Raw genomic sequence first — 954,477 nt, forward strand, 5'->3', positions numbered from 1 at the left:
GTGGTAGAGCGAGAGATTGCAGCTTCCGCAGCAACCTATCTCTAGGCCCCGCGTTCGAACCGCGGTCGGTCCTTGTCCTTTTGCTTTTGCAAGTAACACGCACCTCAGTTGTGAAATAGCCATTTTAAGAGCTATTTTTATCTTCGAGGTGTTTTGTGTCATTTGCCCAAGTACCCAATTGCACCATTTCGGCCAGTTTGCACTTCATTCTGGTTATTTCCAATTTGTGTTATTCGAGTCCCGTTGTGCAAGTGGGCCCCGTCTTCCGACAAACGGCGCCGTAATGGGGCCGTTGTGCTCCACGCATCGCCATACGCCATGGTCATATGAACTAAGCTCTTCACGAGAACAATACAAGTCACAAGGCCAAGTATGAAATCTCATATTTTGAATTTCTATGCTAGCGCTGTAACCAAAGGAACAAACCATATTATTAAGCGAACTGGGACTCCGCATCCAGTTCAACCTTTCGCCTCGAACACCATAAAGCTTCCAAGTCATGCTCTCAAGACCCGCTCATGTCCTCGTCTCGAGGCCTCCGTCTCGAGGCATTACTTCGTCCTAGGCCATAATTTCTGCTGACCCCCAGAATAATAACGCAGAAGGCTGACTGACCTATTCTTCCCGCCTGACTGGCTGACATGCGGGAACCAGGCGCGCCCCCGGTCTAGGCCTTGTCAATACCCCAACTTTCCCCCAACTTTTCCAAGCCCAGCAAGTCGACACGCCAACCACATGCCCAGGAGCTACCCCTCCTTGTTTGCCTTCTTCGCTTCCCCAGGATTGCGACTGAGCACCAACCCAACGGGACAGTTCCCCCGCTGGCGCCCGCCGGCGCGTCCAAAATCGTCCAACGACTGCAACCCAAGGACCCCTTATCTGTACTTTAACCACATTGAATTGGCTGCCTGCATCCTACGCCCAGAGCTTAACGAGAGCCAGCTTCTTGGCGGTCCGGGGTTGCACCAGAATTTGAGGGGGTTCTGTCCGCTCCCGTTTCCTTTTCATCCTTCCAACCTGCCTGAAATGAAGGACTGCCGTTGTCGAGGTTGAGTAAAGAAATCAATACTGCGGGAGACCAGTCCAGGCCCAAGAACGCCAAGCTTCCTCCTCCTAGGGTAGCGTACGTGGCCTAGCTTAGATCTGTGTGCAATAAGCCACGGTTGAAACCTCCCCCTCACTTAGACAATCTCCTTCCCCCGAACGAGGCGGTGAATGTTTGTGAGCGAGATCCTGTCCGAGCTGGCCCTGCTTTCTTGGGAGTAGACACTGAGGTTCGTCGTCGAGGAGGTTTCTTCGCGTCGGAGGGGTGTCAGGTCTGTTTCCGTCTCTCGTCGGAGGGCAGACGTTCTCGTTTCCTTTTTCGGTGAGGTCTGAGACGACGTGGTCATGCTCGGGCCGGCAGTCTGAGGAGCGGTGGTCTTCCAGTGCTCGCCGTTACCGTTCCAGCAAGCGGAACAAGGACATTGAGGTGTACGGTTGAGCGCTGGAGGAGGAGTGCAGTGGCGCTTCCACCAGCTAAGAGGCTTTTGTTGTTCGGGAGACATCTTGATGACGGTGAGTTATGGGTCGGGCAGACACGAGATGTATAAAAGTGAATGGAAAGGGATCAAGGGACCAAAGGACCGAATCCAGGGTTCTGAAGGTACGTTGGGTAGGTATAGGTAGAGATCGACTGGATTGGCAGAGGTCGAACGATGACCCCTAAAGTACAAAACGTGAAGGCCTCACGGCGAAGGCAAGAAATAGACTGAGGAGTAGAGTGGAAACAGGTGGTCCCGGAAGGGGGGGCCGTGAAGCTTTATACCCACGAGAGAAAGCATCCTCCGAGAGAAGACCATGACGGCCGAGCCAAAGTCAAGGAGGCCGGGCTTGTGGGACCCTTGGTTTGTGTACCCATGACTGCATGTGAACTTGACCAGGACCAGATTGTGCTCGCAAGGCTCAGAGCCCGTGTACCACATACAGGATCTTGACTGGAGGGCCTAGCTTCAGTTTGTTTAGCCGCCGCCGTCGGCGCAGGTCTGGCCGCCCTGCCACAGCGTCGGGTCTCACCTCCCGACGCCTTACAGATGACCGTAGTCAGCACTTGGAGAGACTTTCAAGCATCACTCCAGCACACTGTTGACCACAATACAGAGCAGAATCCAAATGGAAAACTTTAGAGGGGAATGGGAAAAACCTGCCTGTGTACTTGTTACTCACCAGAACTTCAAGGTAGACAGTCCCATTAAGGGTAAGATGCAGGTACGTACTTGTTTAGTCACCTTCGCTAATCGCATCACCTTGTCTCGTCTCGGGCTGCGTCGGAGAAGCCTCGCTATGTTTGTGTCCACTTTTCGTCGACTGTCCTTACATTCGACATACGATTGTGGAGCCTGGCGGCCATGGAAATAACAGTTTTTTCATCTGGAATTCTGTTTGTTCCGAATATGCCCTATCGGAAGCTGTTTCGTTGGGGTTGAAGTCGTGATGCTGTCTTGGTTGTGTTGCGGATGCGACGCCATTGTCATTGTTGATGCGGCCCGGCGTAAGTTGCGGGTCATCCGGTCGATCGTATGTAGGTCCTATGCAGTACGTACTGCCTCATCGAGAGATCGCATATTGTCGAAGAGTGAAAAGTTTTAGGAAGAAAAGGACGGCTGACTACTCGATGTGGTCGGGAATGGTGTCTCGGGCGTGAGAAAACTCGGGAACCAGTGGCAAAGAAGAAATGACTGTTTTCTCCCAACCACGAAACTGAAGTCTAGACTTGTTCAAGGCCCCATCATCCTGACCAAATCACAGTCGCGTCATACCTAGCCCCTGGCAGATAAGGACAAGCGTCGGGATGTGTCCGCCGGGAAGGACTCTCGCTAGGATGCAAGCTAGAAAAAAAAGAATCAAGGCGAGGAAAAGAGACAAGGGAGCGCTATTCCCGTAGCCAGGGTCCGTGATGGGGACCTTAAAACCTTTTTCTACGAATGCCTGGAGGGGCACCACATGCCGTTGAGCCTCACTGTGGATCCTATGCTCTGGACGCCATTCACCCGAGAATGCAATAGCCGAAGGGTCCCCATATTGGGCCGACAGATGCTGTGTGTGGAGGATCTCGGGGTTGTACGCGGAGCGAAGTGGCCTGATTATCACAGCCGGCGTTGCACCTCAGGAATTTGGTGATATAGATGGTCTCGCGCCAGGGTCGGAAGAGCAACTTTCTCTTCTTCTTACTCTGGCTCTCTTGCATTGTTGATTATGTCTGAGGGCTACAACTTTAACGGTGATTATTTGGCAGACAAAGCAACAAGTGTTGATGAGACAAGATAACAACGCCATGTAAGACCAAGGACAGGGGTTATTTGCCCCTTTCAGAAGTTGCGACCAGGGAAGCTTGTGCAGTCCACCTTTTGTCTCAACCGCATATTCAAGCGTCAGCCAAGTTCAGCCGCCTTCTCTTCCATGCTTACCGTCTATCTTAGTTTAAGTTGAGGTATCCAAGACACTTGGTGAGTAAGACATGGCCCGGACTAGTGGTCGCTGAAAGGACTGCATCTGACAACGAAGTGCCTTGAAGCTTCCAATAGGTTCAACTGACTGCTTTTACCTTCAACACACAATGCGGTAGCCTTTGAAAATGTATCATCATAGGTGTGCATTGCCGTTGATCCCATCAAGCCCTCCACCTACATATGGACGCCGTCCACTTAGGTCCAACTTGATGTCAAGGTTGAAGTAAACCGGAATATCAAGTCAATCGCAATCGCAAAATCATTTCTCTTGACACCCGTACAGTCAAGTCGCTCGCGATGAATCGATATCAGCAATCTCACTGGCTGGCCCAGACCGCTTGGCCCTTTGATGGCACTCGAAGTGTCTGGAGCATCGCCGCATCACCGCCACCAAATCCTTTTGTGAAAACTTCAGCTGTAGAGGAATTTGGAAAGCGATGCGACGAAACATCTAGTCATGTTTACCATTGCTATCAGATCTCACAGTACGCCGAAACGCCATTTCGTAGAGCTACCCAAGAGGTCCCGTCTAAAGTGGTACCGAGCAGCGATGTGTCGGTCACCAGGCCCAGCCTTTACTCGTTCGTCTGGTGGATAACCAGCACGTCTATCGAATTCAAGAAAAGGGCTGAGGGAAAAACCTCGACGATGTCAAGGACATTGTCAAGGACGTTAGACCGGACGCGTGAGGAAGCGAGAACTTGGTGGCTTTCCCGCGGGGCAAGCCGCTATTTCACGCCCTGGGTGGTGGCGTTCGTGATCATCAGGGTATTGCTGATTTGGCAGTTGGTTTCGACGCTGGTACAGCACCTGAGGGCGGAAGATCCTCACATCTACATCTTAATTCACAATTGCCGGTCCTGGTCTGTCTCTCCGGGGAGATAGACTGGTTTCTATCAAACGTATTCCGGTAGCTGTTCAAGCGGAACTGGCTGTAGCGAATGCTATATCAGCGGTCTGGTTAGCATTCGTCGATTGCTCATTGTCTGGAGACGGTTCAGCTGATGAGATCGGAGTGTATCAAGGTTGTTCTCAACACCCAGCAGCAAAAGAAATCAAGAGTATCATTCTGCTAACTCAGCTTGCCTGATCTAGAACACCTCCCTCCAACGGGCGGCCCTCTTTGGCAGCATATATCACCCTAGGGTTCAAGAACGTCTATCCGATTTGATTCGAATGGTGTTACAACCACAATCTCTAGAGCTGTGAGTAAAAAAAGAGACAGTTTCAAGATGTTGAAAATTTAACAAAGTAAATTGAACTCATTGGAGTCGCTTGACGCATTTCAGTTTATCTTTTTTGCTCCTCATATCGGGATAGAGTTCCGATGTCTGAAAGTGACGTACGGGTTGGAGAAATTCGCGCCAACGCACCTCAGCCTGCAGAAGCTGCACGTGGTGGCAGATGCACAGGCCAGACAGCTCACTGTCAGTGACTGCAGGGACGATCCGGGAGCTCGGGCCACGGACTGAAAGCCAACCGCTGCTTTACCGGCAGGTTTTCGTCTTGCTGAAGTACCATGAGAGTTTTGGGTGGTGGGATTTTTTCAAACAACGTGCTAACTGTTGGAAATCCTAGAAGTCACTAGTTTTGTGTGTTTTATTCAATCCGTGCTGGATGATGGAAGATTTGTTAATTTTTAGAACCCATCTGTTTCAGCTCAAGTGTTAGGGGAGACGATACCCCTGATAGGTAAAGCGGCGGTGCATTCTTTTGCCGTGGTGTTCGGCTGCAGCGTCCCAATTGCGGGCACAGGACAGCTGTCTCGCTTCGGTCGAAGCTTTGTTCCGGGCGAAAAACAGCCAGTCGGCATCGGGAATTCCCGCGGACCAGACACCTCTGGTTTTCTGCTAGAGATTGCCTTGATAGCGCTTTTCCGCGAAGCCCCCAATTGCATCACATCACACCCAATCTTGGACTTTTTGGTCCTTGTTTTCCTTTTTTGGCACTTTCATTCTTGAAACGCGCCTCTCCTTTTCTCTTCTGGACCCTCTCCCCTCCAGTGTGATTTAATTGAAAGGGCGCGCTCTTTCTTACCTTGTCGAACTCCCGTCGCGACACGCCACATATTCCTTCATCATGTTCAAGCTTGGACGCAGCCGTTTGGCTTCTGCCATCCAGGCCTCCTCAAGGGTCGCCGCCTCTCCTGCCAGATTCCCGGGTCTTGCTCAGCAACAAAGGAGAAACCTCAGCATTCACGAGTACCTCTCTGCCGACCTCCTGCGCCAGGTAAACATCCCGCGACGGCCCCACTCTCCTTTCGACAGTTTTTCAGGAGCTCCCATCAACTAACATATCTTGTTCTCACTTTAGTATGGAGTCGGTGTCCCCAAGGGTTCCAACGCGAAGACTGCCGCCGAGGCCAAGGCCATCGCAAAGGAGATTGGTGGTGAGGACATGGTCATCAAGGCCCAGGTCCTCGCTGGTGGACGTGGAAAGGGTACCTTTGATAACGGTCTCAAGGGCGGTGTTCGCGTCATTTACTCTCCCCACGAGGCCGAGATGTTCGCCGAGCAGATGATTGGCCACAAGCTCGTTACCAAGCAGACTGGCGCTGCTGGCCGCCTCTGCAGCTCCGTCTACATCTGCGAGCGCAAGTTCGCCCGTCGCGAGTTCTACCTCGCTATCCTGATGGACCGCGCTACCCAGGCCCCCGTCATCGTCTCTTCCTCCCAGGGCGGTATGGACATCGAGACCGTCGCCAAGGAGAACCCCGACGCCATCATCACCACTAACATCGATATCAACAAGGGTGTCACCGACGAGATCGCCCGCGATATCGCCGTCAAGCTCGGCTTCAGCGAGCAGTGCATTGAGGATGCCAAGGACACCATCCAGAAGCTCTACAAGATCTTCGTCGAGAAGGATGCTACCCAGATCGAGATCAACCCTCTTTCCGAGACCTCTGACCACAAGGTTCTGTGCATGGACGCCAAGTTCGGCTTCGATGACAACGCCGACTACCGCCAGAAGGAGATCTTCTCCTGGCGCGACACCACCCAGGAGGATGCTGACGAGGTCCGCGCCGCTCAGTCTGGCCTGAACTTCATCAAGCTTGACGGCGATATCGGCTGCCTTGTCAACGGTGCCGGTCTGGCCATGGCCACCATGGACATCATCAAGCTGAACAAGGGAGCTCCCGCCAACTTCCTCGACGTCGGTGGTGGTGCTACCCCTGCCGCCATCAAGGAGGCCTTTGAGCTTATTACCAGCGACCCCAAGGTCAGCGCCATCTTCGTCAACATCTTCGGTGGTATCGTCCGCTGCGACCTTATCGCCCACGGTCTTATCAACACCGTTAAGGAGCTCAACCTGAAGATCCCCATCATTGCCCGTCTGCAGGGTACCAACATGGAGGCCGCCCACCAGATCATCAACGACTCCGGCATGAAGATCTTCTCCATCGACGACCTCCAGACTGCCGCCGAGAAGGCTGTGCAGCTGTCCAAGGTTGTGAAGATGGGTAAGTCACCCCGCACCCTGCGTAAATGTGTATGAACTGTGCTAACTGGGACTTTCAGCTCGTGATATTGACGTTGGCGTCGAGTTCACCCTGGGTATCTAACTCTAGCGTTGTGTTTAGACTGGCCTCGCCCTGTACATTAATTAACATAGCCCTAGGTTGAAAGGAGCTAGCACTGGGAGCCGAATCAAAACTTGTTCAAATGCCATTTCACGTCTTTATATCCTGCTGTGTGTCGTGCCGACGTGACCCTCCAACTGCCTTTTTTTTTTTTTTTTACTTCTACCAGTTATACGTTTCACACGCGCAATTTACCAATCCAGGGTCCGCCCCACACTACTTGTCAGTAATCCGGGATATGTCTGGGATCTGTCTGTAACCAACACTCGCTTGTCTCTCGCTTCTGCATGTGCACTCTCCTTGAGCTGGTATTGCAGCGAACCCATCAAACGATTCGGATGACTAATCTCATTCAACCCAGGATCGATAGCTCAGTGGTAGAGCGAGAGATTGCAGCTTCCGCAGCAACCTATCTCTAGGCCCCGCGTTCGAACCGCGGTCGGTCCTTGAATCCTCCTTTGAGGTTACCTTTTTGCACATTTTCGAAAGACCAACCGCATGCTCGAGCTTCATGTCTTTCTTGGTATTAGTTTTTTCTTTTTCCTTTTCCGGTTCAACAGCTGTGTTGGTATGTCTCTTGAGGTCGGTTATTATATGGTGTTTGTTAGCCTTCTTAACCACAGTTGCATCTTTCATTTGGTAAGCCAATGCATCATTTCACTGGACAGTTGAATTTGGCTGGAAAGACAAATACCAAGCAATTTCAAACAACTGTAGAGGAAGAAAGAGAAAAAAAAGAGGGAGAAAAAAAAAATAAAAGATTGCGCGCCTGCTTGCGCAGACGGACGCTTTGGAGACGCGGCGAATCGAACGCCGGACCTCATCCATGCTAAGGATGCATTATACCACTAAACCACGCCCCCGGGGCTGAATAAGAGATTTTTGCGTGAGCGGGACCTATCCGGGATCCAGTAGACGATGGGTGCGTGAGCCCCTGTTCAACACGTCCATTGTCCCATGGTCATCCAGGGAGGTTTTCAGGCATCAGAAACCCTCGGAGGTCCTGGTCTGAACCAGATGATTTGAGCTTTCGCTTCGCATGTCAAGCTGATAAGACAGTATTTCGGTAAAAGCATTAGACACTTGAGGAACAAAAAAGATTTGGTTTTACGGACAGACATGAGAAAGTACTATACAGGTTGCATCGAGTTGGCACTGGGTCTTTAGCTGCGGTTGATCAAAGGTTCCAACGGCCTCCAGGTACCAAACATTACATAAAGATTACCGACATATCAAGATGGCCATGTACCGAGGCGAACTCAACGTTGGCGATGCCCCCGTAGGAACACTCATACAGAGATAACCCGAATTTGCACAAGTTGGAGGTTTCTATATACACCTTGTCAAGTTACGGAGCAGAACTATATACGTTGAGGCTGCCCATAGGATGCTTTTCCTGTTTAGTTTGAGTTGACTGAACGTCGCCATCTTAACATGCACTTGAGTTATAGAGCTCACCCCATAGTCCAACAGCTTCCTCGTTAATGTCTTTGGTACGAAGCTGTGTAGATAAAGAAAGTAGGATATCCCCCTCCAAGACATCAAACCTATAGCAAGGCTTTTTAGTAAATCGCTGCCAGTCATCTCCACAGAAAGTATTAGTGCTATGCAGGTAGCGCAGCTCACATGTCTCTAAGATGAACCACACAATGCCTGATGAGTAGAAAGGTTATTGAATTAGTCATCGGGCCTAAAACGGATGTTGACCCGGGTGTTTTGGGTATTGCAGTAAAGCGGAGATGTTCGAATGGACAGTCGCTCTCCTGCCGCTCACATGATGCTATCGCCCAGTCTCCGCTGAAGCTTCTCCCCCTTATCCTCAGCTGCCTCCTCCTCCTTTCTCCTCTCGATCGCAGCCTTCCGGTTGTCGTGATATGATGGGTCACGCGCAACGCCCTCTCTGCGCCACTTGCGCGGCGGCTTCATCCCCAACTCGGCATACCGTGACCATACGCTCACACCCCGCCGGAACCACCTCTCCTGCCGCTTCTCCTCCTCTTCCGGAGAGGCCTGCCACTTGCTCCTGAGAATTCTGCGGATACTTTCGGGCGACACCTCAAACATGGCCGCGAGCTTCGTAGTCGTGTATTCCTCGGGGAACTGCGAGTTGAGCGCCTTGATGCCAGCGATTGCGTCCGGGGATAGGCGCTTGCGTGGATTCCAACCCTCTGGAAACTTTTCTTTCAAAGCTGCCTTCTGAATCTGCCATTGCTCTTTATTGCGTTTCTCTCCGAAGCTGAAATTGCCGTCTTCATCTTCGTTACGAGGTGTCTTGCTGAAGCTGATGCCACCAGGTTTCTGCGTCCTCCTTGCCGCCGTTTGATCCCTGAATGTGACCTTTTCTTTGTATTCCCTCCCCCTCTTGCCTTCGGGTGGACTATCGGATTGCTTACGGCGCGAGGTCGTAGTGAATGGGGACTTGGGGCCGATTTGGAAAGTCGTGGCGTTGCTGCTAATGCGCTGCGGTAGTCTTGCTACGGCCGGCTCGGAGATGTGCAGCTGCGACATGCCCTTGATAAAGAGTCGCAAGGGACTCAAACGGCAAGAGCACAGCATGGTTGGAATATTGGAACTATCGTTCGAGTTCTCGGGGCAGGAGGAATTATCCAGAGATACGGTACGGTGGTTCAAAGGGGGGTTTAGCTGCAGAGGCAAACTGGATGCGAAAAAAAGTCAGGTTCTGGTTCTAATTAGTTCAGTCGCGACGGGACGGGGCGCGCTACGGTGGAACCGTCACAGGGGCACTCCGGGGGCAAGGTGCCGTTGCGCCGGTGGCACCGGCGCTGAGTCCACAATCTTGTGTAAGCCTGCAGGGACCCGGGAACCACTAAACAAACCAGCATAGCACTTGCCTTGCAGCTCGCAAGAATCTTGTCAGATTCAATCGGACCAAGTCTAAGACAACTTCACAAGTTCTACTTCACATACTAATTCCACCGCAAAACACTACAAAATGCTCTCTAGGCTCAACAACAAACTCACGCCATAAATTCAAGTTCATTGTTTTCTCGTGTGAGGCATTACGGATCGATATTGCGTAGATGTATAACACCCATCATTCCCTAACCCCGCAGAGCTAGCTGCAAATGCAACTCTGATGCACGTGCAAGAATCATAGCATCATCCATGCTCTGGCTTCGCGGCCGCACAACCAAGTTGGCGCTCGGCTAGTGTTCCACCCTCCATTCCACGCCTGCCAGCTAATTCACACTTTTGGATTGGGAGATGGGGTCCAGTGATTCGCCAGGCGTTGCCGAACCCCTCGTTCGAAAAGGGCCACCAACTCGTTTGTCCGTACTCGACGGCATGTGTCTAGATACGATGAAGAGGTCTCGGGTCAGCGAGTTCCAATGCAGTGAGGAAATCATCGTCTACGGTTGCGTATAGGAGTCCCCAGCATTTGGGTGTCATAGCTCGCAACAAGCTCGCTGAGGTAGTCAGAGTTCGATGAAGTCATTGCTTTTTTTGGCGGAGCTTGCCACATAGTGGATTTTGTGAACTAAACTTCAAGTACTAAATCACTGTTCGCCTCTCATTCTTATCTTCAGTTCTTCAGTTCGTAGCACAATTATTCTTGGGATTCTTCACTGCCTCTGGGGGCATTCTATTACCACTTTCATTCACATCTCATACAAACCAACTCACCAGGGCAATGGCAGGCCTGCTCTGGCACAGGGGCTCAGACTGGAGAGAAGTATGGGACTACTCATTCAAGTGGTCAGATAAACACCTTACATCTGACGACCTTCGACCTTTGATATATACATACGATGAGCTAGGAGCACAAGCTCTGGACCGGCTGGATGAGATATCACCTCCCGTCAAGCCACCGGTTTCAAGTGAGAAAGGAGACAACTCACCGAAGGGAAAACCCCCTCATCGCGATCTCTACGCTCTCTTGAAAGAAAATGCCAGCTCGGATGAGGTATTGGGGAAACTCTGGGACGAAGTCACAACCATTCCAGACTGGGTAGACTGGGCTCAGATCGAGCGTGGGCAAAGGGTCTTCGTCCGCTATGCTGGGCCCGCCATTTTCGCTGCAAGTTTCTCCCTTGAATAAGCATCATCTATGTCGCTGTTCACTAACACTTCATGACAGCTCACATTCCAGTCTCTCGTAGGCGGCTTTGGAGGTCGCCGTGTAGTCGAAACTCTTGCCCGAACGGGTGGCTTCGGCGTGAAAGTAACGCGTCGCCGCCTCCTTGAGACCTTCCAACACATTCTCCAAGTAACCCGCGACCTGCCCTCGGTCCAACCTGGCGGCGAGGGCTTTGCATCCTCAGTGCGCGTGCGCCTCCTTCATGCAGCTGTCCGCAGACGCATCCTCGCCCTCGCCCGCGAGAAGCCGTCATACTACGACGTTGAGGCATGGGGTATTCCAGTCAACGACCTAGACTCCATCGGCACCGTCTCAACGTTCTCGGCAACGCTCATCTGGATCGGACTCCCACGGCAGGGCATCTACCTCACCGACCGAGAAAAAGAAGACTACGTTGCACTCTGGCGCTGGGTCGCACATATACTGGGGACGCCGACAGACGTCTTCGAGTCCGTCGGCCGCGCGCGAGCGATGATGGAGTCGCTCATGGTTTCCGAGATTGAGCCCTCTGATACCTCGAGAGCGCTGGCGACCAACGTGTTGTCCGGGCTAAGCAACCAGCCGCCGTCGTACGTTTCCAGAGACTTTCTCGCTGCCGAGACATACTGGCTCAACGGGGCCAAGCTCGCGCGCGCTTTGGGTGTCGAGAGGCCGCCGTTTTACTACAGCCTCCTTGTCCTCGGCCAATGTATCTTCTTCATGGTCATGTGTTACTCTCACCGTTTGTTTCCAAAGTGGGACGAGGCCCGCGGCAAGGTAACTATCATCCCATTACAAATATCAATTTTTGGCACTTACAAGCGACTACCTCGGGGACTTACATGTCGCCTCAAAGCCGATGGGGATGGCGACGAACGTTTGAGTAAGCAGACTCAGCTGACATATTTTCCAGAAACTCCAAAAGGGCCTCTTCAACATAACGATCAACAAACCTGAACTCGGCGCATTGGGAAAGGAAACCAACTTCGAGTTCAAGTACATCCCAACTCTCGACATGATGTCTACCGAAGTTGCGGGTAGTTCCTACCACGTCAACGACAAGGCCAACGACGTCTCGTCCCCGACGCGGCGTGGGGTACGCAAAACCGAGCGACGGAACCTCGCGGCCCTCATCCTGGCCTCCGTCGTCGTGGGACTTCTCGCTTGGTTAGGTGTGAAGAGCGCCTCAGCGCTGTTTGGGAGACTCGCCGGGATCGTCGTCACCACCCGGCGGTGACGCACTGTTAGCTTAGCCCCAGGTGCGGAGCAGAGCAAGCAAGGTCAGGAAACTTTTTGGCGCAGAAAGCGGCGGGCTGATCCCCGACTGCGGGCATTGTAGTGTATCCCGACTGGCTTGGTTGGCCGGCATATCGACCCGACCGGGTTTGGTCCGCGTTCCGTAGGGCACTTTGCTTCGAAGTGTACGTACTTTGTTTTTTCGGGTGCATATGTTGGATCACTTAATCCTCCAGAGTTGTTTTCGCGACGTCGATCACTGCATCTGAAGATCAAACAGCTCTGGCTTTGTGTCTTTTTTTTGTGGGTTCTTGGGACGTCAGTTTCTCCACGGCATGAACGTCGTTGCTTCATCTTTGGAAGGAGCATGGGCCTTACAAGTCATGTTGAGACAAGACACAAGTGATTTAGGGACTAATTGATTATTGGTTGGTAATCAGTTTGTTTTGTTTCGCTGACCGTTCAGTGCGGTGCGAAGGGGGAATCTAGTGTACAAAAAAAGGTGTCCGTTTGCTCCAAAGAGCCGGCACATTGATAATGAAGCTTTTTACCATGGCTCAGTAGGTGGCCATTTCTCCGCACAGAGTCATTCCAATATCCATCAATCGAAAACAATCCTCTCCGACCCTGTATGCGTGCCCATCTTTCCCTTATAAACGCCGTCGCAAAGAAATTCCCAAGTGAAGATGCTAGATGCGCCCAATCCTGGTCACTGCATTATCCATATCATGTCCCAACGCCTGAACAAGCTCGCTCGGTAAAACATTCATTTCCTCATGCGCAGTGCATAAGCTCCACGGGGGGACGGGAGGTGTGCGCCATGATCGGCTTGGTGTCGATGGGGCTGATGTCCATGGGCTCGTCCGCAAAGTCCTCGAGGCAAATGGCCGGGAGGTCTGGACTGCAGCCCTGGGCATCGGGCTTGTAGAGAAGAGTAGAGCTGCGGCTGCGAGTTTGCTGAACACCGTCAACGGGGCTAATGGGGGTCTCGACGCCGGAGGGGCGGTGGTTGAGCTTGGCAAGCGCCTCGGCGAGGTCCTCAGCGTGAACCATCTTGTTGGGGGCATCCTCGAGCTTCATCTCCCAGCCGTGAGGGGGAGAGGGAGGAGGAGAGATAAAGAAGAGCTTGCCGGCGTCGGGAAGGGCAAGGTGACGGTCAGTGACCTCGACAGGAGTAGGCTGGCCGAAGTAGACGCGAACACGCTCGCCCATGATAGCCTCGCTGTCCCAGATGCGGCGGACGGCAATAGCGTCGTCTTCAGAGAAGAAAGAGACGACAATGCGGCGGAAGGACTTAAGAGGTGCCCATGAGTGGATGGGGGCCGTCTTGGAAACGAGGTCGCGAATGGTCTGCAGGTTATCGGGGCGGAAGATGTTGGTGTCGTTGAGGTTTGTGAAGAGGAGAGTGTTTGAAGGCGGTGTCGGCTGAACCAGAGGCGGCAGGGAGGAAAGGTCGAGGGAAAGAGACTTGGAAGAGCCTGTTGAGCGTCTCGAGAAGATAGGGCGGGTATCTGACTTGGGCGACTCCATTTTGTGTGGTTGGAAGAGTAGCAAGATGTGTGGTGGGGTGTGGTTGTGTATTGCGATGTTGATAGAGATGCTGAGGCTCGTTCTTTTATGGCGATGATGCTGTCAAGCTGTTGAGGTAACCCGGCTTGTTTGCAGTAAGCGAGTCTTAGATTGTGTGTATGTCTTTGTTTGTTTGGTACTTGGAATAGAGAATGCAAAATGATGGTAGTCTGCGGGAGGCGGTCTTAGTTATATGTTAGGCGTGCCGACGTGGGAGTGGCTGCGCAGTGTAGTCGGTGCTTGGCTGCTGGGGCAGGCGGAGTGTGGGATGGATGGCTGAGTGGGAGTGGACCACAAGACTGTGGGAGGGGGGTGTGTCTGTGTGATGAAACGGGAAGGCCACACGGACTCACAGGCCCGTTTGAAGTTTCGCCGCCTTCGAGCCGTCACAGTGGTGGGGACGCTGCAGCGATGTGGTTCCTTATCCCTCTGACCCAGTGGCCTCCCAGCAAGGTCAGCCAAGCCAAATAGACCGGATCGGATGAGAGGTTAGGTACCGTAACGCTATGCCAGTCAATCTAGGTCAACAGGTACCTGAAAGAGAAGAAAGGGAAGGGCCCTGAGTGCTTGCAGCTACTCTAAGCACAGAGCATGCTAAGCACAGTGTCTATGTTAGCACAGGACACTTAGCAGGACCAGCACGCCGGCAGAATGGGGCTGTGCAAAAGCAAAAATTCTTTTTTTTTTTTTTCTTCCGTCCCCCTCTCTCTCGCGCTCTCTACCGCTCCAGTAGGCTTGGCAGTTTACTGCCTAGGTTGGCAAATGGATTCTGATGACTTTGCTGACCCGGCCGGCCTATATTCCGTCCACTCACACACAGCGCATAACACACACACCGCAGTAGTTGTAGTGATGCCGCCCTCTCTGTGCCTGTCGGACTCTTTCCCAAATAGTGAAGTAGAACCTGATCCTCCTGCAGCGTACCGCGGTTGCGATTGCGGTTGCGGTTACGGTTACGGTCCACGAGGTTGGAGTGGCACTAGAGAAATGTTCCATTGTGGACTGGACTCTGTTAAGTGATGTATGTGGAGCCAAGACAGGCTCTGGTTTGTTCGCCCCGCCCGAAATCGAATTGTCGAGAATCCCATTCGCCACCCCAGCCATACCCTTAGTACACATAGTAGGTGTAGTACACTGCGTGACTGCTACATCCCTCAAGGGACAAGCACTTTGCCGCAGTTGCTCTCTCTCACCTAAACGCCCTTAGCAATAGGAGCGCAACTAACGACAGGCTTCGCCCAGCTGGTCATGGTTGGTACGTACTGTTACGGTAGCGGCGCCATTTATCTCCGCCTCAATCGGTAATTTCCACTCTGATTACCGACACCAAACGTGTCTCGTGAGGTTGAGGGCGGTGCTTTTCATTCCACGATTCCAAGGGCAACTGACCTGCCTGTTGACTATACGTATACCATTTCACAGGCCTCCCCATGCAGCACGCCTGCCTGCCATGGCCATCCGTTTCCCCCACGCTCAACTCAACGAACCTGGGCGCAGGTCACTAAGTTGTGCCAATGACGGCAGACCCCCCCGGGCCTACGGATACTAGTCCTGACTGCCCTGGCGAGGAAACAGCGCCTCGACCCGCTAATTGGCCGCAGCCGCCATCGGCGCATCGCCTTGTCTCTGACCCTGTTAACCAACCCCAAGGGTTATGGGCTCACGATACGATACGTTCAGAACCATACCACACACCCCTGTGACACTCCCTCTGGATCCCTCCTCCCTCTCGAAAGTACTTCGTTCTGGTTTTCCAGCGTCATCCCCTATGCCGCACTAGACCCTCCTCGAGGCGTCGTTGCAAAAGAACTTAGCAGAAGGAACTCAGCACAGCAACCACAGGCAGAAGACGCGCACTATGGGGTCAGCCGCCGATTACGCCCTCCGCTCCTTATTCGCTCTCCTCTCGCCTTCCGAAGGCTTGGGATTTGGGTTACCTCTACATCCCTACATGGGCTCCCGCAAATGCAATTGAACTTGCAGCCATCTGCAGACAGACAGCTGCAGCTTTAATCCGGTCCAGACTCGGGCATATTCCGAGTCCTAATATTGCCATCGGATTTGTTCCCTCAGTTGTTATTTGCCAGTTGCTATCTCGACAACACATCTCCCCGCTCTGGCGCTATCGGGCCCAAGAGTTGAGAAGCCAGGGGTTCGGAGTTCCATCCCCACATTGTCAAACAATCAAGCCGTCCTAGAAAGTGACTAGGGGCTGTGTAACGATCTTTGTGCTCACACGACAGTTTGCCGTCATGATGCTGAGGCACTTGTTTAATGTACTCACGACACCTGTATATTGCGGCCTGGTGTTGGGTTCGGGGCGCCGCCTCCTTGGACCACTACGACAGCTAAGCCGCCAAGGTCGCTTCTGCAGCTTTTGCTTCCGAGAAAGTTGACTGTTGTCAGGCCATAATGCTGCTAATGGTTGCGGTATGTTTTGTTGGTCTTGGCCTGCCAATTCGTCACCTGCAGGAATACGCTGTACGGGGCTGGGCTGGATAGCGAAGGTGCAAGACCCTATCAACAACCGCAGCAATTCTGCCATGATTACAGTTTCATGCCTAAGCACCACGAGTCAGAATAATTGAGGCGATTGAGGGCAAGGCTCTTCGCCTTCCATTGTGACGAACACTTGTAATGTGGTTCCAAAAAGCCTAGCGGTTGTCAATTCCTCGCCCAGGCTCCGCCCGGCAGTATACGAATCGCCCTACGCAGAGCCCTCCGCTCAGCCAGCTCTGGGGCAAATTGCACTGAACCTAAGCCCCTTCTCAACGCCGCCGAACAGACAAGACAGCGCGCGCTCATCCGATCCCAAGCTTCCACAAGCCACAATTGGTCTCCGCAGGCCATGGGATGGGAGGGAAATTTGCATTCAATAGCGTTATCACCTCGCCAAAGCCATCCGTCGCAATAAAATGCCTCTCCTCAGTGTACAGACATTCGATGTCTCAACTCAAATGATCCGGTAACACGCCGAATTCCTTCTTCCGCGCCTCCAGACACGGAATACTGGCCGAAAAGAAAAAAAGGAAGAAAAAAAAGGTGGTCAGCAAGTTCTCGGTTCCCTCGCGATCTGGAAACGAGGCTGTGCAGAATACCAAGACTTCCGACCTGCCAGATTGATGTTTCGCTCTGCAATCGGCTTCCCCAGACACCGTTCTAGGCCAAGACTTTTTGCTTTCCTGCATTCCTGCGCTCCGCATGCAGTGCTGCACTCCAATGTCCTTCTGGCTGACGCTTTGATTTATCGGGAAGCTGTTGCCCTGCCGAGGAGGTTGTACCTTTGGTGAGAGAAGTTACAACCTGCATAGACGAAATCAACAGCCGACCCATTCACATCCCTCTCCCCTTGTTTTCTATTGTCTCGAGTGCTCTTCGCTGTTGGTCTTCCAAACTAGTGTACTGACATTCATTCTCTTGTGGAGTATGGATTGCCAATAGTGATCCGCAACCCTTAGGAAGTAAACCCGCGAACCGTTTGGTACCGTTTTTCTCTCAGGTCCACCTTACTTTCTGCCACCTTACTCTGATGCGCTTAGCCGACGGTCTCCATACTATTTCATCGCGGGGACCCTCCCTGGCTACAAGGAAATGCTTGCCCAAAGAGATGACCGCCTGATAAACTTCTCATCAAAGTGCACCTGAAGCATGGCAAACTTATCTCATCCCGTTTGAACTTATCACAAGGAACCCGCTTGGGGAAATCGGTTGCAATCTGCCAACAGTCACACCTGACCCGAAAGGAGCTGGCTAGCCAGCTGTTGGGCATGGGGGCGTGGCTGAGCTGAGCTCTCGCAACTAGAATTTCTACTTCCCATACGTTGCAAGCAACAGACTGAATCTCCGCCCTATCTCGGGAGACATGAAACTGGCTTGCCAAAACCGTCCCAACTTGATGGGACGACGGGACCAAAGGTCTGCCCTCCTTCAAAACGCTACTGCGCTCGCCCGGGCATTGTAAGTTTGCGGATGATACAATCGATCTGCAACCCCGGCGTCACTGCCTCAGATCCCTTCAACAATCGACTGCTCGCATCCGAGCATAATGTTAATCATTCGAGAAACCTGGCAGAACAAACAAGGCACCGCAGATCCGCCTGCCGAAATGCCCCGGCGCCCGGGCGCTATGTTGGGTTTAAAATGTTTCCGCGGTTACAAGGCTGTACGGCCCGGTGCTGCACAGCACGAGTCTCCCTGCAACGGGTTCCCGAGAACGAACATCAAACGAACAAGCCAAAGGGACAGATATATGTAAGTGGACGGATACAAGGGGCCTTACAAGTCCCCGAAGTTGCCCTGAACTCTGATCTCGCAAATCATGGTTGATCCACCAAGTGCGGCTTTATAGTACAAGTCGTTCTATGATACATGGTGTGATATGATCACGGTACGAGAAACCGGCTGCTTCAACTAGGGCATAGATACAAAAAATCATGCCGTCGGGGCTTGGCAGCAATTTTCTCACGACATCTCAAGCGAGGTGCACAACTCACACCAATCTGCTATGGGACGTCGACCCCCGTTCGCGGGGATTCACTCCAATGGGGTCTTCCCGTTCTTTGCAAGACTGGCAAACTGTGTTGGCTACACAGCCCCCTTACCCCTCAACACTCGACGTCAAGCGCCGTCACTCTTTTACCGGATCTCGACACCCAGCTTTTCCACTAATTTCCGGGTAACTTCGCTATGTAACTCGTTCGTCTCTTCGTTGGTCAGGGTGCGCTCCAGACTGCGGTAGTTGATGCGATAGCACATGCTGCGCCTTCCGGTTTTGGGGTGGGTAAACTCGTCCACAAGCCGGACGTCTTCGACACGCTCGCCGGCAATATCGCGAACCAGTTCCATGAAGTCGTTCTCGTGGAAATCCTGAACGCTGGCTTTGGTGTTTCCACCCGCTGCCGATACACTGCGAAGCCAGAAGGACACGTCCTTGTGACAGGCCGGGTACTTGGAGAAGGGCACAAACCGCTTCATTGAGTCGAGCTTGTCAGACACGCCCTTAAACTGGCTCAGGAATCTCTCATCCTGCGACCAGAACAGGCGAATGTCAGGGATTTGGAAAAGGAGCATGGCAATGCGTTCGAGGCCAATGCCAAAAGCCCATCCAAGCTGATTCGGCACCCCGGCATTGATGCAGATGTCCTGCTTCACCACGCCGCATCCCAATACCTCAAGCCAGTCACCCGCATAGTAAACCTCAAGCTCCCAGGAGGGGCTGGTGAAGGGGAAGTACGCCTCTACCCAGCGAACTCGCAATGGCTCGTCCTTGTAGTTAGGGTCCGCCTTTGCGGCAGCAGCCTTAGCCCTCGTAAATATTTCAACCACCATGACCTCCAAAGAGCGCTTCAGATGAGCACCAATTGCCTCAGCCTCAGCAGGCGTGTGGTGTCCCTCCTGCAAGGGGTTTCGTTCCGCGTCAAAGGCGGGATGCGGGTCCTCGACCTTTACATCGTGTTTCGGCAGCTTGTTGATATCCTCCCACACCGCAGCCGCAATATCGCCATTGGGCACCTTGGTCCGATCCCACATGCGTGCGCCTTCCATCTGGTGGAAGACGGGGTAGTGACTTCTGTCAATGGCATCTCTTCTGTAGACGTCGGCGCTAATAAGGTAACCCTCGCTAAGGTTCTGCTTGAACGTCTGCGCCTGGTGCGCACTAGTGTGCGTCCTCAAAAGTGTGCCTTTGTTGAAGTAGTAGGTGTCGGATTTGGCACGGCCAGGGTGGTCCAAGGGAAAGCCTAGCGAATCGAAATTCTGGTGTGTCGAGACGACAGGGTCGAAGGTGTTGTGGTACTTGTACGTCGGCGCTGGGAATTGCGACTCGATGATCTGTCTCGTTATGTATACGGGGTGGTCCTTTTGGAGGTGAAGCTTGCGCGTTGCCGCATCAAGCACGTTCTTGGGGACGTTGAACCATTCGTCCGTCGTGATTGTTTGGCCGTTGACCTCGATGGTCTTCTTCTGGCCGAGAGACTGCGAAATCGCCGAGGGCTCTGCCAAAAATAGCTTTCAGTAACTGCCATAGCCTAATGACTATGGGTATATGTCTGACCTGAGGAGTAGGCGCGCCGGTTACTCGACAATAAGGCGAGGGTCTGCCATTGTCGAGGAGCTCCGGAGCAGATGGCGCCACGGAAGCAGCTGTGCAATTGCCTGCCGGCTAATCTGGGAACGAGCATTTTGAAATGCATAAGCCTTTGATAAGATGCAAAGGCACTTGGATTATGTGCTCATAACGGGCACCAGCAAGGCGTCGGGAGTTGTTGCGGCTGACACGACAATCACGGCCTTTCGCAAAAGGGAGCTTTACACAATCAAGAGGTCGATCACCAGAAAACTGTCGGGACGCACGGACCAAGGCCGTCTCGTCTTTTCCACTTGGGGGGCGCTTGACGGCGCAAGGCCTGCCGACCCGGCGCAGGGTTCTGGAGATGCTTAGCGCATGGCACCCCTGCAGGTGTGCCATGACGCAGCAAACACAGCAGCCAAGGTCGGTCACTCTGCGCCGACAAAAAGCGACCCAGCCGAGAGAAGGGGGGAAAAACACACTACCAGGACCGAAAAAAAAAAGTTCGTGATACACCGAGCCGAACGAACCATTCGGCTTCTTCCTCCCACCACCACTACCCCGAAGTCGGCTTTTCTAGCACTAGACGTCACCGCAACAAATAGTGACGTTCTCCAACTAAGTTGCCGACACAACGCCAAACTGAACCTTGCTCTTGGCTTGTATAAACCTTTGACCACCGTTGGAGGTTTTATCGCGACGCAAGTTCAATTGCGCCGCAGCGGGATGAGCTTATCAAGAAGGATTGCATAACTGCAAGAATGCAGTCCACTGCCAATATGGTCCCAGCAGCCGCCAGCAAACCGGCCGACGAGCCTTCATCGTCCTCCTCGTCGCCAGTGAGGGCGGTGCAGCTTAACAATCAGGAGGGACAGCAGGTTCAACAGAAACAGGCGACTGCATCCACACAGAAGAAGAAACCGGATAACTCTCTACGATACCCCTTTTGGTTTGGAGGCAGTGCCAGCAGTATGGCGGCCTGCGTAACTCATCCCCTGGACCTGGGTAAGTTTGTTCCCTCTGCTTGCGCGCCCTCGGCAGGAGGTGCATGATGAGTAGCAGTGACATGGCGATGTCGGAGTTTACAGTATACTGACAATGTCTCAGTCAAGGTATGCATTTGCTCGAACAATAAACGCCGACTACGCTGCGAAAGTCGGCGGCATAACGATATGCGAACACATACTTACAAGATGCTTCTAGGTCCGCCTTCAAGTCCGCCGTCCCGATGCCCCCAAGAACATGGTTGGCACGTTTGCCCACATTGTCCGTAACCACGGAGTGACCGGTCTCTATAACGGCCTCTCTGCCTCCCTCCTCCGCCAGATGACCTACTCAACTGTCCGCTTCGGTGCCTACGAAGAGATGAAGGTCCGCATGACCCGCGAGAACGGCGGCAAACCCCCGAAATTCCCGGTACTCGTCGCATTGGCCTCGGCGTCCGGCTTCATTGGCGGCATATCTGGCAATGCCGCTGACGTGCTTAACGTGCGTATGCAACAGGACGCCGCTCTCCCACCCGCAGAACGCAGGAACTACAAGCACGCCCTGGAAGGCATGCTGCGCATGGCGCGCGAGGAGGGCATCATGAGCTGGTTCAGGGGTGTCCTGCCCAACAGCATGCGCGCGGCGGCCATGACGGCGTCGCAGCTTGCATCGTATGATACCTTCAAGGGAATGCTGATCCGGCATACACCCATGGGCGATAACCTCACCACGCACTTCACCGCGTCGTTCTTGGCGGGCGTGATGGCCGCGACGGTTACAAGCCCCATCGACGTCATCAAGACTCGCGTCATGTCTGCGAGCACGCAAGAGGGGCTCGCGCATACCCTGGCCAACATTTACAAGCACGAGGGCCTGGGGTGGATGTTCAAGGGCTGGGTGCCCAGCTTCTTGAGACTTGGACCGTGAGTTTTTTTTAGTTTTTTTTTTTTTCCTTCTCGGCTTTCCCTATTCCTCCATTCCCCTTATTTACTTTAGTGGATTTTGTTACTGACTTCTTTCTACCAGTCAAACCATCTGTACATTTGTCTTCCTAGAATTTCACCGCACAGCCTATAGAGCGGTGGCCGACGTTGGCGGAGACGACGCCATCTAGGGGTAGCATTAGACTTGAGCATTTTAGACAGTGCATCTGTTATTAAGGCGGGGAGAGGCGTTGGAAAAGAGGCAATCTGCTGCATTTGACAGGAGTCTTGGGATACATAAAATAAGAGAAACTTGGAACACTTTTTTTGTTCTTTTCCCATTTCTCTGGACGTACACGCGAGTTGAGTCGTTTGGTTGTGCGTTGTATTAGAGGTATTTAGAAAGGGCAGGGATGTATTTTTTTTCTTTGAGTTGCCCATATCTCTCCCGACTCCCCTCTCTCTCTCTAAATCCTCGGCTTTTCCCCCCTTTTGATTGCTTTCCAATTGTCCTTTTTCTGAGCGACGTCCTAGCCCTTGCGGACGTCTATAGGCCGGTCTTAGAGCCAAGTACATGTGCCAGGTAAACTTGTTGACAGAGAATCAGACACAACCCTCCACTCTTATCCATTTGATGCTTCGTCGCATACCTCCCAGGCCTGGTCTTCAGTTACTTATACAGCAAACCCAGAATTGCTTATTTTATGATAATTAGCCAGCTTATACTGATACTGGCTTCCGCAACCCTTTGCAAAACTCCATTGCCGCCCATCTTTCAAGAGTGATCATTAACGCCTTTATGTAATTGTTTTTGTTCATGTTTAGTTCCAGCCGGATTGTCCAGATGCTCCGTACGGTGTGGTGGTAGCATAGGGGGTTGTCGCGTTGCCTCCCCATGAGCTCTGGCCGCCGCCACCGTTGAAAGGCGTCGTGTAGCCCTGATCCTGCCCCCATGGATTACCGCCATCCATATCCAGGTTGGGACTACGCGGGCCATCGAAGTCGGCCATGCCGTCATCGTCCGCCTCACCAGTGAGCATGTGCAGTAGCAACGCCATCTTCTCCTGGATGATCTTAATGCCCTCCTGAATGATCTGGTCCGGTTCGAGACTGCCAACGCCTTCAACCTCGAAGTAGAACTTCTCAGGCACCGCGTCGTAGTCGAACGGCTCTCCCTCCTGAGGAGGATCTTCCATCTTTGCATACTTGCTCTCGGGCCTGTACAACAATAATCAGCCATCGCGCGCTGTGACCCGCCACTTCGATATTACTTACCATTCCGCCTTCGCATCCTCTTCGTACCACATATCCAAGTGATGCAGCTTGTTATGGGGGTCATATTCGAAGCCGACAGCAGCCGTGGGCATCCATTTCGCGTGCTCCTTAGCGATTCCCTTCTTCGCAATGCAAGACACCTTAAGTTCTTGCCCCTTGCGCAATTTGCAGATCAAAGAGCCCAATCCATCAGGATCCATAATAACAGGGTTTCCCACGGTACCGTTTTGTCGGAAACTGTCGACAAGGAGGTCGCTCGCGTAAACCTTCATAGTCTCGTCCGAGGTACAGCGGGCGTGGAGGGTCAGCTTGACGCTACAGTTATCGCAGTACTGTTCGCAGTCGCAATCACGGGAGTAAAGGAGACTGTTGGCGTCTTTGGAGTGGAGTGGGATGAGACCGAGACGATGCGCGATGAACTCGTCGGCAAGAACCGAGGTGTTGGCCTCGATTTCAACCAGGTCAATGGCGATCGTAGGAACCTCGGCCTGGATGACGCGACGCAGCGAGTTGGCAAAGGAGAGGTCGCAGTTGGAGAGGTCGAAGTTGACGTGAATGTTGTCAGCCTAAGCGGGCGCCGGGCCGTTAGCAACAAGGTCTCCTTTAAGAAGATGAAGGCATAGAGTTTACCCCCGAGATCTTGATCTGCGGTCCTCCGGACTCGCCGTCCAACAGCATCGGCTCGTACTCCATCGTGCCTTCGCTCTGTCGGGACGAGGACTAGCCTAGGTTTCACGAGGACTGAGATGGTTTGCAAAGTAATAAGATAGCACGAGCTCTTGTGCACAGTATAGCCGGTAGGCGGTCCCTTGTGACGAGGATGGTCGGCGTATGTGGGTTAAGGCAAGTCGGTGATAGCTAAGCAGTGGGGGAGGCTGAATGGATATTTTTGCGACAGGAGGCAAAGACAGGCACAGGCGCGCTCCCAATTGGAAGTTACAGCCACCGTGCTTGCCTGGCGTTTCTGGCTGGCCTTGCCTTGGCGCTAGTCTTATCGATAAAGCTGGTTCCGGTCCCTTCATTCATCCGCCCCGTGATGGAGCTCCTGTTAAGCATGATGATTGGTCGCCAAAGTTTCCCGTGTGACCGGGGGCCAAAGGGACGGCAATTCCGTCACTTGGCCATCCCGATAAAATTTCATTCCCTCTTAAAAGCTCCTCCGTACACGCGACAGTCCCTGCATCGCCCCCCGATCTCACCAATTTCAATACTCCTCCCCCCAAATCCTCCATTCAACAGAATAACCCACCACAATGTTCAGACAAGCCATCACTACCTCCTCCCGCGCTGTGCGCTCCGGCCTGCGCACTCAGGTGCCCAAGTCTGCCTTCCAAAATCAGTTCCAGAGCTCCCCGGCTTTCAGGATACGTGCCGCTCAACCCGCCGTTGCGAGGTGGTACAGCGATGCCAAGGAGACCACCGAGGCACCCAAGGAGGGTGAGAAGGCCGACGATGCTGAGTCTGCTTTGAAGAAGCAGTTGGAGGCCAAGGAGAAGGAGGCCGCTGACTGGAAGGTTCGTTGAAGCGCAATGCGCCTACCGATGTCGGCTCTGAGAAAAATAACCCATTGGCTAACATGCAATGCGATACAGGACAAGTGCCTGCGCACCATCGCCGACTTCCGCAACCTCCAGGACCGTACCCAGCGCGAGGTCAAGCAGGCCCGCGACTTTGCCCTGCAGAAGTTTGCCAAAGATCTCGTTGACAGCGTCGATAACCTCGACCGCGCCCTCTCCACTGTCCCCAAGGAGAAGCTCAACGCCCCCGAGAAGTCGGGCGATCTTCAGGACCTCGTCAACCTGTACGAGGGCCTTAAGATGACCGACGATATTCTCATGACCACCCTCAAGAAGCACGGCATTGAGCGTGTCGACCCTGAGGGTGAGAAGTTCAACCCCAACGAGCACGACGCCACCTTTATGGCGCCCCAGCCCGATAAGGAGGACAACACCGTCTTCCATGTCCAGCAGAAGGGCTTCAAGCTCAACGGCCGCGTCCTGCGCGCTGCCAAGGTCGGCGTCGTTAAGAACGCTTAAATACTTTCGTTATATTCAACGCCTGAACTGAATCCCTCCAATGGGTTCACGCACACCATAAACAAATTTCATGGGGCTGGCCGGCCGCTGGGAGGCATCGGCGGCTACAGCCCCCCTTGTACCATTATGTTCTACGATATTGTGTCGATTCCCGGAACAGCGAACTGGGCGTTCCGGTCGGTGTATAATGCTCCTCTCATGATGTTACAATAGCATGGCGGAAAAGGAGGCCATAATGGGATGGCCTTCGGTGGATGAAAAAGAAAAAGGATAGAATCTGGATGTGTTCTGTACATAGGTCTCGGAAAGGGATTCCGAGGCCTCGCGATTCTCCTCGAAACCTTTGATACAATTTAATCACCGCCTTGGAGACATAGTTCTCCTCGTTCTTTCATCACACCCAATTTCAAAGTTCCCAGACGATTATTTCGTGACTTCCGAATAGAATATCGTTGCAACATGCTTCAGCAATGCTCGAGGCGATTAGGCAGGCCCTGAGATGTCGATTCCCGTTCTCTCCACTCGGAGTTATCGTACTCAACCGTTAGCCAACAACAGACCGAAGCATTGCGTAAGACAAAAGCAAGAAAAGGGAATTGTCTGAAAACGCTTGGTCCACGATTGTCGACAGTGTCGGCTTGTAACGGTGTTAGTCAATGGCTCCACCACAAATTGATAATTCCCAGCTTGGCAGTACCTAATAGTCGACCGATGCGGGGAACGTGACCAGTAATGGGGTTTGATATCTCGACAATTGTTGATCGATGTGATCAAGCGAAAGAAAACGAAATGAGCCGAAGGTTTTCGAAGAGAGCTCCGAGGCTAGAGTGCCAGGGTTGGCTCCAACCTTAGCAATGCATGTTTGCAACCGCTCACTTTTGATGACAACCAGCTGGGGTGCAGTATGCAAGCCGACATCAATCCGCAAGGAGCAGGCTCTTGGGGCTAGCCTCTCAAAAACAGTCAACAAGATCCAAAGCTGCCAACTTGTTCCGAAAATGCTCCGAGACAGCCTTCCGGACCTCATCAGGGCTCGACAGCTCAGCTCTGGCGCACTCGTTTTTGATCTGCCACTCAAGTAGTGCCAACTCTGCCTTCATACTCTGATTTTGAGTTTGCGCGTGCTTGAGTGCGTCAAACTTGCTTTGTATTTCGTACCGCAGCTCATGTAAGTGCGCCGATACCTGGCGAAGAATGCGTTTGTGTCTGCGCTGGCGCATCGCCATTTCTTCTGCAGCCTTCTTCTGGAGCAGGTGATCAACCGTGAGCCTGATCTCGCGCAGTTCAATCTTTGCTCGCTCAATGGCGCCGCGCATTTGATCGTTCTCTCTTACGAGGTCTGCGTCCTGCGCTTTCCAGCGCGTAACCGTCTGCCATCGCTGTGAAATGATGAGCGGTGCATTCTGTGGCGCAACCCCTGCGACCCGGCGGCATGAAGAGGAATGGAGTGCTTCGAGCACCTCGGCGTCAGTATAGGGTCTTTTATGAATGTCTGCCGCGGCATCATCGGAATTACTAGACGACGAGACAGAGCGTTCGGAGGTGGTGTCTAAGGGCGTGATGGGGTCGGTAGCTTCTCGAAACTGGATTTTACGGAAGCGGCGAGCGGCTATGGGGTCCATTCGGTCGAAGAGGCCAAACCACCAGTTGCGCATTTTGTGCTTCAGAGTAACACCTGCGGGGATGTAAGAGATTGTGCTTCCAAAGGCAAGTCAAGATATGCTCACCCGGAGGATCGTATATAATGGAAGGCTCCGACTCGACTGAGTAGCAAGGAGTGATCCAGCCGCCATCGTTCTTGTCTCTTTGCAGCTGGAAGGACATTGTAAGTCTGTCCGTGGTGATACGTCTATCGTTGTCGTTAAGTGGCGTTGGAGGACGCAACCGCCGAGCCTGGGACTAAGATCAGCCTCATAGTTCAAACAGATTCCGCAGACAACTCACATCCTCGGCCATGAAGACTTGATTCGCCTTTGGGTTCCGCTGAGAACAGCCCTCTGCCAGCAAGCGAAAGGTGCAAGGAGAAAGGCGTCCTGATTCAGGATCGCCCTCATCATCTGAGATGTCATACTCCGTCACTAGAACGAGTAAGCCGTCTGTTCGAGAAACGTACATCAGCGTCCTCTTACCAAAATGACGGTCGCGGCCCAATGGCTGCTTGTAAGCTGGGTCGAGAACAGTAGCACTCGCGGGTATGTAATCCTTGAATTTATATCCCTCGAAGTTCGGTGACAAGTGCAAGTATCTGGGACGAGGGACTTCGTAGACCGGGTTTCTGTCCAATTCAGGCGGAGCATAGTCTTTCGTGGCCATATTGGCTTCCTTGAGCATCCTACTTGATTGTAAGCAACATAATCAGAGATTGAACGCTGCAACATACTTGGCGCAGTCATCCAAGCCTTGGTTCTCTCTGAAGCTGAAGCCAGACATTCCGGCAGTGCCCTTCCGAGTTGAATCCTGTGCTTCGGTACAAATATCGTCTCGCCCCATATTACGAGTATCTTCACTATCCTCCTTATTACATGAGAACGAGTCAACTCGTTCCTGGGAAAGCGTATTGCCTTCACTGGTGGTCTCATGAACTCTCTTGGCGGATTTGTTTATAGACTCGTACATGGCCTCATTCGCCTTGAGAACCATCCAGTTACGCAAAGGGTCATTGCCAGGGACTAACATGGGGCCTCGCATGGCATTGTAAGCCATCATTGTTGAGTCTGTTAACTTCCACGTCTTCTTATAGGGGTGGCCAGCAGAGCAGCCGGGGATTCTCGGACTGGGCTCGTCCGGACCGTAGTCGACTAGATTGCTCTGGAAAATCGACCAATCTTTCGCTCTTAGAGCACCACAAATCTTGAAATCGGCATTGTGAGCAGTCGACTCTGACGAGAATTAGCATTTGCCCAACACTTGACAAGGGTGACAAAGAGATGGATCTGAGAGTAAAATGCAGGGATACGATGAGTGTAGTAAATTAAGCAAGGGAACGCCGGAATGAAGAATAGCAAGAGAGAATAAGTAGGTGAAGTAATGAGAATGAATACCTTGACAAGCTAATAGCCGGTATGACGCATCTGAGGATGAAGAAGTAGCATCGTAAGGCCCATCCATCTCAGCCAGGTCGTAGTGAATCACCGTATCGGGAGCTGTTTCAATAAGCAGTGTGACTAGCTACAAATCGATATAAAACATACTAGAACAACGGTTGAGATGATCCAGGTTGTTGTCCTGCTCCCAATTACCGTATAGCACAGTACCCGGGATGTTCTGCATGAGACTGCCATGCTGAAGACGGTGAGGGCCGACATTTGACGTAACTTCATCGAAGCTGTTTAAATCGGTATTCTGGTGCATGTACACCTCCGAAATATCTGAATTGCTGTACTTGCTGTTTGCCGAATGGTTGAGTAGGAAGCTTGCGGAAGAGCCAACTTTGTCATCATCTTGCGGCGGCGTAGGCATCGACTCGCAAGAAACCTCCTCAATCATTGAAAGCTGATGAGGACTGTGGTCGCGAAAGGCGACAGGTTCTCCCGACATGGCTGAATTGATTGTTACAATTACCACGCGGCGAGAAATTCCCGGTGTCGTGAAAAGAGCAAGACCAAGAGGTTTTAGTACTTACTGGACTGATTCCTCTTGTACTGCCTGATCTACTCGTTAGCATCCGTATATGCATTGCCGACCAACCTTGAGGAAAACAAAACCCAGGATTTTTCTGTGAGATTAAACCACTCCAGATGCAATTGTGGTAAGAAGCAAAGAGAGCAAGCGGCACCAGTCGTAAAATCGAGCTGTAGGCCGAATCGCTCGAGGGAGGTATCCAATGAAACCCACCAAAGCTTCAATGCTGGAAGAAATATCAAGAGCCTTCAGCACTCCAAGAAACAAAATCTCCTTGGGTGGCTGGAAATGGTTGATCGAGGCAAGGGAAGGAAATGGTGGGATGGTGAGGCGAAGGAATGATCTTGGTGTATAAATCGTCAGGATGTGTCAGTGAATTTCATTCCGAATTTGCATCCCTTGGCTACACGCAGAGCAGTTTTCAAAGGCAGTCTTTGTTCTAACCTTCTCTAAGTGATTTGATTCTCGTTCACCCTCTCCTCTGCAGCTGCAGAACTGCTGATGCCAGTTACGACCGAAGCAGCTTGTTTTCAGGCCGTTATCATTAATAATCATTACTGCAGATGGTTCATTGGCTCCAAGTCAAGACTAGATACCCTAGAACATATAGCAGCTGAAACCGTCGGTATGTGTATGTAGTTGGAACTAGAGACAGAGACTCCAAGCCTTGGATAAGCCTAGATCTTACTTCTGAGCTCACGGGAAATACCCCTCCTAGGAAGTGCAATAGCCATTAGGGCCTGTTAAAAGTCCGATTTAACGAGTCGGTGCAGGGGATACGGTATAAATCACAGAGTCATACGGCATATCAACCCGTCCAACGCATGGAGGCCATTGAAGTAGGGGCAAACTTTCCGTCGAATGGAATGGAATATGGCCATCAAAGAAGGTAGGTTTCTTTGACAAGGTGCAAAAAGCTGGCAATACAGTGTATGTTCTGCTCAATGACAGTTTCTTGTACAAAGCATATAGTATGTAAGCGCACAAGGTCCAGGATACCAGAAGCTGATCCCCCACCAATCCCAAATACTTGATCATCCGTGCCATGCTGTGTTGGCAGACTGTGAAAGAGTCAACACAGCCAAATCTAGATCGTTAAAATAATCATTACAGTGACTCTGCACAGTCAATATAGCCCTATTTCTTTCCTTTTCCCTTCGCTGTCGATGCTTTTCCTTTAGCTTGGCCTTTCTTTGGCTTGGCGTCAGCATCGTCGTCGTTCTCATCGCCTGCGGCCTTGACCTTTTTCGTGGCTCTCTTAGCCTTGGGCTTGGGTTGCTTGATATACTTGTCACCCTTGAGGTCAAGCTCGTCATCTTCGACAGCATCGGCAGGTTCAACAGCTTCGGCATCGTCCTCCTCCTCAATGGCTTCCTCAAGATCAGGTGCTTCCTTAGCAGCCTTCTTCGGAGCCAGGACATTACTAGCCTTCATGAAAGGGATGGGATGGGACATGGCATTGTAGCTGCGTTCTGTTAGTTATCGAAAATGGTTTACAGAGGGGCTGTTACTTACGTGCGCGTGAAAGCTGCCTTGGTTTTTGACTCGATCTCAGCTTGGCCTTCAGCTTGCGGTCCAACGCCCAGCTCTTGAATGGCGTCGAAGTCATCGCGTGTTAAATAGTAGCTGTCCATCAGTTGGATAATTTCATCGACACAATCCTTGCCCTCCACAGCCAAACGACGAATGAGCTGGTCCCAGAGCACTGGCAGGTATTGCTGACGAATTTCGTTGGCATCGCCTGATGATCTGAGGCGCATGTGGGAGTGCAGCTCACGAACATAACGGCCCAGTTTGCCAGTCTTGCTGTTGTTGCCGAGCCAGGATGTGAAGTTGGAGCCCATAAGTTGGCCGGCAACGAAGCTTGAGGGTCGGACGGTGCTGAAGACCGCATGGGTGGGCATAAGACTCCATTGTTGTTGCGGTCCGTGGATCATGCGGTCAACCAAGTCTCCGTCACTAATGCTTTCAGCTGCCTGGTCAACAAGTTCGAGGTACTTGAGGTTCTCCTCTCTCTTGTTGTATCCTTTGTGGTTGAGTGCCATGGGCTTGCTTCGGAGATAGTTCTCTTGAATCATAAGATAACTAAATTCGTGGTCGTTGAAGTACAGTTCGATCTTCTCATTCAAGGTTGTTTTGCTGGCCGGAGTAAAAAGCCCGCCTGCAAGCATCTTCTGGCAGATATCCCAAGGCTTCAGAATGACATGCTTTTCCCAAGCCTTTGTCATCGCTTTACCCTGATCGTAGTTCATCGATGCCTGGTCGAGCTTGGCTGTAGATATCATGTTAATGATTTGTCGAATGTCTTTGTTGCTGCCTTCGATAAGAGCATCTATCACCGGCACTGGCAACTTCAGCCCTTCACGATGGCAAATCGTCATGATACGGGACCGAACTTGCTCCACTGTTGGGCGTCTGAAGGGAATATCCATGGCCACGAAATCGAAGGGCTTCATCTTAGGCAGTTTGCGCTCGTTGCAAATGAGGATGAGTGGAACCTCAGTTTTCTTGCAGAACTTTGCCAGCGCGCCAACGCCGCCACGGTCACCAGCGGACATTCCGTCGACTTCGTCCATAATCAACACAATGTTTTTCTTTTCACCGTCGACCTTCTTGCCATCCCCGGCAAAAAAGCCGAGCAGTGACGTGTTGTTCATGACGTCGCTCACTCCATTCTCGACGAGCTTCTTGCTGCGTGTGTCACTGGCGTTGCTCTCAATAACGTCAAAACCCTCAAGTTTAGCAGCAAGGTGGGCAGAAGTTGTCTTGCCAATCCCAGGAGGGCCCGAAATGATGATGGCACGCGTACCTCCCATACCATCTGCGCCACGTTTTTGGAAGTCATATTTTCTCGACTTTGCCCAGTTCCTGAGCCAAGCCTGGATTTTCTCGACCTGAGCCTTATTGCCGCAGATATGGTTGAGCTGTGTCGGCGCATATTTAGAGGTCCAAAGTTGTACCGGAGTAGCCGCCGGTGTGGGAGCTACGGTTGTGCCACGGGCAGCGGCAGCTTGTTTGGCAGCCTTTTCCGCTGCAGCTTTTCTTGCCTTCTCTTCGCGTTCCATTTCTAGGGCCTGTTTCTTAATATTTTCCTCTTCCTGCTTCTTTTTCTCTCGTGCCTTTTCGGCGCCCTTGCCACTGCCACCGTAGGCCGGAAGTCGCCGGATGAGTTCGAACAAACCTTCCTCGTTAATGGTTTTGATGCCGAAGTCTTTGATTTTCTTCAACTTGCTTGGACCTGCATCATCGCCAAGTACAACGTAGCTCGTCTTACTGCTCGGCGCCCCTGTAACCTTACCGCCATACTTCTTCACCAGGGCTTGACCTTCATCTCGACCGATTGTGTGAAGCACACCAGTGAAAACAAAGGTAAGGCCTGAAAGACACTCATCTTCGCCCTCGGGCAACTCCACAGCACCGGCATTTGGAGGTACAGCACTACTGTTACCCCCGCCAGCAGCCGACTTTCGCCAGTCGAATTTCACATTCGGGTCCCTTTGAGGAGGTGTAGGAGGTCGGACAGTGGGAATGTCGTCCAAGATTGACTGGTAAGCGGCGTCTTCAGGCTCATCAGTCTTCTTGGCTCTTGGAGCACGAGGCTTTGCGGGGGCCTTCTTCTTTGGTGGTGGTTGATCCTCCTCAGACTCTTCCGTTTCCTCTTCAGGTGTCTTGCGCCTCTTAGTCCCCGTTGTCGCCTTGGTGGTTGTTGTCTTGGTGCTCTTGGTGGGGGTTGCAGTAGCGGCAGTTCGAGAGGCCACACGCTTCGGCTTGGGAAGTATCTCATCATCGCTTTCGTCCTCGACGTAATCATCGTTCTTTCGCTTACTTCGCCCTTTAATATCGGCTGCGAAGATATCGCCGTCGTCGTCATCATCGCCCTCGTCAACATAAGCATCCGCGTTGTCGTCCGAATCATGCTTGTTATATGATGTAGTGCCGCGCTTTCTGGGAGCTGAAGTAGAGCTCTTTGTGGCTTCTTCTGCTGGTTTCGTAGTGGTTTTCTTGTTTCGTGGGCTTGTTCGGACCTCCACTTCGGTTTTGACCTTACTCGTCCGATCAGTCTTCGGGGAGGGCGCTGCCTTTGTGGCTTTGCTTGACTTGGACGACGCGAAATAGTCACTGGCGGTGGTTTCGGTACCCTTTACATCCTCACTTCTGTATGTTCCATTAGTCTTGCTCCATAGGAGACAAAGGTGGTCATCGTACTTGGTCTTTTTCTTGTCGGCAGTCTTCACTACTGGCTTGCTTCAAACAGTTAGTAGAAGAGTCTGATCCGTTGATACATGATATCTTACGGTGGTGGGGCAGGCTCATCGTCATCGTCGCTGTCTTCAACAACTTTTCTGCCTCTTCGACTTTTTGGCGGCTCCTCAACCTTCTTCGGTGCAGGTTTAGGTGCAGCACCTCCCTTTGGTCCAAAAAAGGACCGAATATCAGCAGGCATTGTGATGTTGTTGTAGTGCGCCTTGGAAGACCAGTCCGCGATGGATAGGTTGAGGTTTTAAGGCCGTTGCACTGCTACTGCTGCCTACAGGAGGGTGAGATTCTAGTAGACGAGCAAAGCCAATTGATGTCGTCGTGCCTGGCGCCCGCAGCGTGCTCGTAATGGATTGCCTACGCGAAAGTGACGCGAGGCCCGTGACCCCTGGTCGCCCATTCCAGTCGTGCAGGGGAGTGGGGTGTGGCTGAAGCATGAGCTTCGAGGCTCAGAAAAAGCCAGCGCCCAAATTCTCAGGCCACATCAGCCACACCCAAGCTGAGTTGAAGCCAGGGACATTTTTTTGGGGATCCTATCATCAACCACGTTCAACGGCAAGTCGCAACCATGAGGCCCAACGCTCCCAAGGCGCTACTCAGCGCCTTTCAAGGCCTTAGAATTTCTGCGACGCCATCGATTAAGCCTTTTAGTGCTGCGATCCGGCCCCAATTGGCCAAGCCGCTGGTCGCATCACAAATCCTCCGTAATGCCCGCCCGTTTTCCACGACGCCCACAAGACGAGGCACCTGGCTCGAGCCATCGATCGACCGAACGAAGAAGATGATGAAAGGCCGGCCCCGTGTGGCGACTGGAGGTTCTACCAAGGGCACAACCGTAATCTGGGGTGACTATGGCCTTCGCATGAAGGACCACCACCGCAGAATCAGCGCAAAGCAGCTCAAGAACGCCGAAGACACCATTAAGATGCGATTGCGTGGACAGAAGTATCGGCTATACAAGAGGATATGCTGCAATGTTGGCGTCTACGTGTCTGGTAACGAGGTGAGGGAGACTGAGATATGCCTTACGATGACCCATTGCTAATGCACAGTCAGATGCGTATGGGTAAGGGAAAGGGTTCTTTCGACCACTGGGCGGCGCGTGTGGCAGTCAATCAGATTGTCTTCGAGATCAAGGGAATGCTCCACGAGGCTGTTGCTAAGGATGCCTTCCGTTTGGCAGGTAACAAGCTGCCTGGTGAGTGGATAACTGGATAACCAAATGTGGCATTGTGCATGACTAACTTGTAACTAGGCCAGTGGGAATTTGTTCACAAGGGAGAGGCTCCCGTTGTGGGTATCACGAAGCTTGATGGTGTTACGTTGGAGGAGTTGAAGAGGCCGAGAAAGCAGATTGCGCCCCAGGACCTATTGGCGGAGGCACCCACCAAGCCCACGAGCGCTTCATCGACCAGCTCGTCTTCTGCTCAGCCTTGAGAAAAAAGAGGTAGTCTGTATCATATACCCCACTCCATCCTGAGAGGCTTGGGAATACTGTCAGGATACGGGGTGGCTGTACTATAGATAACCATGTTTGATGATTGGCATGGGATCGTAGCTGTATAAAAACAGAATGGCATCCGCCTCACTTGAACTAAACCTTAGAAAACTGATTGAACAAAACACAATTGTGCAACTGAACCCCTAACTATTTGCCAAGCTGATGTCTTGGCATATTGGAAGGGCGAGCATATCAACCTGTGTGGCACATGCAGCTTCCGGAGCACAGACCATTTCACCAGCCACACATGGATTTCCCACTTAACGCGACAACGCCAGTGAACGCGTCTTCTACCCCAGCGCATCGTCAAAAAGTCTACAATTCGATTAACCAAACTGCAGTACCCGAAGCAGCGCAAAAATCAGTTGCAATGGCGCTCATCGTAGACAAACACAGACCGAGGTCACTCGACGCACTCACATACCACCAGGAACTGTCAGAAAGGCTTGGCTCACTGGTATGTCATCCAAGGTCGAGAAACTTCAGGCATTAGCTCACAGCCTCCAGGCACAAAGCGGCGATTTTCCTCATTTACTGGTGTACGGCCCATCCGGCGCAGGCAAGAAGACGCGAATTGTCGCTACACTGAAAGAGTTATATGGACCCGGTGTCGAGAAGATTAAGATCGATGCGCGCGTCTTCCAAACATCCAGCAACCGCAAGCTCGAATTTAACATCGTCGCTTCCAACTACCACCTTGAAATCACGCCGTCAGACGTCGGAAACTATGACAGAGTTGTTGTTCAGGATCTTTTGAAAGAGGTGGCACAGACACAGCAGGTAGATCAGTCGGCAAAGCAGAGATTCAAGGTTGTGGTCATCAACGAGGCAGACCACCTCACAAGAGATGCGCAAGCTGCGCTGCGTCGGACAATGGAGAAGTACTCTCCTAACTTGCGCTTGATCCTTCTCGCCAACTCGACGGCGAACATCATCGCCCCCATTCGGTCGAGAACACTACTGGTTAGGGTTGCTGCTCCTACCCACGAGGAGATCTGCGAGGTCCTCGCGGTTTCAGCGAAGAAAGAGAACTGGCCCATGGTTAAGGGCTTGCACATGAGGATAGCACAGGAGAGCGGCAGGAATCTTCGGCGAGCTCTGCTCATGTATGAAGCCGTTCATGCGCAAAAGTACGGTGCTCCTCCTCTATTCTGCATACCAAGCTAATCAGGCAACAGTGAGAAAGTGACAGACAGCACACCGATCCCACCTCCAGACTGGGAAGCTTTGATCAGCCAGATCGCGAGGGAAATTGTTGAAGAGCACACCCCGGCGCGGATTCTCCAAGTGCGGGCGAAGCTGTACGACCTTCTTACACACTGCATACCGCCGACCACGATTCTCAAGACTCTCACATTTAAGCTCATTCCCTTGATCGACGACGCCCTCAAGGCAGAAGTGATCAAGTGGTCGGCGTTTTATGAACACCGCATCAAAATGGGTACCAAGGTCATCTTCCACCTGGAAGCTTTCGTGGCCAAGTTCATGAGAATCGTGGAAATGTACTTGATGAGCATGGATTTGTGAGCAAAGAGGGTAGATTTGCCGGCGTTTAGGGGTTTACTAGGCGACATGTGTCGGGAGTAACGTTAATAAATCGGACGAGGTACAAAATGCCAATTTATTCACTTTGGTGCCGTCATTGAGTTTTTACATTACTGTGAGTTTGGTCTTGATACTTTGGCTCTTCTTGTAGGTGCGTTCACAGCCTATTGCGGAGCTAGTAGTCTACTCCGAGAGGGTGTCTAAAATCGTCTGGCATATAGCCGGCTGCTTAATTATATCCCACCGGCGTGCGGGTGGCCTTCTTTCATTGTTGCCAATTCAACTGCCTTCGATGAAGGTGCGCAGCCCCGGCATACTAAATTTCAAGGAATGGCCGATTGTTGAGCTGAGTAGGACAGACGAAGCGAGTAATAGGCAGAGACAAACACCAATCAGGGACGCCCCTGGTGAACAGAAGAAATACCGGTATGACGGATCAAGGGTTATTTTCGGTAATCACTTTTTGCTTGGCCAGAAGATGCCCTGAGATCGCCAAGTCTGGTCCCATGTTGGATTTTACTTTGTACCCAAGGTTTGGTATTAACTTGCCGAAGCCCAAATAGAGGATGTGTGCTAGTCGCATCACTCGATGTACATCTACGACAATGACTAACGGGATCGTCTATCGTCCCGCAGTGCCGTAATCAAGGGATAAAGCACTCCGGTTAATAAAGGGTAGAGGGAAGCTAGGAAGCACAGATGGTTCCTGCCGATCATATCCAGGCGGGACGGCCAAGGTCCACAAGGCCTAGAGAAGGAAGTCTTCCTCCATGGGCTCGAGTTTTTGCCTCGGCCTGTCTTTTCCTGGTAATAGTGGTGAGAACAACCTTAAATGGATTATATAGATATGGATGACAGTGACAGGATTGTCCGAGGGGCGGCGGAAATACCGTTCCTCTCCTTGATAAAAGTCATCCAAGGGACGTTTACCGTCAAAAATATAAGGAAAAACAAAGGTGATCACGAGCAATTTGACCAGGCAAAGTATACATAGAGTTCAGAGGTGGTCCAGATCCTTGCCAATGCAAGTTGACTGGAGGCTCACAACTGCCTAAAATAGGCAGGCAATACATTTATGTATGCCTCACCCTGCAGGATGCAGCGCAAGCAATCGGTGCATGGCAACGGCGCAGCGGCTAAGACGGCTCCCCATCCGTACTCAACACTCTGTCATCTCAAGAGCCCCAACAAATTAGGATTCCCACATGTCGACGGAGTACGGGTGGACGAGGGGTTCCATTCGCCGTACGATGCTCGGAAGCTACGGTGTAATTTTCCCATATGACCCCATTAAAGAGGGCTCCGGTTCTCAAAGATAGGGCCGCCGAATGGGCTGTATAGTCTGGTCTCCACAGGTCAGGCAGAAGGAAGAAAGGTTCTCCGTCCGAAACTTTCCACAGAGAAAAAGAAAGGCAGGAAAACCACAAAAAAAAACCCAGAGGGACCAGGTGTCGTTCAGGCCCCGCGGATGTCGGTCGCGCCAAGTCTAACTTCCATTCGTCCATCCTATAAGATGGCGGCATGTGGACTGACCAGGATGGACAGGGAACACAAGGACAAGGAAGCATGGGGGAAAGGCAAGGGACCCGGCCTTCTGGAATGGCAGCAAGCGCAAGTCTAAAACAGCGCAGTAAAAAAGAGGCACAGGCTGCGGCGGCGTCGGCGGCGCCCCAGGTTCGTTTCCCCTCGTGGGCGGGAAATCTGGGCACTGGGCACCCATGGGGAAAATGCGGGAAGTCAGTCTGGGGACACGGGGCTTCAAGGATGAAGGAACGTTCGAGGGGGAATGGTGGATGGAGGACACACTGGTTAACCGCGGACAATCTGTCGAATCGGCTGCGAGAGGCCGAGAATACGTATCGATATCTCGTCTTTTGTTTGGCACAAGTTCCAGAGTCAGGATCCATTGTTTTGGCCACTACCAACGAGTCTAGTAACCACGTCTTCAGCAGGGACGAATGACGGGCGTCAGCAAGGCGTCTTTTCGTCCGAAGGGAGAGGGTTCCTATCGTCGTAAGCCCCAAACGTGCGATACCTTTGCAGGGCGGGTACAAAACCAAGCCAGGTACCGTTACTTAAGCCCAGAAGCACCTTCCTGCGTCTGACGGTTTGCGAGGTACGTGTATAGTTGGGGTTGCATCATTACCCGAGGTGAGATGAATCCACCATCAAAGCGACATCCATCTCCTTCCTCCTGGGCGAGGGGGAGGCGGAACTTCCGTTCGACCCCTCCAACCACACACTACTTTTTTGAAGTGTTTCTCCGCATCGCAAGCCAAGGTAAGGATTGCCCCTCCTTGTTTTTGGTTCTTTCACCACAGCAAAATATCGCAATCTTCGCCGCTCCCCCGTATCTCTTGCAACGACATTGCCAAGGTTTACGCCCAAAAGAGATGTCCCATCTTGACGGGCCACGACAGCGGCCTTGCTTAATCCAAAGCATCTACAGACTCATCTTAAGCATCTACAGACTCGTTTTTGCCAAGTGGATACGGCTATGTCTTGCGACACGATGTAGGTTATTCGGTGGACCACAGCCGACGTCGGAGATGCCGCAGCACTGGATACTTGGACTGCAGTGCAGATTACACACTCAGTCATCACAGTGGGTTCGGTGACACTTTTCTCTTGCGCACCATCGACATGCCTAAGGCGCAAGAACCCACAATCTGCAGGGCGAAAGAACGTTTGCAAATTGCGGTTGCAGGAGTGGATTTCGACCCCAGAATCTGCGAGACTTTGTTGAATCCCGGCCCAACGCCAGGCCCAAAACCAGTCATGATTTACAGCGGGGGGTTCTGGCCTGCCTATACACTCCGCGCCAGACCCTGGGGCACCCTTACTTGCTGTGATCATGCCAGGCGCTCAAAAGACGACGGAATATATAAGCCGTCGTACAGAGGCAGCTGATATCGCCAGATGCTGTTTTGTAACGACATTGAAAAAAGATGTGGAAAGCCAAGCCGATGCCCACAATCATAACGATGTCATTGTTAGGATTCAAGCCAATCACGGGGGTTGTAGTGGCACGGCAGTCATGGGTAGCGCGTCGCGATCAGCAGGCATCGGTCTGGGCTGGCGCACAATTTACTGGGCGGCATCCCCTAACTCCACGTCGTCTTCAAGGGCGGCTTTGCTCGGCCATTACAGAGGACCTTGAAGGCGCACAACCTCGAAGTCTCTGGGGGAGAGTGCGGGGAACTCTGGGCGGATGAGGGGCAAATTGAGCTTGACGACACACACACACACACCAGTGAGGATGTACTGTACCTGACCTCACCGCAGAGAATGCCACTAACTAGGTCGCGGTGACAAATTCTTCTTAACGTCTCAAGTCATCTTTCGTCTCATCTAGCACCCATCATATTGCGTTGTGCCACGTCTGGTGATGGGCGGTGCTACTCATCCCACCGAGATGATGTGTACCAAGACCTCTTCTCGGTGATTCGAATTCAGATACGAGACAGGACAGGCCACACCGAGGGAGGGAAGAAAAATAAGCTTGCAAGGTGCCCTGCCACAGTGGCGGGATTCTGCCATGAAAGTATTGAGGTCCACCTCAGATGCCCGCTCAGTCATTTCTGGCAAAATAGACACAAGACGACAGGGAAATAAATTGAGAAATGAGCTTTAGGCGGTCATGGTCACGCTACATTGCAAGAAGTAGGCTAGCAGCAGCCCAACCTTCAGCCAGGCATCGCAGTAGAGAGATTGACACGCGATGCCCCCGTTTATAGACACATTCCCGGGGTGCCAATGGTGAGAGGAGGGATATTCCGCTTTCTGGACACCTCCACAAGAACCGGTAAATGTATTCTTGGACGTCGTCACCATCACCCCAATAACAGGCAACGATCAATGGCAACAAAGGGCACCGGTGCTTATGTTCCTCGGCCGGTCGACGGGACATCAGCTCGGAATGACAGGAATCACTGCTTTCAGACGAGGGCTCTAGCTATCTGGTCTAACCAAGTGCTGCTAGCCTAACAGGAAGTTTCCTGATGCAGCTTGAGACCGGTTTGACGAGGCCCAGTCAATTTCACATTTGTTTCTGGAGAGCCCCGCCCCCAGGCCAGGACAAAACCAACCAACCAACCGGTCGGCCCAGGACCATCCAGGCGCGGACGGCAGGCGTAGGTAACTTAAGGTAAAGGTAAGGTACATCAGGCCTGCTACGAGGAAGCGCTACTGCATAGTGGTGTTGTTGCCGTATCTGTATCCGTGGTGTGGGTTAGGTGCGAGGGGGGTTGCAGGGAGATGGGAAGTTCGCAGGTCGTTCGGGGCAAAGGAAAAACGCATCACCCCCGGCCAAGCGGTAACGGTACAGCGGTGCCACTACCTTGCGCCGCGCCGCCGTAATACCAGCGAAATGCAATGGGATTGCGGAGCGGTGGCAGGGGATTCACCAATGGGCGTCAGGTCAAGGGTGGATGGAGGTCCCCTTTCCGCGTGCCTTGTCCCTTTTCTCCATAACATCATCGGGCTGTACTGTACCGTGGCCCCGTACCCGTAAATGGGGCTCCCTGCCAGGCCTAGGCGCAGGCGCAGGCGAGGCCACGGGCGAGCCAGGGACACGGGGAGGGGACAGGAAGGAGACTTCTTCTTGTCAAGCCCTGATGGGAACTGCAACTGGGTTTGTTGGTGAGGAGTGACAAGGTCGAGTGACTGTGGGTGAGGTGTCTTTTGTGCAAAGTCACCTTTTCTCCATCAGCCAGTGTTCAGTCATGGGATAGGATAGATGTGGAGTGAGAGAAAGACAAGAGGTAGCGATTTCGGTCTCAGCTTCCAGCTCGCCAGCCAGTATAGTACCTTGCTTGGTTTGGTAGGTAGGTAAGGTACCTCACGGTCGGCAGGCCGGGCAACTAGCCCAGCGTCTCAACGCTGTCGCGCACCGTACCGAGAGCAGTGCCTCCGGCTCGAGTCCACCTCTCCCAGTCGACGTCCAGTCCAGTCCAAGTCAAGTCCCCATTCGTCCATTAAAAGCAATCCCGTTCCCCGTCCAATTCGAAGCTCGGCCGCCTGGAGAGTTGGTCTTCTTAATTAATACTTCTTTCTCCTCCTCCCATCCTCACATCCTCCGTTCTCCTCTTCCTCCCTCTCTTCTCTTTCTCATTCTTCCTCACTTGCTACAAACAAACCATAAAACACCACCCTCCCCCTTTTCCAGCTTCCCTCCAAGCTAAAGCATCCACTTTGCTCGAGAGAAGGCCCCATTGGAACCGAAAACTTGCTGCCACTACCCGCTCTGCAGCGCACCTGGACTGCCGTCAGACCAGAAACCACGCGACTTGAGCCCATTGTTGTCGAGAGCCAGGTTCGTTGTGTGTGGAGAGTTGCGCCAGTTTCCATACTGCCATTGCGCGACCTACCATCATAGCTGCAGACGAGTGACGAAAAGACACACCACGTCGAACGATTCCCGGTCTTAGCAGCTCCAGCGTCTCTCGACCTGCCTCACCACCAAACCACAAACCGCAAACCTGCACAAAAGTACCCCGCATCCTTCATAAAGCACACACACAACCCCGCCACCATGGCCGAATCAACAGAGCAACAAAAGGCCCCTGTGGTCGCTGAGGCCCACCTCGTTGATACCTTCCGTAAGCCCGAACCTTTCCCCAATTCCCAATTTTGCCGCAGCCGCAGCCGCAGCAGCAGCAGCAGCAGTAGCAGTAGCAACAGCAAGAGACGAGACAAGACACGGATTGAGGAGCAATCTCGGCCTCAATTTCATTTCTTCTTTCCTGTTGGGGGACCACCATGGCTAATTTTGTCCCAACAGATCCCCCCCAAAAGATGCTTGACAGTAAGTGCGCCGCCGTGTTGCAGACCCAGCCCACTCATAATCCCCGTTTCCATGACCTGTTGGCGGCCGAAAAGTCGCGTGAGGGGCACTGGAGAACTGTGCACAAGGGGAGGAAATAAGAGAGGGGCACACAAGCACTTGGGAGCTTTCCCCCTCGTCTGATTGGACCCTGGCTGACTTTATTGTGTCTCTTCCCGCAGAGCACCCTAGCAAGCCCCACTTGAGCAGTAAGTCGTTCCCCTCTTTACCCCAATTGCCTGCCTTGTCATTGGCTGACCGGAGCTCCCTTCCTCTCTCCTTCGCGCAGGTCTCGAGGATTACCAAAAGTTGTACAAGGAATCCATCACCGACCCAAAGGCATTCTGGGGCACCAAGGCTCGCGAGCTCCTCACCTGGTACAACGACTTCCAGACCGTCTACTCCGGTTCCCTGGAGGGTGGTGACAGCGCCTGGTTCGTCGAGGGTCAGCTCAACGCCAGTTACAACTGCGTCGACCGTCATGCTTTCAAGGACCCCAACCGTGTTGCCATCATCTACGAGGCCGACGAGCCTGGTGATGGCCGCAATGTTACCTACGGCGAGCTCCTGCGCGAGGTCTCACGGACCGCTTGGGTCCTGAAGCAGATGGGCGTGCGCAAGGGTGACACCGTTGCTATTTACCTGCCCATGATTCCCGAGGCCCTGATTGCCCTCCTTGCTTGCTCCCGTATCGGCGCTGTCCACTCCGTCGTCTTCGCCGGTTTCTCCGCCGACTCCCTGCGCGACCGTGTTATTGACGGCAACTCCAAGGTCGTCATCACCACCGACGAGGGCAAGCGTGGCGGCAAGTTGATCGGCACCAAGAAGATTGTCGACGATGCCCTGAAGCAGTGCCCCGACGTCTCCCACGTCCTGGTCTACAAGCGCACCGGCGCCGATGTACCCATGACCAAGGGCCGTGATTGGTGGTGGCACGAGGAGGTTGAGAAGTGGCCTTCCTACTTCCCTCCCGAGCACGTCAACTCCGAGGATCCCTTGTTCCTCCTCTACACCTCCGGTTCGACCGGTAAGCCCAAGGGTGTCATGCACACCACTGGTGGCTACCTCGTCGGCGCTGCTGCCACCGGCAAATACGTATTCGACATTCACGACGGCGACCGCTACTTCTGCGGTGGCGACGTCGGCTGGATTACCGGCCACACCTATGTCGTCTACGCCCCTCTCCTGCTTGGTGTGACCACTGTCGTGTTCGAGGGTACCCCTGCCTACCCCAACTTCTCGAGATACTGGGATATCATCGCCAACCACCAGATCACCCAGTTCTACGTCGCCCCCACTGCTCTGCGTCTGCTGAAGCGTGCTGGTGACCAGCATGTCAAGGGTGACATGAAGCATCTCAGAGTCCTCGGCTCCGTCGGTGAGCCCATCGCCGCCGAGGTCTGGAAGTGGTACTTCGAGGTTGTCGGAAAGGAGGAGGCCCACATTGTTGACGTGAGTAGCCCTTGACACTGCCGTGAGCCTAACATACCGAACTAACAACTTTCGCAGACATACTGGCAGACCGAGACTGGCTCCAACGTCATCACTCCCCTGGCCGGTGTCACTCCCACCAAGCCCGGCAGTGCTTCTTTGCCCTTCTTCGGCATTGAGCCTTCCATCATTGACCCCGTCTCCGGCGAGGAGATTCACGGCAACGATGTCGAGGGTGTTTTGGCCTTCAAGCAGGCCTGGCCCAGCATGGCCCGTACTGTCTGGGGCGCCCACAAGCGCTACATGGACACCTACCTGAACGTCTACAAGGGCTACTACGTAAGCATAACCATCAAACCACCGAGATGCCCCACGCTAACAGACTTAGTTCACCGGTGACGGTGCCGGCCGTGACCACGAGGGTTTCTACTGGATCCGTGGACGTGTTGACGACGTTGTCAATGTTTCGGGTCACCGTCTCTCCACCGCCGAGATCGAGGCTGCGCTCATTGAGCACCACGCCATCGCCGAGGCCGCCGTTGTCGGTGTCGCTGACGAGCTCACCGGCCAGGCTGTCAACGCCTTCGTCGCCATCAAGGATGGTAACGAGGCCACAGATGCGCTCCGCAAGGAATTCATCATGCAGGTGCGCAAGAGCATCGGTCCCTTCGCGGCGCCCAAGGCCGTCCACATCGTGCCCGACCTGCCCAAGACCCGCTCCGGTAAGATCATGCGCAGAATTCTGCGCAAGATCCTTGCTGGCGAGGAGGACCAGCTTGGTGACGTGACGACGGTATGTTTTTTTGCTACTTCTTTTCATCGTTGACAATCAAAGACTAACTCAACATAGCTGTCCGACCCCTCAATCGTCGACAAGATCATCACTGTCGTCCACGAGGAGAAGAGGAAGAAGTAAATATGCAATGGCACGAGAGCGAGATTGGAGAGAGGATGACTTTCGATACCACGGGCAAGGAGAGGCTACGAGACGGAAGGATATGAGTGAGGAAGAACCTCCTCAGACCCATGATGGATATTTGGGTTTCTTTTTTTACCACAAGCGACACATTGAATGTTCTTGCGTCAATCTGAGAGAGAAAGATTTAAAATAAATAAAAACTTTTCAAAACTACCTTGTCTTGTCTCTTGTCCCCATCACCTTGAATAACCATGGCTCAAAAGCTGACGACGACTGACGTGGGTGGTGCTCGATAGGGCCGAATCGTAGATGAACTGACGATGGAGGGACGACCGCTGCGCCTTGGTTGTTGTATTCCCCTTGATCTCCGCCACTGACACCCACCTTGGACCAGACGAGTCCCGAACATACGGGGGGTGGGTATTCGTCAGCACGGCTCGTGCGCCGGGCAATACCGGCGTTGGATCGAACGGGCCTCCGGGCCCCCCCGTTCTCCGGCAGGCCGGGCGAGGGATGGGGGGGGCGGGGGGTTTTTCTCGCGTACCTTCTCATGCAAGTTGCTGACACTCGGATATCAAGATTGCCCGTACCATGTACGGCCTGGGGTATTCCTTTTCGGCTGCGCTAAGATCTGTCAACCACGATATCTTTTGTAGTGCTTTTTATACACCTATACATGTCTCTCCTGGAGGGATTCGTAGCCCGAGGACCGGTAGCTGCGCTAGGGTGCGTTAGAGGTGCTTCGAGGTGCTTTTGCGCACGGGTGGTGCGGGATGGGCTTGGAGGGAGCTATGACGCTTCGACGGGGATGCGATGAGCGAGGATGGAAAGGGGGGGGGGGGCGTCCTTGGTCCGTCTGGTTCGAACGTGTTGTTGCATTGGTCTTCATCCGAGTTCTCAGAGTGGGCTTAGTTTGTGCGGTGAAGAATGTTCGTCGGTGGTATCTTGAGATTTGGTGCCTGGAAAAAGGTCGTATCTGGCTTGCTGGTGTACTTGGTATTTGGATCGAGGCGTTATATCTGTGTGTTGGGGTGCGTCACTATTGTTGTCGTCGTCGTCGTCGTTGTCGGTTTTATTGTCGGCCCCAGCTGTTAAAGGGACGACGATATACGCTGCCCGACCGGAGGTATCCTTACTCCATTGGTGTTGAGCATATCGACTGTAAAGGCTGATTATACCAACTTGACCTTCAAATAACATGTATTAACTTATATTCCCTACTTAATGTTTCATTCTGCTGAAGTATCCACATCCATAACCGTTTCTGCCTGTATGCCGGATAGCATCTTCTCTACTATGAAGCTGGCTTGATGGGAATCGACATATCAGAAAGGAGACTACTGGTCAGCGACTCTGGCGAGTGCCGGAACTGGGGATATGTATTAACGTATGTTGCTTTGGGGACGACAAACAGAAATCAAAGACATCTACTGGACTAGCCCATGTGGGCAGGTTGAGATAGCATGTCGTTCAAACCAACCTCAACCCCAGCCCAGCCTTCGAATTTTGAATCCCACAACTAGAAACATGCATTTCAGACCTTGACCAACGCGGTCAGACCTGTCAAGGGATCTCAGCTACGCATGCTTCTAGCCGTACCTGCGCCCGCCAGAGGGTGGCTTTTCAATATGCAAAAAGGCTGCAAGCAGAAGCAACCGCTTGAATCAGGACCTGCATGAGGGTCGTGCAAGCAAACCGCAACAATCCCGCCTTACTGATCAACGACAAAGAAGTATTCAGACAACTGCAGACAATCCGAATGCGAGAGTTGTACCGCGCTAACATTTCTATCCCCTAGACACAAGTTGGTGGCCACTCAGCGAAACCTCCTCACGTCCAGTCGTCGTTGGTTCTGTCTTAGCACAGCCTCAATGAATTGCATAATGACCTCGCGAAGGGGGGGTGTGGAGGGTGGGTTGCGTTGCTACCGCGGCGTGAGAAGCAAACATGTCGTCGTCATCCTGCTCCTGGCGTGGGCGTCCTTATGGCTAGACCCGACACGGCATGCTTGGCATGTCATCAAGACTGTCTTCTTATGTCCGAGACATGGTGGAGAGCGGTTTCGGTGATGGTAACGGCCACAGATCTGTTAGTGGCGAGCCTTGTGTGAAATTTGGTTGTCGTGCAACAGCCTCCACCCACTGTCGAATGGCGCCTGTTCCTTAGTGGCGGAGGCGGGAGGGCTAAGGAGCCAGCGACGATGGCGCCTGGGTTGGTTGACAGCACGTTCTAGCCGCGACTAGAAGATGAGGCTTCTTTTACATGCGATCATCATTCTTGATATCACCGTTCTGTAAAGACATATGTCGACAAACGGATAGTCCACAACCTGAGAGTTCTTCTTAGACCGGCAGTCTGTGGTCATAATCGACCGTAGTTCGGCAGTTATCAACGCAGTGTTGGTTCCAAACAATCGGTCCCAGGGTCGAATCCTGCCGATGACATTGCCCCATGGCCCCATGGCTGTGCAGATGCGTTCGGATGGGGGAATCCAGGTTTCTCGTGTGCACTTGCTCGTCGTTCAGACGACGAAACCCGGTCAACGGCGGAGTGAATGTTGTTCCTACTCAAGTTTACCTCATCTGGCCAAGCAAGCTTGGCACGGGATATACGGCAGTCTCTCTCCCTCTCTCTCTCTCTGCCGGAAGCAATTTGACAGTTTGTTGCGGGGTGGTTGGGACCAACATCTTTCTCGGAGGCCTCTGAGAGAGAGCTGCAAGGTCGTCCAATGGTCAACTTCTATTCATTATTCAGCAGGTTTGTTTTTGCGGGAACAAGGCCAACGAGCTATGGGTTGTACGCGCAATGCAAAGGCAGAATATCTTGCTTGACAGCCCACACTTGCATAGTGACTAGCCGGCGTCGGAGGTAGTACTTGTCTTAACCCCGAAAAGAGGGCTGTGAAAGCGGGGGAGGAGAATCGTTAACCTTTTTTTTCTTTTCGCTGACTCCAGAATGGAGGCCATCTGAAGATTTTTTGAGTCGAGCTGGTCGTGTGAGAAGGTGATTGATTGGTTCGGTCTATGCCGGGAACTTTGAGTTTGTTCATGAACCCTGGCCATTGGCACGGGAGTTTGTTGGTGTTCAAGGCCAGGGGACCTCAAAAATTAGTATAGTTCAAACCCTGGTCTGGTTTAAGGGTTCTGGAAAGCTGTGTATCATCATTTTGATGAACTGTTGCAGAAAGAGACGCAGTAGCCAATAATGTGTCGTTTGGCCATGATCAAACAGAGAGAGAGGTACAGAGCGATAACGAACTCGCCTCCTGAGCCAAGACATTGAATCCAAGAAGAAGAATCGGTGACATCAAAAGCCGAACTGGGTCTAGTGGCGGCTCTCAGTGTACTCGTCAGAGACTGGCGGCCAAGCTTGCTCAGCCTCCAAGGTCAGGCCGGGTTGCAGAGGGGCGACGTAAGCTCATAAGCTTACCTCTAGACTGTGTAAAGTCCGGCACGGCGGGTCCAGCGTAGTGAGAGTTTGGCGATGAGAGAACTAGCAAAGATGCCAATTTATTGTTGGCGTAGTATCGGTGTCAATCGAAGCTCCACAGAATGGGAGAGGATCGCTGGTGGAAGACACTGATTTTCATACTTAATCATTGACGTGCATATCCAGCATGTCGATATGCTGTAATGCTTCGGTCTCGACTACGTTTAAAATACCTCTCATCTCCCTCGCCCACCGACGTCGACCGACAGGGCCATATTGCTCCCCGCTCATTTTCCAGCCAATTTTGTCACGACCTTTCCCAAGAAGCTCAAGATTAAGCGAATAATTGCTTGCTCGTAGCGCCAAAAGCGACCAGAGCAACGTACCGTTTAGCTGTGCACTCTCTGAAACACGAAAGCCGGAGAGGCGTTGGCCTGAAAGAGCAGAGGTCGCAAGTTGGCCAAGGGTTCGTTAAAAAAAACAGTACGTACCCTGCCTTATATCAGCAGCACTAAGAATAAACGGCGGGGGCCTGTAAGGAGCTGACATGCAGCTTAAGGACCTCTCTTTGGCACTTTAGGGGGCGCTGTCATCCCATCCGTCCAATCCCTATCGTCTCTGTACATCGGCTCCGTTGCCTACCTGGGCCACTACAACGCTGTTTGGGGCGGTTTCCAACTGCAACTGCTTCTCCTGTGTGCTTCAGCTCAGACGGGGGACGGTGTCAGAATTTTCGGAACATCTTGGCTTGTCGCCGGGATCCCCTCGTCGAATAACCGTCAGGTAAGTTCGAACGACTTTATTTCTTGCATCTTGCATATTGTTTTGCTGTGCAGAACTTCTCCATGAGATGAACCGTGGACGTCCACGCACGAGTGTCGCTGTAATGACGATGTGTCGGTGGTCGGACTGCGACAGGTGGGCGGCGTGACCCGTCCTGGACAAACCCGCCGCTTACTCGGCACTTGATTCCCTGCTGTGTTCTTCTTCTCTTGTCAGTGTCATAACATATCACGCGGAGGCGTCGCACCGCGGGTTTTTTTATTTTATTTGGCGTGTGGGTTGGGGGATCGACCGGTTGCAAAAATTAGACCTGGAAAAATGGGCTTGTCACCAGCTAACAGTGAAACAGGGAGAAGAAGACCTCAGGGTGCAGACACCATTGACACCACACTCAGCAACCAAGCCCCTTTGGGTCCCAGTCGTTTTCTTAGCACAGCGTCCAGGGTACGAAAGGAACGAGTCCACAGAGCGGGTGGACACTGCCAGGCCCGACTTTTGCGCTAGCGCTGTCCCCGTGTCCCAGCTCGGGAAGGGTACCTCGGCTTTGGCCTTGCCACTGCCGTGTCGCCTAGGTACACTAAGCCAAGAGTGACCAAGTTCGCCCAGCCGGCCCTGGAATCCACAGCAACTCGACGCTCCAATACAGTTGGTCCACGCCCCCGTACCAAGAGATCGTGTTGCGCAATCCCACTGTACGTCCGCTCGTTGAATGGCCCAGCGACACGCCCCCCAAGAATCCCATAGCCTTCTTTTTTCGTGTTGCTGCTTTCTCGCCTCTCCGTCAACGCCGGCACTAACGCCCCGGACTTCCATCCTTTCCATTCAAGACACCACCACATTCGTTCCCTTTTGTATTGTTCTATTCCCTTGCTTTCGCTTCCTGCTTTCCACGATTCTATTCTCGTTTTTTTGAATTTGTTCTAAATTCCCCTCTTCCGGCGGAAAGAGTTTTGGTCGATTTGCCGTGCTCCAGCATCTCAGAAATAACCCCTTATCTGGAAGCTTACGCAGGCAGTACAGTACCCTCTTCAGAGGCCTCCTCTCGAGCCTCACCCCGTCTCCGGGGACCTTAACCTCAACGATGGTCTCGTTCAAGACCGTCGTTTCCGCCTTTGTCGGCCTTGCAGCTATTGCGCAAGAAACTCTGGGTAATTCCCTACTTCATACTGCAATAGGCGGAGCCAAGAATAGCAACACTGACATTCTACAGCACATTCAACTCAGCGGAACCCGCTGAAGTACGTCACCGTCCTCGAAGATGCCGTCCTGCACTCGCCCTCACAACATTGCCATGCCCTGTCCCACTTCGACCTCACTTTCACCCTGCACGACAAGAAGCAACAGGTGCGCATGGCATTACAGCCGAACGAGGACATTCTCGGCAACGATTTCCAGGTGAACTATTTGGGTGCGGACGGAACCATTCGCAAGACGGAAGCGGTCGACCGGACGGAGCACCGCGTATTTAGAGGCAGTACGTTTATTCGACATGAAGGTCATTCCGAATGGACAAATGTTGGCTGGGCGCGCATTACGATCCACCGAGACGGTGTCGACCCCATTTTCGAGGGCGCGTTCCGCATTGACGGCGACCACCATCACATCCAGACTGGATCCAGCTACCGCGCACGCAAGCACCGCGAAGACCCCGATGCCCCCGACAGGCGTAACCCCGACGACTACATGGTGGTTTGGAGAGACTCGGACATCATGGAGTACTACTTCGACCGGGAGGACTTGAAGCGGGATGTTAAAGGCCGGACCTCTTGCAACTCGGACAACTTAGACTTTAACGCCAACTACGACCTCTTTGACGCCCGGGCGCCGCCCGACACCCTCCAATCCGTATCGAGCAACTCTCTCTTCGGAGCCTCGCTGTTTGGAAGACAGACTGACGGCGGCAGCACCGGTAACAACGGCGCTGGTGTTAATCTGGTTTCCACCATTGGACAAACCAATGGCTGTCCGTCTACGCGCAAGATTGCACTGCTGGGCGTTGCGACCGATTGCACTTACACAGCTGCTTTCAACTCCACTCAGGCCGTCAGGGCAAATATCATTCAAGTGATCAATGCTGCGTCCGAAGTATATGAAAGCACTTTCAACATCTCGCTCGGTATCCAGAACCTTACCATCAGCGACGCAAACTGTCCTGGGCAAGCGAGTTCCTCCGCGCCCTGGAACGTGGCGTGCAGCCCGAGCATTACTATCACGGACCGGTTGAGCCTCTTCTCGCAATGGCGTGGTAACTCCAAGGACACAAACGCCTTCTGGACTCTTCTGAGTACCTGCGGTACCGATTCTGCCGTTGGCCTGGCGTGGCTGGGACAGGCCTGCACGAGCGGATCTCAAGGCTCAGGCCAAAGCAGCAACGAGACGGTTGCCTCGGCCAACGTTGTTATCCAGACGCCAAGCGAATGGCAGGTTGTTGCCCACGAGGTCGGGCACACATTTGGTGCCGTGCATGACTGCGTATCATCCACTTGCAGCAATGGTGATTCCAGCATGAACAGATGCTGCCCACTGAGCTCCAGCCAGTGTAACGCTGGTGGGCAGTTCATCATGAACCCTTCGACTGGATCCGGTATCAGAGCTTTCTCGCCCTGCAGTATCGGCAACATTTGCTCTGGTCTCCTCCGCAACCAGGTCAAGTCCACATGCTTGACTAACAACCGAGACGTAAAAACCATTCTGGAGAGCCAGTGTGGCAACGGCATCGTGGAATCCGGTGAGGACTGTGATTGCGGTGGCGAGAGTGGTTGCGGTAACAACAGGTGTTGCGACCCCAGGACCTGCAAGTTCACTACCGGCTCGGTGTGTGATCCATCCAACGAGGATTGCTGCAACGGCCAATGCCAGTTTGCCTCCAACGGAACCGTGTGTCGACAAAGCACCGGGTCCTGCGACCCCGTGGAAACTTGTAGCGGCACTTCAGCCTCTTGCCCTAACGATCGCCATAAGGACGATGGAGATTCTTGCGGTGAGTCAGGCCAAGGCTTGACTTGCGCTTCCGGCCAGTGCACTTCTCGTGATCAACAGTGCAAGACTGCTTGGGGATCTCAGACCGACACAAGCAGCGTGACCGCCTGCGGTAACCAAGATTGCTTGATTGCATGCAATGTCCCGGGCCGCCCCGGTTGCTCGGTCATGAACCAAAACTTCCTCGATGGTACCTCCTGCCAGGGGGGAGGCAAGTGCTCCAACGGCCAGTGCGTGGGATCCAACGCTGGTGATGAGATACTGGATTGGATTAAGAACAACAAGACTATCTTCATCCCGGTTGTCTGCGTCGTTGGATTGCTTGTTCTTATTGCTTTGTTCAGCTGTATCTGTGGCGCATGCCGTAGAAGTCGAAATCGCACCAAGGCTAGGAGGCTTAGACCCGCGCAGCCGCCCATGAACACCTGGAACAGCTATGGAGGGGCTTGGGGCAATCCCAATGTGCCGCCTCCACCACCGGTGGCCACCCGTCCGGGAGGCCCGCCCCAATACTCGCCTTACCCGAACAACGACTGGCAGATGCATAGAACGCAGAGTGCTAGATACGCATAATCCGTCGGTGCCATTTTAGAGCACTAGAAAGAACTGCAGCAGGGTCGAAGTGACCCAGGAAAAGAAGGACAACAGTTGATCCAAATATTGCATAACTCGGAGTTGGTGGTGTTTACTATTACACTTTTTGTTATTTTTTACTTTATTTCTCGGTTTCGTATGCCCCTCTTCTTGCATGGGCATTCACATACGTCACGGCTTCGGCAGTGTAACTGTGTGATATTATGATGATCACGGTCTTGGATACCTGCAGATACCTAGGTAGAGACAGAACATAGCTTAGGTCAGCTGGCTGATCCAGTGTGGACACCAGCGACACATCTCTACAATCATTATAGACTTTACATAACTCTTACTTCTTGTTCTCGTATGTGATGTGAAGACGATATGCCAAAGACAAAAGCAACCATGGATAATACTAAAAGCATTTTACGCGTAAACTTCATAATTCATGTGCCTCTGCTGACAAGAAGAGAGCAACACCAGGAACACTTTGCGAAGTGTGGCTGTCTGGCGGCTTAACCTGGGATCTCTCTGACGCATTCCCCGTCTTCCGCTGACTCCTTGATCCCTCTTCGTTGCCCGAGGTGCTTGCTGCAACATTCTGAACAAACCTAGACGCCAGTGACCCCATGTTTCCAGCCTTGCCGAAGCTACGGAGCCCATGGCTCTCAAGTCTTGTTGCCAATCAGGACTCAAGTAAACCCTTCGCACTCCATCTCGATGAACTCGCCTTCACGCTCAGAGCCTAGTGTCGACCAACCCGCTCTCCGCCCGCGCTCCTACGACGAGGGTCCCGTCGCGAGGACGAAGCCTTGCGGGGGTCCTGCTGCTGCGGCCCCGCATCCTGGTCCAGGCCGCACAGGATGCGTGTGAAGTGAAGGCGGGTGCCAGGGATGCTCTGTCCCTCTCTCATTAGCTGTGCGGTCCTCAAGACCCGAGCGAGTGAAGGAAAAGGAAAAGGAAAAGGAAAAAGGGCAGGCAGATCAACGAAAAAAAGCAACTCACATCTCCCCGACTGCAGGCATACATGGCCAACTTCTCGGGATCATCCAAGATCTCAATGGCAAACAACTTTTGCCTGCGCTCCTCGAACGAGTCGCCGTCGTTCCCGGACACGCCCGAAGACGCAGCGCCGCCGCCGCCGCCGCCGCCACCACCGCTGCCGAGGTGTCCTAGACGTCCGACGCCGTTGCCCCGCGCCGAAGGCGAATCGACGGCGTCGAAATCCATGTCTGAATCCGACGGGCTGTCGTGCGGGGAATAAGGGTCCTTGCCGCGGGCCTGACGGTCGCGCATGGTCGGGGTGAAGCCTGTTCCTGTCGCTGTTGACTGGGGAGCTGCGCCGGGGCGGGAGGATGAGGTTGATGGGTTCTGGGGCGATGGGAAGTAGCGCTGCGGGGTGTAGTATTGACCCGACATTCTTTTTGGTCGTTGCCTTGAGGAATGAGGGGAAGATAGGAGAGGAAGGAGGGTGTTGGTTTAGTGTGAGTGAGATGTGAAGGAGCGGTGACAGCTTTCGTCTCTCTGTAACTGGTGAGAGGCAGGTAAATGCAGAACAAGAAGACGAGAGAAGATTAAAAAAGAAAGGAAGAAAAAGAGAGAGAATCGAGTGAATGATCGTTTATGAGGTTCGAGTAATGGGTACAATAGCGTTATGATCGAGGCTGAATGTCACCAGGGGGGGGTGGGCACTTGGGGGGAACAATGGTATTATCAAATGCACGGATGTCGTTGGATGATGGGTTGTTGTCGCTTTTGGTTGGTGACGCGCCGCGCGGGCGGACGGGCGGGGTGGATGGACAGGTCGGATCCGATGCGGGGAGGGGGGGCAAGTGACCATTTCACAAGCACCCTTGTGTGTTACCACCACCCCACGTTTGCCGTTTTGCCCCTCCTTGCCGGGCGCTGAGTTGCTGTCTGGACAGTCTGGACGGGGTAAACTGATAATAAGCTTCTCTACTCATAAATTTAGACTCTTGTACTTGAAAATAAGGTCTTTTTTTCGTTGACCGTTGGCCAAGCCATCTGGCCTCCTTTGCGCCACATTGCAGAGGGATTATGGTTGCTGGGATGAGAACATTTGGGTATGGTCAAGTATTGTAGCTTCCGCCAAGGGGCCTGTCTCACCCCAGAAGAAGATTTGAAACTTGTTTATAGCTGCCAAGTCGGTGCAGCTTTCTATATCCACTGCAGTCAGTCATTGCGAAGTTGATAACCATATTGGATAGGACGAAAGCTCCCTTAACGTCACATAACCACTCGCCTGTAAACGCAAAGCGAAGCGCCCCTTTACCAAAGTAATGGCATGAATACGCTCTCTTTACAAGCTCGTGGCCACGAAAAACTTCGTAAATGTCTAGCCAACAAGATTTACAAACCAATGCGTACTTTGCACAGCACGAATACGTCAATCAGAGTTCGGCTTAGCCATAAATGATCATAACCTCCTTTTTTTGTCATGTCAGTTGATATATACAAGCATAGTGTACAACGCGCTAGCCCTGCGAGTGCCAGAAATGTATCCCTCCGCTCCTAGACACAAAGCCCCTTAGACAGCCCGACCAGAGGAAAGCGACCGACTCATCTACCGCTGCCGTGAATCTAAACCAACGCTGACTCCAACTCTGTTTCCCCAGAAACCAATGTAGATGAAGGTATGCGTATGCAAAAAGGCAACAAGCTTCCCCAGTTCCCACCATGGAGGACCCAACCGCCTAGTATCCTCAGTATCAACACCGCCTCGACGCCAGAAACCGTAGAAAATGTGGGGTTGAAAACGAGTACGACGCGTTACGTCGGGTGCGAATGACCCAATATGATAATGCCGTAGGCTCTACCGCAGAGGATACCAGGCCTATTTTGGTGTAACCAAGAACCTCAAATCTCTTGAGACTCCCTTGGCGCGTAGTCGTGGATTGTTGATGTATTTGACTTGAACTTATAAACTTGGTAGACTTTTACCGACTGAAGTTGATGACAGCAAGCTGCAAATCGTTAGTTCCGAGCCCTGTGTTGATAAAATTTAGACATGAGTAACTTACTCGGCTGTTCGCTCCGTATGCGAGTCTTTGTCCATCAGCGTCCCAGCATAAACAGTGCTCGTCCTCTTCCTCGGGCTCCGAATTGGCCTTTGGGCTGAGCCAGCCCGGATGTGGTGCCCTGCTCCAGCTGGCACGAGGCATTGTGTGCTCTCCGACCTTCCAGATGAGGATGCGCCCGGCCGTGGCTCCAGCGATAAACGCACCGTCTGGTGTGAAGGAAACGGCGACAATCGGTGATTCCATTGTCAAGAAAGACTTGGGTTTGGCTTGCTCCGGGAACTTTGCGTTCCAAATAAGAATGGCGCAGTCATCACCTCCGGTTGCGATGAGGCGCTCATCTTCGGGCGTGTTCGAGTCGGCTGGCAGAGGTTGCCATTGCAATGCGGTGATGGCACCAGAGTGAGCCGTTATTGACCTGCGCTGGCCATTTTCGTCCCAGAGCTAAAAAAGGTTGAGTGAGCCGATGTTCACAGCACAGGCGTTTCGGGATACTTACATCAAGGATACCCTTGTCGCTTGATGTGGCAGCGAGTTTTGAGCGCCAGTCGTAGACAACTTGGGTAAAAGTGTCGTCATCCCTGCTCTCAAACTTCTTGTTCGGCAGGATGGCCGTCTCAGTGCACCGCAGCGACAGCATCACGTCACCGCCAGTGAGGAGGAACTCTGTTTCGCTTGTCCATGCCGCGTCTAGAGGCCAATTGAGCAGATCGTGGTTTGGTAAGAAGTACGACAGAGTGTTGGAGGTTAATGAATGGTAGACCATGACAAGAGCGCCGCCGTTGCCGTTGACGTTGCTGTTGTCGGGGGCAATGGCCAGAAGAGCGGCATCGCTTGGGCTCCAACGCAGCTTTATCACGGGAGGGTCTGAGACGTCGAACTTATCGACGTGCGAGCCGTCCTTGGCCCAAATGTGAACAGATGCCTTGTCGCCGTACTCAGCGGCGATGGCAATGGCAGTTCCCCCCCAGTTCCAGGCGAGTTGGCCAACTGTGGCCGACTTGGGGGTTTCGTCGTCAATAAGGTTGTGGTAAGGGCGATGAATGCCATGCACGTGACCGTCGGACTCAAAAGCTGGCACAGGCGTCATAGTGCTTGAACGTGAGATGGTCCAGATTCGGGCTAGCGCATCGGTTCCAGCAGCCGCCAAGATTGATGGGTCCTTGGGGTTCCACTCGCAGCGCAACAGAATAGGTGCGTTTTCGCCGTTAGCTGGTGAGGGCGAGGCGGCACCGGTCGCTGTTGTCGGGGCGCCATCTTGAGGGTTGCTGGTTGTGGTGGTGTCATCGGGCAGTAATCGTAAAAATGTCGTTTCAGTCGACAGTTCCTGGACTTTGTCGACCTGAGTGCCCTGTTCGGGGCCGTCTGTCCTCGGAGTAGGCGTCGGAGCTTGCTCGCCTTCCAGGGGCGACGGATAGGCGTGGTTGTTGTCCCCGTGGTTGTCTAGCTCCATGGGGTCCGTGGCTGCATCCGCCCCGTTCGTGCTTTCGTACCCATTGCTGAGCCTGGGCCGCTTGCTGGGTGAGCCGCCATTCACCAAGTGCTGCTGTGGCCGGCTGTCAAGTTGGCGTTTTCGAGAGTTTTCCATCTCCATTTCTGTGTCGTCCACCTCCCCGTCCGCATCCTCATCCTCCTCGATTTTATGAGGCGCTTGAGAGATCAATGGGCCAAACAACCCCACCTGCAATGCTTCGGCCGCCGCCGACGCATCTTGAGGCACCTGCACGCGCAAAAAAAGTGTCAGTTTGCTAGAGTTCGCACGCTACACCCGCACAACTTTTTGTCTGCCCCTTTGTCGCCTTGGGCTGCATAGCAGTGCGATCGTTGCCCACGGCGCCGGGGGGAAGAAGATAAAGTGAACGTGCCGGCCCAATTTGGATGTGAATTGCCTTACCAGTTTCTTTGCATGTTCCCGTTCCAGGGCATGGTAGCAGAGACCTTTGTTGATCACGGATACCAAAGCATGACTCTTGACGTGGTTTGCAAAGTCAAATTGGCGATGAGGTTGCTGAACGTGCCACTCCTTCTGGAACTTGGCTGCGGTCTCTCGGTAGTCTACAAATGTCAGAGGGGATTAAAAAGCCGTGGCCCAAGACCAGCTGTCGCTGGCTTGGTGTCTTTGAAAAGATCATCACATACTGCTTTCCAGTAGGTATCTAGGGTACGGCACGTTAGCAATCACATGAGGGCTCTCCTAGTCGCATCACCCGGGGGGGAATAAGAGGCGAGAGAATTCAAGGGCGAGAGATGAGAGTGAGGCGCGCGATTGTGTGTTTGGGTGTGTGGTGGTGGTGGGCGTGGGTGAGACGCAAAAAGGGTGAACTCACCTCCAGACGAGGAAGTTGACTCTGTCCGAGTCGAGGAATTCCTTGGTGACCATGCCGCGCGGTGCCGCAGTGGGCGGCGGAATAGAGAGCGAATCTGTGAGGGGAATCGATCACGGCGTCGACGAGGGCTTTCTTGAGCGTCTTGCAGTGCGTCGTCGAGGTAGCGTTGTTCACAGGATCGTGTCGTCGATTTCGAGACGAGAGGAAAGATTGAAGATTGAGGAAGCCCGCAAGAGTGGATGAAATGGAAGGATGGGCGAATCTGAATCTGGCGGTACGTAGGCAAGGTACCTTGTTGTTTAGGCGAGACCAGGCGTGAGGTGTGGCGCTAGCGCCAGCAGCCCAGTCAGTGCCTTCCATTGAAATCCAACTGGGTTGGTGCTGCTACTCTTACTACGACGCCCTTTTACCTTTAAAACTACGTACCCCCCCTTCCCACCTTTACCTTACTTTAGCACTTAGCGTCTTCGCCGGCCTAGGGGACTGCGTCTAGGACTAGGGGAAGACAGAGACACTCTCAGACCTTTTACGCCCACACACACACGCACACACGCACACACCACACACTCTGTTCCAAGGAAGGCTCTTTTCGTCCTTTTCCTGTCTGTCTCTCGTTAAATCGGATAGCTGCAACAGCCAGCCATGTGTGTATGTGTGTCGCTTGGGTGTTGACGCTGGCAAAGCTTGTCATCGGCTTCGTTGCGACCTCTCCGTTATTCTCATCCTACATCTGTCTGCACAATCAGTAGGGGAATACGGGGGGAGATTGCCGCACCTGCACAAGCCAAGTACATAGTAGCAGCCGAACAAGTAGAGCAGGGAACGCGCCAGAGGGGGGGATGGACCAGCTTGAGGCCCCCGGACCCCGGTCGGGGCGGCTTTTCAAGTCCCAGGGAATAATAATGAACGAACGAGCGCAGCCAGCATCAACCAGACACAATTGTTGGAGACTCCCATCAACTGGGACGCTGGAGTTGGAGGAACAAAAAATGAGGGTACGTACCGTCTACGTCGGACGGGAGTGGAGTCGCCTCAAATGCATGACCCAACGTACTCAACCTTCGGCGTACCTTTGGGACCGTTGTTGCTTGAGATCTTGATTCCACGTACCGAGCCCTTTCGCCTTCTAGGCGGGCTTGGCCTGAACAGAAAGAGCCTGGACTTCAATTTTGTAGACTACGTTGATTGGGGGTCGTGTCTTCCCGCAGTCCATAGTTCACACCAATGCAGCAAGTCCTTTTTTTTTTCCTCTTTAGGAAAACCGCTAAAGAGCCGGGTTATGCTGTGCTGGGCTGGTCTGGCAGGGCCTGGGAGGAGTAGCGGAGGGCGGGCGGGCTTCGAGAAAACGATAATTCTCTGCTTAATCCCGTGGTCCCGTCCATCAATTTGTTGTTGTGGTCCATCGAATTTTGGGGGTGGTGTTTGGGGCTGCTACTTAAGACAGGGTTCCCGGGAGAGCCACATTTTGGGACTTGAAGGTGGCCCTGACACCCAGTCACAGTGCCGCCCCTTGCGCCTTGCCTTGCCTGAGGTACTTTGCCTTTGTACCCTCCGTCACCCCGTAACTGGGGGTCGATGCCTTGCGCCGCACAGAGTAGTACCTAGTAATTCTGAATGCATGCACTACTTTGACTCGAGGGCCATCAGGCCGTGGATGAAGGCCAATATTTCCATCTGGCGATGCTGACATTTCCGCGACTGTTGCGTGAGGAGGGGGGGAGAAAGAGAGAGAGAGAGCGCCAGCCCACCCGTCAGAAAGGGTTTGCAAGCAAGTCATCAACAGTGTGGCTTATCTCCACGTCAAGTTCAATGAGGGAGGGGGGAGGGAACTTACCTATCTTTTGATGATAGCGTTACTTTGACTCCTCCATGACGATCTTTCACATCTAGCTACCTTGGAGGAAGAGACCTTGTCGTGTACAAATACGTATTCACAATTGACAACGGTACTGCTGTGCGTGACCGCATCAAAAGAAAAAACCTCGATCGTTTCAGGGGTCCAGAACAAGCAAGACGCTGTGGATGCCGGGCTCTCCTGGCAGATGGCCGGACAGCTTTGAGGAGGGCTGGAAACGTTGGAGGTACATTGAGATGTACATTGAAATACTGGACGGGCACGCTAACCCATGGAAATGCACGCATTGGCTGCCTGGGATGCTACTACGTATGTACGTAGTACTTAGATTCCCATGACCCACCTTATGTAAGTAAACTGTCTCCCCAGCTTCGTGGAGCAAATGGAAACGCAGAAATGTCTTCAAGACCTGCTATCCGTTGTGACTTTCGCGTCGTTGGTACTGCTTGGGACGGCTTGTTTGTTTGCTGCTCCTGCTGCGCGCGCACGTTGCTAATGCATCTGCGCCCATTGACTCAACCTCTGTATCATCACTGATGATGACTTGCCTCCGTATCCCCCCCGGGTCCCTCACACCTCGTGCCGTTATTGAATTCCGCCGTCATCCCCACCTGAGCCGGTCGGGAGAACAGAAGAAAGAGAGACACGGCCCATTCATTAGGACCATTCCTCGAATAGGCCCCAATTTTGACTTTATGGCCCCTAGCCTGCACTAGTAACTGCCAAGAGGCGTATAAATAAGCAGCCGAAGGCAAAACCAGCGGAAGACCTCCGCTGCGTTTGTAGAGACAAGGCAGAAACCACGAGGTTTTTAGAAATATGTCAAGGCCAGCACCCGGACCAACTTTTGCTTGCTTCCCTTCCCCCTTCTCTGGTGCGGATGCAGTGTGCAGTGTGCAGTGCAGCGCAGCGCAGCGGTGCTGTGTCCTGATGTCTCCGCCCAACCATCTCTGAATTGCGGCGCGACTTTAGCGTGGTGTAGCCCGTCTTTGCATGCACACATCGATTCGGACAGCCCTTTTCCTTTTTCGCCCCATGCGGCCACTGCACTGGAGGCTAATGCCGAGAGAGGGCCGCGCCTCTTGGGGCTGCAGCCCGCGCAGATGGGCAGCGGTTTGTCGTCTGTTTCCAGTTCTTACCTGTAGTGTACGTACCACCGAACCTTGAAAGACAAGGCAAGGTACGGTCCCGAGTGGGGGATTCCAATCATGACAGCAGCTGGGGTGTCAAAGTAATGTTGTGCAGTACAAAGAAGTAGCGGGAATGACTCCTGTTCCTCAAAATACACGGAGCGCATCGACAAGAAAATGCCATCTTCGTCGAGGCGGCCTGCATAATATTTCGCTGTCCTCCTTCCTCCCTCAGTACTCCGCCTCAACCATTCTTCGTCGCCTCGCAAGGTCGTCTCTTGTGTACGTGGCATTGCCCATCAAGGGGCTTTCCCTGGCGGGAACCACTGGCTGCGAGGCGCCATGGGTGGGTGTAGACAAGGATATGATGGCTGCATGGCCTTCGATCTTTAATAGCTCCGGGGACTTCTTCAGGGCCCCCTGCCACCGCCTGTCTGTGACCACTGACTGCTAGCCACTCACACCGGCACATCAGGCCAAGCCGAATGGGACCTCGTTTGGTGGTCAAACTCCATCCCGTCAACGTTGACCAACGTTGTGGTGCTCAGAAACACCCCTGGGAATGGTAGGCCGCTCATCACTCAGAGGCACACCTCCTGGCACATACTAGTAGTACAGCGGCCAACTCCAGCCATCCCTGGCGAAAATGCAATTGATGATGATAGAGCAGGTGGTTGTGCTCGAGCTGATGCTGATTCTCTACCCCAAGACCCGAGACCGTCTAATCAATAGCAACATGCATCCCAGCCTGGTGCCAGTCGCTGCCGATGCGGCTAGGGTTTTGTCTTTTATTTTTATTTTACGACGCGGGCTGGGGTTTGTCGGTTCTTATCCGCCGGCCGAAGGGGATGGTAAACTGACAGCCGCGGTGCAGATGACGAATGATGGGTTGAGTGGCGACAATCCTTCAAAATTGACAATCTTCTACGTCGTTAAGGATGCTATGCCAAAACTAACGGCATTCCCTCGCTAGCCGACCGAGAGAATCAGCCTAGCAAAAGCCTGATCTTGCTCTTTCTTGTCTGGAGGTCCAAGGGGGGCCGTCCGAGGTTGGCGGCACCGTCCGAAGGCGTCCAGGGGCAATACTCTCGAGTCAGTTCTACCACCAAAGAGCCTGACCCAGCTGTCCTCAAATTGCGCAGAGGGGAAGCATGTTATGCCAGCTGCAGCATTCCTTCAGTGGCTCATCGTTTTGGGTTCTTGATTTTCGGCCTTGGCTTGGCCAGGTCGATGAAGGGGAAGAATAAAATAAAAAACAAGGCTTCCCGCCGAGAGGCCGGGAGGTGGCACGAGTGGGAAGGGAAAAGGCTGGATGACGGCAGCTTCTGGCTGGGCTGGCGTTCAACCGAACCGAGTGCCCTTGGAGTACCCTGCAGGGATGGAGCCACAAGATCTCCCCGTTTCGACCACATCGAGGACTCGTCGGCTCCACCAGTGGAACACTCCCACGCCCCTCTCAAGACCGTTCATTGCCCTGCAGATGAAAAACTCTGGGGCCTGCTTGTGTTGTTTGTGCGCCCTCCTGCTAGCTGCTGCCTCGTTCTCGAATCGCTGCCCACCTCCGAATCAGCCGAAAGTAGGAGCGATTGATGAGAGGACGATACATCAGTGATGGCAACAAAACAGGATAGGTTAGATGGGTTATTGTTCAGGGCAGGGAGGCCAGGGGCATCCGCGTTGAGCATGAGAGGGAGTCTGGGGGGAACGTGGCTCAAGACAGGATACGTACCGGAGCTGGGGGAGAACAGAGGCTGCTGCCCGTGTCAATTTTGCTGGGAATCCACCAAAACGGACCGCGGGATCCAATCAGTCCCGTCTGCATGGCCTGTGCGCTAAGCTTCCAGCTCCTGCCCCAGACGGGCTTAGCTTGTCAGCGCGGAAGAACTATATTCCATATACAGACCCACTGAAACGACCCTGGGGCGCCTTACCAGTCACGTCAAAGTGTCCCTTCGAATGAGGCTCTCCGGACCAGATATCTGGAGGGCAAAAGGCGAGCTCGCCCTGTTACGATCCCACCCTAAATGCGTTGTTAACGTCCGCCGACCGACTGGAAGCTGTCACAAAGATGCCACCCCGAATCAATATCCCGCCGGTCACTCGCGTGCTGCTGGGCGTGCTCGTGTTGCAGTCCTTCCTGAGTGCAGCCATCAGATACCGCCAATGGAGCGCAACTTCAGAGATCGTGATACCGTATCTTACGCTCATCCCTCAGCTCTCCCTTATTTACCCGTGGACTTTTTTGACCTCAACTCTGGTCGAAAACAACATCTTTACGCTTGCTATCGCAGGTGCTACCATCTACTATGGAGGTAGATATCTTGAGAGAGCTTGGTCCTCGGCGGAGCTGGCCAAATTTGTCGCCATTACAGCTCTGATTCCGAACACCCTGACCTTTGCGCTCATGATCATTTTCTTCACTCTTACGAGGAACGAGCGCTGGACGTAAGTGGAGCTTCCTTCAGTCCATCACATCTTTCCCCCATGCGTACCCCCAAGCTAATCAAGCTCTGCACCAGACTGACCGTTATTGGCGGAACGATCTCGATGCAAATTTCCTTTCTCGTTGCGTTCAGCCAGCTTGTACCGGCGCACACTGTCACGCTCTTCCGAGGCATCCTCTCCCTGCGAGTCCCGAGATTTCCGCTGCTATATCTCGGCCTGGTGTTTGCGCTCTCCCTGACGCCGCTCTTGACGACCGCCTCCTTCTCCCTTGCCCTGACAGGCTTCCTCACGAGTTGGACCTATCTCCGTTTTTATAAGAAGGTCTTCCCAGATCTCGACGCCTCCCAGCCTACCTCTCTCCGTGGGGATGCAAGCGAGACGTTCGCATTTGCCGAGTTCTTTCCCAACCCCGTCAAGCCGTTTGTGGCTGCCCTGTCTGCCCAAATCTTCGATGTGCTTGTAGCGATGCGGATATGCACCCCATTCTCCCCGGACAACGTTCCGGGCGGACGCGGTAACAACTTTATCCAACGGAGCGCTCCTGGCGGCGCAAGAGCGGAAGCGGAGCGGAGACGCGCGCTGGCGCTGAAGACGCTCGATCAGAGACTGCACGCGGCAACGGCTAACGCAGCGGCCCGGCCATCCTCCCAGCCGCCCGCGCAGCAGCCCACGGGTCCGACGGTACAGACCCAACCCCAGCCCAACACACAGACGGCCATGACCACCGAACCGACCGAGGTCCTGGGAGAGACCAATTATACCCCTGACCGGGATTCGAGCGATAAGAACCAGTCGTAGGAGAAGGGGGAAAGAGGAGCCTCCTCGGTGTAAAAGCAGTATTTTATCGTGCGGTTTCACCAATGAAGGGGCTGTTGGACAGGACAGCACAATGTACTCTGTTATGTGTGAATTAGGGGAACGACTTTAATTCTTTCCTGGTGTTTTTTTTTTCCCTACTCCTTTAGTTTCTTTTGGCATTGGCGTCTACAGATGGATACCTACGCGAGAAGTATAGTGTAGTTGGCATGAAGGCGGTGGTGGTCTTGGGATTATGAGAAGCGAAAACCTCGCCCCTTATGTATAGTGTAGCTTTACTTACAATGGGCGGGCAGGAATGGACAATGTACGTCTTTTATGGAGATGTCTCTTTTCCCGAGATTTGTCTGCAAAGCCACCCTGATGCATCATCGAGCGCGCGCCCCGCGCGCATGTATTCCGTCCGTTCCCAATATGCCATCGTATACCCACGTGCGCTGCGTCATGTCAGTATGTCAGTTCACTTCAGTCCGGTCTGGGTTTCTTTATTTCTTTTTTTTCTTCTCTTCTTTTTTACTGGTCCCTCCCTCCCCATTTATTTTCTTGCTCTACCGGTACCCCGAAGGTGGCCGTCTGAAAGGCAGGGTCCGAGTCAACGGCTCCGAAAAACCCGGCGAAACTGGGTAACGTAGCTTCGGCCCTTTTTCGACTCCTGCAACTCTCGGGCCATTGTGCAGTCGGATTATCCGTACACAACCACAATTAAGGATGGAAAAGAAAAAGAAAAAAAGATATTGAGAAAGAAAAAAAAAAAAAGAAAAAAAAGAAAAGAAAAGGAAAATAATAATAATGAATAACCCTCGGACGTTTCTTGTTTCTCTCCGTCCTGACCCCATCTTATATTTCTCCGTGTGGCGTCCTGGTGAAATTTGTTTCTTCCTCTCTTCTTGCTGCTCCTCTTCCGTGTGTTGGACAGAGTCCGTGTGAAGCTCGGGTCGCGCTATCCGCTGTCGGGCCCTTCTTTATTTGGCGTCCCCCCCTTCTCCCTCCCCACCCCCTTCCTCGGTCGGAGGCGCGTGTGACACACGCGATCGCCGGTCCGTGGGCGGCCGGGCAGATCTGGCAAAACCCACTACTAGCACGATAACGACGAAAAAAAAAAGTCAAAGTGCGCCAATCTGTCCGTGGTGTTACACATGTTAAGTTGACACTCCGTGCAATTCTTCAGGTTTTCCTCCAGCCTCAGAACGCACGTCCGCCCCACGGCTGGCGGCTGCCGGGCAGTCAGGCAGTCAGTTCGCACTTAAGTCATGGAAAGAAAACGTCAATCGGCAAACATGTTCGAAGGAGGACCGAGGACCAAAATAAGAGTTGCGGCTGTTTTGACTTTTTATTTTTTTTTAACTTCCCCCCTGTGTCTCCCCGCCTCTTTATTACTTCTTTCATCCGGCAACTGATGGATGAGCTTGAATGAGTTCGCTTTTCCATAGGGTCTGTGTTTCATTGTATTCTATAGTATTCTTCAGTGTTTCCCCTTGTTTTCCAATTGGAGCCCCCTTACACCCTCGTCCGTTCACCGTTCAACCTTCATTTCTCCTGTGATCACGGGACCAGTTTTGGGAGACAAGGTTGCACCGATGATCCAGTGGTGGAACATCAAAATACCATGTGAAATTCCATGTCTCCGATCATCGACGTAGGCAAGAATGTATAATTCCCAGGAGACAGAAAAGCAAAGACGAGGGTGCTGGACCGGACTGGAATCTGCATCCATTAAGAAATGCATTCCTAGTTTCCTGTCTGCCGATTCGCTCTCTTTGTGTGTGTGTCTCTCACACACGCACATAACAAACACACCCATGGCACCGGTAGCGTAGCCATAACACTACGACACAACTACGCAATTCAGGTCGCCTCTTTTTTTCCCTTTCCGCCCCAGCAATTAGAGTTGCGGGACTCGAAAACCGAGGAACGTCGAACCGTCGAACTCCGGGACCCATGCGTGTGTCAAGGGAAAGTTAAAGCACGCACTCTCATAAGTAAAGTGGTGGTGGTGGGGGGACGGATATTTGTGTTGGATGATGCTTGGCTTTTTACTCTACCGAGCTTCCTCGACTACCCAGGCCAGGACGGAAAAAAACGAGAAGAGGGTGTGCTGAAAGGCAACGAAGTGTTTGGAGTGTCTGAGGACTTGTGCACGTTTTTTTTACTCTCCTTCTTCAACCCCCCCTCACGAGAGTGCATGGTGGTCAGATACAAAAAATTCAGATCAAACGAGACGAAAGAGGAGGATAAAAAAAAAATAACACGGCAAAAGGTAAAGATGTCCAGCATCGATGACGCCCACTTGAGATTGTCTGAGTTTCTCCTCCATTTGATTTTCATCAGAGTATCTTTCTTAGCGGCATCATCATCATCGTCTCTTTGGCAACCCATCTTTCTCTCCCCTCAGCATTCCCTCGTCTCACCATCTATTAAACTCCACGGTGATGGGCATCGCCTAACCTCCAGGTTTGAAGCGCGAGACAAGTGGGATAAAGTCTGCCCATCCCACATCCTTATGCGAAGCACTGGACGGTTAATGCCCTTAGAGAAGGCGAACACGCGTACTGGAAACAGTTACGGTACGTGCTTATAGCCTTTTTTTTTTTTTATCCCCCTTCCCCTCTCTTCTTATTCTCTTCTACATTCTCCCTCTCTCTCTTTTTTTTCCCCCTTAGGCATGGATTGGGAGCCGTCTGTATCCAGGTCTCTCCCCCGGATGACTGCGGCGAGGATAGATGGGCGCGCGGCGGGAAACTCTACACCTGACACATGAACTTCGGGGGGTTTCCGGCTGCATGACACGGCCGCGGAAAAGGGTAAATGGTCAGGGAGCCCCTGGTCGTCCCGTCTTTTTCTGATTCTCTAAAAGTGTAATAGCGTTCTTCGAATCAACCCAACGTCTTACGTCCCTTCTTTTCTTCTTCTTATTCTACGTAGTATACTGGCAGGCGAGCCGATTGTGCCTTTCTACCTGTGTAAAGGTGTGGGAATGGACGAGAGTGTGTGTGAGTGGGTATGGGGGTGTTGTGTCTCTCTGTCTGATCAATGCATGCATGTGTTGTGTGCAACACACGTACTTTTCCACACAAGACATTACGTATGCCGGACTACGGAGAGAACGGTAAGGTCCCTCACGAGTCACTGCCGCATTCCTGGTGTTAATTGGCTTCAATGATCGTTTGTACGACCCGTCTTGGTCTTATCTATGGTTCCTCATTACAGGGAGGGGGGAAATCAAAAAGGGGAAAAAGGAATCATGGGGGTAAAAGGAAGGTATCCAGCACTGTTGAAGGTTGCGGCAGGCTGAATCGTACTAAGTAGCGTGTATTAATTAACGGTAGGCAACAGGGACACCAGAACACGTATTTAAGAAAAAAAAAAAAACACGCCCAGAGTTGGGCACCTGGAATCTCGGGCCAATAGTCTGGAACATCTCAATCACGACGATGGCATGCGCCGATCTCAGAGTACGGACCGGGGATGGCGTAGCGTTGCCTTAGGCGAGAGTGGGGAATTTGGGGGGAGATGGAGGCTTGGATTTCTTGGGAGTAAAAAAAGGGAAGGGGACAGAGAAGGGGGGACACAATAAAAAAAGGAAGAAAGAAAAATTAGAAAAAAAGGTTTCTGCCGATGCAGCGTTAGCCGGCCGAGCCAATCACTGTCAAAACGTGATATTACCAGGTTCGCACAGGTTTGGTGTGGAGGGGGAAGACAGGGGAATTCATAGACGACCCACTTAAAGCACGCCTTATTCAGCAGGTGCTTAATGTGGGAAGTTTGCCATGCTTCCTGCCATGTTCTGTTGCCTTGGGATTCAGGGTTCCTCTTGGTAGTAATGACGATCCTTTGTGGTCGGTTATGGGTGACAGTGATGTATCACGGTTGGACCTGACAGGTGGTGGAAGGGAAGAAGAGGAGGACCAGCCAGAGCCGCTGGGGATCTGATCTCGGAACGAGATGAGAGAGGAAAAAAAGGAACAAATCAAGAAAAAGGAAGGGGGGACGAGAGGAAAAAGAAGAGGGCCCGTCGGATGGGCTTGGCTTGGCTTGGCTTGGCTTTGGCGCCCGCGTTGAATGTCGATGATGACTTGGCTTTGGGCTGAGTCGGCTTCCCCGTGGCGCGTGCAGCCCCTGGCGTGTGTGGCTCGTGTGTTGAGATGTGGTGTGGATGGGTCGCCGCCAGGCTTAGGCTGCATCATATGTCTCACCTTGCAATCCGTTCCTGTGTTCCACAGCCTTCACAGTAAGGTGGAATGTGCGCCCGTGAAGCCGCCGTAGGTGGTGCCCCCGTGTATTTTGAGGTCATCAGACAGCCAGCCCGCGGCCCACAGCCCGTAAAGAAGCAGCGGCATTGGCACTTGTCCTTGCGTATCAACGTTCTGGCCAGCCCTTCGACTCTAAACACCAGCCGCCAAGCCACGAGCAATCGTGACAGCGGTATCGTTCGATGCCTTGTTGCAGCGACGGGATGCGGGTGTTTAAGATGCCCGCGCTTTGCGCCCATACCGGCCATTCGATCTGCAAATACCCTTGTTGGTGCCCATTCCTTTTTCTTTCCTTATCATTTCTATTTCCCTCCGCGCTGGTTGTCACCGTGAGACAAAAGCGGGAAGGAAAAAAAAAAAAAAGGGTTTGGAATTGGACAAACGGGACAGCGGGTACAGATGTGCAGAGGGAGACAAAAATGGCCTGGACATCGCGACAAACGCATACGCCGTACTTTGCGTGGTGTCGGACCGGGAGACCAATCCAACATGACGGACGTGTGAGATGGGATGGTTTACAATGGGGCTGCGGCCGCCGGGGATAGGCTCGCCTCGTTGGAAACAAGCTCCCTCACGTGTGGTGGTGGTTGCCGACAGGACCGAGTCGTCTCCAGTTGTTCCAGTCCCCGCCGTTTACCTTCACCGCATGACGGGTCCTGGCAAGCGTTACGACTTACGTACATGATGGGGGAAAGGCTGGGTATCGTGGCCGGAGTGCGGCACCAGCCAAGCCCTTCCCTGAGTGGGTTTGGTGGACTGTGGATCGCGCCGTATACCTCTACTAGTACACATAGTACTAGGAGGAGGGGAGGGGGGACGGCAAAAAAAAAAGTTGTCCTGGGGTTTCCGAGCGACAGAGGCACAGCCGCAGGTAGCCCGCCCAAACAAGAAGAGCCCTAAACCGGGAGTGCAGGATAGGCAGGAGAATTTTGACGATTTTATTACCCGCCTGCTCGGACGACGATGAGGGAGTGTGATTCGGGGATTCGGGGCAGACAGGGAGGCGGGCACTCAGCCAATGTGACGAGGAGACACCATGTGGAGGACTCAAGCAATATGGTCGTCCTTATTAATATGGGCTCGCGCCGCCCGCAAGGCACCACAGTGGTCCAGTACAGCGCGGGAATGTGCTGCTTGGCTTAGATCAGCCTCTTAGTGGAGGCTGGCTGATGGAGGGTTGTTGGTGATGACGATGACTATCAACGATGGCGATGTTGATCATGATCGCAAAGCGAACTCCAGCTTTGTGTGTTTTGGTGTGGTCTTTTTTTTTTTTTTTTTTTTTTTTGCTTCCGTTCTTCATCCGTCTTCGTTAATGGAAGAAGGTAAAATGAGGCGGTACGTACCTTGTTGCCGCACAACGTTTCGCTCTTGTTCGTTTCCAACCTGATCCGTAAAGGGGAGGGGGCGCTAAGGGTGAGAGACAGACAGACTCATTGAGAAATGGGTGGACAGTGGGCTTCGGATGCTCAAATGTTTGTGGGGATGGTACATGATTATGTAATGTAGAGACGGACTACGTACTCATTTGCGGTACCTGCCTGTCCGGACACAGGTCCAAAGTCAGAAATTATCCGGGCTACCGGGGAGGGGCCGCTTGTACGCGTTGGGAAGGGCCACAGAAGGGCGAGGGTGCTGGGAAACATGGATAGACCCAGGCGCCGTATGCCGTGCCACTCGACCCCGAAAAGGCTCTCCCCGTCCCACAGACTTTTGATACCACACCATAACTGACGCCAAGGAGTCAGATCAGTCTGCGCGGTGTGGCACCGTGGCACGTCAGGTTCGACGACTTGGCGGATGGCAGGTAAGATGTCGATGCTGTGCTCAGTGAAGTGCCTCACTTGTCCAGCAATGGTACCGAATATGCACGCCGACACACACTACTACGTACCTGCCGGAGACCTTTCCTGGGACCCGTGCCGTCAGTCCTCTCAATTGTCCGTCGCCCTCTCTTTCCCCTTGCCTTCCTTACCTTTCCATCACAACCATACTCACCCTTACCCTTACCCTCACCCCCGACCAACCCCATCCTCATCCTTATCCTCATCCTAACCCTCAGCTGTGGGAGAGTGTCATTACTCATTTTTTTCCGACGCAATATCCGTCATCTGCACCCACAGTAATCCTTTACCCTCCTCTCTCTGTCTCTCTCGCACTGCTTCTCTCTCTCGGTCGCATCACCTCCAGCCTCTCTCTTCGCCATCGGGCCGCCTCTATCCTTACACCTTGACACATCAGGTACCTTCGTACCTCTCCAAACGGCCTGCATATGCGAGAGATGGCTGCATCCTTCCTCCGCCCACACGCACATCCAACATACCTTACCTTGCTTTACCTCACATGAGGGTACGTACATGCTGTACCGCGCAGGGCACGCACACAATCTTTACTTCATCCAAGCCAAGGGCTGGGGGAACGGCAGGCACCCCCGCCACACATAGACAGACAGACGCAAGACGACGGCCACGCCCCTCCACCCACCCCGTTGACGCTGTTGTTCCTCTCTTCGCTCTTATTGTCTCGCCCCATCAGCCTCTTAACGACACCCCCCACCCCTTGATTCTCAACTCCAAAGTACCAGGGCCAAGCCTCCGTGTCCTCCCCCCCCATCCTTTCAGCCATGATCTCGGCGGCAGCGACCGGATTCCATCAACCTATTCGCAGCCGGTCAAGGACCCAAGCAAAGCCCACAGATGCACCCGCGTCATGTGTGTGTCTGTATCTGCGTCGCCTCCATACGTAGTACATGGGCACGAGTGCTGTCGGAGATGAACCCGCCATTGCAGCGCAGAGAAATGCGTGCATCGCCCAACCAACTAGTCATCGTCGGAGGGGGAAAAAAAAATAGCCACTGCAGATTCTGGTGATAGCGTCCTCTCAACACACTCTACCAGCCAGGCCTGAAACTATGATTACCTTGACATGCACATGTCGTCGGTAAAGCCAAGCTCATTTGATGAAGAAGGCAAAATTTATTCGTTGCGACACAAGACCGGAATAACGGCCTTTCTAGACATCAGCAGCAGCAGCTCATTCGGCATGGTGGTGCCTGCAAGGAAGCCAAGGCGATGAACCACGACCCAAGCGCACCCTATCCCGATCACCAGGCGCTGAAACCGATGATCTTAACCGGGGGAGGGGGCCGAATAAGAAAGACAAGCGAAGAGGCCATGGGGATAGGGCAGCTAGAAACGAGCAAGTGAATGTCAGGGCGGCCTGGGCAGTTGTCTCTCAGGATGGGAAGATCGGGGAAGTGTACGACTTGGGAAATTTTACATTAAGAAGTTAACTGACTAGCGGGCAGTTGAGGCACGGATGAAGTCACATCGGCGTTCTGGATGGATGGATGCAGTGGTGCAGCGATGGCATGAACCAAACTCAAAGTTCGTCTTTTCTTGTGTGTTGGTTTTGGCTTCTGGCATTTCTTCGACGCTGCGATCCACCACCCCCTTCCCCCGATCAGGATCTTGATTTTTTTTTTGGGGTGGGCTTGCCTGGTTGGTGCTGGTGCATGCACCAATCTCAATTTTGCCTGCCCTGGAGACAGCCCAGCCCAGCCCAGCCCAGCCCGCCCTAAAGGGGACAGAGTGAGAGTGAGTAGTAGAGGGCGCTCAAGCCTCAGGAAGCCTGGGCAGACAGACGGCCTGTAAGAAGGTACTGACTTGGCACCTGGCTGCGAGTGTTGTGGCGGCCGGCACCTCACGTCAGGGGACATTTCCCCAGGGACGGGCGAACCAAGCCCAGGGAAGTTCGGTGAATATTAACCTCCCCGACCTGAACGCTGCCAACCCAACAGCACCTCAGCGACACGTGGGGTTTGCCGAAATGCAGTTTAGCGGCGGCGGCAGCTCAAGCGTAGCGCTTTCGATTTCCTGGAGCCAGCCTAATGCTTTTTTTATTTGGCTTCTGTTCCTCCTATCTGATGGCTGTTTCAATTCGCTCCCTAACGAACATGTCAATTTTTTAGTTGGCTTGCTTTTTGATTATTTTAAGGACCTTGGCTACCTCTAGACGAACGTCAAGTCAAAACGTTCGAGGGACTACATTTTGCCTTTAAGAAAGGAAGTCACTTGTCCGTTACGGTATTTCATGATGCCTTTCTCAGCAAAGATCACCAGTCACCTGACCATGGCTGCATCGCGACGCTCCCGTCAACTCCGGCCGCTGACGCTGGAGGCGGTCATCCTTTTGCCAGTCCCCCTTGGCTTTGGGAGACGATGCCCATCGCTGTCGGCTCCCGGCATCGTTATCTGTCTCGCGCGTCCCAAGATACAGTTCCTGTTCCGTGAACAAAGTCTACATTGGGCATCTTCATAATCATCAAGACCCATCCTGGCGGGCGGCGAGCATCCGCCGCGGAGGCTAGTAGCTGGCATGGCGTCGTAAGGGGGACTTCGATGCGCTGCGACACGGCTGTCTTTTGTTTCAAACCGGCTGCGGATGCTATTTCCGCGTTGGTGCTGGCCAAGAAACCAGACCTGTAGATCATTCATTACGCGCTTTGTCTGTGAGAGCCGACAAGGCCGTTCTCTGCTTACTACACCAGCCATCCTTTCTCTCTATGTCTATTTCTGTAAGTTACCATAACGTGAATACTACTGAGCGAACATGATCTGCACACGTTGCAAATGTGACAGCAGTTTGTGTGTGGGGGGGGGAAACAGGTAAGCGAAAACCGCGATGCTTGGCTGAGGTTGGCTTGGATCACGTCGCGCAGGCAGTATGCGCCGTACTGTTTTGGCTAGAAGATTTGGTCGGCTAACTTCCTCGGACATTGTCGGATTAAACCACCAAGATTGGCACCACATAAGAACTTCATTAACGGTCGGGAGCTGATAGCTACCAGTGGCAAGGGGAAAAGAAGCTTTGAAGGGGCCCACTTCAAACAGCAACACGAAATAGAAGGATTGCGGCAAAGTAATCACGCACTTAGCGACTGGCAGGTTGCGTTCACAAATTGACGATGGCCTCTTCTCCGTGGGGGGGAAAGGGGGGTGCGTGTTTCCGCTGAGGGGGGAGGGAGGCTGAGACGGAGGAAAAACGCAGCATATACCCCCGACTCTCCATTGCAGGTGTCGTGAGGAGGCAAGCATGCCAGGAAGGGTAAGGCAAAGCAGGCAGGAGAGCGAGAAAGAGTAATCAAATCAAAAGGGAGGGGTCCAGTCTGCAGTTGTGTTTCGTTAGCCTCCCGAGAACCAATCCATTCGCGGTCCCCATCTCATACCACAGATTTCCGCTGATGAGGTCGTGGTCTCCATCAGCCAAGGTACTCTGCAGTCTATACCCTTGCCAATTCGACACCCATTTCGGACCAGCAGGAGCCAAGGACAATATGGGTCGGTGCCTCAGGGAGCATGCGCCATGGGCGGGAGAGAGAGGGGGGGCGAATTGCGTTCAGTGGGAGTGCCCGCTGCCCGCCTCCATGAAATCTGTAATAGTACACCGTGCCTGGCCAGGCCCAGCGGGCTTAGGCGGGCAAGTCCCCTCCCCGGTGCGGTGGGCGTGAGCCTGAAGCAGCTGCGTGGGAAAAAAGGGTAATGGATGGTGAGGGCGTGGCCCATCGGGTCCAGTCAAATGGTACGTATCTAATACAGCGTATCTACGTAGTTGTACTCCATAGTGATGGATAAAGGTAAGGTAAGCTAGCTAAGTTGTCTTTTTAGATGAGATGGTGAAAGATACGTACCGCCTGTCGCTACCGCTACCGCGACTACCACCTTAGCTTCCCTTGCTCTTCTCCATCCTTGCCCCACATTGGCGCCCCCCCAGCATCGACTTAAATAAAAAAGCAGCGTGTGAGTGCTACGCACCCCCTTCGACGTAGTGCAGGGGGGGTGGCCGTCGTGTCGTTTCGCTTGGGAAGAGGGAGGGTCCACCCCACCCCGTGGCGTCAACTCAGTATGAGAAAGGAACGGAAGGAACAAAGGGTACGTTCCGGTACGTACTCCCTCCTTGCTGCCCGTTCACTCGTGGGTAAGGTGAGTTTGGCACAGAATGATGGAACCTACCTTAGGAACCTCTCGCAGCCTCCCAACTTCCCCTTCTCGTTTTCTTCCCCCGTCCCCAACTTCTCACAGAGCTGCAACGGGGGCGCTTCGATCCATCGCCTTCGGGTCTCGTATCCTTTCCTTCTCCCAATCTCATCATTGCGCTGCCGAGAGGGCATCTCCGCCCTTCCGATACAGCTTCACCTCGCAGTTTTTGTTTGAATTTATCGCAACTTTCGTCGCTTTGTCGTTCCTGACCCTGGCACCCCCAGCCTCCGGTTGACGGGCTGCCACATCGAACCTCAATCCGGCCGAATTGTCGCGACACAACCCCCTTAACGGCTGGACTCTGCACTTCAATAGCAGCAGCTAAAGAGGGTTTTATTGTTTTTATTCCTTGGACCGGCGCTCCCGACCTTGGTTATCCCATTATTGTTTTCTGATATTCAGTAATCATTACTGGGGTTGTAGCTGCATCATCGACGCCCTTTTGCGCGATCATCAGACAACCAAGCACCCACCGAGGCACAACCGCAGCTGGCCGCGCACGCCAAGTCTCTTCATATTCTTAACACAATGGCCAATCATCACCCATCGCCGACAATGGCCATGCAGCAGCAACAGCAGCAGCATGGCCCTCCCGGCCCTCCTCCGCCACCGGGCCTGCAGCAGGGCCAGAACTATGCGCCGTCGCGCCAGATCCTTCTGATGAACGAGGCCGTTTGGATGCAAATTGGTACGCGTTTTGTAACTGATGACGTCCCGTGCACACACTGACAATTGGTTATAGGCAGCTTCGCTGAGCTTCTCGGCAACCTCGACGAGGCCATGAAGGCTTACGACCGGGCGTTACAAGCAAACCCCCAGTCTGTGGCCGCCATGAATGCCATCAGCTTGATCCTGCGCACACGCGAGGAATTTCACAAGGCCGTCGACTACCTGCAAGCGATTCTCAAGATTGATAACACCAATGGCGAGGCTTGGGGTAGCCTTGGTGAGTGAAGACCTGCGACTTGGCACCTGGCAATCGCGACTTGCTAACATTACACAGGCCACTGCTACTTGATGATGGACGACTTGCAGCAGGCCTACGCTGCTTACCAGTCTGCTTTGGTTAACTTGAGAAGCCCCAGGGTAAGTTGCGCTCTTCCGAGTACCACATGGAAATGACTCGCTAATTGCGATACAGGAGCCCAAGCTTTGGTATGGTATTGGTATCCTCTACGACCGTTACGGCTCCCTCGAGCATGCCGAAGAGGCGTTTTCCCAGGTTATGCAAATGCAGCCCGACTTTGAGAAGGCCAACGAAATCTACTTTCGCCTCGGAATCATATACAAACAGCAACAAAAGTATGGTCAGAGTCTGGAATGCTTCAAGTATATCGTCAACTCTCCGCCTCCTCCTCTGACCGAGGAAGACATCTGGTTCCAGATTGGCCATGTTCATGAGCAGCAAAAAGACGTAAGTCGCAAATTTTCATCAGATCAAACATTTATTGACCTCGCGACAGTATGACAGCGCCAAGGCTGCTTACCAGCGCGTCCTTGAGCGTGATCCCAGTCACGCCAAGGTCTTGCAGCAGTTGGGATGGCTTCACCACCAGCAGAGCAGCAGCTTCCAGAGCCAAGAGCGAGCTATTGAGTTCTTGGAGAAGTCTGTCGCCGCTGACCAGGGCGACGCGCAAAGCTGGTACCTTCTCGGCCGATGCTACATGTCCCAACAAAAGTACCCCAAGGCCTACGAGGCGTACCAACAGGCCGTCTACCGCGATGGACGTAATCCCACCTTCTGGTGCTCGATCGGTGTGTTATACTACCAGATCAACCAGTACCGCGACGCACTTGATGCGTACTCTCGCGCTATTCGGCTGAACCCCTTCATCTCCGAGGTGTGGTATGACCTGGGCACGCTGTACGAATCTTGTAACAACCAGATCAGCGATGCTCTCGACGCGTACCAGCGTGCCGCAGAGCTGGACCCCCAGAACCCTCATATCAAGGCCCGCCTGCAACTGCTCAGAAACGGCGGTGCCAATGGTGGTCAGCCCCCCAGCGCACCTCAGCCCGCGGACGTTCATCCTCAGGCCTACCAAGTCGGTCCCCCGGCTCCTCAATGGGGAAGTTCTGCTCCCAGCCAAGGACAGCAGCAAGGCCAGCAGCCTCCACCACCTCCTGGTCCTAACGGCCCGGGTCCCAACGGCTGGGGCAGGCTCGCGGATATCAACCCCCCTCCGCAGCCCCCTAACCCGTACGAGCAACGTGGTGAGCCCTTCCGTGGCCCGGCACCCCCTATGCCGCGACAGCCCAGCCCGAGACAGGAGCAGCAGCAGCAGCAGCAGCAGCATGGTGGCCGCCCACCCTACCCCGAGTCGGTTCGCAGAGGACCGACCCCTCCTCCGGCGCACTACCAATCGGGACCGCCGCAACCCTCTCAGCAGACTCACCAAGCGCCGCCGACTTCGGCGCCTCGTATTCCCAACCCCAACTACTCGCAGCCGTCCTCAGCCCAGATGCCTCCCATCCAAGCGGGACCTAACGGCGGGCCTCCCAACCAGCCACCTCAGTTCCGCGGAACGAACAGCCCCCGACCTGGCGAGAGGCCCATGCATGACAACCGCATGCCGTCCCCCAAGTCTGCGTACCCTCAACATCAGCCTCCGCCACCTCCCCCTTACGGTCACCACCCTGACGGCCCCACTCCCGGTCCCATGGAGGCCGGTGCGCCGCCTCCACCTCCTCCGGGTAGCATCGGTGCGGACAGTACAGCGCGCAGCGAGCATGACCGCCCCCCATCCGTGGGTCCTAAGCGCATGCGCGAGTGGGAAGAGGAATCTTCTCACAAGCGGCCAGCCAATGACGAGAACCGCGCCAGGCTCGACGATGTGCGACCGAGGCGTCCGTCGACTCCTCCCGGCTCTCGGGAGCCGTATCGCCGGAACTCGTCTGAGGCTCGTCGTTTTGACGACCAGCGCCGTGCGGAGGATCAGCGCCGCGCAGATGACCAGAGAAGGGCGGACGACATCCGCAGGGGTGAGGAGCAGCGCCATGCCAATGACGGGTACCACCCTTCAGAGGCGGCTCACCACCAGCCAAGCCACCCGATGCCGCCAAACCACCTCCCTCCTATGCAGTCGGCTGCGGCGCCGATGCAGAACATCCTCCATGATGGCGCCCAGAACGGACCCGGACCTGCTCCGGGGCCTGCCCCTGGTGTTAAGGAGTATCCGGCAGAGGAGAGAGCGCCCATTGAGCATGCGCCGGCGGCTCGCCCACCGCAGCCCAGCGAGCCTGAGCGTGCGGCCCGCAAGATGGATGTTGACGAAGACTACGATGACAGCGGAGAGGACGAGAAGAAGGGCGCAGTCGCCGCGACCAACGGCTCAGGCCCTGCTCCCACATCAGGAGAGACTAAGACGCCGACGAGCGCAAGCATCAACGGTATTATGGGCCCAACCCCCAAGGTTGAGTCGACTTAATGGATAAATGGCAGTTTGACGTACTATTTTCTTTGTCTGCGTACCCTGTGTTCCCGTTTCATGTATACCATTTCGTTCCTCAACCTGTCCTCTGTCTGAGACCTACCTTTCGTTGATGGACACACTGGGGTGGCTAGGCAATTAGGTATCTTATGAAGAGAATATTAGTCCTGATAGCTATGCATCTACTCAAATGATTGAACAGCTCATTAAGAGATTCTATGACTAAGCTGTGAAGTGGTCCACATGTCTTCTACTGTAAAGTTGGCTGACTAACTCAGCCAGTTCCGCTGAAGTTTTAATGTGGACCGATACTGTGGAAATAGACCCTAACGTATCCGTGCGGGCTTGGGTCACGTGCTTGCCATTCAGGCGAATGAGGAAGGAGCGGGCCCACTCGCGGGGGTGCACCTGCATTTTGAATCGCACAAAAGATTTCCTCGCTAGAGTTGAACTTTTCGAACGCCAGGCTTTTTTTCCTTCTCAGCGACCACGACAACCGTCGATTGCCTGCCCTTACAGCCTACCCTTCGGCTTCACTTCCTCACTAACAGTAGGTAGCAACAACACAGTCGAAGTCATGTCTCACAGAAAGTACGAGGCTCCTCGCCACGGTTCGCTGGCCTACCTGCCGCGCAAGCGTGCCGCCCGTCACCGCGGCAAGGTCAAGTCGTAAGTTCACGAGATTCCCGTTGCTGGATGGTCACCCTGGGTTCAGATTGGTCGCAATTGGAAAAGACTCAGGCTGACAATGTACCACTCTTCGCCAGCTTCCCCAAGGATGACGCCAAGAAGCCCGTCCACCTGACCGCCGCCATGGGCTACAAGGCTGGTATGACCACGATTGTCCGCGACCTCGACCGTCCCGGTGCGAAGGCCAACAAGAAGGAGGTCGTCGAGGCCGTTTCCATCATTGATACTCCACCTGTACTACCAACGCAGCCCGCTTGGCTATGTGCCTATGGCTAACATCTCTGCAGATGATCGTTGTTGGTCTTGTGGGCTACATTGAGACCCCCCGCGGCCTGCGCTCGCTCACCACCGTCTGGGCCGAGCACTTGAGCGATGAGGTCCGCCGCCGCTTCTACAAGAACTGGTACAAGTCCAAGAAGAAGGCTTTCACCAAGTACGCCAAGCAGCACTCCGAGAGCTCCGGCGCCTCCATCACCCGCGAGATCGAGCGCATCAAGAAGTACTGCACTGTCGTCCGTGTCCTTGCCCACACCCAGATCCGCAAGACTCCCCTCAAGCAGAAGAAGGCCCACTTGATGGAGATCCAGATCAACGGTGGCTCCGTCCCCGAGAAGGTCGACTTCGGCTACGGCCTCTTCGAGAAGCCCGTCACTATCGACTCCGTTTTCGAGAAGGACGAGGTTATCGACGTCATTGCCGTCACCAAGGGTCACGGCTTCAACGGTGTTACCTCTCGTTGGGGCACCAAGAAGCTTCCCCGTAAGACTCACAAGGGTCTGCGTAAGGTCGCTTGTATCGGTGCTTGGCATCCTTCCCACGTCCAGTGGACTGTTGCCCGTGCCGGTCAGATGGGTTACCACCACCGTACCTCTGTCAACCACAAGGTTTACAGAATCGGCAAGGGCGATGCCGACGACAACGCCGCTACCGAGCTCGATGTTACCAAGAAGACCATCACTCCGTACGTTCAATCTTTACCTTACGATAGATATGCAGACCGGGTTTGCTAACTTTCTCTCAGTCTTGGTGGCTTCGTCCGCTACGGTGAGGTCAAGAACGACTTCGTCATGGTCAAGGGCTCTATCCCCGGTACCAAGAAGCGTGTCATGACCCTCCGCAAGTCCATGTGGACTCACACCTCCAGAAAGGCCCTCGAGAAGATCGACCTCAAGTGGATCGACACCTCGTCCGAGTTCGGACACGGTGCTTTCCAGACGCCGGCGGAGAAGAAGCAGTACCAGGGTACTCTCAAGAAGGACCTTGCTACCGCATAAATGGGGTCTTGAATTTTCTTATATCATGGTCATGGCATCGGTGTCGAGGGTTCTTCACGTTACATTCGGATGGTTTGGGACACCTTTGAGGTTAAAATGAGAGTGCCGAGGAATCAAAAAGTCAAACCAATGATACCTAGATGACCGTCTGCATGTTGTCCCCCAAAAGTAGTGTCTGTCAACGTAAGATGCCGTAGTAAGGTGAAAAGCAAATGTACCATATCACCGCTCAGAGTTTTTACATTCTTTTTTTTTTCCCTTCCCGTAATGTGGATTGAGCGGTAGTTGTCAAACACCATCCGTGCTGTGGGGCAAAAAAAGTCCGACCACTGCGGCAGCGAGAAGCGTAGCTAGCCGGCCGGCCTTGTTGCGTCATACCATCTACCTAACCATGTCGTGCATGCTGCTACGACCCAGGCTCGCGATTACAACCCCTCCTACTGTCTTTCTTTCTTTTTCAACCCCTCAGTCAGGACGAATGAGCGCATTACTCCCTCGAAATTTCCATACCAGAGTGTTTCGCTCCATTTCCCGATCATCTTCCACGTCATCCACACACGCGATTAGAGTTCGACCGACGAACAACAACACATACTCCCAGCTCCTGCGCGCACCACAAGTAATCTCCAGGTTCTCCACGAGCACGCACTTCAGCATGTCCGACGCAGACTACGCCGCTTTCCTGGACAAGGCGAACCAGGACCCCAGCGAGGGCTACGCCAAGCCCGCGAGCAAGAAGAACAACGAGTTCAAGGCGCAGGACGAGGGCGCCGAGCTGCCCAAGGCCATCGAGGAGGTGTTGAAGCAGGACAAGGTGTACATTTCCGACGCAGACGAGCCGTTTGTCGGCGTTGCGCTTGGGTGGGATGAGGGCGGCAAGGGTCTACCTGACGAGGGTTAGTTGTTTCCGCTTCGTCGCCATCTTGACTGCCTCTTAAGACTATGTTGCTAATACGTGTTGGTGTTTGCAGTTGAATTCGCTCAGTTGATTCAGCATCCTGACCCCGAGAACGCGGACGTCGACCTCCAGGACCCCTTTGACTGGGATTCGAACGGCGATTACAAGGACATCATCGAGGCGGTTCGCAAGGCGGGCAAGGGCAATGATGTTAGAGTGTACAGGGTGCCCAAGGGCGGCGTGAGGACAGAGTATTGGGTGGTTACGACGGAGGGCAAGGGCAAGGGGGCGAGACTTGTTGGTGTCAAGGCTTTGTCTGTTGAAAGCTGAGGGGGCTATCAGGGTTGCTACGACGGCATGAGTAAGGTAATACCATAACAAAGCAGTAAAATCATACATTATTATTTAAGGTAATATCAGGGGCTAGACATAGCTCAGCACAGGAACACTACACCAAGGAGAGCAGACCCCAGAGCTCAGATCAGGCGCGGCGTGCTGTCGAGGTGAAATCGGTGGGCAACGGCATCTCTGGCCCGTCGTTAGACCAGCAGAATCCGAGTGTTGTTCGCCTTGTCCCATTGGAAAGTGTAATCCTCCATCTCTTTGAGAACCTTGGGATCATTTGTGTCCGGTAAGTCTGGATGTACATCGTCGTTGTGGGGATTCGGCTTGATGATTATTGTGAAGCCTAGTCGTGAGTAAACCGGCCTCGCTTCGGTCCACTCTGGGCATCGTCTAAGCGCCAGGAGGCCCAGGGATGAGCTATGCGTACTTACGGTCTCCATGAGTACTAAGCACGACAGGACGGTCCCGTATGGTATGCTCGTATCATTAAGGCAGTCCGGGGCGAAACTACCTTCATAGAATCCGTCATGTAGCCAGATTCCGTACCGGTCGCTTGTTTTGTATCGGCCAGGCTCAAGAGTGCCTTCCAGGATGGGACCTGATATATCTATCACCCCTCCAGACACCCGTCCCGTGGGATCTAGTCCTTTCAATACACAGCTAGCGTCGTGTATGTTGCAGAATGTGTTAACCAACTCATCGAATGGTATGGTGTTTTTCTCATCAGACCATGTCTTGCAGCTGGTTGTTGAGACGACAGAAGCCCAGGACCATGTTGGGGCGCAGTAGGATTCTGGCCGTCTAGCATATGCCGCCGTCCCGGGGAAGCCATACTGGACTTCAGTGTGGTGGAACCAGCAGAGGTCCTCAACCAGACTCTTCCGCCAAAGCCCTGCAAGATACTGGTCGTCACTGTCTCGGCGAGCCAAACAATACTTGGCGATACCTGATAGCGCTGGCAACTTGTCCGTGTCGTATGTCAGCTTTCGTCTGGTATAGTTCTGTAGCACTCGGTACCACTCATTGGCAATATTCTGGCCATCATCATAGAAGGATATGTGCGTTCCCGCCACCTTAGAGTATCCCGTGTCTCTCCCGCGTTCTGGGGTTTCACACTCGCATAATGGCTCTGTTAGATGATTGCTTTCACGACAGGACCAGTGTATCTCTTGGGCGCCAAAGTGAAGACAACGCCGTGAAAGGAGAAACTCCTGGTAGGTCCAGGCACGGGTCTCGAGGGGGTTGAAGGCTTCAGGTGCGCGAGAGTTCCCCATCCATTGGTGAGGGTCCACACGTACGAAAAACCGCAGCCCCTCGAAGTGTCCCAGGAAACAGTCCGGCCACGCAGCTTCTGAGAAGATACCTGCGTGGGCACCATTGGAGCTTTCCGCGCAAATGGTCAGGTACGCATTCTGATAGATGAATACCATCTGTGCCGACTGTTCATCCCAGTCATTCGTGTCATCTTGAAGGATGCAAAGGGCATCGATCCAAATATATGGGATGCCTAGCTTACGGGTAATGAAGATGGCGTCACGGAGCGTTGCTGGCAGCTCATCCCATTGTATTCCTTCCATGCGCAATGCTCGCGTGTACGTAGTCGTCGTGAAGTTCATGTCATCTCCCCAACGGTAGCTAAGGCAAACGTAGCGACTTTTCTCCTCTGGAGAAGTTTCCACGAGGCGGATCTTGTCGCCCTCAACTGAAATTAGCCTTTTTGGAAGCGCAACATCGTCTCCTGGTCCACACTTCTCGTGCGAACGGAGGCAATTCCCCAGCCACTTCTCTGCCTTCTTGAAAGAGTCATCGGACGCGGTGGAAACTGCCATGGTTGTTGCTTTTATGAAACGAACCCCATTCACTGCTTTGCTGTACATATCCGGCTCATTGGATTGTTCAGCTTTCTCAGAGGAAGTGAAAATTTGAAGTTTCTCAAGTGGTTGACCATGGAGTTTGACGGAGATGCTATCCGGAAAATGTCCTTCAGGGAGCCATGGCGGTGGTTTTGCCAAAGTAACGCCGTGCAAGCCGGAAAGATCACGCAGGTTTGCGTTCGGACAAGCATTCTTGATCACTCTAACTGCCGATTGTACCCATTCTAAGTTGTGATAGGCAGCGGCGACATTCTGCCAGGACCGAATATTACCGTTAACATATTGCGACTGAGGGGTGTCGTGCATAATGTCCGCCAGATACAGTTGCAAAACTTGCCTTAGTATACTGCAAGTAAAGCATCCATTGTCGGCAGCCCTGGAAACAGCTTGTAGATCCTCAATCTCGGTGTTCGCGTATGATGCAAGGCCACACGCCGGACATCCCGCCAGCTTTGAGGTTGGCGATTCAGTAGTGTTGAGACTCATTTCCTGCCTCCTGAGGAAACTGAAACAGTAAAGACAAACAAGTGGATGATCAACGCAGATGCATAGATTGAGTAACAGAAATTCGAAAGCGTACACAGATTCCAGCGGACTTATTCACATAGTTGACTTCTTTGATAATTGTCGTAGGCATGAACTGGTAGTTGGAGGCTTGAAATCGAGGCGGCACACGCAATCAAAAGAGGACCTGCATATTGCGGATTACTTGATCGCTTACTTCGGCTGGGCCGCCGAAGCGATCTAGGGTTCCTTGGCTGAGCCTGGAGTCGGTTGCCTTGATTAAGTCTGCGACATCATGCTCTTCTGATATTGAACATCATAGGGCAAGCTATATTATTTAATGGTTCTATAGAGTCCAGTTCAGTGTCAGTAATTCAGATCGAGCAGAAAAGTTGGCAAAGTCGAATATTGCTCTTAGAGCAAAACCGTCGGGTAACATTAAGGTCCATGGACTGACCAAACTTCGTCTGCAGACACTGTAATTCAGCTTCAACTACAAAACCATTTAACCATCTATGCCGTCAGTAACGTTGTCCAACGTTTCTCGGCTCTTCAACGTCTTTGACAAACGGTCTAGACCAGGTTGGCGGAACAGTCCAAGACAGTGGGGCCACGGAGCTTTGTGAAGTGAGTCGCCGCCCGTTGAGCGCGGGGTTGCCACAAACGGATGGTGGTCTGGCCTTATCGAAACGCTCCGGCAGTAACTTTCCGCTTATCGGACCCTGCACCCCTCCAAGTCCGCTGTATGCAAGCCAAATAATTAAGTCGGCTCCGGGAGCCTCAGACTGTCGATTGCGGTGACTCAGATACAACACATACCACCGCCGTACCAGCTCACGATCAGTCTCTCCTGTGTCTGGATCAGTATGTCAGGACCTGTAAGCCTAGTTGTCTCTCAATTGGCCTCGTCGCGGTCTCGCACCAAACCAATGACTAACCACAAGCAGCGCGCATTCGTCCCGTCCCTCGAGACGGTCAGGTCCGTCCTGTCCGCTCCCGCCGGCAACAGGAAGCCTACCCTCGTCCCCGTTTACCGCCAGATCTCCTCCGACTTGATCACGCCCTCTGCCGCCTACCTCAAGGTCTCTGCCGCCCACAAGGACTCCGACTTCTCCTTCCTCTTCGAGAGTGCCGCCACCGAGCGTGTCGGCCGCTACAGTTTCGTCGGTGCCGGCCCCCGTAAGGTCCTCGCCACCGGTCCTGGCTACGGCCCGGAATGCGATCCCCTACCTGCCCTCGAGGCCGAGCTGGCCCAACACGTCGTCGCACATGTGCCGGGTCTGCAGCTCCCGCCCATGGCCGGTGGTGCTGTCGGATACGTGGGTTACGACTGCGTGCGATACTTTGAGCCCAAGACGGCGCGGCCGATGAAGGATGTGCTCAAGATCCCCGAGAGTCTGTTTATGCTTTTCGATACCATTGTTGCATTTGACCGTTTCTACGGCGTGATCAAGGTCATTACCTATCTGCACGTCCCCGAGGACCTGTCGCAGCTGGAGGCGGAGTACCAGAAGGCGACGCGGACCATCGATGAGCTCATCGCCGTGCTCAACGCCCCCGAGATCCCCTTGCCGGAGCAGCAACCCATCAAGCTGGGCCAAGAGTACACTTCCAACGTCGGCCAGAAGGGTTACGAGGCGCATGTGACGGCGCTCAAGAAGCACATCGTCAAGGGCGACATCATCCAGGCGGTGCCGTCACAACGGTTTGCACGCCCGACGACCCTGCACCCCTTCAACATCTATCGCCACCTGAGGACGGTGAACCCCTCGCCGTACCTCTTCTTCGTCAACTGCAAAGATTTCCAGATTGTTGGCGCATCACCCGAGTTGCTCGTCAAGTCCGAGGGAGGAAGGGTCATTACGCATCCGATCGCGGGTACGGTGAAGAGGGGGAAGACGCCGGAAGAGGACCAGAGGTTGGCGGATGAGCTTCGCAGCTCGCTCAAGGACCGCGCAGAGCACGTCATGCTGGTCGATTTGGCCCGCAACGACGTGAACCGTGTTGGTGACCCGTATACAGTCCGCGTGGATCACCTCATGGTTGTGGAGAAGTTCAGTCACGTCCAGCATCTGGTATCACAGGTTTCCGGCGTGCTGAGGCCAGACCAGACGAGGTTCGACGCATTCCGGAGCATTTTCCCGGCCGGCACCGTCTCTGGCGCACCAAAGGTCAGGGCGATGGAGCTGATCGCAGAGCTGGAGCAGGAGAAGAGAGGTATCTACGCCGGTGCGGTGGGATACTTTGGATACGGCGGTCTTAATGAAAAGGGCGAGGAGGTTGAAGGCGCTATGGACACCTGCATCGCGCTGCGGACGATGCTTGTGAAGGACGGCGTTGCATACCTGCAAGCGGGTGAGTTTTACCCCTATTCCAGTCGAGAGACCCGATGAAACTGACTTCTTTTCTACAGGTGGCGGTATTGTATTTGACTCAGACGAGTAAGTGACTCTCTTTTGTGCTTTGAAGGGCTTTATACTGACTTGGACGCAGGTACGACGAGTGGATGGAGACGATGAACAAGCTTGGTGCGAATATGCAATGCATAACAACGGCGGAAGAGCTGTATTATGAGCAACAGCAGGCGGCGAGTAAATAATGATGGACGACAAAAAAATACAAATGACATTTTTCCTGCGGCGTTAAACATAATTGTCAACTAAAACAAATGCGTGTATAGGGGTTGCGGGAGATGACTTTTCCTGTAAACCAGGCGAGTGGAACTCTAGAACTTATGCGAGGCAATGCGATGTAGTCGACGGCGACGGAGGTGCTGTTTGCATCAGCCACGAGCGTCTGAGGACCCCTTTAGTCAATGAATTCGTAGCGATGGCAAAAGATAATTTGCGAGGAAGGATGTACGTCTTCCGTCGCATGGTCATGCGGCACATTGGCCTCTCTGACCACATGCCGAGGTCAAGAGTTCGTAGTGACGAATTGTATGTGTTTATTACAAACTATGTATACCATGTCCCAGACCGTTATTATGCACGCTACCCAGTAACTTTTTAATCGTTCTCTTTATCCGACCCTCCAGAAAAGACTGCCATGGTATCATGAAGCGCCCATCAAGAGCGTATATACTCATCAAAATAGATTATATGCGGGTATAAAAATGGAACCGATGCCGAGTCCGATAGTCGTCAGCCCAGCCCACAGCGCCGCTGAGGCGACGACGCCGTCCTGCAAGATGCGGAGGTGCTTGTTCTTGCTCACGATGCTCCGCTCGAATACCCGCCGCCACAGCCATCGGCTCTGGTACGTAGTGACCCACTCCTCGTTCGCAAACACGTTCTCCGGGCCGAGAGTCTGCAGAGTGGGCTTGCGGAGCGGGTCCACAGCTCCCGAAACGGTCTCCGCAGTAGCGGCTCGACGGTGTTGTTTATTGGCCCCGGTGCCGGTTTCCAGATCGGGAACCTCCCATGGTCGGACGTGGCGCCTCCGTGAGAGATGGAGAGACAGGGACACACCGTCCAAAGCAGCCACGAGAATGGCCAGGCCCGAGAATAGAAACGGAGTTGAGAGGAGGCGGTAATACTGCGAAATGGACGAGAGGATGAATGCGATGTCCAGGGCGATGCCGATGACGACCAAGATTAGGCCGAGCAGGCGAAGGATGTTCGTCGCCGCGCTGTTAGTGTTGGAAATGCTGTGGCGGATGAAGTTCGGGTGGAGTTTCCCGCGAAGGAGGGCCTCGGCCTTCTCAAAGGCTGGGAGCAGGGCAGAGGGGTGTGTTGTGGAAGCTGCTGCTGTTAAGACGGCAGTGCGGTCGTCTTTTGTAAGATTGAGGCGGCGGGGAGCGTTGGGGCTGATGTAGTGGTTTACGACAGCTGTGATATCGGGGCGGAACGGTTGAAATGATGTTGATGCTGGCTGAATTAGCTTCGATGAAGATCTCGTAAAGTTTCAACGGAGACTGGAGGGGAACGTGGTGCTTGAACAAATCATTAAGCAGTGGAAATCTTACCAGGTCCCGATATCGTCTCCTCCGCCTCCTTCTCATTCTCCTTGGTTGGTGTCGCTTTTGGGAGAGAAAAGTTGGTCGTGGCGGATGCGTTACGGCTGTGCTTTCCCACGTCGTTGTTGTAGTTGCTCTCTTCATCAAGCAATTCGAGAATGTTGCTAACTTTACTCGAGTTTTTGGCCCTCCGCTCCTTGGCAGTGAGTTTCCTACCACGATCCGGATCCCAACGAGGTGCAAGAGCACGTTCCTCGGGCGATAACGCAGTCCAGGACTGTACGTAACCGCAGTACCAAAGGAAGAACTGGAGGGGTTCGGCGTCTTGCTCGACATAAACCAGATAGTCCATAAAGTCATTTAATGAGCAGGGCTAGAATGAGTGTGTTAGTTCGGTCGGGTGTATGTATATCTGCTGTGCTCACCGATTCTGTATTATTTCTGATCACCTCCTCGAAAGCCAACCTTGGTGGAATCCATTTGTTACTTCGTTTTGTTCGGCGGCGGTACCGCCGGCAGTCTTCGTCCATGACGGGCGGACGCCACGGCCGCTCAGCACCGGGCGTCCTGTAGAACCTGAGAGACATGTCGACCGTCCCAATGCAGCCCCGTGCTCTAGATCCTCCAGCTTCAAGCTGTGAGGATGTGTTCTCGTATGCGGTGGTAAGGCGATTAGCCCGCCGGTCCGATGTAGAAAAGATTTCCTTTTACAGACATCTGGGCTTTCAAATCAAAAGGGTGTGTGTGTGTGTGGGCGCCAGGCCAACCTTTGTATAAAAGACCAGAAACAGATCCAGGGATCCAACAGAACAAAACACTAGCTTCTAGATGTGCGCGGCAAGTGTGCGTGCGCAGTTGCAACATTACATATACCAGGCTACTGCAGACCGCTGCATGACCGCATCCGCATCCGCACCCACAGGATTCCAGCCCCGGTCTGCCCTGTGTGCTTCAGCTTCGTCCGACGTATCAGCCGTAATGGCGGAACTACTCAGGGTCTGCCCCAGATCACAACATGGGTGAGATAGAGAAGAAGCGACGAGGTGCAGCGGAACCAAGCAGTTGTGTCCAGGTTCTTACCTGAGGGCTATCGCTCTTAGCATTTATCCGGCATGTACAAAATGTAATTTTGTCTGTAACCTTGTTTCCATGCCGTGTTGTGTCGCTGATCGGTCATAACATCAGCCCAGGGCCAGACGAGCAGGCATCAGGGAGGAGACGACCGGCAAGGGCGGGGCGCTGTGTCCCTCTCTTTCGCTTCTCCCTCATGATCCTCTCGCGTATCGGCGGCCGGAGCGGGGATAAGGGCAGAGATGTGCATTTGACCAAAAAAGACGGGACGACAAGAAGATGCGTGAGCGGCCGCGATACAGGCCCAGCCCGGGACACTCGTCTGCCGGAACAGGGAGATGCTGAGACGTGATATAGGCCATTATAGGTCCGGCACTCCGGTGGTGAGGTGATAGGCCAAAGAACGGTTACGATTAAGAGACGAGACTAGAACATTTGTCGTGTTACTTGTTTCTCCTTCACATCGTGCCTGAAGCAAGGACTGGAACGTAAGACTATTGTTCGTTCTTCCCTAGCATAGTAGAAGAACAAAAACGAACAAACTTGGATGGACTAAACGGAGGAAGTCAAATACGCAAAACACCTCCCCGCACTGTCATTTGAAGTGTCGTGTCCTGCGTCCGCTGCGTCAGCTTGGATGGACCTAGTCGAAACCCATGGCAGCAGTTCCACTGATTGTGGTGCGGCTACTGGTACTAGCATGGCGTCTTCTGACTTCTCTGGCTTGACCTGCCAAAGGATCTGACGGGCGTATAATTATGAGACATAAAGTCCGACGGGGTACCTCCGGAGAGTGAGCGGTCAGGGCGTCGGCCGTTCATAGAAAAGAGGGGACCCTCATGACGTGAATGGGGTGCAAGCCATGTTTCAAGGGAACGTGCAGGTGGTGTGAAGAGTTAAGAAGAGATGCGGTCGTCAGATAGGGGACGCACACCGATTGGTTCCTAGATTTGGTGTTGAGTCGTGTTTCAGAAGTTCGTCCTGTTGTTGCCGTTGCGGCGCGGTTGGTCGGGGTCAAGTGGGTAACAAAGTACTCTCGGCAAGTGCCTGGCTATCTATACCTGGAATCCGCGGAATGTACAACCGGAACCAAACCGTGAGCGAGTTATATGTGCGTGAGTTGGGATTGAACGAGATACGTGACATGATTGAACACCAGAAAACCGGAGAAGTTAACGGGCAGACGATAAGATCGGCGATTGTTGCTGTTGCCCTCGCTCCAAGCTGGCTGCACCATGGCCGGACGACGTCGCTTGGTTTCTGCACATTCATGCTGTATGCCAATGCAAGTATCTGCATGTACACACAACTTTAAAAAGTAGGAAGTATGGGTGTAGGTGATGCCAAAGGCTGATCAATCGACCCAATTGCGGAAGCCGCTGACAGGCCATCATGACTTGTACCATATAATAAAGTCTGGCCAAGGTATAAGACCAAGGTGTCAGATTATCGTTGTGGATGGATGAAGATTGACTGGTTTTTTTTTTTTCTTTCTTTGCCAGACAGCTTATTTGTGACAAGCCCCAAAATTTTTCAAACTCGTCCTTGAACTGATCTTCGTTCTCGCAACCTCATCCCCTTCGCTTCATTCCGTTCGCTAGCGCCTTGCCGAGTCGGTGACTGGCGCAGCTCAGACTCGGGGTTCTTCAGCGTTGGTATTTTTAGAGTAAACGAAGGAGGCGTAGCACTGAAAACACCAAAGAAGGAAATAGAAAAGTCAGGACGAAGAAACGAAACCGGGTTCACCTAGTAGTAGAGTTTGGGGGCAGGCGAAAGTGGGCTGCACTCCCGGTCCGGTGATCAGATCGCCGGTGCGTCTGGTCAAGAGAACATCTTCAGGTTCGACAAGCGCTCAGACTCTGCACCAACTCTGGGTCTCTTAACTTCACAAGAAAACTGTATACATTTTCGCACAAAAGACAGAGTTTTTTCATTCCCTCTTTTCCCCCTACGTGAAGGCATATTTCAGTTAACCTTTCTATGCATACAATATTTCTTATGATGAGACTGGCAGCCCATTAAGCTTCCATCAGGCCAAGTCAGTCAAAAGTAAAAGGATGTCTGTTATACTTCTGCTTGCCTTGGCACGCCAGAGGTACGATGAACGCAATGAATAAAACCGGGTCGCCTCATCTTCAAAACTCTCTCTCCTCGAGTTATAGTACACATGCCTTTCCAAATCATACCTGAACCCCTGGTCCTGACCATGGCACTCACCGAACGCCGACCACGCTTCCCGGCCAAGGCAACATGAAACTTGCCACCAGCGTCAATATCAGGAATTGGATATCGTCGACAGCGTCATGTCAAAGTATCAATAGCACGGAAGAGACAGGAAGGCCCGTCCTTCAAACATTTATAGTATTCAGCGCAGTTTCTGCATTTGGTCAACCGACGTGGGGGTTTAAGAATATCCGTTATTCGCCAGCATGGAATTAAATGTTTTACCCAAAAAAAATAAAAAAATAACCGAAATATCAACCATCTAGCTTACCATCCGGCTTGCCATGTGTGAGAAGATGTCACTGTTTAAGTACCATGGTCGTGGATTTTGCAGGCCTTAGTTTCAGAACAACTTCGTAACGTGATTTGGAGACTATTTCTAATTAGCGGAATGCTCAACACACTCACCTGGGCATCGTCGAGGCATACGAAAACTCTCAAATAATCATCATAAGTAGTGTAATCATCAATGCAATCATATGAAGCCTGGTGGAAACACAATTGTGAACCCCAGCAAGAGGCAGCTTACGGCCAGCCACAGATCTCCGGCTGCCCAACACCAATGGCGTGTCCAGATCACCTTCTATAGCATTGATAACATCGATGGCATCTGTGACACAGCTGACCTCGTGCCTAATAAGTTGTCCGTGCCCGGGGCTAGCATGATGACAGCCAGCTTGACACAAGTGCCACATCGAAGAAACACGTCAGTCCTTACCTTTCCTCACGTTGTGACTGGCTCCATTGGCGTGGATTTTTCTTGATCTACCTGCCGCGTTTCTAATCAGCCCCTTGTCGTTCACAGCAAACCGTTCGGCATTGAGACACCTAAGAGAATGACAATGATAATGTCCTTGTAACACCAACCCATCGCCTCCGCCCTCTTCTCGACTCACTGGGTCTTCATGCAACTGCCTAAGGACCAAGTTTTCACGGCATTTAGATCGATTAGTGGTACTTTTAACACCAGCCCACAGCGGGAAACACTTTGCCGTGTCCTTGTTAGTTTCTGTTCAGTGCCTCTATTCAGTCATACCATAAAGGTCTGTGTTTGATAGCAGTAAAGAACGTATTTGCTTGCTACTGAACATGGACTTCTCGAAGTCAGATCTTCATGTTCTTCATAACGCCCTGAAGACTGAGGTTTTAGAAAGTTTCCTAGAGTCCCAAATACGAACTCAAGCTGCATCTTCCAGAGGTACTTCTTACTGAGAGAGGCGGTCTCTGAGACGGACAGTTCCACCTTTCCATCTCTAGTTCTGATACTCCCGATGAATGCGTCTTCGAGCCCGGTGATCTCTGGTCTCAGATGTTGTACCCACCACAAGGTCCTCGTAGTAAACCTGGTGCTTCGTTGGTTGTATATTCTTTCCTTCTTGTCCTGATAGAATCGCTGTCGTACATGCTGGTTGAACCAACCAGACGTAGGCCCATTTCTATGACCGCGTTGAAAATCATGGTGATGTTTAGTTTCTGGATTCCGAGTCTCCGTAGATTTCATGACAACAGAATCCTTGTCTTTGTGAGATCACCTTAGATAGTCGACGAAGACTTTGCCATCGAGCTTCTGATATATAGTATTCGAAACAATAGATGGAGGGATATCCGATAAAAAAGACAATGACACAAATCAACTGAGTCGGCGGCATACAGTATGCAACCAAAAGTTATCTGGCGTCGAACAGTATCCCTTTCTTGAACGTTGCTTCGACAGAAATAACGGGAATACATCCTATGAGGATATGCCAAGCTCTCACCCGTTGATACCGCTCTCGGAGTAGTATACTCGTACCCAAATCCGTAGTCTGGTCCTATTAGAGTGGTGAAATCCACGTGCCGAACAATAGCAAAACACACCCACAACTGATTGAATCGTTTCTGAGCAGGAACAACAAATCAAAACACAAGAAGCAGTCACCAAGTCATAGGAACAGAATCAGCCAAGAAGCTTCAAACCAATACTGCCACCGTCTATTTTCTTCGTCAACACCTTTGTATTTCCCTTTCCACCGGGGTATTATCGATTAATCCATCATTAAACTTTTCTCAGTATCGATGCTGGACTGAATAGCATCATCAAACCCTCCAAGCCCACCGTGTATACCGGCTCCCACACCTATCGAGCTTCCCCATACCGACTTATGTACAAATCGACATAGGACATGCCTGTCCGCCTGCCAAGACAACAACGCCGTATGCAATGCAATTCCTCAGAAACGAAAACAGTCCGTTTCCTCGCAAAATAGGGTATAAGCCGTGGTCCCAGTCCGTCGTGAAAACATATGCACAAAAATGTACAGGAGAAATAGAGAAGCACTCGTGGCAATTACATCCACACTGTAAAGAAGATCATGACGCCGACAAGACCAATGGCCATGCCGGCGATCTGTTTTGTACCAGAGCCCGACGGCCTCTCGGGCGCCGAGGACTTGGTCGATTCTGTAGGAGCTGCGGAACCAGACGCGCCGGTGCCTGTGCCAGGCTGTGCCGTTGGATTGGTCGAGTAACTGCCTTGAAACGTCTCTCCCAGACTGGGCAGTGCGACGTTACCTTCCACAAGCCAGCCACCCGTGGCCTTGGGACATTCCCGAGTAGAAACACTGCTTGGGTCGTAGTCAGATCTCATGACACCAGTGGGTGTGATGGTGGCCCATTTGGACTGGAGGTTTTGAAACTCTGGGGAGCGAGGGATGGGAGTTCCCTTGCGGGTGAAACCGTCGTACACGTCGCCAGCAGTGATGGTCTTGGAGACTTCGGGCCCGTACGAAACGATACCGTACCGGTTTTCCTCATAGATCCACTCGTAAACCATAGCTCCGCTCCAGTCATCGATCATGGGCTGACTGAAGATGGCGTCCTGATCGTCCCACGTCCGTGGACCCTGGCCGGTGATGCAGCCTGTTTCAGTGAAGAAAATAGGAACAGGAAACAGCTCGGCCATGGCTTGCAGGTTCGCGTAACCTGAAGTATTGTAAGTGTTGGGGTCGCACCATTCGTACGAGTTGAGCCCGAAGAAATCAATGTTGTCCTCCGGCTTGCCGCCGCAAGTGAGATAGTCCTGCAGCATGGGTCGCAGCTCAGCAATGTCGGCAGCAGAGTACCCAACGGGAATCTTGCGGTAGCCCTTCTTGTCCCTGTAGGCTTTCATATCGCGTGCGGCAGCCTTCATAAACGGAGCGACTTGAGACTGGTTGTTAAGCGCAATAATCTCGTTGCCAATGAAGAAGCCAAGCACGTTGTCGTACTTCTCAAAAACGTCCATGACCTTGGCGTATGCATTAAACTGCGTTTCGTTCCAATAAGGCGTGTTCTGTCAACAAGTGTCAGTGAACCATTGCAGCAGCGATATTGGACTAGAACTGACGGGAAGAATGTAAGAGTCAAAAGTGTCAAGATCGATGAGGGTATAGATGCCGGCTTTGTCGAAGACGGCCATGCATCCATCATGATTAGCCTCAGGGTCAACGTGGTATATACGAATGGCATTGGTGCCCAGCGTCTTCATGAGGTCGGCATCGCGAGTACATTGGTCGGTGTCTACCAGCGGATCATCTGAACAAGCTTCATGTTAGACGGTAAGCTTTTTTGAGCATGTAGATTAAGCCGGGCTAACCTGGCCTCAGTTGATAGGCAATGCCTGCAGAAGATGTCAGCTAACAACATTTTGTAAACAGCAGAGATTGATGATTGGCGCACCTTTCATAAACCATTGTCTGCCCTTCTCGTCAAAGAACTTGTTGCCGACAATTTCAATGGGCGCCAGAGCTGCGGCAGTGCCAAGAAGCAATGCCGAGAAAAGACTCGAGATCCGCATAGTGGAGGCTTAACCTAAGTTCGAGCTTCGGTGCAAGTAATGGCTAGTAATAGCAAATGCCGGACAGCGGAGGTTGCGAGGATTGGTGATGTTTAAATGCTGCGGGTCACACCCCAAAAAAGCGTCCAAATGGGAGTTGACGATGATTACAGAGCACCAGGGTGTGGGTATTTTGGTCCCAACAGAAGATGTCGGTGGTTTGCCTTTCCTCGCAAGTCGACAATGGCCCCCAAGTTTCTTTCCTCGCGACTACCCAAAGCTGAATGCGCGCCTGCACCAACAAATACGTCCTCCTTCCCGTTGCTGTCTGCACTCCAACACAACACTGCCACAACTGCAGAATGCGAGAAAGAAGCAACGTGCCCGTCAACGGGAAACGATCCAAAAACAGAACTCGACGATCGTAGCAACCGTGCTGGGTGGCTGTACCCGCCAAGCAACGTGGAATGAAGTGAGGGACGCAACAGCACCTGGGTATCGTGGGTAAAAGCAGCTTCTGTCCGAGTGACGTGAATGACGCTCGTCGGGGGACAGAGTTTGTTTTATTGCCTCCAGCTTATCGGAGCAGCTCGACGCGGCACACGCTTTGAACGAGCAACATGGCCCTGGTATTTTTTCCGCCTCCCCTGTCATCGTTCTTACATCGTTACTCTCTTTCTCTTTTTGGATTTGTATCCCACCTCTCCACACACACACACGTGGAGTACAAACCGACGACAGAGTGAGAGAAAGAGAGCAAGGAAAAAAAAAAACTGCCTATCTCACGCTAAGGCAGGAGACGGAGCTGGGAGCTTGCTCTGGTGCTAGTGAAAGCCTGGCCAGGGTGAGAGACGACGGCGACAGGGGTACGGAAGAAGGCAAAAAAACGAACAAGGACTCAGGAGTTCAAGCTTGAGGCACAGGACAAGGGGCTAAGTGCGCCATGTTGTGCCAATGGTGGGGGGCAGGGGGGCAAGCTAAAGCATCTTGATCGTCGCCCTCGCCCGGCCGCACAGTCACAAAGTCTGACTGGACCACCGCAACCACAATCGGCCTCATTGGGGGCACAGCATGGGTGGGTTGATGCAACATGTCGAGTCCAGAGCCAGTAAGCAGTCAAGCAGGCTTTGGCGGGCTGCAACTCTGCAAGAAGGCGACGCGTTCTCTCGACATGCTTGACGGATATGACATATTTTCTCCAGGGTGGACAACTTTGTCTAGAATCCTTCGACTCCTCCCGGCAACCGTCTCCAGTCTTCCAAAAAATTAAGCATGCCGCCTTATTGAAGTGACTGCTGATTGAACAGAAAGAAGAACCTTGTCGCAGAAGGCCAAACAAGACACAATTGCAGGATACTTTCCCGAATCCACGATGACAAACGGAGTCCGCGCGCCCGCCCTTCCACCCGAAGCCACGCCGTCTTTGATAGCAGTCCAACCAAGCCACGCTATTTGCTGTTCCAATCAAAGATCCAATCAAAGATTGGCCAAAAATCTTGTCGTGTTCTGTCCCGCTAAAAGTAGCCTCGCGTAACTGCTTTGCGCCATAGGGCCGGGAAACGGACCGAGCTTCTGACTGATGTGGGCTAGTTCATCAGCCAAACCTTCTAGCGTTCCGGCAAAACTCACCCAAGGAAGATGTAGACGCTAGCAGCGCTTCTTCAATCGCCACTACTCGATGTTTTCTTCGTCTTTTCGTGTTGCCGCCCTCACTATTTCCCCCGAGAGTCATGTCGAAACTAAGGGGGGCCTCAACAGTCTATTTGTTCGTTGGCTCGTCCTTGTCCACAAGGAACAGCCAATCCAACCGTGAACAATCCACCTTCCTGAGCAACACAGGGACCTCTAGGTTCCCTGTGGTTTGTCCCTGTTCGTTTCGATTTCTGCCTGTCTGGACCCGCCTACGGTGTCATCTCTCCAGATTGCCTACGCTTATACCAAGCCAGACATGGGTTGAAATTCTCATCTTGATTTGTGTACTCATTTACTGACCAAGGCACACTTAGCGGCACCCATTGTTGCAGGTGCCAGCACGGCAAAAATGGCAACATATTGCTGATAGTGCCTCCATGATAATGAATATGACGCAACACCCTCAGCACAACGTCCCATCCATAATCCCTCTTGGCTCTGCAGTCAGGCAATTCTTGACGAGAGCCAGGGTAAGCATAATCCTGGTCCAATCCTCTTCTCCTCATCCTTGTAGAGTGCAGTTGCAACAATGATTGCAAAAAAAGACATCAAAAAGCCAGGCTTCTGTTTCGTTTGAGAAGCATATCGACCCCTGATGGGGTCGATGAGGGATTAGGTGGAGAGAAGGGAGACAAACGGAGGGTGCATCGGAGCTCGACGTCACCTGTGGATACAGGTAACATCTGTTCCATATCGCTGCGACCTTTTTTGAGGGACTTGGACGCTCGAGAGACTCGTCGTTGCAGCACTTCCATTGCTGGATTCCTCTGAGAGCCTCTTTAGCTCCATCCTCGCTGCCATCACCTGTTGTATTCGTAGCCGGACTGTGGTGGTGTCGGAGAGATGTGGCATGCCAAGAGCGAGGCCTCTTAAACCCTATGCAATGGACTTCCAACTGCATCAATGACACGTCTCGCAAGCGCCTGCGCCGCATGCTTCTGTTCGTCTCGTAACCGCATAAGAAAATCAGCACACAGCAGGTCATGAGTCAGCAATGACTTCGCCTCTAAGCGTTGGTACCAGCAAACAGAGAGGTGAACAGGAGTATATTTCGTTTTTTTCCCGATAATTCTGAGACCTTTGACCGGAACCAAAATATGATCTCCATTCCACCACATCGTTCGATCAAAGACAAGTATAGATGATTGCGAAATGCAAAACACAAACGCTCCCTGTTGGCCACGGCGTCTTGCATACACTGAAACGTGAAGGGAGCAGCACCCTGACAGCATCATCCGACTCAGCTCCCCGGCCGATATCTGACCCCGCGTCGTCCAGCCAGAGGCGGGGTTGAAGTTGACAGTATGAAGAGGCCAACGAGGGAATACTCCAAAGGAGCCAAGCGGATGGCGCGTCCATCAAGACGGTCGATCGCTCTCGGCGCTGGCGATAAGGATATCCGACGACACAACACGACACCAACCACACTCTGTCTCTACCATCCCGAACGAGACTAGACAAGGACGGTTCTGATTCCCACTCTTCCGGCATTCGTAACCCATGCATGCATTGCCTTGGCCCTTTTTCAAAAGTCGTAAGCCAGCAAAGCCAAGGTGCGGAGGACTTTCAGGGTCGGAAAAGTTCTACACCGAGTTCGGTTTAGACGGCCTACCGCATTCCGCAGGTCGCGGCTCCACTCAAGACGAGAGGCGAGCAAAGTGATGGTGTCGTGATTGACTCGACATTTTGCAGAGTATCGTCGAGATGCTCGCCCAAAATGCCCCCCCGGCACGCTTCAAGGGGGGAGTTGCCTCCGCCTCACCGTACTACTATGTTTACACGAAGAAGAAGCGCAACTTTAGTCCCTCATTGTAACCGGCAAGGCGAGACAAGACGAGACGACACGAACACCCTTTTCCGCACAGATGCAGACACCGCCATACAACGGATGCACAGGCAAACAGCCAAGCTTCCTGCAATTGCAATACCCCGATAAAGCGAGTCTGGAACGCATTCGACCATGGGCTGACAGGCCAGCGGCCTTGCTCTCCCTTCATCGCTCAGAGTAGTATGTCAATATGTTGAACAGCACTCCACGACGAGACTTTTCCTTCTTCTTCTTCTCTTCTTTTCTCTCTCTCTTCTCCCGCATCTGGATGAAAATAGACTCAGCGGCCTCCGCTGCTACATGACACGCAATGCGACGACGGTAACGCGCTACAAGAACCCAAAAAAAGGCACCATTGCTACCACCACACGTACATACACAGCGACAGAGGTCCACCAAACAAACACCAAACAACCACCACCACCACCACCACCCCTCCCCGGAAAAAGCCTCCGGGGTCCCTGCTGAGCCTCTTTCATTTTCTGTTTGTCATATAAACTGCCCCCATTCGGCAGAAATGGCATCACGTAACAGCTAGCACAGATAATGCCATAACCTAAACCGACAATTCCAAAAACCCCCGAGGGCCGTCGGGTAGGTATGCTCTGTAAGGCGAGATTGGTTCGAGCTCTCGGTAGAGATAAGGTCACTCTTTTTACAGAAGCTTTTACAAAAGAGATGGACAATCCCACCTCACCCAGCGCTTCGTCGGGGACTTGTTTGTTTCTCATTTGACATGTGTCTCTGTGTATATATATATATATGTAATATCCGCGTCTTGCAAGCCCTGGTGCAATTTGTTTTCGATTGACACACAGGAATAGGTGAGTACGACAAAAAATGATCTGCAAGAGAACCCCAAAAAAGAAAGCATGTAAGACCGGTAATCACTACAAATCGAACGGTTGAGTCTCTCTTTCTCACCCTCCGTTTCCAACCTTTTCTCCACTTCCTCAGTCTGTAAAGCGTTACAGACCGTGCCAGCGTTACGACAAAGGTATCGATCGCATGTGTACACGACAACTCCAAACATATCCGGAAAGGGGGGAAAAATCCATCATATACGGATGCTATCCTCCGTTTTTTTGTTTTATCTACTTAAAATTCTGATGCAAGACCCAGGCAACCTGGTGTGGTATCGATATCGAAGAAATAGCGCCAACCCAATAGAGAAAAAAAAAAGAACTCCCAAACCACAAACAACCAGATATTTTTGTAGGCGCCGCTCGCTCCCGTCCTTTCATCTTGCAATACGATGACCTCCTCGGGCTAGTACACCGGAGCTTGATCGCCACGACCTCCCCGTACAGCGGGGCCGGAGTCCCACGCACCTGGCGATCTCACCGGAGGTACTCGAATGTTTCGCAACGCTGTGAATCCGGCCCCGAGCTCCTGGTCCTGATCTCGATCTTGCTCGCTGCTCGCCGCACTGCTGACCCCGCTGTTGCTCGACATCCCGCCACTGCTATTTGTCCTTGAATGGACCAAGCCTCTCGGGCTGATGCTTCCGCTCACGCTGCCACTGTCACGTCTGGACGACTGTGGCAACGAGTTTTGCCGGATCAACTGCGGCATGAATTCGGTGTTGGGAATTACAGGCTGGATTCGCAAGTGCGATATTCCAAAGTCCCAACCGCCATACTGGTGAACACAATGCGGCTCAGTGATACCACATGAATTTGTCAAGGTGTGGTAAATTTGATTTTGCACCTCGGCTGCGGGTGGACGATCATTTGGATTCGCAGAGAGCATGCGGGCTACGATGTGCATCAACGGGACGATGCCTCGAAACACGGAACCGCCATCCAGGTCAGACGCTTTCTTCGACGCCTCCTTAGCCAGTATGGACATCCAGGATTCGACTTGCCCCAGGTTTTTGTGGAATGACGAGTCCGGCACAGCTCCCCCGCGACCTGGGGTTTTGTGCTTTGCAGCGCGGTGAGCTGCAAAACTCTTGGTCGTCTTCTTGACGAGGTAGCTCATCAGATCCAAAATGACGCACCCGAGCGAGAAGATGTCGGCAGCTTGCGGGCTCAGTTGAGGGTTGGGTGTGTTCAACATTGCGTTTGGGCTACTGAGGTTATCGCTCCTGGGAATCGAAAAGTTTGTGTGAGCTTCTGGAGAAGTCGACATGGCCATTGTCGCTTTGCGACCCATAGGACTAGCCGGGCCGCCGGTTGGACGAAACCATTGCTCCGGTGCCGCATAGTCGTAAGACTCTCGGTCGAACGAATGTTTATCTGAGTATCCAGCCAGGATCTCAGGATTGAGTCTGGTAAAGTCAGAGTAGAAGATGTGGAGCTGGGTGGTGAAAAGTATTGTCGAAGGCTTAATGTTGCCGTGGGACATTCTCCGGCTGTGAAGGTAAGCGAGAGTGTCGGCGAGACAGAGTATCCAGTTCATGATCATTCGTCTCCGGTCTTTCTTAAGAAGGTTCTTGAAGGATGATGGAGTATTGCTGAGAAAGGACTTCAAGTTGGAGTCTGTAGCCGGTGTGAAGAGAGTATATGCTGCTCCGTGCTGAGTGTACGATGCGCAGTAGGAGATCAAGTGGTCATTTTGTACACCTCTGATGCTGTTGATAATCTCTACAAAGTCTCCTCGAGAGAGCTGGTTGGGGCCGTTGCCGAGAGGGATGCGACGACGGTAAAAGACTGAACCAGGGCAGTTTGGCAAGACGACCTTGTCAATAGCATTGTTGCCAGCCGTTCGGCGTTCGATAACTTCAAGAGGAACGATCTCGTGCTCGTCGAAAACTATGTGATCTCCCCGCCTGAAGGGCTTTAAAAGGTAGTTGAACTGGCGGACGAAGAACTTGCGCTCGACTTTGTCGTCCTTGACAGGCGTTAACTTGAGGCGGCCGATTTGGTCGGCGGGAACGGGCAAGTCATGATCGTCCCATGAGTTGTCGATTATGCCAAAGATCTGAGGCGCAATCTTCAGGTCGACGAGGATCAGGAAGACACGCTTGGCCCTAGTGTTGATCCCGTCCCAGTAGGTCCCGTTTGCCAGTCCGCCGGCGGAGACCAAAGGTCTGTCCAGGCGCTCGATTTCTTCGGGCGACAGAAACCGGCAGACGAACTGTCGGGTGACAGTAGCGTCAATCTTCGCGCTGTCCCACCATTGAACCATGGTGTAGGATGGACAGGTGGAGTTGACGACGGTAGTGTGATCAACTTCGTCGTCGGAGGTTTGGCTGGTTTCGATGTACCTTCGCCTGGCGTCGCTTCGCCTTCCCTTGTCGGCCCCCGGGTTCGCTGTGACGTGCCTGCCGCCTAGGACGCCGACAACACAGGCTGCATAACCGCGTGTTTCTCGAGTCTGATGCAGCTTCACACTTGGGGAGCTAGCGACAGGACGTGGAGACTGCTTGGGGCTGGGCTATTCAGCACGAGCACGAGAAAGGAAGGAAAAAAAAATCTGGTGGTGTGTGAGGTTTATGTTTGAGACGAGGCAGATCAGAATGGTACGGAAACGGATTTATTTTCACAGGGTCTGAGGTGCGTCGGTGTCGGATTGTTTTGTCAGAACACACTTCCACGTTGAGACCGTCCGTCCACCTCCTCATTTGGGTGTCCTTAGTTAAAGGTAAATGCGAAGCAGCTTACCCTTACCTTTCTTACCTAAGGTAAAGAGAAAAAAAAAAGTGTCTTGCGGGTACGGAGTACCTGCTGGACCCTGCTTTGCCTGCCTGCCTTCAGCATGTCACATCAGTAGAGTCCGTGGCAGGAAGGGGCGTTCCTATGGCTTTTTTGCCTTTGGGAACGCAGCGGGCGGCACGACGGAGCCAAGGTTAGTAGTAGTAACAGAGGACAGAGGGCGCTACCCCGACATGGCCCACAGTAGCGAGAAGCCCCGCCCCGGCTGCGGGCGCAGACGCGGGTGCATGAGCCTTCAGTGTCACTCTCGTGTGTCTTTCGGCTTTAGCGTACCTGTACTTGTACACAGTCTCATCAGGGGAGTCGGCACCTGTCCTCGTGCTCTAACAACTCCAATATCTTTTAATTCTTGAAAGATCGCCAATCAATATTTGCACAAGCTCCCCACGCGTGCTTCTGATATGTCTACGGAAGTTAGTCAGGATCAAGAACCGCGCAGAAGCTGGGAGTATTTGGAAGCTCAATAGCCAAAGATTCGGCGGCGATTAACGGCGTGTCATTATTTAAACTCAGATCCTCATCAAAGAACCCGTTGATTTGGTTCGGAGCCCAACTGGCATTGCTTGCCGTAGCTCTTAAACATTCACAACCATGTAGGGGAGCCTGACTCTGTCCCTCACAGAGTTTGATGTTTTCATTGGGTCGATACGACGAGAGATAAGAGCCCGTAACACCTGAGTGGCTGTTGACAAAGCTCTGGTGTCATTCCTGCAAGAAATGCTATTTTCACTTTGGCAGCCCACCAGACGCTTCACTCGTGGGATGCCACACCGCACGCAAACTATGCTGTGTTGACCAGGGTTGCCGGGCGAAGAGCTCCCCTGAGATATCCGACTGCACGCGACACTGATGACGCTCATCCTATGATGATACCGCGCATCCAGCCCATTCCTGACTCCTACAGCGTGGTGCTGAAGACCCCAATGGACCCCCCGCTCCAGCGACAGACTAACGTCATGTTCAGCCCCAAGGTGGGTGTTGGGTGGGATTGTCCCAGAACGTTGTGAGACTGCAGGGAATATCGAAGCCACCCCCACCAGATATCTCCCAAGAGTCCCCCGCGAGAGGCGATCAAAGTTCATCTCGTCGGCTTGAAGAAGGGTGGTGAGAAGAGAACCTCAAGGACGAAGCCAATAATCTAAGGCGAGTGGTGATAGGAAGATATGAAATACCTTGTGCCAGCGGGGGAATACGATCGTGGGCTACGCAAACAGGCTTCTATCGACGCATAGACAAATCGGAGGGTCGCACGATGCAGACGAGCGGGCGTTCGACTAGTCCTCCCGGCGGCGGTTCAGCCGTGAGATCCGGCACGCTGGTCTTCGACAGGGTTTCGCCAATCATACCGTCTTTCGGGGTCTGTGTAGACTTGTTCCTCCTCTCGGGGACCACCGAAAACCACAATCGTCGGCGACTCTAGGCATGCTGTGATGGGCGGGGAATGGCTCTGGTTGGATTTGGGCTTCCTTGTCTGGTATGCTTACAGTGGTGGAAAGCTCTAGATCGCATTCCTTTCATGGATGAATCTTGTCATGAAGAAGCCTCAGCCGGAATGAATGTCTCAAGGGACAGGATTCACTGGGTAGGCCGTAACCGTAGCTTACAAAGTAATTCGATGTTCTCAGTAGAGGCGTACAGTGGCAGCGATGGAACAGGGGATGCGGTAGTGTGAGTGAATGATGATCTGAGTTATTATTTCTCTTACCCACAGCTAAGAACTATTGGTAGATCGCCTTGTTGGGGCTTTTGTGGGCGAAGTAATCGACCTGAATCAGAAATGAAGAGGAAAAATATCATGATGTAGCAGTGGAGGGCCGGTTCGGTGGTGAGGTAAGGAAGGTCTAGACAAGGCAGGATAGTGGGGTAAGGTACAGATACTTTCACACTGGCTGCTTCAGCTTTCCCCCCGTGTACTTGACTTCTTATCTAAACACGCTCATCTACAGTGTCTCTTGGTCTGCTATTGATTCTAACTGCCTTACTTTCCCAACAACACATTTCACACATCCTCGGTTCTCATGATTCCACAAGTCGTCAGGCGATGGTTTCCCAGTTTGCTCGACATCTGCCGCATGTTCAAAACAACGAACCACATATTCATTGCTTCTTCCTCAGGCTCAAAAAGATCAAAAAAGTTCCTCACCTTTAATATGTGGCTGCCCAGAAAACCATGGTCTTGGCAAGGATGAAGGAAAGCCCAATTTCGCATACATTGAAACTCAGGGCGGCAACAGGTCTCGCCCGCAGTCTTTGGCCCGCAAGCACCCCCCGTCCTGATAGTTCTGACGTATGACAGAGTTTAAACTCGCAACGAGTGCATGCAGCCCAAGAGTGTAATTTGAACATAGTGCAGCCAGCCATTCCCTCGGTTACGGGTCTACTCGCTGATCCTTCGACAACGTCAAAATTCTTAACAGTCTCCAACTCGTGCTACTTTAAGATTCATCGCACCTTATGGCCCGACTTCCGAGAAGAGGACATGCCGTTGCTTCGGTGGGGACTACAATACATCGAAGTCCTTGCTTGTCCCATTGGCTGGAACATAATCTTGGAAGGCGGGAAACGGGCGTCCAACTCAACGGGTGTCATACCGCTCCAACCATTGGCCATGCCACAAGATCACGACACGGCTTTCGGGAGCCACATCCCGCAACTGGCCCGCATGTCCCGCTCATGCTCCGTCGAGACAATTTACTACGTAGTACTTAGGTATAGTAGAGGGTTGTGACCCTGGCAGATGAGCCTCTCTATCGTGCAACTGATCTCACCGCTTATTGGCCCCGTTGGTTGGTAAGCTACAATACTGCTTGGTCTTTGATGGGTAGGCGCGCATGTTCACATGCCCGTTGGGTCTCATCATCGACAGCTATGAACACCTTACAATTTCTCTTCCTATTGAATGCTGCAGCCATACAACTCTTTCTACCAACCCCAAATATCGTTCGCCTGAATTCTCGCTCATTTCTCTGCCAAGTTACATGAAAAGCAGCACAGGCAAAATCCGCTTAGGTGAAGCAACAGCTACCAACAATACAACCTGGCGCGTCCAATGTCAAGTCAGAGGAAGCTCAAGTTTGAAGGAAACGCTGGGCACGGGCAGTCCGCTGGTACAAGAACCGTCACAAGCTTTTTTGTTGCATTCAGCAGCTCAGCCCAGTCCAGCCCGTGAGCTGTCAGACTGAAGAGTGAATAACTATAACTTGAGAAACCGATATCTGTGCAAAGACCATTTCAACCGAGGTTGCAGTTCAATGACATTTTTTACATAAGCATCTCTCACACAAGTACTCTCAGACCGAACGACGATCCTGAGTCATCAAGGTGAGAAGCACCCAATTTGTATCCGCGACTGCCAATTCTGTTGTGAAATGACGAGTGCTTTACAGTGGAGGGCGGTGAACAGCTGCCGAGTTTCGGATTCACGGAGAGTTGAAGCTGACTGGTTCAGCCGAAAGACGCGGGCCTTCCGTGCTGATGATCAGATATGATGGTACCTAGGGTGCGCTATAGCCCCGGTGGAGTCTCCAAGTACTGTGCAAACAGGGAGAATGCATGGGCCTGGTGACCAGTGCCCCGCAAGCCCCCAAGCTTCCCGGCAGGGAGTTGAGGCTACCTACGACATCTCAACTCTAAATACGTAACGTGGCCAGCATCCCGTTGTCGAACATCAACCGCGCATTACCAGACGACGACCGACGGTGCCGAAACATCTTCCGCAGCATGGCCTTTTGAAAGGCCGCTTCTCCATTCTCTCGAAAGCCATAGATTGACTTGAATCATCCAACCTTCTTTCCGCAGTCGTCGGTCTGTCTCTTGACCGCGTCAACATGCCCGATTCGATGGAAGCTCCGCTCATGGACGGTCGTCCGGACCGGGACGATGAGCTGGATTATCGCGAGGACGAGGAGGCTGATGTACTTCCCGAGTCGTACAAGCATACCCAGTCAGGACCGAGTCTCTTTGTTTGGCTCCTCACGTTTGCTGCCGGCATCAGCGGCCTACTGTTTGGATGTGTGTTTGGCCCGCTCTAGTACGTCAAAGCACATGATGGACAACAATGCTAACCCAGCTGCACGCAGATGATACCGGTGTGATATCGGCAACGCTTGTTTCCATCGATACGTCCCTGTCGAATCGAGTCCTTACATCTTTTGACAAGTCTATAATCACATCCAGCACGGCGTTGTTTGCATTGCTCATCTCTCCCTTCTCCTCCGTGGTCGCCGATGCTCTAGGCCGCAAGCGCGTTATACTTGTGGCCGATGTACTTTTCATCGTGGGCGCTTTGCTGCAGGCCTGGAGTGGCACTGTAACAACCATGGTCTTGGGCCGGTCAATAGTTGGCGCGGCAGTCGGAGCTGCTAGTTTCGTTGTGCCTCTGTATATTGCGGAACTGGCCCCTGCCAGTCACCGGGGCCGGCTCGTCACGATGAACGTCTTGTTTATCACTCTAGGCCAAGTTGTTGCGTATATTGTAGGATGGGGCTTTGCGGTCTACGGCGACAAATCGACGGGTTGGCGATGGATGGTCGGCCTGGGTGCGTTACCTGCTGCCGTGCAGTGTGCTATCCTGATGGTCATGCCAGAGTCACCACGCTGGCTCGTCATGGTGGGAAGGTCATCCATGGCGAGGAAAGTTGTTGAAAAGGTCCTGGGCTCAACCGTTGGCGCCATGAGAGGCGCCGAGGCCGTGGTCAAGGAGATCGAAATCGAAATCAAAGACGAGAGAGAGGTCATGAGACGAGAAGGAACGCCTCGCCTGGAATGGTGGGGTGGCTGGAAAGAGCTCTTTTCCGTCGGAAGAAACAAGCGCGCCCTGGTGATCACATGCCTACTCCAAGGCCTCCAGCAACTCTGCGGCTTCAATTCGCTCATGTACTTCAGCGCAACCATTTTCACGATGGTGGGTTTCGGAACCCCGACCCTCACTTCGCTCAGCGTCGCTGTTACGAACTTCCTGTTCACGGTTGCGGCGCTATGTCTGATCGACCGTATCGGCCGGCGTAAAATCCTGCTCTACTCCCTTCCGTTCATGATTGCCGGGTTATTGCTGTCGGCGTACGGCTTCTCTTTCATTGACTTGGGGACCGAGACGGCGGCTGCTACTGAGGCCGGTTCGGCACCGGGAGCTGGTGGGGAGCGCGGGGCGGCGGTGCTGATTCTCATCAGCATTATGTTATATGTCGCGGCGTACGCGCTCGGACTAGGCAACGTGCCATGGATGCAGAGCGAGCTATTCCCGCTCGCGGTGCGATCCATTGGTAGCGGCGTGTCGACAGCGACGAACTGGGGAGCCAACTTTATCGTAGGCCTCACATTTCTGCCACTCATGGACGCACTCAGCCCGTCCGGAACATTCGTGCTGTATGCCTTGGTATGCTTAGGAGGGTACGGGTTAATCTGGCGGATCTATCCCGAGACATCAGGTCTAAGCCTAGAGGAGGCAACAAATCTGCTTGAGAACGGATGGGGGGTGCGACGATAATCTCAATCTACTGGGAACATGCATCAGGCCCTTGCTCTTCGACAGGGACCCTGCTTTAAACTAGACTCTTTTAGCGATACGACATGCAATCTACGTATTATGGTATATCTCACAGAACCAACTGGTGAATTCCGCTTTGTGAAAAATTTTGTTTTACCGCCAGAAAGCGAGGTACGGCGTGTTCGAGACTATTCTGGAAATTTAGGTACGGTGGGGCCCAACCACTCGGGATTTTTTCCATCGTTGCAGGTTTGCGACGGATTTAAGTCATTCTATGGCCATACATCAACTTTCCGTTCCGTAGCTTCGGAGGCGGTAGCGGCAAGAAGCGGCATTGGGCTTGCATTGGGCTCGGTGGGAGGGTCAAAAAAACCGCCGAGGGCCGCCAGAAAGGTGGATGCCTCGTGTGAACAATGGAAATAATGGATCTACGATCATCGTCCTTGTCTGGCGCCTAATTTTACTTCAGAGCAGCATCCTGTATCAGGGTCGAGGGCTAAGTCCTACCCTGTTATCTTTAGGGCCGTTTTACCAGCTTGAATATAATGGGACGCCGTGTGGACGGGTGTACTGAATCTTAAGGGTTAACGCAGGCCTCATGTAAGCGATCCGATACAAATAGCACCTCACATTTCGGTGGCCAAGACATGAGGCAAAAGCCGAGCGTAGGGAACAGACCTGCGGGGATGCCGTGGTTTAGTCAGTGTCAAGCAAGGTGACGTTTAAGGCTGATGACTAAAAATGCCAATGGACGGCCAGAAAACCGCGGGGCCGAGGCGGTCCAGAACGTGCTGACATTTGGGAAATTTTTTTCACTTTCGACTTTTTCGCTTCCATTGTGCTTAACTCCTTCCAAACTCCAGCCCAGTGACATCACCCGACGTTAGCCCCCCCCTCCTTGCCTCGGATCCGACCGGCACCACCATGCGTACCATGTTCATTTGCCGGGGGGTCAAGATCTGCGTGCATGTTCCTCCTGCAGCTTAAGGTGCGGAAACTGCTCGAGCCTTTCCGAGGACTGTGAAAGGTTCTGCGCAGAAACTCTGTTAGGCACGTTGTCACCATAAACATAATTAGCCCTATTTTATCCGTGTGGGTGTTTCTTTCCGATGAGATGATGGAAGTCTAATAAAACAAGGGAAAGAAAGTTTTTGATAATGGTCATCTTATTGGCATTCCAATGAACGCGTGGGCAAGTTTAGCAAATGTTTTGTAACAACACCGCCTCAAAGGCCGACGTATCTCCTCGCCAAGTGCCTTGACCAATACCACACTTCCTGCTGCAGCAGAGACTGCAGAGACTGCAGTGTATGACCCCATCCAACTTCCCAGTGCCGGATGCCGCCTCCGGGCCTGGCCGGACCCACTCACTTTCCTCTTTTTGCAGGAAATCGGCTCGTGTCGCTGGTTTGTTCCCGCAAGGTGGTGCCGAATGAACCTCGCCCCAATTCCATCCATGTCTTTCTTGCCGAGCTCGTTGCCGAGTCCTGAAGGCTCTGCAATGAGAAGCAGAGCCGGAAGAGAAAAAAAATAGGAGGGAACCAGCATGAATTGCGACCCAAGTGGGACTACATGACCCATTCCTTCCCTTTTCCCCTTGCTTGGTAACCGGGGAGATTTGCGCTGTCAGTTCCCAATCAGCTGAGGGCAGAGTCATTCGTTCCTCATTGACAAATTCATTTTTCTCGTCCGTTTATATCCTGGCCTCGGCCTTTCGCGCTCTGCTCTCTCCAGAGTACATTGGGTTCCATAGCTTACTTACCCATTCTTGCCAACCCACACGCTCACTAATAGTTTCTTATTCATCTGGACTTTCACCTCTTCCTTGAATCAGATAGATTTCGATCTCGTCTTTTAAGACGAAAGGGTGCTGCTGTCTTGCTGATCACGTCGCATTATTATCTCCAGTTTATTACCCCTCCTCCCACGTCTGCGCGCACCTCTCATATCGCCACCCCATCTCGACCCCAAATCCGACTGGTGTCCTTTTCCATTGACGGCTTATTATCTAACTACCTAGCTTGTCATTACTCTACATTGACGTAGCTCAGCACGCCGTCTTCATATTAGCTCCGGACCACTTGTCAGCACAGCGCAGAACTGTATAGCGCCTTTGGTATTGATATTTCATGCTATAAGGCTCCTCAGCACTGTCCAGGTTTTTTCTATCTACCTTGCTGGTCTCGACATATCCCTCCGACCTGCTCCCTTCGCTCTGCAACACCATAACCTGAAACTTAGTCGACATCGTCCATAATGGCAATGGACGAGATCGACCGCGAAATCGCGGCCGCCGAGCGCGCTGCATCCCCCGAACGCTACCACGGCCGTGAGAGCCACGAAATCGAACGTGTTCTCTCTACTTCCTCTACATCCTCCTCCTCATCTTCTGCCTCTCATGGACCTCGTCCGTTCGCCCGTACTGGCACCGGCATCAGCCGTGTCTCGACCCAGAATGACCTCGAGAGACACCCGACGGCCCTGAGCCGAATCGCAACGGCCCGCAGTCAGCACTCTAACACTGTCGGTCGCAGCATTAAGAGCAGACAGTCGACGAAACCAATCCCCTCTATGGGAGCCGGCAAGCCATTCCCGCCGCCATTGCCCGAGCAAGAAGAATATGTGGTCGAATTTGACGGTCCCAACGACCCTATGCATGCGCAAAATTGGCCACTGAAGAAAAAGTAAGACAATCACCTTTTGCAGCGCGCATATTGTTGGTTCTTTAAAAAAGCATCGTTACTGACAGGTCTTGGCGCAGGTTGCTAACAGCCGCAATGCTTGGCTACACCACCATGACGTCCGCCTTCACTTCTAGTATCTTCTCAGCAGCGACGCAAATCGTGGCCGCAGAATACAATGTCTCGGCAACCGTTGGTACCTTGGGCGTTTCTTTTTACGTCCTTGGCTTTGCCTTCGGTCCCAGTTTGTGGGCGCCCCTTTCCGAGCTTCGGGGTCGCAGACTACCCCTGGTCCTCTCCATGTTCGGCTTCTCCATCTTCTCCATCAGCACCGCCGTCGCCAAAGACTTGCAGACTATTCTGATCTGCCGTTTCTTTGCTGGCTTTTTCGGCGCCTGTCCACTGGCTGTCGTCGCTGCCGTCTTCTCCGACATGTTCGACAACCGTAGCCGTGGCAGTGCCATTACTGTCTTCTCTATGGCCGTCTTCACTGGCCCGCTCCTGGCCCCCTTTATTGGTGGTTATATCGTCGAGTCGCACCTTGGCTGGCGCTGGACTGAGTACATTCCGTCCTTTATGGGCTTCCTCGCCTTCTTCCTCGATCTGTTCTTCCTTGAGGAGACTTACCCGCCCGTTATCCTGGTCGCCAAGGCGTCTGAACTGCGTCGCCGTACACGCAACTGGGGCATTCACGCGAAGCAGGAAGAAATCGAAATTGACTTCAAGGAGCTGGTTAACAAGAACTTTTCTCGTCCCATGCGTCTTCTCTTTGGCGAGCCCATTGTCACTGCGCTGTCGGTTTACATGGCCTTCATTTACGGACTGCTGTATCTCTTCCTGACGGCTTACCCCTTTGTCTTCCGTGGCGTCCATGGCTTCAATGCTGGACAATCTGGTCTCACCTTCTTTGGCATGATCACTGGTCAGCTCATTGCGGGTGTCACCGTCCTGCTCCAGCAACCGTGGTATCTGCGAAAGCTTAAGGCTAACAACGGCGTTCCCGTTCCTGAGTGGCGTCTGCCCAGTGTCATTGCTGGCGGCATCTTTTTCGCAGCCGGTATTTTCTGGTTTGGATGGTCTGGTTACCGCCAAGATATCCATTGGATCGTTCCCGCTCTTAGCGGCCTCTTCACTGGCTTCGGTCTGATGTCCATCTTCCTCCAGGCGCTTAACTATCTTGTCGACGCCTACCTCATGTTCGCCGCCTCCGCCATTGCCGGTAACACCTTCCTCCGCTCCCTTTGTGGTGCCGGCTTCCCGCTCTTCGCGAGCTACATGTTCAACGGCATGGGTATCGAATATGCTTCTACGCTTCTCGGCGCTGTTGCAGTCGTCCTCGCACCTATCCCCGTGATCTTTTACATTTGGGGCCACAAGATCCGTGCCAAGAGCGCTTACGCACCGACTTTCGCTGCCCCGGCCGACGAGCCCGAGGATGAGCCTGTGGACGAGCCGCTTTCCAACGGCCACTCCAGCCAAGAACACGAAAAGCCGCCTTCCCTCTCCGGACTTGAGGCCAGCATCCCGAGGACGAGCGGCAACAAGGCCGAGAACGCTGTTTAAATCGAAAGACTAATACGACGTTTTCTTTTGATGCATTTCAGCGTATATGACCTTGATCTATCAGCGAGGTTCTTTTCTTCACGAATTTCTGACTTTGTTTTCTTCTTTATTTTTCTTTTATGATACCACCCACCGGTCAGAGAGGAAGGAAAAGTAAAAGTTTTGGCGGCCATACAGCGTCTTGTTTAATTTGGGAAGGCTACGAAAGAATCGTCGTTGGATGATACCATTTGCCTTACCATACCACACTATATAATAATGCTTTAGACTAAAAAAAGAAAGAAATTAACTCAACATGGTATTAACTCAAACTAACTCGGATGATCTGCCTTGAACATGTACTGATTAAAGTTTAAACTTGTGCTCCCCAGATTTAATTCCACTTCCGTCCCAGCACGTTCAACGTTCTCGTTCTGAGCACTGTCTGGAGTCTGCAGCTACTGTAACCGTAGGTGAGCTCTCGTAGCACCATCTCAAAAGGCGTGGATCAAATATTGCGTTTTCGGGGACCTCACAATTCGCGACCCTCTGGCCCTCAATCCCCTCTCAGTTCTTCCGTTTCGTTGTCAAAGAAGTGAATTGAACAAGCAAGCAGGCTAATGGCGGGGCACCGTAAGACACACCGCCACCGCCTTCACCCCGCGAATTATTAGTGCACTTATGCGCCTGACGTATCACAGTCCTGGTGTCCCAATTGTCCTCCAAAGAGGAAGACTTCTCAAAAAGGAAGATGGAATGAGAGCGGTTCGGCATCGACAGGGGCTAGTGCTAGTTACCTGTGCGCCAGGGCGCGAGCTTACACAAGGATAATCTGATCAATACGAAGGGCGCGGGTTCTGGAAAGAGGGGGTTTTTCCTGGGAGGCCAACTGCGCAGGGGAAATCCTCCACTCTGCGGGATGAGACACGCATCGGCTTATAAAGCTGCCCCTCTCTGTTGCCTGTTTGAAATCCCATCGAGAAATCTGATGAGTGAAGAGAGATAGAACCGACACCCTTTTCTTTTCTTTTCTTTTTTTTTTTAGTATTAAAAGTTAAGGAATTAGGCTCTGGGATTCGTCTTATACGGGATTGCGCAGAAGCACGGCATCTTTGCAGCTCGCGCACAACAACCAATAAAACACCACATCAGCCAGCCGTCAGATCGGACCATTACAAAATGTCTGCCGACAAAGCCTCGTCCGAGCCCTCCAAGACATACGACGGGAGCTGCCACTGCGGCAACATCAACTTCTCGTTGACGTTGTCGCCGCCTTTGGAGGAGGGATACAAGGTCCTCGAATGTAACTGCTCCATCTGCCGGCGCAGCGGATACCTTCTCATCTGTAAGTCCTCCACCCCCAAAAAGTCATCGCAAGAAATCGCACTCTGGGCCTTTTTTTTTTTTCTTTTTTTTTTTCAAGCCCTCCAAATAGCTTGAATTGTGCCTTCAAAACTGCAAGCCGGTGTGATGCCCAGCTAACGGCCGGCAGACCCCGAGAAGAAGGACGTCGTATGGCACGACGGCTCCAGAGAGAGATGCAGCAACTACCGCTTCAACACCAAGACCAAGGACCAAATGTTCTGTGGGAAGTGCGGTTCGAGTCTGGGCATCGACTTTCACAACGAGACATACTACGGCCTTAGTGTACTTACTCCCTTCACCAACCCCCCCCGTGGCCTTTCTCTGCCCAGCCCTGTTTCTGATCACGAGTTTGCTGACAAAATCGTAGGCGCGGGCTCTGAACGGCATCGATCTTGACAAGCTGACGTATAAGAAGCTGGACGGCGTGAACAAGGTCTTCCCGGCGCAAGATTTGTCCGGGGAGGAATCAAAGCAGGCGAGCACCTAAGAGGTAGAGGCAGCATTCATTTGGAACTTCATAATTAGAGTATATTTTATCCACATATGTCTTGAGACTTTGTTTACAGGCCGCTTGGTATTACGGAACCCCGACGCCGGCGCCGTAAGCTCCTCGATAAGAGCAGCAATCGCCTAGATCAAGTTTCCGTTCTTCTCGCTTCTTCCACGCTCCTGCCTTCCGATGAACGTCTTCATGGAGGTGTCCACGCCCGCCAGCCTCCTTGCGACCTGCTGTACAGACACGGGGAGGACGTTGTACCAGTGAATCCAGCGCGCGTACAACGGCATCGCAACATGCGCGCTACGTCCGGCGTCGATAGCAGCCACAACCTCTTTGCAAACATCCACGGGCTCGACAACGGGCGCAAGGAAAGCGTGAGGGGTCTGCACGCCGTAGAAAAGCGGGGTGGAGAGCTGTCCAGGCTCGACGAGGATGGTGCGGATCTCGGGGTGCGAAGCGCGCAGCTCGGCGGTGATGGACTTGTGCAGAGCAGTCACACCGGCCTTGGCGGCAGCGTAGTCGGTCAGGGAGGCGGCACCGAGGTGACCGAGGACGGAGGACATTGTAACGATAGTACCGCCCTGGCCGCCACGGATCATTGGCGGAAGGAAGTTCTTCAGGGTGATGAAGTGTGCGGTGAGATTGGTGGCAAGAGACTTCTCAATTTCTTCGATCTCAAGGTCGAGGAGGGGCTTGCCCTTTACGATGGCAGCGTTGTTAATCAGGACAGTGGGTGTACCGAGCTATTTCACACAAACATGTCAGCGACTTGGCGGGATTTTTAGGGGAGCAGGATGGCGAACTTACATCTCTCTCAATCTCTCCAGCCACTCTAGCGACCTCGGCCTTGTTCGTCACGTCGCACTTGTAGAAAGTCACACCTCTCGCCTCGCCGTTCTCCATCTCGTTGACATCGAGAACGGCAACCGTGGCGCCGCGCATGCCGTAGACTTCAGCAATCAGCAGACCCAGACCGCTGGCGCCGCCCGTGATAACAATGACCTCCTCGCCGAGGTCGACCTCCCTTGGCAGACCATATGCGACGCGCTGGTTGATGATATTGGCCATCCAGCAGAGGGTAATGACGGAAGCCCAAGCAATGGAAACCAGCATTTGTGGTGCTTCCCAACGCAGCGCTTGCGCGCGGAAGCAGAGGGGAATGATCCATGCGACGAATGGGTGAAAGAATGTAATCTTGAATACCTTTACGATCAGATCGACCGATAGAGGTGCGAACCAGGACTCGCGTTGGGGTGGGCGTGGGTAGTCCATCGTGAGCAGCTGAACAACGTGATGAGCTTGCAGTGGTGAGAGGGGATAGGACGTCGGTAGTAACGACAACGGTTCGAGAGTTATTAGGATAAAGAGACCACGTGTTGCGTCCTGCACAGAAAGAGTGGAAGATTAGGTTGTAGATGGATTGAATCGTACAGGTGTCGTCCAGCGTTGGAGGGAGGAAGGGGGGAAAAAACTGCAGGACGGCCAAGATGAGACGAAAGCCAGCTCAATCGGGCCACGAGGAAGCTTGACGCTCTGGTGGGAGGAATTCGTCACATGTGGATGGACCTCTCAGCGTTGAAACGGGAGCCAAGCGCTAGGGGATCCCCCTGACAGACAGCCCCTGGAAACTGACCCCTGGGGCGGGCTACCACTAAAACGCCCCTCTCGCCCCCCTTGCAGCCGCCCATCTTTAACGGTCTGTTTAGCCGCAGTGCCCCACTCTGGGCCGTTAGGATTGTGTTTCGCTCCGAGCCGTTGGCGGACTTGTCGGCCACCGAGCAGAAGTAGACCCCGGGTTGACACAAGGGTTTAGTGGAAAAGCTGGGGAAAACTCTCATTCTAGGCGTGTTTGCACGCAAGTGAGGCGATTAAGGCTAAGGATGTTTAATATGAATGGGGATGTTGAAGATCATGGACTGAAGCATTCTTTTCCTACAGTCATTCTGCAGCGGATATATATCTGATGCAAACCCGACAATCTCAGCGATTAGACACTTAAAGGGGCCTCATAAAGATCATTGATTTATTCTTAAACCAAGGACGACTTGACCTGTGGTATATTGTCCCTGAAGTTACACTTTTCACACAATAATCCCCCCGTCCCGTACATACAGATGACATGTCGCCCAAACGCCGAACAATGCAAGAAGCAGCGCCATCATAGGCCCGTTCGTTAGACCGTCTATTATTTCTCCCGAGCCAGAACCGGCTTTTCTCTCTCGCCCTTCCGTCTCTCGAACTGCTTCTTGGTGTGTCTCCGCTCGTTCTCCTCGCGCCTCTTGATCGACTTGAGCTCCACGCTCTTGATCTCGCCAGCCTTCTTGATAACCTTGGGCAGGTGGCGGTGTCTCTTGATACGCCTGATCTCCGGCATGTGGCTATACCGAGAAACAAGAGCATCGTTGTATTCAAGTGCCTGTCTCTGCTTCGCGGTTCTGATTCCCGATCTCTCGTTGGCGTTGGATCGCCAGATGCGCACGTTTCCGTCGTCGGAACCAGTAAGAATGTACTTGGAGTCGGGGGTAAACATAGTGCTGAAGACCTGCTCAGGGTTAGTTTCCATTTAGCAGTTTTGTTACATAGAGACAGATTACTCACTCTCTGCATGCGCTTGGTATGATACATGTCTCGAGAGTGACCTTGGTCACGGTTCCAGATACGAACTGTTCTGTCGTAAGATCCAGATACCAGCTCCTCACCCGTCGGGCTGAATTCGACGCTCATGACGGCAGCCACGTGGCCCTTGTAGACGTTAAGTGCCCTGTCGAACTTGCGCATATCGAACATCTGTAAAAGGTTAGCCTAATGCTCAGGGTGATACCAGCATTCAACCACATACGTAGCAGTTGTGATCTTCGCTACCAACAACGAAGTTGAAAGCCTCCATGGGGTTCCAAGAGAGAGAGTTGCAGGCAAAGGTCATGGTCGTCTTCGTCAGGGGCATAGATGTCCGGACATCCCAGAGGATGATGCTTCTGTCGGCACCGGTGCTTCCAAGTATCGACTGCTCAACCTGGTTGAACGAGACAGAAGTGATTGTATCGGTCGAATTGGGCCATCGCAAAACTTCAGGGGCCGCGCTCTGTCGCTCCAAGTCGTAGATGGCAATTTCGCTGGAGGAAGACGAGGCTGCGAAGGCATTTCGCGATCTGTGGTGAGACAAACTCTGGAAACCACTGCTACCCAACCACGAGGAAATCGGTGCAGAATCGCTAGGAGTATGGTAGGGGTCCCAAAGCTTTATCGTTTTGTCGGCCGCAGCACTGAGGAGCTTCCCATCCTTCGTCCAGCAGAGGCTTCGAACAATGTTGGTATGAGCGCTCTTCACCTGCCAAATTTCTTCTCGGCTCGTGAGGTCGAAGGTCTTGATCGCACCGTCACCGCTTCCAGATGCAAAGTTCTTCAAGGAGTTCGGGTCCTTGGCCATTGAGTAGACCTACGACGGCTGTCAGAGAATTGTTGCGAGTGCTATTATTTCACGAAACAACTTACGCCGTCTACATGGCCGCTGCCCATTTGTCCAACGAAGGGGGCGGCATGCATGCGTTCCAATTTGACTGCATTGAGAGCCTTTGTGTACCTAAAATCTTCGTTAGACTGAGGATTGAAAAGGTGGCGAGGTCGACATACTCTCGGGCGCGTTCCATAGGATGCTGAGCAGGATCGAGGTTTCTTAGGCAGAGTTAGCTCACATGAAAGAAAACCTTTTGTTGCGTTAGGTATTACCTAGGAAGCTTCTGCGCATTTGCGCCGGGAGGCTGGTAGGCCTCCACGCTCCGGGAAAGGGCCTTGATCTTCATTTTGGCGGATGCAATGCAATGTATTGCTTCGCTAGAGAGATGGCAATGGCTGCGAAGCCATCCAGAACTTCTCCCAAAAATTTAAGTGGGGGTGGGGATTGGTCGGAGAATTTGAGCCAATGGGCGACGTCATCGGATAATCTGCGGCCCGGTGGCCCCTGCCCTCTCTGCTCTGCCCCAGCTTGCGTCGCGGTCATGGCAACCTGGACCTACTGAAGGCGGCTGGCTGGAGCTCTTGACAAAGTACGAAGTAGCTACATCACGAATCCGGCGAATAATCCACCACCACCTTCTCTCTTCCCACGACGAAAACTCGACATATCCTCACACATTCACACAGGAAAAATCGAATCACCGACACGACCGAAGGTCAAATATCCAGAATGGCTCAGGGCGACTCGGCGAGGGTGCAAGAGGCACAGAAGGTGGCCAAGTCAGATCCCCGAAAGGCAGAGCAGCTCTACCAGGATATCATCTCTCAACCCCCATCCGTAACCTCCGATGCTGCGGTGAAGGAGTATGAGACAGCGTTGATTAGCTTGGGAGAGCTGTACCGGGATGAGAAGTGAGCCCCTCCCCGCCCGGTGATGACATCGTAGGGGGACCCATTTTGCTAACTCCCAGTTCAGGAAGACGCAGGAGCTGGTCGACCTTATCACAAAAAGCCGGACGGTTCTTTCGTCATTCGCCAAGGCTAAGACAGCAAAGCTCGGTATGGGCTGCCCACTATCGCATTGTGTTTCGTGAAGATGGCAAAAAACTAACACACTACCCCTCTAGTCCGCCAGCTACTCGACCTCTTTGAGAACATTGAGGGCAGCACCGATATTCAGATCGCTGTTACGAAGTCATGTATAGAATGGGCTACCTCAGAGCGTCGTAGCTTTCTGCGTCAGAACCTCGAGACCCGCCTGGTCACCCTCCTCATGCACAAGCAAGCCTACTACGATGCCCTCACTCTCATTAACGGCCTCCTTCGCGAGCTCAAGCGCCTAGACGACAAGCTTGTCCTTGTCGAAGTCCAGCTCCTCGAGTCACGCGTGTACCACGCTCTCGGAAACATCCCCAAGGCTCGAGCCGCCCTCACCAGCGCCCGTACGAGCGCCGCCTCTGTATACACCCCGCCCCTCCTTCAAGCCCACCTCGATATGCAGAGTGGTATGCTTCACGCTGAGGACAAGGACTTCAACACGGCCTTCTCCTACTTTATCGAGGCCCTCGATGGCTACCATACTCAGGATGAGTCCGTCAAGGCCACTGCTGCCCTGCAGTACATGCTACTCTGCAAGATCATGCTCAACCTCGTGGACGATGTCAACAACCTCATGACTTCTAAGCAGGCCCAAAAGTACGCCAGCAAGAACCTCGAGGCCATGAAGGCTATCGCCCGCGCGCACTCGAACCGATCTCTTGAGGAGTATGAGCAGGCCCTGCAATCATACCGCGAGCAGCTCGGTAGTGATGCCTTCATCCGCAACCACCTGCGACGCTTGTATGACGCCATGCTTGAGCAGAACCTCATCAAGGTTATCGAGCCCTTCTCTCGAGTTGAGATCAACCACATCGCTAAGATGGTCGGCCTCGATACGCAACAGGTTGAGCGTAAGCTCTCTCAGATGATCCTTGACAAGGTCATTATCGGCGTTTTGGACCAGGGTGCAGGATGTCTCATCATTTACGACGAGACGGAGCGCGACAGCGCATACGACCACGCGCTCGCTACAATTGAGAAGCTCAGCAGCGTGGTGGATGTCCTCTACACCAACCAAGCCTCGATGCTCGAGTAAGGCAAGGCAGGCGTCAAGGGTTATGGGGGGAAAGGAAGCGAATGAATTCAGAACTGTACTATTACCATAGACACACAATGCCGGCGGTGCATGAGACAGAAATTCATTCTGATGATGTGGTATCCTACAACTACGGGGATTTCCCGAGTTTTTCAACAAAAAAAGTGATGTTCCTCCCAACTCCCGTGAAAACCAGACCCAGTATGTACGTTTCTTTGTACAATTATTTAGCATGATACCTTCATAAGAACCTCCACCCCACCCCCATGATTCCTTGTTATTCCCACATTACTTAAACCCAAAACGCCGAAATACGCATACCGCGAATACCGTATGCCCTAAGCAAACTTGACCGAAGGGGCCCGGGGAGCGCGCCCCTCCTTACGGAGCTGATCCCCAACAATCAATGAAAACACCCTTTTGGCGAGCATCTCCTCTTCCCAACCGCCGACCTCGGCCTTGAAGGCGTCAACAACATCAAGGTGCCACTGCTCCATAACCAGGCTGGAACCATGCGAGTTGACAGCTTTCCCCAGCAACCAACCCGATTTGGGCTGAAAACCAGCCGGCCACTGGAAGTTGAACGGACCCTGCCGACGCAACTGGATGAGTTCGTCTAAGAGCAGCCAGTGGTCTCGTGACCACATGGTCTGCGACAGACGATTCTCAATAGGCTTAGGGGGGCTCGCCTCGGGAGCGTCGGTCATGGAGACGTCCATCTCCTCGTTCTCCTCCGAAACGTCATTCTCCTTATCCTCCTCGATAGTGGTGATGTTGCGCTGCTGGGTAGCGGCCGCGCTACCGTTTGAGCTGGCGGACATACGACGCTCCGCGCGAGCCTGCGCTTGAGCCAGCGGGGAGAGGACGCTGCTCGTGAACTCCACCACTCTACCCGGGGTACGCGGCTTCAGTGGAGACCGGAGGCAAGATTTGCTAGGCGACATATTCCTGTCCGGCAGAGGACGGAGGCTCTGACGCGGCGACTGGGGACTGTCTTCGGCAATAGCGGAGGCGGAGTCTTCTTGCCACTTCTTAATATCCGCACGAGTAAGCTGCATACGCACCGGGGTCAACGAGGGAACCGGAGCGGACGTCTTGCTAAAAAGGTTGTTGGTCTTCTGACCGGACCTCGGCGTGAAGTTCTTCTTCTGCGCAACGGAGGGGAAGGTGATCTCGTCCGACATGGCGGGCTGAGAGTCAGGGATCTCGGAAGGATGCCTGACATTACCTCGAGACCTGGTCGAGGAAAACAGCTCTCGGCGAGTGTCCTGAAGAGGCTTGACAGCACTTGACTTGGCCGGGGAGAAAAGGTCTGAACGACCGCTGGCGGAGGGATTGAATGCCTTCTGGGGGATGGAGGGGAACATGGAGTTCGTCTCGAGCCCAGTGGCGAACCGTTCAGACGGCCGAGCGATGTCCTCCGGCGCGACAGCATTCTGACGCTTCTTGGCTTCCAAAATATCCTGGATACCCTCCGTGCCGGGTAGAAGTGCGGGGGAAGAGAAGAACGCCGACAAGTCTTTCTTACCTGACGGCTGCTGAGAGATCTGGAAAGCTTTCTGAGGGATCTGCTTCTGACGGCTGCGCTGCTGAGAGAGCATGGAGAAATCTTCTGCCTCGCTGTCGCCCACGATCGGTTTGCGGTTATGAGATGCTGCAGGTGTAAAGATTGTCTGCTTGTTGGGTGACTCGGCGCGTCTCATCCAAGGGCTTGGGAGAGCAGCCCGTGGTGCTGAGATTGATGCAATGGATTGTTTACCGAGGGCTTGCTGGTGACTTGATTGGGACGCTGGGCGCGAAGCCTCAACCGCCCAGATATCTTCGTCGTCCTCTTCATCCTGTGTATTTTCATCCTCGACCTCAGTTTCATCGGCGGCGGGATCGACGACTTGGTTCTCAAAGCTAGGCTGTTGACTGTCCATTGACTCCCCAATAGCTTCCATGCTAGTGTCAGCGGAGCGTGACTGAGCAAAAGGCTGCTCACGAGGAGCAGGCTCCTCATGCATCCAACTCATCTCGTCAATCTCGTCGGCTGGAGCGACTCGTAGAGACCCAGAGAAGGACGCATGGGCTTCATTTTCTCTCACAGGAGAAGAACTTCGCATGCTCTTGGCCAGGGCCTCCATGAAGCTTCGTTGGCCAACATGGTTGTTCTCCGCGCCGAAAGGATCATCGTAGTGTTGACCTGATGATTGAGGAGCTTGAGCTGGAGGCTGAGCAATCTGTCGAGTTGGCGACTGGAAAAACTGAGCTCCAGCTTGGATCAGATTCGATAATGGATTAGTCCAACTGTTTCTTGACTTGGATGCCGATTGGGGCTGACTACTACTCGTAGTAGGTCTGAATGGGCTACCAAGGGAGTTTTGGCGAGGAGGAGATGAGGCATCTGACGTGACACTCTGCAGAGCTCGGCCAGCCCGAACTATTGGGGACAGGGTCGGACGAGCGCCATTCTCGGGTGACGCTGCACGAGGTGCCAAGAGGTTGGCATCAGGCGACGGAATAGGCGATGACGCTGGAGCGACTGGTGTGATGTATTCAGACGCTGCGGCGGGCAGATTGGTTGTGAGATCACCGACGGGAAGAGAAGAACTTCTTCCTCCGTTCCTGATATCACACCGTGTCTCCGGTAATTGAGATTCCTCGGCGACAGGAGAAGAGCTTCTCTCTGGTAGGTGGGATTGCTCAGCGATGGGGGAAGAGCTCCTTTCTGGTAAGTGAGACTGCTCGACAATGGGAGAAGAGCTCCTCTCAGGCAGATGAGATTGTTCGATCATGGGAGAAGAGCTCCTGTGTTGACTCTCTGCTTGGCTCATTTCTTCAGCCAGGTGTGAATGCTCCGCTAGAGGAGAAGTATGGGGTGCTTCAATGGTCTTGCCATCCGATTCAGGAGCTGGTATGTCGTTAGGAGATGGGGTGTCGTCTGGTGTCAACATCCTCCCTGAGTCTGAGCGAGTGAAAGATACGCTCGCATTGGACGGAGCAGTGCTCTTCGTCGGAGAAGGTCTCAAGAGGACTTCATCGACTGTCTCGTCTCGTTCTTCCATTACATCGTCTTCCGGCTCGGCTTCAGGCACGTCTTCCACTTCAGCGTCCTCTACCTGATGCAGGGCCCTGCCAGGGGTAGCGGCCTCTAGGTACGATTCTGGGATGTCGGAAAATTCATCTTCGTACATAACAGACACCTCCTCATTGGCCATCGAACTTCGTCTAGAGGCCTTTTTTCCAGGCGTCGCGGCGGCCAAGATTTTGGACGGTATACTTGAAAAAGAATCATCCATCTGGCGTGCCTTGGACTCAAGAAGTTTCCTGCCCAACGGGATAGACTTGCGACGAGGACTGCTTCGAGTCCAGGTGGGCGACTGGTTTGTCTTGCTAGGCGTTGCTTCATTGGCGGAGATAGAAGGTGCACGAAGACGTGGAGTCGGCAGTTCCGGGAGTTCAACAGGAGAATGGGCAACAGCGCTTATGTCCACGATGGACTCAACGTTGACTTCGCCGGTAACATCGGGGATGAGTTCAGTGTTGGCCTCAGCGTTGAGATCAACGATGGAGTCCATAAGTGCCTCAATTCTTGTCGATGGCAGATCTTCCTCAATGTGCGTAGTCTCCTTGTAGACCTCCACGGTGCGCTCAGTGGGTACGCCAACAACTTCGTCTTCCTCATCATCTAGACGCAGAGCACCACTCTGTCTCAGGGATTCCAAGGTTCTGTTGATAATCAAGCTCGTTTCCTCTCCGAAATCCTCTGGAGCGGACGTCTGTACGCTCATGTTGCCTCTCAGCGAAGGGATTGAGTTTGCAAAAATCATGCTGAAATCCTCGCCTTGAGCAACAGTGTCCTGCTCTCGATCTCGAAGCCCACCGTTGGCATCACCGTCCCCAATAAGGGACGAAATGTCACTAGCAGGTCCTGGACCAAAATCGTAATCGTTGTATTCAACTTCATCCCCAGCCTCGGAATGGAGCTGCTCAGATGGCGTCGGGCTCTTTTCCTGTAGGTAAGCGGGAGGTGGGCTATGTTGGAGAGTTGTATTTGTCCGCATTGTTGGTCGAGGTGTTGCTTCATCATCCAAAGTTTCCATCCATATATCATGGTCGGAATCAGGCATTTTCTCTATTGGTTGCTCCCGCGCTGGTGTCATGTCGTCCACAGCCATCTCTTCCATGCCTGCTGCAAGCCCGTCGTCCGAGGGCGCGACACCTTGACGCTCATCTTCCTCGATTGTATGGACGGTCTCGTCGGGATTGAAGTCGACGCGCCTTGGCCTGCCGCGTTTCCGAGTGGTCGAAGGCGCGGGATCTGCAGAGCTCTCACGCGGCTGGCGACTTGATGCGCGCGTCGTGCGGCGCAGGATAGATTTCGGCGTGCCTTGGCTAATTGTCAACTCAGAATTGATATCGTCTGAATCCCCAATCTTAGGTTTGCGGCTTTGTCTAGGCGTTTTCCTTGGTGTCGCCGCTCTCTTCCTAGTTGCGGTGCTGCTGGGCCCAGGTGTGCCATTCTTGGGTGGACGACCCCTCCGCGCCGGGGTCTTAATAGCCGTGACTCTCCTATCGCCACCTAGCGGGATAGTGGTTGTGGTCGCACCTCTTCGTAGACTGGGTGTCTGGGCGTTGAAGAGTCTGCGTCCGACGTTCTCATATTCATCTTCGGCCTCAACGGTGACTAGCAGCCGTTGTGGCGCGCGATTGTCCCCAACCTCGAGTTCAAAAGTCTGCTTTCTAGGCGAAGTACTGCTGCCCCCAATGGAAAATAATCGCTGCGACCGTTGGCTTCGTGTCATGCGACGAGATGAAGGGTAAAGCGCTGACGAAACCGTATCGTTGAGGGGATCGGGCGAAGAAAGCTGCTCGTCGCTGGCGCTTCTGGTTATTGGTGTTGCCATCTTCGCAGCGCAACAAAAATAGCACGCGCAATGGGTATAACTGTTCGGTATACTATGTGCAAAGGAAAAAAAAAAAAGTGACAGCCAAAAAAAGGGACGCGCGTAGGGCTCTCTGGCCTTCCTGTTCGTTAGTGACAACGACGTTGAATTCTCTGCAGGAGATAGGCACGCTGCGCGTAGTGGTGTGTTGGCCGTGTGCGCATTTGGTCTGGTCTAATCTGCAGGAGGGACGGGGTCCTGACCAGTTGTCAGCCAAAGCTATTTTGTTTACTTTCTTCCAGATTTGGAGTAGTGTAAGGCCCCTCGGCCACTTGGCGGGGGACGACAGGGGAACAATATTTCCCCGCTCTCCCGATCTTTCACGCCAACCCCACGAGATCCCGAAGGGTCCCGTTGGCCGTGACTTCTCCGAAAATTGCCCAGCGTGCCCAGTAGTGCCCCATCACATGCGACCCGATCCCTGTGGTCGCATGAATGACATAGCTGGGGTTAAGGTTCTTAGTGGCAGCCTCTTTCTATCCCCCCCCTTCGGCATTGCTAACGTGGTTGACCTCGGCTCCAATAAAGGGACTGTCAATCACTGTTTGAGATGGCACAAGGCCAAACTCCTCTTCATAAACGTCGCATCCATCAATTTTCACATCCCGCATTTGGATAAATTACCTGCAGTACCCTTTCCCTTCGTCCCAACTAAAGCTAAGCTTCTCACGACACCATCCAATTTCCACAATCATGTCCAAGCCAGTGCTTCCTCAGAACGACAATGTCGCCCATGCTCTTGCTGGCGCTGGCGGGGGTCTGCTCTCCATGGCCTTGACGTAAGATTCCGGGGGATATTTATGGGACCCTTCCCAATGCCCTGGAACCTGCAGAAGTTCTAACATGTCGCAGCTATCCTCTCATCACCCTTTCCACTCGCGCCCAAGTCGAATCGAAGCGTGCCGACTCTGCCTTCCTGACGGCCGTCCAGAAGATTGTCGCTAGGGAGGGAGTTTCTGGCCTTTATTCTGGCCTCGAATCGGCACTGTTCGGCATCAGCGTTACGAACTTTGTATACTACTACTGGTACGAATGGACTCGTGCCTTCTTCGAGGCCGCCGCCGAGAAGGCCGGGCGTGCTAGCAAGAAGCTCACAACCGTCGAGTCAATGATTGCAGGAGCCATCGCGGGATCTGCGACTGTCATCATCACGAACCCTATCTGGGTTATCAACACCCGCATGACCACCCGTAAGCAGGGCAAGCAAGAGGGTGATGAGGAGTCGCAGACCGCGAAGCCTGCAAAGGCTCCTTCGACTATCGGCACGCTGCTGTCGTTGCTGAAGAATGAGGGTCCCCAGGCTCTCTTCTCGGGTGTTATTCCCGCCCTGGTGCTCGTCATCAACCCCATTCTGCAGTACACTCTGTTCGAGCAGATGAAGAACACCCTGGAGAAGAAGAGGAGGGTCACACCTACTATTGCCTTCTTCCTCGGCGCTCTTGGCAAGCTGTTTGCCACATCGGTTACTTACCCGTATATCACGGTCAAGAGCCAGATGCACGTTGCCGGCAACGGCGAGAAGAAGGAGGGTATGTCCCAGACCATCAGCAGGGTCATCAAGGAGGAGGGCTACGCCGGCCTCTACAAGGGTAAGCTTTTACAACTGAAAATAATGAAAATGTTCCAATGCTAAGGAATTCATCAGGCATCGGCCCCAAGGTCACCCAGAGCGTGATCACCGCCGCTTTCTTGTTCGCATTCAAGGATGTCCTCTACGAGCAGACTATCAAGCTCAGGACTATTGCTGCTAAGAAGCGCGCGTAAAGGCTCACAGACTCACACGCCGCCTCGAAACTTCGAAACTGCAACAAGTAAACTCACAGTTGAGACTAGAGGTTGTCCTTCAAACGCATATATAGATCAAGCCAGCTAGAAGCGCTATTGCAATCAATGCATGGTAGCTCAGCGTATATGTTCGTATCACGCGACTTGTATCAAATTTTTGTACGGAAATCACATGAAAATACCCAAAAACGGGTAGTGGGTTGGGAAACGGTCGGGCATGGCTGCTGGGAGTAGCATCACATGATTCCTGGCAAATTGGGAACGCTCTATAGCAGTTTAGTAGTAGGATCAAATTTATCCACTATAAATCTATGATCCGCCTCGGCATCGCTTGCTTATCTCTTTATTTATTTTATTTTTTATTTTTACCGAACCGGCATGACTTTTGGAACGATCCACCACTCGTGATACGACTTATCAGGAGTCGGCACCTCGGCCTTGAGCTTGAGGTCCCCGCCTTCGCCCGACTTCTCTAGCGCCTTTCGGATAACCGACACCGCCAGCCCCGTGGCAATGCACGACTTCAGTCCGTTCTTCATCGTCGGCACCCACCGATCATGTGATCCTACTGAGAAGGACTCTGTTTCCGGGAACTTGCTCATCACCTCGAAACCCTTTTTCGCGCCCGCAAGGGCCCTATCAGCCAGCGCGAGCAAGTCGCTCGTCGAGGCGTCCGATTGCTGCGTTCCGATGGTGAATTCCTCGAACGTCGGCAGGGAGGGCAGCCCGATGACGGCGAACGGCTTCATCCGCAGCTCGTAGCGGAGCTCGTCGGTGCTGTAGGGGCGTGGAGGCGGCTTAAGTAGACCAAAACGGTGGAGGGCGGTGTACAGACAGCAGAGCGCGTCGGCAAGTCCCTCCGTCACGGCGGCGTCGAGGAGTGTGAGGCGGATAAAGGCCAGGGATTTGGTGTACTGCGCCTCCACCGCCGGCGCGAGTCGCTGCCTGCTCGACTGGGCCTGCCTAAGGCTCCTGACGACGAACGTCTTGATGCGCTCTACATGCTGCAGGCGATTCTTGGCGAGGAAGTTGAGGTACCAGTACATGCCGGCCAGCTCGTCTGGCTGGTAGACTTCGAGTTCGAAGCCGAGCTGGACGATCCACTCCATCTGCTTGACCTTGTACAGATACGCCCACGATGACAGTGGGAGAGAGTACGTCTCGATGGGGCCCGAGGCGGACTCATAGACGACGGGCTGCTCACTGATCTGATGCTGAATGATTTGGTCAATGTCCTCGGCGTCGAATTGGAGGTTCTCCCAGTCCCGGACGATGTGGCAGAGCGTGCGGCGGACGCGGCAGCGGTTCTGGCAGAAGGTGCGGAGGATATCGAGATAGGGCTGGGCCGCACGCTGGCGGAAGGACTCCATCTGCTCGGCGATGGTGAAACGTGGGTCGTGTGTCGCTTCGATTTCATCATTGGCCCGGTCGAGGAGGAGGCTGTTGGGGAGTGAGACGATGGAAAAATCGTCGTCGAGAAGCTGGCGGATGCTCTTGTGGCCGAGGACTTCCATGTCTTTAAAGAGGAAACTCTGGAGGAGGGTGCGGACGAAAATTAGGGGCTGGGGCTTTTTGGCCTGGAAGGTTGATACGTAGGTCTGGGACCGTTCAATTAGGTTACCTGTTTGAAGAGCGAGAGGGAGGGGTGGTAGCCATACCTGAAGACAAATGGAGTCGGTGTAGTTGAGGACGCCGACAACCTCTACTCCATCGCCGATCATCCTCGTCAGATTCGCTAGAGCATCTTCAAAGCTGGTCTGGACAATGGGCCGCGGTGGCATCGTGCTTGCGAGTTTGCGCTGAATCTTGGCACTAAAGGCCTCAGAAACAGGCTTGCCGAGAGCATGGCTACTCTTGATGCCCGGCAGCATATCGTAGGCCTCCTTCCACGGGCTTCTGATGCGATCGGGGTCGGTCCGATATTGCGTGTGGTCGATCGCCGCGAGGAACGTATACCGAAGGAGTAGTCTCGCATCCAGTGCCTCGATGATCTCCTTAGAAACCGAGCCCGAGAGCTGGCGAAGAATAAAACTGGCGTCTTTTAAGACTTCTCTTACAGATTCCACGCTGAAGTCATCGAGCAGGATCCTGTTGTACGTATTCGTGACAAAGTCTTCCTCCTGTGCTACGCTTTAGCCAAGCCTACGGCAATAGTAACATCAAACTCACCTCGTAATAATGTTCGTTCTTTATCCTTTCATTGACGTTGCCGCATGTTTTAAGCAGTCCCAGGCAATATGCCCTCAGGACGGCATGCATCGGTGACGGCGGCTTCCCGTTGGCGTTCCTGATGAAGTGGGCGTCGTCGATGGTGGTCGGGTTGGGCATGAGAATCGACTCAACATACACGCTTGTAAACACAGTCTGCGATAACGGATATCCGATATGCCAGGCCATCTGGAGGGTGTTAATTGTGAGAATGTGGAGTGGAGGTAGGAACTGACTTCATGACAGATGAGCTGGTCGATTATGCCAAGGACCTCCTCAGGGAGAAGGGGGCGCGATACGTCGTAGTCAGCGTCGAGAGATTCCCCGGCTTGGAGGCAGCCGCTGTCCATTTTCGGGTCCATAATCTGACATTAAAGTCAGCGAAGTGTTGCCGGACATACCGCGATGTTCGGGTCATACTTCCAGAGCCCCGACGGACTCAAACAGTGTGAAGAAGCCATCCTTCACCAGCTCACCGGGCGACAATTCTTTGAACAGGTTAGCCACGAGGTCCTCTCGTATCTGCAGCCTCTCAATACTTCTGCTTACTCTCGGCGGCTGCAGTGAATTTTGAAGTGATATCAAAGGCGACGATGCCTTCACTTGAGATTTTGGGCGGCGGGGGCGGCGGGGGCTCACGCCCTTGCTCGAGAGAGAGCCTTGAAATGTCTAACAGACTATTTAGTGACGTCTTGTCAAATCTATATGAGTGCACACTTACCATCGGACATTCCAAAGCCGGATGGTATGGCCATCTCAGTATATGCGCCTCATATGAGGCTCCGTTGAGTGACGAGACGTTGAGTGAGGGTGGTTTTAGTGAGGTCACAGATGCTTTGTGGCCAGGCTTGGATGGGTATACCAATTAAAATGTGGCACTGTGCCAGAAGCGCGGCAGTCTCCGACAAGAGAAAAAAAATAATTTGGCGATAATGCCTGCAAATGAGCGGTTGAAACAAAAGACAACAGTCACACTCTATTACGGCGTGTATTTACAATTCTCGGTGTTGTTGTTGAGGTACAGGCGACGGGAACATGGAGCGATCACAACCGAGTTTGTCCGGCGGCGGGCAAATTTGGGTCTGTGGAGGAGCACGCCCAACATTCTGGCGGATGTCGAGCCTTCCGTCGCTCTGGCCCGACATCGCAACTTTCAATCGCCAATTCCACCGGCAAAACACATGAACAAACCAGTAGAGAAAAATTGCAGGATGGGCATCGGATTGATAGATTTTATGCCACTTTTTTGATATGATACAGCAGCTCACTGCCTAGGAGCCGGCGGGTACCCGGAGGGCGTTTTTGCATTTCACCTCCTCCATCTCCCCCATCTATCCCTTTAGATGTCACTTTCGGTCCATCTCTCTCCTATGCCATCTATTCCTCTTCGGCGATGAGAAAAGTCGGTTTACGAGGAGGCGGTGCGGGTGGCCTGGGCCAGGGGCTTGACGTCGCCCTGCTTGCCGTTCTGCGGTTGCGGGTATTTCAGTCAGCGCGCGTTCGTCATTTATCGGCTCCTTTTGAGGGTTTGTTGCTCACCTCCCACTTGGCGAAACGCAAGTCCATCTCGCCGCGGCGCTCAGCGACGATTCTCTTGTCCTCCTTCAGGCTGCGGCGCACGACGCGGGAAGCGACGGCGAGGTAGCGGTTGTAGCTGTTGATCGGGGGTTGCCGGGTTAGCTTTTCCGTCCGTCCTTCTCTGCCTCTTCCCCGGTATCGTTCGACAACGTTGAGGGGGTGCAATTGCTGGGGACGGAATCAATTGACTCACGTGAGACCGGCGGCTTTCCAGGCGAAGACCATTTTGGCGGTTTTGTTTGATGGTTGATGAACGGGTTTGGGGTGGGACGTAGCTCGGCGGTTGTGATGCCAATTGAAGGTTTCTAGATTCCGAAGCGCAAGCTCCGAGTTCGATGCCACTTGCTGCCTGAGGCATTAATAATGCAACCAGACTGTGCTTGCTCCACCCAGACATCTCGCAGCAACTCGGCCCGGACCACTCATTCTTAGCATTACCACTGGCTAGATATGGGATGACAGAGCCTCTATAGCGGCCGCCTCTGTGGCTTTGTAACATGTCAGGATCGTTGTCGCTCGGGTTTTCGTCACGTTTCTTGCTTTTCGTTTTTCATTTGATCATTGTTTACCAGCCCGGTGTGCCGTCTTTCGACGTGCAGGTTACTGAATAGGAGCGTGCCGTGGCAATGTAGCGCCAATCACATCCCTGAATGAACAATCAATGATCTCCTTAATTCAAACTGTTCTCAACCTGCACACGATGTCTGGTATCTTAATGACGCATTGAAATTTGTGATATTTTATCCTCTGGCTACACATTACTATCTGTTCAAATAAGAACAGCCTAGCAGGGCTGGTTAGTCTCCCGCCGATGCCTGATGTAGGTAATCATGTAATCATGCTACAATGCGGAAAACCGGCTGTCATATGCAGCCATGTCGTAGGCTATCACTGGATATGGAGGGTGCAGGACGCGAAGGCGCCCACGCGGCGTTTTTGAGAATACGCCAGCCATAGCGAAGCCAGTTAGGCAGCGGGATTCAGCCCAGGACCAACGACATACTTAAGTCTTTGTTTACACAGTCCTTCACTTGCTTCAGGTCTTGCTTGCATGTCAGATATCATTCGAAATAGAGAACCATTCACATAAGACCTACCACTCTCGACATTTGTCATTTTGACAACACGACATCAACAACATCAGGATACATAGCAGTTGAAAATGTACAGCCCTAAAATAGCTATTATTGGAGCAGGACCTGCTGGTGAGCCCATGACTTTATATCCATCATTCCTATGATTAATGACTACGCTCTCGACAGTGCCTGAGAACTGTCTAATTCGTCGCTAGGTTGCCTATTGGCACGCCTGTTGCACCTGTCCCAGATCGAAACAATAGTCTTTGAGGGTGAATCCTCGCCAAACTTTCGGTCCCAGGGCGGTACTCTAGACCTTCACACCGACACCGGACTACTCGCGCTTAAAGAGGCTGGTCTCTTTGATGATTTCAAGAAGCAAGCGAGATATGACGGCCAGTACATGGCTATCGTCGACAAAAACCATAAATACTGGTTTGTCAATACCGCTTTCGGTTTGGGGAACAAAATCCAAGAACGTCCAGAAATCGACCGATCCAAGCTACGTGAGCTGCTTGTGAACTCACTGCCAAAAGACATGGTCAAATGGGGGCATCGCCTCAAGTCAGTCAATGAGGACGGCACTCTCATCTTCGAGCATACTACAGCATCAGGTTTCGATCTAGTGGTAGGTGCAGACGGGGCATGGAGCAAGGTCCGCAACCTGCTAGCACCTGACGTCAAGCCATTATGGACCAACATTGGACTATACTCTTTGAGTATCCCGAACGCAGCGGAAACTGCTCCGGAGCTTTACAAACGGGTCAACAGGGGCAATATATTTGCCAACAGCGACGGAAAGCGAATTACGATCCAGCAGATGGGCGATGGAAGTCTGAGTGTATATGCCTCTGTAACATCAGAAAACGAAAACTGGTCAAATCCGGAAGTGTGTGGGTATGATTCGAATAACCTCGAGGCGGTCAAAAAGGCTCTTTTGGAGCAGTACGACGACTGGAACACGGATTTGACAGACTCCATCGCCAAGGCGGAAGGTGAATGTACGCCGAGGTCGTTATACGTGTTGCCGGTCGGCTTCAAGTGGACACACAGGCGCGGTGTAACGGCTATCGGAGATGCGGCTCATCTCATGACGCCGTATGCTGGTGAAGGTGTCAATGTTGCTTTGGAGGACGCGATGGTGTTGGCAAAGACTATCATCACCAGTGCAACGATTGAGAGCGGCAATCCAGAAATGCTGGATCGAATGGTTGAGGCGTTTGAAAAGGAAATGTTTCCTCGGGCGGAAAAGGTGCAGCGGCTGACGGCTGAGCTCATGCACGACTATATGTTCACCCCAGGCTCACCGCAAACCACGATCGCAACATCCATAGCAAGGCACGCTAGGTTCGCAACGCCGTGGGTTATTCATCCCCTGGTGACGGGCTCGGTGCACTCTGTCTTCTTCATGCGCAGACTGCTGGCACGATAGGGCGATATGCGTGGCTGAGCTGTCCAAACGGTTGAGCGAAGCACGATAGGTTTGGAGTCGGGATAAGGTCCCTGCCGAGGTGTCCTCAGGTTAATGCTTTATTCCGTAATAGTTACCCATGTCGTTGGGAGCCGCCAGGATATTGGCCGATCACAATCCCTTTGTGTGGCGTCGTGTGCAGGCTTGACTGCAACGTTGTCAATTTTTTACCCAGTGCCAAACAACTCCTAGCATTCTTCTTAGTGGTTCGTTGTGCAGATCATGGAAAATAAATCAGCAAGAGCCATAGACCTCTCGGGCTAGCGTCCAGTTGGTGATGTAATAATACGTCCGAGTCATGGTAAACCCGGCCGTGAGGAAAGGTTGAAACGCCTGGCTCATCTTCCTCCGACAGTAGTTTGCAGGGTTTAGATCTCCGCCTTGTGCTCTCTCCCAGCCTGACAGTAGGAGGTCGGATGCACTGACCGTATCCTCGATGGGCAGTTTGTCCAATGAGGGAATGATTCCACTGCACCTTGCGCTTGCATAGCAAACGCCCGGACTATAGTGAACGTGTGGAAGCTTGGAGTTGGCGGGAGTCAGTTGACCGCATACATCTCGACACGCCGAGTAGAGATGATGGCCTTATATGGGGATTGGCTTGGATGGGGGGGGGCGACAGGCTGCACCCCGCTCTGCGCATATCACAGACTATCGTTGTTTTGAAACATTCCAGACCTGTTTCATCCCAGACATTTTTTTTGTTATATGGTATTTGTCGTCCGGCTGAAGGGGGGGTCGACATGGTGACGAGTTGGATGGTCGAAAGCAACTGCAATGGCACATGAACTCGGATTTGGGTGGCTGGTAGTGGGCACGTGCGCCTTCGGCTTACAGGGGTGTCAAGCCACTTTAGAAGCCCTTCGGGCCTCAGCGCTCTCCACTGCTAGGATAAGGTGACGGGCAGCGGACAGTGGGCGGACTGGGGAGCGAGCGGATTGGGTGCTGGAACGAAAAGTGACGAGGGACCATGCCTTGTATTCCAGGGCAGAGGGATTGTGTATTCAGTGTGCGTTTTCTCCAGCAGACACGCGGGCTTGGGCTTCGCTGCAACTGGGTCTTTAGGCCGAAAAAGCAGTGGACGGTCGCGGCTAGACTCTCCGCTTTCCGAACACGGTTCATCATTGCATATACGTCCTGCGACCTGTACCTCGTACCTACATACCTTCACCTCGTAATTGCTTTGCGCTCCTCCTCCGCAACTTTGCAGTCATCATATCGACTTTTCCTCAGCGACACCTGCAGCTCGCGCTTTCAATACCCGCCCGAACCACGCCGTCGACGTGTATTACTTGCCCTGCCACGGCCTTTTTATTTTTTGCACGCCACACTCGTGTCTTTCGCTGCACCGAACCGGACGATCCCCTACAGCCGCCCGCCGATATCTTTTCGTCCACGGACTCGCCATCAGACGAGAATAGCTCAACCTCCTTAAACCTGCATAATCATCTCGGCAGCTCAACATATTTCGCCCTCGTCGTCCTTTTCGGTAGGGATGTTGACGACCCTTAGCTCGAATAGCTACTACCGACCCCCCACATACGAACTGCTTCACTGAGATCTCGGTTTTGGTTACCTTGTTCCGGAAAACCTATCTGGGGTATAAGGAAAAAGAGGAGGACATTCTAATCGCAAAAGCCATATATAATCAACCTGCGGCATGATGCAAGCACCGCCAGGCCCTTCGCAACGCATGCAGCGACGCTCTCCAGGTGCTGAACCTGGGCCCCCACCGAATGTGCCCGTACGCTCGATATCCCCCGGTAATGGCGTGCAGTCGCGGTCCTCCAATGCCTCGAATAGATCCGCTCCTCCAAATGGGATGCGGAGGTCGAATGTGAGTCTTGAATGCTTTTTTCCCAGACATTTCGAGCTCACTCTTGGGCTCTCACTCAATGTCCGACCCTGTGTTCAGAAGCAACCCCACCAAGCCCTAGCTCCCTCGAAGACCTATCCAGCAACTGACGAAAGTATGCACAGAACTCTACAAGCTCTGCTATGCCTCTATCTCAAATAGAAAAGAGCGTCACCCACCTGTTAGTCGCAACGAAACAACTTCTTGAGACTCTTACACAATGGTCGCGTGGCCAGGCCACCGATGGCCAGGTTTCCGACGTCTATGTGAGACTGGGATACGAGTTCAACATGGCGTGTCGGGCATTCACAGCAATCAACGTGGATACGTCCGACCTGGGTAACGTCCCCGAGTTGCTACGAAGTATCCTAGAAGCCACATTGAGCCAGGAAGCGAGCACCGAGAGCTTGGAGAAATATCTCCCTCGCATTCGAGATATAATAATCAACCTGCTTCACGGCCTTAAACGAAAGCAGCAGAAGCTGCGCCAGAAGGGACCGAGGGAAAGAGAAAGCGGCGGCTCAGCAGGTGTTCCCGAGCGGACGACGAGTACCAGTACAGTCAATAGCACGAATACTGGCCTAACGAATCTGCTTGAAGAGGGTATACAGAATGGCTACCGGCCAGATGCGCAGAGAGAATCGTCTCAATCGGCCGGCGCCCCTGCTACATCTCCGAACCGCCGCTATATCCCTCAAAGGGACCAGTCGCGGGGTTCCGTCAACTCGGAGCAGTCTTCCCTGTCTAGCAACACTTTGCAGAATATCCCCGTCATGCCGCCCTACCCCGGCGACGACTCCTCGATGCCATCTGCGCCTTCCGGAGAGATCAATGTTGACTCTTTCCCACCGCCGCCGCCGCCGCCGAAGCAGCAATCAAGTGCATTCGCTGCTTTGCAAAAGGGAGGTGACTTGGAGAGAAGAGCCTCTCGCCGATACTCCCAATATCAAATTTCCAAGCATCTCGGAGGTTCTGCGAATGGTGTGCCCTTGTTACCCTCACAGAACTCTCCGATACCCAACCGAGGCCGGGGAGAGGTGCGAGAGTCTCTTCGGGCTGTACAAACACGAGAGACTCTCCGTCAAAACCGCGCTTCAAAGCAACCTCAGTTCGAATCTTCACCATCTCAAACTCCTCGCCGTTCCAGTGACGAATCTCCGGCGGCAGAGTTACCTGCCGGCAGACCCGAGAGCCCTATTATTCAAACTCCTGAAGACAAATACCCCAAACCGAGCGCGACCCTGAAGGGCCCTTTGAGCGATGACCTCCCTATTATGTCTCATGACGACGACCCAGCGCAAAGACCTATACCACCAAGCAAGGACGAGCCAACGACCCCGCAAGTCAAGACGCCGGAGAAAAAGCGTGACACTACATTCCTCCATGAACAATCCCCGCCCTTGACAAAGGACTTGACGCTGTTTCTGCAATATAAGTCGAAAGTCAAGAAATTTGTACTCCCTGAGGGCTACAGCGAGCTTTCTATCGGGCGACTGCAGCTGGCGTTCATTGAAAAGTTCTCCTGGAACACACAGGCAAACGGTGCTGATCTGCCTGAAATCTACATCCAAGACCCCGTTTCGGGAGTGAGGCACGAGCTTGAAGACCTGTCAGATATCAAAGACAGAACGGTTCTGGTTCTTAACATCGAGCCTCTGGATGAGGTCAAGCGCCATATTGATGATGGTCTCGGTCAACTAAAGAAGATTGTGCAGGACGTGAAGCAGAACATGGATGACCAGGGTTTGGCGATTCAGCGGGTTTCGGAACGTCAACAAGAAGCGGCAACGGAGATGGCAAGACTAGCTGCGATGCCACCTGTGGCCTCGGCGCCAGCTGATGGGTCCAAGGCAGTAGTAGCTGCTGGCGGCCGCAAACTTGGCGCAGGTCATATGGCGGAGATCCAAAGTCTCCGCCGCGATTTGGCGGTTATGCGACAGGCCTATGCCAACTTCCAGTCAGAGATCCAGGGTTCCATGTCTGCCATTCGTAACAAGGCGAGCAACGTCAAGGCTGCGGTGGTCAAGGCCTCAGTCCCTAGTATTGAAGGTGATACCGGCCACGCCTACGTCACCAAGGGCCGCGAACAGCTCAACACGGATTCCGATAGGCTCGTCGCCCGCGTCGATGACTTGCAGGATTTGGTGGAAGACCTCCGGAAGGATGTTGTCCACCGTGGTGTGCGGCCACTGCCTAGGCAACTTGAGGCCGTCGCCAAGGACATCACGATGCTCGCGAAGGAGCTCAAGAAGGTGGAGGAGTACATGAAGGAGGAGAAGCCCATCTGGACCAAGATTTGGGAGAAGGAGCTCGAGGATGTGTGCAAGGGCCGTGATGAGCTACGCCTTATGGAGGATCTCATGGTCGATCTGCAAGACGATTTGGAAAAGGCCTCGGAAACGTTTGCGCTTGTTGAGCAGGCCACCAAGGAACAGATGAAGGACAACGGTACTAGTGCAAGCGCTGGCACCGCTCGTAACTTTTCCAAGGGACTAAACAGCCTGGGAAATAGTCTTGATCAGAACGCGGCGAAGGATGGTGTTCTTGGGGAGGTGAGGGCGCTGCAGCCCAACCACGAGAACCGGCTGGAGGCTATTGAAAGGGCGGAGAAGCTAAGGCAAAAGGAACTTGAGGGTCGACAAGGCAATGAACTGCAGAGAGAACTAGCAAACTTTGTCGAGGAAGGCAAGCTGAAGAAGTCTGGCGGTTTCGAGGAGGTTGAAAGAGCAAGGAAAGCCAAGGACGACAGGATCAGGAAGGAGGTCTGGGAACGACAGAATGGCGTTGTCGCTGGCGAAGGCGAGGAGGACGAAGAGGGTGTCGAGTATGAGTACGAGGAGGTGGAAGAGGAGGAAGAGGAAGAAGAGTCAGGGGCCGGCGCCGCAGCGCCTGAGGCAGAAAAGCCGCCAGCACCGCCAGCGGCTTAAGGATTCATAGGTCTACGTGTTATGCCCGTATGGAGGATATGTCAAACCCCCTTTATCTTTCCTTTCTTTACTTCATATCACGCGCCCTTGCCTCACATGGCGGAGTTTTGGGTCCGATTTATCTATTTTTTTTTTTTTTGTAAGCATTGCAGGATTGGGTCATCAGCCTGGGTGGCTGTATACCTTTTGCGCTTGTCATTTTGGCTTCCAGCGAAGGCGAATGATGGACCTGTAGTATTGCATTGCAGCTCTAGTATTTTGAAATGCCTGATATACTCGACTGCATCACAGACGGTGCGTGGGTGAGCTCCGAGGTTGAGACATGCATATGGTTTCGAGTCCTATCAAAGTGCACTATGAGATTTGTTTCGTAACTTATCCAAGACAAGTTTTATAAATGATTGAACAAAGCAAATTATAGCGTTTATACGTGTCTGAACATCAAATTCTTATAAATACAAAAAAAACAGGAACATGCTTTAGTTTGCAATTTCGTATCCCAACTCTTTCCTCTACAACGCTCTAGCCCTCGCGTATATCTCGTCCTCGAACGCCTTGATATAGTCCTTTGTCACCACCTCACCCGAAGGCGACATCTGTGTGCCGAAGACACCGCAAATTCCAGTCTCGCGATCAATCCACTATAGCTTTAGTTAGCTTCTCGACTTTCTATGCTGTAAAAGGCCATGGAGGTAAGAGATAAAACGTACCCAGAAAATGTTGGCCGCTCCGCTCCAGATCAAGGTTCCGTTCTTGCGGTACTCGTGGCTGTCTCCGTCAACAAGCAGCCCGCCGAAGCTCCAATCGTACTCCTGGGTGTCGGGGAGGTCGCCAATGGCCCACGATGGGTCCTTCATCTTTTGCAGCAGAGCCTTCTTTGGAAGACTGTCCAACTGCGGCTTGAACATCTCTGCCGTGGTCTCGGGGCGGAGCAGCTTTCCGTCGTCGACGAGAAGAGAGTAGAGAATCTCAATGTACTCATCCATTCTGCCGTGCAGACCTTGACCTCCAAGAGGAGACTTCGCGTCCCTGTTGAGGTGCTGTCCAGTGAAGGGAATGACCTTCCCGGTCACAGGGTCCCTGGCGCTGAGGGGCCAGAGTGTCTTGTCCAACTTGGTCGTGTCGAAGGTGAAAGATGTAAGGGATAGAGGTTCAAAAATGTTTTGACGCATGTACGCCTCCAGATCCTGACCCGTCAGGACTTCGACGACACGCCCTGCCCAGTCGATGGCATTGCTGTATGCCCAGGCCGTCCCCGGCTCGTAGATCATGGGGTACGAGAACCGCTCCTCGACGTTGGAACCACTGACTGGTGTTTTGCCGTTCAAGGCCTGCCAGCGCTGGATCGGGTCCAGAGAGAGAAAGTCATAGGCCGTTCCCGCAGAATGGGTTAGGAGCTGGCGGAGACTGATGGGTGATTTCCGGGGTGAAATAATGGGTTCATTGGAATCAGTGAAGCCAGTGATAACCGACTGGGAGGCCAAGGCGGGGATGTATTGGGAGACGTCTTCTTCGAGAGTCACGAGCCCGCGTTCGACGAGTTGGAGGGCGGCAACTGTAGTAATGATTTTGGTGGCGGAGGCGAGCCAGAGTGTTGATGAGGGCTCCAGTTGCGGGAGATGTGGTACATCTTCCGAGCCGATGACTTTGGAGTAGTTAAGGCGGCCTAGATGTTATGTTAGGGGCGGATTCGTGTAAGTGGAATAGTAGGCTTACCTGTCTTGTCTTTTGCGTATAAGACGACGCCTGGAAGAATGCCGTCACGAACGGCGGTTGAGATTGTCTCTTCGAATGAAGGCATGGCTAGTTATCGGAGGGTTTTAAAGTTAATATGTCAAATAATGGCAATTTGCGACTGAGGAAGTCGTGAGAAACAGATTCGGCGAGCTTGTCGAGCTGGGTTATACTGTTTGGTTTGATGATGAGCTGGTTGGTCTAAGACTACATTTGACCCCACAAAGGTTTTCTTTCCGTGACTTTATACAAATTCTTCCTCCTGCTCCTATTGACACCATGGCTGCCGACAAACGTGCCCCAGATGTCGTTTGCAAGGATTTGTTCACCTCGGAGGGATGTCGATGTTACTCCTGACAAATTAAGCTTTGGTTGGAGGATCACTGCGTCGAGAGCCCGCCACTAAGTTTAGTGCGGAATTCCCGCCCATGTTCCAGGTACCTCCCTGTCATTTTGCTGACATCAGCCGGCGAACTTCAGCCCGACCACGAGTTTTTAGCCGCAAAATCTCAATCTAGTGGGTGGGTTCCACGGAGTTGGGTCAATTGGTAAGGGTCCACGGATACGGGCTAATTGGTAAGGATCCATTGACGGTGGCGCTGTGGTAGCCATTGAAGGATTCACGATTTATCACCTGCATACATCCAATTGCGCAAGACATAGGAGTCACGCCAGCGCACAATCAACTCGCCCCGTTATCCTTGTTTATCGTGGCCAAAAATCATTGTATCATGAGAGCCATGCTTCAACATCATCAATGACAATCTGATTCAACGCTTTCACGGCTACAGAAGTAGAACAATGCTATGTATTTAACCTATGCGATATGTTTCACACCACTCAAGGCTTATTGTCTTTTCGATGGTCCGCCTCGCATTTTAATCACGGAAAGGAGAAGCTAGATTTCCAACGATAGCCACAAGATGGATCAGCAGACCCAACACCAGACTAGGCCTCGCAAGATCACCCGGCAACGAACTCAAGGCCGCGTTGCCGATGCTGGCGACAACTCCTGATGCGCCCCACGCTGTGAGAATTTGGCCATACTCAAGAGGGAACAGTTCCGGGCGAGCCAGTTCCGCCTTAACCAGGCCTGGGAGGATGCTGAAGCCGACGCCGTGGCCGAACAGGATAGTCGCAAGTGTGCCTATCGCCAAACCCTGGTTAGGCCATTGTGAAAAGGCAACTAGCAAGAGTCCCCGGGCGCAGAACAGGACGTTAAAGGCGCGGGGGATCCCAAGAAATGAGCTGAGAGGGCTTGCAAGGAGCCCGCCGGCAGCAAGCGCGAGCATGATCAGCGGCAAACCGTTCGGAGAAGAGGTGTTGACCGCCGTCGGATCATAGTATGAAGCCCCTGGCAAGAGCGCAGAGAATGCCACCATTCCGGGCAGAGCGTTGAAGAAGAGCAGAGCCCAGAGCATACCCCTCCTCGAGCCTCGGGAAACTTTTTGATCATGGCCAGTAGATGGTCCTGGCTCGGATTTAGAGGCATCGCTGGGCAGCAGAATGATGGTCGCGACACCGACACTGATGAACGCAACTCCTGCCAACTTCAAGAAACTACCAATTTCGTCTGAACTCCGTGTGCTTGACTGGTAATAGGCGGATATTGTGAAGCTTGCGGCTGCTCCCGAAGAAAATCCTAGTGGCCCTATGGCGCTCCTTGCTAGTGGACTGTTGGGGAACGCTTGGCTGACCATGAGAATAATGGCAAGGTATGTCCAACCGACGCCGATTCCACCAAAGACGAGTGAGGCGAGAACGGCTGGAAAGTTCAGAGAAGCCAAAAAATGACCCGTCGAGAGCACGGCAAGGCCCCAGAGTGCCGTACCTCGAGCAGCAGTCGAACGGCCACCGCTCTCGGCTATCAAGGTGGAGGCCGTCACAACTCCCACTGTAAGACCAGCGCTGGCGGCTCCGAAGGGAGCAAAGGACCAATTGTGTGAAGTGTTCATCAGTCTCGGAAGATCAGACTGGAGGATACTAAGAGCGTAGGCGGTTCCAACGGCGAACATATTGACGTAGCTTGCCAAAGCAACACCTAATGGTGCAGCTGTTGGTGCTGGTGTGCGTGTAGAAGTACTTGGCTGTGTCATTTTTTGGCTTTGTGTCTCAAAGAGCTGTCTAGAAGGAGCATTAATCTATAGGTATCAGCTGAAGAAATATTGTTGTCGAGAGCCAGAGAGTCAAAGTCCCAAGTCTAAAGTCTAATAAGAGAGGAGACTCATTCTTTCTAATCTCTTGGTGAGTGTTAATGAGTCTTTAAAGAACATTGAGCGCTCCGGCCTATCAGGTTGGGTCAAGGAGTAGTTTGACTAATAGACAAAACTTTAGCGGAACACCATCCGCCTTTCCGCCAGTAAACACGACAATCGTTAAATTCTGACGAAATAGCACGCATCCGCCATTCTCGTCCATTGCCATTACCCGCCGGCGGAGTATATCCGCACTTGCCGCCTGAAGCATCAGTTTCAGCACATAAAGCGCCACTTCCACTTCGTGTCCCTCGTGACCCATCTATTCCCAATGACACGACTAGAAAGACGAAGACTCTCACAATAACAACCCAAGAGGAGGGCGCAGTTCTTATCAAATGTCGTGATGTCAATGATGACTTCTTCCTCATTCCCCCCCTCTCGCGTCGACAATTTGGCCAAAGTCATGAACGCTATCAGCATCCATTCAAGAGAAGAAGTAGGTGTCACTCATACTGTGCGTCCCCTAGTTGCAGATTTCACTCTTTACCTTTACCCATCATCTACACAAACATACTAGAACACAGCAATGTTCAACGCTTGTCACCTGTCGTCAAGATTCACAATGGTATAAACGCCTTTGCTATGTGAACATAATCCCATTCAAGGTACCCTAACGCTGGTGCATTCGGCACGGTAAAAAAAAAGAAAAAGAAAAAGAAAACACTATATATGAATACAAACCCCCCTCTGGCGCTGCATCTGCCCACCTCCGGAACGTTCTCATGTACCCAAGCCAGTTTAATCCGCCCGATCCTTTGAAATAATTCGTACTTTGATACAGTTTTTAAGGACAATCGTCATGGAATCCATGGATCCAGGACAGTCTGTTTATAAAAGCTCCGAGCCCGGTAGCGTCCAGTGCTATTCGCCCCCATCCAATGGCCATGTCGCCCGGGAAAACTTCTTTCAGTGGCTTTTTCCGGGCGGGCCTATCTTTCATTTATGTTCGCATTGCCTCTAGTGTGGGGCCTCCCATATGTACTGAACAAATAGCAAACCGATATTACTCCTTTCCTAGCGACCGTACCGATCAGGTTGCCTTTCGTAGCCATCATGTGGACGCAGCTGGCGCTGAAGCATTGCCTGCTGCTGCAACTCCCGAGGATCTCTTGGATCTCTGGGGTCACGACCCATCTCGCGCATTTGCATCTCTCTAGGATCAGGAGCGTAGGGTCCAGGAGGTGGACCGCGAGCATCGTAACCAACAGGCGTGTAGCTGCGTGGTGGCATTTGATCCCGTGGATCTCTTGGTGCCGGTGTTGAAGCGTACCTCGGCGGGTACGCCTGCTGCGCCTGAGGTGGCATCGGCTCAGGTGCCCGGGAGACAGGAGGTGGGTAACGGCCCTGCATCGCGTGCTGATGCTGAGGCGGGGGCTGGCCGTACATAGAAGCGCCTCTGTCGTCTCGCATTGACATATGATGATGCTGTGGTGGGGGTGGCGGTGGTGGTTGTTGTTGCTGCTGCTGAGGTGGAGCAGAGGCCCATGATTGTTGCGGCATGCCGGCCGCTGGGGGTATCTTCTGGGCAGCTGTGCGTGGAGAAGCCCAGGTCGATTGAGGAGGCGGCGCCTGTTGAGCTTGCTTTGGTGGAGGTGCGTGTGACGGCGGCCAAGCGGACTGGGGCTGCTGAGGCTGCTGCGGCTGTCCCATTGCATGGCCCTGAGGCCCGGTGGGCCAGGCATTGTCCCGGCCTTGCGGGGGTGGCGGCTCCCTTCTGGACGCCGACTGATGAACTGCATATTGCGGAGGTGGTGAGCCGGCGTGAGCCGCAGGAGCTCCGTATGCAGGATATCCCGTCTGGGGTTGGTAAGGGTCTCTCGGAGGTTGTGACTGTGGCGGGTAAGGCTGTGCAATCTGGGGCGAGTTCGTTGCAGGCGGTGGTTGATGCTGGTATTGGTGGCGGTAGTAGTCACGCTCCACTGCGTTTGCCGCATCGTGGGGAGAAGCCATTGCTGATCTCGGCGCACTCATATGCTGTGCCTGTGGCGAAGCGGTGTATGTAGGCTTCAAAGGAGGCATAGCGGATGCAGATGGGGGAGCATTCCGGCCAAAATATCCCTGAGGGGGCTCTCTCTCCGGTCGCAGCGGCGTTGGTGCGGGCGGCGGCGCGGGTCCTCTTGACATGCTCTGAGGTGGAGGCGTAGGTGACGGCTTAACTTGGGCCACATCGTTGACACGCTTAGGTTGAGGAGTGGACACAGGAGCGGCAGCGGCAGCTGGTGGATCATCGTTCAGCAGCGCCATCAAGTTGGATGTCTTGCGCTCCGACGGTGCCGGGCGGGCGGGAGGAGGCGCCGCAGCTGCTGGCGGTTGCGGTTGTTGAGGGGGAGTGCCATACGAATCCATGTGAGTAGGCATAGGCCTCTGGGCGCTGGCAATCGGCCGCTGGCCAGGTGGTGTCGAGACAGTCTGTTGAGGGTCTCCAAGCAAGCCACGGCTGGCTGGCTGCGGCATTGGCTGGCCGTATGCTTGAGGGACTGGGGTGGGTGCACCACGAGGCGGTTCTGCGGGCTGCCTTGGTGCAACCGGAGGAGGTTCTGATCGAGGTGGTGGTACACTTCGAACCGGTTGTTGACCAAAAGAGAAAGGCTCATAATGGTGGTGAGGTGTTGTCATCTCTGGCTCCTGCTTCATCCGTGTACGTTCCGTTGGCCGCAGATGCTCCTTGGATTGCTGTGCCTCCATCTTCTGTCTTTCCATCTGTTGCCTCTCCATTTGTTGTCGCTCAGCCTGTTGCCGCTCGATCTGCTGACGTTCAATCTGCTGCCTCTCCATCTGTTGCCGCTCGATCTGTTGTCTTTCCAGTGCCTGCCGCTCAAGTTGCTGTCGCTCCATCTGTTGACGTTCCATCTGCTGTCTCTCAATTTGCTGCCTCTCAAGTTGCTGCCGCTCTATATGCTGCTGCTGTTCTATCCTTTGACGCTCCATCTGCTGCCTCTCTATCTGTTGTCTTTCGATGGCCTGTCTCTCCAAATGCTGTTGTCTTTCAGCCTGTTGTCGGTCAATCTGGGCTTCAGGTTGCGCAGGCTGGATGGGCTGGGCGGCAGCGAGAGGACGCGGCTGGACAGGCTCGGTAACTGGGGTTGCAGCTGGTTTTTGAGAAATTCTGACTGGTTGAGGCGGTTGGGTTGATTCGCGTTCTCTCTCTTGGAAGCCAAAGCCTTGCGGTTGAGGAGCTCTGACAGGGCGGGTGCTGGGCGACCCAGATTGCGTAACAACTGGCTGGGTAGCAGGATGTGGCTGCTGAACAACTACCGGCACCTGCGGGGCTTGAGAGGGTGCCAACGGGGTGCCTTGGGTAGATGCGGGTGCCTGCACCGAGGGTTGGTGCTGCTGCTGCTGCTGCTGCTGCGGTTGTTGCGCCGGAGGCGTCGCAGTAACAGGAACAGGGAAGCGTCCGAAAGGTGGGTTGGCGGGCGACTGAGCAGCTGACTCGGCTTTGGGCGTAACGGCTTCGCTGGGCGGATCAGCCGGGACGGCTGCCGGGGGCGCTGCAGATGCAGCTGGTGTTACCGACGCTACAGGAACAACAGGCGGGACTGGTACAGCAGGCGCGGACGCAATAGCACGATGAGACCCCCCAGGGGTGGCATCGTACTTCTTGCGCCCTCCAACAGTCGGTGGCGGAGGGTCGGGCAACTTTTCTCCCCTGGCTCGCTTCGCATCCGCATCATTGGCAAATTGTTCCCAGTCGCTCTTGCCCTGGTCTCTCTGTCGAACAAAGTAGTTCTTGACCATGACAGCTGTCTTCGAACCCATGTGTGCGGCAATGGCTGGCCAGTCTGTTCCGAAAGACTTGAGCAGACCTGGGAAATCATTTGCTTCAGACACACTCCAATAGCTTGATGCTGTGCTGGGAGGGCGGCGCTCGGGTTGCGGTTGGGCGATGTCGAACGTGGCGATAGTCGGTTGAGCAGGCGGCGGTGGTGGTTCCGGCCGCAGTGACGGAGGCGCCATCACTTCGGATATCGCTGACGGGGTTACGGAAACAGGTCGCTCTTGAACGGTCAGCGGGGGCTGCTGGGCCGCCGCAAAAGGAGGCTGTATGCCAGCTGCGGGGGCCTCGAATTGCGCTGGCAGTCGATTTTCTGGTGGTGCAGGTGTTGACGATTGGGCTTCAGTATTCTGAACCCTCGAATTGGACCGGGACCGACCCTTGCCCGAGGTTGGCGTCGGCGCAGCTGCAAGAGTCTGTTGAGGTTTGGCGGCCTTGGGCTCCTTATCCTTCGCTGCTCTCCTTCCCCTTTTCCTGCCGTCAGGCTTGTCGGGGTCTGCCTTAGCACCACGGCGGCCAGGCGTGCCGATGGGAGTAACGTTCTCGGAATCCGTAGGTGGCTGCTCGAAACCCCAAGTCGGAGCGGCAGCGCGGCGGGGTCTTCTCCTCTCTCCGTTCTCGCCGTTCTCCTGGTTCTCCTCGCCTTCATTTTCGGCGTTGCCGAGCTCAGAAACGAGGGCACTGGAACGAGTTTTACCCCTGCCCTTCTTACGACGCTTAGGTTGCTTCTTCAGTTTGTCTTTCAGATTAAGTTCCTTCTTCATCAAGTAGTAGTACTGAATGCAGGTGCCAAAGTTGCGCTTTGGCACGTTTTCAGCAACCACACCCCATTGCTTAGGGTTGGTGAGATATCTCTTCTCAAAAAGCTCTGCTTCCTCCGGCGTAAAGTTGTTAATGGGTGGTAGAATCTGCCAGGCTGGCACGAGCTTCTCGACAGGCGTGAATCCTGTAGTGTCTTTGAAAAATTCGGCATCTCTGTCCTCTTGAGTCCAGTACATTTCGGGTATGACTGCCTCCTTTTCGCTGCGATACTTCTCTTGCATGGCACGCTGCTCTCTCTCCTTGCGTTCCTCGTCCTCCCTCATGGAGGCTTGCAAAACCCTTTCCAGATCTCGCTCGCTCGCATACCTTCTGCCCGCACCTCTACCTTCTGGCTTGAGTTCCGGCGGCGGAGGAATAGGAATATGTTTTTCTGGCATTGGCAAACAGCTAATGAAAGTTTCTCGGCTCTTGATGGCGATTGGATCGTTGGATACAGTGAAGTCAAGGTACTTGACATAGTTGTCGGCATAATCCTTGCGTGCTTCTTCTTGCCCGGCTATCTTCTCTAATGAGATTTTGTCAAGCTGTTCCAGAATGAAGTTATCGATCATAGGGTCAGATTCAAGAGATTGCAAAAAATCCCTGTCTCGATGCCAGGGGCGGCAACCAAAGTCCGGAAGGCTATTAATCGGTGGTGTCGCCGAGTACTGACGAATTGTGTCAATGAGCATGACATCAGCATCTTCCGATTCGGTCGAGTTGTCGTCCTCGTCATCTTCCATTTGCGACGGCGTGCTTGGGGGAACCTTGTCGCCCTCAATGGTCTCGATCGGCATGCTTGGAGGCTGGAGAATCAGGGGTTGGCCACTGATAGTTGTTTGCTTAGACTCTCCACGGTTAACAGCCGATTCCGCAGATGCCGTCTCAGGGCCGGCGTCCTCCATCGCAGCATCCTGGTCCTTCTCTTTTCCCTGCTCAGGTGCCGGGGGAGAAGGTGCAGAGTGAAGCGGAGCCGGTTCATCAACATCCATCTCCTCAGTTTTCGGTTGCGGCTCAGGAAGGCTGAGATTGATCGCAGGATCTACATTCATTTCAGCGTCAGGCGCAGGAGGCACTTCGGCGGGCTGATCCACAGGCTTGTCGGCGGCCTTCTCAGCAGAATTCTCTGCAAACTTCTCGACTAATTGCTCCAGGGGCTTCTCAGAGTTGTTTTCAACGACGGCGTCGATGGGTTTCTCAGCAGATGTTTCCACAGGTTTTTCAACAGAGACTTCGGTTGGCTTTTCAACGGACTTTTCTGGGACGATTTCCTTTTCAGCGACCTGTTCAACAGCGTTTTCAGTATACTTCTCGGTTTCAACCTTCTTTTCGGCTGCCTTCTCAGGCGTCTTTTTGGGTTCAGGCGCAGGTTCTGATGGTGGTTCTGGAATGGGTGCTGGTACTGGATCCGCGATGTTGTCCTTTGGTGATACTTTGGTCTGAATGACAGGACTTGGGATCTTGGGTGTCTTCTCACGCCTTTCCGTTACTGGCGATTTCGCTGGCGATGTTTCCTTGGGAGGTGGGACGATTTCAGGAATTGGCCCAAGCAGGTCAACAAGGCCTTCTGATTCCATCACAATAGATGCCATTGCCTCGTGTGAAACCGATGCGTATCGAACAGTAATTCGGTCCGGTGCATCATCGGCTGCCTGCCGTAACTTTTGCAGTTCGGCCTCTTCTTTAGCAATCTCGTTGGCGAAATACTCTCCGTAATCTTCATCATCGTCGGACTCGGATGTCTGTTCTGATACAGGTGCTGAAGGCTCTTGTGGAGGCAAAACAAATCGTACTTTTGGTACAGACATGCGACTTTCCTTCACGGGCTTAGACGACTTCTCGTCCTTTTCCACCAAATCGTCCTCAATGGCTGGTCTGTCGGAGAAGCTGGGTTTTTCTTCATTTCTCGAGGGGGGTCGGTAGTCGTCGTGTCCGTGCGCATCGGTACCCGTCATGACTGTGTCTCTTGAAACGTCTGGTTGTTCTACATCCCGATCCATCGACGCTCTGGCCGAGTAGCTGTCTCTCTCAGATTTGATGATGATTTCGCCAGGCTCCGGGAGATTCAGCGACTTGACTGATCCTTCTGTCGTTGAAGCATGTGAGTCGGCCTTCGCGTCGCTACTGCGAGGACGCCTTTCATAATCGCCTTGGTCTGCCGGGACACTGTCATGTCTGAAAGGGACCGGTCTTTGCTGTTGGGCGAAGCTTTGAGACCTCATAATCTTGGGCGACTCGGGTATCTTTTTACCCGCCAAAGCAGGATTGATCCATTGTTTACTGGACGGCCTCTGCTGCTTTTGTTGCTGGGCTCGGGGGCCTGAGGGAATGGGCGGGCTGCCCTCTGGGAGATTTAGTTTTGCCGGTCCTGTTGGTGGTGGTGCTGGGAAATCGCTGCCACCGGCATGGCCAGCAGAAACAGGCCGCTCGGAGTTGAATGCCCTGGGGGCCGTCGGCGGGAGCTTGCCGGTACCTCCGATGATGGGCGATCCGTCGGCGGCGCCTACATTTCTACTGGGAACCGTACCAAATGCAGGTGCCGATGGTGCCAGGGGTGGCGGCGAAATATCTTTTGTGTTCGGAGATGGTGCCTGTAAAGACGCGCCGCGGTCTCGGTCTCGGTCGACTTTGGGCCTTAGCAGCTCGCGATCACGAGCGTCGCGGTCGTCGCGGGGATCCCGGCGAGAGTCGGTGTCAATCCATCGGTCACCGCGGTCACGTTCGTCTCGGTCACGGCCCCAACGCCCCTCCTGGGAGCGGCTGCGGGGTCCAAAGCGATCGCGGTCCCGGTCGTCATAAAAACCCCCTCGACCTCTGCCTCTGTCGCCCCAGCCACCACGTCCTCGATCTCTGCCTCCTCTGAAGCCGCCGCGAGACATAGCATATGGAGGATCGGAATTGGATGAGCCAGCTGAAGGTGGACCTCCGTCCCTTGAACCCCGTCTAGATCTTTCGGCGTCGACGCCTAGGGGAGGATCCCTATCACGGAAATCCCGCGGTGGCGGCGAGCGGCCTCTGCCTGGCGATCGAGGCCGTCCTCGATAACCTTCTCGGTCTCTCCAATCCCTGTCCCGTTCACGTTCGCGACTTCTTTCATCTCTGTAAGGGCCATCGCGTCGATCTCTAAAATCAATGTCGCGGTCTCGTCCGCGGTCTCTGCTGTCGTCCCGAGACCAGCCTCGGCCTCGACCTCGACCTCTTCCCCTGCTAAATTCACCCGCATAGCCGCCACCTCTGGGGCCGCTTGGGGGATCTAAGAGTGCTTTGGGGCCGCGTGGGGGCTCGCGGGACAGATTATCGCGAAATGAATCTCTATTGTTTTGAAATGCCGAAGTATTTGAACGTGCTTCGGCGGAGGAGCGACGGCGGTCGCCATCACTGTACTGCGAAGCGCGTTCGTAGCGATCAGGCGAGCGGTCGCGAGGCGATCTGGAGCGACGATCCCCGTCATACCTCGAGGAATATCTCGAAGCCCTGTAGAGATCGGGGTTAGCATTAAAGGGCCGGTCGACGTTACGCCTCGCATCCGCATGACGCCTCGCATGGTCATGTGGAGGTCGCATCGGGACGTCTAGTAATTCTCTTTTACGACGCCGGCTCGTGGAAAGAGGGGCATGCGTTGTGGATGAATTGACTATAGTCAAATGTAGGTATTTTGGGGTTGTTTTCTCTACTCACATCGCGCTAGGCCGGGCTGTCGCCCTTAAGGTTGGCAATGGAAAAGGCCCAATACCATAAGTGTAAGGATTAGGAGGACGTGGAACCAGAGAACCTTGGTTGTCGTGGGTCGTGAAAGACTTTCAGAGTGGTCGGGTTCCAACCTCGGATAAGCGTCTGTCGGTCGGTCCTCGCTGTTCAGGAGGTTAGGTAGCAGGAGCGGACACGGCGGGAAGTGGGTGCATCCGATAGCGGGTCGCGTTATTTGATAGCTGGGTCGAGTATCGATGGACGAAAATCAAAAAAATGAATGAGATTCGTCGATAACGCTGCAGAGTAGTGACTTTTTGGGTTGTGCTGGGAGGCGCAGAGATGCGACACACAACGGGGGAGCAATCGTGTGATGTTGAAGGATTGAAGACGGTACCCCGGCCACGTCCAGCCTGCAAAATCGGTTCGCGTGCAGTGGCGCTTAATTGGCATTGGATTGGATCTTTAATTCACTCGGCGCTGGGGGGCCGCCAGGCGGCAGGCCAGCTTTTACCGCCATGGGCGCTAGGCTGCAATGGGCCTGTAGCGGGAACCCCCGGCAGTTCGTTCACCATTAGGCCCTGCTAATTTCCAGCCTGTGTTGCTGTGCTTACGGCACCCGGCAGTCCTCCTCGAAGCAGATACGTACCTTGAATTTGATGGTGGGGACGTAGACGTACTATACTAGTAGTAGCACGCAGATAAAAGTGTACGTAGTAAAAGTGGTCTTCACAGGGCGCCCTGGTACACCTCAGACCCTGTGGCCCTTCCACATCCATAACTCCACCTTTCCATCAAAATTCTTTGCAGAGTGGAGCCGGGCCGACCTCTGAACATCGCGGCCGTGGAGTCACACCCATTCCGTGCCCGCAAGCCCGCCCACGGATTGATTGGATGGAACCATGTGGTGTATGTCTGTGTGGATGGACTTTTTCACAAGGCGGCTTCTCTCCATCACGTTTGGCACATCCTGATTGAGCTTTGGACGAGTTGAGACCGAGACAGGGTTTTGTCTGATTTTATCTTGCAATTCTCCGCCGATTCTTGTTCCCACATTTTCAGATCGCCACTCACTGGTGTGTACTTGTTCCCGGGCTAAGACAAACAATATCATCTGAGAACTTACTTTGCTCAATTCTGAATCATTGATGTCGGATAGTGACTGACGTGATTTTAGTCCTTCACCAAACAGGCAGTATGACTTCTCAAGAGAACCCCAATGCTCCTCCGGCGGCTGCAACCGATGCGGTTCTCGTCGTGTCTGAGGAGATGCCCGAGGGCACTCAGAAGGTAGAAGAGCTGGATTTTGATGAAATCCAAGGCCCGATCACTGCCGATAGTCTTTTCAACGGCATGAGGTACATGGGCTTCCAGGCCTCGTCCCTTGGAGAATCCATTCGGATCATCAACGACATGGTAGGCTGCCACGCCGTCTTGTTGTGATGCAACCCAGCTGACATGGGTGAAAGAGGGCGTGGAGAGACCCAGAGACAGGGGAGAAGACTACCATCTTCCTCGGCTATACATCAAATATGATCTCCTCTGGCATGAGGGGTGTTTTCAGATGGCTTGTCAAGCACAAGCATGTATCTGCCATCGTAACCACGGCCGGAGGTGTCGAAGAAGACTTTATCAAGTGTCTCGGTGACACTTACATGTCTTCTTTCAGTGCCCCGGGTGCAGACTTACGCAAGAAGGGCCAGAACAGAATCGGCAACCTTGTCGTCCCCAACTCAAATTATCGAGCCTTTGAGGATTGGGTGGTGCCCATTTTCGACAAGATGCTCGAGGAACAGGAAGCCAGCAAGGGCACCGATGACGAAATCAATTGGACGCCTTCCAAAATGATTCACCGTCTAGGCAAGGAGATTAATGACGAGCGCTCGGTCTACTACTGGGCCTGGAAGAACGATATTCCCGTTTTCTGCCCAGCGCTCACGGATGGAAGCTTGGGAGACATGCTCTATTTCCATACCTTCAAAGCCTCGCCGAGGCAGCTCAAGTGCGACATTGTCGAGGACATTCGTCGCATCAATACCATCTCTGTACGTGCAAAGCGGGCAGGTATGATTATCCTCGGCGGCGGTGTGGTAAAGCACCATATTGCGAATGCCTGTTTGATGCGCAACGGCGCAGAGTCCGCTGTGTATATCAACACCGGCCAGGAGTTCGATGGTAGCGATGCAGGGGCTCGGCCGGACGAGGCTGTTTCTTGGGGCAAGATCAAGGTTGGCGCAGATGCCGTCAAGGTATGTTGCCATCTAGAATATATACGATCACGAATCTGTGCTGACTTTTTTACTATAGGTTTATGCAGATGCCACCCTGGTTTTCCCTTTTATTGTGGCAAATACATTTGCCAAGGACCGTTCATAGATCATCCAAGTCAATTACTAGAGCAACGGCCAGTCACGGCTTTGCACTATTTATGTTCCCATTTTGATCACTCTGATGCACGTGGCTTGATATGACAATACTATTTCAGGTAACAGCAAGAACAACGGTACTAACGACAATGCACTCACGGAGATAGCACCATGCTCGGACCCTGCATGTGCTGTAGAGTATCTGACTTGAAAAGAAAAGAAGGGAAAATTACATGCTGCTCAAATCCATGTACTGAGCAGATGTTCTGCCGCTCAAATTGCTTGCCGAAGGTGGAATTGTTTGCCGAGGATGTCGTCGCTAGATGGAGGCATGTCCCTGGGCTCATTTGAGGCTTGGAAAGAGGAAGCAAATGACAGCAGGTGCTTCAGTATGTTCACCCGGATTCTAGGTGTAGCGTCTGAACTTTTTTTGTAACTTTTTCTCATTTTTTGTTTTTGGGGAATATGTTGTGTCGAAAATCGGCACTCTTTCTTCGGAAAGTGGGCATGTAACCGACATCACTCGGCCGAATCAAATTTGGAATAGTGAGGCGTAGATTGCTGCAGGAGCTAATCATCAATTGGGGTGAATCTAAGATCATCACCAAATCAGTTATAGATCTCCGGTGCCATACATCGGAGTTGATCCGAGTTGTTTGGATTATTGGCCAACGTGAATTGCCTTCCGAAAAGGTCATGGAAGCCGAGAGAGTTGTATCGAGACAAATGACGTTCAAATGCACCACACGTGATCTAATCGATAAGCCCAAGCGTGCAACCCGATGATATGCATTTTCCCCCGAAAGTCTCGAAACTACCTACTGCATCCACCCCGATTTCCCCACGATTCACCATTGTTTATATCAGCCTCACGCATTGGGTTCGGTCTTAGACTCAACTTTCAAGCCTTAGGAGGACGTGGTTGCGACCGTGTAAGATGTCGTCAATTTACAACCTCGAGCCGCAACCGACGGCGTCAGTTATTTTGCATACGACACAAGGAGATATTTCCGTCGAACTTTTCGCGAAGCAAACGCCACTTACCTGCCGCAACTTCCTTCAGCTGGCCCTCGATGGCTACTACGACAACACCATATTTCACCGTCTGGTTCCAGGTTTCATTTTACAGGGAGGCGATCCGACCGGCACCGGTAATGGAGGGGAATCGATCTACGACGGAGGCGCCTTCAGCGGCGAACTGGATCCTTGGCCGATGGACCAGCGACGAGGACAAAATGCTGGCCTCACTGGTGTTGGATTTAAAGACGAGTTCCACTCGCGGTTAAAGTGGAATCGGCGTGGACAGCTGGGCATGGCGAATGAGAGTAAACCCGATACGAACGGTAGCCAATTCTTCTTCACTCTCGACAAGGCCGAGGAACTGAACAATAAGAACACATTGTTCGGACGAGTGGCGGGCGACACAATCTACAACTTGGCGAAAATGGGCGAGGCTGAAGTTACCCCTGGTACCGACCGACCGACTTATCCTGTCAAGATCACGAGCGTCGAGATTCTCGTGAACCCCTTCGAGGATATGGTGAAGAGATCGAGGATCGCAACCCAGGTGCCGAAGGCTGCGGCTCCCGAAAAGAAAAAGAAGAGGAAAGGAGGAAAACAATTATTGAGCTTCGGAGACGACGAGGGGGACGCCGAAGAGGTCCCAGTCCTGAAGAAAACCAAGTTCGACACTAGAATTGTAATGGATGTGGAGGAAGAGGAAGGAGAATCCATGGAGAAGAAGTCAAAAGCAAGGTCAAAGGCCAAGGCGAAGGAGAAGAAGATGGAATCTGTTACCCCTCCTGCAAGACCTGATTCCAGACCTACCGAGACCGAGGAGATGAGGACGGCATCGAAGGATTCTTTGTCACCACGGAAGTGGAGCGATATTCCCATTCGGGCGCAGGACAGCCCGTCGTCCGAGGTCAAGACACTGAAGCCCAAGTCTGCTCTCGAGAAGGCAAACGAGGACATTGCTGCGCGCGATGGTTCAAGGGAGCGGAGTTTCCAGGCCGAACCAATCAAAGAGACGAAGAAAAGTGCTCTCGAGAAGACAAATGAGGAAATTGCTGCGCTCAAGGCTTCGATGAAGCGGACTTTCCAGACCGAACCAATCAAAGAGACGAAGAAGAGTGTTCTCGAGAGCATGATCCCGGAAACATCAATTAGAGGTAGGAAGAGGAGGCATGGTGGAAACACGAGCGCTCGTGATGACCAACAGGCTCTTGATTTTCTGAAAGCCTTCAAATCAAAGCTCGATCAAGCTCCGGAAGACAAGGGCAATGGACCCGTTTCTGTCGATCAGGAAGATAACGGAAGAGAAAAACATGGCACGAAGGTCGACGAGGAAGCGGAACTGTGTGATTTGCATTTCATCGCCGATTGTCAGAGTTGCAAGGCGTGGGACCAAGCTGCAGAGGAAGATAGCGACGACGAGGGATGGATGTCTCATGCACTCAGTTTCAAGGCAGACAAGCTGGGCAAGGACCTGAATTACCGCAAGAAGGCAGAAGAGGAGCTGGTGGTGATTGATCCCAGAGAAAAAGCTAGGACACTCCAGGAAGACAGGAAGGCATCACGAGAAGCCCGGAGCGGAAACTCCGGGCGGGAATGGGATCAGGCGCGGAATGCAAAGATGGCGAGAGCTTCGGCTCTTGCGGGCAGAGGAGCCAGGTAGAGAAGAGGGCCAGGCGACATGGGTGCAATGCGACTCTGTCGATGGCATGGAGCGGCAGTAAACCAATGATACCCCTGAAAAGTGATCGAGATGTTTGAAAGTTCAGGTCTACGTTAGTCATTCGATTCCTTGATGCTATTCAGACAAAAATTGAGTTGGGCCGTGCCGTAGGTGCTGAGATCGAAAAATAAGCTAGGAATCGGCGAAAAATGACGTTACAAAGTACGAATCTCCCCGCTGGCTCCACCGGCCTGATCGTGATGGCCTCAGGAGTATAGCGGAAGTCACCGAGAATAAACGGTAATTCGGCCGAGTCCAGACCCTTGCTTCGAGCAGGTTTTGGTGGACACACAGCTGGTGCCAGTCTCTGAAATGGGGTCTCAAGGGTCTCCATTGGGAGGGGGACTCCATGCTGGCAGCTGATGGCTCCTGCACTAGGTTCCTGAGCTTGGAATTTGTGCAACGGAGAGTCGGCCGTCTGTGACAGATTAACATGAGCAACGGCATAATCTACACGTGACTTTGTAAGAGAGCGTAAAGACAGCCTCGGAAGATGATTGGACCGGAGTTTCTATCCCGCACACAAGGGACCTTATCCTGACCAACCTCGAGGGGTCCTGAATGCCACGATGCCTATGTGAGCCGCGTACTATCCTCTGCCCAGGGGGTGGGTAGGGAGGCTTTCTGCCCAGGGTCCCCACTTGGGGAAACACTCAGCCTTGGCCCCTTGAGAGTTGTGGTCTTGATAACGTGCCCATCATCCTCGTCCAAATTGTGCCTCTATCGCCAGACCAGCCTCTCTTTATTTTCACTCTCATAGCAAAGAATTATTTTGTGTATTTCCTATATTTGGGCGCGCTGTCTTACTCTTTTACGTCTCAATTCATCACAGATACGGACATAAACACGGAGACAAACCCCAACACATTTTATACAACTTTGCCTACCGAGACACCTGCACTATAAGCTGTGTGGCCCCCACCTTAGGAGAGACCAAGGAAGGGAAAAAAAAAAAAAAAAAAAAAAAAGACAGCAGACGCGATTGTTACTCCGCAGTAATTGGCTGGCTGGCTAACTGCTGACTGGCGCCTGACGCCTTACCTCACCGTGATTTACTTACTAACACAACCTTCGTCACCTCTCCGCCAAAAGAAGCGGATCTTCCATTCAGAGCTTTCGCGAGAGCCCTCTGACACCAAGACAATCCCATCCTTGCGACGAAACCGACGCCCGCCTTATCGCGACAAGGCCCCTTTGCCCGCCCATAGTCTGAATTCTTGTTCTCGGTTTCCTCCACACAATAGATCTCCTTTGCGGGAGATTCTCAGGCCTTCTGGCGATTGATTCAGGCTGAGGCCTGCCTGCCTTTGACGATTGTGACATAAACTAGGCCACGCCAGCACATAAGGCCTGGTGCAGTGCTCACCGCCCACATACGACCTCCTGGAACCAGGACGCCTTTCCACCACGACAGCGACGACGTTTCTTCGTTTTCCGCCAGAGCCGGTGCTTGCCAATGCGACAAGCGACCTGCCGTCTTTGCTATACACTCCTCATCGTTCCGTCCGATCTTGGTCCTACAATTAGGTAACGAGTTCGCTACCACTCGGCAAAGTTGTCAAGCTATCTGCAGCCCAAATTTTACACACAACGGTCGCGGCCACGAAAGAGAGAACCAAGAAGGCGCCAAACGAGCACCAGTGAGAAGGACCCCGCACAGCTATCGCGTTCGCTCCGAGGCGCTCCATCGCACGGCGACTTGGTCGACCCTCGACCGTCCTCGCCCCTGCCTTTGCGTGAAGCAAATGCACATATCCATGTCTTCGAACCCCCGAAAGCGAGCAGCCCCAGGAACATCACCAAACATGCCGATGCCAGCTGTGCAACCATCCTTCCCAAGCCCAACAGGCGACCAGTTTTTGCGATGGGGAGGAGCAGACGGGAGCGCTCTCGTAGACGGGACCAACCCTCAGCCTGTAAACTCTTATGGCATTGTCCCTGGCCAACAACCACAGTTTGTACAGCCTACGCACAGCCCTAATACCGCTCTTGCTCGGAGACAGATGAACAGAGCACTTGTGCCTACCGCTGCGAGGCCAAACTATGATTCTACAACCGATCCTTGGTCTTTCGTCGGTGAGGATTCTTCACTCGTGCAACAACAACAGCAGCAGCAGCAGCAAGCAAACGGCAATATCACCGACACCGATAACGTCGAGGTCTTGGAGGAGATGGCTCGCAAAGCCATGAGAGAGGCGCAGCAGAAGCGGAAGCAAATTCCTCCTTTTGTCCAGAAACTAAGCAGGTCAGCGAGATTCGTGCCCCTTGCAGTGATGCGTTCGCAACACTGGGAAGGCAATTTTTTTTTGATGTGGGGTATGCTGATCTTGACGTAGCTTCTTGGATGACGACAAGAACTCTGATTTGATTCGATGGTCAGAGAAGGGCGATTCATTTATCGTTCTTGATGAGGACGAGTTCGCGAAGAAGCTGATTCCAGATCTGTTCAAGCATAACAATTACGCCTCATTTGTTCGACAGCTCAACATGTACGGGTTCCACAAGCGCGTCGGCTTATCAGACAATTCGATGCGAGCGAGTGAGCGGAAAAACAAGAGCCCAAGCGAGTACTCAAACCCGTTCTTCCGGCGCGGTCACCCAAACTTGCTTTGGCTCATCAACAAGCCGAAGAGCGGCAACAAGGGCAAAAAGGGCGCCAAGAATGCCGAGGTTGAAGGTGATAGCGAGGAGGATGGTATTGTCGAGGATGGAATCGCACAAGGCCTCGGTGCCAATAGCATTCCGTCGGGAAGGGCTCTTCCGTCGCCGACCGACATGCCGCTACAAAAGAAGGAGATGGCCCTTATTCGCGAAGAGTTGGCAAAACTGCGTGAGCAGCAAAGGTTGATCATGACTGCCATCCAAAGAATTCAACAAGACAACTCGGCGCTGTACAATCAGGCAGTTGTCTTCCAGAGCCAACACGACCGGCACCAAAATTCCATCAACGCAATCCTGAACTTTCTGGCCAATGTCTTTAGGAAGACTCTCGAGGACCAGGCAGGGGCTCAGAGCGTCAATGACCTTCTCGCGAGTATTATCCCGAATGGCAACAACAACAACAGTACCAACAACTCCGTGCCACAAGGAAGTGTCGTGGATCTTGGAGATTACATCCAGTCGCAGTCGACGGATGCAAACCACATAAACCTTGCGAAGCGCAGGCAGGCGCTTCTGCCCCCCATTCCAAACCAAGGACGCGCCAACACCGTTTCCCCTTCCCCGGCATCCAGCACTGCTACACCTCAACCCTACGGCGGACGTGAGATGGGCACGGTAACAGAGCTCTTCGACGCATCTCCTGGAGACCATGCATCGCCCAACAACTACCTGGCTCAAGAGCTAGAATCCAACCCCCACGAAAGCATGATGAAGATCATCCAAGACACCAATGCCAACCACACATCAAGCATCGACCTTCCAGAGGTCGTCAACAATACCCCTGTGACTATGAGCAACGATCAGCGCAATAAAATGCTCAACATCATGGCCGGCCGAACCTCGACACCCTCTGCTGCTCCACCCTCGGCTAAACCATCCGTCTCAGCCTCGCCCAACCCACCTGCTCCTAGGGTCTCACCCACTCCTGACGCGCCTTCTGTACCTACCACGGCAGGTCTTTCACTGTCGCCAATCATGGGTTCTGCCGAGCCTCCGCCTTCTCTGCAACAAATCAACTTCAACCAGGCAGACCTCGCCGCTCTTCAGCGTATGCAGGAAGAGCAGGCCGCCAAGCTGGACCACCTCTCGAGCATGTTGGGACCTTTAAGCCCCTCGGGCCGGATCCCAGGTATCGATGAGAGCGGAGGTGTTACCCAGAGCAACGGCTATTTCGGCAACGACATTGATCTCGACCAATTCTTGAATGCCGACGCTTTTCAAGGCGAAGATGCATACTCAGGAGTAAACTTTGGTGGTGATGGAACTGATTTCAACTTTACTTTGGACGGTACCAATCCTAACGGCAGCGTGGGCGCCAATCGCACACCGTCGAGTGAGAGCGGGACTGAGGAAATCCCGCGTGATGGCTTTGACGCATACACTGGCAGCCCTGATCGTGGTACCAAGCGCCGGCGAGTCGGCTAAGCGCCAATGAGTTCTGGCCTAACACCTTCCCTGGGCTCTTTTTACGAATTTTTCTCAGCCAACACCGAAGAGGACGGTGTGGTTTTCTTTAATGACACAAAAAATGGTGGGGTCTCTTCTTTGCAGGCAATTTCAGGGAGGCGGGTTTCGATTACTTTTGGAGATAATGATATCCCCAAAAAGAAAAAAGAAAAATTCTTGAGAATTTTTTTTGTTTGTTTTTTTCCTTCTCCCCTTCTGGAACGAGGGAGGCGTGGGTGGGACGTATGGGTTTGCATTTGGGAAAGAGAATAGCGAAGACTTGCGTTCGCTAAAGAAGGGGGGACTTGCCTCAGGGTTGTGTGCTGAAACAACTTTTTGTTTTTTTATTTCCTATCTGTGAATGGGCTCACGGGAACTCGCACCAACCAATATGTAGACTAGACTTGCAGCTTCAGATGGGAAGCTTGAATGCCAGTCTTGATGAACATAACTTTTGCTGGCCTCAGTAGTGGAGTGACGTACTGCATCAAACGTGTTGTATCCCTGAGCTTTACCCCACGCAAGTGCGAACCCATTCGCGAAACCTGGGGAACCAAGGGGGTGGTTATTCTATAAATGAAATCAAGGTTGTTCAGGGGTTTAGGATTCTTTGGTCTTGTTCCAAGGCATCTGATTCGTCATGCCTTAAATTACATCGGTTGGTTTACCCGGTCCGTTAGTGCTGCTAGTAGTTTGTTTCTTAAACAACCCATCCGACAGGCTTCGGAGCAGGCAGGAGTCAACAGGCGCCCGTTTATGAGACTAGTTGACAAGCTCTGCAACTGGTTGCATCTGATTTGTTGACGAGAACGAAGGCTGCAAAAAATTTGTTTCAGATTGTAGTTCGCTCCGTTTGAACATTTATTGTTCAAAAGGCGGTACAACAACAGTACCTGGTATATGGCTAACCATAAATATCATAAATGTCAATTGTACCCTACATATCGTCTCGAGAATCCCGTTCGCTCTCTATCATCTCCCTTTACAGACCACAGACCTAAGAGCCTTCCCAGATACTGAGGACTTGCAGTTATGACTTGCAGTAGATACTCATCCGGAGACGGCCGTTCGGTAGTATGTTGCTATGTGTATTCTCACGGCTAAATCTAAATGCTCCCGTTTAACAGGGTCTGAACATAATTTGTACGTGATGAGCGATTCGGCACTCGCACTCTCTAGCGAAATCATTGTTGCTGTCGTATGGTACCGCGCTTGCAGAGACATGATGCTGGGGGGTGGTTGTCCTGAATGACACAAGGGATCAGGCTCCTTTGGAGGGCGTGAGGGTGGCGCTGCAATATACTGCAAAGGTTTACAATGCGACCGAAACAAATGGCGTCTAGTCTTCGGAATTCGTTCGGGTGTGTGGTTGTGGCGGGAATGAATTGGAACAAGACCTTTGTTGACGTTTGGGCAGTGGTTGTTGATGCTAGAACAGCGGAGATCATGGCAATCATATTGGTGTTACAAGCAAGGCAATTCCCTATTCGAGTATCCTTCTCTTGCCTGTGCAGCTTGCTTCGTAGCAGATCTGTGCTTCATTAGCGGGAGATGCGCTTGGAGGCCATGGTTTCACATACGGGTATCATAAAAACAGTGACAGCTCAAGTTCGCCAGAGGGCATGCTTCCCCTTGGCGTAACACGTATCCTCCAAATTGCAGGTCAGCCTGCAAGCGGGTTCGCATGAATGGTAACCTTCTCAATCTTGACCGGTTCCTTGGGTCTGTTCTTCTTGTCCACCTCGATTGCCTCGATCTTGGCCAGCGTAACGGTGCTGTCGTCCCCAATCAGACGACCAAAAACAGTGTTCAGCCCGTCCAGATGCGGCGCCTTGTCGAACAGAATAAAGAACTGTGAGCCGTTCGTTCCGGGTCCCTTATTCGCCATCGAGACGATTCCTCGCGAGGAGTGCTTCAGCGCTGGGCGGATCTCGTCCTCGAAGGCGCCGCCCCAGATGGAGCGGCCTCCCTTTGGATTCTCGGGTGTCGGGTTCGCCGGACCACCGGTTTGGGCCATGAATTTGGGAATCAAGCGGTGGAAGGGGGAGTTGTCATAGTAGTTCGAGGCGCAGAGAGCGAGAAAGTTCTGGGCGTGGTCAGTCGTGCGATTAAGGGTTTGAGGATGGTTAGGAAGGAGGTACTTCTGCTGTCTTGGGAACACTTTCGCAGAAAATTTCTATCTTCAGGTCGCCGAGGTTTGTGTGCAGTGTGACCGACATTTTGAGGTGCGTTTGTCGAGGTAGTGAGTTTGTGTCTGTCAGAGGTGGTTTCTTCAGATGAACAAGGAAATCAAAGGAAGCTTGGAGCTTTCTGCGAAGTCGTTACTATTGGACCGCTGACGATCGGGGCGGGACCAGCCCATATCATCGGTGCATCGAGCTCCGAGTGCCGATGTGTTAGTGGGTCTTAGTACCTGATGCCCGGAGCCTCCAGGTTGGACATCGGCCTTTCTTTCTGAGTTGTTCAAAACTATTGAACTTGAAGCATAGAATGTTTCTCACCAAGACAATATGCCCTCAATTCTTACTTTAAAATAATTTCTTACTGATTTTACATTTGGAAATATGACAATGCTACCCAGCAACTATGTAGCTGCATGCGACTGGAATTTGTAGTTGCATCAAAGCCGGTCAGAGTTTACATGCGAACTTGGACTTGTACGCTCAGTCGCTGCCCAGCTTTATGTGCAAGTGAATTGTAGCCTAGTGCGTTCCTTTTTATAGACTCAAACTGCACTCGTGCTGAAAGGGTGTCTGTAAGCGATGGCCCGATCCAGTGTATCCTTCGTATACCATGCAGGCGTCTTCTAATGTTTAGACCGGGCAGTCTCTGTCAGCCATAACGACTTCACCAACACGGATCGACTGCAAGCCTTCATGTGGCGAGGTTAAGCAACCCTCTAGTGAGGGGGTGCGTTACAGGATAATAGGGTAACGGTGGCAAGAAGTTTGGCTGGTTCGGGCTATTTACATCAATCAGGAAATCAGCTTACATGGTCTTATCTCACCACATCGGTCTCTTACACACACAGACTTCTAGAGTCAATATACCAAGATAGGAAAGCAGCTTGAGTCAGTGGTAGCACGAGTAAGATGAAAGTCAATAGGTTATGTTAGCGACTGGGTGGGATTAGGGCTTAACTCGTCTCATCCTGTTCATATTCAGCCGCTCAATGTGTTGATCGTTTGGATTCCTCCTTCTGGCATCTTTGGCGCTTTGAACTCAAAGATCGTGACGTCAGACTCACAAGTCAAACCTTCAGTGATAATGCATGATGCAAGTTTGGACCAAAGTCTCGGGGACACGGGCCCGCGCCGAGTCATAGCCGTTGCGGTTGAGCCCCGACCACAGCGGAAACTCGAGCCAAAAAGCACCGAAGCTTCAGGATCACCTTCTATACTGGGCATTTCCGTGACACCGGCCACTACTATTCGGGTTACACGTATTCGGGGCTGTAGTAAAGCCGCCCGACACTTCCCACCGTCCGATCAGCTACACCTCCCTCGCAGGAAAGTGCGTGAAAATCGGCCTCCGCGGTAGCATCTTCATTTGGGCATCGACCCCCGTATACGCCGTATCGCTTCGGACGATGACGATCGTTCATGCGGCTATGAGGTGGAGATGGCCCGGGCCGAACGTGCATATAGGGGCCGGGGATCTGCTGTTTACACGCCGTGTTGGTGATTGAAGGACGTATGGTTTACTTCACAGCAACAACTGCAATATGCCCTTTTTCGACTATGTGCGAGACACGTTTGCATGGCAAGTCATCCGCTTGGTAACAGGGGGCAAACTGCCTGAATTTCAATATTACGAAGAGCGACATCCTCTTGTTCGGCAAAAATACGCAAATGAAGAGAGCTTTTGGCGACCCGGGCTTGAAGGACAGATTACGGAGGCGAGAGACGCACATATTAACAGAGGGTCGATCTTAAAGCGTAATGCGTCGGATATCAGATCAAATACGGCGAAGAAAGACCCTTACTTACAAGGGAACACGGCCGGAGTTGTAGACCCACGACTACCAAACAGTCGCTGGTCCAACGAGACGCTCGACTCCGCATTCTCGGAGAAGTTTGGCTCTACGTCTCAAATCAATAAGAGCCTTCATCTGGTTCAGTTTTTACCAGATGATCCAGAGGTATTTCAAGAATCGGGGCATAGTGTGTTCCAAACTGACGATGAATGTAGAATCCGCGGAATTGGTCTGGCCTGAAGAAGACCTTGGTCAGCTTCCAGATATGTTTGCTTATCGCCGGCACCTATGCCGGGGCCTCCATATATACGGTCGGTACGACGGGCGTCAAGGAACAGTTCGGCGTCAGCGACATTGTTGCACTTTTAGGGCTAACGGCTTTCGTTGTTGGATATGGAGTTGGAGCCGTGAGTTGCTGCTGAACCGCGTCTTCAAATACACAACACTGGCATACTGATAATAGCACCAGATGGCTTGGAGTCCGTTATCTGAGCTTCCACAAGTCAGTCGGAACACGGTATTCATTTCCACGCTCATTGTTTTCATTGTCTTGCAAGTGCCGATTGCTCTGGCCACCAACATCGGCATGCTCCTAGCCTTTCGCTTTTTAGCTGGGTTTTTCGGATCTCCAGTGCTCGGCCTCGGAGACGGAATTCTGGAAGACATGTACGCACCGAGAAAGCAAACCTACGTTATGGGCCTCTGGGCTCTTCTCGGCATCGGAGGTCCAACGATTGGCCCAATCATTGGTGGTTTCGCAGTCGAGACGAAGGGTTGGAAATGGGCTGTTTGGATCATTGCGTGGATGGGTACGGCGACTCTAGCAACCGTGGTGTTCTTCCTACCAGAAACGAGCGCCAATAATATCCTTTACCGGCGAGCTCTTCGACTACGCAGAGCGACAGGCGACAGGCGGTATATATGTGAGGCGCAAATCAAAGCGGAAGACAAATCTGGAAAAGAGGCTATCCTAGCTCATCTCGTTCGGCCATTCACGTTGGCCATGACAGAGCCGATTATTTTCCTGCTCACTTTTTACAGTGCCTTTGTATACGGACTAATGTATATCTGGTTTGAGGCTCTTCCGATGGCATATAAGGAAGTATACCACTTCGACCTTGGCACTCAAAGCATCGCATTAGTGGGCTTGATCGTCGGCGTACTGGTTATAATACCCCCTTACTTCCTCTACTACAGGAAGTGGATCGAACCGAAATTCAACCATTTGGGTGATATCGAGCCAGAAAGACATCTGATACCAGCAATGATTGGGTGCCTCTTTCTACCGGCTAGCCTGGTTTGGTTTGGCTTTACCGCGAAGCCCACGAACTTTTGGTTGATCCCCACAGTCGGTTCGGCACTATTCAGTTCAGGTGCTGTTTTGCTGTTCATCCCGTTCATGAACTACCTTGGGGAATCATTCCCAAGCCATGTCAGCTCAGTTTTTGCGGGGAACGAGCTATTTACCAGTCTTTTTGGAGCCACATTCCCCTTGTTTGTACCGTCGATGTACTACAAGTTTGATGTTTTTGGATCGAGTATTTTGCTCGCCATCTTTGCCGTTCTATTTACACCCATACCCTTCATTCTTTATTTGGTAAGTGTCTCTGATTTCTGTTACATCCAAGTTCGTACTAACCCAAGTGCAGAAGGGCTCCAAAATGAGGAAGCGCAGTCGACATGCGAGAAGAGATATGTGATTATAAGCATTGATGTGGACATAGCAGCTGGCAAGGTCATCTTGCTTGTTACATTGGAAGTGTAATAAAAAAAGCGAAACAAGAATTACACCGCATATAATCAATAAAAACTAGTTTTATATGGATGATATTTGTCAATGAACTCTGGTGGATGGTTGCTTGAACAGAGAAGTAAACCTGGATCGACGCATCCGAACAATGCTGCTTTAGACTGGTTGAGGGCTTGGTTGGAATCCATGGATGTTCAAAGACGAATGATACTTAACAAACTCGGGACTTGTCATTTTTCTTCCACGGGTAGATCTGACAAAGAAAGATCAATGACCAGGTCATAAGCTACTTGCACATTCCGTGACTTACACCCGGTTTGTTGGCAATTAATAGTTCCGTAACCGAGAGATATTTGGCCTCAACCTTAACGACCTCACTCATCAGACCGCCTGGAGCAGACATAAATGCCTTTTGACATTTTCAACCTGATTTATTCAATTTAACCATTTCATCCCGCTTAAAATCTAGGCGCTGAGGGTCTTCAGCTCCTTCACCAAGTCCACAATACTCTCCTCCAGACTCCTCCACTTGATACCCAGAATCTTGGCTGTCTCCGAGTCATCATACCTGTACACCTTGTCCTTAGGAGGCAACTCCCCGCCCTTGGTGCCCTCGGCAGGCAGCTTCTCCTTGAGATCAGGGAAGTTCTTCCTAGTGACATCGGCAATCTCCGAGTTACTGAACCAGCCAGCCGTGGTGAACAGCCTCTTGCCACCGGCCTCTTGCCTCTCCACAGCGAGAATGTGCGCGAGGGCCAAGTCCCTGACGTCGATCCACAGGTACGCGGCTCCCGTCGCTCCGATCTCGGTCTTCCACTTTCCGTTGACCAGGTCGACGACACGCTCGTTAGAGGTGTTGATGGTGTTCAGGTCCGCGAAGTGGTCCACCACGGGGCCCAGCACAAGCGGCGGGCAGATGGTCACGAGGTCGAAGCCGGGCTTCTCCTTCTCAACAAACTCCCAAGCGGCCTTCTCCGCGAGCTTCTTGCTCGCGCGGTAAGCGGTGGCCGGGCTGCGGTGGATGTCATCCACCGTGACCGGGTTCCAGTGCTTCTCGTCGTAGACGGTGTTGGGGTCGTCGAGTTTCGCCTCGTCGATGATGGACGCGAAGCTGCTCGTCACCACGACCCTCTTCACACCGGGCGCATCCCTCTTCAGCGCTTTGAGGATGGCGGTCGTGCCGACCACGGCGGGGTCGACGAGCTCCTTCTTGGGGTCGGTCCACTTGAAGTGGAACGGGCTGGCCGTGTGCAGGACGGCCTCGATGCCGGGCGTCTTAACAACCTCGTCGAAGGCATCTTCGCGCGCAATGTCAGGGACGATGACGACGGTCAAGCGCTTGGAGTCGAGGTCCTTGTGAGCGTTGCGGATCTTCTGGGCCTTGTCCTCAGAGCGGACGGTAGTGACGACATCGTGGCCGCGCTCGAGGAGCTGCTCGAGGATATGAGCGGCGATGAAGCCGGAGCCGCCTGGGACGTGTCAACGTGAGTCCCTAAAGGTTTATGTACGCTCCTCTGTTTTTGGATAAAATAGTCCCTCTCACTCACCAGTAAGCAAGATCTTGGTCATTTTGCCGTTATTCTTGATCTTGATATCTCAATTGACAGTTTTTTGAATGGTATCCTCAGCTCCGAATTTCTATGACTACTTTGCCAGAGGAATGAATGTCTGTCTGTCCTACTTGTCAAAAGTCAAAAGTCAAAACCCAAGCTGAGAGCTTGACTGCACACCCCTGGTATTTATTTATTCAGCACCGCCGTGTCTGACCCCCAACTATTTTACCCCTCCATTGCATGATGAATTAACACCAAAACTGCCCCGCTTGACCTTATCCCTTCCCCACCTGCCCGCCATTGAGGTCCCAGTATCTGTCTGGGGTGCCCCCCCAATCATCACGTCATTCCGACCATTCAAATGCCATCACTCTGCTTACCTATTGCTCCAGAGCTCTTCCCTGCCCTCTACCCTCGGTCATGTTTCCGCCGGTGTCGCAAGGGCAATGGGAACTCGGGCCCGGGGTTTACTGGTAACAAAATCCGTTGCTGACTTGCTATGCGGCTCTAATCGCCGAAACGCACCATGCCTGGATTCGCTGAAGGATTGATACCCTGGCTTCTCCTTACCAACCCACCGGGACACTCTGTATTGACCATCAACAACATCGACCCGGCGTCGAAGGTACATCTAAATCACCATAGAATATTGTGGTAATCACTTTTAAAGGAGCCTTTTCCCATTGGGGCTATGCATCAGGTACATATTCCTACAAACGAAATAATACACGCTGCTATTTCAGCCTCGACTTATTGAGTTCAGCCGGCCGCTCACTATACACCTCAACAGGAGCAATCTCGGCGTCCGCCGCTTTCTTGGGGGCCATTCAGTCCAACCTTTCTGATTAACCGATATATCCTCCCCTGAAACTTTAATAGCCGAATCCAATCTAAATGCCAGATGCCGCGTTTCGCGAGGCGTCATCAAATAAACCCCAGGTGAGGGGAGAGTTGTTCTTGTTGGTTTTTTTTTTTTTCTCTAGCGCAAAGTGGCTCCGTTAGTCATTGTTTTCGCATCTTTTTGGTTCGAACAACGTCGCCCAAAATGTGCTCCTCCTCTCGAAACCTGCCAGCCTAGCCTCCCTTTGCCCAAAGCAGATAATTCGCACGTTCTTCTTTCGAATCGCTGAAACGCCTGCCATGCTGTACCGATGAAATGATACAAGTAAGACAATACGAGTGCCTCCTTTCCGGCCGCGACTCGGCTTCCGCACTCGTGCATGCTAACCGTGAAGTAAATGAATGTGTCATGTGATCGGGGGAGTTGAATCACACTAATTATCACCTCCGAATCATGAGTTCTGATCCGGACCCGGAGCTATGCCGCCCGTCGATGCAGCTGGCGGAGGCGGTGATGGGGGAGGCGGAGTGCCGTCGTTAGGTGGGGGGAATGGTGGGGGAATCGTTTGGCCAATAGAAGCACCCGCATTGGCAGGGACCGTCATCGGACCTTTGGGTACGGGGACACGGTCGAGAAGCTTCTCGCCACGAATGACCTTCTCAACTTCGTTCTTGTCCAGAGTCTCGTACTCAACAAGAGCCTGGGCGAGGAGGTCCAATTCCTTGCGCTTGGTGGTAAGTAGCTCGCGCACCTTTTCATACGACTCGCTCAAAGTTCGCTGGACCTCGGACTCGATGAGAGCCTTGGTCTCTCCACTGAGCTGGTTGTAGCGCTTTCCGTACTCGACAGGGCCGAGCTTGGCGGACATGCCGTACAGAGCGACCATCTGGAAAGCCAGGTTGGTAGCGTTCTCGAGATCCTAAAAGGACGTCAGCATGGCTCATTCAAATCAGATGACATTGCACTTACACTTGAGACACCAGTCGTCACCTTGTCGGTGCCGTAGACAAGTTCCTCAGCAAGTTTGCCGCCAAGAGAAGTCTCGATGAGACTCTTGAGATCCCTGGTCGTGTACGAGTACTTGTCCATCTCGGGAAGGTGTGCAGTGTGACCAAGACTCTGGCCACGAGGAAGAATGGTAACCTTGTAGAGCTTGTTGGGGCCGCTCTCGTTGAAGAACGAAACCAGGGCGTGGCCGGCCTCGTGATAAGCCGTCATCTCCTTCTCCTTCTGTCCAATGACCATGCTCTTACGCTCGGCACCCATGATAACCTTGTCCTTGGCCCACTCAAAGTCGGTCATGCTGACAGCTGTAGCCTTGAGTCTGCTGGCGCGGACGGCAGCCTGGTTGACAATGTTCTCAAGTTCGGCACCGGACAGACCTCCAGTACTGGCGGCGATGGCCTCAAAGTTGACCCCAGCATCCGCCTTGATCTTCTTCGCGTGGTACTTGAGAATAGCAATACGGCCGCGGACGTCGGGAAGGGCAACGGTAACGTGACGGTCAAAACGTCCGGGTCGAGTGAGGGCCTTGTCGAGGAGTTCGGGGAAGTTGGTCGCGGCAATGATGACAACGCCGCTGTTCTGTTCGAAACCGTCCAATTCTGTCAAAAGCTGGTTGAGAGTCTGCTTGTGGTACGCGGCGTCGCGGGTGTTACGGCGTCCACCAATGGCGTCAAGCTCGTCAATGAAGATGATGGCAGGGGACTTGGACTTGGCAGACGCAAAGAGATCACGGACACGCTTGGCACCGACACCGACGTATACCTCGTCGAACTCGCTACCAGACATGTAGAAGAAGGGAACACCAGCCTCACCGGCAACAGCGCGGGCGAGAAGAGTTTTACCAGTACCGGGGGGTCCAACCATCAGAATACCCTTGGGGAGCTTGCCACCGAGCGTAGAGAACTTGTCAGGGTTGCGGAGGAACTCAACAAGCTCCTGCAACTCGTCCTTGGCCTCGTCGGCACCGTGAACATCAGCAAAGCGGGTAGTCTGGTTCTCGGCCTTGGCCTCGCTGTCGACCTTGCCGCCGGGACGCTTGAACAGGTTCAGACCCTCGACGAGCATCGTGACGATGACCAGACTAAGGTAGGTGAACAGACAGAACCAGAGAACGAACTTGACCCAGCGGAACACGACGCCGCCGAACGACTCGTCGACGACGACGTGCAGCGGGCCCGTCTGGCCATTGCCGGAAACCTTCGCCATAGCCATATTGGAATCGCGGGAGCGGGCAGCAAGCGCCTGACCGACGGCCTGGAGCTGTGCCTGAGACAGGTTGCCGTTGCCCGAGGGCTGGCTCAGCTCGTGGCCACCGTTGCCGAAGGCGGAGGGGAGGTGATCGTGTCCACCGAGGCCGCCGACGGCCGCGGTGCTCTGCATACCGAGGGCTTGGGCATACGCCTGGTCGACGGCCTCGTTAGTAGCGAAGCGGCCGGACTGATAGCGTTCGATGACGATGGCGGGCATGTTGGCCTTGAGGAGAAGCTGGTAGAATGCGTTCTGCGCGGTCGCGCTGCCGGGGTTCCTGTTCGCCGCCGCCTCCCTGCTAGCGAGGAGGTTGCGGGAGATACCGTGGTTCGATCCGAAAAGCCGTTGCTGTCGCTGTTGAAGTGCGAGGCCGAGACCCAGCGTCGCCCTCGTCGCGAGAGGAACGACCGGGCGAGCGGAGGTCGCCAGCCTGAATACCGACTGCATCGTCGCGGGCTGCATCGCCGTGCGCCGAAGCAGCGGGCTGGCCACGTTCAACGCCAGCGCTGCTGGGCGTAAGGCCATGTTTGCCTTTCGGGGTGGCCGGAAGGATGGCGGTTGGTTGGTAATTCGAGAGCGCGCAGTTCAAGAGGAGACGTAGTCAGAGGTTTGGGGTGATTGTGTGTTAGATGGGAAGAGATGGATTGACTCTCGTTGGAGGGAAAAGCCCCTTCCAAGAAAGGAAACAAAAGAAGGAAAAAAGGTGCTTCTGCTATCGACGTCGTGGTTTTTGCGATTGTGGTGAAGATGACATGATTCACCGTCGGTTGCTCATCGTCTTGTTGAGAGGCGACAGGCGGACGGATATGGATACGTTGAGGCGAACAGCGCTAGCTGACGTTATTGTGCAAATGAACGGGGGTCCACGCCAGGCACTCGCTGCCTTCCGGCTTTTTTTTTTCCCGTTCCGAGGCGCCGCGACCGGGTGCGCTGAGCGTAGAGTAGTCCACGTGACGTGTACTGGATTCTAGAATCTCCCCGGCGGACCGGGAGAAAGCTATTCCGAGACGACCTCAAAATTAACATTGAACAGCGACATTAGCCCTTGCCCCATTGGTCAATATTCAATTGTTCAATAAGACATGGCTTCAACTTCATCAGCCCCCAAGCATTGGAGAACTGGCAGGCTATTCATGAATGCAGATTATGATTTATTCCCAACTGAATGCTATTGTCACTCAACAGGATGAGATACTGGAACCCTTTTTCAGTGGCACCCAGCTTTGGGGTTTTCTAAACGTTAAAATAAAGACATATTATTGGTTATAATTCCACCCAATCGTAGCAGTTCCTTCAACAGGCAGGTGAGACCCCCCCTTCCATCATGTGCGCGAAATGAACGTATCCCGCCGCAATCAGACATAAGCTGCAGATCAATCATTATCCAGGTCATCAATCTACGCGCCAGCCGTGTTGGTCCGTCAAGGTGGCTCCCCCCTCTTAATATTACATATCATCTCCGTAGTTTCCCACTGCATCGATTTCACTCCCGGTCTTTTGTCGTCCTCAAATCCCCTCAAAACTCCCTCACATCTCTCTCTCTCACAGCAGGCAATTATTGTTCATCACCGTTTATCACGAGAGAAAGGATGTTCACAAGTACGGGAAAAGGACGGTAAAACACAGGGATATTACGACAAACCGACTTACATGCCACCATGAACACCACAGCAGGGCCGTCACCACTTGGCACCTAGTCAAAGGACCAAGCTACTACATTCATTTCCTGTGGTTTAGGTGAAGACAAACATCACACCACGGCCGCATACGATGAGAGGGTCCGTCAACAATGACCACTTACAAGAAACCCAGCACACACTCACGACAGGTCTGATGGCATCCAGTCAGGCGGACGAAAACCTTCTATACTCTTGTTTGCTCAACGGCCTTACTACTTACAACGAAACCCCCCTAGCCCCCCCCCCCCCCAAAAAAAAAGCACCCCAATTCACCCTTGTAGATCAGAGTCAGCAAAGTTCGTCAGCCGGACATTCAAGCCGCCTCTCGCTTGACAGCTGTTCTCATCGCAACAGGTCGCAATAGCTTCCTTCATCCCAAAGAAATAACTCCGCCGGATAGTCGCCCATCCGGCCTCGCCTCTTTCCACGGAACCATACAAATCATCAAGCTTATGCCGGCTCAAGCGACTCAGCTGCATGACGACCACGACCACGTCACAACCACACGCCAGTTTCTCTGCATACTCAACACCAACATTTACAGGCTAAAAGCGTCACCCGTCCGTCCCTCATGCCGGCCCCCCCCCCCCCCCCCCTTAATCCTACGGCGGCGATTCAACCAGGCCAAATAACCGCTCACAGAAGAGCCAAGCCAAGCCCAGAGTTATCACATAAGAGGCACAGACAAAGGCAAGTAAGTGGTGGTCACATGTGTGTGTTTTTTTTGGGCTGATAGATCTTTATTTTTGGTTGTCCGGCTACAGGTATCGCGGTTCCAGAACTATGCTTTGTTTCTCATTTCCTTCCCTTCCACATTCCAGCGCAAATGAACCGACCCAAAAAATAAAATAAAACACGAGGAACACTAAAAATACATATAGACAACGACGCCCCATCTTCCGCCCCCTCCCCCCCCATTCGTTTTTCTCTCCTCTTCGACCGACCTGTTTACTTTCACTTCCTCCTCTTGGATGAGGGCCGTCATCTTCTTCCACAGAAACACACAATCTCTTTCTCTCTCTCTCTTTCTAGGGGATGCGCCGCCGTCAAACAGGAATCGTCGACTTCGTACTGTTGTTACAGGGAATGTCTTTGTTTTCCGATGTAAAAGTGTTGAGGCCGCGCCGCGAAAGCAACAACCGCAAACGCATATAAAAAGAAAAAGAACAGCGAAAACAAAAGCCCCCCTGCCCGACCAGAGCCTGTCGTATACCCAGGCATCTTCCGACGTCCTCCTTTTTTTGTTTACTCCCCAGTTTCCCCCTTTGTGACCACCCCTTCAACCACATTATGAAATACATCCTCCAACATCCCTCCTCTCCTCCAGGTCGTTAAAAAAAAGGGCGTCAGTAATCGGATATCGTTAAATGATTCCCAACATGCCAAGTTTCTCCCCCTTTCTGCCCGACCCCCCGCTCCGGTTGTTATGCTCCAAGTTTGCTTTCGTGGCATCATGTCACCGAGGCCTTGGTCAACGGTTGTCAACCCATCCCCGGCTCCTCGTGGAAATAAGGAGTGTGAAAAAAAAAAAATATGGAAGGAGAAAGTATTAAGAGACAGCAAAACCCGCCGCCAGTGCCGGAGCTCCCCATGGTATGGAAAGAGAAGAAAAAAGACAGATCCCATGAGCAACCAAACAGAAAAAACGGCAAAGCAAAATTATTCAAAAATGACAAAACAAGCCTCCATGATATATCCTGAGAAGATTCGGATGCGTGCATCTTCGACGTCCGAGGGGTAATCGTATGTGTCTGACAAAGGAAAAAGCAGTGCCAATGAGGCAAACCAGTCGCAAGACGATCGAGGCAAAGGGGTTCGATGACCAAAGAAGACGTGTGGAGGTCGCCTGACCGTCCTTGCTCGATACGCCCCCATGGCAATTACTCAGAGGTCGGCCGGCGAGGCCCTGGAGGAGGTGTTGAAACCCAGGAAAACAAATAACCACCAATGAATACTTTTGGGGTTGGTATTAAACCTGTAACATCCCAGTTTCCTGTGTGTGATTTCTTTCCGAATCCGCCAACGAAACGGACGACAGGGGGAGGAGTATGGAACGAAGCCCACTAAACATCCGGAATTCGCTCTCTTTCAACAATCGACAGCTCGGTTCTGTGGAGCCCGCGTGGTATCTCCGTCTCTTGCATTCAACGAGGTGGGGGAATATGAAAAATCAAATCGCCATCATATTTTCCGAGTGGTGGTACAGGCGGGCGGCCCATTACGGGCTCCGCTAGGAATGGTGATTATGCGTCGGGAAGGGAAGGGCTGGAAGTGATGGTGTGTGGCAGCGTCGCCGACACAGGAGGTGGTACCATCGCCTACATGTTCTCGATCCGCGCGGAGGGAAGCTGCATCGACGGGTCCTCGAACTCGATCTTGGGTCCTCCCCATGGGTCGTAAACGCCGGAGCCGTAGGTCGGGAGCTGGCCGATGGTGGCGACCTCGACAGGTGCCTGGTACGGGACGCTGTTCCAGTACTCTTCGGGTTGAGCCTGGGGTGTCGGAGAGGCGTACTGAGACGGAACCTGCTGCTGAGGCGGAGGCGCGGGTGCCTGCGTTGGGATCGGTTGGGGAGTGTGAATCTGCTGCTGCATTTGGTGCGCGTAAGGGACCATGCCCGGCTGCTGCTGCTGCTCGATAACGGGGGAGGCATTATGCAATGCGTACGTGGCTGCTTGAGTTGGTTGGTGAGTGTAAAACCCTTCCTGGGAGGATGCGCTCCTACCAGATGCTGCTGAGAAGCTACTGGGGCTGCTTTGAATGGATTGGTTCATGCTAGCCGCAGGGTACGGGATCTCAACCTGTGACTGCTGTCGAGGCACTTGGCCGTACTGGTTCGGCATGGGGTTCGTGTTCATCGTGGCAACCCCAGGGTTGCTTTGCTCGGTCACGTAGTACGAGTGCTGCGGCATGCTCGCGGTTCGGTGTAGCATGACACCCGGGTGTTGCTGCTCGTGGACTGGGTGGCCGTGGAACTCGTGGGCACCGCCCGATGACAAGCTGTGGCGGTGAGCGCCATACTGCGGTTGTTGCTGCATCGGGTACCCGTTCATCTGCTGGCCGAAGTCGTTGAAAGAGGCGGCGCGGTGCATGGCGTGACCGTGAGCCATGCCAGCGTGGTTCATGGGCATGACGCCTTGGGGAGGCCATTGCATACCGACATGCTTGGGGGTCGAAGGTGACTCGCCGCTGTCGGAATCCGAGGTGCAATCGTCCATGAGCTCGTTGGGGTGGAGGCCGCGCTGGTGGGATCTCCTTTGGTGCTTGACCATGGTGGTCTTGCGGCAGAAGCTGTTTTAGGGGTTTGATTAGTGTCAACTCTTACAACATTGGGGGATAAGGCTGGCTCGAAGTCTACCTCTTCAGGCAACCATCGTGTGCGCACTTATACGGCCGCTTGCCAGTATGGATACGACGGTGTCTGGCCAAACTCGAAGACTACTGAAGTCAGTACATGTCACGATGCCCTCACAAATTATGGAGGACGTACATCAGAGAAACGCTTGCCGCAGCCGATATGTTGGCATTGGTGAGGCTTCTCTCCAGTGTGGGTGCGGATGTGGACAGTGAGAGCACTCCGCTGGATGAAGCTCTTGCCACAGCCGGGCGTCGTGCAGGAGTAGGGACGTTCGTTGGTGTGAATGCGGTAGTGTCTCTGCAAGTCCGACTTCCTGTTGAAGCTCTACAAGACGTCAAGATTAGATTTCCGCCTACAGACGGCGAAGACAAGGGGTCAAGTGTCCCCGACATGTTGGTTACTCACCTTGTTGCACGACTGCCAGTCGCACTGGAAGGGGCGAGCAGTAGGCTCGTTCTCGACGAGTTCCATGAGTTCCATCTCTTTGGGTCTTTTTTTTTATTTCTTTAGTGTCGATCGAATTACCAAGATTCGGACTGGTGCAGCAGTCGTGTTACTTATAGTACGACGCAGCGTGGGATATTAAAGGATGTCTTGAATTATCGGGTGATGAAGGCCAGGGCTGGTAAAGTGCTCGGGGTAGAAAGAAGCAAGGGTGGCGTGGGTTGATGTGCGTAATATGGTACCCCGGTTCAGAATGTTGCTTAAGCGGGACGCTCAATGCGGGCTCTCCGTCTGCAGACTCCCGAAATGTTGTTCAAGGAATGACAGGCGTGAGAGAAAGGGCAAGGGTGGAAAATCTAAGCCGAGAAACAGGAGTTCGACGACTTGAGACAAGAACGGTGCGGCGTCCAGCGCAAGGTTGCCGAAGTTGAGCAATGTTCGAAAGGCTGAAGACGAAGGAGGCGTCCGTGAGGTTGATGTGTGGGAGAAGGGAGAGATAGAAAAAAGGAGGGAGATGGACGGATGATAAAAGAGAAGAGGAGGCCTGAGCTGGGGAAAGGGGGGGTGTGTGGTATTAAATCAGGCGGTGGCGGTAACCGTGATGAAGAGAGAAAGCTGACACTCCTCTTGTAGAGATGAGAGTGAGAGAGAGAGAGAGAGAGAGAGAGAGAGAGAGAGAGAGAGAAACGGTGTGCACAGGAGAGAAAGAGAGGAAGGGTGGAGTGAAGCTGTACGGAAACGATCAGCTCAAGATAACCCAAGGTACGACGAACTGATGGGAGGTAGAGGGTAGAATGAGTTCATAGCGGGTGGGAAAGTAAGTTCCTTTAAGTCAGCCACAAGTGTGGACGTACCAGACGGTAAGAGGGTCCTGGTGCACAGGCACTAAAATTCTCCGTTCTTGATGAAAATTAGCCACCTGACTGGAGGATCTGTTGCGAGTGGTCGAGCGCAAACTGGTGGGAAGTGCTGATGTTGCTTGCAGGACAATCCCTTCTTCGGGCAGATGGTGAGATAAGAAGGGTGAACCAAGTTCGGGCTGGCTTGCCGTGTATTTCGTTTCGAAGTCCAAGTGTCGTGGGCCGGCGTGTGTTAAGTTTCCGAGACTAGAAGCATAATGGTGGCCACCAGGAACAATGCGATCGTCGAACCTCTGAGCGCTCAGGTACGGGAGACCAAGCGGGATCTTGGACGACTGGCGTGGGTTATTCTCCCTGGGGGTGTCTGGATGACGAGAAACAAACTCGGCTTTTCAACAAGCAGCTTCCTTGCTTCTATTCTTTCCGCGCCTCTTTTTAACGACTCGCGCAGAATTGTGCACAGAGCTCTAGATGGTCTCCGAAGAGAATAGGATCCACCGTGAAGATGGTCTAGACAGACGGACCGCGAGAATCACCCAAGTGGGGGGCCGAAGGAAGAGCCAGGAAGCACGTCTGAGGCTCTCCTCGTGTCACAACGGTGGTGGTGCTGGTTGAACCGTGGCGACGAAGCTACTTGGGGCGAAAGCCAGGATGGTGCAAGTATCGACGACGGTGAGCCAGGAATGGAGAAACCTTGGCGTCGGTGGTGAGAGTTCCGCGTGGTGCGTCGAGGATTTATTTTGAGCGAACGACTTTTATTTCCCCTCCCCAAGATCGCGATGGAAGGATGAGGGATGATGAAAGACGGAAGAACGAGTAGTAGGAGCTAGTTGGCGGCGACGGCAAACGATGTGAACACGCCCGGCACAAGACGAGGTGAGTCCGAACGCTAGCAAAGCAACGCGGAACCTTTTTTTTTTTTTTTTTTTTTTTTTTTTTTTTTGGGGTTGGAAGAAACGAAACAGAGCGTGTACAGTTGGGATGAGGTAAATATGGCGTGAGATTGTGGTAAAATGTGTGTAGCAGTGTGTAGATTTCGAGAGTGAGTCGTTGGGGGTTTATGTTATACTACAGGGAAGGAGGAAGTCGACGCCCGCAGCCAGTCTAAAAGTATTATCGTGGAGGCGTTGCTATAAGAGAAAAAGACATGAGGCGTATGAAGGTATGTATATATTATCAGCAGCAATATAGCATTCAGAGAAAGTGGTGCTTTTTTGCTCTGCTGGAGCGGGCAGGCTTGCCAGTCCCAGGGGGCCCTGGAAGGGTATGGGTTGTGGGCAGGGGGACAAGGGGAGAGCTGTGGAGGCGTGGAGTGAGGTGACCCTTGGGTACCTGAGGTAGTACAGATTGAGACCTTTCTTATTTTCAATGGTGCAGGACGAAAAGAGAAGAGAGAGGAGGACCAGGTACACTGGACGTTACCCTGAGGAAGGGTGAGAAAGGTCGAGTGACTTTTGGCATGTACCGTACCCGTCGTCGTAGTCGACCCCCCCGTCGTTCGGCAGCCCTGGCCTGGGTGTGGGAAACGCTCGAGCGGTGGCAGGCCGGCCTGGCTTGCTACAGAAAATGATTAGATCAACGGAGAGGGCACAGAGACCACACGCCAGTCCCAGGTGAGGTGTTGGGTTAGCTCCTGCGGGCGTAGCGATCTTTAGAACGGAGAGTAGCGTTCTGTGCGTCAGGTCGCAGAGTTCGAAACGGAATAGCCCTCGATATAAATATATTATTTGTTGATTTGGCAGATTGAGATTGAAATGAAGGACAGCTAAGAATTTCTTGAGTGCCGTTCCGGTACTGGGGTCTCGAGGTTGATTCCCGTTCGTCTCGATTGAATTTTTGGATTGGAAGAGGGGGGAAAAATAAAAAGGATGAGGGAGTAAGTGGATTCGTGAGACCGAGAAACGAGGGAGCTGCAAACGCACAAACACACACTCGCAGCTGTAAGAGATGTGCTGCTGCTGTTACTGCTGCTTCTAATGTCGTTGCCGTAAAGCAAGAAGCACGCACAAACTGCGCATCCAGCAGGGGGGGGGATGAAAAGTGCTACTAAGAAGGAGGGGTGAAGAAAAGTACAGCCTCGGAAGGTGAGGTGTACAATAGGTCGACCGAGCCAGAAACCGCAACTTCAAGAGCCGACCGAAGAAGCAAGGTATAAATGTGACTGGTCGAGGCGGCACACAGAGGATGAGACGTTCTAGGTATGCCGGTTGCAAGGGCCCCTTTGGGGTTCTCCTCTCGAACCAGGTGTGCGTAAAATTGTCGCTGGGCAGTCGTTCACAAGTTTGCTTTACGTCGCAAGGAAAAGGAAAAGAGAACTGATCATAAAAAAAAATTGATGACGAGGTTCGGTGGGGGATCCTGGGCGTTGGGATGTTGTTTGGATGGAGAGGCAGCAGGGCTGAGGTGACGGTTGGGGAGCGCGTCTGTGAGTGAGAACGAGCGGTTGAAGATGAGATGTGAGAGGCGTTTCTTTTTCCACAACGTTGGTGATGGCCGGCTCGCCTGTGAGAACGGACAAGTCGGGGGTGTCCCCTCTCGGTAGAAGAGATGTGATGAGAGAATGTGGGATAATGTGGAGGGCTCCAACAAGCCCGGGTCCAAAAGTGATGAACAAGGTTGTCGTGCGGTAAGGTGTGTATGTGTGTGTGTGTGTGTGTATGTGCGAGTATTGTGTGAAGGCGTAGACGTAAAGTGGTACACACGGACAGCGGAACAGATGTCGAGAGCAGCCAAGCGAAGGCGGGGTTCAGAAGTCAAGAAGAGGAAAATCTACCATTGAGAATTGGATGTGATGGTCGACTGCATATTCAACGAGGCGCCTTATTTTGGGCAGACTTTGTGGTCACGTTGATGTGTTACAATCTTCACCGAATGAGATTTGGAGATTGTGGGAGAAGAAGAAAAGGGAACAACCAAGAGGGCTGTTGCTAATGGCAGGGTCAAAAAATACAGAAGGCACTTGTTTAGCGACGTTGAAATGCGAATGGAGCAACGGTTGCGGCTGCGGTTACCGTTGGACGGGCAGCAAGCGATGTTGAAAGAGATGAAGCCACGGCTTCCTGTTTCTTTGTGTTGTTGTTGATGCAACAAAACCATTAGTCGTTGCAGTTGTTATGCAGAGCAACAGTGACAGTAGTAGAGGCAACGGTAATGGAAACGGGGGCAGCGAGACGACCGGCTCGGCCCAGTCATGACTAGACCGCCCCCCGGAGCGAATAAGAAGGAGCCGAAAGCGCCCGATATGAAGAAGAAGCGGAGTGATGGCGTATGTGTCCGCAGTACTGGTGGTCAAAATAGTGGTGGTATTCGGTTTGCAGAAGGGAGATGGGTGGTATGACCACGCAGTAAGTATTACGGAGTAGTAGCCTCGAGTCGTCGTGTCTGGCCTTCTCACTGGTGGGGGGGATGCGAGTACAAGAACAAAACACTGGCAACAGTGACTGGGAAAAGAGTGGAAAGCAGGTACTGCGCCGTTGCTTGTACCGTTCCTTAATGACGGTTTGGCAGGCAGGCCGGCTCACAGTAGCTGTTTTAGAGGAACAAGACTTGAGGGGGTACGTAGCTATCTCTGTCCATCTTTTTCTGGGCCGTAACCCTGTGTGCCTTGAAGGGAAAACCAACACAGGGCAAGGTGTAAGAAGCCAGTTGGCCAGCAGTCATGAAAATACCATGCGTGTGTGCTGTCCGTATACCGTGCCGTACCGATGTTGTCAAGGTGCGGCAGCAAGTTGCGCGAGAGTCATAATTCTGGGCGTAAGGGGCGCGTTCCAAGGGAAACCCCACATTCGTTTCTGGGCAAGAGAGAGCCAAGTGACGAGAGAGAGAGAAAGAGAAAGAGAGAGAGAGGCACCAGCAGGCCAACTGAATGAGGGCGGAAAGCTGATACCTTGCCGAACACTGGAGTCGCTGTAAATGGAACAGGAGCCGGGGTAGCCCAAGGGATGCCCCATCCCAGACGAACTGGCCCAGGGCGTGACAGGACAGTGGGAAACATCCCAATGGTACGTCGGGAACTGCCCTAGTTTCCCCCCTCGTAGCGAGAAACCCTGGCTTCCCACTGCGTCTGCAGTTGTGTGTGTCTGCTGGATGCGCACCTCCGCCAGCGCCGGGGAGCCGGGGTGGGTGGGGGACGAGGTACGTATCCCACCTGCCATCGTCAGCGAGAGGGAAAGAGAGCCTGCATTGGGTACGTACTCCTCTAATCCCCCCCCCCCCCCCTCTGCGTTCGCGTGTGTTTGTGTTCCTGAACTGATCCACCAACTATGACCCACAATGACTCGTCGTTTCCCATTAGCACTGCACCTCAACACAAAAAGCTCAATAGCAGAGCTTTGTTAAGAACAACAGGCGACATTGGGCGAGCTAGCGGACAATGAGAAACTCTCTCTATTCACACCTTGAGGCATAACCAAACCATCGCGAAACTTCAACTATGAACAGCTTGACTGCTAGTGAGAAAAGTCTTAATCCCGTTTCAAAAATAGAAATGACAGAAAAAGAGCCAAACAGAAAAGCCACTGTGCTCCGCGTGTTGAGATCTGGACACGGGTTGGAGTGGGAGGGGCTCAGGCCAGTCCCCCTATCCGGCCATTTCTCACCTCCTCAACCCGAACCCACAGCACTTGCAAGACCGTCGAGACAGCGTTTTGGAAAAGGTACTCTCTCAGTACGGGTACCAATCTGCAAAGGCATTACTAGTGAAAGTCACCCCCCTTCAGGGACATGGGGTCGGCATTACAAGGGAAAGGAAAAGGCAAGGGGCCACCATAGAAGTCATTGCCAAGAACCGAACTTCAGCAGGGGGGTAGAGCACCCGAAGGCAAAAAAAAAAAAGGGATGCAGGCCTACTGTAGGCCCATGTTCGCTGGGGTCCCCCCTTGGCTCCGACAAGACCGCTTCTGGGGCACACCTTTTTCTCTATCATCCACTCTCCTTCCTCCCTGTACCGTCTCTGTCCGGATAGTGAGGAGCAACTGTTTTTTTTTTTTTTTAACCCTTTCCCAGGCGTTCCTTTTCTCCCTCTAGACCCTCGGCCGCAATGTGGCTGTCTGTTGCTGCTGGCTGTGTCTGTTCTTTTTTTTTAAGGTGGATAAGGTAAGGTTTAGTAGGGGTAATCAGGATGGCATAAGAAACCGCAGTGTGATGGTGGAAGAGGTGAATACGGTGTATCAGGATGCGTTTTTGTTTTTCGGATATGATGTGTCGTCTCAAGAGGTCAAGACACAGGGAGACTGTTTAGAGCGGCGGAAGGCGAACATTGGGGGTCTGGGTATCACGTTAAAGGCTTTCAGAGTTTAAGCTGACGTAGTGCGCCTCATCAACTGTGGCATGGCGAGATCCTGCAGCCTATTGCTGGAGAGGATGAATGAGGCAAACTGAGATGCTGGTCAGTCCATCCTTTCCTCACTTCATCGTCGTACAAACTTCGCCTGCATGTAGCAGCCGCGGAGAAGTGGTTCAGCCCCCCGGATGTACGCATACCCAAGCTTTATCAAGGACGGCATGGCATGCAGCATCCTTTCGCTGACTGGACCGTACATCGTACTTGGGGAGTCTAGAGCTGCGTGCCGTGTATGGCCTGTGTGGTTCGCGACGTTGACACTTTCTCTGTGTGCTTTGTATCTGTACTGCCACAGACGAAGTGCCCTCTCACCTTGCTTTGGCACAGCGTCGGTCCCGTAGGTTGGCTCACCCATTCCCCCGCTCATTCCACTACTAGTAGATGGTGTCCTGGGTTTAGAGTTCGACCAGGGACCTGCAGTGGTCTGGCTGCGTCACGTCAACGCCTCCTCCGCCGCCTCTTCCGCCGTGGCCGTCCGTTGCCCTCTGCTGCCCGCTTGTCGCGCATCTCTGCGAGGCAAAGCAGGCTGCTTACCCAGTGCAATGCATCATCCCACAGTACACTACTAAATGCTCCGTAAGAAAAGCTTCCTGTCGTCACTTAATCGCCATCCATCCTCTCCGTCTGAGTAGCGCCGTCCCATTCGTCCACCTCAGTAAGATTTTCCTGCGCTTGCGCTTGCGCAAGCCTTCCCGTACCTGTCCCATCGTTGTTGTTGAGTAAGTGTCCCAGTATTTTTAGTAATATGCACCTCTAGGTTGACGACGCCTCACTTAATCAAACCATGAGCTTTGCCAGCTCTAGTATCCAGCAAACAAACATGTAGGTTATTAATGACCAACAGCCGGGAACGCCCACATTCCAATAATGGAGACGGCTTGTCCCTGAATTCAAAAGCAAATAACGCTCTTCAGCTCGCAATTGGCCCCTGTCCTTCCCCTCTTATTTAGATCTCCGCCCGCAAGTTTGTAGTGTATATTGTCGGTGCCGTACATAGTAGTTGTTGAATTCGCATCGCAAGTGGGCGGCTACGCCTGGCCTTGCTCCTCATCACGAACATGGCCGCTCCATGTCCGTTACATTCAAACACATCAATCACAGGGGCGGACAGTTGGCAGACTCCGTCAACGCGCGATCTTGGAAACAGCCGTCAGCGACTGCTACATACCGGAGTTGCATCAGTCCTCTCGGTCTGAATGGTCTGCTTTTGGTACCTAGGCGCGGATTCGGGCCATTCTAGTCTACCCAGTTGCTCTGCAGTTGTGTGGTCAATTGTGCTGTCATGCTCAGCTCGCTCTGATTGCCTTATCGCTGGCCTCGTTGCAAGCCCCTGTCCTAGACTCAGTGCCGCTCAACCCTGAGTGGCTAGGTGGCTGCGATGATGCCCTGTTTGGAGGATACGTACTCCTCGTCGCTGTTGTAGCAGCTTTGCTGCACCAGTGTGGCAGTGGTGCGAGAACCCCTCCACTGTTTCATGAACATCGCTGACCTGTCCTGCTCGTCCTTCCTTGTCCCTCTCTGCACTCACCTTGATTCTGCCCTCAGCTGCTCCAGTTCAGCTCCCACGCCATACCGTTTGGGGGCAGATCCGTGGTAGACTAGAAGCATGGAAGCAGGGAGAAGAGAAGGTGAAGGGGGTACTGAAGGCCATCCAGTGAGACGCAGGAATATGACCCCCTGTCTGTCAAAACCGACTTCCCCTCTTTTCCTCAAAGATGCCCGCTGTCTCTGCTGTCAAGGCCCGGAACTGCAGGCCCACGTCTCCCCAAGGCAAGCCATCGCTGTCTATTAGCGAGCATCCAACGTGGGCTACGGTAGGGATGACGCCTGCGATACTCCAGATCGTAGGCGCGGCGATTCAGCAAGTCGTCGATTTTATCGAAAATGGATACCCACAGTGTGCGGCTGGAGATGGCATCTCCACAACGGAAATGGATGTAAAGAGGTCTTGAGAAGATCCATTGTAGACGATTACACGAACTTGAGCTGGGTTTACTGAAGCCCATCATCTCTCCTAACCTGTCGAGAACGCTGACATACCGGCACTTGATGTAGTTCCTATTGTTTGACCCCTGCTGCTGCGGTCAATGAGCTGAAGAAAGAATGTGCGGACGATTGAGACATTCGAAGTCTGAGTGTTGCGCTAAGCCTCGATTAAGGCGGCAATTGCCTCATTGAGAGCCGCCTAAGCCTGTAGAGAGGGGCGATGCTTCTCGCCTGCCTATGTGAGCCTGCGCCATACCACTTTGTTGCGGATCACGGGATCATTGACATCGTGCGACCCGTAATGCTGTGCCGCGTTTCCCTTCTGCTTCTGTTCACGCACGACAGCTTGAGGTGGAGTTCGTTGGTTTGGTAAGCAAAATTGCCGACCCCAAATGGGGTCTGTCGGGCGTACACACTAATTTTGTAGGATCGACCGGGAGGCGCCTTACTTGTCATACTATCGTTACGAGTCACATTTGCTGCTGTTTTACGACGATTGGCAGGGCTAACAAGCTGGTAGCCGCAACCATGGCAGTAAAGCATGCAGAACACGGCACTAGTGTCCGCGATGCTCATGCAATAATCACCTAGACGGCTGCAGTCGTCTTGCATTCGTCAATTTCTGAAAGTGATCGAGGCTCAACACTGAAGGAATGTTCCTAGCAGAGAGAGTGGCTTCGACGAGAGCTCGAAATGCTGAGATGTCTTGGGGGTCTTTTCCCTCTATCTTTCTTTGTTTTCCACCAGCCTAGTGTTGATTGACCTCCGCTCCCATCATCGCTTTTAGTGAGGCGCAGGCGTCGACATTGCATTTCGTAATAGGTCTGCGGTAACTCAAACTATTGGCCAATGTCAAATGCTCAAGTCTTGGAAATCAGGCTACCTTCAACTCACCTCCTGAGCATTGAACTGTCAGGTGATTACCAGGGCTCATTGAAGGATGAGAAGACTGGGCCGGCAAGACCAAGGCCCGCCCCCTTATCGTCAAGCCCGAAGCTAGGGGACGGCGTAAATTACGATGTTGTTTCCTAGCTCCTTGTTCCATCATATCACGCTTCACGTCTTGCTGGATGCTTCACTCGGCTGACGCCACAGCAAGTGTAGTTGGTGGCTAAGAAGCACAATTTGGGTGCTGTCGGTCCCGATTCGGCCGAAGACTTGACCCTCTCTGCGTCCCGCAAACCATGGTACTCTGTTGGCAAGGCCATCATATTCTAGGCTGCGCCAACGAGGAAATCGAATTTTGGAATCACCTAGTTGTGGTTCGCTTGCAATAAATAATGATGCACTTATGGCTGGGCTAATGTCGTTTGGAGATCGGTCTGTTTCCTTGTGCAACCACCGGGTAGTTCATTATTGCTTTTTCCGCATCCCTGTTGAACAACGATAACTGCGGATTGCCTGTCACGGCTCGGCTACACCCCGCCCGTCCGCCATTAAGGTTGCATGAGCGGACATGTAACACTAAGCCGTTTGTTCAAGGGTCGTTCATGGTCAATCTATGACAACGAAGAGAACATAAAATGATGCCGGTTCACAGCTTGTGTGACCATGAGTCGAACGCACTGAGGAGGCGATTTCATGTGTATAGTACTTGGTATACAACCTAGAGTCAGTGGGGCTACTAACCCAGCAAATCCATCGAAGAATTTTAGCGGGAGTGGTTAGCTAAGGTGGAATCTTGTTAGTGGTGGCAGGTAGCTGGAGGCTTAGCTGAGGTGTCTGTTCATTGCTTCAAGGCGCCAAGCTTGTTGGTATCGTCATTTTTTGCCGGGTTACAACCCGCCAAAAATGAGCGAGGGTTATTAAATGCCCAGGCGACGAAGATGTGGCTGGAAATTTGGTCCATTGTGCGGCTTCCATCTGTTGTTGTAGGACATCCAGCTTCGCGCCGTATTCATTTCCATTGCGCTGATGTTTTCTTACATCAGCTCTTGATGTGGCCCAAGCTGAACATGGGAAAAAGAAGTCTGGAACTGGCTGTGTGCCCAGAACGCAAGCAGGCCCACAAGTGAATTTGACAAGCCCATTATCCCTCATCGAGTCTTAGTAAAGAGGTATTTCAGTGCAGGGCTTGTAGAGTGTGAGGAATTGGAACGATGTACCTGGTCATCCCTAGGCGCAAGATACAGGTACAGATACAGGTACAGGTACAGTTGATGAGGGGCTATGGGCGCCATTATGGATCCCATCCGTCAAATTAGGCAGAAAGAACGTTTTGGCATCCAGAATCACAATGCCCTCCTACTTTCATCGTTTTCGATCTACATTTGGACGGTCATAACCGACAGCTTCTGGTCAGAGACAGATCAAGAACTTGACGAGATTCTCGAAGGCCTGGCGTCTGTGCGCAGGACAAATATGGTGTGAGGCGGGTCAATTTGATAGGTTACGGAAGAAACAGTCTCCAATCAAGCTCGTCTCTACCCTTGCAATCGTACCTGTATTGCTGACCCCGGCTACGCATCGCGGGCCTGCCTCTTGACAGGAGCCCGTGGCGTGCTAGGTCTTATTCCGATGGAGCCCATTGGTAGGCTTCCTTATTAACAGGCCTTTCAAGTAGCCTAGAGGGTGGTGAGGTCTGGGGTTCAAGGAGCAAGTGGGTCCTGTTCAGCAAGGATGATAGCGCAATGTGGGATTCGACAACGAGGTGCCGGAGAACCACACCTCATAGCCGAGCCGACTGGTGGTGGAGATGGCTCGATTGCAGCTGGCCAAGTAAGTGTCACTGCGCATGTTGATCGTAGCCGAGAGACAAGGCATCTTTCTACGCCTTGCATGGTTTGGAATGATAAGGGAGACGGCATGGACTGTGGAACACCTGGGCCTTCCAAACACGCCAGCATCTATGTGGTGTACTCAACCCTTGCAGAAGTGCTTGGTTGCGTCCAAAAATCATACCACATCGTTTTTCATTCGTGTAGGCTGAAGGGGTGCTGTATGCAATGGAAAACTTTTGGTATGCATCTTGTAATGTACAAAGCCAGGAAGTGTCCTCAAGCCACTACCATCATCATAGGGTATGTGTGTGTGTGTCAGTGTCTTCCGGCTTGCGAGCCAGGCGGCAAGCCAACAAAAGACCCGACCGGATGGTTCTACCGGTAAAGCCTATTCGTTGACGTTGACACGGTGTGTCATCGCCAAACTCTAGATGTTAGTGATGCTGACAATACAAAATCATTTAATAGACGTCATCTATGCGGTGTGAAAAGAACGAAGAACAAGGCGCATGGTCAGCCTAAGCAGTTTGCAAGCCAAACTGTATAGTTGAATTGTCAGGCGAGTGCATGTGCGTCGGTCATCGGATCTTCCGCCTCCTACCAGCTCTAAGTTGGGCATCATAGATAGCCAAGTGGCGGGAAGAAAACCAGGAGTGCTCCCATTAAGGTGGGGTGTAGCAGTCGTCTCATGCAGAGTGACCTATAGAAAAAAGGAGTCTGAGCACTCCTTCCTTTCTTCCCTTTTTGTGTCGACATCGATGGTCCTGAGCGCAAAGATGAGTGGGTGGAGTCGGCGACGAAGGAGAAAACTCCATTAATGGGTGGCTTTGGTCATCAACAGAGGTTGTAAGTCGAAAAGGCGGTGGACAAAGAAGGCATGGATTAAGTGGTCGAGGGGCCGAGAATGTGGATGGAGGAATGCTCGTGTGCTTGTACGGCATGCAAAGTTGATGGGACAAGATTGTGTGTGTGTGGAGGACAAAAATGGTTGCTGCCATGGCGAAGCGGGAACGAAGTAACAGACTGCCCAGGTCTAGACATGGGTAGAAAACAGGGGCTAGCTTTGGGGCGGAAAAAAAGAAAGAAAAAAACGTGGGCGATAGGGGAGAAAAACATCATGTGTCGTCACTTCCACGAGGATATCGTTACCCTTTCCGCTTCTTTCAGATTTGCCAGTCAATCCTATGTTTTTGCCCTGCTTGAGGGGGCTAGGCTCACATTCAAAGTCCGCAACAAGAAGGCAGGAAGGAAGGCACGGTACGCTGCGATGCACCGTACTGCGCTGCACCTGCACTGAAGCGCAGACCACATGCACCTGGCAGCTGCATCTGCGCCGCACGTAATTAATGGCGGGGTTGATATCCTGCTCGAGCCTACCTGAACCTTGGCAGCCTCAGGGCAGAAAAAAGCCACACCTCCTCAGCAGTTTCTCGTTTGCTAGGCACGGCGTGCGTCCACTTCCCCGCAACGACCCGCCCCTGAGCCGTGCCTTCCCTGCTTCCCTCCTTACCCCACTCGGAGCCGAAAGGGTCCTTCCTTCTCCCTTTACCTCCCTTTCCCTAGGTATTCAACTTCCAGCCAAAAGCCCATGCCGCCTGCCTGCCTGGCCTTTGCTGTGTAGTCCTGATGTGGCCACCGCATTCGGGCAACCCCAACCCTCCCGACCGAAGAGTCGAGACCTCTTCCCCCTTACGTTAACCAATAGAGCGCCGCATACAGACTCCACAGCTTTCTCAATGCTGCAACGTCCTCATCCATCTGCATGCAACGCGGTCCAGCTCCGTCACAGTGGCTGGCCGTGGTCAACCAAACTTCGTGAAAGTCTGGTTCGAAACCGCATCCATCAAGTGATCATCTTTTCTTCTGACCGTCTTTTTATCCCGCAGTCCTAGTGCTTGCCGGCCCGCTCGTATGGCGGACTTGGGAACGCTTTGGTGGTTCTCACCCCTCGTATCAGCCGTCAAAACTCCGAATGCTACGGCTTCCCCGTCGCCGAAATGCATCAAGTACAGATACAGATAGTCGAGTCCGTCTCTCTCAGGAACCACATCACAATACTCGCTGGTCCAGGTCTCCTGCAAACCCCTCACAGAAGCCTCCACATGATAAATCCTCCACCTATCCCGTGTCCTTGGGCTTTGCCGCCAAGTGCCAAATGATTGCCCTTCTACCCAGCTATGCGACTCGAAGACATGCAAAGCACTGACGATGTCGTTCACTCATCTAACGCTATACAGGTCCAACCACGAAGAGCCTGTGTGCCTGGCATAAGTCGTTGTTGTCCTGAGCACAACTCGTGTTTCGCTTAAACGCCTATTCGCCTATTGCCTGTGACTAGGTGCTGAGAAAAACGTGGCTGGCACGCTTGGCCTGCTCTAGGCTCTTGAGCCCCTGGCTGACTTTTGGCCGTAGAACCGACAGATTGTGGGGGTTTCCTTTTTTTTTTTTTTTTTTTTTACTTTAAAAAAAAAAAAATTTGCCAGTGACGGCTATCGTAAGGGGTGGCGGCCAACGACGAAGCGCATCGCGCACTAGACCAAGGTAGCCAAGTCAATCGGCATGCAGGTCAGATTCTCGTTCGACTAGCATAAGTGAGAAGAGAAAAAGAAAAAGTCTCCTAATTCCCTAGCGATCAGCCGCTCCGCCTTGGTCATAGAACAGTCAAATTGGGGAATGGCTCCACGGATAAAGTGGCTAGACCCAATTGATGGTGTCCTCGCTGGAGGCGGGCTCCCCATGCCATCTTTCGACATCAGATCAGCGCCTGACGGGGTGTGGCTCGTTTTTGTCCATAACAACCAAATTGGGTAATAAACCCATGGCTGCTGCTGCAATGCTAGAGACGGTCGGCTAGCAGTTCCTTGATTTGCGTCACATGGCAATTGCTCCGATAGCCACACCACACCTCGATTGCATTGTCATCTTGGGGGCCTGGCAATTTTACTTTGGTGCAATAAACCGGTGATAGATGGCCTTGCCCGCGTGCCGTCCATCCTGTATTGGCATCAGAACATATTTTGCCACTCCGTATCTGGAAGGGGCAAGTAAGTCGTCAAATGACTGCCACTCAAGCATGGTTCACATTTGGTTCTCCAATGTCCGCGCATACATTTGACCTTTACTCAACTGGGAGAATATCACTCACCATAGGTGTAACACACTCGGTATAGCAACTGCAACACCTGCATTAGAATTGACCGCGATGGTGCAGACTAAGGTCTGGATTCGTCGTGATTGACAAGGCCTGAGCTCCCGCCAATTGCACCAATATGGCTCGTGTCAGAGGTCTGGAGTATGATGAACGCTTTCAAACCAAAGTTGGCCGACAATCTCGGTCTGGTGGCGGCTGCTTTGCTTCGCTTAGTTTTACTCAACCTTTTAGACTCAGGCAAAGGAAACTGTAAGAGAAGATCCAGGAGTAAACAAGATAGATTTGGTCCACTAGCTTCACGTGGAAGCAATGATCTCCACGGGCTAAAACGTGGGAGCTATTCTAGGACAGCCAGCAAGTGACAAATGGTTGGAGGCTGTAAGCATCGGCTGCCTGGCGATGGTGTTCCAGCTAGTCTCGGCCTGGATTGATGACGCCTGTAACTTGCAGATTGTATGTAGGTGGGCGTACCTGATGCCGTACGGAGGTGTCTCAAAATAAGTTTCCATGACCCGTCGCCCACGAAGCCCATCGGTGGTGGTTCTGTTAGAGCAGCCAACCTCCTCAGAGACGCTCGGAAATACGGACGGTGGCTCAGAGGAGCATGTGCAGCGGACCTCAAGCGGACCACCGGCTAGTTCCCAGTTGTTCCAGAATCCGGCGGGCCAATAGGCAACCTAGTGGAACCACTCCATCTGAAACGGACACGAAACGGTACGTATCCTTTTAATGGGGAGGGGGCAACAGTACCTACCCACCTCCTCTACACACGCGCACACACACACACACACCTTCTTTCTTTAGAATGTAGATGGGGACAAGAGAGGTGAGGGCCACTATGTATACTTCCTCACCATACGGTTTGCTGTATGAAGAATGGATCGCCGTAGAAGGTGCCTTTACTATGCACCTACCAGTTGTCTCTTTTATCATAGCTTAGTAAGAAACAGGCGGTGTTGTGCAAGTGCACCTGCTCTGAAGATTCTCAACCTCCCATCCTACGCCCCAACCAATGAGAGCAAACATGGGCCTTGAAAACACAGAGCTACATGTCGTTCGCTGAAAATGCGCAATTCCAATCTTCAACAAAGTCTGTTCTCTGCATTGGCGAGTCCCGCCGCGGTACCTCGACCCGCTACTGCTGCTCCGACTTGGACCACTCACCACCACCAGCTAGTCGACAGCCATCCACATGATTGACGTTACTATCAAGGCTGCAATTCATCATCTCGGCCTTACCTCACCTTCAGGGTTAGCACTTTGGGGTCATCCCCAGCGGAAGGCATCAAACGTGGTGAGCAGAATTTTTCCCAGCCCAACCCATGCAAGGCCACAGACACTGGATCTACCCTTATGAGAGGAGCCGCAAAAAAGACATTTTGGAAACCGAGATCAACATAGCTACGGACAACCGGCTGCTCAGCCTCAGAAACCCCTTATTCCCTCACAAGCGGAGATCCACATCTAAACAGGTACAACTAGGTATTCGACCAGTGTCTGATATGTTCTTCCGCCACCCTGCAAAATACGAGGCAATAAAGATTGGCACCCGGCGGCGTCGCCGGTTTGTTTATGTTGCTGCCACGATGTAATGCCCATGTTACCAAACCTAGATAGAGAACGCCAGAAGCACGGTATGAGTACCGATGAACCTCCTCCACTCCTAGTGGACGGGACTAGCCTTAGCCGTTACTGCAAAGGTTACTGCCATATTCGCGTCCAAAGACTTCCGTTACAGATATGGCACCGCATATCCAAAGCATCCCTCAAACAACACATCAGTCACATATGCTGCTGCCTGCGAAGGTAACTTTGTAGCGCTGGCGAAACACCGACCAATCCATTACGCTCTTGCCCACAGACCATGCGTTCGCCTTTGTTGTGCCAAAGGGCGTGCATGAGGTCGAGGAGAGCTCAGCTCCGGCAGCCGGTCTCAAAGCAAACTTTGCATTGTTCACATCGAAATGAACCATGAAATGGAGCTCCAGGAACTGGCCGAAGAGCCAATCACCTTGTTGGATCATGGAATGACTTGAATCTTCAAGAGGCCCAGCCCTGCTCATCCTGAAATTGACGCCAGTCTTGGCTGGAAAGTGGAGAATCAAACGAACTGTCTAGCCTAGGTTAAGCTGCAAAGCTTTAAGCTAGGTACCTAGGTAGCTAGGAGCCACTGAAGAGTGTTTAATCCAGGAGGTCTGTTCTCTTCGCGACACGGCCCGGAAGCCCTGGACGCATGGTCAACTTCTGGCCTCTCCTTCGGCCTTTGCTTGTACGTTACCATCAACCACCTTGGCCGACAATCTTAAGTTTTTGGCGCACGTCCATGACCCATTAGCGAATCATTTCATGACAGGCACGACCTTACCAACGACAATACGAGATTTGAGGATGTGCAAAATGTTCCTTCACGTAGTATTTGTTGAAGTTGTTCAGCTGGGCGTTTTGTTGCTCAATATCTGAAAACTACCAAATTCACCCCAACCCCCCCAGAACTAGATGGCAGCGAAGGAACCATAACCATCACCGCATATAGGGGCAGGATGGGGCGTCATGCAGGTCCGCCCGTATGCAGGAACCTCGGGCTCAGCCAATGATTCCTACAAAGTGCCCGTGGGCGCCCCATCCCATGCCCTTGCACCAAGACAAGTACTGTTTAGTCGGTTCTTTTGTCTCTGGAAGAACAGTCACTAATTGCAGGCTTCGTTTTAGCTTTATTGCTGTTAAAACGCGCTGTACTTGAGCAGATATTCTACCAAAAAGGGCGGTCGTCAATCTCGGAATAGCCAATACAAGCAATCGTGGTACGGCATCTGGTCTGGATCGGACTGGACCATAATCCGCAGCTCGTCATTCTGGGACCCGTCCTCCCGCCTGGAAGGGAGCCGCTTTTGTCAACCGTGGATCTTTCTCCCTCCCCTGCTTGCTTCAGGACCTTTTTGAAGCCCTTGTCTCTCAAGTGGGCAATAGCACCCACATCACTCACTCTGTCCGCTATCCGTCAACTCCATGGCCCTGGCATGTTGCTACTCGCAGATCCTCTTCCGTCCGTCCCAAGTCTGTCATCCGGGGGGGGGCTGGATTGCCCATGTCGCGCACGGTCTCTTCCACACGACCCCGTTCAACGGCTAGCTCATCACCGCCCTGAACCCCCAATCTATCACGCCATTTTGTCGTCTGCCGCGGTGCTGCCTCTTTCAAATACCCACTCCGCGACTTTCAGCGGGGTGTTTTGTTCGCATCACCCACGCGAAACTCGTCAAACCCCTAGCATTGCGCTGCCCTTCAACACCACGTCAACATCGCTTACAGCACACAGACATGCAACCCCTAACCAGCAGATGGCGACAATGAATGATGACAGCAAAATCCTAGCATTAAGTGGGCATGGCTGGGATAGGGCTTGAAAACAAGCCTAGTGACAGGAGTGGTCCTCCCACACATCTCATCGCCCTGCGTGAGCTCAACCACACATGTACACATGCCCCTGCTGGCCAACGAAGGGTCCGAGTGAGCGACTTTGCGCTATTCGACGGGGGAGTCTTGAGGGAAGAGTGAGCTATCGGTTGCCAGTGTTTCTTCTCGTTCAGAAGGGACAAATCGATACGTTTTCACGGACCTTTTCATGGGGCCGACCTGGATGAAAGCAATTGAATAAGCATTTCATAAGGAGCACCTGGGCGATGCAGATATTGCCCTACAGGGACCGTGACTCGTGATGTAAATATGCAGCGAAAATCGCAGCAGAGGAACCTGGTAGCCGCGGCATTGAGTTGTGCTTTCAGTAAAGGACTATCTGTTGTCGACGCCTTGTTATATGCTATGCAGGGCAGACTTGACCTTGCACTTACTGGCCGGTTCAAACTCTGAGAAATGCACTTGTCGTTCACAGGTTGGCCAAATAGACTGGTGGGGGGTTCCTTCAGAGGATTTCCTGGCCGCAGTATATGATCGGACGGTGCGACAACACAGTGCCCCTTTTCTCTGGCTCAGCCAAGTATTGATAAACAAATGCCCAATGGGTCGATTGAAGATTGCGATAACTGCCCATGCCGCAGGCTGTGCCACCAATATATCGGTGATGACGAGGATATCATCCTCTATTTGGATTGAAGGCATATGACCCTGAACTACCAGTGTCCCAGACTTCTCGTTGAGGCTGCTGTGGCGGTAACGAGTCTTTGAAAGTACAGCAATGGTGACACCCTTGCACACCAGGGAGGGTAACCAAAGGGGGCTAACGGAGCTGGCCCGGTTTTTGGCACCGTATTCCGGAGAAAAGCACCAGAAGAAGAAAGGAGAAGGAACAATTTAACGGGTCTGCTGATGTTCCAAGCTTCTCGAAACTGATAGCTGAACTTCCTTCATCCAGACAGCTGGGAATACCCCCCCCCCCCCCCCCCCCCCCCCGAAAGTGAAGATTAAGGAATCGAGCATGCAAGCCGTCAATGTGTGGCCAAGACAAACGATCCAGAAACCCCAACTTGGTAATCATGTCCAATTCTGCCCCCCAAATGCCGAATGCAATTCCGCCGTGGTCGGAGGCATTTTGTGGGTTTATGTGGACGAATGAATGGATAACACCCTGGTGAAACTGGATCGCCAACCGACGCTTGCCTGGCCTCCACTGACTGTGCTTTGTGTTTTTTTTTTTTTCTTTCCCCTTCGTCAGTGCTCGGAGATCCCCCATGAAGCAGAGACTACAAGTCACATCCACTACCATGGATCGGCCTGGCTTGAGGAGGCGACAGCAAAGTAGCAGGTTAATAAGGCAACAATGACCACCCAAGATTTAAGTGGCAGTGAAGCGGATGATTGCCTGGTAGAACTAAGTGCACGACTCACAAATGACTAGAGCTTTCTGCTGTACCTAAACTTTCGAAACTGGCCTACTTGCAGCCACGCAGGACACCCGGTTTGGACGGCTTTAATAAAGGTTGCAAATAAGGGGGCAAGATAACCTCACGTCAAAAAGACACTAAGGACAGTGGACTTTCACCTCGATGACTGCACGGCGTTTTTTCCTTTTAAGCGGAGCATGTCGTCTAAACTGGCTTGCCAGCGATCTCCATTTAGTTGGCGGCACTATGCTAGGTTTCTGTCAGCAATTGATGAGAGTTAGTTCATTAGAGTCGGTGGGGCCAAGTCCAGGACAGGCCGGCTCGACAGCTGGCCCAGGCTTCCTCGATCCGTGGACGCACATCAAACACTGACAGCAACATCCCTGACATGTTTTTTTTTTCTTTTTCTTTTTGCTATCCGTCGCGGGCAGTCTTGGTTATCAATGCTACCATGGCCGGGCTAGGTTGAGAAAGAAATCCTTGAACAGTGTCGGTCTGGCGGTGGAGAACATGATGCCCACTTCCCTTCGGCCCCCCTTGACAACAAGAGCGGAGCGGAGAGGGGACGGTGGAGAAGCATTCTCAGGTACTCATCCAATGTAGAGATTGCTTCTTCCGAGCAAGGGGGGAAAGACTCGTTATGTCTACAGATGGACAGGGTGCAGGGGCAACGAACAAGAGGAATCATCATGACAAGCATCCATTGCCTCGGCGTACGCTGCAAATCATGGGCAGCCACGGCGGTCGCATTGTGAACCGGCCGGCAAGTATAGCACCAGGAGAACTCTCAGCGTGTAAGATGCGATGGTTCAAGCTTCCCAACGAAGGGCGGACCCGGCAATTATCGAAAATCGCAACGTCGGCCACAGCGAGATTGGCCTATGTAATGCATACTTTTTTTTAAGTATCTCTGTGGGTTCAGAGAGCGGCGAAGTGCGAGATCTAAGACTAGGATACACAGGAGGTCGGGCGACCTGCATTGCATTTAGGTTATTGGGAAATTCTAGGACTCGGCCAAAACCGAATTGTGAGAGGTGACGCCGGCGGAGTGGCAGAGGTATCGAACAAGCAGTCAATCACTAAGGAACAGTAAGCGTCGCTAAAACTACAGCCTCCCTGACAACCACAAGTCCACCGAATTGATTCGGAGTATAGTCCGAAACTACTCGTGCCCTCCCTCCCTACCTATCCACATCTACCCTATCTACGACACCGTTTTACTTGCAGGTACGCTCAGGTACCCACAGTATAGTGACGTCGACAGTCTCGGGGGCCAGGGGCAGGGAGAAAGAGAGAGAGAGACAGAGATAGAGATAGAGAGAAGGAAGGGGGAAGAAAAAAAACCGGAGTGTTACATACCCCGTAATACTACGTAGTATGTGCGAGAGAGAGAGAGAAAGAGCGAGAGAAAGAGAAGGAGAAAACGCAAGAACTGGAGTTGGTGGTAACCTTGCTTGGGTCGGTGACCATGGGTAACCAGGGGTTCCAAATGGGGCAAGGAAAGGGGGATCAATTGGTCAATCGCTGCCGTTTCTTCCAGTCAGGCGGAAAGGGAAATTTCCGAGGCCGGTTACGGCCGCCCCTCTTTATCCAATGGCAGGAGGCCTTAACTGCCAACCAAGCAACACCATTTCCAGTCCAATGGAAACCGCTGCATCATTTCACGCCACACAATTAACCCTGGCTGCTGCCGCTCTTCCACTACTGTACTACGTGGACGTAGTTAGGCACTCACTTGGTTTCCTTCCATTGATGGGCCTGCGCCGACTCGCTGGAAGGAACTATTTTCAGAGGCTAAGAAATTTGTTTCTCACCAGCTCCGCCCTCTCAATCCTATCTAAATTCCATATCAAATATCCATTCCGACTGCACTGCTAAGGCTCCGTATACCCCGACCCTGCGTCAGATTTTTCATTCGGCTGCATCCGTTTTATTCGAGAAGCCTCAGCTAGTTTTTGTCTTTCTTTTTTTTTCTTCTTTTCTTTGGAGTTGACCCTTTTGTTTCAAAGGGCCCTCCAGCTCGGTCACCTGACGCTTCAATCTTTTCCGAGGAGAAAGAAGACTTTGCCAGTGTCGTACTCATTTCAACAGGCCCCAGTGTCCATCCACCTCTGCTGGCGGGCCTGACAGCGGCCTTTGCCGCAATTGCAGCGTACTGAACGGTCCAGGACAAGCCTGCGGGACAGGCTGGTCCTGGTCATAGCCCCGCCCTTTTCGTCTACGACGGCCAGAGTTTTACAAAAGAGAATGAGAACCCCAGAATGAGGTACGGTCAACGTCCTGGTCACGTTGCGTCGGGCGTCAAGGTGCAATGGGCCCTATTACACGTAGCACATGCGCGGCTCTCTGTCCCACTCCCCTCCCCTCCCCTCGGTATTGGGGCACACATACGCCGCATCCCGTTACTGAATACGCGCCAAGCACGTAACACAATACTACCGCCGACTCATCATCTAGCCACCGCCAGTGGGTGCTATTGTTCAACTGACTCGTCTGTTACGTGAACATCTGTTGGTACTGTCGCAGTGTCTCAAGGAGTGAAAGTCCGTTTCCACAATATCACAGCTACGAAACGCTGCTGCAGGAACGGCATACGCTAAGTGCACTTAAACTGCCGCTGTTGAGGAACCAGCCGGTCCGCCGTCCCTCTCCACGCTTTTGCAGCACCTGCGTAGGCCTGACGATCCCTCTTTCATGCAATCTGAGACATATTATAATACCAAGATGAGGCGGCTTAGCGACACAATAGCGCTCTTTTGTTTTCTCGTCTCGCCGCCTATGGACCATGTCTGGTCGGTTCTATTATATGCTACGGACGCTTCATCCAGCTAAGCCAGCCCTGTCTGAAGCGGCGGCCGTGCCGTCAACGGAACCCCAGAAGCCCAAAGAAACGAAATCCACGCCCGATGGCAGGCATTCGGTCGGCAAGTGCGCAAATCATCAGACTAATAAACTCTTGGGCATGATACACCGACTCGGCAAGCAAGCATGCCCGTGGCTCTCAGTCCACATCCCATTCTCTGTTGTACTAGTAATTGGCACTTGTGCGGATCTCGGCCAGCTAGGATTCGGTATATGTATGAAGGCCCCCAGCCAGGATTGACTAGCAGTCCCCTGCTTTGTGTCGTACAATCACCGAGGAGAACCAAGAAACAGAACATTGTACTCGCCGACTGGGACACTTCGGTAACGAGAAGCGCAGAAGGAAAGTCGGATTGTGATAACGGAACTTAAAAAACAGAAATACAACAAAGCTGAGGCCCTGCAAGTGCATTATCGCGACCTTGTCATGTTGGACGGGGGGATGCTGAGCCAGGAGGCCGGGGGAAAAGTCGATCACTCAACCCAGAAGCCATGCCGGCTGTTAGCAGTAGTGTACTGGCTCGTCCTGGAAGTTGAAAGGGTCCTCGGCCCCCGCACCCAGACACCTAGTCAGGAACGCGCATTCCAGTCCACCCCCTCCAGCATGCTAGTAAGCCTACGATACCACTCAAGTTCGACCAAACTCGAAGCGTTTCCCCACGACACATAACGGTGATGTAACATTGTTATCAAAAAGAAATTCAACATGAAAGCCTCGCACGATAACCTCATTCGGCACTAAGCCGGGTTGGAGGAGGGGAATGGGGGTCACTTCTCATCACATCGCCGCCGGCAGCTGACCGATCATGAGCTTGCTTCATTGTGGCTGGTCTGTGCCAATTTTTATCTTTATTTCTTTTATACGGTTGCATTGGGCCATCACCCGGCTAGCCAGGTTAGAAGACCATGCCATTACTCTGCTGGACTGATTGATTCAAGGGGGGTGGCCACCTTGAGGCCCACTAGACAAGTATGGCGTCAACAACCGTATCAGACGGTTACGCGGGGTGTGAAGGGGGGAACCCGGATGAGTGTGCCATCTCACGCATTGATCAAGTCTGAGGATCCGGGATCAGTGTTGCCGGAAGGTAGGGAGATCGCATTGAGGCTCAAAAAAAATTTGGTTTTGACGAGGAAGCTTGAACACTGAAGACGAGGCCGGGGGGTTCATGATGTGCACCGCATACGAAGAGCGTTGGGTATCGTCATCCATTCCGAACGTAACAGGACATGATCCATGCCCGAGGATTGGGAGGGTGTGTTTTTTTTTTTTTTTTTGGTCAATTTTTTTTTAATTCTACATCTCTTATAATGGCGGTCGCACCAAGGAAAAGAGACTAAACAGGGCCTCCGCCATCCATGAGTCGCCAAGGATCGGATGTAAGTGAATGGGCCGAGGCGGAGGAGATGCCCAGAGCAAGCATCCCTCGCAGCATTAACTGAATGCTATTATACAGCGAGGGTTCCATGGCAGGCCGGCAGCGGTGGCTCCCAGCTGTCAAATGGAAATCAAACGCGGATCGCTCACTGGTCGGGGGCTCGACATGTGAGGATTGAAACATCTTCAACAGCGTGTGAGCACCCACTTTGCCGGATGCCTTCCGCGGGGACTTTTCCTTCTATCGACATGGATGTCGCTCTTTGCCTACGTACGTAGTAGTAGTAGAATGGATAACCATCTCGCCTTTGTTGCCCTGTCTTTCACCTTGGCTACTGCATGAGGATGCGCTGCAAGTGGCATCCTGCACACACATAACCCATGCACGCAACTGCCACGGTGTTGAAGTTTAGCTATTTTGGCCGAAACATGACTGACAAATTGTAAAGGCCGGCAACGAAATAGTTACGGGGGCCACATAAGGCGGTCACTGACATGATCAACGTCGCATGGGAAAGTCCAAGGCGGGGGGGGGGGGGGGGTCTATAGTGACATTACGGACGATAGGATTGCGTGCCCGCTCAAAGAGGAAAAAAAAAAAAAGGGTATATCAGACTCATTCTATTAATCCATCACCTACTATGTACTCTCTCTTGAGGAAGGAAGGGGAAAAAAAAAAAACAAAGTACCTTCCACATTTCAAGCATCAGCCAGGGGAGGGGCGTTCTAATAGTACATCGGATGTCGCCTTCCTATATTGAAGCCATGTTCATTAAGACTCTCTCCCCCCCACTCTCCTTGAGTGTAGTATTATGTACTTGCGCAACAGCTTGCCGATTTGAAGTTGCTATTGAAGCTAAAAACACGAGCAGGCCTATCGGAGAATAGAGTCTAGGCAGGTGACTGGTTTTTGCACCCAGGAAGGACCTCGACAGGCCTTGTTGTGCTATTACCCATAAACGTCAAGGGCAATTGCCTTCCTGGTTATCGCTTACAGGAGTTCGCAGCAACAACAACAACGCATCAACACCAAGGCCTCGTCAACCCATCGCAAATGGGTACCGTACGGACATACAAGAATGCAACTGCCGACCGCCCCGAGACCAAACCCAAACCCTATGGGGCCGCCTAGGGGGGGCACCCGGGGGAAAGTCTCCATCGCGTCCCTTCACCTGCTACGTGCAGCCGCTGTAATCAGTCGAGTCGTTCGACACTGACGACTGCCACCGCAATAAAGGACCCCCTTTCGTAAATGAGCAGCTCAAGGCCTTCTTGGGATGGCCACCAGCATCGGGCGCCACCCCACGCCTTTGGATGTCAAAACCGTTGGAGCGAGATTGGCGGCGGCACGCCAGGGGGAGGAGACCCCGTAGGCACACCTTACCTTTCCCTCCCGTCCAACTGAAGGCGGCAGCTTTGCGGAGTAGGCAACTCACCACAGAAGTCTACTCCGTACCCAAAAACAGTACCTGTCCTGTCAGTGCGCCTGAGAAAGCGGGCCATCAAGAATCGTCACCTGTCGAGACATGCCCAACGTTACGAGAGGCGTGCTGCAACAACGAGGGGAGGAAGGAAAGGGGGTTTACACTCTCTCTCTCTCTCTCTCTCTCTCTTACCTGCTCAGCCTCTTTGGGTATTGCCCTCTTCCTATCTATGGCACACTTTCTCGTTGTCACACGGGGTCATGTAAGTTGGATTTTCCTGCAGGTTGGATTACAAAGGGAAAAGTTCTTGACCCGCTCTGGCGCGACAAACTCCCAACGACATGGAAGAATGGCCCTATCTGCCATGCAAGCCTTGATTGATCAGAATGCACCACGACAAACCCATCTGGCAGCACAGGTGCGTCGGCTAGGGCCAGCCGCAGAAGCACGACATGATTTTCCGCTGCTCCCCGTCCATACTGCCGATGCTGCCTCGCTCGTCGTGATCAAGCATGGGCGCCCATCTGACTTCGGAAGCTTTCCCTTAACGCTGATCAACTTGTCACAATGGCCTGTCTCTGAGAGAAATGACGCCGTTCCTGAGGTCTTTAGTTAGTTTTTTTTTTTTTTTTTTTTTTTTTTTTTTTGGCTACTCCACGACCGCCCTGTGCTTAACCCCCACGCAAAGCAAAGCAAAGGCAGTAGTCGTCCGATGCGTTAGCTTGGGTCAACATGAGATGCGGGCTCCCTCTCGGGGCGCAATCTGCTCACAAGACCGCGAAGATTACAAACGGTCTCGGCATCAGGCCGTTTGTCATGAAGATGTTAAAATTGTCTTTTTAGACATCGCCGAGGGGGGAGAGGTGAGGGGGTCCCGGGAGTGAACATGGTTATTCCCTTCTCTCATGCATTTGAGCCGTGGAACGCTGGTGGACTCTCGTGGGCCCCAACATGTGGTCTACGTTCCCGTACTTGTGATGTCATGACTTTGCAGAGAATTCCCAAAACCGATTTGTTTTTATTTTTATTTTTATTTTTACTTCTGCTCTGTGCTGTTACTGTGCTGTTACTGTGAAGGGGAGAAAAATTCTGCTATACAGACGAACCAGGTCCGCACGGCTTGAGCGAAACATGCAAGGAGGAGGAGAACCTGGCATTAGAGAGTTTGGGTCCGCAGCCTCCAGAACCACCAACCAAAACGTCCGTCCTTTTCTTCTTCTCTCTCTCTCTCTGGGCATCGAAACACTGCCGTGGGCTCGGCGCTGAAGCGCAGGCCTTGACCCTCGGCTACTGCAGCCTGTGGCTCCAAAGTCTGCTGGGGACTTCGGAGGAACTGGAGTCTGTAGCCTCCCGGGGTTGTTGATGGTCTGCGTCTTAGCTTCGAAGGGCGGTGAAGGTGGCGATGGATGAGCCGCTGCCGTATTGTATTGGACCCCCCTTGGAATACGTAACCCTGTTCTGCGAGAACGAGACTGCACGCACTGATCTCTCGTGCAGGTTGAAGACTCATTTGTTTTGAGCTGGCAGGTATCATCTGCCGTTGAACTCACCCTGGACTGCGCCCCTCATCAGTCGTCATTTTACATGGAGATATCTAGATCGTCTCATGCAGGTTCTACTGCGTGAAAGGGGGGCCGGGAAGGAGGTCTCTGCGTCCGTCCATCTAACCCCCAAGTGGAAAAGAAGGACGCACGTATGCACGGCATCGCCATGTTTCCCATTTCCTCCAATACGTTTGCTTCTTTTAAAGAACCGGCAGATACACGTAGACGAGCAGGAGGCTGAAACCACAGCATGACAGATTTACTTCAAGTTTGCTGGCCTAGCGATTACATGCCCTGCGAAGGGGGGGAGGGGGGTTCGTCGGGGTCGGCATGAATAAGTCGTACCCGTTCAGCTCCGAACTTGGCGTGGTCTATAGGCTACATACAGTGTCATCGAACCGGAGACGTACGTGTTCGCCGGGAGACCGGGAAACACTACGTGGCTCGAGGCTCTTTCTCCCCCTTTCCCCTTTCCTCTTTCCATATCCTTGGCATCGGTCAGCTTGATGGACAACTACAGACGATGTCCGGGAGGACGTCGTCTGCAAGATTGTCACGGCTTGATGGACGGGAAGCAACGTGGACCGCTCGAACAATGACAAAAGAACGGTAAGGCCGTGTAATGCGTTGAACAGAGGGGAAACCAAACAAACAAACAGACAAACCAACAAACAAACAGCGGCCGTGATACAACAACAGAGTAGGTTTCCAGTCGACCCAGAATTCAGGGCCCGTTCCTGAACTCTGAATAGCTCTAGTTCAGTCCTAAATTCCCTCACCATGGCCCGGCCGTTCGCCGCCCGGGTGGTTGCGGCGGACGTTGAGTGTGCGAACCAGGGTTGTCTGTTCGCGCCACGCTAGAATCTACAATCGGGAACGGAGAGGTCACGGCGTACAAGATTTCAACGTTGCCGTGGTGTCGTGTGTGTGTATGTGTGTGTGTGTGTGTGTGTGTGTCTGTGAGACCAGAGAGAGAACGATGACGACGTTGATGATGTGTGGCGTGACCACGCGGACGGGACGACACCGCGCACAGAAGGCAGAACCAGAGGAAAGAGAAAAGTTTTTTACCTCTCACTTCAAATCCCTCTCGGGTTCGGTCTTGATCTGGGGGGGGGGGGGGGGGGGGGGGGAAATAGACTACGTGTGGCTGACTGACGGTGTCTGTCCGATACCGTTTGTGCGCCGCTCGCGCGCGTTCCTGGCTAAGTGTTCGTGCGACGTAGAAAAACGTGCCGGACTTTGAACACGGACACGACAGATAGATCTGGATCTTGAATCTTGTATGTGTGTGTGTGTGTGTGAGTGTGTATGTGCTGCAAACCAGTCCGAGAGCCGATAATCCTAAAAATGGCCCAACCCATGAGGGAACGAAGAAGAAAAGAAAACCACACACACACACATACACACACAACGAATACCGCACGACCCAAGTTGTACGTGCGAACCAGCGTGAGGCTGAAGCGAAGGGACCGAGTGGTTCGTCTTCCATCGCCTTCTTGCTCGAGAGTCCCCCTCCCTTCCTTTCACACTACATGACAGCATCAGAGAGCAATGACCCGGCGTTCGTTCGACTCGGTCTTCGGTCGTCCGTTCAACGGGCATTAGACAGCGAACTATATCGGTCTTGTTTTGTCCGTGTTTACCTTCTAGTTTTCTCTCTTTCTCTCTATTCTCTATTCTCTTTTCTCTTTCGTCTTAGCATCATGAGGATGAAAGGTGGCTTGGATGCGTTTTTCCTGCTCGGCCTCCGTGCTACCCCTCGACAGCCGTTTGTTTTCTCTTCTTCTTTTCCCGTCCATCCGTGTGTGTGTGTGTGTGTATGTGTGCCTGTCTTCTCCTCTGTGCCCTCCGGACTACCGTGCCCGTTGTTTCTCTCCGTGCCATACCTTTTTTTTGTACCTGTGTGTATGTGTGTTTTTTTTTTTTCTTTCTTCTAATTCCTCTGTGCTATTTTTTCCATCATACTCCCCCACATGGTTTCCCTCCGTGCTCTCTCTACGCGATGTCCGTCATACGCCTCTCGCCGTCCTCCGTGCCCATCTTCCGTTTGCTCGGCCCCTCATGGACCACCGTGAACTCCATCGACGAAGCTACCGATGGCAGATGAGCCAAAGATAGACTCGCCGGCGCAGATTCACCAAGCAAGCTAACGGGGAATATCTTCTCTCTCTCTCTCTCTCTCTCTCCGACGACGACGACGACGACGGCATACCGCATCAACCTGGATCCCTCCTCCATCCTCCCTTCTCTCCACCATGCTTGTCCTCTTTCCCCCCCTTCACCCCCCCCCATTCTCCCACTTTCAACTACGACCGAACATCAGACTCGCCAAGACCGAAGTCGACGTTCACGCGCGGAAAGAGGTACGAGCGTACACACGGGCATATTCGACAGATAGATACACTAGTCATGATGCAAAATAGGGAGTTGACACTCACCACTACCCCCCCCCCCCCTTTTTTTTTTCCCCTCAAGCAAATACGTGACATATAGCACACGCCACACGGAATTCATTCCGTGTACCAATAGTGGTTGAGTGAGTAGCTATCTACGGGTGTGTCCTAACTTTTGGACCGGCGAGTACATCGTGAGACAGACCAAGTGGCTCCTCTGAATCATTCTCACCCCCCTCCCCCTCCCCCCTTTCCTAGTAAAGCAACGAAGAATACGCTCAGACTGTGGAGATTGTGAAGCTCCGCGAGGCGTTGCAAGGCTGGAAACGTGTATGGATGGAGAGAGAGAGCGCGAGAGAGAGAGGTGTAATGGGGAAAACGTGGGAAAACGTGGTATCGGCCGACTCGGTGACCATTGGAGATGGATAATGAGAATGAGGCGGGGAGGGGGGAAAGACAAGGCGGACAGACAAAGACAAAGATAAGGGGGTTCTGGTACGGTTTAGTGTTATGGACAAGAGAGGTATAGCATAGCGGTGAAATAAAAAAAATATCGGGAGACGCGAAGGCGTCGTAAATGACGGAGCTTTTCAGCCGCAACCAACCACACACACAGCAATACACCACCATTATTGCCGCGGAGGTAATCTGACAAAGATTGACAATAATAACAACAAACATGGCCAGTTTGATGCCAAATAACTCGCCCCCCCTTCTCTGTGTCAGTATCTATCCTTTCACCCCCCCCGACTTCGACTTCGCCTCATCATCTACCGTTCCAGGAGGCTGATGTCACGATGCAGGATGCGCTGGCTTCAGACTTCATACCGCCTTTCTCTCCTCATCCGAAGCCTGCGGCCAGGCATCTCTATCTGTCCCCGCATGGCGCAGCTCGATGGGAAAAGAGGGGGGGGGAGGGGGGGTTGGAAAACCACACCCTCAACTCCAAAATCTCCTTCACTTCCGTAGCTTCCTCCAAACATCCGATGTGTGAGCATCGTCTCTCGGCCCCGGAAGCTGGTCGAGTTTTCCTTCCAGGTCGTCATCACGTCATGGATGATCCCAATGTACCCTTTCCCATTACGACAACGAAGGTGACGATGATGGGCTGAAATGGAGGGAGGGCGTGAAAGCAAAACAACAATAACAACAACGACAACATGAACAAAGCAATCCACCCAGTTAACACGAGGGACAAGCCTGTTTCACCAGCCCTCATTGTCTGTGCTTGTTCCTTTTCAAAGTACCTTCGTCTCCTTCCCCTCTCCTCTGTCTGTTCCTGTCTCCAGGTGTCTAGCGCCGGTGAAAAGACCGGCTGGTTGGCTGACATTGACTTTTGGGGTATATGTGGCTTGGAGTACGTATCTCCAAGCGTGTTCAAGACGTCGATGGTTGCTTTTTTTCTCCATTTTTAAAGTTTTTATTCCTTCCCTCCTTGCTTATTCATATTTAGCCTCGATTAGGCAGGTTCTCAATAGTCCTTTTTTTTTTTTTTTTCTCGGGGGGGCATAGCGAGGTGTCCGGCTCTTCAAAAGGGTTGGCGTGCTGCCAAGGACATGCTCGGGAGCATGTAAAATGTCGACGACAATAACACGGCGCCCGTCGGGATATCGTAGGTGGCACTAGAGCTCACGTTAGCCTCACTAGACTAGTGCGTCTGCATAGATTCGTCTTTTGGCGCACGACCGCTCGGCCGCCGTTCGTTTGTATAGTTGCAGCTAGCTCCTAAAGTCAGCATTGCTGGTGCCGATCTCCGGTCACTGAGACGGCTCGATATGGAAGTGAAGAAATAATAATATTTTCTTGAAAAAAAAAAAAACTAAAAAAAAAAAAAACTAGAGAGCTGTTTCCAGTTCCCCGGACGAATCGTCAGCTAGGATTGGATGTGATGGGCATCAAAAAGCCAGACCAGGGTCAGCGCCCAGTTGTCCATCCATTGCTGCAAGCCCGCTGCATAGCTTCGTAAATCTCTGCGTCGATCACCACTAGGAATGAGTTCCGCGGTAGCGAGCATCAAGGGACCAAATTGCGTCGTTTTTGTTTGTCACTTGACGATATCTGACAATAATGCCCCCCTCTGCAACGCTCGAGGACCCTGAAAACCCCCCCACAGCAAGCTTTTGTTGTGGGAACTTCGTGTTAGGCCTGGCCTGGCCGGGCGACCAAACCTGATGAGCGATCATCACACATGGACTGGAAACGCCCTGCCTTCCCTTAAGTCCCGTGATCCAACGCGCGCCCGTGCGAGTGCCAGGTTTCGGAGAGGCGCAGTTTTTGCACGGAAGCTGCCACCAGGAACGCTCGTCGCGCGGACGTCTGCGAGGGGTGTAGGTAGGTTAGGCCAGCAGCGGTTTTGACCACAGAACACGTTCGGCCTCATGTTCGTCTTGTCATTCCCCCTCTTCTCCTTCGCGAAACCGGATGGCTCGGAGGCGGACGCTGGCATCACTCGAAAACGAGCCCCCTCTCTGAAAATGACACCGTTACCTTGGATTCGTCCCATCAACAGTAACGCTTTTCCTGTCCGCCTGCCTCACAGATAAGGTGATCGGGAATGGCGACCTGCCATAGGCAGACAGGCCTAATTGACTGAAGACAATAGGCGCAAGCCTAGCTTGTGTGCCTGGTACGTCTGTTCGCCGGAAGACTGTGCGTCGCAGGGAAGCGTGTTAAACACCCTCCCCTTTCTTCAGTCCGTGGGGACTGCATGTCTCAGCTGAGGAGTCCTTCATAGGAAGCCAACGACACTTTTGAGGCCCTGCAAAGACAAAAAAAGAAGAAGAGCCAATTAGTCACGAACATCTCAACGACATGGTTTCCCTTGAGCCCACAATCAGAGTTGGCGAAACGTACCAATCATTGAGGGAATGCAAAAGATACCTGGTGATAATGTTGTTGCAGATCCCATCCATGCAGATGCTTCTTCTTCAATCTAACCAGGATAAGCTCGGTGAATTAAGGTCATCGCACTCGTCGTTCATGCGGCAAGCTCATCCATGCATCTGATGAGACTAGCCAAAGAAATTTCCGAGTCTCGCAGGCGAGATATGGGATATTCATGCACAACGGCGAAACTCTCTGCTGGTTTGCCTTTCTCCACTTTCTATTCGTGAAAAACCTAGGAGAAAATGAGCCTAGCCAACGAACGAACTGTTCGCAATTCGGATTGACGCCTCGACAGACGTGTGTGGCTATGAGGAGAGATTGTAAGATGCAATTTCTACAGCCTCACAGACTCTCTCGCTGGTGCCTGAAACCGCGCGAAGAGTGGCCGTCATGGTTGGAGCCGGGCTAAGCAGCTGTCATTTTTGCATGGCATAGCCAATGGTTCGCCTGTAGATTAGCTTTGCTCACCGTCGCAATTAGCTCAGCCGGTCAAAAATAAAGTCTAGGTCGAAACGGACGCAAGGAGGTTCCCAAATGCCCACCTCCCCTCCTAACTGGATTTGTAGTGGATAGAATTAACTGCCGCTGGTTGCTGACTGTGACTGGCTGCCAATCTTTTTTTTTTCCCTGGCTTTACTGCGGCGCCGCCAGGTTACTTCCGAGTCATTTGACGTCCGTCCATGGCTTTAACCGGCCTCCGCCCCCCCTGGACGCTCATAACCTACCATCAAATTGTCATCACCAGGGGACATTTCTGAAGGCGCCTTTGGCGACCATCCAGTCTCTGGACCCAGTGTCAAACCTGGCTTGCTTTCTGCTTTTAGCAATATGCATGCGCTAGGTGATTGAATGCAAGCGTGTTTCGCTAGTGCCCCCTTGCTGGTCATTTTTTGCATCATCCTCAGGACATTTCAGAGAGTTTCGATAAACATCCTTGACACAGGCTAGGTTCCCTGCGGGGCCAGAATAGAACTCTCCCAGCTGACCAACAGAATCTTGGCCCCAAAATGCCGGCAAATGGGGCGTCCGGCTGGCTCCCTAGGGGAGGATAACGAGGAGCCTGTGGTCAGTCTCATGACGCTGTCACGAAATGGAGTCGATGTCTATTCAAAGCACGAATAAGGCCCCCGTTTTCCAAGCAGTGCCGTCCCGCTCGCCCACCTGGGGTAATAAAAAAATGTGTCGTTCGCCGACCTATAGTCTAATTCCACTGTGGAGGCCTGGGCCGCCCATCAATGTCTCAGAGTTCGGAGAGTGGCTGCTTGTGTTCGAGCCGGTGCCGGCACGACGTGCTGGATAGGGCACTGCAAATGGATGTATCAAAGTATCTATGGCAATGCTGACTCTGTGCCTCACGTAGAGGGTGGTGGAGAAGTCGCGAAAGGGAGGGTGGGAGGCTTACCTTGGCCACCATCCTGACGTTGCTTTGGTGGAAGGAGGGCACACCCCACAAGATCCTACGTGTCCGGAAGCCCTCCCGGTGGTATGCGCCTTGTGTCTAGCGTATGTTGGAATGGTGTGATGGACTGCTTCGGCTGGCCAATAGGTAGTACTGAGCTGTCTGCCACAATACAACTCTGTGCCGCTGGGCGGCGCAGGCGTATGTGCGAACTCTGAGTGCCGAATGGTATCAAGATCAAGGGCTATTTCCTCTATCGTCCTCTTGCATCGGTGTTGGCCACCTAATGGAGAGATGGCTCGGGCTGAAGCTAAGCTAAGGGTCCGCTGGCCGGGTCGTGGCCATAAATGACGAGGACCTTACGTGCATCGAATCCTGAATTGATATTATTATTTGTTGGTGAGTCCAGGAGGGTCCGCTAAGATGCCGCCTTGAGTTTCTTCAAGGTGCCCCGTCGGACTCTCAAGACGCGGAGTGGTCCGGAATAGCGTCGGGGATCTGTAGCAGGCAATCTCCCTGTAAACTTTGAAAGCACGCCGCACGCTACTGACTCAAGGGATCCCCGTCGCGGGATGTAGCTGGGAGTGCCTGGCTTGCTTCCGGGCCGGTAGAGGTCTAGGCGTTTCTCGAGCTCCTAGTCCTGAAGGCAGGCAATCCCTTCTTTGCATCATCCTGTACCGTACCTGCAGCGTTGATTTGTTTGTCCAGCGTCTCGTCATGCCCAGTTCGAAGTACGTCGTCGTGTAGGGCACCATTCCATTGGATCGGCCAAACTATACATGTTGACTTCACATGCCAGCTGGTCACCAAACCATCCCAACTGCAATGCCCTCGCCTTGCCACGCAGAGTCCGGAAATTGAACCAACGGAAGTCCTTCGCCTGCCGTAGTACTCCTTGCAGGGGATGTGACAGTCACTCATCACTGGCCGCAGACGATCGACGTGCTAAAAGCAGATCTTTTAGCGGCACCTATTACTGAAAAGACCAACCCCCGAATGGGTCGCATTGGGGAGACCATCACTAGAGTCAATATCACTGCCAAGCCTAACAGGAGGCCGGTCTCCGTAGTTGATAAAGCTTGCCAACAATAGATGGCGTTATTCGGCCGAGTATTGGATGGCCTTCGAGTCATTGTGGCGGATAGCTTAAACGTTGGATGCAGATCCTGCCTTCCACACGCTTGATTTGAGGTCGGTCTACACATAGTAAGCCCGCTGGGGCTAAACCCACCTGGGGATCCCATGAGAGATGACGGGAATGCTGAACTCTGTCCGCACATCTGCTAAGCAACTTAGCAACCTTCATAGTCGTCGGTTCAATGGCATAACCATCAAATGACTGGTGCATCCTGTGTCATCTCCAGCTTCGCACATCACTATCAGCCTCAATGATCCTAACAATACGCTAGTCTCAGTAAGGGGTGGCTACCACGCTAGCTCTGACGCTGATTTGAGGCATTCGCAGACCATGACCGAAGGAGCCGCCAAAATGGGAAACCATGACAAAGTTATTGTGCAGCCACCGTTGACGACAAGATGCTAGCCGTTTCGGACGGGATTGTCTCAGGTCGAGCACGCCCTAGAGGGTATTCTATGGTAGTATGCTTTCCGGTGCTAAATTTTGGTTCCTCAGCTACGTTGCCAATTAAGATTGCGACCCAGTGAACGGTTAATGATCCTGCTGCGAACACTTGGCAAACACCCCCCCAACCGTATGAGGATCTTACTCGGCCCACAGTAGTGTCCATATCCGAAGCTTGTCGGTGCATAACAAACTTGTTTGGCGGTTTTGTCATCTAGTTTGAGCCGATGATCCATTCGGGCGAAGCTGATTTTTCCCTTAATGCAACAATTCGGGTCTGAGATGCACCGTGAGACAGCTTCATCTCAAGTCCAAGAAGCGGGGGGTTCTTCAGGCCTGGGTTTCCGATCTCCCGAATCCCATCCACCGAAGACTAGACCACCAGATGGCCTCTGTAAATGGGGAGCAATATGTGGGCTGCGAAAGCACAGATGGATAGCGAGCAGGCATGTGTCCTGCGGCATCAAACACCGGACATCGCTGTTTTGTGGTGGGGTCCGGTTCGCTCGGCCGGGCGGGTCGAGCCAAGACCGACCTCACGCCGTGTTTCCGAGCCGGAGCATACCGATCTTCACCACTGGAGCTACCGGCATCCACTGCCAACACTGCCGAGATCGCTCGACATCTCTTGATGGAGTCATATGATGTTCGGCATGCATGGTTGTCTAATTGTATGGGGCCGAGGGAAACCTTGACGGTCATGCGGCATGTCCGCCAGTTACCTGAAGTGGATTTACAGGTTTTCGCCAAGGCCGTCGGCAGTTGGTATCAATCACACAGTACGCTGCTGGTGAAAAGGATGCTTGCGTGAAAGTACGCAATATTAATGAACAATCTATAGTGCCATGATGATACTATGAAGCATCATCCTTCAGTGTTGGTAGATACCCCCTAAGCAGCTACACTGACGTCTTGATTGTCTTTGCATTACAAGGCACGATTTTATGTGCATTATGCCTATGAATAGTTTCGTGATATTCAAAGCACAAATGAATGCTTATTCAGTGAGCCTAGGGCGTCGTCCAAGTCCTCTCCTACCTGCACGGCTTACTGAAAATGGCGTTGATATGCACTGGCGGAGCTTTCTCAACTCCATGGGTCTATTTGAATTTTGATGAAAAGCAATACCTCCGTATTCAGACTTTGTGACGTAAACGCAGGGCGCTCTAGACGCTATTTTATGGGTTTTCGTTTGCAGTCGACATTTGCCTCAGAGCGGTGAGACGATATCGAACGATGGACCACTCCTTGCATGGAGAAGCAATGTCTTCCAGAAGCACTGCCATGATGTTGCAGGGCTGTGGATTCTAGAGCAGATCTTGGTGCAGGATCTTGCAGAGCAATATGGCACTTTGAGTATGCTGCAGACGCCTCCTTGCCCCTTTGGGTTGCCAGATCGTCAGGTGGGTAAGCTTTACCTTGGTGGCGAGGTCGCCTAGGTTTAAATTACGGTGGTTGGCACATTGCCCAGGATCCCAAAGGTCATTAGAGGAAGAAATGTTAGATTGTTGTCTCTCCTCTGTCGCTAGCGATGTGGGCTCGTATGTCTGTACGTCGAACGCAGTCGAAAAATTATGATATATGACCAAAACTTCGAACAAATTAGTGTCCTCGCTTCCACATATGCTTGCCTGCTAAACCGAGAAAAAAGCAATAATAGTCTCTTCAGATCCTTGGATGAGATCCCTAACGTGAATGCGGTGGGGTGGATGTCAGCGGCACCTTGCAGCTGGAATCATGCTAGATCATCGTTCACGAGTCCCCGGATTGACGACTAAGCCAATCAATATCGTGCCGCATAAGCCAAGGGAGAATCTGCGTTAAAGTGGTGTCAGCTAGTTGTACATCCAAATGCGGGTTCGTGGGTTCTAGCCTGAGAAAAAACAAGAACTCTATCAAGATGATAGAATTCTGTGATAGACATGTTTGCTTGTCATGAACCCCTGGTCAATGAAGCTAGTCGATCAACCGCACCGTCTTGGAACAGGAAGACAGTGCACCGAAAGGTACGTTTGACGGGTTCCGATGCAAGGGAGAAGTGATCTTGCCCGCAGGCGAAACGCGGCTCAAGCAGTCATCCCGACGGTATCACCAACGCCGCGAGTCGGATTGCACCGGGGAACAGGGCCGGACAGTTCTTGCAAGGGTGGTTTCACTCAGGCGAGAACCGTTGCCAGCAGATTGGTGTCGGGCGATCGTATTATGAGAACTTGACAGGTCGGGGGCCGATTTTTGTTCCGGTGGTGGTTGGTCTTGTGGAAAAAGCAAATATGCAACATGGAAACACCACCCGATCCCCATGTTGCGGCACAGTGTCGATTCACAGGATACATTCGATCATATTTGCTTTTCTGCACCCGCGGGGCTAGACCTTAAGAACCGCTAGGTATTAGTTGATTTGTCTTAATTCTGTCTCTTCTCAACTACTGACCTGTCGTTTTTCTCCTGTGTGCACGAAAAACGAGGTGAGGCGCTGATAAGAAAAGCAAGACAGGATGTGAGATGTTTCTGCTCTGTTGAGAAAGTAGCTGTTTGTACTTCTACTTTGTTCAACGGTGGCCTCGAGGTGTTGATGCGTTCGCTTTGTCACTCTTGTTGTGGGCCTTTGGGCGAGGTCATCCATCATCTTCAGGGTGAAACTAGTCGTTCTAGTTGCAGCGATTTCTGGTAACGAGAGAAGAAAACAAAACAGATGAGGGGGTTGTTGAGGAGGAGATGTGTGGCAGCGAGACAGGCTAAATGAGAAGAGGTGTGTGTCTGTGAGGTCTTCTGCAGTTCCGGTGTCTCCTTCCCGCACTCGAATGCAGAAGCCGGCAGCTGGATATGGTCACGTGCTAGTTCTTGCCCTCCTTGAAACGACGAATGACGGAGCGATGATGTACTGGAAGGCTTGAGGAAGTAGCAAGGCCGTGACTAGGCTGCCAGCGAACCTCGGGGCTTGAGGGATCAAGCATTGTTCAAAACATGCATGCCGGCTATGGGCATGTATAGCAGTGCTTCGAAAATCCATACTGATAAATAACTTAATGAGAAAGGTAATATGAAGGTGCGGAAACAGTACAATTATGCGGAACGGACGATATGGGTGTTGGCATTGTCTGCTGTAGTTTGTAGAGTTTGGCGCTGAAGGACAGCCATTCCATACATCATGTGAGAGTCACCTCAAGCGTTCGTGCTCATGTAATGTTAACCGTTGGCTGAAATGGGGTTGTTGATCCCTCCCGGGAGAAACAGCAAGAGATGACAGTCAGAGCTGCAAAATATTAGGAAAGAGATAGAAGACCATTATTGCCAATGATAAAACAGAGTGTCTACTATATTGCCTAAGTGCAAGGTAAAATGTCAGAAGCAGTCCCGCGCAAAGTTACAGCTATCGTGACCCTCCATGTCATGCCTCTGGGCCCACAAAGAGAAGGCAAACTATCACCAAAAAACATACAACACCAGGTATTCGCTGGTCGTCACCGACCCAACTACTAATCCGGCCCTCATTGGCTTATCTATGGGAGAGCGGACGGGATCCCGAGTTTTCCAATGGGTATGGTCGTATGTGCTGGTTGACAGCGTTGGAGATGCATATAGATGATTCTCGGATGGTTTGGTAACTTCACGAGTTGCCCACAGCACCAATGGCCACATCTCTCGAAACAGTAATTAAAATATTAAAAGATTAAATCCAAAACTCACTAGAATTAATTATCTTTGAACGGTGAAATACGTGGCATTAGTAAATTCTTCACAAAACTCTACAAAGGTGGCATCTTAGAAAAAGGACCATTTTCCCATTATGTCAAGATTCATGCACTGACATTCTGTTTGGAAAACGCGCTACCCTCAAGTACTACCATCCAGCCAAAGGATAGATAGATGAAATGGTTTCCATACTGACCCAATGGTAATCCTGATCCAAGAAACCTTTCGATGGGCTATCTTGTCAAACCAGAACTAGGGAAAAAGTACACCACCATTGCTATATCAAACTCCAACTATAAGAACGTATTCAAACCATATCCGATTCTCATAGTTCACAAACATATACACTATGAAAGTGTGGGTGGCAGGCCTCGCCGGCCCGTCACGTGGGCTGACGGCCGCCACCACTGGTCTTAGCCAGCCTCCACAGCCCTCTAGCCAGTTAGTTAGTTCTTCCAACCAACAACACCACTTTTCCCATTCTGAGCGTTCTGTGCTGGTTTCGCCCACAGAAAGCATCAATAACTGCCTCCCATCCTCTCCAAATCTGCTTCCTCCAGCACAGGGCTATTCACCCTCCCATCTCCGCCTCTTTGGATCGAATTCGCCCCGACACCCGTTCCACCACCGCCAATACTCCAACTTCCCCAACTATCTCTATCCCTAACCTCTCTCGCGTAGCTCTCCGTCAACTCACAGAGGTCCCATGATTCCTTTCCCAGGACGACCCCACGGGCAGGGTTGCGCGGTGGTACGAAACCCGCCATAACAAGGCCCATGTTATGGCCGGTATCAGTCGATTGGTACCGCAACGGTGAGTTTAATATGATGGGCGTGACTGGTGGCGCAGGCGGTAGTGCGCGAGTGGGCGGCGGACCGGGACAGACCAGATCCGGGATGCGAAGCGGTGTGTTGTGCGGACGAGGGGGTCTTGACGGTGAAGAGGGAGGAGGATAAGGAAATGCGCTGGAGACATGGGAGGTGTTTTTCGTGGTGTAGGAACTAGCTGCGCTTCTCATGCTTGCCGTTTTAAATGTCTTGCCTGTGAAGCCGCTAGACGAAGGATATATGTGAGATCGTGGTGCCCGCCCGTGACTTGGATTGGAGTTGCTGTTCCATGACGAGGAGGGGGAAGACTGTGAAAGCCCGCCTGGACTGCTAATGCTGAGAGGCCCTGGGAAAGGGTTGATTATGTCTGGTACTGCTGGGCTTAAGGTTGAATCAAAGAGTGTAGGAAGCAGTCTGCGCTCCTTTAGACGCAGAGGTGGCGTAACTGGGCTGCGATTGCTCTCGTAGGTTGAGCTTGCTGGCGAAATTAGAGACGTGGGTGAGCTGGCTTTTGGAAGAGGCTGGTGCTTTATCTCACTCCTGATGCTCTGCGTATACCCACGGCGAGACCGCCGGCGATACATACATGTAGCCACAGCCAAAATGGCGACCAGGGCGAGTGTACAAGATACCCCGATGGCTATTCTGATTCCTAAGGACAGACCACCACTACGCGGCTGCTCATGGGACTGCGTTGGACTTGATGCCCCCAAAGTTCCGACAGCGGAGTCAGTAGAATACGTAGAGGATCCGACCGCTGTCAAGGGCGTTGTTGAAGTCATTAGGAGCGAGGTGGTTGTCATCGGGAAAGATGTAGTGGTGGTGGATAGAGTTGGCCGAGGCCTTGTATCGCTGACGAGAAAGGGCTTTTGGCAGTTTTCGGGGGTGGCGATGGCCGGACAAGAATATCCAAAAGGAGGCGACCCTGGATCTTGAACTGACTGGACGCCGATGCTGTTCATCACTGTCGTTAGTCTACGAGTGAATTATATATTGGAGAGGCAACTCACTTTTGGCATGTACCGATAATCAGGTTCACCCCGGCTAGTCGGCCGTCAGTTCCAATCTCAGCTTTACTACTTATTGGGTCGGTTCTGCTCACGATCCTGCCCCGTGGCGAGCGTCACTCCGCAAGCCGTCGAGTTGCAGCAATATAGCTCCCATAACCTCTTATTAGCCCCCTCATCCTTTGAGAGAACCCCACACACCTCTGAGAACCTTGACTCATCGAAATCCTGTAGCACGCTCTTAAGGAACCGGGTACGGCAACTCGCGATGCACTTTGGCGGATCTGGAACATTGGAGGCGACCTTTCCCCATCCGTTCTCTTTTTCGCCCACGGCGACTGGGTAGCAAGTCTCACCATCCGTCGCCATGATTAACAGGGTGGTCGAAATCAGTGGTGGCGACGTAGGACAAGCTGTTCGGTGCTTCCCTTGGGTGATGGTTACGGTGCTTATATTACAAGATGACCCATTGTATGAGTGACCTTTATATAAACGACTAGACGTGTGAGAATGAGTATGGTTGGGCAGTAATAAATCTCAGCTGGCATGGAGGAGCCGTGGATGGCTGAGTAGGGCGATCCAGAGAGAAACCACCTGGCAGACAACCTTTTTGTCAAATACTCCTTCCATACTATATACTATATAAAATATTGAGCCGAAGGTGTCTCACACTAGATGAATGGTAACATTGTGAGGCGGACGGAGGGATAGTGGCAAAGCAGGTAGAAAAGATGAGGGTTGCATCGCGCAGTATCTGTCCGCTGCCGTTCGAAAATGGCCTCGTATGAAGCTTGGTAGCACAGCCCGTAGATAGTTGACAAGAAAAGTATGCACGCACCCGACTGGTCATGAAGTATGCATGCAGCGAGGGGATCCACCCAGTATAGATTTGGAAATGGAAAAGAAGTGTTCGGAGAAGCGTTCGCCGTATGTAGAAGCCTTGTCGACGCCCGTTGGTTTGCAGGGAAGTTCAAGGGGCAGTGGCCGTTCAAGACTCAGCCCCTAGAATAGGAATAAGTTGTATCATCGGCAATGGCGCAAAATAGGAAGGAAACTTTGAGTGAGAGTGCCAGCCCGCGGCAACAATCAGCTCGTATCATGAAGAGCTGTGATCTAAGGAGGAACTCAGCAGGGGGGCTGATCAGTCCATTTCAAGCTCCATGTCGTAATGCCTTGTAAAATCCAATACGGCATCTGCTTCCGGGCTATTGTACCACGAACGGCCTTACTTCGCACAAACTCTGGAATTTCGCACCGCGGAAGGGGCCTTTTCGAGGCCCAGCTACTCGGAGGTTCTCTCAAGATACTACAGAGTCTTTTGAAGTGTGCGTATTTCTGCATAGTCTCAGAGAATGGCCCGTTAAGGACGGCCACTAAGCTTATATGGGATTAACTCGTTGCATAGGCAAGTATAGCCAGGTACCACGAGGTGTCGGCACGTTGAAGAGTATGAAGAAACACAGAGTGGTGTTGGCCCAATGAATTTTCACATTACGCGAAGGACCACAGATACTGTGAGATGCCTGTAGAACCCCAGCCAGGTTCGAGCTAGTGTGGTAACACCGATAGCCAGTTTGGGTATTTTTCAGTCTTGCTGGTTGTCCAACTCGTTTCGCAATTAAGTCTCTTTCCGGCTAAGCTGATCAGTTTGATGGTGCTTAGAGATGGTGTTGCGAGGCGGTGTGATGCCCAGATTCATAGCTACAGTACAGAAACAAAGCCGGCAAGAGTGAGATACGAATGTAGGGTAGAAATCAGGGTCGTGGCATGCCCGATCCCTGCTGGGTGTTTGTGGTGTGAAGGTGAATGACCGTGGCTTCCGAGAAAAAGAAAGGAAGGATGGGGGTTGAATGAGTCTTTAATTTTCTAGAATTCTGGGCTTTCGGCGGTAAAAAGGTTGGCGTTCGGGCTTAGGCAGCGCATCATGTCCTTACCCGTCATCGATTATTTGGCTTCATTGGATCCTTTCGATGCGATCGTCTTCTGAAAAGTGATGTCAAACCTGATTATTGCTATTGGCCGATAATGTTCTAACAAAAGTCATAAGACTCCCGAAGCACAGTAAGTTTAGATGTATTACTAGAGTAATCAATCTTCTACATCTCCAGCTATACAGAAGCGGCAAAGCTGTTTACCAAATCTCGGAAAATCAATTATACGCAAGTTTGAAGACACTCGAGTACGCCACAAAACGGTGACGATAGGGCTGTACGACCCACGTGGCAAGGTTTTCGTACATACGTGCCCGTGGTATGGGGCTTCAATGTTGCCGGGCTTCTCCATCGGCGTGGCGTATCATGGCTGAAGATCGACGACCGAGAGCTGCATAGAACTGACGAACCGCCTCGTATGCACGTGGAGTATCGGATGACTTCCACTATGATTCGAGAAAGGCATAGATGTACCCCTTTTTAGCACATGGATGCTATCATGGTGAGGCTGAGATGTGCCTTAGCCGCTTGATGGCTAGCCAAAAAAGGCCGACCTGAAAGTCTCGTATCCAGAATGAGCATATCATGCTGGCCAGTAATAGGTATTTGTGCTGGGCGCTTAGGCAGGGGAGAATATGCCTAGATAATTCTGGCCTGACTGCCCGAAGATGCCTTGAGGCCTCTGAATACGAGCTATTGCTGTATGCAATTCCAAAGACCACCATAGGTGGGGGGCGTTCAATAGCTTCAGGTTGACGCAGGAACAGAAAAAAACAGAAGTACAATTGGATGGCTGTTTCAGCTGGCGGTGGCCGATCGACAAACATGTAGAGCTGGTATTTCAACATTGCCGTGGTCGGGAGTAGCCGAAGGCAAAACCGAGTCCATATGTCAAATTATCGACTTCTGGTCAAGGAGACAAGGCGATCTATGAGCATTACCAAGGTGATGCTTTCTTCAGGGTGCCACAGAAGTCACCCCCAAATTGTACCAGCCATGAAGCGCTGGTCAGGACGTGTATCCTATTCATTTGCGGCACAGGTCAGAATGCCTCTCTCAATGCAGATTTAGAGATCTAAAATTCAGAAGAGCGAAGGTATGAGTGATGAAGAGGACATGTATTCCTTGAGGTATCGTCAACGCCGGCGGTGAAGAGATTGTATTAGGCACCCAATGGGTTCCAAGACGGGTCAAAGCATGAGGCCTCACATCTTCGGCCGTAACAGAATGCAAGATCCGACACTGTTGCGCCGACCAGCCTCGTTTTGATATGAGTTGATAGGCTTGTACCACAATCGAACAAACTTCACATTTAAGGCGATGACTCTGATTGGAAGGGGTTTGAGACTGGGAAGAGCAGTAGTTAACCAAGAACCTGGGCCGGGGGATTTCTTGATTAAACTCTTGCTTGCCGCCCCTCTCGGGGAGGATTTCCGATGAGGTAATGCACTAACATCTGGGGTAACCCCGCCAATAGCGTCTCATCGCCTGCCTAACGTGGTGAAGCCTCGGAGCCCCAGTGAGCCTCGGCCCAAATTCCCCAGTGAGCTAGAGCTCCATCCTCGGCCTCTCCTCCCCCATCCCCTCAACGTCACTTACTGCATAGCGTTGCTGGCTCGAACATACAGTCGGCGCACCATCGCATTGAAGTCATGTAGAAAAGCCTCTCAATTGATTGATATATTCTATTATTTTTCAGCATCATGGCGGATAAAGCGCAGCAAAGACTCCAGGCCCTCGGCAAGCAGCTGGACGGCCCCGTTCCCATCGTCAAAGTCGCCGGTCCTTCCGCAGCGGCCCGCGTCCAAGGCAAGGTTATCATCATCACAGGTCAGTTTAAAACTTGGAGCTCTTCCAGAATAGGTATCCTAACACCTGAGTAGGTGCCAACTCACTCCTGGGTATCGGTCGCGCCACGGCCCACCAGTACGCCGAGAACAGTGCTCGAGCTATCTACATTTGTGATTTCGTCGACACGAACCTCGAAAACCATAAACGCGAGATCAACAGCCTCTACCCCAACGTCGAGGTTCATACCCGCCAGTTCGACGCCGCTGACGAGAGCGCCGTCAAGGAGGTTGTTTCCCATGCGATTACAACTTACGGCAGGCTAGACATCTTCTTTGCGAATGCTGGCATCACGGGCCCTCATAATATGTTTACCGATATTACCGAGGAGGACTTCATGCAGAACCTACGCACAAATGTATTGAGGTTAGTTGCTGATATGTCTTCCTACACGTTCCTCATACTGACCCGTCGTTCAAGCGTCTTTCTTGCCGCAAAGCATGCCGCCCCAGCCATGCAGAAAACCTCCGCTGAGAAAAAGACACCATGCGGAAGCATTATCCTCACCGCATCTGTCGCCGGCATCCGCTCCAACGCTGGCACAACCCCTTACTCCGCCGCGAAATCGGCAGTCATCTCCGTTGCGCAAACAACCGCCTACCAGCTCGCCGGCACCAATGTGCGCGTTAACGCCATTTGCCCCGGCCTTATTGAGACCGGCATGACGGCGCTCATGTACGATACGGCGCGTGCGCGGGGTACCGAGGGCAGGATCGGCCAGATCAACCCCATGAAGCGCGGCGGCCACGCCGACGAGATCGCGCGAGTGGCCCTCTTCCTCGGAAGCGACGAGAGCAGCTATGTGAACGGTCAGGCGTGGGCAGTTGACGGCGGTCTGAGTGCAGGACACCCGTACGTTGTTGGGAAGCTCGCATAAAACGAGCAACCGAGCAGAAATTGCGTCAAGGCATATTTTGTTTGTGTACTTATGTGTTACACAGGCACATCTTTCAATCCATCATCTCTACCGAGGGCAAGTTTGAGGGAATCGTGCCTGCATGAATCATGGTGTGGAGTATAGAGGAGGGGAAGATGGACGTCCGTGGGCCGCGGGATTTGGGGGCGGTAAATATCGACAATGCTACCGAATTTGAAAGGACGGACTATTTGTTCCTTAGCACGCCAAAATGGGGGTGACATTGTCTTGACTCCATACAAGACCGGTAAAGCCCATCTTTGGGAGGAGAAGAGGAGACGGCGGTTGCATTGCCCCCTCGATAACCAGGATTGCGTTAGAAACATCGACAATCTTGAACGACTTTGGATGCCATTACCACTTTCCATCCTTGACTATACTCTCCGAGCCCTCTTTAGTGGGTAACATAATAACTATATCTCCATGTTTCCCCTATTTCCAGACGTCCGCCTTCCCCATAGAGCATCGTCGATTACATTCACGTCTGCCTCATTCGCTCATGACGCGTCACCCATCCATTTAGAATCACACATTCCAAGGGGTCAGCCGGGGGGCACCAACAATCAAGCATAAGCTGCCTGCAGCTGCGGAAGCACTCACCGAGTACCCGCAACCATAACTGCCGGCCAATCTAGGCCCATGGTGATGACCTCTCTCCAACGGCTTTCTAATCCAAAAAGCCTCCCCCCCTGGAACATGAAACTCACGCAATAGAGATCTACCATGACAGCAACCCATAAGAGCCCTCGAGATCTCTTGGCAAAACGGACTGTAACCCGCCGTCCACGTAATTTCGTTCTTCACAGGTTCTTCACCTGCTTATTTTTCATTGCTTTCCTACACGTTCCTGGCCTGGATCGGGCCGCGTAACCAAGCCTCTCCCACATCCCGATGCACCAGATCGACCACCCGGTGCCCCACACCCCCTTCCGCCCCCGTCCCCGTACATGACACCGCCCTTCTCCACGCTCGGAAGCAATTTGATTCAGCAACAACGCAATTGCAATTGCCTTCAAGCTTATTGGATATCACGACTAGCCACATCCGAACGAGATGAACCCCGGACGCCGGGGGATAGCGGAATACAAGTCCCATATCAAACTTCGGAGGCGCCAAGATATGCTACGCTACCTTCCGCGGCTAAAACACCCCTTCCTCGTCATCTTGCAATCCGGCGAAACACCCAGACGGAAGGTGACGACGATGTCTCGCGAACCGGTCTACGGGAGTGTGGGGACAGTATCTCTGTCACTTGGTTGCGGCACGTTGTTGCTTTTGCAACACATTCTGCTTTTTCCCTGCTGGGGGTTGTTACCAAGCACAACACGGCGATGCCAAGACGTCGACGAAATAACCCAACGGATGCTAGACCAAAGTGGGAAAAACACGAATCGCGAGATGCCAAGAAAATGAATGATATAAGAAGAGATGGGTTGCGCTCTCATGAGACGAACTCCTCATCCCATCAGGCTCTTCAACTCCAGCCCTTTACCCCTTGACTTACAGTCAGTTTTTGGTTGCTTGTGATACCCTTCACTCGACAGTTCTTACAATGGCTCTGCGCACCGCTCTTACCGCGGCCTTGGCCATCTCCCCCTTCCTGGGCACCGTCGCTGCCCATGGAACTACCGCTGAGGAGATCGCCGCCGAGCTCGCCCTCCGCGATATCGTGACGGTCCAAGGCAAACGTGCTCTGGACGCCTGCGCCAACTCTCCAGCCGCCCTGGCCCTCAAGGAGCGTGCCCTCGCCCGCCGTGCGGCTACCGCGGAGCGCCTTCGTGCTGCCCGTGGCCTCAGTGGCCAGAAGATGCGCAAGCGTTCCCAGGCCGACCTCCAGAAGTGGGCCGCCATCAACCATCTCTCTGATGCGGGCTACAACCTCGACACACCCCTGGAAGAGATCTTCGGTTCTAACGCCACTTGCGCTCTCGTCCCCGAGGTCACTATCGGACCGTACTATGTCGAGGGCGAGCTCATCCGCACCGACATCACCGACGGCCAGGGTGGCGTGCCCGTCCACCTGGACCTGCAGTTTGTCGACGTCAACAACTGCGGCGCTGTCCCTCAGCAGCTCATTGATATCTGGCACTGCAACGCCACGGGAGTGTACTCTGGCGTCTCCGCACAGGGTCAGGGCGGACTCAACACCACCCACGGCCGTGGTGTGCAGCAGAGCAACGACGACGGTGTCGTCGAGTTCGACACCATCTTCCCCGGCCACTACACTGGCCGCGCGGTTCACATTCACCTGATGGCTACCGACGGTGCCGAGGTTCTCCCCAACGGTACCTTTGAGGGCGGCACGGCCCGCAACATTGGCCAGATCTTCTTCGACCAAAGCCTCATCTCCGAGGTTGAGGCGCTGGCCCCTTACGCCAGTAACCAGCAACCGTTGACCACCAACCTCCAAGACTCCATCGCTGCCGACGAGGCCACTGCCGCGTTCGACCCCTTTGTGAAGTACGTCAAGCTCGGCGACGACCTGTCGGACGGCATTCTCGGTTGGATCACGATCGGCATCGACACGACCGCGGACTTGAACGACAATGTCAGGGCGGCTGCTCACTGGCACGAGGGTGGTGGTGTCGACCAGAGCGACGGCCAGGGTGGCGGCCCCGGCGGACCCGGTGGTCCTGGTGGTCCTAGGCCTACGACGTCGGTCGTCCCCGTGACTTCCGCCGCCGCTGCGAACCGTGTCCGTGCTCTTTGAAGACGTTGACTTGGGCTTAAGGGGTTGTAAAGGAGTTGACGTGATTGGCAGGGGTCGCATGCGATGGATGTTTGGAACGATCGAACTTAGTATAGCAGAAAAGTATGAGAATCTGCCAATAAAATTTGGTGTTAGTAATATTGATCCTCTTGAATTTTGTGTGCATAAAGAATTCAAGTGACCTACGATACGCCGAAGTCACCTAACCAACTCTCTTTACGCAGAGACTTTTGCGACAGCAGGTCATTTGCCTCATTGGTATCTTCCAAAGTATCGTGAGACTCCTGCGGCCAACCCACAAAGACACGTCGTCTAGAGGAACCCCGTCGATAGTATATTCAACCTGTAGCTTCTGTGGACGGGGACAGGCGTGAGGGACGCCTCTCTCCCAGTCCGCCTTCTGTAGCCTCTGTCCCTCCTATACTGCCTAATCCGGTCTTTGATGTTGGCTTCCTCATGAACAACACTGCGACTGAAATACTCTTATACTTCAAAGGCTTGGTTGGAAAAGATACTATGGTCTAACGAGAGAAAAAGAATGCTCGTCGTCAGGCTTCCAAGGGTGAACGTATCGAAGCCCAGATTCAGCAGGATAAGCGAAAGCAGGACGAGTATGTTAATAGAAGGAGGGAGGAGATGGACGACGTGCTAGGAATGCGGGATCGTGTCAACTGTGAAGAAGAAAGAAGCGGTTACTAGCGAAGCAGTTTGCTTAAAGTGTTATTCGGTTTGTAGACGGTCTGCTTTAGGGGATTACAGATATGACTAACGACTCAGTATGGACTGACGTTACTGGGCCGGTAGGCCTTGGTTTCGCTTCTAACAACCCAGGTCCACGAGAGTGTGTGGGCGGAAATAGAAGGACATATGAACGGAAACATTGGTAAGATAAACATACCAGCGCGAGCCAGAGGTGAGATCTCCACGTGTTTATTGATGTAAACAACGCTGTTGCGTACATCATCTTTGGGGGCTAATAAAGGACCTTGACAACGATATTTTCGTCAGGTAAAAAGTGAGAGGAAACGTTATAAATACTAGGTATTTTCTAAGAGTCTTCTTTACATTTTATCTTATTCTAATGATATAACTACTTTACTTTCTATCACAGTTCTTCCTGCTAGCACGTAGCAACAACAGGCAGAGGTCGGAACCGTGATAAGAACGGAGACGTAAACAGAATAGTACTGAAGTCAAACAAACGGTCACAAGGCAATAAATAACGATAAATCGATAAACGTAGGTATAAGCAGTTGATTCTTTTATTGACTGAACCTCCTAGCTGTGATGCTGTCATGGGCGTCTCTTATACGGGTACGGCTGGCACATAAGATAACACGTGCCCCTGGTGACCGTTCAGTAGGACTGTGACACTTTCTTATTATGACCTATATAGGTATACTTAATCCTTTAGCACAATCCTTTCGATAAAACGAACGACTATGGCTAACTAAAATTATCATATACGGTACCTGCTTTAGAATTCACGCTTAAGTTTACGACGTTTCGTTCTCTCTCCATGTTTCAACGGTGGAGAAAGTGGTAGTATCTCGCCTTGCTTATCTTATGGGAACTAATCTCGCCACCCCTCTCTTACCCTCCGCGTGCCCGGTGCGCTGTTTTCAATCATCAAGTGTTGTTCATACATGTCATGAAGATTCTGTTAGTCTGGTCTTCTGTCTCCCACCATGCCGGTCTCTGGTCCCTCTGGAGGTTCGGGTCGAAACAAGAGAAAGCGTCTTTCCCAATTCGAGTCTAGCCAGCGTAAGCTCGACCATTTCATCCGGCCCTCGGTCGAAGTCGAGCAACACACTATTACTAAATCTTCGACATCTCCCCCTCGCGATGGTCGAACTTGCCGTCAGTCACATTGCCTTTCATCAAGCACTTGGTCCCGAAGGAGGAAGGAGAAGAATACTCTTTACTGCCACCGCCTGGGCGGCAGGAGCGAGTGCGCGCTTGCCTTCGTGGGGGCAGAAGCTCATTATAGCTAGTTTTGACTCCCTTTCATCCTTCCTTCCTTCCTTCCTTCCTTCTCTCCTCTCTCACTTCTCTCCTACTTTCCTAAATATCCTTTCTTTTAACTGAAGAAGGGCTCTGTAAACGGGTAGCCCTAGGCAGTCCACAAAAGGCACTCTGGATAGAAAGCCACCTCCTCAACTGTTCCTTCTCAAATATCCCTCGTCAACCATTTCTCTCTGCGACTCCCAACCCGCTTGATTTCTCTTCCATCCTTCCATCCCTCACCCAGCCCCATCATCGACAGACATCAACACTGCCACCTGCGTCAACTTCCTCAAGTCAATTACTTCTCGATTTCAGATTTCGTAGGTAGGCTATTCGCCAGTGTCGTCATGAAATGATGCTAACTGCACGATAGCAAGCACCATGAGTCGGTCCTCGCAGTTTCCGTCTGGTGACGCAGGCAAAGTTGCTGGCGGATCTCTTCCTTCCACTCCCCAACCCTCGTCTGCCGGTCAACAGAAATCTCTGAAGCTTGTGCTCAACCAAGCCACACCCGTCCATGTCAAAGGACCTTGGCACCAGCAGCCTGGTCTCTTGGCCCAGCCACTGTGAGAATCTCTCCATCTTACTATCAAGAAATACACTGACTTTCTCTCTCTCAGTGATCGATATGGCCAACAGTTTGCCCCCAGGGCACTCCGGTCAGAGCAGCCACACGAGATGAAGCAACTTGTTATGCAAGGTGATCATGTTTTCTTCGCTATCGACTTCGAGATCTTGTGCAAGCAGAAGATCTGGCCCAATGTTGGGATGAGGCACCCTGTCCCTACCGAGTTTGGTATCTGCCTTTTGGACATGAGACATATCAAAAACGGTATTCTCAAGCAGTCATCATCGTCGTCGTCGTCGTCTTCGTCGGCAGCCCGTGTAGCGGCTGGGCAAGCCCCAGCCGCATCATCAGGATCCGACGACTTCACGTTTGCCCCGTGCCTCGACAATCCTGGCGATCGTGGTTACAACTGGACCAAGCGCGCCCGGACGGATCATTGGATCGTGGACGAATTCAACGATCATTACGGTCACAGATGCAATGCAGAAAGGCACGGGACATCACCATACTCCGGAGCCCACCGTCGAAGCAAGTTCGTCGCCCTGGCAAGACTTGGTGAACTTATTCAGGCGAGATAGGACACCGCCAGGAATCTCAACCGAACGTCTGAAGAGAAAAAAGCTGGAACCTTGCGTAAGATGGTCATCTTGACGTGGAACTCTAGACTAGAAGAGAGCCTTTTCGAGCTCCTCGGCCTTGATATGTTTTCGAAGGACGACGCCAGTGTTATCAAATGGGATCTTCAGTTGGCACACCAACTAGACCTTCGCTTTCCGTCGAGTGGGAATCCGAGAGACGGCAGGGATGTGGGCCGTGTGGCGGAAGCTCTGGGCATACCTATCGAAATTACTCCGAACGATCACAACCCTACCAGCACACGCCTCACCCATAACGCTGGTATGGATGCTTGTTTCACGCTGGAAATCCTTTTAGCTTTGTGCTTCCTCACTCCGGCACAGATTCATCAGACATTCAGTAACCGAAGTCCCCTTCCACAGCTTCCCTCTAGGTTCAGCAGTTGGAACAAGTCCCTGAACGACCCCAAAGCACTTCTCGCACCCAAACCATTCAAGCCCTTTGATACTCCTACAACTGGCGTTAATACAACGTGGCAGACGGTCTCTCCTATCGAAAAGAAGCCGCACAAGAGTACAGAGCCTTCACAGGCGGCAACTTTTCAACTATCTCTCCCTATCAATCAGCAAGCCATGGCGGAGTTAGTACCAGCGTCTTGGCGGACTGATATTCCTGGTCAAATCAACATCCCATCAGAGATCATAACGCGATGGGCAATGATTGGCTTGTACGCGGATTACGGTTACCATGCTCAACCTTCGGTAAGGCTCGCTCACTTGCTTCCAATGCATTCCAAGGCTGACCTGTATCAGATAACGTTACAGCCCACTGCAACTTTGCATCAGGAGCCCGGCTCCATCGACGACAGATACGCTCTACCGTCTTTGGGGACAAGTCAGGCTCCGCAGGCCTTGGTAAGCTTCTTATTATCCATCATTTGAAATCTCACATGTACTCATCAATCGCTAGAAGATACCGATGCCTCAAAATCCCAACGCGCCCAGCCCTATCAAGCCTAAGATGTCTGTTCCTGCCAAGCGCAAGTCATCCGCCCCTGCTGAGCCCAGAACACTACGCCCTTTTGTCTCTTCTTCGACGACAGATGCTATTCAGTCTGATGAAGAGATGGAAGATCTCATCACATTTGAGTAGTTCGCCACCATATGTACAGAAAACTCTTTTTCTGTTGAGCAGAAATAGCGAGGCGTCAACTGGAGGGAGGGAGGAAGGGGGTTATTCTTGTCACAACGGGGAGGAACATAATGAGAAGATGATCAGTACTATTAAATGTTAGATGACAACTTGCACGGACTACTAGAATAGCTATAACAACTCGGCTCTTGCTTATCAATTTGTCTTTAACTTCCCCTAGGAGCAGCTGCGTTTCTTCCCCAGGTATTAAACTCATGGACTTATCAGCCAAACCGCGACCCATTTAGCGACCAAAGATATATTAGTAGAATAACATGACACTTCCCCTATACGGATGCGCAAGGTCCTCTAATGCCCAAACTCGGTTGTTTGTTATTTTTCAGATGACTTGCCTCGACGTTGAGCGGCGACGAGCGATGACTGCCAATCGGGTGGATCTAGTGCCACCGTTCAAAAAACAAGTGTATATTTGTCGGTTTGCTAGATATTACTACACGACGAGAGGTGTTTTGGAGGGAGACACTTTCCGTACAGTTTCAACTTACGGATACTCGGAAGACCAAGATCTCTATACAGTTCGACTAAAATCTTCCCACTCAACTATTTATATCTATAAAACACCTCGAGTCTGGCGCGAGCCTTAACTACTTCACATCAGCACAGAAACTCACAACATGGGCGACACACACAGATATATCCGTCCCAGTCATTAAGCTCGAACGCCCAACAACCTGTCATCTCCAATCATCTCTAACATCAACAGGCTTCAAGTCGACTCTGCCTCTTCATAAATACGTTGGCCCTTGGAGGCACGGAGATTTCTGTTGGTCTTTCAAATCCCAATATTTCTCGCGGCGTTTGAAGTGGATAGATTCCATGATTGACCGCACTATTTATCATTAACAATAGATTTTCCTGCTATCACAAACACGTCAATGCCCTCGAATGGATTGGCATGGGACTGTCACTGATCATGGCTATTCGAACATCATGAGAAAACATTGTCGTTATCTGGGCTCTCGGTATCGAAACTTAATCTCTAGTTAACTCAATGTTTCTAGCATCTTACGCCTTTAGTGATTATCTTACGTATACACAAGGACAATGTTGCCACTATTGACAGAAGAAACATCGCCAAAAATATGTGTCCAATCCTGTTGGGGTTAATCAGTCATCTTGAGTGCCATGAATGATCACTCAAGAACCGAAGTCAAGTCTCACTTCTACTGGTAGGGGGGTATGCATCAAACTGGAGACCCGATGCGTTGATATGGACCATGTACGGTTGAACATAGTAAATGCTAACAAGACGACTGGTACTTCATCCTGGTATACAATCACCACTCCAATCGAGTCAAAAGCATCCGTGCGAAATCTGCCAGACCATTCCCAACGTGTCAAGAGGTACCAAGCCACTTCTAACCTGAAGAATTATCGATTAGCCTACCACTGAAAGCTAGATGAGCCCCGAAACCAACAACTCATCCAATAGAAGAAACACGTATGCGCTCTCTCCTCTGTATGTTGGGGGTTGCCAATGCAGACAAGTATGTTTTGAGATACCAAATGACACAAAAAATCCTGCCATGCCCCGTATGGGATAGGTCTCGCCATTTCCCGTGTTCGACACATGTTTTTTCTTATCTTAATCAGCCTGTTTTATACAAGGCCTCGATTTCCTCCGGATGACCATTCTCAGTTTCTAAGCTCAAACAGACATTAGCAGTCATGCGCATTGAGAACAACAACTCCGTTGCGTTCCAAGATAAAGGGACTGCCCACACTTTTGGATAAAACGTTCCGAGCAATCAGTAGTTCAACTTGGGTAGCAGGGGCGAGTCTAATGAACTCATCATCACGAAACTGCGCGCATCTTTCGTACTTTTGACGGCATTCCTTTCGAAAATTGACTGCGATGAGTAGCAGTCCTGTGGAGTCTCTGACGAAGTCCTGGAATGGCAACAGAAGTGCATGGGTAAAGGCAGTGTCATCAGGAGGAGGGACGTCGAAGTTCATCCGTTGTTGTTTCTTTAGGTATATAAGGATAACGACGCCCTGGAATAGCAACAGAGTGTCATCAGGGGGAGGTATATCGAAGTCCATGCGTTGGTGTTTCTTGGGGCACATGAGGATAACCAGGACAGCATGCTTCCCTTGGTAACGTTTGAAGGCTTTGATGAGAGGGTGGGTCCAGCCTGAATGTTCCGGGACATTCTGCAAGAAGTCGACAAGCTCCTCTTCCGAACGAGGCTGACTGAAGAAACTGATTGCCTGGGTCAAGGCTGTGACGTCGGTCCTATAGGAAGCGTCTATCTGCGTTCTCTCTGTCCAACTTCACCTGTCAATTGGTTTAGGGTCTGTCTTCTTCTTAGGTTTGCGTATAGTAGACGACTCAGATATAAGCCAGGCAAGACAGGAGGGCGTAACGGCTGCTAAAGTCCTCCCCTATTTTGGGGAGAAATAGCGCGGTTGTTTTCCAGAAGAGAGAGTCGAGATTGTGGGAGTCCTCAAGGGATATCGCGGGAACTGTCACGCTATACTAAGGTTTGTAATATATCAGAGATGTTCTGCAGAGGGAAAAGAGGCAAATCAAAAGCGAATTGGACAGGAGGTTTACTTACCTTGCCCTAACGCTCTGGGAGAGGTTGAAATGGGTGCCGGATTCGGCTTCTGGTCCTGACTGCACCTGCCTTGCTGGGCTATCCACAACTCAGACCGAGACCCATCCACACAACTCGAGTCTTCGGGCTCTGAATGTTCGTCTTCGCTATTCGACAGGCCCCTCGAAAGGCTTCAGCAAGGTCGGCCTTTGTCATATGCAACAAATAACGCCCCTCGCCCCTATTGGGGTCTCGCCATTTCCGCCTGACAGAACAGTACTTTTCTGGATTGTTTGTAGCTGGCAAGAACCAGATGATGATCTCTTCTTGCGTATTTTGACCAAGCTGACTACCACCTGCCGTCGAAGTCGGCAGAGCTTGAGTGTCCTCGACAGGGCGGGTTCTGATGCAAGACCGCAGTGCATTGTGATGACGACGTCTGATATATATCGGTATTAGAAGAATTTCAAGAAGTAATTAAGCCTTACTAAGAGCTATATATAGTAACGATATTGTATCATCGTGTGGTTGTGGTTGTTATAAGCTGTGGTGGTGGCGGCGCCGCAGGCAAGAGGCCCCACGCAGCGGAAGTCGCCAGAGGCTGCAGGTTGTAAGGGGGGCTTCGCACCTAGTAACAGCTTCAACTCGTCACCAGCATCGTAAAAAACACGCTCGATTTCATGTAGCTAGGTTGGCTCGGCTGGCTTCGGTGGGCTTCGATGGGGTGACTTCGATGGGCAATGCTAGCTTTGATAGGCACCATAGGCTTCGGTGCACAACGGTGGGCGACAGTCGCAGAGAGAAAATAGGTAGAGATTGCGCTCTGTGGGCTCCTAGGGCTATCCGTTTACAAGAACTTTCAGTTAGAGGGAGGAAGGAGGGAAGTGAGAGGGTAAAGAAGGAAGGAAGTCAGACGCTAGTTATCGTGAGCCTCTACATCGCGAAGGCAAGCGCGCACCATCCTGCCGCCAACCGGTGAATGTAATAATGTTTTTCTTGTATTCCTACTTTGGGACCATGTGACTAATAAAAGGCAATGTGACCGATCGATATAAGCGTTTCTGTTCGGGGAAGTGGTGGTCAGCCCTCCCGGTTGAGTAATGGCCACTCGATGGCCAATCGAAGGACAACCACAGCACAACGCAGTTATTGCAATCTTGTCAGTGTCCGCCACACCGGGACTTTGGTCTTACTAACTCCTCATTTAACAAGGTATCAATGTATGCTTCAAGTACAGAATATACTAGCCCAGGTGTTTTGCTTCTTCAACAACGGTTACTAGGGTTTGAAAACAGAACCTGTGATATTCTTTCAACAGACTGATAAACTTGTCTTGTTTTAATTACATGACAAGATGAGAGGCCACGGCCTTTTGCAGTTCTTGGTTGATTTCTGTAATCGCCATTTTTACGTCTAATGATTTCAGTCGCTATGAAAAAAATTTCAACCAGCTGGTCTATCCGAGTTGCGAGAATGGGTTCGATCCGATGACTGATAAGAGATGCGACCATGTTCCCCCGCGCAGCCCTCTGTAGTCAGCCCCCCTCTGTATTGCCGTAAATTGTGGCTTCGGAAGGCTGGTCTTCCTGGGGTTGGGTCTGCTTCCACTTCATATATTGCCGGTAGGCGTCGAGTGACGGCCAGTTATTCGCCTCAGTCAAATCGGCCCTCTGCATTGCCGCAACCACAAATGGAATCCTTCTTTTGCTACATGCGCTAAATATGGATTCAAATTGTTAGTAAGAAACCGGGTTAGTGTCGGCGACGGGCGAATGGGACGCAACAGCCACGTTGTATATATCCACGCAGCCCTCTACGTCGCTGAGTAGGCCAGGTCGAAGTGTGCATTTATGCAGATTCTGTCGTTTGGAGGCAGCTGAGTATGGGGCACCCGAATTTGTAATGGCCGGCTTCGGTGTCATTCTGAAATTGATATCGTGAGTTTGTTACCGAAGGCACCTCATCAAGGTGATTTCGCAATAGGACCTGAGTAGAAAAGATGCCGTAGTGACAGAAAAGAATAAACCCTCCTCTTTCCCTCCAGTTGACGCCTCGCTATTTCTGCTCGACAGAAAAACAGTTTTCCGTAAATCTAGTAACAAGCTACTCAAAGGTGATAAGATTCTATATCTCTTGATCAGACTGAATGGTATCTGTCGTTAAAGAAGTGAGAAAAGTGCGTAGTCTTCTGGGCTCGGCAGGGGCGCATGACTTGCGCTTAGCAGGAACAGACACCTTAGGCTTGATGAGGCTGGGCGCGTTGAGCTTTTGAGACGTCGATATCTTCTAGCGATTGATAAGTATATGTGAGATTACAAATGAGAGATAATAAGAAGCTTACCAAGGTCTGCTGGGCGAGCCTGTCTTCCAACTCTCTGAGCCTGTCAACTGCGTCGAGGAGCGCAGCTTCGCCTGATATCCGTAGAGTATTATATTCCCGGTCTAGGGAGATTGGGACTTTTAAATCAGGGAGGGCGCGATGCTCGTCTAGTACAGCAAGACGGTAGGGACTGTCGGGAGCTACGCCCACAATAAACGGGTTTAGCATAACCGGGCTATGATATTCCCTAAGTCTGTTTGAATAACCGCTGAATTGGTGACTTGGCTTTGTTTACGTCCGTGGAGTGTAGAAATGATGCGAGGAGTTTTTGTTTCTCCTAGAGGCGATGGTTCCTCTCGCCTTCAAGGTTATATCTTAGCTCACACAATCGACAAACACGCTGGTTATCAAGACGTTGCTGCATGACTGGGCGGAAAAGGCACTTTACCATAGCGTAGCCGCAGTAGTATTAGAGCGTCGTATTCGGTAGATGTATTAATTGAGGGCAGTTGAAATTAAATGTAGGTCTCGAAAGTAGTTGGCTCGGCATTTGCCCTCTTGAAGAGCGGAGAAAAGAAGGGGGGCTCAGTAGTTCAACTCGAAAGAGTCAATCAGTATTGTTGTAGTCTGTGCATGCCTGGTACTGTGGAATCCGTTCGCCGGCGAAGAGTATTCTTAAAGCAGTATCGTTTTCGGTAGATAGGTTGATTGAGGGTACTTGAACTCGAAAGTAGGAGCCCTCGAAAGTAGGAGCCCTCGAAAGTAGGAGCCCTCGAAAGTAGGAGCCCTCGAAAGTAGTTTACTCGGTATCTACCCTTTTGAACAGCGGAGAAAAGAAGAGGGGCTCGGTAGTTGAACTCGAAAGAGTCAACCAGTATTATTGCAGCCTGTGTATTCCTGGTGCTGTGGAATTCGTCCGCCGGCGAAGAACGCTCACCTCCAAAAGCGGTTGAACTAACCTCGCCTTCGCATTCTATATCGATCAGCATACCTGTCTTCTTTGTAGTGAAAGTTGAAAGCCTTTGAATCTTTAACAGGTAGTAAGATATTAGCATGCTGGTTTTGAGGACGTTATTACATGTCCGGGCGGAAAAGGCACTTTACCATGATGTAGCCACAGCGACAGCGACTGTAGCTCTTGCCGAGGTATGAGTTTTATGTCAATCCAGGTGAAGAGATGGTGTGAGGAAGAGAAGGCAAGCCCCAACTGCATCAATCTAAAGCGAAGAGAACCTATAAGGGGTCCTGATTTCTGTGCAGAAGGCGATGAGTTGGGCGATCCTCCCGAGTAGCATCGTGAGATGATGGTAGCCAGACGACTTGGCATGCTTTTATGCTATCCCTCGGCCTGCGAAGGTCCGTAATAAATGGATTCGGCATGATCAGAGCTACGAAGAGCCGCAGAGTTGGCTGTGTGATATTGAGACACGCTAGGAGTTTGAGACGTTGCTATAGCTCAGCCTGCAAAAGTCCATGATGAATGTGTTCGGCAGATCGGCGCCTCGGATAGCCATTGGGTTGGCTGTGTGATACCGAGACATGCTGGGCTTGAAAATGTTGTTGTATTCTTGGGCGGAAAAGACACTTCACCATGGCTTAGCCAAAACGGCAGCAGCTCGATGGAAGAAGGGAATCTAGATCGATTGCGACATGGGGTTTGGCCGTGGTGCGATAGCGGCTATTGCAATCACTAGTATGGTGCCATATCAGCCGCAGCATTGGTAGCCGCCGTAGGGTAAGTAGAATGTGAGGAATGCCAATACAGTAGTAGATGAGTGACGCCTGTGGAAAGAACCAGTGGCAGGCTGGAAGGTAAGAAGTAGGCTAACATTCTACCGCATGGCGGCAATGGGCTAAGGGAGTTGATGTATGGTTGAGTTTTTATCCATCTATCAATTTTGGCGGGGATGTGGCTAGCTTGGTGGTATCAACACACACTATTTCCCGTCAAAAGAACGAACAACTGGTAACCTCACTATTCTTGCGTATCACAACGTCTGCCGGTGGCTGTGAGCCTCACAATTTGGTCGGCTGAACAATGGTGATGCAGTTTAAGCATAACTCATCGGCGCTACGGAAGCAGAAGGCTGTGGTGCAACCCCTTCCGAAATTCAGGATCTTTAAGAGAAGCTGGAGTATCTCAAAGCAGCCCAAAAGGAAGGCACAGTTGCATTCAATAGTTAAGTACGCGGGCTTGCCTTTCAATTGCTTCCAAACAAGAAAAAGTCCATGTTGCAACTAGCAGAACGGGGAAAGTCAAAAAAGGTAGATGATGGAGACGAGATTCGAACTCGCGCGGTTTCCCACTGCGGATCTGGGTATCAGAATCTGATTACCTAAACACAGCACCTTAACCACTCGGTCACTCCACCTAATGGTTGTTGAGTGTTTCCGATCAATTTGTAATTATATTGCTCATTCATTGTGATGGTTGCGTGTCATTTCGGCCACGGATCCGTGTTCCGTGGTTCCCTGAGCAATGTGACCAATCACAACATGGACCCACTCAGCCGTGCATGTCCGGAGTGGGTCCATGTCTATGGCCCCACTCCGCTCATTAGTCATGGTATTGGCCGGAAGTCTCAGTGACCTGATTAGCACCATACCAAATCAGTACCCATGTGAAGCAAAAACAAACCCCATTACACCATGGTTAGTTTGTCCTAAGGTTCTCGCTGCTACTATCTAATGCCGACTGGTTAACGACGCAGGTATGATTGATTGGGACCCAGGATTGACAAAAACGTGCTCTTCAGCTTGGCGACCAACCACCTGCCACCAGACTGCAGAAAACATGCCGGCTAGTATATGAAATACTATGTACGAGACTGTTCTCATCCATCTCAATCGCGCAAGCAACGTAGGACGGCTGACCTAACTCATTACTGCTTGATTTCAAACCAGACCGTCATTAGCAGAATAGGATATATAATTCACGTGGCACAACCCATTGCAGGCGTTTAAGAAAGCCTTCTCAAAAATGTGCTGGCGGTGGCGAAGGCCAGCTGAAATAGACTTCAGATTAGCGATGAAGCCTTTGCTGAATGTTGCTGAATGTATGGTCCTTGCCATAGCGCTTGCAGGGGTTGGCATTTGCTTAATCCTTGCAATTTATTCAATAGTAAAAGACCTGATTTAGTTTTCACACCGTTAACTTTAAAATTAAAGTTAGCGATACGATCCTTGAGGGTGGCGTGTTTTTGAAGACAGGTCTCGAGAGTAACTCAATCAACGATGTGAATGAAAGTCATTGCAGCTGTCGATAAGCTTATGCGTGCTGCAATGAAAGATCTCGAAGTGCTTGAGATGTTTGTGAACATGGTTTCTATGGCAAACAATCGCAAGACTACTTCGCACTGTACGATACCCCAAGGGAAGCGCCCGTAGCCGGTCTTCAGACGCTGGAGTAATGTTTTGAAGGAAGTCTCCAGCAATGAGCCATTCCGCTATTTCTCACTGTCCACTTCACAACGAAACAGTAAAACTACCTAAGAGCTCCAATCACTTGAACCTCACCTCCTCCAAGGCCAGATTTCCAGAGCTTTGCTTGCGGCGCCCGCGACTTACATAGAATCTGATTCTTGCCAATCTCATTTACCGGCAATATTCGACAACTTAGAAGCCGACACATCTCAACCAACCCTGACCAGCACCTCACTATAGCTGAAAGGTTTGTACTGACGCAAGCCTGAAGTCTCTTGTACAAAGTAGACGTCGTAGATTGAACTCGAGCCATTGCGCAGTACTAATCATTAGGAAGACGACGTCAAAGCCTATATTGGGTTTAGTAGCAGTCGCAGAGGCTTAATCAAGCGGATTGGGGGTAGTTATTGTTCGCGTCGTGTTTCATCGACGGCTGGAGGCTTGCTCCTCATGACACGTCTCTGTGGGTTCGTTGTCGGAGAACCTCGCGAGACCAGTCCCTTCCCTGAACAGAAACCCTTACACCCGTCAATCACATTGCCTTTTTTTTTCATCACTTGACCTCGAAGGAGGAGGAAATAGAAGGCCACTTCTTACGTTCACCGGTTGGCAGCGATAGGGTGGGTGATGGATAGAGGATGAGGAAAGACATTGGAGCAACCGAAGAGACTTTTTGAGCACTTGAAGCCTCTCAACAGTCGAGCCACGAGAGACGTCACTACTTCATAGCCACTTCCCTCTTCGACATTCTCTCCCTTCTCATATATTCTCTGGCATTACCCAAGGCACCAATCAGGATGCCGCAGCTGCTCTGGCCTGGTCAACATTGAGGAACGCTAAACCGCGGACGGGTATACTCATCGGGAGTAGTTGGCTCTCGAACTTGGTTGTGTATATCGGATTTGCCATGGAATTACCAAATATGTCCCATGGTGGCCTAAATATTGTCCTGATCAAAACCACCAAACACAATTACAGAGAGCAACTTTTTCTGCAATCCACCAGTCGCACGCCATCAGAGGACCGCCATCGCTTGAGCTACAGCCGAGTCTGTATGGGCTCGAAACCACTAAGGACGATCAGTTCAGATTTCACAGTACCACTCGTAAGGCAAACGTACCTCGAGTACATATCTCGTCATATCGGGCCCGCTTAAATCATCGCTTACGGCTGTGATCATGGACTGAGGTTCCTGTTGGTCCAGGATTGGGGTTCGGAACACACCACCACGGATGGTTGGAATTCCCCCCTCGTGGTCACGCCGGTGGCTCTTCCCCCTTGAACAAACGACCACTTCATTCAGCTTTATGTCCTCTGACAGGTACAACGACATACTGACCACTCGGCCACTCCACCTTGTAGTAGTTGTTGGAAATTGAAGGTTAGTTTTCATATCTATAGGTAATGAATGTGGATTCGGTGCGTTTGGCGCTTTGCCAAGCGAGGTACGAAGCGAAAATAGGCTTGTTGCAGGCACTGCTTGTGCCCGCGAGCGGGCATAATTAGCGCAAAGCCACGGCAGACGGCAGGCGGCAGTCGGAACGGAATGGAGCTCTCAAAGGCTGCAAAGCCAACTGTTCCATAGAGTTTGTGTCATCCGTCCTGAAAGCTACTTTCCGTTGACATAATGACAAACTCGAGCACCGCGGGCAAATTTTTGAAGGGAACAGACACGTTTTCGGTTTCTCGCGGAAACACTGGAACCTTTCGGAACTTCGTACCTCTAGACAAGATGTCGTTCAATTCAATTCAACTTTCCAAAGCAGCGCTGGCTTTGCCAAGACATACCCGTTTCACACGCTTACGCTGGGCTACACTGGCAGTGTTAGGGCTATGCTGGGCTTCGCCGGGCCACCCATTCAAGTGGCCGAGTGTCGCAGCCTGTGGGGTAGATCGTGGCGCCTGATCCATCCAGCCAGGCGAATGAAACGATGCTGGCAACCAGGACAGGCAATGTTATTTTTCACATGCGTGCGCCTATCGGAAGCTGAACTAATATCCAAGTAGGAAATTCCAATGAAACCACTAGAGCGCCCACCCACGTCCGTCCCGAGGCTCCGATGACCAACCTCTTGAATTGATAGCCCATGGAAGTCAGCGTTCCCGTTGAATTCCATGATGCAAACTGTGTAGTGAACGCGAGTGCCTTTGATTTCCGTCGCCCAAGCTTGTGTTTCATGAGACCCTGCTCGTCATCGAAGAGTTCTTGATAACGTTTAAATGAGATACTACACATGGCATAACACAAACTCTTCGTTGCCATCCTCTGATCTCTAGCATGTGTTTCTGCTGAGCTTCCAGATTCTTGAATTCCATGGTGCAAACTGTACAGTAAACGTGGGTGCCTTTGATTTTCATCGCCCAAAGCTTGTGTAAGACCTTGCTCGTCATCGAAGAGTTCTTGGCAACTGCGGCAAGCGACTGCGTTTTGATTCACCGCGCCACCCTCTTATATCCAGCACGTTAGCGATTGGTTGGCAATATCAATCGAAGGTCTGTATCAACAAACACGACGTGAAATCTGGGAGCGTCGGAAGTGGATAGATCAGCTATATTCTCTTCCTCGTGGCTATTGTTTAAGCCCGAGACGTGGAATCGCTGGTACTGCGTAGGAGTGCTCCTTAAAACTGATCTTTTGATGCCGTTCTCTTACATATTGCGCGCTTTAGCCCAAGTTTCGAAGATTTCGCTAAGAGCTTGAGGGGAAACACGCACGATCTTGGCTTGGCTGATGATCAAGTCGAATTGGGCATTTCGCCCGCGAGTGCTGTTCTCATGGAGCTCCCACGATGATGTGTTCGTGGAGCTCTAACAAGATTTGTGATTCTCCTTCAACAAATTGATAAATTGGCCCTGTTGCAATAACATGCCGAGGTGAGGTCGACACCCATGGAAGTCTTGGGTGTTCCTGGTAGTAGTAAATCAATTCCTGGTTGTACTTTCGTGAAATCGACCTTAAGCTTTTGTATTTCTTTAACAGCGGTTCCCAAAGTTTGGAAGCAGAAAGGGTAGTGCTCTCTCATAAGCTTGATGAGCTATTGCAATTGCAATAGCATGTTTAGGTAAGGTGTGATAGGCTTTTGCAACTCTTAGTTAATTATCTTCTAAGATTTGCCCTCTTCGCAGGTAATGATTTCAATCGCAGTAAAAACATCATCTAAAAGGTCTACCCGAGTTACGAGTATGGTTCCCATCCGGTTGCCGATACGAGACGCCACCATATTTCCTAATGTTGGAATATTGAGCGATGCCGAAACATTGTAAATAACCAAAAGTTCGAGAACATCGGTTTCGACAAAGGGAACCTTATCTGCAATGTATTAACATAGTTCGAAAGCATCAAGCCTCTGTAGTGGGAAATGGTACCTCCAATATAGAGAAAGTGGAGCGTGGTCTCCAGAGCCGGCACTGTGCAAGAGTGCTCCTGAAAACTGATCTTTTTAATGCCGTTCTCCTGTATGCCAGGTGACTTAGCCCAGGAACCGAATATTCGTTAAAGAATTTGAGGAAAACCATGAGTGATGCTCTCGTGGAGCTCCCACTTGGCGATTCTTGTGCCCAGGTGGACATCTACACCAGCTGTTGTCTCTCAGAGGCTGGAAGAGATTCAGTGAATGATTCAAACTTGCGGACCAAGAATTTCCTACCTTGTAATACATAGGTGGATAGAGATTGCTCCTGTCCCTGTCTGTGATTGCAAATTTCGGGATACAGTGCTCAGTAGATGGTTTGAAAGAGGGCTCTTTCCTCTGATAGTTAACTGTATGTTTCACAGAGTGTGGGATTCCCTTATGGGCAATAACAGCCGATCAAAAACTTCATGATGTGTTCAAGAGACTTCGGGTGATGAAGTCTCATCTAAGTGGCAAACTTCAACTAAACCCGAGCACCTGGAACGCGACGAGTGTTATGGAATCAAGCGAGCAGACGTCGACAAAAAACGAGCCGAGTAACTGCGATTCGCCCATGAGCTGGAGAAGAGAAACGGCTGCCCTGGTTGTCAGCATAGTTTCATCCGCCTGGCTGGATGGATTAATCACCTCGAACGCGACCGAGACCCCAAGTTCCTCTTAGACTTTTAGAGGACATTATAGGAGGAACTGGGAACCAAGCTCAGGTTCTCCACGGCATAACACCCACAGACCGATGGAGCGCATCCAGTACATTATTAAATAGAAAAGTTACACGAGCGTATATAACATCTAGATAGACGCGGACGCGACAGAGGCGAACGACCCAATAAGACTATTTCGAAAGTCAGCACTAAGACCTAGAAGAAAGAAGACAATACACAAGGCAAGAAAGAGAACTACAAACTGAACAATACCGCCCCTTAAGATTTGGTAAAAGATCGTGATAATTACAGACGAATTGACGAATGCAGGCAAGGCAAGCTTACATTCGCTTTCATCATGGAGAGAATAGTCCGACCATATATCAGGAAGAAAGCATAAACTCATCAGGCGGCGGAAGTAATAGAATTCTAGGTGAAAGACTAAGGAGGTCGCGCCGAGGTGGCTGAGGCAGAACAGCAGAGAACTAACGACAAGGTGAAGTTGCACGCGTAGGCAACAGTCGCATGAGCACCAGAAAAAATTCACTATGACAATAGCACAAGTCGTCGCCATATAAAGGGATACACGCCCTCACAAGCAAATAGTTGACTCAGCAGAGGAGGAAGGTGCGAAGAAAAAAGCTTTTATTTCACTCACAGCTAGACCTGTTTACTTCTCCCCAAAACTCCCCATCATCCACCATCACACACTCTCCCAATCACCTATTCATCCTCATTCTATTACAAATTCTTCCTTTTTATTACTTCTTCCCCATAATCGACTCTACCTACTTATACGATCATATCCCGATCAAACACGTCGTTCTCTTCGTCATGACACGGTAAGTTTTTGTACCAAACACCACCGACCGCCACCCGTCAAGAGACCATATGTTCCGCAACGACTTCTATCATCACTTCTCCAAGGGACGCTCCGGCGAAACCTTAAGCTTCGAGGGATATTTCCGAGCAGTTACTATCTACGGCGGTGAACAACGTCTGCTTGCGAAGACCAAAAGTGTTGCGAACTTGTTCGTTGCCTTGCGACAGAGAAACCTCGCGCTCATCAACGGATTTCACCGAGAGGCACGTAGCAAAGGTTTCGGCCCTTCAAGCGAATCTCTCAAGCGAACCATCTTCTGGGACAAACCATTCTTCGAATATACTGAGGACGATATACTCGCGAAGCGGACCTTCCTTGAGAATCCTCAGCCCCCATTCGCGGCTAAAGCCAGAACACTCCCCTACCAATTCCACTGGCCAGTCTGCACCCAGCCGTGGACGCCTGCCGCAGTTCTCCATTCAGAAGAAGAAGACGTGATCTCTAGCGACAAAGAAGACGAAGACTTTCTATCTGACCAAGAGACTGAAGACGAGATGAGCCTCCGCAACCGTCACGGCCGTTTCGCCCCCCGTCCTCCGAATTCGAGCCCAGTCACGCCAGAGAAGCTACAAGATAGCGGTTCCGCTAAATCGGTACGATCTACCAACCGTGAGATAGTTGATCTCACCAAGGAGCCGCAGCCGGTTCGGATGCTCGATGGCATGTACAAGGCGCTCGATCGACTAGACGACGGTCATTTCAACGAGGAGCAAGCCCTTACCGCTATGAAATACCTTAAATAGGAACAACCCAACGCAGTCGACGATTTATCCGAGATGTTAAAGGCGACAAAGGTTACTGAAACTCCAGAGAAGGTAATCACATTCTGATACCCAAATCCGCAGTGGGAAACCGCGCGAGTTCGAATCTCGTCTCCATCAGCAATCTTTTTGACTTTTGCCGTTCTGCTGGTTGCAACAGGAACTTTGTCTTGTTTGGAAGTAATTGAAAGGCAAGCCCGCGTACATGAATATTGTATGTAGCTATGCCTTCCTTTGGGGCCATTCATAGATACTTCAGCTTCTCTTAAAGATGCTGAACTCCGGAAGAGGCTGCACCATAGTAGCGCCGATGAGTTATGCTCTCTCGAGCTGCATCGCGATTGTTCAGCTAACCAAACTGTGAGGCTCACAGCCACCGGCAGACGTTGTAATATGCAGGAATTGTGAGATTACGAGTTGTCAGCTCTCTCGACGGGAAATGGTCTATCCATCGCCCACTTTATCGCCGCCAACCGGTGAACATAACAAGTGATCTTCCATTTCCTCCTCCTTCGGGGTCAAGTGATTGATAAAAGGTAATGCGACCGACGGGTATAAGCGTTTCTGGTCAGGGAAGGGGATGGTCTCGCGAGGTTCCGACAACGATCTCATAGAGCCGCGTCATTAGGAGCAAGCCTAGCCGTCGAGGAAACGCAATGTGAAGAATATCCCCTCCCCCCACCCCCCAAGCCCATTTTAGAAAGTGTCTGCGACTGCTACGAAGCCTAATCCAGTCTTCGGCGTTGATTTTCCAATGAATAGTACCGCGCTTGAGGAACTGCTGTACCTTGAAGGTTTGTTTGGTACAAAACCTATGACGGCGCGAGAGAGAACTTTTCAGAGACTGTCGCCGAATATTCATATTTCCTGAATAGATCAAAACAGAAATCCTAATAATTATAAACCCTTTCAAGTTATATGGTGCTTCAAATAACTCGAACTGATATTGTTAGCTTAGCTCAGAACTGTCTCTGAGTTAGGTAACAACATGAGATAAGCTCACCAGTACAAGCTTGCACTAATAATAACGGGTAACAAAAAAAGAAGACAAAAACTTTTACACGTCAAACCTAGCTTCTCTCATCATGTCTGTTTGACTCAAGTTGACAGGACCTGACAGATGCCCAGGATCGACAACCAAGCTCTGTGGGTGGCAGGCCTCGCCGGCCCGTCACGTGGGCTGACGGCCGCCACCACTGGTCTTAGCCAGCCTCCACAGCCCTCTAGCCAGTTAGTTAGTTCTTCCAACCAACAACACCACTTTTCCCATTCTGAGCGTTCTGTGCTGGTTTCGCCCACAGGTTATGAGCCCAGCGTTATTCTTTCGGAATAACGTCGTTTTACCCATTATTCTACTCGTCTGTCAATTTTCTATTGATTCACGAATTTTTGCGATTTTATTCGCTTTATTTACCCTTCTGTGCGATTTTCTCGCTTTCTTTCCTTCCTCTTCGCTGACGAATTTCACTTTCTGACGCGACATTGGCTGCCTGGCGCGCACGAATATCACGTGGCACGCGACCGACCACCACAACCCACTGGTTTTCACGAACACCACGGTCAACAACAGACTTTTCAGTCACAACTACAACTTTTACTTCGATTCCTCGTTTTTCACGAGAATTCAACCATTTCAGCTTCGGTTTTTCGAACCAGCCCATCAGTTTCTCGTATCTTCTACGAGTATTCATTCTTCCCTTCGATTCACCGTATTTCTACGGTCGGATCTCACAATTCCACCCATTTCTCGTGTTCTTACGCAAGATTCTCCCTCCTACACAACATTCATACTTCTTCAGTACCATTTACTCATCAATACCTTCCCTTCAATACCTTCCCTTTCCAACAGCAAGCGTAACGAACCCGCCACATCGACGTCCGATACAAATGGATCATACAGGAGGTTCACACTGCGAAAAGCATCGAACTCCGACTCATCAAGGGCGCTGATATGGCCGCCGATGGACTCACGAAGCCACTGGTTGCGGTCAAACACAAGGAATTCGTTCGTTTGTTGGGCATGGCGGAGGGATTGGATTGAGAGGGGGATTTTGAGACTGTGGGACTATTGATATTGAGACTTCGGGATTCGGAGGATTTCACGACCTCCTATTGGCCAGGTTTAACCGGTAATTGACCGAGTTTTCTAATAGTTGAGAACTCCTCGGATTTGGAGGATTTGGGACTTTTCCTGTATTTCCTATTATTCTACTGCTTTTTCGCTGAGGAGTCTGAGAGGGGGTGTGGGTGGCAGGCCTCGCCGGCCCGTCACGTGGGCTGACGGCCGCCACCACTGGTCTTAGCCAGCCTCCACAGCCCTCTAGCCAGTTAGTTAGTTCTTCCAACCAACAACACCACTTTTCCCATTCTGAGCGTTCTGTGCTGGTTTCGCCCACAAGCTCACACACTAGCTTGCAGCCTGGTCGGTCCCCTCTTATCCGCCAACTTTCATTGGCCGAAGCTTCAAGCCTCCCAGTAGCTCCCCAGAACGCCAGTCAGCCTCGCCCATTTTTTTTTCTTTGGAGGGGTTCATCTTCGAAGACTCACATTTCTGCGCAAGCAACGTCAACTTTTCACGACATGTCGCATAGTTTGATTTAACGCCAATTTTCGATTGAAGCGCTAGCTCCGCCCGTCTCACATTGTTGCGAGGAAAAAGATTTAACCCAGACGAAATATTGCCACACCGCAAACATGCCCCTCGACGACGATGACAATCCCACCGTGGCCCCCGCCGCACAGCCCAATGACGACTCCGGCGCTGGCGATGAGGCCGAAGACGAGGGCCTCTTCGATATGCGTCTATTCGCCTCAATGTTCAACAAGAAGGGCGTTGCAACTCAGGCCGTGAGAAAGGGTCAAAAGGATTTCGAGTCGCACGGCACAAAGGCTCAAGAGAACCAGCTCGAGATGAGCAGGCAGGTCATCGAGGAGGTGCTGGGATACACGCGCGTGCACCGCGACGCATGGAGTAAGGGATGGTACTTCCCTGACTACTGGCCCGAGGCGCTGGAAGGGATCATGGAGAAAGGGGATACCTCTGGGCTAGCAAAGCCGGAGTACCTGCAAGAGTTCCTCGCAGAAACGAGACCGATTAATGCCGAGGAGAGAGTTGTTGTTCTGGAAGACCTGAAGGGACCGCAGGCGAAGAGCATGGGCCGTGTGGTTAGGGGCTTGAAGGCGCCGCGGCCTGCGGTCGGGAAGCTGTGGCTATTGCCCGAGGAGGCGCTATTTCTTGTCGAGAGGGGGAGCTTGGATCTGTGGTGGCCGTTTCGTGAGCTGAAAGAGATTTTGCCGCCCCCGGAGATCAAGGTGGCGCAAGAGAACGACGAGAAGACTGCTGAAAAGGGAGATGAGGAGGAGGAGGAGGAGGAGGATGACGAGTTTGATGCGGGCGTGCCGCTCAGCTTACAGGCCGCATACTCCCTGTTCATCGGCCTGGATGGAGAAAGAGGCAAGATTTCTCTGCCCAAGTACCAGGTATACTCTCACCTGAAGCGGCAGGGCTACCACGTCCAGCGCGCGCCTCGAGATTCTATCGAGCCAGTGGCCCAACCGGAGCCACCGAGGAAAACGCTCTGGCAATGGCTCGTTTCTCTGCTAGACCGCCCGACCCAACCAGCACCTTACGGCCCCCTGGTCCGACCAGGCATCTACAGGCAATACACCCATGTCTACAAACAGCTCGAGCTTATTTCCCGCTATAAACCAACAGCGCCCCCAACATTACCAGAGCCGGAAGACCCATTCAAGGTATTCTGGCACGTCTGGAAGCCTTCCAAGCATCCCAATATCCGCGTAACGGATCTGCCACCGCCAGATATCCGCATCGCCGTGGCTGACGCGCGGGACACTGCCGTGCCTTCTTTCGAAGAGGTCTCGGCGCTCCTCGGCGCTTCGCCGTACGAACCCCCTGACCCGGTCACGATGGGCGGCCCCGGGCGGCTTTACCAACGGCTGAGGCACGGATACCGCAACGTGCTGATCGCGGTTGTCGACCGCGGTCTGGTCAACTTTATAAGGTTCGGCCAGGCGGCTTTCGGGGAGGAATTGCTATATGAGCGGTTTGATAGGGGCGCATTCCGCGGCGGAAAGGGTGGACGAGGCGGACGCGGTGGTGGGCGGGGACGCGGGCGGGGCCGAGGTCGGGGACGGGGACGATAAAGGACCCGAGTCTAACCCGGGACCGGAGCTCGCAACAAGCAGGAACGGAGACGGAGAGGCGGCGGCCGCAAGGACCATCGGCCAGCATTAAATGGATACCCAGCATCATACTACTGTAGAATTTATGTGCTACTTTTAGACGGTCTCACGGCTTGGGAAGTTGATAGATGGAGTTTCGGAGATGCAGCAGGGATTGGCGCTTTGGCGAAACAACCAAGCATCGCGAACGGAAATCATTACGAAATGTCATTACGTCTTGAAGCATACCTTGACCAACATTGGCCGCCGTGGTGACTTTGCGCGACATGATCTAGTTTACTGAGTTTTCGCTGACCAATATCGACCTATATGGCCATGGTTCAACACCTTCCAATCAAGCCTGCCTTTCCACCACATTGACTAACTGCTAAGAGTCAGTAACCAACAAGTCAGTGAGCAATGACAGAATGACAACGAAGCCATGACTCATCGGCGACGTTGGACATGCCACTTTGGGATTCTCTGTTTTTTTTTTTCTTTTTTTCTCTTCGCTCTTTCCGCAATCTGGCCTCATCTCGCAACCTATGTGTACTTTTAAGACACTGCGGACGTCTGTGGGACAATTTAGCAATAAGTGCAGAACCTTCCTGTAGACTATCTTCATACGCCCCTATGCGAGTACAGGCCCAAGCTGTACATGTTACGGTTACACGGCGCGCAAGTTGGCTCTGTCGACGACGCTAGAGTGTTATCTCAGTATGGCGAAGAGGAGTAACCCGGTGCTTGCGTGATTAAACCCGGACAAATACAGGAAATGCATGTAAATAATAGATACTCCGTGACAGAAAGGAGGACTCTTCCCCCCCCACTCCCATCGGCATACGGACTCTGTTTTCCCACTTTCCTCAAGAGGTCAAACTACCGCCAGACCCGAAACCCTCAGAGTTGCAGGGATGACGAAAGTACTCTAGATACGCAAATCAGGGAGGACATGGGGGTGTGGGTGGAGGAGCGGCATACGTAAGTAAGTTCGCGAAGGGCACGCACTTTCCCGACGGCGTTTTGTATTATATTGAAGTTGCCGCATAGGTTGAAGCGGACGAATTATTATTACCGGTCCCCTCTATTCAGGTGGGCTATCCGCAAAGTCAGCGCGTGCCCACCTAGGTGAGTAAGTCTTTTTCGGTCGATACCGAGTACCAGTTACGCGGTGGGTGGACAAGGGGTGAGGGGCTTTTTTTTTTTTTTCTCTCCCGATCACATGAAAGACTGAAAAAAAAAAAAAAAAAAAAGAGCTGATGAAAAATTACATGTTGAGTAAGGCGCGACGGAATGGGAGGATTGGGAATATTGAAAGGGAAAATTGGACTGGGCAGGGGTATGTCAGGCACGCAATGGATCCTTTTCGGTTTAGGTTACCAACCAACCGAGGCGCGGGCTTTGAGCGACCGTCCGGGTTCAGGTCATGACTGATGGATTGCGAAAGGGAAGAGAGGGCAAAAAGTGCGTGTGCGTGTGCATGTGTGGGAGAGAGAGAGAACAGAAATTGGAGGAACTTTTTCTTCTTTCTAAGAGGGGGGGGAAAAATCCTATTCCCAAGCGTAAACTTTTTCGTGTTGCCACTGGTATACATATACTCTGGCGGTTTCATTTGCAAAAGGCCATTTGTTGAGTTCATCACTATACAACTCTAGTTGTCCAGGGTCGTCGCTCGCGAAGCTTGTAATGATATCAATACCAAAATGCTTGCAGCCTCATACTTTGAAGTTTCCTGACCAACAACACTGATTGGGGGGGGGGCCGTGGGGCTTGTGTGTATGGTATGTATGTGTTTGCTCTTTTTGCAAGGGCTGGCGAACCTTGGTTCTTGATTTTTTTTTTGATTGATTTGTATTGAGTTTGGTTGGGCATACTACTACTAGTTGGCACTGAACATCGTCCGGGTATTGAGTACAAAGTACCTACTTACAAAGGTCATGCATATGCAAGTCAGTTAGTTCATGGGGACAAGCAACCTGGCGTGTAGAGGGCGAAAAACAAAAAGGCGCTGTGCCGTATTAAGATTAACCGAATGAGCCTGGGCCGGGTACGGTCACCTATCCCTTGTCACCACGTTTCTTAGGCAGCTTGGTCTGGTGCGATGGCTTTTTGTCTTGTGTCCACTCTGGTAGTCTCCTGCTACTGCTTACTGCAATGACAAGCAACGGCATGATGTGATGTTGTCAGCAGATAATGTTATTGATGTAGCTCTTGGTTGAGGTACGGGCCAAAGTACCAAAAAGTGGTCGAGTTGCAGGTGACAGCATATGATGCCGAAGCATCATCGGCAAACACAACGTCAACCTGTCTATAGCCTATTCAATTTCTCTTTGCGGATGTGAAAAGAGATAGATGTATGTAATTAAAAGCCAAAGGATATTAAGCAAATGTGGTTGAGAAACTTCGAAAATCGCCAAAACACAAAAAAGTTACGACAGCAGCAGGGTTCGAACCTGCGCGACCGAAGTCATGAGATAGAGAATGATTAAATTCAATAGATTCAAGTCTCACCCATTAACCACTCTGGCATGCTGCCTTAGATGTCCTTCTTGTGAAAAGATTGAATTATATTTCATGTTGTGGGCGATCGGCAGGGTTGGGGGTGAGGGCTTGATGCGGATGCGGAATGGCGGGGGTGTTGAGCACGCAGGTGGACTAATGCGGATGGCAAATTAGCATGGGGGTACGTAACTCATAAACCACCGCAGTAGCACCTTAGCGTTTTTTTTATTTTTATTTTATTTCCCAAAAAGTAAAGCATGGTGTTAACCAGAGCTTTGGCATCTGTGAGACAAGCATCCTCTCTACTTTTTGAGTAGACTTTGGCCACCACAGAGTCTAAAGTCGGACCATCGTAAACACTATACTGGCGACCGGATGACACGGGGGAGATGGATAGTGGAATAAAAAATAAAATAAAATAAAGAGCGGAATAATTACCTAAATGGCCTACCACTGTATTGATTAATTTGCAGAAACAGCTTCAGGATGGAACAGTATGGCTTGGCGCGAAATGGGGTTTTGCAAATCACGGCACATGTTAGTTTTTTTTTTTTTTTTGTCGGTCTCAGTAACTGAACCTTTTTGTTATTGACAGGAAACATCCCCGCGATCCAACATAATCAAGAGGGAATCACGCAACTCTTGGTTGCGCATCAAGATTACATATTCCAGGTTCCGGAGTTGCTTGATAGGGCAACTGGGAGTGTTTCGGGTTTAGGATTGCACATCCGGTTGTTTGCTGACAGTGCTTTTCTGATAAAACCCCGGCAAAGCTAAGAGCGGAAAAAAAGGTGGGAGGGGGGAAAGGAAGATCCGCCCCCTTTTGTCTTTTTGTTTTGGGTGCGTTGGAGGTTCGGCTTGGAAGAAGCAAGCAAACGCAGGGAGTTACACTGGATAACTCTACATAGTCGCACCTGGCTGCCGAAAGAGACGAGACGTGCGTGGCGCGTTTATTAGCGATGCAACGGCAAGTTTAAAAAGCTGGCGTTGCATTTTCAGAGAGGACACAATGAAAACGAGCAAGGCAAGACACTCAAGACAACTGGGGCACCCGGCGATGATGCGATGAGATGCGCTGATGCGGCGTGTCAAGTCGGAGATCCACCGCTGAGGTAATGAACACAATATCATTAGTTCAACCGATACAGGGAACATGGGGCCTGGGCCTAAAAACCCAGGTGGAGTCGTCATCGTAATACCAGTGTCCCAACTCAATGATCCATGGCAAATGGTCGAATTTTTTTTCTTCCTTTGCACGGCATCAACGGACGATAACGAGAGGAGCCGGATGGACTTTTGTATCTAGTAATAACTAGTGGCCCAACCAAGCCAGGGTTGGCGTCAGCTGAAAACGGATGCGAAAACGATCATGGAGGCCAGTCAATCAGTCTCAAGAACGGAGTTGCTCATGTGTGTTTGAAAGTGCATAATCAAAGTACATAGGTTATAAGTTGTGTTCGATTGTTTCGCCGACGGCGTAAAGCAACTGTCGGTTTGCCTCATATTGCGTGTTGCAAGGGTGGTAATTGCGCTCTGCTTTTGGTTCGCATCGTCATCCCAAACCAAAAAGCACAAGACGGAGTGTGAGTAGGGAGGTAAGAAGATGGACAAGGCAGAGGGCATAGACAGGCAGGGGTGGGCCGACATGACAAGAAATGCGATTGTTGGCTGGCGCCCGGGTTGTCTTGGGTAGTGCTAGACCAGGCTATTGCAGTAATAATATCGAATTATGTACATTCAAGTCGAGGTACGCAAGTACATCCAAGAGACCGATACAGCAAATGAGAGACTCTGGTGGTAAGGAAAATCAAAAGATACCTAAATTACCTCAAGTCGAAAGTGGAACCAAAAGAGAGGGGAGGGGGGTGGGTACGAACATAGTACGGATGCTATGTATGCATAGGAAAAAGATACCTTTCCTTACGTACGGAGTACCCAACCTTCGCAAAGACCAACGGCAGTGGATTTTGAGTTGGGACTTTGTTCATAGACTGGATGCGGACCAACCCAACCAAAAGGCCAAGGCAACCCAAACGCGACGGAGACAGAGTACAATGAAGAGGGGACGAGGGGCAAGAGAACAGATGGACGGTATTCCTAGCCCTGGATGTACCTATGAGAGCCGTACCTCGACCCTTAATAATAGAGAGAGAGAGAGAGGGCGCCTTACACAAACGTAAACACACTCAAGAGGCACGTCGCGTGAACGTGGACTTTATCTCTCCGTCCAATTGCCAAACAGCCGATTTACACCAGGGCGTTTATCTGACTGTACACCACTGGCCAGGGACCCCCCCCCCTGACCAGAGGGTCGGATGAGCGAGTATATGGCGCTACGTCGCAACTCCGACTGGGATTGATTGGGTTTTACACGGGCGTTGTACAGTGGTGCATGTGCAGGCGCAGCTTACTATGTAACCAACTTTAAGAGGGAAAGATTGTGAATGAGCGAGAAAGGGGGATCAATCGTTAATTAGCATTTGGAATCTGCGACTGGTCTGAGCATCAGATGGATGTCTGACCTGCTGGCGATGCGGGCGATACATTAAAAGTAAGAGAGAAGGAAGGATAGTGAGAGAGAGAGAGAGAGAGAGAGAGAGAAAGAAAGAGAGAGATTCGGCTTGGCAATCATGTGGCTATACCGAATGTGTTATGAGAAGCCGTAGGTGAGGTGAGTAATGACTAGAGTGACTGTGTTGTAAGGTGCTTGGTCGGTACGTCTTGCCGTAAAGCAAAGTACACTCGTCAAGTACAATGACACTACTCACTAAACTGGAACCACACCCGAAATGCGTCATGTCAATGGCAACTCTGGTTGGTCTCTCCTCCCTTGGGAAACTAAAACCTGTCTCTCACCCTGACATTATCCTTCTTCCATGGCGCCCACCCACCTTATGACCGATGGTGGTGATGAAAAATTCCTCCACGTTCACATCCCCATTTGCGCTGTAAACTTTCCGGCTTTCCCCATCGCCTATCTCTCTTCTTCCTCTCTCTCTCTCTCTAATCCGTTTTCCCCCTTCTCCCTTCACTTTTCTTGCCCCCCCTTTGGACTTTTGCATCCATCCCTTCCTGCCAAGACCACCATCTCCATTTTTCCAAACAACACGGAACCCAACCTGGTACCACGGCACAGGTACATTCTATGCCCACTGGACATTAGCTAGGCTACTTCTTCTTACCAATACACGTACCAACTTAACCAGTCAACCCACAATATCGTCAACACGGACCTTCACACACACACCCCTTCGTTACCATCTCTTCTTCCTTCTTACATATTCACATCCCAACTTGGTCAACTCGTAAAAGCCAATTCTCGTCATCGCCAACTGACTGTTCCGTCGACAAAACACGACAGTTCCCTTACTGAAGCTAGCCTCAATCTCGTTTAACCAGCGCTCAAGGCTCTTGATCCCCGATAGGCGGCGCCATTGCCAGCAAGTGTCCGTGCTTTGCGACATAAGCCTGAGGTACCTCACGACGTTTAGAGCTTTACGCCTTTCCTTGACTGGGACTTTCGCATTGGCTGGGCCTTGGCTCTCAATCAGAACATAATACGATAGCCGATAGACCTGAAGTGAAAATACCTTAGCTGCAATTACACATAACGCCGCCAAAGTCTCCACTTCCCCCGGTCACATTCAATCTTGGCCTCAAACACGAACCCGCGACCCTCCCCCCCAAACTGGGAAGCCTAACCGTACCGTCATTGACTAAACAAAAAATCTACGACTGCCAGCCATTTCCCCCTAAAGGTAGCTGCTTCTGCCCTTTTCACAACCACACACACACACACACACACCCACCACACACACAACCCAACCCAATACAATCTAAACCACATCATACCACACCTGACAGCTCAAGCTCAACAACCGCCTCGCCCCCATCCATTTCTCACCACTTTAAAACCCTCCTTTCCATCAAAAGAGACGGGCTTAGCCGCGACTTTTCATCGCTTATCCTCTATCAACTTGGACTCTATTGCAATTGACTGTGGCTGCATACACGCCACACATTCGCAACTCTGGCTGAACTCACTCCCTCCCCCGACCACAAACCTCCTGCGCCGATCGCAATGGAGGCCACAGAGGTCGAAACGAAGCAGCCGTCGGTTGCACCATCAGAACATCAACAACAGACTCCTGCTGTCGAGACTCCCACAACCGAGTAAGTTGGCCATCTACTTTTCTTTTCTTTCTTGTTTTTTTGCCTTTCTTTTCATCTGCTTCCATTATATCACGCCCTGTTCCTGCTTGTCTAGCAATTCCCCCTCATTACTCTTTCTTCTTTGCCCCCTTTAGAGCCCGGTTGTGCGCTTTGGCCAGATGTGAAGTCATACACTGGTCCACAGCCTCAACCTGCACTTTTGCCTTGTGGTTGGCAATATCATTGGCCTTTCGTTGGACCTCTCTCATTCCCTAGCTCAAGTCGTGGCTCACGCAGCAACCTCTCTCCTGTGTGTGTGCGTGCGTGTGTGTGCCTCTTCACCCAGTTGGTCCTTCTTAGTTTCGACTACTAAGCTAGCCTGCCAAATCCTGCCAAATGTCAGCTTCGCTGGCAGAGCCACGACCCCTCTCCCTTATTTCAACAACCCCTTCATTCAACTGAGCCACTCTCTTTCAAACTTGTCAAGCCCATCGCAAGTGTGTGTTTCTCTTGAGAAGAGAGGCTACTGCTTCTCGCTTTTGTCTCGTTACGTCCTCAAGGCACACTTTCGTCCTTGTTACATGCCTCCTCACTACACGATCCTTGTATAATGTCACCTCGGGCCACTCGACGCAAGGGTACCCCCAGTCTTTTTTTCTCTCATCATCAAGCAAGCAAAAGGACTGCAGGAGAGGTTAGTCAAACTCAGCTGCGCGTCGCTCGTTATGCCAACTAGTCGACGATGGTGGATCCCTCTTTTAGAGATGGACGATCGAGTTGATCGTTCTACTAGAGAAGAGCGCCATGACAAGTCATCAAGAACCGACTCAAGCAATGAATAGTTTGAGGCACCCCATGCTCGTCGGTGCTGATCACACCTCATCTGAAGCGTTTGCCGCCTGATCTCATCAGTGATTACCTGCGGCTTACACCGATGCGTGCTTCCCAACTCACTATTTCCCCGTATTGAACTAAACTTTGTATGGTTGTTGGATTGCATTGGGTCTATCTTGGTCCCCCTTTTTCTTTTTCTTTTAAATACTGAAATATTGCACTTTGACTCCCAGAATTGTTGTGCTCATGAATATGCATCACTTAATCCCGTAGCTCGTGCTGACATTGAATACAGACCAAGCACAAATGGCGTCAAGCCTCCTTCTCCAGAGGATGACGACACCGCCAACGACGATGATCTGACTCCCCCTCCTGAGAATATGAGCCCGGTCTCAGGAGGCAACGACCGCGCTTTGGAAGACGAAATTGTCGTCGGCAACCGTAATGGCGCAGGCAAGTCATCACCGCTCCGTGTGGTTTCCGACCAGGAGGACGAGAACATGGCCGATGTCGAGGACGAGCCTGTCACCTCACACTACCCTAAGCGCAAGCGAGCATCTGTCTTCAACGACCTAAGTGAAGACAAAATGGAGAACAGTCTCGTCTCGGAGAAGGAAGGCACGCCCCGCGCATCAGCCAAACCTCGTAGGCACGGACTGGGTGGCGTCAAAGGTGTTATTCTGGGTTACTGGAGAGACTCTCCCGTACCCGACCCAAACGGCAAGCACGCCGTTATTGGATTTATCGACGTTCGTGACCGCCTTCGCACTCGTATCCAGCAAAACACTCGCTTTGGCGAACCCGTATCAAATATCGAGTACCCTCTCCCTCCTGGACCTGGCGGAAGTTGGGTTACTTTTGAGCGCGTTGTATTCGCCGATCACCTCGTCGGTATGGACCACCACCAAGTAAAGGAGTACGTCAAGCTTCGAACCGACGCCGTTGAAGAATCCGACCAGGCAAGAGAAGCTGCAGAGAAGCAGGCTGCGAAAGACGCTATCCGGCGCGTTGAAGAAAACCCACCACCCGAGAACGTTCTTGCCCCTGCCATCGCCTACGGCGCCGAAATTCCCGACCACGCCACCATGCCAGCTCGACCAGACTCGAAACGTCGCCGCACCGGCAGCGGTATCGGCACAATCAGTGGAGGGCCTGTTCAAAGCCAGCCGACTCGAGAGATCATCCCCTCCCCTCAGTTCGACCCCCTCCCTGGTACCAGGCCTACGCGCATCATCGTGGGCTACTGGAAGGGTTCCAGCGAACCGGACCCGCTGAACCGCCACGCCGTTTATGGCATTCTCGGTCAAAATGACATGTTCCGTGTCAAGGTTGCTCGCGAGACCCGCGATAAGCGCTTCGTGGACGGCAACTTCCCTGTCGGAGCAGGTGCCCTATGGATCCACTGGGAAGAAGTCGAGCTTGAACCTCACCTCAAAAGCCTGTCTCGCGCTGAAGTCAAGGAGTACTGCCGTGTTCGTCAATATCAGATTGACCAGGGCGAGTTACCTGATGATCGCCTCGCCAACGAAACACAGGCGGTGTACGAGGCCCAGCAACGGGTCGCCCAGGGCTTCAAGCCGGGCCTGGCGCAGAATGTGCCGACCCCCATAATCCCGCAACCCGGAGAAGACATCGGGTCACCAGAAACAAAGCCCGAAGTGAACCAGGAACTGCGCCAGAGCCGTAGGACCGGAACTGGTGGCATGCGTCACGCGCTCCCTGACCTGGAGATTAGGCAGTCATCGCGCACACCGGTTGCTGCTCAGAACAAGATCGATGCTAGCGCTCGCCGCGAGATCGCTCGGATAGAGGCAGCGCAGATGCGCACCGAACGTTTCGCCGCCGACCGCGAGGCTGCTGCCGCCGCCGCCGCCGCTCAGGCCAATGCCAATCCCGTTCTCGCACCTCCCCCGCTACCGCCTCAGGCCATGCCCAAGATGCCCATTCCTAACGGTAATGGTGCCCGCATGAGCGGTCTCTTCCACGAACGCGACGAAATGCAACGTCTGAACAAGGTTTGGGTTAGCCAGGAGGAACACCGCAGCAGAGCCGCTGGCGAGGAAACGAAGTTCTATGGGGGCATCAAGTACGAGCGCAAGCAAAACGGTCCTTTTGTCGGCAAGCTAGTCTCGCAGGGCACCATCATCAGCATTGATGGGGAAGATTATGTCGAATACCGCGTCCTCACGAAGCCTAGTTTCTTCTAGACAGCGGCGCCGCCTATCCTTGAAGGGTTTGACGCTTCATCCTTGCGCTATCTATCACTTTTACCGTTTCAGCCTTCTCCCCTCCCGCTGGCTGGCATTTAATGAGCGTGTTCAACTCGCTTGCCCCCTGGGTTCGACGAGATTGGAAACGAATTCCTTTATTTCCTGACGGGCTCTGGGATGGCTATTCGGGGTTTTCCTTTGTGATTTTTCCTCGTAACAAAAAGAAGCGAGGTTTCGGGCGACCACGGGATTCTCCTACTATACCCCCTTCTCAACTATTCTCTCTCCCCTAATGAATGGCACCCAAGCCTTTTCGTTGCTTTTGTGTACACTCGTCTGGTTTCCTATGGCGTGAAAAAGTCTGTTTTCCTACCTTCTCCTTTGTCTTTGCGCCAGCTCTACCAGGGGGACGGTTCGCCTGGGATGCTACTATACCAACAGAAGTCGGTTTTCTTTTTCTTTTGTTATCGTTTTCTCTGTTTTTCTTTCTTTCTTTTTTTCGGAATCCCTAATTCTGCTCTTATAAGCGCAGTCTTCTGTTGTCTGGTTTCGGGGGCAAAGACTGTGTCTGCTTTCGTCGCCACTTGGAGGAAGCTGGACTAATGGGTTTTCTTTCCATTGCTTTTTCCATCGGTCTTTTTTTTTTTTTTTTTTTAACGTTATCAATTTTTCAGAATGCAAATCGTTTGGAAGGGTTAAGAAACGGAGACCGCGAGAGTCAACAATGCACCCCCCGCGACTTTTTTCTTGTCTATGGTTTGGGTGGAAGGGAGGTACACGAAACTCGCAAGGGAAGAAGAAATGGCTTTCGCGCTGGGAGGACCTGGCTGAAGGGTTCGCAACGGTGGTTAGTTTTTGCAAATGTGGCAAATTGAGTGAATTTCGTATTGAAATCATGTTTTAAAATGCTTGCTACTTTTGACACCGTGATTGATGTAGACGAAAAGTACGGTACAGCACAGCTTTGACTGGCGGGGGGGTTGAAGTTGACTTGAGTCGTAAAGACGTGGTTGGCCCCTGCTCATAACCAACCAACTAACTAACTTGACTCGTGCAACTCACGATACTAGCAGTTGTACCGTACTGTTTGAGTGGTGGGTGGATGAAGTGTAAAGTCAAGACTTAACACAACGTTTTGGAAGAAAAATAAACAAGGCAATCAATCATGAATAATTCCTTAAAACAACCCCAAATCAATTTTAAAAAAAACCTTTTTCTATGCGTAGGTATCATCATCATGTACGTGACTCTTTTACTTTTTTTTTTTCGCCTCTCCCTTTCTCCCATCATCACATCATCCTGCCTGCGCTTATACTCTCAAAACGGAAAATTCAAGACGTTACATTGAGGTTTACCCCGTCCGTCACCTTCCCATGTTGGCGTCGAGAATCTTGTCAAACTCGGCACCCTTCTTCTCCTCCTCCGTCAGCTCCTTGGCCTCGGCGGCCTCCTTGGCGGCGTCCTCCTCGTAGCCCTCGACCTTCATGTCGCGCAGACCGAGCTCCTCCTCTTCCTCGTCGGTACGCTCGTAGTACTCGCGAGTGATCTGGGGGTCGGCGGCGGGGGGGTCAACGAGCGGCTGGACGAAACTGCTGGCGAGAGGGTCGGTGAGGATGACGGTGAACTCGCGCTCGCCGTCAATGGCGGCGTCGAGGCCACTGAAGAAGGTGTCCCACTTGGCCTTCTCCTCGGGCACCAGAGAGTCACCGCTGCCGGTGCTGTGGCCGTTGGCGTCGGCCTGGAAGATCTGACCACGCAGGTCGTCGCGGACCTGGGTCAGCAGACCCTCAATGGTGGTGAAACGACCGCCGAGGGTGCCGGGGTTGACGGCAAGGTTGAGCTCAGGGCACTCGAGAGCGCACGTCTCGGACTTGAGAATGTCACGGGCCAGGTCGATGGCGCCGTTGGAGATCTTGATGACGATCTTCTCGCCCTTCTCGGGGATCTCACCACCGGTCTTGACGTCGTTGGAGCGGTAACCGCAGTCGTCGCAGACGGTAGACATGAGGACGACCTGCTTGAAGTGCGGGATGTCGACCATCTTCATGTGCGTGGTGCAGGGGTGCATGCAGCCGGGGCAGGAGGCGGGGAAGCTGTAGACCTCGTTGGGGATGATGTCGCCGTCAGCGGTGAGGCCGGGGTTGGCGGCGGCGGCGGCGGCATCGGCCTGGGCGGCAGAGATACCGAGCGCCTCGTTCTGCTCAGCGGTACGGATGTACTCGTGCTTCTCCCACTTGCCGACACCGTCCTTGAGGTCGGGAGTGATGAAGGAGTTGCCGGCGGGGTCGTCGACGGTGACACGGAAGGGGAAGGACTTGCCGTCCAGCATGGCGCGGCCCTTCTCAATAATCTCAGCGATCTTGGGGTACACCTCGGGCATCTGCTCCTTGCGGGCCTCCTGGCCGAATTCAAGGTCATTAATAATCGTGCTGAGGAGACCCTCCACATTTGTAAGCTGGCCCTTGCCGGGGGGCACCTCGAGGTCGAGCTCGATGAACTTGACAGTCGCGGTGTCGGACTTGACGACCTGGCGGCCGAAATCCTCGAGGGCCGTCAGGCGGAGCTCGTAGTATGTACCCTTGGGCTGGATGGAGCCGGCAGGTTGGACCTCGCTGTTGGAGAAGCCACACTCTTCGCAAGAGAAGGACATGAGGATAATTTCGCGGAAGTAGGGGATCGATGTCAGGAGCAGTCTGGTGGTGCCCTAGTAAAGAGTTAGCTTATGGATTCTATGATGATTGCCACATTGCGCAAACGTACATTCTTGCCGCAGTTCATGCAGAGAGACTCAATCTCCTCGACAACCTTCTGATCATCGTTGCCGTCGACCTTCTCGCCGATGGCCTGGAAGAACTCAGACGAGGTCGTGGACTCTTGTGCAGCCATGTTGACTGATTTGTGTCTTAAAAAAATAAAAGTAAAAAATAAAAAGGTTTGCGCAAAGATTCTTGTGAAATCAGGGTATCTCTGGTATTGCGCAACGGACCCTTTTTAGCAACGTTTTGTTGTCGGTCGCAAAGAGGGTGACTCGGTGGGATGGCGATGGCGGGGTCTTGAAATTTTTGGAGGGGCAATCTGCTGCAACCCTGCACGCTGTGTGTCATTGTGCGGGTCCCTGCCTTGATAAAACCTTCGAGAATATTCCCGAGGATAGCCCGCCACCGCGTCCGCTGGCTGATGTGTAATGGCCGGCGTCGCGGCACGCCACGGAGTCGCAGGGTTGAGAAGCACTCACTCAGAGTGTTTTCTGCTGGTTGCTGACCCTTGAGATTTAAATTGAGATTTCATCTTGTAAAATCGGCAAGACTTAGACTCCTGCCCCCGGAGGATGAAGTCTTGGATTGACTAAGCAGAGCCTGCAACCCGGCCTTTCTGTTCTTTGCCCGCTTCTTGCTGCTTGAGTTGGCTGTCGGGAGCTTGGCTTGCTCGATGGTCGCGACATTTTGATGAATTTTTGACGGGAGACTTTCAGCCTTTACGCGGCGTCTTACTGCTGGTGGCGGAGGAGGGAACGAGATCTTGGTAGTATGAGTGCAGTTTCCACAGGTGAAAACCTTGCGCATCCCAGACCGTTGCTGAGGCTCTGTGGCTTTGGAGCCTTCAGTCTTGACTCCACGTCTTTTCTTCTTCAGAGCCCTTTCTGTTTCCATCTTTAGTGTCGTGCCTTGCCCGGGAATCATTATGTGGCCGCACGCGCCGCAGACATGTTGTCGTCGAGTGTCGGATTGCTCAATGTCGTTGAGGAACATGAGCTCGTTATGGTGCCCCATTAGGTAGGCTGAAGTCTCAGGGGCTGCTGCCCTAAGTAGATGCGCAGCATCGTTCAGAAAGTTGAGATGCGTTGGAAGAGTTGAGGCGTCCATTTCGCCCTCTTTAACAGACCGATTAGTCTGGTTGTCTTAGAAGAAAGAAATAAAGGAAGAACAGCGGGAGAATGGAATGCCTGATGAGACTGACTTCGGTTCGTTAATGGCGCCCCACTCAACGTTAGCGGACCTCAGGGTGTCAAACAGGGGTTTAGACCGCTACAATCCCTGTAGTTGTCGTCCAAACTCACTATCAATTTGTTGCTTGCGATATTATGCTAAAAGCTTCATCAAGGACATTATTTAACACCTCTTGTAGGTTGAAGCTCAGCTAGTATCAAGAAAAAGCTAATCCTCAGCCAGAGAAACCCTCTAATAATGAGTTTTCCAAAGGATAAGCCGCGGGGCAAGAAACCCAAGCCCGAAAACCCAGTATCCGCGGCTGCCAGGTCGTGGCTCAACTCACTGCCAACTCAAGCTCAGTTATGGACCAACTCGGGAGAGTTGGAAACTCTGCTCAACCAGCAAACACCAAAGCGATTCACAACATACGAACCCATGGTGCTGCTCCCCAGCGGGAGTTTCAGCAAGGGGCTCTGGCCCTCGCTCCTCAGCCACCCCGACGTCGGCGACGAGCAAACCCACCAGCTCTGGGAAGGAATCCTTCATGAAATCTCCAAGACGGGCTCAAGCACCCTGACGCACCTCGCCGTGAACGAAGGGATCCCTCTCCAAACGGATTCAAAATCGGGTGATGAGGCTGGTGACAAGGGCGAGAACATCCTCAGAACTCCCAGCGGGCTCAAGATTCTCCATGGAGACTTTGGCTCGTCTGTTAACCCGGTGACGCCCTCGACGGATGACTTTGAGGCGGCGTTCTGGGTGTCGACCAAGCAGAACGGTATCCTACAGACCTGGGCCCCTCGCTGGACAATGTTCAGCCGAGGTAACATTAAGGAGAAAACGCGCCTCCTCGATTTTCACACACATTCCACAAATGAGGCCATGTCTCACCGCCACAGGTCACTAACCAGCCTCGCGGATTACTGGGCCGTCGACTTGTATGCGGGGATCGGATACTTTACCTTCTCCTACGCGAAGCTAGGTATGAGGGTGTTGTGCTGGGAGCTCAATCCTTGGAGCGTCGAGGCTCTACGCCGCGGTGCTGTCGCCAATGGCTGGCGGGTGAAGGTTGTTCAGGGAGCCGAGCTGCAGCTGCCTGCTGCGCAACTCCTAACGGGAGATGAGCAGATTGTCGTCTTCTTGCAGGATAACCAGGAAGCTGTAAGCAGAATAGCAGATCTCCGTGCGTCAGGCACACCCGTCAATATCCTTCACGTCAATGGCGGGCTGCTTCCGACTAGCGAGCCGACCTGGCGGCCATCGTGGGAGATGACGGCCGAATGCGAAGAAGACTGCTGGCTGCACCCGCACGAAAATGTTGGCATCCACGAAATCGAAGCCCGGCGGGAAGAGATCCAGCGCCTTTACAACAGTTGGTCAGCTGCTTCGGAAAACAGACGAACCGCGACAGTGGAGCATGTCGAGTTGGTCAAAACGTATGCGCCTGACGTATGGCACTGCGTCTTTGATGTACATATTACAAGATCTAATAGTGATACATGACATCGTCACAAAAAAAAAAAAAAAAAAAGGTCTCTTCTTCGTCATTCATCACCTTCCCCGCCTGTCGCTCGCTACCATCCTCTCGCTGTCTCAAAGCAACGCTATGACCGCATGAACTTGTGCGGGATGTTCTCCTCGACAACGGCCATCTGGTCAAGCTGCTCTAACCTCTCTTGCTCGTCCTCCATCTGCTCGTGCTTCTTGAAGTGCTCAATATCCTCGGGATGGGTAAGATCCTCGAGCTTTGTGTTTTCGTCATGATACCTGACGGGCTCCTGGTCAGTGTCCTGTCTTCTCTCGCTTCCATCAACCCAGCAACGGTGCGGAATGCAAACTCACTTTTCCCAATGGTGAATCTCGTACTCGTACTCATCGTCGCCGTGGTGTCCCGGTCCCATGCCAACGTCCGGAAGCGTCTTGCCGGCGTGGATGAATTCCTCCCACTCCTCACGGCTGACGTGTCCATCATGGTTGTGATCAAGTAGCTCCATCACTTTGTGCAGGATATTGAAGCGCGTCTCCTCGGAAACGTGGTGATTCGACTCGTCAAAGAGGCCGTATGTTCGGAGGATCTCGTCGCCTTGCCAGACGCCATCGCTGTTGTAGTCGTGCAGTGTAAAGAAAGAGGCAGAGTCCCAGCCATCAATGTGATGTTCCTCTGGAAGACGAATAATTAGCAAACGTCATCGATGGGACGGGACAGCAGCATCACTAGTTGCACCTACCAGCCATGTGTTTTGTCATCCAGTCGGCAGTCTCGTCCACAATGGGCTTCTGACCGTGGTCGCCATGTGCTAGAGCACGGCTAGCGAGCGCCAGGATCGCGAGGTGGATGGTATGCATTAGGAAGACGTTGCGATAGAGTAACGAGATGCCAGATAGCAATTCCGAGCTTCACAGTTGGATGTTTGAGTTGCGGAGGAGATATGGGTGGGAAGAATCAAATATACACAACGAAGGGGGGGCTGTAATCCCGCCGAACCAAATGGGCTAAAACAAACCTAAATAGAAATCTAAGATCTGTACAAAAATACCAAAAAAGGCCGGGTACGTTTCGCGGAGGCGTGATGGATAAAAAGGAATGGGGTGGATGGGGAAAATGAAAGAATCAGAGGAACAGGTGGCGTCTGTCATGGCACCTAAACTCCCGCCCATTTAGGGGGCTCTGGGGCACCCGGGAGATGCACGGATCGGCAACTGACAGGGGCTCCACGGTGGCCCAACGTTCTGGGCCTTCTGGGCATTTAAGGGGGGGGCGGGTGGTAAGCTCAGCGGCGGCCCGGCAAGGCAATTAAGCTATGGGTAGCCTCGGTGACGCAACAATCCTATTCACGACGCTAAAAACCTACTGGTTCCTTGTCAACTTTTTTTTTAGTGTCCGGTGGTGTGAATGGACAAGACTACACTCAATTGTCTACGGTTGTACGCGTCGAAGATATCGAGCAATCATTTCAATCATCCAGACGCTTGGGCTGAGATATTGTCGCGAGGGACGAAGATACAAAGGAGCCGATCTCTCGGCGCGTCACGCGCGTCAAAAGCTCTCTACCAAGCTCGAGCCGAGCCGCATACGATCCGAAGCCAGCCAAGATGAACAGATCCGTGGAGCAGACGCTCCTCTCGTTGATGCCGACACATAGCTCAGCTCTGCCGCCGTCGTTAGTCGAGCTAGCAGGCTCCTTGCTGGCGCAATCACGACATCGAGCAAGCACGCTAAAGGTAGATGAAGAGATTGGGCGGATGTACGCATGCGCCCATATCGCTTGCGACAGGTATGCGAGCTTCCACGCGGTTTAGCCTTGTTCGTGGGTGATTGACAAACGTTGTAGACTCAAAATTCCACTTAACCTTCCTCCAATCGAACCACGACCCCCCATCCCTCCGCGAATCTACAAGCGTCTGTACGCCCACCTCGACAATATCCTCCCCAACTCCGCCCTCAACCGCACACCGGGTAAGAATGGCACGCCGCGCAACAGACAACGCCACGGAGTCGACTCACCCGTCCGCACACCGCATCGTCCGACGCCGAGCAAGGAGAGATCTCTGTCGCAGTTCCGCTCACCCGCGGCGCGGAACACTAATGTCACGCCGTCAAAGTCAACCGGCAAGGTCGCGTACCCGGCCGACAAGTCGGGTCTACACTTCTGGATCCAACCAACTTTACGGTTCATGTGTAAGGAAGCAAAACAAAGCCAACTTGCGCCGACGATGTTAGCGGGAATGGACTACATTGTCGTCCCGGGAGGTAGGAGGACGCGAGACGGCTGGGTTCGGGAGAATCTCACAGCACTATGCGGCGCAGTGTTCCTCTTTGTCACGCAGCAGGTGAAGAAACTGGCAAAAGGCGATGATGATGACCCGGACTCTCATGTTTCGTCTAGGAAAGAGATCCTCAGTCTGCTGCAAAGGGCAAGGGAGGAGATTGACGTGAGGGGTCTGGACGAGGACGAGGCGTGGGAGGGCTGGACGCCCGTGAAGCCCGCGGAATTCGACGCCGTATTGAAGGAGGTGGAAGAGCGCGGGTGGTTGGAGGCAGATTGGTACCGCAGTTTGGGCGACGTGATTGAGGCGGGCAACGTAATAGCGGACAGCCGGGTTGGTGAGTCGGATGCTTCGTATAAGGCGGCCCCTGTCCGGCGGGCGGATACGATGTTCCAGGATCGGTATGATTTCTTGAGCGAGAAGAAACGGAGGGAGTATAGGATATGGAAGGAGAACATTCTCAGGCGCATCGATGTGATGGAGAAGGAGGGCGAAAGTGCCATGGAAGCAGACGGTTAGGAGGAACACTACACATAATATACCAGACCATATTTACCATGGACATGATCTAGGCGGTGGGAAGATGCTAATACGAAGAGATTCACGCGATGAGCCCGCGAGCTTGAAGAAGGTTTTACACTCATCATACTCTGTAGACATAAGATGCAATGGCTTTGCATTATTCCCTCTAGAATTATAACTCCTCATCACCTCGACATCCGAACAATATCCAAACGACAGTTGCTCTTGCTACACTTATCCCCCTTAAACGGAACACTTCAATTTCACACAACAGGGTCTCAAACACACCAGCACCATCATATCCCTCATTGTCGCCCATACGAACTGTTCCCCCGTCCCTTTAGCGGGGCAATTGCGGCGCAGGCCCGGACCTGCGTCGAAGCGGGCCATATCCACACCAAACTCATCCTTTCCGCCCCCCCCCCCCCCCCCTCTTTCCTCGTAAAACTACGATCAAGGGCCTGTACGAAATACGCTTCTGCCTCACCCCCGCTCAACCCGCAACCCGCACCGCCCTGCATGAGGACAACTTGTAAACCACGAGATATATCAATTAGCAAGGTGGAGTGGCCGAGTGGTCTAAGGCGCAACGTTGCCATCCCGATGTCATTGAGATATCTTCATCCCCGATCCATCACCAGTCTGTTACGCCTAGGCCAGATGTCAACTACTTGTCTGCGTCTTCTATCAAGTCTCCTACAGTCGATGCCCTAGGTATCCAGATACCACCCGATCCTACTGTTCAACAGCCGATTGCAACCGCTCCTGATGCAGTCGGTGTCACGCAGACCCCAGCCCCAGTCAATCAGGATGCTATTCCCGTCCCTAATGAGTCTAAGCCAGACTGGGCAGATGCCTATGGGGTTTGGGACCCTGAGACGGACCGACCTGTACCTCATCAGCAGATACTCAATTACGTGGAGACCCTTTTCGCCCGCCCTGTTGATCGTGACTTCTCGCCTCGAATGAAGGATGCCATTCGGAAAATCCTGAGAGAGAAACTGCACTCAACTACTATTGCAAACTCGAATGCTTCTCCCTACAAGCGGATTAGTAAAAGGTTTCATGATAATAAGACTGTAGAGAAGTCTTTGCTATGGGCATCTATTGTTCGTGCCGAGGCATTGCCTGAATATTCGCCTTTGGAAAACATGTTCAATCAGTCCCACAGGAAGCTGATGTTTATGGCAATGGGTAGAGGCGAGGAACCTGACAGACATTGTGTTGATGAGATCTTTTGCTCAAAAGATGGGTAGATCGCTTACGAAAGCCCGATGGCATTCAGTTATTTCGCAAAACGCAACGCTCAGCAGACTATTGCACCTCAGAATCCTGCTCAGCCATCTGATGACTTGCAGCCAGGTCAATTTTCTGCTAAGCCATCTGGTGCCCATCAATCCGTTCAATCTCCCATCTTGCCATCCGCTACCCAGCAGTCTATTCAGTCACCCGCACAATCCTCTTATATCCCCCCTAATGGTCAGCTATTCACCAAGCTGAATGCTAATCAGCTGCCCAATACTCCTCCTCATCCTGCCCCACAGTCGATCCCGCACATACATCAACCTACTTCCTCATGTCTGCGTCGAGACCTCCCAGGTCCATTTGTATCGGATGGGGCTAACTTCTCGTGATATATTAATACTGCGCAGATCCCTATTGCTTTACAGATAACCAGGTCCAATTCAGACCTCTGGCACAAATCTTCGGGCAGATCCTTTGCTTCAGGGGGAAGTTAAGAGAAGGTCAACACTGCTGCCCCTGTTGCGACCGCCCAGCGGCGATCAGATGCGGATGTGGCCGCAGAAATAGATACGAAGATTACGAATATAGTACTTAGGATTAGAAGAACTGGAAGAATAATAAGGTCTAATAAGTTCGATTTTATAAGATCTATAACGGACCCTACTATTATATCTAGTATAAGTTAAAGCTAGTTAGCCCTACGACCTTTAAGCCGTCTCGTCTAAGAGGATCGATCGCAACTACTAATGCTGATAATAGTACCGAGACTGCCGATTGCCGATGCCACTATCGAACCGCCTACTAACGTCCACGTCGTCGCCAGTACTCGCTATAAGCGTCGTGAGATTACATACAATCTCGAGCCATACTCTAGCGTTAAGCCTTTCGTCGCTGCGGAGGCACGCATCACCAACCACAATAATCGTAAAGCGTCTCGAGCCGCCCTAGCCTCGGTCTAGCCCAACTATAGCCTTCTTAAATCCAAACCTACTAGCGTTCATCTTCGTGTCCCCGAGTCTCAGGCTATTAGAGTGATAATGGTGAAGATGACATTTCTGGAGATGACATCGGTGACGATGTTACTCCTGGGGGTTGGTAATTAGAGAGTAAAAGCTTTATAGTTGATTCATCTTGGATGAGGATCGACCTGGAATTAGAACAATCAGAGCTAGTTTTGCGCTAGGATATGATTAATTTGCGACGGGTAATGCTTTATACTAGGACAGAGTAGCTATCGAAGCACCACAGGATCGGAGGATATCGATATGCAACGAGGATGTTGCTTTCTTTTGGACTGGGAGCTGTTACTTTACGTGATTCCCTGCGAGGAGGGCTGGGGGTACCCATCAAGGGTCCTCTGCCATCTAGCCATAGCTAGCTAGACTTCACCATAGGCAGGTGACGGTGTTAGACCATTATGCCATTGGAAAAGAGCTCTAGGACAGAAAATGCAAACTTTATGGAATTGGGAAGATGGGCTCCAGCGGGTTCGAGTCCTCATTATAGTCTGGTTTTCTGTTTTGGCTAACGGCAGCCGCCTGCCGCCAGGGGCAGGGGCCCCGGCGGCGGCGGCGGCGGCGGCGGCTGCCAAGACTTTCTGCGCCGGCTGTACGGCGACTGCAGTCGGCCCCTGGATTCGCTTCGTTCCTCCAGGCTCTTTCTAGGCAAAGCGCTGACGACGGTTCGGTTTTTCCTGTATAATCTAGATCAAAACAATGTATTACAACAAAAGGTGGAGTGACCGAGTGGTTAAGGTGCAATGTTTAGGTAACCATCTTACTGGTACCCAAAACCGTTGTGGGAAACCGCGCGAGTTCGAATCTCGTCTCCATCATTTTTGTCATTTTTTCTTTCTTTATTTTAATCGTTGTTTATCGCTCTCATGTCTGGGACGGGGATGTTTCATCTATCAGAGTTCTCAAGTTCTTTTTAGCTAAGGCACCTTCCGATAACTTTACTTTTGTCAAGTTGTGCTGTGTCCGTTTGACTCAGTCAACTAGGACTTGTACTCGCGCGCTTGCTGGTTGTTATTACGCAACAGGATAAAGCTCATCCTACATGCCTCTCAGCTTGCTAGTTGCTTCTTCAGATGAGCAACAGTAATCTCCTGCAATAATAAGTAGTAGCCGTCAAGCTTAACCACAACCACGCCATGGCTGAGATTCATCACAAAAAAATGCACTCCTAGTTACTACATCCAACAAAGCTCACAAAGAAGGTACTAGTCATCTAGATGGATGCCTTGCTAGGTACCGACAAGCTGATCGTAGGTATAGCGCGCTTTAGCTTGGCATACTGACCACCGCGGCAAACCAAAACCTCTCAAGTCAAGCCAACGCAGCAGGCGACATGGTTATATAAAAGCATGCCATGTCGCCTGGCCACCGATATCTCACAACGCTACTCGGAAAGATCATTCATCCTCTTCTGCCTATACGTAGAGGAAGTCTTACACAATCTCTTCGCCCAGATTAACACAGCTAGGACTGATTGATATTTTCTCCTTCCCTCGCACCATCTCTTCACCTGTATCGACCGATACAGTCGGGACTGATTTATCAAGAAACGAGGCATGGTATATAGTCACATTTGCGATAGTCTTACTTTGATAAGAATATACTGATCGCAGCTATTCTGTCAACAAGCAGAGGAAAGAGCCCTCAATCAACACATCTATCGAACACGAACATTTAAGAACACAGACCAGAACAAGGACCATCAGTCACGTATGCTGATCAACATAGAATGCCAAAGAGAGGCTAGTTTAATCGCTTTTGGCGGTAAACGTTCTTCGCCGGCATACGAATTCCAGGGTACTAGGCATGCACAGACTGCCACAATACTGGTTGACTCTTTTGAGTTCAAGTGCCCTTATTCTCAGAAGCACCCTCTCCTTGCAAGCACCTTTTTCCTTACAAGCATGATTGTGTTGCCACGAAAACCATCGACAAGGTAGTATGTGGCCTAAAGGTCGAAACCGCATCGAGCCATGCCCAACCCCGTACCAAGCCGTCGCCTCTGGGAAACAAAGGCTCCTCACATCTTTTTTACACTCTACAGACGACAACAAAAATGAAGAAACAATATCACACAGCTAATTTAATGGCTATTCAGAAAGAAAAAGAGAATATCATAGCTCTGATTATGCCAAACTAGTTGATTATGTACCTTCACAGGCTGAGCGATAGTAACGTCCTCAAAACCAGCATGCCTGCTTTGTACGCGAGTTGAGACATAGTCTTGAAGGTGAGAGGAACCACCCCCCGTCCCGTTCCTGACCCTCAGTCGCAACCAATGCAGAGCTCGATACCTCAACTTCAGAGGTTACAGTCTCCAAGAGAACAATTTCAAAAAAAAAAAAAATGGGCCAGTTTCTTATCAAAAACCTCCGCCGAGAGCATCCTATTGGGACAGTCGGAATTCTTGTTTCAAGTGACCCGTTCGCCGCCCAGCTGCCGGCTGCCGGCCCTCAGGTCTCTGATACCCAAATACGCGGTGGAAATCCACCAGAGTTTGAATTTCGTCTCCATCAAGTAACTTTTTGATCATGTGTCACTTCGGGAGTTTATTCACTTTTGCCTGGCTCTTTCAGGGGCTCAAAACTCAAGTCACTGAGAGAGCTTCTTGTCATCAGCTTTGGGTTATTTAATTTAGGCTGGAAGGTATAATGGTAGGTATAAACTGGTAGTCCAGGGATATGCTCAAAACTCACATAAGTTGCACATGGGGTAGCTCGTGTGGATTTATGTTTAACCCCCGAGTTGCTTCTCTTTTACAACTCCTATTCGTAGGTAATATATACAACGTAAAACAATATCCCCCTCCGTCCATTGCAACTCGCAAACCGCTTCGGCCAGGTCGTCATCTCATAAAACGTGTCCAAACGCGCTCCGCCAAAATGCTGAAAGGCCCCTACTCGTTGGTCTCCCAATATCCTTCAGCCGGAACACTCCGCCAACGCCGTGCCGTGATGATACCTGTTCCTGCCGATTAAACCGCGCTGTGAAAGCGCCGGCGCACAGAGTCTTCGGTTCCTTAAAAACAAGACACCATCCGCCGAGGGTATTCGGTGTTTTTTTTTTCAATACCCGCATTCCTATACCATCGAGACTCTACTTCTCCATCGGCGTTCTTCTTCATCCAGGCGTACGTGTTACGCCTTGCTCGTGTTTGTTATTGCACGGGCCGCGGCATTACGAATCCGGTGCTGAATCTGGGGCTGATATGTCATCAACCAGCCAAACCGACCGTGGCTTGCCGCCGCCGGGGCAGATGGCGGCCGCTCCTGGTCGGCTGGGCCCATACCCCGCAGCCCGGCGTCGGAATGCACGCCACACAGTCGGTTCATTCGCCCTTATTTATCAAGCGCCTTCACTCAATCAACGGCTTCTTTTGTCCTGCCACCAAGCACAAACCCAGGGTCTTTAATGATTCTCGATCATTTGAGAGGACGATTAATCGTGCCGGCAGCATGGGGTTGTTGGGGTCAACATGCGACGCATCTTTCGCGGCCTGCTCAATGGCGTCCATCTCCTCCTTGCATGCTTGCTGGTCCATCGGGCAAATGACCAACGGTTGTCTAACTGTGAGATCCTTCGTAGAGCTGAGTTGCGCCTAGAATATGGTGAGCATACAAGCGGTATCGGCCGAATCAGATATGCCTTACCTTGACAGTCAAGAAGAACTCAATTTTGTATAATGTTGAGCTCGTCGTGAAGGATGTGACTTCGTAAAGCGGAAATGCTGGCTTCCCTCTGCGAATAATGCCATCCGGGTCGCGCAAGTCCTTGGAGGGGAACACTAGTCCCAAGTTTGTAGCGTACCCAGCCTCGGGCATTCTCGTATTTACCACTTGTTGGTTCTTCGCAATCTTGTTAACCTTCTTCGACGGCTCGTCGCCTTCCGGGTTGTAGGTAATCTCTTCCTCGATGGCGACGGTGATCTTTTGAATCGTGACTTTTAACGCTTTCTTCATCCAGTCTGGGTTTGGTACTAGTTTAATATAAACCGTTATTGGGTCGAGAGGTCCATAGCTCCACTTGGGAACGGAGATGCCCAGCGTTACGACGCTTGCGTCGCTAACTTGCCTCGATTCGGGCTTGTTGTACATGCCAAAGGTTGATAAGGTGTCGTATCGCTGCAGCGGTATGGGGAAAGAGTATTTGTTTTGTAGCGTGTGGCCTTGTTGCACTGTTACGACCAGCTCGTAGTATGTTTCGGCCGTTCGGCTTGGTAGTTGTAGTGATGCGGGGGGTATTCGTCGGTTCGTCTCCTCGCCGCCCCTCCCAAACGGTATAAACAGGACGAAGGGCAAGTCCATCGCGATGACGCTCTCGGCCTCTTTCCCTGACTGGCATCTGAATAACAACAGCTCTTTACCGACCACATCTGTCGTCTCCCTTCTCGGCGTACCCAGGTGTCTCTTTGCGACATTCTCGGCGGCGGGGTGTATCGTTTCTCTCCTCTGTAGGCATATGCGCACCAACGAAATGGGAACGGGCATGGAGTAGCCCTGGGAGGGCCGGATTTCGACTTTGCCTTCGACTCGGGGCTACATGGAGAACGAAATTCGTGTCAGTAAGCAAGGCGCAAAGGATCACAGACACCAACTTCCCGACGTCATCATGCAAGAGAGGGACAAAACGTACCAGCGTCGCAGAAATGCCAGGGTAACCGACAAGAAAGCTGCTGTTGGGGGGACCGGAAACCCTCACGAAGGCGGCCATGCTGGCTAAATCGCCAGATCTGAATCGGGGTGTCTCTTTTCGGCGGAGGAGTGGTGAGGAGAGGTTTGGCGGATGATGGAGGTGAGGTTCTCATGTGTGGCCGTGGGCGGCAGTCGTGCGTCTTAGGCGCTGCGCGCGTTGCCGCCTGTTGGTGGGTGGGGGTTGAGACAGTTGCAGTATGTCCAAGCTATCGGGGACGTGCAGGAGCAGCAGAGCGCGAGGCCAAGCGGCGGCATTACATGGACGGATTCGCAGTCGGTTTGTGGCCTGTGTACCGCGGACGACGGGTGCTGTGGGGATGGGCGACGTAGTGCGTAGTCCGGCAAGAAAATAGAGCGACGGTGGACGGGCGCAACAAAAAAAAAAGGTCGAAAGTGATTATGGAGGGATGTCGTACTCTGCCGCGAAGTGAACGTTGGATGAGGGCGTGTGAGAGGGTAGGTAGACGCTTGGCAGAGGATGGAAGAAGAGAGTAGCCGAGCAGCCCCCAAGTAGCAGAAGTTGTCTTGTGTAGCTGGAAAACGTGAGCGAGGCAGGGTAGCTCTGAGTGGTTGCAGTCCAGGCTGATGCAGCTTATTTTCGCTTCTGCATCGATCTTCCCAAGGCCATAAGCAGCAGCAACAATAGGGCGCTACTCAGCAGCAGGAGCGGGCAAGGCTCGTCGGTCAGATCAGGCCAGGGAAGCTTTGAGAAGGAGAATGCGAGAGGTGGATTGCGAATGGAGTCGTGCAAGTGGCACTTACGACTTGGCGGTTGAGGGGTGCGGTGGAGAGATGAGAGACCTAGACCTGACCGGGAGGTAGTAGGAAGGGGGGACAAGTACGAATCCGACCGGGGGGGGGTGTTTATTGCGGGATTCGGATACACAGGTCCCTTGATCGATCTTGATCTGGCCGCTTGTTTGTAGCCTTTCTTGTCCCTGATTCTTTCTTTCTCCTTGCGGTAGTGGGCGCACACTCAGCTTCTGGAGATTCGACAAGATGGTGATGACAAGTATAGCCCGTAGTGCTGAGCCAAACAGTGCAGTATTGTGAAGCGCAGTACACACCACACCACGTACACGCATACAGCAGACAAGGCCACCAACGGTGACTATTTGTTTGTTTGCGCCGTGTGGGATCCGCTTCACCTCTTGGTGTGTCGAAGTTGGCAGTGATTGGTTTGGTTGCTACTCAGCCGCTGAGCTGCGGATCGGCTTGCTGGGTTTAGCGAGAGAGGATCGGTACAAGGTAGTAGGTACAGCCTCCTCGTCTACGCCGAACTCAGGACATTCGGGAAGAGAAAAGAAGAGCTGCCAGAGCTGAGCACTCGACTTTGATGGGGGCTATCGTGATGGATTGCGTGTCGGATAACCGGTATCTGAGCGAAAGGGCAACACTTCCAAGGAAGTTTTTGCTTTGGTTAATGGACCAACAGGTATCCAACGCTGAATGGGACGTGGACATGGATATGGATACTGGGCGATAGCAACAACGCAACGAAGCTTGGTTTCTGGATTCTGTTTTGATTTGACTCGGATTAGCGGCCGCGACCGGGAAGAGGTGCTGGGATGGGGTGGTGGTCCGGGACCAGGGAGCAGCATACACAGTAGAGACTACGTAGTACCTGGGCCAGCTTAGCTCTCCCAAGGAATTGCTGGGACGAATAGCGGTGGTTGGAAGGGAGGGGAGCTGCGGGGAAGCCTACCACACACCCAAAAGTTAGACATTATCCGTCCTTAGCTACCTTTGAGGCATGTACCGTTGCAAACAGAGCAAGTAGGTTGGTACCTTTGGTACTTTGGCAGGCCGCTGGAGCATGGGCATTAGAGATGGGATTTTGGGTTATGGCGGTTGAACTGGCATCTGATGTGTTCTGTCGATGCTATATTTCCCCATTTAAGTTTGCTCGTCGTCAACACTTCCATTTCCAAGCGTAATATCCGCATTTCGCCATGATGGGATCTGACATATACCCTTGGGCTGCTCCGGGAGGCAGGACCGCCTGACAAATCAACCCACAAGTGATTCCTTGCAGGCACCTACCAAAGACCCAGGTAAGCACTTGAATCAGCGTGGAGATTAACGGCCGCGGTAGTGTTTCAACGTCTGAAGAATTGAGTCGCACCGGCTGCGCGCAAACAAACGGGTGCGGCGCACATCGCATCTCGTTTTTGCTTCAAGTCCTCCGTCATCGCCAGGCACGTACTTTAAGCCATCAACCCGGTCCGAAAAAGGGTATTGGAAAAAAGAGATAAAAAAAGAATGGTTGGGTAGCAGGTTTGGCGTCGAATTTTGGGGCATGTCCGTCCTGCTGACAGCGGCTTCACCCCCCTGGCTACCGCCCTGAAGACGGCCAGCCACAGCGCGCCGTGCCTAGGAATCAAACCATGGTCCCTGGAAATTGGAAACGCTGAAGCTTTGCCCTGCACAGCCCTGTGCATCCTGGACGGCGGCCAGCATTCCATGTGGGGTGAGATTCCCAGCCTTTCTTTTCTTGGGGGGGGGGGGGGCATTTAGAGGCACTGACTGGCTTCGGTACTGAACCGAATCTGGTGTCAAGGCTTCAGGGCTCAGGCGACAAGGCAACAGCTGCGACAGCAACAGTCCGAAAGCACATGGGACGGTCACCGGACGGATGAATCTGGAATAGTGGGGTATTTACGTGCACGGATCACCAGACCTAGCACTGAGATCTTATCATCACGTGCCAGGCAACCAGCAATCAATTATTGATATGCAAGTCGCTACGGAAACTACGGATTACTGCATGTTCTTGCATTATCGCCTAAATCCGTTGTTGTAGTTGGCACCTTCCAAAACGGAAAGTCAGTCGTACCCCGGTTGAGCCTCTTCTTCTAAACATTCTCTCTATGACGCATACACTTCTGCAAAACTTATGTAAACCCTGCCTGTAGCGTTGACCATACATCCCCATGCTGCAGCATCATTATGAGCCAGGGACGACATGCTGGGCTTACTCAGACGGCTTGTCACTTTGTCCCAGAGTCTCCTGGCTATTGATTGGTGTCTGTTGCTATGGGCCACGATGTCCATGGATGAAAGAATGCTATTACGAGGGAAACAGACCCCTCCTCCTGCCAACCCTTACCACTGATTATTGTGGCGTGTTTTCGTGCGATATCGAGGTCCACTTACATCATTGATGCTCCTTACTACCTTACCTTACCAATCTAACCCCACGCGAGCTTTAAGGTTAAACAAAATATCCCAGCTTAACTGGCCCCTAGGAGGACGTCTTAACTCCGTTGTTTCCATGAGCCCTGCATATGGGAGCATAGAAAACCAACTAATATGCGCAGTGCCTTCGGTCACCTCTTCGCTTGTCAAGTCCATTCTTCGCCCCTTCCCCGCAATACCATATGATTTTTTAAAAGAGCATGAGAGCCTCCTCCATTTTCAGTCTAAATAGAGCATCAATTCCGGCAATTCGGTTCCTAGTTCGACCCGAATTCACACCCAGCCATAATAACAATCTCTCTTCATCTAACCACTTTCGTACCCATTCCAGCGCAATGTCCCGCCTAACGCCCTATCTAGAACAACACAAGAAGTTTGAAGGGCCCGGAGACGCTCGCCCTTCAGCTATCCAGGTCGTCGAGGACCAAGATCTTGTAGGAAAATGGGCTGGCAAAGTGGCTCTTGTTACAGGCTGCTCCCCTGGAGGCCTCGGTCCCGAGACAGCTAGAGCACTGCACGTCACTGGTGCCGATGTCTATATTACAGTACGTGATGTGGCCAAAGGCGAAGAAGTCGCCAAAGATATTCTGTCAGACGGCAAGCCTGGCAAGGTAGAGGTTATTAAGCTGGACCTTGGCTCCCTCGACAGTGTGCGTCAAGGTGCCAAGGAGTTTCTGAGCAAATCCGAGAAGCTCAACGTGCTCGTAAACAATGCAGGTCTGTATCTCCACTCGGCGAGCGTCACATGAGCTAACAGTATTTCCAGGTGTCATGGCTTGCCCCAAGGGGAAAACAGTTGATGGCTTTGAGACACAATTCGGCACAAACCATCTGGGTATGTTTCAACACTTGCATCATGAAATCACCAACTAACACAGAATCTCAGGTCACTTCCTTCTCTTCCAACTTTTGAAACCCGCCCTCCTCGCCGCCGCCACACCAGAGTTTAACTCTCGCGTCGTCTCCGTCTCTTCCACCGGCCATCGTCAGGGCAAGATTCAGTTTGAAGACTTCAACTTTGACAGCAAAATCGAGTACCAGCCCTGGGCCGCCTACGGCCAGTCCAAGCTTGCCAACATTCTTTTCGCTAATGAAATCGACCGCCGCTACGGCCCTAAAGGCATCCACGCCTTTAGTTTGAATCCGGGCGGTATCAAAACTCCCTTGCAACGGTACGCTCCCGAGCTGCAGAAGATGATTGAGAGGCCCGAGGTGCAGCTATTCCTTAAGAGCACCTCCCAAGGCGCCGCTACGTCTGTCTGGGCTGCGGTTGCCAAGGAGCTGGAGGGCCTAGGTGGCAAATATCTTGAGAACGTCGGAGTTGCGGAGCAGGCCGCGCCGGATGTCGGACCTGGAGGACCGGGATACATTGCGCCTGCGTTCGATCCGCCAACGGAGAAGAAACTTTGGGTTGAAAGTCTTAAGCTCGTAGGTCTTGAGGATGACGCGTGAGGGGATTATAAATTAATAGAGATCGCTGGGAATTTATAATGGTATCGCTGACTGTACCACGATAACAGCTTCTGTGGACCATGAGAATGTGACGTACAACGGTGTTGTACAACGCGGGCACGCTGTGTTACTGGTTGAAACGGCCCTTTTCCACAACGGCAAGTTGCATATCACTGCAAATACATACGCAGTGCGTATGTTCAAATGAATTAGTAAACTCAATAATCCGATCTGTTGAAGCCTAACAAGGGTCATTTGTTATGAGGCTTACGGGATGCATGTGAGTGCACAACTACCGCTAGCATGATAGTCAATGCTCAAAAACGCGTGGGTAGATGTAGCAACAAGCTGTAAAAGCCAAAGAGTTCCAGGAGACAACAGTCATCCGAAACGTTTGATGTATTTTCGAACCAGGTTTTCCAAAAGTGCTACCCACTTCATTGTGAGGCCGTGTCTCAGGTAAATACTCTTCTCAAACAGAGAAACCTCAACCGAAACAGACTCGTCATGGCTGACGGCTTTTCGTAATCGACCGCCACGTTGGCTGAACTGCCAGACACGAAAAAGGCGTGACTTTGACACCTCCCTCGTAATGAGCACAAACCTCAGAGCTACCGGCGACAGGCCCGATCGCCGCCGCTAGTGACGGGCCGCCGCCACCTCCGCCCCCGCAACCCGCAGCGGCCCCACCAACAGAAAACGTCCCCCCACCGTCGCCATGACGTCCTCTCACCCCCCGATAATCAACCATGCTCGAAAGTCATCAATTCTCTTTCATCACATCCCATTCTCACCGATTTTATACACCTCAAAAAAATGGCGACCACGGGCATGCACTACGCCCACTGCGGCGCCAATGACGGTTGCAAGCTCGCCTTCCAATCCTCCTTGTCTCTCACCGACGGCGGAGCCACCTCCGCGACGCAGTGCGTGCTCCTCATGCACGGCTTCAGCGGCTCCAGCGAGTACTTTCATCGCAACTTCCAACCGCTCATCTCCCGCGGCCTCTGGGTCGTGGCACCCGACATGCGCGGACACGGCGACTCCGACCGAACTCGCGGCGGCTACCACGTCGCCCGCTTGGCGGCGGACCTGCACAACCTCGTAGCTCACCTCCGCCTCGCGGCGCCGCAAGCGCACATCGTGCCCGTCGGATGCTCGATCGGTGCCGCGGTGCTCTGGACGTACGTCGAGCTCTTCGGGTGCGCGGACTTTTCCGGCTTCGTCTTCGTCGACCAGGCGCCGCTGCAGGACCGCTCCGAGTTCGACGGGTGGGACGAGAGCAAGGCGCACACGGGCTGCTTCGACGAGAAGAGCATGCTCGGCGCGCAGAAGTTCTGGATCAACGACTCCAAGGCCGCGCACGTCGACCTTGTTGACGGGTGTCTCGGTTACCGCGCCAAGCCGGACCCCAAGGACGACGTCTCGCCGGAGAAGAGGAAGCAGGACGAGGAGTTCTTCACTCGCATCAGTGCTTTGTGCGATCAGACGTGGCTGGCGAGGCTTCTGGCGGACCACACGCGGTATGATCACCGCGAGGCGATTGAGATGATTAGCGTGCCGACGCTGGTGATGGCGGGCCGGCGGTCCGGGTGTTTCCCGCTGGAGGGTATGTTGGAGACGGTGAGACGAGTTGAGAAGAATAGGCCTGGACTGGCGAAGGAGTCTGTTTTTGAGTCGGGGCATTGGCTGTTTTATGAAGAGCCGGAGCGGTTTAACAAGGAGATTGGCGACTTTGTGGATCTATGCACGCGATGAGTTGTTTGAGAGTGGAAAACCGAAGACCAGCGGTCCGGAAAAGGGAAAAAAGGGAACATGGAAATCAGCCAAGTTCGACCTGTTACAAACACGTCAAAAGTTATGCGGAAAGAGGCGAATGTGCTTCTAAATAAATCACACTGTCATTTCTATCTTCCTGGCTTCCTTGTCTCTATCAATGTAGGCATATTTTTGAGCTAATCGCAGTTCTGGTAAACCCCGGAAAGTGTCCTTGGAGGGCTATTGATGTCGATCTGAATGTCAACTCAGATAGGAAGGACCTCGACGTCTGCACAGCCGAGAAGCGTTCTCTGACCAGCCTGCTTGAAGCTCAATACAATGGCGCCGTCCCTAAAGCACGCCATCCATGCGCCGCCTTGATACTGCAGTCCCTCCGTGGTAACCGTGACGCCAGTGGTACCCGCTTGGCACTGCAGCTGTACGATATTCAGGCTCGGCACCGTCGCGGTTCCTCCAGGTGTAACGATCAGCCCGGCCGATGGCGAAGAGTCGTCGGAAAAGTGAAACACCTTGACGGTGTCTCCCGTCGTATAAAACAAAGATCCCTGACCTGCTGGAGCAAAGGTGATATCCGCAATGCAGTCGGCGTTGGGGGTGTAAGAGAGCTCTTGGCCCTGGAGGGAGGGCGTGAGGTCGAAGCCTTTCACGTTGGCTCTAAGGCGGAAGGGGCTGGTGATTGCTCTGGATTTAATAGGGAGACTGGTGGCCGTTGCTGCTGTGACGCAGATGATGGTCTTGATGAAAATTTGCATAAGCATTTTGAAGGTGATGCCGGTTGAAAAGTTTAAGGGTCTTGATTGAGGAATATCGTGATGATAAAACTCCTTAACGATATTTCGTGGATTTCTGTTCAACTTAAATAGAAAACCTGTGAATTTTTGCCTTACAATATAACGGGTTTTCCCTGGTTCAATTGGTTCTTTGTTGTTGCCCTCACCTCGGATCCTTCAAGCCATTCTGTAAATATATCTACCACGCATTCGTATGTTGTCGGGCGATCGAGGGGCTATAATGCAATATATAAGGCTGACACGAGACCGTATCCTGCTCATTTTGAGGCTAGGCGATCTTAGTGCTGAGGAAGCACGACTGCAAGCAATCCGGCCAGACTTCCCGGGCGATCTGAGGCCATGGCCCCGCTGCTCCGATGCGGCGGGGCGCGGCAGCCGAAGGTTCCCCATGGTCGGGTTCTTAGCGCCGACATCCGGTGGCAGAAAATGTCCCCTTTCAGATTATCTGACCTTTCTCATCCACTAACTTCACCCGCGAGCCAGTAGTTCGCTCACGAGCCTGCGGCACGGTCATCACCAAAGTTCTATTCCCCACACTGTCGGAACTTTGGTGTCCAATTGATCGCCACTACACGGCCATAATGCCTCGTATTTTTAATCAAGCAGGTAAGACATTCGGTCATGTTTTAACATAATAGCTTATAAGTGGTTGATGAAGACTGACAATGGACAGCGTGGTACGTAGTTCAGGCCGCGCCATCTCGTCCGTTTGCGAGCATTCTAATATCTTGAGTTGGTAAATGTAGCAACACTTGCCGTGTCCGCAAAATCAAATGTAAGGTTCATGGCCAAGTGGGACTTTCATTTGACACAAGACAGGCGATGAGGCGATTCCAATTTGTCAAAGGTGTTCCAAGGCAAATCGCTACTGCGACCGTAGTCCGACTCCCGCACAGTTCCACAACAGGAGCCAGGAAGACGAAGCTGGGACGGGGCGTACGAGTAAGAGTCGTGAGTTATTGGTGTAAACCCCAACTAATCGAGTAATAGAAACTGCAATTCCAGGGCCGTTTCCTTCACCAAAGGACCCTCGCAGTGCTCTGCAAAACCCTTCGGTGGCACGTTACTTCTATCACTACATTACCAACCTCGCGCCGTGGTACGACCTCAGCGATAGCTTACAGCTATTTGGTACGAACCTTCCTGAAACAGCATTAGAGAACCCTCTACCTTTCGCTGCCATTCTGGCCCTTTCTGCGGTACACATCAGCCAGACAACTGCCCCTTCAGCCAGAGCAGCAGCTGAGTTCTACCACGGTCATTGCGTACGACTTTTGATTGAGCTTAAAGACGATGAGGATGATGAAGCAAACACCCAGGGGTTAGCGCTCGCCTCTGTGTGTCTTCTGCGTTCTTATGAGATTCTCAGCGGTATGCCTGTGAATTTTTGAGGTTGAGGCTGAAGCTGACTGTTAAATAGAAGAGGTCGATCCTAATAGACATCTTCAAGGTGCCTATTCATTAGCAGCCTACCGGAGCCCCCTCGTAGACTACCTAGGATCTGGAATGAGAACCGCGGGATTCTGGAATTATCTTCGCGAAGACATTACTTTCAGCCTATTCCAGCGATGTCCTCTTAAAATAGACTTGGATCAAATGCCCCTGCCGAATCATCATCACAACGACCACAGTTATTTGAATACAGTGTCGCTTATTCTCGGCCGTATCATCAACTCATGCTTTGCAAGCACCATCACCGAACAGAACTGGGCTCTCCTCTTCGACATGCTTCGCACCTGGTCCTTGAGCCTGCCAAGTCGGTTCAGACCTTTTTCAAGAGAAGAACGTGGACTAGGCCTTACCCTGCCTTCTATATGGATGCTCAAAGGCTGTCATGGTAGGTCTGTTGTTGATGCGCCAGAAGATGCCAGGCTAAGTGTTTTTCAGCAGCGGCATTACACTACCAACTCGTTTGCGTAACCATAATCTGCACCCAGGCAACACCAGAGAAACTTTTAGACTTGAAGGCTTTGTTGGGAGACTCGCATGGGACAGGCAACACGAGGGAAGATATCCTGGAAAGCGTTGCCCACGATGTCTGCGGCATAGCATTTACCGCCAACACGCCTTCGGTTCTCGTCAATTCTTTTGGCCCGATCGCATTTTGTAAACTTTGTGGAAGAATTCTGAGTTGATCAACACTAACGATAAGAGCAGGCGCAAAATTCATCCGTGGGGAAGCCTCCCAGCGAGAGCTAATACGCCGTCTCATGGGGTCTAAGCGGTCGATCGGGTGGCCAGTCCAGCGACTCATTTCAGACTTACAAGTTGAATGGAGTGGATCAATCCCTGCAACATCCTAAAGCATCAACGAATTATAAACGATATAGTAAGCCATCTGTGGAGGTCTGGGGAAGTTTAGTTGCAGTCTGGGGTCAGCCATTGACCAGGCAGGGAAACATATCCCGAGCTCGGGTTTGGCGGGTCTTGGGGGCCAAACCCGAGCTCGGGATTGGGGTAACCGCAACCTCGCTCTCCAAGTATATATGCACGAGTGTCACTCTGTTGCGTCTTGGGATGTGTCGCTAAGCCCTCTTCTACTCAACAGATTCATTACAATGAAGACGCTCTCACAAACAGCATGTTCCCTGCTCCGCCAGCGGCCAGCTTTCTCCTTCACAGGCCGGAGGACCCTGGCGTCACTTACACGACAACCTCCGCCAACCCACCCTGTTGTCATCCGCCCCTCAGATGCCGAAGTACGCAACAACCTTCTAGCGCCACGAAACCTTGAGATCGCTGTTCGACAATTACACTCCGATGGTCTTGTCGTTGTTGAGAATGTTGTACCTCACGACGAGCTTGATGCCCTGAACGAAAAGATGGTGAAAGACGCGCGATATCTCCAATCGCTTGGCGACAAAGGGCCGTTCAACTACAACCAAGGCAACCTCCAACAAGATCCTCCGCCGGTGGCCGATTACTTTTACAAGTCTATATTCGCCAGTATGGTCTCACTCATCAACTCAAGTGCATGTAAACTGACAAGACAACAGACCCCATCGCGACCCAAATCACCTCCAACGTCCTTGGTCCCCGTCCAAAATGGACCTTTTGCTCCGCCAACTCAGCCATGCCTCCTCTCCCCGGCTCCTCGCCCCAGAGACAACCAGTGCACTCGGACGCCGATTTCGCGCATCCGTCGCACCCCTTCGCACTTGTAGTCAACGTCCCGCTTGTAGCCATGACGCCCGAGAATGGGTCCACGGAGGTCTGGCTCGGCACGCACGCCGCAGACGTCTCGGCGCAGGAAGGTAAGCATGGCGAGCGGGCTAGTGGGCGCATCAGAGAGGACCTGCTCGCTCAGAGGCGCGACGTGAGGGGCCCCGCGCAGCCTGAGGTGAAGAAAGGGAGCATCATACTCCGCGACTTGAGGTTGTGGCACGCTGGAATGCCGAACATGAGTTCAGATGTGAGGGTCATGCTTGCAATGATTCATTTTGCGCCTTGGTATCGGAACCCAATGAGGCTCCAGTTTGGGGAGGACATGAAGCCTCTCCTTGCGGGATTGGAGTCGCAATTGGAGATCCCGGTGGATTGGATGAGGAAAGCGGAGGCTTTGGGGTCGTATCTGAACAGGGGATTCGGGAATAGCTATGACTTTGATCAGGATAAATGAATACCGGCTCTTATTTTTATTGATGGCCATTGACAGCAGCGCTAGTTTCGAATGCGGCCGTGTTTGATGTAAGAACATGTCGGTTACTTTTCTGGCATCTGGTTGCCTCATTGCGCACCACATTTCCAGACTCTGTAATTCTTGGAAAGTTGCCTTACGATGCAAATGCTAGTACTCTTTTATCATTCAGCATAGCAAGCAACAGGAGCCTGGCCGGATCTACATGCATGCGCCCTGCTCGCCACGTCCACTGCCGCTTGTGATTGGATTGGCCTCATCTTCCAATATGCAAGAAACATCCCGATTCAATAACTGGCTGCCACATCTGACAAGAACATGCAAGGGATCGCAGCTGTGCTCGATAATGAGGCGGACAATTGAGGCCAAGCAAATAGGCTTGTGGGAATGCGGTTTACGGCCCGTTTGGTGACAATCAGGCTGTCAGACTCACTTGGGCTCGAAACCAGTATAAAGGGTACTGAGCCTTCACCCTGAGAAGCGAGTTAGCACTTACAACTCAGCATCAATGACCTTTGAAACTCGTCAGGACCTGGTAGGGCTTAGCGGCTCTCCTAGGTCCCATCTTTGCTAGCAAGCAGTCCAAGTTCATACTACACACATTTTTGGGTTACCTGCTTCACTTAGAGTAAGCCACTAATGCGACTACATGAATGTTTATCTTCGTATTGCTAAAATTTGCTTTCGTTTCAGAACAAGTCAACATATTATTCTGTACGTAGAAACTCGCGGGATCTTGATCCCGCGGTTTCCACATACATTTCAACTATCATGGTCGTCATTTAACCAGTCATCGTTGGCTCGGACGCACAAACGACGAAGATGCCTGCTTATTGCCTGGACTTTTTCATGGAAGTCACATCAACCAACCACAGAACAGCTCTTCAGACGCCGAAGAGGACCGTCTGCCTCCAGAAGGGATCTTTGCTGACGATCTTTGTTGGCAAAACCCAAATTTTCGCCAGTACCCACGCGAATGTAGGCAGATATGTATGGACCCTAGGAGACTAGACAACACTCTTTTAGTCTCCTACGATCCAGAAGACATAAAAAACAACGTCCTCGAGTCTGATACAGTATCTGTCGAAGGTGATGATGAGTACACCACGCCACTTACACAAGTTCATATCCAAACGAACAACTGGAAAAACACAGACTCGCCCGCGACGACTGATTCAGTCACGCGGAATTCTAACCATATCAATCCCTCCCTTACTTTGTCAACAACCTCTCCAGCATCTTATTTCGAGACGCCGCGATTTCAAGCATCTCATGCTGAGATATGCGAACCAACAACGATGTCATTGAATCCCATGGCAATTGATGTGGGTGCTTTGGCCTGGTCTTGACTCTCAGTGTTGTAGATTGGCTGTAGGCAGAACCTGTTGAAGCAGGGCATAAAAGGGATAGGGTTGAGACATGAAGTAGAGGACATGGATAATAAAACACTGAGAAGCCTGTGACACATCCTCATTCTCCCCTTGCTCCTTACTTTGATAGTGTCTGTTTTGGAAAGCCTATTGCATAGCTTGATGTTCATGTTTCTTTAGTCATGCCGCAGCTGGAGAGAATATAAATCTTTTGTACGATATCTGTGATCTTTGTCTTATATTGCTGTTATACAAAGCCTATTCCGCCCATTTCATGGTGTTCTCAATGCGTATAAATACTTGGCGCAAGTTGGGGGAAAACGCTGTGATGTAGCTTCGATGTCGAAAAGTTGACACATCAAAACCAAATACATTTTGCTGAGGACAGTCTTTGTTGTTAGGCTGACAGTCTCCCTGCATGCAGATCTCACGAATCACAAAATAGTTGGCTTCTATACTATAGCGACAACTGAGTTTGATAGCGCTGTCTTAAGGAGTGTTTTGACTCAATCTGTGAGAGTGGACAGTTGACTGGCGTATTGCTATGGCATATTCAAGCCATTAGATGCCTAGACTGTTAAGAACGGCTTCATAGCTAGCGAGTGTCGAGGTGGCATTGAATAGCATGGACATACCAAATCGCAACAATACTAACAGATTTGTAACAGGTAGCATAATAATTCAAGAAACTCCAAGTAAATTATATTAACATCTTCAGTCACTCATTTCTTTCCCGCTACATATTCACGGATGAACTCCTCCAGATTCTCTTGAGGCAGGCCAAGCCTCTCATTCCATAACCCTTTGGTCACCGAAAAACGCGACAATCCACCTTTACCATAAGTCGCACCGGCGACCATGGCCAACGTACCAAGGGGCTGACCATTCTCAACCTGCGAGGCGCCCTCCTGCCACAGCTCATCAACAGTACCTTGAGACACGGCAAACTTATCACCCGTGGCCTTCTCAAGAGCCTTCAGGGTCTCATTCTGGGTAATCGTGAAACTGTTGGCATAGACATATTGGTTCCTTGTGAGCCCCGGCTTCTTCAAGCTCTTTGCGATAGCCCTGCCGACCTGATCAAGGTTCGTCGCCTCATAGGGCGTGTCGCCGCCGTCGAAGATGGTCACAGTCCGCGCCGCCACGTTCCAGCCTCCGAAACCAGGGATGTTAAGGCCCCAGTCGAACATGGCGCCGGTTACCAGTGCCGTCCAGGAGATTTTGTCCTCGCGTTCCTTCAGGTAGTTGAGGGTCTCGATCTTGTCGGAGAGGAACGGGATGAATTTTGACGCCGAAGGGTCCGAGGTGTCAATTCCGTATTCGGAGGGCACGAAGATCTTGACGCCCGCCTTGATGGCTACGTCTACGAGCACGTTTTGAATGGTCAAGGAGCCGCCTGGTTGGATACCGGAGATTGTGCTGATGACGGCGTCTTGGTTGGTGAAGGCTTCGACCAGAGATTCTTCGGAGAAATCTGTCTTGAGGTGTTTGACGCCTTCTGGTAGAACTGCGGTGGAGGAATCTCGGGTCAATCCGGAGACGTTGAATTTCTCATCTAGCAGGGCTTTGATTGCTGATTTGCCGACATTGCCATTGGCTCCGACGACTAACACATTGGTGATTTTTGACGAGCTCATATTGGACTCTTTGTGGTGAGGAAGTGTTTTAGGGGATTACAGTGTTGTTAGGGTACTTTCTTGTGTGAAATATTACATCTATGGTAGAGGCTATCATTATCTATTTATATTGAATATTTGAAACGAAGTATATGTCGTTGAGAGCATCGTGGAAGTTGTCAGCAGCATTAGTGATCGTGGTGTTTTCGCGATTAGTGAACATGATACAGCCCAGATGTCACTTGCTTACTCAGTCAACATGCCGTTTGAACCACTCAATACTATTGATTTCCTGCAGTTGAATATCTGACAAATCGGTAGCATGTTCGTGGTACCCGAAAGCTTACTTGCAGCATCTATTGTTCAGTAATCTTGAAGACTGTTTGTGGTACTAATAGACTTCATACTTTGTACTGAGCCATCCAATCGCAACTACGGCGCACAAGATCCCAATGGTATTAGTATACCCCGACGACAGAAATTTTTAAGATCATTTTCAATTGAATTCCCATGTTCCTTTCTCAGAACTACCTTATTCATTAGAACAATAAAAAAAAATGGCTATTCAGACGGCAGTTTATTTGTGCCATCCTATTCCGACTGCAGCAGTCTCACCAGATCCGTCATCTGAGGACTCTGGGCTTTGGTCACCGCTCTGCTGTACACTCATTTATACCCCGAACACTGCAATTCTTGTGGATTGCCCTGCGAGCGTCAACGCGACAAATGAATTAGCATCTTGGCTCAAATCAACTCTACCGCCCGGGTGTACTTTGAAGTACTTTATCGCATCGCACGCCCATGGAGACCACTTCCTCGGCATCCCAATTTTGAAGGCCGCATTCCCAAGTATCACGCCTACCAGCACCGAGAGTGTTGTTGAGGGGATAGCACATCAGTATTCCCCCGAGACCTACAAAGCACTCTGGGAGGCTACCTTTCCTCCCAGTGAAGCAGGCACTGGCGTACCTGAGACGAAAACTGATTTTGTGGCCCTGCCCGCGTCAAACGAGATAATCCTGGACGGACATCTTGTCAAGCTCCATGATGTGCCACATGGCGACACGCATGCCGGCTCTTTCATTCACGTTCCGGACCTGGGACTTGTTGTCGCCGGCGACATTGTCTACAACGGGGACTGTCACCAGTGGCTCGGCGAGGCGAGCACGCAGGAAAAAAGAGACAAATGGGTAGAGGCTCTGTCGCAGATTGAGGCTTTGAAACCCAGGGTTGTTGTTCCCGGACACACATTCAAGCCTACGGTGGAACCTAATGAGGCCATTGCACAGTCTATGTTGAACAGTACGAGGAAGTACATCAAGGCCTTTGAGGAGGAACTTGAGAAAGCGCAAAGTGAGGTGGATCTGTTCAAAGTTATGAAATCTCGCTTCCCAAGGTGGAATCTCTGGATTTTGAGTGGCGGGTGCCGCGCTGGAATCATGTCCAAACAGTCTCCAGCTTCCTCGGAGCACCTATGAATGATATTAGCAGACAAAATGTGAACGGTTTCCCTCTAACGATGTTAAAGGAGGAGCCATCGGTTAATCATTGTTGCCACTAGGAGTGAGTGATAATGTACTGCGTGCTACCAGTTGGGTCTTGCCCTGAGCTCAATCCTGAACATTGAGCTCATACCGACCTTTGGAAATCCAGCCAAGGAATATCGTTGTCTTGGGACAATCTCAAGCGGGACGCCCAAGTTGCTTGTTAGTTCAGCCTCCCTTCATTCGCCTCGGAAGGTACCGGCTTTGAATTGCTCAGATGGCGAGAGGGGCACGACAAAACATTGGCAAGGAAAAGAGAGCATTGTTGTCGTGTTTGGTCGCCAAGAAAAGAAGTCGACGTCCTTTCTTAGTTGGTTGAAGTAGCGGTGAGCATGGTGGCGCCGCCATCGAGACGGAGAAGCCGGCCTGAACGTGGGCTTGAGTTTTCTTCCCTTGGAGTAAGTCGCCAACTGGCCTCAGCTCAAGGTACGACGAACCACGAGCTATGAGGAATGGACCGCATACTTGGTATCGCGAACTCCACATAGCACAATGACGCAACCCATCCCCTCCTACCCCTGGGAACCAGCAAAGTTGACTTGCATACCGGCGCACTAATGTAGGGGTAGAAGCAAGAAGCACGTGGCCGAGTAGAAAGCGATGGTGTGGCCCTCACTACACCATTTGGTCGACGTACTAAGTGGGCGGCGGTTTGAGATGCCATCTCATGCCAGTTCAAGTTTGCCACCAGGATAAGGCAACCCAGATCATGCGGACTCTTGTTAGGCAGCAACCATAGTTTCGACGAGCGCCATCAAGTAGCTAAACGGAAATGTGCATTAAGCATGTTGATAGTTGTATCCGGCTCCTTTCGAAAAGGCGACATTGGTGATGACGACTGCCCTGGGCTCAAGTGTAAGGGCGCAAGTTGCAGGGGGATCCTAGCTAAGAAAAGAGACGGGTCGAAAAGTTCCAGGATGAGGAAGTAAAAGTACGACTGGCTAGCTTTTGGAGGGCATGAGTGCGAAAATTTTTCTTCGGACTACTTGAACGTCGTGCCAAGCCCTAGTTCGTGGTGGCCTTAGCGTGGCTATGTTGTCAACCCAAGGGATGACGGAGGTGCAAAAAGGAAGCCGTTGTAAGTCGGGAAGGGAAGGAAGGGCGAAGGAAAGGTACGTACCCCTGGCTTCTGATTGACATCTTTGGTGGGGAGGCAGCCCAAGCGCAGCCGCGATGATTGACAGGGGCCGAACCGTGCTTCCTCAGGCGCTCGCTTGATTGACTGATCATCGCCCATTCCTTATCGTTATCGGACCCTCAAATTCTCCAACTCCCATCTCCAACTCCAACTCCACCTATCCACTTCGTCTGTCATCTCAACTCGTCGAATATGACGATGCTCAACCCCAAGGAATGATTATGCACTCTAATTTAGGGCTGCAGTAAACGAAACGAGCCAAAAAAGTTTCGGTTCCCCCGTTTTCTAGGTTTTTCCGTTTCCAAGCGTTAGTGCGGTCCCTGCCTCTTCTTTTACCCTTCCCTCTCCCAGGGACCGACCGGGATGGGCGACCAGCGAGTCGTCACTCAGCCTCGGAGCTGGTCCCGAATGACCCCTCCACGCATGAGACAGTCCCCTCATGCGCTCGCAGCCAAACGACGTGATAAGTCTTACCACACACAATTTGTGAGGATGTGTACATGACCACCACACCCACGTTCTTAGTCCTCGTTCATCTCACACTACCTTGGGAGCAGTGACATGGCACCCGACACCTGCCATTTTACCGTCGGCGGGCTTTCTGCAAGGGCAGAATCTAGAGAGAGGAGATAGTGTCTTCTCTACCTAGTTATCTTCCCATCAAGCCACAACGCCTGGGTTCGAATCCCACCTCCACACACACCTGCTTGCGCGCCGGCCACCGAACCAGCGCCCATCCCACCCCGGCCCACGCGCTTGTGCCTCGTGCTCTCTGCCTCTTTTCCAGTAGCACATTTCTATGACTCGACGCCTGTTTGGTGCCGTTTGCTCCGAGTCCGACGTGATGGCTTTCCCTAGGGCTTTCCCAGTGTGGTGGTTCAGTCCTATGCCAGGGCCCTGCCTTAGACAAGTCTTTAAATCGACATGGCCGCTCCCGTTTCTGCCATGCGGACGTCTCACCATTCTTCACTCACTTCAGACCTCAAGTCTTCTGCTCAAGTCACCTGCACGTCATTCTAGCCCTTGTGGCCTACTGTCTTTACTCGTGCCTACCCATATCAGAGTCTTGATCTCTCCCTTCCTTGGAGGTTACCGATCTGATCTTCTCCCATTTTCGTCTTTCCTTCAAGACTACTATTGAATCATACCTACACGATCATCTCCAGCGATACAGTTACGACTTTTGATCTCACCTACAGATCTTACAACAAGAACAACAACTAACAGTCAGATCGCAAACTCCTGCGGTCCTTTTTCCCAACACCCAAGGAGAAAAACGAGTCTAAAAACAGCCAACTTACCCTACTATCTATAAGGAGCCATTCAAATGACTTCTCGACGCTTCTACTTCGACGCGTCGTCGGACCCTCGGCACCAATATGTCCACCTGAAGCGCACACGCTCTCACCATCGCCATGGCCGCCACCACTACGACCGCTGCTGCCGCGACGACTGCTGCCATATTGGCAAGGACGAATGGAACGACCTGGTGGAGCGAGAGCGCAAGCTCCGCGAGGACAACGAGTGCCTAGCCCGCGAGAATAACCAACTAAAGTGCGACTTCCAGGCCGCCGAGACCGAGGCCCGAAGGCTCGCGGGTATCGTGCCCGTCATTCACGCGCAGAACAAGGCCCTCAAGGAGGAGAACGCAGCGCTGCGCTGCTCGATCGAGAATGCAGGCGGCAACGCAGGCAAATACCAGCGCGAGGTCGAGAGGCTGCGGCACAAGCTGCACAGGATTGAGAGAGAGCGCGATGCTCTAATTATCCGCGTCAAGGAGCTCTCACGGCACTGTGGGCCAGACCGCGCGGAGGACCTGAGACGCATCATCATCACTCTGGAGCGCAAGTTTGACGTCGTCGACGACCACAACAAGCGTCTGAGACGGGATATCGAGGACCAGCGGTGCATTATCCGGGAGCAGGACGAGAGGCTCAGCGTCTATGAGCGGATTCTGCGCCGCCATGGTCTGATTAGGTGCAACTGAGCGTGGTGGCGGATGGGGACGGGCATATGTTCTGTTTGAATTTCGCAGGCTTATGAAGGGGGTTGCACACGCGGGGGGACATTGATATCACGCTGCGGACGAAATGAACGTTTTCTTTCCTTGGCAGGAAGGGTCAGCTTGCTGGATCCGCGACTCAGAAAGCCGAGTGGTAAGTGGCCCCCCTGAGTTGCTGTTCGAGATATGAAGTCTAACGTCCGGGGTGAAATGCAGGTTTTCATTGGAGATTGCAGCAATTCATCATGATTGGTTTTCGTTTCAACAGACTATTCGACTGGCGATGCTTCATTGGATACCTACCATGCAGGCAGGGATCAAGCCGATGAGGGGCTATCGCAGTCATACCTTCATTCACGACGCTTTTCATTTGTCACGGGGCAATTTTTTCTTCTTTCTTCCATGAATTTAATGCTTCCACGCAGAATGCTTTGGATGAATTGTCCGCCGATGTCTTCAGATTGAAGGGCTGTAAGATTAGGTGGTTTCTCTTTCACATCATTCATTGTCTTGGTTTAGGATTTGGTTAGACGCATCTCTCATTTTCATCTTTGTTTTTTTTATCGCAATTATTGGAATCGAACATCCGTCCTCTGATTGAATATCTCCATAAAACCAATGCTGCCGTTATGATGAATAATGTTCCGACATTAAATAAGCCATCGATCCAGGAAGGCAGCCTCTTGGCGGGAACTCTTTGCAGAAGCACCTCAACCGCCACGAGGGGCTTCTCTCCATTCGCCGGAATAGTACAAGCGCGCCGAGAGAGAACTGCTCAGTAAATTCAATGGCGGTGGGGAAAATCGAATGCGGACCCTGGAAAAAATTAAGTTATCGTAGGAAGGAAAATGCTTGATGAAAGGCTACCAAGACGCTAGCTTTTTATGGGCGATGCGACGCCGTACTTGGGCACCTCCCGAGGGACGTATATGTCAGCCACGTTCCCACCAGTCCGTCCACTATTACTACTATAGCATATGCAACGTTTTTTGTCCGTGTCAATCCAGACCGGATCGAGCCGGGCAGGGTCCGGGCTCCACGGACACCATCACACTGGCGGCCGCGATGGAGGTGATAATGTCACTTAAAGTTGTAGATTTAATTCAATCTTTAAAACTATGAAGGGAGATTAGTTAAAATAAACTACTACATACCTAGCGAATAACAATTAAATAAAACTTTAACGTAGTGCTAAAGACATTAGGTAAGGAATGGGGAGAAACGTATTTAATAGTCTAATCAAACTAGACAGACGTCTATTTCTATTGGCTGGAAATCTAGGGAAGACCCATTATCAGCCCAACAATGCCCCATTGTCACCTCAAGTAAGCATAGACTAACAGGCCCACCGAATATCAAATGGACATGGGGGCCACTATCAGTTTGTCGGGCAAACCGTGCTACATTGCGGGCAGCGCAGGCGATGGCGGCAGAAAGTCGGCGGAGATGCTCAGAACGGCGCTGTAGTGAAAGTCGTGTGGTGAAGGCCCCGCCAAAGGTGAGCGGAGGTGTTTGCAATGGGGACGGCAATGCGATGGAATGCGATGCAAAGCAAGGGGGGGCGTCCGGTTGTGCGGCTGGCCAGATCGATTCGCCCTTGTCACCGTTCTCGCGTGGCTCTGATTGCGGCGGGTCGCCCAGCTTTGCGCCTTCCGCTTTGGAGTGAGACCATGCAAACGGTCCTCGGGATGTCGCCTCCATGTCCAATGAAATGGCCAGGGATCGCCAAGCACCTTTTTTCGTTCTAGCGGCTGGCAGCCGACAGATTGAACCGTTGAGATTTTGTTTCCCAATCTCATCACCACCACTGCCACCACCACCACGACGGGTAAGGCGAGTTCTGTTCTCGTCACGTCCCGTTTGACGAAGCCGGCATGCAGCTACATGCTCCTCCAGGGCGCTTCGCCCTCAGCATACTTCACAAATATTCCGCCCCAATTATTACGTTAGCTGGGAGCGCTTTGCTCTGGCTGACGGCATTCGTGGCATTCCGACAAACGCTTTGGCGCGATCCGCATACGGCTTTCTTCCAGGACAAGACGGTATACAATCTGGGCTATAGTCTGATACGACAGGATGAAGGGCGGTCGTTAATCACAGAAGCTGAGCGCCATCCGCCGGCGGCTTTGGACAGATCTCGCTCGCCGGCTCCGGTCCTCTGCGCTGGAATCACCACGTTCAAAAGGGATAGGCAGTATCTCAATGATACCATCGGCTCCATGCTCGCGGGGCTGACGCCGGAAGAGAGAAGTGCGCTCGATGTCCGTGTGCTTTTCACCCACGCACAGCCAGAAAAGCACCCCGATTGGAACAAGCAGTGGTTGGGTTTGGTGGACCAGTGGTCAGGTTACAACGTATCGAAGGAACAACTGAAGCAGTTGCAGGAATGGGAGGACAAAGCCGATTATTACGCAAAGGGCGTCTGGTTAGTATGCCCGTTTGTCATCTTGATTGCTCGCGCTGACTTTGCGTACCAGGGACTATGTCTATATGATCCAGCAATGCCTGCTGTCCGAGGCTCCCTACATTGCCATCTTTGAGGACGACATCATTTTCGCGGATGGATGGCTCTCCAAGACATTTCAGGGCCTAGCCGATCTACGCGACCAAACATCCTGGCTATACCTTCGCCTCTTCTATACCGAGACCTCCCTCGGCTGGGAGGAAAACGTCGATTTCTGGTACGGGCACATGACCCTGACGTTCGGCCTGGCCATGGTGTCAGGACTGCTGGTACTCCTCGTCCTACGTCGGCTGTCACGTCTCCGAAGGGTTATGGACAACACAACTATCGCCGTTCTCGTCCTGGTTACGATACCTGCCTTCACCGCATTGGTGTTCATGGTCGGGAAATACAACCTTATGCCTCTGCATGGTGTGGTGAAAATGGACAAGTGGGGTTGCTGCACTCAAGCACTCGTGTTTCCTCGGAATCAAATCGACGGACTTCTTGACATGCTTTCAACCAAGGCAGGGCAGACGGACTCGTTGATTGAGGACTACGCGGATGCCGCCAGTCTTCAGCGCTACGCGCTCGCGCCACAGGTTGTGCAGCATGTCGGGCTTGTATCAAGCAGGACCAACACAGAATTGAACACCAAGAGTACTTGGGCTTTCTGGTTTGAGGCCCAAAACCCAGCTGCCTTGAAAGCTGAACACAAGCAGCTGGCAAAAGTGGGAAGTATATGGCGAGGAACGTCTACCTGAAAGTGAAGCGGACGCGTGGGAGATTTTTGATGCATAGCGTTTTGAGATTTTATGGCCAGAGAGGTTCCCTAATGAATTGACATGGCACCCAACATTTTGTGCGCGTCGACAGCAAAGCAGTAGAACAGTATTTTGAGACCAGTGAGGCGACTCCGCGTGGCGAAAGTCACGACGTGAAGCGTGAAGCACTAAAGCTCCTCTCATGAACGAGTCGCCGTCAGCATATTGAGCGTCTTGGTATCAGCAGCCAGCAGGGCAGAGATTGCAAAGCCGTTAGTGTCGACACGTGGCTGACTGTGTGGAGTAGCTGGACGGTTTTCAGAGTCGTCAGGCACCTCGGAAGCTGCCCAAGAAGGAGGTGCGGAGGGTTGTCTGGACGAAGCTCTGGTGGCATCAGAGGGAGCTTGTAACCGACGGCTCTCTTCGCTTGCTACACGCAGGTCGTAAGTGAGCTTAGGCCTCTTGCGGGAAATTCCTGCGGTATCAATTCAAAGGAGAACCGTATTGATACCTGGGTCGGTGGCTCTTGGCGCGGAAATTCGACACCCATGGTGGTACTATTGGTGCGTTTAAGTTCGAGGAGACGGCTGCCGATGGTGAAGTTGGAGACTTTTACAACAATCTCCCGGACCGGCTGGCGGAAACAGGTCATGCAAGCGATGAGGAGGATGTAAACATCACAGAGACGGCCGGAATGACATCCAGCCACCATCTAGTCCCTCTTTTTGGACTCGGCCACGGGCATCTTTTACAGATCGAATGCGACTTCATTAAGGTTGGCAAGAATATCGAGGAGCGGGCAGAGCTGTCTAGGTTCGTTACGCCCGTTCTACTCTGTTTTCTCGTGGCTCTAATAGTGGTCAACCATCCTCCGCGAGACGATGGCGCCAATAGCTTTCGCATGGAGTGAGGTCTTGTCGACGTAGCCATAGCCACCTTGGATGGTGGTGGCACCGGTTGCAATCTCGCCAAATCATTGGGCTAATGGGGCTGCGACGGGCCGGCCTGTGGCGGCGGATCGGAAGGCGGGATAGGCACGAACAGCCGCTTCTTGCCTAGAGGATGCGCTTGCCAGGCATTGTTGTTCGCTGGGCGAGACTCACGTGATGCAGGCATGGCGATGCCTGGTGTTAATATCATAGTGTATGTAAATGCCATAAATGCCAAAAATGGAAGGCCTCAGTCAGTGACTCGACTGCGGCACCGGGTCTCGTCACCAGATTCGCTCGACTTCAAGACATCCCGTTCCCATGACGCCACATCCCAAGGCTCCCACACTTCAACCTCTCAACACCCCCCACCTCACCCCTCACTCCTAAATCCTTCTTACCAACTTGACTCGCTATGTAGAGGAGGGGCATACGAAGCGTGACTTGATGTGCGTTACGTAAGCTACCTGCCTGCCAGGGCTCCCAATAGGTTCACGGGTACCCGTGCGTGTAAAATTTCACGGGTACCCGTGGAAATGACTAAGCAACCTGCCCACGTTGAACGCGTCTTGTGTCATACACCTTTCACGCGTTATTTGCATCCAGCACTTCAGTCATATATTCTTAAAAATGGAAATAGCTCTCAAAGACTCAATACTCACATTCCCAGACGACAGTCTCCCCCCTGAAAGCGATCATAAATCTCGCGATGAGCTTTTTATGTCAATCAACAACTAGGCGGCGACAAAGGGATACGTATTCACTACCGGGAGATCAACAAAGGAGAAAAGCGGACGACGGACGATTATATATTCATACGATAGGTCGTGTCATCCGCCAAGCACATCAATAGCGCGGCAAAGGCAGACTACTAGTAGGGGGACTGGTTGTCAATTTTCCGTCCTTGCTAAGGAATCTTTGGATAAGAGCACATAGAGCTTGAGACACCGGCCCGATAAGCGTTTTTCTTCTTATAATCATCCCCCAAGCCAACATCCGTCTGCTCACCCAACGCATCGCAAGCTATCTGAGGAGGATCAAGCCAAGGTGGCCGGTCTTTCAAACGCTGGCGTCGTACCCAGGGACATCAGAACATATATACGACAAACGACAGACTCTATAGCAACCCAGCAGGATATCTATAATCATATTGCAGCTGCTAAACGAGATGTTCGTGAAGGGCAGACCTCGATCTATGCACTTGCCAATCAACTTGATGAGGAAGGCTTCTGGAGTCGCATGCAGTTTGTACTAGATGGCCGAGTTACGGCTGTCTTGTTCGCTCATCCAGATTCCTTAGCCCTTCTCCAAGCCTACCCAGACATCATGTTACTAGACTATACCTATAAGACTAATAAGTATAGTATGCCACTTCTTGATATAGTTGGCGTCGATGCTTGCTAACGGTCGTTCTGTATTGCGTTTGCATTTCTTAGCGGCGAGGCAGAAGATGACTATACCTAGGCTTTAGAGCGGGTCAAATCCTTGTATAGTCAGTATAACGCTAGCCTACCTGCGGTTATCCTCACAGATCGCTGCTTAGCATGCATTAACGCTGTTACAACCATCTTCCCTTCTTCTACATCTTTGCTTTGCCTCTGGCATGCGAACAAGGCCGTTCTTTAACATTGTAATCCAGCTTTTGACTCTACTAAGCCAAAGACAGTCAACAATCCTGCAGCGCTCAAACCTTCAACTTAGAGCTGGGAAGAATTCTATAACTCCTGGCATTCGATCATCAGCTTGCTATCTGAGGTGGTTTTTGAGGAGCGCGTTTCCCAGTTTAAGGAACGCTATCTTCTGGACCATCTCGAAGAAGTCAGCTATGTTACGTCCGTTTGGTTGAAACTATACAAGGAGAAGCTAGTGAAAGCCTAGGTCGATTAGCATACCTATTTTGGCAATATAGCTACTTCGCGAGTTGAGGGTATTTATACACTACTTAAATCGCACTTGAAACGATCTATATTAGACCTTTTTGAAGCTTAGCAAGCAATAAAGCATGCTTTACTAAATCAGCTATCGGATCTAAAGTCAAATCAAGTTAAATAGCAAATACGGATACCAGTTAAGCTTTCAGGGTCAATGTACGGCGCAGTGCTTGGCTAGGTATCGTATGAAGCCTTGCGCAAAGTAGAAAAGCAACGGAAGCTGCTCACGAAGAAAGACACAAATCCTTCCACAGCCTGTATAGGGACGTTTTCTCAAGTATATAGTCTCCCATGCTTACACAAATTGAAGACTTTACAAGAACAGAATCTTGTTCTTCTACGTGAGCACTTCCATGCACATTAGCATTTAAGGCGTGATAGAGCGCCGCAGCTATTGCTGGAGCCTTGCTAGCGCATAGAGCCCAGGTTGCAATTAGAGAATCCCAGTATTCCCAAATCAAGCACTAGACGAGAGCCTAGCGGGTTCGAAGTTGTTGAAGTTGCTTCACGGGCCCCAAGCAAATGCAGTAGGTGTCATACAGTTGGCCATACTATGACTTCAAAGGCGTGCCCTCTGCGATATACGCATTTATTGCCTGAACCGATACCTACTCTAGATCTAGCTATAGTATTAACTGCGATATTTACCGGGACGACGATAGATATATAAGAACCTCTTTTAAACGCCGTGTAGGACGTACTAGAGTTGGTTTAACCGACTATTGCTATAGTAGTAGAGACCAGTATATCACTACCTCGGGTATTATCACCATTTGCGCATTCGCATTCACCTTCGCTGCTAGGATACGATTTACCTTAGGCGATATACGGACGGTACTATGCAGCAAGAAGCGCCTGGTACGGTGCTTAACCTCGTGGGAGTGTTAAAACAAACCAGGAGTATCGAAGGGCAATAGGACTTCCGCTACGTTATGACAAAAAGTGTTATGAGTAGTGTCTTGACTATAAGCAGATGAAAGGACGCTGTACTACCTCACACGGGTCAAGGGATTGGACGAAGGAGGAGATGATGGCTTATCTGGACTGGGATAGGGCTGAATACAAACGGGTCGATGAGCTGATTATTGCGGAAGATAGACAAAACCCCTTTAAAAACAGTGAGAGAGGTATGAGCGAAGTCTGGAAACGAGTCGAGCAAGATAAGGCAGAGCAGGAGGCGTTATACGCTGGTAGTAAGCCCGAAGAGTGCATCGTAGTAAAGTCGTAAACTTTCCGGATAAGTTTGATGCAGGCCGTGCCTCTCATTGGCTCATGAGCCCCATATCAGAGTTGCTTAGTCATTTCCACGGGTACCCGTGAAATTTTACACGCACGGGTACCCGTGAACCTATTGGGAGCCGCCTGCCAGCGCATTATGTAAACCTGATGCTTACATCATCCCATATCCCACCAAGCTAACACCCACCCCAGACCGCCAGGGTTTTTGGGTCCTCTTTACGGAGTAATGGTGTGCAGCTCAAGGCTGCAGCTTCCTTCCACTAGTGGTAGGCGACCCATTCCTGGCTGCATACACTTTCCATCGCGATCCGCTGAGACATGAGAATACTTTCCCTACGTGGACGTGTCCGTACCTCACTTCACACGCAGTCCAAGGTGTGCGCGCAAGTGCGCATAACGCCTCCTCGTAAACCCTCGCTCGAAGGATCCCGCGCTTCGGCGATACCCAGAGAAACAACAGGGGATGCTTTTGTTCAATCAGCTCGTCAAGGGTTTCGTCACTCTTGCATGAAATAGCCAAGAACGTCTTTTTCCGTACACCTTGGCTAGAGTGCTGACACCGAGGTGAGAGGCGATTCGTTTACTCGCACTCCGGACCAACAACTCCTCCCCACACAGCCGCAAACCCGAAGTTCGGCAACCGATTGCGAGGCATTCACACCGGGTAGCAGAGCACAGTGACCTAGCGATAAGCACTCTGAGAGAATGCAGCTCAAAGCATTCCTGGCTTCTTGGCCGCGGCGATGCGGCTAAAGTCTTACACCCACAGCAATGATAGGTAGGCGAATCATTACTGAATCTGGAGGTCGCCGACCTGGTTTTGAGACGTGCTGTTGAGAGCAGATGGGGAGGGCGAGCAAGCCTAGACTGGGAGGGGCATCGTTGGCAACGGTGGCAGGCGCGCGGTGATAGGCGCGGTGAGCAAGAACGCCTGGCGGGGTCATGGTGTTAACTCACCCTGGACTAGCGCGGCACTTGGCTGCTGCGTTATTCTTCTTCTCAGAAGAAAGTCACAACCCTACAACTAGTACTAGTAGTACGTAGCAGGAAGGTACTAGACCACTTCCTTCCTCCGGACACATCAGATGGCAGCTGCACCTTCTGTGTTTGAGTTTGTTTCTCCTTCCGTATCCGAGGCGACGAGACGAGTGGAAGTGAGGAACTTTAACTTGCCTCGATGGCATAGGCAGCTTCGGCTTATTTGCTGTTCATACAGTCGAGTGATGACTTTTTGTTGACTTCTTCTCCTCTTTCCCGCAGCTTCTGAGACACATTATGTTCGTACTCGCACTGGCCCACGAAGGACGACGTGGCACTGCTTCAATGCCATGACGTTTGTTTTGATGCTCAGATGCTGTTTCTGCGCATCTCAAAGGGCGGATGTACAGACGAGCTAATGCCTTGGTTCATGTCCACCAAGGGACGTTGCACCAGCAGAGTGGCTCTTGAATGATACGTAACTGTTTACCAGTCTACATCGAGCTGGCCGTACATATCACATTTATAGAAAGGTACCAGAACTATACTGAGTGATAAGGGCATTCATGTAGAAGAAAGTTGCTGAATACAGGATGACGATGTAACGGATTGTACTTCAAGGTAGAACTATTCTCTTGCTTTTTGTCAATTCGTCGTGGCAGTGGTGAATTCGAAGAAGCAAGCATGATCCCGTGGCATATAGTCAACCCACAGGGCGCTTGCAGACTGTCAGAAGTCCGACGGTCTTTGTGTTGGCTCGCCACAATCGTTCCAGACATCGTCCTAGGGCAAGGTCCCCGAGAAGACATTAGACCTGGTGGAGATGGATGCCTTCGGGGTTCAGCGCCTTTCTCTCGGGGTTGAGGAATGGCACGGAATGGCACGATACGCCGGGGACGAACTGGGATGAGGACATTTTGAGGAACATTTCTTCATTCCTATGCCTAAAATAGAAGTTGTAGTTCGCCGCTTTGTACCTCAGTGAATTTTAACACTGGTACCTCATTGCTTCCGTTACCGATGCAAAAAGAACGATTCTCATGGTAAGTATCCCATTAAAACAAGGTCTAGGTGCGTCTGAAGGATTCAAGCCAGATGATAAAACGGGTCGGTCAAGGCACGCGAATAGAGCGCCCAAGTGCCTATCTTCTTGTCTCAAGACCCTAGAATTACGCAAGCCACGACGCACATCATGGGCTACGATTCAGACCCTGCCTGCGAGGATGGTCTTTAATCATAAGCTTGGCTATAGAACTGGAGGTGACAATGGCAACTAGTGGAACGAGTCTGCAGCCAGGCAGTCACTTCAACGGAGCTAACCCGAGGCCAAAAGCTGCAGCTTTCTAAAAGGACCATTGACGAGTTGTGTAACAAGAACACTTCATACCTATGTCTCAATGTATTGTAGCATCGCGTTAGTCAGCTGAACTTGAGCAAACAAACTAAAATGTAAGCATTCACTCGCAGAGACCAAGCGAAACCTGGGTCCGTGTTTGGCGATCCAGGCTTTGACAGGCTTGACAGGGCCTGTCAAGATAGCCGTGACAGGGGGATGCCTGCTACTTTAGCCTGCGGGGCAGTGTTGTCTAGTCGGTGCTTAGCTGCTTTCCCCAGCGGAACTCCCAGTGACATCTTTGCCCCAGCGGTCCTCAATAGGTATCAACCACTTTCATCCACACCACCACCCACCACACCTCAGCCTGTCCTGCTCAACATCGCCATGCGGCCCGCGAAGCTCCTCTCAGTGGACGGAAGCCACGGAAGAATCATGTCGAAATTGACCGATCTCATAATGAATTCGCAATTGGCTCTGTTGGATGATCCGAGAATCTTCGATCGACCAAATGAAAGCAAGTGCACCTACACCATAGACTACGTGTTGGATGGACCATCACCGGGCTTGCATCGAATGCATGAAGTCGAATGACTGGAGACCTTGATCACCGTCATCAGCAAGTCGCGGGTTCCAAAAAAAATCAAAAAACACCAGATGCCGGCAAAGGCGTGACTCACGACGCGACTCGTTCGCCCATCACCTGCTCCCCCTCGCGGTGTTTCTTTGCAACGGCCTTATTTTCCTAGGCTGCAGGTCGATCTTGCTTGCGATCAGTGGGAAACCATTGGCCGGAACATCGATACGAACGCAACGCACATCATCATCCTGGAGGGAAACGGGGAGGCAGAACTGGTCAGAGGGGACAGAGAATAGCTGCAAGAAAAGGACTGCGCAGCGCCAAGCGAACCCCTTCACGTCGTTGCTGTCTCCATCATTGTCAGTGTCGCTCTCCGGCATTCGTTGCCCGCGCCCCTCAATCAGTCATCAGTCACTTACCACTTACCTTACCTCACCTCTCACCATGTATTGGCGTCAAACTCCCTCCCCTCAGGCCCTGCAAGTGCTTGCTGCTGCTGCTGCTGCTGTTGCCAGCCTGCCTCTGCTAGGCGAACCAATCTGCCGGATACCTAACCCGCATTGGCGAACCATTCCTCCCACACACTGAAAGCTGGCGAAATAAGGCGATCACTGAAAAATTCAGCGAAAAACAAGGCAACCAGAAATTTGCATTTCTGCCTTGCCAGACTGCCTGCACCGCCTCGACTGCACCAATGAGCGCATCGAGTACCACCGAGAATTATTGAAGCAAAGCCTCCCCTCCCTCCCACCACACCCCCCGCTGTGGGATGGGACCTTGAGATACATGGCATTGTGAACGGGTCGGTAGCAAAAATGGGTGTCGAATCCATGTACAGAGGAGAATCGCCTTTTTTCCACTTTGCTTTCTCGCCTACACACACCCTTGACCACGGCACTAGAAGCAGAGTTCTGGGTCCTCTTTCGAAACAATCCTCCTCTTCGTCAGTCCAGTCTCGTCACCCCCCAACCCGCTTGCACACCACACACACAGCGGTTCAACTAGGCAGGACGGACGGCGGACTCTTGGACATGGGTTCGAGGCCCACGGTCCAGGGTTGGCAGAGGGGAATAGAATGGCAGGGTACATCCTGTTCCCGTACTCCGTCCCGTCCTCAAGCGATGACTCCTCGTCGTGGATTCGCCAAGAGGGAACACAGCCCTACATGGCCACTACCCATGAGATACCTTAGGAATGTTGCAATCTCTTTAGGCCACCGAGGCATGTCGCAGGTACCCTTTTCGTTGTCATCTAGTCCTTTTCCCCTGTTCCTCCCTCTCATCCCGTCGCAACTTAGCCCCGGAGGCAGCAGCAGTGCAATACACACCCTCTCTTCTTCCGGCTTGCGATTTTTTTTTATTATCAGTTCATGAAGGCTGCAATGGGCTGTGTCTGAATAAATAAAAAGTCCATGGTGTCGCATTTCCTGTTTCCCTCCCCCTTTCCATCCATCTTAGGTTCGCTTAGTATTGCTGCCCAAGTCCCGCCAACCTTGGGAAAAAAAAAAACAACCAAAATCCACTGCCACCTCATTCGCCCTTTTATACTTGACTCACACGCTCGACTTGTCTTAACCCGAGAGCCAACCACCACAAACATTTGCATACAATTTTGAAAACCCTACCTTGCCCGAATAGGACGCAACCTATATACGAATCTAGTAACTTGCTATTCGAACCAGCTGCGGCGGTACTAGGCATATATATATTATATTTGCCTCGGCCTGGTCCTTCGATTCAACACATCTGATCGACTACAAAGCCCAGCACACACACAAAGACCATGTCGGCCAACAGGAAGGAACACCGTTCCAGCCGGAACGTCTCTTTTGAACCCAGCGTGTCAGTCAGAGGTCACCGTCAGCAGGCGAGCGATTCGGGCGTTGGCTCTGACCAAGATAGCTACGGCGCAAGCCCTGATCGCTCTGCGCAGGCCGCCTACTTCGAATTACACAAAGACCATATCGCCTTGAAGGATGAGCATGCGAAACTCAAGGAGGAATACCGCGAACTCAATGCCCGCCTTCGTGCCTTGCAGAACAGTGTCGAAGTTCTCGAGGACACCAACAAGAAACTGATGCGCGAGAAGCGCACGCTCAAAGACGAGAACGAGAAACTCCGTGAGGATCGCAAGGCCCGCTCCCAGCCCAAGGAGCGCGAAGCCAAAATGTCGGGTGCCTTACCCACTCAACCCCCGTCACCAAAGGAAAAGCCGCCCCGCCGTAGCGAGAGCAAGCGTCGTAGCGAGAGCAAGGTTCGCAGTTCAAGAAAGACCGAAGATAAGGAGCACGAGAAGCGCTGTGAGGAAGACAAGAAACGCCTCAAGAGCCGTTTCGATCACAAGGACAAGGATGACAAAAGTGTCTCCTCCAGTGGCAGCTCGTCTCGTAGCCAGCGCGAAAGCTACGTCGAGCCTTACGGCCCCTCTGCTCCCCGATCCAACGCCTCCGTCGCGGAGCGCCCCCGTACGAAGCGTTCCGACTCTGTCTACTCGCACCAGATAAGACCCCAGGTTTACACGACTACAACCATCTCCGAGCCCGTATACTCGGATCTTCCTCGATCCGAATATGAGAGCCCCTTCGACGAGGACGAACAATACCTCGGCGAGGACGGCAATTACCACGCTTACCCATTGGATCCCGACGCTTCCTCCCGCGGAAGGTCGCGATGGTAAAAAAATACCAAACGATGCGCAAAAACGAAAAAAGAAATATATAAAAACAAGCCCTGTGCGACGCACCAATTCCGGCAATTTTTTGTTTTAACGAGAAAATACGTTATGATATCCTGCATCACCCAGTCACACCGAAATTCTTCACATCCCTGGCACGCATCCCGCCGATAAGCGGTGTGGGGCCCGCTAGAACATCGCTCGCGGGAGCGCCCTGCGAGTGACACCCCGCACCAAAAGGCCTCAACATGGGATGAGACGCAATAGGTTGTTGACTCATCCTCACGAGTTCAGTCGCCATTTTGGGTCTGCCGTTGGCTATTTCAGCCGAACGCCTACTCCGATTTTTTTCTTCTTCTTCTTTTTCATTTTCTTGTATCAGACATTGTACAAGTTTCATTTCACCAACATTGCGATACCCAATACCCTTATGCGTTTGAGACGACAGACATTCTTGGTTCAATCCGATTTCACATTGTTCAATCAACTTTCAGCTGCAAACAAGGAGAACAACTAAACAAACACTTTTGAAAAAAAAATAAAAAGGACGATAACCCAAAACAACGATGAAGCTTTACCCATCCCTTAGCTCCGACCTAGCGGAATGGGCCTCCCGCCAACCCGTCTTCTTTACGGCCTCCGCTCCGACCCACCTCCCGCATATTAACGTCTCCCCGAAGGGTCTCTCCGCCCACTTTGCCGTACTCTCACCCAACCTGGTCGGTTACATTGACCGCACCGGTTCCGGCTGTGAGACCATCGCTCACAGCTACGAGAATGGTCGTCTGACGATCATGTTCATGTCCTTTGGTTCTGCACCTCGCATCCTCCGCCTCTTCTGCAGAAGCAGGATCGTGGAGTGGGACCATCCGGAGTTTGACTCGTGGATGAAGCGCATTATCCCTCAGGGAGAGACCGGCAAGAACCCTTACGACGGCGCCAGAGCTGTCGTTCTCGGCGAGGTATGGGAGGTCCAGACGAGCTGCGGATTTGGCGTGCCCATGGTCAGGAAGGAGCTCTACGCCCCTGACGTAGCTTCTCAAGATGGCACCCTAGAAAAGGCCGAGGGTCAGGGGACCCCTGCGGATGAGTTATCTGTCTTTGAAGAGCGTCCTACCCTTGACAATTACTGGAAGAAACGCGCCGACAACAACACCATCCACAAGTACCAGCTTGAGACCAATCTCACCTCTCTCGACGGCCTCCCGGGGCTCAAAGCCGCACGGAAGGCCGCAGGGGAGGTGTTCTGGTTGACGGACGCCAAGGTCAGAGCCACCCGCGCGGCGCGGGAGACCCACGGCATCCTCTTGGGCCTCTTCATCGCCCTCATTATCTACGGTGTTTCTGCTTTGGTCAAATGATTGTAGGCTCTGGGTCTGTTTAAAACTGTAAAGAAACCCGATCGAGTTTTGTTCTCCAAGTTGTTTGTATCATTTGTATAGGAGTTACGGACGGGCTTTAGATAGACTTGGGCTTTTCATACTTTTCTCTTTTTTTCTTTTGTTCATTTTTTTTCATTTTTCGCCGAAGTAGCAAGTGACCGGGGCCTATCAGGAACGACTACCTATGGAATGTTTCATTGGGAAGGGAGGGAAAAGGGAAAAGGCAGGGCTCTTTTGTTGTAAGCTGGAAGACGGATGGATACCTTTAGAAGATTGTATCCCCGAAGCCCGAGTTATCAGTCAAACTTGATGTTTGAAATAAAAGAAGACTACTAAATCTTGTCTGGTGTTGTTTTTTTTTCTAAGACCCAGTGATGATTGATTCTTCAGTGTGTTTGATTGATTCCAATTTGACTTGGTCCCACCACCACCACCAATCATATAGCCCAGGCTGATGATTATGATGATGATGTTGATGATGATCACATAAGGCCCCTCCCCCCTGTCCTTCGTTCCCGAAGCCCAACGAAAACGCATCGGGCCTTGCTCGCATACCGTCCCCGCTCCCGTCCTCGCGCATCCATCTCATCCGCGCTGATCGTCTCGCCTTACAAGGAGTATTTATAGGCTATGTATAATGTCTCCGAGCGGTTCGACGTTTCAAAAAAGTAAAATAAAACAGTGGTGGCTGCCGGGGGGGTGCGAGGGAGCGAATGGATAGGATTGGTTTGGAACCGCGTATGGTGCGCGTGGGCTTTGCACAAACACAAACACACACACACACACACACACTTACACCCTCCTTCCCAAATGGTCATCTGCTCGGTTTCTCCCAGCCCAACCGATCCTTCCCCCCCCTTATTCCGGGCAGAAACGCAGGTACGGTACGGCACGGCATGGGCGCGGTCGTTTGTAACCTCCCGCCTGTCCGCGCCCACGCCGCTAGGTTGCGCATGTGCTGTGTGCGCATGCAATATACACATACGTAGTTGGGGTTGGCATATCCATGTGAGGTACCAAAGCAATGCCCGTTATCAAGAAAAACCGTCAGGTTTTTTTTTTTTTTTTTTTTTTTTTTGCCGGTGACTACTGAATCATCCTGCGCCCGCTGCTTTCTCGGTGGACTGTTGCTGCTGCTGCTGTTGCGCGTCCTTGTTGGCAGCCGCTTTGCCGCCGCCGCGACCGCGTCTGGTGCGCTTGTGGCGCTGTTCTTCAGGCTTGTCGGATGGCGTGGCGTTGCTGCTGTTGTTATTGTCCTTTTCCTTCTCCTTCTCCTTGTTCGCTCCGGAGTTTGATGATGATGCGGGAGCGTTGGAGGAGCCGCCGCCGCCGGAGTTGGCGTTGGCGTTGCTGGCAGCCGGCTTCTTCTCCTTGCGCTCGAGAACCTGGACAGTGCCTTGAGCGACGGTGACGGGGCTCGCAGCGACGGCCTTGACGAGGCCTTCGTGGTTTGAGAAATCGACGTATGCGAAACCCTTGCGCTTGTCGATCTCGACAAACGTGACCGTGCCGAAGGCCTCCATGGCTTGCTTGAGGAGGTTTTCCGTAACGCCCTGGGATGGGTTGGCGTGCTTCACAAAACCGCGGGTAACGCCCGGCGTGACTGACGCGGATGCACCGCCGCCGCCGCCACCACCACCTCCACCACCACCGCTACCACCGCCTTTCTTCGAGTTGTTGCCCTTTCCTGAGCCCTTGGGACCGCTGGGCGGATTGGACTTGGCTGGGGCCGACTGCGCAGAGCCAGAAGTCTCTCTTTCAGCTTTATCGGCCCTCTCGGCCTTCTCGGCCTTCTCCTTGTGTTTTTCCTCATCCTTCTTCTTGAGGAGCACAACAGGTGCCTTGGTCGGGGCTGGGTTGTTGGAAGAACCACCACCGTCGTTGGATTTGCCCTTTGCTTCATTGGCGGCAGCATTCTTGCCACCTCCGCCTCTACGAGAGCGTCCCGATTTTGTGGCGGAAGGCGCTGCATTGCGCTCTGAGGTTTGCGAAGCGTTCGATGATTGCGCCGGCGGAGCGGGAGGTGCGGCGGCGGCTGGAGCCTCGACCGCAGGCTGAGCTGGCTCTTTCGCGGTCGCAGCTTTTGCTTCCGCCTCAGCCTTTGCAGCGTCCAGACGAGCCCTTCTATGAGCGCTTCCGGGGCTAATGCCGAGGTCGCGCTGCAGGATACGTGCAGCGGCTGCGATGCCGGCTCGCCGACTCTTGGGTGCCTCCTGGGCGGCCGCCGAGCTTTGAGTGGTCTCTCTGGCAACGGTTTCCGCCGCTTTGGCGGCATCCGCGGTTGCCTTCTTGGTGAGGATCTTGACCGTCTCCTTGGGCTTATCCGCTGACTTGTCCGCCTTGGAATCCTTCTTACCCCTCTTGACCTCCTCCGCCGTCGATCCCGATGCCTTGCCCTTGGTGCTTTGAGATTCCTGCCGAGACTGCTTCGCGCTCTTGGCGGCGGCTGCCTCCTTTGCCTTGTTGGCCTTCTTTTCCTTCAGGTACTCGATCAAAGGTGTTGTTGTAACCTTGGTCTCCGGCTTTGGCTCTTCTGCATCCTTGTTTTCGTTACTCTCCGCTTCCTTGTCCTGGTCGGGGTTGGTGAGAGACAAGAGGAAGGCCATGAACTCAGGATCTTGGTCAATCGTCCCTTGTCTCGGATCGGTGCGTTTCTTGCCGCTTGGAATCTTATTGTAAGAGGCAAATTCGAGAACCGGGGGACCGACAAGAGAGGGACTGTTGGACGTCATCTTGGCGTCCTCCCATGATTTCGCTAGGATCAGACTGGAGAGCGTGTTCAAATTCTCGCGCTTCAAGACATGGAGGTAGACTCTCGCCGGCCTCGACGGCTTCGCAGGGCTGTGCCAACCCACTGTCAGTCCCGAGTTCAGTGTGCACAAGCTGACCAGTACCTACTCTTGTGAGATCTTGCCGGGCTCAAAATTGTGCCAGCTGACAAGACCCTGTCCGGCCTTCCACTCATCTCCTAGGTTCTTCCATAGCTCCTCCTCGGTCAGGCCGGGGGGCAGTCTCCTTATAACCACTTTGTCGCCTTCAACGGGAGCGCGGCTCTTACTCGACTTCGGCGCATCGGCGGTGGCTTGCTGGCCAGAGGACGAAGGAGCTCCGTTGGTCTTTCGCGATGCGCCGTGGGAGCCTGAGGTCGCCATCACAATTTACAAGGCCTTGTAATCAACCCGAGTCAATGTGTTTGTAGTGCTGTTGGCGCCCAACTCCAACAAATGGTGCGCGACTTTTTCTGAATTTTGACTTGTTGTGTCGGGGGCTTGATGCAAGCAATGTGTAGAACAGTGAAGAAATGCTAAGCCAAAGTGGCTTGTTGTTTGCCTCCGTGCCCTGGACACAAGGGGCACACCCGTGGCCTTGTGAATGTTGTCGATATGTGACGCCAGGGTAGCGACGCGGGGCGCCTAGTTCACATTGACCCTCAGATCTGAAAGAATGGCGCACAGAGCCACAAACCGCCTGATGTGGGCCTTATCTGATAAGCATGGACTAGCCCATTTTGGATAGCTCCATATCGGTGGGGGATCAAATTTTCCCCCCAGCAGAGCTTTTGGCAAAACTTCGGAAAAACCTTTTCACTTACCCCTCCATCTCGGCTTCACAATTTTCCGAGAATCAATTAGCCGAAGTTCACCCACCCTACTGTGGCGCCATGGTCAGGGAATCCGAGTCCTCCACCGAGGACAAAGAGCCTCCGAATATTGACTGTTTCTCGGAGGCTTTTCCGAATTTCGATATAAACAGCATCACTCAGGGTGCGCCAACTACAACGGCGGAAACTTGTGTCCAGAGAGACGCGACGCAGTCTGGTTACCAGCCGCCGACCGAAGAACAAATTCAAGCTGCTATCCGCCGCGCGAATCTTGCCTTCAACAACCCGCTTACAAACGTCCCACGACGCGGGCCTCCTGGTGCTGGCCGTGCACGCAATCGCTCAGCCGAAGTATCCTTCAACCTTCCCTTCAGAAATCCTGGGCCCCGATTAGAGCCACAGCCGCCGTCTGCTCTTCCTCAGGCACCCACCACCAGCTCCCTTCCACCACTTGCGTCAGGTTCAACTCGTGGTCGAGGCATATCCGTCCATGGTAGGGCGGCCTACATCCCCACATTACCTGCCGCCAACCGCACTTCGCAGCTGATACGCCCGCGTGCCACCAACTTCAGCCGACCTATCGTTGTTGGAGGCTTTGACAACCCTTACCACGATCATCTCCAGAGAGTCGCGCGTCGCGAAATAGAAGATAGACGTACTCTCGAATCCTACAGCAGTCCTCCAAGACGTGCTGCTCAGCGGTCTCGACCACTTCCAGAGCTACCCCCTGGCAACACCCCGCTGCCCGTTGTCGCACCCAATAGTGCTCTTCAGGCCCCTCTCCCCGCTCAGCCCGCCGATCCACCACACCCTCTGCGATCAAATCCGGTCGCTTCGAGCCACCAAGACTCTACCCTCACGCTCCCACGTCGCCGTCCGCGGTCTTCTTCGGTATCAATTCCCCCAACCGCAGCTCCTGCCGACTTTCGTAGAACGATTGATAATCATCCTATACCCGAAACTATCCCTGAGGAGGCCCCTATAGAAGACGACGATTTCGAGTATTCGGAAGACCCAGAGATACACACTGCACAAATCGGTCGCATTGTTCGACCGCACAACGACCCCACTACAGACGACTCATCCGACATACGGCTTCGTGGTGGAAGTCTTGAGATCGAAGATTTCCCCGAGGAATTCGACCCCAGCTACTACGAGTCCGACGACCTCGAAGACGATTTGGTCGAGTTGAACGACGAGTTCAACCCCAACATATCGGAAGATTTCAACCCCCACGAAATCGAGGCACAGTCCCAGGTTTACAAACAAGTTTTGAACAAGATGGCAAGCCATATTCCCCGTCCGGGCCCTGCCCAGCTCTCGCCGAATGCAGGATTGGATGAGTGGTTGGAGGAGGCCAAGCAGTGCCATTATCTGCCTGAGCGTGCGATGAAGGAGCTGTGCGAGTTGGTTAAGGAGGTTCTCATGGAGGGTAAGGGTGCTAGATCTCGAGCTGCTGATTCATTTCACTGACTTGCCGGCTCTAGAGTCAAACATTCAGCCTGTCTGCACACCCGTTACGGTCTGCGGCGATATCCATGGCCAGTTCTACGATCTGCTAGAGCTGTTCCGCGTTGCGGGTGGAATGCCAGGCGAATCTCGAGTTGAAGCACCCAAGACAGCTACCACGGTCATCAGTCCCGAAGATATTGAGCCGCCCACCGAGATCACTAACCCCAAGCTGAAGAAGAAGGTCAAGAACGCCGGCAGTCCTGCCGCTGATGACGAAGAGGACGATGAAGCTGCCGCTGCCGACTCAAGCGCGATGTCCCGGCCCGATTCCGCCGTTGAGGTCAGCGCGACCTCTCAGTCTGCCGACACCAGATTCGTCTTCCTCGGCGATTTCGTTGATCGTGGCTACTTCAGTCTGGAGACCTTTACTCTGCTAATGTGCCTCAAGGCCAAGTATGTGCTGCTCGAAACTGGAACGTCTTCATGTGCTAATGAAGTTGTCAGGTACCCTGATAGAATTGTCCTCGTCCGTGGTAATCACGAGTCTCGTCAGATCACCCAGGTCTACGGATTCTACGAGGAGTGTCAGCAAAAGTACGGCAACGCCTCGGTTTGGAAGGCTTGCTGCCACGTCTTTGACTTCCTTGTGCTGGCCGCTATTGTTGACGGCGAGCTTCTGTGTGTCCACGGAGGTCTTAGCCCCGAGATCCGCACTATTGACCAGATTCGTGTCGTTGCTCGTGCCCAGGAGATTCCTCACGAGGGTGCATTCTGCGATCTTGTTTGGTCAGATCCTGAAGATGTCGAGACTTGGGCTATCAGCCCTCGTGGCGCGGGCTGGCTATTTGGTGACAAGGTTGCCACTGAGTTTAACCATGTGAACGGTCTTAAGCTCATTGCCAGAGCTCATCAACTGGTTAACGAGGGATACAAGGTATGTTACCAATGTTCTGATGTCATAACAGTACTAATCCGTGTCTAGTACCACTTTCCCCAGAACTCGGTCGTCACCGTCTGGTCTGCGCCCAACTATTGCTACCGCTGTGGCAACGTTGCATCTATCATGACCGTGGACAAGGACATGAACCCCAAGTTCAGCATCTTCTCCGCCGTTCCCGATGACCAACGCCACGTTCCTGCCAACCGCCGCGGTCCTGGTGACTACTTCCTATGAACTTTTTTTTTTTTTTGCTGTTATGACGATTGGAAACGCTTTTACGATTTCGCCAGACTCACGAATGGGATATGGAACCTGTGTCCATGACTTCCAAAGATTCTGATACCACTTGCGTTTCCCACAACGGCAATATGCGTAATGACGAATTCGTTGAATGTCGTCGAGCCTCACACTGTCAGAGTAAACAAATTATCTTTTCTCATCACCTTCCGAACAAGGAAGGGACAACAGAAGTTGTACCATGATACAACTTGAGATGAGAGACGGCTCTTGTCAAGTTTGCGAGCCCAAGAGCCTTTTTATCACGGCTTGCAAATACACAATAAATGGTCTTGCACACGAGTCCACTAGACTTGGATTAACCCGATGAGAGGGTTATACTCATTATTCATTTTTCAGGCACAGTAGGTGATACGTCGTCTCTGAGACTACGGCCGACCTAGTTTGCCATCATTCCTCGAGAAAATTATTCACCTTTTTGATGCTCCGACAAAACAAGGAAAGCTGGGCGCGAGCCTTAAGACGGCTCGCTTTACTACATAGAAGGGGAGGTGGAGGATGGATTATCGGGCTTTGCAACGCATATGACGATGAATGCATGGGTCAAGGGAGCGGGAGAGACCTTCTTGTAGAATTAGGTTAGGTTTAGAGGTTAAATACCCGATACATGCTGGATTGAGGAATACCAATTGCTTTGCAGTGACCATTCAGCGATGATTTAAACGTACCAAGCATCTTGAAAATCTCACGGCAACGGAAGGATCAAAACATAATGAATTCGCTTTTCTTTTCTCAACCACCAACCTCAACCCTCCCTCACACCAGACGCCACTCGGTATCACTTTCCTTAAAAAACTCTTTCAAACCCCTTAAGCACGCTTGATCTCCCACTTCAAGTCTTTGATAGAGACCTCGTCGTTGGCCTTTTCGTCGTAGTCGAACCATTCTCCATCGGTGAGTTCGATGCCGGTGAACTTAGTGCCCGAATCCGTGCCCTCTGCAAGCCACTCCCCTTCAGGAATGAATTCAGTAAACTCCAGACCTCGGCAGTCGAACTCGAGAATTTTTTGCTGCTTGGGTGGCTCGGTCTGCTCGTATGAAGCGGGAGCGGTTTTAATGGTGGCCGACGACTCGCGCTTACAGTTCTTGCACTTCCAGACGAAGTTGGCCTCGCCTCGGCTGCCGCTCATCTCATTGTCTTCCTAGGCGCTTGTTAGCAAAACCATACTATCTCATGATTGAAATTATGCACGCACAAAGCGGTTGACGCCGACAGTCTTGTCATGGACTTCACGGCATGAGGTGCACTGGACCTTGAAAGTGTACCAGAAAGGGTTGGCTTCGCTATCGTCAGGGCGGAGGTTCGTGACTCTACTGATATTAGCGGGATCCAAATCTGAGATTTTCTAAGAGAAGACATACCCGTTGAGCTCTGCAGAAAGAGTGAGGGCGAACATCTTGAAGTGACTTGATTTATCGTCTTAGATCTCACAAAAATCTGACGGGTTAAATTGTCACTTGATGCTGCACGCTTCAGAGCTCTCAGTGAGCGAGCCATGGTGGGGTTGGAGGGGCAGTTGCGTCACTTCTATAATCCGATAACATCTTTATATCCATAAATGTATAATTGCATATATCCACTCTCTAATGCCCCGGTCAATTGGATCCGGCGAGTCGGTCCCAGAACGTCAATATTTCGCATCAGACCATAATTTCCAACGCCGACGACCTTCCGACGCCCAAACGCCCAAACCGCCAACCCGCCATAAACGATCAATTGGACTCAATTGGGGCTGCCAACGCAGCCGGCATGCCGTTAGAATGCAGGCACTATGGTCCAGAGCGGGCCAGGCGCATCATTGCGGATGCAAGGCCTGCTTCAATGCCGCCGGTGGCATGATACGGCAGTCAGCGACGCGGGTGACGCCCCGTAAACCGACCTTCAGCGAGATATTTACAGCCTGCTACACGGGAATCATGGCCACCGCCGCCGTGATTGATGCAAAGGCCAAGGACAAACGCCGGTTGGAACTGGACCGGCAACTCGAGGAGGCTAGGGCGGAGCTTGACACTTTAAAAAAGCGGAGGCCGCGACAGTACGACGACGATTCAGCACCCCCGGGAAGCGTCGAGAACCGATATCAGGGCTCATTATGGGAGCATAAGAGACAGAAGGGCGAGATATCCGAATTTCTAGACTCTCTTAGTCACCTGGACAGCTGGGCGAAACCACTGCCCAGGTCCGGCGAGGTGAATAGGTACTGGGAGGAGTGCGGATTCATCACGACGAAAGACTCCCTTGCGAGGCTCAAAGCGATCAATTACGCGGATTGTGACAACCGATTGATGGAGGAGGAGAACAGACAGGGCCCGGATATGGCGCATCGCATGCCGAAAACACTCCAACAATTGGAGATGGCTGAGCTCGGCATGGCAGACTTGGTAGACCGCATGGTCAGGGACTCCAAGAAGATCCTTCAAGCCAGTGATTGGGAAGCGCTTCAGAACGAAGTCGCACTACTAAGGAACGATAATATGCCTCGTTACCGAGAGGACTCTGACACAGCGACCGTAAAAGCGTGCAGCGCGAAGCTGAACACCTCCCTCGGCGCCATCTTCGCCAACGAGTCTTACGACCAGCGTAAAAAGATCAGCAAAATGTGTCACAACCTTCTCGTATCGCCGCAACCACCAACCATATTTACATACAATACGCTTATTCTAGGCCTTAACCGCTCAGGGCTTCACTCACTGGCCCAGGGTGTCGTGGGCGCTTTTTTCAAATCCAAGGTCGAACCGACGAGGAAGACCATGGCCTGCCTACTGAACCACTTCAGAGAGAGTGGTGAAGAACAAAGGTTCTTTAACGTCATCCAGCGAATGACAGGCAAAGATGCTCGGGGTATCAAGATCCGCAGGAAAGAGATTGAGGATGTCCTCACGCACGAGCAACTCTTCCTATGGGCGGCAGTGAAGAATGTCGCTATCGGCAACAAATATGTCGTCGAGCGGGCATGGTTTGATGTCGACATTTTCACGGCCATTATCCAAGGCATGCTGAACTTCAACTTTGTGAGGCATGCGGCGGCAACCTTTTCCATTGCTCTTAAATACGGTATCACGTTCGACGTCCAAACAACATCAAATTTGCTCGAGCAGTGCATATATACCTTGGACACCAAGGCTGCGCAGCAGATTTTAGACGCGTTCCAGATGAAGCCTAGACTTATCAGAGCAACCTTCAGACAAGAAAAGGATCAGCAATACCTAGCAGGCCGCATCCAGAACTTGATAGACATCTGCCACCTCGACCAGACGCCCTTTTCTGTGGCCCCATGGTTACAGGTCTCGGAGTCCAAGCTACCATCTGAGGCACAGAGGCGCGGCATGCGCATCGTCAGCATCATCCACCAAGCCCACAGAGCCCAGAAGAAGATTAAAAAGTACCAATGGGACTTGAAGCTTCTTCAAGCCGGCGTTGCTCCGTTAGAAACCCGCAAGCAGGCTACCCGTTCAAGCTACAAGAAAGCACAGCAACCAGCACAACGTCGGCGACAAGAGTTTGCGGCGCCCAATTTAATTGAGGAAACGCCAAAACTAACAGCGTGGGATCACCTAGAGGCGGCAACTGATGCGCAAAAGCGCGGAAGGCCCGCAACTGTGAACAGCGACGTGTGGCATAGCCTCCGTGTAGGCCAACCTGTGGTCCGGAGAGGAGAGCTGATGGCTGCGAGTTCTTTTTGAGAGGAGCGGGATACAAGTGTATTTGTAGTATACCATCTTTAGCGGTACGCAAGATGATGAGCATATGCTCGGGACAACCCCACTGACAAGGCGAGAGACGCCGATCCGGAGGCCTGTTACTATTAGACATTTAGAATACGATTATGTACACACAACACATTGTTTTTCATTGCCGCCCTGGGTAGATAATCCCGTTTCGTGGTTATTTGGTGATTCACCCTCAGCCACCGTACCTGCATGTCGACAGACGTCTCGTTTACTTTGCTGTTCGTTTAGCCTTTGGATAGACACCAGAGCTGGACCTGATTGGTGTCTCCACACGTACATTAAGACAGCACACTCGTTCACTCACGTTGCATGTCTCCTGTGTTTCGGCACTTTTTCCCCTTCTTCCCTTGGCACATAGCCCGGCGGCAAGTTCTCGTATCAGATGACGAGGAAAACTACTATGATGCTTTCCCTAGAGTGAACCGTCTGTGGCAGCCGGGAAAAGATGAGGGACATCATCTTGATCTGCTGCGGCTGTGTCGGGGGGATAACATGAGCATCAGGAACATCACGTCGCACTTGCTCCTAAGGCTGAGCCACGAATAGGAGGCGTACGGCTTGACTTTATCAAATGATGAGCTGTCGTCTCAGGGAAGAAGGACCACGAATTTGAAGACATGAGCGCGCCGCACATGGTCCTAGCCGTCCCGCTCACGCATATGCTCAAGAGGCAGATCCGGACAATGGTCGTGTCCGTTGCGGAAGGTAATCATCACATACGGCCTCACATTCTGAGCCCTGAGGCCTTTGAAATGAGCTGCAGTTTTCACACATGACGGGTTCACGGGAGGAAGCGCTGCTTACGTTCAACTACTGCTCCCGGACGTGGGCGGAGGCACCGGGGCCGGGCGTTAGGTCACGGCGTGATCTTTTTTTTTTTTTTTTTTTTTTTTTTGCAGGGGACTCACGTCGAGAGTGGTCTAGAATAAAGAGAAATGAAGGGGGGGGGGGGGAAGCACACTTTGGATGGACAGCATGGTTTGGGGCGATTTGCTTGGCTCAAACGACTAATAACCACCCTGCGCGTCGGCGGTGCCTGGGATCTGCCAAGGCACATGCCAAAAGCGTGCTAAGATGCCACCACACCCAGAGTAGTACTATGTAGTTTCTGGTGTTCCGCCCGCAGGGATCAACTATGTTGGTTGGTGTGAGGGAGGGTTGCGTGTGATATCATTGAACAATCTATTCTCAAAGTTAACCAGGGGGGATAAAAAACACTGTATGACTTTTGTTGACAGCTGACGGGCAGAAAAGTGATATGTGAGAAAGAGACAACAGCGAAAGGGTAAAGAGTCAGTCAGAGTTTAGATTGGGATGATTGAAAGGGGTGGCCATGTCGGAGTTCTGGGCCGGGAATTGGCCCGATGGGACCGTTCAGCCTTTCTAAATAGAACCGGTCTTGCGTAATGGGGGGGCAGAGGTTTAGCTCAAAACTTGGCTACCCAAACTATGCTGCTTTCCAACACGGCAGACAATGTCATGAGCCGCAAGTCTGGAATTTTTTTTAGTTCCTTGACAGAAACTCGACAGTGTTAACCAGGAGAAACTGGACCCTGTGTGGCTATTAAAGCCTATTACTCTATTTTATTTTATTTCTTGCTCCGAATGTCTGGTTTACGCAAGCATACTTTCTGGATATTTTTTTGCCTCTCTCTGCGAGTTGACTGGGGCCACTAAACTCCCACATGGTGCATCGGCTGGATTGACAATATCGTCACTCGTGTTCCATCCAGGTTTTGCTAGGCCCACCGCATCGACCAGCCATCCTTCCATCAAGCCCATCGTGAACCACTACCACTCAGTCAGCACTATGGACAATGACAAGTCAGCAGTGCTTTGTTTAAAAAGGGGTTGCCGCATATTCCGTAGACTAGTCCTTCCCGGTCCCTAACGCCATCCAACTGCACCATCTGTATACACCGTCGTCGCCGCCGCCGCCGCCTCCCCCAAAGCCGGGATGCCGAGGTTTCCTGCTTTGACCAGGTCACTGGACCCCTAAATTTTAAAACTTGGAACATGCATCGAGGGAACCAGATCCGAGTGGAGACATGCCCTGCCTTGTGGCCCTTTTTTTTTTTCCAAGCGGGAAAAAGGATGAATGTCATGTACGTGTAGGCCGTCAAAAAGGGGACAAGGTGTTACATATCCAGCACCAGCAGGACGCTGAAAGAGTGCCAGGACGGACGGCGACCGATGTCGGTTTCAGGGTCCTTCCCGCCCCGGCGAGGTCATGAGGACGGTTGACCTGACAAGCCCCGAGGCGGTCTGGAATTTTCATATTTCCACCCTTCTCATCATTGGATTCCGGGACCCGGACCCCAAGGGCTTTGATGAGGTACTATCTCTGTTAAGAAAGGTGTGGGGACCGGTGGAAGACTGCTACGGTACGACAAGCGTGATACGCCAGTGAGAATGAAATGGGGTAGAGACCACGTACCAGAGAAGAGCCAGTTCAAAAACACAAAAGAAAGAGAAAAAAAAATGGCACACACACCAACAGTCAAAAAAGACGCCAAAGAGAGACAGACAGAGACACGGGGAGAAAGGGCCAAGTATGGGATGGCTGGCGATTTGTGCTACACAAACGGCGGGGTGATCATGGATGAGCCCACTAGCTGAAGCCATAGTGGGGCTCTAGTCCCGTGACCCTACGAATCACGAGTCGGCCGTGCTCCACGGGCGGCCAACGGTGGCTCCTCAGTGGCTCGTCTCACCGACCCAGATAACGCCACACCCCAAGCTGTTTTTGGTTTTTTTTCTGGTTTTCTAAATGGCCCCAAGTCACGTTCGGAAGGGACTGGTGCTGGGCTGGCGTAGCGGTCACTGTTGCTGTGTGTAGTCGCTAAAAGTAGGTACGTACGTTGCAGCGCTCGCTCCTGCCTACGGTACCATGCACTACGTACATAGTAGAGAGAGAGAGAAAGAAGGTGCCATAACGACGGAACCCATGTACCCCGCCGTATCGCCTTCAGTGTCATTCCGGGGACTCGGTAGTTACTCTTCTGCGTCATGTCGCAGAAAAGGTACTCAGTCACCTGTTCCACGATACTTCCGTGCCCGGGCCCAGTAACTTTTTCCTGTCGGGGGTGAGATGTGAGATGAGCTCACACCTCTCTCCTTCTTTTCTCTTTGCATGCTTCCGTCACTTTTCAATCCACGTCCGGGTCGGTCTGGGGCCTGGTTCGTTCATAATCCCCCTCCAACCCACCGACCGAGCTCCCTGGACCCAGATATAGCTTTCTCCTTCTGTCTGCTGTCTGCTTATTGAGATCACTTCCGTCATATTCAATCAATGGCGAGCTGGATGTGGAGCTCTTTCGTCCTTGAAAAACCGACGGGATTCTCGTGACTTGCATCCTGAACGCTGAAAGTTATTGCAGAGGCACCACTCAACCTACACCTCAAAACAACACCGAACTACAGAGCTGTTCGGCCTTTTTTTGTCGTTATTTTTTTCAAACGCTCCATACCCACCGTACTACAAAACTCAGTGGTCTTAACTAACCTCGAATAACAAAGACGACTGCTAAAGAATAATGAACATTTACAGCCTCAAGACCATCTGCCTCTAAGCAGCTCCTCCCCCGTTCATTCCCTCGATCGCGTCGTTATTTCATCATCACTTTGTTTTTTGTTTTTTCTACCTCTTATACCAAACAGCAGCCTCTCGGCTATATCGCCTCACAGCATTGATAACACAGAACGCCACACTCGTCACCTGCCTTGATAACCGACATTAGACCTCATTCGCCATGAAGTTTGGCAGAAAGTGAGATATACCCCTTGATAAGACAAAATTGAATCAATTTGGTTTTATTTCCCCAAATTCGTGAACACAGAAGCTTACACGGTCGCAGTCTACCCCGCAACCAAGTCCCCGAGTGGGCGGCCTTTTACATCAACTACAAGGGCCTCAAGAAGCTGATCAAGGCCGCGGCGCAATCGGCCAAGAATGGAGAGAAGGTGGACTTAGCAGGTGGGCGGAACTGGACCGGATTCGCTGTGAGGGCGCAGCCCATCCCCTGACTGTAATCCTTTTGCAGAATTCTTCTTCGCCTTGGATCGTAACCTCGAAGATGTCGACTCCTTTTACAACCGCAAGCTCAGCGAGACCGTCCGCCGTCTCAGTTTGCTGCGCGACCGCTATGGCCGCTTCCCCGACGTCGTCTCCAACCTTGACGAGGATGAGATTGAGGAGCTCATGGGCGCCTTGTATGAGATGCGCGTGCAGCTGCGCAATCTCAACTGGTTCGCCGAGATCAACCGTCGGGGCTTCGTAAAGATCACCAAGAAGCTCGATAAGAAGCTCCCCGAGACCGCCTCCCAGCACCGCTACATCTCGACAAAGGTCGACCCTCTGCCCTTCGCCAAAGACACGACGAGCACACGCCTCCTCACCGAGATTAACAAATGGATTTCCGCTCTGGGCGACGCCCGGAATGTTGATGACTCCAGGTCTGACAGGTCAGTGCGGTCGCTTGGTCGCGCCTCCTCCAAGGCCATGTTAACCCTATCGCAAAACTTACTCGACACTCTGGACCAAGCCATTCGCAACGACAATGTCGAGTCCTTGAAGGCTGGTTTGCAGGAGGGCAATGTAACTGGTGAACAGACCTCTCACAGCTTGCTCCTGAACTTGTTGCAGCGTTCCATCGCCGCCCGATCCAAGGCCAGCATTGCCTATCTTCTGGATCAGTTACCTTCGATTAATGAGCCCGACGACATCAACGAGCGCAACTGCATTCATCGACTGGTCATCCACATCGGCCGTACCAAGTCCAACGGGCCTGACAATGAGCCAAGGTCGTACCCCTTCCCTATCGGTACTCAGTTCACATCTCACGACCTTCAGCCTGCCGTCTCACAGGCAGTCACCCCTCGTGCACTCAATGAGAACGAGACTAAGCTTCTCGGGAAGGACGATGAGGCGGTTCAGATTCTAATGTATTTGCTCGACTCCCTGAAGCCTGAACAGAGAGAGGCGCTCAGCAGCAGAGACTCCTTCGGCCGACTGCCGCTGCACTATGCAGCTCGCTTCGGCTTCGTCGTTGTCTGCCAGATTATCATGGCCAAGATGCAAGAGTGGGGTCAGTTCAATGTCGAGAACGGCATTGACGCCCCCGAGTGGCAGGACAACGACGGCTATGCTCCGCTGCACTTGAGTGTTGTGGGCGGTCACCCCTTGACTACCCAGGCTCTGCTTCAGGGTGAGAACTGGCAGGGTGTCAGCGTCAAGAAGGCCGAAATGAGGAGAACGGTGTCAAAGTCTGGTGCTGTTCTTGCCATGGCCACCAAGTCCAACTACAAGGTCATCGTAGAGATGCTTGTTCAGGCTGGTGTGGATATCAACTGGCAAGATAAAACGGGCGAAACCGCTCTGCATCTCGCCGCACGCTTCGGCCACGATGAGATTGCCAAGGTGCTGTTGAAGGGCACCGACGAGCAGAAGGCCGACCTGGAGATCACCGAGAACTCATATGCGTGGACCCCTCTTCACGTTGCGGCTGTCGACGGCCACCTTTCCGTGGCTCAGCTCCTCGTTGATGCTGGAGCCGAAGTAGCCAAGGCCGATTCATCTGGCTGGACTGCCAAAGAGCACGCTGCTCTGCGTGGTCACTTGGATATTGCCAGGCTTCTTGCTGCCCAGCCAGATGCCGACCTTGCTCGGACCACAAAGGACCTCAAGGTTTCTGGCGAAAGCTCTCGTTCTTCATCCCCCGAGAACAACACCTCCCTCGATGGCCGCAAATCGAACGGCGCAGCTCGCCCTCTCGAACCCGTCAAGACCTTTGGACATCGCTACCTTACCGACAAGAGCATGGTTTTGGTTAGTCTTGGATCGATGGACATGCGGAAGAACATTGAGGCAGTCAAGCTTGACCGCGTGCCCCTGACAGAGGCCCACTTGACGGAGCTCGACACGGCTCTGTCTATTGTGGTCTCGGCTACTGGTGCTCAGGGTGAGCCCACCATCGTTGATCTGCCTGTCCACGAGAACGTCTCGACCGAGCCAATTGTGTTCACCGCTGCAGACCCTTCGCAGGTGAAGATCATGTTCGACATTGTTCCTACTTACTCTGGAAACGAGAAGAACAAGATCGGACGTGGTGTGGCCCTCCTCTCATCCATCAAGCCCACAATTGGTGCCAAGCGGATGAACCTTCAGGGTGATGTCTGCGTGCCCATTCTGGCCAGTAACTTGGACGTCATTGGCACCGTCAACTTCAACTTCCTAGTAGTCACACCATTCTCCCACCCCAACATGGAGATCAACTCTCAGCAGACTTACTGGAAGAAACTGGCTACAACAATGGTCATTGGCCACCGCGGCATGGGTAAGAACCTGACGAGCAACAAGTCTCTCCAGCTAGGAGAGAACACGGTGCCTTCTTTCATTGCAGCTGCCAACCTGGGCGCCCAATACGTCGAGTTTGATGTCCAGCTCACCAAGGACCACGTCCCGGTTATTTATCACGACTTCCTCGTCAGCGAGACAGGTATCGACGCACCAGTTCACACGCTCACACTCGAGCAATTTTTGCACATCAATCCTGACTCAAAGCGCACGAACGGCGTGAATGCCGTCAATGATCAAATCGAGAGGGTTCGCAACAATGCTCCGGGCCCCAGACAACGGTCTTTGTCTATGGGGTATGCGGGTGACTCACTCCTCAACGGTGACCTCGACGAGCGCATGAAGCATACGCGCGACTTCAAGAGCAAGGGCTACAAGGCCAACTCACGCGGCAACTTCATCCAGGCTCCCTTTGCCACCCTCGAGGACCTGTTCCGCCAGCTCCCCGAGCATATCGGCTTCAATATCGAAATGAAGTACCCCATGCTCCACGAGAGCGAGGAGCAGGAGATGGACACCTATGCTGTCGAGCTCAACTCTTTCTGCGACACCGTGCTGTCCAAGGTCTACGACCTCGCTGGCAACAGACACATCATCTTCAGCTCCTTCAACCCTGATATCTGCCTGTGTCTCAGCTTCAAGCAGCCGTCTATCCCCATTATGTTCCTGACGGACGCGGGCACTTCTCCCGTCGGCGACATTCGAGCGTCCTCCCTCCAGGAGGCCATTCGTTTCGCCAGCCGCTGGAACCTGATTGGTATCGTCAGCGCCGCGGAGCCGCTCATCAACAGCCCCAGATTAGTTAGAGTCGTCAAGGAGAGTGGTCTCCTCTGTGTCAGTTACGGAGCGCTGAACAACAATCCCATTATGGTTCAAGTAAGTACATTATCTTCATCCCCCAGCCAGACCAATGCTAATAGTTCTGCAGCGCCAAGTGAAGGAGGGTATAGATGCAGTTATTGTAGACAACGTGCTCGCCATCAGAAAGGGACTCACCACCACGGAGGGGTCCCAGGCCTCGAAGGACGACGCACTAGAGGAGACATCGGAAGGTGACTCTTCCTAGACAAAAACTTTCGGTTCACAGCACGGTAAACTTGCATGGCGTAGCGTTTGTGGAAACAAGGCATTCAGCCGGTTTGAGGATTTGGCACCGGCTTTCAACGTACAGAGGGGGCAAGGGGCTTAAACATGCCCTTGCGATATCAGGCATGGTAACATTCGATAGTCTGTTGGGGAGGTTTTCCTCGTATAGAGTTTGACACGAATGGACTGCCATGACCCCGTCTTACTTGTATCAACTCTTGTGATGTGTCATATGCACTTTGTCTGTCTCCAGTGATTTATGATATATCTCTAAAAGCATAGCAGAAGATAACCAACACAACACTCATAAAGTGGCATTCACGCCCCAAGCTCCAACTCCCGGCCATCCGCCGCCTCCGTAACCAAACGGATCACCACCACCACCACCCATCACCCCGCGCCGTCCCATGCCGGCCCCCAGCCGCGTATGCTCCGCACAACACGTCGGATCCTGCCCGTCGACATCAACGACCCTAGGACACCCGGGCTGACGACACCGCGTATGACTCCGGCAATAATGCGTATCCTCCGCCGCCTGCGCGGGACACTGCTCGTGCTTACACGCGTGACCGTTACAATACGCCGACAGAGGCCACTCAAAGTCGCCCCTGCCGCCGATGCCGCCGAGCATGGCGGCCATGTGGGAGAAGTTCATGTGCGTTCTGCGATGCGGGCACGCCATCACGGCGCACTTGTGCGCTGCGCAGAGACCGCTGCTGTACTGCGCCCGCTCGTTGGTGCAGGGCCGCCAGCTGCAGAGGTGGTTCTCGCAGAGCGGGGTGTTGTCGACTACTCTCGCGTCGCAGTTCAGTTTGCTACATCGTGTGATTGAATCTATATGTATTCCATCTGCGTCAGACTGCTGCTTCGTGGATAAAGGGAGGGAAAGAGGGAAAAGAAACAGAAAACACTTACGCTCCTCGCAGAATTCCTTGATATTCTCCCCGTCGACTAACCTGTACCTATCACACCCCGAGAAAGAACACGATCGGTGCCTGTCGCAGTAGTGGTTGTGTTCCCCTTTTCTCCCGCACCCCGGCCGTCCGCACTGGTGCTCCGGGCAGAACTCCCCCAGCCAGCGCCGCCAGCGGCAGTCCCGCATGGTGCACTCGTGGTCCTTGCACCACTGCGCGCCGTCGGTCTTGTGGTCCCTGGCGCGCAGGCAGCCGGGCTCGACGCAGGTGTGCGCGGCGCAGACGCCGTCCGCCGCCGCCGTCGCCCGGTCCCGCTCGGCGTCGCAGCCGCCCTCGGCTTCCCACCTGCAAAAGTGCGCGCCGCAGTGCTTCGACGGCACGCCGTTCTCGCGGAGGTGCGCGAAACGGCGGCAGTCGGCCGTCGCGCAGACGCGGTGTCTGTCGCAGAAGCGGGACGGGTCGGCGGCGTTGTCGTCGCCCGTCGCGCCGGGACACGAGGCCAGGCAGTTTTGCGAGGCGCAGGTGTGGGATGCGCACTGGGTGCTGCCGCCTGCTGCGCGAGGGGATGAGCAGTCTGCGCGGGTGCACCGGTGGTCTGGGCAGTATCGCAGGTCGGTGGTGTCGTTTTGGTGAGTGCGTTCGTTTGCGCAGTCTGGTTGGAGGCAGTTGTCTTGCTTGTTAGAAGGAGAGTGGAGGAGCAGGAGGATGGTGTGTAAGACTTACGGAATTGGGAGCAGAACTTGAAATCTTTGGGGTCGTAGGATTTGATGTAGTTTGTGCAGCGTTGGCCGTTGATTGTACCTGTACACATCAGGTCTGTTGATGGTTAGATTTGGTTTTGAGTGAGTATGTAGGTTCAGATGTTGCATGGGGATGGAGGATAAGATGAAGGAACATCGAAAGAAGGGTTGTATGGTAACAGAGCTGGGACCGTACGTTGATTGCAGTATCCGCGGTTGTTAGTCCTCAGATGCAGACACGCGGCGTTGTTGTCTATCTTCTTGCAGCAGTGTATCTTGCAATAGGGGGAAGAGAAGCGGGCGCCGTCCTTGGTCAGCGTGACTTTTGCATAGGGGCAGCGGCCCATGGGCGTCGCGTAGCTGCAGAGCCTGGCGAGCTCTTGAGGACTCAACCGTCTCTTCTTTCCGAACGCCATCTTGATGTCGAAGTCTGAGCCGAATGGGTTGATTTAGAGTGTGGAGTTGGTCAAAGGCATAAGGTTTGCCTCTGGTTGAATTTGTTGAATATCAAATGGGAGTCTGCGGTTAGGCTTTAAAACCTAGATGCTCTTCGCATCTTGAGAAAAGTCGGTGTGCGGTAGCCCGCGAGGCATACGCTACTCTCTGGATAGAGACATGAATTCGTGAATCTGGCGAGAGGCAACTTGAGTGACGTGGTAAGGCAGCTTCAGTGGGAACACGAGGGCGGTGTCGCTCATGTGAGGGTCCGTAAGAAAGCGATGGGATGCTTCGCTCCATCAAAGGTCGACCTCGTGATGACAAACGCATATTAACCAAATCCCTTCGAGGAAACACGAGGCTTCCTGGGCGAGGTTTGTGTGTTTGGCTGCTGACGAGCGGTGTGCCTCATGCGTGTTGTACGGGTATGCTGATACCCGTCTAGTCCGACAATGATGTAGTTCGGAGGAATGATGCAATGTAAGCAGTTTGCTCGACAGAATGCGGTGATGATGATGTCTTGTGTAAATGTTGAAATGGTCGATGCTGGTGGCGGTTCTGGGAACAGAAACCCTTTCAGTTAGAGCCCTCAGCAGTAAGTCTACAAACATCGTACATGATTATCTAAACACGTTGAGAAGGAAGTTGCTATGGGAAACCATTGGAGTTGGATGATTGCCGCTGTGGGTAGATGAAGAAACTCCCTTCTTTTCATGTTCTATTCTCACAGGCTAGTATATTATGTTGGCGAGGAATAAAAGTACCTCTGCAAACTCAGGACAGACGAAGCCGACTTACTAAACATGAATAAATAGACAGCGAAACAGGGATCACGTATTGGAACCTGGGGTATCTAAAACTAGTTACAGTAAGTTTGGAGTCAATCTGAGAGTCCCCAACTGGGTTTCAGTAATCTCACCATGGAAATGTGCCATCTCAGCATGAGCTGAGCGGGTGGCAGAGGAATAAAGAGACTGGACTGGATGTAGCAGCCTGCCCATATCCTCCCGTCCATCTTACCCCTACAACCGGAAAACAATTAAACGACACCGCTACAATGCGTCTCAGTATAAACATTTCACATATATGGGTTGTCCCTTATGGGAGACACCTTGCTCTCACGTAGTAAACACAGCGCATCACGCAGTAACTGCTAATATATTCGTTCCGTATCGCTATGCAATAATCTTTCCGTCCCTTACCAGAGGCGCTTCTCCATCGTCGCCTTCTCTGTCATTCGTGGTATCATGAGCAAACAAGAAAATCGCTTTTGGTGCCGCCCGTTTTTGCCTTCTTAAAACTTTTTTTTTGGTTCCCTCTCTCCAATCCTCGTCGCCTAAAATGTCCACATAAGTGAATACCTCGCCAAAAGTAAATCTAATTTAAGAACACTTGCTCTTCAGAAATAACTGCTGCTGCTGCGGCGGCGGCGGCGCTTGCCTCGCGTCTGTATCGACGCATCAATCCAAACACGTATAGTGATGTATAATGTGTTTTACACGAGATCGATACCCTGCTTTTGGGGCCAACTCAAGATCACCATATTATCCACGACGGCTCAGTGCTGGAAACACATCTGCTGTTAGGTCAAACAGCTGCTTAGACACTGGTACAAGTGCCATTGCTGTTCCCATTCTCCCGAGTAAACGTCGGTCGTGGTGTCACTGGCAGCATAGCTCCGGCTACGATGTTGTTTGTATCGTTGAGGTGGACGTTGGGTTGGTTATGGTACGAAGCGGTGAGTTCACTATCGCTCTAGGACATGCTGGCACTGCCGCTGTACGCCTCGAGTTCGCGCAGACTTTGCATGAGCGCGGCCTCCTTGAGATCGTCATTCTCCTGGCTATAAACAGGCGCAGACGCATCAGTCGAGTATTGCTGCGTAGCCTCTGACGGCTGCGAAACCTGTGGCTGAACATGCTCCTGCTGAGGTTGCTGTAGTTGTTGATGGTGTTGTGGCTGTGGCGTTCCGGGTTGAGAGTGATGTTGGATGTGGGGGTGCGTCGGGGTATGAGGTTGAGTGTGGGATAAGGCGTGAGAGGTCTGAGAAAGTTGGGCTGCCGTCGCTGCATAGGGCGACGACGCTGGCGGCACTCTAGGGTGAGTGGGTGTAACAGTAGCAGGCGTCGCTGGCGGTCCAGACATGGCGGCATGAGTCGGTGTGGTGACATGAGAGAGGTGGTGCGGGATTTGGGCCGCAGATTGTGAGGGCGTGCTTGGTGCAGTAGCAGGTGTCACGCTCGCCCGGTTTTGTTGGGGGTGTTGCAGACCGCCAGCAAGGGTCATTATGCCCTGCACGCGCGCTTGTTCTTCCTCCGAGTTCATGCGAGCCCGCTCTTCGGCCTCCTTGCGAGCCGCCTGCGTTGGCGCACGAGTCTTGAGCTCACCAGTGACAGCCTGGAGGTAGTATGGCATCTCCGAGTTTGTCTTCAGGAAGAAGAGCTTCAGGTTGCGTGCCTTATCCTTGAGCTGCACTTGAGTCCGATCTTTTAGTATGTTTGAAAGAGTACCCTCGGCTCCGAAGAGGGACAATATCTGACTCCAGTGTGGACCCTGTACCATGTCCAAGCCCGTCATCAGGGCCTTCTCCTCCTCCTGTGTCCAAGGACGTCTTGTTGACGTCGTGCCTTCTCGTCTTTGCTGGTTGTTGGTCTTGCTCAACGCAGCTTGTCTAGCTCTGTCGTACAACACTGCACTGGGTAATGTCTGGCTCGGAGGAAGCTTCTCGGCGCTCTCATGTGCTGCAGGCTGAGGCGGTTGTTCGACCTGCGGCGGATATCCATAGTACGGCGATTGGGCCTGGGTTTGTTGCAGATGTGATAGGTATGTCGTCTGCGTAACAGGAGCGGCTCCTGTAGGGGTAGGCACGGTGGGCTGGTACGGTGCTGGCGACAAGTTGTTGAGAGTCGTTCGAACGTACTCTTGCGTGCTCTGTGCGACGAGGGCAAGGATATCGTTGGAGTCTTGAACTTCGGTCGTTGTGCCGTTCGTCGTCGGTGCGGCCGGTGTGGCTTCGGGTGCGGCTGGGGCAGGCTCTGCTGGCGGGGCGCTATTCTCGGTGGACGGAACGGGGGGTTGGTCATTGGGCAAGCCGTCAATGGCCTCGCTCGGGAGATACTGCGCAACAAGACCATCTGTCGCCTCCAAGAGAGAGGAAATGCCTAGATCGTCCAGATCATGAGATACCGATGTATCCAGCTCGCCATTCGCCACGGTTTGAGGGAGTTCGATGCCATGCCTTGCAGCAAGTCCCGCTAGGGATTGCAGTTTGCGGCGCAGGTATAGATTCAGCAAGCGGAAGAGGTCTTCATCGGGATAGCCAATCTTGAGAAGAACTGTGAACAAACCGTCAGCCTCGGCCTCGGATAACCCATGCTTAATAACCTACCAGTATCTGGGAGGCCCGAGGCGTAAGAAATCAGGGCCGCCTTTCGTTCCTGGACAGCGGTAACCAGCCCCTGTTCCTCAGCCGTCAGTTCCGAACCCCCATGTCTAACACGCAGTTGGTCCTCTAAATCGGCCGAAAAAGCGTCGGCAATCAGCTGGTCGACCGGCGCGGACTGGTCTGCTGTTGTAACCGCATCAATAACGAGATGCGTCTTTACTGCGACGAAAAGTTCGGAAATTTCGTGCGTTACGGTGTCGTTCTCGCCGCCAGGCAAGAAAACGGAGAAAAATTTGTCTTGGAGAGCGAGCAATTCCTTCGACGTGGAATCGTGGTGCCCGTCGAACGAGAAGAGTGCGCAGCAAAAACTTGCTAGGTTTGCTACCTGAACATCGGTCAGGTTATCCGGCAAAGTCAGATCCAGCGTAGCAGGATCCAGGATAAGGTCGGTAGTCGAGTAAATCGCACGCGTCTGCTGAAACAGAGCCTTGATCGTGGCAAAGGATTTGGAAACCTCGGAGTCCTTTTCTTGTAATTGCCTGTATACGTCGTCGAAGACATGTTGCGACAGGATCACAAGTAATTGCAGAGCCTGCGAGTTGGAAGAAAAGGTCAGCGGTGCCAGTTTAATTGACGAGAACGCCACGTACAAAGTTTGACAAACAGGAGGTAGTTGTCCGTCTCATAAGGGCCAGCGGCTCAGAGAGAACGGGCGTATGGGACTCGGTAGATGGCGGTGGTTCTTGCGACACTGAGGCAAGGGGATCCGTTGACATGTCCACGTCGCCGACGGAGTCGAGGCCGTCCACCTTGCCCATCTCGTTGCTGATGTCCATCATTACACCCTGAATCATGGCGTCCATGTCGAAGCTGAGATCCAGAGCCGGGCCCTCATCGTCAACCTTTAACCTTTTGGACTCGGCGTCTGGGTCGTCAGCGCTCGAATCGCGGGGTCGCTTGAGTGGAAATTGGGGGGCCTCGCCCAGGTCAGCAGCAAGACTAGGGGATTCCTGCTTCATCTCGGGACCTGCTGTCGGTGTCGGACCCTTCTGCGAGGTCTCTGCTGGGTTTTCCGGGGGTGTTGGAGGGCTTTGAAGGTGGTGAAGATCGAGGTCGGCTGGTAAGGTCAGAGGCCAAGCCGAACCTGTCGGCGAGTGCGCCTCAGCCTTTGCAGGCTGAGCCGACTCGGCAATAGCTTCAATGCCCTCCATGAGCATCTAGAAGCACGGTGACAGCTTTTTCGGGCAGATTTGAGGCCGTGCAACTCGATAGCGGGTGGGATCGCGATCTTTGCGGTTCTTGCAGGATGGGCGGAAAAACTTTTTGGAAGAAAATCCGAGCGCCGATGCCCTTATAATCTGCCCCAAAGAAGATGTCACTCCCGATACACAAGATCCTGCCATTTTCTAAGAAAATTCACCGCTTGTCAGTGGGGAAATGAGTGTTTTGATTGGTCAAATGAGGGGAAACGAGGTATGGTCCGTGCATTGGTCCCGCTCTTGTCACTTATCGCAACAATTTTTTTTTTCCCTTCCCGTCAACCCCTCGGAACCGCATTCACCATCCCACCGACTCTAAAGCACTGTCCCAGCCCCTCCTTTTCGAGGTTTTTCCGTCCTAGCCTTTTTTTTTTTTTTTTCCTTTTTTTTTTTCTCTCTGATACGACTCTAGTAAATGCAGCCTCAGGTACCGCATGGCAAATCTTAGTGGCTATTCCTTTCCGGACACTAGCTGCATGTGATGTTTGGGGGACTAGAGAGATCAAGCTGATGCTGTTCCTTTAGCTTCCAGATAACAGTTATCAACCAGACCACTCCGTACCGCTCTTAAGCATGTTCAGTTACTGTGACGTCATTCTTCACTTTACTTTGCCAGCTCTTGGGAGTTGCAGATCCCAGCCCAGTCACATGTATTGTCGCAGCTCTAAAGACGACGAATCAAGTTGACCGCTTACTAGCCGGTTTCTGCCAGTCGAGACCGCCAGCAACATGGGGAACTGCATCCTTGGCAGTGGTCTGGGGAACAAAAGACTAATAGCTTTTGACAGAGCGACCTTCTCAATTGCATTGTAATCATAGTCTGACCGTCTAAGCGCGTGGCTGCAGCCTACAATAGCGCCGATGCTTCCGTGCACCCATTTCTGAAGGATCCCCACATGCTTGTAAGTCAGGGGCACAGTAAGAAGGAGTCAGATAGTGCAAGAGCTTCTGTACAGCCATGTGTTTCATATGCTCATTCCCCAGCTATTGAGTTTTAGTACGTATTGGTCTCGCTTGGTGAACCATAAGTATAAATGTGGAGTGAAGGTATTTTCATCTTGGTACCCTCAGCCAATGGGTAGCTCACCGGTTCGCTCCTTCCATTTGCAATCACATGTTTTACATGTGAGAAGGCAACCGTAATTGCGAACATTCAACCTCGTTTTCACTTTGTAGCTCAGATAGTTTATCGGTGTCGGGGATTATGAAAGAACGGCGCTTGGTAGCTCAGAGAGTTTATCAGTATCGGAGACTATGAAAGAACGCCGCTTGATAGCTCTGACGGACTGGTGTCACTGCCTGGAAACTCAGAAGCAATCATTCACTGAGCATGAAAGAGGGGTTCTCAAAAGCTCAAACCATATCATGCCGGTATTACTGTCATCAAGAAAAATCCCGATGCTTTGGAACTATGCTTTAGATGCACTAGACTATATCGCTAACACCGTTCATAATTTTTAAGCTGCGAGTGAATCTGATGATATTCTCTTCTCAGAGACTCAAAACCCGCTCATTCTAAGTGAGACAGCATTGAAAATCACCGAGTATCTTACCAACTCACTTTCAGAACACAGAAGATGTAAGTGGGGTCCCGACTATTGCCTTAAAGGATTGGGAGATCTAAGCCAATGGCGTGATCAGGTCAATAATGTTGTTAGTAATGCCAATACGATCTTTTTTTTTTAATCATGTCTAAACAAATCTGATATGAGTCCCCAGCTAAGGTAAATTAACAATCTTTCAAAAGTGGCTGCCCGTTGTGTCATCCATCTGTCTTTCTGACACATCAACTGCTCTGCTTGAGCCATTGATTCCCGGATAATAGCAAAACCTGCCAATCCCAGATTTAAGCACAGTTTCTGCATCCAACGGAGTAAGATAGCTGAGATTACCTGTTCGTATTTGTCATGTGACTTTGAAGTTGTGATTGCCATATGATCGGGGCCATTGTAGAGTGTGTCCTGTTATCGAGCATCAGCCATCATGCCTCCGTGTCCTTTTGTTTAACAGTAAGTACAGCTGAACTTGTGTCAAAAAAGAGCTTGAGATCACGGTTTCTGTAATGTCTGAAAGGGGATTTATGAGAAAGGGGGAGACTAACCCGGTGAGATGTTCTTTCATCACCTCAGTATTGGCCCTAGAATGGATCTGCCGGTGTTAATGAGGGGATTCGCCGAAGGGAAGTAACGATAACCACTACACATTTCATTTCTAGGTGCAGTTAGGCATTCAGATGGCTTTCTAAAAGACCCGTAAGGGTTGATTCTGTTTCAATTGAAGACATCTTAGCTATGGTAATTTGTGATCATCGGACTCGGAGAGGCCAGCGCCATCGAGCCCAGATCCTTCCAAGTCCACCCCAGCCGCCATGACTTGATCGACAGCGACGGCGAGTTATTCAGCCCGAGCATCATTGCCGTGAAGCGCAAACATGGAAAACGCTCGGAGACGGCGAGGGCGAGGGCGACAAGCAGGACGGGAACGACGACGACGCGGGCGTCGGCCGCTACGCATGTGAGCAAGGACATGAAGGATGATTAAAGTAGTACCTAAGTATCAATCCCAGTTAAACACTGGTATAAAATAATCTCTCCGCTCAAAATAGATGAGATATCTTGGGCGATGTCGGTTACACCAAATGCTACCAGAAACAATGAAGATTCAAGGATTGAAACACGTCATCTGTCTGCTTGAACCGTGTTCGTACGACGTGTGACAGTATCTCCAGTCATACGATAACATTAACGAGAGTCACTAGCCTACTACTGATGAAACAAAAAGTGTTCTAGGGTCTTCTCTGAAAACAGTGTTGCATCGTGATTTACCTGCGGCCAATAACAAAGCTTGCCATCAACGTTGATTGGGGTAGCATTGGAGCATCCGTATAAGCCAAACCAGTGTTAAACAGATTTCAAATGGGTTATTCCAATAAGATGAATGGCATAAGCTTCGTTTTTCGTAACCTAACATTTAGTAACGTGAACATCTGAAAACGAATGACTAGACAACTCGCTTCTACGTGCCAAACATAAGACCAGATGTTAGCCAGTCCAATTTACTGCGAGACGACACACAATCTGAGCAATTTGAATATAGTCACTAAATGGTGCATACCAAAGTCCGGGGAAGGGGTTGATCCCGTAGGCCGAACGGCATGCCTGTGGGCTTGCCCTTCTGCCGGAGCCATGGCGCAAAATGCCAACCCTCTGATTCGCCATAAGCACAATGAACCCAAGCGTCTGGCTTAGTTTCTTACACTGTCATGGCAGTATCGACTGCATCTAACCCTTGTCGAAGTGCCAGACGTCGGGGCCTAGGCCCTTGTTTTGCAGCACGTACACTGTGGTGTTATTCTAGACGACAACCCCAAAAGATGAGACAACAACGGAGCAGACTCCGGTTTGGCTGGTACTGATTCTTGGCGTGTTCGTTGAACACGCTATCAGTCCACCAGCGGCGTAGAATGTCGACATTACAAACGCTCGCTAGAAGCATGAATATGCTTCGTATGCGCTCTAGTCCCAAAAGGCGCGGTTTCCACGTGGGAAGCGCAACAACTACCCCAATGTCTTAATTATTTAGGAAAACCCCATCTTCTAGGTTATGTATGAAGACAGCTAGCACGGCTGGTGCTTCAGGTGTACTCCATTGGCTTTCTTACTAGCTTGAGAATGATCACAGGAATGGGCTTCGAAGTGTCTCAACCAAGCTTTGCCCAACAGGGATTAGGTAGCGGTCAGACGACGCCCAGAGACTGAGCTGACGATACTACTCCACGACAATGAAATGTTAGAAGCGGTTCGTTCGAATAAGCCGCAAATGCGGGGATATGGGGATCAACTGGGATTACTCCTAACCAGGTCGACATCTGAAGTGATCGATTCCAACAAGATCGCACGCCGACGATTGGGCCAACACGACGCCCCAGCAGCAGCACCACATCAGGCTATTGGCCGAAAGAGGTGTCCTCAGAAGCCTCGTAATGTCCATGATCCGCAACGAAGAACCGTTGGAACGTCTTGGCTCTTTTGCCCTTACCGTTCCCGGCACCTTCGCCCGCAGATCCCCCCTCATTCAGGCTTCCGCAGTGGAAACGGCCAAGTCGTGGGATTAGCAAGCAGATCGGAACCGCCATCATCAAAGGCCGGAATCGAGCATGACGACGGCGTTTGTCACTCGGAACCGGGCAATTCGTCGGAAGCAAACAGCTCCAGTTGGAGCCCGAGCGGTCACGCGCGGTTAGCATCGCCAAAAGGAGGCACACCCACACACCACTCTACACAAACATACCCCCCCTCTCATGCGAACCATTGTGTGAATGGCACTGCTTGACACGACGAGTAAAGTTTCAAGATTGATGCTATTTGCGTCTACTATAGTACGATTCTTAGTCGGATCCTCTCCGTTGGCCACGCGAGCCGTCTTTCTGCCAGCAGAGCAAAGAGGCTGGACCTCCGTGTAGCCGTGAAACTGCCATCAGGCCGAGCACTTCCCCACAGATTCCCCAACAGCTTCGGCCAAGAGGGTTCGTCGCTGTCGAATGATGTCGGGGACAAGGAAGGAATGTGCAGGGGTATCCGGGATCGGGGCGGTACATGGTAAAGTGCTGGGCAAAAAAAGGAGGGCGGCCGGCGTTTGCAAGGCTATATACCGACACCCCCCGATGCTTAATGTCACACCCCGCAAATCATCCCCCTCCATTCCCAGCTCAAAGTTTTTGTGCGGGGGGAACTCAAGACCAGAGGAGCACTCGAGGGCCTTCGCTGGGCTTTACGCCGAGCTAGAAGCCCCGGGAAACAGCAGCAATGACAACCCGAGAGGAGCGAATTGGAAGAGGGGCAATAACCTCGCCCTCGTGGCATAAAGCACCGTGATTTCGCCCGAAGTTCACAAGATCAAACGATTTAATCGTTGAGCTCTTTTCTCTTGCTTATCTCCTACACATCCTGCGGCGTTAAGCTAAGGAACCAAAGGGAAACCGAAGAACCTGGAGGCACAAGTGGATCACATTCGGTCATTCCTCCGCTTCAGTAGGTAATCTCAACGGTGGTGACCTTCAAGGTGTACGGCGGTGCATTACAGCATGCAAGCGTGGCAGAGAGCCCATCAGTTACGGATACAGTTACCAACGTGTCGTCAAGGTGGACAGAAAGAGGTGGGCCTACAGAACTGTGGCCTAGCAACGTCCCCCAGAGCTTTCGTTTTGGGGCGGTGGTGCACACCATTGGGGTTTGGCGCGGGATTTGGGGGACTGGACGGGGGGGGACAACTTCGTCCCATATGCCGAGCTGTGTGTTTTCTGACTCGAAGAAGGGGTATCAGCGTAAGGCGAGAGAGGGGTTCTTTGTCGGGAACCGCGAGCTGCTTGCTAAACTAAACGGAACGGTAACCTTCCGCCCATCCATCCATCCATCTGCACATCCATCGATTTGTCCTGCTGGCATTCTTGTTTTGACAAGCCCATTCACTAGAGCGTGGCTTATTGCCGAAGAATATGGGGGCGAAGCCCAGATTAGCAGTTAGTGCCTATGCTAAGATGACGGCTTCACATCAGTGGACTGTGGCCGTGTCATGAAGAACCCCGCCACCACCAATGCACTTTACTATTGGAGATGATGGTGGCCAACAATGTGCTTTGCTTTGCTTGCTGTTGGTCTTTTGTGTGTAAGATCAGCGCGACCTCCACCCCAGTCTGTTTCCTAGGTGATTGTTGAAAGATGCACAAGGGCGGCGCATTTGTCATAGCGCTGCCTCGGACAGGAGGTATTGTCAAACGAAAAAAAATCGTAAAATAAAAATTGGCCCTTGGCCAGTAATAGTAGGTCTCTCCGGGGGTTCTACTCAACATATTATACATATGTATGCACTTGGAGTGCCAGATGAACCGCTTTGAAGCGGGTGTGGCTGCTGCATCCAGCCAGGCCACCAAATTCATCGGTTGTGATTGGGCGTTTGCCAGCTGGACGATGCAACTTATGATGGAGAAATGCGGGGTGAAAACCGCCGCGAAGAGGGGGAAAGCGGAGAGGGGTCTGGAGATGCGTGTATGTGGCCAAGCTCACACACACACACGCTCTCTCTCACACAGAGAAGAGAGCACACCGGGCGCCAGCAGCACCAGCAGAGGCTTTATCAGTCTGGATTCAGTATTCAATCCCGTCTCATCTCCCCTGTACCTAACATGCGGTTATGGTTTTTGTTTGCTTGCTGCAGACTCCGGGGAACGGGCAAGTCAAACCGCTAGGCCATCTATGGGGTGGCATTCTCGACAGACTTGAGCCGAATCAACAGGCATCACCCAAACACAAGCTCTCATGTAAGGTTCCCCATCGACCGAGACAATATGGTCGTCTATCAGTTTAACGCCGAAAAAGACTGTGCGTTTCAATGGCTTAGCGCCGTCTTTGTCGGGGCGCTCGCGGGGCACAGGAGACAAGATTGACTGCTCGCTCGGCTGCTGGTGCTGGAAACACGGAATTTCACTCAGCTTCTTTTGCTGGGTGTAGGGGGACGGTCTGGGGACTCGTCTCGAGGTGACCGAGAGGAACAGGCGTTGGCCCGAAGCGGCGCCCACCTATCCCCCCCGTTTAGCTGGCCCTCCCTTGCATGCGAGGCGCACACTCAGTCTCTGAGCCTGGCATTTTTTGCCCCCTCCATCGACCCCGGTCGCCCGCCCTGCTAGGTCTGTGTGTTTTCTGTCTTGTCCATGGCTGTACACATGCCAAAGCCCAAAGCACGCCCCTAGTATCATTTCTGTACTCCATTCAAACGCAGCATGCAGATGCGTCTCTGGCTCCCATGTGGGGAGCTCATGTCCACTGAGAATCTTTGCTTTGCGTTGTCCCGATCCATGGATGTGCGTTTCTGTCCCGTTTCCCATTCGTGATTCCGCAGACCGCGCCTCGGAATACACAGTTCCCCCCCTCCTCACACTCTAGACCACCACCCCCCCCCCCCCCCCCCCCCCCCCCCCCCATCCGTACACCCTACCCCCCTACGCTAAGTTCCATCCACTCTACCTTCGCCTCCGACATTGATGTCTGGCTTCGCGACACTGAACCCCGTCGGCGTCACTCACTCGGACATCTTTCCTCCCCTAGCTGTTCCCATACCCCGCTTTATATACAGTCCTGTCATCCCCAGCTATCTCGGGTCTCAATTTCTCTCTCTCTCACTTTCTTACAAACTCCCAACTCTCAAACCCCATCCATACGAACGTCTTTTTTCTTTTTTTCGTGATACCTTGATACCAATACCTCTCTTGTTTCGTCTGTGTTTACATCTATCAAAATGGGTTTGTCCGTTGAGCTCAAGACCCCGGTGACTGGCGCCTACAACCAGCCCACTGGACTGTAAGCAACAAACCCCGCAAACCCTCCCAAGGAGGCTTCGAACTAAACAGTGTTATTTTACCAGGTTCATCAACAACGAGTGGGTTGAGGGTGTCGACAAGCAGACCTTCGAGGTTATCAACCCCACCACCGAGGAGGTTATCTGCTCCGTTCACGAGGCCACTGAGAAGGATGTCGACATTGCCGTCGCCGCCGCCCGCAAGGCCTTCGAGGGCGTCTGGAAGGAGACCACCCCTACCCAGCGCTCCATTCTGCTCCTGAAGCTTGCCGATCTCGCTGAGAAGAACACTGATCTTCTTGCCGCCGTCGAGTCTCTCGACAACGGAAAGTCCATCACCATGGCCAAGGGCGATGTTGGTGCCGTCATTGGCTGCCTGAGATACTATGGTGGCTGGGCCGACAAGATCGAGGGCAAGACCATCGACATTTCCCCTGACATGTTCCACTACACCCGCCAGGAGCCCGTAAGCAGCATCCCATTTTGTCATTGTTAAGGCTTTTTCAACTAACAAAAAATGTCATAGATTGGTGTCTGCGGTCAGATCATCCCCTGGAACTTCCCCCTGCTCATGCTTTCTTGGAAGATCGCCCCCGCCCTCGCCACGGGTAACACCATCGTCATGAAGACTGCTGAGCAGACTCCCCTGTCCGCCCTGGTCTTCGCCAACCTCATCAAGGAGGCTGGCTTCCCCGCTGGTGTCTTCAACCTCATCAACGGTTTCGGCAAGGTCGCCGGTGCCGCCATCTCTTCCCACATGGACATCGACAAGGTCGCCTTCACTGGTTCCACTCTCGTCGGTCGCCAGATCATGAAGGCCGCTGCCAGCTCCAACCTCAAGAAGGTCACCCTCGAGCTCGGTGGCAAGTCCCCCAACATCGTCTTCAACGACGCCGATATCGAGCAGGCCATCTCCTGGGTCAACTTCGGTATCTACTACAACCACGGCCAGTGCTGCTGTGCCGGTACCAGAATCTACGTCCAGGAGGGCATCTACGACAAGTTCCTTGCGGCGTTCAAGAAGCGCGCCCAGGAGAACAAGGTCGGTGACCCGTTCCACCCCGAGACCTTCCAGGGCCCCCAGGTTTCCCAGCTGCAGTTTGACCGCATCATGGGCTACATCCAGGCCGGTAAGGAGGAAGGTGCCACCGTCGAGACCGGTGGTGCCAGACACGGCGACAAGGGTTACTTCATCCAGCCCACCATCTTCAGCAACGTCACCCCCAAGATGAAGATCATGCAGGAGGAGATCTTCGGCCCCGTCTGCGCCATTGCCAAGTTCAAGGACGAGGAGGAGGTTATCAAGCTCGCCCACGACACCGAGTACGGTCTCGCCGCTGCCGTCCACACCAAGGACCTCAACACTGCCATTCGCGTCAGCAACACGCTCAAGGCCGGTACCGTCTGGGTGAATTGCTATAACATGCTCTCATGGCAGCTTCCATTTGGCGGATACAAGTCGAGCGGAATCGGTCGTGAACTTGGTGAGGCTGCTCTGGCAAACTACACTCAGAACAAGTCGGTTGCCATCCGTTTGGGCGGTGCTCTGTTCTAAGCTGGGATGAAATGAAATGAAAAAAAGCGATATTTTGGCGCATACTTGTATATGAATTATGTAATTCTGCAATACCACGTTGAATGACCAAGTAATTACTCTGTTCTGTGTCTTGTGGGTGGCCATGTTAAGGTGACTGTGGTCGGAGTTCCGGGCCGCCGTTTCGGCACCCGGAGCGGAGCGGTCGTGTATATATCCCCACTTTTCCCGGGCGGCGCCGTTAGGGGCATGACTGAAGTCGCTTCATCATCGTCGCTTCCTTTAATTGAAAGGCGCGAACAACATTCCAGGCTACACGATATGTTCAACGTCTATTCAACACATGCATTACATATCGGCACCCTGCCTGTCCACAAGCACCCACCATTTTTTGAAGTGTGCTGGAGTAGCCTGAAGACTTTCTTGTGACACTGCGACAGTGGCGGAGACCTGCAGGTACAGTCTGCTCCACTGCTCCTGCCCACGCCTAAGGCCAAGTGATCCTCTTTTTGGCAATGATGTTCAATAGGAACTTAAAAAGAAATCCCCAAGACAGCATGGCGAAGTCTAGCTCAAGCGCAATGCCGGTCACCTTAGGCATAAAGTGCGAAGGTTTCGGAAGATATCGGTTTTCACGAAACAAGGATAACACAATAGTTTCATTCTCAAACTGTGGGTTTCCAGCACTATCAAAATCAAAAAGCTTCAGAGACGCCACACAGAATCTACTAAGGGCTTCATAGGTTCACGCACTTATGCATAAAAATTATAGCCTTTCGCTCGAATTTTACTTATGGAGAAGCAAACCGTTACAGAGTAAAACCAACTGTCTCGTTTATTCCTCCATGTATAAGACTGGCTATCTATGGATGACTGCATCTAGAGTACACTAGGAGCCCTAGCCCGCACGTACGTTCCTCTGAGGAGTGTTTTATTACCTTGAATTCATTCGGCCTAAGCTCCGAATCTAGTATCCTACTCGTGCTGCTGTTTAGGGCTTTAGACGCTGACAGCATCGAAGCCTTTAGGGCAGAAGAGGATTGCATGTATCTTGTTGCACTTCTTGCAATTGCGTGTTGAAGTGCAGGCAGTATCGAGATGGTCAGGTAGGCCGCAGATCCTGCAGAGGATTGTCCATCCGTTCTTGCGGAAGCCAGTGTCGACAATGCCTTTGAATTTGAAGCGATGACCATAATAACTGATCATTTGGTTGTGGCAGAGGTTGCTTGATGTTTAAATTTTTCGCTTTTACCAGTTCTTGGTACTAAGCAGAATGACCATGCCTCCGCGGGCGCGAGTAGTAGCAACCACTATTCGCTGAGTGTTGGGAATGAAGCCCAGATTGACGGTGTGGACAGTATCAAAAATCATCACGTCTGCTTCGGCACCCCTTTAACTGTCTCTAGTCTGGAAGGAGACACGATAGCTCATGATGTCATCACTGACTTCGTAGGACTTCTATTCCTTAATGTATTCGTGGAGTTGCGCGGCTTAAGGAGTGATAACCATGATGTTACCCTGCTGGCAGACGTCCAGAGTAGAAGAGAATCCGACGATAAATGTCTTGAAGATTCAAAGTATAGTTTCGGTTCGCCTGATTTGTATAGCTAGTTCCAAACTGCAGTTCTTGTCCCTCGCGGATGTGTTAATCACGAAAGAGTTCATATGCTCTTAGCGCGGAGGATCCGATTTGAACTTGTCCCGGAACAAGTTTTTTCCATGCGTCGGAGAAAAGACATCACACGCTGGAAGCCAAAGGTAGAGTGCCATTTAGCACCATTCGGTCCACGGTTGTAGTTGTCGAGACTCTGGGACGTGGGCTTGAATTGACGCGTATCGCCCGTTGCGACGGCGAGTTCCGCGTCGAAGAGAGCAATAGGACTCCAGAACTGGGCTTCCGGCATGCAGCCAATCTCAGCGCTCATTGAATTGTCGATAGTTCGGAAGCAGACATTAGCTTTGATAAGCTTGTTGGCCTTGAATTTCGCCCATTCCATTTGATAGAGTGCCAATTGTCCAGAGGATCCGCAGATAACCATTATGTTAACTTGCTTAGTAACGTCTTCTGTGGACGGGAAACCAATCTGGAACAGTTGGAATAGGAGGTGAAATATGTAATTGCGGTTGGCAGTTTTACCATAAGAGGCGCCGACCGACGATTCAGTACCCTCCATAATATTGACTGATGACATCTGCGTTCAAATCTCGAGCTTCTGGTGTAGGGATTTTGTCCCGCAGATCACGATAAGCGGAGTGATCACATTGCCGACTTTTGAATGATTGTGTATCACGATTGATGTAGATGTGGCTAGCAAGAGGGCCGATCCTTTCCACGCGTCGGATTATACACATCATGCGCGGTGTGCCAAAGTCAAAGAGCTATTTAGCGCCCTTCTGCCCACAGTCGTATTATCGAGACTCTTTGACATAGGTTTAAACTGACGCGTGTCACCCGTCGCGATGAAGAATTTAGTTACTAAATCCTCAACATACTGTTGGAGCTGATGGTATATACGCGAAGGCGTTGAGAATTTGCGAACCCAGACTTCTAACATATTGAGTTCGAGTTGAATACGAACGCCATCGTTACATTCAAAGTCGGTATTGCCTGGCATGACATGCGCTCGCATTTCAGACATCAACAACATCAAAAACAGAAATTTTTAACGCATCGAAAATCAATTACAAAACCAATTACTTAGCCGAAATAATCCATTAACCATGAGAACAGGCGCAGCAGATGAGAAATAGCCCTAACTAACGTAGACTTTGGGGTCGAAGAGAGCGCTATTAAGGATGCTCTTGATGCGAGGCGGAACATTGTGATAAGAACGCTGCTTATCAGGCATGATGTGAGACTTTCGGCTGGAGATAGATCAAGGCCTTGATGGGGACTGTAATGAGAACCGCCACGCCCCGTTTGCCCTGGTGCTGGGAGAGGTGACGGATACGAATCTCCGCGGGCAAAATACCGGCGCCAACGATCGTGAACTGGGTCACCGTGTCTCCAATATTTTGGAGTCACGTCCGAGAGTACGCAAGGCTGCCTCTGAGTATCCAGAGACATTTCCGTCAAAGTCAACGATGCAGTTGGCTTTTGGGGATTCCAATCGAGTAGCAGTATGGCGGGTGACCAACGAAAACGCATTCGTATTGATAGCCGCGGTCAGAATGAGGAATCAGAACGAATCTGTGGTACTGAGGGAAGAAGAGAAGGAGAACAGCGAAACACTTTCTCAAGATCATATTCGGAAGGGAGGTCGAAAGGAGCAGGAGTTCATATCGAGGGTATCAGTGACCCGACCCAGAGCTGCCCGCGACTAACCGATCCGAGTGGAAGAAAACGCGCTACCGAAGTAATACCAGTTGTATGTGGAAATAGACGTTACAATTCTGGACGCATAACATACTTGTATGCAGCCCACGGCTTAAACCGTCACCTCGCACCTTCAGCGGGGTGTTGCATAACAGTGCCGAACCAGTTCTGGTACGTGTTCTTCAACCATCGTGGCGTGGTGTCAGGTTTGTTGAGGGCATCTAAGCTATTTGATCTCGTAGCGGAGACCAATTTTTGCGTCATTCGTAGGCGGAGATCTCGGTATCAACTGAGGAGGAGACAATCCATCTGATTAACGAAGGAGCAGAGAAGATGTTCAGAATGCCGTGCAAGAGCCGTTAAAATGAGAAGAAAAGCTCAGAGGCAAGATAAAGTACGCCACTTGTATAAATTGCCGTCCGTAATACATACCATGCGTAAACTTTTGCGTGCGTAGGAGATAATCCAAGCATTCTTTTAATGCCCAGGTGTATAGACTTCTTGATAGAGAGGTTCTATCTGAGTTTTGTCTCGCTGTTTATGAGCGAGGCAGACTGCGTAGGTCCTCCACCTGCGGGCCCGAGTTTTCTGGGGTAATTTCGGTTTTTTTCTTCCAGATTTGTATCTGAATCAGTCGAGAAGGTCAACGTCGACATAACGGCACTGGAAGTAATGGTTATCGCAGCAGTTCTTACAGCGGCTATTAAACCATCGACCGTCGTGGCGCTGGAAGCTGTGCGGACGGTAATCGCCATGAGAGCTGCTGTGTTAACACGGAAGCTCGGAAAAGGTAAGCTCCTCGGAGCGTCGGCTCAGCGTCTCTTATTCCTTTTGGTTCAAGCAGTGTCGTAACACATGGCCCCCTGATCAGAGGAGCGAGAACACCAGCAGCGCGCTAAGAACTCTAAGGCACCAGGGCTTCTTCCCCTCTAATCAGACCGAGTGTCTCCTGGAGTAGTCCACTTTGCGACCTCCAGAAGTACGTGTCAACCCTCTGATTAGAAGGCCTCTGGATCGAGCTGTGGGTGTGGTTGTGTTTTTCTGTTCAATCGCTGTTGGCTCGCATACTGAAATCCCCGAACGCTACTTCAGTAACGCGAGCAACATGCTCATTGACAGCATATTTTGTATTGGGGTCCTTCCAAGATCTTGTTTAACGAGAGGGTAATGAGCATTTTGGGCTGAGATCTAGTTGTGAAGTGATGTAATGGCACAAAGCATATTGATTGAGGGTCCTGTTACCAAGGTATTGATGGTTAGTGAGCTGTAGTTTTACAGGGCCAAACGCAGATTACTTACCGGATTGTCGGCCATCACCGCATTTGGAGGCAGGAAGCCAAAAAGCCCTCAGACCTGTCATCCATGCCCATGTCACACTTCGTAATGGTATCGGATTGGCTGGTTGGTCGTGCTATTGAAAAGGCTTTGAGGTGAAATCATAGAGATGAAAGAAGACCGAGAGATGCTGATGGCAGTAAGGACCGAGGATTGAAGTTTTGCGATAGCAGGATCCGAATCTAACATCATTTCTTGGTAAATTTCATGTTCTTCAAGGAAAATCAAAAACGGGGTCGATGGCTCACTGACGGCTTGACGCATGTCGGTCTCCGGTTTCCGGTGGGTATTTTTCGCGCTTCTCTCCCATCCATACAGACGGATTGAAACCTGCCTATCGCTAATCTGTGTCACAGAAAATACAAATAGTTGAGTGTGCCAAATTTCACCGATTGTGAATGGATGGGACTTGTGGCCAACAGGCGCCAGCCGACGTAACAGCTCATCAGAATTGACCACTGCAGCCTGGAGGGAATTGGCATCCACCAACGGTCGGTTCGTTTGTTAAAACTGCCATCGAGATCGAATAGCAGTAAGAAAAAGATGCCCAGAGAGAGTAAGGATGGGTGTAAATTGTGAAGAGGTTGAGAAGAGGACCGGAAGAAACCACTGAATATATATTTTGAGGATACTCAGACGGGAAGCTGGTTACTAAACTGGAAATTAAATGCTGAAATCAATGCAGATGACAGGTTTAACCGTACTGGCGTTTTTTCAAACAGGAAGATCACAAAATTGCGCCTTGTGTCTGATATTTTCCTCCCTCTTACCAATCCGTCGCACACCACGCCCCCCCCTGCTGTTACATCCTAAGCAAACATTTGGGGCTCATAGCAAATCTGAGAGGATAGATGCTGTGGAGGGCAAACTAACTTTGGAGAGCCTTGTCTTCTTCACAAGCTCATGCTGCCGGTGTCCGAACATAGCTGTGCGTCAATCCAAATGCTGCATTCATGTGAAAAGTGGCACAGCATTGCGCCAGCTGACTTCCGTTTGATATGATATGCTGTGTAGTTTGTTTTTTGACTTGAGTGAACTAACTCTGCGATAGAAGAAGGTCCTACATGGCAAGCAATCGCTGGGATGCATGAGAAAAATCTATGTCAGGTCATCATTTCGACAGGACAGGAAGTCTCTTCAAACCTCCTTCCATCCACAAAACAAATCCCAGATTCTTACGAACCACATGTTGTACATCTCCCACAACATGACGCATAATATTACTTCGTACCGGGGCCCTTTGAAATGTATTTAGACAGGCAACACAACGACAAACACGATCACTCGACCCGCAGTCGTCCAATTGAGTGCTAATAACAGCAGGACCTCAAAGTTGTGTTTCTCTTCGTTTGAATCTTCTTACTCTGTTTAAGATACTTTCTTGTCAGTAATACTCATACTCAGTCACCAGCTTGCCAACGGGAAACGCAGATCGCAATGGCGGCACATAAATCTGTAGTTTTTAGGCTTGGATCTGATGTGTAAAAGGGCAAAATGAGTCATACGTGTCGTGAATCCGGTGAGGCTGTTATAGCAAACTACTTGGAACAAATCGATGGACTTCCATTTGGATAGGGCTCTGTTCTAAGCTATGATGAGATGGAAGGAAGGAAAAAAATACTTTCGCATGCTTATTGTGCATGGAATATGCATCTTTGTGACACCACGTTGAATGACCCATCTCTTACAATGTTCCGCGTCTTGTATTTGTATGAAGATGATGGTTGTCGGAGCTCCGGGCCACCGCTTACTGTATGTTCCCGGAGCGGGGACGTGTGGTTGTGTATACTCTACTTTTCCGGGCGGCGCCGTAGGGGGTATGACTGATGCCACTTCGACATCACTTCCTTGATTGGGAGGCGAGAACAAAGTTTGCGATTGTAAGCCGTGTTCAATATGTATTCTGCAAATACAATGCACATCGGCAATGTGGGTTTGCCCACAAATTCTCACCGTTTGTAGTTTATGAAGCCGTCAGAAAAGCCAGGCTCCATTTCAACACGTCAATAACAGACTTGGTCGCCCTTCCATCTGATTACGATCTGAGATTGACAGCCCGAATCCAGGTGCCTTCTTCAATGGAACTTGAGCTTACTCTTTCTTTACCTCAATCAGCAATCCCCCAAATTTGTCTCTTGCCAAAGTCTGGTCTATATCACCAATGCGATCTTACTTTCAGCACTACTCTCTTGAGAAACGAAATGGCTTTCTGACATGAGGAAACAGCTCACGTTACCTACTCCTGCGAAAAACAAATATCACTTGTCTTCTTCTTTCTTTCTTCGCAAATAATCTCATCCACATTACCTACCGCGTACTCTCACCTCACCCACAACAAACACGACCACTATTCACCCGCAACTGAATTTTTACTTCCAACCTCCACACAAGTCTTTTTCCCTCTCATTTTCTCTTATTCCTCATCTCTTCCCTCCAACAACCAATCTTTCAAACCGCTCTACACTACATTCTCGCATCTCACACTTGGAATTATTTTTCGAAGACCACAGTTTCAACCTCCATCACATCACCGACTTGGCGCTTGGCAACCGCCGCCACATATGACGCACCGCGCAAGGTGCGCAACCTCGCATTACGCAGTCGCGTGCGTTGGTTTTCACTCAAGATATAGATATGGCGGCGCGAGGTACTGTGTCGTCGGAGGTTGACGCCTATAGCGATATTCCATATCTTTGCCTTTGGCAACGCGCTCTCCTCAGCCTAAAGGGTCAATCCTAGGCGCCTTTTGGCTCCGGTCTTCTCACAGTTGACCTTCTTTCAAAATCAACTCTTTGCCACATTCCTCTTTCTAGTCAGCTACAAAATCAAGTTCTTCAAAACACTAAGTCGAGCACATACATCAAATGCCACAATATTCGAATCGATGCACGGAGCTAAACTTGTCAGGTATGTCGGCACCCTGCACAAATCTAGCCATCACGAGCGATCGTCACTCGAGGTAGCTCCCATAGATCACACGTCGAAATGTTGCTAATCAAATTTCGTCTAGCAGCTTGGCAGTTTATTATGTCTCTTTTCTGGCAAAGGCGCAATCCTTCACAGGGCAACATATCCTTTACCATTCAGTTGATCCTTCGGTCGATTAACTTCGAGACATTGGCACGTCTTCGAAAGAGTCACATCCCGAAGCACCTTCTAGAGTCCTGGCCTAGCCTATTCCTGTTGAATACAGCCTCATCGTTGTCGTCCTCAACATGGGATTCGCTAGGTCTCGGTAACCTACCAGAGTTAGTAGCTAACTCGAATTTCCTCCACCCAACCTACCGGTCAAACGTGTATCGGTGGGATCGCTGCCACTCGAGGAACGTCTGACCTCTTGGACACACAAAACAAGTGCAGACTCATCAACATATCACAAAATCAGACAGAACGGCCTCTACTGCAAGATTGAATGGCTTGGATACTCACCATGGCGCAACGCCACGACAATTAAGGAACATACCGCAGCTGCTACGGTACCATTATTCCACACTCTACCGAAAGGCATGAGGCGACGATCAAGTCATTGTTGACATACAAACATGTAATGCGGGCAGGAAGTCAACGTTTATTTCTGCATATTGGTATTACTTCGGTAACGCGTTTTCTTCCACTCAGAGCGGTCAGTCGCAGGCAGCTCTGGGCTCAGTAACTGCTCTTTCCAACTTTCCATTTCACCTCACTCGCACTTACCCTTTCGCCAATACTCCTCCCGCGTTGACGCGTTCTTTCCATACTCGCACAACAAACCGAAATAAAAGTTTTTACTTTCTTTCCTTCTTTTTTTCCCACAACCCACAAACTCTTCTCATCAACACCACAAACTCTCCCCATCAACTGCTCAACTTCCATCTACTCATTTCACTTTTCGTTCATAACTCGACAATATCTGATCACGATCGTGGTGATCCGTTCGGCCCCAAGACCATAGAGGCTGCAGTCTCTGATACTTTTGGCACAGTCATGGCCACTAAGGATGGTCAGCAGAAGGTGATCACTCGCCCCAATACTACTAGCCTAGAATCCCACAAAACCAACTGCATCATTGGTTTCGACGGAAAGGTCAATGGATACACCGCGGAAGCCTTGAGCAGTTTTGGCTCTAGCAGCTCAGTGGATACAGTGACCCAGTTCAGTATCGTTCGTGCTGATATCTTCCCCGCGGAGATTCGTATCCGCCATGTTTTCGAGCACTTCGGTAAACGGGGCGTTGCGGTTCTCATGACTATCCCCATTAAGGCCTTGATCTCAATGCCGAAAATCTCACATCATGTCACGAACGATGCTGAACTTCGAGCGCACCTTATGCCAGACAATGCCGACTTTAAATGTCGCGGTGGCGTTCGCCTTCAGCTTGAACTTGACATGTCAGATGTCTGGGTTCGCAAAGTCACAACCCCCCCGCGCAGATACCCTCAGCTCCAAAAGTACGTTGAGGATTTCATTGAGAACATACCTTCGGGGTCCACCTCTATGAGTATCACCATGGCATCGGACCAGATATATGTTTCTGAGTTCCTCCGCCTTGTGGGTCTTGAGTACAAACGTTACTTAGATCCCATGGACAACATTTGGTCCAAAGCGGATGCGTTTTTCAGTGATCCTGCGAACCCGAAGCGACTAAACTACACTAACATGAAAACTGTTCATGAACGGCACGTCTACCCCAGCGCCCCAATCATTGCCTTCCACGACGACAAATCCCGCATGCTGGCGTTCCAGCATTCATCATATGAGGAATACGAGCTTGAATCATGTCTCGCTACCGAGCTGCGTGAGGTGTGTTTTGACACCGTCTTGGTGCCTGACATTACCTCTAAGTGGTCAAGCAGCTCAGTCCTCTCTTATGGTGTCACTCCTGACGATACCATTTGCACGTATCTCGCAGTTATACGCAATGTGACTGAGGATCAGATGTTTCTTCTCCCAGACATCGGTCAATCTTTTTTCGTCACGTTGGACATTGAGGACCCAGAATCTCGACGAACTGGACTGGCGCAAGAAGATTACGAGGGCTACCAGTTGAAGGTCATCCGCCATCTTATCCAAGAAGCAAGTCGTCTCGATGAAGCTTGTTATTCAGAATCGACCCAGGTTGAAGATGTTTTCACTGTACGCCGCAACGCAGAAATGTGCAGTCTGATTGCATCCGCTCTTGCTTGGCCCATCAAGGACTATATTATACCAGACGGCTTGGATGAGGATGAAGCAAAGCTCTTCATCGCACTGAACTACATCGATTCATTCTTCCCTGTGCCGGACGATGATAACGAATGGGCAGCCGATCTTCATGCAGCGTTTGGTTCAGTCAGATTGACCATGCCAACCACTTCAATGCCCACGACCTGGTCTGCGGTACGCACCAGGCCACCCATCAACACGCCGTCGCAGTACATCTACCTTGTCATCCATACCCCATGTGAGCAAGACTGGCCTGAGTGGTTTCTCGCCCCGCCCAAGGCCTTCCGCATTCCCTGTGCAAAGCTGGTCGGGTCTTTGGAGCATTCCCTACAGAGCGCTGAGAATACAGTGGGACTGCGTATGGTACATTATCCCAGCGACGTGACAGCAAAGTTGGAGCTTGCAGCTGTATCTGCTCTGGCTGCTTCTGCACCAAATACGTCCAAGGGTGCTGCATGGGCTTACGCTGCAAGATTTGACATTAGTCTGGAGACAGACCTTACTCAGCGCTTTCCTCAGCTGGAAGGTTTCGATATGGGCTTACCCTACAAACAACTCCAAAATGCCATGTCCAAGTGCCCATCCAACATGTTGGTGTATTCAGGTGGTCCTGGTTCCGGCAAGACCACCTTCGCACTTAGCCTCGTCCGGTGCCTGGTCAATGATGACGACTTCAGAGCTGCTTGGACAGTACACAGCAACGAACTTTGCGATGACGCGTGCGACAAACTTCACGAGATTCTCAGAGGCACTGGCAAGAAGGTCTTCCGTGTCTACCCTATAAAACGCATGCTTGTAGCGCTCAAGGGTAAATCGCGTATTCATGGCTCGAACCCTCTCCCGCAGAACCAGTTGTCGTCCTCTGCCGCAACTGCCGTCGCTAACCATGTGCGCACCCTGGGAGCTGCTGATGAAAAAGATCATCCGCTCACCCGTGCGGACTCGCTGGTTGTTTGCGCCATGACGCTCGCTCAGGATGACCAGGTTACCTTCAGTCGATTTACTCGGCTGCGTGAACGTGCTTCCTTGAGCAAGGAGGATGAAAAGACCCTGACTGATATTTGCTACGGACTCCTATATTTTGCACTGAAACAAGCCACAGTCATTGTGGGCACTCCTGTTGCGTTGGGACAGATCGCTCTCAAACGGAGCTCTGTTGGCAAGTGGCAACCTACAGCTATCTTCGCCGACGACATCGGTCGCATGCCGGAAGCCCAATTCTGGATCCCTATTGCCTTTCTCGATGCGAAGTTCGTCGTAGCGACGGGCGACACTCGCTATTTCAAGCCCATGTCCAAGAGTTTCGACAACCACAACTGTGGACAGGATGGCGCTAAATGGCGTTCTACCTTTGGCCCCCAGCGGATGATGTCTTTCCTCCGACGCGTGGAGAAAGCTGGTGCTCTTGCTACGCACATCTACACCAATCGTCGCAATATTGGAGGGATTGCAGATTGGGCCAAGAAGAACATCTACTCAGGAAACATGAACATCGCGCATGGAAGCGGCTCTCTCGTTGACCTTTTCCGGAATGAGTTCAACCGAATTCTTCGCGCCAAGAGCATCGTGAACTCTTTTATCATAGACATCCGAGAAGGAGAAGAAATTCGAATGGGAACTAGCTATACGAATCAAGCGAACCGCAACTACACTTTTAGCCTTATCTTCAAGATGTTCATCGCCGGGTTCCCTTCTACTCGTGACTTCTGTCAGCAGGGCACCGTCATGGTCATTGTTCCTTATACCGCCCAGCTCTATGAATACATCAATGACTGGAAGGCTTACAACGTCAACGATGCAATGAGATCTCGTGTCTTCTTCCGCACTGTAGAAGGTTCAATGAGCGCCGAAGCAGACGTGGTCATCTTCGACACTGTCCGCACTGTCCAGCTAGGCTTCGTTCCCAACGCGCAGCGAATGGCGGTTGCTACCACTCGCGCACGTGGATCAATGGTTACTCTTCTTAGCACCAAGAACTGGGAAAAGGGAAAGGGCCGAGCATCCAACACCTTCCGACATAACCACATGATCAGCTATTACAATTACCATGCCGACCGCCAAGCCGTTATTGACACCTGTTTCCGCAAGAACGGATGGAAAACAGTCTGTGGAATCTGTGGCCTCCCTGACCATGTCGACTCTGCTTGCACTTCAACCCGCAATTGCAAAAAGTGCAATGTGGTCCATGCCGTACGCTTCTGCCCTCGAGGCTTCGATGCTGTGGGCACGTACGATCCTAACAGACGTTCCAAGCAGTAAATCATTGCTAACATCCAGCTATCCCTACCGATGATGATGGCGGTAAATGGTAATGAATGGTGGAACTGGGGTGATAGAGCTTGGAGGAGATTGGCATTGGAACACGCTTTGGACTGACAGCACCATTGGAGGATTTCAGGCTTTTCATGTACATGATTTCCATTCTAGGCTGGATGACGTAGTTTAACCCTAGTGGGTGTTTCCAGGTCTGGCATGGAGAAACTTATCTTTATACACCAGGAAATACCAATAACCAGGCATTGTAGCGTTCAGGAGAGAGTGGTGTCCAGTCACTGGAGAGATCGTGTTAGTGGGCCTATTCTTCCATTTATGTGACGTTCAGTGACAAACACCGTGCATTCCTCGAAAGCCGGCACTCTACACTGTAGAACCCCACCACCGCTACAGCGCCATGAACCCCGCCATCATCCTGAAGACGCGTGAGCCTCACCGACGCGACCTTTCCCTCTGATTTCCCTGCAGCAACGCAAACATGTCATCACACCAGCGGTCGTTTTCCCACTCCCAATCCGGGACGAGGGAAAAGACGTACTTTGAGCAGCAGCGCGAGGAGCTCATTGGGGAAATTGCCATGGTAAGAGTCGGTCCACAGACTTTTCCATAACAAAGCGCTGACACAAACAAACAGAGCTTCGAACATGTCCTCGCCAATATCAACAAGCTGAACCGCTCGCTTGAGGCCGTTATTACGGTATAGCTCCCTTGAGTACTAAAAGAGAAAACACCTTGCTGACATAGGCCATACAGGTTGGAAACGAATTCTCCTCGGTTGAGGCGTTGTGGTCGCAGTTCGAGAACGTCATGGCCAAGGAGCCGGAGCAGCCCAAGGAGGGCGAGGGGAGCGGCGAGGGAGAGGCGAAGAGCGAGGAGCGTCATGAATGATACCCATACAACGGAATGATAATGATACGGCGTCAATTGATTGCACTTTTGTCGGCTAAGCTTTGTCTTTATGGTCCCGCCTTGTCCTCGATACACGGGAGCTAGTTTTCCTACGGCTTTGAGCCCTCCCGATATTATGCTTTCCCGATGGCCATTTCAGACATAAATCCCTCGACCCTTTCCGGTCTTCGACTTCATCTCGGTCTTTACTTCATCTGCGCAATACCTCAACTCCGAGACCAAACCCCTGAGACCAACCTCCTCGGAAATGCCCCGTAAACGCGTGGCAGCCCGCACGCACTTCTCCGCCATGCTTTTCAAAGTCCTCTCTTTGAGACTAACCTCTCTCAGCAGCACCCACTATTTGCGCCAGAATGCGTTCCCAGTATCAACCGCCTGCGCGACGAGCATCTTAACAAGTTTATCTCCGCGTCTAACCTTGGAATACACGCTTGTCGCCCCGCACAAGAACGACATGGTATCTTGTTTCCTGACGTCACAAATAGTCTCGCCAGGGGCCGGCCGTCGGCTTCTTCGCCCAGAACCGTGGCCCTGCTCCGGACCTTAGTAACCATCCCTGCTGCCGCCTCGCACCCGTTTCCCGACCCCCCCTCTCTCAAACGTCTCCTTCAAAAGCGAGCACATGTTTCCGCAACAACCTTACCTCTGCCGAGAGAACCTTGTTGCCTCTCAAAAGGCAACGCGAACCCGCGACGTTCTGCACTTCCTCGTCGTGTTCCGCGATTCCGGCAAGATACCCCCCCCCCACCCCCCTCGGCCTCCGTCACGGCGTCCCCACAACCCCTGCTCGAGGTTCTCGGGAAGGGGGCATCGCGCTCTTTGTGGAGCGTATCCAGGACAACGGGCGCAAGTGCGGCGCATCTGGTCGATGAGTGAGGTCATATTCGTGAATTTGGCCATGGACCGATTGGGGTGTGTGGTGGTGGGGCGGGTACTCACGAACGGAGATCTGAAGTGATCGGGACGGGATCGCGCGGGGGATCGGCGTGGTTAACGTGGGCGATATACTCCATGATTCGTAAAAGATCGACCATAGACTTTTGTATTCTATTTGCGTCTAATTGATTGCCTGGGATCGGAATTCAGAATTCCCCCTCTTTCGGAATCCCATTATCGATATGGTTTCCCAGGACCCTTTCTCCAATGGTCGTACTGTGACCACCGGACCTACGAACCTAAAAACATCACAGACGAGATACATCACGGAACTCCATTGAATTTTGATGCTTTTTAACATTTCATGTTTCCTATCCCTGGAATGCCCTATCAAGACAGAAACCCGATGCTACAAGAAGAAAAAAAGAAAGAAAAAAAAAAAAAGGTAGGAAATAGAAAAGGTTCCCACTTGGTTGAAAGTGCTGTTGGATACAGAAACTGATAAAGGTCTCTCTTTCTCTTCCCGTACCCGCTCCGTTTGTGTCGTGTGTAAAGGGTATGGATGAGTCTTTGCGACCCCGATTTCACCTCCCCCTCCCTGGTTTCCCCCCTATATACCGTTCTTCTCCCACAGTCAATGAAAAAACACATCCCACATCCCTGATGAAGGGAAAGTCGCCCCCGGTCTAGAGTTCATCCAGCCCCAGGACAGGAGACGCCCCCTTCGCTAATGGTGGCGCATGCTTTCCAGATCGTAATAGTAGCAGGTCGTGACGAGATCATGCAGATAAAACAAAAGTCATTCATTACGCCCTCCGCCTGTCCAAATGCCTGTCCGTTACACCTCTCCTCCAAGTCATTCGAGACTTAGAGAATCTTGCAATTCCTCTTCTTCTTCTTCTTAAGAGGCCCCACGCCAGGGATGCCGCCGCTGCTACCCGGAGCACCAGACGACGACGACGGGACGGCGGCCTGAGCCTCGAGGTTTTTCCGGTCGTTGGCGACAACCGTCAGGATGGCCTGCTCAAAGATCTCGTCGACTCCCGTCATCTCTTTGCTGCTGCACTCCATGTACTGGGCACCCATCTTGCGAGCGACGGCGCGGCCCTGCTCCTGGGTCACGGGAGTGAGGCCTTGTGTCTTGAGCATGTCAATACATGTCTTCTTGAAGCGGAGGTCTGACTTGAGGCCCACGAGGACCAGAGGGGTATAGGGGCAGAAGTGGAGGACTTCGGGGTACCACTGTGTCGAGGGCAAATTAGCATTAGCGGAAAAAAGGGGGTCTCCCCCGAAAATGGAGGGGCTCGTTATCGGAGGGGCGTACCTTGTCCATGACGTTTTCTAGCGAGTTGGGACAGTCAATCGCAAAACATACGAATATCAGGTCCGTCTCGGGGTAAGAGAGCGGCCGTAGCCGGTCGTACTCCTCTTGGCCGGCCGTGTCCCACAGCGCCAGCTCCACGGTCTTACCAGACGGCGGGTGCGTCGGGTACGTGATGTAGTTTTCGAAGACGGTGGGGACGTATTTCTGTGTCGTCACAGTCAGCATTGTTTTGATTCATTTCCGGCTTGCCAAATCACCATCGCGCAGGGATGGGTGCGTTGCGATTGCGGACATGGGACGGTTTTTTTTTTTTTTTTTTTTTTTTTTTTGGTGCCAATCTTACCTCTGGAAAATAGCCTTGGCTGTAACTAATGAGCAGACAAGTCTTGCCGCAGCCGCCATCACCGACGACGACAATCTTCTTTGAATAGGCAGGACCCTCGGTAACGTGGGTTGCGGCGCTCTCACGCCCTGTGGAGGAACTCATTGTGGTACTGACGGTGCCGTCGCTGCTCCTGATGCGCGTGTTGCGGCGGGAGGTGGTCGGGCGTCCCAGGCCGTCGTCGTACTTTTCGCTGAAGGTTTGGGACGAGGAGTAGTGGTGTGAAGAACGTTGGTATGAAGACGCCATAATGCGACAGACTTAATGCGTCTGCCTGGTGTGTGTTATGCAATGACGAGTCTGTTCGCTGCGCGGCCCCTCGTGCGTTGTTGCAAGTTTGTTGTTGATGGGTACCGGGGGCCGGTCGTTCGCCTGAGGGGAGGGGGTAGGGGTTGTTGGGGCAGACGGACGGGAGCTGTGACTTATGCGATGTTGTCTGGTATAGATGGGTTTCTTGATACAATGGTAGATGGATGCTGGTGTTGCTGCCTTCTTCGGCGTGTCGTCTTTGCTGCTAATTTGCTGCTTGCCTCAATCGAAAGCCGTTGAAATGTGGTTTATGCGTGGCATGCGCTGCGGGTAAGGGACGGTGCGGCGTTGGAGATGAGGAATGTTGGAGGAGTGTGCTTGATCTGCTTGGGATTGTGTATTGTATGGGGGTGGGTTTGTGTGCGAGAGATGTGGATGGGCGGGTTGTGCTGTGTTCTTGAGGAGAAGGGATGGGAAGCAAGGAGGGCAAGTGTAAACAAGTCGACGGGGCAACCAGCCACTTCTTGCCGGGGTGATGACGGCAGGCGGGCTGCGACCGGCTAGGCGTTGAGAGCCTGATTCAGGACCCACGGGCCAACAGCGACGCCTGAGAAAGGTGGACCCGCGCTAACGCGGATCAACCTGTACCCCTGGCAAGCCTGGTTTGCCCCTGTAAGCTGACGCACTGGGCAAGCAGTCAAGGAAACAGAAAACGGAAAAACAAGAGATATTCCGGTCACGGCCGTTCCGAGAGGTGGCTATGTGGCCCGAGCTTCACCCCACCACCGCCTCCTTCAAAATCGCGACGTGAATTTTTCATCTTTGCAAAGAACGCGTTGATTTTCATCCAAGCTTCCATTTGCCACTAGCAATTGGAGGAAAAGCTGCATCATACACAGGAAAGCACGATCTCTCGTTCTTTTACCTGTCGGGCAAGTTCTTTTGCCGCAGCAATTGACATTCCCATCTGCCAGCGAAGGGAAGCTTCTTCTCTGCAGTCATGGACGCCAACGGGGACGCCCAAAGCAAATACATAACTCTGGTCTCGAGTGATGGCTTCGAGTTCGCCGTCCTACGCGAGGCTGCCATGATCAGCCCCGCGATCAAGGGCATGCTGGATCCCCGCAGTCAGTTTCGTGAGGCGACGTCCGGACGCTGCGTCTTCTCAGAAATCAGGTAAGCCCGTCATCTCATTTTCCATTCCTCACCGCCCAGAACACACCCATATGATGATCACAAATTATTTCGCTGTGTTCTTACTGACAGACCGCTGCTGCAACGGCTGGTCTGCTTGATTGTCAACTACACTTGATCTGAAACAACCCGTCATTTCTTTTTCCTTTTCTGGGTTTCCCAGCCACACAGCACAACTACATGTTTCTTTTTTCATGTTCTGGAAGAGTCTGACCGTGTTTTTTTTTCTCGGCAGTGGCGTTGTCCTCGAAAAGGTCTGCGAATACTTTCAGTATTGGTACCGTTACCGGGACCGGGAAGACGTGCCAGACATGGACATTCCAGTCGAGCTCTGTCTAGAGCTTCTGGTCGCCGCCGATTACCTGGGCCTGGACAGTAAGACACCCAACCTCTTCTCGAACGCCTCGTCTGTATTCTGACGCGTTGAACAGAACAGAACACTGGCTCTCTCTGATGACGTTGATGATGTACATGTGAATTACGGCTTTGCTATTATGGAGTTGGGGCGTTGAACATTCAAGGCTGGTAAAGAACTATCACCATTGCTACGCCATTTTGACCAATTCATGCCAGAAAAGGTATACTTTCTCTTTTCGATGACGAACTCGCGTCATTCCTACTCGTGACGGATGCAACAGACCCCCCATCTTAGCATATGCGTTCCTCTCTCTCACTCTTCCGTGGGTTGAACGTCTATTAAAGGTGGAAGATTGAATCAATTCCACTCACTCTGCTTGACTCAGGTTCTTCCATTGAGATCTACGCTTTTTCTGTTGGGATACATGCATTCACAATAGCTTTCCCCTTGGCCGGGTATAATACAAACAAGATATGACATTCTCAATCATCCCTGTCTTTTGTGAACCTCTGTGAACCTCTGTAATGAATCTCGAGTGTATGAATGCATGTAGACTTAGTGCCAGCCTCTTCCTCTGCCTCTTCCACCTCCCCTCCCGCCGCCTCTATCCCCTCGACCGCCGCGCCCACCTCTGTGAAAGCCCCTACCGCCGCCGCGGTTTCCCCTAAAGTTCCCAGCAGGCGGTCCTCTGGCTTTCCTCTCCAGCCTCTCCTCTTCGCTTGCGTCCCAAATGTTTTCAATCTCGAGCAGCTCACAGAGAGCCGCCGTCTGCGGGTTGGTGTACTCGAACGGCTGGTCAGGTACTGAGACGGGGCCGCCCTCCGCATAAGGAGGTGCCGTAATCTCAAAGTTGAGCGGGACGTCCAATTTGTCCTTTGCCACGACGTTCTCCTCGACCCACTTGCGCTCGGCGTCGATGAGCGGCACATAGTGTTCCTCGCCCAGGTCCGGCGGCGGTTGCGCGGACGGGTCTCCGATCTTGAGGGTGGGATGGAAGACTCGCGTGATGGCGAGCCATTCGGGGTCGTACTGGAGGCGGAACGGACGCGTCGGCGCGGGTTGATCGGCTGGGAGGACGTTGTGGGGTTGGATTTCGAGAAGCTGGAGAAAGTGGCGGCCTGGGAGGCACTTGTCCAGAGCCAGGAAGTTGACCTGTTTGTTTGTGATGGTGGACGGGACGGGCTGGCCTGGCGTTCTCTTTGGTTGCTGCTGAGGACGGGCGAACGAGGCGGGAAGTTGGGCACGCAACTCTTCTGGGACTGTGTTCTTGTTCGTAGACTCCGACGTCGTCGTTTGCGTGGCGGCTGGCTCGACGTCGTCGTCGTCGAGACTAATCTCGTTTGGATTCGTCTGAACAGCAGCAGCAGGAGGGGCGTCGGTAACCTCTTCGTCACCATCCAAGTCAATCTCGTCGGGGTTTCCCTCTGGGGCAGCAACAGGCTCAGGCGCCGGAGCAGCAGTGCTGGGCTCAGCCTTCACACCCGCATCCTTTGCTCCATCCTCATCTTTGTAAATCTTCAACGCGGAAAACTTGCAATGCATATGCGCCGAGAACCAATACGGCGGCCTCAACCGGTCACAGACATACTCGGCGGCGACATTCCCCAGGGTACCTTCCTCTGATTCCCTCTTGAAAGCAGGCTTCATCCCCCATAGAGCCTTCTGGTTGCCCCACTTCTCGATGGCCCTAGGCCAGTCATGACTGAGGCCGATGTCAACCTGCTCTCTCAAAAGCAGCAGTTTTCGCACGTCCACCTCTCTGACGTGGTAAAAGCTCTTGATCTCGTCATGGCCCATCGGTAACCTCTCATGGTGCGTCTTGCGGTAGTCGAACCCCTTCCAAATGCCGCTCATCGCCGCGATGCGGAGCGGTCCCAGCCGTACGACGTTGGCGGCGCCGAGATAGTAAATGTTGGGCGCCACCCAGCCGCCGTAGTAGAGCTCCCACAGGTGCGCCGAGGCTTCGTGGTTGCCCGCAGCGAAGACGGTAAGGTAGGGCGCCTCGCGGATGCCGGCGTAGTACTCCCAGAAGTCGCCTAGTGCGCGGTACTTCAAGGGGACGGACATGACGGAGAGGTCGGCGGCGTTGCGGGCGGCCTGGAAGTCGCCGCCGATGATGAGGATGTCGACGCCATCCCAGCCGCGGGCATCGCAGGAGGCGGCGATGGCGGCGTAGATTGCATGGAGGCTGCCATGACCCTGGCTTTTGTTAACGGAGAATTCAACTAGGTAATTTCAAGAATGGCGGGTGAATTTTTACACAGCCTTCAACGGCGACGCGGACGCCGTTTGTTTCGAATATTTGCGTGGCCATTTTGTGGCGGTATCTGGGTGGTTTGTTGTTAGGCGGAGCTTTGGTGAGGCTCGGCTGTTCCCGACAAATTTTCATGCAATGGCCATGACCATGAGATCACGCCTGAGTAGGACATGTGAGAATCATCTTTATACATAATGCCACTTATATTAAAATCCGAAAGTAGGAAAACCCCCCGCAACGTATTTTTGAGGCCAATTCAAAAACAATTTGAGTCATACTAATCTTACATTGATCTAATGCCGGGTATAGTCAAAACCGCGCCCGCTTACCTAGTCTCATCCTTTATTGGTATACAAAAAACGCAAATCATTGAGTAGAGCCTCCCCACACGCCTTCATCTACAGCTGTTCATAGAACTCAAGCAGTTTCTTCGCTCCAACCTCCCACATCACATCGTTCTGCAAGTGATGCCCGGCTCCGGGAACCCAAGCCAACCTCACACCACTGCCCTCATCATCCTTGTCGCCCTCGCCCGCAAGAGGTTTAACCTCGCGTACCTTGACGTCAAGCTTTTTGCTGCCTGCCTGCTCAGCAACCGCATTTCTGTAAGTCGCAGCGAGCTTCGACATAACGCCGTGAGTCATCATCTTATCCTGCACACCAGTCAGGATCAAGATGCGGTCGCTGCTGCCCCAATCGCCAACTGAGCCAATGAGGTTGGTGGCATTGGTGAAGGGCTTCATCATGCTGATGGGCCAGAGGAATGACTCATAACGGTTAACATGTTTTTGGAAGTTGATAACTCCAGCTTCCGTCATCTGGTCTCCAAAGAATGCTTGTTTGACCAGGAAGGGGTGGGAGAGAGGCGAGTTCGGGTGCCATCCGTGGAACAGCATGCGAACGGAGAACCAAGGGTCGAACATTGCCCAGTTCGCGTAGACTCCGTATCTGCAACGTATTTAGCTCAGTTATTCGATAATCGTATCCCATGATAACTCACGAGCCAAAACCTGGGACGGCACCAAGAAGTGCAAGGCCCTTGACGTGGGCTTGCCCATCAGACAGTATACCCTGGCTGAGACCACCACCGCTCGAATGTCCCACGAGCAGAACCTCGCTGCCCTGCCGCTCCTGCACCCATTTAAGCGCAGCAAGGGCATCGTCTGTCAGGTTTCTCCTCGTGGTGAAGTACACCATCCTCAGATACGAAGGGTGCCAGCTGTTGCCGTGGCCGCGCATGGAGACGGCGTAACAAGGGATGTCGTGCTTCGCGAAGTACTGCATGTACTCGGCCCACACCCACGCGCTTCCCATGCCGCCATGGATAAAGAATATGGGCGTTTTCCCCGTCGTCGGATTCGAGCCCTGATTTGAAAGGACCTCGATCCTGCCTGATGGTGTATTAATCCAATGTCGCGTGAGACCTTTGGGGGGCGCCGGGGCTTCTCCAGTTGGCGCGGTCCAGTAGAGCCACTGGTAAGACAAGCGAAAATCAAAGATGCCCATGTCTATGTAATCAAGGGTAAGAGATGTATCAAACAGAAATGTCAATACAGTAAGCTTTGTAGTTAGTGTATGTCTAGGCAAAGTAGTAACGGGAACAGCCTCGCAACCTTGGGATTTCCGTCCCTTATAAGCGAAATCAAAAACCCCTCTACTCCAAGACATTAAAAGTCCCGAGACGCCTCGTGAGCCTCAAACTGGAAAGTATCGTGGGCTGGAGGTGGGTTACCCCCGAGACGTTTTCGTGCCCCTGTGGCCGGGCACGGCGACGGCACAAGAGTCATCGCGGGACTTTCAGGGACGGCAGCCATGTCACCACGGCGGCCGTTGCGGTCGCCAATTGGACAATCCGCCAGCCTGTGGCTGGAGCGTGTGCGCTAGGAATTCGCTAGCCACATGAGCTGAATCTTTTTAATGAGGGTGGTTTCCGAGACCAGGGTGCCGGCGACTTTCTGCATTTGCTGTGTGTGACCCCCCTCCAGATTGAGCTTGAAGCTTGATTGTGGCCGTGTTAATCTAGGTAACTTGGGTAACGTAGCAGGCAGCTCACTGGAGCTTCATTACGGCATGGTTGCATTCGCTGTTAGTGCCTCGGGAAATGTCGAAAAGAAGATGAATCTTCGGATGGATGACCCGGTGGTATCTTTTTCTTTCACCAAAAATACGCATTGGCCCTGGCCAAGAGCTCACTCATTCAAGATACGATCGTAACGGGAAGCGAGCGGCACAGCAACCCCCCCCCCCCCAGATTTTGAGTTGCATCACTGGGCGGCTACCTTAACAGTGGATCCGATGATTTTCCGACAGCCTCACGCCCACTGTAAACCAACCTCAGGTACACTGTGCCACCGCCTAAAAATTGGTCAGGCACGTCAACAAGGAGCCTCGCGATCGCAGCCTTGACCGCGCAAACCCATCTTTCCCCCATCCACACATTACATGGGCCGTTTCTCCCCCTCGAACCGCCCACCATGAGCGTAAGACAATCCCTATCCATCGCTTTCCGCGTCCTGAAAATAAAAACCGATGCTGACCATTCTTTTTTTTTCCTATTAGTTTGTGCCGATTAACCCGCGGCCTATGCTGCAAGACCTGTACGGCTTTCCCTTTATCCTGCTGCGCACCGCAGCTCCCTCCTGCATCGCCGAGGGCAGAACAGTTTGCTAATTTCTTTCTCCAATCGCAGTGTCGACAAGGACGTCGTCATCAGACTCAAGTGGGGCGACACCGAATACAAGGGCAAGCTGGTCAGCATCGACAGCTACATGAACGTTCAGCTCAGCGGTGCCGAGGAGTACATTGACCAGAAGATGACTGGAGCTCTTGGCCAGGTGCTGATTCGGTACGGAAGACACACACATATACACACACAATCTTTTCGGCGACGTTTTGGGCAGCTCCGCTAACAACAACGCAGGTGCAACAACGTCCTCTGGATCCGCGGCGCGAAACAAGGCGAGAACGGCGACGTCAAGATGGAAGGTTGAACCAGGACACAACCCGAACGAGCGGAAGCATCTTACACGCCTGGGAACACGAATTAAAGGAGCGAGGAAAGGGGCGGTGGCATGGATGAATGACGGGGCATGGGTTGAAGAAAGAAAAGAAAAAAGTTTTGAAGGATCCAAAAAAAGCTGACGACCGTAATCGTTGTTCCATCGAGACGAATACCCCCCCGACCCGCGCTGCGCAAACGGGGACGACAACCATAACCAAAACAAGAAAACCCCCCGCAGCAACTATAGAGAAAGAAACACCCGCTACGGCGCCCTCTGTGCCTTTGATATCGCAGATAAACTACATAAGACAAGCAACCTTGCGACTGCTGCATAGATCAGATGACGCCACCTTGATCCGCTGTGTTTCGCTGACCCAAGTGTACGCCTCGATGAGCCACTCATACCACACCCTCGAGTCATCCGTTTGTCGCCACATCGTGACCTCCAGCTCAGTGTCGGCAGGGTAGTAGATGGGTTGCTACGAATGTTTTGTTAGCTAAAGTGCCCTGATATATGATGGATGAAGCTTGCTTTACCTTGATAGGGAAGAAGATGGGGAACCACGAGATCATGTCTTTGCTCTTGCGGTCAATCAGCTCGGGATGTGTGCTAATCTCCACCTTTTCCTTGTTGCCGGTCTGAGGCGCATACAGAACCGACTCGAAGTAGCCGGCCAGACCGTGGATGACACCCCTAGTGCGGCAGACGAACGTGAGGTGGCAGAAGCGCGAGTTGTGGTCGTTGGCTCCGACGGCACCAGCCATGCTTCCACCTCCGCCGCCCATGACACCGCCAGCGCGGCGGGTCTCGATCTGCTTGAGCGTGGCCTCAGGTACGGGGTGCGTAAACTCCCACGCCTGCTGGAAGCGGGGGTGGCCAGGCACGCGCTGGGCAGCAAAGTCAATAGCAAAGAGACGGACGACCCACGGGGTGTCGAAAGCGTTGGGCTCGGTCGGCAATCTCGTGAGGAGGTCTGCGTGGATGCGGGGTGTCGCAATCGGGCTCATGTGCGCAGTGTACGACTCCGGAATGGAAATACCCTGAGGGGCCAGGACGTGCTGGACACCGTCCAAGCATTCGGGCGAAAGCTCGTTGTCGGCAAAGGAGCCAAGCAGCTCCGACACAAGAATGTCGACCTTGCCGTAAACCGGGTTATTCTCGGCGGTGCCAGAGAGGAGAGGACCCTTCCAGGCGCGCATGTCCGTCTTGACGACCGTGACCTTTCCGCCCCAGATCATGTCGTTCTGTCGAAGGAGATAGACGTAAGCGTTGGGGTTCTTCTCAACGGCCCAGACCTGCACCGGGACGCCCGTGGCTTCGCTGGCCCTAAGAGCTCTGGTCACCAGAGGTCCACGTCCAGAGCCCACCACAGCAATGACGACTGCGCCGTTGTTTGACGAAGTGGCTCTACCCAGCTGTGACCACTCGGCCAGGGCCTCCGTGATGGCAGCCTCGTACTGGTTGTACTTGACCGGGTCGCCCTCAAAGACCTCGTATGTCGCTGACTCGAGGTTATCGGACAGCGGTTGGAGGGGCGACTGAAGCCAGTCCTGGAAGGCAGTGAGAGGGGCCTGTTCGAGATAAGACAGGGGTTTTTGCTGCGATTCAAGCCACTTGAGGTAGGCGACGTGAGTCCTGAATGTCTTCAGGGTGTCTGTGCCTTGTTGTCCGGAGTGAGCCTCGCCCAAGCTAGGGAAGTCGGCGGCAGTAGGAACCTGGTTAGCCAGAGAAACGGCTTGGAGCTGGGCCTCGGCAGTCAGCGAGGCCGGGTCGGGACCGACGTCGCTGAGCAGCAGCCAGGGAGCGTTCTTGAGGCGCATGAGGGTAAAGATCATTTCCTGGTGCGCTCTAGGCAGAGCGGGATGGCCGCTCTTGTTCTTCTGGAAGGCGTTGGGGCCGAGAGACAAGAAGTGCAGGGGTTCTGCGAACCACTTGTCCTGGAGCTCCTTCTCAGGCAGGGCCTTGGGGACTCTGACGGCTGTACGCATTGATCAGTACTCTATCTTCACATACAAGCGCGATATTCCTTACAAACGTAAAGGCGAGTGCTGTACTCGCAGACGCTTCTAACTGTGTGCCACGAGTCCCAGGCGCTGTAGATGTCGATGTTTCTGTTGTCGTCACCGTGGGGCTCGGTGGAAAGAGCCGATAGAAGCTCAACCGACTCATCCAGACCCGGCTCGCGGTACATGGGTATGTGGATGATGAAGTTGAGGCGACTTGCAATGTTCATAGCCTCATGAATGGCACGGGCGTACTGAGAAACACCCTGGTTGCCGCCATTCTTAGAAGCGTCCCGTCTCAGACCCGGTACAATAATGCTTCGAACGCCGCAGAAGTTGGCGTAGGCAACCTCAAGATTCAGGACCTGCCGCGACACGCTAGCAATGACCGGGTCCGTTGAGGCAAGGTCAATCCAAGGGCTGGTGTAGGCGATGTAAGTGGTTACCGCCTGGCTGGGGAACAACGAGGTGTCCTTGGGGGTCAGCGGCGGGACGACAGCATCCGCCAAGGAGGCACCACCTTGCTTGGCCTTGGCAAGATGGCTAGAGACGAGGTCCTTCACACGGGCATGGAAATGCTTGTTGGTAATGGGAGTGGTGACAAAGCTGATCTAAGCCAAGACTTAGTGAGGGTAAGCAACCAGGGTTGCAGGACGACTTACACCAGCGTTGAGGAGCTGGCCGTACTGGAGGTCATCCAAAGGCTGGTCTCTGTTCGAATCATGCTGGCCGAGGCTGAAGATGGGCCTCAAAGGGCCGTTGAAAGCGCCGGCGTCCATGGCTGCGGGTATTGGAGGGAGGGGGGGGTTGTTGTGCTGCCTGGCTGGTACGATTTGTGAATGGTGTAATTGCTCGGCGCACAAATCACGGCGGTTATGTTCAAAAAAAAAGCGTGGTGAACAGAACGAACCCTGGCGCTTCAGTGGGAAGAATGCAAGAAAAGGGTAGGGAAAAGAAAAGGTCAGCAATTCATGCTTGATGAGATATGAAGGCCACAATCGGCAAAAAGAACAACAGACAATAGTCGTCGTCTACTGTTGGATTACTCAAACCAGACGTTGTGTAATCTGGTAAGTCAGGCTGCTGCTGTTGCTGGCACCCCAAAGGGCAAAAATGCGCCAGATTTTGTGAGTAGTGGCCCTGTGCTATTGGTTGCACTTGCATGCTGTGGAACTTGGTGAGCCTGGACCCTGAAGAAAAAAGAGAGAGAGGGGACAGTGTCCGCTATCGGGAGACACTTGGTGAGAGTCTCATAATGGTCACTGAGAGGGTTAAAGTGGTTTTCATGTTTGGTAACCAAGACCTCATACATTCTTACTGGACATGAGAATATCCTGAGGAAACTTACATCTAATATCAAGCACAGGTGAAAATAAGCATACCAAGAGACTCTAACCTGAATCAAATTAAAGCTTCCAAGACATTTACAACTCGCTTTCACAGTGTGGACTGTGCCTCCTACGTTATCCCCATGTATTGGAGCATATCTTATCTTATCATCCCACTATCTCATTGGTCTGTGCATGAACCCACCCAAATTTTTCCCGCGACAACAAAAAGTTTCTTGGGAGCCTCGCCTGAACCCGCGCCTTCGAGAGCAGTTGTTGTCGTCGTCGCAGTCGAAACCCAGGCCGCATCCTCATCCTCCCACGACCCTTTTTCTTTCGGCAACCTAACTACCGCGGTGAAATAGATCCCACCAAAGTTAGAAACGATGGCCGACTTCGATTCCAAGGGCGGCAAGCGCTCCAGCGCCGATCGAGATGGAGCTTCTAGGAAGAAGGCCAAGAAGGAGGATTCCGAAGATGAGCCCAAGTACAACCCCTACCTTGCGCACATGAACGAGGACAACGGCGTCAAGTCTGAGGAGGGCATTGACCCCAGCTCTGCCTTTGCCGACTTTACCCCGCGCTCCACCACCGCGAAGCAGGCCGAGAAGGTTGAGGACCTCGACACCAACGCCTTCACTGGACGCCCCCATTCGCAAAAGTACTTCCAGATCTTGCAGAGCCGTCGCGACCTGCCCGTCCACAAGCAAAGGTACATCCTGTCGCTTTCATGCTCCGTCTGTACTTACCCATACTGATACGCTGCAGGCAAGAATTCCTCGACAAGTACCACTCTACCCAGATCCTCGTCTTCGTCGGTGAGACCGGTTCCGGAAAGACGACCCAGATCCCCCAATACGTTGTTTACGATGAGCTCCCCCAGCTGAACCGCAAGATGGTCGCTTGTACCCAGCCCCGTCGTGTCGCCGCCATGTCCGTTGCCCAGCGTGTCGCCGACGAGATGGACGTCAACCTCGGCGAGGAGGTCGGTTACAGCATCCGTTTCGAGGACATGACGGGCCCCAAGACGATGCTCAAGTACATGACGGACGGTATGCTTCTGAGAGAAGCCATCCACGACCACGAGATGTCGCGCTACAGCTGTATCATCCTTGACGAGGCTCACGAACGTACACTTGCCACCGATATCCTCATGGCCCTGCTTAAGCAGATCGCTGCTCGCCGTCCGGACCTCAAGATCATTGTCATGTCCGCCACCCTCGATGCCCAAAAGTTCCAGCGTTACTTCAACGACGCACCCCTCCTCGCCGTCCCCGGTCGTACCCATCCCGTCGAGATCTTCTACACCCCTGAGCCCGAGAGAGACTACGTCGAGGCGGCCATCCGGACGGTGCTGCAGATCCACGCCTCCGAGGGCGAGGGAGATGTGCTGGTGTTCCTGACGGGTGAAGAAGAGATTGAGGACGCCTGCAGGAAGATCAACCTCGAGGCGGACGAGATGATCAGAGAGATCGACGCCGGCCCCCTGGCCGTCTACCCGCTCTACGGTACCCTCCCCCCGCACCAGCAGCAGAGGATATTCGACAAGGCACCAGAGCCCTACAAGAAGGGCGGCCGCCCGGGTCGCAAGGTCATTGTGGCGACCAACATTGCCGAGACGTCGCTGACCATTGACGGAATCGTCTACGTCGTCGACCCCGGTTTCAGTAAGCAGAAGATCTACAACCCGCGCATCCGTGTCGAGTCCCTGTTGGTCTCTCCCATCTCCAAGGCCTCGGCGCAGCAGCGTGCCGGTCGTGCCGGTCGTACCAAGCCCGGAAAGTGCTTCCGCCTGTACACCGAGCAGGCCTTCAAGAAGGAGCTCATCGAGCAGACGCACCCCGAAATTCTGCGATCCAACCTGGCCAACACGGTCCTCGAGCTGAAGAAGCTCGGCGTCGAGGATCTCGTCCACTTCGACCTCATGGACCCCCCCGCCCCGGAGACCATGATGCGGGCGCTCGAGGAGCTAAACTACCTCGCATGTCTCGACGACGACGGCGAGCTCACCACGCTCGGCAGTCTTGCGTCGGAGTTCCCGCTGGACCCTGCGCTGGCCGTCATGCTCATCTCGTCGCCCGAGTTCTACTGCTCGAACGAGATCCTCTCCATCACCTCCCTCCTCTCTGTGCCCCAGATCTGGGTGCGGCCGGCCGCCAGTCGCAAGCGTGCCGACGAGATGAAGGCGCACTTCTCCCACCCGGAGGGTGACCACCTGACGCTCCTCAACGCGTACCACGCCTTCAAGGGCCAGGCCAACGTGCCCGGGTCGGATGCCAAGAAGTGGTGCCACGAGCACTTCCTGTCGTTCCGTCACCTCAGCAGCGCCGACAACGTGCGGTCGCAGCTGAAGCGCATTATGGAGAAGCACGATCTCGAGCTTGTGTCGACGCCGTTCGAGGACAAGAACTACTACACCAACATCCGCCGCGCCCTGCTTTCGGGCTTCTTCATGCAGGTCGCCATGAAGGAGAGCTCCGGCAAGGTCTACCGCACCATCAAGGACGACCAGGCTGTCATGATGCACCCCTCCACCGTCCTCAAGACCGACTACGAGTGGGTCCTCTACAACGAGTTCGTCCTCACCTCCAAGCAGTACATCCGCACCTGCACCGGAATCAGGCCAGAATGGCTACTGGTAAGCACACCTTTCCCCCTTTGATTTGCTACCCCCTTTGTGCATGTCGCTTGGTTCATTTGTTTCTGCTGTTGGTGCCAAGCCGAGATCTATCTTACCATGCAACCCTCTTGGGACGTCTCGCTTGCTCGCTCGCTCCCCTTTCCACCCCCGACCCTGCCCTGTCTCTCCTCAGTTTTTTTTTTTTTTTTTTTTCCTGGCTTGCATGCTGCGGCTCTTACCTGCCGCCTAACCATTGCGCCGGACACGCCGCATTTTGACTAGGATCCGATGGGCTAACCAAATGAACTCTTTACCTTTCGTGCAGGAAATTGCGCCCGTATACTACGATCTAGACACGTTCGAAAAGGGTGAAGTCAAGACGGCACTCCTGCGGGCGACCGAGAAGAAGCGTCGCAAGGAGGCCAAGAAGAACAGCCGGTGATTCAGACCTTCTTTTCCGTCGTAGCGCAAAAGTATAGTATACTTGACCCTGTATACCTCTCTCTCTCTCTCTCTATCTCTTACACAAACCCCCCCCCCCTCCCTTCCCTCTAAGACCAGAGGGCTTCATCATGAACGAAACCAGGCGCTCGTGCGCGAGAGGCAAGACATGGGGAAAGTAGCGGTGGGAAGAAACGGAATGAAAGAAAAAGAAAATCAAAGGAAAAGAAAAGAAAAAGAAAGGAAAATTCGCGATCGGGACTCCCCAGCGAGGATTGTTTTCATCGGAAACCGGGGTTTTGGTGTTTTTTTTCTTTATTTGATATAGATTGGACCAAGAGAGGGGCGTTAATGTTTCCCCCCTTCTCCTTTCTCTCTTTCACGTAGTTTACTCGCTACATAGAAGAAGCACAAAAAAAAAGACAAGGCAAAACACATGTATGAAACGCCTATCAGAGGGAGGGAGAGAGAGAAAGCTGAGGTATCATATCAAGCAGTTATTTTTATTTTTATCCTATTATTTTAAAGAATGGCTGGGCAGATAGGATGGGAGGGAGCCTATGCTCTCAACTTGAGTTAAGGCGGGGGGGAAACATCAACTAGAATGAGTTAAAAAAAAACCCACCAACGGTATCCGTGGGGTAAAGGTAGATGGCGGGGGGGTTCTATCTTACAAGGTTGGTTCCAACAGACATGAAAAATATAAATAAATAAAGACAAAAAAAAAAAAAAACACCGTACCACGAACATTGATACAGCAAGGTATTGTAAAATGCGCTGGGCAGAAAGGGGGAGGATAAAAGACGGCCAGATTCCCGATATGACGGGTCATTCCGGCTATCGGGGAGGGGGGCTAACGCATGGGGGGAAAAGTGGTAGGGTAGACATTGGACGTGGTGAAATGACATGTTGCGATACGCGAGAGATAGTAGTGGCAATTCCCTCGATACGGGGGCCAAGAGGCAGCCAAGGCAGATCGGATCCGAAGGGAGGCCAAGTCGGACAGATAGAAGAGAAGAAAGAAAGGATCAACGAGTCGGACTCGTCTGGATATTGAGAAAAAAAAAAAAAAAAAGGTGAAAAAACCGGGGGGGGGGGGTGTTGTGAGATATCCGCATATCCCACGCCGGAACTGGAAGACACTGCAGCCAAGGCAAAAATTGGAAAGACTCTTCATTTTCTTCTTCGCCTTCTTCTACTCATTACCGTCTTTTTGACAGGTCTTGTCCGTGCGCCGAGAGTCGCATCCGGACGGGTTGTCGCTACACTTGCATTCACCCCATCCCCCGGGGGATCTCGCCGAAATTTCCACACACGTGTCATGCGCGTGGATGGTTACCAGCAAGTAAGTACCAGAGTCGGTGACAAGCTCCACAACACCAACACGACAAAATTCCCCAGTATTTTCCCTGGAACGTACTTTTATGTACTGGACATGGTATATGTGACATGTGGAGGATGTGTCCAAGTCTTCCATGTGTGGATGGGCGGCCAACAAGCACACACCATCAAACTGATGGTCTTCAGGTGAGAGTTGCGGCGGACCCCATGTAAAAAGGGTGGTGCCCCGATATGCAAGTCAATGTAAAGAATAGGCAACGTCGGCGAGAGGCCCCAGTAAAAGAGGGAAAAACAGAATACCAGAGAGTGAGAGAGAAAGAAAAGTCAGCAACGCAGCTGACCGATTGTGAAAACCATGATATGCAAAAACCAGTGTTCGCCGGGGGGGGGGGGGCCTTCGCTTCGCTCGCTGCATGCAACCTTCCTCTCGTAGGTAGCCCAGCTCTCAAGCAGACGAAGCTTTCTCCCCAATGTACTTTCGCAAGTTTTTCCTCTCCTTTGCGGAACCTTCCGGTCCGCAGTTCAGCTATTCTTGCTCCGGGGCATATACGCCTTTATCCTCGCACATATACCTGTATGTGTCCTGGCCAGACAATGCCATTGTTCAGGGTCTTGTCCGGCCGGCCCCGGGGGAGGGTTGATGGAGGTGGCGAATTCGTTGACATAAATGGCCGAGTCCAGACCCAAAGGGCGCTGCAGTGTCTCACACTTTGGACCCCTTGAGGGGTGCAGAGCCCCCTTAGTAAAGAACCTTACCCTTCTGGCGCTGGCGCACTACTGGACCATGTATCAGAAACGGGTAGCGCGTGCCTTTTAAGAATGGTACTGTGCTCCCAATAACGTCAAGGCTGTCTCTTTCTCCTAGCGCAAAATCGAGATGGGTGGTCGTGGGGTACGATTGTCGTCTGCGCGCTTATGGCATTGGCCGTATGAATGGCAGGATGACAGGGTAGTCTGGATCGCGATGGCATGGGCCTATCATCTTGACCCAGGTTGTCATTTGGCGATGGGATGAGCGAGACGATTCATGCTGACTAAAAACAACAACGACTGACTCTGTTCCCTAGGTAAACCGTTGACTCGCAACAGATGAATGGCAGCGAGAAAGGCCCCGGATCCAAAAAAGAAACGGTTAGAGAACAGAAGGTCAAGAGCAGCCCTGTCGATCAGCTTGACTACCAGTGGCTGCGCGCTTGCGTTTCCTTTAGGCCAAGGGACAAAGTCTGCGATGCAGCTGACGTACAGCGAGCCCTCTTCCTGGGTATAACAGAACTGACGAATCGCCGTCCTCGGAGCATGCTCCCCTCGATATGAGTGGCGTCTGACTTTGCCGACTCCTGCACTTTGATCGCATCTGAAGACCTTGTCGTCCTTGTCGTGTCTGTCGCCAAAGAGTTCAAGGGCCCGCTCAATAGCTCGCCGAAGCTAACGTAGCATGTGATGGATGTTTGGACGTGCTCAGCAATCTCCAACATGGGATACAGGCAAAGTGGTGTCCAGACCGCACCCCCCCCGGGTTTTACGTAACCAACTCATCAGGAACTGAGAAGAATAGCGGTGTATGTCTGTTCAAGATATGATGGACGTCAAATGGATCACGCGGTCGAGGTATCGAAAGACAATCGTCTTGTAACCGTATGGTTGTTCGGGTGGCCTCAGCTGTATCATTCCTGCACCGCATCGGTCTCGAAAGAACGTCTTGCCCTTAGCTGGCATAATATGGCGCATAGTCTGTTCCTCTTTTTTTGTCGTACTCAGCGTCTTTGTCCACACATACAGCAATTAGCCACTCATCGTGTTTCCACACTGAGAACTGCTGACACTGAGGCTGCAACTAGACCAGGACACCTTGGGTTGTGGCGTAATCGCATATACAATGAAGTAAGCCTCGTTAGAGCGAGATCTATCATATTGAAGCGAACAAGACAATTGATTTCATGTTCTTGTCGTTGGTCTTTGTATCCGCGCCTCGCATTACCACTGCCCGTCTACCGAAAACCCCTGGCCTAGGTATCGGACAAGCTGTCTGTCCAGTGACGAGAACAATCAAAAATGGAGGGTCAGTGACAGCCCACTTCGTTATCAGCTTGTGGATTTCAACACACCCGCCAACAAGGCAGAACATCTGCCCCATGACGGCTTCCCTGACTCGTGAATAGTATCATGCGTCAACCCAGTAAAAGACTTCCACCACTGTTGACATTCTATCATCTCGTGTACCGGCTGGAGCTCGATCCCTAATGCTGGTTGGGAACCGCCATACCTGATAGCGAGAGTGTGGAAAAAAGACAATAGCGTGTGGCAAATACCAGGAAACGAGCAGCGTAATAGTGCGGTTAACAACCCATATTTGCTTGGTACCTAGTAACTGGTGCCAGGACAAATCGCACTTGAGGCGGGCCAAGTGGAAAAATCCACCCGAGAGACTTTGCAGCGCCCGGGGGGCAGGGGAAAAAAAAGGACTCATCAGGCTAGGCACCGCTAGGTCTACTCGCGTCCTTTGCTTGCTACGTAGCAGATCGTCCTTTCTCCCCTCTCCTGCCGGTTAAAACCTGCAGACGGCGGAGCACTGTATATGCACGCTGGGGATCTCGATGGCCCTTCTCCTTCAAGTAAGCCACAAGGTTTTGAGTTTGCCCGGAATGCCGCGTATGCACACCAAACAACTGTCGAGCAACGTTTTGAGAAACATACTGTATCAGCCAGCAGCAAACGGAAATTTGTGATCCATGAAACAGACGGCTTAAGCCGCATTGGTGTGCCTCAGCTCGTTGAGTTACGGTGTAGTCACTTTTCCCCCCTCAACGACATGTATCGGAGGGCTAGACCTTCAGAAACAGAAACCCTTGCCCGTCCGGAAGTAACGGCCAAGAGTCACGTCAACTACGCCAATGCTTCTTTCTCTCAATCAAAGGTGCGGCGGCCCTTCCCCCCCTCGAGTCCGTTGCTGTCGTCCGCCCCGATCCGTAATGATACCTAGCTGACCCAAAACCTGGCCAAGTTGCAGCGGCCGCTAAGGTATGAGGGGAGTTTTGGTCCCATTCAACATGACAGCGCACCACAAGGCACGTAACCCCGGGACCCGGGGTCGTCCAACCGATGGGTCCCCTCTGCTGCTTCTTTTGCTCCTTGGCTGCAAGTCAGACAAGCGGGCAGCAGCCCAACAATCCTGGCTCCTTTCGCAGAAGTCGGCGTGCCAGGCCAAGTTACTTCGGCACCTTGACATACTCTGCGGCCTGCAAAGATGACGCGCTCTAGTAGACACTAGTCTTTTGTATCCTGTTGGCCTCTCATCACTTCGTGACCTGAGTATTCTGCTTGATGTATACCGGCTCCAAGGGAAGCTCCGGGAGCCTCTCTGTCAAGTCGGATGAGCGGGCACTTCCTTGGCGGGGTGAGGGAGGGGGTACGCCTTTCTTAACGCCATTGCCTGCAGTGCCTCACCCTTGCAGCGAGGTTTTCGGCTGGCGATGGGACACCTAAAGTCATGCCTTCTCTGCCATACATGGGTCTTTGCGCCAGAAAATCCCACGAAGCAGTACAAAGCATGCACCGCCGGCTGCCCCTCTTCTTCCTGAGGCGTACCTTCTGCTGCCCAAAAGGCATGCCCCATTGAATCGAAAAGTGCGCGTGAGAGTCTCTTTTGCCCGCCCCCTTCATGTTTTCGATCCGTACTTAATATCCATGCCAATAGTTCTCTTGCGTATGCATACGCTATTGGACAGAAACTCTTACTCTGGTGTTGCTCTGCTTTTGCCCCTTGATGCAGGATGCCGCTGTCAAGGAGAAAAATGCTTACCCAGGAGGGAATTGGAACCTTTTGCAGGTGAGTTCAGGGCGGACAACGGACATCATTCCGGTTGTGGACACTGTCGACATGATACTCCTGTGCTCCAATATTCGTCCTAAGCACAGAGTGCCACCATCCTGACATCCTGACCGTCCACTTGCCAGGCTGTACGGACTAGGTTACCACCAATGCATGTGTAACGTCAGCTAGGCTTTCTAGAAACGAGAGCAGAAACTGCCAAGTCAGCATGTAGTCCCAATGCCCCGCGCCTCGCTTCCGCCGTCCGACTGCACCAAAGGTTCTGTGGAATCCCCTCGTGCTTTCACCCGCAAGACTAATGTCCTCCACCGGCCTTCTATCGAAACGATGAGAGACTCTGCTGGTGATTCCTAGACCCATAACAATTCTTACCTCTGCGATATCCTGGTCAGCGCCAGAGAAGTACTCTAACACAGCCTCGGGTACGGCCGTCTGCAATGCATGCTTGTCACCTTGCCAAGGAGATATTATCAGTTTGGCTTTGTTTGACCTCCACAGTCCATAGTAAAGAGTGGTCTGAAGTACTTCCACCAGTGTCAGCAGGTTGATTTGAATCCAACGCGCCAGCGAGAGGTTCTGCAAGTCGTTCCCAAAGTATATGGCCTTGCCAAAATGGCACCTTGGGTAGGTACAGGAACCATTAGGCGCCAATCGCAATTGAGAGGGGTTGAAACTGTGATAACGAATCAACTTTGAGATAAAAATAAAATCGAACCTAGTGAGAACCTTTCTGCCCTTCTCTTCGCCAAACGGCTAGCATGCTGCCGTTTCTGTTCCCAAGAACATGAGCAGAACTCAGCCAGGCTTTCTGTCAGCCAAGGCATTAAAACTGGCTCTGCATGCTGGTTAATGTCGTAGATCACAGTTTCTTTCCTAACGGAGAAAAAATTGCATTTCACCTTGTTGAAAGTGAGCTCTTCCTGCTCATATGCAGCCTTGCCCCTCCATCGCCACACATGCCAGAACTTTCGTCCTAGAGCGACGCACACATTAGGCGTGTTCCGGACTGCGTCAATGCGCCAACGTGCCGTTGAGGGCCAAGGGCGGCCATGATCCGCTCTGGCCGAAAACGAAAAAGGTTCTGATGATAACAGCCAGCTACAAGGTCTGATAAAATTTTAATTATAGAAGTGTTTCTGCTGCCCGGTGACTGCATCCATTCCGATGCCGCCAGCGCCAAACAAGTGGCTAGAACACTTGAAAGCCTTGTCCTGAGCAGTAGTCAGTCCTTCTTCGGTGGAAACAAGCTGTTCAATGCCCTGGAAGCTTCTGGATGGACATTGAATGACGATCTGCAAGCAAAAGTACAGGGACGCCATCACATCTTGCCTTATGATGCGGGTAACCAAAAACTGAAATCATGTTATCTCCAGCTGGCCAGCGATGCCCATACAGTCACCATGTCCTTTCGCCGAGGTTGGTTTGCCACTCTCGGCACAAAGCTTATGAAATTCGGAGGCTGCCCGCGAACGGTCGTAGTTAATACGTAGTCGGTCCAGAGAAAAAGATCTGAAGCGAGGTCCGCTAGCTTCCAGCTTCCTCTGAGAGTCTCCATTGTGGGTAGAGCAGGGACCGCATCATGGGAGTACCCCAAGAAGAGGGGTGACCAAGGCAGAGTCCTAGGTAGCTTGCTCCTTTGTAAAGGCCCCTTGAGTCGTCCTATCCGATATGTGGGTGATGCGGAGATATACAAAAGGTCGTGGCCAAATGCGTTTATACACATACTGCCTCAGCGGCTGGACGTTCCACAGTTTCTCGTCCGTCCTCTTCGTCAGCGTGTGCCTCGATTTCGGCTGCATGGTGCCTGCCCATGCGTGGGCACTTCCAAGTTCGGACAAGTGCAGTCGTAAGTGGAGGTCTTGGAAAAGATACCAAAGAGTGCGACTTTTGCTGCTCAAGCAGCAGCATGTCGCATCAGGTCTTGTTGGACCAAGTATCCGAGCATCTCCTGCCTTGCTTACTTGTATAGCAAATCCTGGGGGTACCGTGCTAGTATGAAGGCTGCCAACAGCTCGAAGTTGCGTCTGGTAGAAAAACCCGTGTGGCTGAGATACTGAATATCTTCAAAAGTGTATTAAAACATATTAAAAGAAAAGAGAAAAAAAAAAAAAACTTGAAAACTAAATAATCCTACCGCGTATTGCTTGGTTCAGTCCGCTCCAAGTTCCAAGGTCACAATTCATGCGTTTATGTACTGGATACGTTGTAGAGCGGGAGCAGATGTCGACGACGTCTAGTATAGTACAGCATGGTGCGGGTTCCTATTGCGAAGGATCCTCGAGACCTCAACTCTTTCTGGATACTGCTGCATTAGCTGGGAAACGTGGGAGGTCAGCGAGACTCAAAAGGCCGGCATGCAGCTGTTGTGGTGCCACGGCGACGGTACTTTAATGTACTTCAAGCGCTACGTACAGCACCTGTACCCCTCCGCCCATCATGTCGTTTTGTCTGTGCAATGTACCGCAGAAGGCACTCTCGCAAGCGAGTCTTGAAGAGCGTTGGAACCAAATGCTTCGATCTTGCCCAGTACAGTTCCCAGTGAGGCCCGGAATTTAGGTTTTTGGACATTGTGGGACGTTAATAGGTGGCAAAAAAGCACTGTTTGATAAGATCAGAGAATTCGATGGCATCAGCGGATTCTCATCCGTCCTTCCCCGCCTGCCAGGTCGCGGGCTCCTGCAGATCGTGATGTCCATCACTGCACTCCCTTGAGCCTCATGGGCGTCCAGCTGTGCCTCGCGTCGCACAACCTTCTGGTGCCCGCCTGGGACGGCGCCCTGCAGCAAGCCAAAAACTGAGATCCATAAACGCCGGACCGTCTCGAAGTAGCGTATTATGGCATTCCTCGACTCGCCGCCTTAGAATGATACTTGGCGTATCCATTCGAACGGGCTGAGGGGCTAGTAGAGCGCCGAGGAGGGCCGCAACCACCGATTGTCGGGAAACCCGGGTAAGAAGGGTGGTTTCACTGACATGGTAACTAATATATCAGTTTTCATATTGTGGACTGCAGCTGATGTGTGCAAGCCACGTTTGAGTGCGGAAGCCAATCCCAAGGGTCTATCTGTCATTGATGGGCCCTGAGCAATGTCACATATCGTGCAGATATGCAAAGAGACATATGGTATCAATGTGGGTAAAGTTGGTTTAACTGCGGAAATTTAACAAATCTTTGGCTGCCTTCTTAAGATTTTGCCGCAATTAGCAGCCTGCTAGCAGTCAGCATGCATTTCTGCAACCACTTCATCATTTTCCTTTGCGAAGATAGCGCTGCAGGCGTGTCAAGCATGAGCAGATGCACATTTCTCACCTCAGCTTGTTGCCAGAAGCCGAAGTCCGAACCTTCGAGTATAAAGCGGGCGTCTTGCAACTTTGTTGATGAATCGTCTCCTGGCCTTCTTGCAACCAAACAAGACTCTGGACGTCTTCAGCCTTTTACGCTGTAAACTGTTCAATCGCCCAACATCGATTCTTGGAACTTTTTGGTAATCATTATTATCAACTACCATACAATATGGACCGGTACCCCTGCATCAACAGATACAAGCACGGCGTTGATTGCCCGGGCTGGGTCAATGTCCATGGTGCTCGTTGCGAAGACTGTGTGGTTGTGAGTAAAAGTGCGAGGATGGACATGGCGTTTCCAAGCTAACGCAGCCCAGTATAACCGATAAGTGGCGAGATTCGAGGTGAAATAATCCAATGCCTTGTCTGCCATGGCAAAATCAGAGCGAACCGAGACGAGGCTACGAGAGACCCATAAGCCTGCGAGGGTAAAAAGCGAAGCAAGTGGTCACACTCTGTGGGCCCCGTCGCCCTATGGTTGAATTGTGGACAGAAAAAGCTGCGCAAGAAAAGAGCAAAACGATACAACTGGGACCGGGCCCTCCATCGACATCGGAATCTATGAATCGTTTGAGAATCTGGCGGAGGCGACAGGCCTTACACATGCGGTGCGAGGTGTTAATCATAAACCAGAATAGACCCACCCTTCTAATTCGGCATTTTTGACATCAGAATTACCAGTGTAGACAGATATGACTGCTTCGATGTGCGGATAATTGCTCTAGAGGACGTAACAGGCGCAAACGACACTACGGCGCCTTCCCCTAGAAGTTCGACGAGGCTGATCACGTCCCATGACGGACCCAAGCGCGGGCTCGCCACCGAGAAGCTACCAGCCCAGGGGTAGTGCGTGCAATGAGGAGACCTAATCTTGCGTCGTGGAACATCATTTGTAAATGTGACCCTGCACTAAGATCGTAATCGACAATGGCCTGATTGGGCCGAATGGAAAGTGACAATGGCCTTGACAGAGCAGAGAGGTACACGTGAGGCGGTCAGCGGAGAATTTCCAGGGTTAGGAGTCATCTAGATCGGCGATAACCATCAGTCGGTATCGGTAGAAGACAAAAGACGGCTGGTCAAGTCATGAGGACGGCCACAATCAAAGCGAGTGCATTGAACCGAACTGGACGGTAGCAATGTGGTATTCAACTCGTCGAGAAGAAAGGGCGCGAACACTAAACGACGATTCTGATTCGAGACTCATGCCAGCAAGCCGGTAGACTGGGGTCCTCGCATTTGTATCAAGGGATGCCAAGAAACGACGTCTTCCATGCAGGCAGATGGAGGTGGCGGCGGTGACTAATTCGACCAGTTTGTACTACATGACCCTGGCTGGGTTGGATCATCTCATCAGCGGTCTGAAGAGACGGACGAGAAAAGACTGTGCAGTAAGAGGGGATCGTACTTTGTGGTAACCAGGTGTAGAATGACCCCAATCGCCAACTTGTGATTGGAGAACTCCAACCCCTAGAGCGACTGCCGTTGCATCGTTTTGCATACGAAGGCGGTCAGTGATGATGCGGCTGTCGCCCCTAGCGGCCGTTTCTGTTTCTTCTCCCTGTTGGTGCTGACGGGTTTGCTGGCGCTGGCGAGGCCATGGCCACAAGTCGCTGCAAATGCGAGGATGCCTCCAAGTTGCGGATGTTGGGTGGCGGAACAACTCATTATTTGTGACAAGTCGCCTGCCTTGTTGTTTGGGGGCCCAGCAGGTAAGACTGCTTAGCAGCAGCAGGAGCAAGGTCAGGGTAGACGCAGAAATAAGAAATAACGTCAAAGAAAAAAAACCTCCTCTGGTACGAGCCTATTGCAACGGCAATTGGACCATGGGGAAGAAAGAACAACACGGCCTTGCCTGGCGTCCGAGATCATGCCATCGATATTGGTGATTGGTGGTGTTCTGGAGCCGAAGGGCAAATTGCCGAGATGCAATAAGACAACAAGGATGTCCTAGAATGGAAAATACTTGGCTCACTACTGCCGTTGCGACCTCAGACCATGTTGGCATAGACCAGTCCTGACCTCAGTAAACAATCCCTGTAGATGATACATTGCACGCGTATACTACGTATACTACTAAAATGCCATGTCATGAGGAAGTGAGGAATGAAGGTACAGCATCGTGAGCCAGGGTGGATACCTGGGCGGGGTGGGACTTGTTTTGGACTTCTATTCTAGTACGCTCTTTCCCAGATGTGTGTCTTGTACTTTTCGTCAAGGCAGGTACACTTGCCTGCTGCGTTGGCTCTTTCAATCCACGTGCTTGCCTTAACCGACCTCTGGTACCGTACATTGCCTGCTCTCCAATGATTAAGAAAAGTGGAGTTGGATCCTTTTCTAAGAAGGCAGGAAAGCGACATTAGAGGCAAGTGACGCGTGATACCTTCCTCAGAGCGGCGATGATGTCAGTTTAAGGAGAGAAGTAGGTAAAGTTGAATTAGGTAAGACACAGAAGACAAATCATATACAACGTTATTAAGTTGAAAGACCAGATGAAGCAATGACATGAAAGAGTAGCACCTGCCTGGGACTGTTGCCGCCAACCTTAGCGCCACAGTAGCGCCAGCCCACCAATCAAAGACAACAATCATGCCACCACGACCCGTCAAACAACGCATCCGACCGAGGTGGTCGGATGAGTATGGGGTTTGGATGGTAAGCAAATGGGAAACAGGAAAGAGACATCAGATCCAAGCAATGAGACACAAAAGCTAGCATATTCGGTACGTTACCCGCCAGGCAGAAGCGTGAGTACTACTCACTGCATGACGAGTCCTATAGCCACCGCCATCTTTTGCAGGTATCGCCGCGCCAGCATCAACATCGGCATTTAAATGGCTTTGGGGGGTGTGGGAAGAAAACATGAAGAAGAGTAGGAAAAGAAACCCTCATCGGAATGATGGCCAACGAGAACGTCGCGGTGACAGAAACCTCATGCGGCTGAGTGGGGTCGGGCTCACACGTTCGCTTTTTCTTTCGATATTATTATGTCCTTCCCTTGTCCTTCGCTCCTCGGTTAGCTAGAGGCCACATGGTGGAAGACACCATGGACAGTCGATATCGATTCTGGGTTCAATGATAAGTCTGCAAGTTCCAAGGCAGATCAGCGGGGAGCAGGGTCCCCCTCTTCCCGCATAAACGACTTTCAAGGCAACGACCCAGACGGGTGATGGAATTCTCCCCCTCCCTACAACTCCAAGACCCTACATAGGGGCCGCATACACGCCCACTCTGCGCGCCACATATGGCACACGGCACACGCATGTACCTCATTGATCCCACGGGAAATCGCCCACGATAAGTCAATGTGTTTCAACGGCAACTTGGTGATTTACGGTGAGCCATCAGACATGATAGGTGGTGATGCGGTTGCGCAAGGAGGCGATGTAGATGAGACGACAAGCGATGCGACGCAATAGAGCGTGATCCGAGGCGGGTGACGACTCGACACGACTCGACATTGCTGACAAGGTTGACAATACCGGCAGCAGGAGCAATGGGCTACTCTTTGCGCCATCACTTGCGCCAGCTCTGCCAATCCCCCACTGAAGGCGAACTCTGGATCGCGATGCAATCACCCACTGAGCCGTCCGCCTGGGAAAAGGCACCTGACCTGAATAACCGCATACCGAGTAGGGTCACACCACTCAGCCAATGCCAATCCCTTTGTGCATCTCGCCCATGTCTACCACGTTGTGGCCTATGACATCCTATCCCGTCCCAACCCACCTGAACTTGCTCGACCTGCCTCCGCATCTGTGGACTGTAACCAGTAAATACCTCGTAATAGTCACAAACCCTATCAGACTAGTCTGAATAACAGAGCCTCTTGGTCAACCCCACCATTCGACTACTAGTCCAGTAAAGGTGCCACTCACCCCTTTACCAGCTAAGGTTCCTTGCCGTCGGGGCGGGTGAAGCGAGCGTGTGAGGTGCGCGCCTGCCGTTTGTGTGCGTGCGAGGCACCCTGCTCGGAACTGCGCGCCTCCTTCCTCCTTACCCGATCCGACGTTCTCGATTGGTTGTGACCGGCCCGGGGCAAGCAACAACCCCTAAAGAGCCCCTGTAGCTCCGAGGAGTTCTATCCTGTTACTACAAGTCGATATGTCCCTGTCAGATGTCTCGCGTCAATGGGCGGCCTTACTTCACATGCGGGGGAGAGAGAGGGAGAGGACACAAGGACCAAGACTTTGTCCCATTGTATCGCTATTTTCGGTACCTACCCACCTACCTCCACCTGCAGCTGAGTCCTCAAGTAAATAGTGGTAGCCCTTTCGAGATTGGAGATCGAAAAGAGTCGCATGCAGCTTTTGGCAGCATCGCCACAGTTGTTGTGCAGGGAACAAGGGAGAAGAACCCCCAGAGGAGGGCCGCGAAGCGAAAGAGAAAGAAGCAACTGGCACATGGGACATGTTCGTGGTTATACTAGGACAGCCTGCAGCGCTCTGCTGCAGGCTGTCATGCCATGACCGGCTTGGTGAGGGCAAGATTCCGTGTTTCCGCCAAGCCATGCCTATCGGCCACCTGCTTCTTTGATGCTGTACACGAAATTTTACTCCGTTTCGGTTAATCCCACAGCGTATCTCCGCCCGGCTGCGACTAACGGAGCCTGCTCCGAAGAACGCAGATTAGTCGCTCACCAGAACCCCGCTGAAACACAATGCATGCGGAGCTCGGTCGATATCATATAATCAGGTTTGCCGCCATTAAAGTCTCATTAAGTCATTCCACTAAGCCAACTACAGCCCGCTATCACATCAAGACCGCAATGCTCATCAACAACAGGCCAACGGCCAACGCCCACGTGGTCGGCGGCGCCTTGGAGCCGGCCGTATTTCCCAATCCAAACGGTAATCCTTGCGTCTTAAAAGTTACGTTCTGGGGAATTGTCTGGTTCCAGCACTGCCCGCTTGCAACATCCAGATTCCTGAGATCGTCGGGTACCTTGAAGAACATGTAGTTGTTTTGCGGGATGTCCTTGAAACCCTCCGTGTTGTAGGGGAACTTGTCACCAGAGTCGGTGGCGCTGGTGTTCCGTAGCAGAATACACAGTACCTGGTTCGGGTAGTCCTTGAACATGGCGGGATACGCCTTCATTACATCCGAGTTCGTCGTGTCTCCGACCAAGATGAACTTGCGTTGGGGGAAGGTCTGAAAGATCTTGTCCAAAAGGAACCGGCGAATAGAGAGCGTGGCCTGCACGTCCGAGAAATTAAGAGGCCGCGTGTCAAAGCTGCCAAGAGGATAGGTTTTGTAGATGAACTCCATGTAATTCCGGGTAACCTGCTCTGGCGTAGTGGTCAGGTAATGAAAGTGAAAGTCCGGAATTGACGCGGACCAATTGGCATAAATTTCCGGCATGTTTTCCCAAGGTGTGAAGGGACGAGCGAAAGAGTTGAGGAGGCCCTCCTTGGGCTGGTAAATCTTGGTAACACGCAGGATGTCGTCAATATCAGATATGATGGTAGTGCCCTGTGGGGGGACAAGGTACGCCGTGGCATTACCTGTCAACGTGCCGTTGGCATACATGTTGAGTGTTTGGATCGAGTTTGTTTCGTTTCCTGGAATCATGTGCCCGCCGTTGCTTCCCGTGGTGTTACGCAGCTTCACAAAGGCATCGAAATCACCCTCAGCGGTGGTCAAATACGGCATGTTGATGCTTTGAGCACCACCACGGGCATTGACAGCTCCTCCGCTTGCACCTGGCCTTACAGCCACGTTGTTGACAAAGTTTATGGTGACATTCTGGTCATCTTGCTGGACGACAAAAATGGACTTCGTCACATTGCGAGCTTGGGCTTGCTGGTCCGGGGGCAGCTGATCAACATCTACGTCAATGAGGAAGATATTGGCGAGGTCGTCAACTTTGGATTGGCTGATGTTAGGCTGCTTGAAGACGTTGCCGTGAACACGGACATTCCATCCTTCGTCGGTCCAATTGCCATAGGCCCTGTAGGGATGTTAGTCATCAGCCAATTGCATAAGCGTCATCATTAAACGCTGTGGCTACTTACGGTACGTTCAAAACTTGGGTGGGTTGGGCTGCAAGATCACCATCGTTGATTCCAAGGGAGCTGAGAACCTGGGTGCCGGTAGGAAAGCCCTGAAAGAAGTTCGGAACACCGGACGCGACAAATGAAGATATGTCGCTTCCCAAGCCACCCAAGACACTGTGAACGTAGTTGCCAATGTCGTCGCTGAGGTCAGGGCTTCGTCGGACGCGTGTGGGTGGAGGGGTGATCATGGGGTGTCGCGCGTCAACCGGGTGAGGTTTGTCGGCGGGGGCCGCAAGGACTGCAGGAAGAAGCGCCAAAGGCAACAGAGACGCGCGAAGAAAAGCCATGATGCGTATTAAGAGCTTGACGACGATGACAGCCCACGTCAACTTCAAACGAGAACAATAGACGCGACGGATGAAGGTAATGTACGCAATGATCCAAGACGGCACTAACCCCAACCAAATTAGAAGACTCGGAAGGACCTCAAAGGAAGAAAAGGTACTGCGCGACGGATGAGGAAGAGAGAAGCATGCAGTTAATGTTGTTTGTTGGTTGTAATGCAGACAGGGCCCGTGGTCCAGCCAAGCCTTTCCTGGAATGGTTGCAGTTGTGACGTCAAAGGCTGGGGGGGGGGGGGGGGGTTTTGGGCCGGGATTGAGCATTTAGTGGGTTTCAGATGTATGTTGGGGAAGCAAATCAAGCTTTCATTGTGGGGCAGCTGTCACTCTAGCGAATGGCTTTTGAGGGTTGAATTGATTACTACGGACATGCGGCAACTTCAAATGTTGATTGATGGGATGTTCCTGGAGCTATGATGGAAAAGTGTTTTCGATGCCAATGCGAGTTTCAAGGGTCGCCCGTGAACAACTGGGCAAATTCAAAATAAGCAACCCTATGCTTTTGTTTCTGATCATACAACCCAGCCGTACCATGTCCAAGTACACCCAATAGTTCCCTGTTCTCAGCCCCAGCTGTACCGAAACCCCCTGTCCGCGAATCTCAGTTCTCGGCCCTGCCCGACGAGTTAGCACCTGTACAAATATGAGTTTCCAGAACCGGTGTGACTTATCCCCAGCAGCAGGGGGTTGCCATCCCGCCATTGCTGGAGGGATAGCAACCAGGGCTACCTCCCGATGGCCTGCCCTTTTGCTCAAAAAATAAAAAATCGCACACTCCGAGTGGCTCGGAGCACCCGCCAGTTCATTTCCCCAACGATCCTAGACAAGCACAAAGCTTTGACTCCAACACGAGATGGGTCCTAGAATTGTCTGGATTTGTCCAGCTAGTGGCTTCCTACCTACCTCAGCAAGGGTCGCTTGCTTTGCTCTCTGCTCACGAGCCTCCACCATCATTTACTCAATCCAGCAGGGTTGTGCGAGTTGTATCGCAGATTGGGCCGTCCTCGACGATCGAAAGACTCTCTCGGTGTGTATTGCACGGACTCCTGGGACAAGTTTTTGTTTCCTCTCAATCGAATCTGGAAAGCTCGAGAAATGAGGGCGTTCCGCGCGGACAAAAAACATCCATAAAAAACCGCGCTCTCATCTGTTGGTCAACCATGTCTGGGACAACAGGGATGTGCTGCACTCAAGTGAGAGCAACGAGGGTTTGGCGTCCTCCGATATCGTGGGACAACACCCACGATTGAAGGCTAATGCGCCTGACCAGATCACATGCGGGCATGTCACACCCATGGCATTTGCCGTGGTGTGGCTCGGGGAGACGCTGACTGGCTATGAGATCTGATGCAGGGAGCTTGTCTGCTGAGTAAGTCCAAGCCGTACCTGGGAGGTTTGGGTGCCGAAAGCTGTCATCACGGCAGTTCGAATGTCAGATCCAGAGTTTCTGTTGGTAGCTATGGCCTACTTGCAACACCAAAGTGCGACTGGCAAGGTGAGACCACAACGGTGTGAAGAAACTCTGATTCTGACTGCTTGTGGCCAATGCTGTGCTCTTTCCATCCCTCTTTGTACGTGGAGATAGCCGCCGCTTGGGCATATCAACTAGTTGGGAAAACAAGTTGCTCCCTGCACGAGCCCACGAGTCATGTCTGCCATCGCACCCAAGCGATCTATTCGCGGCCAGAGTACTGGTTCCAGCGGGTTGGTCCTGACGAGCGGCCTCAGACCAGAGGCTCTTACCTAAACGACTCATAGTAACCTCCCTTTCGCGCATCAGATGATGACTGGACTGTGTTCCCTGCCAGTCCGTCCACAGAGGCCTCGGTCTGCTTTGCTTTTCAGCGGCGCAGCATCGCGGGCAGGCCACGCGTACTTAAAAGGCAGAGTCGACGACTGCAGGCGCAAGACTTGAACCAAAGGGCAACTTAGGGTTAAGTTCCGAAACTCATTCTCTCAGCCAAACTGTATTGTCGGGCAGGAACGCCCATAGACCACGATAGATCCAAGCGCGGCAAGCTCGAGGTCCTGATACAGGCTCGGATGCGACGTATCGTGGCCATCCAGCTTGTGATGAGAGGTCTTCGATAGACATTCCGTGAGGAAAATGAGAGTCGGAGAACTGAAGGGGAGGCGTCGTGTAAAATATAGCCGCGCCCGAAGGGGACGCGAATGAGAGAGAGCCTATAGTTCGATCGCGTTGAACGTTTCCAACTGGTCTTCAACATCGTATCACAAACTTGGGTACCGGCGAAGACCGAGTATCAAGTAATGACTCTTGCAATTGAGAACTGTGGAAAGTGTGGATGCGTAATATGATGAAGGTAAGATTGAGTTTGCAAAGACCGAATAACACGGAAAGAGTATCATTCTGCTGTAGGCACGCCTTCCGGATTTCGCGTTGAGACGCGCGCACCCACGTGATGAGCCCCACACAGTGTATATAACTTCACACTGGCCTTCACATACCACCAGCACTGTTACGTCAAGCTCAATTACTAAGATGAAATATATCCTGCCTGAACATCACGAACGAACCGCCATGGAAACGGACACCCCCGGAAAAGATCCCCGCTCAAAGCTCGCCGACAGTATTCTTGACGCTGGGAAGCGGGCATTTGACCCCTCTGCTGACCCCGCTTCGAAGGAAGCCGCCCAAAGAGAGTTCCAGCAACTTATCGATGGGTAGGTGAAGGCGGCTTGTTACCATTACAGGCAAAGAATTCTAACAAAAGGTCTAGGAATGGATCTTGGAATTTGCTGCTCGTCTTGAACGCCTTGATTAAGCCCAACGTTGTGCCACAATGGCTCCGTCCCGAACTGATGAAGATTTTGACCCTGATTCCTTTACGACCTGACGGTGTTCGAGGAACGATGGAGTTCATTTTTTCCGTACATCCTAGCAGCACTCTCAAGGCCTCTGAGGCCGCAGCTCCTCAAAAAAGGGGCGCGAATATTACGCAGGAAGCTATGGCTGTTGTTACTCGAATTTTGACTTCGCCTCCCACCACTGTGCCGCCGGAAGAATGGTTCTCGATAATTGAGCCCCAGCTCACTGTGCTATTAGACGGAAAGGAGGGCCAAGAACTTATTACCGCCGCGGCTCAGATCATTATGTTTGGCGTCTTGGGAAGGAAGCAATTTGGCGCACCCGGTAAGTTTCGTTGATAAGCTAGTGAGACATTCGCTAACCGCGATGTAGGATCTCCTGGCTGGAACGTATTTGTTGAGCCGTTATTGTGTAACTTGAACCCATCCCGAAAGGGTATTTCCACACCAGTGATCAAACAAGAAGCTGTCGATGTTGTTGATCTGAGTGGGAAAAGTGTTCTTGTCACTGCCGAACATCTGTTTGTGACCTTTAAACGTTTGTCGTCTCTAATCAACTCGACACCTTACCCAGCACAAACCAGGAGAATGCTTGACCCTGTGCTACCTCAGCTATGGTCCATTTCCTGCTGGGGGGATATAAGTGCGAGAACAGAGGAGCGATACTCAAAACCGGCCCGTTCACTGCTCCACACATTTCTGAAGCTGAGCGCTCCCATCACCAAGTTGCATCTAATCATTGAAAACCTTGTCTACAATGGAGAATCAGCGAAAGATAAGGTCCAATGGCAATACCAGGCCACACCTGACGGGGACCTACAAATAGGCGCGATCCCGCTAGGCCAGGCCTCGGAGATCCCCCAGCTGAATTGGAGTGAAATCCAAAAGCGATCCGAAGCCCTCATTCGTCTCATGACTGCAAGCTGCACCTCAGAAGAGATATCTTCGTTTTTCTTGGAGCTACTGGGTGGCTGGTTTCAGTCAACGAATATTGCCAAGAAGCCAAACATCTTGTTTCGTTCAGAGGAAAAGGAGCCTCGAAACGAGATTACCAAGCTCCTGGAGATTACTGTTCTCCAGAGGATGTTAGAGCAAATACCGGAAAAACTTATAAGTCGCGTGACGCAGGTTCTAGAACTGGCGTGCCAGATATTGGACCCTGAAAGCCTCGAAGACCAGCCGGACGAGATTGTCTCTGTGGCTTTGAGCTTGTTGAATCTGGTAATTACCGCATCAAGCTTTAAAAAGTCAAATCTCAAGCCCGAAGTCTCTCAGATACTGGAGTCATCTCTGGACAAACTCGGTAAATCCGGACGTCCTGATGTGTCACCGACTGCGAAGAACCTTGCCCTTCTACTTCAGTATCGCGATGCCATCGACCCAGAGGAGGAAGATGCATTTGTGCCCACCGATAGGCAAGTTGAAGACAGAAAAACATACAAACTTGCCTTGGAGTACATCACTCAGGCTGACAATCCTCCACCGGTCCGTTCCGAGGGCCTTAATCTCATATCTAGATTGGTGGCTTCGAACAGTTCGATATTGGATATTCAATCAACACTTGTACTCCTGTCGTCGTTACTACAAGACAGCGAAGATTTCATTAATCTGCGGGTTATGAAGCTTTTTGCACAACTCGCAAACAAACACCCCAAGGCAGCCACACAGGAGATTCTCGAGCACTACTTGGATGCAAAAGAAACGTCCACGAATGATGTCCGTTTACGTTTTGGAGAGGCCTTGCTTCAAGTTATTCAGCGCCTCGGCGAGACGTTTACTGGTGATGCTGCAAAAAGGGTGTCCGAGACGCTTTTATCGATTGCTGGGAGAAGAGGGTATCGTCCAAAGACTGAAGCTAAACAGGCCCGGGAGAAACGTCTACAAGATGTAAAGAAGAAGCAGGCCGAAGACGCCTGGGGAGGCGATGTACCTGACCTCGGCGACGACGTGACTGAGGAAGAGCAAGCCAAGAACGAGATTTTGACGCAGATTGTTGAAGGATGGGAAAGCAAAAGAGGCAGTGAAGACGTTCGTATGCGCACATCTGCGTTGTCCATCTTCGCCTCCGGAATAGAGACAAACATCACCGGAGTTGGCCCCGACCTGGTTTCCATTGCAGTTGACCTCTGCATTAACGTTCTCGCCCTCGAAAGGGAACCTGAGAAGGGTATTTTACGACGAGCAGCCATCTTGCTAGTTCTAGAGTTTGTCAGAGCCCTTGATGCCGCGAAGCAGTCAGGAAGACGACTCGGGTTTGGTTTGACTGATCAAAGCCGGGAAGACATTATGAGAACGCTGAGGTATGTCGCAGTTACGGATAACGATGGTCTGGTCCAGCAGCATGCCCGAGATGTGATAGAAAGCCTGGAGAACTGGCAGCTTGCTACCATGTTACCGTCTTCGGAGAGCTCTGCCACAGAAGCCAGTATTGGCCGATTAGCGGGCTTAGCGATTGACCAGGATCGATCTTTGCCTTTCGTCAATACCAAGCGGCCCAGAATAGAAGAAATCGAATGAAGCAGACAACTATCCAAAATAAAAGCCCTAGGTTTATTGTAATACTATCTGGGACTGAGAGCAGTTGACTAGTGCTACGATACCCATTGAGTTTAGATGATTTACGGCCCGGACCGAGGTCGTCTAAGAGAAAGATTGGATGAACATCGGATAGATGCATATCTGTGATCACGTGATAGCGCGCCACTCGCGGCTCGCGCTTTGGACGGTACCTTGTTGTGCAACCCAGAATACCTAGATAGTGATGTATTCAATTCGCCTTGCGCTAAGCTAAACACGCGCCTTAAACTCCCCACCTCGCGATTTCAGGTTGCCACCACCACTCCTCCATGATGGCTTCTACCCGAATCATCGCAGATTCGGATGATTCCGACGATGACTTTGACCTAGGGGACAGTCCCCCAAAACATCCAACATCCAAGTTGCCCACCGAAAGCCGGTCATTTGATCCAGCGAGTGCCGCAACAAGCTCTACGGACCTCCAAGTCTTCCAAGAGATTTACAACGAGCAACGACGTGTGGCCACAAGTGAAGGCTTGCCACACCCCGATTCCTCTTTAGAACCGAATAATTCAGGTCCTAACTCTGGGTCTCTAGGCGTGTTAACTCAGACCAAGCAAGACATCGTTAATATTTCATCGCTGACATCCGTCACCGATCCTACTATGGGACCGAATCTTGCGAAGAAGCCCAGAAAGCTGGAGACCGTAGACTTGACGCAGGTCACAACGCCGGGAAGGAGTACCAACAACACGCCGAAGGATATGTGGGAGGTTCCCAGCAGCCCCATAGAGCAGGAGGCTGCGGCTGTTGGGATTATGGCAAAAAACAAAACACCCAGCAGCAGCAAGAGAAAGCGAGGAAACAATGTTGAGTTCACGTCACCGTTGGCGACTGCGATGCCGTCACAGGGTTCGACGCAGCCTTTCGACACTACGCCGGCGGGTAGAGGGAACTTTGCCTTGATGGAAATGGCCAAAAAACAGAAACTTGATATACTAGTATCATCTGCACCGGCGGAGGACGATGTCGATATGATCATTCCTCGGGAAAATAGTTCGGTAATAATGGACGCACCGGTCTCGGGACAAAAGCCAGTGTCTTTGTACATTGAGCCTCGAAGTTTAAGTGCTAGCCAGCAGCGGCAGTATGAATATTATTCGGTCAATCCGTCTCCAGACGATCTGAGGCCAGAACCTTCTCGTCATTTCACGACCCAACAGATGACAACCCGTTCTAGCGGCGCTACGACGATAGCCTACTCTACGCCAAGCCAGACACGAGTGCGGGGTGGGCTTCAGGATTCGTTCTCTAACAGCATTGATTCGGAACGTAACTCCCAGCAAGACCAAGAAATACCTGAAGAGGTCGTGCCATTCAAGGTAACAGCTGAGCTGCAATCATCGCCAGACATTATATCTGCAGCTCCGGTGCGCAGGCAGAAGAGCAAGGCTCAAAACTCATGTCCTCGGGTATCAGAATCACAGACCACAGAGAAGTGGCCATCGGACAGTGATGGATTTCACGGCGAAGAATTGTACAAGCCCCGCTCTAGCCGACGTCGAGGTAGCGATACGAGTCGGCAAAGTGATGCTCAGAATGCAACATGCACCGAGGCACCTGTGGCTGATATGAGACCATTTACGCAAGGGACCGTGGAGGAAGTTGCGCCAATTAATCCTACACAGGCGAAGAAAAGAGGACGTCCTAGGAAATCAGATGCTGCGGTAACTGCTGGGCCCACTGACAGCAGCTTGGCATGGCCACGGGACGACGTTGGGGATAAATTTGCCGAAAATCCGGCTGCAGCGGACTCCAGTACAGCGGTTACACAGCAAACCAAGAAGAAGAGAGGGCGGCCAAGAAAAACTGACAAGATGTTGACGGATAGCGTGCAGCAGGCATCCGAGGAGCAACATGCAGTCACAGAACCCGCCGACCAGGCCAAGGAAAATCTCGCATCGATGGATTCAGAACATGCATGTGATGAACGACCGCCGGAGCAGGCTGAACATGCCACCAAGGCCAAAAATAGAGACAGAGAGAAAAAGTCGAGATGCACAGATGAGATGGATGAAGCAAGGGCTTTGCAGGCAACGACGCATGACAACGGGGTTGTGAGGGCCGGATCCGACGGGCCGGATCCGCAAAAGACAGCGACGGAAGGGAATGTGGCGGCGACAGCAGCAAGTATCACGACAGGCAAGAAGGACGAAGAGGAAAAGGAGTTGGTCGGCAAAGGTAAAGCTGATGGGAAGCAGGGAGGACGGATAGGTGCATCGTGTCAAGTGGTAAAACCTCTTTATCGGGTGGGGCTCAGCAAGAAGTCGAAGATCGCGCCACTGCTCAAAATTGTGCGAAAGTGACACATTTTGATGCAAGATGCGACAGGGGGGTTGCTTTAAGGGAGTGGACGGATGGCTGACGGCGGCGGCGGCGGCAGTGGTTGCATTTCTTTTTTTTCTTTTCTATTTTTTTTTTTTCCAAAGATACCCGAGGCATGATCAGGCGTTGAGGAAAGAACAGCGGGCAGGCATTGCAGCAAAAGAGAGAGATGAATTTACACGAGGCTTTATGGTACTTGTACGCGTAACCGACATGCCATTTTGATGGTGATGGTAGAAGAAGATGAAGGGGAGGGAGGGGTTTTTCGGGAGAGTACACGTAGTGTCTAGCTTAGTGTGTGAATGGAGGCCTCCGCGAAATGCTTAAAGGAACAGTTGCCATTTAGTGAATAGTGAGTCGAACATGCAAAGGGTATAAACAAACCAGTCACCAGTCCGTAACAAACTCGGGGTCAATAGTTAGTTGCAAAGGTATCAACAATAGCAAGGAGGTTGATGTTGAGGCCCAATAGAGCTGATCTGCATGGAGGGGTTGGAGGGGTAAATAATCGACTGGAGGGGTAGTAGCAACAGGCGTCAAATGGCATGGTCGCGCGCGGCTGCAGCCTGTTAATTCTGGTGATTTTTGGAGGGGCATTTTTGGGAGCATCAGCAGTGTACAGTGCTACAAGGTAAGGTATGTCTATATTTTTGGGATAACACTGAAGAGGGAGACTCAAGTGGGATGACAGGTTGCACAATGTCCAATCAGAGAGCCGATATTGGGGAACCTCCAGCCTGGGACCCTAGCAGACTTGGCATCCCGTCATCGCTGAATGGCATTCGTTATAGCGGGCATGGCCAACCCCGCGGCGCCTTTTTTTTCCCCTCCCAGCGTAAGTGGTCCACCGCCGCCTGTGTCCCGCTTCCCGATTGATCACTAGTGCGGGGCAAAATTTGCGGTCACCGAGTACGCTAGCAAAGTTGCACGACTGGATTGGCGTGGGGAGGGTGAGAAGAAGAAGAGGGGAGCAGACGCAGATAGTGTGCTACAGTAGAGAAAGAGAGAGAGAGAGAGAGGGGAGAGGAGGAGAGAGGGGGGCGGGGCGGACAGTCGCCGCTACAACCCCGACTCCCGACTGGATGACCGACCTTCGGCCGCTTGACGTGCTGGTGTGACTCGTTTTTTTTCTTTCCTCTTCTGTCCATTTGCTCACCATCCTGCCGCCGCTTTTCCTCAGCCTTGAGATCTTGCATTTCGCAGAGACGAGGTCTCGCGCATCTTCCCCTTACTTCCCGCTCCCCTTTTTTCCTTTCAATTGGGCTTCCACTCCCGTTTCCCGCGCCCCTTTACTTACCGCACAAGGCATCATGGCCACTAACGGTACCAACACCACCATCAATGGCAACACCGGCACCGGCACCGGCACCACACACACCCAGTCGCAGCGCTATTTGAGCACTCGCGGCGAGGACAGTGGTGTATGTTTCTCCCCATTCCCCCCCCTTCTCTCTCTCTCTCGCCCCTTCCCCCCAATCTGCGTCATTTGGTTATGCTGGTCATCGGCCGCCGCCCTCTTTCGCTGAAAGGGCGAAACCGCTGATCGCCATTCTAGTTCTCTTTCGAGGAGGCCGTCCTCAAGGGCCTCGCCAGCGACGGCGGTCTTTTCATCCCCGAGCACATTCCCCAGGTCGACAACTGGCAGGCCTGGAAGGATCTCTCTTTCCCCGAGCTCGCTTACGAGATTCTGTCCCTCTACATCTCCCCCTCCGAGATCCCCTCCGATGACCTCAAGGGCATCATCAACCGAAGCTACGCCACCTTTAGAGCCCCCGAGACCACACCGCTCCGTCACCTCAAAGACAACCTCTACCTCCTCGAGCTTTTCCACGGCCCTACCTTTGCCTTCAAGGATGTCGCTCTGCAGTTCCTCGGCAACCTGTTTGAATACTTCCTGGTGCGCAAGAACGAGGGCAAGACAGGAAAGGGTATGCACCCGTAGACCAGACCCACGCGCGCGCGCGCGCGGAGTATAGCTTGTATGATGGGGCATATATGCCCGGACTAACATGTTTTGTGCAGACAGACATCACTTGACTGTTGTCGGCGCCACGAGTGGTGACACCGGATCCGCTGCCATTTACGGTCTGCGCGGTAAGAAGGATGTCTCCGTCTTCATCCTCCACCCCAAGGGCCGCGTGAGCCCCATTCAGGAGGCTCAAATGACGACCGTCCTGGACAAGAACGTTCACAACCTCGCCGTCACCGGCACCTTCGATGACTGCCAAGTAAGCAAGACTATCACATGCCACATTTGCTCTCTGCTAACACAAAGGTCTTTTTTTTTCTTCCTTAGGACATCGTCAAGGCCCTCTTCGCTGACTCCGATATCAACTCGACCCACAACCTGGGTGCCGTCAACTCCATCAACTGGGCCCGTATCCTTGCCCAGATTGTCTACTACTTCCACTCCTACTTCTCCCTTGCCAAATCCTCCGACTCCTTCAAGCTTGGCGACAAGGTTCGCTTCGTCGTGCCTACCGGTAACTTTGGCGACATCCTCGCCGGCTACTTCGCCTTCCGCATGGGCCTTCCTGTCGACAAGCTTGTCATCGCCACCAACGAGAACGATATTCTGCACAGGTTCTGGACGACCGGCAAGTACGAGAAGCAGCCCGCGCCTCCTTCGGAAGCCACCGGTGGCCTTGCTGTTGATGGCGTGAAGGCGCACGAGGACGGAGTCAAGGAGACACTTAGCCCCGCCATGGACATTCTCGTCTCGAGTAACTTTGAGCGTCTCCTGTGGTTCCTCGCCTACGAGTTCGCCTCCAGCGCCGGCATGGACGACGAGTGGAACAAGAGGCAGGCCAGCCAGGAGGTCTCGTCTTGGCTCGTCGACCTGAAGACCAAGGGCGGTTTCGGCCCCGTATACAAGGACGTCCTCAACTCTGCCCGTCGCGACTTTGAGAGCGAGCGCGTCAGCGACCCCCAGACCATCGAGACCATCAAGGACATTTATAACCAGATCGACTACGTGTTGGACCCCCACTCCGCCATCGGTGTCGCCGCCTCCCTGCGGTCCATTGAGCGCGCCGACGCCCAGGTGCCGCACATTTCTCTCTCCACCGCCCACCCCGCCAAGTTCGCCGGCGCCGTCGACCTGGCGCTCAAGGAGGAGGAGGGATTCAACTTCAAGGAGAAGGTGCTGCCGACCGAGTTTGTCGGCCTGGAGGAGAAGGAGAAGCGGGTCACGGAGGTGGTCAACGACTGGCAGAAGGTCAGGGAGATTGTCAGGGCGCAGGTTGATGAGGAGCTCAAGGCTGCCGAGAGCAGCTGAAGGAAGTATTTGAAAGTTTAAAGCATACCAAGCATAGGAAATCATATAAGCGGCTGTTCCGGGGGTGGGGGTTGTAGAGCCGGAGCCACAGGAAGCAAAGCAAGAACAAGAAGAGGCATACATTTTGCCCGAGTGTGCTTTTTTCCCTTTCTTTTCTCTCTCTCTCTCTCTTTTTCTTATTGGTCGGCGGGAGGTAACATTCAAATCTTGATAGCTTTCGGTGATTGGCATCTCGGTTTACTGCATCGTCAGATTTGTCTCTTGATGTTTTGTTCTATTTTTTTATTTTATTGGGGAGCCCTATAGAAGAAAAACGTTGCCGGTTGTCAGGGACGCAAAGGGAAGGAAAGGGAAGAGACATGTCAGGGAAGACGGAGGACATTGTTTCTCGCATTGCATGAGACGGGGTTCTTTTATTTTTTTTGTGAGACTGCGGTTGACTGAGAGGGGAGAGAGCACACGCACACGCATATGAGGATGGATGATTCCCTTTATTTCCTTTGGTTTTTTTTTGAGAAACGTAGAAAGCAAAAAAGGGGACGGACGACCCGATTAGCGGAGTGCAATGATGAGAATAGCCACACACCAGAAAAAAAAAAAAAAGGAATGCATGGTTTTCTGACGAACATTGTTTTCTCGAGATTTGGGATTTTTTGTTGGGTTACTTTTTTTGTCAATGCCGTGATTCCCGAGTCCCCTCCGTCTCTCTCTCTCCCTCCCTTTTTCTTCGTGAATTTTCGCTTCTGGGTTAATTTTGGATTGCGTGAGGGAAAAGGTTTGACATGTCGGATGCCCACCAAACTCTCGCCTAGTTTTTATCAATGATGGACGCCGACGGGAGGTTTGTTGTAGAAGGTTAGAATGGTCTGGACTGAGGTGGTTCTCGGGGGGGGACTACTAAGCTTTTTTTTTTGTGGTGTTCTGGCATGTGATGTGAGGCCCGGATGCTGCTATAAGAAGCTGGCTTGCGTCGTCTTGATCATGGGGTCTGGACGGTTTAGACAGTCTGAGCGGGAAGATAACTCACATTATTATATCACGAATGTTTATTTCCCTGGCAAAATCGAGAAAAAGTACTGAAGAAATGGCGCATAAAATGAGCCAGGGCGACAAGTCGCGCATTCAATCGTCGCAGGTGAGTGGATTCGAACACAATGCCCTTCCAAGAAGGGCGATACTGGTGTAGACTCACGTATTGTAGGACAAGAGCGGCAAAGACATGAGCTCCGGCGGCTTCGCTGCTCGGGCCCAATCTGCGGCGGACAAGAACGTCAACGCTGGTCTCGGGGGACAGCAGAGCGGGCAGAGCGGACAGGGCGGACAGGGTGGACAGCAGGGGCAGAAGAAGTAGCGGCTGCGGAGGGTGGTTCGTTATGAATGAGAGGGGCAGCTACAAGATGCAGAATATACAGCTTGTTTGCTGGTTTTGATGTTCCGTCATGTGCTTAACCTAGGGGTCAGGTTGTGTGGCTGTTTGGTGATGGGTGCGGAGAGTTCCGCATCTTGACTTTCTGCCGGGCTCGGGCGTAGACAAGAGTTCTAGATTGGCACGCCCATCAGATCGGAGAGTGTGAGATGGTCGGTACGGTATGCATGGGACGTGGGGGTATCAGCTGCAGAAGCTGAACGGGACCGGCTCGCATAGAATGTATTCCTCGCTCCAGTGGACAAACTCTGGTAGTTTTCATTCATGACTGTCAGAACAGACCAAGGGTGAGGACTTACAGATGCCTACTCAAAGAGATACTTTGCTCAGTTGTTAGGCATTGTACGGGCGGATGAGCATTTCCGCTATAAGCACCCGCGTCATCTCTTTACTGAAGCATTACGGACTCTAGCAAGTGTTGCTCCGTGGGCATTTGTTGATGAGCCTGTACTGCTGGAGAGGTAAATGTATATAAGAATGTCAACAATTTGACATGGCTGTAGCCAATTATACCAACTGCATCTACATATACTTCCCAGTATGAACAATTAACATTAAGACAAGAAACTATTTGTTATCACCAGTTTGTTGTAAAGCTTACATCCTACCATGAAACCACTGTCTAGAAGTATTTAAGCTGGAAGACTAGTTGATATCCCTCCAACACAGTAAATCACAGCTGATATTCAAAAATTTCACAAAAGCTGCATTGCATACTTGCCTCTACAGTGGGATCCAAAAATCGGCTGCCCAAAGCCACAGTGAGACAGCAAAAAGATTGCGCCGAGGGGGAATCGAACCCCCGGCTCCCCGACGCTGCTTGATGGCAACGGAGAATTTTACCACTAAACCATCGGCGCGGTTGTGTGATCCTGGTGATTGATGATCTACACCGGGATTGTTGAGATGCGGAGGGTGGAGGTGAGGTTATATCGCGCGTTGGGATGGGGGTTTGTGGACCAGTGGTGGATGGCGATGGGGCCGGGTGGGTGGTCCCTTTGGATCGAACTATCGCGACGGAAATGCAGACGTAATGTTATTGTAAAGAGTAACCATGATCTGGGAGATTTGGAGATTAAAATTCTCCGTAAAGCTGTTTGACAAGCTCTATGCTCATTAACAAGTTTACCAACTTTGCAACAGCAGCATGAGGCCATGAATCTCATGAACAAGTCCCATTGCATTAAACAACCAACTCCGTAATCATAACGCTTTACCCGCGCCTAGAATCACGCGGATTCTCCCATGCTCTGAATCATATCAACAGTCCCGTTCGCCACGCCCACAAACCCATTGACCTGCCTCTTCCCCTCAACCCTATCCTCAGGCTTGCCCCAACCACCGCCGCCGGGCGACATGACGACGATCCGGTCGCCCGCCTCCATCATGGCAGTGTTCTTCCCGCCCAGGTTCACGACCCTCCCGCTCTTCTTGATCCACACATTCCGGCCCCTCTGTCCGTCGTCGCCCCCGTTCAACCCATAGGGCGCAAAGGACCGCCTCTCGCTAAGAATACTCACCTTGATCGGGATACCAAACTCAATGTCCCTGATGATCCCGTCGCCACCGGGGTGCGCGCCCTTGCCGCCGCTGCCCTCCCGCAGACAAAACTGGCGGAGAACGACAGGGTACCGCCTCTCCAACGACTCCGGATCCGTGATGCGCGTGTTGGTCATGTTGGTGTGAACGCCGCTGACGCCGTCCCAGCTCGGCCCGCCGCCGGCGCCGCCGCAGATAGTCTCGTAATACCCGAACCCGGTCTCGGGATCGTCCGTGCCGAACGTCAAGTTGTTCATGCACCCCTGACTGGCCGCAGCCGCACGGAACGCCTTGAAAATGACATCCACGACGCGCTGGGACGTTAACACGTTACCCGCGCACACGGCCGCGTGCTCCGTAGGCCTCAGAAGGGAGGCCTCGGGGACCCGCACGTCAATGGGCCGGATGGCGCCTTGGTTGAGCGGGATCTCGGCGTCGACCATGCACCGCAGCGCGAAGATGATGGCCGAGTTGCAGATGGCGATGGGCGCGTTCCAGTTGCCGTAGGCCTCGGGGCCGGTTCCGTCAAAGTCGAACACGGCGCCGCCTGTGGACGGGTCGATTGTGACCTTGAGCTGGATCGGCGTGCCGTCGTCCATGTAGTCCACCGCCTCGAGCGGTTTGCCGTCGGTGCGGCTGTAGATTGTCTTGAGCATGTCGCGGACGGCGCGTTCTGCCGCGCCTTGGATCTCTTCCACTTTGAGAATATTAGTTACCGGGTTGTAAGGAGTGAGGAGGAGGAGGGTATTACTGTAGAACTGGACGACGTCAATGCCGTAGTCCTCGATCAGGGAGTGGATGAGCTGGCTTCCGCGGTGGTTTGCCGCGGCTTGGGCTTTGATATCAGAGATGTTGTCGCGGAGACACCTGGTTCCCTGACACCCTGGTGAATGTGCCGGCGCCATGAGAAGGTCGGTGAGTTCCTTCTCTTCGAAGACGCCGCCCTCGACGACTTTGAAGGCTTTGATCACGGCGCCTTCTTCCCAGAGTTCCTTCGAGTTGGGCGGCATCGAGCCGGGGAGGATGCCGCCGACCTGGGAGACTGTCAGGATTGCTTCAGGAAGGGCGAGGCGTGAACTTACATCGGCATGATGGCCTCTCGAAGCGGTCCAGAAGATGATTTCCTTGCCCTCGGCATCGAAGATGGGCGTAATGACAGTTAGGTCGGGAAGATGGGTGCCGCCGCAGACTGTTCTCCGTGTTAGTCATTTTTGGTGAGTATGTTGAGTGAAATGCCTACCTGGCGCGTTGGAAAGGATCACATCTCCAGGCTTGAGATTGTTGCCCCAGTGCTCGATCTGCCACCTCACTGCGAAAGCCATGCTTCCAATCTGCTTCCAGTCAGTTTTCATCCATCTAGCTTGGGGGAAAGAGGGGAGGCATACCATAGCAGGCACATGCGGTGCGTTCGCCACTAAACCGCCGTCCGGCGAAAAGACAGTACACGAAAAGTCCAACCGCTCCTTGATATTCGTGCTCACGCTCGTCTTCTGCAGCGCCCGCCCCATCTGCTCCGCGACGCCCATAAACCGGTGCCCGAAAATGGACAACTGGATCGGGTCGACCGTCGTCGCAGACATGGTCTCCTTCGTTCCGACACTGACGTCAATCACAACGGTATCAGAAAGCACCGTCGCCGCGGCGTCGGGGATGACGACGATGGTCTGCTTGTCGTCCATAATCAGCGCTGGGCCGGCGACACGAGAGTGAGGCGCCAAAGTAGAAAGACCGTATACCGGCGTCTCAGACCAACCCAACCCCTTAAAGTAAACTTGCTTCGTCGTCTTAGCGGGGGGTGCCGGTGTGGCTTTCTTAGAGGCGAGCTCTGCAGGCCATGGTGTAGGAAGTTTGACGGTGGTGCGGCCGACGGCGCGAACGCGGTAGTCGTCGATAATCACGTCTCTTCCCACAGGCAAGAAGCCGAACTGCTTCTGGTGCGCGGCCTTGAAAGCTTCCAAAGACCCGCCGGCAGATGTCTCCTGGATCATGAGCGGTGTGTCGCTGCCCTGGAAACGCATGTTAAGGTACCTCTCGGCGTCGATGCGTTCTTCAGGGATGCGCTGCATAAGAAGCATACCCGAGGCTTTCGCCGTCAGCTTGTCCAGTTCCGAAGCGAAGATGGGGAGGTTGGCCTCTGTGTAAGTTAGAGCGCAGGGGCTGCGTTCCTCGTGCACAACGTCGGCGAGGGCCATGCCATAGGCGGAGAGGACGGAGGAGTACTTGTGAACCAGAACGCGGGATATGCCTAGGGTCTTTGCGATGTCGCAGGCGTGCTGGCCGCCGGCGCCGCCGAAGGATGCGAGGTTGTGGAGGCCCGCGTCGTAGCCTTTTGCTTCTGTGAGAGTGCGGATTGGACGGCACATGGATTCGTTGGCAACATCAAGGAAACTAGTTTTGTCAGTCAGTTTCCATCAGAGATGTGTACAGGAGAGCTCGCCTACCCTGCCGCAACTTCCTCGATGCTGAGGTTGGTGCCCTCGTCCTTGTTAATGCTCGCTGTGAGCTCTTCAAACAGATGTCTACTCGCGTCGACGTCCAGGGGCAAGTCCTCGTTCGGGCCAAAGATCTTGGGAAAGAACTCGGGGCGCAGACGACCGAGGACGAGGTTTGCGTCCGTGACGGTTAGGGGTCCGCCTTTCCTATAGCATGCCGGGCCGGGGTGTGCGGATGCGCTCTCGGGGCCGACTTTGAACATGCCGCTCTGCCAACTTAGAATGCTGCCACCGCCGGCCGCGACGGTATTGATGTCGAGCTGGGGAGTCTGGACCATGACGCCGGCGGTGGTTGTTTCGAATACTTGTTCGAGTTCACCGGCGTATCTGTAACCTTCAAATCAGCCATGCTCTAGGAGATGTCAGAGGATTATGGTATACCTCGAGACGTCAGTACTGGTGCCGCCCATATCAAATCCAATAACCGGCGTCTTATCAACCTGGTCATAACACGTCCTCGCGTACCCCACAACACCTCCCGCAGGACCAGACAGAATTGCCCTTAGTCCCGACAAGCCCGAGAACTCAACTAGGCCGCCGTCACTCTGCATGAACTCACACCGGCACCCGCTCGTAGCGAGGTCCTCGAAGCCAGCCTCGAAACCGGCAATGTATCGCTTGATCTCTGGGGTCAGGTACGCGTCCGCCGTCGAGGAGTTACCGCGCGGCACGATCTTGACGACGGGAGACAGCTCGGCGCTGGGTGAGATGTGGGTGAAGCCAATGTCAGCTGCGAGCTGGGCTATGGCATCTTCGTGTTCGCGGAAGGTGTAGCTGTGCATGAGACAGACGGCGATGGAGCGGTAGCCTTCATCGAAGGCTTCTTGCAGAGATTGTCTGGCTGCTTGTAGATCTGGTTTTTGGCATGTCAGTAGTTTTTAGTAAGGGTAAATCAAAATGATGAATTACCAAGAGGCTCCAGGATCCGGACTGCTTCCCCAGTGACACCGGTGACGAGGGCCGGATCTGAGGATGTGTCAATGACTTCGGGCTTATTGTTTTCTGACCAGGCCTCGAGGGTCACTCTCTCTGGGATCTCGATGACTTTGGAGTATAAGACGTCGGGCTTGCGGATGGCGAGGTCGAAAAGTTTTGGTCTTGACTGGTTGCCAATGTGAAGTAGGTCCTGTTCTATGTGTTACTACCCGTGAAGTGCGCAATCTGGTGGACATGGAATTACCTTGAGACCCTTGGTGACGGCAAACACCGTCTTCTCTCCTTTCCTCTCGAGTAACGCATTTGTAGCGACTGTTGTTCCCATCTTGATTGATTCTGCAGTATATAAGTCAAGCTGTTCACAAAGGTTATGAGAGAAAACTCACCGACTCCTCTTAGCGAGATCTTCTTGCCCTTGGGATACTGCTTGCCTGTCGCCTTTTCCAAAACACGTCTGATGGCCTCCACGGGGGCGTCTGGGTAGTTGCTGGGGTCGACGGATAACAGCTTGACGAGGATGTCATCTTGGCCGGGCACAGATGCAACACACTAGATGATCAGAAAAAGACCAAAGACATGAGACCAAGTCGTACTTACATCAGTGAAAGTGCCACCGCGGTCAATGGATATCCTAATACCCTCGACCGGACCTGGAAGCGAGCCCATGATGTTAAACTGATCGAGGGGTATAGGATGTGTAAAAGATGGGAGATGGTGCTTCGAGAATAGACACCAGGCGATATTCAAGAGATGAAAGTAGTGATTTAGAGATGATAGTAACCAGATCAACGTAGGATATCGCAATGATTATACAAGTCTCTCAAGTGCGGTGCAGCATCTCAATCGCCTAATCAGGCAATGAGCCGAAGGTCGCTTGTCAACTCCCCTCGGAGCTCCATCGGTGGGCTTTCGGAGCCATGGACATCTCTCCGGTAATGTGTGATCTACGCGTTCATTGTTAGCTGAGAGGGGGTGGAGGCGGAGGTGAGAGCCAATATCTTCGTCCGAACAGCGATAAGTGTGTAGATGCCTCGGCGAGGGTGGCGGGGTTGACGGCTTATCAGTTTCGGGAGGGGTGCCCGAAGGGGTCTTGTGGTGGAGCTCCGCTCAGTGGGGCCTTTAGTTGTAGCTTGCTCAGAGGCCATCACTTCGGAGGCTGTTTCCCTATGATACGTCTTTACAGATGTTCGTTTCGCCAAGATTTCACAAAAAATTATCCATTTGAGAAAATGAAGAGTTTCAATTGATAGGCTTTATGATTTTGTATATGGCTATTCACCATTCAACCCTTCTAGATGTCTATTTGACGCTACGAACAGTGTCATCAAGTGCCCTGGCAAAATACTCCACATTCTTCTCGTTCAATCCAGCAATTGATATTCTAGATGTATCGGCCATGTAAACGTGGTATTTCTCTGTGTAACACGTTAATATCAATAATCAAATCTCGCGTTGGGACTACTGACCTTCGAGGTGTTGCACTTGTGTCTTGCTGATTCCAGTGTACCCGAACATGCCGCTCTGCTTGACAATATGCGACCAGTCGCCCGGAGTTTGAAGCCGCACCAACTCATCGTAAACCTTTTGTCTCATGGCGCGGATGCGGCCTGACATGGTAAGCAGGTCACGGGCCCATTGCTCTCTGGCCGAGGGAGTGCTCAGGACGGCGGCAGCAATGCGGGCGCCGTACGCGGGCGGGTTCGACACCGTCGCTCTCTGCACGTTCTCCAGGATGGAGTTCACCGTCCGAGTGGTTTCGGCGGAGTTGGCGACGAATGTCACGGCGCCGACGCGCTCTCCGTACAGGCCCATGTTCTTTGCAAATGACATGCACACAGCAGCCTCCAAGCCCAACTCATCGACAAAGTAACGGATCGCCCAGGCGTCGTCGTCTACGGAGCCGGAATTGAAGCCGAGGTACGCCGAGTCGAACACGGGGAAGACGTTCTTCTCGATGATTACGGATGCAATTTCCTTCCATTGCTCTTGTGATGGGTCGCAGCCCGTGGGGTTGTGCGCGCAGGCGTGTAGGATGACGGCGGAGCCAGGCTCGGCCGCCTTTAGGGTTGTGATATAGCCGTCAAAGTCAAAGGCGCGGTCTTTGTAATATGGCAGCTGCTTCACTGTGAATCCCATGGAGCTGAAGAGCAGGTCGTGGTTGGACCAGGTCGGGTCGGTGATGTAGATCGTCTTGATGCCTGTGTCGGCCTTCTTCAGGGCCAGTCCGGCGAGGAGGAGTGCACCAGTTCCTGACAAGGACTGGCAAGAGGCAATCTGGCTTCTGAGTTAGAACAACAAAAACTGATGCTAGTATCAATCAAAACCTACGCGATTCTCTGCAAAGGCTTTCGTGCTACTGAAAACGAGCTTTACGGCTTCATCGCGAAATTGCTTCAATCCTGCGATGGGTAGATATTCGTGTCCGGGCTCTCCCAAGGACTTCTCTGCTAGTCGCACCGAAGGCAGAATCCACGGCTGGCCATTTTCGTCGCGATATGTGCCCTGGCCGAGGTTGACTTTGTTGGCATCTGTGTCGGCGAGATAGCGTCTTGTGACGTCGAAGATGGCGTCGGGGGGGATGTACTCTGATCTCCCAAACGCCGAGGTCTGCTGCTTGATTGAGCCCATTTTGGATGCGATTCACAATGTTGCAAAGTATTTCGATTTGATTCAATCACCAGCTTAATCCAGAGGCTGGAAGGGGTCGACAGATGAAGGTTGTGATGTGTAGGACCTACCATGTCGGGACCCCTGCCGACTCGGAGTCGTAAGCCGGTCATGGGGCCGGCACCGGCGTTTGCGCCATCCCAGATGAGGGGCTCGCGGGGTCATTGTCCACTTTGATGGAGTGAACCACGAAGGTGTTATCAATTGCTCCGAAGGCCAAGGCGAAGTGCCCGAATCAATACACAGCGGGCCACGTAGTAGGAAAATAAAGAGAGCCTGTGTTTCCTATAGTCTAGTAGAGTTTGTGGTAATTCAAGTGTACCATTCTCACTGTAAAACGTAAAACGAACACTCAATATGGCACCCCGTTGTCCTCCCCGCGGCATTTACGCGCCGGTCGTCGCCTTCTTCCATGAAGACGAGACGCTCGACCTCGAAGCCCTCAAAACACACATTGAACGCCTTGCAAAGTCGGGTGTGGCCGGGCTTGTTATCCAGGGCTCCAACGGCGAGGCGCCGCATCTGCTCCACTCGGAAAGGCAGCAGGTCATCAGCACCGCGGCCACGGTGCTCAAGGAGCAGGGCCGGACGGACGCCGTCATAATCGCCGGCTGCGGAGCCCAGAGCACGCGGGAGACGATCCAGCTGTGCATCGAGGCCAGGGAGTCTGGGGCGGATTATGCGCTTGTGCTGTCGCCAAGTTACTGGAGTAAGTCAATCGGAAGCTGAGCCGTGGTGTCGCGCATTGAGGGGAAACCATGCATGAAAGTTGCAGTGATTGAATCCTGGTTCGCTGACTCGGTGTTTTTTTCCTAGCCGGTGCGATGCAGAAGCCCGTCATCCAGAAATTCTTCGATGATGTAGCCACGGCCTCGCCTATTCCGATTTTGCTCTATAATTTCCCGGCCGTCACGTCCGGGATTGATCTCGACTCAGACCTCATCGCGACACTGGCGGCGTCAAACGACAAGATTGTCGGATGCAAGTTGACTTGCGGAAACCTGGGCAAGCTTCACCGCGTCGCACACGACGAAAAGATACCTCAACCGTTTGCTGCATTTGCGGGCAAATCAGACTTCTTCCTACATGGCCTGGTGGCGGGCTCAAACGGAGTCATTGCTGCTGCGGCCAACTTCACGCCCAAAGTGCACGTCAAACTGCTGGAGCTCTATGACCAAGGAAAATTGAAGGAGGCGCAGGAGCTGCAGACCCAACTCAGTAGAGCAGATTGGGTTCTGGTGCAGTTGGGCGTTGCCGGGCTCAAGGCCGCTTTGGACAGATATTTCGGATATGGCGGTGGAAGAAGCAGACGGCCACTTGGTCTGGTTGCGAGCGCCAAGTTTGAAGGTGATAAGGATGCTGTGTTGAAGAGCTTGGTGAACTTGGAGAGTTCGTTGTAAGCCGATGATGATGGCAATTATTACTTTATCAAGATATATTAATAAGCATTGTTATTATCTGCCTCGTGACATGAAAAAGAAGGTGCCAAGGATAGTCACTCGTGCCTTCCATTGTTTGTCTAACCCTTACTCTCCCAATCATTCCAAGGCAGGTGTGGCTTCTACTTGGGAAAGAACAAACACCAATAAACATTGCTAACGTTGTGAATTTCGGCGAGGATGAATTCTAGCTGGATTTGAACCCCCAAGACATCATCTAAACACATCTCCGGTTGCAAAGAATACCATACGAACGACAAATGAATAAAATTATGACAGGACAGCGACCATCAAAACAGTAAACGACAAGTTCTAGATTTATTTCGAATACAACGTCAAAATTCTTATTGTTCGGTAGGCGCCGAATCATTTGCGGTACGATCTGAATTGTCTGGACAACCTAGAGGAGAGACAAGATTGACTTGCATTCAACATCGCCACCACCACACCAATTGTGTTGTTCGATCGCCGTACGATGCTATTCCCAATGAAACGAAGGCTCAGCCAACAGAACTCCGCGGGTATCTCTCCGTCGAATCTTCAATCTTCATCTCGGCAATTAGCTTTAAGCCACCCGCCAACTACGGGTTGTCTTTAGTAAAATGGCATTCCTTGCAACCGTCTTCGGTAAAAACTCAGCCATGATTGCCCAAAGACCCTTGAATCCTACTTGACACAAGCCACTTCAGTGTCGCAGATCTCGCCCCAATCCGTCATCTAGCCAATACACCAAGCCTGGATCCCAACGGAGAACGACGCCCGCCCAAGGCACACTAAACTGCTTAAGCTTACTGGCTGAAACCAAGACCGCCACTATCCGTTTCTCGTCAAAGTGGCATGTGAGCCGTTTGATGTAAGCCCATTGGACAGGATTGACCAGGGTTTACCGATAGTGCCGACCCCAGTGTGGCCGGGTGAGTTAGTGCGCCGTTCCCGTCTGCCCTGCTTCTCGGTGCGCGCTCCGAGTCTCGCTGGATATAATATGTGAGTGGACGCTGATGGTTTTATCATACCGACAAACATCCTCCAAAGCTGGTGGGATCCGATCATCAGAGTCATCTCGATATTTTACCGGACAAGATTGAGGGCAATCAACTTCAAGGCCGCCCCTTTTTCCCACCCGATCGACACTAGCGACTGACAACGACCGTGACGAGGTTTCTTTTGGTGGTTCAAGCCGGCTGCAGCGATTTATCGCACTCACTTCCAGCGCCGCGTGGCTGCATGGCTGACATCTCAATTGAGCGGAAGCCACCGGAAAGAGCTTGTAGTGAACATCAAAACTCTATCGCGTCATGCCTCCCACCACCCCGCATCTGTATCTGTCTTTGACTCTGTCGTTCTAGCCCCAACACCCAAACACTCGGCCCGCCGCCGAAGGGCTTCTTTTTCGGTTCACCGAATCCCTCAGAATCCGTCTCTTCAAGTACCCTCAAATCACCCTAATTGGCGGCTTGTTCCGCCTTGAACCGTCTTCACCTGCCACGTTCTCCACTCCACCTACTGTAAACACCTTAGACTGTCGATGTGTGTTCTCCACCTCAAGTTGGTGCCCTCCATCACCGTCCAGCATCTCAAACCATCTTTCGAGCAGCTGTCGGTTCTAGACTCTTCATGTCATCAACCAAGACCAGAAATGCCATGAATCGGGCGATTGCGCTGGCTTATGGGTATGTCATCATGTGCCCTACTCCTCTGATGGAGACAAGCGTGCTAATGTTATGGTTTGAAGCTACTGAACTGAGAGGGCAGCGAGGACTGCAGATCTCTTGGGACGATACCAGCCCGACTAACAATCTTAGCCTGAAGCCGCATTGCCGCATGCGAGTATGTCTGCTTTGTTCTCCCGCTGTCTGCCCAGGCCGTGATAAATGTCCATCTTTTATATACGCTTATACAGAACTATGCCCCCCATTACCATTCTCGTAGATCATCTTTCCTTGGTCTCAGCCAGCGTGCTTTGCACCTTCAATCGTCTGCCCCATCTCGTTTTTTTCCATAGGGGAACCTTGCGATAGCCTCAATCGAAGCATGAAAATGTCTGCTTTATCGCTTGTAGCCATTTCCGCGCTCTTGGCGCCGGTTACGGGCCAAGCTTTCACTCCAGTAGGCAGCCCCTCAGTCAATATAACTGGAGCTCCGTCAGTATGGGCTTCAGTTGCCATGATCATGCATGGCGAGCGCACGCCTCTCCGCAGCAATCTCGCTGGCGCTCTCACTCCGTACGGGGCTCAGCAGCTCTACGCTCAGGGAAGTGCCTTCAGGACGCGATATCTAGCTGGCACCACCTTCACCAATGAAACCGAGGACAAGATCACGTACCGTGCTCCGATTAGAGACATCTCTCGAAATGTCATCGAGCACCCGCAGCTGCATATCCTGTCCGTCCCCGATGCGCACATTTCCTCCAGCGCTGCCGCCTTCATGCAGGGTCTCTATCCACCGATCCCCCAGGCATTTTCCGACGACGCCGGCGGAAAAAATATCTCGTACTCGACGATTTCTGAGAACTTCACTCAGTACCCCCTGGACGGCTACCAGTATCCAGTTATTCAGACTGTCGGCTTGTTGGACGAGAGGTCGATATAGTGAGTTGAGCTTCTGAGTACCAGCGAATTTCAACAGACTAACACCCAATGCTAGCCTCCGCGGAAACGCAGAGTGTACTCAATGGGATGTCTCGACTCGGAACGATAGGACACAAAATACCGACATACGCAAGCTCTACGATAGCAGTTTATCCTCGTACCAGGCGCTTTTTAGTAAATCTCCTTTAAATGATGGTGTTATCCCCTTGACGCACGCGAACTTCTGGGACGCGTACAACATCTGGGATTACGTCCGCTACCGCTACACGCACGAACAGGCTGTACACGATGCTATGATGGCTACCTATAATAAGGACAGCCAGTTTCTGCAGCTGTATAGCAGACAGCAGCAGCTGGCCTTATACTCGGACACTCAGTCGTCCGGCCTGAAGGAAGGCGACATGATCCGAACAGTCGCCGGCAGGACCTTTGCGAGGAACGTGGTAGAGATGCTCTCGGCCAACGGCAACTTTAAAGGGTACTCACACAAAATGACGCTGATGTTCAGCTCCCAGGAGCCCTTCTTGTCGTTTTTCACTCTCGCCAAGCTCCAGAGGCAAGGTGTTCCGACAGACAGCCCCTTCTGGAACGTCCCAGAACCCGGCGCCGCCATGGTTTTCGAGTTGATCGGCGACGAGCCCAATAATTACGACTCATACCCGAAAGAAGAAAATCTTTACGTCCGTTTCATGTATCGCAAGAACGCCGACCCCGAAACCCCTTTTGAAGAGCACGCGCTCTTCGGCTCGACCGCTGCCGAGCCTCGTGTGACGTTCAGCTACTTTAAGCAGGAAATGCTGAAGTTCGGCGTCGACATCTCGGAGTGGTGCGCCATGTGTGAAGCCAACTCGCCCTTCTGCGGAGTGTCGAGAGAAAAGAACTCGGCAGGAGGTGACTCCATCCGATCGGCCGTGAAGAAGCCCGTTGTTGCGGGAATCATCGGCGCAGCCATCATTCTTGCCGTTCTCGGCCTGGTTGTCTTGGCAGCCGTTCTTGGCGGTTTCCGGATCCGGCGTCAGCGCAAGGGCGGAAACAAAGGCGGCGCCGACGCTTCCGGCCTCGGCAGTCTCAAGGCCGCTGAGAAGAGGGCCAGCGATCCTGACCTGTCCGTATCCAGACAGGGCGTGAAGCATGCGCGACAGGGCAGCTGGGAGATGAATGAGGGGCATGACGTCGCCACCGGCCTTGTGGGCGCTTCCATGACCAAGAGCTCTGCAAGTTATCGGTCAATGTCTATTGACAGTACGGGTAGTACCTTGGGTGGCTTGCCAGTGTGCCCGAGGGAGCATTTCTAAGTGCACGCAAATGGCATACTTGGACTTGGACCTTCTGGCTTTCACTCATGATACCCTCTGATACTCCTTCATCAATGGTCATCTCTTTGGCCTCGGAAGAGCAAAATTTTTAAAGTTTGTGTTTGGATTGGCCAAATGAATATGGCTGCGCAATCTGGCGCTGGAGGTGGTCATAGAGTACATAGTCTTGCTGGATCGAGTTGATTGATGGAACATGGAGCAAACATGGATATTCATGTCGTAGATAGCAGCACACTCTGGCTATCCCTCATCAGTAATGAACAGATAAGACAGTTTCTACCTCCTAACTCGTCCGTCTTATTTTCTAAAACACCCACTCGGTGTGCCACCCATAAACTCTGAATCCCACTCACTCTTGAGCGACCTTTAACCGACACAATACAGCCTCGTTCCGATCCACCGGGCTCCCAGGACTACACACGACAGTAAAATTATGCCAATCCCTCGTCCAATCCACATCCAGCCCCTCAACAGCCTCATACCGCTGCATCATCCTCACCAGCACGTACCCAGCCTCCGTCAACGCAAGCTGCTGACCGATACAAATCCTCGGCCCGCCATTAAACGGCACGAAATGCCACGCCGCGCTCGCGGCGCCCCTCTTCTCCTCCCACCTCTCAGGCACAAACTCATCCGCGTCAGCGCCCCAGAGGTCCTTGCGACGGTGGAGCACGTGGGTGCTGAAATTCACCTCCATGCCCTCGGGCACGAAGACCGGCGACGCCCCGTCCGGCCCACCGCCCGACGGGAGTGTAGTATCCCGCAGCGCGCGGCGCGAGTTGAAGGGGACGACGGAGTGAAGACGTAGAGTCTCGGAGAGGACGTGTTGGAGATACGTACACTGCTTCAGACTCGCAAAGGTCACGTTCTCGCCGGGATCCCGAGAATACGTCCCGAACGTATCGAGGACTTTCCCGCGGAGCTTGGAGAAGACACGCGGGGACCGGAGGAGGCAGTACCACGTCCAACTCATGAGGCTGGCCGTCGTATCACGACCGGCGGCGAGAAGACCCAGGACTTGTTCGCGGACCTCGCTTGTGTCGCCGGCGCAGCGGTCGCGGAGGACGTCGAGGAAGTCGTACTGCGCGACGGAGTCGCCTCGCTTCCGCGCCTCGTCGGAGGCCGCGATGGCGTCGTCGACGAAGGAGTGCAACGTGCGGACGCAGGACTGGAGTTCTGCGGTGCCGTAGAGCCAGTAGAAGCCGCGGAGGCGCATTCGGACGCCCAGGAGGTGGAGCATGCGCTCGAAGGCGTGGTGGAATGCCGTCCCCGCGTGGGAGTGGTCGTCGCGGAGACGGGCTTCGAGGGTCGACGTGCTTTGTCCCAGGAACAGCTCCGTCGCCGAGTCGAGGGTGAGAGAAGGGAGCAAGGAGGCCAGGCTGACGGGGGAAGTCCAGCCGTCGGACGATGCTGCGTTTTCGCGCTCGATGCAGAGAAAGAGTGTTTGGACGTGCGCCTCGAGCAGGTCCAGACGGGAGACGTTGTCGCGGCTGAAGAGCGGACGCATCATCTCCCGAGCGGACCGCCAGGCCGCGCCGTCGGCGGCGAAGATGCTTCGCCCCAGAACCGTTTTCAGGTTCGTGCTCCGGGCGAGGCCCATGCCGAAGTCGTTGAACTGGGTTGCCAGGAGAGCTTGCACATTGCGGGGGTCGGCTGTGATGAGGTTTGTGGTGCCGAGGAGGGAGATTTGAAAGGTGTAAGTGCCGAGGGCGGCGAAGCGGGAGGCTACGTGGTCTGGTGTGCGCTGTTCGCGGTCTGCGCGGAGGGAAGTGAGGACTGTGTCGATTCCGAAGGGGAGAGATGACGGTTCGAGGGGTGGTGGCTTGCAGGAGAGTTGACGGGCTTTGCGGGAAGTGTTTAACTTGTGGAATACCCTTTTGAGGAGGATGAGAATCAACAGAAAGCCGGGGACGAGGATGTAGAGAGGGGTTTGAGTATATGCTGAGACTGAAGTCAGCGCCTCGGTGAAGATTGTTGGCGATGCCATCTTGCAACCAGTGACGATGCTTGGTCTGGCGTTGGCTCAAGCTTGTTTGTTGTCGCTGGGGACTATGTTGGATCACCAAATCATCACCGGATTCTGCCTTCAGCGCCTCAACACCTTCGGTACAAGTTCCGGGATGCACACTCAGGTCCCCTAACTCTCTTCCCAGCTGGCGATTGGTCGACGGGCCTACGTCACTCCTCTTATCTCGGCCCCAGAAACGTGCAATCAATCGCACTTGGCATTGGCCAAAGAAACGAGCTACTAGAGCAACAGCAGATCTTGAACCCTGTCCCTGTGCGGGCGCTGGACCCCGAGATCTGGAGATGGGTGACCCCTGGCGTTGAGTCCATGACTCGGAGAGTTGAATGATGGAGCTCGACAGGGTTAGGGGTTCGAAGGAAGCCTGGACCGAGGCATTGAATCGTTCTTTACCAAACAATTGAAGAGTAGATGTCACCCAATCATTACTGCTGGATTTGAAAATGGATCCAGAAGATCGTCATCATCTTTGTCAAGGTGATGGTTGCAGGCGCACAGTGATAACGGCAAGTTTGCGGAGCATCGAAAGGATCACAGCAGAGACAGAGTCTATCCAGCTTTGACTTTGGGAAAAAGAGTTGACTTCCCGTCCTCCCGCTGATGATCAGTTAGAACAGTTGAGTTAAGGACCTAAATACAACCTCACAACGTTTTTGAGTATGACTACATTTTTCAAGACTGGATCTACATAGTGTTGCCGAGGCATCTTCAAAGTCTACCCCATCTGTTCCAAACCCTCTCTCAGGCGCAACTTGATCATCAATGGCGCCTTTTCCCACATGATGTATGTTCCCTGCTTTATCCACCAATCGTCCGACGGATCGTCAAGTTCGAGTTCAAAGTGCCAGAGAAACTTTGCGTAGGCGAGGCTCATCTCAGCATAGGCCATCCTGCTAGTAGTTAGCTACGTCGTCTTACTCAGTGGTATGTAAGACCGGAAACTTACGGCTTTCCGATACAAATACGTTGCCCATAAGAGAAGGGTTGAACAGAAGCCAGGTCGTCGTTGGCGAACTCAGAATCAGGGCTGAGCTCAAGCCACCTCTCTGGAATGAACTCGCTAGCCCGGTGGAAGTTGTGCTTGGAATGGCCCGCGGCGAACTGGTTCACGGCAACAGCATAGCCACCAGGTACCCAGTGGCCGTCGATGATTTCGCCTTTACCCGGCACCCAACGGGGCAGGGAGCCAGGCGTGGGAGGGTACATGCGCATGGCCTCGTTGAGGCACGCTCGGAGGTACTTGCAGTTCTGAGCGGCGACCATCGAAATCTCTCCCCTGGTCTTGAACGTCTCTCTTATCTCCGTCTTGAGCTTCTCAAGCTTCTCGGGGCTGCGGAGCAAAAGATAAGTCAAGCCTGACATGCCTCCAGCCGTTGTACCACTGCCGGCAACAATGAACGTGCCGGCAAGCATAACCAACTCTAGATTCGAGAGCTTCTCTTCTTTATTGTCGAGAATGTAGGACATGAAGTCCTTGCCGGGGTTCTTGGCCTCGATGCGCTGACGCACCTTGGCTTCCGTCATGGCCATGTGTTTCTTGCGTGCCTCGGTAACGCGACGCGGGGTGATCCATGAGAGATATTCGAAGACGCCGTACTGTACCGCCAGCTGAATCCAAACGTACGAGGTGGCACGGGACATGATGACTCGGATCCAAGGCTGGTCAGCGTTGTTGAGGCAGCCAGCTGGTGTACCGAAGGCGAGGTCTATCCACATAGTGTCAGATTGTCAACTTTTAGGGGAGCTATATAAACTTCTTACCAGAAACAATGTCAAAGGCCAAGAGATTGAACCAAGTGGACATGTCCACTGGCCCTTCTTTGCACCTCTTCATGAGCTGTTTCACAAGACTGTCTGAATGGGTTTGGAAATAGTCTTCCTGTTCGCGCAGCGCACGCTCCGAGAAAGCAGGGTTAATTGCACGTCTCAGTTTGGAGTGCTTCTCTTGGCTTTCGGTCATCAGCGTCCTGCGCCCGTTGAGATGCGCAGGAGCAATACCGCGGCCGTCGAGAGCTTTGGGAAACTCGGGACTGCGCTGTCCGTAAATCTTCTTCCATGCCGCCGAAGAGGTGAAGGAGAGCTCATCGGGCGCGATCCGCACCACAGGGCCGTACTGCTCGTGTAGCTCGCGAACACGCCAAGTGATACGGCCTTTCATGTTGACGTAGTTCCATGGCAGGCGAGAGATTGCCCAGAGCTTAGGGCCTGGGTAATGACGAAGGGGACTGAGGTAGAGGTAATAGATTGTTCGGCAGACAACGTAGAACAGAATCTGAAAACGTTGTGAGATTGAAGTGCGCAGATGCAGGGTTTGAACTTACTGCGCCTAGGAAGCCAACGACTACGTTGCCGACGGTTGGAGCTGGTAGCTTAGTTAGATGAGCTCCAAGGTTCTCCGGGATCTCTATTTTCGCCATCGTCAATAAGTTTTCTGCGAAACGATCTGATGGTCCCTGAGATGTTGAACTTCAAGATTCAGAAGACTTGATGGCGATTGCAAAGCCAGAAGGCGGAATGGCCATGCACGTCCAACTCCCCATCATTCAATGACAGGGGAGCTGTTCGGCGCTCACTCCGGAGTGACATTCGGCATTCCATTTTCTGTGAACAACGTGGGGCCAAACTTGACCGACAAAGTGTTCCATGATCAGTAATGGGATAATACTCACCTTGACTTCTGCCAATAAGATGACGAAATCGTGGCACGTTTATGAAGCTCCACAACTTGCCTCCGAAGGACAACTATTTGGAGTTCATGAACATGCTCCTGGGCATGCGGATTAAGTGCCGGGGGCCCCTGTCTGCCAAATCTGGACCCCTGAAAAATGTACGGATCGTTAACAAATGCCGGCCATCTGGCCTGATTTAAGGATGGAGCCGCCGCTGCAGGCGAAAAGCTTGTTTATTCCAGATCCCTGAGTGACCCCACTGCTACGCGGCCTTGCATGCACGAGTCAATGCTTGTTGTTAAACAAGCTCAACAACCCCATGCTTGGCCATTGGCATTTCGAACCCCAAGATGACCCGTTGTCAAGGAACCGATGGCTCATTGGCTTTAGATGGAGCCACGTGGGACTTGATATCTTCATGGCACTGTTTGGGGTCATAATCCGAAAATGGTTGGAGCTTGAGACCCGCTGAACCTTGGACCCAGGGTTTCCTGATTCCCAGATGAAGGTGTTTCGTGCTGGAGTCTGTGGGATGGGTGTACAGCTTATGAAAGCTATCCACAGTAGCTCCATCAAAGGATATGTCTGGAAGATAACCTAGTAGAGGAAGCATGTGGCATCGCCGACTTCGGTCCTTTCGCATGTTGTGTTGAGCAACTAACGTGTTCTCGATCGTCACCAATTACGCCTCGATACCTCAGCAAACGATGACAGCATTCGATATGACGGCAGTAGCAGAAAGAGACGACATCCAGCAAGAACTCTTGCCCAAGCTGTCCGACAAGGCAGTCACTCACTTTCCGGGCTCAGACAGCTTTGAGAAGTCGAATTTGAGGTTCACTGAATATGAGCGCCCTGTGAGATAGACACCGTCCAACTGTTCAGTGCTTGATTAAAGAGAATGGAGAAGGCTAATAACGAGTCACTTGAAGACGTACCTAGTTTCCATTTCACCTGGTTGCGAGGAAGATGTCATCCAGATTGTCAAGTATGCGAGAGATAAAGACGTTCCCTTCGCCCCGCGATCAGGGCATCATGCCGTGACAACAACAATGCGACATCTGAAGAATGGCATCCTCATCGACATGCGATCGCTGAACAAGCTGAGGTTTGATCCTGACAAGCGACAAGTAACGGTCGGAGGAGGTGTGATCACAGATGATTTTGTCAAGTTTCTCCAGTCTGTAGGAATGGAAGTTAGTGAGTGCTATCTTTTAACTCGAATTTTCATCGTTTGGTTCTTCTTACAATACAAAGACGTCGGTTCCTGCCCGACAACAGGAATTATAGGTGTTGCATTCGGTGCCGGCCTCGGTCGGCTTCAGGGCAAGTATGGCTTTTTGCACGACAACATGGTTTCTTGCAAGCTAGTCCTTGCGGATGGAAGTGTAACGACCGTCTCGGAAGAATCGAATCCAGACCTGTTCTGGGCTATACGTGGCGCAGGACATAACTTCGGCATTGCACTTGAGGCAACGTTTCGCGTCTTTCCCCAGGCAAACGGTGGAAATCATTACACTTGGGATCTGGAGTATACTCTGGACCAATGTGATGCCGTTTTTGAGACGCTAAACAGTGTGCATGAGAATATGCCGGCTGATTTGGCTATCTTTGTCCTCTGGATTCGCCAATCTGACGGCGGAAGAAAGGTACAGTCCCGTTATCTATTCCCATATTATCGAAACCAAGCTGATACTTTGTCTTGTCAGCACCACATTCTAGTCAACCTCGTCTGGTCCGGATCCGAAGCCGAGGCAGACCCATGGGTTGCTCGCTTCGAAAGCCTTGATCCCATCATCAGCAGTGGGAAGGTCAAGACTACCTGGGCCGACCTTCCCTGGACGACATACAAAGGACAAAACAAAATTCTCAGTAAACCAGAGGTATGGTCTTTAGCCCCGAACAAGATGATGGGAGCTGCCTGCGTCGAAAAGTTCGACCTCAAAACCACCAAGGCATTCTTTGAGAGCGTGAAGTCCATGAACGAAGAGTGGGCTGGAAAAGGCTTCTTTGGAGCCATGTTCGAGTGTCTACCGCATCAGAAAGTCAGAGAACTTCAAGACGACGCCACAGCATTTCCTTGGCGCTGGGGGTCAAATCACTTCTTGTAAGACATGAGCCTACCCCAGTCAGTATGAGTTGAGACATCATGATCTAAATTTAAACAAACAGGATGTTGATGGCAACTCCGATCAAAATGGAAAACCGAGAGCCGTTTGAAGCTCATCTCGACCGATGGAAGAAGGAATTCATTGCCGCCTCTGGATATGGCCGCTTGCAACAGTACGTCAACTACGGAAATACAACGTCTACCCTGCGGGATCAGCCGGAGGCATTGTATGGATATGAGCCATGGAGATTGGAAAAACTCCGGTCGCTGAAGAAAGTTTACGACCCAAATAATGTGTTTCGCTGGTACCAGCCGTTTATGGAATAGATTCTTATTTGTTAGGCTTTGATAGAGTTTACTAGTAATCAAGTTTTGCAGCAACAACTCTAAATACATTAAACACTTAATTGACTGTTGTTTTTTCTATATAATCATTTCGAGTTTCCAAGAACACAAAGTTTACAGCTACTATCAATAAGCAAAAACAATGAAGCGCCACAATTGAAAACAATTGCAACTGCGAAGCCGGAAAGGGAGCTCTCCATCCATAACCAGGATCATAAGTCCCGAGCTGGTGATATCCTTGCATCGGGCGAGCACCGACAAGAGACGCGTAACAACTTAGCAGTAATGCCGGCGGCATTGCAACTTCATAAAACACCACTACCTGGCAACGATAGAAATCCCCCACGTGCGCATAATACCCAAAAAACAACGTGCTACCATGGATTTGGGTCTTCGCCAATCGTAGTGGCCTTTAAAAGGGGCCTGTTAAGGTCCGAGTCATTGTTTCTGCCAAAGCCCCGCCGAGCAATAACGAAAACGACGGTCCCTTCGGAACGGATCCATTCTTACTTGTCAATTCGTTCACGATGGAGCCAATCCGTGCTCAATGTCCCCCGGATTTCATCTACTCTTGGCAGTTCCCTTGGCGGTCGAGTAGTGGATAGGATATGGGTGAGGGCCCGGAAACCGCTCCGGCATGTCAGTCTGTCACCGCTCTGGGGTAGGTTCCAGTGGAATGCACAGCAAGAAAGAACAACGTGCTTCGAAGATTCGTTCACATTGGATAAGCCCTTCGATTCTGATGGAGAATGTTCACCCGAACCTCTCGTGTACTTGTCAAGTTTAGGAAAACTGAACCGTTATCAGCTTATGGGGCCGAGATGTTCGGTGCAAGGCACCGTTATCAACTACCGCACGGAGGACACCGGTTGAGTCTGCCAAAGGTGTCGAGGAGAGAAGATATTATACCCAAGTTTGCTGCCATCTTTTTATTTTCGATTTTGACTCTTCTCTAGCCACATTGTTGTTAGGAACTGCTCTTTCCACCATCACAAGATACCCAATAATTATTTCATTGTAACAGTTCTTTCTTTCAGTCACCACCATGCCCTTCATCCAAGAATCCACCGCTCGTGCAGATGCCACGAGCCAACCAATTGCCATTATCGGCATTGGCCTAAGAGCACCGGGAGATGCATCTGATCCAGAGAAGTTTTGGCAGATGCTTCTGGATGCCCGCTCTGCGCGATCCGAAATCCCCAAGGATCGTTACAACGTTGATGGTTTCTACCATCCCGACCCAGAAAGGCTGGGCAGCATTCAACCTAGGCAAGTTTCTCAAAGCTCAATTGTACTAAGCAGCAGCTAACCAATCTGAACTGCAGACATGCACACTTTCTTAAGCAAGACTTCAAGGTCTTCGATGCCCCTTTCTTCTCCGTCACACCAAAAGAAGCCAAGGCTATGGACCCCACACATCGCATGCTGTTGGAAGCTACCTACGAAGGTTTTGAGAACGGTACATCTGAGACGAACACCTACATGATGTATTTGGACTAACTTTGTCAAAGCTGGGTTAAGACTGGAAGATGTCTCCGGAACACAAACTTCATGCTATATTGGTACCTTTACTGGCGACTTCCCAAACCTGCAAGCTCGTGATAACGAGGGACCCTCCATCTACCGTCAGTTAACCACACGTTTCACCACTTCAGTAAAAACTAATGGTATCGCAGACGCTACCGGCCTTTCATCATCTTTGGCCTCAAATAGACTGTCATGGTTTTACAACCTCAGAGGTCCTTCTATGACTATTGACACTGCGTGCTCGTCAAGTTTGACAGCTTTTCACCTCGCTTGCCAAAGCATTCGCACAGGAGAGGCAGAAATGGTGAGTTGAAACTACCGTACAAGGATGACAAAGTTTGCGCTGGATCATACTAACGCAGCAATAATAGAGTGTTGTTGCTGGCGCCAACCTCATGTTTGGCCCTGACATGTCCATCCTCCTGGGTGCCGCCAAGATTCTGTCGCCCGAGGGCAAGTCCAAGATGTGGGACGCAAACGCCAACGGCTTTTCTCGCGGAGAGGGCTTTGGAGTTACAATTTTGAAGCCTCTCGATGCAGCGCTCCGTGATGGCGATACCGTACGTGCCGTCGTGCTGGCCTCGGCGGCCAACGAGGATGGCAGAACTCCCGGTATCTCTCTGCCTAACAGCGAAGCCCAACAGGCTCTTATCCGAACGGCCTACCGCAATGCGGGTGTTGATCCGGCGGAGACTGGTTATGTTGAGGCCCATGGCACAGGTACCCAGGCTGGTGACCCGTTGGAGGCACGCGCTATTCTCACAACCATCGGTGACCAACCCGGACGTAAGTCTGATTTGTATGTTGGTTCGGTCAAGACGAACATTGGCCATCTGGAGGGTGCTGCCGGTGTCGCTGGTGTAATTAAAGCCGCTCTCGCCGTCGAGAGAGGCCTCATTCCCCAGAACCTTTGGTATGTCAAAACATACTGACTAAAGGTTCTTTGTTCTTGCTAACTTAATCGTGCAATAGGTTCGAAGAACTTAACCCTCAAATTGACCTTCCCGAGAATGTCAGAATTCCTCAAACTTTGACGGTTTGGCCACACAGCGGCCCCCGGCGAGCTAGCATTAACTCCTTCGGCTTTGGAGGAGCAAACGCCCACGTTATTCTCGAGGATGCAGCATCTTACCTATTCCGCCATGGTCTTCCTGGACGCCATGCGACTGTGTCTCGTCCACTTCTCCCCAAGTCAACCGTCTCGGAAGACGGCACGGGTAGCACTGCCAGTGAGACCGAGCCAATTCCAAAGCTCATTGTGCTTTCTTCCAACGATCAGGAGGGCGTCAAGCGCAATGTGGAGCGTCTGCAGTCCTATCTGGAGACTAAGACATCGACCTCATCCTCTTACATGAGCGACCTTGCTTACACCATGTCCTCCAAGAGAACTGCGCTGCCCTGGAAATCTTTCGCCATTGCATCTGACGTTGCTGGTCTCGAAATTAGCTTGGACTCAATTCCTGCTGTCGTACGTTCGTCCAACTCATCAATCCCGAGAGTTGCATTCGTCTTCACTGGCCAAGGTGCTCAATACTTCAAAATGGGCAAGGATCTCTCCGCATACAAGACCTTCAGGGACAGCATGCTCCGCTCAGAGTCTATTTTGAAGACTCTTGGTTGCACGTGGAACTTAACTGAAGAACTGGACCGCTCCGAGTCAGAGTGCAACCTGCGCCGCACGGAATACAGCCAGCCAGCTTGTACTGCACTTCAGGTTGCCCTTGTTGATTTGATGAAGTCATGGGCCGTTCAGCCTTCTGCGGTTGTAGGCCATTCCAGCGGTGAAATTGCCGCTGCCTACGCTGCCGGATATATCGATCACGAAGCCGCCGTTAAGATTGCATGGCTCAGAGGCCAAGTTTCCCAGACTGTTTCAAAAAACGGTGGTATGTTGGCTGTCTCTGCTAGTGCGGACAGCATCACAGAACATCTCCAGTCTCTCAAGCTCGGCAAGGCCATTGTGGGCTGCTTCAACAGTCCCAAGGCATGCACTGTCTCTGGTGACAGCGCAGCGATAGATGAGTTACTGGAGGTTCTCAAGGAAGCGCAGATCCCCTGCACACGCCTATCAATGGACGTCGCCTACCACTCCTTCCACATGGAAACTGCGAGAGAACATTACGAATCTGCCCTGGCGGGTATTCCTCATGGATCTGCCGACATCCCTATGTTCTCTTCTGTTACCGGAAAGTTAGTTGAGCCTGAGCAGATGAACCCCTCTTACTGGGTTGATAACTTGGTCTCTCCAGTCAACTTTGTCGGTGCGGTCCGGTCGCTTTTGAACCATACCCTAGGCAAAGTTCGCTCTCATGACCGAACCGCCTTTGCCAGCGCTTTTGTCGAGCTTGGCCCTCACTCTGCCCTGAGAAGCTACCTCCTCGACACCTTTGCCGTTGAGGACCGCTTTACCGACCTCTCTTATATGACCGTTCTCAGACGCAAGTTTAATGGCGTCAACACTGCTCTGGAAGCTGCAGGTCAACTTTGGACAAAGGGTTGTGTCATTGACGTCAACCGCGTCAACGAGATTGGTGACAGCCCTAACATGCTTGTTGACCTACCACCTTATGCTTGGAACCACACCCGTACTTTCTGGGATGAATCATACCTCAGCCGTGAGTACAGACTGAGAGAGAAGCCTCGTACTGATCTGCTTGGTTACCGCATTCCCGGTACGCCGGATCCAACTTGGCGCAACTTCCTCCGCTGCAATGAAAACCCTTGGATCCGCGAACACAAGGTCCAGGGCGACATTCTCTATCCCGGTGCTGGTATCATCGTCATGGCTATCGAGGCAGCCCGCCAACTTGCTGAAGAGAATGCGACTGAGGAGGTCTTCGGATACGAGCTCCGTGATGTCGCCATTGACACTGCTCTGAGAGTGCCAGATACCGATAAGGGTATTGAAGTCATGATCCAGTTGCACCCTCGCCGCACTGGCACCAAGGCCGGGCCTTCTGCTACTTTGAATGAGTTCTCTGTCTCTTCTTGGTCGGAGGAGACTAAGGAATGGACAGCCCATGCCCGTGGCCTTGTTTCTGTCACATACAAATCGTCTCTTTCCCCGGCCATGCAGCGCGAGCTAGTTCTGGAGAACGAATCCTACGCAAAGTCATTTGCCAACGCTAAGGAGCTGTGCCAGAAGCCTGCCAGAAGCTTCCTCTACGACACTGTGGAGACCATTGGCATGCAATATGGTCCAACTTTCCGTAACATGACCGAGCTGTTCGCTGGACCGAACTGCAGTTACGGAATCATCAGCGTCCCAGACACGAAAGCCGTCATGCCCAAGGGCTTTGAGTATCCTTCCGTGGTTCATCCGGCCACCCTCGACTCCGTCCTCCACTTGCTTTTCCCTTCTATCAGCGGCGAGGACCAGTCACTTAATGAGGCCGTCGTTCCATTCTCTTTTGACCGCATCTTCGTGTCGGCAAAGCTTCCTTCGGTTCCCGGAACCAAGCTGCACGGATGCTCCACAGCCCAGAAGACCAGCTATACCACATGGAAGTCGTCCATCACAATTTCGGAGGACCTTGCTGAGCTCATGATAATTATGGATGGCGTTTCGTTGGCTTCTGTCGGAGAGGGTGAAGCACAGCAAGCTCAGGAGACTCGAGCATCTTGCTTTGGTCAAGCCTGGCACGAGGATGCCGACCTGCTCGAATCGTCCCAGATCAAGGAGCTTGTTTACAAGCGCACATTGAAGAGCAAGGACGACGACTCCGTCCTTGACAAGCTTGAATATGTTTGTCTTGTTTACATCTACCGTTGCCTTGCTTGGCTCGAGACCGAAGAAGGCAAGGCCCATGCGCCTCAGGATGGATTTTGGAAACTTTACGTCGACTGGATGCACGACACTATCAAGCAGTTCCCCCCACTCCCTGAGAACGAGGCTGAGATTGAGGCTGAAATGGAAGCCTGTCGCCAGAGAATTGTTCTCTCCGACAGTGGCGATATTACAGTTCATATGGTTGATCGTATCGGTCAAAACTTGGGCCGCATCTTCACCCGTGAGGTTGAGCCTTTGCAGGTTATGACTGAGGGTGACCTCCTATACACCTTCTACAGAGGCGCTTTCGGTACCAGCTTCAACACCAACGTCGCGGAGTACGTTGGCTTGATTGCTGACAAGAGCCCTGGAGTCAAAATCCTGGAGATTGGTGCTGGTACGGGTGGTACTACCTACCATGTCCTTGAGCGCCTCCGCAACGCCGACGGTACCTCTAAGGCGGCAAAGTACTGCTTCACTGATATTTCCCCCGGTTTCCTTTCCAAGGCTGCTGATCGTTTCTCTACCGATGCTTCCATCATGGAGTTTACGACTTTGAACATTGAGAACGAGCCTACCGAGCAGGGATTCGAGCCCGAGAGCTACGACCTGATTGTCTGTGCCAACGTCTTGCACGCTACGAAGAGTATCCAGGAGACTTTGACTCACTGCAAGTCTCTTCTTAAGCCAGGTGGTCGCCTTGTTCTTTCCGAGGTTACCATTAAGCGCATCTTCAGTGGCTTCATCATGGGTCCCCTGCCTGGATGGTGGCTGGGCGAGGATGATGGCCGCACGGGCGGTCCTCTCCTGGATGTCGATGAGTGGAATGCCGCCCTGAATCTGGCCGGATTTTCTGGTGTTGATGTGGATATCCGAGGAGACCGTGAAGCGTCCAAGGAACCCGTCTCGCTCATCATCTCGACCAAGCCTGCGAGAGAGGTACCCGGCCCCTCGGAATTCGTTGTCATCTCCACTGGTACTGAAAGCTCCGACAAACTCGCCCAATCCATTCAGGGGCAATTCTCTGGTCTTGCCCATCAGACTTCTATCGTGCAATGGAAAGACGTTTCCGAGGCCACCGTCAGTGGCAAGTATTGCCTCTGCTTGGCAGAGTGGGAGACACCTGTTCTTGCAACACTGAGCGATGAGAACTGGGAAAAGCTACGCCAAGTTATCCTGAGCTCTGCTGGTACTCTATGGATAACAGGAGGAGCCGCTATGGAGTGCTCTGATCCGATGAAGTCGCTAATGGTCGGCCTTTCAAGAGCTATCCGCAATGAAGACGCCGGCGTCCGCCTTGCCACTCTTGATATTGAGACTCCTGGCAACGTTAACTTTGAAATGGCTGCAAAGAACATCCTCAAGGTCGCATCAGGTCATATTCGCAGTGACGGTTTTGACGGCGAATATGCCGCTCGCGACCGCACCGTCTACGTGCCCCGTGTCGAGCGGACCCTTAACGTCGACAGTTCCCTCCGCAAGTACGAGGCAAAGGGCCAGCCTGAGCTTGTCCCATTCAAGGCTTGCGGGCGTCCTCTCAAGCTCACAATCAAGACTCCTGGTCTTCTAGACACTTTCAGGTGGGAAGAGGACGAGACATATTACAAGCCTATGCCCGAGGATTGGATTGAGATCGAGGTCAAGGCCGTTGGCCTCAATTTCAAGGATGTTCTTGTTGCACTGGGCAATCTTGCGGAGAACAAACTCGGTGTCGATGCCTCTGGTATTGTTACTCGCGTAGGATCTGCTGTCACTGACTTTAAGCCTGGCGATCGCGTCATGACTGCTTCTTGCGACACTTTTGCTTCTTTCGTTCGATTCCCTGCCAAGGGAGCCATTCCTGTACCCGAGGGAATGAGCTTTGAGGAGGCCGCATCTATGCCTCTGATTTTCCTCACAGCGTACTACTCTCTGGTCACTGCCGGAGCATTGGTCAAGGGCGAGACGATCTTGATCCATGCCGCCGCTGGAGGTGTTGGTCAAGCCGCAATTATGATCGCCCAGCAGAAGGGAGCAGAGATTTTCGCTACTGTCGGTTCTGACGAAAAGAAGGAGCTGATTATGCAGCAATACGGCATCCCTGAGGACCACATTTTCAGCAGTCGTGACACCAGCTTCGCAAAGGCCATCATGCGCGCCACTAACGGGCAGGGTGTTGATGTTGTGCTCAACTCCCTGGCAGGTGAAGCCCTCCGACTGTCTTGGCACTGCCTTGCCAAGTTTGGTCGTTTCCTTGAGATTGGTAAGGCCGATCTCTTCGCTAACACCGGCCTTGATATGAAGCCGTTCCTTGACAACAAGAGCTACATTGGTGTCAATCTCCTTGACTTCGAAAACAACCCCACGCCTCGCGCCGTCGCTCTCTGGGAGGACACTGCCAAGCTTATCCATAATGGCTCGGTCAAACCTATTGCACCTATTCAGCTTTTCAGCATGTCTGAGGTTGAGAAGGCCTTCCGCCACATGCAGGCTGGTAAGCACATGGGCAAGGTTGTCGTGCGGGTTGACGACGCGGACATGGTTCCTGCCGTGCCGCGCATGCCCCGTGTCGACATCCAACCTGATGCGACTTACGTAGTTGCCGGTGTTGGAGGAATCTGCAAAGAGATTGGTCGCTGGCTGGCCGAGAAGGGCGCAAAGCATCTAGTCTTGTTGTCGCGCTCTGCTGCCAGTGGCGAGGAAAACAAAGCCTTTGCAGGCGAGCTGCAGAGCACCTACAATGTCAACACCTACGCCTACGACTGTGACGTTGGTAACAAAGCTGCTCTTCAAAATGTCTTGGACAACTTGAGGTCCAAGAACGTACCCGAGGTTAAAGGATGCGTCACCGGAGCCATGGTTCTTCGGGTAAGTCAAAGTGTATCTGTTGTGGGTGGCAGGCCTCGCCGGCCCGTCACGTGGGCTGACGGCCGCCACCACTGGTCTTAGCCAGCCTCCACAGCCCTCTAGCCAGTTAGTTAGTTCTTCCACCAACAACACCACTTTTCCCATTCTGAGCGTTCTGTGCCGGTTCTCGCCCACATCTGTTGTATCAGTTCAACGCTAACCATCTGTTGCAGGACACTCTCTTTGATAAAATGACGGCTGACCACGTCCGAATCACTGTTGGCCCCAAGGTACACGGAACCTGGAACCTCCACGAACTTTTGCCTAAGGATCTCGACTTTTTCGTCATGCTCAGTTCCCTGGCAGGAGTAATGGGCCACCGTGGACAGGGCAACTACGGCTGCGGCAACATCTTCCAGGACTACTTCGCCTCCTACCGCCGCAGCCAGGGCCTGCGTGCCATGACCATTGATATTGGCTACCTTCTCAGTGTAGGTTTTGTTGCCGAACACGATGAGTACGTTGACCACGTCAAGGCAATGGGCCTGAAGGTCATGCACAAGAGCGACCTGCACGGCCTCATGGCTACTGCCCTTGAGGGTACCGATGCCCATCCGCCACAGGTCATGTGCGGTCTTCCGTACAATGAGCACGATGACGCCTGGTACTGGATTCAAGATCAGCGTTTCGCTGGTCTGCGGAAGACAGCTGCTGGATCTCAAGCCGGCGGCTCGGCTTCAGTCTCTCTTCGCGACGAGCTGGTCCGTTGCGGAAAGGCGGACGATGAGGCTGTTCACCTGATTACCTCTGCTCTAGTGCAGCGTCTAGCAAAGCTGATGATGATGCCTGAAGATGATGTTGACGCAGGCAAGCCATTGAGTGCTTACGGTGTTGACAGTTTGGTGGCTGTTGAGGTGCGCAATTGGATTGCAAAGGAGGTTGCGGTCGAGGTCAGTGTGTTTGATATCATGGCGACTATTCCCATGAGACAACTTGCTGCCGATTTGGCAGGTAAGAGCAAACTGTTGGTTCAGGAAGCGGCATGAAGATTTCAATGAGAAAAAGGAGTTGGGGTTCGAAATTACACTTGTCTTTTCTTTAGTCTCTGTAGCATTTTGGTCTGTTTTGGCATCTTGTTTTGAGCAATTGAAAGACCTATAATTATTGTCGATTGGTGCCGTAAATGGTCACATACAAGGCTCTACTGTTGTGCCTTAAATAAAACTAAAGATGATGATGAACTGGACTAAGATACAAATGCGATGAAGCCGGATTCATACTCCGTCCACTGCATTCACTGGTGTTCACTGCCAGAGGATATCACTCCTAGTGGGTATTGAATAGACCTTACCGTCAGTTTGAAGACAAAAGAAAAAGCTCCTTTTACCTTTGAAATGAGTTGGTATAATAACTATTTAGATCGTCTTGTCCAATTGTGGCCCCTCTCCGATACATTCAATTCATCTTGTGTTTGTTTGTTCGTCCAGTGTACTATCTCCACTGCTTGAGTAGCATGTCTCTCCATATAACTAGAGAGCAGGGTTTCTGGATCGATGAAGATGCAGTACGCGTCCTGTCAATGTTACTCCGTGACAAGGGTCTAGGGGGTTGTTGGCTGTAATCCCCATGACTCGTAAAACCAGTACAAGGGATCCTAGCAATTGATTTATGCTGTAAGTCGAAGCCACCGCCTTTCACTTGTCCACGTGCTTGACTACAGATAATACTCTCAGATAACGGTTTCTGGACTTTGTTGTGGAATCCGATTCAAAATGCGCAAATTCCCACTAGAGGTGATTCTTTTCTGCCTCCACTGAAATTTGGGCTATTCACTCACGACGCTTCAGTATTCTAATTCGTTTTACCACGCCACTTTTTTGTATCAGTGCTTCAACCATCCGCCATAACCTACCTCAGCTATGGAAAATAAAATTGCATCTTCAGCTCCGCTGTCGAAGGAGATGAAAGTTCTTTCTCTAGGAATGACTCGAACAGGTAAGTGTAAAGCCAATTTTCAAACCTCGTCCAATTCTCACCATTTCATAGGGTCTGCTTCCATAACCCAAGCTCTCACAATTCTTGGCTATGATGGCGTTCATCACGGCATCCAAGCCATTACATCTCCTCGCGAGTGGACCCTCTTTTCTGCAGCTGCAGACTCAACCTTTCCTACATTGCCAACTTACACCGGCGCACCCTTCACACAAGAAAGTTGGAAGTCGCTCTTCGGCAATTATGAGGCAGTCACAGACATGGGCTCTTTTTTCGCTTTGCAGCTGATAGCGGCCTATCCTGATGCCAAAATCATTCTTGTAGAGCGCGATATAGATAGCTGGTTCCAGAGCATGGACGAGGCCATCTTCAAGACGACGTGGGGTTGGCGCGCAGATCTTATCATTGATTACCTTGGCCCTCGTTGGGGTTTGGCAGGAGGTCAGACTCTGAGGAAAATTCTTCTAGGCTTCTATGAAGTTCGCAACGTCAATGAGATGAGGAAAGTTGCGAAGGAGAGATACAAGAGACATTATGCGGAGATTCGAGCTGCTGTACCGAAAGAGAGGTTGCTGGAGTTCAACCTTAAAGACGGCTGGAAGCCTCTGTGCGAGTTCCTTGGAAAGGACGTGCCTGAGACGGTGGATTTTCCTGTTGCTAACAAGAGAAAAGAACATCTTGATCGGGTAAGAACAAGGCAGAACCGATTTTTCAAACTCGCGATTTTCGTTGGTCTGCGCAAAGCGCTGCCTTGGGTGTTTGGAGTTGGAGCTGTGACGGCTGGATTCTACTTGACAAAACCGACATGGGCCTTGGAGAGCTTTGAGAGAATTTTGAAGATGGCTCAATCTCAGCTGAAGTACTAAGCATCTTCTTAAACCGTTGTATGATAGCGATAAACTATATTTAAATGATGTTCAGAATACTTTATTTCCGTTTGACCTGCTTCTCTGAATAATGTGTTTACTGAGCCAGCCATGTTATGCATATGTAACCATTGCAGTCGCACTTATATTCATTCGAATGGCCTTTAACAATCAAATCTGAAGTCAAGTCGTTTGTTTCCAAGATCCGCATTGTTGATGAGGTATTGCTGTTGTTCCTCTGTTGTCATAGCGCTCCATTGCCTCTCTTTTTGCTTGTTGCGCCACACGTAGTAACACTTAGTAAGAGCATATAGAACAATTACTGCAACATTGATAGCAATAAGGTTACTATTGCCTCGAGGATACCAAGGTGGGTTGTCATCTTTGCGATAAATGTTAGATGATGCAATGCCGGAAAGTTGCACCATAATGTTGTATACAGCGGAACTGACAGCACGCGTGCGTACTGAGTTACTGATACGCGAGCACCAGCTAACTTGGGCCGCATGAACTGATGGCGATGCGAGTAAGAGGAACAGAACTGCGTAAAGTGACCAGTTTGACAGGTGTTGGGCTGAGGTGTAGATGATGACCAGGAATGGAAGAGACCAAAGCTGCGATATCAAGCCGAGGAATGATATTTGATGCTGCTTCTGTTTAGCAAGATATTCGATGGAGAGAAGAGCTCATACATACGAAGTATTCGGTCAAAAAAGTGATGCCCTAGGGAGTGTTAAAAAAGGTCAGCTGGCCATGCCTTCCAGCAAAACAATAATATGCTTCATGCTTACCAGCATAGTACAGCTCGCTGCAACAGTTACGGGGATGTTGAGGAGTGTCGTCGTAAACCTGTCGTAGCCAATCGCTCTAAGAGAAAGGTTAAGATACTGGCCTGGGGGGTCTCCAGGCATCTGAAACAAGATTCCAATGGCATAGATAGGCCATAAATCGTAATCCTTAAAACTCTTCCATAGCATACCTGGGGTAATGCCTTGTCTGTTATGCATATCACCTTTTGAAGGATCGTCTCTCAACACACGGTTGACGATGATTTTCTCTTCACGCTCAGTGAAGTACCCATTCGGTTTCCACCAGCTCTTAGTCTGTGTTGGTCCAGGGACCATAAAGAGAAAACTCAGGAATCCAATGGTAACACTGATTAAAGCTTCGATGAGGAACAGCCAACGCCAGCCTTCCCGGTTCTGGACCCCCCGGAGGTGGAAAACGCCATATGCGATGAAGGACGCAATGACGGAGGACATTGAGTTGACAAACCAGAAAATGGCCAACCTCATGGGCATCTCGCTATTCTTATAGAAATACGAGAGGTATAATACCGCATCGGGGATAAAGCCCCCCATGAAGAGGCCGATGAAGAAGCGGCATGCAAAAAAGGTTGCGCGATTGGCCATGAAAAATTGTCCACCAGATGCTACACTCCAGAGGATAATCTGCGTAGGAATCCAACGGTCCGTGCCAATCTTCTTTCCGATCATTTGAGAGGGCAACTCGGCAATAAGAAACCCAACGCGGTACATATTCTGAGCGTTATTGTAGTCGTTGGTGTCGATGCCAAGATCGTTGACCAGTCCATCTGCTGTTGCGAGTCCTAAGTTTCCACGATCGATGTTGAGGGCAAAGAACATGACCAGCACCCAGATGAAGATTCGAAAGTCAACCTAGGACTATAAGCACATTGCTGAAAGCTTCAACTCAAACCACTAACCTTTCGGCGGACCGAACGTTCTTCTCGATGTGTCCATCTCTCCTTTGGATCGAATGCATTGATATTCTCGTACTTAGGATGAGGGTGATAGAAGCAAGCTAGATCGGGGTTATCGAATACACTGCGAACAGTTGCAATGGCTTCCGGTTCGACTTTCTGACGCTTGTTGCGTACAAATCCCCAACTAGTGTAGGTTTGCTGTTGCACAGGCGGCTCCGCTAAATCGTCTATAGAGACTTTGGAATCAGGAAAGTCTGTCGAAAAGACATCCGGCTCTCTTTTGTCTGTGCTAATATCAATGGCAGTCATGTTGGTTCTTTACTAGTGTGAAAAATCAAAGAAGGGCACAGCAGAGGATCTACAAAAACCTTTTAGAGTCGCATCTTGTTAGTGTTGATCCAAATGCTCCATCTACACTGCAAGCCTCGGCATACTTTGCTCCGAAATTAGTAAAGAGCCGACCAAATGAGTGATATCGGCCTTAAACTTTCATCTTTTAGACCGATGACACCCTGAAGATGTGCGTTTGGATAAGTGAGTAGATGACACAATAGCACGCCATACGAGCTCCAACCAGTCAGCGACCATTCCGGACCCCGGGGCCGGGGTCAGACCGGCATGATAAGCAGTTATCGACATGTCCCACATGGTTCGGCCCCGCTCCGATTCCACTCCAGCTCCCTCCGGACTCGACTTTAGCCGACGAACCCCCTCACGAAACATCCGAATTTGCTAAACGACAAAGTTAAGCTCTATCGGTCTCCTGCACAAGATTGTTGCTTTCCATTCGGTGCGCCCATGAGAACATACCTTGGTTAAGTCCAGGGCGGTGGCAGCAAGTCATTTATATTTCTCTTTTGCTCAATTGCTTTGCCAACAGTCTAATTGGGCAATTTCTTGAGAGAATCCTTACGGCCATTTGCATACCTCGAGACCTACGAACCTTTTGGATTCGCTTGGCGAAACAATGGCGTCATCGCCAGCGACGAGGGTTCAATGGCTCGGACAAAAGCCGTCGAGAAACCCTGGGGTCACATTTGCCGTACCTTGGAAAGCTGGAGCATGCGGCAAGGGGAATACCGCTTTTTCGTGTGTCACGGAAGAAGGAAAAGATGTACCGCTGCAGACATGGCCTACCGCCTACTGGCCTGATGGATCGATCAAGTGGACCAGCCATGCCATTCCGTCGGCGACTCGGGCAGAGAGCAGCTATTTTATCAGAGCCGGTGGTGAGAAGACAACGACCGCCAATGCCAGTTCGATCGGAGTCCAAGAGGATACTGAAACCATTAAGGTATCAACTGGAAAGATCGATGTCGTCTTTTCAAAAGCCGGTAATAAAATTATCCAGGCCATTATCAACAACAAGGGCAGTACTGTAGGCACAGACGGCGTTCTTGTACTCCTTTCGCAGACCGGGATCTCTGATCCCGATGAACCAAGCCCTTCTATCCAATACCACCAGTTTGTGGGTGATGTTGAAAGAGTCTTAGTTGAGCAGGCTGGGCCTGTTCGTGCTGTGGTCGTTGTGAGTGGTGTCCATACCCACGTCCCCCAGGACGTAAGCTTAAAGGTGCCGCTACATCGTGCCTGGCTTCCTTTCAAACTTAGGTTCTACCTATATGCTGGATCAGAACATGTCAAGATTGTCCATACCATAACATATGACGGGGATAATGACGACTTTGTCCGTGGCATTGGGTTTCGTATCACACTGCCATTGGCAGAGGAGGCGCCGTTCGACCGCCACATACGCTTTGCTGGGGCTTCGGGAGGAGTTCTCGGTGAAAGTGCGCAAGGCGTGACGGGACTTTGGAAAGACCCTGGACAAGAGGTTAGACTTGCTCAAGTGCAAGGTCGTTCGCTTGGTAGCCCGGAAACGTGGAATACGGAGTTGCAGCAAGCTAATCTTCGTTGGGTGCCTGTATGGAACGATTATAGTTTACACCAACTTTCACCTGACGGCTTCACCCTTGAAAAACGGCTTAAAGAAGGCCACCCTTGGATCAAAACAGCCAGCGGAACAAAGGCAGGCGGTGTCGCCTACGTCGGTGGTGCAAACCAGGGCGGCATCGCTCTTGGATCAAGGTACTTCTGGGAGCGATACCCTACTGGCGTCGATATTCGCGGCCTTGAATCCGCCACTGAGGGAACTGATTTGACGCTCTGGCTGTACGATGCAAAGGCTGGCCCGATGGACCTACGTCCTTACCACGATGGTCTTGGGCAGGAGAGCTTTGACGACCAGCTCGACGCTCTAAAAGTCACATACGAAGACTGGGAGCCACAACTAGGATCACCGTACGGAGTATCCCGTACAAACGAGTTGTTTATTTACGTTACAGAGTCGACACCCAAGGCGGAAACCCTCTCAGACTTAGTTGGGCACATTCGAGATCCTCCGAAATTGATGTCCTGCCCCGAAAGCATTCACGAAAGTGGAGTTTTTGGAACTTACTGGTCTCCAAGATCCCAACTCCAATCTGCGCAATTAGGAGATGTTGATGACCATCTAGATTTCCTCTTCAACTTCTATAAAAGACAAGTAGAGCAGAGAAGATGGTACGGCTTTTGGGATCATGGTGACATCATGCACACGTTTGACTCAGACCGGCATACCTGGCGTTATGATGTCGGGGGATATGCATGGGATAACTCAGAGTTGTCACCAGACCTTTGGTTATGGCTGTTTTTCCTCCGAACTGGACGCTCGGAAGTCTTCCAAATGGCCGAGGCACTTACCCGGCACACAGGGGAGGTTGACGTGTATCACCTAGGGTTATACAAAGGTCTCGGAACCCGACATGGTGTGCAGCACTGGAGTGACAGCTGCAAGCAAGCTCGAATTTCCAACGCTTTATATCGCCGTTATTTCTTTTACCTCTCAGGGGGTGATGAGCGTATTGCGGAGCTTCTAGAAGAGACGCTGGAAGTAGGTCAAAAGTTCCTCGCGTTGGACCCCTATCGGAAGGTTCGCAGAGACCGGGAAACCTACAAGCCAGACCCTCGAGCTGTTGAGATCAGTCTCGGCACTGACTGGGCGGCACTTGCATCGTCTTGGCTCATTGAATATGAGCGTCGCGGATCACGATGGATCGAGGCAAAGGAAAAACTTTTCAACTCAATCGAAGGAATTGGGGCGCTTGCCAACGGCTTCGTGACAGGCAATGTGACTTACGATCCATCAACTGGACGCATCACGCCCCCCAGAACTGATACCGAAAACAAAGGTATTGTGAAGGTTTCACACCTCTCGGCCATGTTTGGGCTCTTTGAGGTTGCTGCTGAAATATTACAATCATTTCCCCAAAAAGCGACGGCATCTGGTTTTCGGGCGGCTTGGCTTGATTATTGCATGTATTTCAATGCGGTAAAGGAGGAGCAAGAGGCTCGGTATGGCCAACCCGGATGGGGAAGACTTCAACTTCGCCAGGGTCACTCACGCCTGACCGCTTTTGCAGCAAACGAGTTGAAGAGACCTGATTTGGTTCGGCGCGCCGTTGAAGAGTTCAAAAATGGTGACGGTTTTCGTGACTTTGGCCCTGAGTCACCATGGCAAAGTACAGAGGTGGATAAGTTGCACGTTCTGGAGCCTACTGACGAGGCTCCTTGGATATCGACAAATATAGCTGCACTTTACGGTCTAGCTGGTATTCAGAATCTTGCCCTTCTTAGCGGGACGGGCGCGGAAACAGGCAATTGACACAGTTGATAGTTTTGAGAATGCGAAAGGCACATAAACGGGAGAGGAGTTTTACAATCCTATTGGACATTGCATCCGCAACCGCAGCTACGCTACCTGTGTGATCGATAGAATGATCAACTTGAAAAATGAGAGGAGGTTTTTTTCTTCTGTTGGCCATCCCATAATGTGCTCAAAGGTGGCCTACATCGGACACCTTGGTCTGTGCCGAAAGTGGTCTTGAATTTAGGGTCTGGTAAGAACGCAAGAGTTTATGAAACAATATTCCGCTGATCATAGAATGTCTAGTGCGTGGCCTAAAGCTTAGGTCAAATAAGTGCCTTCTTAAAACATATTGTAGGAGCTAGCGGGTAGCCTATGCGACAGTATGATTTTGGGAAGAAGTGAAACTCTATGCTTAAAAGAAGTCTATGCTTATGTATTCTGCGTTCAAGGGATTTGTTTCGTGACTGGGCCCGTCAGACACAACGGTGGGTTTTGATTACTTTTAATAGCGGCCTGTCTAAGCGCGTAGTAGAGCTTCTCATGCGGCATTGCAAAAGCGAAGAACTGTGGGGAATGATACAGCAAGGTAGCGAATACCACCTGGGAATGCAAGATGTTTTATTTGAGTTTGAAGTGAGTTCTCTATTGATTGGCAGAAAATCATTGATTTACCTGATGCAAACCGTAGCTGATGTTAATGGCTTTCATGACAATTATTAGGGAAACAATGCCCATGTCGCCGTGTTTTCCTTGTTGCAAGCAAGGCTTAAACGAGGTGAGAACAGACAACTAAGTCAAAGAGTTGTTCATCTGAGTATTTGGTTGGGGCCAGTTCAGGTTATGGTCTGAACCAATCGCTGTAAACAGAAATACTCGGCGCTTTGCTTCGCTGCCCCACCTTCTGCGCCGGTAACCATTAAGAAGCTAGGATCATGAAGGGAGGTGGCATTGAAACTAGGTCTGTGTCGTAACTCAGACGAAACGGGATCGCCCAACGCAGTTTAATGGGGTATGATAGGTACATTACTCCAACAAGTAGCTGAGAAATCCTTGCTTGCAAGCTTCATTATAACATGAAAATGCCACTTTTCTGCAACAAACCCTATTGATAATGAGGCTTACAGGGGCACCAATGACCATGGAGCTGATCCACGCAATCCACCCAGTTGCAAATACTCTAATAGCTCCCTGAAACTCTATTAGATCAGAAAGAGGTATATGAAAGCTTCATGCCCATGTGTCTGCGCTGATGTAGTCATGTCCATCCTCTTGGGGTCTCCTTCATTGACGCAGCCGAGATCCGTGACTTTGGACGAGCAACATCAGCCTCGTCGCCTCTTTTTGACCAGCATGAATGAGGCCCAAGTATGTCCGCCGCTCATAGGATGAAGACGCATGCGAGCAAAATTGCCGTCCCTCGGCGCCCAGCCCGTTTGGCATTTTTCATTGGCGTCGTCTTTATTACGATTTTCTTCTTTCTCCCTCCCCATGGCTCGAGGTCGGCCGTTTTGCTTCCGAGCAATCCGAACCACGAAATTCGCTTTCGCAACAGCTCTTTCGATTGGAACACAGTACGGCAGCATTATCCAGTGTCATCATTCAAACCGTTACCAACGAGCAAGCCATTGAAGCTCCCTCTGATTCAACACGAATTCGGCGTGGCAAATCCACATCCAGAAGCACCGAAACGACAGAAAGCGGTCCGCGATGTCTTCATACGAAGCTACAACAGCTATAAGAAATTTGCATGGGGGAAAGACGAATTGACACCGGTTAGCGCGAAGGGTAGAGACACCTTTGGAGGATGGGCGGCAACCCTTGTGGATTCGCTGGACACTCTATGGATTATGGGATTCAAGGAAGAGTTCCGTATAGCCGCCAGCACGGTTGCACAACTCGACTTGGCAAACACGACATCCAGTAGCATCAACTTGTTCGAGACGACCATTCGGCATTTAGGCGGTTTGTTAAGTGCATACGACCTTAGTGGTGAGCCAGCACTACTTGAGAAGGCGAAGGAGTTCGGGGATATGCTCTACTTGGGTTTTGACACACCGAACCGCCTACCAGGATTCTGGGTTAATTTCGAAGATGCGAAAAAGGGTACGCAACTGGCGGGGACCCATGACCCATCTGCTTCGCCTGGCTCCTTATCTATGGAATTCACGCGTTTGTCACAACTTACTGGAGACCCAAAGTATTTCGATGCTGTTGATCGCATTGTACGATTTCTCGAAAAATCTCAGTTCAAGTCCCGCCTTCCTGGAATGTGGCCGAAAATGATAAATTTCCGTGAGGAAACAGTGGACGACACAAGTTTTACCCTAGGCGCCCTAGCGGATTCATTATATGAGTATTTGCCAAAAATGTTTGCCCTTCTAGGCGGACAGGACTCGAGCTACGAGAAAATGTACATCGGAGCGATGGCCATTGCAGAGCAACATCTTCTTTTCCGGCCAATGACGCCAGAGCGTGACGACATTCTATTCGCGGGCGATGCAATTGTTTACCCGGGCAAGGTCGAGTTTGTACCTGATGGCCAACATCTTTCCTGTTTTGCAGGTGGCATGTTTGGCCTTGGGGGCAAACTGTTTTCCATTGAAAACCACGTTGCTCTAGGTGAACGCCTTGCTCGGGGGTGCGCGTGGGCATACAACGCCTTTCCCTCTGGTGTGATGCCAGAAATCTTTAGTCTCTTACCATGCGAGCAGAAGCACGGTGACGAATGTATTTGGGACGAGACAAGATGGAAGAGAGAGGGTGACCTAGGACTGGCAAAAGGGTTCAAAGACGCACGAGACCCGCGATACATCCTGCGGCCGGAAGCAATCGAAAGCATATTCCTGCTATACAGAATGACTGGTCGACAAGATCTTCAAGATATTGCCTGGCGGATGTTTGAGTCTATCGTTAAATCAACTCAGACAAAACATGCACACTCAGCTATTGCTGATGTCACAGCTAACCCAACTCAAACAAACAAGTTGGATGAAATGGAGGTAAGAAGCTAGTGCACTGATTTGCCACTTCGAGTTTGCATCTGGTTCTATTACTAACACCTTCACAAAAGAGCTTCTGGCTTGCAGAGACTCTGAAATACTTCTATCTGATTTTCTCGCCCCCTGATCTCATCAGCTTAGACGACTATGTGTTTAACACGGAGGCACATCCATTTCGAATTCCTAAATAAATATCTTGATGTCCATCTTGCGCAATAGACCGGGGCTTGATGAACGAGCTCAGAGATCCAATACCCTCCTTGCTCATAGGCCCGAAAGACGTCTTTTTATTCAAGTTCTAGTTTGAACAGTTTGGTCAATGCGAGGTCTTTGTCGACAATCAAATGTTACAAATAGGATCAACGATTTAGAAGGTTCTATTACAACTACCCACGTAGTACAAATTAGGGAGTCAACTAGCGAGTTAAGAATTACAGGTAAAACTGAAAAGAAGTAATATTGATCACTAGGGCCAATCAGAACCGAATCAAAGCTTGTGCAAAAGTTTGCCCCATGGGTTGGATTCAGGCATTTGGCGATAGAGGCGGTAATGAAGTGCTGAGAGGGTAGACCGTCTTGTTGGTCTTTCTACAAGTAGACTGACAGCATGAGCGTCCTTGATGAACTCAGAAGCCCAAACGGGGAGCTTGGTAGGCTAATGCAGTCACTTCTTGTCCAGACAAAGGCCAAATAGTCGTGAACCGAGCGTTCTGTAAGCCCACAATACCCATGATGTTACGAGAGAGGCTCATTCTTGTAAGGCATAGGCATTCCAAGAAAAACTTGGTGTCTTCAGTCTATACACCGAAAGCCTCAAATAAAAAGGTTCCAATAGTGGTTTTGCACATTTCATCTTTGTTATTTCTCTGGTAGCTCATCAGACTTTGCTTTTGAGGAGGAATCCAACGAAGGAAACCTTTTTTGACAGCCTTTGACGGCTGTATTTGAACTGAGTAGACCATTTGTTATAAGTATTGAGGTAATATAACAGTTGCATTTGTAAATCACGGACTCCTATCCTTTTCCTTCAGAGTACTGTTTCTGTAATGGCTGAATTCGTATAAACTTCGGACCTTTGTTACTCGAAGTTTGGGAATGACTCGACCCTGGTTAGCCGGGGTCGAATTAAACGTGGATTGTATCTTGGCATATCCCTCCGATGACACCGAGATAATACCCAAGCAACATTGCACATTCCTATACACGCAGACACATATTGCGCCTTGTCCGAATAGCAGTTTCTGGAAGTGATATATTGCGATATCTCGCTACCTTTTTTTCAATGCCACAATTCCCTCTGAATCCTTCAACATTGTTACATGCATACAACATTCCACCTTGATGTTCATACTCCGGTGGGTGGGATCGCCACCAATGCTCCCAAGCTAAAAGTCTTTCCTTTGTAAATTTATGAAAGCCTAGAAGTTTATTTAGCAGCCGGCGTAGATAGCTAGAGCCATATGTCAGTGTCATGTCTTGGGAGACGAGCAGGAGGCGGAAGAGTTTACACTGGGCGAAAAGCTGTGATATTAAGTTAGTGATAGCTTCAATAACGCAGAAAAGGGTTGAATACGGTGAAAGTGTCAGCATGTCTGATATTCTGGGCAGCGGTGAGAGAGCGAACGAAGTTGTATCCATAGCCGCCGTCTAGTTCAGTTAGCTTCATATCTGTAACAGGTGGGATGGTGGTCGAAGGTGGTGTCAAGATTACATTTGACCAGCCGACGAAGCAGAAACGGAGAAAGAAATGAATAACACAGAACACTTACAGTCAGAAGTACCCGCAATCTGGGTCAAGTGTGTCATCTCGTGAAGACTGTCTTAAAGTTAGTGTTTTGGCTTTGTGCATTGTCAAGTTTCAATCAAGCCCAACGTCGTCATATCCACTTTGCACTGTCTTTAAACATAGAAATAAAGGTACTAACATAGTCGTCTGTTGGTCCTGAGCATGGCAAGTGCCAGAAGCAGCAGTCATGGTGAAGAAGAGAGGGCAGTTGACCATGTAGCTCTGGCTGGGAAGCTTGAAGCAGGTCAGTCTTTGGCTCTAGCGTTTTTTGGGAAGAATATCTTACAGTGTATGCAATGACGCCAGAAGAGCAGGCAGGGTAGACATCAGTGCAGAATTGACGGGAAACACCAGAGGTAGTGCTTCCGCACTCGCTGGCGATTCTGGAGAAGACAGTGGCCACGGTGTTACGGGTGGAGGTCCTGGAGTTATTAATAAGCGAGAGGATACTTGGGAAATATTGAGATAACTTACGAAGAGGACTTGAAGTATTCAGTCATTCTAGCGGCAGGGCCGGAGGCGGCAGCCTGGGAAGCAGCAACAGCCAGAGAGCGGCAACGGCTGATAGCGTTGACCTAAGGTAGAAGTCAAGGTCAGCGTCAAGTTAATCTTGAACATTTACGTCGTCTATAAGTTTCCCAAGAAATTTTAAATAACTCATAGAGACAGTCCATAACGGGAGGCACAAGGGGGGTAGATGTGTGGTGGCAGATTTCCGGGGCAGTGCCGAGATGGGACCCACAGTAGCGGTGCGGCGAGTGCCGGTGCAGTCGGACTGAACGACCGTGCGCTTAGCAAGGAAGCGGGCACGAACGGCAGCAGCCTCCTCTCCGTTGACAGTGGTGTGGACACTGTTGCTGGAGAAGGGGATGGTGCCAGCCAGCTCGGTAGAGTCAGCCTCGGCATAAGAGAAGGCACCCTGGGTGACAATATCGATCTCGCCAGCGGTGCTGAGGTCGTGGAGCTCAGCAGCATCGAACTCGACCTCGACAGACTGACCAGCGCCAATGATCTGGAAGGCTTCCTCGGTCAAGCCAGAAGTGGCCATCAGGAGGCGGACACCATCGAAATCAACCTTGTTGCCTAACCTAAGTCAATGGTTTGTTCAAGTTCAAGAGTGAAGAAAGTCATTACCCGCGGCGAAAACCTCAACCTTCTCGACGGGAGCTGCGTCAAGAATGGTACCGGTCTTGAAAAGCTTGAGGTCAGAGTCACCAGTGTTGGTGAGGACGGCCTTAACGCCAGAGTTGCCAACGGCCTCCAGCTTGACGTCAAGGGGAGAAGTGTCACGCTTGGCCATGTCAACAGACACGGCGTTGGCAAGCGCAGCCAGAAGGGAGACTCCGATGGAGAACTTCATTATGAAAACAGTAACCGAGAGGCAAGATCAGGGGCGGGCGAGAATGTTTGTGAATCGTGGTGGCGAGGCAGAAGAGAAGATAGACATCGAAGGTTTATTGCGTCTTCTTTTATAGTCGATTTAGTGAATATTTGGTCCCTATCATGTCAAAATATCTTTACCGCCAGTACATGTGTTGTACATGCATGCCGATATTCTGTAATACTCAAGCTAAGGAGAAAAAGGAAGATGGAAAACTGCCCAGCCGGCTTAGGCATCCTTGGAGTGTAACATATGAGATCCCCAGAACAGGCCAGAGTGGGTGCCAAGTTAGCTAATATCAACACGGATGGTCGTTAAGGCTCACTAAAACCGGCAACGTGATAAGGTAGGCAGGCCACTCGCCCTCACATATGCTTCCGTCGCAAATGCTGATTACAACCCTTAATGGAATATCCTCCGATCTAGCGCCGAGTCGGCTGCAATAGCCATGTGTGCTTTTGGTGCGGATAGCTAAACACGCAATTCAGGTGGTAATTCGTGGCACAGACAGCGGGCCGAGGACAGAGATTCCAGCTAGCGCAATTCAGAATGCTTATTCAATTGAAGCTTACCGTGAAAGCAAAAGAGCTTTCACTAAAGAGCAGTCCTGAAGCTGTCCATCTCGCCACAATCTGGGGTCATCAGGCGGCACTGGTCAAGACCCCGAACGGGTGCAGCCGTAGACGGCCATTTGGCATTTGGGATCAATCCAGCCCGCTGAGGAAACAGAACTTAATCACACAAAGGCACTCCGGTCAGTTGCGACAGCCGGTGGGGTTTTCCAAATCATGCAGCCGAAGGTGGAGATCGTCGATGGACGGGGGTCGGCACAACACATCGACTGCCAATGAGACAATCCCCAACATTGAGTGCCAAGTATACGCCAAGTACACAAGCCGGAGACTAGCTCAAGGGAGGAAGGAGAGAAATAAGGATGAAACGTATTTACCTTTTGTCAGCGCTACATTGCCGTTTTTGAGTGAGCTTCAAGAGTGGGCAGCTCTAGTGGTTGGTAAGTTCGGGAGCCATGGCTTGCGAAGTGGCCCGGGCGACTAGATATGGGGAATATGGCATGTCGTTAAAAGATAGGAGGTTTGTGTTATATCTTTGGAACGCATTACTGCTACGATATCGCATCAGCGTTGCATCGACAATGAATACCATTGGCTAGAGTAGGAGTTGTAAGTGGTACGGCTATTGAGAATAACGAATTAGCCGGATTCGGAATTTTTTTTTTTTTTTTTAATATTAAAATCGATACAGTAAAATGATCTGTTAGAAGCCTGAAGTCGTTATTTGAGGATCGTCAGAACCAACAATTTCCATGGGTCCCCTCTTACCTCTACAACCCACATCAACAAATACCAAAGTTTTGACGGCGTAGAAACTCATAAGACTATTTTTCCGCCACTGGTACTGAATGTGCAAAGACCTTCCCTCTTCGGCCCGGGCTGCTGAGCTGTGACAGGGTGAAGAGGCACAGCAACCAGAGTAATCTAGTCGCTGGGCATAGAGATACGTCTACGCATAGATGCTGGACCTCATTTCATTTAGTCGCTTGGCAGTTAATACCTCCGCACCAAATACTCCTCTTCACCCCGCAGGCAGTTGGTTTTACCTAGACCGCCAAGCTCAACAATGCCAAGTCCTTTGGATGCTTATTGTTTTTCCGGTACTGATTGTTGCATCGCCATGCCTTTCATGACGTTGCGGCTTGCGTCCGTGCATCGGAACAAGCTATTGAAAGAAGCAACTCCTCTTAAGCTTTGTCTTGTGGAACCACTGGCCTACACTTCTCTCGTAGCGTGCTGCAATGTGATACGATATATGAATCGAGACGCATACTTTATGAACTGACTACTGAGATAAGCAGGTGCCGAACATAGTCTTCCCACTGCTTTCCTATCGTGATCATTGAACCTTTTGGTCTGCATAGATAGTCCGCGTAAGCAAGTTGCATAAGAATACGTATCGAATCTACCTACCTAGTAAGGTAAGGTGGTTTTGGGAATCCACAAGTGGAAAGCAGCCCGAATCTGGAGTGAATTGTGGTTTCTCTTCATTCTTTCTTGTATTGAAACTGATTACCGGCATGCAGAGCCATTCCTGTCGATTCCTGTACCCACATTTTCACTTCTTCATTCTTAAATGTTGCTATCCACGAGTGCTCATGTATGTTTAGCACGAGTAGTTCTTGCTCCGGAAGTTGCTTCTTTGTTTGATGGGAGTGATAACATAAGCCGAATGCCTTGATCGATCCGCTTCGGCGGGAGAGATTCTGAGGGTCTATACCGAATCTAGATCTGCTTGGCCGTTCGTCAGCGGTTGGCGTTATCTCCCAGATTGCGCTTGAAATATCAGACGAGTATCATGCAAGCATTCTCAGTCCACAACAATCGTATCTCGTTCGCGATGTTGCCTTCAAGTTTCTGAACAGCATAGGTGGCACACTTTTTTGAAATGATCCTGCAGGATGGGCTCATATAACAAGCGTGCACAGTTTCTAGTTGGTTTACCGTCTGGACCAGCGCCGAAGGCCTTGATAAATGGCCAATGACCACTTTTCAAGCCGGCGCGCGAGAAGGCGGAGGGGCTTTTTTTTTTTTTTCTTTTTCTTTTTCTTTTTTTGGCGTGTTGATTTCTCTGCTGCTGTGAAAGTGAAGGTAGAGCCACTTTCATATGCGGTTCCTTCCATGTTGACCCTTTCAGCCTGTATGGGGGTCGATGTCATCGACTTTAAGGTAGTCAACAGTGGTTTGTGGATGGTAAAACCGTGAATATGTGTACTATTCCAGGTGGAATAATTGAACTAGTTGAACCTCGGTTGCAATAGTTAACGCAGGGGCTTGTATGACCGGCCTGGACTTCTTTATCTCTCTTGTTCGTCTGGAATTCGTACTTGCCTGTACTTCAAATGCATCAGGCTCAGCACTGGGATTCATAAATCTTTTCATTTATGTTTATGCATGTTAAAATTTCTTGTGATACTAACAAACATCACATGCTGATCTAGAGAGGTCCTGAAAAGCTTGATGCTTAACCAAAAGTATCGATCGAGAAAACAAAAAAGTCACCGGCAGCCAGTTTAGCGATATCATGCGTTACTACAAACCTGCTATGCAAAGCCATTCACACCAATCCGCGAAGTAGGCAGTCCGGTCTATCGCAGTACGTCTCTACGTGTTTTGCGGCGGAAAGAAAGATCCAACCCAGTGGCTGAGACACGCTGCGGCTAATTATTGAGTGACCAGCTACAAATCAGCACCAAGCCGGCAACGACATCATGTTTTACGTTAGTCGCCTTTTGATCCAGGCAGAAAAAAAGCGCGAAAATGTGCCTGAAGCGTCAGATTCTGGACCTTATACAATGATAAGGTAGTATGAATGCTTATCAGTCCATCATCCCTGGCAACAACGCTTGCCTGATCGGTCGACAGTAGCGATTCGCGCAAAGCATACTGATTCATATCAAAGTGTTACTTTCGGAATGGTCAGACTGAGAAAAGTTTGCGGATTCGCAAATAGCACTAGCTTCAGACGAATGAACAATAACACATCATGAACAGGAGAGCTCAAAGAGTCATTGGATTATGAAGACATTGACACCGGGCGTGGAAGAAACTCAGGCATTCGCATAGCTCTAGGTTCTAGACGTCGATTACTACGGCATTTCTGTATGGAGAGGAGGCACTGATACGAGGCACGTAATCTGATTCGACTACTACGCTTCATACTTGGCCCAGCTCTCGTAGAAACTGGGCTTCTATGTGTCTATCAATCCAAAAACGACAATCAACACAGGAGCTTTGTAAGACCTTCTTGAGCATTAGCACCAGGCTTCAATGCGTGGTTTATTCAATGTCAGCAAAGCTTCAAGTTCCACCATACAGTCTCGGTTAAGAAGACTCATGGTGTTACCGCTTAAGCTCTTACCGCATGCGAGAGATACTGCAGCTCGAACAGCTGGTTATGTCTTCTTCAAATCTTGTAATGTTCTTTGTGAACACGTGCTCTGTGTGTCAGGTTGGAGGCTTCTTGCCAGGATGCGCACCAGCCAAGGATCATATGGTAGCAGTAAACAAAAAGGAAGGTGGCGTTTGCCAATGATCTCAATGAAACGATGGTGGTAGGATTCTGCAAAAGTCAAATCTGGAGAGTCGGCTGTGTCTCGGCGAAGCAAATCTTTGGAGAAGGCCTGATGGGTTGTGCATTGGACATGCTTGTTAGTGACCATTGCACGTGATGGACATCAACAAGACGAAGGAAGTTAAACAGAACATGCCGTCACGGCATGGAAATGTTTACGCCTTTGCTAAGCGATCTGGATGTTCTCTCTGTTGCAGCAATGTAACCTACTGTCTTGGGTCTCCGCTACATATTATGTCGAAAACCGTGATCACGAAGCGTCGGCTTTTGAGGCTACTCATCAACCATGTCGTTCACAATAGTCACGTTTTCAAGGGGCACAGGTGTGACCGGTAAACTGCTTCAGACATAACCATTTAATTACCCATCTTTCACCTTTTGAGCTGTTGAAGAAATCTAGGCCATCGTATTAGACATTAACCTTGCGCTTGGCACTTTGTAACTGACTCGTCTGCTCAGAAACCCATATCCATCGTTACATTCTAAGCCCTATGGGGAAGCTACTTCATCCAGCCTTAGCATTGGCTTGGCCTTGCGGTGACAATGAAGCTAGAGTGGTTGATTAGGTACAAAAAATCAGCCATGAAGAATGGAAGAAGGTTCTTGCCTGCACCAAGTATAGACCGGCATCTGAAGTCGCATCGCGTCTTTAGAGTTGCATGGTGCCCCCTTAATCGAGTATGAAAACAGCACCAACGACGTCCAAAAGCCGACATTCGAAAGCGGCCATCAAATGCCGTAGGAACGGCAAGCGAATCCCATCATCCACATCCAGCGATACCGTTACAGTCGCTCCGCCCATTTGTCCCCAAGGCTTGCCCGGAGTTTCCGCAACGAATGGCATGACTTCTACTAGGGCTGAATTGAATCTTTACATCGAACGATTTCTCGTTAACGGACTCGCTTCAATCTAAAAGCGGCGCCTTGCCATCATACTTGTCACGGCTGTGACTTGAATGCTGTGTACATGAATCCATGAGAACGGTCCAAAAGCTCCGACAAGCCACGGCAGTTGACGTTGCAACGCAAAGCGGTGGCGGCGAAGTCTCTGGAGGGGGAAAATAACAAAGCAGAGGAATCAAATTTCATTGCAATGTATAAAATCTCCACGATAAAAATTTTAAGCATAACGGTTGGAATGAACTCTGTTCTTGCGTCATTACGCTGACGCTGACGCTGACGCTGACGGGGGGGGGGCTCCAGTTTGCTTTGCTTTTCGCCGCTTTTGTTTCATCCCTTTCATCTGAATTGGGGCTGGAGCTGTGGCCAGTCACTCGCTTGCATCCGAATTGATTGCAAGACGTGGGTTCGAGCAGGGATCAAGAGGGTGGTGGCACAGGGGGCATTTGGGGCGTTATGTGGCCGTCTTAAGACTAACACTAATTAAAGTTCTGCTCTCCCGTTACTCGCCTCGACTCAATCTAGCCCGGGATATGCCTGTGACCATCCTGTTTCAGGCACCCTGCTTCTGGTGGTCCACGTTGTTGTCACTGCCAGCTGTCAGCGACGTCCGTCTTGTGGGCGCCACGGCCGTAAATAGGAGCCTGGTTTGGTAACCTGGTTATGGAAGATTGCAGTGTCCACAGATCCGACTCCATCGTATCGTCGGTTTTTGCCCTGGTTCCTCACGTTCTTCACCAAAAGGGGGCAGACGGAATAGTATGCCCGGTGTGATGACTCGATTCGTCATCCCGCCCTGGTCTCGTCGGAGAGCCGTGCAGTTCTGAGTGCCGATCATTTCGGTTCTCCCCGGATTTCCGTTGCCGGTTGTATGCTGACATACCGATTGCCAGATTGCTGGATATTGCGGTCGGGTTCTTTATCTGTTCTTACCTGTGATTTTTTTTATTTTATTTTTTTAAATCGTAATCAATGGTAGCGAAAAGAGAACTACCGTCAGCCTCACGCCAACTCTATGCCAACGCAAGGGCATAATGTTATACAAAGACAATAGATGAACTAGTCAAGGTTCATGAGTTTTACATGCGGCGCCTCCCTGGGGTTTCGATTGCCGCTAGTCGAGTCCGTCGGTAGAACTTTGCGCCAACCAACGTTCAACTTGAGTCGTCGAGGGGCTAACCATGTGGGTGAAAGTGGTTGATGGGGTACGGGCCCCCCAAAGAGACGTATAATGATGGGTTGTTGTTCTGAAGCAGCGGGTCGGAAAGGGATGCAATTGCAATTGGCTCCTCTAGCTGCGGACGCCCGGTACGTCAACCCGACTGCCGTCTTGGTCTCATTCTTCTGAGATTCGGGATATATCCTGGTCTGTCAGAACGGCCGAGTCCCTGGCCGTGATTTGGTCCTTGGTTGGTTTTACTCCCGCCAAACGTGCCGTCTAATAGAGTGTTTCCGGTGACTGGTCCAACCACAACCCCCGGCCCCGTTGCAACCGCCGATCCCGCCTAGACCTCGTTTCTCCACCGCCCTCGTGCGAAATAGATTGTTATGTGGCCCATGTGGCCAGGTCCGATGTTCTGCTCCCGTCGACGATCCAATTCATGGCAGTCGCCTGCCGTGACCTAGGTAAACGCCTGCGGACGGGGACACTCCGACTTGAGTACGCCAAGATGTTGATTTCCTTTTACGGGATATGGCCTGTTTGGGCGAGATAGGTCCAAGTCCTTGGGGCTCAGGAGAAACGGGGACGGGATTGCGGTCCACAACTCCACGATGCGGGTAGCCCGTTGTCTGAACTAGGTAGTACATGGGAAAAGGAAAGGGATGAACAAGAGTATAAGAGACCTCGTCCAGTCCGCCGATTTTCAGATGATCTCTCTCCCAAGCATCTCACTTCGTCCTTCACTTCACCTGCATTGCTCTCCAGCTCATACCCTTCTTTGACCCAATTCATTCTTTGCTCTGTGAGCTTTTTTCCCACACGTTCCTTCAGCACCCACAAAAACACACATCCGTTTTACATCAAAACCACAAACAACCCATCAAAATGTACACCAAGGCCTTCCTTACCGCTATCCTCGGCGCCAGCGCCGTCTCTGCCCACGGCTTCGTTGAGAAGATCACCGCTGGCGGCAAGACCGTCGACGGCCTCAACCCCTCCAGCTACCCCTACCAGAACGACAAGCCCGTGACCCCTGGCTGGGCTGCTACCAACACTGACCTTGGCTTCGTCGCCCCCGACGCCACTGGCAACGCCGACATCATCTGCCACAGAGGTGCCACCCCCGGTACCTCTTCCATCTCGGTCGCCGCCGGCCAGAAGGTCACCGTCAAGGTAAGAGCAACCACTCTCAAGATACTCCTTTTTCTTCACACCCAAACTAACATCATGATCAGTGGAACACCTGGCCCGAGTCTCACAAGGGTCCCGTCATGGACTACCTCGCCAAGTGCTCTGGCGACTGCACCAAGGCCACCAAGACCGACCTCAAGTTCTTCAAGATCGCCGAGAAGGGCCTGACCAGCGGCAAGTGGGCTGCCGACGAGCTCCGCGAGAACAACCTCAGCTGGGACATCACCATCCCCAGCGGTCTCGCCGCCGGCAACTACGTCCTGCGCCACGAGATCCTCGCCCTGCACTCCGCCGGCTCTGAGAACGGCGCCCAGTTCTACCCCCAGTGCATCAACATCCAGGTCACTGGCGGCGGCTCCTCCAACCCTACCGGTGTTGCTGGCACCAGCCTGTACACCGCCAAGGACAAGGGTGTCATCTTCGACATCTACAACAACCCTACCTCCTACCCCATCCCCGGACCTGCTGTCGTTTCCGCGAAGCGCCGCAGCCACGCCCGCGACCTCAACATCATCAACTAAGTGGTTTCCATAACAAGAACAAGAACGCCTGGGTGCGTTATGTGAAGTTGAACTTCCAGTGCAAAGACAGACGGCAGGCCTGTCGAATTGTGCCATTGAAAGGGTCTTGAGCCCCATGGAGGGAATGCTTTCACGTCCTTATGATCTGCAAGATTATTCGGGCCATTTTTTTTTTCTTATTCACTGTACATCCGTTAGCCTCGACGATCTTTCCGCGGCGCTTTTGACCGTGGAAATGAGCTTCGGCTGGAGGCAACCCGTTTCAAAGAGCATCGTCAGTATATAGGAATACCAGGCTTAGCTGCATCAATTCGAAATGTTCTGAGTCCACTATATTGTTTTTCTTTTTTTGCGTGATTACTAGGGCAATTTCGATCCCGTCGAGGTTGTCGTCATCGTGACGAAGTGATTGGCCCTGAACCCAGCCGGTAGTCGGGCGTTAATTAAACCGTGACGGAATAGATTCATTCGGCGACAAGTCGAAACGATTGGCGTTGTTGCAAGACGAGGAGAGCGCCCTGATTTGTTTCTGCAAATCCTTTTCTGTTCCCCCCCTGAGACCCGTTCAAAAAAAGTATGGGAACAAGAGCTCCTCAATTTCCTTGAAACTAGAAGAAGCGAAAGGTGCGTCAGCCCTTCTGTTACAATGTTCAACTTTTTATCCTGGCAGTCCACGTTGACCATGTCTCCACCGACGTATAGCGATCTTGTTATTGGTGCCGAAAATGCTTGGCACGGCAATCGTTAATTACCTTCGAGATGCACGTAATCGATTTTCACGTCCGGGATGAGGTCGATAACTGAGCTGCGGAAGGGCACGGAGCAGCAGACGCCTCCGCCACCGCCTTAGTCCACTTGCCGTAGTATGATCTTCATGCAATAACAAAACTTATCTCTCGAGTAGGCAATTGCCTATAGTAGGCTCTAGCGGAAGAGTTTCCGATGTGCTGACGAGCTACACGTACCTGGCTGACATTTTTAAGAAACTCCTGGACTTTGAACTGAGAACTCCGCATTTCACGATCTTCTTTTTGGTAGATTTTCGATGGTTCACAGGCACAAATGCTAAGTTTCGTCAACCAGCGAGTAATGTGCGGGTCAGCAGCCATTGAAGAATCTGCATGCTGATCAGACGGGAAACGGTGGGTATGGATGACATTCGTCGATCTGAATCTGACGACGCACCATACCACCTAGGCACAATAGTAAAACAAATCCCTGTTTTTCCAAAATCAATGATTTTTAACTCTCAGGTCTCTTAATGAAAAAAACATGATGACTGACTAGCATTGGAAGAATTTACTTTTTCCGCCTTCAATTTACCTAATAGACCCGGTTCTTCAATAATTGATACTTAAGCTCGTGGTTAAAGAAGTCCTCAACGGTAGTGCAATTTTGCCTCGTGGCTTCCTATCCTAACATCGATATTAAGCAACTTGGAAGTGTACTGGCAGTTCCTGCCAATCTTGCAAGCAGACCCAAGTCTATTGTTCCTCATACACAAGGACCGACTTGGGGGGGAATAAAGTTGCACTCTTTTGTAGCAACAGTAGTCCGATTGCCTTGTTTCGGGAGGTTCGAGTGCTGCCTCAATGTTATCTTACTTAAATTATTGGTTCTGGCGCTCAGGTTCGTCAAAATCCCAAGATTTACGCTCTTACTTTAAAAGCGTTGTATGGGTATAACATGACTTCTGGCTCCTGTCTGACTTCTCTCTTGCATTGAACAAACAGATAGATAGGCCAGGGTATATACTGGCGAAATACCCACGAAACACCCATGAAGGACAGAGATACATGGCCCAACCCAGCCAAGCTAACTCACCGGCAGAGATAGACAAAAATGTTAACCCACATATACAACATTCTCGGGACCCCTGGCATTGCCCTCCACTTCTGTAAACCTTCTGTGAATATCCCGAAAGTATTCGTTCAGGCCGAGCCAACGCCATCATCGATGCCTACAGCAGCCATGCAAGAATCGGCAATTGCTCTAGTAAGGCTATGATTTCTTCCTCAAAGACTTAACTTTACGCTAGACTCGAGTTCGTGTGCTTGTTTTCTAATATTCATGATTGCACGCCTTACTAGCTTTATCTCAAAAACCGACCTTAGCACATAACCGCCCTGGTGCCGGGGCGCTAGGTTATGTCTATCAAGCCCACTTAGGCGGCTCAGGCGCAGCAAACATGGATTATGTTACCCCAGGATGGTGCCCGTGGCGTTTTAAACTATCTAGCCGCAGCCGTGATCGGATAATTCACACTCCCATCTATTGTTGATTGTGGAAGCCGAACCCGGGACATGTACACTCCTCTACAAAATATACTGAATCGCCTGGAAAACCCCCTAGGCTAGTGATATACGCTGCAAATCAATCATTTTAAGCTTTTTCTAGTTGCTTTGGCTATTACTTTGATGGTAAACGCTACTTAGACGCTTTTGGTACTCTGCCTACATTATCAACATACTTAAACACTCCACTACTATAATCTAATATAACGGTTCATTTTCCCAGTCTTAGCATGAGTGCCTAGCCCCCACCCTTTGACTGTATTCCAATTTTCCGAAGTAAATAGTTCTCTTGTGGGTTTGTTCAATACGGTTGACATGACCCTAAGCTTGCTCGAAACTGCCTTAGCATGGACTTTGATTGATTCTGCACTCATGATAAGACATCTTCCTTGCACCGGGCCCAAACTGTTACGAGACCAAGTGACTAGAGGTGGCCATGTAAGGGGGATTTAAGCAGTACGCAAGGAGCAAAATACACACTAGCAACGGAACCTACTGTTTTACCACATATAAAGGCAGGTCCAATCCCAAAGGGGATTGAAGTGGCAAGAGATAAGTACAATCCCTTCATACCACTTTCCTAGCCTCTTCCACTGGCCCCGTCACTTTGTGCCATACCGCCCCCGAGAATTAGTGCAAGATTTTGGTCTCGGCTTTCCATGCTGCTGCTGGTAGCTACCACTATTGACCTTTGCTTCCTCAATAGTTGTCCGTGCCTAGTAAACTACTATCACTTGTGAGTGATACCGTGCGACCTAGGTCAACTCTTGATATTTGGTATGCCACTGCTTAACCAAAGAGGGAGCAATGGCATTCACCTTGACATTGCCAAAGTTACTGTAAGCGACACTAAGTCCAGTTGTCATCTTTACAACTATCTAGTTTTTATATTATCCGCCCTCGTAATAGAAAGAAAGATGGAGCATTCTGAGACCAAATGGGCAAAACTCTAAGATATCACAGAAGGCAAGTTCCATGCTCTTGGGGACTGAAACAGGCCACCATCCATCCTCGCCTGGGGTTTGCTGCTCTTAGACAGCATCATGCCTTCGGCAAGATTGATTGCTGCACCACCTCCCAATAGCTTCTGCAGTAGAAAGTTCAAATTAGAGTTCGGGGATCTTAGGTATATTAGGTGATACTTCAAAGGCGATTCTCACTTTGGATGTTATGGAATGAAACCTCAAATTATTGAAACGTATTACAGGGTGGAGAAAGGGTTGTGGAATGGAACAGTACGAAATGAGTTTTTAGGATATTAGATGAAGATCATACGATGATACAGGTACTATTACCTAACTGCGGGCGAGGTCTAGTATAAATAAAAGTTACTAAGCTAAGGGAGCTGAAGAGGTCAGAGATAGAGGTTGATACACTTCCCCTCTACCTACCTAACCTCTTTAATCTAGGCTAAATATCTAGCAACATGACCCGTTTAGGTCCGAAATACTTTATTCTGACTTACTGACAATCTTAGACAACTTCCTACAAGGAAACATCCTTATTCATTTAACGTACTGAGGGATAGTCTGGGTCTATGGATCTGCAATGTCGCCTGTGCGCAACACTGTGTAGAGAATGATTGTGCTGCCCCTCAAGAAGGTCATATACATGGGTTCAACACAATATGCTCGGCTCCAATGGCCGTTCATAAGGATATCATTGGTTTACTTACGAGTTTGATTTGACCGTCGTTGCCGATGGCACGTCTGGTAGGAAGAATAGTAGCCTTGCGTACGGCAATTTCAAGATGATATGCTCTGTAAAACAAATCTTACTGAACCACTGCTTCGTCTCTTTTCATCCACATTCATTATTGTTGAAACTTTGGAGATCATTACCCAATTCTCTTCAAGTGTACAACTATTCATAGGCCCCAGCAGTCCTTGATCATAAAGGCTTGGCCTGAATAACCCTATTTTGTGTTAAGTACCATTTGCAAACGTGCAAAACATTGTCTCAAGTCAAAAAAAGTTGACCCTAATAGCAACCACGGCAAGCTAGATGTGCAGCATGGGCAAAAATCTCAAGCCGACTTCGAAGATGCCCCTGAGTAGACATACTATATTTCCTCGCTGAGCAACTGAAGTTGTGCACAACGACATCTCCCACTTCCTATCTCACTCACTCCATGACTCAAGATGACCAATAGGCTAACAGGTCCAGATACCTTACAGATCACGTCCAGCCCAACCAGGGATTGGAAGATCCTGGCGGCATTCCAGAGTTCCCACCCTAGTGTAATTTGGCCAAGATTTGACGCATGGTCAACCCTGGCCTGACTCCAGGATCTATAATTTCCATAAACATGGTGCAAAAGCCAGCTCGGCCAAATCGGGCTCGATCTTTAAATAAACAACATTCCAGATGGCTTAGCAATCATTCTTGGCCCGGGAGCACCGGAACCGGGACGTCAATCCTAGGCAGCTCTCCAGCGAATAGCCAGACGTTGTGAAATAGAAGTTATCCGCAAGGCTTATGTGTTGATCCATGCGGTAACACATGACCACGCTAAGCGAGCAACTAGCAGCCCCGGCAGCTTTCAGCTACCGACAGGCCAGTATATCTGTTGCATACCGAAGAGGTTGAGAAGTGCTGCAGGATCAGAGTGACCGAGGCGTTATCATCAGCGAGGTCAGGAGCCAGCATCAGGGTGATGCTAACAGAAGAAATGTCCCGGTAGCCCCCGCTACAAACGAGTATTGCTGATTGATTCAGAGCAATGGATTCTCAAATGGCAGAGTTGGAAATGAAAGGGCATGAACTAAGAGGATCGCAGCTGGAATGCATCTAAAGTAGCGCTGTTCAGCGTTGTGCGTTACTGATCCATATTTCTAAAGTTATTATTGGGCATCTGCGGTGCATACTTCAATACCAGGTAGGTTGTCTTAGTTTTCAAAGCCATGGACGTTTCAGTTACCTACTAGGTACCTAATCAACATCTGAGGCCATAACTACACTGACATACATTTATTCAAGCCTTTTGACTGATGGCCAAGTTAGATGACTTTTACTAACGTCAAATTCACCTGCAGACAATGCGTGACCCAAAATAACACTTGCGTGTTCTAACGGCCTTAAACAGCTTTGACTAGAAACAAGGCGCCACTGCCGTAGATCTCCATGCGCAGCCTCAACGATTCTACTTAAGATGATGTATCAGGTAGAAACAATCATACTGGATTTATAAGAGTGGCATACACTAGTACATAGCAGCTGCAATAATAATTGAATCGTATTGAGCTAACTTTCTATGTTCGCGAACCACTTTTTCACAGCAATTGCTTTATCAGAATAGCTCCTTCATGGGCTAAGAGAGCTGGACGCCTCTACTTACTTAATGATACATTGCCTTGTACCAGGAACTGCTCAACAGGCTAGTTCGTTGATTGTTGTCTGACAATGTTAAACGCTTCTGACATTTGGTGCCATTCTGGGATGCTATCATAGAAGTGATATGAACTTGGCCACAATACAAGAGACCAGATCAAAGTGCCTGAGTTTAAAAGCTTGCGATGGTGTTGCCGTGGCTCCTTTTCGGTGCCTGATGTATCTATCAGATGTTACAGATTTATATCATGTCCTTTTCCGAAGCAGCAAAGCTCAGCTGCAGGGTGACGCACAGTTTCTCCCATATTTCAGCATTGGTTTACTAATATCTATGGTCCCATTGAGGTGAACAACGAAGATCTCGTATCATTCATGAGCCTGGCTATACAGCTAGGAGAGTGCCTTGTATCTTCATGGCATGAATTACAGGCCTGTTGTAGCTGCATGCTTCAAGAAAGTCAAGGAGTGCGCAGTACGCATCTAATGTCTGGTTTGTAGCCCCAAAATGATAGAGAGACGAACCCGATTATTAAACCCGGCAAATGTAGTTCTTGAACGGGAACAAAATTAACTGTCAACAACCGCGTCAAGCCTCGAGGCCCTCACTAACATGGCTCTTTTTGGACGCTGACCTTCTCCATTGCCCCATAAATCGATGAATTATGCCATATGTGTTTCTTGATGATTGAGGGAGAAAAGCTCACATGAGCTGGTCTCATGAGCAAATTCAACAGCCAACAATCGCCACGATCTACACGTCGTCTTCAGCATTCCGACCTCTCAACCCACTCTTCATTCTCATAACCCCGCTCCACGGGCTTCGCCGTTCCGTCACACCATCACATCTAGACCCCCTGGTCGTCAGATTGCTCGATAACGAGGCGGAATTTTGTCTCCGCTCTTCTACGCGGATCGTTCCCCCTATTGGCGGAAGAGTTTCTCGTTGGTCTTCCCTCCAAAGACCACGGTCCAGTCCCACCATGCTTGCCTGCATGCTCACTGAGGCGCGTGACAATTGCATCAACGGCCCCAGGTTCACTAAATTTTCACTATCGGGACTATGCATATGAGCAGTGCTGCATAGTTGGTCAGTGGAACACAGTCTTCGCCTTGTACGTCTCAGCATTAAGTTGCTAGATTAAGTGCCGAAAGTTCGACTTCCTTAACAAGCATTTCTCGCCATGAAGGTCTCCGCGTCCAGGAGAAGAGGTGGAGTGGAAGAGAGAGAGAGAGAAAGCTGGTCAACCGCGCCACTTCCTTGCACGCGACTGCTTATACCCAGGAGGCCTCGGACATGGAAGCTTGGCAATTCCGTTCGGTGAGACGGTTATCTGCGATGAAGCCACAGTGGCTGGATAGCACGGCGTACCTTTCCTTGACCGGTGAGTACGCCGTTAGTGCCTCCCCCTGGGAAGAACGACGAGCACACGCTAGGAAGCATAAGCTCATTCCCCAGGCCCAAGCCGGGTTGATTAGTGTGATTGTTGGGAGCCAAGACGGATTTGCCATGACTTGTCAAAGTTGCACTAAGAAGCACCTCACACACACCGCGAGGCTGGGCAGGCACACACACACACATACAAGCAGAATTGCGGTTATCCGGAAAATGCGCATCTTTTGGGCAGTATCCCCGAGTACCTTGTATAAGTCGCTCTTGTTGCGTCACAAGGTGACGAGCCATGCTTCGCCTATCGTTCGTAATAACCTGGCTAGGCCCTACACGTACAACCTCGGTCTCCATGTGCCGAAGGAAATCAGAGAGGGGAGGGGGGAACAACACTCTGATATATGGCAATTATAGGGCAATTTGCGTCGTAGGCAGTCCTCCTCTTTCGCGTGGCGTCAGACGGTGCCACTTTTTGGAGCCTCCCGCAGTTCCCATCATTTCCGTTCCGACATCCACATTCCTGGAATCTCGCGAAACCGAAACCTCGCCGACCAAATTTTCGAGCCAAGATTCTCCACTTCGCACTCCGCTTACTGCGTGTGTGTTGGGTGGGTTTTCCCCCTTCACGCGGGAATCGTTTTCTGTTCTTTGGTTGTGCTCCCTCCTCGATCTTCTTGACGGCAAACAACCATCGGTAAGTTTTGCCATTCGGAGGACAGCATGGTAGGTCTCGGCCTCTTCCCACGTTTGTTGTTAACAGCTCGACCCATTCGCGTTGCAACCTTTGCCTTCTGCTCTGGGAAATACTCCGTCCGGTTTTTGCAACGTAGCCCCCTCTTATGAATCATTGAATGAGCTACCAAGAATGCAAGATTACCAAGATCACCTGGAACCGGCCGAGTCCTCCCGCATCCTCTTGGGCGACCCGCTTTCGACGGCTGGTGATCATATGAAGTTTATATGAAATATTTCATTTATATGGAGTACCGCGCGGCTCTCAAAGGTCTCCGGTCGGCACTCTAAGCTCTACCGGTATGCCGTCGTCAAGGGGCCGGAGGATTAGTAAAAGAGTCAGCAAGCGAAGGGGCGAAAGGGGAATAGGCAGAAACCACAAAAGAAAACAAAGTAGGGCAAAATATCCCGATCACTCCTCTCCTTTTTTTTTTCTCCCTCTTCTAGTTCCCAGCGTCCTGATACTCGGTCCACAACAAAATATGTAACTAAAATATTGTCCGACCCCGCTTCAGAGTTGGATTGTTGGAGCATTCGGCCGAATCAAGAACTGCTCGCACACGCGCAGCGATCCAGGAATAGCTGTCTGATTCAGGGTGTCACACGTCAAACCAAACGGACGGCCGCCTTTGCGCGATAACTTGATGGAAAAAAGGAAGAAGAGCCTGCAGAGGTATGTTTTCTAATTGGTTCTCAATTGCTTCGGATTCATCGGAACCCCTGCCCCCCCTGCTTCCAACATGCCACATCGGACATGTCAAAAAAAAGAAAGCGTAAAATGGTGGCACACGGGGACGGCGGCGAGGAAGCCATGTACGTAGTAGCGATAGACGAAGGAGACAATACCGGCGATGCGATGCCTCGCGCGGCTCTGACAACTGCGACATTGCAGGTCGGTACCACAGTTGACAAGTTAGCATACCAAAAGGCCGAGGCACCTTTCTGGAAGAGCCAGAACATATTCGTGGTTCGCAGCCACTGCATTTCCGCCATTCCACGTGGCCGCACGGATTGAGGTTAGATCCGGGATGTGGGAAAATTGTACCACGTATAGGAGACATCGCTGAGCCCCTAATGCCGGGGTTGCAATGAGAAAAATGCTGTGCTATAAGAGTAAATAGAGCCAGGTGTAACGCAAAGGTGGCATCCTACGCCACGATTTGAATGAACGGTTTCCCCCCCTTGTCTCCAAAATCGTGAAAAAGTATGGCATAACCCATGTCTTATCGTATCTCGCTCTCTTTTCGCCCCTCTTCCCCTTCCCCTCTTTAATCCCATGACTAGGGTACAAATCACAAATGCACTTACGTGCATCTAGGGAACACACACCAACAAGGTGATACAGATGATGAACTCCCCCTGATGGAGCAAAGCCCAGGCTTCTTCTCTCGTGTGTGTGTGTGTGTGTGTGTGTTCCGCGGAAGCAAGCCGTACAACGCGCTGCAAGGTTAGTCACGCACCCACAACACAGCACCAAAGCCCAATCCCGTTAACCAGTTTAGAAGCCGTACGGGGTCTGGTGGGTATGAGGGAAACGATCTGCCGGGATACGGAGGTCGGTGGATATCTTTTGTGAATGCCCCGGGACATGGGTTGTTTGTCTCATCTATATCGCGAAATATGAGTCGACAGCTCGCTCCAAAATACAGCTTAAAGTGGAGATGGATCCCATCGCTAGCGGACCAAGACTCCAGAATTGGTAACGCCAAGGCCATCGGGTTGAAACCACAAGTCAAACAATGTGTACCGTTAGTGCGGTTCAACCCTAACTGACCAGAGTGGTGATCACCTAGGCCGTCCGTTATGGTGTGCGTGTGTGTCGCGCGCCCGCCGATGTGGGCAGAATGCCTACTCACACTCTGGAGCCGTACACAGCCCGTTGATCTTCCCCGGACAGAAGAGCCTTGACTCGGCATGGCGGTACCCTCATAGCTGCCCATTGCTAGTCATGAAGAAGACCCTTAGACAGATAATCGTTCGCTCCTTGTGGCAGTCCGAGTTTCAGCAGGTAGTACCACCGCCTCGTTTTGTCCAGTTCATCGCCCCAATCCCACTCACTCTGGGCTTGTCGACATCAATTTCGGGACACAGTCATCAGCTTAGTTCGTTTACCACTTCCGTTGCGGTGCGACAATTACCTTACATTACACACACCTGCCCGTCTCGTGCCCTCTCCTCCGAACATGGCAAGCCCTCTGGGATTGAGAGTGGGAGGGTGTGTGGTTCAGCCCATCGTTGACTGCAGCAGTGCTGCTTGGCAACACCCGACTGCTCAAAGTACCATTCGTCTCTACGGTACGCCGATTTGTACATATGCGGGAAACAAGTCATTTGTACGGCCAATCACTCGGCGGTGCCCGCGTTTACGGGTGGAGCAAAGCTGCACACTAATGTCTGTGACCCCGGCCGGTTCATATATTTCCAGGAGTCGTTGCCTTCGCGGGGCCCGCCCAGTCTAGAATGTCAAGTTGGAAGAACTTGGGGCTGGCTGGGTATGTGTGTGTTCACTTCCTTGCCTTGCCTTGCCCTGCTTGCTTGCTTGCTTGCTTGGTTTGTTCGTCTTGCTTAGTCTGTGCCTTGTTACCCATCCAGCTTGATGCTTGTTCGTAGGTGGACTAACCTCAACTAGGTTTCCCTTCCCTACTTCGCATATCCCACTGTGCCGCACTCCCACCTTCTCCTCATCTCTCTTTCTGCAGCCGCACTCAATTTAGTCACTCATTTTCATTTTACCTTTTTTTGCCTTCTATACTTCCCTGTTTCCCGCGCCTGGTCGCTATTGCATTCGTTTGGTTCGTCCTTTGTTTCGCTCCTTTTAGTCGACGGCCAACCTCCCACTCTCATTTTCACCCTCTACATCCCGTCCGTGTGTGCCCGTCCGTCTCCGTCGATACTCGACCATCGCCAGCCGTTCAACCCATTCGACAGCGGCTCACGCCAGGCCCAGAATGTGATAATGAGTACCGAAGTGCGGAACCACGACGACGAGGTTCACACCTTTGTCAACCCATTTGTCGAGCTGAACGCTGGATTATGGTCACTATTTGCTGGAGCCACTTTGTTTTTGGCCCTGCGGCTCTGGTGCAAAGTGACAAGGAGGCACGGGCTGTGGTACGATGATTACATTCTTGTTGTATCCTGGGTAAGTTTGTCAATCATAGCCAACCCGTCCCATTAGACGTCGACAACCAGCATTCGTTCAATCGCATTGCCTGCGAAGTACCTCGACTTATTCAACAACACGAATGGCTCAACTCCGCTAACACCAAAATTAGACGATCTTATTAGCAAACAACATTTTGATTATTTACGAGTTTGCGACCGGCTATGTTCTCGAAGACTCGACGAAGAAATGGGACGACCGCATGCACATCTTGATCAACATCTCATCATGCGGCACTTTGATCGGACAGGCGTGGACCAAAACGGCTTTCGGAGTGACGCTGCTTCGCATGAGTAACCAGTGGCAGCGATGGATTTTGTGGTTCTGCATTGTCACCATGAACATTTACATGGTCGCCAAAGTCTTCATCCAATGGGGCAGCGTCTGCGGAAAGTCTAACCAGGGCGACTATCGCCTTGATTTTTGCCTCGAGAAAAAATTCCGTGACGACTTCAAGGAGGGCGGCAACGGTGAGTTTGGCTCGGGAATGAGGTTGGAGACTGAACTAACAGCATTCCTCAGTTTACAACATTATCATGGATTTCATCTTCGCCAGTTTTCCATGGCTCATTACCCGATCCCTGGAAATGAGACGCGCCGAGAAGGTCGGTCTCTGCATCACCATGAGTCTAGGAATGATGTGAGTAAAATTCCTTTGCCTCTTATACCATCCGCATTGACTAATCCATCACAGCGTTGCTATTGTTGCGGCTATCAGAGTAGGCTGGAAGGATGAGGGTAATGATCGTGACCCCTGGTACATCTGTAGGTCTACCCCCTTGCTGAACCGTTGGGCCGGGTTTACTGACATTTTCTTCAGACCGAAATGGCATGTCTCAAATTTGGTACTCATCTGAAATCACCGGCACCATCATCGTCCAGTGCATCCCCATCCTTCGCCCAATCCTTCGCGAGATTCACACCTCTCTCACGTCAAAGAGGCTCGAGTCCACCGTCGACGGCCGCAGCACGACCTTTGGAAGCAAACTGAGCAGCAACAAGCGGATATCCGGTACTGTCAACGGTAACGGCCCCCTTACCGTCGGCCTCGACAAGCAGGGCAACGAGCGCATTGCCCTCCGCGAGATCCCCGAAGAAGCAACCGACGACGACATCTACTGGAAGAACCCAAAGAGCAGTTCATCCTCTTCACCATCGGAAACCGAGTACAAGCCACGCCCGCCAACCGCCCCCTTACCAGATATGTGGCCGTTATCCGGCAGCGAAGGACCCGATTTGACTAGCGGCTCACAATCGGGCAAAAGTCTAGATTTCGAACACGACAACGGACCGCGATCTGCAGTTTCTCATCTGGATGTCGATCTCGAATCAGCCCCCGCGCAAGGACTTTCACCACCACCGCCTCGCCGATTTCCTTAGCAGAGGTCAAGAACTGAGAATTTGAGCGAGAATTCGAGGCAGATGCCGAGGAACCCCTTCACCCCATGCAACGACGGAACGAACTCGAAACTCTTTACAGCAGAAAAGGACGCCTCGGTTGAGAGGAAAGCGTGTATTACAATACCCCCCCACCGTCATTACCTATAACAACACTTTTACCCACCCTACGCCATCTCATCTCTTCCTTTGAGGGTCCTTAACAAAGTCTCGCTAATAAAGCGGACTTCATATGCCATGGGGCCACTATATCAGCCCCTCCGACTCAGCTTGGCAGACCATACTGCCTTTTGCTACGCACGCACGTATACGCCTCAACCAACGGCTCATCAAGACCACAACCACAACGGTCACAAACCAAAGTGAAGAGTTTGTGGGGGCGATAGACTTCTCCCAGGAAGGGAGAACATCGGGAGTTCGTGGATGGGATGGATGGGGAAGGGGAGACGCCTTGGTACGGAGCCACAATTGGCGAAATGAAGTTTTTAAACAAAAAAAACCCTGTACAATGTCACGCGTTGTTTGGTTAGCAGCGAAATTGTGTATTTACTTTTGCGATTGGGCAATAAGTTTTCCAATCAGTACATAGTTAATCATCCAGTCCCGTCGTTACTGGAAATATCTTGATCAACATAAGCTCCCGCTCATATTCGCCAATATTGCAACCGTGATATTTTTTCTTTTTCTTTTCCTTTTCGTGCCCACTTGAGGCTGAGCACAGAACCAAAACAATGACACAGGGCATTATCTGCCCAACTATTATGACGCGACACGTCAAATGAGTGACATGTAGCCCCCTGTCCCGGTATCCAAGGTCGGGGGCCTGTGAAAAAGTGCGACAAATGTGGCTATGAGCATGTCGATCATAGCCAATGCGCTATCCCCCCCGGCGGGCTTTTTTTATCGAAACCACCACTGAACCTGAACACTAGGTTCCATGACTTGTTTGTGCGTGAGCTGATGTTAGGGACGAGCAGTGGCAGAGAGTCATGTGAAATAATCCTCATGTCGACCGCAAATTTGCCGGACCAAAGTTGCGCCTTTTTTGGTTTTGCGAAAAACCTGACAGATGGCCGCTTTGGGTAATATGCGCGTCGCACCAGGGGGATGATTTGCTGACCGAACGAACACCCCTCCCTTGCCCCCCCCTGGTTTATCATCTCACCGAGGGAAAAAAAAAAAAAAAAAAAAAAAAACCACAAGGGGAGTTGGTGTGGCGCATTTGAACGACACGTGAAACCTTTGGACGTTGCCTTGTGAGGATTATATGACGCAACGCTGGTACTGATACTGACTTTTGTCGTCTCAACTCAAACGGGGCCTTCTATTTCTCGTTCCAGAATATTCATTTGACGTGTGAGTCCCACTTGATTTGTGCAGCTGTTTTACTCAACGTCTCGTTGATCGGATGTCACTGTCAATGGTAGAATAGACGGAGTGAGGACGATAGGACTATATTGCCAAGGTAGGTCTGGGTAGGTGCTAACGCTGAAATCTGCCCCCCCTCTTACATCCCTCGACTCCCCTTCTTGTGCCTAGCTTGTGCGCTGCCGACTCGCGGCGCCCGCGCTTATAACCCTAATATCTCCTTTTTACTCCCTGCCTTACTAATACTGAAAGTAGGCCCCGGCGCCGTACGTAGATCGCTTCCTAACATAACGCTCCCTCCCCGAGGCTCTCGTCTCGAGAGCCTTGCGTAGGCGCGCCGTCCGTACCGGTTACCCCCCTTGCTTATAAGTAGCAACTACGGTATTCTATACCCTCCTGCTTACGCTAGTTCCTTCCTTTCTCGTAATCCTTTTCCGTTACTACGTAACTTACGATAACTTTACTTATAATCCCTTGCTTTTAATTAGTCTATTTATAACGCTACCTAAGGCTATTACTAGCCTACGAGAATTATTTACTATTATACTTACTTTTTATTTACTTTCTTTTTTTTCTTTTCTCTTCCCTTAATAATAATAATTTTTATAAGTTAAGTAATTATTATTATACTACTAAATTTCAAGTTACTAACTTTATAAGTTAGTAAGAAAAGCATTACTTATACTTCTTTTTTTTATTATTATTTTATATATATTACTTATTATCCTTACTTACGCTACTTAGTCGGTTTTACTAATATCTAAGTATTTTAGTAATTTTAATTAATCTTTATGCTATAGTAAAGCTTATTCTACGCGATCGCTCCTATGCTTAAGGGCTAATAAGTTATAGATACCCCCTGCCGCCTTTACGCCGCCTCCCCCTCCCCCCCTAGGTCGATCCTCCCGTAAGCACCCCCCCTTTCTATATATACTTACTATTCTTACTAAGTTTTTATAACTCTTACTTATATACTAATAGCCTCCTTAAGCTCTTCTTGCTTTAAAAAAGAAGAAAGGCTATAAGATAGCTACTTATAATAATATATGCTTTATACTATATCCTACCTATATCTACTATCTTTATTATAACTTAGTAGTTAAGCTATATACCGACTAGCTATATATACTACTTACCCCCTACTTATATAGCCTTACTAACTTACTTAATAGATTTAAGTACTTACTATTATAGTTCTTCCTACTAGTACGTAGCTATAACAAGCAGAGGTTAGAACCGTAATAAGAATAGAGATATAAATAGAATAGTATAGAAGTTAAATAAACGGTTATAAAGTAATAAATAACGATAAATTAATAAATATAGGTATAAGTAGTTAGTCTTATATTAAGTTAGTTTACTAATAATAATACTATCGAGGGCGTCTCTTATATAGGTACGGCTAGTACGTAAAATATTATATACCCTTGATAACTATTTATAAAACTATAATAAGTACCTTTCTTAAAAAAAGACGATCGTCCCGATCGATAGTAAAATAAAAACTAATTATATAAATTTATTCCTTCTATTACTTATCTATCGCGAAGAATTATAACCTTAACGATAAAATCCTATCTTAATCGCAGTCTAGCATATTACTAAAGCGGCTTTGCTTAGCCGGGCTTGCGATGTTCTCGGTAGCGACGCGCTTGTCGCCCTTCTATAACTTAGCAATAGCTTCGCATAGTTTTACGATCTTACCGCGGAGGACTATAATTTCGTTATCTTTAATAGCGATAACGTAGTTAACCTTTATAACGATTATTTCCTTATTAGTAATAGTCGCTTCGAGTATTTTAAAGCGATCGTTAATACTTACAATATCGACGGTAGACTAAGCTTTCTCGTTAAGTTTGTTAAAACGAGGGATAATCTCCTTATTAACGCTATTAACGATTTTCTTTATATTCTTAGTAACCGTCTTATTTATTCCGTAAACGTTACCTTTAAAAGCTTAAAACGCCTTTTTTATATTCTTAAGTTGCTTATAAGTAGTTATATCGGTAGTAGTTATATAGCTAATATTTATAAATAAGGGAACTAAGAGGAAGTTAGCTTAGTAAATAGTAATAAGGTAGCTTGCGATAATACTATTAACCTAACTATCGCTAGTATAAAAGATAGTTATAAAAACTTAAGCATAGGATAGTAAGTATTTTATATATAAAGCATTATTATTATACGTAGTATAGGTATATTTATAAGCATCCTAAACGCGACAAATAAATAGGTTAGAAGAAAGGGTAGCTAGGCTAGTAAAGTTGTTAAGATAAGCCTCGATCTCCTCGAGTAATATATCGTCTAGGTAGAAGGCGAACGCGTCCTAGGCATGCTTTTTAACGTCTTAGACCTAGGTGCTATCGACCTTAGTAGTAGTATACTTCTTCTTCTTAGGGGTGCTAGACTTCTTACTAGCCTTAGCCTTCTTAGCCTTAGAGGTAGGAGTAGCCTTAACGGCTAAGGCGTTAGACTCCTCCTCCTTGCTAGATTTATTAACTAGCTTAGGGTTGCTTTTCTTAGCCTTCTTCTTAGCCTTGCCCTTACTAGTCTTCTTAGGCTAGTCTTCCTCGACCGTCTTAGTAGGTTTAGCATAAGCTTCGTAAGCCTTATTAGCCTTGTTAGCGTCGAATATAGTAATATCTTGCTAGTTATTAGTATATTTAGTAGTAGCTATAATGATTTCCTTAGTAGCGCTTTCGCTAACGATATAAAGTTCCTTATTAGCTAGGCTAAAGTTGTCTCTAAGGTTTTCGTCGTCGGTCTAGGTCTTATTATTACTTACGTCGCTTCTAAGGGTTGCGACGGAGCTAGTAAGGGTTTTAGCGATCTCGTCGGTATCTTAGTAAGTATGTTAGGAAGACATCTTCGCATTCTTAATATCGAATCTCGTAATTAAGATATATAATAATAATAAGTTAAAAGTCTTAATAAGAATAAAAAAGGTTTATAATATATTATAAAGTAGGAGATTTATTAATTTTCTATTATATAGGTAGAAGTAGGATTTATATAGTAGGAAAAGTTTACTTTTATAATAATAGTAATAAAAGTAAAAAGGCAGAGTTTTTCGCTACTTATAAAGTAAGTACTTACGAAAGGAAGGAATAAGTATTTTATACGAAATTTTATTACGTTAATAAAAGGAATAATCTTATTAATATCGCTTTATTAGGAATTAGCTATTTTATTATAGAATAGCGACGTTATTTTAGTTATTTTGTTATTAATATCGCTTAAGGTAGTAGGTTAGTATAACCTTTATATCGATAAGATATCTTGCTTTATACTTATTAACAAGCTTTGCTATGTTAGTCTTAAGCAATTTATAAAGCTTTTAAGTATCGAACTTTATAATAAATCCTTTTTAGTAAATAAGATATTCGATCCTTAGCTTGCGTTTTCTCTAGTTAATTCTATAGCTTATAATATAGTCGATTTCCTATTCTTCGCTATTATTAACCTTGATAGGTTAAGGCAGCTATTGTTTATAGTTAAATAAGTCGTCTCCTTAAGCTAGCTTATATAGCTATACTATTAATAGGATTAGAAAAATTTGCTAATAGGCTAGGAGGTCGACTTCGTAAGCTATTAGGCTTATAATTCGAACGATTCGAAAAAGGCTTATACGTTATAACGTCTACTTATTATAGCGTTAGCTAAGTAAGTAGAAGCTTTTCCTTAGTCTTATCTAAACCTTATTACTAATAAAGAATCTAACGTTTAAGTATTTTTTATTATAATATTCTTTTCTTAGTAAGTTTGCTATATCGATTAAAGCTACTACCTCGTCTTAGTATATCTTTTTTATAACGTCGATAGACTTAGTTAGAGCGTCTTTTTCTATAATAACGTCGAGAGTATTTCGAGGCTTAAATCCGTATATAACCTTATTAGGAGATCTCCCGATCGTTATAGTATATAAGTTGTTAAGGTTATGTTATAGCGTTAGGAGAATCTCTAGCTATAAGGTTTCTAAGTATTTTAAAAGCTAAAATCGGATCGTAATTTCTACTATTTAGTTTATTCTCTTACTCTAGCCGTTAGTTTATAAGTAGTAGGCTATCGATAAGAGTAGTTTTACTCCGAGAGTATAGAATATCGCGGTCTAGACGGCTAAGATAAACTTAGGGTCTTTATTACTAATAATACGACGTAGAAGTCTCTAGTTAGCTAGTTAGAAGGCTTTAATAAAGACTATTACCTACTCCTTAACCTTATACGTAGTATAGCCTAGTAGAAGTATAACCTTCTTTAAGAATTTATTTATTATAAGCGTAAGTATATTAAACTATTTAAATCTAGGTAATGCTTATAGACTCCCTTATGCTTTTACTTTTAGTAAATTAGTAACGAAGTCGATTATTATAATATCGAAGGGGATTCCTATAACTAGAATTAGCTATAGGCTGCCTAGCGGTTTCTACCGGTCGACTTAGTTTTCTTTATATCTTAGGTAGTAGGCGATATATCGCTTTACTACCGATTGCTTATTTCGTATTTAGAAGCTAGCTAGCTTTGCTAGTATACGGTCTATGCCGAAATAATGCTTTTAATTATAGGTAAGGCTAAGAACTTTTACGACGGCTTTATATAAGATATATAGCCTTTTTATCTTATTATATATATAGTAAAATAAGAAGCTTATCTTTGATAGTTACTATAGGGAGATTCGACGACGAATCGGTATACGCCTTTCGTTCTAAGCGCGATTTTCCTTATCGTCTACCTCCTTAAGTAACTACTACTTATTACTATTTTCTCGTTATCTTATAAATTGCTAGATAAGTTTTCTATACTTTAGGTCGGCTTTATAATTTTTAACAATAGTTTTAGTAAAGTCTTTGCTTATCCTAATTATAAACCTGCCTAGTTTTCCTAGCCGTTTGTCGTCTTCTAAGTTAAAAGCTACGATATTCTTATCGTCGTAGATATCTATAAGTATATTACTTTCTTCGAATAGGTTTACTTTACTTATTACTACTAGTAACGGTAGACGCGAGAAAGCGTTAGGTATAACGTTAAGTTTCCCTAGGACGTAGGTAATATTAAAGTTAAATTAAGAAAGGTAGTTAGTAATACTTACTAACCGAAGATTTGCTTTATTAAGATCTATCGTTCTTAATAACGTATAAGTAAGAATTCCTTTTATAGCTATATAGTCTATAAGGATCTATATTAAGTTCTTATTTAATTATATTAGTTTCCTAAGTTTCTTTACTACCTATATTATTATTACTACCTCCGCCTTGGTTATAAAGTATTGCTTCTCTATTAAGGATATTACTTTTAAGAGAAATAGTATTAGTTAGATATACTTTTATAAGATATCTTTTCTAAGAATTCCTATGCCGTCCTAGGTAATATCTATCTAGAATACTATAAGCCTAAATCCTCCTTTATAAGTATCGATCTTAAAGAATAACGTACATGATAAGCGAGTGAGACAGACAAGCGAGTGAGACAGTAAACCAGACCTTCGCGACAATAATATCGAAATCTATAACAAGAAATCTTAGATTGATTAATACTACTCGGATTCCTGTTCTTCGGATGTTTCCTCAATAAATTGACATGTTCTCGCGTTGTGGCCTGTATTCCCGCATACGCCACACCGACGATGAGTCGTCTCAGACCTCACTTTGCGACCACTACTCCGTCGCGTTTCCTCTTGTAGTTGCGTGTCTGCCTCTCTTTGCGACTGTATATCCTCTCCAGTAGATATAGTAAGACTTCCTCCTTTCTGTAGACGTGTTTTCTTAGCCCTTCGACGCCGACTTAATATTGCATTCTCCTCTCGAAGGATTTGAACCTCTGACTCTAGTAATGCTACCCGATGCCCTAGTCCTTCTGTCCCTCTGGCTAGCTTACTCACAGCACTATAAATTGATGCTGGAGAGCTGCTTCGGTGGCGTGAGATTCGACTCTTAATAAAAGTAGACTGTGATCTTGCTTCGCTTGGGTTGCTCGGCGTCCTAGAGATCCAAGGGTCTGGTGTCTGAGGGACCCCCTCCTCAGGCGTTGGCGTTCGGAACTTTACATCCAGCTTTGAGAGAACACTTTCTGCATTCAAAGGGACAAGTCCAGCTCCTCGGAAACCTCCCTGGATATTTTTCCTCGTAAAAGACTGCTTAAAAGCTTCGTGAAATGCTGCAAAGAAATCTTCCTTCGAGATATGGGTTGTGCCTCGCCGCATCTTATTCTCAATTTGCCGACCGTAGGCATTCTTTAACGGCTGAAAACAACCAACATCTAAGGGTTGAAGTAGATGAGACGAGTGAGCCGGCATGCACAGTGTAATAATGTTGTTTTCTTGACAAAAGAGCTCGAAGGCTGCGGAGTGGTGACTTTCATGACCATCAACAACGAGGAGGCGATATTTCCCAGACGTACGTGGTTTTGTATAAATGTCGAAGTGTCTGATCCAGTCAATACCTCTCTCGTTTGTTGTCCATCCATTTTCAGACGTTGCAATAGCCCAATCGCCCGGAAGAGAGGTTTCTGTATACCAGCTTGAGAGGTGATACTGGCCTGCAACGATGATGTATGGCGGGATGCTCTCCCCTTGGGAATTAATAGCCTGGATAACTGTAACCTATTCCCTATTGCCAGGCTGTGTCATCTTCGTATTTGAACGCCTTTCAGCACTTGTAACAACCATTCCAGAAGCAATAACGCCCATCATAAAGCCGGTCTCATCAAAGTTGTAGATATCAGCATTAGCAATACCATACTTCGCAATTGTATTCTTCACAAGCGAAAACCAGCCACGAATCACCTCTGGATCTTCGCATTGAGCTCTCTTATAGTCATACTTGCGAAAGAAACGCGTCCTAAGCTGTGGTTGTCGCTTGACGAAATTAGAAGCCCAGCGCTTCCCAACTGGAGGCGCGTCGCGCTCTGCGAGAAGTCGATTGGCCATTTCTTCCACACCACTCAGCCGGGGAGGAAATGATCGCGCATCTAGGTCGAGAATATACTCAACTATTGTCTTCTCTTCTAAATCTGATAAATTCCGTGAATTAGGCATGCTGTCGCGTCGTGAGACTATTCCCTTTAGTCGCCGGCTTAATGTTGCGTGACTGACTGTATAGAGTGCACCTGCGGCCCGAGCACTAAGTTTTGGGTCATTTCTCATTGCTTGAAGGGCAATTTGTAACCTTCTTTCAATACTAGCTGATTCCATGATTTATTGTAGAGGAAAAGGTGCCGGTCGCGTCAAGGTGCGACGGTCGCGGTTTACTGTCTCACTCGCTTGTCTGTCTCACTCGCTTATCATGTACGTTAAAGGTTTTTCTAAGTTATAATAATATCTTACAACCTAGTCGTAGAGATTCTTTTATAACGTTTCCTATGCTTCTATTTCTTCTAGCGTTAGCTTGAAAGTCGTATATTAAAACCGTTTAGTTTTTATAGCCTTATTAAGGCTTGTTAGTAACTAGTCCTCCTTATATAGGATCGCGGCTAGCTTAGTTTTCCTTTCGTTAAGGGGGGCTATAATTACGTCGTATTATAGAATGTCTTTTCGAAGCTATCCTGCTATTCTAAAGTATTTCTCGAGATTGCTAAGGTTTTTTAAGAACCTAAGATTCTTAAATATAGCGATTCGATCGTCCGTTCTATATATCCCTTATCCGTTTATAATATAGCTAAGAAGTTTTATAAAAAGGAAACTAGTAAATAACTTTTTCGTTATTATATTAAGCTTATTATTATTAATTATGTTAAGGATTATTTTAATATGCTTAAGGTAGTTTTTGTTAGTATTATTAAAAATTACGATATTATCGATATATATATAAATAAAGTATTTATAATCTTAGAAGATACGATCTATAAATCGTTAAGCGTAAGCCGGCGAGTTCTTAAATCTTATAAGTATTATATTCGAGATCTCGATATTACGAAGACTTATTACTACTATCTTATTATAGTATTTCGAGTAGATAGGTAGTTAGTAAAAAAACCTAGTAGCGTTAAAGAAGGTTATTCTTTTCTTACTACGAATCGCGTTTATTATATTATCTTAGTCTAGTAAGGGGTAAACGTCTAAGACTGCTAGGCGGTTAAGTAGGCGTAAGTTTACGACTATTCTAGGTTTTCTTATAGTCTCCGTTTATCGCTATATGATAAAAAGAAGATAGGTAATCGGGATTAGCTTGCTATTAGCCTAATCTATCTTTCCCTCGGTATAAAGTTAGCTATAGGTTTTATCTAAAACCGTAAGGTCTTTAAGACTAAGTAGATAAACCTTTATATTAGTTTTTTAGTTTTACTATCTATTAATAAGGTTGATTTGTATATATTCCTCGTCAGGGAGTAGTATAATACTTTTATTATAATAGATATCATACTTATCAAGGATTTTTTATAGTTATTATATAAATTCCTTATCAAAGTTATATATCTCGACGCTGTGCTTGCTAAGAATTACTAGTACGTTATTTAGTTTAGAAATTCCGTAGTCTAGTATCTCGTCTATCTATAGTTTAATACTTCCTTCTAAGGTACTTTCCTCGTTAGTTATGTTAAATATTATATTATCCTACTTATTTTTAGCTTCGAGGTTACTAAGCAGGATACTCGTATCCCTTAGTAGTTATTTCGTAAGGTAACCGATACGGTAGCCTTTAGGGATTCGTATTTCTAAATTTCCTTTATTATAGATAAGAAATAACGCTAGGGTCGCGAGGTCTACCGTACTATAGATCGCTGCCTTATGTATTAGGTAGAAGTGCTAGGTCTTGCTCCCGTCGTTACTATCCCTTAGTAGAGGGCTATATCGTCCCGGGACGAAGACTTGACTCTTCCGTAGAATTGTTACTATGTAGGCGTTGTCTACGCGCCTAGTAGGTAGCGTCTGCCGTCGATACTTAACAAGCGCCTCTATATTAAATATAGATCGAAACTTAATAATAGACTTATTAAAGTCTATAACGAGACTATATTCCTTATAGAAAAGGGTACTAAGTAATAGGTTTACTCTAAGTATATTAATAACCCTTACTATAATAATAATATATACGTTTACGTCTATCTTACTTATTTTACTAAAGACGTAGAAGTTAAATATTACTTCTTTTATAACTTAGAAGGTAGAATCTATAGTATTTATTTTCCTTAGTTCGATTGCTTAAAAAGACGATTTATAAGCAAATCGTATAACCTAAGACTTTTTAACTAGTATAGTTAAGGCTTCTATATCGATATATACTTCGTCTAGTTTGCTATTATCGTCGGCTTTAACGTAAAGTCGAAGGTATATTCTTTTCGAAGGCATGCTATACTTATTCGGTTTCGTCTAAGCGTTAATAATTTAGCTTAGTATTAACTTTAATAACTTTCTAATTTCGTAGTTTTTTACGGCTATTCTAGCAAAGTCGCTAGGCGGCTCCGTCTAGGGCTTTGTTTAATATGCCGTCGTAACTACTATTACTTCCTCTTATATTTAAGGAGATAGGGGAGGGATCTCTACCTTAGGAGTAGTTGCCTTATAGGCGCGGAAGGCAACGTTACTAGTCTATCCTATATAAGCTACCTCTTCCTCTTATAGTTATGCTATTAGAACTTTTATAACGTCTTCGAAGATATACTTATAATCGACGAGGTAATTAATTATATCTTCGTCCGATTTATCTTCTTATATAAACTTAGTATCGTTAAGTAGTTAACCTAGACGGTTATACTAAGCGAATCGCCTTAAGTTTAGGAACTTCTACTATACGTTCTAAAGTTTATAGTCTTTCTAGTTTTATTATTTCTAGTTAGGTTGCGTTTTCTTTTATTGCTATTAAGGCTAGTTACGTTATAGCTAGGGAAAATCGCGTTTCTCTTAGTTCCTATTATTCTAGGCTAGGCGTAGTTCTCTTTATAAAGCGTTATCCTTACTATCTAAGGCGGTTATATAAAGAACCTTGATTAGGGTTTATAAGTATCTTTGAATAACTTTGCGTTTTTCCTTAGCAAGTCTAAGATAGCTCTTAACCGTATTATTAAGTATTAGTTCGTAAAGAAATCGTTATAAAGATAGGTCTAGAGCGTTATAAAATATCGTAAGTAGTTACTACTAAGGCGTTAACGATCCTAACTATGCTTTGCTATATTTAAAATAGTCTTAGGCGAATAATCGGATATCCTTATTACTACCGATCTTTTTTATAATAAACTTGTTAGATACTACCTATTAGATTACTTCTATCTAGGTTAGCTTAAATCAGGCTCTTAGTCCCTTTTATAAGCCGAACTATCCCTAGGCTTTATACTAGTTCTTTTCTACAAGCTTAAGGTAATATTCCTACTAGCTAAGTATTTTACTTCTAAGTAGGCTTTGCTATTCTCTAAAGACCTTGTCTCGAGCGTAAGGATTAACGATCTTAGCTTCGATCGCCGAGAGCTATAGGTCTACGTCTCGGTAGCATAATATCTCTCGGTTATAGAATATAGGCTCCTTGCCGTACTTACTATCGGCGTTAGGCTAGAATACTCTGTATCGTTGCTAAATGTTTGTTATAGCTGCGAATCTCCTTCCTAGGTTTAGTAGTTCCGATCCCGGCGTTACTATGCCTAACAGCCTTCCGAACGCGTTTATTAGCATTGCCTCGAACTACTACTATATTTAAGGAGGCGGTAGAGTCTAGAAGGATAGAAATCCTATTGCTATTAGGTATAGCATCTACCCCTAAGGGGGAAGGTATCCTCCTATGCCGGGAGGTATATATTACTATTAAGGATTCTATCCCTAGCTTAGTATAAATTACGTTCCTTCTAATAAGGTCTTTATAACTCGTACCTCCGTTTTTAGAGGAATAACCTCGGCTTATAACGGTTTCGTATATTATTATTAATTTAATAGTCCTACTTACTAAAAAGTTTGTTAAGGTTAGCTTATAGTTATATCCGATACTGCTAACTATAGCTTTTAAGGGTCTTCGTAATTTCCTTCGTATTAGCTATGCTTAAGTAGTGCCTTAGGAGGTTATTACTTTTGCTATTAAAGCTATATTAGTAGCGTTATTAGTACTAGTTCGGTAGTTTCGTTATTTCTTACGGGTTGCTTGCTTTTCGTAATGTCTAACTCTTCTAAGCTTAGTTCTCCGAATTATCTTTAAAGATCTTAGAGTTCTTAAGCGTAGATAATCGCCTTAGTAATACTATTTACCGCCTTGTTATAGTTATAATTCTCTATCCTCTAGCTATCTTTAAGATATATTACCTAAGTCTAGGTTTTATCGTTGTATCTAACGTCGATTCGGCTAATATTCGTATTCTATATAATAAACGCTATAATACTTATATATACTTAGAAGGAGTCTGAAATTCTTATTATTTTAGGATTATCAGGATATATCTCTTAATATCGTAAAAAACGTCTTGCTATCTCGCGATAACCGTTATTTAACCTTAGGTTATTTACGTAACTTATTATATAAGTCTATGTTAGCTACGTCGAGGTATAGATTATGATTTTAAGCAAGTAGGCTTATAAGGTATTTCCTTCGAGATTCTCCGCGATATATCGCAGTTAAATCAAGAGAAAAAATTAATCAAGATTAAGTTATGCTACTACTTATTATAGTTCTTCCTGCTAGCACGTAGCTATAATAGGCAGAGGTCGGAACCGTAATAAGAATAGAGATGTAAATAAAATAGTATAGAAGTTAAATAAACGGTTACAAGGTAATAAATAACGATAAATTGATAAACGTAGGTATAAGCAGTTAGTCTTATATTAAGTTAGTCTACTAACGATAATGCTGTCGAGGGCGTCTCTTATACGGGTACGGCTAGCATGTAAGATATTACGTATCCCTGATGACTATTTATAGAACTGTAATACTTACTATACTTAATACTTTGATAAGAGCTATTCTTACCTTCCTTCTAAAGTATATTACCTTTTCCTTCTATTCTACTTATATGCTACTTATATAGTATTTAGATCGATAAAGATACCTTCCTACTTTACTAAAAGCTAGTAGCTACTATAGCAGCCTTAAATAAGGCGATAAGCAACTCTTTTAAGGAAGAGTATATTATTATAAGTATTCTCCTTCTCCTTAGGTAAGTTGCTTATTAATCGCTTTCGCGCTAAGCCTTTATAGATTAAGGCTACTTATACCTATATCGCTAGCAATATAGGCTATGCCTTATATGCTAGTCTTACTCCCGCGCTATATGCTCTAGCTACGGCTGCTATGCTATTACGACCTGTTCGTTATGCCTAACAGAGGGTTGACAGACCTACCTAGGTTAGCAGCTAGAATAAGGCATTTATATATAAGATACGGGATAAGGTAATAAAGGAACCTCGGAAGGGAAGAACTATTATATAGGTTACGTAGAGATAAGATAATATAATAAGCGCCTAGCTAAGGAAGTAAACGCTTACCCTTAGTAATAAGTACTTATCGTATACGACGAGCGCTTATTAAGATCTATTACGCGATTATTAAGGACTTATATATAGATTAAGACTTAAGCTTTGCTTAAAACCTTTTAGATAGTTCTTTAGTAATTAACTTATAATTTATCCTTAATAACTTTTAGCTTAGCTTATAGTTTATAATATTACTATACCTTATTACTTAATATAAAACTAATTACCTTACCTTAACCCTCGATCTATTAGTATAATATACTTATATACGATGTAAGACTTATTATTAATATCGTAGCCTTAACTTCCGTTAATAGAAACCTTATTATTATTAGCTAGCCGTAATACTTTGATTACTCCTATTTAGTAAGTTAACCTTGCGAAACTAATAAATAGTATTTTCGACAAGATGTCTTTATCTAGCATTGCTAAAACTCTTACTACTTCTCCTAACTCCTCTAAGGGGAAGGTACCTGTTAAGAACCTTGCTTAGGAACTTAGAGAAGAAAAAATAAAGGATATAGAAGAAGAATCTAAAGAAGAAGAAGATGACGGTAATAAAGAACTTTAGCGTTAGGTTTGTAAGAATAACCGTAACGTTAGGAGACTTTAGGAAATGTTTAATTCGAACGCCGTAGTCTTTAAGCAATTCTAAGCTACTATCTAGAACCTCGAAAGACGTAACTAGGAACTCCTAAACTAGAACTATACCTTATAAGGTATTACTAATATTACCTAAACCCTTATAGACGGACGAGAGAAGCTTTATTTTAATACCTTAAGTAAGTATAATAATACTTTTAGTAAACTTAAGGGATTCCTAATTTAACTTAAGAATTATTATAACTTTTACTACTTTAACTTTAGAAATAAGTCTAAGAAAGTTTTATACGCTTCGACCCTCCTAAACGGGAAAGCTTTTTAATAGTTTAAACCGTTTTTAGAAAATTACTAGCAAAACAAAATATTAAAAGACTATAATATAGAGACTTATAATATTTTCGATAGCTTTAAAGGATTCAAGTATATACTTAAATCCTTATTCTAAGACCTAGATAAACATAGTAAAGTAGAAAAGGAACTTAATAACCTTAGACAAACTAAGTTAGTAATTTACTACGCTGCTAAGTTTCGACGCTTTTATACTACCTTAGATATAACTAATAAGTCTAAGATATTTATCTTCTACTTAGGATTTAAAGACAAGGTTAAGGATAAGATCGTTAAGTTAGATAAACTAGAAGACTTTCTTAGCTATACCGAACTTACTATCAAGATAGATAACCGACTTTATAAGCGAAGAAGAGAAAAAGGCGAAAGACGATAACCTACTAATTCGGCTAAGAAATACTAATAGCAACCTTAGAAGAAGTTTTATTAACACAATAAAAACCGCTCTTAGTAGAATTAATAGCAGAGTACTGCTTATAGATATTATAGCAGCCTTATAGACTTAAGCGTTACTAATAAGGATAACCGATAGAACTAGAAACCTTAATAAAAAAAGAAATTTAAGTATTATAACTATAATAAACCCGGATATATAGCTAAAGACTATAGATAACCTAAACAGATCTAAAGACTACTACGACAAGCTAGCATAGTATAAAAATAACAAGATTATAATAGTAAAAAATAGACTAACTACTTTAACGATCTTTATAACGATTATAAGGAAGCTAAAGAAAATAGTAGATAGTATGTTGGAACGGTAGGTAGGAATCTCGTAGATAGTACGATATCCTTATAACAGGGTATTAGAGTAAGGGAACTTGTACTTATGAAGTAGGGCTTTAATAGTAAAGAATGTATAGGCTTATATTGAAGCTGAGTTGGTTGAGGAACTAATAGCTAGCTAAGGGAGAGAATTAGGCTAGTTATATAGTAGTATAACGTCGCCTATAATAGCTAATATAGGAAGCTATAAGCTAGGTTTAGTATACGTAAGTATATACGTCAACTAGCTTATAAAGCAGCTTATAAATCAGACTAGAATCTTCTTTAACTAAATAGACTTTTAGATAAGGTTAAAGAGAGTATTCCATAGGGATCTGAATGTCATATGTTTAAACTAGCAAGCAGCCATTCTTAGCTAGTTACTTTTGTAAGTCCTACTAAGTCTTAGATAAGACTAAATAGGATAAATAAGTAAAATAGAAGTATAATATACTTATACTTCTAACATAGTACCTTAAAGACCCTTCTAGACGATCTAGATATAATACTACCGGGATAAATAATAAAATTCTCGCAGTAGTAGACTAATAAGATATTAGCTTTTTTAATAATAATAACTAACCCCTAGACTAGTATAAATAAGAAGAAGTTATTAATAAACTTAATAAGGCTTTTATAGACGGAATAATTATAAATTACCCCGGACTGCTTTAGGATAGTCGACGACTTACTAACTATACCTAAGTTAACTAAGTTATAATTCCTAACTTTTTTACCTTAGAAGAAACTGGGGAACGGCGGGCAAGCCGCCTGTTGAAGTAAGCCTCCCGTTAGGAAGACGAGCTAGTAATCGGGTTAATGTTTCACCGGTCCAGGATTAGTAATCCTACCAAGACGACTCCATGTTCATGCATAATTACGGGTGATCACGGCGCTTAACTATCAGATCCTTTCCCCTCACCTTAGACAATTCTGGGTTTTCTTGATATTGCGCTTCAAGTTATGGCTCAACAAGCTCTTATCAACTTGCCAGCTGAACTGATAACCGAAATCTTTTATCATCTATTATCACCAGACCCTAAGCACTTGCGGGACTATCAGAACTTCCGGGAAACATGCAAAACTATAGCTGAGGCAACGTCTTCAGCTTTCAAAGCACGCTTCTTCCGCATTCGCTACGTAATGCTAGAGAAGGAAAGCCTATTGAATCTTGTGAACATTTCACGCCACCATATTCTGAGTCAAGCGGTTGAAGTTGTCGAGCTCTGCGTTGATCATCTCATCCAACCCAAAGACTACATGAGCCACGAAGAACTAGAGATTTGTGGACTCAAAGACGAGTATGATTTCTTCCGAGATCGGAATGGCGAAGTTGTCTTACTGGGCGACGATAGTTGGGAGCAAATAATCCAAACCTATAAGGATGGATGGCAGGAGCAAACGGAATTCTTCTCCCAAAGGCAACATATGAGTTATTTAGCGATAGCTCTCACTAACCTCAAAAACTGCAAAGCTATTGGGATATCGGATCATACCCGACCATGGGGCGCCTTTAAGCTTGGGCGACGTATTGGCGTACTTCCAAATAGGTTTATTTCTGATTTCTTACCTAATAGCATGGTTCATGCCTTAGTAGTAATCAGAACACTGTTTTTCGCACTTATTAAGAGCCGCCTTCCCATAGAGGAGATATATATCGAGTTTGGAGATATGATGGAAGGTTGTACGTCTGTTATTCCACGGATGCTATCGCTCCCAAGCAGTCTCGCAAAAGCCGTAAAATCCGAAATCACGACCATCACAAAGCTCAGTCTTGTTATCAATCCTAAGGATAGCGATAATCATTTCAGCCAAGAAATTAGAAAATTCTTTGCAGAGAATGACCCAGTATAGGAAGAAAAATATGATTGGCAATCAGACTTTCATAGCTTCTCTAGCCTTTTTCCAGCGCTCACCGATATTACTTTATTCTTCAACTATTACGAAGAGAAGCAACAATTTCCAGGACTTTCAGAAAGCCTCTATATTCCTCTTCTTCAAAGGTTATGCCTTGAGTATCTAGACTGCACGAGAGACGAACTCCTGACGCTCTTACGGCGACATCAAAATACACTTCGAAGACTTACTCTCGAAAATGTTAAAATTACTACCCAAGGTCTAGACGCTTGGTGTTTTCTCATACAAACTCTTCAGAACGAATTTAGATTAGATGAGTTGGAAATAAGAGGGTGTGGTATTGACGATTGCGATTTTAATATAGATTTTGATCTCCCTGATCGACTTTCTGCACATACCAGCGAGGAAATGAATTTACTACAAAAGGAAATACTTCAGGTTGAAGAAGAAGAAAGACTTAAAGGGATCCAAGCATAGATAGCGATCTTCTTAGTATTGAATTTTGATATGCCTCATGTTTTCCAACGCAGACTATTTCCTCCCACGCAAACTGCCCCGTTTAGGCCGCTTCGTTGGACTCGCCCCATCACTGCTGTCTTCAATAGTCTCTACCTCTCCGGATCGCTTTATATTAATAGGCGCGACGTCGCGGAGGCCGTTAACAGAAAACGGATCATCATTATCGACAATGGCGTCCGAGGCTTGTAAACCTAAGCATATTAGCTTTCAGAATAATAAAGTAGAATCGTCAAGCTTACCATTATTAAACAGAGGCCCAGGCACTTTCGCGTCGGCAGACATCTGTGCGAGAGGATCGAACTTGAATTTTCCCTTCGTACGTTCAGTCATATCTCCTTTTGACGGCGTAGAAAACGGATCGCGCGAGGCTGCGGTCTGCCTAGGCTCCCCAGCAGCCCAGTCAACTTTGATAATCTCGATGAGTGGGACAAACTCAAGGGGGTTATAAGGATAATCAGAGGTAAAGACGGTATTCTTGTTGCAGAAACCATGGAAATAGCCAGTAATATAGGCTTTTTTTCCATGCTTGCGAAATGGTGTTGTCTCGACGCGGTAATCCTCGCACTTCTTCTTCATATGTGCTTTGCATTTGGGAAGCATCGCGTAAACGTAGTTAGCATACCATCCAGTTTTGGGGGTATAAGCAGCCTCTGTAGAAGTAAATCTAGACCACACCCTGAAGACGGCTGACGAGTTCCTGGTTATTTCATCGAGACCAACGGAGGGATCATCGGCAAGGGGGAACTTTTGGGTATCGACAAACCCGTTGAAAGTTACGAACGGAGGAGTTATCGGGAAACGAGGAGATAAGTCGGCGCAGGTACGGTCAGAAATACTAAGAGGGAGCTTTAGGATAAGTATTCTAATGCCACGGATGAAGAAACTTACGGCGTGAGGGCATCGTCCTAGATCCATGCCAGACGTTTATATTCTACCTCGTCTTCGCCAGATAGACCACAGGGGACGTAACTGAAGTGGGGATCGCAGATAATAGTAAACCATTGGTCTTCCCAATCCTCGGTAGTTAACGAACCTCCCAAGTGGAAGCGAGAGAGATCTAGCGATAAGGCCCCGGCGTGTAAGTTGTTAAGTATATTAGGGAAGACATTAGTCAACCACTCTGGCGTATGAATCGGTATCTGGATTTGACTAGACCAGTTCTGGTACCGAAATATCTAGGAGTCCCTGCTTAGAGATTCAACGGCAACCATTTTACCTATAGCAAGCATCGTGAGGGGGAGGCTCCATGGCGAAGGCAGGTTCAGCTCGGGCTTCGGCCAATAGGCAGCCAAGTCTGGCTTTCCAGTACCCATAGCGGCAGGAGGAGGCAAGGCGAAATGGTAAACAATCTGCAAGGAACCAGTATAAAACGTAGAAGGAGCTTTCGAGACGTAAGGAAGAGCAAGAGAAAGGCGAATCCAAACATTCGGGTTATACTCTTATAAAGGAATAAACCTTGTACATGAGGGGGCGGAGGAAGAATCCATCGGAAGGGAGATTTTTCAGCTTTGCTCCCTTATCAAGTTATTAATACAGGAGAACCAGGTCTCGTGGTCGCCTGAAGTTGTCTAGTTTATGCTGGCAAGACGTAGACTGCGTCTTTTTTCTACAAAGTGGGAACAACAGGGGGCTTATTACCCTTCTATTGGTAGATCACAAAGTATTGTTTCTTATTCGGATGGAACAGGAATGATTCCAGCTTTATTATAGTAATGCAGCAGCAAGACATCCGTCTTTGCAATACGAAGTTACTTGCATCTCGCCTTGGGCTAATACTATATGAGAAAAGATGTTCTTATTGAGGCAGTAATAACATTTGCAGCTAGGGCAGAAGGTGATTTCAGCGGATGGAGCGAACACGCATTACTATTGCTAAGCTTTAATATTCCCATAGTCAAAGGAATATAATAGCTTTTTTGATCTCCAAAGACCTTAGAAATCCTTGAATCGACTCTAAGTTTTATCATGCCGCATCTTACAACACCAGTTTCCTCATTCAATGACACTCCTATTTCAATTCAGCCTGAATTGAGGCCGAGACAAATAGCCGGCAGGGAAGAGCAGACTTCTCCTTCAAACCACAGTCGCATGCTAGCACCGGGACCACCGCCTTCAGTCAATATTATGGTAAGGTCCCTTCAAACTCAATAAAATCACTATCAGGGCCCCTTTTGACACAGAGTTACTAGAGATCCCTCGACGAAGGATTAAAGGTTCCTTCGAATCGGAACCGAAATCTGCTGCCGACACCACCATCCTCGTTCGACAATATCCGAAGCCCGAATAGAATCGAATCTCCATTATCACCTAGATCAGTGTTAGTACAGACACCCTATAGCGAGGGGTTAAATACATCGCCTAGTAAAATTTCCCTTACGCCTAGGAAAAGCCGTGGAGGAAATAGGCAAGCCCATGCTAGTAGCAACCTTTGGGAGCAAAGTAATCGACCAACCCTACTTCCGTGGAACCCTAAGCCTATATCAAGTCTAAACACGCCCACTACCCTAGACATATCACAGCATAAGAGAGCTCAAGATAGCCAGCATATTCTTTCTGAAGCGCCAAGAACTCAAATACCGTCAGTTGCTATTCGCCAGTCTAATCCTATCCAGCAAAGGCATTTACCAATTCGTCCATCACTACCCAAGCTAAGCCAAAAAGCTAGCTATATTGAGCTACTAGACACACCCGAGGCATACCAAGCAAGGAAGAAGGAGATCGAACAGACAGTACAAGAAGCAGATCGCTGCTATATCCAGAAGAAGCTAGACTCTATGGATCGCACGTGGTGCCGACTAGTTTCCCGAAAAACGATTCTGGAAAAGACCAAGACGTTCCACGAAAGCATGCATGATGACTTTACACTCGAAATCGAATATTGTAGAGTATGTTACCAGCAAAAGCCTCCCAACTCACTAGTCAATTATACATGGGCCGAACTTGAGCCATTATACCTAAGGGTGGAGGACCAAATCCCTGTGTTAGACAGAGAACATTTCCTTTGTATGGAATGCTTTCCTAAGGAGCCAGAGGCAAACTTCGCTATTTGCACCCAGTGCAAGACCTCCTTACAGCATCAAAAACTGCCATACGCCTGCCAGGTGAATAATCTGTCTTTAGGCTGCATCCATCGGTATCCTCATGTTTTGAAAGATCTTTCACTACTTGAGGAGCGCCTTATTGGAATTTATACACCCTGTGGTTGGATTACGAAGCTTACTATCGACGTCGAGAAGTCAACAAGTGGCCGCTACCGAAAACACAAGAGAGGCCATATTACTGTGTTCCCTAACGACGTTCAAGGCGTAGCAGCCAACATTCTACCTCATCCACTCGTGGAAGAGCGAGACAGGTTGCATGTATGCTTTGTAGGTCCTCGGACACCAGTACCATCCGATCTTGGCTTTATGTTATCAGTGAACCCCCAGAAGCTCAAGCGTGCGCTCGTTTGGCTTCGGGCGAACAACCCACTATACCGGGATATTAGTATTAGTGAGGATCATCTTAGGACCTGGGGGGAATGGTCTCCCGGAACTGAGGTACCCCAGGGACTTGTGGAGAGAATGGTGGCGTATGAGAAGCGTGCCGAAGACGAAATCCGTACAGGACACTATGTCCCTCCTGCCGAGCGAGGTCGCCCTGATGAACCTTTGCGTAATGCTCACGATGTTATTGCAAGTCTAGAAGATAGGGAAACCAATGCTGCGCACCTCGAAGCTGAAAGCAACGCTAGGCTAGGGGGAATCCATGCGGGTGATTGCGACCCATTTGATATGGACCCTCGTCGGATAGATGAAGAGCTGTCCGAGTTAACCTCAACTGGACTAATGGCTACTGAGGTATCTGGAGAGCATAGCCCACAAGAACGACTCAGGATTCTTCGAGAAGCAACAGTGAGAGGGCCCCAGCGTGGGAGAGGCCGAAAGCCAAAGGACGCAAACGGAGACAGCACCCTCCGATATAAGAATACAGAACCCTATCTAGTCAGTCGCAGAGGAGAGGAATTTGCTGATTCGAACGATCCCGATTTCTTCCCTAAGGCTTTCCCTTGTTTATTTCCATGGGGTCGAGGCGGCCCTAGGATATTACGTGAAGAAGAAAACGAAGATGATCAGGATGAACCGCAAGGTCCAGACATCCAAAGCAGTCATAAGCCGAACGGATTTTACCTTCGAACCTGGGCACGATTCTGCTTACAGAGGCATGGTTAGTAAAACTTCTGCTTTATAAATAGAAATAAGTAACTAAAGTAATAGTATAATAGGTGCTTACTTTGCTACACACCCAAGCTTCCCTTTTTTAGTATTCAATATGCTTCTTCGATCAGAGAACCGACGGATTAGTTACTTGCGAATGAAGAGGTCTTCATTTGCCAAAGTCGAGCAAATCGTTACAAGACTTACTCCCGAGGAGATTGAAAGAGCAGAAGAAGAGTACCGCGAGACCCGGACGACTACTAACAGCAATATAGCATACTTAATCCGGGAGTTAAGCGCGTTTGGACATAGGCAGCATATGTCAAATGAGGAGCGTCTCTATTCTCGAAGGAAGATAAAGTCACTATGCCTCAAGTATGGAATGCCGTGTATATGGTATACAATCAACCCAAACGATCTAACAAACGAGATAAATATGAAACTAGCCGCCTTTCGGGTAGCACATGGCAAGGCGGCAGAGGAGCTGATGGAAAAGTTCCGGAAGCAGGTTGGACGCGTACAGCATGTTATCCGAGACGCAGTTAGTTCAGCAAAATTTTTTCATCGAGAGTTGGAGCTTTTCTTTCAACATTGTGTTTCTGTTAGCGAGGAATCAATGTTTGGCAAAGTCTCTTGCTATTTCGGCTGCGTCGAGACAAACGAGCGTGGGGCTCTTCACTTACACGGGCTCTTATGGTTAGACGCCAATCTCGGGCTACCTGATCTTTTTCATGATCTTGCCAAGCCGGATAACGCGGACTACGCAGTACAAGTATGCCAATATATTGATTCAGTATTTAGTGAGGTAAGCATGTTTCTCTATTTTCTAAGTTTATCGTGCTAAGTAAATGATATAGTGCTGCGACGAAGGCAAGGCACGACGATACCGCCGGTGGGAAAGCGTCTTTACCAATATCAAACATCTTACGGAGGATATCAGCAGACTCGATGAAGCCCTTGATGCCGAAGCGAATTGGGTCGCCTACAGGTGCCAAATGCATAGCTGCGGTGCGACATGTACAAAGTATAGTTTCAAAGACAAAGGGAAGGCTGGGTCTCGGCATCCCTGTCGGTTTAAAGCACCATGGACACTGCGCCAGCGAACCGAGTTTACTACCGATGGCCTTCTGCATATCCGAAGAGATCACGAAAGAATCAACAGATACAGCCCAGGTTTAGCAGTAGCTATGCGTCATAATACGGATACTACATTCCTCCCGACTAACTCGGCTGGACTCTCCATGGTATACTATGCTACGAATTACTTAACAAAATTAGATACGCCGCTTTGGAAGAGAGCAGCGCTAGTCAAGGCTGTATTTGATGGGATGGCTGATCAGGGAGACGACTACGGACCGAATTGTGGAGACAGCGCGGCAAAGACAGCACAACGGAATAATAAGACACGGCAGTTTCTTGCTCGTACAGCAAATCAGATCTTTACAAGTCGAGAACTTTCGGCTGTAGAGGTTTGTAGTAATCTCCTCGGGTACAAGAATAGCTATTGCAGCGAAGCGAGTTGGATTAACGTCTATCTCAGTTCGCTTTACTGGGCTATTTTCCGGCGCTGGGAGGCCCTACGCAGAGCAGCAGGGCCGGAAGTGCAGCAGCGGGTAACCCCTGAAACGATTGGATTCGGCGCCGGTGGCATGACTTTGCCATACCTTGAGGCATATGCGCATCGCGGTCGCCTGTTAGAACAGCTTTGCTTTTACGAATACCTATGTATGGTTCGCGTACGGAGGGTCGGACGAAGGACCAGGATAAACCAGTCACGGTTTATACCGTTCGATTCTTTAATGACAGACCGGGAATCGTGGATACAAGAATTGCTCCCAAGGACACATCAAGCAATTCCAGTTGTTACCGGACATCTAAATCATGACGTACAAGGCACAGAAGAAGGGTATTACAAGAGGTAGGTATATATATATATATATACCTCAGGCTATACAGTCGCTAACAGACAATAGGTCAGCAGTCCTGTTACTCGGCTTATTTGTGCCGTGGGAAACCTTTATGCAATCCACTAGTCCCGATCCAGGTGACATCTGGGAGAGATTATACACCGACATGCCAGGTCGGGTTAAGGCTGTGGTAAATAACATCCAACTTCTTCACAAGAGCGCAGAAGACGCAAAGAAAGACGCTAAGCTTTGGGCTAGCCGGAGCGAGGGCGATGAAGGATACGAATTTGATGTGCCTGAGGAGGGCTTAGACCTTTCAGAAGAATGGCACCCAGATAGGATAGACCTGCGGCACACCTTTCACGATGTAGTCTTCAGCCTACAGGACGGACCAGGAGTTACGAATGGTTCTCCAGGCATAAAAGAGTTGCTACAAACGCTGGATAACGCCGGGTTTTCTAGCATAGATGACGACTCCAGAATACAAAGCACCAACAGTCAACCACATATGCAAACAACACTACCAAAGCAACATTTAAAAATCACCAAAGCGGCGCAGGAAAGACTCCATAAAGAGCGAATGCTAGCCATCGAAGGGGATGAATCCGCCGAAAGACCCCTACATACCGGTGCCGAAACAGGCTTTGGCGACAACGATGCTAATATAGATTTCCCAGCCCAGCCAGCGATAGTTGGACTGAAACCTGCTTCAAACTGGATCGCAATTACGGCCGCTAATACGTTCACCCAGGCAGGGAAGATTATCGGTGCGGAGAGAACATTAAATCGCATGCAGGGAATAGCGCTTAGTCTCATCTGCGAGGCGCTCGACGAACGAACAAACGGCGCTGATCGGCAACACCTGCAATACGTTGGCGGGGGAGGCGGCACTGGAAAGTCGTGGCTTATCGATACCGTAAAAGAGGTTTTCGCAGCCAAAGGGGCGTCCAGCCGGCTTGTTATTACGGCAACGTCGGGAACGGCCGCAGCAGGTATCGGCGGTAATACAATTCATTCTGCTGTAGGGCTGGCATTTCGGGACGCCGATGGCGCTACCGTAGAACCAATGTTATCGAACAATCTAGAGAAAGCCAAAGAACGATGGCGCAGGCGGGATGCTCTGATAATCGACGAGGCCAGCATGCTCGGACTCCAAACATTATATGATATCGATCAAAAGCTCAGAATGTTAAGGGGCTTCCCAGAGAAGCCTTTTGGTGGCATTTCTGTCGTCGTGTTCACTGGAGACTTCTTACAGTTCCCGCCAGTTTTGCAGAAGAGCCTCCTTAGTACTACCGAACGAATTGGTATAGTGCTAGGAAATATAGGACCGGGAAGCAAAGCTATAGAGAGACGCTGGAAAGAGGCTAAAGCTAAAGAACTCTGGCAGGGGTTTACTAATGTTGTAGTACTCGACGAGCAAAAACGGGCTGAAGGGGACGCCTACCTGCTTGGTTTTCTTGAACGCCTGCGAGAGGGCTAGGGTTGGGTAATACCCGCGGGTACCCGTATGGGTAGTACCCAAAACTACCCGTGGGTAGTTTGGGTAAACCCGAATTACCCACGGGCAGTCCCACTATATTTACCCGCGGGTTGAAAGGCCCGTGGGTAAAACGACCCATGGGTTACACTACCCACGGGTAATTTTGCTACCCACAAGAAACGCGGGAAATACTGTAACTAAGATAGAAAGAAAATATAACTAGTTAGTTATAGGGAGAAAGAGTAAGTTACATAAAACATAGATGGCTAGAATAGATTACTACAAATATAAGAAACTAATAGAGAATAATACGATAAAGTCGGAGTGAAATCAGAGGAACAATGTATATTTAATCGCTATCCTCGTCAGGAGAGAGTTCGACAAGATCTAGCCGAGTAAGTCTCTTCCTTTTGCGACCCCCAAGCTCGGAGAAGTTTGGGAGTTCTTGGGATACAGAAGGCGTAGGTGAGTTGCTAAGTTGGGAAACTTGACTCGATAGTTTTGGCTGTTGAGAGCTAGATAAGGATGGCAGCTCCTCATCTCTATCGCTAATATCCTCCTCTTCTACTGAGACTTCGTAAGGAGGCGGGGAGGGAGCATCTCCTGTAGCAGTAATAGAGATCTTAGTAAGATCATCAGAGACCTTCAGATATCTCTGAATATCAGCTTTATCCAATAGAGAAGAGTAGTTAAAAGCTTCTCTAATAATATGCTGGCGCTCTTCAGATGCTTCAGTGATATTCGTGTCATCTGGAACTTCCTCAAGTGTGGTTTGGGAAAGCCAGGCCTCATTATTCTGGCTAATTTTGATAGTCAAAGTATCAAAAATAGTATCAGCCGAAAGGTTGAACCGAGCGTAGTGACAGATATGGCGAGCAAGGCTGAATGATCGCTCTAAGGGTATTGACGTCGGTTGAATAGATAAGAAGTCTCGAGCCATGCGACAAATACCATGGAATCTGGGATAGCTATTGTCTAGGCGGACCCAAAATTGCTGAACAGTTTCATCAGGGAACATAACTAAATATAGTTATTAGCTGTTAAGCCTAGTAAGATATGAGTCTTTATCTTACCAATATTAAAAAAGTCATTACAGATATTTCGTGCGTCTTGGGATGATGACATTTTGCCCTTATAATAGGTTAGTACAGTGAGTTGCTACAATAGATTGCTACAAATACCCTTTTCTTTGAACTGCGTGATAGTAAACTATGCAGAGTGTATCGGAGTCCTTCAGTTGCAGCTTTTTGAGTATTGGTATGGCGTTCCGAATCTTGATGGTACTGCTTTGTATATACCTCGATAAATTCTTGCTGTACTCGAGTTCGAAGTGAGGCTGAAGAAGGAAGGTATTCGAAGTAATTTGCGAATTGGAATCGCGTGTCAAAAGTACTCGAAACTGATATCCCAGCTTCAGGGGTAAGGAGAGTTGCAATACCATATACCTTGAAGGAATCCTCTTCAATTAGCTTTTGAACGTATTTTTCCAGCTTCTCTTGGCCCTTTTTCGTAGCAGCCTGAAGGATTGATATCCAAGTAAAGTCTTTGCTAGTAACTTTATCTTTAAGTGCAGAGGCGCAAAAGTACAAGTGAACTGTTGCAACTTGTAATAAAGTAAAGGTATGACCAGGGGTAAGGTCATTTAACCGGCTGAGGATGTTTGTAAAGAGTAAAAACGGGCTGGTGATATCAAGCAGAATATCAAGAGCCTCCCAATCGGTCTCCACAAGAGAGAATTGTTCCTGTAGAGAGTGCTTTTCAACCCAAGCTGAAATCGTTGTTTTAAGCTCTCTTGCGCGGAGACACATAAGTGTAGTAGAGTTCCACCTTGTCTTAACATCGCGGAGGAGGCGTAGTGGTCGCTGGCCAATGCGAGTCGATTTCTGGAGGTCGAGAAACTCTTGCGTCTTCTTACTAGAAAGCTTAAGGGAAACTGCGAGGTCACGAATCTGGAGGTATATATGTTAATATAAAATCTTATAACTAGGTGAAGTATCTAACCTTTTGAATAACAGCTCCAAAAGGATTTTCCCCAGCAGTAGAATCTTCAGTATCAAAATCATCGTCAGAGTCCTCTTGATCTTTAGCTCGAGTAGTAGAAGGCTCAAACTCTGTAGAGGCTTCTACCATCGAAATTCGAAGAGCCTCAAAAATCGCTCGAACAACAAGGTTGAAAATATGGGCTAAACAGCGAATATGATATATCGGCTGTACTGTGGATGTCGACCCTTTTGCAAGTTCTTGTGCTAGGACTTTTGGCTTAAAAGAACTTGCGTTGTCTGCAGAGACTGTCTGAAATCGAATTGTCTTCTTCGTCCTCTGGCGAATATTTTCTAACAGAGTCGATAAAGCCGTTGCTTGCTTAGAGGCTGTATGACCATCTGTCATATCAATAGCACCAAGAAGAACCTGTTATAACCTCCAGTGCTTGTCGATAAAATGGCATAAAACACCAAGCAGTGAATATTTTAACCCAGGTGTACTCCAGATATCAATCATCAGAGAGACATAGCTACCAGGCGGAATTAGCTGAAGAGTGTGGTATTGAATGCGTAAGGCCTCCTCGGATATCCAGCTTCGGAGCGTCTTTCGAGATGGGAGGTGGTAGAGAGGATTCAGGTGTGAACAGAATTGCCGGAAACTTAAGTTGTCAACAGTATTAAGCGCTAAGTTGGATCCAACAATACAGTAAACTAATGCTTGATGCTCCGAGACTGCTTTCAATTAGGTACCCTAGATTGCGATTACTACAAATGATTGCTACAATGACCTGTAAAACTTACAGGCACCTGGTTTGCGCCTAAACGTCGAGTCTTACAAGACTTTGCAGCGAGGTGTCGTTGCATAGCACTTGTACCAGAGTTTTTGATTGTTGGATGATTGAAAACTTGGTGACAGTGCTTGCAGACTAATTTTGGCTCCCCTGATGTCATATGGTAGCCTTGGTGAAAGTGATCCCAGAATGATACTCGGCGTTGTAAAGTCCACAAGGATTTAGCGAAGCGTTTTCGTTCAGGTTGAGGGGATTTGGACAACGGTGTGTGTTTGCCAAGGATTACCCATTGGAGATACCATGGCAGGGTTTTGAAAAACGAGAGAAAAGTCTGGAAAGTCTCAATAACAAATAAAATGATTTCCGACTGTATCTGTAAACCAGAAGGTAGAGTATTGATTGTTGGAGTCTGCGTAGAATTTACGAGCTCGAAAGCAGCAGAACAATCGGATGCAAAAGGGTCTGGCCCAAAAGGGTCAGACGCAATTGAGTTCGACATCATACGTAGTAAGAATTACCTTTGGTGTGAACAGGAAGTAGTTTGCAGGATTACTACAAGATGAATACAAACATTTGATTATGTGGCCTTACGTAAATTTCTATTTTAGGGTTTCTGACTAATACGTTTCGTACACAAATCTAAAAGCTCTGAATTCTCCTTCGACTTGTTTTTTCTCCCACTTACATTCATCCTTCAATGCCTCGCTTATCAACTAGCCCTGTGTCAGATCAGAGCTCTCCGCTAACAGTGGAGGGCTCTTCACCGCCAAATAGTTACCCCTCATCATCAGCGAGGGGTAATCCCCTGAAACAGCCAATTACAGAGATTCGGGAGACTCCGCCAAGAAGTTCAAGTCATGCAACCTACTATAGCCAGGCTAGCCCAGACCTGAGTCAACCAGAATTACCACCGCTGAAGCGGAACTTTGCGACGAAGCTGGCGAGACGAACAGATACTGGCCAACCACCAACCATTGCACGGAAAGATCAGCTGAACTTCGCGCCAAAGAAGCAGCTAAAAGCTGCTCGAAAAAAGCCCGTCCAGATCACTAAACGCCAGAAAGTTCGTAGATGGAGGCCTGGTAGTAAGTAAGAAGTAACTCTTTATTATTTAATTACTGAAATGTGAAGCAAATGCACTTCGTGAGATTCGAAAATATCAAAAGACCACCAATCTTTTAATTCCGCGGAGCAGTTTCGCAAGAGTAGTTCGAGAAATAACACTTGATCTTCCACTAAGAAACCGCCATAAGATCCGCTACCAGTCAATGGCTATAGAGGCTCTCCATGAGATGAGCGAACAGTTTCTAATCAACATGTTCGAGAGTAAGATATCCTATCCTGATCTTCAAACTATTATATTAACATGAATATTAATAGATGCAAATCTCTGTGCTATTCACGCTAAAAGAGTAACTTTGCAGAAGAAAGATCTTGACTTAGTTAAACAGTTAATGAAGAAGATGGGAGCATGGAGTGCTAGATTGTTTTAGCAGCTGTAGATTACTACAAACGATTGCTACAATACGAGAATCAGACTAGAGAGAATTCATGTCCTTATTCATGCTAGCCTTATTGCTAATTCTTAATTCTTAATCTGTCAAACAAACCCTCTCGCTATGCTCATCTGCAATTATAGAGAAAAGTCAAGCAAACGAGTTAGCTTCTGAGCCAACTCATGGACCTGACGCCAGTTGTATAGCGCTTTATCCCGAGCAAGGTCAAGCTTCAGGAAGAATAGTATCAGCTTTAGTATAGCTGAGAACTTCTTATCCATCGCAGATAAGATGTTGGCTGTTTTATCGAGAGCAGTAAACTCTTCCCAAACTTCAGCAGGGCCCAGAAGCTCCCAAACACCTTTCTTGATCATCGAGTCACTGATCTCAGAGAACATAGCCTTCACTGAAGGCTTTGGAGTGGAGGCATATCGGCGCTGAGCTGTAGTGAAGAGAGATCCTTGAATCTTGATGGCTGGGCGGTGCGCGAGTGCGAATTAGCTGAGAATATTAGTATTACTACAAAGGATTGCTACAATTAAGCACTTACGTCTTCTTCTTCTTAACAGAAGAATTAAGAACCAGGCGTATCTTCTTCTTCTTAGACAAGCGGTTCAGGTGCCAGTACTTGGCGAGTGCAAACCAAAGAAGCACTTCCTCTTTGGTGAAGATGTCGCCAGCTACTGGAAATTTAAAGCCAGGTCGAATGAAGCCATAATCCTCCATCGCAGCTAGGGTAAAGGCAGGATTGCTGTTCAGCCGCTTGACCTTGATGTAAAGTATCTCAAGAGTCATCTCCCAGGTATCACGGAAGAACTAGTATTCTCGGATCTGGTTTTCCTGTCTGTTTGTTAGCTATTGCTATAGTAATTAATTATAGTCATCCAGTTACCTGGATCATCTTGTCGATAATCGCATTCGACTGCTCAGCAACATTAATGGTCGGCAACTGGTTATCAAGGTCAACGTCAAAGTTGAGCATGCCCTCAACTCCATCCAGGTTTTCCTGGGTAGCCTCATCAATCTCATTCAAAGGGATATCCTCCCAAGCCTCGTCTTCATCGTCATCGACGATATTATAGGAGCTAGACGAGACTAGGCCAGTCATCTGAGCTAGCAGCTGGTCTGGATGGTTGCCTTTGAGGAAGCTAAAAGCACTTGAGCACTGATTTGAAACACCAAAAGAAATAAAAAAGAACTCACTATCGTGCATCAACTTGCTGGATTTCCCTAGCCTCAAGGGCCGCGCGCTCATCAGCAGACGCACTGATGTAGGAGCTTTTAGCCCTCAAGGCTTTAAGCTTGCGGGATTTCTGCTGGTTGATCGACTTCTTCGAGCGATCAAGTGCCTTCTGCTTCTCAGTCATCTTATCGATGCGCTGACGAGACTTCTTGGTGTGCGCGTTGTCGGAATAATCCTCTTCAGCTTTACGCTTGGCTCTAGCACCAGATCCAAGCGGTCGGCCTAGAAGAGATTAGTACAAATGATTGCTACAAAGCTGGTGTGAACGTACCGCGATCCTGTCCTGAGGACATATTTTACTACTATTCCCTAATTGATTTAATAAGTCAAAACCAATAATTGTGAGATCAAAGTATCAAATTACCTTAATTGAGAGGCTTGTCGGTGCGGCTGGGTGTTAGTAGTGGAGGTAGGTTGTAGTATTGTCTGGGGAGAAGTTTTCTAAAGCTTCAGAACCTCACAAAAAAAAAACAAAATACGCCAAAAAGTGGTCTGTGCGCAGCCGCGGCTTCTTGTTTTTTTTCTCAAAAAGAATCTCTTTGAAAACCTCTGTTCAGTAGTTATCTGTAAAAGATTCTATATTGATTGGACCTGGACTTGTGTTTCTAGGAGTCCTACCTGATTCATGGTTAACTTTATAATATGATGCCTGGCATAGCCCGAAAGACTATGCCTGGTGCTAAGGAGCAGCAGAAACGCCGTTGGCGCCCTGGCAGTAAGTCTAGATTGCTACAAAAGATGGCTACACACTAACCCTAATACCTAGCAAAAGCTCTCCGGGAGGTCAGGAACTACCAGAAGACATTTGACTTCCTGATTCCGAAGCCCCCATTCCAGCGACTCTGGAAGGAAATCTGCGATGACATCGACCCCTCCAAGCGCCTGCGCTGGCAGGCGACTGCTATTAGCGCTCTTCAAGAGTCTTCGGAGTCTCTTCTCTTTGGTGTTTTCGACAGTAAGCTTCACTTGCAAACTCTTATCGAGTTGAACGAACTATCTAGTGATTAACTTTGCTGCGATCCACACCAATCGCGTCACCATTAAGCCGAAGGATCTGCATCTCGTCCAGGCTATCTTGAAGGCCGGCAGAGTCCACGGAGACAAGTGGTTCGACCCCGAGTCTGGGAAATGCGGGCGATTAATTGAAGGCATTCAGGGCGTTCGGAAGTTAGGAGTAACAAGGTAGCAGGTCTATTCGTTGCGCAATATATCCACTCTTGAGGCTGGCTACTACAAAAGATGTCTAAAATTCGTGATGCATACTTACTGAAATCTACCCACGGGTATACACCCGTGGGTACCCAAACCCGTGGGCCCCCCTTCAGTTTACTACCCGTGGGCTTTTTTACCCAAACCCACTTTACCCATGGGTACCCGTGGGTAATAGTAAAACTTTCGGGCACTACCCATAACTACCCGACCCATTTCGCGGGTACCCGTGGGACCCGCGGGCCGGGTAATGCCCATGCGTAGAGAGGGCAAGCAGACAAGAGAGGACGCCGCGAAGCTCGAAGCGCAATATAATAGCGAATCGAAATTCGATTTCACCAGCGGCAGGCGAGCTGTTATACCTCTAAACCGACACCGGTGGGATCTGACGTTGCATGCAGCCCTAGCATATAGCGTCGATACTGGTCGTAAGATATCGATATATCTTTCGAAGCACAAGTGGGAATCGCGGATACCTACAGCAGAGGAGAGAAAAGCAGCCATGCTATTAGGCGACGAGGGCAAGCTGAGCGCAGCTGGTATGTTCCCTTATGTCGAGGGTATGCCGGTGGTAATCAACGAGAACAAGTATATGGGTCTCAAGGTTGTCAACGGCGCAGAGTTTACAGCCGTAGGAATTCTTCATCCGCCCGGAGTAGAAGAGATCATCATAAACGACAGGCTGTCCATATTTCTCGGACCGCCTAGTGGTATTATTCTCCAGTCCGAAGAAACGAACGGGTTAGCTTTCCCCCATCTGCCACCTAATACTGTAATGTTGCCAGCAGCCAATATTCGAGTACCAGAAAAGCACATCAAAATACTCCGGCCAGATCTGCAGAAAGCCAATGTAAAACTAGCGCTAGTCCGGACAGGGCTCCCATGCACACCAGGCTTCGCATTAACCGACTTTAAGGCACAGGGGCGGACACTCGAAAAGACACTGTTAGGGCTTTATGGGAGAACAGTGGGTAAGAATACGGGGGAGCTTGAAAGATGCGATGCAGTAAGCATGTATGTTCAGCTATCCCGCGTGCGGCGCTTTGAAGATATCGCTCTCATACAGCCGTTAAACGTAAAGCAGTTCCTAGAGGCGCGCATGCCGGAGGAGCTAGTCGAAGGAACCAAAAGACTAAGGATCCTCGCGGAAGCAACAGTCCGGGCGTTCGAGGCTAGGGAGAGAGATGAAGCATAGGAGGGCGGAATAGTAAATAGGGAGGTAAAACCATTAAGATGAAAAGACAGATTAGTAGTCTTGCCTTGGCGGTTCAGGCATGTCATGAATCGGGTTAATACTGGGTTATTATCGCGTATTGCTGTCTTGTGTAGTGCTGTTGGACTCATTGCTATGACCAGAAGGAGGGCATATAATAGGCGTAAAGTTAATATGTGCTAGACCCGGAGGAATCCTCCGTACCTCGAATGTCCGCTGGAAAGACAAGACTAAGGAAACCTCCGAAACCTGCTGGCCTAATAGCTGGCACTCGTTCGTCAAGTGAGCTATCGAGGCGTGGATTGCTTCTAACCGGGATGTAAGGTCTTTGTAATGAGTAACCAGCTCAGAAGCATCCATTCTGGCCAGTGTGGATGCACGCGAGGTAATACCAGGGTTACCGAGAGTCTCCAGTTCTATCTCCCATCGATCCAAGGCAGAGAAAGAGTCAGAGAGAGTACCTGGTGGCTGTCCGATCAAGCCCAAGGATACACCCGAACGTCTAGCGAAAGAAGCATCTAAAATAGTTAATAAAAGAGCAGGACGAAAGAGGACAAAAAACCTTACATACGGTGACTACAACGGGAACCAGTATTATTCCACCAACAGTTAGCACACCCACCATTCGTAGCCCGTAAACCCTCAGCGGACTGCATTACAATACATTGCTTCCACGGACCATTTGAACGGGCACATCGGTCGCATGGAGGTCGGCGCTCAACGCCGGTAGCCTGAACCAGGGCAGCAATGATGCGATAACCATGATCGAACGACAGCGTCTTGCCCTGTTTCCGGGGAGCAAGCTCCCGGGCTATTGGAGAGCAAGATAAAACTTCTATTGTTCGGCTGGTGCGCATAGAGGTGCTCACACCAAGTCGATCCAGCAGGTCACCGCCAGCTAGAGAAAGCATTAGTGACGTAGATATGAAGATGAACAACCAGAGGGGACTTGCTATCACAAAGCACAGGGGGGTTATGGGGCATAGACATAGAGGAGAAATACGATATTATGAAACCAGCAATAGGAAGGACAAGCAATAGATATTAATCAGATAGATAGGAAATCACGGAAGGTAACGATAGGGTGGTATTAGGATGGAAAGTTCGATGGGCGAGGTTGGGCCGGGCTAGGCCAGGGGTTGAAAAGACGGGAAAATGAGAGTGGTTGGCGGGAAATAAATGGAAGAAGACCGGCAAGACATTGGGTAAACGACGGGAAGACCCGAGGACGGCGAACATGAGAGGTGATTGGCCGGAACAGGGGTTAAACGAAGCTGATTGGTCGAACGAAGAATAACGAGCGCTGATTGGTGGCAGGGTCGCTACGACCAATCAGCATCGATTTTTGCTCTAGCCAATCACAGAACAGGAGACCAGGGGGGATCAAGGCACAGGATAGTTTTTTACGCCTTCGCGGATGGAGAAGTTAACCTTCCTAACGGAAGGCATTTAATAACTAGAAGACGAAAATAATTAGGCTATTCGACGACTTAACAAAGCTATAGGAGCAGGGACCTAAGTAACTATTCTAGATAATAAAGTTACTCTATACCTTATAAAAAAACGAAACGAACGCGTCTTACTATAAAGTAATATACGCGGATAATATATACTTAAGTATAAAACTACCTAGTTTATACCTAGAGACGATAGAGATATAAAGAATACTTATACCTTAGTAGTTGCTAGCAAGATAGAACGAAAAATAATCAAGTAACTTAACAAAATACTTTAAAACTAGCGACTAGACGCAAGCTTAATATATCAAGATAATAAGCGACGGATCGCCTAACTATAGTAAGGATAAGACGCTTACTAATAACAAGCCTAATAAGACCTAAGTAACCCTACTTAGTAATAATAGACTAGAGCGTTAGACGCCTAGATTAAACGACGAATTAATACTTAAGATAACCCCGAACGAATCTATAAGGTTAACTAAAAGCTTAAGGAAATATATAAAATTAAGGAAAAAGAAATTAATAAGTATAACCTTAAAAAGGAATAATAGCTTTAAAAAATTACTTAGTATTAGTACTTCGGGATAAGCAAATCCCCCTACTAATCTAAAAAACCTAACTAGATCGAAGACGACTATATAGATACGACCTTATAAGACGTAGTTAGTATCGATAATACTAGTTCCGAGGAGGACTAGGAATAATAAGATAGGATCCGATACTTAATAGAAATCCTTTAATACTAAGAAATTAATCTTTACGATAATAATTAATAACTATATTTCTTTAGGATACTAGCTAAGAAGAGGAAAATATATATTTTAAATCTTCTATCTAAGCTAACGACTACTTAATCCTCGACCTAAAAGCTAAGAAATATTATAACTTATTTTAAGGATAATATATTATTAATAACTATAAGCTATATATTATTAATAAATACGAATATAAATTCTACCTATGTAGATAAGGTATTAAGCTTATTACGTAAGTCTATACTAAAGTCGAACTACCTATATAGGATTTAGTAAGATATAAAAAAGAGGAAGGTATCGCTATCTTTATACCTAATTATAAGTACTTAATAAGATGCTAATATAGTAGGATAATATCTATTACGAACAGGTTAAGGCAACCAACTATAGCATAAAGCAAAAGCTTCGGTAATAATAACTCCGGCATTATTATCCCCTGTTTTATACTATATAGCTACGCCGGCCAGGCACTAACTAGTTAGGCCGTAACACCATGTCTCCCCTCTAAGAGGCATGTCCCTATGCCGAGGACCAATCGGACATATCGCGGGTATAAGCAAGGAAACTCCAGGCTAGTAGGGAATTAATCTACATAATTGCCTGCCTACGGTCGGGCGTCACAGGGACCAGGGAGGACTGGCGACGTATGGGATTTAAACCTACAACCCTCTACGCGGGGTAGAGTCATCATTATGTTACGAGCAGGTCAAGGCAACCAACTATAGCATAAAGCAAAAGCTTTAGTAATAATGACTCCGGCATCATTATCCCTTGTTCTATACTATATAGCTATGCTAGCTAGGTACTAACTAGTTAGGCTGTAATAATATCGTAGGAAGAATATACTTAGGATATTTATAAGGTATATTACAAGGATAAATCTAGAGTATAGAGACTATTATAATAACTTAGTAGACTATTTAAAGAAATACCCGACCTTGCTATCCTACGAAAAAATAAATATAAAGGAAAGAAATCGTTAAAAAACAAGTAAAGCTATTCTTAGAAGGATAAGAGATAGGCTTTAGGGAAAAGTCCCTATATATAACTATAGTAAACGACGTATATTTTAAGATTATAGTAAACCTAGGAGGTTATATTATAAAGGCTTTAATCGACTTAGGAGCTTAGGGAAACTTTATATCCTTATAAATAATATAAGAAAAGAAAATACTATAAGATAAGAAATAGAACCCCTACCTTTTAAATATAGTAAAAAGGAAAAGAGTTAAGTATAGCGGAGGTATTATTAATTCGGAGACCGCGCTACTCCCTTTGATTTACTATAGCTATTAGGAATATATTACGTTTAATATTACTAAGATAGGATAATATAAGGTTATCCTTAGAATCTTATAGCTAAGAAAGAATAACCCCCGGATAGACTAGGGAAAAGGCTTAATTATATACGATAATCTAGCCCCTAAGTAGTACTTATAAAAGCCTTTACGCGGATTACTAGTAGTATAAGGAACTAGACCCGGCTTATTCCTTAGAACGAAAGATATATATACTAAGATGCTAGCTACGATAGCTACTAACAAAGTTATAAAAGACTTACTATCGAAGATACTTATTAAATATAGGATATATAGTAAGCTTTTTATATTAAAGCTCGAGACTAGACTATTAAAATATAGTAGATACGATTATAAAATCGAACTTAAGGAAGGTTATAAACCTACCTTTAATAAAATCTACCCCCTTAACTAAGAAGAAATAGACGCCTTCGACGAATAGCTAGATAAGAACCTAGCTAAAGGATTTATCTAACCTTCGATATTACTAGCTAGATACTTAATACTCTTTATACTAAAGAAAAATAGTAAGAAACGACTATATATAGATTACCGGAAATTAAACGATATTACTATTAAAAACTACTACTTATTACCCTTAATCTCGGAATTACGAAACCTACTTTATAACGCTTAATAGTTTACTACCTTAGACTTTAAAAGAGCTTATAATCTTATCCGAATAGCTAAAGGAGATAAATAGAAAGTAGCTTTTAGGATAAGGCGAAGATAATTTAAGACTTTCGTTATGCCGTTTAGACTTACTAACGTACTTACTACTTTCTAAATTATAATTAACTATATACTTAGGGAATACCTAGATAAGATAGTTATCGTCTACCTTAACGATATACTTATATTCTTAAAGATACTTAAAGAATATAAATAATATATCTATTAGATCCTTAAAGTATTAGAAGTAGCTAAACTACTTATAAAACTAGATAAAAGCTTTTTCTATAAATAAGAAGTCGAGTTCTTAGGATTTACTATTATACCTAGACAAATCAAGATGTTAGTAAACAAGGTTAAAGCTATTAGGGATTAGCCTATACTAGAAAACCTTAAAAACATCCTAGCGTTCTTAGGATTTATTAACTTCTACTAAAGATTTTTTAAAAACTATTCTAAGACGATATTACCCCTTACTAAGCTTATATAGAAAAACGTTTTATAAGAATAGTTAGGAAAATAATAAGAAGTATTTTAGAAGGTAAAAGACTATGTTAGCTTAAAACCTATTATTATAATCCTAAACCTTAAGAAACTTTTCGAGTTAGAAACTAATGCTTCGGATTCTACTATAGGAGGATAACTCAGGTAACGAGATAAAGACGGTATTCTATACCTATATGCCTTTTACTTTCGGAAACTTTTAAGACTAAGGCTTAATTACTAAATTTATAATAAAGAACTTATAGTAATTATCAAAGTATTTAAGGAATAAAGACTATAACTTTTAAAAACTAAGTATTAAGTTAAGGTCTATACCGACTATAAGAACCTAGCATATTTTATAATATCTAAAGAACTTAATAAGCGATAAATACGATAGTTAGAATTCCTATTAGAATTTAACTTTAAAATTATCTATCGTAAAGGATTAGAAAACGGTAGAGCTAATGCTCTTAGCCGACGACCGGACTTTATAGTCTTGGTCTTAGAAGAAACTTAGGTTATCCTTAAAAAATACGACGGAGGACTTATGCTAGCATAGAAACTCTTAATAATTAGCAAAAGAGTTAGGACTAGCATAATTAGAAGAATAACTTACGACTAGATTATAGAAATCTATACTATACTTATATATAGCTACTAAGGTATTACTAAAACCTAGAAGAGAATTAGATAATATTATAATAAATAAGTTACTTATAAGGATATAACCGAAGTAATTAAGGATTATAAAGTTTATACTAAAAGCAAGCCTAGTAGATATAAACTATATAGAGAATTATAGCTACTACTAATACCTCTTATACTATAATACTTAATTTTACTAGACTTTATAATCAAGCTACTATTATTAAAAAAACTACTTACTAAAGTAAAATATAATAGCGTATTAGTTATAATAGATCGACTTACTAAATACGCTTATTTCATACCCTACTTAGAATTAAGTATAGCCGAAGATTTAGTATATACCTTCTTTAGAATTATCGTTAGCTAATATAGACTGCTATAGGAAATCGTATCTAATAGAGGATCTATCTTTATATCTAAGTTTTAAAAATCCTTAATCTCGTAACTAGGAGCGAAATATAAACTTAGTACTACTTTCTATCTATAAACTAATAGATAAATAAAAAGAATTAATTAGATTTTAGAAATATATCTTAGATACTATATTAATTATAAATAAGATAATTAGGTTAAGTTACTACTTATAGCATAATTCGTATATAACAGCGCGGTAGGAGAAAATACTTAGGAATTACCTTTCTTTCTTAACTATAGATTTAACCTTACTATATATAGAGAACCTTGATAAGGTTTAGTAATAATAAAAGCTATTATAAATATTAAGAAACTTAAGAAAATCTAAGAAAACCTACTAAAAGACTTAGAATTTGTATAATAATAAATAAAAAAATATATAAACCGTTTAAAGATAAAGAGACTATTCTTTAAGGAAGGAGATAACGCTTACCTCCTTAGACGTAATATTAAAACGAAACGACCTAATAATAAACTCGACTTTAAGAAACTAAGACTTTTCGAAATTATTAAGAGAATTTCTAAAGTTAATTATAAGTTAAAACTATTAGAAACTATAAAATATTACTTAGTCTTCTATATCTTACTTTTAAACTAGTATTAAAAGGTTTATATATAAGCGACTATATCGAAGTAGATACTAACGATACTAAATACGAAGTCGAGAAAGTTCTAGACTATTATATAATAAAAGACTATTAACTAAAATACTTTGTTAAATAGAAAGGCTATAGATATAAAGATAATTTATAAGAACTAGCAAAATACTTAAAGAATGCTTTAGAAAAACTATATAAATATTAGGAAGAAGAAAAATATATAGCTTAAGGAAGAACGAAAGTATTAAAAAGATATAAGGTACCGGAATAACGAAAGAGACGTTTAGTAGTTAAGATAGTTAAAAGAATAAAGAGTTAAAAACTATAAAAACCTAACTACTAGCTATACTAAAACCCGAAGACGCTAAAATATCGGGAAGTCTAACGCTAGACTAGTTAATAATATCAGATACCCCTAAGGCATAAAGGTCATTTATAGCAACCGTCTTAAAAAAACCTACCTCCTCGACTTCTAACTAATCCTGCCTTTTTAAAAATAATATTTACTTTTACTTTCGAATACGCTCTACTTTTGCGAAAGCTTTATTTACGTTAGCTTACGCTTTTTATAACGCTTTTATTCTTTTTATAAATAACGCTTCGGATATCTACTTTTCGCGATCTAAGCAACTTAATTTATTTAATAATCTTTTAACTAAAGAAGATTTTAGTAATACTAACGAGAATAAGGAATAGTTATAAACTTACGATTATAAATCGTATCCTCCTTAGCATTATAATTATGCTTCGTCTTACCTATACGAATATACTTACTATAAATAGACAAGCTTGCTAGCAAGCGATAACGAAGGCTATTTAACCGATAATAGGAATAAGGTATAGCAGCGTTACGACCCTTACGGATAATTCTAAATATATAGCAAAGATAGCGTAAATAAGTAGCGCTACGTATAAGAGTTTCTTCTAACATCTTATTAGTAAAAGAAAGAGAGAAATATAGAAACTAATAGATCTAGCAAAATGACCTACTTATGTTAGGTCTAGAGGCTAGACCTTCTAAGGGAGACTTAATATTACGACCTGTTTGTTATGCTTAATAAAGGGTTAACAAACCTACTTAGGTTAGCAGCTAGAATAAGGCATTTATATATAAGATATAGGATAAGGTAATAAAGGAACTTTAAAAAGGAAGAATTATTATATAGATTATATAGAGATAAGATAATATAATAAGCGCCTAGCTAAGGAAGTAAGCGCTTACCCTTAGTAATAAGTACTTATCGTATGCGACAAGCGCTTATTAAGATCTATTACGCGATTATTAAGGACTTATATATAGATTAAGACTTAAGCTTTGCTTAAGACCTTTTAGATAGTTTTTTAGTAATTAACTTATAATTTATCCTCGATGACTTTTAGCTTAGCTTATAGTTTATAATATTACTATACCTTGTTACTTAGTATAAGACTAATTACCTTACCCTAACCTTCGATCTACTAATACGATATACCTATATACGACGCAAGACCTATTATTAGTATCATAGCCTTAACTTTTATTAGTAGAAACCTTACTATTACTAGCTAGCCGTAATATATGCTTACGCTGCTTGCCTTTGCTATCCCTATTATGCCCCGTCCTGCGCGCGCCGCCCTTACCCTTATATAAGTAACTTTCCTCGACTTTACTTACGTAAAGCATTATATTACCTTTTTTAAGGTTATATCGTTAGCTTTCTAGGCTATATCTAACGCTATAGTCTTTATATATTCCTTATTTAGTCCCCCTTTAATAATTACTTCCTTACTAATGCCTTATTAATAAGGGAATTGATAGGGATATATTACGAATTGATAGGGATGTATTATCCTTAGGGACGTATTATATTCTAAGGTTATGATTAGCTTAAAATTTTATTATTAGTATATCCGAATTCTGCTATTATCTAATAAAGTATTTTTCTTATCTTCTTAGCCTATCCCTTTATAACTACGAAAGCGTATTAGACATATTTAATTTATTCTCCTTTATAACGTTAAGATATCTACCTTTATAAGTTAATCAAAGCCCTAATCGCGTCGCCGACCTAGTAGCTTTAGTATATATAATCAATTGCCTTCTCCTAAGCGCTAACGCTATGCTATCTTAGTTAGTAGTAATACTATTATTAGTTAATTCTATAAGGCTAGCGATCGTAAAGGTTAACCTAACCTAATCTTTAAGATTCTACCTAAATAATTATAGTAAGATTCCGACATAAGCTATAACCCTTAGGGAGATAAATTATATCTTCTATATTCTTTTCTAAAAGGGATAATATATATATAGTATATAATTTTACCTAAACGTTAACTAAAAGAAAGCTAATTAGTATTATAACTTAAAAATTAACCTTTATAACCTACTTTAGATTAGTTCTCTACTATTCTAAGCTTTATTTAAGAGGTTGTTAAGATAAACCGACGTCTTACGCGTGCTCTCCTCTAACAATATAAACGCGTTCGTCGATATCGTAAGGCTTAGGGCTACTTACTATACCTTTTAGATATATCCTTAATCGGCAAGTCTCTTCCTCTTCTACCTTATTTACCTCCTTGATAAAGCCTAGAAGTAATAGCGATATTATCTTCTCTAAGTACTTTATTCCTTACTATAAGCGAAAGGTCGAAATTACCTACCCCCGAAACTATTCTAAACCTACCGATCCCTAGCGAACTAGAAGTAATAATTAAAACCCTCCTCGACTAAGTTAATAAATTTATAAAAGAGTATAGATTTAGGATTATAAAGTATAATAGATGCTATCGTAAAAGACGTATAATTCGCTATATACTTCGTTACGATCGATTTAGGCTACTAAAGCAAGGTAGAGGTATTAGTATCTAAGCCTACGTATCTCGGAAGTATAATTACTAATAGCAAATTATTACTAAAGTAATAGAGGAAGGGAAATAGCTTTTACGTTAGCATTCTAACTTAATATATAGCTAGCATAATTATATCCCTAGCTTAGTATTATCTATATACCTATCTTATAAAAAGTTAACTAAGCTTATTAAGGATATAGTTAAGACTATTAGTCGGTAAGTTAGTATTTAGGTATATAATATAAGTATTATTATTTAGGAGTAGTTTCCTAAATCTATTTTTACTTAGTAAGATATCTATAACGCTAGAGCCTGAATTAATTACGAAAAGCTTAATAAGTATATACTAACTATAGCTTTAATCAAGCTTTTTGATAAGTAGGAGATCCCTTATATTATAAAGTAGGCGGATGATAAGCCGAATCGGCTTGTTAGGCTTGTCTAGACGTTTCTATACTCTCTCCGGATATAGAAGCGGTTCCCCGAGGTTATTAGCTTTAATAATACCTATAATACTAATCGCTTTAAGCTTCTACTCTTCTAAGCTATAAGGTAAATATATCTTAGATCGGTATTTAATATAGTATTTAGTCTTATTAATAATAAGAGACTAGAGGGGTTTTAGTTCTTATTATAAAGTATCTTATAACTTATTAATTAAAACTTTATTCGCTAACTAGATATTATTATTACCGACTATAATAGATAGATAAAAGCAGCTCTTAATAAATACTTTCCGAATATATAATAATAGCTTTATATTTACTATATTAACTTAAACGTTATACTTAAAGCTAAGCAGAAGTAGCTTTAAAGCTATTTTAGTAATAGTAAGTTTAAAGAAGACGATCTAGCTTTATAACTAGATACTAAACTTAGTAATAAGGACTATACTTATATCTATACTTTAGTAGATAAGGCTATGCTATATAGCTACCGGGGGGTTTTTATAATATAGAAGTTAGTTTTATTTACTAAGATAGAGGATGCTTTTAGGAAAGCATAAGCAAACCTTTATAAAAAGTTTAAGGACTAATAGCCTATTCTAAACTACTTATATAGAATATATCTACTATTAAGAGAGTAGTAGGTATGTTATTCTATTTGCTAGTACCGAAACTTCGGCATCCGTATAACCTTAAGGACGGAATTAAGTAATAATAATATTAAAGGCTATCTTCTTAATAGACTTAGCTACCTATATTACTTAGTTAATATAATATAAGATATGCTTAAGGATTAAGAGGTTTGCTTTAAGCAAGCTTATATATAGGATAAGATCCTTATAAGCCGTAAGTTTATAAAGAATAGATCTAAGTACCTTAGGGAGCTTCGAATAATACTCTTATTGCAGTATCTTGGTTTGATTACGAAGCAATACCGTCTAGTAAAGAAGGCTTTACTAACAAGTAGAAATCTATTTCTAGCGCTTCTTAGAGACTATATAGAAGACTATACTGTCTCTATAGAGTATAGTATCTTATACTGCTATAAGATCTATTCTAAACTTATAGATAGGGTATAGTTTATAAAGGATAAGGTTTACCTACGATAGCGGCTGCGGGAGTCTTCTTCCTAGGATCTATATCGATAGATCCTTGATCTAAAGATTATAGGAAACCTCCGTAGCAGACCTAAGAACTTAATATAGCTAGTCTTATTATCCCTATTATTAAGGGATAATACCTAATTAAGCAGCTAGCTAGCTAGATAATTATATAGCTAACTATAAAGTTAATAACCTAGCTAATTAGTAACAAGGCGTAGGCGTAGTAGACTACTAGGAAGCCGTAATAAGATTACCTTAGTAAGGCTTATATAAGAGATAGCTAGTAGCTAGGCGCTAACCTCTTTCTAGTAGTAGATACGAAGCTAAGTAACTACTCTTAGTACTAGCCGATTAACTAGCCTTCGTTCGAATAGAAGAAGATTATAAGTAAGTATCCGTAGGACGAGGAGTTAATAAGAACTACTTAGTAATAGTAATAAGAGTCTTAAACGTTAAGGGTAAGGAGGGTATTCTTTATTATTATATAAGAGGAAATAAAAATAGAAATTAATTAAGATTTATAAAAGCCGTTTTAGTTTAGTTTGATAAAACCTAATTCTTCCTTAGAAAGGAAGAAAAAGACTTACTATTTGAGATTTATAAAAGCAGTCGTTTAGATAGTTTTGCAAATCTTAAATAGGAGGAATAGCTAAGAAACGTAAGCTAGTAGGGCGGGCTGGCTTTATGTCTATGAAACGGAGGCAGGCTTCTTATGGCTGTGAAAAGGTAGGGCGTTAGCAACGCTAGCCTCACCGCCTTCGCCGACTTGTACCTGTGGGTTACCAAAATTTCTAGCTAATTACAACCTTAGAATGTGATGCGTCCCTAAGGATGATGCGTCCCTATCAATTCGTAATGCGTCCCTATTAATTCCTATTAATAATATCTTACTTCTTATAAGCATACTTTTAAAAAAGAAAAAGAAGTTAAAAATAAGTCTAAGGCTAACGCTAATAATAAGTCTAAGGCTAAATCTCCTCTCTTAAAGCTACCTTTCGAAGAAGACGGTAAGGAGGACTTATAAGGTTAGCTTATAGCTACTTTACTACCTCCTCCGCGCGTTCTCTACTTCTTCTCCTTTAAGTACTATCTAGGCGCGACGCTTATATATATACTAGCTTTTCAGCCTTTAAGTATTCTAGCCTTTAGGCTTTAAAATTCTATCTTTTTACTACCGTTTACATTCCTTATACTCCCTTACTAACTTATTATCTTTAATATAATATTACGGCTCCTAAGTATCTTCCTCCTTACTATACTCTTGCTAACGAATTAAGTATTATCGTTTCGTCTTAAGACTACGATAGTCTAGGATCTTCTCTACCTTATATAAGGGTTTACTATCGATTTCTTTAATTAATAACTATTATATAGCTAAGTCGTCCCTCCTTTTAAAAAGCTTTAATAATAATATAAGAAAGACGTTATAAATCTTATAAGTCTTAAGTATAGCTAACTAATATACTAGACTATAATTCCTTCTTATATTAGTAATACGAAATAGTCTTAGCTACTTATTTACTAACTTCCTACTTAGCTACTTTTATTTAACGTTCTTACTAGAAAGTAATACTTAGTCCCCTATATTAAAGTTCTTTACTAAGCGCTTCCTATTATATATCCGTATTTATTATACTTAAGCCTTGCTTAGGAATAGCTTAAGCTTAGCTTGCTAGATCTTTAAATATTAAGTCTTCTCTTCTATTACGATATTAACTACTTTAGGTTCCCCTACTAATAGTATATCGCCTAGGAAAGGTAGGTTCTATCTTAGAAGTATTATATTTAAGGTTATCCGAATCGATAAGTACTATACGTTATTATAAACGAATTATGCTAGGTATAGCTGCTATACCTAATCTACTTAGTTATAGCTATAGAAATAGTAAAGGTAATATTTAATATTCTAGTTTTACCTTTCCGTCTAGCTATCTATCTATAAGTAAAATATAATACTAAGCTAGCGCTTAATTGCTAATAGGTAGTAGAGATATATCTAAAACTTACTTATAAAGAAAGACTTTTAGTCTAATACGATACCTTCTAAGATCTTAAAAATAGAAAATATATATATAAATAGAAGGTTTACTAGTCTATTAGTTATAAGTTTAGAAATAGTTATAATATATATACTATACTTTATATAGTAGTTAACTACTATTAGTATCGTATCGTAAGGCTTTCTTCCTAATAGTAATATAAAGTTAAGTAGGCTAGTAATAAAATCTATTAAATTTCTATATATAGTCGTTAAGGTATTAGAAAAGGTATAAGGAGACTATATAGCTTATAATATTAGGCTTTCGTTTGCTAGCAAACTATATATATTAATATATGCTTTTACGTCTTTATATATCTTATCTTAGAAGTAGCTTTGTTATAATAGCTTTATTATTCTTATTATGCTTAGATATCTTACTATTAGTATATCGTAGTATTCCTTAAGTATCTTCCGCCTTATCCCTTCTCCTTTCGGGACGTAGACTTGCTTTCCGTAGTATAAAAGTCCCTTATAGTCGGTATGCTAAGCTTCTAAGCTACTCCTTCTCTACTTACCCTTAGTATTAATACTACTTACTTACTTCTTAGCCTACTACTATTCTTTTACGAAAGCATCCTTTCGCTATAGTTTTAATATTTAGCTTATTATTAGTAAAGGTTTAGTATTTATTATTTTAAGTATATATACTTTTATACTTACTTATAAAATATACGATTCGCGACTTATAGCTTTAGTAATAGGCTTAAGCAGCTAACTAACTACTCTATCGCGTCTCTGACGTAAGGTTTATCTGTCAAAAAGGGTGGTAGGCCAGGGGCGCTGGAAGCGATGCACACGCAGAGCGCCTAGGATGCCAGGAAGGCGCTAGGAGGAATGTTTGGCCGAGGACCGCGCTAGGTGCGCTTAGTCACAGGGAACACGCCGGAAGAAGGCGCGTAAGGGATACGGACAGGTCTTAGGAAAAGAAGAAGCACAATACACATCACGATTGACCCCTGAATGTGCGCCTACGAATATTCGAACATTATCCTTACGCCTCCCGGTAAGTCTTTTCCTCTAAGTCAGGCCGAGGCCGGGTGCCTACCCCCCCTCTACTATCGCTTACTCCTTCTTCTAGCTGCCTTTACTAGGAGCGCGTTACCGCTATAACCTATAGTAGCTCTTACTTTTTAGCTACCTTTTCTAGCTACTAGCATATCTTCTAATCTAAGTCTCTTACTATAATGTCGGCGTTACGGTTATTATAGTTAGGTCTCCTTAATAGGCTATCTGCTAGGTTTTATACCCCTAGTTTAAATTTAATATTAATATTAAATATTGCTAGGTCGTTTAGTTAGTATAGCTATCGCGCGTTTAGTCTTTTCTTGGTTTCTAAGAACTAAAGGTTAAAGTAGTTAGTCTATATAGTAATAGTATTTTTAAAATATCTTATATATTATTACTAATTCCTTAGGCTATCGATAATAGCAAGCAGCTTAATATTGCTAGTACCGTATCGTATTTCCGCCTTTATTAATTTTCGCGATTAGAAAGCTATAAAGTATTAGCATCCCTTATATAACTAGCTTAGTACTATACTAATAGTAAATGCTAAGGCGTCTATATATAGTACCGTAGGTAGAGCTAGGTCGAAGTATCGTAGTATAAGCACGGCTATAAAGGCTTTCTTAAGCTATTCGAAAGCCTATACTGCCTAGTTATTAAGTTATAATAACCTTTTATAATTATTACGTAGTTTGTTTATAAGGGGCGTCGTAATCCTTAAGTAGTTTTTAATAAAGCGTTAGTAAAATCTTATAAACCTTAGGAACGTCTATATATCTTTAATACTACTTAGTAATAGCTATTTCGTAATAGCTTCTATACGTTCTTACTTTATTACTACCTTATCCTTCGATACTATATACTTTAGGAAGGTTACTTATAACTTATAAAATTTATACTTTTCCTTATTTAAATAGAGACTTTACTACTATAGCCTTTCTAAGACTTATTATACGTCTTTTTTATAAGTAGTAAGATTAGCGCTATATATAAGGATATCGTTAAGGTAAATAATATATATAATATCTACTAATCTTGCTAAGGCTTTATTAATATATACTTAGAAGGTAGCTAGCGTGTTTACTAAGCTAAAAGACATAATAGTATATTCGTAGTATCTATAACGTATATAAAATACTATCTTCTACTTATCTCCTTCGTAAATATATACTTAATAATAAGTATTTTTAATATCTAGCTTTATAAATACCTTTACGCTAGATAGATAGTCTAGGATCTCCCTTATAAGTAGTAGTAGTATATAATCCTTACGTATAATCTTATTTAGTATATAGTAGTCGACGTAAAGTCGTAACTCCCCTCCCTTCTTAAGTATAAAGAGAATAAACGCCTTAGCTAGGCTGCTTAAAAGGCGAATCTACTTATATACCTCCGCCTTCGTAATATAGTCTTATAAAACCTTAAGTTCTTATTCCGATAGTAAGTAGATAAGACCTTATAGCGTTATAGTTCTTTCTTTGAGGTTAATATAGTATTTATAAGCCGAGTAAGCTAGTAGTTCGGTAGCCTTCTCTGCTAAGAAGAGATCTTCGAATTTGCTATAAAACTCCTTCTATTACTCTTTATCTAAATCGTTTTATCTTTTTAATAGCATCGTTAGTATAAGCTTGCTATATATAATATATATTATTATTACGACTACGAGTTATTATAGCTTTTTCTTAGTTAAGATAAAGCCGAGGTATCGTTTAAAAAGAAAGTAATACTAAGCCTTTGCTTTTTAGCTAATTATTAAGTCTAAATCTTCTAGCTATAGGATGCCGAGGATTAAAGTTAGCATTATAATGTTATAGCCTAACTAGTTAGTACCTAGCTAGCGTAGCTATATAGTATAGAACAGGGGATAATGATGCCGGAGTCATCATTACCGAAGCTTTTGCTTTATGCTATAGTTGGTTGCCTTGACCTGCTCGTAACATAATGATGACTCTACCCCGCGTAGAGAGTTGTAGGTTTAAATCCCATACGTCGCCAGTCCTCCCTGGTCCCTGTGACGCCCGACCGTAGGCAGGCAATTATGTAGATTAATTCCCTACTAGCCTGGAGTTTCCTTGCTTATACCCGCGATATGTCCGATTGGTCCTCGGCATAGGGACATGCCTCTTAGAGGGGAGACATGGTGTTACGGCCTAACTAGTTAGTGCCTGGCCGGCGTAGCTATATAGTATAGAACAGGGGATAATGATGCCGGAGTCATTATTACCGAAGCTTTTGCTTTATGCTATAGTTGGTTGCCTTGACCTGCTCGTAATATATAAGCTTTACGATTACGAAGTAGTAAAGCTATTTTTCTTCTACTTTATTACTATCCCTAGCTTTTATTTAGAAGTAATAGCTTTTATATATCGGAATTAACTTACTATTAACGTTAATAATCGAAAGGCTAAGGTAGATATATAGTTACGATTTATATACTTAAAAGTAATTTATACTAATTAGGTTTACTTCTAACCTTAAGTCTACTAACGCCTTCTTAGGTTGCTAATAGCTACCTAAGCATAGCTATAGTCTAATCTTTAAGTAGCGCTTTTAACTTACTTCTTACTCCTTTGCTATAGCTACTAAGATACCGTTCGGAGACGTTATTAAAAGCTTAAGGCAATACCTCCGAAGGTACTTAGCCTTCTTATATTAATAATATTTCCTTAAGCTATACTACCTTACAAGGTAACCCGTCTAGCCGTATTTATAATAAGATCCTCGTTCTTATAAGGGTTTAGGATATCGTAAAGCTATATAGCTTTCTTCTTCGTAGTTATAGTATTTAATCGCTTCTTATAGCCTTTTCTTAGTCGCTATGCTTTCTACCTTAGTAAGAAGCTTAAAAGCTTTATTTACTAGCTATATAGCTAGTTTAGTATATTATAGTTATTAGTAAGGTAGTCGTAATACTTAAGAAGTCTAACTATTATAGCCTGCTTACTTAATTTAGTATATTAACATAATTAGTTCTACTTATATTTAGAAGAAGAATAGCTATAAAGTAATCGCTATATAAATACTTAATAGTAACTTATTTAAAAAGAAGAAACTTATTATTCTTTTAAAAGTATATATAATAGTTTAAGTTTAAAAGCATTATAAATAGTTATAAATTAATCGATTATCTAGTCTAGTTATTAATAGCTTTAGTTAAGCTATAATATAGTATCGATAGAATAGCTACTTAAGTTTATTACTTTTACTTTAAGATAATCTTTAAACTTTTTCTATATAATTAATAAGACTTAGAAAAAAAGGTTTTACTATTTCTCTTTAAAATAGTATATCTATACTATTTTTACTTAGCTTTTAAAATAACTTATTATAAATACTACTTTATTACTATTACTTAATATCTAAGTTACTTATAAGTCGAAATATATATAGTAATTAAATAAAAAGGTTTATAATTCTTAGTAAGCTTTTCTATAATATTCTAAGGTTAGTAATACTAAAAGCTAATATAGTTATAAAGTATTATTACTTATAATACTTTCTAGCTATTTACTTATAAAGCTAGCTAGCGGTAGTATAAGTCCGGGTTAAGTCCCTAGCTCCTTTGCTAGCAAGGGGCCTTGTCTCGACGGCGCGGAATCTCCTTTGTCGCTGCCTCGGAGGCGTGCTAGCTTAGCTAGTTTGCTTCGGATCCGCGCCTCCTGCCTTGCGACAGCGAGTTCCTCCTCGAGTTCCCTCTCTTATTACTCTAAGAAGGCTAGCCGCTTGCTCGCTATTCGTATACGCGAAGGCGTAGCCTAGCTATTATCAAGTTATCCGAACCTTACGTTAGACGTAAGTAGTTAGGTTTACGTTTGCTATTTTAATAAAACGCTAACGTACATGATAAGCGAGTGAGACAGACAAGCGAGTGAGACAGTAAACCAGACCTTCGCGACAATAATATCGAAATCTATAACAAGAAATCTTAGATTGATTAATACTACTCGGATTCCTGTTCTTCGGATGTTTCCTTAATAAATTGATATGTTCTCGCGTTGTGGCCTGTATTCCCGCATACGCCACACCGACGATAAGTCGTCTCAGACCTCACTTTGCGACCACTACTCCGTCGCGTTTCCTCTTGTAGTTGCGTGTCTGCCTCTCTTTGCGACTATATATCCTCTCCAGTAGATATAGTAAGACTTCCTCCTTTCTGTAAACGTGTTTTCTTAGCCCTTCGACGCCGACTTAATATTGCATCCTCCTCTCGAAGGATTTGAACCTCTGACTCTAGTAATGCTACCCGATGCCCTAGTCCTTCTGTCCCTCTGGCTAGCTTACTCACAGCACTATAAATTGATGCTGGAGAGCTGCTTCGGTGGCGTGAGATTCGACTCTTAATAAAAGTAGACTGTGATCTTGCTTCGCTTGGGTTGCTCGGCGTCCTAGAGATCCAAGGGTCTGGTGTCTGAGGGACCCCCTCCTCAGGCGTTGGCGTTCGGAACTTTACATCCAGCTTTGAGAGAACACTTTCTGCATTCAAAGGGACAAGTCCAGCTCCTCGGAAACCTCCCTGGATATTTTTCCTCGTAAAAGACTGCTTAAAAGCTTCGTGAAATGCTGCAAAGAAATCTTCCTTCGAGATATGGGTTGTGCCTCGCTGCATCTTATTCTCAATTTGCCGACCGTAGGCATTCTTTAACGGCTGAAAACAACCAACATCTAAGGGTTGAAGTAGATGAGACGAGTGAGCCGGCATGCACAGTGTAATAATGTTGTTTTCTTGACAAAAGAGCTCGAAGGCTGCGGAGTAGTGACTTTCATGACCATCAACAACGAGGAGGCGATATTTCCCAGACGTACGTGGTTTTGTATAAATGTCGAAGTGTCTGATCCAGTCAATACCTCTCTCGTTTGTTGTCCATCCATTTTCAGACGTTGCAATAGCCTAATCGCCCGGAAGAGAGGTTTCTGTATACCAGCTTGAGAGGTGATACTGGCCTGCAACGATGATGTATGGCGGGATGCTCTCCCCTTGGGAATTAATAGCCTGGATAACTGTAACCCATTCCCTATTGCCAGGCTGTGTCATCTTCGTATTTGAACGCCTTTCAGCACTTGTAACAACCATTCCAGAAGCAATAACGCCCATCATAAAGCCGGTCTCATCAAAGTTGTAGATATCAGCATCAGCAATACCATACTTCGCAATTGTATTCTTCACAAGCGAAAACCAGCCACGAATCACCTCTGGATCTTCGCATTAAGCTCTCTTATAGTCATACTTGCGAAAGAAACGCGTCCTAAGCTGTGGTTGTCGCTTGACGAAATTAGAAGCCCAGCGCTTCCCAACTGGAGGCGCGTCGCGCTCTGCGAGAAGTCGATTGGCCATTTCTTCCACACCACTCAGCCGGGGAGGAAATGATCGCGCATCTAGGTCGAGAATATACTCAACTATTGTCTTCTCTTCTAAATCTGATAAATTCCGTGAATTAGGCATGCTGTCGCGTCGTGAGACTATTCCCTTTAGTCGCCGGCTTAATGTTGCGTGACTGACTGTATAGAGTGCACCTGCGGCCCGAGCACTAAGTTTTGGGTCATTTCTCATTGCTTGAAGGGCAATTTGTAACCTTCTTTCAATACTAGCTGATTCCATGATTTATTGTAGAGGAAAAGGTGCCGGTCGCGTCAAGGTGCGACGGTCGCGGTTTACTGTCTCACTCGCTTGTCTGTCTCACTCGCTTATCATGTACGTTATCGTAGTTAACTTATTAAGTATTAGTTACTATATCGCTTAATAGTCTATCTCCCTTAGGGTTTAAGATTTCAGACTATTAATAGTAGAATAGACAAAGTAAGGACGATAAGACTATATTACTAAGGTAGGTCTAGGTAGGTGCTAACGCTAAAATCTACCCCCCCTCTTACATCCCTCGACTCCCCTTCTTATGCCTAGCTTGTACGCTGCCGACTCGCGGCGCCCGCGCTTATAACCCTAATATCTCCTTTTTACTCCCTGCCCCACTAATACCGAAAGTGGGCCCCGGCGCCGTACGCGGATCGCTTCCTGACAGTCACATTCCCGTCGGACGGAAATCCGGAGCACTGCCTCAGCGATTGATTCCTCATGAGTCGGTCTGGCACAACGACGAAAGATATCCCATCCCGATTGATGGTAAGACGCCCACCTCCCGTGTGTCTTGAGTCCATAGGATGATTCACGTAAGGTTTGATCAGCTGTATAAGCTTGTAGAACCCCGCGTTTTGTGCGGTTGGCATTTGTTCATATTTGACACGTTTATCGCTTCCTCAAACAGGGGTAACCGACGATATCCGGAAACTGGTCTGCAGGAAGGTATACGATCCGCGCAGCAACGAAAGTAGAGATCGTAGATACTGCTGAACAGTAGGACGAAACTGACACGCAGAAAGGGGTTTAGTTTTGTTTTACATCAGAGTTCTTTTGGGATAAGTGGTTGACCCATTTAGTGCAAACTGCACTGCGCCGACTTTAGTAACGGTGATGTTTCTGAGAATGGAGTTGAGTGTATCAAGAGAGACGCAAAACAAACTAGTATTCTCCTGATAACGGAGAATGCGCCTCGCGTCCTCGTGTGAAGTTGTCGTGCATCTGCAATCAATAACACATCATGCGAAACAGCCCTTAGCGTTTCGATCATCGTTCATGCCTCAACATCGAGCCAATCGATATAACTCATCGTATTGTTGAGCCACATCAGAACGGATTGTAGTTTAGGGGCTATTGCAATGGCTGCGCGGATCTACGATAGGGGCTAAACATGCCCCGCAGATGCAGACATTTGTTATCATTTTTGACTATATTACCCAAAAATGAAAAAAGGCATAACTGCAGACAAATTTCTCGCCAGGAACTATGAGAAATCCAAGGTGTTATTATAAACCAAGTATGGCTTAACGCAACTCAAATGAATACAAAAATGTACACAGGAAAAGCATACAGGACTTTCTACACAGAACACTAACCAATTGGTAAATCCAGAATCCTTACATTTAGTAGGCTGAACTTAATGGGTGCACGATTACCGAATAGCTGTTGCCAAACAGGGCGATAGTTCATGTTAGCTGCTGCCGTCAGCTGAAGCTCAACAGGCGGCAATATCGGGAACTAGTCAACAACTCTGTTAGATTAATTGCCTACCTAATGAAGAAGCACGTCTACTTTTGCACCGCTTGACAAGGAGAAACCCAGAATCTAGCACAACAACAAAACAACTCAATATTCCTTTTCAGAACGCCCGAGCTGAGAAGCACAGGCCAGCGCTTACTGCTGTCCGAAACCTTGTTCACTAGTTCGTTCATGCGGCTGGGGCTTCATAGTCCCAAACTCTAAGATACGAGCCCCCTCAATTTTCTCTCTGGCAACTTCAGCCTCTTTCGCTGACGATGGCTTCAAGAGAAATAGAGGATAAACCAATTCTGTTTGAACCAGGGAAGATCCCACTGTCGGCATTCCCACACCGCGATGTACTTACGCCGTGCATCGATGATATCCCTCGGTTCCTGTTCAGGGTGACCGGCCCGTGGAGCGCGGGTACCACCAGCACGAAGGAAGTGTGCTCACGAGCGTGGCTCAACAACCCCAGTGAAAATTGCAAAGACTTGTTTGCATACGACAAAGACTTCTCCCCGAGCCTTATTGCACAAAAACTTGAAGATCACCTCCTCTGCATGCACAAGTTCGACTCCAACCTAGTTTCGTGGACCAGCTCTCTCCTGTTTGCATTACACTACGCCGTGTACCGGTTCTACATGAAGGGAAGCTTGGAAGACTTGTCATTGTTAGTCGTCGATACGACTCAGTTTCCAAAAGGCGCGTTCATCCGCGACCTCGAAGCCATTGACGCTTTCAAAAGCTACTCGACGATTCCTTCAGACGTGGACGGTCTTCAGAGACTGTACGGCTGGCGAAGCACCAATGCGTACTTTGGTGAAACTCTTTCGCAGGGGAGATTACCTCTGAATCCAGAGTTCTGCTCTAGTGTCTCTTTAAAAGAGCTCCGTGATAGGGGACTCGTCCGTCTAAATCCCGCTATCTGGTACCGTGATCTCCCGGCAACATGGTGCGGGGCCGTACTCGTGCTGCGAGCGGAACTCCGATCCTCGTCGCGGCGAATGTTGGACTCCGACGTTTCCAGGGCCATAGCCCTCGCAAAGAGCTTTCCGAATCGCCGTTTCCATGTCCCGATGGCGTTCATGTTTCTAAGCCTTTGTCCCCGACAAATAGACGAAGAGGTTGCGCTTCTTTTTAGTAAGGTTTTACTTCAACCAGACGAGTTCACAAGTGGGTTAGCCCCAGAGCCCTTCAAGCTGGTTTACAGCTAACAAAAGGCAAGGGGGCGAGTTGAGTTGTCTAGATTCCTTGGCAGGTTCACAACAGCGGAACCCAGTATCACCCGAGATTGACAGATACCACGAACTCATCAGTCTAGCTGGGATGGCTCTCTGAAACCAGGAACCTAGCAATTCTCCTTCAATAATAGGCAAAGAAAGCCAGCTACTAGGAAGGAACAATTAGCACGTTGATAAGGAAACTACACTTGAGCCATAACATGGTATAGCTCGTTGAAGAGCCTCCAAACGCAACCATGTCTCGGCTTGGCATGGCCCTGAACAACCCCCGCTATAATCTTGACGGCGCGGAAAGCTCAGCTACCAGGTCAACTCAGCTCAGCTCGTCTGCCAGGGGCGAAGCGGATGTGTGATATGGCAGAGTTCAGTACCCCTCTCCTTGGCAAATCCTGCACTAGTCAAGCGCGAAAAGAGGCCCATGACTCAGTTTGCCCCGTGCGCGTCTACTGAAAGATTGAGATCACCTTGGACCAATCGCCGTATACTGTCAAGATGATACAGTTGCAGGGGTCTCCCGGTGTCAGCGATAGTGCCTCGAGATCGGGGGGTTGGTGAACCAGTGACGACGGCTCACCTCTGAATCGAGAAGACCACAACTGCGAACTCAAACTAGTTCCACAACTGTATCAAGGAGGTTGTCACAGGACTCACGAAGTAGACATTCGGTAATAATCATCAACGTCCGCAAAAAAAAAAAAAAAAAAAAAAAAAAAAGTGCTCAGTCAGTCCCATGTCTCGGGATTTCCGGCTTCGACACGGTCAACAACAAAACTCGATCAAGATCGCCAAGTTTAAATTAGTAGATGACGAATTTTCTTTTTTTCTTCTTATCGCGTCCCGAGACCCTGGAGGGGGGGAAAAAAAATAGATGAATGCAAGTTACTCACGAACCTGGCTTCCCCGCTGAACGGGAGATCCCCTGCGAACCCGTGCAGTCGGGACGCCGCCGATCGTAATCAAAAGAATATGGGTTGACAGCTTCCGGGGCCCCTTTGGCCGCATCCAATGGACCGTTTAGTTTTGTCAACTCTGAAGTCAAAAAGGCTACGGCTTTCTCCGTAGGACTGTTATTTTCTGGGGCTTGTCCCTTTTCCCCAATAGTCTTCTCTGTTTACCTCCATTGAGAAAGAAGCGCGTCCAAAAATAACCATCTTGGCATGTTCACTTGCATGCCTCACGGAACGGGAAAATAATCGGTATTAAGCTGCCAGTTAAGACAGTTAGTCTACTGTGTCAAGCCCGCAAAGACCGAGGATACTCAATGTTGAAGAGTCTTTGTCTTGGCGGATGGCATCTATTTGGAAATCCCATGATAATGATGGAGAGTTTCGACGGCATCTTCTACCAAAACACCAGCTCACGTTTGCAAGTCGTCTCAACCAACATATCAATCACATCACATAAACATGAGGACCAATGAGAGCTGAACAACATCGGTTGAAAGCTAAGCCCGATATCATGCCGACTCGCCCTAGCCCAGGGGTGTACCAGAATGCAACGAAGATGCCAAAGTTCAAGATCCAACCGAAGATCAACTAAAACCCGCCGATCGCGTACTCCAAAAAAAAAAAGTTGCAGTCTTGGCATCCTTCCAATAGTCAGTAGACCGCGCCGTACGCAAATCAACATCAACAAAAAACCCCCAGTCCACGTCCACGCCCACGTCCCCCGCTCGCCATGGCGATCGGTACATGTTGACTTTTTCCACGATGCCAACGCAAACCCTGCAGCAACCGGAGACATCCGCATGACCGTGGTTGATCTCGGAAGGTTCTACAGACTCGATGTCGTTTTCTAACTTGTGGGGATGCGGTCTCGGCATCGTGCCGGCAGATAGGAGGGTCCTCTGACCCCGGGATGAGTTGACAGCCAGATGGAAAGTATTCGTTCCGGAACTGTTTCCAGGCTGCCGTCGAACCAGCCTGCGGCCGTGTAGGTTATCGTATAGATTTGGCCACTTATTGCTGATAATTCCGTTTTCGCGACATGTCAACTCGATGAAAGGCGAAAGACAGGCATCCCGGAGAGCATGTGATGTTTTGAACGAGTGTATTGGGAGGACTTAGAAAAGACCGTATGATAAATAGACTACAAAGGGTTTCATGTATACAATTTTGATCTGACTGGATGAATCCCTCGTGTCAAAATCTGTCCAGATAATTCGAAATAGCTAGTAAAGTTTCCTGAAAAAGTCGAGAACAAGCAATGAACTTGCTTAACCACACAAAGAAGGTCCAAGGATCCAGATAACGTACAACTAAGAAAAGACGAATAAGAAATACAATATGTTCCACACTAAAGAGACACAGGTAATGATCTGAACCTAGAAAAAATAGGATTTTGAACCAATGATTACCAACTCGTTTCGTCCAGATCACCTTCCTTCCATCCAGCCTGCATAGCGAACGACACGCTGGTTGATTACTCGGACACACGACATAAACGCAAAAGAGAGGAGTCGGGCTTAAAGGAGCGGAGATTTAGGAGATGTTAAAATATTACCGATGCCTTCCTTCGAAGGCTAACGTTGAGACGTGACCGTCCAAGACATGATAACGTATTCGGAGATTCGTTGAATGCCGAGGCTTCAATATCTCCAGGTACTGGAGGAGCCTCCAAGGCTCCCCGACTCGTAAGCTGAGTCAATCTCCGGTTCATACTGTTCGAACAGCGATTGTGACAAGCCGTTTGGATCTAGATCAAAGCTAATGTTGCTCAGGTCTAGCTCTGGGTCGGGAAACGGCCAGGCCACGACGGTCTCACCAAGATTGACAAAGGGCTCGGCCACCGGTGATGTACCGCGCATAACAGCACGCTCTATGTCTGGGTGTGGCTGTGTCGCAGCTTCGGTGGGCGTTGGAATGTATTTGAAAATATGGGCACACTTTTCAGCCGAGGACTGAATCCAACTCGAGAGCCGGCCATGCACCGCCGACGACACATTCCCAAACTCCTCATCGATGCACGCTTCAAGCTGTTGTCGAATCATGATGGGCACTTCGCGTCGCAAAAAGTGCTCATACTGACGCCGCAAGTCTTCGTCGGCTGAAAGCCCTTTCTTGCCATTAGAGCTACCTGGAGTGTCGTACCCTGACCTAAGATCAGCAATGGGCGCCTATTCGGGGCATCTTGATAGACTTACAAGGACTCGGGAGGTCTTCCTTGGCAATTCTGCCGGGGAAAAGGATGTGGTACAGCTCGTACCACTTACTAACGTTGTCTTCATGTTGCTTGCCTGACTTGCGGGATTTCACTTGCTTCTCCGTCTCAGCACTCATACCCGCTCCAGGGTCTTTTGCACGGGAACCCGCTTCCCGCAATTTACATGGAACCGTGGCTCTCTGATGAGCCTCGAGCTGCTTCTGGTTCTTAAAGTGTTCAAGACATCGGCTGCATGTGAAAAGACGATGTTGGCGATACAGATGCTCCCTGATGCATGTTAGTTATATACAACACTATTGTTGATTAGGGATAGAAATGCTAACTTCAGACGATGTATCTCATGCCAGCCTGGACCGCAACAGGTTCGTTGGTCTTTGTATCGGGCTTGATCGTACTTGAAGAAAGGGCATGCGAACTTCCTTTTGTCATTGGCCGTTTTGGCACGCTTCTGCCCGCGGTCGCGATCCTCTTCTTCCTCGTTATCGGACTTTTGGTCCTCTGGGTCGTCGTCTCGATGATGTCTCTTGGATCCTGGGTTCAGTTTGCCTGAACTGGCAGGTCTCTTCATGCCTCTGTTCCCTGAAGACCTGGAACCACTCGGAGTTTGCCCGTCGTTGTCGTTCGCCTCTTCAAGGGTACAGACGTTCTCGTCAAACCATTCTTCAACCTTCGCCATAAAGATCTTGATGAACAATGCTTTGCGGTACTCCAAATAACTGTCAATGTACTTTGTGGCTGGGAGGGTTTTATTGGATCGGCCGCGTGCCGAGGCCGAAGGGGAGGCCAGAGTCTGTCGTGATTCTAGACTCGTAGGCGTTGATCTACAATAAGTGTAAGTGGGAAAGATCTGGGTCGTCCATAGCGTAGGTGTCAACCTGTCAGAGGCTGTGCGAGCCTCACTTGCTCCCCCACGATCTTGGGTACGCGATCGGGTGGATCCGTTGGTAGAAGTTCCCTATATCGTACATTAGCTAAGCACACATAATCAACACTTGAGAAAAAGGAGGGTCTACTGAGGTTTGTCTCACTGCAAGAGTTGAATTGGCGCGAGTGTCGGAGGACTTGTGTGGTTTGGGAGAGCGGTCTTGGTGTTTCTTAGGCATGTCCAATGAACAGTTGCCCGACCGGCCGTAGGAGTTAGCCTTGAGCCGGAGTTTCAGGTAGAGTGAGTCGAGGAAAGAGAATGGGTTGCTGGAAGGTGGACGACAGGTAGACTTAAACCGATTGGGGGGATGCGAAGGTCGGATTGCGAGCATTCTTTTCCAAGTGCACGCTAGAGATGCGGTTGGGACATGTTGATGTAATTCTTGATATCAAGATGTGCTGGCTAAAATGAAGATTTAAAGTGAGGAGCGAAAAGTGAGGTTGCGAATTTGCGTAGTCAGTTTATTGCGTTGATGTTGAACAAAAACCATACCAGGTTGTCAGGCAACAAACGAACTTTATACTCCGGAGCCTGATCTGACCTTCATCCTGCACGCACTTGCGAACAACTATTTGAGGAGGATCGAGAGGAGGAGAGCGCTGTCTCAGCAAGTTCGCCTCATTTCGCAATCCAATGACGGGTATTAAAAACGTCTATAATACGCCCATTGGACGCCCCAGGTTCATCAAGGAGGGATGGTGATCAGATCTGGGGGGCAGCTGTCCGTCATGCCAACTAGACGGTGGAGTGCGCAATGTCGCGCAGATGCGTCTGCATGACAGTTCGTGGGACATTCAGACACATGAGGAGTTATCTAGTGGCATGGACTTGCCAGCGGCATCGCCCATGATGGATCCTGGCGGCATATAAAATGGCGGGCTTGACAGACTGTGAATATGGAGCATAGCTGAAAGAGCTTCGATTGATGCCGACGTCAATTCAATTGAGTAGATGCGAGGGGTTCAAATCTAATGCTGTGCAAAGTGTAAGTACCTTATCATCCAACGGAATGCCGCAATTGAGACTAATGGTAGGTAGAACTCATGGCCAGGGAAGCGAAACGGTTCTCAATCTGGTAAGCCAGACAAGACGCTATGTATCGGGCGTCGCCGGACGTAAGCAGCGTTCCAATGGCTTCTTAATCAGGAGGCTCATATATGGCAGTTTCCGGTCAAAGCTATGGACCTCAGCTTGCCACGTCGAGGAGGGACAGGGGCGCCAACGCCGAGAGGAAGATCTTCGTTGATGGGTTCTGCGGAGTGATGCAAGTGCTAACCCCTTCGCAGACAGCCGGTACGGCGGAAGCATACGGAAGCATACGCAAGTGAACCGTTAAACTGACTGAGTCGAGAGTGGGAAAAGACGTTGACGGTCGTGGTTAGTGGCGGCAGCGACAGACCGCCCTGCGGGAAATATATGCAGCAGGTCGACGCACTGTTGCAGCAATTCAAGCAGGCTGGGGAGTTTATGCGGTTATGATGGCGACGTGGCCGCTTCTGTGAAAGCCACCGGTGCCTACGACATCTGGCGATGGTTCTTTTCGAATTACGGGCGACCAAAGAATCGTCATTTGTTCTTCTGCTGCGAGAAGTAAAAGGCATGTTGACGTCGAAAGGAAGTCGTCCTACCAAAAAGAGAAGTCCAATTAGAGTTTGGGGCGTGCACTGCCAATCTTTGAGCTCTTTCCGTCCTGAGGAATCAGTGTATTTTCCTGCTATACGTACCTTTCCCAGCACTGAACACCAGCTACTGGTTAGCGCTTAGCGGTTGCCAGTCCACCTGCTCTTTTCAGGGACCTCGCTTCTCGCTTGCACGTGGGAAATTCCCTATCCCCTGGCCGCTGATGATCTCAATTCGAGGGCCCCTCTGAAATTTGAAACAGCCGAAAGCGAAGCGAGAAAAGACGAGCAGGGAAGTAACACGATCTTATTTCATTTAGTCAGGGGCGCCGCTTCGCTCGGGTTTGTTGCGGACGGCAAATTTCAATAACCTCCGTCCGATGACGTGCTGGATTGAGCAGAATAGAACAGAACCAATCAGACTCGAGACAGACCAAAAGGGATCAAGATAAGGAAATACCATATCGATGATTTGAAGCATGACAAAGTCTAGTCATATTATATATATGTAAAATATATATGGAGTTAAAATTATAGTAATTATGTACGAAGAAAAAAATGTTTGCTTGGTGCGGCAACAACCTCAGTTGTTGGTGGGCACTCCAAGCATCGCACACAGTCCATCGTACGAGCCACCAGGAGCCAGGTTGCTACCTGTCTCGTTCTGGAACCCAATGCGGTTCAAAGTGTTCTCGTCGTTGGGTTTGTACTGAGGCCATGGCCCGTGACAGTTGTAGTCGAGGAGGCCAGCTTTGGTATCCTTGGCGAAAGCAGCCCACGCACCTCGCAGATACTTGCCAATGGCTACCTCCTGAGGCGTATTCTTGATGGCAGCCTCAGGCACGGTACCGAAAAGAACAGGGAGCTAAACCATGTCAGCGGAAATGTCTCATCTCAAAAGTAAATAGCGGATGATGGACATGGAAATGAAGAAGAAAAAAAAGAAAGCGGAACGAACCTCGGATGCATGCCATGCCCCACTGGGCGGCGTCGTAGTGATGGCAATGTTGGGGAAGTCTCCAAAGTATCTGTATCTCCAGGTTGGGTGACCAGCAGCAGCGGCTCGTGCCGCTCTCCTTCCGGTCGGGCAGGTGAAAGCTATGTTGTTGAATCCGAGCCAGTAAGTCTCGTTGTTATCGGGAGCGCCGAGCTTGAACAGACCCGCCTCGTTCTCCAGGTTACCGACCAGGTAGCCACCGGCAGCCGATGGACGTCCACTGTAGTCGGCGAAAACAAGAGCATTATCGACCACTGGTGCGAAAGCCAGTCCACCAGACGAACCAAGCCCAGAATCCTTCGGGTCCAGGCCGTTTGAGATGATGTCTTGCGCCGTCTTCGTAAGCATGCACTCAGTCACGGCCTTGGCATCGGACTTGCTGTCTCCGCAGCCAAGGGCAGACGAAATCTTGAACCACTTGGAGTTCACAGTCTCGTTGGTGAAGATACCGAACGCGTTGGCGACGCCACTCATGGGGATGAAACCGTTGGCAATTGGGTCCGACTCGTACGCGTACGAATAGTAGTCGACAAGCGAACCACCCGCAGACTGTCCAAAAATGGTGATGCGCTCGGTGTCGCCTCCAAACTTGGCAACATTATCACGAACCCATTCCAGAGCCAGACGAATATCAAGAAGTCCCAGATTTGGGGCGGTGGCGGGGTTTCCAGGAAAGCCGAACACGTTGAGACGATAGCTATCGGGTTGCACCGAGTTAGCATTGGGGTTTTGCCCGAACATCAAACTCCGCGACAAACTTACTTCATTGACACCACCACAACGTCATTCAAGTCTGCGATGAACTTTCCGTTATAAGCCTGGGTCCTACTGCTCCCTGTAAATGAGTCAGTTTTTGTACTGCGGCGGAGGGAAAAAAAACCTTGAGACGGAGCTAATTTACCAGTTGTGAAGGCGCCACCGTGAATCCAGACCAGCACAGCCTTCTTGGCATCACCAGTTTGAGGCTTTGTCCACACATTCAGAGTTAAGCAATCCTCGCTCTGAGAGCCAGTATCAGTGACGGCCTGTAGAATCACAGCAGCTGAAGCTGGAACCCCAAGCTTCTTGATCGCGTCGAGGCTGACACCGCCAGAAGACGGCTGCATACATTGATGACCCTAGTTAAAGCTATCTTAGTCTTATGCGCTGGCAACGGTACACAGACCAGTGAGCCCGCTAAAGAGGGCTAAGGAGCACATGGTGTATGATGATGTAACTTACAAATGATGACCCGTTGATGGTCGAAGAGCCAGTATACTTGGCAGGAGGCTGGAAGCGCAAGTTACCGACAGGAGGCTGCGCATAAGGAATACCCAGATACTCGGACACCTAATCAGGTCAGTCGAGAGCCATGGAAGCAGACGAAGCTGTGCTGACCTGGTCTGCGCCGGAGGCAGCATGTCCCTCAACGGGCCCGCTGCTGGTTTCAACTGCCTCCCCGACAGTCCATCGTGGAAGAACCGGGGTCGCTGCTGCGAGACTGGAGGCGACGGCCACGACCTTCAGGACGCTGTTGATGGTGTTTTGGGCTCTCATGATGGATTTTGATCGAGCTTCAACCAAGTTGACGGTATGACAAAGACCGGGGCCGGAGGTGTGGAACTGAAGGAACCTCCGAGCTATAAGAAGCTGAGATTAAGAGGAGGGCCGTGGTGACTTCACAAATGTCAACGACGATGATCGGGCCCGGGCTTTAATATGTCAACGAGGCTTGCCGATACTACGGCGGGACACGTTTGCCGAGGCGACCGTCTCTATTTCCTGAACCATCGCTAACATGTTTTCTCCGAGTATTCGCTAGCGTTTGTCCCCGAGGAATCCAGGTGCCTCCCACAATCGTCCCATTGTCTTGATGGATACCCCAGATAACTAGCCCGCGCTCAGGTGGATGTGATGAGGCAAGGCGGGTCCCGTACCGGTCACCCACCTGTTTGTTGCAGGGGACCCATTCCTTACGAACGTTGCTTGCGACAAGAGGTGCGGATGACAGGGCGGTTCGTAGGATTCCTCATAGAGCCTCAGAGAAAATTTCCGGGGGAGGACGGGTTGTGGATAAAGTTCGCAAGAGTGTCCGGATTGGGGAGCCTTGTCTTTATGTTTGCCCCTCTGAGCTCTTGACACAATCCAACCTATAAACCCACAATGGGCAAAATTTTTCTTTTCTCCAGCCACGTGCGGCTAACGAATCGATATTGCAAAGTAACAGCGGTGCGTTGGAATGCATCTCGAGATTCCCTTTTAGGGCGTGATCTGAATCAAGTGCTCAATTGACAATCGCCTGTGCAGTACGTCAACTCCATCGCCCTGCATAGGGGTCCTAACAGCGGTGAACCCGGTGAGCAGTGCGGGCAAAGACAACTAGCGTTGAGCGGGGTCGTGCGCCGGCGCGGCACTGGAAATGCTGGCCATTTTGTGCCGCTTTCCTGGGCCAGCTCTATTCTACTTTGGTTCTCTCGGCAAATGGCCAACAGCCTGTGGTTGGCTGCTATATATTCATTCCATTACTGTTCCCAACGGCTTCCAGGCCATTCCCAACATGGGGTGTATCGCGAGGTAGAATGGCTGCCGACACCACATTTAACAGCGGGGAATGATCTCATCGGTATTCCGTAGCTAAGCCTACCGAGGATGCCGGTTCCGCGATGGGTGTAATCCTTGCATAGCAAACTGGCGCCTGTTGATTTAGGTAGAGAGTTACCAACATAACCCCGCCAGCATTGAAGCGGTTATGCTTTTCAATTATCAATGCCGGATTGCCCAGTAAAGTATGAGGTCCAGCATTGGACGGAAAGACGAATACGGCAATGGTCCTTGCAGGGGGAAAACCGAGCGCAGGCTTGCTCGCTCCAACCCAGCACCCCAGGCACCAATGATTAATAATATAATTAAAACAAAAAATAACAAAAAAAGCTGATGTCCAACAGATTGACTTTACCACAAGAGCAGACGAAAGGCAGGGCAGGGCCGACCACCTAACAGATGGGATGGATGCGAGCCACTCGGAAGGCTTTAGACCATTTGGATAGAAATGATTAGTTCATCAAGGAGATCGGCCTGCAGCCCAAGGATGGGCACCACGCGTTCATACCAAAGTCTGATGGAAGTCAGAAATACAACGCTAGTCCTTCCACTTCTTCTGGTAACTTTGGCCTGGCCGGATATGCTCCGTTGGCTCGCGCTAAATCGACATTGTCACAAATTGGATGATGTTTGGATCGAGGGGTCGCCAAAGTTAGCGGGCACAACGTTGCAGCTGAACGTGCCCGGGTGCGCTACAGGCCACGCTAGGCGAGTCTCTCAAGCTACGCCTGCAAGCTATTTAGGGAAGTTATAAACGATAAATGAATAACACCAGGGACTGACCAACCGTGTTTTGCCAGCGAAGACGGAAAGCCCCGCTTGGTATGAAGCTTGAGCATTCTGGCTGCTTGGTGATGTCAATCTACCCGATAGTGTTGCCCCGCAGACGTGGATTGCTGTAGGATAAGTTCGTGATCTCCATTGCCGACGGACTATGAAGTAGACTTTTGGTAGTGCGAAGTAACTATGCATGGCCACGGTGGCTAAACAGAATTTACATAACTGTTGGTATGGGCGTGGCAGTCAAGAAAATCCGTATGCGGTCCAGGAAACCAATAGTGCTGAGTCATGTTTGCTTCTCGAGGTTTTCTGTCTCGGCAACGTCAGCTGCGTTGGCGATAACGACCACATACCAATCGTTGGGAGTATCCCAGCTGCTGAACATGTCAAAAAGAATGTCTGCAAACTATGAAACAAAGAAAGACGTGCTGAAAAACTGAGAATGCTTGTATTTGCCCTACCAAGGTCTAGTCCAATCGAGTTGGGGGTCCACCAAGTTGATCTGCTAGGATGTCGATCGGCTTGTTAATTAAGACCTGGATGTTGGAACTAGTATGCAGGATTCAGTGTGATCTCAATCGCTTAGCCGCTGTCTGGCCGCCGTTGTGACCTTGGCATCGGGAAGGTCCTAGACCAATGCCATAAACGGGCGTCCACATCGGCGCTGGAGGCACAGATCTGATAGCTCTTCGGTTGCGATTGGGCTATCAGCGATTGGCGTAATGCGTGGCCATTTTCGTGTCAACCGTTGCCCAGAGGAGACAATGGCTTCAATACTGATGCAGTCATGTACACAACGTCTTCTTCTCCAGGCAAAAGCCAATGGGGAAGGGAGGACTCCTACCTACTAGCGTCTCGCAAGTTTAGCTCGGGGGGGAATAGCGAAAATATTCTAGCGAAAACATGCAGGTTTTCTCCCTTGGCATATCTGGTTTTACAGCTCTAGAGACTAAGTGAGTTTTGCTCGTCGATGTCGTCTTGGCCCAGCTTGCTTGTTGACTTTAGCTTCCAACGCCACCGACTTGCAGGGTCCAATAATCGAAGGATATACTCCCTGGGAAGAAAACAAAACAAATAAAAGAAAAAAATTTCTCGAGGTAACCGAGGCTATCGAATTGTTCGAGATTTCCGAATCGCCACGGTTGCAGCGTGATGGCATGCCGATATGCAATGCGACCTTGGTGGTGTGTGTGTGGTGGTCGGAGAAAAAGTTCTTGTTGGCGTGGGAAGCGAGAATGGGCACTTGATCAATCTCGGCAGGAGTCGCCCAGCGCGTAGAACATGTTGGCGATCGATGGGCAAGCGCTTTCCCCTTTTGGTCGGCACCAGGCAGGTGTCGATGGCGAGGTTCGTCGCTTCCATCAGCATCTACCTTCAGCTAACACCAATACACACTTTGGTGACATGCTTCTTCTGCGTAAAGCAAACATTCTCACCGTTTTTGAGCCTTGGTAAGCTCGGTGTTGTCCCCTTTTCAGGCAAGCGCCAGCGTGATGATATCCACAGCTGACAGGGGCCGTACAGCTGCGTTGTTCCTACACCAGATGAGTCTAGGTAGCGCGAGGGAATCTCAAAGAAGTATCATCTGCGATTGCGCATTAGGCGTTTCGAGGCACGTTGCCGTTACTTCATTCACTCAGATACAGACGAGACTAGGCGACAGTCTAGTATTCCGGTGTCTTGTTCTAAAAACAGTTTGGCGACTATGGCTCAGCATTATCCGGGAAGAACAGCGTGTTATTTCCTCAAGCAACGAAAGACCTGAGTCCGCCAGCATATCTCTCCATTCCCATAACCTCCTTACGGCCATGTCCTCGGCTCAACACCATAACTCTAGGCCATTTCCACTGAACCTGGTCCTCCCAGTCTCCTTGCGGTTGATGGCCTCCGTTGGGGTCTCGTCAGAGGGTGATGTATAGTAGTCCTGATGCTGGAAATCGGAGGTTCAGGCGTCAAGTATGTCTGGAATATTGACCAGTATAGCTATCTTTCCCTTGGTCGCGAACTCGACAAATCCAAGATGCTCGCCACACCTCTGGCCCCGCTTCGTTATCCTGCTCAAGGCCTTCTGATCTCTTTTGCGAGGACTAATACCCAAAGTCACTAGTCTCATCGACGAGAAAGAGCCAATTAAGCTCACTCGGAAGCGGGCTATTAGTGTTTCTTGCTCTCCTTTTCCTTCCTCTTCTCCGCAACGATGGCATCAAACCTAAGGAACCCAGGGTACCCCTCGAAGAAAACGCTGCCGATCCAGGTCCACCAAAGGCCCATGCCAAACTCGATGCCATGCTTTACCAGCCTGGTCTTATGGAACAAATAGCACTCGGCGCCGTGGATTCCCAATACGGGGATGAAGATGGCCTTGACAAGCCAGCGGTAGAACAACGCACCGCCAGGAAACACGTTCTGCAGGAAGCCCCAGATAGGCGTGCCGGGCAGGACGAATCCAAGTGTCAACCAGCAGAAAAAGTAGAAGGCAACGCCGATAAAAGTTGCCAGCGCGGCGCCAGACGCGGCCTCGAAATGGGACACAGTAATATCGCTGAAGCCCAGGGCTTTCTGCGAGACGTGCGCCATCTCAACGACGGCTGGGCGTGCGTCGGCCCACGATTTTAGCGGAGGGTCGAAAGCGATGAAGAACTCCTTGCCGCCGAGGCCGCCGGCAGCGATGGTCATGCCCTCGAAATTGATGTCCTTGAGCCACGGTGAGGAGGCGGCAGCGCGGCTGAGGCCATGGTAATGTCGTAGGTACAAAGAAAGTTCGCGCTTATGATCGCCGTTCATGTGAGCCATGATGCGGTTGCGAGGGGCGCCATCCGAAGCGGCGGAAACAGGAGCTCCAGCTGCGTCGCTGGGAACCTCGGCATGTCGTGCCATGTTGTCAGGGAACGTGGCTCGATAGTTTATGAATAGCGATGAGACAAGTGTTCCGATGGGAGGCACGGTCTGCAAGGGGCAAGGTTCCGATGCAGTCAATGCCACTATTGAATCAAGCAAGTCCAAAGTCAAGCGTAAGGTAAGCTTCCTTCGATTTGCGTTTGCGTCAAGGTTAGGGCTCACGCAGGTGCGGAGGGGAAAAGAGGAGGCGTTGACGGAACTGAGTGAGGTTGTTGGGAAGAGAAGGGCCTCAGAAGCAAGCAACCAACAAACCAACCCAAAATCGCAAATTGTGATCCGTGCAATCCCTGTTTGAGGCGAAGAGTGGGTCGGCGCTCCCTATTTTCCCTCCACAGTCCGTCCGGTGCCACAGATTTGGTTGGAACCAGGCAATTGACTAAAGTACTCTGATAGGTAACCGAAGGCTTTCAAATGTGCATATTCGACGCTGACAAGACAATCGTCCCAAGGATTCATTACAACAGTGGTGGGTGTGCTGATGCAGATGCGTCATTTGGCCTCATCCAGGAACTCGGAATCCCGAGCTCCCTAGATTCCGCCGGCACCGGAGGACCACGGGTTCCGAAGCCACCGAATAACACGGTGGCTGTCGGACTCGCTCCCTTGACAAGACGGAGTTTATCGCGTTCCAAGTTTTCCGAAGAGGTGTGTCAATTGTTTCTTGGATCCTCCGATAAATGCATCCTCCGAAAATGCTCTTTCTTCATTCACCTCGATACTCATTTCCCAAAAACAATTCAATTGCCCGACAAACATGACTTTAGCCCCTCCCTGTGCCTAGCTCAGCTGGTCTATCGTTGCTGAGCTCAGCAGGCGTTACTGGCATAGCAGATTTCCATTCCGTCGAGTGCTCGTATTGCGCTGGATTCGAGTATTGTGCCGGGTAGCCATTGTCCCAGGCGAGGCTCCCTCGGGACATGCGGTCTTGAACACCAAGTCGCTTTCTTCCCTGATATCGTTTCCATGTTACAATCCCTACTGCACAAACGATCAATATCGTGCCCAGGGTGGCTCCAACCGCTATGCCCGCCGCAGCACCCGCTCCGAGCCCCTCGCTAGCGCTCTGAGACACGGTTTTAGTCGATGTGGCAGTTGGTGAGGAGGCCGGTGTCGCCGATGTTGAAGAGCCTGAAACTGCGGTATTGGTTGATGTAGGCGTTGTGGATGAAGGCTCCACCGAGCTCGAAGCCACTGCCGCCGTTGCCGACTGAGTGATGTTGAAATAATGCGACTGAGCCGCCTGTTTGGTGGTCCCTGCTTGGTAGAAGGTCAAGTAGAAGACGCCGAGAGTCATGGACTCCGCTGGAAACCCATCGAAGCTGGGCCTCCAAGTGAAGGCTTTACTAGATAAATTTGCTAACGTTAGGAGGAAAAGTCAGCCATGGTTCTCATCGACGTGGAAAAAGCAACACGGAAGCAACTTACTCGTGATCCTCTTGTACAGAGATGTCTTTAGCTTATCCGAGGCATCACTCCAGACGACCAGGTCGATCATGTCAAAGTCCGTATCCCACAGAAAGGTGATGTCCTTGCCGACTTCATAAACCGGGTTTTCGCTGTAGTCCCCCGTAGGTCCCTCGGCGGCTGGCCGGCGGAATTGGTTCACGGCGAGGGCATTCTGGGTCAAGACAAAGATAGCAGACAGATACAACAAAAAGTGCATCCTTTCGGCTATGGAAAATTCTACCAAAGAGCGCTCGTATGCGAGAGGGTGCGTCGGCTTAAGACCATGCTTTATATATAGGCATCCCCCAATTGCCATATTCGCTGCAGCCTGCTGGGCATGCAAGACTAAAAGCTTTCCGTTGCGTACCAAACGTCATTCGACTTAGTGAACGGCGACGGCGCGTTCGGCATATATGGCGTGCCAGGAACGAAGGATTCGATGGCTGAATTGCATCGCAGCCGTTGGCTAACGCCCTGGCTTTTTAGAATTAAAAATGGTGTACGTTTCAGCTCCAAAAAGAAAGTTGAAGCGCTTAGAGTCTGGGCGCTCTACAAGCTGAAGGAAGACCTAAGCACGGCTGTTCATGGCAAAATATCAGACTTTTGAGGTATAACAAGGGCCTTGTTTGCTGCGGGAGGTAATTATGGATTGTTCGGGCGCACTTGGAAGGATGGGGTTGGTATCGAGTCTGGCGCCACTCGCAGACATAGTGTGGAACACAGTACCAGGCAAATGTTTTCATGGGGTCTTGCAAGTAAACACAAAAATAGTCTTATAAGAGTCAGGATTTCACCCAACTCATCGATAGAAAGATGGAATACTAATTTCAAGAGAACATGGACTGGTTGTTGATAAAAGTCTAGGCCCGTGCTCAAGGCGGTCGCCGATCCGGATCTACAGCCGGGATTTGAGGCCGGACCGGTCCATTGTCGGAATGAGATGGCGGGGCATGCTGGGCGGGGTAATCTTCTGCCAAGAGCCGGCATCCGACCGTCATGATCCCGGAGCTGTTGTCCTGACCGTTACGAGGCGTAGGGCTGCGTTCAGTTCTCCGATACCAGGTAACAAAGAACCATCCTGGACAAAGTCTTTTGAGGTTTTCCTCCTAATTCTAGATTCCTCTCATCTCGACATCCCGCCATGTCCTCCAACAAAGCCCGCGTGCTGCTCATCGGCAGTGGCGGAATAGGCACGATAGCTGCCCTTAACCTCGAATCTGGAAATCGCGCAGAGGTCACGTCAGTTTTGCGATCGAACTACAACGTAGTCAGCCAAGAGGGCTTCTCCATCAAGTCAATCGACCACGGCACCTTGGAAAGCTGGCGCCCAACCCAAGGTCAGTCTTGGATTTTCCTTCCCATGGCCTCCAACAATACGACTAACCACTCTCCATGAAGTTCTCAATGCCGTTCCGGATGTCTCAAAGTTGAATCCAGATCAGCGATTCGACTACATAGTCTGCTGTACCAAAAACATCCCCGATGCCCCTCCCAACCTGCCTGAGCTGATCGCTCCGGCGGTCTCTCCAAAACACACAGTCATCGTGTTAATCCAAAATGGACTCAACATCCAGCGCCCCTTTTTGGACCGCTTTCCGTCAAACATCGTTCTGTCGGGAGTCAGTCGCATCGACGCTCACGAAATCGCCCCGGGCGTGATCGAACAGAAACAGCACGACCTCTTGCACATCGGGGCCTTTTCAAACCCCCGCCGGGGAGAAGCAGAACAGGATGCAGCAGCGAGACGCTTCGTGGAGATCTACAGCGCAGGAGGCAGGACAAATTGTCTACACAAGCCGGACGTCAACTTTGACCGCTGGAGCAAGCTCGTCTACAACGCCTCATTTAACCCGATATGCGCCCTGACGGGGCTGAACGCGAGCGAGCTGCAGCTAACGCCGCGTACGATGGACACCATGGTCGTTCCCGCCATGAAGGAGGTTCTCAAAGTTGCGCGGACGATAGGGCATGCGCTTCCTGAGGAACTGATTCAGAAGACGATCCAGCTTAACCCCATCGATGAGAACATTTCTCCGAGCATGCAAGTTGACTTTGAAAAGGTGAGCCCGTCTTGCGAAGGTTGCATTAAGGTGGTTATGCTAACTATGCTCTCGCAGGGAAACCTGATCGAGCATGAGAATATCCTCGGCGAAGTCGTCAGGGAAGCAGAGAAGTACTCGGTGGACACGCCGATATTGTCGGTCCTGTATGAGCTGTGCTGTGCCCATCAGTGGAGGTTCAAAAGAGCTCGGGGCCAGATTTGAGTTACTTTTGCCTTCACGAATGCAGAGCTAATCACAGCAACCATGTATGCTTTCTCAAAATCGCCGGCATAAGTTCAGCCGCCCTCGACTTTTCTTAGAACTGTACGTATTAAGGTCCTGTCCACCTTCAGCTCAAAGCTAGTCAAAGGGTGTGAGCTACATAAACGGCGATATCGAATACACTCAGCGGCCGTTTTACAAACCTTGCCCGGCAAAACTTACCCAAAAGGCTCTTCATTTGACGATATATGCAAGGTTATCTAGATTAATCATTCCCTACGGTATCAAACATCCCACTTCCCGCAACCCCACATCCCACAAGCTTTCAGAGTGAATAAGTTTATTATATCTTGCTAACACTATTAGTAGAAAACCACCAACGCGTACCACGCTATGTAGAGTTTAACTTCATCCCAAGCGAGAACCAGATAAACTTCCATCAAACCTTGCGTCCCGCATCCTTCTCCGCATTCAATCCAAGAAGCACGGTTGACCCCGCGCCTCACCAACGCCTCGAAAGAATGAGCGGCAGTTCTCTGGACAGCCTGCATGAGAAATCAGACCACTTGCGAGCTGAAAGAGCGAACCTTTCTCCGTAGGGGATGAATGTTGGGGGTTATCTTAGGTTAAGCTCGACTCACGGACGGAGGGGGACACTGTATTTCGCGCTTGTAGAGTCCGATGTCAGTCTTGGTGATCGCAAATCCCTTGCTTGTTTAACGGATGTGTCCGCCGTAGGCAATCTTTTACCTGGAGTGACCTTATTGGTGCGGCTTGAGTAGTGTCACTATCTATTTGAGAAGCAGGTTTTCCGGCCAGCGCAGTCTTCGGTATCTGATTGGAGAATGTTGTTGTTATGAGGGGAAGAAAAATATATATCAATCATCATAAACTGTTTTCAAAACGGGCTCTTGGCGGTATGTAGAGCCTGCCTGCAACCCAACGCCCGCCCATGCAAATGGTATCACTGAACCCTGTGTCCAACAGAGTTACACCTATCCGCCCCCGCGAAAATGACTGAGTGCTGTGAACCTGCGCTTGGTATGAAGACGCGCCTCGCGTATGCCTCCGACCATTGCACCCCCAATGCCATGCTCTCTCGCGCTGCGTGCTTTTAGAATTTGAAAGTCCGATTACCCCTGACATCTCAAAACGTCGCCTTGTCTCTCTCGCCGCCGTCGCCCAACGCACCATGAAACGTCGTTGTGGTCTGCACATGGATCCCGCTCTCTATCGAGCTCCTCCTCGTCCCGAATGCCCCTTCCCCTTCCATGTCTCCGTACCTTATGTGTGTCCTCACCTCCCCGCGAGACTTGTCCCCGAGCTCCAGCTCGCTTTCGTTCGGCTCTGTGCCCTTCGACATGAACGAGAAGAACTTGCGCCGCTTGTCCACCAGTCGTGCAGCCTTAGCAACCGCTATCCTCTCCTCCTCCTCTTCCAATCTCCTCTGATAGGCGTTGATCGCCTTCCTGTGGTATCCTGAGCCAGCCGATGCCTTTGGCGCTGGCTTGATCTCCGTGGCGGCCGTCGAGCCGATGAAGTTCGGGATGACGCGGTTGATGAGGGTCCTGATCGCCGGAAGACATACAACAATCATTGACACTGACACTTCAACTCCGGACCAGATCAGAGGATCGGTAAAGTCCCATGTCGGGTTGAGCGAGCGCGTGAACAGGACGATGTACCGTAGTCGCACGCACGAGGTGATCAAGATGAAGACGCCGAGGCTGAACATGAAAATGATGCCGGCCTTTTTCCGTATCGACATGTTAAGCTGATATAGCAGTGGAAGCGGCAGCACGAGAATGAGAATATCGTGGCTGATGCTCAGACCGCCGGCGACGAAGGCAAGGGTGTTGATGTCGAGGCAGTGGTGCGGGCCGTAATCTCCTTTCCAGCCCTCCCAGTTGAAGTCGAAAGGTATGCATTGGAATATTTGCATGAAGAGAAGGATTGTCGTCGACACGATGACGTAGGCCATTACTGCGAAAGTAGCCCATCGAAATCTCTTGTTCGGGAAGATTCGGAGATAGAAGAAGAGCGCAGATATCTTGGTTAGACCTAGACATGTGAGGTAGAAGCTTTCGTCAACAAAGAAGAGCTGTTTTTTGTTAGTTTTTGCCCATGGTAATATTGGATTAATCTGCAAACCTTTAATCCGGTGGTAAGCTCATATGGCTGCACCATCCAGATGTCTTCGCCGAACGCGACGGAGCCGGCTACTAGGTGTCAGCGGGTATAAAGCTGGAGGAACAAGAGGCTTACCAAGTTGCCCAAGCACTATGAAAGGAGCGAACATAATCTATTATCGGTTAGCCGAACAACAACCTCTGGAGCTGCCACGGACAGACGCACCCCACAGACTATCATGATCCAATCATCCGGAGCGAAGTGGTGCATCGTCGTCCATCGCGCATATAACCGCAACGGGACAACCAACAATCCGGTGATCTGAATGGCAAGAGGCGCCAGAATGTCGACCTTTCGCTTGCGTATCGGCCTCTTGCATGCTTCTGCTTCTATCCTCGCGACATCTGAGCACATGTTAGTTGACCTCATTCTTTGGTATATTCTGCGCAAGGTAAACTTACCAATTGCCTCTAACCTGTTGCATTTCGCAAGAAGACAAGTTTGCACCTGCGCCCTCAAACCCTCGTCTGAACATATGCAAGTATCGTTTGACACGGTCTTGCACGTCGACTTTGGTATCTCTTCGATAGTGCATTGCAACTAAAGATCAAAGTCAACCGTGAGGCCTCGAAGGCAAAACTGCAACGAATTTGAACCACTTACGCCGCACGGAGGTAGTTTGGTCGCATATTCAAGCAAAGCGCCCTGCGAGAAGCCGAAAAAGACAGCTGCGGCCGCCAGGCTGAGCAACATCGAATGCCTCATGGCTCTCCACTACTGCGGTATGCCAGCGATGACGTCTGGCAATGGCAGATGGAAAACCAAGTCAGTATGACAAGGACAGAACAGAGGGAAATATCTCGTGGTGATGAAAGAATGAGTCTCCTATTCAAGGGGTTTACAGGCCACCGAATCTTGCCTGCTAGTGCCATCCTTGATGGAAGCAGGGGCGTGGGAAAGCGTGGGCGTTATAAGCCGCAGAACACCGTCCAAGCCAGGTGCTTGCAACTTACAGTCACTCCAGTCAGGGGGAGCGGAACGAACCACCGCACGGGAGACTAAAAAAGAGGTACGACTTGACACCAAGCTTTAGGGTGATTCGTGGTGTCTAGCAGGAGTACTCCGTACTCCGCATATAGTGCCATTCTGGTATCCTCTCTCCACATGGCTCAAGAGGCAGTGTGCGGTAGCCGCGTCCTGTACTACACTTCACACACGGTATCATGTGTGCGAAACAGGTATCTCGACCAATTAGACTGAACACACGCCGAGAGTGTGAGAAAAGAGTTTAACCATGGTCGTGCGGCTAGGGTGGGTTAGGGGTCCTATCCGGGCTAGAAGCCACAGGAAAAGGAGGCGTCGATTGGAACAAGCTGATGTTGAGTAGCTGCAGAACATGTCCCCCTGGGGTCAATGGAACATTCAATCGAAGAAAACTCGTGGCAGTGGATCTCTGGTGTCCCATTTTCCCTAGCTGAGTCGTGCAATGGCCACGATCGGTTTCGTGCATGTTTCTCGTGTCACCAAAAGCTCGGCCGGGTTGTAGGTAGGGCAACTCGCTCCACCCAATAAATTGTCGACTTTCGGCCGACCATGAACATGAACGAAGCCAATAAACCCACAAAGCCTGAGGATTCATAAGAGAGTCGCACTATGGGAAGGGTCGGGCTGGCGTGTCGTCTGGTGTTCTTCTCCCTTTCTGCCAAGACGAGCAGAATCCTACTACCTAGGGCTGTGAACTGAATCATGTTTGTCTTTCCAACGGTTTACTGGCGTTTCACGCCGTTCCAGAGGTAGATTGAAATTGAATTAGGTGGCAGAGAGACTAGCCATTATTCGTCTGATTAGGAAGGAAGGGCATGCGATTGTAAGCCAGATTACCATCGATCCCCCAACGTATGGGAAACTCCTGTCTTTCTTTGTGTGTCTTGCTGCATCCGCCGCTAAGAGGCAACAATAGCAGCTAAATTAGGATTATGAGTAGGCCCGTGCGGGAGGTGTGCCAATGAAGTATGTCATTGGCATGCATCGTCGATCTACGGAGGCTCTGGTAAAGGTTCTTGTGTGAACTCGAATATGGCTGGCTAGTTTAAATTGAGGTCCGATTTTATTGACCAACCAATTTCCATTCGAAAGTCAAACTCAAGTGAACATGCTCTTCTGGCAGTAGATCCAACGGGGGGGCGTCCAAACTTGTCCGATCGAACTTCAGACACGCCTCAACGAACGTCCAAGCGGTAGATCAAAGCTTGGCATGTCAGGTGCTGGCCGTAATGCGGGCCTGGGAGGACGACAATCACCTAAGTAGAATACGAGATGGTGGTCACATTGCCTGGCTTTCTCACTGAGCTAAAGCAATTATTTTGTAGAAATCGCGGTGCAGAAGCGTTTCCCAGTTCTTCCAGCAGTCGTTCACAATGAAGGGTTGCAATCCCGTCCGGTTTCATGCAGGCGGATACCCGAATATCCGCCCGGGAACAATGCAACCACCCTTTCTTCTTCTCTGTCTTCCAAAAACCACGGGAGCGTCAAAGTACATCGCTTTTCGTTTTGCGCGATTGTGGTTTGGATTGCCATCTTTAGAGTCGTTGGGTGATGTCAATGAGAGCAATGTGGGGGTGGCTGGCATCTGTTGAAGTGATTGGGGGGGCGGCCACCTGCGAAGAAGAAGAAGCTTTCGAAATACAAGTAAACAACTGTCAGGGGTTCTTTTTTTAGCGCTTGGTCTGTCTTTCTAATAATTACTTTGACCGCTTCAGGACAGGCGGAGACAATATTGACTGGCGTCAGCCTGGCGTCATTTGCTAAAGGGCCCCCGAGCCATCGTTCTGGAGCTAACGCCTAAAGCGCGGGAGACGGCGCGGGAGTTAGAACCATCGCGGTCGCATCTCTGTCTGACGAATGAGGACCTCTCTAGCGTATGGCTTAATGAGGAAACCAATCTTCATTTCAGTTGGCCATCTGCGAGCAAACCTCGGTATCCTCCAGTCAATAAATGCTCGCCTGCAGTATGTTGAGAGTTGCGACTAGCGGATTTAACGCGCTTCCGAGCAGTCGCTACTAGACTGGGACGGGCCAGACGGCAGTTAGTATGCATTCGAGTCATGTAGGTTCTGGTCGCTGGACCGGTTGATCGATGGTCCCAGTCTAAACATGATCTTGTATGGCTCACCGTTTATAATAGTGTTACTAGAATCCACATTACGCTGCCACGGCAGGATGAATGAAGTCTTGAACACCTCGAAACGTGCAAGACCGAAGAGAAGTCTGTGATATGACAGTCCAGCTGTCTGAAAGATGGCATTGGGATAGCATGCACAGAACAAGGCGAAAGCCCAAGGCTGACCTGCCTGGAGTAATTAGGCATTTTCTTTGAAAGAGTCCGGTAAGGGCTGTAAATCTCATCTGCCGCGCCTGAATCCCTTTTCCACATCTTGAGGGAAGATTGTGTCTTGTCCTTTGGCCCCGAGACGAGGGTGACGGTTGGGAGGTACTGAGGTATTGTATTCACTTTGTGGGCTTGCTTGTTTTGTACGACGATCCATATGGACCATTGTTTTTACTGTCCTATAAATCCTCAAACAGCCCCCTCTTGTTTGCCGGACGGGATACACCCGTGAAGGACAAATGGGGGGTTTTGGAGTCACATCCTCTGCACTCTCCAACTTGAGACAACCTGAGCCTCGTATCATGAAGGTTGTAGACTGTGTATTACAGTGCGGTTGCAGATACATGTGTTGCATACTTTCGACGAGAGGCGCAAACCGAGACGCCTTCATTTTCCCATGTAGAACGGCATGTTTTAAGCAACGGTCCGTTGCCGCCATCCTGCCCACGCGACCCTTGTTTGTGGACTAGTGTATGCCTGAAGTTCCCTCACCTTGCCTTTGCCCAACGGCTTAATCTTCTAAATTCCGCGTCAGAAGCTTAAGCTGCTCTTCTGGCCTAGGCTTTTTACTGAAAACAGGATGTTTAGTCCTGGGCACGGGAAGTTGCAACTCCAGCAGAGTCAGTCGTACTCGGAATTGCCCGTTTCGACGTGTTCATATATGAGGTGATCATGGTCATTGTTATCAAAGCTTTGTCAGGTGGTCCTTGGGTTGTCTGAATGCCACTAAAACGGCTTCACCCGTGTTGGCCTCTCAAGAAGACCGTGTCGATAAAAGCACGGAACTCCCCCGCATTGTATTTAGGTAGCCATGTGACGATTCAACCAGCCCAGAACCAGAAAAGTCTGGTCAGGCAGATGTGGCCGGACATTGTCGACGTGACCTGACAGACCATGGGTAACAATGGCTCCCTGTGACTGGTCCTAGGTTGATTGATGGCTCAAGCTCCGTGTTCAGCGGGAACCTGCGGGATGTATTGAGGCTGGAATTTGGCATCGTAAAGAGTGCCCGTACCATCGTATGGTGTCGGCTGCTGGTGGAAGACCCATTGTAGGCGGATACGCTCCAATATAGGAAGTCCGCTGGACCCATTAAGACCGAGGTTGGGAGGCGGGTATGGACGAAACTTGCTGGTGTCATTGTTTAACGCCCCAAAGTAGGATTCAGAGTTGTTCACATCAGCCATATTTGGTGGGTCTTTGTTGGCTACTAAAACCTTGGAGCCAAGGTTCTGGACGAACTGGTAAATGTTGGCGCCCACATCGTAGCGCCCAAGGTTCGGCAGCTCCCAGTTAAACTCGACTGTCGACATCATAGAATAGTGCGTGTAAAAGGTCTTATCTTCTGTTCCTTTCATGTCCGTAGGAAGCGCGCTTCCCAGCAACAGTGATGCGATCTTGTTTGGCTTCCCATAATCCTTGGCCTCGTCGTAGGTCAGGAGAATGAGTGTTCTCTCTTTGAACGCGTCTTTGGCTAGCATGGGTTTAAGAAAGTCGTGGGCCCACTTTGTGGCATACTCCAAGGACGTATTATGGCCGTCGTTCATCATGTTGGGTGACATGAAGACGTACTGTGGTACTGTCTTGGCTTCGAAGTCGGTCTTCCATTCATCGAAGGACTGGATGTTGAGCAATCTGGTTCCGTTGAGATTAATGGAGTCAAAGGATACAAAGGGACTGCACACGCATTAGTATCCCACACAGCCAAAAAGATCGATGGGCCAACGAACTTGTGCTTCCGAACATAGTCCCACTTGCCGCCGCCTGTTTGGCCATCACTGGCATCGGCCAGAAAACCTGGGCCAGGTATATCTTCCATGTAGGCCTTCCATGACAGGCCCCTCCAGTCTAGCAGGTCCACGATGGTAGACACGTTGATTGGCAGCCGTACACGTTCGTCATGGTTTAGGCCGAAATAGTCGCCGGCGAGAGCTGCAATGTAGTTCGGCTGGCTTGGGTGGGTTTGGGCGTGGTAATTGGACAACAAAATCCCTTCCTTTTTAAGGTCGGCAATGTGGGAATCCTCGACGACTTGGGCAAAGTCCTGTGGACGACTAATATCAGCAAGGAGCTCTGCCGGCAGGGAAATGTGGGCTGCAAACCTGGTTTTCCAGCCAGATGGAAATGAGCCGATCGAAGCTCCTGCCGGGGATGTGAGTGGCTGCAACGAGAGCCAAGAACCCAGTCAGGAAACCAATAGGTGATCGCATCGTGGCTCTTCGCGTCCGTTATTGCATTTCAGTTGTCAATTGCAAAGATTCAGGATATTGGTTCCAGTCCTCAGGTTTTGACGAGGTGAGAAACCACGGTTCTCGTGGCCAGAAACGAAGCAAAACATAGTGTCGCCACGAATTCGTTTCTGCTCCGGCTCCTGTCTCACAATGGTACCTTTTGACGGGACCAAAGAGGCCGTGTGTCGCGCAGTCCAGCAAGCATCCCGTGCAGCGTTTGATGTAAATCCCCTTGAAACGTCTCTAGCCTTCAAAGCCTCTTTGTGGGCTGCACCGGACCCTGCACCGATCTCGGAGTGCGGGTCCGCTTCGGCAGGGATATTTTGATCTGATAACTTTAATGTGGGTGGGAGAAAAACTTGCGTCGTGGTGGTTTGCGTAGCCGCTGCGTGAATGATCATCCAAGAGACTTTTTTGGGAAGTTGTGGAGATTATGTTCGTGTCTGTTGGGACTGACTGGGAAGGGTTCCATCTCCAAAGGAACCTGAATGGCCTCGATGTTGACACAGCTGAAGAATTTGGCCCCACCCGTCCGTATTTTGAGCACTCTGGGTGCATAGTTTCTTATTCCTGATTTTGGACTTGAGACTCGACTCGTTGGGGCAATTTGGAAAATGTTGTCGCCGAGAATATGCGGTCCATCACTGTTGGAGGGAGTCTTGTCAGTCGTCATTGACTGTTCCGAGGCCAGCATATCCCGTAATGCCATTCTTTTTTTTCTTCTTTCTCTCCCATCCCCCCAGCCGGCCGTGTGCATGAACTGTGACTGATGTTGCATTTGATCAATCATGTAGCGGCTTCGTTTACGAGAGAATGCGGCCTCGCTTCGAAGCTGGTGACATTTTCTACCCAATACCAATGGTGCTGCCAAGGGTTCACCGTAGGTTTGGATGACAAACAAGATCCATTGATGGAGACAGCTGCATCGTGTGTCCGGGATGGTCGGCAGAACTAGTGATGGTCGGTGTGCCACAGACACAGCCCTTGGCATGTCTAGCTTGTGGTTGTGGTCCGCCACATCCCTGAAAAGACAGACTGGCTTTGTAAGAAAAGATCTTTTTTTTTTTTTTTCCAATACTGAGCAACCCGTAGTATGGCTCCAATGACAGCCTTTGCCGCATTGGCTGCCGAGTTGTTGACTAGTGACAGAAGGATTCGCCGTTCATCATTGAGACATGATACAACAAACCTGCGAGCTACCTGAATAGCGGCGTCTTCTGGCAGGCTGGATGACGTCCTCTCCTGTTCGCATTCCCCCCATCTCGTGTGTGCGTGTGTGCGGGTGAAAATTGACGAGGATGATCGTAGACAAAAGCATCTCAGTTTATGTAACGGTGGTGGGAACCCGCGCGTCTGCGTCGGTCTATCCCCCCGGCTTGTGGGAAAAGAGCAAATTATCTGATCAAGATCCCTGTCGTGTGTGAGTCAAAGAATGGAGAACAATTGGGGGGAAGGGCCGATCTAATCTTATCAGATGCCCCACTTAAAGGGGAAGTTCTGACTCGGGATTGCTCGGTTATACAGTCTCGGCGCTCGGAAATATGGATATTAGGTAAGCAAGCTGGCCTCTAACTAACAGAGTTTCTAATGAAAATGTATGGGAACTTGTTAAGGGAGTCACGCCAGAGCCTCGGCTGTAACTTTGGCTGGGATGACAGGGGCAAGTTTCTTCTCGTGGATTTTCAAGCACATCTAAACAGCAAACGGCAGGTGAAAAAGAGCGCTCCGAACCGGAGCCTGGTCGAGTTTGTCACTTCGTACTTTCGTTATAACCATGCTGGGGACGAGCGTTGCGCGCGGCACACTTTTCTCTCGTTTTTGAGCATTCTCACCTTTCGCGCCGCAGCTGCAACATTGAGCCGCGTCACCACCACCAGGAATCACCCAAAAAGAAATGTCTCCCTCAGTAGACGAGACCGGGAGTTTGTCTCCCACCAATTCGCGAGGAGATGATGATGAAAACTCTCAGCACCCTCGCAAGCGCCAACGCGTGCGCTTGAGCTGCTTGGAGTGCCGCCGGAGGAAGCTGTCCTGCGACCGCGGCTATCCGTGCCAGCGTTGCCTGAAGAGCGGTACGCCTGACCGCTGCACATACGAGACCAAGTCTGGCGTCGTTTTGAACGCCAGTTCCGGCGTCCCGCCTGCCTTTGCTCAGCTGGACTCACGGAGGAATGGCGAGTTGGCCATGTCCAGCAAGGAATCCGAGATTACCGTTATGCGGGAGGCGGCCAAGGACCACGACCGCATCCGCCGCCTAGAGCTGGAAGTCGCTCAGCTCAAGACTCAACTCACGCGACAGGCCATGTCCTCATTTGATGGGAGCACCGTGGCTGGCACCAACTCACCACACACTCAAAAGGATGAAACTACTGACACCCCCGCCGACCCATGCGCGAATAACTCGCAATTGCAGTCATGTTGGCATCAGTACACCGACGGAGGAGACAAGTCCTCAGAGCTGCGTTTCTTCAGAGGCAAGGAGTTTAGGACGAGGTATTTTGGCCCTCACAATGCCACCATGGCGTTCATTGAGGTAGGTCTATTGAGCTCACATGAGAGCTTTTTTGCGTTTTTTGAGGAACGTTTTTCTGACTTCATCTCAGTTGACTGGCCTGTGTCCCTTCATGAAGGAGACGGCTGATGAGTGGCTGAAGCCAGTAAAGGCACATGATCGTAAGGATCGCAAGAAGCGCAAGGAGGACCGAGACAAGTTCTTCGCCCAGCCTGATCCTCAGCTCGAGGCTCTTCTGCCACCCAAGGAGCAAGTGGACGCCTTGGTCGAGGTCTATATCGACCAGTTCGAGCAAATGCACCGCATCATTCACATTCCGACATTCCGAAGGGAGTACTCACAGTTTTGGGAGAACCCGTCCGAATCCCGCTATGCCGCGTTCACTGCCCTTGTTTTGGCCATCATCGCGGTTGCAAACTGCATTCATACTCACGACTCTCTGAGATTTACCGGCATGATCTCGAATGCGCAAACGACGGCTGAAAGGTGGATCAAGGCCGTCGAGGAATGGCAAAACAACCAAAGCATGAAGCATCGTAAGCTCATTCACTACCAAATCGCCTGCCTGCTGTATCTCAGCAAGCGGGTAAACACCGTTAAGAAGAAGCGTTTCTGGACGAATTCGGGAGCTCTCATTCAGGATGGAATCTCAGTTGGACTACACCGTGAGCCAAGTCACATGTCTGGCAAGATCTCAGTATATAACCAAGAGATGAGACGGAGAATCTGGGCGACGGTGCAAGAATTCGACATGCAAGCTTCTTTCGACCATGGTCTGCCCACGCTGGTGAGCCAGCTGCACTACGACGTGCAGCCACCGAGGAATCTGGATGACGAAGATTTTGACGAGGACACGACTCAGCTGCCTCCGTCAAAGCATGGAAAGGAGTACACGTACTCCTCGTACCAGAATCTCGCACGCCAGAGTCTGCCTCTGCGCATGGAGCTGAGCAGACTTCTCTGCGGACCACCCGGGGAAATCGACTACGACCAAGTCATCAGATATACGAATGACATCACTCACGAAATCGACTCCCTGCCCTCCTGGGAGCACAACAACAACAACACGCACGGAGGCAAGCGCCCACTCCTTGCCTACACCCTGCTTCACATTCAGCTCCGCCAGTACATTATCCCCCTTCACCAGCCCTTCCTCAAGCTCCGCAAGTCCAACGCCAAGTACCAGTACTCTGAAATTATTTACTACAATGCGGCACGAGACATTGTTCTCTTGCACGACAAGCTCTACGAGCAAGGCATTCGCTGCCTCAACTTCCTACGCGAAGACACCCTCACCACGGCCGTCAACCTTTGCAGTGTCACCATGCTGCAGCCGCGCGGCTCTACCAACATGATCATGATCAACTCCCAACACACCGTCAAGCTACTCGAGAAGTGCCTCTCTATGAAGGAGGACCGACTCTTGCGTTGCGGCAACAATGAGCCATGGGGCTACTCCATCATGTGCTCAGCTCTGGGTCTGCTCGAGGCACACCTGGGGACCAAGACGACAGAGCAAGCCAAGGCCTCGTCTGCGGAACGGTTCGTCAACCTGCACTACAAGCTGCTGGCGAACCAGGAGCCGCCGGTGTCGAGCCAGCAATCGGAACTTTCCAAGATCCCCGGTTTGGAGGTTCCGGAAAGACCAAAAGTGAGCGCCACTCCTGACCACTTCTTCTCAAGCTACAAACATTTGCTGACTGAGCTTCCCAAGTCCGTGACGCCCTTTGCCTTCCAGGGCTACCCGGCATCTCAGAACACCGTCGACGGACTGCTGCCTCAACCGCTGCCATGGATGACAACATCCATTGATCCGCAGGTGAGTCTTCACGGAGACTTCTCCCCAGCACTCGTTGCTGACAGTTTGTTGGCGGCAAAGGCACAACAGTTCAACCCCGACTTTAGTCTTGAAGCTTTGGGGTTGAACTTGAACGAGTTATGGGGAGAGTCGTGGGACTTTAGCTAAAGCGGTGCGCAGTTTGATTTTTCTGATTTGCTGGCGGTTTACCTGGAAACCCAGGGAGGGGTTTCCCCTTGATTGTCCTTCACCTTGATTGATTTTGGAAGGGCGGTAATATGGCACGCGTCGCGCTACGATGTTCGGAAAGCTTGTGATACCCATCTCAATTCCTCTCAACACCTATAGATATGTAATAAAAAGCGTGGTCTGTCATGACACGTTACCTGTCCTCGTCTCGTCCATGCTAAGGCCTTTTTGGTATCTGATTATTTTTTTTTTTTCTCTCTTTTTTCTCTCAGGAACCACTTATCACAGGGATGAGCTTCTTTAAAGTAGTCTCTTAATGTGGTCATTCGGGCACTGCTTTGTGCTGATACGAGCCTCGACAAGCAGTTTTCTGCTTGTCATTTCCTCCTCAACGACGATAACCTTGACAGGCATCCACATTCGCAATTTCGTCTTATCCCAGCTTGCACTCTGGCAAGGCTTGATTGACCGTTGCTTGGCGGATGACCCAATGAACGAGCTCATCTGGGGCCGCGGAACCGGATGGAGCCGACTCCTGACTCGAGCAGATTGAAATATTGGAACAACCAGTACCATGGTCAGCCGCCTGGGCCATCTCGGCAACTCATGACCGACAAAGCGGCGCAACTATGGCCTTTCGCACCGATGATAGCTCCAGCAATTCGTACCTTTTTCTTACCTTGTGGAACTGGAAGGGGAAGGTTGTTCACAACCTTTAAAAAAAAGCTTCAATAAGGTATTGCTGGGTCCCACCAGCTTTATACGACGACCCATCTAAATGTCTATCGTGTGTCATGGGAACATTCGCTCCGACACAGTCCACAACGGTCGCACGAAAATGTTGTAAAACAGTCCATCACTCAGCGGTTACCGCGATAATAATCAGGAGGCTGCCAACCTGGTGGTCTCCTTCAAGTCCGCACTGCCAGTTAGGCTTGCGAACGCACAACTGAAGCCAGCTGTGAGGCGATTTGGTTCATCGATTCTTCATGCCTTGCCGTCGTCTATGACATGCAAGATAAACATGCCAACCTGGTCTCTCTTAGTATCCGACCTGATAAGGCGCAATTGAGGTGTAAACACGAAAGGGCCCCCAACCTTGTCATCTCCACAACCCAAATCTTTACCTTACTCGATATTCATCGGTGAAGATCCGCTAGACCGCCCGACGAGGCAGGCAAAGGAGGCCAGAGGCACAGACCATGAGTCCCCTACTGACTGAGCTCGAGTGGGAATAAAGAAAAGGTGGGATATCGAGGTTACATGGCGCGCCTACTGGTGGCGGACGAGATGCCAGATCTAGGCACGACAGACAGGGATGAGCTCGGCACCTCATGCATCGAACGGTACCCCTGCGTAAGCCGTCCAAACCCCGACCACCCCTATGCCCTCGTGGCCCCCAAAGAACTGTGCTACTGCGTAGTAGTAGAGCCCGGCCATGTACGCAAGCTCTTTGCTCTACATGGTAGAAATTCCCATGATGTGGTCTAAGCGTCTCTACAGGTCCCCTTTCAACAGCGGGGGGGTTTTGAGCAAACCGGCAAGCGGCACTTACATCCCTCCCCTGGCCCAATTGCGTAGCAGTGCCGTGCCACGGGCGGGGTCGAAAGGCCTCAAGTGACTGATGGTGAGTGCTGAAAGCAGATAGCTCGGAAATGATTGCGTCTGTGGAAATATTGGCTGGCGTGTTGAGGGGCCCCCCCAGTTGCCTTTCTCGTCGTCTTGTGTATGTGCCGCAGATGCTGAGAGGACGACGGGAGGAGAAACAAAATCCGACTATAAGATGACAGGGCGGCGCTGCTTGACCAGATGTAAGGAACAGATCTTTTTCGCCTCGCCAAGTCATCACTCTCACGACATTATTTGCCATCTGCCGCTGCGACAGTTTCAAACATCAGATATTTAGATATATTCCCCAAAGACGATCTCCCAGTTCGTCTCTCTAGATTTTATTTCAGTCGCAATGGCCCCCTCCCTCTTCCGTCTTGCCTCATGGCTTGCTGCCGCCGCCAGCACCGTCTCTGCGGCCCCTATTGAGCCCCGTGCTGTCCTCGCCCACGATGCCATTGTTGGCTTCCCTGAGACAGTCCCTTCGGGTACGGCCGGCAGCCTCTATTTGAAGTACAAGCCCTACCTCAAGGTTGTGAACGGCTGCGTTCCCTTCCCTGCCGTCGACAAGGCTGGTAACACTGGGTACGTTTTCCCCCGTGCTTTCGGAGATGTTTGCAACGCATAAACTAACAGCGCTTCTTAGTGGCGGCCTCAACCCTACCGGCTCTTCCAACGGAGGTTGCTCCTCCAGCACCGGCCAGGTCTACGCCCGCGGTGCTTCCTACAACGGTGCCTACGCCATCATGTACTCGTACTACATGCCCAAGGATTCCCCTTCCACGGGTCTCGGCCACCGCCACGACTGGGAGAACACCGTCGTCTGGTTGTCTGCTGCCTCCGAGTCCGCCACCGTTCTGGGCGTCTCCGTCTCCGCCCACGGCAACTACGACAAGAAGACCTCCGGCATCAGCTTCACGGGCACCCACCCCCGCGTCGGATACCGCAGCATCTTCCCCGTCAACCACCAGATGATCTTCACCAGCGAGCAGGGCGGCCAGCAGCCTCTGATTGCCTGGGAGTCGCTCACCCCTGCTGCCCGCACCGCCCTCGAGAACACCGACTTTGGAAGCGCCAACGTTCCCATGAAGGACGGCAACTTCAACAACAACCTTGGCAAGGCCGCGTTGTAAATGGGGTTAATTTTTCTGATTCGCCATAAAAAAAAGGGGTTTCTTGGTGGGCTGAGGGCATAATTGTGGCCCTAACGGGGTTGATGAGCTACGGGATGAAGATGATGATATTACCTTTAATCGTGAAGCCTGGCCGCTTGGCTGGCTTCAGCGATGACTTCACGCACATATATTACACTTAGTATGGAGCGAGGATTTTGTTATATCCTCTGATGATGGCTCCTTAATACATATACCTTTTTCCGATTCGACTTGCAGTTCCACAGAACGCATTGTGTTAGTATCATTGCAGAGAGTGTGAAGATCTGCAGAGCGCACTGCACGATACCCGATTTTCATCCAGGAACATCATTGCAAACATTGAGCGCCAGAGCAACCGCTGAGAACCCGTTACACCCGGGCGGAATGGTCCGGAAACCCAATTTGATGAATAATAATTTGTTAAGATATTTTTCCTGTCATCGTTCGACTTTCGATCGGTGAAAACAAATGCCAAGTCGGGCTTTTGTGGGCATACGGACAACCTAATAAAAACAAAGTATGTTTAAACACCCGCCCACAGCAAACATGGCTGGGATGGATGTTGCTGGCACAGAGTGACCAGGGGGGCCATCTCCAAACCTGCCCTCCAAGGCATTTGAGTGAAGATCACTTGTCGCCTGCCGAAGACGGTAACATACCTCCGATGCAAGTAACCCAACTCCCCTCCCCCTAATAGCCAAAGAAGTCGCCATGTGATTGAGGCCGATTTAAGCGCTGGCGTTACACCCGAGTTGTGCGTCGATCACCAGACGTTATTCGTTGCTTTTGCTGGAGATCTGTGGAGAGTGAAGAACACGAACTGAAGAACGGATGGGGCCGACCCGAGTCAAGACCTCACAGGAAACCTTTCTCGGGGCTCGGATGAATGGCTGGGAATTTTTACACTTGGACGTGTTCGTATACGCGGATACGTCGGCCATCGAGTTGATTATCGAGATCCACCGGCAACTAGTGTTTCTGCAGGTTGACAGAGCTCCGTTACAGACTGATTGTCGTCGCTGTTGATGTCGAGTTGCGCCCACGTGCTGGTTAAGGTTGGACCTGAACAGGGGCTTTAACTGCAGTCCTTGTGGGCCCAACCCCGCACTCGATATCAGACTAGGCGCGAAAGTCGACTTGCGGAGCTCTTCTGCGGTATTTTCGACCAAGCCTTCAACATCTCACGAGAGGCCCTATGGCGCAACGGTAGCGCGTTCGACTCCAGATCGAAAGGTTATCCGTTCAAATCGGGTTGGGGTCATACCTTTTGCGAGTTTGAAGACTTGGTTTGCTTTTTGCGGTTCCTAAGGTCTGTTATGCTGTGCGCAAAGCCAAGTTGAGCTTTGTTGTGGAAGAAACAAGAGCTACAATGATTTTCCATCCCAGTTGGAGTTGTTATCAGTTGACGATATGCTTCATGTCACTTTGAAATCGTTTAGTTTTCTCAACACTTGCCAGGACCTCATCGTGATGCATCATGCCGATCTCCTGAACTCGGACCACTCAGCCCCGCCCTCGGCAGGGCACCCGGATCTGCGTTTGAAAGTCTTTCTTTCGACAACATAAACTGTTATGTAGATTAACCAGGTACATGGTTGTGAAGTATGTCGTCTTGTATGACTCTGAGAACAATAACTGTACTAAACAGGAAACTGAATTTGAAGAAGTTATGCTGCGTTTCATGCCCAGATATTACCAATCAAGCACACTCCAGGCCAAGCTCTCCAACTTGGATGATAACCACCTGCTTAGTTGGCTCGCCTATGAGACCATGTCGCATTCCGAAGTCCAGTTTCCAATGACGCAACAACTCTCACGTACACCTCTTGTAGAAAGTCTTCGTCGTTTAAGTCCGGTTTCGGTCCGCCAAAGTCACCCCAAATACAAAGTTGCACGACATCAATATAGTTCAAGCTGAGCAGTGAGTCCTGTCGCAGTAGACTCTGTGCCGCCACCAATTCGTCCATCAAATTTGGAACTCCATCTGAATTTTCTTCGGACTGAACACGGAGCGAATCTATTGTCCTTCCTAGACCGAGTTCAAGTAGCAGAATCCCTAGCGAAAGCAAGGCTGGACTGCCATTGCTAGGGACATATTCATTGTTGTCCTGGCTCTCCTGAAGTCTCTCGGGAAATTTCCTCATGACAAATGCGTGCTCGTATTGCATTTTTGGGCCTTTCTTTAAGAAGAAGATGTCATGGCTTGTGAACATATTTGGAAGCCAAGGCGTCTGATGAAGTTGAAGGAAGCTTGAGGAAATCATAGTTGCCAAGTGCAACTTTGCCGGGACAGGCATGCAAGAAAGTGGCAGCTCAAGGATTTCTCTCAGTGATACTACTGACCAATTGTCTCGGTTCGAACTTGATCTTGTTGAATAAACTCCGAATTCTCGCGACGTTTGTAGCGTGTTGTCAGTTATCATGCCATAACAATCAAACTCGAGGTGGTTTTGGCTCTGACGTATGCTTTCGCAAATGTTTATTTGGCCGTTAAACTTTGGACTAATCGAATTGGTGCTCAGCTCTGAGAAGGGCTGTTGAATTACCATGGTTGAAGCCGATGTTCGCTCAGTCCCAGTTGTGGTGGTTGCCGAGGATTGGAAAGGTGATATACTTACCCTCTTTCTCTTCTCGCCATTTGACTTCTGTCTCTGTGGTGGCATTCCTGTTGAGCGTAGGTTGTGTTCAGTCCTGCAAGGAAGCGCTCGAATAAGGACCTCTGTCCGAGAAACGCGCTCATGAGGTTGCATTGTCTCTTCCACTTCTTCGCGATAAGTCAGAGCCAGCTGAAAATAAAGTTTTTGGATGATGTCTTCGTCATCATCCTTTTGTCCCATCTTAACTGATCTCGATACCAAACCAAGGTGCATCTCATGTTCGCAGTTGCATTGAAAGCCGGATCGCAGTGCGCGGTATGTGCTGCCCGAAATATCTCGTACCAAACCCATAAACCGCCCTTGACAACGCAAGTGTCTCTCTGGTTCCATATGAACGTTTCGTCCAATTAAAGACTCCAAAATGCCAACTCCGTCCTTGATTGTTGCTAGCTGTCTCGCATGAGCGGACCTTCTGAGAACAAATGAAGCGCACTTGAACTCTCTCAAAACAGATGAAGCCTTTTTCCATTTGATCTGAATGTTGAGTCAGATGATGTAGCTTGTCTCCTGAATTAGCTACTTACTGTTCCATCCGGTTGGAGGTCAAGTCTCTTCATCATCTTTTGGATGGCCTCCTCCATGTCCTTAAAAATTTCCTCGAATACACAAAAGGACCTCCATAGTCGGGATTTAAACTTTTCCTGGATCGGATCTTCATTCCATGCTGGATCAAATGGATTGTTCACCATAAAATCAATCTGAGAAGAAGGCACCAAGCCAATAAGGAGTTTTTCGCAGACATCCTGGAACCTGACCCTCTCCGTCTCGAGGTTCCAGATCAGGCTGCGAAGCTCGCCATCATAGTTCCGCAAAGTTCGAACTGTTGAAATGCTGTGCTTGTAGTGTTCAAGAGCCGAAATGATGAGGGGGATGCTTCCCAAAATGACTCCCGCCACTTCGAATCCAGACATCTTTGATCTCTGACAAGTTAGAGGAAGTGAGGTGTGCCGGTTTTCTCGATGAACCCTTCATCACAATTTCAAAATCGACTCAATGATTGTCTTGCAAAAAAGCACCCAGAATGACGCGTGACAATCTGCATGTTGCGGGGTTTGCCTTCTACGCCTGCAGCTGTACCCTATCAAGGCGGTGCATGCGGCCCAACAAAAGTTGCGACTGTTGGGGGAAGTAATTGGGAGGTCATATTGGAGGTTAAATACCGATGCTGTTGTATTCCGCTATCAAATTATTTGATGCTGCCAGTCGTTCATTCATGAAAGCAGCAGAACACCCCTGTTTCATCCTCATATGACCATCCAGGTCTCTCGTTCTCTTTCTTCACGCCGCTTGAAAACGATTTATCCATCGAGTTGAATATGGAAGAAAGGATTTCCAACATTGTTAGAGGAATACTTAGGGGCTTCGGCCAACTGTTGGAAAGCGCTCGGCGATCCGAAGACGAGGCATTACAGTCATCACTCCCACTGAAATTGGAAGACGAGCTAGCCCGATTCAAGATCTGGACTCGAAATCACGGCGCGCACCGTATGGGTCGAAACTCTCTCGAACATCGACTCCAAGATGCATCGCATATCCATCAACTAGTCTCCACACTTCTGGGTGACCTCAAAGGGTCTCTTGATGAAGCGACAAGCATTTTGACCGGGGATAAGACACCGTGGGACCAGCTTGAAGTTGACGAAGAGTCACTAAATGATCTAGAAACTGAGACGGAGATTGCACAAATTGCCCTGGACATCACGGAGCTAGTGGACTGCCTCTTGCGCTTGAGCGTCCCTATAAAAAGTCCGGCTCCCCATGACCAACTAATGGCCGCAGACCTGACAGACACTTCCGCCTTTGAGGAAGTTGATATCCAGCATGTTAAAGCCAAGTTCCCAATCATCGAGGAATACCTTGCGCAGCGCCTAGGAAGGGCAATCTCACGACGACGCCAATATCTAAAATATAGAGAGGCTCGCCACCTGGGGCGTTCTCATGGCGTCGGACTCCATGGAGACACGAAACGGAGAGAAGTGGAGCCAAGCACAATCGATTCTTCAACAACATTGCATGTGAATCAAGAACCTTCTTTCGGTTCCTCGGATGATGATACTCAATCGGACGAAGAGGCCTCGCAGGCATCTAACTCTGTATCCCCCACCAGTTCAGAAACACTTGATATTCCGTCTATGCCGGATGAAGGAGCAAACGGACCGTTTCAATGCCCTTTCTGCTATTGTTCCATAATTATACCGAGTTCAGAGACTTGGAAGTAAGCTGCTCAGAGTCTGATCACTACTTCTAGGCTGACCACTATCTACAGGAAACATGTGTTAAGTGATCTCCGGCCATATACTTGTCTGGCCGAAAAGTGCTTGGCTCCAGAGCATGAATTTTCCAGAAAAAAAGAATGGATGCAACACATGCTACAAAATCACTTGAGAATATACCGCTGCCCGTATGGGTGCGCAAGTAACTTCCACTCCCAAACAGAATCCAAGGCCCATCTGATGGAAACACATGAAGTAACGGTTCCAGAACGCAGCGCCGAAGATTTGGTCGAGCTCAGCTCGCATCCATTACCGTCCGATGTGCAGACGAAATGTCCCTTGTGCCCAAAGGACTTGACTTCGTTGGAGGAATATCAACACCATGTTGGAAATCATCAACAAGAGCTTGCTCTATTCGTTTTGTCTCACAAGGAGCTAACATATGCGGGAAAAAGGGAGAACGAGGTAGCCACTAGCCACGATACTGACTACGCTGCATCGGCGGAATACGTAGAACCTACTCCCGAACTGCCTGACATCCGTGAAATGGATTATGATGAAAAACGATCCAAACGGCGTGCGAAAACACAATTTATTAGCACTCTCATTGAGTTGGCGATATCACAAGATTACCATGTGGACATTAATCCTAGAATTGATGATGACCCTATTGACTTATTTGCTTTGTTTCAAGCTGTACAGAGAGAAGGAGGGTATTGGTGGGTCAATACACGCCGGAAATGGACTCTTGTGTCCACCGAGATTGGACTTGATCCCAAGATCATGCCCCATGCGCCACGCGCAGTAAAAGAGGTATATGAGAAGTGTCTCTATAGATTCGAAAAGTCTTTGAAAGAGAAAGATCGCAGCGAACTTGTCGTCGGTGGGGTTTTCAAACGCATTCCGAATCCCTGGGAAGACGAAGGACCTTCTGACACCGTAAGATCTTGAGACCCGATGGTTACCTTCCAATTACATGAGAGATATACTAACGAGCTCCCAGAGAAGTAGTACGGAGAGAGCCGACAGACACATAGAGATAAGTGAGGGGGCACCGGAAACAAGAGACGCAGCTATTCCTGAGACATTGGATGACGACAACAAACTACTGTGCTCTTACGACGAATGTAAACGCAGCATTCCCAGCAGCGTTTTCTCAACCGAAGAGAGCTTTAAGGACCACATGCGCCTTATTCACAACGATATATATGACGCGAAATACAATCCAGTAGAGGATATCGATACAGTTGCCCGCCCGGAAACCCAAGTATCAAAGCCAAGAGACAGCTTGGAAGAGACCAAGAATACAGAATGGTCCGTAGAACACAATTCACTGACAAGCAGTGATTTTATCCAATTATGATGCGTTTACTGACTCCTATAAGCCACTCGAGTGAATACTTCATTTGCAAAGATGGCATAAATGGACAAGTCATCGAAGCCAACATCCATCGATACCTCGGTGGGGATGCTCTAGTACGACCGGCTTACTACTTTGTGCGTCTCCGCTGACCGTTTATCCATCTGCTATGTCTTCTCACACAAGTTGCCACAGGACCCTCAAACTAGCCAAGATGTCAACGGGTACAGCATCACCAGTACTCACAAAGTCACAGCAGTAGGCTTCACACTCTTGTGAGATCGTCTCGAAAGCTAACCTTTTCTTCCTTGGAGAACATTGTTTACAGGCTTAAATCCGACTCTGAAAAGTGGGAGGCGGAACGAGCAAAGGAATCAGTGGCTGACAGAGCTCGGCACGCCTCAACGCAGCCTCAGTCCGAACCTGATAGCAGGAGCTGGGCCAGTTCTAGTCAGACTGGGTCTGGGAAGACCGAGGTTCGAATGAACATACCCGTTAACCTCGTCCGGCCTCTCACAGTTGTTGCTGCTAGCATCTTGTCCCCTCCGCTTGGGGCATTTTTGGGTGCATCATACTACCTCCCTTGGGCGTACACTGCTGTTGTAAATAGATTCATGGGGGAGGGAAAAAAGAAAAGGTCCCCGCCGTTTCACCTGCATCTTGGACAACCTGTTGTAGCTAGGGACTTGAATCGGGATCTCGAAGACGAGCAACGTCTTTCGGATCGGGAAGGATGAGCGAGCTGCCGTATAAGCACTACGAATAAGGCACAGAGGTAGCATCTACATTAGCAGAGAACTAAAGGAATACCAAGATGTACTTTTTCCATTATGCCTCCCAGACTGCGAGTGTGCATCGGACATCCACACCACGAAACAAACTATAGGGAACGACTGCTACCAAGATGCCACCTGACGCCACCCCAGTAGCTTTGCCATGCAAAAAAACGAAAAAACAATACAAGAAGACAATATGAAGATTTTTTGTTAAAAAGACTTCTGAAAAAAAAGGGGGTATGTCATTAGGAAGTGTATTACATCGAGGTTTTTATGCGCTATGAAACCATGACACTGCTGAACGCGTCCGCTATCTCCTCGGCTGTCGGACCCTTGAACTTTTCCGGCGTGTAGCCGGCTGAGAGGCGCTCATGCATGATCTTCATAAGAGTAGCGGGAACGCTCTCGTCGGTTGCTCGGATGGTCAAACGGATCATCTACATATTTGTTAGCCGCGAGAAAAAATATAGTGAGATGGGGAAGGGTTAAACAAACCTGAGTTCCGTAGTTCGGCTCAAGACGCATCAAGCATCCAAACTTGCCCGCTTCAGAAGTATGCAGCACACTGGCGCCGACAAAGTTCTTGGCATTCGGGTCGACGCCATCGAGAATGCGCCACCGGAAGCCGTCAACCGTCTGCCGGACGAAGGACTCTGTAATCTCCCTGTCGGTAGCCTTTCCGGGAGACAAACCAAAGATCTGCTGTGCCTCACGCGGGGCTCCACCGATCTGCTTCCAACGCTTGAAGAAGTCCTCGGCGCTAAGATCTGCAGGGTCCATGAACTTGTGAGCGGTGACAGGTAGCTTCAGCGTGACAGCCTGCAAGGCGCCGGCGAGGTAGCTGATGCGCATTGTCGGGCTCTTGTCGAAAACCCTCTTACACTCGAACATGATAACCTGCTGCGATTGTCCGGACTGGTAGACTGTGCTTTCCGGTAGGTTCTTGACGTCCCACGTGAGCTTGCCCTTCTCGCTTTCGTCAAGGTCGAGTGTTGTGGTGAAGGACCCCAACGCCGTAGGCGTCTTGTTCTTGAAGTAAAGAATAAGACAGGCCATCTGGCCTCTATACTCGGATCTTACACCAACCTGGATCTGACCATCCTCGTACAAAACACCCTCGCCCTTGAGCAACAGCTTGTTGTATCCAACCTCCCAGTTGGGAGACAAGTGAGCCGCACTTGCCAGGTTAGGTGCCTTCGTCTTGGGCTCGGCAGGGCCAATGTTCAACATATCCAAGCCAGCCAAGTCGTTGGCGCCATTGCCGTGGCCGTTCGTGCCATTAGCACCTTTAGCCGGAGGATTGCCGTTCGTGCTAAATGTCCGCTTAAGACCACCGTCCTTGGCCATCTTGAGCTCTGCCACGTCTGCGTTGGCATCCTTGCCGCCCACAACCCAGGTTCTCTTATCACTGGTGTTGGCGTGCTTCTGATGCACTCTGGCTAGCAGCGCCGATTGCCTCTCCGGGAAAGGCGGCATCTCGTCGCATACAGTTCGAAGAAGGTCATCCGTCGCCATAGTTGCTAGTGTCAGGTATTCACATGCTCTCTGCTGGAGCTCAGAGTCGAGCGTATGGCTAAAGACTTGGAAAGCCTTCAGAAGCTGAGGCTTGATTTCGGGGAAGAGGTTGACGAATTTGATGTAGCATGAGAGGATCATCGCTCTAGTGCTCGACGAGCAGGCAGCCACCTTGCTCTGGAGAGCCAAGAACTGCTCAATGGGGCTGCACTTGGGCTGGTCGGCGATGAGATGGCCGAACTCACCCAAGATGTATGCTCCGATTTTGACCAGGGTCTCGTGACAGTGATCTGACTTTACATACTGCAGGGAATGCTGGGCCGCGTAAACTTGCAGTTCCTCGTTGTTCGTCACAATCTGAATGACTCGCTGCCACACCTCATCACTTACGTGATCACCTGCCATGGCAATCAGACGAAGTGAAATGTCGACGTACCACTGGACATCAGTGGCGTAACGTTCCGTCAAGATGGCAATCTTGAGCACCATTTCCTCCCTGATGGCAAAGTCGGCGTTCTGGAGGTAGTGCAGAAGCTCACCAACAATAACCTGAGCATTGGAGGAGTCGCACATGCTATAGAGGAGGTCGAGACCTTTCCTTCGCACACTGATATCTCTGTCCTTGAGAGACCCGATAATGACGTCTTGGTGCTGCTTGATCGGCTCTAGAGTGTCGATGCGAGCTGCAAGATGGGTCATCGCTTCTAATCCCAAGTACCGAACGTTGGTTTCTCTTGAGGTCAGGAAACGTCCGAGACGAGATGAGATTTGCTTCAGCAGCGCAGTCTCATTGTCCAGATGAATGATTAGGTTAATAGCCTCAAATAGAACAGCGTTTTGCGCGTTGTTCTGCTGCACGTTTTTGGTCTGCTCCATGGCGAGATTTAGAATCTTCTGCAGTGACTCGCGGATCATGTCCCGCACATGTGTATCATCTGTAACCATCAGTACATTTCACACCCCACCTTAGACACCAATGTCGACTCACCCGAAGGAGGGAAGTATTGCAGCAAGCGGAGAAGCTTGACCTGGATCCAGGGACACGGGACCTTGTAGTAGAGGTAATCCGGAGTATACTCGCCATCGATGATTATCCTCTTCAACCTAGCTGCGGCCTTGGCATATGCACCCCTGTATTGGTTAAGGTTGTCCTGGGCGAGGGTCATGACGAGTGATGTGATGGACAGCGCCACACCGATATCAACGTCGTCCATCAAGGATATTATGCGCTCCGCCCATTGCGGCTGAACGATATCAGGGTTCTTTCGGTACAGTCGGAGGAGGGTCAGCGATGCCTTCTTCTTCACGAATGCCTTCGAAGTCCTGAATGGCTCCTGTTAGCTCGCGTTTCAACAACCAAAGCTTGGCTGCACATACGGCGAAATCAGAAGCCTGTGAACCTCTCCGCTTAGAGCCTCTCCCATCTCCCTGCCACCAACGTTGGCGATTGCGTGGAGAGCCAGGCAGTTGAACAACTCATTATGATCCAACAAGTCCTTCCGTATGCTGTTGACGACTAGGTGAAGCAACTCGTGCTTCTCGTGCAGAAACAGGGTCATGGCCAGATATCCAATCTGCTTCTCAGAGTACTTGTTCGCCGAGATGAGGTTGACCGCTTCGAGGTGACCAAAATCGACGTTCCATCCTAGGATATAGATGTATAGGAGCTTCACAAATCGTCAACACCATGACACGCCAGACGATGAGAGCCGACCGTACCTTGCACACGTATTTCTTCTTATGGTATCCGCTGAGGTTTCCATCTGTCCCGGGGTTAGAAAAAGGTAGACTGCAATGTCCGTACACGCTCGAATCTCACCCTTAAACTTTTGACTACACACCAGCGATGTTAGCATCTTGTCACGAGACCACAGAGCCCGGTGGAAGACACAATCTGCTACTCACCGAATGTTGGCCAACTCCTTGTTGATTCGCTTTTCCTCCAATTCCCTAGCTCTTGCGTTTCTCAAATCAGCAATAAACTGCACCAGACCTCGCATGTTGGAGTTGTTGCTGGTGGAGCGGCCCAGGAAGCCGCTTCCCGAGGACGACATGGCTGCGGTTGCTATTGGGTTCGCTGGGGTATCGTTCTAAAGTCTCTCTAATCGATTCTGCTCGTGGGGGATATCGTAAACCGGACTGGCGGAGGCGTCGGTCTTGCCACTATGTGGGCTTGGGCGCGGTCTGAACTAGGTGCTTGGGAGGACCGGGGGGTCTGTCTTCTTCGATTCGAGCGGACGATTTACTGCTGCTATAACCGACGAAGGAAAGCTGCTCTGAGGCGAGCGTTGAGGGGATTACTCCATGCGCGCAAAGGAGCTGTCGGATTTGTGATCGAGCACCCAGCAGCTTTCGGTTGCGGCGTGGGAGGTTTTGGGGGGTGGGAACTATTCAACGGTCGATCGGTGGACGGTGGATTCGGCGAATCGAACTCGAAACCGACCGGTAAGTGCCGCTGCGGGTGTCTTAACAGTGCGTCCGTTGAGCTTGCGCGCGGGTGGGAAGAGGACTGAACGCAGCTGACGTACGTTTGTCTCCTGAACGGTGCGAGCGCAGATTTTGGGTTCGCGTTCTTTGACGAAGGTGTCGTTTCCCGGCGTTGCGCTGAAGGAGCAGAAGAGTGGAAAAAAGGGCCAGGGAAAGGGGCTCGAGGGGGTAAGGTGAGGGCCCGCGGCGGGAAACGATACTTGGAGACAGTGGAGGCCCCGGAAGGCTTGGGAATCTGATTTGGCGTGTGGAGATGGTTAGTGAGTGAGAGAGCTTCCGCTTCTGTGCGACCTGCTGCAACCGGGAGGCCTGTCAAAAGAACTGCAGGGCACAATTCCAGAGGTCCCCCAGCGTCCCGTCAGGTGCTTGTGTCCCCCTTCGGTGTTTGCTTGTTGCTTGAAGACTGGGCACGTCAGGGATGCAAGGGCACTTCCCCAAGCCGCTATTTGCTGCTTGACACCTATGTTTGTAGCTGCTGGTGCTGGTGCTGGTGCTCTTGCAGTCTGGAAATTTGGTGGGACCGGGGGGGTTGGTTAGAGCACGAGACAGCCTGTCAACCCTGTGCAGCGGCCGTTAAGGTAAAAGGCCAGTACTACTACGGATAGCGCATGAGGTGCTACTACAAAACAACCCACCTATCATAACCCCGTCATTGCATTCGAACTACGTACCGCGGCCCGCTAAAACTTGGGTTGACTGCTGCTCTGCATCATCGAAGTCCGAAAATCCCATTAGCTGCTGCAAGCTCCCCTCCCCTCGCGCGGTTCAATAAGAAGAAGGAAAACCAGAAAACCAAAAACAAAAAAAAAGAGGACAAGCCTTCTTCTACCTCGCCTCCCCCACCTTTCATTTATTCACACAGACCTCGTCCAAGCAAGGCAACTTGCTCGCAGTCTTCATGTCTGCCGTCAGAAATGTAATGCGACCAATGAACCACACAATCACACGGCTGTGCCTTACGGCCTCGAACCCCCGGTTTCCTACCGGCGCCGCCTCCGCCTTCGGTCCCCTAGCTGCTTCCCGCCGGTCCTACGCCTTCACAGCATCCGGCGCTCCATCATTCCAGGTCTTCAACCGCCGCACGAAATGGCTGCAAAAAGAACGCGCCGCCTCAGACCCTGAGGCCAGCAGGCAGGCCGATTATCTCAAGGACGAGGTCGCACATCGTCTCTGTGAGAGGTTACTCGTATGCTCCTCCTCCTCCTCCTCCCCACTCCAGTCGCAAGCTTCGAACTCAATGGGACGAATACTGATAAAAGATGGGATTTCTAACAGGACATCAAACGAAGCTTCCCCCGCGCCCTTGACCTCGGCGCAAACTCTTGCAACATCGCCCGTGCCCTTACACGAGAGAACCCCGATCCAGACCCGGCCAAACCGATCTCTGCACCTCTCGCAACCCGCATAGAAGAGCTCATTGCCGCCGAGTCCTCTCACGCTCTCCTCCACCGCGACGCCGACCTTCCCTTCAATTCCGATATCAATATCACCCGCCAGGTGCTCGTCGACGAAGAGCACGTCCCCTTCGAGCCCGCCTCTTTCGATCTCGTCCTCAGCTCCCTGAGCCTCCACTGGATCAATGACCTTCCGGGTGTCCTCACGCAAATCAACAATGTCTTGAAACCCGACAGCCCCTTCATCGGCGCCATGCTCGGTGGCGACAGTCTCTTTGAGCTGCGCACATCGCTCCAGCTCGCAGAACAAGAACGCCGGGGAGGCATCTCGCCCCACGTCTCTCCGCTAGCCGACGTCCGCGACGTGGGCGGCCTGATGCAGCGTGCAGGCTTCAAGATGCTGACGGTCGACGTCGACGACATTATTGTCGACTATCCCGACACGTTTGCGCTGATGCAGGACCTGCAGGCCATGGGCGAGGGCAACGCCATCCTCGGCCGCGAGATGGGCGCTATTCGCCGGGACGTGCTGCTGGCAAATGAGGGTATCTACAGGGAGCTGCACGGAAACGAAGACGGCAGCCTCCCGGCGACGTTTAGGGTGATTTACATGATCGGATGGCGCGAAGGCGGAGAGCAGGCGAAACCGTTGCCCAGAGGAAGCGGAGAGATTAACCTCAAGGACATCCTGGAGTCCAACTAGACTCTTCAGGGGTTCATGTACAACTTGTGTAAACCTTGTAAAAAAAAATAAAAAAATAAACGCAAACAAAAATCTATGGCTTTCATTGTTGGCACGTCCCGTCTGTCTGTTTTTGGGTGGGAAAAATGACTGGGCAGAGCTCCTAAAGCTCCAGAGCATGCCCACTCCATCATGAACTTCGTTATCTCGCTCCTCCTCCGTCTTGCTTTCGCTTAAACCCGTCTCCAGTCCGTCATGACACGACCGATAGATCCCAATCCAGCAACGTCGACGACCTTCTCGTGCCAGCTGAGCAGCACGCTCATGGCGCTTCCAACGTTCTCGTTCGTGGCTCCAGGGCGACCGCCAATCTGGCTGAACCCGCCGGGCGCGGCCTGCGGCGGCGGCGACCTGAGACCGGAACCGCTCGAGGAACCGGCCATGCCCTTGTAAATGTACTTCATGAGGACGTCAACCAGCTCGGGGCCGCCGGGGGAGCCGTAGATGGACTTGAGGAGAGGCGTCATCTCGGAAGCCTTGATAGACTGGAGGACCTCGGTGATGGTCTGGAGGTGAGCGTCCTGCTCTCGCACAAGTAACCGTTAGCAAACCAGCCACGTTTGAAGCTCTAGTTACAATTGTGTAACTCATTCGCAGAGAAATAAAACAAACAAACGCACCTTGGCAGCATCAGCGCCATTGTAGACGGGAAACTCCAAGCATCCCCTCAACGCACCCTCGGCATCACCGCCACGGAGCAGCTGCCGCACCTGGGTGGCGAGATTACGAACCTCGGATTCGTCAATTTCAGGTTGCGGCGGGTGCAGCGTCGATGTGTCAAAGTTGACCGCCGAGTCCTCTTGCAGGGCGTCGATGTTGATAGTGCGCCAGGCATCACTGAGCGTATCAGCAGTGTGCTGCTGGATGATGGACATTCTGACGGCGGCTTTCTCGGTTGACTTGAACTTTGAGTGAGCTTATGGGGTTCTTGTATAAGGGCGATAAATACAGGAATACTCGCAGTCGTCGGTTCGTGGCGCAATTGGGTGGTGGCCGTCGTTGGTTTGGCTGGGAACTGTGCCTTGCGTAAGGTCGGGAGGTGAGGTAAGGTAGCCGCAGGCGATGGTGGGGAGTTGGCCCAGTGTGGAGGATGTGGGGTTCTGTGAGGCGGTGCGGCTGGTCGACGAAGCTGGTCCGTGCGGCGCTTGAATACATTGCCAATATCTGAACTCGGTGCAGATCGGCTTGTAAGCCATGGAGATGTCACAATGAAAGACAAGATAGTACCACTTTTGTCAACTAATTATATTTTCAATTCAAACAACATGAAAGTGCCAACCAATTCACTCAGACCGCGACATGATAAGAACTAATAATTGCATGCCATTGTCTAGGTCCAAAAGCTGCCCAACACTCACTCAGGCCCCCCCCAACATACGTATACACAAGTGTTAACCGACTATCCTTCCACAGTCGGCTCTCGAGGAAACCAGGCCACCGCACGCACGGCATCCTCCGTTTATGCGTCAATCAAGTTCTCCTCGTTCTGCTGCACCTGCTGCCTCTGCTTGCCCTTGTCCTTGGCCTCCTTCGCCGCACGCTGGTAGAACTCGTTAAGAATCTTACCAGGGATACGGTTGAGCAACTCCTTAGGGTAAAGACGGAGCAAACTCCATGCCAGGTCAAGAGACTCAAAGATGGAACGCGACTCGTACTGGCCCTGGTTGATGAACTGGCGCTCAAACTTCTCAAGGAACTCCAGCGAAAGCTTGTCCTCGGCAGACAAAGCCTCCTCTCCGACGACTGCCTTCATGGCAGCGGCGTCACGACCAATGGCGTACTTGGCGTAAAGCTGGTTGGAAACATCGCCGTGATCCTTACGAGTCATGCCCTCACCGATGGCAGACTTCATGAGACGAGACAGAGACGGCAGGACGTTGATGGGCGGGTAGATACCACGGTTGTACAGACCTCTGTCGACGAAAATCTGGCCTTCCGTAATGTAACCCGTCAAATCGGGAATAGGGTGAGTGATATCCTCGTTGGGCATGGTCAGAATAGGCACCTGAGTAATGGAACCGTTACGACCCGCGACACGGCCGGCTCGCTCGTAAATGGTGGACAAATCAGTGTACATGTAACCGGGGTAACCACGACGACCGGGGACTTCTTCACGGGCGGCGGAAACCTCACGAAGAGCGTCGCAGTAGGCCGACAGATCAGTCAGAATGACGAGGACGTGCTTCTCGAGTTGGTAGGCGTAGTATTCGGCAGTCGTCAGAGCAAGACGAGGAGTAATGATACGCTCAATCCTACAATGGGTTAGTTTTCAGCCACTTTATCAGATATTCAAGTAACTTACGTAGGATCGTTGGCAAGGTTAAGGAAAAGAGTGACACGTTCCAAAGAACCGTTCTCCTCGAAATCGCGGGTGAAGAATCTAGCGGTTTCCAAGTTGACACCCATGGCACCGAAAACGATGGAGAAGTTCTCCTCGTGGCCGTCGTGAACGCCCTTGTTAGTGACGCCCTTCTGCTGGACGAGACCAGCCTGTCGGCAAATCTGGGCGGCAATTTCGTTATGCGGCAGACCAGACGAGGAGAAAATGGGGATCTTTTGGCCACGAGCAATGGAGTTCATGGTGTCGATGGCAGAGATACCGGTCGAAATCATTTCCTCGGGGTATTCCTAACAAACGTCAGTTTCTTGACGGCGCCCACAAAGTCGAGAGGAGACGTACACGAGAGAAGGGGTTGATGGGACTGCCGTTGATGTCGAGGTAGTCCTCGGCGAGGACCTTGGGGCCCTTGTCGATAGCACGTCCGGAACCATCAAAGATACGACCAAGCATGTCCTCCGACACACCGAGCTTCAAGCTCTGGCCCGTGAACTCTACTTTCGTCTGGCGGTGATTTAGCGCACGCAATACTAGATAGAGATGGCGATGATCTCATACCTTCTTGACATCAATGCCTGATGTGCCCTCAAAGACCTATTCCATCGTCAATCGGTGTTACTCGAGTCATCGCTTCGTTTCGCATACCTGGACGACTGCCCTGTCGCCTACAATATGTTGTCAGCATAAATGTCGTCGTGGATGCGGGTTGGATAGGTAAATACCTCGAGCCTCAAGGACCTGACCCTGTCTGTTGGTTCCATCGGGGAGGGTCAAAGACACAATCTCGTTGTATCTGGGGAATTTGACCTAGGTAAAAGTTAGCGCATATATCCTCAACCTCTGCTGCCCACAAAGCAGTCTGGCGGGCGACACATGCATTTTCGAGGATGACGAGGGGTCCGTTGACACCGCCGACGGTGTTGTACCGAATTCTCGGCACGATCGAGTAGGAGGGCTCCCGCGGGTCACTCATTGCGTCGACAATCAATGAGACAGCGCCCGATCAGAAATCGATTCGAGTTGGAGGGGCGAGGGCGTCGGTATGAAGGGCGTAGGTGGGCGGATGGTTGGTTGATGGGAGGTGATGTACGCGGCGTAACGTAACTGAAGGAGGTTGGCAGGTCAGTGTCGTCTACTGCGCTGCACTGGACTGGAGCTTGCTTCGTCTTGGTGGAGACCGCTCGGCAAGCTGGTGGCGCCGATAAGATAAATCGCTGGGGGGCGCGGGCGTAAGAGCTTCAGTGCCAGTGTCAGCATCAGCTTTGGCCCGCTGTAGTGTGGCAGTGACATCACATGACTGCACCTCCCCTCTCAGACATTGGCTTGGATTGGAAACGGCACGATACAGAGAATGCCAGCCTGCTAGAAGTTCAACCAATTATCAATGGAGACGCAAACAGTGATAAAAAACAAGTCAAAATTTTTGGTTATGGATTTCTCAGTCAACTAAACTACGCTGCTGTCGCCTCACGAGCTCTGGCCCCCAAAACGGCCTTGCCAACAGTGCTGTCGTTACTCTTACCCAACTCCCCGGTGATCCAGGCACCGATGTCTGCCATAGCATCCAGATCGATACCAGTATCCATACCCAAACTTTCAATGAAGTATATCATATTTTCCGTAGCCACATTTCCAGTAGCACCAGGACTGTAAGGGCACCCTCCAAGTCCACCGACACTGCTATCGAACGTGCGAATGCCATGTTCAAGCGACACGGCGGTGTTGACTAGTGCTTGACCATATGTGTCGTGAAAGTGCATCGCAATGTCCTCGTTCCTGATGCCCGCTGCCCGCATGCAGTTCAGCAGTTCCTTGGTCCGCGGCGCAGTGCCCATACCGGTAGTATCGCCCAAAGAGATCTCGTCAGCGCCAGACTCGAGCAAGTCCGTTGCGATCTCGGCCACTTTGTGAGGGTCGACATCGTAGCCCTCAAAGGGGCAGCCAAGGACGACAGAAACGTATGCGCGAACGCGGAGACCAGCTGCTTTCGCTTCACGAATAACCTCACGGAAGCGGTCCAAAGATGTCGCAATGTCGCAGTTCAGGTTCTTTTTGGAAAAAGACTCGGTAGCAGCTGCGAACACAGCGACTTCAACTGCGGGTGTCGACGCATCGGACGATGGCTGGAGCTGCGATGCGAAGGCGCCCGGGTACTTTGCCAGCAGAGCCTGAGCGTTTTGCAACCCCTTGGTGTTGGGGGCGAGGAAGGAGTATGATATTTGTGAAGGCGAAGAAACCTTTCGTGTGAGAATGTGCTCTAGGATATCGTTCGAGTTGGCCATCTGTAAGTGATCCGACGTTAGAAAGGTTTCAATCATGATCAGACCACGACGGAGAATTTACCTGGGGGACCCATTTGGGAGAGACAAAAGATCCGCCTTCAATCGTTGAAACTCCAGTTCTCGCAAGCTTCTCAATCAGTTCAATTTTGGTGGCGAGGGGTATCGCCTTCTTTTCGTTTTGCAGACCATCTCGAGGGCCGACCTCAACAAGCTTGACGTAGTTGTCGCGGGGCGGCTGCTGAATTGGGCCGTTGGCGGTTGCAAGACCTCGTAAGGGGCGGAGCTGAGTCCTTCTGCATGCCCTACAGATCGCTGGACGGATAGAAAACATTTTTCAGGTTGAATTGTTTTGAAAAGGTCAACGAGGGGTTGGTCAGTAACAGGTCACAAAGCAACTGCAATAGCTGGGGCACAGGAGCTTGGCCGCATATCGTCGGCTTCCATGGTCAACAGACCTCGGCCAGTGTCAGGTGCTGACACCCGTCGGCAGATGGCAGCTCCAACTAGCTCCAAATACACATCTTTAAGGTCACACTCTTGACAGCTCTGTGGCTCACTTATCTCACGATAGCATCATCACAAAGACAACCAGGCCAATCTTCGACGTCTCCCACAGCAAGTTTTTGACATACCCAATCCCCTTCCCTAAACAACCGTGCATGTTAGCCTCACCACTCAGCATGAACCCGTACATGAGCGCTCTTCGGGACTTTTATATAGAATAGTACGCAAGTGGTTTAACTACTACCCTGTGATGCAACCAAGCGGCGCAGCAGCGGAGCTAAAGACAGATTGAACCAAATGCAATTTCCCCTGAATGCCGATAATCTCAGTATCAATGTGTGCCTCTTCTCATTTAAGTGTCGCGTCCCCCATGACGCGGGGTTTGGCTGTGTGAACACCATCTCGAGTTACTGCGCTTATACACCGAGTAGAGCTTCTTGAGTAGTACTCCGCAGGATATAGAACACTCAACAAGACAACTACGGAGCAAACATGGCCGGAAGCTCAATCGATGGAAGGGGCTTCTTGCTCCCCTTACTCGCTTTCTGCGTTCTCGTCATGCCTCGGCTTGCGATTGCGCAGACAGCATCGCAGACCGAATCGATACCTGCCATTATGCCCACATTAGCTGGTCCAGCGAAGCCAAGAACAACGCCTTGGGAAGAGCTCTGTACAACAAGGGGTCTCATTGCGCCCTGGATGTAGGTTTCACTCTGCCTGCCAAAAGTCGAAAATGGAATCGCTGACATAGGTTACAGGTCCTACTCGGCCTGCACAAACTCTGCGATGCTAGCACAGCTGACAAAAAGCGATTGTTCGCCCTACGCAACTCGTACACTTAAAGATACGGACGCCTCCGGCGTCTTGACTGATTGTTTATGCCCAGCATACCAAACCATCGGACGGTGAGTTTTGACCCTGCCTCTTTTAAGCCAGCAGCACCCGTAGCTGACTTCCTCCTCAGAGATTGCCTCACGATTGTTTGTCCGACAGAGGCGGCGAACCTATACACTCAACAACTCCTTCAAGGCGTCTGCCCAGGGGTTACCGCCACTGGCAATGTCAATGATACCTTCCCGACTCAGACTACTATGTCAAAAGTCACAGGCAGTGCAGCAGCTGCGGAAACATCAAGCAAGAGTGGGCCGGACGGCGCCGCAGGCATGTTGGCTATCCCTTTAAGCTTTTCTATCGCTGCCACGATAGCAGTAGTTCTGTCCTCATTTATCTGAGATGTGATTTCAATGGTCTCGTTCACATTTGGAGTTCGGACATGGGGCGTTACAGGGTCAGAGTAGCAACCTTTGCATTAAAACCTTCCCTTATTGAGGATGGTTGATTGGAACATACGAAGACAGCTGGCGACGAGTGCCAGAAACACGTCTCATCTGTAGTCACAAGATATGATACCCAGAAAATAATACAATACATACGAGCGGACAGCTGAGGTTCTCAGGGGTGGGGCGGGTTCGGTGTTGTGATACCTGATTCGTATTTTCGTAGCGACTTTTGATTTCTTGCGGCTGATTTCAGTGGACTCTATTAGTGAGAGCTTTAATTAGCATGTGTCGTTGATATAGCAGCAGACAGCGGTTCAGGGGCATACTTCACTCAGCTAAGTGAGGAAGATATGAGAGACGGGGCGAAAGACGGCAATATTTCTTGCAGCTTCACAAAAGTAGTAAGTTCAAATGCTAATACAAGAAAAGGGGCGTCATTTCGGTCTCGCATTTGCTGAAGAAATCAATTAGCCCCTTTGACAGCTTGTAAAGATGCCTGGATGTCGATGAGAGTATGGGGCGTGATTCCAAAACTAAGAGGCACGGCCTCGCTTTGGACATTTGCGATGAGGTCCTAATTTGATGCGTTTTCAAATGAAACAATTAGTTTATGATGTTTTATAAAGTGAGAAGAAGAGGTAGATAGCCCAGAAAAATGGTGTGGAAAGCGCCGGGGGTGGGGGGTGAAGGGTGATGCACTGTGGTAGGCAGGGTGAGAGAGTGAAGCTGAGGGGAGGCAATTGTGAAAGTAGGGGTCTGCAACTGACAGTTTATCGTGAACTACTTCATCTACCGTTGGAATAAAAGATAATTCTGAGTTGGTACAGACGTGGCGTTTCTGAGCAGCAGTCGTTGTGATGACCTCAACTCTAGGAGGGGAAGGAAGGTGCGGGTTGGGAGGGAAGGTGGCATCAAGGGGCAAGGATCGAAGACACGGGGAGACATTAAAATGCCATTCTATCATCAAGATACCAGCAGAACGAGAAGAATAGACTATATATCATATCCCAATTCACAAATCTTTCGCCAGCATACGGGCGAGCTTCTGGGCATGGGAGCTTCTGGTCAAAGTGTGTTCGATGTGGCGTGGAGGTTTATGGTATGAGGTCTAGGAATAGGTTGGGAGTGGAGGTTCCGAGTTCGAGCCGAGAAAAACGCAACCGAGACCGAGATATTCCCAGCATGAGCACCAGAGATGTAGGGCCAATTCGACACCGATGGCCTGAACTCTTTTGCTACTTGAGTGCTTCAAGTTGAGCCTTATCTGAATATGGTTCCCTTATTAACCGTATGTTCAGACTGAATATAGCGATTGTGAGCCTTGATTTAATATTGATATATTAGCTATGGCGAGATTTAAGGTCGGGAAAGTAGGCGTCCGCGATAGCTTGCCTGTTCTATGGTTTGGGTTCTCGGCATCTGTATGACCTAGCAGAACTACATTAGGCGCTCCTAAGTCCGCCTGAGGATTACTGTCTTATAGTAAAAGTTGGCCTGCAGAATGCAGAACTGAGAAGCCGGCGGGACTGGACAATTATCAAGCGTTGAGTGATATTCTCTCGTGAGAATGAGAATGATAAATTGCACTTATCTGAACAGATAAGAGTCTTGCCAGTCATCGCAAAGACGCAGAATATGATGCAGTGTAGCGAACTACAACGATCTGCAGCCAGGTCAAGCTTCAAAAGGAACGCTGCTCACAACATTCTCGCCAGACTTGCTGTCCTCAGAGCATTGTTAAATAGAAAGCAACTAGATGGGATGGATATATGTGATATACTGAAAAGCCCACTGATCACATTAATTCGGGGAGATGAGGTTTGATGAATGTTTTGCATTCTTGGTGGACCATCACCTACTTACAGATCTCGACAGTCTTACACGAGTACAAGCATGAGACTGAAAGCGGCTGAGCGATACACAATGAATTAAATTAGTAATGGTTTTACAAAGACAACTATGAAGAATCATGCCCATACCCAGAGTACAATTCAGTGGTTTTCACACTCATGCACATGCTTTGGCTGGTAGTTTGAGCCGGGACCCCAAGTCCTATGCCTCAACACCACGAACATATGTCGCGATTCCAATCAACCTGCCTTGTAATCATTTGCAGCTGCAAGTGCATCTCGGCACCCTCGCTGCCCTGCACTTTTCTCCCCCTTCCAACTGGGGATTCCTGGGGCACAGGTTGTCCAAGGGGTGTAGACATAGCGTTCGGAATGACACCCCCATCACACCACTTGCCACTCCCCCCCCCCCCTTGTTCGTAACAACTATAACTGGAACTCCAAGGTTCGTGAAAGGTTTAATTCTGCACTCGTTGACTTACACCCCGGGGTCTCTCAGTACACTCCTACATCCCCGTCCCTAACTGAGAGAGAGGTACAGGTAACTGATAACCGTAGAGATTCTTGCATACACCGCCATAGAAGTGGCGAGCGCCCCATCGTGAGCCTTGGTTGGGACGTAAAGCAAAAGTTAGAAATGGGGCTCATCCGGGTATGTTACACTGGTAGGTGTACTTTGCGTTGCACAGTACAGGCGTACTCGGGGATGGTCGAAATGGTTCATCTAATGACGTCGAGAATTGGGCTTGCGAAATTGAGAAAAAAGTGCAGTATCATCGGCTAGAGTTTCCTGGCTGTTTAGATCAATCGCTCTTCATGTTCGTGCAAAGGCTAATTAAAAATCCAGGGTCCTCCCGCATTATGCAACAGTGATACCCCATCATTTCAGGTACCATCTCATTAAAGTGGCCAATCAGCATTCGCCATTCGCTAGCCTCCAGCGACGGTTGCAGATTACCCCCACGATCACCCCGCCGCCAAGTGCTAACTTCAACGACATGGCCTTGTAGTACAACTGAATTGTCATGATGGGAGCATTTCAAACAATCAATTCAATTCAACTGAAGAATATAAGATGGAAGAGGATAAAGTAACAAACGTAATTGAAAATTTTCAAATCATACAATGAATACCTTGAAGAAGGAAGGTACTTGTGGGCCGGAACGATGTGCCGGGGCTGTGGCCATCCATCCGTGGTACTGATTCTCAACATGGAGAGGGTATTTGACCCGCAAGGGACTCTGTCAGGCTACCCAAGATGGATTAAAGAGTACTTTTTCCAATTGAAGTGTGTGCTGTTTAGCTATATTCCCCAGATGGCCTATCGGTTCAGTTCTCGTTCGACTCAGTAGCTCCCGCTAATCCATTTTGCGGACTGTCTGAAAGCCATTGCCCACGACCTAGCACAACATCATGATTCCCTTCGACGGATACTTTCGCTGAAGTACGGGTCATTTGCCCCCGATCGATTACTTTAAACAGTCCCTCAATGAAGGTCTAGAAACTTAGGCTCTCTCCGGTCCTTCATCGATACATTTCCCCGGTTAAAACGCTGTATTCCCTTGGAAACTCATCCACGGTTTGTCCTCACCTCTCCGGGTAGTCGGTAACCTTGTTAATTGGCCCTATATAATGTACCGGGTCCCTATGCTTTTCTGTCATTGCTCTTTTTTATCCCATTCTGCTGCTCAAGTCTGAATTGTCTCATTGCTTCTTACAACTTTCGATACCCAATCGCTATTCATCTTTCTTTTCTTGACTTCTTGTCTATAATTCTTTACTGTACATTCTTCTAAACTTCTCTTTCGGTCAAGCATATTGGCTTCTCTTCCTCTTGCTATTCTCATAGCATTAAAGTCCAACCCTGTGACAGTATTTCTCAGTACTCCAAGATGTCCTCGTTCAACCACCCCTTCGCTAGTTCCGGCTACGCGCAACCCACAACCAACAACTACTTCAATCAAGGCGACAAGTACCAGTTCGGCCAGAATCAATTCGGCCAGAACAGTCAAAACGCCTGGGCTCAGCAGCAACAAGCCAACTTCTTCGCTCCTCCTCAGGAGTTCGTAAGAAATGCTGCTAACCCCTTCATGGGAGCCCCCAATGGCATGGCCAACTTCCAAGCCAGTGGACTTGCTCCCACTTACAACCAAGAAACAAAAAACCAAGCAAACAGCAACGGCAGTGACGCCCATATCGACACTGGCCCCACTGCTCAGCTTCAGCTCCAGCCTGACGAACCGGAGCCTCACAACAGTCCAGGTCTCATGAACTGGAATTTGGATGGCAACCTAGATTTCCCTCATGAGAACCTGCTCAACCCTCATCATTCTGATGAGTTTGGTGCAATAAACACCAACTTTGACGACACCTCCAACTTGGACGGTCTTTTCGTCGAGCCTCCTCAGCTCCAAATGCAACACGTGGAGGCTCAACTCAGCGCTGATACGTCCTCGCCAGACGATATCTCGCTTTTCGGGGATGGAGAGGCACAATCTACACAGGGAGACTGGGAAGAGGATCCCATGTTGCGGCAGCTTGAAGAGGATCTGGAAGAGCAATTTCGACAAGAGGCGGATAACGAAACCAAAACGAACAAAAAGCAAGAACAAGTGGCTGGCAGAGGCTCCATTCAAAAAGCTCAAGCCAAGGCACAGCCGGCAAAAGCAAAGTCGAAAGGGGCAGGCCCAATGCCAACCATTGCCCTGTGCCTCCCGACATTTAAGAATGCCGTTGCCCAGGAGCCACAACAGCAGCAGCAACAACAACAACATCAACAGTCCGCCGGGGATGCTATGCAGCGAGCCATAGGGGCAGGCCCAGCGCCGATGAGTCCTCTGTGGCCCCTGTTGCCTGCCGAGCCCGTGCCTCGAGCACCCCCGGCACCGCAGGACAACTTCATCAACAACAACAATAACACCATCCTTGGCCCCGCAAACGAGGGTGCCAAAGTAGCCAAGAAGGCCGCTGGCAAGAACAAGAAACAAGACGGCAGCGGCAAGCGCCAGGTCGCTGCTAACGCCTGCGCACGCTGCCGAAGAAGCAAGATCAGGTGCGCTTTCGAAGACGGAGCCAGCGCTTGCAAGAACTGCCTGAGCCGCAACATCACACAATGCGTCCGCTCAGGTGACGACGCGCGCACTCACAACACGGTCGAATCTCGCTTCGAACTGGCACTTGAGGCCTGCATCAACTACCTGGCCGAACTAGTCTTCCTCTCCGTTAGCTTGGTGCAAAACAGCAACGCAGCCAAAGCTTCAAAACTTGGCGTCCAAATGGGTCGACCTGTGGATTTAGCATCAAAAATGGTTGCAATCGCAGGGGCAGAAGTGGACCTGGAGCCAATGACTTGGTACAAGAATCAAATCCGTCGGATGGTTCACCTCCCCGCCGTCATCAGGGGAACCAAGCTCAAGGAGTCTCGCAAGGAGTTTGAAAATCTCTTGGCCAAGGCGACAGACTACGTGAGAATCTTGGGCGAAGTGCTAGTCCGTCTCACACATGAGGAATCCTACAAGGACGGCCACATCATCAGCCACTTTTTCGTCAACGAAGGCTGGTCACTTGACAGGATCGACCGTCGCATGCAAGCCAGCCCAGTTGAGGACACTTGCAACCTTGTAGGCAACCTGACAAACAACCTGACGGCCATCTTTGAAAAGGTTCACCTGGGGCTCCTATGAGCTATGAAATCATCAATATATATTGGTAGAAGAGGCGAAAAGAGAGTGTTGAGAGTGTGGAGAGTGTCGAAGGCTGTTGGAGGGTGAAACGAGTTGTGGGATTTTGTTATTATGGGCGTTTTCACGTCTGAGACTGAATTTAAATGCGGTAATGAAAGTAACTGGGTTTTGAATGGCGCTTAAGAAGGATCAAAAACGATATCCTGGCGCAAGATGTTCTTTCACAGGGGGGTGGCGTTAAGGAAGGATCAAAAAATGATACCCCGGGCCAAGGCATTCTTTCCCTACTGGGTGGCTGTAAGGAAGGATCATAAATTGATACCCCGAGCCAAGGAGTTATTATGGTATTGGATGGCGTTTGGTGTTATGGAGTTCGGAGGTCTAATACAACTCGTTTCACCCAACTTTGACCGTGACCCGTGCTTGTTGTGATATGTTCATTGCCTTGTGTTGCATCGACAAAGTTACTCACGTTTCAATTGTTCCACGGGCTGCGACTTGGCCAGTCTCGAGACGATAATATGTAGAGCAGCCTTGGACCTTCACTTCAGTGACTCTGGAAGTTTTGATTGCGTGGTTAACGAGCGAAATACTTGGCTCCCAGGTATTTTTCATCTAATTTTCAATGTCATGATGAGAGGGTGTTGGCCAAGTAAAACGGCCATAGACTGTGAGGCGTGTGAATGACTTACTTGGGTGAACTCCGGGGTCACCTAGCCCGTAGATACTTTAGCTATAGACCTGATGTATCTAAAACCAGAGTGCACCAGCACCTTCTTTCAACATACAAAGGGCCTCACTCGCTCATCCAATGTGTTTAGCGCGTAAGAAGCTAATACTTTGTTATGAGGGGTATTATTATAGGACTTGCGATGTACGTGATAACCTGGTCCTCGAGAACTACAGCATCATTGGTACTCAATTCCGCAGATGGATATCCAGAAAACCACGACAACAAACGTACGCCTGTCGCCATCGACTCACACCCCGCTACCAGCACACACACACACACACACAAATTCACGACGAACATGACGAGCAGATTTCCATACTTGATCCATTCTTCAAACCCTCGCATTTCTAAACAACAAGCTTCGCCTCATTCTTGGGCCCCCTCTCCCCGAAGATAGTACTGCCGACTCTGACCTCGCTACTACCCAGCTTCACCGCCCCCTCAAAGTCCTCGCTCATCCCCATGCTCAGCTCCAACTCTCTCGTCAGCCCCAGTTCCTTGGCAACCAAATCGCGCTGCTCCTTCAGACACAAGAAGTCCTCGTTCTCGTTCTCCGGCGTCGTCGCCTTGCTCCGCGCGATGGCGCCAATGGTCATCAGACCCAGGAACTTCAGCGACGGACAGTCGTTCTCGACGGCCCGGCAAAGCGCGACCGTCTCATCGCCCGGCGCCGCGCCGGACTTGGACTCCTCGCCCGAGGTGTTGACCTGCACATGTACGCCGAGCGGCTCGACGGCCGCGTCGGAGGAGATGAGATCCGCGCGTGACGAGTTGAGCAGCTGCGCCTTCTTGAGCGTGTCGACGGAGGACACGCAGAAGAGGTTTGGGATCTTGGCGATCTTCTTGGCGTGTGCTGCGCTGCGTTAGCTCCTTTCTAAGTCCCTCCCCGCAAATATATATATATATATATTTGCTTCTCAAAAAGTCGGTGATTGCAACCACTGCGCAGGGGGATGGACATACTGGACTGCAACCCTCCGATGAAGTGCCACTGGATGCTCCGCGGCAGCATCTCGGCCTTCTGCCCCAACTCCTGGGCATAGTTCTCGCCGAAATGCACCTGCGGCGGCGTGGCCTGGTGCAGAGCAAGGATGTCGTTGGCCGGCTTAAGCTTGGAGACTGCCACCAGCCGGACCTGTGTCGATGTCATCAACTGCTGCCCCCCTCCGTCTCGCTTTCATGCAGGGACCGGAACCCGGAACCGGGGGAGGGAGGGGGGACTCACATTTCGGCCCGCGGCCACGGCGGCCACGCGCTCCTGCACGGACTGCAGCTGGGAAACGAGCGCCTTTGCTCTCGCTGGATCGATCTTCATCTCGGGCTGAGCGTCGGTCATTGCAGGATAAAAGGTTATTTTTTGTTTATTTTTCTTTCGCCTTATTCTTTTTTTTTTGGTTTCTTGAGTATGGGAGGTGACGGTCAAGCTGATTGGGATAAGTGCGAGGTATGTGTGTAGTCATGGATTTCCAGCGGCTTCCAATACCGGGCTATTATCGGACTAACATTTATGGGGCAGCCGCCAGGGCAGAATTGGGTGCGATTTCAGTGGGACTTGTGTTATGCCCATGTTTCTTCAAAGCCTACACTCATTTTCAAACTCAACTATACTGTCTTTATTCATATCTAAAAACCTTTCTTTTGGTCTCTTTTCATCAAAAACTGACTTCCATCCCATTTTCCCATAGTATCTCATATCTAACATGTTTTTCTCAAGATACAATTTTGTCCCTTTTCATTTAAACCAAAGCGCCACGACCTCCGACTCTTAGGAGAGCCTCCTTCTGCTCAGGGCTGATGTCAGCCGCAGGGATGGCGAGCTCTCCGGCCTTGGGCGGCGCCTCGAGGAAACCGATGGCGATGAGGTAGCTCAGGTACCGTCCGATAGTCTCATCCTTGACGGCGCCACCTGCAGACAGATCCTGGCCCGTCAGCTCGGCATCGGAGCGGAGGGCGGCGGCGGCATTAACATCGTCAAGCTCGGGGGCGATGGAGTCGCCAGGGAGATCGGTAGTAGCAAGGTGGTATAGGCCCATCCTGAAATTGATTAGCGCAAAGTCACAATGAACGGAATGTGCACGACAACTTACAAAGCATGCTCCTTGCCCTCGGCGACGTAGTCCTGAAGGGCCTTGCTCCATTGGCTGTACTCCACCTCCGGCACGTCGTAGCCGTACTTCTCCAGCGCGCCCAGGTACGTCCTGAAGGTGAGTCTGGGGTGGCTGGTGACTTGAGCAACGCCCAGGGGCTGGCGGGGCGGGTGCAGCGCCGAGGCAACGACGAGGCGGGCGACGTGGTCTACGGGCACCATATTGATGGTGTTCTCGATCTTGGGCCGGGCGTTGAGCTGGATGCAGCCCTTGATCATGCGCAGCAGGAAGTCGTCAGTGTTGCTGGTACCGGAGTATTGCTCGCCGGTGATGTAGCCGGGTCTGACAATGGTGCCGGTCAGGCCGCGCTTGCCGGCGTTCCTGACCAAGTACTCGGCAACCCACTTAGTTGATCCATATCCGTTGCCAAGGTTCTTGGAGCTGCCGGAGAGGTCGTCCTCCTCGCTGACGAGGCTGCCGCTCTGAGAGAGCTTGACGAAGTGGGGGTGGTCGAGAACGGAGGTCGACGATACGAACGCCAGCTGCTTGGGCTTGCCAGTAGCGCAGAGCGAAAGGACGTCGAGCGTGCCTTGAACGTTGGCAGGCTTGAGGTTGGAGTAGGGGAGAACCCAGTGGACTTGGGCGCCGTTGTGGATAATGACGTCCACCTCGTCGGCGAGGGTGTTCCACCGCTCCTGAGACAGGCCGAGGAGAGGCTTGCCGAGACTGCCCTGGACAGCAGTCAGGAAGTTCTTCCAGCTAGGCTGCCACACGCCGTAGGCTTGGCAGCTCTTGACGACTCTGTTGTAGGCGTCAACATCGTCAATAGCGCGGACGTGAGCAATGACCCTGACGCTGGGCGATTCGCGAGACAGAAGGTCTCTAAGGATGTAAGCACCGAGGAAACCAGTCGCTCCCGTGAGGAAAACGGTCTTGACCTCAGTGGCCTTCTTATTGAACGGCGCAAACTTCTCAGGCAAAGTAGACAGCAGCTTCTTGGCGTCCTCGAAGTAGTCCTCACCCTCAGGTGCAGCGTTAGCTCCCGCAGGCTCAGTGCCAGAGATCTTGGCATCAATCTCAGCAGAGAAGGCCTTCAGGGATGGGCTGCGGAAGACAACGGCCATAGTGACGTTGACACCGGGCCATGTCCGGTTGACCTGGAAAAGCATCTGCTGTGCCAGAATACTGTGGCCGCCAATGTCGAAGAAGCTGTCTTCATGTCCGAGGCTTCGCTCGTCAACGTTGGCAAGCAGAGAACCCCAGATACCTGCAACCTTGCGCTCAGTCTCACTGAGGTCGCCGACCTCAATGTGAGGACGGGCCTCAGCCAACTGGGCAGCGTCGGGGAAGGGCAGCGCAGGCTTGTCCTTCTTGCCGTTGGGGTTGAGGGGGAATTTCTCAAGGGGGATGATGATTTCGGGGATGGCGTAGATGGGCAGCTTGGTCTTGAGGTACTTTCGGATCTCGTCACCAAGAGGCCAGAATCGGCGGAGACGACCCGTCAGGCTGTCACCGCCCGAGGTATCGTCCTGCTTGTTATTTTGGACCAGCCACTCGGCCCATCTCTGCATATCAGGGACGATGTAGCTGATCAGAGTCCTCTCCTCGTCCTTGTTGCGGCGGACAAGCGTGACGTTGTCAAGAATCATGGGGTGATCCGACAGGTATTTATCGATCTCTCCCAATTCGATACGGAAACCGCGAATCTTGACCTGATCATCTGCACGGCCGACACAGACAACGTTGCCATCCTCGGTGTACTTACCCAAGTCACCGGAGCGGTACATGCGGTCTCTGGGTCCCTTGTAGAACTGTCTCCATGGCTCATTCTGGGACGCCTTCTGGTCAAGCTCTGCCCACCTGTTGTCCTTGACGAACCAGTTGCTGACGAACTTGGCCTTGTTCAATTCGTCGTTGGCCAGGTATCCTTCGGCCAGACCAGCAGCTCTGACGTAGATCTCGCCAACCTCGCCGACGCCGCACACGCGCTCATGGTTCTCACGGTCGACGACAATGAGCTGCACGTCCTTCATACCCTTGCCGGCGGGGATGACGTTGTCGGGGAACCTCTCCAAGAACTCGGGGTCGGCGCTAGCGCTGGGAAGCTCGTAGTAGCTGACGGCTCTCTGAGTCTCGGTTGTACCGTACATGTTGACAATGTAGCAGTTTCTGGCCAGCTTCTGCAGGGCCTTGCAGTCTCTCTTGATGAGAATGTCACCGACGAAAAAGGCGTGGTGAAGAGCGGGGAATTCGGCACTGGCGTTGCTGACGAGCACGTTACCCATGGCCGGGGTTAAATGGGTGATGGTGGCACCATGCTCCCTCATCCACTCGGCAAGCTTCTCATGCTGAATGTCCTCCTTGGAGGGAACCAACAGTTGAGCACCAAGGAATAGCGGGGTGAAAATGTCACGCTGGATGGGATCGTGGGCTATCGCTTGTTAATGGGACGCCCGCAAGCATTGGCGGTTCTTAAACTAAGACTTACCAATACCGCTAAGCATGGTGAACTTATCCTTCTCACTCAAGTTGAAGCGTTCGGCCATCCAGTCGAAGTAGTAAGCCAGTGAGTAGTGTCTGCCAAGGACACCCTTGGGCTTGCCTTCACTGCCAGAGGTGAAGGAGAGGGTGGGGTTCGAGTCGGGGCCGACGAGGACGTTGGGGCCGTTCGCCTTCTCCAAGCCATCGAAAATGTCCTTGCCGTTGACCTCACCTCCGACGAGGCTGCCATCTGCTCTGAGCTCGAGAGCGGGAACCTCGGTCTTGAGGTCGAGGTTCTCAGCGATGAAAGCCCGTACCTTGTCAGTAAGCTTTCCAGCCTCCTTGGTGGCCTTGTCAATGACAACAAGGGCTCGTGGCCGGGCAACATCAAGGTAAATGTTTTGGCCTGTGATTTGAATCAGTTTTTTGTTTTTTTCCTGTTATCAACTTGTCACAACTTACGGTCAGGGGGGTATGAGGGGTCGATGACGCTAAATGTGGCTCCAGCCTTGAGAATACCGAAAACGGCGACGACAAGGTCGACACCACGGTGAGAGTAGCTCCTAATAGAAAATTAGAATTCAATGAAAAGCGTATATAATATTCAGGGGTCATTGACGAACATGACTACATCTCCTCTCTGAACACCAGCAGCCACCAGGTGGTTGGCGAGGAGGTTAGACGCCTCATCAATTTGACGATAAGTGAATTCTCTCCTAGGCGAGGTAGAAGAAGCCGTCTCAACGACGCATAGTCTGTCGGGGTGCTTCTTGGCGTTCTCGGAAAAGATATCCTGGATGGCGCCCCTAAAAGCAGACCAATGCAGGTCGCTGAAGTTGGTGTCAGCATGTTGCAATCGCAATTCTCATACTCATCACTACTGAGCTCGCGTGCTCCATATCGGAGGCGTTGAACTCACCTGGTGGGGTCGGGAAGCTCAGGAGCCATGGCGGGGGAGGGGTAAGGGGGAAAAGAGAGAGAGAAAATAACGAGTAACTAAATGGAGGGAAAAAAAAAAAGGCTTGGGGATAAGCAGGCCGCCCAATTGCTGTGCTACGTTACAAGTTGCAGTGCACAGCAATTGCCTGTAAGATGACTGGATTGCCACTGAGAGATATCCTAGAAACAAGGAACCGACCGGGGAAGAAAAAGAGACCGGCGTTAAGACGTGTGGGAATAGGATGAGGTTCGATTGAGTCACAGTTTGGGGGGAGGGCGGTGTAAGTTTTTTGTTTTGAGTATTCCTATTTCGCAGGCGGCAGACAGCTCCAGTTCGGCGAGGGTGGAAAATGCGGCAAAATTTTGACCTAACTGACCTGCACACCACAAAAAACAAAACGGGCAGTACCTTCAAGTTCCTGTGCCTTCCCTACCCTGAACTTTGGTCTCGGTCGCTGGGTGTTCCCTGGTTTTCTTGCCTCCTTCATGCTCCGGTCCGGCCTTCTGGCCCCTCCCCGCAAAAATTTATTCAGGCCCAGCCTGACGTGCTAATGTGCGCACGCCAGCTGAGGTAACCCGATGGGGGAGTTATGGGGGTCCAGCCATGCCACCCCATTCAACCAATACAAACCAACATTGGTGTACGGAACGGTTCAAGGGAACGTCCCGGGCAGGATATGCGAACATGTAGATTAAGGAGAATCGCAGTTGCGCGATATCAGATGAAACTACTGATCATTACTGTATTAGATTGATACTGACTGATGTTAGAGGGGTATCTTCGTTGCCTTAGTCGTGTGTATTGCATCCGTTCTGATCCGATTGCGTCGCATCCCTGTTAATCGACACATTTGGGCAATAATACTGCATCACCGCCGACATCATCTTCCAAAACATGACACGAAATCTCCTTCGGCGGTCTTAATGGTGATGGGATCCGGCAAGCTCTGGCGGGTAGTTGGGGTTCGTTGACGGGACTTCCTGGGGTTCCCGGACACCAGAGAGCTCCGTCATCGGCGGTACATAATCGTCGACCGGAGACGGGTACGATGGCGGGGGCGTGTGCCGCCTCATCGGGCTAACGGGACTCACGTTGCTCGTTTGATGTGACAGATGAGCTCTGTGAGTATTTTGAATCTCGAACATGCGATCGCCTGACGAGTTAGGACTTGCATATGCAGAGTCCTGACGCATATCTTGGTGCATGACGGGGTGCAGAGTTGGTGTTGGGTGGTGTCCAGACACAAGGTTGGCTTCGCTATTGCCAGAACGTCGCTTTCGAAGCCAGATAAACCAGATAGCCAGCATTATAAGAGCACCGGCCGCTACGCATCCGATAGCTATACCGGCCACGGCACCGCCCGACAAACCAATCGATCCCCCCGAGCTTGCAGACCCTGTCGTTGTTGGTGTCGCAGATGATGTCGCTGATGAAGTCGCCCCCGTCGCCGTTGTTGTCTCATTGGTTCTGATGATAAATCCCCGGCTCTGCAACTCGTTGTTGATGAAGCCTTCCGGTTCGCCTGTCTTGGTGTGATTACCAGTCGGGTCGATGATTTTTAGTGCAAAGTTGGGGTTTTCTGCCAACATCTCTTTGGTAATACCGTCGCCATCGCCGATATACTACGTGTAATACCCATTGTTGCGGTCATTCGCTTTACGCATGTAAGCCAGGAGAGATCTCAACCACCATGAATCAACAAAACAACTTACTAATGAATGAGGCGACTGGCACGCCAGCATCTTTTCCCCAGTGAACCAGCACAAGAGAAATCCACGGTACGCTTGGGACTTCCCAAGTAAGCTGGACTTTTTGCCCAAGGACATACCTGTTGCTAAGGTCTGAAACAGTAACTCTGGTGCCCGTTCTGTCCAACTCGAAGCTTGGCGGTTCAGTGAAGTAATCAGCTCGGGAAGTAACTGCCCAGAACGATACAACACCTAAAAGCACTTGGCTTAGCCGACAGCGAGAAACCATCATGAAGAACAGCAATATATACGTTTGTCACGGATTCTGAAGTTGAGAGGGCGAGGGGAAACACGCGCCTCATAAAGTGCAAATTGGCGGCATTTGTTGGAGGGGCTTTGCACTCATCTCAACTCTGCCTTGACTAGGCCCATTTGAGGCAACATCCCTAGAGTACGGTCCCCTGAACATGGGTATGGAAGAAAAGGTCACATTCGACTGTGATTCCTAGATTAAATGGTTGGCCAAAAGGGCAAGACGGAATGAAATTGTGTGCTGTGCCACTGAGCTACAGGAACACGAACTCAATGGCCGGGGTTGAGGGTGTTCCGCGGGCGGCATACAATTTCCCCCATCAATTGCGGTCCGGATTGCTGTTCAATCAAGACCAAAAAACAGTTTTATTTGCGTCGGATCATGTCAAGATGCTACCCTTCAAGTCAAAACCTCGAGGAAAAGAAGTGCAATGGTTGGCACTATTTGCCTCATCCTTAGCAAGTGGAACCAACCTCAACACTCAGACGGGGAAGATAGAGGTCCACTTATCTCCAGATTCCTTATCAGACCAACCTACCAGCCACAGCTCTAGCCACGAGAGCCATGTCTCATGTCTAACTACCTTAGTACCTGTAAGCCACTTATGATCCCTGCCCATAAGCATGGAACGCGCCCAGATTTTCCAGGGGAACAGATGACATTTGCCCAGGAGGAGCTACGGATACTTTCCCTTGCTGCCTACGTTATGCCGACCGTGTCTTCGTCACCCCCCAGTCTAAGCAAAAAAGGGATGAAAGGTGCGAGTCGACGATAAAGCCGTCACCTATTTTTTTTTCTTTCCCTAATCGTGCTCCCCGAGCTCTTTGGAGGCTGATTTCTTTCGTTAAGCTTTTCTCTTCCATTTTCATCCCCCTAACCTGTTGTCATTCTTCCCAACTGCGAAGCCATTGTCCGTTGATTGTTTGGCTTGGCCTTCTGGAGCTTCCGCCCCATGTCAGCCCCCTAAGCTTGACCCTCCTCGCATCGACTGACCGACCGATCAACCCACCGAACCAGCTGACGATAGTATCAATTCAATCTGTCCCACCGGCTTCGGCCTTCGCCCGCGTCCTTGCTAAGCAGCTTTCCGCCGCTTCCGCCGCTTTGTCGGCCGCACCATCTGCCCAGCATGCCGAAGCAACATATGCTGTTCGGCCGTCCCCTCCCCCGCTTCAACGCGCGACGCATCTCATTCCTGCTCGTGAGCATCTCCATCTTCGCCGTTTTCTCTCTGCTCTTCACCCTGCCGAGCTCCATCCCCTCCGGCCCAAGCCTGAGCAAGTACACCGACCACAAGTTCTCGATCCCCAAGATCAAAAACCCTTTCTCCTCCACGAGCCGCCTCAATCCCTTCCGCCCACCCTCCCATCCGCCCCCGCGCCAGCAGAACGACACCAATGGCGAGTCCTCCTGGTGGTCTGATTGGAAGTGGCTCTCAGTACCCTTCTCGTCATCCCTTACCCTCGATGAAGATCGTTCGCTCCTTCCACCCCTCAAGACCCGCCCGCCCATTTACTGCTACTACGACGAAACCATCAAGAAGGATGCCGCCAGCAAGGACGCCGAGAGCGAGCTCCTCCTCGTCTGGCGCCGCGCCTGGTGGGCCCGCGGCTTCAAGCCCATCATTCTTAGCGCCGCCGAGGCCATGAAGAACCCCCTCTACGACGAGCTTCAACGCAACAAGGAGGTGGACGCGGATCTCAAGACCGACTTGATGCGTTGGCTTGCCTGGGATAACATGCGCGGCGGCCTGCTCGCCTACCACACCACCCTTCCTATGGGTGCTCACGAGGACCCCCTCATCTCCTATCTTCGCCGTGGAGAGTACCCCCAGCTCACCCGCTGGAATAGCCTGGGCAACGGGCTTTTTGCCGGTGCCGAAAAGGACGTCAATGCTGCCATCAAGGCTACTTTGACCGGCACAAAGCTCAAGGACACGAAGGACTTCATTGCTGCCTCTACCGAGGACACCTTCAAGATCGACAACTTCCCCAAGGCCATCGCCTACTACGATGTCGAAGTCATCCAAAACAAATACCCTAAAGTCGCCGAGGCCATCGCCACGGACCGCGCAGGAGGCTTGACAGCCCTCAAGAAACTCATCAATGGCCACTTGCACATGACCTGGCAGAACGTCTTCTCGGACGGCATCGCGGTGTTGAAGCCCCTGCCACATCACATGACGCATATGATCAACGACGCCTGGCACCTCGCTGGCGACCTCTCCATGTGCCCCGAGTCTCCTATGCCATCGTCTTGCCCGCCCAACAACGCAAAGTGCAAGCCGTGCGTCCCAGCGCAGCCAATGCGCGTCACCACGCCCCCACGCTACCGCAACACCACGACACTATACACGATTGGCACTGTGCCCCATCCCTACACTACTGCTCTTCTCACCAACCTCCAGGACACGATCGAGATCCCCTGGATTCGTCGCAAGTCTGAGCGCGACGTCTGGCTCACTGCCGCTACGTCGGAGATTCTTGGCGCCGGTGTCGGCAGCGGGCCCCGTATTCTCAAGTTCAAGGAGGCTGTGGCCGGCGAATTCGCGGGCGCCCACTCCCTGTGGCTTACACCTGAGAAGGAACTGCCCGTGGACCTCGACTGGCATTTCGGCTTCGCAATCCCCCACAACGCCACCGACGGCACCTCCGAGACCCCCGTGCCTGGCCCCGAGCGCCGCCCGCAGCCGAAGCACGACCCTGTCGACGGACCTGTTGCAACTCCCGAAGACCTGGAGAAGGAACCGCCTCTGTTGAAGAAGGCGCGGGATATGGGCAAGACCAAAGACCCTAAGGACCTGGCTGTTCGCAACGCCATTGAGGCGTGGAACCTCGCTGATACCGAAGCCTGGAAGTTTGCGAGAGCGTTCTCGGCCCGTCGCATTGTCGTACGCAAGGAGTGGGAAGAGCACGAGAGCAAATACGCCGGCGGCGTTGGCAGCGAGAAGGGAAGGAGACAGGGCTGGGGCGATCGCTGGGCAGACCACAAGGAGTGAAAAGAGTCGAAGCGACGAGAACAACCAAAGAAAAGAAAAAAAGACAACCAAAAGTAAAAAGGAATGGACGGGCACAGCAGCGGTAGAGTTACTTTTGTCATGAGAGTGATGTAGTAGTACAGGCGTCAGGAGGAGTCCGCTTGCGTGTGATGGTTATCGTGACATTTGTATTTTTACACTGGGTTGGTCGGGCATATCACCGGAGTTCCATCTGTTTAGAGTATAAGGTTTTTTTTTTTTTTTTTTACCTTGTAAAAGCCCTATGGAAATGCAAGAGTTTGAAAGACTACCAGGTCTAAATTGTATGATGACGGTTTGTTCTATTGTCTATCACTCTGTTTTATCTGCTTCTTTTTCTATGGATGTTTTTAAAAAAAGAAATGATCCAACTACTTCGTCCCCTTTTTAATTTTCAGCGACATTTGGCAAGATTTAGGAAAACGACATGTTGAATTCGCAAGGGGGAAACATGACAGGAACAGGAGGAAAATAAATAAGCTAACGGTTCAGGGTCGGAAGTGCGAGACAAGTTGAGTTGCCCGCCCCTCTACACTGCCCGCCGGGGTCTCGCCGGCAGGCCCCGTCTAGGCAGGACGGATCGTGTCACCGCCCATCTCGCCTCCAAGCTCCCTGGCACTAGCGCCGTTCCGGCTGCCATTGACCTTGCCGCCGTTGACGCCGTTCTTGATGGACTGCGACAGCTGGTGCTGGCCGCTGCCGCCGGCGGATGAAGACTCGGTGTAGGTCCTGAGGGCGGAGCGAGCTGCCTCGACGACGCGCTCGGCGGCCTTTAGCGCGTCTCTCAGCGCCCGGGCAGTTGGGTCGTCGTTCTCAGATCGACCCGCGTCACGCTCCTCAAGGAGCTCCCGGATGTGGCCGTTGAGCCAGAGTCCCTCGAGCTGAGCACGGGGCATGTCGCGTGCACCGGCGATCCTTCCGCGGCATGTGGGGGTGCTGCAGAAGCAATCAAAGGGCTGCGCCATGTGCCACTCGGTCGAGGGGTAGAAGAACTGCGGGCGTTCGAGAAGCGTAAGTCATCCCATCATTCAACAAATATGACAGGAGACGCCAGGGGTCAAAACTCACAGTCAGTTCGTCACCGGGCTGGAGTCCTTTCGGGCCAGCCAGGACGTTGAAGTTGCCCGTGTCAAAGATCTATAAATAGCACCTGTCAATCCCACATGTTCCCAGGATGGACCCTGCCTGTCTGTGCTCGCTGCTCTGGGGATAAAGGGGGCCCAGCTCGGCTCAGACGGTGGGATTTTTTATGCGGGAACAAGAAGACTGACAAGAGACGGTTCACATGAGTGGTTGATGTAGAGAAGATCGCTGTTGAGGTTAAGGTGCTTGTCCTTGCCGCACTGGACGGTGGCATATGTGGGTTCATCGGCCATGTCGCATGGCGGGAACGACATCTTTGCGAAGACGGCGAAGGGCGGCAGAGCGACCTTGGAGAAGCTCTTTGTGAGGAACTCAGTCTCACTGGCCTTGACGACCTCCTGAATTTCCGGGTGGGACGGCTGAGTCCAATGGGGCGTAAGTGGTGCCATTTTGTTAGGGATTTCGCAGCGAGCTGTCTTCGGCTGTCTCGTTTAGAAGCTGGAGCAGGGTGCTATTACGCGGAACTTTGGTTCCTGGATGTTGGGTCAGCCGCTTCATTACATGTGGGGGATCCGAACGGGATATCACGAACGTGGGGGGTTGTTGTCCGAAGACGAAGTCGGCACTGGAAAAAGGAATGCTGAATGACAAGAGAAAGAGGCTGAATGGTATGGTAGTACAGTCAAAACAGATGGGTGAGGTTCAGTCGGGTTGCACCGGTAGGTAGGACGATTGTGAAGATGAAGAGAGAGAAAGGAGACTTTCGGTTCGAGTGGCCGTCTGGCAATAATTCCGGTTCTTCTTGTACGGCGAGGAGGGGTAAACCATCTGACATGTCCAGCATGTGCCGAGCTTCCCAGTCTTTCCAAGGTTTCACGGGCCTCTTCTGGAGCGCCACAGCCAGTCAGGGTGCACAATTGTTGCTGGCTTGCTCAATCCTTACCCGCCCTCACATGCAATTGTGCACTGGTTTGCGGGGTGGCCGCCGCGTTTCTGGCGTTGCGGGGCAAAGGAAGGGATGGGGATGGGCATTGAGCATGAAATCAGGTGCAACAAGCAACACTGACTATGAAATTCCGTCCGTCCAGCTTCTCCAGTTCTGCACATGGTGGTGGTAAGGTACAGATGGCTCCGGCGCAGGCTGGTTGTTGCGGTAAAGAAGGGGAGGCTCCTCAACACCAGCCAATGACAGGAGCCTCGAAGACGGATCCGGTCAAAAGCGGCCCTCCCCAGCCCCTGAAGGTGCAGGTCATACAGGAAGTACACTGTCCGACTAGCCTGTGGTCAGTTTAGCTGCAAATCATGATACAGGGCCGGCCATTGAGCATGGGGGTGTTTGCTAGAGAGGGATGCTGGTTTTCTGCAGCGTCTGAAATACCCCTCACTGCTGCTCAAAGACATCCCGTGTTGCCCCTCTTTTGACAATCGAATATTCTTCTAGAGCGTCCAAGAGCGTCCAAAGGTTCCTCAAGGGTTCCTGGTAGGGAAAGTGGGGGTCACAGTTGTACTACATCATAGTAAACTGGGTGCGGAATACAAGCCGCCCCTTTTTTATTACTGCCGTATCCATTTTGCTCCCTTGTTGCGTAGGCCCGACGGCCGAGGATGATTGCAATCGATGACGAGGTGCCAAGGGTTAAAGTATCCAAGTCGAATCGGGCCCTATCCCACGTCCGCCAGACGTCGACCTGTTGTGGTAACATTGCTTGCCCGATCCAGTGGTTACATCAGTGGAAGCTGGGCTGTTTTTGACTTTCTGCACTGCTGGTCTTTTCCTATACGTCGTCGTCTCGCCTATTACTGCCGATGTCTCCCCGGCACTTGGAGGCCTGTCCATAAGGTCGGAAAAATCAAGCTGCGTCTGTTTTCTAGGTTGTACTGTTTCCTTTGCCTTGGGGGGGTAGTGTTCGGCCCAAGTGACACAACAAGGGAGGGTATGATTTGGATCGCACAGACGACCAAGCCACCCACTGCTGACCTAACCTTCGGAGAACGCCTCAATTCTGGGTGTTCCGGCCTACTTATGGTTCGTCAAATGGGACATGGAAAAATAGAATCATGGCGCAGCTGCCAACTTGTTTGAATTTCACGTTACAACATCAAAGTGCCATTTCACCAGTGAAGACCAAGCTGATGTTACCTTTACATGTCCACCGCTCGGGCCGCCCTAACATCCCGCCATCATAAGCTTCGTTGCAGCATCTGATTCGATTGTCGGTCAACAATGGACACAAAATAACCACCAGCTATCGACCGATTTGAGCTCATGACGAATACAATGACTTTTTTTATGATCTCATCACCATCGATGGCGTGACCAAGGAAGGTATTGGCTGCAAGCGGCCAGAAGTATGCCTTTGGCGGACACGGAGATGAGGTCGGAAAATGGGAGCTCATTACCGGGGGGCTGTGACGCGCATTGGCGGCCTTACGCCGGGCCATTGATCGGAACGGAGTTGTCAACTGATGCTCTCAATTCAACTCACCATATGCAAGGCACGCCGAGTCGGTTCGGGTCTCACAAGGGAGGTGTATTATCCTTTCCATTGCTATCAAGCGGTCCTACAGGAGTCTCGATGAAGGGACATCCCGGTTGCATTCCGATTCACTTGATGCAGAGACTTGAAAGCGAATGGGTCGATGCCGTCCTATTCAGGCAGTTGTCGTCCATTCCACGGGTCGCCCAACCCCAAACGGAATCCCTGTCGCCGTATTTGTGTCCCTGTCGTTTCAGGATGTAAAGCTTGATGACATGCCCCAGTTGAGGGGCAGTAATGGAACGCAGTAAAGGTTCACTTCGACTGTTACAACCTGTCAAAACTGCACAATCCTGTTCAATTTCCGGCACATCTCCCGCTATGGAAAAATGTGGGCGAAACCAGCACAGAACGCTCAGAATGGGAAAAGTGGTGTTGTTGGTTGGAAGAACTAACTAACTGGCTAGAGGGCTGTGGAGGCTGGCTAAGACCAGTGGTGGCGGCCGTCAGCCCACGTGACGGGCCGGCGAGGCCTGCCACCCACACCCCCTCTCAGACTCCTCAGCGAAAAAGCAGTAGAATAATAGGAAATACAGGAAAAGTCCCAAATCCTCCAAATCCGAGGAGTTCTCAACTATTAGAAAACTCGGTCAATTACCGGTTAAACCTGGCCAATAGGAGGCCGTGAAATCCTCCGAATCCCGAAGTCTCAATATCAATAGTCCCACAGTCTCAAAATCCCCCTCTCAATCCAATCCCTCCGCCATGCCCAACAAACGAACGAATTCCTTGTGTTTGACCGCAACCAGTGGCTTCGTGAGTCCATCGGCGGCCATATCAGCGCCCTTGATGAGTCGGAGTTCGATGCTTTTCGCAGTGTGAACCTCCTGTATGATCCATTTGTATCGGACGTCGATGTGGCGGGTTCGTGCCTCGTTGAGTGGGTTCATGACGTTGTCGTAGCCGTTGGCACTGTCAGTGAACATGATAGTAGGCGTGGTGATGGGTTTGCCGAGCAGTTGGGAGAGGCAACGTCTGATCCACTTCACAGCAATTGCCGTAGGTGTGAGATTGATGAATTCAGCCTCCGTGGTGCTCAAAGTCACGAAAGTCTGTTTCTTTGACTTCCAAGCAATCGGCGCACCAGCGAGGAAGACGACGTAACCACCTGTCGAGACTCGTGATGGCTTGTTGTCAGCGAAAGAGGCATCTGCAGCAGCGTAGAGCCCCAACTCGTTGATCGTGGGGATGCCTCCAAGTACAATACCGAGATAAACGGTGCCCTTGAGGTATCGGAATAAGTGCTTAATAGCACGAAGATGGGCCTTAGAAGGCCCTGAATTCGCCTGTGACAATTTACTGACGGTGTAGGCCATGTCAACGCGAGTTCCAGCCACCAGGAAGTTAAGGCAGCCGGTTTGTTCGATGTAAAGTTGTTGTTCGTCAAGCGAGCACTCGTTCTTGTCCCAGGTGACGGGCAGATCGTCAGTGGTCGCCATAGGCGTCTTGACAGCACTCAAACCATCAAAGTCGAATCGTTGAAGCACTGCTTTTGCGTACTTGGCTTGGGAAACGAAAATCTTACCGGCAGCTCTGTCGCGTTCAATCTGGAAACCGAGAAAATCGGTAGCCTCGCCGAGGTCTTTAAGAGAACAGACCTTCTCGAGGAGACGACGAACTTCCATCATGACTTGCTTGTTGGGAGCGGCGATGGCGTTGTCGTCGACGTACATAAGAACGTACGCTTTAATCTTGTGATTGACGAAGAGACAAACCTCCCCATCAACAGCAGTGAAGCCAATTCGTTCCATTTCACCCTTGATAAGTCGAAACCACCAAAGTGGTGATTTTCTCAATCCATAGAGTGCCTTGTGGAGCAGCCAAACCTTGTTGTCTGCAGTGGCGTAGCCAGCGGGGGGCCGGACGTACACCTTAACCCCCTCTGGAATCGAGGCGGCTAGGAAAGCAGTGTCGAAATCATATACTTCGTATTCAAGATCGAGAAGTGCGACAACTGCGAAGAAAAGGCGGGTTGCGGTGGCAGAGGCAACTGCAGCGTAAACCTCTTGCGATGACCAGTCACCTTTCTCGTGGTTTCCACAAACCACATATCGGGCCTTGTAGCGCACGATTTCGTTGTTTTTGTTGGTTTTGATGTCACATACCCACTTGCCGGGCAGGACTTTAGCGTCACGTGGTGGGTAAACGACTTCGTAAACCCCCTTTTCCGTGAATTGAGTCATCTCTCGTTCGAAGGCTTGTTCCCACTGGGGCCACTGTGGGCTCTTCTGCGCCTCACGGTAGGACTTCGGGATCACCACGCCGTCGGGTAGGACTTTCGAAAGGGCAGTAGCAGAAAGCACGCTGAGAGAGAATTGACGAGAAGTTAGTGAAGCTGGAATGTCAGCAGATAGAAAAGTCTTTTTAGCATAGGAGCGTACGCCACTGGCGGCTCGGTAGTGACCAGGTGGTCGCTGGGCTGAGGCGCGGCGAGGTCGAGAGGACTCTGCCGGTTGACTCGTTGCTTCCTCAACAATCGTGGAGAGGGAATCAGGGTCCTGGTGATCAGTTTCCATTGTTTCCACGGAAGCGACGAATTCGTCATCATTCAATTCGTTAGTAATGCTGTCACGAGGTGTAGCAGTGGTCTCCAACAGGTTCTCTGGTGGCGGAGACATGAGATGTGTATCAGTGGGTGCCATCGCTTTTTCAACGATGGTCTCATCTGGTTTGGGATCACCAGTCACGGGTTTTTCACCTTCAATAGGCTTCTGACGGATGGTGTACTGGATGATGATATCTGGTTCGACAAACGCAGCATCATGTTCAATTTCATCAATGTTGGGTGTGCCAGTAGTTGGAGGCAACACTGTCTTGTGCGGTTCCTCACGAAATCGAACATCTCTGCAGCGAATAACCTCCTTTCGATCAGGCAGGTAAACGTAGTAAATGTGGCCACGAAGAGAACCGTAACCGACGAGGAATCCCTTGATTGCTCGTGGTTCCATCTTGGCAGAGCGCATAGGGCGTCGAGGGCCCTTCTTGTGTACGTAGGCAGCACAGCCAAACGTTCGGAGATGTTCAATGTGGGGGGCCTCACGTTCAGCAGCCAAGTTCAGCTCTCTCGCCATGATCTCGTGAGGGCTCAAGTTACCCTTGGAGGGTGTGGGCAAGAGGTTGAGAATCTGAGTCACCGAATCGATGCTGTAATCCCACAGTTCCTCTGGAAGGGACATGTCAATCAGCTGTGTCCGGGCGCCTTCGACGATGGTACGACCAGCACGCTCAATAGTACCGTTCATGGAAGGCGTGTAGGCAATAGTCGTGTTGTGGCGAGTACCCTCGAAGTAGGGGTCGTTGAAAACCTTGATTAGCTCGGGAGCATTGTCAGAAACCCAAACCTTGGGCTTGAGGCCGGTGAGACTGTAGAATTCAGTATCCCATTTCTTGATAGCTGCCAGGATGGTGGCAAACTTGTGGTTGGGCAGAAAAACAACCCAGTGGTAACCACTATACTTATCCATGAGGTGTAGAACCTGACGGTTCCCTTTTGTTGATAGGGGAAGAACACCAACGAGATCAAGGTGAATTTCATCGCCAATACTCGTAAGTGGAAGTGGGTGGTCTCGACTAATCCGTTCAGTGGATTTGCTGAGATGGCAAGACTCACAGAAGAAAGCGTCAATTTCTGACGTTGTGAACCGAATGCCAACACGGCGGCAAGCCTCCACAACACGTGATGGGTGGGCGTGAACCAGCCGGCGGTGCATCAGTTCAAGAGACGGTCGCTGGGTAGCCCGGAAGGCGGCGAGGCTGACAGCAATATCTCGAGGCACGTGATTTCCAGTATCATGAGTCTCAACGACGCAGACGTCAGAAACCCAATGAACTTTGGCAAGGGAAGTGCGCTGTGTCACGTGTATGAGGCTTGAGGTCTGCCAATCATATTCCACGTGATCACGACGAAGTTTTCCAGGGCTCAGTAAGTTGGCTGGGCTGGAAGGGTTGTACTCAACGTTGTGAAGTGTCCAATCGTGAATAACGTCAGGGTTGGTGGGGTCTTGGGTCTGGAAGAAGACGGTGCCCACGCCAAGTGACCGGACTGGGGCGCCGGAGGCAGAAGTGGAAGGTGTCAAATCGCTCTTTTCAGCGTACTTGACGAAATATCGCAAGTTGTTGAAGGTTGAAGTAGTACAACCAGAATCGAGAACGATATCGTCTCGGGTGATGAGGTCATCGCGGGCAGCAGTGAAAACTGCTGGGCTGGCGATGGAGGCAAGGGCAGACTGACCCAAGATGGCAGGTGACGCTCTGACAACAGTCTGGCGGGTGCCATCAACAGAAGTAGGCTGATCCCAGCGGCAGCGATCGCCACACACGTGCTTTCTCGCTTTTTCAATCAACTTATCCCGGTTGACGTAGTGTAGAGGGATGAGATTGGGGTGGGCGACATAGCACTTTGTGGTCTCGTGATCACAGTTGCAGTGGTCGCACTTCTTCTTTTCCTTGGAGGCAGTGACAGTGGAGGTGACGGTGGTGGTGACGGCTGGAGAGGCAGGACCCCCACTGCCAGCAGACTTGCCTCCAGGTGTGTTGCGAATAGTGGCATAACTGCGCTTTTGATCCTCGTCTTGGGCAAGCGTGTAAATCGTATCAGCCACCTCATTCCACGTGGGATGGGTGGCGCCCTTCGATGTGAAATGCTTGTACGTATCGGGAAGTCGGTCCTTAAAGAAGTTAAGGAGGAAAACAGCGAGGAAGGAGTCTGGCAGACGACCGTGAATGGTCTCAATACGCTTTCTGAGGTGGTGACAGCGATTGAGGGCATCGTGAAGAGTCTTGTGATCGTTGGCGGTGGTCTTGGCAAACTCGTCAACAAGGGCAGCTGTGGCGTCTTGTGAGATTCTCGGAATGTGCTTCTCGAGCGCCTGCCACAATTCGTAAGGGTTTCCATCGTCAACCCAACCCGCTGTGCAGAGTCTGTCAAGAACCGATTCGCTGGCGTTCATGAGGAGACCATTCGTGACGTTACGGTTCTTTCTCCATTCCTCTGCAGCGATAGGGTCAGCAGGGCGAGGGACGTCAGTCTCGAGGAATATCTCGAAGTCGTATCCTCGCAGGGTCGCTGTAACAAGCATGCGCCATGTGTTCCAGTTGGATTCACCTTTCAGGCGAGGAAGAGGCGTGAAGACGGTCTTGAAGTCGTTTTGAGACATCTTGAAGTGAAAGTGAGGGTATCACAACAGTGCGGGACAGACTTATAGTCGCACCTCGATCACAGGCGTTTCTCCGAGGCCGCAGCTTTGGAGGCGTGTCTGTACGTTAGATGGCTTACTTTCGCTGCCACCTACGCGTGCTGTTGGATTGTGTAGGAGGGAGAATCTTGCGTAAGAACACGAGAAATGGGTGGAATTGTGAGATCCGACCGTAGAAATACGGTGAATCGAAGGGAAGAATGAATACTCGTAGAAGATACGAGAAACTGATGGGCTGGTTCGAAAAACCGAAGCTGAAATGGTTGAATTCTCGTGAAAAACGAGGAATCGAAGTAAAAGTTGTAGTTGTGACTGAAAAGTCTGTTGTTGACCGTGGTGTTCGTGAAAACCAGTGGGTTGTGGTGGTCGGTCGCGTGCCACGTGATATTCGTGCGCGCCAGGCAGCCAATGTCGCGTCAGAAAGTGAAATTCGTCAGCGAAGAGGAAGGAAAGAAAGCGAGAAAATCGCACAGAAGGGTAAATAAAGCGAATAAAATCGCAAAAATTCGTGAATCAATAGAAAATTGACAGACGAGTAGAATAATGGGTAAAACGACGTTATTCCGAAAGAATAACGCTGGGCTCATAACCTGTGGGCGAAACCAGCACAGAACGCTCAGAATGGGAAAAGTGGTGTTGTTGGTTGGAAGAACTAACTAACTGGCTAGAGGGCTGTGGAGGCTGGCTAAGACCAGTGGTGGCGGCCGTCAGCCCACGTGACGGGCCGGCGAGGCCTGCCACCCACAAAAAACGACCTGCCGACGCCCAACATCCAGTAGCCCCGCCCAAGTCGATCTGCCGTTCCCCTAAATCAACCTTGACGGCATGCCCCGGCGGCTCGTTCCCATGTTGCATATCTGGTTGTACCTCCAGCGTTGATTTCAATTTGACATGGCCGCGGGCGGCGCAGCTGTGTGTCGCGACACCATGGCCTAACGAAGCGCGTGCGCAGTCGCAAGGGAGGAAAACCCAACATTGACATGCCATCTGGACTCGCAATCTTTCGTTCGGCCGTCTTTCAAAAATTGGTCCCGTGTTTTGTAATCGCTTTGCCAATCGAGCCAAGCAGGTTTTGTATCCCTGTCACTACCCATGGCGCTCCGTGATTTCTCCCTAGTATATAAAAAGAAAGTGTGACAGGTGGGAGCCTGTGCGTTGCCTGTAGACCTCAGGTCGGACCTGTCATATCAGCGAGATAATGAGGGGTTTCTTGTGACGCCCATTACTCCCGCTTCCCAATCATTTTCTCTCCGCGGCTCTCGTTGCCTGTCCCGGTGATCAAACTATGAAGAAGTTTCATTGACGAGAGCCACGTGCTACTTCGGCAAAAATTCCTATAGGATAACCAAGAAACTGTTTTCCCGTCCCTGCCGTGAGACTTGAGAGCGTTCCCGAATGGGCGTGCATGCTCCGCATCCAAATTCCGTGTTGCTCAAGCGTCTTGTGCCCGTGAAGGTGGGGAGAGGGGTGGCAGGGTGGCACATCAAGGCGAAGCAGGCTCCAAAGAAGCTCCTTAAAAAGATGCGGATGGCCATCCTCCCCGATTGATTCGAGTCGTCCCCTCTCCAGTGTCCAAATTATCTTAAGGTATCGACTATCGCAACATTGAAAAAAAACACGCCGTCTATCTCGGGGCCTTGGTCGTATCTTCGCTTTGCACCTCGGCAACTCTTAACATTTATGTGCATCTTTCAATCCAACAAGTCAACAATTGGGTAGCATGAAACATACCATGGATAGACAAGATATCATCCGCAACAACACCCACGCTCTTTTGAACTCTCCTCTTCTACAGGAAGCCGACAAGCCACGCCCCAAACCTCAACCTGATCCTCCAGTGCCCATCCCCGATAGCCCCAGCGACTAGCGGCAGGTCTAGGCTCGGGCATGAAGGGCTCCTATATCCCGCCTATTTCTTTGGCCTTCTGTAATTGGTAGTCAAGAGGGCTTCAATGGGCAGGTCTGAGTAATCACGCCATCGAGTCGTTGGCGTTTGCCTTGGATAGCCTCGAAGCGGGGTGCAGGCTGTATGAAAGCCATCGGTTACCGGTACCACTGCCAGAGGGTTCTCTTAGCACGTCTGCAACTTGGTACGAGTTTCGCAATGCACAAGCCATTTGCCATATTTAGCTCGCTGTGAGCTTGACAACGAAGTAACGACTTGGAGAAGGGATATCGGAGGCGCAGATGCCAGGAAACTGCATTCCTCTTGGACTCTGTGTGCCATAAAACAACCAACTATGGAAACCTCAGTAGGGCCATCACTGATGGGTCCTTCCTGGGCCGGTGCCACAGACGGTCCGCCTCAGCAACTACCTACTTTCAATTTAGCAATCAGGGCGGATGGCCACCGTCCTACGAACGATCTTCAGACAATTACGCATAATCTGGCGTTTGTGAATGGATGGAAGGGGGAAAGTTCGGCCTTCTTATATCTTTCTTTTCATGACCGGCAAAGGGCGTTGATGGAGAAGATGCAACTACGTCCATTTCGGGTCAACTCAAGTTTCTCTTTCTTTATCAGCAAGCCTCAAAGGGAAAATATCAAAGCCTAGAGGGTGGAGGGTATTTTCCCCCTCCAAATGCAAGCAATGAATAGATTGGGTAAAGATGGAAATTAATTGAAGTCTGGGAGAGGCCGTCAGCCGAAGTGTCGTAACAGGAATTGATGGGGTGTGGTATTGCGTTTTGGCTTGCTTGTAATGGTGATCAAGACATTGGAAAGTCTTGTGCGTGTCGGTGTAACAATTTGTCATTGTCTTCTCTTCATTTTCCATCTTGTGATACAATTAGATGAGCCACATCTTAACTCGCAATGTCTTTGTCATTGGCTACTTTACCTATGCCTTTCTCATAGTTTAAGGGTTTCCAGTTCTGATTTCTGGATAGCTTGTGCGTATAAGTCCTTCTTCAGACTTGATTGCTGGGGCAATGGTAAATAAATTTCAAATGGGCTCCCTTTCAAGACGGGTTGCAGCAAGTTCTTTTTGATCTTGTGCTCACGCTTAATGGCTTTGAGACTGGTGCCATGATGTATACCACCCAATGATGTTCTGGCTTTGTTTAGTCTGCATTGGCTTTAAAAGGCATTTTACAGGGGCTTAATGGCAGAAAACTTAACAGCAGTGTTGACATGCGTAGTTTGAGTGCATTTCGGAGTACAGTACATGCTCGGGAATTGCCCAGGTTTTAGTAAATTTTACCCTGTGTCTTTGCGGTGAAAACTCCATTCTCGGTAGCAGCTGCCTCGCCTGCGCCGTTTAACCTATTTGGAAAAAGAAAGAGTGAATTTTCTGAGAACAGATGCAATTGCTGTTGTCATAAAATGGTGAGCTTCTAGGTGGCCCGCTTCAAACCCCTGAAAGGCGTGTTGTAGCTTCCTCGACCTGCTTTCACGTTCTTTCCCTCACCAAATGGGTGTGGCAGGTGTAGTCGTTATCAACCCACCAATTTGATATCTTTTCTTCTTTCCGTTCTTACTTTCTAATGATTGTTCCTTCGCTTTTTGGAAGGCTCTGTTACCTAACCCCCATGTCCACTCTTCTCTAGAACACCTTTGCTCTCTTCAACTTCAATTCTCTCTGAACACCACCTCAATTCCTCTCGCACCATCTTCCTCGCCTTGCCTCGCCTAATTTTTGGAACGTGGTGAACTGTCGCTAAGGGTATTGCCTCGTCGTCCTGGTAAGTCAATTTTCAAGCTTTTGTTCTCTATTTCACATCCCCGGTGGAGTTTACTTTTAGAAGTCTCCCGTCTACGGATGTCAAACTTCTCGGTTGTTCTGTTGACTTTGGCTGGGTTTCCCACGGACCTTTCTCTCGCTTCATCGATTGAGTTTTCTCTCCTGGCACCCCTTTTGTCTTTAGCTTTACTGCCTCAGTAGTCTCATGCTGACTTTTTAGATCGACCAATCTCGCTTTCAGGCCCCAACTCCCTTTGTAGTTGTTGCCCATATGCCGATGGATCCGCCTCACTATACTGTCGAGAAGCTCATGGCCCTTCGGGGATCCAATCTGCAGCTAGATTTTGAGAAAGGGTTGCTTGAGCATGCCAAGGACAATCGAGTTCTCTGTAGGTCTTCTGTTCTGATTTCCACAACTGTTGATAGCATTTTTCGTTGGCAACCTGCTAATACTGTTGTGAAGCCGACATCATGCGTCACAAGCTTCGTTACAAAAGGGGCATGATACTATCTTCCAGGGCCAATGTGGATGTCAGAAAGTCATCTGCTGAATCTGAAGACAATGTTTTCACTAACGCCCAGGTTCCCCAACACATCTCACAGCTCCAGGACCAAAACATTCGTCAGAACACAATCCCAAGCAGCATAGAAGCCATACAACTTGACGGACAAGATGCAGAACCTGAGCTTGGAACTACCCAAGCGCTTCCCCAACCACCTATTCTGCCTGACCAGAAGCGCAAGGGGTTTGAGCAATTCTACGAGGCCGTACGATCTCCAACTCATGTACGTGTTACCGCCGGAGGGAGGATTGTGCCAAACACTTTTGACCCCTCTCATTCCTCTCCTACCGGGAAGGGTAGTAAGGAGAGGCTTGTTGGCGATAGTAACGGAATTCAGCCACCTTTTGGCACACCGTTTCTCCCCGGCCAGCCCATGATGGCGGCTCCCATGCATCCAGCCATGCATCCAGCCTTTCTCATGGCTCAAGGCCCGCCAGGCACTATGCCTCCTTTCAGCGGCCAGTGGTTCTTTCCGCCCCCTCCTTTGATGCCAATGGGTCTGCCGTTCCCTGGTACTCCCATGATGCCAATGGGCCCTTTTATCTATCAACAGCCCCCCACACCTGTGTCTGCGACGGGCATTGGTTCCAGACCTTTCTCTTCGGCTATTCAACAGCCTGAGAGTTTCCCCATTTCGTCAATCAGGCCCAGTATCATCACAAAGAACCAGCTTTCTGGTCTGCGATCTAGCCTCAAGAAAGCAGAGGCTCAGTTGGCGTATAACCGTCACCAAATTGACGAAAAGCATATGGAAGAATATGCACGTCAACTTCGTGCAGACATTGAGCACTTCGAGATCAAGCTCAAAGGAGAGCTCGCTCTAGAGGAGAATGCTTCACAGGAACACTCGACAGGAAAGGGAAGCATCAAGGAGTCCTCTCAGGGCAAGGGGGACGAACAGTTGAACAGAGGCAAGGCTGACCCAATGGAATCCTCGCAGAGTAATGGTGACAAGCCCATCAAGACTCACAAGAAGGGTAAAGTCAAACTCACCGTGGACACTTCTAAAGCTACCAAGCCGTCGCTTCTGCCCGTTTCTGCTGCCTTGGCCCCCGTCTTCCAGCCTCGGTCAGACCTTGAGAATGCCTCGCAGGACATTGGACGAACAACCACCGCGACTGCAGCGAACCCAACTGTTGACAACAAAAGAGACACCTTCGGTGGCAAGTTCTATGGCCCGATTCCTGCAAACTTTGAGGAGTCGAATCGCTACTTATCATCCGTTGCTCCACCAACTCCTGCCGAGGATATCGAAGCGTTTTCTAACTTCGCTCGTGAAAATGCTGGTCTAGGGCTACCCTACCTCGTCGGCGAAGTACCCTTCGGAATGGATCCCAGCCCTGAGATCCGCGACTACATTTATCATCGCGCTCTGACACAAGACGAAGAGATGGCGAAGCATCTCTTCTGGACGAACGCTCCTGACCACTTGCGTAAGAAGTTTCCCAAGTTTAATGGAAAGGACTTTTTCCCAGTTTCTCCTGAGAAGCACATCCGGCCCAAGAGCAAAGTTGTCAACAATCTGCCTACAGGCAGACCCGAGCAGGATTACGGCTTTTCGCTGCCTGCTGCAGACCTAGATCCGTTTGCCCCCCTAGAGCCCTACCGTGGCGATACTTTCAGAACAGCGGCGGCTCGCAACCGCGACCTAAAGCGTGCTACCAAGTCAGACAACGTGACATCTCCCATGAAACCTCGCAGTGGCAGTAAGCTTCGACCGGTGGCTTATTTCAACAGTCAAGGCCTTGATGAGTTAAAGGACAGCTCAAGATCATCAGACAATATTGGTGAGACGGAGTCTGAGCGAGCCTACTTCAATTCATGGTCAGTTTATTTGTTCTCTTACAGTCCTTTTGCCGATCCCCGCCTTTTTGTCGCAGGCATCTTTCATTTTTGCGTTGCTTCGTTTTCACGCTTATGACCCTTGATGTATGTCCGCTAACAGTGTTGCAGTGTGCGTGCTTGGTCGGAAAGAGTTACGGCTACCGCAACTGCTTTGCCTGGAGCTGTCACTTCCGAAAACGCCCATGGCTACCTTCCGCAATACACCATAGGCAATGCTGCCGCTTCACTCTCTCCTGTGATTGCCAAGGCCGCCGGCCAGGCTTCCCGCCTGCCTCATCCCAAAACGAATGACAACAGCAACTTGGACGCGACCTTGGCCCGACTTGCCAATTCAGTTGATGGCCGAGCTGAGAACCAGCCCCCCAAACGTTCCGTGGTAAGTCGCATCAACTGGAGTCCTAAGAACATTACATTGACCAGTACGCATAGCGAATCAAATAACCGAACATCTTTCAGAACGACATCATCAGCTGCTATCTTATGTATGATTACGAACTGCATCAGCAACACTTGTACCAACAAAACCGTGCGACAGCCTGCAAAACCCAGTATCAAGGGATGCATTTTACGAGTATTCAGGGGAGAATAATAAGGAAAGGGTAATATCAGTACTTGAAAAACAGGCATAGATAGCAGGAAGAGAGATCCAGATAATTCAGTACATTAGATCATGTCGTTTCTAGCGAAATAACGTGACAAGAAACATCCAGTCCATCTACACTGAACGTGACCCAGTCTTGCCACAAGACTCTGCTCGAGTTAAAGGAAGGTGACATGCACTTACAAGTATTGTAAATATAGAATTGCTTCATCGAGTTGGATTACTAAACTAACTACTGATGCATATAGGTAAGGCAAGGGTAATCCTACAACGGCATGCATGTAGAAAATCGACACTAACCAGGAGGATATGTTCCTCACCATCAAATTTCCAACCTCATAGACAAAGCTCAGTGAAAATCTTCGGGCGAGAGCAGGAGAGTGGTGATTCCTTTTGGAAAAATCTCTCCTACCGGGTTGCTCTTCGCCAGTCGTATACCTCGAAAACCATGGATCTCAGTGGTTAACGCGGAGATATCCTAGCGGGATGGACACAATAAAAAATCTACGTAGACCTACCATCTGGAGGACGTTCCAATTACAATTCAAGAACATTGTCCTCCCGGCCGATGCGGCCAACTGAAATGGTTAGTGCATGTCACCCGAATGTGTAGCAAAACAGAGTAGGGGCCATGGCCCGAGACATCATCGCCCCCTGGAGGGGCGGGCGATGGTGGCTTCGGGAGAACCTCCCATGGAGCACTTCACGGACGAGACGTGAAATGGCCATTGAGAAAATGAGATTTCTCGATTGATTTTTCTAAAACTTTTTTGCTTTTAGCCTTGGTTCCCTCATTCCCTTTCCCTTTTCCAGGCAATGCCATTGCCAAAATTGCGTTCAAGGTTTGATCGTTTGCATAACGCCGTCGATGGATATCGTAGTTGTGTCATTCCCGCCGCCGTGCCTTTTGATGTACCAGTTTTTGTCCCTTGAATTGCCGCTTATCGTTTGGGAGCCCGATGTAATCTCAATTCCGGTATGACACGAGGACTCCTTTTTCAAAAAGTCTCAAGTCGGGGAACCAGAGAAGACGCCGAGAGGTCTCATTGATGAGGATGGAGGAATTTAGGCGGTGGCCTTGCCCTTGACGCGGAGCTCGCGGCCAACCTTGATGCGCTCAAGGATGGACTCACGGTCCTTGTCGAGCTTGAGCTTGGAGATGACGACGTTGGAGGGGTGGATGCCCAGGGGAACGGACTGGCCGTTGGTCTTCTCGCGGGTGACGCGCTCGACGTGGATGACGTACTTGAGGCGGTAGACGGAAGTGACCTTGCCCTCACGACCCTTGTTGGCACCACGGACGATGGTGACCTCGTCGTCCTTGCGGATGGGGATGCTGCGGACCTTTGGGAGGAGTCAGTGTCTAGGCTTTTGGATGACCTGAGAACCGGGACAAAACATACGTTGTACTTCTCACGGAGCTCCTTGGAGAGGGGAGCGCTCATGATGAAGCGACGAGTGCTGGAGGGGGCACCGAAGTGGGCGGCGCGGGACTTGCGTCGCGAGGACGAAACATCTAAAGAAAACGTCAGCATCGAGATCAATTGAATGGACTCCGTGAGGTCGAAACATACTCTGGTTAACCTTGGTCATTTTGGCTGGGCGTTAGTAGGAACGTCGTTGGGCGGGAATGAGTTCGTGATGTTTGTCGCAAGTCAAAGAGCGGAATACCAAAAGGAAAAAAAGTTTTGACAAAATGTGGTGGGTTCCCCTGTTGTGGGCTGAAAATTTCCCAGCATTTGGCCACACGTGACTTTGGCTGCCCTAGATAGCCCACGTGATGGTTCGCAGGAAGGTATAGGTAGGTGTGGCCCAAGCTCCCCATTGACTGGCAAAGAGAATTTTCAAAGACCGGGCTGCATCGGCGATTAGATAAGACAAGCTAATGTAGAAGTTCCAAGCTACCTTATCATTAGGTGTAGCCACCCATATTGCCTTTGATGAAGCTTCTTCCGTCTTCTCAACGATATGGTAAGGCAGTGCCTTCGAGAGAGGTATCATAAAAAATCATATACTAGCTACAATCCTAATCTAGCATGCGTCTGCTCAAGTTCAAAACATCTTCTTGATAAACATGTGGAGGTCGCCACCTACATTTTTAAAAGAGCAACAAAATGAACTTTAACGAGACTGGGAGCGAAACGACCGGTTCGAGTCTCAAAACAATGATGGCAACCTTCTTGGCCGCTGCTTTTGGAACTGTCCTGGCTTATATCCTACATATGTGAATCTATAAAGTCACATCATAATGCTTGCAGCCCCTTAAACGCCTTTCTTGAATGCTGCCCCTTTTTCTCAACCATACACAGATACATGGTAATTAGTGACACAACCTGGGCTTCAGAGCCACGAGGTTTCAGTTGTTTTGTACAGGCAGAGTCTCAATGGAATGATGTTGAGTGGGGAATAAGATATGAGAAGCTCCCATATGCCATCTTGGAAAATCGACATGGCGCTTTATTTGGTGTGGTCGAGCGGCACAGGCGGCTTAAACTTGCCATTGTCGTCATACTTGGCCTCTGCAGCACCTAGTTAGCAAACTACTCTACTATTAGGGCATCCTAGAAACTTATTGACGTACTGAAGAAGGTATAGTTCAACGTCACGGTCTCGATGCCGCGCATGTTGACATCGTTGACAATATCGGGATCCAGGTAGAAAAAGACCGGCATATCAACCGTCTCGCCCGCATTCAGTCTTTGCTCCTCGAAGCAGAAGCATTGAATCTTGCTAAAGTATGGCGCCACCTGGCCGGGCGTGACGCTGTAAGTTGCAACGCCGATGATGTCCGTATCAGAAGTGTTGGTCGCCGTGTAAAACGCCAACGCCGTCTCGCCAGGGAGCACACGCACTTCACGTTGTTGAGGGGTGAATTTCCAGGGGAGAACGTCCGAGACAGAGGAGCTGAAGGTAACACGAATGCGCTTTGCCGAGGTCACTGGGACCAGACGAGAGGCGAGACCGTCTTCGCTGTAGTCTACGTCGGGACCGTGGGCGCGAATGGGCTGGCCGCCCCAGCCTGTAGTTTGGCAGATCTGAAGACCAAAGTAAGGATCTATACCATATCACAGTTTTGTTTTCAAGTGTCGAAGCCGGAGACATGGGGAGTGAGCGCACCATCTTATACAAAGGGACGGAGCCGTAAGACAATGCCACAGTGCCCAGGATGACACTGAGGGTATAGTACCTGTGCATATGCTTAGCCAAACTCTGCCACCCTCAATTGACCGTTCTGCATGATCCTTACGCCGTCGTAGCGTTCTTCTTCCTGTAGTGCGCATGCACCTGCTCCATTGAGGGTGCGGCACCGAAGTTAGGTCCGGTCTGCTTCGGCGAGGGAGTTGTGGATGCGGCGCGCCGAGGAGCTGCGACAGGCAATCGGGGGGTTCGCGGGGAAGGGCGAGCGTGCTGGCAGAAGAAGCAGCTCCATTTCTGCGCCGACTGGCGCCACGGGAGGCGCGGGAAGGCGTTCATGATCGCGGCGGGCGAAAAGTTTGGTGGTTTGTGAAGACGTTAAGGAATGTCATGCCATTCCGCATCTAATCGGGATTTAGAGGTGGGTTGGGCTTCTCCCTGCTTACACCCGGCAGACACCGAAACTGTCAGGGCGGGTGGGGTGGTTGTTCCGCCCCGGCCTCTGACTTCAGCGATGTTCCAGGGGTCCAGTCGCTGGGATCGCAGTGGGGGAACCACTGAAACCCTTGTTCTTCACATAAGCTATCTTGTATTTCGCTACCACGCCCGCATCAACTAGCAGCAAGGTAGATGGGCCAACTTCAATATAGTAGGGTCCAGAGGCATATATTGGTGATGAAATAAAAAACCAAAGCTTAAAGTAATTTTAAATGTTTATATGCATCTTGTTCACATGAAGACAGCATCATGCGAGCTTTCCGTTCTTTACAGTCCTCCTCAGGCGATTAGTACGAGGAGTCACTACTCTCTTCGCAACGCCCACAGCTCTCTCCAAAACCTTTATTACAAATACTTGAATGGTAAGAATGACGAGCCTCACCAGAAGGTCAGCAAGACCAAGCGAAGGCTTTCGCCCTCGGCTATACGTTGAGTCTACCCACTGGAAGGGCAATTTCGCGTACAAATGGTCTTGGGCAGCATGCAAGCCGCTGCTAAAACCATCCTCGTGGAAGCCGTACTTTGTCCAAGCTCCAGCGTAACTGATACCGCGCTTGTTCTGAATACGTGGGAGAAGCTTTTGTGCTCGCACTGCCTCCGGAGTGTAGAGTGGATGACGGTAGGTAAAGGCGGCCTGTACTGTGTCCGGGTTGGGCTCGTGAAGGGGGTTCATCGTAACGAGCACGTCTCCGAAGGTCTCGCGTGGGATGTGTTGAAGAATATTCATGTTGTATGTTAAAGAAACCTGGTCAATGTTTTGTTTACCAGTTGATGGCGAAGAGAGAGTAAGATAGTTCCAACTCGACCATGCCTTTCTTGAAGCTGGCATTAATGAAAGGTCTGAGTGGAGGACAACGGAGTTCTCCGACGTTTTGAACGCGGATAGGATTTCCCTCTCTTCCGGAGTGGCTGATGCCTCGATGATTTGAAGAGCTTGGTCACCATGGGTTGCCAGAACGACATGATCGTAGACGTCAGATTTGCCGCTGGCAGTGTGTACTCGCACCCTGCCGTCTTCTTCGCTCGTGACCGACGTGACCTGAGTATTGAGAAACAAGTGATTCGAAGGGAACCCACTCATTACAGCGTCGACGTAAGACTTCGCACACTTCTTTAAGGTGAGCCACTGAGGCCTTGCAGTGACCGTCGATAAAAGATGATGATTCCACCTTGCCAGATGTTAGTCCTTGCCACGGCCCATTAGCCATATCATATCACTTACATGAAGCGGACGAGAGTGACTGCAGGGAAATCCAACGTGCATTTATCCGGGCTTGTACTCCATACGGCGGCGGTCATAGGAATGAGATAGTCATCCCGGAAAGCATCTGAGTAACCTTCTCTTTCAAGATAGTCACCAATCGTTTCCTCCCGCTTAGCGCCTACACTGTCTCCATTCATGGCAGCGGCGTCGTTCTCGTCGTCAGCCATCAGCAGGTCTAGAGCAAACTGGTTGAAGCGAATTATATCGAATACCATCCTCCACATCCGAGGCGAGAAGATGTTCTTCCGTTGGCAGAAGACGGCATCCAAGCTGGTGCCAGCCCATTCAAATGCGCCATGGTCGCGCGTAACGCCGAACGTCATTTCAGTCGGGACCGTCTCTACCTTGACCCTTTTGAGAAAGTTGATAAAGTTTGCTGCATGATATGTGAGCGAGACCCTTGGTCAATCACATCAAATATACCCACGATAAGTTGCCGTATTGAGGACGATAAAGCCAGTATCGACCCTCGTCTCAAACTTGCCATTCCGCCACGGTACGGTATTTGTGTGTCCACCGAGCCTCGACGAGGCCTCATACATGTAGACATCATGGTAGCTTCGATTCAATGCCCAGAGAGCAGCAATACCGGCGGATCCACTGCCGACAACGGCGACTTTTTTCCTAAGCTTCGGGTCAATGGGGGAGCCCACAGAGCCCAAAGAGCCCACTGAGCCTACCGACGACTGTCGACGAGGCATATCTGCTGGAGTGACTGGACAATAGAAGAGAAGATACAGGTCCGGGTTTCGAACAAGCCACGTCTTGCGGGCGCAGATGGGTGATTATGTGACGATGCGGATAGGAGTAAGAAAGGCAGAGCGATAGGAAAGAATATAATCAGGGAGGCCGGCAGCTTGCGAAGCTCGGTGCAAGTGTCTTAGAATGGCGGGGGTGCAAGGCGCAAGCCACGGACGACGAATTGGGGAAGATGGGACAATTGGATGGATAGATGGCCTTTCGCACATGCCAATCCACGCCGTGTTCCTTCAAGCTCATGCTTTTTTGGGGGGGAACAGGGTCTTAAGGGTAATAGGAGGTGTGGCATGGTGGTATGGTAACACAAACCAGTCTCTAGACCAATGCACCTAGCCATGCAGCTTGCGGAAGCGATGGACGTGTTGGGTTGAGGTAGCAATGATGTTGGCATGTGGGTGTGTGTGGAAGCATGTGGGTACGACTGGAAGTGTATATGCATGTCTTGGAAGTATGGTTGGATGATGATGAGGACCTCAAAGATGAAGATGAAGCCAATGGAAGGAAGACATGCAGAAAAAAAAAAGGGACAAACTTACAGCGGCTGGCCTGGCGCCATTCCTACTTGGCTTGATAGTTTTCCGATATATCCCTTGAAAGGCTCCAGGTGTCGACACGTGGCTACAGGGCAGCACGACGGGGGGGCGTTCTCCGATCTTTTTAAGATAAGTTATGCCGATGACGAGAACAATGGGAGAACAAAAATGCAAAGGCAGGAACGGTGTCAGAAAAGTAGTGTTTGGTCACGGGCGGATCACGATGCGATGAAACGAAACCCAGTTGCCGGACCTCCTAGGCGCAATGACGCTTGCATTGACCGATAACCCCTGCAAGCCGCACCCGATCTCTGGAACCCCCAGCGGTTTCCCAACCCCCCTTGTCACATCTTTCTTGATAACCCACCATAACCACGATCATGGCGCCACAAGTGGCTGCCCGGATGTTCTGTTGGGAGGCTGAAGTCTGAAACAGAATGTGATAAGCGATTATCACTGGACTTGATGATGCGGTGCATTGTTTGGCGACCAGCTAACTTCATCTTTACACCAAGCATTTACGAAAACTAAAATACTCAGCCTCGGTGATGGCCCAAGGTTCGAATTTCCATGAACGTAATGCAGATTCAGGTACGATTTAGAGGATGGGGGGTGCGAGTGCAGAACTTGGGTCTGCTCGGAAGCGCGAGGTAGACATGGAAATCAAGCAGAAACTTCTTCCTCGTAACCAGAGCAAGCTCCAGTAAACAATGAAAAAGAGAAAAAAACGAGCCTGTCAGACGTCCATCGACACCCACCCCGACAGTGCGCCCGAAGGCAAGACCACAATCGGGGACGAGATCATCACCGCTCTCTATACAGCCAACAGAAAATCTGTCAAGACCGCCTTCCTTACGGAAGGTGCGAGAGCAACCAGAGTTCTTCACTCTAGGGCGTCGAGGATATCATTCATCAACCAGGGTGGGATCTGTGGCTCCTTTAGGGAACCAAGAGAGGGTCGAATACTATAGAAATGATTCTCTGAAGTATTGTCGACATAAGGAAAAAAGAGAAAAGAAAATTCTAAGATGCGCGGTGGGAGGTCGCCATTATATAGATTTCTGGCCACCATGGACAAGGCGCACGGGCCCACACCCGTTTTGGTGGCCTCTGCTGCCTATGGTGGGGGACGAATGCTGAATTTTTTGGAAGGAGGCTGGTGACCGCCCAGGTTTTGCCGCTTTTCCAGTTGGCAACGATGTGGATGGCAGAAGTTTTCTTTGCAAACCACGAAAAAGCCATAATTGAATTGTGCTTCTAAAATCTCTAGGATTTGTCCTATGACTTGCCATCGAAAATTACCCTGGTAGATCGGATAGGTTGATAGTAATTTGCTGGGTTGTCCTCTGGCTTGGTCGACATGTGTAGGCAGCACAGTCCGTAATTATCTTCACTCTAGGCAGCGCGGCGCAATGAGACTTCCGCAACTTTTCAACAGATGCGTACTCAATCGATGTCGTATCGGCCCCACATACTGGTATTGCAAATTTTCACATGACAGCGATATAGTTCCCAGACTGGGCAGCCCGCAACATGGAGAGGGACGCCTAGCTTGAAGTATCATCTGAGAGCGACACCATCATACAGTGTCATACAACAGATACAGGCATATGTTCAACTTCTTGAGCACAGCATGGCAGTGAAGCACGTCATGGCTGAGTGCTATTTGCGGTTGTCAGGCTTTGCACATCCAACCCTTAAGCATTCTCATGCGAAAATATTCGTCAGAAAACGACTTGATGCCCGAACGATACGCAATGGGCATCCGTACCAAGGCAAAATCGTTGCAGTGACATTTAAAGCGGCTATAAAAGCCTAATTATATGGCTTCACGTGGTATGAACTGCAGTTTACGACAGAAAATGTCGAGCACTCAACGGGACCGGAAAACGTGAGATCGAGTTCCCAATTCTTAAAAGCGACGTGATGAAGCATCTCCCCGAGGGGAAACACTCACCATTACTCTACCCGGCTTAAGTTCAACTCTACGTCCACTAGGCATCGAAATGCCCAACAACGCCGAGCCGTTTTTCCTCGAACCGGGGGATAATCAACTTGAAGAAAAAAAGAAGAAGAGAAGAGGAACGAAGTTCAGCGCCAACGAACTTCAATTAAAAGCCTGCAGTCGACGGGGCCTTGCGTGTGCACGGACCAGTATTGTCACGTGCGAAGGTATAGTGGCTGGAGGCTGGCTTATTGATGCACCAGCCACTTGGTAGCATGATGTCGCCAAGCCCGGCCCAGACTTACGCAGACTACATGCGGTCGACGACTTACCAACAACGCAATCCCACCCCCCGACTTGCTCGTTTCCGGCTTTCCCAGTTTCCTGCAACACCAACGAAAGACACGCGCTCGACGACCTTGACCGTTTTCACGAAGATACGAGATATCTGTTCCCTGTCTCATTCGATCAGGGTATACTTAAAGAGGTGCATCGCTTGTCACCTCGTATACCTATTCAACCCCTAGTCGCTAAAGGACAGCATCGCCAACGTCTTCACAAGTCTCCCACAAGCCTTCCACCGTCGTCGCATTCCCTCAATATGTCTAACCCTCTCGAAACCGAGCCCGGCTCTGAACGCTTCAGTGATTATGAAGCCGAACTGAAGCTGGTTCAGGCCGACCTGGTTCAGAAGCTCGACCAAATCCCCGAACTTTCAGGCGAGCCACGCAAGGCTGCCCTCAGCTCCGCCGAGCGCGCTTTGGAGGAGGCAGATGAACTTGTATTCACAGCCCATTTCCTTTCATATGTCTAGCTAGACTGGGGCCGGAATGACTAACGGTGAACTCCTTGCCAGCTCGCCCAAATGCGCCTTGAGAAGGCAAACATCCCCACCACACTCCGCAGCAAGATCAACGCCCGCTTCCGCAACCACGAGACCGATATCGACTCCCACAAGCGCAAGCTTCGTTCCCTCGCCGACGACCGTGCCGCTCTCTTCGGCGCCCGCTATACCGATAACCCGTCAGGCTCCGGTCAAGATGTCCAGCTTGAGCAGCGCCAGCAGCTCCTCCAGGGAACAGACCGCCTCGACCGCTCCACGCAGCGCCTCAAAGCCTCTCAGGCCCTCGCAAATGAGACTGAGGCCATCGGTGCCAGCACCTTGGCAAACCTTCACCAGCAGCGCGAGACCATCCAGCACACCCACGACCGCCTCCTCGAAAGCGAAGGATACGTGGACCGCAGTGTCAAGACGCTACGGGGGATGGCACGTAGGTAAATACCGTCCCTTACCCCCTGCCATAGTGACAGTAGTTTTGTACCTCAAGTGCTTGGGAACTAACATTTGCGCTAGGATGGCTACCAATCGGGTGATCACTATCTCAATCATCACCATCCTTGTTCTTCTCATTATTGCCGTCATTTTCAGCAAGTTTAGATAAAGCATCAAACAGGCTATCCTTCGGGACGCGGGTTCGGAGTTTTGGATTGTAGGTTTTATTATCATGATGTACACTTTGTTTCAGGAGCCTTTTGTTGTGTATTCCGTGTTTTTACGTAAAGAAGACGGGCTTTAGTGCATGTTATATAACGATGAGGAAAAGAAGCCCCTGGTCTGGGTTCGAAATCAGGCCGCATAGTCAAAACAGAGACGTTTAGCAAACTCCCCCCAAGAAAAACAACAAACTTGCAGATGAGGCTGCCTCCTATAACGTCATGGGCAGTTGCTCGTTGTAAATACCAATTTCTTTTCTTTTCTCTATCTGCCGTTAGGACGCCACATGGAAAACCCTTTTTGTTTCAAAAGAAAGGGCCCGCTTTTACCTCATTTAAACGGGTATAATCAGACTATACATTTCAAGAAAACAGACATCAACTGCATCTACCTTCGTCCGCCCCTGCTGCGGCCCTTGTTCACGCCTCCGTTCGACGTAGGGCCACGTCTCCTGTCTTCGCCGAGACCCTTGCGGCCGGAAGCGATGCCGCCCCTGCCACCACGTCCGCCGCGGGCATTGCCGCCTCGGCCGCCACGACCACCACGGAAAGGCCTACCGCCACCACGGCTCTTGTCAACCTGCGCCTTGACAGCAGCAGCGTCGCCCTCGTCCATGTCCTCCATTTCGTCATCTTCTTGGCCGCGCTTGTTGCTGAACTTGAGCTTGCCGCTGCGACCCTTGCGAGCCACATCCTTGCCCTTGAGGGCAGCGACATAGGCGTTGACACCAGACTCGCCGTTGTCGGCACCGTCAACTTCCATCTCATCATCACTGTCCTTACCCAGAATCAGCTTGCCGTCGAGATCAGTCTTGGCCTTGGTCTTGGTCGGCTTGCGCATCTTGACAGGTTTGGTGGAAGAGATGTTGGCCAGGGCGTTACGGTCGAGCAAGTCAAGTGGCTCGTCCTCGTCCTCGACAATGTAGGTGTTGCCACCCTTCCTGTTGCCGCGCCTGGCTTTGACAGCCGCAGCAGCGTCCTCGTCGTCGGACTCCTCCTCTGAGCCTTCTGAGTCGCTGCTGTAGAGAGCCTGGTCGAGTTCGTTGTCAAACTTGCGTCCCTGGCGGCCGTCATCCTCGTCGCTCTCCTCACCCGCCTGCCTGGCAGCGTCCTTCTTCTTCTTGCTTCTCTCCTTGGTCTTGCGGATGTTGTTGATGAGCTTGCGGTCGCTCTCGGGGCAGTTCTGGTTGACGAGGTCGTAGCCGAACTTGCGCACCATTCTCTCAAGAATATGCCTGACCTTGCTCTTGAAGTGGCCCTTGTGCTCGTGACCCCAGATAATGAGGTTGGGGATGAGGGACGAAAGGCGGGGGATGACAAGCTCTGAGGGGAGACTGACAACGCAGATCTTGACGAAGCCCAAAACACTTTTGACGATTTCTCGGTTGTTGGAAGTCAGGAAGAGGTCCATGGTCTGGACGAGATCGGCCAGGGTCTGCTGGCTGAAAGACCTCCTGAACTCGTACAAAACACGGCTGAGAGCGGTAATGGACGCAGAGATCATGTGAGGGGTGCTGCCGACGAGACCGGCGGAGACCATGGTGAGGAATTCTTCGATGTTGGCCTTGCCGGCCGGCGCATCTTCGGGCATGTGAGGAATCTTCTTGTTGTCGATGGTGGCATTGTTTGCCGACTCCATACGGTGGCCCATCTGAACCAATAGGTCATAGGCGGCTTCTCTGGCACGCTCGTTGTTCTCCTTGCAGCAAATGACGACCTCGCTGAGTATTGACGGGATAAAGTGGAGGGAGGTATCGGGAACGAAGGAGAGCAGTGCGGAGAGAGCGGCCAGACGCTCCCTGCGAGCAGGGGCGGAAACCTTTTCGGCGCTGTTCAGGAACATTTGCTGAAGCTCTTCACCACGCTCCTGAAGCGCCAACTTGCCAGTCTCCGACTCGGCAAGACGGGGGACGAGCTTGTAAGCCTTCTTTTGCAGCTGTGGCTCGTTCTCCTTGAAGATGATGACAGAGGCGATTTCAAAAAGAGCGGTGAAGCTCTCGCGGGGCAGATACACAGATATAGTAATGATCAGATCCATCAAGGTGCTGCTTGTTGAAGGCATCTGGTCTTTGGGCTTTTGCTGCTGCTTGGGCTTATCTTGCTGCTCGGCGGTCTGCTGCAGTTCAGATGCAAGCATCTTGCTCACACGGTCGAAAGTCTCAATGAGTTCTTTCTCTGGAGTGACGCTCAAGAAAGCATTGATAGTAAGAAGGATGGGACCTCTTGACTGAGGTAGTGTCTGGGTGTAGACATTGAAAAGAACAGCAAGCATGTTACCGGCGAAGCCACCCAAGTGTTCCAGGTTCTTCTTGGCTGTAGCTCTCGAGACACGGCTCTGAAGGACCAAGTCCTCCTCGGCATCTTCGATAGTGGCAATAGCCTGGTTGGACTCAACAAGGATCTTAAGCGCACGGCAGACCTCCAGGCGCAGTTCAATTTGCTTGTACAGAATGTTGGCCAGAAGTTCGGCGAAGCTTTGATCGAACGCCTCAGTCAGATCAAGGGGAAGGTCACAGTATCCTGGCAAGGTGGCCCAAATTTGTTGCACTAGGGTCTCGAAAATCTTGACCTCCATGGTTTTCTCGGCCTTGCCATGGTCCAAAACCCTTTGGAACATGATCTCACTCAGGGGAACCATCTCACGGCGGAAATGAGAAAGATTGGTGTTGCTGACGTAGTCGCGGAGGATGGGGAACATCCAAGCACGACCTTGTTGGCCCTTGACAGGCTTAGCTAAGTTGAGAGGTAGGATGGAGAGAACAGCTTCGGGGCCCATGGCACGAATAGCCTTGCCAATGACTTCGTCGGCTTCCTTTTTGCCTTGGAAAGAGTCGCTTCCACGAAGATCTCCAACAGCCTTGGTGATATTGAGCATCATGGGGTGAGCTCGCCATCTCAGGGCGTCAAACATCGCTCCGAACACGTTGAAGCTCTCCATCCAAGCCTGCTGATACTTTACGCTAAGCAGAGACTCCGCGATCTTGGCGATCTTGTCCAAAGTCTTTTCGTCGTAGATTGATGGCTCCAAGATGACTTGCTTAGGGATGCAATTCGCCAGGAATGAGACCAAACATTCAGAGGCGGAAACGCGGATGTTGTGAGCTGAGGACTCCAGGTACTGGGCGACCATGGAGAAAATTCCGGGCAAGTTCTGGAAGACCTCTTCGGGCTCGAGCTGCGCTGAAACATCGTAACCTCTGGAAAGGATAGCCAACCATGGAGGGATCAATTGCGTGTCGTTCGCGGCGGGTCGCAACTCCGAAATGATCTCCATAAGTCGGGGAAGTTTAGCTGACGCAACTTCATCGGCCATTCCCTCGAAAATCATCTCAAAAATCTCAAAAGTTGCCATGGTCATGTACTCGTTGCCTGACCTAGAGATGCCAAGCAACAGCTCACAGAGGGATTCGATCTTCTTGCTGGGCCAGCCACCGCTGGAAGAGGCAATAGTCTTAATGAGTTGGAGAGCGTGGATAAGGGCGGGATCGTGGGCCGACTCGGCTCCGTTCTTCTGCTTCTTCGCCTGCGCAGCCTTTCCGGCAATGTCTTCCAAGTTGGCAAGGGCGGTGTGCGCGCACATGTCGGCGGCTGGGTGATCCAACGAGGGACTCGGGGGCGCGTTTTTCAGAACGTTTCGCAGCGCCTCTTGCGCTCTCTTTCGGATCTTTGGGCGGTGGTCGAGGGCCAGGTTGAGCAAACCAGCGACGGCTCTTCGGGGACCAATCTGCGTTACGCCAAGTTCCCAGGCGCCAGAGTCCTGTGCAAGCAGCAAAGACTCCAGGCAGCCGATAGAAGATCGGAGAAGAAGAGCCTCGGCATCTTGCAGAAGAAGTACGGGGGCGAGAGAGGTGAGAATCTGGGTGAACTTGGCTCGGAGGAGAGGTTGAGGCGCAAACGGCGTTACGGTATCGAGGAGGTAGACAACAGAGGTCGTCGTCTCGGAGCTGATGTTACCGCTTTCGACGGCCTGTGTAAGCAGTGCCAAAAGCGCGGCGAAGTAGCCAGTTGGTGTGGGCTCGGTCTTTTGCTCCTTCAATGTTGCGTCGACCGCCTCGAGTACTACCGCTGTCTTGAGAGTAATGTTAGCCAGTAATTGACAGTAACAAATACCAAAAAAAAAAAATACTATACCCTTTTCTGGCTTTGAAGACCGGGAGACCGGATCTTGTCCAGCTTCTCGGCAAGAGTTGGAGTCGACATTTTGCTTGTCGTGTTCCAATCTGTCGGGACCAACTGTGGGAGACGATGGATGCCAAAGCAGTCGAGAGTCGCTTCCCAGGTCCAAATTTTTCCTGGCGCAAAAAAATCCTTATCGCGATTACACCCCGCCCTTTGATAAGATCGCTTAACAAGACGTTTACTGTGTGAGAATCCAAAACTCCGCAAGCGAAAACGTCACTTCGCACGGCCCCCACAAATACTGATTTTTAGCCCAGCGTCAGATGACATGCTAACCGGATTATGATTATACGGAACATTTTCTCTCGGTTACCAGACTATCTTTGAAATTGCTTTAAACTGGCAAGGAATACTCGAAGGATAGAATAAGATGTAAATGATTGCTACAAGTAATTTGTGGTATTCATGGATTCATTCAGACCCTAGTTTTCAATCCCGGTTGTATTCGGACATAACACTAAGATTTTAGCGAGATACCCAATCAGGAAGTTTGCAAAGAGTATCAGTCCTGGCCTCACAAGCGGATGCGACGGAACTGTCGAGGGTAACTGTAGGTTTCACAGGGGGTGAAACGGAATTCCGTTCGTCAATAACAAATAACAGTAAATTGGTTCTAATCGATGGTTCATGATAGTTGAAAGTGGTGTTGTTGACTAGAAGGTGGGGATATTCCCCCTTGGCCTGTCACGTGGGTCTGGGAGGCTTGGGCCTCTCAGCCTGGCGGGCGTGTGGCTGGAAGTGCCACACGACTCCGTATTCTAACTATCGCAATACTGGAAACTCTCTTTTTATGGTGTTGAAGCGGTTGGAATACGTTGTCCTTATATAGTTCCGTCTCCTCGTTAATTCGGCCTCTTATCCCTACTTTCTCCCGTAGTTACAGTCTTGTTACCTATCCCTCTATACGTATCGTTATCATGTTGCTATTAACGAATCTCTCGAGGGCTCGATTTGGTTTGCTCTTCGTGAGGGTATTAGCAGGGTTGTCTTCGCTGTTAATCTAACGAATTTCTTATAGTTCTCGTCTTTCGTACGATTGTCTTAACGCTATGATATCGATCATGAGTCGCTTTTCTTTGGTAGTGCCTAGCTTTACGAGATACTCGTATAGCGAATAAGAATCGGTATAGACAACTATCTAAATCGTTAGTAGGTTAAGGTAGTTAGTAATTATCGCTAAGGTTATAGCGAGGGCGTAGGCTATATCGACGCTAGCGACTATCCCGTAGATCTCTAACGCTAATACGCTACGGGTAACTTATTTACTCTTCGTAAAGCTATAATAAACGAGGTTACCGTAAATCGTGAATTCTCTATTATTGCTATTAGAGGAAGTATCGTTAGCTAGGATGATTAGAAACCCTAATTAGGAGGAAAGGTCGTGGTTATTAGCGAACGACCTATTAACGAAAACGAATAGCTTAGCTATTATAAGGTCGAGTAGGATAAACGTTATTCCTCGGTTAGGCGATTCTATTTACTATTAAATCTATTAATTTAGTGCTTTTATTACTTCTAGCAAGGGGTCTTAGTGTTAGGTAGTAGTAGATAAATCGAAACAGGCTTCGGGTTAGCAAATTAACGCGATATACGCCCCTCTAGCGTATTATTCGATATATTACTATTTTAGGTTAGGTTTAGTAGTCTTAATATATCGTAACTTCTTAGCTTATCCCTTTTACTTTAAATTAATCGAATTATCGGTTAATAGCGCGACTATCCCTCTATTAAATTAGAAGGGTTTATTAATTATAAAGATATTCTTCGCTTTTGCTATAAAAGCTACTTTTTCTAACTATTCGTCTTCTAATTATAAGAACGCCTTGTCTAACAAACCGAGGGTATCGTCGGTTTACATACCGATATAGCTAAAGTATAGATTTTCGGTAGATAAGATTAATAAGCATAGATCGTACGAAGAAGTAACTATCTAGAGATTCTCTCTATAATACTTATAATACGTTGCCTACTAGTAGGTTCTAGCTTCTACGATTCCGTATAAAGGCTTTATAACCTTTATAATAATCCCTTTTAAGTACTAGTCTTGAATTTGCTTCGGTAAGTAGGCGAGAATAGTATAATTAAGCCTTATAGAAGATTAAACGTAGGCTTATATAATATTTCGAAGCTATAGTTATTTCCTTTCTCGTAGGAGTAACGGGGTAATTAATAAAATTAGCTATTAACTCGCCTACTAAATCGTTAGCGATTAGGTTAATATAGCCTTCTTGCTATCGTCGGCATAACCTTATATTATAAGTCTCGATTTCTCGTAGGGTTTAGTTATTTTACCCTTGACTTTATTAACGATACGAGATCGGAAGATTCATACGTTCTAATACCTTCTCTTATTAAACTAGGTAAATTTAAATACTCCTCTAGCGATAAAGCTATTAATCTCTTATTTAGTTAATTATTCGAACGGTTTGCCTAGTATAGTAATAATACCTTCTCGTTATAGTTTAATTACTAATTCTTCGTCTACTTACTCCTTAATCGATAGGAATATTTATTAATAATCCGGGTTATTATTAAATTCCTTTATAAAATAGGCGATTAGTAGTAGTCTCTTCCGGGGTCTGCCTAGGCGTCTTCTCGGTAGCTCCGGTGCTTCTTGCGGTTCGTCTGGTTTACTACTTCTGCTAGCGACGATAATTTCGTCGCGTACTACTTCCTACTACGGTATCTTAGCTTCAGGTTCTTCTTCTTCTGGCGCGGCGATAGAATTAGGTAGTTAATCGGAATCTTCGTAGTATAGTTTGACTATAATAGACTAGAAGGTTTTCAGACTATATAGCGTATCGATAGTATAGGTTTCGCTATTTATAACTACTAAAGTAAACAGTCTAGTCTAGCCTTTCTTTTCGCGCTATACTCGTACTTACGACCGTAGTAGTAAATTAACAATTAGCTTTGTATTAAGGCTATTATAGGTAGCAATAGCTTCTACTACCTATCGCCTTACGTAAAGTTTATATACTTTGCTTATCGCCTTCTTAATCGCTTTTGCCTACTTTATAACTTCGGGAGATAGTAGCGAATCGTTAGTAATTTGTAAGTATAAGCCGAATACTAAGAGTATTAATACTATTCCGTTTAAGCTAGTAGTATCGTTAACTATTTTGACTACTATTTAAAGTATTAATTCTAGCGTAATTATTAAGTCTTCTACTTTGATAATTTTATACGCCTTTCTTAAAGGTGTATAATATCGTTTAACTTTCTTAATACTATTATAGGCTTTTATAAGAATTTCCTTGATTTTAATTACTATTTCTCTCGCTACGTTTCGGAATTCTATTAAGCGGAAGTTTGTTCTAGCGTTAGTAACTAGCTAGTCTAGGGGTCCCTAATATATATCTATCTAGTAGAGGCGTAAGGCTTCCTAAGTAGCTTTCGTAGAAATATCTTTAAGGAACCAGGCGGCGTTAAACGCTATAGCGGTATCGACGACATAGAGGACCGGTCTATTACCTTTAAGGTATATTACGTTAGTAATAACCTTATAATTAAATTTATAATCGTCTTATAACGTAAATTTAAACCGTAATAGCGCTAGTACGTATATTTAGTATTGATAGTAGACTTTCGATAGTTGCTTAATTACTATAATTTCAACTAGGTAGCTAGCCTTCTAGAGTACCTTGTATAATCGTTAAATAGATAGGTATCCGAAGCGATAGTAAACCCGTCGTAATTTAACGTTTATAAGGTAGTTCTAGGCAAGTAGTTTCTCTTTATTAAGTAATAACTATAGATAGCCTTATTTGCGAATAATAGGTACAACCTTATTTCCTTAGATAAGGGTATTTATAACGTTGTTAAAGTAGACTTTTAATCGGTCTATATCTCCTAGGTATATAAAGAAGGGAGTATTAGTCTTAATAACGTAAAATTTAACGCTTCTAAACGGCGTTGGTACTTTAGTAGTCCTTATAGACTTTAGTAATATCCTATCGCCGAATTTTACTATAACGCTGCTAGCCGCCTTAGTATTTAACGTAATTCCTTTATAAATTTGTTATAAGGCTACGAATTATAAGTAGCTAGCAGTTGAGAATCTTATTACGCCCGAGTTAGGTATAATGTTAGAAGTATAAGTATATTATACTTCTATTTTACTTATTTATCCTATTTAGTCTTATCTAAGACTTAGTAGGACTTACAAAAGTAACTAGCTAAGAATGGCTGCTTGCTAGTTTAAACATATGATATTCAGATCCCTATGAAATACTCTCTTTAACCTTATCTAAAAGTCTATTTAGTTAAAGAAGATTCTAGTCTGATTTATAAGCTGCTTTATAAGCTAGTTGACGTATATACTTACGTATACTAAACCTAGCTTATAGCTTCCTATATTAGCTATTATAGGCGACGTTATACTACTATATAACTAGCCTAATTCTCTCCCTTAGCTAGCTATTAGTTCCTCAACCAACTCAGCTTCAATATAAGCCTATACATTCTTTATTATTAAAGCCCTACTTCATAAGTACAAGTTCCCTTACTCTAATACCCTGTTATAAGGATATCGTACTATCTACGAGATTCCTACCTACCGTTCCAACATATAATCCTTTAGAAGTTCTAGATAGAGTAGCGTCCCTTGAGTATAAATTGTAAAGGTAGCTTTTTCGGTTCTAGTTAGTTGTAAAAAAAGTCTTCTTTCGTAATAATATAGCAGGTTAACTAGTCTGCTAAGATCGTAGCAATCCTATTACTATTAATTACTATTATAGTAAAATAAGTAGTAACCTAGAATTAACTATCGCTACCGGTCTCTTCTTCTTTATTACTTTTACTAGTTTATTCGGTTACGTAGTAGTATTACTAAGGGTCTTTAGTAGTAGGTTATAAGTCTAACCCGTTAAAACCCTCGTATTAGACGAGAAATTAGCTATATACTAGAAGTAATATATCCTAGGTATATTAAGTAGTTTTAAACTTCTCGTATGCTTTTCGTCTCTCTTCTATAATATATTTAGTTAACTAGCAGTTAGGTTTTCTATATATAATACTTCTTAAGCGTTAGTAGTAATAAGGGTTTATTACGGCTTCTTCCTCGTAATAATCGACTTCGTAATAAACGACTATATCGTAAATAACGCCTTCGACTATTAAAAGTTCTATCAGTCTAGTACTGCTTTAGTAGGTTAGCTATTATATTAAATTATTATTAGTTAAGATAGGTAGCTATCTCGATCGACGAGATTAATTAGCTACAAAGTCCCTCGTACGTCTTAGCCAGTATAAATAACGCTATTATATACTCTAGAATATCTCTATAAGCGTATAGAAGTTAGGTATAGAAAGATCGGTTATTATAATCCTATTATAGCAAATCAAGCTAAATCTTACTTAATTTATTATATAGTATATCAAAATACTCCGATTTAGTCTTTCTAAGGTTATCGCGAATAATTTAAGGAAAAGTAGTTATATTCTACTACGTAACGTATACTTATTACCTTTCTTTAGTCTCGAAGTATGATTTTAATTAGTTAATTATAGTCTCGAAGTTAGGCTATAAGTTAATTACTTTAATCGAGGCGTAGAAGTAGGTTTTAGCTATTCCTTTTAGTATTAAGGGAAGTACCTTATTATATTAAGAGGTATAAATTCCTAGTATTCTATAGTAATCTATAAATACTAATATCTTCTTTTCGAGTATATCGTATATATCGCTACTATATTTTATATCGTTAGGGTATAGTTTCGCAAATTCTGTTAATTACTTTCCGATACGGTTTATTAACTCGTATTATTAAAAGTCTATTAATAGAAAGACTATAGGATATAGTAGTCGGTACGGTAGTTATTATTATTATTATTCTTATAAAGGAGGTAGCTATAGGGTTAGTTCGACTCTTCCTCCTATACTATTAGCTATTATTACCGGTCTTATAATCTCTTCGTAGAATTCAAGGTCTTTTATTAAAGCCTTTAGGTTACGATATCTCTTAACGCTTTATTCGAGTTCTTAAGGTAACTAGTAGTAGAATTCTTCCTTTTTAAAGGCTAATGCTACGTTTTTCGAGATTTTCTTACTATCTATTTCGATATAGACGCTATTACCGATTAAATAGTCTTTAAAAAATCGTAAGATTAGGGGAGGTACGTTTTAAAAGTCTTCTTCTAACTAGTCAGCGAAATCAAGAGAAACTTCGTTCTATAGCTTAAGGCTTATAAGATTCCTCTTCTTATAGGTTTTAAGTAGGAAACCTATATAAGAACCTAGTTACTATAGGCTAGCGTTTATAAGGTCGATTGCCTAGTTACCTTATACTACTAGATCGATTATACTTTCGATTCTTTATAAGATAGGGACTATTAATTAGCTTTTAGTAGTAACGCCGCTCGTAGGCAATCCTTCTTATAAATTTTGCTTTATTCTAATAGTATAAAAGGATTACTTCTATTTAAAATCTTAAATTCTAATCCTTAATAGCGTTAGCTACGATTAGTATAAGATATAAGCTTAGAAGTAGGAGTTAAAAGACGATTCGGGATATTACGATTCTAAAGGGAAAGAATCGTAAAATCGGGGATTTTCGTCGGTTCGTCGTTTATTTCCGTTAACGCTATTCTTACTAATATTCTCGAGGGGTATAAAGGTATATATAGGTTTCGAATTAGTAAGGAGAAAGTTCTACCGTAGATTCTTTCGTAAATCTCTCTTTCTTACTTCGGGCTTCGCTTCTTACTATTAGGAAGTTTAGAATCTAATAGATAGTTAGCTTTATAACGCTTATAACTACGTACGTTTCTCCTAAGCTATAGCCTCGGAGGCATATACGTATAGCTGTATAGGCGGATTACCGCTAGTAGTCTCCGCTCGCCTTTCAGCGTGTTCTTTTTCTAGTAGGGAGGTCTTTTATAGCAAGCGCCTCGCGGTTAGCACCTTGTCTAGGGATTTATTAAGAAACTAGTAGGCGCCTCGTGATTAGCACCGCGCGTAGGGGATAATTATAGTTAGGGAAGTTATTATCCCTTGTAGGATTCGTGAATCTTCGCCTTTATAACGTGAAGAGGTTAGAAGACCGTCGATTCGGTAGGTCTCTTCTTCTAGTAATTAAAAACGCGTGATGGAACGCTCTTGCTAGCGATAATTAGCTACGATTAACCTTATCCCGCCTAGGGTAAGCATAGCAGTCCCTAGGTTACTTAAATAATCGGATTGCTAGTAGATTCGAGGAAAAGAAGCTTTCTTCTACTAGTTTCCGTAGATCCTAGTTACTCTCGCTTCTTCTCTCGTTAGTACGAAATCCCTACTTTTACCTAGGCTTAGGTATCTAGTTTAAGAAGTCGTCTCTTCTAGTATTAACCTTGCTGATCTGCGGTTTGTCTATAGCAGAGTAGTAATTATAAAGTTAACTAAATTAATAGCAACTGTAAGGTTTACTACTGATCAGTATAGGTTTCATAGGGGGTGAAACGGAATTCCGTTCGTTAATAATAAATAATAGTAAATTGGTTCTAATCGATGGTTTATGATAGTTGAAAGTAGTGTTGTTGACTAGAAGGTAGGGATATTCCCCCTTGGCCTGTTACGTGGGTCTGGGAGGCTTGGGCCTCTCAGCCTGGCGGGCGTGTGGCTGGAAGTGCCACACGACTCCGTATTCCAACTATCGCAACAGTAACACAGATTTTTCAAGCAACAGCATCGTTTTTGCGACGAAATGCAAATTTAAAAACTAGGCTGGGCCCGAGAATGCAGTCGTTTGATAATCCTCAAGTCCACAGAGAATGTCAGCATTTCTTCAATAATGTAGGAACTGTCTAGTTGTAAAGTTGTGTTGCCAGAAAGAGCTGGGTACTAAGGATTGTATAACGTACTGTATGGTTACAATTTGATTTCTCAAAATAGAAGAAAGATGACACGATTACAAAGTATGTTCTGTGAGGGCAGATATTAATGTCACTGTAGGGCGATGACAACCCAAGAAGCTGACACACCTATCTAATGAGGACTTCCGTGGTTAATTTCATTTGCCGAAAATCACGGATGAGACGCTATTCTACTCGATCACATATGCCAGACCAGAACAGTGTAGGCATTTAAGCGTTACAAGCAAGCAATGAACGAGCGTTCATACCTGGAGTATGAATGCTAAGAACCTATCTAGGTAGGTAGTCAAGATGATAGTCAGTACGAAGCACAATTATGGAATCATGGTATTTGTTTCAATTTCCCTGCCTTTTTTTTTTCTTCTAAAATCTATGCAACCTGGCTCTGCTAATTAACATTCCATCCTGATGTTTTGTTGGTACATATTGTCGTTCTCTTCAGCTGAAATCGAAAGATAGAAACCATTGCTCCCATTCCATCTCTTCCAAAGAAACAAACGAAAATATCAACACGCTCAGATATCTATTATGTACTATTGCTCTCTGAGGTAAGACCAATTAAAGGACAGTTGAGTTTGAATCATCTAGCTACGTGGAGTTATTCGGTTGCTCATCTTCTACCAGCCTCTGTGTTGTCGGCAACAAGGCAATTTTCCCGTCGGTCAAAACGAGGTAACGCCGACCATTCATGTACAACCCTTGCGACCATCAAACCTGCTTTCTACAGTGTTTTCGGCGACTCTTGGGTTGAATACGTACTAACCCACGGATCAAGTTTCCGAAAGAACAGTTAAGCAAATTATTTGAGACCCTACGCCGCTCAATATGCCACTTACACCACGGATGAAGCGACCGAGGCGCCACCATCCGGCCGGGCTCGGTGACGAATCTCAAGCGCCGAGAAGTCGGCCTCACAACAACATCGCCCGGATAATACGGTAAGAATGAATGGTTGAGTTCTTGCACCTTGCAGTTGAGACTCAAAAAGCCTTATAAGCCAGCAATGATTTTTACTTTGATGTCCCAGAACACACACATCTCAAGAAAATAGACCTCGTCATCAAAACAGCAGTTCTATTGGAAACCATGGCACCACAAACCAATGGGGTTACAGAGTCTCTGTACTTTCCACCTATAGATAATCCAGCAGCGAGAGACGTATCGTACTACACTCCCGCCCAAGAACCTGTCTCCGGCACTGCGATCAGCACAACAACAGGAGCCCCTATCCCCAAGCTTTTCACGCCCCTTACTGTCCGAGGCCTTACCTTCCAAAACCGACTTTTCCTGGCGCCGCTTTGCCAGTACTCTGCCAAAGATGGATATGCAACGGACTGGCATCTAACGCATCTGGGTGGGATCATTCAACGTGGTCCTGGGCTTGCCATTATGGAGTCGACAGCCGTTCAGAGAGAAGGACGCATCACTCCCCAGGACATTGGGTTATGGGAAGACGGCCAGATTGAGCCTCTGCGACGTATTATCGAGTTCGCTCATAGCCAGGGACAGAAAATTGGTATTCAACTTAGCCACGCAGGGCGAAAATCTAGCACCGTGGCACCGTTCTTGCACATGAACGCTACAGCGAGTACAGATGTTGGTGGCTGGCCCAACGAGGTATATGCTCCTTCGGTCTTGCGGTTCAACGACGCCTACCCGCAGCCCAAGGCAATGACGCTGGTCCAAATCCAGCAGTTCAAGACAGCGTTTGTGGACGCGGCAAAGAGGGCAGTTAAGGCTGGCTTCGATGTGGTCGAGATTCACGCTGCTCATGGATATCTCATCCACCAATTCCTGAGTCCTATCAGCAACCAACGCACGGATGATTATGGTGGAAGTTGGGAGAACCGCACGAGGCTGGTTCTTGAGATTACAGATCTGGTACGGGCTGCAATCCCTGAAGAAATGCCTCTGTTTGTGCGGATTAGTGCCACAGACTGGTTCGATAACATGAAGGAGGAATTTCCAGAGAGCTGGACGGTCGCCGACTCTTGCAAACTGGCTCCTATCTTGGCTGAGAAAGGTGTTGATTTTCTCGATGTCAGTTCTGGAGGCATCCACCCGCTTCAGTCTACAAGCATCAAATCTGGACCCGGATACCAAGCGCCTTTCGCGAAGGAGATCAAGAAGGCAGTTGGAGATAAGATGACTGTGTCCGCTGTAGGTGGCATCAGCACTGGAGCGATGGCAGAAGGTTTTCTTCAGACTGGTCTTGACGTGATCATGTGTGGTCGATGGTTTCAGAAGAACCCGGGCTTGGTATACGCCTACGCCGACGAGCTAGGGGTGAATGTCAAAATGGCAAACCAAATCGGATGGGGATTTGGTGGCCGCGGAAAGGGAAGAAAATGAAGTATATAGACGACATGATAGGAAGCTCAACATGAGAACAATCTTTTTTCTTTTAAGTGTTCGTACCAAATGGGGCTTACTGTTCGTAACAATTGGTCTAGCCGACAACCCATCTTGGTTCATACGCCATCCAGATACCATAAGTGACAATGCCAGGAAAATTCGTCACAAGGCGAGAAAAATCCAGCGAGGCTTTCAGCCGAGCCTCCAAACTACTTGCCCAGCTATCAATCACTCTCATCTGTTTGTGTCACAATTTAAGCTTAACAGAACGATGAAACAAGTCTCTCTGCAACCAGTTTCCTCATCGCTTCACAAATGCCCATCAGATTCTTCATTGGTGTTGTTTTGACTACAATTAAAGAGTTGTAATGGTGTCTTATCTAACCTTTCTCACAAAAGTTTACTTGTAAACCATCAGAAGCGAGGATCAGAAATCTGAATCGGTTATAGGCTCTTTGACTAACACATTTTAGTCTTGAACAACGTCTCTCTCGATGCGCAGCTTGTCAGTGTACTGTCACACGTCTATCAGCGAAATTGAGCTTTCAGAACACTCATAACAGATCGCTCAAGTGTGTTGTCGAAGGCAGTTACTTCTAAAGAATCTCATGATCCAAAGGGCAAATGCTATTTCGTAACCTTGACACCATATCCTGTCTGTATCCAGGCCTCGCTAGTCAAACATGTTTGTTAGACCGCATCAGCTTTGGTGTTTTTCTTTTGCTTTTCTGTTCGTATTTTTATATTTGAAAAAAAAAAAAAAAGAACAATAAATAGTGAGGAAAAAATAAGAAAACAAATGAAAGACAGTCTTGTACTTTCTTTAATGAGATTGTGTACCTTCTTCGTGTCGAATCTCTAGCTCAGTCATCGCCCCTGCATGGATGCACATCCTGCTCTCGGTTACGTATGCAGTACATATCCTTGTTGAAAAATATCGAGGGTTTCAATGGACCGCTTCAGTGCGGATGCAACGGCTTAAATCCGCGACGCAACTAGCCATACGTATCAAATAGCCTGACGTTGGAACGACAATTGCATAAAATCCCCTTCCTAACGCGGATTAGCTTATTATCCCGAAGAAATTGTCACCAATTACGGATACTAAGTTCCCGCGAGGTGTTTCCCCAATCTCGCAACGGGATCATCTTCCAACCATTTACTGCACTCTGATACGTCAAGGGGCCTGTGTTTTGTGGGAATGTTTTCAACGGTCCCTGCTCTGTAAGGTGCCTTCGCCGCAACCATGCATTATTATGATTGCCTCAAGCCAAGGTGAGGGGTAACGTCGCAGGACAATCAAGGATCTCGAGAGGTTATAAGAGGTTCTGCCCTCCCATGTCAGCATAGTCGCTTTCTCCGCATGCTAGCGGTGTGTTGTTCAAAAGGGATCTGTACCTGACGATATCCGCACCGGGACAATCAAAATCGTATAATCGTCGGATTGTAATTATGTCTGAGGTAAAAACGGACGCCAACGGGGCATCCGCCTCTCCAATCACAACCAATCCGGCTGCTGGGGCAGCTGGAACCCAAACCGCACAGGCTAACTCGACGCCGGCAATTATCGAGGTTGAGGTTGTCCCTGAAGAGGTAATGAACAGCTAGACCGAGAGAAAGTAATGGATATCAATTTTAATGATTGCCTACATACAACAGCGCGACACGGACAATGACTCACTAGACACCGGAGTAAGTAATGCGCATTTTACACAGCAAATTATGTTTGGTGAAACATCTTATCTGACACTGATGCTCTGAAGAGTCTTGTGGCTTCTAGTACCAGCAGTATTCACAGCTCTGTCCTCCAGTATCGACTTGAGAATGGGCGAACTTATCATTCATATAAAGAAGGAAGTAAGCTTATGTGCCAGCCAAGTTTGTCTTAAGCAGGCCTTAACCTACCCAGAATACACCTTGCCCAACGATGAGCGGGAGAACGAGCGACTTGGTATGTACTGATCATCAGTGATCTGCTGTAAGTTCTGCGTCTCAGCGACTAATCATGCCGTTCGGACAGACATCCAGCATAACATGTTCATTGTAACGTTTGATGGCTCTCTGGGAACCGCTCCGCCAAATGACCCAGACGCTAAGGTTGGACGAGTTCTTGATGTTGGCACTGGAACTGGCATTTGGGCCCTCGACTTCGGCGAGGAACACCCCGATGCTGAGGTAATTATAATACTACTTGCCAAAATTTTTTAATCGTAATTTCTAACAGGATATAACCAGGTAATCGGTGTGGATCTTTCAGCAATCCAACCAAATTGGTAAAACTAATCCAAACTCATGCCCTGCTGGTCTTTATACTAACCTATTATAGCACACTGCCTAACGTGCGGTTCGAAATCGATGATATTGAAGAATCATGGACGTATTCGCGGGGCTTTGACTACATTCACAGTCGGATGATGACTTCTAGCATTAGTAGCTGGAAGGATTATATCAAAAAATGCTACGAGTCAGTACTCCTGTGGTTTTAGTTGACTGCACTAATCATATATTACCATCATACAGCAATCTCAATCCTGGAGGATATCTTGAGATAAACGAAGTCGACCTTATGCCAAGGTCTGATGACGATACGCTAAAGGAAGACTGCGCCCTTTTGAAGTTCAGTCGCCTTTGGGGCGAGGCTGCAGCCAAGTTTGGACGTCCTTTCCTTGAGGACCTCAGCGTGTTGAGGGACGTGATGATGGAAGTCGGCTTCGAAGACGTTCACGCAAAGAAATTCAAGTGGCCATCTAACCCCTGGGCCAGAGACAAGAAATACAAAGAGCTCGGTCTTTGGAATCTAGAGAACTCAGTTGCTCATTTGGATGGTTTCATGATGGCCCCGCTTACGAGAGCTCACAACTGGAGCAAGGAGGAAGTTACGGTCTTCGCCATGGAAGTACGCAAGGAAATGAGCGATAGAACCATCCATTCCTATTCAACTATGTGAGGAAATCTTTATTCTTGTCAACGAAATCTTCTTTACTGACGTTTGTTATAGCTGGTCGATATACGGAAGGAAGCCGTCTGATAGCGAATTGTAAAGCAAGGTAATAGAGCATCTAGAGCTTTGCGGAGAACAACAGGACAGTTTTGGATATGATGTCAAATGTTTGAGGAGCAATTCAAGGGAATCAATTCGAAAGACCAATGTTTATGTTTACTTGTGCTACCTAAACGCATATGCCAGACATGGCTAGGAGCGGGGCAAAACAGAGCAAACCAAACGTCAACAGCAGCTATGACTCCGAGGCAAGATTTACAAGTGTGTTTTACAACACCAGACTCTAACCAGCTTGTGCCACTAGTCGGTTTTGTTCATTGTCTTGCGCAGTAACAATCTATAATAAACCATCGCAGTAATTTTGGCCTATTTCCATAAACCTACTTTGCATTCCAAACGCCCATAGAGACATACTGTAGGCTAGAAAGGACTAGGAACGAATCTTTCATGCGTTCTTCACAAGCCAGGTTGTTTCAGGTGTCTGAAACTTTGCTGTGATACGGTGAATTCCAGGTATTCGACACAGAATCACACTTCATATTACAGACAGGCAACTGTTCATTCATTTTACTCAGAAACCCGGTGGCCCGTTTAGGACCAATCAAAACGCAATTGCTAGGAACATCACATCACTGTCAGCAATCAACCCTACAGGTTTCCTTGGAAGCAATACGCCCAGGTAACGCCATCATGTCTTAGGAAGAAAGGGCTTAGCTGCTCAGCAAACGTATGCATCGGCTTCAAAACTACACAGTACCGTCGATGGATCAAAAACTGTCAATAAGAGGTACATGTAGTTCTATGACGGGCAGGGAAAACTTTAAGTTTGCCTAATATGAGACTTCTGGGTCTGCCTGGAATCTAGGCATGTCTTTCCATGGACGCCCAAGTGATCAATGTCTCGGATTTTTTCTCGTGTTATTGCTATTACCGATTTTGTTTTTCCCCCTTTCCAGAATACCGTAGATGACATCCATTCACCGCAGGACATCTCCCGTACATCACTTACACGATAGACTACGGTATGGCAAAAAGGATGCAGACGTGTATGCATGCTTGGGCCTAGACTTTCTATATCTGCAGCCACCAAGATGTGGCAAGCATGGGCACTGTAAAACACGGCTTGCGCATGGGAATGTGACTGAACGCCTTTCAGCTCTCACCCTGCGAGTGCCCCGGCAGGGATCCCACAAGTGGTATTGACATATGATTCGCAAACGCATGAAGTAGTCGATTACGAGACAGATGCTTGCTTCAGTTAGCTAGCTGTGAGTGTTTTACTGATAGTGTGTGACAGTATGCCCATCACGGCATACAGCAGGTGGTAAGGGGGCTATGCAGGCAATTTGTCACAGAATTTGGCGTCCGTTAAGCCACAATGTGATTCATAACGCCAGAACCGGTACGAGGTCGGGCTCCTTGAGTGTTGCTAAGTATTGCAACAGCCTAATTGGTCTGGTTTTTGCCAGAAAGACGACCATGGCTGCGGCTGAACCGCCTAAGCTGACATGGCTGGCTGGAGACGTCCCCGCATACGGCTGATGAACCGTTCTCCCCGCAGGGTCAGACGTGAGACAAGACCCTTTGCTGAGTAGGGCTGATCTGAGGCTAGATGTGTCATTGCCTGTCATCACTAGAGATGTTCGGTGAGGTATTCAGGGGCCCCGAGGAGATGTTGCACAAAAGTTTCCGTGGGAAACATATAAAATTGGTACTGTCGACCTCTGAAAGTCATGTTTGCAGTTTAAGACTTGGCTCAAATCAGTCACATACAATTATATTGAGAAATCAATCAACTACTCACCTTTGTCAAGATGTCGTCCGATGGAACTAGAGGCCCCATTCTCGTCCGTGGCATCCCCGCCGATGACCCACGTCTGTATTCACCAAATTGATCTAATAATTTCGTAACTGACAGCCAATAGAGAACCCACCTGTACGTCTGGAGGTCCGTGACATGATCAAGGACCATCCAGACCAATGGAACCTCTATCTCCGAGGCCTAGAAAGGTTCAAGAGCGAGGCAGTCCCGGAGCGGATGCCCCTCTCCTACTTTGAGCTTGCCGGTAAGTAGTTGCCGCCAAATCTCCGGCAAACGTTTTAACGCGGTACTTTAGCGATTCATGGACTGCCGTACAAGAAGTGGCCTGACCAGCCATGGAACAACATGGTCAGAGTAGATAACCCATTCGGTGGTTTCTGTACTCACAGCTCGATCTTGTTTCTAACCTGGCACCGCCCCTATCTTGCTGTTTTCGAGGTCAGTCATAGGTTTTGTGATCGCTTTGGGTGCAAGGACTGAAACTTGGACAGGCCGAGCTCTACAAGCACGTCAACTTCGTCGCCAACGCGTTTGCTGAAGACGAACGCAAAGCAGATTATGTTAGGGCAGCCAAGAGCTTCCGCATGCCCTACTGGGACTGGGCGCGACCTGACCTCGGAGTCTTCCCGCCACAGGCCGTCTCCGACGCGACTAACAGAGTCATCAGGCCTAGGAGCCTGCCTGGAAGCGCCGAGATCAACCCCCTAGCATCTTACACCTTTAGGGAATCAAGGTCGATGAGGGACATCAATATCGTACGTCGCTCTCCATGGCCCCCCTCGTCCCTTACTTGACAAATCTTGGTTAACATTGAACTGGTCCTCAGTTTCCCAGAGTCGGGTCAACCGTCCGCTACCCCAACCGGCGCGATGGCGACGGTGATATGAACGCCGCCCTCCTCCGCTTCTTCACCGGCAACGACCGGCGACCCAAGGGCAAGAACCTCACAGAGCGCGTTCAGTTCATCATGCAATCCTACACAGAATATGCCACGGCGTCAAGCAACAGGTTCGACCCGCAGAAACCCAGCAACATCGACTTCCGCGGATGGGGAAGCATCGAAGACATCCACAACGCGGTGCACAACTACGTCGGCGGCAGCGGCCACATGTCGAACCCCGAAATCTCCTCCTTCGACCCCATCTTCTGGCTCCACCACACCAACATCGACCGGCTGTTCGCCATCTGGCAGGCCGTCCACGACAATCCAGGGGACCCCCTGACGTTCGTGACGACCAAGCGTGCCGACACACGATGGGGCAACTTTGTGGTGAAGGCCGGTGATCCTGAGACCATCAACACGCCTCTGGCCCCGTTTGCTCGGGCCGTGACGAATGGCAACCAGGAGTTTTGGACCTCCGCCGGCGTGCGGTATACCGAGACCTTTGGCTACGCCTACCCGGAAACGCAAAAGTCCAAGTTCCCGACCCCTAGAGACGTCATCAACGAGCTCGACCGTCTGTACGGTAGGATGGCCACTTTCGCCAACATCATGAGAAGCAGCCCAGAGGACCTCCAAAACTCGACAGAGGAACTTCAACATCGCGCCAAGAACCACATCAAGGCCGAACGCGGCCAATTCAGCACTCTCGCGGTCACAAACCAAGTGCCGCTGGCAAACACTAACGGCGTCCACTTGCCCGAAGAGCGCGACCTTAAGAAACTGGTCGGGCCGGATAAAAAGTACCTCGAGTGGCTCGTCAACATCAAGGCAGAGAAGGCAGAGCTCGGCGGCAATTACGTAGTCCACGTCTTCCTCGGCAACCCAGACGATAACGCTCCGCTCCTCTACCCGACGAACCATTCCCACGTCGGTGTCTTCGCTACTTTTGGTCAGGATGAGAACACGGCTTGCAGAAACTGCCAGGCGGGACACGCCGCAGGCCAGGAGATCACTGGCCAAATCCCCATTACCCTGGCCTTGGTTGAGCGATACCTCGCTGGCATGGTCGACAGCCTCTCACCCGAGGACGTCACTCCGTACCTCCAGGAGAACCTTCACTGGCGTGTCACGTTGACCAACGGTGAGGTGCAGGATCGGCAGGTCCTGAATAATCTGCTTGTTAGTGTTGTCACAAATGAGGTGAAAGTTCCGGACACCCCGACAGATCTCCCGGAATACTCTCCTGACGTTGTTGTCCGCCCTGATTGTACAACAAACCGCCAAGGTACTGGACGTGGACATGGCACTGGATACTGTGGTCTATAATTTACAAGCACAGCCAACGAAACAGGTTCAAAGACGGTCGATCCTGTTACTCAAAACTATTCATTTACCTGCTTTGATTACAAGTACAATTCCTAACGCCCCATTCCATTTCATTATAATCTGCGTTGTGTAGGTATGCTTCATAAACATTATGAGAAAACATTGTCCATAGTCTGTTCCCCTCATTTTCCCAAATTGCTTGAAGACAAAGAAAAAAGAAAAACCCTTAGACCTCAGTCTCAACGTCCGGCTTGCGGCCATTCAGAGAACCGAGCTTGGTAATCTTCCGCACAGCATACTTGGCCTCGTCCTTAGCGAATTGAACGTTACGCATCGGACGCCACTGCATCAGTCCTCGGTGTTGACGGTGCAGGTCGCGGCTCCTGCTTTTGTAATCCTTGTAAGCCTGAATGGGGCCATTGCTCTGCTTTGAAGCATTTGAAGGCGTCTCACTATTGGTGCTGTTGACGCTGTCCATAGACGGCCGGGTTCCATCACTTCCTTGAGTCGTGCTAGCATCTGTGAGCCCGAGGTCGACATCGCTGCTGTCCTCGTCATCTTCGTTGAACTCGTCACGTTCCTCATCATTGAGGTCGACAGGTTCGCCATCCATGAGTTTCGTGGGGTCTTTTCCGAACGCACCACTCCAATCAGTGCCGTCCTTGGCCATCCATTTTGCCTTCTCCTTGGGGTCTGCTTGAGCGAGAACGTCGCGCCCATGAGTCAAAGATTCATCATGAAGCTTCTGTACAGCGGGAGGAACCTCCGTCTTGACCTCCTCTCCACGTACACCTTCAGCAAAACAAGCTTCCCAGGTCTCAATCGTTTCTCGAGAATCATTGTTAGTAACAAACTTGACGTGGTCCCGGTCAGTGCCGGTAGAGAATCTCCCGCTGAAACGAAGTCGACCAATCTCCTCAATCTTGATGTCGGGGACTGAATTGTAGTTTTCCTCGGTTATGTAGTTCTGTGAAAGGCGCAATCCCTTATCACACCTCCAGATCGGGATATCAAAATCCTTCTCTTCTTGATCAGGGATATCTTGCAACCAAAGGGATGCGAATGCATCGGCATGGCGCTTGCCCGGGGGATAAAACTCGAAGAAAACCGGTGATCGATAACGGTAGCGAACGGGTAGACGAATCTTGTCATGCTTGTTTTCACCACTGATATCCCAAGAGTACCCATTGGTCTCCTCCAACCTGGTGCACGTGTCCCGCTTGACGCTCATTGAGCTGCCGCCAGTCCGAAGACGAATCTTAGTCTTCAAGTGTCCGTAGCCAGTAGAGGAAATGCTCTTGGAAGTGAACTCGAAAGTTCCCACATCCCAACCCAATTGAGGCGGCGGCAGTCGCAACTCAACAGACCTGAACAGAAGTGAAATACGGACCCTTCCATAGCCGATACCGCCGTCGAGAGGGTACCATCGAGTGGCCTCGCTTCCAGTTTGCAATATGTCGGAAAGCTTCAGAGGGACTACGCCAATGATGGGATCATGCTGCCTGTTACGAGAATCGCGGACGGTAATAGTGGTGATACAAGATCTCCAATCGCGGATAAACTTCTCAGTGCCAGCGTTGAAGATGGGCTGCGATGAAACGGCCTTGGTGCGCGTCTTGTAAACAAGTTCATCGTTGACGAGTATGGTGCAATAAGAGCTAGGGAGTTTGCTGCCTTGCTCCTCTTTCACGTCCCCGGCATCGAGACGAGCAGGCTCGTACTCACGCCCCTTGCGCTTGCCGTTAGAACCCTTAACATTGGCCAGCTCCAGTCCGACGATCTGATGGATGACAATGCTGAGGATGCCAGATGGCCAGAGAGGGTCAGGCGGAGTGTGGACGACAGCGTCTTCCTCGGCGTTCTCAATGGTACCCTTTTCATCTTGAAGCTCCTTCTTATCCTTCAGCTCAGGAGGCAGATTGACATCCTTACCATCAGTGCGCAGAGCTTTACGGAACTGGGTCTTGCCAAAGAATCCGACTTCCCAATGCAGCTCACCTGGCATTGTACTGTCAGCCTTTACGCCTGCGAGCTTCGATACTTGGGTAAACATCTTTCCAGGATGCTGAATGAGCTTCTGAATGCTCAATTCGACCTTGCCAACAACATCATCCGCAGAGGAGCGATCGCTGTCCCACAGTTCCACAGACAACTGCTCATCGGCCTTGATTAAATCGGCAGTGACCAGCAGGCCACAGCTCTCTTCGAAGACCGGGTTCAAGTCATCCTGAATAACACGAGTGCAGAACTGGGGTTTGGAGAATTTACTCCAAGCGACGGTAATGTAGGGGTCAGAGCCACCCCCTTCGCTGCCGCGGCGATCTTGCTTGCTAAGACCAACCGCCTTGTGGATTCTAATGAAAAGCAGACCGAGTGCAAGAGTCTCCTTCTTGATATCGTCACCTTGAAGCATCTTGCTCAAGTCAAGAGTCATGCTCTTGGGAGCAACATACTACATCCTGGTTAGCTGATTATCTTGTGAATTATTTAACTAGTCACTTACCATAGAGGCTGCGGCACCAATAGCCCAGTTCACGAAGTTTGAGATGAGTGGCAGGTTAAGAATGTTCACACCCTTCTCAATCATCGGAGTGCAGCCAGCCTGAACCTTTGGAATGCCCATCAAAGTGAAAGTCAAGGTTTTCAAGAACGGAGGCTCAGGGGTCAATTGGAGACGAATTCGGGCTGTAGCAACAAGACCCTGGAGTTCAACCCCTATAAATAGTTAGATGCTGTAGTATTGGCGTGAATAGTTTGACTCACATATGGGAAGTGGGACGCCAAAGAGGCCCCGAACTCCAAGATAGAATACTAGCTGCATTCCCATGTTACGCGCCTTGGAGGAAATATCGGCTCCAGATGGCTTCGCATGGTAAGCTACCGACGCCTCCAAGTTGTAAAACGAACCGGCCTGTTCCATGGCAGCTAACTCGTTTGGGTCGGTGTTCTTCTGGTTTTGCTTATGGGCTTCGTCCTTAATGTCTTGGACGTGAGAGTCTGGCAAAGCACGCAAGCTCAAAATGCGCAGCGGGTTGCTTCCCTGCGATATATCGGCTACGCGTACGTTTTCAATGATACCAGGAACTGATGCCACCATAACATCTTCAAGGGTATCAGCAACACCAGCGAACATTTCGGGGTTAATCAAGTTCCACATGATTCCAAGGGCGGTATTCATCCACTACACGCTGTCAGTATCCCGGTGTGTGTTACGAATCACGTTTTTTCTTACCTCCACCGACTCAGGAACTAGGTTGACAGTGGCAGTCTCACCGCGCTCCTGCTCACTGGCCCATTCTGTGTTTCTTCCCTGGGTGATTAGATCTTTCACCCACAGGAAAACGCCCGACGCAACACAGAAACCAAGTGGAATGAGGCCGTATAGTGCACCGCCGAAAAATTTACCAATGAGGACAATACCAAAGAAGATGCCTGCACATAAAACATTGGCGCGTTGTTCAAGAGACTCGAACATAGGCTCATAGCTAACACTAGGAGTCTTGAAAAAGATAACATTTGTCTTTTCGCTGTGGATTGGTACGTCGGAAGTGCTTCCAGGCTCAACTGGATCGGGTGGTGCTGTTACATCTTGTGCTCGTCTATATTCCTCGCCAGATTGCTTCGAGGACGTGGAAACAGTGGCCTCTTTTCCGAGGTTTTGGTTAGGAACTGAGAGCTTCAAGTTTGATTGTCAGCAAAGCTCGAACCCATATAATAAGATGGAACATGGAATGCATACCTGGGGGTTTTCAACCACCTCTTTGAAATCATCTTTTGCGTCCTCGATCTCGATGTCCTTCCCTGTGACGGGATCTCGCACCGTCTTGGTCTTCTTTCTGTTGTGCTGGGACCTCTTCTCAGGGATGTGGTCCTTCGCTTCTTGTTGACCTTGAACATTGCGGTTTTGTTCACGCTGTTCTTTCCTAATCTGCTTGTCCTCGGCGTCAATGGCAGCATCACGCTCTCGCTTCTCTTTGTCTAGCTGCGCAACAAATTCGTGGATGTTTGGAATTCGATTCCGGCCGCTGTAGTGTTGGCCGCCGGCCGGCATGACGTGCTCATTGACGTTCATCTTGTCGCCATGCACAGGCCTACAACCCTGGCCTGCTTCTTTCAATAAATTAGAGTGGGCTCTCGCACTAAAATTGCTGTTGGCACGCAACTATTTGGCGTATCGACTCGTGTTCGAACGGGACAAGAAGGCAAAAAAAATTGGCAGACGGACAACCGGCAAGGCAATGGGGAACAGCTAAGAAAGAAGAGTGCGGAGGCTACATCTTGGAATTATAGCAGCGAAGGGAAGCCACCAACCCGAACAGGAACCCCTCCAATTGCCTCATAGCTCCTCCCAGCTTTTTCCAAGCTGTGGCAGTTGGTTGGCTGTCCATGACCTGTGGTTCCCTCCTTTCAGCTACAGCTTGCATTCGAGCTGGCATGCCTGGGAAGCTGTGATGGTCAATGACGTAGCGTGTCTTGCGATTCGCTGCCAGAAAACCCACTAACCGCTTGCTCGGCCCCACCCCCAGGTACCCCCAGCACTTGTTAGGAACCTATGACGGAGCAAGTCTCCGGTACTTACCCTGGTCTGGGCGTCTCCATCTTTTTTACTACCTCGTGTGGCCTTCACATGTACTATACCTCACTCATCTTGACTAGACCTTGCCATGGAGCATATGTTCCTACAGTATCTACGACAGGTTCCTAGCACCGAATTCTCGTTAAGGTTTACTTCTTGTGGCTGGAATACCTGAAGCTAAGTGGTCCTGCACTGCAAGTTAATCAAGCGTGGCTGTTAACGAGAGGTGGGCTTTCCTACTACCCGCCTGATTCCTGTTTTTGTTTCAGTCTATTGATGTGCTGTGCAACAACGATGCGACGAGCTGTGGCCGATCTGCGGCAGGGATCGCATCTTGCTTGCGTAAATGGCTGCGGAAAGCCACGGTTCCGGCTATACTCTCATTGGCCTTGAGCAGGCTAAGTCGTCAGCTTCCATATGCTGTCGTGTCTTAGCTTTCTATGATTAGCTTCACCTTCGAATATGTCAGCTTGAAGGGCCCGTTTGCCATGTTGTTGGGCGTGGGTAACTGTCGTTCTAGTTCAATGTTGTAGGCTTGTTGAACAAAATTGTTTTAACAGCACCGAGCATAGCAACAGCCAGCGTGGTGCTCCCCTAATGATCTAACCTGGGCCTTGTTGGTTATCGAGTGAGAGCGATCCAATTGGAGACTTTCCATGCGGCTGATTGGCATGAAGGGTCACGGTACTGAGTGAATGCGTTGATGGGGCCTGCAAAAATATGACCACCCCTTACGCAAGCCAAGGTGGTCCTCGTCAGTCCACTTCCCCATCACGTCCCACTTCCGACATTCGCTTACCTCATCCAGATAGTGACAGGTCAACCTTTGGTCGCCAGTACCATCTTCGAATTTCATCCACATTCCATGTTGGTCCAACCGTTGACGAAAGTCTCCGGTCCCTTGGCGAGACTATATTCTCAGCAGCGGCAGTCAAACATGATGCAGCACGCTCGGCATTCCTTTTCCCTCAAACTAAGGCCAAGACATTATGAGTACACGAATCATCGATGATGGAAAGATCTTTGGGAGGTTGGACGGAGTTTGGTCGTAGCGCGTGTGCTCATTAAAATCCTAACCAAAGGTAACTAGTACATGTATATCATACAACGCCAAACCGCTATTTTCACACTACCAAACTCCAGATTCCTTGTCAATTCAACTATGCCAATCGGAAAAATTAGATCCGGCGCAGATGCCCTTCAGCAGCTAACCACTAAATCGGGAGGAATGGGAGTGTCCCTCCTGCTCCCCGTTTCTGGATTGAAAAGGTCTGCCGAGCCAAGTCGATCATTGCGTGGCGTGGGACGCCTGCATACCGTCGGTGTTGTGAGGTCCATGTCCGTATCCCCGGCTGCTGGCCCTTGGCCGCATGAGACGCTACACGTGTCTGACATCTCCACATCTGCAGCCTCTTCAAATGTCTCGACACTGGGTGTAGGGAGATCACTGCACGGTTGCACTTCAACGGCGGGAGGCATAGCCTTCTGCTCCCTGTCATCGGCGGTCTTCTTTTCTGCCGCCTCAGCCGCCCGCAAAGCCGCTACGGCGCCACCAACATGCTCTGGATCCTCCTCTTGGTTGCCGATCGTCCAGACCCAACGCCGCTTCTTCTCCTTGCGCTTTCGCTTTCTGATGCCACCCGAAGGACTGGCTACTGTAGGGCTGGCCACAACAGGTGAGTTGGCTGCAAGGCCGGCCATCCGCCGACGCATCTCCTCAAACGGACCAGGTGTCATTCCGCCGTCGCGCGTTTCGTTGCCTTCGAAAGCAAGTGCGAGATCCAGGATGGTGTCTTGCTGCTCCTGTGCCGTTGCTGGTGATGAGGGCGATGCATCTTCGATAAGTAAGTCGATGTGGGACTTGGTGTACTTGTTGGTTATGATAGTCTGTTCAATCGGGCTGTTGTAGGCTACTCGGCGAGCTGCCTTCTCTTGCAAGCGCAAGGATTGACGACGTGGGGATATAGGTGTCCGAGCACTCGGAGGTGGAAGCGGCGAGTTGCGGAGGATACTGTGGAGAGATCGAGGGTGGCTATAAGGCAACTTGAGACTAGTCAAAGTAAGGTCGCTTCGTTTACGGAGGGAGCGAGGCGCCGGCTGGTCAATTACCAGAGCCGTCAGCGGGGTCTGGACATCGATTGGCGAAAAACCAAACATCTGAGGACCTTCAACAGGGCCGGCTGACAGCGGAGGTGTCGCCGTCATAGTGCTGGGGAATGTGATCTCCATGGCAACAGAGGGTGATAATGGATGAGCTGTCAACGGCGTTGCAGGATATGAGACAGCATACGGCGTCTGAATCCGGTGCTGAGGAGCCACAATATCCTTCAAGCCGGTCGGTGGTTGGAAAGTGTTGATAGCTGTCAAAGGCTCCGTGATTACAGGCGTTGACCTTTCGATGGCGGTGGCGTAGACATTGGAGAGGGTGTTAAAGGTTGTTGGAGACTTTGGATCAACAAGAGCCAAGGATCTGTTGATAGTCGTATGGGGAGCGGGTGATGTCTTGATAGTCAAGGACAACTTTGGCCTTCTTGAGGCTGTTCCTGTCTGGGTAGACATGGTGTCCACGTGATGCGGGCCCGACAAGTAAAGGGTTAGTTGGTGGATGTTGCAGGTCTGCGGCTCAGTCCTAGTAGCCAACAGAATAGTTGGTTGGACCGGAATTAGATGATGACCTTAGCCTCCCAACGGGGTGGAATCTCCAGGGATAAGAGAAGCAACTCAAATCGAAGAAGAGGGGAAATATTGGCGAGAAGACGAAAAAAGAAGGGGGCGGCGGCTATATAGATTAGGTTGGGGTGCAACGCTGGGCTGGGATTAAGTTGTTGCGTTGAAGTGAGGGGTTCGGTGTTAACCAACATGGAAGATGGCGAGCGTCGAGTCGAGGTCGAGAAGCGCCACTAAGCAGACATATATGCAATGCAGTGTGACTGCGAGCAAGACCATAACCGCGACTGCACGAAGGATTGTGTCGCACGCAGCAAGGCACCCCTCAGATCAGCCAGCTCCAGTTCTGGTTGGCTATTTTGGGCAACCAGTGTGATGGAGAAGAGGCGCAAGCGCCGGGCCCAGCGGAATCCCTGTCACCTCGACTCGTACCCCTGCACAAAGGCCAATCAAGCATCGGCGACGTCGGCTGTTTGTGCCCGAAGCGGCGTCTATTTGTTCGATGGCCAGGGTGCCTTTGGATAAGGATTGCTCGCCATGTCCGAACGGAGAGACGGTGAGAGAGATAGACGGCCGGATTCCAGAGTCATGGGATATTCTTCAGACCTGAGCGAGCTGTCATGCTCTTGACACAAATGCATCGAGTCAAAGGGGGGGGGAGGCGGCTATTCAGACGCCATCGTCCAGTCCTGGTCCCGGGACAGCATCTTCCCGCAAGCCACTTTGAGGATTCCTTTGAGAGTGGTCTTGACAGAAGGCGCAGGCGTTCGACTCTTCTGTTAAGTCCGGCACAATATTCATCTCCGAGGTTTCTCAATTGAGATAACAGCAGCCTGATGCGTCGCCGTCTAGTGTGGGGGAGGGAAATGAAAAAAGGGCTGAGTATCGGAAGGAAGCGAATTCTTGTCTAGTACGGAGTACTAGTCTCTCCGGTTTTCCCGCTCCACTTGCGTCTATCGCAAGAGACGCGACAGCCGATGGCGCGGGGATGTCAGTGATTGCTGTGCCACTATACGGTGGACCCTTGCTTACTGGGAAACAACTCCCTGGCTGGAGAAGCGATCTCGCCAAGCCACACATTTACGATAGCCCCAGTAGAGATGTCCAAAATTAGGTAATCATGCAGAGTCTAATGTTCTTTCCTTCCACATACCTTCTGTCTCCACTCTTGCGCCGAAAGCGGCCGGCACCGGCTGGTAGGTTCAGATGTTCTCCAAATTCGACGTCACCCCGCCGGTGACCCTACCCTCCACAAACACCCTGAGAAGCCGCCGGCCTGGCCGTGCTCTATTGCAAACACCATCCAAGAAAAGCCAAGGTCTTCAATGATACCGAGCTTCCAACGGCTACGAAACATCTTCAGGGGCCTTCTCGTTAATTTTCTCAGCTCACTTGTGTTGCACCTGCCTGCCAAGCAGTTGCCAATTACCTCGATAAATCTTTACCATCCAATCATTGGATCGACCAGGCGACGACCTCTCAGCGAGCTCTAATTTGTCTTCCAATGGATTATAGCTCAAAAGGCCGCCGGCGACTTACACGACTGCCCGAAGGCTTCGCTGACTTGCACCTCAGGGCAAGGCGACATCCCCACTCACAACTCTGCATTTTTAGAAGAGCAGTAGAGGCAGTAAAGGCGAACTGAGCGCCCGGGAAGATCCCTAAGGGGAAAAGAAAGAAGAAAAAGTGACTTGTTCACGCGCTTACTTTTTTTTCACTGGATTTTCCAGCATTGTTGAGCATATTGGCATAAAACACATGATGGGTGCGTGACCATGCCATCCGATTAATATATTGTTCATCTGGCCATTCCGACACGTTAGGCTTTACTAACATTAACGTATCATCCCTCATAGGCTCCACAATTCAAGACACCTTCCCTTTAACCATCCCGGACTGGAGAACAGCTCAGGAGGACGACAATGGCCTACCCCGTCTCCTGAAACTTCGTGAATCTGAAGCCAGATTAAATTCCAATGTATGGATAGCTCTGGCCACACCAACCCAGATCAAGAAACAATGGGCTCATGCCGAGTCCCTGCGATCCGACGGTGCCACTTTACCACTCTTCGGCGTCCCCTTTGCCGTCAAAGATAACATAGATGTCGCCAGCTTTCCCACAACTGCAGGCTGCCCCAGCTTTGCAAATGGCCCTGTCGACAAGGATGCTACCGTCATCGCTCGCCTGAGAGCCGCCGGTGCTATTGTACTCGGCAAAACCAACCTCGACCAATTTGCAACAGGCCTTGTAGGTACCAGGTCACCCTATGGTCCTGTGGGGAACCCTTTTGATCCCACGAGAGTGAGTGGTGGTTCGAGCTCCGGCAGTGCCGTTGTTGTTGCTAGAGGGGTCGTACCGTTTTCCCTGGGAACTGATACTGCAGGCAGTGGCCGTGTGCCCGCTGGCTTGAACAACATTGTTGGGCTGAAACCCACGAGGGGTGCTCTCAGTACGGCCGGAGTACTGCCCGCGTGCCGCAGCCTTGACTGTGTGTCCATCTTTGCCCTCACTATCAACGATGCCGAAACGGTGCTATCAGCCGCAGAGGGATTTGACCCTGAAGACTCTTTCTCGAGATCTAGACTGCGTAGTATAGAAGTTCCTAAACAACGACGCATGGCTATTTGTGAGAGCCCACCTTGGTTCGGCAAAACTGAGCAAGCAGTCGCGTACGGTAAAGCCTTGTTGAAGGCTGAGTCCCTCGGATGGCTCCTTGAGCTTAGGGACTTCTCATCGCTATTCAAGCTCGCTAGCCTGTTGTACGATGGTCCATGGATTGCCGAGCGATATGCCGCAATTAAAGACTTCATCGAGTCACATGAACATGAGATGGATCCCACGGTTCGGGAGATCATATTGAAGGCCAGGAATTTTGACGCCTCGGATGTTTTCGCATCAGAATACTTGCGTCAAGATTTGACTCGTGAGATACAAGGCAAGTTTGCCGAGTGTGACGGGATTCTGGTGCCTACGACACCCACCTTTCCAACAATAGAGGATCTCGCCCGAGAACCAATCAAAGAAAATGCGTATTTAGGCACTTTCACTAACTTCGTCAACTTCATGGACTGGGCCGCCATATCTGTCCCGGCTGGCTTTAGATCAGACGGCTTGCCTTTCGGTATTACATTAATTTCTTCCTGTTGGGAAGAGGAAAAGCTGCTTACTTTTGCACGTGAATGGCTATCTGCGGTCCCTCGAGCTCTCGGGGCCACTGACATTATAAGGCTAGAGCCACTAAAACCCGAAGTTTTCGCCGTGAGAGAGTCCACAACAACTCGTCTTGTAGTGGTAGGCGCTCATTTGATGGGGTTCCCTTTGAACAAAGACCTGACGTCTCGAGGAGCAACACTAGAGACGGCAACAACTACCTCTGCCAACTACAAGTTATATTCTCTCAACACTTCCGGAACACTGAAAAAGCCGGCCCTCAAGCGTGTTCCCGCCGGCGGTAGTGCCATTAAGGTTGAGGTCTGGAATCTACCTAACGTAGAAATGGCCACCTTCATGAAGACAGTGTCCTCTCCCCTTGGCATCGGCTCCGTTGAGCTGGCGGACGGCAGTTGGGCTCACGGATTCGTATGTGAGCCCTACGGTCTGAGCAACGCGACCGACATCACTGTGTATGGAGGCTGGAGGGCCTTCACCGAATCTGTCGATTTCAAGTCCCATGTCAGTGGAATGTCACCAAACGTCTCCACAGCTAAGACTATTCAAGTCAAATCTGTTCTTATAGCAAATCGCGGAGAGATTGCCGTCCGAATCATTCGCACACTACGTCGAATGGGTTTAAAAGCTATCACAATTCACTCCTCTGCCGATGCGCGCTCCCCGCACGTTCACAACGCCGATGTCTCCCTTGCCCTAGAAGGTAGCTCTGTCTCGACGACTTACCTCAATGGTCCCCAAATTTTATCCTTGGCAAAGCGTGCCGGTGCGGATGCCATCATCCCAGGTTATGGCTTCCTAGCTGAGAATGCCGACTTCGCCTCTTCCGTGGAAGCTGAAGGTATGATTTGGGTCGGGCCCACAGCCGACCAGATGCGGAAGCTGGGATTGAAGCATCTTGCTCGCAGTGTTGCGATTGCGGCCGGCGTCTCTGTCATACCAGGTAGCAACCAGCTTCTTAAGAGCGTCGACGAGGCGCTAGCTGAAGCAGAGCGTATTCAATACCCTGTAATGCTAAAGAGTACTGCGGGAGGTGGTGGTATTGGCTTGAAGCGCTGCGACGACTCCAAATCACTCGCTGAGGCATTCGAGAGTGTTCAGCGACTAGCTCACGCCAACTTCGGTGACGCTGGTGTTTTCATCGAGCATTTCATTGAGCATGCACGTCACGTTGAGGTGCAAATAATTGGTGATGGGAAGGGCAATGTTGTGTCGGCTGGTGAACGGGATTGCTCGCTTCAGCGACGGAACCAGAAGGTTATCGAGGAAAGCCCCGCAGTGTTTGTGCCTGTTGACGTCCGGGCTAGAATGCGCAAAGCAGCCGTTGATCTCGCCTCGGCAATCGGATACCGAAACCTAGGCACTGTCGAGTTCATCTACAATATCGACACTACGGATTTCTATTTTCTTGAGGTCAATACTCGGCTTCAGGTAGAGCATACGGTGACAGAATCTGTTACTGGGCTGGACTTAGTGGAGTGCATGATCCGCGTGGCATCTGGCGAGTGCGATCACCTCTTTAAGGGCAAGCCAGACGGGTTCCAGGTGATGGGCAATTCCATCGAAGTGCGTGTTTATGCCGAGAGCCCTCTTCAAAACTTTCGTCCGTCTCAAGGTCGTCTCCTGGATGTCTCGTTCCCAACAGATGTACGCGTTGACACTTGGGTTGAGGCAGGTATGGAAATGTCTTCATCCTATGATCCTCTGATGGCCAAAGTTATTGCTACAGGCCAAAACCGGATGGAGGCGATTTCCAAGTTGGCCATCGCTCTAGACAAGATTGTGATTACAGGGGTGGAGACCAATCTAGAATACCTACGTCGCATTGTCAGCTCTGAGATATTCAATTCCGGTGACTTAACCACCACTTCACTCGACGGTTTTGAGTTCGATGCAAAACTAGTCGAAGTTGTCGACTCTGGTACTCTGACAACAGTCCAAGACTACCCTGGCCGCAAAGGATTGTGGCACGTCGGCATTCCACCATCTGGGCCTTTCGACGACTATTCCTTCAGACTGGGCAACAGGCTAGTTGGTAACCATTCACGCGCGGCTAGTCTGGAATGCACTGTACAGGGACCGAGTCTGCTCTTTCACACCGACGCGATTGTAGCCGTCACCGGTGCGCCCACTAGAGTTACGATCAACAATATGCCCGCCCAGCAAAACATGGTTATCAGGATTTCCAAAGGAGAAACTCTCTCGGTTGGGGCTCCAACAGCTGGTTGCCGTACCTATGTTGCTGTTCGTGGTGGCATCGACGTTCCCGAGGTTTTCGGTTCCCGCTCAACTTTTACCTTGGGCCGGATAGGGGGTCACAATGGCCGAAACCTTCGCGCCGGCGACCTCCTTCCCATCGGTGTCATGGTTGTTTCTACAGCCTCGGAAGTGACTTTTCCTATTATATCTATCCCGTTAGAGTCGGATAATTCCATTTGGACTCTTGGAGTAATACCTGGGCAGCATTCAGCGCCCGAGCACTTCACTGAAGAGGGCTTCGACACTCTTTTCAGTGGCGAGTGGGTCGTTCATTATAACAGCAACCGCGTTGGCATCCGTCTAGACGGTCCGAAGCCTCAGTGGGCTCGATCAACTGGTGGTGAAGCGGGATTGCACCCGTCCAACATCCACGACAGCCCCTATTCAGTTGGCAGCGTCAGCTTCACCGGCGACGAGGCCGTCATTTTGGCTTCTGACGGTCCCAGTCTTGGTGGTTTCGTTGTCTTCTGCGTCATAGCATCGGCCGAGATGTGGAAGCTTGGGCAGCTTCGACCAGGCGATAAAGTGAAGCTCAAGCCCATCAGCGTCAACGACGCGCTCGCCCTGGAAACTGCCCTAGAGGATTCCATAGCCAAAATCACTCCCTTAAAACACGAAAAAACGCTAATAACCAAGGGTTACGCACCAGACGATTTGAACCCTTTGCTCGGTAACATCGGCACGGGGGGCCGTCATATTACAGCCCGACAAGCAGGTGACAACTCGGTGCTCCTTGAGTTTGGAACAGAAGACATCTTCTCTCTCCGTCAAAGCCTACAGATCTTCGCCTTCATTGACCGTCACAACAAAAGCCCCATCCCTAACGTCCTCGACCTCTCCCCCGGTGTCCGTACCTTACACGTTCAGTACACTCCAGGAACCCCACCACTGAAAATACTTTCAGCTCTCTGCGCCCATGAGAGGTCGCTAGGCACTGCAATACCCTCTTCTCTCCCTTCTCGCACCATTCGCTTGCCCCTCGCCTTTGACGACTCCGTCTCCCGCGCTGCAGTCGCTCGCTATGCTGCCACCATTCGTGCCACCGCTCCCTGGCTTCCCAGCAACATCGATTTCCTCCAGCAACTGAACGCTCTCAACTCCCGGGACGATGTGGAATGTATTTTCCTCGACGCAACTTTCCTCGTGCTAGGTCTCGGAGATGTTTTCCTCGGCGCCCCCTGCGCTGTACCGCTGGACCCACGTCATCGACTCTTTGGGACCAAATACAACCCATCTCGCTCATTCACTCCCCGTGGGGCCGTCGGAATAGGCGGGCAGTATATGTGTATCTATGGCATGGACTCTCCCGGCGGGTACCAACTTGTGGGACGTACAGTGCCGATCTGGGACGACGTAGCTGCCTCGGCCGCGTCTCAGCAATCTCCGCCATGGCTATTCCGGCTATTCGATAGGATCTCCTTCTACAGCATCTCCGAGGCAGAACTCGACACCGCCATCGAGCTAGGAAAGACCGATACCCTCATTAAGATCGATGAGGGCAGCCTAAATTTAGATGAATACGAGGCTTGGCTCGAGACGAACAAGGACGACATCGAAGCCACCCGTTCTGCGCGGGCCGAGGCCATTCGTACGGCGCCTTTTATGCAGGAGCTTTTACAGCCGTATCATTTTCCAGAGACAGAACGTAGGCGAATTGAGAAAGAAGACATTGCGGGCGAGAGGGTGAAGGCGCAGATGCCCGGGCGATGTTGGAAATGCGAGGTCAGAGTCGGATGTGAGGTCGAAGTCGGGGATACACTTGTGTGGATCGAGTCCAATAAGATGGAGATAAAGATCGAGAGCCCTGTGAAGGGGAAGGTGGTCAAGATGCTGGTTTCTGAGGGGGACATTGTCGGGCCGTACGATGATTTACTCATTATCGAGACCGAGCATTGACCGGGCGTTTGTTTGACTTGTCAAAACTACCACCAAGTTTTTCTGATTAATAACATAATTTCAAATAAAGCGCGTTTCTTACCGAGTTGATGACACTCATCTCCTCCCAACAAATAGAATGAGCCTTGGGAGTCCAGTACTAGTCATTAGCATCTCATCGTTCAACTGTAGATTCAAGGCAAAAATAGGAGAAGACGGCAAGTGATGTTCGGGAAACAGAAAACGCCCTTGTAAATTCCAATGTAGTTTCAACAGAGCTCTGTGACCACACGACCTGTGTGTAATCCAACAAATCCCCACTCGCCTCCGCGCGTTGTACAGTTCGCGAGGGCTCTATTTGATGCGCGAGGGCCTTGAGTACCCGCGATTTCCTATTCTACACAGACTCTTCCAACTCTTACTTTTAATCATACAGTTATTTTTACATGCACTGGGCCGGACCGCCTTCGTCTGTTGTATGTTAGAGTGTGTCGTTTGACGGGGGGTGGAACAAGCGAAAGAAGACTTACTTCTTATCATCTTGGCGACTGCCTGTATCAGACTAATCACCATAACCAAGGTTCCAAACGCAACAATGGCCATAGCAACGTACGTCTTCCAAGAGCGGGTAGTAAGTTTGATATAACACAGCGGCGGGAGAATGTACGCCATAGCGCAGGCCGAAGTGGCTCCCACGAGCTCAAAGACAGTGCCGACGTCGCACGTCAACAAACTGAGGATCATGGCTGACACTACCAGACTGGAGCTGAAGATGAGATGTAGGTTCATGTTGAAGGGCTCCCCGGGGAAGAAATAGTTAAACATAACCTCACGACACACAAAGCCCTCGAGGGGTAGGGTGGTAAGCATGTTGAGGCCGAAACAGAGGCGGGCGATGGTGACCATAACATTGTCCGAGGGAAAGTTGTTAAGGACGTTGCCGAGCGTCTTGTCGCCGAAGGTGAGGAAGCCAGCGAGGGCCATTAGGAGGCAGGCGACCATTGAGATGCCCGTAGAGTAATGCGTCACACGGGAAAAGCGGTCTATGGTGGGCGTTTTCAGAGATCCATAAATCAGGAGCGAGTTATGGTGGCACACAAAGGCTAAAAGAGTTAGACTCGTGACAATGAAAGGCAAGGATGTGAGACGGTACCAAATGAGATCACGCCAATGGCTTCAAAAATGCCGCCGTTTATAGTCAGGAGGGCGGGCGAAAAAGAGCCCCGTTCAGACTTGGGAGTTAGAGCACCCTGAATCACAACCGTCGCGACAATGACGCCCATGCTTATAAGAGCCAACGTGCTTGCCTTGGCCAGCTAGAAAGTTCGGTTAGCACTCAGTGCCCCCCTCATTATGAGTTTCTGGGGTACTCACCTTGGCAATATCCCGGTACAACGTCAAGGGGTAGCTGATGCCCAGTACAAAAACCACAATGACAACCTGCCTGTTCGCCAAAAGGCCTAACACGGGCATCTCTCTCAGGTCTGGCCAGATGGCCGTCAGAACGTGCGGTATTGAGTCGCCCACAATGATGCCAAATGCTACCATGCCGCCAAAGGCAAACGCCCACTGCGCAACCGAAATGGCAATCAACCCCGTCCTGCCAAAGCAGTGCTCCACCGTACCCTGGAAGCTATTGCTCCCAGATAGCTTGCTGTTTATGACGATTAAGCAAATTGTCCAGTCCACAATAACCGTCAGCACGACGAGCAGTATGATGCCCGCCAATAATCCTGCCTGCTTGAAAGCATATGGTTGTCCAATAATGCCAGCCCCGATGATTGAGTTCGCCATGTTCATGAAAGCCATCTTCAACCCCGACTTGGGGCGGCTGCGCTCGGCCTCCGCCCACTCGTGTACATCCTCTTCTCCCCAAGGACTATTCGCCAAGGTAATGGAAGGGGCTTCGATGTCGGTCAACAGAGGCAGACGGTGGTTGTCGTCATAGTCGGGCGCATGCTGAAAGAGCTCATCGTCGACATCGAAGCTGTCGCGACTCAGGTGATCTATGGATCCATTGCTCGTCGTGGAGGCGCGCGGGGGTGGTGGTTCGACAATGGAGGGGATAGGATCAAAGCGGACGCGGTTCGGAGTGCGCGGCGTTCCTGGGGAGCGGAGGGCTTGACGGAGCGGCTGCGCGCCTTGCGGCTGTGGTTTTGCTACAAAGTAGTCGCCGCCAGCACCTGCGTGGTGATTATCAGGGTGAGAGAGGGGATCGTCAGTAAGGAGACTTCTGTCCTCTTCGCTTGGGCCTGGAGCGCCCGGATGGGAGTCGTCTCGGTGGGCTCCATGGTTACGGGCCTTGGCCATTGTAAGTTATTGCGCTGTCATTTTCCGGCGGAAAAAGACAAAGGACAGCGAAGGAGAAACTCGAAGGCGACTTCAAAAGGTGTGAAGTTCTTGCCGTCTATCGTTTCTGGAATTCGGGTGTGGTGTTATAACTGGAGCAATAAGGTGTTTCTTTTGGACAATGTCAGAGGTAAACCGGACGTCTATTGTCGGCTCTGTCTTTCAGTCGACGTTGCAAGCTGACCTGAAGTGGAGGTACGTACCCCCTTACTCTTAGGGGACCGGGAGCTGTCAGTAGTCCGCGTACCCGGCGACAGGGGCGCGGATGTTTTAGTGGGTTCGGGGGAACGAGTAGGTGCTGTAGAATGACGGGGTATCATAGTGTATCGACCGGGTAGTCCATAGGTGAGAAGTTACATATATAGACTTTCCTAATCAGGCTAGATTCCCTTTTCCTCCCCTACCCGGTATCCGTAATCTTTTGCTTATCCCACGCACACAAAGTTCGGCGTAATGAAGGTGAGCGACTTATCAGAGAAAAAATTCCCACCCACTGCAGCTGTGTCTGTGTTGCGATAACAGCACATAGCCCAGGCCAAATCAGACGACGCAACCTCTCCAACGAGCCGCTCAATTCGCCGAAACAGCCCCGGTGTTAACGCACTGGAATATCTTTAGGGCCTTGTTTCACCTCTTGCAGCTTTATCGCGGCCGCTCTCAGGCTCTGAAGTCCCGTGCTTCGGTAGCCCATTTCCTCTCTCTCTTCGACCCTTAATTTTTTTTTTTACACTCAACGGCCGGCCCAGCCCAGTCGGGGTCAACGACCACTTGGTCGGGCTCAAGTACCGAAAGAGTCAGGGGAGGACCGACGATCACTTACAATCCCGATTACGGCCTTGCCTCAGTGTGACTGACCAGCCTCAATGCCGCCATAGCCCACCCCCTCCAAACCCCCAAGGCTTTTGGTACGGCAGCGTTAGTTGCATGAGGAGCCTCTCATCTGAGAAAAGAATAATCGCCATCGGCAGGGAGGGGCTTCGTTCCCTTTTTATTTCAATTCCACGGAGATTCATGTGTGTCACCGGATTTACGTGACAATAGACACTAATAGTCACGCTGGTCTTCCTTATCTCGCCTCACAACCCAGTCAAACCACTATCTGAGCCTCATCACCCCAGACTTAAGCTTACCTTATCTCACTGCCCCAATCCCCGCGCCGCGGCCCGTCGCCCGCATCCGCCTGCCGAACATGGACGCAACACATGCGCCCTACGGCAACGCCCCCGCCCCCGTCTCAGCCGGCCCGGGCCCTACGGCCATGCCGGCGCCCACGTCGACGCCACCAGCTCAGATCTCTTCTTTCGAATCGCACCCCTCGGCGGCCGTTGCGGGGCAATCGACAAGCTCATCAACGTCAGGGGCCCAGAGCCGCCCCTGTGACATCTGTCGCCAGCGTAAGACACGCTGCGTCCGCGAGGAGGGCCGCGATAAGTGCGTGATGTGTTCATTCCATGGCCAGCCGTGCACATATCTCCGCGGCCCGCTCCCACGCAAGCGCCGGAAGGCTACAGATCCTCCGGAGCAGCGGCCGCCGACCAATGGATCCATATCTGCGCCCGCTGGCCCTCCACCTGCTCCCGCGCCACTGGAGGCCCAGGAAGAGATAACGTAAGTATCATTACATTTCATCCTTATCGTTTGTCACCACTACATACTTTCCGAATGTACTCTAGCCATCATGTCCCAAATCGACATGTTGTGCTGTGTCATGGCTTTCCTCTTTAGACCATCCTCATCCTTGTCATTCGTTCATTCCATCGCAACTCTTCCTCCTGCCCTTTCCATTAAGTAACCTATTTCTGATGATTGCCAGACAACCTTCTCCCGAGCTGCTAGAGGCACTATCACCGTCCCTCGCCGGCTCCGAGAACATCGCTCACTTCGCCCCCATCCCCTCATTACTAGACGGAACTCTCGGACTACACCTCAAGACTCATTCCGAGTACGTTGGCAACACAAACTACCGGGAACCCTCCCTACTGGACCTCCACCGCCCTCAAGACCCAAGCACTCGCGCCGTTCGCCGCCTCGACGACTCGACTGTCTTCCTCATCCACCGCGACCGCGAGACGTCTTCTGAACCCCAACGCATAGCCGATCTCGACGCCATCGAAAAGGTCGTTCACCCCTTGGGCTCCACCCTTGTGAACCTCTACTTCCGCATAGTCCACCCAAGCTTCCCCATCCTCCACAAGAAGGTCTTCCTCGAGAAGTATGCCCGCTCCTACCATGAATTTTCCCCACCCCTCCTCGCCGCCGTTTACCTCATCGCCCTCGACTGGTCGCTATACGACCGCACCCTCGCTACGTCCTCCTGGCAGCCCGATCAGGCCGCCCTCGAGTCCCTAGCCCTGCGCACCATGAGCGATGACATGAAGCGTCCCAAGATCTCCACCCTCCAGGCCGGCCTGTTGATCCAGCAGCGCTTCCGGAATAACACCTGGACCTTCACAGCCCAACTCATCGCCCTCGCCCAGGGGTTAGGTCTGCACGTCGACTGCAGCGACTGGGCCATCCCGGATTGGGAGAAAGGCCTCCGCCGCCGCCTCGCCTGGGCGCTTTTCATGCAGGACAAATGGGGCGCCCTCGTCCATGGCCGGCCGTCGCATATCCGTCTCGAAGATGATTGGGACGTGCGGCCGTGTCGTGTAGAAGACTTTCCCGAGAATGCGGCGGACGAGGAGCACGACCCGGAGGGTAGCGCCGAGGTCGTCGTCGGACGGGAGCTGTTCCTGCGACAGATTGAGCTATCGCTGATCCTCAGCGACGTCCTGGCCACGTTCTACACCACCAAGGCGACCCGTCGCGGCGGCACCCTCGACCAGATCGGTACCGTGGGTGTCGCAGAGCTCGCGAAGCCTATCGTAATGATGCTGAGAGAGTGGTACGCCAGACTCCCGGAAGCACTGCAACTCCAAGAAACCCGCCTCAAGAAGCTTTCGGCAAACGGTAAGTCCCTACCTTTCTATCCCTGTTCTTACTCTGACGGTGGGTCTCATCTAACTCACCACAGGCTCCCTTCACCTCTCCTACATCTCAATAGACCTAGCCCTTCACCGCTCGTTAATCCGTAATATCTCTGCCAACGCGCCCGCCGAGCTCCGCACCGCCATCCGCACAGGTGCTCGAACCCGTCTCGCAGCTGCTTCCAGCATCATCTCCAACCTGCAGATGGAGCACATCCAGTCCTTCTGGGGCTTCGCAGCCTCGGCGCAGCTCGCCGCCATCGGCTCGTTCGCCGGCCTCTTATGGGCGACATCCGACGACGATGCAGAGGCGATGTACTACGCCGAGAATGTTGAAGAGTACCTCTGGAGCCTAAGAGTACGGGCTCAGGCCGCGCCCTTCGCGAGAGAGGCGCTGCGCATGCTCGAGGCTGATGTCGGAGGACTTGAGGCCGTCAGGGCTGCTGCGACAGGGCTTCATGTGGAGATGAAGATATGAACCCCCCCCCCCCGGGGGGGAGCTTGGCTTATGAGCGTGCTGATGTGTAGTGGCACCTTAGGGAGGTTCATGACTGACGTGAATATATTTATGTACAACGAAATGCAATTAAACGGAAACAGAAAAAAGGGGGTCAAAAGGGAGGTTGTTTGTCTACACGGACGGGGAAAGTGGGTGGGGCTGGAGCGGCACGCAAATCTGCTTTTGACATTTCTGGGATACCCCCTACAAAATACCGATGGAATGGAGGGCTTTTGCTGTTATTTACAGACAAACATGTTTCTTGTTTGATATGAGTATCGCGGATTGGCTTTTGCAAGCGTTTTTTTTTTGTTTTGTTTTTTTTTCCCACGGGGCTAGTTTGTTTTGTTTGCCTATTTATCCCTGTAGTAGGTTACAATCTTGAGTGGTTTCATGTCACATTTGTTGTGAACGTGTCTCCATGCAGGGTTGAGAAGATTTGTATGGCCGTAGAGAATCAGACGCTTTTTCTATTTACATTATAAACAAATATTTTAAAATCTACATGGCCATCTGTAGCGGGCCGTCTGTGTCGGTCCCTATGGGGTATCATATGCACGTAAACATCCAATTTCCCGTTCCGAAATCTCGATCAAAATGAGACTGTAGCGCTTGACAAAAAACTCCTTAATAACATCCGAACATGGCGAAGAGACAAAGGGCTGCCGCGGCAGCCACATTGGCGCGGGGAAAAGATGCCGCGCCTGTCATGGATGGGGTTTGCGCGGTCGCGCCAGTTGTCTCGTGCCCGCTCAGACCAAGAGTGGGCGTGGTGGGCGTGATAGGCGAGGTGGGCGTGGTGGTCGCCTTTGACGCCACAACAGTGGTCAAACCAGGCTGGTTCACCACAGGAGGCGTCGAGGCCGGTTGGGCGGTCGAGGTGGTGCTGGTGACTGGTGGAGGGTCGTTCCTGGTTGCGAATCCTATGAAAGGACAGTCAGCAAATTGCACGCAGGCTGTGGATGTCATGACGGGCGACTCACCAATACGCTTTTGGTCCTTGTCAAAGACCGCGTATACGTTCTTTAGGAAAACATCTCCCAGCAGCCAGGCTCCCGGTACCACCTCGTGGCCATAAATGTTACTCGTACAAACGCCTTCGGCGTTCGGCTTGCTCCTCCAATCTTTGGCGGAGATAGTGTAGCTGACGCCAGAGAAGGTGTAAGCGACGGCTTTGTTGCTGTCACACGGCACCTTGTAGGTTGTGCCATCGTCCGAGGAAGATCCCGGGATGTTGCTGTGGAACGCGGCGACGTCGGACTGCGGACCAAAGACGTAGGACGTACCAGTGTCGATGTAGGCAAGCTTTCCTGCCGCACCAGACTTTTTCCCGTCGTAAGTAATGCCGTCCACGGGGATCGCCCAGTCGCCATTCTCAGAGCCCACTGGAGTGTACGTAAAGTCGCCCTTGTACTTATCCGGGTTGCAATTACCAAAGCTGATCTCACTCGTGTTGGGTCCATCCGCCGCTCTGTTCAGGTAGACACAGAAGATTGTGGCGGCGAGCACTTTGGAGTTTTGGACAGCTTGCACAAAGTTCTCCGTCTCGCCGCCGGCCATTGAGAGACCCAGGATGCCGTCGAAGGGGAAGTGGTTAAAGTCTTCCGAGGTCTCATTGGCGACACCGAACTCGAATTTGAGATTCATACCGGCAAACGAAATAGTGTCGGTTATCTTCTGGCCCTTGACTGAGCCAGAGCCGTAGGCGACGGAAAAATTCTCTCCAAGATCCTTGTATGTGTCCGAATCGCTAGGGCCGAAGGAGCCGTGCTTCTCACAGGCAGATGATTTGCACGAAGACCCCATTACCCAACTGGTGCCAGCCCCGGTGTCGACGAGCATCCACAAAGGCTTCGCCTTGGAACCAAACTTGACTTGGGCAAAGTAGGAGAAGTCGGTGCCGTCCTGTGCGACACTGGCAGCGTTCTTGAGCTTGGTGTCTGCGGCTGTAACAATTCGATACACGCTTTGTCTCGTGGACTGGCGAGCTCTCTCCTGGACAATGGCAGCAGATTGAAACCTTGCGTATTTGCGGGTGAGACGGACGGCCTCACGAGAAACTCGGTCAAGCTGGACATCTTCGGTCTGCGAGCTAGTGTTAGTATGTATTGGTCCATATCTGAAGGCCGTTGAGATCTATTTCAGATTTGAAAATAGTCATAGGCCCATCTACTTACCAAATCATCGGTAGTCTGAGGACCAACCTGGAAAGATGGGCTCTTGACGGACTTGATGGCGTTTACCACATCGGATGCAAGGGCACCTTGGTCTTTCAATTGCCTCTTGTCTGAAGATTTGCAGTCGTCGAATAGCTCGCAGCGGTACTCGGGAATCCAAGGCTGAAAGGCTTGAACAGACGATAAAAACAGCGACAGATGAACCAGGACTTGGGTCGAACGCATCTTGGAACAAGATGCTGGACGTTCGGGTAAACAAAGTAATAATCGCCAATGGTTTGGTGGAAGATCGAGTAGGGCTTGTCGATGTAAAACCGTACGAAGACGAGGCCAATTTAATCCAACCAGGGTGGTAGTGCAGAGACAATCGAATCGCTTTTCCGTTAGACGAAAGGGATTGGTAATTTGACAAGCAAGCAACGGATGATGATTCGGTTTGCTTGGAACAAAATGAATTAAGGTGAGTGAGGATCGGATATCGGCGGACTCAGGTTCGGACAAGCTCGCGGGTACCAGACTCCGCGACGGAGGACAGATTATGATATTAAGAATTAGTCGACGGGCATATAATGCTGCTAGAATGAGTCTCGAAGCTGAAGGGTGAGCGGCCGGTATACACGGAGGAATGCGTAATGTTTGAGTGCGGTCTTGGCTGATGGATATAAAAATGCTGTACGCTGGCCAGTCGAACCAAGGGCAAGACAACGGAACTGATGGACTGGTGACCGAGGGCGCCACTAGCGAGCAGTGCTAGAGACACGATGCGAGACAATGAGACAAGGGTAACTGGATGATGACGGAACTATCTCGTTCTGTAAGTTGTAATGAGAGGGAGCAAAAATAGAGAGAAGGCGATTATCTCTCTCTTTCTTCTGTTTCTCAATGTATGCCCAACTTCAAGACCAAAAATAGATGATCTTGAAATGCGAGCAAACCAATATGAGGCGGCAAGCTCGAAAAAAAGAAAAAGAAAACGAAAAAAGAGAGAGAGAGAGAACCCCCCAAGAGATAGAGAGGCTGGAGAGGTGAGGCGAGGGTAAGGGTGAAGGGTGAAGGGTGAGGGCGAGAGGCAAGAGGGAAAGAGGAGACGAGGGAGGATCGTGGGGAGTAGATATGGAGATGTACGAATCGGAGCCGGAGGAGGCGTGGGCAGCTCTACCAGGCCAGACGAACTAGGCTCTAGTGTAGCAACGATGGTCTGCTGGAGCCGGGGTAGAAGGTGAGCAGCAGCGTGGTGGTGCCCAGAAGCTGACATGGGGGGGTAGTAGCCGACGCCGCTCACTGGTCAGACGTTGGCTGCTTGTCTGGCTCTGTTTCCACGGGTCACCCGAAAGAGAAAGGGACCTGCTAAAAGAGAGTGGTACTTGCAGGCCATTATTGGCCGGGTGAAGACTTGGGCATGCTAGCGGCGCGGTGTAAGTGGGATGGCCGCCCGTTTTTTTTGCATTGCTGCTAAGTGCCACTTCCAGAGCAAGTGGGCGGGCAGCGCTACTTTCAGCAGCGAGGTGCACGTCCTAGTGGAGGCCAGATCTACACACATGCATGCAAATGCGCAGGGGAACGATACGGCGAGTGGCATTTTGAGGCGTTACTGACCCAACCGGCTTTCACTTGCTTGACTCTGTGACTCGGATGACAGCCTGTATGTCTCTGAACCTTTCTTTTGTTTTTCTTCTTGTCTTTTTTCGATCCCCTTCTCCCCGCCAATGTCTGTCCTCGTTGTGCAGTTTCTTCGCAAAAGGGAAGCAAGCCATCTCTAGGCATGCTCCCCTAGTCGAGGCTATCAAACCCCCCTGTAGCCCTGGCATCTGCCAAGTCACCTCCATTATGGAGGCGCCTGGTCCGTGGTGTCATGCATACATCGTTTTTCCCAAGGGAAACACGGACAGAAAGGTGCATTGCATTATAGACAACTGGCACCCGGCGACGGACAGAGGCAAAAAGAAAAAGAAAGTGCGTTTTGGCGTGTCCTTGCCGCTAAACGAATCCCAACGGCCCCACACAAACAGAGTCTTTGTGTGCACAGCATCTCCCCTGTAGCGGTTTACTTCCACGGATGCACTGATGGGACGAACAGTATGTTTGCCATCTGTCACTATGGCCGATGCCCTCCGCTGTAATCGACTCTGATTGGCCAACAGCTCAACCGAAGTCTCCCCTCCCCTTTGACAGTACAATCTTTTCTCTTTCGGGAAGTGGCCTTCAGGGGCAACCGCTCATCTTTTTGTTCCAACTGACCTCAAGCTTTTCGGCCCTTAATCATCCCGCCAGTCAAACCCGTAGAGTGCCTTCATCGCCGCCTCTATTTTTTTTTTTTTCCCTTCCTTCCGCGTGTGGCTGCGTTTGCATCTACTTGGGACTTCATGTCTCACCTCCTTTCCTGTGGACCTCAACCTCGGTTCCCGATAAACCAGGTCAAACACTAAAGAGCCAGTGGCCAGCCTGGTTCGTCGTTCACTTCCTCACCTCCGCAGATTAGGGCCTCGTGGTTAAAATGCCTCTGGCGCCTCAGTCTTGCGTCAAATCGACCGTTAACGTGGGCGGGATACGAACGAGAGACGAACGACCAAGCCAATTCCACTGCTAGCCGCAGCCACCGAATTGACCGTCTTGCCTGCTTTGGCGCTAGGAAAACAAGGGGGGTTCCTAAAGAGTCTCCACTCTCAATGTGCCCCGTTGCTGCTTCGGGCCATCGTCTTCAGGCCAAGCTAGGGAAGCCCTCCATCTGCAGCCTTTCTCCAGGCCAACCCCATGCAACCAGAACGGACCATGGCTTGTTCGGGCCTTCGCCCATTGACCTCGACATTAAACACTTCTGCGCAACAATGTCTCTTGACTTAGCCCCGTCCGCGGCATCCGTATGTGAGGGAGCTTGACAGCAAAGCCGCGTCGGAACCCTCTTAGTCCTGAAATCCGTGACAACTGCTTGCAATCGCGAGCGCTTTCTCAAGCCCAATCTTCCATTCGAGAAGACGCACTTGTCATCGACTCGCACCGACACTCTCTGACAATCACGTCAACCAAACAATCAAACAAGCTGATGGGCGTTGGGGGCTGTTGCTGGCTCGTGCTCACAGTCCCTTGTACCTAGATGGATACTCGGGAAATAATGCTCTCCTTTGTCGAGTCGTCAACTGCCCAGTGCCCCATGGCTGGAGTTGTGCCTGGAGCCATCCTTTGCCATCCACCGACAATGTAATCTTCCCTATCCCTCGCCCTGGTCGCCTAGACTCGCTTCCTCGGCCCTTCTCCCATCATCTATCACCTTTCGCAACTCAAATTCCATTTTCGCTTGCTGACTTCTGGGGAGTCCCTGATGGAAGCAACATGCATTGACATGCTATTGAAGTGCCTGTATCCGGGGTTAGGCAGGCCATCGCCTAGCCTCAATCGAGCAATCGAGGCGCCATTGAGGAGATACAGGCGGTTGATGCTGAAAATCGTCAGACTCGACCGCCTTATGCCGTAGACACCCCAGACGCCAATTTGCCGCGAGTCACCTGAGCCCTACTCTCTTTGCTAATTACCCGGCTGCCAGCCTTTTCCCTTTGCGCCAAAGATCCTCCCTCGTCAATCTTACAACTACTAGCTGGTCATCATCAAAGAACCCCATCCTCATCTCAAGGAAGGCCTAGCAGCCTGAGGCTCTCTGGACATTGATAATGCTCTGTCTGGTCCCAACATTTCAACACAACCTCCTAACCCAGCCATGATGCTCTCCAAAACTAGCCGATCCATCGCCGGCTGGTGCCCGCCAAGCCAACGCCTTCCGTAAGCTTTAGGCCTTGGCAAGATGCCGGAAAGACCGTTCATCTAGGCGGTTGTAGTAACTTTGCCTACTTGCTATATCTCTTGTTGTTTATACATTTCTGGTGACAGAGGGCGTGAATGCCTAGCCACTTTCGCCATTGCTTCTCGTAGTTCCATAAAATGAACATCACTTCCACCCACCTGTTTGCAGATCCCGATCATATCACCGACTAATGAGCTCCCATGGGGGCATGGAGGGACGAACAAGGCTTAATTGGGCCGTGATGGACAGGGGCCATGGCTGCCAAAAGTTTCAGCCTCTCCTCGCTGAACCCCAACTAGCCGGTTGCCGAACCTAGACTTGCGCGCACGACGAATGCACCAATGAAAGGGAGACAAGCACTGCTACATAAAGTGCAGTCAGGTCGCCAACATTCGTTACATTCCGTATCGCAATTATGAACGTATGCGAAAACCCTCTAATTCACAGCACCTAGTAACATTTTCTTCGTAGTCATTTGCTCTCGTATTCTGCTAATTTTCTGATCTGGCGGCCATTTTTAATGGGACCAGGTCCAGGGCTTAACCCAGAACAACATTAAGCAAATGAAGCCAAGCAAGCCCTAGGGTCCTTGTGATAGCCTACCAATTCGGAAGGCAATAACACGAGCGCCAACCGCGCACTCAAGATTTTTTTTTTTTTTTTTAAGCTTCTATCTCACCCACAGGCTTGTCCTGATGCGCAAGGGACATCTACGTGACCCTGCGAACCGTATACATCGCTCCATTTCCGTGCCGATCGTAACACGTTGAGCTCCATAGAGCCTTCAGCAGTTATGGCCTCTAGCTTCTCTTCAACTTTGATCAACTCTTCTCGCCCAGCTAGCCCCAATGCAGTGCTGGAGCCTACGGTGCGCAGGAACCACCACACTGACTCGTTCGTCCATTGCAAAGACTCGACCAGCTCCAATGTTTCCTTAAACACTGACAAAAATGTTTCGTCATTATTCTTGCGTTGGGTTTCCTCCAAGAGATGAGCAAGAAATGACCATCCGGAGATGTCGATGTGATGTCTGAATGCCCACTTCTTCACACTATGAATGAGTGACACCAGCCCATCATGTTCGGAAGGAGTCAGGAAAGCCTTCGCCAACCACCGCGCGTGAGTCCATGCGTAGTAGTTGCGTGGGTGTCTCTCCCCAGCTATCATGACGATTGCCTCGACATCTTGTTGGACCGCGACAGCGAGCCCAGCTTCGCGAAATTGCTGTAACAGCCAGCGCCGATGGCTCCACAACGTCGGCGACTTCGTGTGCCGATGAAGTCGACTAGTGAGCAGGCTGTCGACGAACCACTTCTCTTGTGTCAATGCCGATGCCACGTCGCCTTCTGAAGATAGCTCTTTCCGGAGAAGGCGTTTCCTCGTGTTGGCGGCTGTGAGATGCTCAGGGTCCATGAGGAGTAGAACACTCGTAGCTGAGCGCAACTTGTCGGCCTGCATGGAACCGTCAGTGAGGTGTTTCTGAAGAATTTGACGGGCGACGAGAAAAGCCTGGACGAGGCGGAGCTTGTGAACGGCAACTGCATTACCGTCTCGCAGAAACGTTTCGTCCGGCCCGAGAGGGTGGCTGCGACCTAGTATCTCGATCTCGAGAAGGTACTCATCCCTTCGCTTTTCAAATAGCCCGGCTATATCATCGAAGATCTTCTCATGGTCACCTTGCTTCAAGGCCGCAATAACATGCTTGTCTAGTGCTCTCGACATTGCAGAAGTGTTGGTTGATAGACAGCGGTTTTGATTTAAGGCATGCCTGAGAATCACCCAACGAAGGATAACAGCAACACTCAAATGACAGCACTGTGGAGGTGCAGTTGAGCCACGAATTATGTTTATGCTGATCCAACGTTGAGGCCGTTGGGAGATGTCGAGAACAGAGGTAAAGATGATTGGCTCATTTTGTGGGTGAGGCGTTCCGTGGCTCGGGTCCCCGCTAAAGATGCAATTCGCGGGGCTATGACATAGGGACCACGTTTTCCTCCCGATAGAGGGTTTCTATCGGAGTTGTCACACACCGTTTGCACGACAAACCGCCCAGCCTCGCCCAAGCCATCACACAGCGCAGCATGCGCCGATAAGCACCGACAACTTACGAAATTCCGACTTCCAAGGGCGCCCACCGACAAAATGCCCTCTCTACTTGTCGTCATCTTCGTCCTGGAGGTGTTCTCCCATATGATCAACACCATCGGAGCTGCCACCATCAACAATTTGGTGCGTTCCCCCCCATATTTCCCTACTCTTCCTTTTAACGGACTGCACTGGTCACAGATGTATCGCGTATGACTAACGACCTAGTAGCTCTGGACGTTGCTCAACTACCTCCCTGTTTCGACCTCCAACGCAGCGAAGCAGCACCGGCAATTACAGGCCGAATTCCTGAAAGCGCGGAAACAGCTGAATGCGACAAGCAGCCAAGACGAGTTTGCCAAGTGGGCGAAGCTGCGTCGCACCCATGACAAACTGCTGGACGAGCTTGAGAAGAGCAGTGCGTGGCCCTTGTCAAGATACCCAATGTGTGATACGGAGAGATGCTGACGCCAATATTGCTACAGAGAAATCCCAAGAGGCAGCGAGATCTAAGTTCGACACCTACCTGACGGGCTTCCGACTTCTCGTCACCAAGGTTCCTCAATACGGCCTGCCATTCTGGTACTCCAAGGAGCCTATGTTCTGGCTCCCATACGGATGGTTCCCATACTACGCGGAATGGCTCATGTCCTTCCCCAAAGCACCGATGGGCAGCGTCAGCATTGTGTCCTGGCAGCTCGCATGCAACGGCATGGTCACCCTCGTCACTGAACTCATCACCTCGGTCTTTGGACTTGTGCTGAAGGCCCAACAGAGCAAGACAAAGGCTAAGGTGTCTGCGGGAGCAGCTAGAACTAAGCCTGAGGCTCCTGCTTCAACGGAGAAGGAAAAGAAGGAACTTTAACGGATTCTCGCATGCCTCGCTTTGATCGAGTAGGCAGAAGTAATTCATAAACAGCTCTAAACAAAATAAAGTAAAACTTCTTTAAAACCAAACTCATTACGGTCATGGGATGTATCTCTTTGAAATTTGACGCAAAGTTCTTAATGGCAAACGCTAAGACTTTGTAACACGACGGAGAATAACCCTTGGCAGGGTATTTGGGGTTTGCTCTAGGCGTCATATTGACTTTGAATGACCATTGATGTCCTTGCGGACCGCCAACAAAGCTTCGAAAGCGCCATCACTACATACTCAATGCTAGATGTTAGTAGAGCCGATATACTGAAGATCGTGACCCTTTGGCCATTGCTGCTGACAGTGCTAGCAGTTACAGTTGAAATGCATAGATCCATTCCAAGAAACAATCTACCGCAGAGTGACTTCAAAATAAGAAGTCCTGCTGCAAAGCAGTTCGTAGCAGAGGGAAAAGCTTGTGGTTGCGCTTGTGCGTTGATGTTGAAGGAAGGATTGGAAAGAATTTGCGTGTGGATAGAACGCGCCAAAAATATGTCTTTGGAACGGTGCACCGCCACGACCCACTTACAGGTCGCGCCACACGGACCTGGGATCATCGGATTAATACCTTACCCGCAACACCGACTCAGCCCCTTCTTGGAGGCAACGACATCAACTTGGCAGCTCTGTGTTTAGTTCACGGAATCGTCAAGCTTGGACATCACCACCCACGTACGGCTTCGGAGCTCCCGCCACACATCAAGATGGCTCCGGCACAGGATACCATGTTTCGCTCTGCGAACATGAGTATGGTGCAGTTGTACATATCCAATGAAATAGGTCGCGAGGTTGTCACAGCACTTGGAGAGCTTGGTCTCCTCCAGTTCCGAGATGTATGCCGTCAAAATCCCCTGCCATCTCGATTTTAATGTGGCCATCAAAGCTAATCATCACATTCGGATGCAGCTCAATGGCGAAGTCAGCGCTTTTCAACGTACCTTTACTCAGGAGATTCGAAGGCTCGACAATGTCGAACGCCAGCTGCGTACGTCATCAATTTTAGCCGCGCGCGGTACCAACGAATACGAAACAGAAGGTTGGGCTAACATTTGCCATCAGGATTTTTCTACACTCAAATGGAGAAGGCCGGAATTCCTCTCCGAAAGTTCGATGTCGACGCGGAGAGACTCGCTAATCCCTCCACTTCGGAGATTGACGAGCTTGCTGAGCGCAGCCAGAGCCTGGAGCAGCGCGTCTTCCAACTCAACGACAGTTACGAGACCTTAAAAAGACGCGAAGTTGAGCTCACTGAATGGCGTTGGGTTCTTCGCGAGGCTGGTGGCTTCTTTGACAGGGCCCACGGCAACGTTGAGGAAATCCGTGCGTCTACCGACAACGACGATGCCCCCCTCTTGCAGGACGTTGAACAGCACAACTCGGCCCCCGATGTTGATCGCTCGTTCTCCGGCATGAACATTGGCTTTGTCGCCGGCGTGATCAACCGCGACCGCGTCGCCTCATTTGAGCGCATTCTCTGGAGGACACTGCGTGGAAACTTGTACATGAACCAGTCTGAGATTCCCGAGCCGCTTGTTGATCCCACCAACAACGAGGAGATTCACAAAAACGTCTTTGTCATCTTTGCCCACGGCAAGGAGATTCTGGCCAAGATTCGCAGGATTTCTGAGTCTATGGGTGCCGAGGTCTACAACGTCGATGAGAACAGCGATCTCCGTCGTGACCAGATCCACGAGGTCAACGCCCGCCTCAATGATGTCCAGAACGTCCTGCGCAACACACAGCAGACCCTGAACGCTGAGCTCACTCAGATTTCCCAGGCTCTGTCCGCTTGGATGGTCCTAGTTACGAAGGAGAAGGCTGTTTATAACACACTCAATCTCTTCTCGTACGACCGCGCTCGTCGCACACTCATTGCTGAGGGTTGGTGTCCGACCAACGATCTGCCGAGAATTCGATCGACACTGCAAGATGTTACCAACCGTGCAGGCTTGTCTGTTCCTTCCATTATCAACGAGATTCGAACCAACAAGACTCCTCCGACTTACATCAAGACCAACAAGTTTACCGAGGCCTTCCAGACTATTGTTAACGCCTACGGTACGCCCACCTATCAGGAAGTTAACCCGGCTCTTCCAGTCATCGTTACCTTCCCATTCCTCTTTGCGGTCATGTTTGGTGACTTGGGACACGCCATTATCATGACGCTTGCCGCCGTCGCCATGATCTACTGGGAGAAGCCTCTGAAGAAGGTTACCTTCGAGCTGTTCGCAATGATGTTCTATGGAAGATACATTGCCCTTGTCATGGGTCTTTTCTCTATCTTTACCGGTCTCATCTACAATGATATCTTCTCCAAGTCCATGACCTTGTTCGACAGTGCCTGGGAGTGGGATGTCGGCAACGATTACAAGGATGCCAGAACGCTTGTCGGCAAGCTCAACGACAAGGGCTACCGCTACCCTTTTGGTCTCGACTGGAGATGGCATGGAACTGACAACGACCTTCTTTTCAGCAACAGTTACAAGATGAAGATGAGTATCGTTCTGGGTTGGGCCCATATGACTTACTCATTGATCTTCTCCTATGTCAACGCCAAGCACTTCAAGAAGAGGGTCGACATCTGGGGAAACTTCGTTCCCGGCATGATCTTCTTCCAGTCTATTTTCGGCTACCTAGTGCTTTGCATTATCTACAAGTGGAGCGTCAACTGGTACGACCCATCGGTCAAGGAGGCCCCTCCCGGATTGTTGAACATGTTGATCTACATGTTCTTGTCACCCGGTTCTACCCCTGAGAAGTTGTACAACGGACAGGGAACTATTCAAGTCATTCTTTTGCTCCTTGCTTTCGCTCAAGTTCCGGTTCTTCTGTTCTTGAAACCTTTCTGGCTTCGCTGGGAGCACAATCACGCTCGTGCCAAGGGTTATAGGGGTATTGGCGAGAGTTCTCGCGTTAGTGCTCTTGATGGCGATGACGATGATGAGGCACAGCCACTCAACGGCCGCCCCAGCTTCGAGTCGGACGGTGAGGGCGTAGCAATGATTACGCAGGATCTACATGGAGATGAAGGGCACGAGGAGTTTGAGTTCAGCGAAGTCATGATTCACCAAGTCATTCACACTATTGGTAAGATCTTCGCCCTAGGCTGTCCAGCAAATAATACTAACCCTACAACTAGAATTCTGCTTGAACTGTGTTTCCCATACAGCTTCCTACCTCCGTCTTTGGGCCTTGTCGCTTGCTCATCAGCAACTCAGTGTTGTTCTCTGGAACATGACGCTCAACAACGTTATCTCCATGACTGGTGTCATTGGTGTCATTGCTACCGTCATTGGGTTCTACTTATGGTTCTTCCTCAGTAAGCTGCTCCATCTGTTCTCTTATGCGCTTCTACTAACATGGCCTACAGCTATCGCCATTCTGGTCCTCATGGAGGGTACCAGTGCCATGTTGCACTCTCTCAGATTGGCCTGGGTCGAATCCTTCTCCAAGTTCGCCGAGTTTGCCGGCTGGCCGTTCGCCCCCTTTTCGTTCAACACTTTGTTAGAAGAGACCGAGGAGCTGAAGGAGTACCTAGGTTAACTCCTACCGGTCTAAGTTCTGTGAGGTTCGCTATATTGCATTTTGATTTTTCATTGTAACCTTAGTCCCACTGTATCATAGCTCAATGCACTAGAGCATTTAGCGTATCTAAGCTTCAGGTGCCATCGTAGACTTGTGACTATATTACACGACCAACGAGAACGCTTTTGTGAGGAGAACCACATCCCTGTAGAAAAAAACCTTTATCTTATCCCCATAGAGGAGCTGTCACCTCAGCGGCATGCTCACATACGCGTCGCACACGGTCTGCGAACGCCTTGTGGCTGCACTCAACCTCTAGGTCCTCAAGCCAAACCACGGCTTCCATCTTGTCCACCTTAACACGCACACCAGGCACAGGAATGCCAATCTTGTGCAACCGCTCAATCTCAGCATTGCGTCGCGCCTCCAGCATCTTCTCCCGTTCCGCCTGGTCACCCTCTTGGGAGACGTCCATTGATTGGTCGTCTCCGCCTTCCGTCTTGATCGCTTTAGATTGGGAGTTGGCGTCTCCGTCCTCGGGCAAGGGAGGGAGGCGCGGCTCAGCGACGGGATTGACGTTGTCCGCACCGAACTGGGCCTCGAGGAACATGAGGAACCGTTCGAGACGGTCTGCGGGCGAAACATTTGCGTGAGGGTTCTTGGGCAATGGAGGGGGGCTATGTGAGTGTGAGTGCGAGTTTCCGGAGCCTACAAGGTAAGTCAGTGATGTTATTACCAAGAGCAAAGAGATAATCGAGACTTACGTTTGACTGCTGCGGGACTGCTTTCGATAGAAAAGAGACACGCCATAACGGCGTCGGCGATGCCGTCGTTGAGCATGTTACCCTCCCACTCCAGCTCCACCTCGCCATCGCTACGGTACCGCACCGCAACGCAGCCCATTACGAGGTACGCCGCGATTAAGTGGGCGACCTCCTCGTCAGCCTCTTCCTTCTGTAGCTCGCCGTCTTCCATCTCGGTGTCGTTACTTTCACCGTTGGTGACTGAGTCTTTGTGTGCTGGGTGGCCCTTGCGCATCTCAGGCAATTCTTCCACGCTTCCAAACACACCTTCCAAACCCCAGCGGACGAGATCGATACCAGCGGCCGTAAGACGGAGGCGCTGCTTGCAGGTGATGGTTGTGGTATTAAGACCCGCATACTCGCGAAGGTCCTCGGGCGCCATGAGGGACAACTTGAAGTCGTTCTGGACGAGGACACCCGTGACGAGCTGTTGGTTTTGTGGGGTGGCAGGGGTTAAAGAGGTAGGCGGAGGAATAGTAGCAAGCTTTCCAACGACCTTGGCCGTCTTGTCCTGCTTGAAGGGGATGCGGAGCTCTTCGCAGTTTTTGGGGCTAAATACTTTGACCTTTGTCGTCTTGCCGGCGTTGAGGGAGAGGAGTTTGGATTTGAGACGCATCATATTGTGCTGCTCGCCATGGACGAGAATCACAACCGGGGCCGCGACTTCTTCGATGAACTCACGATTCTCAGTGCCGTCGACGTGCGCGGCGAACGAGTACTCTGCCACACTGCACCGGCGCGGGAGGAAGACCTTTTCACTTTCTCCGCCAGGAGCACGACGAGCACCAGCCGTAGTTCTGCTCATGACGGCCTGGATTTGATCGGGCTCCTGCATGATTTGTTTCGCCATTGTACCCTCGACGCTGTAACCGGTAATGATGACTCCGTTCTTCTCGTTGGGCGCCCACCGCTCCAACAGTTCACGGCTGACACCGTTCTGCAACATACCTGGACTAGCGAGCATGACGCAGCCGCCCACGTCGTCGAAGCGGTCAAGGTTCTTGAGAGAGCGGATGTACTTGAAGTCCCATGGTCCTCCCTTTCCGGAGCCATCGCCGGATGCCTCGGCTTCCGCCATACGCTCGCGGAAGAGGCGCTTGATGTTGTCGTTCATAGCACCCACGTACGTCTGGTAGACAACCATACATTTTCGGGCCAAATTACTGGCGTAGTAGATAGGGTACTTTTGGTACTCTGGATGCTTGCCCCAGTACTCGTCGAGAATGAGAAGAATTTCCTGGGCACGACCGAGGGCAAAGGCGGGCATCAGCACGCGACCCCCACGGTTAAGAATTCCCGTGATTGATTTCATGAGGGCCTGTTCTCGTTCAAGGCGAGGAACGTGGGAGGCGATACCATAGGTAGATTCTGTGATGAGAACGTCAATCTTGACGCCCTTCGGAACTTCCGCAGAGACCAAGTGTCTGTCCTGTTCACGGGAGTAGTCTCCTGTGAAGAAAATCTTGAGACCAGCAATCTCGATCAGAAACATGGCAGCGCCGAGCACATGGCCGGCTGGATAAGGGGTAATTCGAATAGAGGATATGGTGTGTGTCGTGTGATAGTCGATAGCCTCGATCTGGGGAAATGTGTTGAGATGGTCTGCCTCTGTGTACACTGGCTGTGAGGTCGGGTTGGAGGAAGTGTTTCCAATACGGATACTGTCCTGGATGAGCCACTTGTAGATGGCCTTGGTAGGATGGGTCATGAAAACACGTCCTCTAAAGTTGGTCTTTGACAAGACATATGGTAATGATGCCGCATGGTCGACGTGGAAACTATCCTCTATTAGTGCCTTGACCAAGATATGTATACACAGGCGCTCCTAAGAGCTATCACGACACCAAGGATGGCAAGGCAAGGCAGGTGGAAAAGAAGTTTGTATTGATTCTGTGTACAAAGATGAAATAGCATAGAGATGTAGCAAGAGGCTCCATCAGGGTACCATCGTTACCGACGCTGTCCCGAGCCTAGGCATGATCCCGTAACGTTCCAAGTCGTTCACCGCCTTGCCCTGTGATCCAACAGCATAGAGGGAAGGGGGGGCTTACTGGCTGATCAGAAGAACGTCGACCGTGCTGAGGTCGAAGTCGTCGAAGAATGGCAGTGCCGCGAGGCCATCGTATGCGGGATGCTGACCGGCATCAAGCTGCGGGGCAAGCGTTAGCGTTCTATCTGTCCAGTGATAGGATATGTCCGTACCATGACCGTCTTTCCCTTGTACTGAATAATGTGACACGACCGACCGACTTCGTTACCTCCTCCGAGACACAAGAACATCAGCTCATCAGAGGGGTCCACTGGCTCATCAGAAACAGTGGCCGCCATGGCCGATGCCTTCCGTTTGGCGGCCATTGTGATTATCGGGGGACGGATATAGCGGTCCGGCCGTCAATTCGAAGGTTACCACACCAGCTGCTGGTGGCTTTCACTGGAACGTTAGTTCATTCGCGATGGGTCAAGCAGTCGCGGGCGTGCGATGGATTGTCGTTGAAGACTTTCTCCCGCGACAAAGTGACAGATATTAAGGTTGCGGAGCACACAAAATAAGGGAGTGACGCGCAGTAGCCAGCCGTCGCGTGAAAAGTTGGAGGCGACAGAGGTACCTGGCGGCCGACCATGGCTCAGACTAAGCGCTCGGGCCATGCTACAAAACAGCGAAGGAGGCTGAAGTATCACGTGACTTTAAATTTACGCGGTCTCCAGGTCTTTCTGGCGACAGCTCCTTCTTCCACATATTACTAAACCCGTCACGCCCATCATCATTCTTCATCCACCCGTTCAGGACATCCCGTTGACCCCAAAATCAAGCTCCAGCTGTTTCGAAGATCCGATAGATCGACGCGAATTTGAATATTAACTATTCCGGAAGTACTACGACACGTCAGATGGGCAGAGTCGCGTGAGGATTGCCAGGCTGTTCGGCCTGCTGAGCTACCAGAGCGGCTTCTGAACAACATCTTGTCTCGACCATATTTTATCTCGGGCTTTTGTTTAAATAACTGCAAATATGGCGCAACCTCAACCGCAGATGCCGCAGAGGGCATTCTCCCCTCCGCAGCCTTCTCCTTCTCCCGCCGCGACGCAGCCGGGCTTTGCGCTGCCTCCAAACAAACGACCGCGGCTTTCACCTGGCGCAACACCGCAACCCGAATCACCATACTCAACATCGCCATACGCGGCAAGCCCGGGTGGCCCCGTCACTCCCTCCACCGCCGCGACTTCTGCTGCTTCTCCGATTTATCCCAGTGCTCCCCAACATCAACAACAACAGCAGCAGCAGCCACAGCAGCAGCCGCAACAACAGCCGCAACAACAGCAACAACCTGCGACACCTACCTACGCTACACCATACACAAACGGCAACACCACTCCTGCCTTGGCCTTGCCTGAGCAGCGGCCTACTCCCCCGCCTCAGGTCTCGACTCCACAACCGCCGGCGCCGCCTACATTACCGTACACTAATGCGACCTTGGCTCTGGGTAACACTGCGCCAGGCACGCCCATCATGCAGCAACCTTCTCCTACCCCCGGCGTCATGGGACCACCTTCTCGACCTCCAGATCGTCCGCAGAAAGAATACGAGTATGACGTAACAGATTCGCTTGCTGGAACCGGCATCGATCTGCGCGCCGAAGAGCAGTATCTTTCCGAACTATATATTCCTGACGGTCAGAGAACTGGTTATCCGCCGTATCCGGCAGGAAACAAAGGGAGCTTTTATGGAGCGGGCCCTGCGAACCAGCCGGCTCAACCTGCAGGCACCGACACGCAGAATGCGCTCGTGGCGCAGCAAGCGGAAAAGGCATGGCAGGAGTCCGCAAAGCGACTGGCGCAGACAAGGACTATGGAGCTCAATAACGCTTTCCTTCAAGTTCCGGTTGTCTTCCGAAAGGCAGAGAAGTTTGCCAAGGAGCAGGGTCTGTCGCTGAACTTGGAACTCAAGAACAACAATCAGCCTATGGGGCGGATGCGGCTGCCCGAAGAGTTTCCTCAGCCAACGGTCACAGTTGGTGTCAAGACTGGTCCTGACTCCACAATGGTGACAACTAGTGGAACCTGGATCCCCCAAGAAGCGTTCCTGGTAGACCAGTTGGCTCTTCTCTCACTGGCTACCAAGCAGCGACTGAGGGCGCTCGTAGAGGATTCTAACAGAGTTGCCAAGATCCGACAGACTTCATCTCATGGAGAAGTCCCCGAGGAGTGGCAGGTAGCTGCGGCACCCCTGAAAAGTGCTTTGGAGAGTCAAGAGGATGCGACGCAGCAGACAGGGACCGAGGATGGCTCCAGTCCTCGCCCTCACAAACGTAGGTTACCTTGTAGACTGTTCTTTGCCTTCGATACTAACTTGCAGTTCCAGGTAACCTCGAGGATGCCAGCTCTAGTCAACCTAGCAAGGTGCAGAAGATTGCGGCTACCAATACCATGAGCCACACAGTCAGAGAAGTAGGCAAGGTTGAACGAGATTGGGAGGAGCGAAGACTGCGGCGACGTAATGCTCGGAAAGACGGCACTGCGGAAGCCGGCTCAACAACGTCTCGCGCAGGCTCAGTTGCGCCTGGGACTCCTGGTGGCTCTGCGCCAGATTCGGAGAAGGCCATCTCCAAGAAGGAACAGAAGAAACTCGATGCTGTCAAGAAAGCAGAGGCTAGTAGCCATGCGAATCAGAACATCACGAGTAGCATGTTCGTAGGCATGCCCAAGACGGGTTCACTGTTCGGCAAGAAGAAGGGAGGCAAATCTTACTCGTGGATGACGGGTGGTGCAAGCGGTGCTAGTACACCGAGGCTTGGTACACCTGGAAAGCCGGGTGGCGCAGCAACTTCGGGTCCACCGCCCCCGGCCAATCATGCCCTCACAGTTGAAGGTAGAGCTCGACTTGGCAATTGGAGAGAAGACAAGGAGAAAGGCAAGAACATCCAGCTGCGCGACTGGGTTACAGCCCTGGAAGGCGACGAGATTGAACTGAGGGCCATTCAAACAGCTTATGACAAGATGGACACGTCTGAGCCCAAGTAGGGTTTGAGAGAACTTAGACGTGAGGAGCGTCGGCGTGAGGAGATTTCCAGCATTTCTTGATGCTGTCAAAAAAACATGTTGTGTCCGCTGGAGGAACTATACCTCCGTGTTGTATTTTTATCCCTTTAGCATGGCGTTACGCACACAGCATGGTTCGGGGGGCGGTCGGTTGCATAGCTCTCGGAAGAAAAGGCAACGCCAACCAGCTGGGGTCACGGGAACGCAGAGAAAGCAGGTCTGGGAGCGCAGACAGGCAGGGCTTACTTTACCTTAATGGCCTGTTAGGCAAACAGCGAAGCTCCAGATAATGGGTCAATCTCAAGAAAGAGATTATCAAACTTAGCCAAATATCAACCGCTTCCTGAGAAGTGTCCCGCCTTGGTTTGTGAGATGCCAAGCAATGCCAGTAGTTGACTACGCTTGATGCCGATCAAGTCGGAGTCGTACGTAAAGATATGTCAGAGTTGCCCTGGTATTTTTGTCCAAGGCTTCAGTATCCAGCCTGTAGTATCAAAGACATGGGCACAATGTCTGCCAGTTATTCCAGCACACAGAGGGATTTGTCACAAGGCTGCTGGTGCGATTTGGTGCCACGCGAGCGACCTTTGTTATTACTGAGGATACTCTGCCTCGTCTCAACGCCATAGTGTTCTGGTGGCCGCCTTTTTAACATAACGCATTTTTTAGGGTGAGTTCAACATCGATGACGAGCAAGATCGATGAAGATGGTGAAACTGAGCACTCAAATTGTAGTGAACGAGAAATCGTCGGCATGAACAGATTAATGAGACATATTGACACAGGCGAGCTAACAAAACAGAGACAAGGCATAACTGCTGTGTTCTTTTTCTTCTACACGTAGGTAAACGGCCACTGCAGATTCACTCAAGAGCCACGAATGGCCCGCAATTCCGCTTAGCTACGATCGACCTTACTGACGATACCGGACTCTCCGAGCCCAAGCACCCCATCATACAGCTTTGTAGTATAGACAAGCGATAAGATATCTTGATACGGACGGATGTTCTTCGACGATCTTCTACCGTTTGACCTTGGATGGGTGGGGTTCGGTAGTTGCCAATACTACGACGCTTAGAAGAAAAACTATCAAGTATGCTTGTATTTCGAGCGGTCCCTGTCACCCGCAATCTCTTACTTCACATCATATCTATTTTAGACTCAGTATTCATTTGACAAATAACTTTGAAAAACTGTTAGAGGCCGGAGATGGCACATCCGACCAGCTAAGGCGCTGACACAATATGCATGGGATTTCATTTCGATCAATAGCGTGCTCACCTTCGCACTCGTGCGCTGGGAGCATTCCGCCAATATGGTACGCAGCTGCATTTTGATCTGCGGGCTTTTGCGGATTTCCGTTTTTGCCTTCTCCGTCTTTGTCATGTTGCGGGCGAGCCATCCTTCTTTCAGTTAACCCTGACCATGAGGGGTCATGCCCTCGTCAAGGAAGCGGAGAGGATGTGGACTCAATGCAATTGTCAAATGGTTTGTTCAAGTCTCCCTTTCCAACGGGAGCAGCTTCTGGGACGTTATGGGCGCCAGAAGGGTACAGTCTGTCTTCACTCACACACCAGTTGGCTAGTCCACAAAACTAGACCTGGAACAAGGGGAACGTGATTGGATTCACAGCTGGCTTCGGCAGGCTTTTGGCGGCCTTTTTTGCCTGATGGCGAGGTTTTTTAGTTTCGACATCCATGATGCTAACATGGGTGCTTGTCAACGTGTATGCATGACGAATCGTTGCTGACATCATGCTCGTGCAGCTGGCTGACTACGGGATTCATGGGACTTACTGGAAGTGTACGATGAGGTTTTATCGCTTCTGCTCTAAGAAAACTGAGACTCATATTGCTCTAAAATAATCTCTATATATCTTGGAAAAGCCCGACTGTTTCTGCCAGTTCAAACAACCTCTCTCATCTTCTTAACGAAGCTATTATACCTTTTCTCTAAGTAACTGCACGTATAAGCAATAATCTAATAACAACAAAATGGTAAATTTAATGTCAAAAACTCTCCCAGTGGCATTCGCGGCTTTGGCAGCGGCACGAGTATGCCATGACCTCACCATCGAGGTCGAAATCTCAGCGCGGAACGGCGTCTTCAACATCTCAACGCCCACAACAAACATAGATGCAACCAACTTCCTACTAGGCCTCTCAAAACAGGGGAGCAATTTTACCGCTCAACATTTGCAGGATGTAAAACTACCTTTAACTATAAATCCCCGTCTGTCAAGCACCACTAACACGTCCTAGTACGCCACAGTCGGAGGCACATATCAACTCGCTTCAACCTACTGCGAGCCCGACTCCGGTCCTGGCCGCGTGCTTCAAATTCTAACCCATGGCATCGGCTTCGACCGCACGTATTGGGATTTTCCCGCCAACAACTACAACTACAGCTATGTCGGCCCTGCGGTCGACTACTACGGTTACTCGACGCTGACCTGGGACCGCCTCGGCATCGCGCAGTCCTCGCACGGGGAACCAGTCAATGAAATCCAGGCCTGGTTAGAAGTAGCCGCATTGAAAGCGCTTACGGACCAAGTTCGCGCCAAGGCCGTTCCAGGACTGAAGGGCCACCAGTTCGAGAAAGTGGTGCACGTCGGGCACTCTTTCGGGTCAGCACACACGTATGCGCTGACGGCAAAATACCCTGACGTCTCGGACGGCATCATCTTGACCGGCTTCTCACAGAACGGCTCCTTCTTCGCCGACTTTTTGCTCGGAGGCGCGTTTATCCAGGCCAACCAGGTTCCCGCTTTGAGTAATTATCCCAAGGGGTACTTTGCGCCCGCGTATGAAGGCGGGGCACACGTCAACTTCTTTGCGCCGGACGACTTTGACCCTGCGATCTTGACGGCGGCTTACCAGACGGGCAAGCCGGTCACGGTCGGGGAGCTGTTTACTATTGGTGGAGAGGCAGGGACGCCGAATACATTCAAAAAGCCCGTCCTTATTATCACCGGAGGTACGCTTAACAAGGCCGCGAGACGCGTGGAAGCACGACTAATGAAATTCGTTTCTTGCAGAACGAGACGTTCCCTTTTGCGGTGGAGACTGCCTTGCAACAGGCCAACCTAGACTGCCTTCGATTCCCGCGGCGTCTGCTCGGTTCTTCAAGAACACCAGAAAATTCGAGACATACATTGTCCCAGGTGCTGGCCACGGTCTGACTCTCGTAAGTCGTGCCCATTAGTATTTGGAGTTGACATGGCTGACCGACGTCAACAGAGCTACTCCCACGCGGAAGTGACTGGGAAGATGTCGGACTTTCTCTACCAGAACGGCTTGGGTTGCAACTAAGTTGCTTAAGAGCCGACTCTCTCAAAGGACATAATGGAATTTAGAAGGCGTGGTAGATATTTCTGCATGATATTTTTTTTGTGTTGACGCCTGTTGCAGTTTTGCTGTGGCACATATTTAGTGAGCAGATAGAAGCGACGTTGTCCATAGCAACCTCAACCATTCATGCATTGCAACTGGAAAATCTCACTCAAAATAGTGAATGCCTCACAGCCTAATTCCACGGCCTTTCGGCGCCGCGGACGTACACTGTCAAAACCGACGGACGCGGATTCAATAGCGCAAAATGTGAATACTTAAGGGATGACGTGAGACACAGGATTGAGGTATGGAATTTCCCCTCTTTCAACAACCACAAAGAAAACAATTTCTCCACCTGCCCTCAGGGTCCCCGAACACCAAATAAACAACTACTACGGCAGAAACGCATCCGCATATCAAATACACACGACGCAAAGATGTTTGAGTGGCAGGACAAGGCGAAGCAGGATGCCGCGCAGCAAACGGACAAGCCGTCGTCACTGCGCGACCTCCTCAATCCGACGCCGATTCCAATCATCATATGCGGCAAGACGGAACAGGTTGGCAGCGGCGTCATTGAGGGCTTGAAGCCAGAATTTGAAGGTGAGTTCGTTCACTCAAACCTTCTTCTCTCAGATGAGAAGACGGAAGTGAGAAGAGATATAGAGAGAGAACGTGAGGGTCAGATGATCAATAATAAAACAGAGGGCTAACCTTGACTAAAGTAATCCACTTCGTTCAATCACCCGATTCCGGAGCGGCAATCATCCCCGCCATCCTCTCCGGCAAAACCCCTCCATCGCACCCGGATTCTAGCAGCATCGGGACCGGAAACTACACCGTGCCCCCCCGCGCCGTCGTCCTGGGCTCCCTGTTCGACGAGGCCGGGTTCACGACGATCAAGAACGCCGTCCTCGCGGACCCGGCGGCCAAGAATATCCTCTGGCTTAGGAACGACACCAGCAAGCCCGGCCCGCCGATCGGCCCAGGCTATCCGGAGTCAGTCATCGCGAGGGTCAGGGAGGCCATGGCGAGATTGGAGAAGGAGGGGAAACTGGATGGCGAGTACGCGGGTGAAGAGTGGTACTAAAGCGAGTACTATTCGGAATTTTTAATTTTTTAATTTTTTTTTTTTTTTGCCAGATTTGGAAACAACTTTAGTGTAACATTTCACGTCAAAGAAGAGTCAAGTTCAGCAGCAAGAGTTTATCTGGTTCTGACAGTCCGGCGATGGCGGGGAAGAATGTCGGGATGGCGACAGCATGGTTTACCCCGCTGTAACCCACCAAACAGATAAGCGATAAGACAAGATGTGCCGAAGGCCGGCTTTCATTAACACACACTCAAATCTGCCAAATTCGCATGAAAGATCGTCGACAACAGTTTGCCCTGTAGTCAGTTTTACACCTCTCAGAGAGTTCTTTGTTGCCACGTGGTGTCCCACTGCCTTATCCCGCTCACCACCATCCTCCTAACCCTTACCTCCCGTTTCATCCAAGGACATACCCGGATCTCAGCCTCTTATCTCATCTCATCTTGCCTCCCAATATGGCGATCGCGGTATGGATGCCCAACTCGACCACGTGGGCAGTCACGAACTCTGCTGACGTCTCGGTCCTCAAAAGGCTGTTGGTCAGATCTGCTCTACCGCGTCCTTGTCGCACAACCTTGAGCAGTGCGTGAGACTCGTCGCCAAAGCTGCTGTTGGTGGCGCAAAAGTATGACTGACCCCTCTCACATGTTTTGCTCCAGTCAGACACAAACTTCAGTCTGAAGTTGTGGCTTGCCTTGTCAAACTCACATATAACCTAAGCCAAAGACAGCCACACTTTGTTTTTTAAACTCCAAAAACACACACACACACACACACTTAAACACTCACAGGTCCTCTTCCTCCCCGAAGCCTCGGATTACATCGCCTCGAGCCCTCAGGAATCCCTTTCACTGGCCCTTCCGCAATCACAGTCGCCTTTCGTTCGCGGCCTTCAAGAGGCGGCAAAAGCGCATTCATTGGCAGTCAATGTTGGCATCCACGTACCGGTCCCGGCAACGGAAGCTTCGACGACAGTTACAAAACTACTAAACCGGAGCCTCTGGATCAATGCGGATGGAACCATCAACCATGCCGCAACTTACGACAAGCTCCACCTCTTTGACTACGGTGCCCTCCGCGAGAGCGCAACGGTGCAGTCCGGCACCGCATTGACCGCACCGTTCCCCACCCCGATCGGTCGCGCCGGAAGTCTCATCTGCTTCGATCTCCGCTTTGCGGAGGCCGCCCTCGCCCTCACGCACCCGGGACCCCGCAGCCCTTTTCTCAAGGAGAACGGCGGCGCGGGCGTAGCACAGGTGCTTCTCTATCCCTCCGCCTTCACCATCAAGACAGGCCAGGCGCACTGGGAGACGCTACTTCGGGCGCGTGCTATTGAGACTCAGAGCTGGGTAATCGCCTCGGCGCAGGTCGGCGCGCATAACCCTAAGCGCAGTAGCTACGGACATAGTCTGGTAGTCGACCCGTGGGGCGCCGTGAAACTGGAGCTCGGTGGTGTGGACACGGAAGGTAAAGCGGAGGAGAACGCCGAGGGGGCTATCGGCTTCGTCGACGTGGACTTAGAGCAGTGGGCGACGGTCCGAGAGGGCATGCCGCTGGCCCGACGCACGTGAGTTGTTCATCCCTTTGGACCTTTCACCGCCTTGAGCTTCTATCTCGTGTTCCCTATTGTGAACAGTTTGACCGCCCCCCCCCCCCCCCCCTGAGGAGCCCCCCTCCCCCCGTTATCCCACCGATCTTCCCTTCCTTTCAGCCCCCTGAGCTGTCAATCCCCATCGTGAGGTACCAACTGGATGGTTAGACTGACAAGAAACAAGCGATGTGTACCCTGAAATATAATATCCCCCCTGTGAGCTGTCACATTTCCGATGGCAGGGTCCGGCCGGGTACAAAGCACAGTACAGAAGATGGTCTCCATATAGAGAGGTTCTAGCAAGCCTCACCACTGGGGGGGTTCACCGCGGGGAGGTGTGGTACGGAGCCCAGGGAGTCGGCAGTACCGTAATAAAGGGCAGGTCGCGGAGGGGTCAAGGAGGGACGGAAGGCAGGGGGAGGACCCAATGACTCGGCGCCCCTAGGGGAGCTCTAGAAGGGTTGCAATGTTCTATGGACGGGGCCGGCAAATGAATGAATATCATGAACCCATAGCTGCTCCTCCACCGCTGTGTTTGACAGGGCTGGGAATGTCTACACATCGGTGAGGCCTCACCGAGGCAACGCCAGGAGGTGGTTGACAGTGGAGGCTTAATTGTGCGGTGAAGGAATATTAATCAATTCACCGCTGAGGCTAGACCAGGATCCACGTTGCCAGCTGTTCATCCCACGGTAGTTGCCAGACCGAGCACAAATTTTTCCCAGCGATGCTACCCCGGCGATCCGCCAAAGTCAAGATCCTGGAGCATGTTTCTCCTGCCTCCAGGACTTTCACCATCGCCCTAGCCACCGGGGAATACGAGCCGCCGGCGCTTGAGCGGCAGTCTAAGGCATGATCCGTCTTTGCGGCCGGCACCCTGCAGCGGCGACCGGTGAAGGGGGGATGACCCGTAGTCGAGGGAAAGGACCCAACGGTTTAAAATTGGGGTTTGCGGTGAACCGGGGTGGAGTTTCGGTCGGGGGTGTTTTGAGGAGGCAGGTGAGTTGTTGGTGGGGTTTGGGATTTTGCCCAGACACGGAAGAAGGCGAGAAGAAGGAAAAAGAGGATCCCGCTAGAAGGAAAGTCTGAAAAAGATAATAAAAAAAAAGAGAAATGAAGTAACGTGGTAAATTAGGAAGAGAGACCAAGCGAAAAGAGGCAGATCCACCGCTTCAGTTGCTTCAGCAGGGGGGGGGGTGCGGTCAAGAATGGTACTTTCAGCGGTTGTGGATGTATGTAGCCAGGTGTTCATGTCGAGATTGCGACAGTGGAGATACTACATTGACCGGTAGACTTTCCCAGTGGACGATGCTGAGTTGGAACATGGTAGAAAGTGGGTCTGTGCACCGTGGGAAAAGATGGCGAGAAAAGAAAAAGGACATTGTTCTCATCATGCCCCGGGGACCCGGAAACCATGCCCCGGGATGCGGTATCCGTAAAGGATTGCGGGCCTCCAAAGACATTTGGGAGTGGCCGTCCGCCCTGCGGAACGTCCTCTTGTCGGGGGCCCGGCTTCCCCCTGAACCTGGGCCTGGACCTTGACCTTGACCTTAACCTTGACCTTGACCCTCTGAAAGAAGGAAAGGAAGCCAGAGAGAAAAATTCCAAAACCACAGCCCCGGGAAATTGGAGCGTTTGGAAATGAGGACCTTGCTCGTCTTGGCTGAAGTTGCTTGATTGAGAGCCTCTTTTTCTTTCTTGCCTCCTCATGATCACCAAGGGGGCAAGGGCAAGGGGCCTCGCTCTGGCTCCGTCTCACCGAATAGACCCTAGGTCGCCAAGCACAATGCCGCCAACGGATAGGAGACAGGAATTTTCCCGGGAGGTTGGGGAGAAAAAATCCCAAGGTGAGGCCGGGGTGTGCGGACGCACTGTCCGTCGACCAAAAGATGGGATGAAACGTGGGAAGGATGATCTCTGCTGTCAAATGTCCCGTCCGTTGGACTCTTAGTCTGAAGTCGGGGGTCACCCTCGCTGTTTGGTGTATCTCATGCAATGTAGCTGGCCAGCGGAGGTGGACTCACTCTCAAGGAGGGGGAAATAAAAAGGGGGGGGGGATTACCTCCCTCATCATCCGTAACAACGGGCGCCCAATGTGGGAGGTTGTTGAGAGAGGCGTTGCAGGGCGTGGGATGCCAAACTCTAACGAAGCGCCAGAGATCAGGTCGCAAGCGTGGGGTTCTTGTCTCCTCGACCAGACGTTGTGCTGTGCTGCGTCGGTTGATGGCGTGGTCGGCCACACGATCGGGGGCTCCGGTGAGCTGAGGTGTCGTCAACCTTTCGAAACTGGGCGCTGGCGACTGGACTGGTGGTCCGGAGTTGCTGCCTCTTTTCTCGGCCGGTGCGCGTCGCATAGCCTCATAGCCACGGCTGAGAAGAACGAAGAAGAAATCTGTGACGCGTTTTACTTATGGCGGCAGCTCCGGAGACTGGTGCCAGTGCGCTCCCGTCAAACGGTCGTCTCTGTTTAGTGGGCAGATTTGCCAGATGAAGGTTAGGTTCTGTCAGAGCATCACGACACGATGACATGTTTAGGCTGCTGCCGGAAGGCACAGCCGGAGGCAAAAAGATGTACGGATACCTTGGATCAGATCCCCATTTTTGATAGTCTGGGGAAAGAAGAAGGTGCTGCTGCTGCTGCTGCTGCTGCTGCTGCAGGAGACTCCAACGGGAAGGCGAAGAAGGTACGAAGTACATGACCACTAGAAGTTCCCAAACCAATCAGGCACGTTGACGCACACTGTATCTCTTTCAGTAAAGCGCGTATGTAGGTGGTATCCCTCCCCAAACTGGGAAGAGCAAGTCGACGGGCACGGTTTGCTGCGACGTCGCAAAACAAACCAACAGCTGTGGTTTGGGTCGTTGGTTATGTTTTCGTGTAGTGGACAAACTCGACTCCCCCCCTGGGCATCAGGATCCCGTCACATCTCGCACATCACCTATAGAGCTCCGGCATCAACACAAAACAGACCGAGGCTTCCGCTTGTTATCAGCAAACAACAACAAATTGTTGTATCCGTGGGCGACGACTTGCAGGGGGTTGTCTGCAAGCCACTAAATTGAAGGGTTTCTTGTTGTAAATTTTGAGGTAAACAAGCGAGACCACACAAATCGAGATTCACCCACCAACACAACACCACCAACACGAAAAAAAGGAAAGAAAGGTAGCAAACATCTAAAAAAAAAAAAAAAAAAACAGTTCATCCACCAATAAGATTTACCAAGATGATCATGTATACATGATCGCTCTAACAGTAGAGTTCAACCAAAGTTGCGAACAATGACCTTCAGATGAAAAAGTAATTGCCAGGCAACCTCATTGTTATCCAACCCCCTGTCCTGTTTTATCACCTTGGCACTCGGTATTCGATGGTGTACGCTCAGCTAGCCCAGGTGTTCCATAGATGAGGTGTGCCAAGGTGAAGCCAACCTCACCTCAGTACACCTCGGCTTCACCTTGCGTCAGCTTCAGCTTGAGCTTCAGCTCCTGCTTGCGTTGCTTGCTCGGGGTAAGGTGAAAAAAGATGTGGACCTTTGCATTCACCCGCCACGTGATTGGCCACAGAGATCAGAAACAGCAACCACTGATGGCCCACCGCGGGCCACTCCCGAAGAGGGAAGAAAGAAAGAAAAAAAAAAGAGAAAAAGGTCCCAGCGCTTTGGTTCCCGGGACGCCGCCGCTGCATTAGCGCAATCAAACACCCATCACCCAACGGCAGAAAGCAGCAAGCACTCAGCCGGCTTTACACCACCACCCCCCCTTTTTTTTTCTTCTTTAGCCACCACACCACACACCATCCCTTTCCTGTTCCTGAATCTGGATGGGTGCGTGTGTGTCCGGATAGTAGGTCTAAGTGGCTGAGCCTAACCACTTCCCCCCTTTTTTTTCACGCTCCCGTCGTCCCCTCCCCATTTGTTAGTGTGCCGCTATCTTCAGACCTGTTACGCAATAGCCTGAACGCTTGATTTTGAAATTCAGCTCATTACCGTGCTGTGTCCGATTCGCCCCCAACGAAGTCTAACTTGTGCCCCCTTTCCCGAGCCTAATGTAAGGTAAAATCGTCTAGGCTAAAACGCGTCGACACGGTATCCTTGGAAAGTCGCCGACCGCGTCGTCCTCGCGTAACGACATCTCTGGAAGTCCGCTGTGCCATGATGCCATAGATTACTTACACAGCAGGTCAAAACCATGGGTTTCGTACGAAAACTATCTGCCAAGAGAAGGAGCAACAATAGGAACCTCAATAATGTACAAATCAAAACTTTGGTTGGACGATGTACGCCATGTCCCGGCACCAGGTCTTGTCAACGTCGTACATTCGGACCAGCTGTTGGGCATTCTGATTGGAATATTTGCTTTGCATCTGCCGTCACTTACTACCCAGCCATATATATCCCCATAAGGCCCTTCCCCAACGTCGCATTCATGCGGTCGCTACGCATGGTATTCTTTGCCCGTGACCATGCAGTTGGGCCGTAGCCCGGGGCTCGAAAAAAAAGTTTTGCGACAGTGGGGAGGTAGTAGCAGGAACCTGAGCCATAACGAGGCATCTAGACCGGTTTGTATTCCTGCCGGCCGGAAGCGGGAAAAGAAAAAAAAGAAAAAGAAAAAGGACAAAGCAAAAATGTAAAGAAGCCCAAGCGCTCTTTTTTCGGTCAATATGGGCAGACAAGGATACAAAAAATAGATCCAACGTCACCCTTGATGTTGAGGCCGATGTGAGCCCATGAAGGGCTTGGCGTAGCACCAATCATCATGTAACATTGAAGCAACTTGCTCACGTTCCCATCCTTGCCGTATATGCCATGCCATCCGAACCTCAACCGAGTGTAGTATAGCTTTTTTAAAATTCGTTTTAGCTCTTATGCTTCCCTAGATATCTCTCTCTCGGCACGCGTGTGTGTGTGTTCCCGCATGTACGAATATGCAGTGGCCAAGGCATTCTTGGAAAAAAAAAAAAAAAAAAGCGACATCAAGGCTTACAGCCAACCCATGTCAACCCGTCTTCCCCGGCTGCACGCATGGCCCATATGCACGATCTACGACAATTCCATCAACAAAAGAAGAAGCAAAACCATTGTAACGCCAGAGGCAAGCCTTTCCGCTTTCGAGTGGGGTTTCCCTTTAGGTCGCCTCCTACAGGACGTGGGCCAGAAAAGGAAGGGGAAATAAACAGGATTGACAATGCAGCGCATAAGCGTCGTCTTTTTGGGAAACCTCTGCCCAGATGCTAGCTGAGAAACCGGGCGTGGAAAATCGAGGAATGGGGGGGCCTAAAGGGGGGGTGTAGAGACGGCTGAGGGTGCCACGGCACGGTTCATGTCGATCGTCCAGTTCGCAGCAACGGATGAGGAAAAAGAAATGGTCTCGCTGTCTGACAAGACAAACCACACTTCTCTTAGTCGGGTTCGAGACCGAACCGAGGGATGGGAGAGGCGAGGTAGCGGCAGGAAGGAGGTACTTCCATATCCATCATGGGAGTAAGAGGGGATTGGAGGGGCGAGCCGTCTGCGGCACGTCGCAGTCGTGTCAGTGACCCCGGCTCAGAACCCCAAACTTCTCCCACATCTCCATCTCTCCATCTACCTTACCCTCCTCTCCCGCACTACATCCGCCTCCGGCTCCCGATCCCTCAGAGGTCTCGCCCTCCCTTTACTCCCGGATCACATCTTTCGTACGTACTGCACCGTTGTATAACACACGTCCAGTCGCCGACATCTCTCCCTCCCTCCCTTCGCCGCCCTTCTGCCTGAACTTTTTCCCTCTCCCCCTCCCCCTCCATCAAGTCACTATAGCAAACGTCAACCTGGACGTCGGGGAATGCTACTCTACTGTCGTTTAAACACCCCTGTCTGTCTGAGATGCATCCTGCACACTTACACCAGTCTGACAGATCTGGAATGTTGCTACGTCACAAACAGATGCAAAGGACAAAATCTGAACGGATTAAAATGTGGCGGTTGTCTAGGAATATTGACCAAAGTGATGTAATTAGGGCTAACGTATCCTTTCTCAGTCCAAAGTACTTAAATGTAAAAAAACCGTTTCATGCGATTGGCGCTGTGTAGCTATCTTAGCTCTTGTAGAGGTACTATCCATACAATCTAAAGAGGGCTAAACCCGCGGGGTATCTTCTTTTGTCGATTCCTGAGTCCAGGACCCCCAGTCGTCCCCAACATCCAAACAGACTCGATGTTGAAGGCGTGCTGTGGAGAAAGACTTGGCTGCGAAGCCTCAGGGGGTATCGAATACACTAAGAGAAAACAGACAAGAGTCGCAAAGGGGGAATAATAAAAGTGGTGAAAATTGTAATAGTTCCTTCGTGGCCATTTGTCTTGCTCTAACAAGGTGGGGGAATAAAGTAGTGTAAGTAGGAAAGCGTTGCTGACATGTCCTTGGTGATCTCGCCCTGAAGGAACCGCGAGGTATCCAGTTGAGTGCGTAGAAAACCAAACCAGGGAATACAGAAGGGTAGTTGTTACAAGTAAGAAAAAAAAAAAAAAAAGTCTATATGCGAATCAGTTCTTTTCCCAGCCCGTAGTCCCAGTATTTTTTGTAGCCCATCCCAAATCAAGTTTGCCCACAGAGGGAGCAAGAAAGAAAAAAACAAAACAAAGAACCAATCGCCTTATCCGCACGTTTCTTTTAGCCCGTGTCCAAAATAGCCCCCAAAAAAGAAGAAAAAAATGTCGTCTCACACCCTCAATGACGGTTGAGGCGGAAGCGAGCCATGTGCGTCGAGGGTGGTGGTTGCGTTGTCATGCGTTGCTGCCCGACCAAGCTGTCTGGTGGTAACTCACCGACAGTTTGGAATGGATCCGCCGGGGATGTTGTGCCGTCGCCGGATATCGATTCGTAGAACGCTGAGGGACCCCCAGATGCAGGATGTGAGAGCTGATAAGATGCAGAACCAAAATCCATCCCTTAGGGCAAAGTCGCAAAATAACCCAGATCCGTCTATATTGTAACGCCGTGCCGTTTGTTTTTCACCTCCCAAAAAAACAGCTGGGAGATGGTGGTCCCAGGAAAAAAGAAAAAGGACAAAAATATCGATGCCACATCATGAAAACCGTATCAGCGTTCCCATTTGCCTTGCTGCTGGGAAGCAAGTTGTGGCTCCGAGCCGGTGTGTTCTAGTCTTTGACAGGAATGCGTATTAAAATGGTATATGGTAATGTCGCGAAATCGGCCAGGACGTTGTACAGACGAGGTGGTACAGGTGGAAAAAAAGACCGCCAGTATTAGTAGAGTCGTAGGGATAAGGGTTTGTGTTGTATGACGAAGGAGACGCAACAAAACGGACATAAGGCGTTTTTTTCCTGTCCGGTGCGCGTTTGTTGCCGGCGCGAGAGACCGCGAGGCCTGCGGGCAGAAGGAAGAATCTTGCATTTCATGGTGCTCATGGCACGTCGGTGATGTAGTGTGTTCAAAAGAGAAAAACCGGCGCGAAGCAGATTTATCGAGGCTTGGGGCGAGGAGGGGGCTTGGGCACGCCAGTCGTGTCGTAGGCACCGCGGCCCATGTTGGCGAAACTTGTAAGTTCTCTGACAACCATTGTGGAAGATGTGTGTAAACGGCGAGAGCGCGTGTTAAGGTTATGGATCTGATAATGGAATCGCTTGTTAGCCATGATTATTTTGAATCCTCAGGAAGAAAAACATTTGGGGATCAGGTGTCAACTTTATATAAGCCGAGCATGCTGTGAGGATAGGATTCGCCAGGCCTCACCGCGGTAAGGCCTGGGCAGAAGCGCACAAGGGGTGAAATTGGCTAGTGGATGCTGTTGCTGCAGCTCTGACTCACAATTGAGAAGGTCGTAGTGCGACGTGTTGGAAAGCTGCCGTGAAGACTTTGAGAAATAGGCTTCAGAGCAGCGGATTGGTGAGAGTTGACGGGGGTGAATAGGCGGTGATGATGCAAGGAGGCCTGGGTACGTTGCCGAATTGGGCGTAACCAATACTGCACTGGTATTTGGCAGTTAGGGGAAAAAAAGAAAAAAAGAGGGAGCAGCTGAGGCAAAACAGGCGTAGCAGAGGTAGCGAGGGAGGAATTATCGGCACCGTTGCATGAGGAATGGCTCGAGCAGGACGGGATTCGCGTGGTCGTAGGCGAGAGTTAGTGTTGTAATATTGGCCAAAGTTGTTGCGCAGGTCTCGGAAAGCGCGCTATATGGTGGTGATATTATTTGACTGAGGTCGGGATCGGGTCTTGAAATTAATGGGTTTCTCAGAGGCGATCCTGTTTCTGTTTTCCCTCCTTGTTCTCTCTCCTCTGTTTCGCGCTTGTAGAAAGGCGTAGTCAGGATGGCTTGCTGCAGGTTCTCGCTAAGGAAGCTGGGAAACGGGCAGTTTGCAGGTGGGTCGCGCGAACAGCTTCTTGTGAGGTGTATGGGCGAAAATTGTTAAAGGACTGCGGTGAGAGCTTGCAGGGGAAAAAGGGGGGGCGCTGCAGGCGTGTAAGAGCAGGAGGAGCTGTAGGAAGCAGTCGGTGTGACAGTTTCTTCTGATAGCTGTAGCTGTGGACAACAAGAGGTGTGTATGGAATGACCAGAGCCTGTCGCGATGTGTGAGGGGACGAGGAGACGGGAGGTAGGTGATGAGGATGGTCTTAAGAGTGTGAAGGTGAGGATAGGAATTCAAGAAGAGTGGAAGTAAGAGATGACGGATGGGAGGGAGAGGGTTATGAACTCTTATTTCAGACGCCCGACCGAGAAATGGGAAATTTTTTAATGTACAGTCCCTCAGGTACCTAGGAGCAATGTAATGTCAGGGCGGGAGGGAAGGGAAGGGGGCCATGTAATGTTCCTCAGGTTTGGTTCCTTTTCCAAAAAAAATTAAAGGGTAAAAAAAAAAAAAAAAAAGGGAACCTTAAGGGAGAGGGATGGGGACTGGACTGGGGACTGGGATTTGTGACCAGGGGGAAGACAGCACCCAGCACCAGCTACCAGCAACGGCAGAACCAGCAAGCAAGCCCCCAGGACCACCCTGAGCAGTTGAACGGGCACACCCTACCCCCCCTGGGAGACGGCAAGGCCCCAGGCTCTCAGGCTACGCCCCCTTCATGCTCTTCCAGGGGAGCCGTGGAATTAGCCATGCCAGGCCCATGCCCGCGAGGTACCAGCCCACGCCTTCCCTCATCCTTGCCCCGTCCCATGCCATGCCATGCCATGCCAGGTACCCGTACCGCTTCCCCAAGGAGCCGTCGGGTACCTTGGATACGTACATTTCTTCTTCTTTTCTTCTTACCAGCCCTTGATGAGCTGCGTAGCTCGTAGGCACATTACCACCTCATACAACCGGCAAACCAGGGAAATGGACACACCCATGCGCGCGCGCGCACGCACACACTCTCTTCCTCTCTCCCCCTCTCTCTCTTTCTCTCTTCCTCTCTTTGCTTTCTCTATCTCTCGGGCATATCCTCCAATCTAATCGTTGTACGCGCATTACACTGCATACTGCCCGCATCTTAAGGGGAGCCTTACTACCCAGTGAGGTTGTTGTATACCTGCATCTGCTTCTCACTTTACACGCAGAAGGGGGTTTCCGCAGTACTTTAGGAACCTGTACCAAAAAGAAACTAGAGCCAAGTCGTGGCTGCTGCCCGGTGGTGTGCAAGCTTAGTGTGGTGGCAGCGAGCATGGCCTCTTTCGGCTTCAGGGAGAACGCTAATGTGCAAACCGATGGCACACTGATGAGAAAGTAGCTTGTGTCCCAAAAGCTGCTTATTTCTCTATTTTCAGGCACAGGTGCTGTTCTGGCCCTACTTTAGTCCATGATGTCGCTGATCCTACTATCTATGTATGTACTTTGACATATCGTCTTGCAGGCGGCGTGCCTAGCCCAACGTTTGATTGCTGGTGACCAAGACCGCATCATGCAGAACAGGTAAGCAGCGCAGTAGAAAATCAAGTGAACAAAAAGGTTGGAAAAGGAAAACGACCAGAAAGAAAAAGAGGACCATAACTGGGTATTTCCTGTTGGCCCACCAAAGTAGCAAAAAGAGAGATAGCGAGAGAGAGAGCCAGTAGCCAAGTAGATACCTACTCCGCGTCACCGGTACACTGTGTGCCTATCCCATCCACCTGGGCGGATTAGGGACCTGGTTGGGGGAGACATAGGGGAAACAGGTACCTTCACGCTGCCGCAGCAGAGGAGGAAAAATTACGGCAGTGAGGGTTAGACACCTTAATGAAAGGTATCCACTGGGGGCAGCTGGTGAGGTAAGACACCCGGCAGAGGGTTCCTCGGCGATGATACGTACCGCTTCTCACTTCACCTTAGCTCACCGGAACACCACAAACCCATCCCCGTCCCCATCTTGCTAGCAGCTCGCCCTTTTTGCTTGTGTGTGGTGTCCCTACCTGTTGCTCTATGCACTGACAGTCGTCGCCTCTGCCAGGGTTCTCCCTGATGACAATTGTGAACAGGGGGACACTGACCTTCAGGGATGTGCACACTACTACAGTAGCTCATTCACTTGCCCATCCGTCCATAGATGGCTTCCTCCATGTCGCCATGTTACGTCCGTCTGGCCCCAATCCCTCCCTCCCTCTATTCGCCATGCTTTCCAGTTCCCACGTCCGGAAGCTTCCTTCAAACATGGTCTGGACATCCTTGTTCTATTCTGTCATTCTGCCGAAAGAGCCCTCACTCCCTCGGTACGACCCAAGTTCAAAACACCTTTGTCGCATCAGGACTGGTTGATGAGGCCTCGGTCAACCTGACCATTCGGATTGTGGGTTTCGCTCTTTGGTTCCAGCTCGTGTCAGTCAGCCTGGACTTATTGACCACAAGGCGGGGGCAGAAAATCCGTAAATGCTGTGCTGTGGTTGAGTAAGATTACCCGGAAGACGCCTCCGTGTAAACTGCTGCGAAGCCAGGAAAGAGAAAGAGAGAGAGAAGGGGAGGGGGACAACAATTGATCCTCTTTTTCGCAGTTCTTGTCACTGGTGTATTTTTTTACTTGGCTTTTCGGTTCGGGAGCCAAGCAAGACTCACAACACCCTCTTTCCGTCCCTTCTTGCCTTTTTTACTTCTTCCGTCCAAGGCAGACCCTTTCCCGTCTTCTCAGTCATGATGGGAATTGCTTGTTCGGTCTGGTGCTTCGGGCGGGCTGCCCGCGGTCTGTGCTGCGAATCAGACCAAAGGAGTAATAATGAACGGCCTATCCATGGACTGGCCATTTCATGCTCTCTCATACTGGCTGATGATTCCTTGGGAGGAGTCTGTGTCGCGTTCTGTACGATGCCTTCACCGGACCTCGCCTGGCCGCGACCAACTTGACAGCGAGCCCTGTGGAACTGTCCAATTTGTCCCCATCCACCCAGCCCAAGATTGTGCCGGACAAGCACGACCACCAAACCTGGTACATTCATTTTATCCCTTAAATCCTCACCCTCCCTCCTCTAGTGGACGACGACTGGGAGGGCCAGAATGGAGCCACCTTCTCCCTGCCATGGCCCTCACCTCGGAGAGGGAATGATGAGAGCGATCCGTTGCTCATCATTCACGCCTCCTTTCTCTCACCTCCCGTCGGTGAGTACACTGCCCATGCATGGTAACCAGGTAGTATGGTAGTTAGCTTATCCTGGCCCGGTTCTTTTTCCTTCTTCCACCCTCTACTCCCCGTTCTATTGCGCATCCACGCCGACCGTCAAGGGACCACTTGGTAAAAAGAAAAACTCTCCCGAAGAGTCCAATCCATCCCGGATCCCTTCCGGTGGCCGACCCATGACGGGTTCCTAGCTACAAACAAATGTTTGCACTTGCTTATCCTCACCCACAGGGCTTGGGGACCGAACACGAGGGCAGCCGAACTGCTCGCCTGCTGTTGTCTGCGCCATCAAGTCGCCTTATGACTCGGATAGCAAACCAGTCAATTCCACAAACTTCGGTCAGCGACCACTCCATGGCATGAGCAAAAGCTGCACTTTGGCTGTTGCTGGACCAATCTATGACCAACCCACCATGCCACATATTGACATAAGGGTACTGTATCTGATAATCCATTCCCGTGCTGGGCGGTGCTTGCCGACACCACGTTGTGTTTGGCCCACGTTTTGCTCCCTTCCATGCTGCTGTCTTCACCAGGAGCACCCCGCCACCGGCACACTTTCCTTCAGCCCCCCCATCCTTCATCCAAAGTCCAAACTGGATTGCGTCCCAGGTTGGTGGTTCCGTCCGACGCGTACAAAGTGGCCCCTTAGACCTAGACCTAGCGAAACTAGAAAGGATTCGTGGCCTAGCTAAGCAGCAGAAGGTAAATGGAGAGACAGTCGTGATAGTGGTTGCGATACTTGTGAGTCGATGCCTAGTTGACAGGATTCGGAAAAGTTAAACGTTGTGTCGTATGTCGCGAAACACGAACTCAATATCTCAAGAAGATTGGCAGCAACCAACCGGCTCGGAAGCTGTGTCTAAGCTTTCCGGAGGCTTGCGTAAGAACGGAGTGGACGAGTGATTCTCGACCACAGTACACGGCAATGAGATATTCGCCAATGTTTCTTGGATGACATGCAGCTGTGTACCAGCATAACAACGGATAGTAACTGGCATGCGGTCTTTGGTCCGCTGGCTAAGACATTTGTCGCTCTACTTTTTGACGAGTCGCTTCTTCGATGGCGTATGAGTCTTCGGGCGTTAACCGTTTGATGTGCGTTCTTTTTTCAGTTGACTGTCGGTTGGGGGATTCCTTTTTTCCCTCCTCTTTCCGTCTGAACTACACGCTTGGCTTTTGTCTTCATTTTGGTTTACTTCTCTTCCTCAAAACTCAATAGCTGGGCATCCATTCACGATTGCTTGTCGCTATTTTCAAAACTGTGATTCTCAGGGTCATAGGATCCGAGATGGGATGAGCAAGGGTAATGCGATGATGATCATGACGACAGGGCATGGTTGCCTTCCGGTTTCTTGTGTCCATCTTGAGGATGAAATCCTGAACAGCGAATACGCTGATTAACGAACTCCGTTTGTTACCATGGGGGGATAAGCAAACAAGCGACATTCGGCCAGTTACCTTCCGTGTCTGGCCAGCCTAAGGTAGCCTTTCCCACCGTGAGGACCCTCAGACGAAGATCAGTCCGCGGTAAGACTGTTTCATCTGGGAGCGATCGCTGCGGCCTATGTTCTCAATACGGCATGTAACAGACTGGCAAGCGACCAAACACTGACCGCTGGCTCGAAAGAGACAAGTCGAAAGGGCTTGAGTGCTTGCATGAAGCGAGCGGATCGATCCCGTCCGCTCGCTTAAGTCACAGCATATGAAATTGTAGTGCCACACCGAATCTCGAAATTTTGCAGACGCCTCAAGCACATGTCGACACCGGATAGTGACAAGAATGACAACAATCCAACTCCTGTGCGCCAGTGTCCGTCATTGACAACAATGGCCCTACAGAACGAAAAGGGCGTTCCGTATGCCTCCTCTCCGCTGATGTACCCGGCGTCTCGGGTGGCGACGTCTCTAGAGATTGTCAGTAGATCATACTGCGACGCCATGTTCCCCCACGGCCCCCATTTTTCAACCCCCCTGGGCTCTCAGACAAGGCACAGTGTTTTCTCGCTTTGTTGCTGGAAACACGTTTCTTAACTCGTCTGAAATCCACAACGGTTGAATCGGGAGTCTACGATTTCCCTGCCAGCGATTATGAGTCCTAGAAGAACACAAGGTGGGTGATGCCCTCAGCGCCACACTGTTGTGTGCCAAGTGAATCGTTTGGCTGATATCCGCAATGTCTTGTACAGTGAAGCTGGGCTGTCATTTCTTCTGTGCTGAGGTCAAAATAAATCAAATCAAACGAAAGGTCTCCCAATTTTCCGGCTCGGTTGATTGTTGGACGACGGCGGCAAACAGCAGAGCTTCCACCGAAACCGCCTTTGTTGTCTCGTTTCGGTGGCCATCTCGCGTAAAAGCGCAGTCTCCATCGCTCGAAATAGGCGGGCGAGACATGTTGCCCATCAATCAATCCGGAACCCTGCAGATGGCCTCGGTCGCTTTTGTTCGCCTTACCCCCTCCCCTTTGTCGTTACCGCTTTCTATATCTCTCTCGGTCAAGGCCAAGGCTCCCCTGTCTGATGTGAGAGATTCAGGGACCTTTTGTTCACCTCTGGCCTCGGTGTCAGGGGCCACTTGCGCTGTCCTTCCAGTGGGCTTCTACTGCAGAGAAGTCTTCCAGAAGCTGTGGAAGCGACAGTGCCCTGTGACAGCAGTGTTCCCCGGAACCACTAACAAATCCCACCGTTAAGGATACAGGCCCCCGCTGGTGGGGAGTTCGCTCGGTCCTGTCTGACGCGGTACTTTGCACCATGTGTTCTCAGCCCTTACCATGAAAATACACACTGTACGTGCCAGGGATCTTGTTGCTCCTGCTGGGCCCTGTCATCCGGGCCTTTGTCACAGCACACCTTGTCGGTACCATGGCCTTCAGGTCAGGTATCCGGGCATCTGGTTTTCAGCGGCGAGTTTGTTGCTGGGAGGCCAGGCGAAAGCCGATTCCGGTGGGTTTGTCTGGGGTGGGCATGCGTTTGCAAAGGACTTTGCAAGGACACTTTCGCTCTTGATTGTGATGGATCGCCATAAGTTCCTGACTGTTCATATCAAGTCTAACGGCTTCGAATACGTACCGGCCCAGTACTATGTAAGAAAGACTGGTAGAGGTAACCGTCCTGCTGCAGCACCACGATGTCATGGCACACGTGTCCACAGAAGGCCAGGTACGTACCCAGTACCTACTAAAGCGCTGCGGTGAAGTAATCAAAACTGTTCGTACCGTCGTTCCTGCATTAGTCCAATCGCTGGCTTGGGTCCGCTGGGGAAAATATGCGATGAAACAGGGGTAAAATTGTGACCCTCCTCGGCTGGATACCGAGGATCCGGTCGGGTCACGAAGGAGAAGAAGCTCGTGCCTCAGCAAAGCCAGACCTTCACCTGCCATTCGTCGCCAGCTGTACACAGGGAAACGTTGCCCTTTCATAGACACTGGCGATGGTGCCCTTTCAGTTCTGAGCAATTCTTGACGTCCTTTTCATCACATCTGTGTCTATGGCGTCCAATACTACAAATCTGGGCACAGCCTCACCGCTCCAACCCTTTGAGATCAATGTGTCTAGGTCATATCATATGACATTCGTTATATGATGATTGCTGGCTGGGCGATCCGATGCAAGCCCAATGCCTTTGACAAGGTTACGCTACGTGACAGCCCAACCCAACCCAACGGTGAAGAGCTGCTCAGCACTCTCGTCTACTCCACCAAGCCATGCATGCGCCCCCATCCACAATTCCACCTGCTGGGCTGACGGATGAAGCCGTTTGTCTTTGTGCCCACCTGCCGTGGCTTGGGAAGCCGCAGCCTCCAACCGCGGCGAAGCCATTTTGATCAGGACGGACAGGTAAATCCAATGTCAGGGAACCTTGCCGTCATGGCTTCCATTGCCGGGAACTTGGGACCAACGGGAAGATTAGGAAAACGGCCCTACTAATGACCCTAGCCATGCTTGTATGCCAGCAGGGGTGGCAATGTGAGTTTGGGCTCATCAGATAAGTTAGCAAGGAATCGACGCCAAATTCGGTGAAGGGGGATTTGTAAAAGCTTCCCCGGAACAGGTTCCGATGACTTGTTCACCGCGTGGATACCCCTTTGTTGAGGCCGATACCTGACAGGGTGTGTTTGTGAGAGCACCGGGCCTAGCACCCAAGGTTGTCAACAGCATGAAAAGAGCCGGGCTTAGTTCTCAAAGGCCCGAACACGTTGTGAAGGTTCCAGTTTCTCCATTTTTCCAGGGACTGGCTTGGGGAGCCTCATCTCGGTCGGCCGGTGAGGAGCTCAAGTAATGAAAACCTTTGCAAAGACACCGAGGCCACAGTGGAGAGATGGCGGCAGTTGCATGATAGGGGCTTGGCCATAGCAATTCTTCCTAGGAGTGACCCCTTCGCGACAACGGGACTGTGCTTCCTCAATCAGGCCGGGCAGAGAATCAAAGGTCGGCTTTATGCCCATGTGTTCGTATTTTATGAGTGAGACGTATAACACAGGGTGCGATGGTCACAAATGAAGGGCGACGGCAGCTCCAAGTACTATGCATATCGGAGCTGCTGCCTCTTGCCTGCACTTTGCGTGCAAGACGAACTGCACAGGCTGCTTGAAAGTATGTCGTCGCTGTCGCAACAGGAGTCATGAATATGAAAGTTACTGTGATTAAGCGGATCATGGAAATGTTCCAGAAGCTTTAGTCTAAAATTTGAGAGTTCGAAGCGACATATCATGACTCAGCCCTGTCGTTTGAGCTTAGAGCTCACATAAGGTAGCAACAGCAAAGCACTTGTCCGTAACTGTACTTGTGCGCGTGGAAGCACAGACCACACGGCATTTTGGAAGTCTAAGCCGGCTGATTGCGACTGGCCAAGATTGATAATGATATTCGGCAGTGAACTCTATGGCGAGTCAGGGTGGGCACTTCTGTCTTGCGACGTCGAAGGGTCGTGTCTACGTATATGTTGTCTGCAAACAGCTACATGTTGGCAGGGAAGTCAGAAGATTTGTATGTGCGCCTGTGCCTTGAAGGTTAAGCTCGATTACTTGCGGCAATCATATATCGTTCTCATCTGTAATTCTATGCCGGACACCAATAAGCGCAGCATAAAAACGCAAATCTCGCTCACGAAACAAGCACATCTTTTATTCGAATGCCAGAGGCGAAAAGGGTGAAGGGCGTGACAAACCATTTTCTTGCTCGCCTGGCTAGTAGTTAGTAGCAGACTAGTGCTATGAGCTGTCAGAAGTACTGTGGGAACTTTTATTTTTTGTTTTTTAAGAGATGGGACGAGGAATGGGGATTGACCTCGTGGCACCGGGGAAGGGCTTCCGCTTGTTGGAAAGCAATATTGGCTTCGTTGGAGGTATCCATCGACGGACCATGGATCCCCGTCCCATACGATGTGCTGTTGTACCTTGTCATGCTGGAGACAGACACCCTCTGGCGCAGTGACCCCAGCTTGTCTGACGAAGGTGCTGGTAATTTTAATAATAAAAAATTCTCGTTTTTTTGATCTTAATATCCCGGGAAATTCTCAAGGTCTGACGGATGTGGATCCTACTGTTTGCGTCACCCCAGTCGAACCCATGTGTTCGCCTGTCCTTCTGAAAAATGGGATCTGCGGTGGCACCCTGTCATGTTCGAGGCGAAAGGGGAGCGTTTGCGGGGCCGGCGAAAGGGATCGAGTGTCTGGGAATGATTACCATGCCTGGGGGAAACGAGAGGCCAAGTAGTTTGTTAGATGCGATTTTCAAAGATTGGCGTGTTTGTTACGAGGGCGGAAAAGGAGAAGGAGACCCAAATAAACGGGTAGAGGGAGGTAGAGCAGATGAGGCGACGGCAAGACGGGATACCAACAGGCGCCTGCCCAATCATCCTCTTGCGTTCCTTGTGTACCTGCCTCTCGAGCCCAGTTTCAAGAGTCAATCCAGGCAGGTGTGAGAAAACAGGTGGCTTAGGCAGCGTGAGACTACTCTCCGAAATGCAGGGCGCTGCGTAACTGCCTTTCTAAGCTGCTGCCAGGCATTGCCTGCCTGGCAGTCCTGTGTTGGCTTCAGTTCGGGTTGCCGAGGGCGTTGGAAGGATCTCACCCTCCCTGCCAGCCATTCAGATTCAACATTTGGGTGCCCATCCACGGGCGGTCCCTCACCGAATTAAGGAGAGATTGGACTGTCGTTGGGAACGTCATTTCCCACTCATTACGGAGATACCTGTTGCGTGTTCACCGAGGCTTGCCCAAACCCTTGACAGATTGGTCACTACAAGCGAGCTTTTATGGGAGAAGAGGAAGAAACGAAAGATTGTGCGCAATTGGATTGCGACCTTTTCTTTTCAATTTGAAAAAAAAAAAAAAAAAGATGAAAACCCTTGTTTCTTATTTATCACCCACGTATCGCATTCTCTCATTTTCAGCAAAAGAAACAACGTTGAGGTCATCCAACTGATGTATCGACTGTTGAGTCCACAAGTTTGTCCACCGGCTAAATTTCCCCTCCCTGCAGTTGCTACTATGTAGGCTCCACTTCGGTGAGCCCTCTCAACCACAGGACTAACACGTCACACATGTTGGTGGTTCCAAGTTTCCGGTTCGGGGCGGGATGCCGGGTCGACCGCACCGAATTTATTTGGGCTTGAAAGCAACAGCTGCTCTACAGGACGTTGGCATTCACACTTGATGTGGGAAGTTCTTTTATAGCAGCTCACTGCAGTGCCCGAACAAGAAGCACAGGTATAATGCTGAGGGAGACACTGGATGCTCACGTGCCAGGGGAGGAGGGGATAATCTCGATGTCATGATACTTCAACATAAGACTGCGGCTCTATGTTGTTATGTATGGAGAGAAATGTAACTTGTTCAGAGACGCACAAAGGCCCCAAACAAAATGATTAGGATCGACTTGGAATAAGGTCTGGGTAACCGATCTAGACCTTGGCTCGACTCTGATCCCTCAAGAAAGCAAACAAGATATCTCTGAGTAGCACTGATCTATCGAGAATCACTGGTTGTGGTGCTATCTTATGCATCGCGCGAGCAGTTAATTACTAGAGTCCTTTATTGTAGGTGAAACAACGAAAATAAAGGCAACAACAATGATTCGTATGCACAACACAATGATATCATGATATTTGCGAAGTCGCGAGGTAAGATGTATGGAAATAAAGGGTGAGAATACTCGCCCGGTATTTTATTTGACGCTCCACGCTGAAACGACTACAATCAGCGGTTTAACATCTCACAATGGACACACGGCTTTGACGACATACCAAATGTTGGGCAGCACAAAACTCAATTGTTGCGAAACAACAAAACCTTGCTTGCATAACTTCATCATATGGGTTTATAAGTAATATATGCCGATAGCATGCTATCTTAGGATCTTGGCATGCGGTCGAGGAGAAATTTTGTTGTTTACATGTACCTAGGTAGTTAAGGCAGCTCACGGGACCCTTTTAGGGAGGATGATTCGTGTCGAAGGCGCTATTACGGAGACTCCGTACGAGTGGTTGTCTTTTTCAGCTCTTGTTTCCCTCTCGGACCGAACTCTGGCGTAGATCGCGGGTACGTTTGGGAGTTGGCAAAGAGCTCTCGCTTTCTCAGTGTGGCAGATTATCTTGCTTCATGCTCTCAAATAGGTAGACTATACATTACTATCCAGAGCAAAAACGTTTACAAGCTGTTGAAGGCTCTTCTATAAATATCCAAAGCAGACCCAACCTTTTGCAGTCAACTCGGTTATTGTTAAGACTCAAAACCGCTTGAGTCAAACTCTGGATAATTAAAGCCTCCCGGTTATCGGTCGCAATGGGACATATGTTTTTCGCCTGGCAGAACCTACTTTTCTATGAAGTTCGGTGGGACATCTCGGGTTAGTTGTTTGTTCGAATGGTCTATATCTGAGAACATGGCAAACAAACATACCGGCAGTTTGATGTGGTTTTCATTCGGTTTATGTCAAAGGTTATTCATGACTCAGTCATTCCAACCTTATATCTTCCTTCAAGTTTAACTGAAGTGTGCAAGAGTTTTTGGGGACAAATGTTCGGCCTCGCCGTGCGGCAGGGCAATACTCGGCCAGTTCCGGGGCCTCCAAGTGCGGTTTCTCTGGCACTCCCTCCAAAGAGAAACCCACAGCTCATCGAAAGACAAAGATTCGAGGCATCTAAACGGCAATAAGATATCCTCGCAGTGAGTCTTTGCGATACAGATCGAAGGAATCTACTACATTTTATGAAATCAATTTCTATTTGATCACAATAAACAGAGCAGAACAGTTCTGGAGTATGTATCATAGTAGATAGTTCTGGTTGACGCCAAACTCCTTTCAAGAAACTTATAGGTGCTCATCAATAGGACCTTTGTCATTACTTAAATGGACAGTTGTTTACTAACAATCAACTACAGCCATAAGAGGATGCTGAAGCCTTCAGCCATGCTTTCTTAAAAGAGTATAAGCGGCGATATCTTGGATAACAAAGAAAGCCGAGAGCCTTCGCGTTGCCACCATATCATTTTTGGGAGTCTTCAAACTTGACAGCCGACATTTTGGAAGATATCGGTGCTGATACCACCTCACATTTCAATACACTCGATGTAACACAAACGGCAAGACGGAATTCAGGGGAGGGAGAGAAAATATGTCGTACATTCGTGATTTCTTATTTCCATGTGCCACTTTTATACCTGGTTGAGCGCTATTGCGGATAGATATGAAATGAAAAAAGAATTTGCACCATCATTGGCTTCAGTTAGTTGAATGAAACTCTGATCATAGTTGCTCAAATAGTCATGGGAAGCCCTGTCGTTAATCTCGAAATCCCATGAAGGAGTTCCTATCTCGGATCAACACATGCAGAGGCATCAAGCAGTTCTCAACTTTCGAGTCTCCCTCGGCTCAACTATGATGGCCTTGGGATGTTGTTATGATTATCTCCCATTGACCATCTCAAGCCTAGTGACATGTGTTCAATTGGCAGCCAGTTTTAAGTTGGCAGATCTATATTTGCCGATCCTAGTCGAACCTGCGGTCGTCCGAAACCAAGACCAACTCGCAGAAAGATTTTTCACAGATTGGAATAGTGAAACGATGCCACCTCTCCGAATCGAAGTCATGGTCACCAAACAGGACTTGTCATTATGTCTTTGTAAGATAACAATTATTGGGCAGCACATACAATTATCAGCTGCTCCGTGACGAATAGTATTACTGGCCGAGAGTTTCTGGCTTTAACTTGCTGTATCATGTTCTCGGGCTGTCATAGATCCTAGACCTGAAATTCCAGTCTCTTCCTCGCACCCGCATCTGAATTCTGAAGCATGCCCATGAAGCACGTTTGGGCCCGCACAGACTAAAAGCATTATCTCCTTCAGACAACCTTGGTCATTTCTGCCTCATTGGACATGTTTTCTTTTCGCTTGTCATACCGGGCCTTATTGCACCACTTGAGTGCTGCACCCTTGGTGATGATATCTGCAAACTGCCAGACGAGAATGAAGAAGCAACGGACACAGGTGAAGGAATCAAGGGTGCCATTTAAATCAACATGTTGTTGAAGTCAGATGGGACGCGTGTGTCCTACTAGCATGACTGAGTGCGGCCGCTGGTTATGGCTCGGATAGGTAAATAAAATTACCGTTGAACTTTGAATGCGAGATGAACAATGCTCAAGAACCTGGGTTGTCGTGGACTTCATGGGCGACTAAGTGCGGAAAATAATATGATTGGCACGCATCGATATTACTCGCAAGCCACCAGATCGAGTTTTATTTTTTGGGGGGAGGGGAAGAGATCTGGCATGGGCATTGCAGAAGTACATGGGAGTCGAACGACTTGATATGGCTCACATTAACTGGGGGAAGTGGGCTCAACTTTCAATATTAAAAGAACCATGGCTTCTTTTTTCGTCAGATTCAATTGACTTTGGACATACACACAGACTAGATACCCCATGCTTCTCATACGCTTTGGGGCAAGCCCACATGCCAGCCATGGTTATTGGGACTATAGCAAGCAATTCATCATCACATTTACACTTAGAGGCCTCAGTGCTGCTGCATCGTCGGCCAGAAAAAAGCTTGACCTTTGGGGAGGCAGGAAGAAGTCACAAATCAAGTGGCGCAGAGCGGGGGAACAGGGAAAACATCTGGGGAAAGCCCGCACTAAAACCCCGCATCCGTTGGCAATTTCCCCGGCAGCCCGCCCGCCACCAACACGTTCAACACCACCACAACAACCACCACAGCAGCACCAAGAGCACCACGAGCACTGCGGCACTGCGGCACATTACACCTCCAGCGGCACCAACCCTTGTAAGTGCTCACCCCGTGGGTCCTGGCCAGTAGGGACGATCACAGGCGCACCAATAGCACCCACAAGCTCGCGACTTCTGACGACATGTTTCCCTCGCTTCCCCATTCCCCCAACTCGCACCCCCAGTTTCTCCGCCTCCTCATCGTCATCGCTTCTAGTCCGGTCCATCCCCGGACCTGGTCCTCGAATGTTTCTCGCCGTTGTTGGACCGAAACCTCATCCAAAGGCACTTTTGAGTTTGCCCTGTCGTTTGTTCCTGAGCAACCGGTCACTTAAGCATCCACCCACGCCAATTGATCCCCGCTCTGTGTCATTGGACCTCGAACCTGACCGGACCTACGCTGCTCCGGAGCACACACCACACCGGAACCGCACTCGCTCACCTTCCAACCTCTAGCAAAAATACATTGATTCCTCCGCACGATCCCTTCTACCCTGGCATCTTGCATCTCGGTTCGCCCAACGTTACATGCCATTGACACCGCAAGATAGGAAAGCCTCTCACGCTACGCTTGCCTTAGCTCGTTTATTTCCTTTCGTTGGCCAGGTTTGCCTGGTTCTGGACCCAGACACGAGAGGATTCCACCACATGTTCGTCTAGACGCTCCAGTCACATCATGCCGTCACAGCCTGTCCATTGATCATCCCCTGCTACTGTCGCTTCTCGCTTCTCACTGTGTATTACTTTTCAATACCCCAACCGGATCGAGTGGAGCTGGTTCTCTGCTCTATACGGCCCATCCTGGGTTCTCATTGCACCAAGGCAAGGGCAACGAACGCAAGGTAGTTCTGTTGTGGTCCAGATGACCAAGTCGTCCCACCTCCCCTGCCATGTGCAAGTCTCCACGCACCACCTCCCGCATGGGGAAGTTGGAGGGAGCAGGAGCTTTGGGATATAAGCTTCGCCTTCACCTCATCTCCCCCTCACTCCGATCTTGTCGTCCGTCCTCCCGTCACCATCGTCGTCTCTTTTGGCCCTCGGTGCTTTGCGCTGCAGTTCTTTGCTACTTTGTCTGGTCTTCCGCCTTTGCAAGCACTGCCACGATGCGTTCGTCTCTCTTCTCTGCCGCCGCTGGAGCAGCTCTGTTCCTACCGGCCTCAACCGCCCAGTTCGTTGGCGGCCCCGGGGGCAACACATCTGCCGTCACCCCACGCCCCGACGAGGACGGCAAATACTGGATCTTCAGTGACCACCTCAAGGCCGGCTTCATCCCCTACGGTGCCTCGATCTCGGATCTCATTATTGCGGACAAGTATGGTGTTCCCCGCGACATTGTCGCCGGCTTCGACAACGCCAGTTACTACAGCATTGACACCCAGCACCCTCACTTCGGTGGTGTTCCCGGTCGTTATGCAAACCGCATCAAGAACAGCACCTTTGAGATTGACGGCGAAACGTACAAGGTTGACGCCAACGACAACAAGGGTCTGAACACCCTACACGGTGGCTCGGACGGTTGGGACTACCGCAACTTCACTGTTGTTTCTCATACCAACAACAGCATTACATTCTCCATTACGGATCCCGACGGAAAGGAGGGCTTCCCTGGCGAGGTCGTCTCGCTTATCACTTACACTGTGATTGACTGGAATTGGGAGATCAAGATGATTGCCATTCCAACAACCAAGAAGACGCCTATCATGCTCAGCAGCCACACTTACTGGAACCTTGACGGTTTCGCCAACAACGAGACTAGCACGGCCCTCAACCACACCCTGCACATGCCTTACAACGGCCAGAGAGTGGCGGTTGATAACATCCTGATTCCCACGGGAGAGATTCTACCTAACGCCAAGGGTTCCGTCAATGACTTCTGGAGCGCTCCCAAGGAGATTGGCGCCGACTTCTCCAAGAAGGAGCTCGAGAACAACTGTGGCCTGAACTGCACCGGCTATGGTGAGTTACCTGAATCGACCCTAATGTTTCTACAAGCTAACGATTTTTAGACAACTGCTGGATCGTCAACCGCAACGATCTCGGCCCTTACAACTGGCGTACCGAAGGCTACGTCGCCCGCTTGCAATCCGCCTGGTCCGGTATTCAGGTCGATGTCTACTCCGACCAGGAAGCCTTCCAGATGTACAGCTGTAACCAGCAGGATGGCTCCATGGCCCTCAAGAAGTCACAAGGTCTGTTTGACAACGCTGACTTCCCTCGCATCATCCCCAAATACGGCTGCGTTGTCCTCGAGGTCCAGGACTGGATTGACGGTATCAACAACCCCGCTTGGGGCCGCGGCAAGAAGCAGATCTTCGAGCCTGGTGGTGACCCGTATGTCCTCCAAGCCAGCTACCGCTTCAGCGTCAACTCCACCATTGGTGCTTAAGGCATGTGAACGAAAGGTGTGATGGAATTTGACAAGGAGAGGGGAAAGACCCAATGAACAGGAATTGCATTCCACCTAACAATCTAATGATACCAGGAGGAAGATTTTGTGTACTTCATCCACCAACTGTAACGTTAATGGTCAAATGCATTTAATGACTTGTATTCTCTTGCCTTCGTTGGTTTTGATAAACCATTGCTTCCGCATCATTAAAGTGAACGCAACCCCCAATAGCTGGCGTAGTATCCCCGCCGTGATTGATGAATGAACGAGAACATGATTAAAAATAGGAGTTGCTAGGCCACCTGTTGATAAGATTGTGTGTTTCTTGCTGGATGCCGAGGTGGCAATAGAGCAAGGCTAGCGTGCCAGTGCCGCCTTCAAAGTTGGCTGAGAACGGGACGGAAGAGGTCGTTGCAGAAAATAAAGACAATGCACATCACGAGGACGACGAAGGCAGGTAACAAAGATACCAACGAAGGGCGTACGGAAAGACATAGGAAACGAGCAGTGAAGGCAAGGGTGCGCCCGTGGCCTCGGGAATGCTCGCTCTTAAGAAGTCCAAACAGCTGTGTCGTACTCGTTTCCGAGTGCTAGACGAACCGATTTGGATAATCTTAAAGGATTGGAAAGAAACAGGCATATTCATACCACCCGCTACGAAGTATATGTGCCATAAAAGGTATCATTAGTTGCTTGCACATGACCTCGTTATTTTAAATTCCCGTATCCTTCGAGCCTCTCAGACTTTTGATTCAACCTGCGCAGGCTTCACGCGTCCCAAACCCTCCTTGCCGTAATAATCCATAGGGTAAACACCTTTGCCCCAGTCATCTCGTACTTCCAGCGCGACCAGCGCCTCGTAGGGCGTCAGTAGCGGCCGCGGGAACGCGTAGCCCCAGTCGATGCTCAACCGCGGGCAGGCTACCTGCACCCAACACTCGACGTCCGCCATCATGGCAAGTTTTCCGGGGAAGATCTCGCTGAGGAGAAGGTTGACCCAGGGAATGCCACGCTCTTTGAGCCGTTTCTCGATAAGGCCCATAGTATTGGGGTTTCCCTGCCGGCCGAGCGAACCGAGGATTAAGCCCCATTTCTTAGCCGTCTTAGCCGTCCGAATAGCTGTCCGGCGAAGATCCTGCATCTCCTCATGGCCGTAGGTCTCACGGGTGAGCTTTCGCGAGTACGGGTCGTAGCGGTACGCCGGAATTTGTGGGTTATGGATCATGATGCTCTCCAGGTGAAAGCGGCCGTCACCGAGGTACAGAATCAGGTCGACCTTGTCCTCGTCCTTGAGCTGGGGACTCGTACATCCCAGAATCTCACCCTTGCTCAGGGGGGCAATCTGCGGCACAAGGACCTTGAAGCCGGCCTTCTCGAGAGTACCGCGCACTCCATGGATAGTGGCATTGAACTGGATCGTACCGACAATGGCAATAGTCTTGCCCGAAGCGAAATTGCGCTCCAGTGAAGCAAGAAGATGGGAAGTGTCTATGCTAATGTCGACAAACACGTAAAGGGTTTTGATCTTGGTGACGTCCACGGGAATGAGACAACTGTGGGCGTAGTGTACGAGCAGGTCACACCCCAGCGCGCGGGCGGTGTAATCGTCAATGCAACAGGCGCCATATGTAACGTCTCCCATGATGAGCGTTTCGATGCCCGGACAGAACTCGGTGAGGATGTCGGAGATGGTAGTGGCAAAGAGAAGGAGACCCTCCGGCATTTGGAGGGCGACCTTTTTGGCGCCGGAGCTACGGATGCGGTGAACAGTCTTGGGAATCTCGAAGCTGTAGTTTGAGGGGAGAATTGAGATGGCAGATTTGAGAGCGGGGTCGTTGAGGATTTCAGGGGGAACTTGATTCAAGAGTCGCGGGCCTCTTCGTGGTTGGGCGACTGAGTTACATGTGAGTTCGAGGGTTACCTTGAACCTACTGAGGCGATCTCACCTTGAATGGACTTGTTGTCCTCGATGGATCCGTTAGCATCTCCATTCTTCGCCGCAGTTTCGGCGGCTGTCCTCCTTCCCACGAAGCGCTTCTTGGGCTGCCTCAGAACCGGTTGGGCGGCTGCTTCTGCCTCGCGATGAGTCGCTTCAATGTCGGCAGCGATACCCAGGTCTGTCTGAGCCCGGTCCTCCTCCATGGTTGCGACACTTGCCGTATTTTACGGAGCTTGAGCCCAAAATTTCAGTGGCTTGATAACTTTCGGGTGTCGGTATTTTAAGAGGATATTCCACAGCGCACATCCATCCTCGGTGAAGTTGTCGCATGGGAGTAAGTCTACCCTCTGGATTGCCCCGCGATTATGTGTTCTCGCTAACTGAATTTTTCGCGGGGCAAATGGGCCGATAAGATCGCTGACTAACTCTGGTCATGCATGTACTGAAGCAGCCAAATGCCGTGCTATTCATTGGCGGGCTGATGTGCTCCACACAGCTTCTGGTCTCGGTGAGAAGCTCGGTAAAGCTTGGCTAGGAGAAAGAGAAGCATCATCTACTTGCTACAGAACTTGGCCGTTGAGGATCCATATACCAAAATTTTAAAAGATATTCGGGGTTCAAGGTTTCCTCCGACTCTAGATTCCCAATCCATGATGGATTCAGTTCAACTTGGTTATCGAGGTACGCATTTCCCTTCATTACACAGGTCAGAGCAAGATGATGCTCTGCTAGGAGTACACCGTAAACTGCACACCGTCGGCTTTTTGAATACCGATTTCTGATTCACAGCGGTAACTTAGTTTTTATTTTAGCGACTGGAGCTGCGAAATTTTGGTACCGGGCTTTTCCCAGGCACATATTCGGCGAGACTCGCATCACCAAGCAACGATTGATATAGGGCTGTCCATAAATGTCTAACGGAAGACATTATTCCCATTATCTGCCTGTCTAGTAGAGCTTCTTGCTCTTGCTGGGTTCAATAGAACGTCGCCTCCGGCAGGGAGGAGCCGTCTTGTTCTTCAGTGCCTCAAGTGCACCCTCGTAAGCAGGGTGCTTGCTGAAGTCGTCAAACCACAGCAGTGCGGCCCCCTCACCCTCAAAGACATAGGGAACCCAGCTGAAGGGGTCGTAGAAGTCCCAGATTGTAACACCAACACAGGCCGGTACCTGAACACATGCGCCAACGGACTGGTGCAACTCACGTTAGCATCCATCTGAGTTAAAGGGACTTGGGATTTTCTACTTACAGCCTTGTAGGCGTCTCTCTGCCACTGCAAGTTGGTCTCATTGACTGGAAGCTGAATACGAACATCCAATTCGGTCAGGGCAACCTCGACGCCAAGCTCAGCGTAGCTGCGGATCACATCGATCTGCTGGTCCAAGGTCGGCGCTCGGTGAGCGACGAGGTGGGCCTGCATGCCAATGCCGTCGATCTTGATACCGTCGTCTTGAAGCATCTTGACGATGCGCTTGGCGCCCTCGCTCTTGGGGCTAACGGTCTCTAAATTATAGTCGTTGTAGTAGAGCTTTGCGTGTGGGTCGACCTCGGCAGCCGTACGGAAGGCCAGCTTGATGTAGTCTTCGCCGAGCACGTTGTAGAAGACGGACTTGCGCCAGCTACCGTCCTCCTCCAATGCCTCGTTGACAACGTCCCAGGCATAGCAACGACCCTTCCAGTGACCCGCGACCTCCTTGATATGGCGGACGATTACCTCAGTCAACTCTTCAGGAGTCCACTCGGTGGTCTCGACCCAGGGGGCCAGCTGGCTGTGCCACACAAGGGCGTGGCAACGAAGGAGCTGACCATTCTCCTCGGCAATGGACGAGACGATTTCTCCCTCGGTGAAGTTGAAAACTCCTGGTTCCGGCTCGACGAAGAGCCACTGCGCCTTGGGTTAGCTGGTCCTGGGCTATGTGGTATCATGGCTGACCTTTTGACCATTGGTAGGGGTAGTCTGGCCGAACTCATTGGTATCGTCCAAGATAGCATCGTACTGAGCGTAGGACTCCTCCAATCCGGCACGCTCACGTTGACCCGGAGAATCGGTTGCGGCACCGAAGTACAGGAGACCGGCCTTCTTCGCATAATGATGAAGCTGAGCAGATGCTATCGGCAGCGACGCTGCCAGCAAGGGCACGGTGAGGGATTGAAGATGCATAGTGACCGTTGACACAAAGACTAGGCGAGGCAAAACTAAACTGAGAGGACCTGTCTCATGAGACCGAGATCGGGGGGGTGAAGAAGAAACAGATCGGTAAGTCTAAATCACAGGGAAGGCGACCCAATTCATATATGCAAGGTCCCAGTCTGCGATGCAACGGTCGACCCCATCTTTACCCCAAATCCTCAGCCGATGAGAGCAGAATCATCTCAAGGTCATTCTAAAGACGGTGCAGGGTCAGTACCTGCTCTTGGCTTGGTGACGTCCTTCAAATGAGGAGAACCCGGCCCGGTGGTGGCCTGCCGTCTTGGGCCCTAGACCTGCAAGTCTGGATAGGGTACTGTTGGCTCAATGAGAAAACGGAGGGCCGCTTGGCTCGTTCAAGACTTCAAGACAAGGCCCTATGAAAAGGCGGAGGGTTTCCCCATGATGTGGAATATGGCTCGGGTGTGCTAGAAAAGGATTTCATTCCGATCACAACCAAGCATGCTCTATTGCCGGTTGAAAGGACCAATAGTGCAGTCATGGCTAGTGGCGTGCAGGGGTCGTCCCTGGCATGTATATCTCCATCTCTAGCTGGGGCCAACTGTGGCCCGTTCAATCAGCTGTCTGCGGTTAAATTAGAGTTACAATTGAGATGTACGGCAGCCATTCATCCTAATAGCCAACTCGGGTAGCCTCCAACCCCCCCCTCACATCGCTTGGGGATATGTGGGGAACCCTTGGCCAGCCTGAAGAAGAACTGCTGACGCCCGTAGGTTACCGATCACCTCGGTGTTTTGTACCCGCCGGCCTCGTCGGCGGAAGCCCAGGCCGGATGATCTGGCTGAAATGCTTCTCATTACTCAGGTCAAAGCAACAAGCGCTGGGAGGAGGGGAAATCCTCTTAGTTGCTGTCTTGGCAGGACATAGCTACAATCAACCGGTGAACAAGGGCACGGATTGTGAAGTGTCTTAATGACGGAACTGAGTATTTAGCATGTAAGGTCAGTGGCGCTCCCCTTGGCTGATTGATAAACTTCCGCCATGGCAGCCTTTGAATGACTCTACCAATAGTGTGGACGAGGACAGGTTCTGAATTGAAAACATATTTCCCGTAAGCGCAATCAGCTTGTCGGTACTCTGTGATTTACTTCTCGTCGGATGTCATAGTTGCTAGCAAGTTTACTACTGGCTCATACACGAATGATTTTGAATACAGATACTAGAAAGCTCTACCACTGTGTCCTAACGAGCTCAAAGGGCGGCATTGAGAAGGCGTAACAACTGTCTTCGGCTTATGGAGGCAACTTTGGGTGAAAACCAGATGTGCTCTCAAATCGTATTTCGCAGTTGAGAACTTGACCAAACTTGCGAGGCAGGTGCAGCTCGTGTTGAAACGAGCGCACTCTGACTTTGTCGATCATTTAAATATGCCTGAGATGCTCTCATATGCAATGCGTCGAGTAACGAGCATTGCTCTATAATATCTTTCCCTCTCTCTCCCCCTTTCCTACTTTTCATCTAGCCATTCCTCTGCCGACTTTTAGACAGCGGCGACGCACGTTCCTTTCAAAACATTACTATGAATGGCAACGCTTTCGCACATGCTGTTCCGTGGCTCCCGGCCAACGACAGAAGAGTATTTCTGGTTATCGTGTCCCAACATACTTTGCTACCGGCATAATTAAGGTTCGTGATTTCTCGGTGTTAACCTTCCATTAGAAGGTTGACTATGCATCGTCTAGGGGGCCTGGTGAATTATCGCCGTAAGGTACGCTGCCGTGTTGGTATCTACCTTTTGATACGACTGAGACTGGCCTAGAAAGTTGAAGATATTGATGTGCTTCCAAATTCTTTCTCCAGTGAAACTGCTTTAGAATTCCATTGCGGCGCTTCTTCGATCTCGAATTCTTGGATGTTTCGAGTCTAACGCAAAGCTCAAGAGGAGTCGCAGTGAAAGAAGCTTGACTCTGCAAGTAGATTGAACCCAGGTAACGCTCTCAGTAGTTGCGTCAAGGGCAATGATCCACCATCAAGCGTGACTTTTATGAAGTCTCAGTGCCGACGGGCTCAGGCCGTTGGGAAAACATAACCTTGTATTTAACGATTTCGGCAATTTCAAGCTCCTCCTCTAGCTCTCCATTCGTGCCAATTCTGGTCTCGTCCTTTTTGCGGATAATGGCCATTGCCCTTGGGAGTTTCTTGACTTCACCATGGAGTCTTTGGTGCTGACCGACATAAAGATATACCCGCTTCATCCAAGCCGTGCTGCCTTCCTCTTGAATATCTGGATGGTAGTCGGGGAAGATGATCTTGCCGATGGGTATCTCAGGCTGAGATCTGCTGCTATCCCCATCATGATTGAACTGGGGGAGGTTGATCGTACCCTGCATCTCAACAAGAGCAAGTCCAGACGGGGTCCTAATGGTTTGAGGAAGCGGGTTATCTGAGGCTGGTGGACCCCTCTTAGGTGGATAAATCTTAACAGTCGACATTATTTCTTCTGCGTATAGGCGTAAGTTAGTTCGCTTTTAAAGGTTGGAATCGTTTCGTGACGTGTATTGTGTCGACTATTTGACGAGACAGGAAATGGGGGATCTGGCCGGGATTAAGATGGAGACACATGAACGCAGTACGTACAGTGACCCACACCTTCCTAAATGGGATATGGGCAAGGCACGTGAGAGTGTGGGTTAGGTTTGGATAGACCAGTGCAAAAAAAACAGCACCGGTGGCACAATTCACCGACACCGCCCTTGTAGTCACACTCTGATTGGCCAGTGCATTTTCCTCGTCCCAGCAGCCCTAGCGGCACACACATCTCAAAATTTAGCGATTTTCCTTTCTTCCATCACGAACTTCCACGCCCAACGCCCAGCCAGTCGACACTCTTGCACCACCCAACGCCGGCAAGATGAAGGTAAGATATAACCACCTTATACGAGCGCGACAATCAGATGCGAGCGATCATGCATTCGATATTTCGATGCCGTTGTCATTGTCGCTTGGCCGCTGTTTGGAGTGTGAAAATTTACGGGCGCTGATACTTCCTCTCACAGTTGAACATCTCCTACCCTGCCAATGGCAGCCAGAAGCTCATCGAGATCGAAGATGAGCGCAAGCTCCGTGTCTTCATGGAGAAGCGCGTACGTTCCCTCCCCTCGAATCGCCGCGACGCCGGATTCCGAGAGACGAAAACTTTCTCGAAACGATGGCCGATCACAACAATACGACGAAAACGGGTTTGCTAACACTCACATTAGATGGGCGCTGAGGTCCCCGGTGACTCTGTCGGTGACGAGTTCAAGGGCTACATCTTCCGCATCACCGGCGGTAACGACAAGCAGGGTTTCCCCATGAAGCAGGGTGTCATGCACCCTACCCGTGTCCGCCTCCTTCTTTCTGAGGGTCACTCTTGCTACCGCCCCCGCCGCACCGGTGAGCGCAAGCGCAAGTCTGTCCGTGGCTGCATCGTCGGCATGGACCTCTCTGTCCTTGCCCTCTCCATCGTCAAGCAGGGCGAGGCCGACATCCCCGGCCTTACCGACGTCGTCCACCCTAAGCGCCTCGGCCCCAAGCGTGCCACCAAGATCCGCAAGTTCTTCAGCCTCACCAAGGATGACGATGTATGTGTGCTCCTGTTCTCGCAACAACGCCCCTCGGACAGCCACTTCGTCATCGCCTACCAGGTGCTGCGGCGGAGGATCCAGCAGGCCAGGTAGAGTGTGAGAGACGGGACCGTGGTTCCCTCTTTTCTCCACCTTTCCGAATCGAATCACTTCAGATGCCCACGAGAGCGCGAGTGATGACTATTCAAAGGGATAGGAGAAGAGGGAGAGCCGCGTGTCTGGCTTGTGAATATGAAAAACAAACCCAATCTACAGTAGCTAATACGGCAATTTTGCTGCAAACTTTAGGTCCGCAAGTACGTCATCCGTCGCGAGGTCCAGCCCAAGGGCGAGGGCAAGAAGCCTTACACCAAGGCTCCCAAGATCCAGAGACTCGTCACCCCCCAGCGCCTCCAGCACAAGCGCCACCGCATTGCCCTCAAGCGCCGCCAGGCCGAGAAGGTCAAGGACGAGGCCGTACGTTTTTTTCTATCTCTTTCACCATGGACCTCTGCTAACTTTCCCCTCAGAACGAGTACGCCCAGATCCTCGCCAAGCGCGTTGCCGAGCGCAAGGCCGAGAAGGCCGACCTGCGCAAGCGCCGCGCCTCCTCCATGCGCAAGTAAATCTCCGGCGTTGGGAAAATGAAAAAGTAAAGAATACTCGGGTCTTCTGGTTTCTTGCATCGGGCGTGGACGGGAAACGTTTAAAAGGGAAAGCTGGATTGTTTGGACCCGGATTAGCCATCACGACCAGTTTTTTCAGTCATCACGAATGTAATAGGGCATTCAAAATGGAAATGCATCCTTGACGCGCAAATACCACAGCGAAAAAGTTTTTTGATGTTAATGCCATGCTCCCTCCACTGCCCCGTTCCCTTTAGCCTCCCTGTGGTTCCACTTGACACAAATGAATTGTGCCCTTTTCTGAACTTCATATCTATCGCCGCCTTCCACGTTTGTATACTAGATTACGAGGCTGCTTGATGACCCACTCTATCCACCTAGGACGCCGTCGCCCCCCAGAGTGCGGCACTTGCTAACGTACTTCACCGCCTTACCCCCAGCTCAGACCCAGTAACTCGGGCGACAAAAGACGAAAAGATAACGACATTCTACTCGACCAATGGCCAGCACTATAAAACCTGCCATTTGTCACCCGGATGGTAGTCAGACCAGTTTTGCCGTCAAGATATTCAGGTACGGCGCCCATTGATTCAATAGCTATCGTACCTAGCCTTACCTGCTCATCATAAAAGAGACTGGTTTTATTCTACCGTGCGTCAAGTGTACTTCATGCGAACCCTTTTTCTGTCTAAGCAGTGATCTACTGGAAATAACCCCTAAATACCTTTTATGCCGTACGCCCCTAAACCCATGATACTTTCAACCTTGGACTGCCGTCTGGAAGAAACTTTAAAAAAGCGCCTATCCTGGCTTCCTCCTACACAGGCACGTGGTTAAAGAGGTAGCTGACGCTCTCACCGTTGTGAGTTCGGCGAATGGCCTCACCCAGAACCTGGCTGATATCGATGACGCGCAGCTTGGGGCAGCGTTCAATCTTGTCGCCCAGAGGAACGGTGTTGGTAACTACGATACGAGACAAGCAGCTGTTGTTCAGTGTCTCGACGGCGTTGCCACTCAGGACACCGTGGGTAACGATGGCAATGACTGAAGATTTTGATCAGCATGTAAACTCAGCTATGATTCAGTGGTGTTGTTGTGAGACCTACCTTCACGGGCACCAGCGTTGTTGAGAGTCTCAGCGGCCCTAAGATTCGGTAAGTAAAAAGAACAGCCAGCATAAACATAGTACGGGTTACGAACTTGGCGAGGGTGCCGCAGGTGTCAGCCATGTCGTCGACGAGAATAGCAATCTTGTCTCTGACATCTCCGACGAGAATCATGCGACCGACAACGTTGGGGCGAGGACGCTCCTTGTGAATGAGGGCGAAGCCCGTCTCAAGGCGATCGGCAATACCTGTGGCTCGCTTGGCACCGCCGGCATCGGGAGAGACGATGACGGTGTCCTCGACGCTCATGTTCTGCTTGATCCACTGCAGCACGCTAGGCTCGGCATACAAGTTATCGACGGGGATGTTGAAGAAACCTTGGATCTGTGAGGCGTGGAGATCCATCGTGATGACGTGGTTCTAAGTGCCGCCTTATTAGTCGTTCGGCGCTTTTCACAACGATTCTCCACACTTCAATCGGTATTATCAGGACTTACGCATCCCGAAACTTGGAGCATGTTTGCAACCAATTTCGCGCTGATCGGAGCACGGCTCTTATCCTTCTTGTCCTGTCTAGCATAAGGGAAGCATGCTGTCTCTCGTCAGTATATGATCCCTCAAATCAAGCGCTCCTCATGAAGGCAAAGGCGAAACTAACGAATAACGGCAGTGATTCGGCGGGCAGAAGCGGTTCTGCAGGCGTGGATCATGATCAGAAGCTCCATGAGTCCATCGTTGACGTTTCCGGGTTCGCTCGATTGCAGGATAAAGACATCTTCGTCGCGGACACTCTCGCCAACGGTGACACAGTAAAGACGTCAGTTCAACAGGCCTCAAACTCAAGCCTGCTCGGTCGAGAAATTGCTCGCTAACCTCGTTTCTTGGTTGGAGTAGTTCAGGCTATAAAGCACAGCGGTTAGCTTTTAGTACATCCTGAGGGAAACTCTCGCGGTCGGCGCGCGCAGAAGAGTCGCTGTTTGGAGAGGGGAATTGCTCACCTCATAGTCTTCGCCAAAGGGATGCCCAGCCTGCAGTGTTGCGAAAAAAAAAAGCAGATTAGCAAGAATCATTTCGCAACAAAATAAAGGAACAGTCCAATCGAACAAGAGAGAGACGTACCGCTGTGCGACCTTCTGGGACAACTCCCCATGGGAGCTGCCCTTAAGCAGTTTGATATCGTTCGCCATGTCCCCCATGAGGCCGGTCGATGTATGACGACGAAGGGAAAAGGGAGAGGAAAAAAAAGAAGTTCGGGAGGGGCGCTCGGTCAAGTAAAAAGGTAAGGGCTGCAGCACCTGCTGATGTTTGCAGGCTAAGGTCGGTTTCTGGGCGAATCGAAATGCAGCGCGGGGTCACGATGGAGGGGTATGGCTATCGGTTATCGAAAACTCTCGTACACACTGCCTTTCTCCGGGAGCTTTGAGACGTTCCACGGTGCGCGCTAAGTTAAGACAATACTGAGTCTTTGAGATGTATGGAGAAGGGTGGTCGGTCGTATCTGGTTGCCGTCAATGAGGTCAATTTGTGCTTTCGCTTTGTACTTGCGGTTGTCACCGGAGGAGACTGCGGGAGAAGGGGGAAAAAAAAAACTAGTGCCCTTGCCGTCATTGTTCCGGAATCGCTGAGAGGTCGAAAAAAGAGTGTGGGGAACGGGGCATGGATCCCGTGTCCTCGGTTCTTTCCTCACCGTCCTTCACCGTGCTGATTTTGCCGGTACCTGTCCCCGTGCAGGCTCTACAAGGCAATGTTCAAAAGAAGCGTACCAGTCAAATTCGCCATTGAAAAAAAATCCATTTGATACCATTTGGAAGGGGAAAAAAACACCAGCTGGCTATACCTGACATGCTAGGCTTTCCTGCACATGAGGGAGACAAGATACCATCACATAAAGAGTGATAATAAAGTTCCTCATTTCTTCCTGGCCCTTTTCCCTAACATCACCATACCAGCATCGGAAAGGGCCGGGCGAGCATCCACCAGAAGGAGCTCAGCCCACCAAGACTGCGAAAAGCTTGCCAAAAAATATCCACAAATCATTAGGAATAGGAAGTGTCATCTACAAGACGTATTGAGCATACTCTACATACCAAAGTACCAAACCAAAAACAGCTAGCTGTGGTTCAATGCGGCCTGCACTCCACATAGAAGCAACCAGTGTCTTTGGGTCCAGCACCCATCTTAAAATGAAATGATGAGAGTATCCGGGCTTTAGCCACTGCCTTCTCAAAAACTGACATTTGTACATGCGGCCCAGAGTCCAATGATGATGCCCTTCCGCTTAATATCACACAAGTCATCCACTCCATTTACCGTGTCCTGTGTCGCCCGCCCCTCAATAGTGCAAATGCTGGCATAATCGCAGTATCATAGTCTATGTTTGCGCGCTCTCGTCTTATGCAAAGCCAAAATAGTCGCTTCCCGCCGTAATGGCCTTCATGAGCTGTGCCCGAAGTGTTTCGTAACTCTCGTACTCGGGGAGATCAAGTTCTGCATTGTCTCGTCAATTGCATGGCCTCCATATACATTTTCCAGATAAGTACTTACGATTGAAGCATGTATGAGAGCTGGGAAGGCGCTCTTTGTTGCCGTAATCACGATGGATATTGAAACGGTTGATACCATTCATGCCTTCCAGTTCCTTGAAACCGTTGAGAGGTACCTTACTGGTTCCAGTGACGAATTGCAATAGCTTAGCCCGCTCTTCCTTGTCAAATGACCGAATCGCCCTCCAGAACCACTGGATTTGCTGTGACGACGGGTTATAGTTGTGGTACTCAGTATTGCTCTTCCAGTCGTCAACATCAATGTCAGGCAAGCCTGAGATGAGCAGCTCTAGTTCCTGCTCGTTGAATATGGAGATGAGATCAGCTGGAATGATGTCGTGGAACCCTGATATACCCAGTTAGTAACTTTTTCCTTGGCTGTTCGGCCTGTGAATCTTACCCTTAAGGAAATGTTCCATCTGATCCCGGACCGAGGACAGAAGTTTGTGTTCCACGACCAATCGGACGTAGTCATGCTTGTTCTCTTCGGTAACGGCAATGTCACGGCCGTTAGGACACAAGTCAATGGTGCGAGTAACGCCGAATTCATCATCCTCAACGGAGAAAGTCTCGGTGATGATGTCGGTAATGTCATTGTCAAGCATCCATACCAATGACTTGTAATAGTCTGGGTCAAATGACTCCATGTCCTTCACAGACACGGACTTGCCGAGGATGCGTTTATAGACTGCACGACTGAAGTAACAGTCAAGGACCCTGCCCTCATACAAAGCCTTGCCAATGATGCGTCCGATAAACTTGAAGAACATCAAGTGCTCGTCGTTAATGCCACTCAGTGAGTTGGGATGGAACGTGGTGCGATCTGAGGAAACAGGGGTGAAGAGTGCATAGTTGGCGTCAAACATCTGCCGGGACAAAACTTGGAACCACTCGCGAGTGACACCTCCAGCGTCCACACCCTCTTCATTGTGGAATCGTATATTGAGCTTGCCGTACTTCATCTCGTCGCCAGTTTTGAAATAAAGCGACTTAAACGAGTCATGGAAGACATGCTCACGACGGACAGAGAGCTGCAGCGCGGGGAACGATGGTCGTTGGTTATTATTGGACCGACTGTGTACACTTCGGTTGAAGTAGTTCCGCTTGTTGTCGAACTCAAGCACCTTCGGGTTCTTAACGAGGAGCGCAAAAGTTCCTGACATGAGCTTGGGGCTGTTTCGCACTAACTCATTCAAGATGCGGCGGTGATCCTCCGTGAAAGTGAAGAATAGACCAGCCATGCGGTCCTCTGGGGGCGGGCTAGAGAGCAACATCTCTTTGCTTGACTGATTCTGAGCTTGCGGAGCATCATTCATTGCGGTGTTCTTACAAACGACCATGAGAGACTCAATTAAAGGCAACAGGATGGTGGCCACATTGACCATGTTCTCTCTTTGGCGAATGGCGCTGAGACAAGCGCTCAGCTTCTCCCACATGGTCGAGAAGGTGGAGTTGTGGTACAAGGAGGTGACTAGGTCCTGCTTTTCGTTCTTGATTGCCTCAGCCTCTTCGTCGGACTTGTCACTCTTCTTTTTGCTATCGAACAAGTGATCCAGAGCGGTCAAAACACGGAGAAGTTTGTTTTGCTCAGATGCCCCGGGCGAGAACTTGGCAAGCGCGACACCTTGGATCTCAGTTCCAGAGGTAGCTTTCTCGATGTGCGGAAGGAGCTCATCAAGATCTGTAACAATGTTTTCACTCAGAAGACGAGCCTGGCGAACCAGTTCTTGTCCAAAAGTGGCCTTGGCGCCAGGAATGGCAGACAAGTTCTTGATGGCCGAGATGGTGTTCTGGAAAGTCTTGGAGCTACATTCGCGAGCAACAAAAATCTTGACGACAAGCGTAAGGTTATGTGGAGGGATTACCGGGACTTGCATTTGTCGCGGTCCTTTCTGGATTGACTCCGACTTGGCGTCTTGGCTCTTCAAGGTCTCTGGTTCCTCACCTGTTGAGACACTGGCCGACTTGAGATCCTTGGTTTCGGCGGCAGCAGTGACTGTGGCGCCAGTTGCTTCGCTGTTTGTCTGTTGCTCAGTTGACGTAGTGGCTTCACCAGCCTCGGCCGCGTTTTCTGCAGCCTTCTTCTTCGCGTCGCGAGCAGCCTTCTCAAGCGCGTCCTTGCGTCGTCGTTCCATGGTCGCGAGAGGCACAGTGATCTTGTTGAGCAAGTCGGCTAGGTAGGCCATGACCACTGAGCTCTCCATTACCAAGTCTCTATCGAGGAGAGTGAGCAAAGAGTTGATCGCATACTTGTGGGATTTTGAATCCTTGGTCTTGCCCTTCCGGCTAAGGGTACGTTTAAGGGATGATCCGACAGTCTCATGCTCCGTTAAGAAGAGCATTGGGATATGCGGGTTCTTCGTGGACAGATCCTGCAACAGATCCAAGCACTGGTGCACAACCATCAGCGGTGATATCTCCGAATTCGACTGGTGGTGTCCAGAGGCGCTGAGCGAAGTCAGAGTCCGCTTGAGGTTCTGAGGGGTTCTTGGGTCCGCATCCTTGTCCTTGGGTTTCTTAGCTTTGAGAGAAAGCTGGCTGAAACTGCGCTCAACAGCGTCCATATCCGTGCTTCCCTCTTGAAGAATCAGAAGAATAGTGCTGATGACCTCGAGGCGGTTTTGTCGGTTTTCGCAGACATCAGCCAGGACGCTGAAGAGATAGTTGCGAATAGAACCAATCTGAGAGATGAACATTAGGCGTAGTAGCGTGGCGACTCCAGCCTTGTCGAGCATCTGGACCACTGTCCGGCGCTGTACCTTGTTTTCATGATTTTCTCCAGATTCTGGCTGCGGCGGACCCGTTCGTCGCGCAGCTACAGGCGGGCTTCTGCCTGCTACAGCAGGATGGACGGCGTGCTGCTGAGCAAGAAGTCGGGCCTGGGCAGCCATTTCAGGGGGGAGATGGTCCATTATATCTTCTCCTTGATCCATAAGGACCTGTTGGCGCAGTTCCGGAGGGAATGTCAGCAGGATACTGGCCGGGTCCATGTCCACCGCAATCTGGTCTTGACCTGCAGTCGTTACCTGGCGCCGTTGCTCGTCTCTTTCCCGCCGGCGCGCTTCTTGACGTTCCTGTTGAACAATTTCGAGTCGAAGATCCTCAGGAAGAGCGTCAAGGAACTCTTGGAAGACTTCACCTTGTTCACCAGTGGCAGCGACCTCGCGGGCTTGTGAGCGTCGAGTGCTGACCGTCTGGGCGATGACTTCCTCCCTAAACTCCTCCGGAAGAGCAGCTAAATATTCGGGGTCAATACCAAGTTCGGTGACATCTACTTCCTCCCCCCTAATGGTTGTCAAGACCCGGCTACCGTCGGCGGCCGCCTCGTTGTCAACAGGGGGCGCAGAGGGTGCAGAAGGGACCTGCGTCTCAATGCCCTCCATGGCGTGAGGATCGACGGTTTGTCTTTGGGTCTCTTGGGCAGATGCCGCGTCACGCTCGCCTGCAGCAGCCGCAACTTCGGCAGCGGCCCGCTCTTGCTGCTCACGCTCTTCGGCCTCTTTCTTCTCACGTGCCGCCTTCTCTTCAGCTTCTTTAGCCTCCTTGATGCGTCGTGCCTCTTCCTCAAACTTTTTCCGCTCCTCCTCACGAATCTTGCGTCGCTCTTCCTCTTCGGCCTTGAGCTTCTTCTCAAACTCCATAGCCGGAGGAACAAGCTTGGAGAGAATGATGTTGATGAGCTTCTGAGCCTTTTCCACAAAGTGTGCACCGCCGAACACCATCCTGGCTTCTTCTTGGTATCGTTCAAAAGTCGATTCAGGGGTAAACGCAACAGCCTGTTGAGGTTCGTGGTATGTAGTCTCGCGACGATTGTCTGCTCTGGGCTCGCGGGGTGCGACGTGGTACTCGCGGACTTCTCCCCGTCCGTTCTGAGTTATGGAAAGGTGAACCGCGGATTGACCATGGCGCATCACCGGAAGAGAGGCGACAAGATCGTTCAGAATGGCAATGGGGCTGTTTGACAGCTGTGTTCCTACAGGGCCAAAGATTTCAGGAGGCAGGCGTAGACCTATCATACCAGAGCCCGGAGGGGGACGAGGGGATGATTCCCGGCCCTGGCCGTTTCGGCGCAGTAGAGGGTTGACACCATCATCGGCATTGTTGGGTACCGCGCTGGGCCTGTGCCGGGGCGAAAAGTAACTTCTGAAATCACCCAGTGGATCCCGGCCGCCGCCAACCATAAAACCAGGGGGGAATGGACTGCGGTGCCCATGTCGGTGGCGGTGGACATGATGGGGATGACCACCAAACGGTTCAACAACGAGCGTGTCCCAGCCCAGGGCTGCCGGGAGATTAGGGGGCGGGTGATCGTGGGGATAATCCTCCTCGTAGATGAGGTCGTCTTCATCCATGTCCTCATCGTCATCCTCGTCATCTGAAGCTATTATTAGCGTTTCGAAATCCTTCCTAGCATATGTTGACCTACCATCTTCGTCACGTCCATCATCAATGTAGTGATCTCCAATATCGTCCATGTCGTCCCCTTCGTAATCTTCTGGGTCCATAACCGCTCGGGCAAGGTTGTCAATGATATCTCCAGGTTCCATACCGTGCATGTGGACCTCATCTCCGTCTTGAACATCGGCACCATAGTCTTCGACGTCGTCTTCATCGTCGTCGTCATCTGTGTCTTCACTTTCCCAACCTGAGGCGCCGTCGTCATCGATAGGATTGCCATCTTCGTCGACGATCTCTTCAACCACGTCGAGATGGTCGTCCATGTCGTCCATGTCATCGGAGTCCATTTCATCATCTTCGCTCATCTCATCGTCGTCTTCGTCCATGTCATCATCATCTTCACCCATGATGACCTCAACAACGCCAGGGTCTCCGTGGAGACCCTCGATCTCGCCCATTTCGCCGAGCTCCTCGTCTTCATCGCTGACGCCGTCTTCGCCGTCATCAGATACATCCTCTTCGCCATAGTCGAGCTCATCGCCGTACTCGTCGTCGTACATCTCTTCATCGTCATCTTCTTTGATGGGATTAGCTTGCGTATTATGTCAGTTAGTGGCAATGGATGTCTTACCATCTTCATCCTCCGATTCGTCATCGCTTCCACGAGGTTCGAGCATGCCCAAGGCTGAGTTGCGATAGAGATCCGGAGTTTCTTCTCTATCATCGCTCATGTCCGACATTGACGAAGTTGAGATAATTTCGTCGTCCGCATTGTCGGGAAGGGATGTAGAAGGCAGAACGTGTGAGCGGCTCAGTTCCTTGGCTGTGTCTGTCAACACTCGGAGCACTCTTAGCACATACTTGATGGCACGCTTGACGCCAGCGTGACTCAGGTCAACTTCAGCAATCGATGAAGTCAGCTTGTCGAGATAGCCCTTCTCATACATCATCCTGCGCAGTTGAGCCTGGGACCGGCCCTGTGGGGAATCCAGTGCTCGCTGAGATGTTGATTCCTTGTCCTTTTCGCCAATGATATGGTTCATCAACTCAGCAAGGCACTGCATCTTAGCGTAACGAGTGTCAATAGGTTCCTCAGGTGTAGCAGCACGCTCGTATGCCTTGAGGATGGTGTCCAATACGAATTTGCGAACGAAGAGTAGGTCAGGTTCCTCGTCGTATTCAAATCGGTCCCGGTTCTTGTCGACCCCCCTTTCTCCAGTTTTGGCTACAAGTGAAACTAATACCTGCTGTGCCTGGGCAGAGGTCGCCGCCTTTTTCTTAGATAATATACTGTCACCATTGTCGCTGAGGCTGCTGCCTTGACAAAGAAGGTCGTTGATGAGGTAGTTGAGAACGCTTGACCGGGGCTTCACAGGCGTGTTTGTTTGCAACGGGGCGCTCCGCTTGAAGTTGATAAACTCAACCTTTGTTTGATTGTAGCTCTGGAGGAGTTCTGCAAGACAGTTGAGCAAGAAGCACCGGTAAATAAAGATCGGATGATCCTCCGCCTTGAATATGGGCTTCGAGGACTTTTTATCTTTGTCTTTACTGTCAGCAGCGTCCTGGCCTTCCGCGGCCGCATCTTGAGACGCGCTCTCCGCAGCTGGGGCGCTGGTCGACGCGACGACCTTCGTATCTTTAGGAGGTTGCGAAGCCTCCTTATCATCTACCTCTCTGTAATTGAGCAGCTCGCAAAGAAGGAAGTGAATGATGCCATGGGGATTCTCGACCATCGGGCGCTTCAGTTCATGCGCTGGCTTTGGTACATCGGCCATCTCCTTGTCGTCTGCCTCTGTTGATTGCTTGACGTCGTGGATGGAAAGATCCTCTGTAGCTTGTACTGCGGGTTCGACGCTCGTGTCCTTGTCCGCAATATTAGCGTTGGTCTCGGTTTCGGGCTCCTTGAGTGCCAGCTGGTGGGCACGGGTACTGCCTTCGCTTCCCGGTGTCCAACGAGAGAGCTTCGTCATCTCATTGGTAACTTCTACAAAAAGATCGGGCGAACGCAGTGCAAGCGGTGCCATGTTGCGCAAATATGTGCTGAGATCTAGATTTCTCTGGGTACGCTGGGGGTTTTCAAAGAGGCTGCGCACCTCGGCGCGCATGATCTGCTTCAGAGTATCCTCGTCCTCCACGATGTGTCTGAGAATTGCCATGATGCTGCCAGTGGTCTTCGTCTCTTTTAAACGAGCAGCGCCGGCACCTGCAAGCTGCTTCGCCATGACAAACAAGCGCTGGAGATTTTTCTTCTCGCCGACCTTTTGCGCAATAGCTGGTTGCCGAGTAAGAATGACAATCACTCGAAGGACAGAAGTTGCGAGAGTCTCCTCTTTTCCGAGGACAGGTAGCAGACGAAGGATGGCCTCTAGGAGATCGTTCCGCTGACTGTCCGAAACAATCGGATTGCGTGGAGGCAGAACTGGAGCTGCTACAGCTTCGTTCTCACTTGCAGGTGGTTTCCACTGTGCCTCCACAGGCTGCTCGTCATATGATAAGAGCAACTCAACAATTAACAGAATGTAGGGAATCCAGGGAGGCAGCTCCTCGTTTGATGTGGGGAGAACCTTCAAGTTGAGGAACGAGACGTACTCATCAACCTTCTCACGCAAAGTGTCAATGTTGCATTTGAAGAAGCTCTTCTCCTGCATCAGTAGAGCTAACAGATGAGCGTAGGCGGCGATGCTTGTTCCGTTCGACTTGGAATCACTGTCGTCAAACGACAGAGACGTCAAAGCATTGGCCAAAGTAGCACCAACTTCGTCTCGAACTTCGTCATTCTGCTGGCGGAAAACCATGGCACTGATAAGCTCAGAGAGCTCGATAGCCGAGTGCGGGTGGGCTCTGACAATATCAAGCGATCTATCAATGAGATTCTCTCGCAGCTTGGCCCGTTCCTTGTCCAAGTCTTCTTTGGCCGTCAGGCGACTCTCGGTCTTTGTTTGGTCTCCAGCGGCGTTTGCTGGCGTAGAGGTACTAGGTCTGTCCTGTGCCTCAGCAGCGTCAGCAGGGCTGTCGGTACCATTGCCGGCGCCCTCAGGAGAAGTCCGTTCGCTCAAGTCACCAAGGACAGAATCCCCAAGCATACGTTCAAATACAGCCCCAGCCCCAGATATAAAGTCGGGTGCGGCATCAACTGCCATTGCATCCGTGTCGGCAGCGGCGGTGGCGGCGGCAGCGACGACGGGAGGAGACACCTCCTGCTGGCTAGAAGGTCGTGATAGATCAGGACGGTTTGGGGTGTAGGCGTCTTCTGGGGGTATAGGGTTACGTGGTCCGGCTTTGCCAGCCTTGTGGATACGGCTGTATTCCGTCGCAGACGGCTGGTTGCCGTTAGATCTAAAGACCGCCTCCCGGGCCAGTTCCTCATCAGCGCCATCCTCGAGTAACTGAGTGATCAGCTGGCTGTGAAGTGGCCAGTTAAACTGGATCGAGGTTTTCTTAAAGACCTCGGGTACGGGCCTGTCTCTAGAGGACGTTTCGTGCTCGGCGGTGGAGATAATCTTGAGGATTTCGATAATTTTGGCTACTGACTCAGGTCGCAGTCTCTCGATCAGAGCAGACTCCCAAGTCTCGCGGATCACTGGTAGCACTGCCATGCGCACCTCGACAACTATTTGGTGAGCTATGGGGGACTCGGGACGCCTCTCGGTTGATCGGGGGAGAAGACCAAATTGAGCAGTAGAATCGGCGATATTCTTGCCATTAACGAGCGCGGCAAAGAACTCGAAAATCTTACCGAGGCCAAAAGAGGCGACTCTCGCGCTCGCAGTGGTGCCCGCATCTGATTCGCTAGTCTCTTTGCAGATCTCTGTCGAGAAGCGTCGCACCATTTGAGTGAGCACGTCGAAACCACCTTGCTCCAAAAAGGCAATCAATACTGGCACGACCACTTGAACTGAGGATCGGTCTCCAGATGACCGAGAAGAATCCATAAGCATCTCCGTCAATGTGTGAAGCATAATAATCCAGTAATGGTACTCCTTCGCCGTGGGCTCAGTTAAAGCAACAGAGGGTCTCAGCTGGTCGAGAATGGTACCAGAAAGCTGCCTGGCGAGGTCTATGTGCTTTGGTCGAGAGTAGGGGTCTCGCTCACGTCGCGGGAAGAGAGCCTTGCCAAGTTGCTGGAAGAAAGGGAATGTTGACGGCACCATCGAGTGTAGGAGAAGACGGAGAGTCTCATAGTTGCGGTATCTGGGTGTGGTTTGCTCCTGCTTGCTAGGGACCTTGTGCTGAATACCGGGGTTTGTCGCCTGAACACCCCCGCTCCCAGAGCCCGGTACATCCTCCGACACGGGAGCACTACCAGTGTCAACCTCCGTTGTAGCCTGTGCTCCGGAAGGCCCTTCAAAGGACACCATGACATCGCTCCCGGGTGCTGGCCTCTTAGCCCACCAATGTTGGGGGAGAACATTATGCTCTGCACCTTCCTCGGCCAACACGGCCTTGAGAAGGGGCCCCAGAGACTTCACCAAATCCAGATAATAGTCAAAGACATTGATGGGATACAGTTGAACCGAGTTGGACCTCGGAGACGAGGTAAAACACTCGTACAGCGTCTTAATCAATGATTGTGCGTTGAGCAAAGCTTTAACCATCTTAGTGCCCTGGAAAACCCGCTCTTGTGCTTCCGCGTCAAGGCTTCGGACCTGCTCAACTGTCATCTTGTCATCAGGGCTAAGGAATGGGCCGAAGTAAGGAGTGTCCTTGTTGTACACGGCTAGGGGTCTGAGCGTTTCAACTGATGCTTGCGCACGCCTGAGCAGAGAAGGAAGACCAAGAACAGGAGACTGTTCGACAAGCTGTGATATGACGAGATGCAGTGTCCGGGACGCATGCGATTCGCAAAAGTCATGCGGAAGACTGGGCAGCTCAGCAATGTCCAACAATAGCTCAATACCTCCGTGATTGATGAAAAAGGCCTTGAGCGTGTTGTTGTTGAAGTAGGCAGAAAGAAAGCTAGATAGAGCGTAAACATAAGGCGTGATATCATCATATGCGGTGGCAGACGAGGATGACTCGTCACTTGTGCCCGCAGGCTTCTCTGCCTTTTGTGACGACTCAGCAGCATCAGACATCTCAACGTCCACATCATCACGGGAGCCCTTGTCCTTGTCCTTGGATGTGGAGGCGGTCTCGAGGCGACTCTTCAAGTTTTCATCAGCGGGAACAGGCTTCTGGGTTCCGTTGTTGAGAAGTAATTTGGCGCCCCAGTTGGCAGTCTTGGCCTTATGAACACCTAGGGACCTCACCCTGGCAACCATATCAACGACAGAGTTCGAGATTGGGCGCCTTAGGTGAGGGTGATGCCGAGCAAGCTCATCAAAGCTTGCTCCGACGTTGCTTGCAAGGTGCGGATCTGTCTCCATTGTGTTGACGTGGGCTGGGCTCTCAAAAATCTCCAGGAAGGACTCGAAGGCACGTGATGAAACAACCATTTGCAGGCCAGCATTGTTTAGACATATGGAGTTCAACACTTGCGGTACAACGTTGATAGCGTCAGAGGTTGGAAGAATACCCTTAGCCAGTGGGCGGTCATGAGAGGCAGCCAATTCCTCCTCAGGAGGTGGGTGGGAACGACTGTCGGACTCAATCTGAATGGAAGCGTCGGACGGATCAGGGCTGCTATGATCATCGTTTTCAGCGCGGTTTGCGGGCTCTTGCTCCTCAGATCCCTGTGGAGGCTGAACGGCTGGTTGGTTGGTAACAGAGTGGCTAGTAATTGCCTCGAGATAGCTTACGATCATGCCGGATTCGGAGATGGCAGCAAAGCTCGTGGGGTCGTTATTGATGAAATCGCTGAGAACTGTCACTGTGTTCGTCCAGAGCACTGAACCGAAGCGCTTAGTGTTCTGCATAATTTCTCTGAGACTTCCAAGCAGCTCTGACTTGTCCACGAGATTACGTAAAAGCCGATCGGTGTTGCCGCCATAGCTGTAAGAGTTGGTCATCATATGATGGACAAATTTGAGCACCCATTTCAGAGTTTGCTGCTGGTTGTATGGTATCTCATAGTCCACAATCTGGTTGCGATGCTCTGGCTTGTTCCCTTGGCCAGCCTCGACCAGCTGCTTCGCTTCGGCCACGGTGGTGACCAGCAAGTCAGAGATGGCATCGAGGCCAGAACCACTGAAAAAGGTTTGGAAAGCGTTCTGGTATGACCAAATCAAGCCATCGATAAAGGCAAGGATCATGGACTGGTTGCGTTGGGCAACGTCAGATCTGATCTTCAGGATTTCCACCAGAATGTCCATAAGACCAGCGGTAACCATCTCAGCGCCAATTCTAGTGGACATTGCAAGGTGAGTGGTTAGGGAGAAGAGGTTCGTCCGCCACTGATCTATTTCGGTGATCTGGAGACCACGATCAGGCTCGTCGGTCTTCATGCCTCCGACTGCCTTCCGAATGACATAGAGGAGAATACCGTGGTTGACATTAGCGTTGAGTGCAGATAAGACATCCTGGTATCGGGCGGCATAGTTTGAAATCGCCTCAAGTAGGGCCAAAACAATGGACTGGAGCCAGAGTGGCACTTGTATAGAGCCGTCAGCTGGCGGGTGGATAAGCTCTGCTAACTGATACGCGAGCTGGTAACGTCTGGTCTCATCGTTGTCATGACGTAAGACCTTTTCAACAAAGGTGGTCTCCGGGTGGATGTAGGCAAGGTTTGTGATGGCCAACAGTCTAATAGCCAGGGCTTGCTGTCTGGATTCTGCGTTGCCCAGAAGAGCCTTGGCAACTCTTAGCCGATTGAGCACCTCATACTTTGCGGAAGGCGGCATATCCGCGGGACATCTTGAGAGCAAATCGTAAATAGGAGTAGCAGCCACTACTGACTGTGGTAGATCGAAGACTCTCTGGCTAGAGTTGGCATGTTCATTCGACATACCAGGGCTTCGGACGCCCAAAGGCGAAGTATCATCAGCAGCGGGCTGACGAGCTGATCTAGGGGTGTTTTGTTGTGAACCGGCCGTCGTGCTGCGTCGCAAAGGGGTAGGGGTGGAAGGAACGCTGGATGCGACACGGTCGGAGGCTGTGACGGCAGGTTGGTCGCGGGCTGTTGAAGGCGCGGTGTAGGAAATCTTAATGTCACCCCAACCGTTCCAGCGGCTGTTGTCAGTCGTGAGAACAGCGCCCAAGTCGTTGGCAAACATAACGGCGGCGTTTTTCTGGCTCGAGGATTGGGCCTTTTCCTTCCCTTTGGTAGCCGAGGTAGGCGTGCCAGTTGTCAAGGAGTCCGAAAGACTCACGATGGGAGTCTTAGCGAATGGCAGAGCGAGGCTCTGGACACGATCGAGATCGATTTGGTAGTGGTTCCCCAGCAGTGCAGTGCTGACGGTACGGGACGCGCTTCCTATACGCTTGACCGAGGCCTGGTATCGCTGAGCTAGCTCGGAGCTGACCTGCAGAGTAGCCAGCAGAACGGACAAAACCGTGGTGTTGAGTAGCTTGTTCAGGACCATGCTACTCGAATAGATGCTCCGGTTGCCGCAGTGCTCCAGAAGCACCCGTGTGAAGTTGAGAACAGCCTCGATGAGCTGTCTATCGCCATCTTCCTTGTAGCCCAGCTTGGAGAGTCGCTCCCCATCCCACGTCTCGTCACCGTATGATTCGGTCTTGGTACCTCTGTTGAGAAGTAGATCGCAGCTGAAATCACGGCCTTGAGGGCCCTGATCGAGGTTATAGGTGGTACAAAAGCAGTCCAGAATATTGTCGAATCGGTTGAGAAGGGGGATCCAGTGGTAAAGATCACCTCTGGGGAACGGCCATCTTGTCGGGAACTTGGACAGGTGGTCTGGGAGAAGAGGTAAGGGTGTCGAGCATGCCGACGTGACGAAGTCCTTCAGCCATGGAGACTGCGGATGATTAGCCGAGTTGACCGGAAGCGGGCATAAACAAGAAAAGATGGACTTACCAGAGTCTCAGCATGCTTGGGCTGCATCTGCTTCGTTATCTTCCCCATCGTGGGCGGGCGCGGCCAGGCCGCAGGTTCATAAGTGCAGCTTTGCTAACTAGCCGGTGCAGTGGAGTGGTGTTGTTCGCGCAACAGGGTATCTCGTAAGCGTTGCGCAAACGAACGCGTCGCAGAAAGGGTATCTTGATTTTTCGATGGAGTACAGAGAAGAAACCGAAGAAGTATAACGTTTCGTAGTTGAGAAGTCAAAAGTCGACCGGGCAATGATCAGAGAGCTTGGGTCTGATAGGTACAAAGGTGCAAGGTCGGGTGCAGGACGTCCTTGCAGGCCACTGTACGAACAGTTTTGCCAAGCGGTCAGTCAAACGGCCAGCAGGGTGCAGTTCTTGGGTGGAATGTCTACGATTCCCAGAGAGCAACAGGCGGCTAGATCGAGCCGTCGGTCGCAACGAGTGTCAAGCGTTGAGTGTTGGTGAAAGGTGGAAGGCGGAATGGGAGGTTGTAGAGTTTGGTGGAAAAAGAAGTTGCAGATGTCAAATCGGTACGGAAGGTAGGTGCGGTTACAGTGGGCCCTTTGCGTAATAGCAAGGTAGGTAGAGGTAGCTTCCAGCTCCCCAAGCCAGGCAGTGAGGGCACTTATTTTTTTTCCCCTTCCTGGTTGGACGTCGTCTCCCGTCTTGCTTGGAGTGGTGCACTACACCGTCAGTAATCAGTCAGAGTGGGAGGAGCCAACTCGGTCCATGCTACTTACTACCTAGGTAGAGTAGGCAGAGGCGGGATGTTTTTTTTTTGGCGGGCAGTGACCAGTGAGGCATGAGCAGAGGGACACTGTGTGAAAGTGGGCGGCAGGCGGTAAGGCTGGCCAGGAAATTCCGCATGAGCACAGTGAAAGTGGGACGACGGAGCAGAAGGATAGCGGGGATGTATTCGCGCACGGTCCATAAATTACATGCTGGATCATGGACGCAGTCAAGAAAAAGAAAGACAGTCAGCACGGTACGTACCTGATGGATGGCTAGCCAGCCAACAAACAACAAGAGCCTTTCTCAAGTTTAAGGTGAGGTACCTGCAGTTTGCAAAGGTTCTTCTTAGTATACCATCCAGATAGTAGAGACCTCTCTGCCTGTTCTTTCTTTCCCTCTCTCATTCTATTTGTCATAAAAGTGAACACAGTAGATAGGTGCTTGCCACCTCATCCCCCCTTAATTTTTCTTCTCAAGCCAACGCGGTAGATGCTGGCCAAGTCATCTAGCGGGGCAACTAGCTAGCCGGCTGGCTTGCCATGGGAAAGTCCAGCATGTGCTGCTGTTTAAGGATGCTTCAGCAATTAACTCATTATGTTCTCTAATCACCACTCACCCATCGGTGAAAGTAGGACCGCTTGTCCTTGATTCTCCTCATTTTGAACTATGTCATCTTCCTTATGTTACACTACAACATGCAAACTTAGTGTAAGGCATCTCTGGCAGTCCAACTCAACTTTGGCTTACGTACAACCACTACAAAGTGATAATGTACAGCGCCAGAAACAGTGGAATCCAGCAAAATACTGGGACTTGGGCTTCGCCGTGAACCCCACCTGCTACGTAGGTCAACGTGCGAAGACATAGCGTACAGTCGCACAAGCCTAACGGCACAGTTCGATGTCATCATTGGTTTGTCTGTCTGCATCTTGTGGCCCGATTCTTCCACTTTTAAGCCAAGACCCAACTGTTCTCCAGTCACTTGCTTGGGCCGCCTGTCTGCCTTACTGCATTTTCAGGTCAACGTACCTACGAAACGGCCGTATATGCATAACGACGATGCAGGAATAAGCCCATGGTCTCGAGCAAAATGTATGAGAGAGGGCATTGGATGTAGAAACAATTTGTTCACTAGTAGTATAGGAGCCGTTCAAAGCGACCGGCGCCTCTCAACTTCCTTCCCAACTTCTTGCTCCCTATTATTTTTCCCGTCACAGAGATATCCAACGTCCTCTTCGTTCCCCATGTCCCTCTCCCCACCTCCAGCACTTACCTTTCGTCATTTCTCCATTATATCTGACATCTGGCAATAAACACTGTCATCAAAACTGAAAAAAAAGTGCTTCATTCACCAAGCTAATAGCAACAAAAGAAGTGACATGATATGGTGGCTTTTCATACCGGGATTCAAACAGCTCATGACGAAACAACGTTGACATGAACATCTGGGTAATGTTCTCTTGCTTTGCTTTACTAGATTCGGACTTTTTTGGTCATCTTGTTTGGGGTCTTGATGATGGGTATCTACACTGTCGCCCGTCCATTAATCAGGATTGCGTTTACAATCGTAAACACGCCGGCCAATGATGAGATTGATGACGATGAGAAAACAAGGACGAAGATGAGACTACGAAACATAGCGACTGATAACTATTTGTGTATTCAGAGCCAAGTACTCAAGTGAGGATAAATGTGTACGGTAGGTATAAAATAAAATGAAAACGAGACTTACGTAGTACATGAGGTCTCGCCTACATATCAACAAGTGTGTTCGCACAATCATCGAACTCTGAGCGACAAGCTCTCCAGGACTTTGACCGGCCTCACGTGGCTCAATTTCAGTCTCTGGCTGTGGCTGGTTCCATTATTCGAAGTGACTAAGGTGTGCAGTTTTTGTGGGTGGCGCGAGCACATTCCAATGCCTCGAGGCTGTAGAGTGCTGAGGAAGGGGCTGAATCAACAGGAAGAGCACTCACGAAGACCAAAGGGTAGACGGGTGTGTCCATGTATGTCCTCGATGAGAGACAAAGACGTAAAGTGAAGTCTAATGCAACTACAGCCAACCGACTCCTGCTTTCGTCAAAAGTGAGCTTTGTGCAGTTGCTTCTCGTAATCGGTTCTACCAACAGTCAAGAGAAAACGGCGTCACGCTGGGCTGCGGGCCCCTGAGAAGGGGGGATAGGCAAGGGACGGACGAGATCTACCACCCGATTGTAACGGCGCATGAATATGCAGATCGTGCGGACGGGGAATGGCGGGAGATACCGGCCATCTACACTGCAAGTCGCTGACGAGCTAAAACAAAAGAAAAGTATCGGCCAAGTATCCTGTCAACCCCGATTCTATGCTTCGGCGGCCAGCCATCGTGCCATCCAATAGACTTGTGCTGCAGGGGCAGCGGCTGTTGGGCTGAACATGGCTATTTGGAGACAAGCTCGTCTCGGGAGACGCGCACACATGCTTGAGACAGAAACAAACAAACAACAAGAGAAAATTTCCAATACTCAACCCTGTCAACTTTGACTTGACTTGGGCTGACTTGTCAACCATGCCCGTCATCCGATGATGAGATTCAGGGGAATAAGCTCTCGTGTCCAAAATGACAACAAAAGAAACAGGTCCAGACCGCTTATTAAAGTCTAATACAACGAAATCCTGGAGGGGTTACAGTATTCCGAGAAGGGGATGTACCACAGGTGAAAGTGATGCTGGGGGGGCGACGCCCAGAGAAACAGGAGGGACAGAAGCTTCTGGGAGGCTTCAAAGGGCTGGGAAAAGGGCCCGGAAATGCTGGGCAATTATCAAGAAACAAGAGGTTCCCTGCTCTGTCGATCCCAGTAATTTCCTTTGGCTGGGTCTCCTAAAAGGGGACCCTGTCATTCATGGCATTTTTTGGGAATTGCGAGGGCACGGGGGTAGCTTTCTTTACTCCGGGCAGGAACGTATAGCACCCAGACCCCCGAAACAGAGAACGATCCCGTGCCGTAGCGGAGGCGCGCTAACCACAGCGGTGCCAGTTTACTGGCTGAGAACGCCTATCTGGTGCTTCTCTCTCCCCTCTCCCTCCCCTGCCCCAAGCGCGAGACGGTTGGTGGGGCTCAGGGTGTTGAGTGCCAGGGGACACTGGATGATTTCGAGCGAATACGGGTACAGTTCATGACCACTACTATCCACTCAACTGCTGTTCGGTAGTCTGGCTCCAGGTCCCAGGTCGGTATTGCAGCCATTCCTGGCTGACATTGGTGGGAGTACACCTGCCTGTAGGTACAAATCCTAGGCCCCCATCTCCGGTGAGGCTCAGCTTCAATTCCCCATCCCCAGCCAGGATAAAAAATAAAAAAAAAGGGAGAGGGAGAGAGAGGAGCACAGCTGCACGCCACAATCCGTTCCTATCAAACCAAACTCCTCGACTCGACCCTCCGTCCTTTGACTCTCGGTCGTCCGTCCTAGCAAGAGCAACGACATTCATCGCTTCAACAACAAAGCATATCCCCGCGACCAGTTCTGCACCCCACGATACACAGCAGAGTATCCTGCAGCGTGTTGTACCTTACCACAAGTATTCTTCAACAGCACAGACGACACAGTGTACATTTGCCCTGCGCTGGATCCCTATCTCCATGGCCACCGCCTAGTTTCAAGTTCGACCTTGAACCACCCCCCCAAGGACAGCTAAGCCTGCAAAACCCCTACGAATCTGCAAACATACAGAGGTCGGCGAGAGTTGACCTGCAATTCTCGACGGCACCATGTCGCAGCCAGACGAACCCGTCAAGTCCCCGACGAAGGTAACGAAGGAGAAGAGGCTCTCTATCCAGTCTGATTCGGATTCTGATTCGGATAAGGAAAATGTAACGCCCCCCTCCTCCCTCGAGACACAACAGAGCCCATAGGCCTCCTGATAGCATAAGACAAGGCAATCGAGTAGGGTTGAGTTCGCTGACATGATGGGACTAGCTGCAGGATGCATTCGAAGACGCTGTCGTCGATGTCGCTGAAGTAGCCAAGGTGCCTGCAACCACTGAGGTTACTAAGGTACCTGAGATTACCACAACACCTACCAAGACAGCTGAGGTTTCCAATGCATCTGACGTTGCGAAGGAACCCGAGGTCCTTGAGGTCGCTGAAGTTCCTGAAGTTGCTGAAGTCTCGGAAGTACGCTCCCTGACCTCAAGAACGCCGTCAGTCTCAAAAGCACCACCCACCGAACCTACGGAGCCAGACTCGCCGAAAAAGGAGAAACAAGAGGAGAGTGAAGTGGAGGAGGAGGAAGCTCCCCCAACACCCGCAAAAGATAACCACGTTGTTGCCGACGAGTTCAAGAGCGACGAGGAAGATACGGGAATTAAACGGAAGCCGTCTCCCGTTTCCCACCGCCTCTCTAATACCTCAAATTTGGACAATGTTAATCTCGACGACGACCACACGGCCGCCCCACAGGAGCCAGGTCCGTTGTTTCGCCGCATGAACTGATTGACGTGTGTCAATATGCTAATATTAAATGCAGAACCGAAAGCCAGTAGCCCTATCCAGAAGGCGCCATCCAAGAAAATATCAATAAGCAGCATCACTGGCGCTCTTCCATCCATGCCATGGTCACCTCCAGCAGAACCATCCCCAGCCAAATCCCCCGGTGCATCGGCCGCTCCTGTGCCGCAAGTTGCACCCCTTGCCCCAATACCACACCCAGGGCCTCCGACAAGGAAGCTTACCAGCCCCTTCTCCTGGCTTTCTCGAAACAGCGGTAGTAAGGAGAAGGAGACATCTCCCCCACCGCCCGCATCTTCACCTCGAAGGAATACTGCCAGCTCTATCGCCACTTTGACGAGCAATCCTGAGATGAGCCTTGGCAGACTGGACGAAGAGAAGGAAGGTGACGGCAAAAACGGCGTGAATGGCGTGGCTCGCCATAGTTTGAAGGACCGCTTCAAGATGGTCCGGATGCGCGAAGAAGCAGGTATTACGCTTGATGACGAGAAGACACCTGTGCCGCCACCCAAGGGCGTAGGGCTGGCTACGCCTCCTGCCCAGAATGGCAACGATAAAGAGCTCGGATTTGACCAGCCACCTAGATCCCCTCTTCCGACGACTCCAAACCCAGCACTAGCACCAGGGACAGTTTCTGGTGTATCTGCCGGTCCATCTGACATGCCTGATGCCCAGGTAGATTGGGATCTGTGGCAGTCGGTGGTCTATGAAGGACCTGCAGTTGTCTCACGTACAAGCGCAGAGGAACTGAACAGGGCTATTGCCACTGGAATCCCTAGCGCTATCAGAGGAGTAATTTGGCAGGTCCTCGCACAGAGCAACAACGAAGAGCTGGAAATAATGTATCGAGAGCTCGTTGCCAGAGGCACCGACAAGGAAAAGAATAGGAACAGCAACAGCACTCTCAGCTCAGGCAGCCATGGCAATCTCAGCATATCAAATGAAGCAGTCAACTCATCTGCTTCGTCAATTCACTCGGAGCATTCAGCTGTCAATATCATGCCCTCGCCGAACGAGAAGAGCGCTGAAGCAGTGATGAAGGCACAGCAGGCGGCAACGGCGGCAAGGCAAAAGAAGCAAAAGGAGGATGCGGCTATGCTGCAAAAGCTCGAAAAAACTATTCGGCGCGACATGGGTGCAAGAACTAGCTTCTCCAAGTACGCTGCTGCCGCTGGGCTTCAGGAGGGTCTCTTCGGCGTGTGCAAAGCGTACGCGCTGTATGATGAGGCCGTTGGCTACGCACAGGGTATGAACTTTTTGATCATGCCCTTACTATTCAACATGACGGAAGAAGAAGCCTTCTGCCTTCTGGTTAGGCTGATGAACCATTACCAGCTGCGCGACCTTTTCATTCAAGATATGCCAGGCCTTCACAAGAATCTTTACATTTTTGAGCGCCTGCTCGAGGATTTCGAGCCCGCCTTATACTGCCACCTCCGCCGCCGCAGCATCTCACCTCATCTCTATGCCACCCAGTGGTTCCTGACGCTGTTCGCTTATCGTTTCCCTCTGCAATTGGTGCTACGAATTTACGACCTGATCCTTTCAGAAGGGTTGTCGGCCATTTTGCGGTTTGGTATTGTGTTGATGCAGAAAAACGCGGCCAAGTTGCTCGCGATTTCGGACATGCAGCAGCTCACTGTCTTCCTCAAGGACAAGCTCTTCGACGCCTACATTGACACAGCTCCAAGCGCAGGAAGCATTCTAGAGAACGGTTTCTTCGGTAGCTCCAGCTCCAGTATGGACAAGGAAGTCTACCGAGCCGATCAACTTGTCAGAGATGCTTGCGATGTCAAGGTCACTCCCGAAATTCTCAAGGCTTATACCGCTGAGTGGGAGGAAAAGACGAGGGCTGAGAAGGAGCGCGAGGCTGAACTCGAGCAGCTGCGCAGTGCCAACATTAACTTCGCCATTAAGGTGCGTAAGCTCGAGGAGCGCGTCGAGGCGTACGATAGTGAGCAAGCGGCCCTTGCAACAGAGCTGGTCCACACCAAGGTGGAGAATGAAGAGCTCAAAGACGAGAATGAAAGTCTCAAGGGACAGGTTCGTGAGCTGCGTAATGTCATTGAGAAGCAGCCTGAAGAGCTTGAGAATGCTTGGAAGGCGGAACGTGATGATCTCATGAAACGCAACGAGAAGGTTCATGAAGAGAATCAGAAGTTGGAGAAGGAGTTGGCGGAGTTGGAAGAGGAGCTTGTCCAAACAAAGATGCAGTACGCTGAGGTAAGATTGGTCAACTAAGCTCGTCTTTCTGAATCGCGGCCACTAATTGTCTTTTAGATCAACTCTCAGCACGAAACCCTTACACGCAAGTGGACGGACCTAAAGCGACAGTTCGCCTAAGTGCTAGGTCGTGATACAGCCCTGGCAACCCCAGAAGCAGAGTTCTCTGAACATCTTAATGTAAAAATTAATGATAGCTTCCCATGAATATGGGGTTTTGTGTGTTTGCTGGCCCAACGCACATCAGGGCGGTAAATGGTGCTGGCGGTGAGGAAAGAGGCTGAGAAGCAGCGGTTATTGTTTGATATTCCAAACATAGAGATACACAACAGAAAGAAGTGGGGATCCGTCAGTCAACACATGTCCTGGCGAGGAGTTGATACAATTGGAATGGTCACTTGGCCGAATCTTACACGGCATCGTTACGACGCAAGCCGTACTGGGAGGCAAGCGGTAGAGTTCTAGCTAACAAGTGCTCTCGCTAAGCTTACATAGACGTAAAGCTATTCAATGCATGCACAAAAATATACACACAAACAGAATCGAATCACGACAAGAACTTGATGAAAATGACGTTAGAAATGAAGGGAAGTTCAGGCGGGCAAAAACTTGGTGGTATAGTCTTTTTGAGTTAAACCTAATAAACCCAGATCCGTCCGTCGGCTCAGTTTGCTATTCCCCAAGCCTACTTATGGTAAGCTGATCACGCCCCCTGGATGCTTTTGACCAGACGACGAAAAAAACCTCTTGAACACCAAGAACAACCGTTGCCCGATAAAAACGTTGTTTTTCATTCCCGTTAACGTGATTTCATAAACCACTGTCTAACACAACCCATATTTTCCATTTCTCCGGCAAGAAAACAGCACGTCACCCGTTAGAGAGCGCACTAGTTTACTTGTGGAGCTTGCGCTGGTAGAAGGCAAGCTCCTCACCCTCAAGGATGTAACCGTCGCAGCGGCCGGACTGGCCGGGACGGGAAGAGACAACAGCGTAAAGACGACCGGCCTCGAACTGCTTCTCGATGGCGTTCTCGACCTTGCCCTGGGCGGCGTAGCGCTCAGCCTGCTTCTTCTCGACGGACTTGGACTTCTTGGTCTCGTCCTCCTTGACACCGGCAGCGGCCTGCTGCTTCTGCTGGCGGCGACGGCCAAGAGCCTGGCCGTAGTGAGCCTCGTACCACTGGCGGAAGGGAGCGGCATCGATCTGGACGACGGCGGACTTGGTCAGGGTGTTGGTGCGGACAAGTTCGTTGTTGGAAGGGTGGTAGGCGACGCCAATGACACGAGTCTTGCGGGTGCAGCCCTCGGAGGCCCAGGCGAAGTTGCCGGAGTCGAGACGAAGGGCACGGTACTTGTGGTTACCACCGCGGGTGCGGACAGTGTGGATTCGCTTGGGGCCGATACGGGTGCTGGCACCCTGGCGACCGGCCTCGAAAGCGCGCTTCTTCCCTGTTGAGCAGAAAGGTCAGAACGCATGCTTGATTAGAGCATACGGGCTTTCGAATTGTTACGCACGGTAGTAGGCGCGCTTGGCACCGGAAGCGGAACGCTTGTGACGGGAATCTCTTGAGATACCCATGATTGCTTATGCTGTTCGTCGGAAGAAACGTTAGCACCATGTTGTAAAAATTTTGCAAGTTTAGAATGTGACACAGGAGAATCGGCACAGAGGGGTTATAGAAGAGGAACAAGAGGTAGAGTAGCGTAATGCCCGCCAGGGAGAAACCGCGAAATGCCTTGTGCTCTTCTCGTGAATAAAACAAGAGACGGGAAAATCGAGATATATCGCTGTCACGGTCGCTTCTACCGCTACTGCTGCTTCTTGTGATCCTCTCCTCTCTCGTTCTCCTGTGATCGTCCACTAACCTGATGGTGACTCAGATGCAATCGAGTGGTGGCCGGCGTTGGGTGGTTGATTGTCGAGGTTGTCGGAATGAACTTTTTTCGGAGCAAAGAGAAGACTGGATAGGAATTTTGCAGTTGTGCGGGCTCGCTAACCCCACAGAGGTCAATCCAGCGTGCACGGGCCAGACTAGGGCACATTTATTGCCTAAGGCTCAAAGGCATGAGGAGGGCTTACCAGAAGTCTTTTGTGGGTTCTGATTGGATATAGTAATGTATGTGGGTCACCACCGGCGAAGCCCTGGATCTACGCTGACCGAGATCTTCTCACCGAGATAATAGGGGCTGTAAGGTTCAGGGAGGCCACCCTCGAGAACTCGTCATGGCAGTGACGACATCCGTTTACTGAATTGGTCTCGATCCACAGCTTGAAGAATATCCTCAGTCTCACGAGTTGCTTTTTTCTTGAGAGAAGCGTCGCCACTACGCAACTACCACCTTCTACACATCACTTCATCTGTGAGACTACGAACAGTATACTCCCTGCAAACAAGCCTCAATGCAAAGCACTGGGTCAGAAATTACATTGCCAGCTTCATTTACTTCCGTCACCCAATAGCAACCTATGACGAATGCCCAAAAGCATGTATCTCTGGGTTTGATCCCACATTATGCGGGTATTTCTGTTTGTCAAATTTGTTTGAAAAGGGGCCAAGAGGAAGTTCCCTTTCTTCTGTAACAGAATGAAGCGGATCGAGTGCCCAAAGCCGATCGGATCCGGGATGTCTTCATAAGCATCGGACCCCCGTCTCGGTGTGCCATCCGGCCCTTCTTTCGATCCCCACCTCAACAATCGGATCTCTCAGGCACGAAATGTGTCAAATAATTTGTCTAACGGCTTGACAGACAGGCACGCCTGAGTTAGGCCGAACCACTAGCCAGCCTGACCGTCCATGAGACTGATCACTGTTGGTAATTACGGAATGACTTAATGTTTCGAAGAAGTGAATTGACCTGTCCATGCAGGCTGTTGATCGCGCAGCGATTCCTAAAATGAGGCCTTAGACAGTCAAAGTGGACATGCCCGTTCTGCCAGATGCTATGTTGTATATACATTAAATAACCGTCGAGGCCTTTCCTAAGACATTTATATGTACTTTTTTCCCCGCTCTACTACTGGTAATCCGCTTAAATATAATCTCGTTAGCGTCCTAGTCGTCTGATATCCAACCTGTGCCATTGTGGATGTCTGCTCGACTCTTCCGCCTCGCCATGGGCCTTCCCGCCGGGAAGTACGGGTCCATGACCTCTTCTGATGTTGGTCTTATGTCATTCTTCACCTTGATTATGCCCATCTCCACGCCTTGTGCTGAAAAAGGCTGGTCTAGTTCTAGTGGTAGGATGTTCTCCATACTCTCAGTATTGGTGCGTGTAGAAGGGCCGTACGAACTTGAATTCTGCGATAGCTTTCCCAGGCCCTGTTTTTGCGCTGCCCTTGAGTACGCATTCTGTCCCAGGTAGGGTTTGGAGCCGCCTATCGTCGTTCGTTGATTGGGGTAATATCTTTTTGAGTATTTGCCTGTTGAGAGGCCGAGTGCCTTGTTCAGGGCCGGGAAGCGGGATATCAAAGGTCTCAATGAAGGAACGCCAGAGCAGATGATGAGGGCACAGACTTCTACTTCTGACCAAAGTAGGGGGTCGGCAACCAAAACTGTTGTCATTAGCTGCAATCCTTCTATGGGCTTGTTCTTGACTGATGAGACTTACAAGTAACGTCCCGATCGAACGCATTAATGTAGCTAACTCTGATAACGGAAATAACGCAAACCCTAGGAGAATTTAGTCTCTGTCTGAGGCTGTTGGGAAACTCAGGGTCGTTTACAGTAAGCCTAGGGATAACATGAAAATAACACCGCATCGCTTGGCAATGGGTAACTGCAGCTTCCAGATTGTTGGAATAGGCTGGATGAAAAGCACCAGATCTGTCAACAACTTGATAACAAACTACTTGGAGTTAGCCACGTGCAATTTGTAGCAGTCTTTTCCCAGTATCAGAGTACATACGGCAGAGTAATAAAAGATGGTCAGGTCCAGGCACGTTCCAGGCACAGACGGTGTCCAGGCTCTTTGAATAGGAGCACATCTGAAGATAACCACTGCAGTCTCTTCGATACCTTCCGCAAGCAATAAGGCGATGAGAAACTTGTTGATTCGTTGATATACTTGATCTGGGAGCAGTCGGAGGTAGAGAACAGCGAACGACATCTTGACAGTCACAAAAGCCCAGATATAGGTAAGTTGTGTAACGACTTGATACTGCAAGCATCCATCAGTAATGACCTATATAAAATCGTTCGTTTCCGGCTTACTCTGAGGAATTGGGCAAAGTCGGATTGTGGGACGTCTTGAAAATGCGAACCCAAGCCAACACCCGTCACTATTGACAATTAGCTTATGAACTGAGAGTAATAGACGCAAAGTGTGATTTACTGGCAAGTATAGCGCTGCAAAGAGCCATTGCGAGCACCTAGTTCTGTTAGATGGTGCCTTGAATGTAAAATGGAGGCTCAATACCCAGCTAATTATCACCAGTGCTAGCAACTGTCAGCTCTTATGCCCGAAACTATCCATTCGCCACAATTACTTACTATCGTCCCATCCAAGACTCCTCAAGAACACGCCTCGTACAAATGTCCTCATGGCGACAGTGAGCGTGATGAAGGTCATCAGCATAATGGTGACGCTCGCCGTCTGGCCGACCTTATCATCCGCCATGCTTGCTGATGATTACCTACAGGTTGATGATGGTGTTCCTCAATGAGTCTAGAGAGAGCGGGGACCGAAGTAGTTATCATCAGCCCGTAGTAAGAGACGGGGTGAATTATGTCGGGATGGACCATGACTGACAGGTGGTCCCCTACGTATGTACTTGACAAGGTCCGTTGAACGCTGATGCATTGCGCAAGAGCAACGAATGCGAGCCCACTGCCGGCTTTTCGATTGCTGTCTGATCTCTCCAGCGATGCTCCCGGTCAATGTTTTGAGAAAGTAGTCCGAAGAAAGAGATGGTCTAGACAGCCCAGGTTGTCCATTCTAGGGTCATGCGTGCAGCGCGGTGCCGGGTGATGGGCAGCCAGCTGAGCAGAGGCAAGCCTAAGTCTGAGCTCCGTTCGAACCAAAATGTCCGGGTTGAAGCATAGGCTTTCCGCAGATTCCAGCGAGAGGTTAACTTGCGAGCCCCTTGCTTGGAGGTTAAACTTCCAACGACCAAGTTTCACAAGCCCAGGGCTGGTCAATCGCTTCAGGGAATGCCGGTCAGAACATCAGGCTCGGCTACAAAATGGGCCACACGTCCAGACTATTGGAGACCATCATTGGTGGAGCAAGACACAACAGCCCAACGGCTTCAGTCCGTCGTTGGGTCGACCTTGCGAAAACCCACAGGGGAATCCGGGGAAACCGAATGGGGAACGCTGAACCTATGCAGTAGAGGACTACATCATGCAGGCTCGACACTCAGAGATGTTGCAAGACCGTGCTCTACCCGCTGTGAGCGTCCATGAAAACTTCCAGAACATCTGATACTGCTTGTCGAATGAGCAACTTGCCAATGACTCGTCTGGGCATCGGAACATTTCTGTCCAAAAGGTCCATGCCCAGGCTCCAAATCAGCCAGATATTATAAGCTCTGAGAAATTCCAAGTGATACCTTGGCTGGTACGTAGGATGAAAACTCAGTTGAACAGACAGCTACGCCTTCATTGCAAGGTTCCTTTTGGGTTTCTTGTTCCTTGATCGTTAGAAAACTCCAAATTCAGTAGAATTGCACGTTGAATATATTGGCTTGGCCTTGTCTAACTGATGGTAGCTAGACGGTAAGACGATGGGATAACCCTTTCAAGCCGCGTCGGGAAATACTGCGGCATGGTCATTGGCCAGGCCCAGGGTTTCTCATCTGAATCATTAAAACACCGCACTAAAGGCCACCGGCTGGTTATGACAAACACGTCTGGGCGTGCGAGTTTTACCTTCCGAAGCTTTAAGAAAAGGGTAGTTAAAGGTGTCTAGACTAGTCAGGCTCACCTTACTAGTATACTGTAATCACTGTGCGCACCTGTAAAACAACACTACCTGAAGCTACCTCGGCCTGCATTCCGTTAAGCAAATAGGCTCGCCTGTCCAAGCCATGGAAATATGTACGGCACGGTCGGGTTTGAGGTTTATCGAGCACAACTTGACCTTAATTCCACGGCGTGAGACCTTCTTTTTGCTCCTCGGAGTTGATGAACGAGAGGCCCTCGGTGACGTCTGAAAAACAGCGATTGTGGCTTCTCTGTGGGTAACGGCATGTGGGAAAAGGACGCTATCGTTCCGAAGTCGCGGCGTGTAGTGTGCCAGAGGGATTTCGTGTGCTGGGTTTCAGTCTCCCCGCCGCGGTGAATCCCGATAGCTCGGGGGCGTCCCGAAGCCAAGGGAAGAAACGAGTAAGCGCCGTCACGACGGTGCGCTAACAAGGGAACAAGACAAATGGCTGAGATACCCTAGCACAGCGGGGAGAAGTTGGGCATTGCTTGCAGAAACAGCGATGAGAGTGACTGTCTCGGGGGGTTGTGGTCAGGACCAACACCGTGGAAGGGTGGCTCAGCTTCTGTAAGGCGGCAGTTCTGACTCGTCGTGGATTTGGGGAACAGGCGAAACTCGTCCTAAGTTTCGTGACGAAAAACGTCGCAGAGACCACGACAGCCGCTAAGGGCATCGTTTTGGCAGATGCGACTTGGAAATTTTAGGCGTTCAGAGGAGAATCATACGTTCATCCAGGGAAAAGCTTGGTCGCCTCTAGCCAGGCGAGGCTTGCGAGGCGACCATGTAGGTTGGAGCTCGTCATGCAGTTTGCAGCAGGCGCGCGAGCGTCGACCAACAGGGTCGAAAGACAGAAAACCACGACACCCACGTGGTGGGATCGCACTGGAAACCCAAACTTGTCATTGACGAGTGGGACAAACAGGGCCACCACAGGCAGATTGTCTGATGAAATGGCAAGATGAGATACACCAACTCAATCCCGCCTTGCCTGCCGCCTCTCAGCTGCCAAACGTCACTATGGCCGGTATTCGGGCATGATGCCTCGTGTCGGCGGCAAGAAGGTTTGAGAGTTACGAAACAGAAATAAAATGACGAATATTTATCCTGGTGGGAGTAGAGCGACTCCCAGTAATTGGCTGTTGAGCATCGCTTTACCGACTGAGTGTGAGAGGGGCCAAGGAAAGGTGGTGGCTACCCTTATCAAGGGTCTTCTCGGAGGTCACAGTACTCGGAGCTGGTGAAGTGCAAATTCCATACTTACCTGAAAGAGCTGATTAGAATTCGAAGGGTTGAGACTGCAACGGCGAATCCGGCAGCGCCCGCCAAAAATAGGAAAAGGGGTGAGAGACGGACCATGCCTAGAGCTGCAACCTTCGTGATATATGCGAACTTTGAATTCAGGTGTGACAAAGAGATACCGTAGGAGCCACGACGTTATTCCCCACTTCATTGCAGGAACGGGTCGATCGTGAGTGTGAACAAGGAAGAGTGTGCCGTGGATGAGAATGTGAGCATGGCGTTTTGAACATGTTCCAGAAGGAAAAAGTAGTTCGCAACGGCCCCACCCATCGGGCCCGTCCTTCCCCAGAAAAACTTGTAGACCTTCGGAGAATTTCCCCGGTTGCTACCCACTGTAGAAGTTCCTTCCGTATCTGTATCTGTATTGTGCTGGCCACTGAGACGTGGAAGGCACTCACACCAACAAGTTGGGTAACCAATGCCACCCTGCATTGTCGTGACTCGACCTCATCTCAGACACAACAACTTACAAACGCCTCTGATCACCTGCACAAACAACTACCTAGGCTACTCCCAGCACAGCCGTTTTTCGTTTCCTTATTGTTCCTAACTAGCATCGCATTTCCGTTTACTCACGCCTAATTCACACGAAGAAAATGAAATTTATCTCTTTTCTCGGTGCTTTCGTCCCTCTCGCCATCCTAGTCATAGCCGACCCTCCCGCATGTCTTCTTGCCGCCCTCGGCCAGCAAGGTATTCCAAGCGGAATAGAACAACTCTGCACGGAAAAGCAGACAGCAATGCTGAGCAACCTAACAAGCCTCTGCGAAAACAATGCCCTCAGGCCCGCCTATGATTCTTACGCCTCAACCTGCTCAGAGATTGGCGTCAAGGTAGACTCTCTGCCAGCGTCGTCGTCAGTTCCCGCCGCCACAGTGGATGGCATGCCTGGCAGCTCTACACCTCATGTTACCTCGCCTCCATCATCTACCAACATACCGTTAGTGTCCATTAGGTTTCAATGTTATGTAGTCATATTCTGATCAACTTTCTACTACAGTGCTCCCAGAGAAACTAAACCCGCCAGTACTGCAGGAGCCATTGCACCTCATGCCCTCTTATTCACACTCTTCGGACTTTCAACCACAGGCTTGTTCAGTATCGTTTTCCTATGAAGAACGTATGGCCCGAATGAGATAAAACGGAACACCCAACGGATAACAGCACGTCTGGGCAGAATCCTATGAGAAATGACATGCTTCTGATGGCGGCGTTATGGAAAGGGAAAAGGAAATGAGCATGTCTATCAAATATGAGCATAGGCGCAAAGGGAAAAGACATTGAAGTAGAGCTGAAATTTTACTAAATTGGTATCTTTCCTCCTCTATACCTCACCTCGCCAAACCGCTATGCAGAATCTATTTCAAGGTGACCAATTCTTCGGCGCTAGTCGGATGAATGGCAACGCAGCTGTCGAAATCCTTCTTGGTCGCACCCATCTTGACGGCGACGCCAAAGCCCTGCAGCATCTCTCCGCTGCCGAGACCAGCAATGTGCAGACCGACGACCTTCTCCTCAGGGCCCGCGACTACGAGCTTGTAGGCGGTGGGTGCCTTGTCTTCGGGATCCATCATGGCGTAGTACATGGCGGTGAAGTTGGTCTTGTAGATCTTGATGTTCTCTTTGCCGTACTTCTCAATAGCTTGCGGCTCAGTCAGGCCGATGCTGCCGACCTCGGGGTGGGAGAAGACGACGGAGGGGATGTTGGTGTAGTCGAGGTGGGCCTTGGCGAACTCGGGGCCTCCAAACAGACGCTCGGCCAGACGGCGACCGGCGGCGATAGCGACGGGGGTCAGCTCGACCTGGCCGGTAACATCGCCCAAGGCGTAAATGTTCTCAATGTTGGTGTTCTGGTACTCGTCGACGGGGATGTGGCCCGTCTCGTTGAGCTTCAGGCCAATCTCCTCTAGGCCGATGTCCTTAGTCGCGGGCGTGCGGCCGATGGCCCAGATGAGGTTGTCGAAGCCGGACTCGGAGGTCTCGTTGCCGTTGGCATCCTTGTAGTAGATGGTGAGCTTGCCATTGGCGTCCTTTTCGACCTTTGTGGGTTGAGAGCGCTTGTGCAGGTTGACGCCGAGCCGCTCATACTCCTTGGTGACGGTTTCTTGGATCATGGGGTCGAAGTTACGGAGGAACGTATCGTGACGGATGAAGAGGTGAGTGTCGGAGCCCAGGGCATTGAACATGCCGGCGAACTCCACGGCGATGTAGCCGGCGCCGACGAGGGCAACCTTCTTGGGCTGGACGTCGATATCGAAAAAGCCGTCCGAGTTGGTGCCGTATTCGGCGCCGGGAATGTCGGGCGCAAAGGTGGGGTTGCCGCCGACGGCGATAAGGATCTTCTTGGCCTTGACAACGGCCTTGGAGCCATCGTCGAGGGTGACTTCGGCTTCATTGCGGCCCGTCAGCTTGGCCCAGCCGTGGAGGTACTCGACTTTATCATTGCTGAGGTTGCGCTCATAAATGCCGTTGAGGCGCTTAATGTAAGCGTCACGCTTATGCTTGAAGGTGGTCCAGTCGAAAGGTGCGGTCTCGGTGACGGAAAAGCCGTAGGCCTTGGCCTGGTGGATCGTCTCGGCAATCGCGGCGGCGTTGAAGGTGACCTTCTTGGGGACGCAGCTATGACAGACAACAGCGTGTTAGTCTCTTTTTCACACGTAAGCTTGCAGACAGGAGAAGAATGCTCTCAACTCACCCAACGTTCACACAGGTTCCTCCCAGCCTTGAGCCCTCGACGATCAGAGCCTTTGCGCCGAACTGCCCGCTGGCCTTGCGAGCAGATGCGAGACCGCCGCTACCGCCGCCGATAACGAGGTAGTCAGTCTCCTTGGTGATGGGAGCCATGACGCGAGCTGTCGAAGAGAGGTGCCTCTGTATGGATGCTAGTCTCGTAGGAGCTGCCGTAGCTGCTTTTGCTGCTGCTCGGGATGCAACGGTGGATGTGCGGTAGAGGGCCTGGATGGCTTGCATGGAGGTTCACTGTAGGAGGGGGAATCGCGGGGGAGGGGGAATGGAGGCAGTTTTCTTATGTATGGTGGGGCTCAACGGGTGACGTCTTAAGTGCTTGCGGGTGCGCAACCTGACAAATGCAGCATGCGGCGGGATGACAGGAGACGGCGGGCGGGCGGTTGCGTGGTTCCGGTATACGGCAGAAGAAACGCAAATCAAAGTAGCTGATGTAAGGTTTCTTCGGGGCTGAAGCGGCAGCTCCGTCGGCGACTGGTGTGGAACCGGGCGATTGTGATTGATCGAACTTGGCTAAACGGGGCAAGGCGAACTCGGGCAATAGAATTGGCAATTGCAAATCAAGTCTACGATGGCTGCGCTGTCTGGGATTGGATAGAAGCAAGTTGCTTAGGAAGCTCCAATGCTGGGTTTGTTGCTCACTCGGCTGGCAGAAACAATGGCCGCTTTTCCACGCTATTAAACCAGGCCGGCTATTTTTTCTGTCGCCCGGGAACAATGCATGGGGATTAATCATCACCAATCAATCAAAAGTACCCGCTAAAGAAAACCGTGGAAGCCAGCATAAGTAAGCACCGCAAAGCCATAATCCCCGCCGTCAGCTGCTTGACATAGTATACACGGCTTCCAAATACTTTTTCGGCCAATGGACGTTTTCTTGAGATGTCGCCGGCATAGAAAAAGCTTCGGTGACATTTGCGAGGTGCAGAATACCACTACAAATCACCCTTGTGACCTTAAGCCAACGCCGACGTTTTTTTTAAGGGGGGGGGGGAAGACGGCAACCAACATAAGACAGAGCTAAATTGATCTACCGCATGGAGCAGACGTCATCGATCTGACAAGGACTGTACTATGCCAGGCACATGTCGATGCTGGCGAACCTTCACTGTCAACTACACCAAATGTCGAAAATGGCACCAACAGCATCTTGCATAGGTACATCCTGTACAAATCTCTCTCGTAATGAAAACTTTGGCAATGTCTCTATTCCTTTCCTAGTGGCAACTTTCCAAGCGCCAACCAGCTCATTTCAGGGTATCGCAACTGGTCACCATCGCCTTACGTCTCGCTCGTCCATTTTAAAAATTCCTTCATTAATCATCGTAATAGCCTTCATACCGACCATACTCAGCCTGCGTACTGACCCATTCCTCGTCCGCCAAGCCGCGCATCATACGCCTTTGAAGAGCTGGCGCGTCCTTATGCCAGTCGCAGGCAAAGTCGCATCTCGGCAACTCGCTCTCGCCGAAATATTTGCATATTTGAGCGTGGCGACACGCCGTCGTATCTTCACAATACAAGGCGAGTCTCTGCAGGCTCTTTGCCTGGGCCTCCCAGTTCGATCCGTCGCGGTTGCCCTTCCTGATCATGCTCTGCACTCTTTGTAAATCCTCACGGCTGTAGTAGAGGAAACAGAAGCTCGCGTTGCCATCTCGGCCTGCGCGGCCTGCTTCTTGATAGTACCCTTCAAACGATTTCGGTAGTCGCCAGTGAACAACAAACCGAACGTCATTTTTGTCAATGCCCATGCCAAACGCCGTGGTAGCCACAATGACATCGTATCCGGCGTCGTTGTTGACCCAGCGAGCCAATGTTTGTTCTTTGGTCTCTTTGGTGAGTTTTGCGTGAAAGGGCCTTGCCCCTACGCCCTCGTCTCTAAGCTGCGCTGCCAGCGATTCGCACTCGTCCCGCGAAATGGTATATATGATGCCAGAAACATTGTCGAATCTCTCCCCGGCAGCTTCCAGCTCCGATTTGCGCGGCTCGGTCTGTCTCCTCTCATACACACCCCGTATCCAGCCAAGGAAATCAGAAAGACGATTGTCGTCTTGGTCCTTGGTATATCTAATCTCGATATGGAGATTTGGACGGTGGGCAGACATGACAAAGCTTTTGAGCCTTTCAGGCTCCTGTAGGAGACCAAGAGTCTTCAGCAAGTCCTCACGAACCACTGGGTTAGCTGTAGCTGTCAAACACATAATAGGGACACGCGGGAAGGTCTCTCGGAACCAGGACAGCCGCTTAAAGTCTTTGCGGAAATCATGACCCCATTCTGATATGCAGTGAGCCTCATCTACAGCGACGCGGGCAAGTTCGCATTGCTCATGAACCAGCCTGATGCGTCTACGAAATGAGTCTCCAGAGCATAATTCAGGTGTCACGTAGAGTAGCCTGATGCGCGGGTGACCACTAGCCAAATCTTGATTGATACGATCTCTCTCAGCGCGCGGCGTGTTGCTGTTTAAGGAGCTGGCGTCGATTCCCGCCGATCGAAGCGCTTCAACCTGATTCATCTGATGGACCTGTCAGCTGTCGAGGCCTGACTAAGGCTACAAGGGCAACCCCTCACCATGAGACTGAGCAGTGGCGAAACAACAATGGTGACTGCCGCAGTAAAATCACGTTAGTTGACGACGACTTTTTGAATGTAAGCTCGGGGCAGTTTCGGGGACTTACTGCCGTGGTCAATGCAGGCAGGGAGCTGGAAGCAAAGACTCTTGCCAAACGAGGTGGCTGCTTGAACGAAGACATCTTTACCCTCAAGAGCTGCAACGATAATTTCACGCTGCTGAGGCCTAATTGAGACTTGTCAGTTTTATTTAGTTTTATTTGGGGAGGTGCAATCACGGGGCGACCAGTGCATGAGGATGTGAATGTGGATGTGGGCGCGGGCGTAAAGATCTTCACCTGAATGTCGTCTTGTTGAACTGGCGTCTGAGTGTGAAGTCTATATCGACGCATGAGTTCGAGCGCGATAAAGGCGGCATGACGATGTGTGTCTGGAGTTGATGAATATGGATGTCGTGATTAAACGATGGTCCGCTCCCGATCCGACGGCTTCGATGGGTGGTGGCACAAGGCTCAGTGGCATGATGTTACACTAAACCAAGAGGAGATTCCGGATGTGGTCATGGTCGAACTCGGGTCCGACGGTGATCCGTTTGACGTTGGTCCTTGAGTAGCCGGCCTGACCGAAAGCCCCCTCAGACAGTCGGACAGGGAGTGGAACAGTCCCAGAGTTGAAGAAGGTTGAAAAGACAGGGTGGAGATGACGGATCGGAAAATGGGAGTACGTGTCGGCAAGACGACCGAGGAATTTCCAGTTGGTCGGGATAAGTCTGGGATATTTAGAGACGCGGTCCGAGTGGCTGAGCAATTTGAGCATCGAGAAAGAAAATGCACTGAGGTGCGGACCAGGTTCTTGGAAACAAGTTGCAGCCTGGGGCTGGCCAATTGAATTATCCGAGCGACAGGAGCCTCAGGATGCGAGCCTACCTTATTTTCGGTAAAGAAGGACGTCTCAACATATATGAAATGGGAACATGGAGACGCACATTAGCTGGCCATACCTACTCTAAAAAAAATGCATCTTTGAAGTATCTTGTCATTGCTTTCCCAAGACCTCGTCCCCTGCTCTTCCCCTCGACTCTCAACAGCGTTTATCTTTCAAGTTAGTGTGAACGGACATGGATCAGAAACAGAATGGAGAAGTGAGCATAAATCTAGGATGTAAACAAGGAAGAGAGAGAGAGAGAGAGAGAGAGAGGAGCCGCACTGGATTACTACATGTAAGTGTGTTCCGCCGCACCAGGAGGAAGGAGCAATTTTTGAATGATGGTCTGTCTCACTTCGGAGGTAGAAGCCGGAGTAAGGAGGTGCCAAGATGCAACATGGAGTAACGATGGTAAGAAGGAGATCGAGGGGTAGCGCCTTCCTTATTTGCACATTCACCAAAAGAAGAGAGAAAAAAAGAACAGGTCTCCAGTCCTTCTCTACCATTTCCCTTTCTGGTGAGCTTTGCAGGTTGCGCTGTGGGGGGGGCCGAACCTAAGTACCTCGACGTAATTAAGGCAAGGCAAAATAAGGTAATTGAAAGCACAGCAACTACTGGTGCTGCAGCAGTAGCAGTTATTACTCACAGCGAACATGCAGTAGTGGCAGCGGCATCATCACGGACTCTGCGTCTGAGGCAAGTTTAACAGGACTCTTGGCAGGAAGGTACCCTCAGGTAAAGACGGCATGCCTCATTCTCACTCACCAGCCTGGCCAAGTTGGGACACAGTGCTTAAAGCCAGTAGAACTTCTAATTCAGGCTCGCAGCGCGATGGGTGGCGTGGGTATGCCACAGGGCGAGTTCCGAGTACCGCGATTCAGGCCCGCGTCCGTGTGCATTTTCCTTATGTCTACTAGTGGATCGGACTGACCTGGAACAAAGTGCCTCGATAGGAAGAGGCACGTCAAAATAGGAGATGGCTTCCCTGAGGATACGGGCACTCAAAAACGCAAGACTCGGACGTGATATCTGACAGGTCACCAGGACACACGGCCCAAGATCTGCGGAGGCCGATTTTTGAGTTTGCATGTAGAGGCGTTGATCCCTCGACGGATCTGTCATGGGCATCGAGAGAAGGCAAAAATGCATGTGTGTGATGTCAAACGCACTGCCGGATAAGCACTGATGGTTGACAGTGAGAATAATCAGAGTTAACCCCCACTCAACCCTTCCTTTCCTCCTTTCGTCATCGCCTTCAGGTGCCATCAATTGATACGAACTATCCAGACTCTGTAACAGCCTAGGAGCGAACTGGATGCGTTCGTTTCCATTGACTTTCTGCTAGCTTGCTGCGCCTCTCTCTTTCAGAGTTCATCTCACCGGAACCTAGCCGCCAAGGATGGACGCAACTGAAGGTTGTGTTTGTTATGTGTGTGAGTGGAGAGAGGGGGACAACTGTAGTTGTCACATCGTAAGAGTGAATTAAGGCGAGGCAAGACAGGGAACCTTGGTAGGAATTTACGCTGGCGGGTTCTTCTTCTTCTTCTTCTTCTTCTCCCCCCCTTTTCATGCCCCTTCCTTAGCGTAACAAGTCTGTGTGTGAAGTCGGATGGAATGTGACACTGTCACCCTCTTTTTTTTTTTTTTTTTTTTCAAACCCGCGTTTCCCGGTATGGTGCCATGTCTTTGTTTCTGTTTCTCGCCTCGGGCCCCCCAGCCCTGAATGTGTTCCGTTTGATCTGTTCCATCCCAGCCAGTAACAGGCCGCCGATGCCGCACTTGTCTCTCGGCTCACATCGCGTTCCTGCTATTGAGGTTACGGAGACCAGGTGAGGCGCCGACTGAAATAAGGCAAGACAAGGCGAAGCAAGTTGTGAGTGACAATTAGGTACCGTGACACAGCGAACCATGGTACTTTGACAATGTTCCTAGATGTGTTATGGGCTGCACCAACACCGGTACGGTACCAGCATCGGCAACCTAATCAATTTGCTGAGGACCGTGTGTCATTGGGCTCTGTTCTTGCCATGAAGGGTAACCCAAGTGTGGTTGGTGTAGAGTACTAGAGATTGAAGGTATGCGGTGCTTTTCTCAAAGGACAAGATGCCGTCATGAACGTCGCCCAAATGAAGATGCTGTCATATAGAAGCCAGCCTGATCCTGAGAGGCATTCCCATCGAAGCATGTCTAGCTTCCATCTGCACCATTGGCAACACACCGTGCAACGGTCAAGCCCTCCCTGGAATTTTTGGTCGTGTACTTTGTATGGTGCTGCTGCAGGACAGACTGGTTGTAGAGGTGCCTTGCATTTTTGCGGAGCGCTAGAGAGGCGTTTTAGCCTTGACACTGGGCCGACGCCCCCCCCCCCCCCCCCCCATTTTCCACCCAGCCCCCACTTCCTATGCTTGTCTCTCCTTTCCCTTCTTTTTATTTTTTTGAGTTAATAATAATTTTCCTCCCCCTCACCCCCTTCCCCCTTGGCGGTAGACTCAGCCAATGTGTCCCTGTCCCAAACAACACCCGTCTGTCCAGTCGCGTGCTCTAGCGTGTTGTACAGAATGCCCCGGGGCTTTTATTGGTATACGGCCCACAGACATAAGTCGGTGCAGTCTCCAGTCGCCAACAGTCTGTGCGGCAATCTATCCCCCAAAAAGTGACCCCCAAACCATTGGGCCCTTCCCTTTCGCGCCCCAGAGCATCTCGCGTCACTAGAGGACACTGAGTGCCCTGAGTGGCCCTAAACGTGCCTGCCAAATCTGTGTATCTTTAGGAAAGCAGCACCAGAAATGGTAAGATGTCCCACCGTGTCCACTGCTGCCCCTTTTCCATCCGCTTGCTTCGGCCCTTGCACCTGCTTGAGATCCAGCCAGGCCTATCCCAAGCCTCTCGTGTCTCCTATTCTCCTGCTGCTGTTTCTCCTACTGGTCTGCTCCTTCTTCAGCGCTTCTGGCCAGCTGCTGCTGCTACTGCTCCTACAAATCGACTGTTGCTATTGGGTGTACGTAGATACAGGGACACTCTACGAATAGAGAAAGTGGGTTCCTTTCCTTCCTTCCTTCCCCTACGCCCCTCCCCCCCCTTCCTCCTTCTCTCCTTCCCGGCCCAGCCATTGATTGATTGATTGATTGTGGAGGCGTGCGGCTCACAACTCGTAGGGGGCGTGCACACAGACATCGGCGTTGCGGACGCCCACCACCAAAGAAAGAATCCTCCATCCCTTCTTCCCAAATACCGTACCCAATTCACCACCCAAAAGAAGCTCCGGCTGGAAGATGTCAGTTTCATCGTAGCACAACCTGACAACATCTCCACTCTTTCGTTCCTCTTGGATTCCGTGCGGCCTGCGGGAAACAACAATCCAGCAACAGTGCCAGCAACGGGAACAAGACCACGACACAGCATCTATCTGCATCGACTCTCCTGCCTTCTGGGCCTGCAGAGTGAGGTGTGACGAACCAGTTGCCTCTTTTCCGTTTCTACTTCGCCTCCGCCGCTTCTTCGTCTTCGCCGTCCTTCTCCACCAGAACACCAGCACCTGCATCTGAGCCAATCTTCCATCTTTCTTCTCCTTTGACGACAAAACACTATAGCCCGATTCGCGCATCCACACACCTTCTCCAACGCATGTCCGGTTATCCATAATGATCTCGCCCGCCTTGCACACCAGCCTGCCCCGTTCCAAAAGTCCATTGGCTTAAACTCTCCGTCTTTCTGTTTGTTTGAGAGACCTGACCAACCCTCGCCCGCCCGTCGAGTAACCAGAGGGAACCCTGAAACGCTGTACTCACCCCCAAACCTTCTTGTCCACGACCATAATAGTATATCGACTCTTTTCACCCTCCAACCTCCCTTAGTCGGATCGTAGCCATATCATCATGGTCGAGCGAACCGATCGCTCAGAGCGGCCCTCGGGCCCTATGGGTGCTGCGACAATGTCCATGGCTCGCGGATTGCCAGAGAACCCTGCCCAAGGTCGACGCCAACTCCAGAAAGATGTCGCCCTCGGCAACATACCTCCTCCTCCTCCTCTCCCGCCGATGCCTAAAGATCTCCGAAATCTCCCCGGCGGTCTATCTGCTTCCGCGCCCATGACCTCCGCCCAGGTCATCACGCTCGCCCGCGACGCCATGCAGAGCGCCCTTCACGAGAACGAGTCTCAGGCCGCCGAAGCGAGTGCCGTCAGTAACGAGCTGAAACCGGGCGTCACAATTGACCTGAGCCGCAAGGGCATTCAAAAACTTCCCGATGAGGTTGTTGATATTATCAAGAATGAATTGGAGCGGTTCGTATGCCTGGTGTTTTTTTCCCCTTTTCACTTCCTAGCCAGTAATTCTGACGTTCCTGCAGTCTTGCTCTGTCGCACAACCAGGTTTCTTCTTTCCCAACTCGATTCTCCGAATGTACCTCGCTCCGATACCTGAATGTGAGAAATAACCAAATCAGAGAGTTTCCCTTGCCGGTCAGTAATCCCACCTGGAATTTGAGGTTGCCGGGGTCTGATTCGTCCTACAGCTCTGTGACTTGAGGTCGCTCGAGATTCTTGATCTTAGCAAGAACAAGCTCCGCGTCTTACCCCCAGATATCATCAAACTGGCATCTTTGAAGGTGTTTTCGGTACAAAAGAATCGCATTGAGGAGCTGCCAGTTGCGCTTGCCGACATGGTTTCACTTCAGGTGCTCAAGTTTGACGGCAACCCAATCACATTCCCACCTCGGGAGGTGCTGCAAGTGCAGGCGACTAGCCCCCCTAATGAAGGTTACTTGAAAGAGAGCGAAGTGACCGAAGTTGCCGTCACTGCACACATTAAGCGCTTTTTACGACAGCACTCCATGAATGGCCGTGCAGAATCGGACACTGCTGGCGAAGAATCGAGCGAGGGCATGGAAACCCCTCGAATGCCTCCCATCAAACGTGTTGTCAGCGGCCGATTCCCCATCAAGGTCAATGGCAGCGACGTTCCCGACATTCGATCTCCAAATCTGGCCCGTCCTCCTCCCATTCCCAATCGGTCACACTACCGGGGACTGTCTCAACAGAACACCGCTGTTCGTCGCCCTGGCGTTATGCCGTTGACCATTGGCAACGTTAATGAGAGACTCCGAAGCAATTCAGAGACCCTACTTCAGGCAACACGGGGAGAGCGTCCCGAATCCCGAGCGAGACGGATGGGGGTTGTATCACAAAAACCCTCCCAGCTTGGCACTCTGGATGAGACTCAAGCCAATAACCGCTTCAGTCACTACCGAGGTCTAAGCCATGGATCTGCAATGCAACCACCACCCGCGAGCCTGTCCGTGAAGAGCCCGAATAGCCCCGCCGAGCCTTTTCTTCAAAGGCCGATCTACGTCCGACGACTCTCAGTGCTCCCCGAGCGGAGACGCGAATCCAAAGTCTACGATCCGATACTTGAGGCTGCTAAGGGCATCCTTTATGCCGTTTTTCAAATTCATCCCATGATCCAGATGCTTATGAGCTTGACAAGTGATGGTTCTTCTAAGCGCTCAAGCCTCGAGATCGTCTTCTACAATACTAACTCACATGTTGAGGAGTTGGAACAGGAAATTCAAAAGCATGATCCTGCGGTAGATGGCGATGAGATTACGGGCCGCGAAAATGAAAACGTCCACCGAGCATGCCAAACACTTGTCAGTGCCTACACACACGTCTGTACACTGCTCGCAGGCAATATCGATTCCTTTATCGACAACGGAGATCCCCGTTACATCCGCACTTTGTTGATGCTTATCTACAACAGTATCATGGAGATCAGGTGCACTCTGGCATCGGTATCACCAGAGGCTGGCCCTATAAAGCCAGCATCTCGTGGTGTGGCTATGGGCTCCATGATTAAGCCGCATTCACGCGAGAATTCTATTACTCCTACGGCTGAGCGGCTTGGGCTTGCGCAACGTGCCCGCCCCGGCCCGATCCTACACAACCCGAGCAACCTAAGAGTGGCCACAGATGTTCCATTGCCTTACATTAACGGAACTGGGGCAAGTCGTACCGCTACGCTTACCTCGGCAACCCCCCGCTCCGGAGAATCCTTTGCCTCAGCATCATCTGGCGGACGCGGCATATCCGACTTTACTGAAGAGGACAGATACTTTGAAAAGATCTTCCTCTCTCTACAGCGGTCATCCGAGCTTGTCATGAGGACGTTGCCCATGTTCCAGAATCACATGTCCGTTCTTGCCAAGAAGGCCATGGGCCGTCGCGCGCCAGACCATGAGATGATGTGCTGGAAGGGCCTCATTGCTAAGTGTGCTACTGCCGTGCAGCAAACCGAGATGCTCCGAAGCCGTCTCTCGCTCATCAAGTTGAAGGAACCTGGCATCATGAGTCAGCCTGCCTTCAGGAGCTTAATCAATAACTTCATCGACTCATGGGCGGAGTTCGGCTACAAGATTCGATATGCATTTAACGAAGTCAACCTCCCACCTGACACGAGGGTCAGACTGCGTCCCATTCAGCAAGCCATGAAAGAGGCGAGGGATACCATACTACAGTCACCGTGGAGCTACTTGTTGCGGCAGTCGTCTGGTTCCAACACATTTAGCCCTAACAGCGGACCGGCCATAGCACCCATGCAGCTGCCAATGACTCCCCAGAGCGCAGCCTTGGGTCCGGCTGTTCAGGCAACGGTTCCCTCTACTCCCCAAAGTGCTTCTTTCGCAGCTGCATTTAACGGCAATGTCTTCGAGAGGGCAGATGCGCTTATCTCTATGGGCGGGCTCTCGATGTCACGAACAGGGACGATGACCAATAGCTCAGCCGCTAGTTTCACCATGTCTTCGATGTCGTCACTCTCCTCAGACGGAGGAGCCATGACTCCTTCATCAGTTATAAGTCCGAATGGCTTTGGCCCTGGCCCGGTGCCTCTACGACTCAATGGAAGCAAAGTCGCATTCTAGTCGAAGCGTATAGCAAGCCCTTGGATTCGACGCACATTTTTGGGCAAAAAGAACGAGTTGAAATAAGCTCGAGTTGTTGTCTTTTTTTTTTTTTTTTTGGTCTTCATGACCTACACGCATTTTTGTCGATTGTTTCATCCCTCATTCACGCATAGCATGGCGTAAAGGTCAGATTCATTTTCGGATGCAAGCCATACATTCATTGAAGAACCCAATTCCTGGCTGGACACAGAGGTTTACGAAACGCCAGTAATGTTGTAGTTACGAAGCAAAGCTGATGCCATATCCATACATACTGGACATGGAGGGCGGGGATTTTAGAGAAATGCCCGCGACGAGTTCATGTGTCACGGTCAAACATCAACTGCCGCTCAACTGTACTTTAGATGCTGCCCCTCGGCAAAGATAATGAACAACTAGACGTTCATACCCTTTGATTCAGACATTTGATGTCTGTGAATTTGGAAATGGTGAATAACTGCTAACTTAGGTCATTGGTTCCAAAAGTCAACGGATTGGTTATACATAACCTGATACATACTCACTGGGTAAACTTTCTACCTCATATGTTTGTCATTAATGAAATAACGGTACGTTGCTATTAGATTTCAGCTTTATACCTCTCTCGCTCTCCTGTCAGCGTCTTGCCTGTTACCATGTACGTGGCTGCGATTTTCAGTATATTTTGCGATTCCCACCGTCAATAGCAAGCTCAAGACGATTACACATTCGTATTATAATATTCATTAGGTTGTAGCTGATAACTTCGTGTACGAAGCAAATTCTATGCCTGTTTCTAAGCACTCCGTCGCTTCTCAAAAGTGAACTTCCGAAAAGATTCGGCGGTTCGGGCCGTGGAGGGTAGGGGGTCATGTGGAAATCGAGCCAAAAGTGCAAATTGGCAGATAGCTGGCAATGGCTGCGAATTCTGTTTGTCACGGAGCCTTCCCATTTCGGCAGGAAATGGGGGGTAATGGTACGAATCGGAAGGCCAAGTGATTTGGGACTACGAAATATTTGTTCCCGCTGATGCCTATCATAATCCACCTATGCACGGGATGATCTAGCCAACACCGCTTTCACCACCATGTACGTCGTTCTTCAATTGGATCCATCGCGGCAGTCAGATGCACTAGCGGAAATAGAACTGGCGAGGTTGATAAGAGTCGTTTACTGGACGGTGTTGTTCTCAACTTACGCTCCTACAATTGCGTTTAAGTCCAGTAATGGGCTTTCGTTCATGGTGTCTGCGATATTCTTTATTAAGGCATGAACATATCTTTTACTTCACCAATCTTCCATACACTTTACTTGCTCAAGGGTATTATGATAAAGTAGGAAAGATTATTAAGGGTGCGAAGGGCAAGAGCACATTTACATGTTTCGGACCTTGGCAGTGAGTTCCGAGGCTTTACTACGACCATTAACACCTAAACAACATGAAACATGGACACACCTGAGAGAGCACATATTCTACATATTCCCTAAGAAATGCAAGGGTGTTGCATAGTTTTGATCATAAGACCCAACTCCCATGGCGAGGAAGCCCCTCCGTAGATGAACGTTTAAGTCAACAGAGGATACACATTCCATTCATCCTTAGTCCATCTTCTACGCCTGGACAAATAAATCCCTCTGAGAATCGAGGTAGTCGAAAGCACCCAAAGGCACACTGAGATGGCGGAGGATGCAATAGGCGGATGAGAGATGAAAGTGGAAGTTGGGACAAGCGTAAAGGACGATATAGGAGTACCCCGTAAATCTAAAGTTGCCCATCTTGGACGGAAGAATGACCTCTGCGTCTTCCTTGCCGTTCATGGCCTCGGCTGGGATGGCCTTCAGTATCTCGACTGTACGGTCAACACGAGACTGAAGTTGAGGGAAGGTGGTCTCATCGTCTTCAAAGAAGACGTTTTCCTGGTCGGCGAGGCGAGAGGCGATGAATTTAGCCGTATTACAGCAGGACTGAACTTGGTAGTCGAGACTGTGACGTGTCAGCAGTTGTGGTGATGAGAAGGGATAAGGTGGCGGACCTGCGCATATCTTCGATAAGACGAAATTTGATCATCTCCTCTGGGTGGATATTCTTGGCGGCGATGTGTTCTTCGGCCTTGGTGAGAATGGCCTTGAGATTTCCCAGATACTTGATCATCATGGGTATGGAGGCGTTGTAGAGAGTCACCATTTTTGTAGATGTTTGTCCGATTTCACTTAGACTGCTGTAGAACTAAAAGATTTCGTGTGATATTGATGAGAGAAGAAGCAAAAGGAGAGAGTAACTGGAACAGGCAGGCTTGCATCTATTTATCTTCCGATGTCTCTAAGAAATGTCCCCTCAAGGAGCGAGCTCTCCCCCTAGCGCCCTCGCTGTCTGCCCATAGTCCGAGTTGTAAGATACCCAAGCTCTTGACATTTTCCAACGAGGATTTTACATTCTTACCATCATCAGCCTCTTGTATAAGAAACCAGAGATCTGTACACACTGCCGTATCAAATGTATTTTCCATCGTAGTTTGGGTAACGACCTGGTCATTCCATACCCGAAAGCCCCAAGTGCTGACGTGAGAAGAGGGTTTGAACGTGCAGCGAAGTCATTTCTAATACACAACAAACGTACACAAAGCGCGTCGTGAGGTCGAATGAGGAATAAACGCAGAGGTGGGAGCCGGGGATTTCCTGTCAATCCGGGACTGTCCGGGGGGGTTAGCGGCCCCGCTACCCCGCCATAAGCGCAGCGGCACCCTCGCTTATGCGGGGAGCTGTCAGCCGATGCCATCGCATGCTCTGATTCGTTGTTTCTGCGAGTTACTCGATCTAGGTCGAACTACTTTAGATCCCTTACCCCTCTAGCCAATCTACCAGCCACTGGGAGGTTTCTTCCGTCCTTGCTCATTTGCGGTGGTAATATTCCCTCAACAAGGCAGGGCCAAAAGGAACAATCTGTGATACGCATTCAAAAGCCATCGGCATCATGTTTTCCTCCTCGACCTCCTCGGCAAGGAACTCGGCACCGCAACCACCAGCCCCATCATCTACAGCCGCTTCGACAACTACAGCTGCCACGACCGCATCCCAGAACCACAGTGTCTTGAGCGCGGCGCGCCCTCAACATCCCCTCTCCTCCAACACTTCTGTATCGGCGTCGCAGGCGGGCCAGGCACCCCATGCCGCTGTGCAACCTGCCCCGCCTGCTCCTCAGCAGCAGCTACACCCGAATCTGCCATCCGAAGACCAGCAGCGGCACATCTCAGAGGCGCGCGCGGCTGTAGTGGCGTCGATCGGAAACATGCTGGACGGCGAGCTGCAGTCCCGAGCAAAGATGTTGCACGCCAACGCCGCGGCGTTGGATAAGCAGGAACGGGACGTGATGAAGGCTACTGACGCTCTAAGGAGAGAGAACGACAAGCTCGCCAGGTTTGCGGGAGATGCGGCGGGGCGGGTGAAGGAGCTGGGTAACGTGCAGAACTGGGCCGAGGTGTTGGAGAGGGATTTTCTAGTTCTCGAAGAGACGTTCCGCCTTGTGAGAGAAGGGAGTTGCGGGAGTTGCGGCAGTGGGAGTTGGAGTGGTAGCGGGAGCTGGAGCGGGAGCGAGGCTGGTGATGGGGACGGGGATGTTAGGATGCGAGACGAAGAAGAGGCAGGTAAGGGGAAAGGGAAGCAGGGGGACGATGGTGTTGCGCTTGCTAGGGCTATGGGGTTAGACACTAATCACGATAATTGCTCCGAGGCGAGTCAGAGTGTGACTGATGCCGCATCGAGCAATGGGACAGAAGGACGGGCAAAAGGATCTGAGACGACTTCCATTTCGACACTGTGATTCATGGACTAAGGCGGGTTTTAGAACGAGATACGATACCACTTGATGACGGAACGATTGGCTTATGATACTCGACGAAACGGGCGCATGAACGCAGCGGTAACGACTTGCTGCTGAATTTTGGTTCCATCTCTTCTACATATTTCTTATGTGTTTTAATTCAAATAATGGTAACCTTTTCCAGACCGCCGCTTTCTTGCCGCCCAGGATTCCGGACAGTTAGGTCAACGTGGAGACTCGAAATCGTCAAAAGACAGTGCGCTCAGTAGATTCCGGGCAACAGAACAAACTTCTTCTTCTTGTATGTCTCAGGAAACTCCTTGCGGTAGGCGCGTTCTTTGCCCTTGGCCCACTGTGACATTTGGAATGCGCCACAGACAATGAAGAAGAGAACAGCCCAGCTGCGGCTGGCGATGACAACACCGATCCACGAGATAATCTCAAACATGTAGTTGGGACAGGTGACAAGGGAGAAGCCGTAGCCGCGGGGAATCTGTCGCTCGGTGCCGCCGCGAGTGCGCAGGCTGGCAAGGTTGAGGTGGACGAGGGCGTTAGAGGCCTCGCCAAAGAGGAACACAATGGTGCCGAGGACATCGACGGCGTCGTTTCGGGCAAGGGCGGTGGGGGAGGTTGGGGAGTAGACGTGCCAGGCGCAAAGGAGGCCAGAGACAACCCAGTAAAAGAAGGAATTTTTGAAGATGTTGCGCAGGGGCATGGTGTTGGCCGAGAACTTGTGGACGAAGAGGGTCTCGTATTCGCGCTTGAAGAAGTGGCCGAGGAACATGGCGAAAACGAGGAGTTGCGTCGGGGAGAGAGGCTTCTTGTCGGCGCCGGAGTAGATGTAGGGGCGCAGGCCGACGACGGCGGCGTGGATGAGGATAGGGCCGATGTACTCAATCACGAAAACGGTGGTCCATGACAGCTGAGTTCCTGCGCTCTGCTGTTAGTCCATGTACAGGACGTCTACCGAGTATCCTGTCTTCCAAGGGAGCTTCAACAAACCTAGATCTTTGACCAGCAAATGGCTGCCGGATACGACGGCCGGCTCAGTGCCAATCTGTGCCTTGCGGTTCTTCAAAGTCTTTTGAGTCGAGGGATCGAAGAGACCGACGCGGTTGTGGTCGTTAAGACCAATCTGACGAGCAATGACCTTCTTAACATCTTCAACAGAGGTGTCCGAAGTGACCTCAATTGACTCCGGGAGCTTCCTGATCGGCTGCTTGGGAGCTATTGGTACGTGTAAGCTTTTTCAAGTTTTTTTTGACTCCTTGACAGGAGGTTCTTGCAGAAAGATAATTCTGGCAAGCAATAGAGAGCACTACTCACAGCGGTTGCTCAGTTTGAGCGTAATTTTGGTGGCCATAATGTTGTGATTTTCCCAACTTCTTGAGAGTGCGGTGTATTTGAATGTTGCACTTGTGGGTGAACTGGGCGACCTGAAGCTGGAGGGGGCTTAGGTATTAACTTGTGAGTTATTGTTGAGAAGCTACTGCACGGTCGTTGGAAACCTCGGCACCAATGTGGGGAGGGAACCATTCAAGATCGCATATCTGGTTAGCTAAATTATACCTGTTAACTTCATGATCTCTTATACCCTGCTAAGCCCATCAACCTCCATTTCGACGTTCCCCCGACAAGAGCGGAGTGGCAGGTATATTCCGAGTATTACGGTGCGGTTTTGAGTCAACTGTGCATCATGGAATAAAAATATGATAATTAATGGCTTGGCCTAAATCAGCGTCTACCTTCACCTCTGGTTGCCTATCAAATGTTGGCATTGCCCCTAATTGGTCGCGCAAGATTGGCATAGGAGAAGTATAGTCTATATAACATGGCGTGAGGTGCAGGTAAGCATGAATGTTTTAAGTACTAACATTACCACAGAAAGCCATGCGGCTGGTAAATTTAGCTTAAAAATCCCCAACAGATAATGGGCCTGGGATTGAAAACCAGACGCATGGGGCGAGAACCCAGATGGGAGGGGTATGACGAGTGAGATGAGGATGATGACGGGCCAAGTTGCGGCAAGTCCGAGGAAGAATAAAAACAGGCGATAAAGATCAAATATATACGGGTTCTAAATACGCCCAGAAGAGCATTATTGTTTGTGTTCTCCTATCAGAAGCTGCACGGATGTCTGGCTCAACGCGTCATAGTAGCATATGTGAGCCATTCCTGCATGCTGTTTTGTGTACTTTAAACTACTTCGAACGTATTCCTTCCTACATGTGATGATAAGCACGGAGACTAACCTTTTGATTGACTTGTATGTATGTTTCGTAGGAACTGTGATGCCCACACGGAAATTTGTATGGAAAATTCGGGTATGCTCTAAGAATGTCCGAGGCTGCCAAAGGCTCTCATCCGCACCTTCTTTATGCTTGCTCGCAAATTTGTCTGCTGGTCTCTCCAACGGCACTTATGAGAAACAGAGACAGGTGTTATGCGAAGAAGGGTTCTTAGAAATTGAAATAAGCACTTAAATCGGTCGACAAAGCCTAACGAGACAAGCACAGCCGGAAATCTGTTCAGCAGGTTGAAGGTTCATCATGAATTCGGGTCCCAAGGAATCGACCCATGGTTCTTTCTAACCTATCTCCTCAGGCGAAGCTATTGCACTTAAGTTCTTACCTTTGGGCATCACTAAACAGCATTGTTCTCCTGATGTCTATACGGTAACATGTCTCGAGTGATTAACTAACTGGCGACTGCCTTCACGAAATGATACGTCCACCTGATTAACAACTCCAGACATACACACATACACGGTTTGATCTATCAATAATATCCATCAATTTATAACGAGCTGTTAATTATCATCACGACACTTAGTTCACTTGGTGTGTCGACATTATTACGAACCAGCCACCAACCGTCTCTATGGTTCTACCCAATCACCGATACTTTAGAAAGCCAATACGCTCCTCTCTTTACTATATCATTTATACTTCGACAGGAAGCCATGGCTCAGCATCACTTTACTTCTTGCCCTTCGGCTGGGGCTCCGACGGGCCCCTTCCTGCTTCCTGGGCTCTTCAACTCGCAGCTTGCTTGTGAATTCATCCCTGGTCGCACCCAGCATTTTGGGATGACGGATCCGTCATCAAATACTACTGTAATGATGCCATTCCGAAGAGGCAGCCTCAACTCTGATGCACTTGCCCCATCCTCTGGGCTAGTTTGCCACCTGGACGACAACGGTTATGCAACCACTGCATCCATAACATCAAGCCAGGCGCAACCTTCACCATCTACATCGCCATCTGCCTTCGAAGGGGACATCGATGTCAAAAACAGCCCCAATCGCTCATCAGTTGGACTACCACCCAACGTACCTACAGGGCCCTTATCAGATCGAAACCGTCAACAGCAATCTGTTCATACTGGTATTAGACATCCCCAACCTCCTCCTAACGCTCCAACCGGCCCTTCTTCCCAAAAAAAGCAACTGGTTGGCGACACCAAGCAGCAGCTATTGACAAGAACAGCCGAGTCTGGTCTGTGGTCACACACAAAGACGTGGATTAGTCCTGAAGCACAACGACGCGCTGATTTCGAGAAGCTGATGGCGAACTTGAAACATTTTGGCGCTCTCCAGTCGCCTGCAATCCCTCGAACCCCAGAAAACTATGAGCTCCATAAAGAACAAGTCCGGGTGTGGCGCCAAATCGAACAACTTCAGCGCAAAGTAAACCTAAAAGAGGATAGGCAGAGAACAACGAGAAGGCGGGAGGAAACACTGCTTAAGGACGCGGAGGATTCCATTGCCGTTTGGCTTCGGAAAGAAAACGAAACAGTTCTGCAACGGTCGATGGATAAACTGTCTCGCAAACTCTTTCCCCTATATTCTACGTACATATTTTGGAACGCCTTTTATACCAATATGGACGACATACCGTACGAAGAGCGTGTGGAATGGCCTCCACTGGCAGCATTCAAGAAAGCTGGCGACGGAAGCAGTAGCAATGGCTCTGACAGACTTTTGCCCCAGCCTCGGCGGAACAAGAGCGACGACCAAATGGGCCTGAGCCAGGGTGACGGTATGTACGAAGCGGGCAGATCACAAACCTACCGTCAGAATGGCATCAAGGAAGATTACCTCGGAATCGTTCAGTCTTATCTGTTGGCCGAGGTTGATGAACAAGACATTGTTAGCGAGATCAACATGGGCAAGCTTCCCGACAGTATCCGCGACGTCGTCAATGAATTGGACATTGTCGAAAAGAAAGAAGTTGAACGAGAGGGAAAATAAGGGAAAATACAAGAATACAGGAATAAGAGACAGGAAAAGAAGGGCTTGGGAAGGACGGCCTCAGAGCATTATCAATCTGGTTTACTTTGGGCTTCCTCTTAGCAACAAACGCTTGTTATTTGACGTTGGAAACCACAGAACTGAGCAGCATTGCGGTTGCTCTCCTATTTACTCCATGCTCTTTCATTCTTGCTCAGAGTAGCGAAATACTTCGTTTTTTCCACAGGAAATAGTCGGATCGATCGCGAACAGTCAGTTGACTGCCGCATTCCTTTGAGTACATTGCCTATTCCTTGAACTCTTGCTGACGGCAACATCGTTACTACGGCTCCGCACTTTGGATGGCGAGCCCGATGGTGTAGCCAAGATATTCAATTCCTGGGACTAGATAGCAAAAACGAGCCCAGAATGATATTCAACTCGCTTAACCTGTCAGTAGTGTGGTGTTGTTGTCGTTGATACATGTCATGTCCAACTTCGTCTGAGCTCAGATGTAATCCATCATCTATGCCATGTCTAAAGTCTGTGTGACCTGCTTTGATTCACAATAGATGTCATTTGATGTTTTGTCAATCTTATGGTCTTCCATGCCACGCGGAAGACAAGAAGGTGTAGAAGTCGAAGCATGCGACGCTAAATAAGGTGTACCTATCAAGCATACAGTGTGATTCAGCATTAGAAAGGTTCAATCTATCACGTGTAAATACAGAGGCCGGACTAACAAACCCGGGTACCAAAACACTTTAGCTTGACCAAGGTAGCAGATAGTTGATTTCATTTCGTTTACATTAAAAAGTGTGCAGAGAGGTTTGTTGTTGATGCCCACAGAATGCACTACTTCACGTATGCCAAGTGTGAAGTGGTCTGGAAGGGAGCTCTCCCCACATTCACACTTACCTGCGAGCTAGAGCTCAGAACCAAGTTTAAATCCAATTTAACCGAGGTTCAGCCACAGCCCCAGCACAGCACCTGGGAGGGCTCCATCCCAATGCGGTGAGAGGTGGGGCGCTTCAGCCTCTCGCTTTCTTCTTGCTGTCCTTCCACGTCAGTCCTGGTCAAATCTTTCCTCCACACAAATAACATCCCCTACTCGCTCTTCCACCTCTTCCTCTCACTACCTCCTCCCAGCCCCAATTCATCCCCCCTACCATTGCGCGATTGTATTTTATTTTCCCACTCGGCAGCGCATCGTTCGCATCTTGATTTCGTTTCCTTTCAACGTTCCGTAGTCGCAAAACAGCTTCGTTGCGTGCTTTACGCGACCACAATAGCCGAGATGTCAGAATTCTTAGGGTACGGAGACCTGTCCACCACTCCCCTCTCCACTTTCATCGCGTCTTTAAATGCGCGCCACCTGAATAATTTCGCTAACTCTCCCTCCTAGATCACGCATCTCCCTCATTTCCAAAAGCGACATTCGGTAAGGACTTGGTGGACGTCCACGTTGCTCCCCAGTCCCCTTGCTCATCGCCTCTAGATATGTCGGCGTTCTCCACGAGATCAACTCAGATGAGTCGACCGTGTCGCTCGAGAATGTTCGCTCCTTCGGCACAGAAGGCCGAAGGAGTAGACCCGAAGAAGAGATAGCACCCTCCGATCAGGTTTACGATTACATCATTTTCCGCGGCAGCGATGTCAAGGACTTGAGGATCGAGGATCACCCAGGCATCAAGGAGAACAAGCCTCCTGCCATGCCAGAGGACCCCGCCATTGTCAACGTAAGTTTATACTCCCTTTTTACTCTCCTCGGCGACGCCTATATGATGAAATATTGCGGATGTAAAAATTATCGTCTTGTCGGAAAAGCGCAAAAACGATGTCGAAATTTCCGTTGCCTTCCTTCTGATTTGAAGCGTCATTCTGTCATAGAATATGAACATGTGTAATCCTAGAACACAGCTAATCATGTTCCGCCTAGGCCCGACCTCGTCCTGGACAAGGGCCCAACAGTCAACCACCACCGGCACCTGGCTTTGGCCAACCTCCCTTCCAGAACAACTTCTACCCGCCTCCTGGCCCATGGGGTCCTGCTCCGGGCCGCGGCGGTCCTGGCGCTGGAATGGGTGGCATGCCGTACCCTCCGCCACCGGGTTGGTTTCCTCCCGGTCCTCCGGGTCAAGGCTTCCCTCCCGGACCTGACCAATGGAACTACAACTACCCTCCAGGACCTCCCGGACCTCGTGGGCCTCCTGGACCTCCGGGGCCTGGTGGCGCGCCCGGCCAGGCTCTCGAGAGTCGTGACACCCCCGGTGGCCACGAGTCAAAGCCTACGCCAGTTGGCGCTGCTGGTGACAAGCAGAAGCCTGTGAGCCCGGCCGCACAAGGAGTTCAGAGTGAATCTAAGCCGGGCCCTGCTGCTGGCCTGCAGCAGGGACCTGCACCTACCCCACCGGTAGATTCGAAGCCCACTGCTGCTGAGGTGAAGGCTACCGCTGCGTCCTTGAACACAGCTGGCCCCTCCAAGCCTGTTGAGTTGCCAGTGCCTACGGGACCGAAGAATCCGGCTCGTGTTCAGCCCGCCATTCCTTTAGCGGGATCTATGCCCAAGGCATTCCCTGTTCCTGTTAATGAGAACAATGCTGCTCAGACTGCACCCAGAAATGCCGCCGCTCCAACTGCTGCAACTGTTCGTGATGCGACTGAGGCAGCAAAGGCCGCCGTTGCTCTTGCTATGGCCAACATGAACGCTGGTGCTGCCGCTGTTTCTGCTGGTCCTCAGGGTAATGGGAATGCTATGGACAACTTGACTAAGAAGGTGAGCGAGATGAGAGTGAACGCTGCCCGTACCACACAGCCTGGCGGTGGTCGTGGCCGCGGCCGCGGTGGACGACAGGGTCAGGGTCAGTCCAAAGTGGATGTTCCGGAAGCGGACTTTGATTTCGCCCAAGCCAACGCGAAGTTCAACAAGGACGACCTGGTAAAGGAGGCCATTGCTGGCTCTCCTTTGGGTGAAACCCCGGCCAACGGAGCGGCGGCTGAAGTTCCTGCCGCTGAAACAACTAGTACAAACCCTCCTATTGCATACAACAAGACCCGATCATTTTTCGACAATATCTCTAGCGAAGCCAAGGATCGTGCCGAGAACAACGGCCAAAAGCCTGGTGGACGCGAATGGCGCGGCGAGGAGCAGCGCAAGAACATGGAGACCTTTGGCCAGGGTAGCGTTGATGGCGGGTACCGGGGCTACCGTGGTAGAGGTCGTGGTCGCGGCCGCGGCTTTGGCGGCCGAGGTGGGAGAGCCGGATACCGTGGTCGTGGCGCCCCAGGTGCCGCGCCGCCGGCGGCAAACTAGAAGTATCTTGTGGCGCGGGCACCCAACAGGGCGACAATGTAGCATGGTACCCATCAGGAGATATCACGGTTTTGATTGACGAAATTTCATTGCTTTGAAGGCCGTCACTCGACTTTGAATGGGCACAAAAGCCGAAAGGGTTTCCTTTCATACGACACTTTCTATGATGTATTATCACTCCATCGGTTATCGGTTCTTCTCGGATTCCGTTGGTAATGGAGCACTGGGCTGGTATGTCCTTGAACATTGGTTTGGCCAGATGGGCAGGAACCATGGGACTGCTATTTGACATGCATGGTATCGGACGGAGTTTGGCAGGTGGTAGCCGCAAGCAAGGGAGCTGCGGTCTCATATGATTGCGCAGCGATGACGAGGGTTTCCGATGTGGATAGCAAGCATTCAGTTCTCGTTTACTTGCTGGGGCCGGGAGGCATTCAGAACGGCATGATCCTATGGCAGTGATGTTTACTGTCTGGTAGGTGATAGCAAGAATCATCGCAGAAGAAAGCAAAGGGATCTATCCAGCGATACAGAATGAGGCAATGGAAAAAATGGAAAAAAAAATTGGTGGCAACCTCAGATGAGGGCTACAAGTAGGCGAGAGCCTCTCCATTCTCGTCAGTAAATTAATACAACTCGTTGGCCACCATTCCCAACGTTTCCTCAAACAAAAATATCAAGTGCCGCTTCCGGTGATTGGTGTCTTTGGGACTGAAGAATTTGTCAATGATGTGTATTTTCAAGAATCTTGTGTTTGGTAATTGCTGTTGTCTCCGTACTGCCATATTGTCCCATCGTTCCTGTCGCTCTTGCACCCTTTCCTGAATCTTATTTTCATTCTTTCCCAAGCATGCTACATGCAATACCCTTTCTGAAGGAAGCCCCTTGACGTATTATTTATTGTGATGTAGAAACGCGTGTCATCCGGCTTTGCTGAGTTCAAGGATACATCTCTTCCGGGTGGCCCTAAGGCGAGTGCTGCAGTGCAATTTGTGCCCCGCCTAACCCCGCCACACGTCATGCTGGCACCTTTCCGGCGTGACGCATCGCTGTTTCCCAAAAAAAAAATCACTTCAACAACATAAATATAGCATATTGGCCTGGCCTACCTATCTCATCACAGCTTTCTCCTTTCGAAATTCAATCGGCGGCAAATATACTAGCACCTGCTATCATGTCGAGCCGCCAACTTCGCAAGCTGCAGAAACAGCGAGAGTTTGAGCAGCTCCAGGAAGCTAAAGCGACAGCCGAAGAGTCCAGCGAGGATGACGAGCCCGAACCTGCGCCTACCAAGCCCCGACAGAGCTTGTTCGCAGCTTTAGGAGGCGGCGAAGACGACGAGGATGAAGAGTCTGATGGGGTGCAAGAAGAAGTCAGATCCGAGCCCGAGCCTGATCCCGTTCCTCAGCCTGCAAAGAAGAAGAACAAGAAAAAGAAAAAGAAGGGCAAAAAGCAGGCAGCTCAGTTTAAGAACGACTCCGACAACTCGGACGGTGAGAAGGAAGATGAGATAGACCGGGCGCTCCAGGAACTCAGTGCTTCTCGCGACACCGATTCGACCGCCACCGATAACCTCGCCCAGCGAAGCCGCGATATCGACGAACTGTTGCAAATTAACACCCAATACCTCAGAGCCATCAATGAGATGCGCGCGCTTTTTGGCAAGGAAGCTATCCAGACGGCACAGGAGGAGGAGCGTGCAGAACTAGAGGCGGCACGACGGGCGCAGCGAGGCACCAACCAAGGCGTAGACCTCGAAACGGCGCTCCGAGGAGATCCGCGCAAGAAGCTCCCAGAGGTGTCGCTACGACGGAACGTCTTCATCCAGGGCAAGGAGACATGGCCTCGCGCAACTGCTGCTGGCCTTATCATGAAGGAGATCAAGAAGGGGTCGGACGGTCTTACGGAATTCGCATTCATCCATGAGCCAGCTTACGACAATGTCCAGATCATGTTCTTTAGCTGTGTCCAGATGGGCGACCCGATGCAGTTGGTACAGCTTTTGATGAGATATCCCTACCACATCTCGACCCTGCTCCAAGTGAGTAAGGTTGCCGTGCAAGACCAGAATCAGGCTCTGGCGGCAGACTTGTGCGAGCGGGCTTTGTTCACGTTTGGAAGAGCTACGACCTCCGCCTTCAGGCAAAAGCTGGAGCAGGGCAAGGCCCGATTAGATTTCCGGCGACCCGAGAACCGAGAGCTTTGGCTTGCTGGCTACACATACCTTAAGAGCCTGATACGGAAAGGCACTTACAGAACAGCTTTGGAATGGGCCAAGCTGCTATATAGCCTGAATCCTAACGACCCTTATGGCATGAAATACTTCATCCATGTTCTCGCCATCCGCGCTCGCCAGTCGCAATGGCTTGTTGACTTCATCAACACCCCAGAATATGTGGCAGATGAAACTGATGATACCTACATCAAGCAGACGCTGGTCCTCGCGAAGCTGCAACTTGGCGATATCAAAGGCGCAAAGAATGTTGCAGTGGCAGGGATGGAGCGTCTACCATGGCTGTACTGCTCTCTCTTCCAAGCTCTTAATCTGGAAGCGCCCCCTCCTCTGTGGGGCGTGCGGCCCGATACCGACGAGCGCGAGTTCTGGACGAATCTATATGTACACCAGGCAAAAGACATCTGGAACAACACGCAGGCGATCGACATTTTGAAGGAAGCCGTCAAGATCGCACAAAAGCCGACGAATAGTCTCCCACAGGACAGACCAGCAGACACGCGGACAGCCAGATGGGTATGGCTGGAAGATACACCGAGCTTGCTAAGCGGCATTCCTAGAGCGATACTTACGCAGGAGCCCAATTACGCTTTCGATCCCCTCCCTCCACCAAAAGAGGCAAACATTTTCACAAGTCAAGGAACACAGATGCCCTGGCGCCAGAGCGGTGGTCCGAGTGAGCAGGGCATGTTGGCACAGGAGCGAGCACTCATCAACATGCTGCGCAGACAGCAACAGAGAGCAGCTGCACGCGGAGCTGGTGCCGGCGCTGCAGCTGGTGCTGGTGCTGGTGCCGGCGCTGGAGCGATGCTAGGCGCGTTCCCTGAGGATGATGGCGAGAATGGTGGTAACTTTGCAGATGCCTGGGAAGGCGAGTTCGTTGACGGTGACGACGAATTTGCCATAGAAGGAGAAGATGGCCAGCCCCCATCTGCTGGTATTGTACAGAGACTTGCGGACTTGTTGGCATCTATGGTCCCTGGTGGATGGTCGGCGGCTTCTGGGGAGGGCGAGGAAGGGGATGGGTTCCCAATTGATGCTGACGAGGATGTGGATGACGGCGAGGACCGCCAGCCTCAGCCACCTGGCGGATTTAACTAAGAGTAAACTAAACACCATGGCTTCCCCTAGACAGTGGTTTTCTACTCAATGTAAAATACTCTAGAGATTTCAGCATCTTGCATTGGGAAGGTCAAGTTGATATACATCGATAAAAGTTGCCGTAGTTTTCTAAGCCAAATGGTCTGAAGATGAGCTTATATACACCATACCCTTGTACCTGGTTAGTCGGGCGGGTTCGACCGCACGCGACATCCATGGACGTGAGATGGGGAGAAGAGGGAGACCCTTGGGGAAGGACAGATGCCGGTAAAGGTCCCAAGCTTTTGAGATCTGCTGCAAAAGGGCCGCCGATCCGGAGGCACAGTATAGGTTCCTGGGACAATGTAGGTGTGAACAGAGTGACGTGTGCTGAAATGAAATGCGCTCGCAGTACGGCACGAATGGGTCCGTTTCAGGAGATGGCAGCTCTAGGGTAGAAGGGGGAGGAGAGTGAGCAAGTTTCAGAACGAGATTTCGGGGGATGAGGGCCGTTTGGAGCGCTGGGGGCTGGACTGAGCTGGGCTTAAGACGCCCGGGAGCTTGCGCCATCCACGGCTGAAGCGCTGCTGGGAGGAATGCAATTATTAATACAGCGCTTTGGACAGATATATAATCAACGTCGTCCTATTCAGTCTCACCTTGAACCTCGATTATTACTTTTTATCAAGATACCCCCTTTATTGCTTCTTTGGAAACCGCACCGAGTCTAACTCACATTCATCCAAGACGAATCCTGAAATCCCAACTGAGCAGGACCACTAGGATACCTAAAAAGAGCAGCTGCCCCTCCTTTTATTAGCTACTTTACCCCGCCAAAAACGCCATTCCACAAACCCTCCCAATTACAAACCACCAACTCTACAACTTTACTTCCAACCACCGATACCAACACGCAAAAATGTCTGAGCACACTTACAAGTTCAACGTCAGCATGAGCTGCGGCGGCTGCTCCGGTGCCGTTGACCGTGTCCTGAAGAAGCTTGACGGTGAGTTTTTCTCTGCCCCAGCTCCTGCCAGTGCACATGCCATCCCTCGTTGTCTCCGCCATGGTTCGGCCGTTCCCACTTGTAGGAAAGGCGGTGACACCATCGGTGATGGTTAGCGATGAAGGAGAATAAGTAGCAGCAAGAGACCTTTGCTAACAGATTCCTGAACAGGCGTCAAGTCCTACGAGGTCTCCCTCGAGAGCCAGACCGCCACCGTCGTTGCCGAGGAGAGTCTCCCCTACGAGAAGGTCCTTCAGACCATTGCCAAGACGGGAAAGAAGGTCAACTCCGGCAGCGCCGACGGCGTCGAACAGAGTGTTGAGGTCACCGCATAGATACCTCGGGGTGTGTGACTGTATTGGAGGAGATAGACAAGTCGAATTGAGCCAATACGGATGATAAGCTGCTAAAGCTTACTGCGGTTCTTTACGCGGAGTTTTCGGGTTTGGGCGTTTTATGCGTAGAATCACGTACGCGTAGGACTTTTCCTACTTAGCGAATACAAACTGGCGAAAATGTTGCCTTTGACAAAGTCAAAACTGTGAAAGAAAAGCGCTTCGGATTTGGCGTTTGACCACGCTGTCGCAATACACTCTTATACGCAAGTATTTTCCGGCGAGAACTATGATTAGCCAATCAAGTCATAGGTCATCGTGTTGATCTGGGTCGCTCCCGCCTCCAATGAAAATCTGATCAATTTTCGGCGCCGCTGCTGGGCCCAGGATATTCACAGTTAGATACCCTGGTCGCAAGGACACACTGTGGTTACCTTGAGAACTGGTCGACATCTGGGGCACATAGTCAAGCAGAGTCGTTCCAGAACATTCGGAGATCATAGTCTGAGGTCTCTGGTCAAGTGTTACCTGGAACCTTTGCTTGGACGTTTTCAGAGTTATTGTTGTTACAGTTTGACGCACCATATTGGAGTATAAGTGCCTTTTGTTGCACAATAATACAGGCGATGAAGTAAGCCGCCCCTGAAGCATCTGCTAACGGTTTCGTGTGATTATAAATCTTCTTGATCCTAGACAGATAGCTTGCCATCTCATTGGCATTTATTCTTATAAATATCTTCCTTGCTGCTTCAAAATACTTGGATGGCAATCCCGTCGGTTAAAGTAGCCAGAGAGTCTTGCGCCGGGGCAGACGTAATGCGGCAGAAATAAGCAGGGAATGAACCCGGATATCTGAGGAGGTATTCCAACAATCAACGCCCAGTACCATATCCTATTGTATACTTAAACTAGCTGTACCCTGTCTTTTGGCATAACTGTGTCGGTGCGGTAGGGCTACTGTCAGGATCAGGTTGGGGGCCTTCTATCAAGTTGCATTAGAGCCCTTGGGTTTGCAGTCGCTGATCTTGACGCCTGGCCCAATAGAATCCAGGAGACGCGACATGAGACGAGAGGACACGTGAAATGAACAATACCGATTGCCCCAGACACAGTAAAGGTAAAGGTCACTTGCGAATGACCTGCGTCGGAGTTCGGTCCTGAATGGGCCCCCACACGCCGCTTGGATCGGCGGGCAGGACGCCACCAGGACAGCCGGGGAGAGGTGCCTACCAACGTCATTTGTACTTATGTTGCTGGCCCCGCCTATACGCTGTAACATCGGCGGCTGGGGACATTTCTCACATGTTCCCTTTCGCAGAAAAGGAAGTCAAAGAGAACGGGTTGGAGATTGACCACCTGGATGCGTCGCCATGTCTGGATGGCGGAGACAGAGTCCCAGATGACAACAGGACCGTTTAAGTGAGTGGCGGTGGTGGTTCCTCCCCGTTTTTTTCGGTTGCTTTAGTGCATGCCTTCCCTAAGCGCACTTGCCTTTATTAAGTACCTACTGACCTGTCACGCCTTCCAAGCATTTAGGTGAGACGTTAGGTAGCGCTTCCGCAATAAAATTATCTCCTCATCCAACTTCACAGCTCCATGCTTCTATAAACAGATACATATCCTAGCCCAAAATACCTGAGCTTAATTTCAACCTCACAGCAACAATATTTCGGAGAAGCGACTTCTAGAACAGATCCAACGTGTCCGTCGCATCCCACTCCGCTCAAACAACCCACTTACTAACACCTCTCCAGTCATCTCACCGCCAACATGGGAACGCCTTTTGTATCCCTCCTCGAGCCGACCAGGCTCGACGCTTATATCCGCGGTGTACCGCACGATAAGCAGCCGGCTTCTATCCCTAAGGAATTTTGCGACGCCATGGAGGTTCGTGAAATCGTTTTCGTCAAGGAGCAAGGGGTTCCTGCCGAGAACGAATTCGACGCTGATGACAGCCGTTCTTGTCACTGGATTTCGTACGCCTCGGTCAACAAGGTCGTCGAACAAGAAGTCCTTGATGACGCCGGCAACATCATCAAGCCGCGCCGCAGCAGCACCCGTAGCACCCCAATCGGCACTATCCGTCTGGTGCCCTTCCCTCACGACCCCCACCCCAAGAAGGGGGGCGTTTACTGGGATGGTCAGCTCAAGGAGGAGAAAACTGTCGGCGCGGGTGAGGGGACTGCGAAGTCGCCGGAGGCAGAGAAAAGTCCCATTAAGGAGGATGGTGCAGCGGGCGCTGCGGAGCATGTGGGTGAGGAAAGGAGGTCATCGGCAGCCAAGCCCTTCACCCAACCGGATCGTGCAACGGAACTCCATGACGGGAAGGAACCTTATGTCAAGCTGGGTAGGTTGGCTGTGATACGGGAGTTTAGAGGACACCGTATCGGAAGGCTGTTGGTCACTACAGCACTTGCGTGGCTGAAAAAGAACCCGAGCTATTTCGACCCAAGCATCAAGGAGATGGGGCTCGAGCAGATTGGGGCCTCGACAGCTGAGGAGGTACCCAAGTGGAAGGGTCTCGTGTGTGTGCATGCGCAAACGCACGTCATCGGTGCATGGGAGAAGTTTGGCTTCAAGGTTGATGAAGGAATGGGAACCTGGTGGGAGGAGGGTATCGAGCATAAGGGTATGTTCTTGCGATTGGACATTGAATCAGAGACTCCCGTTGTCTGAAGCTGCAGAAAGCACACAGTGGGGTTACAGGTGAGGAGCAGGCAGCGATGATGCTCAGCTTAGGAGCATCATACGGATAAGGCATACCTTGGCGCAACCGCTCAACTAGGTAGTTGGCTCTGGATGCAGATATGATGGCTCCCACGGGGATCGGTCTTGGGCTTCGCACAGCTTGGGGAAATTTATGATTCATGATTGACGATGACTTGTTGTTTATCTTCTGGGATGATGATCCCTAATATCACTTATGGTAGTTAGCAAAAGTTAATAGATTTGTAGCCATGAATTCGACACCAGAGTGTCGGCGTAAAGTTCTGTACGTGAATAGAAAGCCTTGGATGGGAGTTTTGGAGAACGGACTCATGGCGCCTTCCATGTGATCGCAAAAGTCCGTAGTCTTTCTTTTTCTTTTCGAAAGGGTGCTATACGGAGAACTGTCCGTGTGTTCCTGTTGTGCCTCCACAGAAGTAACAATAGACGATCATAGGTGTAGAGAGCAAGTGCAATAGGTGTGTCCTTGAGGAAAAGGTGGATGGAAGCGGAGATGCAGGATTACCATGACGAGAGGAACTGCATCAATGGCACGTTTGGAAAAAAACAACTCACTGAGTAGGGACTCGTCTAACATGCGGAATTTTATTTTGCCCATGGTCATGTATGGTCATATCACATGGCAGCGCGGGCCAGTCCAGTCTCATGATATTTTACGACTCATAGGGGTATCATATCCCAATTTCACCAGGCACACCGGAACGCGGGTTGATCATTTGCTCTGACGAGCTTGGCTTTTATTGGAAAACCACCTAGAGCCGCAAGAGACAAGATGCCGTAGCCGCGTTCCCCATTCCCGAACGCGCAAATGCAAAGGTCAGCGCAACATTCTTTTTTTGGTAAAAAGATGATGATTGCCCTGTATGTAATACCACGCCTCCGTTGATTTGTCCCCAAAAGCAGTTTTACGACGTAAAAAAGAGTTCCATTTTTCGATGGTTCTCCTCCACAGCGTGATGAAGTTTCCTCAACCCCAGCACCACCAGATCCAGCCAAGAGAAGTAGCCCTTCTGACAGACAGTAATAAACCCTTTACCGGTTGGACTTGGCGACACGCTCCAGCTCATCCTTCTTCTTGATGGCGTAAGAGTTGCTGCTGCCCTTGGCGGCGTTGATCAGCTCCTCAGCAAGGCACTCGGCAATGGACTTGACGTTGCGGAAGGAGGCCTCGCGGGCACCGGTGGTGAGGAGGGCGATGGCCTGGTTGACGCGGCGAAGAGGGGAGACATCGACGGCCTGGCGACGGACGGTACCGGCGGAACCGATACGGGTCGAGTCTTCACGGGGACCGCAGTTGACGATGGCGTCGACGGCGATCTGGATGGGGTTCTGGTCGGTCATCAGGTGGATCTAGGTGCGCGATGTGTTAGCATTGTCATGTCCTAACTGATTGTTCTCATGTGTTTGTTTTTTTTCTTCTGCTCCTCTTTGGGCCCAGTGTGAGAACCGGCCAGAGCCGATTTTTTTTTTTTTCGGTGGGCTCAGGTGGGAAATTCGGGCGACATACGATCTCGAAGGCGTGGGCAACAATGCGGACAGCCATGAGCTTCTTTCCGTTGTTGCGGCCGTGCATCATGAGCGAGTTGGTGAGGCGCTCAATGATGGGGCAGTTGGCCTTGCGGAAACGCTTGACGGCATAGCGGCCAGCAGAGTGGGTGACATAGACGGGGTTGCGGAGGGAGATGTAGTCACTATTCGATTGATATCCCAATTAGCAATCCAAATTCCTCTTTCTCGTTTCTTGGTGTTTCCGTCGTTTGCGGGATCGCAAGTTCGAATCCTCTTGAGAGGAGGGGAGGGAGAGGCTCACGTCAGAGAGATGTCGCGGACCTCAACATCGTAATCCCACTTGTTGAAGAGCTTGACGTTGCCGACCTCCTTGACAACGTCCTTGGGGAGGACGTCGTAGGAGCCGACGTTCTCGACCTCGATATCACCGCCGTCAGACATTTTCGCTCGACCTTGGGGGTTAGTAGGACCTTGGGGAGGAAATCGAGTGTGGGAAAATGTTGGTCGTGGGTTGAAGTTGTCCAAGTGCGAAAGTACGGGCTAGAGTGGGTTTCGATTTTCCTGCTCGGCTCGAATCTCGTGAGTGCAAAGTGGTCAGGGCCCCAGTCCACACTTCAGGGCTTTCTCTCATTCCTGCCTTGGGATTTTTTTCTGAGTGGTGGTGGGAGTGGTGCGGGCCAATCAAAAGCTCTGAAATGGAGGTACGTACCTTTGCGACGCGCAAAATGTTAGGGTTGCTCTGCCCTGGGCGAATCTTCGGCTGGAGGGGGGTCAAAGTGGGTGGCACCTCTTTCCGCAACCTCATACAATTGAAATTCCTACTCCCGACGACCGACCCAGGTGCCTGAATTCCCACGACGACATCACAAATCAGACAAAATGGTACGGGTGGCCCTACGTATGCCGTTTTTGACTTGGCGGGAAAATGTACTGACTGTTTGGTAAAGGCGCCTGCTGCTGGAGCTAAGAAGCAAAAGAAGAAGGTTCGTTGAGACTTGTCCCTATCGTGCGTGATTCCAATATTTGCTAACTCTCATGGCAGTGGTACGTATGATTCCTGTGTGCGCGAGACATTTTTTTCATCGAAGTTCCCCGACGACGATTTTGTGTGCCTCGATCGCTTCGCCTCCCCTTCCATCGACAGCCGACTCACCCATCGCATAGGTCTAAGGGAAAGGTCAAGGACAAGGCCCAGCACGCCGTCATCCTCGACAAGACCACCTCCGACAAGCTCTACAAGGATGTCCAGTCCTACCGCCTGGTGACCGTTGCCGTCCTGGTCGACCGTCTCAAGATCAACGGCTCCCTGGCACGGCAGTGCCTTGCCGACCTCGAGGAGAAGGGCATCATCAAGCCCGTGGTGCAGCACAGCAAGATGAAGATCTACAGTACGTCTCACGAAATTGCTCATCGACTGGGACCGGAACAATCAGCTAACATTATGCCCTTAGCCCGCGCTGTCGGTGGCTCTGACTAAACCATCTCCAAAGAGTGTGGTATGCATGACGAAAAAAAACGCAACGGGGGACAAGGGACGGATTGGTCATATCATCTGCCTGGTCAGGAGGCTTTACAGATGCTCGATGAAGCATTATACCTTGGGCCTTAGGGATCGGATTTGCTTAGCATCGCAAATGGAACGGAGTTGATCGTACATCCGCTGCGTCGTCAGTCAAAATAGACCATGAACACGTCCAGACCTCCCAATGATCGAGCCCTACCGTCCTCTTCCCGTGCATGTCAACCCGGTTTCGTGGGTCGGACTACCCACGGCTAACCTCAAGTCTCTCGTATGAGCGTTCAAGTGCGGGAGCAGCTCGGCACCTGAGTTGGTCCAGTTGACTTTTGTATGAGAACTTAGACACCGTGGCACGGTTGGTGGTGAGGAAGTCGAGGTGGGAGCCACAGCACAGCATGCCGCATTGATGTCATGAAGCTGCTGGTGCGTTGGTGTTTGGGCGTTGCGCTTGAATTGTCGGGCGAGGACTCAGTCAGGCCCAGGCTGGGAAGCATATTCAACTCCATGACCGAGGATAGTGTCGTCTTCAGAGATAGCTATCTCGTACCAGTTCGAGAGGACGGTGAGGTATGGATATTAGTTGTGAGGTAGTGCTGGAAGAAGCCGCAAGGTATGGCTCTTCGTCTGAACGTTTGTGGCGCCTGAATACGCAAGGCTATGACGCACAGAGGAGGAGACTTACTTCATCGTCGAGAAGCGCAACTCATCTGAGAACAGCAGCTTCCCCAGGCTCTTGGCATGTGGGATATGGGGCTGTCAGGCACTCTGGCTCTGGTTTGCTACTGGACGGCTGATGTCTATGAGTTGCATCTGTTGTTGCGGCGAGATAAGCTTGTCTCAAGCATGGCCCAAACAGCATGGCTACGGGAGAATTAAAATCGATTCAGGCTTTTCATCAAACTCTACATGTGCTGAGACACCAATACTGGTTGAGCCTCATGAAAGTTGCTCTAGAGAGTTTTGGCATCGACAGGTCTCTTACCATTCAAGGCGGCTGGATGTCTTTGCCGGCCTTCCCTCTGAATAAAGTCATTTCTCACTCTGATTTTTCATTCACAACCTGCTCGCTGTGTCCCGCAACGCGGGTATTTCGCGTTTATTCACGTAATAATAATTTTGTGCAGGGTGAGTGGAGTGGAGGCGTGCGTTAATATGGCGCTCGCTTGATGACTTTGCCCGCATTGGCTGGGTTGAAGTCGACGGGCAATGCGTCTGTCTATTGGAGAGAGGTTTGCGTCATGGTTTCTTTTCGTTCCCAGGTTGAACGAGATCAAGATGATCTTACCTTAACAAGGGCATAAGCAAGAAGCGAAAGACGCCTGGCGATTTTGTAGTGAGGAAAAGGCTTTGGCACGAATGCACTGTGTGGGAGGGCAGAACCCCAAGCTCACGAGTCCAAGATGTTGGATTTGGCCCATAAGGGCTCTGAGAGCGGTTCGACTCGGAGGATTGGCGAGATTAAAGATAGGGAAAAAATAGTTGTTGGCGGCTGGGCGCTACAGCGGGACTTCCCTACGCGCTTTGATCAAGTTTGGGGGTGTTTGACCAGGAAGTCAAATTGATTAGGGCGGTCCGAAATTTGATGGCATATCAAATGGGCAAAGTCGCGAAGTTGCCCCTTTTTAATCGACAGGGACATTGAAGTCGTGGAGGGGGTGGCAGAGATGAGATCAGATGGTGCTGAAATGTACGGATAAGTGTGAGTTAATGTGCATGTAATGCATCGAGTTTTCGGAGTATTGTGCAAGATGGGAAGATCTTCCTCATGGACGGAGGGTAAAATGCTTGTCTAGGTAGTCGGGCAGGCCAAGGGGAGGGCATACGGTACCTGCAGGGCCTTCTGTCACTCATCCAGACAAAGGACTGACTGACACAATGCGGCTACAAAGCAGACTTGAACGTCATGTGGTGGCTGACGAGTGACATGCAGAGGTCCCCCAGGCACAGCTGACTGGGCTGGGGCGGAAGATTTGGAGAAGGTGTAGAGAGACGAACCAGACGGGTCAGGTCAGTTGATTCGTTTCGAGTAGCTAGGTGGTTTGACGAGGCGTAATTTGCCGGCATGATGAAGGCAACAAGAAATGGGGAATGAGGCGTGTTTAAGGTAAGGTGTCGTGGAAAAGGTGTTGGTGCCGGGCGGACATGTTCGTGGAGAGTGGATGGGGGGAGTTCGTGAAGATGCCAGGGGTACGTACTTGTTACCTCGGAATATAGAAGACCTTACGGAGGATTGAGTATGGAAATAGTGTATGGGCGTACGGCGCTAAACACCCTTTCAGACAGCGTGCAGGATTTCCAGGGTCTCTAAATATGCATATGGAAGGGGGAGAGAACATAACCGTAGGGCAGTTGTTGCCGCTAAAGGATGGACGGCGTGAGGTACTACTGAGCGTGGGATACATGCAGGAAGGGGGGGACTCTTCTTTTTTCTCTCTCCTTCTTTCTTTATCCAGTTGCGACAGTTGCCCGGACTTCGCGTCTGGGGCGCAATAGTCTGCTGTTTCCTGCGCCTCTGTTTTATTCCCATGCCGATAAGACGAGACGATTTGCTTACACCTAAAATTCGGTGGTGACACAAGGCACACATACACGCCCACACAGTTTTCCTCTCTGGAGGGATCGCAGAGTGAATCTAGCAACAAGAAAAGTGTCGTCGTCGTCGATACGTGGTCTCAAACAAACCCCCTCCATCTCACTTCATGCTTTCATCCCCGCCATGGTGCGCCTGTGCCTACTTCTGGCTCTTGTTGGAGGTGTCAGGAGCCTAATTAATGCAGTCCCAATTCCATGCGGGCCACCCATCTGCGGTGTCCTTTTTAGATTTGGATCGCCTGTCCTGGTCAGGTCGCATGAACACTCCCACTCCCACTCCCCTCCCCCTCCCCCCATTCTCACCTTCTGCGCCCAATTGACTGGGTCTCGAGGCCATTCCTTTTGCAGCTGATTACAGATGGTAACCTGGTAATTACACCTCCACCGGACCCAAGGTCCTGCAACTGCAGCATGTACTCATACTATGTACGTACTAACACGCTACGTACATGGTAGGTAACCGCATCTGACTGACTTTCCTGCGACTGACTACGGTGCTGGCTGCCGGCTGCCCGTGGAAGGAGATGATGCGGGCGAGAGCAGCAATCACCCTTCTCCACACACCTCCATCGGGTACACCGTCTGTCAGTCTACTGTGCTTGTGCTTGCGCCTGTGCCTGGCCCTTTTCCTTTCCCGGCCTGTGATCTAAGTGACGCCCACCATCCTAGAGGCCCAGATGCCAGGCACCGTTCCTTCTTGTTATCCTCCTCTTGTGTCCTGCGTGGTATTTCCAGCTTTGCACTGTCCAACGCCTTTTCCTATTACAAAGTCCACGGCATCCCGCATCCAAATCTCCCCAGCTGTTTACTTCTCCTGTGCTTCCTAATCTTCTCTTCCTTTCTTTCCCACCGCACTTCCCGCCAACCATATCCTTTCCCCCTGTCGTCTGCAGACGAAACAAGTCCTCGGCCACCTTCAACATCGTCCTTCCCGGCGCAATAAAGATACCCCCTCTTCTCTCCACACATACTCTTGACTCGACTCTGTTTTTTTTTCCCTGCGACGAATCCTTCTTCGTTACCTCGTCGTCCTCCGTCTCTGCCTCCGTCGTATTGTTGGTCTACTTTTCCAACCTATATTACAGTCGCGACCCTAAGTTACTAGTGTGACAAGCAGCACCCTGTCAATACTGCCAACCGCCCACTAGTTGCTGATCATCCTCCCTTTTTGTCGACTGCGATCCTAACCATCTCCGGTCCCTGCTTTCCTGCTTTACTTGCTGTCATCTTCAACCTTACAACCTACATTGCCTCTTTTCAGCAAGCTAAAAAAACAATAAACCCAAAAAACCAACGACGATATGGCGCACAACCTTACTGACGCTGAGCTCGATCGAGACTGGGTTCCCAATGGCCGTCGCCCACAATCGTACGTACTCCATTGCTTCTCTCCATCTGGCATGTAGAGGCAACTGAGTGAGCTGTTGGGCTAACTACCGAATTGCAGTACTATTGCCCGCTCCTTCTCTGCTGAGCTGATGGACATCTTCCGCATTGAAAACAGTGTTGCCGACCTGGACGAGAAAATCGACCAACGGTATGTGCCAGCCCCCCCTCTTAGGATTTAGTTTCTCGTGTTCCCGTGGCATTACTTTGCCTACGAATCAAGCTACTAACAGTCGTCTTTTACAGAAAGCAAACCGTCCAGAGCCAGACCAACGAGCTCGAAGCTCTTGAGCGCCGCATTCGGGAGATGGAGGAGCGTTTGAAGAGCAATGGCTCCAACCAGAAACCTGCCGACCGGCAGGCTACTCAAGCCGCGGTCGCCGCCTTGTCCAAGGAGGCGGAGAAGGTTCGGTCACGACCAGGTACGGCCCGCCAAAACCAGCCTCATGCGCCGTCGTCGGCGAACATGCCGCCTACACCCACTGCCAGCGAAGGTGAATACGACTTCGTCGGCAAGGATGACCTTGACGACAGCCCTCCCCGATACTGAACAGCTACACCTTAATCTACCAAACCGCGTTATACCCACAAATACCACCTTCCGCCTGAGTTCCCTCCTTCCCAGCACCGCCACTACAAGCAAGCAATGGCAATCATTTATTCCTTGATGTCACAAAATGCTGACCTGCTTGTTTTGTCACATCAGACGGCGACCGCGACCGGGCGTGAGGATAGAGGGTCCTTTTTTTTAGACTGCGACAGCGGACTCGTTCGCATCAACGCTTGAGCGCAATCCTGCATATACCCGCACTCTGCGATTTTTACGGCCTTATCGTACCGCGACGTCGACCTTAGAATTCGAGGGCTCCTCGTATTAGAAAGGAGCCCTCTTTTGGTATGGAGTCGGTTGTTCTTGGCATAGACACGTGCCGAGTATTACATTTTGTGACGGGACGTCGCTCGCTATACCAGCCGCAAGCCTGCTCTGCGGGCGTGTTGAGGCATGCCATTCCTGATTCATCATGACATCTTTTGCAGTTGGTTTTGTTCTTGTGCCGACCTCAAGGTTCACGCATTTTCTTTTTTACCACCAAGTCGAGGAGTTACAGCATGCATGTGCGGATTGCTTGTACCAGGACAGAGGCCCTCTGGTCACTGATAACCAGCAGAGGATAGGGCTGAATCTGTATATACCAGGAGAAGAAATGGAATTCATCTCTGATTTGTTGAGCGTTTTTGAAAGGCGAAGACGACATCCAGCTCCCAGGATGCTGCTCAATTCCAGTGTGTGGGTGACAATCATTCTTTGATTTGAGGTGGGGTGTGCGAAATGCGACAACACTTTACAGAAATTACGTCAGTTTGACTGAGATAGGTTCACATTGCAAACTACGTCTTGGTTCCTAACGGTTTTATTTCTCTTTTTCTGACTTGGCAGGAATTCTAAATCCCTGAAACAACTAGCATTTCGACGCCATTAAACAACCACATTCTTCGATCACCCCGTCTCCCTTGAATTCAAATTGCAGACACCATCTCACTGCGTGCATGTGCTAGTGACAGAGCACACATCCAGGCCCTTGCTGCCGAAGCTGACGAAGCTTCCTCTTTCGCCGTAGTTGAATTGTACATACAAAGTCTTGAGCACCACTGATCCAAAAATGGCATGGTTGTGGACGCTCTTCTGGATACCGCCATAGCACTTTTCGGTATTTCCCGGGACTGGGCCGATGTTTATGTACGCCTTTGGAACCTTGCCTGTATATCCGCCGCTTGTCGAGAATTCGAAATCCGGTATTCCTGATGCAATGTCGCAGGGAAACAGCCAAGACTGCAGCGTCTCATCGAACGATGACCCGGGAATCTCTGCGTAGTACTTGGCAACGACCGTGCCCGGGAGAAGCAGCAAACTGCTGCCCGTGTCGACAGTGGCGGTCATGCGTGCGGTGTACCAGGAGTTGTCGCTCATGGAACTGAGGCGAAATCCCTCTACACGGAAATCCCAGTGCTCAGAGTTAGGCACGGGCGGCTCGTGGATAAGGTTCTTACCGCCGCCCTGGCTACTCCCAAAGTTCCAGGAGCCGAGGGACGAATTGGCACGCAAGTCGGCGCCGATGAATTCGAAGTGCAACTCTTGCTTAAGACGGTCCATGATGGAGGGCATCCGGGGCTGGATGTTTGAAGGGCGCTGTTTCGCCAAGCCTAGGACACCGCTGAGGTTCGGGTCGACGGCGAGGCGGTTGGTTACCGAGACAGCTGACTGGATTGTTGCATTGGATATGTTGAACCAGTTGTAGTCAGTCATGAGGCCTATCCGAAGCATGTCGAGGTAGACTTTCCCAGAGGAGCTGCTGCCGTCGTCTATTCAGATGTTAGTACATTGGTAGTAGTAGTTTGGTTAGATGTTAACGACGAACGATATTGTAGGTTCCATGAGGCTCCTGCGACTTCCTGGCTCGCTTCGGATTTGGAGGGATCGTACAACTTGGGTTTGCCGTTCTTCGCTGCGTTGCCGAATTGGGTGTCGGTGGACATCAGCCAGCTGTGTTCCCACCGTTTTAGCTATCCTTTCAGGTACATCATAGACATGGATGAAGAGGAGACCAACAAGTCGGAAGACCCAGAGTCGATCAACACGGGAATAGCCTGAGCTTCAGGGGTACCGACGAAGATCTCCGACAACCAGTAGCTGTCGCCGTTTGTACTTTTGGCGGTAGAGTACCCGGCTAGGAAGTACCCATTCTCGTTAGCTTCAACTCTTTCTCCAACAGAGAGACTTCACAGAAGGGGTTCACTTGCAGGAATACCCAGCTCGCCGGGTCAGCAAGTGTTTCTCGAGAGCCTCCGGCACGGGCATGTTCCACTTGCGGTAGGCGGCTACTAAGTCGGCCGGGCCGTCGGGGACATAGTGCGGGTTGACACGGACGGGGATCGTGAAAGGGGATCCGGGGGCTGGGATGCTGGAAGGATCCTGGTCGACTGGGAGGGCGTGTGCCATGGCGAGCCATACGAACGGGGCAAGACGAGAGAGCATCATGATGGGTCTGTTCGGCAAGCACCTGTGGAAAAGTACGATGAAAAAAGTCTTGAAAGGCACACTTGGTGATCCTGGTTTTCTCTCTCTTCCACATCAACTCTGTCCGGCTATCATCCCTCTCTCTATATATATGTATCCCGTCACATGGACTGATGTCTTGGACTTCTTTGTAAGGGCACTTGAGACCTCATTGAAGAGCCGAGATGATGATCTGTCGCCAACATTGTTTGCTGTTTCGCGTAGGACAAACTCTTCTACTGAGAATTTTTCTTCTTCTTTTTCCCCTTGGTGAAAGTTTGTCTTTGTTGTTGGCTTGTAGCACTCCCGGACCTAGCTGCCGGTGCAGATACCCGTCTTCCATCCTGAAGGAAAGCAAGCCGAGAGGTTGGCCGTAGACGAGCGTTTGGTCACGGCAATAGAGGAAAGAAGACCAGCATCAAGTCTCTTGTCACGAGGGTCTCACCGTACAATACACGCTGGAGGAAAACCAAATTTGGTTCTGTCACGCCCTGAAACGCGCGGGCTGTGATGATGACAAGATGATGTCTGGGGTGGTGCGAACAACATGGCAATTTGCGATACATCCTGATGGTTCCATGGCCGAGAGTTCTACACGAAGCATCTGTGCCTGACGGATGCATTCCCCGGAACTAGATGGGGACCTTGCCGGCGACGAATAGGTGGGACGGGAGGAGATGTGGACTATCATGTGGCACAGTGAGGATTAAGGCGGAGGGTGGCAAACGGGAAATACACTCGGTGAGGCTGTATCTGTGTGAGAGGTAGACATTTCGGGCCGGCTGCGGAGGAGATAACGCAGGTGTAAGTCGAAGTGTCATGTGGTTTATGATGTGCTATATTCGTAGAGCTGTGGCTCGCAAATTGTGCACACATCACAGCGGACGCCTTCTCCGTGCACTGATAAATCGACAGCTTGTGTCACATGGCTTTTTTTTTCTTTTTCTTCTTTGGCTTTCTATTTTGGCCTATGTAGCTGAACATGTTTGCTTCCTTCGAGTCTTCACACTTTTCAAACGTCCGTCTCGGCATTCTAGGATTTGCATCATTCGATTTGAGGTAAGTGAAAGATGACATGCCATCTCTAGCGGGGCCGGGATTACTGTAGTATTGTAAATAGGCATATTGTAGTGTTCCAAATCACAAATCGGAGCACAGTATTGCACGGAGATCTGATACGGATAATAGTGTCTTGGCTCTTTTAATTCATCTAACGCCTAGGTATGGTATGCTTATAACTTCATTGCGAAACGCTCCCGGCTCCAACCCCTTAGAGCTCATCGTGCTCAGGCGCATCCTCCTGCTCCTGGCCCGGGGCCTTGTGCTGCTCAAACTTCTTCAAAATCTCCTCCAGCTCCTCCTCGGTTGGCGTGTCTCCACTGCCACCAAACTGGACGTAACTGCCACCACCCGGAATCTCGACGGTCCGGCCGGCGGCAGGCTCCGGCTCGGCGGTCGAGCTCTTGAGCGGGATGGTGGTGGTGGGCTTCTTGCCCGACTCGGACGAGGCAGAAGCCGTGTTGGTAGTCGATGAAGAGGCGGACTTGGTCTTCTTGGCCTTGGCGCTCTTGGTCGCCTTCTTCGACTTCTTCTCGAAGTGCTTGACGCCCTTCATGGCGAGGTCCATACCGGCCTTGTCAAGCTTGTCGCGCTTGGCCTGCAGGTCCTTGACGAGAAGGACAGGGTCTGCGGTCGCGGCCAGGGCCTCCTGCTTCTTCTCCGCCTCCTTGAGCCACTTCAACGTGTCCTCGTACAGTCCCTCGACGACATCGAGGTCCTCCAATTTGTACAGAGGCGGGACGGGGCCGCGCTCCTTGACGACGTCCTCCATCTTGCGCTCCTTGTCGCCGGCGGAGGCCTCGTCATCCTCGAGGCCGTCAAAGTCGCCGGAGGGCGTGGCTGACGGCGTCTCCGTGGAGGTGCTAGGTGACTCACTAGCAGAGGCAGAGGCTGACGCGTGCCACGCGTCGTACTCTTCAATCTGCTTCTTGATGTTGCCGACGAAAGATTGCGTAGAGTTCAATGCGTCCTTAAGGCCCTTGATCAGCTCGGGACGCTTCTCGGCCTCCTCCACCCGCTTCTGGATCTTGGAGACAGGGTCGTGGAGCTCCTTGTATCTCTTCTTGAGTTCCTCTCGGGAGGCGTCAGCGCCGTCTTCGTAGAGCCAGTCGCTTGCCTCGCTGTTCTTCTTCTCTAGGGTGGTGCGCTCCTTTTCGGTAGAAAAGGCAATGAAAGACTCGCTCTCAAGGAGATCGCGGACCTTGTAGGTAAAAGCCTCGAGCTGGTTGAGAGCCTCTTCTCTAAGGCGGCGGGCCCTGTCAGAAGCCTCAAACGCCTTGAGGCGGTCCTTAGACTTGATCAGCTCATCGCGAGAGAGCTCGGGACGGCCAGTCTTCTCAAGTGTGAAGTCAACGTCAATAACGACAAGCTCCTTCTTGGGGGCCTCCTTGTCATCGGCGCTAGCGTCACTAGGGCTGGCAGAAGCCGAGGCAGAGGAAGTCTTGCTCTCGGTTGATGGCGTGGTAGTTGAGGAAGACTCAGTAGAGGCGGACGAAGATTCACCCTCCTCACCGTCCAGCGGCTTCTGATCCTTCTTGCCGAAGCCAAACAGGTTCTTGACGCCGTCAACGAAGCCCTCCTTCTCGGGGGCATCCGCCTCACACTCAACAGTAGCCTTGGTAACTTCGACCTCGCCGTTCTCGCCGCTAAGCTTGACACCAACCTTGAAGTGGATATCGCTGTCAACACAAGAATACTTCTCCTTCAGCTGCGCGACGGAGGCAGTGAGGTTCTTGGTAGTCAGGATCTTAGTATCCTGCTCAGCAGAGTCAATTTGTTGGTAGAAGGTGACAGAGAAGTCGTCGTGGTTGGTGAAGGTAACATCCTTCGCAACACCTCCCTGGGGAGAGATGGCTGACCACAGACGCTGGTGCTGGAGCTTGTTCTTGTTGTTGGTCCATTTCATGCCGGAGGGGAAGTTTGCGCCCTCAGAGATGCGGATCTCCTTGACACGGAAGCTAGGGCTCAACTCAGCGGCACGGAAGCCGGCACCGAAGACGGCGGCCTCATCCGAGTTGACGTTGGTGCGAATCTTGTCGGCAGAACCAACAACAGACTCCAACTGCTTCTGGACGAAGGGGGTGCGAGACGCACCACCGTGAAGAATGACGGAGGTCAGGTCGGAGAGTTCCAGGCCAGCCATCTTGAGGGCGTTCTGAACGACCGCTTCGACGCGGGAGGCGTGGCCCTCGGCCATCTTTTCGAACTCAGCACGGCTGATCTTGTACTTGAAATCGACATCCTCGTAGAGGCCCTCAAAGCTGGCGCCAGTGTTGGTGTTGGCGCTGAGGATGTGGCGCACGCGCTCCGCCTCCTTGGTCAACTTCGCAATAGCACGCCCATGGGCCTTGACCTTCTCGGACTGGGCAGAGATCTTCTGTGCGCCCTTGGACTCAACGAACTGGGTGACCATATCATCGATAATGAGAGAGTTGAGGGCGTCACCGCCCAAAGTCCTATCCCAGCCAGTGCCAATAACGGCAACTTCTTGGACTGTCTTGTTGAACTTGCCAATGTCTTTAACAAGGCGGCTCTGGAACTTCATGACGGTAGCCTTGGTGGAGCCGGCACCCATGTCAAAGACAAGATGGTACTCTGGCTTTCCACCCTCGTTGATGTTGGGGAACTGGCGAGAAGTGGCATAGTTGAGACCAACAGCGAGACCGTCGCTGATGAGACTGAGAACCTTGAGGCCCGCCAGGTCAGCGGCTGTTTGGAGAGCACGCTTCTCTTCGGCGGTGAAGTAAGGAGGAACAGTAAGAACAATGGAGCGGATGGACGATGAATCTCCGGCAGCAACTTCGGCGTTCTTCTGGATGCTCTGGAGCTCCATGGCCAGCAGCTCCTCAACAAGCCAGGCCTCTTCCTCCTCGGTGAAAGCCTTGCTCTTGAACGCGGCCGTACCAAGCTCTTTGTTCTTCTCGAGCTGCAGTGCGGGGTGTCGGGCGGCGTATTCCTGAACGATCGGGTGGTCGGTGGAGAGACCAAGGATGGTCTTCAGGTTAGGGTAGACATCGTGGGGGAATCTGGCCGCGAGGGCGATGGCATCGGATCCATATAATCTCTCGGGGTAAGACCCGGACTTGGGGCCGCTCGAAAGAGGCTTAAAGGTGACGGCGGAGATTTCCTTGCGACGCGAGTCCTTGGTGAGGACGATATCGAGAGGAATGCCGGGCTTGACCAGGGCAGCTTTGATGTATTCAGTACCTAGGTCGACGCCAAGAGCTGCGGGAGCAGCAAAGACGTGAACTGAAAAGAAGTAGACGCAGCCGAGGACAATCGTCAACGGCGAGAAATTTCGTTGCGCCATGGTGTATGGTTTGCGCCCAATGGCGCGGTTTGAAGGGTTGTCGTGTTGTAGAGTCGGTGCTAACAGGGAGCTGTCAGACAAGCCCCGAAGAGACTCGGAAAGCTCAAGTCACCGTAATTTTAGGGAATAAGTAACTAGAAAGAGAGCGAGACAAAAATAAAAAAAAGAAGGGGAGGGCTCGAGGCAAGATATGACCCAGAGGCAAAGAAGATATGGACAACGCAGAGGGTCGTTACAGAGACGTGAAAGTGTCCTCTACTAAATTCGGGTTCGGTGCCATCCCCAGACTGGGTCGTTCTCGGCAAGGTGGTACCTGTACTAATGGCTTACCTGGCCAGGCGAAGAGGACAGCTGTAACAAAAAAAAAAGTTGTGGCGCCCGGCAAAGCTGCAAGGCTGAATGCACGATAAGCATTCGATTGGTGCGATAAGCTTAGCCCCGGGAGTTCGTTGCAGTTGTTCCGGTAAAAGCGGGACAATTGGACAGGGTCAAGCCACAATTAAGGGGCCAGCGCCGAGCTTCATTCGCAGATTCTCTTTCAAAAAAGATACTCTCACAGACCATGCATTACCTAAAGGTTACGTGAAGGATGACACCATTAAAAGCGGTTAGTCACCGCAAACGTGGTATAAACCGTCAGGCTGGGGCATTTCCATGCGTATCTAGGACATTTGCTACTCTGTTCATGCCGGTGGATCGAAGAGTGTACTTGATGGTGGTCTAATTTAAGCCACATGGAAGCTTCGCGATGGTTACTAGGAGGGCCTTATCTGCCATGGGCCGGATTGCTTTACCTGGTACTATTGGAGAAAACGGCAGCCTAATCGCCGTCTTCAAGCCAAGAAACCTATTAACATGAGCCGCCCAAGGCAGCAGAGACCCCCCACCAGTTATTGGAATTACGTACAGCTAAATTGCTCAGATTGGTAGCAGCCAATGTGTCAACTTTGAAGAGTTGATTGGCAACTCGACAACTCCTTTCATCCTTCAACTCCGTACGGACGACATTGATCCGAAGTCGGTACTTGGTCAGCAACTTTTCGGTCTTGCAGAGCGCGGGGTAGCAGAGCTACAGTGGGGCAAATCATGGCGGGGTATCCTGCCCAACTGCCCCTTGAAAGCATCTTGAAGGATGTCTCAACGATCAACCGGTTTCAATTATCCGTCTAAGTATTGGGAAAGATAACAAACCAAGAAATTGCCCGAGGTGCTCGACCTGGCACTACTGAAAACAACTTTGAGTCAAAGAGGCAATTCTAGATATCGTCCCTCTTATACAGAACCCGTCCCACTATTAATATGGCCTCCGTGGACAACGAAATCAAAAACAGGCTTGCGCTGGTGACGGGTGCTTCTGGTGGGTAAGCTGAAGATGGATGTCCTTTTGAATCTTTATAAGCTCACTCTCTACAGAATTGGAGGGGCTTGTGCCAGGGAGCTTTTCGCTAATGGTGCTCATCTGGCCTTGACATGTTCCTCTGAGCGAACTTACGGCAAGATCTCGGAACTCGCCGAAGAGTTAAGAAAAGGCTCGAACGCCGATCTCAAACTTTCTTGCCATGTTGTGGACATGTCATCTGCCAAAGGCATCGATGAACTGTTCGCGCAAATCAAAGCTGAGCACGGTCAACACCCCGACATCCTTGTCTCCAACGCTGGTACAGCCGGCTTCAATAACAAAGCCAACCCCTACCTCGAAAACATTTCCCTTGAAGAGTTTGATTTTACCATATCCATAAACCTCCGCGCCTCCTTTCTGCTTTGCAAACTAGCTATACCTCATATGGCCGCCCAGCACTGGGGCCGCATCGTCTTTGTGTCTTCCATCTCCGCCATTGGTGGCGGCATTAACGGATGTCACTATGCTGCTAGCAAGGCTGGCTTAACGGGATTGATGAAGAACCTAGCTTCAAAACACGCCAAAGATGGGGTTACACTTAACGATATTGCGCCGGCCATGATTGGCGAGACGGGTATGATCCCTGACGAGAAACGTGTCGAGGGTACACCCGGAGATGTGAAGAATATCCCCGTGGGTAGACTGGGCACACCTAAGGAATGCGCAAATGTCGTCAGCATGCTGTGCAAAACAGGATACTTGACAGGCCAGAGCATACTACTGAGTGGTGGTTTGAAGTAAATAGAAAGTCTATGGAAGCCCAATGGTCAGGGCTATGTCATTGTGTGTTTGTTCTCCATTACTGTATTTCTTTTATGGCACCGCTTATTAGTCATGTTGAAGCATCTACATAGGCATTATGATGTGTTGCTATGGCATTCAAGCTCTGAGTATACCCAATCCACCATAGTCACTTGTTCGCAGTGTTGATCGAAGATGTAACAATAGGGGCAGTACGCAGAGATATCCATTCATATGGATAAGTCTTAAATAACCTAGGCTGGTAAATAGTAAGCAAAAAGGGCTCTTCAATTCAAACGTAAAGTCTTCAGAGTAAGGTATTAACCATGGAATATTTTGGTTATGACTTTAGAGTTCACTATCAACTGATGCTTAGGGCGGCAAACTAATAGATCCCGGAGACCGTAAAAACATTACTTTTTACGGAAGGCAAAGGTCATCTACACATTCATACTTCATGGAAATGAAGCACAAATAGAGTGATACATGAAAGGTAGCTCCAGTAGTCTAGTCGTGACTGCACACTCGAAGTTTGTACTCAAGGGACGGGTTACTCCTTGTGGAGTTCAGACGGTTCTACCCACGCAATTACAAGTCAAGGTTGACAAAATCCTGGACCGGAATTAAGGCTTGGTATCCGGTTCAATCGGATGTAAAGCGTTTTGAGCACGATCGTCAAGTTCTATCAAGGCATTCAGCGTCTTGACGCGCTGACTGTTTTCCGGAGTTAGGCCTCTTGCAGTGGTGGGAGTCCGACAAAACATATTGACCGCAATCATTGAGATTCTTCACCCCGAAGCATGTACGTACAAGATCATGGATTTGTTCTTGCATTTGTCGTATTTTAACACAGTATAATGGAAGTCACCAGCCACTCACCTCAAACCTGACTTACAGAACCCTTAAAACATGTCTTCCGATCCTGCAACTGTCCTCGTTACTGGAGCCAACGGTTACCTTGCCCTCCATGTCATTGAACAGGTATTGAAGAGGGGCTACAATGTTTGCGGTACCGTTCGATCGAAAAAGACTGCCGACAAAGTCCGCACAAAATTTCCAGCGGATTACGGAACCAGAGCCACGACGGCAACTATCGAAGATTTGACAAAGACTGAACTCTTCCGCGATGTCTTTCAAGGAAATATAGTGGGTACAATCCATGTTGCTAGCCCGGTTCATGGCCATGTCAAGGATAACGTCCGTGATATGCTTGAGCCAGCCATCAAAGGCGTAACCGGCATGTTGGATGCCATCAAAACGTACGGGAGTCTCTCATTCAAGCGCGTCGTCCACACCTCTTCTATAGGGGCAATGCTGGACACCTCGAAAGACCCACGAATCGGGTACATTTATAACGAGTCTGACTGGAACCCGTTGACATTCGAAGAGGCTGCATCACTTGAGGATCGTGGAGTTCTCTACATTGCGGGCAAGGCGCCTTCTCCGAGAGCGCCTTGGGCTTGGATGGAATATCACAAGCCCAACTTCGACCTTAGCTGTCTGAATCCTTCTGTTGTCTTTGGCCCTCATCTCGAGCAAGTCAACAGCTTGGAAGATGTAAATTCAACATCAAAGATTATGTGGGTGCAGCTCATGGACGCAAGGGAAATCCCATCTCTGCAGTGGGCTGGAGCCATTGACGTACGTGATGCCGCGGCCATGCTTGCGGTAGCACTTGATACACCCGCGGCTGGCGGCGAAAGATTTCTGTTGGCGCAGCATTTCGACTGGCAATCAGCGGCTGATGTAGCGAGGGAGGTACTACCAGAGGACGCCAAGAGAAGGATTCCCGTGGGAACTCCGAGAACTGGCATGAGCGATGCGACAGCGAGATTGTATCAGGTAGACGGAACGAAGGCGGTTCGCATGTTGGGAATCAAGTATCGCCCGATGCCAGAGACGGTCGAGGATATACTGAAGCAGTTCTTGGCTGTAGAGGGGAAGACCAAAATCTAGGGAAGCATAAATCTCGTCATCGAGAAGCCCTCAAACTGAAGAGCTCCGCTTGTGTTCGGCGATTGCTGACGTCGATTGTTCATCTGTCTCAATGCAGGTTCGTATTTATTTAGTTTAATACGAAGGATATCATATACTATGATCACGGTATATGTCGTAGTCACAGTTACCATACAGATACTGCCATCTCCAAAATGAGGAAAGAATATCTTACATCTTTTTGCACTTCATTAGTCTGACTGAATATTTACAATGCTGTCTGAAACTATTACATTTACTCATTGTCTCATTTGGTTCTAAACAGGGGCTCAATAATTGTAAAGTTGAAAGCCAAGCTGCTGTTTTCTATGAGCGTGTGACCTCTCGTGTTGGGACAAAGTAGTGATACCGGAACACCCTTGATTATTTTTGTCAGTAAGGATTGATCGAGGCAGGGCGGATTTCATGCAGCCTTCCGCAAATAAGCTTTTAGTTTAATAAAGTTCATATCAGTCTGATCTCCCAGGAGCATAATCCGAGGTCGTTTACTAACAAGATGTAAGCGGTCTTACCAATTTAGGCTTGTCTATTGAGAGAGGTTATGGTGATGAAAGGTAGGGCGCTCATGGGAAAAGTCACACCGGTATCTCCAGCCATAAAAACCACGTCACGAGTAAGAGAATTATAATTGAGTGCATTTACAATTCTTTGGATCTCCAAAAGCTCCATGATTTTATTCCAGTTAATTGGGTATCTGTATTATAGCGTAGGCACGACTGGAAACCAAGATCAATCGCTGCAGGGGCTTTGCTGCCACTCGAAGCATTGATTGTCTTTTCTCAAAAGTATAACGGCCTATGAATATGCTTCGTGGGGTCTCATTACACGTAATCTTGTATTCAGAAGCGATGAGGCGTGGTTAATAAGGCAAAACCACCGCATTCTGACCTAGAACTCAGTTAGCCATGTATAGGAGGATTTCAAGTCTGGGTTTAAGACATACCGTGATCGACTTTTTGTTCTAGCTTCAAGAATATCAGCCAATAGTCACGCGCAGGCCTTTCATGGCACTGGAACGGACTCTTAGCCGCTGGTAGCTTTGCAGCGCCTCCCTTCCAAAGCAGCTGCCGGTGGCTTATAATCCGGTAATAATCTGCCTGGATGAGCAGGTGCAGTATGAATGTTAGTTAATGGTACGTCTCAACCACTTAAAATGATCAGTCCTCCTTCGAATCCTCAGTTTCGTCAATGAATTTTCGCGGCCACTCAGGACATATGTCGATCTGGCTTCGTGGGAACCATAGCTCAAGAAAGAGAAACAATAAGTAATCAATAATGCAAACGAGGCAAAAAAGCTTGCCGGCCCATATGCCGCAGCCGTAGTACCGCTTCAGTCGGTCAATGAGTGCGAATGAGCGAACACGGCTGGCACCGTTGGCAGCGTCGTAACCGTAAAACTCGGCTTCACTGAGCTCACCAGAGATACCGTGGTAAACTCGCTCCGTTCGGAGAGCCACATTCGTCCAAGAGTACATCTTTTGCACCTGCTCATGAAAGCGCTCAGTTCGGACCTTGTTTGCTCTCAAGGCAGCAATTGCTTTACCGGTTGCAAAGACCAGGTCATCTTCCTCTGGTTTTGCAAACACGGTCATGTGCGACGGGAGTACTTCGGGGATGCCTCCAACTTGGGTACACACGACGTACAAGCCGCAGCTGGCTGCCTCCACAATGACAGTGCCAAAGGCCTCTGTAAGACTGGGATGAAGATAGATATGGCCGCGAACCATAACATCCCGCACCTCCTCATGTCGCACAGGACCCAGCATCTCTACTCTATCTTGCAGAACGTTCTGCTCAATCATTTGTTCAAGGTCAATTGCCTTGGGACCAGAGCCAGCAATAATGAACCTCGTGTTGGGATGATTCTCCAAGATACGGGGGATCGCGGCGGTCAAAAGATCCGTTCCTTTGTTGTAAAAGAGACGAGAGATGACAACGATAGTAATCATATCATTCGGGCCGAGATGGTGAGCCGGTGGTGGGTTTTGCCCAAAGGCTTGGCCCGTCTCAGAGGACGGATAATCGAGGGGACGAAAGTTCTCGGCGACAACAGCATTCGGAATGACTGAGACCATAAGAGGGTCGAGTGATGCTCGTAGGACGGTATTCTCTTTACTAGAACACAGAGTTAGGAGGTCTAAGAGGGATACAGCGGTTGGGCGCAAGCTAACCATGTGTGGCTAACACAAATGACATGGTCCACGTCGCTGAGGGAGAATTTCAAGATTTTGTTAGTTAGAATGCTGGTTGCATCCGCGAACCCAAACAGGGAGTGGTCCGTGAAGACGGTACGCAAGCCCATAGTCCTAGCATGTAAGATGGCCTCATGGCAGAAACTGCTCAAGCTTGCATGGCCGTGGACAATCTCGATTTGCTCTCGAATAAGGATATTGCGAAGGATAGGAAAGGCAGAGAAGACAGTCGGGAATGTCGCTGATCGGAAAATGACGAGAAAAGGGACATGATAAACTCTAAGGCCGTTGGTCAAATTGCGCACTCCGCTGCGGCCCTCATAGGCGTGGGTGATGATGATGACTTTGTGGCCGCGATCGATCAGCTTGGTCGACAGTTGGTAGATGTGGCTTTCGACTCCTCCTGGCTGGGGGAAGAAGAAGTCGCTGACCATAGCGATATTGTATGTTCGAGCCATGTTCATCGGTTGTCGCTCGACACGAGCAGCTGTGACCTCCGGAAATGGTTTCGACGCATCTTACGCGGCGCGACTGCGGAACAGGGGGAGTTGTCACAGTTGCTCGATGGATGGGAACATGGACATAGAGGTGGTCCGAATACGCACCTACTGGTGTTAAGCTTCAGCGGGACCAGGGACCGCGTGCCGCGGTGCGATAAGGATTGACTGTGGGCGGTGGAAAGCGGCAGAACCGCGATAAGAGAAACCTCCCAACTTTTTTTCGGAGCCTGCGCCAGCTGCCCCTCCCACCAGCTTAGCATTACCAGTTACATTGGGAGAGCCGCGCAAACTTGTTTAATGCTTCGTCAAGGGTTGCAAGCACCCAATTGGCAAGATGTATAATCGCTACGTTCCACCGAAGAAGGACAAGGAGGCGCCGAAGCCTACCGAATCGTTACCATCGCCTCCATCGGCCCCAGAGCCACCGTCGCCGACGAACGAAGCGGTTACAACCGAAGCATCAGCCGCCAGCCCTTATGCGCGATATGTCCCTTCTAAGAAGCCTAAGTCCAGAACATCACTAGGAAATGTGACACAAGAAGACGCCGAGACACTGTCGCCCGCTATCAAGCGCAAACACGAAGTCGAGATCGAAGTCAGCGAAGAGACTCCTGTCAAGAAGAAGAAGTCTAGAAAGTCGGAAGTAGAGTCTCAGGTGGAAGATGCAGAGCAAGATACCCCAAAGAAGTCAAAGAAGGAGAAGAAAGAAAAGAAGTCCAAAAATACCGAGCCCGAATCGGATGCAACAAGCGACGCCATGGACACCCGTGAAGATGGAGACGAGGAGGCAAAAGAGCCGGAATCAGGAGAGAAGAAGAAAAAGAAGAAGCGTGTGTCTGAAGTCTCTCAAGCAGGCACAGTAGGAGAAGAGGGCGAGACGAATACTAAGGAAATCAAGGAAAAGAAGGACAGGTCAAAGAAGAAGAAGACAACGGATAGCGGGGAAAAGACAGGCCAGGACGAAGATGACGGAGTGGCAGCGCGTCATAAGTCCGTCCTTGCCAAGGCTACCAAGTATCTGAATAAGAAAACCGACACGGCCCACGACGAAGCTCCAGATGCGATGAATGTAGACGAAGAGAACGCTGCTACAGAGGAGCTGGAGGAACATGGCCTCGAGCCTCTGCCTCAACCCGAACCGGTCGCTCTTGACACGTCAAAACCTTCCTACGAGACCCTTCCGCCATGGCTTGCTGCCCCTATCCGAGTGGCGCCCGACACGCGGACGCCTTTTACAGAAATTGGTATCAACCCCAAAGCCGCCCAGATTCTGGAGTCGAAGGGTTTCAAGGACTCGTTTGCCGTCCAGACGGCGGCTATTCCACTACTTCTCCCTTCGTGCAAGCACCGGCAGGGTGATCTCCTCGTTGCAGCAGCTACTGGATCCGGAAAAACGCTGGCATACGCGCTACCCATTGTGCGGGACATCAGTCAAGGGGCTGTCACTAGACTTCGGGCGCTGGTGGTCCTACCGACGCGAGAACTGGTCAAGCAGGCTCAAGAGGTTTTCGAGCTTTGTGCTGGCGCATTCGACGGCCGCGACCAGAAGAGAGTACGCATTGGTATCTCCATTGGTAGTCAGCAGTTGAAGTACGAGCAGGCGAATCTGATCGAAAAGGATGAAAAGTATGATCCTGAAGGTTACAAGACGGCCTATCAGCGTGAGATCGAAGCGTGGAAGGATGTCGAGGAATCAGGACTTGAAGCTGAGGAATCAACCTCCAGAATAGAAGCGGGTTCGCTGCCTGATCATGTGGTAGACTACGCTTCCAAGGTCGACGTCCTGATTTGCACTCCTGGTAGATTGGTCGAGCACATCAACCTCACCCCTGGCTTCTCTCTGGACTACGTGCGGTGGCTAGTGGTTGATGAAGCCGACAAGCTTTTGGCACAGAGTTTCCAGGGCTGGCTGGACGTCGTCATGCCCAAACTTCGCACGAACAAGTTCAGCGCACGCGACTTCCCCGACTCCAACCTTTCCGGTGTGCGCAAGATTGTACTTAGTGCAACGCTCACAAGAGACCTGAGTCTGTTAAGCGGGCTCCAGCTGCGCCGTCCTCAACTCATTGTCCTTGAGGGCCAACAAGCCGATGGCACCGCACCGATCGCAGAGCACACTCTTCCAACGTTGCTGAAGGAGTCTGCCATCAGAGTTCACGATGCCAACCTCAAGCCTCTCTACCTGATTGACCTTTTGCTGGATGGCCACCTCATGTCCGAAACCGCCACCAAGACAAAGCCAACGCCAGCGGCCAAGGAAGACGACGACGATACGTCTTCTTCGGACGGCTCTTCCGATACTTCTTCAGACGCCAGTTCCGAAGCAGCCTCCGATACGAGCTCAGACTCCGACGACACAAGCTCAGACTCCGAGTCCGACTCTGATTCCGATTCTGACACCAGCTCTGAAGCTTCCAAGCCTACCAAGACCACAGCACCCACCACCCCGTTTACGACAACAGCCCTCATCTTCACCAAATCAAACGAATCCGCGCTTCGTCTCTCTCGCCTCATCTCTCTCCTCCATCCCTCATTGGCGCCCTACATCGCCACGCTCACATCTACCCAAAAGACGTCGGACCGTCGCCGCGCCCTTCGCGCCTTCGCCGCCCGCCGTCTCCGCCTCCTCGTCGCATCCGACCTGGTCGCTCGTGGTATCGATCTGCCGCAGCTCGACAACGTCATCAACTACGACCTCCCTGCCAGCGCCGCGGGTTACGTACACCGTGTCGGTCGTACCGCTCGTGCAGGCCGTGCCGGAGCCGCCTGGACTCTCGTCGAGGATGGCGAGAGCGGTTGGTTCTGGGGCAAGATCGCCAAACCGAGCAGCGGTATCCAACGCGCGGCCAAGGTGGACCGCCTGCGCATCGGAGATCCGGACGACGGCGGGTTCGGGGACGAGAGGGTGCAGAGTTACGAGGAGGCGCTGGAGAAGCTTGGAAAGGAGGCCGGAGAAGCCAGGAGGCAGAGGTAGTCGTAGACCGTGTACAGTGCCTGATAATAATACCAATTTCAAAGCGTTCCGACAAGATGTCGTTCCCTAATATCTTCTCAGGTGGTTCAGCATCAGTATTCTTGCTAGTCTCTACTGAACTATGCGCCTTTAATACAAATAAACCTTAGTACTAACCCCCCCCCCCCCCCTGTCTACGCCTACTTACCATCATCATCCTTGGCCAGATCCTCGTCAGTGCTGTCCTGCTAGCACCCTCCTTACCATTCGCCCTAGCTGCTGTGATCATGTTATAAAGTAGGTAGTTGCCTTTCAGGCTCTTCTCCACGACGCCCGCACTACTTCCGGCCAAAGTCCGCAGTGCCGCGTTGAACTAGCTCTTACCTGGAGTATATTCCATCCAACTCATCGAATGAAACGAACAACTCATGCTGTAGTGCCGATAGCTATACAAGACGTACTTCAGACACATGAGCTAGCATGGGATTGTACGGTTGAAAACATTCGACAAGGCAACGCCAGCACGAAGAATGTTAAGACGTCTGAGCAGACCAATAACCGAGAAAAGGCTTATTATGCTGTGGCAATCGTCACGCAAGTCACCAGATTTTATTAGAGGCATACAGTAGAGGTATCCTTTGTTTTCATTAATTATTTTTTAAAAACTATCGGTCTTGCAGCGCACTAGTTCGGTCTATTGTTGTTTGGTGATTGTACATGAGGTTTTGCTATGTCGTATCTCGATCGGTCCAAGGAAAAAAGAGGAGGGGAAAAATACAGTTCGGTCGATCGGGCGGTCATTCGTGATAAGGAGAAGAAAAAAAAACAGCGCTTGCACGATAAGCAAAAGGGTCGTTTCGTTCCTCCACCTTTTTTTATCCTCAAAGGAGGAGGAGGGTTGTGGTAAATTGTGGCCGAGGTGGGTTGGTGGGAGAAAGGGGGTTGGTTGTTTTCCCTCGCGAAAGCCTTAATTGGTTCGGTTTTCCTCCTCGTTTCCGCCTTCCGTAGTTCTGCGGTCATTGCTCACCGGCCGCTCGACCGGTGATAAGCCTCCGACACTGGCTGCAACGATACCCGGCATGCCGAGAGCGGATTTCATAGGTGACATGTTGTGTCTGCTTGACGACCTGGAGCCGCTTCGGCTCCGGGCCCGCTCGCGATACTCGCGAGGCTTCATGATGACCTCACTGATCTGATTGATGCGACCTCCCTTGATGCGCTTCAGGAAGGCGAGGTCTTCGCGGATCTCCATCAGGGCCTCCGCGACGCCACCAAGATGCTCAGCGTCCTCCTCGTCGTCACTCTTCTTCTTGCGCTTCCACTTGGGAATCTTGGCCCAAACCTTGCCGATGGGGCGGACGAGAGCGACGCAGAAGGCGTCGGGAACCAGGCGGATGAGCACACCGACAGGGATCGAGAGGAAGCCGAGGACGATAGAGATGCCCCATTGGGGACCATTGAGGCGCTCAACCTTGAAGGCGGCGCCACCGACGAAGACGATGAGAACCTGTCCGGCTGCCATGATGGCCATCATCAGAGCGAAGAGCTTGTTCTTGGTGATGCCCTCAAAGATGTTAAGCTTGTTATCAATACGTCTGCTGTTGACAAGCTTGAAGATTTGCATGAAGACGAAGACGTTGAAGACGAGGGTCTTCTGCTCGCCTCTGGGATACTTGAGGAAGCTGGGGCCGACAAAGTGAAGAATGAGGGTGACGATAAGCTGGTAGATTGACTGTCCAATAATCATCTTCCACATTGGCGTGTTAATTAGAGCAGCCGTCTTGGCCTCGGGCTTGCGGTGAAGCATGCTTTCCGTAGGAGGGTCCGTGGCCAGGGCGAGAGCAGCAAATGTGTCCATGATGAGGTTAACCCAGAGAAGCTGAACAGCGTTCAAAACAGGTTCTTGCGATTCGCTACCCACGGCCGTGACGAAGGTGAGGATGACGGCGGTGATGTTGACGGTGATCTGGAACTGAAGGAACTTCTTGACGGCGTCGTTGATGGCGCGACCCCAAGACAAAGCCTTAACGATGGATGAGAAATTGTCGTCCATCAGGATAATGTCCGAAGCCTCCTTGGCAACCTCCGTTCCCGTAATGCCCATTGAGAAACCAACATCGGCAGACTTGAGGGCGGGCGCGTCGTTGGTGCCATCTCCAGTGACGGCAACGACTTCGCCCAGGCTCCTCAGCGCTTTAACCAGAATTCGCTTGTCCTCCGGGCTCGAACGTGCCAGTACGCACAGGTCTTTGACAATCGCAAGTCGTTCGCGGTCTTCCATGCGGCGGAACTCGACACCCTCCATGACCTTGCCCTTCTCGGTCAGAATACCACAGTCGCGTGCAATAGCCCTTGCGGTCTCGACGTTGTCACCGGTAACCATCTTGACAGACACCGAAGCAAGGCGGCAGTCGTTCACTGCCTTGGGAACACCGGCTCGCACGGGGTCTTGGATTCCCACGACACCCAACCATGTCAAGTTCTTGAACAGACTTGAGAACTCGATGTTCTGCGAGCCCTCCTCCTTGCGGGAATCCTTCGGCGGCCATTGATCGAAATCTCGGTAGGCAATGGCAAGGGTGCGGAGCGAACGAGAGGCGTACTCGGAGATGGTGCGTCGGACCTCGTCTTGTTGCTGGGACTCCATTGAGCTGGCAGAAGGAGGTTTCGTCGGGTCGACAACAGCGTGTGTACATTGTCCAAGGAGAATTTCGGGGGCACCTTTGACGAAGAGGCGGTACTTGTTGTCGGGGAGGCGCACCGCGGCACCCATGCACTTCCGCTTGGAGTTGAAAGGGAAGAGTTGCTGGACAGGGTGGTTTTCACGTTCGATGGCAAGCTTCTCGAGAGCGAAGCATCGACGAGCCCAGTCGAGCAGGGCAGTTTCCGTTTTCGTGCCCACAAACTCATGCTTTCCGCTTTCTTCCGTCTCAAACGCCGTCGTGTTCATCGCGATCGATTGCTTGACAAGGTCCTTGTATTCGGCGTCAAGAGACGAAGAAAGCTTGGACATGGGAACCTGTGTTGAAGATCTGTTCTCGGTCTTCTTACCATCTCCAGTGACCTGGATATGCTCCTGCTGGTCAACTTGTTCGCCCTGGTCTGATGAGCTGGCCTGCTCATCTCCTTCGCCAAACTTCAAGTTGCCCGTGCCCAAGGAACCAGCGACAACCGTCATGACGTTCTCCGTCAATGTACCAGTCTTGTCAGAGCAAATAACTGTCGCATTACCCATGGTTTCACAAGACTGCAGGTGGCGGACAAGGTTGTTCTCCTTTGTCATTCGCTTGGTGGCGTATGCCAGGGCAAGGGTGACTGCGAGGGGCAAACCCTCAGGGACGGCGACGACGATGATGGTAATGGCGGTGATGAGAATTTGGAGGAAGCGTTGACCTTTCTGCTCCGGAGAATCTCTGTTCTGGGGGAGATGGGCCAAGAATTCGATTGTAAGGACGCCGAGAAGCAGCAAACCCGCTCCACTGCCGAGCTTCGCAATGTAGCCTGATAAAGCGTCAGTCAAGAACCATTATACCACTAAGTAACCTGCACATACCTGCGAGGATGTTCAGCTTGAGCTGCAGGGGCGTCAGGCCGGGGTCGTCGCGGAGAGACATCATCGTCTTGCCGTGGCTAGAGTTTTGACCAACAGCAGTAACCAAAAACGTGCCAACACCGTCCAGAACTCTGGCTCCAGAGATGATGAAAGGGTCAAGCTTCTTGGGGTTCGCATCCTCCTCGTGCAACGCCCTCATGACAGCGTCTGCAGGAACCTTCTTGATGAGATCGGATTCGCCGGTCGCGGAAGACTCGTCACAGCTGACATTGTGGCCGTCGATGAATACACCATCCACCGGAAGGATGTCGCCCTGCTCCAGCAGCATCACATCGCCAACCAGAATGTCGTGTACCGAAATGCTAGAAGGTTTTCCAGAACGAATCACCTTGACGAAGCGGTCCTCCTTCTTTTGGTTTAGTTTCCGAAATTGACGCTCCTTTTGCCAGTCGTTGAGAGATCCAACGATGACAACAATCAAAATAGCAACGATGATGGCGACACCCTCAATCCATTCGAGCTTGGCCGTGTCGTCTCCGTGATGTGTCGCGCCAAATGTCTGGTAGAGTCCCAGTGCTAAAGATACCACAGCCGCCACGCTCAACAGAATCAAAACCTTGTCCTTCATTGCGATCCAGGCGAGCTGGAGTAGCGATTTCGACTTCCTTTCGGGGAGGATATTTTGCCCAAACACCCGCTTCCGGTCGTCGAAGCCCTTGCCGGCGCCGTCTCCATGCTGGACCGGATCTTGCTCCAGAGCCTTTGTCGGAAGTGGTTCTGTTGGTGACAATAACTTCTTCCCGGCAGCGACCGCCTCGTCGAAGCTGACGTTGCCATCGAGACGCGATTCATCGAGACTAAGACCAGCGCGTCTGTCTGTCCGCAACCCCTTTTCCAGACCTGTCAACCCTCCAACGGCGACAAATGCGTCCAAGCTTTTTGGGTTAATAAGCTTCGATACTTGACCTGGTGAAAAGGCAAATGGGTTATTCTGGACGTGAAATGAGTCTTCCTCGCCAGGGTTAGGAGCAAGAGCGTCCGGGTTATCGCCGAAGCCCTTGGGGGAACCGGAGAGGTGAATGGTAGGGGAGCCCTTGTCGGTGCCGTCATTTGTTTTAGACTTTGCTAATGTCGTGTTATTTGAATCCCACGACTGTGACCTCGACTTTCTTGTAGGCACTGATAATGTGTTATTCACCTCATCGGCGTTATCCGATGATGGTGATGATGATGTGTGGTCATTTTCTATAAGTCAACGCGTTGGTTAGTAGGCACGCCCAAAGGTAATTTCTCTTCTCGATATGATTTTGTTTCTTTTCTTGGAACTTGGAATAGCATCCCCAGGATTGGAAATTGACAAGGTGTTATCATACCTTGATCGTTCACGGCTGAAGTATCAAGCGTGATAGTAGGAGCTCGTGACCGCCTCAGCGGTGAGGAGCCTCTCACCATGATGATGCTGGTTTCTGGAGATTCTTCGAATCCGCCTCGTCGTCTTCTGCTCTGAGATGATAAAAAAAAATACAGACAGGGTCGCGAAGCTTGGAGAAGAACAGTGGAAAAATACGCCGCCTGATTTTTTTTTTTCCTTTGAGGGAGGGGAAGGAACGGCGATTGGGTGGTTGTTTTCGGCGAAGTGTGGCTGCAGGTAGACGGGAGATGTTTGGGTGCGGCGCAAACAAACAAATATAAGTTGCTAGATGTAAACGTCCGGGTGAATGATCCACCTAGTGATTGACAATCAATGTTGACATAAATAAATAAAAAAAGATTGTTGATCAAGTGGGTAGTGGTGATTTAGGGACAACTGGTAGTGTTGTCAAAATGGAGAGCTTGCCCAAGTCTCTCAGCGTCCATTCTTTGGGGGATGAGATATGTGTATTGAAGGGAGGGGAAGGGAAGTTGGGTAAGGCAATGGGGACGACAAAAGGTTATGTTGAGTTTGAGGGAGCCTGCTGAGCGGGCAGTGATCAAAGTGGCGGCGGTTCGATCCAGAGATGCTTGTGTCTATCGCTGCTGGTTGGAAATCTGGGGAGGCCCGCCGCAAGATGGGGTCACAATCTCCAAGGGGGCTGTATCAGTAAACCTTGGGCTAGACAGGTAAAGTACCTTGCGGCAAGGTGTGCTGGAAAACTCTGGCACAGCTGGATAGCGAGGACGAGAACGAGAATGAACCGGCCACTTTGAGGCGGTACAGAAAGTCACGCTGGCCAAGTGACGTGGGTATAGTGTCGTGAAGAAGATGATGATGGGATGGTTCTGAACCGATTGGAGGCGATGATGGGCAGCCACAAGTAACGGGCAGCAAACGATACAAGCGCCTGCACCACAAAGACGATGGATAACCTGACCTATGGTTAAACAGGAGGGATATGGCCCGGAGAAGAGATGGAGAAATCACATTTAGGGAGAGGAAGAAAAGAACTGGCGCTCTAGCATCATAATTCGCCTGGTCACTCCATCTCCTCCTCTCAGTGAGGGCGAACCACCACCACCCCCTTTGGGCTTGGATATGAGTGAATTGAGAGGAGCTTTCTCGGGGCGGCACAGCCACGATGTAGCCAGACCAGGTGTGGTTTGGCCAAGAATTCCCATACGCCAAGAAGTTGTTCGCTCACGCCTTGTACGTAAACCTGCAGAGGGCGGGTGGTCACCTATGACTACTAGGTGACTTTGCTTGGACAAGCGATGATGCCAAGACGCTCATCAGCATAGCGAGGGACGGGACATAGACAGAAGTAAGAATCAGTCATATCAGCAAACAGGGCTACGGACCGAGAGTAATTACAGCGGTGTCCTCCCCGAAGAGACGATCCAATGCAGCCTAGTAGCACACAGGTGGCGCCAAGCCATGTCTTTGAATTTTGGTGGATTAAACAGATTAAACTGCTTTTATGGTTAGATAGGCCTGGCTCGTGCTCCTTTTCGTAGCGGAATCTATACCAGGTTGGGCCGAACAAGTCTCACTCTCTTGCTCATACGTGGTAGTAGTAACCCACCAGCAAGCAGCCAACTGGTTTTCCTTATTCTCGTCTTTTTTTTTTTTTCCCCTTGAACTTTCGGTTTTTCATTCTGAGTTTCCCTTGTACTCCCCACCCCTTTCATCCCGTCGAAGTGACGCCAAGGTGCAGCGTTCAGGGATCTGACAAGGTTTCCTTGGTTAAGGAGCTTGCTGGAGATGCACCACAATTTTAACGCCCACCTTCGGTCGAGAGCTTAGCTAAGATGACCCAACTTTTTCTTGACAGCGGCCTTGATGCCATGGCCTTAGAGCGAGCCCCCAAAAATGTTCAGCTCACCACCGGTGGCTAGGAGCTTGGGGCATCTGGAGCTTGGGGCTATGGACTGATAAGAGGAAAAGCTCGCCGAGACAGATGCAATAAAAAAAAAGAAAAAAAAAAGGAGGCCGCCAACTGCGAACATGAGCCACAGTCCGGTCGCTTGGCAAAGACTTAGCTCTCTTATCATGACTAGAGAACCATTACTGAGGATCCGAGAGAGACAAGGGCTCTTGGTATCACAGGCATAAACTGCGGGAGAGAAGGAAGGAAGGGGGAAAAGAATGAAAACTCGGAGGCGGTATGTCCATCTCATTCTCAGACCAACATGCCATCACTCATCGGCCACCGGCCACCCACCGGCGTGAGGGATCCGCATGCCGTCTCCACGTTGTGTATATGTGGGTGGCCAAGGTCACTCACTCGGTTTCTGACAGGCGAGGCGAGAGACTGAAGAGAGCTTGACGTGGTATCCGTAACTTCTTAGCTCACCCATGGAGATGTGCCATCGGAGCACCCACCCGCCCTTGGGGCCTGGCCTGATCTAGCCAGAACTCTGTCATCGATCCATCGCCATCATTGGGTTGGATCACTGCAATCAGCCGTCTCCTCCTATACAGAAGCGATTGGCATTCGAAGAGATGCGCCAGGAAGAGTCCAGGCGCTGCACTCAGGGTACCTAAACCCAACTAGTCGCCCAAACCAGACCCGGAGCCGGCCACAACCCTGGAACGTCCAGCGTCACCGAGCAGCTGCATCCAACCGGAACATCCCTCCCGGCAACTTGTCTTCCCAAACGAAATGTGGAAGGGCGGGAAGAAGGATCCTCAGTGGGCGTGGGTCCACCTTTCAGGTCGATAACTACCGAGCTCGGGAGTCCAACGAGTCCTTCATGGCACAATACATAGTGATGAGGGACAAATATTTTGCACTGCCACCCTTGGTCGTCTCACTCAATTTCCATCACCTCCGATTTGTTGCTCGCCCCTTGCGTTGTTTCTTTTGCACAACACACACTCGAATGGGTTGTGCTTTTCTGCCAAGAAATTATTGACATCATCAAATCACACAGAAACACATACTGGGGGTGGAGGGACACTTCACCACCGCCATCACCACACTTTGACGCGGTAGCTGCACTGCTACAGCACCACAAAAAACAGGGCCACCGACATGTGTTCCCCCCCCTAACGGTGCCCAAAAAGAAGGGGGGGAAAGGGAGGATGGCATGGATTCCAACGAATACTGGTTCTTGGCAATACACCATCATAAAACCAAGATGCTTACACGTGCGCCCGCCCACCTCACGACTTTGGCGCTGGAGCGGGAAAATAATAATACTACTACTAGTACAGTAAGGCACAAACAACATGAAAAACGCCAAGACAGTCCAATTTGAAGTTGTTTGATAGCCTGCCGCTCACCATACCCCAGGAAAACTCAAACCGCACTTCCCAGGGACATGCCCGCTGACGTCAGGCAGACTTCTACCACGTACCTAGGTTGAATAAGGGAAAATATTCTTCTATGGGACACGTCCAACTAGTCAATTTCAACTTTCCCGCTTCAAACAGATTCTATGCCGGCCGGGGCTCAATAGTGAAGAGCGTGGCTTGTTGGCGGTCTGCCTGACCAGCCAACCAGCCTCTCAGCCAAGCCCAAACGCCCCGACCGCCTCCATGTAGTGTATGTCTTCCTTTCTGCCAACTCCCCCTCGCCCTCGCCGCGCCAAGCGATGCTGGCCATACAACACACAAAGGATCAGGTACGGATACTTTTTCTCAGCTTCCCGGTTCGCAACTCTGCCGACGCTTGTATGGGTCTTGGCTATGGAGACATTGAGGCTGTGTGTGAGGAGAAAGATCTCGAAGAGGAGGCAAACTAAACACACACACAAAGGTAGGAGTAAATGGTAAAGAGAACATCATAGATTCAACCCGACGTCTGCCCCTTGCCTTGAATATTAGGTATTATGATTCCAGGTGGGGACAAGATGGCAAGGATAAGAGAACCTCGACCAAAACCAACAACCGCCCTGGTCTACTATTGGGCATGATGGCATTAACTCCCATCATGAGGAGGCCTTGTGTTATGGTTGGGCATGCTCAAAACATGACTGGATGTATGGTTTTTTGGCGTTACTTTTGATTCCATTCATCGCTTTCCGCCATTGTTCTCCTTGCATAGCCCAGAATTCCTCTTGCCACTTGCTTCCTGATCCGAAACCCGCCTGCAACCTTTGACTCCGTCCCTGCCGCAACCTCCGGTGCATTTGCCTTGACATTTCCCCACCACCGGCGGTCCTCCCGAATATACGCTCCGGGGCCCACAACACGGAACTCCGGCCCAGTATCCCTCTGTTGAAAGTTCACCCCGGAAAACATTTTGCGTGCTTACGCCCACTCGCTCAAGTCTCTATAGCTTACTTCAGTTCCAATTTGCTTAGGCTGTTTACCATTTCGCCCAAGAAGCATGTAGATTACCAATCCCATCTAACGTCATGCTGCTAAAGCTGTCAGCATGAACCCATGTAATCCAGGAAGTTTGATCATATGAGATAGATTAGACATTTTCAGAATTACAGAGCATGTTAAGTCCACGGAGGTCATCCGGATCTTTCTGGGTCGATATGAACGTGTCTAAAAGCGAACAACCTCGCCCACACGCAAAGCCACCGCCAACACCCACTTCCATATTAGCAAGCTCCTTCTTCAACATAGCCTCACTCCCAGCCCTGACCCTCAAAGAACAAACGCGATGCCGACGTACGTAATCACCGGAGCGAGAGGCGGCATCGGCCTAGAGTACGTAAACCAGCTGAGCAAAGACCGCTCCGCCACCACCGTCGCCCTGGTCCGCGATATCTCCGCCGACCTCACCTCGCTGAACGCGATCAAAGCCGCCAGCAAAGGCGCAGTGCACATCCTAGAATGCGACATCTCCTCAGAAGCGTCCATCTCAGCGCTGACCGATCGTGTCGCCGGCGTCCTCGGCTCCGACGACGCCAAGATCGACGTTCTCATCAACAACGCCGCCTTGCTGCAACTCCCCCAGCAGGATGTGCTGACGCTCGAGGAGGAGGCGCTGTCGGCCCACATGAGGAGCAACGTCCTCGGGCCCGCGCGTACCCTCCAAGCCCTCCTGCCGTTCTTTCGCGATACCTCCGCGACTGGTCACACCGTCGTCGTGAACATCACGTCTGGCGCGGGCAGCCTGGGCTGGGTCACGAATGGCGTCTGTCCGCACGCCCTTACGCCGTACGCGGTCAGCAAGGCGGGGTTGAATATGCTTACGGTGCACCAGGCGAAGCAGCTGAGGGATCGCGGCGTAGTCGTCGTGGCTGTGGATCCTGGACACGTCAAGACGGAAGCCGGCGGTCCCGGCGCGACGGTTGAGGTTGAGGATTCCGCGGGTGGTATTTTGAGGCTGTTGGACGGGTTGAAGGTGGAGGATAGCGGTAGGTTTTTCTTGTACAATGGGACTGAGGTTCCGTGGTAGACTTTGTCCGTGTGTATTACTTTTGTGTAATGGCAGCTTGTGTTAGTGGCTGAGGGATAGTTGCGAATTGACAATATGGGAAAGGCATGTTGTCTTGAATGATTAAGTTACCCTCGTTTAACTTGCTTATATAACGTTTCTATTGCTTCATATTGGCGGTCGGGAGAGAAACTGAACCAGGTTCTCCGTTGTGTGACTCTGATAAAACTTAAACTTGACACCAAGATATGGATTGAGCTGGAGGGAATAAGGGTTACACCAGACACTGTAAAAGTGAAATGATGAGCAGCAAAAGTCATGTATGTGTAAGGTTGGTCAACAACAGCGTTTAGGTATTCATCGGAGGTTGGAATTGCTACTCCCGATTTAAATGATTGACGTTTGGTCTTTACCTTTCGGAAATCGGCAACGCAATGCTAGTAACTTTGGTATCGTACCGACGACCTGAACATCTGCCTCATAGCCATGTAAAATAAGCCCATTAGTGTATTTCCTTCCTAGAATGTTCTCTGCAATAAACTATAGCAATAAAGGCGGGTCAGTGCTACTTCAAGGCTCCTATCTGATGAGATATTCCTATGGAGTATTGGAACTCTGTAGCTCCTTGAGTGACTTCAAAGAAGCGTCAATCTCCGGTCTCATCAGTCTCAGGGTCAAAGCGAGGAGTAATCCAGATGGTAGATAGTAGGCCGATTGACTTTTTCATAGCGCTAAGGTAGTTAGAACCGTCACATGCTCTGTTAGACTCAGACTTCCCAGAAAATATCACTATTGGATGAACTTTCCCAAAACGTTTCTCTCCGAGAGCCTTTCCTTGTAGGACAGATACGACAGTCATTGAGAAGTAGTCCCATGACATGTTGGCCAGGTCTCCTGAGCTCGGTGATATTGGAAAGAGGCGACTTCTTTATTAAGTGAGTCACGGGTGTAGCTCGACAGTCTTTTGCTATTCCTTGAAAATGACAAACTACATTATATATGCTCCTATCCAAGTAATCATCCTGTATTGTTACCTTGATATGTTGAAGTAAACATAGACGTCGTCTTCAGGTCGATGAGGCGATAAATGTAACACGACCTATGTATTCTAGCTATGATCCAGCCACACCACCGTAGGGTCTGATATGGTAGACAACCTGAGGCGGGAAAGGAATATTTCTGGCCGCAAACTGGATATTTTAAACAAGTAGCATCACCAGAAAACTGATAGAACTTTCGATATGGAGAGGGAATAAGTTGCTTCACCGTTCACCTCGTCAAACTAGAACATCTATCTTATGCCGCCTTTGAAAGACGTAATACTCTGGTGACCCAAAACATAGATAGATTCATTTCTATAGGCCACAAAGGTGTATCCACATAACATTATTCCGTCAAGGTACACCTCAACAAACCTCTCCATTCCCAAACCTCTGCCCAACTCAAACCAACCCAGACCACAAACGCCACCAGAACAAGAGTATACTTTATAGTAAACTTCATGTAATACCATTTCATCAATCAAACAAGCCAAAGGGGCCATAGCTTAGTGGTTAGAGCGCTCCCTCGTTTCTCAGAGTTCCTAGGTTCGAATCTAGGAAAAAAGAGACGAAAAAAAAGAACAGCAGAAACAAACGCTTATAACGAGAAACATCAACACCAGGGCTCTGAGCTTGGGAGAGACGATGGTTCAAGTCCATCTGACTCCATTTCATTTTTGCATTTCTTTTAATGCTCCTTTATTTTTGAGACATGCATTGTTGAAAGGCGCGACAAGGCTTTTCATTTGCTACCGGTACCATTTCGGCAGGTGTAGCTGAGCCGTAGGCCTACATTGTTGTGAGTCCCAACAAGGTACCATCACGGCGACTCTTCTTGCAACACGACAAATTTGGCCTCTTTGAATGTCACCGTCGCCATCCGATTCTCACTACTTCTTCTCTTCACATAGCTTCCTGTACTCAACCCTGACCTCCATCAAACTCACCATGTCCACCTTCCACCCGTTTCCTCGTCTGCCTCTCGAGCTACGGCAACACATCTGGGAGCTGAGCATGGAACCGCGTGAGGTCCCCGCGGGTAAACTCTACCCTACCTCTATATCGCGACCGCCGCGCATTCCGCCACCATCTGTACTTCAAGCTTGTGTAGAATCTCGCCTTTATCTCCAAAGCTATTATAAGAAGGCCTTCGTATCTGAGAAGGCCCCCAACTATACATGGGTCAACTTCGATATTGACACTGTCTACATTACCCAAAACACAATGGAAGACATGGAAGAAGAGCGTCCTCTCATTCGGTGGCTCATCGTCGAAAGCTCGGACGAAGAGATTTTCACCTTTGACCACGCCCCTTACCTGTTTCACATGCCGGCGCTGGAGACCGTTACCATCCTCCACAGAGTGCCATTTGGAATGGTACACAAAACCTGGTGGTACGCATATCATCATTTGATGTTGGAGTTCTATTTTTACAGGGAGCCGGTCCGCTTTTATACCAAAGTCATCTGCGCCGAAGACCCTCAGCGCGAAATCAACAAGGACAACTATTTCCAATTAGCGTGTGACATGATCAGAGAAGAATTTGAGGGACGTTCCGGCACAAACGAGTCCGACTACCAAATTTCTGGCGGAGGAGATGAGGTATGAACACAACAAGTCGGCCTTGGAGGAGTGCGCAGTATTCCGACGTTGTAATTGTTTCTGAATGTACAGTAGTAATCTAAAGGTATCATATGACTGCATTGCCTTCTATCGAAAGACAAACCTGATGCTGTGAAGTGCTAGTTGGTTCCGCTCCAGGTCTACTGACATCTCATGTCGAACTACATTACCAGGAGGGAGCAGCCTGTAAGAACTCTTCAACGGGCTGAACAACACCATGGCCTTTCTCACTAACTGGTACAGTCCCCATGTTACGAGCTCTTCGCAGCCAAATCTCCTCGCGAAGGAAGTTTAAACTCCGAATCCGACTTCTGGCAGCCATTCTATCTAGAGACCTCGGCTGCTAGAAGTCCAGCGATCTCTGCTACTAAGTACACCAAATTTTCAGCGGAGAAAAAGCACCAGGAGGCAAAGGAACTTCATCCTCCCGGTATAAGCCCCAATGCCGGTAAACTGAAACTGGAGATGACGACCAGGCTCAAGATACCGCTAGGAGCAGCAGCAGCAGCAGCAGCAGCAGCAGCATGAAAAACTCAACCTCTTTCCAGCCTTCTTTAACATCAAGCCATACTTTGCCTACATAAAGGCCTGGCCTCTCTTCATGTTGCTCCCCTTACCTCAGCGGCGTGCTCTGTAACCAGCTCAGCCTCACCTTCTGAGGCATTGCCGGCTCATCGAGGACATCTCACGAGGGGTACCCTGCGTGGAGCAACCGTGGCAAGTTTGCTTGCCCTTTCAGCCTACCTCATACCCCATGAACCTGAGCCTGTCTGTGACAACCACGACTAATCCTCTTATCAGTAAACATGGAAAGCGGCTCCGGGAACTGGTCTCATAAGTTCGACCAGGTTCAGATGGGTGGCCGATCCCGCGTCAGATTCTTCCAGTATGGTTTATCTTGCTGCAACGACTTTCGTACTTTCTTGACCAGGCTTACATGACATCGCGACAGGACCTAAAACTGCCTGGCTGGCGTTGCAATGCGGCAGTCTTTCCTACTTTTACGTGACTCGGGCGGAGGATGCCCCCAACGGCCGGAAGAACGGGGCCATAATAAAAACCTTATACTGTCTGGTGCCGTCGATCACGAATGCCAGGTACCGCAATATTCAACTAGGATTGCCGCGTTTGTCTGGTGGCGAGGGGCATGAGCAACGCAAAGCATTTCGCCAGGGGACAGTGTCTTGAGAAAGCTCAGGTTTACTGCGCTGCGCAGTAAGAAACAAGACCGATTTGAAGACGAACTCAAGTGTTTGTCGACTTCAGCTGGGTGTTTGTTTGCAGACCTGTCGCTCCTGAGGGGGATAGCAGTAGGTGATCAAGAACAACAACTGTAGGACGAGACGATACTCACCTGGCAGACAACTACTTATTTATGATAGTTTTCAAGCACTTTCTCCACGTTTGGAACAGAATCGGAGAGTCCAAGTAATGTTTGACGCAAGGCATCTGCCAACTGGCATCATCTCAGCACTACAAAGCTCGCCCGCAACTGGGCGTAATGGTAACATTATCATATGCAGGTAAACATATGCCTACCAGCTATATCCTACAGAATTCATGTCCAGGACGCAAAACTGGTCCTCTTTTCAATACAATGCTTCAATCCCCTGCCGTGTGCACCATGCTCGGTGGCAGTCAATTCCTTGTGCCCACACGCCTTCTCCTTGTTGTGGAGCCCATATCTGCATCCCCTGCCAACTCATCGACATCATCTTCCGCCATCGGCGTGTCTTCCCCTGTTGCGACACTGGCCGGCCTGGTGTTGCCAGAGGTAGATGGAGCCTGACCCGTGCGCTCCTTCTCCGCATTACGGAGTTCTCCGATGATCTTCTCAACCTCTCCGGCCATCATTCTGGTGGAACGAACCACGGCATCCTCATCAACCTCATACCCAAGAGCGTCAGCACCCTCCGAGATGCCGTTCTTCATGAAGGACGGTCCAGGTCCGCGACTGGGGTTCAGGTTGTACATCACGGCGTTGGAGAACATGTGGAAAAGTTCCCGCTCAAGCTGTGCGCTGTTGATGATGCTCTTGGGGGGCACCAAATCGTCACTTATGGGTAAAAGAACTGAACCTGTGCCTGGGTCTCCGTCTGGCAAAGCCTTGGCGGCTTCCGTGGCTGCTCGGTTACCGTGAGTGATGGCTGCACGGATTGACTTGATATCCTGCGGTTGCAAGATCAATGTCTTGTAACCAGGTGCATCGCGTTCTCGGATCGGGTTTGCGAACTGGTTCGCAAACCTGTGGGCGCCGATCTGATCGAGAGCAGCGGCACTCACGCGGCCGAATTGGCGAGTCCAGAGTACATGGGTTGCTGGAATAGGCGGCAACTCTGCTGGTGTATCTTGCCTCTTGCGTTTGTGAGCCAGCCGCGATGACACGCTACTGGGCGTAATCATATTTCTGCGGCTCGGTACACTTTCGTCTGCAGTTGTGTCGCCCGTTTCATCATGGGGTTTAGGTGTAGCTCTGGGAGTTGCTCTAGGCGTCGCGTTCTCGTCCTTAACCCGGGGCGCCAGGTCGTGGTGATCCATGGATAACTCATCAGTTTGTGATACTACTGACTGACTTCTACGCGACATCCCAACAACTGAGGATGGAGTACTCTCAGAGCGTATCTTGTTTGCACTCCGAGGAGGCCGGCCGCGGCCTCGGGGCGTTTTTGTCTCCGGCTTTGGCACTGGCTTGGGGCTGGCCTTCTTGGTCGGTTGTGATGGTGTCGATGCGGGTAAGGGCAGCTGTTGCTGCACCGGACTCAATGGTTCAAAGGCAGGGCTCTGAACTTCCCTCTCGGATTGACGAGGGGTGGAAGGTGTGGACTTCAGATTCCATTTAGTTCCAGAGCCAGTAACGTGGAAAGTGGGCAGTGCGGTAACGGGTGTTTGCGGGGGCGGAATAGGGGTGCTTGCTGATCTTTGTGCCGGCGTCGGTGTAGCAAGCTGTGGTACAAGGTGGGCTGGGATGGCAGGATGAGGTTGTTGTTTGATGAATGGAGACGTGACACGTCTTTGGCTGTCGACCGCTTTGGCAGGTGGTTGAGCTGGAGCCGGCGTAGGGCTGAATTGTTGTTGTGTGTAAGGTGATGGCTGAGACTGAGGCCATCTCGGTGGAGGAACCGTAGTCTGCCCTGATGGACCAGACGCAGGTACTGGTGATGCCGCCGCAAGGGGTCTTTGATGGGGAGGTTGGTAGCCCGTGGGGGGCTGTGGTGGATGAGGAGGCTGAGATGGATGAGGAGGGTGAGCGGCCGGTTGATGAGCTTGCTGTTGATGTTGGGCAGGCTGAGGTCGAACTGGAGGTGCAATTGGCGTGGTGGACACCGGGCGACCTTGAGGAGGCTGGATTGCAGAAACCTCTGATGGGCCTTTCACAGGAGTGGAATGAATCGGTGCAACCAACTGTCCCTTTGGTTGGGTTTGTGTATAAGGCTGAGCTTGACTCTGGACCTGACCTTGAGGCCGAGCCTGAGCCTGGGGTTGGGACTGGGGTTGAGGCTGTCCTTGAGGCGGCACTAATACGGGCTGCGATTGCTGAGGATACCTCGGCGTCTGATTCGGCTGTATAGGAACGTGGGGTGAATGAGGAGGTCCATGATATTGGCCTGCTGGTTGAGGATACCATTGTGAAGGATGGTGTGGTTGACCTGGAGTAGATGGCGCTGAAGTTGTGGGTATTTGCGGCGGGACAGGACGGCCTTGAGGCTGTGTTGCTGGGACCGTGGGCTGATAAGGCTTTTCCCACTTTAGAGTTCCTGGGGTGGCAGGTTGCGCGGGGGTCGCTGGGCCTGGTGTTCGCGACTTTGGCACATTTTCTGGTCTAGGTGATATTGCTGGCAGAGGAACAGGCGACGTCGACTGACCAGGCCGGACTGGCGGTTGACCTGCGCCAACAGGAGGCTGCAGCACCTGCCCCCCAGCATTGGGAGGCTTGAGGGGTTGATGTTGTTTGGCAGCCGGCGCAGTGGCCGGCGTGGAAGCAGGTGTCCCAGCGGCAGCCGAGGCAGCTTGCGCCACCGGAGGAGCCACAGGAGACTGTTGAAAGGCGCCTGCAGGCGGGACAACATCTCGCTTTGGTGGTATAGGTTGCGGGGCTGGCGGCGGAACCGTTGTTGACGCCGGCGGCGGCTTGATCTGGGCTTGAGGGGGCAGAGGTACTGGCGTCGGGACTGGTACTGGTGTTTGCGTCGGAGCTGTGCCTTGTCCGGGGGCGGGCCTGATCTGTCTCGGTGTCTCGACAGCGGGTGTCGGGGTGGGTGGTTTGATCTGCGGCGGCGCGGCCGAAGTTTGGCTCGAGTTCGGGATCGGGGAGGGAACCGGGACCGGTGTCGGGGTCACCTTGGGCGTTGGGGTGCCGTTCGCTGCAGCAGCAGCAGCAGCAGCAGCAGCAACAGGAGGAAGAGGAGGTGGGCGCTGAGCGGCAGCCTTAGCCTTGTCGGCCAGCTCTTGCGCTTCGAGCTCCTTTATCTCCTTGCCCAGAGCCTCGATGCGTTGCTCATCGTCCCTGATTTCCTTGACTGCGAGATCTTTGTACCTGGCGTAAAGCCGCTGCACCAACGCAGGGTACTTATGAGCCTGTTCCTTCGCCTCCTTAAGGGTGGGCAACGGCGCACGACTGAGCTTGCGCTTCTTCGAGGTGGGGGACGAGGAGCCATCGGGCTTATCGGAAGTCGCAGTGTCGCTTCTCAGCTCCTCGGTCCAGATGTGTAGGAACAATTGGCGGAGTGCTTCGGGGCTTAGTCGGGCAGCATCGTAGGTCTTGCCTTCCTTGATTAAGGAGTTCTTGATGAGCTCATCAGAGACCTTGGCGAAGGCGGCGGCCTCGACACCATAGCGGGCGAGGGCTTGAAATAGAAACAGGGACTCGAGAGGAGTATAGGCGGCTGGATTATTCATTCCCCAATATCCGCCTCGCCAGTGATCGAGGGGAGCGTCACGTCTCGGGAGAAGATGGATGGGCGCCAGGGTCTGCATCTCAGACGTTAGACAGGTATCATCTTATCACGGGCGTCGCAAGGCTGAAAGTCGCGTCGCAGGACGTACTGGCAGCCTCTACGAGGAGCTCTGGGTGGGCTGAGGCATCTATCTGGGCGCGTTCAGGGGTGGTAGGGATGGCTATCAGGGGCCACTCGTCGTTCGCGCGTCGTGGGCGTGTCGAGCTGGATGATGTTTTTTTTTTCGCTGATGGGCGGAGGATGGTCACGTGATATGAGATGTTGGAGGTGGAATTTTTCTGCTGGATGCTGCTCAGCAGGCGGGCCACTGGGTGGTCGATGAAATTTTCTTGTTGGTCGGTCGGCAAGGTTTGGAGAAAGAAAGGATGGGGAAACACTGAACAGAATCTGGAGCATGCGGCGAGCGGAACACACCACTAGCGCAGGTGCTGCGGCGCAAAAAGCCAAACAAGGCCGAAGGCCACGAGGTTTAGAATTGAAGGAGCGGGTCCGAGAGCTCCAAAAAGGTCACGTGGAAACCTGCCCAAGCTTGAGCATTCAACTACTAGCACTACAAACTACGTAGTGTGTACGTACGTACACACGGATACGTAGTACTACGGATATCTGCAGGTGCAACCAGGCTTGTGCACCTTCCCTATTGTTCCATTAGATAAGCAAACCAGTTTTATTATCTTCAAGGCCTGAGGCATAAAGTTCATCTCAGTTCCGATAAACGAGGCATCTATTCAAATGATGGAAAGGCAAGAAGAAGAGACAAGGGGGCACTGTGGAAAGCAGCAAGGACCGCGGGTAAGAGCCACCTGCTTGCGGCCCGGCGGCGCTTCTCTTAGCCAGAAAACGGAGCGCAGCCAGCAGCGCCCAGTACCGCCCAGCTTATCACCCCTGTTGTCTCGCTGCCTTAGTCAGACCGATCAATCTTCGTTTCACGGATCCCATGTCTGAAAAGAAGAGGAGAGCTGAGCTGGCAGTTGCAGTCTCCAAAGGCAAAAACTCCACCTCAATTGCCAGCAAAGCTCAAGTAATGGAAGCTGTCCAATGGCGGTGCCAGTGCCCCTACGGAGTACGGATACTGATATCAATAGTTGGCTAGCTGGTCCATATCGATCCCTCCTCCCGGTCTCCCGGCCTCCCGCGTTCGGGGGTCCTAGAACTGTCCTTTTTTTTTTCTTTCTTTCTTTCATTATCGGAAATGTATCCCAGTCCGATGGAACATTTTGTTTCTGACCGGACGACGACACGGAGCCAGGTCTCTGTAGACCAATCCAATGTGGTACTTATCCCGAGTTATCTGCAATTGCTACAAGGTGATACCGCTGGCAAGTGTTCCCGGATCGGCTTCGCCGCAGCTGGTATCAGGATGCTGCCGTGTACGAGTAAGGAAGGCCGTGACGTCGTTCATCGGCCGCGGAGGTTGATGGGTGTGGTGTATGTGAGTGTATGAGAACAATGTGGCTAGGGAACCGTGCTTGTCACAAAGTGCGTCCGTCGTCGGCCAGAACTGCTGCTAGCAGAAGTCAATTGCTATGCTTCAATTGAGGCGCGGCGCGGCATGCATGTCTCTCATAGCCGCATCCGAGGAGGCGAAAAAAAAAAAAAAAACCCTCCCTTATCAAGGATGGCAAATTTTATATTGCGCGGTCGTGGACCGTATCCATAGATCTACTCCATCATTTCCAGACGGCGGTTTGGGCATGCATACTGTACGAATCGAATCAAACGTAAACAGATCCTCAATCGCACTATTTTGACCAGGCTGCCAGGCCAGGAAAAATACCTTGTCAACTTTGCCTTCCTCCCTATGCTGCCATTGCTACTGCCCGAGATCCGTTTAGTAGTGCAGCAGTGATAATGAATGGTATTGGTGGTGGTAAGGTATGACAGTCAAAGAGTGTAGTAACAGCAAGTCATTGTTATTGTCGACGAATATCCATATCCGCACCCATCTCGGCAAGGGCATCCAATCCGGAGGCATGTGAGTCGGGCTGCCCACGTAAGAGAATGTGAGATGCACTGGGAAACCTGCCATTTCCGCTGAATTAACCCGAGGCGGGCGAGGATGGGCTTGACTCGGCCGCCAGGCCTGGAAGGGGAAGGGGTATGGGAAACTATCACTAGGTATGTATAGATGCATGTACCTTGGGGCACAGAATCCGTACTGCTGCTACGTACCGCGCTGCAACCCCTGAAGCCTTTGTTTTTCTCTTTCTTTTTTTAAGCTCGGCTGTCTGGATGCAGGTCACTGGCGGATTGCGAATTTGCGGCGGCGGCTCAAAGGATTGGACGCCGTTCTTTTTGCGGGCTCACTAGACCCCAGACACTGGAGGCAAGCTGGGCTTGCTTGGCACCGGGACATGGGAGCAAGTAGCTCGGGATGAAGGAAGATGACGGCCCAGTAGTACATTGGGCCGGAAGGGAAACGCCATCAATAGGGGTGGTTTTGTATGGAGCAATCTGTGTGTGCGTGTGTGTGTGGTTTTTTTTTCCTGCAGGATAATCCAAAAAGCTACCTTAACCTAGCCGGGAAGGCATTTTACAGACCGACAAGCAGGCTGGCCGGTCGGCCTCTCTCTACTGTGGAAGTGATAATAGAGTGAAGCAGGTGGCCGCTACTAATGACGATGATGACGATGCGAGGGAATAAACAAAAATCCTACATTCGTCTCGGTAGGTGGTGTCAATTGCATCCGATGCCAAATTCATACGGAATGAAATGTCATCACCAGGGCTCGGCCGTCCAATCCGTGCTGTGGTAATTGTTTGATACCGTACTTGCACACCCACCTGTTAGCCGAAATAGGGGGGCCGCACCTTGATGCCATCAAGACACGCTGTCGACTTTTCCTGTACTGTGACCGACTCTCTTGAAATACGGGTGCTGATTTTGGTGCCATCTTCACTATACGGACAGGTAGGTTAGGTACCACGTACTATGTCGAGCAGATAAAATAGGGAAACAGCTAGCTGGTAAGGCCTGGCAGCTGGCGTGCAGCGGAGTCCCCGTGCAAATCTCGGGGTGAACCGGTATCTCAATTCCATGGCAGACTAGCGCCCTTGCCTGAGGCAGCAGTTGCCCGGCCAAAAAAACTTCATCCACCTGCACCTTCCCAGTGCATTTGGGGGTTGGAAGGGGCGGGTGGAGCCCCAAGGAGGAGTCTGGAGGGCCAGCAGCATCCACCCAGGCGCCCACTCTCTCACACCCTGAGCCTGTCTGAGGTGGTCGGTGCTCCAGTCTAGCGCGCCCGGAAAGATTCGCTCAAAGCTGTTCCTTCTTCGGCCACCCTGCAGGAATTTTTTTTTCCCTCCCTCAAACCTGGTACCGTCGGAGCACTTAAATTCTCTCGACTCGCCCTTCCACTTCGCATTCTCTTCCTTCCTCCGTCCATCTCCGCTCATTCTTTTCTCCAAGGTTGATCTTTAGAGAAACAGCCAAGATGTCTTCCAAGGACGAAATCCGCGTTCTGGGCATGCCGGTAAGCTTCACTCGTCTCCCATTCACCCGCTGCTGCGCGAAAAAAAATTCCCTCGTTGCCGACGGCACCGCTTCCATCCATCGACGACCTGCCATCAATGGCCATCGATATCAACAATGGCTTCGACAAGATAGCCATTGTATCTTCATCGCTGGCTTCACTTGATACGGCAATGGCCATTGACTGGCTTATCATCGTCGATGGCTGTGAAGACGCGCTGGCACCTGGGATATTCAATTCAGCAAGGGAAACAATCAAATGGACATCAATGTGCTAACTTTTCATCGTCTAGCCCTTCATGGCTGACTTCCTCAGTACGTACTATGAATAACGACATCGATACGCCCTCTCATTCAGTTTCCCGATCTCGGCGAGCTGGATAGAAAGTGCGTGATACATGATATTGGACAGATACTAACAGCTTCTATAGTGGGAGGTGTCTCTGCCGCTGTCTCCAAGACTGCTGCCGCCCCCATCGAGCGTGTCAAGCTCCTCATCCAGAACCAGGTTAGTAAAAAACCACATCAGTGATGTTGACAGTTGGCCAGCCAAGGTTCAGCCGGGTAAGCCCGGTAAGTGTCAATTGCTATTGACACGTGACCCTTGGGCCCCTGTACACAGTCACATTTCACTTTTGAATAACGGTTGCTAACCACCCCAATAGGATGAGATGCTTAAGCAGGGTCGTCTCGACCGCAAGTACGACGGTATCGTCGACTGCTTCAAGCGTACCGCCGCTGACGAGGGTGTCATGTCCCTGTGGCGTGGTAACACCGCCAACGTCATCCGTTACTTCCCCACCCAGGCCCTGAACTTTGCCTTCCGTGACAAGTTCAAGAAGATGTTCGGTTTCAAGAAGGACCGTGACGGCTACTGGTGGTGGATGGCTGGTAACCTGGCCTCCGGTGGTGCCGCTGGTGCCACTTCCCTGCTCTTCGTCTACTCCCTCGACTACGCCCGTACCCGTCTGGCCAACGACGCCAAGAACGCCAAGAAGGGTGGTGAGCGCCAGTTCAACGGTCTCGTTGACGTCTACCGCAAGACCCTCGCCACTGACGGTATTGCCGGTCTCTACCGTGGTTTCATGCCCTCCGTTGCTGGTATCGTCGTCTACCGTGGTCTGTACTTCGGCATGTACGACTCTATCAAGCCTGTCGTCCTCGTCGGTTCCCTCGCCAACAACTTCCTTGCCTCTTTCGCTCTCGGTTGGTGCGTCACCACCGGTGCCGGTATCGCCTCTTACCCTCTTGACACCATCCGTCGTCGCATGATGATGACCTCTGGTGAGGCCGTCAAGTACAAGGGTACCTTCGATGCTGGTCGCCAGATCGTTGCCAAGGAGGGTGTCAAGTCTCTCTTCAAGGGTGCTGGTGCCAACATTCTCCGTGGTGTCGCCGGTGCTGGTGTCCTGTCCATCTACGACCAGCTCCAGGTCCTCCTCTTCGGCAAGGCCTTCAAGGGTGGCTCTGGCTAAATGCTAGACACCTTCCGTGTATAAACACATCTTTTGGGGGCGGGTTGGCAGTTGGCAAAAACCCGGGATGTAGGGATTCGTCCCTGCTGGGATCCGATAAGGAATCGGTTGACAAAAGGGGTGAAATGGAAGTTGCGGAGGGACTTTTTGATTCGGACAAATGGAAGACTGTCTGGATCTGCCGGTCCTTCGTGGTTTAGACTGGCATCCGGCAAGGCGTTCTCTTTACCCACGACCTGAAGAGCTTTGCTTGCTACCTAATCCACTGTAATTTGTACACTAAAGCAATTCCCGATTGCATACCTTCACGCAACCCCTTCTCCGCCGGACTTGACTGCCTGGTGGTTATTTTCCTTGGTATTGCATGACACTCGATAGACCCCTTTCGTGGTAGAATGGGAAGATTTTCTTGTTACTGTGTCTGAACTTGTTTGTTAATGTGCAAATGTGATGTCTCGTGACGTTGGAATTACCATAAACCCAAAGAGCTATGGTGCAGCCTTGCGAAAATTTTGAAGCTTTGACGCTGTAATTCTTTGATTGGCCAATGGCTCTAGCGTCCATAACCGCCGCGTCTGCACTCCGCAGTCGCGTCTCGCTTGAAGCTTCCCTTACCTTCCCCCACATGCTCCCCGCCTCCATCGCCTGATCATAAGTCAGATCTGATCTCAGACCTTTCTGCATCAGCATCCTGGACTGACACCTGACTTAACCACTTGGCCGACATCCTCTCGTTGAAAACTACTTCGGGCCCGATTTTCCTCAGCCCATAACTCCCATACCTGTCTGCCTGGCCGACGCGACGCGTTCTAAAATCATCGGCAAAACCCCCGAACGTTAAAGATACCTGGGCATCCAGTTGTACTATTACCACGATACATACACTTGCGTCTCGCCACTCCTACCCGTATCCAAGCGCAAACATGCCAAAGGCACCGGCACAGCCCGCCAAGCGCGGCCGTTCCTCCAAGCCCACGCAACCAGCCGCAAGCACGAAGCGTAAGACCACGCAGCAGCCGGCGAAGAGGAAATCCGGTCCATTTGAGTTATCCGACAGCGATGTGCCTCCCCAACGAGACGAGCCTGCGGAAGGCGAGGAGGAGGAAGTAGAAGAGGAGGAGGAGGCAGAAGAAGGGCCCGAGAACACGATCCCGCCGGAGCTGCTCACGCGGCTGCTGCACGAGTTCTTTGAGAAGGACGACACGAGGCTGAGCAAGGACGCGAATGCTGCGGCAGGGAAGTACATGGATGTGTTTGTCAGGGAGGCCATTGCGAGGTGCGTGCATGAGAGACCTGGCGGATTCCTCGAGGTGAGTTTGGTTTTTTTTTTTACATTCGTCCGCAGTTGGAGTTGTTTCTGGGGTTAGGATGCTAACTGGCGAGTAGGTTGAGGATCTGGAGAAGATTGCACCGCAGCTTTTGATGGACTTTTGAGGTGCGGTGGAAGTTATGATTTTATGAGTTGATACGATACCCTTTTCATGTTTGCAAGATGGATGGACATGAATACAAGCATAGTCCTCTGAGGTGTTCTGCTGTCTGTGTCGTTTCGTTGTCTCCGTTCTGCGTATTTCTATGATGAAGTTTAAGTACCCCCTTGGTCTCCTTGGGTGTTGTCGCACCGTTTATCTCTGTCTATGCCGTTGCGGCGCCTATGATTGCTTGACGAAAGTGGGCGGCGGTAGTTTAAGCATGCAAAGGTTCAGACATCAAAGCAATTCGAGGCAGAAATACAGTCACCATTAGGACGCGCATGTTCCCAAGCCCATTTCTTAATGCCGGCTTGCTGGGTACTTTTCGGCCCCGAAAAAAAAAAAGACCTTCAGCTACGGTTGGTCTTTTCCTCATTAATTCAGCCGAGGCAGCCTTGCTACTGGGATGCAGTACAACCTGGAGGATAGAATACAACAAACTAAAGCTAAAATAGCTTACCGATATCATACATGAAGTGGGGCGTGACATGATAGAGGGGTTTCAATTTGTGCCAACATGTTGACTGGTTATACCTTAACAGATTTCAGAGTTCAAGCAACCAACAGACTGCTTCTTGTCCCATCTAGTCAAGCATCGGTGCTGCATTCCTCTGTCCGGCGCATGATCTCAGAGGAAGTCATCAGTGTTTAATTCCCAGTTTGCTCCAAAAACGACGCTGACTCCTGGATCATCGAATGAACGAGGGGCCCGTTGCGAGAGTAAACTGCGACGCTCACCCAAACTTACAACGACCCAAGTCATTCTCGCCCGCTGCTGTCCGCTGAATCTGCAGCACAAAAAGGTATTCAAGAGTCGCCGTGTCCTCACCCTGTGGGTATGAGGTATAGTAAATTAGGCCCGGAGAATGGGGGTTTTGTCTGCAGACATGCAGAAAAGCCGACTGTCAAAGTCTATGAACTTGACTCGAAAACTGATGAGGAACTCGTGTACCTCGATTCGTGTTGACGCGTCAGGGGTTGTCGTGACCCGCCGGCTCTTGCGGCTGTGGTTCTCGTCTCCCGTATTCTCTCTCACGATGGGAATGTATCGGTCCTACATCATGACTCTAGTGAGAAGAACGCCAAGTTTGGACGCGAACAAGATGAGAAGACGGCTCTTTACGTCAGTGGCTGTCAACAAAACTCAACAGAGGCCATGTTCGCAAGGCATTATGGATGATTACGTCGCAGGCTTATGTCCGTATATGTCCTGTCAAAAATGCGTAATGCAGTAATGACACAGAGAGGCCAGCCAGATACACTTAACCCTTAGTCGTCAGAAGTATAACATTATAGACAATTTCTGGTATCTGAACAACATCTGATATGATATATGCAAGACAGGCATATTAATTCACAGTGACAAACGTGTCTCACTCGGAATCCCTGCTTCCTACTGTGTGGCCTTGGAAAAAAAAAGTTCGACAATCACGACAGACTTGAGCGGTTCCATTTCCAAGAAGCGCTCGTTAGCCGATGTCGCAGAGCCTGGCATCCGCGTTCTAGCATCCGCGGCCCAGAATACGTGACTCGGCGATTCTGAGTCCGGCGAGTAGGCCGGCGGACGAATCATTCCCCCGCGCATGAACTCCACGGGCCAAGACTGCCGATTCATGTGTTGAGCAAGGCGAAAGTCAAAGCGGGAGATGACTTATTGAATCAAACGCTCCTGTTAAACAAACGAAATATCATGCCGTAGAGAGGAAAGAGGGAAAAAAAATTTATGAGTATGAGACAATTGTCGATCAAGCCATCGAGTTTCTCCGGTGTTTCTGCTCCGCATAGCTACGGTCCACAACGCTCATGAATTCCCCGATGTCAGCGTTGGCGTTTCGTCCCGAGTCCCGCCAGACGCAAAGAGCCTCACCGTGGGGAACGGCACAGTTTCGCTGATGCACATGCGCGTTGGGCAGAGTTGGGTTGGGCAGGCAGTGCTCCCCAACTCGTTCTGGTGTGGTTACTTGATTCTGCCATCTCGTTTCGCCTGAAATCGTGACTTGCTGAAGGTTTTACATCAGTTATATAGACGTCTGGAAAAGGCCAAGTTAAGCCCAGCGCATTTATTCACACCAGCAAGTTTTGCCGGTGTAAGCTTTGGCATCATTGCATCGTTATATTTCATAATGAATGTGGGCTCGTTGTTGAAGTATCAGCGCTGGAGGTCTTGTTCGGTACGTTGGCGAACACGACATTTCGCGACATTAGTCGGATGGCAGACAAAATGCACTGAAGTCGAGAGGACGGAAAGCTGTCATGAACTCGGTAATGGCGGATGCTCCAGATCTGCTTCGCCATTCTGTCGTGTCTGTATTAGTTGTTGCCGTGATAGCATCTGCAAGGATCGTTTGTGTTAAAGCCCACTATATTTTGCGGCCGCAGGTGCGGTTGTGTGTTTACTTGACTCTCCAACACCGTAAGTTGTATTAGGTATGGTGCAACGCAAACCATGTCCAAAGACAACCTTTTGTCAAGCTTAACCATATCCTTGGGAACATTCCTTTCTACTTTTCCCTATGCATGCATTTGCTCAGAATCGCGAGGTTGCTATCAACTTGAAGCATGGAATTGCTTGTAGCTTACCCCTAAAGAGGCTGCAGATTCACATATCGTGCTCGGGTAAGTTCAAAGCAAAGTTCAGGATACTAGGAGTGCTTCTCCTCCTGTCCCTTTCCTTGCAATCACTTTAACGGAGAAAAGTCCCATCTGCAACTCGGTAGTATTGCTGGAAACGGCAAAAACTGGTTTTAATTTGCAACAGCGCACTGACAGTAAATGCCCATTCCTGTTTGAAGCTTTTCACTGTGATCAGGCAACATTAGAGTTAGTAAGGTGATGCATTTTGCGCTGGATGAGTTTCCTAGATTTCGACCGTTTGCCAGCGAACCTATCTTCCTATCGTCTTTGCCCAGCCGTGTGACCAAGAACATGAAGATGTGCCGTACGAGCAGAAACACTCTCGGCTGATTCCCGAGACGCTTGGCACTAGCGAATAAACTCTGGCAGTCATCAGACATGGCTTAGTCTAGACCGGAGGACAAACGTTCAAAAACGTTGCTAATCCAAACTCCACTGAGTTCGCCAAGCAGTGTCGTAGCCAATGGCTATAACGCTGTAGAGAGACTCCAACTAACTAAGTCGGATAGATTCTGGCTTGGCTTGGTTTGGCTTGGCTTTGGCGCTTGAGTCGAGGGTGTTGGGAGGTTAGAGTCAGCCCATCTGAAGTCGTGATACGCTTTCTCCAATAATAGCCGCGGAGATTCGAACGTCAGTCAGCATGAGTTCGATGAGAGAGGCTTGCGAGAGAAAAGTTTGGCAACCTGCACTGAAGCCAAGGTATTGACGTCGTGGTGTTTACGATATGGGCAGCCCTGCTTTGGCTTATTTGCCCAGGAACACCTTACACGTGAAAAGGAAGATGGTGATGGGTGATTGGCACGCGGGGTTGACCGAGATCCAAGGTAGCAGGAACGGTCGTGGTCTGTGAGCGCTTTTCATGTAGGTAATATGTTAGGAACCTCGGGCGGAAACATTGGATGGTACCAGAGAAGTTCAGTTAAAACGGAGACAGGGGTTTCTGAAGACAAGCTGCTACTGCTTGAGGGTGAGTCCAGTCTGTAACTCAATAAACTCACCGAAAAAGAAACGGATACTTGCACTGTGGTTAGTCAATTTTTGGACCTTCTGTTGCTGTTATGGTCAGAGAAGTGAGTCGGGAGTAGTAATATTGAAGGACCGGCACGTTTTGTTTCGACTGAAGCGGATTCATACTATATCTTGATTCTCCTGAGGGGAGCAAGAGGGTGAAACATTTTGGTCGGCGGCTGGGCGACGGGCTGACGAGAGTCTGGCCAATATCAGCAGGGCGGTTAACACTTGCGTGGTAGAAGCCCGAGGTGACAGAGAGATGCACGCAGAAAATAGAATGGCAACTGGGAGAACTATTCAGTGGGGGAGGAGTAAAATGTGTACATGTGCCATCTACCCGCGGATCCCTGTTTCTTCTGGGAGATGTAACGGCCGAGGCCCGCGGAACGCGATGGGAAGGACGTTGAGCGGTGCAGAGTCACAAGGCAAACGAGTTAGAGAATCTCCGCTTTCCAAAGAGGCATGGGCAGGCGATCTTGAATGGGCAAGCAAGTTGGGTGGTGATGTGGATACCAACTGATGCCAGATCTCGGGAAGCGAATCGTGTGTCGGTCAAGGTAATCCAATGAATCCACAGCGTCCTGTTCCAGATGCGGCTGGCATTTAACCAGGGAAAAGGGCTGCCCATAGGACCCTGTAAGCCTGTGTCAAGAGACAAGGAATGCCTTCCGTTTCCTCACGAATGGGAGTGGTTGTTGGCCGGGCAGGTGGACACAAGAAGGGGACGACATCAGACGCCAATACGCCACGAGGAACGGCCATTTCTGCGGCAGACGAGGGTACGATGACGACGTCTTAGCTGTGTAGGCGAGTCGGGGGACGAGCAAGAAAGAGAGGCAAGAATGGATTGGCTGATCTGGTCGGCTGACTGGTGTGACTGGCCTAGCTGGTTGGGATGCCACTGACAGGACGAAGCAGACAAGCAACGACAAGCAACGCGACGTAACGCAGTGGTCAAGGATCCAAGAACATGGAGACAGGGACATGGATGGGTGGTTTGGCGATTCTTGGGGGCCAGTTAATGTATCGTCGGACAATTTTTCTTGAGTCCCCAGGCGGAGATGGCATGGCAGACGTCCAATGACAACGGGGGGCCAGAGGACAGACGACAGGCCGACGACAGGGATGTTGAGGCTGGCTGGACGACAGAACGGACCAAGGCGGCAGGGGGAAGCGTGGATATTGGGTTCTGGGTGCTGGTGTGGTTATGGCTGGGTTCAGAATTTGGTTGAGAAAGGAGGAAGATGTACTACTAAGTCACGGCAGTCACAGTCATTGACGAAGGAAAGAAGGCCGGTGGTTGAAGAGGAAGGAGCGTCCCCCCGGGCTGAAACAGGGCTTGTCGCGGAAGTGTCAGAAACGTGACGGAAGGTGAAGCACATCCGAGCGCCAGCCTCTTTGGGGTTGAATACTAATAGTAAAAAGAGGAAGAGTGGAGACACGTTACTGGCCCCTGGTTCGCTAGGCGGGCTGTGCGGGCCTAAACCTTATTTCGGCTTCGACGTCGTCCGACTTGGGTGACACGCGCTATCTTTTTTTTGCTAGTCTCAACTGTCTTCTTCGAGGCTCATTCTGGCTTTCTAGCCTTTCTTTCCTCTCTAATTGTGTGCGATGAATGCCATTTTCAGTCTCGCTTTCGTATTTTTATTTATTTTATTTTAATTTTAATTTTGATGTATTTTATGTCAGTTTTTCACTGCAGTCTTTATGATTTTTTTTGGGGGTCTCTTTCCCGCTCTGTTTACGAAGGGGCCCCCGTATCTGTGTGGTGGTGTCTTGGTCTCCGTTGTAGGTCACCACAACCACCGGCCCAGGAGGGGGGGTTCGTTCGAGGATCCGTATACGACAACGATCATCAGCCGAAAAACGGACCGCTGCTTCACCTTTTGTGTCTCGCGTAACAATATTAGTTTTTGTGATGGCAGGTGTGGCAGGCTCGTGTCGTGTGTCTGCGCAAACGTCTGACTCCTCCAACCTCCGCGGACTGATTTTTGGGATGATTTGCCTCTCCCGCGAGGCGTGAGGCGGACGAACCATCGTTACAGTCTCTGGGACGCTACGACCGTCCCATCACCTATCATGACTGACGGCTCTTTGACGCCGTTCTTTACTTGTGTCTGTCAAGACGGTCTGATCCAAAGTCCATGTCGCCCGTTGGAGGGTGCGGGCTGGCTGTGCGCGACACTGCATTTCGGTGTCATGACAGGAAGAGCACTGTTACTTTCTACAGCGCCGGGCGGTATGACTGCTCCTGTCACAAAGCCATTTATCGCTCTTAGGTTTTACAGCCTTGTTTTTGCCCGTCATCATTAGTTGACGTTGACCTGCCGCGCGTCAGTCTATAGGTGAATCTTTAATTAGGCCCAGGCTGTCTGTCTGTCTCTCATTCCCGGCCCAGCGGCAACTCCTCGGATCGGCTTATCCAGATCCTTCATTTCTTTCCAGTAATAGAGTGGTAGGTTCGGTTACCACGGCTCTCTCCCTCACCGTTCTCTTTCTTCTTGTCACTCTTTGCTGTATCCGTCTTCCCTGGGCTCGGAACATCCGCCTCCCAATTCTCCATATTCTGACAGGCGTCGGAGACAAGGGCTCCCTACACGGCGCTTTCCAAAGAAAGAGAGAGAGGGAGAGCCTATTTTTCAAGGTTGATAGTCCGGTTGGCCCGCATAGCCAAGGAGGGAAAAAGGAGGAAAAATCCACCGACGTCTACATAGTACAGCATGTGTAGGCAGAGTCTGAGTATGAACAGGGCACAGGGCCAAGCAGCCACGCAGGCATACAGGCATACAGGCAAATCTCCTGCAAGGCCAGGTTCTAATGTGTTTTTCCATTGTCCTGCGGATTCCCCCCAATTCCATGGCATGGCGCTTCTTCAATCGCTCAAAATCCCGACCGGAAAAAAAGTATAGTTGTACCCTCTCCCGCACCTGACAGCCTGTAGAGTACTTTGTCGGGTAGGCTCTTACACCCATTGCCACCCCCCGGCTGTGATGGTCAAAACGTGTTTCAACCACGCACCATCAGCCTCTTCGCCCCTTCACCCACGCCCATCCGGGCTGTCACCCCTGCAACACCAAGCATCTAGATGGGGGCCCTTGTCGCTTGCCTCGACGTCCTCAACCACAACCCCTTCTCTCACCCGCCTTGTCGCCCTAATCCCCCTGTCGACTCTGATGTCGACGCCTGGTCGATTTTTCAGATGCAACGACGCCCGCCTGAGCAAGGGTCTGAGTTTCTGGCACCTCGCAAAAGTCTTGGGACGATCCCGAAGCCTGCTTAAATTCATGCCTTTCCCACTTAAACCCCCTTCTTCCCGTTCCTTTCTTGAGCGTCAATAAAAGAATTTTCTTTCTTACCATTCGTACTCTTCGGGGATTTCTTTTTCTTTCTTCACTTGCGTTTAATTCTCTTTGATCATCTTCTTCAGAGGCTAGTCCTATCAAGCGCAAGTCGCTTTTCACTCTATTTCAACTTTTTAGTAGTCGCTCTCTGGGAGGATTCTCTCCGACAAGTCTATTACGACACATTTCCCTTTTTTTACCGGTTTCTTCATCAAATCAAAAAAAACTCGATCAAGATGCATATCTCAGCCATGGTTGTCTCGGCCCTTGCTGCCGTCGCTCAGGGTAAGTTAACAACGCGTTGAAAACGATGAATCGAGAGCTACAAGACTAACACACCGAATTTAGCCGTCGACGTCCAGGTCGTCTCCGTCGCCTCGACCAACAACACTCTCAAGTTCTTCCCAGACAAGATTAACGCCCCCGTCGGCTCGATGGTTCAGTTCCAGTTCCGCGGCGGCAACCACTCTGTTGTCCAGTCCACCTTTGACAACCCTTGCGTTCCCATTTCCAACGTCAACGTCTCCGCCAAGGGCGTCTACTCCGGCTACCAGCCCGTCCAAGCCTCCTCCTCCAAGGGCCAGATTCCCGTTTTCACGATCCAGGTCAACAGCACCGCCCCCATGTGGTTGTATTGCTCTCAAGGCAAGCATTGCCAGAACGGCATGGTGATGGTCATTAACGAGAAGTGAGTTTCGCCTCAACCTGTCACCCAGAGCTTCACCACCCCCCTCATTTTGCCGCACGCGTCAACGTCCGATCGCACCCTTTCCCGTGGTTAGGTGTGACGTGGACTCCACGTTTCATCCTTCGGACGATGACACGGAGGGGGGGCGATGATGCATGGACACACAACCATGTAAATGATGAGAAAGCAAAAAGCTAACCATAATCTTCTCCTAACAGCACCAGTGCCAACGCCACTCGCTCTCTCGCAAACTACGCCAAGGCCGCGAAGACTGTTCCCCAGGCCCAGATTCCCGGCGGTGGTGCCGGCGGCGGCAACGGTGGCGGCTCTGCTTCCCCCACTGGTGGCGCTGGCGGCGGCTCCAACAACGGTGGTGGCTCCAACAACGGCGGCGGCGGTGCTGGTGGTGCTACCCCGTCCTCCCCTCCCACCGCCGGCGCCGTCTCTCTCAGCGCCCCCGGCACCCTCCTCCTCGCCCTCGGTGCCACCTTCATGCTCATGTAAGGAGCGGTACCGTCGGCGGCTGCCATCCCTTGATGTTATGTTATTACAGCACAAGGGGGGGTTAGTGTGGATATAGTAGGATACGAAGGGCCAGGAGTCGGTTCTGGTTACCGGTGTAAACATTTTTTGTGATGATGATCTTAATACCATGCATTCTTATTTTGTCTTTTTTTTTTTTATCATCTCTGGGTGGCAGACTTTTCTCATACATACCGCTGCATCCCCGAAAAGGGAAAACAAAGGGGAATCAGCTGGATTGGCTTCGAACGGGGGATGAAGTGGTCGGGTCGGGTGGGAGGACCGACTGAAAAGAAAAACCAAAACTAGACCTGGGGACTTTTTCCTGTGTATATGGTTCCACGTCGGGTAACGGCGTGACTTGCATGCTCTGCTATTGCATCTAAATCGAGTTTCTTGATTCTGGTATTTTGAATGTTTTCTTTCCTCTGGTGACTTTTTGACTTTTGTACTGAAATGAGAGTGATGTTTCATGGCATGTAGAAACCAGTTGGGGGCATTCCGTTCTCCAAATTGGTGCTCTAGGATGTTAACAATAACTCTCAAATCATGGTACACATTCCATTTCTCACTTATCACAATCATTTTGGTCGGGGTTCAGACATACTTTATACATGAAAGAAGAACACAATATATTCATTTGAACCTACAAACAACCCTACCCCATCTTTTATTTCTCCTCCTCCTGTCCGGGAATCTTCCTCTTGACTCTGCCCTGCGCCGCCTGGTCGCACAGCTTCCGCTTCTTGGTCTTCTCCAACCAGTCAGGCTCCCTCTTGACGCGGCCGACGGTGAGGTACTTGTCGCTCTTGCTGAAGAAGTCAACCCAGTGCTTGAGGGCCTGGTGGACGCGGCGGTGGGCCTCGGCGAGCTCCTCCTCTTGCAGCTTCTTCATATCGGCGTAGGACCAGTGGCGGTCGATCTCGGGGTCGTCGAGGGGTAGGAACATCTCCTCGACGCCGCGCATGTCGGGGGTGCGGTCCTCGAGGAAGCAGCCCGTCACGAAGCCGCGCGCGGCGTCGTGGCCCGCGAAGACGTTGTAGGAGCCGCCGGGGCCGTAGATGCGCGGGTTCGCCGACACGTCAAAGATGGTGTGGTTGATGGCGAGGTAGATTGGTTTCGTGGGGTCGGAGCCGTCGTATTTGAGGAGCTCTTCGGGCGTGAGCTCGATGGGGCCGTTCTGTGCCGGAGAAGAAAAGTTTGTGTCAGCTTTACTCTTGCCAATTGCCGCATAGGGCAACGGGTTACTTACAAACTTGGACTTCCAGTAGTCTGCCTTGAGGTACCAGGGCTTGTTCTGGAAACCCCAGAAGAAGCTCTCGCCGTTGCTGATGAGGTAACTCAGGGCGCACGAGGCGAGGGCCAGGAAGCTCAGGAGACGCAGGACGTCGAGCCAGGGGCTGTACTCGTCCATTTCCTGCTTGGCCTTCTTGGACTTCTTGCTCTTCTTCTTGGTTGACCCCTCCACGACTCCCCTCGAATGCTCGGCCGGCGTTCCGGCGAAGAGGTTGTCCTCATCCTCGACGGCCTGCTTCAGGTTGCGCTGCCGCACCTTGTCGTCTGCCATGTTGTCGGTCTGCTGTTGCCAAATATAAAAAAAAAAGGGGGGGTGGTGGTTGTGGTAGTGTGACTTGAAGGAAAGCAAAATTGTGAAGCTCCTGACTGGTCTCGAGACTTTTACTTTGGAGCAATACGGATGGAGAGCTCTGTGCTAAAGATAGCGTCACACACACACCCCGGTCTGTCAGTTATGTCTTAGGTGGCCTGACTGACGGATGCAACGGACACGGTTCTAAGAATGGCAAATAAAAAAGGGAAAAAAAGAAAAAGAAAGGCAATGGATATGCCGACGGAAGACGGGTACACTACTGTAGCAGCTGCAGCCCGCCTGCCCGTCAAACAGGTTCCCTGTGGTGGTATATGTCCGTAATTGTCGACGTGATATGAAGGTGGATGCCGAGAGCGAAGCAAATGCGCAAAAGGTGACTTTTAGACGGCGTCTGATAGGTCGCGGCGGATCCAAGCCATCCGAAGGATATCCCCTTTCTGGGTCTTTTAGAGGGGTCCTTCAGTGGTTTATGGGGAGTGCAGGAGGGTACCTTGGAGCTGCAGGTTACGAATAGAGTGCACCCACCGGCGGTCGCTGCTTGCAAAAGCCGTTGGCCGTGGGCCGTCTGCCGTATGCCGTGGTGCCAGAGGGATGCTACAGTGGACTAGCGAGGTCCCCTCCCCTGAGGAGTATGCACCACGCAGTAAATAGTAGGCACTAGGGAGGGTAGCTTGGAGGCCATGGATGACATAAGCTTCCAGAAGCTTTGCCCCTGGTCGGCAGAGCTGCCCACTCTGCACCCGACACAATGCGAGTTGGGAATCTTCAGATGCAACAGGTAGAAACTTCGTCAGACATGCGTCAGCAGCAGTCTCATGCCTGTGCCATTTCTCACAAAAGAAACTCATTTAATGCGGAATACGTCCCCTAGTTTTTTTTTTTTTCTTGCTGTTGTATGCATCTATTTACTTGAAGCTCATATCTTGTTATGCCTCTACTGGTGATATCCTGCTTTGAATAATAAATAGGATGTGGTTTACAAAGCATTTGGGTATTCTTAGCTAAGCCTTCAGAGCTTTCTACTTAGTAGGTACTCGAACTGTCCGGATTAACGGGGCTATCGCTATGTGGAATTGCCGCTTACCCCATTAAGCAGCTCAGAACAACACTAAAGTGCATTTTTTTCTGGGTCAACGGCTTTTCTCCCCAAAGTGGGGCTGGTTAGATCATTCTTCACGCCCGATTCCATTTCAAGACGAAAGCCATTTCGCTAGGGCATCGGTTCCACGTCACCCAGTCAACCCGCCCGCAGCACCTGTAAACACCCCATCCACTGCCTCCCACCCAGGAACCCGGGCGATAGATACCCTACCTACCCGGCCTATCTTACCTGGCCTACTGATACCACCTCCATCAAGAAACGCCTCTCCAGCTCAACACTATTGCCATCACTATCATCATCGGCACTGCGACTTGTGAGACTCGTCTTCGCATCACACCCGCCCCCGAGCAGGCGTTAGCAGCATTTTCCAACATCATCCACACATGACCTGCATGAGGCACTTTTCTCTATAGCTACAGCAAACACCCTCAATCCACACATACAATGGCCGACAGCGCCGAGACACCACCCTCGCCATCGCCGAGCGGACCCCTTAACCCAATAACCCCAGATCGCGCGAACCAGAAACGTGATGCCAGGAATCTTTTCCCATCCCCGCGCGGCAGCGAGGGCCGCGAGAGTTCCGTCCACGACAAGATCTCCCAGTTCAACTCCCTCGCCATGCAGTCGAAGACCCTTGAGCGCAAGACCGCCGATGCCGCCCTTAAGCGCGCCATGCTCGGTCGCGAGGAAGCAGAGACCGAGGCCCGTCGCTACCGTGACGAGTGCAAAGTGCTTCGCGTCCAGCTCGAAAAGGGCAAGGAGAGAGAACAGCGCGTGAGCGAGCGATTAGAGACCGTCATGGTGAGCCGCCCTGTCTCGAGTAAAGCTGATGACGTCTTCTAACAACCGCCACAGGAGCAGTACGGTCGCGCAAAGGAGACATATTCACACACAAAAGCCGCCTGGGAAAAGGAGATTAAGCTGGCGCGTAAGAAGACTTTCAAAAACGAGTCAACCATTATCAAACTTCAAGAAGAGCTCAAGTCCGCCCGCGACGGCTGGCGTGCCGCTTCCGACAACCTGGACGCCGAGAAGCTGCGCTCCCAGGCGAGAGAGGAGGAGGCATTCCAAGCCCGCTACCAGATGGTGAGCATGGAAGAGCAGCTAACCGAAGCTCTCGAGCGCATTAAGCTGCTCGAGCAAGAGCGTGATGCCTTCAAGACTTTGGCTAAGGAGGAAGAGGTCGCTCGCATCGCCGCCGAGGGCCGTATTCCCCTACCAAAGAATGACGCAATGGTCGACGACGAGTTTGCGTCACCAAGGAAGAGACCTCGCTTCTCGCTCTCGACCGTGGACATTGTTTCATCTGCCGCCGGCGAGGAGGAGATTGAGGAGCTGAGCATGCAGGTCTCCTGGGAGCGACAACGCGCCGACCGCGCCTACGAGATGGTGGATTTCATGAGGGCTGAGTGCGAGCTGCGATGCTGCGCCTGTGCCAAGTCCCTCAAGAGAAAAAGTATGTCCTCATCACCTAGACAGAGCATGGCCTCCAACAGGCCAAGCATCCTGTCGCCACGCAGAAGACTCATGCCCCCGGCTGAAATCGCCGATGCCAGTGATTTGGTAATTCTCGGTGAAGGACGGGACTCGTTTCCGGATCGCAGGGCGTCTTTGAGGGCGTCCCAGACGCCTCCTGGCGAAGGTGATGTTGTCAAGAAGTCTGGAGCCTACAGAAGATCAAAGGAGGAGAGGCAAAGCACCATCTTCTGCCCTCGTGAGGGTATCTTCCGCACTGTTTCGCAGCAGGAAGCTGACGAAATCGAGGCTCAGAGGGAAAAGGAGATGCAGGCGCTGGACGACAGTGAGCCCTCGCCGAATGAGCCTCCCACGCCTGTTGAGGCTCCTCTGAGGTTCTCTCGCACCCCTTCTCTCGACCCCCCCGCCTTTGCTGTTCTTGCCCAGGAGCGCATGTCACTGGCTTCACTCCTGAACGCCCCCCACGGCGGTGGTGACGGCGAAGTCCACACCGCTCCTCTGCCATCCATCCCCACGATGCCCGACACTCCCGCACGCCCCGAATCCCGCGCATCCAGAAGTCCATCCCCTACTGCTGGCGACACCGTTCGCCCACACACCGCCGCAGCCTTCTACACGAAGACGACGACAACGACGGTACCCGTCCGTGACGATAAGCCACGACCGATCTCCAAGTATGAGCGCGGCCGCACACCCTCGGGCGAGTCTCAAATGTCTTTCGATGTCAACAACCCGGCTATGACCCCGACCATGACCCGTGAGGAGGCCCTGGCCCGCATTCGCGAGCGCCGCGGTCGTGCGAAGTCTATCGCTCAGGGCACTGCGACGCCGAGGCGAAAGATGATTGAAGGCGCCGGAGAGCGGCGAGATGTTAGCGCCCCCGCCGGCCAACCGGTTCCCAAGGCCAGGGCATAGAGTCCCTCTGCGCCTGCTACGGAACCATACGGCGGCAAAGAGAACTGTCGGCCTGGCGTGGCTTCTGATGCGCCATACAAGACTGATGACGGGGTCGCAACGAACACCGGCAGCCCCTTTTTCCGGGCGACAGAATTTTGCGGCGCGGCGAAGAATCGGCTCTGGAGAATCACGCGAGACTCGCTGGGCTGGTCTACTAGTACATGAACAGACACGCATGACACGACGGCGTTCGGGTGGGAAGATTACCCCAGGGTCCCGCGGGGACATTTGTTTCTAAGGTGTTTCTTTTTTTTCAAAAGGAGTTGGTGTTTCTGGATATTTCTCTCACACGGCCGGCCCCTTGTCTGCATTATGACGGCGTTGTTATTTTGCCACCTCGGATATGGAAAGGGGGGTGACGGCGGCGGCGGGGAGTCCTTTACGTTTTCATCATGAGGAGTTTGGATTACCCACCCCAAGTATTCAGAAGCATACAGAGAGGCTTGGTTGTTTTGTTTTTCGTGGTTTATTCTGGTTCCCTTGTACGAACAAAAAGTGGTGGTTTACTATTGTTTTTGGCTCTTTTTTTTTTTCGAGAGAGAAGAGGGGAATTCTTCCCTCTCGACGCGTAATTCAACTTTGCTTTATATGATTATTCTAGTACGCCTTGTTCGCCACGTTTGGCTCCGTTGTAGTTTCTGTAACACTAGACAATCGTATTACTATTGTATACCCTCTCGCGAGGGGTTTAATGAAGGAGACGAAACAAAGAGACCGCCTAGACAAAGTCACGAATCAGGATAGAGCAGGGATAGTAAAGCAGGTCAAGTTTGAGGTGTGTATGTATGTATATATACAGGCGATGACCTTTCGCCCGAGTACATTAACAGTCCGAAATTGCCCTGAGCGTACAAAAAGGGGACTCCCTCCAGCTTCCCTTTTGCTGTGTTGGTTGCGTATGTGTCTGATACATCGCCGACTGCTTTCTCTCCCTCCCCCCTCCGGTCCGTGGTATATATATGTACAAGCATATTCAAGTCGTAACGTCGTGCAGGCATATACAATAGCTTGCTTGTGTCCCCGTTCCACCCCCTTTCTCGCTGGCTTTCCCTTGGCAGCTATACAGACTTCACTAGATACCAGCCACAATTAGGTGTTTAACAAATAGAAGAATATTAATAACGGATGTGGTGGCCACGTTTGCATATGCGTGTATATCTGCCCATCCCAATCTACCCGCTGAGAAACCCCCTGGAGGCGTTTCGCGCTGTCTCGGAACTGTAGGCGTCGAGCTTGACGGCGACGAGGACGCACTCGACGGCGCTCTTGCCGCTGCGGGAACCCTGGATCTTGAGCCGCCATTGGCCCGTCTTGACAACCCACTCCTCGGCGGCCAGGGCGGCGTAACTTCCGATGGCGCCGTGGCCGAGCGAGTCTACGCGGCGGCGCTTGCGCGAGTTGTTGGGTAGGAAGCCGGATGATAGGCCGCCGGCGGCGGCGGCGGCGGCGGTAGGCGACTCGAGACCGCCGCCGTGGCCGGTGCTGGAGGCCGCGGATACGGGGTTGTTCGCGTAGTGGGGGTCTTCTGCTGCCGGGTCCAAGGCGTGGTGGGGCTTGCCGTCGAGGATGATGGACGTGTCGGCGTCGATGGTGACGCGTACGAGGTCCTCGCTCAGCGGCGTGTTGCCCGGGGTCGGGGGCTGGCTGCCTGCGCCGCCAGAGGCCATGAGCAGACCCAGTGGCTGGGTGGTGGGTGGGAGGTTGAGCTTGGTTGCGACGACCTCGAAGAGGCGGGCGACGCGGGCGCGGGTGTCGCGGAAGAACTCGGCGCGGACGGAGGAGGAGTTGGGTTGGAAGTGCAGGCGGGTGCTCTCGCCGCCGATCTCGAGGACGAGCTCGGCGGCGCGGTCGTCGACGAAGGGGCGGGCGTAGTTGACCCAGCCGGCGAGGTGGTCGCCTGGGGAGGAGGAGGAGGAGGAGGCGGCGGCGACGTCGGCGGCGACGCTGATGCCGCTCTTGAGGATGTCCTCGAGGCGGAGGACGATCTCCTCGCGGCGGCGGGACTGGTTGTAGGTTATGCTGTGGGGGATGAGCTTCTGCTCGAGACCCTTGAAGTTGAAGTACCTGCAGTCGCGGAGGAGCTCGGCGCGGTGGCTCTCGTTGCGGATGGTGACGGGGTAGCCGCGGAGGAGGTGGAGGATCTCGGCGAAGGTGTCGGCGGAGCGGTTTGGAACGGAGGGAGGCTGGATGGAGGGCGGACGTAGGAGGCCCTCGCGGTCGAGGCCCGGGAAGAGGTCTTCCGGGTTGGAGAAGAAGACGGCGAAGCCCAGGGAGAAGAAGTTTGGGGAGTTGCCCGGGTCGGTGAAGATGTCGCGGGGGATCTGGAACTCGCGGTGGCCGATGGAGATAAAGATTGATTCCTCATAGAGTTGGGAGATGAGCTTGGGTACTGTGTGTGGGTGTTTGTTGTGTTAGTGTGCGCTTGCTGGAGGAGGAGAAGGAGGTGCTGGTGGCAGTGATGGACGTACGACTGTAGAACTGGGCATCGGCGAAGAGGCGCACAAAGTGCGTCCCGTCTCGCGGCTTCACATGGTAGCCCTGGAGGTGAAGGGAGATGTCGGCGAATGTCTGGGGGTCGCGATCGATGTAGAGGGTGCGGATGGCGCTGGAGAGGTCCTCGCCTGTCTCGTGGGCCTTTTTGACCTGGCAGTAGAAGTACTGGGAGAAGTAGGACGGAGCTGAAGTGGTGAGAGGACCATCAGTTAGCCATGCATACCACTATGTCAACAACGAAGCCGGTTATATTTGAAGGACAAGCTGGTGCTTCCGGCGGTGACACTTGCGGTCCGGATCCTAGACCAAGACGACAGGGATGTTGTGAACGTACCATCAGAGGAAATGGAGGCGCCCGACAGCTTGAACAGCTCTGAACCGATCTGGATGGGGAAGACGCGCTCGTGAGGGAGGATGTGAGGGATCTTGGAGACGGTCTCCTCGTCGCGTGGTGGCGCGGGGCTCCTCGAGGGTCGAACCTGCGGCTTGCCGTTATTGGCGTTGACGACCGACATTTCGGCGACGGGAGGGTTTTGCAGCAGAGAATGATCGGCCTGGGACGGAGGCGGCGGGGGCGGATGAGGAGGGGGGAGAGGAGGAAACGACGGAGGCGGCGGCGGGTGTGGCTGTCGCGACGACGGGTCGTTGTCTGGGCCTGGTGCGCGCCAAGATAAAGCAGCTTAAGAGGAGTGTCCCAATTCAAGGGTATTATTCACAAGCAAAGCTGGCAAGGAGCCTGCTCACCCTGCACCGTATAATCAAACCACAGATCAAAGACATGAGCATCCGACATGGCATCAAGAGGTTTTGTTTCGTCGGGTACGAATGTGTGGAGACGGAAGTTTTCCTGTCTGCCGGGAATATCTACTCGATGTATCCCTTTTTTTTTTTTTCTTTTTTTTTTTGAGACAGGCTGCGATACGGGTTTAATCTACGCGAAAATAAAAATAAAAAAATAAAAAAAGGGAAACGAGCCGCGGCGCAATTCGATTCGCTTGTTTGGATGTCTTCAGCGGCAGGACAGGCAGATAGATATGGCCAAGAGAAAATACGGAGTAAAGGCGACGAAGTTTGGTTGGGTGGGAAAATAGAATCCCAAGCCACACACATACATACACATGGAAGTGTGTGTATTGCGCAACTCCGCCTCAAAGCCTGAGCCTGATCCTGAGCATGAGCCTGATCCTCCGCTTGAGCCTGTGCTTATGCTTGTACTGGTGTCTTTTTAGGTTACATTTATATACGTGTATATATATACATAGATGTTTATGATTGGGACAATCTGAGAAGGGCGTGCTGGTGAGATAAAATAGGCGAGGCAGAAAGTCTTAATTCCCATCTACCAGTCAATTCCATCGATTCCAAGACCAGGTTGGAAAGAAAGGGGAAAAAAAAGCAAGAAAGAAAATAATGTACACTAAGAAGAAAGCCAGCAAGCAAGGCCCAAGTATCTCCTGAGTGAGCCTAGTATGAAAACGGTACCTCCACCGTGCTCTTTACCCATCAAATGGAGAGTGACATAACGTTGTTGGGGGCCATTATTCCCGGGACACTTATCCACTACGACCGGCGGAGTGTGCTCTGTAATCGCCATGCATTCGGGGCATCCGTAACGCTAAGCTCGATGCGGCAGTTGGATCCTCCACAGCGGCCCAGCCTACCTTATTAGTGGAAAGCAAATAGTGGTGATAGTGTATATACACAGCAGGTGTAGGGCGATGTGCTACGTACCTTACTCCGTACATGGCAGTCACGTAGTGTAATAGTGTAATCTAGTGACACCAGCGGCAGGAGCACCTGGGGTTCGCACTTTCCCAACTTTATCTTACTTTACCACAGGTAACCCACTGGACCTGGAAGGAAAGAAGATACTCATTCGCCAAAGAACCCTCTTTCTCTCTCTCACCTTTGACATCGCCTCATCCGTTTCTAATCTGTAAAGTCGGTCGTGACGATGCTCCATTCTTCCAAAGTAAAGATCCTCAAGTATACCTACGACGACATCTACCGTGTTCTCAACCACAGGCACACCCCTGCTTTCTGAACTTTACAGACACCTCTACCGGAAAGATCAAGATACTTTAAAACATAGCTACCAAAGGGAACGGCACAAAAGAAAAACTCAAGCCACCAAATACCCGACTTTACACCTGCAGGTCCCGCCTGGGGAAACTTCCATCCTGCAAGGGGCATCATCGAGCCCCCGAGCTACTAATCCTCGTCAGCTGTTCCGGCTGCAAAATGAATCAACCGAAGGGTGGCACTCCTGAAAAGGACCGACGCCTGCAGAAACAACTAATCTTGGGCCTTGGGACAACCCCATGTTGGTGGCAAGGAGCCCCAGCCATAATGCAATGGAGGATGGCCTCCATGACAGATTCGATGACATGCGGCTTCGTCAAGGTCGACAACTCAAATCTTGCTTTTCCTACTAGCCCACACTTAAACCACACACCACACACCACATACCACGCGGTAGAAGCTGACACTGCTACTGTGTGGCCAGCATCTGAGGCGTCGTCCAATGTGCTTGATGTACACAATGACAACCATCACTAACTCAAAAGAACTACCCAGTCACACCAGTCTATCGATGCAAACAAGGACTACCTCGACTCGGCTAGTCTGAGCCGAACGTGGCACCCATCGTGACGACATCTAGCTTTTCTTCTGGGAGCCTTGACGACGCGAAATCAAACCTAGTAACACCGCGGCACAGTATTCCCACCGACGAACTGCTGTCCCCTCCCAGGACCTGCGAGGTCGCCCTTACTGCATATGCATACATTGCTCCTTGATAGCATGGCCATTCTTCGCTCACCTACTCAACGCGTTCGCTGTGTTTTATAAAGTTCACCATTGCTGGCACATGCTTCTTCTCTTCCTGCAGCGACATGAACTGCTCGCGGGAATGCGACAGAAGCGGGATGGCTTCTTCTGAGCCTCTCGTCCTTTGACACCCACCAGGTTTAACCTTCTTGAACCGCCACCACATTTTCTAGTATCGGCAGCTTTGTTAGCCACCCAGTCCGCGTTCTTCCGTCGTACCAAATGCCCCGGCCTGCACAGCAGCCGCCGCTAGCCAGTCGGCCGAGTCGACTTGCGGAACCTCCCTCTTGTCTAGGCGCGCCTGCGGACTGGGCACATGAGGACGCAATGCACTCATTCTGCGCGAGGCCCATTGGTCCGAAGCCGCAGTATGGAATTTCCCTAGCGCCCTGCAATGACTTCGTTACCGTAAACGAATCCGATGCCGGGACCGAAGACATGTCCAAGGTTTTGACGTTTGAATTTCGTCCCGAGTCTTGGATTGAGATGTCGGCGCGTTTTCTATTGTTTTTTTTTTTTTCTTTTTCAACAGACGTCGCCGTCGCCTTTTGAGGAACCGGAGGAGCTCAAGGAAGCCAAAGTGCCCAAGGGCGGCCTATGTAGCACTCCGTGGAAGGTTGCAGGGAACCTACCTGAAAAGTACTCGGAGCCGACGAGCGAGATTTCCGCTGGCAGATCCCAAAATGGGGCCGCAACACTGAATCTGAGGGGACCGTCGTGGGTACTGTGTACTTACTTTATTACGACCTGATGTCGTGCTGGCCGGTTTCAAAAGCCCATAACCTCGTGCATGGCAGGGGTGTCTCTTTCGTTAACGGCACACGTCCCTGAAATCCGACCACCGCTCCACCGGATTTGTTGTTCACTGGAGATAACGCCGAAACATGCCCTAGATGCCAGGAGTCCTGGTCTCGGTCGAGAGACCTTGCTGTTCTCTGAACAGATTGGACTGGGCTGGCTGGAATGCACAGCAGAACTGGCCTGGGGCGTGTCTTGGAACCGTTGGCCAGCTCTATGGCGGACAGAGAGCGCCTGAATTGGGTCGAGACGTATGCCTACCACTGCTGTTTTGCCATTGAGTCCTTTTTTCTTCTTTCTTTTTTTATAACATTTGGCGACAACATTTGATGGTACCGAGCCGAAGGTGCAACGTAAAGTTTGTGGGATCTCGATTGTTGGGTCGGATCGGGCAGGTTATCCATCTTTGACTTAACAACTCGCTGGTAATCCACGGAGCCGACATACCTCCATCAACCCCCCCTGGGACACTTACAATGAAACCCGTCCCCAGATCCCAAGTACCCATTCAGCCATTCCGCCATTCCGCCATCCCACCGGCGGCCGCTTCGGCGGCAAGTTGAGTGGTATTCCTGGGTTCGCGCCGCAGGGTCCTGGCCGCCCTAGGCTCGCGCCAACGTTCAATCACTCTTTCCAGAGCTTTCCAGAGACACAAACAGGCGATGCCGAGATTAGTATCGAGGACCTGCATGCATGCACAGCCTGTTTCGCGGGGCAAATCTGGGCCTCGGGAAAGTGTACGAGATTCGAATTCTCGCGAAGAAAGGGTTCTGAGGCGGGTAGACGAGTGAGGAATGGATGTGGATCAAGAATTTGATCGTCGCTAAGGATAGGATGAATGGGGGAACGGAACATGCGATTGCGAAGCGAACAGCAATTCGTGCGTTGCTCTCGCGTCTAGAATCTGCGACACCCAAACGCACCGGCATGATCCATCTTCCTCCAAGGGTGACCAGAAAACAAGTGCTTATTGTCTATCGAGATTTCTCACAAATGTCGACGGCCAACAGCTTCCAAGGTGAACGGTTCATCACGCAACCTGCTGACTAGAGAAAGCTAGGGGGGAAGCATCAAAGTTTCCCATCACCCCCACCTGTGCACCTAGTGCACACTGGATTTAAACGATGAATCTGTCTGGAACACACACCGTCTTACTACAGACACGCTACGGGGGTTGAAATTGCCGATGGAGAAGGGGGACGATTGGGGACCAGGTCAGCGATTGGGGGGAGGGCCCCTGCACGAGAACAATTGGCGATCGGCAGGCTGTTGAAAGAAAAAATGGATGAGGGAAGCTTGGCTTGGCGGTTGGGGGGGAGCCAGACTGGAGAGGAGGCACGATACCAATGCTGCCAGAAGGAGGCGTACCAGCACCGCACCAGCGCTAGTTCCCAATCCCATCGAGCCGGTGCCAGAAACTTGAGCATTACCAGCGCGCGGGGAACGGCACGGCACAGAGCCTAAGCCTGAGGCGCTCGCAATGTTTCCAGGGAAGGGTTTAGCTACTGAACGTGCGGAGCGCGAGGGAGCGGCTAGTTGCCCACGTCTGTCTATATTGAGTTGCTTAGGTGAGGATCATGTCACAGTCCGAGATGTGTCGTGTCAAGGTTAAACCTGTCAGTGGGATACCCTCAGACGGGGTGGGAAGTGGAGGAAGGGAAAGGTTCGCGGGTCATGGTAGACTTCGGACTCGACTCCGGCATGGCCTGAAGTGTTCAGCGCAGGGAAGTCAGGGGCGCGGGCGCCCGCACCAACCACGATTGACCAGCACCGGTACGGATCCCATCACATTGGGTGCCACTCACACTGTCCGTCCGGTACGGGCACCTCTACTTGGGCTCGTTGACTTTCTCCTCGGTGAGAGTTGCCTGGAAAGTCCACTAAGTTAGGACACATGACGCACGTACTGAGGAACGCACGATGCCCTACGATTTAATGGTACACACACACACGCCTTTTACACTCACCTACACACACACGCACGCGCGCGCGGACACGTTTTTCAGAGGCACATGGCAAGGTGGCCAAAGATTGCCGACCGCTTTTGTGCCAGGGAAGACGGGCTACCACCTACGCGGCTCTCAAGGCGAAGTTTTGCGGCACAGGAAGGTTGCAATCGACCAGCGTCGCCTAACGACCCCATATGTGGAACAAAATCGTGCTGGGCCGTTTTTGGACTCTCTGGCGGTATAGCAATCAAGCCAATCAGCCAGCCAGCCAGCCAGGCATTCAGCTAGTGTTGCATTTGGTTCTGCTGTCCATCATGCATAGCCTTCAGCTCAGGGGATATCTCAGTCACACGTAACGATGTCCCTGACATTGCCAGGCTCATCTTCATTTACATCAGTTTGGCATTTGGGAAGCGGGCCTTGATTGCACCTTTAGATTATCGCTGGTGGAAGATTTTCACATCCACGGCCCACCATCACCTGGGTACCTCTCCACCCCGTCCACTTCATCTTGCCCGTCGACCCTCAAACCCTCAAACCCCCCAGGCAAGATTGGCAGGCGTGTGTCGTCTTCTTCTGCTCATAATGCTGTCTCTTCACCTTGGATTGCGGGGACAGCTTGAGCAGGACGACGAAGGTTTGGTGGATCGGGCGGTACAATGTACAGGGACGTTCCAGGCTTTCATCCAGTCGAGGCCACTTGGTGACACCCGCTGTCCCCCGGAAATTGTGGTTCTCGAGCTGTGTGGACATCGTTTTTGACCTTGACCATCACGTGTATTTTTGGAGTATTCCATGGCCGGGAGCGCTTGGGGCCGTTCGCAAGACACGCGAGATGGACATAAGGTCATGTACCATTGTTACATGAGATGTTGGCTTGCGTGGCAGAGAGTTGTGAGTACCCCCACCTTACTGGGTCCCCTTCGACATTTCTTCTCCGTCACCTACCAACCCCATCAGGATCCTGTACTACGGATGGATACCTCGAGATGGACATACATCCCTTCGTTTTACTATTCTGTCTTATACTCTCTGCTGATACTCTACATCTCTTAGTCTTTGAGCTTGGTGTCATGCCAAGTAAAAGAAATATACCTACCGAGACTGCCGACAGCATGCCTTTCTCTGTTACACACACAGGCACACTCATACATACACACACATAGACAGGCACGGAACACACAGCACCCACACAACACCCACACACACACACACACACACACACACACACACACACACACACACACACACACACACACACACATACACACACACACACACACATACACAAACACACACTTCAACTGTCATGGTTGAGGCTACTCGAATTTTTTTTTTTTTTTTTTTTTTTTTTTGATTACATGCGCCCTATCCCCATCATCCCAGCCGGCCAGCCCTGGTGCCTGGGAGGTTACACACAGACACAAATGCTCTCGGTCATCGTCCTGGAATTGACGCCGGGGGGGGCCAACCACCTCAAGGCAGCAACATCAAGTACAAGCACACAAACTCATTATGGACAACGATGTGAACTAGAGAAGGAGTTTTTTTTTCTTCCCATACCCCACCTGAGCGCTAAGCGAAGGCTCGAGGTTTCGGCTCGAAGGAAAGGAAGCGTCCCGATGTGCATACAGCGACCCGGGGGGCTACACCGCACGCTAGCATTAAGACACCTTAGTCGTGGGACTTTGCTATGCAGCAGCTACATATGGCCCAGTGGCAAGGATACCCGGCACGCCGATCCCTCATCCAGCTTCGTTCCAGGCCCTGTGGTGCCCCCCGGTCGGTGCCTATACTGTGCACCTGGATCAAAAAGTGGCTGTCGGGTTTGGTGCTACGGCGGCGTTTTTTTTTTTTTTCTGCTCGCTCACGCTTTTTTTCTGCTCAGCCTCTGTAAAGGTCCGTCCTTGGAAGCCCACCTGCTGGGATCGAGGTGCCTCTCACCTGCATCCCAATGTTGTGTGTCCGTCTACAGTCTCTTGGTATGGTGCCGGTTCTTGTACCTGCGCCGGCGCTATTTCGATCTAGCTCCGGGCACGACTGTCGGCGGATGGGCAGCATGCCATCCTATTGTAGCTGTTAACGATATCCCGCATTTTTGGTTTCCCATCCCCGACACAGCAGAGAGGAATAAGAAAGCACAATGATACTTACTGGTTGATTTGATTGACTGACCAGCTGGTGCTCCTTTAAGAGCAAAGAACATGCATGCCAGTATGCTCACACCTCTCACCACACTAACGGTACCCTACCCTACCCGAGAGAGTGAAAGAACTGCTATACGTACCCTCCACAGGGACCAGACCTTTTCTCTCACCACCCAATCTGAAGTGGCCTGGAACAACCGCTGAGAAGGGGGGTGGATCACTAGACTATCACTAGACACACCACCTCGACCTTCTTTTCCTGGGTCTACCTGACCTCGACCTTCCAAACTTCCCGTCCCGTCCACTACGAACCAGCCCAGACCAGACTGGGTCTGACCAGGGCACCGTGTCCATGCACATTCGACACTTTTCTACATCTCTCTCGGCCACCCTGAGCATATCGCGCTCTCTCAACCCCAGGTCCCGATCTCTCCTGTTGCGAGTAAGAGCAGAACCGGCGCCGAGTGAGAGAGCACATGGAAGCAGATCCCATACTCGCTGACGTCGCTCATCCTCATACCTGATCCGGCCGCTTGAACGGCAAAGCATACCGAGGCAAAGCAAGACGAAGCTTCAAGCTGTTGCTCAAACTTGGGTTCTTGCTCATACTCACCCGTTTAACCCTGGGGATCCAGGAGGCAAAACCAGCAGAGGCGCCAGCCAATTTGTCCACCTCCAAGGTAGTTGGTTCCAATACCTTGCCTTGCTTTATCCTCGCCTTGCCTCACTGTCATAGACGAAGGAGACAAGCACTTGACAGGACTGGACCACCACACGGCACCGCAGCGCCGCACCACACCCCAAAGCCCCGGGGAAGCTTGGATCATTGCAACTAGCAATTTGGTCTTTCACTCACTCACTCACCCTCTCTCTTTTTTTTTTTTTCACCTCCCCTACATCCGAATTTCCTTTCTCCTTCCCTCCACTTCCTCTTTCGCCAGTTGCTCTCATCACTACCGCAGCTTTGTCTGCCTCATTGAAGAACTTCCTCAGGACTGTATTCAGATCCGAGTAGACTGATCAGCAGAGTCGGTTACCGTCCAATCGGTTAAGACACTGCAGCTGCTGCTAAACCTCTGAACCGCCTTCAGCAAGCAAGAAAGCCTCGACCAACAACACGCGCACACGCCTGCAGCCGTCTCCGTTGATCCGTCGCTCGTTTCGCCTGCGCCCACGCCACACTCCATCAAGCTCTCCTTTGCAGTCGCAGCATGTATGGTCCGCGAATGACTCGACACCAGTCAGAGTCAAGGTCAAGCAGCAGAATCCGGATCCGAAGCAACTCCAGACGCGCCCCGGACGTTCGATGAGAACAGGGTTGATCACTGCGCCGGTCTGCAGCTGCAGCTATTGTTAACACAGCTACTGCTGAAAGCTAATCTACCTTTATACACTTATTACCAACGCCAACCCAGCAAACCCGGAGCAAACGGGCTGTTTGAGCTTCAAATATCGAAGCCAGCCACTGCCGCCGCCGCCGCATAGCTGTGGTGTGCTGTTGTGCGTGCTGCGCTGCGCTGTACTGTAATTCTCGCTTCGCCTTAACCAACATCCCTTCCCGCTTCCCACTACTGCAAGCACACCACGCCGGTGCCGAACGGAGATTTTTCTGGAATTTTTTTTTTTCTTTCCCTATAACTCACGGCTCAAATGGCCGCCGCGACCACCACCTCTGCCCCGGAACTGGGCGCGGTTACTACCACGCTGCACCCTAACACAAATCACACCTCAGTTGCGCCAATGGGCTCGATACCCTCCGCCGCTCCTTACGAGACCTCGCCTTCTCAGCCCGTTCACCAGTCTCTTGGCTCAGCTGTTCCGTTGTCTGGACTGGGCTCTTTACCGGCGGGTGGACTGTCGGCAACTTCTTCGGCGACACAGTCGGCTTCACGCAGTGTAAAAAGGCCGCGGCCCGTTAAGTCGTGTACCGAGTGTCGCAAGCGCAAGCTCCGATGTGATCGAAACCTACCTTGTTCTCAGTGCCAAAAGTCGCACCGTAACTGCAAGTATGCCGCAGAACACGACTCTTCCATGCTTTCCGACGGTTCGGACGGGGAGCTCGGCGATGTCCAACGCCCGCCAAAGCGGAACTGTGTTCCCGCAAACACCACCTCCGGATCGCACCCCACCGAGCCAGCCTCGTTTGTTCCTTTACGTAACGGAGATTCGGCCGGTCATTCTGCTCTCGAGGAGCTTACATCGCGACTGGACCGCTTGGAGAGACAGTTTATGATCAAGAGCCCGGCAGGCACCGAATTCAGCGGAGCTGGCCAGCGTTTACCACTGTCGCCAGGGACAATACGAGGGCTGACTGTCAAGAGGGGCGCTTTGAGAACGCGCTTTTTCGGCCAGAATAGCGTACGTGTCTTGCTCAACCTGGTAACTACCACCCCTAACCCAATCTCCCCTAGATCGTTCCCCTAACCCATCCATTCCAGTTCGACGAAGCCAAGGACTTCATGGCAAACCAGTCCAAGGTCGAGGGTATCCGAGAGATCATGTACGGTTTGCATGTGCTTCACAAGAGAATACAGGAAGAATACCGAAAGTCGTTGTCGCCAATCTCCGTCTTTGCCGACTCGGTCATCCCAGTTCAAAAGCGCATGCAAGACATTCTTCCCCAGAAGTCCGTCTGTGATAGGCTTCTAGCCTCTTACATCGACACCTCCGAAACCATCTACCGAATGATTCACTTACCGACCTTTAAGGAGCAGCACGAGCTGTTCTGGGAGGGCAAACTGTCTGGCGACGCATTTCTCCCGCAGCTTTTGGCTGTTCTCTCTATCGGCTCAAGATTCGAGACGAAGTCCAAGGGGCTTGGTCACGAGCGCGTCGAAGGCGTTCATATTCCCACGGCCTGCGCGCTAGTAAGGTCGTGGCTGGACGGGTTGAAGGGCAAACAGCTGGTTGACTTGACTACATTGCAGACAGAGATTCTGCTCGTTCACGCACAGAGAATGACCACTCCAAGGCCGCAGGACTCGTGGGCGCAACTGGGATACATCGTGCGCATGGCGATGACCATGGGGCTGCATCGAGATCCTTCCGAGTTTGAGCCTCGGGTACCAGTGTTCTTTGGCGAACTGAGAAGGAGGCTATGGTTTACGATTCTCGACATGGATCTGCACCTCTCGCTGGCATGCAACCTTTCTTGCCTCGTCCGCGAAGGGGACTTTACCTGCAAACCACCGCGAAACCTCGACGACAAAGACCTCTTTTTCGACATGAAGGAGCTGCCACCAAGCAAGCCCCTCGACCAGCTTACCGATAACCAAATGCAGGTGTACGCCGCCATGACCCTCGGCGTTCGGATGCAGGTTGCAAACCTGATTAATCGCATCGATTCGATCCGCGACTACAGCGAGGTTCTCGAGGTTGGGACGAAGCTCGACCGATTCTTGGAGGATATCAACTACTTGTTCCCGCGGCACGGCATTCTGAATGAGATCGAGAAGAGCAAGCAGTGGAGGTCACGTGTCATACTCGACATGCACGTTCGGCGGCCTCTTTTGGCCCTTTACCGTCCGTTCGCTTTGGGCTTGCCGGATGCTCCGCCCCAGATCTCAAGGGCGTATTTACGATCATCCATGGTCATAATGCGATACCTAGACGAGCTCGATCCACTCCTCACCCACTTCCAAGACATCAGCGACATGTACCACATGGTTCTCAAGAAGGACATTCTGCAGGCGGCTTTCAGCGTGTGCTTTTATATAAAGGCAGCGATCGAGTCGCATGCTAATGGCAACACGCTCGGCATCTCGTCGACTGTGGCCATGTCCCCGGATCCCATGGACGATGGCGTGGCGTTCAGCACCGAAACGTTTGCGCTTTGGTCGCCGTCACGATTGATCAAGACGGTCGAGAAGACTCTCAACTTGCTTGTCCGCAACGTCGGCGGCAACGACGTGAAGGATATTGTCGCCCTTTCAGTTGTGCTGGCATCAGTGCAGTCGGGCAGCCAGGAACAGAAATTCCAGGAAATCCGACGCAGTCTCCAGAACGTCTTGGACGCCTGCAAAGCTGCCACGAACACGAACCCCGAGAAGATGTCCCTGCCAGTCACGAACCCAGCCGATCCGATGGACCCTTACATGCAGACGAGAACACCATTCATGTTCCATGCGAATGCGTCGACGGCTGCGGTAAGTGACTATAGCGGCTGGTCTCTGTGGGAAGGCTGGGACTGGGCTGATTCGTGGTCGGCAGACTCTGGATGATTATGCTGATTGGGATTTGGATTATTGGAACCCAATGATACCGGGACCTTCCTAACAACATGCGGGGTCGAGGAGACAGGATTCGATCTGGAGAGTCGGATCACCCCAACAGGCACCGGCACCATGGAGTCATGGTGTGTTTAGGTGTTTGAGTGGGATTAATACCCGACGATACAAACGGTGCCGCAGCTGCGGCATGACAATGACGGAGACGACAGCCCTTTACGAGGACTACTACAGCGACATTGTGCATCACGCTGTCGCAACTTATTTACAAGTCAAAGGGAGCCAATCGCATTCTGCGGATGGTGAACAATGGCGAACATAATTTAGCAGGTGTATTTCTACACCTCCATCGTACAGAGAGGAAAGGGAATGCTGGGGAATGGCGGCCAAGGCTATCCTGGCAAAGGGGATGCGAATACGAAACGCCACGGAGTGTTTGGAAAGAAAAGCATACGAAAGAAACTTGTAAATATATTTCATCGACGATACCAACAAGCAACGGGGAGGATGCGAAAAAGGAGGGCATGGTTTGGCGTTTCCCAGCATGCATTACATTATACAAGGCTCTACCAGCCCCGTTTTCTGACCTGACGTTTATATATCCGTGCCTTCCGGCCCCTTCGTCTAATCTTGTGTCCTCGTGGCCACAGGGTTTTTAACTAGTTGGTGATGACAGGCGCCCTGCGATCCCAGTCCGGCTTCTCAGCGGCGTCTACCATGAATGTTGCGACGCTTTTTCTCGTGATCCTCGGCAACCAGCGCACCCCCTTGCCATCGTCATCGTACACCTTGACCGGCAACGACTCCCCTTCTGTAAGCATAGGCGGTCTCACCAGCACCCAGTTGACGCCTTCCCCTTCTTTCCCCCTGACGAGGGCGTCGACGGCGTCGTGGTCGCTGACGGTGTATTTCATACTGGTGTGCTGGAACAGCACGCGGAAAGGGAGGTTAAGGCTGGCGTTGCTTACACCGGAGCCCTGCATGCTGTTGATGACGACCTTGCGGGGCCCCGGGGAGTGGTGGTGGTGGTCTTCCTTTAGCACTTGTAGGACGTTGCTCACGGCGTCGTGGGTGAGGGTCGGGGGCGTGTCCGGGTGGATCGCCGCAAAGGGAGATTCGGACTGGCGGCGGATGTTGAGGGCCACGATGACGGCGTCCGGGGGGGCTCCGGGGGGTGTGGACATTGCTTTGCGGACGTCGGCCGGCGAGAGAGGGGTGCCGCGGACGAGGGTGAGGTTCGGGTGCTGCTGCTGCTGCTGGGGGACGACCGAGGACGGGTCGCGGACGAGGGCCGTTACGGTGTGCTCTCGGGATAGGCACTCTGCGAGGATGAGAGCGCCGTTGCGGCCTGTTGCGCCGATTATGAAGATGTGCATTTTTGCTCCTTTGTGAGGTTTGGGGGTTGTGGCTTTGGAGATGGTGCAGTTCAAAGGGAGACGGTGACGTTGGGTAGTTTTGCAATAGAGAACTGAATATGAGGATGTAGATTAATTCTAGCCATGATAACGACGGCTCGACTACGCTCTCTTTATAGATGTTTTTGATCGTAAGACTGGTTGGCGCTGGTAATACGCCGTTTCCTGTGTGTTGTACTATATCGGCCGAGACGACGGCTGAAGAGTGTGTGTGATGCCGCCTTGGTTCCGGCGTGTATCGGCCGAGAGAGACCTTTATCCGGATGGATGCACACGTAAACGCCTGTCAGCTTACCAATGTGTGAGGTACACCACACGGCACCACACCACCCACCACCTTTGCCGGAGAAAAACTCCGCCCGGTTGATGATGGGATGGGCGAGTCTTTGCACAGTGCCACTTGTTAGGTTTTTTTTTTTTTTTTTCTTTCTCCTCCGTTACTTTGTCGTTTTGAAATGGGGTTGTTCGTTGGATATCTCGGTACTTGAAGACGTACATGAAGATACATTCTGATCAGGAGGATAGTCACTGCAGGTATACGAATCTTAAGGATGCGTATCACCAGAGAGCTCGTGTCGCTGAGAATGCGATAGGAGCTTGCGTCTTAACGGTAATGGAAATGTTCATCCTACCCCCGCGGGCCCAACCGGGGCGCGTATCACCGGGATTCTCGGAGGGCCGAAGGAGGGCTGTATGGTTATACTAGCGCGTGAAGATGGAACACACTGAGGTTCGGAGATACAGGTATTGCAGAGGCATGTGCGTGTTGGTGTGGTGCATCCTTCGGGCTTGTGCTTACAAACGTTATGGTCATCGGAGGGGATTGAATAATGATTTTGGTTGCGGGACTATGTGGTGGTTGGGGACCGGCGCCCGGGGGGGACTCGGCCGGGTGGTAGAGAGATGATCGGAGACTAGACTTATTTTGGTGATTCGTACTATTTATCGGCCGAGAGGTGGATACCGTCAGACGGCCGCTGCGTGTGTGATTGCTCGGTTCGGGGGGATGGGATGAATGGGCTGTAGTCAATGAAGTAAGCCCCCTTCCGGGCGAAGAATACGTGGAATCCTTTTGAATAATTGGTCGTGATTTCTCGAGATTCCGAATCATGGAGGCGGTGGAGGAATTGGCAACGAGGGCGGATGAGGGAAGTTGGATGGGTATAAAGGTGGTGGTGATGTCCTTGATCTGAGTGATGGATATTTGGCATTGAAGAAGTATCAGACTCATCGGGCATTATTACACCTCATATTTCACTTACGCTCTCACTTGCCAATTCAATTACTGATATCTCCCGATTGACTTACACTCACACCTTCTAACTCACCTTCACTCCCATCTCACTCACATATACCCAGCTTGCATCACCATGTCTACTTCACAAGACGACGTCGCCATCATCGGCGGCGGCATCGCAGGCATGGCCCTCGCCCTCACCCTAAACTCCCATTCCATCCCCGCGACAATCTATGAGATGCGCTCGGAGACGCCCCAACCCCACCACGCCGGCGGCGGAATGATGCTCTGCCCCAACGCGCTACGCATCCTGGATTCTCTGCAACTGTACACGCCCCTGCTGGAGCATGCGTATCCCTTTGACTACGTCTACTACAAGGACAGCGACGAGAACACCGTCGACAGGTACCCGATGGGCGGCACCAAGGAGTTCGGGTACGAAGCGGTCAGAATCTTCCGGCAGGAGCTCATTGACCTCCTCACGAAGGCTTGCCGCGAGAAAGGCGTCAGGATAGAGCACGGCATGAAATTCACCCGTGTCGTGGACGAGACGGAGGACGGCGTCGAGATTGAGTTTGAAGGAGGCGAGACGAGGCGGGCGACCTTGCTCGTTGGTGCCGACGGAATCCACTCAAAAGTCAGGACGTCGTATGTCGCGCCGGAGGTGAAGCTAGGCTTCGTCGGGCTGGCGGCGCTGACGTTCGCTGCGCCGACGGCGGGGCTGCGGGTACCGGAGGACAAGGACTACCGGTTCCCGGTCAGCGTGGCGAGCACCAACGGCGTGTTCGTGCTGGCGCCGCAGAAGCCCGACGGCAGCGAGATGCTGGCGGGCACGCAGGTTCCGTTCGACGAGGCGCAGGCCGGGCGGCGGGACGCGTTGCTCGCCGACAAGGAAAGCCTGAAGGCGAGGCTGAGGCGCAACGAGAGCGAGTGGCCTGACATTGTGAGGTCCGCGCTCGAGAACATCGAGGATGAGACGATGAACGTGTGGCCGTTCTACATGCTGCCTGCGCTGGAGCGGTGGGCGTCTCCCAAGGGCCGGGTGTTGGTGCTGGGAGACGCGGCGCATGCGATTCCGCCGACGACGGGCCAGGGGGCGTCGATGGCGTTGGAAGACGCGGCGAGTCTCGCGCTCATCGTGAAGCGGACGAGGGAGAGCGAGGGGAAGATTGGATGGGAGGATGGCGTCGGATTCTGGCAGGGGATCCGCAAGGAGAGGTTGCGGGACCTGGTTGTGCTTACGAAGAAGCTGAACAACAAGAGGATGCCGAGCCACGAGATGGCCAAGTTGCCCAAGGAAGAGCTCTGGGTTGACGAAGGCGAGGGCCAGATGAAGTGGTTATATGTGCCTGAGATTGAGAAGAAGGTCGAGGACTGGATTCAGGAACGGTTGCAGCAGTGAATTAAGCTTCTGACTTGGCTAGGGTAAATACTGTCAGCCTGCAGTTGAAGAGCCTCTTGATAACTAAACTCGATAGATCTGTTGTAGATGAAAATAACAAGTAGAAGAAAACATGTAAACTGAATCACTAAACTCGAGTCAGTCTTCTCACGTGGAATCGTTTCCAACAGTGATGAATATCATATCTCATGCCCAAGTCTTGTACGTATGTGTATAGTAAGTAGTATCTTTTTGCCCCCAGCGCCGACGAAAAGGTTACCGAAATGAGCCATCCCCTGTAATGGGACCGATTTACCTCGGCAAGCTACGTGATTGGCCGGACCCCGAGCTGGAGCTGCGTCAAGCTCGACGTTTTGGCGTCCGGGGCCTCGGCAAGCTGCTCTGTGACACGCTGTTTTCCCCGCATAGAATGCTGCTCCCAGCGGTGCTAGTGCTGTTCCTAGGTGGGTTTTTGGTGCTGCGGAAGCGCGGAATTGGGGGGCCGTTTGAGGGGGGGAAATCTGGAGAAGCTCTTCCCGGGGCACCAAATGGTTGAGGATGAGGGGGGGGGGGGGGGGGGGGGGGGCGAAAACGTGCAACTTCACACTGGTTTGTTTTGTTGTTTAGGCCTGAAGCACATGCTACGGACGGTAGTTCCATTCTGGCCGTTGAAATATAAACATCCAGGGTAGCCCCCTCGTTTAGTACTGTTCCATCTTTTCATCATCCACGTCGCCAAGAGCCAAGTTTGCGATTGAGACATACATATATGCTCGACATCCAACTCACAGTTCCCGACAAAAAATAAGCCAAAAAAAAAAAAAAGAAAAGACGGTGCAAAGATGGCGCCCAGACAGAAGCGTGAAAAGGCGCCTTGCTACGTGCTCGGCGTGGGTATGACCAAGTTCATCAAGCCACGCGGCAAGGTCGACTATACGGAGTTGGGCTTCGAAGCCGGTGTCAAGGCTATGCTGGACGCCCAAATCAACTACGATGATGTCGACCAGGGCATCGCCTGCTACTGCTACGGAGACAGCACATGCGGCCAGCGCGTCTTTTACCAGTTCGGCATGACTTCCATTCCCATCTACAACGTTAACAACAACTGCTCCACGGGGTCTACTGGTCTTGCCATGGGCCGCAACTTCATCTCGTCTGGCGCCGCCGACTGCGTGCTCGTTGTTGGCTTCGAGAAGATGATGCCCGGGTCGCTGCAGAGCTTCTTCAACGACCGCGAGAACCCCACCGGCACTTCGATCAAGATGATGGCTGAGACAAGGGGGATCACGAATGCTCCCGGTGCGGCGCAGATGTTTGGAAACGCCGGGCGGGAGTACATTGAGAAGTATGTATTTGCCCTTTTCTCACTTGACTTGGGAAAAACCAATGCTAAACAATGCCAGATACGGTGCCAAGGCCGAGGACTTTGCGGAGATTGGTCGCATCAACCACGAGCACTCTACCCGCAACCCTTACTCGCAGTTCCAGGATGTCTACACCCACGAGCAGATCATGAAGGCCCCCGAGATCTTCGCCCCGCTCACCAAGCTGCAGTGCTGCCCGACCTCCGACGGCGGTGCCGCCGCCGTGCTCGTATCCCAGGCTTTCCTCGACGAGCGGCCGCACCTAAAGGACCGGGCCATCCTCGTAGCCGGCCAGTGCCTCGCCACCGACGCGCCGTCGTTGTTCTCGCGTTCCGCTATCGACTTGATGGGCTTCGAGATGACGCAGCACGCCGTTAAGATTGCCATGGACGAGGCGGGTCTCACACCCAAGGATGTCCAGGTCGTGGAGCTGCACGATTGCTTCTCTGCGAACGAAATGATTGTGCTCGATGCCCTCGGCCTCGCGGAGCACGGAAAGGCGCACGAGCTGGTCCGCCGCGGGGACATCACGTACGGCGGAAAGTACGTGGTGAACCCCTCTGGAGGGCTCATCTCCAAGGGACACCCGCTCGGCGCCACTGGTATCGCGCAGTGCGCCGAGCTGGTATGGCACCTGCGCGGTTGGGCCAACAACCGTGCCGTCCCCGGCACCAAGGCGGCTCTGCAACATAACCTGGGCCTCGGCGGCGCTGTTGTCGTTACAGTGTACCGCCGGCCGGACGGCAAGGAGGCGCCCAAGATCGATTCGGAGACGATCGGCAAGATCAACAAGCTCGGGTACAACCCGGCCGTGGTGGCCAAGGGGTTCACGGCGGAGCAGGCGGCGAGTGTGAGGAGCCGAACGAAGAGGAGCGACTGGGCGCTGCAGGATACGGAGGAGAAGGTTGAGGCTCGGTTCTAGGGGTGTATGTAATAATTGAAGTGTCCATTACTCGTTTACCCTGTGTCTTGGGTGTTCATGTCATTTCTGAACACAATTTGAGATATTTGCCTTTGGTTCTCGTTTGGAAGTCACACTGATTCCGTAAACCAGATCGGCCATCCATTATTGTTCGCCTCGTATGTAAGATGGTAAAGGGTGAACTCGCCCTTCTCCCTTTCCTTTGGATCGCACTGAAGTGGATGACCTCATCGGACTCCTTGAATCCCAGTCCCATATTAACATTGAAACCTGTCTTGAAAAACAAGATGAAGATGTCAGCCACCATCTCTTATGCATGTCGGATACCACTCTCGACGAGTGCAGTAGTAATACTTTTGCCTTTTTTCTCGGAGTGGACAGCAGGGTCATTGGAAACTAGACCGGATTTACAGAGGCTTTATGCCGACATGACGACTCTCGGAAAGAAAGTTCGCTCGCGGCCCGGCTTACTACTATAAAGTGAGATGAGAAATACGGAACCGACATATCTGTGGCATCCCCGGCGATGTTACGAGTCTAAACCGCAACGGATAACACGGATATTGTCAGCTTCGTATTCTTACCTCGTATTTGCAACAAGCGTTTCAAATCCCGTGGCAAAGGCTTCAACCGAGGTTTGCTAAAGACTATCGAACTCGGTCTGAACAGCAGTGGGGTAATCACCATCGATAGGTAGGGAGTATACTTGACCAATGCGCCCGTTGCCTCGTATGATGTCCAATTACACGACTCTGTATGAAAAAATGTTATAGGTTTGACTTTTTCTTTGACGGTACTTCCCCTTTTGTAGCCTGTACAGATGATTTGTGTAAACCGCTTTTGAGAAAGGAGATGCTGGAATGGGAAAGTGATGCGTTGCGAGGATAAAGGGATGGACTACAAATTTCCCAAGTAGTAATTCGATGCAAGTATGTCAGGGGACCAACGTGTTTCCTCACGAGGTATTTTGACGCTTGACTAAACCTACGCCACGGGGTTTTTTTTTTTTTTGCGGTACTGCACAGGCTATGAGAAAGCTTGATAAATGATCTAGGCCGCTCTAGCGATGGTTTTCGAGTACCTTGCTCTAAAGAAGATTTCCCTGGCGGATACGAATGGGTCCAGGGATACGTTTGAAGTGCCGCAATGCTCCCAACATACTGTAGGTTTAAGGTAGGTCTTACGCAACTCAACAAAAATGAACCACTCAAGTGTCGATACATAGATGGTCAAGGAAGGTTTGACCGCTTGTGTGAATGATGCACATTTATCCTTGTTCAGAGGAATTGAGACTCTACTCGGGTACTGTTTCCAGGTGCAAAGAGATTTGAAGAAGCTTCTGAAAAGCTCCTGTAGCAAAGTGACTATGAGCTAAGAGATTCGAAATCAGCCAACCACGAAAAGGTCACAAAGATGTAGGTCAGTCGTTCCGTGTCATCTCTGTCTCCAGGATGAATACAGTCAAAACGACGGGGTATTGCGCGATTTGATTTCAACGGACCGCCAACCGATACTGTTCCTCCCTGACAATGACAGCGGGTGTGATCGGCTTGACTTTTGACACAGGTTTCTACATTAACGATTTTGTCGTTTCTTTCCAAGGTTACCAGGTCTACATCGCTTACGTGAAGGTTGCATAGGAGCATCCTCGGCTGCGCTCTCGCAGCCAGAGAATCTTGGTGATTCCTTCATCTGCATTGTACCTTCCTATATGATACAGGTTATGGTCATCAAATTTTGGATTTCCTCGTGATGCTGAAGTTGTCGATAATCACGCTCGATATTGCAGAACAGAATCTTTTCTCCGATAACCGGCGGAGACCGCTGGTGTGCGGCGGAAACCAAAGGAGCCAAGAACTAGCCAGACCCTAGAGCAGTACCCCCCGCATCCCCGCTGCCCCGAGTCAGATCATGTTGCCTAGTTGGAGTAATGTAAATGCCCGTTTTGCAGGCTGAAGATAGCCGGTTGGAAACCGTTGACCAATAGCAGAATTGGTATAGAAAATCGGGAGAAAAATCTGGTTCGACCCTCCGGCCAAGCCTCCGCGAAAGCAGCCCCGGAGCACGCCGACGACGATCTATCATTGGCCAGGTACAATATCCACATCGGCGCGCAGGTACCATCTCCAACGGCTCTGAATCGGCCCCCCCCTTGTCAGCTGCCTCTTCCGGTCAGGCGCCCCGGCGGGCCATTCGACAGTGACAACAACCCCCACCACGAGGGGCTCATCTGGACCAGCTCACATGCGTCACGCAACAAAAGACAAAATGCGACATGTTTGCCGCTCATCTGGAGGTTGCACTTTTGTTTTTTTTCCCTTCGTTCTATTGTGAATAATAACAATACCTTTTATCTCATCAAGACCAAAGGTCAAACCCTTTACTGTTTAAACTCCAGCCCTCCCTAGAATCAACGCTAGACAAATACCCAAACTTCCAAACTCCCTCCTCAACGATCCTATATCCCCCGCGATCCACTCGCAAACCATGGCCGCTACACAGGATCTTCCGATGGATCTACCCATCGTTGACCTCGACGTCTTCCTCACAGAGCCGCGTGACTCACCCGCCGTCCGCGAGGAGTGTGTCAAGGCCGCCAACGCCCTCATCACCTACGGCGCTCTCGTCCTCCACGACTCCCGCGTCTCCGAGTCCGACAACACCGCCTTCCTCGACCTCCTGGAGGACTACTTCGCTCAGCCTCAGGAGGAACTCAGAAAGGACGAGCGCCCTGAGCTGAGCTACCAGATCGGCGTCACCCTCGAGAACACCGAGAAGCCCAAGTGCGCCGTCGACGAGCCTTGTCTGAAAGTCATCGAGCGCCTGGCCCCCTCCGAGCGTCCCCTCGACATTGGAGCCCACGAGCCCGACCCGAAATGCCGCTTCTTCTGGAGCATGGCCGAGAAGCCGCCCTACGACACCCGGTTCCCCGGCTTGAACGCCCCCAACGTCGTCCCCGAGGCCCCTCACATCCGCGAGCGCTGGCCCGCCGCCATGAACAAGTGGGGTTCATCGATGAAGCAGGCCGTTACTGGCCTGGCAGAGATGGCTGCCGTTGGCTTGGATTTACCCGCCGACACCTTCACTGAGGCCGGCAAGTACGGACCTCACCTGCTCGCGCCCACGGCGTCGGATCTCGTCAAGTACGGCAAGCAGGACACCATCCTCGCGGGTTTCCACACCGACCTCAACTGCCTGACGATCCACGGTCGCTCGCGGTACCCCGGCCTGCACATCTGGGCGCGTAACACGGGAAGGAAGATTGCCGTCAAGATCCCTGAGGGCAACTACCTGCTGGTGCAGGCCGGCAAGCAGATGGAGCACATCACCGGCGGACTCATCAAGGCGGGATACCACGAGGTCGTGGTGAACGAGAAGACGTTGGACGTCATCGAGCGCCGCAAGGCCGAGTTCCCCGACCGCCCGCTCGTCCGCATCTCGTCGACGTGCTTCTGGCATCTGTCGTCCGACTTTGACCTTGCTCCCATCCCCCAGCTTTCGGAGCGCGCGAAGCAGGTCAGGGCGGAGCAGTTCAACCTCGGCAGGGACGAGGGCGAGGAGGTCAAGTATGCGCCTATGAAGGTCGGAGAGCAAGTGCAAGAGTGAGTTTCCCCCCTCCCCCCCCATTAATAACAAACCCGAAAACAAAAGACATACCTGATTCTAACGGCATTCACAGAGAACTGAAGCACATTGCTCTGATGGCATAAAGTTGACTAGTCAAAAATGAGAGGAAAAAAGAATAATTCGCTGTATTAATATAATAATGTTCATGACCCTATCAAACAGAGCTTAGCTTGCCATCCATACGTGCTTAAGCCTTGTAAAAGTCCTCGCCCTCGGCAACGTCCACCTTCTCCTTGGCAACCCTGTCAACCGCCGCCTTGGGATCCTCGTCGCCGTCGAGGTGGTCGACCCAGGAAGTCGTAAAGTTCTCGTTCTCGGCGATGAGCGCGGCGATCTCGGCGACGCTCTGACGGCTCGAGGTGCCCTTGGCCTTGCTGGTCTTGCCGAACTGGACCTTGCCGGCGGGCTCGTCCGTCAGCAGGCCGGGGCGCAGGCTGACGCCGGCGAAGTCCTGGCGCTTCCGGGACTCCTGCCACAGGACCTCGTCGGCGGCGACCTTGGCCTTGAAGTAGTTGGCCAGCTTCTTGTTGCCGTCGAGCGAGTTCTGCCACTCCTCCTCCGACCACCACGACGGCTTGTTCTTGCGGGAGCCGAGGTAGGACACGAGGATGAACTTCTTGATGGAGGGGGTCGCGATGGACGCCCTGACGAAGTGGATTGCGGCGTCACGGTCAACGAGGAAGGTCTGCGGGGAGATGGTTAGCCATGATGATCAACCATATTACAAGCAAGCAAGCAAGCAAGCAAGCAAGCTTCTGTCAAGTCTGACGTACCCTCTCTGGGTTTCCCTTTCCACCGGCACCTGTGCGTTGACGAGCATGTTAGTATTCCCCACTCTCAGGACGTCATTGGAGACCCTTTTCATGACTCGTGTGTGTGTGTGTGTGTGTGTGTGTGTGTGTGTGTGTGTGTGTGTGTGTGTGTGTGTGTGTGTGTTTGTTGGGAATTTGAGAGACGACTCACCTGCGCTCCAAATGATGGTGTCGGGCTTCACCTCGTCGAGGATGGCCTGAGCCTGCGACTGGTCCTTGACGTCCTCGATGCTCCTTACCAGAACGTTGAGCTTGCCGGACTGGTTGGCGCCGAGCTTCTCAATGGTCGGGACCTGCTCCTGGGCGCGGATGACGCTGGTGACGGTCCATGACTTCTTGAGCAGAAGCGGGGTGAGGTTCTGAGAGACCTTGCCGTGGCCGCCGAGGATGAGAACGTGTCTGCTCATGATGTGTGTGTATGTGTATATGTTGTGAGACTTGTTTAAAACAGATTCGTGTATGTGAATTGAGTATGAAATGTTGTGTGAGTGTAGTTTGGTGTTGATGTTTTGAAGCTTTAAATCCCGTTCAACGGTGCGGAGGCCCCGATTCAAATACTTTGGACAATCATGCCATAGCTTTGAAATCAGAGCTGTACAAAGCTCCCCCCCACCCGTTCAGTTTACCTAACAAAACGCAACGACATTTCGGCTCCGCCGGGGGAGGGAGGGGGAACGGTCGGCCGCAAGGGGGGAACAACCATCCGAATAAGGCGGATAGGGCGCCGATGAAGCCCCTCTTTTTTTTCGAGGAATGGCGATTTGTGGGCAGACAGGGCTGGGCACATAATAATTCCCCAAAAATTATTCCCCCTTCTCTTCCTAGTTGGGCCAGCTTTTCGTGATGCCTTTGCCCCCCCCGTATACTACTATACTACGGCGTGTCTGTCCCTCAAGGTGGGCTGAACCCAAAAAGAAGAGCCCCCCCCCCCCGGGTCACGTCACCGGCGCGTCAATGACGTAAACGTCCCGAGTCTATTTTGTCCTCCGAACCCCACTGTTTTGTCATTTTTCGGCGATAACGAGGTCAATTGAGTTTTTTCTAGAAGCGCAGATCGGCCTTGACGAAGCAGGCATGTACCATATTCGCAAAGTTTGGTGGGTTCTTGATCATCACCCCCTGACTGCGCCCACGTGCAATGTCAGAACCTGGGTTTGCTGAGGAGGCCAAGATGGCATAATCGAGGTTTGTCCAACTTTGTGAGCTTGGCGAGGGGGAAGAAATGTTGCGTGATAGTCTGGTATATTGTCGTGGCGCCAGACAGGAAGAATGAGGCTGGAGCAAGTTGGGTCTTACTATTGGAACGTCTGTTTCCATATACAACGCCTTTCTATCGTCACAACGAAGAATCTTCTGGGCTGCTTTTTTTTTTATCACATCCTCTCATCACATGTAGTACGCTGTAATGTGCAGCTGTGACTCCGAATTGATCCATTGGTGCTGGTATCCAGACGCACACTTGCGGGAGTATTAAAGTGGCAGGCAGGATGGGCTGTTCAGCCTTGGGATATTCCTAGTGACAGCAAGATCAACTGCCATTATTTGCAATGCTTTCTTGTTTTAATTATCCGCCTTGAGATACCGTCATTTGGAGATTCTCATCTTCGAGAATGGCTAGATCCCGTCTACCTAGTTTAACTCATTGTTGATTGTCTGCGGATATACGAAGATGTAGTCCCGCTGCGCCTTCTACCTCGATGAACCCCACCCGGCACCAACTCTGGCGTTGTGATCGCTATGGCATTCTTTGGGCTTACAAAAGTCAATTCCGCCGCTGGGCTTGTGGCCAGTTGATCTCTCGATGCCTTTCATACAGAGCTGGTTACATAATCATCCCAAACCAAAATATATCTGCTGTCTTTAGTACCTTAGTCATAAGGCATGGCCCTGGTGTTTGATTTGTACTAGTTCCAATGGTCCCGGATAGCACCAGTCTGACTTGAGACTGGTTTGGCTGCTGAAGACGAGCATAGTTTGCTTTGAAGTGCTTCGCTTTGGTCTGAATTGAGAGTATCTCGTGCTGGGTGTCCGGACCCGAAAGGCAGACACCAGTTGGAAATCCATAGACCTTACGGTGTCATAGATCTTAAGCCCACTTGTCAGTGGGAGCCCAGTCGGGGTTTCGGTAAATACTCACTTTCACCATCCATCTACACCATCCGGGTAGCTGATTCAGACAGCGAAGTTCACGACACGGGGATGTCGAAAGCATCCCGCAGTTCTTGGACCGCCGTCACGCGTTATCGACTATGTTGAATACGTTGTCACATGTACTCAACGCTTCACAACATTCAACAGTCGCTACGGTGCTTGGATGAGAATCCTGCAAGAAGCAGTGCGACAAACCATGCTACATTTCATTGCAGCATCAAGGCAACGATACCACAAACTAACCACACGCGTCCCGCTCAAGTCTACTCTCTGGACGGTGTTAGTGCTGAAGGGTGCTAGCTCTACAAGGTGTGGTGAGCACGTCGAGAAAGAATGTCTAAGTGCTACCAGGCAGCAGCAACTCAGCCCGCTCAACCATGTACGAGGCCGGATAACCACGGTCGAGTTTGCATTGGTAAATATAGAAAAGGACATTGTGTGCCGCTTACGAATGGCCTCTCTGCTTTGTGCTGCCTCACTAATACTCTCATCAGTCCGCCGCCATGAATCTCGTAGAATCGTGTCGTTGTCATCCCAGCGAGCAAAAGCAAACTCATTATTAATATCAGGGACCTCTCGGTCCAAAGGCGAATAATTTCCGGCCTTACAATCCTCTGCGCAAGCCATTTGGATCATGCCAACTGCCCGAGCCCAAGCCATACCAATTCCAACCCGTAACAGACTAAAAGTCTTACACTTTCCCATTTCAAGACGTGATAAGCGCTCTGTCGACAGGTAATGTCACCTAAAGGGTATGCGTGGAGCTGGTGGCCCAAACCATTCACATACGATCGTCAGATCGACGTGATATTCATTGGAGAAGTTTCATTCACCCCGATTGGTCATCTTCCAAACGAAATGAAACTTTCCCACCCCAAAGCCGACTTGCAAAATTCAGTAAAACCTGCGCGAGGGTGATGGGACGGCACCGCCTCATTGCACTGCTTTCCGGGCTTGGCGCAGCCGGGACAACGCCTCCGATCGTCGCATTTTTTGGTATACCATTATCGGCGTAAGGCTACCGTGGTACTGAACGTTTCAGATGTGCACATCGTCTGGGCCAAACCAGATTAACCGATCACTTGGGCCTCGGTAACATAGGGGTGGTTTGCGTCTTGGCTTCGTGGCCGGTGGTGGCTTGTTGTCTTTTGGCGGCGCTTATAGGGTTGTACGGTGACCTGGTGGTTGGAGTTGTGGTTGCGCTGGGTGTGACATGATGCCATCGTGTTTCTCTGCCCTGTTGGTTTTGTTTCGTGATGGACGGACGTTGATTGGCTGCAGGCCGATCTTTGAACACTTACTTTACTAAACTGGCATGTTGATCTGTTTTGGATTGGGGAAATACTGCCTATTTTTATGGATCACCAAGAAGATAACTTAATGGACAAAAGCCGGCATCCTCACTTTCTACTCATGACAGACAGCCCCTTTCATGTTGATCTTCTCCTGTATAGAGAAGATACCGCTTATTCCGAGCTAGACCAAACTCCACTATCAAATTTACTCAGACTGGTTGATATTACGATCCGGCAGATGCTGAGCTGAGGGAAATTAGTCAAGGCTCCTGGGATCCAGCAAATTCCAGTTTACTCCATCCGAGACTCGTGACATGTGTGGATGCTGACAGATAGGGTAAGAAGCAGATGTGTGGTGAGCTTCTAGGTCACACAAAGGGAGCCCTTACCAGGACGCCTAGCTGGCGGTGAACATCGGCATTGCTGTTACTCTTGAACTAAGGGCTTCCTGTATCGCCATGTACTAACCGTAACATGCTTTTAGCTACTGTAATGGCCTTGAAATAGAAAATCGTGGGTAGTTAAGCATGGGAGACTATTCTCATAGTTGCTACCAAAAGCCGCTGTGGGGCTCTGGAAAATAACGCCGCAGAAGAAACATTCCTTCTTCCAAGTTTCATTCCCCGCGCCTTTCGTCTTCTAGCTGAAGGTGGAAGGTGGATGAGGAATTCTTCATCTAATCCATGAGTTGTCTCAAGCTCCCGAAAAGGTATGTGGAGACCTACACCACATTCTTTTGCCTCGGCTTTGGCCCTACATAATCGTATTCGAAAATATCTAGCCTCTGGATTCATGAGAACGAGGAAATGAACGTCTTCAAGCCATGAGCCTTGACAGAAACGCCTGGGCCTCGTTGCTATAATTGGCCCTTTACAGTTGGGACGGCGACCCTTCATGGCATAAACTCCGTTTGTTTGGGCCCAATGTCATGATATCATGGCGGCCTTTAGCCCACTCATTGCCAGTGGCTTGGAGCAATATGTGTGTTTCTATTCCATTTATTATGACCGTGACAGAGACATTTGGTTTTCAGCCCCGTGAGAACCGGGGGACTCCCATGATGTGACGGATCCGTAGCCTCGGCTTGTTCGTCAGGAGGGCAAGTCACTCCCCAAGATACGATAGAGTCGGCTCCGGTGCGCCGATTCTCCCACTATCCGAACCAAGGCAAGCCTTGTACGTAAGACGTCAGTGGGACGTTGCCATGGTGGACCACTGGGGAAGGTGTTTTGACATGAACTTGACCGTCGAGGACATCCCCATTTGGCCATGCCTTACGATACTAAAACCAGGGACGCAAGAAGGGAATGTGCCGAGCCAACCGACAGTCGTGACCAGGAACTCGTTGTATGTTCACCGCCATAGGGCAGACTGATGGGGGAATGGCAGGTCCAGCGGGGTATGTAAAGTGGTTCCTATGGATAGCGAAGAGCAATAGTCCCCAGAAAATATTTTCCCAAAGCCTGGTCATCCACTGCGGACATGGAGATCTCCTAACATGAATCTCCCCTGATTGTCCTGCTTGGCGGCAGTTCAGTATCAGAAAAAGGGCGACAAGCCAGGGATGTGATGCTGAAAGAAGGGCTCGATCGGCGGGGGGGTCGGAGGGATTGCGACGCGGGGATCACGCAGTTTCCGAGAAGAGGTTGGGGCGGTTTGACAGGTGACGCCGCGACGAGGGTGTTCCGACGTCAGGTTTGGGCCGAATGGACGCACAGAAGAGTGTAAGGTGGCAGTCTATGTGGAGGGGAGAAGCAGGGCCAGCCTGCTTTGTAGACAGAGGCCTTAAACTCCGGCTGTTTGGCGCCAACCAAAGCCAGTCCTCCACGACATGTGGCAAATGTGTGTTGATTTGGTCACTTTTTGTTTTCCGATGATTTGGATCACTAGCCGAATAATCGAATTCTTCAGTTTCCCTGGGTTGACTAACAAGGGATGATATGGCAAAAGAATTGAAAATCGATAACCCAATTACTTACCTACTTGCATTCACTAGTTGTATTCGAGAGACAAAAAGGGTTCATAGCCCACTGCCCAGATTCCCAGAGGTTTGATCGGGATTGAGGGATGAACCTGGACACCTTCACCCGGAAGGGCGGCCAAAAGGTGGGACGAGAAAGAAATCGAGGGTTTCATTGGTCTGAAGAACATCAACTCAAACATTCCATGTCTGAAACGGGCTGGCAATAACCCTGCGGGGAAACACTACCGAATCAACCACCGCGCTTGAGCCTCCAGCTGGCGTGCAGGGATCGATATCATTGTGAGACGGTCGCGTCCCCTGTAGATCCCTGCTTTCCCTTTGCACCCTCTCTCTCTCTCTTTTGTGTCCCGACGCTGCGTCACTTCAGCCAAATCTAAGGTTTGTCGGATGATGGGTGCTCGCAGCTTTCGCCGTAGGGAAGTGTGAGAGATTTGCGTACGTATTCCCCGAGGGAGGGAGGGAAAAGAGGAGACAATTCATGACAAGACCGGAGGGAGTGGAGGGGGACCGTGGGATTGTTTAAAGAGTGGCTGCCGCGCGGTTTCGGACTATCCGCACCTCTTGACTCTTTTTCTGGGACGGGAGCGGCTCTTATTTTGGGACTGACATTGTATGACATTTATTGACTGTTTAATTTGTGTTGTTTGAATCCATTTTTGACGTTGAGAGCTGTGTGCTTGGCGCCGATTGTTGAGCCGCTGGAACGACTTACATCAAACGACCGCCCTACCAACCAACATACACACTTACACTTATACTACCGACCTATCCGCACGCGACGCAGATCTCGAATCACTCTCAAGTTTCTCCAAATTTGATCATCCTGTTCTGGCCGCGAAGCCGTAACAGAAATACCCTCATAATCGGCTTTCGCTGTTTTTCGAGGCTTGGACACGACAAACTTAGCACTACATGAGATAATCCTACAATAACGCAGCGACTGAATACACCAGAGGGCCACAGTACCACTTAACGGTTTTACGACAGAGTAATCAGACTACTAAGCCTAAAGTTTACACATCATGGCTGGGCTTCTTCCCGACTTGGGCATCACCCTCAGCGCCTCGAGCAACGCTCCCCTTCTTGGGCCTATACTCGGAGGGAATGCAGGCCCAACGGGCACACCAAACACATCATCCAGTCAATCAACCAGGATAAGATCCTCATTATCAGCCGCCGCGACACCTTCGACAACATCATCGAGGAGCACGTCAACGCCTACAAGAACACCGACACCATCATTGTCCGTTTCGCCCACACCGTCATCACGACCTCCAACCACGTTCATTATTTCAACGACGACAAGCATTTCTTCTTCGCCTACACCATCACTTTCGGACACGCCACCTTTGCCATCACCGACGTCACTTCCCCCTTCCATCCCACCATCACAGCCGCCAGTGATACCCGTCATCACACCGACATTAACACCGTCCCTGGTCCCGTCATTCATTCCGCCTCCGCCAGAGCCTACTCCTATTCCGCCTGTGACCCCGACACCAATCCTAACGCCTACGCCAACGCCAACACCAACACCGCCACTGAATGGGATTGCCGCGCCGAGCCAAGCAGAAAAGTCGAGCGGTGGCGGCGCCAAACTTATGCCGGCGTTGCCAATTACCCTTGGTTCAGTTGGAGGTGTCTTGATCTTCGGCCTCATCATCGGCATGCTATACAGAAAGAGCCGATGGCCATTCCACAAGAGGAGAAATTTCGCAGAGATTGACGAGTTGGAGGTCGAGAGGCAGCAGGAAATAGAGAGGCAGCAGAAGATGAAGTGGGATCCTAGAGTAACGAGGTCATATAGGCCACAAGATCCGGGGGTTAACTTCTAGAGTAACCTTCGAAATGAAATGAAAAAAAATCAAGCGCACTTCTAACTGTTCTTGCATTCTCATGTGACTACGAGAACCGGGTTCATTGCAGCCGCGAAGCAAAAGACTAACAATTTAGGCTATCTATTAACAAGACGCGTTCACGAATATTCCAAGCTGTCAATATTTGCAATGGTCCTCTGTCTTGATTGTCCGGATAAAATGATGACGAGAGATGGGATTGTGGGCGATTGATTTGAAGCTGAGGCTCACGATTCGTGGGTGTGTCAAATGCAAGATGAAAATTCCTAAAGCGCACAAACGCCAACTTACGATAGGAAATTCTAAACTTTGCTATGTGACGCGCGGCATACGAGTCGATAGACTCGGCCAGACCGAAAGAGTTTGTCGTGACAGCGGACATATTCGTTACCGCGACCTACTCGAGAAGCTGGTTGGTGCGTCGCTTCAAGCATCCTCTGCTTCTTCTGCCGCCCTCAAGCAGCGTATTCGGACTGTAAAGAAGTTAAGCTCAAATCACTACCAAATTCATTTGAGACGCAGTTATTCTGCACAGCACTAGGCCTCCGGGATCTACCTACGGGCCAGCTTCCATCTCTCTCACTTTTTTCGATGTGGCGACAGCCATGTGCCCTCGTGGACTGGGCTAGATTTCGGATTAACACAACTCTAAAAGTTGCCATCTCCTTGAAACAAGGCCAGATACAGCTTGATGACCTTGCAAGGAATTGCCCATAAAAGACATTAAGGTTGCTGCGGGGTTTCCGAGGGCACCGTACTGACCGGGCTTCCAAGTCGACGAATCTGCCACCTAGTCATGAAACGCGTTAAGCGCGGCTTCTTCACCCACTGAAAGGCTTCGCTCTCTATTTCCGCTTCAGCCAAGGAAGATATAAGCTCATCCACTTAAGCGCACGTGGTTGATCCGAGAAGGAGTACCTGAAAATAGGTTATCTTATTCCTTTTTTAACGGAATGCATATACTCACTGTTTAGTTATGATTAATTTACTGTAAACGCTATATAACTACAGCAGACACCCGGCATATGATTTCCGGTTGCGATAGCCGAATTCCCGGGTTGAAGTAGCTCCATGGCCGGCCGCCGACGTGACGGGCAGAACGGAAGGAGTATATCTTCTCAACCACTTCACCCGCACCCTACCGCAACGCCGGGCTAACTCGCAGCTCTTCCAAGTTGATAGTTATCCTAGGCATATGATTGGATAATAGACTGTATCTTTATAGATTATATTAGATAGATAAGATGTTCTTCTCGGTGCTAGGAGAAGTAGTTTCTGCTACTCTGTGAGAACAGTTGTCCGAGATTAACGATCCTCAAATCCCTCGTAGCCCATCTCCAGTTCGTTTGATAGCACTCCAGCCCACAGGAGTGCTTCATTGACAAAAGCTCCAGCACCACAGGCATGTGGATGGCAAAGCACATATCATAACGTATAAGTCTCTGAGATCACGTACTCCTTCAATGCCGGCACCTTCGGTACAGGAGAAAGGGACGGCATTAGTAGGAGCCGTACCTCATCGACTAAAGTTACCACTAGACCACAGTTTCTCCAAACCCGCAAATCTGCACTACAATCGGTGTATTATTGGCAGTGTGTGAGCTTTCCTAAACTACCTTACGCCTAGTGTTCTAACACAGTGTTACGTATCGACAGAGATCGACAGTACCAATAGCCCCCAAACCTTGCAAACGAGAGATGTACCCTAAATTTATGTAGTGTACAGGAGTTGATAAAACTATTAGATGTAGTAGCCCTGAGTGGCTCACTATGCCCTTGGCGACAATAGGGTTCCAGTGGCGCTCGACCTCTCTAACCGTATCTTGTCGGTAGGCAGCAATCTTGCCCAACGACCGCTCTGAGGCCGATTATAGGCCACCACACACGCTCGACACTGTTCTACGTGCTTTAAGAAGCAAAGTTGCGATGTATCAGAGCGAGCCAAGTGTTTTTCGTAATTCGGCGTGTTTTCCGTCTTGGCATGTTATCGGCTTAATTGGGCTGGGTAATTGATAGCTGAACCTTACGTGGACTCACTCTATCTAGTACACGTAACCCTCAAACACAAGTCGATTTTAATAACTGCTGCCTGATCAATTCTTAAACTTTTAAATCCAGCGAAAATACCATGTATACTGACAACTCAGAAGTATCTCCAGAAGAACCCGTTCAAAACCCTTTTTCGCCACTTCGCTACTAAACATGGCTATTTCCCCCTCCGTTCTCCCAATCTCCGACCCTGATTTCCCAACACTAGTAGATTTTATCTACAGCTCCAAAGTCGATCTCGCAATTAACCGTTTCCTCTACCGCGATTGGCCAAACGAATCCGCCCAGAAGCTGGTTTGCAGACAAGCCGTAGAGTCCAGTTTCAACGATCCAGCAGCCCACTGCCTGAAAGCTGTGGATCCCCAGTCTGGGGATGTAATCGGGTATCTTGTACTTACGCGAAGAAAACCTGCAGAAGGTAGCTCGCCGAAGGAGGAAAGCACTGGAGGCCAAGATGTCCCGGAGAGAATGAACCCAGAAGTGTTCTCCACGCTTATGCAGGCAGCGAAGGAGATTAGTCAAGAGGCAGACAAGCTCGACTGCTTTGGTAAGAAGCTTGTTTCTGTTACATTCCACTGCTAACATCATGACAGAAATAACATTTATATATGTTAAGCTTTCGCATCGCAAACTAGGCGTAGGCTCACGATTAATACAGGAAGCTCGCGCGAGGGCTAAAGCCGAAGGCATTGCGCTTTCTCTCTGCTCCGAGCCTACAGCCTATGAATTCTATGTGAAAAGGGGATTTCAAGATATAAAGCATGTCGATATTGACCTCTGTAGGTGGACGCCACCTTATAGTGGCTATGGTGTATACCGATATACGGGAATGGTGTTAGACTCTGGCAAAATATAGTCTGTTGTCCTAAGGCGCGATGGTCTACCAAATAGCAATAAAATCCTTCCGTTAGGAAAGGGTTTGTTCTCCCTGGAGGAAACTGCTATAATCGTCAACCCTCCCCCACCTTACCTTACTTTGGCCCATACCCCTTTACCAATTGGCACTCCTTATTCTCACAGCTTACGCGTCCCTTTGAATAATGCTGGGTCAACAGGCAGATATTTTAGCCCACGACAAGGCATCTATAATGACGATGCCGCTTCCTTATCCGAAAGACCGCGAGATGACCTCATTGTCGCCAAGACTGCCGGCATCGTTTCTGGCAATTGAGTTTCTTTGAATACAGAGCTTCAATTTCGTGGAATAATCAACTTAAGTCGCCTAGGTGAGAGTACCGAACAACGGACAGCCAAAAGCAGGCTTGGAATCAAAGAAGCTATTAAACAGAGCTTTTATGAATCGTCACTGATCTCACAGCATTATGACCTTGTTATTGCTATGTTTCATAGAATTACAACTATAGAGCATGTTTTGATAACACCATTGCCACCATGCCTAGATGTCGGTTGCAGTGTGCCAACAAAGCAGGATGGCACAAATATCTAGACCAAACCCGGTGCTACACAAAGCTTACGCCAACCCTCAAGGTCGAAATACATCAGTAACATTGACCGGAGCCGCCCCAAACGCAACTCCTCCACCAGGGATATATATCCTGTCTTCAATAGCAACGGCAGCAATTCCATGCCGGGGATGCTCCATTGGTCTCAGTTTCTGCCATGACTCTGTTCTTGTGTCGAAGGTTTCCGTCTCGTCAAAGACGCCGGAACTAACCACAAAATTTCCTTCTCCGCCAAAGGTGTAAACGACGCTCCCTATCACAGTTGTGCCGTGTCCGGCTCTTGCTGTAGGTAGCGTGGCGGAACTGACCTCCCACCCAGAAGCCACGTCTTCCAAGTCAAGAACGTAGACGGTGTTACTGACGATAAGTCGGCTGGCAATGTGCCGTCCACCAATGACGTAAAAGTTGCTTCCTACAACTGCGCCGCCGGCATGGTCTCTTGGTTGCGGTAACGGGATACTAGCAAAAGAAATCCAGGTATCGGTAACCGTATCATATGCAGAGACTTCGTCGACGGTGAGTGTTGTTCCACCGGGAGCCGTTTCCATGTACCGCAGACCGCCAGCAAGGAAAACTGTTTTGCCAAAGACTCCAACCGCGGCACTGCCTCTTTCGGTGCCGATTGGAAAGGGTGCTATCGAAGTCCACCTCCCATTCGTTGAATCGTAAACCCACGAGTCTGGAATTGCACGCCATGTCAGAATGCCGTTTTGGTCAGAAGACTCAGCAAGACCACCAAAGACGTAGATCTTCCCGTTGACCACTGCGGCGTTGGGATGGTTCAAAGCGACAGGGAGAGGGGTTGATGACGCCCATGTATCTGTCAGAGTGTCGTAGAAGTCTACAAGGTCGGTATTGATCCATGCTCCCGTTGCATTGGAACCTGTGATACCGCCTATAATTGCAAGAGTGGTTGAGTTGATAGCAACTGCGGCGTGTTCTTGCCGCGGGAGGTTTGAGATGGGGGCTAGATCTTCCCAAGAGCCGCTGCTGTTGTTTGTGCCGCGTAACCTGATGGCATTGGTGTCCTGGGCTTGTGTAAAGCTGGATATGCCAATGGTTATGGCCCAGAGGTAACTGAGAGCTGTCATGGTCATTCCAGCGTGTCGTTTGAGTTGCCGTCGAAACAATGTGCTTGGTTCAGTGGTTGTCAACCGGCTGTTTAAGTACTCAGTCGCTTATATAGTACCTGACAGCACGTAATCGCGAAATGGACAAAAGTTCCGCTTGACTGACCAATTTAAGCCTAGCGCAGACGGGTATGATATCCACGATTGGAAGGTCAGCTTTTCGAGGGGTTCTTGATGGGTATATAATTCACATCACATCATATAAAAGTTACGGAGAAGGTGGATGAACTCGAGGTGGATGAACTCGAAAAGTGGCACTTAAAATTACCATGTCTATATCTATAGCTGAGCTGTCGACAGCATCAAACCTAGGCTGTGTCGAGCAGCGCTTTCTCAACCCTTCTTCCGACCGTCGTGCTCCAAGCGTCTATCTTCTTGTTCCACAAGTTCGTAAGATATAAAGTTACTGCCATCAAGATAACCCAACCGATAATGTAACCCTGTGCTCGGCCGAAATGTTCAAATAGTCTCGGCATAATCCAGAAGCCCAGGCTGTGCAAGACTGGGCCATGCACGAGGTACAAAGAGAAGCTAATCCTGCCCAAGTACTGTGCAAATCGCCCCTCGAGAATGCGAATAAGAACCGGGCTGCGCAGGATACAGGGAAGAAGAAGAATAGCTCCCATCGACTGGTAAAACATCCAGCCTGACAAGGGGATGTAATACCTCGGCACCAGCGACGAAAGGAAGACGAACCCTGGCGTCCACTCGGCCGATGTGTCTGGGTATGAAAGTAGGTAAAGCGCAACAAATATGACGACCCAGCGCGTCGGTGCTGCGGAAAGGATCGATCGTGAGAGATTACCCTTACCGGCTCTTGGGTCGCTTCTGCCTGGGTATCCAAGTGAACCCTCGCCGGGATTAGAGGTTCGTCGAATATCCAACTCAGATAACACTGTGCCTCCCATGAACGCAGCCATGTCCCACCGCCCGAATATCAGACTGTAAGCGGAGAGGAAGCTTCCAATGCCCAGTCTCCACTTGGCCTTGATAGCTGCGGTGCCCAGCAGGAAAAGGTAGATGAACATGGAGCCCCTAAGCTCCATTGGAATTGTGAAGGTGTGAGGGTCGTAGCGAGTGTGATAATGAGCGAAGTTGAAGGGGTTTGCCCATTCGGCATATACTCTTGTGAAGTTCTTGATGGCATAGGTCATATTATCGTGAATGTGAGGGTGCTCTTCCCAAGACCCTCCCATCTGAACCCAAGTGATGTTGTGAGTGTTTGTCCTGTTTTTAGCCCCCAAGGCGTCGCTAATATCCTTTGATGTATGTTCGCTGGATGATGACCTGTGCATTCCCCAGATCTTTTCTAGGTGGCCGCCACCGCCCCCAGTCTTTTCTTGACGAGCATGCGGCTTAGTAGTTCCTGCTTTCTTGGTACTGTTTGACAGCTGCGTTTCATTTTTGAGCGATGCTTCAAGTTCATCAACAAAGCTGTATAGCATTGCAGGCATAAACAATTGCGAAGTACGGTTCAGGCATAGCTGATCCGTAGATGCGGTCATGTTGGTGATGTTGCCTAGAGTTAGGGGGGTGTGCAAATGCAAGTATTTGGCAACATCTTTGGCACCGGCAGCTTCAAAAGTTCCGTTGGCACATGGTTGCTCAAGTTGAGGGTAGGCATAGGTAACGGTGGCGTTGATGTACGCCGAATCAGGGCCTTTGTAGATGGCCTTCTCGGACTTGAAGGCACCAATCTGGGCCAACAACGCTACCAAGAACATACTAATGGTAGGGGGGATGTATAGACGGAATACACGTCTCAAGACTGAGGACGCGAGACTCTTGTACGCAGCATCGACGCGGCGTTCGTGGATGGCGCGCAAAATATGACGACAGAGAACAAAGCCTGAAATAGCAAAGAAAATGGCAACCATGGGACGTCCGCGATGCAACAGGCAGATGATGGGCAGTTGATGCCATCCCACATACGGTTCAGGTGCTCCGGGGGGCATTGCGCCGTAGCCCAACATGATGAAAGGTGTCCATGGCCAGAAGAAATGGTAGTTGAAGACAATGAGACAGGCAATACCACGAAGGCCATCAAGGCATTTGATTTTGTCCCTATTTCTCCTCGAACCCGAAGCTTGGGATTTTTCCTTTTCAACACTGTCCTCATGCTGATCGCGACCGTCTTGCTCTGTCTGTGGGAGGAGCTCAGTTTCTTGGCCCCTATGCGCCCGCGCAGACTTATCCCAGACGTTGGAAATCATCTTTTGTCGTCTAGAAGTGTCTTGCTCGGGCGGTTTGGAGCAGTCTTGGCTGCATGCGTGCGGGTGCAGTTGGTAAGTGTTATCGCCCAGTAAAAAAAAAAAAAAGGGTTCGAATAGGTTGAGATGAAGGGCACAGATTGGGACGACTACACCAGTGGCAATTGGGTTTATGAGACAAGACGAACTCGATCTGCGACGACCTTCCAGTCTTAAAAAGGAGAAGGTCAGGGTCACCCCCAATTTACCTGAGGCATTGTCTTCTCCACTCATCAGGGCAGTGAACAGGTGCCAGGGCGTCCTGGGTTTTGCTGTACCACTGCCATTCCGATCCTCCCGTGGTAGTGATCAGCGAACAATAAACCTGAAATTGCGGCTTTTACATTTGAAAAGCCCCATAAATGGCCCCCAAGATGTCGTGGATGCGCAGATATGTCACCATGTAGTTTCCAGGAAACTGCATGCTGTATGGCTAACTTTTTACGGCGCCCTGGATTGACTTTTCGCGTTGGGATGTCAAACGCGTAAATGCAACGTATTGAAGGTTTTCAGGTAATTTATGTCAAATAGCATAAAAAGATCATCGCAACCAGGCATCAACCGCAATACTGGGATTGACTGTTGCTCCTAGACAATCGCAATATGACGTTGCAGCTCTTCGGGATCCATGGGTAGCATTGTTAGCTTCGGCAATTAAATAGGAGTTGAAACATGGCCGCCACTTGGCTCAGCCTCTATTAACTCGGCCAGCCTTTAAGTCCCTAGTTGCCGGCAACCCGAGGCTTGGAAGGTGAAAGCAGTTGTGATGTAGCGGGTAACTGAACGCACTGTAATTAGTGTAAGGCACTATAATTTATTTAAACTCTGTTTTCGCCGTCACGTCCTCGTGCTTACTGCGCTTTCTATCTCATTACTCGTCTTGTTATTAGGCGTATTTCCTTATTACTACGGCGGTTTCAATTCTTTCCATAACTTTCTTATTGTTAGTAACAAACGCGAATATGCGGCGACATAGGCGCATTGCCACATTTTGTGGTGACCGTCTCAGGTGCATACCGAGGTATCGCCGCCGCCATTTTTCTCAGCGTCCTAGGTAGTTGGAGCCAAACATCTTAGTCTCAGCTTATTCGAGATGAAAAAGACCGACTTGCCAACCGCTCAGATTCGGAGTGACTGCTTTTAGGACCATTTCAAACACAGCAATAAGCTTACCCATGAAATGCCGACGCATCTAACAGGCTCGTGATCGTTTCTCCGCTTAAGCCACCTACCTCTAGCGGAATTGGGGAATTACTGAACCAAAAACTAGCCTCTTTCAATAGTCTCACGAGGTTCAATTGAAGCCGAAAAACAAGCAAACCTCAACTCACTACGCCTAATTAGCAAAGACAATACGAGTTGGTAGGGGGCTTTCGTGGCGGGCTTATCTCACCTATCTTTACGACACTGCCGCTAACCTTTCACGGAAACTCTATGCGATCTTATCTCGACCCCGCAGGACCCTCGCCGGTATCAGACGACGAAAGCCACTAGACATCCCCCGCGTTTCGCTCGTCCAGTCACTCAGCTAGCAGTAACACCATAGCCGCGCTGGTCTTGTGTCAGGAAGATAATTGATACTTCCATTCCCTGCCTTGTTTTCTCTTCTCGCTGTTGAAGAATACTTCTTTTGAATACCACCTCCAAAATGGCAATCAAAGTCACCACCCTTACAGAAGCAGATATCCCCGGCGCAGTAAAGGCGGTCCAGTAAGTGAGGCTAGACCGGCATTGATTTAGTACAAGTGTTGATACTTTGGCCTTATAGGCAGGCTTTTGCTGGTGATCCATACAATGTCTGGGTCTACGACCAATCCAAAGTAAGCATCCATACCAAAGCTGCCGTCATAATCAAAAAGATGTGGATAATCAAAAAGATGTGGACATTGACGTAAAATAGTTCAATCCCGACAGAAATTATCAGTCGTTAGCCCTAAGAATGCGATGGGGCATGCGTAATGGCATCTTCCATGTCGCAAAGGAGGAAGGTAGTGACGATGTTCTTGGTGTAGCGATGTGGCTACGCCCTCAGCAAGCCGGTACTCCATCGACATGGAATGACTGGCTCGAGGGCTGGCGGCTTTGGTTTGGCCAAGTCAACTACAACCTCTGGTATGGTCGTGGAGGTCTGAATGTGAAGGTAACTCAAACATTATTATGCCTACTCTTGGTCAAGAGAGCACTAACAAGCAGCTTTTCGCTAGAGATATTATATCTGGAAGGACGCTCAAGCCAAAGCACAACAGGAGCTTTGGACAGACCCAAAAGGATATTACTTTCTCAACATTATGGTCGTCTTGCCCCAGGCACAGGGCAAAGGTGTTGGTGCCAAGATGATGAAGGTTGTCACTGACCAGGCCGATGCCGAGAACATGAGGTGTTACCTCGAGTCAAGCCGAGATGTTCCTAACATGGCAATCTATGGGCGATGGGGATTTAAATTTCAAAAAGAGATGATTTGCGATGATGACGGTGACGCTATCAAGCTGTTCACAATGATTAGGGAACCGCATGCTGAGCCTGGTGATGGGAGGTAGGCTGCTAATTGACTTGTCTTGAGGTTGACCACTACAAGTTGATGTATCGTGCTTCCTCTCTCTCAGGTAAAACACTATAGTTATTAGCGTAATGAACGTATAAAACGTACAATGCAGGAAGGGCATTCTATTTCGACTGTTTCCATACCTTTTGTTCGCCTGCTTCCCCTTTCATCCTAGGAGTTTCCAGCTGGTTGGCTCCAGCACGCACACACCTGCCCATGTGCCCGAAGAACCCCGCAGCTTTGGACCGCGCTAGGGGCGATCAATGCGGGGAACTCAGTCCAGCCAGGGGTGTCACTGACTGAGATAAAAGATTGTGTTGACCCTTGGATACGGAGATTATCTGTGACAGCTTATCTTGGTCTTCTCTTATCATTCACATTGATGGCTCTCGTCACCGACTTTGTCTCGCTGGCCGCTTTTCTTAACCACGCCATTTCAAATACTCAGTTACCCTTGGTGCCCGTCGACTACATATGCTATCTTGCCACATAGATTGGCAGGCAGTTAACACATCCCATGCAGCCGTTATCAAGAGCGCGGCACTCCAAATCTCGAAATGGGTGCCTCAGATGTAAAGCAAAGAAGGTGAAACTGAACTGAAATTTGGCAAAATTCATGACTGGCTTACATCTAATAGACAAAATGCGACGAGAGGAAGCCTTCATGCGCTCGTTGTGAGGAACGAGGACTGCAATGCCCGGGATATGCCCTCAATGTACGATGGTCACAGAAGCATCAGGTTCGAAATGCATCAGCTACCGCCAAAGAAGGCAGTAAAAAGTCACCAAAACAACTTGAAAATGCGCCAACGAAGAGCTCGAGTGAAATTGAAATACCTACCCTCCTACAGCAAGAAGATGAAGGCAGTCGGCGACTTGATCAATGCCTGGGATTTACCCCCAATTGGAATATTGACATCTCGCCAGACCTTTGTAGTCTAGACAGCGTCTCGGGTACCGATATCAGCTTCCAGCAGCCTACTCCTGTTGTTGGCACCCCTTGGGATACCTCATTCATGAGCGCCGCTTGGACTGTGGACGAAAATGATACCACCTCGCCGTCCAGTGCCGAAGAATCGTACACGTACCAACGCCCGTCAACGCTCGGAACTCTATGCGCCGCAAATATTGATGAAGTCTGCTCTCAACAAGGTTTATTACAGAGCATGGCTCACATCTTCCAGAGCGAAGTTGAAGCTGGGACGCTGGTTCAGTCAAATCACGAAGTGACCATACAGATCACCAAAGAGCCTTCCAACGTTACCACATCCCTGTCAGAGTACTTCTTCCGAGAAGTTATTACCTTATATTGCTCCTGGGACAGCAAATCTAACGTGATGCGAAATATTATTGAAACGACGTGGCAATATTCCGGGGCTCTTTATCATACTATTTTGAGCATGTCAGCGGCCTGCTTATCTGAGGACTTCCCACATCTTTTGCCAGTGGCCCGACGCGAACACGCACAAGCTCTTGAGATCATCAATAAGAGCTCGCCAATTGGACCATATAAACAAGCTCTATTGCTTGCTTCGCAATTGCTGGGTCACACCTCAAGCTGGCTCAACCCTCAGAATCTCGCCACCAATATGTTTAGGGCCAGCTACGATATATTGGAAGACTTAGTGGTCGAGACTGGCCATGATGCATGTGTGTCATTCTTCAGTGACACAATGGATTACTGGGCCATGTTGCTCGCTTTCTTGACTGACAAGCAGCAACTTGGAGGTTATGGCCAAAACATCTTGATGGGCCCAGCAAGCTCTACCAAGTCAGAAGAACCTCACCCCTACTCTGGTATCTCCCGCAGTACAGTTAGGATACTGGCAGACATTGGGTTACTCATTTTCCAGTATCGCCAGCGCATGTCTACCGTTAAATTTCTTACGGAGAACGACATCGACCTTTTCCGAATTGCCTTGAGAGAAGCAAGGCGGCTTGAACGCGTTCTCTTAACGCACCGTTCCCCAGACCTGTCACAAATCAAAGACCCAGGGGACCCGAAAACACCACTGAAGCACCTTGAGCTTATTGATGAGGCCTACAGATGCACAGGACTCTTACAGCTTTATCGCGTGTTCCCAGATCTGCTCAATGACCGCTACGCCCCGTGGAACAAGGAAAACCTCCTTCGCCCACTCCCTTCCGAGAAAGTACCCACGGCACAAGAGAGGCAAACCTGGCTAACAAAACTCGCTATGCACATACTAGGCATTCTAAGGGAAATACCTTTCGAGTCTCGCACCCGCAGCGCGCAGCCGTTTATCATGGTTGCTTGTTCGAGTGAGTTGAAGCGGGATTCCCTACATGTGAATACTTCAGGCCCGGGATGCGGTGACGCTGAAGTAATGGCGATTGACCCGGCCTCAATCGAGGTGGTGCGAGCTCGCAAATTCATTCTCTCTCGACTGGCAGCCTACACACATATTTTGCCCCTTCGGAAGAGCCGAGTCATATCTGAGTTGATTGAACAGATCTGGTTGGCATTGGATGGTGGAGATCAGGATGTTTACTGGCTTGACATTGCCCGCAAGAAGGATTTGGGAACAATGATGGGATGAGAAGATGGACCTGCTGCGGGACTAGCAAATTAACAAATTTCAATACTCGCCTCAGCTTTTTTACGGTCATTTGCCATCTGATGAGTCTATGACATGCGTGAGGAATACTGAAAATAATTGTTGGTTATGAATGAAACTTGAGGTAATATGTTGTTTTACAACAGAAGAATCGAGTAATCAAGAGTCTTTTGTGAGGGAGCTGGGGTCTATGAAGTCTAGTTCACTCTTATTGAAAGAACCCGCAGCCAACATAGGATCCTAAATGCAGATACTTACAGCTTTAACCAGACCGGCTTCGTCAAAGGAATCACATCGTCAACTGGGATGGCCGCGTCCACTTCAAAACGTCGCAGGCGTCCACAGCAAGCATGGCAAGGCAAGGGGAATCAGACAAAGGTTATTCAGTATATAAGTGCCTGCGGCTTTGTAGTGCCACTCTTCATCATACTGAACGGTAAGGTCTTGACAGAAGCTAGATATCCCGATTGCAACTTTCCAAAGCACTAGCGGATCACGGTAGTTGAGAATGGGTGGATCAACAATGGCAAGGGCCGACAATGGACTCCCATTTTGACGCACACAGAACAAGGCACGCACACAAGGCGTATAGGCTACTACCCTAGCCAATCCTAGCCGGCCATGAGACTGAATAAATTGAAGTCTTTAAGACATACTGCAGGGAGGACAATACGATTTTCCTATTCTGGCCGGCCTATAGTTGCAGTCGCTGTATGTTAGTTATTTTCAGCCTCTAAACCTGCGTATAGTCGACAATTAGAGCAATTGATATGAACCGTTACTATGCATATTGGCTAGCCCCTGTTTGTTAACGCCAATCACCATACAGCACATGATCAAAAACTGAAATCATGAGGTAAGTCTTTTGCTCACCCGCCTGGAATGGCTGCTTTGGGTGAGATGATTATTCGCCAAGGAAAGCTGAATTTCTAGGTAAGCTGACTGCATCGTTATTAAGACATCAATAACTCATCGCTTTCTTATTTCTTCAACTTCACCAGGTATTTCTGGGAAAAAAAGTATAAAAACGGTTTCTTGTAATTCCTTTTGTTATAGAATATTCACAAGAAACCCACTTCGCATCGACTTTACCACCGCTACAACCAACCTATTACTTTGCAATAAGCTCATTAGACCTATCGCATCTCTCATTTTCTCCGGTTATCAAAATGCAACTGTCTGGCCATCTCATCGCGGCCATTTCCGCCATCTCTTTCGCGGCTCCAGGAATCGCAGCTCCCGGCCCAGGCCAGGTTGGGGAGTGGTGGAACATCTCTTGTAAACACGGCGGTCCAAACAACATCGTCACCGGGGACATAAGCGGCCTGATCCATAGTCTTCGAACCCAGTCGGTAATCGGGAACGTGGGAACCCCCGTCTGGATAACTTCGAATTCCGATGTCAAGTTTTGGTACGGTACGACACTCGTCACCGTCTTGAACAAGTACCTCTTGGAAGGTGCAAACTTTGAATTCCGCCACCTCGCAGACGCTTTGGAGGCTATGAGAAACTCCTGCTGTGGCAGTTACCCTAATTGCATCGCGTCCAGTGCCAACATGAGGTCGTCAAACTATAAGAACCTCGTCATACTGGTGTCGAGGAACTAGCTTTTCCCACGAATAGGCAGGCCGGCTGTGCTGATGTTATGCTCATGTGGTGGTGGACAATTATGCAAATGGGGACGCGATGGCAATGAGCAGCAAGTTCACTATTTTAAATACCTAAGCTAGATTCGAAGCCTCTTACCCTAGGTTACTTAAACGTACCGTCAAGAATCATGATAATTCTCATGTGTCTTTATGCTCTCTGTGTTGTTGATAAAATCCTAAGGTTCACTGGCGAAGAAGTTTCCATTGTGATTGGCAGTAGGTAGTTGTGTAGACTGAGTTTGGCACGTTGACGTTCTTTCTCCTGCGATAGGGAGCTACACGTTCAATTGCTATAAGAATACCATTATGTCTACTCTTAGTTACACAATGCCTGCAGAGGAAAAGTGCTGTAATCAATTTATGATTAGCGCTTACACCAACATAGTAGTATCATTGGTGGTTATGCCTTGCCCGCTTACTCTGCTCACCCTGCTCACCTGAGGCATTACTTTGCTATAGGTAAGTAGCTATACCTGGGTGAGCAGGAGGGTAAGGAGAAAACATTTTTGTCAACTCAGGTGTTATCACTGCTGCTGGTCACTATCGAAAGAGGTGTTTCCGTACTTTTCGAGAAAGATGCAGTCTTATTGAAGCTGTGCTACCTCTTCTGGACTAATCATCAAAGCTTTTCTCTCCTGACACCTCCTGGAAGCGCAATCTGGGCAAACTTGAGTAGTGTTTTATCAGAAGTAAGCTCAGTTCCCAGCCGCTCATCCGTTACAAGAAAAGCTTGAGGAAACCAATCGCTAACATCTTCTCCAAAAATCATTCGGACCAAAGCCTCTCCTGTAAGCCAGCATTTGTCCATTCCATAGCCGTTGAACCCGGCCGCAATCCATTGCCCATTGTCGTTGGCATTTCCTAGGATGGAGTCGGGAACCTGCCCAACAATCGGCAAGCCATCTGCGGTATGTCCCTGGATTCCCGACCAGATAGCTTCCACCTCCGACGTGGTCTTGGATCCCCAGCCTTCAAGAAACAGTTTTGGGAGTACCGTAGACAAAGCAAATCTTGCCTCATCAGGGACATATGTGTCGTCCGAAGTTAGAATATCTTTCATATACGCTGTCTCGTTGCCTATCCAGATTCTACCAGTCAAGGCATTCTGCTGAAGATAGTAAAGACCTGTGTCATAAAAGCCAGTTTTCGCATCCAATGAAGACTTATGGGACAAGCTCCAAGACCTCGAACCTCCCAGATTTTGCAGACTTGGCCCAGGCTTTTGCACAGACATGGTACCCCGGAAGGGATAGATACGACCCGCCAAGCGTGGGAGCAAATGTGATGCGTATGCGTTTGTGCAATGAATGACCTTCTTTGCACGCATAGTGCCCCGCGCTGTGGTAATCTTGTAGGGGTGCTGCGGGTCAGACTCAGGACAGAATTCGACATGCAAAACTGGCGTGTTGGCTTCGATGGCGAGACGTTGAGGGTGCTTCTTGAGCAGGCGCTCATAAATACCCGTGAGTAGACGGTAGGGCCAGATGGCACCAGCTTCGTGCTCAACGGCTCCCGAAGCGTTCTTGATGTTCCACCTCTGTAGACTGAATGTTAAATTTAGGGGGTTTGAGAGTTACCAGGCAAGCCTTACTTCCGGTACGTCATCTTTCTCGATGATTCGATGATAGCTCTTATGCTCCGGAACAGCCTTTTGAAAGTCCAAAACCGAGGATTTTGCTGCAGCCCATGTTTCTTCATCCCCAACAGCCATGACCTTGCGAACATTACGAATCTCACACTGCTCTTGCAGGTCCAGGTCCATTTCTCTCACCATCTTCATAACATGGTCGATGTTGAGAATACTAAAACGAGTGATTTGCTTCGCGGCCTCAATACCATGCTTCTTCGCCAGCGGACCGAAAGTATGCCCGGATGCTGTGACAAGGTGGCCGCCGTTACGACCTGTTGCTCCGCTGACAAGGTCTCGGGCCTCTAGAACCGTAACATGAGATGCGCCGGCGGCGTGGTGCTCCAAGAGCGTCTTAGTGACACTGCAGCCAGTGATTCCGGAACCAATAACGGCAAAATCCGTCCGCTGCGGTAGTGTGGGCGACTGAATCGATGCGATAGGGTGTGCGGGAACCTGCCAGGAAGACACCGTGGGATTGGGACGAGGCAAGCCAGGGTCTTGCGAAATAGCCTTAGAAACGTCTAAGAGAAACTTTGCCATGACGGGGTCTTCTGGAAAAAATAATTAGTTGAAATACAAGGTCAATGGTTTTGCGGAACATACTGAGGTATGAAGACAGCTCTTCGTCCGAGTCATGGCTAATGTTTTCTTTACTCATCTTAGCATTGAGATACACTCTTTTCAGAGCAAGAAGATTAATGGTTCAACGTAATTTGAAAGGGAAATCTGCCTTCTTTCAAGCTGACTATTTAGATACCAAAGAATGCATACCACACTTTTCCATCAACCTGAGTGATTCCGTAATGCGGGGGACCACCAGGTACTGCCGTTAGTCTGAGCCGGCGCCGACCGCACCTTGGGGCCGCTCTAACCTTCCCAATCCGGAAGTTCTGTGCGAACGCGAACTGTTGGCGGATACGTTGCCCGCAGTGCTATCTCATCTCCTCAGGATCCCGGGTCCGACCCCATCAAAGTTGCTATCTCGCCCTCGAGATAATCCTACAGCTGGACATTTATCAATCGGTCTAGCCATCCAAATACGATAACTAATCTATCAAGCTGTGATTTCAGCTTGGCGACACATAAGGTCTTCCATCATTTTGGTAATACATATAACCTGCAGTTCACGTACCCCACCTCAACTAGAGACATCATCTCCTCATTCCTTACGCCCAACGGGGCAACCTCGGTCTCTTTCCTGTGCATTACCACCTCTTGCTCATCACTTAATGCTGAGCTTATCACGATGAATCGCCATCATTCACCTAACCGAACATCTTCGTCGGTAACCCCGAAGAAAGCATCAGCCATGCCAGAAAAAACGGATGCCGAAGTCGTCGAGCGCGGCTCAGTCATGAATGGAGATGTTACTGTGCAGACAATGAAGCCATTCACGACTTTGTCTGCTCTTGGCATCGGCTATGGCACAACTAATACTGCCATCGGACTCATTTTGGTCCTTGGTAGCACCTTACCCATGGGAGGCTCTCCCTTATTCTTCTGGGGATTTCTTGTAATGGCGCTCGTCGGCTTGGCTACAGCAACGACACTTGCCGAGCTTGCCTCTGCCATGCCACATCCAGGTGGCCAGTATATCTGGGTTCATCGACTAGCACCACCAAAGCACAGGCGATTCCTGTCTTACATCACAGCAGTCATCAGCTGGTTAGCGGCCGTCGCTACTGGATCTTCAGCATGCCTCTCCGTTCCCGTCGGTATCTGCGGTATCATAACGCTGCTGGATCCCAGCTTCGTATATAAGAGGTGGATGGGATTCGTTGGTTTTCAACTCCTTAACATTGTCACCGTTTTTGGGGCAAGTTTCGAGAAGGCGCTGCCAAAAATCTCGAAGGCTATGCTACTGTTCAGCTGTACAACCATTGTCGTGATTTTCATCACCCTATTTGCCATGTCAAAAGAGAGCAGTTCCGCCAAGGACTTTTTCGTCACACAAATCAACATTTCAGGGTGGCAAAACGGAATTGCTTTCATCATTGGCATGAACGGGGCCAACTGGAGCTTTTCTTGCCTTGATGTTGCGACCCATTTGGCGGAAGAAATGCCTCGTCCCAGCACTGATATTCCAAAGGCATTGATCTGGACAATCATAGTCGGCTTGGTATCCGGTCTGTTGGTGGTCACATCAGTTCTCATAAACATACCGGCGCTTGACGGCGCTGATGACAACTCGGCGCTAGCTCTCTTCTACCGGATTACAGGCAGCCAAGCAGCTGCAGTCGGCCTTTGGGTTCCAGTCATGATCACCACCATCGGTGCAGTCTGGTCGATTCAGACATGGCAGTCTCGTTTGGCCTGGACGATCAGTCGTGAAGCTGGCTTCCCGCTTCATCGGCATCTCAGCAAAATCGCGCCCTCCCCTTTGCACACTCCCATTTGGTCGCTTGTGTTTTCTGCCTCTGGAACCGCAGTCTTCGGATGCCTTTACCTGGCTTCTGACCTTGCCTTCAACTCTCTCATTTCTACTGGCTTGCTGCTTCAGTATATCAGCTACAGTATTCCCGTAGTTCTCGCACTGATGCAAGGCCGATCTAAATTCCAGCATGGCCCATTCTGGTATCCGAAACTCGGTTTTCTGGCGAATCTTGTTATGCTTGCTTGGTCGGTAGTGGCACTGATATTCTACTGCTTTCCATATTACCTGCCTGCCGTTGCGGGCCAGATGAACTATGCATCGGCAGTTTTAGCGGCCATTGCTATTTTGATTACGACACTCTGGTTCTGTTATGCAAAGAGAAATTACGAAGTAAAGGAGTTTATACAGCATTAGGAGTGAACATTTACCACTTCTCTGTGTCTTTTGAGGTCTAGTAAGAAAATCTCAAGTTTAATATCCGCATGTTATCATTTTGTGATGTTCCTTTTGCCATAAATTGAACAATAATTCATGAAAAAGAGACCTACTCGTTACAAAGTTGGCATTACCATGAATGTTGTTTCTTCATGTCCTAAAACAGGATGCCACGACGAGCCAAATTTGCCAAGGATGAACTAGACTGTACAAGTACCACCAAGCTGCCTGGCAAGCAGGATCCATTGCCCAGCAGAGGTAGCGTTCGATATCAACCTTGTACGCAAGTCGATACGAATTATGTCGTTGCCTGTGAATGAGACTGGTGTTCCAGGAGGCACAGTCCTTGGTAGAGGAAAACAAACTCAGTGACAAGAACAGAGAAACAGCAAATAGACGCTCCTTGTGCAAACTTACGAGTTGTAGCCTGTTGTGACGGCAGTGTACAGCCAGTTGTATGCGATTTGGTCACAGGAATGCAAGAGGAAGGACGGAGTCTGCGTCACGTTGGTAGTGGTACTGTTGCCCGGTGCCGTGATGTTGCCCCAGAGCTGATCGATTCCGATGGTGGGAGGACCGAATGTGTCGTCGTAGCTTTTGACGTCTGGTGTGACGATCGTGGCTAGTTCCGCCTTGCTCGAGATACCGCCCGTCGAGAACACGTTGAGCCAACGTCTTGTTATGTGCCAAGCCTCATCTTCGCAGAGGCATGAGACGGAGTCAGGATGATCGTATGGGATTGGTGTTGTCCTGCACTGAGCGATAGTGGCACAAGCAGCAAGTGCGATTGAAAACAATCTTGGGAACATCATGATGGCTGAGCGTTCTGTGAGACGATGTAAGGAGCCGGGTTGAAGGTGTAAAGAAAGGGAAGGACGGTCATTTTAATGATGAGGTTCGCGTAGCTAAATTAGGCCGTGTAAATTTGAGGCGTTTTGTAATTATTGATTTGGCACAGGTTGGGGAACTTAGTGGTAAACATATCAACGACAGGAATGCGGCTGGAAAGCCTAAATGGGTGGGTGCAGATATTTGGTTGACCCAGCTCAAGAAATTAGGTACTGGAATGCAACAGTTGTCTGTTACTACCTCGGAGATTGTACAGCGTGCCACAACTTTTACCAAGCGGTAATGATGAAGGTTGAATATCGTCTTTCATCAAGACGGCCTCATATGGCAGGCGACAAGTAAAGCGATTGTCCGGAGCTGCGTTAACTGACACGAACTGGCTTAAGTGGCCAGTTGACATATGCTTCTATATTATGTACATCCAACTGACAAGATGCCAAATGAAAACAACCGCATATACTTTAGACTCACAAAATGACCGTGTTTCCAGGCGTGCCGAATTTGAAAGGTGTGTGACTTGACCGTCATGAAGCAGAACAACTACCCCCAAGGTTGCGGTTCCAGCAATATAGGCAACCTAAATAATCGACGTATATGCCTTTATAGAGCCAAGGTAAAGGAACATGTTCACAATGATGACATAATAAACGGTCCAACAATCTTCTACCCAGCCTAGCCTCCGCTATTACATCAAAAACTAATCCCTGAATGTAGCAATCAGGCTCGACTAGTTGTGCACCTGCCAACCCAGTTAGTTCAGAAACCGCCAAACTCGCCGGCTTCCGGAGTCGACGGAGCACGAAAGAGGGACCATACCTTGCAATAAGCCTTCATGACCTCGGTCCTCATCATATCTCTCACGCCTCTAGGGTTGCACATGTAATGAATGCATTCCTGGTCCTCCCACATGTGCTTCGCATGTATAGCCGGATGCGCGACCTTGTGCCAGCCTCTCCATCTGCATATCCTCAGCTTCTCCTTCATGTCGATGGGCGGCTCGACCTGGAGGTTGATTTTGAAGCACAGCCGGAAGCACTCTGGCAAGTCTTCGTATGACTGGATGCTGGCGGGGTCCGTATAGGCAAACTGGGAACCGGCCGAGGCGGTTCCCGCCAGGGCGAAGGCCACGGTAGTGGCGAGGATGCTGCTTGGTTTCATGCTGGATGGTGAGGTACAGTTGACTGGTGTGTAATTTGTTCAAGCTTAGGAAAGGGGAGAGGTTACGTTGAACAACCTTGCTTTTAAAGGAGATGGGCATTTCGTTTTGAGCATAAGGTAATATAAATGCTGGATTTGTCAGTGTAGGTATTGTGGTCGACCATGGCTCAAGTGAAGCCTGAGTGACTCGCCACATTGGTCAAACTTTTCCATTGATGAGTTCCATGGCTAATAATCGGAGAGCGAAAGTATATTTGGAATTGCTATGCTGCCTTGTAGAAGAGGTGCCAGACAATATGTCTTGTCAGCGTGATTGTGCTCAATCAGGATCGCACCCGCCACATCAAAAGGTCGGGCAATCCCACTAGTCTCGCTTGTGTACATGAAAAGATGGAACTGACATAACGGCTCAGTACGACCTTCAAGACCAAAGATGTGTCCAAATTAATTGAATGCTGCAATAGTTGCTCCCTTTTGCTAGTTATCTACTTATTGCTATACTCAAACCAGCATTGCGACTTCAAAACACATATTTGATGTATTTCTTTTATCACCCAAATCAAGTTAACATAAGAGGCATCTCTGATATAAAGCCAAGAGGTGAAGATATCATTCGGATTCATATAACCCAGCCCTAAAGCTCATGATCCTGTGCTCGTCATCCCGTTTTAACACCAATCTCGTGTAGTTTCCACCAGTGCCACGACATCCCCATACGGACCACCCACCGAAGCCCTAACCAATTCACAAAACCCACAATCAAGACTGATTCTCGGACAGCGGAAGCCATAGCTAGCATCCCTCAATCATAATACGGCCGGCAAAAGCTGTCCTGCCAGGCATTCATGTCCGTCGCGTTCGTCACATCCCAGGGACACCTCTGCCTGGCGCAGGGGACGAACCTCTTTTGCCTCCAGTGGTGTCTGACGATGTTCAGCTCTTGACTGCACCACTCGCGCTGCGTGATGGTCCAGATGTTGAACCACAATGCCGTGTAGGTCTCGTGCTTCATGCACCAGCGGATGCAGCCGGGAAGGCTGTGAATCGGCAGCAGGCCGTCGGGGTCGACGGGGTCGAACTTGGGCTTAGGCTTGGAGCTTGCTAGGACGGCGACGAGAAGGGAGATGAGGGTGACGGATACGACGGGCAGGATCGACTTCATGGTTGCTTTTTGGGTGAGGAGGAGGATGTGAGGAGAGAAGGTGTTGGTGTTTTGCTTTTGATTTTGTCCATTGTTGAAGCGCTGCGGGAGTCTGATTCTGCGTCTTTTACGTATGCTGACTTTATGCTCTGTCAATGCTATTGTATTTGGGTGCTGGTGTTAGTACCGTGGCCGCGTGAAACTTTGGAAATTCAGTTGTTTTGTTGTTTGGATACTAGGAAAATAATGTGCTTCGCTATCCAGGTTGTATGAATTACTTAACGTTAGTTCACCAATAAATACAAACGCACGTAGGAATGAACTGAGAATTAAAGAGAAGCCTAAGGTGAGCCACCAGACGGCAGAGTGATGCTAGTAGCCGCCCTACAAGTTACGCATACGAAACATTAGGAGAGCGATAAATATGAACAGTGAAATATGGTATCAAAGCGTTTACGTATCATCGGCGCACTCATTCCGCATCGACAACCTCAAATCTTACAAGAATAGAACATCTTGTCTCCCTGCCCTTCAGATCTAGCATCCGGATAAAAACCCAGCCTGGCACAGTGTACATCAGTCGCACCGCGCCTACAGCCAACATCGGGTTCTTGGCAAAGCTGTCGTCGCTCTTGATGAGCATGCGAAGAAAAACCATTTCGTTGTCTTGGTACTCCCACTCCAGCGTCTCGTCCCACAGCGGCTCTGTCGGCGGGGGGTTCTCTCCCTTGTGGAAGAACCCTGTGAGTTTGTGCTGCCTGTACCCCGCCGTCTTTCGCTTGGGCGGGTTCATCTGCAGGTCGTGTGGATGAACAAGGGTGCATGTGAGATAAGGTTTGATGGGCTCGTCGTCGTCGCGACCCGAAGGTATGGGAATGTCTGTGGCGCCAGCGACGTGTAGTCGCAACTTCTTCTTGCCGCCCGAGTCTAGATGGCCGGAGCCGCCAGGCCGAAGGGCGGCAGGTTTGAGGATGAAGCCCTCAGAGCCACTAAAAAGAGCCTCGTTGAGCTGCATGGAGGCGCCAAAGGTCTGCCAGTTGAGAGCGCAGATTTGAGCGCCGACGCCCCAGAAGGGGACAGGGTGAAGGTTCTTTGAAGAGATTCGGGTACCCTTTGGAAAGACGCGCATCAGGTGGTGAGCGTTATGGCGTGCGATCTTATCGCTGGCTTCGGGCATGTGGGAGGCCAGACCGGACTCGGAGACGTTTATGAGGTGGTGGTGGGGCCCGTCTTTGAGGATTTCCTCGTACCACGAGTTGTTAACGGGTTTGACGGACTGGGCGTAGACACCGAGCTCTTCGAGTTCGGGAATGATGAGGGTTGCAGGAGCAGCCTTCTTCTTGGCCTTGTAAGCGTCGTGGTTCTTCTTGTCTTCATCGTTGCTGTCATCGGAGCTTGAGCTGCTGCTGTCGTCAGACTCGCCGGGGAAGTGATACTCGACGATGACAACGATCTTGGCGCCTAATTCTTCTAGACGCACATGGCTGCACTGTCCCTCCTGTTCTGCGTGGCCTTTTTCTCGTACTTCTTTGCTCAAGAGCCTGTCGCCAAAAACTTCCTTCATAATTTGAACGAGCCGCAACTGGCCTTCAGGGTCGCAGTGGTTCTCAAGAGAGAGGAGAATGGGAGCAGCTTGTCTAGGGTCCTTTGCCTCCTGGTCAACAACATCACGAATGGTTTCACAGACAGCGCGGAAGGGGATGTTGGAAACGAGGGTGTAGCCGTGGGTGACTTTGGGTTCGTTCTTGTCATCAGAGTTGTCCCAAGCGTCAATCTCGACGCAGCGGGCGCCGGCGCGCAAGGTCTCCTCGTATGCCTCAGCCGAAGAGCTCCCATAAAGCTGATGGGCAAGGAGGTAGGTGTTATGGCTGGAGCTGATGAAATACTCGGGCAGCGGGTGGGACCTGTCAGTCAAGTATTTCGGGACACTGATGTGAGGCTTATCAACGAGAGCCTGTAGGGCGGGCGTAGGGTGATCGGAATCGACGTTGGCATCTCTCGCGGATAAAACCTTCTGCTCGACAAGGAAGGATTTGATTGCGCGACTCACGCGGAGACGATGCTTGAGATCGGTGTCGCGAGCGGCGTGGCCACCACCGGCGAGGGTGGTATTGTCAGTGTTCTCGCCAAGCTCTTCCTCATCCTCAGGAGCAGATCTGGAGAAAGGGTTGAAGTTTGCGAGCTTGGAAGTAATGAGAGAGGCCATGTTGAGCACAGGTACGGATACTTGCGCAAGGCAGTTGTATCACACCGGCTGTGCTTAGCTTTGTGGCACTGAACCAAGATATATGGAGAATTGAGAGAGATGCAGCAGAAATGAGACAGAATGAGATGGACAGACTCAATGATGGATACAAAAAGGATGAGAAGAGCAAAACGGCAATGGGGGGGAAAAACGTGGGCAACGCCAGCCAATCTTGGCTGATGCACGCCGCGCGAGGTCGCAGCTGAGGTGGTGCAGGTGCCCCTCAGCTGCTCCTTCTCCTGTTCCTTCTTCTCTCAAAATACAAAGCCTGACGGAGGGGTTCTTCAAGGGGCGGGGCTTTGTGAAGATAAAATGGGTAGCTACTAGATTTTGACCAATAATAGATCACACACATGCCTTATTCGGGTTAGAGGCAGTCTTATGTAAGATGGAACCCAATGGACCCCTCCCCATTCTCAGCCAGCCTCTCTTCCTTCTTTGCTCTTTTGAGGAATTCAAAATCCGTAAATGGGAAATGCTCCCCTCGAATTCTCTTACCACCGACCGCAAGCCTCCATCAGGCGGTATCAATTTCTAGGATTACATTCCTAAACGAGTTACCAGGAGAACAGATACTCGAAAACGGTCCAGGTCCAGGTCCGGTTTGAGGAATGTCAGCAAACGATGCCCTAACACAGTACCTACTCTCTCCACAGTCATTTCAGAATCGGACAGGCCGAGTTCATCAGCAATGGCCCGAGTGGAATACGACATGTTTTTGCTGCTTTACCATCCAGTTCTAGTGCAGGCTTCCCGCCGCTTTGCGTAGTTCGCTTGATTCAGCCGCAGAGGTTCGTCCCAGCATGGCTTTGCTCTCCCCATCATGAATTACCTCCTTGGTACGGATAACCTGGTTCAGCTCCGTTGCTTCAACCCAATCAGCGTCCTACCTAGTCCAAGCCAAGCAAGCCACCCCAAGACCAAGTGCTAGCTTCACCAACATCCCAGGCGGCCCAGGCCGACTCTTCCGAGAAATCATCTCCACTTCGGCCATCTTCTACCGGCTCGGCATTCCTCCTAGCCGGAACGGCCCCCAAGGACGCCTCAGCCTTGTGGGTCCCATCATCTCGTTGAATTGCGGCAGCTTTTGATTCTCGGCCAGCTATTTAGATGCCGTTCCTTCCAATGCCAGCATGCTGCCTTTGGTGTTGTCCTAGTAGGAGAGAAATCCATAACATGGTTGGTTCAAACAGCTTTGTTTGAGCAGTCTATGATTGGCCTGTTTTCAGATCGATTAAATCCCTCATGGCCTCGGGCTTCTGAGGTTATCTATCTAAATCAGTTTTCGCGGCTACCCATTCGATAAGGATTGTATGTCCTACAACTTGAATCCGAGCCGAACGCAAAACGGCGCTCTCTTGGAATATTCGCTAGAATTTGATTCTGCCTTCGTTTTCTGGTCATTCTGAAAGCATCGCACGACGTGACTTGGCCATAGCCATCCAAGAAAGCGAAGCTGCACATGCCTCGCAACGCTTTGCCGACGGTGAGATGGGACAAACATTTGGCTGGAAAAATATACTCCGCCATCGCGGGACATTGTGCTAAAATTATGAATACGTTTATTGGCCCAGGGCACGATGATTTCAGCAGCGAAGCTTAGGGTAGGGAAGAGCACAATGACCGGCATTCACAAATCGATCTGGACCGCGAAGTAACCCTTTTCGTCGACGTGTAATTACAACGGTACTTGGTTCTTCCCGCTGAGCCTATGGAGGATCTCCCAAGTAGACTCTGTCTTTGATCCGATCGCGAACCTTCCCAGAAGGCTTGTTGAGTCAGCTCAGTGCAAGCTGGGACACGTGCTTCACGTCTCTATCGGCTCCGGCCATCGCTCGACTACTCAAATAGTGTTATGTGAACCGCATTCATTTCCTGAGCCAGGACAAGGAAGCTGGTACGGATTTTATGATTGAGCTAGGTTCGTACGATTGCAAGCTTGCATTCACTCAAGTCCGTCAACGGCTGTCAACCCAGCGGCAGTGGTTAGGAACAAACGGCAAACATGCAAGGTGCAGGTCGTCAAATCCGTGTTGATGGCTCCCTCCCTGCCACTGGCGTCATTATCGGCTTACACTCTATGCTGGTTTCAACCGGAAGCGGAGAGTAGCACACCGCCAAAAAAGACATCACCGGTAGCACAGAACATGCCACCCGTTTTTTTTTTTTTTTCCCGGCATTCAATAGGTGAAATGGCTGGGTGCATGGGGCACAACGAAAGATAACACATATGCGACCGGGCTAGAGCATATCGCATCGCGATCGACAGTGCAAAGGATGGAGGTTACACGCTTCGTCCTTCGCCCAGTGCGGTTGCACAGCATGCGGGGTTTAACAGCATTCCACCGTGCGCGTCGGGGGGCCTCCAGCAGGAGTCCTCAAGGTCCCTCCTAGGTGGCCAAGGAACTTAACCGCCTATGGCGTGCTCAGGTTTGGTGGAATAAGCTTCTTGGGGGGCCTGGGGAGGGTTGCTAATGACGTGTGAAGCTACTGCACCTTCTCCTAGCTCTGACTGTGTGTTGACTGCTGGCGCGCTCCTTGCTGCTGCTGTTGTTTACTGTGCCGCTAAGGAAAGCTCGATTTTGGGGCCCCAGGCAATTCCCTCCCACCATCATAGAGATCGGCAGCTGCAGACACAACGCCCAACGCCACATTCTTCTCCGCCGACTTCCAACTCACCACTTCACCTCTTCCTCTTATTCGGGCTGCTTCTATGTAAAATATCACGATCATCTCGTCGCGATATCGTCGAACAACCTTGTTGCGCTGTCCTTGCTAATTTGTGCAACATCTCACCAGTCCAGGCCTTCGACATGGTCAATCCAGGGATCGTGTACCTCGTGGTGAGCTCACATGAGACTGGGCTCCAGATAATGTTAATGTATATGTTAACTGAACCAACAGATTTGCCTCGCACTTCTCGCGACCGCTATGCAAGTCAACACCGTCACTAGATTAGTCTCCTAGGTCCAATTTCACCACGCTGACTTCTAAATAGCGTCATTCACGTATCGAGCGCGTATTTAGCAATCCCCATTGCTCACTACCAAAGATTGTTCGCCATCGTACTTCCCATAATCGGCGCGGCAAATGCCTTCTATTATCCTCGTCTGCTCTTCAACGCAAGCCAGTCACCAGCTCGTGCCCAGCAGCTTCTGCCAACAATTATCCAAAGCTTGCAAGGAATCTTGACGACTGTGTTCGCTGTTTTGTTTTTCCAAATCGCCGTACCCGGCGTCTATCTCAACTGTGGGTTATCCACGACATGGCAACAAATGTTTGCCCAGAAGGACGAGGCCTCGATTCGACAAATCCAAGAAAGTTTTGACTGCTGCGGCTTCAACACTCCAAAAGACCGTGCCTGGCCGTTCACTGGCGACATTCAATGTGCGCAAAGATATGGACGCAACACCCCGTGTATCGGGCCATGGCGGCAGGCGACAATCAGAAATTCGGCCATCGACCTGGGGGTTGTTCTGGCCGTAGGTGGTTTACAGGTACGTGTTGTTCCGTCTTTTTGATTGATTCTTGCTCAAATTTGGCTAATTTTGCTGCCAAAGATTCTTACTCTGCTCTTCGTGCAGAGCGCTAGCAACTGGAGGCATGCTTGGTGGGCACAGGGATGGCGACACCTTTCAGAACGCCCCATTGAGGAACGCGAGCGCACTCGACCTCTTCTGACTGCTGCCGCCACCGCCGCCGTTGCCGCCGTCCAAACCGACAGCGGCGATGAATCTGATGTGCCCATAACCTACCGCGACCTCAGTCCCCAGTACGGTACCACCGGTGATGGACCTCGTGGTAGGCCTCGCGCTACTGCTGGTCGCATCGAGCCCTCCTCACTAAGAAATGTTTGGGACGCCGAATAGATTTAGGTATAGGAAGAAGACCGAGTCTACAGCCTATATGGTAATGTTATTCGTTGTATCTGATATGGATTTGCATTGCGAGTCAAGAGGTTGCCTGGAGTTAACACGTCTGCTATCGGAGTACTTGGGGTGGAACTTGACTGTTTCGGAGGCGTTTAGTCAGGCTCAAATTGTTTATCTCGTCTTTTTGGTAGATGAAAAGCTATGCTATTGTCTGGTTTATATCTTTCGTTTGTACGTCACGATGTCAGCTGCGCTTTGCCGGCAGGAGGAACCGCCATTTCGTAAGCCGGTTTTGCAAATATGTACAATATCTTGAGGGTTTCCATTGACTTGGAAGTTTTATGGCTCAAGTCTCGGAGTCTAGAAACGTTGGCTTACCAGATAAGGCTACATAGATTGACGTACAAGCACGTATGTTTAGGCCGCAACGCTGTCTAAGTCAACATACACCGTTCGTCCAATCATACTCTCCATTCATCGTGGGTGCGGGTTTGACAAACGTGCATGTGAGTTAGGATGGTACCGAGTACCGTGCCTTCAGATGGTCAACTTGGGATGGGTTGACTGGCGACATGGACGCTGATTTTTGCAGTGATTTCTTTAAAGTTGTTGGCGAATAGTTGTTAGGTCTTCTGAAGATATGGTGGAATCCGGGAACAGCATTGTTACGTTACTGAGATTCATCTTTGTGCCGGACACTGTGGCGAACATGTGACGAGGTTTGTAAAAAGAAAGTCAGGTAGAGACGATTTATTTCGTACAAGCCGGGGGCTGGACGGACCGCGGGGGTCTATGTTACTGTAGCCTTAATGATTTGGACGTCCTGTCTTATGAGGACGGACCGTTGTAAGCCATGACAAGCAATTACTGGCAATCAATAAGTATGTCGCTGTGTCTCGTTAGAATTGGTATTAAAGCTTCACTTGACTTGGACTAACATGCGTCAATAATTTCCCAATGATGACAGATGAGAGCCCTTTACATAGTCATATCTTACCTGAACCACAGGCATCCGGCCTTATAGTCCCCCAGCCTTCATATATATAGGTCAGTGCCAGGAAACTCCTTGCTTACATGAAATATGACTGGGAGTCACGCAATCCCAACTGAGTATAGCCAAAGAAACATTCGTAGAAGAACATGTCTCGCCAGACAACGTAAAACAGCAGCCACATCACTTAAGCATCAATCAGTGCATTCCGGCTTAGAGCCAGGGGAATGCATCGTACTATTGACTACACTCATAGACATCATTCGTTCATTCATCTATCCATAAATCCGGTAGACTGCGCGAGTCCTTGAAGGTAATCTGGCTCAGAGCTGGCAACGAAGAATAGCTTCATGCTGGGCAACACGCACAACTGCTGAATCTTACATGACAAAACTGTGAACTGAGCTGGAATTCGGTTTAACAATGAGCTTTTAAGTTTTAAATTATTTGTAAAATTGCTAACTCTAAGTGACTGTTGACATCTGTTCCATGGCGAAGGTTTGTTGGATGCGCGAACGCTGAGAAGAGATGGAATCGAACAATGGCTGCCTGCCGACGCAACAGCTGCCCTTTCGAGTTCGTTAAACGATAATAGGTCTGCTAACCCTGTAAGCTACCTCTCATAAAAATACGATTTTGTACCTTGCCGAAAACAGTTAACTCCCAAGACCGCGTAAACGTGTTGGGGCCGCGAAAACTGTTGGCCCACATATCGAAGCAGCCGAGAAAGGGGCAAAGGTAGAGGGCCAGATTGCTAATAGGTAGAAAGACTTTTACTAGTACGCCGGTGACAGACAAATCTCAATTGATTGTAAAGTAAAGAGAATCCAGCAGAGAAATTTCTTTGCGTACTAAAGGGTGCCGTGCCCATCTTGCCACCAACGAAACATCCTGGCCGTACCCTCGGAGATGGAGTAGTAAACCAAAACTGGCACCGCTCTCCTGGTTCAGATCCAACAACACCGCATACGGTATAGGTTATACCATGAAGCCCCTCACATGCTTGGCGAACAGACAATGATAGGCCCCGGCTAGAAAGTCATGCATGAGTTCCACACAGCCTCAAGAAGCGTGCTCGAACCGTCTGATTTCACTCCAATATCGAAGTCCATGGGACTTTCACATGTGAGAGTCTTTGGCGGGGGGAAGCTGATTCAGAGCGGATGTTGCCGGACCGAATATCGCGTGGCAGATGCACCTCATCTGGCCCACACAAGACATCAGGCCGCATGCTGAATTGCCCGAGAAGACATTCGAGTGGTAGGGGTTGCAGGACATGAGCGGCAACCTTGAATCGTCAATGATTGCTGGCGTTGATAGACGCATCCAGGAAACCCGTGGGGTGGCGTCTAATGGCCTGATGTTAGGCATGAAGGGTGCAGAGTCATCGGGCAGCCAAAAAAATAAAACCAATCTGGAATATCGAAGCGTGTTGGTCCTGTTGCTCCAAGACAGATTTCGCGGCAGGAGTCACCGATATCACAGTGATCTCCAATCACGTTGGCGCACCCAGCGGAGTTCTCATGCAGGCAGAAATAAGCAGGAGGCCAAAGTTGGCAGCTTGATAATCATCTCATAGAGTGCGCCCTCTTCACCAACGGTTAGAGAACCAATGAGGAGTTGTGTGATTACTTTGATTGGTCTAGTTTCACATGCAGGCCAAGGATTACGGGTGTCACCAACGGCGTTGAGCGGGAGCGGGTAACACACCCGTGTCCAAGACTGCAGCACATCTTGCATGAGATATCCGTGTGCTTACCCTATTTGGTTCCCGTTCGGCAGGATTTATGGCTTGAATCGGCCGACGAGTTTTAGGAAAAAGGAAGTAGTCAATTCTTCCCCTCTTCTTCAAGGTGCACCTCATCTTGTATATATTGTTGGTATTTTTTTGCTCACTCGTTTCGTTATGAATGTACTCTCTTTTAACTGAGGTTCGAGCTCGATCCCTTTTGTCTTGCAAGACACTGAATTCGCCTCAGTCGACTCATCTCAACTCATAATGAATTCAACGCTGGCTAACGTGACCGGGGTGAGACCCGATCCTCACACTCAACAAGGTCTGGTCACAACCATCGGCTCACAATCAACTCTTCTTGTCATTTTCGGCCTTTTGGCCTCCTATTTGTTCTACGCCAAAAATGCGAAATCTTCCAAGTATGCGAACCTGCCTCTCCCCCCAGGCCCTCCTCGTCTACCTCTCATTGGGAACATGTTCAACAACCCGGATCGTCTGCGTTGGATCGTTCATTACCTGTGGAAGCTCGACTACGGCCCAGTCGTCTACCTGAATGTGTTTGGAAATCCAATCATCGTTTTGACGACGGTAGAGGCCGCGCACGATCTCATCAACAAGCGCGCCTCCAAATATGCCGGACGCCCGTTGAGTGTCATTGGTGGCGAGTTACTTGCAAAGGGTTACAACATGGCTTTTCGCCAGTACGACTCTCGAACACGCTTGCACCAAAGGCTGCATGTTCCCGGACTGAACCCGCGATCTGCAAATGTTTACCAGCCCATCCACAAGCTTGAGTCTCTTGAGCTCCTCCACGACATGATTCAAGACTCGAAGTTCGACTCTAAACCTAATGAAAAGACAATTGGATCGTTGCAAGAGTCAGTAGAGCAAGAAACAAAACCGCAGGACCCCCGTTTGCACTTCCAACGGGCTGCAGGAAGCAGCATGAACGCCATCATGTTTGGCAGACGCCTTGTCAAGGGAGACCCTGACTCTGACGCCAAAATGGACTTTTTCAATACTTGCCCGACCCTAAATATTATTGAAAAGATCACACTAGTCGACATCTTCCCTTTTCTGAAGCACATTCCTCACGTCATCTCTCCTTGGAAACGGGTCGCTGAGCCCCTGTTCGAAATCGAAAAGGAATTTCACCTCAAGAACTTGCACAACGCTTTGGAGCAACCCGGGTACAATCTGTCGAAACAGATTCTCGATAGCGCGAAGCGCCTGGACCCCGACATGAGCGAGACAGAAGTAGCATGGGTGCTTGGAGCCCTTTTCATCGCCAACAGTGACACGAGCCCCAGCTTCCTATGCTGGCTCGTCGTCATGATGATCAACCATCCGCAGGTTATTCGAAAAGCTCAATCCATACTGGATGAAGTCGTTGGCCACGACCGCTTACCGATGTACGAAGACCGTGCGCAAATGGTTTATATCGACGCTATCATCGACGAAGTCTTCCGCTGGCGCCCGATTCTTCCTACGGGGCTCGAACACAGCTCCACGGAGGAAGATGAATACAATGGATACAGGATCCCCAAGAACTCCATCATGATCATCTCTCAATGGGCAATGGCAAGAGATAAGGCCGCTTTCGGTGCTGATGCCGATGAATTTAGACCGGAGCGCTGGATGGAGCGAGATGACTTGCCAACCGTGGTCTTTGGGCACGGGAGAAGAACATGCCCGGGGAGACACGTTGCGCGGGATGCACTTTGGATCATGGTGGCGCGCCTCCTCTGGGCTTTTGACATGGAAGCACCCTTTGTACCGAACACGACAAGGAGAAAGATCATTGATGAGATGGCTATGCCGACGCATGGCATCATTATCGGACCGTCGCCTTTTGAGGCCGTTTTCAGGCCGAGAGGCGAGTGGGTTGAGAGGGTGGTCCAGAAAGACTTTGAAGAGGCGGATTTCGATTTGGGCAAGATTATGGAACAGGTTGCAGTTTCCAAAGGTTTTCAGTAAATTTCCCGGGTGGTTTAGCTGTGTATGGATATCACGGGCATGAAGAGTGGGATGCGAGTTTGGAGAAGTTAGGGATGCGTGGCTTCAATTTTATCCTTCAGACTCAATGTAGGCCATTGATGTATATACTAGGAGGATTATCATAGCTATAACATGACTACAAATGCTTTTTTTTTTTTTTTTTTTTTTTCTTCTTCATTTTTCATTTTGTAGTAAATACCGAGGTCAGTGATATTTGAGACGGGAGATACGCCAAGTTGGTAGCAGCATCCTCTGTCAGGCACAACCACCTAACCCCGCCGGTCACCCCAGCCAGCATGGCTGCATTAATCTGGGAGAAAATGATGGATACATTGGACATGAGATGAACAGGGCGACAAATCATCACTCCTACACTGGGGTGCAAGTGCTTAGTAATCTCAATATAAATGTGCAACACCAAGCAGGTAGAAGCACGCATCCTTCACTCGAGCCAAAACAATCCTATGAAAAATAACCAATCTCATAACTTCATACACATAAAATACATTTATCAAAAACACTCAACCCAAGACATCTCAATCTCATCATCAAAAAGCGTCTTATCATTATCATCTAATAAAAAAAACATAAAAATAACTATGCAATAATACGTCGAACTTCAAATCTGGTCAGATGCTCTTGAGAAAACCTAGCACTGCACCAGATGAGTATTGTCGTGGGGAATGTCGTAAAAAAAAGAAAACAAAATCATGCGAAGCGGAGAATCTCCCGTCGTCGGACCCTCCACGTACGCTTCCGCTATGCCAGAACTATAAAAAAAATAATAAATCAAAACTTCAAAAACTTCCGTCGCTGAAAATCAAACTCAAACCTCCATCGGCTTGCCGATGCATGCCTTCTTGTTCCGTTTTTCCACTGATACAAAGGTAGACGTGACCCGTATCAGAGCAGGCTTCTCTTCGTTGGCGTCTTCCGCCTTGCGGTTTGCATTTCCCGTGATGAGCTCCATCTTCTCGCGGAATGAGTCATCGTAATGCGAGAAAACGGACGATGTGCGGTGGCTATCCAGCGACGACCGGGTCGTGGTCACGGCCCCGTACGAGGTGAACGTGTCCGCAATCGACGACGTGCGACTCCTGGTCGAGTTGGACCGGGCGATTGGCGCCAGCTGCTGTTGCTGCTGCTTGCTCTCGAATCTGGCCAGCTTGTCGGCCACACTTCCCTGCATCGTCTTGAGCACAGGAAGATCCCCGTTGATCGTTGACTTGTTCTTCTTGCCTTCCTCGAGCTCCCGGATCCAGCGAAGGCGATCCGTGCCAAGGCGAGTGGATACACGTCGGTTAGGGAAATCACGCCACGGTGCAGAGGCCGATGGTGGTGCGGATGGTGTTGACGGCCCTGATGGCACTGAGGTTTGTGCCGGCTGCCATGACCGTCTCCGATCTGTTTGGAGAGTTTCTACAGGCAGCGACTTTGGCACCGTAGTCAAAGAATGCACCGTCGTAGGTGTCGAATGGCGCTTTTCCGCGTTTTGCGGAAGCAATTGCTTCTCAGCAATAGCCTTTCGGCGGGGTCTGTTGATGGGCTCAGGCGTGGTGATGGGGGCAGGCCCTGATGAGACGAGTGCACCACGCCGCGGCTCGCGGAGCTGTACTCTGCTGGGCTGTTTTACCTCTGAAGTAGTGGAAAGTTGGATACGAATAGGCTCAACGACACGTGCGGGTTCTGGAGGCGGCCAGGGCTTCGGGATATGTGGTTGAGCATAACCAGAGCTGATGATTGTTACGTTGGCTGCAGGGCTAGGTGCGTGTGTCTTATGTGATGGAGCAATGCTAGGCTGACGTCCTTCGGCAGGGACCTTCTTGCTGGGTTTATCTACGGGTGATGAGATGAGTGATGGTGAAGACTTGTTGAGTGAAGTCTTGGTGACCGTTGGGGGCGCAATGGTCGTGGCCTTCCTGGCAAACATATCTGCGATAGGCGTCGTCGACGAGGCCGTCGGAGGCTTTGGGTGCTCAACTTTCTTCTCCGAACGTGGCTCGGTGCGGAAGGCCTCCAAGGACTGCAAGTCAATCTCAAGACTTGAGGTGCCGAAGTCTTGGACCTGAACTCGCGGGAAGGCCTTTGGGCTCTCATCTACTGATTCTCTCTCGTGTCGCGGCTCACCAATCATCGATGTTGTTGTCTTCTTGGCCAATCCGGCGCCGCGCCGAACGAAGCCGGACAGCCTCTCCCTGACGGAATAAAGCCGCCGCTGGCTCGTCCAATCGCCACTGTCCCGTTTGGTCGACATTTTTTGCCTGGTTGGTCTTCAGTTGGAGGTTGTATCGGTGTGGAAATCAACCTTGAGTTAAAGGGAAATCCGTGGTGGAGATCACGTGAAGTAAACAAAATTGGCCTGGGGATCGCATTGATGCAGGGGCCATTATGACCACTCCAATCCGTTTCACGGCAACAGCCCCTGACTAGGGTGTGGGGGGGGGGGGGGGTTTGGTTCAGAAGCGGTAGGCTGAGGAACGCCGGCCGTGGGCAGCTGCTAAAAAAGAAACTTTCCGTGAAGAATGGACTGGCGCTCAAAGTATATTTTCTCCGGATTGCAGACTTCATTATAGCAGCCTACCCTATATGTGAGGCGATGAAATGCGGCTTCCGCACCCCCGGGACGATCGGTTTTCGTGCGTGTAGTTCTATCGTTGACCGTTGGCAGTTAAGGGATGCCATCCTTGCATTCTTGTAAGCGTCCAATGTAATTTACTTTGTCTATTTCGCTAGCCTGTCAAGTGGAGCGAGTATTAGGGGGCGAGATTTCCGAATCTGTACGGAGTACCTCCGTAGTCTTCCCTAGCGATAGAGTCATCGCTGAAGAAGTTCAAGATTGCCCAGAAAGAAGACTGACTAGATCACAAACGTGATTTTCAAATTTCGGCGATTCCTTGCGATATTAGGCATTCAATCGTTATTTTCTTTTTTACGCTTCCAGGCCTTGCACTGCATCGTCGGTTGCCTATGCCAAGAATCCTCTCCTTTTTCGCCCTTCCTCACTTCCTTTTTGAGTGACGTGGAAGTTGCTGGAGCAATACAGCTGGAGCACCTTTTATATTACACTCTAACTGAATGGGATAGTGAGGCGCATGAGCCACAACCGCTGAAATGTCTCAATTTTATGCGATGTGGCTCAAGCTGCACTGGCGGATGAATGTCATCCACTTAATTGATTATTCGTATATGGTTTTCCTTCCAGTTTCCGACATCACCAACACTCTCCCAAATTACTTTTCTCATTACCTAGGTAGGACAAGCAATTGGTCCACTCCCAAAGTTTCACTAATTATGTAAATCACCAATTATGTAAATAGCCGTCTTGGTGTGGTAGGAATATGAAACAAAGGGTAAAGGCTGAAACCAACACCTTCTTCCAGTTTGGGGAAGGAGCAACACTGGTGCCGGTCGCCGGAGACTTCTTGCCTCTCTGGACTGTTTCGAGGACTCTGGATAGCAGCGAATAACATACGTCTGCGTGTATAAGAACATCAGGAGGTGTTGAGGTAAACTGCTTTGGGCTCCGAGGATGCTGGGTAAGCCCGGGAATTGTTGCAGTAGTCTTCTAGAACTGCCAATGGAGGGGATTCTGAGCAGTTAGCTCGAAACTTACGAGCTGGTTTATGAATTTGATGTTGAACTTTGTTTGAGGGCACAATGATTCATGAATGAACAGTCTTTGTCATCGGTGTTTGAAAAGAGAAAGTCGGATGTAAGAGAGTTGATGTCTTCAGTGGATCAATATGGAATCATAGTGCGGGGTTCTTCGCTCTATAGGCAAGTCCAACAAGAGGGTGTTGGTATTCCAGCGATAGAGTTGATTTGCCTCATAAGCTTCATCTAGTGGTTGCGTTTTATTACGTTTTCCAACGAACGTATGGCGTTCGTTTACGTTTCCGCGGTGTGTTATCACAGGTACTACATAGTACTGAAACAGGACATCAAGCAGAAATCATATGATGATGGCTTCTTTTAAAAAACAGCATCTACATGATCTCATCAGCTTCCCTTACATAGGAGATAGAAATGGGGAGATGGAGATATAGTGAAGTCTCTGCCCAGCATACCCTGGGCCGTCACCTGCAACGGGGATCTTCGGGCGGGCTTGTCTTCCCACGAAATCTATGAGAATTAGTCCAGGATGCCCTTACAGTTCTTTTCGGAAAGCACCAACCATATCTTTCAAAGGGCTACCTTACGTTAGGAGATTTTCGCAGGTAATAATCTCTGGCTGGCTGCTATGGACATGGCCTGCTGGCTAATCGTTCCTTGCAATTCCACACGCTATTTAGTTTGACACTCTTATCTAGTCTAGGAAGCTGCTAGCTGATATGTACTGGCTATATTTGAAGGTTGATCCTCATTGCCTCCCGTTATTTAACAGCAGCAACCTGGGTCAAGCCAAGCCACCGAGGTTGGAAAAGCAAGTCAGAATCTATTCCGCAAATACAGACGAAGAGGCGATTGCAAATGGTCGTTCACTGATTTAAATCGTCAGAGGAAGTATAGTTGATTTGATGATTGTTGTTAGAGACATAATCGATGCAAACAAGAGACAAGCAAGCAGATGGGTACATAATTGGATGAATGGAAGATTAAAAGAATCACAACAACGAACGTAATATTGGTGCTTTTGGCATCGATCCGTTGAGTGATGCACTCAAGTCAATCAGAAATTACGGTTGCAGAACTTATTATCCGTGAGTCTGTCCTTAATCTGATTGTAATACCTGTCATGAAGTGATAAAGGCTCAATTCATTTTGCAGATTCCAAATTTATGAGAACATTTACGACATGGAAAATCGTATGCCATAGGTAGCAGTCAGCAGCGTTCAGTGGCTTTTGAAAGAACATAGCTCATCAGCCCTCCCTCGGAGAGAAATGTTGATGCGAAGCTCGTTCATCCGGTAATCCGGGTTGAATCGACCGACAAAAGACAGATTACTAACTGTCAAGCTACAGCCGCCCTACAGTTGAACGCGTTTGCTCGGACAATGTACCTCGGAGAATGTCTTCGTGGGTATTTAAATGAGAACTTGCCAAGACTGGGGTAGTTTACTCCTCCAATGACGGCGTCCGGCACTGGAAATGCCGTCTGCGCGTGATGTCGCATACGTCTCCCGAGGGACATATACCGGGGGACAAAAGCGGGCCCAACATTGATCTGCTTGGATTTGCGAATTTTGAGAATCGCGGTAGCACGATGTCGGAGGAAAGATGTCGTAATGGTCTTGGAAGAGCCCCGAATAGTTGATCGTGCGAAGTATATATGTTGCCAATCACTCCTTATAGACAAGATGTAAGGACAACTTGAGCTCCAGCATCGACAAAACCTTCACTTAAGATTATCCGATTGTTTCCACCGGAACCATGAGGTTTCTGGCCATTTCTTCTGCAGTTCTTGGCTTCCTCGGCGGGGTTTTGGTGGAAGCCGCCCGGCCCTTGGAGAATCTAGGCAGAGGCATTGTGGCAGTCCGCTCAAGCGAACAGGACATCTTGGTCTCTTGGCGACTGCTAGGACTCGACCCCAAAGGGATAGGCTTCAACATCTATCGCGATACCGGTAGCAGTCCCACAAAACTCAACACAGAAGTTCTTACTGGCGGCACCAACTTCCTCGACTCCACTGCAGACCTAAACGAGGTCAACACCTACTTTGTGCGGCCTGTTGTTGACGGAAACGAGCAAGACGCCAGCAGCTCGTTCAGTCTACCTGCAAGTACTCCCATCGAACCCATTGTGCGCGTTCCTATTCGTAGCGGAGGACCCGTTAAGTTCATATGGGTTGGTGACCTCGACGGCGACGGCGAGTGGGATTATGTTCTTGATCGTCAAACATCCCCACAGTCCCTTGAGGCATACACCAGCAACGGAACATTTCTATGGGAAGTCAACCTTGGACCCAACAGCGAGAATCAGAACAACATTGAACCTGGTTCTTCGGCAATTGACGTCGGCCACTGGGATGGTGTCACCGTCTTTGACTTTGACAGCGATGGCCGTGCCGAGGTTGCCGTCAGAATTGCGAACGGTGTTGTATTCGGAGATGGCGTCACGTTCAATGAGGGTGAAACCAATGAGCACCAGTATCTAGCCATTTTGGATGGTCGAACTGGAGCTCTTCGCGCTAGTAGCCAAGTGCCTACAGATTACATCGAGGATGGGCCGTTAGCCGCCCGCCTTGGCGCCGGGTTCCTCGACGGAGAAACGCCGCATCTCGTCGCTTATATGAAGAACCGCATCGGATCTGGGGACTTCAACTTAATGTTCACCGCCTGGACCTTTGATGGCAACGCTCTCAAGCAGGAGTGGAAATGGACTCGCGGCAACGGAAATTACCCTGATGGCCACAACACCCGCATCATTGATGTGAATGGCGACGGAAAAGACGAGGTTCTCGAAATCGGCTTCGTACTCAATGGAGATGGAACACCACGCTACTCTCTCGGAGATCAAGGTGTTGTCCATGGCGACCGATTCCATGTGGCCAAGATAGACCCTACACGTAATGGTCTTCAAGGTTTTGGGGTTCAGCAGAGAAACCCAGAATTCCTATATGAGTACTACTACGACGCCGACACAGGAAACATTCTCTGGAAGCACTACGGCGAAAGTGAGAGTGATATTGGGCGAGGTATGGTTGGCGATATCGATCCCACCCACGAAGGCATGGAAGTGTGGTCATTCTCGGGTGTTTACAACGGCAAAGAAGACGAACTCACGGAGCCGGACACCGGGCTCGCACCTTGGCCCCATCTAGGTCTTTGGTGGGACGGCGACGAGCTTCTTGAGCTTTTCAACGACGGCAAATTTGAGAAATGGGATTGGGAGAACCCGAGTGCTTCGAACAGTCTGCCACGAATTCTAAGAGTTAGTGACTTTGGTGGCGTACTAGCTGGCAGAAATCCCCAGTTCCTTGGCGACATCCTAGGAGACTGGAGAGAGGAGGTCATTGTCACAAACGAGAGTGCGGACGAGTTGCTCATCTTTACGACCGACAAGCCGAGTGACATCCGCCTGTACACTCTGGCTCACAACCCTGCTTATCGGAACTCGATGACGCTTAAGGGATACGTGCAGTCTCATCACGTTGACTACTTCCTTGGCAAGGGCATGGAGACGCCACCTCAGCCGAACATCCGGTACGCGGGGGTTTAGTGCTGGTAATATCACCAGTTATGCGGGATTTGGGGCATCGAATAATGTGTACAACTGATAACGATATTCTTTGGAAAGCTTCGGCGGTCTTCGTATTGAAGCCTTCTATTGTAGTGTAAGAATGACAAAAGAAAGGCCCTCAGATCCTGTACTCATGTCTCTACGTACAAGAATATACATTGCCGCTTTGTCAATACTTGAAAAATGGCAAACTGAAATAACTCCTTTGGCCGTCAGCTTGAACTATCCAAAATCTTCGATATAGATGAGATGGTAGTGTGGTTTTTGTTCATCCTCACAGTTGACTTCATACATCATGTACAAGCATTTGATGTGAATATAATAAAGAAAGTGGCATGTGAGATATTTAGATTGCAATTTTTGAAACGGATACTCCGTTGTCGGGCTTAGGGTCTCTTTGGCAGCTTTGTGATGCTCATCGTTGCAGCTGTAATCAGTAGATGTACATATGAGGCGCCGCTGTTAGTTTAAAGTATTTTCAGTTACCTGAGTGAGAAACAGAATCATTTCAATGGTTTACCAGGGTCCGTGAAATAAGCAGCTTCGGCAAGGGCGTTTTCCGTCTCGGGGCCAACAACGCTGACGTCTTCCCAGAAGAGAGAGCTTACCGCTCAAGATTAAACTGACGCAACTGTACAGCGCCTCATGCAAGGGGCACAGGATTAGTGATGTAGCAAGGTATGCGTAATGTTCTTATAGCCATTGGTTCCTCAGAACCTTATTTTGTTCAAATTAAATACGTTCAAGGAAAGGTCAGCCAATCATATGACATGCGAATCCTAATTCCGTACACAAGCCGCAATTGCAGTGCCACAATTGTGGATTCTATTTCTGTGCTGTACCATTCATCACAGAACACAATAGCTGCTTGGCGTTGCCATTTGGCAATTGTTCTTGCTCGGACCAAGGCGCACCACAGATGATTTAGTGGGGATCGGACGCCGCGGAGGTGCGGTCGGGCCAGTGCTTGCGCTTAACGGTCCATTTTCGATGAATGGACCCCACTTGCGGCCGGATCACGGGTGTCCGCGGGACTGGCTGGTGACGAATCCCGAGCAAAACCACAGTTAACGTGTTAATCTTGCAGGAAATAACTGTCCATCAAATTAACGACTAAGGCTATAGCATCTCAGCCACATTGTCCCCTGTATCTGAGGACACCGAAGGAGCAATACCATATCCGCCACTCCGTTCCCTTCGCTCCAGCGGCCTTTGCCAAGCCCGTCTTTACAACCAACCGGGAGTGGAGCACTCAATCACGATTTCAATGAGCAGGACCATAGAATTGTTTCTCTTCCAACCTTATATATCTTTCAAGTCTGTCACCACGATCGATAGTTCGAGATGTCTTCCATCAGCAATTCAAATCAACAAACGGACACTGAAAAAGCTGTTTCCCAATACGAGAAACGCAAACGATTTCTTAGCTTGTCTCGGAGGTCTACGAAAAGCACTTCCAATATGGAAGTCAAGACCGTTAAGATCCCGGAACCGCCCCGGGTTCCTCTCCTGGGAAATGTTACCGATATCGACATGGAGTACCCTTTAGGGTCGTTCATTCACTTGGCTAACAAATATGGTAGGCTGCCCTTACTTAAGTGTAATAGGACGAAGGTTGCGTTACAATGAGCTGATCACATACACTAGGCCCAATTTACAAAGTAGACCTCCTTGGACAAAAGACCGTTTGGGTCAACACACATGCGTTGGTCAATGAAATTTGTGGTGATGACAGGTTTAAGAAGAGCATTGACGGCGAACTTGAGGTAATTACGCTTTCCCAAATGATGAAGGTTTTGCTAACTTTTCAACTTTGAAGCATTTACGTGAGGCCGTACATGACGGATTGTTCACGGTAAGCCATATCCATTCGAGTAGTATGGGGCGTCTTACATATTGTGCTGCATCTAACACCAACGAAACAGTCCAAAGGAGAAGAAGAGGAGAACTGGGGAGTTGCGCACCGGGTCTTGATGGCCGCCTTTGGCCCCCTTGCCATCAGAGGCATGTTTGACGACATGCACGACCTCGCGTCTCAATTAGCTCTCAAGTGGGCTCGTCACGGATCCTCAACACCAATTTCCATTGGAGAAGACATGACGAGACTCACCATGGACACAGTCGCTCTCTGCTCTATGGGTTTCAGATTCAACTCCTACTACCGTGAGGATACGCACCCGTTCATTACCGCCATGTACCGGGTACTGAAGGAAGCTGGTGACAAAACATTACGTGTCTTGCCTCAGGTATTTTACAAGTCGCAGGACAAAAAGTACAAAGAGAATATCAACTTGCTACGAACAACAGCCAGGGAGGTACTGCAGGCCCGGAAAGAAGATCCCAACGGCCTAAATACCAGGAAGGACCTCTTGACAGCCATGCTGACCACGGTCGACACGGTCACTGGCCGGAAAATGACAGACGAGAGCATCATCGACAATCTCATTACCTTCCTGGTTGCAGGCCACGAAACCACGGCAGCAACGTTTTCTTTCACTATGTACTGGCTTATCAAGAGGCCGGAGGTGTATCGTAAAGTCCAACAAGAAATTGACAGTGTTGTGGGCGAAGGCCCCATTCGTCAAGAGCACGTTGGAAAGCTCAAGTATTTATCTGCGGTATGTATCAAACAGTCCAAGTCTCTGACGTATACTAACAAGCCGATGATAGGTCTTACGAGAAACACTGCGCTTTAGCGCACCTATACCAGCCTTTGCAAGGGAGGCCAAGAAAGATGAGATCCTTGGGGGCAAATACCCAGTCAAGGCAGGAGAGACGCTCGTCGCATGCCTGGCCAAGTCTCACTTTGACCCAGCAGTCTATGGCGATGATGCCGAGGAGTTCAAGCCTGAGAGAATGCTGGACGAGAACTTTGACCGCCTGATGAAGGAATTCCCCAACTGCTGGAGTCCATTTGGCACGGGAATGCGTGGTTGCATTGGCCGCGCTTTTGCTTGGCAAGAAATGCTACTCGCTCTTGCAGTTCTTTTCCAAAACTTCAACTTTGTCGCCCACAACCCGAACTACGACTTAAAGATAGCCCAAACACTCACCATAAAACCCAAGGACTTTTACATCCGGGCAATTTTGAGAGAGGGGTTGACCCCTTCTCTTCTTGAGGCTCGCCTTGCAGGATCCATTGTAGCGACTGGCGCTGGCGCTAAAGCCGCGACATCTGATGCACAGGTGAAGAAAGCTCCAAAGGATACATGCGGCAGCAACGGTGCGTCAAAGAATAGTAAGCTGGCCGTGTTCTACGGGTCCAATGCAGGAACCTGTGAGTTCATGGCCCAAAGACTTGCCAGTGACGCCGCGTCGCACGGGTTCAGCGCAACAGTAGATTCGCTCGACACTGCCAGAGAATCTCTTCCAACTGATGGCCCCGTCGTGATTATTACGTCTTCTTATGAGGGTCAGCCACCGCATAATGCGGCGCTGTTTGTTGACTGGTTGACCAACTTGAAAGGCAAAGAACTTGAGAATGTTTCATACGCGGTTTATGGTTGTGGTAAGTTGTTTAGGAGTCGTAATGCCTAACAGTGTAGCTAATTTCGCGCAGGACACGGAGACTGGGTCAAGACACATCAGCGCATTCCGAAACTGGTTGATTCGTCGCTGAGCGAGCATGGAGCAACTCGACTTGTCCCTCTCGACACAACTGACGCCAAGGATCGTGACATGTTCTCGGACTTTGAGGCATGGGAAGACGAGAAGCTATGGCCAGCACTTGTCAAGCAGTTTGGTGGCCACAATGAAGCGGAAGACGGTGGAATATCCGATGCAGGCTTGTCAGTTTCGTTTTCAACGCCCAGGACCTCGACTCTCCGCCAAGACGTCAAAGATGCCCTTGTCATTGATTCACACGTCCTTGTTCAGGGCAATGTCGGCCTGGAAAAACGACACATTGAACTTCAACTTCCAACCAACATGCGATACTCAGCGGGCGACTACATGGCGGTACTTCCGCATAACCCGAAAGATACTGTTGCTCGCGTCATGCGTCGCTTCCACTTGACCTGGGACTCGCATGTTACTATCCAGTCCGCTGGCCCTACAACACTGCCAACTAATGTCAGCATCCCGGTTTCTGACGTTCTCAGTTCGTACGTGGAATTATGCCAAACAGCGACAAAAAGGGTAGGCATTCCAGATCCCGCATGCTTAAAAGACCATCCGATAGCTAACTTGTCCCACTCAGAACATTTCTGGGCTAGCGCAGCTGGCAAAGGACGAAGAAGTTCGAAACAGCCTCCAAAAGCTGGCTGCTGACGCCTATGACTCTGAGGTCAAGGCTAAGCGCCTCTCTGTTCTCGATATTACCGAGAAATTCCCCTCCTTGGCCGTTCCATTCAATCATTTCTTACTCATGCTGCCGCCAATGCGTGTCCGTCAATAGTAAGACTCATCAAACCGGCTTTACTCCAGAATTCTTGCTTACTATATTGCAGCTCAATCTCTTCGTCTCCGTTGGTGGACCCTGGCGTCGCAACACTCACATATGGTGTCCTTGATGAGCCCGCGTTGTCCGGCAAAGGTCGGCACATCGGCGTCACTTCTTCTTATCTCTCCTCTCTCACTGCTGGAGACAAAGTTCAGGTCGCAGTTCGTCCGGCACAAGGTGGCTTCAAGCTGCCAATCGATATGGACAAGACTCCTATTCTTTGTGTTGCCGCCGGCACTGGGCTGGCGCCGTTCCGCGCCTTCGTCCAGGAAAGAGCGATCCTCATCGGTAACGGCCTTTCTCTTGCGCCCGCAATTCTGTTCTTTGGATGCCGCGACCCGGCGGCAGACGACCTTTACCGCGAAGAATTTGACAAATGGGAGGCTTTGGGAGCAGTTAAGGTATACCGAGCATACAGCCGCAAACCTGAGGCTTCAGATGGGTGTAAATACGTCCAGCACCGGATTTGGAAGGAGAGGGAAATGCTTTACGACCTTTGGGACCAGGGTGCTAAGGTGTACGTCTGCGGTTCCAATCAGATTGCTGAGGGCGTGAAGGAGATTGTTCTCAAGGCCGCACATGAGAAGAGCGAGAAGGATGACGGCGAGCCGATGAGTGAGGAGGAGATGGAAGAATGGTTCAACCGCATCCGAAATGAGCGCTACGCGACCGATGTCTTCGACTGAAGGATTTACCTGGCGATGGACTCTTGTTTAGGCAAAAGTATGTCATTTGTAATGCTTAGGAAATTTACGATCCTTACTGCAGTAGGCCTGAACCATATTCCAACGTCAATTCTGAATCCTTCTTGTCGCTTAATATAAAACCCCCATGTAAGGAGCTTGGCATTTCAGGCAGAAGACCTCACCAGACTGACTGCTTTCTTATGCTCCTCAATTGCTACCATGTTTTGATCTCAAAGAAGCAATAACTCCGGCTGCCGGTGTGACTCACTGTACTGGGCTAATCAATCATGGAGGTACATCTCGATACTTAGTATCGTGAAGCAGCAAAATCCGAATGCTCCCTGCTACGCGTGAAGGGAAGTGCACAAAGACAAGAAGAGATGATAAGAATGCACAGAATCATGTACCTTTCCTGCATCGAAGAAGTCAATATGCATCTAGAAACTCCATCTTAGCCTTAGTAATCGCTTGTACGGCCAATTCGTGTTGATTCCCGTCTTGCCGAAGGGACAGGCAAGAATACGCCCAAGCGCGATGGTTCAGATTCGCAAATATTTGCCCAAGTCGTGTGCCGCTCGGACACATTGAGTCGAGCGGGCCGCAGCTACTTGAAACACGAAACTTTCGGTCATCCGAAGAGTTGGCTAGTTTGAAATACTTATACCGCACGGCTCTTGGAAAACTGGTGGCTGGAATGTTCAAGCTGGGAATAAAACCTCGCATTCCTGGTCGTCATCAGTGAACCAGAAAGGTATTCCTTTCTCCCCAAGAACTAGGTGTTCCCTGGATATCCAAACGGGCTGTGCCGCATTCTCGCCAATCATCACTAGCACAGCTAACCTCCGCTCCTCCACATCAACGCGAATATGCCACTCAGTTTCGACAAGGAATTCTGGAAGGCCGCTGGCCCCGTCCTCGCCATCAGACCTCCATCCCAAGCAAAGAACGCCTTGCAGCTGCGCGCTGGGATCAACGCTGGCTTGGCGGCGTTCGCCAAAGGCGCGCTACCCGAAGGCATTGTTGAGACCAAACACCAAATCACATCGTTCGATGGGGAGCAAATTGCTGTATATCAATATGCGAACGAGTTGACAGACACGAGCAACAAGCAGCCGGCTTTCGTATATGTTCACGGCGGCGGGATAGTGGCAGGCGAAATCAAGCCCTACAGCAGCCTCCTTGCGGCGAATTGCGCCCACAACACCGGAGTCCAGATGTTCGCGGTAGAATATCGCCTGGCGCCGGAGTTTCCCTACCCAACGCCTGCAGAGGATTGCTACGCCGCATTGAAATGGCTCAACGAGAATGGAGAGAAGCTCAATATCGACTCTTCCCGCCTTGGATTCTATGCGCTCAGCGGCGGCGGCGGGCTTGCAGTCGGTGCTGCGTTGATGGCACGGGATCGAGGTCTGTCGCCACCATTGGCAAAGCAGATTCTCATATATCCCATGCTTGACGACAGGACCAACATACAACCGGAGAACCCGCTCTACAACTTCCTGACGTGGACGAATAAAGCGAATCAGATCGGTTGGAATGCCTACCTAGAAGACAAAGCCGGAACAGACGAGGTTCCCGAGTACGCCGCTCCAGCAAGAGTCACCAATGTTGAGGGCCTTCCGAGTACATATATCGATGTTGGTGGGTTAGATCTATTCTGCGCCGAGTCGGTGGCGTTTGCAAGCAAGCTTGCGTCGGCAGATGTCCAGATGGAGATCCACGTGTATCCTGGGCTTCCGCACATTTTTGACCTCTTTGCTGGGAGCATTGAGCCGACAGAACGCGCAAAAGAGAACAGAAGAAGGGCAGCAAGGAGCCTTTAAGGACTCAAGGAGAAAGGATTTTAACTCATCTCAGGTTCAATGAGTTGCGTTGCGATGGCAAGATGGAGAAAAAAGAATAGTGACGACACCCAAGTGATAGACATCAATCAATCTCTTCCAAACGCAAAAAAGGAATGATGCTATGACCGTGGCAGGGCTCGAACCTGCGACCTTCTCGGGACAAGAACACATAGTTGTGAACGAGAAATCATATCCACTAGAACACACAGCCGGGTTGGTTGACAATTTGGAGGCTAGAGATGAACAAGGGTTCACGATTTCCGCAAGGAGCGGCACGAGGGCTTCGGTTGGCCACTAAATCCCTCAACTTGCTGGTTTGTGGCCTAGCGGTACATGCCGTTAAAACAGTCTCTTAACCAAGCTGTAAATATGATTTTCAAATGTTTTCTATTCAATATGAGTTATCTATATCAAACCAGGATACTTGGAAGAAAATTAAGGCTATTGAGGTTGGTCCAAGGCAACTTGGAGTTGCGCGAATCGAGTCCTATTCAGCACTATTCTGCTAGCATAATGAGCGCTCTCAAGGCAAGACACTCTGCCTCCATACTTAGAATTCGCAATATGTTTTCAAGTCGAGACTGTCAAATTGGTTCAAATTCCAACCATACTCAACTCTGTTCCGGTTGCGACGCAATTTGATTTCGCATGTTCTCTGTTGGCTGCCAGAAGAGCAAATGCCAGTTTAGTTGGGGCTCAATGCTATCGACTTGTGGGTTCAGAGCACTCGATCCACTGGACGGGTACTATGGGTAACAGTGGATAGCCTGTAACGGTACTTTTGAGTGCCCAGGGCAACCCAGAACCACATCTGTCCCACTGTAACGAGCTTTACCCAAAACCGCCGAAACTCTTTCATAACGGTCCCTATCTCTAGGTGCAAGAGAAACTACGCCGAGATGGTATAGTACCTACACTTAGTTCGCGACATTTCAGTCAAGGCCTATGGAGTTCAATGTCAAACAACCGGAAACCAATGGAAACCTCATTTGAAACTTGTTAGAGGCTTAGAATGACTGTAATAGGGTTGGCCTATACTGATAGGGATTGGAAGACGTTCATCCATCATTGCAGTAGGAAAAGCTGTGTTAGAGACATGATTGCTCATGTGAAGAGGCTCATAATTGGCCAATAACTGTTCACTAGAGGAGAGGTAAAATAGCCCAATCAACTATCTTTAACCATCAACTACACTGCAAATGCCGTAACTCGAAGCAATGAGTAATATTATCAAAGTAAACAAATCCTTATAAGAGTCAGGCCATCAAGACCGTGTATGTAGGGCTATATACACCACTAAATTAGTTGTCCTCCGCCTCTTGCACCGCAGCGAGGTCCTTCTCCGCCTGCGTGCCCTGCCAGTTGACCGCCTTGACCATGATCGGAATCAAGACAGCAAGAATCATACCCGCACCCAAAAACCCTGCAGTGACACCGAAGCCGACGTGGTACGCAGGTGAGTCCTTGCTTGGCCAGATTCTGCTTCCGTACACACTCGAAAAGTTTCCAAAGGCGTTGACCATGGCCAGCACAATAGCACGCTTCTCCGCCGGCAGGCTGATGGTTCCGCTGGTCCAGGAGAGGATGAGAGGTAGCGCGGACCAGATACCCGCGGCGACGAAGCAGATCATGACATAACGCACAACGGCGTTCTGGGTTGCTGCACAAACGACGCTGCAAGCGAATCCGAGGGCCAGGGGGCCGGCAACGTGCCACCTTCTCTCGCCATGCTTGTCTGAGCTCCACGCCACGATGTTCAAACAGACCGACGCGACGGCGTAGATGGGGACGGTCATGTACTGCGCCTTCACGGTGTCGTAGCCGAGAGTGAGCGTGATGGTAGGGATGAAGTACGAAATGGTGCCTGCGCCGACGTCGAGCATGAAAAGAACAAGGAACATCCACGTGCGCGGGTCGGAAACAGCGGCGACGAAAGCCTGCCAATGCGACAGACGATGCTGGCTCTGGCCCCCTGACGCGATACCGTCGGCGATGATGCGGATGCTAGCGAGCTGCCGCTGCGCCGGAGTCAGCTGCTTCGCGGTGGCTGGGTAGTCGAGGAGGATGAAGAAAGCGATGAGAGCTACGCCGACAGTAGCGACGCCCTCGACTATGAAGAGCCAGCGCCAGCCAGCAATTCCGTGGGCATCGTGGAGGTTAGAAGTGATGGCTCCTGCGAGAAGACCGCCAAAGGCACCGGAGAGAACGGCGGCAGTGTAAAAGATGGCAAAGCGTTTGCCTGTAAAACAGTGTTAGCCATTCACACTTCATCTTGATATTCGAGGATAGTTGGCTAGCATACCCAACTCGGCCCTGGTGTACCAGCAACTAAGCAGATACAAAACACCCGGGAAGAAACCGGCCTCAACGCAGCCCAAGACGAATCTGAAGCCCAGGAGTGCGCCATAGTTGCTAGATATGCTCATCAAGGCGCTGAGAGCGCCCCAGACGAGCATGATACCGGGCAAGAAAATCGACGGCCGGCTTCGGCTGAGAATCATGTTGGAGGGCACCTCACAGATGAGGTACCCGAAGAAAAAGATTGACAGGACCCAAGCATAACCATCGTCAGTAAGTTGAAGGTCCTTTTGCATGCCCGCAATCTTGGCATTTCCCTGTTTTTTTGACAATGTCAGTGGCCCGTGCTTGTCGTTCGGTCGAAAATTTTCAATGCGTCTTCTCCCCCCTCAATGAGCAAATAAAAAGTAGACTTACGATATTTGTGCGGTCGACATAGTTGAGAATGTACACTGATAAAGCGTTAGTCACATGAAGAAGAAGAGACATGAATGTAAGCTTTCGAGCGACTCACTTATCCAGAGGATCGGCATCAAGAAAGCGTCGATCTTGCGGACGAGAGCCTTCTCTTCCGCAGTCCCGGGTACATAATTCCTCAGTGCCTCTGCCAGCTCGGTGTCCGCGCCGACAGCGACGGTGTTTTTGTCTTCCTTCATCTCTACGGATTGCTTGCTCGCGTGCTCCTCGCTCATTGTTGTAGTGGGAGACCGTTCGGCGCGGCCTCTCGAAACTCCGTTCGTTGGTTGCCTGTCGACAGAGCGTGTTTTGGTCAAGCCGGTACCGCGATTTGCTGGGTAAGTGGACCGGAAGCGGAGCGCTCTCTCTCTCTCTCAGCAAGGTAAAAAATACGACCTCTCTGGGAGCAGACGAGATGACGGAGACCAGATTGAATAATGATGGGAAAAAAAAAACTCTAAGCTTTCGGCTGAACCTTGGAGCAGCTGTAACAGGACATCTGGTTTATAACGTCAAAAGCACGACTCGTGTCCGCTTTGAATTAGTCTGTCTGGGGTATACCGGTCACGTCCCTCCTATCCCCCATGGGGTACACTGTTGGGGGAGGAGTCTTTGACAGTCAAAGGGAGGGGCTTTGGGGGGGCGTTCGTGGGACCCGCGACAGTGAACGGAGCCCCATTCCGGACCTGTATGAACGAATGATTGCCGGCCAGTTTGGGACTAGCTGTTGGATCGTAGCTGGTGGGCGAAAAGGGGGCGTCAATGGACTGCGAACGAACAATGTGCCGTGGTTCTAGATCCACTAGGATGAGGGGGCCTGGTGATGAGCGGTGTTTTGCCCGAGCCCCAGACTTTTGAGTGCCGGTTGGGTGAAGGGCGGGGTTTTGTCCGAGACAGTTACTGAGCGGACTTCTGTCCGCACCTGGGGGGTCATCTGGGCTTACTGTGAGATAATGCATGGCGAGTGTTGAAGATTACATGCAAAACATCAGAAAAAAAGCAAGGTGTAAGTGGATGGTGTGTGATAGGATTATCGTGATTTCATTAGTCTGGCCTGATGATGACGACGTCAGAACCCCGAGTTTAGGTCGTTCAATAGACCGTACTGCGGGTATTGCTCCGGCATCCCAAAGTTCATCATGCCTCCGTTGAAAATTCCTTCCCAATCAGCTGGTCCCATGTCCTCTGGCCAAGTTTGAGGCACGGGTTGGCCTGGTATACTACTAACTCCTCCCGGTTGGCCGGCCGCAATGTAATATTGCTCCTGTGGGCCGCGCTCCTTGAACTTTTCGAGCATGTTGTTGAGGCCGCGGCCAATGTAATGAGCCACGTGCCGAGTGCAACGCTGGGTCTCCCCCAACAGGATGACGACTCGCTCTATTAGCGAGACGACATCGTTGTAATGTATGTCCACCTTGGCCGGCTTCCACTGCATGTACACTTTCATAAGAAACATGGCGGCGTAGGCAATGGTCGTCAGCAGGTACAAAGGTACGCCGATGACGGCTCGGCGCATGTCTGGGTCTGTCAAGATCAGCTCCAAGGCAGCCGACGCGCTTGCTATGGCAGTATTGATAAAGCCGCGGCGCTCGTCGCACACGGCGTACTGGTCTGACTGGTTTGACGCGTTGAGGCCGCGTAAGCAGACGGAAAACAATAGGAGACGGGCAAAATGATAATGAAGAATGACGCCCTTGGCGGGATACTTTGAGATGTGCTTGTCCGGCACTTGTCCAATGTTAGTAAAAATGCCGGAAGAGTATTGAGTGGAGTTAACAAGGTAGAATACTCACCTAACCGAGTTTCCCATTTAGCCTTCCAACGGCCGAGTTCATCATCAAACTTTTTCAGCTGGACGAACTCGTCTCTGCCAACTTGCCTTGACCTATCTGGACCAAACGTATGGAAGACCCGACTCAAAATAATAAAGACACCAACCTGGCTGTGTAGGCGATGGTCTGCCTGGGTGATGCCTGGCAGCTTGAGGAAATCTTCATGGTGGACGATACTTGCGTCCTCGTTGATGACGGGGGGCCTCCCGTAAGCGATACTAAAGTGATGATCACACACGTAGAGGAAATACCACAGCCTCGCCTGCTCAACGTACTGTGGCGAGCCGTTGTTGAGCGCTTTCGCGCAAAACTGATGGAGGTTTAGTTCTGTTGCTATCCGGACAGCGAGACCACTGAGCTTCCAGCTGAGGTCGGAGAGGAAGAATGCCCCCACACATAGCCCCCGAACGTCGTCGAGCGTATGGTACCGGTCAAACATTGACTGGCTCGCCAGCTCGAGGAATATGGGATAACATGTGTCAAAGGCGCGGCCTTCGTCCTGGGCGTGTAAAGCCGTCACGGCGAGGATGGCGGCAGTGAGGAGGGGGGAGGATAAGCGCGTAGCCGCGAGGGTGTCGTGAACTAGCGCGATGCCCCCCCACAAGTATGCGTTGAGGGTCCCACGGAACGTGGAGAAAAGCTGCTCGGCCTCTTGAAGGCTAAATTTGCCCAGGGCTATGAAATCGGGCTCCTGGGCCCGGTTCGATGGTTGGTGGATCCGAGCCCCGGGGTCGCTCCGGATATTCCGCAGCTTGGTCACCTCGAAGAGGCTCGCCATTGGTGCGCTGACTATTGCCTGGTCCTCGCCGTTATCTTGAGCGGTGGGTACTTCGGGTGAGTTCTCCCGGGTCATGGCCGTCACATCCGGCGGCCGAATAGGTGAAGGGCCGGTGCCGGGACTGCTCTGTGAGCCCGCGAGGTTTACTGGACTCTGAGACATGCCCCCGCCTTCGTGAAAAGCATGAAGGGGCATCATGGGCGGCATGTTGAGATGGCGCTGAATCTCGTTCATGGAGGCCTGCAGTGCCTGCAGCTGCATCTCCATCTTGGTCTTCCACTCATTCTCACTGTCAAGGAGAGTCTGGAGGCTCTTGTTGACGACGCACTGGAGACCGAGGCGAGCACACCGAGCACATTGGTTCTGGCCGGGCTCAATGCCGCACTTGATCTTACGATTTTGACATTCCTGACCTGTTTGTCTCTCCCCCCCTATCAGTAAGCCAACTTCATCTCCGCGGCGAGGCAAAGACAGGGAAAGACTGTCTATGCCCAAGGAGAAGCCCGCCCTTGTCTCGGAGCTGGAAAACTTACAGGCACGAATCTTTCTGGATATCTTTGGCATGTGGACTTGCGAGCCGGATGGGCCCCCCGAGGACGGAGTCTTCTCCGGACCGTCAATTCTCGCACGTTTCATGGTCCGAAAGGAATGAAGTCCGGGGCAAATTTTCTGGGTCTGCGAAGGGAAGGTGGACGGAGTGGACAGACACGAGCAGAGCGGGAAGATGGCCGAGGGGAGAAAAGAGGGAAAAGATTCGCCGCGAGACGTGCATCTGCTTTGTTTATAAGCGGGGCGGGGTTCTCTCCGTGCGGGGGTGGCCAAACCTCCACCAGATCAAACTCAATCCGTCCAACTCTCTTTGACCCTAACTACGTAGTCAAGTCGTGTGTAGTCTGTAGTATGTAGTGTACCAGGTCAAGTCTCCCCTCCCATTTGTCTTGGGATATGGCCCCTCCCGCCGCCCACCTCGGCTGTCATTTTCCCACGCGATACGTCCGGGGGGCTGGTTTCGGGACTAAGGGCCGAATCTGGGGAATGTAGTCAGGGTTATAAGACGACTGCATCTCCAAATATTCCCGGTCTTGGCCAATCTCTTATGATTTCGGATGACCATCTGCCCATGAAACCAACCTAGGTTACCTAATCCCTTTCATTCCAAATGGCTTCACACGGCGCCGATGTAACCCGTGTCGGCTTCATTGGCCTCGGGGCCATGGGGTTTGGCATGGCTTGTAATCTTTTGAAGAAGTCGCAGTACAGGGTCCAAGGTCACGATGTCTACCCTCCCAGTGCCGAGAAATTCGTCGCTCAAGGTGGTTCAGCTGGTGCTTCTCCAAGAGAGGTGGCAAAGACCAGCGATATCCTTGTTTGCATGGCCGCCAACGCCCAGCAAATTGACGACATACTTTTTCACAATCAGACGGGTGCTCTTGAGAGTGAGTAGACGGACGACTGAACCTCGTTATGTGTCACTAAGCTGATTGCCGTAGCATTACCGGAACATGCGACCGTGCTACTCTGCTCGACAGTGCCGCCAACATATCATGAGACGCTGTCAGATCGAATTGCCCAGAAGGGTCGTGGAGACGTGCTTGTCGTAGACAGTCCCGTATCTGGGGGCACCAAGCGTGCAGCAGAAGGCACTCTCACAATCTTCGCTTCTGGCACAACAGTAGCCTTGCAGCGAGCGGATCAAATCCTTCATGATATGTCAGAGAAGTTGTATGTCATCCCCGGCGGACCGGGTGCCGGCAGTAAGGTGAAGATGGTAAACCAGCTGTTGGTGGGAACGCACATCGCGGCAGCATCAGAAGCCATGGGTCTTGCAGCCAAGGCCGGCTTGAATACACGTGAAGTGTACAATATCATCACAAACGCTGCAGGCAACTCGTGGGCATTCGAGAACCGCGTACCGCACATGCTGGATGGCGATTGGACTCCGCTCTCTGCTCTCAACATCTTTGTCAAAGACATGGTATGCTTAACCCCGAGTCTTAAAACTTCAGACGCCTGCTAATTCGGTCAAATAGGGTATCGTCGTGTCCACTGCAAGGACTCTGCAATTCCCAGTACCCCTCGCATCGACAGCGGAGCAACTTTACATCTCTGGTGCAGCTCAAGGATTCGGCACAGACGATGACGCTGGTCTTGTCCGGGTCTTCCTCCCCGGCACCCCTAACGCGGTCAAAGAGCAGGCTGGTCAACTCAACACGCAAGAAAAGCTTACCCCAAGCAGCACACCTTTGGAGATCTCAAAGATTGGCATGATCGGCTTGGGAGCGATGGGCCAGGGCATGGCGGGCTCCCTTCTCCGCGCAGGCTTCCCCGTTCATGGCTACGATGTCTATGAGCCAGCCGTCGACAAGTTCGCAGCGACAGGAGAGAAGGCCACCAAGTCCAGCAGCCCTGCTGAGGCCGCCAAGGGAGCCGACCTTCTTGTTTTGATGGTCCAGAACGCTGCCCAGGCAGATGATGTCCTGTTCGGATCAGGCAAGGCCGCGGAGGCCCTTCCAGACAGTGCCATCGTCATCTTGAGCTCCACGGTGCCGCCATCCTTCGTCCGAGAGCTTGAGAGCAAGTTGAACAACCTTGGCAGAGGCATCAAATTGATTGATGCCCCAGTCAGCGGAGGTGTTGTCCGCGCCGCAAACGGAACTCTTACGGTAAGCGGTTCAGATCTACTGGAGCTAAGAGGTTTGCAGCTAATCTTTTGTTAGATAATCTGCTCTGGTGACGATGCTATTATTTCAAAGGTCAACGGGCCCCTCCTAGCCATGACTGGAACTTCCAGCAACCTCTGCCACGTGCAGGGCGGTGTTGGTGCCGCGTCCTCAGTCAAGCTTATCAACCAACTGCTCGCCGGTGTTCACATTGCCGCTGCCGCTGAGGCCATGGCCTTCGCAGCTCGCCTGGGTCTGGATACGAGACGCGTTTTCGACCTTCTTGGCAACGCGGCGGCTTGGAGTTGGATGTTCGAGAACAGAGTGCCTCAGATGCTCGATGCCGACTGGACGCCGCACTCTGCCTTGGCCATTTTTGTGAAAGACCTCGGTATTGTCCTCGACGAAGCGAAGCGCCTTACTTATTTCGCGCCGATTTCATCCGCTGCCCACACACTGTACCTCTCAGGTGCTGCTCATGGCTGGTCAAAGGAGTCGGACGCTGGTGTCGTCAGGCTGTGGGAGCTTACGGGCATCTCTGTATCGGGCAACGCTGGGCCCAAGGCGGCCGATGACAAGACAACAGCGGCTCCAGTTGCTGACCAGGATGAGGCCCTTCCAGCACAGAAAACACTCGATTCTCTGCCCGCTGAATATTCTGGCGACGTCATCAGTTCGACCCAAAGAGTCGTCAACAATGGCGAGGTCCCTGTTCTTATCGCTCTGGATGATGACCCGACCGGAACACAGACCTGCCATGATATCGACGTGTTGACTGTCTGGGACCCTGCGACGCTGGATTACGAGTTTAGTCTCAACCCCAAGGGCTTCTTCATTCTCACCAACTCGCGTGCTCTGCCTTCTGCAGAAGCTCGGCAGTTAATCGTTGAGATTTGCCAGAACGTCAAGAAGGCGGCCGAGAAGGCGGGAAGGACGTTCGAGATCGTTCTCAGAGGCGACTCGACCCTGCGCGGCCATCTTCCAGAGGAGCCCGAGGCTGCCGAGGAGGCGCTTGGAAAGTTTGACGCGTGGATCATCACTCCGTTCTTCTACCAGGGCGGACGATACACCATCAACGACATCCACTACGTCAAGGAAGGCGACGTTCTAGTCCCCGCAAGCCAAACGCCATTCGCCCAGGATGCCACGTTTGGATACAAAAACTCAAACTTGCGCAAGTATATCCTCGAGAAGTGCGGCTCCAGATTCGATGAATCATCATTCCTCTCGGTCACACTCGACGACATTCGACTCGGTGGACCTGATGGCGTTGCAAAGAAGCTTCTGTCAGCAGCACCTGGATCCAACACGGTTGTTATTGTAAACGCGGCTGCTGAGTCCGACATGCATGTCTTCGTGGCGGGTTTACTGGAGGCAAACAAGAGTGGAAGGCGGTATCTGTTCCGCACAGGTGCTGCTTTTGTGTCGTCTCGTTTGGGTATCACCGGCATCCCGCCCTTGACCATGGCCGACTTGGGTGTCTCCGTCACTGGAGATGTCAAGCAACCGGGTGGATTGATTGTCGCAGGCTCGTACGTGCCCAAGACAACGGCGCAGCTCAAAGTCCTTCGGGACCGAAGAGGCGACAAGCTCACAGTGATTGAGCTGGATGTCGCCAGCTTGATCTCATCTGAGGAGGCAGCGAATAATGCTATCACTGCAGCGGCGGCAGAGACTACGAAGAAATTGTCTGCTGGTCAAGACGTCCTTGTCATGACGTCGCGAGAGCTTATCAAGGGCCAGGATGCCCTCAGCTCTCTTCAGATTGGTTCCAAGGTCGCCCGCGCTTTGGTACAACTTGTGGAGAAGATTGACGTTCGGCCGCGATACTTGATTGCCAAGGGGGGCATCACCTCGTCTGACGCGGCAACAAAGGGATTGAGGATGCGTCGAGCCCGTATCCTGGGCCAAGCTGCTCCGGGCGTGCCGCTCTGGAGGTGTGATGAGGACACGAGTCGGCATCGTGGTGTACCATACGTCGTGTTCCCAGGTAATGTCGGAAGCGACCAGACGCTTGCCGAGGTTGTTGAGTCGTGGTCGATTGCAAGCGTTGCATGAGTATTGCATGGAAGCGGCATAAGCGAGAATTTTGCCAGTATTTTATACCAGACGCCAAGGTGTTTGAATCTTTGGTAGTCAGTTTTTAATGATGATGATGATTTTTAAATCGAATTTTTGATGCCAACTAAAAAGGTTTTAATGAATGATATACCTAAGCTAGTACGTGACAGTCTGTTCTTCACCAATAAGCACTGCTTGCAATTTATTGTAGATTCAGCTTTAGTCGTCCGGGTGGTGACTCTCACTGCGCTAGGGCGAAACTCAAATCACATCAAGAAACCGGTTCCTACAAATATCAAGGAACAATCAACATTCTGCCTATGACAGACTCGCCAACCATCACCACGCCTCGGCCGATAACCACGCACTCGCAATCTGTCAAGCGGTGAAGGCCACGTTTAAGGCATCAAAGACTGGTAACCATCATGGTTCGTCTCGAAGCCAAAGCCAATCATACTTTGGCCGTGGCTAGAGAGATTCACCCCTGCGGTAACACTCTCGCTGAAGCGACAAAATAAGCGAATCGCCCCGAGAAAGTGTCAGCCATCCGCAGCAAAAGAAATAAGAACGCAGTGAAGTATGCTTCGCCGTACAACGACCTCTGTGTGTGGCAGGCGCAAATAAACTTAGCCGGGGACTTTCAAGGATGCTGGGAAACCCTCGACCGAGTCATCGTGATGCTTGGTGGCAGTGGCATCATGGTGCCAAATCTCCTCGTGTTGCACCACAGTTATTTGCGTCCACTCAAAGAAACTCGACAGGTCACTTAATAGTACCAGGAATAGTGCCAGGCTCTCCCAGATGATACATCAGCTCACCCAAGTCACTCTCTGTAACAGGCTGGTGGTACAACCTGTGCGGCTGGCGCAGTTTATCATCACGCTAGACTCCCTCGTCGATGGGCTCGTTGAGGTATCTGAAGACGAGGTACTGATAGGCATGGCGGCAGTGCTTCGAGACCAGCCCCTGCTTGTCAATTCGATCGGTAGTAACCTGTGCTTCAACGATGTTGCCTCAGGTTGGTTGTTCGACTTGATGACAGAAGATGGGCCTTCAAAGCATAAATAAGCCTGCCGATCGCAATGGTGCTTTGAAAACTTTTGCCGGGAAGGCTACAGTGGAGGGACCCTTAACCCTGAAGGGGAGCGCAGCATCGTTGAACACGAATAGCGTCGACTTCTCCTTCATGACCCCTAAAGCCACACCAGAAGACATCTTGACTGCCTTATGTAAAAACTTGCGCACGAATGACGAAACTCTAAAGACCTCTCTAGGCAGGGACAACAACTGCTGACCAACTCGAGCTAGAGGTCGACTGATACAGCGGATCACTGCGTAGTATCTTCGCATAGGGACAAGCCTCTGTAAAATTTTAGACACGGTGCGGAGGGTGTACTGTCCCGGCGCGGTGTGGCATGGCTGCCGCGACTCACGCCAAAAGTCTATCAGGCGCGACAACAGAAATTGACGCGCAACACCGACTCAGTACACCAGGGTCCCCAAAGTTGTGTTTCGCACGTGGACAAGGTTGTATTGAAATCCGGAGGACCTCGAAGCATGTATCGACCTGATGCTGTGAACTTCGACCAAAATTGGGGAGGGTTGAGTTTCACCTTCTCAGCCTTGGGAATCTCAGCTACCTCTTCCACATCGAAATTATACAGACACTTTTCTTCGCATTTTTGTTGGCGCAGGTAAAAAGAATGTACTAAATTTGTCAGAGTTGGCTGCGCAGAAAGTTATCACATATGTTGCTAGATTCAGTACCGTAACATCATGAGATTCAGACGAAGCAAATTCATAAGATTTTTAGCGCGTTTAACAAAATGATACTCAATCCAAAGTGGATTTCCTCGCAGGTACGCAGGGGTTGGATTGGTGTTGACCGTGAACGGTGGATATGATCCTGGCGGTGAGAATACTGATATGAAACCTTGTTGGCAGTTCCGAGGTTGTCTAGATACAAGTTTAGGCCTTTGCATATCGCCAGGAGGCGATAGAGGAGTGAGGTTCGCCCATGCAATCATACCACCGACAATGAGGAGCTGCATTTCTCTTGTGAGCCACAGACCACATCCCCCTATAAAATACAGAGTAGCGGCAAGTGTAAATCAACAGCATGAAGGTGCTGGGCGTGGGCCATTTCTCTTACCGCTGTCACAAGAGTTAAAGATGCTCCGATACTCAGTTTCACCAGGATAGGAAAAAGTAAAAAGGAATCCCCGGGCCTTGTCGACCATTAACTAGATACAGATGGCAGCACATCGATGTACACCGTATCGTCTTTTAGACAGTCAGCGTAGCTTCCAGCTACAGGGAATCTAAATTAAGAAAACCAGACTTTATTGGATGGTCCCCCCTTCTACCTATATAGAGGCATATGCGGCTTTTGGGCCCGTGCTTGAGTAAAAATGCTTTCGTCTTTTCACGACCCATATAACATCGGCCTTCGGTCATACAACAAAACCCGCGACCGTTCGGATGAACGGCAGATCTATGGTACTATCAACATATTTGCGACCGGCTAATGCGGCCTGATTGTCCAACTGACTGCAACAACGCCTTTCATTCAGGGAACGCCGGCTTCTGGTGCGCTGCAGCAAGAATCTTTCGATAGCGTAAGCCTACCTGCCATTAGATAGGTACACCCTGAAAGATACGCACCCATTGATATGGTTGATGGGGCTCTTCTTTAAAGCCACTGGAACAAGTAATTTGTCTACCTAACTATTAGACTACACTCTTCTCAGATAGTGCAACTTTCTCACTCTAAATCTTGTCGATTAAATACTCACATTTTAGAAGTTATGCTAAACTTGAAATATCGAAATACAGAGGGGTCTTCAAAGCGTCAGCTTGGGTGTTCTGGTCGCGTGGAACAGTATCGTGTTACGACACAACCAGCTAGGGTGCTGACCAGCGCAAATACATGGAGCAGAACGGGGGATAATGATGCAGTCGCAATATTACTGAAGCTTTGATTTGTGGCATAGTCGATTGCGTTGACCTGCTTGAGACGTATCGGCTTCTTCGGAAAGAAGCAAAAGAAATCAACGTTTCCGTAAGGTAGTATCCCGGCATTCATCAATTCTTTACCCTGCACAGCCCTGTTTCTCTTTGAATCAATGCCAATTCTCTCAACATATCTTTTACTGGGATTAGGTTAAAGATCGTCTAAACTGTACGCCCAGTCCCCCCACCGGCTTTCCTCTGGGTCTTAAAGTTAAAGAGGTAGCTATATGGGACCATAGTAATTACCCCATTCTGAAACTGTGCGGGATTGGACACTAGCATAAACGGTGAAGCCCAGTGCAAGACCAAAAGGTATATTAAGCCATCCGCATACGCCTTCACAAATCTGCCTGTTAAGTTCACATAAGAAGTCCTTGTTCTCTCTACCTTTTTCTCACTTACCATAAGAATCCACATACGTGTTTTATAACAATCTCATTTCACGATGCAGTTGAAGACTTTCGTTGTCACTCTCTTCGCTACTGTCGCCTTGGCCGTGCCAAACGCCCTAGACGGTCAGCCAAAGATTGTCGGTCGACCCAAGGGACCGATTCCTGGTAGTGGGCCTTCATGCTGCTCGTACATTCCTGGGCAATGCCAACCATCCTGCGTATGTTTCCGCTTCTATTTCTCATCATGACTGATACTAACTCATTTCAAGTGTCCTGGCGGATGTCCTAAATGATTTGCCCCATTTCGATACTGCAGTTTGAATCTTGTTGGACGGTCACAATTATGCAATTCATTAACCGATTCCTTGTACCGTACCAGCAGCCTCCACGGCTCAATGTGACGGAACAAAGGTTGGAATTTTGAATGGTGGATTCAATCTGTAGCTAGTTTAAAGCAACGTTATTTTTCCCCCGAGAATCTCTGTAACTATTCAAGTATAGTCCATGAAATCTCATTAACGTGACCCGCAACTCATGCACAACTCCTGCGTTTTAAGTCTTTTCAGGAGGTTGACAACCAAGAGCTGATATGAGCAAAACAGCAAGGCTGTATCACAGTATGTGAATTAATATGCTGCTGTTTTTGTGATAAATGACATTCCCCAAGCACTCAACTCGTTTGATCATGATAGGTATGTATAGAGGCGTTGCTTCCAGCTACCGTCTAGAACCGTCTATATGCTAGGTGCACTGCCTTGTAGGAGCTCCGGAAAAGCCTTGTGGGGTGCTTAAGCCCCAGGTGATAAGAAGAGTCTAAGTCACAGTTGCTTTACAGCACTAATATTATTATACGATCTAGTAAAAAGGACGCGATTCGCTATCAGTATCATACTTGTGCCCTAGAGCCCTACTATACGTGCTTCCTGTCATTACAACCAGCCTGGCAACAAATTTCAAGGCGCAGGCAATGCTTGCCACGGTGTGCATGTGATAACTTCTGTCCAAAGCCCCGAGGAAAATGTCTTGCGCTAAGATACAGATACATCTTTTCCGCACTAATCAATCCGACCGAGGCCGACCTTTACACGAGAATAATAGAGGCAAGTGAACATAGTTTCTGCCCAACTTTTATTTCCTAGGCTAAACCTCGTCTTACAAGTGATAGCATGCACAAGCAAACTCATACAATCACATTAGGATCATCATTGCCACAACTTGAATGAACAAGGTAAATGATCAGGCTTAGCTGCTGCAGGTGGCTTAGTGCTGATGGCAGCAGCGTGTATCCAGGAGTTGCTCGGAGTCAACCTTTTCACCTTTTGCAATTACATGTGATCTATAAATCGTTGTCAAGATTCAGGAAAAGACTGCCAAGCTGATCGAGTTCTTTAAAAAGGGGTTGAGGCGACGAAAACATCAGTAATCATCAGTCATTCGTGACTCTGGCACATCGTGGAGAACGGGTATGTCTTTTCAGGAAACTTTGAGTTCCTTTACGTTAACCTAAATCTTGTCACGGCACCATCCCTTGCTCGCACCAGCCTTTTGGCACTCCTACTAAAGTTAAATGTGCATTTCTTTAAGTTGGTCCATGGAGATAAGTTTACCTTTGTCCAGTCGCAGTTGTTAATCGCCTTGGCGGGAATAATTGCGAGGAAGCCCTTCTTGTAACGATAACATTCTTGGAAGTTCTGGCCGTAATACCCAGCTTTACCGCTACTAGCTGTACAAGCTTTCGCGGTGCTATCATCCCAGGCAATGTTGTCCTGGATCTTTCCTTCCCACTCAAACTGGTCCTTCACACACCTTTACACAAATGATAAACATTGATGTCAGAGAAGCTGGATGTGGAAACATACCAGCAATGCATGTACTTGGCACATGCCTCTGTCGAAGCTACGGTAAGAGCAGCGGCGGCGAACAATGTCAACGATTTCATTTTCAGGGGTTAAAGAAGTGATTCTGAAGGGCTTTGAGATCTACATGGCCCAGTGCTGAGTGCGACATGGAGTGTCAATCACATTATAAGCGTGAGTGATTTGCTGGCAAGGGTTCAGAACAGAGTCAATGACCCCGCCCTCTGGCGAGCCTTAATATGCGCCATATCACCTCATGGACTTACATGACTCAATGTGAGATTAACTGATACTACGGAACAGTGCAATAGCCTAGCTTATTAGCCGGGTAAACGGGAGGAACAACATATTTATCATTTTGTGCCTCGCTGGCCAAACCAAAAAGAGGTCTGTTGCTGATCAGATAACCCGAAATAAACTACCATGCGCAATAACGAGTAACAGCAATTTAACTTGTGCTAGGTCAAAAAGTTTAAAGTGGCGTAAAGTATTCAGTTACACAGTACTGGTGTTGGTGTACTGGTGTTGGTGTACTGGTGTAGACTACACTTCAGTGGCATGCACCCGAAGAGTTGGGGTTGGTAAATAGAAAGATCTCACGAAGATGGCGTTATTTACAGCTGAATTTGAACATCTCATGGAAAGAAAGTGAGTCAATAGTATCCCAGTCATGTCGCGTCTTCAAACAGCTCCATTATAATCCACACCCACAATGCTACCCCAATACTAGTTCATATTATATCAGTAAGCGGGCCTGGAATGATACCGTCCGCTGTTGCCGGTAATATTAACGACGCTAGAGGTTTCTTTATGGAGCTAACACTTTACTGAAAACTAGGAATTATATCAGAAATTACCTTGGATTATGATTCATCAGTAACCGGCGCTTAGTCGGTTGCAACGGCAACACAATAAGTTGTCACTGCACCAGACGCCTTCTTTAGTTTGACCTTGAGCTTGTATGCGACATGATTCAATGGTAAGTTTCGATGTGATTCAACTTGATAATTTCGACTACTATTTGAACCGTTGTTGCTGCTAAAGGTGAATCAATCCTGATTCTTTGGAGCTGCATTGAAACCCCAAGTCGGTTCAAGAGAATTCCAGCTTTTTGGCTGTAGAGCTGTGGGCCCGGCCGGACTTTGGTACGCCTCGGTACTGATGAAGCTATAGTTTTAGCCGTAGTTCCGAGTGGAACAGGGGTTGGTAGCGATGTCAGGAGTTCCTGGCCACAAAATAAGCAGGCATACCGACACAGAGGTATGTAATTGACTTTAGGGACAAGCTTTGAGCACCAAGTAAAAAGGGGTAACGACCATCATAGGGCGCTAAGACTAGATTGAGACCCCTGTCAGTCAACTTAAACAGATCCAGACGATGACGCTACGGGTCTGCGGCAGTTGATACACGGATATGCATGCACGTGGTCAATGTTGTGCTACTAGATACCGCGGAGATAGTAATTACTGTTGATTATTCTATGCTTCGGTAATGTCGCTATATGCTTGTTGTTTGCATTCGTAAAGAACATGCCCCGCAAATCATGAAAATAGACAATGAGCTGTTAGTGCCGGAATGGCCTATTACCGGGCATCATTTTTCCATGTCCGACATAGTGAGGAACGGGAGTCTTGGGGAATACAATCAGATGACTGTACTGGAAATGGATATCTCAGGTTATCCTTTTTAATGCAATCTCGAGCTTTGTTAGCCTTAACTGAGGGTGCTCTTGCCGTCAAGAGCCTGAAGACATTAATCTCCTCACTAACTGATTTGGCACTGTACCTAGCCATAGTACGCCTGTACTTCAGGGGACCGATTAGGGCGGGTAGCCCCTTAAGGACTGTTACAAGTACATTTGTGGCTGGCATGTGCACGCTCTATTCCCCAAACATGGTCCAATTCGACAACAATACCAATAGCCCCTGTGTGGCTGGGGGCGACAACCTCACATCTAGCCCATACCTCGGTTCAAGCAACAAACATTACTAGAAATGCAGCGAAACAACGCATCCTTTTCTGTGGAAGGGTCTAAAATAGTCGTCGGCATTTTCATGTTGCCCTGCACTTCAAAATTATGACCAGAGTCCTGAGAAAAGACCTTGACGGCCACGTGAACCTACCCATCAACAACTTGTTGCACATGGTTGCTTTGGCAAGTGACCTGACAATCCTTTTCCATGAATTGAATTCCCCAGTATATTGATTTCGGACGGACCAAATTTTTCCGCTAGCGACAGTAAATCTTGACTCCACATCAATGGAACATACACTTACATTACGTTACGAAAGACCGTGTTGATAATCTGCCGTACTTCCGTCTCTCCGTGTCTATCCAGAAATATAAAGTCAATAGCTTAGTATAACGTTGATGAGATGCGTCCAGCTCTTCTCTTAGTTACCTTTTGGGCTTGCCGTATTCAGTCTCATTTGAACGATGAAGTTTCTAGGGTTGAAAGCAGCTGTGACGGCTTTTATCGCTGTATCAGCGCAAGCTAAGGTGCTCATTTGTTCCGACAGCACGACTGCGACCTGGCCCGCCGACTCTGTTATCCAAGGGTAAGTTTTACTCCCCGTAATGACACTCGCCTGGTAACTAAGCTTCTGGGTTTCAGTTGGGGCTATTATATTGGCGATTACTTGACTCTTCCGGTCACGAACTTGGCCAAGGCTGGACGGTCTCTCCGCTCTTTCATTAACGAAGGCCGATGGGATACGCTGCTCAAAGAGACAGTAGCTGGAGACTATGTGATCATCGAGATGGGACACAACGACGATGGAAATCCAAAGAATGACACCAAGGATCGCTTCACGTTACCGGGAACTGGCAACGATTTCATTGTCGTGACCAATTCGACCGGCCAGAAGGAGACGGTTCACTCCTTTGGCTACTACCTCCGCGGGATGATCGCTGACGTCAAAGCGAAGAAGGCTATTCCTGTCGTTTCTGGCATGGTCAACCGCAATTACTGGAAGGGGTCCACTTTGCAGTCTAACTGGCCCTTCGCCGTTTACGCCCAAGAAGTTGCGCAGCAGGAGAGCGTCGCCTATGTCGACCACACTAAATACTCTGTCGCAGCATTCCAAGCTATGGGACAGACCAAGGCCACGACCTACTTCCCTGAAGATAAGACTCACACGAGCTGGCCCGGCGCTAAAATTAACGCTGAAACCTTTGTCGAGGCTTTGAAGTGCGGATCTGGTGGAAGTGGACTTGTAAAGTACTTGAACGCGGCTGGGAAAGCGGTTGCGTTAACGAGTTGCAAGTGATATCCTCAACTACCTCCACATGGACAACTTGTATAAACTACCTTATATCAAGCTGTACTTGAAAAGAGTTTGTGTATAGGTTACGCATGCGATATTGAGTCGAAGCCTTGTACACTGCTCTCGATAGCTTCAACCATATATTCCATGATTCGTTGTCTGTAAGGCTTGTGCTCCTTTGGTATTTCGTGATGTTCCCATGGGTTGTGAAGATGATTGATTGATTAATTTTGTTTACCACTATGGTCTTTTTGCATACGGTCTGCGAACATCAAGTACATCTTCAAATGACAGTAGTGGATGCCAACAGTATTTAGAGCAGTAAATAGCTCAGCGCGAGCAAAGATAGGCTGATCGAGCCACACAACTCTCCGACTTCCAAGTAACCCAAGAAATGTAATCTTAGTGGCAATACTGCAGATCATTCCCTTCCGTCACTTTCTTAAAGACAGTCGTGAAAGTCGCCATAATTAGTTTCAATTTACATACTGTGGTCACTAAAGTATGGCATTGCATTAGGGCAAACTTGTGCACTGATTTATGGAATAATTGGGACCCCAGTACAGCCGAAGTCTACATGTACGAAGCTCCCAAGCTTTTCACGTAACGTCGTAGGTACCGTACTGCGGTTCTCAGAAGATGGGGCAGGGTCAGGGGACTGAACAGGTGGAAACCAAATATACATTAATTAGTCAGTTCACTCTATCTAACCACTCGGTTTTAGAGTCACTCTTATGCCGGCAGCTACAGAATACATTCAACACTTTATTTGTTAACGATACTTATCGGGTACAGAGACAACTGATTAGGAGGAAATGAATCGACTAATTTATACTAGCGCTGCTTTGAAAGCCTTCTTTTTTAACTGAGCTTAACTGCCTAGCTTATAAGTCGTTCTCGATTCATGTACGAGACGAGCTGATTAGGCGCTAATATATTCGTCTAGCCTCGGTTATGCGGCACGGGATAAGCTTTTTAACTGTAGCTTAGTTTATTAAAAAGTCAACATGTTACACGCAGGCGCCGACTAGCCGGAAGTACTCATTAATACCGTGTAGTACATTTATGTGCTTGGGGCCAAGACTTCCTGTTGTTACAATCGGAACAGTCGGCAACTATACGCGTAGAACAAGGCGTACCACAGGCAAGTTTGTTGTTCACCCCAGTATTTGCTCTGCGGTATAGCTGTTTTCTCTAACCTGCTAATTACCCTTCTCCCCTGTTCTACCAATCTAATACAACCGCGGCGATATGTGCTTGCAAAATCCTCGGCAAATTCGGGGCCCAGGAAAAGGCCTAGGGAGGTGAGTGCTCGGCTTTTTGATCAGTAATGAATCAAACAAAGCAGGGAAAGCTAGCCTTTTCCTACTGTACTACACTGTAGGCATTAAAAGTGCTTCTCAATAGCAAGAACATAGCGTTCCTCCGACATGATCCGTTTAGTTTTGTTAATTAGACAGAGTTACCGCTTACGGATACATCGGCGCATACTTGGTGTCATTGTCAACATTGAAGATGGTATTTGCGCAGTTCGCAATAAGAGACTAACAATGGTCTTGTCTGCCATGGCAATGAAACCTGGAATCGTTCTTAAAGTATTTAAGACTCACCGATGCTCATGCCTTTTCGTCGTCTCCCTATCGCAATAGCTCGGAATTCCTCGACTTACACTGACTCCAGTATCAGAAAACTTTCAAACGAAATTCAAAATGTCTTCAATTAAATCGTGCATTTGGTTGTCATTTCTCATGGTTTCGACACTTGTGTGCGCCGATACGCTCTGCCGAGACCTTCCAGATCATTATGATCAGTTTGTTGTTCCAGTGAGTTCTAGACAACATCAAAATAAAAGCAGAGTACTGTAACACTAACGTCACTAAAGTGCCATAGCTCTGACGCAAGTGCTTGCAAGGAAGCAGGATGTCCGAGCCGCTTTCCTGTCTGTGCAGCGACTCAAGGCCGTTACAACATCTGGTGTACACAGTTCACATCCTAAGTTCTGTGGCGCTACTGGGCAACGGATCTGCGCAAGACACCTACCCAAAACTTCAGCGGGTGTAACTATGTCAGATAGATACTTTTGAGCACCACGTGTCAGAGAGGTTGTTGGTGGCCTTGGAATAAAAGGAGAGGGACCAGAGCAAACTCAAAAGAACGCCGTTCCGGAAAAAGCCTAACTTAGAAATCAAGAAAACTATTGCTATGGCTTTGCTAGGAGTTAGATCTAGATATGATAACACTTAACCCCTAACTGGTTCTTCTTCTCTGTGTTACGCAACCCAGCACCACTCCAAACAAAGAATAGGCCAAACTCAAGTCCACGGCATTTGTAGGCCAATAGTGAGAACTACAGCCAGCTATAGCAACAGGAATCCATAGTTCTAGTAGAAGACTCTTTTATGGCTCGTAGACATTTAGTTAGTGGTTACCTAAGAGTAAGTCCCTTCTAACCCAGTTACACTTACACTTGCAATTCTTTTGTTGAGTTTAAGACTTACTACCGTAGCCCGCAACACTACAAATCTACTTTAGAAATACACGAAATTACTGCATCAGGACTAGTTCTTCATATGGTATTATGGAGTTACTTCGAACTTCTCGGGTCTCACTCTTTCCAATTGGCTGCTGCTGGGTTATAGATATATTACAAGCCCCAAAATAGTTTATATTTCTACAAGCTCTGTAGCAAACAGACGTAGGACTGGCAAGAAGATCGTTCTTTCTGTTGCTGATTGCCTAAAACTCTTTGTATGTTTAGTTCTTATAACGTGTTAGTAGTTCGCGTAATATTTATTACGTTTCCGTGCGGTACCTGCTCCGCTACTTCCATAGTTGAAATCCAGTACTTCTGTCTACAAACATGCCTGGGCCATCTACGCTCGCAGGCTAGCGTTTGGGTTTATCACAACGCTCCAGCTGACCTGACTAGGTCACCACGAGACTAACTGCTGTGGTTCCGAACTATCCGGCAAATCTCATTTGTTCTTAGTCATATCAATAATTTTAAGTTTTACACGTAGGCCATCCATCAATGCCACACTAACAGTGCTTCGTGATCTTTTACATGGAAGTTTGTCAATTGTTTGTTAGCTGGAAAATGGAGCAAAGAAGTAAGCCCACTCATAGGTTATGGCTATATGCTGGTGGACGTTGATCCCCTCCTTCTTAATCCTCGTCCATTGCGGCACACTTTTACCATAGTACTACCTTTCCTCCGTTGCAGACCTGCCGGTCTTGCTCAAAAATAGAGGTTAACCATATTTAAGTCCAACCAAACCGGTCGGCTAGTATTTTGCAATGGCTGCGAAGCTTGGCTGTTGCCTTTACCCCTTGATTTCTACTTTCAAGCTTGCCAAGGTACGGCGGTGCAGTGATTCTTGGATTAAATAATTCCGGCTCAAGATGGGTAAGCCAAAGTTGCAGTACAGGAGCCAACGAGACTAGGTGCTTCTGCCGAAGGTTCTGCTCCATGACGCAGTTGGTTGCCCTTACCGCCGGTGACACAGTTGTAGAAAAGACGTTGAAACTGTAGCAAGTTAGCTTTCAGATGAATGCTAATATATGCCAAACCACAGGAAACTAATTAAAACAAAAGAGAGGGACGAGTAAATCAGAGGGTGGGGACATTTTAGACTTTATGGAGGTGGAAATATGAAGTCGTCATGAATGTACTTCATATGTAATCGGCTTTAGTTGCCCTACCAGCTTTGCGGCCCGGATAAACAAACTAGGTGTGTCAGTGTGTTCTTATTAGTGTACTTGTTGTTAATTTGATACTAATATATAATCATAAAACTCATTCTATTTGGCCGGGTCCAGGCCGGGTAGGACGGCTCCTATGCATCATCTTCCCACAGACAGCTGTAGCGTTAAGAAATACACATACACATAGATACACATACACATATATATCTGGTACCTTCTGTCGTACTGGAACATTTCTTGTCATGGACTTCTAAACAAAATCTCAACGAATCTTCCTCATTCTCTTTTTTGCCGACTTACACCCCTACAGTCCTACACAGTGTTTCGCTTTTCCTAGCAAGATGAAAGCTTCTTTTTTGGCTCTCCTTATTGCAATGGCACTTGTTGCTGCAAAATCTGAGAAGTGCCGCGATGGACATCATGCCTATCCTTGGAGTTGGGGACTGTGCGACATTGAAGCTGCTGGTATTTTCCCGATCGGTAGTGCTCCTAGTACCCCGTGTCCGGTAGGACAAAAATGCGTCTCTGCGTATTGTATAAGTGCATTTTTATGTAAGCCATTCAATTCTAGTATAAGTCATGCTAACGTTTGTAGGATGGGTGTTCGGGCGGACCTTGCAAGGCGGGATGCTGGGCATGTTGTGATCCGGCCCGGGAGTAGAAAACATGTTTTAATGTCAGTAAATAAGAGAATTTGATTCAGGCCATGGTTTTCGGATGAAACATGGAATTTCGGGTGAGTCATCTAGAAATAGATGCCGTCAAGCGTACCAGAAACGCTGTTCAAAATCTTGGCAGCTTTTCCAGGTACAAGGACTTTGGATATTATTGAAATAGTCCCCTCAATGTCGATTATTACCCTACCTGCTGCTTCTTTAATACTCACAGAAAACTTGTCAACATGCGGCGGCTTTGCAGCCCAAGGACAAAGGCTGACCAGGGATCAACCCACAGGTTCCTATAGAACGCCTACAATATATTAAGTTGCTCCCCTGAAACATTACTTATCTAATGTAATTAGGGAGAACATAAATTTACTGAATTCCACTACAAATCTTGTTGCTAGCTGCCTATATCTAACATCCGGGTCAGAGCTCATACATTGATTGCTAAGCACATTTTAAATAGAACTTACTTTGTGATTACACTGTTTGTGTCATAGTAACGCTTGGCACGTGAGATGTTGGACAGCACAGCTCTTTACGAAATGTCATTAATAATCCATTTTCCATTCCTCTTTATTTACGCTAAAACCTGGCATTAGAAAAGTCATATGCTACTACTTTAGTACCAATCAATGAAGATATAGCCTATTAGCATAATAGCAATTATATTTGTGACTAGCTATTGCGAATGACAGTAAATAAGTTGAGATGAGGATTAGAAAGAAAAGCCAGACATCAGGTCTACTAAGGATAAGCCGTAAAATGAGTGTCCTCAGATTAAGTTCTACATGTCTTGTTCGCTAGGGAGTAAAAAGCCTCCTCAGGAGTGCCCTCTGTGGGTCTGACTCTTTGGATAGGTACGCAGCAGACTTTTGAGACTCTTGACTGCTAAATCACAAGTGAAACTGGATCTTGGATCGCCTCTGTCTGCGACTGTATTCGTTCTTGCCTGATAAATCCTACTAAAGTCTTCCTATGCCCTCATACCTGCCCTTCATCCACCATATATCCACTGAATAAGCGAGCAATGAAGAAAAACGAACAACTAATCTAACCCCTGCCCGTTTCCAGCCCAATCATAGCTGTGTTACGACCCGTTGGACATGGTCGCCAACACGACCCCGCCTGGATCCCGGCGGCTAACGCAGGGCATAGTGATTGATTGATTGATTCCTACACGGTTATGAAGCCGCTCTTATGCTAGCAGCTATGCCCGGAAAGCGGGGTTTGGCAGACAGCCGAAGCATCGACGATAAACCGCGACGCCCCACTTCGCCCTGTTGTTGGATCAGGACCAGCTGTCCCCAAGCTCCCACTATGCTATCTATTCTTGTGTGTTTATGCCCTCTGTTGAAGATTGTTGTCCTCCTGCCTGCTCTCTCGCTTGGTGTTGCCTTCTAGAATCCTTCTTTCGCGTCCTCCTACTTCGGTTCTGTTGGTGCTAGGCACCATGTCTGGTTCTGTATACCTATAGTCTCCCCCCAGCCCTCAGCTTCGTCTCTTTATCTTGTCCGCATCCTCTCAGACTCGCATGTGCTATATCTCAGTTGAATCTGTAAATCTTTTTGTTGCCTCATGCTGGGTTCCTATGTGGCTCTATGTTTCCATCTTTCGACCACCACCTCCATCCACCGCCTGGAGTCGGACTCAATCCGCAAAACACAATGCTCCAACCGCTTCGATTCGTCCGATTACTAAGTATGAGAGCTCGTACACAGATTCCGCAGACATTGTCATACGTTGAAGGGGCGACAATCCTTCTTCGCGGAGGGGGCGACAGGGGACCAATCTGTCTGCAAACTGTAGTATTTTGTGGCATCGATCGTAGCATGCCTGGTGTCTGGTGCTTTCTCTATGCAGGAGGTGATACCGTTCTGTCGGGCTTGTCGTCGTTGTTGTCGCGGGACGTTGCAAACTTTGTCGGGGGTGATAGGCGACCCATAACCTATCGGTGGCTGTGGTGTTTAACGCAGGGCATATGTAACCCAGCCGGACAGGTGTAACCAGGGATCCTCGGAACGGAAGAACTATGGACAAGTCACGTGGCCTCGGGGATAACGCGGGGTAAGGACAACCCGGGCTGGATATGTTGGATATGTCAGATATCCAACCGATCCCCGGATATGTTGGATATGTCAAATATCCAACCGATCCCCGGATATGTTGGATATGTCAAATATCCAACATAGCCAAGATAAGGAGGACCGTTCAGGACTTGTATATAGGATGGACTCGAGCCGGGCTCGAGGACAGACTTCCATAGCTCTTCAGCAATCAACTTTGTGATTACCCTAACCGGTACTTTCAGCTATACCTAAGTGACGACTACTCTACGACTCTTGTTGAGGCCTTGACTGATCACCAAGACCTTTGAAGATCTACGATCTATTCGACCAGGACCACGGAACGACTGTTACTACTCTCAATCCCTGGCTTACTGTTAACACAAACCCACTGTCAGTTAGCTGGCCGTAACATAAGGTTAATAGTACTTAGGTTTAAGATACTAAAAAGCGCGCCTAGGATGCTTTTACCTTCTACCTAGACGATATACTCTTCGAGGAGATTAAGGCTTATCTTAATAACTTTATAAGCCTAGCTACCCCCTTATTACGACCCGTTCGTTACGCTTAATAGAGGGTTAACAAACCTACTTAGGCTAGCGGCTATGCTACTAGATATATATAAGATATATAGGAAATAATAAGTTACTACCGGAATAGAAAAGTTATTATACGGGTTACGTAATAATAAGAAGGTAAGTATTAATAAGGAATTAGTAAGCGTTTATACTAAGATAAGTAAGTACTTACGATAAGCAAGGTAAGCGCTTATGTTACGACCCGTCAGATGCACTTAACAGACCCACTGGGTCGGGCGGCTACGACAGGACATATGTACGTAGGATCACGGGAACAAGGGTAAACCTCTCGGCAAGGAAGAACTACGTTACAAGTCACGTGACAATCGACCAATCAGGACAGAGTCGACAGAGTCGACGAGCGACTCTGTAGACTCCTGTAAAGGACCAATCAGAAGAGAGTCGATAGAGTCGACGAGCGACTCTATAGACTCTCCAAGACATTGGGAAACGGGACTTGTATATAGACCAGGACTTGAGCATCTGCTCAAGCCCTCTAGATAGTTCTTCAGCAATCAACTTGTGATTCATCCTCGAATGACTTTCAGCTTACCTCTCAGTATTGTGAATACTAAGAACCTCGTTACCATAGTGTAAGACTGATCACCTTACCCTAACCCTACGATCTACCAGAACGACCTCTACGAACCAGTGTTAGTCTCTTACTGCACCTTCTGTTAGCAGAACCCTACTGTCAGATAGCTGGCCGTAACACTTTGATTGCTCCTGTTCAGTAAGTTGCCCTTTGAGACTAACGAACAGTATAAGACAAGATGTCTTCGCACGGAACTACCGAAAACCCTACTCCTGGAACCTCGTCCACGTCCGAGAGACGTATTCCCCAGAATCTGGCCCAAGAGATTCAAGACCAGGAAATGAAGGAGGAATCCGATAGCGATGACGACAATGAAGAACTTAAGCGGCAACTTGAGCGGAACAACAACGAGCTCAGGGAAATGAAAAACCTGTTCAACCAGAACGTCAAAGCCCTCAAGGAGCTACAGGAACAAGCCCGCCGCACCAAAGAACTAGAGAAGGAAGTCACAACCCTTCGAGCTGCCGCGAACGTCATATCAGCTCCTGTCGAAGGAAGAGAACGCCTTAAGCTCAACACCCCTACCACCTTCGACGGAACCCCTGGACAGCTCAAAGGATACTTGGTACAGATACGGACCTACCAAGCCTTCCACATCAACACGTTCCAGAACGATACCGAACGTGTCGTCCACGCCGCCACCTTCTTGAGAGGGAAGGCCCTCGCTTGGTTCGAACCCCTCCAACAAGAATGGCTGGACACCCCTATCGAGAGATACAGTCAAGAAGTGAAGGACATCTTTTTCAGCTTCAGTGGATATGTTAAAGCCCTTCAATCTCTCTTCTTAGACCCCGATGAGAAAAGACAAGCAGAAAGAGAACTGGCGAGCCTACGACAAAACAAATCAGCTACAATGTACGCCGCAGAATTTCGACGACTCGCAGCCAGACTCGACATGACCGACGAAAGCAAAGTCTTCGCTTTCTACCAGGGTCTCAAGGACGACGTCAAGGACGAAATGGCCAAAGTGGACACGCCACCTAGCTTCCTTGATTATGTCGAATACGCCATTAAGATTGACAACCGACTGTTTGAACGACGCAAGGAAAAAGGAGAAAAACGTCAAACAGCCAACTCAGGAAAGAAATACCAATGGCAACCTCAACACAAGTTCAACAACAAAAACCAGAACAACAGGAACAACAATCAGCAGAGCACCGCACATGGACAACACAGTGGACCCATGGACCTGAGCGTCGCGCAAAAAGACAAACCCAGACGCAGAGAATTCAAATGCTACAACTGCGACAAGCCAGGACACATGGCCAGACACTGCATACAGCCTAAGAAACTTACGGCAACCCCTAAGCAAGCCAACGCTGCAACCAAAATCCCTAGCCACGAAGAAAAGGGATGGACAGCCTGCTATGACAATGATTGCACTACGCACAGGCATGCAAAAGAGAATAGTGGATGGTACCCTCAAAACCCAGCAGGACGATCGGGATACGACACCACCAACATACCCAAGGCCATTGCTGTGATAGACCGATACACCGGTGGACCGGATTACACTAAGCAGCGACAAGAGCCACTCGACGACTGGGAACAAGCGAAGAAGGCCGCGGAACTCAACAACGCCTTCCAAGATGGTAGCATTGTGTACCAACCGGGACTCTTATGGGACATCCCACGCCTCGCCAACTATCGACAGACGAATGAAGTAAACACCCCGGAAAGTCTCTCAGAAGAAGAAGCCAGGAAACTCGAAGAAGAAAACGAGACAGCCATCAAACGGATACAAGACGCCATCAACTACACGATGCAAATTCGAAACAACAGCGAAGTTGGAGACACCCTCCAACACATGCGGAAAACCCGAGACCGCCGCATCGCACTACGCGGAAACACCCGAGGACAGTATCAACTCAAGTACAAAGCAACCCAATTTGTCTACCGACCCCAAAACGATGGAAAGACGGAACGAACCCTCGCGGTAGCCAGCAAATACGCCCGCAAAGCCACCGAGCAATTGGATGAAATGCTGAGACAACAACAATTCAGGGACGCCAGCACCTAGACCCGAGTATACCAAGCAAAGGACAACCTAAGCCAACGATGGAGCTCACCATATACCACGGTAGCCAGCGACTCGACCTTTGAATTGCCACAAAGAACCCGCGCTACTCCTCAACCCATCTCGGAATGGGCTGAAGACGTCGTAGACGGACCACCCTCGGCGGAAGTACGTCCACAAGGAACGTCGATAGACGATACCGACCCGGAAGACGCAGAAGAAGAACACCATCTCGACAGAATGGAAAAAATTAAGGAAGTACTAGAATACAAATACATCGACCCCCAAGACGACTGCCAACAGATCGCCTTCCATGCAGAAGAATATCATAACAAAATCCCTACAACAATCACACAAACCCGGGATGAAGAAATATTCTTGGAAGACGATCCCAGGATTACGACACAGCACAGAGAACACAAGGAGATAGCATGGATCTACTGCATCTTCGATCACTGCGCCTACCATCTCTTAAAGAAAGCAGAAAACGAACTATACCCCAAAAGAAAAGAAGAACTGCGAATCCGCAGAGCCCATGAGGAACAAGAACTCTCATATTGGGAAGTACGGGGAGAACCCGGAGAATGGAAAACCAACAACAATGGAATAGCATTCCTACGACCCAGCGTCGAATACCCTCAGAAGTGTGTGAACCACTTCACGGGAGTCTGGTGGAATTGCAGGGAAGACCTATGCAAACTCCACTACATTCCAAAAAGCGAAAGTTGGAGATTCCGACAACAAGAACTAGACAAGCAAGGACAGGACGGCGAGACGCCCAGCCCACCTCGTCTAGGAATCAGAGAAAGTAACCTCGGCAGAGACCGAAAGAAGGGCGAGAAGGCCCTCTACTCAAAAAACTAGGAGAGCCGCCTTGTCCGGGACACATGGCGAGCTCCCCCAGCAAGTCCCTATATGCTACATTCGACGACGACGCACAAATGAAGATCACAGTAAACCTGGGCGGATACACCACACAGGTCCTGATAGACTCAGGAGCCCAAGGAAACTTTATCGCACCCCGAATAGTGCAACAGCGAGAAATACCATGGAATCAGAAGCAAAACCCTTACCGACTAAGGAATGTGGAAGGGAAAGAAGTCGAGTATGGCGGAGGCAGCATTGATCAGGAGACAGCGCAACTCCCTTTGCTCTACCATGGCCATCAGGAGCTTATCAGCCTCGACATCACGGAGATAGGAAACCACGACGTTATCCTCGGAATTCCATGGCTACGAAGACATAACCCACAAATCGATTGGGTTACCGGCCGAATAAAATTCAATCCAGCCTCTGAGAAGCACTCGACGAAGGCCTCATGCGGATTACTAGCAGCAACCAGAGCAAGACCACGCCTGATGCTAAGGATAAAAGACATTGGCACTAGGACGCTAGCAGCCACGACGATTGACAAAGTCACGGAAGATCCAATGTCAAAGATACCTGTTGAATACAGGGTCTACAGCAAACTCTTTGCACCAGAACTCGAGACCGGATTACCGGAACACAGCAAGTGGGATCACAAGATCGAAATTAAGGAAGGACACGAACCCACCTTTAACAAAATATACCCACTCAACCAAGAAGAAATGAAAGCCTTAGACGAATGGCTTGACGAAAATCTTGCGAAAGGATTCATCAGACCTTCGAAATCACCCGCAGGATACCCCGTACTATTCGTACCAAAGAAGAACGGGAAGAAACGACTTTGTGTCGATTATCGACGACTCAACGATATTACGATCAAAGACTGTTACCCACTGCCCCTCATATCGGAACTAAGAGACCTACTCTACGAGGCCCAATGGTTCACAGCCTTGGACCTTAAAGGAGCCTACAACCTTATCCGAATTGCAGAAGGAGATGAGTGGAAAACAGCCTTCCGAACGAGAAGAGGACAGTTTGAAACGTTAGTCATGCCATTTGGACTCACCAACGCACCGGCTACATTCCAAACTATGATCAACCAAGTACTACGGGAATATCTGGACAAGTCTGTTGTTGTGTACCTCGACGACATCCTTATATTCTCCAAAACGTTGGAAGAACACAAGAAGCATGTCCACGAGATTCTCAAAGCACTCGAACAAGCGAAGCTACTTGTGGAACCAGAGAAGAGTCTGTTTCACAAACAGGAAGTAGAATTTTTAGGGTTCACAATCACGCCAGGCGTAATCAAGATGTCCCCTAACAAAATCAAGGCTGTGCAAGAATGGCCTACACCAGAAAACCCGAAGGACATACTATCCTTCTTAGGATTTGTCAACTTCTACCGAAAATTCCTCAAAGACTACTCCAAAACGATATTGCCTCTTACCGAACTCACTAAGAAAAATACACCTTGGGAATAGACAGACAAACAACAGAAAGCGTTCCAAGAAGTCAAGGACAAGGTCACATCGGAACCCGTCATCCAGATTCCGAACCCTGAGAAGCCCTTCGAGCTCGAAACGGATGCTTCGAACGAAGCTGAAGGAGCGCAGCTAGGCCAAAGGGACGAGAACGGAGTCCTACACCCCTGTGGATTCTTTTCAAGGAAGTTCCAAGGACCTGAACTGAATTACCAGATCCATGATAAGGAACTTATGGCAATTATCGACGCATTCAAAGAATGGAGACCCCAACTATCAGGAACAAAGTACGAAGTAAAAGTATACACGGATCACAAGAATCTGGCACACTTCACCACTTCGAAAGAGCTCAACAAACGACAAATCAGATGGTCAGAATTCCTCTCAGAATTCAACTTCAGAATCATCTACAGGAAAGGATCAGAAAACGGCAGAGCAGACGCGCTCAGCCGAAGACCCGATTACAAGGACGAAGTCCCAGAAGAAACTCAGGTTATCCTCAAAAAAGACAATGGCGACCTCGTACCCGCCGCGAAACTCTTAATGATCGGCGACCGTGTCAAGACCAGCACGACTGGAAGAATGACACACGACCAGATCAGGGAGATACACAGCGCACCCGCTCACGGTCACCAAGGAGTTACGAAAACCTGGAAACGAATCAGACAACACCACGACAAGCGAGTAACAAGAAAAGACGTCGCTGACGCAATCAAGGATTGCGAAGTCTGCGCAAAAAGTAAGCCCAGCAGACACAAACCATATGGAGAATTACAACCATTGCCAGCACCACCAGCACCCTGGCACTCAATCTCTCTAGACTTTATCGTCAAACTACCAAAATCGAGAGAACCACTCACTAAAGTACAGTACGACAGTATACTAGTGGTTGTGGATAGATTCACGAAGTACGCGTATTTCATACCATACTTGGAATCAAGCACGGCAGAAGACTTAGCATACACCTTTCTCAGGATCATTGTCAGCCAACACGGCCTGCCCCAGGAAATAGTATCAGACAGAGGATCAGTCTTTACGTCCAAGTTCTGGAGATCCCTGATCTCGCAGCTCGGAGCAAAGCACAGCCTCAGCACTGCCTTCCACCCGCAGTCCGACGGACAAACGGAAAGAATCAACCAGATCCTGGAAACGTACCTAAGGAGTTATGTGAACTACGACCAGGACAACTGGGTCAAGTTGTTACCAACCGCACAGTTCGCATACAACAGTTCAATAGGAGAAAGCACGCGAGAATCACCTTTCTTCCTCAACTATGGATTCAACCCTACCGCTTATGGAGAACCCCGAACCGGCTCTGCCGCGATAAAAGCAGTAGCAGACATCAAGAAACTTAAGGAAATCCAACAAAAACTACCCCAAGAACTCGAATTCGTACGGCAAAGAATGAAGAAACACGCCGACCGACATAGGGTGAGAGGCCCACCCCTAAAAGAGGGAGGTAGCGCCTACCTCATACGGCGAAACATCAAAACGAAACGACCTAGCGACAAACTCGACTTCAAAAAACTAGGACCTTTCGAAATCACGAAGAAAATTTCCGAAGTCAACTACGAGTTGAAACTACCGGAAACAATGAAATGTCACCCAGTCTTTCACGTCTCATTATTAGAACCAGCACCGGACGGTACACACACCGAAGACTGCATCATTGTGGAAACAGATGACACCGAATACGAAGTAGAACGCATTCTAGACCACCGGAGGAATGACGAAACAACAGAATACTTCATTAAGTGGAAAAACTATGGACACGAAGACGATTCGTGGGAACCAGCTAAGAACCTGGAACACGCTCAGGAAGAACTCCAACAATACTGGCACCAGAGGACGTCTCTGGACCCCAGTCGTCCAAACCGACGCCAGACCAATCCACAACGCCAATAGCACCCAGGGAATGAAGTGCACCCACAGTTTCCGAGCTAGCACTCTGCAAACCAAGAACCTCGGAACGATACTCATTCTCAACCTCCTCCACACGCCGCAAACCAGATCGAATGAGATCAGTCGCCTCACGATTGATGTCCTTGCGACGCCTTCGTAAACGACGAATCTTCGCCATAAGAGCTAACTGCTCTTCTTCAGCTTTCTCAAGCTCATCATCAATTTTTATTTTCTGTTGCCGAACCCGAATGAGGGAAGCCGCGGAAGGACCGTGAATGTCGCAAGAATGCTTATCGGCAACGCAACGCGAACAACGAGAAGAATTAACTTCGGAAACGACGCAGTCGACACCGGCAGCCGCGCAACCGGAACAAGGGACAGGCATGATGAACCCGAACAAATCGACAAGCTGGCTAAGTTCCTTATAAGCCACAGGGTTCTTTGATTTGGATTTTTGAACGCGACCTGACATGATGTCAGCATCATGAATAAACAAGGAAGCACGATTGACGACTCCCCAACCTGGGAAGCCACGACCTACTTATGTTGGCCTTGAGGACAAGACCATCGAGGGGAGACCTGATGTTACGACCCGTCAGATGCACTTAACAGACCCACTGGGTCGGGCGGCTACGACAGGACATATGTACGTAGGATCACGGGAACAAGGGTAAACCTCTCGGCAAGGAAGAACTACGTTACAAGTCACGTGACAATCGACCAATCAGGACAGAGTCGACAGAGTCGACGAGCGACTCTGTAGACTCCTGTAAAGGACCAATCAGAAGAGAGTCGATAGAGTCGACGAGCGACTCTATAGACTCTCCAAGACATTGGGAAACGGGACTTGTATATAGACCAGGACTTGAGCATCTGCTCAAGCCCTCTAGATAGTTCTTCAGCAATCAACTTGTGATTCATCCTCGAATGACTTTCAGCTTACCTCTCAGTATTGTGAATACTAAGAACCTCGTTACCATAGTGTAAGACTGATCACCTTACCCTAACCCTACGATCTACCAGAACGACCTCTACGAACCAGTGTTAGTCTCTTACTGCACCTTCTGTTAGCAGAACCCTACTGTCAGATAGCTGGCCGTAACAGCTTACTAAAGCTACTTAGAATACTTACTTTAAGACTTATATATAAACTAAGACTTAAGTACTTACTTAAAAGCTTTTAGATAGTTCTTTAGTAATTAACTTATAATTTATCCTTAATAACTTTTAGTTTAGCTTATAGTTTATAATATTATTATACCTTATTACTTAGTATAAAACTAATTACCTTACCCTAGCCTTTAATCTACTAATATAATATACTTATATATAATATAAGACTTATTATTAGTATCGTAGCTTTAACTTCTATTAATAGAAACCTTATTATTACTAACTAGCCGTAATACTTTAATTGCTTTTATTTAGTAAGTTAACCTTACGAAACTAATAAATAATACCTTAATAAGATATCTTTATTTAGTACTACTAAAACTCCTACTACTTTTCTTAACTCCTCTAAGGGGAAGGCACCTATTAAGAACCTTGCTTAGGAACTTAGAAAAGAAGAAATAAAGGATATAAAAGAAGAATCTAAAGAAGAAGAAGATAATAGTAATAAAGAACTTTAGCATTAGGTTTATAAGAATAACCGTAACGTTAAGAGACTTTAGGAAATATTTAATTTAAACGCTATAGTCTTTAAGTAATTCTAAGCTACTATCCAGAACCTTAAAAGACGTAACTAAAAACTCCTAAACTAGAACTATACCTTATAAAGTATTACTAATATTATCTAAACCTTTATAAATAGATAAGAAAAGCTTTATTTTAATACCTTAAGTAAGTATAATAATACTCTTAGCAAACTTAAAAGATTCCTAATTTAACTTAAGAATTATTATAACTTTTACTATTTTAACTTTAGAAATAAGTCTAAGAAAGTTTTATATATTTCGACCTTCTTAGATAGGAAAGCCTTTTAGTAGTTTAAACCGTTTTTAAAAAATTACTAATAAAACGAAACGTTAAAAGACTATAATATAAAGACTTATAATATTTTCGATAGCTTTAAAGGATTTAAGTATATACTTAAATCCTTATTCTAAGACCTAGATAAATATAATAAGGTAAAAAAGGAACTTAATAACCTTAGATAAACTAAGTTAGTAATTTATTATGGGAATTGATAGGGACGCATCACGAATTGATAGGGACGCATCATCCTTAGGGACGCATCACATTCTAAGGTTGTGATTGGCTCAAAATTTTATTGTTAGTGCATCCGAATTCTGCCATCATCTAATGAAGTATCTTTCTTATCTTCTTAGCCCATCCCTTCATAACTACGAAAGCGCATTAGACATATTCAATTTATTCTCCTTTACAACGTCAAGATGTCTACCTCTACAAGTCAATCAAGGCCCCAATCGCGTCGCCGACCCAGCAGCTCTAGTATATACAATCAATTGCCTTCTCCCAAGCGCCAACGCCGTGCTATCTCAGTTAGTAGTGATGCCACTATCAGTCAATTCTATGGGGCTGGCGATCGTGAGGGTCAACCTGACCTAATCTCTGAGATTCCACCTGAACAATTACAGCAAGATTCCGACACAAGCTACAACCCCCAGGGAGATGAATTATATCTTCTATGTTCCTTTCCAAAGGGGACAATACGTATGCAGCGTACAATTTTACCTGAACGTCAACCAAAAGAAAGCCAATTAGTATTACAACCTGAAAATCAACCCTTACAACCTACTTCAGATCAGTTCTCTACTGTTCTAAGCCTTATTCAAGAGGTTGTTGGGACAAACCGACGTCTTACGCGTGCTCTCCTCCAACAATGTGAACGCGTTCGTCGATATCGTGAGGCTTGGGGCTACTCACCACACCCTTCAGACATATCCTCAATCGGCGAGTCTCCTCCTCCTCCACCTTATTCACCTCCCCGACAAAGCCCAGAAGTGATAGCGATACCATCTTCTCCAAGTACTTTATTCCTTACTACAAGCGAAAGGTCGAAATCACCTACCCCCGAAACTATTCCAAACCCACCGATCCCTAGCGAACCAGAAGCAACAATTAAAACCCTCCTCGACCGAGTTAATAAATTTGCAAAAGAGCATGGATTTGGGATTGCAAAGTATAATAGATGCTATCGTAAAGGATGTATAATTCGCTATATACTTCGTTGCGATCGATTTGGGCTACCAAAGCGAGGTAGAGGTGCTGGCATCCGAGCCCGCGCATCTCGGAAGTGTGATTGCCAATGGCAAATTATTGCTGAAGCAATAGAGGAGGGGAAATGGCTTTTACGTCAGCATTCCAACCCAATACACAGCCAGCATAATCATATCCCTAGCTTAGCATCATCTGCACACCCAGCCTATAGGAGGTTGACTAAGCCTATTAAGGATGCAGTTGAGACTACTAGTCGGCGGGTTGGTATTCGGGCACGCGACGTAGGTACTATTATTCAGGAGCAGTTTCCTGAATCTGTTTTCACCCAGCGGGATATCTATAACGCTAGAGCCCGAATCAATCGCGAAAAGCTTAATATATATACACCAACTACAGCTCTAATCAAGCTTTTTGATGAGCGGGAGATCCCTTATATTGTGAAGTGGGCGGATGATGAGCCGAATCGGCTTGTTAGGCTTGTCTAGACGTTTCCATACTCTCTCCGGATGTGGAAGCGGTTCCCCGAGGTTATCAGCTTTGACAACACCTATAACACCAATCGCTTCAAGCTTCCACTCTTCCAAGCTACAGGGCAAACATGTCTTGGATCGGTATTCAATGCAGCATTTGGTCTCATCGATAATGAGAGACTAGAGGGGTTCCAGTTCTTATCGCAGAGTATCTTACAACTCATTAATCAGAACTCTATTCGCCAACCAGATGTTATTATCACCGACTACGACAGACAGATGAAGGCAGCTCTTAACGAATACTTTCCGAATATGCAACAACAGCTTTGTATTCACCATATCAACTCAAACGTTATGCTTAAAGCCAAGCAGAAGTGGCTTCAGAGCTATTCTAGTAGTAGTGGGTCTGAAGAAGACGATCTAGCTCCACAACCAGTTACCGAACTTAGCGATAAGGACCATGCCTATATCCATACTTCAGTAGATGGGGCTACGCTACATAGCTACCGGGGGGTTCTTATAATGTGGAAGTTGGTTCTATTTGCTGAGACAGAGGATGCCTTTAGGAAAGCATGGGCAAACCTTTGCAAAGAGTTTAAGGACCAACGGCCTATTCTGAACTACCTGCATGGAATATATCTACCACTAAGGGAGCAGTGGGCACGTTATTCTATTCGCCAGTACCGAAACTTCGGCATCCGTGTAACCTCAGGGACGGAATCAAGCAACAACAACATCAAGGGCTATCTTCTTAATGGACTTAGCCACCTATATCACTTAGTTAATGTGATGCAGGATATGCTTAAGGATCAAGAGGTTCGCTTCAAGCAAGCTTGTGCACAGGATGAGATCCTCACAAGCCGTGAGTTTATAGGGAACAGATCTGAGTACCTTGGGGAGCTTCGAACAATACTCTCATCGCAGTGTCTTGGTTTGATTACGAAGCAATACCGTCTGGCAAAGAAGGCTCTACCAACAGGTAGAAATCCATTTCCAGCGCCTCTTAGAGACTGCACAGAGGACTGTACTGTCTCTATAGAGTATGGTATCCCATGCTGCCATAAGATCTACTCTAAACTTGTAGATGGGGTACAGTTTATGAAGGATGAGGTTCACCCACGATGGCGGCTGCGGGAGTCTTCTTCCCAGGATCCATATCGACGGATCCTTGATCCGAAGATTGCAGGAAACCTCCGTGGCAGACCTAAGAACTCAATGCAGCCAGTCCCATCATCCCTATCATTAAGGGATAGCACCCAATCAAGCAACCAGCTAGCTAGACAATCACACAGCCAACTACAAAGTCAACAACCTAGCCAATTAGCAGCAGGGCGCAGGCGTGGCAGACCACCAGGAAGCCGTAATAGGACCACCTTAGCAAGGCTTACACAAGAGACAGCCAGTAGCCAGGCGCCAACCTCTTCCCAGCGGCAGACACGAAGCCAAGTAACTACTCTTAGTACTGGCCGATCAACTGGCCTTCGTTCGAATGGAAGAAGATTACAGGCAAGCATCCGTAGGACGAGGAGTCAATGGGAACTACTTAGTAGTAGTGATGAGAGTCTCAAACGTTGAGGGTAGGGGGGGCATTCTTTATTATTATATAAGAGGAAATAGAAGTAGAAATCAATTGAGATTTATAAAAGCCGTTTCAGTTTAGTTTGATAAAACCCAATTCCTCCTTAGAAGGGAAGAAAAAGACCTACCATTTGAGATTTGCAAAAGCGGTCGTTTAGATGGTTTTGCAAATCTCAAATGGGAGGAATAGCCAAGAAACGTAGGCTAGTAGGGCGGGCCGGCTTTATGTCTATGAAACGGAGGCAGGCCTCTTATGGCTGTGAAAAGGTGGGGCGTTAGCAACGCTGGCCTCACCGCCTTCGCCGACTTGTACCTGTGGGTCACCAAAATTTCTAGCTAATCACAACCTTAGAATGTGATGCGTCCCTAAGGATGATGCGTCCCTATTAATTCGTGATGCGTCCCTATCAATTCCCAATTATAAATACTTAATAAGATACTAATACGATAAGATAATATCGTAAGAAGAATATATTTAGGATATTTATAAGGTATATTATAAGGATAAATCTAAAGCATAGAGACTATTATAATAACTTAGTAGACTATTTAAAGAAATACTTAACCTTGCTATCTTATAAAAAAACAAACGTAAGGGAAAGAAATCGTTAAAAAATAAGTAAAGCTATTCTTAGAAGGATAAGAGATAGGCTTTAGGGAAAAGTCCTTATATATAACTATAATAAACGATATATATCTTAAGATTATAATAAACCTAAGAGGTTATATTATAAAAGCCTTAATCGACTTAGAAGCTTAAGGAAACTTTATATCCTTACGAATAATATAAGAAAGAGAAATATTATAAGATAAGAAATAAAACCTTTACCTTTTAAATATAGTAGAAGGGAAAAAAGTTAAGTATAGTAAAAGCATTATTAATTCGGAAACTATACTACTCTTTTTAATTTATTATAGCTATTAAGAATATATTACGCTTAATATTATTAAGATAAGATAATATAAGGTTATAATTAAAATCTTATAGCTAAGAAAAAATAACTTTTAGATAGACTAGGGAAAAGGCTTAATTATATACGATAATCTAGCCTCTAAGTAGTATTTATAAAAGCCTTTACGTAGATTACTAATAATATAAAGAACTAGACTAAGCTTATTCCTTAAAACGAAAGATATATATACTAAGATGCGAGCTACGATAGCTATTAACAAAGTTATAAAAAACTTACTATTAAAGATATTTATTAAATATAAGATATATAGTAAGCTTTTTATATTAAAGCTTAAGACTAGACTACCGGAATATAGTAGATATAATTATAAAATCGAACTTAAGGAAGGTTATAAACCTACCTTTAGTAAAGTCTACCCCCTTAATTAAGAAGAAATAAACGCTTTCGATAAATAGCTAGATAAAAACCTAGCTAAAGGATTTATCTAACCCTCGATATTACTAGCTAGATACCTAATACTCTTTATACTAAAGAAAAATAGTAAGAAATAACTATATATAGATTACTAAAAATTAAATAATATTACTATTAAAAACTACTACCTATTACCTTTAATCTCGGAACTACGAAACCTACTTTATAACGCTTAATAGTTTACTACCTTAAACCTTAAAAAAGCTTATAATCTTATCTAAATAGCTAAAGGAGACGAATAAAAAGTAGCTTTTAAGATAAAGCAAGGATAATTTAAGACTTTCGTTATACCGTTTAGACTTATTAACATACTTACTACTTTCTAAACTATTATTAACTATATACTTAGGGAATACTTAGATAAGATAGTTATCGTCTATCTTAACAATATATTTATATTTTTAAAAATACTTAAAAAATATAAATAATACGTCTATTAAATCTTTAAAGTATTAAAAATAGCTAAACTATTTATAAAACTAGATAAAAGCCTTTTTTATAAATAAAAAGTCGAGTTCTTAGGATTTACTATTATACCTAGATAAATCAAAATGTTAGTAAACAAGGTTAAAGCTATTAAGGATTAGCCTATGCTAGAAAACCTTAAAGATATCTTAGCGTTCTTAAGATTTATTAACTTTTACTAAAGATTCCTTAAAAACTATTTTAAGACGATATTACCCCTTACTAAGCTTATATAGAAAGAGGTTTTATAAGAATAGTTAGGAAAATAATAAGAAGTATTTTAGAAGGTAAAAGACTATATTAGCTTAAAACCTATTATTATAATCCTAAACCTTAAGAAACTTTTTAAGTTAGAAACCGATGCTTCGGATTTTACTATAAAAAGATAACTTAGGTAATAAGATAAAGACGGTATTTTATACTTATATATTTTTTACTTTCGGAAACTTTTAAGACTAAAACTTAATTACTAAATTTATAATAAAGAACTTATAGTAATTATTAAAGTATTTAAGGAATAGAAACTGTAACTTTTAAAACTAAGTATTAAGTTAAGGTTTATACCGATTATAAAAACCTAGTATATTTTATAATATCTAAAAAACTTAATAAGTAATAAATATAATAGTTAGAATTCCTATTAGAATTTAACTTTAAAATTATCTATCGTAAAGGATTAGAAAATAATAAAGCTAATATTTTTAGCTAACGACTAGACTTTATAATTCCGGTTTTAAAAGAAACTTAGGTTATCTTTAAAAAATACGATAGAAGACTTATATTAGTATAGAAACTCTTAATAATTAGTAAAAAAGTTAAGACTAGTACGACTAGAAGAATAACTTACGATTAGATTATAAAAATCTATACTTTACCTATATATAGCTACTAAGGTATTATTAAAACTTAGAAAAGAATTAGATAATATTATAATAAATAAGTTACTTATAAAGATATAGCTAAAGTAATTAAGGATTATAAAGTCTATATTAAAAACAAGCTTAGTAGATATAAACTATATAAAGAATTATAGCTATTACTAATACTTCTTATATTATAGTACTTAATTTTACTAGACTTATAGTTAAGCTATTATTATTAAAAAAACTACTTATTAAAGTAAAATATAATAGTATACTAGTTATAGTAGATTAACTTACTAAATATACTTATTTTATACCTTACTTAGAATTAAGTATAGCTAAAGATTTAGTATATACCTTCCTTAGAATTATCGTTAGCTAATATAGACTATTATAAGAAATCGTATCTAATAAAGGATTTGTCTTTATATCTAAGTTTTAAAGATCCTTAATCTTATAACTAAAAGCAAAGTATAAACTTAATACTACTTTCTATCTATAAACTAATAGATAAATAGAAAGAATTAATTAGATTTTAGAAATATATCTTAGATATTATATTAACTATAAATAAGATAATTAGGTTAAGTTACTACTTATAATATAATTTATATATAATAGCATGGTAGGAGAAAGTATTTAAGAATTACCTTTTTTTCTTAACTATAGATTTAACCTTACTATATATAGAAAACCTTAATAAGGTTTAATAGTAATAAAAGCTATTATAGATATTAAGAAACTTAAGAAAATCTAAGAAAACCTATTAAAAGACTTAGAATTCGTATAATAACGAATAAAAAATACGTAGACCGTTTAAAAATAAAAAGACTATCTTTTAAAAAAGGAGATAGCGCCTACCTCTTTAGACGTAATATTAAAACGAAATAACTTAGTAATAAACTCGACTTTAAAAAACTAAAACCTTTCGAAATTACTAAGAGAATTTCTAAAGTTAATTATAAGTTAAAACTATTAGAAATTATAAAATATTACTTAGTTTTTTATATCTTACTTCTTAAACTAATACTAAAAGGTTTATATATAAGCAACTATATTAAAATAGATACTAACGATATTAAATATAAAGTCGAGAAAGTTTTAGACTATTATATAATAAAAGACTATTAATTAGAATATTTTATTAAATAGAAAAGCTATAGATATAAAGATAATTTATAAAAACTAGTAAAATATTTAAAAAATACTTTAGAAAAACTATATAAATATTAAGAAGAAGAAAAATATATAAGCTAAGGTAATATATAACTACCGAAAGGATACGAAGTATTAAAATAGTAAAAACAACGTTTAGTAATTAAAATAGTTAAAAAAATAAAAAGCTAATAATAACTTAAGCTACGAAATTATTACCTTATAATACCGTATCTTAGTTAATTAAGTCTATATAACTATCTACTTATAAACTTATTATTATAAAGACTTTAGACTTAAAAAGTTAGGAGCTTAGACTACCTTTATAAGAAGTTTATCTATTACTAACTATCTTTTTTTAAATACTATTTATTTCTTACTACGTAACCTTTTAAGATAAGCTAATAACTTATTTATTTCCGCTTACGCTTTATATAAAGTAGTAATTTTTATTTTAAATACCTCTTCTTTAGCTATTTCTTTACGCTTAAGACGACTAGACTTATCTAGTAAGCGATTTACTAAGGGGATTTAGTAAAACACGCGATATAAGTAAGAAAGAAGACTTATAAATATAGATAGCAATACTAATAGTATTATAAGAACGACTATAATAAGTATACTTACTATATTTCTTATAATGCTTAAGTATTTTATATCGTAACCTTTTAATTAATAAAACGTATAAGCTATAACTTTAAAACTAGACTAAGCAATCTTAAGTAATTAAGTAAGACGACAAAAAGTAGAAATACTTTAGCTAGGAAAAGACTTTAATTTTTTAATATAACTTAATATAGTAACGTACATGATAAGCGAGTGAGACAGACAAGCGAGTGAGACAGTAAACCAGACCTTCGCGACAATAATATCGAAATCTATAACAAGAAATCTTAGATTGATTAATACTACTCGGATTCCTGTTCTTCGGATGTTTCCTCAATAAATTGACATGTTCTCGCGTTGTGGCCTGTATTCCCGCATACGCCACACCGACGATGAGTCGTCTCAGACCTCACTTTGCGACTACTACTCCGTCGCGTTTCCTCTTGTAGTTGCGTGTCTGCCTCTCTTTGCGACTGTATATCCTCTCCAGTAGATATAGTAAGACTTCCTCCTTTCTGTAGACGTGTTTTCTTAGCCCTTCGACGCCGACTTAATATTGCATTCTCCTCTCGAAGGATTTGAACCTCTGACTCTAGTAATGCTACCCGATGCCCTAGTCCTTCTGTCCCTCTGGCTAGCTTACTCACAGCACTATAAATTGATGCTGGAGAGCTGCTTCGGTGGCGTGAGATTCGACTCTTAATAAAAGTAGACTGTGATCTTGCTTCGCTTGGGTTGCTCGGCGTCCTAGAGATCCAAGGGTCTGGTGTCTGAGGGACCCCCTCCTCAGGCGTTGGCGTTCGGAACTTTACATCCAGCTTTGAGAGAACACTTTCTGCATTCAAAGGGACAAGTCCAGCTCCTCGGAAACCTCCCTGGATATTTTTCCTCGTAAAAGACTGCTTAAAAGCTTCGTGAAATGCTGCAAAGAAATCTTCCTTCGAGATATGGGTTGTGCCTCGCCGCATCTTATTCTCAATTTGCCGACCGTAGGCATTCTTTAACGGCTGAAAACAACCAACATCTAAGGGTTGAAGTAGATGAGACGAGTGAGCCGGCATGCACAGTGTAATAATGTTGTTTTCTTGACAAAAGAGCTCGAAGGCTGCGGAGTGGTGACTTTCATGACCATCAACAACGAGGAGGCGATATTTCCCAGACGTACGTAGTTTTGTATAAATGTCGAAGTGTCTGATCCAGTCAATACCTCTCTCGTTTGTTGTCCATCCATTTTCAGACGTTGCAATAGCCCAATCGCCCGGAAGAGAGGTTTCTGTATACCAGCTTGAGAGGTGATACTGGCCTGCAACGATGATGTATGGCGGGATGCTCTCCCCTTGGGAATTAATAGCCTGGATAACTGTAACCCATTCCCTATTGCCAGGCTGTGTCATCTTCGTATTTGAACGCCTTTCAGCACTTGTAACAACCATTCCAGAAGCAATAACGCCCATCATAAAGCCGGTCTCATCAAAGTTGTAGATATCAGCATCAGCAATACCATACTTCGCAATTGTATTCTTCACAAGCGAAAACCAGCCACGAATCACCTCTGGATCTTCGCATTAAGCTCTCTTATAGTCATACTTGCGAAAGAAACGCGTCCTAAGCTGTGGTTGTCGCTTGACGAAATTAGAAGCCCAGCGCTTCCCAACTGGAGGCGCGTCGCGCTCTACGAGAAGTCGATTGGCCATTTCTTCCACACCACTCAGCCGGGGAGGAAATGATCGCGCATCTAGGTCGAGAATATACTCAACTATTGTCTTCTCTTCTAAATCTGATAAATTCCGTGAATTAGGCATGCTGTCGCGTCGTGAGACTATTCCCTTTAGTCGCCGGCTTAATGTTGCGTGACTGACTGTATAGAGTGCACCTGCGGCCCGAGCACTAAGTTTTGGGTCATTTCTCATTGCTTGAAGGGCAATTTGTAACCTTCTTTCAATACTAGCTGATTCCATGATTTATTGTAGAGGAAAAGGTGCCGGTCGCGTCAAGGTGCGACGGTCGCGGTTTACTGTCTCACTCGCTTGTCTGTCTCACTCGCTTATCATGTACGTTATAGGTAGTTCGACTTTAGTATAGACTTACGTAATAAGCTTAATACTTTATCTACGTAAGTAGAATTTATATTTATATTTATTAATAACGTATAGCTTATAGCTATTAATAATATATTATCTTTAAAATAAGTTATAATATTTCTTAGCTTTTAAGTTAAGGATTAGGTAGTCGTTAGCTTAGATAGAAGATTTAAAATATATTTTCCTCTTCTTAGCTAGTATCTTAAAGAAATATAGTTATTAGTTATTATTATAAGGATTAATTTCTTAGTATTAAAAGATTTTTATTAAGTATTAGATCTTATCTTATTATTCTTAGTTTTCCTTAAAACTAGTATTATTAATACTAACTATGTCTTATAAGGTTATATCTATATAGTCGTTTTTGATCTAGTTAGGTTTTTTAGATTAGTAAAGGGATTTGCTTATCCCGAAATACTAATACTAAGTAATTTTTTAAAGCTATTATTCCTTTTTAAAGTTATATTTATTAATTTCTTCTTCCTTAATTTTATTTATTTCCTTAAGCTTTTAGTTAATCTTATAGATTCGTTTAAGATTATCTTAAATACTAATTTATTATTTAATCTAAGCGTCTAGCGCTTTAGTCTATTATTACTAAGTAGGGTTACTTAAGTCTTATTAAGCTTATTATTAGTAAGCGTTTTATCCTTACTATAGTTAAGCAATCTATTACTTATTATCTTAATATATTAAGCTTACGTTTAGTTACTAGTTTTAAAATATCTTATTAAGTTACTTAATTATTTTTTATTTTATCTTACTAGCGATTGCTAAGGTATAGGTATTCTTTATATCTCTATTATCTTTAAGTATAAACTAGGTAGTTTTATACTTAAGTATATATTATTTATACGTATTACTTTATAATAAAACGCGTTCGTTTCGTTTTTTTATAAGGTATAAAGTAACCTTATCGTCTAGAATAGTTACTTAGGTTTTTATTCTTATAGCTTTATTAAGTCGTTAAATAGCTTAATTATTTTTATCTTCTAATTATTAAATTTCTTCTAAGGTAAAAAAGTTAGGAATTATAACTTAGTTAACTTAAGTATAGTTAGTAAGTTATCGACTATCTTAAAACAGTCTAAGGTAATTTATAATTATTTTATTTATAAAAGCTTTATTAAGTTTGTTAATAACTTTTTCTTATTTATACTAGTTTAAAAGTTAGTTATTATTATTAAAGAAGCTAATATTTTGTCGGTTTACTATTATAAGAATTTTATTATTTATCTTAATAGTATTATATCTAGATCGTTTAGAAAGGTTTTTAAATATTATTTATTATTTTCTTTAGCTTTTTTATAATCGTTATAAAGATTGTTAAAATAGTTAGTCTATTTTTTATTATTATAATCTTATTATTTTTATATTATGCTAGCTTGTTGCGGTAGTCTTTAGATCTATTTAGGTTATTTATAATCTCTAGCTATATATCTAGGTTTATTATAATTATAATACTTAAATTCCTTCTTTTATTAAGGTTTCTAGTTTTATTAGTTATCTTTATTAATAATACTTAGGTTTATAAAGCTATTATAATATCTATAAGTAATACTTTATTATTAATTTTATTAAAAGCGGTTTTTATTATATTAATAAAACTTTTTTTAAGGTTACTATTAGTATTTCTTAACTAAATTAGTAAGTTATTATCTTTCGCTTTTTTTTTTTTTTACTTATAAAGTCGGTTATCTATCTTAATAATAAGTTTAGTATAGCTAAGAAAGTCTTTTAGTTTATCTAACTTAATAATCTTATCCTTAACCTTGTTTTTAAGTCTTAAATAGAAAATAAATATCTTAGACTTATTAGTTATATCTAAGGTAGTATAAAAGCGTTAAAACTTAATAGCATAGTAAATTACTAACTTAGTTTATCTAAGGTTATTAAGTTTTTTTTCTACTTTATTATATTTATCTAGGTTTTAGAATAAGGATTTAAGTATATACTTAAATCCTTTAAAGCTATCAAAAATATTATAAGTTTCTATATTATAGTCTTTTAACGTTTCGTTTTGCTAGTAATTTTTTAAAAATAGTTCGAATTACTAAAAGGCTTTCCTATCTAGGAAGGTCGAAGTATATAAAACTTTCTTAGACTTATTTCTAAAGTTAAAATAGTAAAAGTTATAATAATTTTTAAGTTAAATTAGGAATCCCTTAAGTTTGCTAGGAGTATTATTATACTTATTTAAGGTATTAAAATAAAGCTTTTCTCGTCTATTTATAAAGGTTTAGATAATATTAGCAATACCTTATAAGGTATAGTTTTAGTTTAAGAGTTCCTAGTTATATTTTTTAAGGTTTTAGATAATAGCTTAAAGTTACTTAAGGATTATAACGTTCGAATTAAATATTTCCTAAAGTCTCTTAACATTACGGTTATTCTTATAAACCTAATACTAAAGTTCTTTATTACTATTATCTTCTTCTTCTTTAGATTCTTCTTTTATATCCTTTATTTCTTCTTTTCTAAGTTCTTAAGCAAGGTTTTTAATAAATGCCTTCTTCTTAGAAAAGTTAGGAGAAGTAGTAAAAGTTTTAGTAATACTAAATAAAGATATCTTATCGAAGATATTATTTATTAGTTTCGTAAGGTTAACTTACTAAATAAAAGCAATCAAAGTATTATAGCTAGCTAGTAATAGTAAGATTTCTATTAATAAAAGTTAAAGCTATAATATTAATAATAAGTCTTGCGTTATATATAAGTATATCGTATTAGTAGATCGAGGGTTAAGGTAAGGTAATTAGTCTTATACTAAGTAATAAGGTATAGTAATATTATAAATTATAAGCTAAACTAAAAGTTATTAAGGATAAATTATAAGTTAATTACTAAAGAACTATCTAAAAGCTTTTAAGTAAGTACTTAAGTCTTAGTCTATATATAAGTCTTAAAGTAAGTATTTTAAATAGCTTTAGTAAGCGTTTACCTTACTTATCGTAAGCGCTTACTTATCTTAGCGTAAGCGCTTACTAATTCCTTATTAATACTTACCTTTTTATTATTACGTAACTTATATAATAGTTCTTCTATTCCGGTAGTAACTTATTATTTCCTATATATCTTATATATATCTAGTAGCATAGCCGCTAGCCTAAGTAGGTTTATTAACCCTCTATTAGGCATAACGAATAGGTTGTAATATAAGAATATTGCAAGCCTAGCTAAGTAAAGCTGCTTTACCTTTATACTAAGACATAACTAAGATAAGATCTTATCGTTAAGGTTATTGTTTTTCGCGATAGGTAGGTAATAGAAAGAAGAAATTTATATAATTAATTTTTATTTTATTATCGATTAGGATAATCGTGTTTTTTTAGGAAAGGTACTTATTATAGTTTTATAGAATAGTTAGTAAAAGTATATAATATTCTATATACTAGCTATACCTATATAAAAGACACCCTTGATAGTATTATTATTAGTAGGTTTAGTTAATAGAAAAACTAACTACTTATACCTATATTTATTAATTTATTATTATTTATTACCTTATAACCGTTTATTTAACTTTCGTACTATTCTATTAATATCTCTATTCTTATTACGGTTCCGACCTCTGCCTGTTATAGCTACGTGCTAGCAGGAAGAACTATGATAATAACCCTCCTCGCCCCCCTTTTTAAAAACTAGGAAATTCTTACCTTACTCCTACCTCTAACCCGACCTTTACCATGCCGCCCGCCCGCGCTACTATTACCGATTTTTAGTAGTATTAGACCGGAGGTGCTTAAAGTTCTTATTATAACCACTATAACACCCACCACCACTACTAAGACAATCTGTGCCACGTCTACGCTATAGAAGGCACTGCCGTCGTAAAGATGATAACTCCCATCTAGAGAAATACACTTTCAAGAGCTTCATTATGATGGGTTGTTACGTCGTCACGCGATTGCAAAGTGAGTCTGAATCGCACCCGTTCGACGTTATACGTATGCTTCCTTATCTTGCTTAGGTAACTCAACTTAGCGAGCAGGGTTAACTAAACACCCCGGCTATGAGGAGTGTAGTTTACAACTCTACTTTAGGAATAAGGACGCTTGTGTCATACTTGGGCTGCTGGGCCTTGATGGTCACAACCTCATAGGCTTCTTTGCCAGCCTCATGATCCTTTCTTAACTCGTCTAAATACCACACCCGGTCAGCGTCTTCGGTAAGCTCCGCCTTAGCGAACCCGTTTCCAAAATGCGAAAACCGATTGCCTTGGTACACAATATCAAAGTCTTCGTAACGCGGCTCTTTCATGATTTCGTAGAAGTGGGCGCGGCTTCCCGCGTAGACAGCCGTGACGGGGCCGTGGTCCTTGCCACGCTTGAACCAGCTGTGGCAGGGGTTGGAGAGCGTCAAACGTTTCATCAACTCGTGCGTCCAGATGTAGTATTCCTCCACGGCAGTCTTGCTCGGTGAGAAGGCGCGGATATCCGTTCGCTGCATCTGTGAAATCATCTTCATGGCGTATCGCACGTAGCATTCGGCCATGGGTAGGAAGCTTCCGTGGTTGACAGGTGAATTGTGTGAGACAAGGTCTAGAAAGAGAAAGGGAGAAAGAAATGTCAGCGGAGTCAACGTTGGGGATTGGGGCGACGCTTACAGAACATGTTGGGGAACCCGTCGTGCATGATGCTCAGATACGATTTGCCGGAGTGTATATCAGTCGTAAGATTTCTCTCATTTCTCCCAATAATGTCATACATGGGGACAGATGGGTGAAAGCCCGTTGCAAGGATCACAACGTCGACCCGTCTTTCTGTACCGTTGGAATCGATAATTCCGTGCTCCGTAAAGCTGGTAACCGACGCTCTGATTGTTTCAACATTGTCGCTCTGTAGATACTGTGCAAAGTCAAGAACTGGCGCCGATCTACGGCACCCGAATCCATATTCAGGCAGGAATTCCTGAGCCTTGTCCTGTCCAAAGGCGGCGATGGTGCCTCCGTGCAGCAGCCCTTCGATTGCTTGGTTGATTTGTCCTCCGACATGAGTCTACAGAATTGTCATGTTAGCTTTGTTCCGGTTTCTTCGGGGTAGGTTTACCAACTGCAGCGTGGACGAAAGACAAGTCGTCCTCGAGATCACTCGAGTACTGTCTTAAAAGTTCCGGGTCGTTTCGGAGTTTCTCAAGCTGTTCGGGTGTGTAGGCAAAGTTCTTCATCTCGGGTCCAGTGAATTGGGGAGAGCCAGTGCCTGGAACTGCCCAGAATGTCGATCTTAGGAAGACGGCGAGCTTCTTCACGATGGGCTGAATGGCAGGGACAATTTGCACGCCAGTAGCACCGCTGCCCCCTACCAAAGCTACCGTCTTGTCCTCCAGGTCTAGATCGTCGGGCCATCTAGCGCTGTGGACGATTTTGCCTTTGAATTTGTCCATTCCTGGAACATCGAGGACCTTTGGATTACTTTGGAAGTTAGCATGATTAGCGAACAATAGACCCCCGAGACACATGTTTTGATGGGGATCTAACTTCAAACAGCCAGTGCAACTGAAAACAATTTCGGCTCTGTCAGAGAAGGGTTCGCCGCTTGCTGTCTTCCCTTTGATCTCCCAGACTCCTTCGGTTTCGTTCCAGATGGCCGAGTCGACGTTGTGGCCAAGCTTGACGTCTTTGAGCAGGTCATTCTCAGCAGCCCAACTCTTCAAGTACTGTTGGACTTCGTGTCCCGGGCTCATGAACTTGGACCAGTTTGGATTAGGAGCAAATGTCCACTGGTACGTATGTGACGGACTATCGATCTTCAGAGGGGGGGGGGTTGATCGTCAGCTTCAGATTATCTCGGGGATATTAATAACAGACCTCGACACCAGGGTACCGATTGTCCAACCACGTGCCGCCTACATCGTGGCTCTTTTCGTAGACAACAAAAGACGCATTGGTCAGTTGCCTTGCAGCCTTGTAGGCGACGAGGAGGCCTGATGCCCCTGCGCCGATGGCAATGATGCGTATCTGCTTCTTATCGTGGACCGGCTTTTCCACAATCTTGAAGTCGGGGCTGTAATCTCTATACCACGAATTCGGGTGAGTACGGACTGAAGGCTCAGGCGCAACGCGCGCCTGTTCGTCGAAAAGACCCATGGTGAGAGATTGGTGTAAATGAGGATGGAGCTGGATGCCTAGTGAAGTTTTTGATGATTTCACCTCGACTGGTTCATCGCAGAGTGGGCAGGTAAGGGTTATCATATACCTGTTTATGTATGGGTATCTCTAACCCTGCCTACACAATGTCCCGTCAAGCTGGCTGATATCAATATCGCCAGCTGGAGAGGAACCGCACCCCATGCAGGTATCCAGTATGTACTTGTACTTGGTCAGCCCCCAAAGTCGGGGGTCTATTTGGCGTGCGGGGGGTATGTATAGATGGCAGGGGTGTTGCTTGCCCCCGCCGCTGGTATTCCCT

At 50.5% G+C, this 954,477-nt stretch overlaps 252 protein-coding genes across 252 annotated transcripts, besides 1 other annotated feature; 134 read left to right on the forward strand and 118 right to left on the reverse strand.

The window, feature by feature from the left end:
• Positions 1 to 1,181: 1,181 nt before the first annotated feature.
• Positions 1,182 to 1,547, reverse strand: CTRU02_203824 (uncharacterized protein; the record flags this gene model as incomplete). Its single annotated transcript, XM_036722397.1, has 1 exon — positions 1,182 to 1,547. One exon carries the CDS (start codon positions 1,545 to 1,547, stop codon positions 1,182 to 1,184), a length of 366 nt encoding a protein of 121 aa, XP_036586003.1.
• Positions 1,548 to 5,567: 4,020 nt separating this feature from the next.
• CTRU02_203825 (succinate-CoA ligase) lies at positions 5,568 to 7,053 on the forward strand (the record flags this gene model as incomplete). The annotated part of the gene is made up of 3 exons (XM_036722398.1): positions 5,568 to 5,717; positions 5,802 to 6,951; positions 7,010 to 7,053. 3 exons carry the CDS (start codon positions 5,568 to 5,570, stop codon positions 7,051 to 7,053), a joined length of 1,344 nt encoding a protein of 447 aa, XP_036586004.1.
• Positions 7,054 to 8,841: 1,788 nt separating this feature from the next.
• Positions 8,842 to 9,627, reverse strand: CTRU02_203826 (mitochondrion organization and biogenesis protein; the record flags this gene model as incomplete). The annotated part of the gene is made up of 1 exon (XM_036722399.1): positions 8,842 to 9,627. The coding sequence occupies one exon, from the start codon at positions 9,625 to 9,627 to the stop codon at positions 8,842 to 8,844; it is 786 nt and encodes a 261-aa protein (XP_036586005.1).
• A 1,096-nt stretch (positions 9,628 to 10,723) lies between these two features.
• CTRU02_203827 (tat pathway signal sequence) lies at positions 10,724 to 12,386 on the forward strand (the record flags this gene model as incomplete). The annotated part of the gene is made up of 3 exons (XM_036722400.1): positions 10,724 to 11,110; positions 11,171 to 11,926; positions 12,063 to 12,386. The coding sequence occupies 3 exons, from the start codon at positions 10,724 to 10,726 to the stop codon at positions 12,384 to 12,386; spliced, it is 1,467 nt and encodes a 488-aa protein (XP_036586006.1).
• A 773-nt stretch (positions 12,387 to 13,159) lies between these two features.
• On the reverse strand, positions 13,160 to 13,915 carry CTRU02_203828 (calcipressin; the record flags this gene model as incomplete). Its single annotated transcript, XM_036722401.1, has 1 exon — positions 13,160 to 13,915. One exon carries the CDS (start codon positions 13,913 to 13,915, stop codon positions 13,160 to 13,162), a length of 756 nt encoding a protein of 251 aa, XP_036586007.1.
• A 4,674-nt stretch (positions 13,916 to 18,589) lies between these two features.
• On the reverse strand, positions 18,590 to 20,145 carry CTRU02_203829 (phenylalanyl-tRNA synthetase; the record flags this gene model as incomplete). The annotated part of the gene is made up of 2 exons (XM_036722402.1): positions 18,590 to 19,947; positions 20,007 to 20,145. 2 exons carry the CDS (start codon positions 20,143 to 20,145, stop codon positions 18,590 to 18,592), a joined length of 1,497 nt encoding a protein of 498 aa, XP_036586008.1.
• A 637-nt stretch (positions 20,146 to 20,782) lies between these two features.
• Positions 20,783 to 22,122, forward strand: CTRU02_203830 (uncharacterized protein; the record flags this gene model as incomplete). Its single annotated transcript, XM_070204269.1, has 4 exons — positions 20,783 to 21,026; positions 21,129 to 21,133; positions 21,225 to 21,931; positions 22,035 to 22,122. The coding sequence occupies 4 exons, from the start codon at positions 20,783 to 20,785 to the stop codon at positions 22,120 to 22,122; spliced, it is 1,044 nt and encodes a 347-aa protein (XP_070062032.1).
• Positions 22,123 to 22,752: 630 nt separating this feature from the next.
• On the reverse strand, positions 22,753 to 23,899 carry CTRU02_203831 (RNA polymerase ii subunit 3; the record flags this gene model as incomplete). The annotated part of the gene is made up of 3 exons (XM_036722404.1): positions 22,753 to 23,149; positions 23,207 to 23,772; positions 23,837 to 23,899. The coding sequence occupies 3 exons, from the start codon at positions 23,897 to 23,899 to the stop codon at positions 22,753 to 22,755; spliced, it is 1,026 nt and encodes a 341-aa protein (XP_036586010.1).
• Positions 23,900 to 24,459: 560 nt separating this feature from the next.
• CTRU02_203832 (GrpE protein) lies at positions 24,460 to 25,242 on the forward strand (the record flags this gene model as incomplete). Its single annotated transcript, XM_036722405.1, has 2 exons — positions 24,460 to 24,720; positions 24,799 to 25,242. 2 exons carry the CDS (start codon positions 24,460 to 24,462, stop codon positions 25,240 to 25,242), a joined length of 705 nt encoding a protein of 234 aa, XP_036586011.1.
• Positions 25,243 to 26,195: 953 nt separating this feature from the next.
• CTRU02_203833 (uncharacterized protein) lies at positions 26,196 to 28,779 on the reverse strand (the record flags this gene model as incomplete). The annotated part of the gene is made up of 7 exons (XM_070204270.1): positions 26,196 to 26,917; positions 26,970 to 27,135; positions 27,187 to 27,320; positions 27,372 to 27,574; positions 27,623 to 28,121; positions 28,284 to 28,385; positions 28,434 to 28,779. 7 exons carry the CDS (start codon positions 28,777 to 28,779, stop codon positions 26,196 to 26,198), a joined length of 2,172 nt encoding a protein of 723 aa, XP_070062033.1.
• Positions 28,780 to 30,000: 1,221 nt separating this feature from the next.
• CTRU02_203834 (Replication factor C subunit 1) lies at positions 30,001 to 33,307 on the reverse strand (the record flags this gene model as incomplete). Its single annotated transcript, XM_036722407.1, has 3 exons — positions 30,001 to 30,328; positions 30,379 to 33,108; positions 33,159 to 33,307. 3 exons carry the CDS (start codon positions 33,305 to 33,307, stop codon positions 30,001 to 30,003), a joined length of 3,207 nt encoding a protein of 1,068 aa, XP_036586013.1.
• A 381-nt stretch (positions 33,308 to 33,688) lies between these two features.
• Positions 33,689 to 34,557, forward strand: CTRU02_203835 (mitochondrial 54S ribosomal protein uL16m; the record flags this gene model as incomplete). Its single annotated transcript, XM_036722408.1, has 3 exons — positions 33,689 to 34,123; positions 34,177 to 34,318; positions 34,376 to 34,557. The coding sequence occupies 3 exons, from the start codon at positions 33,689 to 33,691 to the stop codon at positions 34,555 to 34,557; spliced, it is 759 nt and encodes a 252-aa protein (XP_036586014.1).
• A 434-nt stretch (positions 34,558 to 34,991) lies between these two features.
• Positions 34,992 to 36,148, forward strand: CTRU02_203836 (DNA replication factor c subunit; the record flags this gene model as incomplete). Its single annotated transcript, XM_036722409.1, has 3 exons — positions 34,992 to 35,078; positions 35,129 to 35,751; positions 35,800 to 36,148. 3 exons carry the CDS (start codon positions 34,992 to 34,994, stop codon positions 36,146 to 36,148), a joined length of 1,059 nt encoding a protein of 352 aa, XP_036586015.1.
• Positions 36,149 to 41,962: 5,814 nt separating this feature from the next.
• On the forward strand, positions 41,963 to 44,337 carry CTRU02_203837 (acetate-CoA ligase; the record flags this gene model as incomplete). The annotated part of the gene is made up of 6 exons (XM_036722410.2): positions 41,963 to 41,972; positions 42,173 to 42,199; positions 42,280 to 43,442; positions 43,500 to 43,760; positions 43,810 to 44,214; positions 44,272 to 44,337. The coding sequence occupies 6 exons, from the start codon at positions 41,963 to 41,965 to the stop codon at positions 44,335 to 44,337; spliced, it is 1,932 nt and encodes a 643-aa protein (XP_036586016.2).
• Positions 44,338 to 49,633: 5,296 nt separating this feature from the next.
• Positions 49,634 to 52,104, forward strand: CTRU02_203838 (adam protease adm-b; the record flags this gene model as incomplete). The annotated part of the gene is made up of 2 exons (XM_036722411.1): positions 49,634 to 49,700; positions 49,763 to 52,104. The coding sequence occupies 2 exons, from the start codon at positions 49,634 to 49,636 to the stop codon at positions 52,102 to 52,104; spliced, it is 2,409 nt and encodes an 802-aa protein (XP_036586017.1).
• Positions 52,105 to 52,852: 748 nt separating this feature from the next.
• On the reverse strand, positions 52,853 to 53,526 carry CTRU02_203839 (uncharacterized protein; the record flags this gene model as incomplete). Its single annotated transcript, XM_036722412.1, has 2 exons — positions 52,853 to 53,005; positions 53,113 to 53,526. 2 exons carry the CDS (start codon positions 53,524 to 53,526, stop codon positions 52,853 to 52,855), a joined length of 567 nt encoding a protein of 188 aa, XP_036586018.1.
• Positions 53,527 to 55,064: 1,538 nt separating this feature from the next.
• On the reverse strand, positions 55,065 to 57,525 carry CTRU02_203840 (WD g-beta repeat containing protein; the record flags this gene model as incomplete). The annotated part of the gene is made up of 6 exons (XM_070204271.1): positions 55,065 to 55,091; positions 55,149 to 55,589; positions 55,645 to 56,865; positions 57,040 to 57,200; positions 57,285 to 57,301; positions 57,473 to 57,525. 6 exons carry the CDS (start codon positions 57,523 to 57,525, stop codon positions 55,065 to 55,067), a joined length of 1,920 nt encoding a protein of 639 aa, XP_070062034.1.
• Positions 57,526 to 60,701: 3,176 nt separating this feature from the next.
• On the reverse strand, positions 60,702 to 60,929 carry CTRU02_203841 (uncharacterized protein; the record flags this gene model as incomplete). The annotated part of the gene is made up of 1 exon (XM_036722415.1): positions 60,702 to 60,929. One exon carries the CDS (start codon positions 60,927 to 60,929, stop codon positions 60,702 to 60,704), a length of 228 nt encoding a protein of 75 aa, XP_036586021.1.
• Positions 60,930 to 62,525: 1,596 nt separating this feature from the next.
• CTRU02_203842 (Rhomboid-like protein 19) lies at positions 62,526 to 63,700 on the forward strand (the record flags this gene model as incomplete). The annotated part of the gene is made up of 2 exons (XM_036722416.1): positions 62,526 to 62,902; positions 62,977 to 63,700. The coding sequence occupies 2 exons, from the start codon at positions 62,526 to 62,528 to the stop codon at positions 63,698 to 63,700; spliced, it is 1,101 nt and encodes a 366-aa protein (XP_036586022.1).
• Positions 63,701 to 74,534: 10,834 nt separating this feature from the next.
• CTRU02_203843 (transcriptional corepressor cyc8) lies at positions 74,535 to 77,434 on the forward strand (the record flags this gene model as incomplete). The annotated part of the gene is made up of 5 exons (XM_036722418.1): positions 74,535 to 74,694; positions 74,749 to 74,952; positions 75,010 to 75,092; positions 75,148 to 75,420; positions 75,470 to 77,434. 5 exons carry the CDS (start codon positions 74,535 to 74,537, stop codon positions 77,432 to 77,434), a joined length of 2,685 nt encoding a protein of 894 aa, XP_036586024.1.
• A 580-nt stretch (positions 77,435 to 78,014) lies between these two features.
• Positions 78,015 to 79,401, forward strand: CTRU02_203844 (60S ribosomal protein uL3; the record flags this gene model as incomplete). Its single annotated transcript, XM_036722419.2, has 4 exons — positions 78,015 to 78,106; positions 78,205 to 78,361; positions 78,415 to 79,088; positions 79,149 to 79,401. The coding sequence occupies 4 exons, from the start codon at positions 78,015 to 78,017 to the stop codon at positions 79,399 to 79,401; spliced, it is 1,176 nt and encodes a 391-aa protein (XP_036586025.2).
• Positions 79,402 to 79,792: 391 nt separating this feature from the next.
• Positions 79,793 to 80,629, forward strand: CTRU02_203845 (uncharacterized protein; the record flags this gene model as incomplete). Its single annotated transcript, XM_036722420.1, has 2 exons — positions 79,793 to 80,297; positions 80,373 to 80,629. The coding sequence occupies 2 exons, from the start codon at positions 79,793 to 79,795 to the stop codon at positions 80,627 to 80,629; spliced, it is 762 nt and encodes a 253-aa protein (XP_036586026.1).
• A 209-nt stretch (positions 80,630 to 80,838) lies between these two features.
• Positions 80,839 to 82,473, reverse strand: CTRU02_203846 (uncharacterized protein; the record flags this gene model as incomplete). Its single annotated transcript, XM_036722421.1, has 1 exon — positions 80,839 to 82,473. One exon carries the CDS (start codon positions 82,471 to 82,473, stop codon positions 80,839 to 80,841), a length of 1,635 nt encoding a protein of 544 aa, XP_036586027.1.
• A 1,415-nt stretch (positions 82,474 to 83,888) lies between these two features.
• Positions 83,889 to 85,415, forward strand: CTRU02_203847 (Anthranilate synthase component 1; the record flags this gene model as incomplete). Its single annotated transcript, XM_036722422.1, has 2 exons — positions 83,889 to 83,900; positions 83,970 to 85,415. 2 exons carry the CDS (start codon positions 83,889 to 83,891, stop codon positions 85,413 to 85,415), a joined length of 1,458 nt encoding a protein of 485 aa, XP_036586028.1.
• Positions 85,416 to 86,109: 694 nt separating this feature from the next.
• Positions 86,110 to 87,567, reverse strand: CTRU02_203848 (uncharacterized protein; the record flags this gene model as incomplete). The annotated part of the gene is made up of 3 exons (XM_036722423.1): positions 86,110 to 86,891; positions 86,990 to 87,353; positions 87,406 to 87,567. 3 exons carry the CDS (start codon positions 87,565 to 87,567, stop codon positions 86,110 to 86,112), a joined length of 1,308 nt encoding a protein of 435 aa, XP_036586029.1.
• Positions 87,568 to 92,600: 5,033 nt separating this feature from the next.
• Positions 92,601 to 94,088, reverse strand: CTRU02_203849 (putative 1,3-beta-glucanosyltransferase; the record flags this gene model as incomplete). Its single annotated transcript, XM_070204272.1, has 3 exons — positions 92,601 to 93,588; positions 93,634 to 93,826; positions 93,971 to 94,088. 3 exons carry the CDS (start codon positions 94,086 to 94,088, stop codon positions 92,601 to 92,603), a joined length of 1,299 nt encoding a protein of 432 aa, XP_070062035.1.
• Positions 94,089 to 98,856: 4,768 nt separating this feature from the next.
• CTRU02_203850 (protein kinase domain-containing protein) lies at positions 98,857 to 100,719 on the reverse strand (the record flags this gene model as incomplete). The annotated part of the gene is made up of 1 exon (XM_036722425.1): positions 98,857 to 100,719. The coding sequence occupies one exon, from the start codon at positions 100,717 to 100,719 to the stop codon at positions 98,857 to 98,859; it is 1,863 nt and encodes a 620-aa protein (XP_036586031.1).
• A 4,354-nt stretch (positions 100,720 to 105,073) lies between these two features.
• Positions 105,074 to 106,731, forward strand: CTRU02_203851 (myo-inositol transporter 1; the record flags this gene model as incomplete). The annotated part of the gene is made up of 2 exons (XM_036722426.1): positions 105,074 to 105,257; positions 105,326 to 106,731. The coding sequence occupies 2 exons, from the start codon at positions 105,074 to 105,076 to the stop codon at positions 106,729 to 106,731; spliced, it is 1,590 nt and encodes a 529-aa protein (XP_036586032.1).
• A 2,256-nt stretch (positions 106,732 to 108,987) lies between these two features.
• On the forward strand, positions 108,988 to 110,975 carry CTRU02_203852 (major facilitator superfamily transporter; the record flags this gene model as incomplete). Its single annotated transcript, XM_036722427.1, has 2 exons — positions 108,988 to 109,415; positions 109,493 to 110,975. 2 exons carry the CDS (start codon positions 108,988 to 108,990, stop codon positions 110,973 to 110,975), a joined length of 1,911 nt encoding a protein of 636 aa, XP_036586033.1.
• A 1,158-nt stretch (positions 110,976 to 112,133) lies between these two features.
• On the forward strand, positions 112,134 to 112,806 carry CTRU02_203853 (glutathione-dependent formaldehyde-activating enzyme; the record flags this gene model as incomplete). The annotated part of the gene is made up of 3 exons (XM_036722429.1): positions 112,134 to 112,299; positions 112,447 to 112,601; positions 112,687 to 112,806. 3 exons carry the CDS (start codon positions 112,134 to 112,136, stop codon positions 112,804 to 112,806), a joined length of 441 nt encoding a protein of 146 aa, XP_036586034.1.
• Positions 112,807 to 112,949: 143 nt separating this feature from the next.
• Positions 112,950 to 114,090, reverse strand: CTRU02_203854 (short-chain dehydrogenase/reductase family; the record flags this gene model as incomplete). Its single annotated transcript, XM_036722428.1, has 2 exons — positions 112,950 to 113,561; positions 113,626 to 114,090. 2 exons carry the CDS (start codon positions 114,088 to 114,090, stop codon positions 112,950 to 112,952), a joined length of 1,077 nt encoding a protein of 358 aa, XP_036586035.1.
• A 913-nt stretch (positions 114,091 to 115,003) lies between these two features.
• Positions 115,004 to 116,618, reverse strand: CTRU02_203855 (U3 small nucleolar RNA-associated protein; the record flags this gene model as incomplete). Its single annotated transcript, XM_036722430.1, has 6 exons — positions 115,004 to 115,360; positions 115,417 to 115,605; positions 115,658 to 116,254; positions 116,311 to 116,398; positions 116,449 to 116,490; positions 116,545 to 116,618. 6 exons carry the CDS (start codon positions 116,616 to 116,618, stop codon positions 115,004 to 115,006), a joined length of 1,347 nt encoding a protein of 448 aa, XP_036586036.1.
• A 383-nt stretch (positions 116,619 to 117,001) lies between these two features.
• CTRU02_203856 (26s proteasome non-atpase regulatory subunit 11) lies at positions 117,002 to 118,405 on the forward strand (the record flags this gene model as incomplete). The annotated part of the gene is made up of 3 exons (XM_036722431.1): positions 117,002 to 117,183; positions 117,239 to 117,330; positions 117,399 to 118,405. 3 exons carry the CDS (start codon positions 117,002 to 117,004, stop codon positions 118,403 to 118,405), a joined length of 1,281 nt encoding a protein of 426 aa, XP_036586037.1.
• A 338-nt stretch (positions 118,406 to 118,743) lies between these two features.
• CTRU02_203857 (uncharacterized protein) lies at positions 118,744 to 123,294 on the reverse strand (the record flags this gene model as incomplete). The annotated part of the gene is made up of 1 exon (XM_036722432.1): positions 118,744 to 123,294. One exon carries the CDS (start codon positions 123,292 to 123,294, stop codon positions 118,744 to 118,746), a length of 4,551 nt encoding a protein of 1,516 aa, XP_036586038.1.
• Positions 123,295 to 124,026: 732 nt separating this feature from the next.
• Positions 124,027 to 125,097, forward strand: CTRU02_203858 (peroxisomal membrane protein pmp47b; the record flags this gene model as incomplete). Its single annotated transcript, XM_036722433.1, has 3 exons — positions 124,027 to 124,112; positions 124,186 to 124,922; positions 124,979 to 125,097. The coding sequence occupies 3 exons, from the start codon at positions 124,027 to 124,029 to the stop codon at positions 125,095 to 125,097; spliced, it is 942 nt and encodes a 313-aa protein (XP_036586039.1).
• A 386-nt stretch (positions 125,098 to 125,483) lies between these two features.
• On the reverse strand, positions 125,484 to 128,081 carry CTRU02_203859 (N-alpha-acetyltransferase 35, NatC auxiliary subunit; the record flags this gene model as incomplete). Its single annotated transcript, XM_070204273.1, has 6 exons — positions 125,484 to 127,238; positions 127,288 to 127,515; positions 127,563 to 127,691; positions 127,747 to 127,814; positions 127,876 to 127,995; positions 128,048 to 128,081. 6 exons carry the CDS (start codon positions 128,079 to 128,081, stop codon positions 125,484 to 125,486), a joined length of 2,334 nt encoding a protein of 777 aa, XP_070062036.1.
• Positions 128,082 to 128,734: 653 nt separating this feature from the next.
• CTRU02_203860 (mitochondrial ATP synthase epsilon chain domain-containing protein) lies at positions 128,735 to 129,129 on the reverse strand (the record flags this gene model as incomplete). The annotated part of the gene is made up of 3 exons (XM_036722435.1): positions 128,735 to 128,794; positions 128,866 to 128,980; positions 129,098 to 129,129. The coding sequence occupies 3 exons, from the start codon at positions 129,127 to 129,129 to the stop codon at positions 128,735 to 128,737; spliced, it is 207 nt and encodes a 68-aa protein (XP_036586041.1).
• A 937-nt stretch (positions 129,130 to 130,066) lies between these two features.
• CTRU02_203861 (tetracycline resistance protein from transposon) lies at positions 130,067 to 131,412 on the forward strand (the record flags this gene model as incomplete). The annotated part of the gene is made up of 2 exons (XM_036722436.1): positions 130,067 to 130,109; positions 130,196 to 131,412. The coding sequence occupies 2 exons, from the start codon at positions 130,067 to 130,069 to the stop codon at positions 131,410 to 131,412; spliced, it is 1,260 nt and encodes a 419-aa protein (XP_036586042.1).
• A 1,699-nt stretch (positions 131,413 to 133,111) lies between these two features.
• Positions 133,112 to 136,233, forward strand: CTRU02_203862 (actin interacting protein 3; the record flags this gene model as incomplete). Its single annotated transcript, XM_036722437.1, has 2 exons — positions 133,112 to 133,288; positions 133,432 to 136,233. The coding sequence occupies 2 exons, from the start codon at positions 133,112 to 133,114 to the stop codon at positions 136,231 to 136,233; spliced, it is 2,979 nt and encodes a 992-aa protein (XP_036586043.1).
• A 512-nt stretch (positions 136,234 to 136,745) lies between these two features.
• CTRU02_203863 (beta-lactamase family protein) lies at positions 136,746 to 138,034 on the reverse strand (the record flags this gene model as incomplete). Its single annotated transcript, XM_036722438.1, has 3 exons — positions 136,746 to 136,874; positions 136,944 to 137,899; positions 137,950 to 138,034. 3 exons carry the CDS (start codon positions 138,032 to 138,034, stop codon positions 136,746 to 136,748), a joined length of 1,170 nt encoding a protein of 389 aa, XP_036586044.1.
• Positions 138,035 to 138,845: 811 nt separating this feature from the next.
• CTRU02_203864 (major facilitator transporter) lies at positions 138,846 to 140,063 on the reverse strand (the record flags this gene model as incomplete). The annotated part of the gene is made up of 1 exon (XM_036722439.1): positions 138,846 to 140,063. The coding sequence occupies one exon, from the start codon at positions 140,061 to 140,063 to the stop codon at positions 138,846 to 138,848; it is 1,218 nt and encodes a 405-aa protein (XP_036586045.1).
• A 1,176-nt stretch (positions 140,064 to 141,239) lies between these two features.
• Positions 141,240 to 148,345, reverse strand: CTRU02_203865 (Myb-like DNA-binding domain-containing protein; the record flags this gene model as incomplete). Its single annotated transcript, XM_070204274.1, has 2 exons — positions 141,240 to 148,275; positions 148,314 to 148,345. 2 exons carry the CDS (start codon positions 148,343 to 148,345, stop codon positions 141,240 to 141,242), a joined length of 7,068 nt encoding a protein of 2,355 aa, XP_070062037.1.
• A 1,340-nt stretch (positions 148,346 to 149,685) lies between these two features.
• Positions 149,686 to 150,864, forward strand: CTRU02_203866 (deoxyhypusine synthase; the record flags this gene model as incomplete). Its single annotated transcript, XM_036722441.1, has 3 exons — positions 149,686 to 149,904; positions 149,958 to 150,737; positions 150,796 to 150,864. 3 exons carry the CDS (start codon positions 149,686 to 149,688, stop codon positions 150,862 to 150,864), a joined length of 1,068 nt encoding a protein of 355 aa, XP_036586047.1.
• A 927-nt stretch (positions 150,865 to 151,791) lies between these two features.
• Positions 151,792 to 153,531, forward strand: CTRU02_203867 (Peptidyl-prolyl isomerase CWC27; the record flags this gene model as incomplete). The annotated part of the gene is made up of 1 exon (XM_036722442.1): positions 151,792 to 153,531. The coding sequence occupies one exon, from the start codon at positions 151,792 to 151,794 to the stop codon at positions 153,529 to 153,531; it is 1,740 nt and encodes a 579-aa protein (XP_036586048.1).
• A 1,805-nt stretch (positions 153,532 to 155,336) lies between these two features.
• Positions 155,337 to 157,677, forward strand: CTRU02_203868 (HSF-type DNA-binding protein; the record flags this gene model as incomplete). Its single annotated transcript, XM_036722443.1, has 2 exons — positions 155,337 to 155,836; positions 155,928 to 157,677. 2 exons carry the CDS (start codon positions 155,337 to 155,339, stop codon positions 157,675 to 157,677), a joined length of 2,250 nt encoding a protein of 749 aa, XP_036586049.1.
• A 1,684-nt stretch (positions 157,678 to 159,361) lies between these two features.
• Positions 159,362 to 159,917, reverse strand: CTRU02_203869 (peptidyl-prolyl cis-trans isomerase 10; the record flags this gene model as incomplete). Its single annotated transcript, XM_036722444.1, has 2 exons — positions 159,362 to 159,784; positions 159,840 to 159,917. 2 exons carry the CDS (start codon positions 159,915 to 159,917, stop codon positions 159,362 to 159,364), a joined length of 501 nt encoding a protein of 166 aa, XP_036586050.1.
• A 1,505-nt stretch (positions 159,918 to 161,422) lies between these two features.
• Positions 161,423 to 163,374, forward strand: CTRU02_203870 (caffeine resistance protein 5; the record flags this gene model as incomplete). Its single annotated transcript, XM_036722445.1, has 4 exons — positions 161,423 to 161,839; positions 161,890 to 162,081; positions 162,144 to 163,271; positions 163,324 to 163,374. The coding sequence occupies 4 exons, from the start codon at positions 161,423 to 161,425 to the stop codon at positions 163,372 to 163,374; spliced, it is 1,788 nt and encodes a 595-aa protein (XP_036586051.1).
• Positions 163,375 to 163,889: 515 nt separating this feature from the next.
• CTRU02_203871 (NAD-dependent epimerase dehydratase) lies at positions 163,890 to 164,993 on the reverse strand (the record flags this gene model as incomplete). The annotated part of the gene is made up of 2 exons (XM_036722446.1): positions 163,890 to 164,893; positions 164,972 to 164,993. The coding sequence occupies 2 exons, from the start codon at positions 164,991 to 164,993 to the stop codon at positions 163,890 to 163,892; spliced, it is 1,026 nt and encodes a 341-aa protein (XP_036586052.1).
• Positions 164,994 to 166,269: 1,276 nt separating this feature from the next.
• Positions 166,270 to 168,596, reverse strand: CTRU02_203872 (ATP-dependent metallopeptidase; the record flags this gene model as incomplete). The annotated part of the gene is made up of 2 exons (XM_036722447.1): positions 166,270 to 166,737; positions 166,788 to 168,596. 2 exons carry the CDS (start codon positions 168,594 to 168,596, stop codon positions 166,270 to 166,272), a joined length of 2,277 nt encoding a protein of 758 aa, XP_036586053.1.
• A 3,472-nt stretch (positions 168,597 to 172,068) lies between these two features.
• CTRU02_203873 (C2H2 finger domain-containing protein) lies at positions 172,069 to 173,588 on the reverse strand (the record flags this gene model as incomplete). Its single annotated transcript, XM_036722448.1, has 5 exons — positions 172,069 to 172,421; positions 172,476 to 173,041; positions 173,109 to 173,188; positions 173,241 to 173,432; positions 173,514 to 173,588. The coding sequence occupies 5 exons, from the start codon at positions 173,586 to 173,588 to the stop codon at positions 172,069 to 172,071; spliced, it is 1,266 nt and encodes a 421-aa protein (XP_036586054.1).
• Positions 173,589 to 181,468: 7,880 nt separating this feature from the next.
• On the forward strand, positions 181,469 to 181,705 carry CTRU02_203874 (uncharacterized protein; the record flags this gene model as incomplete). The annotated part of the gene is made up of 1 exon (XM_070204275.1): positions 181,469 to 181,705. One exon carries the CDS (start codon positions 181,469 to 181,471, stop codon positions 181,703 to 181,705), a length of 237 nt encoding a protein of 78 aa, XP_070062038.1.
• Positions 181,706 to 211,304: 29,599 nt separating this feature from the next.
• Positions 211,305 to 211,505: a sequence feature (Protein overlapping with rRNA (CTRU02_203875, KAL0941112.1) was converted to a misc_feature.).
• Positions 211,506 to 212,130: 625 nt separating this feature from the next.
• CTRU02_203876 (uncharacterized protein) lies at positions 212,131 to 213,816 on the reverse strand (the record flags this gene model as incomplete). The annotated part of the gene is made up of 2 exons (XM_070204276.1): positions 212,131 to 213,415; positions 213,521 to 213,816. 2 exons carry the CDS (start codon positions 213,814 to 213,816, stop codon positions 212,131 to 212,133), a joined length of 1,581 nt encoding a protein of 526 aa, XP_070062039.1.
• A 3,265-nt stretch (positions 213,817 to 217,081) lies between these two features.
• Positions 217,082 to 218,103, forward strand: CTRU02_203877 (3-oxoacyl-(acyl-carrier-protein) reductase; the record flags this gene model as incomplete). The annotated part of the gene is made up of 3 exons (XM_036722451.1): positions 217,082 to 217,208; positions 217,262 to 217,592; positions 217,647 to 218,103. 3 exons carry the CDS (start codon positions 217,082 to 217,084, stop codon positions 218,101 to 218,103), a joined length of 915 nt encoding a protein of 304 aa, XP_036586057.1.
• A 1,591-nt stretch (positions 218,104 to 219,694) lies between these two features.
• CTRU02_203878 (putative extracellular dioxygenase) lies at positions 219,695 to 220,852 on the forward strand (the record flags this gene model as incomplete). The annotated part of the gene is made up of 1 exon (XM_036722452.1): positions 219,695 to 220,852. One exon carries the CDS (start codon positions 219,695 to 219,697, stop codon positions 220,850 to 220,852), a length of 1,158 nt encoding a protein of 385 aa, XP_036586058.1.
• A 2,388-nt stretch (positions 220,853 to 223,240) lies between these two features.
• On the forward strand, positions 223,241 to 225,155 carry CTRU02_203879 (uncharacterized protein; the record flags this gene model as incomplete). Its single annotated transcript, XM_070204277.1, has 5 exons — positions 223,241 to 223,425; positions 223,480 to 223,959; positions 224,017 to 224,764; positions 224,816 to 224,917; positions 224,973 to 225,155. 5 exons carry the CDS (start codon positions 223,241 to 223,243, stop codon positions 225,153 to 225,155), a joined length of 1,698 nt encoding a protein of 565 aa, XP_070062040.1.
• A 13,288-nt stretch (positions 225,156 to 238,443) lies between these two features.
• Positions 238,444 to 239,178, forward strand: CTRU02_203880 (uncharacterized protein; the record flags this gene model as incomplete). The annotated part of the gene is made up of 1 exon (XM_036722456.1): positions 238,444 to 239,178. The coding sequence occupies one exon, from the start codon at positions 238,444 to 238,446 to the stop codon at positions 239,176 to 239,178; it is 735 nt and encodes a 244-aa protein (XP_036586062.1).
• Positions 239,179 to 240,500: 1,322 nt separating this feature from the next.
• CTRU02_203881 (uncharacterized protein) lies at positions 240,501 to 240,671 on the forward strand (the record flags this gene model as incomplete). Its single annotated transcript, XM_036722457.1, has 1 exon — positions 240,501 to 240,671. The coding sequence occupies one exon, from the start codon at positions 240,501 to 240,503 to the stop codon at positions 240,669 to 240,671; it is 171 nt and encodes a 56-aa protein (XP_036586063.1).
• Positions 240,672 to 241,890: 1,219 nt separating this feature from the next.
• CTRU02_203882 (tRNA splicing endonuclease subunit) lies at positions 241,891 to 243,360 on the forward strand (the record flags this gene model as incomplete). Its single annotated transcript, XM_036722458.1, has 2 exons — positions 241,891 to 242,508; positions 242,533 to 243,360. The coding sequence occupies 2 exons, from the start codon at positions 241,891 to 241,893 to the stop codon at positions 243,358 to 243,360; spliced, it is 1,446 nt and encodes a 481-aa protein (XP_036586064.1).
• An 8,093-nt stretch (positions 243,361 to 251,453) lies between these two features.
• On the forward strand, positions 251,454 to 253,073 carry CTRU02_203883 (uncharacterized protein; the record flags this gene model as incomplete). Its single annotated transcript, XM_036722459.1, has 1 exon — positions 251,454 to 253,073. One exon carries the CDS (start codon positions 251,454 to 251,456, stop codon positions 253,071 to 253,073), a length of 1,620 nt encoding a protein of 539 aa, XP_036586065.1.
• A 1,366-nt stretch (positions 253,074 to 254,439) lies between these two features.
• CTRU02_203884 (Zinc finger protein ZPR1) lies at positions 254,440 to 255,962 on the reverse strand (the record flags this gene model as incomplete). Its single annotated transcript, XM_036722460.1, has 2 exons — positions 254,440 to 255,780; positions 255,837 to 255,962. 2 exons carry the CDS (start codon positions 255,960 to 255,962, stop codon positions 254,440 to 254,442), a joined length of 1,467 nt encoding a protein of 488 aa, XP_036586066.1.
• A 398-nt stretch (positions 255,963 to 256,360) lies between these two features.
• CTRU02_203885 (RNAse P Rpr2/Rpp21/SNM1 subunit domain-containing protein) lies at positions 256,361 to 256,939 on the reverse strand (the record flags this gene model as incomplete). The annotated part of the gene is made up of 1 exon (XM_036722461.1): positions 256,361 to 256,939. The coding sequence occupies one exon, from the start codon at positions 256,937 to 256,939 to the stop codon at positions 256,361 to 256,363; it is 579 nt and encodes a 192-aa protein (XP_036586067.1).
• A 321-nt stretch (positions 256,940 to 257,260) lies between these two features.
• CTRU02_203886 (tRNA wybutosine-synthesizing protein) lies at positions 257,261 to 258,508 on the forward strand (the record flags this gene model as incomplete). Its single annotated transcript, XM_036722463.1, has 1 exon — positions 257,261 to 258,508. The coding sequence occupies one exon, from the start codon at positions 257,261 to 257,263 to the stop codon at positions 258,506 to 258,508; it is 1,248 nt and encodes a 415-aa protein (XP_036586068.1).
• Positions 258,509 to 258,609: 101 nt separating this feature from the next.
• CTRU02_203887 (secretory pathway protein) lies at positions 258,610 to 259,351 on the reverse strand (the record flags this gene model as incomplete). The annotated part of the gene is made up of 3 exons (XM_036722462.1): positions 258,610 to 258,772; positions 258,848 to 259,166; positions 259,234 to 259,351. The coding sequence occupies 3 exons, from the start codon at positions 259,349 to 259,351 to the stop codon at positions 258,610 to 258,612; spliced, it is 600 nt and encodes a 199-aa protein (XP_036586069.1).
• A 747-nt stretch (positions 259,352 to 260,098) lies between these two features.
• CTRU02_203888 (origin recognition complex subunit 6) lies at positions 260,099 to 261,292 on the forward strand (the record flags this gene model as incomplete). Its single annotated transcript, XM_036722464.1, has 2 exons — positions 260,099 to 260,280; positions 260,338 to 261,292. The coding sequence occupies 2 exons, from the start codon at positions 260,099 to 260,101 to the stop codon at positions 261,290 to 261,292; spliced, it is 1,137 nt and encodes a 378-aa protein (XP_036586070.1).
• A 5,619-nt stretch (positions 261,293 to 266,911) lies between these two features.
• Positions 266,912 to 268,266, reverse strand: CTRU02_203889 (arrestin domain-containing protein; the record flags this gene model as incomplete). The annotated part of the gene is made up of 3 exons (XM_036722465.1): positions 266,912 to 267,154; positions 267,207 to 268,091; positions 268,189 to 268,266. 3 exons carry the CDS (start codon positions 268,264 to 268,266, stop codon positions 266,912 to 266,914), a joined length of 1,206 nt encoding a protein of 401 aa, XP_036586071.1.
• Positions 268,267 to 271,780: 3,514 nt separating this feature from the next.
• Positions 271,781 to 272,897, forward strand: CTRU02_203890 (putative short-chain dehydrogenase; the record flags this gene model as incomplete). The annotated part of the gene is made up of 3 exons (XM_070204278.1): positions 271,781 to 272,185; positions 272,232 to 272,280; positions 272,332 to 272,897. 3 exons carry the CDS (start codon positions 271,781 to 271,783, stop codon positions 272,895 to 272,897), a joined length of 1,020 nt encoding a protein of 339 aa, XP_070062041.1.
• A 777-nt stretch (positions 272,898 to 273,674) lies between these two features.
• On the reverse strand, positions 273,675 to 274,583 carry CTRU02_203891 (uncharacterized protein; the record flags this gene model as incomplete). Its single annotated transcript, XM_070204279.1, has 1 exon — positions 273,675 to 274,583. The coding sequence occupies one exon, from the start codon at positions 274,581 to 274,583 to the stop codon at positions 273,675 to 273,677; it is 909 nt and encodes a 302-aa protein (XP_070062042.1).
• Positions 273,714 to 274,655, forward strand: CTRU02_203892 (alpha beta hydrolase fold protein; the record flags this gene model as incomplete). Its single annotated transcript, XM_036722467.1, has 1 exon — positions 273,714 to 274,655. One exon carries the CDS (start codon positions 273,714 to 273,716, stop codon positions 274,653 to 274,655), a length of 942 nt encoding a protein of 313 aa, XP_036586073.1.
• Positions 274,656 to 274,921: 266 nt separating this feature from the next.
• Positions 274,922 to 275,434, reverse strand: CTRU02_203893 (uncharacterized protein; the record flags this gene model as incomplete). Its single annotated transcript, XM_036722468.1, has 1 exon — positions 274,922 to 275,434. One exon carries the CDS (start codon positions 275,432 to 275,434, stop codon positions 274,922 to 274,924), a length of 513 nt encoding a protein of 170 aa, XP_036586074.1.
• A 614-nt stretch (positions 275,435 to 276,048) lies between these two features.
• Positions 276,049 to 279,086, forward strand: CTRU02_203894 (phytanoyl- dioxygenase; the record flags this gene model as incomplete). The annotated part of the gene is made up of 9 exons (XM_070204280.1): positions 276,049 to 276,073; positions 276,214 to 276,242; positions 276,364 to 276,409; positions 276,458 to 276,838; positions 276,888 to 277,304; positions 277,355 to 277,573; positions 277,625 to 277,691; positions 278,016 to 278,413; positions 278,464 to 279,086. 9 exons carry the CDS (start codon positions 276,049 to 276,051, stop codon positions 279,084 to 279,086), a joined length of 2,205 nt encoding a protein of 734 aa, XP_070062043.1.
• A 2,110-nt stretch (positions 279,087 to 281,196) lies between these two features.
• CTRU02_203895 (isoflavone reductase family protein (NmrA-like family protein)) lies at positions 281,197 to 282,111 on the reverse strand (the record flags this gene model as incomplete). The annotated part of the gene is made up of 1 exon (XM_036722471.1): positions 281,197 to 282,111. One exon carries the CDS (start codon positions 282,109 to 282,111, stop codon positions 281,197 to 281,199), a length of 915 nt encoding a protein of 304 aa, XP_036586077.1.
• A 536-nt stretch (positions 282,112 to 282,647) lies between these two features.
• Positions 282,648 to 283,568, forward strand: CTRU02_203896 (metallo-beta-lactamase domain protein; the record flags this gene model as incomplete). Its single annotated transcript, XM_036722472.1, has 1 exon — positions 282,648 to 283,568. One exon carries the CDS (start codon positions 282,648 to 282,650, stop codon positions 283,566 to 283,568), a length of 921 nt encoding a protein of 306 aa, XP_036586078.1.
• Positions 283,569 to 286,099: 2,531 nt separating this feature from the next.
• On the forward strand, positions 286,100 to 286,759 carry CTRU02_203897 (uncharacterized protein; the record flags this gene model as incomplete). The annotated part of the gene is made up of 1 exon (XM_036722473.1): positions 286,100 to 286,759. The coding sequence occupies one exon, from the start codon at positions 286,100 to 286,102 to the stop codon at positions 286,757 to 286,759; it is 660 nt and encodes a 219-aa protein (XP_036586079.1).
• Positions 286,760 to 288,993: 2,234 nt separating this feature from the next.
• Positions 288,994 to 289,981, forward strand: CTRU02_203898 (uncharacterized protein; the record flags this gene model as incomplete). The annotated part of the gene is made up of 2 exons (XM_036722474.2): positions 288,994 to 289,199; positions 289,252 to 289,981. 2 exons carry the CDS (start codon positions 288,994 to 288,996, stop codon positions 289,979 to 289,981), a joined length of 936 nt encoding a protein of 311 aa, XP_036586080.2.
• A 3,833-nt stretch (positions 289,982 to 293,814) lies between these two features.
• CTRU02_203899 (mule transposase domain protein) lies at positions 293,815 to 294,069 on the forward strand (the record flags this gene model as incomplete). The annotated part of the gene is made up of 1 exon (XM_070204281.1): positions 293,815 to 294,069. One exon carries the CDS (start codon positions 293,815 to 293,817, stop codon positions 294,067 to 294,069), a length of 255 nt encoding a protein of 84 aa, XP_070062044.1.
• A 4,684-nt stretch (positions 294,070 to 298,753) lies between these two features.
• On the forward strand, positions 298,754 to 299,647 carry CTRU02_203901 (uncharacterized protein; the record flags this gene model as incomplete). Its single annotated transcript, XM_036722476.1, has 1 exon — positions 298,754 to 299,647. The coding sequence occupies one exon, from the start codon at positions 298,754 to 298,756 to the stop codon at positions 299,645 to 299,647; it is 894 nt and encodes a 297-aa protein (XP_036586081.1).
• Positions 299,648 to 300,210: 563 nt separating this feature from the next.
• Positions 300,211 to 301,005, forward strand: CTRU02_203902 (pyridoxamine phosphate oxidase family protein; the record flags this gene model as incomplete). The annotated part of the gene is made up of 1 exon (XM_036722477.1): positions 300,211 to 301,005. One exon carries the CDS (start codon positions 300,211 to 300,213, stop codon positions 301,003 to 301,005), a length of 795 nt encoding a protein of 264 aa, XP_036586082.1.
• A 1,115-nt stretch (positions 301,006 to 302,120) lies between these two features.
• CTRU02_203900 (smg-4/UPF3 family protein) lies at positions 302,121 to 304,178 on the reverse strand (the record flags this gene model as incomplete). The annotated part of the gene is made up of 2 exons (XM_036722475.1): positions 302,121 to 303,867; positions 303,925 to 304,178. The coding sequence occupies 2 exons, from the start codon at positions 304,176 to 304,178 to the stop codon at positions 302,121 to 302,123; spliced, it is 2,001 nt and encodes a 666-aa protein (XP_036586083.1).
• A 509-nt stretch (positions 304,179 to 304,687) lies between these two features.
• CTRU02_203903 (protein phosphatase 2a) lies at positions 304,688 to 307,253 on the forward strand (the record flags this gene model as incomplete). Its single annotated transcript, XM_036722478.1, has 4 exons — positions 304,688 to 306,059; positions 306,115 to 306,532; positions 306,584 to 307,013; positions 307,062 to 307,253. 4 exons carry the CDS (start codon positions 304,688 to 304,690, stop codon positions 307,251 to 307,253), a joined length of 2,412 nt encoding a protein of 803 aa, XP_036586084.1.
• An 872-nt stretch (positions 307,254 to 308,125) lies between these two features.
• CTRU02_203904 (UPF0587 protein C2D10.03c) lies at positions 308,126 to 308,713 on the reverse strand (the record flags this gene model as incomplete). Its single annotated transcript, XM_036722479.1, has 3 exons — positions 308,126 to 308,458; positions 308,513 to 308,627; positions 308,679 to 308,713. 3 exons carry the CDS (start codon positions 308,711 to 308,713, stop codon positions 308,126 to 308,128), a joined length of 483 nt encoding a protein of 160 aa, XP_036586085.1.
• Positions 308,714 to 309,077: 364 nt separating this feature from the next.
• Positions 309,078 to 311,000, forward strand: CTRU02_203905 (pentatricopeptide repeat domain-containing protein; the record flags this gene model as incomplete). The annotated part of the gene is made up of 1 exon (XM_036722480.1): positions 309,078 to 311,000. The coding sequence occupies one exon, from the start codon at positions 309,078 to 309,080 to the stop codon at positions 310,998 to 311,000; it is 1,923 nt and encodes a 640-aa protein (XP_036586086.1).
• A 4,249-nt stretch (positions 311,001 to 315,249) lies between these two features.
• On the forward strand, positions 315,250 to 318,469 carry CTRU02_203906 (glycerophosphodiester phosphodiesterase gde1; the record flags this gene model as incomplete). Its single annotated transcript, XM_036722481.1, has 2 exons — positions 315,250 to 318,279; positions 318,332 to 318,469. The coding sequence occupies 2 exons, from the start codon at positions 315,250 to 315,252 to the stop codon at positions 318,467 to 318,469; spliced, it is 3,168 nt and encodes a 1,055-aa protein (XP_036586087.1).
• A 324-nt stretch (positions 318,470 to 318,793) lies between these two features.
• Positions 318,794 to 320,490, reverse strand: CTRU02_203907 (NFX1-type zinc finger-containing protein; the record flags this gene model as incomplete). Its single annotated transcript, XM_036722482.1, has 3 exons — positions 318,794 to 320,073; positions 320,127 to 320,219; positions 320,340 to 320,490. 3 exons carry the CDS (start codon positions 320,488 to 320,490, stop codon positions 318,794 to 318,796), a joined length of 1,524 nt encoding a protein of 507 aa, XP_036586088.1.
• Positions 320,491 to 322,336: 1,846 nt separating this feature from the next.
• Positions 322,337 to 325,183, reverse strand: CTRU02_203908 (myb dna binding protein; the record flags this gene model as incomplete). The annotated part of the gene is made up of 3 exons (XM_036722484.1): positions 322,337 to 323,916; positions 323,970 to 324,558; positions 324,617 to 325,183. 3 exons carry the CDS (start codon positions 325,181 to 325,183, stop codon positions 322,337 to 322,339), a joined length of 2,736 nt encoding a protein of 911 aa, XP_036586090.1.
• Positions 325,184 to 332,515: 7,332 nt separating this feature from the next.
• On the forward strand, positions 332,516 to 334,130 carry CTRU02_203909 (aldehyde dehydrogenase; the record flags this gene model as incomplete). Its single annotated transcript, XM_036722486.1, has 3 exons — positions 332,516 to 332,577; positions 332,642 to 333,041; positions 333,102 to 334,130. The coding sequence occupies 3 exons, from the start codon at positions 332,516 to 332,518 to the stop codon at positions 334,128 to 334,130; spliced, it is 1,491 nt and encodes a 496-aa protein (XP_036586092.1).
• Positions 334,131 to 335,770: 1,640 nt separating this feature from the next.
• Positions 335,771 to 336,106, reverse strand: CTRU02_203910 (DNA helicase; the record flags this gene model as incomplete). The annotated part of the gene is made up of 1 exon (XM_036722487.2): positions 335,771 to 336,106. The coding sequence occupies one exon, from the start codon at positions 336,104 to 336,106 to the stop codon at positions 335,771 to 335,773; it is 336 nt and encodes a 111-aa protein (XP_036586093.2).
• An 8,195-nt stretch (positions 336,107 to 344,301) lies between these two features.
• CTRU02_203911 (DNA helicase) lies at positions 344,302 to 346,200 on the forward strand (the record flags this gene model as incomplete). The annotated part of the gene is made up of 1 exon (XM_036722489.1): positions 344,302 to 346,200. The coding sequence occupies one exon, from the start codon at positions 344,302 to 344,304 to the stop codon at positions 346,198 to 346,200; it is 1,899 nt and encodes a 632-aa protein (XP_036586095.1).
• A 493-nt stretch (positions 346,201 to 346,693) lies between these two features.
• Positions 346,694 to 347,103, forward strand: CTRU02_203912 (5-oxoprolinase; the record flags this gene model as incomplete). The annotated part of the gene is made up of 3 exons (XM_036722490.1): positions 346,694 to 346,795; positions 346,850 to 346,912; positions 346,969 to 347,103. 3 exons carry the CDS (start codon positions 346,694 to 346,696, stop codon positions 347,101 to 347,103), a joined length of 300 nt encoding a protein of 99 aa, XP_036586096.1.
• Positions 347,104 to 348,867: 1,764 nt separating this feature from the next.
• CTRU02_203913 (rho gtpase) lies at positions 348,868 to 349,955 on the reverse strand (the record flags this gene model as incomplete). Its single annotated transcript, XM_036722491.1, has 3 exons — positions 348,868 to 349,242; positions 349,325 to 349,528; positions 349,668 to 349,955. 3 exons carry the CDS (start codon positions 349,953 to 349,955, stop codon positions 348,868 to 348,870), a joined length of 867 nt encoding a protein of 288 aa, XP_036586097.1.
• A 1,000-nt stretch (positions 349,956 to 350,955) lies between these two features.
• On the forward strand, positions 350,956 to 351,603 carry CTRU02_203914 (transcriptional elongation regulator (elongin c); the record flags this gene model as incomplete). The annotated part of the gene is made up of 3 exons (XM_036722492.1): positions 350,956 to 351,131; positions 351,385 to 351,524; positions 351,581 to 351,603. 3 exons carry the CDS (start codon positions 350,956 to 350,958, stop codon positions 351,601 to 351,603), a joined length of 339 nt encoding a protein of 112 aa, XP_036586098.1.
• Positions 351,604 to 352,062: 459 nt separating this feature from the next.
• On the reverse strand, positions 352,063 to 353,821 carry CTRU02_203915 (lariat debranching enzyme; the record flags this gene model as incomplete). The annotated part of the gene is made up of 2 exons (XM_070204282.1): positions 352,063 to 353,706; positions 353,768 to 353,821. The coding sequence occupies 2 exons, from the start codon at positions 353,819 to 353,821 to the stop codon at positions 352,063 to 352,065; spliced, it is 1,698 nt and encodes a 565-aa protein (XP_070062045.1).
• Positions 353,822 to 354,162: 341 nt separating this feature from the next.
• CTRU02_203916 (alpha/beta hydrolase fold protein) lies at positions 354,163 to 355,270 on the reverse strand (the record flags this gene model as incomplete). The annotated part of the gene is made up of 2 exons (XM_036722493.2): positions 354,163 to 354,712; positions 354,765 to 355,270. 2 exons carry the CDS (start codon positions 355,268 to 355,270, stop codon positions 354,163 to 354,165), a joined length of 1,056 nt encoding a protein of 351 aa, XP_036586099.2.
• Positions 355,271 to 356,238: 968 nt separating this feature from the next.
• CTRU02_203917 (small nuclear ribonucleoprotein) lies at positions 356,239 to 356,754 on the forward strand (the record flags this gene model as incomplete). Its single annotated transcript, XM_036722494.1, has 4 exons — positions 356,239 to 356,244; positions 356,324 to 356,361; positions 356,454 to 356,609; positions 356,685 to 356,754. The coding sequence occupies 4 exons, from the start codon at positions 356,239 to 356,241 to the stop codon at positions 356,752 to 356,754; spliced, it is 270 nt and encodes an 89-aa protein (XP_036586100.1).
• A 310-nt stretch (positions 356,755 to 357,064) lies between these two features.
• Positions 357,065 to 359,548, reverse strand: CTRU02_203918 (protein methyltransferase; the record flags this gene model as incomplete). Its single annotated transcript, XM_036722495.1, has 4 exons — positions 357,065 to 357,244; positions 357,303 to 358,744; positions 358,798 to 359,380; positions 359,432 to 359,548. The coding sequence occupies 4 exons, from the start codon at positions 359,546 to 359,548 to the stop codon at positions 357,065 to 357,067; spliced, it is 2,322 nt and encodes a 773-aa protein (XP_036586101.1).
• A 935-nt stretch (positions 359,549 to 360,483) lies between these two features.
• Positions 360,484 to 363,159, forward strand: CTRU02_203919 (pre-mRNA splicing factor ATP-dependent RNA helicase prp43; the record flags this gene model as incomplete). The annotated part of the gene is made up of 3 exons (XM_036722496.1): positions 360,484 to 360,809; positions 360,866 to 362,735; positions 363,043 to 363,159. 3 exons carry the CDS (start codon positions 360,484 to 360,486, stop codon positions 363,157 to 363,159), a joined length of 2,313 nt encoding a protein of 770 aa, XP_036586102.1.
• Positions 363,160 to 368,463: 5,304 nt separating this feature from the next.
• On the reverse strand, positions 368,464 to 369,152 carry CTRU02_203920 (uncharacterized protein; the record flags this gene model as incomplete). Its single annotated transcript, XM_036722497.1, has 2 exons — positions 368,464 to 369,001; positions 369,055 to 369,152. 2 exons carry the CDS (start codon positions 369,150 to 369,152, stop codon positions 368,464 to 368,466), a joined length of 636 nt encoding a protein of 211 aa, XP_036586103.1.
• A 2,690-nt stretch (positions 369,153 to 371,842) lies between these two features.
• CTRU02_203921 (uncharacterized protein) lies at positions 371,843 to 371,980 on the forward strand (the record flags this gene model as incomplete). Its single annotated transcript, XM_036722498.2, has 1 exon — positions 371,843 to 371,980. The coding sequence occupies one exon, from the start codon at positions 371,843 to 371,845 to the stop codon at positions 371,978 to 371,980; it is 138 nt and encodes a 45-aa protein (XP_036586104.2).
• Positions 371,981 to 376,425: 4,445 nt separating this feature from the next.
• Positions 376,426 to 378,016, reverse strand: CTRU02_203922 (uncharacterized protein; the record flags this gene model as incomplete). Its single annotated transcript, XM_036722499.1, has 2 exons — positions 376,426 to 377,623; positions 377,688 to 378,016. 2 exons carry the CDS (start codon positions 378,014 to 378,016, stop codon positions 376,426 to 376,428), a joined length of 1,527 nt encoding a protein of 508 aa, XP_036586105.1.
• A 2,557-nt stretch (positions 378,017 to 380,573) lies between these two features.
• On the forward strand, positions 380,574 to 383,416 carry CTRU02_203923 (protein required for cell; the record flags this gene model as incomplete). Its single annotated transcript, XM_036722500.1, has 3 exons — positions 380,574 to 380,755; positions 380,812 to 381,224; positions 381,273 to 383,416. The coding sequence occupies 3 exons, from the start codon at positions 380,574 to 380,576 to the stop codon at positions 383,414 to 383,416; spliced, it is 2,739 nt and encodes a 912-aa protein (XP_036586106.1).
• A 332-nt stretch (positions 383,417 to 383,748) lies between these two features.
• On the forward strand, positions 383,749 to 385,782 carry CTRU02_203924 (threonine synthase; the record flags this gene model as incomplete). The annotated part of the gene is made up of 1 exon (XM_036722501.1): positions 383,749 to 385,782. The coding sequence occupies one exon, from the start codon at positions 383,749 to 383,751 to the stop codon at positions 385,780 to 385,782; it is 2,034 nt and encodes a 677-aa protein (XP_036586107.1).
• Positions 385,783 to 387,111: 1,329 nt separating this feature from the next.
• On the forward strand, positions 387,112 to 389,078 carry CTRU02_203925 (threonine synthase; the record flags this gene model as incomplete). Its single annotated transcript, XM_036722502.2, has 4 exons — positions 387,112 to 387,222; positions 387,357 to 387,729; positions 387,824 to 388,029; positions 388,098 to 389,078. The coding sequence occupies 4 exons, from the start codon at positions 387,112 to 387,114 to the stop codon at positions 389,076 to 389,078; spliced, it is 1,671 nt and encodes a 556-aa protein (XP_036586108.2).
• A 1,084-nt stretch (positions 389,079 to 390,162) lies between these two features.
• CTRU02_203926 (uncharacterized protein) lies at positions 390,163 to 390,429 on the forward strand (the record flags this gene model as incomplete). Its single annotated transcript, XM_036722504.2, has 2 exons — positions 390,163 to 390,213; positions 390,280 to 390,429. The coding sequence occupies 2 exons, from the start codon at positions 390,163 to 390,165 to the stop codon at positions 390,427 to 390,429; spliced, it is 201 nt and encodes a 66-aa protein (XP_036586110.2).
• A 1,304-nt stretch (positions 390,430 to 391,733) lies between these two features.
• CTRU02_203927 (5-oxoprolinase (hydantoinase B/oxoprolinase)) lies at positions 391,734 to 396,137 on the reverse strand (the record flags this gene model as incomplete). Its single annotated transcript, XM_070204283.1, has 9 exons — positions 391,734 to 393,077; positions 393,126 to 393,232; positions 393,284 to 394,431; positions 394,485 to 394,862; positions 394,917 to 395,388; positions 395,445 to 395,661; positions 395,716 to 395,807; positions 395,858 to 396,020; positions 396,069 to 396,137. 9 exons carry the CDS (start codon positions 396,135 to 396,137, stop codon positions 391,734 to 391,736), a joined length of 3,990 nt encoding a protein of 1,329 aa, XP_070062046.1.
• Positions 396,138 to 396,770: 633 nt separating this feature from the next.
• CTRU02_203928 (aspartate aminotransferase (class I and II)) lies at positions 396,771 to 398,099 on the reverse strand (the record flags this gene model as incomplete). Its single annotated transcript, XM_070204284.1, has 3 exons — positions 396,771 to 396,886; positions 396,938 to 397,745; positions 397,800 to 398,099. The coding sequence occupies 3 exons, from the start codon at positions 398,097 to 398,099 to the stop codon at positions 396,771 to 396,773; spliced, it is 1,224 nt and encodes a 407-aa protein (XP_070062047.1).
• A 396-nt stretch (positions 398,100 to 398,495) lies between these two features.
• CTRU02_203929 (dihydrodipicolinate synthase) lies at positions 398,496 to 399,538 on the forward strand (the record flags this gene model as incomplete). The annotated part of the gene is made up of 2 exons (XM_070204285.1): positions 398,496 to 398,863; positions 398,959 to 399,538. 2 exons carry the CDS (start codon positions 398,496 to 398,498, stop codon positions 399,536 to 399,538), a joined length of 948 nt encoding a protein of 315 aa, XP_070062048.1.
• Positions 399,539 to 401,608: 2,070 nt separating this feature from the next.
• On the forward strand, positions 401,609 to 403,460 carry CTRU02_203930 (histidine acid phosphatase; the record flags this gene model as incomplete). Its single annotated transcript, XM_036722507.1, has 2 exons — positions 401,609 to 402,165; positions 402,221 to 403,460. 2 exons carry the CDS (start codon positions 401,609 to 401,611, stop codon positions 403,458 to 403,460), a joined length of 1,797 nt encoding a protein of 598 aa, XP_036586113.1.
• Positions 403,461 to 403,830: 370 nt separating this feature from the next.
• Positions 403,831 to 405,468, reverse strand: CTRU02_203931 (Cytochrome P450 52A13-like protein 2; the record flags this gene model as incomplete). Its single annotated transcript, XM_036722508.1, has 1 exon — positions 403,831 to 405,468. One exon carries the CDS (start codon positions 405,466 to 405,468, stop codon positions 403,831 to 403,833), a length of 1,638 nt encoding a protein of 545 aa, XP_036586114.1.
• A 754-nt stretch (positions 405,469 to 406,222) lies between these two features.
• Positions 406,223 to 407,924, reverse strand: CTRU02_203932 (cytochrome p-450; the record flags this gene model as incomplete). The annotated part of the gene is made up of 4 exons (XM_036722509.1): positions 406,223 to 406,397; positions 406,454 to 407,213; positions 407,269 to 407,779; positions 407,829 to 407,924. The coding sequence occupies 4 exons, from the start codon at positions 407,922 to 407,924 to the stop codon at positions 406,223 to 406,225; spliced, it is 1,542 nt and encodes a 513-aa protein (XP_036586115.1).
• A 974-nt stretch (positions 407,925 to 408,898) lies between these two features.
• Positions 408,899 to 410,613, forward strand: CTRU02_203933 (6-hydroxy-d-nicotine oxidase; the record flags this gene model as incomplete). Its single annotated transcript, XM_036722510.2, has 5 exons — positions 408,899 to 409,033; positions 409,109 to 409,376; positions 409,434 to 409,825; positions 409,862 to 410,283; positions 410,349 to 410,613. 5 exons carry the CDS (start codon positions 408,899 to 408,901, stop codon positions 410,611 to 410,613), a joined length of 1,482 nt encoding a protein of 493 aa, XP_036586116.2.
• Positions 410,614 to 411,676: 1,063 nt separating this feature from the next.
• Positions 411,677 to 419,799, forward strand: CTRU02_203934 (polyketide synthase; the record flags this gene model as incomplete). Its single annotated transcript, XM_070204286.1, has 7 exons — positions 411,677 to 411,900; positions 411,957 to 412,090; positions 412,143 to 412,256; positions 412,308 to 412,462; positions 412,530 to 413,071; positions 413,131 to 418,774; positions 418,987 to 419,799. The coding sequence occupies 7 exons, from the start codon at positions 411,677 to 411,679 to the stop codon at positions 419,797 to 419,799; spliced, it is 7,626 nt and encodes a 2,541-aa protein (XP_070062049.1).
• Positions 419,800 to 420,672: 873 nt separating this feature from the next.
• Positions 420,673 to 421,611, forward strand: CTRU02_203935 (nad dependent epimerase; the record flags this gene model as incomplete). The annotated part of the gene is made up of 2 exons (XM_036722512.1): positions 420,673 to 420,748; positions 420,800 to 421,611. 2 exons carry the CDS (start codon positions 420,673 to 420,675, stop codon positions 421,609 to 421,611), a joined length of 888 nt encoding a protein of 295 aa, XP_036586118.1.
• A 164-nt stretch (positions 421,612 to 421,775) lies between these two features.
• On the reverse strand, positions 421,776 to 423,646 carry CTRU02_203936 (major facilitator superfamily transporter; the record flags this gene model as incomplete). The annotated part of the gene is made up of 4 exons (XM_036722513.1): positions 421,776 to 422,258; positions 422,308 to 422,334; positions 422,403 to 423,290; positions 423,338 to 423,646. The coding sequence occupies 4 exons, from the start codon at positions 423,644 to 423,646 to the stop codon at positions 421,776 to 421,778; spliced, it is 1,707 nt and encodes a 568-aa protein (XP_036586119.1).
• Positions 423,647 to 424,304: 658 nt separating this feature from the next.
• On the forward strand, positions 424,305 to 427,040 carry CTRU02_203937 (uncharacterized protein; the record flags this gene model as incomplete). The annotated part of the gene is made up of 1 exon (XM_036722514.1): positions 424,305 to 427,040. The coding sequence occupies one exon, from the start codon at positions 424,305 to 424,307 to the stop codon at positions 427,038 to 427,040; it is 2,736 nt and encodes a 911-aa protein (XP_036586120.1).
• A 1,370-nt stretch (positions 427,041 to 428,410) lies between these two features.
• CTRU02_203938 (uncharacterized protein) lies at positions 428,411 to 430,215 on the forward strand (the record flags this gene model as incomplete). Its single annotated transcript, XM_036722515.1, has 2 exons — positions 428,411 to 430,024; positions 430,096 to 430,215. The coding sequence occupies 2 exons, from the start codon at positions 428,411 to 428,413 to the stop codon at positions 430,213 to 430,215; spliced, it is 1,734 nt and encodes a 577-aa protein (XP_036586121.1).
• Positions 430,216 to 431,570: 1,355 nt separating this feature from the next.
• Positions 431,571 to 433,170, reverse strand: CTRU02_203939 (deuterolysin metalloprotease; the record flags this gene model as incomplete). Its single annotated transcript, XM_070204287.1, has 7 exons — positions 431,571 to 431,674; positions 431,794 to 431,840; positions 431,950 to 432,044; positions 432,097 to 432,232; positions 432,285 to 432,385; positions 432,553 to 432,893; positions 432,945 to 433,170. 7 exons carry the CDS (start codon positions 433,168 to 433,170, stop codon positions 431,571 to 431,573), a joined length of 1,050 nt encoding a protein of 349 aa, XP_070062050.1.
• A 7,114-nt stretch (positions 433,171 to 440,284) lies between these two features.
• Positions 440,285 to 441,111, forward strand: CTRU02_203940 (endoglucanase iv precursor; the record flags this gene model as incomplete). The annotated part of the gene is made up of 2 exons (XM_036722517.1): positions 440,285 to 440,572; positions 440,635 to 441,111. 2 exons carry the CDS (start codon positions 440,285 to 440,287, stop codon positions 441,109 to 441,111), a joined length of 765 nt encoding a protein of 254 aa, XP_036586123.1.
• Positions 441,112 to 451,810: 10,699 nt separating this feature from the next.
• On the forward strand, positions 451,811 to 453,397 carry CTRU02_203941 (uncharacterized protein; the record flags this gene model as incomplete). Its single annotated transcript, XM_070204288.1, has 5 exons — positions 451,811 to 451,996; positions 452,130 to 452,487; positions 452,540 to 452,657; positions 452,712 to 452,782; positions 452,838 to 453,397. The coding sequence occupies 5 exons, from the start codon at positions 451,811 to 451,813 to the stop codon at positions 453,395 to 453,397; spliced, it is 1,293 nt and encodes a 430-aa protein (XP_070062051.1).
• Positions 453,398 to 460,313: 6,916 nt separating this feature from the next.
• CTRU02_203942 (transposase) lies at positions 460,314 to 461,813 on the reverse strand (the record flags this gene model as incomplete). The annotated part of the gene is made up of 2 exons (XM_070204289.1): positions 460,314 to 461,371; positions 461,432 to 461,813. The coding sequence occupies 2 exons, from the start codon at positions 461,811 to 461,813 to the stop codon at positions 460,314 to 460,316; spliced, it is 1,440 nt and encodes a 479-aa protein (XP_070062052.1).
• A 9,450-nt stretch (positions 461,814 to 471,263) lies between these two features.
• On the reverse strand, positions 471,264 to 471,827 carry CTRU02_203943 (uncharacterized protein; the record flags this gene model as incomplete). The annotated part of the gene is made up of 2 exons (XM_070204290.1): positions 471,264 to 471,442; positions 471,491 to 471,827. 2 exons carry the CDS (start codon positions 471,825 to 471,827, stop codon positions 471,264 to 471,266), a joined length of 516 nt encoding a protein of 171 aa, XP_070062053.1.
• Positions 471,828 to 477,466: 5,639 nt separating this feature from the next.
• CTRU02_203944 (DNA repair and recombination protein) lies at positions 477,467 to 478,837 on the forward strand (the record flags this gene model as incomplete). Its single annotated transcript, XM_070204291.1, has 1 exon — positions 477,467 to 478,837. One exon carries the CDS (start codon positions 477,467 to 477,469, stop codon positions 478,835 to 478,837), a length of 1,371 nt encoding a protein of 456 aa, XP_070062054.1.
• A 3,470-nt stretch (positions 478,838 to 482,307) lies between these two features.
• Positions 482,308 to 483,103, forward strand: CTRU02_203945 (histone H3; the record flags this gene model as incomplete). The annotated part of the gene is made up of 3 exons (XM_036733968.2): positions 482,308 to 482,695; positions 482,742 to 482,936; positions 482,991 to 483,103. 3 exons carry the CDS (start codon positions 482,308 to 482,310, stop codon positions 483,101 to 483,103), a joined length of 696 nt encoding a protein of 231 aa, XP_036574300.1.
• Positions 483,104 to 483,652: 549 nt separating this feature from the next.
• CTRU02_203946 (uncharacterized protein) lies at positions 483,653 to 484,642 on the reverse strand (the record flags this gene model as incomplete). Its single annotated transcript, XM_036733970.2, has 4 exons — positions 483,653 to 483,922; positions 483,999 to 484,254; positions 484,310 to 484,571; positions 484,621 to 484,642. The coding sequence occupies 4 exons, from the start codon at positions 484,640 to 484,642 to the stop codon at positions 483,653 to 483,655; spliced, it is 810 nt and encodes a 269-aa protein (XP_036574302.2).
• Positions 484,643 to 485,018: 376 nt separating this feature from the next.
• CTRU02_203947 (histone H3) lies at positions 485,019 to 485,357 on the forward strand (the record flags this gene model as incomplete). Its single annotated transcript, XM_070204292.1, has 2 exons — positions 485,019 to 485,064; positions 485,116 to 485,357. 2 exons carry the CDS (start codon positions 485,019 to 485,021, stop codon positions 485,355 to 485,357), a joined length of 288 nt encoding a protein of 95 aa, XP_070062055.1.
• Positions 485,358 to 485,814: 457 nt separating this feature from the next.
• CTRU02_203948 (DNA repair and recombination protein) lies at positions 485,815 to 486,753 on the forward strand (the record flags this gene model as incomplete). Its single annotated transcript, XM_070204293.1, has 1 exon — positions 485,815 to 486,753. One exon carries the CDS (start codon positions 485,815 to 485,817, stop codon positions 486,751 to 486,753), a length of 939 nt encoding a protein of 312 aa, XP_070062056.1.
• Positions 486,754 to 486,861: 108 nt separating this feature from the next.
• On the reverse strand, positions 486,862 to 487,396 carry CTRU02_203949 (uncharacterized protein; the record flags this gene model as incomplete). The annotated part of the gene is made up of 2 exons (XM_070204294.1): positions 486,862 to 487,289; positions 487,339 to 487,396. The coding sequence occupies 2 exons, from the start codon at positions 487,394 to 487,396 to the stop codon at positions 486,862 to 486,864; spliced, it is 486 nt and encodes a 161-aa protein (XP_070062057.1).
• Positions 487,397 to 504,638: 17,242 nt separating this feature from the next.
• On the reverse strand, positions 504,639 to 505,967 carry CTRU02_203950 (transposase; the record flags this gene model as incomplete). The annotated part of the gene is made up of 3 exons (XM_070204295.1): positions 504,639 to 505,356; positions 505,465 to 505,717; positions 505,757 to 505,967. 3 exons carry the CDS (start codon positions 505,965 to 505,967, stop codon positions 504,639 to 504,641), a joined length of 1,182 nt encoding a protein of 393 aa, XP_070062058.1.
• Positions 505,968 to 507,892: 1,925 nt separating this feature from the next.
• On the forward strand, positions 507,893 to 508,831 carry CTRU02_203951 (uncharacterized protein; the record flags this gene model as incomplete). Its single annotated transcript, XM_036733664.1, has 1 exon — positions 507,893 to 508,831. The coding sequence occupies one exon, from the start codon at positions 507,893 to 507,895 to the stop codon at positions 508,829 to 508,831; it is 939 nt and encodes a 312-aa protein (XP_036574579.1).
• A 2,614-nt stretch (positions 508,832 to 511,445) lies between these two features.
• Positions 511,446 to 513,123, reverse strand: CTRU02_203952 (uncharacterized protein; the record flags this gene model as incomplete). Its single annotated transcript, XM_070204296.1, has 4 exons — positions 511,446 to 511,948; positions 512,001 to 512,287; positions 512,344 to 512,975; positions 513,049 to 513,123. 4 exons carry the CDS (start codon positions 513,121 to 513,123, stop codon positions 511,446 to 511,448), a joined length of 1,497 nt encoding a protein of 498 aa, XP_070062059.1.
• Positions 513,124 to 515,147: 2,024 nt separating this feature from the next.
• On the reverse strand, positions 515,148 to 517,097 carry CTRU02_203953 (carboxylesterase; the record flags this gene model as incomplete). The annotated part of the gene is made up of 5 exons (XM_036733666.1): positions 515,148 to 515,429; positions 515,523 to 516,258; positions 516,324 to 516,679; positions 516,783 to 516,890; positions 516,939 to 517,097. The coding sequence occupies 5 exons, from the start codon at positions 517,095 to 517,097 to the stop codon at positions 515,148 to 515,150; spliced, it is 1,641 nt and encodes a 546-aa protein (XP_036574581.1).
• Positions 517,098 to 521,075: 3,978 nt separating this feature from the next.
• Positions 521,076 to 521,798, reverse strand: CTRU02_203954 (uncharacterized protein; the record flags this gene model as incomplete). The annotated part of the gene is made up of 1 exon (XM_036733667.1): positions 521,076 to 521,798. The coding sequence occupies one exon, from the start codon at positions 521,796 to 521,798 to the stop codon at positions 521,076 to 521,078; it is 723 nt and encodes a 240-aa protein (XP_036574582.1).
• A 781-nt stretch (positions 521,799 to 522,579) lies between these two features.
• Positions 522,580 to 523,482, reverse strand: CTRU02_203955 (uncharacterized protein; the record flags this gene model as incomplete). The annotated part of the gene is made up of 2 exons (XM_036733668.1): positions 522,580 to 523,175; positions 523,245 to 523,482. The coding sequence occupies 2 exons, from the start codon at positions 523,480 to 523,482 to the stop codon at positions 522,580 to 522,582; spliced, it is 834 nt and encodes a 277-aa protein (XP_036574583.1).
• A 924-nt stretch (positions 523,483 to 524,406) lies between these two features.
• On the forward strand, positions 524,407 to 525,529 carry CTRU02_203956 (uncharacterized protein; the record flags this gene model as incomplete). The annotated part of the gene is made up of 3 exons (XM_036733669.1): positions 524,407 to 524,602; positions 524,643 to 525,325; positions 525,383 to 525,529. The coding sequence occupies 3 exons, from the start codon at positions 524,407 to 524,409 to the stop codon at positions 525,527 to 525,529; spliced, it is 1,026 nt and encodes a 341-aa protein (XP_036574584.1).
• A 1,147-nt stretch (positions 525,530 to 526,676) lies between these two features.
• On the reverse strand, positions 526,677 to 528,424 carry CTRU02_203957 (CFEM domain-containing protein; the record flags this gene model as incomplete). Its single annotated transcript, XM_036733670.1, has 6 exons — positions 526,677 to 527,630; positions 527,681 to 527,748; positions 527,795 to 527,831; positions 527,885 to 528,063; positions 528,121 to 528,259; positions 528,323 to 528,424. The coding sequence occupies 6 exons, from the start codon at positions 528,422 to 528,424 to the stop codon at positions 526,677 to 526,679; spliced, it is 1,479 nt and encodes a 492-aa protein (XP_036574585.1).
• A 3,564-nt stretch (positions 528,425 to 531,988) lies between these two features.
• CTRU02_203958 (putative acid phosphatase) lies at positions 531,989 to 533,257 on the reverse strand (the record flags this gene model as incomplete). The annotated part of the gene is made up of 3 exons (XM_036733671.1): positions 531,989 to 532,724; positions 532,778 to 533,106; positions 533,150 to 533,257. 3 exons carry the CDS (start codon positions 533,255 to 533,257, stop codon positions 531,989 to 531,991), a joined length of 1,173 nt encoding a protein of 390 aa, XP_036574586.1.
• Positions 533,258 to 535,172: 1,915 nt separating this feature from the next.
• Positions 535,173 to 537,756, forward strand: CTRU02_203959 (C6 zinc finger domain containing protein; the record flags this gene model as incomplete). The annotated part of the gene is made up of 2 exons (XM_070204297.1): positions 535,173 to 535,811; positions 535,882 to 537,756. 2 exons carry the CDS (start codon positions 535,173 to 535,175, stop codon positions 537,754 to 537,756), a joined length of 2,514 nt encoding a protein of 837 aa, XP_070062060.1.
• Positions 537,757 to 539,740: 1,984 nt separating this feature from the next.
• On the forward strand, positions 539,741 to 540,518 carry CTRU02_203960 (necrosis inducing protein; the record flags this gene model as incomplete). The annotated part of the gene is made up of 2 exons (XM_036733673.1): positions 539,741 to 539,970; positions 540,032 to 540,518. The coding sequence occupies 2 exons, from the start codon at positions 539,741 to 539,743 to the stop codon at positions 540,516 to 540,518; spliced, it is 717 nt and encodes a 238-aa protein (XP_036574588.1).
• Positions 540,519 to 542,287: 1,769 nt separating this feature from the next.
• On the reverse strand, positions 542,288 to 544,107 carry CTRU02_203961 (uncharacterized protein; the record flags this gene model as incomplete). Its single annotated transcript, XM_036733674.1, has 2 exons — positions 542,288 to 543,670; positions 543,721 to 544,107. The coding sequence occupies 2 exons, from the start codon at positions 544,105 to 544,107 to the stop codon at positions 542,288 to 542,290; spliced, it is 1,770 nt and encodes a 589-aa protein (XP_036574589.1).
• Positions 544,108 to 547,823: 3,716 nt separating this feature from the next.
• CTRU02_203962 (uncharacterized protein) lies at positions 547,824 to 551,114 on the reverse strand (the record flags this gene model as incomplete). Its single annotated transcript, XM_036733676.1, has 7 exons — positions 547,824 to 547,982; positions 548,041 to 549,995; positions 550,049 to 550,383; positions 550,438 to 550,727; positions 550,780 to 550,823; positions 550,880 to 550,893; positions 550,966 to 551,114. 7 exons carry the CDS (start codon positions 551,112 to 551,114, stop codon positions 547,824 to 547,826), a joined length of 2,946 nt encoding a protein of 981 aa, XP_036574591.1.
• A 1,361-nt stretch (positions 551,115 to 552,475) lies between these two features.
• On the forward strand, positions 552,476 to 553,644 carry CTRU02_203964 (NADH dehydrogenase; the record flags this gene model as incomplete). Its single annotated transcript, XM_036733677.2, has 2 exons — positions 552,476 to 552,733; positions 552,823 to 553,644. The coding sequence occupies 2 exons, from the start codon at positions 552,476 to 552,478 to the stop codon at positions 553,642 to 553,644; spliced, it is 1,080 nt and encodes a 359-aa protein (XP_036574592.2).
• Positions 553,645 to 553,856: 212 nt separating this feature from the next.
• CTRU02_203963 (arp2 3 complex subunit) lies at positions 553,857 to 554,558 on the reverse strand (the record flags this gene model as incomplete). Its single annotated transcript, XM_036733678.1, has 2 exons — positions 553,857 to 554,204; positions 554,304 to 554,558. 2 exons carry the CDS (start codon positions 554,556 to 554,558, stop codon positions 553,857 to 553,859), a joined length of 603 nt encoding a protein of 200 aa, XP_036574593.1.
• A 584-nt stretch (positions 554,559 to 555,142) lies between these two features.
• Positions 555,143 to 556,994, reverse strand: CTRU02_203965 (vacuolar ATP synthase subunit b; the record flags this gene model as incomplete). The annotated part of the gene is made up of 7 exons (XM_036733679.2): positions 555,143 to 555,935; positions 555,986 to 556,311; positions 556,364 to 556,525; positions 556,580 to 556,615; positions 556,667 to 556,686; positions 556,744 to 556,828; positions 556,860 to 556,994. The coding sequence occupies 7 exons, from the start codon at positions 556,992 to 556,994 to the stop codon at positions 555,143 to 555,145; spliced, it is 1,557 nt and encodes a 518-aa protein (XP_036574594.2).
• A 478-nt stretch (positions 556,995 to 557,472) lies between these two features.
• Positions 557,473 to 558,634, reverse strand: CTRU02_203966 (hydroxymethylglutaryl- lyase; the record flags this gene model as incomplete). The annotated part of the gene is made up of 2 exons (XM_036733680.1): positions 557,473 to 558,303; positions 558,365 to 558,634. The coding sequence occupies 2 exons, from the start codon at positions 558,632 to 558,634 to the stop codon at positions 557,473 to 557,475; spliced, it is 1,101 nt and encodes a 366-aa protein (XP_036574595.1).
• Positions 558,635 to 559,299: 665 nt separating this feature from the next.
• Positions 559,300 to 560,039, forward strand: CTRU02_203967 (uncharacterized protein; the record flags this gene model as incomplete). The annotated part of the gene is made up of 3 exons (XM_036733681.1): positions 559,300 to 559,508; positions 559,566 to 559,712; positions 559,772 to 560,039. 3 exons carry the CDS (start codon positions 559,300 to 559,302, stop codon positions 560,037 to 560,039), a joined length of 624 nt encoding a protein of 207 aa, XP_036574596.1.
• Positions 560,040 to 563,829: 3,790 nt separating this feature from the next.
• CTRU02_203968 (uncharacterized protein) lies at positions 563,830 to 565,620 on the forward strand (the record flags this gene model as incomplete). The annotated part of the gene is made up of 1 exon (XM_036733682.1): positions 563,830 to 565,620. The coding sequence occupies one exon, from the start codon at positions 563,830 to 563,832 to the stop codon at positions 565,618 to 565,620; it is 1,791 nt and encodes a 596-aa protein (XP_036574597.1).
• Positions 565,621 to 566,700: 1,080 nt separating this feature from the next.
• Positions 566,701 to 567,689, reverse strand: CTRU02_203969 (YggS family pyridoxal phosphate enzyme; the record flags this gene model as incomplete). Its single annotated transcript, XM_070204298.1, has 3 exons — positions 566,701 to 567,206; positions 567,299 to 567,488; positions 567,579 to 567,689. 3 exons carry the CDS (start codon positions 567,687 to 567,689, stop codon positions 566,701 to 566,703), a joined length of 807 nt encoding a protein of 268 aa, XP_070062061.1.
• A 400-nt stretch (positions 567,690 to 568,089) lies between these two features.
• CTRU02_203970 (putative L-aminoadipate-semialdehyde dehydrogenase) lies at positions 568,090 to 571,869 on the reverse strand (the record flags this gene model as incomplete). Its single annotated transcript, XM_036733684.1, has 6 exons — positions 568,090 to 568,387; positions 568,441 to 570,871; positions 570,929 to 571,327; positions 571,384 to 571,484; positions 571,545 to 571,751; positions 571,841 to 571,869. The coding sequence occupies 6 exons, from the start codon at positions 571,867 to 571,869 to the stop codon at positions 568,090 to 568,092; spliced, it is 3,465 nt and encodes a 1,154-aa protein (XP_036574599.1).
• Positions 571,870 to 572,781: 912 nt separating this feature from the next.
• CTRU02_203971 (uncharacterized protein) lies at positions 572,782 to 573,450 on the reverse strand (the record flags this gene model as incomplete). The annotated part of the gene is made up of 1 exon (XM_036733685.2): positions 572,782 to 573,450. One exon carries the CDS (start codon positions 573,448 to 573,450, stop codon positions 572,782 to 572,784), a length of 669 nt encoding a protein of 222 aa, XP_036574600.2.
• A 1,541-nt stretch (positions 573,451 to 574,991) lies between these two features.
• CTRU02_203973 (uncharacterized protein) lies at positions 574,992 to 576,860 on the forward strand (the record flags this gene model as incomplete). The annotated part of the gene is made up of 1 exon (XM_036733687.1): positions 574,992 to 576,860. The coding sequence occupies one exon, from the start codon at positions 574,992 to 574,994 to the stop codon at positions 576,858 to 576,860; it is 1,869 nt and encodes a 622-aa protein (XP_036574601.1).
• Positions 576,861 to 577,444: 584 nt separating this feature from the next.
• On the reverse strand, positions 577,445 to 578,410 carry CTRU02_203972 (galactose-proton symport; the record flags this gene model as incomplete). The annotated part of the gene is made up of 3 exons (XM_036733686.1): positions 577,445 to 577,870; positions 577,947 to 578,015; positions 578,150 to 578,410. The coding sequence occupies 3 exons, from the start codon at positions 578,408 to 578,410 to the stop codon at positions 577,445 to 577,447; spliced, it is 756 nt and encodes a 251-aa protein (XP_036574602.1).
• A 2,774-nt stretch (positions 578,411 to 581,184) lies between these two features.
• CTRU02_203974 (reverse transcriptase domain protein) lies at positions 581,185 to 585,654 on the reverse strand (the record flags this gene model as incomplete). Its single annotated transcript, XM_070204299.1, has 1 exon — positions 581,185 to 585,654. One exon carries the CDS (start codon positions 585,652 to 585,654, stop codon positions 581,185 to 581,187), a length of 4,470 nt encoding a protein of 1,489 aa, XP_070062062.1.
• A 455-nt stretch (positions 585,655 to 586,109) lies between these two features.
• CTRU02_203975 (uncharacterized protein) lies at positions 586,110 to 586,280 on the reverse strand (the record flags this gene model as incomplete). Its single annotated transcript, XM_036733689.1, has 1 exon — positions 586,110 to 586,280. One exon carries the CDS (start codon positions 586,278 to 586,280, stop codon positions 586,110 to 586,112), a length of 171 nt encoding a protein of 56 aa, XP_036574604.1.
• A 3,367-nt stretch (positions 586,281 to 589,647) lies between these two features.
• On the forward strand, positions 589,648 to 592,225 carry CTRU02_203976 (uncharacterized protein; the record flags this gene model as incomplete). Its single annotated transcript, XM_036733690.1, has 4 exons — positions 589,648 to 589,765; positions 589,840 to 591,763; positions 591,893 to 592,160; positions 592,214 to 592,225. 4 exons carry the CDS (start codon positions 589,648 to 589,650, stop codon positions 592,223 to 592,225), a joined length of 2,322 nt encoding a protein of 773 aa, XP_036574605.1.
• Positions 592,226 to 593,450: 1,225 nt separating this feature from the next.
• CTRU02_203977 (60S ribosomal protein uL24) lies at positions 593,451 to 593,978 on the reverse strand (the record flags this gene model as incomplete). The annotated part of the gene is made up of 3 exons (XM_036733691.1): positions 593,451 to 593,729; positions 593,789 to 593,901; positions 593,960 to 593,978. The coding sequence occupies 3 exons, from the start codon at positions 593,976 to 593,978 to the stop codon at positions 593,451 to 593,453; spliced, it is 411 nt and encodes a 136-aa protein (XP_036574606.1).
• Positions 593,979 to 594,842: 864 nt separating this feature from the next.
• On the reverse strand, positions 594,843 to 597,983 carry CTRU02_203978 (amine oxidase; the record flags this gene model as incomplete). The annotated part of the gene is made up of 8 exons (XM_070204300.1): positions 594,843 to 594,904; positions 594,967 to 595,420; positions 595,503 to 595,572; positions 595,633 to 595,750; positions 595,967 to 596,054; positions 596,401 to 597,187; positions 597,241 to 597,658; positions 597,710 to 597,983. The coding sequence occupies 8 exons, from the start codon at positions 597,981 to 597,983 to the stop codon at positions 594,843 to 594,845; spliced, it is 2,271 nt and encodes a 756-aa protein (XP_070062063.1).
• Positions 597,984 to 599,284: 1,301 nt separating this feature from the next.
• CTRU02_203979 (uncharacterized protein) lies at positions 599,285 to 599,545 on the forward strand (the record flags this gene model as incomplete). The annotated part of the gene is made up of 1 exon (XM_036733694.1): positions 599,285 to 599,545. The coding sequence occupies one exon, from the start codon at positions 599,285 to 599,287 to the stop codon at positions 599,543 to 599,545; it is 261 nt and encodes an 86-aa protein (XP_036574609.1).
• A 1,575-nt stretch (positions 599,546 to 601,120) lies between these two features.
• On the forward strand, positions 601,121 to 601,961 carry CTRU02_203980 (vesicle transport v-snare protein; the record flags this gene model as incomplete). The annotated part of the gene is made up of 3 exons (XM_036733695.1): positions 601,121 to 601,300; positions 601,376 to 601,794; positions 601,874 to 601,961. The coding sequence occupies 3 exons, from the start codon at positions 601,121 to 601,123 to the stop codon at positions 601,959 to 601,961; spliced, it is 687 nt and encodes a 228-aa protein (XP_036574610.1).
• Positions 601,962 to 602,401: 440 nt separating this feature from the next.
• On the reverse strand, positions 602,402 to 606,213 carry CTRU02_203981 (uncharacterized protein; the record flags this gene model as incomplete). Its single annotated transcript, XM_036733696.1, has 2 exons — positions 602,402 to 606,082; positions 606,145 to 606,213. The coding sequence occupies 2 exons, from the start codon at positions 606,211 to 606,213 to the stop codon at positions 602,402 to 602,404; spliced, it is 3,750 nt and encodes a 1,249-aa protein (XP_036574611.1).
• Positions 606,214 to 615,126: 8,913 nt separating this feature from the next.
• CTRU02_203982 (NADH-dependent flavin oxidoreductase) lies at positions 615,127 to 616,392 on the forward strand (the record flags this gene model as incomplete). Its single annotated transcript, XM_036731811.1, has 1 exon — positions 615,127 to 616,392. One exon carries the CDS (start codon positions 615,127 to 615,129, stop codon positions 616,390 to 616,392), a length of 1,266 nt encoding a protein of 421 aa, XP_036576371.1.
• A 1,641-nt stretch (positions 616,393 to 618,033) lies between these two features.
• Positions 618,034 to 619,436, forward strand: CTRU02_203983 (uncharacterized protein; the record flags this gene model as incomplete). The annotated part of the gene is made up of 8 exons (XM_036731812.1): positions 618,034 to 618,087; positions 618,159 to 618,252; positions 618,305 to 618,346; positions 618,416 to 618,570; positions 618,631 to 618,668; positions 618,722 to 618,859; positions 618,916 to 619,338; positions 619,394 to 619,436. 8 exons carry the CDS (start codon positions 618,034 to 618,036, stop codon positions 619,434 to 619,436), a joined length of 987 nt encoding a protein of 328 aa, XP_036576372.1.
• Positions 619,437 to 621,210: 1,774 nt separating this feature from the next.
• Positions 621,211 to 623,427, forward strand: CTRU02_203984 (tyrosinase; the record flags this gene model as incomplete). The annotated part of the gene is made up of 5 exons (XM_070204301.1): positions 621,211 to 621,271; positions 621,322 to 621,469; positions 621,503 to 621,656; positions 621,710 to 621,973; positions 622,045 to 623,427. The coding sequence occupies 5 exons, from the start codon at positions 621,211 to 621,213 to the stop codon at positions 623,425 to 623,427; spliced, it is 2,010 nt and encodes a 669-aa protein (XP_070062064.1).
• A 226-nt stretch (positions 623,428 to 623,653) lies between these two features.
• Positions 623,654 to 627,499, reverse strand: CTRU02_203985 (C2 domain protein; the record flags this gene model as incomplete). Its single annotated transcript, XM_036731814.1, has 5 exons — positions 623,654 to 625,879; positions 625,931 to 626,142; positions 626,191 to 626,608; positions 626,660 to 627,103; positions 627,167 to 627,499. The coding sequence occupies 5 exons, from the start codon at positions 627,497 to 627,499 to the stop codon at positions 623,654 to 623,656; spliced, it is 3,633 nt and encodes a 1,210-aa protein (XP_036576374.1).
• A 1,704-nt stretch (positions 627,500 to 629,203) lies between these two features.
• CTRU02_203986 (glucan 4-alpha-glucosidase) lies at positions 629,204 to 630,562 on the reverse strand (the record flags this gene model as incomplete). The annotated part of the gene is made up of 1 exon (XM_036731815.1): positions 629,204 to 630,562. One exon carries the CDS (start codon positions 630,560 to 630,562, stop codon positions 629,204 to 629,206), a length of 1,359 nt encoding a protein of 452 aa, XP_036576375.1.
• Positions 630,563 to 632,428: 1,866 nt separating this feature from the next.
• On the forward strand, positions 632,429 to 637,994 carry CTRU02_203987 (urea carboxylase; the record flags this gene model as incomplete). Its single annotated transcript, XM_036731816.1, has 2 exons — positions 632,429 to 632,435; positions 632,527 to 637,994. The coding sequence occupies 2 exons, from the start codon at positions 632,429 to 632,431 to the stop codon at positions 637,992 to 637,994; spliced, it is 5,475 nt and encodes a 1,824-aa protein (XP_036576376.1).
• Positions 637,995 to 638,415: 421 nt separating this feature from the next.
• Positions 638,416 to 640,283, reverse strand: CTRU02_203988 (transmembrane amino acid transporter; the record flags this gene model as incomplete). The annotated part of the gene is made up of 4 exons (XM_036731817.1): positions 638,416 to 638,444; positions 638,504 to 639,076; positions 639,127 to 639,289; positions 639,348 to 640,283. 4 exons carry the CDS (start codon positions 640,281 to 640,283, stop codon positions 638,416 to 638,418), a joined length of 1,701 nt encoding a protein of 566 aa, XP_036576377.1.
• A 1,228-nt stretch (positions 640,284 to 641,511) lies between these two features.
• Positions 641,512 to 643,766, forward strand: CTRU02_203989 (transcription factor; the record flags this gene model as incomplete). Its single annotated transcript, XM_036731818.1, has 3 exons — positions 641,512 to 641,930; positions 642,136 to 643,271; positions 643,336 to 643,766. 3 exons carry the CDS (start codon positions 641,512 to 641,514, stop codon positions 643,764 to 643,766), a joined length of 1,986 nt encoding a protein of 661 aa, XP_036576378.1.
• A 648-nt stretch (positions 643,767 to 644,414) lies between these two features.
• Positions 644,415 to 646,189, reverse strand: CTRU02_203990 (aspartic-type endopeptidase; the record flags this gene model as incomplete). The annotated part of the gene is made up of 3 exons (XM_036731819.1): positions 644,415 to 644,710; positions 644,771 to 645,875; positions 645,965 to 646,189. The coding sequence occupies 3 exons, from the start codon at positions 646,187 to 646,189 to the stop codon at positions 644,415 to 644,417; spliced, it is 1,626 nt and encodes a 541-aa protein (XP_036576379.1).
• Positions 646,190 to 650,432: 4,243 nt separating this feature from the next.
• CTRU02_203991 (uncharacterized protein) lies at positions 650,433 to 651,479 on the reverse strand (the record flags this gene model as incomplete). The annotated part of the gene is made up of 1 exon (XM_036731820.1): positions 650,433 to 651,479. One exon carries the CDS (start codon positions 651,477 to 651,479, stop codon positions 650,433 to 650,435), a length of 1,047 nt encoding a protein of 348 aa, XP_036576380.1.
• Positions 651,480 to 651,800: 321 nt separating this feature from the next.
• CTRU02_203992 (chd5 domain protein) lies at positions 651,801 to 652,707 on the forward strand (the record flags this gene model as incomplete). Its single annotated transcript, XM_036731821.2, has 3 exons — positions 651,801 to 651,986; positions 652,074 to 652,260; positions 652,328 to 652,707. Coding segments are annotated over 3 exons (753 nt in total), but the record flags the coding sequence as incomplete, so codon positions are not given.
• Positions 652,708 to 653,465: 758 nt separating this feature from the next.
• Positions 653,466 to 656,304, forward strand: CTRU02_203993 (vacuolar ATP synthase 98 kda subunit; the record flags this gene model as incomplete). Its single annotated transcript, XM_036731822.1, has 5 exons — positions 653,466 to 653,594; positions 653,668 to 653,746; positions 653,821 to 655,848; positions 655,901 to 656,080; positions 656,132 to 656,304. The coding sequence occupies 5 exons, from the start codon at positions 653,466 to 653,468 to the stop codon at positions 656,302 to 656,304; spliced, it is 2,589 nt and encodes an 862-aa protein (XP_036576382.1).
• A 208-nt stretch (positions 656,305 to 656,512) lies between these two features.
• Positions 656,513 to 659,444, reverse strand: CTRU02_203994 (cleavage and polyadenylation specifity 73 kda; the record flags this gene model as incomplete). The annotated part of the gene is made up of 4 exons (XM_036731823.1): positions 656,513 to 656,994; positions 657,051 to 658,867; positions 659,141 to 659,238; positions 659,292 to 659,444. The coding sequence occupies 4 exons, from the start codon at positions 659,442 to 659,444 to the stop codon at positions 656,513 to 656,515; spliced, it is 2,550 nt and encodes an 849-aa protein (XP_036576383.1).
• Positions 659,445 to 660,099: 655 nt separating this feature from the next.
• CTRU02_203995 (uncharacterized protein) lies at positions 660,100 to 662,108 on the forward strand (the record flags this gene model as incomplete). Its single annotated transcript, XM_036731824.1, has 2 exons — positions 660,100 to 661,396; positions 661,450 to 662,108. The coding sequence occupies 2 exons, from the start codon at positions 660,100 to 660,102 to the stop codon at positions 662,106 to 662,108; spliced, it is 1,956 nt and encodes a 651-aa protein (XP_036576384.1).
• A 2,012-nt stretch (positions 662,109 to 664,120) lies between these two features.
• On the forward strand, positions 664,121 to 665,437 carry CTRU02_203996 (uncharacterized protein; the record flags this gene model as incomplete). The annotated part of the gene is made up of 4 exons (XM_070204302.1): positions 664,121 to 664,330; positions 664,388 to 665,129; positions 665,164 to 665,312; positions 665,366 to 665,437. 4 exons carry the CDS (start codon positions 664,121 to 664,123, stop codon positions 665,435 to 665,437), a joined length of 1,173 nt encoding a protein of 390 aa, XP_070062065.1.
• A 458-nt stretch (positions 665,438 to 665,895) lies between these two features.
• Positions 665,896 to 666,548, forward strand: CTRU02_203997 (uncharacterized protein; the record flags this gene model as incomplete). The annotated part of the gene is made up of 2 exons (XM_036731826.1): positions 665,896 to 666,061; positions 666,184 to 666,548. 2 exons carry the CDS (start codon positions 665,896 to 665,898, stop codon positions 666,546 to 666,548), a joined length of 531 nt encoding a protein of 176 aa, XP_036576386.1.
• Positions 666,549 to 667,006: 458 nt separating this feature from the next.
• Positions 667,007 to 668,122, forward strand: CTRU02_203998 (carbon-nitrogen hydrolase; the record flags this gene model as incomplete). Its single annotated transcript, XM_036731827.1, has 3 exons — positions 667,007 to 667,018; positions 667,084 to 667,176; positions 667,343 to 668,122. 3 exons carry the CDS (start codon positions 667,007 to 667,009, stop codon positions 668,120 to 668,122), a joined length of 885 nt encoding a protein of 294 aa, XP_036576387.1.
• A 7,477-nt stretch (positions 668,123 to 675,599) lies between these two features.
• CTRU02_203999 (uncharacterized protein) lies at positions 675,600 to 675,773 on the reverse strand (the record flags this gene model as incomplete). The annotated part of the gene is made up of 1 exon (XM_036731828.2): positions 675,600 to 675,773. One exon carries the CDS (start codon positions 675,771 to 675,773, stop codon positions 675,600 to 675,602), a length of 174 nt encoding a protein of 57 aa, XP_036576388.2.
• Positions 675,774 to 690,815: 15,042 nt separating this feature from the next.
• CTRU02_204000 (aldose 1-epimerase) lies at positions 690,816 to 692,311 on the forward strand (the record flags this gene model as incomplete). The annotated part of the gene is made up of 2 exons (XM_036731829.1): positions 690,816 to 691,881; positions 691,932 to 692,311. The coding sequence occupies 2 exons, from the start codon at positions 690,816 to 690,818 to the stop codon at positions 692,309 to 692,311; spliced, it is 1,446 nt and encodes a 481-aa protein (XP_036576389.1).
• A 742-nt stretch (positions 692,312 to 693,053) lies between these two features.
• CTRU02_204001 (uncharacterized protein) lies at positions 693,054 to 694,456 on the reverse strand (the record flags this gene model as incomplete). Its single annotated transcript, XM_036731830.1, has 2 exons — positions 693,054 to 694,207; positions 694,261 to 694,456. The coding sequence occupies 2 exons, from the start codon at positions 694,454 to 694,456 to the stop codon at positions 693,054 to 693,056; spliced, it is 1,350 nt and encodes a 449-aa protein (XP_036576390.1).
• A 745-nt stretch (positions 694,457 to 695,201) lies between these two features.
• Positions 695,202 to 696,412, reverse strand: CTRU02_204002 (Endo-1,4-beta-xylanase D; the record flags this gene model as incomplete). The annotated part of the gene is made up of 3 exons (XM_036731831.1): positions 695,202 to 695,441; positions 695,501 to 696,136; positions 696,185 to 696,412. The coding sequence occupies 3 exons, from the start codon at positions 696,410 to 696,412 to the stop codon at positions 695,202 to 695,204; spliced, it is 1,104 nt and encodes a 367-aa protein (XP_036576391.1).
• A 2,030-nt stretch (positions 696,413 to 698,442) lies between these two features.
• On the reverse strand, positions 698,443 to 698,892 carry CTRU02_204003 (sister chromatid cohesion protein (Ctf8); the record flags this gene model as incomplete). Its single annotated transcript, XM_036731832.1, has 1 exon — positions 698,443 to 698,892. One exon carries the CDS (start codon positions 698,890 to 698,892, stop codon positions 698,443 to 698,445), a length of 450 nt encoding a protein of 149 aa, XP_036576392.1.
• Positions 698,893 to 699,311: 419 nt separating this feature from the next.
• On the forward strand, positions 699,312 to 700,631 carry CTRU02_204004 (ribosomal protein S6e; the record flags this gene model as incomplete). The annotated part of the gene is made up of 5 exons (XM_036731833.2): positions 699,312 to 699,317; positions 699,457 to 699,543; positions 699,661 to 700,023; positions 700,315 to 700,482; positions 700,536 to 700,631. The coding sequence occupies 5 exons, from the start codon at positions 699,312 to 699,314 to the stop codon at positions 700,629 to 700,631; spliced, it is 720 nt and encodes a 239-aa protein (XP_036576393.2).
• An 817-nt stretch (positions 700,632 to 701,448) lies between these two features.
• Positions 701,449 to 702,933, reverse strand: CTRU02_204005 (Ribose-phosphate pyrophosphokinase 1-like protein 1; the record flags this gene model as incomplete). The annotated part of the gene is made up of 8 exons (XM_070204303.1): positions 701,449 to 701,675; positions 701,738 to 701,775; positions 701,832 to 702,157; positions 702,235 to 702,329; positions 702,396 to 702,526; positions 702,611 to 702,637; positions 702,736 to 702,770; positions 702,808 to 702,933. 8 exons carry the CDS (start codon positions 702,931 to 702,933, stop codon positions 701,449 to 701,451), a joined length of 1,005 nt encoding a protein of 334 aa, XP_070062066.1.
• A 1,196-nt stretch (positions 702,934 to 704,129) lies between these two features.
• Positions 704,130 to 716,638, reverse strand: CTRU02_204006 (E3 ubiquitin-protein ligase huwe1; the record flags this gene model as incomplete). The annotated part of the gene is made up of 6 exons (XM_070204304.1): positions 704,130 to 704,224; positions 704,282 to 704,626; positions 704,681 to 708,655; positions 708,707 to 709,270; positions 709,310 to 716,531; positions 716,591 to 716,638. The coding sequence occupies 6 exons, from the start codon at positions 716,636 to 716,638 to the stop codon at positions 704,130 to 704,132; spliced, it is 12,249 nt and encodes a 4,082-aa protein (XP_070062067.1).
• Positions 716,639 to 719,210: 2,572 nt separating this feature from the next.
• On the reverse strand, positions 719,211 to 719,339 carry CTRU02_204007 (uncharacterized protein; the record flags this gene model as incomplete). The annotated part of the gene is made up of 1 exon (XM_070204305.1): positions 719,211 to 719,339. The coding sequence occupies one exon, from the start codon at positions 719,337 to 719,339 to the stop codon at positions 719,211 to 719,213; it is 129 nt and encodes a 42-aa protein (XP_070062068.1).
• Positions 719,340 to 721,082: 1,743 nt separating this feature from the next.
• On the forward strand, positions 721,083 to 724,164 carry CTRU02_204008 (TBC domain-containing protein; the record flags this gene model as incomplete). Its single annotated transcript, XM_036731836.1, has 4 exons — positions 721,083 to 721,184; positions 721,291 to 721,780; positions 721,841 to 724,044; positions 724,102 to 724,164. 4 exons carry the CDS (start codon positions 721,083 to 721,085, stop codon positions 724,162 to 724,164), a joined length of 2,859 nt encoding a protein of 952 aa, XP_036576396.1.
• Positions 724,165 to 724,938: 774 nt separating this feature from the next.
• CTRU02_204009 (40S ribosomal protein eS8) lies at positions 724,939 to 725,625 on the reverse strand (the record flags this gene model as incomplete). Its single annotated transcript, XM_036731837.1, has 2 exons — positions 724,939 to 725,495; positions 725,562 to 725,625. 2 exons carry the CDS (start codon positions 725,623 to 725,625, stop codon positions 724,939 to 724,941), a joined length of 621 nt encoding a protein of 206 aa, XP_036576397.1.
• A 1,474-nt stretch (positions 725,626 to 727,099) lies between these two features.
• CTRU02_204010 (uncharacterized protein) lies at positions 727,100 to 728,663 on the reverse strand (the record flags this gene model as incomplete). Its single annotated transcript, XM_036731838.1, has 8 exons — positions 727,100 to 727,599; positions 727,656 to 727,717; positions 727,771 to 727,892; positions 727,953 to 728,204; positions 728,258 to 728,325; positions 728,379 to 728,415; positions 728,463 to 728,482; positions 728,537 to 728,663. 8 exons carry the CDS (start codon positions 728,661 to 728,663, stop codon positions 727,100 to 727,102), a joined length of 1,188 nt encoding a protein of 395 aa, XP_036576398.1.
• A 3,203-nt stretch (positions 728,664 to 731,866) lies between these two features.
• CTRU02_204011 (uncharacterized protein) lies at positions 731,867 to 732,385 on the forward strand (the record flags this gene model as incomplete). The annotated part of the gene is made up of 2 exons (XM_070204306.1): positions 731,867 to 732,225; positions 732,268 to 732,385. The coding sequence occupies 2 exons, from the start codon at positions 731,867 to 731,869 to the stop codon at positions 732,383 to 732,385; spliced, it is 477 nt and encodes a 158-aa protein (XP_070062069.1).
• A 243-nt stretch (positions 732,386 to 732,628) lies between these two features.
• Positions 732,629 to 734,240, reverse strand: CTRU02_204012 (glutathione reductase; the record flags this gene model as incomplete). The annotated part of the gene is made up of 2 exons (XM_036731839.1): positions 732,629 to 733,889; positions 733,966 to 734,240. The coding sequence occupies 2 exons, from the start codon at positions 734,238 to 734,240 to the stop codon at positions 732,629 to 732,631; spliced, it is 1,536 nt and encodes a 511-aa protein (XP_036576400.1).
• A 1,091-nt stretch (positions 734,241 to 735,331) lies between these two features.
• Positions 735,332 to 737,005, reverse strand: CTRU02_204013 (RecQ family ATP-dependent DNA helicase; the record flags this gene model as incomplete). Its single annotated transcript, XM_036731841.2, has 4 exons — positions 735,332 to 736,531; positions 736,588 to 736,622; positions 736,695 to 736,813; positions 736,926 to 737,005. 4 exons carry the CDS (start codon positions 737,003 to 737,005, stop codon positions 735,332 to 735,334), a joined length of 1,434 nt encoding a protein of 477 aa, XP_036576401.2.
• A 4,381-nt stretch (positions 737,006 to 741,386) lies between these two features.
• Positions 741,387 to 744,426, forward strand: CTRU02_204014 (cell morphogenesis protein; the record flags this gene model as incomplete). The annotated part of the gene is made up of 3 exons (XM_070204307.1): positions 741,387 to 741,793; positions 741,859 to 741,970; positions 742,024 to 744,426. 3 exons carry the CDS (start codon positions 741,387 to 741,389, stop codon positions 744,424 to 744,426), a joined length of 2,922 nt encoding a protein of 973 aa, XP_070062070.1.
• A 1,611-nt stretch (positions 744,427 to 746,037) lies between these two features.
• Positions 746,038 to 746,611, reverse strand: CTRU02_204015 (helix-turn-helix-domain containing protein type; the record flags this gene model as incomplete). The annotated part of the gene is made up of 2 exons (XM_036731843.1): positions 746,038 to 746,410; positions 746,460 to 746,611. 2 exons carry the CDS (start codon positions 746,609 to 746,611, stop codon positions 746,038 to 746,040), a joined length of 525 nt encoding a protein of 174 aa, XP_036576403.1.
• A 786-nt stretch (positions 746,612 to 747,397) lies between these two features.
• Positions 747,398 to 748,243, forward strand: CTRU02_204017 (uncharacterized protein; the record flags this gene model as incomplete). The annotated part of the gene is made up of 1 exon (XM_036731845.1): positions 747,398 to 748,243. The coding sequence occupies one exon, from the start codon at positions 747,398 to 747,400 to the stop codon at positions 748,241 to 748,243; it is 846 nt and encodes a 281-aa protein (XP_036576404.1).
• Positions 748,244 to 748,505: 262 nt separating this feature from the next.
• CTRU02_204016 (steroid alpha reductase family protein) lies at positions 748,506 to 749,606 on the reverse strand (the record flags this gene model as incomplete). Its single annotated transcript, XM_036731844.1, has 3 exons — positions 748,506 to 749,173; positions 749,246 to 749,470; positions 749,570 to 749,606. The coding sequence occupies 3 exons, from the start codon at positions 749,604 to 749,606 to the stop codon at positions 748,506 to 748,508; spliced, it is 930 nt and encodes a 309-aa protein (XP_036576405.1).
• Positions 749,607 to 752,126: 2,520 nt separating this feature from the next.
• On the forward strand, positions 752,127 to 752,495 carry CTRU02_204018 (uncharacterized protein; the record flags this gene model as incomplete). Its single annotated transcript, XM_036731846.1, has 1 exon — positions 752,127 to 752,495. The coding sequence occupies one exon, from the start codon at positions 752,127 to 752,129 to the stop codon at positions 752,493 to 752,495; it is 369 nt and encodes a 122-aa protein (XP_036576406.1).
• A 1,276-nt stretch (positions 752,496 to 753,771) lies between these two features.
• Positions 753,772 to 755,787, forward strand: CTRU02_204019 (Protein sum2; the record flags this gene model as incomplete). The annotated part of the gene is made up of 4 exons (XM_036731847.1): positions 753,772 to 753,788; positions 753,880 to 753,915; positions 753,973 to 754,213; positions 754,414 to 755,787. 4 exons carry the CDS (start codon positions 753,772 to 753,774, stop codon positions 755,785 to 755,787), a joined length of 1,668 nt encoding a protein of 555 aa, XP_036576407.1.
• Positions 755,788 to 756,961: 1,174 nt separating this feature from the next.
• CTRU02_204020 (uncharacterized protein) lies at positions 756,962 to 759,121 on the forward strand (the record flags this gene model as incomplete). Its single annotated transcript, XM_036731848.1, has 1 exon — positions 756,962 to 759,121. The coding sequence occupies one exon, from the start codon at positions 756,962 to 756,964 to the stop codon at positions 759,119 to 759,121; it is 2,160 nt and encodes a 719-aa protein (XP_036576408.1).
• An 898-nt stretch (positions 759,122 to 760,019) lies between these two features.
• CTRU02_204021 (iron copper transporter) lies at positions 760,020 to 760,442 on the forward strand (the record flags this gene model as incomplete). Its single annotated transcript, XM_036731849.1, has 2 exons — positions 760,020 to 760,107; positions 760,279 to 760,442. The coding sequence occupies 2 exons, from the start codon at positions 760,020 to 760,022 to the stop codon at positions 760,440 to 760,442; spliced, it is 252 nt and encodes an 83-aa protein (XP_036576409.1).
• A 1,770-nt stretch (positions 760,443 to 762,212) lies between these two features.
• On the forward strand, positions 762,213 to 763,118 carry CTRU02_204022 (gcn5-related n-acetyltransferase; the record flags this gene model as incomplete). The annotated part of the gene is made up of 1 exon (XM_036731850.1): positions 762,213 to 763,118. One exon carries the CDS (start codon positions 762,213 to 762,215, stop codon positions 763,116 to 763,118), a length of 906 nt encoding a protein of 301 aa, XP_036576410.1.
• A 1,083-nt stretch (positions 763,119 to 764,201) lies between these two features.
• CTRU02_204023 (40S ribosomal protein uS7) lies at positions 764,202 to 765,119 on the reverse strand (the record flags this gene model as incomplete). The annotated part of the gene is made up of 3 exons (XM_036731851.1): positions 764,202 to 764,519; positions 764,677 to 764,860; positions 764,980 to 765,119. 3 exons carry the CDS (start codon positions 765,117 to 765,119, stop codon positions 764,202 to 764,204), a joined length of 642 nt encoding a protein of 213 aa, XP_036576411.1.
• A 438-nt stretch (positions 765,120 to 765,557) lies between these two features.
• On the forward strand, positions 765,558 to 766,155 carry CTRU02_204024 (40s ribosomal protein s25; the record flags this gene model as incomplete). Its single annotated transcript, XM_070204308.1, has 5 exons — positions 765,558 to 765,560; positions 765,626 to 765,661; positions 765,721 to 765,726; positions 765,823 to 766,066; positions 766,130 to 766,155. 5 exons carry the CDS (start codon positions 765,558 to 765,560, stop codon positions 766,153 to 766,155), a joined length of 315 nt encoding a protein of 104 aa, XP_070062071.1.
• A 1,095-nt stretch (positions 766,156 to 767,250) lies between these two features.
• CTRU02_204025 (uncharacterized protein) lies at positions 767,251 to 767,496 on the reverse strand (the record flags this gene model as incomplete). The annotated part of the gene is made up of 2 exons (XM_036731853.1): positions 767,251 to 767,413; positions 767,483 to 767,496. The coding sequence occupies 2 exons, from the start codon at positions 767,494 to 767,496 to the stop codon at positions 767,251 to 767,253; spliced, it is 177 nt and encodes a 58-aa protein (XP_036576413.1).
• Positions 767,497 to 770,090: 2,594 nt separating this feature from the next.
• On the forward strand, positions 770,091 to 770,725 carry CTRU02_204026 (uncharacterized protein; the record flags this gene model as incomplete). Its single annotated transcript, XM_036731854.1, has 3 exons — positions 770,091 to 770,158; positions 770,237 to 770,326; positions 770,422 to 770,725. The coding sequence occupies 3 exons, from the start codon at positions 770,091 to 770,093 to the stop codon at positions 770,723 to 770,725; spliced, it is 462 nt and encodes a 153-aa protein (XP_036576414.1).
• A 987-nt stretch (positions 770,726 to 771,712) lies between these two features.
• Positions 771,713 to 773,212, reverse strand: CTRU02_204027 (aspartic proteinase; the record flags this gene model as incomplete). The annotated part of the gene is made up of 4 exons (XM_036731855.2): positions 771,713 to 772,536; positions 772,593 to 772,717; positions 772,784 to 772,879; positions 772,983 to 773,212. 4 exons carry the CDS (start codon positions 773,210 to 773,212, stop codon positions 771,713 to 771,715), a joined length of 1,275 nt encoding a protein of 424 aa, XP_036576415.2.
• A 1,288-nt stretch (positions 773,213 to 774,500) lies between these two features.
• Positions 774,501 to 777,599, reverse strand: CTRU02_204028 (heat shock protein 70-like protein; the record flags this gene model as incomplete). The annotated part of the gene is made up of 1 exon (XM_036731856.1): positions 774,501 to 777,599. One exon carries the CDS (start codon positions 777,597 to 777,599, stop codon positions 774,501 to 774,503), a length of 3,099 nt encoding a protein of 1,032 aa, XP_036576416.1.
• A 1,299-nt stretch (positions 777,600 to 778,898) lies between these two features.
• CTRU02_204029 (3-ketoacyl-acyl carrier protein reductase (short-chain dehydrogenase)) lies at positions 778,899 to 779,739 on the forward strand (the record flags this gene model as incomplete). The annotated part of the gene is made up of 2 exons (XM_036731857.1): positions 778,899 to 778,960; positions 779,013 to 779,739. 2 exons carry the CDS (start codon positions 778,899 to 778,901, stop codon positions 779,737 to 779,739), a joined length of 789 nt encoding a protein of 262 aa, XP_036576417.1.
• Positions 779,740 to 780,648: 909 nt separating this feature from the next.
• On the forward strand, positions 780,649 to 781,695 carry CTRU02_204030 (nad dependent epimerase; the record flags this gene model as incomplete). The annotated part of the gene is made up of 1 exon (XM_036731858.1): positions 780,649 to 781,695. The coding sequence occupies one exon, from the start codon at positions 780,649 to 780,651 to the stop codon at positions 781,693 to 781,695; it is 1,047 nt and encodes a 348-aa protein (XP_036576418.1).
• A 1,196-nt stretch (positions 781,696 to 782,891) lies between these two features.
• On the reverse strand, positions 782,892 to 784,384 carry CTRU02_204031 (phosphatidylinositol:udp-c transferase subunit pig-a; the record flags this gene model as incomplete). Its single annotated transcript, XM_036731859.2, has 2 exons — positions 782,892 to 783,849; positions 783,906 to 784,384. The coding sequence occupies 2 exons, from the start codon at positions 784,382 to 784,384 to the stop codon at positions 782,892 to 782,894; spliced, it is 1,437 nt and encodes a 478-aa protein (XP_036576419.2).
• A 376-nt stretch (positions 784,385 to 784,760) lies between these two features.
• Positions 784,761 to 787,400, forward strand: CTRU02_204032 (ATP-dependent RNA helicase dbp6; the record flags this gene model as incomplete). The annotated part of the gene is made up of 1 exon (XM_036731860.1): positions 784,761 to 787,400. One exon carries the CDS (start codon positions 784,761 to 784,763, stop codon positions 787,398 to 787,400), a length of 2,640 nt encoding a protein of 879 aa, XP_036576420.1.
• Positions 787,401 to 788,346: 946 nt separating this feature from the next.
• On the reverse strand, positions 788,347 to 792,384 carry CTRU02_204033 (calcium-transporting atpase; the record flags this gene model as incomplete). The annotated part of the gene is made up of 3 exons (XM_036731861.1): positions 788,347 to 790,880; positions 790,933 to 792,177; positions 792,306 to 792,384. The coding sequence occupies 3 exons, from the start codon at positions 792,382 to 792,384 to the stop codon at positions 788,347 to 788,349; spliced, it is 3,858 nt and encodes a 1,285-aa protein (XP_036576421.1).
• A 4,583-nt stretch (positions 792,385 to 796,967) lies between these two features.
• On the forward strand, positions 796,968 to 797,708 carry CTRU02_204034 (short chain dehydrogenase/reductase SDR; the record flags this gene model as incomplete). Its single annotated transcript, XM_036731862.1, has 1 exon — positions 796,968 to 797,708. One exon carries the CDS (start codon positions 796,968 to 796,970, stop codon positions 797,706 to 797,708), a length of 741 nt encoding a protein of 246 aa, XP_036576422.1.
• A 1,967-nt stretch (positions 797,709 to 799,675) lies between these two features.
• CTRU02_204035 (uncharacterized protein) lies at positions 799,676 to 800,335 on the forward strand (the record flags this gene model as incomplete). The annotated part of the gene is made up of 1 exon (XM_036731863.1): positions 799,676 to 800,335. The coding sequence occupies one exon, from the start codon at positions 799,676 to 799,678 to the stop codon at positions 800,333 to 800,335; it is 660 nt and encodes a 219-aa protein (XP_036576423.1).
• A 1,653-nt stretch (positions 800,336 to 801,988) lies between these two features.
• On the reverse strand, positions 801,989 to 805,324 carry CTRU02_204036 (uncharacterized protein; the record flags this gene model as incomplete). The annotated part of the gene is made up of 1 exon (XM_036731864.1): positions 801,989 to 805,324. One exon carries the CDS (start codon positions 805,322 to 805,324, stop codon positions 801,989 to 801,991), a length of 3,336 nt encoding a protein of 1,111 aa, XP_036576424.1.
• A 3,415-nt stretch (positions 805,325 to 808,739) lies between these two features.
• On the forward strand, positions 808,740 to 810,252 carry CTRU02_204037 (carrier protein; the record flags this gene model as incomplete). Its single annotated transcript, XM_036731865.2, has 4 exons — positions 808,740 to 808,778; positions 809,071 to 809,092; positions 809,209 to 809,285; positions 809,443 to 810,252. The coding sequence occupies 4 exons, from the start codon at positions 808,740 to 808,742 to the stop codon at positions 810,250 to 810,252; spliced, it is 948 nt and encodes a 315-aa protein (XP_036576425.2).
• Positions 810,253 to 811,175: 923 nt separating this feature from the next.
• Positions 811,176 to 811,686, forward strand: CTRU02_204038 (Centromere protein X; the record flags this gene model as incomplete). Its single annotated transcript, XM_036731866.1, has 2 exons — positions 811,176 to 811,562; positions 811,639 to 811,686. The coding sequence occupies 2 exons, from the start codon at positions 811,176 to 811,178 to the stop codon at positions 811,684 to 811,686; spliced, it is 435 nt and encodes a 144-aa protein (XP_036576426.1).
• Positions 811,687 to 818,946: 7,260 nt separating this feature from the next.
• CTRU02_204039 (extracellular serine-rich protein) lies at positions 818,947 to 819,902 on the forward strand (the record flags this gene model as incomplete). The annotated part of the gene is made up of 3 exons (XM_036731867.1): positions 818,947 to 818,995; positions 819,059 to 819,398; positions 819,617 to 819,902. The coding sequence occupies 3 exons, from the start codon at positions 818,947 to 818,949 to the stop codon at positions 819,900 to 819,902; spliced, it is 675 nt and encodes a 224-aa protein (XP_036576427.1).
• Positions 819,903 to 820,590: 688 nt separating this feature from the next.
• Positions 820,591 to 821,487, reverse strand: CTRU02_204040 (heme steroid binding domain-containing protein; the record flags this gene model as incomplete). The annotated part of the gene is made up of 2 exons (XM_036731868.1): positions 820,591 to 821,100; positions 821,173 to 821,487. 2 exons carry the CDS (start codon positions 821,485 to 821,487, stop codon positions 820,591 to 820,593), a joined length of 825 nt encoding a protein of 274 aa, XP_036576428.1.
• Positions 821,488 to 823,075: 1,588 nt separating this feature from the next.
• CTRU02_204041 (uncharacterized protein) lies at positions 823,076 to 825,025 on the forward strand (the record flags this gene model as incomplete). Its single annotated transcript, XM_036731869.1, has 2 exons — positions 823,076 to 823,435; positions 823,490 to 825,025. The coding sequence occupies 2 exons, from the start codon at positions 823,076 to 823,078 to the stop codon at positions 825,023 to 825,025; spliced, it is 1,896 nt and encodes a 631-aa protein (XP_036576429.1).
• Positions 825,026 to 826,239: 1,214 nt separating this feature from the next.
• Positions 826,240 to 828,075, reverse strand: CTRU02_204042 (BTB/POZ domain-containing protein-like protein; the record flags this gene model as incomplete). The annotated part of the gene is made up of 3 exons (XM_036731870.1): positions 826,240 to 827,456; positions 827,536 to 827,745; positions 827,895 to 828,075. The coding sequence occupies 3 exons, from the start codon at positions 828,073 to 828,075 to the stop codon at positions 826,240 to 826,242; spliced, it is 1,608 nt and encodes a 535-aa protein (XP_036576430.1).
• Positions 828,076 to 836,933: 8,858 nt separating this feature from the next.
• CTRU02_204043 (zn2cys6 transcription factor) lies at positions 836,934 to 839,503 on the forward strand (the record flags this gene model as incomplete). The annotated part of the gene is made up of 2 exons (XM_070204309.1): positions 836,934 to 837,641; positions 837,695 to 839,503. The coding sequence occupies 2 exons, from the start codon at positions 836,934 to 836,936 to the stop codon at positions 839,501 to 839,503; spliced, it is 2,517 nt and encodes an 838-aa protein (XP_070062072.1).
• Positions 839,504 to 840,168: 665 nt separating this feature from the next.
• Positions 840,169 to 840,885, reverse strand: CTRU02_204044 (nad-dependent epimerase dehydratase; the record flags this gene model as incomplete). The annotated part of the gene is made up of 1 exon (XM_036731872.1): positions 840,169 to 840,885. One exon carries the CDS (start codon positions 840,883 to 840,885, stop codon positions 840,169 to 840,171), a length of 717 nt encoding a protein of 238 aa, XP_036576432.1.
• A 1,409-nt stretch (positions 840,886 to 842,294) lies between these two features.
• On the forward strand, positions 842,295 to 843,563 carry CTRU02_204045 (kynurenine 3-monooxygenase; the record flags this gene model as incomplete). Its single annotated transcript, XM_036731873.1, has 1 exon — positions 842,295 to 843,563. The coding sequence occupies one exon, from the start codon at positions 842,295 to 842,297 to the stop codon at positions 843,561 to 843,563; it is 1,269 nt and encodes a 422-aa protein (XP_036576433.1).
• Positions 843,564 to 844,384: 821 nt separating this feature from the next.
• CTRU02_204046 (nonspecific lipid-transfer protein) lies at positions 844,385 to 845,828 on the forward strand (the record flags this gene model as incomplete). The annotated part of the gene is made up of 2 exons (XM_036731874.1): positions 844,385 to 844,887; positions 844,946 to 845,828. 2 exons carry the CDS (start codon positions 844,385 to 844,387, stop codon positions 845,826 to 845,828), a joined length of 1,386 nt encoding a protein of 461 aa, XP_036576434.1.
• Positions 845,829 to 848,315: 2,487 nt separating this feature from the next.
• CTRU02_204047 (isopenicillin n synthase and related dioxygenase) lies at positions 848,316 to 849,538 on the forward strand (the record flags this gene model as incomplete). Its single annotated transcript, XM_036731875.1, has 2 exons — positions 848,316 to 849,430; positions 849,508 to 849,538. 2 exons carry the CDS (start codon positions 848,316 to 848,318, stop codon positions 849,536 to 849,538), a joined length of 1,146 nt encoding a protein of 381 aa, XP_036576435.1.
• A 104-nt stretch (positions 849,539 to 849,642) lies between these two features.
• CTRU02_204048 (UPF0659 protein-like protein 1) lies at positions 849,643 to 850,674 on the reverse strand (the record flags this gene model as incomplete). The annotated part of the gene is made up of 3 exons (XM_036731876.1): positions 849,643 to 850,140; positions 850,229 to 850,257; positions 850,419 to 850,674. 3 exons carry the CDS (start codon positions 850,672 to 850,674, stop codon positions 849,643 to 849,645), a joined length of 783 nt encoding a protein of 260 aa, XP_036576436.1.
• A 6,045-nt stretch (positions 850,675 to 856,719) lies between these two features.
• On the forward strand, positions 856,720 to 857,532 carry CTRU02_204049 (uncharacterized protein; the record flags this gene model as incomplete). Its single annotated transcript, XM_036731877.1, has 1 exon — positions 856,720 to 857,532. The coding sequence occupies one exon, from the start codon at positions 856,720 to 856,722 to the stop codon at positions 857,530 to 857,532; it is 813 nt and encodes a 270-aa protein (XP_036576437.1).
• A 3,553-nt stretch (positions 857,533 to 861,085) lies between these two features.
• CTRU02_204050 (hard surface induced protein) lies at positions 861,086 to 863,919 on the reverse strand (the record flags this gene model as incomplete). Its single annotated transcript, XM_036731879.2, has 2 exons — positions 861,086 to 862,142; positions 862,892 to 863,919. The coding sequence occupies 2 exons, from the start codon at positions 863,917 to 863,919 to the stop codon at positions 861,086 to 861,088; spliced, it is 2,085 nt and encodes a 694-aa protein (XP_036576439.2).
• A 2,173-nt stretch (positions 863,920 to 866,092) lies between these two features.
• On the forward strand, positions 866,093 to 869,547 carry CTRU02_204051 (uncharacterized protein; the record flags this gene model as incomplete). The annotated part of the gene is made up of 6 exons (XM_036731881.1): positions 866,093 to 866,154; positions 866,213 to 866,264; positions 866,345 to 866,584; positions 866,649 to 866,977; positions 867,510 to 867,558; positions 867,625 to 869,547. The coding sequence occupies 6 exons, from the start codon at positions 866,093 to 866,095 to the stop codon at positions 869,545 to 869,547; spliced, it is 2,655 nt and encodes an 884-aa protein (XP_036576441.1).
• A 1,187-nt stretch (positions 869,548 to 870,734) lies between these two features.
• On the forward strand, positions 870,735 to 871,172 carry CTRU02_204052 (uncharacterized protein; the record flags this gene model as incomplete). Its single annotated transcript, XM_036731882.1, has 1 exon — positions 870,735 to 871,172. One exon carries the CDS (start codon positions 870,735 to 870,737, stop codon positions 871,170 to 871,172), a length of 438 nt encoding a protein of 145 aa, XP_036576442.1.
• Positions 871,173 to 871,833: 661 nt separating this feature from the next.
• Positions 871,834 to 873,502, reverse strand: CTRU02_204053 (FAD dependent oxidoreductase superfamily protein; the record flags this gene model as incomplete). The annotated part of the gene is made up of 3 exons (XM_036731883.1): positions 871,834 to 872,751; positions 872,806 to 873,395; positions 873,448 to 873,502. 3 exons carry the CDS (start codon positions 873,500 to 873,502, stop codon positions 871,834 to 871,836), a joined length of 1,563 nt encoding a protein of 520 aa, XP_036576443.1.
• Positions 873,503 to 874,090: 588 nt separating this feature from the next.
• CTRU02_204054 (uncharacterized protein) lies at positions 874,091 to 875,632 on the forward strand (the record flags this gene model as incomplete). Its single annotated transcript, XM_036731884.1, has 1 exon — positions 874,091 to 875,632. The coding sequence occupies one exon, from the start codon at positions 874,091 to 874,093 to the stop codon at positions 875,630 to 875,632; it is 1,542 nt and encodes a 513-aa protein (XP_036576444.1).
• Positions 875,633 to 875,853: 221 nt separating this feature from the next.
• CTRU02_204055 (uncharacterized protein) lies at positions 875,854 to 876,462 on the reverse strand (the record flags this gene model as incomplete). Its single annotated transcript, XM_070204310.1, has 2 exons — positions 875,854 to 875,998; positions 876,071 to 876,462. 2 exons carry the CDS (start codon positions 876,460 to 876,462, stop codon positions 875,854 to 875,856), a joined length of 537 nt encoding a protein of 178 aa, XP_070062073.1.
• A 796-nt stretch (positions 876,463 to 877,258) lies between these two features.
• Positions 877,259 to 877,660, reverse strand: CTRU02_204056 (uncharacterized protein; the record flags this gene model as incomplete). Its single annotated transcript, XM_036731886.1, has 1 exon — positions 877,259 to 877,660. The coding sequence occupies one exon, from the start codon at positions 877,658 to 877,660 to the stop codon at positions 877,259 to 877,261; it is 402 nt and encodes a 133-aa protein (XP_036576446.1).
• An 802-nt stretch (positions 877,661 to 878,462) lies between these two features.
• On the reverse strand, positions 878,463 to 878,822 carry CTRU02_204057 (uncharacterized protein; the record flags this gene model as incomplete). The annotated part of the gene is made up of 1 exon (XM_036731887.1): positions 878,463 to 878,822. One exon carries the CDS (start codon positions 878,820 to 878,822, stop codon positions 878,463 to 878,465), a length of 360 nt encoding a protein of 119 aa, XP_036576447.1.
• Positions 878,823 to 879,273: 451 nt separating this feature from the next.
• CTRU02_204058 (1-phosphatidylinositol-bisphosphate phosphodiesterase gamma 2) lies at positions 879,274 to 881,007 on the reverse strand (the record flags this gene model as incomplete). The annotated part of the gene is made up of 1 exon (XM_036731888.1): positions 879,274 to 881,007. One exon carries the CDS (start codon positions 881,005 to 881,007, stop codon positions 879,274 to 879,276), a length of 1,734 nt encoding a protein of 577 aa, XP_036576448.1.
• Positions 881,008 to 883,859: 2,852 nt separating this feature from the next.
• Positions 883,860 to 884,915, forward strand: CTRU02_204059 (tetraspanin tsp3; the record flags this gene model as incomplete). The annotated part of the gene is made up of 3 exons (XM_036731889.1): positions 883,860 to 883,916; positions 884,043 to 884,543; positions 884,607 to 884,915. The coding sequence occupies 3 exons, from the start codon at positions 883,860 to 883,862 to the stop codon at positions 884,913 to 884,915; spliced, it is 867 nt and encodes a 288-aa protein (XP_036576449.1).
• A 2,993-nt stretch (positions 884,916 to 887,908) lies between these two features.
• Positions 887,909 to 889,621, forward strand: CTRU02_204060 (cytochrome p450; the record flags this gene model as incomplete). The annotated part of the gene is made up of 1 exon (XM_036731890.1): positions 887,909 to 889,621. The coding sequence occupies one exon, from the start codon at positions 887,909 to 887,911 to the stop codon at positions 889,619 to 889,621; it is 1,713 nt and encodes a 570-aa protein (XP_036576450.1).
• Positions 889,622 to 890,468: 847 nt separating this feature from the next.
• Positions 890,469 to 891,896, reverse strand: CTRU02_204061 (uncharacterized protein; the record flags this gene model as incomplete). Its single annotated transcript, XM_036731891.1, has 1 exon — positions 890,469 to 891,896. The coding sequence occupies one exon, from the start codon at positions 891,894 to 891,896 to the stop codon at positions 890,469 to 890,471; it is 1,428 nt and encodes a 475-aa protein (XP_036576451.1).
• Positions 891,897 to 895,013: 3,117 nt separating this feature from the next.
• CTRU02_204062 (fg-gap repeat family protein) lies at positions 895,014 to 896,801 on the forward strand (the record flags this gene model as incomplete). Its single annotated transcript, XM_036731892.1, has 1 exon — positions 895,014 to 896,801. One exon carries the CDS (start codon positions 895,014 to 895,016, stop codon positions 896,799 to 896,801), a length of 1,788 nt encoding a protein of 595 aa, XP_036576452.1.
• A 1,365-nt stretch (positions 896,802 to 898,166) lies between these two features.
• CTRU02_204063 (bifunctional p-450:NADPH-p450 reductase) lies at positions 898,167 to 901,949 on the forward strand (the record flags this gene model as incomplete). The annotated part of the gene is made up of 8 exons (XM_036731893.1): positions 898,167 to 898,401; positions 898,470 to 898,588; positions 898,609 to 898,677; positions 898,748 to 899,440; positions 899,493 to 900,330; positions 900,382 to 900,959; positions 901,021 to 901,217; positions 901,271 to 901,949. The coding sequence occupies 8 exons, from the start codon at positions 898,167 to 898,169 to the stop codon at positions 901,947 to 901,949; spliced, it is 3,408 nt and encodes a 1,135-aa protein (XP_036576453.1).
• Positions 901,950 to 902,815: 866 nt separating this feature from the next.
• On the forward strand, positions 902,816 to 903,772 carry CTRU02_204064 (uncharacterized protein; the record flags this gene model as incomplete). The annotated part of the gene is made up of 1 exon (XM_036731894.1): positions 902,816 to 903,772. One exon carries the CDS (start codon positions 902,816 to 902,818, stop codon positions 903,770 to 903,772), a length of 957 nt encoding a protein of 318 aa, XP_036576454.1.
• Positions 903,773 to 905,094: 1,322 nt separating this feature from the next.
• CTRU02_204065 (putative vitamin H transporter) lies at positions 905,095 to 906,783 on the reverse strand (the record flags this gene model as incomplete). The annotated part of the gene is made up of 4 exons (XM_070204311.1): positions 905,095 to 906,032; positions 906,096 to 906,429; positions 906,509 to 906,543; positions 906,606 to 906,783. 4 exons carry the CDS (start codon positions 906,781 to 906,783, stop codon positions 905,095 to 905,097), a joined length of 1,485 nt encoding a protein of 494 aa, XP_070062074.1.
• An 833-nt stretch (positions 906,784 to 907,616) lies between these two features.
• On the reverse strand, positions 907,617 to 909,721 carry CTRU02_204066 (fungal specific transcription factor; the record flags this gene model as incomplete). Its single annotated transcript, XM_070204312.1, has 2 exons — positions 907,617 to 908,275; positions 908,341 to 909,721. 2 exons carry the CDS (start codon positions 909,719 to 909,721, stop codon positions 907,617 to 907,619), a joined length of 2,040 nt encoding a protein of 679 aa, XP_070062075.1.
• Positions 909,722 to 910,316: 595 nt separating this feature from the next.
• Positions 910,317 to 913,875, forward strand: CTRU02_204067 (ketose-bisphosphate aldolase class-ii family protein; the record flags this gene model as incomplete). The annotated part of the gene is made up of 4 exons (XM_036731897.1): positions 910,317 to 910,593; positions 910,648 to 911,132; positions 911,188 to 911,820; positions 911,875 to 913,875. The coding sequence occupies 4 exons, from the start codon at positions 910,317 to 910,319 to the stop codon at positions 913,873 to 913,875; spliced, it is 3,396 nt and encodes a 1,131-aa protein (XP_036576457.1).
• Positions 913,876 to 917,335: 3,460 nt separating this feature from the next.
• On the forward strand, positions 917,336 to 917,575 carry CTRU02_204068 (uncharacterized protein; the record flags this gene model as incomplete). The annotated part of the gene is made up of 2 exons (XM_036731898.1): positions 917,336 to 917,500; positions 917,552 to 917,575. The coding sequence occupies 2 exons, from the start codon at positions 917,336 to 917,338 to the stop codon at positions 917,573 to 917,575; spliced, it is 189 nt and encodes a 62-aa protein (XP_036576458.1).
• A 1,210-nt stretch (positions 917,576 to 918,785) lies between these two features.
• On the reverse strand, positions 918,786 to 919,221 carry CTRU02_204069 (uncharacterized protein; the record flags this gene model as incomplete). Its single annotated transcript, XM_036731899.1, has 3 exons — positions 918,786 to 918,836; positions 918,890 to 919,088; positions 919,142 to 919,221. The coding sequence occupies 3 exons, from the start codon at positions 919,219 to 919,221 to the stop codon at positions 918,786 to 918,788; spliced, it is 330 nt and encodes a 109-aa protein (XP_036576459.1).
• Positions 919,222 to 921,575: 2,354 nt separating this feature from the next.
• Positions 921,576 to 922,408, forward strand: CTRU02_204070 (rhamnogalacturonan acetylesterase; the record flags this gene model as incomplete). Its single annotated transcript, XM_036731900.1, has 2 exons — positions 921,576 to 921,697; positions 921,754 to 922,408. The coding sequence occupies 2 exons, from the start codon at positions 921,576 to 921,578 to the stop codon at positions 922,406 to 922,408; spliced, it is 777 nt and encodes a 258-aa protein (XP_036576460.1).
• Positions 922,409 to 930,189: 7,781 nt separating this feature from the next.
• Positions 930,190 to 932,892, forward strand: CTRU02_204071 (reverse transcriptase domain protein; the record flags this gene model as incomplete). Its single annotated transcript, XM_036731901.1, has 2 exons — positions 930,190 to 931,947; positions 932,032 to 932,892. The coding sequence occupies 2 exons, from the start codon at positions 930,190 to 930,192 to the stop codon at positions 932,890 to 932,892; spliced, it is 2,619 nt and encodes an 872-aa protein (XP_036576461.1).
• Positions 932,893 to 932,915: 23 nt separating this feature from the next.
• CTRU02_204072 (reverse transcriptase domain protein) lies at positions 932,916 to 936,284 on the forward strand (the record flags this gene model as incomplete). Its single annotated transcript, XM_070204313.1, has 2 exons — positions 932,916 to 934,289; positions 934,395 to 936,284. 2 exons carry the CDS (start codon positions 932,916 to 932,918, stop codon positions 936,282 to 936,284), a joined length of 3,264 nt encoding a protein of 1,087 aa, XP_070062076.1.
• A 2,675-nt stretch (positions 936,285 to 938,959) lies between these two features.
• Positions 938,960 to 939,949, forward strand: CTRU02_204073 (mutator-like element; the record flags this gene model as incomplete). The annotated part of the gene is made up of 2 exons (XM_036731903.2): positions 938,960 to 939,588; positions 939,646 to 939,949. The coding sequence occupies 2 exons, from the start codon at positions 938,960 to 938,962 to the stop codon at positions 939,947 to 939,949; spliced, it is 933 nt and encodes a 310-aa protein (XP_036576463.2).
• A 507-nt stretch (positions 939,950 to 940,456) lies between these two features.
• CTRU02_204074 (mutator-like element) lies at positions 940,457 to 941,509 on the forward strand (the record flags this gene model as incomplete). Its single annotated transcript, XM_036731904.2, has 1 exon — positions 940,457 to 941,509. One exon carries the CDS (start codon positions 940,457 to 940,459, stop codon positions 941,507 to 941,509), a length of 1,053 nt encoding a protein of 350 aa, XP_036576464.2.
• Positions 941,510 to 946,291: 4,782 nt separating this feature from the next.
• On the reverse strand, positions 946,292 to 947,947 carry CTRU02_204075 (transposase; the record flags this gene model as incomplete). The annotated part of the gene is made up of 2 exons (XM_070204314.1): positions 946,292 to 947,540; positions 947,577 to 947,947. The coding sequence occupies 2 exons, from the start codon at positions 947,945 to 947,947 to the stop codon at positions 946,292 to 946,294; spliced, it is 1,620 nt and encodes a 539-aa protein (XP_070062077.1).
• Positions 947,948 to 952,096: 4,149 nt separating this feature from the next.
• On the reverse strand, positions 952,097 to 954,155 carry CTRU02_204076 (steroid monooxygenase; the record flags this gene model as incomplete). Its single annotated transcript, XM_070204315.1, has 5 exons — positions 952,097 to 952,611; positions 952,677 to 953,067; positions 953,123 to 953,480; positions 953,547 to 953,815; positions 953,877 to 954,155. 5 exons carry the CDS (start codon positions 954,153 to 954,155, stop codon positions 952,097 to 952,099), a joined length of 1,812 nt encoding a protein of 603 aa, XP_070062078.1.
• Positions 954,156 to 954,477: the final 322 nt, after the last annotated feature.

This window comes from Colletotrichum truncatum (assembly GCF_014235925.2).
Source record: "Colletotrichum truncatum strain CMES1059 chromosome Unknown Contig_0002, whole genome shotgun sequence".
Lineage (NCBI taxonomy): Eukaryota > Fungi > Ascomycota > Sordariomycetes > Glomerellales > Glomerellaceae > Colletotrichum > Colletotrichum truncatum.